The 1,143,499-nt window shown below is 41.6% G+C and overlaps 8 protein-coding genes and 2 long non-coding RNA genes across 25 annotated transcripts; 6 read left to right on the top strand and 4 right to left on the bottom strand.

Annotated features, from left to right (window-relative positions):
- Positions 1–5,872: 5,872 nt before the first annotated feature.
- On the bottom strand, positions 5,873–119,634 carry RASA2 (RAS p21 protein activator 2). Of its 4 annotated transcripts, XR_007358612.2 has the most exons (25): positions 119,390–119,631; positions 99,435–99,552; positions 91,529–91,632; positions 89,541–89,635; positions 69,820–69,896; positions 48,963–49,046; positions 47,641–47,713; positions 45,373–45,449; positions 43,371–43,469; positions 33,838–33,994; positions 32,747–32,895; positions 30,424–30,538; positions 29,711–29,785; positions 28,760–28,883; positions 26,193–26,299; positions 23,234–23,320; positions 23,072–23,149; positions 15,840–15,913; positions 14,331–14,437; positions 12,469–12,551; positions 11,488–11,696; positions 9,598–9,701; positions 8,728–8,917; positions 7,815–7,902; positions 5,874–7,567 (listed from the first exon to the last, which is right to left on the bottom strand). XR_007358612.2 is itself a non-coding variant. In XM_048865423.2 (24 exons), exons 1-24 carry the CDS (start codon positions 119,451–119,453, stop codon positions 7,561–7,563), a joined length of 2,457 nt encoding a protein of 818 aa, XP_048721380.1. In that variant the 5' UTR covers positions 119,454–119,634; the 3' UTR covers positions 5,873–7,560. The 4 variants fall into 4 exon arrangements, 3 of the variants coding, with proteins under 3 accessions (XP_048721380.1, XP_048721379.1, XP_048721381.1); XM_048865423.2 differs by lacking the exon at positions 7,815–7,902 and having other exon boundaries at positions 5,873–7,567; positions 119,390–119,634; XM_048865422.2 differs by lacking the exon at positions 5,874–7,567 and having other exon boundaries at positions 7,587–7,902; positions 119,390–119,630.
- Positions 119,635–131,293: 11,659 nt separating this feature from the next.
- Positions 131,294–168,936, bottom strand: ZBTB38 (zinc finger and BTB domain containing 38). 5 transcript variants are annotated; one of them, XM_075132209.1, is made up of 5 exons: positions 168,808–168,936; positions 167,905–167,968; positions 160,233–160,352; positions 137,886–144,723; positions 131,294–134,843 (listed from the first exon to the last, which is right to left on the bottom strand). In XM_075132209.1, exon 4 carries the CDS (start codon positions 144,721–144,723, stop codon positions 141,139–141,141), a length of 3,585 nt encoding a protein of 1,194 aa, XP_074988310.1. In that variant the 5' UTR covers positions 160,233–160,352; positions 167,905–167,968; positions 168,808–168,936; the 3' UTR covers positions 131,294–134,843; positions 137,886–141,138. The 5 variants fall into 5 exon arrangements, with proteins under 5 accessions (XP_074988310.1, XP_048720316.2, XP_074988311.1 ...); XM_048864359.2 differs by lacking the exon at positions 160,233–160,352; XM_075132210.1 differs by lacking the exons at positions 167,905–167,968; positions 168,808–168,936 and adding an exon at positions 167,008–167,858.
- Positions 168,937–169,156: 220 nt separating this feature from the next.
- On the top strand, positions 169,157–194,361 carry LOC125642681 (uncharacterized). Its single transcript, XR_007358473.2, has 3 exons — positions 169,157–169,380; positions 187,155–187,314; positions 192,323–194,361. It is a non-coding gene; the product is annotated as an uncharacterized LOC125642681 (long non-coding RNA).
- Positions 194,362–235,486: 41,125 nt separating this feature from the next.
- On the top strand, positions 235,487–262,295 carry SLC16A14 (solute carrier family 16 member 14). Its single transcript, XM_048864903.2, has 5 exons — positions 235,487–235,807; positions 243,903–244,179; positions 247,957–248,100; positions 253,736–254,731; positions 261,799–262,295. The coding sequence occupies exons 2-5, from the start codon at positions 243,918–243,920 to the stop codon at positions 261,945–261,947; spliced, it is 1,551 nt and encodes a 516-aa protein (XP_048720860.1). The 5' UTR covers positions 235,487–235,807; positions 243,903–243,917; the 3' UTR covers positions 261,948–262,295.
- Positions 262,296–266,950: 4,655 nt separating this feature from the next.
- FBXO36 (F-box protein 36) lies at positions 266,951–545,620 on the bottom strand. Of its 3 annotated transcripts, XM_048865316.2 has the most exons (4): positions 337,670–338,015; positions 284,874–284,982; positions 273,556–273,728; positions 266,951–269,433 (listed from the first exon to the last, which is right to left on the bottom strand). In XM_048865316.2, exons 1-4 carry the CDS (start codon positions 337,763–337,765, stop codon positions 269,251–269,253), a joined length of 561 nt encoding a protein of 186 aa, XP_048721273.1. In that variant the 5' UTR covers positions 337,766–338,015; the 3' UTR covers positions 266,951–269,250. The 3 variants fall into 3 exon arrangements, with proteins under 3 accessions (XP_048721273.1, XP_048721272.2, XP_074988313.1); XM_048865315.2 differs by lacking the exons at positions 266,951–269,433; positions 273,556–273,728; positions 284,874–284,982 and adding exons at positions 304,519–305,091; positions 305,680–306,700 and having other exon boundaries at positions 337,670–337,758; XM_075132212.1 differs by lacking the exons at positions 266,951–269,433; positions 273,556–273,728; positions 284,874–284,982; positions 337,670–338,015 and adding exons at positions 304,519–305,091; positions 544,685–545,620.
- On the top strand, positions 338,164–490,151 carry TRIP12 (thyroid hormone receptor interactor 12). 5 transcript variants are annotated; one of them, XM_048865307.2, is made up of 42 exons: positions 338,164–338,330; positions 376,983–377,129; positions 392,731–392,856; positions 393,843–394,642; positions 406,688–406,793; positions 419,114–419,250; positions 420,361–420,444; positions 421,988–422,083; positions 423,058–423,206; positions 425,482–425,517; positions 425,616–425,711; positions 429,226–429,318; positions 429,511–429,672; positions 432,266–432,334; positions 432,434–432,599; positions 437,723–437,840; positions 437,990–438,146; positions 439,054–439,207; positions 439,889–440,117; positions 440,944–441,062; positions 442,255–442,462; positions 443,585–443,685; positions 443,940–444,114; positions 444,714–444,855; positions 445,956–446,147; positions 447,331–447,482; positions 455,478–455,650; positions 456,192–456,265; positions 456,350–456,549; positions 457,511–457,638; positions 457,907–458,058; positions 458,863–459,005; positions 460,682–460,838; positions 463,162–463,260; positions 463,800–463,914; positions 466,293–466,447; positions 467,053–467,217; positions 476,714–476,878; positions 484,846–484,959; positions 487,181–487,275; positions 487,561–487,664; positions 488,788–490,151. In XM_048865307.2, the coding sequence occupies exons 2-42, from the start codon at positions 377,032–377,034 to the stop codon at positions 488,982–488,984; spliced, it is 6,201 nt and encodes a 2,066-aa protein (XP_048721264.1). In that variant the 5' UTR covers positions 338,164–338,330; positions 376,983–377,031; the 3' UTR covers positions 488,985–490,151. The 5 variants fall into 5 exon arrangements, with proteins under 5 accessions (XP_048721264.1, XP_048721267.1, XP_048721268.1 ...); XM_048865310.2 differs by having other exon boundaries at positions 455,493–455,650; XM_048865308.2 differs by lacking the exon at positions 338,164–338,330 and adding an exon at positions 376,646–376,664.
- DNER (delta/notch like EGF repeat containing) lies at positions 523,423–807,399 on the top strand. Its single transcript, XM_048864354.2, has 13 exons — positions 523,423–523,798; positions 657,740–658,036; positions 676,885–676,979; positions 680,155–680,321; positions 710,088–710,233; positions 736,551–736,704; positions 745,173–745,286; positions 758,246–758,470; positions 773,885–774,007; positions 783,445–783,558; positions 788,315–788,446; positions 798,533–798,779; positions 806,299–807,399. The coding sequence occupies exons 1-13, from the start codon at positions 523,550–523,552 to the stop codon at positions 806,408–806,410; spliced, it is 2,175 nt and encodes a 724-aa protein (XP_048720311.1). The 5' UTR covers positions 523,423–523,549; the 3' UTR covers positions 806,411–807,399.
- LOC142073256 (uncharacterized) lies at positions 545,680–547,512 on the top strand. Its single transcript, XM_075132640.1, has 2 exons — positions 545,680–546,582; positions 546,971–547,512. The coding sequence occupies exons 1-2, from the start codon at positions 546,003–546,005 to the stop codon at positions 547,510–547,512; spliced, it is 1,122 nt and encodes a 373-aa protein (XP_074988741.1). The 5' UTR covers positions 545,680–546,002.
- A 25,426-nt stretch (positions 807,400–832,825) lies between the features above and the next one.
- On the bottom strand, positions 832,826–846,370 carry LOC125643103 (uncharacterized). The gene is made up of 3 exons (XR_007358584.2): positions 845,965–846,370; positions 837,040–837,274; positions 832,826–835,298 (listed from the first exon to the last, which is right to left on the bottom strand). It is a non-coding gene; the product is annotated as an uncharacterized LOC125643103 (long non-coding RNA).
- A 93-nt stretch (positions 846,371–846,463) lies between these two features.
- On the top strand, positions 846,464–1,003,990 carry PID1 (phosphotyrosine interaction domain containing 1). 3 transcript variants are annotated; one of them, XM_048865160.2, is made up of 4 exons: positions 846,466–846,789; positions 863,907–863,957; positions 902,651–902,797; positions 1,002,055–1,003,990. In XM_048865160.2, exons 1-4 carry the CDS (start codon positions 846,760–846,762, stop codon positions 1,002,529–1,002,531), a joined length of 705 nt encoding a protein of 234 aa, XP_048721117.1. In that variant the 5' UTR covers positions 846,466–846,759; the 3' UTR covers positions 1,002,532–1,003,990. The 3 variants fall into 3 exon arrangements, with proteins under 3 accessions (XP_048721119.1, XP_048721117.1, XP_048721118.1); XM_048865161.2 differs by lacking the exon at positions 863,907–863,957 and having other exon boundaries at positions 846,467–846,789; XM_048865162.2 differs by lacking the exons at positions 863,907–863,957; positions 902,651–902,797 and having other exon boundaries at positions 846,464–846,789.
- Positions 1,003,991–1,143,499: the final 139,509 nt, after the last annotated feature.

The following is a 1,143,499-nucleotide window of genomic DNA, read 5'->3' on the forward strand; positions in this document are numbered from 1 at the left end:
CAAAGAGCTATATCAAGTGCATCACATTGACAAGAAGATCAGATTCCTTGTCTCCTTTCATCTGAAGCACCAAGGGCTCAGGGTATCCAAGCTGTTGCTAGCTACATGGATCAAGCTATGCATCACAGAGGCATACAAGATGTCAGGTATTCCTGTTCCAGCCAAAACAAAGACACACTCAACAAGCTTTATGGTGACTTTGCCAGCAGAAACAGCTTGTGCTTCGACTGCAGAGATCCGCAGTGCAGCTCTGTGGTCATTGGTCAATACCTTTCTTATATACTATAAAGTGGATGCCCTGTCTTCTGCAGACGCCGCCTTTGGGAGGAAGATGCTGCAGTTGGTGGTCCTGTAAAAGCACTGCTATTTTGGGCAACTAACTCAGCAGGGTTTCCCTATCTCATTCTGTTTTTCTTAGCCTTCTCAAGGTCTGTTCACTTCTTGCTACTTCCCATACATATCAGAGTTGTGGGAGATGTTGGTTGCAGAATGGTGAATTTCTTACCTGAACATTCCTTTCGGCCAGCAGTGTTTCCAACCTTTCTACCTTCCCTGGATGCCTTCCTATTCACCAGGCAGTATTTAATTTTGATAGTTAGGCATGCCAGCTATAGCCTACAGTACATAGTTTATTGGTTGGCATTAAAGTTATGGTTACTAGTCCTATTCTACAACTTTTCACACAGCTTTGGAATGAATCATCTGACAGCAGGGACATATGCTGTGCTACAACTTTGTGGTCAATCAAAACCATTCTTTTGAGAAATGGGAAATTCTACCTTCTAGATTCAAGTGTGGGCAGAAGCACAGTAGTTTGTTGTCATAGTGGGCTCATAGAGGTGGTGGATTCCTGGTTCCAGAATTTTCCTGATTGTCCTCTTTCCTCTGGTACCTTTGTGAAGAGAATGAACAAAAGGAGTGTTTTTATAGTCTCTCAGAGTACTGTGTAGGGAGAGTAGGGGAGGTTTTGGTTTGGCAATGCTTTCTGCCACTATGTTAAGTCTCCCTCCACAAGAGGGGTGAGCTTGTGAATTTAGATGACCACAACATTTGTTTGGCATGTCAATCTTCCAGGGCCAAAGCCAGATGTGATGTGTGGCTGCTGAGCTGGATGCCATGAACTGGCTGAAAATCTCACTGCAGCCATTGAGGCATCTTCCACAAAGGCTGTTGGTAAGGAAATTTTCTGTAGACCTGAAGTCAGGATGGTCTCTGTCCTTCATAGCTTTAAGGGTCATACAGCCAGGACGCCATGGTTCTTGCAAAGTGTGTAGCCACCAGAGATGCTATAATGGTGGCCAACAAAGCCCCTTCTGAGGGGTGGCTTCCAGCTTTCTACCAGTTGGATCTTTGGTAAGGAAATCCCCTTCAGGTGGGAATACTGAATCTTGTGCTGGAGATGCTGCTGTGACTGGTATATCTGTAATGGCATGTTTTTGGCTCTTGCAACTTACAAGTGCATGCCTGCTCAGACATTCACCTTTATCAGGGGCTTCCCATTCCTCTCTGATCACATTCTCACAGGATTGCTCTCAGGGACAAACTTAGAAGTCAGGTAATAGTGAGGATTTAGAAGGCAGAAATTTACCTTAAGGCTGTCTTCTAGTGGCTGCTCAGGCTGGATATGAATTGTAGATGCAACCTTTTAGCACATGATTTCAAAGATTTCAGGGGAGGGGGAACTGTTTTTTCATTTTTTCCATGTCCTTCTCAGAGCCTGAATTTGAGAGCTCTCCTTCCTCAGTAGGGGTGGTGTCTGAGTCAGAGGACAAATATCTTTAAGATTATTTATAGCAGAGTTTCTCAATGAGTGGTCTGTCGAGCAGCACCAGTCTGAGATCTCCCTGGCAGTTTAGGAAGACAGCAAAATCTGTCTGGTATCAAAAATGTTGAAACACATAGATTTATAGTTTTTCCTTTCCTTTTTGCTCTCTTGGGATTTTTTTTGGCATCGCAGCTCAGCTGTGGCTGGGTCATGGTCTTGTGCAAAATGCCTTGAACCCTCTGTATGTCTCCTACCCCTGGTGGGGTCACTCTCCTGCCTGACTGGGGAATGGGATTTCATTGCTGGAGTTTCCTGATGCAAGCTAGGAAGAGGAGGAGCTGAGTATAAGCCCTGCTTCTCTTTCTAGGGAACTTAGGACCCATTTTAGGACTTGGGGTAGGGTCCTGAGGCCCCTAAAGGGTTTTTCCTTTCTCATCCTGTTCTGCCTTGAGGACTTATCCCTGGGCTGGCTGCTGAAAGTTTTCCTCTTCCCATTACGGTCTGCATCTCCATGGCCTTTTCCATGTTTGAGTCATGGCTTCTTGGGGTAGGGTGGAACAAAATATGCCTACCTGACTCAGAGCCCCATGTCCCAGCAAGGCAAGGATCAGCTGGCTGAGAACAGGCAGGGCACAATTTGTTCTCAAAAGAGCCCAGGAACAGGGTTGGCAGGTTTGTATAATTTTTGGTGGTGCCCAGAACGGGTCCAAGTCCGTTCCCAACCTAAGGCTCTGAGAGGGAGTTTGGGTGCAGGATGAGGTTTGGGTGCAGGCTCTGGGAGGAAGTTTGGGTGTGGGAGGGGTGCAGGCTCTGGGCTGGGACAGGGGTTGGGGTGCAGGAGGGTGTGTGGGAGCAGCCTTGGGGTGGTCGGTGTGGGTTCTGGGAAGGGGTTTGGGGTGCAGCAGGCAGGTTGCCCCAGGCCTTGGATGGGGTGCCAGAGAGGACTCTCCCTGTCTGCAGCAGTGACCAATAACTCCTACAAGCTTTTCCTCTCGTGTTAACTTCATGAACACAGAAGACAGGCACAACACTGCCTCTAGTGAAATACTCATTTTATGCTGAATGGGGACTGGAGTTTTCATTCAAACAAATAGTGATCTATCCTTTCACGTGGCTCCAGTGGTTTTGGATTTACTTTAGGGGCTGCAAAAAATAAGAATTCATGTTCCACTGCACCTTTGAAGCACAAATGGGACCCAGCAGTTAGATTGTGTACCCCGAATATACAAGTTTCAGAGTAGCAGCCGTGTTAGTCTGTATTCGCAAAAAGAAAAGGAGGACTTGTGGCACCTTAAAGACTAACCAATTTATTTGAGCGTAAGCTTTCGTGAGCTGCAGCTCACTGAACGCAGCCGATGAAGCGAGCTGTCGCTCATGAAAGCTTACGCTTAAATAAATTTGTTAGTCTCTAAGGTGCCACAAGTACTCCTTTTCTTTTTCCCTAATATACAAGTGCTCTCAGTTCAAGTCATTTAAAAGGCACTTATTTTACAGTGATTGGTGCTATATAAATGGCTGTAATAATAAATGATTACTTAATGACCAAATGAGGAACTGTGGGATCACTACAAGAAATGGCTAGGAAGGGGAGGTGTTTACATAAATGCAGTGTTCACACAGCCCCTGCATTTGAGAACTTGGATCTAAGGCACTAAGTGATTAAATGACATTTAGCTACAAAGACGTTGCCCATGTGCTTGTAAATTCTGTAGCAAAACTGGAAGTATAATTGGCCTAGAAATCATACCTTCATTGGTCCTATCTGAGTCATGGTTTAGAAACTCAAAACGATGCACTGGTCACAGAAAGAAGCAATCTCAGTGGGTGGTGGTGAGAGGGGCAAGCACTCTGACAGAATGGTGATAGGCCTGATCTATAAGGGAAATTGATTGGCCTAGCTGTTCCAGAAGAGCACTGTGTGGAGACACTATTCCAGAATAGCTATGTTGGTCAATTTCCCCCATGCAGACAAGGCCTTAGCTAGAGAGACGTCATGCTAACATCTTGAAGACTGAACTTTTGATCAAGAGGATTGACATATTGACATTGTTAAGGTCCATTAACATATTTTACTGCATGCTTCACTGGCCCTCTGCCAAATTTTATATGAAACTCAACCGCCAATCTGCCAAGCCTGGGAAAATAAAGGCATCAAAGAGAAGCATTTTAAACAAAACACAGGTGATCGTGAAATGTTATTCCAATTGGGTTTAATCAAATTAGAGCATTTGTAACTCAGCACAGCCAAAGCAGTTAAACTTGAAATATACTGAAGATTTAAAATACCTGTCATTTTTAGGGCTTTGCTGTGCAGTACTTACCAGATAAAAAATCATAATTGCAGAAAACATTCTATAATATGGCAATGGTTCGTTGGCCAAAGCTGTCCGTGCCTACTGTATTTTTTCTTTCTGGTAAATTATTCTCGCCCCCCATCCCAAAGTCAGCTGGAACATCCTAAAATGTTGTTCTGCATCTACAAGACCATTTACATTAAGTAGGCAAATTCCTACCAATATCCAGCTTTAAAATTTGTTTGGTATTAAGTCTGGTTTATTGCTGATATTTTTCACTATTTGTCACCAGTCCTGGGAAAGGAGGTAGTCCTTTATTTCCTTCTTCTTGACGCCCCAGTTTAATTGTTCCTTTACTTTCCAAACCAAGGCTTTAATACAACTTGCTCCTAAGCCAATCAACACAGATTCCAAAATGATCAGAAAGGTTGCTACATGGCTCCCACTGAAGAGCTCTCAGGCCAGCAGCAAAGGAACAACTTCAGTGACTGGCACAACCAAAAGAAGCATCTCAAGTGGTGCGGGTCCTATTCCTATAAAACTATTCTATGGTATACTGACCACACGTTTAGACTACAGATTTTGCTGATACACATAAAAGAAAAATATATATCCTTAAATCATGGTGGAGAGGAGACAGAATAAAAACAAGGTAAGGTAAAAGACAAGTGTGAGATAAAGGTGGCTTGTTTATAAAGTAATTTATCAAACCTATTTGAGTTACAACAGAGAAGATGGTGGTGCTTATTTAGCACTCCTCTTTAGGACAGGAAGTGACAGACAAGTTAAAATGCCAATCAAAATGAGCATGTCATACAATGACAAAGACACCCAAATATCCTTAAATGCATCAGACCACTCACCAATTTAATAGGGTACGCCTTTCAAGATTGACCACACTGCTACCCTCCTGTGCAAATTGTTATGCTAAGGGACCCTCTATTAATAGTGCTTTTCTCTCCACTTAGTAGTCCTAAATCAGAAAGTAATTGAATCTATGAGGTAGCCATACAGGATTACTGAATTTCACTTCATGTTGTTTCTGTAAGATGGAAGATAGATTGTAGCAAATAGTTCTACTTCACTATGCAATTAAGCTACCAACAATTTTTAAGAGAACCAAGCCTCACAGAAAATACATAGCCCGAATCAATATGTCATCATTTATTTGTGAGTTGTTCTCAAGCAATGTTACAAAAGTTTTTAATATTTTATAAGAAAATAAATTTAAATAAAAATACATTTTCAACAATACATCATCCTTACACAAATTAAAAAACATTAAAAAAGAATTTACAGTCCAAATAAAACTAATTACTGAGCAATGTTTTAATGTCTAGGCTAATCAAAGTGAAAGCAACTTGAATATTAATCTCTTATTTGTACCTAATTTAATTCTAGAGTACCTACTGCATTTTTAAACATACTGTAAAATGACGAATTACATTTTAAAGGCCTAAGGTCTTAAAGGCCTAGCTGTCCTTTTCTATATAGTCTAGTACCATCAAAGCAAATGAAAAGTGCATTTTCAAAAGGTTTTTTTTTCCTTACAATAATATAAGATTTAAGCTTGTTATATTTTTAACTTTGCTGTTAAGTGACAGAAACAGGCTTCAAGAAACAGACACAAGCACATTTTGTAATAAGGCTGGTCACAATAAATAGCAAAACTTAATTCTAACAGGTTTCAGAGTAGCAGCCGTGTTAGTCTGTATTCGCAAAAAGAAAAGGAGTACTTGTGGCACCTTAGAGACAAACAAATTTATTTGAGCATGAGCTTTCGTGAGCTACAGCTCACTTCATTGGATTCCGATGAAGTGAGCTGTAGTTCACGAAAAATCCGATGAAGTGAGCTGTAGCTCACGAAAGCTTATGCTCAAATAAATTTGTTCGTCTCTAAGGTGCCACAAGTACTCCTTTTAATTCTAACACTTATTAGTGCTGTTCAAATCTGGCAAACCTTGTTTCTTTGGCAAATAGCTAGGTCAAATTGACCTTGACAGAATACATTTCTGGGTGTCAACAACAAATTGAATTTTTTCTAACTGAAATTGAGGGCAAGTAAAATTCTTTTAAGAATACATCCAATAGTAAAGTAATGCAAAAACAGGACTATACTTGTTGGTAAAATGGCAAGTAGTAATAAATGATTTGATGTTGAAGACACTGGTATCAAATCCCAACTGATTTCAATCAGTTGCTTTAATACTAAAAAGTGATTGTTCTAATAGAAAAGTTACCTTAATTTCAACAGTGATTTCAATCCTGTGATACCAACTGACTGGATTTTAGAAGAAGGCACCCTACAACAGTATTTTAAACAGCTTATTGTTTTGTAAACATTGTGGATCTACATTTGTACTGATGAATTACATTCTCAACTCTGACTGGGGCAAATCATGATTATAAAAAAACAGCAAGTGCTCCAAAAATGAAGTACTACCTGTACACAGTGTGTTTTATTTTATTTTACTTTACCATGTATACCATAATATTTAATACTGGTGAAGGAAAGTTTAGCCTTCTCTTCTCCAAAGTGTTACCTTGCTTCTACGGATTATGTACAGATATGGTTTTCAGCATAAACATTAATTCTCAGAGGAAGAGAGCAAGAATCAAAACTTTCTAAACTCAAGAATGCCAGTTCATATTTGTTGGATCTGACAAATAAAAACCCCCACATAACTAGAAATTAAAAAATAGTCATAAAGCATTTTTTTAACACATAACAGCACTGATCATTCAACTGATCATAAAGATTAGATACTACAAAGTATCTAAAAATATAATCTGGGGCAGTCCAGATATCTAAAGTGCTTGGAGTGATTATTCTAGAGAGATTATTTAATATAGCTGTAATGAGAGGTGAGCTGGACCGAAATGTGCCAATTTTTTATTTTCAAAAAAATCCTAGATGGGAAGATGTAAAGTGAACAGTATCCAACCAACCACAGCATTGTCACATTTGCATTCTTCTCATTTGCAGGAAAGCTAGCTTCCAAAAAGTGTTGCTAATCTGCATTTTAAAAATAAATAATAATAATAATTTAAAAAAACATCAAGAAAAATTAGTACCTGATTTTTTACAAAAGAAAAACAGACTGTGGTCTTATGTCACGCCATCCACTGCTCACCCCAAATGTAAACAAGAAGTACAATCTAATAACAGATTCCCTGATTTCTCCTTCTTCAGTAATTTTTTTTAAAATAAAAATATAACTAACATTGGTGTCTGCAGTACACAGAACACATTGCATGATTTTATAAAACTTCAGTTGCAGTTACCTTGGAGACCTGACAAAATTAATAGTTTGACAAAGGAAGAGAAAAAAGTCATGCACTGAATGTGAAGGTTCAGATCCTTTTGAGTCACCATATGTTGGGATTTCCACTGCAAGACTTTCAGCACAGCAGGCACTGATGGTGGATTAAATGCGAGTCCAGTATATTGAGAGATGTAATCCAATCAACAATTGGTGTTGATTTTCCTCCTTCAGAAAGCTAATTCCTTTAGGATGTTCCAAGAAAAAAAAAAAAAAAAAAAAAGCAATTGCAGAAATATTTAGATTTACTCACAACTGATACTTCAAGAACATGGAGCTTCAAGTTCTTCATCAAAACAGGAATAACCCTCATGATCAGTTTCCCAAACAGATACTTCTCTATTAAATATTAAATAGATTGTGAACACAGGTAGCATTTCTGTTCATTCTTAAATACTTCGGACAAGTGTACACCATGAATAAAAAACCCACCAAAAAAAACACACTTCCAGTTTCTTCCGAATCCACATAAGCCACAGTTTAGTTTTGTTAGGAAACTTTTCCAACAATTGGGTTTTCTCTGGAAAATAAAACTGCATATAAGTATTTTTGCTGGAAAAATAGCTGGTTTCTAATAATCATATAATTTAACTTAGTTTGTTTTAAAATGTCAAGCTATACTTTCTGCATAATTTTTAGTGCATGTTGGGAAGTCTCACTATTTGCTCAAATCCTGATGTGCTATCACACGAAAGCAACATTAGCCCCGAAACAGACCTGTTCAAATCACTGAGCAAACAGGAAATCAATGTTAAGAGGTCTCCTTCTCTTACAATTTGGGTCTTCCTTACACAAAGGAAAAAAAACCCCATGACAAACAAACAAAGTATGAATATTCACGATTGACAGTTAAGTCTGAAGTTCTAGACTAGCCTGACTGCTGATGTAACGCACCTTTTACCATGGCCAATGGTATGTCAAACTGACAGGTGTTCACACCAGTCATTGTTGCAGTACTTTTAGTAGTGTTAGTGTTTGCTGACTTGGTTTCCTGGGAATCCTGTTTCAGAAGCAGTACTTCTGGGGAATAGTATTATGCCCCATGAAGTGTCATGATAATCTGGTGGTGAATCAGCTCGTCTAAATACCTGATTTATGTATTAACAGTAGTAGTAATACACTTTTACATTAAGATAGTCCCCAAATGTCCAGTTGGGTTTGGGGCCCCCATTTGTGTTGCACACTGAACAAACACTGAAGAAAAGAATCCCTGCCCTGACAGGTTTAAACTCAACAGCTATCATCCGAAGGTGTTAAGACACTTGTACCGCTTGAAAGCCCCCACCGCCCATCTTTTTTCCCCATATGTACATACAGGGTGGCCGGAATTACAGAGGATACTTACTCACTGCCATATTTAGCACTTGATGACCTTTTCTTCCGATATTTTTCATGAGGCTCGTTCAGCTTTTCTACTATGGCTATTATTTGTTGAAGAGTTTGGAAAGTTGCTACAGAGTCCTCAATTGTGAAATTAGAATAGTCGTCTAGTTCTTTCTGTGGACCTTGATAGACTGCAATACTTCCACAAGCCTCTACAAAGACCACCACAAATAAAAGGTTACAGTTTTCTACTTTCAGTAAACAGAGCTAACTCATCTCATTGATCAGATAGGGATTTCAAAGTTTTCAAATATGGAGTTACTTTTAACAAACGTAAAATGGACTAAGCCAGGGAGGAAAAATGGTATTAATGAGATATGGTGAGCAACTTGGTTTAGCTTTGTAAGTTCATCCTCAATGGGTCTAACATTTATTCTACATATTGGGTCCCTACAATAGAAGGACTACCGGTAATGCTGCCATAAAACTGATTCTTTCTTGACTCTTAGTCATGCCACCAAGGATTCTTTTTCTCAGCACTAATAAAAAGCAATAGTACAAGACCAAGTGGCTCTAGGTGTAAGGGAGCATAAGTGACATTCCCTTTGCTCACTGCATGGAAATTGTATATATTCTCGTTAATTTGCAAACAAATCCAATTAGCACATTAATGGGAGTTACATGTGCACATACAGAGACAACCACCTCAAACTGCTGAATGAGAATGATTTGATCATACAGCAATATCAGAAATTTAGTAGAAAGTACATTCATTTTAATTTTATATAAAATTGTAAGTATAAAACATTAACATGACATTATCAGTCTTATTCTCCATGCCATTACAATTATTTTATGCTACTGTAACTCCATTGAATTAGTATTCAGATACCTTCCATCTTTTGTAGTTTAGGCATGTTGATAGCAAAAAGTGAATAAATTCTTTCGGTTTCTCTATCCCCATCAATCTCAATTTGAATATCAGCAGGAACACCTCTACAAAATAAAGTTAGGTGAAGATACAGATAGTAAATATTGCAAGCCATTCTCCTAGAGAGCTTGAACGCAAATAAGAGCTGAATGAATTTCAATATATTTATCCATTTATAATTATAATGCCTGTCACTCACATAGAACTTCACATATTCAAACTAGTGTTCAAGATTTAACAAGTTAATAAATCTTATATGGATGCAAAAACATGAGTTTACACAAATTAAAGTAGAAGACAGTATAGCGTTACTAAAAATGGACTTTTACAGCAGAATTTGCCGTATATTTGAAAATAATTCCAATGCCACAATAAGGTTAGTTACCATGGGGAATAAATGCCCAGTTTTAATAGTCCCTACTATATTTGAAAGTGAAGACACTAGGAGGGAGAGGCATTATTTAAAGTAGTATAATGGAATATTTTTAGGAATAAAGAGATGAAAACATTCTTAAAAAGTGATGTTCATTTGAATTGGTGGAAGTCCTACTGTGTTAATGAATTGAGATATTTTAAAATAATAATACTCTTTCAGTTAATACTATACGGTATTATCTTCCATGGGTCTGGGAGACTGGACTAGATGATTTAATAGTGTTGATTGAATTAAACATTGAGGGTAGCATACAATCCATCAAGTTAAAGATAAATTTATTAGAAATGCAAAATTATGCTTTTTATTTTTTTAAGCAGCAGCCTAACAAAATTAAGTAGCAAATTAATACTTCTATCAAAATGTCCGACAAACACAAATTGTAAGATTACATTGCTTGTTTTCTTCTTTAGGTACAGTATATTTTAAAGAAAATTATTGTAGTAATGGTTGGTAGAATACTAGGTAAGAAGGTAAAGTGGACTACTTGAACAGCACAGTGACAGACTTGGGGCTGAATCATCAGTTGCAAGTCAGCGAACTGTGTACAACTTAGCTAGCAGGGTGTGATATAGTGGCTCTCTGCCATCTGTGGATCCTAACTTGGATCCTGAATCTGATCAAACTAGAGAAGCCTCAAATTTGCTCTAATTTTCAACAGCTGCTAACAATCCAAAAGGAGCAGTTGCACCATCCAGAGGTAGCCAGTGATAAGCAACACTGGTTACACCCCTTCCTCAACATGCCTTCCATTCATTCCGTGCACCAGAGCCCAGAGGGTGAACAGGGATATCTCTGTATAGCTGGCTAAGCCAGCTTCAAGGCTTCATCCTGCTGGCAGTGTGCAAAGCAGATGCATTAGATGACAGGATCTGGCTGATGGTTGTCAATTACTGCAGGGTGGGGAGGGAAGAGACAGCAGCCATGAAAAATCCAAAGGGTCTGTGGCACAGCTGCTGAGAGAAGCCATTTCTGTAGCAGCAGCAGGAGAGGGACAGCACTGCATTCCCATATTTACAGTATATGTGAAGAACCCACTTGGTTCTAAAAACTACTGCTTCTGTAATACTGGTGGGTGAGGTAATCCAATAATCAATGCCCAGACTAGAGGAATCTTGAGCTACAATATATAGTCTGTAGAGTGATAGCAATAACTTACAGCATTTCTAATTTACATGCTACACTGCCCTTTTCTTGTATTTTAAAATATTAGATGAAATAACATGCCTATCAAAATAAAATATTTTATACTGATAAAGCATGGTTACTATTTTATTTTTATTTTTTAACTAGAAGAGAAGCATACAGCTAACTTGTGAAAGAAAACACAAAACTAATGCTTAAACCATCTGCAAGTTGCAAAAGGAATCAATGACTCATTTTATTGTAGAATGCTTTTTACTTCAGAAGCAACTTACGCAGTGCATGGAGTGCAGCCCTTTGTGTTCTCAGTGGTGGCCTTGCAGCAAAGCCAGTTCCCATTCAGAAAAGCGGAGGGATGATAAACACTCAGTCTCCTCTGGTTACACCTGCTTACCCTGCAGAGAGCTTCTATCCACTCACTAGCTTCCACACAGTTATTTGCCTGGATATAGAGTGGCTTCTCTCCATAAATCACTTGAAACATCTGTGGATGAAAGTGTTTTATTCTGCAAAAATTCTATTCAGTGACAGAGTCAACATACTGAGTAACTCTGAAGATATTCAAATCAACTGAATAGAGGTCACTGTAAAAAAAAAAAAAATCACCAAAACTCAACAGCCACAAGGAACCACAGGAAGTGAATTAAGCGGAGGAAAGGAGAGGTCTTTCTTCCTCCTCTCTCTATTGCTGCTGCTGCTGCCCCATTTCTAATCTGACCAAGCACCCTGGGACATTGATACTACTTCTCACTCATCATCTCTGCTCCCTGGCTACACCACTTCCAGATACCAGGAAGCACTGCTCAAGAAGGTAAAGAACCAGCTGCCTTGACCCCATGGCCCCTGGTGCTCAGACAGCTGCTCTCCATCTTTGAGCAGCACTCCTTTGGAGCAAAGCAACATGTGGATGAGGAGGGAAGGGAAGAGAAGATGTAAATCCCCCTATTTCCTTCAGCATCATCTCACAGACAGCAGCAACATAATTTCTCCACAAATTAAAAGGCATCAGAACCCTCCAGAGCTGCCTCCTCTATCACCTCTGCTCAAAGAACAGCTATGGTTTCATGACCCCAGAGAATTGTGGGATTGAAGTAATGACAAAAAATGTTTGTTTGGAAGCCCAGAGCAGAAAAAAATTGAGAATTTAATTCTAAAGTGATAAGGGATTATTTTATGAAGTTATCACCACTAGTCATTTCTTCAAGAACTCATCAGGAATTATGAATCTATTATTTCAAAAGCTACATCTGACTCACATTTTTCCTATTGAAGGCGCTCTCCTCAAGCTTCTCCACAGTGAGGATGTTTTTGATTGGAATGATGTAAATTGGTTCTTTGTCTGCATAAATTTGTGAATGGATAACAAGAATGAATCAGACTACAAATCATTTCCTGGGATCAGAGCACGGATACTAGAAGTTGAGATTTCACAAGATATGCATCCACATTGTTGACAAAGGACAAACTAATCAAAAGGTTTAACACTAGTGATATGAGAATAAAGGGCTCAGAAATGAGGCACAAAAATAGACATTACGGACAGGCAAAACACATTTGTTTCTCACTCATTTGTTTGTAGTGTTGCATAAATTAATAAACAATACATAGGAAGCAGGTTGAACAAGTATGTTCACTGTTCTTTTATTAAAGTGAGAAGTTGAATTGTGATCAACATAGACCAAATCTCATCAGATGCCATTCTGCAACAGACCAGTGGAAGAGAGAAAGCCTTCCTGTGTAGGAAATCAAGACTTTACTGTATCATGTCCTTTTGAAATCCAACACTTCTAATGGGTCAAAATGTGTTAGTTAAATTAGCATGCCTACACATACTGTGTGAAGACTATGAGTGAAGGCAGATTCAGGATGAGCAAGCTAGAAACACTCCAAGACTAGGAAAGCAGTTCCTCCACTTGATAGGCAAAGTGCCAATAATCAGGAAAATACTGATGAGATCCTTACCCTTGCGTATTGTGAATGAGTAGCACAGAACACAGGAAGAGACAAAAACATGAAAGCTAGTTCTTAGCTGTGGTACCATATATGAACTCCTAATTCATGTTGCGTATATAGCTTTAGTCAGGCAGCACTAAGGATGTAATGGATACAGTCAACTATTCAGAACATATAAATGCCTATTCATGGGCCATTGGCTAGCATCAATTTATTTTGTTTGTTACTCATAACTGACAATTATAGTCATGCTGTCAGTGTGTTTCTAAGTGCTCCTCAAAATGTATATATGTCACAGTTCTGTCACCAGTAGACCACTTCCTTCACAGTATCACACAAGTAACAGTATCCTCTTTGATAGGTCTGCAGATAGGGTAAAGGCAGAAATCAAGGTTTCATGGTTGATAACAAAAACAGGCAGTTTTGATTCCTGAATGAAAACTAGGCTCTGCAGCTCATGAACTGAAGATTCCTGAATTTTGGATTTCTGCTGATTGATTAAATAGTAAAGACTCTTGATTAAATGGTGAAAACCCTTAAGGACAGTTCTGTGAGATGAAGAAATTGATTGCTCTGTAGACCTTTTTCCACTTGTGATTCTATAAACAAGTAATAGTCTATGAAGTAGTCAAACTAATTTGTGATTAACACAGTACATTTCCAGAAAACTTTTAGTCACCAGCACACATTTTACTCTAGCTAGAAATCCTTTTAAAATCGTAAAAACTCCCCAATGTTCGCTGATAGTTCTGCTGGTTATGGGGAACCCAACAGTGTGGAATTATAGTAGGGTTTGTCGAAGTCCTTCTGCAGGATGGCTAGGAACTAGATCTCTACAGCTCAGATGGGAAGTGTTTGGAATGCAGGGTAGAACAATCCTATATGCAACATGCACCTCTGGGGGGAAAAAGCAAACAGATTTGGGGATAAACAAACAAACAGGATTCAAAACTGGATGCAACCAAGACACTGAGAATCACTTCAGAAAAGGAAATAGCCAAAGATTGAAAATTGTTAGTGTTTTGTTATTACAGTAAATAAGAACATGATCATGATATTTAAAGTCACTTAATGGCTGTGACACACACATTTACCATTTCTTAGCACAATTACATAAGCAGTGTTCAATAAAAACCAAATTGCTGAAAAACAGATTAAGATTTACCTCGTTGTTTGTGATAAGTGAGCTCTCTGCTTGTTAGGCAGAACCATCGTTTCTTGAAATTCTTTTTTCCAATCCGAGTTCTTCCTTGAGCTCTTTTATACATTTCACTGTACAGAGAAATCACATTATTAATGCACAAACCTCACCTACGAAAGAGCTTTGCTTTAAAAACTTAGTTTAAAAACTAACTGGAGAGAATGAGCTATTTGTCATGCAATGAAAACACGAAAAATCTAGGTTTAAAGACTACTTTGGTTCACAAAATAGATCTTGAAACTCCCTCTCTTATAGTGACTCTGTCAAGAGATTCTTTAGCAGGTAAGAACTTTGAGCGCTAGACAATCAAAATCCCATCACTTGTTTGAAGCAGCAATCCAGGACAGGGGCCTCTTGCATACCTCTGGAGACCTGCATTTTACCAAAATGGTGATGTGCATCCAAATGAGATTCTCTCTCCTCTCCATCTTCCTCAGAGTATATAGCTTCATCTAGCTTAGGAAACAGGTGCAGCTGAACTGATGTTCAACACAGTTCAAAGGCAAATGCAGACCAGAACAAATTACATTCAAACACTGCTTTAACTGCACCCTTTGCTGACACCTATTTTCAGCAATGGGTAAATCCCCTAGCGCCGATAAGGCTTGTGAATCAGGATGTTTAGTGACTTATCTGTTGTAGCTGTCTTCTTCCCCATTTCTATTCAGTATGTTTTGGGAACAAGCATTGTTCTCCCCCATGTTTTGGCAGGGTAAAAGGTACACAATTTTCCATATTAAATAAGTTTGGCCATTTAACTCTCATGTGCCAGAAGTTATTATTCTGCAGAGGATGATTCCGTTGCTAAAAATCTGCTTCCCAGATATAAACTGAATATATTTAACCCAGGAATAGCTTGTAAATAGATTAACTCAAGGGAGTTTATGGGCAAAAGAAACTTTTTACTTTACCATTAACCATCTCTGCCCCACGTTTTTCAAATATTCCATGATTCATTAAGAATGAAACTTTCATACGCTCTCTAATTATGGGAAGTATTTTTCTGCTTTGGTATATTTGGGGTCTCAGAGCTCAAGAAGCAGAGCATGTGAAGTCATTCTAATAGCAGGTTATGGGATTCTGAAATACATTTTAACGTTTATTAAATCTGCCACTGAGAGGGCATGATTACATTCCATCAGAAATACAGAGACACACTTAAAAAATTAAGAAATACGATAAGGTGAGTTATAAAAATTCCACAAGAGCGGTTAACGAATTCTACAAACTACATATCATTGATGTATCTCGAATGGAGTATTTTCACAAATTTCATAAATAGCATAATCAACGCAACATGTCTTCTAATTATTGCTCATTTTATAAAGTAATTTGCTGTAATTAAATAAGGGTAAAATTCATACAGATTTACATGTATAAATGCTAAAAGATGGACATGCAAAACATTCTTGCTTTGATATAATTTCTTTACTAAACATTTGTGTAATGGACAGTACTTTACACTTCAGTTACCCTTCTTTTAGATGTAGTGGTTCACTCATGCCACTGGGCTCTTTACTTTCAGTAGATGATACTTCATCTAAAAACTAAAGAGAACAAGGAGAATAGGTTATGTTTGGAAAGAAAAAAAGTTGCCCAAATCCATAGTGTTTCTCATAAAAACACCATTTATTACAGTATACAAATACTTCGGTAAATAGAGTGTAACAAGAGGTAAATTGTATGGAATTAAGTTTTAAAAAGGTCAGTAACATGAAAACAGTTTAAAAGAGTACATTAGAAATTTCTAAAACTACACAAAAGATTTCCAAAAGCCTATAGGAGCTGTTGGTTGCTCAGTACTTTTTAAAGTTAGGACACTTATTAGATTAGGAGCCTAATTTTAGGCTCATTTTTAACATCTTGGCCTATGCGTATATGTAATATACAAATATATAAAAAAGTTAAATGGCAAAAAACTTCATTAACGCAAAGTTAAAGTTGACAGGTGCTAGTTTGTACTTTTCAGAATGTCGAGCTCTGCAAAACTCAAATTCCTGAAAAGCAGAAAACGCAGAGTAAGGTAAACGCTTATGCAATCTTAACTCTGACCCTGGAGCTGGCAATAGCCTCTGGAAAATATTTGCATGCACTCCAGTGGCACTCACTGTTTTAGGTGCAGCTGTACTGAATGGTGGAGGAATAAAATTAGAACAACTGCTTTACAGATGTTCTGGATAGGACCTGCATGAGGAATGCCGTTGAGGTTGCTTGTAATCTTGTGGAATGAGCAGTCAGATTGTCTGGTGGAGAATTGCCTGCCAGATCATAACAAACATAGATAAAGGAAGTTATCCAAAATGAAATTCTTTGAGAAGAGACCAGAAGACCTTTTCATTCTGTCCACTATAGCCATGACCTATGTGGTGATCCCAAGGGATGAGGTCCACAATTAGATCAACAAGGCTGAAAACAGAGGACTCCTGAACCTCTGTCCAGACTGAACTCCCTTTGTGGAGGGGAAGATGGTTCCACTGGAAAGTGTGACTCTAGAAGATGAGAACTCTGGGTCTGGTTCTATAAGTGGCCTCACTGGTACAGGTATTGGGAAGCCACAGCTAGAAGATGGAATGGGAGAGGATCTCCCTGGTGAGGGTAGGGCTGAACAACGGGGCGGGGGGGATTGCGGGTACGGGAGGATGACAAGGTTTTCTGGGGTGGTAGGATTCTGGAGGCCGAGTCTCATTGCCCCGTGCCATCAGTGTCCGTGTCTTAGTAGTTGGTGGTTCCTTCTGGGGCTGTGGTGGTACTGCTAGTGATGTACTCTTCGCTTGTGTTATCGTTGGTAATGATGGTTTAGGGTCCTTTGACACTCAAGTGATTTGTTTTGATTGGTATCGAGGTCCATGTTGAAGAGCATTGCTCCAACGAGCCTTTTGATCATGGTCACGAGCATGAAGATTTGCCCAACTTGCAGAGAGGGATCCCTTCTCTAAGATGGTCTAGGAGGGGCTCTGCTCTTAAGTTTACAATAGTGCATCTTATTCTCATGAGAAGGGCCACGTGAAAGTGTCCTTTATTCAAGCCACTCCCATGTCTGAGTAAGGCATTGAGCTAGAAGGTGCATTCCTTGATGTCTCAGGTCCACATACAGGAGGGTTACCACAGGCTGGATTCAAATGAAGCCTCAAGCCTCATGGCACGTTCTGTTAGGTGTTTCCAGTTAAGAGTTCTCATGCCTGCCATGTTCAACTGGCAAGGAGAGGCAGATGCTGTACTTAGAGGAGATACGAGTTTCTCCAAGGCAGTAGAGGCAGCACTGGTGATCATCGCTGAATGAAGAGGAGTCAGGAAAGGGGATGCAACACAGAAGGCTGGGCGTGATTTAAGTCCTGCATCGCGGGATCGGAGGATTCCCTGGGGCAGGGAATTTTAACTATTTATCTAACTATAAAAAAAATAATTAACAGGATAAAACTTTTAAATATTTCACAGGCAAGAACGTAGAAGATGATCAGTTCCAGACACTAGAAGATTCCAACTCAGGCCACACAGTAAAAAGGAACTGGAGAGGCATCGGTGCATGCTGCCCCTTACACCCTCAGTGTGGAGGTGCGGACCAGCAGACACCACTTGCTAGAACTCTGCTGTTTCAGGTGCATGTGCAGCCTTGGTGGAACACAAATAGGGACCAGAATTCAAAGAACAACTTGAGGCTGCAGTCTACATAATTTCAATACAGTATTGTGGATGTTGTGTCACTAGCAGGGCACTGGGGTCTTCTTGCCATGGGTGAGGAGGGATATGACAGCAGTCTGTGGATTTAACGATAGGTAATGGGAAAATATACGTTAGGTGTTGTCTGTTGTAGATGTATGGAAAGATTGTAAAAGGCTGTAAAGTGGTTAAATTTTATAAGTAATATTCTGTCAAGGGAGTAGGCTCAGTGTTTGATCATCGGGCAAGCACAGGCAGTGGAGAGAGAGGGAGGGAGAAAGCGAGAGCACATGTGCAATGGGTGTATTGGGGTGTTTCTCAAAGAAGGCAGAGTTAAGGCTGCGTAGGCATCTACCATAACTTTGTACTTTCTGGTTTTCCAAAGTATGAGTCTTGCTGAACTCGATGTTCTGGAAGGGCACAAGCTCTCCCCACAGCATCCTTAACTTTATTCTAAAGTTTTTTGCCTTTTAATTTCCTAGTTTTTTAAAAAGAAAAATGTTTGTTGGTAGAGGTTATTTAGACAGTTGTAGTTCTGATTTAGGTTTGTAATTGAATGCTGCTGTGGCTATTTAATAATCAGAAGACCTAGCTATTATATAGTGCTTTTCATCAGTAGATCTCAAAGACCTACATGTCATTATCTCCATTTTACAGATAGGAAACCAAGGCTCAGAGAGAGAGAGAGAGAGAGAGAGATGAAGTGACTTGCCCAAGGTCACTCAGCAGGTCAGTGGCAGAGCTGGGAACAGTCCCAATCCAGTGGTCTTTCCACTAGGCCACACAGGTCTATGTGATTCCTAAATGTTCCTTTCCTCCCACCTCTGTATATTTTGCTATAGTGAAATGGGGATAATGGTCATGCTTTGAAAAACAAAACAAAACAAAAAACAAACACACCAACCCTTAATAGAACCACATTTTCCCTAAATCTTTATAGTTCATTCTCAGATTTTTGCCCCACATGAGTTTCAAACTTCAAAGTTGCTAGAATCTGAATTTAAGGAAATGCTGTTTTTTCCCCAGCAGGCTGTATCTCAAGAACCCCTTGCTCAAGTGACCCCACATTTGGATCACTAACCCTCCCTACACTCCCACAAGGCATAGCAAACTTCAAGACAATCTGTCTAAGCAGGCAGATTTTAGAGCACTTAGAAGAGCTGTCATTTAATCAGGAAGGGCTTCCCAACTTTAGCTAGCTCAGAACTGGAGCTCCATTACAATCCTGCATGACATTACAGAGAGAATGGAAGGGAGGAGTTCTACACATCCATCAACAACATAGCAGGCTCAGCCATTAAAACAGCCAGTTCACCTCAATGAGATTCTCTGGAGAGAGAATACTTACTGTAGATGAAACAACAGCTCTGAGGTGTGTGAACTTCCTGTCCCCCACGCTGGAGAGTTTCTGGTGCGTGTCAAGCACACCTGCACTCAGCTCCTCACCCCATCATCAGCAGCGTGTTCCTGGCGCATGCTTTAAGCATGGCTGTTCTAAACTCCCCACCTAGAAGGACAAGGCTTCCCCAGATTGTGATTCACATATGGGGGTGGGGCTCAGACACCCTCAAAAGGCAAGCTCCCCCCAAACCTGGCTCACATGAGGGGGAAGGCTGGGGGATCATATGTCCACAGATGGGCAGGAGCTTTCAAATCTGGCACACATACTGGGAGCAGGAAGGGTGAGAGGCTCAGACATCCCTTGTCCCTGACTCACATGGGGGAGGCGGCAGGGAAGAGGGGAGGGTAACAACCCTTTAGATGGGCAGGGGGAACACACACTTGGGAGGGGAATGTGGGCTGACAGGTACCCCTGATCCCTATTTTGCTCAGGCATGTAGGAATGATATCAGGAGGGCCAAATCGCACCTGGAGCTGCAGCTAGCAAGAGATGTCAAGAGTAACAAGAAGGGTTTCTTCAGGTATGTTGGCAACAAGAAGAAAGCCAAGGAAAGTGTGGGCCCCTTACTGAATGAGGGAGGCAACCTAGTGACAGAGGATGTGGAAAAAGCTAATGTACTCAATGCTTTTTTTGCCTCTGTCTTCACTAACAAGGTCAGCTCCCAGACTGCTGCGCTGGACATCACAAAATGGGGAAGAGATGGCCAGCCCTCTGTGGAGATAGAGGTGGTTAGGGACTATTTGGAAAAGCTGGACGTGCACAAGTCCATGGGGCCGGACGAGTTGCATCCGAGAGTGCTGAAGGAATTGGCGGCTGTGATTGCAGAGCCATTGGCCATTATCTTTGAAAACTCGTGGCGAACGGGGGAAGTCCCGGATGACTGGAAAAAGGCTAATGTAGTGCCAATCTTTAAAAAAGGGAAGAAGGAGGATCCAGGGAACTACAGGCCAGTCAGCCTCACCTCAGTCCCTGGAAAAATCATGGAGCAGGTCCTCAAAGAATCAATCCTGAAGCACTTGCATGAGAGGAAAGTGATCAGGAACAGCCAGCATGGATTCACCAAGGGAAGGTCATGCCTGACTAATCTAATTGCCTTTTATGATGAGATTACTGGTTCTGTGGATGAAGGGAAAGCAGTGGATGTATTGTATCTTGACTTTAGCAAAGCTTTTGACACGGTCTCCCACAGTATTCTTGTCAGCAAGTTAAGGAAGTATGGGCTGGATGAATGCACTATAAGGTGGGTAGAAAGCTGGCTAGATTGTCGGGCTCAACGGGTAGTGATCAATGGCTCCATGTCTAGTTGGCAGCTGGTATCAAGTGGAGTGCCCCAAGGGTCGGTCCTGGGGCCGGTTTTGTTCAATATCTTCATAAATGATCTGGAGGATGGTGTGGATTGCACTCTCAGCAAATTTGCGGATGATACTAAACTGGGAGGAGTGGTAGATACGCTGGAGGGGAGGGATAGGATACAGAAGGACCTAGACAAATTGGAGGATTGGGCCAAAAGAAATCTGATGAGGTTCAATAAGGATAAGTGCAGGGTCCTGCACTTAGGATGGAAGAATCCAATGCACCGCTACAGACTAGGGACCGAATGGCTAGGCAGCAGTTCTGCGGAAAAGGACCTAGGGGTGACAGTGGATGAGAAGCTGGATATGAGTCAGCAGTGTGCCCTTGTTGCCAAGAAGGCCAATGGCATTTTGGGATGTATAAGTAGGGGCATAGCGAGCAGATCGAGGGACGTGATCGTTCCCCTCTATTCGACATTGGTGAGGCCTCATCTGGAGTACTGTGTCCAGTTTTGGCCCCACACTACAAGAAGGATGTGGATAAATTGGAGAGAGTCCAGCGAAGGGCAACAAAAATGATTAGGGGTCTAGAACACATGACTTATGAGGAGAGGCTGAGGGAGCTGGGATTGTTTAGCCTGCAGAAGAGAAGAATGAGGGGGGATTTGATAGCTGCTTTCAACTACCTGAAAGGGGTTCCCAAAGAGGATGGCTCTAGACTGTTCTCAATGGTAGCAGATGACAGAACGAGGAGTAATGGTCTCAAGTTGCAGTGGGGAAGGTTTAGATTGGATATTAGGAAAAACTTTTTCACTAAGAGGGTGGTGAAACACTGGAATGCGTTACCTAGGGAGGTGGTAGAATCTCCTTCCTTAGAGGTTTTTAAGGTCAGGCTTGACAAAGCCCTGGCTGGGATGATTTAACTGGGAATTGGTCCTGCTTTGAGCAGGGGGTTGGACTAGATGACCTTCAGGGGTCCCTTCCAACCCTGATATTCTATTATTCTATTCTCCCGTTCTCTTCCCAGGGTCTCATCCCTCTCCTTAGTTCCCATCACTTGATTCCCCCAACCCCTCGCCCCTTATTCGTACCTACTCTTCCACACCTTGTCAACTCCCCTCTCAGAGAGCATTTGCTTGTGTAGTTTATTCTCCTTTCAAAAAAGTTTAAGTCCCTGCTGACTATTCCGCTGTATTCAGAATACATTTCTCCAAACTAAAAATAAACTAACATTGATAGAGGCAGATGGGAGCAATATGCCTGCTTTTTTTAAACTTCAGATTTTTACCCCAACTTGGATTCAAACTCTCAGTACCTGGGGTGGTGCTTGGACTCGATGACCATAACATATTCTTAGAGCCACTCATGTCCTGTAGTGTAGATATAGTTTCACAGATAGATTACACCGTGCATGTCCAGAGAGTCTATTAGGTGCATGAATAGGCGAGTGTGCCTTACCATGCCTAACTGGAGAAGCAACCCCTTTTTGAAATAATGTTTTCATGTGATTTCCCCCAAAGGACTGCCGGGTGCCAGGCACTCTGATCAGGGTACACTCGAGTATCTGAGGTGATGATCTGAGCCTTAGTTTGATCTCCGTCCATGAGCAAAAAAAATACGGTTGCCAGAAATTACCATCGTTTTAAGAAAAGTGTTGTTTCCCCGAACCCCGCCAGGGCTTGTATCTCAGTAACCCCTTGGTCAAATGGCCCCGTATTTGGATCACTAACCATACCCTGTGCCCACATGGAGGCATACCGAATTTCAAAGCAATCTGATGAAAGCTCAACTGTTCTAAGTGCTCTAAAATCCATACAGTTAAAGTTCAGATCTGCTCTCCATTTAACTATAGCAAAGAGGCACAAATCTATGCATTGAGTAGAGATGTATTTTGATATCTAGTGTTTTCAGTAATAAGACCATTCATAACAAAACTCTGGATGAAGTAATATCAATATAATAGTTTAAGATATATTCTAATAGGATATATATCAATTCAGAGATCATCCAGAGATATTTAAGAAGCCAAGATCTTTAACCTTAAATTCAATACAATTTTCATACATAAACATTCAATAATCTACTTATTTAAAATATCTAAATATTTTATATTGTTCAAGCCTCAGCTTTGTCATTTCCAGCCAAGATGGCGAGCTGGATTATAGCTCCAAAAATTTGCTTCGGCACTTTTTTTTTTTACATCTATGGTTTATTAAAAACAGATTGCACATAATACTTGGATTTCTAAAACAGAATTGCAAGGAAACATCTTATATCATAGGCATTTTATTATTAAGCCTGGCCTGCTCTCAAAGGCATTAAAAACAGCCAAATATTGTTTACATAGTAGGTACCTTTTGAACAGCTTCTGTAAACTTTTCTTCTTGAAACGTTTTGAAAAACTCACACATAAATGTCTCCTTGAAACTTGACTAAAAGAGAAGAGATAAGCGTATAAATTGATGTCTAACAAGAAGTACGTGAAACAAATACATCAAGAATGTTAATATACTTACAAGCTTGCTTTTGGACAAACTTCCCCAGCTCCCCAAAGTTTGGATGGTTTTTGATATAAGAGTTAATGTTCTAGAAGTTTGTGCATCCTAAAATAAATAATTTTAGGAAACAAATTGAAGACTCCCTTTATATTTTTAGGCAACTCAATACAAAACTTGGATTTCAAAATAGGGATTTGGCAAAATGGCCATCTTATTTGATTTGTCACACATTATTTCCAGCTAGAAAGTAAAGTAAATTCTCGAGAGAAAATTTAAACATCTTCTTATACACAGGTTCATGTATTTCTCCCCTCACTGTAGTATCTTAGTGCCTTCCAGTGCATTAAACAAACAACTTGCCAGGTGTTATCATTCATTCTCATCCTCTTCTAAAGGAGAGCTGTGTGTGCGCAAAGTAGCATTTTGTTTTGGTAGGATTTTTTTCTGTATGTTTCAATGTTTGTTGGTTTTTAGGATTTTGCAATTTTTTTCTCCCCCTGCAACATACTGGTGCTAATAAATAGAGACTGGTGGGAAAATGGGTATTTCCCCTGGAAATTTTCAACTTTTTGTTGAAAAATTCAAAACCTAAAGTTTTTTTTAAAATCAAAAATTTTCTTTTGGTTTGTGGTAAAAATGGAATTTTCCACAGAAAGCCCAAAAAAGTTTAGTTCAAACCCCAATTTTCTGTTGAAAAATGGTTTAGATAAAAAGTTTTCAACCAGCTCTGGTAATAAGCTAACACAGCTTTACAACACTGTTTGGTATTTCTGAGAAAACCTGAAAAACTCAGTCAAATACAACTACCCATCTGTGAGAGACACTATTGATAATTTATCGTTGCTGATGAATGTCAGAAATGGAGAGTTTTATGGCTCAATCCCAATTCTTTTTTAAACTTAAAGGCATATTTATATTATAGAAATACATATATACTGTGTCAGGCTGGCTGTCTCTTTAAGAGGAGCAAGGCTCAGTGGGCCCGTGACTGAGGAGCAACATTCCCTATGACTGAAGGGAGAGAGTGGCAGGGGAGGAGGCTTCTGTGTGAAAGAGTCCTGCAGCATGACCCAAACCAGATGGGATCTGACTATAAGCATCAGGTACGGGTCAGGTGGGAAAATAACCAGACCTCCTTGTGCTCAGGTTGTCTCTCTTCCTCCCGCCCATGGGCTTGGTGCAGCAGCAGCAGCATGACCTGCTCTTGCCAGCCAACACCACCTCTGTGTTGAGTGTGCTGCAGAATAAGTCTGCCAAGGAGTCAAAGCCCTTCACTCCACACAGCGTAGCAGGGGTGGCAGATGGCAGGAGCAGGGCAAGGGCACACAATTGCCTGCACATGCAACTGCTGCCGTGCCAACCCCAGGTTCAGGAGGATAGTGGTAGTGCGAACTCAGGTTCGGTGTTGGGTCAGTTTGGAAAACAATTCAACCCTCTGAGGCTTGGGTCCAGCTAGATCTAAGCAGACCTCTACTGTGGTAGGCCTGGGAAAAGGCCAACCCCAGGCAGATGGAGTGGAGACAGACTATGACCAAGGATCCACCCAGGGAAGAACCAGACTGGGGAAAGGACTCCACGGAGAAAGCCCTAGAGGTCAGCAGCTCATGTAGGACCTGGGCCTCCAGGGAGAAAATACAGAGGATCAACACTCTACAAGGCTGCAGGTAGAAGGATAGCCAAGGAGGGGCAAAAAGGCCATTTTGTTTCATGTTTTCTTTGGACTACAGACTTCTACTTTACATAGCCTCCCCAAACAGGCCTATTGCTGGGACTAAGAGGGAAACAGAGGTGGCGTCAATGCTGCACCGTGCCACAGTAGGCAACAAGAAGTTGAGTAGGTTGTCACAACACACACACACTTGAATATTAACATGCGATTTTTCTTAATGGCTTGTCACGTGCACACTGCTATTATTCTGTCTTCCAAATAAATATTTAACCAAATTTCACTATTTACTGATTTCCAGCTTGCACATTTTAACTTAAGAGTTCAACTGTGGCCTTGGGAAATGTACTTTCTTTGCCCCTTTACGACTCCAAGTATTAATTCTATTGATGGGTCTTTATACCATATGGGATTAATTTGCTGTCACTTTGCCTATCTCTGCATAATGTCTTTGGACTAATGGCTAAATTTATTTAAGTAGATTTTTCTTTTGAAAACACCAAGTGCATGGATAATATATGTATGAAATTATTAAATATCAGTTAGTCTTGGGGAGATTTCAAAGAGTTATGTTCTCCTTTATATGTAAGCAGTAATTCAATTGCTTAGTCCTATGCTTTGACATTTTCTAATATAAAATGTAGACTAAATATTTATGTACACAAATTCAGAAGGGTATGTTCCATATTACAATTATGATATAGTTACCAGATTATATGGATGGAATATGTATAATTTTTGCTATTATGTTGAACATTTAGAAATACAGGAGAGTAAGTAAAGTCCACATGAGTGCATAAATCAGATCTACCCAATACTATCATAGAAAGCATTTCTTCCTGCAACTTCTATTTGAGAGACTGAGAAGGGGAGGGAGATTTTCAAAGGCACAAACGACATTTAGAAGCCTAACTCCATACAGGGATGGGGGTAGGAAATCAAGGGAACTGAGGTTCATAACTGCCATTTCTACTTTTGAAAAAATCTCCCGCTAAGATTTCATCTCCACAAAGAGCAGCACCTTCCTCTAATACTCCCCAAAACATATCCTCCAGCAAAAGCAGCTCCATCTCATTTAAGAGCTCCCACTATAAATTATTAGCCAATGCCTCCCACAAAGCCACACAGCCATGGTTTCCTTTAGCCAGGTGTGAAAGGAAAAACCCAACCTACAGAAAATTAGTATCCTGATTTTCTTTTTGAATTGTGAGTACAGCCAGTGAAAGAAGCTTCTCTCTATACATCTTTCTATCTAAAGAGATCTGCAGATTATGAGTAAAAGTGGTACAAAAAACTTTACAAAAAACTTACTGGATAGTGAGGTCGTAAATGAAAAGTATGAGGTGAGACTACAGCGACAGCAAAGAAACGAAGAAACACAAAGCTGCTCACTGCAGAATACTGTACATGAGGGTCATCTGCAGAGAAAAACCATGAAATGTAACAAACTAATCTTAACAAGGAAACAGTGAAGACAGTCAAAATAAAAACTGTAGGGAGACCGCATCAATAGGGAAGAGAACTATTTTTCTACAGAACAGAACTAATGAGGCGCATGAAATGAAAAGGTGGCAATGATGAGTAGAAAATATTCCATTATTGCTAACACTGGCTTAGTTCCCTCAGGGTTAGCAACACGGCTGCCACAGATGCTTTCACATGCCATATTGATTAGACCCTGCTCTGAGCATGTCTAATTTGCAGAGTTAAAAATGCTTGTGGCATCTGATAACCCATCTACACTAGGACTAGCATAGTGTACTAGTATATTCAGAGTTAAGGTTAAATTTACCAGGTTTCGATTTCTTTTAAGGTATGCAAATGTAGTTAAGACATCCAAACAACCTTAACTCCACCCTGTAATATCATTATGAAACCATATAAACCATGAAGCCATATAATGATTAGTACGTAAGATTTTTAGTCTCAGATTAGATAAAACTGATGAGACTGATTTCTCCCTAACCACCATTTTTTCCTCATGTCACGAGTGGGTGATATCAAGGCTGCTTGGTGCCATAACTATTTATTTCCATACCTTAACATGTTTAGATTTAACCTTAACGCTACATTTACAAGTTTTGGGGATATTTACAATCTCTCTGATTTTTTTTTTTTTTTACTGTTTTTGGTCTAACAGTATAGTGGGACCACAGTCTTCACTGAGGGCAGCTTGGTTTCACTGCTACTGGGAACAAGGTGAGACAGTGGTCATTTTGAAAGTACTATCTTAAACTGAGAGCATCTTTGTCCTCAGAGCCTTTGACAATAGCAGGAGAGAGCAGGCATTTTGAAAGAGAGCAGTTCTCCATGGAATTTTCTGTAGAACATTTGTCAGCTTCTGCTGAAGAAACAATTTTCAGTTATGAATAATGACACAAACCTTTTTTAGGATAAGCAGTCTTCACCTGTAGCAATGCATGAGATGTCACTGATTTTTAACGATACAGGAAGTTCCAATAGTCTGTTTTATTCCAGTATTAAGGTCATTTGGACAGAAACTGGTCTGACACAGGGTGTTAAATTTCTTCACGGATCCTTTTTTTAAAATGAAAGCTAATTCAAAACCAATTAACCTATTTAAGTTCTCAGAAAATTCATTCTGTACTCAAAGAATAAGTACTTTAATTTTGGATAGGATACATTGAATTCTTTATATGTAACAAACTATTTGAATTCCTACATTAACTGCAAAATACCCAACACTACCTTAACTATGGAACTGCATCTGGCACAATATACGTTGGAGTAGCTGTATTTTACATAGAAGCAACAGGAAATTTAGCTTCAGCTTTACAGCACGATATGCTTTTTTATAGCGGTTATTTGACTATTAAAATACTTTCAGTATTGCTTCTGCTTCAGGTATTTCTTTTGGTGGTCCCTTGAAGTTTTTATCCACATGTTGCTACTGTCTTGCAGCATTCAGCTCTGCTGCTTTGGTGCATCAAGAAATCAGAGAATCAGAAAAAGGTAGGGCTGGAAGGGACCTCCAACAGTCAAGTCTATCCCCCCATGCTGAGGCAGAACCAAGTGTACGTAGAACATCCCTGACAGATGTTTGTCTAACCTGTTCTTTAAAACCTCCAAGAAATGATATTCCACAAACTCCCTTGGTAACCTATTCCAGTGCCTAACTATCCTTATAGTTAGAAAGTGCTTTCCTAATATCTAACCTAAATCTCCCTTGCTGCAGATTAAGCCCATTACTGCTTCTCCCACCTTCAGTGGGCATGGAGAACAATCGATCACCATCCCTTTATAATAGCCCTTAAGATATTTGAAGACTTATCAGGTCCCTCCCTATCTTAGTTTTCTTTTTTCAAGATTAACATGTCCAGTTTTTTTCCCCCTAAACCTTTTATCATTTTTGCTGCTCTTCTTTGAGCCCTCTCCAAATTTGTCCACATCCTTCTAAAGCCTGGACACAATACTCCAGCTCAGGTCTCACCGATGCCATGCACAGTGGCATAGTTAACTCCCACATCTTACATACAGCACTCCTGTGAATACATCCCAGAATGGCATTAGCCTTTTTCGCAACTACATCACATTGTTGACGCATATTCAGTGTTTCATCCACTATAATCCCCAGATCCTTTTCAGCAGTACTGCTGCCTACCCAGTTAAAGCTCTTGCCACTGTCCAATATTGTTTTATTACAGTATGCCAGGCAGAGAATGTTCGGTTACCAGGTTAACAAAATACACTACACAGTCTAGGAAAAACAAGAGCTGTTTACAAAACCACTAGAGAGAATAAGTGTCAATTTAAAATATTTCACTCTTGGTAAACAGCATGTGGAGATCACAAAAGATGCTTAAATGAAAAAAGCTTTTGTCAATTTCTAATGAAGAATTTTTTTTAAACACACTTACTTGGAAATCTTTTGGCAGCCAGGTGTCTCAGAGAGTAAAACACATCACACATTAAGGTAGGGCAACTTATACTTGACTGTACAATTGTATTGAATACTTTATCTACATAGTAACGCAGATTTTCCTGAAAGGATAAAAACAGGTATATTCTTTCAGAATGTTAATGTTTCTGTTAAATACAACAGAGCACTTTTTTATTCCTACAGACAAACAGCAGCATGGTTTATAGGACACATTGCCCATTCATAAATACAGGTGACCTCTTCAACTATGTAATTCTAGTACACAACAGGTTGTTACTATTAAGAGGTAATTTGGTAATCCTCACTGAATTTCAGAATTAGAAGGCCACTGGAAAGTGCACTACTGGTTTACTGCAATATAGGACAAGGATATATAATGCAAGAACACATTAAACTGCCTTTCAACAATACAGAGACCTGGTGCCAAGATGGATAAACTTCCCAACAGTCCTCACCAAAGAGTTATTTAATTATTTGCTGATGAAACTGCCTTCAGCAGATGTCACTAACTGGTATGGCTTAATCATAACACTGGCAAGTGAAGAGTTCACTGAATGACGCTTTAAGCATAGTTAACAGCAGAAGCAGTCAATATATCATCTGCTGTACTAAAAAGAATTCAGATGGGGGAAGGTCGGTGATCAGTACGCATGTGAAACTTGAAAGACAGGTAATGGTTGAAATGGAGAGCAACCAGCAGGGGGTCCTCTGCTGATGCCACAAACAGAAAAACACAAGACAATACACTTTAATACTAGTAACAGTGTAGAAACAAGGTCACAAGGGAATGATACCAATACCAGAAACAGAGCATGTTAGAGTTTTGCCAGTGCTAAAATAAAACTGATCTTTATATAGCTGTACCAAACTTAGATACGAATTAGGAAATTCATTAGGGCGGAAACAAAAAATAAATTAGGACACTTACCTTGTGAACTTCTACATTATCTCCTTCTTTTAATTTGATGGGATCAATTTCACAGGGTTTAGGGGACTCGCATATCTGAGCCAATACAAATTAAAACCTTTTGGTTAATTTTTTTAAGTGACAAAAAGCACAAAGATTAACCTGTTTACTATACCAATTTTTCAACATATTCAGATATTAAATAAATCAGCTAAAAACACAAGTCCTAGACCCGAAGGGCAAAATAGTAAATAGTGTCTTCATGTTCCACAAGGAAGGAGCAGCATGCAAGGAGCCTACCCCATTCTCATGTATCTATACAAGGGCAGTCACTGTGCTTTTAGGCCAAAGGACTACTCTGCCATGATGGACCTCCCTATCCCGCAGTGCCCACCAGTAGAATCACTTAACCTGGTTAGAAGGTGGTGCAACAACCATTGCTCTTATTCTGTTCTTGCTGAAATTCTGACTGCCTGGCAGAATGTCTCCAGGAGCTTCTGCAGGGTGTGAAACAATAGCCTTGGACAAGCAACTTAGCTCATAATACTTGGTATACAGATAAAAATATGTTATATATGCTACAGAACCATAACCCTGCGCACATGCTACTGTAATATCCAAGTACTTAGTATAGTTTCTATACAAAAGAGCTGTAGGAAAGTACATATTGATGGGAGATGGTACCACAAGAGTCTCATCATAATACCGCAAATATCTGCAAGATGACCCCATACCTCATCTAGGACTGGCTTTAAAGTAACTTTTAAGTAGTGCTTTCCCACTATTTTCATCATCTCATCAAGACATCGAGTAGCTAAGGTGTTTCCTCTGAAGATTGTGTTTACTTCTCTGTAACAAAAAAAGAGATAAAATCATTGAAACTAAAAAGGCAATACATCTAAGGAACATAAGCCTAAGAGACGACTGCTATTTAATGCTACTACTACATAAATACATGTTTAGACAGGTGTTAGAAAACATTTAATATATTTAAACCAGAAATTGCCCACTGAGATTAAACATTTGGTTTCCGAGAACACTGAGGGACAGAAAGAGAAGCAATAACCCCCCGCCCCCCTAAACACAAAACAACAGTCATGCACTCATTTAAATCATCAACATAATAAAATTTAAAATGTACAGTTTAGGACACTCTAAAATAAAGAAAGAACTCTATGCAGCTCGTGAGAAAAATGCACTCAGAAAAAATTCCAAAACAATGAAAAACGTAGCTAAACAGTATGCTACTAAAACATAGACTTAGTACTCTTCAGCCAATAAATATTTCACTTAAGGCCGTGCTTTGGATGTAGCTGTTGACTATAAATGCAAACTATCTATATGTTGAGTTGTAAAAGAGATGTTTCTAATTTGATAAATCCAATTTAATCAGTTTTAAATTACAATGATCAATCATGATAGAAAAATATGTGCACATTAAAAACATTATGTAAGTTATCATATGAGAATTACACTTTTAAAAGTGTTAATATTTTAAAATACAACCAGATTCTTAAAATATAGGTAGGCTTGCTAGGATCTGATTTCAAATGATATTTGTTGGTAAACATCAATTTCAGCTGACACACAAACTGACAACATAAAATATCAACAGTTGCCCTACAGCTTCCAAACCCTCACAGCATCTTGTGCCCGTAGGGATTGGTCAGAGAACCTTCTGCAGCCCTGCTGTCATGGGACTGGGTCTTTGACAGCTGAGCTGCAGAGGGCTCCCTGCACAGCCACAGGGCTGGTAACACCTGAACCCTGTAGGCACAAGGTAGTGGGAAGGTTGCAGTCCTACAGGGCAGAGCAGAGAATCCCAGCTAGGGCTGCAAGGAGGATGGGCAAGATCCATTCAGCAGCAAGGAGGCCTCCCCCGCAGCCGGGGGCTCATCCTGCGCCTTGCTCACAGCAGGAGTGTGGGAGTTGTCCCTGGACAGGAACTGTTCAGCAGCACTCTGCAGCCAGGGGCTCATTCTCATCCTTACAGTCCTGGCCAGAGATCTCTGCTCTGCAAGACCAGGACTGCAGCATCCCCTGCACCTTGTGCCCCAGTGTTGCAGGGAACCCCTTGTAGCCCTGTCAGTGTGGAGAACCCCCTACAGGCCTGCTGTCAGTGCTGCCCCAACCATAACCCCTTTAATTTCCAGCAACTGTAAAAAGCAGTTAAAGATGACCACTATAAATAGTTGAAATTAGGAAAAAAAACCCACAATTTGAATTCTGTCAAGCCTAAATATAGGCCAGATTGTCTCACCCCATGCAAAACTGGAATAAGTACTCTTTTCAGAGGTGACCTCTGTGGTAATGGAATCTATTCCTTTTCCATCTCCACAGCACATAACACCTCAGTGGCCACTACTGTATTCTCTGGGGCGGGCTATCGCAGTGTCTGTTACTTTATGTCCCCGTCCCAAAATATGGGTGCAGTGGATTGACCAATGGATATATGTAACCGCATACCAATAGGCCCTGCTGTTGGTTCTCCTGTATCAGACCCAATGCCACCAAAAGTGGGTGGTTTAAAACTTCCATGGTGCAGTTTTCAAGATGCACAGAAGGGTGTGAACTCCACATGCATGGGATCTTCACACTTGTGCAACAAAACAGTACTCGTGTTGCTTTTCAGCTCATATAGGAATAAGATCTTTTAAAACAGAATCTAAGCTGCAGACTAATGACCTATAAAATTTACAGAAAATGGCCAAACTGATTTTTAGAAACAAAAAACAAAACCCATTTGCTGTTGGACACTGTTCTAGTATGTCATAATTAGTTATGTAATAGCTCAAAAAAAAAAAAACCACACTACAGCCAAACCAGCCCATCTAAAACAAGGCTCTTTGGGAATTCTGATCCTCAGCTAGAACAGTATTATCAAGTGATGTTACAATAAGATAGTCAATGGCAAGTGATTACACGTAGTTACAGTTAACTTAAACTGACGAAGAAATGAATAGTGACCATTTATCAAAAATTGATCATAAAATGATTTAAAACTCTAAAAATAAAACACCCTGTATTATCATGAAGTTATGGAAAGATGAAACATACTGAGTGTCTTTCAAGTCTAGTTCAGCCACTGCAGTGACAAATTGCACTATCTTATGGTGGTGCAGCAATAGTCTTACAAGAGGCAAAACAGCATCATATTTATCTCGACACACTTCACCCAGAATGTAGGCAGCAGAAGCAGAGACTGGCTGTAACAAAAATAAAGGTGAAACCAAAATGAAAATAGTTTAACATACTCTTTGCACATTCTGAACACAACCTAGAAAAAGATTAGATCTCTCAACAAGACTGCAGATACCACGAGTTTTGTAAGAAAACTTAGCACTAGGCCAATTACAAGTCTACAAAAAATCTTATTGAAAATCGATACTATCTGCTCAGATTGGCTTAAATACCTTCAAAAACATTGACACCAACTAACTATTAAAAATTCTACATTTATTCAATGTAATAATATTTCTAAAGGGTTAGATTGCGGCTTTACCACAAGCCCTGAATAAATGGCAGCGTGTGGTTGCATTGCTCAAGGGTCATATCCAGGTACTTTTTTTTTTTCTTCAATAGCCCTCATCACTGTAGCATCTGAGTGTTTCACAATCATTAATGGATTTTATCCTCAACACCTCTATAAGGCAGAGAAGTGCTATCCCCGTTTTACCAACAGGGAACTGAGGCACAAGTTAGATTAAGTCATTTGCCCAAAACCACAAAGGAAATCTGTGACTGAGCAACTAATTGAACCCAGGTCCTCGAATCCCAATTCAGTGCCTTATAAACTAGACCATCTGTCCTAGCCAGTACTCAGAGTCCAAATCTGGTCTCTGTTTTCCCCCAGCTTGCTTCAGGGAGAAAGTAACTGGTGAAAGCCTTGTAGCTGTTACAGATTACTTTGCCCTCTTCCAGCTTTGTTGTACTGGCCAGGGCTAAGGTTGGGGACAGGGGTGGAGTCAACGTACTGCCCACCCAGGAGGAGCACGAACAGTGGCTTCACAGGCTGCTTACACAGCCATAGTACAGGTAGACTACAGAGGAGAAGGAGTCACGTCTCCTTACTCCCATAAAGAAGCACATGCGGAAGGTCATAACCTGGCCCTAGATCTGTTGACTGTTTCTTCTAAAACAAAAAGTACCTGAACATCTGGTGATTTTAGCAGCAAATTTCTTAAAGAAACATAGTACTCAGATGGAAGTACATAGTCTTCAGTATAAGAAACATTTAGTCTAAGTGATCCCAGATCATCAGTTTTAGAGGCTTTGTTTCCATTTTCTCTTGGTTGTAGTAAGTACCTGAAAACAACAAGGCAACTGTAAAATACTATGTTAAAAGTTACTGTTTAAGTAACTAGATTAATATCACAGTATGGTAAAATGACAATGAAATTTTCCAGTGTACATTAATGCATCAGTCTGAATCTGGCCCTGCTGTCAATGGTTTTAACAAAGTTAAGATAAAAAGACTTCAGAATTAGATATGGGTAATTAAAGGAATTTAAAAAAAATCTTTAACTGAAGGTAGGAGCATTCAGTACACCATCAGGACATAATGCAAAGCATACATTTTCTCAGGTGAGAGTTGTATGGAATAATAATCTTTGTGGGGGTAGGTGGATAGAAGAGGGATTGTTAAAAATGCTGATACAGGTTTATTCACCATTTTTAAAAAATGTTTTCTCATTTTAAATCTAGGTTACATTTATTCTAACTACCCATTAATACTGCTACAAGATGAGTAGCATTTATCTGCAGAAATTACAGATGGCCTAGAATTAAACAAAAATAGAGCAAAAAAGTGAAAACTGAAGAAAAATATTCAGTAGAGAACACATTACCCAACCAAAAACTAGGATAAATTTTATTTTGAAAGTACACAAAAGCAATTATGGAAAAATCATGTTATAATTATATTGTATATAAATTCAAAAATTGCAAGCTGGAAAAGCACAAACAGAAGGAGAATCTGAAAACCTGAAAACCACAGGATTTTATTCCCAGTCTCAAAGTCCCAGAATTGCATTTGATTAGAAAGTAATCCCAGGGTTCTAGTTTTTCATTATGATTCTAATGTTGCTTTTCCCTATTCAGTATTATCACTACATAATTATTACATGATTCTTTCTTGGCTTTTTTCTGTAATTTAATTCTACGCCAACAGGTGGTGCAGTTGCATAAGTGACATTTTGATAATCAAAGTAATATCTTTATCATGTCAAATAGTACAACTTTAATATCAACTACCCCACACCAAGATTATACTGATTTTCAAACATCTTGTACAAGTACACAATTGTATTTTTACAAATCATTGTTTTAATGTTAGATGCACCATACTTAAAGGTGTCATGCCAATGTATAGAGTGACTGATTCAGCCTCCATTGCAAATCAGGATTCTGAAAAATACTCATTTTCCCAGTACTCAGTTTTGGAGGCACTCCCTTATCTGTTCTGTCTGCTCTAGTCTGGCAGACTTCTGGAAAGCCCCCAAAAAGCTTTCTGCTGTTCTCCAAAAGCACAGGCAACATTTCTATAAATTAATAAGGGTCTGTTAGCTATTTTTATAGGGTTTAAACTCTGTTAGTCAAAAATCTTTACTAATGGCCTAATCCAGCCCCCTTCAACTCTAGTTTTGGGGATTTAAGTTACACAAGTTGCAACTTTGGCAGGTTCCAGTGTGATTGGTGGGTAAAGTTTATCATGTAACTCAGCAGACTGCCTGCACATAGATCCCAGGCACAGCCATATGTGTTGAGGGGTGGCTCTAATGCAGCTGGTGGCTCCCACTATCTTATCTCTTCTACCTCCAATATGAACGAGGGGAGTAGTTGGAACTCCAGCTTCCACTCAACGTCCCTTGTCAGGCCTGAAGGCATATAGGGGGTATAAACTTCATACCCACCTTCAGTTTCTAGGCCACCCAGGCCATTGGAGCCAGATGAGTTCCACAATGGAACAACACTGTCAGGTAGTCTGGGATGGTTACCCCCAATTGGGTAATAGTTTACAATAATAAAAAAAAAGTGTCTGCATTTAACCATAATACAATGTATGTGTTCCTTTATTTTCATGTCCACATTAGCTGAATTTGTGCTTTTGTTTCTCTGATGCATAAAGGAGGTCTGAATGATATTTCGGGGGGAGGGGGGGATTTTTTCCCCCCTTCTTGTCTTTTAAGATTAAAATTCAAGAATCATCTACCCTGTTAATAGAACTAACAGTGTGACACTGGAGCTACCAAGCAAGGGTATGTCTACACTAGGAAAAGTGGTTGTTAGTGAACACATAGCTAAGACTGTCTAGTCTCTCCAATCACTCATCTCAGATCTGTATAGTATTGAACTATGTAGATGGGTAATGACTATACATTCCAATTTGCTTTAGCCTAATAATATAATGTTCAAAATAAAAATGGATAATACAGAATCTGTATAATCAGATTTATTTATTTCATGGCTATTAATTGTCTTTCCTCAATTCTTTTCTCTCCCCCCACCCCATTCATTTTGTGTGCGCGCATGCACACGGACAGAAATTTCATAGATTATAAACTGCAATTAGAAAGCAATGACTTCTAAATTTCCGAGCCTTCATTTCCCCCTGCAGATGTGTAGTTTTATAAGAAAAAAAATAAAGATTTACACACACAAAAATTACACCCTCATTAGTAAGCTATTAATCAGTGGAGCACCTGGAAGAAAATATTTTACATTTAGTACCTAGCATATGCTACATTACTGTATCTCAGAGGAAACAGTAAGATGGTTTTTCTTGCTCTTTGAACCATGACTAAGAATTCTAACATGTACTATAAAAAACGGCTACTAACCTTTCTGTAACTGTTGTTCTTTGACAGGTGTTGCACGTGTCCATTCCAATATAGGTGTTTTTAAGTCCTGATCAGTTCCTGGAATTTTTTCCCCCTAGTGGCATCTGTCGGGTGAGCTCCAGTGCCCTCTAGTGCCATGTGCAGCACTGGGATAGAGGACCCTGCGCCTCCTCAGTTTCTTCTTATGGAGACTCCGATAAGAGGAGAAGGAGGGCAGGTTTTGGAATGGACATGTGCAACACGTCTTGAAGAACAAAACACAGTTACAGAAAGATTAGTACCTGCTTTTCTCTTCTTTGCACGCTTGCACAAGTCCATTCCAATGTAGGTGACTCAAGCAGTAGCATAGGAGGTGGGCTTGGAATTCAAGAACAAGCTGACTGCAAGACTGTGCAATTCAAGTTAGCATTATCTCTGGTGTGCTAGGTAATGGCACAGTACGTTGAGAACGTGTGCACCGAAGACCAGGTTGCTGTCCTCAATAGGGATTTATGCTAGGAAGTGGCTGAGGAGGCCAGTGATCTTGTGGAATGAATGGTCAGGTAACCTGGAGGTGGAATGCCAGACAGCTGTTAACATGCACGAATGCATGATGTAATCCAGGACAAGATTCTCTGGGCAGAGATGGGAAGGCCTTTCATCCTTTCTGCTATTGCTATGAACAGCTGGGTTGATCTGCAAAACGTCTTGGTGCTTTGCATATAGAATGCCAGGGCATGTTTAACATCTAAGGAGTTTAAATGTTGCTCCTCCCTGCTTGCACACTGCTTTGGGAGTAACACTGGTAGGAAGATTGTTTGACTGCAGTAGAAGATGATTGTACATGGGGGCTCCGATGTGAGGGCATGGATTTCTGAAACCTTTCTGGCCAAGGTGATGGACACTAAGAAGGCCACTTTCCAGGAGAGGTGAACCAACAAGTACGTTGCCAGCAGCTCAAAACGGGGGACCTGTAAGAGCTTTGGTAAGACAAAGTTTAGGTTCCAGGGAGGAATAGGCTCTCTTACCTGGTGGTATAACCTTTCTAGACCTTTAAAAAAACGGATAGCCACCTTGCGTGAAAAGACAGACCAACTGTCGACTGGGGATGGAAAGCCAATATCACTGCCAGGAGAATTTTGACTGAAGAAATAACCAGACCTTGTTGCTTCAGGTGCAAAAGGTACTCCAATATGAATTACAATGAGGACTGTGTGGGCAGAACTCTGCTTGGGAGGATCAGATGGGAGAATCACTTCCTTTTTGCAGGGTTTTCCACTGCCTAACAGAACTCAACAGTTGCTCCGAGCAAGCTTACTCCTCAGGATTCAGCCATGGAGCTTCCAAGCTGTCACATGGAGAACTGAGGTTGGGTAGAGCAGCCAACCGGGGTCTCAGGTCCGTGAGTAGCAGAAGCAGGTGCGGGGTCTCCATTAAGAGGCCTACAGGGTGGTGAACCAGGCTGCCTGGACCATGCCGGGGCTATGAGAATAGCCTATGCCTGGTCCCGCTTGATCTTCATCGGACTCGTGTGTGTCATCGGGATGGGGAAAAGGCATAATACCGGTGATCTATCCATGATGGCAGGAAGGTGTCCATAAGAGATGCTGGACTGTGGCCTGGCAGGGAACAGTACTGGTGGCATTTCCTGTTGTCATGGGTATCAAACAGGTCTATAACGGGAGTCCCCCACTGTTGGAAAATGCCCTTTGCCATTGTTGGATCATATTAAAGAAGTTCTGTATTAAAATCACAAATGAGTTTGATTCCCCATAGTTTAAATTCCAGGGTATTACTAATTAAGAGGTCTCTTGGTTTTTGGTACTGTTTCTCTCCCTCTATGTGTGAATCTTGCAAGCTGCTAATTGCGTTAGTACATTCTAAGACACAGTCTGTTCTCAAAGCAATTATTTGCAACAACAACTATTCACACCGAGAGAGACTCAAAGCAATACTCTTTAACAATAGAAACAGCACCCAGAGACTCCCTGCCCTTTTGTTGTATTCATCTCGCTCTGTTAACAATTGTGATTAAAATAGAGATAGACGTATGTATGTGGATAACAACTGAATAATCAGGGAGGTGCCAGCCTAAGAATCCAGTGTCCATCGGCTGAAGGCGGCGTCAAGTGGAAATAACCAGAGGACCCCCGGAGGGCAGACTGGAATCCACCCAACAGCCTCAAGAATGGGAGAACCAAAGAACAAGATAACATCTGGCAGCACAGAGCTGTCAGGAATGTGACATCTGCTGATTGATTCAGCAACAGCATGATGAAGCAATTCCCATAGACTAACATAGGAAGAAATTCCTATAAAAATGGACTCTGGAAAGTGAGAACTTTGGGGTCTGATTCTGCAAACCAACTTCCAGGAGCATCAGATGTGCATCTGACAAGGCCCTGCTCCTGCCTCATGTCCAGGCCACCTGGCCAGTGGCTTGACATGAGCAACTCTAAGGCTGGTAACTATGACAACAATCTTGCAGAACCTGTGTGTGTGTGTGTGTGTGTGTGTGTGTGTGTGTGTGTGTGTGTGTGTGTGTGTGTGTGTGTGTGTGTGTGTGAGAGAGAGAATGAATGTGTGAATAAATATGACACTGAATGGAATGTTATAGCTATAACTAACTGCTTACTATGACTCTTTCTGTATTCACAATAAATGTGGTATTTTGCCTTTTCCCCTTTAATAAGATCCGGCTGGTTTTTATTTTATTGGTATAACACCATGTCCAGCCAAAGGGACCATTCACGGTGAGAGAAGAAAGATCTGCTGAGGTGATCCACCAGCTGGTTCTATGCTCCCCGGAGATACGATGCCTTGAGATGGATTGAATGCGTTATGCAGAACTCCCAGAGTTGGACTGCTTTCCAGCACTGGGGGGGACCGTGGGGAAGGAAACGAGCTCCTCCCTGCCTGTTTATGTAGAACATGGCAGTCGTGTTGTCTGTAAGAACCAAAATGATTGTTTGTAATGCGGAGCAGGATCGCTTGGCAAACTGGGGACGACAGGCCTTGAGTCCCAACAGTCTGAAGTAATGTTCAAAAACAGAGGGGTAACCGGATCCTATACTGTGGGGACTGAGATGTCAACCTTGAGCATCTCGTCAAAAAGAGTGTTTCGAGCTCCCTGAGTGTCTGGAGACGGCCTGCACTGGCCCTACTGTGGAAGCCAGTGGAGGAGCTCTATGCCTGAACCCCGTTCTTCATCCTCTGCTAGTCATAAGACCATGAGAACATAAGAACGGCCATACTGGGTCAGACCAAAAGGTCCATCTAGCCCAGTATCCTGTCTTCTGACAGTGGCCAATGCCAGGTGCCCCAGAGGGAATGAACAGAGCAGGGAATCATCAAGTGATCCATCCCACCGCCCATTCCCAGCTTCTGGCAGATAGAGGCTAGGGACACAATACATGCCCATCCTGGCTAACAGCCATTGATTGATCTATCCATGAATTTATCTAGTTTATTTTTAAACCCTGTTATAGTCTTGGCCTTCACAACATCTTCTGGCAAAGAGTTTCACAGATTGACTGTGCGTTGTGTGAAAAAAATACTTCCTTTTGTTTTAAACCTGCTGCCTACTAATTTCATTCTTTTGTTATGAGAAGGAGTAAACAACACTTCCTTATTTACTTTCTCCACTCCAGTCATGATTTTATAGACCTCTATCATACCACCCTTAGTCTCTTTTCCAAGCTGAAAAGTCCCAGTCTTATTAAAAGACCTTTCTAGAAGGCTGGACAAAGTAATGGCCTGTCTGTTGGGGCCTGTAATGCTTCCTAGATGCAGCTTGGGTATACAGCCCCAGGGATTTCAAGGTCGCCTAAGAATCCTTAAGCCCGTGGAGCCTAGCATCTGTTTGCTCCAAAAAGAGAGAGGACCCTTCCAAGGGGAGATCTTGAAAGGTCTGTTGTACCTCCTAGGGAAAGCCAGATGATGGCAACCATGAACTTCTGCCACATGATCACTGCTGTGGCCATAGATTTGGCTGCAGAATTGGCCGCATCCAGGACAGCCTATAAGGAGGCCCTCGTCACCATTTTCCCTTCCTCGATCAGCAAGGAGAACTCCTGTCCGACATCCTGAGGGAGCAAGTCCTTAAATTTTTGCATAGCCTCCCACATATTGAAGTTACAGTGACACAGCAGAGCCTGCTGGTTTGCTGTGTGAAGCTGTAGTCCTTGCAGCCAAACAGCTCTAACTTTTTTGGGTCCTTTGCCTTAGGTATTGTGCCCGATTGTCCCTGTCACTTTCTCTTATTGTCAGCTGCTACCACCAGGGATCCTGGGAGAGGATGCAAGTTCAGAAACTCGTAACCTCTGGCTGGTATGAAGTACTTCTGCTCCATATGCTTTGCCGTGGGAGGGAGGGAAGCAGGGGTCTGCCACACCACCTTAACTGGGTTCATGATAGTCTCGTTAAGTGGTAGAGGCACCATCAAGGGACCCGCTGCCGATAGAATGTCCGATAGGCTGCAAGTTGCCTCCTTGATAACCTCCATCTGTATGCCTAGATTGTAGGTACTAGTACTTGCTTTAATAAATGTTTGTAAACCTTGTGATCATCTTGCAGAGTGGACACACCCGCTGCCAATACAGCCTCATTTGGGGAAGAGGAAGATAGGAACAGCTGAGGGCCTCCACCTCTCCCTCCAGATTGACCAAGACCTGCAGGGCCTCCTCTTAAGGCTTGGTACCAGAGTCTGGATTTGGGGGTGGGGAGGGGGGTGTCACATGGCAAAGCACTACAGGTGCTCTGCTCTCTGAGGCCACCAAGTAGGAGCACCTGAAGAGTGCACGATGAACTTTGGGGAACCCCCAAAGATTCCGAAAAGGCCACTTCAAAAGTTCCAGCCCCACGGACCCAGTGGCCAACTGCTTGGTGGTACCCCTGTGCTTGGGGCCCATGGCAGAGTAGGAATGTCCCAGGGAGTAATGTGGGCGGCTGCAATGGCAGGAAGAGTAGGATCCCACTTCTGCCTCCAAAGAGTCCCGGCGTGGCAACCAGGGTGGTGTGGACCCCCTTTGTGCCAGTGCCATGGTGAAGCCTGTGATGAGGCTACTGTGTGGGGTTTTCCTGCTAGAGGGTAGTCCCGGTACTGGCCTGGCACTCAACGGGACTGGCAGCACAGAGTCCTATATGGCTGGGGATGCAGGAACCAGCAATGAAAGTGCATCCCTGGCTGCCACAAATGCCTCTGGAGTTGACAGTACTGTGAACTGATTGGCAGTGCTGCCAGCGCAGGAGTCAGTGGAGCCTGTGTAGGTACTAGTGCTGCTGGTATTGGCTGTTGTGGTGCCAGGGTGGAAGAGTGACCCGACAGAGATCTTGCTCTACTCCAGTCCCCATCCCTGCTTGACTGTGGCACCAGGGATTGCCACTTCTTCGGCTGCTTCTTATGTTTCTTCTTGAGCATCGGGGGTGGGGACTGGTGCAGAGACTCACAACCAGTGGGGGGAGCGCTTCACACCAAACTGAAGTACTTGGTGCGTAGTTTAAGTGTGGCTCTGAAGTGGGTTTCAGGGCTGCCTCCAAAAGAAAGACTTTCAATCTCACCTCCCAGCCCTTTTTGGTGCGAGGTTTGAAGTCCTTGCAAATCTGGCAGCGGTCCTTTCTATGAGACTTCCCCAAGAACTTGAGACAGTTGAGTGCAGGTTGCTCAATGGCATCCATTTGCTGCAGGAAGCATAGGGCTTGAAGCTGGGTGACCGAGGCATGCCTCGGCACTGGGGAGTGAATGAATCTCACTGAGCGTAAAGGAGTCCAACTTAAAAAAAGAAACAAAAAAACCCCCACCTATCGCTACTATAACAACTATACACACTAGAAAAGAAGAAAAATAGCAGAAAAACGACTGGAAAGTTAGCTTGAGGCAACAAGAGTAGTTCCAGAAGTTGTAATGGGTGGTCAGAAGGAACTGAGGGGGTGCAGGGTTCACAAGGTCCTTTATACTGGTGGTATGAGCACGTGGCACCAGAGGGCACTGGAGCTGACTTGATGGAGACCACTAGGGGAAAAAATTCTAGCAACTGTGGTTGGGGTGTGCACACACCTACATTGGAATGGACATGAGCAAGCACTCGAAGAACAACTTATACTTTCTGCATTAAGGAAATCAGTGTAGTACAGGGGTGGGCAAACTATGGCCCATGGGCCAAATCCAGCCCACCAGCCATTTTAATCTGGTCCTCAAGCTCCTGCTGGGGAGCAGAATCTGGGGCTTGCCCCGCTCCGGTGCTCCAGATGGGGAGCAGGGTTGGGGGCTGCTCCATATGGCTTCCGAAAGCAATGACATGACCCTCCTCCGGCTCCTACATGTAGGGGAAGCTAGGAGGCTTCGCTCTCCACGCTGTCCCCACCCCAAGCGCCACTCCCACAGCTCCCAGTGGCAGGGAACCGCAGCCAATGGGAGCTGCAAGGGTGGTGCCTGTGGACAGTGCAGCAGGCAGAGCTGCCTGGCCGTGCCTCCGCGCAGGATCCGGAGAAGGTACTTGCCGCTGCTGGAGGTAAGCGCAGCCCAGAGCCTGCACCCCTGAGGCTCTCCTCGCACCCCCGCCCTGATCGTCCTCCCACCCTCTGAACCCTTCAATCCCAGCCTGGAGCACCCTCCTACACCCCCCACTTTCCCACCCCAGCCCAGAACCCTCTCCCTCTCCCACACCCTAAACTCCTCATTTCTAGCCCCACCCAGAGCCTGCACCCCCAACCAGAGCTCTCATCCTCTCCCTCACCCCAACTCCAATTTTGTGAGCATTCATGGCCCACCATACAATTTCTATTCCAAGATGTGGCTCTCGGGCCAAAACGTTTGCCCACCCCTGATGTAGAATCAAGTTTTCTTTTGGTCCCTTATTTCTCACCATGCTTGGAAGGAATCGTTTCCTAACACTTTCACTGGAACCTTAATTTCTCCTAGGAAGACATCTTGCACCAGGTTTCCATTGTTCCATAGGTCAATCCTGAAAGTTAAAACATTCTTTTTAATGTTCTTGCAAATTATAAGGATAAAAACCACCAGCAGATTCCAGATCATCAACAACAACCACCTTGCATCACTAATTCAGCATGCATACAGACAGGAAATATTAGGATTGTTATACCAATCTAGTAAAGTCAAGAGGAACTTGAATGGCTTATTAAACCCACGAAAGGCAGCCATGGAAACAAATTTAGACAGTGAAAGTTAGAAATCACAGACTTTACATCAGTAAAACATAGTGATACTGGTTGATGTGTTTTCTATTTTGAACAAAATAAAATGAAATGAAATTACTGCATTTCCTTTTCAGGTGTTTGCAGTGAACTTTTACCAGTGTACTTATATCCCTATTTTACTGCTGCAAGTAAAACTTGGACAGACTGCAATACCACACTGACGCATGCGCTTGTTTTTTCAGACAACTGCTTGAATATTCAAAACCTAAAGAGCTATCGCTCCAAAGACATGCACCTGGATTGGATTCGATTACTTCTTACCTCTGACATTTCTGTTAGACAGCAGATAGGTTAAGAAGAACAAAAAAATTAATGCTAGAGTTGTTGGGGCATAATTGCTTTTCTATATATATTTTCATCTATAATCCTACACACTGTACAAATTGATGGGTCACATAAGTAAGAACAGACTTAGAAAGGAGTGAAGTTGGTTCTTTAACGATAATTAAAATTTACACTAAATTTTTTTTTTGGTGCCAACTATGAAATGATCACTAATGCTCAAGTTGTGCCCTCAATTCCTCTCTGATGTCGGGCATGTGTGTGTGCATGTGCAAAGCTGATGAGGCTAAATGGAGGTGCTCTGAAACACTGCTTGTGCAGAACAAATGTAGGCAAACTATTTTAAAGTATGCAGGAGTAGAAAGCGGAAATACACTGTAAGGTGCTTCTTATCTGCTAGAGGAAGGTATTATGCGTGTTCCACCAAACATGCTGCCAGATGCTAGCAGACATGTAAGAGAGACTAGTTCCTGTCCAGGCCCCCGACACAGCTTACTTGGAGCCCCGTAATGTCTCTGGGTGGACTAGACGCCGGGTGGACTTTTCTTGACTTCTTGGTGCTAGTGTCAGCGTTCTGACTGATTTCTGCAAGAGCATGTTGAGAGTGAGGGGCTCTTTGTACCACTTACAGCCCAGTGCAGGTATCCTGAGTTTAGCTCCAAATGTATGTATGACAGAAAAACCACTATTCTATGAACTAATCTGGGACTAAGGAAAGAGCAAAAAATTAATAAAATTGATCTCATAATTACAGTATGTACAGTGTACCAGTTGCAGTATGGCGCATTGCATTGTTTTCTTTTTGTCCTTCAAACCCCTGCAAAGCAATTTCCAATGCACTGAAGGCATCAGAATGTGAGAGGATATCTACTTGTTCTCCATTGACATCACTTTCATTATGTAATTCCCCTACCCCCATCAGGAAAAATGGTTTGTGTAACTGGTTGTACATAAGATTGGCATTCCTAAAATGGAGATTCTGCTGTACTGCCTAAGTAATCTAGGTTCTGAAAAAAAGGATTTTGTTTTCATTGACATTAAGCAAATATTATACACGTGCCAGGGAATAAATATTAAGGAAACATACAACTTTCCATAAATTAAGCTATCTGAAGTTTGAACAAACATTTTAATTACATAAATAATTTTCTCAGATACTCAGAAGAGTTTACAGTTTCACTTTTAGAACTGAAGCAAGTTTACTATGAGGATTTTATTTCTGAAATTGGACGAATCTTCGTTGTAAACTTGAACATTAGTTTTTTACAGTCACGTTATTATAGCCAAATAAAGAAATGTTATGGCATAAAGATTTTAATGTACTTTACAGAAATTGATATTAAATATAGAATCTCAAGAACGTACCTGACTTCCAGCTTCTCTATGTCCTCCTCTTCTACCTGAAACTGGGATTTTTTGGTATAGCTACTGGACCTGGTTACCTGTAAATAAAATCCCTCAATGATTTTTGTCTTTCAGCCTGGTTTTTAAATTACAAATCTTCCATATCTACTGTAAAATCTTTGCTTTTTAATATTATATTGGTCCTGAAAGCAAATTTCTGAAAGTTCTAGAATATTAATTATGTATCATAAACTGAAAAGGAGTACTTGTGGCACCTTAGAGACTAACCAATTTATTTGAGCATAAGCTTTCGTGAGCTACACCTCACTTCATCGGATGCATACCGTGGAAAGTGTAGAAGATCTTCTTATATACACACAAAGCATGAAAAAATACCTCCTCCCACCCCACTCTCCTGCTGGTAATGTATGTGTGTGTGTGTGTGTGTGGGGGGGGGGGGTGAGAAAACCTGGATTTGTGCTGGAAATGGCCCCACTTGATTATCATACACATTGTAAGGAGAGTGATCGCTTTAGATAAGCTATTACCAGCAGGAGAGTGGGGTGGGAGGAGATATTTTTCAAGATTTTCTACACTTTCCACGGTATGCATCCAATGAAGTGAGCTGTAGCCCACGAAAGCTTATGCTCATATAAATTGGTTAGTCTCTAAGGTGCCACAAGTACTCCTTTTCTTTTTGCGAATACAGACTAACACGGCTGTTACTCTGAAATGCATCATAAACTGAGATACACTTAGGAGACAAACCGTAAAAATCCCACTTCCCCTCCCCCACCTCACACAATTTTAACTGCATACTTTAGAATCTGTTTTCACTTCCAGATTAATTTTGTGCTCAATTTATTGCATTCCCAGAAAGCCATAAAATTATGTAATTGCTTTGTAACCACTTTGTTCCAACATTTTAATTCACAGAAAAATTTAATCTGGGATTTCATGAGGTAGAACATGAGAGCTAAAACATACTGTAGGCCTGCTTCTGCAAGCACTCCAATCATCCATTTCTTACTGAAATTAATGGGAGTTTCAAAAGCAGAGTTCTCACAGGATCAGAATCTATACGCAAAGCATTAAATTACATACTACTGTCACAGTACTGATTTTAAAAAGGTCAATACTTTCATATAGCTTGATAACTTGAAAATAAGGGCTATATATTTTACTGGCTATTTTATTTTTCACAATATAAAATGAAAAGCAGAACACAAAGATGGAAAACAAACAGTGGAATCATCTTAAAGGGCCAAATTTTGGGCCTCCTGCACCAAAGCTCAAGTAAGCCAAGCTTGGCGTGAAAGTTCTGCAGTGGTCAGAGGAGGAATATCCACCAGTTTCCATGCTTTAGCTCACCCCAAAACTATGAGGGAGTAGAGGAAGCCACCACAGATTCCTGCTCCGAAGCGTGGTATTTACCAGCTCTGTTGCCTTCAGGGGCTTCCAGACTTGTGGGTAGCTGGTGTCAGGATTTGTCCCATAGTAACTCATTTTGTTTACAGAAAAGCACCATTCTACCTGAAGACTCGCTAGAGCCAGAATTCTATTTTGCACATTGCAATGCATTAAAGTAATATGCAGTTTCAATCTATTTCACTGAAGACTGAATAAAATAACCCACACTCCAAAGGTGATGAACCTCAATACGGATATTCCAAGCCTAGGAGGCTCTAACAGAATGTCAAGCAGTATATTGATCTTCTTATGAAGACAAAGGAGATGAGGGTAGGTCCAAAAACTTAATGTCATTTGTTTTTGGAGACAAGGTTTGATCCCAAGGCTTAAGCAGCAAAAAGTTAAAGCACTTACTTATTCTACCTAGAGAATGATTTCAAAATCACTGATCGCCCTGTAAAATTACTGTACTGACTATAAACAGCCAAAACCTCATTTTTTACTAAGTGCTCTGAGAGATGTTCAAATTAAGGGCCATGTATATACAGTATATTCATTCATACTTCACATCATATCAGAACTGCGACTGATGGCCGCCAATCAAGGGCAATAAATAGCCCTTACATTTGTGACTATGAAACTAGCACTTCTCACTAGGTAGTAGTTGAATGGGACTGCTGTGATCTTTCAGCCTGTTACAAATAAAGGTGACTTAATTTATTTTGAAGTAAATGCAAGTTTCTCCATGAGACCCTCTTGTCGCTAGCATAAACAAACCAAAACTAAAACAAAACAAAACCAAAAACGGTGCATGAGACAAACAGGCAGGCAGGCAACACACATGATTTGAGAGTTTAAATTTTGAGAGAAATTAGTTACCTCAAAATAAAATGTTTCATTAAACTGTGGATTGCTTGTTTTCTTCTTTACTTTTGTCTTCTTTTGGTCATTCCTGTTTCAATGTGGTACAGTTTTACCATATAGAATTTAAAACACACAATTATTAAAACATTCTATTGTCAAGAAATGGCCATCCATTTAACTGTTAGGTCCAGATCCTCAAACATATTTAGGTGCCTAACTCCTATTAATTTCAATGGAAGATAGGTCCTAAATACCTTTGAGACTTGTAGCTATACTGCGTAATTATGTAAATATTGAGGTCATTTAAGATGTCACTTGATATAATGGAAAAATATTGAAGAGAAAAAGTTAATACACATTCACAGCATGGTTTGAAAAGTTAAATGGTGATGTTCAAAAGCTGTACCTATTTACATATATATGTGCACCTGGGAGGTGGTCATATTTAGTTTACCATTTCTATTTTAGTTCACAAACAACATGAAATGGACAGAAGTTGATGCAGATTAAAATATGGAATGGATTGGAATGATTTTCACTCCTGAAAACAGCATTTTTGTGTATCTGCCTCCACATATGAAATATTCAGTGTTCCTTCTCCATCCCCTCCTCTTGCTCCACTCCCGTTTTCTACTTTAAGTGGTGGTGTACATTGTTACTATAACCACATAATATTGCAGCCTTTCTTTCCCGAGACTGAACCTGTCACTTCCAAGAACTGCTCAGGTACTAAGTATTTCCTTCCAAAAAAAAAAAAAAAAAAAAAACACACACACATAAAAAGCCATTGCTAATTCTAAACCAAAGCAGAAAGTATATTTAGTGATTTTTTTCTATGTAAATAAGCATTCTATTTATTTCTCATTCCAGCTAGCAATTCCTGCTCAACACATTACTCAGTGAGAAGAGCAGCAAATATGAAAATTATTATTTTTTGCTTTTAAATAGGATTTATATGGTCTTAACAGACACAAAGGTACATGACTTATACCATACATAACATATGTTCTTATACCATGGACAACCTTAGCCTGTAAGAGATTCAGTGTAAGTAAAATTAACAGAGAAAAAGTTGTGTTACATGAGACTATGTACCTATACATAGTTCAGTGCTGTTTCTAACAGAAGTTTGTGTAGAACACGTACAGTACATCGTAAGAAACTGGTGGTGGGGGGGAATAAAGATTCTTTTCTCCAACACTAAAATCCATCCATCCAATTAATCATTTAACAACTATATAATTGAACACTTTGGTCTAAAGACATACCTGTCTCTTTCCTAATTTAGAACAACATTTAGAAATACTTAATTTGCAATATAATTCAACAAATGTTACCTAGAAGGACCCACAAGAGACACCGTTGCATAAGGGTCACAATTCTGTCCATTTACAAGAGGTAACCCATGGCATTCCTTTATGCTAAAATGAAAAAAAGAGAAACAGAGTTAGTGAATCATGAACTGCGCCATCCCCGGTACTGACAGCCAGTTGCGACCTGACATGGTAGTCACCGACGAGGCCCAGAAAAAGATAGTCAACGTGACGGTCTCCTTTGAGAACAGGACCCCAGCCTTCCACGAAGGCCGAGCTCGTAAACTGGAAAAATACGCCCCCCTGGCCGACACCCTGAGAGCGAAGGGCTACGAGATGCAGATGGATGCCCTGATAGTCGGAGCCCTGGGCGCTTGGGACCCCTGCAACAAGCGTGTGCTGCGGACCTGTGGGATCGGTTGACGCTACGCACGGCTCATGCGGCGCCTCATGGTCTCGGACACCATCCGATGGTCCAGGGACATCTACATCGAACACATCACCGGCCACCGACAGTACCAGGAGATACGAGCCGGTACAACATCGTGCAACTATGAGAAAGGGACTGAGAGACTTTTTCCATCGGACCATATGAACTGGAAACAAACTCACTGAACATTAAATCTCAGCAAATGAGGGTAAATCCATCCTCATCATCGTATCCACTCATTATACTCCACACCTGAACATAGCCATTATATGAACAACATACCGCCATATCTCAATGTCTGTACTTTGATCCGTTAACCTTTTACCCCCCAATCGGGGAGATTGCAGATTATGTATTCCTTACGCCACCCGTTCCTAAATCGAATTTCGCACTCCTTGATAATCTGTACCTTATTCCCTGATAACCAGAAACTTCTATGCTTAAACTCTGTACCATTTTCTTTTTATATCATCTTAATAAAATTAAGAATTTTTGACAAGCTGTCTTTTCTTTTAAAGCAAAGAAGACACTTTAAATCAAATCAATAAAGAGTTAACATCAGCCAGTACATAGTTTCTGCACAGCAATGATTAATATATCTGAAGCATATCCGATTCCACATGATGTTATATGTAGTGTGGATATATAGTACAAGTGGGCTCCACCACCAGACTATCCAATGCACAGTTTTCTAGGCATAACTTAATGCTGGATGTCAATCAGGTGTACAATTAATCTGAAGCAGGTTAGTGGGTCTTCAGGACTCTTGGGGGGGATTAGATACCATGAAGTACTCAAATACCAGTCATGTGTTCAGCATAAATAAAACCCAAGAACTCAGAAATGATACACAGAAAATTACTGTGAATGAGAAGACTGTAGATCTACAAGTTACCTGTTAATTTGACTTAAGAAAGACAAGACGACTTGCCAATAGACTTCATCTACACTGACCCAAAGATAGGGGAAGTGGTAAATATTGGGCCAGCAACAGTGTTCGGAAGCCATCTGAATGGGGATTAAACCTTGTTCCACCTAAGCCAGTTACTAACTTGGGTTGGTTGATCAATGCAGTAGGGTCAAATTGTGCTGGATTCATATTTTAAAGTGCACGTCCAAACCTTTTAAATACATTTGTAACAAGGTTTGTATGTATCTACTCTAGTGGTCAGATGAGAGAAATCTGCTTACCTGGAAGAAGTCAAACTACTTCTAGGCCCTGGTCTACACTACAGAATTACGTCAAATTTAGCCACGTTAGGTCGATTTAAAAAATGGACCGCGTCCACACAACCAACCCCGTTCCGTCCATCTAAAGGGCTCTTAAAATTGACTTCTATACTCCTCCCCTATGAAGGGAGTAGTGCTAAAATCGACCTTGCTGGGTTGAATTTTGAGTAGTGTGGATGCAAATTGACAGTATTGGCCTCCGGGAGCTATACCAGAGTGCTCCATTGTGACTGCTCTGAACAGCACTTTGAACTCCAATGCACTAGCCAGGTACACAGGAAAAGCCCCAGGAACTTTTAAATTTCATTTCCTGTTTGGTCAGCGTGGTGAACTCAGCAGCACTGGTGACCATGCAGTCACCCCGGAATCGCAAACGAGCTCCAGCATGGACCGAAAGGGAGACACTGGATCTGATTGCTGTATGGGGAGAAGCATCTGTGCAGACCAAACTCCCATCAAAAAGAAGAAATACAAATATTTGCCAAAATCTCACAGGGCATGCTGGAGAGAGGCTACAACAGGGACACACAGCAGTGTTGCATGGAAGTTAAGAAGCACAGGCAAACCTACCAAAAGACAAAGGAGGCGAACAGTCACTCCAGGTCAGAGCCCCATACATGCCGCTTCTATGATCAGCTGCATGCCAGTCTAGGAGGGGATCCTACCACTATCCCACCACTTTCCGTGGACACCTGCAAAGGGGGAGTCTCACGCAACAGGGAAGAGGATTTTGTAGATGAGGAAGGAGAATGCGCAGCAGGCAAGCGGTGAATTCGTTCTCCCCAGCAGCCAGGACCTTTTCATCACTCTGGAGCCAATACCCTCCAAAGGCGGGATCCCCGACCCTGAAGCCGGAGAAGGCACCTCTGGTGAGTGCACATTTGTAACTACAGTACAGGGTTTAAAGCAATAGTGTTGAATGACTAATTTGCCCTGAAGAATTGGGATGCATTCATGGCTTGTACAGCTACTGGAAAACTCTGTTCACATGTCTGGGGATGGAGCGGGAATCCTCCAGGGACATCTCCATGAAGCTCTCCTGGAGGTACTTTGAAAGCCTTTGCAGAGGGTTTCTGGGGAGGGCTGCCTTATTTCGTTCTTCACAGTAGGACTCTTTACCACTCCAAGCCAGTAGCAAGTATTCTGGAATCACTGCAGCACAAAGCATGACAGTGAATGGTCCTGGGTTTTGGCTGAATTCAAGCAACATTCGGTCTATATCTTTCTGTGTTAGCCTCAGTAGAGCGATATCATTCATCGTCACCTGGTTGAAATAGGGGAATTTTTGTGAGAGAATAGTAAAAGGACCCCGTTCATGCTAGGCTGTTTGTGCTTGGCTAAAAGGGATCATCCCAGAGAATAGCCACATGGTGGGGGGTGGGAGGGGTGAAGGGATCATCCCGGAGAATAGCCACGCAGAGGGGTGGGGGGAGATGTGTGCTGTACATCCACCTGAAAACTGCAGCTCCTCCTTTCAAATGTGAAACCCAACCCCTTGCTTGCTCTGGGAAAGGAGGGCTCTGCAGTTTGAAAACATTCCCACATTATGAAGGTGTAAGAAGCCAACCACGCGTACTAAAAGGCTTACCATGGCTGCCTGGAAACCAAATTCTGTTGCCCAGCTGTGCGGACGTGTGCGCGTGCGAGATGTTTCACCATAGTGGCAGGCGCTCAATATAAAAGGAAAAATGCGACCTTGTACCTAAAGCACGTGCTGTCTGCTGTGAATTTGATTGATTCACTGTGAAAGAGTCTCCCTTTTGTTCTCAGAAATGTATCATCTTAAATTTTACTCTCCCTTTTTATCTCCCCCCCAGAGGCAAATGTTTCTACGCTCCCCATCATCTCCATCCCGAAGATTATTGCAGATTAGAAGGTGAAAAAAAACGCACTCGCGATGACTTGCTCGCCGAGCTCATGCAGTCCTCCCGCACTGATAGGGCACAGGTGAATGCATGGAGACATTCGGTGGCAGAGGCCAGGAAAGTATTAAGTGAGCGCGAAGAGCTGAGGCAGGACGCCATGCTGAGGCTAATGGGGGAGCAAACTGACATGATGAAGCATCTGTTGGAGCTGCAGGAAAGCCAACAAGAGCACAGCCCCCCGCTGCATCCACAGTATAACCACATGCCCTCCTCCCCAAGTTCCATTTCTGCCTCACCCAGATGCCCAAGAATCCAGACACCCAGCCACTCCACTCCAGAGGATGGCCCAAGCAACAGAAGGCTGTCAAACAGTTTGATTGTTAGTGTGACTACAACAATGTGGCCTTGTCCTTCCCTCCTCCCCAACCCGTGGTACCTTGTCAGTTATCTCCCTTTTTTTTTTAAATTAATAAAGAAAGAATGCATGGTTTCAAAACAATAGTTACTTTATTTCAAAGGGGGAGGGTGGTTGGCTTACAGGGAATTAAAATCAACAAATGGGGAGGATTTGCATCAAGGAGAAAAACACACGACTGTCACACTGTAGCCTGGCCAGTCATGAAACTGGTTTTCAAAGCCTCTCTGATGTGCAGCGCGCCTAGCTGTGCTCTAATTGCCCTGGTGTCTGGCTGCTCAAAATCGGAAGCCAGGCGATTAACCTCAACTTCCCACCCCGCCATAGACGTCTCCCCACCTTACTCTCACAGATATTATGGAGCACACAGCAAGCAGCAACAACAGGAATGTGGGTGTGCTGAGGTCTGACCTAGTCAGCAAACAGCGCCAGTGAGCTTTTTAACATCCACAGGCACATTCTACCACCATTCTGCACTTACTCAGCCTATAGTTGAACTGCTCCTTACTACTGTCCAGGCTGCCTGTGTACGGCTTCATGAGCCATGGGAGCAAGGGGTAGGCTGATCCCCAAGGATAACTATTGACATTTCAACATCCCCAATGGTATTTTTCTGGTCTGGAAAGTAAGTCCCTTCTTGCAGCTGCTTGAACAGCCCGGAGTTCCTAAAGATGCGAGCGTCATGCACCTTTCCCGGCCATTCCACACCGATGTCAGTGAAACGTCCCTTGTGACCCACCAGTGCTTGCAGCACCACTGAGAAGTACCCCTTGCGGTTTATGTACTGGTTAACAAGGTGGTCCGGTGCCAAGATGGGGATATGCGTTCCGTCTATCACCCCACCGCAGTTAGGGAACCCCATTGCAGCAAAGCCATCCAGTATGACCTGTACATTTCCCAGAGTCACTACCCTTGATAACAGAACGTCAATGATTGCATTGGCTACTTGGATCACAGCAGCCCCCACAGTAGACTTGCCCACTCCAAATTGATTCCCAACTGACTGGTAGCAGTCAGGCGTTGCAAGCTTCCACAAGGCTATCGCCACTCGCTTCTCAACTGTCAGGGCAGCTCTCATCTTGGTATTCCTGCACTTCAAGGTGGGGGAAAGCAACTCACAGCATTCCAGGAAAGTGGCCTTATGCATGCGAAAGTTTCTCAGCCACTCGGAATCGTCCCATACCTGCAACACTATGTGGTCCCACCAGTCTGTGCTTGTTTGCCTGGCCCAGAATCGGTGTTCCACTGTATCAATCAGCCCCACTGCCGCCATAATGTCCCAACTGCCACAGCCCATGCTTTCAGGAATGTCTGTGTCCATGTCCTCATCAAAATCCTCCTCATGCTGGTGTCTCTTAACCTGGTTCTGCATATAGTCCAAGATAATGAGCAAGGTGTTTACAATGGTCACAACAGCAGCGGTGATGGTGAGCTGAGAGGGCTCCATGCTTGCCACCCAGTGACCCAGGAAAAAAGGTGACCCAGGAAAAAAGGCGCAAAACGATTGTCTGCCATTGCTTTAATGGAGGGAGGGGCGACTGATGACATGTACCCGAAACCACCTGCAACAATGTTTTTGCCCCATCAGGCATTGGGCACTTAACTTAGAATTCCAATGGACAGTGAAGACTGCGGGAACTGTGGGATAGCTACCCACAGTGCACCACTGTAAGTCGATGCTGGCCATGGTAGTGAGGACGCACTTCGCAGACTTAATGCGCTTAGTGGGGACATATGCAATCAACTGTATAAAATCTACTTCTATAAAATCAACCTAATTTCGTAGTGTAGACATACCCTAGGATAGTGAAGACTTAAGGGTAGATTGTGCCTTTAAGGCACAAGCCTGCAATATGTGGTGGTTTATTTCCGCAGGTGATCCCAAAGACACTGGGCCAAGTCCTCAACTGGTCACAATCCATGGATTATAAGCACAAAAGGGACCATTGTGATCATCTATTTTGACCTTTGATTTAATTCATGTTTGAACTAGAGGATCTCTTTTAGAAAAAATCATCTTGATTTAAAAATTCCCAGTGATGGAGAATTCACCACAAACCTTGGTAAATGGAGCCAATGGTAAATTATCCTCACTGTTAACATTTGCACCATAATACCAGTCTGAATTTGTCTAGCTTCAACTTCCAGCCACAGACTCTTGCTATATTTTTGTCTGCTAAAGTGAAGATCCCATTATCAATATTTTGTTCCCCATGTAGGTACTCTGAGCATGATCAACACACCCCTTAATCATCTCTTTGTTAAAATAAATAGATTAAGCTCCTTAAGTCTATCACTATAAGGCATGCTTTTCAGTCCTTTATTCTCCTGGCTCTTCTCTGAAACCTCTGCAATTTATCAACATCCTTCTGGAAGCATGGATGCCAAAACTGAATACAGCATTCCACTAATGATCGCACAATGTGCCAAGTACAGAGGTAAAATAACCTCCTTATTCCTAATCAATATTCCCGTGTTTATATATCTAAGGACTGCATTAGCCCTTTTGGTCACAGAATCACACTAGGAGCTTCTGCTCAGCCAATTATCCACCACAATCCTACAGCATCCTAAAAGTATAGCCTTCAGTCTGATCCTTGACATACAGCTTCTTATTCAGCTGTGTTAAAATGCATATTGTTTTCTTGCCCCCAGCTCTGTCCACTTCATTATTTACCGCTTCCCCTGTCTTTGGGTCCTCGAAAAACTTCAGTGATGATTTTGTGTTTTCTTCCACATCATTTTTTTTGGGGGGGGGGGGGCACGCGGGAAGAGGCTACATAGCATTGGGCCAAGAATCCATCCCTGTAGAACCTCACTAGAAAAACACCTGCTTGACGACAATACCTCCTTTACTGTTACATTTTGATATCTGACAGCCAGTTTTTGATCCATTTAATGTGTGCCATGTTAATTTTGTATCATTGGAGGTCTTATGGGGGGGGGGGGGAACCAAGACAAATACCTTACAGATATCTAAATATATCAAATCAACACTGTTACCTTTATCAACCAAACTTGCAATCTCATCAAAACAAGATACCAAATTACCTTCCTTTAATTCTTTACTAATTGAGTCCCATATCAGCCATTCCATTATTCGCCTGGGATCAATATCAGACTGACAGGCCTATAATTACTCAAGCTATCCTATTTACTCTTTAAATATTGGCACAACATTAGCTTTTTTCTAGTCTTTTAGAACTTGTATAGTGTTCCAATGAAAATCAACACTAATGGTCCACCATGTTCCTCAGTCAACTTTAAAACTCTTAGATGCAAGTTATTTGGACCCACTGATTTTAAAACGCCTAACTTTACTAACTGCTGCTTAACATCTTCCTGAGTTACTTCTTAAATGGAAAGTGTCTCATCATCCTATGATATGACTACATAAAGTTTTTTACCAAATAGAGAACAAATATTTATTGAACTGTTCTACCATTTCCATTTAATAATGAACCAATACCACTGTTAGGATTCTTTTTGTTCCTAATATACTTAAACTCCTTGTTGTCCTTAACTGCTGGCCATAGATTTCTCTTCCTAACTGGATTTAGCTCATAATGGTTTTTAGCTTTGTTGTGAAAGTGGCCCTTTTCAAACACGTGTGTGTATGTGAGTGAGAGAGAGAGAGAGAGAGAGAGTGTGTTTTAATACATTACATATTATTGCTTTGGTCTTTATCCTGTTTGCACATTACAAATGTGATCAAGTCACGATCACTTGTACTGAAGCTACCACTAATTTTTAGTTCTGTGATCATTCCTTTTTATCTGTCAAGACAAAATCTAGTATAGACTTCCTCTATGTTGGATGCAATCCTTTTTGAATTAGGAAATGGTCATTATCATATTTAGAAATTCTGAGGATGTTTTAGTACCGGCACACGAGACCTCCAGTTTAGGGTCACTCAGACTGAAATCCCCCATGATCACACAGGTCCCTCCTACACATTACATATAGGTGCTTAAGGAGGTTATCCCGTTTCCTAGTGTGATTTGGTGTCTGTAGCAGACATTAACTAGTCCCCATCTTGTGCTTATGTTAGAACATGGATCCATAAGCATTCAAGACCATTTTCGTCTAAGTTGTTAGTGACTCAAACAGATAATATTTTGACAGTGTTATTTACCCTCTCCTTTTGACCACTCGATCCTTCCTAAGTAGAATATACTCACTGACTTTAACAGTCCACTCATGCGACTCATTCCACCAGGTTTCAGTAATACCAACAGACTGAATTTATGCTTATAAATGAGCAATTCGAATTCCCCCCTGTTTCCTAGCACTGGTGTAAAAGGCAAAGAATTCATTCTCCTTGCATACTCTGGTTTCTTGATTAACTTAGTTCCCAACATCATGATTTTCGGCTAAACGAGTGCTCATTTGTTCCTTGTTTTCACCATCCCCTTTTGTCATTAGCTTAATGCACTCCTCACTTCTCTGGCCAGCCTGTTTCTGGGAAGTTTAGCTCCCCTTCTACAGAGATGGAAGCCATCCAAACTGTACAGCCTCCACTCCCCTAGCAGGTAGACCCAATTTTCCACACCAAAACCCTCTACTTTACACCAGATACCTAGCCAGGAATTCACTTCCAGATCTGCCTTCATTCTTCCACAGGATAGGAAGGATCTCCAAGGAGATCACTCGGATACTATTTTTCAGCACCCTACCAAGTTCCATGAAGTCATCTCCAATCTGCGAGACATCACACGATGCAATGTCATTAGAGCAGTATGTACGATTACCAGTGGATCCTTGCCTATAAGCTTCAGAAGCCCATCCAATCTTAAAGTGACATCTCACACCTTGGTTCCAGGATGACAGCACATTGTCCTGTTGTCTGCTTGTCCCTTGAATGTTTTTTCCCTTTCTTCTTAGTATAGATTCCATGAAAAGGATCATCTATCTTCTTTGGATAGTTTCAGACCTCTTTGTGGGTATGCTTGATTTTCTTATAGGTTGGGCTGAGCAGCCATCTACAGGTGTGTCCCATATACCTCTCCACTCCACTCCACCAGATGGATCTTCAGAGAGATCTTCTGCAGTTTCCACGCTAAGGACCCTGTATCAACCTGGAACTTCAGGTTGTGTGGAATTCCTCATGATTCTCTCTTCTCTGATGGTCGCGGTCGCAGACTGCGCATCCTGGCCTGCCTCCAGTAGTATAGAAAACCAGCTTGTCTTCTTGCCTCTTGTGGTTATGAACTGCCACACCTCTAATTTTCCTCCCCACTCCAGTTCCTTGGTAGCCAATTCCTTTGTTTCTTGTATCTGGGGTAGTGAAGCTTCCCAAATCTGGTTGTCCAAGAACCCCTCTCTGATGCTGCATAGTGTCTATAGTTGTCCTTCCAATCCAATAATCTTTTCTTCAAGCACAACCGCCAACTTGCACTTCATACACAGGGAGTTCCTTCTGACATCAGACAGTAAAGAAAACATGGCCCATCCACTGCAGGTTGCAACCACTGATCACTAGCTATCACAATATCGAATGCAGAACTGTACTAAAAAGGAAAACCTCTTTTAGTCCCTCTCCAAACTCCCTTCAAAATTCTCCTGTTTGCTACTCAAGTTCACCAAGCAAATGACTTATTCTAAGCTTCCCTGCTCAGCTCTACCCCCTCACTACCAGGGAGAAATGACCCACTCTGACTTCAAACAGTGGGGCTGATCAAAGGTGGTCAGACCACAGCTACGTGGGCCTTCCACAACATGAACAAACAGATCTGTCTCATTTGCCTACCCAGGGGCTCACCGACCGACCGACCAACCAAATGTCAAAGATAGATGCAGCTCCACTGACTTCAACATTATTCCAGAAACTCTGGGAACAGCCTGGCTGAGAGCAACTCTGTTGCACATTTTAAAAGGACATGTGCACCAACCCACACATGGGCCAGTTTTGCTGGCTCATAAGTAGAAGCAAGGGATATGGTTATATCCCATCTCCTTTGGGAAGACTAGCACCACCATGAGTACTTGCCTCAGACAGTCTGCATGCTCTGTGAGCACAAGTATTGAAGTTAAGTGGTCCCTCAATGGGGGCTTGAGGAACTGCTCCTTAAAATGTAAGAGCTCTGATCATCAAAGAATGCAACATATTGCAAATTATTTCCACTGGTTTATGACAAACATTATACTGTAAATACATGCATATTACCACCATTACTATAACGGAAAGACAAACAGGCATATCAGCAGCAGAACAGTTAGATATTAGATCAGCTAAAGAAAATGAGTGTGAACTTTCTACAGCTCGGTCCCCACATAGTTTATGGATTGTGCAAGTGGACAGATTTCCCCACTACCCACCTCCAGTCCACACAAACAAAACTTGAGCCAACAATTTTAGCCTGTTCCAAGTTTGTTGTTTTCTGCCCCGATCCAGGAAGGAATCAGTTTCTGTTCAAGAGTACCCCTTTTTCCTCAGTTGTATCTATTTAGACTGTGCACTCAACATCACACAGCAAAGTAGTGGAAAAAAACCCGGAACAAAAAACAAATAACTCAGGTCGCTTTGCTCCCAGTCCAATATCTTCTTCACTAAACTACACTCAACAGCCTTAATTCAATAACTATAATCAACAAATGGAAACTAGTCTATCATTTACCAGGTCCTGGATGCAGGAAAGGAGATTAAGTCAGCTACCAAGTCTCCGGGTGGCTGCAGAATTTCACTGTACAGCCCTTTCTGACTACTTCTGTAACCCTACCTAGTGATCTGGAAAGGGGGCATAGCATTGGGCTGAGAATTAATAGAGCCTTATCCCTCAGGGATTCAATCTGTTCAGATGCATACGTGCACAAAATCTGCACAAAGAGGAACTTTTGAAAAAGGATGGTTTGTTCGTAATTGAAGGTCTGTAATATCTCCTCTGTACCGGGCTCCTCGTCCGTTTACCCTCACTGTGTACTTTAAGAATGCTAGTAAATGTTTGGACGTCTACTGTCAGACACACTTGCCCATAAGTTGCTTCTTACTGTGTTACTTCCAGCGGACCTACTCAAAGCAAACTGAATCCAACAGTATAAAAACCCAAAGAGAGATCCTGTTTAGCATCAACTTTACATCCATAGAGAATATATGTATATCCAGATCAGAAGAGCACAAGCATGTAGAATCAGAGGTATAATGCTAATGATGTTGCTTTGTAACTGTGGGGCAAGGACTCCAGCCTACTCACAGTGGGCTGCATGAATATAAAGTCATTTTCTGAAAGGAAAGCAGATTAAATTTACAAGGTTAGCTATGAATGCATTAATTACTGGGGGGATGACAGTCTGATTTTGACTTTAGGATTATACAGAACTTCTGAGACAGCTTGGTGAGCCTCAGTCATTGGTAGCTTCCATGTTCTGTAGGACTAAACCAAAGATACACAACTTTCTTAAGGAGACAAACAAACCAAACACCACACACCACTCCCTTCTCTCCGTCCTGTTCCTCATTCTCTTCTATACAGCAGACACCCATAATTGAAGTTAGGTTATTTCCATTCTGGATCCTTTCGCAACATCCCACTGAACCCAACCTGGAAGGAACAGAGCCCTTCCTAGGAGTCCCTGTTGGGATTCAAATTAGACAACTCAGCACAAAGATGAAAATTTGTATTCTGACGGTGCACATTTTTCCTTTTACTTCTCAGAAGAAACAGTCCCCACACAACCTCGAGATCTGGCTTACTTGTCTTTAGTCTTAACCACCAGGGCTCTACATTTAAACCCATTGTGTTAAGAGGGATCTTCGGAAGGCTCACACATCTTGATAAACACGCTGGTGGGGGCCTAGTTCATACCTGATTGAACTCAACAGGGCACTGGCACTTTCTCCATTAATGTGAGTAGGGTCAGACAACACGGTTGAAATGTCTGTTCCCTTTCTACATTATTTATCATTTTAGTTGCTGCCACTGACTGAGCTATATCTGTGGTGAATTATGCAACTTCCCACCACCCCTGCAGGCAAAGTCCTAGAGGTGCTAGTCTGGAGGAGTGTTGATGCCAGACACTCCACTGGTCTTGACCTCACCCCTTTCTACAGATGGGAGTGCATGAAACCCTTCTATAGTAAGCTGTGGGAACTGCCTGAGTTTAAATTACTTCAAATGTCCACACAGTGGTATTCTGCCTACCTGTATATCCATCCTTCAGCCCCTCCTATTCCCTTCTTTGATTGTAGCAGTTAAAGACATTTATTAAGTTGGTGTCCAAAAGGCCTCAATCAGAATCAACGTTCATTGTGCTACACATTGGATAACCAGATAGCTTCAGTGTCTAAAACTGCCTTTTCACTTCTAGCTCGGTAGGAAACTTCATCCCTTCCTCCCACATGGGTCAATCATAATAATCCAGCATGTAAGTGACAAGTGATAAGTCACTGTCTTAAGTTGAACATGACAATAATGCACAGATTGTAGCTGGTACCGAACATGGATGTCTGCTTCCACCATGGTCTTGGCTGCCATGAGCCTATCAGGCCTCTGCTCAAGTTCTTCCACTGGCTCTCAGTCAATTTCTGTTGACCATTACAGGCCTTTGGCCCAATCTCCAAAGCAATTAGATTAGATCAAACATAGCTGGGCCTTGATCTATGCACCACTGTGGCAGTTGTGCCCCTTTTGGACATTGCGGATCACGATATCCAGGATGAAGCACATGCAAGCTAAGGAAAATGTAAATGCAGCTGAATCATAAGTAGAGTGTGTCCTCAAACCAAATGGACTGAAATTTGGCAAACATGTTGAAGAGACTGGATAAGAAGTTGGAATGTTCAGGAGAAACAGAAATTACACAGAAACAGAGACTAAAGTCTCCCTTTTACAAATGCTTCATATTTAACCAACACTTAGGTGACCAATTGCACCTCTGCATTCACATCCTACTATCACTATTGTAATAATCTTTGTACAAAATAGGTCTTGTGAGGTGTCATTTGAAAACTTCTCACTCACACGTCAGTAATATCTTGGTGAAATTTATGCAGCAATATTAAATGTAAAGTTATGAATTCCCTCTGGATGACGTTGCTAGCACATGTTCAAACCCACACAGGCCTAACTAGGTAGAAGTTGTTAAACAGGTCTATCCTAAACAAAGAGATGTGTTTACATCTCTATTTACATATAAGTAGTAAACAGGGTCCTTGGGTCAGCAAGAGGGGGCAAATTGGTTTCTCAGAGACAAAGGATAAGCTGACACCTCTAGCCAGGTGTTAAAACTGACTGGTAATCACCCATCAAGTGGCCATTCTTTGGCAACAAAGGGGGAAAGGAATTGATCGATCTGCATTTTAGCAAGCAACAACCTAGAACATCTTTCAATACTAGACTCCATGTCTATGTCCTCGCAACAGGAAGGAACTTAATCTGGGGATAATCTTCAGGAAAATGCATTTTAAAAAATGATTGAACTATAAAAGTGAAGGGCAAAAACACCCCAGGTTATATTTCCTCTTCTCCCCTCTTTCACCTAAAATGACAAAGAAACCAGTCCTTTGACTTTGGGAGGGATCCTAATATGAAAATTTGGTCAGCAATGCTGGGAACATGTGGTAAGGATTTTACCTTGAACCAAGTCTAGTTTTTGCTACTAGAAAGGGTATCTTTATTTTCCTTATAACGATTTCTGACTAATACTTTATACTTGTACTCACTTAAAATACTCTGCAGTTAAATACACTTGTTTTATTTTTTAATTCAAAACTAAATTCAGCATTGTGTTTAAGCTGAGCTGTTTGATAGCTCCATCTAAAGTAGCAGGCTGTTTGGCTATTGACCCCCCACAGAGGCAACGGACCTACAATATCTGAACTATCCAGGAGAGGGCTGGACAGTGCAAAACACATGTTTTGGGCAAAATTTGTGACTGGGAGTGTGTTCGGTTCACCCAGAAAATAGTAACCAAGGCTGGCAAAAGCCGGAGTGTTGCTGACAGGTTGCTGGGGTCAGAGCTGGTAGACCAGGGCTGCAGCTATACACAGGCACTCAGGTTGTGACCTACATATTGCTCTCTGGCTATCTGAGAGTGGCCCAAGTTGAAAGTGACAACAGCAAAGCATTGTGAGGCACCTAAGGTTGCGGGGGAGGTGGTGACAACTCCTCACTGGTCTGGATTGCACCCTGGAACGTAACAACTTATTTCTGCCTTGATATTTAAATTTCCATGTTCTGAAAGCCTGCAAATCTAGAACTGCTCTTGTACTCACTCACCCATACCCTCGATCAATTTGGTGCCAGAAAGGGTAAACAAGGATTAGCTGTTTGTGAGAAAGTTGTGAACAGCAAAGATGTTTTTGAAATAACTTTTTACAACAGAATTCCCAAAAGAGGCAAATTTTTCAAGTGTTTGATCTTTAAGGCTGAATTTTGTAAGCACTCAAAACATTAAGCCTGACAGAGTAATTGGGACTCGATATCCAGGACCAGTCTTTTGGACTTAAAGCCCACTTCTCTCCCAAACTTTAAATTTCTGAGGACCCTTTACAAAGGATAAACCACCTTTCACTTGAGAATATTTTGAGCCCATTTAACTGTGAAGGGAACATTCATTCAAAACATAAAAATGAAAACTACAATTGAAAGTTTGTCAGAAGGTTTTTGATGAAAATCATTTTTAGGTATCGTCTATCATCCCTGCATTCACCCAAGGCCATTAAGCCCATGATCCAAATTTTGCCCCTTCCCGGCTAATTTTAGATACCCCTAACTAGTTAGTGGTTAGGAGGGGAATTACCTGTACCACTGCTAATTATGCCAGAGCATCTTCAAACTACATCTTGACCACCAATTGGCAAAGCTACCTCCTCCTTCCCCAAGTTATTACATGCATCTTCCTAACAAAACAAAAAAAGACAGACAGGCATCTAATGATAAATTGACATAGTTCATATTCATAGGCATGAAAAGCTGGGAAAAGCACATCATTCCTCTTCACGTACAAGAATTTTGTAGTTACTTCAAAAAATTAAGGGCCAAAGTCTCCTGTTCCATTTTAGCTAGAACTATGTCTATGGATAGGAGTGACGTTTCCCACTGCTGTCTTTTTGTAAGCTGCTTACTATGGTCTCAAACTTCATATGTTCTGCAAGTTAAGGAAACTGTCAATTTTTAAAAAATAAAGGATTGTTTTGTCTTTTGTTTTGTTTTTTGGCCAGAACCAGTCCCAGTGGAGGCCATAAACCAAGAACAAAAACAGTACTAATGACTACATACAGAATGTTGTGAAAATGCACAAAGTAAACAAACTTCAAAAATCGCCCTTTAATTTTTCAGTTACAGTAATAAGATAGTTGAACATGTGAATTTCTGCCTTTGTTACATGAGATTTTCAAGTTGATTGTATCCCTTTAAAGTAAGACAAACCTAAAGGGCCTCCACACAAATAAATAAAAAGGTCATCTTCTAGGCTCTTCCAGAAATTCTACAATCTTGGAGAATCAATTATTGTTTTATGTGTAGATATATAGGTGTATGTTTAGTATATAAAAATATATATTATGCATAGAACATACAAATGCATTTGCCATCAGTTTTGGCAGAGCATTAACAAATGTGTCAAGTTTTAAAAGGTAAAAAAACTTCCCCACCCCTCATTTCATAATCTCAGATGAAGGCAAAAAAAATGCTGATGTAACACTGAACTGCTTAACGCACAAGTTTCTACCACATCAGTCACTGGATGACTACAGCAACCACGAGAGAACCCTAATTTCCTTTAGATCATTTCCCTCTCTCTCTCAAAGACATCCAAAAAGAAGGTACAGTGCAATAACCCACTTCCTATTGACAATTGCATTCTGCAACAGTAACTTTCTAAAGCAACTTTCCCCCCCCAGCATGAAGTCAAAATAAAAACACAATTTTAAGTGTAAAAACATCTTAAAATAGTTAAGTACTGTTAATTTGTACATCCATGCACTCTAAGTGCAAAAACTGACTGTGCAAAGTTAGGGTTGGAGAGAAATTACAAAATGTTTGGAATTTCCTAACATTCAGCTTTTGCTTTTTGCTGAATCCATGTGGGGGAAGCTGTTCTAGTTCTCCCTCATATGCAGATGTCTTGCTCCCCCCTTTTTCAGTGTCCCCCTATTGGAATATGTACAACACTGATCAGACTGTCAGCCAGTGTGTTTAACTTATGAGCACATGCAGTTAAAGCAAGCTGCAGTGCCTACTTTTGGGACAAAAATAATTGGTTACTAATTTTGCTCCTATCAACAGTGTAATGGAAGAGTCAGCTAGATTCCTTTTCCAGCTTCTGTACCAACTGAACTGGTCAGCCAAATTCAGATTGCATAGTACCACTTCTTTTGTTCTTTATTATATTAGAAACCAAGAATTAAAAAAAGCAAATAATTGTGTCTTAGTTCTTGTCTCCACAGTCCTTCCTGCAGAGGCTTTCCCTCCATCCAGATCTTGCTCTCTGCAGGCTTCTCCATATCAGGCCTTCCACCTGATCTGTATGGAGACTGCCCCTCCTTCCACAATTCTCGGTCTCTTCACCTGCTCTCCTGCACGAAAGGCAGGCAGTCTTATATGCAATTTCAGAGAGAGCATATAACTAGAACAAGAATGTGACTTACAACTACAGCTCCCAGTTTTAAAAGGCTTACTCAGACGCACAGAACTTCTCCAGCACCGGGGCCACGGAGGCAGGGAAGATAAAGCTCCTCTCCAGGGCTGGGTGGAGCAAGGGAAGATTGAGCTCCTCCTGGGGCTGGGGGGAGGCAGTGAGCTTCTGTGCCCTCTCCCCCAAAAAAAGGGTTAAATTTAAATTCCTGAACACACCTCTGACCACTTACATGTCCCAAGCCCAGTGCCTACTTCTAAATGGTATGCATAACAGGATAGCAAGATATACAAAAAGTCAGTGCAAACACACAGTAGCCTACTTCCACAATTTTACGTAGTTGGTTAGCATTATGAATTTATTATTTGTGTATTCACAGGATATCACAGCTCCTTTATGCAAATTAAACAAAACAAGAGCATCTACAATGAATTGAGTCAAGTGACAATATCCAAAAGAGCTCAAATCCAGAAAGCATCCTGCACTTTCCACATCCAATAGTTAAATAAAGTGGAAATCTAAAAAGTGTTAAGATTTGAAATCTGAAAGAACAAGGATATTCAAAATGTCAAGATTCCATTTTTTAGAAGTTCCATATCTGGACACACACACAAACATACTACATATTCAGCACTTGATAAGTCTGAATTCAGAGACAAGGAAAGTGTTCATACCAAAACCAAAGTGCCACCAACTTTCAGCCACTAAAAGGATTAAGTGGAAAGATCTAGCAATGGACAGAGGGAAAGAATTCCGTTCCTCCTCCTGCAGTACTGAAGGATTGAAATGCAGAAGTAGGCTTCCTACTCCCTTGAAACCTACTAAGGATAGAGGGAGAAGAGAAGAGTCACAGGAGTACTTTGACACAAATCTACTTCCCAAAAAAGTGTTTAAAGGTGACTGATCTTGTACCTCCCCCATCCTTCCCAAAGTCAAACTGGCTCCCAGAAGCCAACAGAAGGATTGATAGCCTGCTACACCTCCAAAAGACAAAAGGAAAGCAAGGTAAAAGACAAAAGAGTTGCTATTTTCATGAAGATATTTCTTCACTAGGATCTTTTGGTTTTGAGGTAGACCCTCAACTCCAAGAAATCTTGATTTTAACAAAAGAGCCAAAATACTATTTTTTGCACAGCTTTACCTGCAGAAACCTGGGTTATAGCCGACTATACTGAATGTGTATTCAAAAAGCAGTAGAGCAGAGCTGGGGAGGAAATAATGAACTGGGAAACAACCACCAGATGCATATTGAATTTTGGTCCTTTGTAAGAGAAACACCTTTAAACCGTGCACTGTGGTGTTCTTTGCAAATATGTTTTCTAAATTACTTAGCATTATTATAAGCAGACCCAATAGTGACAGCTCGAGATAAGACTGCTTAATACTTCCCATTAAGCATTTTTCAAATGCTTATAAACTTTGCTAAACTGTTTGGTGGAAGTTTTTCATGTTTCCTCTCTGCCCCATGCTTAGCTCTCTGCAAAGCTTTCTTTTCTAAAGATTTCAGTGAAAACCGTTCATCTATTTTGAAGAATTCGGTCTTACAAAGCTATTTTTATCTATATTAAAATTTCCATCAATTTCTGTGAAGAACTACAGTACCTCTGTGCTTTGGAGCAGAAATGTAAGTTTAGCATATAGACAAAGGTATTTTTTGCTACATGACAATCCATCCAAATTTGGCAGTTATGTCTCTGGAAATGGCAATCTGCATATACTCATTGTTCGTTAGAGACCTATTGCTAAAATTTCAGAACATGCCAATTCCCCTGAGCATGCTCCAGCCCCACTACAACTCTACATGACGGAGTTAGAGCTCTAGGTGGGGAGATGAAACGTCAGTCACTGCTATTCTTCCCTTCAAGTCAAAGGTTCACTGAGTTGGGAGCCAGGAAACCATCATGAATCCTAGCCTCTGTTCTTATACCAACTAGTGTTAATTCTGTGCACTTCACAGCTGTTACAATTAAGCAAGGTCTTAAACCCTTATGTTAGGGTATATCTACACTGAAACACTTGATTTTTCACACCCCTGAGAGATGTAGCTATGCTGATGTAAATTCCCAGTGTAGACCAGCCCTTAAGAGAGAGATAGCTATTCTTTATTCTACAAGTAAGGTAATGGACGTTGTACAAAGTTACTTCTAACAGTGCTTGAGCATAGCCCATCCCAGCCACACTGCCATTCAGAATGTGTGTACCAAATTTATGTCCTTGCTGTGCTACCTAACTAAACATTGGACCACACTGCTCTGCAGAGCAAGACAAAGCCAGCACTCCCCATCTTCAACACTCTCTTGGTACTTAGCAAGTAGCTATTTAAGCTACTTGCAAAAAAGTAGTGCCTAGTGGGACTAGTGGCTGGTCCCAACAGAGACTAATAGTTCTCTGCTGCCAGTTACTCCTTTAGCTCATATGGTAGACGTATGCATGGTGTATTTAAAGGTGCTGGGTTCCAAACTTGCTAGTGACACATCAAGGGTTAATGTGGTTCCACATGATGAAATTTGTTTTTTCAGTTCGCTCCTTTAAAAATCTAGGAGATTACATAGAAAAATATTATGTCCCAAGAACACTAAAGTTGCAAAGTCAAAGTTGCAATCAAAAGCTAGGAAAATCCAGTATTATGAGTATATGTGCAACCTTAATTCAGCCCCATTGCATGTATCTAAACACCACCACATTCTTTAGTTACAGGATCGCATAACATTTCTGATTTTGCATAACATGCACAGTGAATGAGGCGGAGGGTTGCCAGTAGGGAAAAGAGGTTCTCTTGTGTTTAAGACACTAAACTGGGACCTGAGATAGCTGGGTTCTATCCCTGGCTCTAATGAAACCTACTATGATGCTGAGCAAGAACAGCATAATGCATACATACTGAAGGGAGCCAGATTAAGGCAACCCTAAATCTGGCATTTCCAACTTGAGTACCTGACATTGCAATATTAGCATTCTTTAATTTATAGTATTTTGTATAGAATATTGAAAGACATCTGGAGACAGCAGGATCTAGCAGTTAGGTCACTGGACCACACGTCAGGAGACCTGGATTCTATTTAACTTCACCACTGAGTTTCTGCGTGTCCTTGGCCAACTCACTTCTTTTTATGCCAGTTTCCCCTTCTGGAGATTATACTTACCTGCAGTCTCCTTTGTAAAGTACTGAGATCTACAAGGGAAAAGCACTTATACAAGAGATATCAAGCTGTATTCGGTTTCATGTCACTATGACAACCTGAAGTTAAACTGAAGTCTCTGTACCCTTATCCAACTGGTTGATGGTCAGGTCACAGCCATTTCAAAAGTATCTAATAGATGTACAAGACACCTCCCCCCTGCCCACTACCTTATTTAAGTCTAAAATTTGCTGCCAATCTTGCTCCCATTTTCATCTACTGCCCCAATCCGTCTGGCATGGCTATATACTACAGCACTGTCAATTACAGCTTCAATTAATGTTTTTATTTTAACTTTTAAAATATGTATTTGTGTACTCAATATTCCAAGTTTTACTTTTCATTCTGTTGGGAGAGGCAAGAGACGGAGGAAGCAGCACTACTGTAAATTGTAACAGTAGTTACAGCTAAGCAGAAAAATCTATGAAAATCAAATATCTATTCCCACCTAAGTAGTCTCCTGCTTAAGGACATGCTGGGCCAGGATAAAATAATTCTGAAATTAAACCAAAGCTGAGCCTCCCAGATAACTGAAGGTAAATCCACACAGTCTCAAAGCGTCCAAGGCAACTGACTGGGGCTTGAGCTGCGAGGTTAAAAATAGCAGGTTAGATGTTTGGGCACCGAGACCCTCGTTTCAGAGCCGAGATCCAGCCTAAGTCCGAACACCTACACTGCTATTCTTTGCCCCACAAGCCCTAGTCAATTGACCCAGGCTGAGACTTGCTTTTGCAAGCTTTTTTTGTTGGTTTGCTGTGTACCCAAAATAGACTACATGTACAATAGGGAAATTTTGGGAAGTTCCCACCAATGCCATCATCAGTTCAGCTCTGCCAATGGTAGCAATGTTTGAAGTCCTAGCTCTGGCTGCCAGTGGCACTTTTAGCCTTGTCAACCAGACCTGCTTTGAGCAGGATTAGAAGACACTGTGCTTAGACACCAACGCGCAGCTTACATTAGGGCTCCTGACACAGATGGCACTCATGTAGCTTTAAAAATCTGCTTGCAATGCTGAAAAACTTGTGAAGTCTCTCTAGTGTACATATGTCCCCTACAATTAGGCAAATTCGAACACAAAGGCATTTAAAAAAGTTTTGGTGCTGCATTGTGTATAACATTACAACACAGCCTTACTGGTTCTTTTAACATTAAAATCAAGCTCCTTTTAATGATTCATAAATATTCTTACTTTACTACTAGTTGCTGGCACACAGATCCATTATCTGTTATCAGTTCATTCAGTTTTAATTCAAGGTGAACTTTTCCCTGCAAAAAATAAAAATACCATATGTAAATATTTTTGAAATCCTTTATTTCAAAAGTAGTAACAGCACATAGGAAAGTAACTCACACATACTTTTAAAATATAATTTATCCCCCATATAAGATATAGAACTTACTCATTTAAAAAAAACCAGACATGCTGGCAGAAAACGGAGGTAATCAACAGCATACTAATGCTAAGTGGAATATTTCTAGGTAAAGAGCTCACCCCTGCTCCCACTGACTTTAATGAAACCCATTATTAATCTTGCTAGAGGTAACTAGTAATTTAGGGCCCCATCCTGCTCTCACTGAGCTAGCAAAAAAGAGACAAGCAAGCCTTGATATGAATATATGACCAAACACTACTATACCCAGCAATATGGGACTCTAGAACCTTCCTTGTTGCCTGTTCTAACCAGGCTTTGGAGGATGAGAGGCTGCCAGAAATATTTATGAGTTACTTAACTGAGAAACAAGTTGTTACTGTTTATTACATGCACAACACTAGCAATGTGCTAAGTGCTTTCCAGATTGAGGAAGTGACCTCTTCTCGTTATCTGTTTGATCTGAATGATGGAGTATAGAAAGTAGTGAAGAGCAGTGAGAGTGAACTTTACTTATTTCTATGATACATCTCTGCATAAAACTGTTATGTTAGACTGAATCATTCATTAGTGACAGTGAAGGTTTATAAAACAATACTCAAAATATTTATATGCTGTTTGATACAATGAAAGATATCATTTCAAACAGATTTTGAAAATTATTGTGGGGAGTTACTTGTTAATAGACTTTGTGCAGTAGTCGCCCAAATAAGTGTACTTAATGTAGAATCTCATTCATACATAAATGAAACAGCAATTGTTTCAATTACATCTTTATGAGGACAAAGAGTTAACCATTTTTCCCATACCCTCTGTAAGTGATAATGTATCTAACCAACTTTGGGACAATACTGCAAAATTAACATACATACATACATCTTTGGGCTCTTCCTGCCTACATCTGTGATAACACTCATTTGACCTGGATACAAAAACAGACTGGTTATTTATTCTACAGTAACTGCAGTTCTTCTAAAATGTTGTAGTTAGCGTGGATTCCACTGTAGGGGCGTATATACCTCATACACAAGTTCGGACTTTTTTCCTTTTTACTAGCAGTGTCTATCAGGGCTACACACATGCCCTATGCCTCTTTGTGCTCTCACATGAGATCTTAAAGGGCAGGGCAACCATGACCTACCGTCAGTTCCCTCACAAGTCAAACCCCATGTTGCTAAAGCCTCCAAATAATGGTGATAGAGGACAGATCATGGAATTCACACTGACTGTAACAGCTTCATGACCCAGTTTTTGTAGGGTATGCAACTATTTTCTCTTTTTCATGTATGTCAGTGTGGATCCCATGGTAGGAAACGCACAAGCAGTATCCTCACTGGACAGTGGTAACAAGGAGTTTCAGCTGTGTCATTTAAGCCGACTGAAATATTGCTCTTCTGAACCTGGCTACCATGTGAAGTGCATAAAATATTTTAACAAAAAAAAGTTAGAGGGCTGCTTCACATAGCTGCCTTGCAGATCTTGGAGATTTGAATGGTTTGGAAGCAGGCAGACAATGCCATCTGTATCCTGGTAGAGTGTGCCTGGCCATTTGAAGGGAGAGGCTTGCCTACTTGACAGGAGATGGAAATTCACCGCGTGATCAACTTTAAAATGCTCTGCAATGAGCTATCTGGTATATCAAAAGGCCAGGCTGTCACAAAAGACTAGACCTGGTGGAATAGGGCACGGCACCTTTTGAAGTTGGTGTTCTCTAGACGGGGTTCAACATGGGTCTCAATCTTGTCAAATTCACAGATGTGTGAAAAGACCAGTGTGCATTGCCAAAGAAAAGCAAGTCCTCAATTATAACCTGTATCTCTTTAGGCATGGCCCAATGGAGCTTAGAGCCATGATACTCTGTGTGTGGTAGCTACGGTAGCCAAAAGACCTGATCATGATGTCCTAGGCATCCATCACTGCTTACAAAGCCATCTTAACAGCATAATTAAGGAAGGTCAGCTGGTGGTCAAGCTCTTCTCTACTGTCACGAGGGATCTTTGTGAGGAAGGCTATCATCCTGTCTCACATTAGAAAGTTATACTTGGTCAGAAAGGCCTGGCAGTCAGCCATGCACAGATATAGTGACTCTGAAGAGTACAACTTCCTCCCGAACAGGAAGAGGCATTTGGGGTCTTCATCCTCAGGGTATTTTTGTTCTCTCTACTTTTCTTATTCAACACAACTAACAAGTCTAGGTTTATGTGACTGCACAAGTACTCAAATCCTGAATGGGGTACCAGGCACCTCTACATGTTCTGCCATTGGTGGCTGGTGTCTGCCCCAGGGCTTCAGGGGGGCTAGTAGTCCTCTGTTAATGGGGAGGGTAATCCTGGCTGGACCACAAACTGACAGGGTGTCAGCTTGTGAGACTTCTGAAATCTCCATCGGCAGAGTCTAGGGAATCCGTAAAAGGCACTTCTGCAAAACTGTGAAGTTACCGGATACCAAGGATCCTGCTTCATCCAGTGTCAGGAAGGAGGGATCCTTTGATGTTGACATGGGATACTCATGTTGCTCAGCCCTGGATCTGCCTCCTCTTGAAATTCCCCCATTGGTTGTCTGGCCAGAAATGCCCCTTGGGAGGGAGATCTCTTGCTCTTCCTCTGTGGTGGAAACTGGCTCCTCAGTAAAAAGGTGGGCCCCAATGTTCTCAAGAGGGCCATGATGGCATACTGTATGGGTACAGATAACTCAAAGGCTGTTAGCTGGACCAGTGCCAGTCTTGGTGGGACAGTGGTTGCTAGGGCTTGTAGGAGAAACCTGCAGATGTCTCAGTAACACTGATCACAGACCTTGGTTGGCAGGGGGGCGTTCTTTGCTAGATGATGGTTAGAACATACATCACAGTGTTGGTGAGTAGACCTCTAGGAGTAACAAGAGATGCACTGATACAGAGACAACAGACCTGGACTGCTGGAGTCCGGGGTCAATGGCGTGAGGATAGCCAGTGTTGAAGTATGCTGCCTCACAGTCTGCTTCTTCTCTCCACCCAACATTGCGTAAAAGGCTGTTCTCCAGAAGCTGTGTCTGCACCTATGGGAGGACACTGAGCTCCTTCTTGAATTTCTGCCTCTTTCAGAGAGTCCCTTTCGTTGCCTGACTTCAAAACCAGAGACACAGATGATAGCTTCAACATCAAAACTGGGATTGATTTTGGTGTCAGTGCCGGGTCTTTCACTGGCTCTGTCTTCTTTGCAGTAATCTTAGGCATTGCCAGTCTGCTTAATAGATGGTGGCTTGTCTATTAACAGGATTCTGGTGCTTGTTTCCTCCAGGTCTGATGAGACCTTAATGGACTGTTCCAGAAGGTGGAGTTTCAGCTTTGCATCTCCACATGGAAATCCTCACATAGAAGGATAAGCGTACAGGGCATCTACTTGGAATGTGCAATTCCCCCAGGCAGAATAGACGTCCTATTTTGCCCGTCCAATTAGGCCCTGGCAGGAGGGACAGGGCTTGAAGCCCACAGGTTTCAAATCCACTTCTTGAGAACCCCTGTATGGTGGTGGAGGGGGAGGACGGGGGGCAAGGGAGGTCTGACCAAAGAAGTTCAGTCCAGACCATTAAAAATTAGCTCATGGCATTCAAAACAAGAGATCAGAAATGGTTCTGAAGATGTGCAGAATATTTTGAAGTTCAACCTGAACTGAAAACTAGGTGGTTGAACACTCACCAAGATCCATCTCGCTGCCACAGACAATAAGGAAACTGAGGATTGGTCATGGCCAGCCCACCATTCACTCCCTCAAATGGGATCCTGAGGCAGCAAAGGGCACACGTGCAGCCCTGATGGACACTGCTAGTAAAAAAATAATAATCCAGTTTTGCATGCATGAGGCACATGTGCACCTAGAGTGGGATCCACAATGACACAGCCAAAGACTATCCAGTTTTGTCAGCATAACAGCTTAAACAAAAGCCACAACACCAAGTGGAAAATGAGTTTGTGCTGTATCAGCTATTCTGTGTAGCTATATCTATCTGTGGATTCTGGGGGCTTGTCTACACTTACCGGGGGATCCATGTGCGGCGATGAGCCACATAATGAATCGTCAGGATAAACACTAAACAGCTACCCATTCTATAAAAAACATCCATCCATCATGGGTCTAGTGAAGACTTGCTAATTCGACCACAGATCGCTCTCCCATTGACTCCTGTACTGCACCGTACTGAAAAGAGTAAGGGGAATCAACAGGATATCGCGTAGTCTGGACCCCGCGGTAAATTAATCTAAGCTACGTCAATTTGACTTACACTATTCATGTAACTCAAATTGCATAGCTTAGATCGAATTTTCCCTGTTGCGTAGACAAGGCCTGGGAAAATCTGGGCTGCTATTCTAAGGTGCCTCAGCAAGGGACAGAGTGCCCACGGATCATACATATCGGGTGGGGGGAGCACAGCAGAAAACATACAGGGCACTGCACTTTAGGATGTAGTTCTGCAGAGCCAGGAAGAAGGAAAAAAAAAAATCAGCCAAACAACCAAAACCCGCACAACCCTCTACCCTGTTTGGTTTCAGCGGGGTTTTGTGTGTGTTTTTTTTTTCGGGGGGGGGGGGGGGGGGGAGGGGCAGGGGAAGGGAGGGTATGGAAAAAGCCTTTTGTAGGGCTTGCTGGATCCCTAGGCATAGCTAACAGTGTGAACCAAAGTACGCCTTGTCAGAATAGGAGTACTTGTGGCACCTTAGAGACTAACCAAACTTGTCAGAATAGGAACACTTAGGTAGCAGCTAACCAAGTAAGCACCTTCCTGACTAGAGAGGATGATACAAGAACACACCGACCTCTCAAGAGATGGTACAAGGACACACAGACCCTGTGTAAGATAAGGATGGAAGGAGTATAAGGAATGAGGCAGGGAACTGCAAGAAGAGAAAGGATTGTTTCCTGGTTAAGGTAGCTGAATTTAGCCCTGGAGAGCTGGATTGTGTCCCTGCCTGTGCTACACAATTCCTTTGTGATGCTAGGCAAGTCATGTAAACAAAAATTTTCCACAGGTGATGACTAACTGCATGTCCTTCATTTTCTGGGTAACCCACTTTAGACGCTAGAGTCTGATTTGCAGAAGTGGTTATTAGGATATAGATATTCAGGCCTGTCTGTAAAGGCCTATACTCTAAGAACGTAGATATATGACCAGCAGGAGAGTGAGTTTGTGTGTGTGGTTTTTGGAGGGGGGTGGGGGGGGTCAGAAAACCTGGATTTGTGCTGGAAATGGCCCACCTTGATTATCATACACATTTTAAAGAGAGTGGTCACTTTGGATGGGCTATTACCAGCAGGAGAGTGAGTTTGTGTGGGGGGGGCGGAGGATGAGAAAACCTGGATTTGTGCTGGAAATGGCCCAACTTGACGATCACTTTAGATAAGCTATTACCAGCAGGAGAGTGGGGTGGGAGGAGGTATTGTTTCATGGTCTCTGTGTATATAAGGTCTTCTGCAGTTTCCACAGTACGCATCCGATGAAGTGAGCTGTAGCTCATGAAAGCTTATGCTCAAATAAATTGGTTAGTCTCTAAGGTGCCACAAGTACTCCTTTTCTTTTTGCGAATACAGACTAACACGGCTGTTACTCTGAAACCAGTTTATCATTTAGCTAGTAATAGAGGTATACAAGAAAGAATCTGTATAAGGGCCTTCTCTCACTGTGACAGTCTGAGGCCCTGTTCTTAGGCCAATGCCTTTGGCTAAGGAGCAGAGGCAACCATAAGCTGGGAAGCGAACGGTCACATCCACACATTCCAAACTAGTCAATATGGGGCTGTTAGGAAGGTGATCTGATCTATCACCTCCAGAGAAAGGGAAGAACCTAGAAGATGTAAAAGGAAATTTAGGTTGATAGTTTTCTGTCTGGTAAGAACTCACTTACCAATAGACACAGCTGGGAAACCCTTATGTCTTTACAGATGTAGTTGTGAAATCCTCACTTCTGTCATTATAGTTCCCACTTTGCTATTGTTTATTGGCATGGTCTCTGTCTGGTTCTGTGATTGTTTCTGTCTGCTGTATAATTAATTTTGCTGGGTGTAAACTAATTAAGGTGGTGGGATATAATTGGTTAGCTAATCATGTTACTATGTTAGGATTAGTTAGTTAAATTTCAGTAGAATGATTGGTTAAGGTATAGCTAAGATTATTACTATATAAATTAGGGGCAAACAGGAAGTAAGTTGGGATTCGAAAATAAGGAAAAAGGAATTTGGATTTAAGCTTGCTGGAAGTTCACCCCAATAAACATCGAATTGTTTGCACCTTTGGACTTCGGGTATTGTTGCTCTCTGTTCATGCGAGAAGGACCAGGGAAGTGGGAGAGTGAAGGAATAAGCTCTCTGACATCTTGGTGCCGAGACTTGGGTACATCGCATTGGATAGGTGAGTGGCAGCCTGTAAGTCCCCCTCCCCAACAGTCCGCGCAGCTGCTTGGAGGGGGTATGGCGAACTCTCGTGATGGTAGTCGCGGGTTCTGGCAAGCTGGGGTAATGGATTTTTTGAACAAATGGATAAGGAAGAATCAAGGCCCACACCAGGTGCAGGGGTTCACCTGGGATGAGACTGACAAGGAGATGGGAGAGGCTTTGGGAGACCCCAAGGGAAAGGAGTGTGAGGAAAAGGGAACGGTATTACAAGGTTTGTGTGCTGGGATGGCATACTGGGTAAAAACGGAAGCTGATCTCCTCCAGCACATTAAGGATTTGGAGGGGATTGTGAATCAGCAACAGATTTTAACAGAAAAATCTGTGTTAGCAGTAGAGGTAGCGGATTTGAAGGCGTGGGATGCTGCACGGACAGAGGAGTCTTGTGAGGCAATCCGGAGAAAGAGGGACGAACTGCTGGGGAGAGTAGGAGACTTAGGAGGAACTGTATTATTGTAAACATGGGGGCAATGGACTTGGGGACTACAAACCATCCGCCGCACTAATGGAACTGAAGGAGACACCTCCACCACCCTACCCTGAAAAAACACTGTACCCACCGCCAGTGAACGTTGTAAGCCGGCGATCCACAGTTACAGCCCCTGCGAGAGAGGCTACCCGGGAGGAGGCAGGAATAGTGGCCCCGGTTGCGGGGTGGGGGGGGGACCATGCCCCACAAGTAGTAGAACAGGCAGAAATCCGCCCCTTGTCCCTGAAGGACCAGGAGGTAGTACTTGTAGGCAGTATTTGGTACCCCGGAATGATTGGGATCAGTTTGTGCTGAGGCTAGTGGAGGTGGAGATGGAGGGTCTAACTCGTGAGGACCAGGTGATCTTATGGCGTAGTCTTTTGGGACGAGGTATCTTGGGAATCAATGTGGCAGGAGTGGCACACCCATTTCTAATCCCCGGACAGGTGGCAACACAGTTGTTTGGGGTGTACTCTCGTACTGCGGGGGATGAATAAGATGAAGCGAATCCCTGGGGAAACAGGGCAGGATACACTTAATCGCATACAGGCATGGGCACGGTGCTGGGTGGATCCCCTGGATGGTCCATGGGTGATGCCTCAGGCAGGGGCACCGGGACCTGGTGGGGGTGTGGAGCAGGGTAGGGGTGTGGAATTGCTGGAGAAATGGTTGGAGCTCAGCAATCCGCAGTTCATGGGGCATTTAAGGTTGCAGCATCCTGAACTTGCTCCCAATCAGCTACCCTAGTTTCTGGAACAGGCAGATGTGTGGAGGCAGATGTGTCAGGGGGAAGAGCCAGGCCATTCTATTACTGCAGGGGATCAATACAAGGTGGAAAGGGGTGGGTCAGCCTGGAGAGGAGGAGGTAGAGGGAGAGTTTGTGGCTTGGGCGGCGGGGTGAGGGGGGTAGTCAGGGACGAGCATGCAGCTATAGAGCACCAGATCCAGAGACTGCAGGCTAAACTGACTACCCAGGATCTTACCAGATCAGGGGGAAAGTGGCCCCGGAGGCCAAGGGACTGGGACTGCCTGAAATGCCAGACACACAATTTTGCGTGGAGACAGGAATGTGTTTGGTGCCAGGATCCCTGGTCCCACTGTGAACCAGTGGGAGGGACAGAGGTGGGTGCTGCAACTCAGGGGTGCCCTGGGAGGCGTCCTGTCCATGTTCTCAGCTTAGGACGTGATGTATCTGGTCGTCCCACACTCCAGGGGGCAATTGAAACGAGTCCCATAAGGGATTTTTTGATAGACACTGGAGCAGCCATCAGTTTAACCACATGGGGGCAGGGGAGACCCTCAGAAGGGACTGTGACAATTGTAGGAGCAACGGGAGGGGAGACACAATTAACCCTGAGGTGGGGACAAACCAAGGAATCTGGGGGGAAGGGGAGATTATGTGGGGTTGTAATGATATGCTTCATCTGTTGGGGGCAGGAGATTTACACAAACTGGGACTTGTACTGGATTTAGCCAATTGGGTGTGTTTACTGGACGGTCAGGGCTATACCATTCCCATGGGGATAGCCACTATGACCATTAGAGCAGCACATGCCCTCCCACCACCCCCGGCTGGGTGGGAACACATCCATGTGTGGGCGAAGGATAACCTGGATTGTGGTAGGGGCAGCATGGAGGTACTGACGGAGGGAGGGGACTCTCCCCCACAGAAACAGTATCCTATTCCTCGGGAGGCGTTGGCAGACGTGGGGGCAACTATTGGGGAACTGGAACAGAGGGGACTGATTAGGGCAGTTGCATCCCCTTGTAATGCTGCTGTGTGGCCAGTGAGAAAGCCAAACGGTACCCGGCCCCTGACTGGGGATTACAGGGCACTAAATGCTCTGGTCAATTCACCAGCCTCAGTGGTGGCAGCGTACCCTGAAATGTTGGCCCGTATTGGACCCCAATTCCAAATTTTCACTGTTTTGGACATAGCTAATGGGTTTTGGTCTCTGTCCCTAGCTACCTCATGTCAGTATAAAACTGCATTCACATGGGAGGGCAGACACTTCTGCTGGACAGTCCTACCCCAGGCATATAGGGACTCCCCTGCAATTTTTCACAGATACACGAGACAGGCTCTGGAGGGGGTGGATTCAGCAAGGTGCATACAATATGTAGACAACCTGTTGCTAATGTCAAGGACAGAGGAAGAAGACAGGGAACTAACAGAGCAGGTCCTGCAAGCTTTGGCAAGAGCAGGATTGAAGGTCAATGGGAAAAAGGCTCAGATGGGACAGACAAGAGTGACCTACTTAGGAGTGCAAGTGTCTCAGATGGGAAGGGAACTCGATAAGGGACGGGTGCAACTGATCCAGTCCCTGCCACTGCCTACGGATGTTAAAAGCTTGGAAAGTTTTCTGGGTCTAACTGGATTTTGTGGCCAATTATGCAGAAATAGCCCAGCCTCTATTTGACCTAACCCAAGCCTCAACTTGGGAATGGTCAGAAGAGTGTACTGAGGCAGTGAGAGTGCTAAAGGAAAACCTGGCCAGTGCTCCAGTGCTGGCCTCCCCGGATGGGGAGAAATTCTTTTACCTGTATCCTTTGGTATCGGACACTACCATCGGTTGTGCATTAACACAGGAGTATGGAGCAAAGGACCGACCTGTGGCTTTGCCTCTCGACTTTTGAGTGCTGTGGAACTGAAGCATGGATGGTGTGAAAAGGTGCTGTTGTGTTCCTACTGGGGGGTAGGGAAATTCAAATACTTCACGGGAATGCAGAAAGGAATAGTTCAATCTCATCATGACCCCCTGCGGCTGTTAAACATGCATACTATCTTACAGGGACAAGTGAGTGGGCAGCGTATTGCCAAACAGTTGCTGGTTCTACAGGCAGAAAACATAAAAGCAGAAGTGTTAAAGGAACCCATAGTCTGGGTAGCTGGATTACATCTGGCTGGCACCCCACACCAATGTGAAGCCAGCCCAGGTAAAACCCAACATCAGGTGTTTCGGGCAGCTAACCCCAATCAGGTAAAGGAGGGGACACTGGTATGGTTTTTGGATGGAAGTTGTAGGTATCAAGGGGGACGGAAAACTGCAGGCTTAGCTGTTGTGGGAATCAGAGGCAATGAGACAGTCAGCACCATTGGTTTCTCACTAGAAGCAAGGTCAGCTCAGGAGGCAGAACTGGCAGCCTTGCTAACAGCTTTAAATGAAGTGGATCCCAAATTTGAGCCAGAAGGTTGGATGGTGGTAGATTCAGATTATGTATTTCGTGGTGCCATATTAATGCTGAGATGGTGGGCAGATAATCATTTCAGGGCAACAGACGGCTCCACAATCAAGCATGCTACCTGATGGAAGCGAGTGGAGGAGCTCAGTCACTGTTTTACATGGATTAATGTGGTAAAAGTAAAGACACACAAGAAAACAGGACCCCCAAGCAAAGGAAATAATCTGGCCGATGTAGAGGCTAAGTGGGCTGCAACAGAAACACCCCCATGGCCCTGGGAGCCAGAAGAGTGTGCCTGTAGCAGTGTTAACAAGAAGCGGGGTGGATACAGATCGGGGAGGGAGAATTCGAGAGCTGCAGGAATCTGACCCGAGACTGGAAGGCATCATGAAACTTGGGGACAAGCATGTGCCCAAGGTGGAACTAATGGAAGGGATTTGGTGAGTCTTAATAACTAACTTAATAACCAGTAATGTTGTGCCCTCAGGGAAGTCGGATGGCTTTCTTAAGCTGGGTGCACGGAAGTTTGGCAGGGGGACACCCCAGGTTTGAGGAGGCACTGGGAATTTTAAAAAGGTTGTGCTGGTGGCCAGGAATGGCAGCTGTTTTAAAATCACATCTGGAACGTTGTTTGGACTGTGCCACGCACAGCCCAGCTCAAGGTGCTAAGGGGAGAATTAATGAGACAAGCTCCAAGGGGACCATGGGAAAGAATACAGATTGACTACACAGGACCCCTTCCACCAGATCACAGGAAAAACTGATTCATGTTGGTGGTAGTGGATGCTTTCAGCAAGTGGGGGGAAGCTTTCCCCACAAAGTATCAAACTGCCCAGGTAACTGCTGAAATACTGGTAAATGAGGTATTCACTCACTAGGGGATCCCAAATGTGATTGACTCAGACCCAGGAGCTGCTTTTCGATCAGATCTGTTAGGGGAGCTATCGGCCCTCACTGGAATCACACAGTTGTTCCATATTGCTTATCACCCACAGGCTGCGGCGCAGGTGGAACGCATGAACCGCACCATTAAAAGTGAGCTAAGAAAGGGAGTGGAAATGGGAGGAAAAAACCGGTCACAGTTACTGCCCTTTGTCTTAATGAGACTAAGGGCCCGAGAATCAAAGAGCACAGGATTTTCTCCCTATGAAGCTCTCATGGGAAGGCCCATGGAACGGTGGGAAAATCTACTTACTCCAGTACCTGGGGAAGTCACTACACACGGCTTAACACAAGAATGGATTTTAACTCTAATCGAACATGTAAAACACATACAGCAGGCAGTGGCCTGGCGAGACGAGCAAGGAGCAGTAAGAGTCAAAGCATGGTATGACCTGCCTGGGGAGTGTAATCTACCCATGGCGGGAGATCTAGTGATGTACAAGATTCCAGGTCAACAGCATCCATTCCCAGGGTTCCTTCCATTTAGGAGCTATCTTGTCCTTGACCAATTAGGGCCCAGTCTGCTATTACTGGATACAGAGAATGGGAGTGGGTTCACTGCACGCAAATAAAAAGGTACAAACAGGGGATTGGGAAAGGGGACGTGTAAATTTTGTTGTGTGTGTATTACAGGTTAATTCAAAAAGGAGAAAAGGATGAAAATTCCCTGGCCCTGGATGGAACAATTACTAGTGTTAATCACAATTGTCACATTTACAAATTCTATTCAGATCCCACGATGTGAAGTGTCAAAAGGAGGAAACACATGGACGGCTACACATGCAACCTGTGGTAATAAAGCTAATGAAGACTATGAGAATCTCCCCATAGAAAGATATACCACTAATACGCCAACAGGAATTTGGCAGTGTCGGTATATGATTTATGGATTAGATGGGGGAATCCCAACCAGGTGGAGAATATCAAATTTATCAGGAAATATCGCATGGTACTCCCTGGGTGCTGCCATGATTAACGATAATGGAAAACACAGTTACCCAGCTATGTGGTTTGTTACAGAGGGTCCAAAGAATATAATCCTCTGGTCTCCTGCAGCAAATGAACCCTCTTGGGAAAACAGGGCCCCACATTTAGGGTGTGATGTTACCATATGTAATCACAATGGTACTTCCATGGAAGATAATCCCCAAAGGTGTGATTGTTATGTACATATTACATTAGGTGTAAAATCCCCTTTGGAACGCTGGGTGTATGGTGAGTTAACCATTTTACAGAATGTAACCCTACAGGTGATATGGATGCCAAGTTGGAAGAATCCAAATTTAAAGTGGCCACAGCCTGGAGCAGAGAATATTCCCCAACGAGCAAATGTATGGGAGCCATTTTGGGAGCAGGTGCAGCCAGCACTTTTTAACGTGTCCTTTCACTTTATTACATGGGTGGTACACCCCAAGGAATGGTGGGTGGACCAAATTCATCCTAATTGTAGTATGTACATAAAAGGATTGAAACAACAATTCAATGGATGGGTGAGGGGACACACCTGGAATCGTCATCGGAAAAGGGAATTGTGGGAAGCGGTGAACACCATGCTGGGTACATGGAATCTGGGGGACGAGTGGGTAACCAAACAATTAGTAAGCCAAAATGGGAAATTTCAACAAATGAATGGCACAGCAACTATTAGCAGTTGCCACAGGGTGGAGGACAGCAGTAGAGGTAAACTTGCAGTTAACTAATTGGGCAGGGCACCTGGTGACATGGGTAGGGGATGGCTTCAGAAGACTAACATGGGGAGAAGTGTGCATAGGTATTCAAAATGCTCAGTTAATAATGTTAAAGGATATTATGAGAGATGCTTGATCAGAACAATGGCCTTCAGTATTAAATCGGGAGGCTAGCCCATATTTATCCACAATTGCAAAAACATATCCATCTACCTGGAAAACAACATCCCCGACCTGTGGGGACCATTCTTGTGTAATTGTTACTATGATACCATGGGAAGGAAATGCAAATAAGGTGGTTTCCTTGAACCCTATGGGAGTAAGTAGGAAGGGGGAGCGTGTTGGGAGCCACTAGGAAATAAGTCGGGGGGTGGAATGGGTAAATTGGACTTGTCATCACATTAAGCAGTTGTATATCCAGAGGAGGAATATGGATGTGCCCCTCTATGACTATGGAGGAGCAGGATCAATGGCCTATTGGAAGGGGGGGACATTTAGGGGTAATGTATATGGGGTACGGTGTATTCTGTTGGGAATGTATGCAATCCTGCAATATAACAGTAGGAGGCAAAATCCTTCCAGTGTATGACCAAATTATGAACTTCTATACACTGCCACCTGGACTATGGTGCCCCAATGGATCAGTGGACTTAATCGTTGTAAACAATCGAACCAGCACCTACTACCCCATACCGTACCAAGTAGCTGAATTGGTTTGGACAATTGGTTTGGATAAACAGGGAAGTCCTGTTTCACTCCTTGCAACCCATGGAAGGGGCACGTCGAGAGATCTTTGAAGAATTTAGCTCTAACAAGTTTCTACTTGGCAAGTGTGAACTGTTATTTCCAGAGGCTCAAAACTTGGCCAAATGAGGGCCGATCTTTTTCAGGGGTGGCAAAAGGCACTTCCCTGTTGCTAGGGCCGCACTCCTGCCATTTCAAATCCCCAGTACAAAGCATGGAGGTGCTAGAGCTTTGAGGAAACTCTTGCAAGCATGGGTTTTTTTGTTTTTTTTTTTAAATGGACAAAATAAGCATTTCCCCCCAATCTCATGATTGGAAACAGCTGAAACATTTTAGCTGAAACTTTGAAAAAATAATTCAGTCTATAAGTTTCAATCCTAACAACTAAAGGAAACTGAAAACAGTCTTATAATGGAAAGTGTTGGGCAACCTTAATTATAACCAGCACTACCTGTTCTACCTATAACAGATAAGCGGATGCAATACATGCACACACGGAGAGGAAATGGAGAAAATATTGGTCAGCATGATAAACAGTGGCGGCAAATGATAGTTACCTTTATGAAAATTGTGACACCATGTTGAGCATCTGACGAATCGTCAAATCAGCTACACATCACATCACTCCTCCTCCCTTTCCAACTACAGAGAAAGGAAGCATCCTATCCCTCTTTAAGGCAGGGGCACCACTTTTCTTTCCCCGTGCTGAGAAGTAAGCATCTGGTCTCTGTTACTTCCCTCCTCCCCTCCCACCCAAACTAGTTTGTCCCCAGCAGGGCCTTTTATGGGATCTTTCCCAGCAGTTCAGTTTCCCAGTTTGGGGTGGGAGTGGTTGTTACTATCCTGCCATCCAGAGGAAGACCCAGCTGCTCCCCATCGATGAGTCCATTCTACTGAAAGTCCTGAAACATTTGATACTTCACTTGAGGAAGTTTCATCATCTCCTAGACTTTTCCAGGTCTAGTTGTGCACTGTGCATCTTCAACATTCACAGTGCAAGTCATATATTCCCTTCCCTTTATATTATATTCCAGTTTACATAAAAATGAATCCACCACCCACTACATGCTAGTCATTTATCCAACTGTTAATTCTCCTCCAATTCACGCTTTTGAGTAAGGCACAGTTGCTCTCCTTTCTACTCTTGTTCATAGAATACCTGTCCGCTGCACTGGTTCAAGTCACAGTTTATACCAGCACACCATATATACACTAGGGTTTGCACTAGTGCAGCTAAACAATGCTGACAGGCCTAGTGATCGCTCCACTTTTGAAAGCACACAAACTTCTCAACGAGTTATTTAAAAGAATAAAAAAAGTTAGAGCTCAAACTTGGCAAAGCAGAATATAAACAGTTCTCAAATTTTTGTGTTGAAATTAATGAGTCAATAACTGGTTCTTTTAACATAGTCCATTAACACAGGTTTATCTAAAGACTTATGGTGATTAAATATGTACAAGTTTAGATTACCTAAAAGTTAGCTAAAAGATTCTATGGTGAGACACCATAAGATTAGATTCATAAAGAACACACTGCTCTGAAGAATTTGGGGAGTGGGTGGGAAGATACAAGACTGATTTTTACTAGCTGGAACAAGCTACAACTTGACCTATAAAACACTGCTACTGTTGCTGCCCCATAAAGACAATAAAACCCTTAGCTGAGCTCTTGCACGCTTACATCAAAACATGTATATGTCAGAAAAATGAAACGTTTATGTTCTAATTCCTTTGGGGCAAAGGCCGTTTTCCTCTGTGTACATCACTGGATGCATGGGAGGAGCAGAAGAGAGGTGGAGACTTAGAAGTTTCTTTCATAAGGAAGTTTCAACAGTAACTATTTTGGGATCCCTGCCAAGTATTTCGTAAACTGTTACTACATGCACTGAATGACAAGTACATTAAGAAAATATTTGTCAAGCCTTGTGTAAGCACAGAAATGATGTCATACAAAATAGATTTACAGGGTAAAACAATGAGATACTAAAGATGATGCCAGTAATATTAGAAAGAGCTCTTGAATACCAAGTGAAGAGCTATCAGTAGCAGGGTGGATAAAAATGTTTTTAAATAAAAAATTTTTTTTTATTTAAATCAGCTTTTTTCCCTCAAAAAGCATTTTATTAAAAAAATCTATCTAAAGATAGTTTTAATTAAGATACATTGTAGCTCAAAGATATCTCATCATGGAATACGGATTATACATTCTAATTCTATAGTATGAGACAATGTATTCGTGCAATGTTTAAAAAAAGTTTTGTAAATGAGTTGCAATAGTTCATGGTTTAGGGATCCAATCTCATGGGGCTTCAGTATAGATTATTTAGGTTAATCTTTCTATCTACCCAATGGGACCCAGTGCTCAGTCTAGACGATACTATCAGAGATGCTTAGTTTTGCTGTTCTCAAACTGGATTTGTGTATCCAGAGGTAACATGCTTGTTAACAGCAAAAACGTTTTAAAATAAATAAATATATAGAGATGAGAAACAACAGACCTCAACTCTATTGTCCCTCTGCAAATTTGTATACACGGTCAATCCCTTACTCTCTCTAAAAGTAGAAAGTTTCAAAAAGTTCAATGAATAGAAGTTTGTTGGGGGCGGAATAGATCTGGACAAGGAGAAGTCTGGAGATAAATGTGAGAAGTGAGGGACATAGGTTTGTTTGGTTAAAATATTATAGGTTTTCTGTTGAAGAAAAAAAATCCAGAATACTTAACGTTGTTTTGGTAAAATAAAACCTTTTAAATGTCTGGTGATGTTCTCTTCCTAATACAGCATGGCAAGAAAATCCTCCAATTATTAATGATTAACCTGTTGAATTGGAGACAGTTCACCTCCCAATGACTTCATAAATATCTGCTTCAATTACCTTTGATAAATGAAATAACCAAACAATCATTCGTCTTCTGATATAGCTGTAAAACTAATCTGAAAAGTTTTCAAAATAAATCACTGTTTAAAAATGTATAGTGTGTACCTTCTAAAAATGAAACCTACATCTCCGAGTTGTGAAGAATATGTATTAAAAGGTTATAACAACCAATAAGAATGCACTTTTATGTAGAAAACCACAATTAAATTGAGTCTTCTTAAGTAGGGATTTAAATCATGATTTAAATCAAATCGATTTAAATCAAAACCACCCTGATTAACAGTGTTACCATAACATTGTTAGCTTAAAGCTAGCTACAAAAAACTTCATTATATAGCCCCTGATTACTGATACAAGGGACTACACAACTTATGTGACGTTTTTTGTTTTTAAAACCATAGTGAATGGCTTACAGAACAAGATAGTGAAAAACTTCGATTCAGAACCAGAGAACCAGCCTACCTCAGAGAAAGACCCTGAGTCCCTGTCCACAGAGGTGCTGTATCAGGGGATATCAAGGTAGGTTTACCCTAGACTGCAACAGTAGAGAAAACACCAGATGGTCTGATGCTTTATCACCCTACAGTACCAAACCACTAGACTCAAGGAAGCCTATAGCCAGTGTCTGTGCACTCATTGGTACCAGGCGAGCTCTCTCCTATACCATTGGGAACTCCTGCATCAAAGGCTGAATAGGTCTAATGTTGTTGCACATGCCTCTGACATCGTACCAACAGACTCTTGTTGCTGATCTTGTTGCACAGAAGTAGTTGGCACCATGGCAGGGGTCAATCCAGATGGTACGGGTTCTAGAGCTGGAGCCAAGGACCCCTGATATGAAGACACTGGAAGCAGGGAGCTTCTCATGCCAGAAGACCCTTTCCCCAGTCCTTCTGAATGCTTACTGGTGGATGACACCAGGGACCTAGATTGTCTAGTGGACCCAAGGCCTGGTCTACACCATGACTAACGTAGCTGAAGTCAACATACTTAGATCTACTTACTGCGGTGAAGACACCGCGGTAAATTGACTGCTGACACTCGCCCATTGACTCTGCCAGCGCCTCTCGCTCTGGTGGAGTACTGGAGTCGACAGGAGAGTGCTCAGTGGTCGATTTATTGCGTCTTCACTAGATGCAATAATCGACCCCTGCTGGATCGATTTTCTGGAGGTAAGTGTAGACACTCCTTGGATAAATCCAACCTCTTGTGCTTCTAGAAATTGTCAAAATTTGTTGAAATACTGTGGGGTTTTGCATGGTTATTTTCACTTATCTAAAAACCATGTGGCAAACAATGCACTCCCCTCAGAAATGGTAAAATGCACTGCTGGTAGTATAATGCAAAAGAAATCTAGATAAGCTTGTTAGTAAGAAAAAAAAAGTACTTCATGATTCCATCTAGTTTTGCTGCATCTGCAAATTGTATACCAGAACACAGAACAGCTCTATAGTTAATCAGAATTAGCATCTCTATTGCTGACATTTCCTAATTAAGTGTTAATGTTATATCAGCAATGGCCAACATTTTGCCTCTGTATGAAAATTTAGGTCATTCATCAGGCATATGGTAAGCACAGCTTCACTAAATTAATAAAAAGGTAGAAGAGAAAAAAAAAAAGCCCAAAGAGCAAAAAAGTGTATCCTGAATACACCAAAGGAACATATATGCTCCTTCAGTGCCACATCATCCAGTTGCACCCATAATTAGGGATGGGAAGGAGTCAGGTGGAAAGCAGCAGAGAACAGATGGCTAAGTGCGTAGTCTGAAGAGTGGACTGTATAGAAAAAGTGGCATTTACAAGCCGGTTTTGGAAGAAATGAACATTTTGAGCTGTAGCTCACAAAAGCTTATGCTCAAATAAATTGGTTAGTCTCTAACGTGCCACAAGTACTCTCTTTTTTATTTCCTGCATTGTTATTTGAGAGAGCCAAGTTTGATATTTTTCTGTATCTAGAACACTATACACTAAAGTTGTTTATGAACAGCTTCATATTTGCCTAGTACATGTAGAGTATACAGCTAAAAGCAAGCTACTGTTCCACATTTCTTTGCAAATAAGAATCAAGTGTGATACCCACTTAGACCAAAGAAGGGATGACATTTCTGCATTCTGAATGGCTTTCTGGGAGAAGGGTATGGTTGATTAGCACTCACATCGTACTGGAGGGAAGAATGAGATACTAAATTAAGCCTGTTTTGATTTATTCTACTAGTATATGATATTAATTCAGATGTTGCTTTGCACAAAGACAGATTTTCCAACAAGTTTGGGCACACAATTCTGTGCCTACCTGCCTGCCCAGGTAATGTAATTCTACATGTGTATGATTACAATGCACAAGTGGGTAATTCTGGGCATTAACATGTCTACCCTATTTGAAAATCTCAGCCATAGATCCCCCTTTTACAGAAAGTTTCAATCTGAAGGGTTGTGGGTCCTGCCCTTATGTAAGTTTGAGAAAACTGTACTAAGTTTAAGATATATGGTTACCACAACAGCAACTTTCTAAAGGAGGTTCTCAAGAGCCTCCTGTTGAATTTTCTCCATCAAATTGAAAGGAGGACTAATGCACTTTCCCTGCTTACAGCAGAATCCAACTCAACTTTAGGTGCTGCTAAGACAACACTGCCAGCAAAACTAAACTCAGAGGCTCAAGAAGAGAAAAATTATTATTTTTGTAACGTACCCTGTGTCAGGTATTTTAAAACTCCCTAGGAAGGGCACCCCAGAATACTCCAACCCTGAGGTCCTTCAAACACCTTTTCAAATTATATATATTGAACACTGTGCTATACTACCAAGATACTTAAATAGAAAAGACACAACAAGTTTGTATGTTTCCCAGTTCTTCACCCCTCCTCTCTGCAGGCACATGCCTCTTGCACAAGGTTTTCAAGTCAATATATATTTGTAAAGTAAACACACACACACACACACACACACAGTTACTATAATTTCCTTCCAAGATTGCTCTCTCAATAACGTTACTTCTTGAAAAGCTGTCACGAGAAACAATACAACATAGCCATTTTAGAAATGCATGGCTATTACTATTAGAAATGAAGCAGGCATTTAAAAAGTTACAGAAATTACCCAGATGCTCCCCATCCATCTGGCAAAGTTTTCTGTAACTCCTAAAAATAGTTATCTTACTGCAACTAGAACTTTTACCATATATGTAACATTTTTTCTTTATTTTAAGCTTTAATAGTTACCTGGACCTCTGAATTAGAATCAACAGGCTGAATCAGAAACCATGTCTCTTTGCTGGTATATTTGCATAAGTCCTCTTTTTTGATTGCTACCTTTCCTACAGAAAAAGAGAGTGTGATAATGTAAGAAACTGACTTTCCCATGGAAGCATAAGATATTGCTTTTAATAAGAGACAACTTCAATATAAAATTAAGTCTTTTTTTAAAAATTCAAGTTGTTTAACATTGTAAAACATAAAAAGTGGAAAATATACTATAATTTTTAAAATTATTTTTCTCCTTTGATGCTGTATGAAAGACCCAAACAAATAAGGGAAACTACTCACCAAGAGAAAACAGTGAAAAAGGACTATACAAACAGTAAACCAACTGGAGAAAAATCTCTTTAATTATACTCAGTACCTTGGATGTGACAAGTAACATTACTAGGTAAAATTAAACTTCTGCCTGAAAACAAGTTAATATGTCCCTTTAAATGCTAAACAAAATTAATGTTTAAGAGAATAAAGGTGCCGAAGAATGTTTAAAAAATAGAAAATTGAAAGGTAGATAGCTTTTGCACTGATTGCTATTTGAAAAGCGATTATACCAAATTATCTGGCATGCTTGCACAGAGTATTTCCTTCCTCAGTTCAAGTAATGTGAAGTAACTATTTCCACTGAACAGTTAACAAGAGTTTTTAAAGGAACGATTTATCCAAAGAGTCTTCATAAAAGTAGCGGCAAAAGGGCAAGGATACAGTGAAAATGTACATTTCCTTCCATTTTATCAGGTAAGCCCGCTCACGTAAAACATTTTGCAGTATATGTACCTTTTACCCATTTCATGACAAAACTAAATGTCTTAGGAGGTCTTCAGAAAATTGGGTGGGGGTGGGGGGGGTGTAAAGTACTTCCACTATATAGCTCCAAAATACAAGCAATGATCCACATATTTTGTTGGCATAGAGCTGTAGAAACCAAAGGGTAAATTACATATTTTTCTGAAATGCACTGAATATGGCGAGTAATTATATCAAGTTGTTCTATCACCCTCCAAAAGGGCCAAGTTAGAATAGGACAAAATTAAGCAGACTCCTGTACCCAATATAGAACGGTACTGCATTTTAATTATTTTAAACTGTTTGCTGAGCTAAAACTGTCTGTACAAAAAAAAAAAACCTTTAGACCAGGGTGGGCAAACTATTTGGCCCAAGGGCCACATCTGGGAATAGAAATTGTATAGCAGGCCATGAAAGCTCACAAAATTGGGGTTGGGGTGCAGGAGGGGATGAGGGCTCTGGCTGAGGCCAGAAATGAGGAGTTATGGGGGAGGGAGGGAGGAGCTTAGGGCTGGAATAGAGGAGTTCGGAGGGCGGGAGGGGGATCAGGGCTGGGGCGGGACTGGTGATGAGGAGTTTGGGGTCTAGGAGGGTGCTCCGGGCTAGGACCAAGGAGTTGGGGTGAGAGAAGGGGTGCAAGAGGGTACTCCAGGCTTAGATCGAGGGGTTCAGAGGGTAGGAGTGGGATCAGGGGTGCAGACTCAGGGCAGTGCTGACCTCAAACGGCTCCAGGAAGCAATGGCATATCCCTGCTTCGGCTCCTACACAGAAGCATGACCAGGCAGCTCTACACGCTGCCCTGTCTGCAGACACTATCACTGCAGCTCCCATTGGCTGCAGTTCCCGGCCAATGGGAGCTGCAGGGCGGTGCTTGGGGTGGGAGCAGTGTGCAGAGCGGAGCCCCCTGGCTGCCCCCACGTGTAGGAGCCAGACAGAGGCCATGCCACTGCTTTCGGGAGCAGCCCTTGACCCTGCTCCCCAGCTGGAGCACCGGAGTGGGGGAAGCCCCAGACTCTGCTCCCCAGCGGAAGCTCGAAGGCCAGATTAAAATGGATGGCAGACTGGATCTGGCCTGTGGGCTGTAGCTTCCCCACCCCTGCTTTAGACTATAAACATATTTTATATAATTTCAACAGTAAAGGTTATTTTCAGAATATACTAGTTCTTACCTATACGTAGGACTCTTTGTAAAACGCTCTTATCATAAATATAGAAGGACAAACACTGGAATGTTCTTGGAATCTCGAAGTAAAACTCTTCACCAAAGAAAGGACTGGGAAAAAAAAAGGGGGGGGGGGGAGTAACTGTAAATAGCAAAATATTTTGTTGTAGAATTTATAGAAGATGACATCTGCTAAAATTTAGCAAGTTAAATTTTAACCCAGATGTAATGTTTCACAAAAAAAATTAAATTACATGCAGGAGAGATTTTTCTCTTCTCCAGAGTTCAAGAATCCCATTTTCCAAAATGTTCAAGTTATGAAGGGAAATCTCGCTCCTTCCCAGTTCACCAAGTAACTGAGGCACTCCAGAGTTTTAAAGTTTTGTTTACTCATTTGTTTCTGTGGCCACAATATTCTAGTGATATATTATACTAGTAACTACTGAGACAGATGTTCAGGTCCATGATGACAAAGATTCCAGTGTTAAAACAAAGACATTTGTAAATTTAAGTGATCAAAAGAAATTAAGTCAAGCACTAAAATTTCAGAGGAATTATTTAGGTTCTTTCAACATATTTATTCGCATCTTTCCAGAAAAGAAAGCCTGTACCCTAAAGGACTTATTTCTAAAAAAAAAAAAATGGAACCAAGATTTCTTCAAACTTGTGTAGTTGATCCCTGTGGCAGAAAGTGACCCTTTCTTTGTCTGCTAGATCAGAATATCATTGTTCTGTGCACTGATTTACTTTTCCAACTCAGTACGTGGGGTTTGTAGTTTGAGAGAAGTCCAAATTCACAGGTAAATATCCTAATATGTAGTTCTTGACTGATATTTGAAGGTTCCAAAAATCCCCTTAATTCTAGTGTCAACTTCTTTCCAGAGATGTTTAACCAGAGGACATTTCCACAACGTAATTTATATTAGTAGTTGTTACTACAGTAGGACCTCAATTTGGACAAGTGCCTGTGAGACGTACTATTTAATGATGTACCAAGCAAATAAAGTAGTATCATGTAATTAATATACTTTATTTGAAAACGGTCATTTAGGTTTAATTATAAATTTGTAAAAAGTATTGTTTGTAAAGTTAACAATATGACTTTATACACCATTTATCATCATCTATACTCAGAATTGGGAAGAGTTAGCTCAATTAATAAATACTAGTACAACACAGAATGGCAAGTTTCCCCTTTTCTGATTTAATTTGGTATTCTAAATTAGCATAGCAATGAGCCACAATAGGGGTGTGCATTAGTAGACTTTTTACCTCAAGCATAACAGCATGCACCAACAGTCTAGTAACGCACATCCCACTTTGGCTCATTTGCTGCTAGAACATAGCTTGTTTTATGGCATTTCATAGATTTGTACAGACAAAAACCAATGTTAGACTCCACTGAAACAGTAACCATCTTAACTCTTTAGTGAAGTTTTTCCACTTTATTAATATAAGTTGTATGTTGGAGAAATTCAGTGGGCATCCAAGATCCTGAGTTTTCTCAAGAAAAAAAAAACAAAACGAAAATTCTATTACAATGTTATACATCAATAAGATTTAAGTGCCAATTTCTATTATAGTTAAGAGTCATTTGGTTTCAGTATATATAATACACACACACACACAAATTAATTTTATAAATATTGTTGTGATGGGGTGTTCAGATGGGCCAATTTAGCTATTGGGCTGCAAGCTGAGAAAATTAAGACTGAGAGGAAAGCCCTAATTCGAGGAAGCTCACCTGTGTAGGAACAGGCAGGGCTTGTATGAAGCCACTGAGCGGATACAGAGGGGCTGCAGTGACTCCCTGGGAGAGGGGAGGAGTGTTTGGGGCTGCTCAGACAAGTAGCCTGCAGTTGCTCCCTGGGAGAGAGTAGCATAGTTGGCAACCCCAGAGATGGGAAGGGTGCCAGACGGTAAGGAAAGGGCTCAGGGAAAGGCAGCAAGGTCTAGAAGGGAACAAACTTTGGTTGCTGATTAGATGGTCCCTCAGCTGGAAGAGAGAGTGGGGCCGGTTTCCCCTGCCAGCCACCGAGGAAGTGGTACTATGAGGCAGTGAAAGGAAAGACTGCCTGGGATGAGAAGGCAGACTTTGGTATCCCAGAAGTGGATAACATGTATAGTGACCTGGCTGTAGGGCTGAGTCACGAAGAGGCAGTAGTAACTCATGGACCAAGAGAGGGGCTGCAGACAGAAAGAGACTGAATATAAATGCAGGAAAGGGAGTTGACCTTGTGACACTAATCCCCAGAATGGCCAGGAGGAGGTGGTGTCATCCACTAGCGAGTAGAGTGCCCCATCACAATTGTACTGCGCAACTAATGGCTCTCAATGTAGTTATGTTAAGAAGCTAAAAGGAGAATCCTCTTTTTAATAAAGAGATACTTACAAGATTTGGGTACCACCATATAAATGTTCTTATAAAAGTTAATACCGAGAAACTCTGTTTTTAAGTGCACTGAATCGGTAAAGGTTTTGACATGGCCAATAAACCTGAACTTTTACAGTTCCAGTGCACTTAAAAAGAATGGCTACAAACCTTTATTGTATATGTGTATTTATAAACAAATAGAAATGTGCATATTCACTATGTTTCAACACTGGTGACAAGATTTCAGAAGCTTATTTCCAGTGCATATAGCAACTAGGAGAAAGTTACCCAGGCCAGGTCTACTCTATAAAATTAGATCCAAGTGAGCTGCCTTAGGTCGACTAATTGTACATGTGTCTACACTTAAAATTTGTTTCCCCATCACTGTAAACTCTCCATTATACTGACAAAGTAACCCAACCTCTGAGCGGCGTTGAGCCATGGTCGATATATTGAGGTTGATGAAGCGCAAACGTAGGGGTGACAGAGGTAACACACTGTCTAACAGTCCCCCAGAAGTTGTCCCACAATGCCTCAGACTGACTGCCCTGGGTCACAATTGTGACTGTGACTGCCCAGGGGTCACAGAGACCAGAAGGTGCCTCCCTCCTTTAAAGCTCTGCAAATTTTTGAAGTGCCTTTTCTTGATTATCCAGCTTGGCGAGCACACCTAGCAATTCTTCATTGTTGTGCACAACTGCCCAGCTGACCATGGCAGCTGCACGCTCCAGTTACGCTGCAGCTTGGGGTAGACAGGAGATATTGGATCTCCTGGGCCTGTGAGAAGAGGCTATGCAACATCTACAGAACAAACATATCCATAGAAATGTGGCCATCAATGAGCCAAGAGATGCAGGAGAAGGGATATGACAGGAATCATCATGGCAGTACCATATGAAAGCAAACGAACTGTGGCAGGCATTCCAGAAGGCCAGTAAAGCCAACAGTTGATCAAGTGCCAAGCTGCAGACCTTCTATTTTTACAAAGAACTACACCTCTACCCCGATATAATGCGGTCCGATATAACGCGAATTCCGATATAACACGGTAAAGCAGCACTCCGGGGAACAGGGCTGCTTTACCCCGTTATATCTGAATTCATGTTACCACAAGCAGTTCCTCTGCGCTCCCCCTTTTACTTGCTGTGGCCCCCCCGCCCCAGCTCACCTCCACTCCGCCTCCTCCCATGAGCACGCCACAGCTCCAATTGGCACGGCAAGCCTGGGAGGGGGGAGAAGAGGAGCTGTGGAGCACTCGTGGGAGGAGGCGGAGGGGTGAGCTAGGGTGGGGAGCAGTTCCTCTCCCTACCTAGATATAATGCGGTCTCACCTATAAGATGGTAAGATTTTTTGGTTCCCAAGGACCACGTTATATCAGGGTAGAGGTGTACATGCCATACTGGCAGAAAGCCTGCATGTGGTTGTGGATACCTCTAAGACGCCTGAGTCACAGGGCCCGGATGTGAACAGCAAGGATGAAGAGGAGGTGGGACACGCGAGTGGGGGAGGGGAAAACCCAGCTACGACATGAACCAGGACCTGTTTCAGACTCCACCGCAGTTCAGTCAGTCCCAGCAGTCAAGCACAGACAAGCCTGATGCAGGGGAAGAAACATGGAGTAAGTGTGTAAATTTATTTCCCATTACAACTTAGCAAGACACAGCTATGGCTTTTCATTAACTTTCTTGTACTATAATAGGTATTGGTACAACAGAGAAAGGTAAAGTTAGTTGCGTGGGGGTAGAGGCAGCTACATGGAGCAGTTTATGTACACAGGGATGTCCCTTGAATCCTCCTGAGAGATCTCGATGAAACTTCCATGGTGATACCCTGCAATCCTCTTCTGAAGGTTTCAAGGGCAGCAGCTTTATTTCTTCCTCTGTAGCAGGACACTTTCCCATACCAATTACCGATAACTTCAGCAGGCACCATTGCAGCACACAGGCTAATAGCATATAGGCCTCGGCAGCTTCAGCACTCCTGCAGCAGCTGTGTTCTCTGTGTCTTTGTTCCCGTCAGGAGTGAGATGTCAGATTAAAAGAAAAAAACAAAACACTACAGCTTGTGGAAAGTGGTGCCAGTATTCAGTGCCATTGCCCTATTCTCAGTTTCATTCAACCAAGCAATTCCCTCATCCCTTGCAGGACATACTTACATGGCTGGAACAGTGACTGGTGCCAGGCACAAGCACCCCGAAGCAGAAGTGTCAATAAGCATGTCTTGTTTAAAACTGCAGGGGAGCAAGGGAAGGCAGTTCTAAACCTTAACGTTTGCTTTTTGTTGTGATCAAAATGGCAGTAGTACTTCTGTGTTTTATTTCTAGCTGCTGCCATTACAGGCTTACAGGGTTCTCCCTCCACACCCACAGAACACCTGAGCGAGATAAGGAGAAGAGAGGATGCAGGATTACATGTTCAGTGAGATCCTGCAAGCCAAGGCTGCATCAGACCATGAATTGAGGGTCTGGAGGCTGACTACTGCAGACTGTATGGAAAAGGAAAGAGTGGACAGGAGAAAGGCCCAGGAGTTGGAGATGCAACATGACATAATGGGGGTTCTCCATCAGAAAATACAAATACTGCACACTCTTGTAGACCTATGGCTTCAGGAGTCCCAGGCTTGCCTCCCTTTGCAGTCCATGGAAAATTCCAGTATAGCACCTTCCGACCATCTCCACACCCCTCAACTTTGCATGTGGCATCAGGGGCCACATCCTTAACGCTCACTCCACGCCAGGGGATATTAAGGCCAACCACAGCTTCATATATACTAACCTATGAGAGTCACAGTTTATGTATATGTAGCTAAAATGGACATGAATGTTTCTTTTCCTTCTTTAATCTTTGTTCAATGTGTGTTATGGTGTTAATATAATTGCTTTTAACGCGGAGTATTTTTGATGTGGTTGTTACTCAATAAAAACCTCTATTGTTTGGGAAATAAATTCACTATTATTAGTTCCCAACATATGCTACAGAATAGCTGGTGGTATTGAAATCACCCACTTATTTGAGATTGTATACTTGTGATACACTGTTTCTCACTGGTCCCATGAATTGTAAGTCATAAATGTACATAAAGCACCACAAAATTAACAGGCGCATTGTCAGTGTTACAGTCACAGATGCGTACTAAGCACCATACACTTCCTAACAGGCCCCCCAAACTGCAGAGCCAGGTAAAGTGCAGTACATCATAACATATTACCATGGCTTGCTGTTAAAGTGCTCTTTCAAAGCATCCCTGAGTTCTTCTGATAGCCGTTGTATCTGGCTGTTCAAACTCAGGCAGCTGCTCCACCTCCATCCCAGCAGCAACTTTTCCTATTTTGCTTTACAGATACTATGCAGATACAAAAGGCAGGCATAACCATTGGGGATATATTTCTCACTGAGATTTGATCTTGAAAGCAAACAATGCCAGTGCCCCTTCAACCTTCTAAAAGCACATTCAATTGTCATTCCACACATGCGGAGATAGTCATTGAATCTGTCCTTGGTGCTGAGGTGACTTGTGTACAGCTTCATGAGCCACGAGAGCCAGGCTAGGCTGGGTTCCCCAGAAGCACTACTGGCATTTCAACATCACCAATGGTAATTTGTCAGGAGAGCAAGTCTCCACCTGTAGCTTTCTGAACAGTCCTGTGTTCTTAAAAAGACCAGTGCCATGAACCTTCCCTTACCAGCCAACACTGATGTCAGTGAAACATCCCCAGTGATCCATGAGCACTTACATTACCTTAAAAAAATAGCCCTTTCTGTTTATGTACTCTGTGGAAAGGCAGTTTGGTGCCAAAAATATGGCTGTGTGTGTCATCTATTACTTCACCGCAGTTTGGGAACCCCATGGCTACAAATCCATCCATTATGACCTGCACACTCCAGAGAGAGTGAGAGAAACAGTCCTATGTAGCAGGAGATAATTAATGGCCCTACACACCTGTATGACAACGAACCCCACGGTGGATTTTCCAACTCCAAAATTATTACATCCTGACTGGTAGCAATCCAGTGTTGCTAGTTTCCAAAGTACAATTGCCACTTGCTTCTTAGCAGTCAGTGCAGCTCACTTTCGTGTCCCTGCAGTAGAGGGCTGGGGTGAGCTCAGCACACAAATCCAAGAACGTGGCCTTGAAGCCACATGTGGCCTGTGAAGCTAAAAGTTCTGCAGCCACTACTTGTCATCCCAAGCCTGTATTATGATTTAAACCCACCAGTCAGTGCTCGTATCTCGGGCCCAGAAGGAGTGCTCCACTGTTCGCAGGTGCTCCATGAATTCCACCGACAATCATGAATTGGTTCTTGCTTTGTCCCACAGCAATCTGACCTCTAGGAAATTGTCATGTTCCCCGTGACTCTTCTTGCAGCTCTCCAAATACTGGATGATTGTGTGTCCTATGCTTGCAATAATCAGGACAATAGTGCAGGCTCCATGCTTCTATGAGAAATGGCAGACGGTGACAAGGCCTTTGCAGCTTTGTGGGATTTTCAAAATACATGTGAAAATTATTGGATAGAGATGGTATTATGGGGTGGAGAAAGCTGCATGATGGGGACTTGACCCCATAGTCCTTGTCATCCCTGCATGACTGGTTTCTGCCCCACCATGCATTGCCAAAAGAGGGCACTACATGATGGTGAGTTGTACGGATATCAACCCATAATGCACTACATTGTGCATCAAAACAAACTACTGGTGAATATGCAGAATGCTGATGAAAGAAGCCAAGTATGTATGCACACAAGTGATATACTAACCGCAGCAGCTTTATGCCAATGTAACTTGTGTTGGAAAAGTGGCTGGTTTAGCCACTAAAGAACTATACTATGTTCGCGTAAGTTACACGTCCAAGAAACAAGAATTTCAAGAGTTATATCAATATCAAATAAGGAGATACCACAAAAACTAAAGACTGAGTGGGAAAATTTGACTCCTGTACTCTAGAAACAAGTTCTGCAGGATTCAGACACCAAAGTAGAATTCTAATAAAAGGCTGAATAATGAATACAGAAGGCAGAAATAGTAAATTGTATAAGAGACCAAAGAACAAGTGCAACCCTCTTTCCCTTGAAAATATCCAGAATGAGAAGAATGTTCAGTTTACCAAAAGAAGTTGGTTGTGCAATGATTTTCAGTATATATTAAGCATTTCTTTATTTTAAATACTATGTGTGTAGTGCTTTTGAACTAGTTGTTTTCATTTTAGTTACTCTCAAGATTTACAAGTCAGACAGTTTTGTCCAGATCGCAGCCCTCAACTCCCATTAAAAAAACAAAACAAAACACAATACACCACACAGACAGACACAGTAGATAGGATACTACTCAGCAAACAAGAAGAATGAAGAACAGAGGTAGGCAAATATTTTGTATTATGAAGAGAAGAGGGGGTACTTAAGAACTACAATTTAAAAAAAACAAACAAAAAAAACTACAAACACACTACACAACCACCACAACAACCCACAAGACAAGCTATTCATTTCGCACAATGCTAAAGTTACTTCACAGAAACGTAAGTCTAAAAACGTAGATGTACCTTAAAGACTTCTCAACCACCTGTGTACGAAAAACTTCTTCTTGGTCCAAGTTTATGGTACAGAAACAGTCTCTCATTTTGTTGGGTCCAGAGTATGGCACTAAATTTTTGGCTTCACCTGTTAATAAGCAATGAAGTAATTTTAAACTGAGGAAAAAAAAAAAAAAAAAGGTTACCAGCCACTAAAATCTTAGACTTACCTTTTGTAACACTCTACCCCTGAGCAGCACCCTGGAACCTCTATATTCACCACTGTCATAATTATATATTTTGTACAAAATATGTCTTTGTACTAAGTCTTTTTTTAAAAAAAGTCTTTATCTGAAAAAAAAAAGTCTTCATCTAATATCCTGGTGGATTGTATGTACTATCATTATATTTGAAGTTATGAAGTTTTGCTATGTGTGTGATTACTGAAATATGTTGTGAGGTTGGGAACAACCACAACCAGCCTTTCAGGGACAACAATGGAGTAGCCAGACAGTGGTTAATGGCTCAGCTCATCAATACCCATCAAGGAAAGAATCCACTATCCCAGGAACTGTGCAGAATGGAGACTTCTCAGAGAGAACACGTAGACAATGGAGACTTGACCAAAGGGGAATTGACTGACCCCCATGTCACAGCAAAAGGTATTTCCAGTAACCTGGAAGAAACTATAAAAGAAAGAGGGGAAGTGACATCATCACTGGGCCTCACTCCCTCCACAACACAACACCTGAAAACACATCTGGAGGAAAAAGACTTTGAACTGCGGGAGGGTGGTCCCATGCTGGAAGACAATCCCAGCCTGTGTATTGAGGATCTGTGACCTTTTTGTACTATCTGTCAGGGTGAGAATTTGTTCTTGTTTCTTCTTAAGTAACCAACTCTGATTTCTATGCCTGCTCCTTATAATCACTTTAAAAAAATAAATCTATCCTTCCGTAGTTAATAAATCTGTTTTATATTTAACCTAAAACAGTGTGTTTTGGTTGAAATGCTTGGAAATCTCAGCTTAGTTTACAAAAGCTAGTGATGTGTCCTCTTCACATGAAGGGAGGGACAGACTGGGTAATGAACTTACACTGACCAGCCTTCTGACCAGTGCAAGACAGTATAGTTCTGGGATGCAAGGTTGGGGAGCTGGGGGGAATTGGCTGCAGCTGCTCTGTTGTCGGTTTGTGAGTGGCTGAGAAAGCATTCAAGTAATTCAGCTGGGTGTGTCCCTACCTACGGATGTCTGTGTAAGTGCAGTACCTGCAAGAGGTTTGTGGCTTGACGCAACATCAGAGTGAGAGAGATACCCCAGGTTGGTGGGACAGAGGGTGCTGTGGTCCCACAGTCCTGGTTTCACTCCAGAAACCCTGTCACACCATTAGACAAGTAATTTATGCAATTGATATCCAGCCATTTACAAATGTATATTGCACCTTTCATCCAAAATGAGCACAAGATATTATACACACATGAATTACTTCACCCACTACTGTAATGGAGTTACTCGTAGATAGCACAAGGCAACTGTTTAGCAGTACACAGTAAAGCAGTTTTATTAAAAAAAACTTAATATACCATACACAATCAAAGCTTATGGGGAAATTATATATAAAGAAACCAATTAACCATTCCCTACTGTTTCAAAAATTGCCAAAGAATTAATCACAAGTAGCCAAGACTTCTGTGCTGTATTTTATCCAGAAGGAGGAAACTACCAGAAAAGCACACTATACTAAAGACATGGTTCACTACTGACTCAGAAAAACACCACCACCACAGATTCATTAACACACTGATTCAACACCACCACTTCCTGCAACATCTGCACTTTCCCTAGAGAAGTCTCATCTTAGTTATGATTTGGATGCAAGTCATAAGACAAATATATGATTTGGCTGAAATGTTGACAGGGTTTTTTGTTTTTGTTTTTTTAAACAAACTCTCCGGTTTAAGTTGGTTCGTTATAGAAGATCTTAATCACTGAAGCGCCATTTGGTATGCAACTGTGAATAATTTTTATTTAACAGTATCAATGTATTCTCTGTAAGAAACAATACAGTGTATTTTCCTAGCTATTGGGGGAAGAGAAAAACCAATACCTTCTGAAAGAGGGCAACAGAAAGATAAGCAAGAGAGCAAGTACCCTGGAAAGACAATAAAGGACAGGATTTTTAGAAGCAGTAAGTAGTCAATGGGGTCAAAAGGTTGAAGAACTCAGTAGAGGCTCTGGGATTTGGTCAGGAAAAAGGTTACTCAAGATTTCAATAAGAGCAATTTCAGTGAAGTGGAGAGGTCATAAAAGACTTTGATTTCTGTCAATTCTACTTATGGCTAACTTGCTTGGTTCCATCCTGGTCTATTTGTTGCTGGTTGTCTTGTCTCCCTCTTGGCACTGAAACTGAGACTCCCCCCCCCCCCGCCACAATAAAGTTCTTCACACCCACACGTGCCCCCAAACCCTATAAACTAATCAGATTATTTTTCCTACAGACTTGAAGGAAGATAGATATTGTAATTTCTACCTATTTTAAAAATCTTTGAGATACAGTCACTACTGTGATGAGGTCCACACACGTAAAAGTGCCTACCTATACAGGGAGGGTTGGAAGATTTTGTACAGGTTATTGCTTGTCGTAGTCCAGTTGCAAGTGGACAAAATGTCTGCATCCTGAAAGACTGCAGCTGGCTGTCTCACAGTGATCACTAACTAGGAACAGAAAGTCATCTCTCCAGGTCAGAATTTAGATACAGCAATGATGGTATGTGCTTCGCCAGCAATGTAAGAATTCTGTAGCCGTCCCCAAGAATGTCAGTGACTGCTACATTGACTTTAAAAAAAGCAGACGTGTCCCTGAACCTAAACCACCAAAAAGAGAAGTGTTAAGGAGTTATAAGTTTTAATAAAACTCTAAAAAGTAATACTGAACACAAGGTTACAGTCAACTGATGTGGAAAGCCCTAGAAAGCAGCATTAGGGATAGAACATCACTTGATATACGGTATCAAAACTAACTTTTTAGAACTGTTTGAGGAGAAGAAAGATTCTCCTATGAAATTGAAACTAGTAATTCCGACAGTGCTTTTACTGAGATGTGATATAAATTTTATGTAGTTTCCAATAAACATACATGCATGCTTCGATCAGTTAGAGCAAGTTATGCAGGTCATCCTAAGTACCAATAAAAGTTTTATATAAAAAACAGTCTCAATATGCCATATTTTCTGAAAAATATATATATTTAAAAAAATACAGATCTACATTATAGTATTATAGGCACCTTTTTTTAAAGTATGTGGACATTTTGAAATTGCATAGAGTTTTAGAGTGTTAGATGTAGCTATGCCAGAGGTGGCTAAATGGGCAGAGGGCAAACAAAGGCAAAATACATATGATTCATCACATAGCTAGTGCGACCACTCCATGCCTGTGAGGTATGTGTACATATATTTACACACACACAGAAGAATAAAAATCAAGATACGTAGGAAAATCTATTTTAAATGGTTTTTAATGGTTTTTAAGATGTGTGATTTTCTTCTCTCTCTGAAAGTTTTGTACAGCTACTCATAGTAATGAAAGCAGACTTGTTTTACAATGGAGCAGGGTGCAGCAGGGGTGGGGTGGGAGACTAGGGAGTGGGTTGTTGTTTTTTTTAAGTTAACATTTCTAAACTGGGTACACAATGCTGTACACAGGTTTTATACTCATTGGGGTGACTTGCACAACTCCACTCGTGAGTAACAAAATGACACCAAACCAAAGAATAAAAAAAATTACACCACTACATCCACATCCCACCTCACCCCCAATGAAGCACTGTATAGTACTCCCATGGATATCCAAACAGCTCTTCAGAACCACTTTGTGAAAATGCTGCTTTAAGCAGTGAAATAAATGTGGGCTGCATCCTCCTGGGAGCATGAGAAAGACTAGCTGGGGTATGGTGCAAGCAGATCTCAATTATTTGCCTTAGGAACATAGGGACTGCCACACTGGATCAGACCCATGGTCCATCTAGCTCAGTATCCTCTCTCAAAACAGTGGCCAGCACCAGATATTTCATGGTGAAGTGCAAGAAATCCCACAATAGGCAAATACGGGATAATCTGCCCTGATAAAGGTCTCATACTAATCCCTCTTAATTATGGATGATTTTAAACATAGAAGCATGAGGTTTAACATCCCTTCCAAGCTTTTTCTTAGCATTAGCTGTTATAACTCCAGATATTTTCATTATCTATGTGAGGTGTTCAACCTTTCCATGAATCTCACTAAATTTTTTGCCTTAACCATCTCACAGCTTTCATTTTTAAAGAAAGCTGAGACTTAAAAAAAAAAAATCTCTAGTTGTTATACTGGCAAAAGACACCCTAAAAATAAGACACACACACACACCAAACTTCAGAATGTGAAGCAAGCACAAGCAATACAGAGATCTTCACTCATTCAATACATACAACTTAGGATGGCTGTGAAAGTTAACATAGTTACCTATTTTATTGCTCAAAATATGTAAGGAGAGAAAGCATATTCTGAAGATCTACACCAGCATTTTCCAAGGATCAAATAATTAGCTTTTGGGGGATGGAGGGGATCAGAAGATGTGAGATGTGCAAAATAAGATGGGTAGTAGGCCTTTTAAGGCCATATAATGAGGTTTCTACAGGGTGGGAATGCAATTGTTTTTCTGAAGGAAGGCTTTCAGAAATTTGGGTTATACTGAGCTGAAGTGTGGTTCCATGTGGAAATGTAATTATAAATAGGTCACTCAAATTTACATCCAAAATGCTAAATTTATCATTCACATTTGTGAAAGATACTACAATGATCCAAATAGTGAAAAATAAAATGCAGAGTATTGTAACATTTTATTTATTTTGGTTGTTTTGATTTGTCTAATATCAATTCATCAGTCAGGTTGGCCCGGTGTCTGAAATAAACTATTGAGGACAAAGAATGTGTGTAACATACTGCTTTTCTGGTAAATTTAGATTAATGTTTTTAGTGATATATTTCACACGAATATCAAAATAATATTGTGTCCAAACCTGCCTTTCAAAATAAGGTGCAATTTTATAATTCTCAGGAATTGAAACTTGCTTCATTGCCACCAAGGTGGATTGATTTAAAATCAAGGTGACTGAAATCACCAATTTTAATAGAAATTTAAGTCAGCAAGTAGCAAACCTTGATTTAAATCCTCAATTTTAATCTTGTTTTGGATTGTACTTTTTAGTTATTTTCTTAAAGAAAAGTTAATTCTTACTGGTTGGAAATCATTAAAATGTGATGATTTGCAGCTAACCACACATACACACACTTATATAATTACAAACTTAAGACTAAATAAACCTATGGGGTTTTTTACATTTTTTTATTATGCTGGAAAATGGCAAATCACATTTATTGAGTGGATTTTTTTATTCAAGATGTGTGTCAAATTACATTTGGATGGAAACTGGACTTCAATTAAAATGTACAAAAACAGCATTTCAAAATGATTAAATAAAATGACCTTAAAATATGCTAGATACATAAAAAAAGTTTATCAAGACATGTTTTATATTTAAAATTAATGACTTTATTAAACCAAAATATTCTCTGCAGTTTAGTGAATTGAACTAATAATTTTTAGTCACCATGTCCTTCAAGATTTTAGAACTAGCAGATCTCATCCTCTCACACCTAATTTTTATTCATAGATTGGAAGAGGAAAACAAGCTTTCCTACTTTTTCAATCCCCAATAAGTTTTTCAACTTTGAATGAACTACTCACTGAACTGAACTAGCTGAACAAACTGACATGAAGAAAATTCTGCACCTGCAGACAAGGTTACCGCTGCCAAAATCTCGTTTAGCATTTTAACAAAACCTGACTCCAGCTGTTTTCAGCAATTGAGTGGCTAGCTTTCTTTAAAACTTCAGAAGCAAACATGCAGAGGTTGAATTTTTTTTTAATTTAAAATATTTTAATAGATTTAGTACATTTAGACCTTAAAATACATTTGAAATTATGACAACCTAACTTTAATTGGTTTATTTTTAAAAAGAAAAATTTACTTGGATTGAAATAAACATTTTCCTTAAAAAAAAAAAAAATTATTTTTCATCCACCCTAATAGCCACTCAAGTTTTCAGTTCAGGGAAAACACTGAATATAAAAAAAATCCAGACTAATAATGTATGCTATTATCGGCTTGCATTTTGGATAAAAGCAATATTAGGTTTTGCTCCTACACAGTACCTAAAGCTGTCCCACTTCATAATGTACTTTTTATATAAAACAGATTAAATCAAATTAAGGGAAAGCTTGGAACACTGATTAAGCAACAACTTAATTTTTACATTTAAATGTAATTCAAATTCCCCATACTAGTGACACGTTGCAAGAGTTAGTAGTACTAGCATTGTGACAAAGTATCAGAAATAACACCCCATTATCTACACATTTCCAGGATTATCACACTGTCACTCTGAAGCCTAAAATGTCTGTACAGTTAGTGAGACAAGATAGGTAAGGTAATATCTTTTATGGACCAACTTCTGTTGGTAAGAAACTTTTGAGTTTATACAGAGCTCTTCTTCTGAAGTTGCTCCAATAAAATATATTACTTTGCCTACCTTGTCTCTCTAATAGCCTGAGACCAACATGGCTACAAACACCACTGTACATGCAGACAGCTGAAGCAACGGGAACAGCTACAAAGCTGTTAATTGAGAGCTTTTTTTGTTCAGACGATCACTGGGCTGAATCATCACTAGGTTTCATGGTCTGATACCATCCAATTTTTAATTTTTCAGCCATTTTGACTTTATAATGACAAAGTATACAGCTACAGTAAGGTATGCATTTATGCCATGCCAAGAGTCCTGAACCATAGAAGTAACACAACCAAATCACCACCCTTACTCTCCAGCTAATTTGCAAGCACCAATTTCGTTAGTTGCCAGAGGGAGACTCCATAGATGGTGGATTACATGGCCCAAATGCCATAGTTCTTCAAAACCACCCACCAATACCACAACCAGGACACAAAATAACCCCAAACATACCTCACAACAGCACACCCTTCATTTGCCACCCATACACAACACAAATATAATGGGATTCTCTCTGTTACTCTGAAGCCTGCAATGTCTATTGAGTCAGCATGAGGAGATGGAAACAGCTACAAGCATCATTAAGAGCTCTTTTTGTTGAGAATAAGACCAGGTTCAGCCATCACTGGGCCCGACAGGAATCAGGTGGAACGTTAGAGTCCAAGGTTCTGTGGCAATTGAAGGTTCTCTGCCAAGTTCTGTGGCAATTGAAATGTGACAGCTGATCACAGAAGATGGGAACAACAAATGTGGGATAACAAAGTGGTTGTGCCTCCAGTCAGATGGCAACTCTGCACAAACAACGACATTGCTCCCTACAACATAGCACATAGAAACAAGAGTCCCAAAATACTAACCCTCTATATTATTTCCTGTTCACTAATACGTACTGCTTTGCACAGTGTTAGCATACTTACCATTACTGTGGTTCGTGAATGCGTTTCCTGCTATGGTGTTCGGTGCAATAGTATACAGGCACAGTGGTGTGAAGGCCTGCCGTAAGTACTGGACTTATCTGATTCCAAGCCACACAGAACTGGGCAAAAGTGAAAAGAAGTTCCCATACATACTGGTATGCAGTGGCACCGTTGCCAGTACCACTCTAAGCTTTGAGCACAGAAAACACCAAGAAAGCAAGCTACCCTCACCAGCCACACAGGGTATGTCTACACTGCAATTAAACACCTGCAGCTAGCCCATGTCAGCTGACTTGGGGTGGGGGGGCTATAAACCTGCAGATCACAAACATCTACACCACAGTTTTACAGTCCCATAGCTCAAGCCCGAGTCATGGGCCAGCTGCAGGTGTTTAATTGCAGTGCAGACATACCCAGAGGCTGCTAAAGACAAAGGGAGAACACAAAGGAAAAATACATCAGATACAGGACACAGATGGTGGATTACTTGGCCAAACTGCAACATCCATGAGACAGTACATGCTTTCATCTACTAGTTCCTTAACCTGTTAAATGTAGGTATTGCAGCAAAACAACCAACAAGTCCATACTCAGCACCTAATGAGCCATCTTAGCCAAGCAGAATGATGGAATCCTTTTATCAAGTGACATGCACTTGCAATGGATCAAGCAGAGGAAGATATGGAATGACTACTAATGAGTAAGACAGACTAGAATTATAAAATTACAATCAGTTTCACTCAGCAGAAAGTATTGTGGGTATCATACATACATGCAATGCACAATGCTTCCTCTAAACATGGCAGATTAAGGAGATTTAAATGAATTAATATTTAAACATAACACCTTTCATTCCAAAGAATCCAAAAGCACTGAACTACATCCACTACTGAAATGTAGTCTCGTCTGAGGTAATGCAGTGAGCCAGGCCTCAGCCAGGCTATGGCTACTGGGAAGAGAGGCAGACATGAGTCAACACAAAGATAACCGTAAAATTTATATTATTGTTCCTGCCAAATTTCTGGTTTTTTTCCCCTTTATAATATAAACAGAATAATAGAAATAATACTCGCTTAGGAAAACTATAAATCATCACAATAAAAGAAGTTCTTCAGCAACAAACTGTCACCCCAAGAGGGAATCAACTTCTCTTCTCCAGGACTGCAAAAATCCAGCTTCACCCCAGTTGTTCCACCTTCACCTATCTCTGGCTTACGATGCTCCTTTGCTTGGTCACTGCAATGATTGCACTTTTTTCTAGCAGGTCAACCTGTGACTGACAGCTCCTCACCTGGAGCGCCCAAACCGTATTCCCTCTGTCAGCATCCCAGTGGTCAACTTCACCAGTCATATGCTCTGTGCCCCTCACAGCTGGGTTCCTTACACACAACACTCCACAGTGCAGCTTCCTCAGCAAATCTCCTTTTCATCCAGCGCCACCTATTTTTGCCCCCTTCTCCAACCACCTTACACCTGCTCCCTTTGGGAGGATTCTGAGCCCCTTCTCCAGCTCTAGCTGCCCTCTCCTTGGCTCTCCCCATCCCCCTGACAGCCTTCTATGATGCTGCACCACAGCTGAAGCAGGTGCTAGTGCCCGGGCCAGGGTTACTACACTCACACTCCATTAACGGTATATGTCCTCATGCATACCCCTACACTCATAACCATTTTATATATTTAAACTATTTACATTTTACTATAATGTACATTTAGCAGATTCTACCACTCCTAGGGATCCAGTATTTCTATTCCAATCACTTCTTGAATCAATCATTTTAGAGGGATCCCAAGATTTGATCTCACAGATTGCCTGGGGATTTGCAGCATCTTCCCCGTCTCCGATACCACGCTGTTTTTGCTTACAGGAGTCTCCCATGGTATCAAAACACATTGGTCTATTAGAACCCCACATAACTCTCTTCATCAAGAGTGTGACCCTGCCTCTCATGCACAGTCTCAGGGTTGTGAGTTGCTACTTTCACTGGGATATTTACTTCAAACCTTCAAGGTTTCAGCAGGTTCTTGTTTGTGTCTTTAGTCACTTGCTCATTAGAATCCATTCACATTTTGTATTCAGGTAAATTTGCTTAGGGGATATCAGTCTCAATATATGGCTCGGGCATCCATCTGTTATCTAACTTTCCACCCGTTGTGTGTTTCAACCAGACTCTTTCTCCATTTATCAAGGGCTCTGCACTGGGTGGTATACCATAGTATTCTTTTTGTTGGGCCTTAGCTTTTCCCATATTCTATTCCACTTGGGTTCTTGCCACATTCATTTGTTAATATGTCTGAGTATGTGATCATCATAAAGGATATTCCACTGTCTCAACCCCTAATTCTATGTCCATCAGCAACCTTCCATGTCTACTGAAGATCAAATAGTAGAGGACTGTAACCTGTACTGCAATATGCTGAATTATTATAGATATAAATTAACTCAGGTAATAACTTCAGCCTCTGCTCCCACTGCAGACTGCGAATCATTCCAATTATAATCGGATTAATTTTTTTCACACATTTGTCTGCGGATAATATGCGGTTTTCATTTTATGACTGCCATAAAGTATCCAACCACTCACCACACAAAGGGCCAGCTTCCTCTAGGACACAACTGACTTCCTCCACTAACTCCGCAATATTAACAGCCTCCCTCAGAACACTGTCCTTACCACCATGGATGTTACTTCCCTATACACCAACATCCCTCACAATGATGGCATAGCTTCCTGCCTCAAATATTTACAAGACACTGGACAACCCTCAGATATCCACCCCAAACACACTGCCAAACTCATCCATTTCATCCTCACCCACAGCAAACTTACATTCAACACCACACACTTTTTCCAAACCATGGGAACAGCCACGGGAACGAGGACAGCTACCCAATACACCAACCTCTTCATAGGCTACCTTGAAAAATTACTGGACAAAATGCACCACGAAACCAATTATATATCTGAGACACATGGATAGTATTTTCATCCTCTGGACAGACTGCTTAAACTCAATCATAGATTTCCACTACAACTGCCACAAGCACCACCCATCCATTAAACTCTCTCTGGAATGCTCCCATCTTAGCATTAACTTTCTGGACACCACAATCAGCTTCAACAATGGAACCCTACACACAACCATATACAAGAAACTCATGGCTCACTGCACCTACCTTTACAGGTCCAATAACCACCCCAATCTACATCCAGATACTCAAGGTATGTCTTCACCAGCAACGTTAAAATGCTGTAGTCACAGCACCAGCGCAAGGAGAGAGCTCCCCCAGCACTGTGTTAAAAAAAAAACAACAAAAAAAAAAAAAAAAAAAAAAAAACACACACTACCCCCAAGAGGGGAGTGGCTCCCAGCGGTGGTGCACGGTCTACACTGCCACTTTACAGCGCTGAAACTTGCAGCACTCAGGGAGGGTGTTTTTTCACAGCTCAGAGAGAAATTTGCAGCGCTGTAAAGCGTCAATATAGACAAGGCCTCAGATACCACAGAATATGCTCTCAGGAGCAAGTCCAAAATATACATCTTAACGCACTTATAACTGCATTGACCAAACAAGGACACTCCACCAGAACAGTAGATCACGTCACTGAATAAGCCACCCAAATACCCCAAAAGAACTTGCTTCAGAACAGAAATAAAACCCCCTCTGAACACACATGCCTAGATGTTGCCTACCACCCCACCTTGGAACCTATACTGGGCATCAAACAACTACAACCCATACTCAATGGGGACCCAATCCTGAACCCCCTCTTCGAGCCTTAAAAAAAAAAAAAAAACCCAACCTTTCTAAGTTCATCATCGGAAGCAAGCTTCCCACAGACTACGACACATCAACTCAAAGGGGCACCAGACCCTGCCTGAACAAATATAAAACCTGCAAACATATTTCCACTGCTACAATGATCAACACCCCCCACATCTTTCAAAATCCATGGGTCCTACACATGTCTATCACAACATACGGTATACCTCATCCAGTGCACTAAATCCAGAAATAATTATGTGGGGAAACCATATAATCATTACACTCTTATATATGAGCTCACAGAGGAAAATGATAAAAAACAAAAACACCTTATCACCTGTGGGTGAACACTTTTCACAAAGCAATCACTCTATATCTGACCTACTAGTTATCCTCAAAGGAACTCTGCACAGCACTTTCAAAAGTTGAGCCTGAGAGCTTAAATTTATTACTCTGCTAAATACCAAAAACCATGGACTGAACAGGGACACTTGATTTATAGCTTATTACTAATACCAATTAGTATTACTAATACAAATTAATCACAAATTTAGTAAAAGTCATTGACAGGTCACGGGCAAGGAACAAAAAATCACAGCCCATGACCTGTCCATGACTTATGCCATAAATACCCAATTGAATCTTAGGGGGGAGGCACTGTGGGTGGGGGGGGGGGGGGAGAAAAGGGGGAGAACCACGGCACCAGCTGCAGGGCAAGCCTGGGGGCTGCTCCGGCCGCTGCCAGGGAGGGGAGGAGGCCAGGGTGGGGTGGGGTGTCAGCTGCTGCTCCAGCCGGAGCCCAGAAATCTACACAGCAACGAAACAGCCCCGCAGCCCAACCCCCATGAAGCTGAGTCAGCTGGCCTAGGCCAACCGCAGGTGTCTTGCTGCTGTGTAGTCACATCCTCTCTCCCGAACAGAAGATATCACCTCACCATCTTGCCTCTCTAATAAAGCGTACAAAGTTCTTTAACAACTGGGACTCAAACCCAGCTCCCTGACTCTCAACACTTCTGTTGTGTATCCATAAAGCCTTGCAAAATATATTCAGAAGGCCTGGGGTATACTTTGAGAAGACAAATCCTTCATGGGAACCTCCACCACAAACTTCAGTCATGATAAGCATATATGTAACTCCATCCCTGCCATATTCCAATTTTAAATGATCTAGTCCTACCAATTCCAATAGGCCATTGCTATCAATAGGATGCAAGGAAGCTCTATCAGAACAAACAACTTTATTTTTTAGGTTGCAAGTTTCACAATTCTGACACCACTGTATGATTTTTTCCTTCATCCTAATCCAAAAGAAACTTTCTTAATGGTCTATTGGAATTGGTAGCAGAGGGTATCTGATGCACATAGGTTGGGAAAATATCTTGGAGCCCAAGGAACAGGTTGGGGAAGTAGGACACCTGCAGACAAGAGATCCAGGATGGTGGGATACATCTCTACACCTGGACGAAGGACACAGACTTGAGAATGCCTTCAGCACCTGCAGAGCAGATAGAAAGATCAGTACAATTGATTAAGAAACATGAAGCAGCTCTCACAACATCATCTGGATTTTTGGTGTGTCACCCAGATACAGCACACCATACCCTCTGGGATACATCCTCCAATTAGGGAACGATTTTGACCAACTGCTCCACGATGTCTTCCCAACCTATATGCATCAGATGCCCAACCACCTGATTTCTGTATAGTGTCATAGGTCTGACCCCATAATTCAGAATCTTAACTGGTACTAATTCTTTTTTCACTGTGAAAAGACTTTTTGCCACTATGGCATCTCCTTCTTTACCCAAAGAAGGCTTCTGTAAAGCAATACAATCTGACCCTGTAGATCAACTTTTGTTTTACAAATTTGAATGGTTTCAGTATTTGGGTGCTGCTTGATGGGATACAGATATTCTATTCTCACTTTCCCATACTGACTGGCAAAATTTTGATAACTTGGCATATGTCTAATTACATTTTTTGTTTTGGTGAGGGAAGCTGCTAACCCCGATCCTTTAATACTTGCAACACTCCTTGTAACTATATTACAGTAGATTGATACCAATGATTACTGGGAGTAAACAATCACTGTTGACATTAGTACCGAAAAAACACACACAAAAACTTGATCTGGTATTTACTAGTTCCAATTTGAATTTCAGCTTCTATATAGCCGACACGTGGGCTAGCCAAACCATTTCTGGCTACCAATTTCACCCTGTTCCTGCTAGTCAACAACCAATTGAGAGTCCAATGTTTCCTAAAACATTAGCTGTATAAGGTGGTAACTTGAGACTCAACATCCAGCAAGGCCTATGTTTCTATCCCATTATTCTTAACCAACACAGTCGGACAGCTCCCCATAGCAGTAGCCTGCCCTTTCGGTCATTCAGGTCTATTCTCTGTCTTCCTGAGACCTGACACCCTCCTTTGCTGAGACGTTGTGTTTCAAGACATGGCATTAGAATTTTGAGACATGCACCTCCTTTCTATAGGTCTCACCTCACTGCATCTTCTGCAAATAGGGCTGCCATCATCATCAAACTTATCTGTTATCCTATGCCCATTCTGACTCCCTGGGGCCTGCATTTCTATTGTCTAGGTGCCAGGAGCTCCTGTTTCAACATATGAGACTCTATTTGAATTTCTCTCCTTATGTGAAGGAGTGCTTTCTTCAAATCCTCTATATCCCTTTTAAAATTTTCCTCTGAAAAAGTATCTTCCATTCCAGAATTACCATCCTCCGATTTCTGGCTAGCCTGCATCACACAGTGCCCACCATCTCCAGGCCACAAGGCAATGACACATTTGTATCCATGCTGTGGACATACTTCAACTGTCCTGTGTGGTTCTCTATGTCCCAGAAGTTTTATAGCATCCTTAAAGTCTAGAAGGAAATTTCTGGATCCTTAGTTATAGTTCCCTCCATCAAGTATCTTTATACAGTCCCTCAACAAATTTGCCCTTCAGCATTTTATTAGTATCTTGGACTTCAAGTAGTTCTAACTTTTCTATTGCTTGCAAAGTCTCTTGTAATTCCAACGTGTATTCCCTTACACTTTCTGCTGGACTCTAGACTGCGCAGAACAACCTCTGCTTCAGCTTTGACAAGGTATGAATGTCAAACATACAGCCTAGCCTTCCAAATACCCTGTTCTACAGTCCCTTTTATATTTTCTGGCCATGTCCGCACTTCCCTTTTAGCTGCATCCTCTAATTGCCCCAGCAGAATCTCTATTTTCTGTCTTTCTGGCAGCTCACGCAATCTGAGCATCAGCTGAAGCACTGTCTTAAATTCCCTAATAGTCTCCTCTAGAAAAAAAAAAATCTAGGCAACAAGGATGCGCCAATGAAATATAGCATGGTTGGGGTGTCTGTAAGAGTTGCCCTCCTGTCGACCTTTCCTCTGCGTTACCCTGTGACTGACTCCTGTTGTTCTAAGATGATTATCTCCTGTTTTGAATTCTTCCTATCCTGTTCATGATGCCAACTGCAGTGACCCGGGCCTCAACTAGGCTATGCCAACTGTGAAGACAGGCAGACACAAACTAATACAATGGAGATTTCCTTTATAAAGTTTGAAATTTAAGGTTAACACAGAAATTTGGAAGGAACAATAACATAATGTAAACAAAAGAGTAACGACACAATATAAACATTCAGTACTCACTTCGGAAAACAAACTCTAAGTTACCATCACAATAAGAAGTTTTTCCAACACACTATCATCCCAACTCGTCCTCTCCCTGGTTGTAAAGTCCAGCTTCACCCCAGTTATCCCGCCTTCACCTCTTTCCAGCTTACAATGCTCCTTCCACATGGCAATGACCACACCTCTTTCCATCAGGTTCACCTGCAAACAGCTCTTCTCTCAAAGGGCTACACCTATTGACCCAGATTCCCAAACTGCATTCCCTGTATTCTGTGAATCCTGCAGACAAGTCATAATACTGAGTTTATTTGCCATGTAAATGACTGCCATCAAATTCAGTTCCTGTGGGGTGAATTAAGAACATATGGTCTGAGAGGAAACAAACTCATTTCAACACCAATCTTAAGGAATTTCACATATTACTTTCTAATCATCAAATACATGTGAGAGGTAATTGGATTTGGAGGAGAAATATCCTCAGGTCTTCCATGGCGTAAAGCCCTTCTAACTATGGTGTTATTAGCTGCAGGTAAAATCTGGAGGGTAATCATCAGGAATAAGATGGTTTCAGAGCAGCAGCCGTGTTAGTCTGTATCAGCAAAAAGAAAAGGAGGACTTGTGGCACCTCAGAGACTAACAAATTTGTTACTCTCTAAGGTGCCACAAGTCCTCCTTTTCTTTTAATCAGGAATAAATATATTGGTTTCAATAAAATAAAAGGAGTACTTGTGGCACCTTAGAGACTAACCAATTTATTTGAGCATGAGCTTTCGTGAGCTACAGCTCACTTCATCAGATGCATACCGTGGAAACTGTAGCAGACTTTATATATACACAGAGAATATGAAACAATACCTCCTCCCACCCCACTGTCCTGCTGGTAATAGCTTATCTAAAGTGATCATCAGGTGGCTATTACCAGCAGGACAGTGGGGTGGGAGGAGGTATTGTTTCATATTCTCTGTGTATATATAAAGTCTGCTACAGTTTCCACGGTATGCATCTGATGAAGTGAGCTGTAGCTCACGAAAGCTCATGCTCAAATAAATTGGTTAGTCTCTAAGGTGCCACAAGTACTCCTTTTCTTTTTGCGAATACAGACTAACACGGCTGTTACTCTGAAACCTGTCAATAAAATAAAAGTCACTCTCTGCTTTACATCCCACAAAGACTCAAAAGTGATCCTATGAGGCTCAAGATAATTGAACACTTAACTGGACACCATTAAATTAGGCTTGAATAAAGACTGAGAGTGAATGGGTCATTACACATAGTAAAACTATTTCCCCATGTTTATTTTTCCCCCATACTGTTCCTCACACGTTCTTGTCAACTGCTGGAAATGGCCCATCTTGATTATCACTACAAAAAGTTTCTCTCTCTCTCCTGCTGGTAATAGCTCACCTTAACTGATCACTGTCGTTACCATACACACTGTAACACCCATCGTTTCATATTCTCTGTGCATATAAAATCGTCCTACTGTATTTTCCACTGCACGCATCAGATGAAGTGGGCTGTAGCTCACGAAAGCTTATGCTCAAATAAATGTGTTAGTCTCTAAGGTGCCACAAGTACGCCTGTTCTTTTTTTGGTGGTACCAAAGTATCACAAGAAAAAGCTGTTTTTGCTTTACTTCTGAACCAATTTATGTACACCTGAAATCGAGAGAAATTCTGAAACCTAACCAAACCTTGAGATTTTGCCTCTTGAGCATGCAAAACTAGGCAACAGCCTTTCAGTAATACTATCTCCTCCCTTTTTTCTCACCCTCCCCAATCACACAGGACACTATCCTATCCTCATGACCTGGTCTTCCATTGACAAAGGTCAAATTCAGACTTTAATATCAAGTTTGAGAATGCACTTGGGTTCTTTTAAAGTATGTTCTTTACTCAAAATATAATTTAATGGGAAATTCAACCTAATTATATCTTTTTTTTTTTAAATTACATCTTTCCTGACTTTAATATTTGACAATAAATGATCTCTCAAATATTTACTGAAAAAAAAATCAGTTAAACTGCCAAGATATCACAAATTATGTTTCTGTATTACAACTAATTAACAGAATGAAATATAGAAATCAAAAGCTAAGAGAAGTGTCTACCCCATATGGTGCTTACAAACCATGGAGATGCATATATCATATCACAGAATCATAGGACTGAAAGGGACCTCGAGAGGTCATCTAGTCCAGTTCCCTGCATTCATGGCAGGACTAAATATTATCTAGACCTGTGGTCCTCAAACTAGGGGCACCGCTTGTTCAGGGAAAGCCCCTGGTGGGCCAGGCCGGTTTGTTTACCTGCCGCATCCGCAGGTTCAGCTGATCACGGCTCCCACTGGCCACGGTTCACCGCTCCAGGCCAATGGGGGCTGCGGGAAGCAGCATGGGCCGAGGGATGTGCTGGCCACCCTTCCCGCAGCCCCCATTGGCCTGGAGCAGTGAACCGTGGCCAGTGGGAGCCGCGATTGGCCGAACCGGCGGATGCGGCAGGTAAACAAACCGGCCCAGCCAAACAGTGGCTTTCCCCGAACAAGTGGCGCCCCTAGTTTGAAAACCACTGATCTAGACCATCCCTGATAGGTTTTTGTGGAATCTCTATCACTGGTGATTTTAAAAGCAGGTTAGACAACCTCCCTAGGCAATTTATTCCACTACTTAACCATCCTGACAGTTCGGAAGTTTTTCCTAATGTCCAACCTAAACCTCCTTTGCTGCAATTTAAGCCCATTCCTTCTTGTCCTATCCTCACAGGTTAAGAACAATAAATTTTTCTCCCGCCTCCTTGTAACAACCTTTTATGTGCTTGAAAACTGTTATCAGGTCCCCTCTCAGTCTTCTCTTTTCCAGACTACACAAACCCAGTTTTTTCAATCTTCCCTCATAGATCATGTTTTCTAGACCTTTAATCATTTTGGTTGCTCTTCTCTGGACTTTCTCCAATTTGTCCACATTTTTTCTAAAAGGTGTGTGCAGTTCTGGGCACCAATACTCCAGTTGAAGCCTAATCAGCACAGAGTAGAGCGGAAGAATTATTTCTTGTGAATATATAAAACCCCTAAACAGATCAAATAAATCAAGAATCCTCTGTGTAATTACAGTTCTAGCCCTCTACATGCATCTTTTAAGTATATAAAAATAAGTTTCATAAAGAGAAGTGAATTTTAATACAGTTTAACATTTTCCCTGGGGAAAAAAAATCATAATTTTGCAGAATTGGATGTTATATTGAAGAATTCTTCTCTAAATTTGTTTGTATTTTACCATTTGAGTTAACACTGATAAATCCAAACATATTTATAACAGATCCTTAATTCTACTCCATTGCCAAATTTAATTATATTGCATTTCACTCTCATGAATTACTTTATGAAAAAGATTGATTAAATGCGTGAGAAAGGAAATAAATGGGTTACATTTGAGTTGTATGAATGCATTTTGATAACCCTTCAGGAAGCCACCACACATCCTGTTTCTCTTCGCTGCTTTGAAGTCCTTGTCAGTCGCATCACACATTATCGTCTCCCTCTTCTTCCCCTCCCCCCCTTACCCGCCACCCATAGGCAATGTCTTAGGGCATTCATCATTTACCAGGTTACTGAACTTATGCATTTTTAGCTATGACAGCCCTTCCTCACCCACCAACAAAAATCAGACTCAGTCTTTTTCTCTCTCTCTCTCCCCTCCCACCCCACATTAACACAAGTTACTATTTCCAGAGTAGCCTTGTACCAACTTCCTGCTACATCAATAATTTCGCAAGATTTGCTTGACAAATAGACTCTTATGCCTAGGGTTTTGTGGAGCTGAGTTTTTGTTTGTTGGCATAAAAAAAATGCTTCACTGAAACATGCACTCATTGCAGCATCTCAGCTGCTCAACAGCATCCTCAACTACATGTCCATTTCCTCTGCATGTGTCATTTCTGCTCCCAATAACTAATTCTCGGCTCTCAAACAGAAACCCATTCCTCCCAGGAACAACTTACACAGTGCCAATTGACTATGCATGCGTCAGTCATGTACCTCGTCACCAAGTCCCTCTGAACTGCATACAGGGCCTTACCCCAATAACTCACTCACTCACTCCCTCCCTCTTACTACCAGCTTCTTCTGCACATATCCACCCAGCTCGCAGCCTCAATAACTCCTTTGCCAGAGATACATCCAGACAGCAACCCATCCCAACACTTACTCCACCACCTCCAGAAGGAAACGCTGATCTCCTACTCATGCTTGCCATACCTTCCAACACACTCAGAGGCCTCCACCCATACCCAGAGTGAACCCCAGTACCACCCCCATCCATACCCACCCTGCCCCCACATTCCCAAGTCCTCCACTCATACCCCTGTACAACCTCCATACATGCCCACACAATCCCATGTCCTCTACCTATACCCCAGTGCCACTCCACCCATACCCCCCCAAACCCAAGAGCCCATAACCCATAGCTCCCACATACACCCAGACCACCCCAACCCCACAGAGCTGCCCGTGCTCATGCTCACCCTTCACACCCCAGAGGCCTCCCCACCTCACACACCATGCCACAACCCCACAGAGGTGCCTGTGCCCATGCCTACCCCGAGACCTCCACAGCTCACACACACACCCGTGCCCACACCCACAGAGCTGCCCGTATCCATGTCCACCCCGCACAGCTGCCTATCCCCTACCGTACCTAGTTAGCACCTCCATTAAGATACCAGTTGCCTGTAGCCCTCACACCCCTTGTCCTCCGGAGCAGAGCAAAAGCCGCCCACCCCGAGACGCCTCCTCTCCCCCTTCGCAGCCACCGCCGCCCCACAAGCCGGGGCAGGAGCCGGCCCCAAGAGGCAGGAAGAGGGCGCGGACTGAAGGGAAACCGGGGAGAAAGGACAGCTCCCGCATGGGGAGGAACGAGGGAGGGAGGGAGCTCCAGGGCAGCAGAGGTGACTCAGTGCGGCAGCCCAGAGCAGAAAAGCCCCCTTGGTGGCCGTGCCCGGCCGGCCCCTCCCCAGGCCCTGCTCCCCTCCCGACTCTCTCACTCACAGATCTTCCCCCGCAGGTTCTGGAGCACTCGGACCCCTTCGCCGTCACCATCCTCGGCCGCCATAGTGCCGCCGCCGCCGCCACCTGCGCTGCGCACTAGCAAGGAGGAGAGAAGAGGAGGAGGAGGAGGCTGCTCCCCGTCCCCTCTACGGCCCTCTCCCTAGTGCGGCAGGGAGCGGAGGCCCCAGCAGGCGGCACCTCGCCGCGCCGCCCCGCCCCGCTTCTGCCATTGGACGGCAGAGCGGCAGACACATACGCATTTCCTTCTCTCGCGCGGGCGATTCAGCCCTGCTGAAGCCGCTGCCCTTTTGATGCCGGGGTGGGGCAGTTCCTGTCTCTTCGCCACGCTGAGCCTCCCCGTGCAGTGACGCCCGCGGCCCGTGACAGCCCCGCCCTCAGGAGAGCTGGGCGGGGCTTCCATCCATGCCCAAAGTCAACGCGCGTGGGCTAGTGGGGCCGTGGCGAGGGTGGGCGGGCGCTGGACGGGCTTGAACGAGGGAGACGAGTGGGAGTCCTGGGGGCAGGACGGGGTAGAGGGACTTCTAGTGGAAACTGTGGGGAAGTTTATGGTTTCCACTCCGAAGTAAACATCTGTAGTGGGTTGGGCTGGGTTTTGCCTTGAGTTGACCCCAAGGCTGCACGTTGAATAGGTGCCTTGTAAACAAACTAAAGTAATCCCATTACTTCCTTGGCGTGTCGCACCCTCCCCCACCACCTGTTGTGTCCAGCAATTGGTGCTCATAGATTTAGATTGTAATCGCTTCAGGGCAGGGACCATCTGGCTATGTGGGTACAGTGCCAGCTAAGCACAATGCGGTTGGGGCCTCTGGGCACTACTGCAATACAAAGAATAATAGGTGCAAAGAGCTTCTTCAGCCCTAGCGCTCCAACCACTTTGCAAAGACAGAATTTGTGGTTTTATTTAACCACCAATCTCACAGTGAAAACAGTCCCCAAAAATCTGGCATTAAGCCCTGCAAATGCTCAAGGCCATGTTTTGCATGACATTAGGACTTTCTTGGGGCTGGCCGGCTGCTTTTTGAAGGACAGTGCTTCTTTTTTACTATCTGCTGCAGCAGCCTAGGGCTATATCTACACTGGAATAAAATACCTGTGGCTGGCCAGGGTCATCTGACTTGGGCTCATGGCACTTGGACCGTGGAGCTAAAAATTGCTATGTAGACATTCAGACTTGTGCTGGAGCCCAGATGCTAGGACTCCCCCCTTTCATGGGGTCCCAGAACTGAGGAACCAGCTTGTGTCCAAATGTACACCGCAGTTTTATAGCCTGAATCAGGCCAGCTGAGGTTGTTTAATTGCGGTACACTATAAAGATGTACTAGATGGTGCTGCAGAATGCCACAACTAAAAAAGAACAAGTTCAGTTAACTGTGATGAGATGATAATCCCACAACTGACATTTTTGCTGCAAGTGAGAGGCCAGAAGAAAGCTGATACTGGGGCTGTGCCAGGAAAGCTGAAAAAACTGCCACCTGTGAACCAGGTTATATATCAAATAATATTATTTTCTTCTCTACTACTGTCTAAAGATAAAGCAGAATTGTATTGGATGATACGCCATTAGGAAAAGAGGTGGGATGATGTAAGCAGAAGGTTTCAGAAGACTCCATGGCAGTTGGGCAGGATAGCAGTTGGATGCAAAGCTCTCTTTAAGGTTGGAATATTGAAAGAAAATTCAGTGGCAGTTGGAAATTACAGTTGTTAGGACTCTCTAAATGTAGAACAGCAGTTCTCAAACTGGGGGTTGGGACGCCAAAGTGGGTCACAAACCCTTTTTAATGGGGTCACCGGGGCTGGCATTAGACTTCTTGGGGCCTGAGGTGGAAGCCGAAGCCTGAGCCCCACCGCCTAGAGCCAAAGCCTAAGGACTTCAGCCCTGAGCGGCAGGGCTTAGGTTACAGGCATCCTGTCTGGGGCTGAAGCCCTTGGGCTTCAGCTTTGGTTTCCCCACCCAGAGTGGTAGGGTACAGGTTTTGGCTTTGCTCCCTCTATCCCCCGCCCAGGGCGGCAGGGCTCAGGCAGGCTCAGGCTAAGGTCCCCCCATCCTGGGGTCATGTAGTAATTTTTATTGTCAGAAGAGGGTCGGGGTACAATGAAGTTTGAGAACCCCGATGTAGAATGTTTGACAGGGCAAGTTTCTATCAGTTTCTGTGGCAGTTATGAATGAACAAGAGTTGGAATTAGTTCTTACTGGTAGATTTTTTTAAAACAAAAGCCCTATCTGCATTCAGAAATTGCTGCATTGCATAGCCAAAGTTGTGAACATCAGTTCTACCTGAACTGGTGCTGAAAATGGTTTACATGGTAGAGTCAATGGGACTTGGGGTCACCAGATGTCCTGATTTTATTCGGACAGTCCCGATATTTGGGGCTTTTTTTAATACGGGCTCCTATTACCTCGCACCTCCGTCCCGATTTTTCACATTTGGTATCTGGTCACCCTAATAGGACATAGCAGTTTGCAGCACCTATAAGAAAACATAAAATTGCTTCCTCCAAATCTCAGACTTTCTGTAATGCTGTCTGAAAACATTTTTTCAACCTACATTACAGTTTTATTTTTGGCAGCAGTTCAGGGCAGCAGTTGCTATCAAACAACTTCAGCAACCTGTAAGAACAGATCTTTCATAGGCACCATTTCTACATTGTATTTTGGCAGAACAGAAGAGATATTGGTATTAAGATTACAAAGTAGTAAGAATAAGTAACCAGTGTTTTGTAAAACCGTGTTTTGTAACTGGTGATGGGAGTTTTATTTTGTTTCTTTCAGTTTCCAAGAGAACATTAACAGTGATAGAATCATAGAAATGTAAAGCGGGAAGAGACCTTAAGAGGTCATGCTGAGAGACTATGATTACTAGTTTCAGTTTTTGTTGCCTTGATGGACTTCGATGCACAGAGACAGATGATCTGAAGGTGGTAGAGATATGGATTCATGCAACATCACACCCTGATGCAAGGGAGCACTCTAATGGTGAATGTGTACCACAACAGGGAAATTTGACAACCTCCATTGGAAGCCTATTTCAATACTTAACTATCCTTATAGTTAAAAAATCTTTTCCTAACTAACCTAACTTTTCCTTAGCTAATCTAAATTGCCCTTGCAACAGATTAAGCCCATTTTTTCTTGTTCTACCATCAGTGGGCATGGAGAACAATTGATCACTCTTTATAACAACCCCTAAAATATTTAAAGAGTGTTACCAGGTTCCCCGCTCAGTCTTCTTTGCTGAAGACTAAATATGCCAAGCTTTTTAAACATTTCGTCATTGATCAGGTTGTCTAACCTCTTTATCATTTTTGTTGATCTCCCCTGGACTCTTTCCAATTTGTTCACATCTTTCCTAAAATGTAGCACACAGAACTGGACACAATACTTCAGCTGAGGTCTCACCAGTGCTGAGGAGAGTACCTCCTTTGCTTTATATACAAAACTCGTGGGCATACACCCCAAAATTACATTAACCCTTTTCTTAACTCCTTAAGTTAAGCATCTCATTTACCATTAACCATTTTAGTGAAGACTGATGCAAAATAGCCATTGAAGCACATACACCTTGTTGTCATCTGTCATTATCTCTCCTCCCTGCTAAGTAGTGGGCCTACATTTTCTTTTGTCTTTCCTTTGCTCCTCATGTATTAAGAGACAATAAGAAGAGGTTCTATCATGTCCCTTGCTAGATGTAATTCATTTTGTACCATGGCCTTTCTAATTTTGTCCCTACATGCTTGTGCTATTCTTCTGTCTCATCTGTTTCTACTTTTTCTAGGATTCCTTTTTGATTTTTCAGGTAATTAAAGCACTCCTGATGAAGCAATAGTGGACTTTCACTATTCTTCCAATTTTGGCTTTGTATATGGATGGTTTGCTGTTCTACCTTTAATATTGTCTCTGAGAAACTGCCACCTCTCCTGAACTCCTTTTTCCCTGAGATTTTCTTCCCAGAGGACCTTACCTACCAGTTCTTTGAGTTTGTTGAAGTCTCCTTTTTTGAAGTCCATTGTCCTTATGCTTCTCTCATTCCTTCCTTTTCTTACAATCACGAAATCTGTCATTTCTTGATCATGTTCACCCAAATTGCCTTCCACCTTCGGACTCACAAGCAACTCCTCCCTGTTAGAATCAAGTGTAAAATGGTTGTCCCCCAGGTTAAAAAGCCATATCTGAAGCCTGTACTTCCATACAGTGAACAGAAGAATTGACTTTGGAGAGATTCTAGCCCACAACATTTGAATGACTGACCCTTACTAAACCAAGCAGGGTATTTTTGCTTGTTAGACATCTAATATGTTCTCCATTGGGCCACACAGCCCACAAGGGAGAACCAAGAAAAAATAATTATTCAAATGTAGTTTCTTTTTCAAAAGAAAAATAGAATATTTATTTTTATACGAATGAGAATGTTCTAGGAAGTGCCACGTGATTCTAGAGACCTGGAAGTAGGTTCCCATTTCCAGGTTTCAGACTTATTCACAATATGCAGGTGTCAACATGCAGTGGCCCGGTCTCTGGCCAACCTTAAATCAAGAGGATAGGTAACCTAATTGTCCTTGAAGAATGAGTCTAAATGGAGTTTCAGAAGTTATCTTTAGACAAGAGTGAAGGCTTTGCCAGCTAACTAGTAAAGCAGTTTGCATTTCTGTTCACTTTCAACTTGTTATTAATAACAAGTGATACATTTTTTTGGGTTTGAATCTTCGTTGCTCTTATTTCTGTTTTATCTACCTTTGTAGGGAAGGTTGGACTGGAATAAACTTGGATTGTCCCAGAACACTTACAGTTACATCAGTGGTGCTTTATACTAGGAGGTTTCAGTTACACCTGCTAAATCATATGTTGCTTCATTTAGGGCTGAATTGTAAGCCACCTTGCACAGGCTATCCACAACATGGGTAGCAGTGTAAGGGGGAGAACATCCTCCATTGCATGACTACCACCTCTCCCCAGGAAAACATAAATAATACCTGCAATTGGGAGCTGATCCTGCAAGGTGTGGAGTGCCCTCAACTTGATTTTTCTCTGAAATTGAAAGCACTTAGCACCTTGCAGGGCTGAGTTCTGAGTGACTGGGATCACTCAGATTCTTTGAATCAGTCTTCACAAGTGGAGTGGGCTATAGAGAGAAACAAACTCTTTCATTCAATCTATGTAGAAATGATGAAGCAGAGTTTTTATGATTAATTCATGTTCTCTACATATGTGGAATATATATAACACTGGCTTACCTGACTTCCTCCTTAACATCAGGCTTTCAAGAAAACGGCAGTAATCCCACACAAATATTTTTCTTGCAGAACAAACATTTTCCATAATATTTCAGCCATTGGCAAACTGGCAACCTGTTTATTAACTTCTTAAAGCTAACAATAAATTGAATCTGTCACCTCAATGACATGCAGAGTCTATGTAGGTTTACTTTGTAGCACTGGTGGGCCCATGCTAGACTGAAAATGTATTAAGATACCCCAATAGTTAGAATGAAAACTATCTGATGACAGTGAAAAAGGAACTTTGGAGTACTTCTCATTAATATTAGCTTCAGTTCCTTGCAGTAGAGATACATTGCAGTTTGTGTGTGTTGACACTACACATCTCAGTTGCATCAGATCTGTTATGGAACAAATACACTTCAAGAAGATGGAAAGGAATAGTTAGAAATGTACTATTCATATCTATTTCCTTAGAGCCATATAGTCCCTTTTTTGAAGAATGAGGCATGGAAATGTCCAAAAATATACAAGAAGTAGTCACAGTAATATGAATACCATTGGATCTGCAGGAAAGCTGTCTAGCAAACCACAAGTGGTTTGACTTGAAGTCCCCTTGTAGAAAGCTAAAAGCCAACAATCCTGTTTTGAGGATGATTTGTAGCAATCTGACCTTTCATGTGTGATTGCAAATGGGGTACAGTGCTAAGTATACCAGAGAGGTATGCAGTGATCGCTTCCAAGCTCATTGTTGGAGATAAGGATTACATCTAATTGCAGATGCTTGGACTCCACTAGCAATTTGTTATGAAGTAAAGAGCTGTGGGATATTTGTTGATAGTAAGTTACTGTTGCTCAAGTGCTAATTCTCCTTCTCCCCCCAGTTATTTTGCTGGCATTGTACTTCTCACTGAGGCTTGGTCTACACTTAGAACTTATACCAGCATAGCTACAGTATTTCAGTCAGGGATATGAAAAATCCACACCCCAGCAATGCCAACTTGCATTGTAGACACATCTATGCTGACAGAAGAGTGCTTCTGTTGGCATAAATAATGCTGTTTGAGGTGGTGGTTTTCCTACACTGGCAGAAAAACTCCTTCTGTTGGTGTATGCTGCATCTACTCTAGGGATGCCGGCTTAACTATGCTGATACTCTTGGGGGAATTCTGCACCAAAAAATTAAAAATTCTGTACACAATATTTTAAAATTCTGCCTATTTTGTCAAAATAACACAATATAATCATGCCAGTTTCAATTATTTGGTAATTTATTTAAAATACCTGTTAGTAAATATGTCTGTAACAAAGAAAAAAGATTCAGGAAATGTTTTTTGACAAATAGATTCCTAGGCATATTAATACAGAACTTTGAGTAATAATTCATTTAAGCTACAATAGAGAAATGTATTTCCTGTACCTCTCAGCAGCAGTGCAAAGGTGTGGGGGAATCAGGGGTAACAGAGAAGCTGAGGGAGAGGGAAGTAACTGCTGGGAAGGAGCCTGCAAGTGAACCTGCAGGGTTGCTCGGTGTGGGTGGGGGGACTTTTTTTGGGGGGGAGGGGCATTGTTAGGAAGTTGGGGAGCCTCCCCCATGCAGACCCTGGCTGACCCCTTGCCTCTCCCATTTAGTCAGTCACATCTGCCCCGTCCGTGTGTCCTTGCATCCCCACTCTCCATTCAGACAGGCATATCTGCACATGTGGCCCTGCCTCCCATTCCCTTCTGTCCCCATGTGACCCTGCCCCCACACTCAGCCAGGCAAAGCTGCCCATCTCCATGTATCCCTGCACCCCCATTCAGCCACCACCACTCCCCCTGTCCCTATGTGGCCCTGCATCCCCACTCCCATTGAGCCCCTGGCTCAATGTTATCACCCTAGATGCTTTTTGTGCCTCCACCCCAGTCTGTCCCCCCTCATTTGCCCTTCTGAACTCCAGTCAGTGTGACCACCCCCAGCAGCCTTGTGTGCCCCACTCTGTCCAGTTCTCTATATCTTGTGCCTCCTCACCTGGCTCCGCAGACAGGGCGCTGTGAGGAAGGCTGCCTCTGCCACCTCCCTCTCCATGGCTGGCTGCTCCAGCCCATGAGCCAGCTGCCTTCTCTTCTGGCACCACATCAGGCCCTACTGGGAAAAAGGTGTAATTGCAGCTTCCCTTCATCTCCCATCAGAATCAATTATTCTCGGGGAAAAAATAAATGTGTGGGGACATTAATTCTGCATTTGTGCAGTGGTGCAGAATCCCCCCAGGAGTAATGCTGACATAGGCTCTGTAGCATAGACACAGCCTCAGGCTTTTCACCAGTTCCAAACACTACACCCTGTAGATCTTCTGTGTGTTATACCAGAGTAGGAGGTTTTAGCTACTTCTTCAGTTTTTGAGGCAAGTTGTGGAGTAAATTGCTCCAATTTCTTGCACACAGTGGTACAGAACCCCCTGGACTATGACAGAGATGCAACAAGTATATGGAGTTTTCTAGGATTTTTGCTATTATTTTTTATGAGATTGAAAACAATATAAAACAGGCAGAAAATGGCTGAACATTAGCTACTCTCAGAGTAATGATTCAGCCAACTGCATATGAAGTGAATCTGAGGTGAATTACTGTAAACCAGGGGTTCTCAAACTTCTTTGCACAAAAAACCCCTTCTGACAACAAAAATTGCTACACAACCCCAGAGCAGGGACTGAAGCCTGAGCCTGGCCACCCAAGGCAGGGGGGCCAGGGCCAAAGCCAGAGCTTCAGCCCCAAGTCAGGGGGCGGGCTGTAACCTGAGCTTCCCCCCCACACACACTCAGGGCTGATGCCCTTGGGCTTTGGTCCCGGGCAGTGGGACTCGGGCTTTGGCCCTGGGCCCCAGCAAGGCTAATACTAGCCCTTGGCGACGCCGTTAAAATGGGATCATGACCCACTTTGGGGTCCCAACCCACAGTTTGAGAACCACTACTGTAAACAGTTCTTCGTTAACTCAAGGCCTAACTCAGCAGTCAACAAAGTGGTGCAGCTTAACCCCACCACATTCTCTTGCCATTGCACCAAGATGTGGACTCCAGTATGAAGTCATTTTAGGCCTTGCTTATAATTGGGATTAACCCTGATTCAGAATTCATCCAGTAACTGGCATATCTGCACCAATGCGAACTCCAAGGGTAAACAAGGAAATCTTCAATTTGCACCAACTGAGCTTCTTCCAGCTTTAAACCAGAGTAAGATCAACCGTATATGTCTACACTGGAGTTTTACACTAGTGCAACTACACTGGTTGCTGGCCTCCAGTGGGTGAATTGGGGCTAATCCCAAGCACAGTCAAGTCCTTTGACTAAGGGCTTGTCTATGCAGTGAGGTAATATGCACTACGGGGGTGTGACTTCTAAAGCACACTAACGTGTTGTGTATTAATTGGTCCCTGTAGACCCTGCTGGTGCACACTAGATGTTCCCAAATGTGCTTTAACATAGTGCTGTTTCAAACACTTCTGAGCTGATATGCAGCAACCTGACCTTGTGTGATTTCAAATGGAACAAATGATTGAGCAGAGTTACAGGAGAATATGTAATGGCGGCAATATTGAAGTAGCTGGAAGAAGACTGTGACACTTTTGTGACTAAGTTTGTACACTCCCTTTCTATATGTTTCAGTGAAATGGATGTTTGCTAGATCCTTATCGTATTTTTCACAGGTGACAGCAATGCGTTCCAGGGGTGATAATTTGTTTTAATTTTTGCACATCTGCTAACCGAGGTTGACTAGCATATTTTATGCCTGAATAAATCAGCTAGTAGAATGACCATAAACTTTTTGGTATTAGCAATATGAAATGGGGAAGGAAGAATATTTAATTGTATGCTCCGTATACTTCTAAACTTCCTTGTTTTGGTTAGACATCTGTTTTCAGTGCTGTCCCACAAATGACCTGAATCACTGCTTTTCTATTACTGTAAGTTAATTTATTTTTTATGCATGTTGCAGACTAGTGGCACACAGCTGGAAGGAAAAATATTTTAATTTGCATTTTTCCTTATGCTGTATATATTTGCACATTTCTGTGTACAAATTAGATATTTTGCATTCTGGACTGTGTGTCCTTGCCCCAGTCCCAAAATAATTGAAAAGTACAGTGTGGAAAACTCATATTCATACTACGTATGCATGATTAGAATTTAGATTAAAATTACATTTTTAATTTGATATTTTAGCACAACTTATTAAAACAGAGAAATGTATCTTTTTAAAGCATATGAAAAATTAAAAGCATATGAAAACCAGTCCTATCAGGTACTGAGTAGTCAACTTTTATTCACTTGAGCATTTATATAAACACATTTCATATTCAAATGTCTGATCCCATGAAATGTTGAGCACTTCCTCTGAGTTGCTGCGTGCTCTCACCTCGTTGTCTCAGCCCCTCAATAGAAGCATTTGCTGTCTCATAGGAATGGACCTTAAGGATGAAGTGTTTATAGACTTTCTTCTCTTGGACAAAAAATGGAATCGTGAGCTTTGCTACTGCAGAGAGAAATTGTATGAACGGTCTAATTGTATAAACAGCAGCTACTAATGTTAGAGATTTAAAAGCAGCAGTTCTGGATAACTTGCATCCATAAATTTTAAAAGATCTGGTTGAGGAACTCAGTGGACCATTAATGTTCATTTTCAATAAGTCTTGGAACACTGGCCAAGTTCCAGAAGATTGAAAGAAAGCCAATGTGCCAATATTTAGAAAGGGTAAACAGGATGACCTGGGTAATTATAGGTGTGTCAGTCTGACATCGACCGTGGGCAAGATAAAGAAGCAGGTGATACAGGACTCTATTAATAAAGAATTAAAGGAGGGTAATGTAACTAATGCCAATCAACATGGGTTAATGGAAAATAGATTCTGTCAAACAAATTGGATATTTTTATGAGATTACAGTGATAGTGTTGATGAAAGTAATAGTGTTGATGCAATATACTTATCCTTCGGTAAGGTGTTTGACTTGATACTGATTAAAAACTAGAATATAAAATTAATATGGCACACATTAAATGGATTAAAAACTGGCTATTTTATAGGTCTCACTGTAAATGGAGAACCATCTTTGAACAGGGTCTATTTCTAGTGGTGTCCTGCTTGAAGCGAGTCTTGGCCCTACACTATTTAACATTTTTATTAATGACCTGGAAGAAAACATAAAATCATCACTGATAAGTTTGCAGATGTCACAAAAATTGGAGGATTTTTTCTGGATCACATGGTAAGCTAAGTACAAGCAAACAATATGTGTGTTTTAATATAGAAAAATGTAAATACATACATCTAGGAACAAATAATGTAGGATGCGGGACTTTATCCTGGGAAGCAGTGTGTCTGAAAAATATTTGCAGGTTATGTGAGCATGGACCTCCTGATGCCAACTGGCAGCGGGGCATACGGGGATGCATAAGGGTACAGGAATCTCCTGGGTCTGATATTTACATTTTCATTCACCAAATGGGGACCTGTGATGTCTCAGACAAAAGCCTGTATCATACGGGTGGTCATCAATATAATTCAAAACACATGTATGGATGTTGTGTAAAGAGTCATGTATATAAAATGAAAATTATGTTCTTAAGGGCTGTGTCTAGGGACTGGTCACCAACAAATGTGAAAAACAGGTTTACTTTCAGGCAAGAAACGTTTGTCTGTTTATATGTAAATTAAGTATTATATGGTTCATAATGGGCCTCCACTCACCAGTCTAATCCGAATGCTAATAAAGGGTTGTGAAATCTTCAAATAGAAGAAAGTAACAGGAAGAAGTAAACTAGGGAAGGGGTGGAGGGAAATCCTATTCTGAGGTGCATATCAAAAGGTCTGTGCTAGTATATTTAGGGTTGCAGAAAGACATCCTAGCATCCTTCACCTACAAAGTAAACAGACAGCGAGTTTGCTTCATGAAAAAGGGATATCAACCAGGGTGTGCTGAAAAGGCTGAAGAGAACTCTGGGTGAGATATGCTTCTTTAGACAGGAGGATAACTTGTTAGTTAAGTTTTGTCTCTAGAAAGTGTGTTATGATTTTGTTTTAAATTAACAATTTATTTTCTAATATTCTTAATATCACTTGAATCTCTGGTCTTTGATAATAAACTTATTTCTGTTTTCACCATAAATATATCTAAGTGCTGCGTGTTCTTTTAGGAACAGCAGGCCTAGTAATTCTGCGAATGTTCAGAGTTGCACACTACAGGGAACACTCAAAGGATTTGTGCGGTGCAGTGTGGCTATTGCTAACCTGTACTGAGAGTGAGTCTGCAGAGGCTTAGAAGCTAGTGCTTGTGTTGCCAGAATCTGGTAGTTTCAGGGAGCTGATCCACAGCAGGCACAGACAAGACTTCCTCACATTAAGGGCAGGTGGTAGGGAAGTACCTCACAATCCTGGGTACTCCTGAGAAGCATCACAGGGGGTGTGGTACATAATCAGCTGAACATGAGCTCCCAGTGCAATTCTGTGGCCAAAAAGGCCAATGCAATCCTTCAATGTATAAACAGGGTAATCTTGAGTAGGAGTAGAGAGGTTATTTTACCTTTGCATTTGGCAATGGTGATGACCACTGCTGCAATACTGTGTCCAGTTCTGGTGTTCACAAATCAAGAAGGATGTTGATAAAGTGGAGAGGGTTCACAGAAGAGCCACAAGAATGATTAAAATATTCGAAAACATGCCTTTTAGTAATAGACTCAAGGAGCTCAATCTAATTAGCTTGACAAAGAGAAGGTTAAAACGTGACTTAATTATAATCTATACATATCTGCATGAGGAACAAATATTTAATAATGGACCCTACAATGTAATAGAGAAAGGTACAACATGAACCAATGGTTGTAAATTGAAGCTAGACAAATTCAGATTGGAAATAAGGCATATATTTTAAACAATGAGAGTAATTAACCATTAGAACAATTTACCATGTGTTGTGGTGGATTCTCCATCAACAATTTTTAAATTAAGACTGGAAGTGTTTCTAAAATAAATGGTGTAGGATTTATTTTGGGGAAGTCCTATAGCCTGTGTTATGCACGAGGTCAGACTAGATGATCAGAACGATCCCTTCTGAAATTGGAATCTATGAGCAAAAGACTGCAAGCCAGACACTCCTTTGGTCTTCAGGATAACCCTGAGTGAAATCCTGGCTCCACTGAAGACAATGCGAGTTTTGCTACTGACTTAAGTGGGACCAGGACTTCAGCCCCGGTCTTTTCCATGTCCTATAAAATGTCCTTATCTTAAAAGAACTTTTCAAATGTTTATTAATAAATAACTATTAAACCTACATTTAGAGAACACTAAGGTTGCATGCACATGCACACAAAAGCTAGGAAATAACCATTAAAGGTTTGCACAAACTTAAAACTGTACATCTGTGCATATGTATTATAGTGTACATCTATGCATATGCATTATATATAATCTTTAATTACACGAGCGATCATATGCTGTTTCTCCTATAATATAATATTAGTTCATGTTGGTAGAAAAGTTACAAGCTAATTCAGCAATTAATTGGTTCTTTTATTCCAATTCCTAGCGGGCCAATATCCATATCACAAAAGCTATCATGCCAATTGGCCTGGAACTGAATGAGGATGGAGACTGAATTACCTTTTTAATTTTTGGCGGTGGACCCTATAGAACAGTTTTGATGATGTTGTAGGGAAGCTTGCAGTAAAAAAGCAAAACTGCTGCCCAGCTTGTTTTCTTTGCATAAACTAAGCACTTCTGTATTCAAGGCTGTCTACCTTTTACGAAACATCAAATTAAATTAACTTTAGAAAATGTTTTTCAAAATGGTATTATTTTGAGTTTATAAATATGGTAGCTACTGTGTTGTCATCCCTTCATACTTAATACAAATTTTATATTGAAATAAAAAATACTAAATATAGCAGATGAGTAAAATAGGAGATACAAATCTGTTGACAATGTAAATTATAAAAATAAGTCAATATTGAAATCATTTTAAAAAATGGAGAGACTTATAAAAATAGGAACAGGTTATTTTAATCAAACACAACCAGAATTATAATCACTCTTTCTAAAAATAAAATAGACTTTTCCCCCAACCCTTAATATCTGCATTTAATAGTATTTTCTAAACAAAAATTCAAATGCAATTATGTAACAAATTACATTATTTTACAGTGTACAATATTTCCATCTTTTACACTTATTTTAATTCCAGTTTGGTCATTAGTACTTGACTCATTACTTCAACATGTTACTTGCGATAAAAGTCCTACAATTAACTATAAACATGACATGGCCATTTTAAAAATTCCTTTGCTATAAACTGTAGAGATATACAGAATTATAAAGTCATTGTGTTTTTATCAAAATATGCAACCACCAAGCCTAACACAAGCTATCGATATTTTTCTTATGAACCATACAGTTATATAAACTATTTGTAAAATTATCTTTTGTGTATAAATATTCTACCTGATTTGCTTTGGTCTAGAACGATCAGCATATAAATCGACTTAGAAAATATCCCCATGTATTTCATTACATTTATATTGTATTTATTTCATAATCCCAGTTGTCTGGACCTAAAGCTGCTATGGAACCAAACCTCTCATTGATTCATATAATTCATCCCTGGCAGAATAAATAAGTGGATGATACTATTATTTCATTGATTACTGCACTATCAGTTCAAGTGTAGTTTTATCATACCCAAGATATCACTTCTTTTATAATGTATAATTAAAAAACCAAATAAGTAAACAAATTGTGTATCATATTTTTATGTAGAATGAAGCTGAGGTTCACCAATCTTTGTCCTGCCCTTTATTTTATAATACTGTATACAGATGAAAATACATGAATAGATAATACAGATGCAGTATTATGGATGCTTATCAGATCAGCCCTATGGTATAAAATGTAGATTACAGTCATCTACCTTCCTTGACCATTTTTAAAAAGTATTTTCTCCATCTTCTTCAAAATTAGATCCTTTGTTCCAAAACAATATTCACTGTAAAACTCTGGTCTTACTGGATGTCTCTTTTGAGCTGACCTCTGCCAGCCTTGGTAACACAGGACCTTATAGAGCTCTAAGGGTCACCAAATGAATATTCCTGTCTTCTGGCTGTTGGAGGATGACTATGGCTGAGGAGCCATCATCTAGCAATCTAGGGTCATCAACTGACAGTCTCTCCATTACCAGCCATCCCCACAGGACATTGGACACTACACAACAGCCTGACTGGGGGAATAGGATGGAATTTCCCAGTTGGAGAACAAGGGCAAAAAGGGACAATTGTATTTAAGCGGGGTGGGAGGCCTTCCATTGCCACAAACCAGAAGATGAGACTGGAGCAAGAGAGAAGGTAGGAGTGTCTGCCTCACCTGAAACAATGCTCAGATCTCAGGCTCACAGAAGGGGTTAGATAATGCTAAAAGGAGGGCATCTCAAGGCTGTTCGTTATTTTGCAGACTGCTGTAACTCTTTAGTGCTTTCTTAAGTGACTGTGATTAAGAAATGTCTTTGCTCAGCCTGTATTTTTTGCTTGCCTGCCGTTTTGTAGGAGCTCAAAGCTCCCACACTGAGAGGACACATATAAGCCACTGGGGGGTTGGGAGTGCTGAGGCACTGGCTTCAGGGTTCAAGGCAGGTCAGGCTGCAGTGTCCCACATCCCAAGGAAGAATGGCAGACATGGGGGTCTGTAGTTAGGAGTGCACCTTAGGGCTTGTCTACACAAACAATTAATTCACAGCAAGCTGGGGTGTGAATCTACTCTGCACGAGCCTGCCATAGATTAACTGTCTATGTGGACTCTGCTGACACATTTTAACAATTCATTGATGCAGTCTGATGTGCATCAGCAGTGTCCACATGGACAGTTAATCTGAGGCAGGCTAGTTCGAGGTATTTTTGCTGAGGCATTGGTGGAAGAGATCATGCTTTATTGGATCTTTAGTGTCTCTGAGCTGATTTTTCTGTTTGCATCATTTTGGAGATAAATCCAACTGGAAATTATAGAGGAATCTTTCTGTTAGCAACTGCAGGAAAGGTCCTTGCAAGACTTTTCCTGAACTGTCTTCTTGCTCTTGCCAAAGATATTCTTCCTGAATCTCAGTGTGGGTTTAGACCATCTAGAGGCACTAATGACATGATCATCACTGCTCGCCAGCTGCAGGAAAAATTTAGAGAACACCACAGACCACTATACATAGCATTCACTGACCTGACAGGTTTCAGAGGAACAGCCGTGTTAGTCTGTATTCGCAAAAAGAAAAGGAGTACTTGTGGCACCTTAGAGACTAACCAATTTATTTGAGCATGAGCTTTCGTGAGCCACAGCTCACTTCATCAGATGTTTACCGTGGAAACTGCAGCAGACTTTATATACACACAGAAAAATGGATACTCTCATAAAGAACCAACCTTCCACACAAACTTCCTCGTGGCTGGATTTTACTAAAACTAGACAAGCCATTTACAACGCACACTTTGCTTCTCTACAAAAGAAAAAAGACACTAAACTTTCTAAACTACTACATGCTACAAGGGGCCACAGCAATGGTTCCCTCACCCCACCTAGCAATATTGTTAACCTATCCAACTATACTCTCAGCCCAGCAGAAGCAGCTGTTCTATCTCGGGGCCTCTCCTTCTGCCCCTCCACCCCCACGAACATGATACAGTTCTGTGGTGACCTAGAATCCTATTTTCGACGTCTCCGTCTCAAGGAATATTTCCAAACTACCTCTGAACAACATACTAATCCACAGAGGTCTCCCTGCCAACACTACAGAAAGAGGGATTCTAGATGGACTCCTCCTGAAGGTCGAAACAGCAGACTGGACTTCTACATAGAGTGCTTCCGCCGACGTGCACGGGCTGAAATTGTGGAAAAGCAGCATCACTTGCCCCATAACCTCAGCCATGCGGAACGCAATGCCATCCACAGCCTCAGAAACAACTCTGACATCATAATCAAAAAGGCTGACAAAGGAGGTGCTGTTGTCATCATGAATAGGTCGGAATATGAACAAGAGGCTGCTCGGCAGCTCTCCAACACGAGTTTCTACAAGCCATTACCCTATGATCCCACTGAGAGTTACCAAAAGCAACTACAGCATTTGCTCAAGAAACTTCCTGAAAAAGCACAAGATCAAATCCGCACAGACACACCCCTGGAACCCCGACCTGGGATATTCTATCTACTACCCAAGATCCATAAACCTGGAAATCCTGGGCGCCCCATCATCTCAGGCATTGGCACCCTGACAGCAGGATTGTCTGGCTATGTAGACTCCCTCCTCAGGCCCTACGCTACCAGCACTCCCAGCTACCTTCGAGACACCACTGACTTCCTGAGGAAACTTCAATCCATCGGTGATCTTCCTGATAACACCATCCTGGCTACTATGGATGTAGAAGCCCTCTACACCAACATTCCACACAAAGATGGACTACAGGCCGTCAAGAACACTATCCCCGATAATGTCACGGCTAACCTGGTGGCTGAACTTTGTGACTTTGTCCTTACCCATAACTATTTCACATTTGGGGACAATGTATACCTTCAGATCAGCGGCACTGCTATGGGTACCCGCATGGCCCCACAGTATGCCAACATTTTTATGGCTGATTTAGAACAACGCTTCCTCAGCTCTCGTCCCCTAAAGCCCCTACTCTACTTGCGCTATATTGATGACATCTTCATCATCTGGACCCATGGAAAAGAAGCCCTTGAGGAATTCCACCATGATTTCAACAATTTCCATCCCACCACCAACCTCAGCCTGGTCCAGTCCACACAAGAGATCCACTTCCTGGACACTACAGTGCTAATAAACAATGGCCACATAAACACCACCCTATACCGGAAACCTACTGACCGCTATTCCTACCTGCATGCCTCCAGCTTTCACCCTGACCACACCACACGATCCATCGTCTACAGCCAAGCTCTGCGATACAACCGCATTTGCTCCAACCCCTCAGACAGAGACAAACACCTACAAGATCTCTGTCAAGCTTTCTTACAACTACAATACCCACCTGCAGAAGTAAAGAAACAGATTGATAGAGCCAGAAGAGTTCCCAGAAGTTACCTACTACAGGACAGGCCTAACAAAGAAAATAACAGAACGCCACTAGCGGTCACCTTCAGCCCCCAACTAAAACCCCTCCAACGCATTATTAAGGATCTACAACCTATCCTAAAGGATGACCCAACACTCTCACAAGTCTTGGGAGACAGGCCAGTCCTTGCCTACAGACAGCCCCGCAACCTGAAGCAAATACTCACCAACAACCACATACCACACAACAGAACCACTAACCCAGGAACTTATCCTTGCAACAAAGCCTGTTGCCAATTGTGCCCACATATCTATTCAGGGGACACCATCACAGGGCCTAATAACATCAGCCACACTATCAGAGGCTCATTCACCTGCACATCCACCAATGTGATATATGCCATCATGTGCCAGCAATGCCCCTCTGCCATGTACATTGGTCAAACTGGACAGTCTCTACGTAAAAGAATAAATGGACACAAATCAGATGTCAAGAATTATAACATTCATAAACCAGTCGGAGAACACTTCAATCTCTCTGGTCACGCAATCACAGACATGAAGGTCGCTATCTTAAAACAAAAAAACTTCAAATCCAGACTCCAGCGAGAAACTGCTGAATTGGAATTCATTTGCAAATTGGATACTATTAATTTAGGCTTAAATAGAGACTGGGAGTGGCTAAGTCATTATGCAAGGTAGCCTGTTTCCTCTTGTTTTTTCCTACCCCCCCCCCCCCAGATGTTCTGGTTTAACTTGGATTTAAACCTGGAGAGTGGTCAGTTTAGATGAGCTATTACCAGCAGGAGAGTGAGTTTGTGTGTGTATGGGGGTGGGGGGGATGTGAGAAAACCTTGATCTATGCAGGAAATAGCCCGACTTGATTATGTAAAGAGTTGTCACTTTGGATGGGCTAGCACCAGCAGGAGAGTGAATTTGTGTGGGGGGGTGGAGGGTGAGAAAACCTGGATTTGTGCTGGAAATGGCCCACCTGTTGATCACTTTAGATAAGCTATTACCAGCAGGACAGTGGGGTGGGAGGAGGTATTGTTTCATGATTTCTGTGTGTATATAAAGTCTGCTGCAGTTTCCACGGTAAACATCTGATGAAGTGAGCTGTGGCTCACGAAAGCTCATGCTCAAATAAATTGGTTAGTCTCTAAGGTGCCACAAGTACTCCTTTTCTTTTTACTGACCTGACAGAAGCCTTTGACTTCATTAACAGGGAAGCACTGTGGAAAATCTGTCTGATGTATGGTTGTCCACTGAAATTTGTCACTGTTCTTCATCTCTTTCATGATGACATACAAGCAGTTATCCTCCATAATGGGTCTACTATGGCTCCTTATAAGGTTAAGACAGGTGTCAATCAGGGCTGTGTCATTACCCCCACGCGCTTCTTCATCTTCCTTGCTGCAATGCTTTATTTGATCACGGATAAGATCCTGGTAGGAGTGCAGCTAATTTACCAAATGGATTGCAAGCTGTTCAACCTTAGCTCCTTCCAATCCAGAATGAAAACATCGCCGACTTCAGTCACCAAGCTTCAGTATGCTAACGACACTGTAGTATGTGTTCACTCAGAAATAGATCCTCAGGTAATCATCTTCATCTTTGCTGAAGCATATCAGAAAATGGGACTAACATCCAGAAGACAACATTCCTCCATTAGCAAGCTCCTGGAGCACAATTCCCAGCACCGGCAATACAGATCCACGATAACCCACTAGAGAATGTTGCGCACTTCCCATATCTTGGAAGCCACCTTTCACAGACAGCTGATATTGATGAAGAAATCCAATACAGTCTCAAATGTGCAAGCTGAACTTTTGGTCATCTGAGAGAGAGGGTGTATCAAGATTGCAACATCAGAACCAAAACCAAACTCATGGTCTATAAAGCTGTTGTGATCTCCACCCTACTATATGGCGCTGAAACGTAGACAACGTACAGGAGACATTGTAAGGCACGGGAGAGGTATCAACGCTGTATGCATAAGATTCTCCAAATCAAATGGGATAACAGACACACTAATATGAGCGTCCTGTCACAAGCCAATATTACGAGCATCAAGGCGATGGTTATTTATCATCAACTTCGCTGGGCAAGCTATGTTGTCTGGATGCCTGATTCCAGACTGCCAAAAACAAGTTTTCTACTCTCAGTTCAACCAACGCAAATGCGCCAGGAGGGCAGAATAAATGCTACAGGGACATCCTCAAGGCTAATATGAGGAAATGCAATATTGACATCAACTCGTGAGAGCACATAATCCAGGACTGACAACGGAGAAACTGCTTGACGCAGAGAACTCAGCACTTCAAGAATCAGATGCAACTACATGTAACAGAAAAATGGAAGCGACAGAACGACTGTGCTATGGCCCAAACCAATATCCCAGGTTCACCCGCCCTGCTTGAAAACACGTCTGCAATGTGGCAGAGTCTGCAGCTCCAGAATAGGCCTTACAAGCCATCAGCAGCCCCACAGATAATTTGAAATCGACAATCCATGAAAGACAATCATCCTCGACTTCAAGAGATTCACGCTGATGAGTGCAGGGTAGATTCACAGCCCAACTTGCCACAAACTAAACATTCCTGGAGACAAAAACTCAGAGACCCAGAGCTAGGGACACTGACCCAACTCTAACCAGACCTAGGGGATTAGAAGCATGTGGGATCCAGCAGTTGTGTTCACCACAAAAGACTGGTGTCTGTCCAGAAAAGAACACCGAGCCAGGTTGTGAGCATGCAGCCTCAGAGACTAATCCTTAATCAGAGAGGAGTTGTACTACCTTCTAACAGTCTCAGAATACCGGCTCCTTTCTTACTCAAACAGAATCTGCATCTTTACCAAGACTGATCAGCATATATATAAAAATCAGGCTCATAGCATAAAGTTTGGTGGGGGTTACCTTTCCCTGGATGAACATTGTTCATCTAGGGAAGAACCGTAAAGATGCTGCAACCCAAAGCATATGATTAGCTCTCTATTTATTGTCAGACAGCAAATTGGGCCAGCATGTGGCCCAATGGTTAATACACCACACTCTAAGAAACAGCAACTTGATTATGGGCATGGGCATGGGCCAGGGCAAGCCCCTATCCCCACTAAATTAAAAAGACTGCCAGGGCAGGAGGCCACTCCTCCTCCACAGTAGACTGGCCTATGCCCCAGTTCCACAGGGGACTGTCTCAAATGTGTGTATGGATGAAAGTGTGTAGAGGCAATGACACAGCCCTGATGGACGTATGAATGAAAGAAACTAAATATTCCCCACCCTACCACTCAAAAAAGCAAAGCAAAAGGGTAATTTTTTATTTGTTGGTTTTAGCCCACTCATTTGAAGCCCAAGAGCTAGTCCAACTCCTGCTCATGGCATGTGTGGAATTATTCCAGCTGGAGGAACTCTCATGGACTAAGCATCCTGCAACAAGAAGCAAGATGGTTCAAAAAATTCAAGAGTTGCAGAGCCACTGGAAGGTGGGGAATGTATTTACACAAGGTCTTTACACTGGACAGTTCCACAACTCCTTGATCATGAAGCTGGAGTGTGTTTCATTTGGCTTCTACAACAATAAATCTGGACTTGCCCCTGGATTAGTTGGCCTGCCATACAGTTGATAGCTGGACCTTCCAGGACTAATGCAGCTTGGAAGACTTAATATTTAAGATGAACATTTATTGAATACCACAGCGGTATCATGAATCAGGGTTTCCAATCCTCACTGACACTCAGATACCCACTGCTTATCAATGTAATTGTAAAATTGACTATAGATAAGGTAAAATGTAATATTCATACAACAGTATAAACCAAGGTTTGAGATAGAGAAAAGTTTTCCAGAATTGAATTATACTTCATACTCACATTCAATAAACATTTTCCATCTTTACTGGATTATTTTAAAATACATTAGGCCATGGTCTTTTAAATTTTGTTTTTCATTTATAAACACAATACCATGAAAGTCTGAGTATAACTGCATCACATCATCTTCTGTAGCACAAACTCTTCATAGTGAATGTATTCTGAACCTATATATCTGGCCGTTATGTCATCCAGAGTGATTCAGAATTAAATACAGTATTGTACATTTAAGACAGTTCAGTGGCTAGTTACTTGTAACTCCTATTAAAACAGTTTTGATTGGACCTACTGTTTTCTTCAGTGTATGTATTACAACCGTTTACTGTTGCAGAACTATTTTGGATCAGGCTTTTATTCTCCCTCATGCTATGTTTACACTATTGCAAATAGCTTTTCTGTTGCAGTGTATTTTTTGCATATACTGTACTAATATATGAAAGTTATTTGGATGAAGAAATGTCATCTTCATTTTTTGAACCTGCCCAAATCTGGAGTTTCCTTTGCATTCCACACTTCTATATATTTTTCTCCAATATATTTGTCAGTGCTCTTTTCTTGTTTTTGACAACTGTCACTCAAAGTATAATTTTTGGAGTCATACTCTGTATACTATTCACTTCATTCCCATCTGAGTCAATGAAATCTTGACTTTCCAAAGGTTTAGAGCTTTCATTACACAAATACTCTTTTCTATCCTGTTGACTTGGGCTTTTGAATAGATGTTTCTTCTGGTGCATTCCAAGAGCAGCTGCTGTCTTGCAAATTTTGGGGCACTGAAGACAAGCATATCCTTTTCCATTGTGTTCATGTACATGTCTTTGCTCATGATTTCTTTTGGTAGAAAGATATAAAAAACTCTGTAAGCAGAATTGACAATGGTAGCGTTTTTCTCCAGTATGTATTCTTTCATGTATTTTGAGAGTTTCATTTAAAGTGAATGCCTTACTACAATATTGACAGACAAAATCCTTGACACCCAAGTGAATGCGTTCATGTTTCTGTAAGTTTCCTGGAACTGAAAAACACTTACCACAGGTTTTACAAGTATACGGCTTTTCCCCAGTATGACATCTCATATGCATTTTTAGTGTGGATGGGCTCTGGAACTGCTTTTGGCATAATTCACAAATATAAGGCTTTGAAGTAGGTACATGCCAATGTATAGGTTCTTGGATTTCTTCAGTGGAAGATTTCTCTATCTCACAGAGCTCACAATGAAGATTAGGCATTTCCGTGTTTCCTTCTTTATTAATGCCCTTTTCTTCAGGAATGTTTCTAAGTGCATACTCTCTATTGCACGTATTTTGACTTTCACTACTGGAGTTCTTGTTCCCATGATTCTTCCTCCATTTGACTTTTCTCATTTTTCTTAGCTGTTTAGATTTCTTTTTTGGTTTGTAATTATAATAAGGTCTCCAGGGTTTGTCACTGGAATCCTGATCACTTACATCATCGCACATTTCAGTCAGTTCCATACATTCTGATCTGCAAAGCCTAGCTGGGCTTCTTTCTTTTCTCTCTGTTTCAGTCTCCTGAGGCTGATTGTCCTGTTCAGAGTCACATTTAGACCTTCTTTCTCTTTTATAAAACAGTTTGGATCCTAAAATATGTCTTTTTACGATAGCCTCATTCCCAATTTTTACTGTTATTTGACAAAGAGGAGCAACGTTACTATCAGTAGATGTTCCAGGTAAGGCAGGCTTTGCAATGTAGGTTTCAGTTTTACTTGATTCTTGAAAAGTATCTGTAGCCTTGTTAGATGAACCTCCAGATCCTGTAATATTCTGTAACTCCTCGAGTGTTTCTCCTCTATTGTACAGAAGTGTTTTCTTTTTTTCTTTAATAGTTTTTGCTTTAGTAATACCTTTGCCATAATTATCTGACCCATGTTTACAGTCATCTTTTATGGACTGACTGGCTGTATTATTGGAGGATATTGTCTTACTGCTTCCCACAGAAGTGACTGCATTACTGTGCATTATTACTGATGAAACTCTACTACTGTGCATTATAACCGAAGGTGCTGAGCTGCTATAGTTAATAACAGAGGCTGAATTTTCACTCACATTACTGAAAGGCAGAATGGAGGAATCACATTCCTGAGAACCAGAACTAAGTTCATTTGCAGCTGTGGGCACTGATTTTTCTGCAGTAAAAAAGTCACTTTGTAGGTTAGAATTTAACATTCCTACTGCCCAAGGTGAAACATTCTGAATATTCATAGACAATGTTGCATCATTGCATGAAGATGTATTCAAGGAAATAGTGGTATTGTTTGTTAATATATTATTTTGAAAATTCAGCGAAGGTAGTTCAGAGTTGAGAGAATTCTGAATAATGCAGGTACTAGAAGTTGCTTCATTAACTTGGTTGTTTGCTTGTACATTTTCATACGAAGAATTCTGGTAGGACTTATAAGGTAGCCTTCTGCATTTCATAGGTAAAAGCCTATAAAGTTTGTAAGGATACATGCTAGACTTTAAGCCTCCATTAGCTGTTTTTTTATTTACTGCAAGTCGATGGTCAATTGCATGGAAAGATTTCTGATGATTTTTTAGTATATAATAGGTCATGAAAGTCTCAAGGCAGAAAATGCACTGATAACGCCTTTCTCCTGTGTGCCAGATTTCATGTCTGGTACGATATTCAGCTAATGCAAATACTTTGTTGCAGTAATGGCAAGGATAAGTTCTTCTCCATGAATGCACATTTGCATGTCTTCGAAGGCTGGACAATGTTACATAGCTACGTTTGCAAACAATGCATGTATATAATATCTGCCCATCAACAACTTTAACCAAATGATCTGTTTCTGGCAAGGTGCAGTTTGCACTGGAGTAATCAGTAATATTGTTTTCAGACATCAGAGGCTCTGTGCTTCCATGTGAGCTTCCATTTCTTTCATCAGTAGTAGTATAGTTATCTAAAAATTTTTGTTCATTTCCACTCTGAACAGATATGCTGCCTGAACTCCTGCAGACTTGTTCATGATTCTCCAGTCTGTTAAGATTTGCAAATTGTTTGCTGCAGTATTTGCATATTAAAGGTTCCCGATGATTTGTGTGAAGCTGAAGATGAGTACTGAGTAAAGCTCTGTCATCAAATAATCTGGTACAACAGTTACATCTGTAAACAGGTGGAATAACTGTTCCTATGGATCCAGGGATGTTAGCAGATTTATTTTCCTCTTCTGTGGAAAAAAGTAAGTCTCCTGCCTTATCATGAGGAAGAGGAATAATCGCTTGATCTGTAACTGCTCCTTGTTGAACCTCTTTATTGGTTACTTTGGGGGCTGATATTTTTGCTATAGCCAGACCAGTACACTGGGGTTTAAAGGCCACCTTTGGTGTACCACATGCTTGTTTTATTGGTTGAAGTAGCGATGTTGTCTGGAGAGTTTCATAATTGTCTTCACTCATTTTATTCCGGGGGCTGCTGTCATGTTCTAAAAAAGGAGTTCCTTGAAAAGCATCACCTCCAGAAGAAACTGCATAGGAGTGTTCAGCTAACGTACTGGCTGGCTCAGCATCTTTTCCAACATCATCCCTACCAAGGCCAACATTGGTTACTTTACTGGTCTCAGATACCTTTTTAAAACTCGCTCTCAAGTCAAGTGGAGAAAACAAATTGTTATTATTTTCATTTTCAAAAATTGAAAATGCATTTGTGATTCTTGGCCCGTTTGTGATAGCTGAATCTTCATGTCTTTTTTCATTTTTTTCTTCTTTGACCACCCCTTTTTCAGTAATACAAAATGCAAATGGACAAGGGGAATTTGAAAAATTAATGTCTGTAAGATCTTCCAGAAATGATATTCCCAGTTTTTTCCCTGCAGCTGCAAGGTCTGTTACAGTCTCCTGTCTCTTAACAACTACTGTGGAACTGTAGATATAATTAAGTATTTCAGTAAACACTTCAGCCTTAAGATCATCTAACTCCAGGACATGTCCGGAAATACAGATCGTATGACTCCAAAAAATATTTTTGAAATAAAGGCTTGAAGCTGCTAGTACATTACTGTGGGCTTTAAATTTGGTATCTTCCACAATTATAGTGACATCACATAAAATACCCCGGATGCGCTGTTCATTTAAAATGGAGAGTACCGTGTCACTATGAAAGTCATCCTTGAGATCCTTTGAATGGGACATGACTGTCATCTACAAAAAAAAAAAAAAAAAGTTAATCGTTAAATTTGCTTTTAAAAGCTATTACAAAAAAAATCAGCTCTGTAACTGGGGATATTTTTCAGGTTTGTTTTGTTTTTAATTCAGGTTAAAAGGGAGGGTGAAGTCATGCAATAGCATTTTCAGGTAAAAAACTTGAGTTTGATCCTGCAAACAATACTGATGATAATAGGGTGAGTTGTCAGGGAAGTAACTACAATTCCTACTAGTAAATGTTTGTAGGGTGAGGCCCTGCATTTCAGAATTAATTTTAAAGGGTCCCCTCTACCCCCCACTCAATTTTCATACAAAAGTTGATTCATTCTGTAGAAATGGGTAAATTATCCAAGGAGCTAAAGAAAATAACATTCATTTGTAACTCAAATGCATTTACATACATCATAAGTTATATATTCAAAGTATGTTCTGTCATAATATTTCATTCAAGGTCTACACAAATCTTTAAATAACTTTTACAAACAGATTTGGGATGGAGGAGCTCTGGCAGCTCCGCAGTAGCAGTGACAGGAGAACAAGCATCTCTCTTGTTCATTAATTACCAGATCAGTGCTTTATATTTGCAATCTGGCTGATATCCAGCATTTAAAATCAAAGCCTCCAGCCTTCCAAATGGCCAGTAGTGCAAGTGATGAAGTTTAGCCTGAATGAACAAAGAAACTGAACTCAACCCTAGAGATGGTCCCTCCAAGGTCAGGGTTGAGACGTATTGATATGGCAGTATGAGGAAACTTGAACTGCTGCTGCCCCTATTGTATCTGTTCCATGGATAACAGAGGACTTAGAGCTCCAGGACTGTGTTTGGCAGATAATCACATTTAATAATTGATCTCATTAATAAAAAAATTATAGAAAAATTAGAGGTTCCAAAAATTAAAATGCTCCAATGACAAAATACTGTTTTAAAAACCAAAAGATAAAACACATAAATCATGACTTTAACATCAATATATGTTCTTTTATATAAGAATTATTTTATATAATTCATTTAAATTAGTTGTTGGGCTTTATTAGATAGAACTTTATTAATAATGACTGGAAGTTTCATTGTGAATTACTGAATTTTGTGAATTAAAAATACAGTAATAATAAAAACAAGGATAATGATAAAAATGTATTTTGTTTATTTTGTCATTTTGGTTTTATTTGTAATAGCAGTTCACAGTATCCTAATAACTATGCTTGACTTTTTTTTTAATTATACCAAATAATGAGAGCTCATTGCAATACTCTACTGTTTAATGTTTGCTGAGTGATATTAAGATGCCTCCATTTTATTTTATTGAGGATTATAAAGTGTTCAGACTAGCAAGGCATAGTATAAAGTATATTGTATAAAGTTTCTTCATCAGTTTAAACCACAATGGATCCGAAGGAGAATGACTGAATATGGACACTTTTATGGTTTGTAATCAGGGTAAAATTATACCACTATGTGGTGGGTGAGCCAGTACAGTTTTCTGTGCTAAATGTAAGCTTTCTGTTTAAAAAATTTAAACCACTAGCCCTATGGTCACAAAGATTATCTCCAAAATGTGAATCAAATATATATCAACAGAGTGAGTCTTCTGGAATCTATGGCCAGCCTAAAACAAAAGTTCTGAAAGAGGTGGGAATTACTCCATTCCTCTCACTGCAGCATTAGCTCTGAACTATAATGATAATTTAAAAAAGGCAACTTTAATTACTTCACTGCTAATCAAAGCAGATAAGAAAGACAATCCATATTATGACGATATGCACAATATATTGAGAGAGACATTTTATTTAGGTATCATAAGTGGAGCTTGAGAATAAAATCACTTATTTTTACAATCTGGCTCAGGGCTCCTGTTTGTAATAGGGAAGTTTTAGCTATTGATGCACAAAAGTTGTGTACAGAACACAAGAAATTCAAAGTTATGGTTCACATAGCAAATCATATATGTAATGTATCAGAGTTACAGAAATGAATTCAGTAGTATATACTGTGAGATAAAATACTACATATGCATATAAGCAGGTTATTGAGCAACAGTGCCCTAAGAAAGTCAAATTGATTGTTGCTGGCCCAAATCCTCAGCTGGTGAAAAATGGAAGTCAACGGAGAGATGCCCACTTGCACAAGCTGAGAATCTAGATCGCATTGTCATGCATATACATTTTAAATGATGTTGCATTATGTAGTTTTTTCATTATATTTGCATAGGTTATAATAAGAGATATTAAACATTAATTCACTTTAATTAGAATACTGACCTGAAATTTGTATTAGTTTAAGACCACTATCTCTTTTGGCCCACTATCCGAAAATCCGGATGTAATTAGTTTCTAGTACATGAGACTATCTTCTACATAAAGAGTACTGATAAAAATATGTTCCTTTAGGCAAGCAGCCATTATCCCAGAGTTACTATACTAACAATTATTTTTTCATAGACAATGTCTGACATTACATCAGACTTGCTCATGTGATATGGTATTAGAAACACAAGCATCAGATGTCAAAAACAGATCTCACAAAAGAAGCAACTGAGTTATTTCCTGTGTAAGAAAAAAAATACTGTCAACTCTACCTCTCAGCAACCGAGGTAAGAGAAGCTTGCCAGTATTTTTTTTTTTAAACATTCTTTGTAATAACATAGTTAGTGTTAGTTTGAAAGGACAGATCATCTGACACACTGTTGCTAAACTAAGTACAGCAGATAGCTATTTCTACACTAAAATTAATTTATATACAAAGTCCATAATAAGTGAACTGAAATGTTCGTAATAGAAAGATTGGCTGATTCTTCAGCCAGTTACTTCAGCATACCATCTTTAGGGGAAAATACTCATGATTTAGACTTGTACCTGCATGCACGCAGATAATTTGTAGTCTCTGAATCATGGCTGTTGCACTCTGCTTGGTACAATACCTCTTTGCATAGCTTCTTTGGAGAAAGCAGAAGTTATGATTTGTTATTTGGGCATTAATCTTTATGTTCACCATCAGGTATATTTCTCACTGAAAAACTACATGAAAAAACTCCAATATGGAGCAAACTGTTTTTCACATATAATACTTTTTGCTTCCCTTTGTCTTGGCTAGTACAATCCCAAAATAGTTTGCTTGCATAGTCGCTGACTCCGTGGGTGCTCTGGGGCTGAAGCACTCACGGGAAAAAAAACAGTGTGTGCTCAGCACCCACTGGCAGCCCTGCGGGTAAGTTCCTTCCCTTCTCCCCAGCCCCCCCCCCCCCCACACACACACACCTACAGGCCCTGCCAATCAGCTCCTCCACCTCCCTCCCAGCACCTCTCGTGGATCAGCAGTGTTCAGGAGGCACTGGGGGGGGGGGGGGGGGGAGAGGAGCAGGGGCAGGAAGAAGCGAGGGGGAGGAGATGGAACAGGGCGGGGGTGGGATCTTGGAGGAAGAAGTGGGGGCAGGGCCTGCGGCAGACCAGGGGGTTGATCACAACTCCGCGTGTCCCCCCACCCCCCCCCAGGAACTATGGAAGTTAGTGCATCTATTTGCCTGTACACAAGTATTGATCTCCACTGCCTTGCACCCTGCACAGTCATCTACAGCTGTGCAAAGTGAGTGTTAAATGCTACCCTAACAGAATTCTTCACTCACTTTACACTGGTGGTAGCATTCTACACCCACTTTGTAAAAGGTGTAAATGAGAATACAAGGTGCAAGGGAGTAATCAATCAGGCCTATAGTTTCCAAGGGATCCACACTAAGGTTGTGAAAGCAAATAATCAAGAACTCTTGATGGGTTACAAAGTTACACACTCTCTATAGGAACTCCTCATGTTGGAAGCCAATTTGAAGTATTACTGTTTGAGCGTCTGCTCTCCTTCATTATAGGGCTATAGACAGAACTTGTAATTTTGATTATAGAGTGTGGCCCAAATCATATATAAACTCCATAGTCATGGCAGGTTTCTTGGCTACATTGGTCAAAAGTCTGACCCAAAGGGATTAGTTCAAATTTTTTATGGGCCCATGTCCTTGAGAATGTAACAGGAACATAGAACTGGAAGGAACCTCCTAAGTCATTAAGTCCAGTTCCCTGCTATCACAGGCAACCTCCTCAGACAATCCCTATCATAACTGATCATAATTCTGAGGTTCTACTGTATTTTAAAAATAGAACTTGAACACATCAGGAATGGAGGCTATTCATAACTCTGAAATGATCATAGCTCTGAACAAAATGTTACGGTTGTTCTTTCAAAAGTTTACAATGAACATTGACTTAATACAGCTTTGAAACTTTCCTATGCAGAAGAAAAATGCTGTTTTCAACCATCTGAATTTAAATGAAACAAACAAAGAAAACAGTTTCTTTACTTTGTCAAATTTTTTAAACTTTCCCTTTACTTTTTTAGTAGTTTATATTTCAAATAGCACTGTACTGTATTTGCCTCCCACCCCTCACCCCTCTCTGCTGTTGCCTGGTGTACTTCCGGTTCCAAATTAGGTGTGTGGTGGACCAGTCAGTTCGTAACTCTGGTGTTTGTAACTCTGAGGTTCTATTGGAGTTAGGTTGTTCACCCCCACTATTCCTATTGGGAGCCTATTCCAGAATCTCATTCTTCTGCTCATTAAAAACTTTCTTCTAGTTTCCAGCCTAAATTTATACATGGCCAGTTTATACCCATTTGTTGGGCCAAGACTGTCCTTTAGACTAAATAGCTCTTCTCCATCCCTGGTGTTTATCCACTTGATGTATTTATAGAGCAATATCCGTTCTCAGTCAAGCTCTCTAGTGTCCTCTCAAAAAATAGGCTCTTCATTCTCTGATCATCCTGGTAGCCCTTTTCGGCACCTGTTCCAGTTTGAGTTAATTTTTCTTGAACATGAGCGACTGGAACTGTGCACAGTATTCCAAATGAGGTCTGATCAATGCCTTCTAAAATGGCATTAGTACTTCCCTATCTCTACTAGAAATATCCTGCCTGATACAACTAAGATTGCATTTGACTTTCTTACAGCTGCATTACATTGTTGGCTCATAGTCATCCTGTGATTGACGAATACACCCAGCTCTCCCTCCTCTCTCATTTCCAACATATAAACTCCAGTTTATAACAGAAATTTTTATTAGTTCCTCAGTGCAAGACATTGCACTTTGTACTCTTAAATACAATCCCGTTTCTATTATTCCAGCCAAACCTGAATGTACTGTGGCCACAATGTACGAGGTCACAATGCCATTCACTCAGTTTTGGCCCCACAGCCCTCCCAACATGCCAGAGGTCAAGTGATCCAAATCTGAGTGGGCAGTGTGGCAGCCAGTGCTGCTCCTTCTCAACTGCCAGTGGTACACACTGAGTGTAATGTGTGTATGGTGGCAGGTGCCACTGCATGTGGGAAGTTACTACCCTATCCTCTACAGAGGAGTAAAGCTGTTGACACAGTTTCATAAAAATTTCTCACACATCAAGGACCTTAAGCACAAAGTTCAATAAGACAAAAATTACTGGGTTGCCAATTCTGGCAGCAAATGAAGATTAGTCCAGGCTGATCCTTCAACCATGGAAACGGTGACCATCGCTATAAATAACCTCAATATTAAAGATAAATAAAAAGACTGAAAATTGTGAAATGTAAGTACAAATCTGACTAATCATACTTCAAGGAGGCATAGATAATTATATAATAACATACAACACCACAGGCACCTTATGAGTGTGTGTGTTTGAAGATGTGGACTGGTTGTAAAGTGAAAAAGCTACTGGTGACCCGTCATCATTTTGAACATTGATGTATGGGCTGAGGGAAAGCAGACAGGTGCAGGGGAGCACATGGTTTGGATAGAGACATCCCTTGGGGAAAGCTCTATTAACAGGTATTCTCTATATCCTAATAAAGAAGAGAGGATACAAGTTGATAAAGTACAAGTAGAAACTGAAGAGAAATGGTCAAAAGAAAAAGAGTCCCATTCAATTACATCACATGAAGGCATACAACTAAAAAGTGACACATTTTATAAGTACTTGTATACAAATGCTAGAAGTCTAAATACTAAAATGGGTGAACTTGAGTGCCAGATATTAAAATGTGGATATTGATATAATAGGTATCACAGAAACTTGGTGGAATGATGATAATCCATGGAACATGGTAATACCAGGATACAAAATATATAGGAATGACAGAGTAGGTTGTGCTGGTGAGGGAGTGGCACTATATGCGAAAGAAAGCATAGAGTCAAATATAGTAAAGATCATAAATAAATCAAACTATACCACAGAATCTCTATGGAGAGAAATTCTATGATGGAATAATAATAGTATTTCACATGAGCATTTCACAGTCACCATCCTGGTTAGGAATATACTACCAACTACCTGACCAGGATGGTGACTGTGAAATGCTCAGGGAGATTAGAGAGGCGATAATAGAAAACTCAACAATAATAGGGATTTCAACTATCCCCATTTTGACTGTGTACATATCATCTCAGGATGGGATGCTCAGATAAAGTTTCTAGACACCATTAATGATTGCTTCTTGGAGCAGCTAGTCCTGGAACCTACAAGATGAGAGGCAATTCTTGATTTAGTCTTAAGTGGAGCACAGGATCTGGTCCAAGAGGAGAATATATCTAAACTGCTCAGTAATAGTGACCATAATGATATTAAATTTAATATTCTTGTAGGAGGGAAAATATCAAAGAAGCCCACCATAGTAGCATTTAATTTCAGAAAGCGGAATAACACAAATATGAGAAAGCTAGTTAAAAAACAAAAATTAAAAGTTAGTCACAAGAGCAAAATGCCTGCAAGCTGCATAGAAACTTAAAAACACTGTAATAGAGGCTCAAATTAAATGTATACGCCAAATTAAAAAAATGTAGTAAGAGAGCAAAAAAAAAAAGCCACCATAGCGAAGCAACAGAGTGAAAAAAGTGGTTAGAGGCAAAAAGGCATTTTTTAAAAACTGTAAGTCAAATTCTACTGAGGAAAATAAAAAGGCCCATAAACTCTGGCAAGTCAAGTATAGAAGTATAATTAGGCAGACCAGAAAAAGAATTTGAAGCGCAATTAGTAAAAGACAAACAAAAACCACAGCAAAAATTTTTAAGCACATCAGAAGCAGGAAGCTTGCCCAAAAAACCAGTGAGGTCACTGGGCAATTGAGGCGTTAAAGGAACACTTGAAGAAGACCAGACTACTGTAGAGAAGCTAAATGTATTCTTTTCATTGGTCTGCACTACAGAGGATGTAAGGGAGAGTCCCACATTTGAACCATTCCTTTTTGGTGACAAACCTGAGGAAGTGTCCCAGATTGAGATGCCAGTAGAGGAGATTTTGGAATAAATTGATAAACAGTAATAAATCACCAGGACCAGATGGTATTCACCCATGAGTTCTGAAGGAACTCAAATATGAAAATGCAAAAGTACTAACTGTGGAATGTAATCTACCACTTAAATCAGCTTCCATACCAGATGACTGGAGAATAGCTAATGTGACACCAATTTTTAAAAAAGGCTTCAGAGGCGATCCTGGGATTACAGGCCAGTAAATTTAATTTCAACATCAGGCAAGTTGGTTGAAACTACAGTAAAGAACAGAATTACCAGATACATAAATACATATTTGTTGGGGAAGGGCCAACACGACTTTTCAGCTTGGAAAACGTGTCTAAGGGGGGATATAATAAAGGTCCATAAAATCATGAATGGTGTAGAGGAAGCGAATAAGGAAGAGTTATTTAGCCCTTCGCATAACACAAGAACCAGGGATCACCCAATGAAATTAATAGGCAGCAAGATTAAAACAAACAAAAGGAAGTATTACTTTACACAACACACTGTCAACCTGTGGAACTCATTGCCTGGAGATGTTGTGAAGGCCAAAAGTATAACTGGATTCAAAAAAGAATTAGATAAGTTCATGGAGGACAAGTCCATCAATGGCTATTAGCCAAGATGATCAGGATGTTCTAAGCCTTTAATTGCCAGAAGCTGGGAGTGGATGACAAAATCACTAGATAATTGCCCTGTTCTGTTCATTCCCTCTGAAGCATCTGGTATTAGCTACTGTTAGAAGACAGGACACTGGGATAGATGGATCATTGGTCTCACCTAGTGTGGCCATTATGTTCTCATGCAAGCAGATCAAAGGGTGTCTGCCAGGCCGGCCAATGGCAGATAAAAATGCATACCAAAACATGATTTAATGAATTAGTTCATCTCTCCTTCTGTTAAACTTTCGGAAACCACTGCCAGGTAAGTGCCAGATGTTCAAATACTCTTTGTTGTGTTTCACTGAAGATCTTGTAACCCATGTCTGAAGCCTGGAGTAGAAGCAGGGTGGGAATCAGTGAATAAAACAGAGAACTTACAGTTGTCTACCACTATGCAAAACAAGAAATGACAACATTCTTGACAAAATGGTCAGAACTATTCTTTTTTCATTTTCTTACTACATTTCTACCTTTCCTTATTAAAAGCAAAACTTTGAAAGAGGTGCTGGTATCTCCTGTTACTTATCAGCTCCAGACTGTAAAAGCGTACTTATGGTATTTATCTTTACACTTTATGTTCACCCCCTTTTTTAGGAGGGTATGCACAATTTTGTAAATGCTTATTCAATTTTTTTTTAAGAATGCCTCATATGAACTACAGCATTTTATATCTCAACTCTTGCTCACCTTGGCTCATTAAAAGAAACAAAGGTGGCGATTCAGCCATCTCCCTTTGTTGTTTATTGCCTAATGGACTATAGTCAACACAGTTATATATTATTTCTACAATTCCACTTACATTTCCTGTTTTAGATTCTTGCTTGTTGTGCGTGCCACTGTAAACATAGGATACTACTTCCCTTTTATAGCCTCATTTATAGGCTCTTAATCATATTTCTCAGTCATGTCTTTTCTGGAATGTTTTTTCCTACATTTTAATTCAGACAGGAGTGCCATAATAGGAGAACTTAAATATAAAAGTATTATGTTAACACAGTCAGATCTCTCAGGTCTAGGAGTGTAAACAGCTTCTCACTCCCTGTTAAATTGTGGGGATTCCACTTTCTTCGTTTGGTGGTTCATCACTTCCAATTCACCCTTCACTTCTTGTTGTGAAGTTTCAATGTAAAATTTTCCCATTCAGGTGGGAAGAATCACTAAATCCCATCATCAGTGTCCCCGAGGCAACCTTAATAAAAGAGGGGTACACTGACACTTTCTCATACAGAGTAAGGATATGTCTACCACAATAAAACACCTGCAGCTGGCTTGGGGCAGCTGACTTAGGCCCAGGCTGCAGGGCTATAAAATTGGAGTGCAGATGTTAAGCTTTGGGCTGGAGCCTGAGCTCTGGGACTCTCCCGCCTTGCAAGCCTGAATGTCTACACTGCAAGTTTATAGCCCCACAGCCCCAGCCTGAGTCAGCTGACACACGCCAGCTGCGGGTGTTTTATTGCAGTGTAGACATACCCTTACCGTCTCACCAAAAGGCAAAGTCTTGTCAGTGTGTCCTAGATAGCAGCAGAAAGTACGAGTGCCACCTCAGTGGGCCTGCTCAAAAGTCTAAAGTGTAAAAACGTTTTAAAAATATATTTTCCAATGCAAGCAATATTTCTGGTACCAAGAGATTAAAATATGTCTTTGCTGAAACTCTAGAATTACTTTAATTGTAAAGTTTTCAAAATTCTTCCCATAAAGGTTCACATGCTAAACTGATTCTGATGACTCTAGTAGTTTCCCTCTCTGTGTGTTGCCCACAAGGTGGAGCTGGATTCACACAAAGGAAGCACACTATTCTTTTGTGTTACAACTAGTGAAATAATGGAGTATACAATTTCAAGAATGATCTGAATAAACTATGCCTGCCAGATTGAATGAAGTTATGTATCCTTGTTTATGTAAGAGTGCAATAAAACTAACCTCTCATCTTTGGTGTAGTTACTTCCAATGAATCTGTTTGTTACACTTGAAATGGAGCCTCTCAATCCAACAGAATGTTTGACAGCATTCCAATTATCTAGATCAGTGGTTTTCAACCTGTGATCCGCAGACCTCTGGAGGTCCACGAAAAATTGTTGTTACCACAGAACAGTGATTTTCAACCTGTGGACTGCTGGGGATCGGCAGACTATGTCTAAGATTTCCAAAGCAATCCACAACGCCGTTCAACATTTTTTAGGAGTCCGCAAATGAAAAATGGTTGAAAACCACTGATCTAGATGATAACTTGAGGATGCTTCCTATTTAGGGGATTATAACTATATCCTGGGCTAAATCAAGGCTGTGGCTGAAGGCTGTGCTGTTTATTAGCCTAGAATATGATTATTACTGGTGTTAACTGAAATCACCCTCAAGTTATTATACTGAACTGTCAAATAGTCCACTATATTTTAGAGATAGTGAGACTAAAGTAATTATTCTTTAAATGGAAGAAAAGCAGAAACATTTTGGTCAATGGATGAAATGCTAAACTTTGGTGGCCATATTTGTTGTTGGCATAAGGGTGATAGATTTGCTAGTGCCCTAGAACCCTGAGTGCAGGGATTTCCATACTGTATGGGCAGTGACAACTACCATGCAGCAGCGAGTCAGTAGCAGCATGACAGCCATTGTGCTCTGACTGGCTGAGATTTCGGAATAATCCCTGATAATCAGATTGCTCTGTGGATAGTCAGATGCAGGTCGATCTCATATTAGCTTCTTGTACTCTTCTTTTCTCCTACTTATTAGTGTACTCCTTGAATATATTTATGTTAGCCCAAATCCTTTGAACTAAGTATACACACCATCCTATTGTGTTCAGAACATTAAACAGGGTGTTGCAAGTGTGTTCCACAAGGTTGGGGAGCAAAGGAATCCCCACCCCTCTGGTATGGTCACTAATGCACCCTCAGGTTGCATTAGGCCCTCTCCATGTTGTGCCCCTTCCATGCATAAAGGGTTGGCCAGTTTAGCTACCTCTTCTCTCCGTCCAAGCCTCCCTTTGTGCTGGCAGCAGGGAGCAGCACAACATGCAAATACTGCTGCATCCAGAATCCTTTCCACAAAGGAGGCGCCAGATTGGTCCCTAAAATGCTCATGTCCTAGCTAAATGTAGCTCTCATCTTCACACAGGCCCCAAGCCCATCTTCCTTTCCTAGTCGGAACACACTGGTTATCTTAGTTTTAAGCATATCCAGAATAACATCCATAAAAATGTAATTAGGCTATTTTTCTTAGCTGTAATTCTATTCCCTATTCTTGGTCTCATCAGATTACTTACTGCCTCAGAAAAGAGTGCATTGCTACTACTAGCGCTATGAAAGGCAGACAAGTGTCTGCCTCAATGAAGAAAGGATAGAAAGTCATATAATTTTAAAAGAACAGGAGGACTTGTGGCACCTTAGAAACTAGCAAATTTATTAGAGCATAAGCTTTCGTGGGCTACAGCCCACTTCATCGGATGCATAGAATGGAACATATAGTAAGAAGATATATATATTTACATACAGAGAAGGTGGAAGTTGCCATACAAACTGTAAGAGGCTAATTAATTAAGATGCGCTATTATCAGCAGGAGAAAAGAACTTTTGTAGCGATAATCAAGATGGTCCATTTAGACAGTTGACAAGAAGGTGTGAGGATACTTAACTTAGGGAAATAGATTCAATATGTGTAACAACCCAGGCACTCCTAGTCTCTATTCAAACCCAAGTTAATGGTATCTAGTTTGCATATTAATTCAAGCTCAGCAGTTTCTTGTTGGAGTCTGTTTTTGAAGCTTTTCTGTTGCAAAATTGCAACCCTTAAATCTTTTACTGAGTGGCCAGAGAGGTTGAAGTGTTCTCCTACCAGTTTTTGAATGTTATGATTCCTGATATCAGATTTGTGTCCATTTATTCTTTTGCGTAGAGACTGTCTGGTTTGGCCAATGTAGATGGCAGAGGGGCATTGCTGGCACATGATGGCATATATCACATTGGTACTCCTGTTCTTTTTGCAGATACAGACTAACACAGCGGCTACCCTGAAACCTCATATAATTTAGTTTGGCTATGTTCTTTCAGCTCCAGGATAAAGTAATGGTTATCTTCTTCCTGTACAAGGTATAATGCTCTTTAGTCTGAAATAATCCACATTTACTGACCTTCAATGCAGAGATCTTTCTGAGAAACCTGTTTTCCCAGGCACTCTGGATTGTAAGGCCTGGGGAGAATGGAGCTTTGCATCAGAATGGAGGGTTGTTTATTCTGTTCTTCTGAATGAATGTTTTGCTTTGGCTACTGCATTGGGCTGACTGGACAGTATGTAGTTATTCTGTATAATGTGATGAACAAGATCCTATTGGACAGATGCTTTTTGTTTCAAAATCTCAACAAATGTAATTTGTTAGTGAAGGCTGCTAGCAGGAAATTATTTATTTTATATACACATTTTTCAAAAACATAAATAAGGTCATCATCTTCATCCTCCAGAGGCTAGTAGCTTCAGTTTTTGGACTGCTTGGGCTATGAATGTTATTTGACCAACATTCAGATCTGTGGTCTGTTGTATCAATTCCCTTCCAGCATGTGGAATATTATCAGAGCCATCTGCATGGCAACCACTGCTTAATGTCCATCTGACTAGCTCAATTTATTTGTATCTCATGGTCCTGTGCTCTTTTTACAGAATACTGTCTTGTGGCTATGTATTTAAAATACATACATATATATATATATATATATATATATATATATATATATATATATATATATATATATATATATATATATATATAATAAACATGTTTTTTATGGGATGTCCTTCCTGACATCCCTCAATTTTCACTTGCTTCACAAGACCAATCTTAAAAGTTCAATGTTGCAGCCAAGAAACAATGAACAAACTCCCTGTGGAGCACATCAGTTTCATCCTTTGATCACCCAGAGAGATTCCAGTGTAGAAGTTCTCTGTTCACTGAAGCAAGGCACTTCCTCCAAACAAGGAAGGACTCACTCAAACCAAAGGGCTGCTTCCTTCCCCTTAGTAATTAGCTATTTTACCACAAACTGAGCGTCTGCTGTCAGAAACATATGGTAACAAATGCTGGAGCAAAGGTTGAATTAGGTGAAAAAAAAATGTTGTGTCCCTTAAAACCAAGAGCATGCTCCCAAACTTTCTCTGCCTTCTCTTATTTTTTCAACCTGCAACAATGAGAAATGGGGTTTCTTAACTTCTTATATCCTTCCACCAATTCAAGCCTCATGCAGGACAACCATCATCTAAAAATATATATATATCAGCTCATCTTTTGATCAGGTATAAATGAGCCAAGTTTTCAAAAGCCACCAGCACAATTACACCCAGTATTTTGCTGACACAGTTATTTGCACAGGCAAAGGCTTTTCTTTCCATCACATTTGAGAAGGGAAATTGTGCAGCTTTCATTTAACTGTGCAATTTGTGTATGTAGGCTGGGATTTTCAGAGAAACCTAAGGGAGTTAGGTACCAAATTCTCATTGAATTTTAATGGAATTGAGGTGCCTAACATCCTCAATTTGCTTTGATAATCCCAGTCAATTTCAAGTTATATGCATAAATATTCACATGCCCCAATTTGATGGCAGAAGTGTTTATAACTTCTTGACAATTTGATTCCCCTGAGAGTCTTAATATTCCTATATGCCTACAGCTAACATAATTGAGAGTTGGACAAAAGCATGTTTTTTTAAAAAAACTGATAGTTTATTTTTTAGAGCAATTTTAGCTCAACCAACTTCAAAGTCTTCTTTCAACAGATGCCAGTGCTCTGCCTTAAGTACCTGAAGTTGCTGATTTCAATACGTAAACTCAAGATCTCATGATCTTTAGTCCTTTTTTGTTTTTAAAATACATTTCAAATGAACAAGAAGCCAACACAGGACTATCTTTTCAATGGGGCTTCAACTAAGCTTTTGAATTCTCATGAGTAATTTGCATGCATAATCATTTACAGGCAGAGATAAAAGAGGCTCCAGTCCTGCAATCATATCTGCATGGATGGACCCTTGAGTCTGCACTGAACCCTGTTAACTTCAGTGGGGAGCTGCACAACCAGAAAGGTCTGACCCTGTGCAAATGATGTCAGGATGTGAGCCACAATCTGCATACATAGATTGTATTTGTACATATGAACTGAGGAGTTAGAGATTCAACCAGTATAGTGTGCACCAATTCTATTATTTGGTCATAGAAAGTATTTTGCGTACAACACTGTGCGAACAAATTTAGTATCTTTTTGACATATAGGCCCATGGTATTTTAGAAGTAGATTACTTTTAAATGGTATAACTACACTGTAAAAAATAGTTTTCAAATTTACATTATATATGTTATAAGGAGGACACCCCAGTCCCATGCCTGCTAATATTGAGAAATAGTGGTACATTTTGGATGCTTTCTTATGCACCTGAGATCTGAGAATCTCGCATCTGAGGTCTGAGAATCTCACATCTGGAAATTATGCCATGTGGTACTTTAAGACTATTTTAAACTGCATAGGCTTAAAGGTTCCAAAACTTTCCAATACAGTCAAGTAGTTTCAATCTTAAAGCAGAGTGGGAAACAATATATAAGCTCAATATACACAGAATGCAGTTCAACTATATGTGGTTATTCACACCTGTACATTCAAAGCATTTACTAGACAATCACTGCCTTTCATAATGCATAGATTCATGCCCATAAGTCATGACTCGGGGGGAAGGGAGAAACCACACCAGACAACTTTTGTGCCATTGCCCCCAATCCTATGATGGAGTTCAGACTCCACAGATTCTCTACTGCCAGATCCAGAAAAGAGGCATTCCAAAGATGGACCTGAGTGATAGTATACACTGTACGGAACATAACTCCAATGCACTCTATACCTTCCTCTCCAAAATAAGCCACACTCTAAGTAATCTCTGGTTAACTCTCTGGGAACTGTGTATCCACTCCTGAGCTCTCTACAGCAGAGGCCTACATTGTTTTTACCACATTAATGTCCGCACCAGTTCATCCTAAAAAGGCTTAAAGGCCTAACAGGAGACAGTGAAAATATTGCTTTAGGCATTGAACACAGAAGAATTTACCAACTTTTGCTAACATTATTAGAACTAATGTACTGTTCATATAGATAATGTAATACAATTAATTGAGATAGGGCCAAGCCACAATATTTGAAACCAGATCTCAACTCTCTCAATATTTGAGAAAGTTCAGATCAAACGTTTTGATTTCGGCCCTTCAGGAACAAGTAAACAAGAGGCCAGGAATAATTTCTAAATTTAAGAGCAGAATGTGGCTCAAAGATTGGAAGGGTTTGAGTCAATCTTCTATTTATTAGGCAAATGGTGCTCCTATCTCAACTTCTGGTATTACAAAATAACCAAAGACAGCATTCCAGTATTCCAGAACAATTAGACTTTGTCTCTTTATCTGCCTGAAAAAAAAAGTCAAGCAACTTCATTAAATGGATAAATCCACATTCTTCTGCTAAGCAGAAAATTAAAAGATATGCAACCTGCTCTACAGATACTAGAAACACAGCAGACCTTGCATCTTACTGTCTCTGCTGAACAGTTTCAATATTATTTCCATCTTTGCTTTGTTATAATTTTCTTTTTCTTCTTTTTTTTTTCTGTTCTGGTTTGGCAATGGATCCACCTGCAGGGCTTTAAACAAAAACAGTCATACTGAATTCTGTTACACATTCAACTAGCAGAAGGCAAAATAAAAGTAGTCTAATCTAACCTGTCCTTTTCCAGTTTCAGATTAAACAAACATTCTCTGAATATCTGAGCCAATTTATGTCCGTAATGATCTTTAAAATTACAAATAAGCTGATAATTTTACTCAGACCAAATTTATTTAACATTTTAAAAGATTGCACAAAGTGATACTTATTAATCTGCTATGTTAACATACATAATAAGGATAATTGTATATTTTGCCTATTGTGATTCTATGTAGTAGTTACATTTCTATTAGTATTTAAATTACACACTTTTAAACTATAGCCAGTGAACACAGCCGAAACAAAAAAAAAAGAAAACATTTTCCAACTGATTGTAAAGGTCACTAGCAGTTTCCTTTTCTAAACCAATCGCTATAATATTAGTTTCTCTTTAGAATGGCAGGTACGTGCTATTACTCTCAAGGTAAAATTCAATTCTGCAGAGTAACAGCTCGGGGTCTGCATAGTCAGAACAGACTTGATTAGCCTATTTTAGACCTGGGCTCTGGGTCAAATTCTGCCCTCAGATACAGAAGTCAATCAGAGTCAGCACCATGGATAGGGTGACCAGACATCCCAATATTAGGGGCTTTGTCTTATATAGGCAACTATTACCCACCCTCTGCCCCACCTGAGTGGGGGAAATTGATGGGGCTGGAGGTGAAACGGGGGACAGTCCCAGCATCAAGGGAGGGAGACACTTGCCAAGGCGCAATGGGTGGCTCCTTCCCTGGGAGTCTCTGGCACCCACTGGGCAACTGGGGAAAGAGGGTGCTGATTGGCCAGCATTCCCCAGCTTCCAGGATTTAGCCCAGCACAGGGGCCACATGGAGCCTCTTTCTGCTCCATTCCAGCAGCCCTCCCAACCCACCTGAACTAGGAATGGAAACCCAACCTGACAAATGCTGTGGGTGTAGCTGTTCACCTGTTTACTGGGTCAGGAAATAATTTTTTCTCCCATGAGCCAAACTGGCAGAGGACCATGGAGTTTTTTGCCTTCCTCGCAGCACCTGCAAGCCACAGTGGGTTAAGCAGGAACACAGTTACCACTTAACTGAGGTACTGGGGTGGAGTTATTTATTCATCACAACTTCTGGCCAGTTTCCAGTGCAATTAGGAGAATAAAATAAACGGTTCCCAGAAGTAAAAGACCTGAGATTTTGATGATGGGCCCTGGGCTCATGGGATAGGGTGAAACCTTGTGGCCTTTGCAGGCCAAGGACAGACCTTGTTGACCTCACGGGCTGAAGTCCCCACCCTGCTGCACCGTCTTTCCTCCTTGTGGGGGGCAGGTGCTAGGAATCAGAGAGAAGCGGGTCCTGGGGAGTAGGCTGAGGAGAGTCTACCCCATGTTATGGGTTATATGGTAAAGTGCCCTATAACCCCATCACCAGTAACAGGTTATATGATAAGGACCCCTGGAACCTCTGCACTGGAATCAATTAAATGCCCAGTAGAGAACAGCAGGGATGACAGATGAGGAGTGCCTCGTCCTTGTGTTAAAATTTATTAAAAGTTGCAGCCTGCCACTTAATTCCATGCATGAGTAGGTCCTCATTTTACCACTGTGTCCACATCAATTCAACATGACTACAAGTGTGATCCTGCAAAAGCACACATATGTATGTGCAAACACACATGCACAAAGTAACACCATTAAAATCAGTGGGACAACTCCCTTGTTTCAAGATTATCTGTATAAAGGTGTGAAGGATCAGGTCCTAAATTAACAAATTCTCAGGATTTTCAAAGATTATTTTGTTTTAAATAAACATGGCTCTGCCCAAAGCATACAGCAGTTATTCTAATTTCACATTGTTCCAACTTCACAAAAAGGTGGCAGGTGGCAAAAGTATATCTGCCATGCAAAATTTAAACTTACATAAAAAATCCAATAACTTATCATAATATATCTCAGTTTTGTATGACATCTACCTTTCATCTCAAATTATAGCCAGTGCATTTTAAAATTTTTTATATAGTGTACAAAGCACTCGCTTTAGCCATTACCAAGATACAGTCACATATAAAAGGCACAATGCATCAACTATTCAATATCACACACAATGCTACAAGTCGTTTAGGCTGGTAGGAGATGAACAATACAGAATCCAACTGAAACTGCAAGAGCAGTTTTAGATAAATACAATGTATAAGTTACCCATATTAGAATCTGGCCAGGACATTGGGTTAATTCCTCTACCTTTGCCAAAAGTGCCGTGGGATTTTTTAATCATCACTAGTGATCAGCACCTCTGTTTTATAGATAAGGTCACCCTCTATGAGGAAAAAATCCCTCCCAGAGGACAGGAGATCCAACTGGTGGAGACTTCTGCATGCTCTTGACAAAGTGGTAAAGAGGCTTGCCCCATATCCATGGATCTGAATGTGGTTCATATGGATCTTGGGAGTTTTATAAAGGCTACAGTCATCTGCATGGAGGACCTATGCCTCCGCACTGCTTAAGTGGCAAACCCAAGAAGAGGAACTGAACTACAGACAAGACATCAATACTATTTTGTCGCCATACTTGCAATTCCCCTAAATATCATCTGGAATTCTGTGCACAGAACAAGAGAAACAGACAATTCTAAATCTATGTCTGTAAGGCCCCGTGCACATTTTCATTGCCAAAGTGTTAACCAAACCATTTTAAAACACTACTCATGCTAGCAGGGTTTCAATGTGGTTTGCCTGTTTAGCATAAAGTAGGCATATGTGTTTTACTACCTGTGTTCTAGATTGAAATGTAGGACCTCATCTAGGGTAGAGGACGGATTTTAAAATAGATATGCTTTTTCTTCAATGATGAGACAAGCTACTTTTAAACAGGATTTAGATAACACAGTATGCCAGTGTAGATATGACCCAAGAGACTGGGGACTGCAAAATATTTTCGTTACAACATAGATTTACATTATCAGACAACTCCATGGACTCCCATGGAAGCCAATTTAAAATTGTCTTTGATTTTAAAACCTTTCATGTACCTGCTCCAACATCTCACAGAGCCCTTTTCTTTCTCTTCTCCCCATCCTGTCTCCTCTGTTCTGGCCTCCTTTTCCACACATTCTCACATCACTGTTGGTAAAAGTCCCTTCTCCTAGGCAGCTTCTCCCCTCTGGAACATGCTCCCTTTCTCCCTCTGGTCAGCTGACTCTTCATCTTTTTCCAAATATCATCTAGTTTCTCTCTCCCTCTGCTATTATTTAACACTTAAAACATTTTGGGATAAGGTTTTGTATAAAAGATGCCAACCAAAATCAAGTTGTTTTGTATAATAACTGATAAGTCTTAGGGGCAAGGTTCAGGCCTTGTGAGTCACATGATCTGTACAGCAGTAGTGTTACAACAGTTAAGAATGAAACAGTTAGGTGCCCATCTTCCATTTGCAAATGTACCATTAATCACCTTTGTGAAAACATTAACAACAACTGCAGACTCTGACCTCTGAGCTTCAAATAATAAAGCTGAGCCCATTATATCTCTATTTTCAGTTTTAGCAGAATCCTTTTTAAATATTTCTGTTTTATATGGAGAATGGTTTTCAGCCTGTGGTCCGTGGACCCTGGGGGTGCGCAGATTTTGTTTAAGATTTCAAAGGGGGTCCACACATCTATTTGAACATTTTTAGGGGTCTGCAAATGAAAAAGGGTTGAAAATCACTGATATAGACATTCCGTGGCACCCGCATTTTAACTTAAACAGGGTAAGAATAAAAGAAGACTGGGTCTAACTCAGCAGGATAATCTGAAATAGCAATACAGCAATAAGCCTTCTTATATTCATAAGCTCATGCCAAAGATTCTGATGAGCATGAAGCTTAAAAACACAACTTTAAGGAATCCTACAGCTATCTGGTATAAGGTCATATGAAAGCTAAAAACAAAACACGGCAGTGCTAGGAGTCAGAAGATGCATATCAGGTAATGCACCAAAGCCAGAGAGAGTAAAATGTATGTGGTGTACGTAAGATTTACACATGAAGCCCAATGTGAAAGCATCTGGGCACCTCCCATTTATTAGAAGCATACCATTAAAACCGCACACAGCAATTCATGTAGGATGTGTAAACTCAGAACAGCTTGATAAATTAATAGAATTCCCCTTAATAAGCGAATCATCATGTTCAGCACAACAATTGCTGCTCTCAGGCTGACTATGAATTTTCACAGAAGCCAGGGAAGCAGCATTTATTAGTTCAGTAATATCAATTTAAAAAGGATCCACATTCTGACAAAAGAGAATATTTGCAAACGGAGTCAAAACAACCAGACTGAAACATACTGATGTAACCAAGAATTAGATTTTCATTCTTTAAACATTATGGGTATGTTAATTTGAACCACAGAGACAAAATAAAATAATAATAAAAAAAATTTATTTGTACAGTGTCTCCACTGTCCCGCTGAGACATGGTACAATATACTCAAAATATTTTAAAACATAATACACAGATTGCCATTGCTCAGCTTTAGCTCCGTAGCAACTAGAATTTCCTTGAAAATAATACTATGCAAGGAAAAAACCAACAGTGTTAATAACACCACTGAGGAACCAGCTGCACAGTACATTCCAAGGATAAAATGTAAATCAAATTCTTGCAACCAGAGAAAATGAAATTATGGCTATAATAAAAATTCTACTTTAAAATGTCATTTGAAACATACACTGGTAAATCTATCATGTTTTCACCCGAGTTTCTTTAAATGGAATGGGGAAATAATGACTGTACTGCATCAAACTAATCTAGTCAATAAATCAAATGGGTTTGGAATGATTATTCAGCACTGGCTTATCAAAACAGATGATAGAAGTCATCTTCCTGAACAGTAATATTTATTGGGAATGCACTGAACTCATGATCTCTTTAGAAATAAATTAAAATTAGTTATATCGCAGTGAAAACTGTTAATGCTATTTTTATTAACATGAACTGTGAGTAGAACCAAGCTTGCAATATTTTTTCTGTGATTATGGTTCTGTGCTTGAGCCTCTTCCACATAAAATGTACTTAAAGTCAAGGACATGAAAGGAAAATGGCTACCGTGATGCAAAAATATCTTTGCAGTAAGTATTTCTCAAATCATATACCAAGGAGATTCATAAGGAGATACACCAGGCTATAAGCTAAATGGAGGCATTGAGCACAATTTAAGACTGCCTAAGCAATTTCCTCTAGCACAGATGGGGTTTGATTTTACAGATACTGTTGAAAATGTTAGACAAGCTGTTTTACCTAAGCAATTATTTACTCAAACTGTGCAGAATCTCTGGGATCCGTACATTACAACAAATCACAAATGAGCTTTGCTGATATCCCAACACCTACGAGTACTTTTCGAGAATGGTTAAACATTGTGTTTTGGTTGGACTTCAGAATGGGTTCCGTTTAGTGAAAAGTCCGCAGCTCTATTGTTACTAAATTCAGTGATTGTGAAAGAAGGTTTAAGGACGTTTTCTATTCTCTACATTTCTCAGCTGTCTTATCGTTTTAGTGATACTTGTACAGTAGTAATAACGAAACTTCTGTTTTATACAAATACTGCACAAACCTTGAACTGCACTTCATACTTTGCTTAAAATAAAAAGGTACTTAGGTACATTTCTGGAAGCAATCAATGAAAAACAGGAAAAAGCAGTTTTCTGATATGCACAGTTTTACAAACATGGCGTCTTTTAAGAAATGATAATCACATGGAAACATAAAATGAGATCAGTTTCTCATTTAGAACCAAAAAGTAACTTAACAGCTAAATTTACATTTGCATCATGGCATTAAACAAGAATAACCTTCTTTGCATCTCTACTGTTGCACTTTTTAACAGGATTTGGTTGCCAAGGAAACAGGTTCTGGCCCAGTATTAATCTGAAATAAATTTATTTCAGAAGATGGTCTCTGAAGTACAATACTGGTAATTTATTTTTAAAAATTGCTCAAATTCAGGCTTTTGTATCTAGAGCTATTTGGTTTTAATTTCTGAACCACTTTTGTTTGAAATAAACCATACTGCATTGAACTGATGTTCAGTTTAAGCTGACAGGGCCATCTATATCTATCTCTAAAAACCTTATACATTAAAATAAAAAGAAATACTGTAGGTTTTTTTTTCTGGTACCTGATATAGAAAAATATCTGTAACAAAGCAAATTAATCTTTATTTAAGCTTTCACAGAGCACGTTGAAAGACCGCTTTCTATGGTAAAATTTAAATATTTTTTATTTTTCTTACCCACCTTAACTTTTACTTTTGCATTTTAACTACGAATTCAATAATTTTCAAAATAGATTTTAAAATGTAACTGAATTAATAGGCTTTTCAAAAATTCTTTTGTTGCATAAACGTTGCCACGCCCTTATTACATATGATTATTTTAACAGACATGATTGCTTCACTTTCACAATAGATTCTTTTATCAGGTGAAAACAATCGTCATGCCAATATGTGAAGCCATACAGTTTAGTATTAGGTTGTTGTTTTTTTAATTAACTGTTCAATACATTTTTACACTGAAAGCTACATTTTAAAACTCACTTTATCTCTTTGCAGCACTGAATGAGAAATCTACAAAACATGCAAATCTCAACCTACCTGTGTGTACCTCCTAATGCAGTGTTAACATGGCAATATACCCAGCCATTTTTATGTAAAGCGATGGAGATCAACTGAATTCTCGGTCTTCCTGATAAATTTTTAGAAGCAGTTGTCAAAAATCAGATGGGAAGCAGCTTGAATAGACTGTGATCATGAAAACTGAATTTATCAATAGGTAAAGCAGGAGTGGGGGAAAAAAAAAAAAAAAAAGATGTCCACATCCAAGGTTTTCTGAAACTGCAACACAATGTTGTCTCTCCCCACACCCTGAGAGGGTTCAAAGAGTAAAGCTGACCACTGCAAAGGCCACTTGTCACATTTGCTGAAAATCAGCCTATTGATATCACTGCTGAAAATATAAACTCCACACCCAAAGCTCATTGCACAACGTGGACTGCGTAAGAGTTAAAAATAGATTTGACGTGCCTCCTACCTGCATTATAAATATGTATGTTTCAAGTGCTTTAATTTGATATTCACATTAATTAACAATACAACATACATTATTTAAACTACAGTAAATGCAAGAAGAAAAAGGGTGACAGCATCTGGAAGCAGAATTTGCTTTTTTTTTTTTTTAAGGGCTAATACTGTATTTTGAATGTGATGACAAGCTAACAGCTCGCTACACTGCAAATGAAAGAGAATTCCAAAGGTGATGCTTAAATATCTAAGCCTGTAATGAAGCACAAACAAGTCTTCACTACCGCATGATATGGTACACAGAGCATTTACGTACTCACATTTGAAATAATAGGCATGGTATTATGAATTCTATACACAGCATGCACACAGCACAAGCAACGTTAATCCTGCCTGCCATTTTAGGCTTGTAGGAGTAAGATACATACTGCAGCACGGCTCTGGTAAGGGTGGAGGCAAGGGACAGCTCACCTTAAATGCAGTATCTGATTAAGGTTGTAAGTGACACTGCACATCAGCTACAGTCTTGGTTCAACTGCGTGGGAGGGAACAAAGAAAAATGTCATCAACTGGTGATGCAAGATGAGCTCCAGTCACTAAACAGCGTTCAGAAAACTCCAAATTCTGCAATAATACAGTAGTAGGTATTTCAAACTCTTATCAAAACCTGCCTCTACAGTGACTGCATCCTTCTGCTGAGGAAAATAAACCAATCTTATTGTAGCCATTCCAGCACTTCTTCAGTAAGCAGACTCTGGATGAAGAAAGATTTCATACAGTATGTATTAGGTTCTGGATGCATTTGCTATGCTCTCAATTTTTTAGTCTAAGAATATTTTATTTAATTAATAAGAGACAATACCAGAAAAAATACCCATCAATGCTAAAGATTTAATTTTGATGCAACATACAGCACTTCTTTTTTTAAAAGCTTATCAAAATTCTGAGCAGTATTGACAAAACCACAAGAGCACAGAGTCTGACTGCACGATCAGCTGTCTGTGTCTATGCTACACACTGTTAACCACAAGCAGTGTTCGAGCTAAATATATCTGCAATGCAGAAATGGCAGATACTTTGTTGTTTAGAATTTCGATTAATTACAACATGTTCTTCCACCCTTAGAAGTAATAAAATAAAAGAGAGAATATACAAAAATGTAATGCTGATTTCCTTTGCATACTGTATATATTAGACACTACAGACCATGAAAGCCATCATAAGTATGCTGACCTAAATAACGCTAAGAAGACTTAAGCAGCATACAACCTTACTCACTGTCAAAGCAAGAAAAACAAAACAACGATTGTCTAATCAAACTGAAAGCAACAACTCACTACCACAGTATGAATTCTACGTACTGTATGTGCACACCTTATGTTATGATGAGATGCAATGCTCCTTTGTTTTTTCCTCAGAGGCTTTTCTTAGCTACAGTTGCACGACATTCTGACATCACGGAGGTCAATGCAGCCACTGAAGTGTTGTCGGTTGTTTTATGACTAAAATGATTTTAGAAAATTAAATCTCATCTGCAAATATACAAAATCTCACACAACATATTTAACGTCTTTCCTCTATTTTCTGAAATTAATACTGTGCATCTTGTTTGGCTGCATACATTAAACGGATATCACCCTCTACAGAGCTTGCGACAGGGTAATTGTGGGAATTAGATTTTTATAAACCAGTAGAGGTACACATTTCAAGGAATGCCACTCATTTTCCTGAAACACTCAAATTACAGTCAAATGTTTAACACGTGGAACAAAAATATACAAAGGTTAAAAAAAAAAGCTGCTTATCTGAGGTTTTGAAAAAATGCTTAGTAAGCAAAAGCTGTTCTGCTACATTTCCATTGTCAATGTATCCCCAAGGGGAGAACGAGAGAGAAATGGAACAGCTTGCTATGATCGGCATTACATTCCCTTAAGGCTGAACTGTCAGGTAAGTAAAGCAAAGCCTAAAATCTACCTCTTTCTACAACCAGGATTTCCTTATTTTTGAAAATGTTTTCTGTGGCTCATCATTTCTTCTTTCCTTCCCTTCCCCAAACTACATACAACTAATACCTCTTTAAATACTGGGAAACAGACTGTTTATTCCTAAATGCTAAGAAACAATCTGAATATATTTTATCAAGGTATTTTTTAAAATTAATCTTACTTGCTTAATGCATCATTGTAAATTGAATGTATTTCAAACAAAAAGAATCAATGTAAATTGTTTCTGCTCTGATATTGAAATAAATGAATGTTTGTGTGCATTGCTAACTACTTTTCTGTGCAAATTCCAATCTTCCGCAAGGGAGAGCTAATAATAACGATACTATTAATTCAGAAAATAAGTTACACAGTAATAACTAGAGACTGCCATACAAATACATATATATAAAATGTAGGCCTTTCTAATAACTAATAGACTACTTGATTAGATGCTAAGGATTCTTTCTTTCGGTTTGTTTGTTTTATTTTGGATAAAGTGAATATTTTTCTCTGAAATTTGAAGATTTTTCGCTATGAAAATATATCTGGCTTTGGCATTTTGTCCTGTTTGGTTTAAAGGCTGGGCATCAGATGATCCAAACAGTGTGTACTTTAAAATATGCAGAATCCTCTTCCATTAATAACACATCTATCACACAGCAATGAAACCAGGCCAGCAACAGAAGAGGCCAGAGTTATAAAAACAGCTTTCATTCTAATATAGGATTAAAAAATAATTGAAAGTTACAAAATAACTTTTTGTTAGGAGCTGTCTGTTTTGTCATACAAATGCAGCAATACACAATTAAAATGGTTAGTCCCAGGAACTCTTAGAATTTGTGAAGGTTCAGAAGTTGGCAAGAAATTTAAGAAGATACCATAGTCTCAGTCCTGGCCATTTTAAAGCCATGGTGAAAGTCACAGTGACTTTAAAGGAAGAGGATTTGGGTCCAATGTCAGTAAAGTATACTGGGCTTACAGGGAAGTGTGGCAGCATGCTAAATTTTTGTGATGGTACAAACCAATTATCCAACTGCTAGGTTTGCTTTAAGATGAGTAACTGCAGCAAGAGGCAGATTTCAACAGGGTCCTGCAAGTAATCTGTCCCTTGGTTCCTGGGATTACCATTTCCCCTAGTAAACTGTAACAGTACTGTCCACTTTGCCTGAGAGAGGGCAAGAAACTTTGTGTGGTCGAGGTAATAGGAGGCACCTACACAGCAATTAGCACATTCCTGATGTGCAAGTGCCTCACCTCCACTGACTGATCAGGGAGCAAGGCTGTTCCTAAACCTGTGTGTGTGTGTCTCTCTCTCTCTCTCTCATTTTACAAACCGTGCACTAATGGACCATTTTCAATGCTTGCATGTATTCCTGTGGTTATGTATTTGCATGATTTTACTTATGGCTCTCTTAACAGTTAATTTCTGTAAAGAAATAAATTTCTGAGGCCTTCCAGACAGTTTCATCTGTGATGAATGATTTAAATAACCAGGAAGAGCTGATATTGTGATGGGTGCAATTTAGGCATTTATGAAAACCAACCCTTTAATTCTTAGGCTAAATTAGAGACTTCAGTCTGGTCTACACACAGATTTTATACCGGTATCACAATTTTGGTTAGGGGGTGTGATTTTTTACATCAATATTTTAGGGCTGTCGATTAATCGCAGTTAACTCATGCGATTAACTCAAAAAATTAATTGCGATTAATTTTTTTAATAGTGATTAATCACAGTTTTAATCACTCTGTCAAACAATAGAATACTACTTGAAAGTTATTAAATATTTTGGATGTTTTTCTATATTTTCATATATATTGTATTCTGTGTTGTAACTGAAATCAAAGTGTATATTATTTTTGATTACACATATTTGCACTGTAAAAATGAAAAACAGTATTTTTCAATTCACCTCATACAAGTACTGTAGTGCCATCTCTTTTTCGTGAAAATGCAACTCACAAATGTAGATTTTTTTTGTTACATAACTGCATTCAAAAACAAAACAATTTAAAACTTCAGAGCCTACAAGTCCACTCAGTCCTACTTCTTGTTCAGCCAATCACTAAGACAAACAAGTATGTTTACATTTACAGGAGATAATGCTGCCCTCTTCTTATTTACAATGTCACCTAAAAGTGAGAACAGGCATTTGCATGGCACTTTTGTAGCCAGCATTGCAAGGTATTTATGTGCCAGATATGCTAAACATTCGTATGTCCCTTTGTGCTTCGATCATCATTCCAGAGGACATGCTTCCATGCTGATGATGCTCATTAAAAAAATAATGTGTTAATTAAATTTGTGACTGAACTCCTCGGGGGAGAATTGTATGTCCCCATCTGTTTTACCTGCATTCTGCCATATATTTCACGTTATAGCAGTCTTGGATGAATACCCACCACATGTTGTTCATTTTAAAAACACTTTCACTGCAGATTTGACAAAAAGTGAAGAAGGTATCAATGTGAGATTTCGAAAGATAGCTACAGCACTCAACCCAAGATTTAAGAGTCTGAAGTGCCTTCCAAAATCTGATTGGGACGAGGTATGGAGCATGCTTTCAGAAGTCTTAAAAGAGCAAGTCTTAAAAGAGAAACTACAGAACCTGAACCACCAAAAAAGAAAATCAACCTTCTGCTGGTGACATCTGACTCAGATAATGAAACTGAACATGCGTCGGTCTGCACTGCTTTGGATTGTTATTGAGCAGAACCCATCATCATCATGGATGCATATCCTCTGGAAGGGTGGTTGAAGCATGAAGGGACATATGAATCTTTAGCACATCTGGCATGAAAATATCTTGCAACGCTGGCTACAACAGTGCTATGCCAATGCCTGTTCACACTTTCAGGTGACACTGTAAACAAGAAGCGGGCAACATTATCTCCTGCAAATGTAACCAAACGTGTTTGTCTGAGCGTTTGGCTGAATAAGAAATAGGACTGAGTGGACTTGCAGGCTCTACAATTTTACATTGTTTATTTTTGAAGGCAGGTTTTTTTTGTACATAATTCTACATTTGTAAGTTCAACTTTCATGCTAAAGAGGTGAATTGAAAAATACTATTTCTTTTGTTTTTTTACAGTGCAAATAATTGTAATAAAAATAAATATAAAGTGAGCACTGTACACTTTGTATTCTGTGTTGTAATTGAAATCAATATATTTGAAAATGTAGAAAACATCCAAAATATTTAAATAAATGGTATTTTATAATTGTTTAACATGCGATTAATCGCGATTACGTTTTTTAATCGCCTGACAGCCCTAAAATATTTACAACCATACAACAACTAGTGTGGATGCAGTTGTTTCAGTATAAAGGTGCCTTAGAGCAGTATAGCTTATTCTCCTTCCCACATGGAAGATATACTGCTTTAACTATAACTGTATAGTTAGAATAGTACAATTTATGTATGTAGACATTAGAGCTGCGTGGGAAATAGACTTTCAGTTTCACAGGAAATTCCATGATTTAGAAAAAATTTTCATTCTGAAATGGAACAAAACCAAAAAAAAATTTCAAAATTTACTATAAAGCAAAATTCCAACTTTTTGCTTTGTTTTAGGTGGATCAAAATGTTTCATAATGAGGAAATCAAAACATTTTTTCCAACACTGAAATTTTTTAACTTGTTTTCCAAATTATATAAAAAACAATTTTGTTTTGAAAAGTCATTTTGATATGAAAAAATGAAATATTTTGTTCCACTAGTGTTGAAATGAGACATTTTGACATTACAGTAATACTTCATTTTGTGTTTTTTCCAAATGATATGTTGTCAAAAATCAACACTTTTACTTGACAAAAATGGCATTTTTAATCAAAATATTGTTTCAACAAATCATTTCGACCAGCTATAGTAGAAAAGGCTTAGAGAAAAGGTCTGTTTGAATCTGATTCTGTTTCACTCAATAATTCAGGTAATATCTTTGTGGCTTGAAGTCATACCTTTGTTTTTCCCACCACAAACACAATAGATCTCCATCTTTTTAGGGAGCCTGTACAGCCTTCCCTCACAACTAGGGTGACCAGATCTCCCAATTTTATAGGGACAGTCTCGATATTTGGGGCTTTTTTTATATGGGCTCCTATTACCCCCCACCCCATCCCCATTTTTCACACTTGCTATCTGGTCACTCTACTCACAACCATGCTCTAGAGGAGGGTTCTTCAGCTCTCAGGATACTCATTTGTGTTTCAGTGGAAGACCACTTTGTGCTACATCCCACACACTAAGGATACATCACACACTCAGGATAAACGGGAAAGTGGGTTCTCTGCCTTTTGCATTTTTATTCCCCAATGATTTTTTGATGAATTTTCTACTGGCTTTTTAGGCCAGATACCCATTATGTTTGAATAATCCATTAACATCAAAGGCCTTGGGCCACAGCTAATTTCACTCTGTTTTTAATGTCATCCATCCAGCATCCTCTTTATCATGGAACTAATGGAGTTAAAAAGACAAATATAACTGACGTAGTTTAGTTCAGAGATTAAAAGGACAAACTGGTCCAAAAATTGCCTTGACTAGCTCCCTTACACAGTTTTGAAAATCCCACCCTAGAATCTCAGCTATGCCTAATGTCCACAGGGCATAGCTGAGAGGGATGGGACCATAAAGGAGCCAACTGTAGTTCCTTTATTATCGTTGTCTATTATTTGTATTATCATGGCACCTAGGAGCCTCAGGCATGTACCAGGACCCCACTGTGCTAGGCACCGTACAATCAGAGGACAACCAGACAGTCTCTCCCCATAGAGCTTAGTTCCTTGATGCTATGACAGGTTCTATACTGGGCCTTATGTACTTAAGAACATTTACTTACTTTCCTGGTTGTGCTAATCTATGCCAGCTGGGTACAAACCCTAAATGCCAGTATTCCAGCCAAGAGGAATACTCTAGCTATTACTCCTTTCCCTCCTCCATGACCTCTACTCTAGAGGCTATATGACCGAGAAATGTACAAACCAGTTGTGCCTGCTATGCCAGTTGAAATTGTCTGCACACCAGGACAATCCTTAGCTGGGGAGATCTGGTGGCCTTTTTCACTGGAGGAGCAATGCAAAGGGGTGAAACTGCAGAATAGAACATGTCCCGCTGTCTGCCTCATGTGAATTTATCCACGGAAATCAACCTATTGTCAAAACTGTGGATAGAGAAAATAAGATCTGTTACACAGAATTCACGACCATTTCATCAGAATTTCAAATGTGATTAAACTAATATTAGCTTGCTGACTACATGGAATAAATCAATGTACCTGTGTATATGCAGTCTCAGAAAGGGCAACCCAATTTATGGCCAGACATAATATCATATGCAAAATTATACTCAATAGTTTAAACTAATCCTTTTCAAACACACTGTAGTGAGACTCTCCCTCATTTTATTAGCAGCATCTTGTCAGATGTGAACTACTGTTATTAGCTGGTATGCCTTTCTGCGTTGTTTAAAACAAACACCACCAAGAACAGATAATGACTTAACATCTTTGGTTACTGAGAACATTCTTGCATTTTAATTTACATATTTATCTGCTGTCATAATGGCTCAGCATTACACAGACAAGTGGTAGCAAGCAAATTATATTCTAAGGGTCTTATCCTGCAGAAAGTGTGTGCCACGTAATGGGTACACATCTTCCATCCAAGTGGAGTTCTGCAGTTGGCAGAGGCAGAGATGGCTGATGACCAATATAAGTGGTGGGGATGCAATTAGCAAGGTGTCCCCTCCACTTCCCTGTCCTCAACTCTCTCCTTCCCCTGCAGGTATACTTTGAAAAGGAAAAAGGAAAAAATGGTGATAATTTTCCTATTTTTTGTGATGGAATCTAGATACCATGGTGATGAGTGTTGTATAAGCACATTAGAATAGTTTAGACAGATAGGTGTGCTCTACCTCATATCTGTGTAATTTTTCCATTACATTGTTGTACACCTTTATTTTGCATCAGACACAGGGCTAAATCCTGCTGTATACTGCCTGGGTGCACAAGTGAATAGGGCTCATAGAGTCTCTTCTCTCTTTAGTGCACCCACACAGCAAGACAGCAGGATTCCTAATGCTTGACAGCGTGAATCCTATGGCCAGCTAACATGCTTTCCGGCCCTCTGTAGATCCAAAGGTTCATGGATTGCCAGCTAAGGGATGTGCACAGGCCAGAACAGGAGGGCTATAGTAGTCAAAGGCAACACTGGACAACTTGCTGGCTAGATGGTGTTGATCACATCACACGAATGAGTATACCAGCATATTTACTCAACACCACAACAGGACGCAGAAAACCTGGAGATGCACAGAAAATTGGGTTCGCTGCCACTTGCTGGGCTTTGCAAAGGTGTTTGCTGATTCTCCAGGGATAAGGTGTCTACGCCATAGGCTGTAGGTGATATGCCATATTCCAAACACTAATGTAAGAGGGAAGGTCAGGAATAAGGGACAATGCCAAGGATGAGTAGACATGTAAAACTCCAATGAATGTACTTCCATTAAAATAAATAAATAAATAAAAATCAGTGTATAACAGAGGCATGGTTGGGCAGAGATTAAGATTTAAAAAAATACACAGTGTGCCTGTATGCTGAGTGATTGTTTCACAGAGTTTTGCTCTTAGCAACAACAGCATTCACATGGTCCACAATAGGCTATGAAATTAACACCTCAGTGATATGAACAGAGCTGAGTTCACACGTTTGCTATACTTGTTTAGCAAGGTATAGTTTTCTGCACAGCTGGGTTAGACAGAGCAGCAATTTATTAGTTACACTGAGAAGGCTACTGCTCTTTTTTAAAATGAAAGCTAAGACTCTGCAGAAAACAGTAAAAATTGTAAGATATATAATGCTTTTTGGGAAGGTGTGACCATGCCTAAACTGTGTATAAGGGGATCCACCTTCAGCTTTTGCTTAGGGGGCAATTATATATTGTTATATCCTTGGTTCAGCCCTATCTTTTCATAAAGAGGGGCTGTATATTGGTGAAGCATTCAGAGCAGACACAAATGCCTGTGCTCTATAGACAAACTACAGAATCATTTTACAGTTCCTGAGATTTTATGAAAACAAATTGGTGTGGACTAAAATGCAAACGGAACCCCTTTAAAAGAAAAGCCCTTTCACAGAATATGAAAGATGCGATGGCTTTATTGACCTGTGCGAACACCCCCACAAGTTGTTTCTCAATATTCTTCCTGTAACATGACATCCAAAATTGTCACAATACACAAAATGTGGCCTCACTGTCTCTTTGAACAGTGCCTGAATGACCTCTTTTGATGTGTGTGTGGGCTAACCCTCTAGTTCTACACCGGAAAATCCTGTAGCTTTCTAAACTGCTACCAGACATTGCACTGATGCTTTCAAATATCTACCCCCATCACTCCCATACCGAACTAAGGTATTGCATTTAAAGGCAGAATTCCTTTTTTATTTTTTTACACTGCATTCATTACTTTAATTTTTTCTCCATGTTAAATTCCACGAATCACTTGTCAGCCCAAACCTAAATATTTCCTAAGTCTTTTAAAATCTAATTTCTTTTCCCTTTGGCCTTTATAGGCATTTCTACATCCCCTACTTCCTCTCGCCTCTGATCTTAGTGAGAGCCAGCAGCTCCCTGTAACACAGTATCAGACACTCATATGGCCACACTGCAACAAAGACCGGTGATTGGCCCGTGTCAGCTGACTCAGGCTTATGGGGCTGAGGCTGCAGGGTTATAAAATTGCAATGTAGATGTTTGGGCTTGGGCTGGAGACTGAGCTCTGGCTCTCTCCTCTGCCTCTCCCACACCCCGCTCCCAGCAGGGTCCCAGAGCTCAGCTTTTGGCCTGAGCCTGAATGTCTACACTGCATTTTACAGATTCACAGCCCAAGCCCAAGTCAGCTGACAAAGGCAAGCCACAGGTGTTTAACTGCTTTGTAGGCATACCCACTAAGATCCTGGGTAGAGAGGGGTTCCTCTGAGCCCATCAAGTGCTTGCCCCTGGATAGAGATACATAGGCATATATGCTAAGTCATGCTTATTTATGTCAGCCAGTATATAAGAGGAGCAATGGGGAAATAGGGTTGAGACAAAGGAAGTCCTGCAGGAAAATGCTAGGGACTGGGAGAAAGCTTATGCTGAGCCTTGTTTTTTGGGAAGGTTTTTTTTTTTTTTTTTTTGCTTCTTAAGTTACCAACAAAGTCAAACTCAAGGAGAGCGTAAATTTGGATTGCATACAGTCTGTATGTACTCTGTTCATTGCAGGTGCAGATTCCACAAGCTCTCTCTCTCTATAGTTCTGTGGTCCCCAAACTTTTCATGGTCGCACCCCCCGCATGGGAGCCAGAGCTGGGAGTGGGGCTGCAGCTGGGGGGTCGGGGCCATGGACAGGGGTAAGGGGGCTGACTAGGCTGGGGCCACAGCTAGGGGCAAATCTGGGGCTGGGAGCGGAGCCATGGCTGGGGCTCGAGCCAAGAGCAGAAGCCGCGGCCAGGCCACAGTCAGGGGCCACAGGTGGGGGCAGAGCCAGAGCAGAGCACTTCCTCCCTGCCCCGCCCCCATGGGGGTTGGCCTGGGCTCCACCACACCCCCCAAAAAATATTGTCCATGCCCCCCAGGGGGAGCGTGCCCCAGAGTTTGGGGGCCTCTGCTATAGTTAAGGTTGCATAACACTCCTTTATACACCCATGTTTAAAGTCACTCATAGCTGTCTGAAACTTTGCCTTTCAGGCTAAAGTTTTGCAGGTTTGGTCTCATACAAAGATGCTTCCCTTCACCCCACCTCAGCCCCCAAGTTTGTTCAGAAACTCTTCAACTGTTTGGGAGAATGAGAATGAAAATAATACACTTTCCCTATTATTAAAAACATTCTTGCAACTTTTTTTGAACAGCATCAGTGCCAGAACAAGCAGGAGAGAAATGTCTTCAGATGTTCCAGTAGAAACAGCTTTGGATTTGACAGAGTTATCATAAAATCAAACATCACTTAAGAAGTCAGAGAGATCCCACTCTTAAAACCTATGTGAACACATGACTCTCTCACCAACTCTAAACTGCAGTCTTCACAACTTGCATAGAGTCAAAACTCACTCTCTTGTTGGGGGTCTGACTTACCAACAATGAACATTAGAACAGTATGAAGTCCATTGCAAGCCTTCGCCCTCAGCCTTGGATGCCCCTAAGGTTCCTACCACGAGGCTGTTCAGCCCACCTACTATGTCCTCTCTGATTCTGACCCAAGATTCCTTTGACTGTGCAGCCCAGCTCTGAAGCTTGCTTTCCCCTTTTATTCCCTCCTGGCAGATGATTTTGGGTGGGGCTGGCTTCAAATCTGTCTTCATGACTATTAATCAGTTATATATCAATGACCAGGACTATTAACTGTAAACCTCAGATTTTTAATTTCTTCTTTTCATGTTCCAGGTTGGGGTTTGTCCAGCCAGTCACACCTCATCTTATGCTGGCCTCATCCTATCACACCCATCGTATACGGGTCTCACTGCCATGTTTATGAACCATTTTACAGCTCTTCACCCCAAACAGCCAAACTGTACTGGTGTAGCACGAACTGTGTTTAAACTTAGACATGACAACAAGGTCAGTATAGAGGGGGATCTAGCTGCTCTAAAAAAGAAATAGTCCTACATCACCTGACAAATTAAATCATTTTCTCTAAACACTCAGCACCTTTCTGGCAGCCCAAAAGTGAAACTCCTCCTCCCGTTTCCTGTAGGGTCTGCACAAGGAGGCAAAGGCAGAGGACACTCTCCTCATCAGAATGAAACTCTGTTAATTTTCAGAACAAAACTAGTCAGCATCTGCAGCACTAACCTGTTAAAACGAAACTGCAGAAAAGGCTCTATTAATAACAAGGCATTTCTATAGCACATTTTATCCAATGATGCCAATGCTGATTACATACATTAACTGAGCCTCACTACAGCCCTGTAAGGTGTTATCATCCAAATTTTACACATGGAGAAACAGAGAGGGGTGAAGTGCCTTGCCCAAGGTCACACAGTGTTAGTGGGAAAGCCAGGAACAGAACCCAGGACCCTATGCTCAAGCCACTAATCCTACAGTTGCACTGTATGAAATAAAGAGACTTTGCAACGCTCCTCCCAGCTAAGAAGGATCTTTGTCTGTCATGTGAAAAGGGGATATTAGATACAAAAGCTCAAAAAGGGATTCCAAACCATGCTACATTTGCTAGGAGGAAGCAAACAGTAGACTTGGCAGTTAAGTGTTCTCTGAAATCTGGTGGGAACCAAGTGACATTCTTTCACTTCCTCCTGGAGGATTCGAAAAGCTGATACCCTGAACTACAGACTTCTCATGTAGAAAGTTCAACATTTGATGAATCAGGCTTTGTCCTGGTAAAATCCCAATACAGCAAGTCCAAAATGACAAAACTCCCCCATACCTAATCCAACAGCCCTTTTATCTTACTGTAGCCTGTTGGAGATTTCCTCATCGCACCTAGGGTCACCTTCAAACTATCCTCCCAAAGAATGCATTCCACATCTGTTCTATCTCTGAATAATTGCATTTAATATACTGTAAGGTACTTTTAGTTATTACAGTAACCTTACATTTATATTGTAGCTTTCATCCTGAAGGCTGTAACTATCTACATTGGGATGTTGCCAGGGCAGCAGGGTTAGCACCTTATTTGTTGTGGAAACGCTACAGTGTCTTCAGAACCAATATTTTTTAAAAAGAAAACTCACATGTATGCTAGCACTGTTACAACAACTAAGCATGCAACTCAGGTATTTGCATGGAGAAGTGACCATTTAGAGGCGTAAGTGGCCATCTGCACATTAAATTGCAGTAACTGCATGAGCAAATGTAGGCGGTGTCTTTTTGAAAACATGGCCCTTAATGATCAAAAGTGATCATGTTCTCAATTTTACATCATTGGAAAGAGCACTTCTAGCAGCACACAGTGCTCCCTAACGTCTTACAGAAGCACTGGTTTTTTAATAGACACATGCGGGGAAGTACGTCCATCTTGTACATGTGGAGAAATCTCTGCTCAGAATGGAAAGCAGAATGCAGTATTAAATCACAGAACAATTTACATTTAACAACAAATATAGCCTGTTCCGGTCATATTACAAACCTAAAATAATAGAATTTAATAACCTTGAGGTAGGGACCATCTTTCTGTCATGTGTATGTAGAGGGCCACTCTGTGTTGGCCACTGTGGATGCTACTACAGTACAAATAGTTATAATACTAACAGAGAATTATATCCTTATTTTAAGTATTTGAAACATCCTAAAACCCTCTACAACAGGGTTTTAATTTTGATTAATCAACTCTATAGACAGGTTACAGTTTTGTATTAAGTTTTATAGGACTTTTATATCAGGGATTTCAGCCAGATATCCAAGACTAAGACATGCTCTGTCCATAAACAAAGATGGACGTCATTTTACTGAGTCTCAAATGCTGAAAATGTTCTATTAATAAAACTCTCATTCCTTGTTTTAGGGGAGTACAGTGCTTTTAACACAGAAAACAAACAAACTAAAACTTTTGGCATGCAATGAGTATGTATCAGGAGTTCAAATGGAAAAGTGAAATGGCCTCATTTATTCACAATATCTACAGGAAAAATATAATTTAGCAACAAAATATCGTGTAATCTCATTTTATACTACCCTACATGAAATACCCACATCACTGAACAGTACAATACTTTGTACATTACTCTGTGTTTTGCTGCAGCGGTTCTCAACCTTCCAGGCTACTGTGCCCCTTTCAAGAGTGTGATTTGTCTTGCATACCCCAAGTTTCATCTCACCACTTGTTTATAAAATCAGACATAAAAATACAAAATGTCACAGCACACTATTATTGAAAAATTGTTTACTTTCTCATTTTTATCACACAATTATAAAATAAATTTACTGAAATATAAATAGTGTACTTACATTTCAGTGTGATACTTGAGCCTGTTTTTTACTTATGAGCCTTGTCTGAAGCCGAAGCCCTGCTGCCCAGGGCTGACTCACGTAACTTATCTTCGCAGGGCCCTGGGCAGTTGTCCTGCTTGCCACCCCCTAAAACTGGTCCTGCACTTGCAATCCCCTTAAACCCATCCCATGACTCCCCTGCGGGCTGCAACCCCCAGGTTGAGAAACATTCATCTGGATGAGTTGATGTACCTCCTGGAAGATCTCTGAGTACCCCCATGGATACATGTAACCCTGGTTGAGAACCACTGTTTTACTCTGAATTAGTTTTGCTTCTAGCTACCCTGATTTCATTCTTGCTCCACCTGTTTTCATGACAATCTAGATCTAATTTTTAAATTCCCATTGATTATTGGCAATTAGCTCCCTTCTTTTGCCTGACACTGTAAAAGGACACTGTTTTACATTGACTTAAATAGGATCTAACCCTATTTCAGAGATTTGAAATCTTCGCTGGGTTGTCAGAAGCTAGTGCTTACTTGCCAAAGAACAAGTACACTAAGTTCTTCTTCACCTTCTGGAAGACATGAAGAAGAGCTCAGTGGAGGTCAAAAGCTTGTCTCTTTCACCACCAGAAGTTGCTCCACTAAGAAATATTACCTCACCCACCTTGTCTTTCAATCTAGAGAGTTCTTTAAGCTCCACCACCCATTATGCAAACATGGCAGCTGCTGCTCAACCTTGCCCTGGAAGAATTTGGTATGGAGTTGAAGGAAGTCATAACCCTTAGAAATTCACATAACAGACTAGACCCCACACAGAGGTTTCAGACAAACAGAACAAAAGGATGGAGTTTGTGGATAAATCTGTAAAAGAAACACAACAACCAGCTGTCAGGAACCTCCTCTACTAAATTTGAGATCTCTGTAAGCATTGGAGAAAAAGAATCAGCAGTCATGTTAAATATATATACACAACAATATCAATGTTTATATATTTATTAATGATTAGATCAGGCAGACTCACATAAATATTTGTTCAGTGCTTATGAGCCAGACTCTGATCCTGCAGGTATGCTAAAAAAGGGAAAAATACTAGCTTGCTAGAATTATTAGAGAAAGATATGATAATCTGTGCAAGATTTTTGCAAGAACTGTGAAGTAAAGAATAAATATTTTAGCAATGTACTAACCACAATAACTAATGAATGTTTGAATTAGCAAAATATGATGTACCCACCAAAAAGACATAAGCAAACAACAGATGTCCAATTATGCAGTTGGAAATTTATTAAATGGGACAAAAAGTTATGAATGATACTAAAAATAAGATCTGTCTGTGTGTGGAAAGGAAGAAATAATGGACATAAAACTGTAAACAGCTCAGGTATAAGAATGACCACCTATAAGCAAATAACGGAATTGGAATGGTATAGAAATCAGACTGTCATTAGCTGCAAGGCTTGATTCTCCAGATTTTGGTAAAGTATTCCTTTCTGTTATTTACTAACAACTGTTTAATAAACTCAGTCAAGCTGCATTATCTGATATCTCTTTAATTACTAAAATTCCAATCCCTGAAAAACATTACTTATTGATTCTTATTATTGATTACAATACACAAAACCACCAGTCTCTCTTTGTAAAGAACTACTAAGATGCTGAACTTGCAGCCATTGCACCTACAGCTCAACTGCTTCTTAAGACCAACTTCAAGCATTAACCATCCTATTAAACCATTTAAGGAAAAATACCAGATAATATTAATATTCTTAAGAAAATGTTATTTTCAGGACATCTGACGGTAGGACACACCTTCCTCCAGGAATTCAGTCGCACTGTTTTTTGTTCTCACAGGCCACGATTATCCCATACTTATGCCAGTTTAAAACTGATGTAGCTCCATTGACTTCAATGTACACTAGTGTAACTGAGAGCAGAATCAGGTACCTGAAACCTCCCATTTGCTTATGCTGCACATTTCCTCTCCCTCCAACCCCCCCTTTTTTTTTGCATTCTGGCTTTATCATATTTGTTTCCTTGACAGGATTATAAAATCTTCCTTCGTTCTTCATCACCTTCTGAGAGAGGCCACTGAAGCCAAATTATTTTTATAAACTAATTTAGAATATGAAAGCACTGGATACTGAAGCCACAGAACAGGTACAGTGCAGTCAGCTGCAGTGCATGTTTCCCCATGAACCCTGCCAGCATGCCTAAACTCAGACCTGGAGAAACTACCCTTAGGAGCAGTAGAGTGGCTCAGTCTCCATGCCTAATCAATCATTAATTTCTCTGCTGGGATGTCTACAAGGGTACCAGTTGTTACACAGTGTCTTATGTTGTGGATAGAGCCTTCAAATGCTAACAACTTTTGAGCGCTGCCCAGCTGAACCAGATCTGAACAGTGACTTAGCAGTGAAAGGCTGTTATTCATGATATTACCAATGTCCTGAGATGTCTAGGGTCCTCACGTAAAACACCTTTAAATCACATGGACCTTTATATTGAACAAAACATAACAATGGAAACATCACATCTTAAAACATTAATAATGAAATTGTCATTTAATAGCCATGACTCCTCACACAACTGGACTAACAAAACCAGGCACAGAGTTGTTATTAGATCCCGACTCTGTCTGTTCCTGGATGCCTCCTGGGAGATGCTGAATACCTTCAGCTATCATTAGCTTCAGTATGAAATGAGTGTGCTCAGAACCTTGCAGGACTAGACTTAGATATTTCTGTTTTTAAGCTTTATTTACCTATCTAACAAGGACCAAAGTGACTTAGAAATGTCATTGCACATAATGTGCCATTAGAAAGAGAAATTGATTTTGCATGTCACACTTCTTTTTCATCATATAGCTGTGGTAGATGCTTTGCCAACACAATAGAAGACAGGTCACCGCCTCAAAGAGATCATATTCTAGATAAATTTAAAACAAGGAAAAGTCAGGGCTAGGGAGAAGAGATGCAACGTGTTTAACAAGTGCCTGTTTTCTCTTTCCACACCTATTGTAGTAACCCCTGTAAGGGATCATTTATGTTTCATTAAACAATAGTTATTTGTGTTTCAAATTACACTAGCAAAGTAGAAAATTCAAACAAAAATTAAATGTTTTGCAGGGCAGGGGTGCTACCTGGACAAACACTGCCCTGAAAACTGATTGTTTAAGAGCAGCATCTTCTCAGTCAACTACATGTGTGCATTCAGTCATATTGACCAAGTACAGTGATATAAATAAGGTTTTACTGATTTTTACTCTTACTATCACTGAAGAATCAACACAGCTAAAAGAGCAGCAGTTGGATCCTTTTCCTTCTTGACCAAAATCAGCAGCATGATTTACTAAGTTTCAGTCTGCAACCTCAGTGAAGGTAATATGATTGCTGCTCACGTGCCACTCAAGGTCTAATTTGAAGGCTGTGGAGTTGCATAGGTGTTATTGAGGGCATAGTTTCACCTGCAGAATCTTTATGTCACTGACAATTCACAAGAAGTATCCTGCTTGACTTCGGGAGCCCATGCTGAGTTTGCTGATTGCAATTGAGAGGAAAGAAAGCATCTTTTTTTCTGTAATCCAAATACGTTTGATCTGGAGTCAATGAGACATAATAATCTGAGAACCCAATGATGCCATTTTCATTGAGTTGCTTTTCAGAGTGAAAACACATTTTAAGACCCTATGCATACTCCAACAATTCATTGCTCCTGAAAGCGTGTGAAATCAGCCCTAGAAAACTGTCAGTGAAAGCAGTTATCGTCAGCAGATACCAGTCTGTGCAGAAGGGGCCAAATTTACTACAGCAATTGTTGAAAGTTGCTCATTTGACTGAAAAACTGTTTTCAACCATTATTTGTAAGAATTTCCAGCCCATAATGATAGGGGGGCAAAACCACACTGCCTAAGAGTATTACCAAGAATTGATGCAGCAAAGTTTTTGAGGTCTGGGGAATGTCTGTAGTGAGGATGGGCTTATGGGGCTATTTCTTGGTGCTTCAATACATCAAACTTCTTCCTCCCCCCCCCCCGGCCCCGCCCCCGACACATACTAACTGAAGGAACAGTCCCACCAGCAGATGATTTTTCCCCAAGACTGAGCATCACCACTTCAAAACCCTCTGTGAATATTTCAATGCACACCCTCACCACTGAGAGACAAACCACTGTAACCATAATCAGCTGTGTCCCATTCCCCTAATACAAAGGGATGGGGAGTGGGCTAGGGCAGAGGTTCTCAAACTGTGGTCTGTGGATAGTTCCCTCTAAAGTGTGTGCCTGGGCAGCTGCACATGAGACAATGAAGGGCTACCCATCTAATTAGTGGAGCCGCGCAGGCGTGGCTCCACTAATTAGGTGCCTGGACCTGGAGGACGCACGTGTAAGGTGAGGTGGTGGCCATGGAGGGAAGAGGGGATAGGTGGGAGAGGGCAGTGAGGTGAGAAGAGGGGATGGGGGGGAATTTGGTACATGCAGGGCAGCAGCGGCCAGAGAAAGAGGTGACTTTCCCCAGCTCTAGGGCTGCAGCTGCTGAGGAGAGACCACCCTCCTTTCCAGTCTCAGCTCTGTGGCGGGGGAGAGATCCCCCTCCTTCCCAGCCCCATCTCAGGGGCTGCCACAGTGGGGGAGAGAGAGAGAGACCCCCCCCTCCTTCCAGCCCCAGCTTGGAGGCTGCTGTGGCAGGGGACAGAGGGCACATCCATTGCATTGAAAGGTAAGACTAGTACTGCTATTAAAATATGAGTTGTGTGCTTTTATTTTTAGAACAAAAAAATAATTTTTTTAAAGGTGTGTTGTTGTGTTTGTTTTTTTTTATATAGCACTTTTATCCAAAGAGCTAAAGGTACAAACAAAATTTGGAAAGATCATTAAGTGGTCCGCTGAGACCCTCAGCAATTTTCAAGTGGTCTGTGGGGAAAAAAAAGTTTGAAAACCACTGGGCTAGGGGACAATGAGTCTTCCTGTTACTTTTTGTTGCAGCAGATGAAGGGGTACTGGGCTTGGAGACACATTTTCCATCCTTACTAATGAAGGGAGAGTCACAGATAAGCATTTTCTCCTTTCTAAGAGAGAGAAAAGGGGGAGGGGGGAAATCAAACCCCAGCCGCCATCATATTTTCCTTTCTTCTCCAGATACAAAGTGGCAGGAAGGGATGAAACAGGGATTTGAAGCCCACTCCCACTGCTTTTTTCCCTCTGTATATTTTACAATGCATTTGCCCGTGTGTTTTTTATAAAGTTGCACTTTCTGTCACAATCTTTCATAAAATATTTTTAAAAGTGGTAGCTACGTGGGTGCAAAAATACATTGGACACCTTACAGAAGTCTAAAGGTGGGCTTAAGAGACACAGCTGACAAATCATATGGGGAAGGGGGGTGGAGCCTTATGCCCACATTTACCTTCTGCTCACCTCCCACTCAGGCGGAGTAGAGGGACCTAGGAAGGATCCATATTTTTACTTCCTCCTCCAACCTCTTAAACGCAGACAGGGTGGGAGGGACCCCTGGAAGCCACAATTCCTCTGCCCTTCCCAGCTCTTTCCCCCAAACTCTGCCCAGGAGGCAGGAGTATATATCCACATTACCCCTTCCTCCCAAACGTGGAAGGGGGCTTGGAGTCATACTTGCTCTGCCCCTCCACCCCCATTTGGGGCAGTGCTCAGGGGTGTCCAGGAGTCCCAGCTGCATACTGTCGGGCCCACTTTCTTACGGCAGAAGAGCCATCTCTTCCCACTCAGCCCCTTCCACTCACTCCCCTCTTCCCAATGGAGACACAGCTTAACTGTGGGCCTCTAACTTTTCCCACAGGTCCCTATTTATGATATGAATTACTGCATCCTACTCACCTGGGGACAGCATGATTTCTGCTCCCGCTCACTGGACCCCTCTGCAGCAGCTACAGAATGGAGCACTAGCTAGAGAAGAACAGGAAGAGGAGTACCACTTCTTAATCTGCCCCCTGCTGGCGGTAGGATCAAAAAGCACAAGAACACAGCAAAGTTGCATGTACTGTATTAAAGACACACTTGCTGTCAAAATCCAGAGGAATAGTGGGAGTTTCTGAATGTATTGTTGTTTACTGTGAAACCTCTTTTTACTTAAATTAAACCTTATGTTACTGTCTCACTATGCAGGAGGTCAAGGCTGTCATCAGGGTCAGACAGGCAGGTTGTGTCGACGTCCCAGGCTCTTCATGTGCCCAGGAAAGGGGCTTGCTCATATAGTCTATGATCAGCAGGGAGAGTTGAGTTACTTTCTCTTTCCATGCCAATGGCCTGATTTTCAGAAGTGGTGAGCTGCACTCACAGCTTTAGCTGAAGTCCAGCTCGGCATCCCTGAAAATCAGTCCCAAGAATCTTACTTCAGAGCAGAGTTAGTAAAGGAGGCTGCCACTGGGGCTAGCATGATCAGAGCTTCCTCCCCCCATTGTTGCTCCCCCATTTCATTCATTTGGGGGTGGGAACTCAGAAGGGAAGGATTTTCCGAGGTGGTACAGAAGGGTAGAAGACCCTTACCCTGCAAAGTGGAGCATGAGTGGAATGAAGAGAGGCACTGCTTGTAAAGCCTGAAAAGGATGGCCCCAGGGAAGAAAGTGTTAAGATTACACAAGGGAATAGGAAGAGGAGGAGATTAGAGGGAAAGGAAGACACTTCACAGAGAGGAATGGTAGAGACCCTAAGTTAGGGAAGGGAAATTTGAAGGGAGAAAGACCCCTGTGGTGGAGTGGGAAAGGGAGGAACTCATGCTGTGGGACGTGGGGGGAGAGAGGAGTAAAGGTAATGGGGAAAAAACAGAAAAGTAAAGGAAAGAATGCTTTTGTAAGAAAAAACAGAAGTCCAGTTACGGCTGAGTTTAGAGATTAATTTTAAAGACTATTATTTCTGTCTTAGTTTTGGAATATATGTGTATTAAGTCAACTCACATAGTTTTGTTCATGATTCATTCATATTTTGCTCTCGAATGAATCCTTTTAATCCTGATGTGGTCTAACATTTCTGTTCCTGTTCAGACAAGTAAAAACATTCTAAGAAGAAGTGAGTTAATGATAAAAGGATGGTTTCTACTGGGCACATTCAGATCACCAAAACCACAATAATGACTGGCACAACTGGCAATAGCAAAGAAGCCAAAAGTTGAATGGGCACAAAGTATATAACTACCCCTCTGAGTCCTAAAAGTGGCACCTCCAGGTCAGAGCAGAGGCATGTTAGCAAGGCAGTCCTGTACCTTGTCTATGGCTACACAGAAGTTTTCAATTTCCTGGGCTGCCAGATACCATTCTCAAGCACTAGTTCTGTTTTTTCAGAACCACAAAACACAATACAATGGCACTGCTGATATTCAGACAAGTCATGTTATATTTATCATATATACATAGGATGTGTCAGAAATTAGCCTGATAGCCTAAATTTTGAGTCCATTTCTGCAAAGGTTGTTACATTTAATAATACCTCGGACTCAAACCCAACTGTTTGGCCAATAGTGGAACAGCTATTGCAGAAAATGGGCTAGAGAACTGATGGGACACTTCGCAGGTGTACTGAGACCCCTCTTTGCTGCTTGTTGAACCATTTCCAACACTACTTGAGGGATGATTGTGAGTGTAATTAATGAGTCAACAAGGAGTCTTTTTCTCATGGTAGACAAGGCCTCAGTCTCTGGTTATTCACATCTCAAAACCACCATACAATTTAACACTACAACTTAAAGAGATCCCAGAATAAGAATAATATGGGTATTGTATGTTAAAACAGAAATGCATTTGCAAGCTTCCTTGCACAGATCTGCTTTGTACCTGTATGTCTGTTGTTTGGCTTAAGTCTTCTGGTTCAAAAATGTTTACGGGATCTAAGTTTGCTTTCTGTGCATTATTCTCCATTGTCCACTTCAGATTTGGAGTTGAGAGTATTCCTGTCCATAGAAGATTTGCAGAGAGCAAACGCATCCAAAGCCAGTTCCATTTTTTATTAAAGTGAATATCTTTTTTAAAAAAACCTCAACAATAATCCTTGTATCTTGAAAACCATATTATGGAAAGAAGCAGTGCAGAAGTGCCTTACACGTTTCAATTTTTTTCAAATGTACACTATATTTTAAAAACAGTTATAAGAACCATGTTCAAACTCTGCTTGACTCAAAAACAGCACAGATGAACCATCGCAGTAGTGCAGAAAGGTACCCGTTTAGTGCCTTGCAGCAGGGAAGATCTTTTTCTTCTGTGTTTGTACAGCGCTTAGCCCAATGGGGTCCTGATCTATGACAAGGGCCCCTAAGCGCTATGGTAATATAAATGATAATAACAGCAACTAGTTATCCCAGCAAATTACCACTGTACAGAGAGTGATTGGTGTTTGCAAAGTGGCTACTTCCAGACTAGGAAGTAAACAGGTTTGGAACAAATACGTATTTCAATATTTTGTATCTGTGTTAAGGCCCTTTCAAGAATTCCATTTCCATAACCACAGTGGAACATATTGGAATGTCCTACATGCACATCACTGCACAAGTGCAATCATTTGCACACTTTTTGTTTTCACAAAGTTTTCAAGGGTCTTTGCCATAGCATAAGGTAAATGAATAAAAGCAGTATCAGGAATTATGGTGTAGGGGCACTGCCAGCCCACAACAGACAGTGAATGGCCTCGATGCCCCGAGCAGCTGTCACACAAACTAAAATTAGGCCTTCTCTCGACAAAGTCGAACAAAGAAAATGTCTCAGAAACCAATAACAAGTAGAAGTGAGGTTTTCTACAACCAAAGACTTAAGAGGAAAAAAAAAATCAGGCTTCTTATTGCCACAACCCCTTAAGGTTTAAGGCTTCTACAGTCAGAGGGCCAGACTCACAGCTGGTGTAAATTGGCATATCTCCTCTAAAGCCAATGAGACTATAGAGATTTACATCAGCTGAGATCTGGTCCAGAGTCTTTACTTCTCTCCAGGTTTTAAGAAGTAAGTTTCCTGCAGAAGTTGATTTCTTATTTGGAAAGACACTGACTTCTAACCCATTCACTCCTTATATTTTCCCTTCTAATGAGCAATTATCTCCAGTCGATCCCGCCCCATTCCCCACAGTTTCTGGTCTTACTGTAGTCCCGTGAAAGCAGATTCTGGTTCCTCTCCTACTCACTAAGAGGGTTTTCTAGCCCTCTCTTTGCCAAACACTAGACAGGATCTATACATCCTCTCATACACAATTTTCTACTGTACTTTTTCCATGTATTGCAAACCACATCTTAGAGATCACTCTAATAAGGTTACAAAATGGTTTAAGTTACACAGTTCAATTACATTTAATCATTGTCATAATAGAATAAGGTTTCAGAGTGGTAGCTGTGTTAGTCTGTATCAGCAAAAAGAACGAGGAGTACTTGTGGCACCTTAGAGACTAACAAATTTATTTGGGCATAAGCTTTTGTGGGCTAAAACCTACTTCATCAGATGCATGCAGTGGGAAATACAGTAGGAAGATAGATGGTGTCCAGTTTGCAAATTAATTCCAGTTCTGATTTTAGTTGAACTAGGCTGAACTAGTTGGGGCCCCAAATGAAAACCTCTTCAGCGCATCATCAAGGATCTACAACCTATCCTGAAGGACGATCCCTCACTCTCACAGATCTTGGGAGACAAGCCAGTCCTCACTTACAGACAGCAACCCTGTAAGCAACCCTGTAAGCAACACTTACAGACAGCAACCTAAAGCAAATACTCACCAGCAACCACACACCACACAACAAAAACACTAACCCAGGAACCTATCCTTGCAACAAAGCCCGTTGCCAACTCTGTCCACATATCTATTCAAGGGACACCAGCATAGGACCTAATCACATCAGCCACGCAATCAGAGGCTCGTTCACCTGCACATCTACCAATGTGATATATGCCATTATGTGCCAGCAAGGCCCCTCTGCCATGTACGTTGGCCAAACCGGACAGTCTCTATGCAAAAGAATAAATGGACACAAATCAGACATCAAGAATTATAACATTCAAAAACCAGTCGGCGAACACTTCAACCTCCCTGGTCACTCGATTACAGACCAAAAAGTCGCAATTCTTCAACAAAAAAACTTCAAAAACAGACTCCAACGAGAAACTGCAGAACTAGAGTTAATTTGCAAACTGGACACCATTAAATTAGGCTTGAATAAGGACTGGGAGTGGATGGGTCATTACACAAAGTAAAAACTATTTTCCCATGCTAATTTTTCCCCTACTGTTACTCACACCTTCTTGTCAACTGTTTGAAATGGGCCATCCTGATTATCACTACACAAGTTTTTTTTCTCCTGCTGATAATAGCCCACCTTAATTGATTAGTCTTGTTAGAATTGGTACGGCAACACCCATTTTTTCCATGTTCTCTGTGTGCGTGTGTGATCTATCTATCTATCTATCTATCTATCTATCTATCTTCCTACTGTATTTTCCACTGCATACATCTGATGAAGTGGGTTTTAGCCCACGAAAGCTTATGCCCAAATAAATTTGTTAGTCTCTAAGGTGCCACAAGTACTCCTCATTCATAATGGAGTAAGTTCGTGTTAGGAGTATGCAAGGCCTTATTTTATACTGCTGGATCAAATGTTCTCTTAGAAAACTAAGGATCAGGAGTGCTGCATCTAGTATCAATTATCTCAGAGTCATTCAACTGTTCTGGTGTCTGAGGCTGCTGTATGTCACTACCATTTATCATGTAGCCAATACATAAACTAGTTCTTTGCCTATTGAATAGCTTGGTTTGCATCTCTTTGTTTCGCAGACCATAAACCACAGGGCTAAAGCACTGGGCAAGTGAGAAAACAACAAAAGCTGTTAAATTTAAAATAAAATAGTCAGAGAGTCTTTTAACAGCTATTATTATCAAAGGTGGAAATAGAAGCAAACTCAAATGCAATCCATGAATAATTATAGTTTTTCTGGCCTTGTTATTTGAGCTATTGAAATGACCAGCATGTTTTCCTTCTTTACATAGGAGGCAGTAGCTAACTATGATGATGGCCCCAAGAAATAAAATTAAAATAATTCCAGTTGTTCTGGCAAAAAGACCACCCAAGATGGTTGAGCAAGAAGGTACCACTTCAAACATGTCTTCTGGAGACTTGTCTATGCCTTCTATCAATAATAAGCACATAGATTTGAACATTGTTATTATCCAAACACAAATCATGACTTTGTGTTTGACTGCATGCACCAAGGATATGTATCTAAATGGCCAGCAAACAGCAAAGCATCTGTTAAGTGCCATCAAAGTCAAAGTTATTAGTACTCCTTCTCCAATTGCTACTTGAACTCCAAAGATTATCCAGAATACAATTTTGGGACTTTTCACGGCAAGTGCTCGTATTATATTGTATGCAACACCAAAACAGGAGAATAAAGAACAACATAGAAGATGATGGCACAGGAGAAAGTATTGAACTTTTTTCTTCATTTCAGAGTTCTGCTGCACTGTCTTAAATATTAACAAACCAATTGCAGTAATGAAGATGAAATCAAACAAGTAAAGGGATGCCTTTATTATCTCTAGTTCTTTTGTTTTTGTTGTATCATTCAGTGACTTATTGGATGAACGCATCATCTTCAAATCTAGCACTTTGGTCCTGGTGAGGAAAAAACAAAACAAGATGAAGTTTATCACAATGTTTTCCATATTATTTTTTTCTACCATGAGTGCAATTATCAATCAGTATCAGGGTTAGTATTTGATTGTATACATTTATCATCTGTTTAGACACAGACCTTTACATTAGATGTCTTAGTTTTAATTACGAGAAAAAATGCATACCGGAACCTTTAAAGTATATGCTGTTCTTTTAGTGGCCTACTTAAATATCAAATTTTTTTTAGTGGCCTACTTAAAAAGAGTTTGCCCTTGACAAGTGTCCACGTAACAACAAACACCACCACACCACAGCTGGTCTAGATGGCCCTTTGCAGTTTAGAAGAGACATCAAAGACTAAATGGGCAAGGAGGCTGAACTACCCTCCCCCACCCTTCCTGATCATCCCTCCACATTAGAGTGGGGGCATGCTGATGATGCAGCATGGGAAAGGTTGTATTACCACTGCTCATATTCTGTGGATAAATACAAAAATTCAGTCTCCAAAACTGAATCTCAGACCTTTCACAAGCACTAAATTCTCTAAGAAAACAGATGTAGATCATAGATCCAGTAACTTACTCCCCTAGTCAGACCCTTCAGTATTAGGATTTCCCCACATATGCATAGGGCAGCCCCCAATGTCCTCCTTACTAGCAATCTCAGAGTGGGTAGTATATTTGTTCCTTTATCAGTATTCATTGCATAAGGGGCTTGTTATAAACAGCAATTATATAAAGTGATAAAGAGCAGAATAATAATAATCAATAAGTCTGAGTGGTTTTACTTATAGCTTAGAACATGGAGATTTTTGAGACCTAACAATGGATTCAGGAATTGGCAGGACAGTTTGTAAACAATATGGGGAAGTCAGTGAAGGGGCACCTAAGGGGCATAAACCCCTCTGAAAGTTTATTTTAAAATATTACCAAGGTATGAACTTGGTAATAGGAGCTGTCACCATTCTGAAAAGCATACAAAATACTTTTCTCCAGAAAAAAATTCATTTTTCATTTGTCCAAGTCAGTTTAATTTTGCCAATTGTCACTGACAGAAACATTAAAATATTCACTTATTGACTAAAAAACCCTTAAACAGGAAAAATCAAAAATGTTACCTGTGAGCAAAAATCTTTCGAATTTGGTCTATTATACACATTTCTCCATGTTAAGTATCCTCACACCTTCACCTGTCTAAATGGGCCATCTTGATTATCACTACAAAAAAGTTTTTTTTTTCTCCTCGTGGTAATAGCTCATTAATTAATTAGCCTCTTACTCCACCTTTTCATGTTCTCTATACGTGTGTATATGTATATCTTCTTACTACATGTTCCATTCTATGCATCCGAAGAAGTGGGCTGTAGCCCATGAAAGCTTATGCTCAAATAAATTTGTTAGTCTCGAAGGTGCCACAAGTACTCCTGTTCTTATTTCTCCATTTCTGTGTAGAGGTTTGCATTTCTGACACAGTGTGAAAGGACGCTAAAATTAATGTTTTCCTGATCTTATGTGACTACAGAATCTTGGTCTTCTCAGGGAAGCAAGACCTTTCCTTACCAAGTCCTGTTGCTGTCTATCTTTGTGCTTACTTTTCAGAGGCCATAAATTAGATATTCCTATCGTCTCAACAAGATACAGACAAGGAAGAAACAATGATGAAGATGAGACTAATACATGAGAATAAGAGACAAAAAGAAGATGCAGCAGAAGGACAGGACACTACAAAAGGTTTAAATATAAACTGCTTTTTCCTTGTGATTGGCACATGAAAGAAAACATTATAGGGACACAATACATAGTGGATAAAAGTTTCAAAAGCACCAAAGTATCTTCAGAGTCTAAGTCCCATTTTCAAAAATGACTTAGGTTTCTAGTTGCCCAAGTTTCACGGAAAATCAATGGGACCTAGGATCCTCAATCAAATTTTACCTACTATGTTTAGTGGCCGGTGATCTAGATATGGTAGCAACCATTCTAAAGGCCAATATTTTATTGGAACCTTTTCTGCAAGAAATAGTGTGCTAAAATAGAGATTTCTTTGATCCATACACAGTCTCACAAATCCCTCACTGTGGGGAAATTCACTTTTCAGTGCCTCCGGCAGCACATTCACATGCTTTCAAGGGTAGACAAAGGTTTTCTACATCACTCATAGTACAGAGAATACTTTCCAACACAGAGAAACAAGAAACAGATTTGTTGTTTAGATTATGGTTGTTAAGAGGACGGCTTGATCTGCAGTAGCTAAATAAAAATGTACAATGGAATACTAGTGATATAAAACAGAGGCGCATGGTGCTGTAAGGTAGAGGTAAATTGTGTGTGCTGACCAGAAATTAGTTGGAGACATTTGCATTGATACACTCTAGACACTGGATCTATATTACATGCTGAAAGGTGATTGTAACAAGCTAACAATTGAGATTGAAAGCTGACACTATATTATTACCACCACTAGCCCTAATTGATATATCTGAACTCAGGAATGATGATCATCCTCATTTATGTTTGCTTTTTAAATCCCAGCAACATAGGATTTTTAAAAATATTTTTCCATAGAGAATGCTTTCCTACTCAAAGGTTTTTTAAAGCAATTCTTCAATAACTGAGGGACTTTCCATTATGAATACTTATTAGCAGTTGGAGCCCTGTCACATACTAAGAGTGGTACTAGCTATTTAACAGAATCAACACAGTGTTCTAAGTAGCAGACAGAATGGCCTTCAAGTTCCTTCTCTAATGACTGCCTGCCAGTAAACCACATTTATTAGAAAAGCAACTATGCAGGCTTTTACTCTGCTTATAGCTCACTGCTGCTGAGCTGTCAGCCACAGGATATAAAGTTTCTACATTCCAAAATCTGCTATGAGCATACAGTGGGACAACATCGAGGCAAATTTTCATTGTGCCAGGTGCAAACCTGGGGCTGCTCCTCAGCAGTAGTGAGGCATAACCATAAGGATATGTTATCTGATGTCATTTTTTATTTGCCAAACATAGTTTTCATATCAATTTATAGTCATCTTCTTCAAGAATCCTTCCAGATACAGACAGGTTATGGTGGAGCATGGGCAACATATCCTCACAGCGTCTGAGTACTGCAAAAAATACCATTGATCACCTGAGACACCGCCATTGCAGTATCTTAGCAGGCAGTAGGAATATGGGACTATATTAGAGCTAAAAATGTGCCTACACGTATCTGAAAGGATGTGGTCAAACACTGAGTATGTGAAGTATATTTTGATGAATAAATCCCACTTGCAGATGCTGTGTGTTTAGGGAGACCAGATAGCATAAGGGAAAAATCATGACAGGGAGTGGGGGTAATAGGCGCCTATATAAGACAAGCCCTGAATATTGGGATGTCTGGTCACCCTATGTGTTTTTCCTTTTCACAGAAATAGAAACACAGAAAATACTTTCTTTTTAAGGCAGGTGGAAAGCAGTAGCTGTGCAACACAATGCATCCTTTGCATGAGGCAGAGCCACTTTTTCCTCACAGCCTACCCATGGTAATCTATCACCACAGAAGTGATATTATGGCCCCGATCTTCCAAGATACTTCACATAGGCAGACCTCTGCCTCCAATAAGGCTCCATGCAGGTATAGGGCTCCAGCCCTGTGGACTGGGGATTGCACGACTGGGGCCTGTATCTATTTTAAAAATGCATGTCCTTGTGAAACAGCAGCCTTCTCTAAGCTCTGAGAGCAATTTATGTCCCAGCTAAAACATTTATCTCATTTGACAGTAAAATAAGGAAGCATGTCTTATTTTACATTATGTAGAGGGACAAGCATATTCAGTTCTCAATACATAAACAAATAAGAACTATTGTCCCTGTTAGAACATACAGACTATCCCTGATGAAAGACACACTGTCTCCTGTGGTTGTGTCAGGCCTGGTAATCACCCCTTAAACACAGATTAAGTGTTTGCTCTGTTCAGGCATTAGTGAGGCAGAATGAGTCCTTTTCCATATATGGGCATAGAGGAAGCAGCAGCTTAAGGTCCGTGTCTGGAGCTTAGATTTGAAGTATATTGACAAATTGCAGAATTTTAATCTATGAATTTAACAGAGGCTCTGGAACAGAGCCACAGAAGCCTGTAAAGAACCTTTCACAAAGTCCCTTTCAACAACTACAGCACTGATTCAATTCTAATGTGTACAAAGTCTAGGCACTGTGTGTACTCTGTAGGAAATTCTTAGGCTGCTATTTTCATCTGCCATGTATAATTCACTCTTGGTAAAACTGAAAACTCTTTGTAGTATAAATAAAAGAGACAGGGTTTCACAGCCTTCTTAATCCAATGTTTCAGTTTCAGCAGAATTTGTATTAAAAGTTAAAAACTGAATCACAAATATGGGGCCAAATCTTGCTTGCCTTACTCATGCAAGTTGTCCCATTGGCCCTGACTCTCTTGTCACTTTGAGTACACTGGTTTTACATCAGTATAACTCCATTAACTTCAAGGAAATTATTCCTCATTCATATCAGGGTAAGAGAAACCAAAATCTGGCCCAGTGGGATATGTGTGTGACTGAAGCAAACAGGATTGCCAGAATAGTGAAGATGTAAAAACTCTACTCAAAGTAAATTTCCAACAGACATCAAGGCCCTGATGGTCAGTTATGCCAGAGCTTTAAGCCACCTTCCTGCTTCGCTGAACCCTGGGGCAGCTGGGGACCAATTGAACACTAAGGCTGCTCTAAGTTACATTAGCTCCCTGGGGGATGTTACAAGCTGTTATGCTAGCTAAGGATCATCCTAATGAAGTGTATCCTGTCTCTACCTCCTCCAACCCGCAGTACACAGTGGGGAATTCTCAGCTGCTTGTTTTGGGAATCTTTAAGGTGCTTCATTGCCTACTTAAATAGATTTTTATTCTTTGTTACTATTACAATATTTATATTGTGTGCATCTATATATCCCTCAATGGGTGCAGGAGGATGTAATACAAACCAACCTATACCTGTTGGGACAGCTGGAGCAAGGGGAACAGCAGTTTCACCACCACCCTCATCTGATGCATTTCTCTGGATAAGGCAGCTTTAAACTCTGTCTGGACCTCCTATGGAGCCATTGGGGGAAGAGATTGCTTGGGAGATGGAGAGTCATGGCCTAGTGGCCTCCTCAGTGAGCCCTAACGCTTTGTGAGCTTCATCAGCCAACTCCAGGACCCCAGCAAAGCAGGAGTTGGAGATGGCTTCTTCCACTGAACCCCTGGCTCCAGGAAAATTTTCTGCTGCCCTCTGGCATAACCCAAGTAGTGAATTTAATCTGTAATTTTTCAATTCTCACTACAGTACTATGTCACTTTGTCAGTTCCATTGCCTGAGACTGTACAAGCACCAAACCTGGCATAAAACAAAAGTCTTCATTTTGCGCAACAATAATGAGAAAACACACACAAAATGCAGAAGCTGAACATGATGGGAAGTGAGATTTCTGTGTGCATCAGTAACCTCCACAGAACATTCAACTCTATGACTTACGGATCAAGGAGAGAATACCCAAATCAGTGGCCAGCCAAATTAAAACAGGCAGACAGAGAAAAGAGCTCTTTGAAATACTGCAAAAGAGTGGAGGGTGTGGATAATGTCTCAGAATGGAAGATAGGGTGAATCAGCATATGATTTTGTCTCATCCTACTGCAGCAGTCTGCAGATGTTGTTGGTCTTCAGAAGTGCTGAAACAGGAAATAGTGTGGTTAATTAAAATTCATATAGATGTTGAAAGCTATATTTATACTTGAGGCCATAGCTTAAACTTCACTTTACAAATATCACATCTTTCATATGAAATTGCTGACTGACACTAAAGTGAGTTCTGACCAACCCAGGGGACTTCAATTAAGCTTTTGAGATGGCAGATTTTGGTTTCTATTTTTTAGTTCTTTTGCCAATTTAAAAAAACTCCAAATATTAAAGGCAAAAGCTGGTCCAAGCTAAGTAGCAATTATTTTATTCTTTAATACAAATAGGTGTAACTAAAAGTGAAAGCATTCCCACAACGTTTCTTACATTCTAACTTACGAAACCAGCCCCAAACTTCTTCCAAATATAATGTAGTTGAAATTTCAACAGGAAACATCTGTACAGAACACATGATGGTTTGCTCAAAGCAGAGTGGAATATAATTCCTGCCCATTTTTTTCCCCAGTACAAATCTACCACTCTATAGCGAGGGGTATTTTATTCTGGATAAAATGACAGCCATAAGCTCAACATTAGTACTAGCAGGGAAGGATGAATATCTATCAGTAATCAGGGCCTTCGGAGTAGCTATCACTTTTATGGTGTTCCATTAAAGGTTTATCCAGAAGAAATTACACGCAATCTTTTGGGGCAGACAAGCCCCGAGAGAACACTTGTACTGTGCCTGGATTGGACTGACTGGCCCAAAAGAAAAACTTGAGGGAGTTCTTGAGCTGCTTAGAAGGAGACGAGCACATCTAACTGACCCCCCTGCAGCCCCATTAAATCCCTTTCTCAAGTCCAGTCTCACTACTGAGGTTGCACAGCTCTTGGTAGTTACTACACCCATCCTTGGGGCTGGAATAATCCCATGCACAAGCATACTGGAAAACAGGAGGAACAGATGGGTCTAGGCTAGGCTGCTTATTTTTAAATTAAACTCCTCTCCCTCCCCTCCCGCACACACCTCTATTAGCATTTAGTTGTATATGGGGGAACCACAACCCTATAGCTGGTTTGTGGGAATTCTCTGGTTGAAGGGGTTTCTCAACCCTGTTAACAGTCTCAGGGGAAACATTAGTCCAATAATCCTCCACTTTTTGATAGAGATGTTACTCTCAGGATAGACAGTCCCTTTGAAATGTCTTCTCTGACAACCCCACAATGGGACTTGGTATCCCTAGTGTCATTCTCGTAAGCCTGAAAGTCTAATATGGCTCAATTCCTGGGATCAGCATCAGTGTTCATCTACTTTAATGGCTCTGTAATGATAGACAAGATCACTAGGCAAGATCCCCTGACTGTCAGGCTGCTGGATACTGCTCTGGTTCTGAGGAGCAATTTACAGCAGCCTTGGGATGTTCTAAATTGCTAGGACCCCTAAGGTTGTTTGCAGTATACATAAGCAGAGCTCTGTATAATTTCAAAAGCTTGTCTCTTTCCGCAACAGAAGTTGGTCCAATAGGAGATATTATCTCACCCACCTGGTCTCTCTAATGATCCCTAATGGACAGCTCTGGCTACCAAAGATCACTGGAGCATAGCAGCACTCTAATACTCTGGCCATACCCGCTTTACCAATGCTCATTTCATAGGGGGAGTGATGTGGAGTCAGCAACTTTGGCTCTGCATTGCTCAGGGACTTCCCTATGCCACAGAATCTCTAGGTAGCAAGTTAAGTAGGTTTTTGGCTGGAGTACTGCAAAGCAGCCTCAGGAGCAGGGGTGGTTAGTTATATGGGCCCGTGATGCCCGGGCTCCAGCAATATTCAGGGCCTGGGTGGCCCGGCTCCACCAATGTATGGGGCCAGGTCTCTCCCCCAGCCCTGCCTGCCACCCCGCGCGCCTCCCCTGGAGCATCCCCCATCCCCGCCTGCTGGACCTGAGAGGGGCCCTAGGAGCACGTGCAGTGATAGTGGTGCGGGGTGAGTGTGCTACCGTGGAGGAGAGGGGAATCCTCCTCTCTGGCCCTAGTCCCAAGGCAACCTTCTTGCACCCCAAACTCCTCATCTCTGGCCTTGCCCCACCCCAGCACCCACACCCCAGCCAGAGCCCTCACTCCCCCCTCTGCCCCAGCCCTGAGCCCCCTCCTGCACCGTGAACCCCTCATCCTGGCCCCACCCTGCAGCCCTCACCCCCACACCCCAACCCTCTGCCCTAGCCCTGAGATCCCTCCCACACCCCAAACCCCTCATCACCAGTCCCACCTCAGAGCCCTCATCCCCACCCCCACACCCCCACATTGTGCAATATAGGGAAACTGTTAAACGCTTACCGTTTCCACTCCATTTTTACATTATTTTAAAATATATGTATTGGCTTACAAGGCAGGTGTGTGAGGTGGGGGGTGTGACTTCGACCAGTTCTGCGCACCACCAAAAGTTATATAAACCTGCCGCCCCTGCTCAGGAGGGCTCATGATGTAGCCTATTTTGCCCAGATGTAAATTACCACTCAGGGTGCAAAGCAATGAAAATCAGGACTGGCATCTAATCCTGATTATTAGTATCATGTATTACTATTATAGTATAAAACATGATAGCTTTAGTTTGCATTGCGTTTTTATAGCATGTTGCGGAGGTGGGGTGGGGGCTCAGAAAGAAAAAGGTTGAGAACCCCTGGTCTAAACTACATATGCAAAGTAGCCAAAAAAGAGACCAAAGAACTCGTCCCTGATATCAGAAAAAACACCTGTAATTTCCATTGAAGGAAATGGCCCTTCTCCCATTGAACTCAATGGGAGTTCTGCCATTAATGTCAACTTCAGGGGCAGAATTTGACTCAGTAGGAGTTCTGGATGTTCTAAAGGTATTCTCAAGATTTGTCCCTCACATTTCTTCAGAAATACAGGGGGGGAAATGTACAACATGGTTATCATGCTGATTACAGATAAAAGTTAAAATCTAGAAGTCAAGAACTATTTTGTTTTCTAACCAGTAACCTATTAGGAACTTTAGGATTGTCTCTTGAAGAGATTTAAAAGAGCTCTGGATATATATTTCTAAACATATTTATTAGGAATATTATTCTGATGCAACTCAGAATGTATTTTTTCCTCTGAGAAAGAAGAACTAAAAAAATTGTGGGGGAAAGGGAGGGTTTACATTTATTTTTAATCATTCAGAATATTTAAAGAAGCATATGTCACTATATTTTAGGGACAAGGTTTATTCTGAGTTTCAGACAAAAGCAAATTTTAAAGCTGATTTTTTTAAAAAGAGCCTTTTTTTCTGAGATACTGTTTGTGTGGTTCTAATACTCCATGAAAGTAGATTTTCTTTGGCAGAAATTGAACTTCCGGATGAAGAGAACAATGCTTTGGTGAATTCACACTCTTCCCCCCTTCTACCCCACAAAAAACAACCTTAGACTTGTGGTAATATTTTAAAGATATTGATTATCCAAACCCTGCCCTTAGGTTCATCTGCGTGTTGTGACACATTTAATGTGGAGCTTCTTCAGAAGCTGGCACCAATGTGGACTTTCAAACTCAACGTTGTAAAAAGATGTAATTCTGTCTGCTCCAGTTACACACACACACACACACACACTCCCATGCAATGGTAATCAACATTCACTAATTAAAGAAATATAGAAATAATTTTGATTGTAAGAAAAGCTTACCTTACCTTTTATTTTTCCCCAGCTGAAATTAAAGTTGTTTCCTACTCAGCTTTAGGAAAATATTGTTCATCAAAAAAAGAAGAAGCAAACAAATGCAGAGAAGTTCAGGACTATATGACGTGTAACCAGCAAAAACAAAAAATATCCTGAGGTTTTACCCAGAAGAGTTTAGAATGTAGTTCATAAATACTATGAAGTTACATTATTCAGGGTCTTCTAGATTATTGTGAGTAAAGACACTTAATTTTAATATATAAGCAATTAAAAAAAACAACATCCTGCATTCTGAAAAGAACATCCATAGTAGTAATCTGACATTTTCAGGAAATTTGCAGTTTTTCTACTGATGCTGATAAGTGATGATCTAATCTGCACTTAGTGGTTATGTGCAAGGTTAATTAAATACACTGTATGTGGTTGACAAGTAAATGGTGAAAATTTATTACACTGTTTACTTAGTTTAAGCATTTAATCTATGTTTGTTTAGCACCTACCTCTCTTTTATGACACCACATATTCAATCAACAAGATAACAGCTACAAGGAGAGATAAAAGTATTGCAATAAATTCATGGCCATCTATGATCACATGGTTGTCAGTATGCTGCATACCATGGACATTTGGAAATTCATACTGACAGAAATGATAGAACTCATATGCTCCTACTCCAAAGGAAAATCTCTGTTAGCAGTCTAGGGCCTGTGACACACAGCGGAGCTAATTATATCTAGCAGAGGGCAGTGGTATATGTTCCCTGACCAGCTCATTACAGTATGGCTGGAAAGGAAACTTCAACCATCCTTTCAGTGCTCAGAGTTATACATTTGACAAATGCATCTTTCTGCTACAGAGGAAGGGAATCCAAAGTTACTTTTTTTTGTAGTGGGAGAGGACTCTTCCTGTTCTGACTTCCTGTTACAATGACTACACCACTCTAAACTTAACAGGCAATTGAACTCAGCGATGGGCCATGCCAAAAAATCCTGATCCAGACCTCAATCTGCCACATCCAAAGTTCAGGCCACTACAGACCCAGGGTTTTGACTCATCCCATTCAAGACATAGGGGACATCTGTGAAATTTGTGCCCACAAATTCCAGGATGTTTGGATTCAGGGTTTTACTTCTGCCCCACCTCTACTGGAACCTCAATTAATTTGATACTCTAAATATCTGCTCTAGTGTGGAGACCTAAGACAATGTTAAGGTGTATCCCCCTCCGTACATGCACAAAAATCCCATTGTATCAATGAGATTGTGTGCATATATCATAAAAGGAAATAATCCCAAGTGATGAAGTCTCTCCAGGTAAGTTTATGGTGGTGGTGTGTGAAGTTCAGGAGGTTTGGATATGCACCAAAAGTATGGGTGCTCATGCCACATATCTGAAACCTTTGGGACAGAAAAACTGGCCAGGAAAATTATGACAATAGGTTCTCTCATGAAATTTCTGATATTTCCTACATCTAATGAAGTGAGAAATACTGCAAGAGAAGCAGCTCTTGTGATATTTTACGACTTCTGCTTCCAGCCCCAGGAAGAGGAAAGGACCAAGCTGTGCAAACACAGCCTTCTTTCATAGTTGCATCAACCTCAATAGTGTTATCATGTAGAAACTGGAAATCTTTAATGCAAGTCCAGATTCACATCACAGCACTGCAGATTTCCTGGCTTGTCTTAAACCTTTCTAGTTTTAGATTGATAATGTAATGTGTCTTCAAGAAGCATGACAAATTAAACAGTATTATTATCCCTTTTTGACCCAAGTGGTTAACCGAAATTCAGGATCCTGAAAGTTGTTTCTCTTAGGAGGAGATATTGACAATAGGGTCAGTTATTTCTTTAATGCAATCCTGTTTATTTACAAAAAATGTACAAAGTCCTGTTTCCCTGAACACAAGAGTAATCAAGCAGCAGGAGATCATTTCTTTGCTTACTGTTTCAAGCCTCTTTCAGCCAGAACTCAGCCCAAAAGTTTATTCTCTTAGCTTTTTCTCATGGTGACACTACCAGTATTTCTGGTTTCAGAGTAGCAGCCGTGTTAGTCGGTATTCGCAAAAAGAAAAGGAGTACTTGTGGCACCTCAGAGACTAACAAATTTATTTGAGCATAAGCTTTAGTGAGCTACAGCTCACTTCATCGGATGCATTCAGTGGAAAATACAGTGGGGAGATTTGTATACATAGAGAACATGATGTATCTCCCCTCTGTATTTTCCACTGAATGCATCCGATGAAGTGAGCTGAAGCTCATGAAAGCTTATGCTCAAATAAATTTGTTAGTCTCTAAGGTGCCACAAGTACTCCTTTTCTTTTTTACCAGTATTTCTGTGGCTGTGGCTGGTGCTTCCTTGCTGCCTTCTCTATCTCCTGTGGAGTTTCTCCCTGGACCAGAAGATCACTGTAGGGGAAGCTGAAATGACCATTGTGATCCTTGGAGACTTCACCTACCCCTTAATGACATGGCTTATGAAGCCGTACATGGGGCAACTTGACAGCAGCAAGGAGCGGTGCAACAACAGGCTGAGTAAGTGCAGGATGACTGGTGAGTGTGCATTTGGCTGTTTAAAAGCCCGCTGGCTATGCCTGTATGGGAAGCTGGACATGGCTGATGACAATATTCCTATGCTCATAGCCGCGTGCTGTACGCGCCATAATATTTGTGAAGGGAAGGATGAAAGCTTCACTCAGGGCTGGACCGCAGAGATTCAGCGCCTGGAGGCTGAGTTTGAACAGCCAGAGACCAGGGCTATCAGAGGGGCATAGCATGGGGCCATAAGGATCAGGGATGCCTTGAGGCAGCAATTTGAGGCTGAAAACGACTAATATTTGTTGCTATGCTTGGGATTGCAGTGCTTGTAATGCTAGGAGGTGATTGGTGCACATGATGCAAGAAGGGGCCTTAACATAATTGTATGTTGCTTTGCAGTGCTCTTTTTGCTTTCACTCAAGAGAATAAAGATTGATTTCAATCAAACACAATTCTTTTATTAAAAGACAACAACTGGAGGAGCGAGTCAAACAAAAAAATTCATCAGCAGGGAGGGAGATGGGGAATGGGAAGGTATCAAGAGGAGGAGGGGTCCCAGGATGGCTACAGATTTGTGTATGTCCAAGGATCATATCCAACCTTCTCCTTTGGAGTACAGTGCAGTGGGTGCTGTACTTCAGCAGAGCCAGACTGCAGAGGGATGGGTGTTGAGTGCAGTGGGTAGTGGGAGTCCGCACTGCTGGATTGTGAGGGAGGAGGAGTGGAATGGGTAGACAGTGGAGCCAGGAGGTTGATAACAGTGTGTTGGCAGTCTGGGGTGAGGGTGGGGGGCGCATGGGAAAGAGTTTTGTGACAGCGGCTGCAGGGGAGGGTGGGCACAGAGCTGCTTGGTTTGAAGAGCTAGTATTGCCTGGAGCGTGTCCACTTGGCGCTCCATAACATTTAAGAGCTGCTCCATGGCTTCTTTCTGGTGTGCCGCATTCTCCTTTTGGTCCCTCTTCTCGCTGTCCTGCCACTCCTTCAAATCCTGTTCTTCAGCGGCAGAGTGCATCATAACCTCACGGAGAAAGTCCTCCTTAGTTCTTCGTGGCCGCTTTCTAATTCTGCGCAGCCATTCTGCCACCGATAAGGGAGGCTGGGCTCCCAAAGTCATCTCTGTGAAGTTTAAAAGTAATGTTTTACAGAAGCAGTATTGTTTGCAACACAAACAACACTGATTCAGTGCTTTAAAACACAGCCAGTACTCACACACCAGTCACTAACTGGCTGACCCCAGGCAAGCACACATGAGCCACAAGACCCCCAAAATGGTGAGTAGCTGCAGAGGCAGGGTGAATCACTTTTCCCAGACCCTGCTGTACATGGCTTTGGGGAGAGCTAGCACTGTAGGCGGGCGGGGGGGGGGGCGGCGGGGCAGGGAGCTTGATCATCATTCCTGTCCCCACATTTTCCACAGGATGTGATCATTATGGAAGCTGTCTCATTGCTGAGGGTGAGCAGGGAATCAAGGGAGGGTCATCTCCAAGCCTGTGGCTTTCGTCCTGGTGCCTATGCAGCTTGCCTGTGTGCAGCAATGGTCCCCCTGCCGCAACAGCACAGTGGTGTGGGAAAGTTACTGTTAATGGGGCAAGAAACAAAGCAGCTCTGCCGAAGAACCTGCAGCAGTGGATTGCCCAGTATCTCCACGAGTTTCCTGGAGATCTCGGAGGGAGATTCCCGTGAAGTGAGGGAGTCTATCAACAGCCTGTTCCACTGCTCAGACTAGGCATGTGGTGGGAGACAAGCCTGCTTTCTGCAACCCTCCTGCCCCCAACAAATCGCTTCAGCAATTCCCAAAATCAGATCCACTTACCAGGGGCCTCCTCTCCTGTTCGCGCTTCGCCAAGATCCGACAGCTTGTGACTGCTAGCATCCTCTGGGGTAGAGAAGAGCTCCTGACTGCATTCATCTCTGGCCTCTGAACCATCCTCTGCCTCTGGGTCCCCCCCTTCGTCCAAGATTTCCTCCTCCTGGCTCAGTCTACTCTCAACTGGCACATGAGCCAACGAAGTATCCACAGGGGCCTTCGCAGTGGAGGTGGGGTTGCCACCGACTATCGTGTCCAGCTCTTTGTAGAACTGGCAGCTCGTGGGCGCAGCACTGCAGCAGCGGTTTGCTTCCCACACCTTGTGTAGGCATTCTGCAGCTCCTTCACTTTGACCCTGCACTGCACTGTGTCCCAGTCATGGCCCTTTCTATCATACATTGTGAAATCTGTCCGTAGGTATCATAATTCCTATGGCTGGAGCGCAGCTGGGACTGCATAGCTTCCTCTCCCCAAATGCTGATGAGGTCCAGCAGCTCGGCATTGCTCAAAACAGGGGATCGCCTGTTGCGTGGAGCAGGCATGGCCACCTGGAAAGATGTGAAGAGACCACTGCACGCATCACCAAGCAAACAGGAAGGTGATTTTCAAATTTCCAAAGGAATTTACAGGGTGGGGATGATGATTGGTCACCTGAGGGCAGGGCAGTAGAGTTCAAACCGATGACCAGGGAGGCGAGAACAGGCATTGTGGGATACCTCCCGGAGGCCAATCACAGCGCTGTCATCGACCAGGGTGTCTACACTGGCACGGCAGCGCTGTAGCCCCGGCGCAGAAAGCTCAATGCCTCTCATCAGGGTGGTTTTTTTACAGCGCTGCAACTGCACAGTTTCTGAGCGCTAAGTGGCTTGGCAGCGTGTACACCTCGGGAGTTACAGCGCAGAAAGCTGCTTTACTGCGCGGAAATTTGCCAGTGTAGACAGGGTCTTTGTGGTAGTGCTCAGACATTCTACCTGTACAGGACAGAGGTTGATCGAATGTTTCTGGGAGATCTCAGGGCAGCAACACTTACACCTTCTTCTGAAGAGTGATGCAGCATGCATTCTTCCTGGGACTGATTGTGGGTTTACTGTTATCTTTGGGACAAAAAGCACTGCTGGATGCCTTGGCTAGCTCAACAGTCCAGTACTCCAGGGAATAATGGAGCTGTATTCTGGATGCTTCTTGCGTGAGTGTGCTGGAAAGAAAGATATCCTATGCTCTCTTCCCTCCCATTGTACCCATGCAAGGGACACATGATTTAGCCTATAGATTTATATTATTTTCCAAGGTCAACACCAAGTAGGTGAAATGTGCAAATATAGGAGTGAATTATGCAGAACACCAGTTTAAAATGTTTTTGTGATATGGCAGAAATCTTATATACAGAGCAAGAGGCAAACTTCTTAAGACTCACAACTCATCATCTCTGAGATCTCATCTACACCTCTTTGGACATGATCACACTATCTCCCATTGAAATCAAATGATGGGATGGTTAGGCTCACGCATTTCCAATGAGGGGAAATAGTTGAATAGTTTAAATTTGTTGTGAATATTTTCACAAATAAAAGAGAGGCATTCTCTGTTTGGGGGGGCTTGTGTTATTCATCATGTACAACTATATGAACAGCCGCACAGATTTGAGAAAATATTCACAAATCCCAAATGGTGCATGAAAAAATTCATACCTGAAAGTAAGTTTCCTTGATCTTACTCTATGAACTTCATACATATAATCAGAGAGAAGAAATAATACTTGTAACAGAGGTGACCAACCTTACAGCAGAAACAACAAAGTCTGAATAGCACAAGTCATAAATAAACCATGAACCAAAAATCTATTCACCTAAACTATCTAGGAACCACTCATGAATAACAGATATATGTGATTGGGTCCACACTTGGAACCAATAATATCTATAACAAGCTGTTCACCCAGCTTTACTGGGAAGAGCCCCAAAGAAATGAGGGAGAGATGGAGTTCTGACGCAACAGCTCATGGCATCTCTTCATTTGGAGATAACCCCCAGCTTGGTTCTCTTCCCTCCCATCTTTGGGAGGCTCAACTGGTGTATCTGTCAAGCTCTTCTGATTGTTAAGTTTATAAGTAATTTACCCATGAGTCACCCACGGGATGATTAGTAGTTGGATTCAAAGAAAGTTTCTCTCAAAATCTTTTGGGAATAAAATAAATTGTTTGTGAATTGCAAACTTACTGGGCCATGTTCAGCACTATTAAAAGTGAGCACAACTCCACTGAATTTGAAGCATACACCAAGACTGAATCTGACCCTTCCACTCTAGTCCTTTTATAATTCATAATTCTTTCCATATACCAATTGAGTTGATGCAGCTCATCCAATCCATATTTTTAACCAGTCAACCAGCCCGAAAACAAAGCTTTATCCCCATTTGTCATGAGGTTTTAAAATTTCCATAGAAAACACAAAACTCTACAGGTAAAATAAAAGAATTCTTAAATAATAAAAACTATATGAGCAGGAATGGTGGGAAAAGTTGACCAAACATGAATGATGGGTGAGTCTTACAGTGTCCTGAGGTTCAGTTAAGATAAGTTTGGATAAACAAGATGTGAACAGACTGAGTATCCATTGCTGCAATGCTCATCCTGCCGCACCTGAACCATTCCTTACTGCACACTACACAAACGATTGCATCATGTCAGCTAGATCAGCTCTTCCCAGGAGGGATTACATCTTTTCATTTGTAAATTGAATTGAACCCCTATGAAGGCTCCCTCTCTTCCACCTTCTTTTGGGATCCAGCAGACTACGGCCCCATGACCTCTGTGGATGAGGTGGCCCTCTCCTGCCTCTGGTAATATGTCTGTGCAAAGGGGGCCGTCAGATGGAATTTGGGTGACCTTCTCCCCTTCTTCTCCAGCAGATGATTTTGGGCCTGATTTTCCATTACTTTGTTCCTTGTGTAGTAATTTACACCCGTGCAAAGTGGGTGTAGAACACTACCAAATCAGAATTCTCCACCACACCAAGAGTAGCACTTTACACTCACTTTGTACAGAATCAGGTCTGTGTCTTCAGAAGGATGGATGGCCTCATATCCCCTACAACAGGTGTTCATGGAAAAGCAGAGGTAGGCCTTCCTTCACCTTCTAGAAATGATTTCACAAAAAAATTTAATCTGCAGTCAGAAGAGTTTATTTCTGATCGCCAAACATGCTGCTGCACAGATCACTGCTTACCTGTGACTTTTTCCATCTTGCTCCAGCACTGCTACTCCAGATGTCTACGGCTTGCATATTGTCCCCTTTTAGTGGCATGGCCCAGTAGCCTCTGTGCTAGGCACCATTGTAGCATTAGACCCCAAATGTATCTCCATTATGGCACTTCCTTGGACCTTATGACCCAGAGTGCATTCTACTCTTCTAAAATCACAGAATAATTTGAAGCGCACAAGAATCTCACTTGAATGTAGGAGAAAAACCCCTATAACCTGACAAGCATAAGAGGGAAAACAAAAGCAAACATACTCAGACACATGAACCAAATTCTGGTCCCAAGCACTAAAACAGAGTAACTCTTCCTCCACCACCAAATAGCTGCATATTCATGCTGAAAAAAAATGTTAGAGCATGTCCTATTCTGACCATCCTCAGCACCATGAACAGTCCTGCACATGGGTAATCTGCAGCCAGGAATATGCTATGTGAGAGGAGAGATCTGTGTGAAGTCATAGGGTAAAGCAGGTAGACTGTGCCCCCTGACCCTTAAGCCCTGCTTTCGAATGCTCTTCCTTTCTTCTGGTCACCAAAGGCTTGCAGGCGAGCCAGAAATGGGACAGGCAGTTTCCACTTTGTGATTCCCTTCCTGGCTGCAGCCTTTTGGGTATTTACGTACTCAGTCTAACTCAATTTGGCCTATACACTTGTGACCCACTAAATTTCATTCATTTCGGGACTCAAAGAGTTAAAGGTAATCCTGCTTGGTTTAAAGCGGTTCTCTAGAAATCTTTAGCAACCTGCTGCTAGTTATCACTATGAATATAATTTGTAATTAGCAACTTTCCTATTAATATTAAAGGCTGAAGGGCAGAGAGGAGCAATATCCCAGCTGTTCAATTAGTTCCCACAGTACCTGTCAAGTTATCGCTCTGGGAAAGCTTATCAGGAAATTGTTATTGCAGTCCAGTCTCTAGCAGCCGAAGCCAGTGCAGGCCTGGTGCAAAGTCCACCTGCAAAGGGATCTCCACCCTCCCTTCTGCCAGGGCAGCCAATGCAGATATAAAAGTGAGTGCAGTGTGAGGAGCAGGCGTAGGCAAGGTAGACTGAGTCAGTCAGTGGAGCCATTGGTGGAACTAAAGCTGCCGCCCATCAGGGGTCTTTCATGATAATAAGTTTTCCCTTGGGAGCAGCAAGTTCAGGAAATGCAATTTGCACCTCATGATGCTAGTCGTAGTGAAACTGAGCGAGTCAGCCTCTCAGAGCTTCATTTTTCAGCTTTGTTTCTTACTCCTCATTGTTCTAAGATGAAAGTGACATAATTATCTAGTTATAGTAAAAACAATTGTATGCACTATACATCATCTAGGGTCACAGTCCTACTGACCTCATTGCCAAAACTCGCATTGATTTCTAGAACTGTCAGATAAGTAAATAAATGAGTATATTATATGTACAAAAATTAAATGTTATCAAATAAACACATTGTATTACTACCAAACAGTCAAAAGTGACCAGTGATTTTGGGTGTCAGTTTTTGGGTGCTCAGCTTGAGACATCTTAAGGAGGTCAGATTTGCAGAAAGTGCTGAGTACCTACTGTCAAGAAATCAGGCTTTTAAAAGATGACTCAAATTGGGCACCCAAAAAAATCAAAACATTCAAAATCTCTAATCCCTTGAATTTTGGACCTAGATGTGTAACATATAAAAAACCCAAATACCCAGAAAAAGTATATTAATCATACAGTCCCAGATGTACAAGCACACTGAAGAACCGGATCATTAGTGTTAAAAAGCTATGGCCCTGGTCCTAACAAACAAATGCACAAGTGCTGATGCCTGATTTTCGTTGGACTCCATGCAGGCAATTACCTGAATTGACACATATACTTGCAGAATCAGGATCTATCTTCAATTTATCCTCTCATTTATTATTAGAAAACATTGATAAAATATTTTATTCATTATCAATAGGCAGAGGAATAGGAAATTTGCTTTTTTCATGCCTGTTTATAAATAATCTCCAACAAGTGATTAATAAAGTTTTGGGTAAAACTGTTTAAAATCTTCAGCTTCCATGTTTTAGTGACTGTTTCCTTCCATTGTGTTTTCCCTCTGAAATCATGGCTTGGTTATCAAGAGATGACTATTTGATTCTTGTTCTGGGATTCTCCTTGCTGCTTCTGGGAAAACCAAGGACCCAATCAGACCCCTGGACAGAATATGAAGGAAAGCTGAATTCTGCATTCTTGCAATCCTCATTTAATGAATTTTTTTTTTAGAAATTCTAATATAGCAAAAAGAAAAGGAGTACTTGTGGCACGGCTGTTACTCTGAAACCTCTAATATAGCAGATTCTGATCTCACTTACACTGGTATAATTCCACTGATTTCAGTGGAATCACTCCTGATTTACACCATGAGAGAAGAATCAGGCACACTGTATATAGGATACCTTATTGTTGAGTTGCTGTTTCATACATGCCAAAATAAAGATAGATGTGTGCCAAATATCAAGGGTATATAACAGAAAAAATTAAAAAGGTAAATCCTTTATCACACTCTACACTATCTGTTGCTTTAATAATTGTGTTCATGCTAGTAAATGACAATGTATTGCCTGGGACAGTGGAGAGCAGAATTTGCCCCATGCACACAGAAAACAAGGTGCTGTTTTAAAAATTGATTGTTGCTTTCATTTCACTCTTCATTTGTCACTACGCAGAACAGCGCCACCTGGAGGGACAAAAAAGTCATCTCCATTACACCCTCATTCTTTTTGCTCCATGGGACAAATTATGTTTTTCTTTGTATTAGCTGCCATCTGGAGAGAAGTATGAAGCACAGTAACAGAGAGAAGGAAGCGCTGACAATAAGCAACCCACAATACAGGGCAAAAAAAAAATCTCAACATGGAAAAGATCAAAGGAAGAGCAGTGGCCAGAGGGCTAGAACTCTCCTCCCCTTTTTTCCTTTTTAAGAAAGCTTAAATTTTGCAGCAACTGCCAATCCCAGGATCTGCCATTGATGTTAGTTACGGCTTCTCATTACAAAGCCTGATAAGAAATTAAATGAAGAAATAAAACCTAGGGACTGGAAGGCCAGAGACAAACTGAACTGAATAGACAGGCTTCACCTCTGCATATATCCTCTTTAATATTTATAGAGAGTAGGGTAGGGTCCTTGACATTTAAATGGAACCTAGAAAGCTGCAGTTAATGCATTCAAAAGCAAAGGTGGACTGAAATCACCAACACCTGAGAACTCTGAACATGCTAATATTTGGGAAAACCCTTTCTATAAATTAACAAAAAGTGTTTGAATGACAGTGTTTGCTGTCATCCAAAGTGGTTTCTCAAGGATAAGAGCCATTTACCCTCTTTTGTCAACATTAAAAGTCACATCTGCACTTACTATTATTACAAAAAACACCAGAGATTACTCTAACTGAGTAATATTAGAGAAAGTGAAACAATTTCTCTATTCTTTTTTACTTTGTGCATTTGACAACAACTTTGTGTGTAGCCCATTTCAGTGTTCCCAGTCCATTTCTCCTTAAGCTTGTGTGAGTTTTGCACACAGCAAAGTACGAGAGAAAAACAATTTTTAAAAATAAGACAATGTGATTGTAAAAACACAAAAAATAGTAAGTGGGACTCAGGAGCAGGAGAAGAATCTGAAACTATTTTTAATGTATCTTTTGAACTTGATGTTTCAAATTCATGCTGCTCCTGTAACTTAACTACAATTATCCAAATCCTACAGAGATTATTTTTTTAAAAAAAGCTTTCCTTCTATGAGTTCTGAAAACAAACCTGCCATGGAAAACACAGTAACATGGATCTAGAGAGGGGGGAAATGGTCTTGTTCCATCCTATATAGATTTGGAAAATGGCAGTCAAGAAGTTATTTGTATATCTTGAAAAATTTCACCAGTACTGTATTTTAATAATTCCCAGTACTAATTATGGTCTCACTTAACCCTATAAATCATTACTTATGGAGGTGGTCAATAGGACTACTCAGCATTTAGTCTCATAGTGTGAAATGCAATGGAAAATTTTCAGATTGACATTTTAAAAATCAATTTTTCTAGAGATGAACTTGAAGCAAAATCACAGATTCAAATACCTCCAAACTTTGAAGAAACTTGGATCTGCATCTGGGTTTAAATGTCATGGCTGGTTCCATATTTCTATGATCTTGCATCTGAACTCCCAAGCTTCAAATCCAGATCAAAACTTTATAACTTGAGCCCATATCTAGTTTATTTAGGCCCCAATCTGCAAATACCTGCGTGCATGCATGCTTAACACATGAGAGTATTCCCATTGAACTCAGTGGGAATACTCATGTGCCTAATGTTAAGCATGGTTAACCTTTTCATTTATCTTTATTTGCTGTCATGCGTTTTGTCCTATTTAAATATCTACATACAGAGAAATGTAATTACATATTTTATAAATACTGATATAATGAATGAATTATTTACTTCTGAAAGAATATAGTACTCCTTTAGGATAGTATATTACTTATATTGTATGAATTATATTTAAATATGTATACCTTTATCTTAATATTAGTGTAAATAATCATTTATTTAGCAGTGTAAATTTAAACTATATTTTCTAAACATAGATTAAGACCCATTCCTTGTCTCAAAGAATTTTCAATCTATCTGGAGCCTTATTACTTGTAGAATTATATATCTGAAGAAAGAAAGAACTAGTTTTCTGTTATCGGAGAGTCACTTGTTGCTAGGCAGATTATGGTGAAGATTTCCGACTGCAACATTTAAAGGGATACAGTCAGATTTTTAAAATAGTATCTAAATATATTAAAAATGTAATCTGTGTTAATAATAATATCTTAGTAAATGTGAAAGAATTTTAAATCTAACTAACTTTTGACTATTGATGCTCTTTGGTTACTTTCTAAACTTCATTCCAGCTGGACAATGAAAACAGACTAGCCAGCTTCATTTTGTCTAGTCTTGTTCCAGTCAATGTCACATTCACATTCCAGTCACTAGAACAATATTTTGGATTACATACACTCACAGGAAATATTTGGTTTCTTTAAAAAATATTTGACAAGAAATAGCAATAGGAACAATAACAATAATATAGAAACATTTCTACTAATTACACAAAATAACTTAGGCTTGTTAGGAGTGTGAGCAGGATGTGAGCAGTGATGTTATAACTTTCTTACTTATGCCTCATTGTGTTTGCTGCTTGTTTACAAGCCAAAGCTTGAATTCAGGCCTTGCAGACAGAATCATTCTACATTTCAACAGATCAAAGACATTTGGGCATCATGGTACTCCCTGGATAACTAGGCAGAAAATATATAATAATACCCTTATGAGTCATGTCCTCAGATACTAAAGTGATGGGCACACTATAAAAACCTATATAGATAGATATTTCTTGCATATTCAGGCATATTTCATATTTCATATACATATACCCACAATAAGGACCATGATGCTCACATGAATACAGTCCACCACCTACAATGTTAGGGAATCCAGCTTAGGGTGACCAGATAGCAACTGTGAAAAAATGGGACAGGGGTGGGGGTAAGAGGTGCCTAAATAAGAAAAAGTCCCCCAAAATGGGACTGTCCCTATAAAAACGGGACATCTGGTCACCCTAATCCAGCTGTATCAAAGAACCTGGTCTTGATGGTCTGCATCAAGTTCCTCATCTGCAGGAGAAAACTTCACACAGTTAGCTATGTGCAGCATTGTGGAGTTCAAGAACTGAACCAGGTACCAGGACACAGAAGGCTGAGATAAGCTGGCCAGCTACGGACACCAACTGAACCAGTTCAAAGCCAAAAAAGAGAAAGATGCCAATTGTCACAGATCTGGGTACCCTGCTGGCAGCCCACCAGACTGCTGTGAGGGGACCCAACCACTGGAGGATCCTCAGGTGTTTTACACCCAGGGGAGTCTGAACAGAATCTGGTCCTGCCTTGGAGTTCCTAGACCCTCTTGGGCTGCAAATCCTCTAGTTAGCTCTGTCATGTTCCTGTACGGGTATGAACTGGCTACAGTGCTTCCTTTTTAGTGAGGTACATAGCAGAAGTGTTCATCATAAGATACTGTAATGCTCTGCTAGGTTTTGGCTGAGGATACCTTAAATAAGGTTTTTACACACAATGCCACCTAGTGACTGAATAGTAATACTACAATTTAGCATTCCATTACAAGCACCCCTTCCTGAGATCCCAGGGCCCAGCTGCTTAGCTCCTGAATTTAGTGCTGACTCCTCAGACTCCCCTGTAGCTTAAGCACTCCTTTCCCAGAATCCCACCACAGGTCTGAACCTTCTGAGTTACAGTTTCACTCATGTGGTAGGCAGGGCTGGATTAACTGTTTGTGGGACTGGTGCCAAACATATTTGTGGGCCTCCATGGGGCAAGGTGCAGGGGAACGGGATGGTCAGTCTCCAGAGTGAAGGTTGGGCTGGGGACAATGAGGCACAGTGCGGTGGGAGCAGCCCTGCTCTGTGCAGTCGAGCAGGAGGGCAGGGCCGTCCTTACCCATACACAATTACCTGGTGCCCTGCGCAGCTGTGTGCTGCTCGAGCCCCTGCTCCGCCTCTTCCCCATGGCCCCAGCCCCACCTCTTCCCACCCCTGCTCCACACCCACTCCGCTGAGGACTGCAGCAGGGCCGGGCTTGCACTCACTGGCGGCAAGAAGTGCAGTGGCCCAGCCCCAGCCACGCCACCGGTGAGTGCAGGGGGGTGGTGCTGGTTCCGCCCTGTCCCCCAGGACAGCCCCTGTGCTCCCCTCTGTGGAGGCCCAGCCCTGTGCTGCCAGCATGCCCCTTCTCCTTGAGGGCGGGCATGCCCCGTTGCCGAGAGATCTCCGCCACAATCTCTATGCCCAGCCCCCACCCCTCCCAGAGACCTCCCCTGCTGGCCTCCCACCACAACTGCACAGCACCCTGCACACCACACCGCTCACCCAGCACCCCCTGCCCATAGACCTCCCCACTGCCCACCACCTTCCTTACAGTCCCACCATCACAGTTGCACAGCACCCCAAATTCTTGAGGGGATTCTGCACCAAAAATTTAAAAATTCTGCACACAATATTTTAAAATTCTGCTAATTTTGTCAATAAATAAATGTGGCGGTTCCAACATGGCAGTGGGGAGCACAGGCCACTGGTTGCATGGAGGTGGGAGATCACCCTGCAGCCTCCCCTCACCCCACTCCGGGACAGGGACTTGGCAGTGAGGCTGCACGCGACCCTGACACAGTGCAAGGGCCAGGCCTGGCCCAGAAACACCCTGGGGCCCTGCCCCCCTGTGCCAGGTGCACCAGGTGTGGGTGATCAGTGGGTGAAGGTGTTTGGGGCTCAGCAGGGGGGGTCTAGGTGCAGGGGAGGTGGGGTTCATTTGGGTGGGGGTCCAGGTGCAGGTGTTTGGGGCTCAGTGGGGAGGGTGTCTGTGGGAGCTTATCGGGGTGGTACAGATGCAGGGGAGGTGGGGCTTGTCAGGGTGAGGGTTCGATGGGCCTGCTTAACAGGGGAGCCCCAGCTTCTGCCACGGGGATGCTGTATGCTGGGCTCCAGCTTCCCCCATCCCCTTCTCTTCTCCATCCCATGCCCCTTCCCCACCGCCCCATCTCCTCCCCACCCCACATGGAGGCAAATGAACAAGAGAAGGCAAAATGCTGCACATACAAAATGGAATTTACACTTTGGTAAAGATAAAGGGATATGAAGAGCTCTCAGTAACAAAAGAATTCAGAAGCTGTACAAACAGATTCCCACATCATTGCACCAACACCTTCTGAAGTCTGGGTGGACCACTTGGTGTTTGTGGCACTACCATCCCAGGCACAGGTCCAAAAGCACTAGCCCAAGCAAATGGAAACAGTAGGTACACTCCATAGCCATCAGAGAAAGGAAATGAAGAAAGACAGAAAAGAAAAGAAGTGTCCTGAGAGCCTTACATGCAGATTTTAATAGCAGTAGTGCAGTACTGAGAGTTACAATTGACTATGCCTGAAAAGCTGCAAGTATGTCATACTGAAGAAATGGATGGACTAGGTTTTCATTTGGAGCAATGCCAAGTGAATCTCAAGTGGCCTGTTAACACCACCCCAGTCATAAGGGAGAAAGGAGGAAAAACGGCTGGGGATGAGGGGTTTAGATTCCCACATCATCACACCAACACCTTCTGGAAGTCTGGTCCCTTGAAATATGTGTTAACTACTTATGCTAAGCAATCTGTTCCATCATGTATTTTGCTGACACTCTGATTACATTTCTCAGACCTGAACAAAAGCTCAAAAGCTTGTCTCTTGTACCGACAGAAGTTGGTCCAATAAAAGATATTATCTCACAACACTGTATACAGAGTTTGGTTTTGACATTTATTAAATGTTACAATTAAAAAAAAGTTTGTTTTAGATTAAGCTTCCCAATGGGTCCACAACACTTCACTAATGATCTACAAATGGTGGTACACAAGGATTGCTTTATTTCTCTCTCAAATTCAGCCACTTCTAGTGTGAAGTATGGTCACTGTAGAAGTTCAACAGCAACTCCACACACTAGTTTTGAAATAAAAAATATTAATATAAGCAAGTGACACTGGAATGAAAATTCAGATAGGCAGAAAATATCTACCAACACTGGAATTCAGCCAGGACAGCTAACATCTGGTGGTCTACAAATTATTCTCTTAGATCTCCAATAGCAAGTGGTGCAGGACCGGTGTTATTTATTTCATGCAAAAATGTTATTTTCAGCAGCACCATGCCCCCTAGCATCATGCTGGTACATTACTGCAGGATGACAGAGAGAACAGCACCGACTATGGAATAGAAACACCACTTCCTATAGCACCAAGATGCTCCTTGAAAACATCTGATCCAAGTACTGACCAAGCCCAGCTTCTAAGAGCTGATATGATAACAGCATAATGTGATTTAGCCACAAGCTGAATGTATCCATGATCATGGCTAAAATGTTATACAGCCTCTAGTTTTATGACATATGTAGTGAGAGTTCCATTGGGTACAGTGGGGTACGGTATACATCCCACACCATGCCCCTGGCCTACCCATTTTTCATACTCTCTGGCCTCATATATCATAAGCCCACAGCAGACAGGATCTTGGGAAGGAGAGGATGCAGATGAGCCCTTTTTCTGGGCAGGAAGAGGAGATCTTTGCTGTGGAGTCCCTTTCATGCATGAATCTGAGGAGCATGATTGGTGTCTCAGTTTCCATCCATTATGGTTTTGTTGTTACCATTTAATAAAAACAATCATATTTCATACATCATATTTCCTAAAGAACACAACATTCTGGCAATGGGAGATAGCAAAATACAACAAACCAAATTTACTAGCACTTAAGCCCTTCTACAGCAGAACACCTGATCTATATGCAGAATATACAACATGGATAGAGGTTTCAGAGGAACAGCCGTGTTAGTCTGTATTCGCAAAAAGAAAAGGAGTACTTGTGGCACCTTAGAGACTAACCAATTTATTTGAGCATGAGCTTTCGTGAGCTGTGAGCTGTAGCTCACGAAAGCTCATGCTCAAATAAATTGGTTAGTCTCTAAGGTGCCACAAGTACTCCTTTTCTTTTTAACATGGATAGAGGAATCCCTTCTGATCCTGAAACTTTGTCAGTGGACTAGATAAAGCAGAGGAGAGAGTGAATGAGCAATATTACCACAATCTACAAAGAGGCACAAAGGGGGATGGATATATCTGAAAAGACAAAGGCTACACTAAATACTTATTTCAAACCACAAAGAAATACAATTTCAGGAGAGTACAAATTCAGACAGCTACTGCAAGTACCTGATGAATACTGAGGGTATGTCTACACTACGGAATAAGGTCGAATTTATAGAAGTCGGTTTTTTAGAAATCGGTTTTATATATTCGAGTGTGTGTGTCCCCACAGAAAATGCTCTAAGTGCATTAAGTGCATTAACTCGGCGGAGCGCTTCAACAGTACCGAGGCTAGAGTCGACTTCTGGAGCGTTGCACTGTGGGTAGCTATCCCACAGTTCCCACAGTCTCCGCTGCCCATTGGAATTCTGGGTTGAGATCCCAATGCCTGATGGGGCTAAAACATTGTCGCGGGTGGTTCTGGGTACATATCATCAGGCCCCCGTTCCCTCCCTCCCTCCGTGAAAGCAAGGGCAGACAATCATTTCGCGCCTTTTTTCCTGAGTTACCTGTGCAGACGCCATACCACGGCAAGCATGGAACCCGCTCAGGTAACCGTCACCCTATGTCTCCTGGGTGCTGGCAGACGCGGTACGGCATTGCTACACAGTAGCAGCAACCCATTGCCTTCTGGCAGCAGACGGTGCAGTACGACGGGTAGCCGTCATCGTCATGTCCGAGGTGCTCCTGGCCACGTCGGCTGGGAGCGCCTGGGCAGACATGGGTGCAGGGACTAAATTTGGAGTGACTTGACCAGGTCATTCTCTTTAGTCCTGCAGTCAGTCCTATTGAACCGTCTTATGGTGAGCGGGCAGGCGATACGGACTGCTAGCAGTCGTACTGTACCATCTTCTGCTGAGCAGCCATGAGATGTGGATGGTATGCAGTCCTTCTGCACCGTCTGCTGCCAGCCAAAGATGTAAAAGATAGATGGAGTGGATCAAAACAAGAAATAGACCAGATTTGTTTTGTACTCATTTGCTTCCCCCCCTCCCCTGTCTAGGGGACTCATTCTTCTAGATCACACTGCAGTCACTCACAGAGAAGGTGCAGCGAGGTAAATCTAGCCATGTATCAATCAGAGACCAGGCTAACCTTTTTGTTCCAATAAGAACGATAACTTAGGTGCACCATTTCTTATTGGAACCCTCCGTGAAGTCCTGCCTGAAATACTCCTAGATGTAAAGCCACCCCCTTTGTTGATTTTAGCTCCCTGAAGCCAACCCTGTAAGCGCCCCTCCCGGTGTCAGAGCAACAGCAAACAATCGGGCATCTGAGAGTGCTGTCCAGAGCAGTCACAATGGAGCACTCTGATGGGGCTAAAACATTGTCGCGGGTGGTTCTGGGTACGTATCGTCAGGCCCCCGTTCCCTCCCTCCCTCCGTGAAAGCAAGGGCAGACAATCATTTCGCGCCTTTTTTCCTGAGTTACCTGTGCAGACGCCATACCACGGCAAGCATGGAGCCCGCTCAGGTAACCGTCACCCTATGTCTCCTGGGTGCTGGCAGATGCGGTACGGCTTTGCTGCACAGCAGCAGCAACCCATTGCCTTCTGGCAGCAGACGGTGCAATACGACTGGTAGTCGTCCTCGTCGTGTCCGAGGTGCTCCTGGCCACGTCGGCTGGGAGCGCCTGGGCAGACATGGGCGCAGGGACTAAATTTGGAGTGACTTGACCAGGTCATTCTCTTTAGTCCTGCAGTCAGTCCTATTGAACCGTCTTATGGTGAGCGGGCAGGCGATACGGACTGCTAGCAGTCGTACTGTACCATCTTCTGCCAGGCAGGCAAGAGATGAGGATTGCTAGCAGTCATATTGTACCATCTTCTCCCAGGCAGGCAAGAGATGAAGATGGCTAGCAGTCGTACTGTACCATCTTCTGCCGAGCAGCCATGAGATGTGGATGGCATGCAGTCCTTCTGCACCGTCTGCTGCCAGCCAAAGATGTAAAAGATAGATGGAGTGGCTCAGAACAAGAAATAGACCAGATTTGTTTTGTACTCATTTGCCTCCTCCCCTGTCTAGGGGACTCACTGCAGTCACTCACAGAGAAGGTGCAGCGAGGTAAATCTAGCCATGTATCAATCAGAGGCCAGGCTAACCTCCTTGTTCCAATAAGAACGATAACTTAGGTGCACCATTTCTTATTGGAACCCTCCGTGCAGTCCTGCCTGAAATACTCCTTGATGTACAGGCACCCCCTTTGTTGATTTTAGCTCCCTGAAGCCAACCCTGTAAGCCGTGTCGTCAGTCGCCCCTCCCTCCGTCAGAGCAACGGCAGACAATCGTTCCGCGCCTTTTTTCTGTGCGGACGCCATACCAAGGCAAGCATGGAGGCCGCTCAGCTCACTTTGGCAATTAGGAGCACATTAAACACCACACGCATTATCCAGCAGTATATGCAGCACCAGAACCTGGCAAAGCGATACCGGGCGAGGAGGCGACGTCAGCGCGGTCACGTGAGTGATCAGGACATGGACACAGATTTCTCTGAAAGCATGGGCCCTGCCAATCATAGAATCATAGAATCATAGAATCATAGAATATAAGGGTTGGAAGGGACCCCAGAAGGTCATCTAGTCCAACCCCCTGCTCGAAGCAGGACCAATTCCCAGTTAAATCATCCCAGCCAGGGCTTTGTCAAGCCTGACCTTAAAAACCTCTAAGGAAGGAGATTCTACCACCTCCCTAGGTAACGCATTCCAGTGTTTCACCACCCTCTTAGTGAAAAAGTTTTTCCTAATATCCAATCTAAACCTCCCCCACTGCAGCTTGAGACCATTACTCCTCGTTCTGTCATCTGATACCATTGAGAACAGTCTAGAGCCATCCTCTTTGGAACCCCTTTTCAGGTAGTTGAAAGCAGCTATCAAATCCCCCCTCATTCTTCTCTTCTGCAGGCTAAACAATCCCAGCTCCCTCAGCCTCTCCTCATAACTCATGTGTTCCAGACCCCTAATCATTTTTGTTGCCCTTCGCTGGACTCTCTCCAATTTATCCACATCCTTCTTGAAGTGTGGGGCCCAAAACTGGACACAGTACTCCAGATGAGGCCTCACCAATGTCGAATAGAGGGGAACGATCACGTCCCTCGATCTGCTCGCTATGCCCCTACTTATACATCCCAAAATGCCATTGGCCTTCTTGGCAACAAGGGCACACTGCTGACTCATATCCAGCTTCTCGTCCACTGTCACCCCTAGGTCCTTTTCCGCAGAACTGCTGCCTAGCCATTCGGTCCCTAGTCTGTAGCTGTGCATTGGGTTCTTCCGTCCTAAGTGCAGGACCCTGCACTTATCCTTATTGAACCTCATCAGATTTCTTTTGGCCCAATCCTCCAATTTGTCTAGGTCCTTCTGTATCCTATCCCTCCCCTCCAGCGTACCTACCACTCCTCCCAGTTTAGTATCATGCATCATGGTGCTAATGGGGCAGGTTCATGCTGTGGAACGCCGATTCTGGGCTCGGGAAACAAGCACAGACTGGTGGGACTGCATAGTGTTGCAGGTCTGGGACGATTCCCAGTGGCTGCGAAACTTTCGCATGCATAAGGGCACTTTCATGGAACTTTGTGACTTGCTTTCCCCTGCCCTGAGGCGCATGAATACCAAGATGAGAGCAGCCCTCACAGTTGAGAAGCGAGTGGCGATAGCCCTGTGGAAGCTTGCAACGCCAGACAGCTACCGGTCAGTTGGGAATCAATTTGGAGTGGGCAAATCTACTGTGGGGGCTGCTGTGATGCAAGTAGCCCACGCAATCAAAGATCTGCTGATATCAAGGGTAGTGACCCTGGGAAATGTGCAGGTCATAGTGGATGGCTTTGCTGCAATGGGATTCCCTAACTGTGGTGGGGCTATAGACGGAACCCATATCCCTATCTTGGCACCGGAGCACCAAGCCGCCGAGTACATAAACCGCAAGGGGTACTTTTCGATAGTGCTGCAAGCTCTGGTGGATCACAAGGGACGTTTCACCAACATCAACATGGGATGGCCGGGAAAGGTGCATGATGCTCGCATCTTCAGGAACTCTGGTCTGTTTCAAAAGCTGCAGGAAGGGACTTTATTCCCAGACCAGAAAATAACTGTTGGGGATGTTGAAATGCCTATATGTATCCTTGGGGACCCAGCCTACCCCTTAATGCCATGGCTCATGAAGCCGTACACAGGCAGCCTGGACAGTAGTCAGGAGCTGTTCAACTACAGGCTGAGCAAGTGCAGAATGGTGGTAGAATGTGCATTTGGACGTTTAAAGGCGCGCTGGCGCAGTTTACTGACTCGCTTAGACCTCAGCGAAACCAATATTCCCACTGTTATTACTGCTTGCTGTGTGCTCCACAATATCTGTGAGAGTAAGGGGGAGACATTTATGGCGGGGTGGGAGGTTGAGGCAAATCGCCTGGCTGCTGGTTACGCGCAGCCAGACACCAGGGCGGTTAGAAGAGCACAGGAGGGCGCGGTACGCATCAGAGAAGCTTTGAAAACCAGTTTCATGACTGGCCAGGCTACGGTGTGAAAGTTCTGTTTGTTTCTCCTTGATGAAACCCCCCGCCCCTTGGTTCACTCTACTTCCCTGTAAGCTAACCACCCGCCCCTCCTCCCGTCAATCACCGCTTGCAGAGGCAATAAAGTCATTGTTGCTTCACATTCATGCATTCTTTATTCATTCATCACACAAATAGGGGGATGACTACCAAGGTAGCCCAGGAGGGGTGGTGGAGGAGGGAAGGAAAATGCCACACAACACTTTAAGCACAGCACTTTAAAAGTTTACAACTTTAAAATTTATTGAATGACAGCCTTCTTTTTTTGGGGCAATCCTCTGTGGTGGAGTGGCTGGTTGGCCGGAGGCCCCCCCACCGCGTTCTTGGGCGTCTGGGTGTGGAGGCTATGGAACTTGGGGAGGAGGGCGGTTGGTTACAGAGGGGCTGCAGTGGCAGTCTGTGCTCCAGCTGCCTTTGCTGCAGCTCAACCATACACTGGAGCATACTGGTTTGGTCCTGCAGCAGCCTCAGCATTGAATCCTGCCTCCTCTCATCACGCTGCCGCCACATTTGAGCTTCAGCCCTGTCTTCAGCCCACCACTTACTCTCTTCAGCCCGCCACCTCTCCTCCCGGTCATTTTGTGCTTTCCTGCACTCTGACATTATTTGCCTCCACGCATTCGTCTGTGCTCTGTCAGTGTGGGAGGACAGCATGAGCTTGGAGAACATTTCATCGCGAGTGCGTTTTTTTTTCTTTCTAAGCTTCACTAGCCTCTGGGAAGGAGAAGATCCTGTGATCATTGAAACACATGCAGCTGGTGGAGAAAAAAAAAGGGACAGCGGTATTTAAAAAGACACATTTTATAAAACAGTGGCTACACTCTTTCAGGGTAAACCTTGCTGTTAACATTACATACATAGCACATGTGCTTTCGTTACAAGGTCGCATTTTGCCTCCTCCCACCGCGTGACTACCCCCTCAACCTTCCCCCCTCCCTGTGGCTAACAGCGGGGAACATTTCTGTTTAGCCACAGGCAAACAGCCCAGCAGGAATGGGCTCCTCTGAGTGTCCCCCGAAGAAAAGCACTCTATTTCAACCAGGTGACCATGAATTATATCTCACTCTCCTGAGGATAACACAGAGAGATAAAGGACGGATGTTGTTTGAATGCCAGCAAACATACACTGCAATGCTTTGTTCTACAATGATTCCCGAGTACGTGTTACTGGCCTGGAGTGGTAAAGTGTCCTACCATGAAGGACGCAATAAGGCTGCCCTCCCCAGAAACCTTTTGCAAAGGCTTTGGGAGTACATCCAGGAGAGCTGCAAATGCCAGGGCAAAGTAATCCTTTCACATGCTTGCTTTTAAACCATGTATAGTATTTTAAAAGGTACACTCACCAGAGGTCCCTTCTCCACCTGCTGGGTCCAGGAGGCAGCCTTGGGTGGGTTCGGGGGGGGGGGTACTGGCTCCAGGTCTAGGGTGAGAAACAGTTCCTGGCTGTCGGGAAAACCGGTTTCTCCGCTTGCTTGCTGTGAGCTATCTACAACCTCCTCCTCATCATCATCTTCTTCGTCCCCAAAACCTGCTTCCGTATTGCCTCCATCTCCATTGAAGGAGTCAAACAACACGGCTTGGGTAGTGGTGGCTGAACCCCCTAAAATGGCATGCAGCTCATCATAGAAGCGGCATGTTTGGGGCTCTGACCCAGAGCGGCTGTTCGCCTCTCTGGTTTTCTGGTAGGCTTGCCTCAGCTCCTTCAGTTTCACGCGGCACTGCTTCGGGTCCCTGTTATGGCCTCTGTCCTTCATGCCCTGGGAGATTTTCACAAAGGTTTTGGCATTTCGAAAACTGGAACGGAGTTCTGATAGCACGGATTCCTCTCCCCAAACAGCAATCAGATCACGTACCTCCCGTTCGGTCCATGCTGGAGCTCTTTTGCGATTCTGGGACTCCATCATGGTCACCTGTGCTGATGAGCTCTGCATGGTCACCTGCAGCTTGCCACGCTGGCCAAACAGGAAATGAGATTCAAAAGCGGTTCTTTTCCTGTCTACCTGGCCAGTGCGTCTGAGTTGAGAGTGCTGTCCAGAGCGGTCATAATGGAGCACTCTGGGATAGCTCCCGGAGGCCAATACCATCGAATTGTGTCCACAGTACCCCAAATTCGAGCCGGCAACGTCGATTTAAGTGCTAATCCACTTGTCAGGGGTGGAGTAAGGAAATCGATTTTAAGAGCCCTTTAAGTCGAAATAAAGGGCTTCATTGTGTGGACGGGTGCAGGTTTACATCGATTTAACGCTGCTAAATTCAACCTAAAGTCCTAGTGTAGACCAGGGCTATGACTCATATGTAAATGCCTTAAGGGCTAAGCCCTGGTCCCACTGAAGTCATTGGAAATGTAACTGTGAATTTGGTATATCTGCATCAAGCATGATCCATGATCAAGTCATAGCATGCTCACAAAACACTAAGAAATCCTTACAACTGGTGGGTTTGACCCTAGAAAATGCAGTTATCATAGCACAACTATATGAGTCACCACAGGAGGGACCTGGTGTCTGCTAAGACAGTGGTTTTCAACTTGTGGTCCAGTGACTCCTGGAGGTCTGCAGACTATGTCTAAGATTTCCAAAGGGGTCTGCACCTCCATTAAAAATTTTGTAGGTGTCTGCAAATGAAAAAAGGTTGAAAGCCACTGTGCTAAGACTTTAGATGTGAGCATAACCAACTGCAGCCACACCTCAGACTGAACCAGTTTCAAACCAGGAAGTGAGGTTACAGCATGTGAAAAATGTATTTATGTTACTAATTCAGATAATAATTGTGCCTGCTATTGTTGTGAATTGACTACAGAAACGCCATATAGAAGTAGAGTAAGGAGTACCAATTGCCTCTTCTGTAGAAAAATGAAACATGTGGCTGGAGTTTGGGGAAAGAAAGCAAACAATCAGAAAAACACTGGACAGAAAAACACTGAAACAATCAATCTCAAAAGGCAGGGAATGGGAGTGCCCCACCTGTTCTGTAGAGTGACTCAGAATTGGATGAATGTTTATTTTATGTCTTCAAAAGTAAAATAATCTTTTATTATTAGTGAACAAAGGTTGCCAAGTGAAGTAAAAGAAATGTAGGCCCAGTCCTGTAATGAACTCCACAGAGGCACAGATGTCTTGCTCATGCAAAACTCACTGCAGAAATGGAATCTTAGTGTTAAATTTTTTAATAATCCAGAAACATCCAGAATTAATTCCAAGCATTCAACTTGTTTTGTATAATGTGCAGGCAACACCAATTATGTTACTCAGGATACTGCAAAGAACAGATTAACTGGAAAAGACGTGTGTGATGACATGTATATGCTATTGATTGAAATATCATAACCTTATTAAACAGGAAATCTAGTTTTGATTTAACATATACTACAAAGGAGAGGCAAAGTGAATCAAGTACCAAGTCCAAGACACTCACTATTCAAAGCCCATAGACCAGGGGTGGCTAACCTGTGGCTCCAGAGCCTCATGCGGCTCTTCAGAAGTTAATATGCAGCTCCTAGTATAGGCACCGACTCCGGAGCTGGAGCTACAGGTGCCAACTTTCCAATGTCCCGGGGGGCGAGGGCTCAGTGCTCAACTCCTGGCTCTGCCACAGGCCCTTCCCTCACTCCACCGCTTCCCACCCCCTCCCCTGAGCCTGTAGTGCCCTTGCTTCTCCCCCTCCCCCCCAGATCCTCCTGCACCCCAAGAAACAGCTGATCGGGAGGTGCAGGGAGGAAGGGGGAGGTGCTGATCAGCGGGGCTGCCGGTGGGTGGGAGGCACTGGGAGCAGGGTGGGGGAGCTGGTGTGGGGCTGCTGCTGTATTACTGTGGCTCTTTGGCAATGTACGTTGGTAAAGTCTGGCTCCTTCTCAGGCTCAGGTTGGCCACCCCTGCCTTAGACTGTACTGGCACAAGGTTGTAACAGAGATTAAAGTCACGCCATTAAGCCCCAGTTTGTCACCCAGTCAATGTGTCACAATAGAAGTTGTGAACCAGGAAGTGGATAAAATGCTACATACAGGCATTAATGATGACATGTAGGAAAGAAAATGGATATTACATTTTCTGTTAGTGCCTGAAAAGCATATGTATGAGATCTGTGTGTGTAACAGGGCATCAGATCCTAAGACAGCTAACAGTGGCTAATTCACAGGTGTAGAAAAATAAATACATAAAAACTCAATATGTTTAAATATAACAATTAAAAACAGTACGCTTAAAAGATTTGAAACCACCATGTTGTGCACACAGGTAGCCTATGCAACCTCTTAAAGATATTCCTGTTATCCTCTCCTTTCCCTTTCCCTGTATTGTTTGTCATGCTTTTGTCTTGGCATGCCATGTCTTGTGAGCATTTTGGGGCATCTTTGTATGTGTTCATTCACTGCCTTTCACAATGGGATGATGATCCTGGTTGGGATCTGTGGGTGTGTGACTGCAATATAAACAATAACATTCATAATAATAATCATAGACACGCAAGACTTTTTTTGAGCCATCCTGATATTAGGTGCTTGAATCATATATAGAAATGCAAATTATTTTTGACTCTCTCTGTAGTGATTACAGGTGGGGCCTTTTAGCTCTATAACAAGAAATAAAAAGGATTTGAGTGCCTATATAAGGCAGAACAAACTAGGGGTTGCGATTGAAGGTCCTACAGGGAAAACTTTAAGAATATCTAATCCTAGGAAAAAGCTTTGGTTGATGATTATGTATAGTTATTTCTGTTATTTAAGTTAAGAATAAAGGCAGAAATAGGGGAGATTTGGACTTTAACCGTTGCAGATATAATTTTTTCAAAGTATGGTGGAAAGTCAACCTGCTTACAGTGTAATTGTAAGCAAGGTTAATAAGGTTGTTTGTTAGAGCAGAGGTTCTCACCCTTTTTCTTTCTGAGGCCCCCCTGTGATGCTCTGTACCTCAGTGGAACACCCAGCACCCCCATGTTCATCCTTATAAAATGGTTGTGTGGTATCCAATGCAAAGTTTGTCATGTCAGTTGTCTTTGGAAGGCTCATGATGCACTGAGCATTGTTGTTATAGTAAAGTTATAGTAATGTTATATGTTATAATTTCATGTATGTAGTTACGAGGCTGAAAATGTATCCTCATGGCTTAAAATAAGCCCAGGCAAAAACTCTCCAAGAGCAGAGAGGCAGTTCACACCTCATCAGGGCAGGTATGGGACAAATCCAGCCCAGCCTCACAGGAACAAAGGATGCTGGCCTAGGTAGCAACAAAGGATCTGTTGGACTCTCGAGTGAGTCACCCCGCTACGTTTGGCCAGTTTGGGACAGTGATGAGGTAATGCTCACCTGACTCTGAAGTGGGGGGGGCAAAGCCAAGAGGGAAGAAAGAACATGATAAAAGGGAGAGACATTTGCCATGCTCTCTCTCTCTTCCACCTACATCTACAGACACCACACCAAGTGACTGAAGCGCTGATCAAAGGTGAGAACCTGGCTGAAGAGCAACCAGTCAGCCTGTGGTGAGAAGCATCTAAATTTGTAAGGGCACTGAAAGTGTTAAGATCATCTTAGAATGCATTTTGCTTTTATTTCATTTGACCAAATCTGACTTGTTATGATTTGACTTATAATCACTTAAAATTTATCTTTGTAGTTAATAAATCTGTTTGTTTATTCTACCTGAAGCAGTGCATTTGGTTTGAAGTGTGTCAGAGACTCCCCTTGGGATAACAAGCCTGGTACATATCAATTTCTTTGTTAAATTGACGAACTCATATAAACTTGCAGTGTCCAGCAGGCATAACTGGACACTGCAAGATGGAGGTTCCTAGGGTTGTGTCTGGGACCAGAGATATTGGCTAGTGTCATTGGGTCACACAATTCAAGGAGCAGCTTACACACCAGAGGCTGTGCGTGAACTGCCCAGGAGTGGGGGTTCTCACAGCAAAGCAGGGTAAGGCTGGCTCCCAGAGTCAATGTTTGGAGTGACTTAGCAGATCACTGGTCCAGATAACACCAGAGGGGAATGTGACACCCCCAACATGCTATAAAAACTCCACATCCCACCTGTGCCACAATAACTTGTTTTCTGCATATAAAAGCCAGGGCTGGCGGTAGGGGGTTGCAAGCAGAACAATTGCCTGGTCCTCCACGAAGCTACATTGCTCAGGCTTCAGTGCAGCCCCGGGTGGTGGGGCTCAGGGACCTGGGCTTCAGCCGGCTTTGGCTTTCTGCCCTGGGCCCCAACAAATCTAATGCTGACGCTGCTTGGAAGCCCCCCTAAAACCTGCTCGAGGCCCCCTAGGGGGCCCCAGGCCCCTGGTTGAGAACCACTGTGTTAGAGAACATCACCCTGTAACTATAAATTATAAGATACTCCACATTATATGACAGGTTTCAGAGGAACAGCCGTGTTAGTCTGTATTCGCAAAAAGAAAAGGAGTACTTGTGGCACCTTAGAGACTAACCAATTTATTTGAGCATGAGCTTTCGTGAGCCACAGCTCACTTCATCAGATGTGTACCGTGGAAACTGCAGCAGACTTTATATACACACAGAGAATATGAAACAATACCTCCTCCCACCCCACTGTCCTGCTGGTAATAGCTTATCTAAAGTGATCAACAGGTGGGCCATTTCCAGCACAAATCCAGGTGAGAAAACCTGGATTTGTGCTGGAAATGGCCCACCTGTTGATCACTTTAGATAAGCTATTACCAGCAGGACAGTGGGGTGGGAGGAGGTATTGTTTCATATTCTCTGTGTGTATATAAAGTCTGCTGCAGTTTCCACGGTACACATCTGATGAAGTGAGCTGTGGCTCACGAAAGCTCATGCTCAAATAAATTGGTTAGTCTCTAAGGTGCCACAAGTACTCCTTTTCTTTCCACATTATATAAGGCTCAAAAGATTTTGCTGAGCTTAAGGCTAAATTTAATAAACATCTTTAACTGAATCCAGGAATATGATGACTTTGAAACTCCCTGTAGTTAGTACAGATCTTCCAAATTTCTTTTTGGTCTTTCTTATGTGCCTCAGGTTTACCAAAAAGCTATGTATCCAGTACTTTGCAGATGGCCTGGTACTGTTTGGAATACAGATGTTGTTTGTTTTGCTGCTAATGCAGAGGAGCTAGAAGGAGAAGGAGAAATTTTTGATTGATTTCATAAGAGGATTAAAATTGGACAGAAATAAATATATTCAGACTCCTATTTCTCCTCAGATGGTGTTTAGACTGATCAAAAGAAATTGGAAACTGTTCTTAAGGCTCCAAGGCTGGAGAATATGTAATTAATGCCTTAAATTCTGGGAATTTGTGGCTTCCTTATGAAGTTTATTCCAAAGTATATAAACATTAGTCAGCAGAGCTGTTCTGAAATCAGGAAAGATATTGAGTAAGAGTGCAATTCTAAAAAAGAATCAGCTTCTTGGGCGCTAAGAAGTGCTTTAACCAAAGAACTGTGTGGAGCATAACTGGATTCACCAACATTTGTAGTAGCTGATGATAGCCTTGTAGATTTATGTGCAGTTCTGCTCTAAATACATAATAATGGATCAAAAAATCATTGATATATGCAGTTGCTTGCCAATAAGCACAAAACAGCCTTTGGCTCTGTGTGGGCTATAGAATATTTTCACATGTACCTCTAGGGACATACATTTATTCTAATGACTGATTCAATTTAGTTCTCAACTCCTTTTCCCATTTACATGGGGTCACAGGTGCCCATGGTTATTTGCCACTCCTTTTAATCCATAGCACGGGTGCACAGGTCTTGGAGTTCCAGTCCCTTCCTCTTCAAACTTCTCTTGACAGTGTCTTTCCATTGTATCCTCTAACCCCATGTCCTTTCTTGCTGCCCAGTTCTTCCCATGCTGGTTGTTCTTCATGTATTTTCCACATGTCCAGCCCACCTCAAATGTGCACTCTCTGGACTATCTATCAGTGAGAATCCCAAGTTCATCTTCCCCCAACTTTTTCCATGCACACTGTCCACCCTCCTCTTGCCTGTCATTCTCCTCAATATATTATTTTCTACAACCTGTATCTCCTTTTCTTTCATCTCCATGAGAGCCACTGTTTCTAAACCATAGAGCAGGCAGGGACAAACACACGTAGCATGCACTTTTCCTTTCAGTTTGTTACTTACTTGCCAGTCCCACAGTACTCCTGCCCCTTTTTTCATTGCCATCCATGCACATTGGCTTCTCCTCTTCAATTATCCAGATCTCTCTCAGATGGCACTAAGTGTACTTCCCAAGTACAAATTCTTTCTTCTGATTCTGCTTCTCTCCTGAAACATCAATCAACAGCTTTTCTTCCACCTTTCCTACTTGCATAACTTCAGTTTTCTTTGTGTTTACCTTCAAAACTTGGCCTTCAAACACAGATGCCCACTCTGATACCATATTCACCACTTCCTCCTTACTGTCATCCAAAAGGGCCAAATTGTCAGCATACATTCGTTTTCTCTTTGTCTCCTCAGGCTTGGTTCTCCTACTAATTAACTTCATAAGTAGGAAGAAGAGAAGTGGATTTAGTACACTGCCTTGTCTCAATCCCACAATCATCTCAAAACTCGGAAATTCTATGTATTGTTACCACTTTACCTGTTGACCCTTGCTATAGCTCCTCTATCATCTCTACTTCTTGAAGTCCCCCTCCCATCCATTCCAATACTCCAAACACCAGCTCGGTGGAACCAAGCCATATGCTTTCTCAAGATCAATAGATGCTACATAGCAGTTACACCTTCCATTTATCATTCTTTCAAACTTCTGTCTCATTGCAAATGTGTGTCAAGTAGTGTGTCAACACTACTCCTTCCCTTCCTAAAGCCACATTCTAATGACTGATCATAACCGTATAATTCACATGCTAAAACCTAACAAATCTATTCTGATTCTACATAGAATCCACTGCCAAGGATGGAAAATTCCACGATATGATTTTACCATTGAACACATTAGAGGAGAAAGTACTGTGGCTGATGTTTTGTCACATCTTCCTCCTCTAGAACCTGCATCTGATCAGCCAGCAAAAGACTATGCGTGTTAATTTTATATGCATTGCAGATATGGAGGCATCAGAAAGAATGGCACACAAAAGACCCAATGACTTGAGCAAGTTTCCCAGCTTTCCCCAGTTGTGTGGAGCTGAGAGCAGGACCACAAAGGTGGCAGCTGCAGCTCCCTGATTTCAAGGCCAATTGTACTTACCTAGCCACCTGCCAGTTGGGGATCACAATAATAGCAGAAGCACTCCGGCCATACCCCCTCCCACTTCCAGGAGACACTGAGGGCAACTGGGTTCTTTCAGCTCTATGCAACTGGGGTCTCCCTCACTCTGGGGAAATTCCCAACATGGGAAATAGGACTGTTTTCTGACCTATTTGCATTGCCACGGCAGCTAAAAGGGGCCAGACTGCAACTCAGAATCTGACCTATTATCTCTGTTCTTTGACATTTACTCAGTGAGCCACAGCTGTACACTACCAACATCTTCTGTCTCTGGAGGAATATAAAGATTACTCATCTGCTGTACATGTTTCCTTCTGCTGAATTCTCTGGATTACTCCTCTCCTGTTCCATTTTTCTTTCCTCTTTATTTGTATCTTCTTTTCACCACAATGAGCTGCCTCCCCTCCCCTCTGGGTTTTATATTTAGCTAAAAACCAATTAAAAAAAAACCCCACAGGAATTGTCACACTGGATTAGACCTAAGGTTCATCTCGTTCAGTATCCTATCTACAACAGTGACAGTATCAGAACCCTGTGTAAGAACCCTGCAACTTCTAGAGGAAGCCATACCACTCAGCATATCTATATCTATATATATTGCTCAGCCATAATCTGCCCCAATATTAGGTTTCATTCTGATCTCTAATCATTAGAGACTGGGTTATATTCTGAAGCAGAAAATTTAATATCCCCAATAAAATTTGTGTTATCATGAACTATTATAACTCTAGATAACTCTATTATAACTCTATAACTCACAGAACAACTGACAGTCAGCAGAGGGGTCAAGGCCCACTTGGATATAAAGGTGACATTGCTCTCCACAGGCCTCTCTTGTGCGAACATTGTTGAAGAGGTGTGGGTAAGCTTTCCCTGCTGGCTGCTCTTGCTGAACCTATTTTGTAGATAAAGGGAAGACTTCCCTTTCCTAGATTGCCAATCGGGTAGGTTTCACAAGCACTACATCCACTTAAAATTTTTTTAGATAATAAATATTAATTTGAACCCGAGGAAAACAAATACAATTAAAATAAACAGCTCACATCATTTTTTTTATCTTATACTGCAACATTTCAATGCCTTACTTGGCCAATTAACATTGCAAGACCATGGCCATCCTGACGAACGTTGACCTGGCCTCAGTTATTCATGCCTTCATCACCTCTCGGCTGGATTACAGCCATACAATAGACCCGGGCATGAAAACTTCTGCTCTTAGGAAACTCCAACTGGTACAGAATGCTGAAGCACATCTTAGTAACGCTGGCTACCACAAACTTCAGACCTGTCGTCTTCTCTCTGTGCTGGCTTCCCATAGACTACTGAATCAAGTTCAAGATCTCAGTCCTTATCTTCAAGGCATTCCAGGGCCTAGGCCCAACATATCAAAAAGACCACATAAGGCTCCAGGATAAAGACCCTGGCTGACAACTTCACTCCTCTAGCACAACGGAACTTTCTACAATAAGGGTAAAGCTTGTCTGGCCAGAAGATCAGGGGCCAGCCCAAGACTGTAGAAGGAAATCCCAAATGAACTAAGGACCATTGCAAACCTCATCATCTTCTGTTGTAAGTGCCATGCACATTTCTTTGACCTTGCCTTACCTAACAGAAACATCTAGCAATATATATGAAAATAAAATGATTCCAAACCAAAACACTCTACTGCACGCCCTTCTCCCCTGATCCAGAGGATGAGAGAACAAACAGGTGACAGATGTTAGTCCCCTTGTTTAATGCACTGCTGGAAAATACTCAACTACTACCATGAGGAGCATGTTATCAGAACCTATAGAACAGAATAACATGACAGTATCCTCCTTGGTAAATTCACTCTCAAGAATGCCTCATTAAATGCCACATTTGGACAGCTGGACAGGTGAGACTCTGTGTGGTGCTTTGAAAACTCAGGGGTACATTTAACTCATTCTCCCGATGAAGGAATATTTTTCAGCACACTGCATTTTGCCAATCCTGCAAGCCTTACTCCTGGGGTGGCTGGAAAATGTGTGCTCTACCGCAGCCACAGGGAAGGTTACACAGCCTAGTGAAACTGAATTGCCATTAAAAACTTGATTACTAGCCGCTTTTATTGGATTACCTCTTGTAACTCAGAGCTAGATGTAAAGTTCCAGTAATAACCTGTGCAGCGATAAACTTCATCCGACCACAAGAGTGTGCATGTGAGAGGACTGCAAATCTCTTCCCCCAAACCAGAATTAGCCGGTATCCTTGGCACATGAGAGAGCGTGCAGATCTGAAATTGCCCTGAATGGATACAGGATCATGCAGAAAACGAGCTGTTCTGGGGACAAAAGGGCAGCGATCGGCCGCAGCCTCCTCCCAAAAATAAGCCCCAGTCCAGCACCCCTCCGGGCCAAGGGGAGGGAACCGGCTGGCTAGCAGGGGGAGGTTGAGCGGAGCCTGGGCTGAGGATGATAGGCAGGACGGCAACAAAGCCAGGGGCTTGGAGGAAAGCTGCAAGTTTCGGCGAGAGCCAGGACTAAAGCCCTGCGGGCGGCAGGGCTGGCTCGGGCCCGGAGCGGTGAGTATGGCTGGGACGGCGCGCTCCAGGGGAGGCTGCTCGAGAGGCAGCGTGGATCACAGGGGCTGAATGGCACCGAGACATGGCGAGGGGGCAGGATCCGTGTCACGGAGCCGCACAGGGAGAGAGGGAGGTTCCGGAAAGGGAGCTGAGCTGAGCTCAGCTCAGCTCAGCTCAGCTCAGCTGCGTGGGGAGGCGGCACCGCTTTGTCTGTGGCTCCGGGCGAGAAGCGCTGCAGCAGCAGCAGCAGCAGCGGGGTAACTAGCGGTCATTCTTTGTGCTACCGTCAGGCAGAGGGAGGCTGCAGGGCTGGTAACCTGCCCGAAAGCATCATCACGGCTGGAGGCATCTCCCCTCCGCCACCGGAACGCTCTCCCGCTGACAGCGAAGGAGCAGCTTACTCCGTTTCCTCTTATTTCCCTCCTTTCCCCCACACTCAGGGGCAACCGTTAACCCCTTTGCATTCAGTGATCTCTGGGGTCTGCCAGCCTCTGTCTGTGTGTCTGTCTGCGGAGGCTCAAGTTCTGAGAAGCGTATTACGTGGTATTACTTTCTGAGTCAATGGTCCTGATTTACATTTTGTGGGGGACATACGATCTGAATCCTGGAAACCCCACATGTACAATCTGGAAAAAACATCCATTTCCAGGAATATTTTCTAAAACCATTTCCACAACAAGCATTTCATTAGATGTAAGGCTCTCCTTTACTGGAGCCCAATGGGAGGGAAAACAAATCTGTTCTCAGATCTTAGTTCCATATTCTGCTTCCCCTAATAACCATGTTACATGCTCCTAGGGAGAGAATAATATCAGGAACAAGATCCATCATACAGATCCTATAACAACATCAAAGAGTGAGAAAAATAGCCAGAGAGCAAGAAAGATAGCGTTGTAGTTGAGGCACAGGACTAGGAGCATGGAGACTTGTTCTTGTTCTCATTCTGCCACAGACTTCCTGCATGACCTTGGCCAACTCACTTAGCCCAACATTTTCAAAAGAAGTCTCCACACTAGATTGCCTTCATGTTTGACTGTGCAAATGAAGACAGGCATGATTCATCTAAGTGCTGAATATTCTCAATTCCCCTGAAGTCAGTGAGGTGTTAACCTGAAAATCAGGCTAAATGTGTTTCAAGCTCGGCAACCAAAAATTAAAGCATCCAAAATTGGAGGCCACTTTGTAAATGTTGCCCTTAACTTTTCTGTGCCTTGGTAAAATGGGGATATTACTATTTAGGGTACCCAGCAGGGGTGTGGTGAGGCCAAATTCATTACTATTTGTAAAACAATTAGAGTTCTTTGATGAAAGTTGCCATAAAAGTGCAATATTCTATACTTTTAACAGGAAAGATAATCAACCACTGGAACAGGTTACCTGGGGATATGGTAAATTCTCCATCACTTATACTCTTTAAAGTAAAGTATACATCAAGACTGGATGTATTTCAAAAATATATGCTCCAGTTCAACCACAAGTTGTGCTAGATGCAGGAATCACTGGATGAAATCTATGGCTTAAGTTATACATGAGGTCAGAATAGATAATGATAATAGTTCTTTCTGGCATTAATATTTATTAAACTATTAATTCACCTGAGAAGGCCGTTAACATCATGCAAAAGTTGCTTCTCGTTCTCCTCAATTAGTGACTTAATACTAATTCCTAACAGTCCTGCATGCAGAAATCCCATTAGACTTAATGGGTCTTATCTAGTAGATGAAACTGCTATGTTGGGTGCACACTGGATGAGCAGCCTTTGAAAATCTAGCCTTGTTTTACAGAGGGAGTTGCTAGGTCCTGAGCACTTTAAAAAATCTGGTTCTTATTAATGTGTCTAAATGGGAGCTGAGCTCTTTCGAAAATTTGGCACCCCTTATGGGTGCTGAACATTTGAAATCTGATTCTGAGCTCTTTTGACAAACTGGCTCTTAGAAGCTACTCCCACATCCAAACCCAGTCACAGGTGAAGGGAGTCAGGGTGGGGGTATCATGCCTTGTTGTTGTGACTGAGGACCTCACAATCTTGTTTGGTTGTGGGAAATATGTATGGCTTTGCATATAAGCTGTTGGAACTTTTGCTATAATTTCTTTACGATTTTGTAGTTGCAAAGAGTGTCCTCTGCTTTTCTGACTTCTAAGGTACTACATTCTACTTAAATACATCCACAATGCAATGCAATAGGTCAGGGGTGTGCTGAGTCATGAGTGAGGAGAGCAGCCAAATGTCCAATCCCAGCTCTGTTTATCATTTGAGAGTTTGCACAAGTATTGCAAGTGACCTTTCCTGCTTGTGGGTATATTTACATAAAGATTCTGGACTAAATATAAAAATGAGACAGAATCCAGTTCATACAGGGTAAAATAAGCATTTCCCTTTTACCCAGGGTTAATGGATGTTGTTGCAAGTCTGGCACTAACTCAGATCACTTTGTTATATCAGTTTATTTGTTTGGGGCCATCCTTACTGTTGTCAAGTGAGCAGTTTCTTTGCTATTGTAAATAGGATGAGTATCATTAGACATAAGTCATTTTTGTTTTAAATTATTTAAAAAATACACAACATTCATTCGTGTCAAAAAAGAAAAAAATGACTATGTACAGTATCAGTATTTAGAAAGTTTGATATAATGTTCAGTGAATATATAACCCACATATAGCTAAATCAAGACTACATTTTCAATGACTAGTGGTTTGGGGTGCCTCAATCTTTGGGCAATCTGAGACAGTTTATAGGGCTTGATTGTGAGAGAGTAGGTACTGAGCATTTCTGAAAACCAGGCCCTTTAAGGTGTTTCAAACTGTGCACTCAAAACTTGAGGCACTGAAAATTACTCTTTATTTTTGAAATTTAGGCCATTAATATTACTTTGTGGATTCCATATAAAATCTATGGAAAAGCTGCACAGTTAAGCACTTGAGATCAGGAAATACAAAAACTAGGGTTCCATATTCAACCTTCACAGATTCACACTTATGGGCAATCTTTAGTGAGATGATGACATATTATTTCTGAAACAATAGATTATGTCAATCAAACATTATTTTCTACAATCTTAGACAAATGGTGTAATATATTGCATTTTTTCCCATTCTTGTATCCCTCATTATATTCATTACCATAATCATTCAGTAGATCTTTATTGACTTAGACTTCTTATACAATTAGTTCTCTTCTCTCTTGTGTATGGGCCAGATCCTCAGCTGATGTAAAAGAGCATAAATGGAGCTACACTGATTTACATCAGTTGAGGATCTGGCCCAATGAATTTTAATATAGGGATAATCTGAGCCTTTAGGCTCACTGGGCCTTTGTAAAGGGTGGTGTATATCTTTACCACCCAGGAAGAACTCCAGGAAGGAACTGTAACTCAGAGGCACAATCCCTGTCCTCTTTCCCTGTTGCTTTGAAGACAAGTGGGTATTAAGTCACTTCACTCCTTTTCAGGGCACATCTGCTGGAGCCTGACCATTTCTGCTGGTGTGTAGTGGAGCACAGCTATGGCATTCACCAATTCCTCCAGACCATTTGATTGTGGGGAGGAAGTATGGAGTCCCTGCTCTCATGCATGTAGTGGTCTTTATTCCTTCCTACTCCCCTATGTGGCCTGGTGAGGACTAGTGACAATCTAACGGAACCCGTAATCAGCAGCCATGTACTTTAGATTTGTCTTTCAACTAGCAGCGCAACCTTCTTTACACATAATTCAGTGAATGAGGCATTTCACTGTGCCGTTACCTCAGCTGAACACAGACATGTTTCTGTGTTCCTTAGTTGCAGTGCAGCCGGTGACACAGTTAACTATGAAGGTAACTGAGCTACAAAATTAGACAGCTTATGTATGCAAGCAATTTTTTACTATTGTTTTGTTATACTTAATCTATAATATACTGTGCAAGTACAGCTTTCTATGTATTTTTCATATAAGCTGACTGGCACACACACTAGTACGGTGTACTGCAAGAAGCTACACGTGTACTGCAAGAAGTAAATGATCATATCATTAAAGTCAGTGGCCAAATCTTCTGTTAATGTAAACCACTCTTAGCTCCACTGACAACACCCGAGGAACTAACTTTGTATCATGATGCATATGTAAAAGGGATCAGAGTTAAGGTAGGGCTGAATACTGTAACCTTGATGTCTGCATTTTTTTTTTACTTTTGATTACTTAATCTGCTTAATATAGTTTTTATATGGAATTTTTTACATAGAGGCAAGACATAAAAAGAAGTTTTGCTTTTGACAACTTTGAAGTTCTGCTGGCTTGCAAATAATTGGCAATAGCATGTGTAAATGCCATAATCTGGAAGTGTTTGGATAACCTCTTTCCTGGTGTCAAAGTCAGATTCAAGACTCACAAATTTGTCAGACCACTCTGTTTATTAGCAATGCACCCAGATATGTGTGAGCCTCCTGCCAAAGCTCAAGCTAACTTATTTAAACAGATAAGGGAAAGCCAGTTTAACATAAGAGACAAAAGGAAGAACTAACAAATATACATACATATCTTATTTGCATACTAACGTTTACCAATCTCCTAGCTCAGTCTGAGCTCTAAGTTAATTAGTTTGAGGACCCATTGTCTCACACGCCTTAATGTTTCTCTTCCTGACAACTATATTTCAACAAATCCTCCAAGCAGCATTTCTTTAATGAATTATAATTTCAATATAATTCATTCTACTTTCACACTGGGCACTTTAGGAAATTCACAGGAGATAATTTCTCTCTTGTAAATCTTTGTGGAACTTTTAACGTGCATCCCTCCTGCACATCTTAAAAAGTGGGTGAGATCCCTCTTTCAACCCCTGGCAGTCTTTACCTGGTTGTTTAAAAGAAATATTTACTGGTCAAATTATGCTCTCGGCTTCCCAAGTGTAAAATCTTGAGTGATGTCACTGACCTGGAAACTGCTATATTTGAAAACAGAATTTAACCCAGAAGGAGCCCTGATATTGACATAATCTTTTGGCAGTGGGCACTTACACTTTTCTTTATCAAAAACTTCTTACTAGGTTTACCGGATAGCAACTGAGAAAAAATAGGATAGGTGGTGGGGGGTAATAAGCATCTATATAAGAAAAAGTCCCCAAAAATGGGACATCTGGTCATCCTACTTCTTACTAATTTGGAAATAAAATTTAATAGATGAATTCTATAAAGTTTCAACGGTTCTTCCCAGTCACTATAGAAAATAGTTTAGTCCCAGGACAACTACATTTTTCCTAGGTTGTCAGATTGCTATAAGTTGGCACAGAGAAGCCCTTTTCCAGTGCTCTTCCTAAAATCCATTGGATGGAGGACCACTCTACTTTATCCTGTAGTTTTGATAACTGTTCATGTAGATGATTTAAGTGGGTACCACATATTTTGCTGTGTTACAGTAGACTTCCAAGTGTACCCTGCTAAAAATGGTTACTGCCTACTCACATTACACTCAGTCCAGCTTCTCAATTGTTTTAGAAATGGGAGGTGACATACAACAACAAAACTCAGTGCTCTTACTTTATAGATTTTTATTTATTTATTTTTGTAAAATATCATAGCCTGAGGGAAGGAGCACAGTATACATATTGAAGTTTGCTCTGAGCAGCAAAATGCCTAAGGCCAGTCCTGCTCCTAATACTACTGTAATATTTGGTTGCCATGATCACTGCTTCATTATAGTATCTTATCCTATCATATTTGCCTATGACCCATTAATTTTATTTGTTGATTCTTATTTCTTGGCATTAAGGAGACATTGTCCGAGTTCAGAATCAGTTGCATACTACGCTTTGCTTTAATGAATTTAGACGTTTTGGACCCAATTTTCCTTTAAATTACACCAGTGTAAATCCAGAGTAACTTCGCTTATTTTGGTGGAATTACTCTGATTTATACCACTGTGAATCAGAGCAGAATTTTATCTAGTGGGCCAAATTCTGTCCTCCTTTATACCTATATAGCCTTACCAATGTCACCATTCTGTGGGCTTTGTCTTGTTTGTGCCTTGCCTATTAGGTCTGTTTATTGTTGTTTATGTGTTGATTATTGTTTGTGTGAGGCTGTCACTGAGATGTACTAGAAGGCAACATTTGCTCCACTGAATTTAATTTATCATTTGAATTCTATAGGAACTGGATTTTGTTAGTGATGAACAAGGTCTCATTTATTGAAAAACATCACACATATACTTTTAAGTTATGCATTTAATCTCTTCAAAATAGCTATTGTTTCAAGAAGCATATTATACTATTAAATGTGGTACATAGAATACCACCAGAAATTGTTTCACTGTTTCTAATATATTTTCTTTTGTCTGTTTCTGAAGCCACCTCCTGTTTCCATTTCTTCATGGCGAGAGAAAAAACACACCTTATCTGGTAACTTGTACCACTAAAGTTCCCAGTCTCCATGGAAACCTCTGTGGTGCTCCACAGTATTGTAACATTTCAATACATCACAGGATAAATGGAGAGTTGGCTCGGCATCTTGACTCGTCCAGTTAAAAATTGCCTGTGGAGTCACTTGAAATTATTTTTATTATTTCTGGGTTGTGCTCTTCATTTGTGGGGACTAACAAACCCAAAGTCAATTTAATTTATTTGAGACCCAGTCCTCCATACCATATGCACCCAAACCTTCCCACTGTGCTAGATTCTGATCTACATTGACATAAATTTGGAGTAACTGACTGATCTCAGTGGAGTTACTATGGATTTACACCAGCATAACTGAAAGCCTAACAATATAATTATATATCATACTGACTTTAATGGGAGCTTGAGTTGTGCAAGGAAGGTAAGATCAGGCCCCTGCTCTATAATTTATGTAAGCAAAACATCTCGAAGATCACGGAATCTAAATATTTTTTCATTATTTTCTTCTTTCACTCTTGTCCCACCAATAGTAAAAATAATAAATCCCAAGATTACAAGTGGTTTTCGCTGCAGAAAGAATGGTAATCTTTTATTTATTATTTCCTTTTCATTAAAAGCTTTATAATTTTGAACACAAAAACACATAATCCAAGTTTACTGGGAGAGCAGAAGATGCTGCATCATATATAGATGACACTTGTCCTATTATGGGACCACAGTCACAATCCATGAAGGCTACACATTTCCAGTCTTACGTGAGTAAAGTTAAAGCAGAAACATATAGGCCCAGATCTACAAAGGTATTTAGGCTCCAAACTTCTATTTGTGGATCTGGGCCAAAGTGACAAACAAGGCAAATTATAGTCACACATACATCACATAGGTAAGTACAAAAACCAGAAAGACACAACACACACACACACAGTGTATGGTTTTCCATGCGTTTTATATTTAAATTTATTGAAATGCTGTTATACTACTAAAAACCACATGAAGGACACATCTGCATTGAAACGCAATAGTGAAAATATGGCTATGGTCCAAATTTGTTATAATAGTTTCATTTTTAAAAAATCATGATCTAAATCGTGCCCCAAGCCCTCCATGTGTGGCTCTCATCCCTTCCACATGGGAGAAAGGGGTACCATTCACCTCTGCAACACCGTCCCTGCTTCATGAAACCCAGGAGTGTGTGGGGGAGTAGAGTAGGCAGGGCTATCCTGAGACTGGCTAAGGGAGAGATGCACATCATAATCCCACAGATTTTCTCATAGAAAACAGTACATAGAGGTGGTAAAAAAAATTAGAGGTTCAAAAATGTTAATTTTAAAAATATTTCAATTAAAAAAACAAACAAGAAACTTTGAAAAAAGTTTGTAAAATCCCCCTCCCCCATTTTTGGAGCTATAGAGCTGGTTGATACTTTATGACATTTCAAAATGTTGAAAATGCAAAACAAATTCAGAAATATTTGTGTAACATTTTTTTACCGGCTCTAGCCGGAGGCTCTCTTACCTATTTACTTGTAGAAGTGGAGTTAAGGTTGTGGCTGAATAATACTGCCCTGCAGTCCTCATACTGTTACTGTATGCAGAAACCCCAACAAATGCTGGAAAATAGGTTGGGGAACTAGTTTAATCTATACTATTAAAAAATAAAAACAAATAACTATTACAAACCTGTACCTGTTTTCTGTGCATACTGAAAGCATTTTTTTTTTTTGTTTCAGAATACTGTGGGGAAAATGTGCACCACTCAAGAAGATATTGCATATGATTTTGAAGATGATTCAAAAGATAAGACTAAGACACTTAAGCCTAATCCAAACATTGATGGCGGATGGGCTTGGATGATTGTCCTTTCTTCCTTCCTTGTACATATACTCATCATGGGGTCACAAATGGCCCTTGGAATACTTAACATGGAATGGCTTGAAGAATTCAGTCAAAGTCGAGGCTTGACTGCCTGGGTTAGCTCCCTTAGCATGGGTATTACATTGATCGTAGGTACGTTCCAATATAATTATATTGCAAAACTGTATAGGTTTAATGTAGTATTTCCCCCCATGCAAGTATTTTCTTGCACTATTCAAATATGGTAACTGAGTAGGCCATAGTGTTCTTGGACTATAGTTTTAAAGTCACCAGGCCAAATTCAGTTGTCTACCACAGCAACTAATTTGGGCTGTGGGGCTAAAAATAGACATTCCCACTGGGGTTGGAGTCCAGGCTCCAAGCTCCTCCTTCTAGAACTTGGGTTCCAGGCTGATCTCTAAGGTCTACACTGCTACTCTTAGCCCTGCAGCCCAAGCCATGCAAGCCTAAGTCAACTGACCTTGGCTCTAGGGTTTTTCTTTGCAGTTGTAGACATACCCTGGCATATGAGCCATGTAGTCAGAGGGAGGCAGGGAGCAGCAGTGAAGCTGGGGGAAACAGTGAGGTGAGGAGGAGCAGTAGGCAGTCATGTAACATACATCTGATGGTCCCAGCTAATTACCTGGTGGGTTGGATCAGGAATGGGAAAAAATAGTCCCTCCAAAAAGCTTGGAGTCTGTCTTAGAATCTACTTGGGAGGTCAAGAGGTAAGGCTGGGAGGAACAGAATTAGGGACTGATTCTTCACTGTCTGATGCTTTGTGCTGTCATTTACATATGTGCAAAGTGAGCGCAAAGTCTTATATCCACTTTGTGCTATACACCTATTTTACACAAGTGTAAATGACAGCACAAGGTGCAAGGCTGTATAGAATCATATTTAGAGTCTGTCTGAGGTGTGTACCACTAGAAAGAACAGCCCACCTGGAAGAGGGGAGGCTTGGAGGAAGATGGAGGAGTCCCTAAAAGACCCCAAAATATTAGTGTAGCTGGGTCCCATTAAGTCTTAGTTCAACCCAGAAAAATGAGTATATTCTCTAATCTATGTTATGTGAAATGTCTGTCAATGCTGCTGGAGTTAGGTGTATACATCCTACAGGATTAAACTTTGTGCAATCTCAGTTACTTCAATGGGGTGCCAAGGAGTCCAAGTCAGGGCAGGATTTGACCAAACCTCACAGAGGGCAAGGTAAATCTTGAATCATGCTAGGACAGTCCACATTTCCCTGTATCTTCCTAATACTCAGAAACTGTAGTTTATTTTTGGTCTTCAAGAATGAAAGGAAAACAAGTAACTAAAGTATCTTTTAGCTGAAATATTGTCAATCATTAATAATTAACAATGAAGATAATTTGGGATACAAGTAAGTTCCAAAGTCACAAAAGCTTATAATAGTTAAAATATCATTAAAATCACTAAAGCTCTCAGAGCAGCATTTAACCACTTATCCTCTGTGCTTATTTACATATTTCTTTGTCAGAGTTTTACAGAGAGGCCTCTTATTTTCAGCTGAGTGGTGGGATGCACCACCTGCCTCTGCAAAAGTTGTTACCATCACTAATACTTAAATCAGTGCAGGGAATTCTGCTTTCTGTGCTATTTAAAGGCTATATTATATATATGGCAAGATGTTGGCTTTCAGAGATCTGTACAGTGACTAAGCTAATCTAGATCAACAGGGTTGCAGAAGCAATTCCAATCCTTCTCTACATGCCAGGTGTATTTATCTGTTGCATGAATGCCTGTGAGAGGGCTTTCCAGGTCTGCACTCCCAAGGATATAAGGTGCCATATTTTGTCTGTTAAACAGACCACATTTATTTGTTCCCCCCTTCACCTGAGTGTAAATAGATTATCCTGTAGTACCTGTCACAGGCTCTGTGAAACATTTATAAGGGTGGTTAAATAACAGCATCAAATGGGATCAACAGGACAAAGTGCCATGATAGATTAAACAGAAACAGGACCAATCCCCAATTTTTGCCCCAGATCCCTAAATGACCCCCTCAAGGATTGAACTCCTAACCTTGGGTTTAGCAGGCCAATGCTCAAACTACTGAGCTCTCCCTCCCCACCACTGCATCCATGACAAGCAGTGCAGGGCCATCCACTGAGCCTGACTCACTAACATGAACAGTTTAGGACCAATATTAGAAGAGACAGTAGCAATTTAAAAGACTCTGACATCCTGCTGAATCTTATAATTTTGTTAGGTACTCAGGTACCTAGGTAGAACAAACACATAATTTTGTTAAATCAAATGCAGGAATCACATTGAAAAAGCAAAACATACATCTCATAAGCAAAGGAACAGGATGTTTATGTGCAGTAATATCAACCACTGCTCAAGATACAAATCTTACTTCATGCACACTAAATACATAGACATTCTACAGATATGCATGCCCCTGAATGTGACAAGACTTATACTGTAGATGTTGTTTTCACTGTACATGGTGGAGTTCCTTCACCCATGGTATTTGACAGTGGTTCATAGACTACTGTCATCTGCCTCCTCACTAAGTTTGCTGAGTGTTGTGATGCTTGACATTTCTGAAAGTTGATGCGAGGATCAAGGATAGTTCAGAGTGAAACATCTGGGAAATGGATTATATCATTCACAAGGTGTTGAGGGATGTATCCTTCCAAGAACGTCCAGGATCAGCTTGATATGATTGGTTGCTAATTTATGCTCTGTGATTTACCATGGACAAATCCCCGTGAGTAGGCTTATAGCTACTCCAATGTGCTGCACTGGCACTGGAGATATACTGGGATGTTATAGCTGGCAAGCCCTAGATTTAAGTGTCAGGGAGCTGTTGAAAGGGTGTTCCAGAGGGCTCAAAAGTTTAGAATTCATTTTCCTTGCTGTCCAGAAGAGCCCATCTGTTGATCTTTAAGGCATGGAACAAGACCCATCTTTTCTCAAGAATTTAGTTAATGGGGAATGGACCAATTATGTTATTAAATTCTGTATATGTACCTAAGTCATAACAGAGTACATTGTATAGTTCAGTAAATAAATCAAATCAATTAATTAAATACAGTATCTCCACCGCTCCAGAGACTGTGAAACAGCAACAAATCAAACTAAAGGGTGGATCTTTTCTGTAAGATATGGCCTTCATTTTCACACATTTTGAGTCAGCACAATGTTTCTCAGCTGTAATGGATAAAATGTTTCATTTCAGCTGGATCATGACACCTCTGGGAGAGAGAAAGCCAGTGTGAATGTGGTCCTCGAGTTGAGGAAATCTTTCTTTAGAGCAGGGAAGCAGACATTTTCACATTGCAACAGACAAGTTAGTTGGTCTTCTGCTTAACTCACAACTTGCCTAATGAATCTCTTGAGGAATGTAGATTCAGTGGCTAGAATCTTCATTCCACCTGAAACTACAGTGTGTGGGGAGGGGAATACTGCAGGTAGAGGGAGGCAGTTACGGTTCCCTCATCCCAGAGGAGCGGGGGTTGGGGAGAATAGCTGGATTGGGGAAGCAGCTACACCATCACTGTGGACTTTCCTCTAGCAGAGAATTAAACTCCTGAGGGGGAATTCTTTGCTGACCATTTTTCACTAATTTGGTAGAAGCAGCATGAAGTGGACTTAGGAGCAGGATTCTGTGGTCTACTAAGCGTTTGCACTATCATAAGCCACTGCAGGTGAAATAAAGAACTTTGAATTTAGGTACTGGCAGAGTTATTAGCCAAGGGCCTAAAGGGATTAACTGAATGACATTTTTGAGGGCCTAAAGGGGTTAACAGGAAAAAATAATCCTTTTAATTGCATTTAACAATTTCAATTAAACTGTTTCATATTTTGTTTGAAATGATAATTAAGACTTTTAATAAGTTTCACAGTAAGGGCTTTACACTAACCTTTTAGCAAATTCTTCTTCATGTTCTGTGACAGGTCCTTTCATTGGTTTATTCATTAACACATGTGGGTGCCGCAAGACAGCAATAACTGGCGGGATCTTGAATGCCCTAGGCTGGGTATTGAGTGCCTATGCCTCAAATGTACATTACCTCTTCATTACATTTGGTGTGACAGCTGGTAAGCAATATTTATATTTGGAAATTCTTTTAAATGGTGTCAGTGTCTTCTGGAAGTCTATTTGCTGAGAACATGAGAGAAACGAAGATCGCTCTTGGGTCATTTTAACATTTGATTTTTTTTAAACTTCTGATAAAGTGATTTTAGGTGGGGAAATACCATTTAACAATTTTTCTTTTAGTTTGCAAGCACAGTTTTAGTTTTTTTAGTTAGCTTGCACAGTCAGACCAATGTTATTGTTCTATAGTTTTAGACATAATAGGCAAGGTTCTGCTCTCACTTGGAGGTCAGTGGAGTTATTCCAAAATTAATACTGAGGCAAGTGATAGATTGTAGTCCAATGGGCCTGATTTCTATTCCACACTGTTTTTACATTAGTGTAACTCCATTGTCTTTAACAGAATTATACCAATGAAAGTGAAAGCAGCGTCGGATCGAATGGCTATTTTTGTCATGCAAGTTCTATCATTCAGCATGTGAAGATGTTTTGTCAGTGGTGGGATGGCATAGAGGTCACCCAGGCATGCCACCTTTCAGTCAGGGATGGCACCACAGGCAGGTCCTGCCTTGGTTTACAAACAAGTCCAGAAAGACCTTTTTTAGTCAGAGCACCCCCCCTCTTCCAAGGGTTTAATTTATTAGTAACAGTCACAAGCATAACTAGGACCTTACTCAGATAAACCGGGGACATTTGTCATCTCAGGCTCAGTCCTGCTAGTTCCTTCCTTCAAGATACTCTTTCTCCCTGTGCCTGGAAACAGTCTCGTATTTTGTTCTGGAACTTTTCCCCATTCCTTCTTTAGATTCCTCCTTTTCTGTGCTTCCTTAAGCAGGAGTCCTCAACTTGGAACTGTGCTGTATTCCTTCCCCCCCAGCTCTAGTCTCTGAAAGTCGGTTCTTTTTATCAAATCTTCTGGTCCTTCTTAAGCTGGAGCCCTCAGTTCTTCTTCCTGGAGCTGAGTCGTGGGTTAGTCAACTGTAGGGCCTTTGCCAGCTTCTCCCTCAGCTGGCTCTTTCCCTTAATTAGCCCTCTAGGTGCTCCACAGATCAGCTTTTGCCTGCTGATATCTCCTAGTATCTGCTCTGATATGAGGGAGGAGGCTATCTTTATGCTGGTCCCCTTCCCCCAGTTTATCTGCAATTTGTTGTGGGAGAGGGGAGCTCTGCCCCACCCTCTCCAAAAGGCTCCTGGGCTCTTAAAGAGAGAGTGATGGGATTTACTCCCACTCAACACTCATTCCAAGGATTGCTTCCTCTCTATCCATATCTCCCTTAGCTAGATATACACACACACACACACACACACACACACACACACTGTATATATATACATACATACATCACACACACACACCCTCCACACTTTATATCTATATATAGATAGGATAGTCTGCCCTTTAAAGGCAGTTTTGCCTAGAGGTCAGCCCATCCTATCACAAAGCTTCCCCCTCAAGAGCTAATCTATATCCAAAATGTAGACTCGATCAAATTTATCATTACCCATGTTCCCCAGACAGGGAGGCACTTTTTGTTTAGCCGCTACCAGGAAGTCAACCAGTATGCTTGGCAACATCCTTATCATGGCAACCAGTCCTTGGCAATACCCTTATTTTCATCAGAAAAAATTAAGTAACCAGGATCTGAGGTTCTCTCTGTTGCATGTAGCCCATAGGATGCATGTGGTCATCCATATGCCATGGCATGTCATAATTTACACCAGGCACCTGTGTACCTAGATGGTAGAATCTCTTTGCCACCTCCTGTGTTGTCAACAGAACTGGTATTTCACAACAAATAAACTTTTCTGTGGTAGTGGCCTCCTGGAGAGGAGTCTCCCTGGCTGCACGCATCTAAGTTAAGGATCTCTCTGTTGAGGTTCAGATCCCTTTCAGGGTTTCCAAAAAACAGAGATTGTACTGTTTTGCTCACAGCTTATAGTATCTCACTTAAGAACACCCACTTCTGTTCTTTCCTCAGCCACGCTATTTTATCAATATGTGAAAATAACCTTTATCTTCCTTTTTCTTTGGGGTAGAGCTCTTTGGTGGGTTTTTTTTTTTTTAGCAGGGGTATGGTTGTGGCTTTGCCTTGTAGCTTTGTCACTGTCACATGTCTTTGGATTATGATCTTAGCTTCAATCAACTGATGTACCTTCTGGCTCAATCCATCTTTTTGTTGTAGCGGCTTCACCCAGCACGATTTCAGTTCTTTTCACAAGGCGGTCACTTCAGCCTAGAGGCTCTCCAGCTTTTTACCTTTAGCCAAATTGGTGTACCTTAACTGAGATGCAGCCAAACCTTTTTACCATACAACAATTTCTCTTGCTCTCTCACAGAAAATGACATAGGGATGTCAGTTAATGGGAAAACCATTTACACTTTTAATGAGCACAGTAGAAGAATATAAATTAGTGTGTGTGCATATATATATATATACATACATACACACACATATATCCACTGAAATGAAGGAATTGTAGCAAGCCTAAGAGATGACTAAACTTATAAAGGAAGGGTTTGGTGATATGTTCAGGGTGAGGACTACATCTTTACAGCACTATACCATAAGCAAAAATCCTTTATGTACAAAAAAAAGTCTCTATTTGCATAGATAGAGGAAGAACATAAGCCTTTGTTGAGCAATGACTTTAGTACACCAAAGGTGTCAGTAGGCTGCTGGCCTGCCTCCCCAGACCAAGGAATGACACCACACCCAGAATCTGGTTCAGGCCCTTTTCTCCAGGGCTTCAGCTTTATTACTTCTACAGAAAGCTAGCACAGCACATCAATCATTCCAGCCTCTAACTCCAGAGTTTTCTACAGAGACCTACTGTTCCCTGGAGGTTTCCACTGTACAGGACACCTGCCTGAGAATTATTCACAAACCCTCCTCTTCCCCCTTACTCCCCCATCCAGGGGCTTCTTGCCAGAGCCCCCCTGCTCCTGGAAGCTCTTACCTCAGTTCTTCTTCTAACTCTCTGCCTGGGAGTTACCCTGCTCTAGGGAAACTACTTCCTATAACTACTCTTTCAGGAACCTCCCCACAGCTGTCTCTCAAATAGCCTACTTGTTGGCTTTCATAATCATCACCTGATCCATAGCTTTTCAGTCTCAGCTGGGAGGTAGCTGAGTCATCACAGATGAGTCTGAGCCCAACTCCCCTTAAAGGATCAGCTGCCCTGACAAGGACTATCTTTCCAAAATCATTAGTCACATATTGTAGATTGTTGTAACTTCTCAAATGGTCTGAGCTTTTAACACACTGGTTGTCTGTCACACACTAGAGTACCTCCAATCCCAGAATCCCTCATCAGAAGGTAGTTATTCACAGCTGTGAGACAGGATGGCAGACATGACTGCAAGGAATAATTAAGGGATAATTTTTGTGTTTCTTATCTGAGCAACACTTCCATTGAAGAGGCTCTGGATGTAATGTCTCTAGAAAGATGCATTTGCAGCATGAAGCAAAGTATAGTTCAGGCTCTCACTGAGCTCAACTGGTGGAAAAGAGATTTGAGTTCTGGTCTTTCCCAAAAGGATAAATCAGAAACTACAAGTTGTGTGAAAAAACTAAGAGTGATGAATATGGACAAAATAAATCTTTTTGGAAATTTTGGCGAGATTGAAATGAAGCTGCCTGCCCCCAAAAATCCCTTAAAGAAATTTCTACAAAATCCACAGAATTTCTGTAAAGAATTTTCTTCTGCTTTTCTATTATGGTTGGTATCATTTTATTGATTCTATTAGAGATCACAATGATATCAAAACAGTGATGTATAATTAACTCTCATCAGGGCAGGGAGCCTTACCTGTACGACTCTTTCCTTATATCTGGAGTACCCTTAGGTACAAAGGAATCAATTCTCTTTTTTTCATCCTGTCCAAGGAAACCAGACCAAAACTATTGAACTGCAGAATGTAATATATAGAAATAAATAGCTAACATGAAAACCATATCTGTGTTCTCTAGAGGAATCTGACTGGATGTTTCAAGTGAGATTGAGAAGAACTGAGACACTATCAGTGGAGTAATTCTGGTAAAAAATTGGAGATATCAGGGATATTCCTCTGCAATGCCATAAGACCTCCCTTCACTGCAACACCAAAAAAGGTTCCCACACCTGTTGTTTTCTCTCCATTGCCCTTAAAAAAGGGCCTCCAGCACTTACTTACCTTGGCCTCTGACCAGCAGTGCAGTTAGTGTTCAGGTGGCTCATTGCATGCCCACCCTCCTGCTAACACCATCAGTTTATTTTTTTTCCTCTTCCCAACTCCTCTTGATGTACAGTCTTCCAAGACCCACCTATTTCCAACAAACTCCTCCAATGTCTTCTCTCCAACCCGCAGGCTCATCTCCATGAATCTCTCCCATCTTTCTCCCCAGACTCATTCACTCACAAAGCCCCTCATTCTCTCTTCCCCAAACTGCCTGTCACCCCAGGCTCTTTCACTTCCCCCACATCCTTCCAGCTTCTTGTACCTTTCCCAAAATATCCCTCTTGGCTTCCCCTATGTCCTCTCCAGTGCCTGTGCACCCTATCAGCTGTCTCCCCTTCATCGTGGCCCCACATCCCCCATAGCTGTGTCTCCTGGTTTTGGCCTAAGGGAAGGGACTAGAGGGAGCCAGACCCTTCAGCTCCTCAGACCCTCATATCTGGAGGGGAAGGGCCCATATAAGGATCCTGAAATGCCTGTCCAGCAATGGGAGAAGAGGGGACAGAGAGCCCTCTGTTGGCCGGAGGATACAATTACAGCTGCCCCACCTATCTATTAGCTGATATGGTAATACCTTTATTCTTAGCTTCTCCTCTCTGTCCTCTCCCCTACACAGCCAGCCAAAATCAGGGGGCAGAAAGGGGGAAGAGGGAATGGCATTGTCAGCCCCCTCCCTCACAGCTGAAAGTTAAGGGGAGATGTTCCCCTCTGTCATCTTCTATTATTACACCTATAGATACTGTGTTGCATGCAGTGTTGCAATGGGCTTTGGATCAGCAGCAAATGTAGCCCATGGAGTTCTAAAATGTATCCTACAATCACCCCACTCTGTAGTTGCAAAGTGAGGAAAAACTGACTAGCTGCAAGTTTTCATCACTCGTGAACTTAAAAATCAAGCAATGTCTATTTGCTGTCAAATAAGATACAGGTACAAGAAAATATTATGGCTGTGTGCATATACAATTAAAAATTAAAATCTATGTACATTTATTGCCACCTCTACCACTGACTTGCTGCATAACCTTGGGCTAGTTACTTGGGACCTGATTTTCAGAAGTGCTGAACGCTCACAGCTTCTGATGATGTCATATTGAGATATGACTGCTCAACACCTCTGAAAATATCAACAGCCATTAGCCTCAGTATGGCTCGGTTTTTCTATATGTAAAATGGGACAATACCTACTTTGCAAGGATTAATTAATTTGTGTTTGGAAAGTACTATGAATACTGGATTAAAATAAATGATAAATGCAAAGTATTTATTTATTATATTTATATACAAATTTGGTATGGTCCTTGTATTACTGGTATGTTGCTAATGTGGCTCTTGCTGCTGCAGAGTTTGGGCATCCCTGTTGTATACCTTGCTAAATCTGGATGATTTCAGTAGAGTAGCATGTGATGTTTTTATTTTCACAGGTGTTGGGAGTGGCATGGTTTATCTTCCTGCAGTGGTCATGGTAGGACAGTATTTTCAGAAGAGAAGAGCACTAGCTCAGGGACTTAGTACCACTGGAACAGGGTTTGGAACATTTCTAATGACCATTTTACTGAAGCATCTGTGTAAGGAATTTGGATGGAGGAATGCAATGTTCATCCAGGGTGCTGTGTCTCTGAACCTGTGTGTCTGCGGAGCGCTCATGAGGCCACTTTCTTCCGGGAAGGATGCCAATGAAAAAGGTGTTAAGAGAAACAGTAGTGAAGATTATCATGCAAAAGCTCTGTTCCACTCTGCAAAGCCCATAAAATCTAATGGGGTATTACATGAAGAGCAAGAGAAAAAAGAAGGACCAGTTAATGACAAAGTGCTTGATAATATTCAAGCTATGAAGTGCAAAGGTAAAACCAGACGTGGAAAGCATTTGTATGCTCTTTGCATTCTCAAGAGAGTGAGCCAGCTGACTGTTACAATCAAGAAGGGGTTTGGAACATGGTACTCCAGCTACTTTGGGGCTGCATCACTTTTTACTAATAGAGTATTTGTGGCCTTTGTGTTTTGGGCATTGTTTGCATACAGCAGCTTTGTTATTCCTTTTATTCATCTTCCAGAAATCGTCAAACAGTATAATTTATCCACACAGAATGATGTATTTCCTTTGACCTCGATTATAGCCATAGTTCATATATTTGGTAAGGTGATCCTTGGAATCATCTCTGATTTACCCTGCATCAGTACTTGGAATGTCTTTCTGACAGCTAACTTCACTCTTGTCACCTGTATTCTTATTTTGCCATTAATGCATACATATATTAGCCTGGCAATGGTTTGTGCCCTAATAGGATTTTCCAGTGGATATTTTTCTCTCATGCCTGTTGTGACTGAAGATTTAGTGGGGATAGAGCACCTTGCAAATGCTTACGGCATCATACTTTGTGCCAATGGGATATCTGCACTGCTAGGACCACCATTTGCAGGTAAATAGTTCAAGTTTCAAATCAAAATGCATATCTGTGACTATATCTGAATTATTATATACTTGTGATATTATAATAATGTGGATAACAAAATTACAGCAGCTCCCAGTCTGACTAGTGTCCCATTTTACATGTATGTGTTTACAGAAGACATTCCCCACCCTCAGTACAAACTGCCATCCTTGCAAGTCATTCTAGCTCTGTTACAAACTATCATTTTTATGGTACATTGTTTAAAATAATTGTATATAAAAATTTTCTAGCATAGAAAGGGTTAACATACAGGGCCGGCTCTAGGTTTTTTGTGGCCCCAAGCTCAGGTGGTGCTGGGGTTTGCAGGTGGTGCTGGAAGCAGAGGGAGTAATGTCACCTTCTCCCAGCGCCTGCAGGGGCTTTACCTCCTCCTCCGCCCAGCCGCGCAGAGAAGCCCCGATATAAGGGGTGGCACAAGGTAGCACAGCAGCTAGTGCGCAGATGAGGCAGCGCAGCCCTGGCTCCCCGGCAGGACTCGCCCTCTCCTCCCCAGGTAGAGGCTGGGCCCTGGCAGCTCAGCATCCTGGGGCTGAGGCTTCCCCTTCCCGCTGTGGCCGGGGGCGCGGTACCGTCGCCCTGTCTAAGTGGTGCAGCTCCGAGAGCGCAACTGCCCCGAAAAAAAAGGGTGGCTGGAATGCCGCCCCTGAAAATGTGCCGCTCCAAGCACATGCTTGCTTTGCTGGTGCCTAGAGCCGATCCTGTTAACATATTTACTCCTGTGTTTGTGTATCACAGTTTACACTTGAAGCATGCATATTTCCAGATGAGAAATATGCTGTAGTAAGAATTGCCACTGTGCATCATGGGAGGGAGATTTCATCAGTGGGGAGCACAGACTGGTTTGTACCATCACCTTCTATGGTGGGTCCATCAGGTAGATTTAAATTGTGTTTGTGCTCCAGCAGCATAGGCTGCCCAATGGATGTGCTGATAAAGCTCATCACCAGCTGCCTTGGCTTTGGCCGATTATCAGCCAACACTGTCCATTTTGGGGACTATATTGCATGCTCCCCCTCACCCCTGGGAGAAGTGAAGTTGCAAGCATTGCTACAGCTCCCCTCAAATGAACTTAGAGGGAATCAAGCCCCTTCACTGTAAGATATCCAGTACAAAGGAATGGGGAGGCAGGTGACAAAAATACTCCCTAAAAATAATACTTTGGCCCAGACTGTGACTGTCTTTTTTGGGTGCATGAGTCAGAAGAAAGCAATAAGGTGCAATAGGTCATCTTCAGTAGGGGATAGCATGGTCACTGAGCTGGGTTAGAGCCACCACCAGCACTGGGAGATCTGTAGTCCCTCTCTCTTTCTCTGTACCTGTCAGCACTGCTGTAATGACGTAGACAAGAACACATGCTGAATCCTTTCAAAGGGGAGCAAAACTACAACTCTTCGGTGCATTTTCCCAAACCCTGTCAGCCAGAATTGAGCCCAGTAACAGTTAACATGTACATATCTCAAGGGAGACTTTGGCCTTTAAATAATTTAAAAAAAAGATACAGTGATTGCTCTAAAACAGCTAGCCCTTCTGCTTTTATATTATGAACCAATGTGAATAACATGGTAACAGGAGTTTATTTTATGTATGGTGTTTTGTGTTTCAAACCTTTTGAAACAATCTGAATGCAGAATTGAAGTGCATCAGTCAAGGAATTGAGGTTGCCGTATGGGCTGTCACGATGCTGAACTCACACTTCTTGAGAAAGATCTTAGAAGGACTTTAACTATATGTGGGTTCTTAAAAGCCTTGTTTTCCTTGAACAAGAAATGTGGACAGCTCCTTGAAATGTGCTTGTACAAACAGCAGTTGGAACAGTGTCCTGACTTAACCTGCCTGGCACAGATGTGGTATCAAGCATTCCAAAGGGGAAATAGTGAGGCAATAGCAAAGACTAAGTGAAGCAACAGTTGGCTTCAATTTCCAGTGTTATTTTAGCTCAGATCTGTTAGATGCAGGTTGTGGCAGGTATATAATTTTGCGGCCAGCATTGGTTAGCATCTGCAAATTTGAGCCCTCCTTTATTCTAAACTTTCAGTGGAGAGAGTGAAGCTATTTTTAGAGATTGTTCAATATAGAAAACATATTGCATTTTAAGTTTTTAGGTGATCTACCACAATCTTAATTTTGTTAAGTAATATTGTTATTTATTACTTGAACTCAGAACACCAGGATGTGAAGATATACAGAACAAGTTTTCTAAAATATCTCTTTTCAGTGAAACTGCAGCACTTAAAAACATTTCTCATTGGCACATGTCTGCCAGAAGACTTGCTTATGTTGATCTTGGGCAGAATTTTAATAATTTAAACTCTATTTCTCCTCTTCTAGAGGCCCATGTTCCATAGGAGGCCAGCATATCCCCGAAGTAGGGTGGTGTTAGCCACAAAGGTGTATGGCCAGAGCTGCCTTGGCAGTTGTTCCATAATTGTCCTTTATGGGGTTTCTTCAGAAGCATCTAATTCTGGCCACTGTCTGTGAGAGGATATGGAGCAGATGGAACATCGATCTAACCTAATATTACAAATCCTATGTATTGATTCAGTGCATCTCTTCAGAAGTATCTGTTAGCAGCATTCCTCTGAGCTCTGGCCATAAACTAAAGCTTCCCCCAGTAGGGAGTTACACAGGGTCACCTGGAACCCACAGCTCCAACCCTAAAACTTCCAGAATCTCAAGGAATATAAAACCAAATCCCAGTTTATTAACAGTAATAGAGGAAAACAAATTAAAAAAACAAACAAACAAAAATCAGGCAAATCCCATACCCTGAAACTGGGCTCTTTAGTTAGGCTCTTTACTACAGGCCATTGCTTAACAAGAGCTTCCCCCACACTGATTTCCCCAGACATCTCTTTTAAGCTTAAACTAGTTGCTGAATGGCTGGGCTGTCACAGGGGTGTGTCACCTGGGCCAAATAATCCACCATCTGTGCCAACTGCCTCATACAACCAATAAAATTGTTGCATGCAAATTAGCTAAATGTGTAAGGGTGGTGATAGGTTAAGTTACCTCTGCTATCATAATGGTCTAGGTTCTTGGTGTGGCATAGATACATGCCTTGCTGTCACACAGGTGTAATTTGTAAAGTAAAAAATGGTTGAGAACTTAAAAATTGGATGGCAACAGACCACAAATCCCAGTGATGATTGAACCTGCTGGTATGTTAAACAAAAAGAGCTCTCAATCATGCTTGTAGCTGTTTCCATTGCTTTACATTGACTCAACAGACATTTTAGGCTTCATAGTGACACAGACAATCCAGCAATATTATTACATAGACTGTTATATAGATAGTGGAGAGGATTCCTAGACTGCACACCTGTTAAAGGAATAGCACTCTACTGCACTATTTATCTACCCTATTTGTATGAAATCTATCACCACAGCATCAGAAGAAGTCCTTATAGACATTAATATATTTATCTTTACAACACTCCCGTAAAATAGAGAAGTATTATCCTCATTTTACAGATGAGGAAACTGAGGCACAAAAATAAGGTAACTAGTCCAAGTTCATACACAAAAATCAGGAGTAGAATCAGAAATTAAACCTAGATCTCTGGGTCTCAGTCCAGGACCCTAACCACAATAATTTAACACCCACAAATTCAATTGCCATTGGTAGTAGGTAGCAGGAAGGGGTAATGTACGACTCCTGCACCAACTTTTATTAACCTGGCCCCATGATTGACTCACTCAAGAACATAAGACTTGAGTAGTATAATGTTTTAAATTTACTTTTAAAAAATAAATTGTTTTCAATCGTCTTATGATATAATTAACCAAAACTACATTTTTGCTTTCATTCATTCCGATGAAGTGAGCTGTAGCTCATAAAAGCTTATGCTCAAATAAACTGGTTAGTCTCTAAGGTGCCACAAGTACTCCTTTTATTTTTGCTTTTGATACCAGAGAGTAGTTTCATTACATAAACATTTATTTTGTAACTAGTATTAAATGCAACATATATTAGGTAAGGTTATTTTCTTGAAGGAGGGAAATGATATTATTTCCAACATTTGGTCTAAATAATGTACAGATCAAGAGTCTTGTTCATGAGACAATTTTTCATACTATTCCACAGAAACTCTATCTTCCTGTGGGAACAGTGACAATACTTTGCATGTTATAGAGCATTTCATCAGAAGATTTGACTATGTTTTACAAATATTAATTAGTTATCACAGCTACCTAGTGATTTGGGTAAGTATTTTATACCCATTTTACATTTGGGTAAACTAAGCCACAGAAGAATGTATTGAATGCACAAGATCACACAATGAGTCAGTGGCACAACTGGGAGTAGGACCCAGGACTTTTCTTTAACTATTAGACAATACTCTGTCTCTTGGAAAATAGAGAAGATGGTGGACTGTACTTTTTCTGTTTGTCCCAGTAAATTTTTTGCTTTGTTAATTCAGCTGTTTTTTCTCTCATGAACAAAGTTAACCTCCTAATTGTGCAATATGCTGGGCATAATTCCAGGAGTAGAGGAAGAGGGGTGCCAGCAGGGAACAGAGCAAACTAAAAGAGAAGAGGAGATACCTATGCAGTTATACATAAGGCAAATTTGTGAAGTCATATTTAAAAGAGATTGTCAACATTCAGCAGCCCAAATAAAAGGGTCACACATTCTGACAATGTGCATGCCTGTTTACGCCATAATTAATTACCATTATTAGGCCCTGATCCTGGAGCTCTTATGTGCACAAAACTCCCATTGAGGTAATTGGGAATTTTATATGACTGAAGACTGCAGGATTGGGCCCTTCATGACTTGGGCTCAATTGTATCTTCAACCAATCATATGCAACACCAATTAGAACGCATGCTGTGGTCCTTTTTAAGACAATACTCCCATAAACATCAGAGGGAGTTCCATCTATGCAATGACTGTCAGATTGGGCCTATTGACTTCACCTGGAACTGTATGCATGTATTCAAGTACCTATGTTGGCCTTCTGTATTTAGTACCAACTCCATCACCTACAAAATCACATACATATACCGTAGCTGGGTTAAGTAAAATAAACTGGGTGAAATTCACCCTGTGCACAGTGCTAGCATGAGTCCTATGTGTAAGTTAAACCTTCATGCTTCCCTTTACACAGAGGTGAATTTCACCCAGAGAGTTTTTCTGGACTTTTGAGTTAGCAGTCCTGACAGAATAGATTTTTTCCATTTAAAATTATTTCCTTCACCTTTTCTTTATTATAATCAGAATTTTTAAAACAACATGCAGAAGTGGCAGGGACAATATGGGTCAGAGAAAGAACAATTAAATAGGGTTAGCCAAGCTAGCCCCTTTTGTACTCAGAGGGATGTTAGAAGCAATTTGCTTTATTCCTATCTGTAGCTGCTGGTATAGGATTTATATTTGTTGTCTGGGCTGGAGTTGATGAAGATTGGAGAAACAGAAGCATTCAGAATTTGGTGATCTAGCTTTGCTATTGGGATTTATGTACCAAACAAGGATCAAAATCATACATGAAAGAAATCTGAATAAAACAGAAGGTTTGAGTTACAGACTTTAGCAAATGAACAGTGTAGGGTCTTCAGATACCTATATCACATATCCAGAGACTTACGGGAGCCTAGGACTAATTTAAACTAATAAAACTCTACCTGAGTTTTGAATTTTTGAGCCATTCACTATCTGTGACTTGTTCTAGAGCTTGGATGGAGGACTGAAAACATCTCCGTTTACTGTTTACATAGTTAGGATAATTGAATAGCAGATTGATTAGGAGTCTGGGAGCCAGGAGCTCCTAAAGTTTAATACCACCTCTGCAACTAACTCACAGTATGGCTTGGGGTAATTTCTTACATGTAAGTTTCCCATCTGTAAACTGGGATAGTAATACTGATCTTTCAATATGTGGCCTGATTCTCCACTGCCCTGTACCTTGTATAACCATTTATACCTGTGCAAATGTGAATGTAAAATGGTCATTCTGATTTAGCGGCATTTTACATCGATTTTCCACAGGTGTAAATGACTATACCAGGTGCAAAATAGTGGAAAATCAAGCCTGTAAAGTGCTTTGTAAATATTAAATTAAATACTAAATATCAGTTGAGCCAGATCCTTACAGTGTAAATCAGTATAGCTCCACTGAAGTTAATGAAGCTATGCTGATTTACACCAGCTGAGGATCAGGGTGTTCCCCAGTGCCTCTGTAGTACAACAACATGTTTTTAAGTTTACTTACAGTTAACACATTCATTGACAAAACTGATATTTTCACAGTTTTCTATTCTTTATTCCAAGAAAGGAGGCTGGATACATATGGAAATAATGTTAGTAGTAGTAGTAGTAATTTGATCACATTTTTCTAGTTATGTGAAAACATTGCCCAAAACAAGAATGGATTAAGGCAGGAAGATTCCAAGTGGAGGGGCCTAAGTTTATAGAAAGAATCTATAAACATAGGCCCCTCCACTTGGAATCTTCCTGCCAGACTTCTAGGATGGCCTCTTGTTTTCACCCACACCTGAGTCCTGGCTCTTTCTGGCAAGTAGGTAGCTCAGCCCAAACTCCCATTCAGCCTTGTGCTGCATCACAGCCTGATGCTCTCCCTCTGAATCACTTATGTTTTCTGTCCCTGGATCCAAAGCATTCTTCCTTAAGCTTCCCCGTCCAAAATGTTTTGAAAGTCCTAACTCCATATACCTCACTTCAGACAGGGAGTGAAATTCTCCCTTATGGAGAGGACCATCAAAAGGCCTGTGCATATCCGAAGCCCCATTTTGAGGATTTAAATGGGATATAAGTGATGCACAGGCCATGGGTTGGCTTTCTGCATAGGACTGAATAAACCACTGGTTTTTGTTAGTTCATTTCTGTTATTATTGTCTAAAAGATGGAGACAATTTCCACTTCATTTCTTTTTTAGAAAAAATTGGTGACTTGAATGAAGTGTCACATAATAGGATGCATTCATGAGATAAATATGCAGTGTTTTTTGAACATTCCTGTTTTATGTTTCTCTGATATGCTCCCTACTGAAAACTGTCTTGTCCTTGTTTTGCAGGTTGGATCTATGACATCACACAAAAATATGATTTTTCTTTTTACATATGTGGTTTGCTTTACATGGTAGGAATAATCTTTTTACTCATCCAACCTTGTATTCAAAAGAAACAATCAAAAGACAAACCCACTGAAAGCACAAAAGTATAGTTCAATTTATGGAATGTTTTGAAAAGAATATATTGGGTTCATGTCTCTGTTATATAGCAGTATAAAATTGTTATTCTTACAAGACCAACTGCATTGAAGAGCATCACAGTGAATAATGAATGAGCTGCAAAGTGCTGATATTAAATAATTAGTGGAAATGTGCTTGTAAAAGCAAGTTGACTGTCATACTTATGATTCTTTGCTTAGAACTGTCTCTTTAACAAATACTGATGTTAAGAGCTTTCCAGATGTAATATTGCTATTTTTACATTTGGTCAGTGGTTGAAACATTAGTTCTGATTCACAAAAAGAAAAGGAGGACTTGTGGCACCTTAGACACTAACAAATTTATTTGAGCATAAGCTTTTGTGAGCTACAGCTTCACTGATGAAGTGAGCTGTAGCTCACGAAAGCTTATGCTCAAATAAATTTGTTAGTCTCTAAGGTGCCACAAGTCCTCCTTTTCTTTTTGCGAATACAGACTAACACGGCTGCTACTCTGAAACTAGTTCTGACTCTTAATTCATGTACAACAGTTTTACACTGATGAAACTATTGACTGCAATGCAGTTATTGCTGATTTACACTGCTGTGAGAAAAGAATCAAGCCTCACATGAATACTTTCCTACTCTATATTCCAGCTGATCAGAAATTTGTTGTTAAGCACAAGAAAATGGCTACATTTCTCATCCAGCTACACAAGTGTGTCACTACAATACTAATGATAATTCAAGGATACACATAATTTAATATATTTAAAAGAATGTTTCTGTGATATAAAATTGAAGATATCTTATATTTTTCTGAAAACACTCTCCAGTCCAAAGAACTCTTTTTGATGTTTTGATTGCAGAACAAATTATCTATTCTCAGCTCATAAGAGAAATGATAAATGAGGTACTTAAATATATTCTGATACCAAACAGCACTGAAATAGAACAAACAAAAACTGGGGAAGGATGGGGCATATTAATGGGGTTCTGCAGCAGAAAGGACAGGCAGCAAAACTAGACAATTTATTGCAAGAGTCTATAAGAAAAGTTAATGCATTCAGGTAGAGTTTATGGGCCTCCCAATTCTGATCTCAATGCAGCCAGAATCAACTTCAGTAGTTACTCCCAATTTATATTGGTGCCACTGAGAACAAAATCTGGCCTTTCCTATGATTCTAGTTTTGTTTGCATCAGTTTTACACCTGTAACTACATTGGGCCAAACCCAATATACATTGGCATAGGTCCATTGAAGTGGATTTCCATCAACTAATTATCAGGCCCATTGACATCAATGGAGTTATTCCGGATTTACATCAGTGTGAGATCAAAATCAGGTCCTGTGTGCTTAGAGCAACGTTCTGGAAGACTGAACTTGGCCCTACTCTGCTTACATTTTATCACCATACAGAAAGGGCAGGTCTACACTATGGGGGAAAGTTGATCTAAGCTATGCAATAGTAGCGTAACTCAAGTCGAGGTGGCTTAGATCTACTTATCGCAGGGTCCACACTAGGCTATGTCATCTCCCATTGACTCCCTTTACTCTTTAAAAAAGGGAAGAAGGAGGATCCTGGGAACTACAGGCCAGTCAGCCTCACCTCAGTCCCTGGAAAAATCATGGAGCAGGTCCTCAAAGAATCAATGCTGAAGCACTTGCATGAGAGGAAAGTGATCAGGAACAGCCAGCATGGATTCACCAAGGGAAGGTCATGCCTGACTAATCTAATCGCCTTTTATGATGAGATTACTGGTTCTGTGGATGAAGGGAAAGCAGTGGATGTATTGTTTCTTGACTTTAGCAAAGCTTTTGACACGGTCTCCCACAGTATTCTTGTCAGCAAGTTAAGGAAGTATGGGCTGGAAGAATGCACTATAAGGTGGGTAGAAAGCTGGCTAGATTGTCGGGCTCAATGGGTAGTTATCAATGGTTCCATGTCTAGTTGGCAGCTGGTATCAAGTGGAGTGCCCCAAGGGTCGGTCCTGGGGCCGGTTTTGTTCAATATCTTCATAAATGATCTGGAGGATGGTGTGGATTGCACTCTCAGCAAATTTGCGGATGATACTAAACTGGGAGGAGTAGTAGATACGCTGGAGGGGAGGGATAGGATACAGAAGGACCTAGACAAATTGGAGGATTGGGCCAAAAGAAATCTGATGAGGTTCAATAAGGATAAGTGCAGGGTCCTGCACTTAGGATGGAAGAACCCAATGCACAGCTACAGACTAGGGACCGAATGGCTAGGCAGCAGTTCTGCGGAAAAGGACCTAGGGGTGACAGTGGACGAGAAGCTGGATATGAGTCAGCAGTGTGCCCTTGTTGCCAAGAAGGCCAATGGCATTTTGGGATGTATAAGTAGGGGCATAGCGAGCAGATTGAGGGACGTGATCGTTCCCCTCTATTCGACATTGGTGAGGCCTCATCTGGAGTACTGTGTCCAGTTTTGGGCCCCACACTTCAAGAAGGATGTGGATAAATTGGAGAGAGTCCAGCGAAGGGCAACAAAAATGATTAGGGGTCTGGAACACATGAGTTATGAGGAGAGGCTGAGGGAGCTGGGATTGTTTAGCCTGCAGAAGAGAAGAATGAGGGGGGATTTGATAGCTGCTTTCAACTACCTGAAAGGGGGTTCCAAAGAGGATGGCTCTAGACTGTTCTCAATGGTAGCAGATGACAGAACGAGGAGTAATGGTCTCAAGTTGCAGTGGGGGAGGTTTAGATTGGATATTAGGAAAAACTTTTTCACTAAGAGGGTGGTGAAACACTGGAATGCGTTACCTAGGGAGGTGGTAGAATCTCCTTCCTTAGAGGTTTTTAAGGTCAGGCTTGACAAAGCCCTGGCTGGGATGATTTAACTGGGATTTAGTCCTGCTTCGAGCAGGGGGTTGGACTAGATGACCTTCTGGGGTCCCTTCCAACCCTTATATTCTATGATTCTATGATTCTATGATTCTTCTTGTTCTGGTGGAGTACTGGAGTTGACGGGAGAGCGATCTGCGGTCAATTTAGTGGGTCTTCACTTGACCTGCTAAATCGACCCCCGGTAGCTCGATCGTCGCAACCTCAATCTGCTGGTAAGTGGAGACAAGCCCAAAGAATTTGCCTATGTGCAGAACAATCCCTTTAATAACTTCCTCTAGCTGATTTGTTGTACGGGATGTTTGAGATCTAAGACAGTTACCAATATTACGTTATGGCATGTTATGTATAGTTTCCTAAGCCTGATGCTTTGCAGGTGAAACATCTTGCCAAGGATTTTCCAGACTGGAGGATGCTTCCAGAAAAAGTTTGAAGTTCCTGGCTACCTTACTTGTTTACACAGTTTGCAACTGTAAAACATTTTTATTGCAGCCCTTCCTCAGTAATTAATTATTTAACCTAAATAACCAATCTCTCAGGGATAGAACTTGAGAATATTGGGTGAAGCTGGCCAAAGTATGCATTTAGGTTTAGGAACAGTTGCATGGAAGACAGCATGATATTTTATTGAAATTTATTTCACCACAAAAGTTATTAAATTACGACTAATTGTGTTGCAACGTAAGAGCACAACATTCTCTATGTAAAACGGATCAGATTTTTTCAGTGTTGTTTACTTGCTGTAAAATTAGCTATGTAATGCAAAGCATGGAAAAGAGAAGTGTTTTAACTATTTAAGTGCATTGCCTTGCTTTTTTGACAATATCAAATAACAGAGGGACAATACAGAATGTTTTGTATGGTGCTACATTAATATTTTCCATGCTTTGAGAGACACAACTTGTGATGTAGTGCCTATATTAACTACAAAGTGTCATTTTATTTTCTGGGTTTAAGCTTTATAAAGGTTATTTTTTGTCATAAATGAGGTTTCTGCTTTAGTATTGATTTATGCTGCTGGAATCTATTGAAAACAATTTGTGGTATCCATATAAACAGAACAAATAAGGGGAAGTTATGAAACCAACATCAATTCTTTAAGTGCAGGTTCAATGTCTTGTTTAGTATGAATGTTGCTGATAGCTTATTTTAATCAAAGTGACTTATTTTGTTGGGTTACTATATATATGGAAATGGTGATCTTCCGTCAATTTCCTTCTTTTTTTTTTTTTTAAAGATATGTGTCTTTTATACTTCAAACTTCACTTTTCCATTTGTCCAAATTGTTTTTATTTCCATATGACTGTAATGAATTAAATGTTGTTCTTTTAAGATATGTGCATATGTCTTTCTATAGAGCTTCTTCTTCTTTTTGGGATAACTAGATCATGTAATGAGAATAAACTTTATATTATAAAATATTTCAATATTTTTTCCTTCTTTAATTATGCACTTTTTCATTTTAAAAGTAAAGATACTCCTGCAAAGTAAGGGCTAAATGATTCTCCTCACCTCTGCAGAGGGGACAGAAACCTGGTTGGTCCAGGAAGTGGGGAGATAGCCATTCTTGGCATCATCGCCCACTCAATCCAGCATAATTACCAATTTAAATTAATGCTGAATTTACGTGGCTTCTCCTTTCATAATCTGAAAGGCCCCCTGAGCAGATTCTGGGAGCAGAAACTGCCAAGGAAATCCAGGGAAATCTAAATCCACTAAGCTTTCATGAAGGTGAGGAAAGAGGCTCCATTGTCGAGTAGCTATGTTCGCTATGCATTGCAGTTCTTTATAAATTCCTTTTTTATTTTAGAGTTGCCTTTGAGTGTTTTATTCTCTAAGGACTGGAATCTTGTAAACATAGTATCTTTAAATAAAATCACATAAGTCCTGATCCTACACATTTATGGACACAATGAATTTATAAATGTAAGAAGTCCCAGTGACTTAAAGTGAACCACTCACATGGATAAAGTTAAAAATATGCTTCAATGTTTGAAAGGTTCAGGGACTTCTTCCGAATGCTCTTTACTATTAGCAAAATATTTAGGGGATATCTGTATATAATTCCAGTGCAAAGTAAATTTACTCCGATTAGCACATTTCTTCCAAAATTTAAAGTACTACTAGAATGACATATTCAGAAAAAAATATGAAATAAGAGAAAATATATTTTGGACTATCTGAATAAACCATTTTGTAGAATCTACACTTTTATTTCTTAATTAACAATTTACAGTAGATTTACAAACTGCATTTTTAATACTTGACATTTAAACCAGTTTTTAAAAATCATGGGCCAGCATTGACGATAATGGAGCTATGCAAATTTGTACCACTTGAGAATCTGGCCCAAAGAGAATATGGCATTTGTTCTAAAGTAAAGTAACTGAAGAACATCACAAAAAGGGAAAATATTCCTCTGGCAAACTGTTGGCAAGTAAATAGCTTTATAGCATGAATATGGTCACATTTATCTATAAAGTCCAAGGGTATACCATACATTGCATGTTTTACAAAGATTAGAAACTTCCATAGAATATATATTTAATACCATTTCACTTTGAATGGTGACCTTGGAGAAGGAGGAAAATGGTGAAAAATTGGCACTAGATACAAAGAATCACAACTTATTTTATGTTTAATATAATGATAATACAAGGCTCCATCAATAAAAAAATAACACACCACCCTGTAAAATTAGAGAAGTTAAAGATCAAAACTTGTCTAGCTGCCTTTCATGCTACTGTAATTAGCACCTTAGTTTGATCATTACACTTAGTTTGATCATTTATCAGTGCATCAGTCACCCTGGTGGCCATACTCAGATTATTGTAGAAATTGTTAGTGGCATTTGGTCAGGATTAAGTTCCTTATATCTATTCTTACTATAACCAAAATATACATGGCTCTACTAAAACATTTCAAAAAACCAGCTACATATTTAGGGGTCCAATCCCAGGAACCCTCTCTCACAAGCGTAGTCCTTACTCATACAATAAGACAACAATAAGTTAAGTCTTGGTTTCAGTAAGACTACTTTTGTGAATAAGGACCATTTGCATTATAAAAGTTTGTGTTATAAATAAACTAGGTCACTTTGAGCATTTTGGCTTTACTTGGGTGCCTAAAGCTAATCACCTACATCCATATTTAGGCACCTAAACAAAATGACCTGATTTTCAGAGGTACTGAATACTATGAACTCACATCAACATCAGCTCAACATATAAAATAAATCAGGCCACTTTTTAGTGAATTCAGGTGACTAACTTTAGGCATTCCAGTGCAACCACGTAGGCCTTATTTTTTTGTGATCATTAGTACAGTGCCAAATCCTGCAGGCCTTTCTTAAGAAGACTAACTGAAGTTTGTGGGAGTTTAGCTGAGTAAATCATGCAGCTTTTAGGCCATTTTATGGAAAAAATGCAAGCATTGGTATTAATGCTCAATATTTAAACCTAGTCAATAACACATGGTAGACATTAATTAATAATTTAAGGATAGTAATACTTGACCTCTGGATTGTTGACGTTAATGTTGTAATTAACAATTAAGATGAAATTCTAAGCTATGTAAAATATTTTTTTAATGGATTTGTCAGCTCTGTTTGGTAGGAACATTATTGATGTGCTACAATGCAAAGAGCCAATAGTAAATATTATTTTTTAATTGAAAATATACTTAAGTGAATGTAGAACTCAAAGGTACCAGAGTCACAACACAGGCAACTCTAGTCCATTATCATCAGAAGTTCCTGCATAGACAGAAGCAGTGAAAATTTCACCCATATACCATCCTTCCAGTGTTCCCAAACCATGACCTGAAGTAGCTGTCTAAAAGGAAAAGGGTAATTTGGTATACATACCCATTCAGTTCTTGGTCTCTAATGACGTTTCCCCTTAGTGACAGAGTGCTGATTTGCTTATTTGTTTGAATTTTAGATATCTAGACTACAGAAGACGTTCACTAATTTTAAATTCATTTTAATGTAGTTCAAATTTTGGACCCAAGATACATGCTGGTCACCTTTTAACATTTCACATTTGCCATGGTGGCCAGTAAACAGTCAGCATTTACCAATGGTTTCTACACAATAAGAACTGACATACCACATTTCTCCCTATTTCTTAGGAAATAACTGTGGCAACATTATGATATCTGTTGTCAAATGCTGACTGTTTGAATGGTAACCACTGTATATGTAAACTTATTATATCTCAGAGTCAAGAAGTTCAAGGGAGCTTGAACCTTTTCTATTGCTGGTGGTAGCTGGGAGCCTGATTAAAAAGATTCCAGTCTATAAAAGGTAATGTTGTTTATGTATTGCTTCCATTATGCTTTATGTCTACTGTTTTAATAGTCTAATTCTTTTCAGTAAAAGTAACCAATTATAATGTAATATACAAGTCCGCACTTGCAACTTTTGCCCATAATGAAAAAGCATGCTGCTTTATTTAGTCTTTGAATCATCTTGTTTCTGCCTCCTTCTTCGGAGCTGCAGCTGAAGCTGAAGCTTGTTTGTGAAGAAGAACTGCTTCCAACCCACTTCCTCTGCCAGTGCTCTCATTTCAGGGGTAATTGTACCACACAAATTCTGCACAATTTTCTCCCACAGTGTGTCAGAGTTGCATATCTATTTATAAGAGAAAGTAGGCAGGGTTAATCTGGTTTAAACAAACATAGCCAGACCTATTCAATGTTTACTGACCATTTTGTTTGCAAAAACCCGGCATAGGGCAACTCAGCCCATTGTATATTAAGTTAGCTTTATATATAAGAATGTGATCTTTTGGGAAAAAAATCCCACAGACCTTCTTTAGGTAAATTTACAATAACTTCAGTACAAGTTTTGCCCAAGTAAGGACTGAGTCCAGGTTGTAGGATTTGACCCTTGTTATATGTCTTTGTTGGTCTTGTACATGGTATTATATATTCTGTAAATTATTGTCATGGTTTCTTTCAATATACTGTTCAAAAATATTTTCTCCATCTGTTGTGACAAAGAGGACACAGGGCCACACTGTCCGCTGATATATATTGGCACAGCTCCACTGAAATCAATGGAGCTGTGCTGGTCTATACCAGAAAATTTGGCCTATGTTATTTACAAATCATATCACAAATATATATACATGTGTTTGTGGTAAAGAAAAAGGGACAAATCTATTTATTTGTGGTGTTATACTATCAGACTCTCTGGATTTACATCAGATTAATTTGGCCCAATGGCCCTATGCAACTGAAAGAAGCTTTCACAAGAATTGTGAGCTATTCAGTTCTGGAGATGGGTTGTGATTCCTGGGTGACGCTTCCCACTTTTGAATGACTGCATAAATAGAATGGTGTGAAAACAATCATATAGGCCATTATAGCATAAGCAGAAAGAGTAAATGAAGGTTTTTTTCAGGTATGATACAACCATCATAAAAGAGTAATTATTAGGAAGACTGGGTGCATCAGTATAATCATTATATCCAATCTTTAAAATAAGTGATCCTGGAAGATACTGAATCTGATTCTCTCCTCACATAAGTTTTACAATGAGTTTATTGGTACAACCCCTCTGTAGTCAATGGAATTGCACTGATGTAATACTACAATTTGGTTCCAATATCTGTTCCACTGCTGAGCAGTGGTGGTTATATTACCAGCATATTATATGCTGGGTTGTCTGACCAAAATAGGAAGACAGGGATCATGGGAAATACTGCTTCAAATACTGCTGAAAGAAGAAAAAGGGATGAATTTTAAAAGCTTTCCTAAAATTTCTGATTGATTGTTATATTTCTCTGTTCTGTTGTGCCTAGAAAATTGGTAATTGTATTAAATTGAAAATATTGGAGACAATCTTTTTAGTACTTCATACACAATATTAAAACATACAGTGCAAATCTCAATTCAATATTATTGTTTTCTTCTTTCAGTCACAGTGGATTTCAGAATATATAACACAACAGCCAGCTTTCAGTGTTAGAAACTTTGGTGAGATTATGCTCTCTATTACAGTGGCTTAAATTGGAAGTAACTCCCCAGAACTCATGGATTTACACTAGTTTTACACCAGTGTAAGTGTGAGCAAATCAGACTCTATAGTTACAGAACATCAGAAATGTTTATCTTCAGGTTTGCATCGTGGATATAGCTCCCTCTGGTGGTTATTTTAGTTCATAGAAAGATAAGTAACAATTTTTACAATTAAAATAATTGCCTTTATAGAACCATTTAAAATCCACAAACAAGGTAAATCTAAGAAATCTACTGAGACTGTGATGGAAAATACCATGTTATGTATTTCAGTAAACACTGATATTTTGAAAAACTCGCAGTGCTTGAGTGGTGGTGTTCAGATTACGGCAACTGCAGTCATTCCTTACTTGATTTTATAAAACAGCTTCTTTTACACTGTCTTTGTTTTAAAATATTACACAGTGAAAATACAAAAGTAAAAATACTTTGAAACTGGCATTGGAATAAACCTACTAAATTCTGGACAGAAAAACATGATGAGATTTATGCTTAGAATTACCTGGTGAGAAAAGAAATAAACATGTGAGTATGCAAGCAAATAAAAGTGAACATATTTAAAAGTGTAAGAATATTTTTGCTGATAATCTGGGTCTTTGGCAAGAACAGGAAATAGAAGGTGGACTGTAGTAATAATGGGATGGAGGGCAAAAGATGGCACACAGCAAGAGCCACCAGTAACAAAACTGGATATTACATAGGAGTCTTTGCAGGATACTTGTGGCCATGATACTTAGCCAGAATATTTGGTAAGGACTGGAAATGAGAGGACGCAGCTACCTATTTCTTTAATTTATCTTGGAAAGGAAGAAAAAAAGCTTTGGGTTGATAATTTGGTAATGAAAAAGGGCCCTGCTGTGTCCTGCAAGGATCCATGGTTGGGAAAGAAATGATAAATAATTTACTACAATCTCACAGAAATAGCAGTCTTTTCATTCCCTTGAACACAAAGACTGCTCCAGTTTAGTGCTCATGGTCAGTGTTTCCTCTTCAGAGAAAATGAGGGGCAGAGTCATGGCACTGCCCGAGCCCTAATCATTGGGCCCAGTGATCAGGACAGTGTACCCAGCAGGGGTAGTCAATAGGCAGACTGTGAGCCAAATCCAGACCGCCAGATGCTTTTGAACAGACCCCAACATCTTTTTATTTATTACTTATTATCATCGTTATTTTTTATTATTTTCTCTGGAGTCTGGATCTTGACTATACCTTGACCAAGAAATTTGGACCGTGACCAGAAGAAAAAAAAATTGACTATCCCTGGTCACCCAGTTCAAATATGGCACAGCAGCCATGTTCACCCTCCACTCCTGGAGGCACTGTATGTACATGAGGCAAAAGCCTCCGGAAGCTTTGGCTGGGCTGGTGAGTCTATTCCATTGCTTCTATTGCATGCTTTGCTTTACTGTCATAACTGAGCCCAATGTCCACAAGAATATTAGCATAGTTTAGAAATATTATTTCTCCTCAGTTGAGATTCTGAGTATCCAAAAGGTGAAAAAGAAAGGTTTACTTTGTAAAAGAAAAGACCTAAATACTATTTGATTATATGGTCAATATTACATCATGCACTCACTGCCAGAGTGCCCATTCATGTCAGTTCACAGTGTTGCAGAGACTCATCCTCTTTACCCTCTTGTGTCCTGCATCTGCAATGGTCTGCCACCTCAATGGCCTAACCCTCTGGCCAGGTCAGCTCTCAGTCCAGTCTCTTTCCGGGGTTAGAAGAAACCATATTAAACGTGAAATCAAAATAACCACATGGATGTTAAAGTCCATAACAAACACTAGTCCTTCATAGAGACCCAAGGCCAATGTTGTCAAGGCTAGGCCCCTGGCTAAGCCAGGTTTCTTGGGTTAGGACACTGAAGATTATCTGGCTGCAAACTGGCCCAATAAAACTAGTCAGTCCAAGCCAGCTGACCCTGTCCTGGCCTCATTCAGAATTGGTTCCTAGTAAAAGCTGCCAGCCCTTTTCATCTGGCCTACTGGGCTTTGATTGGCTCCTGCCTGCTCCCAGCCCTTCTAGGTACCGGAGGACCAACTCTCACTGGTTCTGTTTGCAGCTGATCAAGAGACACCTCTCTATGCAACCTCTGGAGGTCTGAAGTCACTGCTCTTCCCTTCCAGCAGGGTACCTTCTTATGGTAGGATGTGCCAAGTTGGTGGGGCCTCTGGCAGGGGCAGCGAATACCTGGTAAAGCCCCTCATAGTTCCATATAATAAAGCACTCCACACCACAGGTGAATTCGCCTAACTAACTTAACTTTTGAATACGGTTGATTCTGAAAACAACAATACTGATATTTTTGTACTGCTAATTGTAATTGATATTACATTATGACAAATTATAGCCTCAGCTGTATCATCATAAGCCCACTGACATCAGCAGGGTTGCATGGGTAATTTTCTTTAAAATATTTCTATGATTTCTTTAAAGTTGAGACTATCCATTAAGAATGCTTTTGTAATACACAAGAGTGTAGTATCCTCCATGGAGCCTGATCTTGCACTGCTAAAGCCGTGCAATGACAGCAAGATCTTAAATACTCTGTATGCTATAAAGCATGGGTCCAATCCTTCAAATACTTAATACTAGGAATAGTGTTTATTACCTGAATAATCTTAAAGGTAGACATGTGTAAAGGATGTGTGTGTTAAAAGTGAACTAAATGAGGAGAATGTGCCAAAGCAAAACTAATACTTGAAATAAATTGTAAATGTTTTTTACCGTTTCAAATCTGTGTGAAACTTGAGAAAGCCTGGCAATATCTTCAAGCTCCAGAAAGGAAATGATGTACAGGAGCAATGAGTCAGGAAGCCGTTCCAAGAAGTCAAAGTTACCCCGGCACAGATTGAAGATATGCTCCAGAATGTTGGCACCAAAAATTACAGCAATTTGAACTGTGATTCAAAGAAACCCAACAAAGAAAGAGATTTGTAAATGCCTTTACATTCCCTCCCAATGCATAGGGATAATCTTACATGTATCTTCCAAAAACAGAACAACTCCAATTTAAAAAGGTAAGCAGATACATTTCTGGATGTTTTCTAGATAAACACAATTCTGAAAACCCTTAGCATTTATAATATAAAATATAATATTCTAGTTTTGTTCCATGAACAGAGCTACCACAAACATCAATAGGAGTCTTGCATAGGATAGGATATGCTCAAAATTTGGACATTGACCAGCATACCTCTAACTCTTCTCTGCTCATTGCTGAACTTTGATGTCAGCAAAGCAGCAGCAACAAGACTTAGCTGAAACCTGTCCAATCCCATTTTGCGCACATAAGAGATATTAAATACAAGTTTTTTATATTGTGCTATGAACTAATGAGTAGATTTAGAAAACAATGAAAATTGTATTCATTTTTAAACTGGTTCCAACTTTGTAATTTTGTTGCATTGTTCCTGTGTTTATTGTTTTAAACATCTGTTCTTCAAAAAAAAACAAAAAAAAACAACATGTTCTTGAATGTGCTATTTGTTTATTTAATTTTAATATGCATCTTTATTAGTGATCTGTATTTTTTGGAGATTTTGGAGTTGTGTTTTGTTTAAGACCTAATTACAGGAGCTCTGTAATTTAGATTTGGAAAGGGATATGTTCACAGTGGGCTCCCCTTTCATTTCAAAACAAAGCTGCTTTATTTACAGTTAACAAATTATTACAAATCCAAACTAGTTTTCTCAGATTTGAGCTATAAATTCTACTAAGTAAGGAGTGGTATGTATATCTTCTGGCATATGTTATACTCACAAAAAAATACAAATAGAATAATGGAAGCTAAGAGATGGAAAAGGCCGGATAGGCAATTTAATCCATCATCTGCCAATGTAGGATTTTTCCTTCCAGTATATTTTAAAGTATTTTGTCTAGGCTAACTTTAAATTATGCAAGCTATGAGGTGTTCATAATTCTCTTGAAACATTCTTCCAAAAATCCAGCAGACCTCACTATTAAGATTTTTTTTGGTTTATACTCAAACATTCTCTTTTTTAATTGCGTTCCTTAATTCGTATAGTACTTATACCCCTTTGTACCACCTCGTGTAATTCCTTTTCTTCTGTGGTGTTTACATCCTCTTTTAATACTTGTAAACAGCTAAATCCTTTTCAATCTTTCCTGCTAAATCAATCCCTCCAGTTTTTTAATTTTGTTTTATTCTTCTCTGAATTCTCTCCACTTTGTCTATATGATCCTGGTACTCAGGCACCTAGCAGTAAATGCAGTACAGTAGGACCTCAGGATTATGAACACCACAGTTACGAACTGACTGGGCAACCATACACCTCATTTGGAAGTAGAAGTATGCGATCAGGCAGCAGAGACCCCCTCCCCCCGCAAAAGCAAATACTGTACACTATAGTACTGTGTTAAATGTAAACTACTAGAAAAATTAAGGGGACGTTTAAAAAAAGATTTGACAAGGTAAGTTAACTGTTTCTGTATTAGTTTCATTTAAATTAAGATGGTTAAAAGCAGCATTTTTCTTATTCATAGCAAAGTTTCAAAGTTGTATTACATCAATATTCACTGCATTTGAGTTACATGTCCCAGGGTGCTGCCTTCCAGTCCCTCCACCACAGGCTCAGATTGACTTAGGTGATAACTTTATTGACCTGGATGCAGTCTGGACCATGCAGATTCCCCTAAGGCCCAAGCCTATTCCAGACCTAGTAGAGACAACTGACTGGTCCCTCTATCCCGCTGGCCAGTGGTCACAGAGACTGTGGCTCTGCATGTCACCATCCAAGGGCACCGAGAGATGCTGCTGGTTAGTGCCATTTGCTCCTTTCATTTTCCCCTGATCCTGGGTATTTCCTCCATAACCTTCTCATTCACTGGCATGAACTAAAGGGTCAGTTTCTTTTCAGAATATTGCTGGCTGCACTGCTTGATCCCAGGACGTAGAGAGTGCATAGTAGAACCCCAACAATCACAAGCCGGTTGTTGGTCCAACAGACTCTCTCGTTGATCCTGCGCCTCAACTTCTACCCCAGCACAGTGATTTTGCCAATGTATTTGAAAAAAGAATGGAGAAATCCTACCCCCCCACAAGGATTATGACTGAAACTGGGAACAAAAATACCATTTGGTCATATTTATGCCATGTCTGAACCTGAACTGGTCGACCTTCGCACCTTCCTGCAGGAGAACCTGCCCAAGGGCTTTATTACAAGTCCACCTCACCTACTGGGGTACCTGTCCTCTTAGTTAAGAAGAAGGATGGTAGCCTCTAACTTTGTATGGACTACCAAACACTATATGAGGTCACCATTAGGAACTGATACCCCTTACCTCTAACTCCTGAATTACTGGACTGCATGGGGCATGCCTATATATACACAAAGTTGGACCTCTGAGGTGCATATAACCTTGTAAGGGATAAGAGGAAGGCTGCCTTTTGAACCCACTGTGGACATTTTGAATACATCATGAAGCCTATCAGTTTAACCAGTGCCCCTGCCACATTTCAACATTCCATTAACAATGTGTTCCAAAATATTCTGAACCAATATATGATATACCTGGACAACATACTTATTTTTTCAGACAGTGCTGAACAACACACTATGCTTATCCGTTGCATCCTTGGATGGCTTCGCCAACATTGTATCTACGCTAAGTCGAAGAAGTGTGTTTTTGGTCAGGCCTCCATTCAAATTCTTACGGTTCATCCTATCCGCCGAGGGTATTGAAATGGACCCTTGTAAGACGATGGCAGATCTTGAGTGGGCAGTTCCACAGAACATCCAAGAACTACAGAGCTTCCTGAGATTCGCAAATTTCTATCGGCGATTCATCCTGAGGTTTTCAAAGCACACTGCACCCCCCTATTGCCCTACTTCACAAAACTAGTAAGTTACTTTGGTCTCCTGGGGCCCAACAGGCCTTTCAGCAATTGAAAGTTGCATTTACCTCAACTCCCACACTAGATCACCTAGAGACGAAACAAGCCTTTATCATTGAAGCTGACGCTTCTAATGTGGTGATCAGGGCAGTATTTTCCCAGAAACACAGCTCTCAGCAACTATTATACCCATGTGCCTTTTACTCCTGGAAACTCACCCCCGTAGAACAAAACAATGGTATTTTGGATAAAGAATTCCTGGTGACCGAAACTGCCTTTGAGGAACGGGGTCACTATCTTAAAAGGGCCCTGTACCCTGTCCATAAGAATTTAGAATAGTTGCATAAGGTGAAAGCTCTCATCCAGCAGCAACTCCAGTGGGCTTTGTTTTCTCATGTTACAACTTTGTAATCTCTTATTGTCCAGGAACGAAAAATAGCAAATCTGACACTCTGTCCCAGAAGGGAGAACACTACACTGACATGATGGGCTTGAACTCCAAAATCTCCAACATTCTTAAACCTCATAACTTCCTGGGTGGAACCTCCCACCAAAATCTGCTTGCCCTGATATGACCAGAGGATCCCTTCTGATGAGCAGGAAGCCATAAGCAGGGAGCCCCACGACATCTGAGCTGGGATAACCTACGTGAAAGGGCACATAGGTTATCCCAGCTCAGATCCTCCTGGATCTCCAGGAATTATGGCCCAGGAAGTACGACTCACCCTTCACAGGACATTTTGGTAGAGTCAAGACCCAATGCCTAATTTCTCATCTTTCTAGTGGCCTCGCACGTCACAGTGGAGGCCTACACTGCCTCTTGTAATGTGTGTGACCACTCCAAGGCATTGCATGACAAACCCCTCAGCCTCCTGCAACCTCTCAAGGCTCCAACTAACTCCTGGGCAGTCATCACCTTAGATTTCAGAGTAGAGTTACCTGAGTCCAATGGGTTCACAACCATCCTGACTGTGGAGGCAGGGATCGGCACCACCATGTTGCGCAACAGACACTTGACAAAATTACCGTACTTAGTGATCGACATGGTGGGGGGGCGGGGGCGTTATGTCATTCAGTCATTCGATTTTTTAAAAAATTATCACAGACCTCAAAATTTTTACCACGGACACTTGTGTCCATGTATGGACACGTTGCTGACCCCTGCGTAGTGGTTCTCCTCACCAAGATGGCACACTTCAACCCCTGCACTCATCTGCCCTCCACCCAGAAAACCATCCAGCTCTGTACAGATCAAGTTGTCCACCTCCATGGCCTTCTGGAGTGCATCTACATCTCTTACTGTGATTCATAATTTCTCTCTCACTTCTAGCATGGAGTTCTCCAAAAGTTGGGCATTTGCTCCCATCTCTCCTCCACCTATCACCCCCAGTCAAATGGTCAAGCAGAAAGAACAAACCAAATTTTGGAACAGTACCTACCGGGCTACATAAACGATCACCAGAATGACTAGTCCTCATTACTACCCCATGTGGAGTTTACATACAATAACACAGAACATGCCTTTACAAGACAGAGTCCCTTTTTGTCTATTTTATCCAGAATTACCCATGACCTCTCCCAACCAAGCAGCCTTACACTGGGTACAACAGATCCATTGGACCCAAGATGAACCGAAAACCTCCCTAGAGGAAGCTACACGGTGTCAAGTGGAGTGCCCCAGGGGTCGGTCCTGGGGCCGGTTTTGTTCAATATCTTCATAAATGATCTGGAGGATGGTGTGGATTGCACTCTCAGCAAATTTGCGGATGATACTAAACTGGGAGGAGTGGTAGATACGCTGGAGGGCAGGGATAGGATACAGAGGGACCTAGACAAACTGGAGGATTGGGCCAAAAGAAATCTGATGAGGTTCAATAAGGATAAGTGCAGGGTCCTGCACTTAGGACAGAAGAACCCAATGCACAGCTACAGACTAGGGACCGAATGGCTAGGCAGTAGCTCTGCGGAAAAGGACCTAGGGGTGACAGTGGACGAGAAGCTGGATATGAGTCAGCAGTGTGCCCTTGTTGCCAAGAAGGCCAATGGCATTTTGGGATGTATAAGTAGGGGCATAGCGAGCAGATTGAGGGACGTGATCGTCCCCCTCTATTCGACATTGGTGAGGCCTCATCTGGAGTACTGTGTCCAGTTTTGGGCCCCACACTACAAGAAGGACGTGGATAAATTGGAGAGAGTCCAGCGAAGGGCAACAAAAATGATTAGGGGTCTGGAACACATGACTTATGAGGAGAGGCTGAGGGAACTGGGATTGTTTAGTCTGCAGAAGAGAAGAATGAGGGCGGATTTGATAGCTGCTTTCAACTACCTGAGAGGTGGTTCCAGAGAGGATGGTTCTAGTCTATTCTCAGTGGTAGAAGAGGACAGGACAAGGAGTAATGGTCTCAAGTTGCAGTGGGGGAGGTTTAGGTTGGATATTAGGAAAAACTTTTTCACTAGGAGGGTGGTGAAACACTGGAATGCGTTGCCTAGGGAGGTGGTGGAATCTCCTTCCTTAGAAGTTTTTAAGGTCAGGCTTGACAAAGCCCTGGCTGGGGTGATTTAATTGGGGATTGGTCCTGCTTTTGAGCAGGGGGTTGGACTAGATGACCTCCTGAGGTCCCTTCCAACCCTGATATTCTATGATTCTATGATTCTACCAGCACTATGCAGACTGCCAACAACAAGAAGGACCCACCTTTTCTGTAGATCAGATGGTGTGGCTTTTGCCCAAACATTTGCACACAGAGAGGCCATCTCATAAACTGGATTAAGAGTTCCTGGGCCCATACTGAATTCGCTGCTAAATCAATCTAGTTACCTTAAACTCCTCTGAATCCACCTGGTGTTTCATGTATTACTTTCTAAAGCCCCACTACCAGGCCATATTTCCTCACTGCTCCTCACCCCGACCCCCGCCAATACATGTTCAAGGTCAGGACAAATATGTTGTCCAAGAGATCCTTGATGCAAGAATGAAATGGACTAAACTCTGATATTTGATTGATTGGGAGGATTATGGTCCCAAAGAATGCTCCTGGGAGCCCACAGAAAATATCCATGCCCGGATACAGTAAAGACCTTCCCCAAGAACCATCCTGGAAAACCCAGCCCACTAATGGCTAGAGGGCACCCTCAGGTTGAGGGTGATGTGGGGGATCGCAGGTCTCAAATCTAGGTCTGTGGGTCTCTAGGCAATCCTCAGACCACTATCCACCACCCGGCAGCTCACTGGTACCATCAGGGAGTGTGGGCTGGTGGGTGGACCCTAGCTCACCACAGGCCCAGCCCACAAAGCTCCCAGTTGGAAGAGATGTCCATTTCTGACTCTTGCTTGATTTCTGGCTCTGACCTTTGGCTCAGTTCCTGACTCCAGTTCTGACCACTAGGTCTGACTGCCAATGTCCCAGTCTATCACACTGGTCTAGAATGCAGTTATGTGCAGATTTGTAGATCAATTCATTGGAATTACAGTTATCTAATTTTTCTGGTTTTTTTTATACTATGCTCATCTAGCTGTCATGTGCACATAGTCAATTGTCTTCCCATTGATCTAGGTTATAAAACTGCAGTGAGCTCTGGTGCCAAGAATTTGCTTAGTAAATATAAGGCAAGGTCAAAGAAGTGGGTTTGCCTTTTGCTATGAAGGTTCTGAGGTTCTTGAGCATCCTAATATATTCAGGAGAGAGTTCCACAGTCATGGGCCAGATGGCGAGAAAGTGATGTTTCCTGCCCACTCCTGAGGTTGAATAGTGTATTCAACATGAGACCAGGTTGCAAGATGCAGTTAAGGGCTGACTTTCTTAATATTGATTACACGTTGGATAACCTATAACAGCAAAATGTTTAGGAATAGGTTTTAAAAGCAGTATGTAGGTCTTTCAGGCACAAAGGATATTTACTGAAGACCCTGGCAACAAAGATAGGAATCTGAGGAAACTCCTCTCTTTCCCAAATACTATCTGGCTAGACATTGACAGCTACTCAGTAGTCTCATCCAGTTAAAATGTCATAAGACCATACTTTGAACATGGCATTAATATTGTCATGATTCTTTTTTTCATAACTCGGTTAAAAAGTTGCAGTATACCCCCTACTGTAATCCTCTTTTTGAGGAAATTCCCTTAGTAAATACTGTAAAGATCTAGACACAAAAACAAAAGTGCTGGATAGCCCAGGTAATCAGACTCATGCATGACAAAGAGTCAACTCTTTATTAAAAAAAAAAGTCCACAACACGTATCTACGTCATGCTAAATGGCTAACCAAAAGGCTACAATCCAATTCTTTGCTGCTTCAATAAAAATGAGTTTTTATTACACAATGAAAGTGTCTTTCTACATGTAGGTATGAATGTTTTAACATATGAATTGTTTGTGGATGCTCTCAAAATGTCTTTAGCTGTATTTATTTTATTTCTGTAAAAATACCTTTCGTATTATTTCTGCAGCTGATGGTGGCTTAGACATAAGGGTATGTTTGAATACCCTCAGAGCTCACTGAGATTTTCATGCCTAAGAGCAATTGATAGTATTTAGTGACTTGCACCAGTTGTTCATTCTTTCGGGGACTTAAAAGGATTTTATCTCCTTCCCTTGGAATGTGAAGATCTAGAATGTGTGCCTTATACTATCTTCCATGAATGTACAGTGATGCTGTAAACCAGCCTTGAAAAAATCATAAAAATTTACTAACTCAGAAACCAAATCTACACTCTCCACCCTCCTCTCATCATCACTATGATAATTATGATGAGAAATGAATGATCTTACATAGCTGTCAAAAAAAATACTCACTCTAAACAGATGGATAATTAGTATTTTAGAAGGCTGCAGTTTATGGTCTCAAAATTGAAAAAATATGTGTAAGGCTGTTTTGAGGTATTTCTCCCAGATTATATTATGAAACCATTTTGTTCACGGATTTTACACAATAATGGAGGCTTGTTAATGCTGCATACTATATGAATGTTTCTTTCAGTGTTAAGAATTGCAAGTCTATTTATATGGTTAAGAAAGTAGATCAATGGTTTACTACTATGCAGCACATGCACTGAATCTGCTCATAGATTGGTATGCACCTTTGTTATTACTACAAAAACTACAAAAGCACAAAATCAGCCTACAGCCTTAAATGTGAATGTACATGGTTGTCACTGACTTTTGTTACTACTCTATAGAGTTTGTAGAAATCTATGTAAACAGGAAGTATTAAAAAGGTTATTTTAAAATGACTCTTTCATAGGCTTTCTACTAGATGCTTTGAATGCCTGCATGGATTAGTGGCACGCATAATGTTTTATTTGCAAGGGAATATATTTTACCTCATGTTTGCTTGATAAGAATAAATCAAATGATTTTGTCATAACACTTTTTTTGTGAACATCTCTAAGCACTTTAAGTTACAAAAAAAAGCCATAAAATTAAAGACTAGCTATGGGAAGGCAATGTAAAATGCTAATTAATTCTTAAACTTATATATAAACTTAGCTATTGGCCTAAAAGAGTGCACTGTCAGCAGAACGTACTACATACACTGAGGGTCAAATCCTGTCCCTACTTAAGTCAGTGGGGATTTTTGCCACTGACTTCAACTGAAACTGACTTTGGCACAAATTTCAATAAAAATAATTAGATCACTGTTTCAACAACAGTTTTGGCAGCAAAGTTTTGAGCAACCTGTGAATATATGAGGGAAAAAGTAGCAAGACTTGTAAGCCAGGAGATGAGAAAAAGATGCAAAAAAGTCTTAGTATTTATGTGAGACAGCTGGAGAGGTGATCTGGAATAGTTCCAAGACTGCCAATGACTGCTTTAAAATACAATAATGGTTAATATGATCCACAAAGGAAAATTTGGTATATAAAAAAAGTGACCCTGAGATTATTATCTTTGGAAACAGGAAGAAACCTTTTCACAGTAAGTGGGACAAACTGACCTGGGCTTCAATAGTGATGTGATGAAGTTCAGAAACACCAGTAGTACTTTCAAAAGAAGCATGCAAATGCAATACAGATTAGATCCCAAGATACAACCTTGAATGGATCTAGAAACGTTTTTAGCAACACTAGAAATAGAAGCACCGAAGAAAAAAAACTGCATATGTTGGTAAGGATTTAACTATTTGAACAACATGCCAGATATTCCAATACATGTGTTTCACTGTGACATTAAACGGGTATCAAATGCCACAGAAAGGTCCAACAATATATACAGTGACACAAAACCTTTGCCATTACATATGCACAGGTCACTACAGAGCTGAACAAAAGCTTACTTATGGGTGCTAAAAGAAAAACAAATTACATTTGTCAAATAAATCATTAGGAAGTGTTGCTAGAATTCAGCTGTAAACACTGTTAGCAACTTCTCACAGGAAACAAAGGGTACAAAAAGGCTACTCATCATTCACACCATATTTCCTAGAAAGCTCAAGTTTTCAAAATTGATATTACCACTATCAAGTTGAAACACTGTGGAAGACAACTGCATCTGAAGAAACAGGGATATTAAAAATATCAGCAGTAAAAGAGCTTAATATATTCAAGGACTTCTTAAGCACCTGCCAAGGATCCAATTAGCTATCAATTTTGTTCAGTTTTATTGCAAATTTGTCATTTACAAACAAAAATTTTAAAAAAATTATGCTATAACAAGAGTTAAATTTAAAATGAACTAAACTTAATAACTTAAACCAACTTGATCTGTGGTCTTGTTTTTCTTTCAATCTGAAGTTGATATATATTCCCAATTGCTTTCATCTTTCATCGTGGTGCTTGTGTTCCATCACTTGGAAGTGACATGTCTTTACAGATCATCATTCAAAAAAATGTGATAAACCTGAAGATACCATCTGCATTCAAGATATTTCTCTGCATGTGCACATCCATGACAAAGGAGCATCTAATCAAAAGTGTCACAGTTACCAGGTAACTATACCTCTGTCCCCTCTTGGTCTCTTTGAGTATATCTACAGAGGGATAAAAAACCCATGGGCTCTCCCAGGTCAGCTGATTCAGGCTCACAGGGCTTGTGCTCCAGGGTTGAAAAATCGCTGTGTAGATGTTCAGGTTCGGGCTAGAGCCTGATGTCTGGGACCCTGTGAGGATGCAGGGTCCCAGTACTTGGGTTCCAGCCTGAGCCTGAATGTCTGCACAGAGAGTTTTAGCCCCAAAACCCAAGTCTGAGTCAGCTGACCTGGCCATGCTGTGGATCTTTTATCCCTATGTAGACATACTCTTTGAGTGCACTCCTTCTCAAATCTCAGGCCTTGAGCTGTTACCTCTCTTGGAGTGAAATCATGTGATTCTTCCACTCTTAGACCAGCCTTGAGCTACAGTTTCCAGGTACTAACCAGGATTACCTCTGCAGGTCTCAGTTAGGTTCAGTCCCTGTTGTTCTGTTCCCTCCAGGACCTACGACCATGGTGTCCAATGATCAGATAGCCTTCTTTAAACAAAGTATTGTTTACATAGAACAGTGGTTTTCAAACTTTTTTCACTTGCAGTCCCCTAAAAATTTCAAATGGAGGTGGAGACCACTCTGGAAATCTTAGGTATTGTCTGCAGACCCCCTCGGGGCTCACAGGCCATAAGCTGAAAACCACTGTTCTATCGTAATTACAATCTGTTGTGGCTCCCTTAGACATAGTCTGTGGACCCCCAGAGGTCCACAGGTTGAAAAGCATTGATTTAGAACCAAAGCATTTCAGAGAAAAAGATCTTAAAACAAACAGATTATACACTTATCTAGTTAAGGAAGGGCCCAACTACTTCAGATGTTGCCACAGGACCTGTTTCTATGTCCCTGAAAGTCTGTTCTCCCCAGGAACAGCTGAGAACTCCCCTCCTAAAGTCTTTTTAACTTTTTCATGTCCCTTTGAATTATTGTGGGAATCTGAAAATAGCATCTTAACCGATAACAACATTGTCATTATCTTGTAATCTCCCTGCTAGGATTCGTTGGAAGTAAGCTTATCTAGAGCTTGTGTTGCCTTTCTGCTTCTTTTTCCAACAGCCCCTCATTAACTGAAATGAATACGTTCATATTGTAAAGCCCAATAACCCAGCAGAAGCTATTTCATTAACCTATAACATACAATATTTATAAAATTACAGAGCAGTGTTCCCAGATTATTACATAGAAGTTCCATGTCTGCCACAGTAAGTGTATAGTCTTTTTCTAAGTCTTACTCTGAAGAGATGGATCATCCAAGAAGTATTCATGAGATTCTTTAAGTTCCCCAGGCTTTGTTTCACGAAATTCACTTCTAAGAGAGATTTTCCACCATCTGAAAATTACCTATGATTGAAAAGAAGATATTGGCAAGAATTAACAAACATCAAATACTAGTGGATATAATAGTTCTAAAATTCAGGATTATGGTTATGTAACTACTATTTCATTTCTAAGTACGTATAAATTGTCATACTGGATCAGACCATAGCTACTCCCAATGGTCATATCTGATGCTTCAAAGGAAACAAACAAAAAAAACCCCAATCACCTTAATGCACCTAGACAAGTGTGAAATACTGTATATGCAGGGAATATTCTTTCTTTAGCCCTGCATGAAAACTGTTTATGCCCTTAAGCCTGAGGTTGAATTAATTATCTTGACTTGTATAACTACAAATATTCTTTTTCATTCTGCATTTAGCAGCAGATTTGTGTGTACCAAAGGATAAAATTTAAAATACATATAATGAAGATGCACTGTTTACATACTCTAAATCATGGGTTCTCAAACTGGGGGTTGCGAGGTTCTCAAGGGCTCGCGCAGTTATCACATGGGAGGGTCGCAAGCTGTCAGCCTCCAACCCAAACCCTGCTTTGCATCCAGCATTTATAATGGTATTTTAAATTAAAAACATTTTTTATATATTTAAGGGGGGGGGTTGCACTCAGAGGCTTCCTATGTGAAAGGGGTCACCAATACAAAAGTTTGAGAACTACTGCTCTGAATGAAAATTTCAACTAAAAATGCTGATTATGATCTGAATAATGAAAGGCTCTGATGAAAAATGGGAGTACAGTTCACTAGATAGGTGTTTCAGAATAAGCAAATTAACAACCTTAAAATTAAAGAGTTAAGTGTTGACATTTAAATTGTTATCTTTATGTTTCAAAGTTGATACCCTAAGATGAATGCAGCAGTTCCCATCTCTTAGAGCTATAGTTTCCAGCTCCCTGCAATAACTACATCATTTTACATTCAATTAAGGGTTTTAAGGTTCACTTTGCAACAAGGGGGGGGCTAGAAAGATTTTTTTTTGTTTGAAAAACAATTAAAACAGATTATCGAGCGCATAACTGAGGCAAGAGATTAATTCAATGGTGAATCCAGTGGCCACGGAACTGTGAAATACAAGGCGCCCTGCTTAATAGTCATTTTCCTGGATCGGATCTCTTTTAAAATACTATGTAGCGTGCTTGAGCAGCTGTGTTAGACTCTCTCCTTTTAATATCTTATTACTATTATTTTAAATAAGACAATCCTCACAAATCAGGAAAAATAGATACCATACTGTTAACACTCAAAAATCAAGAGGCTAGCCTCTAAAAATCATAAGGTTTGTTTAAAAATCTTGTGATTTTTAAAAATAGCAAGTATTGGCTTCTTTTTATTTGCTTTCTGAGTTTTTGGGGTGCACTCAGTGAAGTTATACCACAGTAGCTCTACCAGTGCAAATCCATAGTACGTACAAAGCACTGACATGTACCAGGTACCGCTTACCCTGATTTGAAAAAAACCAAGTGTAGACCAGCTATAAATAACTGCCTTCTCTGTACTTATCTGATATCGTCTCTTATGTCACCCTGACTAGTTTGCTTCACCAGCAATGCCAGCCTTGACATTCCATTTGCCCGTCTTCCTCATATCTGTGCACATCCTTCCACAATTCCTTTTATATATGGAACACTGATCTTTCTTGAGTTGGAAGCTGCTACCCTCTCCTAATTTAAATCCCTCTGGAATACCCACTACTTCTGCAATACCCACAAGAAATTCATTGATTAGTCTTCTGCTTATTCGTTCTATGTATCTTGTTACTTATCTATTGTATTTTGTCTGAAATCAATTTCCTAAAAATCAGGGATTATGGGTGAAATCCTGGCCTTACTGAAAGTCAATGGCAAAATTCCCATTGAGTTCACTGGGGCTAAAATTTCACCCAATCTCTTTTCTCTATATTGAGAGGTACCTCACACATTGGTGGGTAATATAAATAAATAATAATAATAATAATGAGTTTTTTTACACACACACACAATCCTGATCCTCTTTTTTTTCCTATTAGCATATACAGGCTGGAGGACTAATCTCAATCCCTACAAAACTTTCTGTTGACCTAGTTATCACCAGTCAGCGAGATGGACTACCTACACCGATGGGAGAACCCCGTCTGTCAACATGGGTGGTGCAGCTGCAACTGTGCTGCTGTAGTGTTTCAAGTGTAGACAAGCCCTTGGATAGACAGGATTCATTGTTACCAACCCATGAAGAAGAACGGAGGCATTTCACAGCTCCCTTAGGGTAAATCCTACCTCCTTTTTTCCAAGGTCACAAAAGACCTTCTTGCAGTGGAACCAGTGTGTTTTCATTATCCTGGGATTGGGACAGAATTAGAAAGACCTGTGCAGCAAACTGTGCTGCTATGAAGCATGTGGATTTGTGATCTACCACTCTGAGGATCCTCCAGTCACACGACAGCTCTTTAAGAAAAGGACAGTGAGTTTTGGACCTCCAGGGTTGCCTAGAAAGGCCCTTCAGGGTTAACAGCTGGTGGAACCAGGAAGACTTAATCTTTCAGCAGCTGGAAGGGTTGGTGAACAGGCGGCAGCCAGTCAGGGCCCAGCAGGTCAAATTAAAAAAAACTGGCTACTTCTATCAAATGGCAGTTCAATGGTTAAGTCAGGGGAGGGAGGAAGGAAGGAAGGATCTTCCCTCTACCATAACCCACAAAGCCACACTTTGTGTTTTGGTCACTGAGGGACTTTTTGATGTACTCAGTGTGAGTGTAAGGTCCAGGCAGGCTAACCTGAGTAAGACGCTGGACTACTGAAAATTAGGTAAATTCACTTTGCAAGATACCCACTGGCTCAGGCAAGCTGGTGACAAGGCTTCAGGAACAACAGCAGCATAGTGTCACTGACACAGAATAACCAGCAGATAATAAGAATTTTCTTTCCCTAGTCCACAGCCTAGCTGTTTGCTGTGTCCCAGATCTCTACCTTAGAATCCTTCCTGTTGTTTCAGGTTGTGTGTAAGAAGATTCCAGAGACAGCACTCCATTACTTACAGGTTACTGTCACAGGCATAAAGCCTGAACACTTATGCTTAATTTTCCATAGTGTAATCTAAATTTGGGTCTCTCAAATTTTTGGATACCAAACTTTGGACACCTACAGTTGAGGTTCAGAGCTGCTGAGAACCCACAATTCCCACTGACTTGTCATTCAACTTTAATTTTATTTATTTATTTTTAAACAAAAGCTCAAATTGCATAGACACTTAGGTGAGGCCACACTTTCACTAGGTAATGTTTCCTTCTTGGAAATTGGGTGTGGATTTGTCATAGTTTGCTTGTATTTGGTAGATATTTGATCTACAGTGACAATAAATATGTTTAAACAAAAGCTTAGCATATATATTTTTAATATCAAATCTAGCCATTCAAAGAACACGCATGATTTTTGCTATTTTTTTTAACGTACTGTGACAAGATAACCGATGTTCATATGGTTGGTCCTGTGCTTTTCTTGGGGCATGGGGGTGCTAAGACGCCACGCCTTGCCCCTGCTCTTGGGCGCCAAGGGCCCTGATAGTACCTTGGAAGGTGACAGAGGAGGGAAGTGGGGGAGGGGTCTGGGTTTGCTCCTCGCTCTGAGTCCCAGCCACTCACAATCCCTGTGGGTTTCTTACCCTCATCCCCCTTAGGTGGGGTTACCCTTGGTCCTTAGATGCTGCAGGGAGGGAGTCTCCCTGTCCTGCTGGGGCAGGGTCTCCCTTACTTCAATTCTCTGGTCTTCCAAATCTCACAACACACCTCCAAGCTCTAGTCCTAGTCCTAGTCCTAGTCCTAGTCCTAGTCCTAGTCCTAGTCCTTTCCCTTTCTCCTCCTCCTCCTCCTCCGACTGCCTGAAGCAGGGGATTTTATTAGGTTCCTGACAGGGCCTTAATTGACAACAGGTACTCCAGTTAACCTGTAGCAACCCTCCCTAGTCAACAGGGAACCACATCTTAATTAGCCTAGGGCTTATATATTTCCTCTCTAACACTCTACCACTGCTCCCTGGCCCTCCTGTATCACAGTACTATAAGAGTATTGCCCAGTTGCATTTACTGGCTTATTCTGTAAGCTTCCTTTGGGCAAAATTTCACTATAAATAGCCAGTCAGGCTTAACTACAGGGTTCTTTTACAGAACACTTAATAGGTAAACAGAGGAAATACATAACTAGTTTTTTCACTTAAGCACACATACAATCATGGTTTAGTTGAAGACATAACGCCCATCCCCAAATAATATCCCACTACATTCCCAAAACTGGAGACACAAGCCAATCATCCCACAGGTTCTCTGCAATACAGGGTAACTACAAGTAGTAGTTGCCCCTTTTAAAGGAAAACTAAAGTAAACCCATCTTAACCGTCCTAAGAATCTACAAGTTGATAGGCTAAGAAGAAATGGCAGCCTTGAATAAACATATATTTTATAGTTTTACAATTGGTATTTCTGAGCTGAGTATTATAGTCACTCATCTTGCTAAAACGTCATTTGTGACACTGGGAGTGTGAAAACCCAATGAGAAACTGTAAACCAGTGACCATTCTGCTTGAATGGTGATCTGACTATTTTAAAAACATTTAGATCTAGATTGCACTTTTAAAACAACCAGAACTGCATGCAATATTCAATATGTAGGCATACCATGGATTTATATATTTTCTGTCTTATTATCTTTTCATTTCCTAACGGTTCCTAATATTCTGTTTGGTTTTTTTGACTGCTGCCACACATTCAACAGTTGTTTTCTAAGAACAATCCATGATGACTCCGAGATCTCTTTCTTGAGTTGTAACAGCTAATTTAGACCCCATTATTTTGTATGGTATAGTTGGGATTATGTTTTCCACTGTGACTTACTTCATACTTAACACTGAATTTCATCTGCCATTGTGTTGCCCAGTGACGCAGTTTTGTGAGATCCTTTGGTAACTCTCCGCAGTCAGCTTTGGACTTAACTACCTTGAATAATTTTGTATCATCTTCAAAGTTTGTCACCTCACCCTTTTTCCAGATCATTTATGAATATGTTGAACAGCACTGGTTCCAGCACAGCTCTCTGGGGGACACCTCTATTTACCTCTCTCCATTCTGAAAACTGACCATTTATTTCTACCCTTTGTTTCCTGTCTTTTAACCAGTTACTGACCCATGAGAGGACCCTCTTATCCCATGTCTGATTAGTTTGCTTAAGAGGCTTTGGTGAGATACAATAAGACTTTCAAAAAAAAGTCAAAGACTTTCTGAAAGTCCAAGTATATTATATACACTAGATCGCCTCTGTCCATATGTTTGGTGTCACCATCAAAGAATTCTAATATATTGGTGAGGCATGATTTTCTTTTGTGAAAGCTGTGTTGATTCTTCCCCAACAAACTATGTTCATCTATATGTCTGATATTTCTGTTCTTTACTATAGTTTCAAACAATTTGCCTGGTACAGGCTGGAAAGTTAGGCTTTCCAGCCTGTAATTGCCAGGATTGCATCTGGAGCCTTTTTTTAAACATTGACATCATACTAGGTGTGCGCCAGTCATCTGGTACAGAGGGTATGTTAAGCACCAGGTTAGGTACCACAGTTAGAATTCTTGCAATTTCACATTTTACTTTCTTCAGAACTCTTGGGTGAATACTATCTAGTCCTGGTGACTTCTTATTGTATCATTTATTAATTTCTTCCAAAACCACCTCTACTGACACCTCAGTCTGGGACAGTTCCTCAGATTTGTCACCTTAAAAGAAAGCCTCAGATGTGGGAATCTCCCTCACATCCTCCGCAGTGAAGACCATTTCATAGAATTCATTTAGCTTCTCCGCATTACCCTTGTCTTCCTTGAGTGCTCCTTTAGCACCTTGATTTTCCAGTAGCCCCACTGACTGATTGGCAGGCTTCGTACCTCTGATGAACCTTTTTTGCTGTTAGTTTTTGAGTCTTTTGCTAGTTGCTCTTCAAATTCTTTTTTGGCTTGCCTGATTATACTGTGTGACAAAGTTCCTCCTCTGCCTTGGTTGGTCCTGTGCTTTCTGGCAGATTTGCTAGCCTCAGGGGTTGATGGCAGCCCTCAGTTTGGCAGCTTTTGCTAGAGGCTCAAACCTGCTGTTCACTCAGCTAACCTCATCACTGGCCAGCATGGGGAAAATGGAGAACAATCTCCGCGGGCTCTGTTGTCCCACGTAGTGGGTCGGGGACAGGCCAGATCCCTTTCCAAATTAGGCCTTCCCCTCTGGTGTGTCTCACAGACCAGGTCAGCTAGGGAGTTGGGGGGGTGCGGGGAACCCGGGCCCACCCTCTAAACTGGGTTCCAGTCCATGGTCCTGTGGATAGCAGCTGTCTATGTCTCCTGTATCAGCTGCGTGACAGCTACAGCTCCATGGGCTACTTCCCCGTGGCCTCCCCCCAGCACCTTCTTTATCCTCACTGCAGGACCTTCCTCCTGAAGCCTGAAAATGCTTGTACTCCTCAGTCCTCCAGCAGCACGTCTTCTTACTCCCCGTTCCTTGTGCCCCCCATTAACTGATGGGAGGTCCTTTTTAAACCAGGTGTCCTGATTAGCCTGCCTGTCTTAATTGATTCTAGTAAGTTCTTAATTGGTTCCAGGTGTCTTAATTAGCTTGCCTTTCTTCATTGGTTCTAGCAGGTTCCTGATTGCTCGAGGGCAGCTCCCGCTCTGGTCACTCATGGAACAGAAAACTATTCATCCAGTAGCCAGTATATTTGCCTTCTACCAGACTCCTGCACCCAACTGGTCTGGGTTTGTCACATATCCCTCCCCCCTGCTCAACACCAAGGGGTTGGGCAATTTGGGACACCAGACAATGCACACGTGACAAGCCATCGGCATTGCCTTGACAGCTCCTTGCTCTGTGTTGCACATGGAACTGGAAAGGTTGGAGAGATAAGAACCATCTGGTCACCGTTGCGCTCTTCTCTTGTAGCTCGTTGTTCCGCTGCATTCATTGAAGAGGGGCATGGTCAGTCACAAGGACAAATCTGTGCTGAGCAGGTAGTAGCGCAACGTTTCCATGGCCCATTTTATGGCGAGGCACTCCCTCTCCACCACTACATATTTTTGTTTCCTCAGGAGTTTCCTGCTGAGGTAGAGAATTGGGTGTTCCTCCTCCCTGACCACCTGTGATAGGATGGACCCCAAACCTACTTCTGATGCATCCGTTTGCAGGATAAATTCCTCGGTGAAATCTGGGGCTATCAGTATGGGGTTACTGCAAAGGGCAGTCTGTAGGTCTGCGAATGCTCTCTCTGCTGCATCAGACCATCTCACCAGATCAGGTCCACGGGCCTTCACTAGGTCTGTCAGGGGGCTTGCCCTTGTGGCAAAGTGGGGGATAAATCATCAGTAATACCCCACCACACCTAGGAATGCACGGACTTGTTTCTAGCGAATTGGTCGGGGACAATTTTGGATGGCCTCTAACTTATTTAGTTAGGGTTTTACCAGACCTTTTCCCACAATGTAGCCAAGATATTTGGCCTCCGTAAACCCTACGGCACACTTGGCAGGGTTTGCTGTAAGGCCAGCTCGCCTGAAGGTATTGAGGACTGCCTCCACCTTCTCTAGGTGGGTTTCCCAGTCTGGGGTATGAATAACCACATCATACAGTTAGGCAGCAGCATAATTGGTATGGGGGTGTAACTGCTTGTCTATGAGGCTCTGGAAGATAGCTGGAGCCCCATGTAATCCAAAAGGGAGGAGAGAATATTGGAAAAGACCCTCTGGTGTAGAGAAAGCAATCTTTTCCTTCGCGTCTTTGGCAAGGAGAATCTGCTAGTACCCCTTTGTCAAGTCTAGGGTAGTCAAGTATTGGGCATTGCCCAGATGGTCCACTAGTTCATCTATGCAAGGTATGGGGTACGTGTCAAACTGGGATACCTCATTTAGTCTCCGGAAGTTGCTGCAAAACTTGTGGTGCCATCAAGTTTGGGCACCAGTATGATTGGGCTGGACCACTGACTGGGACTCTTTGATGATTCCCAACTCCAGCATTTTTTTTACTTCCGCTTTTATTCTTCCCTTTTGGCCACTGGCACCCGGTATGGCCTCATTGTTACTCTGGCCCCGGGGTTCATGATGAAGTAATGGTATGTCTCAGTTGTTCGACCCGGTTTTGTTGAGAACACACCTTGGTTCCGGAAGATCATCTCAGATACCCCATTCTTCTGGTCTGGTGTTAAATTGGGAGACACCGTCACCTGTTCAGAGGGTTTATTTTCCTGGGGTAGGTCTTTTTGGATAGCTACGCATGCCTCTTGTGCATCCCAGGGTTTCAGAAGGTTGACATGATATATTTGCTCTTGTTTCCGACATCCCGGTTGTCGCACCTTGTAATTTACCTCCCCTACGGGTTCAACTATTTCGTAGGGTCCTTGCCACTGGGTCAAAAGTTTACTCTCTGTTGTGGGTATCAACACCAATACTCGGTCTCCGGGCTGGAACTGCCGAACTTTGGCTTGGAGAGTGTAATGAGCTTGTTGGGCCTCTTGGGCCTTCTCTAGGTGCTCCCGCACAATGGGAGTGACCCGTGCGATCATAGAACCATAGAATCATAGAATATCAGGGTTGGAAGGGACCTCAGGAGATCATCTAGTCCAACCCACTGCTCAAAGAAGGACCAATCCCCAACTAAATCATCCCAGCCAGGGCTTTGTCAAGCCTGACCTTAAAAACCTCAAAGGAAGGAGATTCCACCACCTCCCTAGGTAACACATTCCAGTGCTTCACCACCCTCCTAGTGAAGAAGTTTTTCCTAATATCCAACCTAAACCTCCCCCACTGCAACTTGAGGAACATTACTCCTTGTTCTGTCATCTGCTTCCACTGAGAACAGTCTAGATCTATCCTCTTTGGAACACCCTTTCAGGTAGTTGAAAGCAGCTATCAAATCCCCCTTTATTGTAGCTGTTCCCTCATTTGTAACACATGCTCAATTACATTCTTCCCCTCATTGGGCTCCTCCTCCCAAATTTCCTTGGCTATGTCCAAGATGCCCTGGGGGTGGCACACATATAATAGCTCAAAGGGAGAAAACCCAGTTGAGGCCTGAGGTACTACCTGGATGGCAAACATAAGGTATGGTAGTGTGTCCCAATCCTTCCTGTCTCGACTTACCACCTTCCTTATCATAGCCTTCAGAGTTCGGTTGAAACTTTCTACAGCCCATTGATCTGTGGATGATAGACTGAAGTCCTCAGGGTATGTATATGGAGTAGGACACATAGATCCATCATCAGTTTTGACATAAATGGGGTTCCTTGGTCTGTATCTCCTTTGGTAGCCCCACTCAGGCAAAGATCCCCACTAGCTCTTTGGCTATTGTTTTAGAGGCTGTGTTCCGCAGGGGGACGGCTTCTGGATACCATGTAGCATAGTCCAGAATGACAAGTATATATTGGTGACCTCGGGTCGTCTTCTCTAGGGGTCCCACTAGGTCTATGGCTATTTGTTCAAACGGGACCTCTATGATGGGAAGGGGTACCAAAGGTGCCCTCAAGTGGGGACGGGGACTGTGCAGCTGACACTCTGGGCAGGAGGCACAGTATTGCCACACTTCTTCGTGCACCCCAGGCCAGAAGAACCTTTGTAGGATCCCTGCCAGGGTCTTCTCTATCCCTAAATGCCCCCCAAAAAGAGGACTATGAGCGAGGCTTAATACTGCCTTCTGGTGTTTGCGAGGCACTAGGAGCTGCTCTATCTTCTGTCCCTGTACTGGTACAACCCAGTACAGGAGATCCTTCTTTATGATGAAATAGGGGCCGGGTCCTGGGGTTTTCCATTTCACGGGGACCCCATCTATTTCTGTTATCTCCTTCCTAATGTTGTCGTACCTTGGATCTTAGGCTTGGTCCCATCCGAAATTTTCTCTCCCAGGGCTGGTCTGCCCAAGTTCTAGGGGACTGGTCTCTATTGCTTCTGCTGGTTCGGAGGCATTAGGGTTGGGATTTGGCTCAGGTGCTTCTCCCTGCTGGGTGGCCTCCTTCTCAGCTGCCGGGGTCCACCTACCTACGAGAGCGACCCTCTGGCTTTGGGTCAGTATTCGGGTTTCCAAGGCCTTAGCTGCCCTTCTTTCCCTTTTCGTCTTTCTGCCCCGCCTGGGAGTGGAGAAAAAATCTGGGGATATTTTGGAGAAGATTGGGGGTTGACAGTCTACTGTGGACGCCTCACTAGCTTCAGGGTCCTCCCCTTTCTCCAATCCCCCTACTGGGAGTAAGTCATCAAATCCTGGGAAGTCCCTCCCTATGAGCACCAGGTAAGAGAGTTTAGGCACTACACCTGCTGCTACCTCTGTAGCATTCCCCTGGATTTTAATTTTTACCGGGATGGTGGGATAGTAACTAACCGTCCCATGGACTCATGTCACCCCTGGGTGTTTTGCCTGTAGTAACTGATTATGTTTCACAAGTTTTCCTGAGATGAGTGTGATGGCGCTACCCGAATCTATCAGTGCTGTGGTCTCTACTCCATTTAACCTCAATGGCCTGGTATATTTCTGTGGGGTTAGTGCAACCCCCACAATGTGAATTAGGGAGCATGAGTTTTCCCAGTTTCCTAGGTTACACTGCATACACTCCTCTGCACGGGGGCTCTGTGCAGCTATGTGTCCCCACTCCCCACAGGTGTAACATCTGTATGGGGCACTAGGCGTTCCCTGGTCTCTCGGTTTGGGCAGTCTAATGTCATGATCCTCTTCACCCTCTTTGCGCTCTGACTTTTGGTTGCCTCTGGTGGGCCTTCAGCCCCTCTCTTTTTCCACCTGGGCCTTCCTGGGGGCTCAATTGCCTGAGCTCTGGAGGTCAGTGCTGCTAGTTTAACCTGGGGCGCCTCTTCGTTAACTGATTGGATCAGTTCCCTCACCGTCCTTCACCTCTCTACCAGTGTGACCACCTCATTGCAGGTGGACAGGTCGTTCTGGCTTACCCAGGTGCGAAGGTCTGGCAGTTGTCCTCTTACGTACCGGTCAATGACCAGAACCTCTAGTATTTTTTCTGGACTCTGAGACTTGGTTCGTAAACACTTTCGGGCGAGATGGATGAGGTTGTATAATTGGGACTGCAGGGTTTTGTTTTCATGGTACCTGCACTCATGATACTGTTGGGCCAGCACTGTGTTCGTTACCCCAGATCTGGCCAGGATCTCTGCTTTCCACTGTGGGTAGTCTGCCGCAGCCTCTTCAGACATATCATAGTAGGCCTTTTGAGCCTCCCCACATAGGAATGGAGCGAGGATGCCAGACCACTGATCTCAGAGCCAAGCGTCCCATAGGGCTGGCCTCTCAAAGGCCAGGAGGTATGTCTCCACGTCATCCTCCAGCGAGGATTTCTGCAGCCAATTGATGGCCCATATGACCCATGTCCCATCATGGCTGCAGTTCAGCTCTGTAAGGGCCTTCACCTGATTTACAGTTCCCACAACATAGCACAATCTTGCGGGGCCTGGTCCATCAATAGGCGATTGGTCTCTTGCTGCAGCCGCACTACCTCCTGTTGGGCAGCTGCCTGGACACGGGTAGCCTCCTGCGGGGCAGCCATGGCTTGTATCAGTGCCCGCACTACGTCCTCCATTGTGGTAAAGAAAAGAAAATACACCCTCCTTATTTTTTCTTTTTTAACACCCTCCTTCTTCTGCCACACTCTGCACCAAATCCCACTCCTGACATCAGTGTGACAAAGTTCCTCCTCTGCCTCGGTAGGTCCTGTGCTTTCTGGCGGATTTGCTCGTATCAGAGGTTCACGGTAGCCCTCAGTTTGGCAGCTTTTGCTAGAGGCTCAAACCTGCCGTTCACTTAGCTAACCTCATCACTGGCCAGCATGGGGGAAACTGAGAACAATCTCCACAGTCTCTGTTGTCCCACGTAGTGGGTCAGGGACAGGCCAGATCCCTTTCCAAATTAGACCTTCCCCTCTGGTGTGTCTCACAGACCAGGTCAACTCCACATGTGTCAGATAGGGAGTTGGGAGGGTGGGGAGAACCCGGGCACCCTCTACACCGGGTTTGAGCCCAAGGCCCTTTGGATAGCACCTGTCTACAACATCTCCTGTATCAGCTGCGTGACAGCTACAACTCCCTGGGCTAATTCCTCATGGCCTCCCCCCAGCACCTTCTTTATCCTCACTGCAGGACCTTCCTCCTGAAGCCTGATAACGCTTGTATTCCTCAGTCCTCCAGCAGCATGCCTTCTTACTCCCCACTCCTTGCATCCCTCACTAACTGATGGGAGGTCCTTTTTAAACCAGGTGCCCTGATTAGCCTGCCTGCCTTAATTGATTCTAGTAAGTACTTAATTGGCTCCAGGTGTCTTAATTAGCTTGCCTATCTTCATTGGTTCTAGCAGGTTCCTGATTGCTTGAGGGCAGCTCCCGCTCTGGTCACTTATGGAGCAGAAAACTATTCATCCAGTAGCCAGTATATTTGCCTTCTACCAGACTCCTGCACCCAACTGGTCTGGGTCTGTCACAACTGTTACACTTTACTTGCCAGTGTTTATGCTCCTTTCTATTTTCCTCAGTAGAATTTGACTTCCAATTTTTAAAGGATTTCTTTTTTCTTCCAACTGCCTTTTTTACTTTGTTGGTTAGCTCTGGTGGCATTTTTTGGTCTCTTCTTACTTTTTTTTAATTTGGAGTATATATTTAATTTGAGCCTCTATTACGGTATTTTTAAAAAGTTTCCATGCAGCTTGCAGGGATTTCATTCTTGTGACTGTTGCTTTAATTTCCCTTTAACTAGCTTCCTCATTTTTTGTGTAGTCCCCCTTTCTGAAGTTAAATGCTACTGTGGTGGACTTCTTTGGTATTTCTCCCTACCCCCACTCACAGGGATGTTAAATTTAATTATATTATGATTGCTATTACTGAGTAGTTCAGCTATATTCACCTCTGGGACCAGATCCTGTGCTCCACTTAGTGCTAAATTAAGAATTATCTCTCCCCTTGTAGGTTCCAGGATTAGCTACTCCAAGAAGCAGTCATTAATTTTGTCTAGAAACTTTATTACTGCATCCTGTCCTGAGGTGATATGTACCCAGTCAGTATGGGGATAGTTGGAACCCTCCATTATTATTGAGTTTTCTATTTTTATAACCTGTCTATTCTCCCTGAGCATTTCACAATCTCCATCACCATCATGCTCAGGTAGTCAGTAGTATATTCTACTTCTATACTCTCACTATTCAAGCATGGAATTTCTGTCTGTAGAGATTCTATGGTACAGTTTGATTCACTTAAGATTTTTACTATATTTGACTGTATACTTTCTTTCACATATAGTGCCACGCTCCCACCAGCACAACCTACTCAATCATTTCTATCTATTTTGTACCCTGGTATTACCATGTCCCACTGATTGTCATAACAACTTTCTGTGATACCTATTATATCTATATCCTCATTTAATACCAAGCACTCAAGTTCACCCATCTTAGTATTTAGACTTAGTATTTCTGTAAAAGCATTTATAAAATTTGTCATCTTTTAGTTGTCTGCCTTCATGTGACGTAAATGAATGGGACTCTTTTTCATTTGACTGTTTCTCTTCAGTTCCTACCTGTACTTTAACAATGTCTATCCTCTCCTCTTTACGAGGATATAGTGAAATCCCATTAATAGATCCTCCCCTACTGGAAGGCTCTGTCTGAACCTTGTGCTCCTCCTCACCTGTCAGCTTTTCCCTACCCCTTAGTAGAAGGCTAAAACATAGATGCCTAGGTAACTTTTACCCTGAAAACTTAGGTGCCGAGTGAGTTAGGTACCTCCAGAGTTTGGCAGGAGTTCTGTGGATAGCAGTGGAGCCAAACTTGCACTTTGGCATCCAAACTGGAGTCTTAGGTGCCTAAGTCTGGGGTACCTTAAGTACCTTTGTGGATCTTGGCCTCAGTTCTTTTGCTTCCTGAGAACAAGGACAGCCATAAAATTGAGAGGAGTGTTGGGAGAGAGAAAAGAGGTTCCATCTGCTCGTTTTCCACCTGGTGCACCTGTGCAAAACAGGGCACAACTGAACCATTAATGTTCTTCTAGGATAGCAAAAACCATTGTTAAAGCAGGATGGGAACTTGCTTACATTCCTTTCTATTACATTCTCATACTATTATTGTCAGAAGTGACATTTCTTTTCAAAGAGATGGCACCTCCAGCACAGAAATGCCAAGTGTAATTAAAAACTTAAACAAAAACACTTACGATAATGGATTCAAGATGACAAATGCTTTTTACCTTTTGAACTTTTATACTGCCTAGTTGAGCAAAATGTGTCAACTTCTTTCTTGGTCTTTCTACTGACTTAATGGGAGTTACAACAAGGATACATTTGGCCCAAACTTGGTGAAATTAAAGATCTGTCCTTTAACACTGGCTTCTCTCCTAGAATTATTAATTTGTGATCATTCATACCTGAATGTCTTTTACTAACACAAGTCTGTAAGTCTAATTCTTGTAAAATTAGAATCAGGATGCTTATTGTATTACATTATGGAGTTTTGGAACCTGTTTTAAAGTAAAATTAATTAAAGTAATATTTCTCAGTGTTGGAAGTCCATATCCTCCAAGCAATAAAATAGAGTGTACAAAAAGAAAAGTTACTGGCCCAACTTCAGCATTGGTGTCAGCAGGCACAAGCCCAGTTGAAGTAAGTTTAGTAGAACTTGCTTACACAAAGGGTACCTTTGCCCTATCGTCTTGCAGGAGTTGGGATATGTTTATATTTTTATGAGTAATTTATAAAGATGTATGTAAATTAAGGCCCAGATCCTGAAAAATGATCCATTTACATAAGCATTTATGCCCATGCGGAGTCACATTGATGTTGGGCATAATGGTCAACATGAGCTGAACACTCTGTTGGACTGAAGTCTAAATAGATGAAAAAAGCTCTTTCTAAATGAAACCTACAGGCAGACGTTGATTCCAAGCCTTCAGCAAAAAATGAGTACTAAGACCATGAGATATTTTGCAAATAACTACAAACCTATCAGAAATAGCCTTCATTTCTGAAGACAAATAGCACACACATCTTACACAATGCAGAAATATTTTATAGTGTATGTTTATTCTGTATTGGCAATTATCTTCAGATAAATTAATAAATAAAAATGTTGGGCCTGATCCTCAGCCTGTAAATCAGCAAAGTCAATGGAGATATGTTGTTTACATCACCTTAGGATTTGGCTGGCTGCTTTTAATGTAAACACACACCTTATTCCAATTGACTAATGGCTGGTGTCCAAAATACCCTTGCATCAAAAAGCCTCCAAAATGGAACTTCCTAAATCAAGAAGGTTCAAATGATGTAATTCAGTACTGTTTTTAAAGGAAATGCACTAGATGATTGTTTCACTAGGTTTACCACTTAAAGCTTGGGATTCCTTATCAACCTAATGTAGTTATCTAGTACTACTGCTAGAATAAACCTCTAAAGAAAGAAAACTAGAACAAATATTAACAAAAGAAAAATGTTAAAATTAAACTATTAAATGTGGTTCAGAGGGATCTGTTGAACAAGGATAATTATTCAATCAGATATAAAAGACTGAGGCTCCAATTCTGCAAACACTTATGCATATGCTTAAGTTTATGCACAAGCAGTCCCAATGGGACTACTCATGTATGCCAATTAAGCATGTGTTAATTTTTACTCAGTCAGGGATCTAAGTGAAATTTTTAATATAATATAAACTGAACATTTTAAATAGGATGATTAAGACACGGCATACAATTCTGAATGAAAGAGAAATACAGTATAATTTAAAAGGTGTAATGTAAAAATGGCTCAGTTATAAAAAATGTTGCATTGAATTTCAATTACATTTAGGTAGTACACTATTTCAAGAAAAACTGTAGTAATTTTTAATACTGACTTTGGGCCCTGATACTGTAAAGACTTATTCATCTGCTTAACTTTACATACTGTGAGAGTAATCTCTTCAATGAGACTATTCATAAAGTGTTAAATTAAACAAGTGCGTAATAAGCCTGGTGTCATCCACAGATTTTATGAGCATACTCTCCACTCCATTATCCAAATCATTAATGAAAATATTGAATAGTAATGGTCACAGGACAGACCACTGTGGGACCCTGCTAGATATACTCTCTCAGCAAACCATTGATAACTACTCTTTAAGTACGGTCTTTCAATCAATTGTGCACCCACCTTACAGTAATTTCATCTAGGCCACATTTCCCTAGTTTGCTTATAAGACTATCATGCTGGGCTGTGTGGGCTACTAAAAATAAAGTTGTATCATGTCTACTTATTCCACCCATCCACCAGGCCAGTAACCCTGACAATGAAGGAAGTTAGGTTATTCTGGCATGATTTGTTCTTGATAAATTAATGTTGGCTATTACTTATCACTTTATTGTCCTCTAGATGATTACAAATTGATTGTTTAATCATTTGTTCCAGTATCTTTCCAGGTATTGAAGTCAGGCTAACTGGAGTGGAGATTATGTTTATAAAATTTGTGGATGACACCAAGTTGGGAGGGGTTGGAAGCACTTTGGAGGACAGGAGTAGAATTCAAAAGGACCTGAAGAAATTAGAGAATTAGTCTGAAATCAACAAGATTCAATTCAATAAAGACAAGGGCAAAGTACTACACTTAGGAAGGAAAAGTCAAATGCACAATTACAAAATGGAGAATAACTAAGAGAGAGGAGAGTCTAAGAGGTAGTACTGCAGTTGTGAAAAAGGCTAATATCATTTTGGGATATATTAACAGGAGTATAGTATGTAAGACACCAGAGGTACCTGTTCCATTCTACTCAGCACTGGTTAGTCCTAAGGGTATGTCTACACTACGGAATAAGGTCGAATTTATAGAAGTCGGTTTTTTAGAAATCGGTTTTATATATTCGAGTGTGTCTGTCCTCACAGAAAATGCTCTAAGTGCATTAAGTGCATTAACTCGGCAGAGCGCTTCCACAGTACCGAGGCTAGAGTCGACTTCCAGAGCGTTGCACTGTGGGTAGCTATCCCACAGTTCCCGCAGTCTCCGCTGCCCATTGGAATTCTGGGTTGAGATCCCAATGCCTGATGGGGCTAAAACATTGTTGCGGGTGGTTCTGGGTACATATCGTCAGGCCCCCGTTCCCTCCCTCCCTCCGTGAAAGCAAGGGCAGACAATCATTTCGCGCCTTTTTTCCTGAGTTACCTGTGCAGACGCCATACCACGGCAAGCATGGAGCCCGCTCAGGTAACCGTCACCCTATGTCTCCTGAGTGCTGGCAGACGCGGTACGGCATTGCTACACAGTAGCAGCAACCCCTTGCCTTCTGGCAGCAGACTGTGCAGTATGACTGGTAGTCGTCCTCGTCATGTCCGAGGTGCTCCTGGCCACGTCGGCTGGGAGCGCCTGGGCAGACATGGGTGCAGGGACTAAATTTGGAGTGACTTGACCAGGTCATTCTCTTTAGTCCTGCAGTCAGTCCTATTGAACCGTCTTATGATGAGCAGGCAGGCGATACGGACTGCTAGCAGTCGTACTGTACCATCTTCTGCCAGACAGGCAAGAGATGAGGATGGCTAGCAGTCGTATTGTACCATCTTCTGCCGAGCAGCCATGAGATGTGGATGGCATGCAGTCCTTCTGCACCGTCTGCTGCCAGCCAAAGATGTAAAAGATAGATGGAGTGGATCAAAACAAGAAATAGACCAGATTTGTTTTGTACTCATTTGCTTCCCCCCCTCCCCTGTCTAGGGGACTCATTCCTCTAGGTCACACTGCAGTCACTCACAGAGAAGGTGCAGCGAGGTAAATCTAGCCATGTATCAATCAGAGGCCAGGCTAACCTCCTTGTTCCAATAAGAACAATAACTTAGGTGCACCATTTCTTATTGGAACCCTCCGTGAAGTCCTGCCTGAAATACTCCTTGATGTAAAGACACCCCCTTTGTTGATTTTAGCTCCCTGAAGCCAACCCTGTAAGCCGTGTCGTCAGTCGCCCCTCCCTCCGTCAGAGCAACGGCAGACAATCGTTCCGCGCCTTTTTTCTGTGCGGACGCCATACCAAGGCAAGCATGGAGGCCGCTCAGCTCACTTTGGCAATTAGGAGCACATTAAACACCACACGCATTATCCAGCAATATATGCAGCACCGGAGCCTGGCAAAGTGATACCGGGCGAGGAGGCGACGTCAGCGCGGTCACGTGAGTGATCAGGACATGGACACAGATTTCTCTGAAAGCATGGGCCCTGCCAATGCATGCATCATGGTGCTAATGGGGCAGGTTCATGCTGTGGAACGCCGATTCTGGGCTCGGGAAACAAGCACAGACTGGTGGGACCGCATAGTGTTGCAGGTCTGGGACGATTCCCAGTGGCTGCGAAACTTTCGCATGCGTAAGGGCACTTTCATGGAACTTTGTGACTTGCTTTCCCCTGCCCTGAGGCGCATGAATACCAAGATGAGAGCAGCCCTCACAGTTGAGAAGCGAGTGGCGATAGCCCTGTGGAAGCTTGCAACGCCAGACAGCTACCGGTCAGTTGGGAATCAATTTGGAGTGGGCAAATTTACTGTGGGGGCTGCTGTGATGCAAGTAGCCCACGCAATCAAAGATCTGCTGATATCAAGGGTAGTGACCCTGGGAAATGTGCAGGTCATAGTGGATGGCTTTGCTGCAATGGGATTCCCTAACTGTGGTGGGGCCATAGACGGAACCCATATCCCTATCTTGGCACTGGAGCACCAAGCCGCCGAGTACATAAACCGCAAGGGGTACTTTTCGATAGTGCTGCAAGCTCTGGTGGATCACAAGGGACGTTTCACCAACATCAACGTGGGATGGCCGGGAAAGGTACATGACGCTCGCATCTTCAGGAACTCTGGTCTGTTTCAAAAGCTGCAGGAAGGGACTTTATTCCCAGACCAGAAAATAACTGTTGGGGATGTTGAAATGCCTATATGTATCCTTGGGGACCCAGCCTACCCCTTAATGCCATGGCTCATGAAGCCGTACACAGGCAGCCTGGACAGTAGTCAGGAGCTGTTCAACTACAGGCTGAGCAAGTGCAGAATGGTGGTAGAATGTGCATTTGGACATTTAAAGGCGCACTGGCGCAGTTTACTGACTCGCTTAGACCTCAGCGAAACCAATATTCCCACTGTTATTACTGCTTGCTGTGTGCTCCACAATATCTGTGAGAGTAAGGGGGAGACGTTTATGGCGGGGTGGGAGGTTGAGGCAAATCACCTGGCTGCTGGTTACGCGCAGCCAGACACCAGGGCGGTTAGAAGAGCACAGGAGGGCGCGGTACACATCAGAGAAGCTTTGAAAACCAGTTTCATGACTGGCCAGGCTACGGTGTGAAAGTTCTGTTTGTTTCTCCTTGATGAAACCCCCCGCCCCTTGGTTCACTCTACTTCCCTGTAAGCTAACCACCCGCCCCTCCTCCCGTCAATCACCGCTTGCAGAGGCAATAAAGTCATTGTTGCTTCACATTCATGCATTCTTTATTCATTCATCACACAAATAGGGGGATGACTACCAAGGTAGCCCAGGAGGGGTGGTGGAGGAGGGAAGGAAAATGCCACACAGCACTTTAAGCACAGCACTTTAAAAGTTTACAACTTTAAAATTTATTGAATGACAGCCTTCTTTTTTTTGGGCAATCCTTTGTGGTGGGGTGGGTGGTTGGCCGGAGGCCCCCCCACCGCGTTCTTGGGCGTCTGGGTGTGGAGGCTATGGAACTTGGGGAGGAGGGCGGTTGGTTACTGAGGGGCTGCAGTGGCAGTCTGTGCTCCAGCTGCCTTTGCTGCAGCTCAACCATACACTGGAGCATACTGGTTTGGTCCGCCAGCAGCTTCAGCATTGAATCCTGCCTCCTCTCATCACGCTGCCGCCACATTTGAGCTTCAGCCCTCTCTTCAGCCCGCCACTTACTCTCTTCAGCCCGCCACTTACCCTCTTCAGCCCGCCACCTCTCCTTCCGGTCATTTTGTGCTTTCCTGCACTCTGACATTATTTGTCTCCACGCATTCGTCTGTGCTCTGTCAGTGTGGGAGGACAGCATGAGCTCGGAGAACATTTCATCGCGAGTGCGTTTTTTTTTCTTTCTAAGCTTCACTAGCTTCTGGGAAGGAGAAGATCCTGTGATCATTGAAACACATGCAGCTGGTGGAGAAAAAAAAAGGGACAGCGGTATTTAAAAAGACACATTTTATAAATCAGTGGCTACACTCTTTCAGGGTAATCCTTGCTGTTAACATTACATACATAGCACATGTGCTTTCGTTACAAGGTCGCATTTTGCCTCCCCCCACCGCGTGGCTACCCCCTCAACCCTCCCCCCTCCCTGTCGCTAACAGCGGGGAACATTTCTGTTTAGCCACAGGCAAACAGCCCAGCAGGAATGGGCTCCTCTGACTGTCCCCTGAAGAAAAGCACTCTATTTCAACCAGGTGACCATGAATTATATCTCACTCTCCTGAGGATAACACAGAGAGATAAAGAACTGATGTTGTTTGAATGCCAGCAAACATACACTGCAATGCTTTGTTCTACAATGATTCCCGAGTACGTGTTACTGGCCTGGAGTGGTAAAGTGTCCTACCATGAAGGACACAATAAGGCTGCCCTCCCCAGAAACCTTTTGCAAAGGCTTTAGGAGTACATCTAGGAGAACCGCGAATGCCAGGGCAAAGTAATCCTTTCACATGCTTGCTTTTAAACCATGTATAGTATTTTAAAAGGTACACTCACCAGAGGTCCCTTCTCCACCTGCTGGGTCCAGGAGGCAGCCTTGGGTGGGTTCGGGGGGTACTGGCTCCAGGTCCAGGGTGAGAAACAGTTCCTGGCTGTCGGGAAAACCGGTTTCTCCGCTTGCTTGCTGTGAGCTATCTACAACCTCATCATCATCATCATCTTCTTTGTCCCCAAAACCTGCTTCCGTATTGCCTCCATCTCCATTGAAGGAGTCAAACAACACGGCTGGGGTAGTGGTGGCTGAACCCCCTAAAATGGCATGCAGCTCATCATAGAAATGGCATGTTTGGGGCTCTGACCCGGAGCGGCCGTTCGCCTCTCTGGTTTTCTGGTAGGCTTGCCTCAGCTCCTTCAGTTTCATGCGGCACTGCTTCGGGTCCCTGTTATGGCCTCTGTCCTTCATGCCCTGGGAGATTTTCACAAAGGTTTTGGCATTTCGAAAACTGGAACGGAGTTCTGATAGCACGGATTCCTCTCCCCAAACAGCGATCAGATCACGTACCTCCCGTTTGGTCCATGCTGGAGCTTTTTTGCGATTCTGGGACTCCATCATGGTCACCTGTGCTGATGAGCTCTGCATGGTCACCTGCAGCTTGCCACGCTGGCCAAACAGGAAATGAGATTTAAAAGTTCGCGGTTCTTTTCCTGTCTACCTGGCCAGCGCATCTGAGTTGAGAGTGCTGTCCAGAGCGGTCACAATGGAGCACTCTGGGATAGCTCCTGGAGGCCAATACCATCAAATTGTGTCCACAGTACCCCAAATTCGAGCCGGCAACGTTGATTTAAGCGCTAATCCACTTGTCAGGGGTGGAGTAAGGAAATCGATTTTAAGAGCCCTTTAAGTCGAAATAAAGGGCTTCATTGTGTGGACGGGTGCAGGTTTACATCGATTTAACGCTGCTAAATTCGACCTAAAGTCCCAGTGTAGACCAGGGCTAAGTTAGAGTACTTTATGTCCAGATTTGGGTGCCACACTTTAGGAAAGGTGTGGACAAATTGGAGAGAGTTCAGAAGACAGCTATAAAAACAATAAAAGGTTTCAAAAATCTGACCTTTGATGAAAGGTTAAAAAAACTGGGCAAGTTTGGTCTTGGGAAAAGACAACCAATGGGGGCCCTGATAACAGTCTGATAAATATGTTAAGGGCTGTTATAAAAAGGATGGAGATAAATTGTTCATCATGTCTGTTGAACGTAGAACAAGAAGTAATTGGCTTAATCTGAGGTAAGGGAGATCTAGGTTAGATATTAGGAATAACTTTCTAACTACAAGGTTAGGTATTGGAATAGGTTACAGAGGGCGCTTGTGTAATCTCCATCACTGGAGGTTAAGAACAGTTTAGACTTGTGGTTCTCAACCTATTTACCATTGTGGGCGCATATGCAGCTGTCTATGTGTTATGTGGGCAGCATCCACACAATATATATATATACTACCTGTACATCTACTCAAAAAAAAGGTTTATTATTTGTTATATGACAGCAATACGATTCAAATCAATAGAGTACCTTTCATTTTAACACTGGCAAATGTCTACCAAGAGCATTTTAAATGAGAAAATAAGTCAAAACATTTCTGTTAAAATTAATTTACTGCAAGGGTGGCATGGCATGCTTCACTACCACCCTCACTTCTGTGCTGCTGTTGGCAGTGTGGCTGGGCTGAGCACCCAGAAAGTGCGGCTACAGAGCCTGCCTGCAAAGATAGGGAGCCCTGCCCAATGCAGTGTGCCCTCCCAGCCAGGGACTTCACCCCATGCACCCATCCCCCCCACACCAGGGAGTGCCCCCCAGCCCCTCTCCAGACTGCTCCCCAGCCAGGGAATGCCCCCCACCACCCAACCTCCCTGGGACTGTCCCCCCAGCATCCGGACACCCTCCCACCGACACTGGGCTGGCACACATGCCTGCCATGCAGAGACAGAATACCCTGTCCAGGGCAGAATGCCCCCCCCGGATTTCCCCCTCCAACATCCAGTCTTCTACCCAGGGACTGCCCCCACCATGCATCCACCCCCGCTCCGAGGGACTGACCCCTGCATCCCTCCAGCAACTGCCCCCAGCACCCCAGACTGCCACCAGTCTCCCCCCACCTACAGTCTGTCCCCCATACACTGGCTCCACCCCCTCCCTGAAGCCCTAGCTCCCTGCCCCTCCTCCTTAGGCCCCAACCCTCTACACCCCCTCCTTGTGCCCCTTGTGGCCTTAGCCTCTCCACCGCCTCCCTGTGCCCGCTAGTCTCCTACCTCAGCTGCACATAGCTCAGCTGTGCACCCCATCCCACCCTACCTGCCTGCCACTGCGGTCCCAGTGCCATGATCCTGCTCCAGCCAGGGTCACTGGACTCGCGATCTTGGGGGGGCACTAAGCCCCCTAGTTTCCTGCCAATGCTACTGGGCCTGATCCTGCGGGGGTGAGGGGCTGACACTAGGTACAATTTTTTAAAATGCCTAAGTCCCCTTTTCAAAAGTCTCTTAGAAGCCTAATGTCATGTCTATACTTACAAGTTTTGTGACTTTAACTAGTTTTGAGGGGCAACCCGCCCCCCACCCTCCACCAACTCAGCCCGCAGTGTAAATGCAGTTATACAGGTAAAAGAGTGCTTATGCTGCTATTGCTTATTTCAATTTGGGATAGAAAATAAGCTATCTCAGTATAAAATGCTTTATACTGGTACAGCTATGTATCTACACTGGAGCTTTTACCAGCATAACTATGTCAGCAAAAAAAAAATCACATCCCTTATTGATATAACTATGCCAGTAAAACTTTTTAAGCACAGATAAGCCTAGTCTCATTGAAAGTCAATGGGATGGAGCCTATATCATTTCTGAGAATGCACCTTAAGCATTTTTAAATATTTTACTTCCATAGACTTATCCTGGCACCAAAAGATGAAGGAGGAACACAGAGTCAGGCAAACCTTGTAATAATCCCAGGCTATATTTGGAATAGAAGCCAAATTTGCTGCATCAAAACCACACTAATATTTGCAGAAACCTACAATGATATTTAAAATAACTGTCCTACAAATGTAAAGAGCAGAACTGATTTGAGACTGGGCAACTGCGTTGGCAAAGATTAAAGTAAGTGAACTCTAATTTAGCCCTCCTGGGATATATTTGCTAAGGAATAATAATAAATGACGCATATGGACAGTTGTTTCATACATGGCTACCAACTTCAGACTATGGTTATCTTAAAAGAAAGAAGTAGATAGCTGTTGTGCAGTTCAGGCACCAATTAAGATCTAGAAAGATTTCACTGGGGTTGAGATAAGAGAAAAAGGCAGATGTTAACAAGGAAAACAATAAACCTCTGCATAAACAAACATTACCCCTCTGTCTTCATACAATTTAATAAGTGAAATACAAGCATTTCACTGAATGTTGTTGAATATTCAGTTAATGGAGTTATGTCCGGTATGAGAGTGGACAAAATTAAAAAAAGCTATTCCATAGAATATTCCTCAGAATTCACTAGAGACTGGGAGGGAGAGTGGAAAACTGAAAACTTGTTAAATGACAATGGCAAAGAGACACAATTAGATAGTTCTAACTATCAGAGTTTGTCAAAAAACTACTTTGTAAATTGTAGTATTGATTACTAGTTCTTGCCTCCTGGCCAAGTGCCTCTTTAAGGCACTGAATTGAAACCTTCATGAATGATGACTTCTTATGGATTTTTTACTACTCTTTGAAAACTAATTTCTGTCCTGACGATATAAACTCATTCCTAGCTTTTCCAGATGTTTAAAATCTTGTCTCTAGCTGTTAATTATATTGTAGATAACAAAGACTGAGAGTTAGGGATTATATTAATTACCTATATAATTATGCTATGCTAGGGGTGTTCACATCTATAGGGCAGTGGAGAATATATAGAAAATGCATGGAATTGTTCCTAATACAATTGCATGTGTAAACCCCCTAGGCATTTTTATCATGCCAACTGGTACTTCATGAGATCTAAAATAAAATATGTCACAGTACCCTCTGAAAGTAAGACAGGAGCAATATTTTCACATTTGTGATTTCTTTCTCATGCAGGCCTTCTTTTCACACACATGTTCTTTAATAAAAAATAAGGTACACAATCTAAGGAAAGCCCCATTCTTCATGTCTGAATTTATGACCCAACTATACTATTACCAGGGCTGGCTCCAGGCACCAGCAAACCAAGCAGGTGCCTGGGGCGGCCAGTGTAAAGGGGCTGCAGGACATCGGGCTCTTGGGCGTCAATCCACCCTCGGTGGTGGCGGGAATTCGGCGGCCGCTCCGTCACAGCGCGTTTCGTGCTCAGTAGCAATTTGGCGGCAGCACCATCACTCCACCTCCGTGTTCAGTGGGCAGGATTCTGCCTCCCCGTTCGGCGGCAAGTTTGTTTTTTTTTCCGCTTGGGGCGGCAAAAATGCTGGAGCTGGCCCTGACTATTACAGGACAATAATAAAGTGAAACATCTTGTCCGCGCGCCTCTTGTTTTCTTTTTAACAACACTAAATTATTTGAAAGGTGTTGCATTGTCAGCACTAGCACTTTGAATACTTTACATATTCATGGGGGAGGGATTCTATCTCATTTGTACCAAAGTCAGTAAAGTTACTCTGGATTTACATTGGTTTAATTGAGATCAGAACTTGGTTCATTGTGAATAAGTATCAGAGGAACAGCCGTGTTAGTCTGTATTCGCAAAAAGAAAAGGAGTACTTGTGGCACCTTAGAGACTAACCAATTTATTTGAGCATGAGCTTTCATGAGCTACAGCTCACTTCATCAGATGTTTACCGTGGAAACTGCAGCAGACTTTATATACACACAGAGAATATGAAACAATACCTCCTCCCACCCCACTGTCCTGCTGGTAATAGCTTATCTAAAGTGATCAACAGGTGGGCCATTTCCAGCACAAATCCAGGTTTTCTCACCCTCCACCCTCAAGTCTTGCTCAAAGGTGATCGGCACACGATTTGCAGTGGTGGTGGCAAAGTGGTGTAATGTCATATTTGTGTTTCCCAGTCTTGTAGCTGGCAGAGATCTATTTTGGCCTTGCTGCAGCATACAGAACCCTCAGGGATCCTCTACATCCAGCCCAGCTACCTGTCACTCTAAGGCAGTGGCTCCAAAACTGGGATTCATGAACCCCTGGGGGTTCACAAAATGTTACAGGGGGTTCTCAGGAAAAAATTCCCTAGTGGCGGACAGAGCCGTTCATAGGGACGCTGGGCAGCACGGGGCCAGCAGTCCAGAGCCTTGGGGACTTCCAGGAGCTAAGCAGATCAAAGCAAGCATATCTATAACACTGGGGAGATTTAAACTTCAAGAGTCCTTTTACGAAATAGAATGGGAGTTGGATATTTTTGCTGTTTTTAAAATTAAATAGGCTGCTAGTGTTGTTTTTAAATTATTATGGAGAACAAGTTTAAGCTTTGTTGTAACGTGCGTTGTTTGCCTGGACTGCGCAAGACCTAAATGCTTGTGTAGGAGGAACTCTTTGAGTTGGCTTCTTAAATACCTTCATGCTGTTTCACATCTGATATTCCTTGATGAAACATAGGAGCCAGAGATGCCAGTATGGGGAGGCGACAAGGGTCACGTTCCGCCCCTGTGTCGGTGCCCCCCCCACAGGTCCCTCCCCTTTTTTTCCGTGGGCCCCCGCAGGCCCCGGGGTGCATGGGGGCTTTGCTCCCATACCCATTTTTTCTACTGGCGCCTCTGATAGGAGCCTTGTCTTATAACAGGTTTAATCAAAAGTGATACAAGCTGCAAAAGTGAAATCTTGGAAGAGTGTTGCCATTTTTATAATGTAATAAAAATACTGTAAATGATAAATAATAATAAATAGTGTGTAATAAGCATGTCATAAAAACAAATTTTATATTTCCAAGATCACTGCTTTTATAACTTATGCTAAGGTAAGAGAGAAAATCCATGGAAATATTCATTTTTAGGAGGGGCTTCATGAGACTTGACCTTTTAGTGAAAGGGGTTCGTGGGTTGTTGAAGTTTGGGAACCACTGCTTTAAGAAGACGTTTTGGCAGCAAGGGATTGTCTGAGTGCAGCCGTGCTACCAACTCCCATTTTTGCACAGCCATACCCCTACACTATCCGGGGATTCCTCAATGCCAAGGAAATCCTCATCTGGCTCAGTTAGCCTGCTTCATGCCCCTTTATGTTGCCAGATCAGGGCAAAGAGGCCAAAGTAGGGCTAAGAATCTGACCTACAGTGTCCCTTTACATGGAATGGAGAGAGGAATCCACATGAAACCTCCTGGCTGGAGAAACAGAAGCTGCTATCCACCCTCATTCCATGTGAGAGAAGTGAAAAAAAAGAGATGATCTTTTCCCCCACCTATCTCTCCTAGCAGCCAAGTAGGGAGACAGAGACGGAGAGGAAGGCCCCACCTCTCAATTGTGTGTTTATTTCAGGTTAAAAATATACCTACAGCCTCTTAATTCTGTGTTCTTATTTTGGAGGTCTTGGAGCTGGCTGTATTGCAGTGAGGACTGTTGAAAAGTTATTTATTATACTAACTTATTGTTAATAAAAGATTAAACTATATCCAAGTAATAATGGGAGATCCCACTTTATAATAGGACATATATTGTTATGACAATAATTAGTGTAATAAAAATCATAATATTATCCAACACTCCTTGTAAACTGTCTATCAGATTTTCTTCAACATTTATTTTAGATACAGCAAAAGTATTTTAGCAGTACATTATCTAGACACATTATATGATTTCACTAGCATTATAGTGAAATTATTGACTAACTCATATTTGATTAAATTATTTGTTTATTTACCAGGTAACTTAGTAGCCACAATGAAAATTAGCACAATAAAGCTTATTGTATAAATGAGCGTGATTCTAGATCTCTGCCTCATTCATTTGATAAATTTGCAATTATGTCTCTTTATAAAATGGCTTTATGATTTACTGGGTGATATTGGTGATTCTTATTAAGATGTCCCCAGACAGAAAACAATGCTGTATGAAACAGGTGGCAGAGAGGAACTATTAAGAAGACCAGCTCAGTACAGTAGTTTTTCAATTCTTCTTCCAGTGGGTGTTGCTAAAAGAAATGCATGTGGCTGTGAGAAACAAAGAAGTTGAATGGATTAGCCAATATGTCCAACCTGCCCCCTAATTATACACCAGAAGAAAGACTTAATACATCTGCCAATTAAAATAAAAGTCTCCAACTGCCATGGACTAGCAAAGCAGGCAAGTCAGTACTGCTGTAATATGGTCCCATCTAGAATTTCTTTTAATTTCTAATCAGTTGCTTAAGGACAATGGGTCCCACCTGTTTAGATCACCTAGTAGCTGGGAAAGAATCCCCTTGCTAACACTTTCTTTTAGCTTGGCATCTGTATAATTATTATTTATATATATTTTCTTCCTAGCAGAGATTAATATACCTTGGCAAACATCTCCCAAATCACCTGTATTACACAGGGAACCATCTCAACCACCTATTATTGACAGACAAGTTTATTTAAATCTTTAGTATTAAAGAGATTATACATTTAAGATCTCTTATTCTTATTAGCAACCTTGCTTTAAACCAGGCTTTTATAAAAACCTGTTTAAACTTTCTGAAGTTTTAGATATTCATCAGTAAGGCTGCATTTTAGTCACAGATATTTTTAGTAAAAGTCAGGGACAAGTCATGGGTGGTAAACACAAATTCACGGCCCGTGACCTGTCCATGACTTGTACTATATACCCCTGACTACACCCTGGGTGCTCTGGGGCAGGAAGTGTCCGGGGGGCACTACGGGTGCTTGGGGGGGGGGGTGCGGCCTGGGGGGTGCCATAGGTATTCGGGGGTGCGGGCAGCAGCATGCAACCCGGGACCCCTGCTGCTGCTGGGGGGAAGTAATTGGGGGGGAGCAGGGCAGTGTTGTGTGGCCCGGAACAGCTGCTGCTGCTGGGGGTGACGTGGGCGGCCTGAGACCGCCGCTGCTGCTGTGGGTGTGTGTGCGTGTCAGTCATGACCTCCATGACAGACTTGCAGCCTTATTCATCAGTAAATGAATGCACATTTTAACATAGCTGGGTATAGACATTTCTTTGTATTTGTGTAAGAAAGAATGGTTCCTGGAAACGGCAATAATAATTTAAAGTAATGATCAGATTATCGGTACACAAAGCAGGTAATCTTAAAGATGAGTTCTTATTTCTTCTCTCTGACACATTAAAATCCACATCTAGTAGCGCCTCACAGCTATGCTGCAGTACCATGAATTAAAAGTAATAGTGAAAATAGAATACTTATGATTCAGTTTTCAAAATATAAAATCTTAAAAAAATACTAGTAGATAAATGAAAAGAATGAATCTTAAAGCAGTTGCGTGGCCACTTATGGCCATTAAAGCGCACCCAGGCATGTTGGGGGTGGTGCAGAGCTGCATTTTCCCAGGAGAAGTTCCAGAAGGTACAATGGCTGTCCAAACTTAAGAGTTTGCAGGAGGGGACATGCCACTGTACCATAACTCTGTTTCCTTCTGCACAGTCTTTATGTGATCACAAACTGTTTCCTAACCAATATAATACAATAGTTTTTCTACAACCCTGGATAAACGTGTGAACCTAGGGTCGATTATATGTTTTTAAACTTTACCGCAGATAGAGTTGAGTGTATAATTCATAATGAATGATTGGTATAATGTATTCAGCCTCTTTTTCTGCTAGTTGAATATTTATAAACAGGTCATGGTATTTTTAAACTGTATTTGCTATTTGAATTTGTACAACAAATACATTTTCACACTTTTTATTCTCTGGTTGAGCATGAATATTTAAAATTCAATCTGTGTTGCTTAGTTGTGATTGGTCAGATAAGTCACATGATATTGTTGAGTTCCTGATTTGATGTAGATGCAAGCTCTCCTGGGATGTGCTATCTGCTAGCCCATGCGTTCTGGGCTTTGCTGCAGGAAGGTATGTGCGGTAGAACAGCATGCTGGACTAGACTGCTCTGATATACACTCCAAGAAAACCAGAAGAATATAGATTCAGCACACAGGTTCCTCAGTCTGCCCTAAGAGGAATGATAACAAGTGCCAATTACAGGAAATTTTTATACTTCCATCTGCTCTCTCAGCTACAGGAAATGAACTGGTGTCCGGGTTCAGTATTGCAGCATTCCAGCCAGGTGAAAAAACCTGGCCAAGCTGCCCCTGTTGCTCTGAAATGGGCAAGTCTAAAACAGAAGTGATGTCTATGTATGAGATTCTTTTTTCAGTGGGAACATTGTATTTAATGGATACTTCAAAACTCCCAATGTAAAATATGTAAATATGTCCCATAAACTACACAGGATTTCCTGGTTGTGATAGCACGCAATGAAATATTATTTGTTTTTAAATATGAGAAAATTGCAAGATATTATATAGCATTCAGGAATATACAAATTATCTAGCTTGTGTTACTTCCAAAGTCATAATCCACTAGCCAAAATCAAGTGCTTCATAGCTGGTTTTAAATTTAACTGAAGATTTTCATGTATATCTAAGAAACAGAATCATATAAAAATAAATATACCGAATAACATTCTATACAAGATGCGACTTGGTTAATAAAAATGTTTTTAATGTGAAAGCCTTGTGATATCTAATCCTACACTAGAACATACCCTCCAGAGGAAAAAACCTATGGGAAAGGATAGGAGGAAGGAAAACTCTATAGGGCTCTTTGAGGAAATTTCCTCAGATAATTTTATAAGAAGGAGGTGGGGTGTGTCCAACTGCTTGAAGTAAACAGCTCTTCTTGCAGGAGGCAAACTAATGCCCTCCTAGAATCTAGGGAAGCCCCTGTAAGTGTTACAACTTGAATAATGCAAAGACCAACTTCCCCAGATTAATTCAACCTAAGAGTATTGAATAGAGAATAAGTAATCTTCAGATAAATGAATCATACCCTGATAAGCATAAGAAGCTACCTGTAGGCCCTGATGATGAAGGTAGGTAGTTGCCAAACCAAGACACTCAGCAAACACCTTGTAGCTACTGCTTGTCCAAAAGACTAGACTGACACAGGTTGTCTCCAACATATAACCCAGGGGCGGGAAAACTTATTGGCCTGAGGGCCGCATCGGGTTTCTGAAATTGTATAGCGGGCTGGTTAGGGGAGACTGTGCCTCCCCAAACATCCAGGCATGGCCTGGCCCCCGCCTCCATCCCACCCCCCCGCTTCTTGCCCCCTGACGGCCCCCCCGGGACTCCTGCCCCATCCAACCCCCCCGTCCCCTGATGGCCCCCTGGGGACCTCTGCCCCATCCCCCCCATCCTCTGACTGCCCCGACCACTATCCACGTCCGTGATCACCCCCTGAACTCCCCTGCCCTCTATCCAACCTCGCCTTGCTCCCTGCCCCCTTACCGCGCTGCCTGGAGCACTGGTGTCTGGCAACGTGGCTGTACCAGGACAGGCAGCCACGCCACGCCACGCAGCACAGAGCACTGGGTCAGGCCGGGCTCTGCAGCCCCGGCTCTGCAGCCCTGCCGCCCAGAGCACTGCGCCGTGCGGCGGCATGGCTGCAGGGGAGAGGGGACAGCCTCCCAGGCCAGGAGCTCAGGGGCTGGGCAGGACGGTCCCGCAGGCCACAGTTTGCCCACCTCTGATATAACCTGAAGTACTCTTTGGGCTTTGGCCTCATGAAGATGTAGAGGAGTGCACTCTGAAGTTGACGGGCCTAATCTATTTTGTGAATTGAAAGCTAAGGATTATAATGTTCAGAAATACAGTAAGGCTCTCGCATTGTAACCTGTTATGCCCTCTGTTTCCAGAAGAGATTGGACTTCACTGTATAGTAGTCTACTATGAGAAGGATTGATTGGTTTGGAATTTGACGTGACTTCAAACTGAAACAATGATTCAATAAACTCCAGGTTCCATAGATTGGAAGAGAGATCCTGCCAATTATCCCAATGTTTAACCAAAACTGTAAAAGCCAGAGTCCAAGAAAAAATCTTATTGTCCAGCACCATAGGACTACTAATAACCAGTTTGGGACAACTGAATTTTAAATACATACTGTACAAGCTGCTAACTTGAACTTTAAAGTCCTCTGAGCATTGAATGACTAGCATGTCTGATCTAAGGCCGAATGTGAACATTGGTACCCCATCTCAATTTGTGAACACCACTAAAAAGCAGAATGGATTGGACTGTGTGGGCTTCTACTTTGCTAGTTTTTTCAGCCAGTTACACCCGAAGTCACACCTTTGGCAGAGTGGATATTTAAATATTTTCTCTCTCCATAATGTATTATTTATGTTTGGTGGCATTTATTAAGGCAGATGTTCAGTTTTCATTTGAAGCCTCTGATCAGATGCACAGGCCAGTTAATGCACTCATGATTTTCAAGTGCAGATCATATCAGCGTTTACCCTGGAGGGAAGGGACACAAAAGACAAGAGCATTCCTTCTGATCAACATCACATTAGACAGTTAAACAATAGCCACATCCTGCTCCTAGAACCCTGCATGGACTCTTCTCATGAATTTGCCATACTTTTAAATTTTATTAATTTATTTGTTTATTATAGAATATCGGTATAGCAGTCAATTACAAATGGCATAGAAAAAACACTAAAATGTTTCTTACACTAAAAAATCTGCTAGTACCATACTTCAGTTTTGATGTTGCCATGTCCACTAAATGCTTGCTTCCAGTAGCATGTTTGCATGTTCTCTCTCAAACACCAGCACACTCAGTTATGAACCATCACGGATTAAAGGACAGAGGGAGGAGAGAAACAGAGTTAGTTGTGAGAAATATGGTGTTTCTCCATACACTCAGAATTGTTAAATAAGTGTACAGTGATGAAACCTACTAAGGACATGGATCCACATTAATATTTTTCTTTATTTTTGAAAAAATGAGAATGTTACTAAGTGTTAAGAAATAAAAGAGAAAAAACAGTCTGGACAACAAACAAGCAAACGCTTGGTAAATATGTGTAGAAAATGTAAACAAATGTAGAAGTATGACCTGACATGACAATAACTACAACTGGTGCATGGTTTATGGATTGCAGACTCTAATGCCACAGGCTCTCAGCTAGTAATTAGTGGTATAAAAGAAGTTTTCTTATACTTTGTTTAGAGAAACTGTCAGCATGTCTTCTACTTATGCAGACCTGTGAAGTACTCCGATTTTGTCAAAAGGAAAAAGAAAAGATGAATTATTATTATTTTATTCTGATTCCTGTACACAGAAGACTGAATCAGTAGCACTAGTGTATAACAAATGCAAAAATAATGGCAGATGGAAGAATTTTTTGGATAGAAGACAAGAATACAATTTCATGGATCTCAGTTAATAAAGAGGTAACATAAGAAAGGGTGGTTGGTAATGATTCCAAAAGGTCATGTACAATAACTAGTAAACTGAATCACTATGAAGCTATTGCGCTAACCCCTGCTTTACTCAAATACTCCAAAACATGAATCAATTCACTCGAGAGCATAGCTAGAAAAAAAACTTTTCTGCTTAAAGTTATTGACAAATGTCAATGAAATACAGGAGGGGTGAGGAGCAGGAGGCTTGGGAAAGTATTTATGATCCTCTTTTGGGGAAGGGAAAGGGAGAGGAGAGTCCAGGTAGGAAACCTACCTCCTTGTCTTTCCCCTTCCTTTCAGTCATGCTCCTGTCTCTCACCTCCCTCATTCCTACATTAGCACGTTTGCTGATCTGCTCTGTGGATTCTTGCAACACAGCGGAAGTGATTATAATTTTGATCATACAGTGTGAATGCTTCCAAGGCTGGAATGTCTGCTATACAGACCTCTACATACAGAGCATAAGAAAACAGGACAGGGAGAGAATAAAAAAATTGAGACTGAGACAACACTATCACAGGCAATAAGAAATTACTCTTGTCTTGAGGATCAGAGTCTTCTATTATGTGCACGATGCTTTCCATCTAATAATAATATATGATTAAGTAAGCAGGCAGACAGGAGTGTCGTAATTAGATTATTCTCCTATTTAAGAGAACAAAGGATGCTAGCTAAATGTGAGACATAACGTTCCCTTCCAGATGATAAGACATTGACAGGTTGCATTTGAAGCAGTGGTTTCTCTCCAATTTCAGTTTCAAGGTCTCTTCATTACAGTTTCAGGCCTGGTCTACACTTAAAAAGTTTTGCTGGCATAGCTATGTCTGTTAGGAGTGTGGGGAAAAAAAATCACATCCCTAATTGACATAGCTATGCCAACAGTAGCTGTAGCGTAGATGCAATTTTATCAGCAAAAAATATCCTTTTGCCAGTATAGTTTATGTTTTTGGGGAACTGGTATAAGCTATACTGGCAAAAGACGTTTGCCAGTATAAGCTGCATCTCCACTAGGAAGGTTTGCCAGTATAGCTATACTTATACTAGCAAACACTTTTGAGAGTAGACGAGTCATTGGTCTAGTTGTACCGTCAACTAACTTCTTGGACTCCTCTGGATATTTCTATTTTTATTCCTTCCAGGAATGTCTCTTTTGACACCTGAATTGAATACATCTGTAGTTTTTTATTTGTACCAAAATTGCTTTCTCTAAACTTCTCTCCTTGCTTGCTCTTCCTCAACACTGAAATCTCTGAAGATCTACTCTCTGCTATAGCTTTATTTTACTAGTAGTCCCTGCAATTTAATAATGTATTTTTCTTTACTCTTGTAATATACACTTGATATTCTACTGTATTTTCTTTACTATCAATTTAAACCCCTCTAATTCCATCTGACAGCTGTGACTGGAACACAAAGGGACCCATCACATTGTGCATCATCCTGATGGTCTAGGCTATTGCCAGGGGGTCCCTGATTTGCCAGCAGCAGGGATGGAGACAGGCACACCTTTCTCTTTCTCCATCTGCGTTAAGGGAAAATGGATAATTTTTTTCTGTCTCCTTTCTGTTAGGACACCATGGGCTAGTCAGAGATATAAGAAGTCCTTCTGTGGTCACCCTCTTTCTTTGAAACCATGTCTCCTCAACACTGTTGGTTACAAAAAAAGTTCAATTTTAGTTTTGTTTTTTCCATTTTGTTTTTCATTGAATTGTTAATGTACTAATTAATTATAGATTTTGGATTCACTGTTACTGTCTGCACAGTTCACACCTACATATCTCAGCTGTGGTATTTAGTTCCTCCGTTGTTGATATCTATCACATTATTATCAGTTTCCTATTCCCATTTGAGAAATGCAGAAGTGTAATGATTATACTGTATATTGACTATCAAAATCGAGTTCTCTGTCACAAGTGACTGCTTGCTTCTCTGGTGCTCCCTATCTTTCCTATTGTTTTCCTTCTCTTGCTTGCAGTTTCCACTTGCCCCCACTCATTTCACTCCATTGTTTACTATCATTCCATTATATTATTTATAACTTCAACTTTTTACACTCACTGAAATCTCCCAGGTTTCTGCTTCTTTTAGGTCACTTAGCCTCCCTCTACATATGACTTTAGGCATTGTACAATGCACTTCTTATTCCTATCTAGGGTTGTCAACTTTGTAATATTTAAAAACCAGACACTCCAACAGAAGTGCAAGAACCTCCCCTACCCTCCCCCCTATTCACTCCTCTTCCGCATTCCTCCCATCGCTCGCTACTATTCCTTCTCTCCCCTTCCCGGGTTGGGGGACTTACCTGTGGAAACGCGGCTGGGAGCTGCAGCCGCACAACGCAGGTAAGAGGCAACCCTGGCTGAGTTGGGGTTGGCACAGGTGGTGACGTGGCGCCTTCCAGCTGCCCCCGCCCATTGGACTTTGTGTGTACAGTAACTGGACTTTGCGTGTCCGGTCAGTAGATCTGACCGAACACTGTCAGACCCCTTTTCAACCGGAGTTTCCGGTTGAAAACCGGGCACCTGACCATCCTACCTATGACTCATCTTCTTTTTCCCCCAATTATTATATCCTACTTCTCCAGCTAATCTTTTAAGAGTGACTTATTTCAGTTAAACTTATTCCAAATTGATTTAAATTAAATCAAAATAAGCTTGATTTAAACTGGAATAAGACTGTCCACATAGTCTTTTGTATCAGTTTAAGCAAAATGGTTTAAAATTACATCTTAGGTTAAACTGGTACAAACTTCTTGTGTAACCCTAAAAGCTTGTCTACAGATGGAATTGTTTCTGATTAACTCCATGTGTGGACACTCTTATTCCAGAAGACTGCCTTGTTCCTGTTTAGCTCAACCCACTTTGAAAGAGGGGGCTAGTTTACCTACACAGACTCTTCCGATACAGCTACACCATCACCAGTATAGCTATACTGGCAGAGCTCCTAGCATAAAAACAGCGTATGCCAATAGAAAGAGTTTTTCTGCTGGTAGAGTAAAACCACCTCCCTGAACATCATTAGCTATACTGACAGATACACTCTTCTGTCTGTACTTCTGCATGTATGCTGGGAGTTTTGCTGGCACATTTATGTTGGCTGAAGTGTGTGCATTTTTCCCCACATTTGTAACAGACATAGCTATGTCAACAAAACTTCTTAGTGTAGACCTGGCCTGGTTTAAGCTAGACAGGAGTAAGGCACTCTTGTTTTGCAATAAGAGTGCCTGTGATTGGAGTTAAAGAGGAACCGCTATTGTATTTTAAACTTACATCCTACCTTAATTTATGTTTATTTTCAAGGTAGACAAACCCTTAAACTGAAATAAGAGTGTCCACAGAGTGATTTGCACCAGTTTAAACTAAATTGGTTTAAAAAACATTTTTAAGTTAAAGTGGTGAATCTTCTGTGTGTAGACTTTGGCACTTTCACTTTCTGTGACTCAATCCTATCCTTCTCCCAGATCTTCTTACTACATCTCCCCACTCCTTCCCTTGAACAGGCCTCTTTCTTCCTTTTTAACATTATTGCATACAACTGTATGCCAACTTTACAAAAATTATACTCACTCTGGATACTTCTTTTGTGCAGAGGAATAAAATATAGTTATTATATCATCATGGTATGGATGGACAAGTAAATTTAGTGTCCGGACAGGGGCACTTTCATGACAACTTTGCTAGGCAGTTATATGGCAACAAGAAAAAAAGAAAATGTGCTATGAACAATTAAAAGACAACAGAAAACAAATGATATATAACATAAAAGCAACTCAGGAGCAAAGAAAGGAAAGTTTTACATACAGTTTTAGAAGGTGGGAAAAAAAATAGAATTATGTTGAAGAATTCTGCAGATGTACAACAGAGTAAAAAAGACCCTCATAGGTTATGTACCATCCTAAGTAAGCTAAGAAGCAAATACAATTATTAAACAATTAAAGATTCATAAAGAAGGACAAGCAGTGATATATTTTTTGTCCAAACAAGTCTGTAAAGGAGCCAGGTACAGCTGGAAAGTATTATTTAATGAAGAGAAGATAGTTTTCCCATGGTAGGTATGTCCTATATTATTTACAGACATTACGTACTATATTATTTACAGACATTACACTTCCATGACCTGACAATTATGTGCATGGCAGGTAGAATTATATCTCTGTAGATATCTTTGAAGTTATCCATCTTCAGTGCCGTTATATATAGTCCATGCAAGAAATTCTTTGGTAAAAATAAGAGATTAAGTCATGTAATTTGAGTCCCGGTATCATTAATCATGTACTAGAACTGGGTTAAGAGTGAGCAAAATCACCCTAGATAAAAGAAGGACCCTGTCCCTTGATAGGACTTTATGAAAACTGAAAAATAAACCAGTATTTTATTTACAAGTAACTGTGATATAATCTCTGGATTAATTTTAATCTGTATTTCTTTGCAGAAATATAGTACATAGTAGGACTGGTCTGAAAAATTCTGTCAAAAATGTATTTCAACTGAAAACTGGGTTTTTGACTGAACAAAATGTCACTCTGGTAATTAATGGCTTAAAATGTGAAAAACTAAAATTTTTTAAAACTTGTATAATTTTATAAAGTCTCTCTCTTTTACAATAGTGGTCCAATTCCACAGCTGTTGTAAATCAGTGTACCGAGACTGAAATCAATGGAACTATGCTGATTTACATCATCTGCATATCACCACATTGGTGAAAAAGGAAATTGCAGAAACATCAGTTTCCGCCATTGTTACCAATGTAATCTCTAATCATATCTAATGTCCACACCCTACAAGGTCTCAGAGTCTTCCAGGCAGGAGCCTCTCACTCTTTGCAGTCTCACTACAACCTCCTGAACTTCCCCTTTACTAGATCCACCTTCTGCTCTTTACAGGAAATTGCCTGACTTGCTTGGCCACAGGTTCTCCAGTCCAAGGGCAAGCCCCTGTGCTAGAGTCAAAATTATTACCTAATTAGTTGCTGATTAGCAGAAACAGCCATCTAACATGCTTGATTCAAAGTGGCATCATTAGGTTTTAAGAACTACCACCTCTAAGAGCCTCAAGATATGAAGGCTCTTTTTTAAGCTATTGTTTAAGTCTGTAGACTGAGATTTTCAGAAACGCTGAGTAACTTTCACTGATTTCCTCCCTACTTTTAAAGAACAGTAGGCCATAACTGACTCACAACAAGTTACCAGTGATTCCTACTCTTGTGGTTTTATAATAAGTCAAGCTTTCCTCATCAACTATGAGGGGCAGAAAATTTACTTTTTAAAAAAAACGAAAGCTAAGATTCTCATGTAATCACATGACTACAAGAGCTGGCATTTAAAAAAAACACATCAAATATTGCAAGACTTGCAATAAAATTACAAAAGTTAACAACACTGCACTCAGAATTTATTGCAGGATTGGGCCTAATTTAAAACACAACAAATTGGTAACAAACAATAGAAGGTAAAGAGGATGAAGAAGAGCAACAGCAATAGGAATACTTGGTTACACACACTAGCTATTTGTCTAACTTGACAGTTCTGAATCTATTGGTTAAAAAAATCTGGGCATTGATCTCCTACTGCACATGTAGGTGTGCAGGTATGTCTTTGCTCGGATGCAGTTATGCAGGGAAATTACATGAGAATATTTGATAAAACATAAAAGTTGTTCCATAAGTACTATGTATTACTTTTATGGCTAAGTGGTTAAACAATTTACCAACATGAAGCAATCCCATGTCTAGTCAAGCATTTGCTAATGGAGTGGGTGACAGGTGTATTATTAATTACATGTTGAGTAGATCATTCTCTGGTTACATTCCTAATGTAACCATCCTCATTTTCTAGTCATCAGGCCATTCCCTCAGGAACTTAAACACCAGACTACTGTTTGTCCTTGCTCTGTGTCTCACTACAGAGACCCCACCATCTGGAATAAACTCCCTGAACCTTTTCAAATCCTACTTTTTCTTCATAGCCTATTATCCCCAGTACAACAATCAAACTTCTGGAACTTCCAAGTTTTCCTATTTCCAATTATGTTCCTTTAACGTGACTATTATATGCTTTTCTGCCACCCACCATGCCAACAGATGTTAACTCTATCATAGTTTGTAATCAATGCTAGACAAATCACTAACCAGAAGTTTGATCCTACTTACCAACAGAACATGCAAGAATTGCAGAACATGCAAGGTGTGGGGTGCATGAGAGGGAAAACGTGAATCAATCCCCTATTCCAGAGAGCAATTTTGACGATAAAACTAGGAGAGACAAAATATATGCCCTTGCCTACACTAGGGAATTTTACAAAAAATGTCCAACCCATACTACCATCAGTTCCAGAAGAAGTCCTAGCATAGACAAGGCTTTTTTGGCCAGAACTGTTTTTTACCACTATGTTATTTAAACCTGGCTCTTAGAGGCAAATAATCCTGCCCCTTCCTCCACAACAATGTAAAGCACTCTTAAGAATAGCCACACTGGGTCAGACCAATGGTCCATCTAGCCCAGTATCCTGTCTTCTGAGAGACGCTGGTGCCAGATATTTCAGAGGGAATGTACAGAACAGGGCAATTATCAAATGATCCATCCTGACTTTGGCAGGGAGAGATTTAGGGACACCCAGAGCATGGGGTTGTGTCCCTATCTTGGCTAATAGCCATTGATGAACCTATTAGCCATGAACTTGTGTAATTCTTTTTTGAGCCCAGTTATACTTTTGACTTTCACAACAACCCGAGGCAACGAGATTGATTGTGCATTGTGTGAAGTACTTCCTTTTGATTGTTTTAAACCTGCTGCCTATTAATGTCATTGGGTGACCCCTGGTTCTTGTGTTATATAAAGGGGTAAATAACACTTCTTTATTCACTTTCTCTTCACCAGTGTTTCCCAAAGTGTGGTATGTGTACCTCTGGTGGTACGTGAAAGGGTTTCAAGGGGTACGGGGCAGAATTTTTTATTTTACTTTATCATAACGGGACCCCCGGCCGGCAGTGGGCTGAGTGGGGCCGGCGGACAGAACCCCAGACCTGTGGCGGGTTGAGCAGCTCAGCCCGCTACAGGTCTGGGGTTCTGTCAGCTGGCTCCTGCCAGCCGGGGTCCTGGCTGCCAGCCCCGCTCACTCTGCTGCCTGCCGGGGGTCCCGTTTACCCAGGCCAGCAGCGAGCTGAACGGGGCCGGCGGACAGAACTTCAGCCCCGCTGCCAGCCTGAGCAGCTCACCCCACTGCCAGCTCCTGCCAGCCGGGGTCCCAGCCGCCGGCCCCGCTCAGCCCATTGCTGACCGGGGGGTCCCATTCACCCAGGCCGGCAGCAGGCTGACTGGGGCCGGCGGACAGAACCTCAGACCCACTGCCGGACCCACTGAGAGGCTCAGACCCGCTGCTGGTCTGGGGTTCTGTCCTCCAGCTCCTGCCAGCTGGGGTCCTGGCCGCTGGCCCCACTCAGCCCGCTGCCAGCCCGGGGTTCCATTCACACCGGCTGGCAGCCAGGGCCGGCTCCAGCTTTTATTCCGCCCCAAGTGGCGAAGAAAAGAAAAGCAGAAGTTGTACCACCGAAGAAAGCACAGAAGAGCGGACGCAAACCACGTGTGTGCGTTACCGTGGCTAGGGCAATACACTTGCCTTTGTGGCATGTGCAGCAGTCATATTGATGGATAAAAGTGAATAACTACTCTAAAGATCGTAGCAAGTACATACTTGGTGTGTATTAATATACAAATTTCTCTAGTTTTGTTTTCATTAAATCCATTTACAATGGCTCGCTGGCTAAAAACGGGAAGTTTGAAACGTACAAAAGAAAATTATGAAGGAAATACGAATGTTAGTGATAATTATGCCGAAAAATGCAGTGACATGGCTACATCAGACAACTGTGACGACAAAATTAGTGAACCGTGTGAACCATTTGTAAGTTTATTTAACGTATCAGCTGCAAAGAAAAAGAAAAAAGCCCGCAAATATGTTGAAGAATATCTTAAACTGGGATTTTCATGGACTGGCGATGAGGTGGAGCCTGTTCCACTATATGTGATTTGTTACAAGACTCTCACAAATAAAAGCATGAAACAATCCAACCTAAAACACCATTTCAATAGCAAACATAAAGAATATGAGGGAAAACCTGTAGAATTCTTTGAAAATAGGCGCAAAGATCTCCAAAAGTCCCAGAAAACAATTCGTAATGTGATGGGAGGTGAAAATATGAAAGCACTGAAAGCTTCATGTAGTGTGGCGTACTTAATTGCAAAGTCCAGAGCTGCTGAAGTGATTGGTGAGACATTAGTGAAACCTGCAGCCAAAGTAATAGTGCAAGTGATGACTGGAGACAAGGCTAGCAAAGCTATAGGTCATGTCCCCCTCTCAGATAACACTGTTCATTGTAGAATCACAGATATGGCTGAAAATGTAAAGCAGCAATTATTGTCAAGAGTATAAAAGAGTCGCTACTATGCATTGCAAGTGGATGAATCCACTGATACTGTGAATTTAGCTAATCTTTTGTTGTTTGTCAGATACGAGCTGAATAATGAAGTCCATGATGACATTTTGTTCTGCCAACCTATACCAACGCATACAACTGGAGAAGCTATTTTTAAAGTTATTGATGACTTTAAAATCATGTGGAATTTGGAGCACTTCAGAAAATGCTACAACTGGGGTCCTGGATTTCAAAATATTACTGAGCACTTGCTCCCCTTTCTCCATTGCATCAAACACAATCTACTTGTCTTCACTTTCAAGGCTCTTCACAGCCTATCCCCTTATGTATCCTCTCTTATATGCTATCAGGATGCCAACTCCCATCACCACTCTGCCAGTGATGCTAGCTTTCATTGTCCATTTTTTAAAATTACAGACAGGCACCACCACTGTGCTTTCTTTCTTTTTTTTTTTTTTTGAAGCAAAAGATGTTTTTTTATTTGCATAACACACTTACAAAGTAAAAACAGCAGCATATGCAATGTGTAACACAGCAACCAATCACAATTATTTTCTCATTAGCTTCAGGGGAGGGAAGTGTTCAAGCTTGCCTGGGCCCAGAGCAGGAGGCTTCCTCGACTCTCGTGGTCTTCCACCCTTCTGAGTTACCTGGTGGTCCAGAGCAAGGGGGCTTCATCGACTTTCGTGGTCTTCCACCTCTTCGAGTTACCTGGCGCCACGCCCGAGTGTCACCAACAATTCCCTCCTCTGAAAGCACCCAACAAGAGGAGCAGGCTGTGGGGTGGACAATCAGGGGAGTGGGGGGGGCACGTGCTCCCACGTGTGAAAGGACCCCTCTAAGGTGGTGGCGTTCGCAGCAGCAATAGCTGAGGCTGGGGTCCCTTACTCTCTCCCCCAGTCAAAGGGTCAGACAAAGGGACCCGGACGGGGACACCGAGCAGAGAACCTCGGACAGCACCCACCGCTCCTCAAAAGCATCAAGGGAGTCGGTGGACGCCGCCCAGAGGAACTCCACCTGGATACGTGAATGGACTGAGGATCGGAAAACGGCCCCACAGTCACAGGAAACTCCATCGGCCAACCTCCTCTCTCTGGTTTTATAGATGGCCGTTTTAGCCAGGGCCAGGAGAAGGTTAACTAGGAGATCCCGCGACTTTGTGAGGCCATGGATGGGGAGTGCATAAATAAAAAGGTGAAGGGAAAAATGCAACCAAAAACATAACAGAAGATTTGTGAGGAGCTGGAACAGGGGCTGCAGCCTGGTGCACTCCAAATATATGTGCGCCAGGGTTTCCCTCACACCACAAAAGGGACAAGTATCTGGGACGGGGGTGAACCGCGCCAAGTATGTGCCCGTGCTCACAGCTCCATGAAGAAGCCGCCAACTGATGTCCCCGATGGGCCTCGGAACCAAGGTGGAATATAGGCTGGCCCACCGGGGTGCTCACCCTCCAAATGTGGCAGAAGGTCTCACCATTTTGTATCTGGGCGGGACACTAGGGTGAGGGCGTGAAGGGTGTGGAGCACGAGCGTGTACAGTTCATTCAGCTGGCTTGCAGTGAAGGGGTGAGGGGGTCGATTGGGTCTGCAGGGCAGGGGTCCAATTAAAAGGTCCGGCGGGCCTGGGGTAGAGGGTGGGTGGGGCATGCCCTCGAGCAGAACCTGGTCAAGGTAAGCTCGAGCAGAGAGTGGCAAAGCAGCCTTCGCCTCCTGAAGTACGCGCCGGGGGGGTGCGAGGTCTGGAGAGCCCCATGCACCGGGCGAGCGTCAGGGGATCCAGCCAGTCTCCCCGGTTGTAGTCCAGGAGGTCTCCGACTCTCGTGACTTCTGCCAGGATCAAGCTCTGGCGCACCGAGCGGGACTCCGCCACCTGCACACAGAGCTGGGGGTTGTGTAGCAAGGGCTCCGCGAGGAGATCTACCCCCTCAGTGACCGCCACGGACCTGGTAGTTAAAAACAGTTTCCAAGTCTGGAGGAGGTCCTGGTAGAAGACCGGCAGCCCTGAGAGGTCTTGTGGAAGACCTCCCGGACAGAGATAAAAGAGCTGCCGGTCATATCGGAGCCCTCGGATGTGGCGCAGGATGGCGTGCGCCAGTGTGCTCCACGCCGAACTGCCTGCACCATAGAGGAGTCTCTGTAGGGCCTGGAGGCGGAAGACATGGACCTGACACTTGAAGACACTTCAGGCCCTGTCCTCCTTCCTTCAGGGGTAGATGAAGAACCCCTACAGGGGCCCAGTGTGTTCCTGACCAAAAGAACCCCAGAATCGATGTCCGGAGGTTGGTCAGGAAACCCGGGGCCGGGACCAGGGTGTTGAGCCAGTACCAGAGCATGGACAGGACTAGTTGATTAAGCACCAGCGCTCTCCCTCAGAGGGAGAGACATTGGAGTAGTCCCGTCCATTTCTGGAGCCACTCTATCACCCCGCCCTCTAAATTTTCCCAGTTTTCCAGTGGAGAGGGATGCGTGGCAGAAAGGTAAACGCCAAGGTAGAGCAGTGGACCCACGCTCCACCGGATGGTCTGAAGCACTGGTGGGAGGGAGCTCACCTGCCGCCAGTCTCCTACTGCCAAGCCAGAGCTTTTGACCCAGTTGACCCGGGCGGAGGAGGCTGCTGAATAGATGGCCTGGCAAACCTCAACCCGCGCCAAGTCTCTGGGGTCCTGGATCACGAGGAGCACGTCATCAGCGTACGCCGACAGGACCAGCTGCAGCTCCGGCTCCTGCAGCACAAACCCTGTCAACCTCTTGAGGAGGAGATAGAGGAAGGGTTCGATCGCCAGAGCGTACAGTTGGCCCGAGAGGGGGCATCCCTGCCGTACTCCTCGCCCGAAGCTGACCGGTTCAGTCAGGGCCCAGTTGAGCTTAACCAGACACTCTGCGGAAGTGTACAGCACCCAGAGAAAACCCACAAACTGGGGTCCAAAGCCAAACGCCTGCAGAGTGCTCAGGAGGTACCCGTGGTCCACCCTATTGAATGCCTTCTCCTGATCTAAGGACAGGAGGGCAAACGACAGACCGTCTCTACGCCCGAGTTCTAAAAGGTCCCGAACTATGAATAGGTTATCAAAGATACTGCGGTCCGGGATGGTGTAGGTCTGGTCTGGGTGGATCACGTCCGCCAGCACAGACCCTAGCCGCAGCGAGATTGCTTTCGCTACGATTTTGTAGTCCGTGCTGAGGAGCGAGACGGGACGCCAATTTCGTAAATCGCGGAGGTCCCCCTTCTTCGGCAATAAGGTGAGCACAGCTTGCCTGCACGAAAGAGGGAGGACCCCGCTCTGGAGAGACTCGGCCCAGACAGTGACTAGGTCTGGGCAGAGGACGTCCCAGAACACACGGTAGAACTCCACGGTCAGCCCATCCATGCCTGGAGACTTATTAGTGGGCATACGACGGAGGGCTTCCGAGAACTCGGTCAGAGAGAGGCAATTCTAGCCGGTCTCGGTCGCTCGCACTGACCGTAGGGAGCTCCTCCCAAAGCACTCTGCAAGCGCTAGGGTCAGTCGGATCCGGGGAGAAAAGACTTGTGTAGAAGGCTTGGGCCCTCCCGCACGTCTCCACCGGTTCCGTGAGGGGGGTGCCGTCTTCTGCCAGGAGGCAGGTGACGTGTTCCTTAGCCCCTCTCGTTTTCTCCAGGGCATAGAAGAAGCGGGAGCCGCGATCCATCTCCCGAAGGAGGCGGATGCGGCATCGAACAAATGTGCCCCGGGTCCGATGGTCCTTGCAGAGGAGCGGATCTTCGGGGCTGGCGGCCAAACGCCTCTCCAGCTCTAAGACCTCCTGTTCCAACTGCTCTATCGACGCATTTCTCTGTCGGCTGGTGCCCCGGGTGTAGTCGTGGCAGAAAAGCCTGGTGCGCACCACCTTCCCCAGGTCCCACCATCGCCACGCCGAGGGAAAGGCATGCCGCTGCCCTCGCCAGGCCAGCCAGAATTCCCGGAAGGATGTCACGAAGCCTTCATCCTCCAACAGGCTGTTGTTAAAATGCCAATAGGCCGGCCCTGGCCTCTCCACACAGAGGGATGCTGTCACAGTGGCTAGGTGATGGTCAGAAAATGGGGCCAGCCGAATGCTGGAGGAGTGGGCTCGTGAGAGATGGAAGCGTGATAAATAAATGCGGTCCAACCGGGAGTGGCTCAACCGATGGGCTTCCACCCGGACAAAGGTGAACGTGGAAGTGTCATCCGGGTGGTGGTCACGCCAGATGTCCACGAGGGAGTGATGTTCAACTATCTTCCGGAGGGTGTCCGCGGTGGCCGGGCTCTGCTCGGTTCCCAAGCGGTCTCGCTCCTCGAGGGTGGTATTAAAATCCCCTCCCAGGACCAGGCACTTGTGAGAATCTAAGGTACCAAGGAAGGCGGACGCCTGCTGATAAAATTGCAGCCGCTCCGGGCCCGATGTCGGGGCATAGACATTAACGAGGTTAACCACGAGCCCCTCTATACGGACCCAGAGATGCAGCAGGCGACCTGGCACGGCCTCGGCAACCCCTAGCACCTCGGGCCGTAGGTCGGGGGAGAACAGGGTCGCCACTCCAGCCTGCCAAATCGTGGAATGGCTAAAGTAGACCCTGTCCCGCCACTCCAGCCGCCAACTGTCTTCGGCGGTCGGATCCGTATGGGTCTCCTGCAGGAGAATCACAGAGTACCCTCCCTCCCGAAGGAAGGAGAGCACCTGGGACCTGCGGAGAACCATCCTACAGCCCCAGGTGTTCAACGTTGCGATGGTGAGAGGTGTCATGTGGGGGGGCCGGGGGGGATCCTCAATGGCAGGGACGCTCGCATCCCGCAACGGGCCACGCAACAGTCCTTGACCCATCCCGTAGGTGAGTAATTGATCATGGAAGACGCGGACCCGCCAGTAGGCCGCGGCATCCTGCTTCCCCGTCCCTCTACCTTCCCCTATGAGGGCCCTTGATGGGCTGGAGCTTCTAGGCCTGCCTCAAGCTCTGGGGCGATATGGGGCGGTGGAGGGAAGATAGCAGCTTCTAATGGGTCGGGGCAGGAGAACACAAAGGCCGCTCCCTGGGGGTCATCAGTTGGGAAAGGGAAGGAGACAGCCCTGGTGGCGGCAATAACATTGCAGGAGGTAAATTGGATAGGGGTAGGGGCAGGGGCAGAGGCGAGGTTCTGGGTTTCGGGAGGCAAGCAGCTGGATGGTGGCGCCTCCCGATCAGACTCGAGGGTTAAGGGGGTGGGGAGGGAGCTCTCAGTGATACCAGGCGCGGGCTCTATGGTGGATTTAGCGGCCACAGCATCAGGAGGTGGATTATCTTCTGTTGGGCCCCCGCCTGGGAAGGAAATCAATTGCTCTGCACCAACGAGGGGTGCCCCTGGTGACTCGTGTCCCGTCCACGTGGTGCCGGCTGTCACCTGAGCAGGCTGGGCGGTCTTCAGCGGCCGGGTCAATGGAGGAGTCCAGGGGCTCCTCAGAGGTGGGAGCAGAAGCAGCAGTTAGGGGGAGGGAGCATGGGGAAAAGAGAGGTGGAGTGAGGTCACCCAAATTGAGGTTTGGTGGCAAAAGGTCGTCCTCCCCCTGGGCGACCGGGGACAGATCTAGGGCCTCGATCTCCGCGAACATGGAGGAGAGGACACTTTCCGTCGCCCCAGGGTTCTCCCCGCTAGCACCCGTCACGACGGTTGCCTCGGGGTTCACGGGGGCTTTGGGTAGTGTCAGGACAGAAGGGGCTTCCTCGAGGGTCTCGGAGGGGAGGGTCTCCCGTGGAGGGGAGACACTACCTTTCGGTGCTACCACATCTTTCCCGGCTGACACCGGTGGATGGGATGCACTCGTGGGCAAAGCGGAAGGTTCGGCATTGGTGCCCCCCTTCGGGTAGATGAGGCAGAGCTTGAGCCTTCCGCTTGCCTCGCTTCCCCTGAACTAGGGCCCAGCCCTCCATGGCATCATCTGGGGGCTGGTTAGCAGGGGTCGTGTCGGGGGTAAAGGCGATGGCTCAGGGACTTGGGGGGGGGCGATGGGGCGGCATAAGGGAGGGAGGATTCTCCCTGGGGCAGGCTCTCTCCCATGCCTGGTGGTATCTCTGCCACATCCTCCTCCATAGGCCCTGCCAGATTGTCAGCAGTGAGGGTGGGGCTCTCCCGCTCATCTGGGCGTTGTAGGGGAGGTGCACCTTGGGCCTGAGCAGGAGAAGCGGTGGTCCGAAGAGGAGGGGGAGCAGGTTTGGGTATCGGGCGGCCAGGGCGTCGGCAATGACGGGGCCGATGTCCTGCCGGGTCTCGGGGACCCCAGATGCCCCTCCTTGCCAGGCTAAGGGGCAGTCCCTCCAGACATGCCCTGACATCTGGCAGAGGTAGCACCGGGCTTCCCCCGTGGAGAAATACACCCGGTAACGGGCCCCCTGGTGGGGGACTAGGAAGGACCCCTTGAGCGCCTCTCCGTCACGCGCCGCCGATGGCAGTAGAAGCGGCACTTGCCAGCGGAAGGAAAAGATGTGACGGAGGGTGGAGTCGTTGCAGCCCAACGGGAGAGGACTGATGACAGAAACAGGTTTCCCCAGGGTGGAAAGGGCGGGTAACAGGGCAGCACTGAGGAGAAAAGGAGGGACAGAGGTCAGGACCAGGCGGACGCCCAGGTCCTCTAGCGGCTCTAGGGGGACAAACATCCCTCCCACCGCCAGGCCCCTCTCCACTGCCTCCTGGGCGGCAGCCTCTGATGCTAAGAAGAAGACGACCTTCCCATACATTTTGGAGGCCGCCACAATGGCCGAGGGCCCCACCACCCTCGCCAATGCCCGCACATAGGTCTCCACATGGGGCGAGGCGGGCTCCAGGAGGCATCGGACACCGTGCTTCCCTGTCATGGTGGGGAAGGGGCCCCGGCCGCTGTTGATGGTGGCGGAGGCGGTGGGCAGGAGAGATGACGAGGAGGCAGGCGGGGGGGCTTCCGCCGCCCGGGCATACATCCTGGGGGCTGAGGGAGGGACACCCGCAGAGCTGGTAAAGGGAGCAGTGGGGAGGGATGCCGTGGTTGGTGGCAGGGCCGCAGCAGTGGGGGTGACCCCTGCCACAGAGGGCCTGGTGGTTTTAGCGGGGCCCTTCCCCTTCTTCTTGCCCTGGCCTTTCCCGCCGGCTGTGGGGGCTCCCCTAGAGTCTGGGGAGGCGGTGGACATGGCAGCGGCGGAGGTCACCCCGGTGCCCTCCATTGCTGATGCCCCAGCGGGGGCGGTGGCAGGTGGTTAACAGGAGTTGGGGTCAGGTAAAAAGGGACAGGCTGTGGGATGGGCAGTTCGGGGGGGGGGCACATGAACCACCGTACGCTTGTCCTGAGAGTCCTGTTTGGTTGGCTTGTGCTTCTGGCCCACACGGTGGAATCAGGGCGAGCAGCTAAGTCCAGAGGCAGATGTTAAACCGCCAGCAATGACGGTGGAGGAGGCAGTTGTGAAGATGGCAGCGTGGGGGTTGGGAGGACACAGATGGATCGGGGGGCGGCTCCGTGCCACACCCCCTGTGTCCCTACGAACACAGTCTCGACATAGTCAAGGCCTCCCCCCACATGAGAGCACAGTTCGAAAGTTACTCAGTCTTGGGCCCTGTCCACGGCGATTTGTAAGTTCCCCGGGCGGTGTTCCTCTGGTAGACTGCTGTTTCTCTGTCTGTTCTGGGTTTTCTTTTTTGCATTCCAGAAATGCCGGAGCAAGTGATAAGATTCCTCTCAACCGGAGACGGGTCCGCAGACAAACAGCAAGCGGCTGGGTCTGGGTCCTTCCACTCCCCCCATCCGGGGAAGTGGGCCGGCAGGCCCCCCCTCTCTCGGGGGAGGATTTCAGCTGGAGTGGCAGCAGCATCCGAGGGCGGGCGGGGGGAGGGGGGGGTTACAGCCGGCCAGCAGCTGGCCAGCACTCTAGCAACAGCGGAGAAAGAAAAAAAACAACAAAAGGAAAAGAAAGGGGAGAGAGCGTCTGGCCCAGTTGGGGGGGAAGCTGAAAGCAGGGGCAAAAAGCAAGGAAAGCCCAGGCCAGAGGGCAGCAGAGCAGGCTAAGTAGGTCCCTTTTCCCTGGGTAACGTAACAGGGAAGGTTCGAGAACCATCAGGAACCTTCTGGAGACAATTAAGACAGGCTGATTAGAACACCTGCAGCCAATCAAGAAGCTGCTAGAATCAATTAAGGCAGGCTAATCAGGGCACCTGGGTTTTAAAAAGGAGCTCACTTCAGTTTGTGGTGTTCCTGTGAGGAACTGAGAGTGAGAATGTGGACTGTTGGAGGACTGAGGTATACAAGCATTATCAGACACCAGGAGGAAGGTCCTATGGATAAAGAAGGTGTTGGGAGGAGGCCATGGGGAAGTAGCCCAGGAGTTGTAGCTGTCGCACAGCTGTTCCAGGAGGCACTCTAGACAGCTGTATTCCACAGGGCCCTGGGCTGGAACCCAGAGTAAAGGGCAGGCCTGGGTTCCCCCCAAATCCTCCCAACTCCTGGTCAGACACAGGAGGAGATGACCTGGACTGTGAATTCAGGAAAAACGGCCAAGCTGAGGGCTGCCGTGAAGCTCTAAGGTGAACAAATTCGCCAATAAGTGCATGACCCACCAAGGTAGAGCAGGAACTTTGTCACACTGCTCTGGATGCTCAAATAGTTCATTCAAATAGTCATAAAATAAATAAAATAGTCATGAAATCAAAACAAAATTTTTCAAAGCATGCTAAGCAACTATACATCAAGGAGGACTAACTTTATGCTAAGGCTCTTATCCTGTAAACATTCCTACTTTTACGCACACATAGTAGTTCCACTGACTTCTATGGGGCTATTCACATTCTTAAAGTTATGCAGACAGGTAAATATTTACAAGATCTGGCCTCAGTTTGAATTACCAAACCACTGCCTTTAAAAAAAAAAAATCTACCTGAAGTTCTTTTCAGGATATCTATGTGAAAAAAATAGAGGTTAAAATAAGATATTGTTATGGGTTGGGTTAAACCTCATTGAAACTGCCGGATATTAACAGCTGCCCTTCATTTTGGGAAAAATGTAAAGAACAATTGAGCTACTTTATAGAATAGATGGATGAAACGATAGGGGCCTTTGCCCAGAATAAAGCCACACCCAAGGCTGGAGTAGGTTTTAGCCATGTGGCAGGAGGTCCCTCTGTGATCTTGGGGCAGGGTTTGATTGGACTCAAGTGGTGTGTGTTACAGGGAAGCAGTGATAAACACCATAGAAACAGACACAGAAAAGAAGACAGCAGAACAAGCAGTTGGAGCATGGCCCTGAGAAAAAGTCGAGAGTGAGTGAGCAAGAGAGCGCTTTTTGTGCTAAGTGCTGGGTAGAAAGGGACTTGGAATTGTGAGCAAAGTAACTGTCTTGCTGGTTAATTCCTGCTGTGTTTAGAGAAACAGGAATTTGTACATTCCTAATGAATAAACAGATTACATCAAAGAAATACCTGACTCCATCATCAATTTCTCTACCCAACTGAAACAACTCTCGGGGGCCAAATATTGCCAAAGTGCTCATGTCATAACGGGGCAACAATATATATATATTTTAAAAATAGCAGAATGTAATGAACATTTTTTTTAAATCACCTTAGTCAGACACCCAGTGTGGAAATTTCAGCCTCAAAACAGAATTTTTCAGAAAGAAGTAACTGAAACTTTTGAAATTTTAACTATTTTTGTTGCTACTGTTGACTAGTATACTTTCATATTAATTGGGGAAAAAAACAACTAACAATTACTTATAGTGGCACTTTTAAAAGGAAACTAATAAAAAAAAAGCATGTGGGACATAAAGATCAAAGCTTGGAATTCTATTCATTTTGGAGTAATAGATTCAATTTTGGTTTGCTTATTTTACAGGCCTGACGACTCTCACCCGATTGGAGGGAAGACATCTTTGTCGTTTTGGATTAGTTTTAATGACATGTAAAAAGTATCTCCTTCTTGTGACAAGAAATTTGGCTAGGTGTTTTAATGAGACCATTAAAATCTCACTTAGCATATTATTTTTGAAATCTCACAACATTAAAACTGATACACACAACCTGAGACAGAGCTCAGTATTCATATCTTGCACCTGCTCTCTCCATGCAATACCTTTACTTTCAAGATCAAACCTAGTCAAATTTAGGGTAAACATGAAACAAACCTGAAGTACATCTTTAAAGAAGCGGAAAGTAGTCCCATCATTTGCTGGAGCGACTCTCTTATTGGAGATTAATTTTAAAGCAGTTTTAAGGGCATCAGTCTTACTCTTGTGATAAAGGATTTTGCAGTACGTTTCAATAAGACACTTAAAATCTCACTCAGGGTTATTTTGAACACTCTTCTGAACCACCCCTGGACATTACCAGAGAAATAAAATTCTAACTAACCTGCCAAAGAAGTGTCTTGACATGTATTATCCTGTAAGATTATGAAAATGTATTGGCTTCCTGTCCCAGGACAGGCAGATTAATTCTTCTTAGCTATTCACTTCACCTTCCTGGCAGGATATTTCAATGGAAAACTAGTGATTTGCCTGTAAATTGTTTGTTCCAGCTCCTTTAAAACTTGCTTTTCCTTAGGAAAAGCATTGTGACTTTTCTCAGCATTGTGTTGTTTTCTCTAATCACTGGATCACTTATTTGTGACAGTCTTTGAAGGTCCCTTAATTTGTTCTGTATTTTTTTTCAGGGTCACAGTATCTCATACAACTGTGGAATGTTTTCAAGGTTACTGAATCATCACTCTGCAACACTTTTTCATACTCAGTTGGTGACTTTCCTATTTTACCCCTGAATTTCTTACTGGGGATACTTTCCAACGCGTAGTGGATCCTCAGATCTCACATGCTTTACGTGCACTACTACTCAGATCCCATTCAGTGATGATACACCCCCCCCCCCTCCCCGGATACTTGGTCAGCGAGTTTTCCCCCAGGCAATGCTTTTCCATACATTCACAAGCACGTTTCAGTGACGCTTAGGAATCCTACGTGCCCTCCGTACCAACCTTTGGTGGTGTTTCCCCACCCGCCTGCCCGACTCCTAGTCAACGGCCTTTGCCAGGCCCCCCTCTGGATTCCCGACCGGTGACAGATCCGTGGACCATCCCCAAGCTGCGGGTTGCCCCGACAGCCCGTTGAGTTGCCTCATCTGCGTGCGAGCCGGAGCAGCAACAGCCCGGTGGGCAGCTGGCAGTGGGATGGGGGCGCTGGCGGAGGCCACAGGCAGGACCTCCTTCCTTCGTTCACCCACCTCCTTCTGGGTGACGATCAGCTGGTAGAAGTCCTTGCTGGGGGCTGGGGCCTGCGCGCGGGTCTCAAACAAGTTCTCCTCCAGTAGAGACGCCATTTTGGGACGCTGGCAAGAGGTGACTATGGCAACCAGGAAGGGGTGGGCATCACGAGAGGTCACTGGGAGCCCAGCCCCCTCTTAAAGGAGCCGGGTCGATATTAACGCTCTAGCCCAGCGGGGTCTTCGCCCCAGCGGCGAGGAGGGTCCTATACACCCCTTAGTTGGTAAAAACTGTTCCTCCAGCCCCGCTGACCTGAGGGGAAATACTTCCATGGACCCAGGGGTGACGACCCCGGCGGAAGGATACCGCTCGGTAGGCCAAGAAACGCCTGGAAGCGCAGGGAAGCAGGACGAGCAAACCGCCGGTCCGCGGACTTCGCGGGGGGCGGCCAGCCGGGCAGGGGGAGCGCCTTTAGGCAAGGGGGACGGGTAGGGGCTGCGGACCCCGTTGGGGGGGGGTAAAGTAGTCCCCAGCCTCCCCCTGTGCCACTGGAAGGGGTTCGGCTGCGGAAGCGGACGGCGCGCTGGTCGGTGCTGCGGCTTCAGCTGATAATTGAAGGGAAGGGAAGCTGCTGCTGGGGTGGCACGGAGCGTCTGCGGAGGCCGCATCGGGACAAACTAGGTACATGGGGCTCCTCTCCCTTTTCCTAGGCACTGAAGATGTGAGTGGGGCGCTGGGCCCCCTCAACTGCCCTAGGCTGGCTTGGTCAGGCCCGTTGTGTCACCCCCGGTATGAGCTCAGCTGCCCTTCCCGGGGCAGGGGGGAGGGGAGAAGCGCCATCCCAGGCATTGTTTGTGGGGGAGTGAGTGTTGGGGCCTGGGAGGAGGTGTAATGATCGGGAGAGGCCAAGGGGGTGGAAGGGCGAAGAGGGCCCTGGGTTTAATAATGGGATTCTGGTGGTGAGGCCTCACTGAGGAAGGGATGAGGGGGTGGAGGTGGTAGAAATGGAGCTGACAAAATGGCCAAGCAGCCACTGGAAGCTGACTTCAATGCACCCCCACCACCCCCAAAATATTAAGGGGGGGAGGGGGAGAAGCTGCCCCCAATCCCTACCTCACACAATGCCCCCGACAGCCTGGAGCCCCAAGGTGGAGGACTCTTCTCCGCACCAGCTACGACTAGCTCTGTAGCCTGGGTAGTTGCTAATACAAAAGGCTAGTGTCAGGGTTGACGCTACTGAACCAGATTTGTATTTGCCTCCCCCCATAAACCCCCTTTCCCTGTTGTCGTTGTTATACTTATTTTTAAGGCGCTATCGAGTCACCTTTTTTATAAAAGCAACAAAAACCCAGTCGGAGAAAGAAAAGGCAAAATAATCAGCCGCCGTCCATATTTCCCAGGCGAGGGGAGAGGGTGTTGATTCGAGTTACAATACTGACTACCCACGAGAGGATTATTTCTACCCGCATCGGTTCAGAGCTGATTCCCCCCCCCCCCTCTTTTTTTCCTCTCTTCATTTTTGTTGCTTTCAGTGAAGTAACCAGTCCCTTGGTCCTGCCGTTTGTTTGCATAATGCTCACACGTAAATTCTCTCTTCCCCCGTCACCCCCCTTACTGCTAGTCCCGTGATACTGTATCGGTGAGAGTGGCTGGGTATTGGGGAGCCGTGAAGATTTTTGTGTGTGGGGGGGGTGCTCGCACTACTCACGCCGATCCCTTCCTAGCTGCTGCCCTGGCTGTCTGGGGCTGGTAAACAAACCGATGCCGGGGCTTTTACCAGACCTGCAGGCCCATCTTCCTGCTGTTCAACTTTTTTATTGTTCCCCCTCCCCCCGCCTCCTAATGCACTGGCTCATCGGGTTTCTCCGTAGTTGGGTGTTTTAAGGGATCGGGAGTCTGAAAGTCTAGACTGTGAACCGGAAAATAATAGGGGGAAAAGTGGAAAGTCGTGTCACGGGCTTTGGGGGAAAAACATCAACGAATGGAACAAAGGTCCTGCCTGAAATGGAGAGAGAGAGAGGCCTGCATGTGCGGCTCGATTGTGTCGCATTTATACAAGGGGAAAGAAATGAGAGCTTGGCATTGGCCTAAATTCACCTCGTAAGTCTGGCATACGGTTTGGAAATGCTTTTAGAGTGCGTTCGGTTTGTTTTCAGGGTGGTTTTGATATGTGCAACCATCCACTAATCATCCTAATTCAGGGTGAGTTTCAGTGTAAACAGTCGTCTTTCTTCATCCTGTTCAGCAGCAGTATTGATACACTGGATTTAAGGCCACATCATAAAAGTTTACTTTAAGAGGGTGACTCTCTGAATTTCTCTATTTGAGAGCATAAGCTTACGTTTATACTTAAATATTGAGTTTCATGGAGTTCTCAGGGCTGTCATCTTTTGACAAGGCAACTTGAATAAGGGATACTGAATTGAAACACACAGCCAAATCCTTTATCACAAGAGAGAGAAACTTTAAAAACTAAATTAAAAATAAAAAATGAAGGCGTTTTCCTCAGAATGAATAAGATTTGGTTTGTCTCTGCATATGTACAGGTAGAAATATGTATAAGTCAAGCAGCCGCTAACAATCTTGTAATTAAGGAGGTCATTATTTCCACTTTGTGCCTTATTTTCCTTTTTTCCCCTCTCCTCCCCAGGAGTTCTGAGGTTTGGTGGCTGTCTTTTTAAAGACAACTGAATTCTCAATATTTATATTTTTAATGAGTTTTTTAAAGTGTCTGATAATTGACAGTTTGTTTAACTTTAAGCATAACATATTAAAAGGCTAAAATTGTCAGATGAGTACAATGAGCCTAAAAGCAATATTTTAGTGAGTAAATACTGTAAATAAGGCAGTCTATTGCGACAACTTATTACTAAGTGGTATTCAAAATGGTCTAACAAACTGTGGTAAGCTTTAACTTTTATTTACCACACTTACTAAATTTCTAAAAGGCTTTCAGCTATGCGATTCAGGTGTGTGTACATTTATGTTCCTTGTATAAAATGAAAGAACGCATCCTCCAAAACTTGCTGCACCCACAAAGCCTCCCATCCTTAGAAGCCTGAGGAAAAGAGATGGGCTGTCTCATCATTTCACTCAGTGGTTGTCAGACCAACTTGAGAAATGAGTTTACATCACTATCGCTCTTCCCGAGAAAGCATAATCTCAAACCTCAAGATGGTTAACATTCAGGGGCTATGAACAAACAGCTGTTTAAGACACCATATTGACAGCTTCAGCACAGCAGAGACCCCAGAATTTTCAGGATTTTATAGATCAGCTAATGCTCCTCTTTCAGAGGAAAGAATGGAACCAATTAAGTACTACTCCAGCCAGGGACCACAGGCTAGGTGCCAGTGTTTTGTTTCTGTGACTGGATTATTTATCTCTTCAAAACTAGACCCTGAAAGCACACTAAGATAACATTTAGTCTGATGAATCTTCAAAAGCAAGGAAATGTCTAATTGTATCTAAGATGCAAAGCCTTGGATAACAAAACATGAATTGCAAAAGCCTCTAAACAGTGGGTGATATATTGCAATGTCTAGGCAGAAAAGGTTTAAAAAAATCAGCTTTGAGTTTTCTTGCTTGCCTCTGTTTAGTTGTCAGATCCTTAAGACTTTGAGGCCTATTTACACTACTAATAGAACCAGTAAGATAATCTGACTATAGAACAGTTGTACCCTTAAACCATGTTATCTAGTTTAGTTGGGAACGTGGCTAGAATGTCTCTGTGCTATATGTTGTGGTTCAGGAGCTTGTATTTGTAGGGTAGATGGGCCCTAAATACAGCTTTGGTAGTTTTGCTAAACAATATGCTGTAACAACTAAGGATTAAAGATTCCAAAGGCTAAGTAACGTAACTTATAACCACCTAAGAAACCTATTAAATGGTGGGTACTGCTTGTCATAATTTATTTACATTGTAACATTCTAAAAGATATATCTTTTGTTTCTGCTATTTCAGTGATGCCACACCTATACACAGATTCCGAAGACACCTCTGTAAACCAGTAAACATAATTGAGGCCAATAGAGCCCTGTAATATCTCAAGAGGCATTTTTGGGGTAGGGTAAGGTGGGCTCTTACTATGAAGGCAGTGTAATACAGTGCACTGTCAATTGGACAGGAACTCAGGAGACCTGGATTCTGTTCCTTAGTTTAACCTCTGCCACTGGTGTACTGGATCCCATGGCAAATCATGTCACCTCTCTGCTTCAGTTTCCCTACTTGTATAATGGGGCCAATATTTACCTTCTTTGTAAAGCTATTTGAGATGCAGGAATGATATCCAAGTATGTGTCCATTGTAGATTACTTAGCAGTAGTAGACCTGAACTGTAACTGTCCTTTCCTGGTTCTGCTGTTGCTCAAGGAAGGCAGTGGCACTGTTATAATAAGATTTCATGGTTAAGGAGTCTTAGCTTTGTCTACATGTTTTGAAGTAAATTTTATTATGAACTAACTCTTGATATACTGCTCTACATGTAGTAATATGAATCAGTTACATGTTTGAGGATTTTCCTGCAAGAGCCATCAGCTAGCTATTGCTATCTGGAAAAGCTGAAAGTGGCATGGGCTTAGTCTTTAGGTACCCCTTTCTTCCTTGAATTCCCAGCTTCTGCACTTTACATGAAGTCCTGTGTTTCCTATGGTAGGAAAGTATCTTCACTTCTCATGCTTGAGAATAAACATCTGTTTCTGATAAAAACAACATTCTGCCAAAGACAATCATGAAACAAAAGCCAGTTATAAAACCTGGAAGCAGCAGTATTCTGTAAATAGAACATTTCTAATAACGTTTTTTTATGATATCAAATGTGCTGTCAGTTTTAAGAGCATGACTTAGTTAACTAGTCTCTTTAAATGAATGATATTCAGGTGATTGGGGCAATCAGTTTTGTGTGGACAAATATTTTTCCATCCTGCCATATAATAGCCCTTTCTTATCGGGTTGAAAGAACTTGGCTGCTTTGGCTATGCAAATGTGCAATTAGTGGAATTGTCTTTACTTCCATCTGGCAACTCATGTTTTAGCACACATAACCAAATTGTCTATGGATAGGGAGTCTAGTAGCAATTTTTTGCAATGTGCTTACTGAGACCAGTGACCTTAATCTCTTGCATATCACCCAGTACAGAATTCAGCCATATTTTTAATGTGTATAAGGAGGAGGATTGATACTACTGCTAATTAATAGTGCTATCAAGATTATTGGAAAACTAAGCACAAAGTGGCTGACTTCAGTTCAAGACATGCTTACTGAAAACATTTGAATGTAATATGAGACGGTGTTGCAAATACTGTACTTAACGAATATTCTAATCTTTTGAGCCATGCATCATTTTCTCTGTTCCCCATCACCCCCAAACAGATATGGTTAATTAGTGCTTGGAAAGCTAGTTAAGTATTATCTGGTAGAGCTGTTGGCATTTAGTATTCAATTAGAAACTTCGTAATAGCTTTATTTATTTATTTTTACACCAGAAGGCAAAGTTCTGAATCTGACTGCATCCACACATTTGTTAACTTAACAGGTGTTCAGTTCCTACAGCTTACAAGATGACACATTATCTTGGTGGCTAATAATATAGCTGTTGTCTGTTTCTTGGGTGGAGGGGAGGCAACACATCTGCAAGCAACAACATTTTACAATCGTGAGAAGAGGGTTGTCTTTAGTAAAGGATGCTTGTACATTTGGTGGGGGTGGGGTGAAGGATTCTTAATGTCCATACTGAACAGACAGGAGTACTTTTCTAAGGTCTTATCCAGAAGACTCAATACACAGTAAAATTCAGTCTTCTGCAATTATCTCCCTCAGAAGACTGAAGGGCTAAGTCCTCCTCCTTGGGTTTTGAACATGGGGTTCCAGAAAGTATTGGTATTTGAAAGTGGAGGCTGAGGTATCTGGTCAGTCACCTGATTCCACATAATCTCCGATTCCAGGTTCACTGTGAATTCTTCCAAAAAAATTTCTGGAAAGCAAGATGTTCTTTGTTCTAAAGATGTGTACATTTTACTGACTGTACAAATTCCCTTTTATTGTATTGTATCCATGTAAGTGTAAAGGTGAAAATGAGCGTATTTCAATATAGTGACTAAAAAAAAAAAGGCTGGGGGGGGGTTAGAAAACTTTCCTAAGGCTGCCTGTAAATGACAGGCACTAGACTCTTACGAATAGGCATATTGTTGATATTCCTTGAGACTGGTGATTGACTGCAGGTCAGTACAATTTTATATGTTGGAATATGGAAAAAGAGGTAAACTATAAGGTGGCAGTGTTCACATATGGTTAAGTCCAAAGCTGACTGCAGAGTTAAAAAAGGATCTCACAAAATTGGGTGACAAAATGGCAGATGAAATTCAATGTTAAGTGCCAAGTAATGCACACGGGAGAACATCCCAACTGTACATAGACAATGATGGGGTCAAAATGATCAGTTACCACTCAGATCTTGGAGTCCTAGTTCTCTGAAACATGTAGCAGCAGTCCAAAAAGCTAACAATTTTAGACACCATTAGGAAAGGGATCGATGATAGGACACAACATATAATGCCACTACATAAATCCATGGTATAGCCATACTTTGAATGCTGCATGCTGCTCTGGTTGTCCCACCTCAAAAAATATGTATTGGAATTGGAAAGGGACAACAAATGATTAGGATTAGGGGACAGCTTCCGTACGTGGAGAGATTAGAAGGACGGGGACTGGTCATTTTAGAAAAAAGACTAAGGGAGGGGGTCTGATAAAAATCTGTAAAATCATGAATAGTGTGGAGAAAGTGAATAGGGAAGTGTAGTTATTTGTTTACATAACACAAGAACCAGGGGTCATCCAATGAGATTAATATGCAGCAGGTTTAAAATTAAAAGGAAGTTTTTCACGCTACGTAGAGTGAACCTGTGGAACTAGTTGACCTTTGCAGCATCACCTGGCAAAAGTATAACTGGGTTCAAAACAGAATTAGATAAGATCATGGAGAATAGGTCTATCAGTGGCTCTTAGGCAAGATGGCCAGGAACGCAGCCCCATGTTCTGGGTGTCCCCATCATCCAGGCCCAGCTTTTGGCAGTCAGAGGTTTAGGATGGATCACTTGATGATTGCCCTGTTCTGTTCATTCCCTCTGAAGCATCTGGCACTGGCAGAAGACAGGATACTGGGCTAGATGGACCATTCATCTGACCCAGTATGGCTAGTCTATGTTCATGTTATTAACATAGTTCTTATCAATCATAGTGCCATGTACTACTTCTTACAATCTAAGGTCTGCTAAACACAGTGTGCTTTTAGGGATAGCAGTTTGTGAAGGGATAGTAGTTTGTGTAGTTGTGAAGCTCAAAGGTTGCTTGAATGTAGAACCAAGCACATGGACAGAGTAAAGGCAAGTAAATGAAGGGAGCAAAACAAATAAAAATGGCTGGACAGACATTTAATTTCACATCCTCCTTGAATGCCTGCTTTCAATCCGACCTTTTTCTTTTTTGGAGGGGGGAGGCAGGAAGGGAAGGTGAGACTTAATGTGAATCTTACTGATCTCACCACTGTGATACAAAAGCTATTTGAAAATAATGTCCTGTATCTTAATCAGATTTGCATAAGTTCCTGACACTAGTTCGCTCCAATTTTAACTCTAGTTTAGTTTAATGTTTAAGGAAAAGCCTACTGGTTTCATTGACTCCAAGAGATTGAGCCAGAGTAGGCTTTCTTCATTTGAAGTGTTTTGAACAAGAATAACTTTTTTTTTTTAATTTGTCCAAAGTGTAGCAGTGAAACATGGGTAACATTTCAACATGTTAATCAAGTGGCAGTTTATCCATTTTAGCTCCAGTTTGATTTCCAGTGTGGACTACTCCTTCATGAAATCAACACATCTCATATACAGACTCTTAAAACTAAATTCATCTCTGGGGAAAATGCAGACCTACATCTAAGGGTGCGGGTGTGTGGAAACAAAACTAATTCAAAGCAAGAAATTGGTAAAATACTAGTGTGTTAAATAAGCATTTGAGGGTAATGGGCAGTAAATTAGACACACATAATGTAATACAGCATGGTGGTATTTTTAGTTCCTGGGCTGCATCTGCAGACATATGTCAAGTCATGGAGCAGGGAAGGTGATGATAATACATCTCTGTATTATCTTGGTGACACGGCACCCAGAATACTGCATTCATCTATGGACTCATCTTTGTCACAAAGATATCAGCAAATGGGAGTAAGATTGGAAGATAGGGAGGTGGGTATTGATTTGAGGAAAAAATTAGATGTGTACTAATGGGATAAACAGCAACTGGAGAGAAGTGGTGTGTGGATATGACTGCCTTTCAGGTATTTATAAATTAATACCAGTGATGGAGAAGAATTATTTAGGGTGATACAGGAGGGCACAAATAAAAATAATATGGTGGCATTTAAAGAAAATAGGCCTCATTTTCAAGAAGCTTTTTCTGGCTTAAATTGCAGCTGTTAAACTGACATCTCTTTAAGCAAAGTATTATAAGCCACATCACTTAAGCCACTTGAGACAAAGCAGTAAAACTTGTACTACAGGGAACAGCCCTGCATAGGCAATAGGGTAGAGTAATAGGTATCTTCCAGTAAATAATCTGATGATGAAAATTAGCTAGGATTAGTAACTAAAACAGGATAAACATTGTGATTGTTACAAATAAATTATTTTGGTAGAAATAATTTAGAAAGTTCACTTTCATGTAACAGGGAATGAAGGTTTACATCATGCCACTAGCTTTCAGGGTGAGGGTCAAGTTAGTGGGGGATGGCGGGGAGGGGGAATCAAATTTGTGTATGGAAAAGCTTGGCAAACAAAAACAGGATTTCCCTGCCTGTGGTGAATGATTGTGTACCTTTCCTGGAATATGATGATTTTTGTGGTATGGCTTTTGAATTGGAGCTTAATAGAAGGCCTTAATACTACAGCATGTGGACAGTCTCTGGTCTAATAGTCAAAACTAGTCAATGATAAATTTGCCATTAGGTGTAGGTAGGCTGTTAAAACATAAATTGTCGTATCACGTGTCAAAATATACAAAGTTGTTATTCTTAAGTCAAACAAAGTTCTCAAGTGTCATTTTTCCTGTTACCTATCTATAAACTTTTTGTTGATTGATTGTATAATGAAATCAACATTTACCAAAAAAAAATCTAATCCTTCCGAGTTTACGCATAGATTATGTCAATCATTATCTAATGTGAAATATATAGGTGGGAGAGCGCAAGTATTGAAGCTTGTCTTTTTATTCAAGAACCTGAAACCCTGGCTCCTTTTTTCTTAAATTAAGGAAAAACTTCTGGTTTTGCAAGCAGTTTCTCTTTTACATAAATGTTTGTTCCTAGGACTTCAGATCAGTTTATTCTTTCGATACTGCCTGTTGTATTAGAGTTAGTTTCTTATTTGCTAGGATATAGGAATTTTGGGGAGTGATTTGATATTTGCCAAATCATGCACACTTTTAGACACATCCTTGATCTTCAGTATCACTTTAGAGTGAATGTTTCAAATAGTCTCTCTGGTTAAAATCTATGTACTTAAGCCTTGGTCAGAGCAAAGGCTTCAGCCTTTAGAGCCAGTTCTAAAGTGCATAGATGGGAATCTTGTTTGGAACAGTGTTAGAATTAATCTGGTGTCACTTGATGTTCACACTGTAGATACAGTAACAGGTCCTAGTTTACTTGAACCAGGAAGTTTCTTGGGTATGTTTAGCCCTCTTCCCCAATCGTCAGATTTTCACCCTTCATCTGTGAATAAAATTTGAAAGCATATCCTCATTACTTAAACTGATTTTATATTTCATTAACTATTAATGTTAATTACCATTGTTTGATAGGCTAAATGGATTAAAATATTCCTTTTAAGGTTTGTGCTGGCTGGTTGAAAAATAGTTGCACAATTTGTCTACTAGGTTACTTTCTGAACTAATTGGGACACTTCTTACCATTATTCTGGAATAACTATTCTAGAAGTAACACTTTTCTAGATACCGCAGTTGTTATGGTGTAGCAGTTTAATCAAAAGTTAAGAATGAATTTACCTAACGCAATATATTTGTAGTTCTGCTTTTATTCTAGTACTGAACAGATAAGTAACACTGACTTCAACTTTTAAAACAGGTTGTGTCTGCATTTGTATTCCTCATCATGTATTTAGCACTGTGGGAAGAAAGTGTGAGGTCTGGGCATGAGGAGCTTTACCAGATAGCATTTCAGGTCTAGACCTTTCTCTGCGCTAAATACACTTCCCACTGGTGGCAGCTCTAGTATAGATAAGATGGTTCTAGCCACCATCCAGACCAGTAAGGAGCCGGACATAATGATTGGTAGCTGGCCTACACTAGCATTCCTACAATTACTCATGCCACCTGGCATCCTGTCTATAGTAGAGCTCCCAATAATGCTCACACCAGCGGAGCTGAACTAATGTTAGTAATAGTAGAAATTAAAAAAATGTTCCTGCCTCCATGGAGCCAAAACTTCATGTATTTAAATAAAAAAAAAAAACCCCAAAAAACAGTTGTTGCACAGCTCCTAAAGTCATTTCACTTGTCTCAACTGTCAAATTATTAAATCATCCTTTCCTCCAGCAGCTTATGTTGTCTCCTTCATGTCCTTCCTAGCTCTGAACACTGTCAGTCTTTTAACAAAAACCCACTTGCTGTCATGCCCCTCCTATTTAATGGCTTTTGTTGCAAAGTCAAGCCAATGTGATGGCAAACGGAAATCTACATAGTAGGTCATATGACTGACTGCTTTAAAAACGAATTTCTTATCACTTGTGCTCCATCTACCAGTCCTGTACTCCTTCCCCAAATATTGCTTGTTTAATCTTGCTTGCTGTTAACACTCCAATTAATGTCTTTCAAAGTTGTTGGTTGGGTTTTTTGTTTTGTTCTACTATTGGGTTGACTCAGTTGGTTTGCTTTTCTGTAGTAAAACTTGTTGCCATGGCCTTGAGGTAGCTGCTTTTGCTTTCCTAAGCATGTAGACTCTTCACACTTTTTTCCCCCTCCCAGCTGGGAGATATCAAACGTGAACACACATCTCCATGTGTCATGTGTGCACTGAATGACGCAGCACTAGAAAGATCAAATTGTATAGTCATAGTATAACTGCACTACTTAAGCATATTCAGAGAATAATAAACCCCTCTAGAAATCAAATGTGTAACTTTTTAAGAGCCATAAAAATCTAGATGTGTTGTCACTTGGTGCAGCAAGCTTCTTTGTGGAGGCCTATCACTTTTTCTGCCTCTCAAGAAAGGGTGCTGGTGTCACATAGCCAGTGGCAGAAAGAAATACCTAGAAGACTTGTGTTTAGTATTTTTCTCCATACCAAATGCTACTGTTACACATGAGTTCCAGTGCAGTAGTGCTGTTCTTGCCCTCAGCAGACTATCCAGCTTCACACAGATATGTGGGAACACACCCATGATATTAGGAATCGGTGCTGGTACAAAGCTGGGTAGGGCAAGTTAAACACATCCTGTGCTGATGCTAGTGCTTGGCTCTAGAGTTAATGTCTTCTATGCTGTCTCCTTCCTTCCCTCTCACCACCTCCCTTTTCATTATAGACCCTAGCTCAGCGGGTCTCAAACTGTGAGTTGCAAGCCCGTTTTAATGGGGTCACCAGGGCTGTTTTAGACTTACTGGGGTCCAGGGCCCAGGCCCAAGCCCCAGGGCTTCAGCCCTTGCTGGCAGGGCTCAGGTTACAGGCCCTCTGCCTGGGGCTAAAGCCCTTGCGCTTGGGCTTTGGCCTCCTGCTCTTTCTCCTTCTCTTCTCCTCCCTCCCCCCCGCCTCTCCTCCGGGGCAGTGGGGCTTGGGCTTTGGCCCCCCTCACCACCACCCTGGCTGGCAGGGCTCAGGCATGCTCAGTCTTCAGTCTCCTCTCCTGGGGTCATGTAATTTTATCAGAAGGGGGTCGCAGTGCAATGAAGTTTGAGAACCATTGTCCTACTGCTACAATCACAAGAGTGTTGATTCCAGCTGCTTCCTTAACAAAGGTATATCTACACTACAGAGCTGTAGAGTGCCCTGCAAGAACTGAGTGCACATATGCTTTGGCATTCCCGTACATAAATTTCTTCACTCTGAAGATGTCTGTTTCATCTTTAAGCAGTTGGTCTAGTAGGACAATCCAGATTAGATTACCAGTCTTGCAGTTCCATGTCTTGTAAATATGAACTAGTCATTATAGACTAAATACTGTCTTAATTTTAAGTTGCTCCACATCAGCATGTAGGTGTTGGGGTTAGAGAAAGAAGTGGAAATAGAACTGGAAGTTTTGACAACTGAATAGAGGATGTTGCGGAAGCTGGAGCTTTTGTCTTCAGGGGAGGTGGTCTGGGATACTGGGATAAACATACTAGTGGGAGACTTAGGCTAAAATAGTCAGTGATATAACTAATCATGCTGATTTTGAAATTTGCGTATTAACTCTGAAATAAAACGAATTCAGATGAATGGGTTAGTTTAACCTCTTTAGAAATAGTATTTCACGTTGCCAGTAAATGCAGGAAGACAATGCTGCTTTAGTTAACTTTACATTTGGAATGCTTCTCCACAGCCATTGTTTCTAACAAAAAAAGGGTGAGGGCTTGGATTCTAGAACAGAGCAGCCATGGGTGGTTTAGCCTAAATATTTTATGGCTGCAGGATTGTGGGATACATGGGGTCCTGAGTACAAGGGTGGATTGATGGGGGGGGCGGGGGTGTGTGTGTGTGTGTGTGTTTTTTTTTTTTTGAGTGGCTGTGGGTTTTTGTTTTTTTTAATCAGGTTTAAATCAGCAAGCAGGCAACCTTTCTTTAAATAGTTGATTTTTATTGTTTTGGATTTGTACGTCTTAATTTCCTAAAGAGAGGTTGGATTCTTACTGGTTACCAACCTATAGGATGTGTTGATTTGCAACTGAATATAACCTTTATTTTAAACTTGGTGCTTTTTTGCTAACAGGATGATACATCACACACATTTTTAAGCAACTATATAGCTTAGTGTACACTTCTTCAGATTTCAGAGTAGCAGCCGTGTTAGTCTGTATTCACGAAAAGGAGTACTTGTGGCACCTTAGAGACTAACCAATTTATTTGAGCATAAGCTTTCGTGAGCTAAATCTCACTTCATCAGATTGTTAATATTTACACTTTAGTATGTTAAAAATGAAGTACTTATTTACTAAATGTGATATATATATATTTTTTTTGTCAAGCTCTTTTCTGAAGGGAAGTAAAACTCGATTAACAGTGCACAAAAACAGCATTTAATTATTTTATTAAATGTACCTTAACTGTAATGGACACAAGAATAAAGTTTATCAAAGCAAGTTTTGTGTTTAAAACTGATTTATTAAACAGTTTACCTGAACTATTTATTTTTTCTGTAGGTAGTTAGTTGAACTGATGCTTTCTGGTCATTCTGTCCTCCAACGCTTTAAAACTAGTAGATTGCACCCTTGCACAATTAGTTTTTATTCATAGTCTGTGTGATGGAGGTGTATAAACCTTGCACTAACCTGGAAAGGTTTAAGGAACTGCTCTGGTTTGGAGTAGCCCTGCCCTTCTGCACCTGCAAGTCATGCCAGGAATGGAGGAGGCATTTAAAAGGGGAAAACTCAATGAGGAAGGGCAGTTGTGTGAGGGAGCAGAATGATGAGCTTTCCACCTCCCAGGAAGAGGCCTGGTGGTGAGCAGAGCCTACAAGCTTGCCTAAAAAAAAAAAATCCAACTCCCTTAAGAATAAGGGGTGCTGTATTCTATAACTTCAGTGGACTTGAATTCTGACTCTGAGAGAGTAGAGGCTAGTGTTCCCATTTGAGCTATCTGTGTCTCTTCTCCTCGTTGTTGGGTGGTTTTGCTACTCCTGAGTTTTGTTTGTCCCACGGTTCTCTGAAGGTAGGAAGTATTCAGAAAGACTCAGCTGGAAGGAAGGCTGAGAATTCATCACTGCTGAAGTACTACAGAGTGCCCCTACTGGAGTGACTGAACCTGATTTGAGTGTTGTTCTCTCAAAACCCCAGTGGGGTGATGTGTAAGGACCCTGTCAGGTCCCTGCCAGTTTGGAAAACGAAAACAAGCTTTTCTGATTTTTCAACCCCCAAATGGTTATTTAACTTTCAACTAGTTCAGGTCAATGACTTGTTCAAAAAATGAAAATGAAGAAAATATTATCTCTGCACCTGCAGAAGAGGCCAATGCTGTCAAATGCTGGTTTAGCAGCAGATTGGTTCCAGGAGCTTAGCCTGTGACTTTCACCAGTTTAGTGGTTTGCTGCCATACACTTCAGAATGTTTTGTACTTCTACTAAATGACATTAACAGATTAAATTGAAAAACGATATCCTATGTTAAGGCCTAAACGTACATTTATTTAAAAAATAAATTATATTTAGATTAAAAAATCCCTTGTCTTAAAAGAAAATCGATTTTTATCCACCCTACTCATTACTATTCTAAATATTAATACTTCTATCCAAGGATCACTCTATTCATCATAAATGTTAATGAATTCAAGTTTCTACACATAAGCTTTAGCTCAGTGAGGGTGTTAAGCAACCTTAACTATAAGGAGTACTCTAAGTGTTCCTGTCCTAACCACCTGTCTTCAAGGAGTCATAACTTTCTGAAGCATCGCTTTTTCAAGTTGAAATTTTTGAGCGCTGGCATCCTCTCATAGGTACTTTTTTTTTTTTTTTTTTTTTTAAAAAGGTCAACCTTCTGTCAGTCTTGCTATTTAAAAATAGTAAGTATGTTTGGGAATAGCCCTCACTGACCAATGTCTTGAATGTTTGGCCTACTAAAAAATTCACTTCAGCCATGCACAGCAAATCTTGTACAACTTCACAGCATTATTTATATTTGGAGTACTATGTACTATGCATGACTCTTTTACACACAACTTCCTTAGTCCCCCAAATTACTCAAATGGGACAGCACCCATTTCCAGCTGTTTCTGGGAAACATCAAGTCTAGTAAAGGGATCCTCCTCATGCTGCTGCTATTGAACATCCAACCACAATGCTTTTTAGCTTAGGCTACAGGTTCCTTAACTCTAGATTGTAGACCCCTGGCTTACAGAGCACTTGGGGAGTGCATTTTGGAAACACTTGGGCTATGTCTACACTACAGGCAGAATCAACACTCTCTGAGATTGATCTATGAGTGTTCGATTTAGCAGGTCTAGTGAAGACCCTCCAAATTGACAGCAAATCTCTCGTCTGTCGACCCCTGTACTCTACCCCCGACAAAAAGAGTAAGGTAAGTCAACAGGAGCATTTCTGCTGTCGACACCCCACCCACCTCCCCCGTGCAGTGTAGGCCCTGTGGTAACTCAGCCTAAGATAACGTCAACTCCAGCTATGTTGTTAACATATTTGGAGTTGTGTAGCGTAGGTCGACTTACCGCAGTAGTGCAGACGTAGCCTTGGTTGATCGTGTGGTCTGCTTGTTTCCAGCTGAGAAACTGAAATAGATGGGTGGGGAAAAAAAAATCAGTGAAGAGCACAAATAGTTGGTCTGAGAAATCTGTCCTTTTTTTAAAAAAAACAACCACCCCCCTCTGCTAAATACAGTAGTAGTTTACAAACAGTACTCATGTAATCAGTGCCAGTAGCTGCTCAAGGGGAGTTATGGATCATCATGCTTCCATGAGGCTATTGAAGATGTTGATCCTACACGCTTCAAGAGCTCTGGCCTAGGAGAATGTGAACAGGGCTAGGGAGCCAGAATTCTGTCCCCCTCTATTCCAACAACTGCCCTTAATTTCCTACCCTCTCACGCTTATTTAGTGAAACCACACACCAGCTTATGGCATAAACTGATGTACGGTCCCCACTGTACTGATAGGGCAGTTGAGGCACTTAGTTTCAGTGCCTTTGGTTGCATGCCTATGACAAAATTGGAAACAGGCCCAGATCTGTGATTCTCAAGCTGCTGTAAATGTTTAATTATGCAGCCTTTTAAAAATGGGGCAGTTGTGATTACATGTGTCATCTCTCTCAGATAATGTGTTGTGAAATGGTGTGGTGGTATCAGGCCCATATTACACAAAGGCTGTCTGACTTGCAAGATTTGCAGTATGGTTTAGGTTAAACTATCAGACTGTAAGTTATTTGCTGTGTGACTTTGGGTAAGTCACTTAACCTCCTTCCTCTTCACAAAGAAAATGGATATTAACTCACTGGAGCACTGAGAAGATTAATTAGGGGTGATCAGTTCTGTGAAAAATTGCTGTTTTCTGATCACCTGCAGATTGGAAAAACTGTGTGTTTTGGAGCAGCTCCTCTATCTTAGCTTTACTGCTTTTTACGCAACCCAGAGAGGATGGGAGGATCTTTTTATAAGAAGGGTCAAGTAGGGTAGGGGAGTGTTTTAAATATTTTTCTTGAGAAGCTAACTTGAAAGTCACAATTGGTACCCACAGTAGCAATGATGCTTTCAGGTCCTGTTGGAAAGGATGGTCTGGTGGTATAAACATCAGGTTTCACATACTTTCCTTGGAGACTGTGGTCAAAATCTAGACCAGGTATTTCAGACACTCCTCTTCAAGGTTGGCATATTCCCTCCCTTTACTATATTTTAATTTTCCAGTACTACTCCATTTTATTTAGTAGTTTTAAATAGAGGGATGCCATTTCATGGACAAAATAGCTTAGTGTAAGAAACTTGTCCCATGGCACTATTTTTGTAGCAACTCATAGGCACCATCTTGTCTTTCCTGTAACTTCTACCAATAAGAAGCCATTGGTATGAGCTAGATTTTTAACCCTGTCATTCTCCCTAAATCAGCAAGGCAGATGGGGAAACAGAGGCACCAAGAGACGTGAGTTGCCCAGTGGCACACAGCTGCTCAGTGGCAGAGCCAGGAACAGAAGCCACATATCCTGACTTAATCTAGTCTATCCACTAGATCACACTATCTCTCTTGGAAGAGAGATGAGGCAGGGGATTGCAGGAAGAGGATGGTTCTGGTTAAGGTAGTTGAATGCCACCCTGAAGAACTAGATTCTATCTCTGCCTCTGCCACAGAGTTCCTATGGGATGCTAGACTAGTCATGTAATACAATGTGCATTCTTCATTTTCCTCTGCTCAGTTTCCCCATATGTAAAAGGGAGATGATGATGATACTGGCCTCTTCGGTAAAGCTCTTTTTGAGCCACAAATGAAAAGCATTATATAAGAGCTATACACCTTCCAACTTTTTGCAACAAATGAAGCAGGGCTCTGGCAACTAAGCCTTTCGCTACACAACTCTCATTCCTCCCATTCTGGGTCCATTCTGTGCATTGAGGTAGGGATCCTCGGGATAAGGGGGCAGTATATAAACAAGTAATTGAAGACTGTTTCATAATGCCTACACACATTATGGAATTAAGGGGTGGAATTAAGGCTTCATAGGCAGCCTTAATTCTGGGATTTCCTAACTTTTCAGCGCTTGACTTTGGAACCTTAATGTTTTAACTGTTTTGAGTGTAATAATTGTACATGGGGATGGATGAGTAAATCCATGTTATCTGCATATTGCTGGCACTCGAGTCTATGGTAAGTCTAGCAGCTGCATGTACATGTTGAATAGGACTGGAAAGAGAATTGATCCACGTGGGACTTTACAGATGAGGGGTCAAGTGGCAGAGGTATAGTTTCTGATTACTCCTCTTTGGGTGCATCTCTGAAGGGTGGATTTAAGTATTTTAGCATATTTTCCCATAATCCCTACTACTCCTCTTTAGTGGAGAGCAGCATTTTGTGAAAAACTGTTGATGAGCTTGTAATTAGTCTTTTGGCTAACTCCTTCAATATATGAGCAAGCTCAGAGGTTTGATCCTGGAGAGTAGTTAATTAAAATGATGGATCCAGGGTGAATTTCTTCACTATTGAATTAGTGTGTGTTTTGAAGGGGAAGATTTCTTCCCTGAATGGGGTCTTCTGTTCATGACCCATTCACCAACTAGGAATGGCATGGTTTGGATTCATAGGTCTATCCAAGACCTATCTAGGGTGTCAGTATTTTGGGAATGCAGGCTGGGTGTTCATTGGCTGGCATGGAGGAGCAGATCTATGCTAGTTAAGATGACTTTTTCCAAATGTGTGTGTGATCTCTGCAAAATAGGATGATTTTTCCTTCAGAGTGCTTGGGTTGAGTTCTGTGGTAGGTTGTAGGCCCTTGACACTGAAGTGGTTCACTGCCCTTAAAGTGGGATTTGATATCTTCAATAGAAGCTGATAGGAAGGTTCTCTTGGCCTAAAATATAGCCTCAGCATAGGCTTGGAGAAATTCTGTTTCAACATGTCCGATTCAGCCTTTGTTTTTCACCCTCTGTACTAGAATTTGACCTTCTCTTTACATCTGGCACAGGGTGTCAGTAAACAAAGGAAATCCTGTGTGGACAGTGGGGAGCAAGGAGGCTTTTTGCGACTAAAGTGTCTGACAAATCATCCATCCTCAACTACTCTTTGTACTGTAGGTGGAGAGTTGCTGTCCTTTAGCATAAATTTACATATTCTGCTCTCTAAATTACTGTTGCTGTGGGGCCATACTAATCTAGCAAAAATCTCTGAACTGTGATTGAGTTACGTGCATACTCTCTAAGGTTAAGATTCTGTCATAGATATTTTTACTAGAAAAAAGTCGATGGGTCATGGGCAATAAACAAAAGTTCATGGAAGTCCATGGCCTGTCCTGACTTTTAGTAAAAATATCCTGGTGGGGACAACTAACAGAACGCTGCTGGGGGATGACCTCTGGCAGCTGCTCCAGCCCCATGGGGCTGACCCAATCCCAGCTGCTGCTCTGGTGGCCCTGGGGCTCATCACTGCTCTGGTCCTAGTGGGGCTGGCCCAACCCTTGCCGCTGCTTCAGCCCTGGGGCCACTGCTGCAGCAGCCCTGGGGCTGACAGCTGCTTTAGCCCTGCCTGGAAGAAGTCACAGAGGTCCCAGAAAGTCACAGAATCTGTTACCTCAGTGACAGAATTGTATCGTTAATCTCTCAACCTAGGTCTTTTTTTTTTTTTTTTTAATTTTTTTGACTTCGTCTCCTGAATGATGTGATGTATATCCGTGCTACACAAATGAGAATTTCAATTGCCTGCTAGTGCTGGGTGGGGATGGAGGACTGTAAATTATATAATACAGTACTGAAATGGATTTCTTAGCCAGTCTGAGCTTCAGAGATGAGTAACTATACAGTTTGGGGGGAAATGGGGAGTGTACAGTCCTTGCACTTCTTGGATGTATTGATCATACTAATAAGACACTTTTTCAAAACTCTGTATTATGAAATTCCTGTATTTTGGCTGATGACTGTCAGCCAGAGTAAAACATTTATAGAATTATTTAATATTCATATCTCTTCTGACTGGCCCCTTTTCTGATTGGATCTGTTCTTAAATGGCTTTCCTCCTCTTGTCCCTCAGTATGGTCCTCTGTTGGTATTATGACCCTCTTCTTGCCGATATCATTGGTTTAATGCCCCTGCAACAACAAAGATATTAACTGAAGCAGAAATTCCAAAACCTACACCAAAAGTGTTCCTATTTCTTTCTTGTACGTCTCTCTAGTTCCTATTTCTGCAGTGCAGTAACCAACTAGAAGAGTTTTAAAGGCATATGCATCCCTTCAGTGTTTATAAATGCATTATATTATCTCTCCCATGCAATCCTAACGTCTTGTTCATATTGACTACTGTTCTGTACTGAGCAGAAGCTTTCACTGAGATATCCACAATGATTTAAGTAGTCAGCTACCTAAGTGGCAGGCGCTGAGCACAATATATCGCAATTTTTCCCTCTACTGAACGGATTGCATAGATGGGCTTAGCAAGGGCCGGTGTGGGACTAGTAAGTCTGAATGAACTAGTAGGTGCCAGGTCAGTTACGTGCATATCTCAAAACTTAAGAGTATTCCTGGAGGTGGCAAAAATATCCACGATACCACATCTAACTTAAATTAATTGTAGTAGACTGCACTCTGTTTTGTGTGTTCTGCAGACACTTTATAGAACCAGAGGATGTCTCTTTGGATACTCTCCGCTGAGGAATGGGTTCCATACTTCGTTTCCTGTTTTGAATTTCTTGGAATAATTAAGACTGAGGCAGGGACACAGGTATTCATTCCATGATCACAACACAGCCTTTGCTGCAAAACTGAGCCTCAAAGTCCATTTTTGAAAACTGTTTGTTTTCACAGCCTTATGGGTTAGAAACTTGAAAATATGAACCATGTAAACTGATGCAGTGCGGTCTTCGAGTGTGCAGATACCATGAAACAATAGCTGTGAAGATGGTGAACTGCCTTGTTGATATGGTGACGAAAAGTAACTTGAAACGTAAACATAACTAATTTGCTAAATAATGTTAGCAGAAAAAATCAGCTAGTATTCTCATCCCATAGTCCTGAACTGCCTTCTACATGTTCTCAGATGCCAAAAGCTCCATTTGTCCACTGCTTAACTATCCAAACCTTCGGTCTTGACCCTGACAACTTATATGATGCACAGTTCATATGAATCTTCAGCATGTCAAACTAGAACTGGGAACTGCATAAAATAAATGAAATTCAATACTAAATAACTTGGGGAAGGGGACTGTTCATAGTTCTGATTGTGTTCAGTTTCATAGTTAAACTCATAACTCTAAAAAATTAAATGAAGCAGCCTTACAGTAGAATTCAGGTTGCTGCGGAGTATCCAGGCCTTTCTATAAAGCCTTGGTTTGACCTTCTTGCTGCTGACAGATCTCATCCCTCCTGTCTGTCTCCAAGACCCCAATCTCCTTGACTATAGGTCACCTGGGCTCTCAGTGCTCAAATGAGCATTTTAAAGGGAGCTCAAGTTAGAAATTGTGTTTCAGGGGACTGGGCATATTGCCCTATAAAAACAATATTAAAAGGATATCTGAGATCTATAGAGTCTGATGGAATGGGCTGGAATTATTTTTTTGGCATATATAAAAGGAAGTTATCGAAAGTTGGTTGAGTGAGTTGTCTCTAACTCTTCTGGAATAGCTGTGCCGATTGGGTCTGTTTTTAAATGCTTTTCCTCCTCTTGTCCGTTAGCATGGTCCTTTGTCGGTAATATGAAGCTCCTCTTGCCCTCATCTTTGATTTTAATGTCCGAGTTCTTTTACTGGGAGGTTCTGTAACTTGATCATTATACTGTCTGAGAGAGCTGCACGTTTTCTGCCAGATTCGTATGTTAGTGCTACTTCTATTCCTGCCTCAACTTCTTGATGTCTTCGATAATGTCCTAATAGGTCTCAATATCCAATAGTGATATTGTTGGTCTAATCAGGACTTCTTCATTCTAGTCTTCGGTGCAACTTTTCTTTAAATTCAGGCAATGATACTTTTAGATGTCAGAAAAGTCCATTGACAGCTGAATCTGTCTGCTTGCTCCGTGGAGGTAGTATACACTAAAACTACTCTAGCTGAAATTGTTTAAGAAATATATACAAGAGGTTGATTAAGTAAATGGAAAGTTCTGTGGAGTGTGAGGTTAAGTATTCTGCCAAGACATTGGCTTCCTTCCTGGGTGGAAAGATGTATCTGCAGGAATGTCTGTAAAGTAGTGGTACCTAACTCACCTTTTTTGAGAGAGAATACTTGTGGAATTTGGTTTCTAAAGTGAGTAGTACTAGAGTAGAATTTCTCCCTTAGCCATGACAAGAAATCTGTTGCAACTTTCTAATATTGAAATTGTTGTTTTTTTTTTATCCTCCAATCTTGACTAGTTTAGTAAGAGTACAGAAATAGAAACTTTACCTGTTAATTGGATTTCTGCTTCTCAGCAGGAACAATAATTAGATTTAATTGGAGGCAAGTTTGTAAATTGTACTAAATTAATAAGCCTTGGTTGTATTCTTATAATATGTGGATCTAAAAATCATAAGCATAGCCTACTGCCAATCTTTTAGGTATGGTGCTATCAGGAAAGGAAGTGTCAGCAGGCAACAGCCCTGGAAGGTGCCAGAGTTCACTGTTGGTGCACTGTTGCCAGTTAGCATAGACTAGAGGTGGGCAAACTACAGGCCACATCCAGCCTACAGGGCCTGGCTCCTGGCTGGGGAAACTAGCCCTCGGCCCCTCCCCCATAGGCACAGCGCTGTGGGTGGCTGGGCTGTGAGTTCCTGCAGGGCAGCAGCTTGTCTGGCTCCTGCCGGGCAGTGCAGCTGCCAGACATGCTGCTTTGAGTGGCATGGTAGTGGGGCCAGGGGGTTAGATAAGGGGCTGGGAGCTCCAGGGGGGCAGTCAGGGGACAGGGAGTAGGGGGCAGAGGTTTGGGGGGCAGTCGGTTGGGGATGGGGAACGGGGTGGTTGGGTGGGGCAGTCGGGACAGGGAGCAGAGAGGGTTTGGATGGGGCAGGAGTCCCGGGAGGGGGCAGTCAGGGGACAAGGAGCAGGAGGGTTGGACAGGAGGTGGGGGTCCCAGGAGGAGATGGTCAGGGGACAAATGTGTACCAGGTTATAAACAACCTAAGTCAGTCTTATATTTCCATAAATTGGAGTTGATTCACTTCACTACTAAGGCACAACAAAATTCCCATCATTAAGTTATGTCAAGAGCTTCTAGAGTATATGAATGGATATTGGGTTTTAATTTAAAAATAATGAGCAAAAATAAAACCTTCCTAAATTTGTGGCATATTCCCATGAATAAACTGTCACCAGCTGAAATTTAACTTGGCAAAAAAGAGCTCCCGATTTCCTTTTCCCTCCCCTTCTTTCATGGGTACATAACTCCTCCATTCTTCCTGTTGCTCAAGCTGGTAATCTTGATTTCACCATGGGGCAGAGTCAATCCTGATCCCACGCATCCAGATCATGTCTAATCCTTATTGCTTCTTACTGCATAGCATCTGTAAGATCTGACCATTTCTCTGTCCCTGTGCTGTCGAAACTCTTGTCCAAACCCTGATCATCTTGCATCTTGAGTATTGTAGTTGCCACTAAACTTCTCCCCTCCAAGTTCATTTAGAATGCTGCTAAAATAATCTTCAGGCTGCTTGACTAGATTATCCTTCTAAATCCCTTCATTGGCTCTTCTGCTGTATCAAACTGATCCTTATTTTCAAAACCCTTAACAGCTCTTCCCTGCCTTACCTATCTACCCTAATTTAGTTCAATCAACTCCTTCCTTCACGTAAGTGAACAAAGCTAGAAATCATTGGTAGATTGTCTACTTCACCAACAAGTATTTCTCCTGTGCTGCCCCTTATGAGATGAAAAAGCTTCCAGTCCAAATCCGTAAAGTCCTTTTAGCCTCTAAATCCTTTCTCAAAACTCACCTTGTCAGTGAACTAAGACCTGATAGCTACGTGGTGTGAGGTGAGTTGATTACTGCTCCTAAGAACTGTTCACTTATTTCTCTCATCTACACGTTTCTTAAGATTGAAAACTCTTCGGGGCTCGACATTGTAGAACACAATATTTGTACAGGACCTAGAACAATGGGTCCAAATCTGGCTGAGGCAGTGCTACATGCTACTGCAAAATGATGTGCTTTAGACTTTGACAAAAATAAACATATATATATACACACCATTTCATACACAGTGTCTCAAGGGCCACTGTGCAGTCCTTTTTCTAGCTTCTGAATAAATTTTCCAAAGACTGCTAGTGCAAGCTTTACCAGCTCCGCTGACATATCTTCATTCTGATACAGAGTGACAACTTCAGGGTGAAAGAATGTAGTTCATTCAATATGTCCATTTAGCCATTGGCTTCAGAGGGGGAGCAACTGTAGTGGGGCATTTTGTGGATTAATCTTAAGAGCTGGGCTGATCTCACTTTGTAGCTCACCAAACAAGCATTAGCTGGTGTGTGTTGGCCCCTACCAATCTGAACTGAACTTGAACAGACAAACAGAATGTCATATGATTTGTGTATCACTAATAAAACACATTGATGTTGTCAAGGCTGATGCCCCACTCTGGTATTTCGAGCGCAGAAGGTGGGAGGCCCACAAGGATTCTAAAAATTAATACTGGCCACTCCAGGCTTGTATTAAACTCCCAAGGTCACAGCTTCTCTCTGACCTTTGGATGGGTAGATGCTGCCACCACCCAAGTGCAAAAACCCCTTTGAGAACTCAAGAAGGTGCACTTGGGAATTCCTTCCTGTGGGGTACCCATGAGCCCTTTCATCTCCTCTCAGCTCTTCCTGGGCAGGGGAGAGGGGGGAGAAGGAACAAAGGAAATCAGCTGTTGCCATCAGCTAATTAAGCATGTGCACAAACCTCTCAAGATACAAAACTCCAATCCTGTTCTTAAAAAAAGGTAACTTTTTTTTTTTTTAAAAAAGGGGGAATAAATACATCTGAAACCTCAGGCTATTGCTAGATTTAAAAAGAGCAAATACAAAAATGAAGAATAAAGAATAGCTTTCTTGAGGTGCAGTTTGAAGATTACAAACAAAACAAAAGCACCTGGGGTTAGCACAGAGGAGACCACAAGCCATAAAGAAATAAGAGAAACCTAATCGCATCTTCCTAGACATTTCCTGATCTACTTACATATCTGGGGTTTCAAAAGTTGCTTTTAGTCTAATGGACTCTCAATGCTTTTTTTGTGGAAAATATGGGGTTAGACAGGGATCTACTGCAGGGACTCTAATCGATGTGCATGGAAGAAAGGTCTAGACCCTTTTGAAGAGTGTGGCAGAGCGCTGATCTTTAATGTTCTTGATTGATTAGCTCAATACCTTGTCAGATAGCTTAGCTTATCTGAACACGATTATTTTAAACAAGTTGATCTCAATGTCCGAGGTCAGAGCCATAGGGTCATCTGACTCAAGTGTACTTTTTTTGTTGAGCCTCTAATCTTTTTCTGAATAGAATATGGAAGAGGCAAACCGCAATGTGAGAAGGGTGCCAAAATACTAAGCCATGATTTGCTTCCTCTGAGAGGAGTAACCCATTAGTTACAAACCAATCAATAAAGATACTGAATGAAAACTTCAAACCAGAAGGTAGGGCTTCAGAAACTGTCACTTATTAGCCAGAAAAGTAAACCTAATCTTACTTCTGTTGGCTAGGCAGGGCAGCAATAGAAATGAAGGGAAAAGGGGTGCAGCAGTGGAACTATTAAACAGTTTCTTGATATGAAACCAACATACTTTAGCCTCTCATTTTCTTGGTTGATGCGGGGACGGGGGGAGGGAAGGAGAGAGACACAGGTTGCTGCTGTTGTAGCTCTCTTGACTACTAAAGGGAGGTAAAAGGCTAGTGTCCTCACCACCCTTTCTTTTTTGCTCTTCCTTTGAGTATGCATACGTTTTTGGCTTCCAACTCCATTATTGCTGGCTATGAGAAGGAATACCAAAGCCCTGGACAGAAGGTGCTGCTGCTTGCAGAGTACTTGATTTGCATCTCTTGAGAGCAGAGATGACTTCTTACTTCAAGCACGTTTTAGCTTACATGGAGATGAAAAAATGGCCTAGAACATCTACACTAGGATTTCCACTGCTGCTAACTCAGTTCAGTTGAACTGGTGGAAGCATTATTGGAACTCTGAAATTACCTAGTATATTTTTTGTTTTAGAGCATAAATGTATACTTATGTCTCTGCTCCTGCATCTAGCAGCTTCCTAGCAGGGAACAGCAAGGTTCAAATACAAAAAATTCTATCTTACTCAGCTGCAAGTGGTCCTGATCTGCAGAAGAATTTTCCTAGGTCACATGTCTGCATGGGACAGTACTACTTTCCTTAAGCCAAGCTGGTTCTCTGCAGTTTAAGGCAGGAAAAGTAAACTAAACGTTACTGGCTTAGCTTCTAGACTCAAAGTTTAGAGTGTATTATTCCTCTTTTGTAAAAACACTTTCATACTACTGAGATGGCTTGAATGCTTGTGAGCATTGTTGTCTGAAGCTTGACTGTTGCATTTTAATTTGCAGATGCAAAATATCTGAATGGGTGGAAAAGAACAAGTTCCAATTCTACTGAATATTAGTTGATTAAATATTTAGGTTATTGTGCTTTTAGTAGCTTTGAAATTTTATTCTGGACTTGGCATGTTTACTGATTGCGGGACAGTTTGTGTTGAAATAACTAGTAGAAATATTTCTGAAGTATAAACTACTCTTATACAGATAACTAGTTGTGGTGTAGGAATATGTATAGGGGAATTCCTATTAGCGCACTATCTAAAAGAGTTGAAAGACTTTGGAGGTTCTAGCAGATGTTTCTTCAATGTCAATATATTCAATTTGCTGTTGAAAACAGTATGAAAAGTTAGTGCTAGCAAACAGGAAACTCCTCCCAGTCAATCCAGGTCAGAAGGTGTCCTGGTAAAACTCCACCCTTTCATAAGCTAGTTGTATTAGTTTAAGGATGCTTTAACTTTTTCAAGGATTTGTTTCTTACAAATGCCACCTTCTTTCTTGTGTTGAAATCTCCATAAATCAGGGATAGATGGGGCAATGAGTCTAGTCTTGTAAATAAATGTGTAATTTTAAACTAAGTGAGAACATAATTTCAGATACTGAAGTACCACAAGTTTGTCTTATACTTAATCTTCATTTGTATATGAGTGCATGATTTCTGCTCTTCCTTTTTTTTTTTTTTTTTAAGGTAGGGTGAAGACCTTTCTGCTGCAGCGTGGTCCAAACAGCAGCATAAAACTGTGTGTATTCTCTGTGCTTTAGATCGGACTGGTGGGTGGGGTGGGGTGGGAGGAGGAGGTTGTCCTCTCTCCTCTTCTTTCTGCTTCCAACTAGGGCTGTCAAGTGATTAAAAAAATTAATTGTGCTGTTAAACTGTAGAATACCATTTATTTAAATATTTTTGGATGTTTTCTACATTTTCAAATATATTGATTTAAATTACAACACCGAATACAAGGTGTACAGTGCTCACTTTATATTTTTATTACAAATATTTGCAGTGTAAATATTATAAGTAAGTTTTTCAGTTCACCTCATACAAGTACTGTAGTGCAATCTCTTTATCATGAAAGTTGAACTTACAGATGTAGAATATGTACAAAAAAACCTGCATTCAAAAATAAACTTAAAACTGTAGACCCTGAGAGTCCAATCGGTCCTACTTCTTCAGCCAACTGCTAAGAGAAACAAGTTTGTTTACATTTATGGGAGATAATGCTGCTCACTTCTTAATTATGTCCCCTGAAAGTGACAGCAGGCATTTGCATGGCACTGTTGTAGCTGGCGTCACAAGATAGTTACTTGCCAAATGCACTAAAAATTCATATGCCTCTTCATGCTTCGGCCATCATTCCAGAGGACATGCTTCCATGCTGATGACGCTCGTTAAAAAAATAACGTGTTAATTAAATTTGTGACTGAACTCCTTGAGGAAAATTGTATGTCTCCTGCTCTGTTTAACCCACATTCTGCCTTATATTTCATGTTATAGCCGTCTCAGATGATGACCCAGCATGTTGTGTCGCCCCCCCCCCCCGCCCCCCGAAAACTTTCACTGCAAATTTAATAAAATGCAAAGAAGATACCAATTTCTAAAGATAGCTACAGCACTCAATCCAAGATTTAAGAATCTGGAGTGCTTTCCAAAATCTGAAAGGGATGAGGTGTGGAGCATGCTTTCAGAAGTCTTAAAAGAGCAACACTCTGAGGAAGCTACAGAACCCAAAACATCAAAAAAGAAAATCCGCCTTCTGCTGGTGGAATCTGACTCAAATGATGAAAATGAACATGTATTGGTCTGCCCTCCTTTGGATAATTATCGAACAGAACCTGTCGTCAGCATGGACGCATGTCCTCTACAGTGGTGGTTGAAGCATCAAGGGACACATGAATCTTTAGTGCATCTGGCATGTAATTATCTTGTGACTCCAGCTACAATGGTGCCATGCAAATGCCTGTTCACTTTCAGGTGACATTATAATTAAGTGAGCAGCATTATCTCCTGCAAATATAAACAAACTTGTTTGTCTGAGTGATTGGCTGAACAAGAAATCAGGAGGAAGTGGACTTGTAGGCTCTGAAGTTTTTACATTGTTTTGGTTTTGAGTGCAGTGATGTAACAAACTACATTTGTAAGTTGCACTTTCAGGATAAAGAGATTGCACTACAGTACTTGTATGAGGTGAATTGAAACACTTTGCACTGTAAAAAGTTTACAGTGCAAATATTTGTAATATAAAGTGAGCACCGTACACCTTGTATTCTGTGTTGTAATTGAAATCGATACATTTGCAAATGTAGGGGAAAAATGCAAAAATATAACATTTCAATTGGTCTGTTGGTTTAACAGTGCCATTAATCTTTTTAAAACTCATTCAGTCTTTTAAAATTTGAGTTAATCGCATGAGTTAACTCATGATTAATTGACAGCCCTACTTCCAACTCTTCCCACTTTTTTTCTCCCCTCTTTTGAACAGCACTGAATCACTCTTCTTTCCACTCCTTCTCCATGCTGCTGTTTACCATCCACCCAACTTCCTATGAGCCTTCCTCTCTGATTTCAGCTGCTGGTCTCTTCTCTCCTCAGTCTCCCATATTTGTCCTCTGTGATGTCAACTTCCATGTTCGATGACTCATCCAACCATGTGGCTCATGTTTCCTCTCCCTCATCTTGTCATTTTTTGATTTTGCTCCTACCTGCTTCAACTCTCCCACTCATCCGATCAGCCATTCCTTTGACTTTATTTTCACCAAGCACTGCTCTTTCATTTTCCCACTTTCTCCCACCTAAGACCATCTACCTGGTCTTTACCATTGCCTATCAGTGTCGTGGCCCCCCCCCCCCCCCCAGCACTCTTATTTGGCCTTTCTGTGACTTCCTATCCATCAGTATTGATGACTTGTCTGCTCTTAACCCTTTCCTCTCTATCTTCTCTTCCATTTCTTCCACTGATAAGGTGGTGGTTTCTCTCCATGCTTCATCCTTTTTGCTCTTTTCTCCCATTGCAAGGTCTAATTTGTCAACTTCCAGCTCAGCCTTACTCCAACTCCTGTATGTATGTAATTTCATTTTTGTCAGAGATCCTCTGCAGCACTTCTTGACGAGGCTGATTTGTTCATCACAAGTTCATTCTCTCCTCCTTAATTTTTGCCAACATAATTGAATTCCCTGTCTGCAATCCTAGTTATATTCTCACACCTTTGACTAATTCCTCAAACGACAGGATTTTTCAGATTTCTTCCAAGAGAAAATGACACGTTTCCTCCTTCCTCAGCTCTTACTTTCTCTGTCAAGTTCAGAAGTCTCCTCTGCTCTCTTCTTTTAACCACTTCAGTTCCAGTGACCCTGGCCCATCTCCTGGTAGTCCTCACACTCACTCTTGTCCTTTCCCATACATTTCTCTTTAGCCTCTCACTTTCCTCTGGGTCTTCCTTCACAGTACAAATATGGTCCAGTTGCTTCAGTCTTAAAAATACCATTGCTCTGCTTGCCTCTCCAACTATGTCCCTTCTCATTTTCATCTCTATAATCATTAACTACACTGTTTGTTTGCATTGTTGTCTGCAGTTCCTCTTCTACCCCTTGCATGTCTCTGTCTCTCAAATGATCTCTTACTAGTCATAGATCGGTCTGCTGCCTTCAGCCATTGACCATGCTTGTCTTAAAACTGTCCTTCCTTGGCTTCCAGTACTCTGGCCTCTCTAACTACTCCTTCAGCATGTTGATAGGAAAATCCCCTATCTTCCCCAGCTCTGTGTGTGGGTTCCACAGGGCGCTCGCTCGCTCTCTCCACACGTGGATAATCTCATCTGCAGACAAATTCAGTACAGTCTCTATGCTGAGAACTTGCAGATATACCTTTCTGCTCCATACCTGTTTCCTTCTGTCCAAACTAAAAACAGATTTTCTCTCTGACATATCCATGTGAATGTTGAAGCAATCACTTATCCTCAAACAGGCTAACACAGAGCTCTTAATCCTTCCTCACTCTGCCAAACCCTTTTCATTACCTCCTTTCTCAATCACTGTGGACATTGCCATACTACCTGTTGTTCAGGCCAGTAACATGGGTATCCTCTCTGTCTAGGACCTCTTTAGGGTGTCCCCTTTAGACATAAGCTGTGTAACAGGATCTAGTCAAGTCTTGCAGATGCTTTCCACATAACACTTCTAAGATATGTGGCTTTCCCTGTGTACCCACACAGCTAAAACTCATCCAGGTTCTCATCTTGCATCTTGATTACTGCAACATCGCTTTTTCTCTGGCCTTGACAGAAGTATTTTTTCCTCTCATCCATTCAGAATGCTGCTTCATAGACCATTCTCCTAGCCTGTCATTTTGATCATGTCTTTTGATCATGCATTTTGATCTTTGCATCCCTATTTGCGACTGTTTGTGCTTCCTACTTTTTGAAACTTTAGGGTTTCTACTTTGCTTGGTTGGGAGGAGAAGAGAAGTGGCTTTGAAGTTGTTCCTTTTGCGGGTTTGGGGTTGGGAAAAGCCAATGTTGTCCTTAAGAAGGATGAGGAATTATTTTCGCTTTTTAGTAGTGGATAATGGGTGAAGGGTATTGCTTGTCAATATCCAAGTTGTGTGGAGGTAGGAAAATGTGTTCATCCACAAAAACTTCTTCTCATTCTGGAAGCAAATTACTTTTAAGAAGTATCAGACCTTTCCAAGTGAAGGCGAAAAGTTACTACTTGATTTTTACACTTTTTTCTCAAGAGATTAACTGTATTGACAGATTCCTTCTAACAGTTAACATTTAGGGTGTATTGGTATCCATGTAATAAGCAAATATAATGGGTAAATAAGGTTTTTAGAATATGTAATCTTACATGCATTTTTCCTCTAAGGTTTTATGAAGTGCAAGTGCTGTGAAATTTTTTCCTTAACTACTGCTCACTTCCATATTTCTAAATGTTTAATTGTAACATTTCTTGGTATCATGTACAGAGGCAACCTCAACTGGTTGTTTGAATTTTTTTTATAAAGCCAGACAGCTATGAGGATGTTTCCCCTATAATCTCTTCTGCTTGCTTTAATGACTAAAATAGTGGACCTTTTTTTTTGTTGTTGTCATACTGCTTTGTCCTGTTGCCGTGGAGCCAGCACAGCTAAGAGAATGAGGCCAGGTCTATACTACAGACCTATATCAGTATAGCTACATGGCTCAAGGGTGTGAGAAATCGACACCTCCAGTGACTTATGTCGGTATAACTAACTCCCATTGACCTAGCACTGTCTACATGGGGGAGCTTTTCCCGTCGACATGGTTATCGCCTCATGGTGAGTTGGATTAACTACGCTGAGGGGAAAAGCTCTCCTGTGTAGTAGTGTATTCACTAAAGCCTTACAGCCGTACAGCTGCACTAGTGCAGCTGTACGTGAAGACAAGCCCTCAGTTGAGAGTATATTCTTTTTTCTAAAATGGACCATAATAAATATTTGTTAATGTGCAGTCAGTTACATATATGCAGACCTGTTTCACACAATAAAATTGCACAAGTATCAGGCATAATTTAATCTGCTGACGTTATTTGTGGCTGTTTGAAAGGGACTCGGGCTTAATTTGTCACAGGATGTTTATGGGGCATGCCAGTTCTCTTTGCTGCTCCCCCCCTCCCCCCCCCCATGCTGACTACTTTACTTGGATTGCATAGATATTGTTGAAATAATGCATGTGGAACCCTACAATACCATTTTCAGGGTTATTCAGTTTAACAAATTTTCTGAAATTAATTTTTTTTTGTTTTGTTCTCGTTAGTAGGGATTCAGTTGAGGTCTTAAAGCAGGCCTTGATATCTAAAAACATATCTAGTTGATCACATCAGTTGAACAATGTACTGCAAGCTAACCATAAAAATGCAAGTCAAATTTGACTGTTTGGCAGCAAAATTGGAAAGGAGGACTTGCCTTGAATGTCTATTTCAAAATGTGTTGCATCATATGAAACCTAAATGAACACAATTCACTTGCTGAAATTGGATGCACAATACTGTGAGCACTGTGGATTGTGTAGTGATGTCTCTGCATATTTTGCTATTGTCGTTTGGTTGGTGGTGGTTTGTTGAAGCTTGTAATTCCTTCCTTTAACCAAAATGTTGAAGAATTTAAAAAAAACAAAGTAAGCCTTAAGCTGCAGAACTAATTTGGTATAGTGACATGTTACAGGGCTTTGATTATCCTGAGTTAGCATGTGTGGCTTTTTGTTTTTTGTCTGTCTTCCCATGGCATTTCAGGCTTATTCAGTATTAAGATGCTTGTGTAATAAATCCATACAATTTCTGTTTTTAAAATGACCTTTTCATGTTGACACTAGTAAGGTATTGTCTGCTTCAGCTAGCTTCTCAGGATCAGTTTTGCCGAGTATAAACCAGATTGAGTGGCTGGGAGTTTGAATGTCTGCCGTTGCGTTGACTGATGGGACATAGGCTCTCCTGTTTCTATGACTGTAGAACTAATTAAGGATTTAAAAAAAAATCCTTATGATCTTGGAGTTAGAAATACTTCTCTAACAGTTCCAGCTACAACAGCTCATCCACTATGTTAAACACAGTAACTGGGAATGGAAAGGCATATCACTTGATATGAAATCCCCCTCTTTCTATGCTAGGCTGAACATATGTTGGTGCACCCTGGAATATCCCCCAAACGCTTCACCAGCAGAGAAACAATTTGTCATGCTTCCTATTTAGGAAACTTACTGGCTTATTTCCACCTGCTGGAGAAAGGAAACCATTTGTTGCTTAGTATAGCCTAAAGTGAAATTGTTGAAAGGGACTAATCTTTCTCCCTTCTCTAAACTTGTAAAGAAGTTACTTTGAAGGAGGTGGCCTTCTGGTAAGCAATAGTCCTACTACATACTTGACAGCAGAATGAGGTGGCCTGATTGCTAATCATGCTCTTGAGTCAACCCTTGTCAAGAGTGATAATTGGAGAGGTCTGCTGGCTCTGCTTAACGTAGATCTGTTGGTCATACATGAGCACGAAGTAGAAACTGCTTGTGTAGTCCAGCTGGGGCTACCAGTGAGGCTTTAATCTGCTTGCAATTGTTGGGTTTGTCAGGCCCCTACGGACACCAGGTCTTGTCCAGGAGCAGTACTGGTGAAATGGTGGACTCCACATAGTGGTACCATAACATCTCTGCATCCAGAACTTGGTGTTTGCTTATTCTACCCTACTAACCTTTTTGCCTTTTTTTTTTTTTTTTAGACTTTTGGCATGAGTATGTGTGATAAATATGGTCTCCATGATCTTCTCTGGCCTTTCATAAACAGAACCTAGCTGGCAGTTGAGCAACAAAGAAGTACTGTTCTCCTTCTCATGCTCCAACTGCAGGTAACCTTTGACAGAGACTAAGGGGGAAGGTCAGTGGTGAGATCGAGTTCTGCGTGACAGACATGCATAAAGCCAGAGTTCAGACAGTCACTCTTTTGAGGCTCATCTTTGCCCAGCAGCTGTCATTGGAGACACATTCTTGGCAGATATTCTTTTAGTCCACCTGAAGCACACTAAATTAGTAGTAGCAATGGTCCACTGGCTGCAAATACAGCTAATGCTTGGCATTTAGGCACAGATCAATGTGAGTTAGGCATCTAAATTCATCTGAGGATCTGGATCTTAATGCTTTTACTAAGGGATATCAGAACACTTCAGTATAAGTACTAAAATCCATTTTACAGGTGGGGAAACTGACACATTGGACAAGTCATGCAGTGGTTGAGTGATAGTTGTAGCAGAGCTCAGGTCTCCAGACTCTGTCCCATGCTGTAACTGCTGGAACTCACCTGCCTATATCTTGGCACCTTTATTGCCACCCTTCCTATCATATCTGGCCTCTTGAAATGTCATTGCCTGGGAATCACTGTTCCAACTCCTGCCAGGGGCAGGAGGGCAGTTTGGGTGCCAGACTTGTTAAATGTCTTCAAAAGGTATGTGGTGGGATGTGCTTGAAACATTATACACTGTCCTCTCAAGTTCAAGACTGTTAAGGACCTTGTATGTGAAAGCAAAATAGCTATGGACCAGTACTTTGGCATTAAGCAGCAATGGGATATTTCTTCTGTATGAAAAAGGCAAGCCAGTGAAACCTTGCCTAATATTCCGTTGCAAATAATGGGTATTGAACATACACAATCTTAGCAGTTCACTTGCTGTATGTAATGTCTATAACTTTACATGTTAAATCAGCACCCTGCTGATGTAATTTGAACAAACTTTGTTAAAATTACATGTCATAGTAGCTATAAACAAGAAAGCTAAGCTGTGCCTTGTAGGCATCTAAATAAGGGAAGAACGATTACAGTACTGTCTGTGTGGGGCTTCTTCTTGAAAAGATAAAGGAATTCAGTGGATGAGAAGGGTCTCAGATTTACTTATGAATCTAACCACTTCTGAATAAGAAAAGTACTGAAATTGCATGATGGAATTCTAGGACAGTGTGTTTCAAAGTGCAAGTCGTGACCCAGTACTGGGTCACCTTGCTCAGCACCCAGGGACCCTAGCAGTTCTGGTCAGCACTGCCGACCGGGACGTTAAGTCTTGTCAGTGGTGCTGCCCAGCTAAGGCAGGCTAGTGCCTACCTGTTCCAACACTGCGCTGCCCCCTGGAAGAGGCCAGCAGCGGGTCTGGCTTCGAGGCAGGGGGCCACGGGGCTCTGTGCGCTGCCCCCATCCTGAGCACTGACTCTGCATTCCCATTGGCTGGTTCCCACCGATGGAAGCTGGGCAGGGGCGGTGTCTGTGGGCGAGAGCTGTGCAGAGCCACTTGCGTGCACCTCTGCCTAGGAGCCGGACCTGCTGCTGGCCCTTTCTGGGGCACAGTGCGGTGTGCAGCACCAGGACAGCTGTGAAGCCTGCCTCTGCACCCTGGCTGCACTGCTGACTAGGAGCCGCCGGAGATAAGTCCACACTCCAATCCCGGGCCTTAAGCCCCACCCCCCCCATCTGGAACCCCTTCCTGCATCCCAAACCCACCCATCCCTCTGCACCCAGAGCCCTGATTCCCCTCCCACACCCTAAACCCCTCATCCCCCCAGTTATGTTGGATCACAGGCAATTTTCTCAAACTGGGTCCCCAGAATAAAAGTTTAAAAACCACAACTCTAGGAGAATCGGAATAGAATCCTGGGCTCCCAGGTGCAAGGATGTGGAGGACCCCTTCTTCTATAATAAATCTTGGCACTCCTTAATTAGGTCTCCTCTTCAGCAGACACAACTACTGAATCCTCCAACTGGAGACCTGAGGAGGAAATGTTGATCATGGAGACTAAAAACTGATGTGAAAGTTTCCTGCACTTGCTCATCAACTAAAGGTCTCTGATTATACGGGGAACACAATAGTTTTGGGTCAGAGCAAAATAACATGAACAAAAGGAAATCTTGAGTAGAACACTTGAGCAGTAACACTGAGGTCTTAGATTGTATCTGTCTAAACTCAGAGTATGAGCCTATCCTGAGATCCTGAAACAGCTATTAAATAAGTATAGGAGATGGTAGCAGTTCAGTGGAAGAAATGTCCCTAGATATGTATGCTTGTTTTGTTTATATTTGAGCTTAACTACTTAGAAAAATCCCATATGCTATGCTGGATAATTAGGGGGGTGGGTCACAAAGCTGCACAAAATTCTGAGGCAAACTAGAAGCAGTGAGACAGGATTACAGTTAGTAATCTTAAAAACCAATTATTTATCTGAACTCCAAAAATGCACCACACCATGAAAATATCAGCACACATTTGAACTTCAGTGGTAGTAAATATCACTTGCAGGTGGGAGTCTCTTTGGACTGATTTGGTTTAGGGATCCATGTACGGTGAGCAACATGAGGGACAGAATGAGGATAAACATTGTTTTAGAATTGGGAGTAGACAGAGGCTTGCAAGAAAAAATAGCTATCCTCCCAGGCTTTCTAGGTAGAGTGGAGCTCCACTTCTCTGGGTCTGAATTGCCTTCTCCTGTTCCATATCTTCTAAGCTATTTGGAATGGAATTCTTCCTCTGTGACATCCAGCCTTTTCAATTTGAGAGCCAAAACATTGACTCTGATTTTTGAAATTCTTCCTACATAAAACATTTTCATTGGTGTTTGCAGTGGGGTCGTAGCCGTCTTTGTCCCAGTATATGCGAGAGAGAAGGTGGGTGAGGTAGAATTTTATTTTTCTTTTTTGGATTAGTTTCTGTTGGTGAAAGAGACAAGGCAAGAGGACTGTTTAAGGAATTGTTACCTCCTGCAACAGATGCCAGAGTCCTGTTCCAACCACAGCATTGTTCCACTGCCTAGCAGAAATCTGGGTGCTTGCAAGTCAGTTTGTGGTGAAGGAGTAATTAGTGACCTGAATCAGAATATATGCTGAGAGTATCATGCCCTATTTTTACTTACACCCATGCATACATGTGCATGTGTGTCTGGCCATCTCATTCCAGGACGTGTACAACTTTCAGTGCAATTGCTTCTTGCAGGAACTTTAGGCCAATGCCACTGCCTGATTCCAGAAAGCAACTCTGCTTCAGAATTTGATACTAGCCCAGGGGTAGGAAGCAAACACTTCTGCTGATGCTGTTCCTTCTCCTAAAAGATTGCTCTACTAAAAAAACTTGGGCATAATTTAAATTACCAACAACATATTTTAAGAATCAATACCAGTATTAAACCTCAAGAGATCCAAAAAAAAACAAAACAAAAAAAACCAATTATGATTTTTGAAGGGAGCCGAAGACGACTAGTGCGGGAAAGGGAGGGTGGCATTTTAATTTTTTGCAACTCCACCTGCACATCTCCTGTGTGAGACAAATATTGTTGTCCACTCTCCCAAACTTTTTGGGTTATGGTCATTCTTGCCCCTGCATCTGCCTGTCTGCTCCCCAGCAGTTCTGCTCCAACTGTCATCGGCACACTCTCCCAACCTCACCTCTACTCTCTTCGGTTCCTGACTCCACTCCTAGGCTGGGTATTGCATGGGGGAGGGATGGGGGGCAGAAGAACTGTCCTGTTCATGTTGCTCCCTTCTTACCCCTCCTCCTCCTCCTATGAGAATGGCTTTGGGTTGCTGTGAGGAGGAAGAGTGCAAGAGGTCTGCCTACAGCAGCTTTGATTGCCCCACCTCCTGGGTGGATTAACCAGACAGGTGGTCATGGAGAAGGCTAAATTCTCTGGGTTGGAGCGTCTCATGTCACTGAAAAACTGGCTCCAGTCTAGCTCCTACCAGAATCCTCTCTTGATTGGGACGGGACCACCAGAGTTGGCAACACTGCAATACTTGCTCACTCGCTGAGCAAAAACATAACAGAACCACCTGCTAGTGCCTTCCATAACAGTACATTCCATTTCTCTGGGATTCCTGCAATCTAGATCTCAAGCAGCCTTGCCTCTATGCATTTTAATTTCACTTGATATCCCCCCCACCCCCCACCCCCCCCGGTAGGGAGAATTTTTACTCTCTATGTAAGTAGATAATGTTAATGAAATGGCTGTGGACAAAATGTACTTTTAGTGCACAGGCTGCCAGAAGAAATTCTGTCACCATTTAGTCATGTAGCTGGAAATCTTATACAATCTCTCCCATGAAGAACAGCTCAGGTCTGTGGGGTGGTTGTTTTTTTGTTTTTTTTCCCTTCTTGCAGAGGAGGGGGAATGCATCAGAGCTATGCTTCTGAAGGGAAACTTGTACATTTAGTTGAATACTGTACAGTTGACCAACTGTGACTTGGCAAATGCTTCAAATGAAAGATTAGTTGACTTCAGTCTGTGTAGAGCTGGTGCTTCTGGGAAAACCAGTGTGGTGGTTCTCTTGCAGATTATCTCTAATATTGTGAGGTGGGGAATAATGTAGGCATCCTGTGCCTAATGCTAATCCCAGTCTGAGTTCTACAGAGACTCCGCAATATGCTGCAGCTGCACTAACAGACAAGAGCGTCTAGTATTAGTCTTCCACTAGTCTAGCATCGTGATCACATTACAATGCAACATTGAAATCTAGATCTTGCAAAATCCATGTGAGCAGTTGTGATATCCTAGGGAAGAGATGGCAAAAGCCTGTGAAGGCGTTGGGAACATTAGTGTTATCTAACAGGCATGAGAAATCTAACTGGTCAACTTGTCGGATCCACGAGGACTAGTGTTGGAATGACATGCCTAACACTACTTTTAATAATCTCTAGTACTGGTTTTGGATATCTGCTATTCAAAATACCTCTCACTAATATATGAGAAAACACAAGCTTTTAAAATGACTTCAGTGGCTGCGCTAAGTGCTGAGCTATGCTTCAGCTCTCAAAATGTGAGCTAAAAATTCCCCTTAAATTATCACTACTTTAATATCTGTTTTAACAGATACTGCAGTCCAAGTGGTGGTTCAAAGTTGTAACGCTTTGGACCTTATCCAGTTCCCCTGTCCTCTTTTTACTTTCATTTCAGTAATGCTGTATTCTTTGTTGCAGCTATTTTTTACCTGCAAATCCCCTTTTTGATTTTTTAAAATTATGGATTGAGTCATAAATAAAAATAGGTTTACTGACCACAGTTCAATTGCTATCGGCTTGCCTACATAAACACAAAATAGCATAATTTGCTACAATGAGGTGGTACTCTTTCTCTGCTTAGGAACTGAGCATGCATACATCTCGAAATACCTTTCTATCCAAGGATATTGGCAGGACAGTATGGGGTCTTGTCATTGGCAAAGCAATATTTAGAAAGTCACAAGGTATCTGAGAAAGTTGTAGGCCTCCCAAGATTAAGAAATATAAAGGCATCATGTACCTATTTTACTTCAATAAGTGTTACTTGAGTTGATTATCTTAAGGTAACTTTTTTTTTCTCTAGCAATTGTTGGGAGCACTGAATTTACGACTTTAAAAACAGATTACATTTCATCTGATTTTTGAACAAGAATTTCTGGCTGATGACTGCATCTCGTATGCTGAATGGTTATATGTTTATGTAATTCACACGTATGCAGAAGTTTAACATTTTCAACTACTGTACTTTTAAAGCATCTCTATTTCCTCTTTAATCTTGTGCATCCCTTCTCTCAGGAATTGGCAGCAATACAACTGTGCCACCTCCCTCCATAAGGAAGTGTACAGTTTCTTGGACACTTGTTTAGTTGTCAACTTAATAGTGTATGTAGGTATGTACAACTAAAAAGAATGGATTTCTCCCTAAATATATTTACAATTGCTGTGGGTTTTAAACAGTCCGTATCCTATGTCTTTCCACAAAAGCATTTAGTTTGTGATGCTCTTTTCTAGAAAAATCTCTAATATAGAATGTCATGTTGGCTAAATAACCTCATTATTGCTCAGTGTATATTGGTTATCTTTTAGAGTATCCCTTGACTTGGAACAGACTTAAGCCTTCCATGAAGATACTTCTCTTACTTAATACAGTATCTTCAGGAATCCTTTTCTGTGTCTGATCTAAGTGTATTGACTTTTTTTTCTTACAGTGAATGGTAGTGTCTAGAAAGGGTATGTCCCTTCAGGAGAGAGGTGCCAATGTCCAACCGGCCTAATAACAATCCAGGGGGGTCACTGCGACGTTCACAGAGGAACACTGCCGGGGCCCAACCACAAGACGACACAGTAGGAGGAAGGTAAGATCACGATTACCTACAAGTATATTTGAAAATCTCTGAACAAAAGGCATATATTAGTATGTAAATACAGTATGACTTGATGCTATTAAATTCAGTCTTTCAAATTCTGTAATCCTAATAAGTGGAATTGCTGCGACTTCATTAATGTGTTTTCATCAAATTACAGCTGCAGTGCTGTTGTAGGCTGAAATGATCAGGTGAAGTGTAAAATACGTAATCTGGTTATATAATCTTCCAGCTAGCATGAAATCTAGACACAGAATGTGGAAAATTAAATAATTTCTTCTCCTGAGCCACATAGCCCAAGAGTGATTGTGAACTCCCAAAAAAAACAAAATCTGTCCAGACTACCCCGAAATGGGATTTATTTACATATCTCCATTACAGCAAGTAGACAGTGTAAACACCATTTCAGGTTAACTGACTCCTTTTAAATGGGACAAGTGACTGACATGTTTTCTCTTTTACAAAGTGAAAACAACTACTTGTATCGTGTCAAAGCATTTTGTGTGACGAGGCCTGTTTGATCTCAAATTAGATATTTTGCTGCTTGATTAGTTTCTCAAAACACCTCCTGTATTTAAGAGACAACATACAAAACTGACTAACGAGGACTGCTGCCTTGTGCTGTACACACAGGAAGAGTGTTTCTTGGTAGTCAAGGAGGCATTTGGCCACGCTTTGGTCCACTAATGCTAGTTTTAGTCTATCCATTGATATAAATAGCAGTACGGTCACAACTGTTCCTCGGTTTTCTCTTGCCACCAGTGGCAGTCAGATGAAACAAGCAGTGTCTGCCCACTACCTTTAGTAGAATTCACTTCTTGTAGTTGGGGATCTTGAAAGGAGTAAACCTCTAATTTATTGTACCTTGGGGGGGAAAAAAACCATTTTCCTCAGCACTTTATGCCACCATTTTGGCTTAGAATGGTGGATTCAAAGCTCTAAGTTTCAAAACTTGCCTGCCCTGCAACAGTCTTATTCCACATTCAGATGGCCATAGTCTGTTGTCTTGGTGAGAGCAGTGTGTGAGACTGTTGCATGGTTAGCTGTTCCTTTTTGACCAGGACAAGAAAATCCAGGTTCACTTTGTTCAAGATGCAACTTGAACCATCAGTAAGGCACTTTGGACCCCAAGGAACAAGAATCTGTCTTCAAGGTAGAACTGGTCTTAAGTTCTAGTCAGCCATTGTCTTTGCCAGCACCACACAACACCCAGTGTTGGTGCCTGCATTCGTGCCACTGTTAGGCAAGGATTTGGGGCAGTTGTAAACCACCTTCTAAGCAATCACACTGGCAGCAAAGACCAGCATTGGCTCCTCACCAATGCAGGGGAGATCCAAACACCAAGCTGTAAAGACTTCTCAAACAGAGTCCCCTCTTCCATTCCTAAGACACAATAGGGAACACTAAGCTGGCTCATTCAACAAGGAGATGTAATGCTTTCTCAGTCTGTGGCTCTGTACTGAAAAGGTACAAGACCTTTTCAGTACCTATACCTGACCATTCTGGTGACCTTGAACCACAGGTATCAACATTGGTCCTAGTACTGACATCAGCATGGATAATAGAAACCTTTAATGGTACAGGCTGATTTCAGTGTGCAAAGAGGTTGCTATGTTTCTGGCACTGATGTCCTAGTTATGGTTTCTTGGTACCTTTTTAAATTTAGAGTATCGCCTCTGCAGGGAGCTTACGCGTTGTCTCCTTCACCAGGGCACACTTTCTCCCCACTTTATCAGGGAAACTTCCTCTTTGATCACACTAATCAATGAGAGAGCCTCTCTGCAGAGCAGGGACTTGAATTTCAGAGCTCTGTCTCATCCTCTTCAGGCATGACAATGGCCTGGTCAGTCATATTGGAACCAGCTGTATCCCTATAATATTCCACCATGACCCTGTTGGATGTACTGGGGACCAACATCCAGGAGGTGCCCTGCATCCCATTGGTCAAAAACAATAGGAAGTTCTTCGAGTGCTTTCTCATGTCTGTTCCATTCTAGGTGTGTGCAAGACCACGTGCACAGTTTTTGGACATATTTGCTGTAGCGTATCAATAGGGCCTGCCGCGGTGCCCTCTGGAGCACTGCGCTCATGCGGCGGTATATCAGGTGCCACTGGCCCTACGCCTCTCAGTTCCTTCTTACTGCCCGTGACGGTTGGTTGGAGCTCCTGATCTGTCTTAGCAAGAGCATTAGCGATTCTTCACTGTTCAGATCATTCTCCTTTTGAGATTAGTTGAGTGATTAGTTAGCTGTTAAGTGTTTTAATAGTAGGTTAGTAGTTAGAGTCCCGGCTGGGACTTTGTCCCAGAGCGGGGCATGCCCCACTTCCCAGGCTTCAAGCCATGTTCAGAGTGCAGCCAGCCGATGCCCATCAGTGACCCTCACGACAGCTGTTGCGACTCCCCCAGGAACGTGCATAGAAAAAGTGCCAGATCTGCAAAAACGTTCATTCCTGGACTCGGAGTGGGACGTTTGATTTAGGGCCCTCATGGAGGCTGATCTGCACCCAGCATCGGAGCCCTTGCACTCTGACTCCATGCCCAATACTTCAGCATTGGCATGAAGTGTTCCACCAGCAGCGGACTCTGCCTGGCGCTGTTCCCCCTCACCGGTACCAAAGAAGCAGTCTAAGCCGACTGGTCCGCAGGCACCACACAAGAAGGGAACTTCAGGCAAAGGACCAGTGTTAGACCTTGTGCCCCCTGTGGAGGCTCTTAGGGGTACCGCTATGGTCAGACCTCCTAGCCAAGGGAGGGACCTGCTTCCGACTCCAGGGGTAGGGGTACTGGCCCATCACAGGACCATCTGCGTGTGAAGTGGGCCCAGTGGCCAAAGAACAGTTAGGCCAACCTGGCCGTATGGCGGATCCTGCCAAGACACTGGTACTGACTATCAAGTCAATTATGGGACTGCCTCTGAAGGCAGTGGAGCGTTGCTGTCCCTGGACTGAAGGCGTTGTTCCCCTTGGCCAAGGATCCTGGTATCGCAGCCTCAGTCTCCAGCCAGGAGGCCCAGATCTCTTGTGCCACAGTCCCCACCAACGAGAATGCATTGACATGGGACTCCGGAGTCACGACGCCAATCCCTGTATTCATGGTACTGTCAGTCCTCCCACCAGAGATCGCCAGGTACTGATTGCCATCGCCTTGCAGATCTCCCAGGCATCAGTCCCCTCCAGTATGGGACTGTTCCTGGTCATGGTACCAGTCACTGGGGTCCCAGTACCATTCTTTGGGCAGTCACCAGTCCTGGCTGCCTCCATACCAGTCACCAATGAGGGTCAGTTGAAAGACTCAGGCTTAGACAGCCCCACCCTGGTCACCAGAAGGACAGTGGTCTGGGTTGGAGGGCCGGTTCAGTCGCCGCGCCTCCCCCCTCCCCCCCCTCCCCCCAAAAGAGTGAATAGTCTCCTTGGCAGGAACCCACCAAGACACCTGCGGCACCAGCATGTGATCAACAGCAATGGCCTGCCCAGCGGTACATCCCTGGAACCCTTGGGATGTACGTGTTATGCTGGCACCATGCTCCCACCGCTCCTCCCAGGCTGCATTGGACAGGCTACCCCCAGTGCAGCTGGCACTGGAGTTGGGGCGTGCTGCAGAGTCCGAAGCAACTTCACAGGAGACCCTGGAGGCCACAGAGAAGTTCCCAATTGAGCAAGGGGACACCACCCTCTAGCAATGCAGTTGTCCTTGTCCCCAGACGAGGTGGTGATGGGGCACTCACAAACCAATAGCAGAGGGTGGCTGCCAACCTGAATTTGGAGGTTGAGGAGGTAGCTGAGGAGTCGAACCGCTTCAGTGTCATCCTCTCCTTTGCCTCAGCCCTGGTCGCATGGCCCATTCACCCAGGAGTCCTGAAAATTGCCAAGTCTGTATGGCAGACCCCATCTTCCATTCTGCCCACAACCAAGAAGATGGAAAAGAAGTACTATGCAGCACAGACATTCCATAGCCTCTCACCTCCCAGGGGCCAAAAATGCTTGGGCAGACCGCCTCAGCAGGACTTCCTTATCTCACCATAAGTGGTCCCCTCACCCAGTGGTGGTCAGTTCTACCTTCCACAAGTGGGCAACTCCCTGGATGGACCTATTTGCATCCAGGCAGAACAGGAAATGCCACTTTTTTTTTTTTCTGCTTGTTTCAGGGTATGGACGCCTTCCTGCTCCCATGATCAGGGGCTCTGATGTATTCCTCCCCTCCGGTGCCATTGCTGACCAGGGTCCTCATGAAGATCAAGCAGGACAGATCTTCCATCCTCCTAGTGCCAGCATGGCCATGCCAACACTGGTTCAGCACTCTGCTGGACCTCTTGGTGGTGACCCCATTCCAGCTGCCGCTCAGAACCACAGTAGTCTTCTGGACCCAAACCTAGCCGCACCGCATCTGACAGCTTGGCTGCTGTGTGGCTAAATGTATAGGAGGGGCAGTGCTCAACCAAGGTCCAGAGAGTCCAGTTGAGAAGTAGAAAGCCCTCCACCAAAGTGACCTACCTGGCCAAATGGAAGCCGTTCACCTGCTGGATGGCGGATAAAGCTGTTTGTCCTGAGCGAGCTTCATTGCAACTCATTTTAAACTACCTCCTGCGTCTCAAGCACCAGGGCTTGTTGCTCTCCTAGATCAAAGTCCGTCTCACAGCCATCTCAGCCTTCCACCTGCCACTCTAGGGCAGGTCAGTTTTCTCTCAAGGTATCACTGCCAAATTCCTTAAGGGCCTGGAGAGCCTTTACCCACATACCAGGGATCTTGTTCCTCCCTAGGACTTGAATCTGGTGCTGTTGTGGCTCACAGGTCTCCCCTTCAAGCCTCTGGCTTCCTATTCTCTTCTGGAAGGTCACGTTCCTGGTTGTGGTGACGTCAGCCCGCCGGTTCCGAGGTGAGATTTGGGCCCTCACCTCGGAACCTCCTTACACGGTCTTCAAGGACAAGGTCCAGTTAAGACCGCAGCCAGCCTTTCTTCCCAATGTAGTCTCTGTTTCATTTGAGCAAAGACATTTATTTACCAGTCTGGCTTCTTTCCAAAGTTTCGTAAGTCAGAGGAGGAGTGCAGGCTACAGGCCTTGGACATCAGGAGGGCTCTGGCCTTCTACATTGGCAGAACCAAACCATTCTGTAAGTCGATGCAATTATTTGTCGCTGTGGCCAACAGAACGAAAGGTCACCCTGTATCCGCTCAAATAATTTCTTGGATCACTGCTTGCATTCGCTTTGTTATGATCAAGCGAAGGTGCAGCCCCCAGTGATTTGTGACTGCCCACTCTACCAGGGTGCAGGCCTCTTTGGCAGCTTCTCTGGCCCAAGTGGCTATTCAGGACATCTGTAGGGCAGCCATCTGGTCATCGGTCCATACCTTTATGTCCCACTGTATGCTTAGCCAGCAGGCCCAGGATGATGCTGGCTTCAGTAGAACAGTACTGCAAGCCGCTAAGGTGTGAACACCAAGCCCACCTCCACAGATACTACTTGTGAGTCGCCTAGAATGGAATTGATATGAGCAAGCACTCAAAGAAAAAAACTGTTTGTAACGGTGGTTCTTTGAGATGTGTTGCTCATGTCCGTTCAGCACCATTTGCCAGACCATTATCTCAATGAACAAGAACAGCTGGCAAAGGAGGAATAGGTTGGTCTTGAGCCTTTTGAGCAATGCCTTTCATCCCCTCCCAATGACCTGTCATATTCTCCTGATGTCACTTTCTTCGACTCCTGACTATGGAGGCTTCCAGGAGTTTCGGAAAGAACTTAGACCCTTGAAATAGAGACTTTGATGATGGAAGATAAAGATTACTAACTTTTTGATACTTCGTATTCTTCCACTCCTGCCAGAATACCACTACCAATTATTGAGGATGAACCAACTAATATCTGGTAACAGTGCTTGTAACTTTGTTCTCCACTCAGTACCCCAAAAGAGGTTGGACCAATCTTACACCTGCATAATACCAGATTCATTAGTGGTTTTTCCAGTCCATGAGAAGACTACAGTCTGAAAGGACCCCAGAAACAACGACCCTAAGAAATAATATCTTTTTAGAAGCGGCTTCTTGGTCAGCATCATTCCAGCTACAAATATCAATATATCAGGCCTTGTTTACAAAGTACCCTATCCAAGTTGGTAAAGTTAGCTCCTTTCTAGCCAATGTCCTTCAGGAATCCAGAGCAGAGTTGAAAACCATCAATGGCAAAGATTGAATTCTGCTGCAAAATCTCTACAGGCAGCTATGGATGCATCAGACACTGGGTAGGTCCATGGCCACTGCAGTAATTATGCACACAGCATCATGGCTAAAAATCTGACATCCCTAGTGTGGTGGAAAGAACACTTGAGGACTCTACCCTTTAAGGTTACAGACCTATTAAGCACATGCACTGACCATCTAAAATCTAAATTTCTTAAGATTACAGGGCTGCACTTAGCTCACTGCCCAGCTCCACCTGAACCCCAAATTACACACTTTGTAGATATCAAGGGAAAACCAGAGAAGATTCCCACCTACCTTTAGCAACTGTTCTGTGGGTTTCCACCTAGAAAAAAGTTGTCATTCTCTCAGAGGTGGCAGTCGTTTTCCTCAGTTGCTGGCCAGTTTTCATCTGCTTCCAGGCAGCAGGTTTGAAGCAGGATCCATGCTCAGATAAGACCAGAGCCATTCTCATACCTAACATTGGGATGCTGGCTTTCCCCCTTTGTGCTTGGAGTGCAATGTTGACTGACAGATGGGTACTGGAAACTGTCAAGGCTAATTCCTCCAATTTCAGTTCTTGTCCCTACCTACCCCTCTTGCCTGTCACTCTTTAGGGACCCTACTCCATGAAAAACTTAAAAGAAATAGCTTCCAGGCCAAGACAAGAAGCAATAAAAGAGGCTCCATATACTGGTATCTCCTTATTCTGCAGAAAAATAGGTGTCTTTGTCCTACTCTGTACCTAAGGAGACTGAGTATTGAACAAATATATGCAGTCTCAGACTGAGGCAAGCTTTGCCATCTTGAATCATCCCTTCAGGTTCAAGACTGGCTTGTAGCTCTTCCTCAAAGGCTTATACTTCCTGTGTGCCAGATGAATTTGAATATGGAAGTATCTGGGATTTATAGTAGGACCCAATTATTAAGAACATAAGAACTGCCATACTGGGTCAGAACAAAGGTCCGTCTAGCCCTGTATCCTGTCTTCCAACAGTGGCTGATACCAGGTGCCCTAGAGGGAATGAACAGAGCAGATAATCGTCAAGTGATCATCCCCTGTTGCCTATTCCCAGTTTCTGGCAAACAAAGGCTGGGGACACCATCCCTGCCCATCCTGGCTTATAGCCCTATCCTCCATGAACTTATCTAGTCTTGGCCTTCACTACATCCTCTGGCAACGAGTTCCACAGGTTGACTGTGCATTGTGTGAAGAAATACTTCCTTTTGTTTGTTTTTTTAAACTTGCTGCCTATTAATTTTCATTTGGTGATCCCTGTGCCCTGTGTTCTGAGAAGGAGTAATTTACACTTCGTTACTTACTTAGACCTCTATCATATCCTCCGTTAGTCCTCTTTATTCCAAGTGCTACCAATACCATACAAAGCTCTACCATTTATGCTCTCCACAGCCCTGAGATAGGAAAGAAATGCCTAGCTATAGTGGCTACATATTTGAAGAGGTAGGGCATTCACATATACCCAAATCTATTTTGGATGGTCAAAGGCAAACTTCATCAGGACAGCTCTGATCTGTCCTTCACCTGTTCAGGCAGCTGGGCATCAAGGTAGATTATAAAAGTCTCCCAAGTGATTTGTTCATAGGAGTAGTTATCCACTCCAAATCTGCAAAAGTATGTGATCAGGTTTCACTCTATTCAGACAGTGGTTACCAATATCAAAAGGAATCCATCAACCACAGTAAGAACCTGCTTGAGATTTCTGCACCACATACAAGTTTACACATACATAACATTGTTAGCCAGAATTCACCAACATGGACTTCAGCCAACCATGTAATGGATGTATCTCCCCCTGAGGTATCAGATGAGTATGAGTTGTGGTCCTAGGTCTCATGGACCACCAGTCCAGTGACTACATAATCCCAAGAACATTCAGAAGGGAGTACTCTTCACTTCCTGTAGACACTGATCATAGTTTTCAGGGCTGAGTGGTGAAGCTAAAGGTGTTGGAGGCAGCTGGTGGCGGTAAGAACCCAGATGTTGGGGAAAGTGGGTTGGAGGTGACATGGGGGCACAAGCGAAAGTTTTGGGACAAGGTCTGCGTGGGAGGGGGGCGGGCACGGGCGCGGTAGTGCTCCACCTGTATGGCTATGAGCGCCTGGATAGAGTCTGCTTGGCGTGCCATTGTGCTCATCAGCCCATCTGTGCTTTGCTGCCAGAGCACTGGGCTTTTGTGCCGGTGCTCCTCATTCTGCTGGCGGATCCTCCTTTCGCTGTCCCGCCACTCCTGCACTTTTTGATTTTCATTACTTGAATGCTGCATTATTTCATGCAGCATGTCTTCCTTGCTTCTACGTGGCCTCTTTCTGATTCTTTGGAGTCTTTCGGCCGGTGATGACACGGATGGCTGATATCTGAAGGTTGCATCTGTAAAGGTAAAATGCAACACTTAGCAGAGACAGCATTGTTCACACCAGAGCAATGATTCCCTCATACTTAAGGGGAAGCACAGTCTCCACAATAGCATAATTTGCCTGTCCCAGAGCAAGTGCACATAACCCACAGGAGCCCCAAAATGGTGAGTAAGTACAATGTCCAGCATGACTGATTGTTTCATGGCTGTACTGTCCTCTGGGTTTCTGTACCTTGGGGAGAGCCAACAGTGGTGGGGGCCCCTATACTGAACACGGTCCTCACATTTTCCACAGGAGTTCATCCTGGAAGATATCTCGCTGCTGAGGGTGACCTGGGAAGCAAGGGAGGGTCTTCTAGCGCAGTGGGGCTTCCTCCCTGGCCCATATGCAGTTTGCCTGTGTGCAGCAATGGTCCCTCCGCTCCCCACGGCATAGTGGTGTGGACAAGTTAGCCTTACTGGGACAAGGACCACAGTGGCTCTCTTGAGAAACCTGCACAAATGCGTTGCCCAAGTTCTGAATGAGACCTTTGACGAGATCACTGAGGCCGATTACCGGGATGTGAGAGAGCACATCAGTGCCCTATTCCACATCTAGGCATGAATGCAGCCGTAACCCTCCTCGCCCCAAGAGCCCACACCGAATAATTTTCTTCCCAAAATAAAAGCCGCTTACTGGGAACTCCTCTGGTGTTTTGTCCTTCCCCAAGCACCGGCCGCTGCGACTGGCTACCTTCCTCCTGGCTTGAGAACAGCTCCTGACTGCATGCATCTAGGGATTCTAGGGTGTCTTCCTCTGCCTCAGCACTCTTGCTCCTGCTTTGCTGCTGCTGCTGTTCCTCCTCCTCATGCCTTGTAGAACTGGGCTCTGGAGTGTCCATCGTGGTACTCTGAGTGGAGGTGGGGTTGCCCCCAAGTATCACGTTCAGCTCTTTGTAGAAATGTCAGGTCGCAGGGGCAGCACCAGAGCGTCTGTTTGCCTCACAGGCTTTGCGGTAGGCTTTCCGCAGCGCCTTCACTTTAACCCTGCACTGCAGTGCGTCCTGGTCGTGGCCCCTTTCCATCATGTCCCTTGATATCTGCTCGAAGGTGTCGTAATTCCTATGCCTGGAGTGCAGCTGGGACTGGACAGCATTCCTCCTTCCCTCCCCCCCAACACGGAGGTCCAGCACCTAGCCATTAGCCCATACTGGGGATCGCCTGGCATGTGGAGGCATGGTCACGTGGAAAGATTTGCTGAGAGCACTCCACACCTGGCTGAGCAAACAGGAAGGGGATTTTCAAAATTCCCAGAGAATTTAAAGGGCGGGTCTGATAGTTGGTCACCTGAGGGCAGGACAGTAGAGCTCAAAGTGATGACCAGAGTGGCTAGAACAGGCATTGTGGGACACTTCTGGAGGCCGATCAGAGCACACTAACAGACCAGGGCGTCCACACTGGTTCCGCAGTGCTCCAGCAGGGGCGCATAAAATGTTATTCTACTCCCTGAGGTGGAGTACCAGGAGTGCTCTACATGCCTTGCCAGTGTGGAAGGGTAGTGAGCTCCTTTAATGTACTCTAACTCGCAAGTGTAGCCAAGCCTTTACTTACAGTGGTGCAGTTGCATCAGTACAGCTGTGCCACTGTAAGTTTGCTAGTGTAGACATGGCCTTAGTCTTGAATGACTTCTTAAAAGTAGCTAATAGAACACAAGTGGAATATAATCTAGACTGTGAAAAAGGCTTGTGAGAGTCTGATGCTTGAGGCAAAGCAAGGTGTCAAATCCTGTTGTACACTAAATTGGTTGAAACCTAAAGGAATGTGTAAGAATAAATAGCTAACTCTCAAAAGATTAGTATGGAAATAACAGCGTTCAATCTTCTCTTCTTCCAAGAGAAGATATTTAAGTAGCAAAACTGGACACTAAAATTGTTCAAGGCTAGTGATCATTGAGGAAGACTGAAAAAGTAAACTCACAATACAATGGTAGATAGCTTTTTGTGCAAAACTTACTGTAATGCATACACTAGAGTATTACTTGGAAGCACTGTATAAGCACTAATCCTTGACACACTCTTATGAGGTAGAAGGGAGATTGCCTTTCCAGCTATAGGGAGCTCAGTGTCAGAGCTAGGATTCATCTACAGAGTTTGCTGGCTTCCTGAACTCTGCCCAAACCAATAAAAACGACTTCTGTCTCAAAAATCCAATTGTCATTTATGTGCAGTTCAGCAAAGATGTCTGCTCCGTTGTTCTGGTGGTCCCTTTTCTTCTTCTCTCCCTTCCTACAATGATTTGATAACCATAGTGGGTTAATTCCTCTTAACATTTGACTTTGTCAAATCTGAACAGCTTCCTTTAGCATCTGAACTTACTAGCAAGGTTGCTATTTTATCCTGGGTGGAGAGTCCTTATGCTTAGATTACAGCTTTGCAGAGCAACTACCACTTTACACATACTTGGTAACGGTGGACTGGATGCTATCGTTTAGGTCGGGGTAGTTAATAGGTGGCCTACGGGTCAAATCTAGACTGCCAGATGCTTTTGAACAGACCCAAAAATCTCTTATTTACTTACTGTTTTTTTGTTGTTTTTTTTAATTTTTTCGGCAGTTTAGACCGTGACTATACCTTGACCAAGAAATTTGGACCTTAACCTAAACCAGGGGTAGTCTGTTGTTAAGCCAATATACCCAGCTTCAAGACAGGTGGTGAGAAAGATTAGATGACGAAAAATAAACTGAATACTCTGAATGTGCAAGAGAAAATTGATGCACAACCCTGCCTGCAAGCAGTTTGTCAAAATCACATTAGGAGTGTTCAGAAAGGTACTGTAGGTGGTCACACTCTCTAGAGTAATTGACCTGGGAGGTTCTTTTTGCTTGTACTGAGTCATACTGGAAGTTCCAATTGCTTAGGGTTGGCCTGCTTACCTTTGTCTCTGCACCTTTTTGTTTTTATTCTCTTGTAATGGAACAAGCTACACAGAGCTCAGGTTGAGGCAAGTGCATCAGAAGGAGTGCTTTATGTATTTTTAGCACTTACGTATTTATACTTGTGCTTATGTCCATATAGTAAGGCTTCAGTTGACACCCTACAAATATCAGACTTGTGATGGGGAGCTGCTTCTCCTTCACTGAAAAACACTTGCCTGAAGAGTCCATAGAAAGTTGATTTTTCTCCTTTCTACTTTGAGAATCCATTAACTGTCTAGGTGACAATCCTTTGGGCTCAAATTTCAGCAATATGCTTCCTGCCAGCAAAGATTTATACATCTACTTGTTGGCTAGACTACCTTAATGCTTTCTTTATAATGCTGACTATTGTCAAAGAGGAATAGGTAAATGGCTCCCTAGCTATTCCAGACTGAGTTAAGCATCCTGGTCCTAATTTTCAAAGCCCCTCCAAGATCTCCCATTGTGAACCATTCCATAAATGCTGTAAAACAGGGGTGCTGTTCAGTGCTTAGGAGAAAGCTAGCCATCTCCTGGGATGAAACTTTGTGAATATTTCCCAGTTGTGTGTGTATTACTATGGCTTAGGATGAGGTTATGCCTTTTCTCCTTTATAACACCATGCAAGATGCACAGGTCATCCCTCAGTGGAAACCGTGCCCAGGTGTCATTCTTCTATATACACATTCCTAAAGAAACATCAGCAAATTCATTCCCACCGAGGATGGAACAGAGTATGAACCTTCAGATTCGGTCTAAAGCTGCCTAAAATTCTGCCTATAGCTCTTATTTATTTAGCGGTGAAAAGTTTCAATGCATGGAGTGATAGTGTTGACATTGATAGTACTTACAGAGGATGGGAGCATCAAGGGTTTGAAGGGTAGGATATCCGTTTTCTTCCTTCTTAAAAATGATGTCTCTCACTGAGTGCTTTTAACACCCAGGGACAAGTCTGAGAAAGCTTTGAATTATGGAATAAGCCTTAGGAATTTTTTGTGCCATCTTTTTTTAATTAAATGCCATTTGCAGACTGTTTTCAGTTGCCAGTTTGGACCATTGATCGTGTGTACAGGTCTGAATTCAACTGAGTTTTCTTCTTTGTGGAGGCTTAAGGTGCACCAGGAAGAACCAATTCCCTTTAAGATCAGACTGCCATAACATCAGATTAACTATTTAATACTAACTGAACCCAAGTGGAAGAAATTGAAACTAAATGGGCCTGTTCTTCCCTTTTCTGGGGAGAAAAGTGGTGCACTTTTAAAATCTTTCATTTTTCAAATGAAAACCCTTTAAAATCTCATTGCAAATGCCGTTTGTAACTTTGCTAGCTCAAACCTGAGCTGGCAGAATGCTTTGTATAGAGTGGACTGGGGTACCCTGATCTTCGAAGAATTTAAAGCAGCCTAAAAATTCTTAAGTCCTCCTAGACTGAACTCCCCATACTACCTAAAACTTTTCTTCCAGCTGTCTTCTTAAAGTTCTCAGTCTTTGGGTATTTCATATTCAAACTATCCAACACTTAATCTTTCCACAATCATTGAATGAGCATAATTGGGAGAAACACAAATGTATGATCTTAGACAATTTTCAAATATTTTTCGTAAACTGTATATGATTTCTTGGAGCAGTTTCAAATTTGCCTTGCCTGCTTCCAGTGATGTCGGAGAACAAGAGATGGGATTAGAAGAAGGCATTTTCAAATGGATTTATATGGTATATGTAACTCACTTGTGACATCTCAACCACATATGCTACAAGTTGTGACAGCTTCTTAAGTGCTTTGACTGCCCATGAATTAAAAATACTGCACATCCGTGGATGGTGCTTTCAAACTGAATGTATCTTTAAAGTACATTATGGAAAGGTCACCTCCAATAGTGGGCCTCTATGTCCCAGCAACTCTGATGGCTCATTCTGTTCATGGACTCATTTTAGTCACTTTCTGCATCCCTGCTTTGAGCCACTACTGTATTACCTTTAGATCAGTTAACTTTACTGGATCCTTTCTTTTGAAAGGGTAACGTACAGTCTCTTGGCGTGGCCTGTTGGAACTTCTTTCGCTATGGTAAATCAGTTGCATTAAAAATACCACTTGATTCCCCCCTTTCCTCTCCTCATTAAGTTTTAAAACTTATTTTCCTCTAGTCACAAGCTACAAAAACCCATATAGAAAACAGTTACACAGGTTTAAAAGTGAATAGCTTTTTTTTATGTGCTAATAGAGCGCCCTTTTTCAGTCCATGGATCATAATCTCTTTGACTTTGCAGCTGTTTCATAGCTGTTCTTTCTTAGGTCCATTATTCTTATGGCTTGCCTGTTTCCTTGGTAAGATCACTTTTGTAGATTCTCTATAGGGTTTTGGAAACAAGCTGTCAAAAGGCTTTATTAACCTGTTAAAGCTGGGACACCTGCTGCTCTCTGTCAATGCACAACTCCTCTGCTTTCCTCCCCATCACCCTGGTGTCTCTAAACAAACTTTAAGAACTAGATTTCTCAAGGCCGGAGGCGCTCACAATTTCTAACCTTCCCCTACTTCAGTATAATTTGCAAACGATCAGGAAATAGACATGCTTAGTTAATAGCATGTGTAAAATTCTGGTTCTTGGGTAACTGGTTATGTCTAGGGCCCTACCAAATTCACAGTCCATTTTGGTCAATTTCATGAGCATAGGATTCAAAAAATGGTAAGTTTCATAATTTTGCTTATTTAAATTGGCTATTTCATGGTGGTGCAGGGTCCTGACCCAAAAGAGGGTTGTAAGGTTATTGTAGTGGTGTCGTGATATTGTCACCCTTAGTTCTGCACTGCTGCTGGCGATGTCGCTGCCTTCAGAGCTGAGTGGCTGGAGAGTGGTGGCTGCTGGCTGGGAGCCTAGCTCTGAAGGCGGCGCTGCTGCCAGCAGCAGCAGTGCAGAAGTAAGAATGGCATTGTATGGCACCTTTCTGCACTGCTGCTGGCGGGGTGCTGCCTTCAGAGATGGGTGCCCAGTCAGCAGCCACTCTTCTTGAGCCACCCAGCTCTGAAATCAGCGCCACTGCCAGCAGTAGGCACAGAAGTAAGGGGGACAATACCATGACTTACAATAATCTTGCGACCCCCTTCCCATGATCCGCTTTTGTGTTGGGACCCCCAATTTGAGAAATGCTGATCTCCCCCATGAAATCTGCATGTTTACAGGGTAAAGTACACACAAGACCAGATTTCAAGGTCCGTGATGTGTTTTTCACAGTCGTGAATTTGGTAGGGCCCTAGTTATGTCGCTTGAATATCTTCTGTGTTACTGGAAGAAGCAAGTTACGTTCTGGAGTAGCTGAAGCATTATTGGTGATTTTTCTTAAAGCCTGGTCCTCTTCCTATATCATATTCTGCATAATAGGGTTTACTCTTACAAAGTCAAAGTAGCAACAGTGGAAGCACATGAACATTAACAGGTAAAATGCAGCAGATGAAATATACCTAACAGTATATCCCCGTGGTACAGTCTATGGATAACTTATAAAAGCTAAAGAATTCTTCCATCAACCTAGCTACCAGCCCTTGGGTAAGTGGATTACCTATGCCCATGGGAGAACCCTTACTGGTGGATTTGTGAAATTGAACAGCAAAGGGCAAACTTGTAAACACCTTTTATTGGATTAGCTCTGATGCATGGAAGCATTCAAGGTTGATGTGTTAATATTTTTCCCTGTTCTAAAACAATTGCCCTAATTTTGAAAGTTTATTTGGTCATGTCTTGTTTTTCATGCTTGAGTGGATAATTGGGAATTGGATGGGCTTGCATAGCAGAATAACTGCAGATAATGTCATGCTTAACAATTCTTTAGGTTTGAAACTTTTTTACAATGTCTGTCTTATTCGAGATGCCCCAAAATCATTTGGTTAGAAATCACTACTAAGTGCATTTCATTTTACAAAACATTACATGACACTTTAGAAGAATAAATTTTAGTATGATCTTGTTTAATGAAAGGTTGATGTGAAGAAGTATGTGAAGTTGTACTTACACTAATATATTTTTGTATAAAGTACAAAAAAACACCTTCCACCTACAGGCTTTTATCTACTTCTCAGACTCCTGATAGCTTTCTGTTTTGACTTTCTGCTGACAGGTCACATTTAGGGCAGGCAAAACATAAGGCACATAGCCCTCCTGAGAGTAAAAAATCTATTTCAAAGACACCCAAAGTGCAGTCTAATACTACTTCTGAGCAGTCCACGGGACACTTTTCTAAAAGGTAACTGCTTCATATTCTTGTTAACAAGTGTAATGTGCACTTCAAGAATGTACATAATATTCTAACCATATTAGATGACTCAAATGTCTGACATCTAGTTTTTACTAATCTAGGCTTAATGTCAGCTGATGTAGGTCAGTGTCTGAAATGTTCATGCATTGCATTATAACTAAAAGTCACAAATTGAAACGCCATTTCATCAGTGATGGGGAGAAAACAAATTCTGCATAACTAGCTCTGGATTATATATTGAAAATTGAAACTTTCCTACATGTTGGGTAAGATGCAAATTTCCCAAACAGTTCTGAACTCTGTAATATATTAAACCAAATATAAAATGATCTGGTATCGGGCTGCTTTAGTGATGAGAACCTTGGTGATGTCTTATTTGCTTACCATTTTCATCTTCCTGCCCCTTAAATTAGAATAGAATAGATCGGATTTCAGTCCTGTTGAAGAGAACTAAACCATTTTGAAATATTACATGTGACTGTAATAAGAGGTAAATTGCAATCACTTTATAAAAAAATTCCCACTCCTCTGAAATCCAGTTGACTGGTTATGCATTACTGAATACTCCTTGGTTTCTTGTGGAACTTAGTTCTGAAATATTTATATAGTGGCTTGAGGTATTTTGGTTGTCGTCTGTGAAACAAGAGGTACTATACTCCAAATGGTATTTAAAATCCTCTCATAACTCCCCTAAAAATCCATAGATGGCAGTGTTCCATGCTCTTATTTTGCAGCTTTTTTTATTTTAGTTTGGTCTTGCTAGTAAAGTGACATCATTGAAATCTGGAATGCAACCTTTTTCATCTAAGCATGTTTTCCTTTTTAATGTAAACCTTGTAATGGACCATGATTAGGATATATCTACATTTTCTTGAATGCCAACAATTAGTATAAATTGGTCTCAATTATTGTAATAATGTAAAGTTTCTTGTAACTTAGTATTGTATTAACTCTGTTTCTGCTTACTTCTGCAGAGGCTGTAGTTCATCTGCAGTTATAATACCACAAGAAGACCCAGACAAAGTCAGTACTTCAGAAAGGCAAAAAACGGGGCAGGTGCCTAAGAAAGACCATTCTCGAGGAGTGAAACGCAGTGCTAGCCCAGATTATAACAGGACCAATTCCCCTAGCTCTGCTAAAAAACCCAAAGCACTTCAATATACTGAAACTTTCTCGGAAACAAACAAGCCACATACTAAATCTAAGAAAAGACCCTTAGACCAAGAACAGCAGTCGAAATCTGCACAATTGCCATCAACGAGCAAGGCTCATACCAGAAAGGGTGGAGCTACCGGTAGCTCCCGAAGTCAGAAAAGGAAAAGGACAGAGAGCTCATCTTGTATAAAGAGTGGTACAGCAGTTGAATCAACTGGCATTGAAGAGAGGTCTGCAAAACCCAGCAAACTGGCTTCAAAATCGGCGACCTCAGCCAAAGCTGGGTGTAGCAACATCACTGATTCTTCTTCTTCAGCTTCTACATCCTCCTCCTCTTCTGCTGTTGCCTCTGTTTCTTCCACAGTTCCTCAGGGTGCCAGAGTAAAACAAGGAAAAGACCAGAGCAAGGCGAGGCGTTCCCGTTCTGCATCTAGTCCCAGTCCCAGAAGGAGTAGCCGAGATAAAGAACCAAGTAAAACAGGTGGCTCTTCAAAGTTTGACTGGGCCGCTCGCTTCAGCCCAAAAGTTAGCCTGCCTAAAACAAAACTGTCTCTACCAGGCTCTTCAAAGTCAGAGACATCAAAACCTGGACCTTCAGGATTACAGGCTAAACTAGCAAGTAAGCTGATAAATATTTTATTTTATTTTGGAAGGGTGAAGTGTCTTATTTTTGAAACTCAGCCTGGAAAAAACTTTACATAGACATTTTTGTTTTGGTTCTGAAGCAATCTGCAAAATAGTTCCGCTAGACCTAAACTCTCTGGTAAAATGCATCGGCTTATGATTAAGTTTTTGTCTGTTCTTGATGATCAAAATTCAGTCTTGTTGGCTCGTTGTATATGGTATAGACGTCTAATAAATGCTCCCCGTTAAACTTTATTTTTAGATGAAAAATGACTATTACAGTTAAGGGCCAAATGCTGAGGTACTGAACATCTGCAAATTCCATTAAAGACTACGGGAGCTCCAGATTTTAATCACCCTGGCCCTCACCCTCCGCCCTAGAATTCTACTTCAGAATTGTATTGGGTAGATGAGTGTACCTCTCTTACTTTTAAGTATAGACATTTGACTCATAAAACATAAATAAAACTATAGACCACCTTCTTATAGATTCCAAGGCCAAAAGGAACCATTGTGGTGATTGTCTGACGTCTTTATAACACCGGTCATATAAGTCCCCCAAAATTCCTTTTGAACTAAGCCTATCTGGAGGGGGGAAAAAAATCCTTGTGTAATCAAAATGAGAATACGGTGGTACTACTCTTTTTCTCAAAGCTTGGGACTTGACTATGAAAATCTACCAAAATCAGGCCTTCACATTTACCATACAGAACATTTAACTTTGTGTGAGGTTTTCATGTTGACTTCTGATCAAGTTTTAAAGGCAAAATGTAGAGATCTTTAAAATGTTCAATGATTGTGTGCCCTGGGGTCTTTCTGCTGATTCTTGGGGCATCCTTCTTGGTTGCATCTTCATTGGATAATCACCTGACTTATGAGCTTGGACTAGGACTCGGGTGACCTGTGTTAAATTTCTAACTCTACCACATACCTCCTCAAAGTCACAAGAAATATCTTAATGTTTGCTTCCATTCTGTATTTGTAAAATGGGAATAATAAGTCTTTCTCACAGCAGAGTTCTGTGGATAAATTCATCAGTATGAGATCCTTGAATGCTATAGTGATGGGTTGTATATAAGAACCTAGATAGAATATCAAGGTCATGCAAAGTCACCTTTAAAATTGAGCTCCTGCTACCATTTTCTTCAATTCCTTTGCAGGTCTTGGAAAACTAATGACTTCATTTCTACTCTAATTTCTCAGCTAGACTACATTCCCCTAACCTCTTTCCCTTTTAGGTTGTACTCGGATAACCCCAACACAGGAGAAGTAATCTAAACCAGTGGTTCTCAGCCAGGGCTGTGAGCCAGTTTCACAGGGTCTGCCCCTCTTCCTGCTGGTGGCGCCTGGGGCTGCGTTTGCCGCTCTACTCCCAGCCCTCTTTGACTGCTGGCGCAGCCAGCAAGAGCCGCCCAGGTGGGGTGACCTGGCTCCAGGGCTTGCAGAACTCTCAGGAAGCAGCAACCGTAGTGGGGGTTACCCTTCCAGCACACAGCCCCTAGCTACCCCCTGCTGGTTTCCTGAGCAGGTTTCAACCTTTTTAACCTGAGCACTCTCCCTCTCCCTCTCTCTCTCTCTCTCTCTCCCCCCATCACTTTGAGCTATAATTTTTGGTTGCACCCCCTCAACCCACACAGGCTGGGTAGCCTGCTGAGGTGAGTCACACAACCCCTTCTTCCCTCCCCCCCCGCACCCCTCTGAAAGTCAAACTATGCCTGTGTCAGAGGGGACCACACCCCTTGTCCAGTGAGACTGAGGCCCCCTGCTGGGCCCTGGATTTTTTTGCAGCATGTTTGGAGTGGGGCCTCATAAAGAAAAAGGTTAAGAACTCCTGATTTAAACTATTGCTATAGGCCTGAAAGGCTGGAGCTGTGTTTCTTAACCTTTGGTCTTGTTTACTTCAGCACCTTGTTGAGATCAAAGGGGATGTAGCCTGCCCCCATCAAGGAGGACTGGCTGTACCAAGGTGGAGCCTTCAACGCCAGAATGCTGATCTGCATGTGGCTTTCCAATTTGGTGTTCTAGACCAACCCTCGCCTAAATTGATTATCTGTGTGATGCATTATACTTTCTCAATATGCTCTTAACAAAAAAATACCAAACCCAAAACCTTGCACTGCGTGTCTCAAAGTTTGAGTAATCAGATTTTAGTGAAGCTTAGGGTGTCTCTGTCACTCATGGTTGCTCCATCCTCAGTAGTCTGCCCCAGCTGGGGCTAGTGTACACCAAGAAAACTAGGACTTGTAACTACCTTCGTGGAAACTGTAGTGGAGACCTGACTTGTGCATATCTTGTCTTTGTGCAGCTCTGCTCAGAGCATGGTTAAACGAACTTAAGTAAAAACACTTCTCTACTACAACTACCCGTAGTGGTGAATTTCAGGTCATGATTCTCCTAGAGTAGGAGAGGCTCAGAAGGCTGGTCATCTTTCTGGACTGCAAATATAGGGGTTTATGAAGTTTATATGTAGCACTACCATCTTGTAATACCATCAGTGATCCAAATAGTATCAGATGCCAGAGAGCATTCTCTCTCCATTAAAGTGAAAGCAAGTACAGCACAATTATAGATTTGTACCCCAGTTCTGCATTTGTCTTTTTCATATAACTAAAGCAGTGATTCTCAAACTTTTGTACTAGTGACCTCTTTCACATAGCAAGCCTGAGTATGACCCCCCCCCTTATAAATTAAAAACATGTTTTTATTTAACAGCATTATAAATGCTGGAGGCAATGCAGAGTTTGGGGTGGAGGCTGACAGCTTGCAACTCCTCAATATAATAACCTCGTGACCCCCTGAGGGCTCCCGAACCCCTGAACTAAAGGTTTGGGAGAACAAGGTAGATTGGCAAACAGCCTGTGCTGAAGATGGGAATCCAGAATTGCTGTCACATAAGGCTTTAACTAGTTTTTTGAATGCTCCTTAACTCCTTTTCTAGTTCAGCCTGTATAGTTCCTTATTCTGCAAACTCACTGACTAACATGCATGTTCAGCATGCAGATAGCATGTGAGAAAGGAGATAGCCATAGTCTGTTTCTTGCCTTATAAGGAGAAATTCATAGTTCAATCTTAAAGTTTTTTATCTTTAAGACTGAAGCAGTGGTTGAGCAAGAACTGATTAAATATATAACTTTCTTTGCAGTTATTCACTAATCATAATTCCAACCCTGTGAAACACAGGCTTTAGTGAGAACTATGTATACTACAGGAATCAGTGCCAAGTAAATAACTTTCTCAACATGAACAACAAATTAATTCCTTTGAAATCCCTACTTGCCTCATGTGTCACAGGATGTCACAATCTCACCTACCTAATGTCACCTGTTTTACTTGCCAGATGGTGTTGCTGAGCTCATTTTACGTTCTGTAACTTCCATAAAAATAGGGCTAACTCACATTTTAAGAGACTATTCTAGCAAAACTGAAAAATGAACTTCTATTTATATAGAGCTGTAAATATACACAGCTTTTTACAAAAACTTTGGCCTCCCCACCCCGCCTCCCCAAGATCCTACTCAGAGTTTAGCAGTCCAACTCACCTATGGGGGGCAGAATTATTCAGGAAGGTGTGGAAATACTGTTGGTAAATTTAGGAGGGCTTTGTAAACAGTGGACCTTAAATGAGAGGAGGGGACTTTGAGGAGGTTCAGAACATAGGCTGAGGTAGAAGATACCTTGGTAGATAAAAGGGGACAATTCCAATAAAATATATTACCTCACCCATCTTGCCTCTCTAATATCCTGGGACCCACAGGGCTACAACTACACTGCATACAACAGTAGATAGAAAGGAGCATTTAAAGGATAGAGGAGAGAATGAACAGTAGGAGATGAGGTCAGAGTTGTGAAGAGTATAGGAACCTGGCATTGGAAGAAGGGAAGCTTGCAGAGAGATTTGGGAAGTGGAGTAGCATGGTTGGAGCAATCAAAGAGGAAGACTAGCCTAGCAGTTTTCAGGGTATATCTACTCTGCACCTGGAAGCATGCTTCTCATTGTGGGTAGACATGCATTAGCTCGAACAAAACTATTACACTAAAAATAGCAATGTAGTTGGGGAGCATGGGCAGCAGCTTGGGCTAGCCACCTGAGTACAAACCCACCCTGACCACCTGAGTATGTACTGCAGTGGTTAGTCTAGTCCCAGTGTCCATAGTACCCTGGCTACATGGCTACTTTTAGCACATACCTGTTTACCAGTGCTGGTAAGCACACCTCTATCCATAGTGTAGACCTATCCCTGGACTTGCTAGCCAAATGGCCTTGTGCTCATCCACAGAAGACTTATGTAAACTGGTTTGGGATTTAATTTGTATTTATTTATTTTAAGGCACGATACTATAAAGAGGGGTAACTTAAGCATTGTTTGTTGACCTAACTCATTTGAGTGGAAGCAGGGCTAAGACATCACTGTGTGCTTTAAAAAAAAAAAAAAAAACCACACTCATCCTAAACTTTCAGATCAGGTTCAAATGAGCAAAATAAATATTCACACCAATTTGTGCAAACTTTCAAGAAGTGCAAGTTGAGTATTGGCTTTTCTAATCTGTCAGATGGTACCCTTAATATGGCATATACAGCTTTGTGTAGTCTATTTTTCTACTTCAGGATTTAAAAAGAAAAATAAAGAGATCAATCAAGTGTATGACTGAACAGAAACTTAATTCACAATTGTAAAATTTCTAAAATGCATATTTAAATTAGATATGCATCTAGATATGTAGCAAAATTTCAGCTGAAAAATCACTGTGCTGAGGAAATGTTAACCTCTGTTCTGGAGTTGTCATAGGGCGTTAGGGGAAATGTGCATATTAAATTATTAGAAAATGTTTGGTTTTATTTAAAATAGTATGAAAGCAATTTTTCATTTTATTCTTTTAAAAGCAAGTTGGATTTCAGTACAATGAAGTTAAATATGTTAAAAATATTGCTTAGGCCGACATTTTAAATAGGCAGGCCAGAGATATACTTTCAAAAAGAAAAACATGGGACAAGACCTCTACAGGTTCAGGGTAGAGGCTTGGGGAGAATTTTAGAGACCCTGCTACTTGGGTTGATTGGAATCCTAGAAGATTAGAGTTGGAAGAGACCTCAGGAGGTCATCTAGTCCCACCCCGTACTCAAAGCAGGACCAACCCCAAATAAATCATCCCAGCCAGGGACTTGTCAAGTCAGGCCTTAAAAACCTCTAAGAATGAAGATTCCACCACCTCCCTAGGCAACCCATTCCAGTGCTTCACCACCCTCCTAGAGAAATAGTTTTTCCTAATATCCAACCTAGACCTTCCCTACTGCCACTTGAGACCATTGCTTCTTGCTCTGTTGTCTACCACCACTGAGAAGGTATTAGGATTTCTGCCAGAGTGCTGTTCCTGAACCTGGTTGGATGTGTTTTGGGAGGTGGGGGAACAAAGATGCAGTCTTACCTAGTAACTTTCCCCAGCAGTAATATGAAACTAACAGTTTCCAGGGTTATGAAGAGTATCCCTGAAACTGATAATGTACTTTCTCAAAGTTTGTCGGTTCACATTAGGAAGGCTCTCTGCAATCATGAAGACTTTCTCTGCAATCATGTGGGCAGAAACTTATTTTAAAATATTTTAAGGCTACTATTTTCAAAAATAGGAACCTAAAGTTGGGGTCTTAAGTCACTTTACTTAATTACCTAAATATGGAATTAGGATGTTAACTTGAGGCTTTGAAAAAATCTTGGGGTGGAAAAAACCTGAAAATCTTGGTCTAAATTCTGCTTAAAAAATGATTTTAGCTTCTCTTGATCACCAGGGAAAGGTTGCCCCAGAAACATTTTGGAGCCCTTCCCTTTGTGCTGGGCACACCACGATAGCAATAGTCTCGCTTGCACACCCAGCCCCTCTTCCCCACTCCCCCCCCCAGGTGATTTGTCTCCCCTGGCTGCTCCCGATTCCCAAACCAACACACTATCTTGAGGCTGCCGCTTAGGAGGGACATGTGACCCTTTTCATGGCTTCCCTTCACCTCCCCATGAGAATCAATTATTTTGCATCGGGGAGTGGGGAGAGAATCTGTGGGGCCAACCAATACTGTGCTTGTGCAGGGGCGCAGAATTCCCCCAGGAGTAGATATTGCAGAGACTTAGAGGAAACTGCAGAGTTAAAATGAAAATTGAGCTAAAATCTAGGGCTGTCAAGTGATTAAAAAGATTAAGTGTGCAATTAATTGCACTGTTAAACATAATAGAATATGATTTATTTAAATATTTTTGGGTGTTTTCTACATTTTCATGTAATTGAAATCAATATAACACAGAATACAAAGTTTACAGTAACACTGTTTTTTACAGTGCAAATATTTGTAATCAAAAATATAGAGGAAATAGTATTTTTCAATTCACCTAATACAAGAACTGTAGTGCAATCTCTTTATCGTGAAAGTTGAACTTACAAATGTAGAATTATGTACAAAAAACCTGCATTCAAAAATAAAACATAAAACTTTAGAGCGTACAAGTACACTTAATCCTACTTTTTGTTCAGCCAATCACTCTCACAAACCAGTTTGGTTACAGTTGCAGAAGATAATGCTGCCTGCTTCTTGTTTACAGTGTCACCTGAAAGTGAGAACAGGCATTTGCATGGCACTGTTGTAGCTGGCGTCTCAAAATATTTGTGCCAGATGCGCTAAAGAGTCATATGTCCCTTCATGGTTCAACCACCATTTGAGAGGACATACATCCACACTGATGACTGGTTTTGCTTGATAATGATCCAAAGCAATGCAGACTGATGCATGTTCATTTTCATCATCTGACTCAGATGCTACCATCTTGCTTTTCTTTTTTGGCCGTTTGGGTTCTGTAGTTTCTGCATCGGAGTCCTACTCTTTTAACACTTCTGAAAGCATACTCCATATTTCATCCCTCTCGATTTTGGAAGGCACTTCAGATTCCTAAACCTTGGGTGGAGTGCTGTAACTATCTTTCGTAATCTCATGTTGGTACCTTCTTTGCATTTTTGTCAAATATGCGGTGAAAGTGTTCTTAAAACGAACAATATGTGCTGGGTCATCATCCAAGACTGCTATAATATGAAATACATGGCAGAATGCAGGTAAAACAGAGCAGGAGACATACTATCCTCTCCCAAGGAGTTCAGTCAAAATGTAATTGACACATTATTTTTTAGCGAGTGTCATCAGCATGGAAGCATGTCTTCTGGAACGATGGCTGAAGCATGACAAGGTATAGGAATCTTTAGCACATCTGGCATGTAAATACCTTACGACACCATCTACAACAGTGCCATGTGAATGCCTGTTCTCACTTTCAGGTGACGTAAATAAGAAGCAGGAAGCATTATCTCCCGTAAATGTAAACAAAGTTTCAGAGTGGTAAACAAAGTCTTTAGTCTGAATCAGCCAAAAGAATGAAGAGTACTTGTGGCACCTGAGACGAACAAATTTATTTGGGCATAAGCTTGGGTTTTAGCCCAGAAGGCTGGATAAGGATTAACATGGGTGAACAAAGAGAGGATCTGGGGAATTAAGACCTGCCAGCCTAACTTCAATATATGGAATGAAACTTAATGATTAAACAGTTTGGTTTATAAGCGCCTAAAGCAGTGGGCAACAACTGGTGGATCGCAGAAGATCTCCTGGTCGATCGCGATTTCTGGCAGTGCAGTGTGGCTGCCACTAAGGCAGACTCCCTGCCTACGCCAACCCCACACTGCTCCTGGAAGTGGCCAATGCAGCCCCAGGGGCAGAGGTGCAGGGGTCTCCCTCTGCGCACTGCTCTTGGCTGCAAGCACCACCCCCTGAAGTGCCCATTGGCCAGGAGAGCTGCAGGGGCAGTCCTTGCAGAGAGGGGCAGCACACGGAGCCACAGGTCCCCCAACCCCTCACCAGGGGCCGCAGGGGCACGTTGGCCCCTTTCGGGAGCAGTGTGGGGCCGGGGTAGGCAGGGAGCCTGCCTTAGCCTCACTGCACCCACCGCCGACTGGGAGCCCCTGGAGGTAAGTGCTGCCTGGCTGGAGGCCACACCCCAATCCCCATTCCTGAACCCCCTCCTGGAGCCAGCACCCCAAACTCCTCCTGCACCCTGTATCCCCTCCTGCACCCCAACACTCTGCTCCAGCCTGGAGCCCCTCCCAGAGCCTGTACTCTGCACCCTGACACTCTCTGCCCCAGCCTGGAGTCTCCTCCTGCACCCAAACTCCCTCCTAGAACTTTCACCCCTCATCACTTCCTGCACCCCAACCCCAGGCTCAGCCCAGAGCTCCCTCCCGAACCCCAACTCCCTGCCCCAGCCCAGTGAAAGTGAGTGAGGGTGGGGGGGAGCGAGCGATTGGTGGAGGGGGTGGGGCTTTGGGGCAAGGCGCAGGGCAGATCCTAAGTTGCCCTTACATTCAGAAAGTGATCTTGGGCATAAAAAGGCCGGAGACCACTGACCTAGAGGATAATAAGGCTATAAAGAATAGCCAGCATGGATTTGTCAAGAACAAAGCTAACCTAATTTCTTCCTTAAACCAGTAAACCCTGTAAAGAAGATAGTAAGGCTTTTAACAAAGTCCCACATGATATTCTTATTAGCAAACTAGGGAAATTCGGTCTTGATTAAATTACTATTAGGTGGGTACAAAACTTTTTGGAAAAACTTCATTTTCAGTGGCACACAGTCCAGCTGTGAAGGAGTTTAGTGGAGTCCCACAGGTGCCAGTAATGCCTCTGTGACTAGAACAATGGAATGCAAAATATGCTTATAACTCGCAGATGACCCCTAGGAGTTGCAAACACTTCGGTGGACAGGATTAGAATTCAAAACGACCATGATAGATTAGAGAATTGGTCTAAAGTCAACAAGATGAAATTAAATAAAGACAAGTGTGAAATAAAAACTACACTTGGGAAGGAAAAGTCAAATGCACAACTACAAAGTAGGGAATAACTTGCTAGGCAGTAGAACTGCTGAAAAGGATCCAGGGGTTATATTGGATCATAAATCAAGTGAGCCAACAATGTGATGCAGGTGCTAAAAAGGCTGATACTGTGGGGTGTAATAACAAGAGGAGGGTTTGTGTATAAGTCCTGGGAGGTAATTGTCCTGCTGTACTTGGCACTGGTGAGACCTCAGCTGGAGTGCTGTCTGTTTCTTGACACCACATTTGAAGAAGGATGTGGACAAACTGGAGAGAGTCCAGAAGAGAGCAACAAATATGATAAAAGGCTTAGAAAATCTGACCTGTAAGCGAGAGTTAAAAGCTGAGTATGTTTGGTCTTGAGAAAAGATGGAGGTTGTTGGGCGGGATCTGATAAGTCTTCAAATACGTTAAGGGCTGAATTATAAAAAGTATGGTGATCAGTTGTTCTCCATGTCTGCTGAAGATAGGACAAGAAGTAATGGGCTTAACCTGCAGCAAGGGAAATTTAGGTTAGATATTAGAAGAAAAAACTTCCTAAATTACAAGGATAGTTACGAATTGGAATAGGTTTCCAAGGGAGGTTGTGAAGTCCCTGTCATGGGAGGTTTTTTAAGAACCAGTTGGACAAACACTGTTCAGGGATGGTCTAGGTTTACTTGGTCCTGCGTCACCAAAGAGGGCTGAAGTAGATGACCTCTCAGGGTCCCTTCCAGCCTTACCTTTTTTGTGATTCTATAAAAGAAATGGCATTCTACAATTCAGAAGCTCTTTTCCTGTGCGTTAAATTGGGGGCGGGAAACCCTAAACCTTTTTTAGGGTCTGAAATCTGATCCTCTTTGAAAATGCTTTTCAGGAAATTAAAACTTTTGTGCTGATTAGGAGGGGTTTTCGTAGCCAGTCTTGACTGACTTCAGTTTTCAGTTGACCTAAGCTGAATACATGTGTCCTTGTGAATTTTTCCAGTAGCTTAAGAAAATAGGAAACTTGCATAGAGTCCACAGCTGAGTAGTAACTGCATATTAGTGCATCAGTTTTTTAGGAGTCAGATATTTAAAATAGTGAATTTTGTAAATGGCAAGACTAAGAAAAATAGTGTCAGGTATTCATGTGCTACAATGAGCACTAATATAGAATTCATTCTTCTGGTGGCACATCCGTCCTAAAAAACTTAGCATATTATATTGTGATTGGGCCTATAGGTCCCAGTCAGGACCCCTCTGGACTAGGCACAGTAAAAATAAATATTTTTTTTAATTTATTTATTTTCTAGTTTAGGTTCTTGGCTCTTCAGGGCAGGGACCATCTTTGCATCTTAAGACTTTAGAAGCAATGATTCACAGACAGTTTTCATTTAAGAATCCTGTTTTGCCTATACATTTGGGCAGTATGGTAACGTTGAATGAATTTTGTCCCCTTAAAGTTAAGATTGGCATACAATTGTGGCTGAGATGAGCATTAAGATCTAAATCCCTATTTTCAGTTTAGCACATATTTAAAAAAAAAAACCAAAACACTTTGCATTGCCATTCTTAATGTGTTGGGTCTTGTGGGGTGGTCTCTTATTGCATTTCTGTACAACCAGAGAAGTGAAATATTGTAAATCATCATGCATAGGCAGTGACTATAAATTTTAGTTGTCTGCACAACTCCTCAGAGACTTGGAATGTAGTTGCAAAACCCAGCGTGGGGGGAAAGGAAAGTGCTGCAAAAGTTTACCCTAGGAGTAAATCTATGGGGTTTTGGAACAAAAAGCACTCGCATCTCCAGTTTTAGAAAAGGCAAAATTCTTCACTTTTTCAAGCTACCTCGTGCTCTCTTATAACTCAGATAGGAGAACTTTCATTTTATCTGAAGATAACTATTTTTACTTTGTTATTCTTGCACACTTGACCGAATTGCCTTGTGCTTCACCTTGAGAGAGTTGCATTGAGAACAGCATTATTTGTCCTCTTACGAGTCAGTCCTCTCCCACAGATTGTTGGTAACATTAAATCGGAGGACTGATCTTAATAACTAGGAACTGTGAAGGGAGAGTGTATCAGAGGAGTTGGAGGGAAAAGCTGACAAGAGTAGATAAACATTTGACAAAAAGCCTGTATTCACGCAAACATATTTAATAAAATGGTAAGATGAATGATGGGCAAATTTTCCTTAAAATTAAGGAAATTAACTGCTAAAGGAAGAAGAAAAGGTGTACTTGTGGCACCTTAGAGACTAACCGATTTATTTGAGCATAAGCTTTCGTGAGCTACAGCGAGCTGTAGCTGACGAAAGCTTATGCTCAAATCGGTTAGTCTCTAAGGTGCCACAAGTACGCCTTTTTCTTTTTGCGAATACAGACTAACACGGCTGTTACTCTGAAACCTGCCAAAGGAAGGTGTCACGATAGTCTTGGAGACCTGAAGAGCTCTGGTCAAAACAAACACAAGCAGATCATGGACAAGGGGTAGTGCAAGCCTCTGACTATTGACTAATGTACATGAAATCTGATTTTGAGCAGACCACATCTGTGGGATGAGGGTCTTACTTTCAACACAATATTTCACCTTTTTGGACTGCTCACATGAGTCAAATGTGACTTGTGATAGGATCTCCCATATATGAAGAAACTGACCTCAGCATTTCACATAAACCACCAATTAGTATCTAGAGCACCTACTCTACACTAGCTTGATCTAGATAAAAATTGGCAATGTACCGGTGCTGAATCTCTTTCCCATCACTCCCTTATTGTGTTTAAATAGAATGTTTTCTGCTTACCAGTATGTCTAAAGAATGAACAGCTAATATATAGAATGCAACATCCTGTAACCTAGTACCTGTCGTAGGCAAGGCCTCCCATCATTGCTATAAAATCATATAGAAAGTTTTGCCAGATGTCCAAAACACATTTTAATAATTCCTTTTATTAATTGTACTGAGTTGTGTTGCTAGGCCATTAAAGCTTTCCTTCAATGTTAAAACACAAAAGGCTTTGTTGTGGCAGTTAAAAGTAGGTGGGAGGCTGAAAGAAGAGGAATTTATTGGTGTCTTTTCTGTGAAACAACACTTTGACTTTTCTGTGCTTCTCTACTTGCTATGTACTTGAAAACAAAGACTGGATTGGATTGAAGTGTTGTCCTAACTCTCTGTATTATGTATACAGGTTTAAGAAAATCTACGAAGAAGCGCAGCGAATCACCACCTGCAGAGCTCCCCAGTTTGCGGCGGAGCACACGGCAAAAGACCACGGGCTCCTGTGCTAGCACGAGGTAAATCTTAGATTCGGGATTATGAGCTGTGAATGACTATTACTGCAGTTGATCCAAGAAAGCTTACACCTTCTGTTGATGGAAAAGGGCTTCAAATTGCTATTGTGTAAAAGTGGCTGTGGTTCAAATACCCACTGGGTCACTGAGATTTATACGAACATATAAGTATGTGTGGAGTTTGGCATCCTCCTACATGATGCTACTGACCTCTAATTACCGAGCAGGGAAGGACTACAATATAGTAGGCTAGCTCAGCAAATTGGTGACAAATGTATAGTTGTGTCGTCCGAGTCAGAGATGGGGGAAGGCTATTTAAGTGGGACACGCTTCAAGGTCTCTTCCATAATTTTTAAAGAAATCATTGGTATGCAGCTGTTTCCGGAAGACACTTTGCTTCGAAGAAGAATAAAGCTATAAGTCACTGTTGGTTTGTGTTTTTTAGAAGGTGGTTATTTTTATCAGAAAGGCAGGTGATCATAAAAACTTGCTAGCCAAGCCAGGGTACTAGTAAACTACAATTTGATTTATTTTATTTTTTGCAACTGCAAATCACAGTTTGATTTCCTTTTAGGAGGAAAGGATCCTCTGATTGTCCAAAAGAAGCTCTTGTTAATCATACAAAATGCAACATGAGTTTAGGAACGGTCACCATGTTTAACACTGTTCAGTCACTAAATATTCAATTCAGTAGATTTTTTTTTTTTAATATACTGTGCAACTGCAAGCCAAAAAAAGCCTCTGATCCAAGATTCAGGCGCTAACATCTGCACAATAAACTTGGGTCTGGAAAGTCTTGGGAGTCTCTCTCGGGGAAGTATCTCAAATATGTACAGGAAGCTAAGTGGTTTTGGTTTTGTTTTTTGTTTTTTTACTGTGCTAGTTCATAGTTTCACCAACAGCCCTGTAGGTGACTGCATAATCTAGATCACAAACTTTGGTTGATGCAAGTTACATTGGCATAAAACTGTTCATGTTAGTATATTGGTTGGCTCCTTGCATTGTCACTGTGTACTCACCAAGAGTGCTTGTGTCAATGCACTGCAGTGCGCTGTGGATAGGTATCCCAGCATGCAACTTGCCATTATCCAGCATACTGTCTTTTGGGAAATTTTGGCAATGAATGTGTCATGTTTTTGGGATGCAGTTCAGATCAGTGAGGTTGCCACCTCCTCCCCTTTAGCCCTGGGTGCCTTAAATGCTCTGCTGCTCTCGCTCCCTGTCTGGCTGCTCCCAGCCAGCATACAAATGAGCACTGAGTGTCTGCCGCCAGCAGCCTTCTTGTTATGCCATAGCTAGGGCCCTTCCAATTTCATGGTCCATTTTGGTCAATTTCCCGATCATAGGAACTTAAAAAAAAATAAATTCCATGATTTCAGCTATTTAAATCTGATATTTAGTGGTGGTGCAATTGTAGGGGTCCTGGTCCAAAAAGGAGTGGGGTGGGGGGTTGCAAGGTTATTGTAGGAGGTGTTGCAGTACTGCTACCCTTACTTTTGCGCTGCTGCTGGCGGCAGAGCTGGATAGCTGGAAAGCATCTGCTTCTTGTCAGGAGCCCAGCTCTGAAGGCAATGTGCTGCCAACAGCAGCTCAGAAGTAAGGGTGGCTTGGTATGTTATTGCCACTTTTACTTCTGTGCTGCTGCCTGCAGAGCTGGGCACTCAGTAAGCAGCCGCCGCTCTCTAATATAACCTTGCAACCCCTCTGCAACTTCCTTTTGAGTCAGGGCACCTAATTTGAAAAATGCAGGTCTTCCCCATGAAATCTGTATAGTATAGGGTAAAAGCACACAAGATTAGATTTCACAGGAGGAAACCAGATTTCACAGTCTTTGATGCGTTTTTCATGGCTGTGAATTTGGTAGAGCCATAGCCATACTCCAGTCTTATTCAGCCTTGGCTACTACTAACCAAGTGACGCCCTCCCCCCACCCCTACCCCAAACATACCCCAAGACCTGAATTTTCTCCAAACTCTCTGTCCTGAAATGTCCAGTTGTGTCCTGGTACATTAAAGGAGCAATGAACCTTATTACTCCTCTGAAAGAAGCAATAAGCAATCCTTTTGTCTAAACTGGAGTTAACAATCACTTCAACTCACATGCAGCACTAGGTTGGTTTAGATTAAAAGTAAAACAAGTTTATTAACAAAAAGAGGTTTTAAGTGAGTTCAAGTACAAGGGATAAAGACAAAAGTAGCTACAAGCAAATAAAAGTAAAAACCACTTTCTAGTAGCTAAGACAACAAGCTACAGTCTTGGTTCAACATAGGTTTCTTACTGTTCTTTCTAGCCATGGCTGACTTTCTCTCAGGGTATGTCTACACTAAGAAATTAGGTCAATTATTATAGAAGTTGATTTTTAGAAATCTATTTTATACAGTCGATTTGCGTATGTCCACACTAAGCGCATTAAATCGGTGGAGTGCGTCCTCACTACCGTGGCTAGCATCGACTCACAGAGTGATGCACTGTGGGTAGCTATCCCACAGTTCCCGCAGTCTTTGTCGCCCATTGGAATTCTGGGTTAAGCTCCCAATGCCTGATGGGGCAAAAACATTGTCGCAGGTGGTTTTGGGTACATGTCGTCCCTCCCTCCGTGAAAGCAATGGCAGACGATTGTTTCGCGCCTTTTTTCCCACGCAGATGCCATACCACGGCAAGCGTGCAACCCGCTCAGCTCAGCTCACTGACACCGCCGCTGTTGTGTCCTGGGTGCTGCTGGCAGCGGACGGTGCAGTAGGACTGCTAACCGTCATCATACACCGCTTCTGCTGCAACTCTGCTCTGCTGCTATTGTCTCAATAGCGAATTTCTCCATGTTGGCTGTCACGGGGTTTCGGGTATGTGTGTTCTTCCTGAGGAAATGTGCGTGGTGCTAACCATCATCCTCCACCTCTTCCACTGCAAATCTGCTCTCATGAATCCACCTCGCAGGTCCTCTCGTCATTCTCTATAAATATCTATTCTTGTAGCATCTGTCAGCCACCGCTTCCACCGTAACTCTGCTCTCCTGCAGACAGTACCATAGAATTGCGTCCACACTACCCCAAATTCGACCCGGCAATGTCTATTTCATCGCTAATCCCCTCGTCGTGGAGGAGTACAGAAATCTATTTTAAGAGCCCTTTAAGTCAACAAAAATGGTTTCGTAGTGTGGACGGGCGCAGGGTTAAATCGATCTAACGCTGCTAAATTCAACCTAAACTCGTAGTGTTGACCAGGGCTCAGTCAGGACCTTCTACAGAAGTACAAGGTGCTGGTTTCCCTTTTCTTCCTTGGTGAAAGATCTTTGCCTAAGCAGGTTTCTCATCTATGTTAGGTTCTCAGAGACTTCAGTTCCCTTGGTTGGGGGATCCGTCTTTCTCTGTTTGCAAGAGCTCTGGCCCCTTGTATTTGTCTAGTGATGGGTGCCAAGATGACTTCTTCTCTTGTTACATCTTTCCAAAGTCACTGTTTTTAGTCCTTGGGATGACCTCACTCTGTTCTTCCCTGTCTGTGGATTCCTACCCTGCTCATTCATATGTAAATAGTGTCCATTGTTTGTGTTCTTACCTTGCTTAATTCCACTAGAGAAGACTGGTAGATAGCTGCCTTCCCGTGTGTGTGTGTGTGTGTGAGAGAGAGAGAACCTGTTTCTCTCTTTGTTTGGTCACTGACTTTGAAACGTATCACGTGTTCACAATTCCTCATAATGTTAATACATTTTTTTAACTATTTTATATTCATTACCAGTGTTCTTAACTTTCATAAAAGACCTTACTTAAACAGTTTTTTATAATTGTATATCATTTGAGGTTCAGACTCTCACAACAGGCTATCCCCACTCTCCCACCCCCACTTGTTAGGTTGATGGCTTTGTTTATCTTTTATGCAAGTGTACCTTCGTTGTCTCTGCATGACAGACAGGCTGGTCGGACAAACAAATACATCTTCCTTTGTCCGATGCAGACTGTGCTTTATGTATTGCTTGCCAAACACATTTGCAGAACATAATTTTAGTACATATTCATAACTTTGTACACTACCTGTACACACACCATGCAAGAATATGAATGACCAGGGAATTACTAGTTTTCCAATGAGAACCTGCATGACCCTTTTTAGATACAGATTATGACAAGTGTATTAGGTGTAAAATGTGTCAGGATTGATGACTCTCACTGACACAGTGTGAACAGCATGGTGGGGAGAAGAAGTGAGTTGAGCAACGGGGTAAGTTCCCATCATGCAGCTTTCTCCATCTCATTATGCCATCCATAATCCAATAATTTTTGTGCCTTTATTAAAAAAAAACAAAACAAAACAAACACAAAACCACGCAGCACTTCTCTGTCCGCCATCTCTGAGAGAAGCGTGGAGTCCACACAGCACTGTGCTATTGTCATGAATGTGGCAAACACGGACAAACAATCCTCCAGTATTTGCAGAGCTGCAGCAAGAACCGCAGCAGCAGAGGACATGGCCATTTTGTAATAGGCAGATGGCTGTGAGACCGACATAGCAAAAACCAATTAAAGGTGGTGGTTGGTGGTGATCACAGAGCAGCTACAGACGGTGGTGCATTGCTTATGGGCCCAAGAAGCAATCACTGAGTGGTGAGATTGCATCATAATGCAGGTTTCGGATGACAAGCAGTGGATGCCGAACTTTTGGATATGAAAGACCACATTTTTGGATCTGTAGCCCACCCCAGCTTTCCAGTGCAGGGACACCAAAATGAGAGCTGTGCTGATAATGGAGAAGTGAGTAGCAATCTCTGTGGAAGCTTGCAATGCCAGATTGCTACCAGTAAGTGGAAAATCATTTTGGAGTTGGAAAATCCACAGTGGGGCTGTTGTCATATAAGTGTCCAGCATCATTTAATAGTCTCCTGCTACACAGAACTTTTTCCTCACCAGTGGATTACTGTTGCTAGTAGTGATCCTGGGGGACCTAGCCTACCCCTTACTCCCTTGTCTGATGAAACCATACATTGGCCACCTTGACAGCACCAAGGAAAGATTAAACTACTGTCTCAGCAGGTGAAGAAAGACAGTTGGATATGCTTTTGGTAGATTGAAGGGATGCTGGTAGAGCTTACTGACAAGATAGGATTTCAGGGAACAAAATATCCCAATGGTTATAGAGTGTGTGTGTGTGTGTGTATAGTGGCCTGTTGTGTGCTTCATAATAAATGTGAAGCAGATGAAGGGGAAAGCTGCTGCTAGGGTCAAGGGCAGCGGTGGAGTCGCTATCTGCTCATTTAGAATGAAATGCAAGGGCCATTGGAGTTCCATGTGGAGCTATGTGGCTGAGGGAGGCCTGGAAAGAGCACTTTAACAGTCAGCCACAGTAACGTGTTGTGGTGAATTGTGTTCTATCTGGCCCTGAAGTTTTGGGGGCTCTTTGGGATTGTGAAGTACTTGTTGTACACTTATAGATGAAACGGCCTGTTAATGCACCTATTAATTTTGCAATGCTTGCTAAACACCTATAATTACATGTTTATCACTGACCTTATGAGTTCTGTCACCTTACACAATAACAAGTAGTGAGTGCTTTCAGTAGCACTAAGCATTCTCCCACATATGTAGTGAAATAATAGATGAATTATTTACCAGAAATAGCTTCTTATTTCAGAACAAAACTAGAGCAAAAATGTGGAATTAAACATCTACAATAAACTTTTGGAAACAAATCAATTGAACAGAACTTAAAGGGGAAGGAACATGCATGTTCATTTTGGCTACACATACTACCTGAGAGCACCACGGTTGCTATATATGTGCAGCTGTGGTTCTCCCTACTGTTCTGTGACATGGAGTGGTGGGAATAAGGTTGCAGTCCCTGATACCATGTGGATGGTTTAGGGGGTGTAGGGAGGTGCTAAAATGGATTTCTCCATTGACTGCAAAGGGAGGTGAGCCCGAGATTGTTGAATTTGTAGGTCAGTGAGTCTGCGCATTTGTTTACTTCTAAGCTCCATTATGTCCTGATATCTCTGTCTTGACTCCTGGGCCCTTTTTCTGTATTTTTTTTCCCTCTTCATACTGTCTGCAATAGTCATCCTTCATGCCCTCTGTTTGCAGTCTGATGCAGCATCAACTTTTCAGAATCTCACTGAATATATCCTCACATGTTCTCCTTTCTTCTCCTTATCATGGTCAGGCATTCTGCAGTTGTGGAGTGGGGACTCCTCAAGGCCACAACAGCAGCAGCGTTAGATAAAATCCAAAGATGTGATGTATGTATAGTCACAACAGGATGTGAGAGTTAAGTTTCAGAACTCCCTTCCCTTGGTCCCCTAATGTTTTTAAATGTGACATGCTTGTTGACACTTTAGCCTTGGAGTGCCTGTGTACACCACCACTCTCCAGCCCCAGCCATGGAGAGTGTGGCCCAGAAAAGGTGTTAGGGAGCAGGGAGGAATGAGGAGTGTTGCTTGATTGCATGAAAAAATAAAGACCCCAGTTTCCATAGGTATGAGTGCAGGGCAACAGCACTGAGCACTTTCACGGTTTTCCACAGGCGTTGGTGATTTTAGTTGATATCTCACTCTTGTGGGCAAGACAGTGGCTGGCCTGTTGACTGGCTACAGTGAAGTCTGCCAAAGTCGTCACCAGCTGGTGTGGGAAAGTATCCTACCACAGAGAAAGAAATAAGACCGCTATCCCTAAAAACCTATGGGAGAAGATTGCAGAATACCTCCCATGAAAATTTCATTAAAATCTCTCAGGAGGATTCAAGGGACATCCTTTTTTTATGTAAACTGCTCTCCATGGCCACCCAACTAACTCTACAGGAGAATGAAAAGCAGATAACTATCTCTGGTTGTGATGTGATATTGTCTTTTCTAGAATGAATACATTTTGGTCGAGTGCCATCTGTACATTTAAGCATGGTAGTGGGAAAGGCACCCACACACTTAACAGAATCTCACCCATATTTAGCTGCTGGAACTGATTAGACAGTGCTGGAGCTTCACACAGATCGTGGCTCTTGGCATAGCTGGACCTCCCCTTTGCATGTCCCACGTTGTCATCCTCATTGTTTGTGGCAGGGGTCTGTGTGTTTGGGGCTCCTCAAAGCCACCTAGGATGTTCTGTGGGGTGTTGGTGGGGTCTCCACTAAGTATGGCATGCAGCTCACTGGCAAAGTGGCAGGTCTGCAGCTTGGCACCAGATCGACTGTTGGCCTCCCTGGCCTTCTGGATGCCTCCTGAAGTCCCTTTTACTTTTGCACAGCACTGCTGCTGATTCCTGTCTTACTCAGTTCAGGGTGGAGTTGATTTAAATCATTAGTCAGGAAGACTCAATTTAATCATGGATTTCTACATAAAAGTGCATTCTTGTTGGTTGTTATAACCTTAATCCATATTGTTCACAACTCAGATGTAGGTTTCATTTTTAGAAGTTACACACTATACATTTTTTAAGTGATTTATTTTGAAAAATTTCAGATTAGTTTTACAGCTGTATCAGAAAATGAATGATTGTTTGGTTCTTTAATTTACCAAAGGTAATTGAAGCAGATATTTATGAAGTCACTGAGAGGTGAATGAACTATCTTCAGTTCACCAGATTAATCAATATTTGGAGGATTTTCTTGCCAGGCTGTATTAGGAGGAGGACATCACCAGAGAGACATTTTAAATTGTTTTATTTAACTGAAACAACTACGTTCTGGGTTTTTTTCTTCAACAGCAAACATACAATATTTTAACAAAACAAGCATATGAATTTTTGAATTTAAACATTCAAGTTTTTTAAAGTCAGGTTTTGTTTTTGTTAAAATTTTTTTTTTTTTTTAAATATTAAATTTGTCAGCCAGATCAACACGAGAAACTTAAAATACTGGCTTCTGTAGCTAACTCAGTCATCTTCACTTTCATTTTCCTGTTTATAATCTGGAAAAGAAAAACAAGCTTTCCTGCTTTTTCAGGTCCCAAATGATTTCTCAATTTGGAATGAATTAGTCCAAAGGAAGAAAATATTCTTTCTCCACTGGCAGAAGAAGCTACTGCTGTTAAAAGTGAGATTATCACATCAACAGTCTCTGAATCCAAGTGCTCAAGTGACTTCCACCAGTTCACTGGTGTGACTTTCTTTAAAGCCCCCTCAGCACACACACATTTCTTGAATGGTTCACCCTTCACTCTGAAGTTTATTATAGTTGGCATTATGGAGGGATGATTGCTGGATGTCCATGTCATAGCCAACTCCTCTTCTTCAGCGGTTAAGGTTTGGCCCTGGTATTGAGAATATTTGCAAGAAAATGAGCTGGAGATGGTGCTTGTCCCATTCTTTTTTTTTTTTAATGCTTATTTAGCTCAGTCATTGCACATTTCTCTTTTTAAGATCTCACTCAGTTCCTTTCAAATTTCAACAGCGTCAGCAATAAAACATTTATTTCCCTGCATTTTGTTCAAGGCTACAGAAATAGGCTTTAGGGTACTCAGCATGTGTTCAACATTTTTCTTAAGCCCAATGTTGAGAACTTTGGCTGTGACAGTGCCATCTATTTTTTCACGATTTTGTTCACAAACTGTCATTAGATTAGGCCAGTTCTTGATACAGTGCTCAAAACAGTCCACTACTGAGTTCTATCGCACGTCTTGTGGGAGAGTTAGCTTGGTTCCTCCCACTTTTTTCAGAACAGCTGCTGCAAAGTGGTTGTTATGGAAGTATTTTGCTATTTCAACATTAGCCTTTATTTCTGGAACGCTGAAGTTTTTGGCTAGGAGGTGCATCAAATGAGCACTGCAACCGTATGTTGTCATCTTGGGACTCTCTTCTTAATAGTTTCTTCTCATCTTGGATACATTTGCAGCATTGTCTGTGACCAAGCTGCATACTAGACATTTGCGGTTTTTTTCAGTTTTATAGCTTTTACTGCTGCTACTTGTAAGTATTCTGCTGTGTGTGCATTTCCAGATGTATCAATTGTTTCTGTAAGGAATGACATTCTCTTCTTCTGTTGTCACACAAGCACATACAAAATGATCATTGTGGACATTGCTCCACCCATCAAGAATCAGGTTAACAATTTCACCCTCTAGACTTTTTGCACACTACTCAATTTCTCTTTCATACACATTTTATCCAGCAATTTGCCTGCGACATCTGCTCTTTTGGGTTGACTGTATCCTGGTCTTAATGACTGCACCATGTTAATGAAGTTTGGGCTCTCAATCATACGGAAAGGAGAGTTTGTTGCATTAAAAGCCAGGCAATTTTTTTTCATCAATTACCTCCTTTTGTAATCTGCTGGTTCTTATCACAAATTTATCTATGGTTGGTTCTGGGGGATGATCCAGTTTGAGAACTGCAGAACTAAGCATCTCTGGTATCTTCTCGACTGAGCACTGAGTCCCATTGGGTAGATAGAAAAATTAACCTAAATAAATCTATACAGAAGCCCCTGGAGCCCCATAAAATTGGGTCTCTAATCCATGAACTATTGGAACTGATTTACAAAACTTTTCTTAAACGTTACATGACTATATTGTCTCGTACTAGAGAATTTATAATCCCTATTCCATGTTAAGATATCTTTGAGCTATAGGTGTTTTTAGGTAGGTGTTTTTTCTCAAGAAGCATTTTATCAAAAAAAATCTGGTTTTCGTTTTTAAAATCATTGGTTTTTTATCCACCCTGACTTTGTTCCCTGCATCCTCTGTGCCATCTGCTCATAGATGTCCACATTTCTACAACTAGTCCATAGTTGTTGTTGCATAGCTTATTCTCCCTATAAGACCAAGAGATCCAAAGCTTCTATCCAAGCAGGAGTACGTCTGGAGTATGTAGGTGGCATGGTTACTTTGAGCAGTTGCACACAAGGGAGAGCTGCCAGGTGTGCTCACCAAGCTGGGCAATTAGGAAAAGGCATTTCAAAAATACATGAGGGTTTTTAAAGATGTGGGGTGGCTTCAGGTCTCTGTGACCCCTTGGCAGTTGAGGTCACAATTGTGACTAGAGCATCAGTGTTCACCATTGTGGGACAGCTGCTGGAGGACTGTTAGGTCTTGTGGTATCCATGCTTGCTCTGCATTGACCACAGTTGGTCGACCATGGCTCAATACTACTCGGGGAGGTGGTGTTACTGCGTTGCCATAAGGGGCGCTTCTATCGGCAGGAGAGAAATTAGTATAGACACATGCGCAACTAGATCAATGCTAAGTGACCTAAGTAGACCTAATTTTATAGTGTAGACCAGGCCTGAGTCAATGAACATCAGATTTGTGCAAGATGAGAAATCAGGTACTCAGACATAATAGACTTGGAACTTGAGATAGCTGCTGGTATCAGATGGCGAATAAAAACAGCTTTAAGATTTTTGGAATGAGGTAAAAATTCAAACTGGTTAGCTTGAATTTAGAGGGTGTAGCAATAAAGGCTGCTTGTTTGTCATGCAATCCAAACTTAGATAAAATACTTTCTGGTGTTATGGACTACAACTTTGAACTAGCTGTTTTTGATCTCAGGTTATCCAGAAGTAAAATTTTTACTGTGTTTAAGAGATTCAAACTTTAAAAGTCCCATTAAGATGATTACAGCTGCGAGCTGTTGGTTACTTTGAGGCAAGTTAGTTATTTTAAAGGTATCCACCATGTAAGCCAGAAATTTGAAATACATAAGTCTAATTTAGCTGTAACCAGAAAGTTATGCTGGAACATGCCGAAATGATAAGTCCTTAACATTACATTAAAACCTGCCATTACAGGCATGTTTGCAACTATTGCTAATCTGAAGTTCTATATCTGGAATTTAAGCTTTCAAGCCAAGTAACTAGGAAAATGTCAAAAGCTTTTCATATCTGTGATGAAATTTCAAAAGTTTTGGAGCTACACAATGTCTAATTGACACTTTTTAAAGTGCTTTAGGTGGAAAGAAAAGAACAAAGCTTGTTAAATTGGATTTGATGACTTTATTGGTAGGCAGCCATTTTTCTAACACTTTAGGAAAAACTCTGAAGTGTGTTACTATTCTGAAAAATTATGAATTTGGCATCATGTTGTTCAGTGTTTTCTGAATTCAGACAAACACCTTGACCCCATCACAACTACCAGTGCAACAAACTACTCTCGCCTCTGAAAATATGAATTTCTGTCTCATACCCTTCCCCATTTTAAAAAAAAAAACTTGAAACAAGCAGCAAAGCCAGTTGCATTTTTTCTTTCTTGAAATTTTTTTTTTTTTAATGGTGGCATAATCTAATACATAAGGATGCTGTCATGGATGCGCTAGAACAGCTCTTAATCTAACCCAGGCAGGGCCCTCTTCAGTACGACAACCCCTCACAGCACACTTTCACTAGGCGAAGCCACCTTGGCTTCAGTGCCTCCTGGGACCAAACTCTGAGCCATCAGCATCCTTGTTCCATGCCATGAGCTCCCCGTAGGGAGTCCACCTGAATAGGACACCTTATACTCGTCCTCTTTTCCCCCCCACACACACAAAGGGGAGTCATACACTCCCAGCTTTCTCAGTCAGCAGTGACTCTCAGCCGGCGATGTAAAACAAAGGGGTTTATTGTCTGAACACAGTGTAGAAAAAGTCATTGTTAGACTTAGCACAGAAACCAGAAAATTACAGCTATCTTGATCAGAGCCTTGATTTTGACACAGAGCCCTGATTCTCCCGCAGAGAGACCCAAAACGGGAGAGAGCTGCCTGTTTCCGGCAATCCACCCTATATCATGCCCATTTGCTCCTCCTCTGTCCTTTGTCTTTCTCTAGGAAAACGGGTCACCTGGCCTCCACCTCAACTTTTTATTCTCCAACTTGTTGCAGCTGGCTGGCTTTTTGCAGAGGGTGGGCCTCCTGGTCATCACTTTCTAAGTTATGAAATGTCCAGCCACTGTCTGGGCCCAGGCAGCCAGGTGACACTCACACCTGGTCTGAGTCTCTACAAATATTAAACCACCTTTCCATCCATCTAGGTAAACATGCAGCACACAGTACTCATGCAAAAATATTAAGAAAATTCCCACTTAGTCACAGATGTGCACTCAATTGTCTGAACTTAAATTCTAGTGATGGTCAGTTATTCAGCATAAGTTTCAAAATATGATCAAGATTCAAGTATTCACTTGTTCTGTTTATAACATTCTTCACTATATGTGTGTAAATGTGGATACCAAGAACGTAAAATGGATGAAATTGCATTCAGGTCCACTTTAGAAAAAAGCTAAAGAATGTTCAGAGGAATAGCTATGAATGTCAACATTGCTTTATAATACTCCATACTAGTTCTTGTTTTTGAGTGGTCTCGTGTTAGGTAAGAAACTGGTGTCCATTTAATTGGCAATACCTTGAATTTTACGCATTATACTTTCTTTTATAGTCGGCGAGGCTCTGGCCTGGGCAAAAGAGGAGCAGCTGAAGCTCGCCGACAGGAAAAAATGGCTGATCCTGATAACAACCAGGATGGAGTTAATTCTTCAGCTGCACGTACAGATGAGGCTCCACAAGGAGCAGCAGGTAAGCAGAAACACAAACTTTGCAACACATGTCTGGTGCTCTGTAAAACATTGATGTAAACCTTAAAGTATCAGGCTTCTTCTTTTTTTTTTTTTTTGAAGGGGGGAAGGCATAAATGAATTCTTAATGTCGCTTTTGGATGCTGACTGAGCAAGGCACTACTACTCTCTTGAAACTCAGGTGTTAAGTTATAGTTGTGTTCAGAGGCCTTTTGGTTATGTGACATAACTTTGAACTCTTCTTCAAACTACTGTACTAGTAATGTTACTCTTATCCACCATATAGAAACATAAGTTAGTGTGCTAATTCACAAGCTACTGTCAGAATCTGTATCTAACCAGTCTGTCCTTTTATAGTAAACGTCTTTTGGTTACCTTGTGATGCTCAGTTGTGAAAGCATTTTTGTACCTTTTGATATTAACCTATGTATTCTAGTTGTATGGTACTTATAGAAAAATGTATTTTTTTCTAATAGTCTTGGCCAGTATCTAAATTATTGGCTTTTCTGCACTGACTATGCTGCAATAGGAAAAACTGTTCACAAAGTTAGTGATATCCTCACACTGAAGAGTACCTTATTTCCCAAACAGTCTTACTGAAATAATTGCAGAGTAATTTACAGTTCAGTATAAGCAATCCGGCCCTAATTCAGCACATCAGTTTATTTAAATTCTTCAACAATTATGTTGGCTTTTAGAAAAAAGCTTTAAAATGTTCAGGCTTGAAAATAAGGTATTGATTTGCTTCAGTGCAGTGTAACAAGTTTGGTTACTTAAACTGAGTTCAGACTTTATCCAAAGCTGTATTTTAACTTTTTCAGATATACATGCACCATTTCAGAAGTACAATTACATTTTCTGTGGAAGTTCATGATGGAGAAACCCTAGAACTTATATATGAGTTGTTCACTATAAATTTTTTGTAAGAATATAGCTTAAATGAATCCAAACTCAATACAAAGTATCTTAGAATCCTAGTCCAATTGCTGCTGAAGTCAGTAGGGGTTTAGTTATCGATTTTAAATAGAAGCAGCATTAATGTATCCAATACTCTTTTTTGAAATAAATTTTAGACAAGTCAGTGTTACTCTAAAATATTTTCTTTCTTTAGCATCTAGCTCTGTTGCGGGGGCTGTAGGCATGACCACTTCTGGAGAAAGTGAGTCAGATGATTCTGAGATGGGAAGGCTACAAGGTAAAAAGCTTTTACTAGACTTATATGATGGGTTGATACCTGTATATATGTACATGGTGTTATAAAAACATTATTCTGATATTTTTCTCTCTGCTGATACCCATTCAAAAACCCTACTAACTATTTCCTCCCCCCCTCCCTCCCCAAGTGAACATGCTGTTTTGCCTACTATAATTATGAATAATGTAGTGGGAGAGATTGTGGTATAGTAGACACTCAAAAATTTGGCAGTACTAGAGCAGGCTGAACTTTAGGTGTCTTAACTGTTGTAGTGTACTACACTTTTTGCACTGATTACTGATTTCCCAACCCAATAAACATACTCTGCTTGGCTAAACGCTTTTTTTTATGATGAAACAGAATGCTTAATATGGAATACAGTTCATAAACTTGTTTGTTCCTCAAATCTGAAAAGATGCTAGTAATAGCTTTCAGTTTACAAAACATGAGTGCAAGTTTAGTTAGGCCTACCACTCTTTCTTGTATCTGCTCTTAGATAAAGATGGAGTTATTTGCTTCTTCAGCACCCACCTGTATTCCCAGATTTTGACCAAATAAAATCCACTTGTGCTAAAAAATATGCTTGATGCCTGGGCTGTACAGAAAATGCATTTCCTTTCAGAAACTGACAACTTGGACAAAATTCTGCATTTAACTTGCCTGTCTTCTGTAAACACTTCAACAGGTTTCTACTACTTGGGTGCAAGGAATTATGGTGGTTGCTTCCTCTGCAAATATAGGTTTGGGGTAAAAATCTGGATCTTTTATTCTTAAATGCTGGAAGAGCTGGGGGAAAAGAGCAATTGTTTGCTTGCAAACAGTTCCTCCAGTGTTAGGCAAATTGACTCAAATACTATTAATGGTTAATTGCTAACCACCCATTTGTAGCACTGATCAGCAATGTTCAGACTTGCTGCAGTTAATGAGAACCCCCCTATTTGAAGTCAACTCTCCAGACAAGAAAAACAGGATGACTTAATATAAAATTAACAGATGTTCTGCCGCTTCCAGAAGTTTTTAGACTCTAGCAAGTGAGCTCCCCTAACAGTTCACAACTCCATTTGCCATGCTTTTCTCTCCAGTCAATAACATTATCTACTCTACTTCTCCTATACAGCTTACTTGTTCTGCCCAGTTCCATTGTTTTTGCCATCCCCTTTAACTGTTTTTACAATAGTTTTCATTCAGACTGAAACTAGAGCCTACTATTTTTAGTATTAAAAATAAAATAAATGTTTATTTTCTTGTAAATACTTCAGAGAAACTGACACAATTCCAGAATTCCTCCTGGCTCTTCAAAAAACAGTCTTTTCACAGTCTTGATTCACATGTGACTTTAAAGCCACGCTTGAGTAAAGGGTAACCTTGGGAGGACAAGTAGTTCACTTGCCTTTACTGGTGTTAGGAGAAATCCATGTAGCGTCGTCTTGTCTTTTTCTGTGTTAAATCTTCAAAACTCCTATAACTTTATAAGTTCATGAGACTTAGTTACATGGAAACTTTTTATGAAAATGGCCGTTTAATATTCTGTGTTTGCTTCTAGCTCTGTTAGAGGCTAGGGGTCTTCCTCCTCACCTGTTTGGCCCTCTTGGTCCTCGGATGTCACAGCTTTTCCACAGGACAATTGGAAGTGGAGCTAGTAAGTAAACTATATCTTGTCAGATATAATTCTGTCAGCAGCTTTCAGACTGGTTAAACTTGGCTACTAGTAAATCTAATGTTTTATCTGTGTAAGGATTTAAATGCAACTAATTTTTAAGATTAAATCCAGTGAATAATGTTAGATAGTATAAGGAACTCCAGCACACTAAAACTTAAGTTTCTTCCCTCCTTTACTCCATAGTTGTGGAACATTGGCTACAAGCATTTAACTTCATCTTCCTTTTAAGAAGCTACGTTTGGCTTAACTTTTTTTTTTTAGTTTGGCTTATATATACTTCTTTAACAAGAAGTAACTTAATTGAATTGAAACAAGGCTTATTTTAATTTTTATGGTTTTTGAAAAGCCATACTCAAGATCAGGTTTTGAAAACTGCTTTGCACATGGCATCCCTAATGCACAATGGTCAGATGGGCTTGAAATCATTTTAGAGGGATAATTGTTTGTTTGAGCACCTCTTTGAAACACAGGTCAGTGCTGTCCGCAGGGACTACTAAGGACCAAATTCTATCCTCTTCTTACCTCCAGTTCAGTATACCTACAATGCAGCAGGCTGGGATATTTACCTAGCAGTCAAAAGAACTAGGAGGAGGACCAGGCCTGCAAGCACATCACAACCAACAAGGGGATGTCGTCTGCCAGCTAGAACAGAACACTACCCTAGTAGTATATGCTGCTTCCTTCCTAAAGAAGTGGTATTTACCCCCCACCACCTTAGCCATCCTGTCTTATGCTAGGTAGATCGTTTTTGGTAAAATTAGCACAGTTGCTCCTGTATGCTCATTTCAGCTGCATGGCAAGGGAAGCTAAGAGCAGAATTTGACCCAAAAAAAAAAAAAACCTCTGAAGTCACAGAACACACAGAAAACAAACTTTCTGCTTGGTAAGATAAGTGATCACAGCATTAATTACCCTAAATATTTACAAGTATTAATAGATCTTTACTTTCCTAGGTTCTAAAGCCCAACAGCTTCTTCAGGGGCTCCAAGCCACTGATGAAAGTCAGCAGCTACAGGCAGTAATTGAGATGTGTCAGTTGTTGGTCATGGGGAATGAAGAAACATTAGGTGGATTTCCAGTCAAAAGTGTTGTACCAGCTTTGGTAAGGATCAAATTTGTTTATATATTTCTGTGTGAAACATAGTATTTAAACAGTATAGCAAAAGGATTCAACAGTAAAATAGAAGTACTCTTGAAACTTCTAAATTTAAGAGGTATTTGGTAGCCTCTGGTTCATCTGGACTCAGAAATAGCATTAAAGGCTTATGATACCAACAAAATATTTTCACTTTCAACAACTTCCTCTAATCAGACAATAGTTTAGTTAACAAACTACTAAACTCCTCTCCTCCAATTTTAGATCCCATGGCTTTTGCACACTTGCTAAATAGTAAAAGGAAAAAGTACCCTATAGGTTAATTCTGTACTCCTACAGATTGCTTTGATAGCTGTGAGGCCCCTAACTGGAGTGTGAGCTGGCTGGAGAGAGAGAGAGGGCATTGTGTCCTTAAAGCAGGGTTGGGTGAGGGGCAATGACTTTATGTAGCCAGTGTGGTGAGTACCCTTTCTAGACTGGCTCATGGGAGTATTGATACATAGAAACTTCATAAAATTCCATGTATGGATTGCACTGCAGAGGACTAGAAAGATACCTTGAATATAGAGGGTAAACACACCCCGACCCCAATCATAAATACGTACTTTGACAGGCCACTACAGCATTCTTCCTGAGTTCTAATATGTAGTCAGGTACACACAGACATGTCTGTGCAAATGGATAGCTTTCCATTTACATATTAGTACCCAGGAAGACTGCTGTGGTGCTCTGTCAAGGTGTATGTATGTATATGAGGTCTGCTTACCCTTTTTCATCCGGGGTGTGGCTGTGCCTCCCTCCCCACACAACACATGACTTAAAAAAAAAGTTTCCTTTTGGGGTTTATTATTCTAGTGCTTGTTGTACACACTTTGGCTTCCATAGATTCCTCACTAGTCTGCTAATACATCTTCCACCCATGTATGAGTGGTAACAGTCCTACCATCCTTCAGCCGCAGGGGTTCTCTACAGCCCTGTCACTAGGATCTATGAACTGTCCTTCCAGAAGTCCTTGATAGTTCCTGGCAATCTTGGGCCTTCTTACGTAGGCCCACTCAAATCTCTCTTGCTCTCCTGGAAGAAGCCTAGTGGCCACAATTGTTCTCCTTTAGGGCTCCCAGTAGTACACTCCATGCTGTCCTGTACATCTACAGCAGCCATGCCTATAAGCTATAAATGCCAAGCCCTCAGTGTATCAGCAGGTGATCCTTGTGGACTTCAAGTCCCATATTCCCTGGCATTAAATGGACTGTGGACCCATAACAGGTGTTAAGTTGCACCGTGCTCTGTTATAGCGTGACTGCCATCTGTTACGATAGCATGTGGGAATTCCGGTAAAACTGGGTCTTATTGCACTAGGCACTGTATAGACAAGTAACAAAGGATATCCTTGCCCTAGAAAACTTTACAGGTATCTGGGTATCAAGACAGACTGCAACAAGTGGACACGAGTGGAAGTTAGATTGAGATGAATACAGTACCAATAAAATTACTTTAGAATGAAAGTAGAAGTCACAGCTCCTTGTTCTCTTAACCAAAGCCAGCCAGGAGTGACTTGTGAGCAGTGTGAGAAAGGTAGAGGTCACAGAACTTTAAAAGTGGATATGTTGGCGGCTTTATGAATTTTGATGGCATCTTTCCTGTGCATGTGGGTGATATGGAAGAAAACAGAAGTGCTTGAGGAAGAACTTTCCATTGTAAACTCCTATTTCAGGTGTTTATCAAAGACTTAAAAAAAAAATCACTCCTGATACCATCTGTGTTTAACGACACAGTCCAGAAGCAACATGTGTACAGAAATCTTAATCATGAGGATAGAAGGGCTGTGCACGTGTGTGCGCATGCACACAACAAAAACAATGAACGTTCTTTACATTGACTACATTGCCTGGTCAATGGGCTTTGTACATTTGGGGGGGGGAGGGGGGCGGGGACTCCTCTAAAGCCAATAACCTGTAATGTGTAATAGCAATCAAAAGCTGCTTCATCCATATGAGCAGAAATATTTTTAATGTGTATTTTAAAATTCTTTAGCTTTCTCTGCTGTAGAAAGTGTATTTCTCCTTTTAAATTGGTTTTTGGATTCCTTTAAAAATTTTCATTAAATGCTATAGGAGCTGTTGTGACCGCTTCAAAAAGATCCAGTGTTGCAAGTGAAACTAAACTGAAATGATCATAACAGGTTTTCAAATATTTGTAGAATGTAAGAAAAACAATATCCTTTTGGTAACTTGTACCAAATCAGAACTGTTTACTCATTTCCTAATCTTTTTCTTTATAGATAACATTGCTGCAGATGGAACACAACTTTGATATTGTAAGTGACATAGATATGAGCTAATTGTTTTCCTGTGAACTTAAGTTTTTTTCCATCTAATTGTTTGGTTTTTTTGTTTTTGTTTTTTTTTTTAATAGATGAACCATGCTTGTCGAGCCTTAACCTACATGATGGAAGCACTTCCCAGATCATCTGCTGTAGTGGTAGATGCAATTCCTGTCTTTTTGGAAAAGGTAGCAATAGTCATGTCCCTAAATAATTAAAATTAGTACACAAAACTTAAGGACAAACACTTACCTTTGAGTAATCCCCATAACTCTCCACCCATGCAAAAAAGTGCATTCTTTTTATTATTATAACCATTGTAATTAATATAAAATGCATCAGAAGAAAAAAACTAGCCTTCAGTGTTGTAAATCAGTACCTGGTTTACGGGAAACTCAAATTACATTTCCAAATGACACTGCAACGAAATCTATATATATTAATTTTTTATTTTGAGTTCTGACTAATTCAGTTCACCACCAATACTTCCTTTTTATGCTTACACATGAGCACACAGGTGTACAGTAAGGTATCTTCTAGAGAGCTCCTTGACTTACAGGTCTGTCTTGTAGGTTTGCTGACTGAATGGAAAAGGGTGGTGGCTCAGTCTTGGTTTTGGGGCTTCAGAAAGACGTTTAGTTTTGGACTACATTCCAGCCTGCTGGTGGCTTTTGTTTTATGGATGTGGCTAGAAGTTTAGATGGCTTCATTTCAAACACATGCAAGCAACTTGCTGGTAATTGGTCACCTGGTGTGCTCCTAGCAAAAGGCATTCAGAGAGGGAAGTTAAATTGTACTTGAGAAGCCTAAAGTAAATTATGCCTGGGGAAATTCTGCTGGACTGCACACCCACAGACCCCCGCCCACCCGCAGAATGCCCATGCTTCCCTGTGGAAAACAGCAGGGAAGCAAAGGGAAGCTGTGGTGGGGGAGACGGGGAGAACGGGACTGTGGGTGCAGTTTATTTGGGGGGTGGGATTTCCTCCCAAACAGAGGCAAGGCATGGGGGGGGGCACACGGGGTTACTTGCCACTGCCCCCCTCTCATTTCTGCAAGCGCAGAGCTCCCCAGCTGAAGGAGGCTGCATCTCAGCTCAACTGACTGCAGCTGAATGCCGTCTCCTGGATCCTAGTGCCAGTCATGCTCCCCTTCTGTGTGCTGGGAGCCTTATTGTTTTCTATGCAACAGTGAGTGCCCATGGTGGGGCTGGGTAGGAGGAAGGGAGGAGGCAGAGGGGAAGGGGAATGTGGGAGTGAAGGGAGGGGGATGGGGGTGAGGTTGTGGTGGGGAGCAGGAGCCCAGCATATGATGTCCCCTCAACAGCAGCTGGGGCTTCCTTGTCAAGCTCCCCCCCCCTCTCCCCCCACCGAGTCCCATCTCCTAGCACCCAGTCTGTTGTTGCGTTGCCCCGCCCCCTGACCAAGTCCCATTTCCCCAGCACCTGGACTCCCTCCCCCCCCCCTCCCAACGCTCCCGAGCCCCTGGACATCCCCCACACCTGGCCCCCATTTCCCCAGCACCCGGACACCAACATGCACCCGAACACACATACACACACCTGCCAAGTCCCATCTCCCCAGCACCTGGACTTGACTACGTAGCATGCAAGTCTTTTAGGTGAAACAATAACCTTTGTTTGTTAAAATTAATCCCCTTGATCGATCAGTCCATCAGTCCTCATATAGATTGTGCCGATCACATGTCTTCCATTCTTCTCTTATCCTGGCCTTCCTTCTCCATGTGCAGCCATGCCTTTTTCACGATAAAATTTTCCCATCTCTTTGGAGGTCGGCTGAGTGGTTATTTCAGTTCCCGTGGATACCACTCGGCGACTGCTGCAGTTCATCGATTGTCAGTGAGCCTAGCTGTATGCCCGACCCATCGCGTTTTACTGTACCTGCTTTTCAACAACAACGTCCTGCACTCCGCTCTCCTGTCTGATCACTTCACTGGGGATTCGGTCACGGATTGAAATGACCAGAGTTCTTCTTTCCATGGCCCTCTCCATTGTTGCTCCTCTATCTTTGTCTGTGCCCATGTTTCTATGTTGTACAACACTGCCGGCAGTACTGTTGAGTTCAAGAGGTTGGCGTGTTTTCCTTGGAGGACATCCTTGATAGAACTGAATGTGTGCGCCTACCAGCTCTTTGTTCACGAGAGTTCACCTTCCTGATAGTGACATATGTTAATGTCTTGACCCAACTAGAAGAATTTGAACTATATGCCTATTTATTCTCCCTTGACTATTATTTGGTCTTTTGGCAAGGCATCAGACCGCATGCATTTTGTTTTAGAGCAGTTTATTTTCAGTCCGAATTGGCTGCTTTTTGTGTTGAGCTCTCACAGCATTTTCTGTCGTTTGATAGTGTTTTTGGCAATCAACACAATATCAGCCATGACTCTGAGGTGGTTTAATTGCTCTCTGTTGATGCTGATTGCACCCTTCTAGTTCATCTGCCTCATTACCATTTTCCGGCAGGCTGTGAAGAGTTTCGGTGAAACTGTCTCCTTGCTTCACACCTTTTTTTGACTGGCATGTGAAGGAGTACCAAACAGTTGTGTGGGGTTTTTTTGTTTTGTTTGTTTTTTTTATATCCGTAGTGCAGTCAGAATTTGCTTCCTTTAGTAGTTTGATGTAGTTGTGTCAATGCCGTGCTCTGCAAGAGCTTTCAGCACTGCATTGATCTCTAGATGGTCAAATGCTTTTTCCTAATTGACTAGGGCAATGCATAAAGGGAACTTGTATTCTCTTGAGCTCTCCAATCACTGGTTTATAATGAAGTTATGGTCCATTGTGACGAAATTCCTTTGAAAACCTGCCTGCTCTTTCGGCTGCTGTTTGTCCAGACTCTGAGAGTCACTTTTTGTTGTTGTTTTGGTGAACAGTTTGTAGGCATGCAAGAGACTGCATTATTGGACGATAGTTCTTTAGATCTTCACGATTGCCCTTCTTGTACAGCAAAATGTGTTGGACTCCTTCCAACTAGATGGTATCTTCTGCATTTCCAAGTAATGGCTAAATCTCTGAGCAAGGGTTTCCCAGAAGTCTTGGCCTCCAGCTCTAGTCATTTTGGTTGTCAGTTTTTTCCTGGAGCTTTTCCTTCCTTCATTTGGTAAACTGCATGTCGAACTTTGCTGACTAGGACCTAGTATGTCCCACGAATAACACTTCAACAGTCCGAAGAGCACATACTCCTGGTTAAAATTAATACTGAGAGGAAATCTGCCAGGCAGACGTGTGAGGGCATGCACTTAAGTATTATGTTGCTGTTAGTGGATTCCTTAACCATATTTGTTGTTTCATTACAACATCCAACATTTTCTCCAGTTCCCAAAAACTTTTAAAGCAGTTTTGCCATAGAACAGGTTTTAGAGTCCATTTGCTTTAGGAAAGCCCCTAAATTCAAACTTGAGTTCCTGAAGTCTGTTTGTTTGAGGGAATAAAGTATTATGAAGCTTGTTATGACTTGAGTTTTGTTTCTCTAATTCAATGTGGAAAGGTAAATATATCTTCAGACACTAAATATGTACTGTATTACCTACAATTTGTACTACAGAGAAATACTTCAGTTACATTAGAAGTACTTTTTTGTTAAGATGATGAAATTTCTGTAAGAATCCAATATGTAAGGTAGAGTGTTAACTCAAACTTAGCTGATATTCTTAACTGGTAATTCATTTAATTACTTTCTTTTGTTCTAGCTGCAAGTTATTCAGTGTATTGATGTGGCAGAGCAGGCACTGACTGCCCTGGAGATGTTATCACGCAGACATAGTAAAGCTATTCTGCAGGCAGTAAGTAATTTTCCATAATAGAAAGAAAAAGGATATTTGCTTGAAGTTTTTGTTTCCTCTTTTGATGGCTCCTACACCACAAACTGGGTGGTGCACAAGTTCTTCCCAAAGAGTAATTAAAGCCCAGAAATTTCTGTCACTGTATTGCCACTGACAGAGAATACTTCTCTTTAACAGCTTTCTGTATTATAGGGTGGGTTGGCAGACTGTCTGCTGTATCTGGAGTTCTTCAGCATAAATGCCCAGAGGAATGCACTAGCTATTGCTGCCAACTGCTGCCAGAGCATCACACCTGATGAGTTTCACTTTGTTGCAGATTCTCTGCCACTGCTTACACAAAGGCTAACCCATCAGGTAAGAAGCCATTATAAAACATTGACTAGTCATTTTGACATGCTATGGAGGTATAAAGCTGCCTGTAGCTCTCTTAGTCTGAATTTTATACTTGTAATGTTTTGGGGCTCTTTCATCATGTTGGCAAAGAGCAAGAAGGAACTGACAAAATGCTACTTAAAATAACAGGAAGGGTGCAAGTTTTAAAGGTTTGTTTTTAAAAATAAAAAAACAAAAAACCCTGAAAGATTGTAGATCGGTGTATTGCAAACTCTTATGGCTTGGCAGTTATGTAAACTGCCAGCAGAATCAATAAAATATTAGTATTTAAGTATGACATATTGTCTCAAGTCAGACTTAATAGATCCTGTCAATGGAGATGAGGAAAACTAGTTTAGGCACTCATCCATTGCAGACGGGCACTTTCAGACAACGTTTCTGAAGTTGCCACTTGCTACCTTTTTCCAGTCACATACGAAGTAGGATCCTAAAAGGAAATATGAAGCTGCACAATGGATAGTCTGTTTTGTGGGCAGTGGACTTAATTTTAAAAGTTCAGTTAGTTTCTTCAGTATTTCCGAGACCCGTGGTAAAAATTGGTGAATAGCTTTTACAAAGCTATGTATTCAGATTAATACATACTTACCCAACTATAAACCTGATTTCAGAAGCTTTTGTCTTTGAATGATTGTCCAGTCAAATTAAATTTTTGATGTGCATGCATGTAAAATCGGATTCTTTTGAACAGCAGTGTCTGTGGACCCATGCCTGCCCCCGAGTGTCCTATCTCTCCCTGTACCTGAGGACGAAAAGAGCAGGGCACCTGCAACCCATACTCATTTCCTTCTTACCAGCCATGGCTGCAAGAAAGAATTCTTTATATTCAGTGTTCCTTGCTCTTGGACAGTATTTAGCACATTTCCCTCCCATTTTTAGGACATTAATTTAAAGATGTTCTTTGCCAGCTGGCTTTAAAAGTTTCAGGACAGAGTAGTAATGATTCTCCTCTACAAGGATCTCTCCCCGTCTCCCTTGTTTCCAGTATTTTTGATACTGGTAAATTATCAAGCACTGAGTTCCCAAGTGTGACTTCCTGTTAAATATTGGCCAAGAAAAGTCCACCTTGACAGGTTGTAGCTCATTCCACTAGGGTTCAGGCAGCCTCTGTGGTCTGTTTGGGTAATTTCCCCATATCAGAGAGATGAAGAGCACTTATGTGGAGCTTGAGCCACTGATTATTGCCAGGTGTAAGATTCTGGGCTGCACCTTAGTTTTGATAGGCCTCCACTTATCCATGTCTTAGCTTCAGGGCAACTGCTTATTAATCAGCAAGAGTATAATCTGAGTTGATGATCACTTCAAGAGAGAACAGTCTACTGTTGACAGAAATTGTATGCAGATGTTGCATCCACACAGATTCCATGACCCACTCTCCATCCCTGCAGATAGCAGTCCTGCTTCAGTGGCATTTTTATGATCTAAGGAACTGGATATAGGTTGTGGCTGCTCTGCCCTTTAAGCCCTCTTGCTACAGGGAGCAAGAGGTGGGACAGGCATGGCCCCAGCTGATAGTGTTGTTCAAGAGAATCTGATCTTGTGCCCCATGAGTGGAATCTGTGTATAAAAACATCTTGAACCACAGTTTTGCTGTAAGGTAAGTAACATTCTTTCCAGTTGCTCTGACCTTGAGCTCTCTAGGTTTGTCAGCATGTTAACTCTACTGATTACTTTCTTAATGGGGAGGATCAGTGTGAGTTAGTCACTTTTTTAAAAAAGTCTTAAATCTTGTAGCGTTGAGGATTATAAGTGTGTATAATATGTGTGATTATACTCAGTACTAAAACTTTTTATTGGGGTAATGGAATAATGTACATATTGGTAAGAGGCATCTATACTTGGCAAAACCAATAATAACTCGTGTCCTAGTATTGTGCATACTAATGTTAACCTGAAATTAATGATTTTGTACATGCTGTAAATATACACCAGGTTATTTTTAAGGTAGAAAAACTGGGGATGATTGCATGTAGGTGAGTGAACAAACAGTTTTTTTGTGTGGGTAGTCATGAAGTTTGATTAAGCATAATTTCAGCAATTTGGCAAAAGGAGTTTGGAGAAGCTATATGTAGGAGCAACTCTTGAAGCAAAATTAGAAAAAAGACTAGAAAACAGTTAAAGGTTTTGGGAGAAGTTCCTTTTTTTCCCCCGGGAAGCAGGATTGGCCTCATGCTGTGAGACTTCAGTCTTCTGTGGCATCTGTATATCCTGGCTGCTTACATTTTTAAACTTAGCATTAAGGCTGTTCTAGGTTTTCCACTTTGAGAAATTGTGTGAATATATTAAACTTGCATTTTGCGATCTAAAATGGAATAACTCTCAAGTTCAATTAATAGTCTTACAGGGCTGTGAGCCATACCAATATATCTGTTTGGGGAAGGTGATCTTGGCATAAAGAATTTGGGGGTTAGTTTATCACTTCCAGCTTGGAAGCTTCTAAAAGTAGGGTTTCGGTGATGGGTTTTCTAAGAGGAAGGGGACTTCATGCAGAATTCTATCTGATACAGGCTCTTGAATACCTTTCAATGTGAGGTTTTTTTTGTTTTTTTTTAAATAGGACAAAAAGTCAGTAGAAAGCACTTGTCTCTGTTTTGCACGGCTGGTGGACAACTTCCAACATGAGGAGGTATGTAGTTTCTCTTTTGTACTTTTTTTTAAAAGGTTTTAAATCCGTTAGAATTTTCTAAATTCTCTACTTTTCCTTTTTTTTTTTTTTTTCTTTAAGAATTTGCTTCAGCAGGTTGCCTCTAAGGATTTGCTCACAAATATTCAGCAACTCTTGGTAGTGACTCCTCCCATCCTGAGCTCAGGAATGTTCATCATGGTGGTGCGCATGTTTTCCTTAATGTGCTCCAATTGTCCTACGCTAGCAGTTCAACTTATGAAGCAAAGTAAGTGCATGTGTTCTTCCTGTACTTCCACTTTTTTTTTTTGTCATGGTACTTTTATTAGAACAGGAAGCATAGTGTCCATAAATGTTACTGACTTTATTAAACACTCCATAATCTATAATATACCACACTTGCCTATAGAAATATGTGGAATAAGGAAAAAGCAATAGTGACACAATATTTGTACTGGGATATAAAGTTTGGTTCACAGTTAAATTAGATGGAGAATTTAATTCTTTTTATCTTTGGCTTTCAGCTGTTGCTGGAGGTTTAAACTAGTTTTGAGTCAATGCTAGTTATTGAATCTAATTCCATCACAACATTACTACAAGTAATTGTTCCAACTACGTTTAGTGGGTGGAGAAAGTGCATTATAGAAGCACTGTTTTTAAGAAATACTGTGAAAGAACGTGGGTGTCATTGTGCTGTTGTCTGCAGTTCTGGCTTAGGACATTCTTTTCCATGTGCTGATTGGCTTTTATTCCAACTTCCCCCTCCCCTTTCTAACATCAGCCTCAGTACTCTGCATGCTCCCCTCCTTCCTTCTCTGTCCCTATCCCCATCTCCTCATCAGTCTTCCCTCTCTTACATTCTTCCTGTTTAGATAAACCCCCTGTAAATTTTTTACTTTTTTTTTTTTAAAAAAGACACTTGCAAACAGTCACTGTATGTTTTATATCCCTTTCCCTACCCTTTGCCTTCTACTAAGGGTATGTCTACACTTCGAAATTAGGTCGATATTATAGAAGTGAGTTTTTAGCAATCAATTTTATACAGTCGATTATGTCCACATTAAGTCGGCGGTTTGTCCTCACTACCGTGGCTAGATCGATTTACTGAGCGGTACACTGTGGGTAGCTATCCCACAGTTCCTGTCGTCTACGCCACCTATTGGAATTCTGGGTTAAGCTCCCAATGCCTGATGGGGCAAAAACATTGTCGCGGTGGTTTTGGGTACATCGTCAGTCGCCTCTCCCTCCGTGACAGCAACAGCAGACAATCGTTTCGCACCTTTTTTCTGCTGAGACACCATACCACGTCAAGCATACAGCCTACTCAGCTCAGCTCACCGACCCCACCGCTGTTGTGTCCTGGGTGCTGCTGGCAGCAGACGGTGCTGTAGGACTGCTAGCCGTCGTCATACACGGCTTACGCTGCAGCTCTGCTCTGCTGCTATTGTCTCAATAGCAAATTTCTCCATGTTATCTGTCATGGGCTCCCAGGTATGTGTGTTCTTCCTTGGGAAACGTGCGCGGTGCTATCCATTGTCCTCCACCACTTCCGCTGCAACTCTGCTCTCCTACAGACACCATACCACGGCAAGCATGGAGCCCGCTCAGATCACCGCGGTAGTTATGAGCATTGTAAACACCTCATGCATTATCCAGCAGTATGTGCAGAACCTGCAAAAGCAGGCAAAGAGGTGACGGCAGAGCGGTGATGAGAGTGATGAGGACATGGACAGAGACTTCTCTCAAAGTACGGGCCCCAGCAATTTGGACATTCTGGTGGCAATGGGGCAGGCTCATGCCATGGAATACAGATTCTGGGCCTGGAAAACAAGCACAGACTGGTGGAACTACATAGTGTTGCAGGTCTGGGATGATTCCCAGTGGCTGCGAAACATCGGCATGCATAAGGGCACTTTCATGGAACTTTGTGACGTGCTTTCCCCTGCCCTGAAGCACAAGAATACCAAGATGAGAGCAGCCCTCACAGTTCACAAGCGAGTGGCATTAGCCCTCTGGAAGCTTGCAATGCCAAAAAGCTACCAGTCAGTCGGGAATCAGTTTGGAGTAGGCAAATCTGCTGTGGGGGCTGCTGTGATCCAAGTAGCCAATGCAATTGTTGACGTTCTGTTATCAAGGGTAGTGACTCTGGGAAATGTGCAGGTCATAGTGGATGGCTTTGCTGCAAAGGGATTCCCTAACTGTGCTGGGGTGATGGACAGAACGCATATCCCTGTCTTGGGACCGGGCCACCTTGACAGCCAGTAAGTAAACCGCAAGGGGTACTTTTCAGTGGTGCTGCAAGCACTGGTGGATCACAAGGGACGTTTCACCAACATCAACGTGGGATGGCCGGGAAAGGTGCATGATGCTCGCATCTTCAGGAACTCAGGTCTGTTTTGAACAGCTGCAGGAAGGGATGTACTTCCCAGACCTGAAAATAACTGTTGGGGATGTTGAAATGCCTATAGTTATCCTTGGGGACCCAGCCTACCACTTAATACCATGGCTCATGAAGCCGTACACAAGCACCCTGGACAGTAGTAAGGCGCGGTTCAACTATAGGCTGAGCAAGTGCAGAATGGTGGTAGAATGTGCCTGTGGGCATTTAAAAGCGCGCTGGCGCTGTTTGTTGACTCGGTTAGACCTCAGGGAAACCAGTGTTCCCATTGTTGCTGCTTGCTGTGTGCTCCACAATGTCTATGAGAGTAAGGGGGAGACGTTTATGGCGGGGTGGGAGGTTGAGGCAAATCGCCTGGCTGCTGATTACATGCAGCCAGACACCAGGGTGATTAGAAGAGCACAGCAGGGCGCGCTGCATATCAGAGAATCTTTGAAAACCGGTTTCATGACTGACCAGGCTATGGTGTGACAGTTCTGTTTGTTTCTCCTTGATGAAAACCCGCCCCCTGGGTTCACTCTACTTCCCTGTAAGCCAACCAACCTCTCTCCTTCGATCACTGCTTTCAGAGGCAATAAAGTCATTATTGTTTCAAAATCATGTATTCTTTATTAATTATCACACAAATAGGGGGAATAACTGCCAAGGTAGCCTGGGAGGGGTGGGGGAGAAGGGAAGCACCGGGTGGGGTGGTGGATGAAGGGAGGAGGGAAGGACAAGGCCACACTGCACTTAAAAACTTCTTGAATGCCAGCCTTCTGTTGCTTGGGCAGTCCTCTGGGGTGGCGTGGTTGGGTGCCCAGAGCCTCCCCCAGCCCTGCGTTCTTGGCCGTCTGGGTGAGCAAAGCTATGGAAATGGGGAGGAGGGCGGGCAGTTACACAGGGGCTGCAGGGGCGGTCTGTGCTCATGCTGCCTTTCCTGCAGCTCCACCAGACACCGGAGCATATCAGTTTGATTCCCCCAGTAGAATCAGCATCGCATCCTTCCTCCTCTCATCATGCTCCCGCAACCTCTCATCTTGCTCGTCCCTCCTGTCCTTGCATTCATTTTCTGCTTTCCTGGACTCTGCCATTGTTTGTCTCCATGCATTCTGCTGAGCTCTTTCAGTGCGGGAGGACGGCATGAGCTCAGAACATTTCATCATGAGTGCATTTTTTTTTTCCGCCTTATCTGCAGTAGACTCTGGAACGGAGATGATAGGGGGAGCATTGAAACATTTGTAGCTGCGGGAGGAAAAAAAGGGAGAGTAACTTTTAAAGAGACACATTTTAGAGAACAATGAGTAGACTCTTTCACGGTGAATCAAACTGTTAACGTTACCTAGCACATGTGCTGTCGGTAAAAGGTCGCATTTTGCCTCTTGTATTGAGGGCCTGCCGGTTTGGTGTGAGAGATCACACACGCAGGGCCAGGCAACAGAATTTGGCTTGCAGGCAGCCATGGTAAGCCACAGTCTTTCGGCTTCTTCAACCTTCATAACATGTGGGAATGGTTTCAGACAGCAGCATTCTTCTTTCCCATATCAAGCACCCATTGGGTTGGCCATTTAAAAGGAGGGCCTGCGGTTTTTGGGTTAATGTGCAGCACAAACCCAACTAAACCCCCCCAGCCTTCTCCCATTCTCTGGGATGATCACTTCACCCCTCCTCCCACCACGTGACTACTATCAGGGAAGATCCCTGCCAGCCAAACATGAACAGCTCAGTGTGAATGGCCCACACACACACACCATGTGACTAAATGCGGGGATGATTTCTTTTCAGCCACAGGCAAACAGCCCAGCAGGAATGGCCACCTCTGAATGTCCCCTTTAATGTCCCTGTAGGATTTCTGCACCATCCCCAGACATATTAAGACTTTTCCAGTAGCTGTACTGGCCGCGAATGCATCCCAAGTCTTCAGGGCAAATTAATCATTAAACACGCTTGCTTTTAAACCATATATTATATTTACAAAGGTACACTCACCAGGGGTGCCTTCTCCGGCTTCATGGTCCGGGAGCCTGCCTTGGGAGGGTTGGGAGGGGATTGGCTCCATGGTGATAAACAGTTCCTGGTTGTCAGGGGGAATGATTTCCTGCTTGCCTGTTGTGCGCTCTCCTCCTCCTCCTCCTCATCTTCCTTGTCCCCAAAATCCTCATCCCTGTTGCGTGAGACTCCCCCTTGCAGGTGTCCACGGACAGGGGTGAGGTAGTGGTAGGGGCCTCCCTAGAATTGCATGCAGCTCATCATAGACGCGGCCTGGCTGGTGCTCTGACCCGGAGCGGCCATTTGCCTCTTTAGTTTTTTGGTAGGCTTGCCTGAGCTCCTTAATTTTCACACGGAACTACTGCGGGTCCCTGTTGTAGCCTCTGTCCATCATGCCCTTGGAGATTTTTTCCAAATATATTGGCATTTTGTCTTTTGGAACGGAGTTCTGATAGCACAGATTATCTCCCCATACAGTGATCAGATCCAGTACCTCCTGTTCGGTCCGTGCTCCATGCTGGAGCTCTTTTGCGATTCTGGGACTCCATGGTCACCTCTGCTGATGAGCTCGCCATGCTGTCCAAACAGGAAATGAAATTCAAAAGTTACTGGACCTTTTCCTGTGTACCTAGCTAGCGCATCTGAGTTGAAAGCGCTGTCCAGAGCAGTCACAATGGAGCACTCTGGGATAGCTCCTGGAGGCCAATACCGTCAAATCGTGTCCACACTACCCCAAATTCGACCCAGCGATGTCTATTTCATCACTAATCACCTCATCATGGAGGAGTACAGAAATCGATTTTAAGAGCCCTTTAAGTCAACAAAAATGGCTTTGTTGTGTGGACGGGTGCAGGGTTAAATCGATCTAATGCTGTTAAATTCAACCTAAACTCGTAGTGTAGACTGGGGCTTAGACTGTAAACCCTTTAGGCCAGGAACTGTCTATTCTGTGCAGTGTCTGTCACATTAAGGCACTATCCTCTGACTCCGGGACAATACTGTACTATAAAACAATTGTTTTAAAGATATTGCAGAAACACTTCACTTCCTTCTTTGTGGAGCCTCAAATGGGAGTTGTCAAGAACAAATTGATCTTGTTCCACGAAGTCCTCAAGAACTTTATGAGCTTACTTCTCTTATATGGTAAGTCTTTTACACAATCTTATTTTTCAAGTTTTGTTGACATACTAATTTCATGATTACTGAAATGAAGGCTAATAGTTTTCAAACTATTAATGCTGGTACATAAAAAAAATTAGTGTTACCAAAAGTTGATTTGATGTTCTTTTCAGTGAACTGATGCCTTGCCTGCCTAAAGAAGGAATCTTTGCTGTTGATACTATGCTAAAGAAAGGAAATGCACAAAACACAGATGGGGCAATTTGGCAGTGGCGAGATGACAGGGGTCTGTGGCATCCCTACAACAGGATTGATAGCCGGATAATTGAGGTAGTATTTCAAGCATACATTTGAAGTATGTGCTTTGGTGTACGGGTTTGAATGTTGCTTCACTTCTCCATCCTTGTTCTAAAACTCTACATTGGCTAACATAAGTGCCAGCCTTATCACAGCTTCATACTTGAAATGTGAAACTAAATGCTTGATAATGCAGTATTTCTCTATTCCTTCAAAACTGGGTGAATTATTAAACATCTAGTGAGCTACTTGTATTATATGTTCATCAGAACCTTGCACTTTTGCACCTGTGATCTTAAGAGCGGTCTTACCCTGGGAATATCTCTTAACCTTGCTGTCCACAGAGCAGTCAGAGTACTCAAATTTTTCACTTCGGCTGGACCTAAAGGCCTCAACTGAGACCCTTATTTTGTACAGAGAGCTATTTAGTATACCCAAGGGTGGTGCAGACAGTGCCTTTTAGGATTTTGAGGTTGAGGCACCCAAGCTCTCAATTTTCATTTGCCTTGGGATATGAATCCTGGGGTTGGATACAAATAAACTTTATCCAGAATGCACAAGGACATGATCAAATCATTGCAGAGTCTCAAAAGTTATCTCATCCCGACTGCTAACTACTGTTTATGGGAGTCATAGTTCCTTTATGGAGCAAGGGCAAGTAGGATGATAAACCCTCATTTTTATATGGAAAAGTGCCTTCACTTCACTTCAAAGACTGTTTTCTGAAAGTTTTCTAACATGTTTATGTATCTGTCAGACAGAATTTCTAAGCAAGCTATCATTCAGCACACTGTAAAATGGAACATAGCACTCTAAACTTGTTTAAAATTAAAAAAAAGTTTCCCATTCCTTGTGGGACATGAGGTTATTTATAACATGGCCTCCTTACTTGTCAGTATTTCTATTTTTAAATTGCTTCATTTTGTGTTTTTGTTCTCAGGCAGCTCATCAGGTTGGGGAGGATGAGATAAGTCTGTCTACCCTGGGACGTGTTTATACTATTGACTTCAATTCTATGCAGCAAATCAATGAAGACACTGGAACAGCACGTGCAATTCAGAGAAAACCTAACCCCTTAGCCAATAGTAATACCAGTAAGTACTGCTTTTGAGTTATCCTGCATCTCTGGCTGTCTCTTATTTATACTATATTGCTCAGTGTGCTGTTTCTCAGCTAATCAGAATTGTCTGTTTTTGAATTTGGAACTCGAAACTTTATTTTGATTACTTGAGTCAAGGCTACATTTAAGCCAGAGGTGAATTATTGACTAAAATGTCTTAAGTAAATCACAATATTAATTCCATGAACTGGAAGTAGTTCCAGAAATTTTTTTATCAGCTGCTGTGGGTAAGTTGGCAAACTTGAGGTTGGAATAGATTATTCTGCCCTGCCACTTTCTGGAGTATATACCATTTTCTTAGTGTGGGTAGTCTTGTATGAGGATAGTAAACTTTCTTTAAACCTCTAAATTCTGAAGACTTGCTTTGTTTTACTCCTTTACCTCAAAAATTTATTGAGAAAGATCTGAGAAAGAAATATTGATGTGAACTCCAACAGTATCTTTCAAGAGTAGAATACTATGATGGATACCTTCTTATAAATGTTAGTTCCACCAAAAGTGTAATGTATCTTTAAAAACAACTTTATTCTCTTGTCTTGAATTTAAATAGAGATTAAATTTACCACTTCAGTTTAAAAAAACAAAGGCAAATGCCAGAGTGAAAGTGAAGTGAACTGCACAGTGACTCAGGTGTCCAATCTGTGTTCTTTTATAGGTGGACATTCAGAATTAAAGAAGGATGATGCTCGAGCACAGCTAATGAAAGAAGACCCAGAATTGGCTAAATCCTTTATTAAAACATTGTTTGGTGTTCTTTATGAAGTGTACAGCTCTTCCGCTGGACCTGCTGTTAGACACAAGTGCCTTAGAGCAATTCTTAGGATAATATATTTTGCTGACGCTGAACTTCTGAAGGATGTACTGAAAAATCATGCCGTTTCAAGGTGGGTTTCTTTGTGCTTGTGAACGAACCTTTTAAAAAAAGTTGGAAGAAAAAAAGTGCTTGGGCATTAACCTTATTTCTCAAAAGTGCTGAGATGAGAACAAAGCAGTTCACATTGACCTGTGGGTGTTCAGCACTTCTGAAAATCAAACTCTGCCTAAATGTGCTTTTAGGAGCCCAACTGTAAGCAGTTTATTAAACATCTCAACCAAAGAATCCCTATGGATAGATGCTAGTTACTGATTATTATATAGTCAAATAGTGATGTCAAGCACTTCCTTAGTTTCTAAAACTAAAATATTGAGCCAGCTTACTTACAAATTTAGGGACACATTAACTCTAGTATTCTGATGGTGCAAACTGTAAAAGAGGACCCTTATAGCAGAAGATGTATAAACTGTGTTGGTGGTAGCACAAAGCAGCCCCAACGTGGTACCCTAGGAATGTGTTTAGGGACCAGAGCAGCCTAATATGTGAGGGAGGCAATGCACTGAATTAGCAGCTCTTCCTGGAAATTAAACTTCTTCAGGGACCACTTCCTGCCTGTGGTATAAATCTTTTCTAATTCCCACCACTGCCAACATGCATGCATGTATGCACATGCCTGATTAAGCATAGGGATATAGCTGGTTAAGGGAATGTAAGTTATACCACCCTTTCCATCAGCTTTTTTAATATTTCTATGTAAAAATAAAAGGTGTGATACAGGGGTTTGCATTTGACTTTTCTACTAACTATATATTTAGAGGCTCTAACTTAATAAATAAGGTTTATTTTCAAAAGCTTTGAGAAATCAAACTTTTTAAAGCAAACGTTTTCTGTTTTAGTCATATTGCCTCCATGTTGTCAAGTCAAGACCTTAAGATAGTAGTTGGAGCCCTTCAGATGGCAGAGATCTTAATGCAAAAATTACCTGACATTTTTAGTGTTTACTTCAGAAGAGAAGGTAAATGTACTCTTTTTCATTATTTATTTACTCTTAATCTGAGGTAATAAGCAAAATTCTAATGTATGTTTCTTAGACAGATGAATTGAGAGCTTATGCTATTAAACTGTAAATTAGACCTCTACCATGTGCAGGAAATGGAGGTTACTATAAAAATAATATAAAGGGAAATCATGAACATATTTTTCTTTAGCCATATGACTGGGGAGAAGGTAATCAACCTTTTCTTGGTGTTAAATGCTTGTTTTTCTGAAAGTGCTAAAATTAACTTGAAAAAGACTTATTTGAAGCAAGCAGACTTATTTTTAGACTTTAAGAATACTTGTTGAAATTACATTGACTATGCTTTATTTGGTTATACCAAGTAATCATGTCTTTAAAAAGTCTGGATTTCCTGCCAATCCTGATGGTCTCTGCCATTCCTATTATATTTTGATACTGTTTTTCTTTTTGGATATCATAACTAGTACAGGTTTCAGAGTAACAGCCGTGTTAGTCTGTATTCGCAAAAAGAAAAGGAGTACTTGTGGCACCTTAGAGACTAACCAATTTATTTGAGCATAAGCTTCCGTGAGCTACAGCTCACTTCATCGGATGCATACTGTGGAAAGTGTAGAAGATCTTATTATATACACACAAAGCATGAAAAAATACCTCCTCCTACCCTGCTGAATTGGAATTCATTTGCAAATTGGATACAATTAACTTAGGCTACCTTGCATAATGACTAAGCCACTCCCAGTCTCTATTCAAGCCTATTTCTCCTTGTTTTTTCCTACACCCCCCCTCCTCCCCCAGATGTTCTTGTTAAACCCTGGATTTGTGCTGGAAATGGCCCACCTTGATTATCATACACATTGTAAGGAGAGTGGTCACTTTGGATAAGCTATTACCAGCAGGAGAGTGGGGTGGGAGGAGGTATTGTTTCATGCTTTGTGTGTATATAATAAGATCTTCTACACTTTCCACAGTATGCATCCGATGAAGTGAGCTGTATTGGTTAGTCTCTAAGGTGCCACAAGTACTCCTTTTCTTATAACTAGTACAATAACCATATATTTTCTATGAAGTTTAAGGGATACTTTCAAAATACTGTTGAATACAATCATTGGGTGAGGGGGTGCATATCAATATTTGCAAGAGTTGCATGTCTAAAGATTAGCATAAACACTTAGTTTTTAACTTTGGAAAGGGGTGATGCATCAAGTGAAAAATCTAGCAGAATCTGAGGCTTTGCTGACGAGCCCACCAAAAGCATGCACTAATGGATCAGGAACTCTGGGTACCACTACAACAATAAGCACTGGGACAGCCACCTCTGCCAGTAATGCAACTGCAGATTTGGGGTCTCCCAGCTTACAACACAGCCGGGAAGACTCTCTGGATCTGAGTCCACAGGGGTAAGTGTTCAATTTGTGTGTGTGTGTGTTTGAAAAAGGGCGTGATTCTGAGAGACAGCAATGACCCATAACTCTGAGTGCGATGGTAGTTGTGTTGCTCAGAATCATTAAAGATCAGGCTGAAAGCTATTAATATTTTATGAACCCCTAAGGCAAGAACACTACACTGCTTTGTGATTATAGTCGGTAGTTAAGTAAACATCACACTGTGATCAGCAACACAATCAAAATTTTAAATCTTAGATTTATTTTTGTTCACATAACACATAATTTTTCATGATTAGATAATCAAGATCTCCTATTACCTGTGTATAGACAAAAGTAATATTCACTCAAGTTTCCTGTATTATTTTACCAACACTTCAAAAATCCTGGAAAAAGTGTTCTAGTGATTGACTTTGACTTTGGCTGCTGCAGAAACAATGCACTTCAATTTAGTACTTCCATTAAGGAAGTAAAATTTCATAATGTTCAAGTTGTTGTTTGTCAATTTTCTTTGTGTATTAAATGTGATTTAGCTACCTAATCTTGTTGTAAAGAGATGCAGCACACCCTAGCATTGCATAGTTAAGAGACCAGAAGATGCTGAAATCATGAGGGCTGCAGTCTCATTCTGTGGACAGTGTTGACCAGCTCTAAAGGAATGGTCGGTGCCATGTGTGGTACCTTTTTGAAGGTGGTTAGGAGGGAAAGAAACACAAGAAAGGGAATCCTTGTGAAAACACTTGCTTTTATACTTGGTGAAACTTGTAAATGTCTGATGGCAATAAACTATTTTGTTTCCATTAATTTATTTTATTTAATTTTTAATATTAGAGGTTTAAATACGTTGGCACATTAAAATAGGAAAGGTGACTTAAGTCAGCCTGTTGTCTTAAGTCATAATGCCACCAAATAGACTTGGAAGTGCAATGTTTAAGTTCTTAGTCATTCAGAAACTGGGAATATTGATCCCAAATTAAGTGAATGGTAAGCTGCCATTCTGTGTGTGCCCAAAGATAGCAGTTAGATGTTTCATAGTTACATAATACTGAGATTTGGGTGGCTTTTTTTTTTTTTAAAGCACATCCCAATGAAGTATAAAGTAGATGTAATATGCTGCTTATTTTTAACTTTTGACAGCCGACTAAGTGATGTTTTAAAGAGAAAACGACTGCCAAAACGTGGGCCCAGAAGGCCAAAGTATTCACCTCCAAGAGATGATGACAAAGTAGACAATCAAGGTAAATTAGTTTTAGAATAGACTGCAAAATAGTCCGTGAAGACTATTAGATAAATGAAAAGACACGCATTGTGCCTACTAATCACTTTTTAAAAACACAGCAATCTCTCAAATATTTAATGTATACTAAATACTTCTGATAGTATACCAGAGGATTCTTGGAAACTTGGGTGTATCAATGTATTTTTTGTTTTTGTTTTTTTTAATTTTAATTCTATCCCATTCCTTTTCTCTCACTCTCCCTTCCCCCCCAAGCTAAAAGCCCTACAACTACTCAGTCTCCTAAATCTTCCTTCTTGGCAAGCTTGAATCCTAAAACTTGGGGGAGATTAAGCACACAGTCCAATAGCAACAACATTGAACCAGCACGCACAGCAGGAGTCAGTGGTCTTGCAAGGGCTGCCTCAAAGGACACCATATCCAACAACAGGTAATGTAATACATTCTGTTCTAGGAAGTAAAATTCTGTTCAGTAAGGATTAAATCAAACTACTTTAAAACAGGGTTACTTGATGCCCTGAATTTCAGTAATTAGCCTCTTTGGTCAAACGCTGAGAGCAAGCAATGGAGTCCAGCGTGGGAGAGGAAAAAAATAAGACAGGGGAAGAGAATCTAGGGGGAAAAGTTGAGAGGTAGAGGAGAAGGCGAGGGAAAGGAAGCAGAGTAGAAATTGAAAGAGAATAGGTAGGAAAAAGGAATGCCTGGTGAGTGGAAAATTTAGACCTGGCGGGGAAAGAACTGTGATTATGGAGAAAATGGAAGCCATGGGAGAGCTTTCTAGCACCCCACTGGTTTGGCCTGGAGAGAAGGAGCATTTTATTGTGGTCCGAGATCGCATACATGGGAACTGATGATGCTCCCCATCTTCCAAGTATTACTTGCTTATCTGAAAACTTGTTCTGCTCGCTTGCGCGCGCGCGCTCTGTGTGTGTGTGTGTGTGTGTGTGTGTGTGTGTGTACACACACTTAGTGTGCAAATGTTAAATGTGGCATGCATTGATCAGCTTGTTCTTGTATACTTTCTTGCAGAGAGAAAATTAAGGGTTGGATTAAGGAACAAGCCCATAAATTTGTGGAGCGTTATTTTAACTCTGAGAACATGGATGGAAGCAATCCTGCACTAAATGTATTACAGAGACTTTGCACTGCAACTGAACAACTCAACCTCCAGGTTAGAAATGGAAACTTGATTTGGAAGGAGTTTTGGAGGCAATGAAAATGATTAAGTGGGAAAAGAATAGCTATGCTTATAAGGAAGTACTTATTAGTTTCTCTAGATAGTGTCTCAAACACCATCCTAGTTATGCTATCCAAGAGCCACCACCTTGTAACAAAGGAGTTTTAGTATGCAATTAAAGTTGCAGCAGTACTATTTGAGAAACTTAAATGTATCATACCAGCATGTAAAAACCTTACTTTTGTATAAGTTCTTCAGTGACTTAACTTTCTTTTCCAATTCTTATTTTTTCCCCATTAGTGATTTTTCAAATAGCACTTTTTCAGTTATTAAAATTCCTATAATTAAATGGCTGTAAAGCACTATTACATTTCTCTCAGATCAATTTTGTTGAAAATCTCACAGTAGAATCTGTAGCTTGATTAGGACTTCAGAGGGATGAGTGCGAAAGCTTAGCATTTTCTTGACGAGGTAGTAGTACTCATTCATCCTGGCCAAATTTAGGATCCACTCAGAAATTAGATTCTAGTTTTAGAACAAAACAATTCCCTTGCTTTATATGTCTTGTATTTGTCTCCTCGACAGCCCTAAAAGCAAGGCAGCTGTTACAGTTGAGATTCTTGTTGGAAAGTATGGCACAGGCTTCAAGTTAATTTAAAATACACACACACTTAAACTGGAAACCGTGATCTAAACAGCCTGGTGCGGGAAAACGTTATGGAATGCAGAACATTAAATATCTTACCTTTTTGTATTTTGCAAAACACACAACAGCACCTTGTGTAACTTTTGTATTAGTGGCTCCTTTTCTAAATGGGACAAACTGCAATATTGTTACAAGTAACATCTAAGATTTCTCACTGCAATTATAGAAATTACTTTCCTGTGTTTTCAGTTCACTCACTTAGTACAGAATTGTCAGTGCTTTGCCTGTAGTAAGCTACAGTTTTCAATCATTATTTCCCCTTTTGTATATGTCTCCATGCAGCAGCAGGAAAATGTAAATAAAATCACTGTTTTGGGCAATACTAATTGTGGGTGTTGTGCTGTGGGTACTAAAGTACAGAACCTTACGCTAATATACTTTCTTTCAGGTGGATGGTGGAGCTGAGTGCCTTGTAGAAATCCGTAGCATAGTCTCTGAGTCTGATGTCTCCTCGTTTGAAATCCAGCATAGTGGGTTTGTTAAACAGCTGTTGCTTTACTTGACATCTAAAAGTGAAAAAGATGCTGTAAGCAGGGATGTCAGATTAAAAAGGTTCCTTCATGTGTTTTTTTCTTCTCCAGTAAGTTCAGTGTATTTTTCATTTTAGTGTTTTTATGTAGTGAGTAATATATATCTTCTTTATGATTGTTTGAGGTCCAGCAACCTCCCTACCTTCAGAGCATGAGAGTGCCTCATTGGCCTTTTACTAATATGACAACTTTAATCATTAATAAATAAAAAGACAAAACATGTGGCCTGCTTAAGTTCAGAGCTACTGTTGTTCCTCTCTGATACAGACTGTACTCACTGGGGAAGTACCATACAACAGGTGATAACATTTTCCAGAATGGTCAGTTGCCTCTTGGGAGACAGAGAGCCACTGGATAAGATGCACATAATGGAGACGGGGGACGTTCAGGCAATAGCAATTGACTTTCTGTTCATTTCTCTTGGGAGTAATGTAAGCGATTGCTTTGGCTCATCAAAGAAAAGCACGATTTGAAAGATGAAAATGTGTAAGAATGATCTGAAACTTTCATTAAATTTAATGCCCATAGCTAAAAGGGGGGGGAAGGAGTGTGAATATTTTAAATCTGTAAGGCTGTTACTGGGTTCTAGTAAACTTAGAAGTAAAGATGTGGTTCTGTGTAGCAAATCATTTGGCAGTTTTGGTTATCTTTGTGTTGACTATTAGGTCATCTTAATATTTATAGCAATTTCAAGAGACACGGCATTTAAAATAAAATCTTAATGGTTACATTGTTTCAGAATGCATAAGATCTCTTTAAGACCTAGTATGTGCCAATTTTATTCCAGTCTTCAATATCAAATGAAGGACACTTGGAAGAGTGTGTTTGTAGAAAACTCTGCATATTTTAGCATATGATAGGTGTTCGTAGTAAGGCAAATCCAAAAAGTTTACCAACCTCTGTTTTTAAGCAGTTGTCCATGTGAACCAGTCTGTGCAATAATTTGTAAAGCCCATTATCGAAACATATTTAAGTTGTGATTTTTTTTTCTTTTTAAAAAATAAGTGACAATGTGCTGCTATTGAAATGCAGTAAAGAGAACCTGGTAGTAACAAATAATTTATGATATATAAGTATTGCTGTCCGTTTTTGCACTTAGCAGCTTTGGAGAACACTGGTGCATTAATAGCTAAAGTAAATTATTTTGCGTTGTATGGCTAAATTAACATAGTAATGCTCACAAAGCTGTTCAGTAGAAAATATAACTAAAAAATATGTTACCTTCAACTTCAGCCTCCTGAAGAAGAATCTCTTGGAAGATTAGAGCCAGTAGGAAATGCACCCTTGTTGGCATTAGTCCACAAAATGAACAACTGTCTCAGTCAGATGGAGCAGTTTCCTGTCAAAGTGCATGATTTTCCAAGTGGAAATGGAACAGGGAGCAGGTAAGGATTAATGCTCAGGTAACCCCTTTTTGCTGGAAGTTGCTGGTTTCTAGCACTTGTCTCAGTGCTGGTAAAGTTTCAAGAGGTAATAGAAAACTTTGGCCTCCCTCAAAGAAAAAGGGAGCAATTATGCAGCTGGCGTTTGTCTTCAACTAATAGTTGTAAATATAACCATAGTGAGTGAGCATTGAACCTGGAATCTCAAGAAGACTATTTTAAAATATAAATTATAGGTGGAGGTGCATAAAAGTTACATACAAACTTTTAAACTGAAACTCTTGAAACTTGCTTTGTTTCCTGCATAACAAACTTGGCATGTTAATGGATTAATTCTCTTAAACCTAAACTGAAGATTGTGTGCCTCCATTTAGTCAGAGGAAAATGGACTTACTGCTACATGAGAAATCAATATTTTTCTTTGAGTGCTGGTCCCAGCGAGTATTCTGCTGTGGGTACACGTGCTTTGAAACTGGGGAGTTCTGAAAGCAGTGTCCAGTGGTCTGCACGTGCGCCCTGTCTTGTCTTGTGTCCTCAACCAAGGAGATAAAGGGTGGGGCAGGATGGACCCACTGTCTCTCCAGTTCCTTCTCACAGCTGCATGGTCTGGGGCAGACCCTCTAGTGTCCAAGCTTCAGCTTTATCTCTAAAAAGATACTTTGATATTTGTAAATAATTTGTATATTCTAGAGTTTTAAAGGTTTTTTTTTTGTTTTGTTTTTAGTGTTTTGAGCGAGGTGAGTCCTTTTCCCTGATCCAGTGAGCATGTCTCTCCCTCCCTCCCTCCATACCCTGTTTGGGTAGTGAACTATGCCACAAGTCCGGGCTTCAAAAGTTGTGCTTCCTGCCTGTTCTTCTCAATCAGCATTTACCACCAATGCTTCTTGTACTGCTTTGGGGAAGCCCACGTCACATAAAGGCTTAGTATTTGCCATTTGTTCCCCAGCTGTGCCCAGGAAGGGCAGGAGCTTTGCCTTAGGAAGCACATAACGTAAAAGGCTATGAGGCCACATGCTGGGGGATCCGTCCCCATACATCAGTCTGACTCAGCAAGGCGTGCGTCTCCTGCCACAATGTCCAAATCAGGAGTGAAGGAAGCTACCCACGTAGATCCCTCAGCAGGGTCTTGTCAGGAGAGCAGGGAGTGTTCTCATAACATAAGTCTGTCTTCCTCCAAATCCACTTTGAAAAACTCTGATCTAGCCCTGCAAAAACCAAGCACTAGCTCAGCCCAAGAGAATTGAGTATGTTGTAAGTCTTGGAGACATGATAAGAAAGCCCACAACTCTAGGGCTCCGTCAGCAGTAGTTCACAATCTGGCAGTACCGGTGCCTCCAGCACTTCCCTAGCACAAACCCCAGGATGCACTGGCACTGACAGACCGATAGCCGAGAGCATAGATCACCCATGGTTCCACCTTTGTCTTCAGTGGTTGTGACACAGACTCTCTCTCTATTCTGGCTCCAGCAGTTTGGGCAGCCAGTACTGCTCTCACTCTGGGGAAAAGCCAAGACCTACAGTCCTCCTGCAGACATCTTAGGTCTTCCAGACCTGGAGTCTCCCACCCCTTTGGGTCCTTCCCTTTTGAGAGAGGTTATGACACCACCAGGGGAGCCAGTCTTTGGAAGTAGTATGTCTCTCATTTTATCTTTGGGCTATGATTTCCCTCCAGTGGTACCGTTGTTGAAACTGGAATCTGTTTTCCCCTCCTTGGGAGATTCTGAACCACCTGATGAACCATTATGCTTTTTCTCCTTCAAGACCCACCTTCCCAGTCTGAAGACCATGGTCAGCAATTTCCACCTCATCTGCCTTGGAACCGTTGGTCTCCCATGCCTTGGGAACCACCACAACCCCCATTCAATTCACCCAATTGGCCATACTCAGGGCCATGGGACCAATACCATCTTACAGAGCGTACCTGGTCTTCTAGGGAGTCGCCCCTCCCCTTGGTTTTGAGGGGACAAATGGAGCTGCTTCTGGATCCTTCAAAGGAGGAGAAGCAGTAAGTGGTAGTTTCACCGGATCCGAAAAGATTGCTGTTTTCATTGTCGGATGAAGTGAAGATTTGATGTCTCCATCTTCTCTTTCTCTCCTGCCTCCCAGTGACTGTAAACTGTGCCAGAACTTTCTTGCAGAATAGCAGGGCAGCTGTGTATTCCTCTTGAGGTTCAGGATCCTCAACACAAGCTCCGGGTTATCCTTCAGTCCTCTGGCTCCAGTAGAATAGCACTCCCAGTTAACAGTCATCCTGAACCCAGTTAGGGTGGTCTGGCATACCCCAGCTACTTACTCCCCTACTACTAAGAGGGCAGAGAAACAGTACTATGTCCCAACCAAGAGAGTGAAATGTGTGTTTTCAACCTGCTTCTAATTCTTTAGTAGTGCAAGCTGCAACCGAGATCTAGGCAGCAACACCCCTGTTGTTCCCCTACTGATAAGGAGGGCAAGCGTCTCAACTTATTCGGAAGGAAGGTCTTCTAGCCTGTAGATCAGGATAACAAATTAGCAAGCATGACTGGCTAAGTGAGACTTCCTGAACTACTTGAAAGTTGCTGACTTTATGTATAGTATCTCACAGCAGGACAGAGCTCATTTCTAGGCTCTCATAGAGGAAGACAAAATGGTTGCCAGGATTGCTCTCCAATCAGCAGTAGATGCGGCTGATGAATCTTCCAGGGCAATGGCTACTGCCACTGTCATGCATAGGGAGTCATGGCTCCATGTTTTGGGATTTCCCAGGGAGGGTCCAGAACATTGTTGAGAACCTGTTTAATCGGAAGACAGATAAGTCCTTACACACTTTAAAGGACTCCAAGCGCACCCTCTGCTCTCAGGAGGTATATACACCTGCCACAAAGAGAACATTCCACTGGCAACAATACAAGCTAGACTGATGGCTGAGCAGTTCTTCCACCAGAGACCTTATGAACATGCCATAAGAGGCAGAGAGCTCAAAAGACCTGCTTTCCCACGTCTTTTTCAGTGGGTGCTTCATGCCAATCCCAACCCTCAGCTAAACATTATTGTTTGACTGACTATAGCTCAGGAGCTGCAAACAGTTGAATGCAACACCTCCCAACTCCCACATGCCTTTTTGGGGGTTGTCTAGCACACTCTCTATACCTGGAGTGCAACAAATTGGTGCTCAGCTTCATCTATTCCAGCTATCCAATAGTTTGTGCCCCAACCCCTCCAGAACCCTCTTTCCCACCCCTCTCAGGGGCCATTCTCATGAGAACATTCTCGGACAAGAAGTGGAAACGCTTACAATGAGGAGTGATAGAATGGATTCCTCTTTAGTAACAAAGGAGTAGTTTTTACTCAACATATTTCCTAGTTCCCAGAAAGAGAGGCAATTGGAGACCATTATTCTTGACCATTTTAAGTGCTTTATTGGCAAACTCAAGTTTCACAGGGTCATGTTAGCATCTATAAGTCTATCCCCATAAAAAGACATGGCTTACAGCTATCAGCATGAGTGACTCCTATTTTCACAAGAACATCTATCCCGCTCACTGACACTTTCATAGATTGATAGTTGGCTAAGACCACTTTTAGTACAGAATATGCCGTTTCCTCATTGCTACCACTCCCAGGTTGGTGAGTTTCCCCATATGTTCTCTGTCATAGAAGCCTATATTAGATACCATAGTTTCAGTCTTCCCTTACCTCAGCAATTAGCTTCTTGTTGACAGGTTATACCAAGAGGCCCAGGCATCTACTTTGACAATGCTACAACTCCTCTCCTCCCTGAGCGTTAGCATGAACACCAAAAATTACCTTCTCCCCCCTGCACACGCTTTGGACTTGATTGGGATGCCCTTAATTTCGATCACTAGAAGGACTTACTTGCAGAGAAACAGGATTCAGGCTATGAACATCACCATAGATCAGCTCATAATCAACCCCAGAGTGCCTATCAAAACCTCTCTTTCCTAGGCCATATGGCCTTATGCACTTACATCACCTTTAGCAAGACTGACTTTGTTGCCTATAAGCATGGCTTGAAATTGTGTACCTGTCAAACTGACAGTCCATTAGCACCTTAGTTTGCTGTTCCTATCCAAGCGGTATAGTCCCTGTCATGGTGGAAGAATCCCCATCAGTTTCGCGTCTGTTTGTCCTTCCTCATCTCTGCACCAGACAGCATGATCATTACAGGCCCATCCCTGTTGGGTTGGGGAGCTCACATGGACAAGAGTACAGCGTAAGGTACCTGAACATCTTGAGAATTCAGGATACATATCAATGTTCTACAGCTACAAGCAGTTTGAAGGGCTTGCAAATCTTTCTTCTGTTTAAGGTCACGATGCCCTCATGTCAGATAACTTCACAAGTCTCTTACATTAACAAACATGGAGGCGTGAGCTCTACACCCCTGTACACAGAAGCGATCAGTCTGTGAACTGGTATATTGGCAACTGGATTACTCTGTCAGCAGTCTACCTCCCAGGAAACCAGAATGTGCTAGAAAACTTGCAGTCAATCACGCGTGGAAGCTTCACGACTCTATGGTAAACCACATTTTTGATCCCTGGGAAGCCCCCCGGCCCCTCCCGCCCCCCATGGACCTGTTTGTCTATCCAACATATACTGTTCCATGGGAGCCCTAGGTCGACATTCGGAGGGTGACAATCTTACACCTTCCATGGTCAGATCATCTGAACTTTGCCTTGCCTCCGCTACACCACCTACCTAGAGTTTTGGTCAGACAGATCATGAGTTACTTTCATTGCCCCAAACTGGCCTACACAGTTTTGGTTCCCTAATATCCTATGCATGTCTGCTCAGGCACCAATCATTATTTCTACATTTCCTGGTCTCCTGACTTGGGAACAGCAACATCAGGCACCCTATGCCTCTGTCTAGCAGGTTCTGGAAAGGCTTAATCAGTACTTTCTGCCTATAATAGCATACTGCTCAATGGAACTTGAACCTTGTTCTCTCAGTACTCGCCAAACCTCCTTTTGAATCATTAGCTTCTTGCTCCATGTCTATCTTCTCCTCCATGAAGGTTGCATTCCTGGTAGCAATCACCTCAGCCAGGAGGGCTGGTGAGTTTGGGGCATTGATCATGGATTGTCATTATGCTTTGTTTCATTACATTCAAACCCTAAATTCACCCCCCTGCCCCCCGAGTAGACTTTCACCTGACTCAGTCTATCCACTTACCTGTGTTCTTTCCAAAACCTCATGCAGCCTCCAAAGAAAGGAGGCTCCATTCCCTTGATGTTAGACAAGCCTTTACCTGCAGAAAATAAAAACAATCAGGAAATCCCATAAACTATTTGCTGCCTCAGCAGAAATAGTCCAGGGTCAGGTTATAGTCTCGAAATGAATCTCAGGCTATATTTTGCTCTATCAGCTGTCTAATCATCCCCTTCCTTATGGAGTAAGTGTTTTTCACAAGAGCGCAAGCAACATCTATGGCATCGCTTCAAGAGGTGCCTCTATTTGATATTTGAGACTGCTACATTTGCAAGATAGGCACAGGATTCCTCTGCCAGTTCATCTTTTGGAACAGCAGTCCTTTGTTTGGCTCTGGCACCTAAGACCTCACGCCCTTCTCTCTGTTTGAGTACTGCTTGTCAGCCACCACAGTGGAATACACATAGGAGCCAGCACTTGAAAAAGAGAAAGTTAGTTACCTTATATTAACTGGACGGTCTCTGAGACATGCTCCCTATCTATATTCTACTACCAGCCATCCTTTTTCCCTATGCTTTGGATCTCCTCTGATTCTCGACAGAGAAGGAACTGGCGAGGTGGTCAATCCACCCCTCCCTTTTTCTCCTCAGTCAAAAGCATGAGGTGAGCCAGGGCGCAAGTGTGGACCAATGGACATTGCTTTCAAAGTTCTCCAGTTCAGGGCACACAGGAGCACATGTATACCCACAGTGGAATGCACATGGGAGGCTCATTGAGATATGTGACCCCTGTTACTATAAGCTAAGTAACTTTCTCATTTCACTTTGGAAGAGTTTATCTTGTGATGTTTGTATTACAATGCTAATGTTTGTATTGCATAATATAAAAGAAGACTTAATTTTCTTGCGTAATTATGCAGTTGAGTGACAGTTGCTCACAAACCATTTTAAAAACACATGTATGGAAAAGTTGGTATTGTACGTACCAGGTCTGTCTTCTAAACTTGGTTTGAGGCAGATTATTAATATACTGTAAAATTTATGTAAAAGTCAGAGTCTAAGCAACAAGTTTTTATAACGATTAAGGTTTTTGACTATATTCAATTCACTTCTGTACTTGAATATAGCTCCTAATGCAAGATGATCAAGCATTCATTGGCTGTCCTAGATCTAATTTGCCATAATCTAGCATAAGAACCTTAAAGGTAATTTGGTCGGAGTAATTAGCAAATAATCTGGGAAGTTTAGTATCTTCAATAATGAGAATTACACATCTTTTTATTAATTACGTCCTAATCAATGCTTTTTATTTACCATTAATGACTTCAGTTCCTGTTGTCATACAGCATGTGTTTAAATGTGTGTCAGTGATATGGTTTATATTGCTAAAGACTGTGTCATAGGTGTGCAAAGATGGAAAGATTTTGGGGGAGACTTTTTACTGGGGTGGGTGTGGAACTCTGAAAGTCTCTCCCCTGTTTTTGGTCCAGGCTTAGTGTTAGGAACTCCTTAGATTTGTTGTAATATGCTACTTTTGCTAAAGGACAAGATTAACTGCTAATGGGAATTACACTTTTCAAATGGATGGTATCTTCTTTGCTGTGGATATCTTTCTTGGGAGTAGGAGGAAATATGTGGAGTTTAATTAAATTTTAAAGCAAAATCTGAGATACCAAGATACTTTCTCTTTGGGGCAGAGACCATCATCTTTTGTTCTGTTCATACAGTGCCTAGCACAGTGGAGTCCTGGTCGAAGATTAGGGCTCCTAAGACTGGTTTACTTTCAAATCAAAGTATTTAATTAGATTTGTGTGGAATATTGAACATGCTGCATACCTTTTTAACCAAGGCATACTGTGATAAATTTAATCTGCAGTTTCCTATGAATTTTGGAGTAAATTTTGCATTGTAAATGGTGCATGTTTTAATTTTCTCATTAAATTTCTCAGTTCATGCAATTTGACTAATCAGTGGAACAAATACAAATTTTATCAATTTCTGATTCAAATATTTGTTGGACCTTTTTAGAAAGGTAAGTCTAGCAGAGAATTGTCATTGGTAGATTACTAAGTACCTGGTAGACCAGACCTGTACTAAAGGGTTTAAAACTTCTGGTAGCCTCCATTCCTCCACTAGTACTTGGAGGTCAGGAGCAGCACTAGAAGGCTTAGTGTTTCAAGCTGCATCATCTGGAAAGAAGTGAACTGCAAATTAGATAAATGGAGAGTATATGGTACTGCAATGAGCAGAGAAACAGAAGATGGAGCATACATAAGAACTAAATAAAACAGATACTGAAAAAAACAGATGCAAACCAGAGTGTTTAAAAAAAAAACAAACAGCAAGTTAAAGGCAAAACTCAATAAGGATAAAGTGAATTGATAAGGGAAATGTGCAGTACAAAACAAAAAACAGCAAAAAAGGATGGAAAATACTTCCATATTTAAATGAGACTCAAAACTGAATAAGATGAAGCCACTTCTGACTAAACGTTCGGCATTTACGTTTGAAGATTGTGCCAAAAGCCTCATTCGATTTGGGCATCCAAATGGCCTTATCCTTTCCTTTTAGCATATGCAGCCCCCTCTGAAAATCAAGTCATTTTATATGGGTTCCTAGTTTGACTTCTGGTGCTTGGCTTTAAGCATCAGAGTTTTAAAATATTAGCCTCAGCCTTGATAGCTTAAAATTTCTTAGTCTGTTTTCCAGAATGAGTCAATTTGAGTATGAACATTTGAAAGTTTCTGTTATTTGTAACTGAATCTTGTGTGTATGTAATGCATTGATTATAGAAATGAACAAAGAAAATAGAATAACTGTAGCAACTTTTTTCACAAATTATCTTGAGTTTTTCTCTCAACAGAGGATCCCAAGCTTTAAAATTTTTCAACACACATCAATTAAAATGCCAGCTGCAAAGACATCCAGATTGTGCTAACGTGAAACAGTGGAAGGGTGGACCTGTGAAGATAGATCCCCTGGCTTTGGTGCAAGCCATTGAAAGATACCTTGTAGTTAGAGGTATTTATATCTTGATGTCTTGTACAGTGCCGTACAACCTGCTGGTGCTTAATATATTTAGAAATAACCAAAACAAATAAGATGTCATGTTAAAGTCTGCATAAATCTCTTATCAGAGCGCTATAAAAGTAAATGTCGGGGCAGTATTAAAGACAGAAGATAAATTTGTTCAGCTGTCTGGTTAGGCTTACTCACTTTGTAGCTGTCTAGGTTTTCTCTCCCTAGAAGCAAGATTTTGTTTTATCAGTACCAAATCTTGCATTGCATGTAGTGTATGGTGCTACAGCCTCTCAATCATCCCACAGGCTGATGCTGTCCTCCTATATATACGGTGTAGACCTTCCAGTGTTGGTGCTAAGACTGAACATGAGACTTACGTCTCCTAAACGTTAATTCTGTTTTAATGTGTAGTTGATATTTGCAAACTGATGAATCTCTGGAAACACAATGATATGGGATTAATATTTACATGTGTTATGAATAATCAGTTAAATTTCCTTATTCTGAAGTGCAAATAAGGACATGCAATTTGTCTTGGTAGGATATGGAAGAGTCAGAGAAGATGATGAGGACAGTGATGATGATGGATCAGATGAAGAAATAGATGAATCTTTGGTAAGTTGCTATTCTCTGTATAGAGTTGTATGGTGAGACTAAGGAACCTGCTTCTTAACCTGTATTTACTTTGCTTTTATTGAGGCTGCTCAGTTCTTAAATTCAGGGAATGTGAGGCACAGACTGCAGTTTTACATTGGAGATCACTTGCTGCCATATAATATGACTGTGTATCAAGCAGTTAGACAGTTCAGTTTACAAGCTGAAGAGGAGAGGGAATCCACAGATGATGAAAGCAACCCTTTGGGAAGAGCTGGAATTTGGACTAAGACACACACCATATGGTAAGCTGGGCAGAGAGCAGGGAAGAATCTCTCTCTCCAAATTTGTGTGTTTATGCTTTTTAAAGGGCCGTGTATATATTAGGCCCCAATACTGTTGTAGCATCTCTGTTGTAGGTAGCCTATAAGTCTGCTTTTTGATCACTGAGCACCTTGATGGAAAAATACTTACTTTGTAGGATCTACATACCAAATACTGATTAGCAACAGTTAACATTCTTGGGACTATGTCAATCCCAGCTGATGGGGATGAATAGTTTGGAAATACAAAAATAAAAGGGGGCTTCTCAAATGAAAAGCTAAATTAGGGGAAATATTATTTTATCAACCTTGAATAATTACAAACAATAGAGGAAAAATAGCCTGCTTCTCAAGGAACATTTTTGTGAGGCTTGCAAGTATTAATCGGTTTGGTAAAGCATAACAAAAAATGCCAGACAGGTGTGTTTTCTTTTAGTTTTTGTTTTGATTAAGGAATCTTCTGGTTATCCAGCCACATTGGGTATCAGTTGCATTGTCTCACTTAAGGCTGTAAGTTCCTCGAGGCAAAGGGCAGTCTTCTCTGTATGATTGGTACTGCATGTAGCACACTGATATTCAACAGTGTCTTTATAACTGTTTGTTTGCACCTGTAGTGCATCGCAAAGTATGAAAGTGATCAAGAACAAAGAACATGTTTTAGACTGAGCGCACTTCCTCTCTTTGCCCCTCTCATACAATACATGAAGTTGGCCATTTGTTTACTACTTCCTTTCCCCTTCGCCCACCCCAATATGTTCCATTTTCCCTTATCTTCCAACATTTGCACTTGGTGGCTCCACTAAATGTCTTGTTTGTTACTGCTTAAACTTTGCCATTGAAATGAAATTCTGGTAACCTGAGTGAATCTATTGTTAAACGGTTGTTTTATTTTCAGATCTGTTGTATTCCGGAACCATATTAATAAATGCTTCACAATTTTTAGGTACAAACCAGTGCGAGAGGATGAAGATGGTAACAAGGACTCTGTTGGTGGTAAAAGAGGAAGGGCACAAACTGCTCCCACAAAAACTTCCCCTAGAAATTCAAAAAAGCATGATGAGTTGTGGCATGGTACGTGTTTGTCATGGGGGGGATATATAGGATTATGTGTGACAAAGAAAAAATATTTTCTGTTTTTGTATACCTTTAATAAAGAATCTCTATATATACTTCCTGAATTACAATTCAGTTTATAGTCAGGTTTTGTTTTGAGTAACTGATATTAAAAAACGAATAGAGTGCATATCCAAGAAGCTAAAGTGCAAACTGATAGAAGCGTAACTCATTAATCAACTAATTTGTTAGACAATAGAAATGATCTAGTTTTTTCTCTCCCTAGATGGTGTGTGCCCTTCAGTGTCAAATCCTTTAGAAGTTTACCTTGTATTTACACCGCCTGAAAATATAACATTTGAAGACCCCTCATTAGATGTTATCCTCCTTTTGAGAGTTTTACATGCTATCAGTCGATATTGGTATTACCTGTATGAAGTGAGTAATACATTTAATCACTTGGAAGGCTTTCTGTAAATCTGTAGACAACTGTCATTGCTAAAGGTATTGAGACAATACACAAATAAACTTTTTCAAAATGGTAAAAACATTACTGTAACTAGGTAAAAATCAGAGTGTTGAATGTTAGAGAATCCTTTTAATGTAAGGTGTGGAGTACAAAAACTCTTACAAGACTACAAAAATACAGCTGCAAATTTAGGATAGTAGAACTAAATATATTGCTATTTCCTTATTTAAGGAACATGTCTAAAATTTTTAATGCCCACCTCTAATTTAAATAGAATTTGAAAACTTACTTGTTATCTGTACATCAGATAGGTGCTGAGACAAAAACCGTGTTTGAGAACATCCCTAATAATCCCTTTATCCATGAAGTGATGGAATATCACAGGTGTGATGCCCTCCACCCCCTGAATTTACCCTCTGTTGCTTTTGGTGATGGCTTTTGACTACTAGAGGGTTTTGTGATATCCAGTCAAACTCGGTGGTGTTCTCGTCTAAAAAGTCTTCAAATCTCCTCCTTTTCCCTCCAAACCAAAAGAGCAATACTTCTGAAGAGGGATGAAGGAAGTGAACAATGGAGGTTCTTTGGACCTCAGGTTGATCAGTCTTGGTAAGAACAGACACAGTAAAAGATCTCAAAGCATCCCCCCCCACCCCCCCCAAAAAAAAAAAAAAAAGCAATGAGTAATTGAAAAGAAATTGTAAAAAAAAGAGTTTGTATCTCTTTGAATTCCAATGCTTTTCTAAAATAGAGCACACTCTCTCTTGATCTCACAGAATGCAGTTTGCAAGGAGATTATTCCCACCACGGAATTTATCAACAGTAAACTGACAGCAAAAGCTAACAGGCAGCTTCAGGATCCTTTGGTAATCATGACAGGAAACATACCAACTTGGCTGACAGAGCTTGGAAAAACATGGTATGAAATGGCTGGCTTTCTACAACCCTTAAAACTTGACTTTGGTTTAATAAATCACTTTGTACTTTTACAGTTCAGTTATTCCCTCTTATACAGCATACATTGCTGTGTATCTCTAAAGAGTGAGAATGGTATTTATAGAAGTACAGGAGACTTCTCGGGTAACATGGTAATATATGGTTGATTCCCAGCATGTAGTATTGAATGTCTTAAATCATATTAATGTATTTAAACAAACTTGGATTGATTCCAATTGTCAGTGATAGTTGTGTGCACATTTTTAGGTTACTATTCCTAGGCTAGTGTTCTTGAGAACTTCAGCCATGTGATGACAAGTGTAAGGCAAAAGAGCCCATATTTGGCTCCTATTTGATATTTAATGCATTATTTGGGACATATTTCTGTATTCTTTCCCTGCTCTAGGCTCAGTCAAACCATTAGGATAGCTCCTTTTATTTTCATGGCATTTTCACTTTTATTCCACAGTACCTTTAGCTCTGAGGAGCACCAGGAAGTTAAACCCTGCATGTCAGTCAAATGCCCTAAACTGATTTTAAAATATTTTGAGAAGGAAATAACTAGACAAAAATCCATTAAGTTGCAGTTCATAGGGGAATATGTAATTTTACAGTAAAAAGAAAATACTGTATCTAAACCACTATTTGAAAACCAGTCCGTGTTCAGAGTTAGGGTTAAGCTTAAGAAATCCAAACAGTTGAAAGTATATGGCTAGCTAAGTACCTTTAACTCTGTCCCTGTAATAATCTGAGAAACGGGAACAGAAGCAACCTTCTCTGTTCATAACCAGTGACAACAAAAACTGGAATCTGAATCATACAATAGTCTTATTTTAGCCTTTTTTAATTATTTTTTTAACACAGTCCTCGAAGTAGTTTTGAAATTTCTGACTGACATAAACCAAAATAATCTTTCCCCATTCCGTATGTTCCATAGACATGAATTATTGAAGTAAATCAAACTCAAAGCGCGTGTGCGTGTGCGTGTGTGTGTTTAAAAAAAAAACCTAGGTCTAGATTATAAAATGGAAAGTAAATCCAAAAGATAGTGGAAGACTAAGCCTACTCTTACAAATAATTTAACATATACCTCTTAATACTACTCGCCTTGTAGGTTCTGAAAGATGAGTTGTAATGTCTTCTGCATATTTTTGTCTTCCACAAACTGCACATTTCTTAAAGCCCCCCTGAAAAATGAGGAAGTAGTAGTTGGCAATGATATAGTTGGTGCACCAATAAAGTGGCTTTCCAAATTAAGACATCCAGAACCTTGGGCTGTGGGCTTTTAAAGTCCTTGATTTGAAAATATTCCTTGTAAAATAGGTATTAAGGAACTAAGAGGGATTAGTAACATTAAGTGTACATCTTTGTTGTTTTCAAATATTTAGGTATAACCTTCACTCTGAATTTTCTAGCTTTCTAATGGTTGCTTTTTTAAAATCTTTGCAAAGTTTTTACTCTTAAATACCTGATCTCAAGCTTAGTCTCTTCTTTTTTGTTCTCAGATGTACCCTTTACACTAGGAAAAGTATCCTCTAAGGGGTGATACAACTGACCTAACTCTCCAGTTTCAGGCATTATGAAACCTCTGTTTAGTCTACTTAAATTCTCAAGACTACAGATTTCCAGTATAAACTAACCAATTCTAACTCTTCACAGCCCATTTTTCTTTCCATTTGACACCCGGCAAATGCTGTTTTATGTAACTGCTTTTGATCGAGATCGAGCAATGCAGAGATTACTAGATACCAATCCAGAAATCAATCAGTCGGATTCTCAGGACAGCAGAGTGGCGCCGCGACTGGACAGGAAAAAAGTAAGTGTTATGCAAAAAGCCATTTCACAAGGGAGTGAATAGTAGTAGTTTGCCATATGGATCATTCTTCCACAACTTCCACTGAAGGGAGATCTTAGTGTTTGCTCAAAATGACACAATGTCGTTGTACTAGTACATATCTCAAGTGGATTTTTGAGACAAGGGCCAGTTGTAGGGGTGGCAGACTCCCAAAAGAATGAAGTGTATCCCAACTGAATATCTGCTATTGGGAAGCAGGGGTAGCTGGCACATGTTATGTAACAGCTCCCCAGCACATTTTGGATGTTTAAGGATTGCAGATATTGCCTGCCTGTGGAATGTAAACTTTGTTGTTGAAAATATGTTTGCCACCTCTGTAGATGCCTTGTATAGATGTAAGCACTTAAGGGTTCTATATTAGGCTTATCCTTGTTATATTCACCTGATTCAGTGTTTTCTATTGATACTGGAAAAGGCATATAAATGGTACACACCAGAAAAATATCCATATGCTTAAGTATTCAGTGTAATGCATTCTTGTACAGAGTATAACTATGAACCTAACACATGATGAGAAAATTGATAGCCTTGGCTTTTTAACTCCCTCCTGAACAGCCACCAGACCATAGTAGCTTATTGCCTGGACAACAGAGGAAGGAGACAAGATATCAGGAATGTGGCTTTCCTGGGTCACACCTTCTTAAATAACGTATCTGGGAACTATCGGCAATAGCTTGTCCTATTAAGGTCATCCTTCCTTTGTAATCCATTCCATGTGGTGGAGGGCTTCTGTCAGCCTCATAAACTGCTAACCGAGTCCCAGCCCACTGGTGGTACCCTACTGCCCTTTCCTTGTTCAAGGGTGAAGAGGATGCTGAGTGGGTAACATGTCAGCTGATAATTTTTACTATGATGCCCCAGTCCTAGGGCTGAGACTTTAAACGTTTTCTGGTCCAGAGCAAGAATGCTCCCTTATAGTACATACTCCTACAATTTTAGGACTACCAGTTCGCATTTGACATGAAACAACTTAATAAGAATTTTATATAAATAGTTCACCACTGAATACAACTTCTTGCTTATATAAAGTTAATACATTTTTAAAAGCAAATTATTTTACTTAGAAATCATAGAAATGTAGAGATGAAAGGGAATTTGAGAGGTCATCTAGTCCAGCCTTGTGTCCTGCTTCAGCAAATAAATGTAGACCATCCCTGACAGGTGCTTGTCCAACCTGTTTTTAAACCTTCAGTGACAAAGACTCCATAACCTCCCTTGAAACCTTCCTATTCTAGGGCTTAACTACCCTTATAGTAGGAAAAACTTTTCCTGCTATCTAACCTAAATCTCCCTGGCTGCAGATTAAGCTCATTACTACTTGTCCTATCTTTTAGTAGAACAGTTGATCACTATCCTGTTTTTATAAGAGCCCTGAACACATTTGAAGACTGTTATCAGGTCTTCTCTTCTCAAACTAAACATGCCCAGTTTTTAATCTTTCCTCATATGTCACATTTCCTAAACTTTTCATCATTTTTGTTGCTCATCTCCGGGCTCTCTATCTGTCTAATTTTGTCCATCTTTCTTGAAGTGTGACGCCCAAAACTGGACACAGGACTCCAGCTGGAGTCTTACCAGTGCCAAGTAGAGTAGGACAGTTTACAGCTCATGTCTTACACGTGACAATCTTGTTAATACACTCCAGAATTGTTCGCTTTTTTTTTTTGCAACTGCATCACATTGTTGACTCTCTCATTCAATTTGTGATCTATTCTGAACCCAGATCCTTTTCAGCAGTACTAGTCCGTAACCAGTTATGCCCCATTTTTGTATTTGTGCATTTGATTTTTGTCTTCCTACATGCAGTATCTTTCAGTGATGCCAGACTTGTTCTTCAATCTGTTAAGGCCACTTTGAATTCTGTTCCTGTTCTCCAGAATGTTAGCAATCCTGCCCACCTTGGTGTCATTCTCCAATTTTATAAGCATACTCTACTTCATTATGCAAGTCATCAATGAAAGTATTCAATAGTAACAGACCTGGGACAGACTCCTGTGGGAATCCACTAGATAAGTCTTCAATCTGACAGCAAACTATTGTTAACTACTTTTTGAATGTCTCTTTTACCAGTTTTATACCTGCCTTATCATAATTTAATCTGGACCATATTTCCCTGCTTTCATAATGAAACGTGGGACTGTGCCAAAAGCTTTACTACAATCAATATACTATGCAAACTTTCTCACTCCAAAATTTTGTTTCCTAGTGTTATAACTGCCTTGCTTGCTAAGGAATTGAGATTTGCAAAAATTAATTCTATTGCCTAAATGTCTCTAATGTGTAGCGCACTGTGAATAGAGAAGAGCTGTTGAAACAGGCAGAATCTGTGATGCAAGATCTAGGCAGTTCGAGAGCTATGTTGGAAATTCAGTATGAGAATGAAGTAAGTAATGGCTATGTGAAATGCATTAACCCTTTTTAATGAAAGTTCATACAAAAGCTGTAATTGCATTAGAATAACTTGGTCAGACTCTCTTCCATCCTACTACTGGCAGCTAAAAATTCCATCCACTAATGCATATCTACTTCTTCCAAATATGACTGGTTTCTGACTGTCCTCCGAATAGCTAAATGAAAAATACTTTTCAATTGCAAATGCACTGACTTAAGTTCAGCAGTCAGAAATGCGTTCACTTTAAAGTTCGAAAAAATCTTACTCCAGCAAACACATGTACATGTCTCTAGCTTGGTCGCTAGGTGACTTAATAAATACTCTGTTTGGTCAGTATCCCTTTTCAATGTATGAATTTTTGCTAGATTTCTGCAGGTTTATTAATAGTTTTTGATTATAGAAAGGCCTTTCCCTGGAGGAAGAAATTGTAGTGAATATAACTGTTATATATTATTGCACAGCTCACACTTAAAAATGTTCTGAATATTAAAATATTAATTTAAATGAAAAATTACCTTTTCTCTCTGAAGGTTGGCACAGGTCTAGGACCTACACTGGAGTTTTATGCACTTGTATCTCAGGAACTACAGAGAGCAGACTTAGGCCTCTGGAGAGGAGAAGAAGTAACTCTATCCAATCCAAAAGGTGACTGTTTTTCTGATTATCAATGTACTTTCAGCTGCTTCAGAAATTGTCCTATGGGCCTTAAAGCGTAATTCTACCCAAAACAGGGGTTGTCAAAGGTAACTTGTCATGGTTACTGGGCTAGTTGCACTGCTGCCCCTTTTCAGTGATCTCTGAGTGGAACCCCTTCCGCCCGCCCCCACAAATCAGGCCTTAGGTCTTTACCTCTCCTAAGGTGGAACTCTGCAATTTGCACACTCTGACTAGGACCTCTGTTACAGCCACATGGGCATCAACCATAACTAATCCAGCAGGAGAAACTGGAGTTGGCATTTTCAAGAAGAGATTTTCTCCAGGAGCCTGTGATCACATGTATTTGAAGTGAGAAAGAAACCACTTCAAAACAAAGCATGATTTTTTTTGCCCAAAAGATACACGGCACTTAGAAGTGGATTTAAAATAAGAGACCTGAACATAGGTAGCAGAATGTAAGATTAATCTCTATCTAGAGCTCAAGTGGGTCTGGCTTCTTCCCCATCCGAGTTGAGAGAACCAGCCTACACTCCTTCTAGCGTTCTTTTCTGAGTGTCTCAATCAGACTGCCAGCCTTTTTAACTGAGGCATACTGAGGCCTCTCTACCCTCTTCTCCTCCCCCACCCCTTCTGCCTTGGGCAGCTTTTTAATTGTTAAGGTCTTTTGATCTTTAGGGTCTCCTTTGATCCCAGGCTTAGCCTTGGGAAGAGTAAAATGTCCTAATCTGTATGGAGCCAGCTGTGTAACTTCTTCCCCCAGTTGATGGCCAAGCCATTGTTATCTTAACTCCTTTGAAGCTGGGTACCTAAGGCTGTTTTGTGTCACCTTTCCTACTTGGCACCTCAGCCCTTTTACAGCCTTCTTTGGTAAAGTCCATGCGTTCAGGCAGGCAGCAATACACACTTGAACAGGGAAACAGTCACATATAATAATCATAAGAAATAATAGACATTTTCCCAGTTGGTCTTGGTCTCGAGCAGTTATTATCTTAAGACTTTTATGTAATATAAGTACATTCATATGTTTAGAAATCTGTATGGAATGTTTAAACTTTGAGAAAATGAAGCAATAAAAATAAAGGGACACTGTAAGGGTAATCACTTATTAAAATTTCTGTGTTATGAATATGAACAGTGAAAATATTAAAATTCTAAACTTTGTTCAGCTTTGGCAAATAAAACCAAGTCCATTTCTATTTCATAGAATCATAGAATATCAGGGTTGGAAGGGACCCCAGAAGGTCATCTAGTCCAACCCCCTGCTCGAAGCAGGACCAATTCCCAGTTAAATCATCCCAGCCAGGGCTTTGTCAAGCCTGACCTTAAAAACCTCTAAGGAAGGAGATTCTACCACCTCCCTAGGTAACGCATTCCAGTGTTTCACCACCCTCTTAGTGAAAAAGTTTTTCCTAATATCCAATCTAAACCTCCCCCACTGCAACTTGAGACCATTACTCCTCGTTCTGTCATCTGCTACCATTGAGAACAGTCTAGAGCCATCCTCTTTGGAACCCCCTTTCAGGTAGTTGAAAGCAGCTATCAATCCCCCCTCATTCTTCTCTTCTGCAGGCTAAACAATCCCAGCTCCCTCAGCCTCTCCTCATAAGTCATGTGTTCCAGACCCCTAATCATTTTTGTTGCCCTTCGCTGGACTCTCTCCAATTTATCCACATCCTTCTTGAAGTGTGGGGCCCAAAACTGGACACAGTACTCCAGATGAGGCCTCACCAATGTCGAATAGAGGGGAACAATCACGTCCCTCGATCTGCTCGCTATGCCCCTACTTATACATCCCAAAATGCCATTGGCCTTCTTGGCAACAAGGGCACACTGCTGACTCATATCCAGCTTCTCGTCCACTGTCACCCCTAGGTCCTTTTCCGCAGAACTGCTGCCTAGCCATTCGGTCCCTAGTCTGTAGCTGTGCATTGGGTTCTTCCGTCCTAAGTGCAGGACCCTGCACTTATCCTTATTGAACCTCATCAGATTTCTTTTGGCCCAATCCTCCAATTTGTCTAGGTCCTTCTGTATCCTATCCCTCCCCTCCAGCGTATCTACCACTCCTCCCAGTTTAGTATCATCCGCAAATTTGCTGAGAGTGCAATCCACACCATCCTCCAGATCATTTATGATGATTTCAGTTTGCCCTGCAGTATTACAAGATTGTTTTTCTTTTTTGCTAGTGCTGCAAGGAATGGTTAAATTTGTAACTGATGGGGTGAAATAGAAATATCAACTGACATTTTTAACAACTTAAATTTTAGGCCCGAATGACTGGACTCTGTGCCGTTAACTCATTTTTTTAAATGAAACAGCATTATGCAAGTACTGAACTTGCCCACCACCCCTCTTTCTTTCCCCAACAGGAAGTCAAGAAGGCACAAAGTATATTCATAATCTCCAAGGCCTATTTGCTCTTCCTTTTGGTAGAACAGCTAAACCAGCTCACATTGCAAAGGTTAAAATGAAGTTCCGTTTTCTGGGAAAACTAATGGCTAAGGCGATCATGGATTTCAGATTGGTAAGAATGAAATTTGATTTTTATCTGAAGTAATATATAACAATATTTTCTGGAGGTTCCAATGTAGAACACTTACTGCTAGACTTTAGATTCAGGAAGACAAAGTTGGTAATGCTTCGAGTTTGATTATGGCATAACATTGAGAGAACCTGAATTTCAGCACTTTCAATGCCAGTCAGTATTTTAAAATGAAGATGGGTTGTAATCTTGTTAGGGCGTCTCCTGAGTGACTCTAGCTCATCTTTCTCTGCAAGAGAAAGCACCTAATTTCTGTTTTACATTGTGATTTTATCCCTTTGTGTATTTAGCCCAAAATTATATGGTGCTTGTGATATAGTAGCAAATGATGAAAATTCATACTTGCTTATCACTACCATACCTAGGTCTTTCAACATAACTCTGTCCTCTTTTATATTAAAATCACCACTATAAATTTATCCCAAAGTACTATATATACCGTATGACAAACTACTCTCTACTAGTCCAAAAAATGTGTTGGAAAAGGTACTGCTCAGGGAATGAAACATCAAAACTTAAAGCTGTTGAAACTGTGAATTGTTTTGCATTAACTATTAATTTAAAAACAATGCTGCTTTGGCTTCCAGGTGGACCTTCCCCTTGGCCTTCCTTTTTACAAATGGATGTTACGACAGGAAACTTCCTTAACTTCACACGACTTGTTTAATATTGATCCAGTGGTAGCTAGATCAGTATATCATCTTGAAGATATAGTGAGACAGAAGAAAAGACTTGAACAGGACAAATCACAGGTAGGAAGGGAGGGTAATTTATATGAAGGGGAAAGGCCAACCTGGATTTTACATATTTCTGGATTTTTGCAAGCCATAGCTGACATAGAGTGAACATAAGTATCTTCTTATAAATACTTAATTGGTATATTCTTAATATGCTAATAAAAATTACTATTTTTATCAGTATTACTATTCCTCTTATATCAATTTGAAATCAAAGTTGTAAATAATTTGCTAGCAATGGGCAACCATCGTGACCTTTTTGTAAAGGTACAGACAAATCTACGTTGGATGATGTGGCATACAGTATATGGCAATGGGTGAATTCCTAGTCTTTTATTTGCAAAGAGTTTTCACCTCTAGGCACAGCCTGAATTGCATATAAGCACAATTATTAACAATGCATCACACTTCTGGGTTTTTTAAGAACACTGCTAAGAAATTTTGGTATTATAGAGAAGAGTTTATTTGGGTAACCATTGTATCTTGGGCACTGCTCAGCAGCTCTGTAGACACATCAGGAAGATTACCCTTCCCCTGGTACAATCAAGACTTTTCACACATGTTGGAGAAAAATGAATAAATTGAGACAAATGTCACATCATGTTTTTTGAAGTTAGACTGAGTTTCCTGATTTAGCAGAGTCAGATACATGCACAAATTAAAATACCTGTCCAATACAAGGTCAAAAAGCCAGTACTGTATTGAATTCCTTAATTTTAAAACAGCCTTGATATTTGAGGCATGACATGATGATGAGAATTTCTTCACTTTGCTTCAAGCCAATTGTCCACATCTAATTTTTTGATCAAAGTGGGAGAAGCTACTTGTACTCAGGAAGAGCTTTGATACCTCAGTACAATTCCTAAAAGATAACATACACAGAGTTAGCCAGGCTGCTTTTCAGAATTTTGCCAACGTTACCAGTTCTGCTCAGATGAGGTCTAGAAGATGTAGGGCTAATCTACACTAGAAGCGCTATATCGGCGCAGGTGTATGCTGACAGGAGAGCTCTCCTGTTGGCACAATAAAGCCACCTCTGCAAGAGGCGATAGCTGTGTCGGTGGGAGAAGCTCTCCCACTGACATAGTGCTGTCCACACTGGCTGTTAGGTTGGTGTAATTTACAGTGCTTGTTGGGATAGCTTATTCACACCTGAGTGACGGAAGTTATACCTAAGTAATAGTAGCGTAGACCTGGCCTTAGTTAAAATGCTGACAGCTTTGCCTATGCTAGCACTCCACTGGAACTGAGCTAGTGAAGTATTTATGGGAAATATTTGGCAGAAGAGCCAAGCATAGACCGGTCTTGTCTACATCTGAAGTTGAAGACTTGCTTCAGTTCTGGCTTTAATGCTATGAAGTCTCTTTCAGTGTTCCCTTTAGTATTTGCTCTGATCATCTGAGTTTTGATGCTGTGTATTTTGATAAGTGATGGTTTAGTATTTGCTCTAAACTTCCCATCAAGACGTTAGTCTTACAAGTTCAGTCAGTAATTTAACGAGTTTTTATTTATTTTAATGAAAACCTTCACCAGGAAAATGTGGCTTTACTATGAATTTTTGGGTCTTTCCTATCCCCTTCCATGTATCCAAGAGATCTGAGACTTTGAAACCACTTCAGAACCCAAATATAAGTAAATACTTGCTTTGCTAAACTGCAGGATGTTTCTGGGAGCGTGTATTTCAGTGGGATGGCTAGGGTGCTTTTGATAACTGCATATTGTCTATGCTAGGGAAACCTTCCAAAACTTTCCCAGTTACTAATAGCAGTTCCACTCCACTAGTGGCAACAATGTAATATAGATTGGCTGCTGGCTTGGTAAGCACCATGTTATCTAGCTCAGCTCAGATTCAGAGGCCAGTCTTCGCTAGGGCTCCCAGTATTAATATTTGTGCAGCTGAGTTTTTGTTAGCAATAGTGTGAAAAATCTGTAAAACTTGACTGTCTTGTATGCATTGAAGGGACATATTCAGTCAGAGGCAATCTGTATCTCACTTGCAGAAGGGGAGCAATCATCTGAAAAAGCCCAGTACCAACCCCCTGGAGGGGAGGGGAATAAACAGGACCAACAGGGATAAGTGAGGATAATTAAGGGATGATGGCTGCAGTTGTCATTTTAGTACTTGCAATTTATGAAAATACTAGAGACTATTCAAGACAATTCACGTAACACTTAGAGTCCTCCTTTAAACAGAAGGCTGGTTTTAACCTTAACTATGGGAGGGCACTACACATCCATCCATCAGCAGCAGCATAGCAAACTCACAGAGGTGTGAAGTGACCTATTCATCTCTGAGATTTCTCAGATGAGAGAACATCCAGTGGAGATGAATGCAGCCTGAAATAATAGCTCTGAGGGGATGTCTACACAGCAAAGAGAACCTGTCAGCTGGCTGTGCCAACTGACTCCAGCTTGCCGGGCTCTGGCTGTGGGGCTGTTTCATTGCAGTGTAGACTTTGGGTTCTGGCAGGAGGGGGCTCTAGCACTCTTTGCCCCGCAGTTCAGAACCTCATAGATGTGCAGAGCCCCCCAGAGCTTGGTGCACACACAAGGGCAGGAAGCAGAGCTCATACCCTCGGATCCCAGCTCAGATGGGGGTAGGGAGGGCGTAACGATGCTGGTTCTGGCAGGACAGAACTGTGAGTGCCAGTTTAGGACAAATTGCTTAAAGCAGGACAGTTACGGCCCAACACTGGGGTTTTTCCATCTCTAAGGCAAACCAAACCAGACAGACAGAGGACTTTGGTTTTACCCCCTGGCTAACCACAAGTCACACAAGCAATTCCCTTAAGACACTCCAGTTTCCCAGTATCACCACCAATGCCACTGGTTACGGGGACAAAATGGTTATGAAAACCAATACCCCAGTAAAAGAAAAAAGGTTCTCTTGATCCCAAAGGACCAAGCCCCAGACCCAGGTCAATATACAAATTAGATCTTACCCACAAAACACACTGTTGCCAGTCCTTTAGAATCTAAAACCTAAAGGCTTATTCATAAAAGGAAAAAGATCTAGATGAGGGCTAGAATTGGTTAAATGGAATCAGTTACATACAGTAGTGGCAAAGTTCTTGGTTCAGGCTTGTAGCAGTGATAGAATAAACTGCAGGTTCAACTCAAGTCTCTGGAGTGCATCCACAGCTGGGATGGGTCATCAGTCCTTTGTTTAGAGCTTCTGTTTGTAGCAAAGTCCCTCCAGAGATAAGAAGCAGGATTGAAGACAAGATGGAGGAGCTGCAGCAACTTTTTATAATCTCTTGCCATGTGGTCTCTGCTTTCTTTGTCCCAAAGACAAGCTGTCCATCACATGGCATGGAAAAACCTCAGAGTTCTGTCCATAGGCATGTCCCTGCATGCCTTGCTGAGTCAAAAGGTGTATCTGCCTTCTCTCAATAGGACAGTTGTATAGCTGATGGTCCTTAATGGGCCATCAAGCAGGCTAGGCAGAGCTGACACCAACTTGTCTGGGGTGTTGCCCAGAAGCATAGCACAAGTTTGAACGACAGGCAATATAGAGCCAATACTTTAAATACAAAAATGATACATGCATATAGATAGCATAATCATAACCAGCAAATTGTAACCTTGTCTTAGACACCTTATTTGACCCCCTTTACACAAGATTTGGTGCCACTACAGGACCTTGGTTGCAACAATGATCTATACTGTCCCACATTATGTCAGTAATGTCACGGGGGGTAAGGGGGGAGTAGGGAGGGAGGCTCAGACCTCTTCAGAGCTTAGCTCATCTAAAGGAGGCAGGGAAAGGGTAGAGGGAGTTCAAGAAAGATGTTGGAGTTGGAAAGGGTTCAGAGAAGAGCTGTGAGAATGATTAAAGGATTAGAAAATGTCTTGCTAGATGACAGTAAAGATCCCTTCTGATCTTAGAATCTATGAACCTCTTTAGATGGGCTGTGAACTTTCAGATTGCGTTGCATACATGGGAGGGGAATGTAGGGCTGGCAGGCACCCCTGTCACCTCCATGTCCCTCTTCTCGCTCCATGTCTCCCTTCCCAAACAACTGATCCACCCCAACTCTTCTCCTCCTATTACCACCTAATTTTTCCACCCAATCACCCAACTCTCCAGAGAGTATTTGCTTGTAATTGCTTTTCTTTTTTCTTTTTTTTTTTTCTTTTTTTTTTTTAATTTAAAGTAGAGATGCAGCCATATATTTCATGTGGGTATGCACGCCATGTGCACTGGAGCAAGAAAACTTTGCCTACCAGTATCCATAGGATCAGTATCTGTGGCCACAGCCCCTCTTGTGGCAGTATAAGGGTGGTGCTGCCCCAACCGTCCGTTCCTTCTTACCAACCATGGCTACAGTTGAATGTCGCTGTGGTGTCTTCACCTCACACTTCCATTCTTTTTTTCTGGTAACTTTTCTTGTGTGTATATAGTAGTAGTACCTTAGTTTTGGTTAACTGTTAGTTTAGTGTTAATAGAGTAGTTGGCCGCCTGTGTGATGCCCTTCCCAAGGTTCAAGCATTGTCCATCCTGCATAGGGACCATCCACAATAGCAACCCCCACAGGAGGTGCTTGTTGCCTCTTGACGAGGACCCCATTGAGGTGCTTCATCTGCAAGTTGCTCACAAAGAGGACTCAGGTGGCGAGAGACTTGCTGTTGAAACAGCACCTTCTGGAGCAGGCCATGAGACCCACTTCAGCACCAAGGACCTCGTCTGACCAGCGGTAGCTTTCAGATCTGGCAAGTGATGCCACCCCACACTCTGGTTCTAGTGTTTTCCCACAAGAGGAAATGTCTTTTGTCCTCCTCTGATGTGGCAAGGAAGGAGGAGTGCTGACGGGCACTGTACTCCCTCCAGCACACAGGATGGAGCAGGTCAGTCCAGCTGCTCCTAGATACCACATCAAACCTAGCTACATTACCATTGAACAGAATTCCCCCAGGAGTAGAAAATAAAGCAAGTCGTAAACAGCTCAGTGGTCTCTCACAGTTCACTACCAGACCTCCATGAGACCAACCAAAACTTCAAGGAGACCTAGATTTCGTAAGAACGGTCTGTCTTCCACAGTGACATTGCAGTTGGTTACTTCTACCAAGTATTTGTTTTGATCGACTGATCGAGGGTCACAAATTGCTCCCCTTTCTGGATCATATGCTGCACCAACCTGTCCTCCATCACTCCTGTGGGGACAGTCTTTCCCCTTTCCTACCTTTCGGGAGCTCATCACTTCTGACATGGATCGTAGAAGTGGCTTCACTAGACTATTCCTTTCCTTTCAGTTCAGTTCCATCCACCCTTCCAACCCCTCTCCTCATCTTTTTTTTTCTTTTTTCTTTTTCAGGGACCCTTCTCACAAAAGTCTCTTAAGACAGGAGGAACAATCCTTCCTACTCATGACTTGATTAAACCTGTTCAGTAGACTTTGTAGGAAAAGACTTCCCCTCAAGATACTTCCCAGATTGGACTTCAGGAATGCCTTTGTCCTCTTCCAACAGTTAAGAACGGCAACATTGGCAGCACTAATTCCCTCTTTAGATCCTGGGTACTAGTTCATCTCCCTTGACTTCCAGGATGCACGCTTTCATATGCTATACATCCTTCCCAGAGATGCTTCCTACAATTCATCGTTGGCAAGGACCACTACCAATTCCAGGTCCCACCCTTCAGCCTTTCAACTGCCCCAATGGTCTTTAAAAAGCTCTTCTCAGATGTTGTAGCCCATCTTCATCAGATGGAAATAATCATATTTCCTTTCCTGGATAACTGGCTCATCAAGGGTCACTGTCTTTTTCTCAAGAAGCAGTCGGCAATCAACAAGGCCCGTATCCCCTTTCCACTTTTTGGGCCTTCACCTCAACATAGAAAAATCTAGAGTCATACCTTTACAGTGAATAGACTTAATTAGAGCCACTTACTGGCAAAGCATGCCTGCCAATGGAGAAGCTTGCTATACTGTCCAGCCTCATTGCCAGGCTACAAGAGCCCACAAACCACAGCAAGGGCTTGCCTTTGACTTCTGGACAACATGGCAGCCTGTGTATTTGTAATATTCCTGTCAAAACTACACTTCTGATGTCTTCAAGCCTGGCTTAGGTCTGTCTGCATCCCCAGCAAGCACTCTAACTATCCAGGTACGTGTTACCTCAGACAGTTCTTCACTTCAAGTGGTGGAAGGGATACCCAAAAGCTGTGTAGGAATTCTACTCTCGTGTCCATCCTGCACAAAGATAATCACCACAGATGCCTCCCTATGAGGCTGTGGTGCCCATTTTCAGGACAGCCCAGGGCAAGTGTCTCACTCCCACTGCCCCTAGGAACATCTATCTATATCAAAATTATAAAAATCACCAAGGAGGAGCAAGATCCCAGTACTTAGGCACAGGCAACATAAAACTCTAGAATTGGTGCATATTCCATCAGATAGTAGTTTATCTACCAAGGCTACAGAACAACATAGTGAACTCCCTAAGCAGGTATTTCTGTCACCACATAATTCAGCTCCCACTTATGGTTGTATTTCAGAAGATTCGGCTCAGCCAGGGCTCCCTAGAGAACTTTATTTGCATCAGTGTCCAGTGCGAAGAGCCAACACTTCTGCTGAGGGGCTGCAATTTGTTGGGAAATGCTGTCTGCTCACCTCCAAAACCATTGTTGTTCAATGTCTTGAAGTAGAAGTGAGAGATCTGTAGCCACCCTCCTAATGCCATTATGGCCACAGCAAGGAAAGCTTACCTCCAGAAGTGAAGATATTTTCAAGCCTAGTGTGTGGAACAGTCTGTCTCTTGAGTCTGTCCTCATGTACATTCTTGATTATCTGCTACATTTGAAAACTGTTGGTTTATTACTTAGTTAAATTTATGGTCCACCTGGCTGCATTTACAGCCTTTCAGTTACACTCCTCCCTCCCCCACATTAAGGGATTTTCAGTCTTTACTCACCCGACTACTCCAAGGATTAACCTTTTGTCCAACCTTTTGTCCAAGAGCCAACTCCACCATGGGGCCTTAAGACATCATTTCTCATAACCATCATCTTGGCCAGAAGGATAGGTAAACTAGAAGGTCCTCTGTCTGCTCCACTGTATACAGTGTTCTGTGTGAGTGATAAGGTGACATTACGTCCCCATCCTTGCTTTCTACTTAAAGTTGCATCCATTTCACATTAAGCAGGATGTTCATTTACTGGTGTCTTGCTCCAAGCCTTGCTTCTTAGAGAGGAAGCCAGTTTCCACACGCTTGATATAAGAGCTCTTGCCTTTTACCTCAACAGGAATAATCTCTTCAGGGCTTCTCTCAGACTCTATTTCCATCATGGAAAGAATGAAAGACCACCCAAAAACTGTCTGAGTTTTGGGATGCATCTTGACTTGTAATGATGCCTTGAAGGTACGTCCTCCACCTTTTGGTGACGACCATTCCATCAGATTTCCGTGTACCTCTGTGGCCTTACTGAAGAACATATCGACCTCAGGCAATGAAGTGAGCTGTAGCTCATGAAAGCTTATGCTCAAATAAATCTGTTTAGTCTCTAAGGTGCCACATTTCCTCCTTATATCTATCTCAGACACTTACAAGGCCACCAGCTGGTTTTTGGTGTACACATTTTCCCAGCACTGTGCTATCATGCATGCTTCTAGAGCAGATGCAGTCTTTGTTGATATCAGATGTGACGTGTATATCTCTCTTTTTAGGTGTATGCGTAATAGTGCCTCAAGGGGAAAAGCTGTTAAACAAGCATCACCATCTCTGTGCCACATGTCAGAAAGTACATGAGCCAGTAATACTGTAGTAGTGTTTTGATACTTCCAGAGATAAGTTAACAAGCCATTTTTCTTCTGCACAGTAGTGCATGGCCTTTATTTTAAAGGTGTCAATAAAATTAATGCTAGCAAAACCTACTAGTGATGGAGTTGTAGTTTGAGAAACCTGTAGTCATTTAGCCTTAGTCTGCTTGTGTTATGAGCGAGAGGTGTGATTCTCAGCTCTCCTGCACATATGCTAGCTCTCATCTGGGCTGGTATGCTAAAAATAGTAGCACAGCCACAGGAGAGCAGCATGGGCTATTCTCCTCAAGTATAAACCCACCTCAGCCTCATGGTACTTGGACAGCTAGCCTGTGCTGCAGTTGTGGTAGATGCCATTATTTTTAGCATGATAGCTCAGATGAGACAAAGTTCCAGTTTGTCTGTGTGATCTTGGAATCACACATCTATCTTATAGGATAGACATATGCTTAAATAACAGATTTAAAGGTGAACTGAAGCGCTTCCTGCACTGCTTTAGATGTTAGTGATACCATCAATTGTTGAAAGAAACTCAGGAGAGTGCACTTGGGTCTAGTCAAATAAATAAAGGTGGAAATGACTTGCAGCTGTGATGTCTTGTTTCAAAATGTGTAGGTCTATGCACATTCTGTTAACTTAAAATTTTAAACAGTTTTTACTAATTTAAAACTTGTTTAGTTCACTTTAAAGGATTTTTTTACACCAGGACTTCCTTATCTTTTGCAAGAAAAGTCCCTATTAAGCTTTGAGTACCCAAAATGCTAAGCTTTTATTGGGCCACTTAGTTACGTTTTCCTTGTAATGCAGCAAAGGCTCCTCCTGTGTTCCTTGTGAAACTCTTTATGGAAACCCATAGTGTAATCTGTTAATTTGCAGATTTATGGAAATATTCATATTCAGTTTTGTTTGCACATGTCCTTCACAATATGTGTATTCTTAGACTTCTGTGGATTTCTTCACTATCAACTGTAAATATCAACAATATTCTATTGAGGAGAATTGTGGTAGACTTTTCACATGTGTACTCATTTTTAGAATCTATGAACTTACCTATTCCTCATATTTTGAAAGGTTTCTTTAAAAAACATACTTTGATGCCACTTAATTGCCAATAAGTTGGCAGCAAATTTGTTCCCCAATTCACAATAGCAGCTAGTAGTCATTTTGACTACTGAGTTATGATCATGTATTGCCATGCACATGAGAACTTACTATTAGATGCAGAAGTTTGTCTCTTCTCTCCCCCATTTAATTTCCCAACAGTAAAAAGATTGAAAATAGTATGTATGCAGTATTATAGCTCTCATTTACTGTAACAAATATCTCATCAGAAAATCAATGTAATTCTTGGTGTTTAAGTTGATGGCTTCTACTCTTTTAGGCTCAGTTTTTTAGTCTGTGTTAAAACAAAGCCCTGGTTTGGTTTGTTTTTTCACACCAACCCTTACTAGCTGTCTGATTCTGCTTTGAAGTAAAGTAACTCCAGAAACATCAGCAAAACTATGCTTGTTCACAGTCAAGGCAGATGTTATTGACTATCTTGATTAGTTAACTTGTTTTATATACATTAAAAGTTAAGATTAAAGGGGAACAAAAAGTACTGTAATCTGTAGCTGATCTGTTTCAATAACTGGTCTGCAATGAGTATTGTGTATTTAGTAACCAATATTACATGTGTTAGAATGCTAAATAATTTGATAAACTAATGTAAGTGACTGAATTATTCACTGGCTTTCATTTTCAATTTTTTTTAGACCAAAGAAAGTTTACAGTATGCATTGGAGACCCTCAATATGAATGGCTGCTCAGTGGAAGATCTAGGGCTGGATTTCACATTACCTGGGTTTCCCAATATAGAGCTGAAAAAAGGGGGAAAAGATATGCCTGTCACCATCCACAATTTAGAAGAGTATCTCAGAGTACGTAAAAGCAAAGCTGTAATTTTTTTAATCACATAACTCTCTTCCTGTCTTATAGTTAGTTCAAAGTAGTTTATTTTAAGATGCTTCTTTTTTGCGAATTGGTCATAGCAGTAGTACTTTTCAGCTGGTTGCTTCTGTTTGTCTGAAGGCCCTGGTAAGAAATTAGAACAAATACTTTGAGTCTTTGTAATATACAACTTGACTGTAGAAGAATCTGTTCCTTAAGGTTTCAGAAAACTTATTTTGTATCCATGGCAAATGTAGTCCTAAATGGCATGATTTTTCACTGGGAGCCGTGGGTTCTTAGCACCTCTGAAAACAAGCCAGAAATTACTGGGCCAAGTATTGAACCAATACTTTGGACTAGTAGTGCAAAACACTGCTACGCAAGATTATGGGCTTCTGAAATGACTTTGGGACTCTACCTCTGCAAGCCAGACGGTATGTGGAAGGTGAGAGTCTTCAGAATTCTGCTTGAATCACTTTTTTGTCCACCCTAGCAACTGGTTTTATAAAATCTTGAGTGCTATTTTTCTTGACACCTTTAACTTATGTCTTTGTTCACTTCAGAACTCGCTTCCACAGAATATTCCAGATGGTAATAAATGGTAGTAGATCAGGGCTGGCCAAACTTTTTGGCCTGAGGGCCACATCTGGGTGGGGGAAACTGCTTGCAGGGCCATGAATGTAGGGCTGGGGCAGGGGTTTGGGATGCGGGAGGGAGTGCAGTGTGCAGGAAAGGGCCCGGGGCAAAGGAGGGGCGTGGGATGTATGAGGGGGCTCAGGGAAGGGGATTGGGGTATAGGAGGGGGTGCACAGTGCAGGAGGGGGCTCAGGGCAATGGTGCATGGGGGGTTCGGCAGGGGCTAAGGGCAGGGGTGCAGAGTATGGCATGGGGCTGGGGTGCAGGCAGGGGGCTCAGGGCAGGGAGTTGGGGTGCAGAAGGGGTTCGGCTCCTGCCCGGTGCCGCTAGCGACTCCAGGGTGGCAGCGGCGCGCACTGGGGCCAGGGCAGGCTCCCTGCCTGCCCTGGCCCCAGCCCCGTGCCTCTCCAGGAAGCGGCTGGCCCTGCAGTCCCTGGCTCCGCACACTGCCCTTGCCTGTGGGTACTTCCCCCAAAGCTGCTATTGGCCACGGTTCCCTGTTCCCGGCCAATGGGAGCTTCGGGGGAGGTACCCACAAGCAAGGGCAGTGCTCTCAGCCCTCTGCCTCCCCTCCCCCAGGGGCCGCAGGGACATGGTGCTGGCCACTTCCGGGAGACGCGCGGGGCCCGCAACACCACGGGGGTGGCAATTCCACGGGCCAGATCCAAAGCCCTGGGGGGCCGGATCTGGCCCGCAGGCCATGGTTTGCCCACCCCTGTAGTAGATAGAACGCCCCCAATTTCCTACTGCACAAACCAAAGTAAACTTGCAACTTTTAATAAGCAAGATCATAAATGCTGTGGTGATCAGTTTCCAGCACTTAGAAAATTTAGTACTGGGACTTCTGCCTGATCATGTAAGTAGTCAAGTTTTCTGCTCCCATACATTTTGAGTCTGAGTGCTTTGGCCATATGCATGCCACCCCATGTATTTGAGTTCAGATTCTTTTAATCAGCAGTGTCCCACTGAGGGCTGCACTTGTACCCCAAGTGTCCTCATGCCTCACATAGATGGTGAAGCAACACTAACTGCTCCTCAGTTCCTTCTCACCACCCATGACTCAGTCAACAACCCTGCAGTCTGAGCCTTTTTGCTCACTGTGTGCCTTATCACTCTGTGTAAATAGGAGTTCTTCTAGCGATTCCATATGTCCACTCCATTCTAATTTTATGTGTGCCTTATGCACAGTTTTCAGAGAATGTTTTCCTTCACATTAGGGTGGCTTGAGCGCCCTTTGCCGTTGCACACCACTGCATGGCGGTATAGGAGGATGAAACTGCCCCCAGCTCCTTCTTACTGCCAGTGCAGGTTGTTGCAGCACTTTCAGTCTTTCTATCACAGGTTTATTTCCCTCATTCTTTGTATACAGCTTGTTTGTTTAGTAGTGGTTAGATACAGAGTATAGTTAATCTTAGTGATAGGTTTCAACATTTAGGTCTCTTTTAGGCCAAATTTGATTACCTGGACCAGAACTGGAGCCATGTCTTGCTCTCCAGAGTTTAAGTCCTGCTGGTTGAGTGCCAGGCTGATGCCAGTCAGTGACCATATCCCAGCTGTCTAAATTGTTTGGAGTGCCACATCAGTGACGAGCGTCGCATTTGTAGAGGGTTTAAGCCTCACTCTAGAAAAGAGCAGCGAGACTTAAGTGTCTCCTTTATGGAGATGGCACTTCGCCTCCATTGGAGCAGTCATGTTCAGAGCAAACTCCAAAAGTAGCACCATCAGTACAGAATGCATCTCCCAAGATGTCTTTAGCACCGCATTCTATGTCTCTGATAGTGAAGAGATGTAGACCTCATTCAGCAAGACCTTTGGTACTGGGGCCATCTAGAAGCAAGGACGCCAGGGGGGACTCTGAAGGGAAGTGTTCCCCAAGAGTTCCTCTGCTAAAAAGGGGCTCATAGACTCCAGAACCTATACCAGGTCAGTCACAGCTGACCCCTGAAGTCGCTATACAAAGACACTAAACTCAGCACACAATTCTGGTACTGACAACGCCAAAGATGTATGCTTCCTCCAGAGAACTGCTTGATCTTCTGGTACTGGTATCTCCTGTGGTACAGGAAGGGTTTTGGCTGGTACCAGAAACTAGTTCCCACACTAGCTCTGCAACAGCATGCAGTACCTAAAGAGGCCAGTACATTTCAGGGGAAAGCCTGGTACCACCATCCCCGAGTTTGGCTTTACCGGTCTCCTGTCCACAGAGATTCTGCTCCACCGCTATTGCAGGACTTTGAGCCATCTTCATTGGATTCGTAACTGGGGTCTCGTGTCACATACTAAAGGGGAAGCTTATCCTCTATCAGTATGGTCCATGGATGTCACAGCAGTCTCAGCACTGGCCACATTGCAAGGGGCAATGGCCTGTGCAACCATGGGGCCCACCACTACATCAATGGCTTTTATAGACACAGTTGGTTTGCCTCCCTTCACCTTTGAGTTGACTTTCAAGGGTGCACAAGATCATCAGCGCCACAGACAACATTCTCAGATGCCCAGGACAGGTACCAAGCAGCTGCAGGTTACTCAAACAGTTCCTCCACCATCAGAGGCAGATTAGTCATTGCCTCAGTGACCTAGTGCATGGTCTTCCTCAAGACCATATGAGGCTGTAGAGATGAGCGATTCACCACCACTGGAGGATTACAGGCTTATCAATAACTTCTTAAGAGTGGCTTTGGTGCTAAACATTCAAGTAGAAGAGATCTGTGAGAAATCCAACAAGCTAGTGGACATTTTAGCCTCTCTGGGGCCCTCCAGAATGGCACTACTGACTGAGCAATTGTGGAGCCACTCAAAACACTTTGGCAGACCCCTTCTTCCATATGGCTAAATGGACAGAGGGGAAATACTAGTCCCTCCTAAGGGTTTAGAATAACTCTGTACTCTCACCTGCCCCCAAGCTCTTTGGTGGTGGCAGCTGTTAATGAGTGTAAGAGAGAGGGCACCAAGTGTTGACGCCAAAGGGTAGTAAAGAATCAGAGGCTGGATTTGTTTGGTTATAAACCTTTTATTTGTCGGGAGACCTACAACTTAGAATTGCGAATCAGCAAGTTCTCCTAAGTTGCTACAATTTCTCCCTATGGGAAAACATCCTGAAGTTTAAATATGAGGCTACTGGAGGACTTCATTCTGATGGTAGAGGAGGGTAAGTGGTGGCTTGGACTCAGCAGCTCAGTCCATGGTATCTGTTCTATGAGGAGGTGCTCATAAATGCAGTCTCCCTGCTGAAATACAGCAGACCATCCTAGACTTGTTCTTTGAGAGTCCTCTCATCTTTTTGGAAAAGATGCACAATAGGCTACATAGCCTAAAAGATTCCAGAGCAACACTGAAGTCACTTGGAATCTTTACACCAGCAACAAAGAGGAAGCAGTTCCGGCCCCAGCAGGCTCACAGAGCTTTATACCTCAGCCCCAAGACCTGCTGAGAAGAAAGGGCAGGAATTACAGGCAGTGACCATCTTCCTCCCTCCCTCTGCAACAGTAGGTTCCTCTCAACTAGCAGTCCAGTCCAAGCATGCATTTTGATACAAGTAACTACAAGTGCATCTGTTCCTATCCATATCTTTGCCAGTCATCTATCCCACTTCCTTTGTGTTTGGACTCCTATCATATGGGAATGGAGAGTCCTAAGCCCAGTGGACCTCGGGTATTTTCTTCAATTTGTTTCTATCCCTTCTTCCCACCACCCTTCCCTGACCCTCTTTAGGGACCACTCTCACAAGATGGTTCTTGGAGCTCCAGTCTCTCCTTCTAGTAGGTGCTACAGAGGATGTTCCTCTGTTCTTTTTTTTTTTTTTTTTTTCAGGGGAGGGGGTGTTATTCCCAAAGCAAAAGGTGGTCTCAGACGTATTTTGGATCTAAGAGTTAAACAAGTACCTGAAGAAAATAAAGTTTTTTGTATTCCCTGGAATAGGGCGACTAGTATGTTGCCCTTGACTTAAAGGATGCTTACATCCATATAGTGATCTGTCCGGATCACTGGAAGTTTCTCAGGTTCATAGTGAATGGAATCCACTATCAATTCACAGTACTTCCGTTCCATTTATCAGCAGCCCCTTGCATTTTCACAAAGTATATGGAGCCAGTAGATGCATATCTGTGGAGATTGCCCGGATGACTGGCTGGTGAGAGGCTGGTCTGAGTATCAAGTACTGTCCAACATGACCATCATTCATTCCAGCTTCAGTGCCCTGGAGCTGTTACTCAGTCTGGCTGAAACAATTCTAAAACCTCCACAAATAAAAGTTTATTGGAGCATTCTTGGGTGCTATGGAAGCCGGTGCATTTCTACCCCAGTCAAGGTTCCAGATGCTCCGAGATCTGATCTTGGATCCAAAAGCACATCCCATTACCACAGTGTACCCTTGCCTCAGACTTCTGGGGCACATAGCAGCATGGCAGCATGTACCTACGTAATACAGCATGCCAGAGTACACCTCAGAAGGCTTCAAGGAGGGTTAGCGTCAGTGAATGCCCCCTATCAACATCTAGACAGTGTTTTGCATTCCAGAGGTAACTTGGTCCTCTTTGGACTGGGGGACAAACTTTCAAACATTTATATGGGAGTTCCTTTTGTGTCTTCGCAACCAATGTTCATGTTGGTCACAGATGCTTCGTTCCTTAGTTGCGGGGCATGCATCAAAACCCTGCAAACTCAAGGGCTGTGGTCTTCCCAGGATCTGAGGACTCTCATAAATGTTAGGGAGCTATGAGCTATCTGTCTAACCTGTTACTGTGCAGAAAAAAATCTTAGTGTTTAATGGACAACACTGCGACTATGTTCTGTGTAAACTGACAGGGAAGAGTGCATTCATCCCAACTCTGCCAGGAGGCAGTTCTGCTTTGGGAGTTCTGCATAACCAACTCCATTCACCTCAAAGCTGCTTACCTCCAAGGAGAGCAGAACATATTGGCAGGTCACCTAAGCAGATCAGTCTCTGCTCACCACAAATGGTCACTACATCTGCACATGGCCAGGTCTGTCTTTCAGCTGTGGGTGACTCCCCAAGTGGACCTGTTTGCAACAGAAAATGCTATCTGTTCTGCTCCCGGGAGGTGGGAGGCAGTGTCACAGCTCAGGTTTGTTGGTTGATGCTATCATTGGGCCAACTCCCTGCTTTGCTTGCCGTTCCTCTGATACCATTACTACCCAGAGTTCTGAAGACATTCAGGAAGTGCTTCTGAATCGCAGAAAGCCTTCAATAGGAGTACTTACCTGGCCAAATGAGAGAGACATTTCTGTTGAGAAAAGATAGAAAAATGTTTCCCAATGCAGGCATCCATTACCCACATTTTCAATTATCTATTGCACCTAAAACATCAAGGTCTGACAGTTCCAATAAAATATATTTGGCAGTGATTTCAGCATTTTATTCTCCGGTGCATAATTGCTTTTTTTCTAACCCCATAACTATTAGATTTCTAAAGGGGTTGGACAAGTTATACCCTCAGGTGCATCAACCTGTTCCTCCAGGGGATCTCAACCAGGTACTAACAAAAAGTAATGGGACCTCCCTTTGAATCTCCCACAACTCGTCGTCTGTGCAACCTCTCTATGAAAGTGACGTTTCTGGTTGTGAAAATCTCAGCAATGAGATTTGGCTGAATTGAGAGACTTGCTTTCAGAGTCTCCTTATACAGTTTTCCATAAGGATAACTTACCTCCATTCTCACCTAAAATTCCTAACAAAGGTGGCCTGCAATTTCCACATTAACCAGGTAATTTTTCTGCCAACATTTTACCCAAAGCCTTACATTCTTACAGATGAGCAGAAGCTTCATTCATTGAATGTGAAGAGAGCATTAGTATTCTACTGGACCACACTAGGTCCTTTAGGTCCTCAGTGGAGTTGCAGATTGTGTGAAAGGTAAACTGGTTTTCACTCAGAGGATTTCCTCTTGTATTCATTTGTGCTATGAATTAGCTAATGACTTGCCGCCACCCAGAGTATTGGCTCATTTGACTAGAGTGCAAGCAACTTCAGTGGCTTTCCCAGTACAAGGACCTATTTGAGATATTTGCAAAGCGGCAACCTGGTCATCAGTTCTCACATTTGCTGCCCATTATGCCATTTCCTGTCAGTCAAGGAGTTTCTGACAGGCTGTTCTACAATCGCTGTTGGGGTAGAGCCTGCCTCCATGTTAATCTACTTGTGAGTAACCAACAGTGGAATGGACATGTGCAATCACTTGGGGGGTAGGGGGTGTTACCTGCCTTTCTGTAACTGTTGTTCTTTGAGATATGTTGCACATGTCCATTCTACAGCCCACCCCACTTCTCTTAAAAGTGGGAGGTAGGGGAAGACTAGATTTTTTTTTCCCCCTCTTCTTTGTATTTACTTTCTCTGAAGTCCAATAAACTGTTAAACCTTGTGGGATAATTGGGAGTAAAATTCTCCCAGGTTACTCTTCTCATATTAACATTCACATTCTAAAACCAACCAATGCATATCTAGCAGGAAAAAATATTCAGTAGAATAAGGATTTCTATTTCAGAAATTTCCAGAAGGATACATTTCAACATAATGCTATTTCATGAGGAAAAAATAACTAACTTTATCTAGATTTTGATGCTAGATTGTAGGTGTTGTGCCATTCAATATGTTTTGACCATAGGAAATATGACTTATACAACTTTTTTTAATGTACCTTCTTTAATAACCCAAGCTTAGCTGAGCACTTTAAATGCTTAATAAATATTTACCTCAATTTTGGGGGAATATTATACATGGTATTCTAGCTGCATAGTGTATTTCAAATGGATTTTTAGTAAGATTTGAATGGGAGTCGTGTGTCTGATTTCAGAAGCAGGAGAACATCTGTTTGTTAGCGTGACAAGTACATCTGGCAGACTTACTCTTGTTCAAGAAGATATATCCAATTTCTATTAAACTAGTTAAGAACAAATTCCCTGTTTAAAATGTCTCATTTGCATATTGGGGGTGAGGTGGAAGGATTATACAGGTCAATATTTTACTATCCAGTTGGTTTTTAAACATATGCCGTAACCAAATTTCAGTTAGATTTAGAGTGACATATCAGTCTCTGGAGGAAGTTGTTTTCCCTTTCTAGGTACAACTGTGTTGCATTGGTACAACAAATATGCTGGTGTTGGGCTGGCGAGAGGTGACTGAAGTGGTGCAACATTGTACAGCACCAATCAGGCTCAGGTTCACACATCTTTATATGGACATGTGGTTATGTTGCTGATTCTTTTGCCAAGTCATCATATCCTTTGTGTAACTCCACTGTTGAATATTCACATAGCTTCTCATAGCCTGTTCACTTATTGTAGTTTTTTCTTCTTTATTTTACAGCTGGTTATATTCTGGGCACTAAATGAAGGTGTTTCCAGACAATTTGACTCTTTCAGAGATGGATTTGAATCAGTCTTCCCCCTCAGTCATCTTCAGTACTTCTATCCTGAAGAGGTTGGTAGATGTGAATTTATAACTGATATCAATCAGTTACGTAGATTAATATTAATCTACATTCTTAAGCCCATATTTAGTTATGGGCAGGTTATTGTGTAATTCTCTCTCACAAATAGGGCAATATATTTCTGAAACTCCTGTACCAAGACAATTCAGTGAGTTTTAAACTATGTACTTAATTTGTACATAGAGAGACTTCTGTATTTAATAGTAGTTCTAATTAGTATTTCTGGTAGTGGATTTTATTTTCTGCAGTATCAAATTTAGTATATTGTAACTCTTTTTTTCCCCAAAGAAAGTAATACATCCACCCTAAATGCAAATTTCTTGATTCACATATTCCCAGTGTATTGGAGGACACTAGAGGAATCAAGAAGCTTCATAACTATTTATTATTATATTGTGGTAGCAACTACTGGTTGTAGACATGGACCAGGACCCCATTGTGCTAGATGCTGTACACAAACAGAACAAAGACTGTCCCTGTCCCCGTCCGCAAACCTCTTATAACGAAGTGTAAGAGAAGAGACAGCGGGTAGTTATAGTTGGATGCAGGAGCACAAGGAAACAATGAAAGAGTACTGATCAGCATGGTAGGTAATGGACACAGCACACCTGCTGCCTAATCATTGTGAAGGTTTTTGTAGGCAATGGAGGGACTTGAAGGATGGCAATGAGGTAGATTTGTGGCCGTTTATAGGGAGAGTCTTCCAATGGCTAGGGGCAGCAGGGGAGATGGCACATAGGTGCTTGTTTAAAAATGTAACGTGGGTAATGGAGCCTGGCATTGTTGACGGACTAGAGGCAGGAGTTGACATTTTGACAGTGTACCGTGAGATGATGGGTACGTTTGGGATAGGCTGTAAAGGGTCTTGAAAGTGAAAACAAGCAGCTTATTTTGATGCAGTGGAGAAGGGTGGGGAGCCAGTTGGGGGACTGAGAGTGTTCTTCAAAAAAGAACTAGATAAGTTCATGGAGGATAGGTCCATCAATGGCCATTTGCCAGGATGGGCAGGGATGGTGTCCCTAGCCTCTGTTTGCCAGAAGCTGGGAATGGGTGACAGGGGATGGATCACTTAATGATTACCTGTTCTGTTTGTTCCCTCTGGGGCACCTGGCATTGGCCACTGTTGGAAGACAGGATACAGGGCTAGATGGACCTTTGGTCTGATCAGTATGGTCGTTCTTATCGGGTGACAGAAAAAACAGGTAGGGGAATGATCTTTGCAGCAGCATTTGGAATGGATATATGTGAGGCAAGCTTGCAGTTGTCAACATACTCTCTTTCTTTCTGGAGTTGTAGTAATTGCAGTGAGAGCCCGGATAAGCATTTTAGATGTGTGGATGGACAGAAAAACCCATATCTTAAATAGGTTTTCTCTTTCTACATATACCGTTACCTCTAAGTTTCATGGAAAAAAATGGCAAAGGAGCTTGGCTGAATTGCTGCATTTTAATTTTCCTATTGATGCTTTGCATGGTGATGTGTAGTTCCTTTAAAGTTGAGACATGTAGGTACTGCTTCTAATTTTTTTTCTATATTTCTTAATGTGATAGTGCTTTTACATAGAAATATCACCTACTGGCCAAAGTTCAACTCTGCTCAGCTATCGACAGCATCACACTGTGTCACTTGCCATTGGGAAGGGAGATTCTCCCACTATTATGGTTTTGTCCTTTCCTCTTTATGCAGTGCTGTATTTTGTTCTTCTGTTGGTGGGCATCAGTATGAAGTGGTACAGATTATCTTTTGAGATGCATTTTAAGTTGTTGGCAGCAGTCCCCTCCTGTTTAAAAGTCTCTGATCAGGAGTGCACCTGCAATGGGAGGGAATGAAGGGTGAGAGAGAAGCGGTCTGTTTCCCTGAAATTAGTTGTATAAGACTCATAAAAAAGGTTGAGCGAGAAGTGCCCAAATGTCATTGAATTAGCCTGGCTAATGCCCACAGCGTGAGAGACAAGTTTGGACTGTTCCTAACTACAGGAAGAAATGCAGCCCACTAGTAGCAGGAGGTCTGGAGATGTCCGGATCCAATAAATGAAGCTTTATTGGGATGGGGCTGTTAAAGTCAAATGAGCTCTGTAGTATTGCAGAATTCAGCAGAAGTAACTTTCCTGAATGTTGTTCCAGAAAATAGATTCATGTTGTAATCCGCATGCACAGTCTTCGTTCTGTGTCCGCATGAGGACAAAACTGTTCTCTCTGCTTAAATTTATAGTTGGATCAGCTCCTGTGTGGCAGTAAAACAGACACTTGGGATGCAAAGACGTTAATGGAATGCTGCAGGCCAGATCATGGTTATACACATGACAGGTAATATGGATTTGATACTAGGATACCAAATGTTGAAAATTGTGCATTTGATTAATCTTAAAATAAACAAAATACCTTTCATAGTTGCTGTACATGAAATGATGCAACACCTCTTACACATTTTGGGAAGAAACTGAGATATTTGTTCATAAAAATAGCATTTATAATGCACGTAGTCTGAGCATGGAACCATGCTCATTAATACTATGATATAATAGTTTTTTATTCTTTTGCTTACAATATATATTTTTAAAATAAACAGCTGTTTTTGTTTTCTCTTTTTAGTCGAGCTGTGAAGTACCTGTTTGAAATTCTTAGTAGTCTTGATAGTGAGCAACAAAGATTATTTCTCCAGTTTGTGACCGGTAGCCCTAGACTGCCAGTAGGAGGTGGGTTTATTTAGTAGATATTGCTATCATGTCTGCACTCTCGTGTATAATCAGCACAGCTAATGCATTTGTGAATCATTCAAAACCGTTTCTGTTCTTCACTTCAGTAGTTACCTATAATCTGCATATATCATTTTCAAAACTTGAAATGTTAGTTAACAAAGAAGTTTGGAGTGCTATAAGCTAGTTATAATAGTTCACATTTTTGAAGTTTGCATAAATAAAATGATGTCTTGAATAGTAACATTAATAAAGATTTTGCTTGAATAACTTTACAAGATAGAGATGACAGATAATGTACAATATTTCATAGCTGATATCAGTGTTAGCAGATATCGTGCTACATAACACAGAATAGTCCACATTAAAACAAATTGTTACTCTTTTGGGGGAAAAGCAGTTCAGTGTTCATGGTTATGTTAACCATGAGACAACTTGTAATAAGTTACGGCGGGCCAAATAATAAAATGGCAGTGTTTTTCCTTACAGGAAGCACAGTCACTAAGACTTCCTGTCAAGAAATGAGACTATATTTGTAGAAACATTGATTCTGAATCCTAAAATGCAAAAGAGGGTATAAAAAGAAGATGCTATTTTTTGAAGGAAAAGGAATAAAGGGGAAAAAATGAAAGAATATTTGATGCCCTTGTTTGGAATCTGCCTCCTGATATTGAATATGTTCATGGTTATGCAGGTGTATATTTTAAAAAATACCTTTTGCCAGCTTCCTTAACTGACTGACTGCTTTGTATATAAAAATGACATCTTTATGAATATACTTCAGCCCTGCTTACATCTTTTAGTTTTCATGTATAGATTGCAGTAGTGTGCTAGTGCTGAAGAACCAAAAAGTGAAAGGGACCTGTCTAGTTTGAGTCTTCACGGTAACTAGAAAGCAAAAATTCGTTGGCATAAATTGAAAGTACGTCTAGCTTTTTACTTTCCATTTAAGGTTGTGGTAATGTGGAAATATTCTTAAGCAAAGGTTGAAGAGTCATAATTTAGAATGCCAATTGTGCTGAATTACTGTCAGTTTCATAGTAGGTTAAATACTGTTTCTTAAGAAAAGTAATTTTCCTATTATGTTCAGAGAAATACAGTGGATCTTTTCTTCTCCTTTCAGGCTTTCGAAGTTTGAATCCTCCACTGACAATTGTACGCAAGACATTTGAGTCTACAGAAAATCCAGATGACTTCTTGCCCTCAGTAATGACTTGTGTGAATTATCTCAAATTGCCGGACTATTCAAGTATTGAGATAATGCGTGAAAAACTCTTGATAGCTGCAAGAGAAGGGCAGCAGTCATTCCATCTTTCCTGATCACAATGAAAAATGCAATGTCTGCCTGTTACAGCAAAGAGAAAATCATGATTCTTTTCTAAATGTATCACCTGAGTCAAGGAAACGTGTTACGCCTTCTTGTTGTAGAAAAACGGCTTGCAGATTATAAACAAAGACACTTGGTTGATATTCATTAAAGGCCCAATGGACTTAAAGTGATCAGGCCCTAAAAAGTTGTTGTGACAAGGTTTCTTTAGCAAGTTCTTGTTTAAATTATCATTTATTTGATGAGTGAAGTTTTTAACTTGCTTTGCTGTGTGAAATTTAAAAAAGGGATGTTTTTCCAGGCTGGAACAATAAATGTCGCTGTGCAGTTTAATATCGGGCTGTGTGTATCCATCTAGCTAAGTCTGCAGTTTTTTCCTCCAAAGACAAGTTTTGTACATAAGTACAGAAATTAAAATACACATGTATTTGACAAATCTAGTTTAGTAGACTAGTTCTGTGTCCCTTCACATGCCTCTGATTTTTCCCTTCCTCTTGTATTGTCTGATGTGCAATTCACTTGGTTCTTTTTTGTGTGCAACACTCAACAATTGTTACATTTTGGTTCGCATGGGCATTTATTGCTCCATGTTTTCTCTCAAATTAAGATATAATTTAAATTTTACTGAATTAAAAATATATATTGTCAATATAATTCAGCCTTTGTAATTAGGTAGAGCTTAGTTTTAACGTAGTAGTAGGATATATTGGCTACAGTCTTTACCAGATGACACTCTAGAACTGTTTACACAGTGATTCAGGCAACAAAAGCCTCTTACCCAGAGGCTGGGAAGAATTTCTTTCTTTTGTGTAGTTGAAAAATCAACAGATTGGGCTGGCCATTATTTATTATTATAAGGCCAGCACATTTCAAATTGATGTATAGTTTTTTAAAAGACAAATTAGCAGTTTTATTCCCTGTTCAAGTAAACAAAAATTTCTTATTCTTGACTTAAGTTCATGTTTACTTTTCTAGCCTCCCTCTTTGCCCCCCAGTGCTAGCTTGGAACAAACAGTTCAGCCTTTGTCTTTTGACACAGATAAAGCACCTGTAAGCAATGCTCTGTCCAACTGTTTTATGTGCTGATTTCTCAAATCTGCAATAATTTACTTCATCAGGTTAATGTTTTTACCTGAATATAAATAAAAAAGTTTGCTTCACCTTTTTGTTCATAGTTTTGTACTGTATGCATAAGTTCAATTGTGTAAATTATTTCAACACAAGTAAATCATCTTAAATCTCCTTGGCTAACTGCCCACATGTTGTGGATGATTTACTATTAAAAGAGGAGTTTGTAAGATCTGCTATTTAACTTAGATAATGGTGGATAAAGAGGAAGGAAAAAATTTCCTTTCTATGGGTTCAAAAACAAATGGACTATTCCAAACATTCCTGAGATGCACATGCTATAGTTCATCTCTATGAAAATCTGATAAATAGCTAATTACTTTATTCAACTTTGAGAAATCAAAATTAATTTTTCAGTGCATAGCAATTGTTGAAAACTCTGGTTAATCAGTTAAAATTTCCCCTAAACGAATAATTTTTTTTATTTAGCTGAAGAACTTGTACTTTGAAAAAATGTATTTCAATACATGTAACTGACATTCTTTACCGTGAACATTCACAGAATTACATGTGGTTGCTCATACCAGGTGCCACAGAACTGTAATGCGAACTTGTCATGAGCAGTCGAATGTGAAATCATTGCACAAAGAATCTGATAACTGAGCAGTTTAACTATCCTATTAAAACTGAATGAAGGCGCTTCACACTGTACATATAATATTGGTAGTGCAGAATGTGGCAAAGATTTCATAAAAGTTAAAGGCAGTGTTTAAAATATGGACTGGTGTTTAAAATTGTTCTGAAAACTTGATCAAACTGAGCACAAAGATGCGTGTTTATAGTGTGTGGATAGCAACTTGTTCATTTTTTAAGGTTCTATATTTTAAAAAAAACTGACTTGTGTAAAAATCTAATATTTTGTATTAAAATATCATCTGTATTGATATTTTTTTACCCACGTTGTCTCCCTACAGAATCTGGCTTTCATTGACTTGAGAAGTTTTCAAATTTGAAAAAGAGCCATTGTATGATAGTTGAAAGTCCATTACAGTCTGGTCCTGTGCAATCTGGTGACTGTTCAATGGCCTATGTAAAAACAAGATGTCGGTGGTCTCGGTCCATTTGCTTGTGGATGAACGTTCACTTCACAAAATTAATCCGAGTTTAGCATTGATTGATATTTTGTCAGTTTCAGCGGATCGACCATGGATTGATTGGGCTTCGAAACGGAACTGACTTTAGCCCTGTAGATTTGTTCCAGGGCAGTATTGAGGCACATAGGCAAGGCAGTGTGGGAAAGTCTGCATTGCCTGTGACTGTGCTATATCTCTGTTGTGGATAAACTGAAGACTGTAGTTTCTGTGATGGGTAGCGCCTTTCACAAGCACTAAATTTTAAACATATCTCTAAGATTACTTCAGAGAATTATGGGGTGGTAGATTATGTGCTGGGGTTAACTCTTTTCAGAAACAGTGGGTTCAAAGAAGGGGTAATTCACACTAGAACTTAATTTGGTGGACACATCCTAATCCCTGATGGATATTTGTCCACGTCATACAATTCAATACAATAAACAATCTGCTCAGCAGTTAAGCCCCTAGCAGTGTGGCTATAGTTCAAGAGTAAAGTTCTTTGCAATCTGAGAAATTTAGGCCTTATCTACCTGGTTAAATTGTACTGGTTTTATACATGTATAACCCCTTCCCCCACACACAATCTGTGTGAATACTCTTATTCTGGCTATTTTTTTATTTAGTTTAAACCCCTTTTCACACCACATACTAAACTGAAAAAAGGCAGACTTATTCTGGTATAAGTTTCTGTAGAGGATTTTACACCTGTAACTAGATCTGTTTTTTAAATTAACACCTTAGGTTACACCAGGTAGATAAGGCCTTAGAAATCCTGCCAACCCTAGTGCTTGTCAAAGACATTAGTCTTTCACATTCTGATCTCTAAAATAACTCCATTTATAAGCAATTTTTTATAATAAACTTGCATTGTAGCTTTTAAAACTTTCCCATAAAGCATATACAGATAACATAAAAAGGGTAAACGTAAAAAGTAATGCATAGTGGCAAATTTTAACTCATTACATTTAAAGGTTTTCTTCATATACAGATTGCCCACTTAAGTTTAACTTCTTATCCCTTTGGGTGTTCAATGCCTGCTTTAATAAATAAATTTTAAAACTCTGGGCTGGTCTACACTAGGCAATTTACATCAGCATAGCTACATGAAAAATCCACCTGCCTGACAGATGTAACTATGCCACCTAACCCCCAGTGTAGACAGTGCTTGTGTTAACCTAGCTACTGCCTCTTCAGGGAGGTGTTCGAAGTACAGTGATGGGAGAACCCCTCCCGCCACTGTACTAAGTGTCTACACTGAAGTACTACAGCAATGCAGCTGCAGTGTTTTAAGTGTAGACATACCCTAAGAACACATGCCTAACATCAGTGGTCACCTTGGGGTTTTTTGTTACTTCATTCCTCATTGTTATCTTGTATGTCATCCACTCAGACTGTGAGCTCTTAAGAGTATAGTCCTTGTTCATATGCTTGCACGTGAAATGCACTTCTCCATCATTAGTTCTCCCCTAGTGAAGACATTTCAGCTGTTCCTCTCTTCCTGCAGATACAGGAGGCAATTTAGACTTGTCCACAGTTCTAGGCTTCAGTCACACACTGTCCACCCCCAATCATATTGTCTTCACCTATTTAAACAGACTGGCAGATTAGTCTTCCTGCCTTTCTTGTTACCATCCCAGCTTTCAAAGCCAGACTCTGGAGCAACACTGAGCAGTCATCTCTCCTCTTTCCTCCATTTAGGGGACAATTCTTTGAGGGATTAGTCCTTGAAAAGGACCACTCACGTCCCTCAATTTTTCTCCTACCCTGAAGAGGGCAGAGATGGCCAAATAGAAAAGGTAGGCCCTGAGGAGCTCCATCTGTGACGACCCCCTGAAGAGTCATTGAAAGGGTTTGCACTGCAATAATTTCCGGCCCATAAAAGTTTGGGCCCAGATTTTTGAGTATGTAGGCATTTCTGAGGTCAGAGTTTCAACTCCTGTCATTAGAAGGAATTTATTTAGGAGCCTAAATCTCCTTTTCTAAAAGGATTTAAGTATTAGGAGCTAAATCCCATTGACAGTCATACCTACAAATATCCCTACGTAACTTTAAAACTCTGGGCTTTGGTCCTAGTAGCTAGCTTGAGCCCGTCTCCCACACATGCTGTCCCCACATGCTGAGATTCCTGCAGAGGCACCTTTGGATAGGTCATAGAATCATAGAATATCAGCGTTGGAAGGGACCTCAGGAGGTCATCTAGTCCAACCCCCTGCTCAAAGCAGGACCAATCCCCAATTAAATCATCCCAGCCAGGGCTTTGTCAAGCCTGACCTTAAAAACTTCTAAGGAAGGAGATTCTACCACCTCCCTAGGCAACGCATTCCAGTGTTACACCACCCTCCTAGTGAAAAAGTTTTTCCTAATATCCAACCTAAACCTCCCCCACTGCAACTTGAGACCATTACTCCTTGTCCTGTCCTCTTCTACCACTGAGAATAGTCTAGAACCATCCTCTCTGGAACCACCTCTCAGGTAGTTGAAAGCAGCTATCAAATCCGCCCTCATTCTTCTCTTCTGCAGACTAAACAATCCCAGTTCCCTCAGCCTCTCCTCGTAAGTCATGTGTTCCAGACCCCTAATAATTTTTGTTGCGCTTCGCTGGACTCTCTCCAATTTATCCACATCCTTCTTGTAGTGTGGGGCCCAAAACTGGACACAGTACTCCAGATGAGGCCTCACCAATGTCGAATAGAGGGGGACGATCACGTTCCTCGATCTGCTCTCTATGCCCCTACTTATACATCTCAAAATGCCATTGGCCTTCTTGGCAACAAGGGCACACTGCTGACTCATATCCAGCTTCTCGTCCACTCTAACTTGTAGGTCCTTTTCTGCAGAACTGCTGCTTAGCCATTCGGTCCCTAGTCTGTAGCTGTGCATTGGGTTCTTCCGTCCTAAGCGCAGGACCCTGCACTTATCCTTATTGAACCTCATCAGATTTCTTTTGGCCCAATCCTCCAGTTTGTCTAGGTCCCTCTGTATCCTATCCCTGCCCTCCAGCGTATCTACCACTCCTCCCAGTTTAGTATCATCCGCAAATTTGCTGAGAGTGCAATCCACACCATCCTCCAGATCATTTATGAAGATATTGAACAAAACCGGCCCCAGGACCAACCCCTGGGGCACTCCACTTGACACCAGCTGCCAACTAGACATGGAGCCATTGATCACTACCCGTTGAGCCCGACAATCTAGCCAATTTTCTACCCACCTTATAGTGCATTCATCCAGCCCATACTTCTTTAACTTGCTGACAAGAATACTGTGGGAGACCGTGTCAAAAGCTTTGCTAAAGTCAAGAAACAATACATCCACTGCTTTCCCTTCATCCACAGAACCAGTAATCTCATCATAGAAGGCGATTAGATTAGTCAGGCATGACCTTCCCTTGGTGAATCCATGCTGACTGTTCCTGATCACTTTCCTCTCATGTAAGTGCTTCAGGATTGATTCTTTGAGGACCTGCTCCATGATTTTTCCGGGGACTGAGGTGAGGCTGACTGGCCTGTAGTTCCCAGGATCCTCCTCCTTCCGTTTTTTAAAGATTGGCACTACATTAGCCTTTTTCCAGTCATCCGGGACTTCCCTCGTTCGCCACGAGTTTTCAAAGATAATGGCCAATGGCTCTGCAATCACAGCCGCCAATTCCTTTAGCATTCTCTGATGCAACTCGTCTGGCCCCATGGACTTGTGCACGCCCAGCTTTTCTAAATAGTCCCTAACCACCTCTTTCTCCACAGAGGGCTGGCCATCTATTCCCCATGTTGTGATGCCCAGCGCAGCAGTCTGGGAGCTGACCTTGTTCGTGAAGACAGAGGCAAAAAAAGCATTGAGTACATTAGCTTTTTCCACATCCTCTGTCACTAGGTTGCCTCCCTCATTCATTAAGGGGCCCACACTTTCCTTGGCTTTCTTCTTGTTGCCAACATACCTGAAGAAACCCTTCTTGACATCTCTCGCTAGCTGCAGCTCCACGTGCGATTTGGCCCTCCTGATTCATTCCTACATGCCCGAGCAATATTTTTATACTCTTCCCTGGTCATATGTCCAACCTTCCACTTCTTGTAAGCTTCTTTTTTATGTTTAAGATCCGCTAGGATTTCACCGTTAAGCCAAGCTGGTCGCCTGCCATATTTACTATTCTTTCGACACATCGGGATGGTTTGTCCCTGTAACCTCAACAGGGATTCCTTGAAATACAGCCAGCTCTCCTGGACTCCTTTCCCCTTCATATTAGTCCCCCAGGGGATCCTACCCATCTGTTCCCTGAGGGAGTTGAAGTCTGCTTTCCTGAAGTCCAGGGTCCGTATCCTGCTGCTTACCTTTCTTCCCTGTTTCAGGATCCTGAACTCAACCAACTCATGGTCACTGCCTCCCAGATTCCCATCCACTTTTACTTCCCCCAGTAATTCTTCCCGGTTTGTGAGCAGCAGGTCAAGAAAAGCTCCCCCCCTAGTTGGCTCCTCTAGCACTTGCACCAGGAAATTGTCCCCTACGCTTTCCAAAAACTTCCTGGATTGTCTATGCACCGCTGTATTGCTCTCCCAGCAGATATCAGGAAAATTAAAGTCACCCATGAGAACCAGGGCATGCGATCTAGTAGCTTCTGCGAGCTGCCAGAAGAAAGCCTCATCCACCTCATCCCCCTGGTCTGGTGGTCTATAGCAGACTCCCACCACTACATCACTCTTGTTGCTCACACTTCTAAACTTAATCCAGAGACACTCAGGTTTTTCTGCAGTTTCGTACCGGACCTCCCTTACATACAGTGCTACTCCCCCACCTTTTCTGCCCTGCCTGTCCTTCCTGAACAGTTTATAACCATCCATGACAGTACTCCAGTCATGTGAGTTATCCCACCAAGTCTGTTATTCCAATCATGTCATAATTCCTTGACATCACCAGGACCTCCAGTTCTCCCTGCTTGTTTCCAAGGCTTTGTGCATTCGTATATAAGCACTTGAGATAATCTGCTGATCGCCCCTCATTCTCAGTATGAGGCAGGAGCCCTCCCCTACAGACATTCCTGCCTGTGCTTCCTCCCGGTATCCCGCTTTCCCACTTACCTCAGGGCTTTGGTTTCCTTCCCCCGGTGAACCTAGTTTAAAGCCCTCCTCACTAGGTTAGCCAGCCTGCTCGCAAAGATGCTCTTCCCTCTCTTCGTAAGGTGGAGCCCATCTCTGCCCAGCACTCCTCCTTCATGGAACACCATTCCATGGTCAAAGAATCCAAAGCCTTCTCTCCGACACCACCTGCGTAGCCATTCGTTGACTTCCACGATTCGACGGTCCCTACCCAGGCCTTTTCCTTCCACGGGGAGGATAGACGAGAACATCACTTGCGCCTCAAACTCCTTTATCCTTCTTCCCAGAGCCACGTAGTCCGCAGTGATCCGCTCAAGGTGGGTCAGTCCTTACCAGCAAACTTTGATCATCATTTCTGATAAAGAACTCTTGAGTGAAAAGTCCAAAAATCCTTCTAAAATTTTCCTTAGTTTAGTCCGTATGTATACTGAAAAGTTCCCAAGTCTCTTAGCGGTAACTGAGGCACTTGGCAAGGAATTGGACATCTTAGGGGATATCCCTCCTTACCAGTTAAAAAACCTCACAATACATGGGAATATTCTCCCTCGATACTCATGACACACTTCCACTCCAGTTATACAGTAGGGATGAGCTAGACAAGGACTCCTTTACCTCTGCTCCTCTATGCTCTCTGATCCAGGAGGCAACTCCTTCTAATGATAGTTTTGTATATGGCTATCCTCCTCCCACATGGAAACTTAAGCCAAAACGGCTAAAAATAAATGAAACAAACCCACATAAGCTATTCGTCCTCACCTCCTTCTATGATCAACTTTTCCCTTGGAGACAGATTTCTCTGCTTTGAATTACAAACCCAAACCTCAGAAGCAGCAGAAGGTTTTCCCCATACATAATTGAAATCATGTTGAGAAAGATGGTAGCCCGCATTTAGCACCAGCCAGAGAGGGAGAATTCTTCTCCCTTATCCCATCAACTGTGTCTAGATTGTCATGCAACCATCTGCCATCTTTGTCTGAGCCAACACAGGTCTACCTACTTTTACCATCTTTGATGCAATCAATCCATTGCTTCCTCAGTGGTTTTCCTACCACCTTCTCCTGCCATGCTACCTTCCCCTTCAGTCATCCTTTGAATGTGTCCAAACATCATGGACCTTGACTTCCACACTAATACTTCCATTTTGAAATCTGTCTCTGTGTATAACTCCTCTTATAGGATGAAGACATGTCCTCTCCAACACCTATAGGGCTTGAACCTGCTGTCGCCCATGCTTCTGTACAGTTCTGGACTTCTAGTCTCCAGGGGCATAAGCTTGTCATACATAACCCTGAAGATTATATTTCACACTCCTCCAGCACTCCCCAGTCTGGAGTTCAAGCTCAGTCTTCTGTGAATTAGCTGCCAAGTTAGTGGTACTGGACATCTGGTTTACTCTCATTCCATTAATCTCTGTCCAATTTCCCTGTGGCACCTCTCTAACTAGTAAAATTAACCAGGTAGATAACACCTAAAGTTCTTTCAGTGGCTCTGCACATTCCCACTTACAGGTTCTATAGCACTTTGCAGTAGAACCCTCTTCTAGCAGTGACAACTAGAGCACTCTTGCGTCCCTCTCCTGAGCATCCTGACACACTGAGGGTGAGGCTGTAAAAGGGGCAGAGTGTCCTCCCCACCTCAGTTCCTCCCAACCATATGCCAGGATGGATGTGAATACTTCCAGTTCTTTGAAGTTTTCTACAAACTTTTGTGTTAGCTTACAGTATGTCAGTAATAGTGAGGGTTTTCCCCAGTCCCAGGGAATGGTGAAACTGAAAAAGCCAGGAATTTAAAAGGTTTGTTTCCTGCTGGCCCTCTTCCCAATATCTGATGACTACATGTGGTGCCTGAGCTGTTTGGGAGAAGGCCACTAACCCTCTGGCTGTTCGATCTGCTTGACTTTCACCCCTAGAGCCCCCATCACAAGAAGATTAATCTATAACTCCTCCAACTTAAGGAAGCCCTCCAAGCTAGACCATCTAGATCTGTTTAAACTCTGGTTCCAAACTCTAAGGAGCCAGCCTCAGCCCCAGTGGCCTCCATCTGTTCTGGTCAACTGTAGGTTTCCAAGAAGTCGCAGCTCCTATCAAGCATGGACTCTGTTCCTGCAGCTCCCCCAGTCAAGCCCCTGAGGCGACACATGTCCTAAGCAAGGGCTGTGTGGTTTGAGCCCACTGCCCTGGTTCTGGAAAATGACTCAAAAATGAGTTAGCCACCCTCGCTGGTACCTCATGTCTCACAGTGATCTCACTCTGATGCAACCCCTCTGGTTGCAGGGCCAGTGTCATTTCCAACTGCCTCTTCCAGATCCTGGAAAATGGATGTAAATGGTGCCTCTGAATGAGGGCCATCAGTTCCTTCAGTTCCAGATGCTGCAGCACTGAGGAAAAAGAGGCAGAGGAGCAAGATGGCCAATGTTAGCAGTGCCAGTTTTCATGCATCAGAGCTCTCCTGTCTGATTCTGATAAGGCCACCACTGTTCTGAAACAGAGAGCTGCTCCAACTCCAGATTCAGTAATGGAGATAAGCTCATGTGTACCTTCAGATCTTCTGTCCTTTCCTGATCGGGTTCCTGTTCCAGAGAGTTCTGTCACTGTGGTGGCCCAAGTCCACCCTTCAGCTCCAGCGCATGCCCTGGATCTGGGCGTGAAGTATGTGGTGCACAAAAGGAGGCAAGTGCCATTGGTTCCATGGTCATCCTCTTCATCTCCCATTAGGAAGAAGAAACCAGATCCCATTGCTTGTCCTCTCCTGGAACACCTTCTGATCCTTCCTCCAAGGACTCCATCAGGGTCTCCACGAAGAACTGGATCCCCATTCCTCCCTGTGGAATCCCTGTTACATTCTTTCTCAGATCTGGACCCGCACCCTCTCCAGAAGAAGGATAGAGGAAAGAGAGAGAGCTATAGCAAGGTTGGACCACTCTTTGGTCCTACCCCTATTAGTATGTTTCCAACCCCCAGTAGTTAAGGAGACTAGCAGTCTTGGGGTCTTAGTGGGTACCACTTCAAGACCTCTTCAATTTCCCTCCTTGTGGATGGAGGGATGGTATTTCATATGCAAAGAATCCAAAAGTCCAAAAATCCTTGGACCCGATTTCCCTGGATCCATTGATGCTACAGCTAGTGCTACCTGATACCCTGTCAGAAGAGGAGGACAAAGAGTGAGCTCCTGTCTCTGAAGAGGAGTGTTTAGGAACTGATTTTAAGCCTAGTCTATCAGATGTTCATGTGGGGGAAGGCTTCAGCCTCCTTTTCTTCTGAGGGTGCTGTGCAGTTCCATGATCTGGTGGATCACGTGGTGTCTACTTTGAATCTCCTTGTGGTGCCAGTGGAGGAGACTTCCTACCTGGTATTCAATATCCTTGGTGTCAGAGCCATCACTTGGGTAGGGCGAATTGGGGCAACTGCCCTGGGCCCTGCACTTCGGGGGGGCACCATGCTTTGATAAAATTGGGACTGTCGTGATATTCAGCCCTTTGTCCCATGTCCTGACCAATGTATGATTGAATATCGGGACAGATGGTGTCCCAATATTCAGGTGAGGAGTCAGATGGGGAGGTGAGGCAGGCAAGCAGAGTGAGGAGACAAATGGGGAAGCGAGTTGTAGACAGGCACGTGGGAGGAAGGGGGGTGAGGAGGCAGGCGGGTGGACGGCAAGGAGAAGAATGGTGGGGGGGTGAGGAGGCAAGTGGCAGCTGGGCACGCTGGACAGATGGCGAGGAGACTAGCAGGGAGGCTGATTTGTCCTGGGCACTCCCCTAGGGACGGGCCTGCTTGGTGTTACTGCCAACCGTAAGATCACTCCCCATCTTGGATGGTTTGTTGCAGTCTACCAAATCTATGACGTTGACAATAGGTGAGATTGGTCCAATCTCTAAAAAGGCGGACAAACTATACCAGATGCCCTCTGAAGGTTTCTTGTATTTCCATAACCACCTTGTGCCTAACTTGCTAGTGGTGGCTGCTGTCAGCAACAGGGTGAGGTCTTAACAGCCACACTGCACCCTGGGTGATGGGGGGGGGGGGAAATTGACACAGTGGGGAGCAAGGTGTTCTCCTCATACCTTGGTATCAGGGTGGTGAATTATTTGGCAGTCACAGCCCATTACCAACTCCATTTGTGGGAGGTGCCACAATTTCTCCAGGGCCTTCCTGATTATAGGAGAAGGTTGGCAAACACCATCTTACTGGATGACCAGAATGTAGCCATGCATTCCTTCTGGGCCTCCTTTATTGCCTCAGACTCTGCTGCCAGAGCACTGACATCAGCTGTGATAATCAGGAGGCATGCATGGGTTTTGGTCCTCTTCTCTAGTTATGGGTGCTATAAGTGAGATGGAAGATCACCCCTTTGAAGTGGGGATGTCTTTACGGGAAAAGACTGACTTAATAGAAAAACTGAAGGACACAAGATAAACAGCTTGTTCCCATCCACGTAAAGGAGGCCTCCACCCCCTCTTTCCGATATCAGAGGTATCACTATCCCCAGCCTTCGGCTTCTTTTTGCCCAGTCAGAGACTCAACAATACCAACAACAGAAAGATACCTTTCAAATGAGGCTCCACACCTCAGCAGTCCACTTCCTCATCAGTGTCCTCATCCCAGGACACCAAGCCTCGGTTTTGACAAGATGCCCAAGAGTTTAGAACCAGCCAACTAACATTCTTCTACTCCTTCTTTTGAAGACAGGCTAGTCCCTTTCATCAACAAGTGGAGCAAACTACATCAGAACAAGGGTTGGATGCTGCACTTGAATCACTTAACAGTTTGTGGACACTTGTTTTGTAAGGAAATAATGTTGCATATCTGCATACTAGAAGGAAGCTGTTCATCTGGCACTTAGAGCATTCCTTTCTCATCTGTAAGGGAAGGTTTTGCAGGTAGTAATGCACAACACATCTGTAATGCATTATAACAAGAAGCAGGGCGTGCTCAGTCCAACCTCTTGTGCACAGGAGCGATAAATCAATGGGATTGGTGTATCCACCACCCCATTTATCCCACGGGACTACATTTGGCAGAAGAGAACAATGTAGCTGCAGATAACTTCAGCAGAAACTGCTCCCAGATACATGAGTGGTCCCTGAAGGATCAGTTGGTTCAGACCATATTTTCCAGAAAGGATTGACCTGTTGTGGATCTATTTGCAACAAGGTTCCACAGTGTGTCAACATTTTCTGTTCTAGAGCAGGCAGGGACAGTACATTGGATACGTTCCTGCTGCACTAGGGGAGTAGACTGATGTCTGCCTTTCATCCCTTTCTCTTGAGCAGTCATGTTCTTCATTTGTGCAGGACATACTAGTTAACTCTAGAAAACTGTCCACTAGACATTGCTACCATCAAAAGCGGTACAGATTCCAGGCATGGATGCAGAGGAAGTCTGATTTCTCCGATATCAGCTTCCATTCCTTGTGATCTGAAATACTTAATGTACTTTAAAATTCAGATGTTGTCTAACTGATCTTTAAAGGTCCATTTGGCAGCCATCTCCACGTACTGTACTTTAATTGATGGTAGATCACTGTTGATGCTTTAGTTAAAAAGTTTATGAAAGATTTATTAAATGTGTGTCCTCCTGTTAGAGACCATGTCCCTTCTTGGGATCTCATTTTGGGTTTGACCGTGTTGGTGAAATCTACATTCAAGCCATTAGCTGAGTGTTCATTTTATCATTTGTCTACCAAAATGGCCTTCATTATTGCCATTACATCAGGCAGAAGAGTAAGCAAATTGAATGCACTGATGGCTGACCCACCTTTTACTTCTATTCATAAGGACAAGGTAGTCCTTACATCTGATCTTTTGGTTCTTACCAAAGGTAGTGCCTGATTTTCATATAAATCAGTCTATTAATTTACCATTTCCCCTCTAAAGGCACATTCTAATAAAGGAGAATGTCCTCCATATACTGGCTGCTATAAGGGCTCTCACCTATTATTTGGACAGTACTAAGCTTCCATAAAAGTCTAGACTTTGTTTCTTATGCTAAGAACAATATGGGACACATGCTTTCTCAGACTGTTCCCCAGTGGAGTAAGCAATATATTGCTGAGTATTACATGCTAGCAGAAGTTTCTGTACCTGCTTCAAGTAGACTACATTCTACTAGAGCTGTGGCTAATTCCTGGCTCCAGCCCGTTGCCGAGATCTGCAAAGCTGAAGCCTGGACTTCGGTACATACTTTCACCAAACATTACACTTTGGATTTTGCTGCTAAAGATGACAGTAGATTTGACAAGATCTTGCTTGAGTATTCAACTAGGACACTGTTCCCAGCTCCCTGTTAGTCTCAGCAGTGTTAATCAATCTTCTCATAAGTGGGAATATGCAGAGTCACTTGAAGAAATGAAGGTTACTTACTCTCAACCAGAGTTGAGATGGCTCTGCATATTCACAATTCACACTCTGCCCTCTGTCAGGGTCCTTATAATTGTCTGTGGCTTTCAAGTAGAAGGAACTGAGGTAGGGACAGTGCTCCACCCCTGTTATATCCTCATGTTCAGTATGTCAGGATGTTCAGGGATCAGGCCCAGTGTGGTGACTGCTCTAGCTGATGCTGCTAGAAAAGGCTTTTACTACAAGCCCTATCAAGGTGGCTCAGTACTCTTGAAGAACTCTGGTCACAGGTAAGTAACCTTCATTTTCTCAGATTCAGGCTCTGCAGCAGTACTGGAAAAAATGTAGCCAAATTTTCCCCACCCTACATCCTTTGAGGATGTGTCAAGGTTCCTTCCTTCCTCTAGGGTACAGATGTGGGGACCTGCATGAAAGACCCCGTAAGCTTATTCTTACCAGCTTAGGTTAAAAACTTCCTCAAGGTACAAACCCCCCCCCCCCAAATATCCCCCCAAGCCCTACACCCCCTTTCCTGGGGAAGGCCTTGATAAAAATCCTCACCAATTTGCATAGGTGAACACAGACCCAAACCCTTGGATCTTAAGAACAATGAAAAAACCATCAGGTTCTTAAAAGACGAATTTTAATTAAAGAAAAAGTAAAAGAATCACTTCTGTAAAATCAGGATGGTAAATACCTTACAGGGTAATCAGATTCAAAACATAGAGAATCCCTCTAGGCAAAACCTTAAGTTACAAAAAGACACACAAACAGGAATCTACATTCCATTCAGCACAGCTATTTTACCAGTCATTTAAACAAAACAGAAATCTAATGGATATCTAGCTAGATTACTTACTAAGTTCTAAGACTCCATTCCTTTTCTGTTCCTGGAAAAAGCATCACACAGACAGACAGACCCTTTGTTCCCCCTGACCTCCAGCTTTGAAAGTAACTTGTTTCCTCATTGGTCATTTTGGTCAGGTGCCAGCGAGGTTATCCTAGCTTCTTAACCCTTTACAGGTGAAAGGGTTTTGCCTCTGGCTACGAGGGATTTTATAGTTCTGTATGCGGAAAGGTGGTTACCCTTCCCTTTATATTTATGACAGGATGTGATCAGGGAGGAATGGAAAACCCCTGACGAGTAAAGCACCTAAGCAAGCATGCACTTAAATACTGCAAGTTGTGAGAGTCAAAAAAATGCCAGAGTCAGAAATACTAGAGGACAATGTTGTGGAGGCATCTCAAGCAAAACATGTAATTCCATTTGAAGGGATTTCTTTCCCCACAACCCACTGATAGGAAGGTGGAAGCCACACTCAGAAGGCATTTTGAGGCTTCCTCTAATCCCCCTTTACCATGTCGCTAGCCACTACATGCTTCACAAGAGCCCTAATGTCCTGGCTGGATGACCTTAAGGCTGTGGAAGATGAGGACTAACCTATCTTCAGGGATACCCTTAAGAAAATATCCCTAGCAATAGCTTTTTGAGACTGATGCTTCAATGGATGCAATTAGATTCTCAGCCAGGGCCATGACATCTAGCTCAGCAATCAGGGCCAACATCTGGCAGGCACTTATGTCACACAAATTCTGTGCTCATTCTCTTCCACCAGCTTTCCTGTCTGGGGGAAAATGGTTAAGATTGTGGCAGACAGTAATTCTGAACAGTTCCCCCTCCTCCGCACACTGTGCCTCGAGAAGGGACTTCCCGCCCAATACCAGGTAGATACGCTCCTTTCATCCATCCATCCACATAGAAGTACCAGAAGAAAGACAGCAGGTTCACCAGTGGGAAAAGCCTGGAACTACAGGTCAGGCAGAAAAACCAAAGGTGGTAGCATCCTCTGTAAGAACTCAGTTTGACAACAACCGGATGTGCCTCTACCAGAATCTGAACAGAGGAGGCAGAATTTCCTTCTCAGGAGAATAGTCTCTGTTGACCACAGACAAGTGGGTGAGAGAGGTACTGAGTTGTGACTATCCCTGGCCTAGAACACTGGATCCCACTCCATCTTTCATCTAAAAATCAGATTCCAAATGGAAACAAATGCCAGGTAGCATTCCTGTCCCAAGGGGATTTCCTTGCGTCAGTGGCCCTAGCAAATGTGCATCTCCGCTCCCCTGTACCTCTGGACCACCAGCACTACCACCTACTGAGATTTATGTACAGCACAGCACGCTACCACTACAAAACGCGACCATTCAGCCTTTTGTTTGCCCCCATAAATTTTACCAACGTGTCGGTCGTAGTTACAGGTCTCAGAGCACTCACCTGTATCCCCTCCTAGCTGATGTTTTGATCAGCAATCCAACCAAAGTAGCAGCAGACGATGCCACAGTCCAGACACTGAAACAGCTTCAAATACGCTGTTTTGCGATAAACACCAAGAGAAGTTCCTTGATCCCTTCCACAAGGAGAGTTCACCAGGGAGTGGATACAGATGCTTCTGTGGCAAAAGTCTACCCACCACTAAACAGACTCCAGAAAATCTAGAACCTAATATTTATGTTGGTAAGGAACATAAGGCCATCCATAGCTCAGTGTCTCCAGCTACTGAGCCTTCTGTTTCTGTGTATAGGGGAAAAGATCCCATATCGGGTATTTCTCCTGAAAATATAGAATCATACACTGGAACATATACAGGACCAGGTGATGCTTCTAACCCAGTTACTGGACTCCCCTGAGGGTGGGTAATCCTAAAGAACATTTGCCAGGGTTACCCAGTATGCCATTAAGACCTGTAGGTATTCACTTCAGATGCCAGCCTCATGGGGTGGAGAGCACTCTTGGGACTAAGGACAGGGCAAGGCATGTGAAAGGAATCAGAACATCAATCTCTTGGAGCTGAGAGCTGTCATGCTAGCCCTTCAATAGTTCCACAGCCAACTCAAGGGCCACCACATTTTGGTCCAGTCAGACAACACTAACACTGTGAAGTATCTCATCTACCACTGGGGAAGTTGGACTTTAACTCTGTGTAGAAGCAATGGAGATAATGGATGGGCAGAGAAGAACCTCTTTTCCATAAGATCAATACACATAAAAAGGGAAATGAACCAGAAGGCAGACTTGCTCAACAGATGTGCAGTCAACAACTCAGAATGGTGCCTGAATCAGGAAGCCTTCAACTTGATTTCAGAGAAATATGGAGAGGGCTCAGAGAAGAGCCATGAGAAATATGGCCTCCCAGCAGTTGACCTGTTTGCTAGTCACAAGAACAGAAAGCTGATGAAGGACTTTAGCAGGGAAGCAGATTCTAGGTCCCTTTAAAAAAACACACACTCCTACAGAAGGCCACAGAGCCTGTTTTATGAATTGGCACCACTTCCACTTTTAGGGAAGGTGAATTGAAGCAAAGGTAATGTTCTAGTTCTATGCTGCCCAAGGAGATGATGGTTTTTGGATCTGGTAGATTTGGCAGTAGAACCCTCACTGCATCCACCAGTGAGTCTGAAAATCCTTCACCAAGGTCCTTTTCACAGGGTGCTCTACTCACTGCCAAAACGCTGCCTCCTGTCCGTTTCTGGGGATTAGCTCTGCTAGGCCAATGCCCCTTCCTGGGGTTGCACTCAGTCACTCCCTGCCTCTTGGTCTCTCAGGACTCAACTGCTCTCACTTCATGGCTTGGCCCTTGAGCCAGGTCCCTGTAGTTTCCCCTTCCAGAGGAAGGAGTGGGTTGTGTGCTCAAAGACTCTTAGGACCTACTTTTCCATAGCTTCTCTTTCACTGTCCCTTGATAGTGGCACTTCCTAGTGGCTGGTAGGGGGACCCAGGCCCACTCTCTACACTTGGTTCCAACCCAGGGATTCAACATCACGAAGTCAAAGTCTGCACAGTCTTGAACCTTACTGCTGTATCCCTGGGCTACTTCCTACCTTACTTTCTCTCACCCTGATAGTAACTGCAGTTTCTCTCTCTGTAGTCCCCTTCTACTCTCAACCAGTAGGTTTGATGCAGGCCCCTCATGTTCCCATCCAGCTGAGCTTCCTCTTTAACTAATCCTCATTGCTCCGGTTTCAGAGTAACAGCTGTGTTAGTCTGTATTCGCAAAAAGAAAAGGAGTACTTGTGGCACCTTAGAGACTAACCAATTTATTTGAGCATAAGCAAGTGAGCTGTAGCTCACGAAAGCTTATGCTCAAATAAATTGGTTAGTCTCTAAGGTGCCACAAGTACTCCTTTTTCTTTTTTCCTCATTGCTCCCTGGCTCCTCCTCCAGGTGCAGCCTATGTAGTCAATTGGCCCACTTAGCCACCTTTAATCCCTTCAGGCCTTGTGTGTGGAGGACACCCCATCACAATCCTATTCTCCAGTCAGTCCCAGACTCTAAAACTGGCAGTTTGGCAATTGAAAGGGAAGTGTTAATCTCGATCGACTATCCCCCAAAGTGACTGGAACTCTGCTCCTCCAGATGAGCTACAACACTAAAGGCCTATTCCTCTGTCTGGATGATGTTTAGCTAATGGTGTCAAGAAAACAACAAAAATCCGCAAGGCCCCTGGTATCCCAGCTATTTTAAACTTTTTCAAGACGGTGTGGACAAGGGACTTCAGCCTAGCACCATCACGTGCCAGGTATTGGCCACAAATAGCATTTTACACAAGGCTCCTCGGTTTCCTTCACAGAGAATCCTCAAATATCCAGATCTCTCAGAGCAGTTAGACTGGCTAGAACTCAGTCAGACCAATATTTCCTAAATGGGACCTACTACTGGTGCAGGAAGCCCTGACCACCCACTCACTTGAACCATTGACTATGGTCACACCATTCTACTTCAATACCTGTTTTGTGGTCAATACCTGTTTCGTGATCGCTATGATGTCTGCTAGACAAGTCTGGGAGTTGGCAGCTTTGGCGTGCAGGAACCTCAGTGTGTTCTATGATGAAAAGTTGGTGCTAAGGACCCCAGAATCTTTTTTGCGAAAGTTGAACTCATTGTTCCATGCCTCACAGGAGGTGACTTAGTCAGATCATATAACACGACTCTTTCCACACACCACTCTTTCCCATTCTCCTAGTATCACAGTAACATCCTCAGGATGTTAAACATCAGCTACTAAAGTTAGACCTTTTTAAGTCAGTAGGTCTGGATAGCTTGCATCTAATTATTAAAAGAGCTGGCTTAGGAGCCTCCTGGACCGTTAATGTTGATTTTCAATAAGTCTTGGAACACCAGGTGAGTTCCAGAATACTGGAAGATGATTCAGGTAATTATAGGCCTGTCAGTCTGACCTCAATCCCAGGCAAGATTATGGACCAGCAGATATAGGACTTGCTTAACAAAGAATTAAAGGAGGATAATGTAACTAATGCCAAACAACGTAGGTTTAGGTTGAACTAATGATGTCATGTCTTTTTAAATTAGTTTACCAGTTTGGTTGATAATGGTAATAGTGGTGATGTAATATATTTAAACTTCTGTAAGGCATATGACTTGGTGCCACATGATGATTTGATTAAAAAATTAGAACGATATAAAATCAACATGACGCATATTATATGGATTAAAAGCTGGCTACCTGATATGGCTCAAAATGTAACTGTAAATGGGGAATCCTCATCAAACAGGTGTGTTTGTAGTAAGTCCAATCAGGGATCGGTTCTTGGCACCACACTGGCATTTTTATTAATGACATGGAAGAAAACATAAAACCGCCATTGATAAAATGCAAAAATTGGGGAAGTGGTTAATAATGAAAAGACAGGTCCCTACAGAGTGATCTGGATCACTTGATAAGGTGGGTGTAAGCAAACAATATGCATTTGCATAAGGCTTAAATGTAAATATATGCATCTAGGAGAAAAGAAGTTAGGCGATACTTACAGGATGGGGGACTCTGCCCTGGGAAGCAGTGACCCTGATGAAGATTTGGGGGTCATGGTGGATAATCAGCTGAACATGAGCTCCTACTGTGGTGCTGTGGCCAAAAGGGCTAACGGGATTCTTTGATGCATAAACAGGAGAATCTTGAGTAGGAACAGAGGTTATTTAACATCTGTATTTGCACTGGTGCAGCTAGTGCTGGAATACCGTGTCCAGTTCTGGTGTCCACAATTCAAGAAGGCTGTTGCTAAATTGGAGAGTGTTCAGAGAAGAGCCATGAGAATTATTAAATGATTAGAAAACATGTCTTATAGTGACAGACTCAAGGAACTCAATCTATTTAGCCTAACAAAAAGAAGGGTAAGGGAATGACTTGATTGGAGTCTATATGCCCCTACATAAGGAATGAATATTTAATAATGGGCTCTTCAGTGTACCATAAAAAGGCATAATACAATCAAATGGCTGGAAGTTGAAGCAAGACAAATTCAGACTGGAAATAAGGTGTAAACTGTTAACTATGAGAGTAACTTAGTAGTGACAGGCCTTAACTGTTTTCCATTATCTTCCAGGCTGTGTGCTGTGTGGGTATGAAGAGTACTATTGCTTTTCAAAGGGCAGGTCTATACTTAAAAGTATGTATCAGTACAGCTACACTGATACACGGTGCACCACTGTAGTGCTTAAGTGAAGGCGCGTCTATGCCTCTTGGAGAGCTGCTCCCATCGGTGTAGTTAATCCACCTCCCTGAGAAGTGGTAGCTATGCCAACAGGAAAAGCTCTCCCATTGATATAGTGCTGTCGACATGGTGGGTTAAGCTGGTATAACTATATTGCTCAGGGGGTTAGATTTTTCACACCCCTGAGCGACATAGTTATACCGATATAAATCTGTAGTGTAGACCTGGCCTAAATGATGTGTAATTTTTACTGAAGACTGGGTTGCAGCATCTGAAACAAGTACTTGAGGCTTTTAAACAGACAGCACTGAGTGTATTATTCCTGAGAAGTACAGAGGAAAGCAATCCTGAGCATGAAAAAATAGGCCCCATTAGACTTGATATAAAAAATAATCCTCTTTGGTTGAGAAACCTAGATTTGGTTTAATAATTTTAGTATCTTTTGAAAAATCAAGAAATTTAAACCTCTTGCATTGGCCTCAAAGGTCTAGTAAAATCAGTTTAACCAAGTAAATTGCATAGATATCTAAGAAAATAAAATTTTGGCTAGAAGTGGCTACAAGCATCACCAATGCTCCTGAGTTCTGGTAATCAAAGTAATTTTATTTGCAACCCAACACCTGTAATGATAGCACCATAGAGGCAATATTGAGTCCGACAATTGAATTAGGAACACACATTCATAACAAAAGTCTGTAAGACCTGGTGCTTCTTGCCCACATGCTAAGGGTCTAGCTGATCGCCATATTTGGGTTTGGGAAGGAATTTCCCCCCAGGTCAGATTGGCTGAACTGCAGCATGAGGCAGGGGTCACCTGCAGGTTTAAACTAGTATAAAGGGTGAATTCTCTGTAACTTGAAGCCTTTAAACCATGATTTGAGGATTTCAGTAACTCAGTCAGAGCTTAGGGATCTATTTCAGGAGTGGGTGAGGTTCTGTGGCCTGCAATGTGCAGGTGGTCACACTAGATGATCACAGTGGCTTGTTCTGACCTTAAAGTCTAGTCTGAGTCTAGAAGACTGTAACATTAAGGCTATTTCTACGCTTGTCACACAATGACAATTAATTGTCAATACTATAAAAGTTTGCCACAGGGCCTAAATTAATTGAATAGTCACATGAATGTACTGAACCTCATGGTTGGGGAAATGGAAAATAATTCATAATGTTATATATAATATAAAATTAAACATGATAAAACAGTATAGACACTGTAATCACCCTATAAAATTGCAAATGGAATGGGGTCCTATACAGAAGAAGGGAAAATGTAATAGATGTGGGGCCAGATTTTTAAAAGGGGTCAGCCCTCATACCTGAGGCCAGATCTTCAAAGCAAAATGAAGATACCTGCTTTCCAGCAGGTAGCATCATTTGTGTGCTGAGCTCTCATTAAAATCTGGCCCCAGTTATGAGTGTTGAGCCCTTCTGAAAGTTCTGGCCTTACTGGTAATAACAGAGGGTATTGGCTAGATTGAGGAGAGGGAATTTTCAAGTGTTTTCAAGTGGAGATGGGTGGACCGAGTTAGACACAAAGAAGGTGAGCGTTCTCTATTCTAGGAACCAGTAAAGCAAAAGCATGATTGCAGGATGACCTGAAACACGATGTTGGACTCTCTAAAAAGTCAAAGCTCAAATACCTAGCTCGATAAGGTTCAAAATAGTTATTACTCCGGGGGAGAGGGGTGTTCTGTGTGACTGCATGCCCACAGAAACCACCCCCCCCCCCCGAATTCCTGTGCTTCCCTGCAGAAAATGGCAGGGAAGCCGCACGTGGGGATGACCATGGGTGCAGTTTTGGAGAGGGGAATTGCTCCCCCGCCAAACAGAGGTGAGGCATGGGGTGGGCACAAGGAATTACGTGCCACTGTCCCCCCTCATTTCTGCAAACGCAAAGCTTCCCAGGTGAAGGAGGCTGTCTCTGCTCCCCTGACTCTGCAGCTCAACGCCACCTCCTGGGTCTTTGCCAGTCGAACTTCCCTTCTGTGTGCTGGGAGCCTTCCTGTTTTCTGTGCAACAGTGAGAGCCCACGGTGGGAAATGAGGGAAGTGGGGGGAAGAGGCCGTGAGGAAGGAAGGGGGTGGTGGAATAGGGCAGGGGGGAGGGGAATGGAGAAAAAAAGGGGATAGGGAAATCACTGGGGGAAGCGGAGCCTGGCATGTGAGGTCCCCTCAGCGGCAGCTGGAGTTCCCCCATTAAGCGGCCCATCGAACCTTCACCCTGACAAGCCCTACCCCCCTACACCTGGACTCCTCTGAGTCCCCCACACCCAGATCCCCACCCCACTGATCCCCAACCAGCTGCACCTGGACCCCTACCTCATCAAGCCCCACTCTCCAGGTACCTGGACCCCGCACTGAGGCCCCCTCATCCCCCCCTCAAGCCCCATCTCCCCACACTCAGACCCACCTGCTGAAGCCCAACCACCTTCACCTGTATCCCCTGCAGAGTCCCGCTGTCCCTGCACCTGGAAACCCCCCAATGAGCCCCTGTGCATCCAAATTCTCACTGAGCTGCCCGCACCCAGACTGGCCCACACAGAAACCTCTCACCCCACACCTGGATCCCCCCACACTAAGCCCCTCCACACTTGGATCCTGCTGAGCTGAGCCTGCCCACCCACACCTGGTGCACCTGGCACAGAGGGGCAGGACCAGCACTTGCACTGTGTCAGGGTCAGGTGCAGCCTTACTGACAAGTCCCTGTACCGGGGGAGGTGGGGGCTTCAGAATGATCTCCCACCTCAATGCAGCCAGTGACCTGTGCTTCCCCACTGCCATGTTGGAGCCACATTTATTTACTGACATAAAATTTGCATAATTTTAAAATGTGTGCATAATTTTTAATTTTTTGGTGCAGAATTTCCTCAGGAGTAAGTTATTTTTTGATATACTCAGGGCTTACATAAACAAGGGTAAATTTAAATAATGCCAAGGTATTTAAAATAAACTTACCACTTTAAAAAAATCAAGAACATTATGTTTCAGGGTGGATCATTGAAAGGATGCAAACCATGGAGATATTTCAGTTGCTCATTAAATATTTATACAGGGGAGAAAAATGCTCTCTTGTCGAGCCCTTACTTCAAGCCACCAGAGTTTGGCTACTCCTCCATCAAATAATAGTTGAGCTATAATGTAGCTGATTTAAGCTTCACTAATAAGCTCTTAGACTAGTAATTCAATTCAAATTTTAGCAAGTGTAAATGAAGGAAGTCAACAGGGATTCAAGTTGTCTACAGTATTCAGTAATTTGCTCATGGATAATTGACTATAAATTCATTTAAATTGTGTATATTGGCACAATTTAAGTGTGTGAAGGAATAAAGTGTGTTGGGAAAATGCTATCTAATAGAATAAGAATAAATGTTGTTCTGCTTAGAGTTAAATCTTGCAAGAATAGTATTTTCAGTGCAAACATTGCCTAGATAGATTATACAATGCTAAGGAACCTCCATGTGATGTAATGTACAATTTGCCTCAAAACACTGTGTTGTGCCTTGCTTTGCTGATTGCCCTATTTATTTAAGAAAATCCTCTTCTAAAAATCCCGTGTGTTGTTAATTCAATTAAAGTGATTATTGGAAAGACAGACATCATGGATGACAGCTAGTTCAGCTGTAATGGTGTTCATATTTCAGTTTTATGTATTATTAATTTCTGCCACCATAAAACCTAGTAGCTGCAGTTGTGAACCCCATTATGCCTCGGTGCCGTACAAATACAGAACAAAAAGACCGTTCCAATCTAAGAATAAGACAAGACACCAGATAGATACAGAGAGACAGGGGAGTACAAGGAACCAACAAGACAGCATAACCATTCCCAAGTTTTTTGTAGGCATCACAGCAAAGGAGAGTTTTAAAGCAGGACTGTGAAGAAGGATAAAGAAGGGGAGCTCTGTTCAAGAATGAGGGACAGCATGGGGAAAAAGTGCTTGTTTTGAAAATTCATCAAAATTGAAAACTTAACAAGTGGGCAATGGAGAATGGGATGAGTGGGGGTGGGAATCATAGACGCTGACTCTGTGGGTGCTCCGGGGCTGGAGCACCCATGGGGGAAAAATTAGTGGGTGCTCTGCACCCACCGGCAGCCAAGCTCCCCTCACCCCGTGCCCCATCTCCTCTTCCTCTGAGCACGCCACATCCCCGCTCCTACACCTACTGCCCAGCCGCAGCCAAATGGGAGGGAGGGGGAGGAGTGGGAATGTTGCATGCTCAAGGGAGGAGGCAGGGAAGAGGTGGGACTGGGGCGGGGACTTTGGGGAAGGGGTTTGAATGGGGGCGGGGCAGGGCCTTATGGAAGCGGTGGAGTGGGAGCAGGGACAGAGGGGGGTTGAGCACCCACCGGAAAGAGGGGAAGTCAGCGCCTATGTTGGGAATCAATATTTTGATAATGAATGAGAGCTTATAGTTAGCGTGATGATAGGCCATGAAGGGCCTTGAAAGTGAATGCAACGAGTTATGTTTGATATGATGGAGAATGGGGAGCCAGTAGAGGGATTCAAGGAGAGGGGTGACATAATCAAAGCAACAGACTAGGAGAATGATCTTTGCAGCAGCATTCTGAATGGACATGAGCGGGGCAAGATTGCATTTAAAGCCAGAGGTAAGAATATTGCAGCAATCAGTTTTCTAACTAGCTTTATAATTGCCAGTACCTGATCTAAAATTTAAGTTCAGTTTGAATAGAAACTGTATCGGTTCCATGATAAGCACCTGAAAGCACTGTAACATTGAAGTAAAATCATTACCTTGTTTAAAGTCAATGACAAATCTCCCATTAACTTGAATGGGATCCTGATATAACTCTTGAGTGTATTTCACTATCAGAAGTTATATAAATTCATAATTTGTTAACATTCCAGGCCCACTGCAAGATGAATCTTTTCTCATCTTTGCAGATGGGACAGGGTGAGGCTTTCAGGATTTTATATATGCTACTTCTGGGAGGAAGGGTTTATTCTTTTGGGCTGGGGGGAGCATGGCTGGGCTGGGGGAACCCGTGGCTGGGCTGTGGGGGGAGGGGGTTTGGGTTTATTGGCTGGGGGGGCTCTGTGGCTGCGCTCTGGGGAGGAGGATTTGTGAGTGTCTGGCCCCCTGGCTGGGCTGGGGGGGATTGGAATGGGGTAGAGAAACAGGAACTGGGTTGTTATAGGGGATTTCTTTAACTCACTACTCCTGGGGGAATTTTTGTGTGTGTCTGTATTGTTACAGACATACTTGCTGACAGTTATTTTGAAATATATTACCAAAATAACTGAAACTGGCGTGATTATGTAGTGTTATTTTGACAAATAAAATTTGCAGAATTTTGCAGAATTTTAAAATATTGTGCACAGAATTTTTAGTTTTTTTGGTGCAGAATGCCTCCCAAAGTAAAATATACAACAGTAGCCTCCAGGCAGCAAGTGTTTTTTAAATGACTATATATACTCACTTTGAGGTGCAGAAGGAGTATATTATGAGCATATAATGTCTTTAAGATAAATTTTTAATATATTAAGGTAATGGTAATTCTTAAGGTAAATTGTTAATACACTGAAGAGCATTCTAAGGATACTTGAACACAAGCAGTGACGATTCCTTAGACAATAACCTAAAGTGTGAATCAATATCAACTTCTTTATATGAGATAAAACATTGGGAAACTAGTAGGCCATTTAAGTGGGCCAAGGTGTGTGTCTGTGGGCTGCTTTAAGGAATTCCAAAATAGACCATCCCTTTGCCTAGGAAGGAGATTTTAGCTTAAATTAAATGGTTCTGAGACTGAGTGAAAATAAAAGTAAGCAAGTAGTTACTTACAAGGATTTTGGGAATCCGATTTTACCACAATCCAAAAACTCATTGGTCCAGGAAGTTTGTCATCTTCTGGTTTGGCCTCAGGTTTGATGACTCCCAGGGTGGAGAAGAGATGAAATTACAACAATTCTGGCTGATTCATACCGCTGCTCTTCGGCTCGTGGTTTTGGGTTCAGAATGCATGAATGAAAAGGTGATAAAACAGCTCTAGGCAGTTTATATAGGATTAAATCAGGATAACATAGCAGGGTCTCCCAACTTCTTAGCTTGGCCCCCACTCAACAGTACATGCAGCAGCTTAGTTGTGCTGCAGCCTCTCAAGTTTCATAAATTTAGATTTGTATGCCCTAATGATTCCCAGATTGGAGAAGTGGATAGTGCCAGCTCAGGTTGACTTATAGCTCTTCTTACGCTTCAGACCTCTGCTGGTTTCAGCTAGAGAGCATCTTGTCCAAAGGTTTGTTTGTTTTTTTCCCTGATTTTTTGATCTGTGTCTGGGGGGCAAGGACAACTCTTAATGGTTTTTCTGAGCACCGGATCCATTTTGCAGGTAACCAATTCTTGGGTCTCTGCATTCCCTTCAGTTTCCAGTAGATGGGGATGATGTATTAAAATGCTTCTTAGGCTATGTTGACACAGCCCTGCAGTTCAGACTACCTGGGTCTGAATTGCAGCATGCGCTAGTATGCTGTGCTGTCACTTCACCAGGCGGATGCTGCCGGCATGAACTAAAAGGTACTCAGCTTGCATTACTATAGTCCCATTTGAAAGATGACTACGTTAATGCAAAATAGGAAGAAGAAAAGAAGATGGTGGACCTGTCCATTACTTCCCTTATAAACTTTAGCCCAGTGGTTAGGGATGTGGGAGACGGGAGTTCAATCCCTCGCCGACACACCCTGATGTGGAACTTGGATCTCCCCTTTCCTAGGTCAGTGCCTAACCATCAGACTACAGGGTAGTCTGGGATGGTTGTGTCCTGTGTATAAAATACCTGACTAGTTATTAGATCAGAGAGAAAGTGTTAATATCACAGCCTGGTGGTTAGGGCACTCATCTGGGAAACTGGAGACTCAAGCGCCTGCTACAATGCCCAGTTAATTATGTATACACAGTGGAACAGCTTCAACGGGTGAGACTGATAAAGCCATGCCTCAGAATATCCTATACCTACTGCTTAGCCCCTGCTCCACTTCAGGGGAGGGAGAATTGAATAGGGGTCTCCCACATCTGAGGTGAGTGCTCCAACCACTGGGTTAAAGGTTATAAGGAAGACACCACTACCTGCTCCTGCTGTAGTGGTTTAACAAATGGCACTTACACCCCCTGCTGAATACAGCCCCTAAATTTTATTTTGGCTGAAACTGTTTGGTGAATTCATGTCAAAAATGAGACTTGTTTCAGCTCAACTGAAACTGCATTTTTCAACAAATACACTATTTGTGTGAATTTTTTCACCCAGCTCTACTAGTCAGAAGAGAGAACATTTAACTGATATGTAAAGTGAGGGAATAGTTTTCCCTTATTAATCATAGAATTGATGTCCTATTTAATTTTTTTGCATTTTATGCCTTTTCATAGTTACAGAAGACATCATCACACTGAAAACTCTAACACGTTAAAGAGAACATAGCTACTAAACTACAACAAAAAAGCTTCAGAAACTATCTGATTTATTATCTTAACAGAAGAGCCAACACATTTGCTAGAAGAACTAAGACAAAACAAACAGGAAGATAGTGTAAGGTAACAAAAATGTTAAGATTTACAGAGGTCCCCATATAGTATAACTGGATAGCCAATCAGTTGGAGAAAAAAAATAAATGATTTAAGTATATCAGAAGCAGGAAGCCTGTAAGAAAGGTGGTGAGTCAGCTGGACTTGCAGGGAGTAAAGGCAACAATTAAGTAGAACAAGAACATTGCAAAGAAGTTAAATGATTTCTATGCATCAGCTTTCACAACAAAGCATGTTGTAGACATACCTACCCTAGCCCTATTCGATTCTGGTTATAAAAATGACGCATTGTCATGGAAAAGGAAGGTGCTAGCACATTAATAAATTAAAAAGCAGGAACAGCTAGTATTCATCCAAGAATTTTGAAGAGACATAAGAATGAAGTGAGTGAGCTGCTATAAAAAACAGTCTCCCTAAAATCATTTGCTATTCTGGGGGAAAAAACATTAGACACAGATGCTGAAAAGGCACTGGGATGATTCAGCTCTGAAGGCAGTGCACTGCCAGCAGCAGCACAGAAAGAAGGGTGGCAATACCATACCATACCATGCCACCCTTCCTTCTGCGCTGTTGCCTTCAGAGCTGGGTGGCCAGACAGTGGTAGCTGCTTACTGAGGGCCTGGTCTGCAGGCAGCAGCACAGAAATAAGGGTGGCAATACCATATCATGCCATCCTTCCTTCCGTGCCGCTTCTCCTTCCTTCAGAGCTGGGCTCCCAGTCAGCAGCCGCCACTCTCCAGCTGCCCAGCTCTGAAGGCAGGGCTGCCGCCAGCAGCAGTGCAGAAGTAAGGGTAGCAGTACCGCAAAGCCCACCCCCCAACACACTCCTTTTTGTGTCAGGACCCCTACAATTACAACACCATGACATTTCAGATTTAAATTGTTGAAATCATGAAATGTACGATTTAAAAAATCCTAGACCTGTGAAATTGACCAAAATGGATCATGAATTTGGTCGGACCCTATTCATAGGATAAGAATTAAACTACTGTCATAGATTAGAAACAGACTAAAATACAGAAGACAAAGAGTAGGAACAAATAGACAGTTTGAGCATAGCAAGAAGTTAACAGTAGGGCACCCCCCAGAATTATGATTTAATGTTTACTATATTTATAGGTAATTTATGAAAAGGGGAAAAGTGTGCAGATGAAACAAAGTTTTTTGGTTATTCAAGACTAAAGATGACGAAAGTAAATTCAGAAGGCCCTATCAAAACTAGCTGAATGGGAGCATAATGGCAGATGAAATTCAGTGCTAATAATTATAAGGTAATGCACACTGGAATGAATAAATTACTTACACATCTGGGGCAGTACTTCAGTTGTTGTAAGTCGAGGGGCCTATGACAACTTATAACAGCAAAAGAGCCATTCCTCTAAATCAGTTGTAAGCAGAGCTACCTTTGTGACATTGTGGACTACTAAGTGAAAATGTTTTCTCAATGCACAGCTGGAGCCAAAAAAGGAAAAAAATATAAATAAAGGATTGGGTTAGAAAATAATACTGAAAATGTCACAATGCCATTATATAAATCAGTAGTACATCCTCTCTTGGAAGACTGTATTAACTTCTGGTCATTCTGCTTAAAACTTTTAGAAGAAATATAAGGAATCCAGAGATGGACAACAAAATGAATTAGCAACATTGAAAGACTTCCATATGAAGAGAGATTGAAAAGAGTGGAAATATTCAATTTGGAGAAGAGCTAGATAAGAGGGGACATGATAGAGGTATGCCAAGTAATAAAGATAGGTTAAATCAGGTGGTCCCACTTACCCTTTCATATAATGCAAAAGCAAGAGATCATTCAATAAAATTTAAAGGCAATAAATTTGAAATTACAAAAGAATGTTTTCATACAGTGAATAATTAGCCTTTAGAACTTATTGCCACAGTAAACTCTTGCCCTCAATAACATACGCTTTAAAAATAATTAAACAATTATACAAATGAGAACATCCAAAGTTATATTAGGTTAAAACATTTTAATAAAGGATATAAATCCTCATGCTTCAGGGCATATACCAAAGGTTAGAGAGAAACTTCTCTATAAGCTGGACATTGCATAAGTCTCACAATGGAATTTCTTCTTTCTCCAGCTGAGGCATTTGGTACTGGTCACTGAAAAAGACAGGTTACTGGACTAGTTGGACCACTGATGTGATGTCGTACAGCAATCTCTATGTTCCATCATCCCCAGGGTTCTGATGAATAAACCTTCGTAGGCAATGCAGAGGTCATGAACACATAAGGATGGTAGCAAAGAGGCCCTAAGGTAAAGTAACAGAAAAAAAACCTTCATTCAAGCAGTACGTATATTATTGTAAAAGATTCTATAGGAAGCCACAGTATTTGTGGTTTTGAACCACACAGGAGAGAATCTGATTGAAGTAGTTTGCCTTTGCCTGTTGGTAGCATTTGGGTTTGCTACTATCCGTCAGGACTACGGAAAGTTGAAATAAGGCTTGCTCCTTCTTCCATAGAATTGTAGAATATCAGGGTTGGAAGGGACCTCAGGCGGTCATCTCTAGTCCAACCCCCTGCTCAAAGCAGGACCAATCCCCAACTAAATCATCCCAGGGCTTTGTCAAGTCTGACCTTAAAAACTTCTAAGGAAGGAGATTCCACCACCTCCCTAAGTAACGCATTCCAGTGTTTCACCACTCTCCTAGTGAAATTTTTTTTCCTAATATCCAACCTAAACCTCCCCCTCTGCAACTTGAGACAATTACTCCTTGTTCTGGCATCTGCTACCAGTGAGAACAGTCTAGCTCCATCCTCTTTGGAACCCCCTTTCAGGTAGTTGAAAGCAGCTATCAAATCCCCCCTCATTCTTCTCTTCCGCAGACTAAATATCCCCAGTTCCCTCAGCCTCTCTTCATGAGTCATGTGTTCCAGTCCCCTAATTATTTCTGTTACCCTCCACTGGACTCTTTCCAATTTTTCCACATCCTTCTTGTAGTGTGGGGCCAAAACTGGACACAGTACTCCAGATGAGGCCTCACCAATGTCGAAAAGAGGGGAACGATCACGTCCCTGGATCTGCTGGCAATGCCCCACTTATACACCCCAAAATGCCATTGGCCTTCTTGGCAACAAGGGCACGCTGTTGACTCATACCCAGCTTCTCGTCCACTCTAACTTGTAGGTCCTTTTCTGCAGAACTGCTGCTTAGCCATTCGGTTCCTAGTCTGTAGCAGTGCATGGGATTCTTCCGTCCTAAGTGCAGGACTCTGCACTTGTCCTTGTTGAACCTCATCAGATTCCTTTTGGCCCAATCCTCTAATTTGTCTAGGTCCCTCTGTATCCTATCCCTACCCTCCAGCGTATCTACCTCTTCTCCCAGTTTAGTGTCATCTGCAAACTTGCTGAGGGTGCAATCCACACCATCCTCCAGATCATTTATGAAGATATTGAACAAAACCGGCCCCAGGACCAACCCTTGGGGCACTCCACTTGATACCGGCTGCCAACTAGACATGGAGCCATTGATCACTATCCGTTGAGCCCGACAATCTAGCCAACTTTCTATCCACCTTATTGTCCATTCATCCAGCCCATACTTCTTTAACTTGCTGGCAAGAATACTGTGGGAGACCGTGTCAAAAGCTTTGCTAAAGTCAAGGAACAACACATCCACTGCTTTCCCCTCATCCACAGAGCCAGTTATCTCATCATAGAAAGCAATTAGATTAGTCAGGCATGACTTGCCTTTGGTGAATCCATGCTGACTGTTCCTGATCACTTTCCTCTCCTCTAAGTGCTTCAGAATTGATTCCTTGAGGACCTGTTCCATGATTTTTCCGGGGACTGAGGTGAGGTTGACTGGCCTGTAGTTCCCAGGATCCTCCTCCTTCCCTTTTTTAAAGATGGGCACTACATTAGCCTTTTTCCAGTCGTCTGGGACTTCCCCGATAGCCATGAGTTTTCAAAGATAATGGCCAATGGCTCTGCAATCACATCTGCCAACTCCTTTAGCACTCTCGGATGCAGTGCATCCGGCCCCATGGACTTGTGCTTGTCCAGCTTTTCTAAATAGTCCCGAACCACTTCTTTCTCCACAGAGGGCTGGTCACCTCCTCCCCATGCTGTGCTGCCCAGTGCAGTAGTCTGGGAGCTGACCTTGTTCGTGAAGACAGGCAAAAAAAGCATTGAGTACATTAGCTTTTTCCACATCCTCTGTCACTCATGTCTTTCCCAAAGATTTTACAATGGAAATGGTGTAGAGCAGTGGTTCTCAAAGCAGGTTTTCTGCTTGTTCAGGGAAAGCCCCTGGTGCGCCGGACCGGTTTGTTTACCTGCTGCGTCTATGGGTTCGGCCGATTGCAGCTCCCACTGGCCGCAGTTCGGCGCTCCAGGCCAATGGGGGCTGCAAGAAGGGCAGCCAGTACATCCCTCAGCCCACGCTGCTTCCTGCAGCCTCCATTGGCCTGGAGTGGCGAACTGCAGCCAGTGGGAGCCGCGATCGGCCAAACCTGCGGACGCGGCAGGTAAACACACTGGTCTAGCACGCCAGGGGCTTTCCCTGAACAAGTGGCGGACTGGCTTTGAGAAGGACTGGTGTAGAGCAGAGTACTACAGGTAGCATCTGAAAACACTGATTTCAGGAGAAAGTCAGGGGAGAATGTCTTTCTCCTGAAATCATGCACAGATAAAAAAAATTGTACTTAGAATCAGAAGCATTATTTGTTACACAGCTGGGAATCGGGGCACCAGACAAAAGCAATTAAAAAGAATTGGTGAAACTGGAAAATGGGCAAATAGTAAGAACGGGACCAGCAGAGGGAGTTAGTATGGCACAGAAAATGTAACATTAAAATGCAGTGGAAATAAGATAGGAAAAAAGAAAGTCATGAGGTTATGGAAAAGCAATTGCAGTTCATTTTTGCTTCAAGGTTTGAATCCAGTACTGTGTCTAGGCTGCAAATAGTCCAGCTGAGTTTTCAGTAGTTCATTTCAATTCATGAAGCATTTTCAATTATTTCAGGCCATGATCCAGGTTTCAGTCATCATTTGTAGGAGAAGTGTCAAATATCTGGCCTTGTGTTAGAACAAGTTTCTGAAAAGTATCACGGATTGCTGTCCGCAGCATTACCATGTTCTTGCAAAGGTGTGACAGAGATCTGAGGGGAAGTCATTAGCTATTACAGGTTTAAAGGCCTCTGTGTAGGAGCAAATGTACAATAGCATGGATTATCTTCATGTTCTGTTATGCAAGCTATAGAACATGTTGCTTAGTTCTAGACAGGGGCAACAGAAATCTGCAGAAAAGATTAGCAAAATGTAGATAAATTTTTTTTAACCTACTGCAGTTTACCTCAATAAAGGAAAAAGAGAATCATCTACTACTACTGCAGTTTCTTTGGGATTTTTATGAAGTGTAGATAGCCAAAGAAGAGCCCAAAAATGCACGTTACACATTTTATCTGCATATAGCTTGATCCTAATATACCATTATAAAACTAAATAGCTGTAATAAAATTCAAATTGTAAACTCTCTTGAGCAAGGACAGTCCCATACTGTGTGTTTGTATAGTACCTAGCACAGTTGGGCCCTGATACTGTCTGGGGTTGTGGGTATTACTGATGACATACTGAAAGCCTGACAACTGTTAATTTCTTATATTTGTCTCTTAAACTCAGGGTACTCTGGTGCTCCAGCTGGGGCGCTGGGTAGGGGGCTGGACCACATGGCTCGGCCCCACTCTGGCTGGGATGCTGGGTCGGGGCTGCACCACGCAGCTTGGCCCTGCTCCGGCCAGGGCACTGGGTCAGAGGCTGCACCACGCGGCTCCTGGAAGCCACGGCATGGCTCCACTCTAGCTTCTATGTGCTCCAACGGGAGCTGCAGAGGTGGTGCCTGCGGATGGGGCAGCATGCAGAACTGCCTGGCTGCGCCTCCAAGTAGGAGCCAGAGAAGGGACGTACCACTGCTTCTGGGAGCTGCTTGAGGTAAAAGCCGCTCGGAGCTTGCACCTCCTGAGCCTCTCCCCATGCCCTAACCCCCTGCCCCAGCCCTGATCCCCCTCTGAACCCCTCGGTCCCAGCCCAGAGTACCCTCCTACACCCCAAACTCCTCACACCCCCCCCACCCCAATTCTGTGAGCATTCATGGACAGCGATATAATTTCTATTTCCTGGTGTGGCCCTCGGGCCAAAACGTTTGCCCACCCCTGCTCTACTGCATGAGCTAAAAGCCATAGGGCTCTTAGCTAAGGTTGTAGAGTGGGCTCCTTAATCTCCCTCTAAGTGGTCTCGGTGCCACTAAACGGGACACAGCCCCACCCCCAGGAGGTGTATGGGTTACACAACCTCCCGGTGCCGGCCTTATTGCCCGCCTCTTGACCGCCGGGGAGCAGGAGCGTGAAGTGCATTGGGGGCTGAGCATGGGCCAGGTTCAGCTCACAAAACGCATCGCCCGTGGGCGCCGCTGTCCCGCCGGCAGCACGTCAGCGGCCCCACCGCGACCTGTGCACGGACAAAGGGCAGGTTGTGCTGGCTCCATTATCTCCCCCACCCGCGCCGCCTCCTCTCTTCAGCCAGCCCTGCCCCTGCGCTACACTGCCGCCCCGGGGCAGGCGCTGCTCACCCCCGGCCCCAACCTGCGACAAGGGGCGTGCTCACAGGCTGTTCTCCCTGGGGTGAGTGCCCGGGTTCCCCTCAGCCCGCCCCGCTCCCAGCCGCGGCCGGGCGCCCTCTGCCGGGCACTGGGCGGGAACGATCCCGGCAGCCCGGCCCCTCCCCGCCCTAGTCCCCACCCGCACGTTGCTCGGGGAAGCGGCGCCGGGGAGCAGCCGAGAAGCAGCGCGTCGCTGCCGTCCCCGTGTCCTCTGCCGCCGCCGCACAGCGGCCCTCAGACCCAGGCTGCCCCGGCCGCCGCTGCAGCGCCATGCCCCGCGCCGCCCCGCTCCTGCTGCTGCTGCTCAGCCTGGCCCAGCGCCGCGCCTGCCTCTCCGGGCCGGTCAGCGCCGCGCCCCCGGACCCCGCGCGGGACCCCTGCCGCAGCCAGCCCTGCTGGAACAGCGGCACCTGCTCCCCGGCGCCGGCCCGGGGCCCCGCCGCCCCCCGCCGCCTGCCGCTGCCCCAGCCTACCTACAGCTGCGCCTGCCCCGCCGGGGTCACCGGCACCTACTGCCAGGTAAGGGGGACAGGGGCTGTGCGGGGAGCTCGCCTGCCCGTGCCCCGCCGCCAGCCCCGCCTGGGTGCGCCCCTGCCCGTTTCCCTGGCTGTGCCCTGGTGTGTGTCCCTCTCTGCTCATCTCGTGCCCTTGTGTCTGTCCCCGGCTGCCCTTGTGTCTCTGTCTGTCGGTCTGTCTGCCTAGCTCTGCTCACTAGGACTCTGCGTCTGGGAGTCTGTCTCTGTCCCATCTTTCTCTCTCTGTCTCCGGGGTCTGGCTCTGTCTCTATCGGCTCATTCATTCTCCCTCTGTAGGTTCATCTGTCCCTACCGCTACCCAGCTGTTTGTAAGTCAGGCTGCGGCTCCATATCACTAATGGGCATCAGTGTTTTTGCATTATTAATCTATTAGTTCAGCAATATTATACTGTCTGTCGTAGGTTAGGTACTGTCCTCTACACAGTGGCTATAATTGTCTCAATCCATCTCCGTATATACAGCTGTGTATTATGCGCCTGTCTGTAGAGCTGCCTTCTTTTCTCTCATATGTGCGTGATACATACATATATCCAAGGAGATATCTGGGTGTATGAGTCTGCTGATCATAACGTTTGCCCTTCTTCTTTCCTTAGCGAAGTGTCCAGATTCTTAGGTGTGGTAATAGCTGTGGGTCAGAGGCAGTACCTAAGCTGCAGTTTCTATCTCCTGCAAAAAACTATCTGCGGATGTTAGTCTTTTTTTTTGTTTTTTTTTTAAATCCATTAAATATTTAAGGTGGATGCTATTACTCAGAGTAACTGAGCTTGACTATTCTTGGGCAAGTGTTGGGGTTTAGTTCCTAGGCTTGTAAAACTGACATATCAAACCTGCAATACTTTTAACCCTACCTGCATAAAAAATATATGCAAACTTGGTGGGTTAAATTATTAAAAGGTGAATGAAAAGGTGAATGATCTCAGGAAATTAGGCAGCTTTCCAGAATTAGATGGAATGTTTTAGCATGGATCTCTTTTCTTTTTCTTCATTTTTCTTTCTGCACTCTGGTGGCTTTTTATATATTGTTTATTTTAAGATCAAAATGATTGATTTTTTTTTTTTTTGGAAAATGGGTAGCAAAATTGTACTGAATATACAAAAGACGACTTAATAGGTTTATGATGACCATTTCTTTCTAGTGCATTTCCTATCACATTTTGTGTGCCACTTGGTTTCACCTTATTAAATTCTACAGAAAGATCAAAATGTCAATGTAAGGGTAGAAAAATATTATCTGGTACATCTAGAATAAAAAAAAACTGTGGACAATAGCGAATATGAGTAACATCTTTCTAGCCTGCTTGATCATATGTTGATTTAATACAGTTTTTTTGATAAAATATTGCATTACTTGGTCTATGAAGACCCAAGTGAATGCTGATGACCATATGAAGAGGTTTTGTTCATAATCCTTGCATTTTGTCTCGTTATTAAATGTCTTTGATACCACATTCTAAAATATGGATAAAATCTCTCAATTTATCCCGCCACCTCTCTTTTCCTTATAAGTAGAGAGAAGGGTTTGTTTTGTGAGGGTTTAAATGATAGTGATATACTTCCAGTGACAACAACTATAATAGAACACAGATTGGTTCACATTTCTTTGGGCAACGCTTCCTGGTTTACAGGATTTGACATAAAGGTAAACTGATTCAAGTAAACTAATGTTGATTTTTTAAAATTTTTTCTACAGCACGCTCCTTAACTTAAGTAGCCTGATTTTGTTTTGTTATATGTATTCATTAGGTCACAAAATATCAAAGCTGTAGTTTTCCTGTGTGGGTGGAGAGAACAGATTTCTTTCTTAATAAGCCATGAATATCATGTGTAGGGTTCAATAATGAGTATTGTATGGACATATTGAAAGTCCCTGTGACCTGCAGGCATTTAGAAAGAAATACTTCTGTGCTCGCCCTAAAATGTCTCACTTGCTTCCTTTTAACAATGAAAGTCAAAATATTACCATTAATGAGGTTCTGCAAAATCAGAGAGCTTAAAGTGGATTAAATAGAATCCCCCCTCTGGCAAATTTTAGCAGTCTTGCTGGTAAGAATTTGACTGCTTGCACTTGGGTTTATTGTGTTTTCCGCTCTAGAAGAGACAGACCAAATTGCATGTGTGCTGCTGCCTATTGCTGTTATACTGTCTGAAATCCATGACTGAAGGATAAATGGCTCTCTCAAATGTTTTGGTAAACTGTAACATTTACTGGTGTCATAACCTGCAGGAGGTGTTGTATCTGTGGTTTTGGTAGAAGAGAGGAATACATTTCTTTGTAACCTGAGAAAATAGATAATGAATTCACAAGCACACTTTTTATTAAACGATATGAAAGGGCTAATTCTGGGAGTATTGTTTATAAAATGTTTATTTGAGATATCATTGACTTTTATTATAACCCATGGAACAGTAGTTTTATAAGGGAAACTTTCTAAACAAAAGATAAAAGAAATTCATCCCTGTCTATCAGGACTGGAAATGAAGCAAAAACATTTTAGTTTACTCTGAAAAGTGATTTTTAAAAAAACTATAATTGTAATGAAAGAGGGGACAAATCATCTGCCTAAAGAGAAATTAGTAAAATATTGTATGTGGCTGCATACAAGAAGGTTTCCTACTTTGATAAAAGGAGGATAATAAATACATATGAATTACAGGATTGGTTAGTAGTTCAGATGCCTTTCTTTTTAGCAGTTTAAAAAAACCCCTCACAAGTGAAAACAATATATGTACTCTATTGATGAACTTTTCCGACTCAAAGGGATTCTAAAACACAAGGAATTTTAATTCCAAAAAGGGGTATGAGAAAACTGAGTGCTAAATCAGGCAGATTGCTTCAAATTTAAAGCTGCAGCCTCAGGCAGAGGCTTCTCAACTTACTGCTGAGGATGTTATTAAACTATTAAAATGGGGAGAAGGAAATATTAAGAGGGAAAACAAATACAAGTAAGGAATTCAGCTATGTTGAAATAATTAGCCACTAGTAATCTGAAGATGGTAAATTCGCACAGCTGCTCTTTGTCATAGAAGTGGAATAATATCTCATCAATGTTTGTTCTCTGAAAACAAATTAAAACATAGCCCTGTTTTGACACACACACTACGTTCTGTAATAAAAAGATTAAGTAAACAATCCATCTGATTCTATGTTATTTTGATGCAAGTAGGTATAGAGTTGCGGGTCAGAAGAGGACATGCTAGCACTCTTCTCTGCCCGTGTTGTAAAAAGACTGATAACATAGTCACAGCTGGAAATTACCCAGAACTTCTTCAGTAATATATTAGCTGGGTCCATTTTTTTTATGCACTTCACAGTGCTCTTGGTGGAAGGAAAGTGACAAAGAGGTAAATTGGCACATCAGATGCTCTTAAGATATTTTTGAAATCCACAGCTTTTCTATCACCAAGTGCAATCTTTCATTGTGTGTGTTTTGTTTTTTGTTTTGTCTTGAGGAACCATTTTTCCATAAGATGTGGTGGTTGCTTTGGTAACTTTTTTCTATGGAGAGGAAGAAAAAAATCATATCTGTGCATACATCAAAATTACTTATGGGTACATTTGACATATGCTGTCTAGAAAACTTCTAGTTTTTCTTACTATGTAATATTTTCAGATTGCACATTCAAGGATATGCGTGGTTTTCATTACATTCCACTAATGAAGGAGTGACAGGAGAAAAGGGATTTGTGCAATTGCTTAAGCATATATTTTTCTCAAGAAGTTAATTCTTTGCTTTTGTGTATTGTGAAGAACATGAATGGATGTTCTGCATAAAATTGTGCAAACTTTTTTTTAATGAATCTGGTTCTTCTGGAAGAGATTGAAACAAATTGGAAAATTTTTAGCTTTATTCTGAAAGAAATTGGTGGCAGAATATTAAATCTAATAAAAATATGAAAAAATGTTAAAATTATGTTGACATACTTCCTTTGTTTCTGCTGTTAAAAACCAAAATATAATATTTAGCTAAAGAGTAAATTCCATATTTTTTTCTTTGATTTAGTATATCCAAAATCCAATAAAATTATTTTTTTCTTGAAAGGGACAGGTTGTTGCTTGTACTGTGTATTCAGCTGGAATATATTAAGTGGAAAGTCATTTGGATTAGGACATCGTTAACTTTAGAGACATAAGAATCAAAACAGTTAAAAGGGGAAGGGGATGAAGAATTCCATGCTAGGTTTGGAGTTTGAAAAAAGATAAAATGAACCTATCAGGTAAAATTTTCTTACATTAATCACTTTTAGCAAAGTCCTGTGAGAATTTCACTAACATATCTTATCTCCTGTAGAAACTGTTGCTTATTATTATTTATTATTATTATTACTTTTAAAGAGATCCTGTCAGGTACTTTTATCATTTTTATTTTTTGTCCTTTTGCTGGAAAATAAATTATTTTCCTTTCACCCCAGTTGTCACACAACCCCTATTCTTTTGTTTCTGGCAGTGTAGTTTTGTTGTATTCTGTATCTGTATTTCATGGACTTCTTCAATAATATAATCAAAGCCAGAGATCAAGTATTATCTTTTCGGTGGTGCTCAGAACTGGCTATCAGCGTTTGAGTTCTGGTCGTTGGTTTGCTACTCTCTGTTCGGTTTTAGACAAGTCACTTCAGTTATCTTTGCCTTAGTTAACCCATATCTAAAATGGAGATAATATCTCATGTGCGTGATGTTAGTTTTAATTTTTTAAGTGATTTGGGAGCCTGTGACGAGTATACAAGTGCTTGTTGCAGTAGTTATGCTAGCAATTAAGGGGATAGTTTCTTGTGCTCCCCCTGCTGGATAGCTTTCTGCAGCAGCAAAAGTTTTATAAAATCAACTTAATTGTGACTCTGTGAACAATTTATTTATATAAAATGGAACATAAAGAAATATATATCCTGAGTTTGAGACGCTAGTGAAAGATTTAAGATTTAAAGGCAACAGATATATCATCTCTTTAACTCTGCTCTTAAAAATGGTTTTATTGCAAAAGATATTTTAACCAAAGACAGGATTCTTTTAAAAAAATCACCTTTAAAGTATCCTGAGACAATACATTCTTTCCATTTGATTAAAAATTCATAGAAGCTTGGAAGTTTGGAATAGAAATGACCCAGCAAGTTATCCTTTCCATCCTTTTGTCACTATGGGATTTTTACTTTTAGTACATTTCCTAAAGTTTTGTCTGGTTTTATAAGTCCTAAGTAATGTGGTTTCCACCTCTTCCTTTGGGAGACTCTCTCATATGCTAATACATCTTGCTGTGAGTTTTCCTGACATTTCAGCCTAATTTTTTTCTTAATTTCTTCCTGTTATCTCTGTGTACCACGTTAAATAATTCCTGTCCCCTCTTGATCGTAATGCTCTTCAAACATTTGTAGATTGTTATATTCCTTCCGAGCAAACTCTACTCTCTGTTCTGCATCAGCGCTATCCTCTTCTCCTCTGAGAATCCCCCAGAATCTCCACTCACACAGGTCTCTCCAAGTCATCTGCTGGGGCTCTCCGGATGCCACAGCTCCTCTTTCCTTGGGACCTGCTCCAGATGGAGCTTCTGAACCTCCTTGTCAGATGGACAACACAACCAGAACTTTTCAGCTTTCCCAGGAAGCGCCGCTCAGGAGCCAGTGCCCCGTGCTGGGACTGAGGAATCCTGTTCTATCTGCAGGGAACTCAGTGCATAGGTGGAACTTTCCCTGTGACGTCCTATCCCCTTCCTGGCCCTCATGTCCCTGGACATGGGGCTTTGCCTGCTGAGCTGGCCATGTATGTGGGTGGTGGGGTGGCTTAGAAAACTGACATGTATAGAGATAGACTAGCCCTAGCCATCCTCTGCCTATGGTCATACTAGGGCTACATAGAGGAAAAGCTATTGCTTCCCTGCTCTATGATATAACGCCTCTATGTAAATCCGTTTTATTTACTGGCTGCACTACACAGCCCTGAGTCTCTCAGCATCCTTCAGTCTGTTCTGCTAGAAGATTTAAGATGTACTTTACCTTCACATCAGTGTCCTAATATATTCCATTCCTTCTCTGTTATCTCTCTTGCTCCTGCTAGGAGGGGACATCCTAGATAAGAAGTCTTTAAGGAGTTGTTTTAGGTCTGTGCTCACAATGTACACATCACAATATTAAAAAAATTTTTTTTTGGCCACTCCCAATTTTTTAATTGTTTGATGGTATTTTCTTTCATTCCTAGGCAGTTACTGAAGGTATATGGCTACTCCATCTGTTGCTTTTTTATCTATGCATAAGAGTAGACTGTACAATTAGATAACATCTTCAGTTTTGTTGTAAGACTGAGTATTGGCTCTCTGTGCATTCTCCAGCGTAGCATAGGTTCCTGAGATCTTGTACCAGTTTCCTGGTGAACAACAGCACTATTAACGCATACAGTCTTTCAAAATGTCAGACCATAAGTATTAACATCGATTTTTGTGGGGTTTTGTTCCTAGATGTCATGTTCATTGGTCCTTTTCTTTCCTTTTTGTTTCTTTGGCAGAGATCCTGCTAGACCATTTCCAGGTGGTGGTTTAAGTGTGTCACTTTGTCTTTTATGCTATTTTCAAGAACCTTCGAATACTAATGTTGTTCAATTATTAAACAGCCTAACTCTCCCAAACTGTTGGATTGTGTTTCAGTTTGTGTTACCCAGTTGATGGCTGGATGGTTTGAATACCATTGGGGACAGACCACTGAACTCTGGGTTCGAGTTTCACAACTCTCTTATATTGACTTTGCCATCATGCTAATTTGTGCCAATTTTATAGTGGTTTAGTTTTTTATTAGACTTACTAAATATATTTCACAAGGCACTGGTATGGGTGGTATTGTTATGTGTAAAATTAACAAGGTTAATTGAGAACTTGTTTTGTAATTCTTTAGGTGCAAATTCTGCTCTTCTGTTATGGAGACTTGGAGGCCCTTGCCTGCAGTGAAACTGGTGCATTTTCGGCAGTGTTGGGGGGACAGGATATAGGGAGCACTTGGACAGAGTAAACAAATTATCTCCCACCCCATATACACATTTCTTTCAGTTATGGTAACTTTAGATATTCCTTGTAGCTGTAGTGGGATTTTTTTTTAAGTTGGTATTGTCCCTTGAGGAATTGTGGGTACTACTGTAAAAATTGCCATAAGAGAAAGAGGATTATATCTCAGCAGTTCCAAATGTTTGCAATAAATTATCTAATTGAATTGTTCTCAATTCCTATAAAGGAAGGCAACAATTATTTAAGGACCAAATGTTATGTCTCAGCTGTACAAATAGGTATTATGATCAATTTGACAGTTTATATACTAACAACTAAAAAACCTTCACTATCTCTGTTTCAAGCTACTCAAATAGCCCATTGAAATCTATTCAAAACACTTCTTTGAATCTCATGCAGGTCATTACACCATGTAAATTATTTGGCTTCCAAGAATTGTATGATATAAAGAAAAATTGCAGATGTTGCATTGGCTTACATTTCTGTGATTAAAGATGCTGAAGAAACTTGCCAAAAGTTTTGAGGTAACTGAATAATTGCAGAATATAGCGATGCTAAAATGCTTAAATTATTTCATGTTCTTGTTCATCACAATTTTCCATTTTCATATGGTTTGATCTGAGAGAATTGCCTTACTTCTCTGTATATGGAAATGATTTCTGATTATTCATAAACCAGTATTTTCTTTTCCTTTGAAATATGTATCAATACCTAATACTTTATGGCTTCGTTGAGCAGTCCAAGGTAGAGATATAGTCAGAGGCTTTTTAGTTTTTTTTAAACAGTGTTCTAGAATCTTCCACATTTTGCTTAACAAATAGGAGCTAGTTGCTTTCTTAAACATATGAAAAAACCTTGAAAAAGATGACAAGTTCTGGTAGTAATATTGTAGCTTTGTGGGTGCACTGTGAGCAGGAGACCATCAGCTTCAGAGGAAGGTTTAAGAAATCTTGTAGTAAGCAGATGTGGGATAATCTGCCCTCCAGGGGAGTCTCCTCCTAACCCTTAATAGTCAGAGATTAACTAAAAACTCGAAGAATGAGGTTTGACAGCTATTCTAATTTTTCTTTTTGTATTTATTATTAACTCTCTGTATTTTTGTTATCCATGTAAATGTTGAGTCTCTCTTGAATCCTGGTCATTTTTTGGCTTTCAGCAATATCATATGGCAATAAGTTCCATTGTTGAATGATATATTATGTGAAAATATTTTGTTTTATAAGTTTGCATTTGCTATCTTTCAATTTCATTACAAGTCCCCTTGCTCTTGTATTATGTCACAAGGAGAGTGGAAGTGCCCAGTCTACGTTCTCTGTACCATTAATTATTTTTATATTGCTGTCAGGTCCCTTCTTTAAAGTAAACAATCCCAACATTTTCATATGAGAGTTTTCCCAAACCCTAATCAAGCTTGTCGCTCTTCTGCGTTTCCTCTAATTCTGCGATATTCTTTTTGAGATGAAGTAACCAACATTGAACACAATTTTCCAGGGGATGGTAGACAATTGATTCATGTAATGGCATTATAGTATTTTCTGTATTATTCTGTATTCAGTTCCTTACGCATGCTATCATTTTGTCTGCTCTTTTGAGCAGAGGTCACCACTGAGCTATCCACAATAACAGCTGAGTTGAAACAGATATTTTAGAACCCAGTAACCTAGTTGGAGAGCATTGGTAATAGAAGCCTTTGGTTTTGGATCAGTCAAACCAAAATGAAAGCCATTACATATAGATGGAAAAATGCTGCATTTGGGAAGCTTGTGGTTCCTTGTCCTAAAACCTCTTCTAATGGTAGTGTAGTGTATAAGTGCATTCAGCCTGTTAGGACTTACTCTTCTACTAGTAGATTTTTTACTAATTCTCCGCCTTACAGAAGGTAAAATAGCTTTATTCAATGTTCTATCTCCCTAACTACTGTACTTGTCAATTTACATTGTACATATATAATATAAAAATTGAAAAAAGTACCCTATGGTGGGAAAGTCCTATCATATAGCTCTCCAACATGAACAAGATTAAGCATAACGATAAATTATATTACTAAAAGAAAATTTGTATGAGATATACGACTTGAACAAGCTATACCATAACAGTATAGGAGCATAGAAAATGCAAATCATGTCAAAGTCTATGTCACACTGACTAGAGTGGCTCATGACTGTGAATGCCTACCTCAGTGCAGACTGTCAAAAACAGGGCCAATACCCCAAACTGGTGGTGTGTTGTATAATTAGATTTCACCAAGCTAGCAACAAATGTGAACTCCTGTATCACTATACCAGTTTTACCTCATATACAGTCCCCTTATATCCTCCAATCTGTCTTGCCACCCAGACAAACTGGACTTAGCGGTCAGTGGTCACTTACACAAAAAATCACACCAAATTCGGGTTGCTCTCAGTCCCAAGAAATCAGTCACTTACCTCAGATCAATTGGTACCTTAGAATTTACACTAAAGACAAGTCTTGTAGCCAGTCCTGTAATAAACTACCTAAAGGTTTTTTATTCCTTTTCCTAGTTAATAGAGTTATTTACAAGGTAAAGCAAGCAAACATATGCACACAAGTTATCTAAATCCTAAGAATGACAGAGTTGGAGTGATATGTCAATTCTAAGTGTCTTTCAGGGAGGACCCAGGAAGCAGCCCCGGGGGGATCTCTGGCTTCAGTTTAGAGTCTCTGGCCTTGTCAGAGTTCATACAGCCGAAAAGATGGATATTTTTCAAGTGACCTTGTTTTATTTCCTTCATTCAGCTTCCAAGTCCACAGGATAAGCTTTCTTGCACATAGCATTTCCAAAGTGTGATAGGGCCATTAACTATTCCTTGGTATCGCAATATTCTTTGATGGCCCTTCTGATTTTGATAGTCCTTCACGATGGGTGAGAGGGGGATGATTCCTGTGCCTGAGTTCACAAGCAAACATTTTCAAAGTCGTTATAAAGCAAAATTTACCTATTTTCTTATGGCATGGAATACGGACATTACAAGTGAGATGAATGCATGCAGCAATTTACAAGCATTTCAGAGAGTCTAAACACGAAATACATTCTTATAAGACTAATATCTATTTTGAGCAAAACTAACATACCGGTGAACTGGTCTGGTCTCCAGCTATGAGTTTGTTAGTTCTTAACTTATGTCTGCAGTCTGGGCAAGAGCTGTGTACATTAGGAAAAGTAATGCCTCCTTTGATACAAAGTTCTTTGAATCCATTTCTTCCACAGGTCAAGTGCAGTCTTTTATCCAGAAACACTCTTGCACCTAAAAGGTACCCATGCTCTACATGTGGCTCATATTTTTCTTTCGCTCTCCCTTACCGTAATAAATGTCTTCTGATGTAAAAGAAAAACAGGACTGTTAGCCTGAAGGAATAGCTGTGAGCTCTGTGGAAAACAAGTCTGTTGTTGAAAGTTCAAGACTAGGATTCTGTTCTTGGCTTTGCCTCTGACTTGGTGTGGGATACTGAGCAAGTCACTTTACTTACTGTGTCGCGCTATTCCCACTTACACATGGGGAAAAAACCCTATCCTTATAGGAGTGTTGTGAGAACTAATTCCTTAATGTTTGTAAAGAGCTTCAAGAAACTTGGAAGAAACTATGAAGGTAAATTTTATTCATTACTTTGAATTGCAAGATTTTGAATTTCCAGAGTTTCTGATATCAGTAATTGCCATTTCTAGTGTATTGTGGTAAAGAATACCTGGGCCAACTGCACAATATAACCAAATTGATCTTAGAGGAAGTTAAATTACTAATCTCCAGTTTCTTCATAACGTATCGCAAAAATAATTTAACTTCATCTGTTTTCATTCCACTTGTACATTAAACAATTTGAATACTTCATAGTGCTGGTTGTTAGGTGCAGCAGGGGTCTGAGATACAGTTTGATTCTCAGGTGTTTGCTGCTGTTTGGTCAGCGCCTCAGTTGCCAACATCAGGTTGTGATCTCAGTCTGTTGAGGAATAGGCATAGCTCCAGCAGGTGCTTTGTGGGTGACCATTACTGACCTATCTGTTTCCCTCTGTGCCCTCCCCGCTCTGGTGTGAAGTTGACCGGATGTTCCCACCCCATCTAAAAGCTGCCTGGGCCAGATTTTGCCAATTTGCTCCTGGATTTGAATGTGTTACAATTCCTGTGGTACTACTCCAGAAGCCCTACACCATGCTGCAAACTGTCACTTGGAGCTATGCTGAGACTCTGGATCTCACCACCATATGGGAGAAGAATTGGTGCAGGAAGCTTTTTGTAGCCAGTCACTGCAATAAAGGTCTGTTTGTGGATGTTGCTAAGCAGATGCCCATGAAGGGCCACAACTGGGATGCCAGCCAGTGCCGGATAAAGAACAGGGATTGCCAGGAAATAATCCCATCAGGCGACATGTAACTGGTTTGTTTTTTGAAGAGCTGGATAGGATTTCACACAATTATACAACTACCAAACACAGGAAGGTTGTGGAGCCTGCTGCCTGGTCCCTTCACCACCCACTTCCCAAGGTCAAACAGCAAGACTCACCAGGGGATGAGCACAAGGAGGCCTGTGAAGAGATCTCCCCAGAAAGCCAGGATATTTTATGCGAGCTTGATTCCTACCTTGCCATAGTTGAGCCCAGTTCCCAGGCAGCAACCCAGTCCTGGGCTGAGAAGGCAGATCCTATGGAGGGAACCTTGGCATGTAGCTATCATTACAATTTTTTGTTGTTGTGCTATGCTGCATTGCTAGCTTCTGTTCCAGGTGCCTGACGGCTGCCACCATTTTAAGAGAATATGAGCCAGGAGCCTTTCTAAGTCTCCAGCCCCTATTTCCCTCCCTCCTTTGGCCCATACTGTCTGATCAGCTCCCTATACACGTTTCCAAAATGGCAGGCAATTGGCCCCTGTTTCTACCAAAGCCCCGACTATTGACTGTTTTAAGGCCCAATATCAACGGCACCTGTCTATCTATATATTTTCCTTTCCATTCCCCTTATCTGTTCCACAGTCCCATTTTCCAGCTCAAAATGGTGGCCAGCAGCATGGCACAGTTGCAGCCTCTGCCTCACCCTTCTCTGGTGGCAGATTCAAGTAATGAAAACATTCATTTCTGCAAAATGCAACAGTTAATTGAGACAGTGGTTACCAGAAAAGAAGTTTGGTTAGGATTCTCAGCCTGCAGGAGACAGATGTGGGCATTGGATGCCCACAAAGACTACAGCGCCCTGTTGAGGTATAAAAACATGCGTTCATGCAGAGAAAGGGCTTTTTACCTTAGGGATAGCAAGGCCTATATAGAGAAAGGCTAGGTACAGTGAATGATTCACGCAATAATTACAGAACCCTATCTGTTTTTCTGAATACTTTAACCATGTTTGCAGGGGAGATAAAGCAGAATCTAACAATAAGAAATTGCTCTATTTTTGTCCAGCCATTATGGGGGATAGCTGCATGGGATTCCCCCGATATAGCTTACAGCTCTCTTGTACTTCTGCGTGAACCATCTTTGTGAAGAACTTCACAGTATATCTTACTGGTCTGTTCTTTGCCTTTCTGAATAAGGTCATTCTTTGCCTCCTAGTCACCCACCTCACTATAATGTTATTTAGAGTCAGGACAGCTTAAGGGGATGTAGAAGGGATTACTATCCAGTTTGACGCCACATGCCCCCCCGCTACCCACTCTGACATCATATAAACACCTCCAAGGTGCAGCAAAATGACAAAACCAAGCTGAGAACAGTCCCCCTCCCCCAAATCTTCAAGGCACAACAGCAAAAGTAAAACAGCATATTTTGCAGACAAAAATCCCAATGCAGCCAGTCCTCCTCCTGCATCGCTTACCAAGTCTGATGTTTCCCCAAGACTGGGAAGAATCTCAGGGAAGTAAAATCAGAAATACATTTAGAAATGCTATCACAATCTTTTTAGAATATGAACAATAACCGCCTGTGTCGTCTTTAATATTCCTGCAACCATGGCACTTGCAGCGGCCATATCTTTAAGGACAGGCCCTTAATCAACAACTGAGTGGCTGGCTAACCTGAGGGGGAGAAAATGGAAAACTTGTGATGAAATATTCACAGACCTCACTGCAGAGTCCCACAAATCCCTGAAAATAGTGGAGAAGTAGAGGCAGTATTTGGAGATGGAGAGGAAAAAAGACGAGATCTCAACAGTTGCCAGGGTAGCACTGACGTGGGAAAAGATAGTATTGAAAAAACAGGGAGATGAATAGACAACTCCTGGAGGCAATACAAAGCCAAAATGCCCCGTTGCAGCATATGTTGCTGTTACAGCAGCTGCTAATGTAGTCCTATAAATCAGCACCCAGCCATGTTGTGCAACCCTGGACAATACAGGCTAATGGGAACAACAGCAACTCCTCCCTATTATGCCCTTGCAGCAGAGCTCCAGAGCAATTCCCTTCACAGGCCCAAGCTCACAGCATTGAGAACAGTTGCACCTGGGAGCCCAGCTCTTTTGAGCCCTTTAACATTTCTGGTTAACTTCAAGCCTTGACACTCAACACCAGAAGGGCCACAAACAGATGAGGCAGAGGCATGATGTATACTCACCTGTGACTTTAAGCTATCCCCTTACCTCCTTGAGTTGTGCACTGCCTTGAACTGTTGCACTTTGATTTTTGTTGTTTTGCTGTTGTTTTAATGAAAGGTATGTTTGTAGTTGTTTAATAATAGAAACCTTGAAAACTTCATTCATGAGGAGTCTACGATGCATTTTACACAGAAAATCATTAAGTACGAAATAATTCATGAGGTTTTACAAAGATATCTAGGCAAAGACACAAGGTAAAATAGGGATTGCCCCAATGTTGTATTTTTACCACCTATAAATAACACAGAACTGCTCACAATCCATTCCCCTTCTCAACCTCCATGGGTTAATATCTAGATGTACAGCTGCACAATTTCAGGCCTGATAGTCAAAATAAGAGCAATAGGCATTACTGATAATATTACCCCAGCTGTTCCCATTTTCTGTTGGATTCTATTCTGTTCAAACAACTGAGCAAGTCTCTGCATTTGAGCCTCCCACCTAGTGTCAAAGCTTTCTTGCTCATTCTTACAAATATTGTGCAAAATAGAACATGCTGCTATAATCTTTGGCTTGTTGTTTTTCTGCAGCTTCCAACCTGTTCTACAAACAGTACCCCCTTCCTTTCAAATGGCCAAGTACACACTCCATTACCATTTTCCAGCTACTGAGGTGGTGGTTAAACAATTCCTGCCTTGTGTCCAAGCAGCCTGTGTACAGATTAATTAAACAGGGAAGCAGAGGATAAGACAGGTCTCCCAGGATAACCAGTGCAATCTCCACATCATTAATGAACACTGGACTGGTTTCCCCCCAGAAACACTTTCTCCATAAAGGTAAATAAAGCTGAGTTCTGAAAGATCCTAGCATTGTGGACCCTTCCAGACCACATGGCATTTATGTCTGTAAAGCTGCCATTGTGGTCAACCAGTACTCAGCACACCTAGGAGAAATACCCATTTCTGTTTATAAAGTCAGAGTCCTGATCAGGGGAAGCAAATAGATACATGGATCCGATTAATTGCCCCAATACAGTTTGGGAACCCCATGCATGCAAAGCCATCAATAATCTCCTGAGTATTACCAAGCTTTATAACTTGGTGCAACAGTACCATTTCCATGGCATTGCAGATCTGCATAACAATGGCCCCAAAAGTCAGTTTTCCACAGTGAATTGTTTGGACCAGTAGCATTTAGGGGTGGCCAGCTTTCTAGATAACAGTGATGATGTGCATCTATGGGAGCCTGGGGCACCTCATATTAGTAGGTTGCTGCTGCAGCTCTGTAGTTAGTTTAGCACATATCTAAAAAAAAAATTGCTTTCCCTATCCTGAAATTCTCTTGACACTGTTGGTTGTCCCAGGTGTTCAGAATGATCCTTTTCCACCTCTTCCACTCTGGTTTCCCGAGACCAGAAATGGCACCGCACAGTTTAAAGCTGTTCCAGAAACTGTTCTTATACTATCAGTTGTTCTGTGTCTTTCTTCTCATCCTTCCTCCACCGCTGAAGCTCCTGCAGCCGCAGAAGAAGCTGCTGCTGCTGCCACATCATCTGCTCGGTGGTGCAATGGATGGAATCCAAAGCCAAGTTCATCTGGCTATAGGTGCTGAAATACAGCCCCAGCAGCCTCTGCATATTCATGGTTGCTAGCATAGCTACAGAGCACTGTTGGGTCCATGCTGGCCAACAGCAATTGAAAATAATGTTAGTCCACCCAGAAAGGAAGTATGGGTTGGAGACAGCAGAGACATGGGACGACTTAAAAAAAAAATTTGAACCTGCCTGGTGTTTGCCGTGCATAGTGAGAAAAATTCCAGAATGTGCACTGCTTGGCAGCAAAGCAAAGGACCATGGGATGTCTTCCAAGAACTAGTACACAGCAAACTGCTGCTGTGTTTGCATGCTGTGCAAATTGAAAGATCGCACAGGCATCTTAATGCAGCTTGAGTATTGTATGTTACCTTATGTGCATCAAAAAGATATAGATTACCCCCCGACCAGACAAGCTCTTTGTTAAAAATAATGGAAATGCACAAATGACCTTTATTTAGGCTTTTTTTGATGGCCTTAGAACGTGCTATTTCCTAATCTTGCTGGTTCCGGGATGTAACTTTAAAGCAGTATATAGATGTAACTAGTCTAGTTACTTGTTTAATAAGTCATCTCATTATCTAGGATACTGAAGTTTCCTTTTTTCTATGCTACATTTGGAAATCAGTAGTGTTTTCTTAACCATTTAAAATCATTAGGCCTTACGATTCTTTGGATGCCTTGTTTAATACTGAATTTTTCCTTTATTTGTTTTCTTTATGTCAATAAACATTTTAAGCTTCCTATAACCTGCATTTTCACAACATATACCTATAAAATAACTATATGGATAGATGCAACTGTGGAATAAAGCAGCACTTCAACAATTAAGTAATCTAGCAATTCATTCAGTTGGCAAGGTAGACAAAGGCCAGTAGCCTTCTGATTAATTTAGTTTTGTAACGTTCTTTTCCACTGGAAGTGCACATAATAGCTCAGTAATAATTTTTTTTTTAGAGTTTTATAGTGATGGTATGTTTATGAATAAGATCAATATGAGTGAATTAGATAAGACCAAGAGGATTGACTTGGACTGTGAAAATAGGGTGATTTTGAGTTATGGCTTCCAGTGATTTCAGAGACTTTGCTGTAAGGGTATGTCTACACTACGGAATAAGGTCGAATTTATAGAAGTCGGTTTTTTAGAAATCGGTTTTATAAATTCGAGTGTGTGTGTCCCCACAGTAAATGCTCTAAGTGCATTAAGTGCATTAACTCGGCGGAGCGCTTCCACAGTACCGAGGCAAGCGTCGACTTCCGGAGCGTTGCACTGTGGGTAGCTATCCCACAGTTCCCGCAGTCTCCGCTGCCCATTGGAATTCTGGGTTGAGATCCCAATGCCTGATGGGGCTAAAACATTGTCGCGGGTGGTTCTGGGTACATATCGTCAGCCTCCCGTTCCCTCCCTCCCCCCGTGAAAGCAAGGGCAGACAATCATTTCGCGCCTTTTTTCCTGAGTTACCTGTGCAGACGCCATACCATGGCAAGCATGGAGCCCGCTCAGGTAACCGTCACCCTATGTCTCCTGGGTGCTGGCAGACGCGGTACGGCATTGCTACACAGTAGCAGCAACCCCTTGCCTTGTGGCAGCAGACGGTACAGTACGACTGGTAGCCGTCATCGTCATGTCTGAGGTGCTCCTGGTCGCCTCTGTGAGGTCGATCAGGAGCGCCTGGGCAGACATGGGCACAGGGACTAAATTTGGAGTGACTTGACCAGGTCATTCTCTTTAGTCCTGCAGTCAGTCCTATTGAACCGTCTTATGGTGAGCGGGCAGGCGATACGGACTGCTAGCAGTCGTGCTGTACCATCTTCTGCCGAGCAGTCATGAGATGTGGATGGCATGCAGTCCGTCTGCTGCCAGCCAAAGATGTAAAAGATAGATGGAGTGGGTCAAAACAAGAAATAGACCAGATTTGTTTTGTACTCATTTGCTTCCCCCCCCTCCCCTGTCTAGGGGACTCATTCTTCTAGATCACACTGCAGTCAAGATGCAGCGAGGTAAATCTAGCCATGTATCAATCAGAGGCCAGGCTAACCTTCTTGCTCCAATAAGGACAATAACTTAGGTGCACCATTTCTTATTGGAACCCTCTGTGAAGTCCTGCCTGAAATACTCCTTGATGTAAAGCCACCCCCTTTGTTGATTTTAGCTCCCTGAAGCCAACCCTGTAAGCGCCCCTCCCAGCGTCAGAGCAATGGCAAACAATCGGGCATCTGAGAGTGCTGTCCAGAGCAGTCACAATGGAGCGCTCTGATGGGGCTAAAACATTGTCGCGGGTGGTTCTGGGTACGTGTCGTCAGGCCCCCGTTCCCTCCCTCCCTCCGTGAAAGCAAGGGCAGACAATCATTTCGCGCCTTTTTTCCTGAGTTACCTGTGCAGACGCCATACCACAGCAAGCATGGAGCCCGCTCAGGTAACCGTCACCCTATGTCTCCTGGGTGCTGGCAGACGCGGTACGGCTTTGCTGCACAGTAGCAGCAACCCCTTGCCTTCTGGCAGCAGACGGTGCAATACGATTGGTAGTCGTCCTCATCGTGTCCGAGGTGCTCCTGGCCGCGTCGGCTGGGAGCGCCTGGGCAGACATGGGCGCAGGGACTAAATTTGGAGTGACTTGACCAGGTCATTCTCTTTAGTCCTGCAGTCAGTCCTATTGAACCGTCTTATGGTGAGCAGGCAGGCGATACGGACTGCTAGCAGTCGTACTGTACCATCTTCTGCCAGGCAGGCAAGAGATGAGGATTGCTAGCAGTCGTATTGCACCATCTTCTGCCAGGCAGGCAAGAGATGGGGATGGCTAGCAGGCGTACTGTACCATCTTCTGCCAAGCAGCCATGAGATGTGGATGGCATGCAGTCCTTCTGCACCGTCTGCTGCCAGCCAAAGATGTAAAAGATAGATGGAGTGGGTCAAAACAAGAAATAGACCAGATTTGTTTTGTACTCATTTGCCTCCTCCCCTGTCTAGGGGACTCATTCCTCTAGGTCACACTGCAGTCACTCACAGAGAAGGTGCAGCGAGGTAAATCTAGCCATGTATCAATCAGAGGCCAGGCTAACCTCCTTGTTCCAATAACAACGATAACTTAGGTGCACCATTTCTTATTGGAACCCTCCGTGCAGTCCTGCCTGAAATACTCCTTGATGTACAGGCACCCCCTTTGTTGATTTTAGCTCCCTGAAGCCAACCCTGTAAGCCGTGTCGTCAGTCGCCCCTCCCTCCGTCAGAGCAACGGCAGACAATCGTTCCGCGCCTTTTTTCTGTGCGGACGCCATACCAAGGCAAGCATGGAGCCCGCTCAGCTCACTTTGGCAATTAGGAGCACATTAACCACCACACGCATTATTCAGCAGTATATGCAGCACCAGAACATGGCAACGCGATACCGGGCGAGGAGGCGACGTCAGCGCGGTCCCGTGAGTGATCAGGACATGGACACAGATTTCTCTGAAAGCATGGGCCCTGACAATGCATGCATCATGGTGCTAATGGGGCAGGTTCATGCTGTGGAACGCCGATTCTGGGCTCGGGAAACAAGCACAGACTGGTGGGACCGCATAGTGTTGCAGGTCTGGGACGATTCCCAGTGGCTACGAAACTTTCGCATGCGTAAGGGCACTTTCATGGAACTTTGTGACTTGCTTTCCCCTGTCCTGAAGCGCATGAATACCAAGATGAGAGCAGCCCTCACAGTTGAGAAGCGAGTGGCGATAGCCCTGTGGAAGCTTGCAACGCCAGACAGCTACCGGTCAGTTGGGAATCAATTTGGAGTGGGCAAATCTACTGTGGGGGCTGCTGTGATGCAAGTAGCCCACGCAATCAAAGATCTGCTGATATCAAGGGTAGTGACCCTGGGAAATGTGCAGGTCATAGTGGATGGCTTTGCTGCAATGGGATTCCCTAACTGTGGTGGGGCTATAGATGGAACCCATATCCCTATCTTGGCACCGGAGCACCAAGCCGCCGAGTACATAAACCGCAAGGGGTACTTTTCAATAGTGCTGCAAGCTCTGGTGGATCACAAGGGACGTTTCACCAACATCAACGTGGGATGGCCGGGAAAGGTGCATGATGCTCGCATCTTCAGGAACTCTGGTCTGTTTCAAAAGCTGCAGGAAGGGACTTTATTCCCAGACCAGAAAATAACTGTTGGGGATGTTGAAATGCCTATATGTATCCTTGGGGACCCAGCCTACCCCTTAATGCCATGGCTCATGAAGCCGTACACAGGCAGCCTGGACAGTGGTCAGGAGCTGTTCAACTACAGGCTGAGCAAGTGCAGAATGGTGGTAGAATGTGCATTTGGACGTTTAAAGGCGCGCTGGCGCAGTTTATTGACTCGCTTAGACCTCAGCGAAACCAATATTCCCACTGTTATTACTGCTTGCTGTGTGCTCCACAATATCTGTGAGAGTAAGGGGGAGACGTTTATGGCGGGGTGGGAGGTTGAGGCAAATCGCCTGGCTGCTGGTTACGCGCAGCCAGACACCAGGGCGGTTAGAAGAGCACAGGAGGGCGCGGTACGCATCAGAGAAGCTTTGAAAAACAGTTTCATGACTGGCCAGGCTACGGTGTAAAAGTTCTGTTTGTTTCTCCTTGATGAACCCCCCCGCCCCTTGGTTCACTCTACTTCCCTGTAAGCTAACCACCCTCCCCTCCTCCCTTTAATCATTGCTTGCAGAGCCAATAAAGTCATTGCTGCTTCACAGTCATGCATTCGTTATTCATTCATCACACAAATAGGGGGATGACTACCAAGGTATCCCAGGAGGGGTGGTGGAGGAGGGAAGGAAAATGCCACACAGCACTTTAAGCACAGCACTTTAAAAGTTTACAACTTTAAAATTTATTGAATGACAGCCTTCTTTTTTTTGGGCAATCCTCTGTGGGGGAGTGGCTGGTTGGCCGGAGGCCTCCCCACCGTGTTCTTGGGCGTCTGGGTGTGGAGGCTATGGAACTTGGGGAGGAGGGCGGTTGGTTACAGAGGGGCTGCAGTGGCAGTCTGTGCTCCAGCTGCCTTTGCTGCAGCTCAACCATACACTGGAGCATACTGGTTTGGTCCTGCAGCAGCCTCAGCATTGAATCCTGCCTCCTCTCATCACGCTGCCGCCACCTTTGAGCTTCAGCCCTGTCTTCAGCCCGCCACTTACTCTCTTCAGCCCGCCACTTACTCTCTTCAGCCCTCCACCTCTCCTCCCGGTCATTTTGTGCTTTCCTGCACTCTGACATTATTTGCCTCCACGCATTCGTCTGTGCTCTGTCAGTGTGGGAGGACAGCATGAGCTCGGAGAACATTTCATCGCGAGTGCGTTTTTTTTTCTTTCTAAGCTTCACTAGCCTCTGGGAAGGAGAAGATCCTGTGATCATTGAAACACATGCAGCTGGTGGAGAAAAAAAAAGGGACAGCGGTATTTAAAAAGACACATTTTATAAAACAGTGGCTACACTCTTTCAGGGTAAACCTTGAAAGTTAACATTACATACATAGCACATGTGCTTTCGTTACAAGGTCGCATTTTGCCTCCTCCCACCGCGTGAACGGATTTTGGTTGAATGCCAGCAAACATACACTGCAATGCTTTGTTCTACAGTGATTCCCCAGTACGTGTTGCTGGCCTGGAGTGGTAAAGTGTCCTACCATGAAGGACGAAATAAGGCTGCCCTCCCCAGAAACCTTTTGCAAAGGCAGAACCGCAAATGCCAGGGCAAAGTAATCCTTTCACATGCTTGCTTTTAAACCATGTATAGCATTTTAAAAGGTACACTCACCAGAGGTCCCTTCTCCGCCTGCTGAGTCCAGGAGGCAGCCTTGGGTGGGTTCGGGGGGTACTGGCTCCAGGTCTAGGGTGAGAAACAGTTCCTGGCTGTCGGGAAAACCGGTTTCTCCGCTTGCTTGCTGTGAGCTATCTACAACCTCCTCCTCATCATCTTCTTCGTCCCCAAAACCTACTTCTGTATTGCCTCCATCTCCATTGAAGGAGTCAAACAACACGGCTGGGGTAGTGGTGGCTGAACCCCCTAAAATGGCATGCAGCTCATCATAGAAGCGGCATGTTTGGGGCTCTGACCCAGAGCGGCCGTTCGCCTCTCTGGTTTTCTGGTAGGCTTGCCTCAGCTCCTTCAGTTTCACGCGGCACTGCTTCGGGTCCCTGTTATGGCCTCTGTCCTTCATGCCCTGGGAGATTTTCAGAAAGGTTTTGGCATTTTGAAAACTGGAACGGAGTTCTGATAGCACAGATTCCTCTCCCCAAACAGCGATCAGATCCCGTACCTCCCGTTCAGTCCATGCTGGAGCTCTTTTGCGATTCTGGGACTCCATCATGGTCACCTCTGCTGATGAGCTCTGCATGGTCACCTGCAGCTTGCCACGCTGGCCAAACAGGAAATGAGATTCAAAAGTTCGCGGTTCTTTTCCTGTCTACCTGGCCAGTGCATCTGAGTTGAGAGCGCTGTCCAGAGCGGTCAGAATGGAGCACTCTGGGATAGCTCCCGGAGGCCAATACCATCGAATTGTGTCCACAGTACCCCAAATTCGAGCCGGCAACGTCGATTTAAGCGCTAATCCACTTGTCAGGGGTGGAGTAAGGAAATCGATTTTAAGAGCCCTTTAAGTCGAAATAAAGGGCTTCATTGTGTGGACGGGTGCAGGTTTAAATCGATTTAACGCTGCTAAATTCGATCTAAAGTCCTAGTGTAGACCAGGGCTAAGTATCTGATGTATTGGTCACTAGGCCCTGGTCTACACTAGGACTTTAGATCGAATTTAGCAGCGTTAAATCGATTTAAACCTGCACCCGTCCACACAATGAAGCCCTTTATTTCGACTTAAAGGGCTCTTAAAATCGATTTCCTTACTCCACCCCCGACAAGTGGATTAGCGCTTAAATCGACGTTGCCGGCTCGAATTTGGGGTACTGTGGACACAATTCGATGGTATTGGCCTCCGGGAGCTATCCCAGAGTGCTCCATTCTGACCGCTCTGGACAGCGCTCTCAACTCAGATGCACTGGCCAGGTAGACAGGAAAAGAACCGCGAACTTTTGAATCTCATTTCCTGTTTGGCCAGCGTGGCAAGCTGCAGGTGACCATGCAGAGCTCATCAGCAGAGGTGACCATGATGGAGTCCCAGAATCGCAAAAGAGCTCCAGCATGGACTGAACGGGAGGTACGGGATCTGATCGCTGTTTGGGGAGAGGAATCTGTGCTATCAGAACTCCGTTCCAGTTTTCGAAATGCCAAAACCTTTCTGAAAATCTCCCAGGGCATGAAGGACAGAGGCCATAACAGGGACCCGAAGCAGTGCCGCGTGAAACTGAAGGAGCTGAGGCAAGCCTACCAGAAAACCAGAGAGGCGAACGGCCGCTCTGGGTCAGAGCCCCAAACATGCCGCTTCTATGATGAGCTGCATGCCATTTTAGGGGGTTCAGCCACCACTACCCCAGCCGTGTTGTTTGACTCCTTCAATGGAGATGGAGGCAATACAGAAGTAGGTTTTGGGGACGAAGAAGATGATGAGGAGGAGGTTGTAGATAGCTCACAGCAAGCAAGCGGAGAAACCGGTTTTCCCGACAGCCAGGAACTGTTTCTCACCCTAGACCTGGAGCCAGTACCCCCCGAACCCACCCAAGGCTGCCTCCTGGACTCAGCAGGCGGAGAAGGGACCTCTGGTGAGTGTACCTTTTAAAATGCTATACATGGTTTAAAAGCAAGCATGTGAAAGGATTACTTTGCCCTGGCATTTGCGGTTCTGCCTTTGCAAAAGGTTTCTGGGGAGGGCAGCCTTATTTCGTCCTTCATGGTAGGACACTTTACCACTCCAGGCCAGCAACACGTACTGGGGAATCACTGTAGAACAAAGCATTGCAGTGTATGTTTGCTGGCATTCAACCAAAATCCGTTCACGCGGTGGGAGGAGGCAAAATGCGACCTTGTAACGAAAGCACATGTGCTATGTATGTAATGTTAACTTTCAAGGTTTACCCTGAAAGAGTGTAGCCACTGTTTTATAAAATGTGTCTTTTTAAATACCGCTGTCCCTTTTTTTTTCTCCACCAGCTGCATGTGTTTCAATGATCACAGGATCTTCTCCTTCCCAGAGGCTAGTGAAGCTTAGAAAGAAAAAAAAACGCACTCGCGATGAAATGTTCTCCGAGCTCATGCTGTCCTCCCACACTGACAGAGCACAGACGAATGCGTGGAGGCAAATAATGTCAGAGTGCAGGAAAGCACAAAATGACCGGGAGGAGAGGTGGAGGGCTGAAGAGAGTAAGTGGCGGGCTGAAGAGAGTAAGTGGCGGGCTGAAGACAGGGCTGAAGCTCAAAGGTGGCGGCAGCGTGATGAGAGGAGGCAGGATTCAATGCTGAGGCTGCTGCAGGACCAAACCAGTATGCTCCAGTGTATGGTTGAGCTGCAGCAAAGGCAGCTGGAGCACAGACTGCCACTGCAGCCCCTCTGTAACCAACCGCCCTCCTCCCCAAGTTCCATAGCCTCCACACCCAGACGCCCAAGAACACGGTGGGGAGGCCTCCGGCCAACCAGCCACTCCCCCACAGAGGATTGCCCAAAAAAAAGAAGGCTGTCATTCAATAAATTTTAAAGTTGTAAACTTTTAAAGTGCTGTGCTTAAAGTGCTGTGTGGCATTTTCCTTCCCTCCTCCACCACCCCTCCTGGGATACCTTGGTAGTCATCCCCCTATTTGTGTGATGAATGAATAACGAATGCATGACTGTGAAGCAGCAATGACTTTATTGGCTCTGCAAGCAATGATTAAAGGGAGGAGGGGAGGGTGGTTAGCTTACAGGGAAGTAGAGTGAACCAAGGGGCGGGGGGGTTCATCAAGGAGAAACAAACAGAACTTTTACACCGTAGCCTGGCCAGTCATGAAACTGTTTTTCAAAGCTTCTCTGATGCGTACCGCGCCCTCCTGTGCTCTTCTAACCGCCCTGGTGTCTGGCTGCGCGTAACCAGCAGCCAGGCGATTTGCCTCAACCTCCCACCCCGCCATAAACGTCTCCCCCTTACTCTCACAGATATTGTGGAGCACACAGCAAGCAGTAATAACAGTGGGAATATTGGTTTCGCTGAGGTCTAAGCGAGTCAATAAACTGCGCCAGCGCGCCTTTAAACGTCCAAATGCACATTCTACCACCATTCTGCACTTGCTCAGCCTGTAGTTGAACAGCTCCTGACCACTGTCCAGGCTGCCTGTGTACGGCTTCATGAGCCATGGCATTAAGGGGTAGGCTGGGTCCCCAAGGATACATATAGGCATTTCAACATCCCCAACAGTTATTTTCTGGTCTGGGAATAAAGTCCCTTCCTGCAGCTTTTGAAACAGACCAGAGTTCCTGAAGATGCGAGCATCATGCACCTTTCCCGGCCATCCCACGTTGATGTTGGTGAAACGTCCCTTGTGATCCACCAGAGCTTGCAGCACTATTGAAAAGTACCCCTTGCGGTTTATGTACTCGGCGGCTTGGTGCTCCGGTGCCAAGATAGGGATATGGGTTCCATCTATAGCCCCACCACAGTTAGGGAATCCCATTGCAGCAAAGCCATCCACTATGACCTGCACATTTCCCAGGGTCACTACCCTTGATATCAGCAGATCTTTGATTGCGTGGGCTACTTGCATCACAGCAGCCCCCACAGTAGATTTGCCCACTCCAAATTGATTCCCAACTGACCGGTAGCTGTCTGGCGTTGCAAGCTTCCACAGGGCTATCGCCACTCGCTTCTCAACTGTGAGGGCTGCTCTCATCTTGGTATTCATGCGCTTCAGGACAGGGGAAAGCAAGTCACAAAGTTCCATGAAAGTGCCCTTACGCATGCGAAAGTTTCGTAGCCACTGGGAATCGTCCCAGACCTGCAACACTATGCGGTCCCACCAGTCTGTGCTTGTTTCCCGAGCCCAGAATCGGCGTTCCACAGCATGAACCTGCCCCATTAGCACCATGATGCATGCATTGTCAGGGCCCATGCTTTCAGAGAAATCTGTGTCCATGTCCTGATCACTCACGGGACCGCGCTGACGTCGCCTCCTCGCCCGGTATCGCGTTGCCATGTTCTGGTGCTGCATATACTGCTGAATAATGCGTGTGGTGGTTAATGTGCTCCTAATTGCCAAAGTGAGCTGAGCGGGCTCCATGCTTGCCTTGGTATGGCGTCCGCACAGAAAAAAGGCGCGGAACGATTGTCTGCCGTTGCTCTGACGGAGGGAGGGGCGACTGACGACACGGCTTACAGGGTTGGCTTCAGGGAGCTAAAATCAACAAAGGGGGTGCCTGTACATCAAGGAGTATTTCAGGCAGGACTGCACGGAGGGTTCCAATAAGAAATGGTGCACCTAAGTTATCGTTGTTATTGGAACAAGGAGGTTAGCCTGGCCTCTGATTGATACATGGCTAGATTTACCTCGCTGCACCTTCTCTGTGAGTGACTGCAGTGTGACCTAGAGGAATGAGTCCCCTAGACAGGGGAGGAGGCAAATGAGTACAAAACAAATCTGGTCTATTTCTTGTTTTGACCCACTCCATCTATCTTTTACATCTTTGGCTGGCAGCAGACGGTGCAGAAGGACTGCATGCCATCCACATCTCATGGCTGCTTGGCAGAAGATGGTACAGTACGCCTGCTAGCCATCCCCATCTCTTGCCTGCCTGGCAGAAGATGGTGCAATACGACTGCTAGCAATCCTCATCTCTTGCCTGCCTGGCAGAAGATGGTACAGTACGACTGCTAGCAGTCCGTATCGCCTGCCTGCTCACCATAAGACGGTTCAATAGGACTGACTGCAGGACTAAAGAGAATGACCTGGTCAAGTCACTCCAAATTTAGTCCCTGCGCCCATGTCTGCCCAGGCGCTCCCAGCCGACGCGGCCAGGAGCACCTCGGACACGATGAGGACGACTACCAATCGTATTGCACCGTCTGCTGCCAGAAGGCAAGGGGTTGCTGCTACTGTGCAGCAAAGCCGTACCGCGTCTGCCAGCACCCAGGAGACATAGGGTGACGGTTACCTGAGCGGGCTCCATGCTTGCTGTGGTATGGCGTCTGCACAGGTAACTCAGGAAAAAAGGCGCGAAATGATTGTCTGCCCTTGCTTTCACGGAGGGAGGGAGGGAACGGGGGCCTGACGACACGTACCCAGAACCACCCGCGACAATGTTTTAGCCCCATCAGAGCGCTCCATTGTGACTGCTCTGGACAGCACTCTCAGATGCCCGATTGTTTGCCATTGCTCTGATGCTGGGAGGGGCGCTTACAGGGTTGGCTTCAGGGAGCTAAAATCAACAAAGGGGGTGGCTTTACATCAAGGAGTATTTCAGGCAGGACTTCACAGAGGGTTCCAATAAGAAATGGTGCACCTAAGTTATTGTCCTTATTGGAGCAAGAAGGTTAGCCTGGCCTCTGATTGATACATGGCTAGATTTACCTCGCTGCATCTTGACTGCAGTGTGATCTAGAAGAATGAGTCCCCTAGACAGGGGAGGGGGGGGAAGCAAATGAGTACAAAACAAATCTGGTCTATTTCTTGTTTTGACCCACTCCATCTATCTTTTACATCTTTGGCTGGCAGCAGACGGACTGCATGCCATCCACATCTCATGACTGCTCGGCAGAAGATGGTACAGCACGACTGCTAGCAGTCCGTATCGCCTGCCCGCTCACCATAAGACGGTTCAATAGGACTGACTGCAGGACTAAAGAGAATGACCTGGTCAAGTCACTCCAAATTTAGTCCCTGTGCCCATGTCTGCCCAGGCGCTCCTGATCGACCTCACAGAGGCGACCAGGAGCACCTCAGACATGACGATGACGGCTACCAGTCGTACTGTACCGTCTGCTGCCACAAGGCAAGGGGTTGCTGCTACTGTGTAGCAATGCCGTACCGCGTCTGCCAGCACCCAGGAGACATAGGGTGACGGTTACCTGAGCGGGCTCCATGCTTGCCATGGTATGGCGTCTGCACAGGTAACTCAGGAAAAAAGGCGCGAAATGATTGTCTGCCCTTGCTTTCACGGGGGGAGGGAGGGAACGGGAGGCTGACGATATGTACCCAGAACCACCCGCGACAATGTTTTAGCCCCATCAGGCATTGGGATCTCAACCCAGAATTCCAATGGGCAGCGGAGACTGCGGGAACTGTGGGATAGCTACCCACAGTGCAACGCTCCGGAAGTCGACGCTTGCCTCGGTACTGTGGAAGCGCTCCGCCGAGTTAATGCACTTAATGCACTTAGAGCATTTACTGTGGGGACACACACACTCGAATTTATAAAACCGATTTCTAAAAAACCGACTTCTATAAATTCGACCTTATTCCGTAGTGTAGACATACCCTTGAGGAACCAAATTGCTATTTTGATTGAGAAGATTGTCAAGCAATTTCAGGAACAAGGCAAGGAGAAACAGAAGGCATGTTCTGTACTTGGAAGCTTTCCTTTATAGTAACAACCCATCTTTTCCGTGTAGATTACTACTACTTGGTCCTTTCTACTGGAAAATTCAGAAGAGCCTAATAAAGATGAAATTCAGAGCTGACAAATGCAAATTGGAAGGAATAATTTGGACCACGTTTGCATATTCTAATGAATTGTATGGACTCTGGAAAAAGATTTCACGTGTCATTGTACGGCTTGTTGAAAACATCTCACTATGCAGTGGTGCTCAAAAAAACCCAAATGATATTATGAATTATAAATAGAACAGAAAGTATTTAAAATATAACACCATTGTATGAATCGATAGCATACTGTCCCCTGAAATTCACTTTTGGTCACCTTCTCTTAAAATGAGTCCAAAGATGGGTGGCAGAAACGGTTGGAGGCTTGTAAGGGATTCCATATAAGGAGAGACTGGAAGGAATGAACAGTCTAGTTTAGAGAGGAGATGAATAAGAGGGTACCTAATAAAGGTGCAAAATAATGAAAGGTAACAAGAAGGCAAATCAAATGTTTTTATTTACCCACTCATAATACAAGGACAATGAAATTGTAAGATGATAAATGGAAAACTGAAAAGGAAATATTTTTTCTTTTAACTTCATGTATAATCAACTTGTGGAATTCACTCCCACAAGACATTACTGAGTCAAAAAGGTTAGCAGGATTCAAGGAAGAACTAGACTTTAATATGGATAATGGGAACATTTGTAGTTTCATCAAATAGGACAGTTTGAAGGAAGAAGAAAAAAAGAGAGAGCGATAACTACATGCTTTAGGACATAATTCACTTGACAGGCCTAGGGAAAATATTGGTGTATTGGCAAGTTTTCCCATAATTGTCTGCTACAAGGTTTCTTGCACCTGCTTCTAAAATATCTGGCAGTGCGTCCTGTCAGAGACAGGACAGTGAAGTATTTGGAACACTGGTGTGATCCATTATGACAATTTTAATGTTCCTCATTTTTCTCATAATTTAGATAATCCAAATGCATATTCTGTACACATTTTTAGAAGACCTAGTTTTAAGACATGAAGTTCTAATTGTTTGATTTAAATTGAGAAAATCTGTAAAACTGTCTGCAGATTGCTCCTGTTATTGTTTAAAGGTGTTGCCACTATGCAGTGAGATGTTCTAATAACTCATATCAATATCATACTCAGCTCAGGAAAACTAGTAAGGAAATTTTACCAAAATGCTATTTGGTGAATATAAAATTTGGTATTTTATTTTTCTTCATTGTTGATAGCCATATATTACCAGTATTTTGGTAAAGGATCCCATACATTCTTTGGCAGATGTCAGACTTTTAAAATGTATTAATTATCTACGTATCAACATGCATGTGTCAACATGCATTGATCTTGAAACCTATTTTTAGGCATGGTCTAGATGAATACTACTGCTAAAAAAGAAGTAAAGTTGACTGGCAGGAACTGTAGACGCTCCTGGTTCCTAGCTCTTTGCTGTGCCCCATAGTACACACGAGAACCTTATGACTGGAGCAAAGTTTTGTTTTCTGGTATTTATTGTCATGGTATGACATCAGGACGATGTTACAACATAGGGGCCTGATCCTGCAAACCTTGCGACTAGTTATGTGAGATTTACTCATAGGGAGTAAGAATTTTCTGGATCAGGTCCTTGATCTTGCATTGTTAATGATATAGCATGGTGTATGATGACTGCATATGTGATAGTTGCAGAAAATAGTGCTGAGTCTTCTGTTTTGGGAAATGAATATGTTTAATTTAAGTAAGGACAGATTTAGATTTAATTTACTTGACAGTAATTGGACTTAAAAATTTGGCTGATTATGATCTCTTAAAGGTTCTAAAAAGGTAAAAAAGAGATGGTGAGGGAAATGATTAGGTGTTTCAGCACATACTAAAGAATTTGAAAGGTCAAACGGTGTCTTCTCTTTTGTCTTATGGGCTGTTTCAGAACCCAGTTATGATGTTTCTGACAGAAGAAGCTCAAATTAAATGAGGTCATTCTTGCATTGCATTACTTTTTGTGAACAAGGAGAATCTGACATGGGTTATTTCAGTAATCATTTGCACACAGGGCATCTTGAGTTTTCATATAGTACCCATAATGCAGGAGTGCTTATTATAAGAGATAAAGCACTTCTATGGAGTGAATCAGAGGCTCAGGTCCATTGTAAAACTTGCCTATGGTTTATTTGAGTAGCTTGGATGCAGCTTAAAACCCCACAACCCTGAACTGCTTTTGCAGACAACTAGGAAGAAAGGGCAAATAATGATCAATTAAGGTGATGCAACCCAATTATAAATTTCTGATCATAAATTGGGTGATAGATTAATTTTCTTGAAATTAATCAGGATGGCACAAAAAGTAGCATTATGGTAGAGACGTTTTCTAGGATGAAGTCATCATTAGTTATAAGTAGGACCCATTATATTATTGTTTGCATAGCAGTATTACCTAGGAACTCCAGTGGACCAAGATGCTGTTATAGCTAATTTAAAAGTTTATAATGCATTTGATCTTTGAATGTAGCATATTAGTCAGTGAGTGAATAATTTGACTGCATTTTATGTTTAGAAAAGGTAATCCATTTGAAGAACATACTGGGAATGACAGCTATGGTGATAAATCTTTTGTGTCAGGGTTCAAGCAGCAGACACAAGAGCAGTCTGTCTTAAGGCTTGTCTACATGGGGACACTCAGGAACGTTAAAGCAAATCAACTGAAGATGTGAAGTTAATGCACATAAGGTACATTAACCCCCTATGTGGATGCTTTCACTCAGCAGTTAAGTGGCCTTAGTTCTCTTGTCTCCTATAAACATGGCCTTAGTCTATTTCTCCATGGTTTGTGTGTGCCATCCACTTTGTGATCAGCACACTACAATGGAGTCTAAAGAGAAAAGTTACTAGGGTTGCCAACCCTCCCAGATTGGCTGGGAGACTCCCAGAATCGACCTCGATCTCCTGGTGGCTATTGAAAGCAATCCGAGAGATTTTAATAGTCCGCTAAAAGTCCGGTTGGTGGTGCAGTGGGGCTAAGGCAGGCTCCCTATCTGTCCTGGCTTCACACAGCTCCCAGAAGTGACTGGCACATCTGTCTGGCTCTAGGTGCAGGGTGGCCGGGGGGGGTGGGAGGCGGGGGTCTGCGCGCTGCCCACACCCCAAGCGCTGCATTCTGTAGCTCCCATTAGCCGGGAACCTCACCCAAACTCCCTCCCAGAGCCTGCACCCCCCCTCGCTCCAACTCCCTGTCCTAGGCTAAGCCCGGAGCTCCCTCCCACACTCCGAACCCCTCAGCCCCAGTCCAGAGCTTGCACCTCCTGCCTCAGCCCAGTGTAAGTGAGTGAGGCTGGGGGAAAGCGAGCGACGGAGGGAAGGGTGAGCAGGGGGCGGGGCCTAGGATAAGGCGTGGGGTAGGGAGCGGGGCAGGGTTTGTGTGATTAGACAGCAACCCTAGAAGTTACTTTTTTAGTTTCTTGTGTAATTATTTGAGATTTAACATTTGAACAGCCTGAAAGTAATTGTGAAATTGATCTTCTCAGACTACTTTAGCAACTTGGAAATCATTTAAATATTTGTATAATAGAAAAAGAAGCATTTAATCAGTTTTGTGTTTTGTTTTTTGTTTTTTTTGGTATTGTTCAAGGGAGTTTAAGTGGAGATGATGCATTGGACTTTGAAAAGCCATGGGGAAAAACACCATTGAAACACTCTTTCAACGACCTTTGCAGTGTTGCCAGGGGCTGAATTAGCATGACTAATAACCACTTTTTCAACATTGGTGGGAAAATGTGAATTTAGTGTATTTTTAAATTACAAAATTAAGTAAGATTTTAAATTCAGTATATTTTTAAAACTTTTTGCATGTTGTCCTTACACCTGGAACACCATTTCTCTTCCACTATGCCAATGTCTTCACTGCCCTTCAAATCTCTCCTTAAAACCCTCTTATTTCAGCTGATTTTCAACCACTTGCTTTCATTCCAGTGTTTTCTTCTTCTCCTCCTTTGTCCTCCCTTATTGGCTCAATTTGAAAAACAAAAATGTTATTTACAAACTTCATGCCTTAGGTTACAATTATGTCATGGAGGTTGTGGAAGTCACGGAATCAGTGACTTCTAGCGACCTCCATGGCATTGGAGGCCCCTGCAGCTGACCAGCCGTGGTGTAGTATGAAAAACTGCTGACTGGCTGAATTTGCTACTTATGGTGTACTGAGCATGCTCACATGAACTGAGCGTGCTTGGTAACATCTGCTGAAGCCAGCAGTGGGGGACTCCAGCAGCAGCCCAGGCTCTGCGGGCAACAGCTGTGGGCGGTGGGAACCCCCACTGACAGGGCGCCAGCGGTGACTCCTGAGCTGCCCAGCTGCTGCCACTGGCAGAAGCCCCCCCTGCAGTGGCTCAGCTGCTGTGAGCAGCTGGGTCCCCCCAGCAGCTCCCAGCCACTGGCGATGGTGGCAGGGGGACCACAGAGCTGCTGAGTGGCCACCGGTGGGAGGGCCCCCCACAGGTCCCCAGCTGCTGACAGGGACCCCACCAGCCCGAGAGGGATCCCAGAGCTGCTCAGCGGGCGAGGGCCCCCCCTTCAGCTCCCCAGTTGCTCCCATTGGCAGGGACACCCCACAGCTCCCGTGCCGCCGCAGGGAATGGGGGGACCCCCCCAGCTCCAGCCCCACAGGGCGGTAGGGAGACCCTCCCCAGTTCCCAGCCACTGGGCAATGGAGATGCTGCAGCTCCCAGCGGTTGCAGGTGGGGGAGCAGGGTTCTGGACCCTCCTTCCTCCCCATTTTGTCTGGGTTGTTTTTAGTATAAGTCAGTGACAGGTCACGGCTTCTGTGATTTTTTGTTATTGCCCGTGACTTGTGTGATGGCTTGGACCCCCCTTCCGCCAGTTCCACCAGCCTGGGATCCCTCACACTGTTCCGCTGTGTCAGGCCCTCAAGCCTTCTCCAGCACACACACAGGTAGGGACACACCCAGCTGCAAATGGACACAGACACACTGAGATCAGCTTTGTGTGGGAAGACTCAGCTCAGGGATTGCCCAGCACTCAAGTGCACAGCACTTTTGGGATGCAAACCGAAAATTATATTGTCTTGCGCTGTATAAAGATCTACATAGCGTAAGTTCATATATTTGCTCCCTCCCTCAAAGTGGAGGAAGATACGCACATCTCTTTGCCCCCTCCCAGTTATGAATTGCATAAACTGGGTTTTAGAAAACAAAACAAGTTTATTAAGTACAAAAGATGAATTTTAAGTGATTATAAGGGACAGCAAACAGAATAAAGCAGATTACTGAGCAATTAAAACAAAACACGCAAACTAAGCTTAATACACTAAGGAATACTGGCTACAAATAATAATTTCTCACTCTAAATGTTGTTTCAAGCAGGTTGCAGAGTTTCTTGAAGGTAAACTGCACTTCTTACAGCTTAAATCTTCAGGGATTCCTTTTACAGGCTGATTTGTCTCACCTGGGCTCACTCCCTACCTCTCCCAGCTTAGTTCCTTTGTTTCTTCAGGTGCTTTCAGCAGTTTTCCTTCTTGGGCGAGGAGGCAGTCAAGAAAGGCCTCGATTAATTCACTTCCCAGCCTTAAATAGGATTTACGTATGGCGGGAACCTTTTGTTTCCCAGTCTGACCCCCACCCCCTCTTTTAATGAAAAAACATTGGAAGCCGAAGGTGGGGGCCTAGTACCAGGTGACACGATCACATGATCCTGCAGCATCAAAGCAGCAACCAAGGAAGCTTCTTAGCAAGGTGGGAGATTAGTATCTTCAAAGTCTTATTATTCTTCCTTGTGGCCCATTCAGGCTGATTGCCTACTGTCTGGTGGGTGTTCCCCAGATGCAAACACTTTTTTGTAATTGATACAGATCTTATATTCCTAACTTCAGATATAGCAATGATACATGCATACAAATAGGATAATTATATTCAGTAAATCATAACCTTTCCAGTGATACCTCACATGACCCTCTTGCATAAAATACATCTCAGTTATGCCATATTCATATCATAAGCATATTTCTATGAAGAATATGGGGCATAATGTGACAACCTGTCTGTGACTTTTACTAAAAATATCCATGACAAAATCGTAGCCTTATTCATGCACAATATAGTATCAGTCACATTAGGAGAGTCTCTAAAGATGATAATGTTAACCCCAGAGGAAAGAAAAAGGATATAAAGAGTAAAAGATAGAAAAAGACCATAACTAGGGTGTAGATTATTGAAATTTGGGATAAGTGGCTTTAATTGAATAGTAACATGGCAGTTTAATTGTTTTAGACATCATGGAATGAGGGGGATAAAGGGATCTATGGAAAAATATATTGCAGATTTAAAACATTTCTATAGAACAATGAAATAGAGGCAGGCGCTGGAGGAAAGAACAAAACTTAAACTTTGATGCATATGTAATAGATACCCTTTAGCACAGTGATTCACAACCAGGGGTACGCGTACCCCTGGGGGTACGCAGAGGTCTTCCAGAGATAGATCAACTCATCTAGATATTTGCCTAGTTTTACAACAGGCTACATAAAAAGCACTAGCAAAGTCAGTACAAACTAAAATGTCATACAACTTGTTTATATTTGTCTATATGCTATACACTGAAATGAAAATACAATATATTATATTCCAATTGATTTATTTTATAATAAATCCAGTCAGCATGGATTCACCAAGGGCAAGTCATGCCTGACTAATCTAATTGCCTTCTATGATGAGATAACTGGCTCAGTGGATGAGGGGAAAGCAGTGGACGTGTTATTCCTTGACTTTAGCAAAGCTTTTGACACAGTCTCCCACAGTATTCTTGCCAGCAAGTTAAAGAAGTATGGGCTGGATGAATGGACTATAAGGTGGATAGAAAGCTGGCTAGATTTGTCGGGCTCAATGGGTAGTGGTCAATGGCTCCATGTCTAGTTGGCAGCCGGTATCAAGTGGAGTGCCCCAAGGGTTGGTCCTCAGGCCGGTTTTGTTCAATATCTTCATTAACGATCTGGAGGATTGCACCCTCAGCAAGTTTGCAGATGACACTAAACTGGGAGGGGAGGTAGATACACTGGAGGGTAGGGATAGGATACAGAGGGACCTAGACAAATTAGAGGATTGGGCCAAAAGAAATCTGATGAGGTTCAACAAGGACAAGTGCAGAGTCCTGCACTTAGGATGGAAGAATCCCATGCACTGCTACAGACTAGGGACCGACTGGCTAAGCAGCAGGTCTGCAGAAAAGGACCTAGGGGTTACAGTGGACGAGAAGCTGGATATGAGTCAACAGTGTGCCCTTGTTGCCAAGAAGGCCAATGGCATTTTGGGCTGTATAAATAGGGGCATTGCCAGCAGATCGAGGGACGTGATCGTTCCCTTTTGTTAGACATTGGTGAGGCCTCATCTGGAGTACTGTGTCCAGTTTTGGTCCCACACTACAAGAAGGATGTGGAAAAATTGGAAAACGTCCAGTGGAGGGCAACAAAAATGATTAGGGGACTGGAACACGATTTATGAGGAGAAGCTGAGGGAACTGGGATTGTTTAGTGTGCAGAAGAGAAGAATGAGGGGGGATTTGTTAGCTGCTTTCAGCTACCTGAAAGGGGGTTCCAAAGAGGATGGATCTAGGCTGTTCTCGGTGGTAGCAGAACGAGGAGTAATGGTCTCAAGTTGCAGTGGGGGAGGTTTAGGTTGGATGTTAGAAAAAACTTTTTCACTAGGAGGGTGGTGAAGCACTGGAATGCGTTACCTAGGGAAGTGGTGGAATCTCCTTCCTTAGAAGTTTTTAAGGTCAGGCTTGACAAAGCCCTGGCTGGGATGGTTTAGTCGGGGATTGGTCCTGCTTTGAGCAGGGGGTCGGACTAGATGACCTCCTGAGGTCCCTTCCAACCCTGATATTCTATGGTTCTATAATAATATAGTAAAAATGAGAAAGTAAGTAATTTTTCAGTAATAGCGTGCTGTGACACTTTTGTATTTTTATGTCCAATTTTGTAAGCGTGGTAGTTCTTAAGTGAGGTGAAACTTTTGGGTATTCAAGACAAATCAGACTCCTGAAAGGGGTACAGTAGTCTGGAAAGGTTGAGAGCCACTGCTCTAACATCTGCTATAGATATCCATGCCAGAATGAGGAAATTGATAAATTCCTGCTCAGTTGCAAAGCACAAATGGCAAAGTTCCAGGACTATGTAATTTGGGGGAGAGGGGCATTAATTTGATGTACAAAATATATTTCCAGCAGGGACTGAGTGTGCTGCTGCTGCTAACTTGGGAGCAAAGAACTAAGCTTGATTCCTAGACTCCAATTGCCACTTACAACACAACATCCTGCCGTTGGACCATCAGGCTGCCCTTGCTTTTGGGCATATGTCTTACTCTGTGTTTGTAAATCTACTTTTAAGATATTAAATATACTGAAACTGGTATTAAAATTACCCTTATTGGGCAACCTTCATTTTAAGAGAGAGCCCCAAGAATCTCAAAATGTATTTGTATAGTTCTGTTACACCTTAATTAGGAGAACATCTATTTAACACCTGATTTCTACAAGTCCCTTAAGTCAGATTTAATTGTAGTTTCAATAATGTGATTTCTGTTGCTCTTGATAATTATTTTCACCTTAGTTGCTTTGAATTTCTTATCAAATTAAGTTAACTTCTAAAAATAATCTTTCATTTTTGTCCTAAAACAAGTCTCAATTTTTGATAAACAATATTTTATAGCTTCCAGTTCCCTTTTAAGTGCTGTTGTGGAGTCTGATATTTGTTTTGAATAAGTGTTTTCAGTACCAATTGTTCTCATGGTACAAATAAAATTATGGTTGGTTTGTTTTTCCCAAGTATCAGCCCTGCAAACTCATTCAGGGAAGTGAGAGTCAAGCTTGGTTCTTTGTCATATGAATCATCATTAGAAGTAGATTCTGCAGGTCAAATTACCCTTCCCAGTTACACCTATGTAGTCTAAATTATATTCTCAGTTAAATTAGTGCTATCTGTCTATGTCTAGTCGAGTAGCACACATATTTAATTGTCTTCCATGGTTTCACAGGTGTAGATGAGGACAGAATTTGCTCTTGGAGCTGGTTAACAGTATTGGCGATGATGAGTGAGAAGAAAATAGAATCTAGATGACACTTCCATTGCTGTATTGCCTCTGGATGATATGCAGAGCAAAAAGTAGTAAATAGTTATTTTTGTCATTAAACAGCTGAGAGACTAAATAGATACAGGGAGCAAGTGATTAAGAAGTAGTAGAGAAAAATTACATTTTAATGTACGAGAAAGAAAGGTCAAAGTTCCTTAATTCATTTCTTTTGGAACTCTTCTTTGAATTATTTTCCTTTAGGATAAAGTCTGGGCAGAATTAATCAAGTTGATAGGACATCAGTATAATCATAAAGGACTTATTTTCTAGGAATGCTTACAGTATAGGAGCTTCACTTATTTTAGGCTAGTAAAAGCAAATTAACTATCTGGGTTAGTGGTGACTTTCCAACTGTAACAGAATGATAGGGTGTCTTCTCCCTCTCCTGTAGCGAAGATGATTCCCTTATTACAGAACATGATGGAATTAACATTTGTGATATAATTTTGTTTGCATTTGTTCTTGTGGGACAAAATTCTGGGCTCTTTTGATGTTGAAAGTGATTGTGCGGTAGTAACTAATTACAGCAATGACACCACTACTTGTTAGAGGTGAAATATTTTCTACACTACAAAATTAGGTTGAATTTATAGCAGTCGATTTTTAGGAAGTGATTTTATACAGTCGATTGTGTGTGTTCCTACTAAGCGCATTAAGTCAGTGGAGTGTGTCCACAGTACTGTGGCTAGCGTCAACTCTTGGAGCGTTGCACTATGGGTAGCTATCTCACAGTTCCCGCAGTCTCCACTGCCCATTGGAATTCTGGGTTGAGCTCTCAATGCCTGATGGGGCAAAAACATTATCGCAGGTGGTTTTGGGTACATGTCATCAGTCGTCCCTCTCTCTGTGAAAGCAACGGCAGACAATCGTTTCGCGCCTCTTTTCCATGCAGACATCATACTGCTGTCAGCAGACGGTGCAGTAGGACTGCTAACTGTTGTCATCATCATCCACCACTTCCGCTGCAACTCTGCTCTCCTGGTGTCATGAATCCACCTTGTAGGTCTTCTCGTCGTTCTGTATAAATATCTATTCTTGTGGCATCCATTGTCATCCACTGCTTCCGCTGCAACTCTGCTGTCCTGCAGACGACATACCACGGCAAGCATGGAGCCCACTCAGCTCACCGCTGCTGCTGTGAGAATTGTAAACACCTGGCACGTTATCCTGCAGTATGTGCAGAACCTGCAAAAGCAGGCGAGGAGGCGACGACAGCGCGATCATGATAGTGATGAGGACATGGACACAGACTTCTCTCAAAGCACAGTCCCTGGCATTTTGGACATCATGGTGGTAATGGGGTGGGTTCCTGCTGTGGAACGCTGATTCTGAACCCTGGAAACAAGCACAGACAGGTGGGACTGCATAGTGTTGCTGGTCTGGGATGATTCTTCTGTTGCTCTGGGGTGGAGTGGCTGGGTGCCCATAGCCTTCCCCCGCCCCCGTGTTCTTGGGCGTCTGGGTGAGGATATGGAACTTGGGGAGGAGGGCAGGCGGTTATACAGGGGCTGCTGTGGCGGTCTGTGCTCATGCTGCCTTTCCTGCAGCTCAGCCAGACGCCTGAGCATGTCAGTTTGCTCCCCCATTAGGCTCAGCACTGCATCCTGCTTCCTCTCATTGCATTCATTTAATGCTTTCCTGGACTCTGCCATTGTTTGCCTCCACACATTCTGCTGAGCTCTTTCAGTGCGGGAGGACTGCATGAGCTCTGAGAACATGTTATTGCGAGTGTGTTTTTTTCGCCTTCTAATCTGCCCTAGCCTCTGGGATGGAGATGATAGGGGGAGCGCAGAAAACATTTGCAGCTGTGGGAGGAAAAAAGGGAGAGTAGTATTTAAAAAGATACATTTTAGAGAAGAAAGGGAAGACTATTTCACCCTGAATCAAGCAATTCATATTACACAGCACATGTGCTTCACCTCCCCCCCACACCTCATGGCTAGTATCAGGGAAGATCCCTCTCAGCCAAACGCAAACAGCTCAGCATGAACGGGCCTCTCCCCACCGTGTGGCAAAGGCTTTTAGAGTACCTCCAGGACAGCTTCATGGAGATATCCCTGGAGGATTTCCGCTCCATCCCCAGACATGTTAACAGACTTTTCCAGTAGCTATACTGGCCGCAAATGCATCCCAAGTCTTCAGGGCAAATTAATCATTAAACGCACTTGCTTTTAAACCCTGTATTATATTTACAAAGGTACACTCATCAGAGGTGCCTTCCCCGGCTTCATGGTCTGGTAGCCCACCTTGGGAGGGTTCGGAGGGGATTGGTTCCATGGTGATAAACAGTTCCTGGCTGCCAGGGAGAAGGGATTCTCTGCTTGCCTGCCATGCACTATCCTCAACCTCCTCATCTTCCTCATCCCTGTTGCGTGAGACTTCCCCCTTCCAGGTGTCCATGGACAGTTGTGGGGTAGTGGTAGGGCCCCCCTCTAGAATTGCGTGCAGCTCATCATAGAAGCAGTATGTATGGGGCTCTGACCCAGAGTGGCCATTTGCATCCTTTTGTTTTTTGGTAGGCTTGCTTCAGCTCCTTAAATTTCACTCAGCACTGCTGTGTGTCCCAGTTGTAGCCTCTGTCCATCATGCCCTTGGAGATTTTGGCAAATATATTGGCATTTTGTATTTTGGAACAGAGTTTTGCCTGCATGGATTCTTCTCTCCATACAGCGGTCAAATCCAGTACCTCCCATTTGGGCCATGCTGGAGCTCTTTTGCGATTCTGGGACTCCATGGTCACCTGGGCTGATGAGCTCTGTGTGGTCACCTGTGCTGATCAGCTCGCCACGCTGGCCAAACAGGAAATGAAATTCAAAAGTTCCTGGGCCTTTTTCTGTGTACCTGGCGAGTGCATCTGAGTTGAGAGTGCTGTCCAGAGTGGTCACAATGGAGCACTCTGGGATAGCTCCTGGAGGCCAATACCGTCAAATTGCGTCCACACTACCTCAAATTTGACCCAGTGAGGTCTATTTTAGCGCTAAACCCCTCGCTGGCGAGGAGTACAGAAATTGATTTTAAGAGCCCTTTAAGTCGACAAAACAAGCTTGGTCGTGTGGATGGGTGCAGGGTTAAATCAACCTAATGCTGCTAAATTCGACCTAAACTCGAAGTGTACGGCTGAGTTTAGCTGTGAAGAATTCAGTAAAACTTATTAGGCACAAGACTATTGTTACAAACATAACTATCTTAGTTAACAAAGTCTTAGGTTCATCTTTATTTTGATCAATACTTTATGTAAAAGTAGGGTACTATTGTGAAAAATAAGCGTATGAGTGATATTTTTTTGGGGAGAGGGAAGGGAGGGATTCATATTTGTGTCTGTGACTTCCAGATCAAATTTTATGGCTTTGCAGGTAAAATGAAATTTTCTTTTTTTCTTAAATGATAGTTCTGTAAATTCTTCATGGAAGTCAAGCTGGGTTCTTTATAACTAGTACTTTATTGCCATAATTAAGCTTCATAGACCAAATTGGGCCCTGAGTGATACTTCTGGGACTCCTGGTCTTCAATGGATCTGCACAGGTGTAACTGATTAGAACTTAATAAACAATATTGTTGGTACCTAGAAAGGAGTAGTTAACTCCCACAGTTGTGTTAGCACCGAAGTATTAACAGTTGGGTCAGAGAGTCCAGCCAATAAACGAGCATGGGAGCATAAGGCACTTGAACTACAATTCCCACGAGGCACTGCAATTATTATGATTTTTAATAAAATTATTTTGGTTTTCCATATTTTGCTGAGAAGTCTAAATGTGCAGAAAACTTGGACAAAAACTAATTTTCAGTTGAAAATTTTCTGCAGAAGCCTGTTCAGCTCTAACAAGACTACAAAGTGGTAGAAACTTGCCTTTGTCAGTAAAGTTAAGAGGTAACTCAACAGATATAGGGAATCTGTTTAAGAAGGTGCAGTTTTTTTACATAGTTACTCAGTAGAAAATAAGTTTAAAAACAATCCATTGCCAAATCATGTAGCAGTATAACTATCTGAAAATGCAGCTAGAAAAAGAATTATCCAGAGTTATACAACTGTTTCTTCAGATCCTTGGGGATGACTTATGTAGTTTGGATTCACAGGTTTAAAACCATTGGGTCATCTGCAGTCCTCATGTGAGTGATAGGTCAAAGCAGCAATCAGAAATTGTCTTGTGTCTCATGAATTTTCATGTAATAGCTGTGCTTTGGTATGGTGCGAGTGTTCCTGCTTCCTCAAGACTAATGAATAGATGCTTCATTATTCCGGAGTGGATAAATCAAGAGATAGGTGTAACTGGTATCTATCTTGCAGAAATGCTTCAATCCAGGATTGCTGTCTCTATTTGTTTGCACTGCACCCCAGCATGCTGCGCTACTGAATGTGATGTTTGACGCCTATCATTGTTGGACCTTCTGCCTTTACTAGTTCTGGCAAACCTGAGTCAGCCATGCAGAAGTCTATGGAAACAGTAAGAAATTCTCTCTCCATATTTCCAGTCTGGTGTGGTCTCTCTAATATCTTTGTATATTTGCCTCTTCTTTGCTTCATCAACATTGCCATTTTTGTATGTGGTAAGTTGACTACATACTGCTTCTGGGAAAATTTGCATTGCTACTCTTCTACCTAGCATTTGGATGTTCACCTCTGTGATGTGTTCCCCCTCCCCCCCCCCCCCCCCCCGGGGTGCCACCTGATGTGCTGGGGTCTCACTGAGCCTGTCGTTGCACCAGCCTGGGCTCCCTCACCCTGTCCTGGTGTGCTAGGCCCTCAAGCCTCCTCTAGCATGTGCGCACGCGCACACACACACACACACACACACACAGAGGAAGGGACACACCCAGCTGCAAAGGCACACAGACACTGAAGTCAGCTCTGCGTGGGAAGACTCAGCTTGGGGATTGCCCAGCACTCAAGTGCACGCCTCCTTTGAGGGTCAAACCCAGAACTATATTGTCGTGCGCTGCATAGCGATCTATATAGCATAAGCTCATGACATCTGCCCCCTTCTTCAATGTGGAGGAAGATATGCACAGTTTTTTGCCCCCTCAGTTATGAATTACACAAACTGGTTATAGAATAAACAAAAAACAAGTTCATTAACTACAAAAGTAGATTTTAAGTGATTATAAAGGATGGCAAACAGATTAAAGCAGATTTTACTGAGCAAATAAAACAAGCACGCAAACTAGGCTTAATACACTAAAGAAATTGGCTACAAATAGTAATTTCTCACCTTAAATGTTGTTTTCAGCAGAATGAAGAATTACTTTGTGGACAGACAGCTCTTTCTTGAGTTTAGAATTCCAGATATATCTTTCACAGAACAGACCCCTTCTAGCCTGGGTCCAGTTCTTCCCCAGTTCAGTGTGAGGTGTTTCCAGCAGTCATCTTGGGTGGGGATTCCTTGAAGAATGAACCAAGATTAACTCACTTCCCGGCCTTAAATAGGATTTGCAAATGGCGCGAATCATTTGTTTCCCAGTTTGACCCCCACCTCTTTTTAGTGGGAAAAACACTAGAAGTCCAAGATGGTGTCCAGTGCCAGGTGACATGATCACCTGACCCTGCAGAGTCAAAGCAGCATCCCAGGAAACTTCTCAGGAAGGAGGGAGATTAGCATTTTAAAAGTCCTGTTGTTCTCTGTAATGGCTCATTCCAGCCTGATTGCATTCTGTCTGGTGGGTGTTCCCCAGGTGAAAACAGAGTTATAATTGTTACATAGTTCATAGTCCTAACTTTAGATACAAAAATAATAAAGGCATACAAATAGGATAATCATATCAGTAAATCATAACCTTTCCAATGATATCTCACATGACCCATCTTGCATAAAATACATCTTAATTATGCCATATTCATATCATAAGCATATTTCTATGAAGAATATGGGGCATAATGTCACAGCCTCATCTTTAGACAGTTTCTGATATTTTCTCAAGGAGATTGGAATTATAAAGAGAGATTCAGTGTGAAAGAATGTATTAACTCCAAAAAGTGAGATCTTAAGCCCACAAAATAGACTTTATAAAAATAGAAAAAAATTCTGATTACTTCTGTTTTTAGTTGGGTCAGTCCATCACTTATACTGTGATTTAGAATAATAGAATATCAGGGTTGGAAGGGACCTCAGGAGGTCATCTAGTCCAACCCCCTGCTCAAAGCAGGACCAATCCCTAACTAAATCATCCCAGCCAGGGCTTTGTCAAGTCTAACCTTAAAAACCTCTAAGGAAGGAGAGTCCACCACCTCCTTAGGTAACCCATTCTAGTGCTCCTCTACAGCTCCAGTAACCTCTACAGTTCTTTAAGTGTTTGCTGCTCTAATGCTAACTCTGTCTCTTTAAAAACCGGTCCTTTGAACTGGGGTGAACAACACTACAAACAAGCCTATCTTTTCTCTTAAGTTTTTTTTTTTTTTTACTTTTAAACACTGTTACGTTGATCAGTTTTCTTGCTTTACTGCTGGACCAAAGCAAAAATTACTTGTTTTTGGTACCACAGTCACTAAATGTCACTGCATTTGGATTATTTCTTTTAGTCTCATACTTAAAGGTGTTATAAATCTCACTGTTTCTCCCAGTACAGTTTGGAACAATGAAGTCGTTGGTAGCTTTTCATCTGTCTGCCTAGCCATTTAAGAAATTGGAAATTGTTGTGTGATCCATCTCTGTCATTCAGCAATGTTTCTTATGAGAAGTCGCTTCAAAGACACATTCAGTTTTTATCTTTAGTCTGAGTTGTAATTAGAGGTCTAACCAGACCAAAAAAAAAAAATTGTAGGAAATTTGGGCTGAAGTGAAAACACATGAGCTTTGTGGGGGGAACATCAACAGACTAATATAAAGTTGTTAGGGAACCATTTCCCCCTCATACTTTAAGGGTTTCAGTCTGGCACCATATTGTATACAGAAGCAGCCATCTTGGCTAACTCTTTTATTATGTAGCATTGGAATTACACAATAAGTAAAGAAACATTATTGCCATTAGAAGGATCTTTTGTAGCAACATAATAAAACAATTATTTCTGATTGGAGGGCCTCTGTGCATTCCCACTAATGGGATTCAGCGCTTCTAACATACAGCTGCAGAACTTTATAAAAAGCCATGTCTGCTGGGGAGTGCAGTAGTGCTCTTGCATTAGAATGATGTCCTTGGCTCTGTGAATATAAGGGGTTGCACTCTTTAGCTCATCTCAGTGTCTTTGCTGTCCCTGACAGCTAATGGATCTCTTTCTCTTGTCAGCAAAGGCTAGTTAGTTTGTTTTCTTCCAATAGGTGGTTATAGTTAGCTTAGTTGAGATGATTGGTCTTCATTCCGCTGAGACCACGTTGTGTCCTGAACCACGTAGGGGATTCAAAAGGAGTGTGATCTGCTCAGTAGTCTTCCCTAAGTCAGAAACACATATCCAGTGCCTTGTGTGCTTGGGAGAATCACACATCATATCACAGTGCATGATTTGAGATGCTTTTTTCAGACAAAGAAGATCAGGCAGCTTGCTCTGCAAATGCATTTGGCTTCAGTAAGCCTTAAACTGGACCATCGTGATACTCTGTGGGAAGTTTGAAGTCTGCTTTTGTGTTAGTGTCGTCACTAAAGAAGCCTGAGATGCACCGAGCCAGTCCTGCCTTGTCAGGCCTGAGGTCCACCTCCCCAGTGCTAATGTGTACAATGCCTAAGTTTCCTGTCCAGCACTGCAGGCTTCATCTAGACAACATGCATCATCAACATGGTCTGTATTGGCGTCACTATTGAAGTCTTTGGTGCCATCAGCGTTGGTGCTGGCTGATGCCGTAACCAAAAGGCAGGCTTCCCGTCCACCTTGTGACTCTGCTCTGGGGAAAAAGAGGAGGAGGAAGCATTCCAATACGCAGAGAGAGTCCAAGTAGAAGAGGCATTGTTCTCTTTCTCTGCCATTGGCACGTTTCCTACGGGAGCTCCTTACTGGTGCCAGCATCACCTTCAGCACACACCCATTCTCCGCTTGAGGCTCTGCTGCCGAGTTATAGTGACAGTCCATTGCTTCTGGATACTCCGATGCTGGCAGTTTCTTCTCTCATCAGGGAACTCCCATCAAAGCTGTTGGCTTTGCCTCAGCTGCTTGACTTTGTGCAGCAGTATTCGCTGCTGTCTTCAATCTGGAGCATCGTGGTAGAACACAAGCTCTCCTTGGTACCAGAGAGGCAGGTGGCGGGGCTCAGGTTACAGGCCTCCTGCATGTGGCTGAAGCCCTTGGGCTTTGGCCCCGGGGTGACAGGGCGACAGGGCTCAGGCTTCAGTCCCCTCTCCTGGGTCGTGTAGTAAGTTTTGCTATCAGAAGGGGGCCACGCTGCAATGAAGTTTGACAACCCTTGGACTAAAGCATTTAGACAATTAAACGGATTGTCTGTAGCTTATGGGTAGAGATGTAGAGAGGAGGCTATTAATAACAGACTCTATGCCACTGGATCAAGAGATGTATTCAGCATAGCTATTCCTTATCCAAGAAGCCAATAGCCATGGGTTAAAGGCACACTCCTCTATGGACACAGCTTCCTCTATCACCTCTTTAAGACTAAAAGAAAAGGAGTATTTGTGGCACCTTAGAGACTAACCAATTTATTTGAGCATGAGCTTTCGTGAGCCACAGCTCACTTCATCAGATGTGTACCGTGGAAACTGATGAAGTGAGCTGTGGCTCACGAAAGCTCATGCTCAAATAAATTGGTTAGTCTCTAAGGTGCCACAAGTACTCCTTTTCTTTTTGCGAATACAGACTAACACGGCTGTTCCTCTGAAACCTCTTTAAGACTAGTTCCCTGGTAGAGATTTGCAAAAAAGTACCATGGAATTGGGTTCATACTTTCACTAAGCACTACTATTAGACTTGGTATCATGTTCTGCCCAATTTGACCTAATTCCATTTTTGCCTAGAACTCCTTATTCACCACCCTCCAATGGGGGCATGGCTTGCTAATCTCTCATTAGTGGGAATGTACAGAGAGTCTCGAAGAGTGTGAGTCTGTCTACACTTAAACCATTACAGTGGCTCAGCTACAGTGCTGCAGCTTCATCACCGTAGTGCTTCAGTGTATACATTCACTACAGTAACAGGAGAGGTTCTCATGGTGCTGTAGTTATTCCACCTCCCCGAGAGGAGGGCTAGGTCAACAGAAGAATTCTTCCATCAATTTAGTGCTTTCTACACTGGGGGTTAAGTTGGTGTAGCTATGTCTCTTGGATGTGGATTTTTCACAACCCCGAGAGATGTAGCTATGCCGATGTAAGTTTTCAGTGTAGACCAGTCCTTACGGTTACTGTTGCTGTTTGAGAATTGTCTCTGTGCATTCACACTACACATCCACCTTCTTCTCTGCATCAGAGTTATTTGTATTTCAGGACTAACTCTGGTCTTGGGAGAAGGAACTGAAAGGGTCTGAGTGGGGGCATGCTCCCTTATATACTCAGAGCTAATGATAGGTTTCAGATTGGCAGCCGTGTTAGTCTGTATCCGCAAAAAGAAAAGGAGGACTTGTGGCACCTTAGAGACTAACAAATTTATTTGAGCATAAGCTTTCGTGAGCTACAGCTCACTTCATCGGATGCATTCAGTGGAAAATACAGTGGGGAGATTTATATACACAGAGAACATGAAACAATGGGTGTTACCATACACACTGTAATGAGAGTGATCAGGTAAGGTGAGCTATTACCAGCAGGAGAGCGGGGGGTGGGGGGAAACCTTTTGTAGTGATAATCAAGGTGGGCCATTTCCAGCAGTTGACAAGAACGTCTGAGGAACAGCGGGAGGTGTGGGGGAATAAACATGGGGAAATAGTTTTACTTTGTGTAATGACCCATCCGCTCCCAGTCTTTATTCAAGCCTAAGTTAATTGTATCCAGTTTGCAAATTAATTCCAATTCAGCAGTCTCTCGTTGGAGTCTGTTTTTGAAGTTTTTTTGTTGAAGAATTGCCACTTTTAGATCTGTAATCGAGTGACCAAAGACATTGATGTTATTTTAGCTGAAGAGTGCCACTGAACCTCCAGTGGACATGGCTTTTCTGTACAGTTCTGCAGCTCAATGCTGGTGGTACTTGAATCCCATTAGTAGGAATGCTCAGACAAAACTCTTAAAGAACAGTTACTGGTAACCTCTCTTTACAATTAATCCGCAACCACTGTTGGCTGCATTCAATATTCCTTTTGTGTGTAATTCTAGTGAGAGGTTTGGTGGGTTGAGATGTGTGTAGGAGGGAGTGGAGAAGGCTGGTGCCTTGTGTTGCTCTGCACCATTGCAGAGAAAAGCAAGTATAGTTGGCTGGAGGAGCAAGGAAATACTGCCATATCAGATCACTTTCAGCCCTACATAAACTCTGAAGGAGGTGATCTGAAATGCTGTCACTCTACTTTGTGTGACCTTGGGTTTTTTTGGTGTCCTTCTGTTGACAATTAGATTATGTCTAATAGTGTATCCTGTGTATTCTACATACAACTACCATATGACCTATAGTTTTTCTTATGGGAAGTCAATGTAAATATTTAAAAAAAAATTCATTTGTCCATTAAATGCAAGTGACACATGTTTAGGCCTACTTAAAAAAGCAAACAAACAAAAACCAAACCTGAGCATGGTGCAACTTGATATTTAAAAGATCAATTAAACTTTAGTCTGTATTAGAGACTTATGGTTCACCTGTCACCTGGGTGTCAAGGCTTGAATGTGATTTACAAATCACAGTGCTAAATGAAAGTTTTCCGTTTAGCTCTTCATTTGAGAGTCTCCTGAGAACCTCTAAATTGGTTGGTTTTCAAACCCCAGTTTAATTTCTGATGACCATTAGCTTTGTCTATCTTCATCTGGAGTGGAAAACTTGCTTCTGTGAAACAGAAGACTGAAGAATAAAGTTTCTGTTTATCCACAGATTAGATACAGCATGGGGAATGGCAATGTGTTCTGACAATGTGCCTAGCGGCTTTCTTGTTGAAGGCGGTTGTTAAATTTCCACATCAATTCAGTCCTTCATCTCCGATAAGACTGCCATTGATGGTGCCAGTTAGTATCAGTTGTGATGCTGGTGTTCACATACATAGGTGTCACAAAACAGCTTCTAGAATTTTAGTTCATGAATTTTAGTGAGCAGTCTGTCCCTCAGAATAGACCGTGATCCTAGAGTAAATACACCCTCTTATCCATTTATTTTTTCTAGTGGCATATGTAACTCACAAAACAAGATATTTCTTTTGTTGTCAGAGACAAGTTCAATGTGACAATAAAATGTAAAGAAAGCAATTGGATTTCTCTATACAATTCCCTCTTGCATTATTGTCTACAAAACTTGACAAATAACTAATGGACACTGCATGTTCTTGTCTTATGTATGTTTCTTTGGGAAAATTACTGTTAGCTAACTGCATGGTTGAATGCTTCGCTGCTACGTTAGGAGGAAAATAAACTCTCTCAGTTGTGGATGATTATTTTGGAGAGCTACTTATAAACATCTGGTAGTATAGCAATCTTAAAGCCAGATAGAACTTGTAGTCTTAAAATATAAACACAAATTATTTCACATTATTAATCTCCAAAAAATTAACATGATGTTATTTATGGTTATTTAGCACTGCATTTAAAGTTAAAATACTATTGATTCAAGTGAGGTTGGTAAGTAACTTTTAAGTCCTAGTTTATTTTATGAGGATAAGAACTGCATGAGTCCATTCAAATAATATTGCTTTATTTAAATAGATTTCTTTAGACATTTGAAGAATGAAAACTAATGGGCAAGTCACTCTTTCACCCTAACTATTTGAATTACCTGGAACAAACCTATACTAGACAAAAAGGAAAAGAAAGGAGATAAGTAGTAATATTAACATGTAAGTAGTAACATAAGTAGTAATATTAACATGCCATCCCTGCTGCAGCAGGATCCTCAGAAAAAAGCAATTAACTTGGGTTCTGATCCTGCAAATCTTCCCTGAATGAAATTCCATTGAATTCAATGATCATTCTTTACACAGAAGGCTTCCAGGATTGGGTGTATAGTTACCTGCCCAGAACTGTAGTGTAAAAGGCTCCACTAATTTTTATGTACTCACTTAATACTAATTTTTATGTATCTTTACCAGGTTATGGTCCTAGATGCTTTGTTCTTTGGTTTGGCATGAACAAATACCCTTGAATTCTCTTAAGTAGAACTTGTTACCAACACTATTGTTAGCAGTCTTTAAACGAATTTGCTGTTAGTATAAACTAAAAGTGTTCAATCTTTGACCATATCAGAATAGACCAGTCATAACAACAATTCCATTGATCATGGGAAGAATTCATTTACTGACTAGGATCAGGAGAGAACTATGGCATTAATAATACTAAAAAATTGGACTCTGTTGTACATTGCAATGCAAGCTACATTATCATACTGTGTACTTTTTGTCCTACCTTCTATTCAAGGCTACTGGTTGCTAAGCAACTGAAGGGGCGAGTCCTGTAACCTTGTAGCATTGTTGTCCTAAGGGAATTGGAAAATCAACAAAAAGATAAATATACATTTCAGAATGATTGTAATAATTCAAAGATTATCAAAATGTTTCAGTCTGGAGAATATTTATTTTCTAAAGTAGATGCAGTCTCATCATTTCTGAATTTACTTAGTCCTGCTTCAGCCGAAGAGGTTGGATTTTCATAGAATCATAGAATATCAGAGTTGGAAGGGACCTCACTAAATCATCACAGCCAGGGTTTTGTCAAGCCTGACCTTGAAAACCTCTAAGGAAGGAGATTCCACCACCTCCCTAGGTAACCCATTCCAGTGCTTCACCACCCTCCTAGTGAAAGAGATTCACCTAAACCAACCTAAACCACCGCCACTTCAACTTGAGACCATTACTCCTCGTTCTGTCATCTGGTACCACTGAGAACAGTTTAGATCCATCCTCTTTGGAACCCCCCTTTCAGGTAGTTGAAAGCAACTATCAAATCCCCCCTCATTCTTCTCTTCCACAGACTAAACAATCCCAGTTCCCTCAGCCTCTCCTCATAAGTCATCTGCTCCAGCCCCCTAATTATTTTTGTTACCCTCCACTGGACTCTTTCCAATTTTTCCACATCCTTCTTGTAGTGTGTGGCCAAAACTGGACACAGTACTCCAGATGAGGCCTCACCAATGTCGAATAGAGGGGAATGATCACGTCCCTCGATTTGCTGGCAATGCCCCTACTTATACAGCCCAAAATACCGTTAGCCTTCTTGGCAACAAGGGCACACTGTTGACTCATACCCAGCTTCTCGTCCACTGTAACCCCTAGGTCCTTTTCTGCAGAACTGCTGCCTAGCCACTCAGTCTCTAGTCTGTAGCAGTGCATGGGATTCTTCCATCCTAAGTGCAGGACTCTGCACTTGTCCTTGTTGAACCTCATTAGATTTCCTTTGGCCCAATCCTCTAATTTGTCTAATTTGACTTCTTGAGGTCCCTTTCAGCTCTACATTTCTATGAATCTGTGATTTTACAAGGTCATCTGGACTTTTTCATTTCAGTTATATCCAATATTCTTACATTATTTAACTTTGATTTTATTTTACTATTGCTTGTGATTTAAGATCAACTAATAAAACAAAATCACACAAACTCTTAAATTTAAAATGAAATTAAAAGGTCTGTCTAAAATCAGGAAATTTTGAGTTAAAACTGGGTTTTACCTGTCCTTTGGGTTGCCTGTAAGTAGGAAAAGGGTGGTTTTCAGCAGGATTTCTCAACTCTGGGATGTGAAAAGGGGTGTCGGAGTCACAACTACCATGCCCATCCAGTACTGTTAATTGGGTGGGGGCCCTGGCTAGATCCCAGCTATCTGAGAAGAGGCTCCTGGAAAGGAAAATAAAAAGACATTGCCTCTCAATAACAAAGGATGATCAGTGAGTTTAGGTATGAAGTTTCAGCCTTTCCTCTGAATTTCCTGGATTTTGCTGATTTCAGCAACAGTTTTTTTTTTGCCACTCTTTCTGCGTATAGATCACACATTTTGATATTCTGTACATGCACATTCTATTTCCAGCAAAGAACAGAGGGATGAGTGAACAGGAAAATAGCTGCATCTTTTTGTGTGTGTGTGTGTGTGTGAGAAATGAGCACCTTGAGGATCCACAAGGTATAATGATTTAATTATTACGGTATTAGGAGTGGTGAAGATAGGTGAAGACAATTTTGATTCAATAAACTGTAATGACAGTTCAAGAATAAAACAAACCTGACAGCTAACTTGAACCTGCAAAAACTTGCATGCACCAGCATTTGAGCATGAAGGGCATACCTTTTGCAAAAAGTTGTCGTCTTTTTATGGTTCTTGCATACTTTCGAATTTAATTTAATTTTTACCATTTGTAGTGAAAATGTCTTGCACAATGTATTCAAACCTGAAAAATAATTCTTGTTGAAATTTGAATTGGCAAATGGTAGCGCGCACCAGCAAGAGGATCATCTTGTCCAAATTTAGGCTCTGTGCCACCTGAACTTCCCATGTTCTCTACTGCATAATCTAAATCAGGCTTGCCAGTTCTGATATAAATGATTATGCCTTGGATTCCATCCAAAAAATGGTCATATTCCTTGTTCTGTCCCAGATTCTGGGTCGTCTATGTCAACAAAGTGTGTCTATTTATTTCCCATCCTGCACTATTCTGATATATACTTTGACTTGATCAGATACATATATATCAGTGGATCCATCAGCAATTGCTGTAATAAACCAGCATGCATTTCTGAGACCTTTCCACTTGCAGTTACTTCTCTGAAGTCTTTTACCTCATGGGTGTGAATACAAGGTTAAGGTCACTTTTGACCTGCAAGTAGCAGAGTGTTTCAATATCCGTATAGCTGAAATAATGTATTTAACAATTGTGTAACCACTGATAATCAATGTTTCAAAATTTTTGATTTTCTGTTGCGTTTTACAGAGCAGTCGTAGAAAACATCTTGCTATTTCTATTACATGTATTTCAAAATTAGCAGAGCAGCCATGTAAATGTACGGAATAAATTTGAAAGGTCTTATACCAACTTACAAAAAGACAGTACTTTATTGATAAGCTTTTCATGCTTTCTGTGAATTACATAAATCAGTTTGTCTTTCCGATTTGAAAACTGTGGAGGTTTAGATTTCCATTAATTCTGGAAAGTAAACTTGTGTCTTAACTTCTCATTAAATATATTTTAAATACATAGTTCAGGACAGTATTCTAAGGGAGAATGTCTTAATCGGGAACAGTCAGTAATAACCCTCTGCTGATTAAGGCTTGTATGTGTGAGTGGTTGTTTTGTTTTTTTAAATTTGAGTTTTGTGATGTAGTCAAGATATTTTTAAATTAAAAAAAAATCAACCAAGTCTGTATATAGTGTTAATTTTTATACAAATATGTTTAAAATGGTTAATTTATAAATCAACGATTGATTAGTGTACACATGCAGTCACAGTAGGGTCTTTTTTTTTTTTTATTACTAAGAGTATTTGCTTGGCTGGCCAATTAAACTATTGGTTGCTCTTCTCCCAAACATAGTTGTGTTTTATCATGATATTCTGTACCTTAATATTAAAGCAAGCTGTGTCTTTGAAATTACCTACAGTCCAGGTCTGGACTGTTCAGCTACAGTCTCTCCCCTGCCCAGTTGTTGCAGACCTCTGATCAGAGCACTAAACAGACAAGACATTCTAACTTAGTCCTGGTCTATTGTACACAGTTAGGTCTACACAAGGGAGCTTATGTCGACCTAACTCTGTAAGCGTGTACACTAAAATACTGCTCTCACTGACACCGATTTAACTCCACCTCCACAAGAGGTGTAGTGCTTAGGTCAATGAAGTTAGGTTGGCACAGTGTCAATGTAGACACTGTGTTACTTACATTGACTTTAGTGGCCTCCAGGAGGTGTCCCACAGTGTTCCTCCTTGACTGATCTCATCATCGTTTTGAACTCTGCAGCCGAGTGGCCACGTACATGCCTCTCCTCTTTAAAGCTCAGCATATACTCATTCCCATGAGCTATCCCCTCCTTATTTCAACTCTCCCCCTGGGCCGTACTCACCATTGCTGGATCTTCCACTGTGCTGTATGAATCCCGAAGAGAAGTGAGAAGGTAGTGCTTGCAAGTTGTGTAGGTCAAGGGGAGTGAGTTCAGCATATGAAGTTTCCATTTATTTTCTGAATATACTCTCAATAGTACCTCTTTGCATTGTATGTTTTGCAGCTAGAAATGTGGCCTTGAGGGTTTCTCCATCCACACCAGCAGGGTGGCTCAGCTAGATAAGGAGGAGAAGGAACAGGATGCAGGATGACATGTTCCAAGAGATCCTGCAAGCCTCTGCTGCTTCAGATACCGAGCACAGGACTTGGAGGATCTCTCTTGTGGACAGCATGGCCAGGGATAGGGCGGAGAGGAGAAAGGCACAAGCAAAGGAGAGAGATGTGTTGCAGGAGATGCCAACACTTCTCAAACAGCAAACAGACATGCTGCAGGCTCTTGTTGACCTTCAGGTTCAGCAGACTTGTGCTCACATCCCTCTGAAACCCACAGAGAACTGCATTCCAGGATCTCCCTACGCACCCTCCCTGCATTCCATGTGGTGTTTCAGACAGCTGCACTACCCTTACCACTCCACTTCACGGGAGAGTACAGGCAGTCACATCTGCACATACACTGACCTGTGGAAGACGTGGTTGGTGTATGTGTTTGTGAAATGGAAATGACTGTTCTTTCCCCTTCAAAAGTTCTTTCCTTTGTATTTATTGAGTTTCATTCAGTTATAAATGTGTTTGTTTGCATGGGTTTGAAATAAGTCTGTTTATGTAAACTTAATTCATCTTTATTAGTTTACAACATATGTTGATTGGGGCTGACATCATTCACAGGTAACAGCAATAGGTGTATTTGCAATGTTATATTACTACACACGCAGAGCACTCATTACAAGGCTTCAGACTGGGGTGCAAAAAAGCAATGCCAGGCAGAGCACAGTATAGCAACACACTTTGCCATGGCTCACTATTAAAGTGGTCTTTCAAAACCTCCCTGAGCTGAATAGCTCTGCATTGAGCTCTTCTTATAGCCCTGGTATCCAGCTGCTCAAAAATCAGTAGACAGCCATTCCACTTCCATCCCCGCAGAAACTTCTCCCTTTTGCTTCATAGATATTATGCAGAACACAGCAGGCAGCTATAACCATTGGGATTTTTTTCCCACTGAGGTCCAGTCTTGTGAGTAGACCGCGCCAGCGACCTTTCAAACAGCCAAAGACACATTCAACTGTCATTCTGCATCTGCTGAGCCTGTAGTTGAAATGTTTCTGGGCTCTGTTGAGGTGGCTGGTGTGCGGCTTCCTGAGCTATGGGCCGAAGGGGTAGGCTGGGTCTCCCAGGATCTCTGTTGGTGTTTCAACATCCCCAATGGTAATTGTCTGCTCTGGAAACAAAGCTGCTGCTTGCAGCTTTCTGAACAGTCTGTGTTCTTAAAGATGCATGCATCATGCACCTTCCCTGACCAGCCCATGATGATATCGGTGAAACATCCCTACTGATCCACCAACACTTGCAGTATCATAGAAAAGTAGCCCTTTCTGTTGATGTACTCTGTGGCAAGGTGGTACTCTGTGCCAAAATAGGGATATGCTTGCCATTTATTGCCCTACTGAGTTTGGGAACCCCATTGCTGCAAAATCATCCACTATGTCCTGCACATTGTCCAGAGTCATTGTCCTTCATAGCAGGAGATGATTGATGGCCCTGCATATTTCCATCATAGCAACCCCCCATAGTGGATTTCTCAACTCCAAATTGATTCCCAACTGATCGGTAGCAATCAGGAGTTGCAAGCTCCTACAGAACAATTGCCACTCACTTCTCCATGGTCAGAGCAGATCTCATTTTGATATTGCTGTGCTGGAAGGCTAGGGTGAGCTCCACACGCAGGTCCAGGAATATGGCCTTGCGCATCTGAAAGTTCTGCAGCCACTGCTCATCATCCCCAAACTGCATAAGGTCCTTGTTTCTCAGGCCCAGAACCACCATTTACATCTGCTCCTTGAATGCCATCAACAACTTTGAATTGTCCCACAGCAATATCCTCTCCAAACAATCGTCATGTTCCCTGTGGCTCCTCTTGTGGCTCTGCAAATATGCAGGATCAGGTACTCTGTGCTCACAACACTCCTCACAGTATTGAAAAGCTGTGCAGAATTCATGCTTCTGACGGAGATGGCGGATGCACAGGGTTTATGGGGATTTTGAAAAGAGGCGTGAAACATTATAGGATGAAATTATAGGATGGAGAACACTTTATTATAGGATGTTGAAATCATATTCCCAGTCACCCCTGCACAACTCATTTGGCCCCTTAAGCATTGCAAAACCTTCCCAAAATGCTCTGCGTTAGATGGCAGCAAGTTGCCCAGTCGGATAGCTACCCATGGTGCACTGCCCTCTGCATTGATGCAAGCGCTGCTAGTGAGGACATGCACTGCCAGCACAAGGAGTGTAGTGTGGACATGCAAAAGCGATTTAATTACTGTGGTGGCTGTATGTTGACATAACTTAGGTCGACATAAATTTGTAGTGCAGACATACCTTACGCTCAACAGTGTACCTGTTTCTGGTCCCATCCCCTTCTCTCAAGGTGGTATTTGTATGGCTAGCATTGTGTAGAACAATCTCTCCTTCTCTCTGACTGGTAGCTCAGTTCTGTTACTCTGATCAGGGCAATTCCTTTCGTATTCAGCCATGTTTCTTTCTGACTTGCAGCATGGTGCTGCTGTGCCTGATGCAATTGAGCCTGCTACTCACCTGCTTTTTTGTGTTTGCCTAATGGGCAGAAAACTTGACCATCTGATTTGTCCAGACAGTACACCCGAAGACACGAACATTCCCCTTATTATACAATTAGATAAAAATGGGATTTGGAATTTTTTTTCTGAAGGTTGCCTGAGCAGCCTTATATCTGGCTTTTCTTAATGTTTGATATGCTTGGCTTTCAACCTTAGAGTTCTTGTAATGCATTATCATCATCATTATTTCTTATTTGTCATATTGATTTACAATGAAAGAAAAATTAAGGGCACAAATAAAATAAATTAGAAAGACTTTTTACAAATTAGCAGATTTAACATCACTGCTAATATCCTTACCTGCAAATGCAGTTGTAATGTATATGATTCCTTTAACCAATTAATAACACTCTTCTTTTTATATTAATAAATCTTTAGTTTTTAGTACTAAAGAACAGACTACAAGCCTGATTTTGGGGTAAGATCTGAATTATATATTGACCTGGGGAAGTGGCTAATCCTTTGGGATTAGAAGAACCTGATATATGATGAATCTGGTTTTCAGTAACCTCTCATCATAAAGACCTGATGTCTGGGTAATGATAAGGGCTGGATTGCCTAATGAGATTGTTTTTTAGCTTCTTGTTAACAGTATGGTGATACAGTGGCTTATTTTGTTACTGGTTGGGTGAACTCTAATGCCAGAATCACCAGTTTAGGATGTGTCTGCCCTATTTTTTTTTATCAGTTTGTCCTGAATTTGGCATTCTCAGCTGTGACCCGTACCAGGCATGGTCCACAGAGGGGGAAGGGCAATAAAAGAAACTGCAGTAATGGCCGAAGTGTTAAGTGTTTTTTTTTTTGTTTCAGTTTTTATAATAAAAGTAGGATTTAACAGGTAAGATCAATAATATAATTGTACTCAAGGAACTTGTTGAGATTCTAAAAGAATCCATATTATGGTACTATTGATCTTGTTTCTTTATCCAGTCACTTTTTGCCAATATTGTCCACTGTGGAAACAATACTAAAGCATGTTAAACTATCAATACACATCAAAAATGTTAAGCTGAAAGCAAATAATTAGTGGAAGAATATGGCATTTATCATGGAAACTGCCTAGAGGCCAAGACAGTGATTGTCAGCAAGCAGAGCTATACAGTTATGAGTTTTTACTGTCCTGAGTAACATTGAAATACACAATTTAAAGAGAGACAACTACTTTCAGGAAAAAGACTGGCATAGTCGATTTGCTCCAAGAAGTAAGTTCGTTATCTTTGCTGTATTATACATCAGTTGATGTTTGCTCAGCCCTTTTAAAATTGTAATATAATGCTAAGCATAATTATTATTATTAAAGAGGCAAAGACAAACTTCAGTAATCATAAATTACCTTACACGAGTAGAGTCATAGGGCCCAAATCTGACCTCAGCTATGCAGGCACAAATCATTCGATGATTTAGGGTGATAAAAATGAGGCTACAGTGCAACAGTATGCAGGCTGTAAATCGAACAAAAGGGTAATAATACACTTCTAAAATTTCGAGGCAGGCTCTCTTAATATCACAGCAACTTTTTATTGCTGCAGAAAGGAAAATAATCTACAGTCTCATTTTCTGAAGCTGAGTGTGTGGATTGCAGACTTCTAAAAATGAAAGCTTTTGGGGAAGAATAAACGAGTGGAGGAGTTTCCAAGAATGGTAGGTATTATGACCGAAAGCTATTAGCTACTATGTTGCTCTGCTTTTCTCACTGGGCTGGCAGTTTTGCATTCAACTCCTAGTAAGAAAATGTGTCTTGCATTGTTCTTCAGAGACTCCCTTCTATCAGACTTTCAGGATCTGATTCTCCTCTCGCTTGTACTGTACTGTACTCGCTTGTACTTTATAAATCAGGAACGCCATTATTCAATTAAATGGTGTCAAAGAGAGAGAATTAGGTCCTTAGAGAGGTATGTGTGGGTGGAGGGAGTTGCGTCAAGCCTTCCTTGGCTAGATGGAGTGTTGCTGTGATGTATGTTGAAAAGATGGTTGGGTGGCCTGGATATCACTGAGGACTTTCCGTCCCCCCAAAATTGAGAAAACATAAACTGTTTGATGACAATAACAAAACTTAAGGGGAAATTAAAAGACACACAAAATACACACACTGGTGTATATTAGGGCTGTCAAGTGATTAAAAAAATTTATTATGATTAATTGCACTGCTAAACAATAATAGAATACCATTTATTTAAATAGTTTTGGATGTTTTCTACATTTTCAAATATATTGATTTCAATTAACACAGCATACAAAGTGTACAGTGCTCATTTTATATTTATTTTTGATTACGGATATTTGCATTTTAAAAAACAAAAGAAATAGTATTTTTCAATTCACCTAATACTAGTACTGTAGTGCAATCTCTTTATCATGAAAGTTGAACTTTACAAATATAGAATTATGTTAAAAAAAACTGCATTCAAAAATAAAAATAATGTAAACTTTAGTGCCTACAAGTCTACTCAGTCCTGATTTCTTGTTCAGCCAATCACTCAGACAAACAAGTTTGTTTATATTTGTAGGAGATAATGCTGCCTGCTTCTTGTTCACAATGTCACCTGAAAGTGAGAAGAGGTGTTTTCATGGCACTGTTGTAGCTGGCATCACAAGATATTTACATTCCAGATGCGCGAAAGATTCATATGTCCCTTGATACTTCAACCACCATTCCAGGGGACATGCATCCATGCTCATGACGGGTTCTGCTTGATAACCATCCAAAGTGGTGTGGACCCATGCACATTCATATTAATCATCTGAGTCAGATGCCACCAGCAGAAGGTTGATTTTCTTTTTTGGTGGTTTGGGTTCTGTGGTTTCCGCATCAGAGTGTTGCTCTTTTAATACTTCTGAAAGCATGCTCCACACTTCATCCCTCTCAGATTTTGGAAGGCTCTTCAGATTCTTAAACCTTGGGTTGAGTGCTGTAGCTATCTTTAGAAATCTCACTTTGGTACTCTCTTTGCATTTTGTCAAATCTGCAGCGAAACTGTTCTTAAAATGAACATGTGCTGAGTCATCATCTGAGACTACTATAACATGAAATATATGGCAGAATGCTGGTAAAATAGAGCTGGAGACATACAATTTTCCCCCAAGGATTTCAGTCACAAATTTAATTAACGTATTTTTTTAACAAGCGTCATCAGCATGGAAGCATGTCCTCTGGAATGGTGAATGAAGCATGAAGGGGCACATGAATGTTTAGCATATCTGACACATAAAAACCTTGCAATGCCGACTACAAAACTGCCATGCGAACACCTGTTCTCACTTTCTGGTGGCATAGTAAATAAGAAGTGGGCAGCATTATCTCCTGTTAACGTAAACAAATCTCTTTTGTCTTAGCGACCTGGCTGAACAAGAAGTAGGACTGAGTGGACTTGTAGGCTCTAAAGTTTTACATTGTTTTATTTTTGAGTGCAGTTATGTACCAAAAAGAAATTTACATTTGTAAGTTACATTTTCACGATAGAGATTGCACTACAGTACTTGTATGAGGTGAATTGAAAAATAGTGTTTCTTTTATAATTTTTACAGTGCAAATATTTGTAATAAAAATAATAATATAAAGTGAGCACTGTGCACTTTGTATTCTATGTTGTAATTGAAATCAATATATTTGAAAATGTAGAAAAACATCCAAAATATTTAATAAATTTCAATTGGTATTCTGTTTAACAATGTGATTAAAAGTGTGATTAATCATTAATTATTTTGAGTTTATCACGAGTTAACTGCGCTTAATCGACAACCTTAGTGTATATCTTTTTATATTTGTGTGTGTGTATGTACACACACACACATCCATGTGCAAAACATCTGGATATCCTTTTAGGAGTTAATCGCTCATGAATACATATATGGGGACATAGTTTCAAATAATGCTAATTATAGGCCATAATAAAGTAAGTTTAGGCCCTAAATCCTCTTCAGTTTCCAGTATAATGTGGGAAACCTTTCTTTTTCTTAAAAAAATTTTTTTTTTCCATCTACTGAACTATTGCATATTTTTTTCTGCAAGGATTTTTGATACGTTACCTGAGGTAATTCTTGATATATTAATCTCCAAATATAGAGCATCCACAGTAGAACTCCAAATCCAAGACATTAAGTCTGTTACTAGAATATTGATTTAACAGCTTCTCAGTTTATATGCTCTGTACAACCTTCTTTATGCATAGTCATATAATTTGGGTTCGAGCTGTGTCAAGGTTCCTCCCCCACTCTGAACTCTAGGGTACAGATGTGGGGACCTGCATGAAAACCTCCTAAGCTTACTTTTACCAGCTTAGGTTAAAACTTCCCCAAGGTACAAATTAATTTTATCCTTTGTCCTTGGAATATCCGCTGCCACCACCAAACTCTAACTGGGTTTACTGGGAAACGTAGTTTGGACATGTCTTCCCCCCAAAATCCTCCCAACCCTTGCACCCCACTTCTTGGGAAAGGTTTGGTAAAAATACTCTCCAATTTGCATAGGTGACCACAGATCCAAACCCTTGGATCTGAGAACAATGAAAAAGCATTCAGTTTTCTTACAAGAAGACTTTTAATAGAAGTAGAAGTAAATAGAAATAAAGGTATCACCTCTGTAAACTCAGGATGGTAGATACCTTACAGGGTAATTAGATTCAAAACATAGAGAACCCCTCTAGGCAAAACCTTAAGTTACAAAAAGGACACACAGACAGAAATAGTCATTCTATTCAGCACAATTCTTTTCTCAGCCATTTAAAGAAATCATAATCTAACACATACCTAGCTAGATTACTTACTAAAGTTCTAAGACTCCATTCCTGGTCTATCCCCGGCAAAAGCAGCATATAGACAGACCCAGACCCTTTGTTTCTCTCCCTCCTCCCAGCTTTTGAAAGTATCTTGTCTCCTCATTGGTCATTTTGGTCAGGTGCCAGCGAGGTTACCTTTAGCTTCTTAACCCTTTACAGGTGAGAGGATTTTTCCTCTGGCCAGGAGTGATTTTAAAGGGGTTTACCCTTCCCTTTATATTTATGACAAGCTGGTTTAATTTTTAGCAGACTTTAAGGAAATAATATAAGAAAATTTCACGTTTGTGATGAACGTTCTAAGACAGTGGTCCCCAAACTTTTTACCTTGCACCCCACCTTACCCTGCCCCCCTGCCCCACCCAGAGCTGGGGCCAGGAGTAGGGTTGTGGCTCCAGAAGGGGGGGATATGGACCAGGGTGCGGTGTTGGGGGCGTAGCCTTGGCACGCGGGGCCAGAAGCCAGGGCCCCAGGTGCAGGGCCAGGAGCTGGGGCCAGGAACAAGAGCGGAACTGGGCAGCACTCTCTCCCCATCCCTGCTGGGGGATGGCCCAGGCCCCAGCCATGCCCCACTGAATTAGGGGGTGTGCTCTACAGTTTGGGGACCTCTGTTCTAAGACATAGTAATAATTGAAAAAGCAAGGTATAACTATTTACAGGTGTACCTTCAAATAGGACTGTTGGGGTAATTAGAGCAATTCTTTGAGCTGCAGGTCTTCTGTGTTACTGGCATTTGAGATTCTGGCATCTCACAACTTCCCTCAATAGGTTCATGTAGATTACAAAGGATGAGGGAGACAATTTATCTTTCCATAGATGAGTGCTTTGGAGGTAAAGGAGGAGTTTCTAGCCCTTTCATTCCTCAATCCATGGTTTGGATATGGTTTAGTTGATATCCCTTTTCCCCCAAGACAAGACTCTCCCCCTCTGTTCCTGTCCTAGTCAGGCTCCTGTGTCTCTTTCTATACCCTCTCCCTCCACCCCCCACAAACAACATGCACATTTGAATGATTGAAATGAACAATGTAGGAACAAAGTGGATTTGTTTCTTCAACTGTTGAATGGTAACAGGTGAAGCTCAGGTTTTGCAGAAGCTAGTGGCTTCATGATATTTTAAAATGTATTGAAACAATAAATTGCAAATTATATATACAGAAGTACAAAAAGGCAGTATTTCTAGCAAATTTCCTGGGACAGTAATTGTATATAACATATTTTCACCACATGGTTTGGTTTTTTGGAATAAGCTCTTTGAGAAGTGGATTGTTCAGCAGTTTCTTGGTCTGTGAAGTTTGATGTTTCTGAAGAGATACATAGGGGCTGGTATAGACCAGGGGCGGGCAAACTTTTTGGCCTGAGGGCCACATCGGGTTTCCAAAATTGTATGGAGGGCCGGTTAGGGGAGGTTGTGTCTCCAAAAACAGCAAGGTGTGGCCTGGCCCCGCCTCCTATCCTACTCCTCCACTTCTCACCCCCTGACAGCCTCCCCCGGGACTCCTGCCCCATCCACCACCCCCTGTCCCCTGACCAACCCCCCTTCTCATTCCTGACTTCCCCCCCAGGACCCCTGCTCCATCCAACCCCCCTGTTCCTTGCCCTCTGATCCCCCTGACCACATCCCCAAACTCCCTTGCCCGTTATCCAGCCCCCTCCCCCCCTTACCATGCCACCCAGACCACCGGGTCAGGACACGGCTCTGCAACTGCGCTGCCTGGCCGCCTAGAGCATTGCGCGGCACGGAGGGGGAGGGGGAACAGCAGGGGAGGGGATGGGGGCTAGCCTCCTGGGCCAGGAACTCAGGGGCCAGGCAGGAGAGTCCCACGGGCCGTCGTAGTTTGCCCACCTCTGGTATAGACTGTGACCTGGCAAGACTAAAGCTTTCTCAAAACTGCAAAGTTTAGATTCTGAATTGCTTCATCTGTTTGGAAGAGCATTATCAACTTTGGCTAGAATTTTTGCAGATCATTACTGTCTTTTTTTCCTGTTGTGGAGTTAGAACATGAGGTCACTGAATGGGCATTCAGAAGTAATGGCAGTTTAATGTGTTTTACAGAAAACAACTGAGGCTGCATAGACTAAGCACAAGGAAAGCTATCACTAAAAGTGCCATATGCAGTAGCATCACAAAACAGCCAGACTTTTGGAGGGCACGGAAACAGCTCAGGTAAAGCATGATAAGAAAGAAAAAGCTAGGAGAAAATGTGACAGAAGCCAAAATACTCAAGTAGCTGGAAAGGAGCTTGGAGGAACTTGTAGAATCAGCTACAAAATGGCCAGTTTTGGTTTGTAACTGGTTGTTTTTTCTGGGTTTAAAGAGCAAGTTACTAAAGAGGAGTATGCTGAGAAAGATTCTTATAAAATATGAATCCAAACTGGGCATTTCAGTTGTGACCAGGCAGCACTACCAGTTAATGCTAGGAAAAGAAGTTTAAAATTTAAACTCTAAGGGCAAAGCCTGGAATTTTCCTTTTGGGGAGATATTTATGTCCACATTTTGTCTCATATTCTTTCATGTGTATATAATAAAAAAATTGGATCCCTTTTTGACATTCTCAACTTGTAAGTTCTTGAAGCTTATTACCGCATCCTCACAAGGATGATACCAACAAGAGTAACAGCTCCCTTGACTTTTCTGGGATAATTGTCAGGATAGGTTGGAATGATTGTTGTTGCCTTTGTCCAATGGTGGAGATATTTGGACTAAAATGATGTTTAGTTTGTTCAGAATGTTTCCAGAACTATGAGGAACATGAAATAATGACATTTACAGCAGACAATAACTAGTCCAAGTATAACACAATTTTAAAACAGAAGACAATGGGCAGAGCAGATGAAATATATATAGATATATAATTAAATAGCTTATATTTTTAAACCTTTACATGAACTGTTATACAACATATAGCACAACACATTTTTTATATGAAATATAGAAGAAAATAAAGGCAAAACAGAATTATCAAAACACTACTGCAAAATATGGCCATTCAGTAAGTTGAGATGGGCATGTTTAGTCTTGAGAAAAGAAGATTGAGGGAGGACCTGATAAGTTTTCCAGTATGTTAAGGGGTGTTATAAAGAGGATGGTGACCAATTGTTCTCCATGTCCACTGAAGGTAGGAGAAGCAGTAATGGGCTTAATCTTCAGCAAGGGAAATTTAGGTTAAATATTAGGAGAATCTTTCCAGTTATAAGGGCAGTCAAACTCCAGAATAGGCTTCCAAGGGAGGTCATAGAGTCTCCATCACGGGAAGCTTTTAAAAACAAATTGGACAGACACCTGTCAGGAATGGTCTAGGTTTACTTGGCCCTGCCACAGTATTGTGGGGTTGGACTTGATGACTTCTTGAGGTCACTTTCAGCCGTACTTTTCTATGATTCCCCTTCTGATTCCTCAGTAACTGAAACAGGCTTCTCTCTGTTCAGTAATACCTCTCCTTATCGTCTCATTTTATTGGCATAAAGTTCAAAATAAACATAAGAAGTCTCCCCCTACCCCCAGCCTTAAGATGGACTCAGCCCCTCCTCGTTGAGATACCATCTTCAAACTCCCCAGTGTCTCAGGGTCTTCACTGCAGGAGTGTTACTTCCAAGCCTGCTTACCTAGAAACTCTGCTTGATATCTCAGGGTCTTCCCTGCTTCAGCAGGCCATTCCCAGACCTTCCTAGTTGGAGTAACTCCTCTGGTCTCAGGGTTTTCCCCGCAGGAGCCTTTCTCACTCTGTGCAGTCTCTGCTATGGCTTCCTTCTCCTGTTCTCTGCTCTCCTCTGGCTCTTGTAGAGACCAGATGGCCACTTTCAGGACCCATTGAGAGCTGTTAATGAGACACAGGTAGGCTGGACCAGTTCCCTCTTAAATGGCCCCACCCTGTGACATTGGGTGAAGGTAAATGCCTTTCCTTGCCTTAATCAGCTTGTTTTCTATTTCATGTTTCTTCTCTGTCACTTCTCCATTATAGAAGCTTCATGACATCTTATTTACTCATCCTGAGCACTTGGACTTTGGATTTTTGTTCTTACTTGCTTTGTTGCCGTTGACTGGGTGTCCCACCCTCATCCTGGCATTCTCCTACCACCTGCAACCTTTCAGGTGCTCAACCTCTCTCCCCCTGTGCAGTGTGCTTCTTGCGTTCCACCCTCTCATTCTTTCCCTCAGTTTTCCTCATCATGTAGCCATTCCTCTTATTAACACAACTTTCCTCCGTTCCTCCCTCTAATCCAGCCCCTAATAAGTACACCAAACCAACTCAACTCAAACTAATTTTTATAAATAAAACAAATATATAAAATATAAATAAATAGAACTAACAAGATGTGCCACCTGCCACTTTGTATGTTGTAACATTTTGAAGACAAGATTGTGCCCAAATTGCCCCAGCAGGACCTATCACACTTTGGGTGCTACTATAATAAAAATAATTTAAAAAAAATGACAATAATGCAGGCTTAACAGAAAACTCAGGTGTTCTCAGTTTCTTGATTTGCTTGCCTACAATTGTCAGTGCTGATTCAAGAGCTTGCTACTGACTTTTCAAAACAATAAGAAAACTGCTCTTCCCCATAAATAACATCCCTACAGACCAAAGAACATTTGCAGTGAGTATCTATTTTCTTTTTTGATTGTCGCCAATTATGAATCCTTTTTCTGAGGACAGTAAAAATATGAATGATTTTTTGTTGTTGTTCTTGATAACTTGACTGTAGACAGCATGTGATTCTTTTGGCATAACATCTCTAAAATACAGCCTTTCCTGTCCATTCAAGCATCCAAAATTCTTATCTAGCGTCTACCATCTTGCATCTCAATTACTGTCACATCCTTTTCTCAGCCCTTATAAATACCATCTTGTCCCACTCATCCATATCCATTCAGAATGTTGTTGCAAAGATAATTTTCCTAGACCATTGCTTTGACCATATCATCACCCTCTTTGAATTCCTCCACTGGCTCTTCCTTCTCTATCATATTAAATATAAACTCCTTGTCTTCACTTTCAAGGCTCTTCACAGCCTATCTCCACCCAACCTGTCATCGCTCATTCATTATCGAAATGTCTATGCCCAAGATGCCAGCCTCCATCGCCCACTTGTTAAACCTTTTGTGCTTTCTCCCATGCTGCCCCTCACGCTTGGGAGGAACTCTCCATAAACATCCACAAACCTGCCTCATTATCTTCCTTCCAAAAACCTCTTTAAAACTCTCCTTTACTGTGATAGCTGCAAAAAACTTGACAATGATTAGGCCACTGGTGTGTTGAGACCACTGCCTATTGTACTGAGCAATTCTGTCTCTTTGTTTCCTGTACTCCCCAATCTGTATCCATTTGTTGTCTCTTGTGTTATACTTAAATTGTAAATTTTCTGTGGGACCGTCTTTCTGTTCTGTTTGTACAGGTTATAGCACAATGGGGTCCTGGTCCTGTGACTAGGGCTCGTAGGTGCTACGGTAATACAAGTAAATAATAATAATAATAGCTTTATGTAGTAGAGACAGAAGCAATGCACCAAAGCTAAAATAAAATAAGGCTCCAAAATAGTGCAACAAAGCAGAAGGACCAAATAACAGCTTTTCAGAATTATTCTATGATAGACATGCAATAGTAAACTCAAGAAATCCTTAGATGTTCGAATCAAGCATTTCCACCTATGCTATCCCAAGCAACATGAATGCACACAGGCAGATATATATATATATAGTACGTTTGCACAGATGCTACCACCTGCCACAGCTACTGCTTCAAAGATCCATAATGAACCTAGATATGGTTTGGGACACTCACTCTTCTAGAAAACAACTAGAAAAGAAAGCAGTGCTGGTGTTATTAAGCATATACTTTTAAGAGGTTCTCTGTCAACAAACTAGAAAAATTCCTGAGGGACAGTGGAAACAAAATTGAACACTTCAGGCATCAGGTTAAAATTATGTATCACTGAAAGTTGAGGACAAGGGCCTGTGCAGCATTGATGGTGAAGCTGTGTATTTCTCACCATCAAGAAACCACAACAAATACCTGGAATCCTATTCTGGTGAAGATGCAAATGGGTGCAGGATACACCAGGTTGCTAATGGAGCTCATGAAGCCCACAGCAAAAAAAGGGTTAGGAGAACAGAGAGTAACATTGTGGTTTATTCAGTGTCTTTTATTCCATGATTTAAATCTTGATGAGGTCTGGATTTCTTTGGGGTATGGAAAAAGCTACAGGCACTCTGCATAAAATAGCTGCAAAAGGGACCAAATGTTTGTCTTTCATTAAATATGCTGTGATTTGCTGGACAAGTGCATAAAAAGTAAACAGTATAAAATATTAACAAAAATAAAACCACAAACATTCCTGGAAGTAATGTTTATTCCCTGCAGTTGCACACACTTTTTGCCTTGTCATCACCAGTTGCTGATGTTGCTGGTGCTTGCCTGAAGAAAACTGAGCAGCTTTGTGTGACTGCCTCAGAGCACTTGGTTATGTCATTGAAACAATATAATTTTGTGCACCAAGCATTCTCAAAAACATTTAGCCAACCAAAGCATACTAAACCTAGGTATTTCTTAATGCAACCTTCACTGTGGTATCTGAATGCTGGATCTGGGGACATAATCACAATCTAAAAATCAAACAACTGGAAATGAGTGGAGGATACCTGCCCACAATGCACAGTGCAGGTAATTGAAGGCTAATCTCAAGTGTGCTGCTCATGTGTGGCCCTTGAAATGACCAGGAAGAAAATATAAAATATCGCTAATAAAGTTTGCAGATGACACAAAAATTGGGGAAGTAGTAAATAATGAAGAGGACAGTTCATTGATTCAGAACAATCTGGATTACTTGGTAAACAGGACTCAAGCAAATGTGTTTTTTAATGCAGCTAAATGTAAATGTATACATCTAGGAACAAAGAATGTAGGGCTTTATTACAGGATGGAGAACTCTATCCTGGAAGCAGTGACTCTGAAAAAGATTTGGGGGTTTTGGTGGATGAACAGCTGAACATGAGCTCCCAGGGTGACACTAGCCAAAAGAGCCAATGTGATCCTGGGATGTGTAAATGAGAATCTTGAGTAGGAGTAGAGAGGTTATTTTACCTCTTTTTAGAGTAGCAGCCGTGTTAGTCTGTATCCACAAAAAGAACAGGAGTACTTGTGGCACCTTAGAGACGAACAAATTTTTGAGCATTTACCTCTGTATTTGACACCGGTGTGACTGCTGTTGGAATACATTTCTGATGCCCACAATTCAAGAAGGATGTTAATAAATTGGAGAAGGTTCAGAGAAGAACCACAAGAATGATGAAAGTATTTGAAAAAAATGCCTTATACTGATAGACTCTACGAGCTCAATCTGTTTAGTTTAACAAAGAGAAGATTAAGGGATGATTTGATTACAGTCTATAAGTATCTACCTATGAACAAATATTTAATGATGGAACATGATCTAATGGCTGGAAGTTGAAGCTAAACAAAATCAGGCTGGAAATAAGGTGTTGGTTTTAAACATGGTAATTACCAGTGGAACAGTTTTACCAAGGGTTGTGGTGGATTCTCCATCACTGGAATTTTAAAATCAAGATTGGATGTTTTTCTAACAGATATGCTCTGGGAATTATTTTGGCAATGTTCAATGGCCTGTGTTAGTAGGAGATCAGATTAGATGATCACGTTGGTCCCTGTGGCCTTAGAATCTGAATCTCTGAAAACAGCTGTAATCAAGAGGGTTAAATAGTAATGTTCTCAAAGGTACTGGCATTCATGCCTCTTAGTTCACTCTGTTTACTGATACTAATGGCAGTTAAGGCTGTATTTACTGACCATTAGCACTATGATGTACTTGGACTATTTCAATGTTTTGGTGATGTACCTGTGGTATACAATAGTTTAGTATTTTGAGGGCTGTAATACTTTGGTCTAATTATGGTTATTGGGCTTGGTGTAGATGGCTGTGTGGTGTTTAGTGGCCTGTGATATACGGGAAGTCAGATTAGATGATCTGGTCCCTCTGGCCTTAAACTCTGTATAATCATTAGTATAGTGTTACTGGGCCACATCTCCAAATAGGGGGAAAAACACATATATAATGAGCAACTGTTGAACCCTTCGAAATAAAAGTGTTGCACAAGACAAAGGAAAATCAGTATAATTTGTTTTCAGAACTGACGTTTTCAGAAATGTTGTTTAGAAAATCAGAAAGGTCCCAAAATGAGTTTTGTAGTTGAATCTCTGAATTAAAAAAAGTTTCAGTATTGACTCTGTATATTTAATAGTTTAGGGGAAAACATCTTGATATCTTGATTAATAAGAGAAGATAAGTTATTCCCAACTGCTTGCAAAAATATTGATGCTTAGTAGTACTCCTTGAATTTAAAATTTCAGGCTACAGTCATCTTCCAATAGTGGAAAGATGAAATTTCAAGATATTATGAAGCACTTCTGATACCACATGACAAAATAATTAAGTAGGGCTGTCAAACGATTAAAAAAGTTAATCACGATTAATTGTGTGAATAAAAAAATTAATCGCGATTAATCGCACTGTTAAATAATATAATACCATTTATTTAAATAGTTTTGGATATTTTCTACGTTTTCAAATATATTGATTTCAATTACAACACAATACAAAGTGTACAGTGCTCGCTTTATTTTTTATTACAATATTTGCACTGTAAAAAACAAAAGAAATAGTATTTTTCAATTCACCTAATACAGGCACTGTAGTGCAATCTCTTTAGCATGAAAATTGAACTTAAAAATGTAGAATTATGTACAAAAATAACTGCATTCATAAATAAAACCTGTCCAATCTGGCTATTAAGGTGCTGTTAGATTATTGGAGCTCACTCTCCTCACTATCCCATCCCTTGGCAAAAAATGGAATTTTGGTTCTTGCTTATAAATTGGATTTCTGCTAGAGGCTCCAACAGTGCAGAATTATTGTTTTAGGTTATGGGTTGGAATTTGATTCCTGCTAGGGAAGTAAATGAGGTTAATGAGGGCTGGTTGCTAGCTGAGGAGAAAGAGCCATCAAAGTCTTCTGTCAGCTGATTGGTAGAGCTGTTTGATTAAGATGTATGTTTGTACAGTGCCATCCTGATAGGACTATAGATGTTTGGGTGCTCTGATCATGTAAATATTTACTACTACTAAGCAAAGCAAATACCCAGTTTCTGGTTTGGAGTCCCTTGCAGAAATGCAATTTGCAAGTAGGACCAAAAGTCCACTATTTAGCTAATACATTAGAAAAAACTCTACAAACAAGTCATCTATAGTGGGAACAAAACCAAACCATTATTGGCAAGGTCTTTGTTGGCTTGGATTAATTTCTGAACAAATTCTAGTTGAGTAAACAGGATTTCTCTGGGCTTGACAGAATGTTCAGTTTTATCTCTTATTTTAGTGATTGGTGCTTTTTCCATTTCATTGTCTTAATTCTTTCTGTTGTCAGAGTTCTTGTCCCCTGTGGATTTGCTATTTCCATTATGCAACAAAAAATGTGTAAGGACAGCAGTTTTGTGAAACTTTGTGATTTAAGACCCTGTGCATGCACAAATTATCACTATGTGTTTATTAAGATCCATATTCTTCTGCCTTTGCAAGCACAAACCAAAAATAGCTGTATGCTTCATAAATGGCTCTCATAAACAGATTCTCATTGTTTCTTTACTCACCCATTTCCTATTTGTTTAGTAAGCATACGAAAAGGAACTTTCTGGAAATGTCTAATCTCAGTTAGCAGCATCAATAGACTCTTTTTCTTAATGATGAAGCTTAATGCAGCTTGATGGAGCTTAATGATGAAAACGTAATTCTTGGTGAAGACTTTCTAGCTGTGGGTTGCAAATTAATTTGGTTTAGTAACATGGTCTCTGAGAGTATGGAACAGCTGGGACAAGATGTTAGTACTGCGTCATTTTCTTGATAATTGATCTGGTCAGTTTTGTGTTGCTTCAGGACTTTGCAAGTTCTGTAGTGACGTGCATTACAAGGGTCACGTTATACAACAGCTTTGAGAGAGTTTCCATAATAAGGGATCTGACTGGTTTAGTTTAACCTAAAAAGAAATATTTTTTGTATGGTAAATTGTTGCATTCTTGTCTTATAATGTAGACAGATTGCATGCATAATTTGAAAGAGTACTGAAAAGCAGTTTAAGAATATTTTCCTTGTAATGTTTTTAGAAAAATGTCTCTTTGGAAAGTATTTAGTATTTCTTTTGTGTACTGCTAAAGGAAACATTTGCTGAAGAGGAGGCCATTAGTCTCTTTTCATCATTGCTCTAGTCCTCATTTTTAGATCCATTCTTTTAACATATTGAGAGAGACACCCTTTCAATCATCATCATCTTCTTCACTTTTGAACTGTAATTTAATGTCTTTCTTTTGGCCACCATGCTCATATTATCTTGTCTTTCAGTGCAATACAGAACTATCCTACTTGATTTCTCACATAGCATGAAACATGCATTTTCTGTATCAGCAACCAGACACAAAGCGAACGAACAGCTCAATAAAGACTACTTAGGATTTTTAGTTCCTTTACTATGTGAGAGAATGTTTTATTTGGGAGATCTCCATGTTGCTCCAGGAATATTGAAGGGGAGGGAAGAGAGACTTTAAAAGGAAAGTTTACTAAAATGGACTGAAGTTTAGTAGAGGAAATAAAATTTATAAAGCCTTTAGCCTGGGTGTCGGGTGAAGCTTCTCCTTGGGAGGCTAGCCCCTTGCCCTGCCTCTTCCAGCTGAGGCCTAATTTCTTCTGGCGAGGCCACGCCCTCACTTGCTGCTCTCAGCCCCATCGTGGCCCTGGCTGGGGCGGGGTGTGGTGGGGCTGAGAGCTTGGTCGGGGCTCCAAACCCAGAAGCCTTCCCCCCTGCCGGGGGCCACAGTGGTGGACCTGTTCCGCCCTTCTGTTCCGCCCCCTGTTCCGCCCTTCTGCCTGTGGCTCCACCCCATGCTGCCCCTTTCCCCCTCACTGTCTGCCCCTTCCTCCACAGCCTCGCCCAAACAGCCTCTTCCCGTGAGGCCCTGCCCCCATTTGCTCCTTTCCACCCCCTCCCCCCCATTGTGACCCTGAGACTGGAAATGCTCGGCCATAGCAGGGAGCGAGATTTTTCCAGTGGTCCCAAATTGGCTGGAATCTCTGGGTGTGGGTCCATGGAGTAATCCACTACTGCCTCTTACCATCCCCCTACCCCAATGGCATGAGGTTTGGGAAGACTTAGCCCTCTCGCGCCTCCATTACATGCACCCTTGGCCTTTATGTACACATTCATATCCAGTACAAATAATTGAATATTGGGCTCAAAACTCCCAAATATTACTGTGACTGTCTAACTCCCTGTACAAAGACCTAACCTGAACTAGTACCACATTTTTATGTATTGCCTTGTAAGGAAATAATGCGTGAATAGTGATGAGACTTACCATGCAATTTCTGCCCCTCAGATCTCTTTCTACCCATTTTCTGCCCACAGCTGAAGGAGCAAGAAGCAACAGAAGAAAAACCTGAGCTGTTCTGCAAGTGCTGCTATTAGTATTGAGCCATTATGTTTTTCCCCTCATGTGTTTCCAGAATCTTTTAGGCATAATTCTTTCTACTGCTACCACCACAGCTGAGCACTGTATGTATTGTGACAGATTTCAGAGGAACAGCCGTGTTAGTCTGTATTTGCAAAAAGAAAAGGAGTACTTGTGGCACCTTAGAGACTAACCAATTTATTTGAGCATGAGCTTTCGTGAGCTACACGAAAGCTCATGCTCAAATAAATTGGTTAGTCTCTAAGGTGCCACAAGTACTCCTTTTCTTTTTGTATGTATTGTGTTGCTCAGTGAGTTACAGAAAATTCTCATTTTCTGTAATTCACATCATTTTATTTCCTGTCCAAAATGGAAGATACATTGTTCTAAATACATTATGTATGTATTTTATGGGGAAGTGTGGATAGATTCTGTCCTGCCCTTGAAAACATAAAAAGTTCTTATCAGGTAATCCTTCTCGGAATACTCAGTTCCTGTCAGAGCAGCACTGGGGCCCCAGTTCAGGAAAGAAGCTTTGTTCAGTAACATGCTTATGCCCCATTGAAGTCAATGAGGCTTAAGTTTGTGTGCAAGTGTTTTCCTGAATTAGGGCCTTGATGTTTGCCGCTAAATTACTTGTGGGAAAACAAGGACAATGAATGCTTAATAAAATAGGGCATGCAATACAGTCCCTGAAAATGGTGCATGTGCATGACATGTTAAGAGATTATTTTTCCATGCCTACAAGTAAATTTTAATATACTGGTGTATAAATATGCTGATACATTCCTCTCAAAAGGAAGGTATTTATTACCTGCTCACTTAGCACAACTCCCATTAGAGTTAATGAGAGTTACTCATACATGTACAGGAGGAAATAGGTGTCCTTTAAAAAGATGCAGTAATGACCATGTTTTTGCATAAACAACATGTGCTGCCAAACTTCGTATTTTGTGTTGACTTCTTTAGTAAAGAAAGTTCTTCAGACGGGCTCACTTTTCTGCTTTTTCTGAATTTTCAGTGTTGTGTAGTTCCACATTTCACCTTGGTGACCCAAACAAAGTAATTAATTCTTTTGTAAATCCTGGAGAGAGATTATAGCTACACAGCAGATATTGCATATCATATTGGTAAGGTTTGTGAAGTAATCACTTTTTAAAACTAAAGCCAATGCTTGCGATAAAATAAAATTGCAGTAAATTGCAAAAATAAAGAATCTGGATGGATTTGGGATGAAAACATATGTAAACTCACTTAACTCATCAAGGGAGAATTTCACCAACTTTATGTATACTCTTAGTTACTATTCAAAACTTCAAAGATGTTTCACAAGAGACTGGTAAGTGGATGGCTCTACATCCATTGGTAGTAATAAAAAAAAATCTTAGGTAATGGAAAGATGTGTCAGGACTATCAAGGAGGAGTGGGTCACAGGCTTGGTAGATACTGATGATTATAAAAGTGATTTATAGGTCAGAAAATAAACTAGAGAAATTCAGTGAGTGAGGGAAATGATTTCTGAACTACATCAGAAAGGCTTTTAAATTATAGTATATCAAGAGTATTGCCAGATACTTGTGTTCATGGAAGATACTTATGAGGTAATAAAAGAATATTTCCCTTTCTCTTTCTACTCTTTATTTATACAGGGGAATGAGAGGGAACAGATGTGCTAGAAACCTTTGTTTGGTATCCGTAAGAAAATACAATGTGTTTCCTATATTATTGAAGGCACAGTTCTGTAATCTGAGTCACAACCCCCATTTTTTCATGTTCTCTGTGTGTATATATATATCTTCCTACTGTATTTTCCACTGCATGCATCTGATGAAGTGGGCTTTAGCCCACGAAAGCTTATGCTCAAATAAATTTGTTAGTCTCCACACTACAAAATTTAGGACGATTTTATAGAAGTAGATTTTTAGAAATCGATTTTATACAGTCAATTGCGTATGTCCACACTAAGCGCATTAAGTCGGTGGAGTGCATCCTCACTACCGTGGTTAGCATCAACTTACGGAGTGGTGCACTGTGGATAGCTTTCCCACAGTTCCCGCAGTCTCTGCCGCCCATTGGAATTCGGGGTTAAGCTCCCAGTGCCTGATGGGGCAAAAACATTGTCGCGGGTGGTTTTGGGTACATGTCGTCAATCACCCCTCCTTCTGTGAAAGCAACAGCAGACCATCGTTTCACGCCATTTTTCCGTGAAGACATCATACCACGGCAAGCATGGAGCCTGCTCAGCTCAGCTCACCGTCACTGCTGCTGTTGTGTCCTGAGTGCTGCTGTCACCAGATGGGGCAGTACGACTGCTAACCGTCATCATTCATCGCTTCCACTGCAACTCTGCTCTCCTGATGTTGTGAATGAGCTCAATCTCCATAGCAAATTTCTCCATGTTGTCGTCATCCACCGCTTCCACTGCAACTCTGCTCTCCTGGTGCCATGAATCCACCTCTCAGGTCCTCTTGTCGTTCTGTATAAATATCTATTCTCTTGGCATCCGTCGTCATCCACCACTTCCGCTGCAACTCTGCTCTCCTGCAGACGCCATATTATGTCAAGAATGGAGCCTGCTTAGCTCACTGCTGCTGTTGTGAGCATTGTACCTTGCTGTTGTGAGCACCTTGCGCGTTATCCTGGAGTATATGCGGAACCGGGCTAAGAGATGCCAGCACGAGGACGAGTTTGATGAGGACATGAACACAGAAGTTCCTGAAAGTATGGGCTGTGGCCTTTGGGACATCATGGTGGTAGTGGGGCTGGTTGATACAGTGCAACGCCAGTTCTGGGCCTGGCAAACAAGCACAGACTGGTGGGACCGCATAGTTTTGTAGGTATGGGATGAGTCACAGTGGCTCTGAAACTTTCTCATGCATAAGGCCACTTCCCTGGAACTCTGTGAGTTGCTTTGCCCCGCCCTGAAGCGCAGGAATACCAAGATGAGAGCTACCCTGACAGTTGAGAATCAATTTGGACAGTTGAGAAGTGAGTGGCGATAGTCCTGTGGAAGCCTGCTATGCCTGACTGCTTCCGGTCAGTCGAGAATCAATTTGGAGTGGGCAAATCTACTGTGGGGGCTGCTGTGATCCAAGTAGCCAACGCAATCATTGACGTTCTGTTATCAAGGGTAGTGACTCTGGGAAATGTGCAGGTCATAGTGAATGGCTTTGCTGCAGTGGATTTCCCTTACTGTGGTGGGTCAATAGATGGAATGCATATCCCTATCTTGGCACCGAACCACCTTGCCAACCAGTACATAAACCGCAAGGGGTACTTCTCAATGGTGCTGCAAGCACTGGTGGATCACAAGGGACATTTCACCGACATCAATGTGGGATGGCCAGGAAAGGTGCATGAGACTCGCCTCTTTAGGAACTCCGGGCTGTTAGAGCAGCTGCAAGAAGGACTTACTTCTCAGACCAGAAAATTACCGTTGGGGATGTTGAAATGCCAATAGTTATCCTTGGGGACCCAGCCTACCCCTTGCCCCCATGGCTCATGAAGCTGTACACAGGCAGCCTGGACAGTAGCAAGGAGCAGTTCAGCTATAGGCTGAGCAAGTGCAAAATGGTGGTAGAATGTGCCTGTGGACGTTTAAAAGCTCGCTGGCGCTGTTTGCTGACTAGGTCAGACCTCAGCGCAACCAACATTCCCATTGCTGCTTGCTGTGTGCTCCATAATATCTGTGAGAGTAAGGGGGAGACGTTTATGGCAGGGTGGGAGGTTGAGGCAAATCACCTGGCATCCAATTTTGAGCAGCCAGACACCAGGGCTATTAGAAGAGCACAGCACGCTGTGCATCAGAGAGACTTTGAAAACCAGTTTCATGACTGTCTAGGCTTCGGTGTGACAGTTGTGTGTATTTCTTCTTGATGGCAAACCCATCCCCTTTATTGATTTTAATTCCCTGTAAGCCAACCACCCTCCCCCCTTCGAAATAAAGTAACTATTGTTTTGAAATCGTGCATTCTTTCTTTATTAATTAAAAAAAAAAGGGAGATAACTGACAAGGTACCCCAGGTGGGGTGGGGTGGGGGAGGAGGGAAGGACAAGGCCACATTGCTTATTGTAGTTACACTACAAATCAAACTGTTTGAATGACAGCCTTCTGTTGCTTGGGCCATCCTCTGGAGTGGAGTGGCTGAGTGCCCGGAGCATCCCCGCCGCGTTCTTGGGCTTCTGGGTGAGGAGGATGTGGAACTTGGGGAGGAGGTCAGGCGATTGTACAATGGATGCAGCGGGGGTCTGTGCTCTTGTTGGCTTTCCTGCAGCTGCACCAGACACTTCATCATGTCCGTTTGCTCCCCCATTAGCCTTAGCATCTCCTCCTGCCTCTGCTCTTCGTGCTCACTTAATGCTTTCCTAGCTTCTAACAGTGGATGCCTCCATGCATTCAGCTGAGCCCTATTAGTGCAGGAGGACTGCATGAGCTCGGAAAACATGTCATTGTGAGTGCATTTTTTTCGCCTTCTAATCTGTGATAACCTCAGAGACAGAGATGGTAGGGGAAGCCTAGAAACATTTGTACCTGGGAGGAGATAAAAAGGGAGAGTAAAATTTAAGATGATACATTTCTGAGAACAAAAGGAAGACTCTTTCACAGTGAATCAAGCAGTTCACAGCAGACAGCACATGTGCTTTAGGTACAAGGTCGCATTTTGCCTTTTATATTGAGCTCCTGCCGGTATTGTGTCACATTACACACGACTGGGCAACAGAATTCGGTTTCCATGCAGCCATGGTAAGGCAAAAGGTACGCGGGGTTGGCTTCTTACGCATAACATGTGGCAATGGTTTCAAACTGCAGCGCCATCCTTTCCCATAGAAAGCAATGGGTTGTTTCACATTTAAAAGGAGGGGCTGCGGTTTTTGGGTAGATGTGCAGCACACACCTCTGCCCACCCCACCATGTGGCTATTCTCTGGGATGATCCCTTTTAGCCAAGCACAAACAGCCCAGCATGAAGGGGGTCCTTTTACTGTTCCCTTACAAAAATTCCCCTATTTCAACCAGGTGACCAAGAATGATATCACTCTCCTGAGGCTAAGATAAAGATATAGACCAAATGTTGCTTGAATGCAACCAAAACCCAGGACCATTCGCTGCCATGCTTTGTGCTGCAATGATTCCAGAATACTTTCAGAGTACCTCCAGGAGAGCTTCATGGAGATGTCCCTGGAGGATTCCCACTCCATCAGACTTTTCCAGTAGCTGTACTGGCTGCAAATGCATCCCAATTCTTCAGGGCAAATCAAACATTGAACATTATTGCTTTTAAACCCTGTACTGTAGTTACAAATGTGCACTCACCAGAGGTGCCTTCTCCAGCTTCAGGGTAGGGGATCCTGCCTTCAGAGGGTATTCGCTCCAGGGTGATGAAAAGGTCCTGGCTGCCAGGGAGAACGGATTCACTGCTTGCCTGCTGCACATTCTCCTCCTTCTCCTCTTCCTCATCCACAAAATCCTCCCCCCTGTTGCTTGAGAATCCCCCCTTTCAGGTGTCCACGGACAGTGGTGGGGTAGTGGTAGGATCCCCTCCTGATCATAGAAGCGGCATGTATGGGCTCTGACCCAGAGCGACTGTTTGCCTCCTTTGTCTTTTGGTAGCCTTGCCTCAGCTCCTTAACTTTCACGCAGCACTGCTGTATGTCCCTGTTGTAGCCTCTCTCCAACATGCCCTGTGAGATTTTGGCAAATATATTTGCATTTCTTCTTTTTGATCGGAGTTCTGCCTGCACAGATGCTTCTCCCCATACAGCAGTCAGATCCAGTGTCTCCCTTTCGGTCCATGCTGGAGCTTGTTTGCGTTTCTGGGGGTCTGCATATGCGTTTGCATGGCTGAGTTCGCCATGCTGACCAAACAGTAAATGAAATTCAAAAGTTCCCAGGGCTTTTCCTGTGTACCTGGCTAGTGCATCGGAGTTCAAAGTGCTGTCCAGAGTGGTCACAATGGAGCACTATGGGATAGCTTCTGGAGGCCAATGCTGTTGATTTGCATCCTCGCTACTCCAAATTTGACCCAGCACAGTCGATTTTAGTGCCACTCCCCTCGCTGGGGAGGAGTACAGAAGTCGATTTTAAGAGTCCTTTAAGTCGACGGAATGGGGTTGGTTGTGTGGATGCATTTACTTTGAAATCGACCTAACGCGGCTAAATTTGACCTAACCCCATAGGGTAGACCAGGTAAGGTGCCACAAGTACTCCTCGTTCTTTCTGCTGATACAGACTAACACGGCTACCAGTCTGTATCCTTGAAACTAGATCATTGTGCTCTGAAATCTGATACCTGATGATCCTCTGGGTTCTTCCTTACTTCCAAATGTTCTAAACACCAAAGCAGCATTCTTAAATCATCTGTTAATTGTGCTCTAAATTCTACTTAGGTTCCCAATATGGTCTGGACAAAAAAGATGTTCCAAGCACTCTCTTCTGCTTCAGAGACCATTTCAAAAGTAATAGCCATCAGCGAAGTGCAGGGCAGAATTTTTCCTCCATGATTTTACTTCCTTTACCTCACCAAACTGGTGAGAAGCTGTTCTTTAGGTTCTTTTGAGATTGGATTCATGGAGGGGTATTTTGGTGCAGGGCTTTATAGCAAGAGGGTATAAGTCAGAGCATGTAGCCCCTTATTCTTAACCCCAGTGAACGCTATTATAAGCTTCATGCAAAGTTTTTATTCCTACTGTAGGCACTTGGAAGTTGAGTTTGGTGTTCTAGAATATAGGTTCAGGTGAGATCTGCTTTTTCAATATAAATTGCACTTTTTTTAGGGTAGAAAATGAGAAGTTACAGAACTTTGCTTCAGAATTACTTTATTCTAGAATTTAGATGAAATCATTAATTCTTTGCAGCCTTCTGTGATGCAGAGCTGATAGAGAGCTGTTCAACGTGGTGTTTTACGCACATTATTCACATGGGGCCTTATACTCCCCTGATTTACAGTGTTCCTCTACTGGTTTCAGTAGAGTTCATTCTGATTTACTGCGTAGTGACAGGAGAATTCAGGTCCTGTGTGCAAGCACCTTTTCCCTGCCTTCTATAGAACAACATTCCACACAGTATAAAAATTCCAAGCTCTCATCCTTTTCATGGGGTTTCCTTTTTTTATAGGCAGGGTTGGAAGCACTAATTTTTTATTAAGGCTGCCTAGCACTTTCCATTATAAGTCCCTCTTTTATCAGTTGCTTATAACTTTACCAAAGTTTATATGTTAGGGCTGAGATTTCCCATATTTGGTGTTTGCCTTGGTCTGGTGGTCGGTTTGTTTTTGAAATTTCAGCCATTTCTGAGAATGAGGCTAGGGAAAAGTATGTTTTGCCTTTGTTAAAGATTTCTGGTGACCTCTTTATGAAAAGACTTAATGCCCCTGTGCTTTGCCATAGCAACTTGAAATTTGGTAGGGGGGTGGCCTTTGTGCCAGGCATGTGCCATTTGCCATCACTGTGAAAATCTGATCAAATTTGGCTGAGTCATTAGCCTTTGAAAAAAAAAATTGAACTTTGCATATGCTCAGAGATTTGCTAGAGCTTCATAGCTTAATTCCTTGCAGATTGCTCCAGGCCTGTGCTATAGGTGGCTGAGCTGGACTTTCCGTGTAATTGTAGTTCTAAGCTGCTGTATGCCATGGAAAGTCTGGGTCCAGGCACTGGAAATGAGAGCAAGGGAGTTTGTCTCATCTGTGCTTTCATTGTCCTTACTCCCCTGTCCACTGGTGTCCAGAAAGTGTGGCGGACGAAGTTGCTTTAATTCAATGTTGCCCGTATGAAACCAACCATACATCCCTGCTTGCTGAGAGAGTTGAGGTTTGACTGGACCGGCAGGGGAAAGACACCTCTGGGGTCCTTAGTTCTGGGCCCTGTGGCTCCAGGGCCTGGGGTGCCATTTGCATCTATTTCCTTTGCTGCACTCTCCCCTCCCTTGGACTTACTTATGTGGGTTTTTTGTTTCTTCCTGCTAGGTTTCCATGCTGCTCCGGTTTGGGCCAACACTCTTTTAATGGGCAAGGAGGGATTTTTTTTTTTGCCTAATCACAAATAGGTCAGTAGTAGTGTGGCGTTTCTTTACCCTTCTCAGAGCACATGGGAGATTTGCCTATGGAAGGGATGGATAGTGTTTCTTGCAACTGTAGAACAGGTGTCTATATCAGGTTAGTTGAAGTATTAATTTGAGAGCTGCTGCTGCTGCAGTCCCAGGCACCAACTCAGGGGCATCTGGCTCGACTCTTGCTGTGCATTAAGTGGCCAGGAGAGATCTCACTGTCTCGTGAAGAACCTATAAAACATGAGTTTGTGCGTTTGTGACAAAAATTCTGCTCCCATATCGTGCATGCAATTTAAAATGGAAACAACTATTTTCCTCAGACCAGCATCCTGAAATTTCATTAGTAGTAGTATCTTTTGGCATATTTAAATAATAGAGAAGCCAGTATGAATAATTTATTTTGGTATTTTGTTTTGAAATTTCAAACTACTGAGATGAGCAAAGTCATTTGTGTTTTAAGTTAATGTTTTAAAACCTCGTGTATGTAAAATTCAGTAAAAAGAAAGTGGCAAAATTGAAATTCATTGTCTAAAATGTGGGAGCATGGGTGTGGCAGAATTTTATGGAATGTATCAGTGAAGCAAAAGGCATGTAATAAGCCTGATTTTTGGCTGAAGTTTGATATTTTTAGGGTGTTTCTGCCTGTGCTACTTTGTTTTGAAAAGGTGAATGTAGTGAAAGTAAACATGACTTGACAGATATTCCAGGCCCAGATATTGTCTTAGATGTGTTATAGCAAGAGTGGTAAAGATATGAAACATACATTTATTTCTACATGGTGGAGATGAGATCCTCAAGTATAGTGTATGGGAAAGGCTAACAGCTGGGGGAGATTCAGCGTAGTAGCAGGTAATGTTAATGGAATAGCTACACATGGTGTTTATAGTGCTGTTTCCTAGAAAGTTTTAAATGTAAGAATTTTGTGTGAGGTCTCTGTGGAGTCACAAACGGCTGTTTTATTTGTCAGATGCAGAGAGCATCTTAGGTGTGTTTTTGACATCTGGGCCTGGTGGTGATTTTGAGGGACAGATATGGGGCAGATGGTTATAGAAAAGGCTTTTAAAGTATGTGGGGAGGAGTCAAAGTACTGAGAATTTACAGATCCAGTTGGAAATATTTGGAGAGCAATAACACAAAAAGCTGTCTGGAGACTAGTTTTTGGGCACAAAGGTAATTGATGAGGTCTGAAAGTCCTGTTTTTCTGGTGCATGTGATATTTGCTTCACTCTTTTACCATCTTTTCTGGTCAAGAGTTTACATATTTAAGGTCAGAATTCAAATACCAATCAGGGCAAATGCAGGACAATAAAGAACAGCAACTACTGCTGTAAGTAATTGAAGTCCTATAGGTCTGGTCAAGACAGCTACACTGAGCGGTATGTAGACTTTGAAATTGAAAAAAGGAAATCTAAAGATGACTAAACTGGCTTCTTAAAGCCATGGTCATCAGCTTCTGGAATGAAGAACCTGTGTTATTGCTCTCTTCCCAACTCAGATACACCAGGAAATAAATGAAGGTATCATTATTGTTTCTCTTTAGGACAACTCAACTGTAAAATAGACTATATGAAACAATCCTTTACCTTGTACTCAAAGGTAGGAACTTCAGCCACAAAAGAGTGGAAACCGTAGAAAATAATATGCAAGGGGAGTGTAAAAAAAAATCAATGTGTGTTACAAAAGTGCATGGAGGCCTAGCATACAAAAAATGGAAATGTTAGCAAATCATATATAGGGAACTGATGCATGCATCTTGGGTATACATGGAAGAGAAGAAGGAGCAGATCTAATAGGTTTCACTGAAAATTCCTGATTATAAAGGGTTGGACGTTGTCAGGGCAAAAGGAATTTCTGTGTTCCTTGATTATTCTAGAATCCCCCATGATAAAGTTCTCTGCTAGAATGGGAGAAAATGCAGGCACTGTGGTTGTATGATCATTATATCAGATATAGCAGAGGAGGATAGACTATTAAAAGTAGCCAAGAAAAAAGGAGGTATTTTATGTAGGAGAAAAAGATTACTTTTTCCAGACCTCAGCTCTTTAATGCAAAACCAAATGAAGGATATGACTAATAGAAGAGTTTTTATGAGAGCAGAGAGAATGGGGAAGGCACTCGGCATGTCTCATGAGGTGCTCTGTGTCTTATAGGATCAGTTTTTGAATGCACTGAAAGTGAACACCAGATCCCAAGAGATCCCCAGAAAAATGTTGAACTTTTGTGTTCCACCTTTTTAACCTAAAACAAAAATCGGATTATTTCAAAAAGGCTAAGGGGCTGCAGTCAATGCTTAAAGGCAGATTCTCCGCTCTGTTGAGCGCTCATTATGCTAGTCAAGCAGAAAACATTTGATAAGGTGATTATGGGGCTCTTGATCTGCCTTTGGCCACCAGAACAAGACAGCTTGATAGAATATGACATGCATATACGTAATCCCAGTTATGTGCCTAGCTGTTGGTTGAATACGGTCCATGTATTTGTTTACTGATGATCTACAAACCTCTGCTATGCCCTTTGCATAATCAGAGCCAGGAATGTGTGTAAGTATATTGTAACTTTATACTCCCATGGCCATGCACGGGGATCTGCTGAGAATCTAAGCTATCTCGTAGACAACAGAAATGTCCGTTTATGGATCACCTCTTCCTCTGTTCAAATGCCAGCTCTCACATACACGTTGTCAAAATAAATTGCTTTCTTTCCATAGTAAATATATGAGATCTGGCAACAATGCTTCTGAGTGATTGCTTCTCGTTTTAGTGACTTATATGTATGTGTGGATAGAGAAGGGGTTAGGAGGATAAAAGCCTCAATTTTAACATTTTTTAATCCTGTTCATTTCTGTATAATAGAACTTCACATTTTTACTAAATACTCTTTTCAAAGCCCTTGAAAGGACACCCCCATTCTTGTCTTAGTACAAAAAAGCACTTTCCTATTTGGCTTTGAAACTGCAGGGTGTTGCTGCAGCTGTGGCTTCTGTTAATCAATTACTGCCAGTTCTGGGTACTGCCGAATTCTGCTAATGAGAATTTGTCATTTCTATGTAGGTCACCACAATCTTAAAAAAACAAAAATCAAACCTCAGGAAGTAACTGGAAACAAAATTTGAAATGTATCAACCATTTCTTTTGACAGAGGAACCAAGTAAGTAAAACATTATACTATGCTTCAGTTCACAAATACTTGCGTATAGTTTCTTAAATTGTGTGGCTCTGTGTTCTGGTAGTGCACATACTATGCTAGGCGTTGTCCACCAGCACAGAAAGACACAGCTTCCCCAAAGGGATTTGATTCCCCCAAAAGTGGAAGGTTCATCAGTTTATTCACATAATCAAAAACAAGTGTTGCTGGATATGTCATGTTCTTGCTGGTATAAACGTTATACCTTTTCAGATACATATTCAGTAGGAATCTTTCTGCCTCTCTGTGATTTTTCTTTTTTATACATCTGGCAAACCCAGATCAAAATGATAAATTCAGCACTAGTAGACATCATGCAGTTTGTGAAACTATCTGGAGGAACTTCGGTCGATTAAATGGATGTGTTATCCATGTGTAGAGTTTTCTTTCCTCTCTGAGAGATGCCATAATGATTTAAGAAGACATTCAAATGTAATTTAATGCAGGTTATCAATAAGTTTTTAGTATTTTATATATTGTCGAAACTCCTAAAGGCCCCAGTCCGGTTTGGTTTGAATTGTGCTAGGTAATTCAAAAGCTTAGTGTCTAATTCAATATTATGCTCAACAATTTAGTTTGAAGATGATAGGAGAAAAGGGGGAAAAAGGATGCTGGTAATAGTAGTGCTAGCTAGTGTCACACCTTGGTGATACAGACTAATTTTAAAATGTTGGCTTTTTTAAATGTAAAAAAAAAAATCTAATACAGACGACCCCTCAGTTGAGACATCAATAGTTGGCGGACTGTTTAATATATTTATTAATTACATATAAAAAGTACATTAAAAACCTGAAGGTTGCAAATTCTATCACTCAAAGGTTAGGAAAGGCTACAATCAGAGTTGCCCATACAGCTTTAATTTCTCCCCCCTTATACATTATGAACCAGACTTTAATTATATCGTCACATATTATCTTTTACACATGATCCCTGGCTCATTCAGTGCACAGAATGCATGGTGCTCGGGTAATGAGCTGCTATTCAATTTCTTTGTTTTATCCTCTTTGTTCAATGTGTGACCTCCCACCCCCATGTCTTATTTACTGCACATTTATTGAAACGCTGCTCTGAATACAGATATACTGGGTTCTGCCCCATGAGCTAAGTGGAATCTACTTTAGTGGTTACAGACCCTTCTGCCTTTGGCTTCTCCAACCTGCCCGTGTCTTAGTCTCAGTCCCAATCCCCCTCAGCTCAATGTCTCAGTCCCAGTCATTCCTTCCTCCCCTCCCACTCTCTAAATGGTCAATTAGTCTCACATGTGAAGACAAGAGTATAGTCAGCTAAAGTAAAGTGTGTATAAAATGATTATAAAACAAGTAAATATATACATAACTGGAATTTTAATGTAATTAAGGAAATATGTCAGGGTGAATGGCTGTAGGGCTCTAGATCTACTGATTTGTCTCCGGTGGAACTTTCATATACAGATGAAATATGACTATTTGTTTAATATATTCTTATTTCTGTTGTTTTTTTTCTAACATGGTGTAGATCACATGCTGATTCAGAGTTTCTTGTGTTTCTCCTCCTATCCACATTTGTATAATTTGACATTTTGGGGACCACTGTTGTAGCAGATTTATTTTCAAATATATTAACCCAAATGACAGAATTTAGCTATGTTTTAAAACAGCCTCTGGCAATGTCTTCCTTGAATGACAAGAGTCCAGAGGAGACATTTTGTAGCATGTTTTCATAAGAAGTTATCAATATATTGATAAATATTGATTCAGCATTTATAAGTGGCACCTTAATTTCAAATACTACTTCTGAAACATCTAAGCAAGCAGTAAATAAAATAGATTGTTAAAGGAAACAAATATTGCATTCTATTTTACCTGACTATACCCATCTAGGGAAAAATCCTGCCCCAGCTTATCAGAGGTGTGCTGGATGGCATATTGGTTGTGGCTGAATAGCCTCCTTAAGCTGTTTTACCTACATATAGAGCCCTGTGTGGATACAGATTTATATCCGCAAATGCAGATATCTATGGATATCAGAACCAGAGGGCTCTCTTGGGAACCGCAGCAGTGAAAGGAGGAGAATGTGGGGCCGCCGCTCCCAGGAGCCAGTGCCCCGTGCCGGCAGCTCCTCTGGAGCGGCTGTACCACCCCCAGTCCTGCCCTTGTCCCTTCCACACAGCTGTCTGTCTCTCCTGTCTGGGGGCGTGCGTGCTGCTTGCACACACTAGTGCAACCAGGGACAGGTGTCGGTGAGCCTGGTGCCTGCCCAGTGGGCAGGGCTGCGGGCGGTACAGCCTCTCTGGAGGAGCTGCCGGCGTGGGGCGCTTGCTCCTGGGAGTGGCGGCCCCACATTCTGCTCCTTTCTCTTCTGTGGTTTCCAGGAGAGCCCTGCTGTTCCGCGGATACCAATTATATCCGTGGATATTCACATTCTTGTATATAAATTTGTATCCACGCAGGGCTCTATCTATACAGGACAAATATGCTTAGAATATTCTGTAGTGTACTTTGTTGCTCCTTTCAATATGAAGCAGTTTGCACTCTCTTCAAGCACATGTTACCAACATAAGCCTAGATACAGATGTGGCAGGATATTTACCAGGCCCCTAAACGAACAACCTTGAGGCACCAACATTTTTGTTAGCTGTTCTTCCAATATTGCAGCTCAAAAGAGTGTGCACCCATGATAATGTCCTACTGGTGCATAGGTGGACTGGGGATGAGAAATATGACTTCTGAGCCCTCTTTCTCCTCAGACTGACACCTCATAAGGAAGAATTCCACTCATAGTAATAAACTGAAACAATAATAGTCAATTCCTAATATTTCCACTTAACTTGCATGTATATGGAAGAGAATATTTAAAATATTGGAGACACTCTTGAAAAAGGGTTGTATTAAAAATTATATGGCTGTATAGTAATACATCCCCTATTTTGAATTTTTCTGTTCCAGTCTTTCCCTAGAATGCCATAGTGCTAAAGAGCATGAACTGAATTTTTAATTGGGAAAAAAAGTCAATACTACTTCTGAAAATTAGGGATGACTCATAGATGGTTTCTACTTTGTTGATTTTCTGGAGACTACAAGCAGGTGAAACTTTTGTTTTAATTGGTGTTCTTTTGCTTTAGTAACAATTTCATGCAGCAGTGTGAAACACAGTATTTGCAAATTATGAAAGCTTGAATAAGAATAAGATTTCAAATATAATTCAGTCAGTTGTATCTCATAATACAATGTAAATGTGATACCTCACTCATGTACATACTGAAGAATACTTAGGCTATATTACATCATTAGTTGTAATGCAGTCAAGTATCTGAGAACTGGCAGTTTGAAAAATGAAAATGTTTTGGCTTCATTTGTCTGCAAGGGAGGGTAGACCAATGGCTGTATGAGTGGAAGTCTGGTGAGGAATAGAATAGCAGTGTTTCGAACCAGAGGTTTTAAAACATCATGAGTCAGACCCCAACCCATGGCTTAAACATTAAATTGAAAAAACAACAAGAATAACAAAAGCAAATTTTAGGGTTTTTTATTTGTCTTCAGGTATATGTCTTTAGGGTTCATATTTTCCAGTTTTTCTCCACAACCATGAGGACTAGACACATTCATCTGGGGTTTTCTGAAACCCTCATGGTGTGGTAGGATCATGTTGTTTGGAAACCTGGGATGCCCTGCAGTGGCTTCAGAACTTCCGAATGAGGAAACAGACTTTCATGGAACCCATATCCCCATACTTTGCCCACCACAAGGATAGGTGAGTATGTGGACTAAAAAGGTTACTATTTGATCATTCTGCAAGTCTTGTGTGGTATGCACACTGTGATAAGACCTGCAGCCCGGTCAGCTGACTCGGGCTTTCAGGGCTATAAAATTGCAGTGTAGCTGTTTGGGCTCGGGCTGGAGTCTGGGCTCTGAGACCCTCCCCCATCATGGGGTTTCAGAGCCTGGGCTCCAGCCCAAGCCCAAAAATCTACACTGCAATTTTTAGCCCTGCAGTCCAAGCCCCATGAGCCTGAGTCAGCTGACCCAGGCTCTGAGACTCTGTGCTGCAGGTTATTTTTATCACAGAGTAGATGTAAAATCCATGGACCACAGAGGCAGATTTGTGACTACGAATATGGGAAACACTGGAAAGGTTCATGGTGCCATAGAACTGATGAGATCAGGATTGTACTTGATGAGGGTAGGGGAGGCTTTATTCCCTGGAAATGATACGGTTCTGTACGGCATTTCTGTGCTCGCTGTTATTTTGAGGGAAGCTGCATAACTGCTTCTGCCTTGGTTCATGAAACCATACCCTGACATCAATGACCCTTGAAAAAGGGAATTCAGTTACAAGGTTAGTAGCTGCAAAATGGTCTGGAAGTGCACACTTGGTAGGTTAAAACCTCACTGGGACTGTCTATACTCCTGTCTTGATGCCAGTATGGCCAGCATCTTTCATATAATTGTCTCCTGCAGTATATTATGCAATGTCTGTGAGGGTGAAGTGGGGTGCTTCTGTCTCAAGTGGGTTCAGGAAAAATCTGATTTACAAACTCTCTACATGGTGCTGCATCCTGCCGTTGTGTACACTTGTCCAGAAAGCAAGGGAAATCAGGGATGCCATATGTCACACATCTTGGAACAGGAGGGAAGCAGAGGATGATATCTGCCTGTGCCAAGGGACACCTTCACACCCTGTGTAGCTGCTGGAAAAACATATGAGGAAGCATTGGAACATGCTTATGGGGCAACATAGCTTTGTAAGGGTTATGTTTCTCTGTTGCCAGATGTCATTAGCTGTTCATTTCTGTGACATTGCACACATTAAAGACAATTATATCAGGGCACCTCCACTGGGTTATCACCTTGATGTTGGGTTTGTGCTGCAGAAGATGGCCACCAAGTTATGTGATCATTGTGGAATGTTTTTGTCTTCAGGATTCACACTTCTTTAGAAACCTCTCTTATCAGGAGAACTTAAGATTTGTCTACGCTATGGACCTTACAGCGGCACAGCTGTACCGCTACACCTGTGCCACAGTAAGTTCATGCGTGAAGCCGCTCTTTGCCAGCATGAGAGAGGCTCTCCTGCCAGCATAATTAAGCCACCCCCACCAAGCGGTGTTTAGCTATGTCAGCAGGAGAGCCCCTCCTGCTGACGTAGCCCTGGCCAAACCAGCACTTTTGTCGGTGAAATTTATGTCAGTCGGGGTGTTTTTTCACATCCCTGACTGACAAAAGTTTTACCAACAAAAGTGGTAGTGTAGACAAAGCCTTAAACTTCTTAAGCAAGCTTACAGTGGTTTGCTTTGGTTGGGAAGTACTGCACCCCTTGTGGGTTTTTTTACTTTTTATTCTCAGGAGTGCTAAGTGCAATTAACAGCTGTTAGAGAGCATTAATTCCTGGTACCATTGAAAGTACTTAAGGTTTCAGGGGAAATTGGAGTATTGGCAAATGCTGTTATTGCTTGTATGTTCCCTCTATTATTATTCTTAGATTTTGATTTTCAGCATGTGTAATAAAGCTCTTAAGACATTGACTCGTTTTGTGTGTGCTTTACATCTGCTGTGCTGAGAAATAGTAGGGCTTTTTAAAGCACATAATACCATACACTGCACTTTCCACATCCCTCAAATGTGTCCTTATGATCTAAGATACTGCTGGCACCAGATTTTTATGCACCATTCCACTATATGAGGTAGGAAGCTTGCAGCCCATTCAAGGATGAAAAACTGTGTTAATTTCATTATTAGGAAAGAGGACCAGCATACAGGTAAACAAAGCATAATGTTTATTAAAAATATGAGCTAGAAAGGTTAGTGGAAAGATTTTGAAATCTGAAATTACCAGAGTAATTGTTCACAACGGAGAACACTGCCCATAGTTTACTATCTTTGCACCCATCTCCTTTGCCGTCGTATCAGAAGGGATGAACGACAGGAGACAATGACTCTCAGTGGGAACTGGGGACATCTCCTGTGAGAGGTGTCAGGGTCTGGTACTTAGTGGTGTCCTGGTACTCCAGCAGGCTCAGTGTTGTCATCCTGGTTGTTTAGTGGGGTCACTGCAACCGGATCATCTGGCCTGACAGCACCCTGTACAGCAGCCAGAGGAGAAGGATAAGGATGTGGTGGCTGATGGGCTGGTTCTGGGACCTAAGCAGTAGGCAGATACTGAATTCTTTTGACAACCAGTTCAATGAGCCTCACCATTAGGGAATGCACCCTTTCCCTGTCTGCAGCTGCATGAATTGGTTCATAAGTGGCTTCTCCTGCTAGAGACCACTCTTCCCATATGTTAAGGAATTCAAATGGCTCCTGGTTTCTCCTTTGCATGCCTATGAGCAGCTCCTCCAGTGTTCTTCTCAGTCTATCCGTGCTGTCTGGGTGGTGCTGTTCCCTCACTCGCAGCATGGTTTTCTTCTTGGGAGCCATAGGTCCTGCCAATTCAGAGACAAGGAGAACATAATATTTTTGGCTTTTGGAAAAAGCCAAGAAATTCCCCCAAATAACACAACTTTGCTTTGGAAGGCCACAATTTCGATACTTTTCAGCATTCCAGGAATATAACTGTCTCACTATCCTTGTTTCTCATAGAACTTTTGCAGCCCATGAGGAAAGAACAGAGACTAATAATGGCAAGAAAACTGTACTAGTGTATTTAGCCATTTAAAATGTTCGTTGTGTCTCAGAGGGTGGGGGGTTGTGGGGAAATTCCATCTAAGGGCTATGTTACCATTTTACAATATCTTCCCTGAAGGCTAGCCTATATTTGGAAAACATAGGGGGTATTTAAAGTATCAGAGTGGAAAAAGGGAGATTCTTGAGGACCAAGAGACCCAGCTGGAGTTTTTGTTGCAGCAGAAATTTGCTGCAATATGTTTACAGGATTGGGAGGCAATTTAGAAATTTGCCTACATTCTCAGCTAGCATAGGGAAATTTCATTCAGTAGGAGTTCAGTACCACAAACATCCCCCTACGCTCACCCCAGCTTTACAGCGGAAAGGGAAAGAAAGACACGCCACAATTTCAGTTTCCAGAAGATTCAGCTCAGCATCACAAACCCTCACCTCAGACAATTGGAAGCAGTCAAAAACGGTGCAGTGTCTTACCCCCAAACTGGATTACTGTCCCATAGACTCATATACTTTAAGGTCAGAAAGGACCATCCATCATGATAATCTAGTCTGACTTCCTGCCCATTGTAGGTCACAGAGCCATGTCCACCCACTCCTGTAATAGATCCATAACCTCTGGCTGAGTTACTGAAGTCCTCCAACCATAATTTAAAGACTTCAAGTTACAGAGAGTCTGCCAGTTACACTACTTTAAACCTGCAAGTGATCTGTGCTCCAGAGGAAGGCAACCCTTCCCATCTAGTGTCCTATCACTGGCCATTGGAGATAGTTGCTGCTAGCAGTTGCAGATTGGCTACATGCCATTGTAGGCAGTTCCATCATACCACCCCCTGCATAAACTTATCAAACTCAGTCTTGAAACCAATAAGGTTTTTTGCCCTCACTGCTCCCCTTGGAAGGTTGTTCTACAGCTCGCTCTGGCTGCTGCAGTATGGCTCTGTGCAGGGAAAGAGCAGTCACCAGGGACAGAGACAGTAAAGACTTTATAATCTTCCCAGGGAGAAAAGACTGCTGTAACTAGCTTTTCCTTAGACAGTCAACGGTAAGCTTTCTACACTGTTCTGTTCCTTTCCCCAATTACTGCTGGCTGAGAAGTGCACAGACACAGAGACACGTTGATTTTTTCCTTTATAAAGTGTTTGAAAAAACAGCTTTAAGAAAGTAAATGCATAATTGTAGTTCATGAGAAATCAATAAAATCATTGGTCACTTGAGGACCATTTCAGGGTGGAGCAGAGTGGTGGCTTGATGGAGGGGCAAAAGTTGGAGGACTTTGGTAAGAGAATGGGGCTTGACAATGCAATGGCTTCAGCACTGCAGTTCAAATACACAGAGACATAGCACTGCATGCCATATTATCTAGGAAGGAAAAGTCAGTGCACACAGTACGTCATAGCCTCTTCATCTTAAAATCGGGAATTTAGCACCAGAGCAAGAGGGGAATAGCAGTGGGGTACCTGAGTGGGCACTGGAACATACCAGTGTGGGATTCTGATTCCTGCTGCGGCCCAGGGTCCTCCTCAGGTTGTGTCATGGTGAGCTTCGTAAACCTGCTGCTCCAGTTAAAGGTGCATGCTCCTTATCCTCCCAATCTTCTGGACAGTGAGGCTGGCAGGGTTGAAGAGGAAATCTTGAGCCACTTCAGATTCAGTAATGAGTATCCTGACAGCACCCACTCAACTCCTCATATAAGTGCATGTACAAGCAGCCCCGACTGCTGAACTCTTTGGCCTTCCTGTGCATAAGCCTCAAGTGCTTTATGCATTCCCTGCACTGGGATGGAGTCTGCCAAATGCCCTCTTGCTCCAGCCTCTCTGAAATTTCCTTGTGGAGGTGAATATTTCGGCTGCTCCTTCTGAATGTGTGGAGAACAGCGTACTCCGCCCACACGTTGTTCAGCACCCAGATATGCTTGGAGGGCCAAGCTGTTGCTCTTGGAGTGGATCCTTTTTCCCAGCCAATGGGAGCTGCAGAACTGGCGCTTGTGGTGGAAGCAGCATGCAGAGCATCCCTGACTGCCCCTCCTGCTAGGAGCTTCAGGAGCATGCTAGTTCTTCAGGAAAGGTTACTTAACAAATAAAGACAGGTTTCAGAGTAACAGCCATGTTAGTCTGTATTCGCAAAAAGAAAAGGAGTACTTGTGGCACCTTAGAGACTAACCAATTTATTTGAGCATAAGCTTTCGTGAGCTACAGCTCACTTCATCGGATGCATACTGTGGAAACTGCAGAAGACATTATATACACAGAGACCATGAAACAATACCTCCTCCCACCCCACTCTCCTGCTGGTAATAGCTTATCTAAAGTGATCACTCTCCTTACAATGTGTATGATAATCAAGTTGGGCCATTTCCAGCACAAATCCAGGTTTTCTCACCCTCCGCCCCCCCCCCCCCCCAAACTCACTCTCCTGCTGGTAAGATTTATTCACAGATTTGCAAATGAAATACCGTCCAGATAACCTGAAAACAGAAAATGGAGCAATATATTAAGTTAGTAAAGTACAAAAGTTCCATTTCTTCTAACTCAGAATTGTCTAATAGGACTGTTTACCTTTTTTCTAAAAGTATTATAGGTAGAACTACAAACTAAAGAACATTTAAAATATTTAGCTTGCATAACATTTCACTCTTGTAATGATAAGAAATATATCATACATTGAAAACCTCAGTTTGTGAGATTTGTATTAGAGGTGTTGGAACAAGTGGACATCTAGAAGTTTTGCTCATTTTTTCCATCTGAGTTTTCATTACAATTTGTACTGTGCTGGCATTGTAGAGAAAAGAATTTACATTCTCATTTGGGGGAAAGGGTAGAAGGGGCAGGAAGCTTACATGTGATATTTTTCTCTGCAGGTAAGATGCCATAGATTTTAAGAATGCCTTTTAAAATGAACCCTTCTGAAAGAAAGTATCTAGGGTGTTCTTTCCAATGGTATCCTGGAAAGAGGTGAAAACCTTATCAGGTGGGGCCAGATTGTCCTTAGGGTCAGCATGAGTGCGTGAGGGAAGATAGGGACATGAGTTTCTCCATTTCTTTGTCTTTTGTGCGTGGGCTGACCACAGTTGCAGTTCTTGCACACCTCTGAATATAGTAAACAAATTACCATGAGCAATTTCCCCCCCCCCCCCAACAAAACCTTTCACTACAGAGCCTTCTTTCCAGTGGTTTCCTGAAAAAGCATTAAAGGCTTAGGACTAGATTGTGCTCACATGTATAAACTACACCAGAGACAGTGTAACTCAGAAACATTTCTCCTGAGGAACAACTTTCTTCTTTTTCTTCACTAGGGGATGGATGGCAGGTAGTAATTTGCTGCTGGCCTGTACCAGTCCCTGTAGAAAATCCCCCAAACCCTGCAACCCCATGCTTGTTCTAGCTGGCACATAAGGGTGGGCATGGGGTGAAAGCTTCATCCATTACCTGTTCACCTGCTCCATTTGCAACCAAGGTCAGAACCAAGGTCCAGGTAGCCTACACATGTGTGGAAGCTGGGGTTCTTATTCCCATTTATAATCTAGCATGGCCATGTACTCCAAGTCACTGTCTAGCCTGTAAACATTAATCAGTGGGTCCAGCATTAGTTTTCATCACAAAGTCTGTATTGTCTCTGCATTAGTTGTAACATAAAGAATGCAAAAAAAAAAAAAAGTAAAAATGGTTAATTATCAAATTCTTGATATAACGGGTAGCTTTGAGAAATGTAACAGTAGTCAGCAATAATGGATACGCCTGAAGTATATAGTAGATAATTGTGGAATTCTAAAATCTTTTTTGTATTATAAGTTTTAAGCAGTCTTCTAGCTCCTTATCCTTATCCAAGGATAGGTCTTTGACTTTTCTCTAACAGTATTAAGGTTGAACTTTTAACCTCAAGTGAATGTTGCTTATTTCTACATATAATCTGTAGATTAGCCCAGCTATAACACCAGTTATAGCTTAGATTTCCTGGCAAATTCACAAGAGAACATCAGTATTCTGTTTCATTATTTAACTGCAAATATTGTGTTAAGAGCTTCTTAAATGCATTTAATTAGTTCCTACTTTATTGTATAATGTGGCTTACATCTGGAAATGTCAAGATAATTTGGCCTACGGGGGAAAAATGTTGCCTCAATAGTGACTATAAAATCTGTACTTCTACGCACAGATGGAGTAGCACTTAAGGTGCTTTTTGACTGACCTGTTTAATTTCTCTGTGGCTTCTAACTATGGTCCATATCTTTCGAATTGCACCCTCTTTATCATTAAGCACAGTTCTTGAGAAATTTATTGTCCTAACTTCTAACACATGAATATCTTGTTTGCAGTATTGTGGTAGTTGTGTTGGTCTCAGGATGTTAGATACACAAGGTGGGTAAGGTAATATATTTTACTGGACCAACTTCTATTGGTGAAAGAGACAAGGTTTTGAGCTTAGCCTGTTGTTGGTGTTGCATAAATTAATACTGTAGCCCTTTTGTTGCATACATTTTTAAAATAGACAACATAATTGTAGAGGCCTCCAGTCACTCATGTGCTGCTCCGTGTGTTCCACCTGGCCATCAAAGTTGACTGTGATTTGATTTCATCACAGTTTTTTTTCCGGTCAAATTGAAGGTGAGCAGGAGAGAGTGTAACCCACACACCTTTTGGGTGTGGTGTTGTGTCCCATCTAGTGGCACTAAGACTACTTAGAGAGAGATAAAATGAATTTGCACTACAGCTTTAGCTAACAGCCTGTTGGCTTTTAGCTCATGCGATAGAGGCTCATGCACTAAGCTTCAGAGGTCCCAGGACTGGTGTCTGACAGCGTTAGAAGAGCACAGGTGTGTGTTCTGTTTTTTTTTTTTTTTGCATGCAATTATCCTAATTCCTGTTTCATACTGAATGTGCTATTTCTCTGATGACATAGAAAAAGTAACTAGTTCAGCTGATCAGCGTAAAGTGAGTGTTGATGGCTGTCAGCTAAAAAAAAAGTCTGTTATATTCTCTTCTCTGAGTGTATTTTGTGTCCAAGATATTTGCTGGTGTACGACTGATAAAAATAAGATAAAATGTTCAGTTTGGAAATAGTTTCCATATGCCATTTATGAAGTCTGAACTTGAAGCATTTTATATAGGTCCCTTGCTCAGAGAGAGCTCAGATTCTATCTTCTATATTCTCCTTTTCCCCTCATTCCAAGGTCCGAAGAAGCCATCTTCTACTATTTTAAATTTTTGAACACACCCAACCTTTTATAGTCAGGCACGGTAGATCCCTCTGTAGACCTACATTTCAATTCATCTTGTGTTTGGGGGATATTGACAGTGGTAGGTTCATATTCCAAACTCTGTAATTAAAAAAAACAACAAAACTCTTCAAAATATCAGTGAGTTGGGCTACTATAGTGCTAAGTGACCTTTTGCACTACCACTGACACCTGTAGAATATTGAAATTCGTTTTTCCACTCACCATATGTAAAGATCCAGAATTTCCCTTTTTGCATAAGCGGTACCACTAGAGCTTGAAGAAGAATCAGAGGAGCTGCTTTTAAGTGCCAGAAGCAACAGCATCAACAGCATGGGATGGATCCTTAGCTGGAGTAAATTGGTATAGCTCCATTGACTTCCATGGAGATATGTACATTTATACCAATTGAAAATCCTTTTCTGAACCTTTCCCGAGTCCACTATTTCTTTTTTGAGATGGGACGACCACATCTTCACATAGTACTCAAGATGAAAAGGAGTACTTGTGGCACCTTAGAGACTAACCAATTTATTTGAGCATAAGCTTTCGTGAGCTACAGCTCACTTCATCGGATGCTCAAATAAATTGGTTAGTCTCTAAGGTGCCACAAGTACTCCTTTTCTTTTTGCAAATACAGACTAACACGGCTGCTACTCTGAAAAAAGTACTCAAGGTGTGAGCGTATAATGGATTTATATAGAGGCAATATAATATTTTCTGTCTTATTATCTATCCCTTTCTTAATGATTTCCAACGTTCTGTTCACTTTTTTGACTGCCACTGCACATTGAGTGGATGTTTTCAGAGAACTATCCACAATTACTCCATGATTTCTTTGAGTGGTAATAGCTTATTGAGACCTAATCATTTTATAGGTATAGTTGGGATCATCCAGCCCCATAAATCCCCACTTTGTAATGAAAATAACGCAGTTCATGTGCAATGATAACGAGTACTTTGTTCGTACCTGCTATTTAAAGTGTTCAGTCAATTAGTTCTGTTTCCTTCTTAAGATTAAGAAAAGGGAATCCCTGATCTATGCTCACATTGCAGATCTGTGCTCCATGTACACACTTCATATACAAGGACCCTGTAGTGCACTAGACCTATGCAAAAAATAGAATGTGGTCAATAATTAAAGACCGTTCACGGCTAGTGGGAGCTGTGGGAGGCAGCGTGGGCTGCAGGACGTGTTGGCCGCCTGTTCCCACAGCTCTCATTGGCTGGGAACGGCGAACCGCGGCCACTGAGAGCTGTGGGCAGCCGTGCCTGCGCATGGTCAGTGTAAACAAACTATCTCACAGCCTGCAAGTGGATTACCCTTATGGGCTGCAGGTTGCCCACCACTGCTCTAGTTGATCTCTAAGCCCCTCCAGTTTTTTTAAATATGTTTTGATTTTACATTATGCTTTGCTAAAGGTCAAGATCAGGATAAAATATTGCAGCAGTACATGTAAATGCAATTTTCTAAAATTTCTATAAGTATTTGACATCTCTTAAAATGTACTGCCTCATCATGCAGCATAGATACATAGTGTCCAATTTGAATTCCTGAGGTCAGATGTGCCCAGTGAAAGACCCCTATTGTACTGGATGTACTGTACTACTTTCACTGTTTGTGGACCCAACATTTTGCTTACTGTTTAAAGATCTCCGAATAGCTTGTCATTTTTTTTCCAAAGAGGCTATAATAGGAAGTGTTATGTTTTTAATACTGTAGCAAAAAACAAATTAGAACTCGTAACTAAGAGAAGGAGCTCTTGGCATTACTGTGTGATAGCATGAAAGAGCCTGGTTTACAGGGGAATCATTGCCTTGAGTTAATGCGTGCTCCTGGGAAGCAGTAGATTTAGGAAGAGCCCCATAATCTGCCACCCTTTTACAAGGCGTTTCTCTGGAATTCTTCCATTAGGTCCCTTCCGAAGGAAGCTAGGGTTTCAGATCTTTGAAAAACTGGATTTTTGGTGATCTGCCAGAGGCAAGAGATATCCATGTGCATTGCTCTTTATCTCTGAACTGTCTGCTGGATCCCTCCCACTTCTTTGCTAACCCAACCAAAATAATTAAAGTTCTTGAGGGACTGATTTATGTAAGTAGGATTTCAAACCTCCAGTAGAGGGAGTAGACACAAGTTCTGCCAATTCCTCCAGAAATCTCTCCTACCTATTATAAGTATCGTAAGGCATTGAGAAAGTAGAGACTGTATTGTTTGGGTCAGATTAAAAATAACATATGAGTTTGGCTTCATCAGCATACTGATAGCATTGCAATCCAAACAATTTACAATCTTTCCAATTCCCTTGCATACACATCCAACAAGAGAGACAATCTAACACAGAAGAGATCTCATGAATAATGAGCAACTGCCCAGTAGTGCTCTGTGTAGTCACTTGGAGAGGAAAGAGTAGAGCCCCTGGGGAGTGGTCCTGTCTATTTTGTCACCCGTGGGTTGACAACACCTTATGATATTTTGGGTGCCATTTCCATGGGGATTAGGGGAAAGAAGAAATTGCCCCTCCCTTTTGACCTAAAATTTGAGAGAGAAATTTTTAGCATAATGCAAACAGTATGTGTGATGCTGGCAGACCAGGTGGCAGCTCATGCGATGGCCCAGGCCTCACTGAACACTTACAGTTGCATAGCTGGTAGAGTGACCAGACAGCAGATGTGAAAAATCAGGACGAGGTGAGGGTAGTAGGTGCCTCTATAAGAAAAAGCCCCAAATATTGGGACTGTCCCTATAAAATCGGGACATCTGGTCACCCTAATAGCTGGAAACCTGTCTTGCTTACTTGTGTGTTAGCATTATCAAAATATATGTTAGATGTGCTTTGGAGGATAGGATTATAATTCAAAATGATCTGAAGTAAATAGGATGAAATTCAATAAGGACAAATGTGAAGTACTCCACTTAGGAGCAATCAGTTGCACACATACAAAATGGAAAATGACCGCCTAGGAAGGAGTACTGCAGAAAGGGGTCGGGGGTCATGGTTTTCTAGCCAACAGTATAAGCAATTCTTCAGAAATTCTGAGCCAAAGGAACGTTCAAGTATGATAAATAAGACAAAGTAGCTAATAGAGAGAGTCTCTAATGATCCCATTATCCTGTGGTTTCAAATGCCATCAATAATACAGTACTGTGTGAAATAATATAGTGTTGTAGTTTAAAAAAAATAAAAAACCCCCAGCAATCCTACACTGAAGGCCAAGGAGGACCTGTATAATGGTTGTCTAACCAAAACTCCTTTATGCTTTGTTGATTGACTGGCAACTTTAGGAGACTCTCATTTGGCAAATTGTCTCCTCTGGATGTTCCATATCACCATTTGAAATTAACATGCCTCGTTCTTTTAACACTTCACAGTTTTTAATCCCCTTTCCTGCTTGTCCTTGCTTGGTTTGGAAATTAAATTGCAGTGTATTCTGGTTATGTTACTTATGTTAGTAATTTCATTTGTTATCCTTATTGTCTTCTGATATTTGCCACCGCCACTTTTAGGTAGGAATTGGAAGAGAAAGTCTTGACTGCATGTAGTGCTGAGGTATTTGCCTTGTGTTTATACTCCCCATCACATCACATTGAGTTTTTCAGGGTCTTGCATGATATTGAAAGTCTAACTGCATAGTTTTATGACACAAATTACTCTGATAGCATGGTGTATATTTTATTATTGTTAAATCTTCCCATTGTTCTTAGAAGAGCTGTTTGTTTCTATTCTTAGTCTACAACTGTAGCTTACAGTATAGAATGTCTAAAGCCTCATAGCCCTCAAGAAAAATGATTTATGTTGCATCTAAGCATACATTTTAAAAGTGCTGTGATTCAGAACTTGGAAATATGTTTAATGGAAAAATTCATCTTGGAATTATGTGATAGTATTCAATATGGGATAGTATTCAAAAAGAACCACTGAGGTCATGGAATATTAGTATTTTCAAGAAGTCAAAGTGGAACTTGGAACATAAGAAGGGGTGGCGGGAACCTGTCTTACTGCATTTGTGTTCTAGTTTTGTATCTTTCTTCAAAAATTAATAGAGAAAATTTAATCATGGACTAATTAAGTTAGCAAGTATTATTGTACTGATGGAATCTTATTTTTATGATTTCTTATATTTACTCATTAAAATATGTAACTATGCCATATGAGGTAAACATAACACACATGAATCATACATTCATCTACTGCAAGAGACATTTCCATGGACAGCATATTGGGAAAACAAGTACTTATCTCATGGGGGAAATTTTAAAACTGAGGAAAGGACAGAAAAGTAGTAGGTTGGTATTTTCAAAGAAGCCCAAGAGTTAGAAACCCAACCCCCATTGATGTTCAGTGGAATTTAGGTGCCTAAGCCCATTAAGCACTTTTGAAAATCCCACATGTAATTTTTTTTTCTTGTTTTTGTTTCGTGTAAATATTTTAACTTTTCTTCTCAGTTCAAGCCCTGATCATATCACAATTTGTGCATTATCTATGGAGGAACCTTTAGGAATTTAGTATGATTTTATTGGCCCTGACCCTACATAGACAGACATGTTGAATTTTAAAACTGAGTTCAATAAAACTTATCAGGTGCTTAAAGTTCAGCATATTTTAAGTCCTTGTGGGGTTGGTGCCCTGGCTTGAATACATGCATGTTATAAAATATTAGGCATACCCTATCCTTATGAGTTCAGGGGACTGGACTGGACTGGACTGGACTAGATGACCTCTTGAGGTCCCTTCCAGTCTTACAATTCTATGGGTTTTTGGTTTGTTTTTTTTTCATAATTTGATGATTTTAGAATAATTTTAGGTATTTAATGCTATGGACTAAATACAGAAGTTACTTAATTTCAGCGTTTCAAAGTTTAAAAACTTTGTGTTAGTAGGCACCCAAAACTAGCCACAAGTTCATTTTAATGCTCTAGAATTGTAAATGAGTTATCAGTTTTAAATATATTTTTCAAAAAGTATTGTGTATGTTACAGGGTGGCCAGGTGCCAGGTTTTCAACCGGAAAGTCTGGTCAAAAAGGGAATCTGACAGTGTCAAGTTAGATCTAGTGACTGGACACCCGAAGTCCGGTTACTGTGAGCAGGTGTGGGAGGAGGCTCTGATTCATCACCTATTACAGCCCCATGTCAGTTGGGACCACCTCCTACCTGTGTCAGGCGGCTGTAGCATCCAGTCCCAGCTCCGCAGGCAAGTCCTTCCTGACCCACGCGGGGCGGTGGGAGGGGAAAAGCAATGCACGACAAGGGGTAAGGGGGAAGAGGAGTGGATGGTGAGTGGGGCTTCAGGGAAAGAGACAGGACAGAGGAGGTTCCAGCACTGCTGCTGGAGTGTTCGGTTTTTAAATATTACCAAGTTGGCAACCCTAGTATGGTAAGGTTCATCCTACTGTCGTTTACAACTGAAATGAAATAAACATCTGAAAATTGGGAATAATTGTTATAAATTTTTGATTAATCTGTTCACTAGCATGTTTATAATAAATGGTGTTGGGTAAAAGCCTCACAGTTGCACTTTATGACTGACATTAGCTTTTCGCCCCCAGATTTCCCACCATTTTCCCTACTTGTTCAGAATCACCAGTGGTAGTGACAGTGGGAATGCTGATATAAACATGCCGGTGAGATCCAATGGTATTTTACCATATTTTGTCTCCTCTTAAAGCAGATCTAGAAAGCACTTTGGTAAAAACACGAGTGGCTTGTCTTTACCAGTGCTCCATTGTTTCTATGTGTGGAAAATGAATGGTTGTAGAGGAATTTTTTGAGGAAAGAAGGCTGGTAATGACGAGAGGTTGGAATTTTTCAGCAGAAAGGCAGGCTTGCAGTGGCAGGGAAATAAAAAGATATATACACAAGATTTGACACACTCATCTTTGGCTGCTGATCCCATATAGAATCATAGAAAGAAGAGACCTTGAGAGATCATCTAGTTCAGCCCCTTGTGCTGAGGTAGTACCAAATATATGTACACCACCCCTGAAAGGTGGTTTTCTAACCTGTTTTTAAAATCTCAAATGGTGCGGATTACACAACCTTCTTTGGAGACCTGTTCCAGTGCTTAACTATTCTTACAGTTTGTTTTTCCTAATAGCTAACCTAGATCATCCTTGCTACAGATTAAGACAATTGCTTCTTGTCCTACCTTCATTGGACATGGAGAATTGATTGCTGTCCTCTTTATAAGAGCCTTTAACATATTTGAAGATTTATCTGTCCCCTCAAACTCCCCTAGTTGTCTTCTCTCAAGACTAAACCTGGTCAGATTTTTTAACCTTTCCTCATAGGTCTGGTTCTCGAAGCTTTTTATCAGTTTTGTTGCTTTCCTGTCGACTCTCTCCAATTTGTCCACATGTTTTATAAAGCTTGGCACACAGATCTGAACATATTACTGCAGCTGAGGCCTCACTAGTGCTGATAAGCATAGGATAATTATCTCCCATTTCTTAGATATGATACTCCTGTTAAAGACACCCCAAAATATTAGCTTTTGTTGCCACTGCGTCACATTAGTGGCTCATGTTCTATTTGTGATCCATTATAACCCCCAGATCCTTTTCAGGGCCCCAGAGAAGAGTTTTTCTCCAATCTCTTTTTTTTTCCAGCCTAAGCAGTTGACAGCATTGGTTCCTTTGGGACCAAGACTGGGCTTTTGTCTGGAGACAGATCTGGAAAAGAGATTTTTACAAGCAGACTGAATCATAGGATCCATATGCTTAAAGATAATTTCAGCTGGATCTCAGTATGGGTTTTTTAGCCAGATTGGAAAGCTCTGGCTTGGTTAAGGTGGTCTCATTGGCTTCTCCTGCCACATTCCTCTGTTTTGGTAATAGATCTTCTCTGATTTGGCACAGGTAGAATATTCAGGCATTGGAGCCGAAGGAATCAGATCTGGTAATACAACAGAGTTCTGATAGGTTTCCTACAGATGTAAGAGATACCTTATCAGAAGAAGCACTGTTTGTGCTTCAAGAGTCAGGTCTAGGTTCTGGTGAGATATCCTTTGTGAAGGAGAGTGCTGGATAATCTTCAGCTTTGTCACTATCAGAAGATGTGGTGCTGTTCCATTTAGTTGGTGGATTGGATGACAAGGACATTAGCCATTCAGTTGGTTTCGGTTAGGGATCTGTGAAATTTTAAGGGAAGCTACCAGACACAGTGTCACACTCCTTCTATTAGATGGGTTGTGTCAACCAGCATCAATGATTTGGACTGCTCCTTCATCAGCTTAGCCTACATTAAAAAAGACTGATAAACTGTATCAGTTTCTTTAGGAAGGTTTTTCAATGTTCATACTCACCTTTCCCCTAACTCATTGATAGTGGAAGTTGCATTGAGCCAAAGGGCTCTCACGTTCATTCCACTTCTTCTGATGAGGAAGGAAAGAGATTAGGTGTGTTTGGAAGAAAAAATTTCTCTTCTGCTTCTTTAGGTATGTGAATATGGAACTTTCAAGGTGTGATGCTTAGATATCCATATCACATGTGGCAAAAGGTATTATCGATTGCAAATACCCTTCCTGAAGAACGTAGGAGGTTGGTGAATGTTATTTTGGTGGAAGGGCAGAATATTGCCAAACATGAGTTAAGGACAGCAGATGTTTCTTCAGATACATCAGCTAGAGAGATATCCTCAGAAATTTTTTTAGAACACCAGCCTGACTGAGATTAATGGTCCTTCTTCCTGAGAGAAGTTTGAGAATTAAAGTTCTTCCATTTGAAAGAAATGGTCTGTTTAGTATAGAGATAGATGAGGTCCTACAGAAAATGAAAAATATAAGTTCTATGGCTAGATCTTTAGGCGTTCTACAGACAACTAAGAGGTCATCTTCTGTTCTACTGTGTAGGTACCAGAGACAGTGCCCACTTTTTTGTCAGCTTTTTACTTCTACCAAAGAAGTCATTATTGCCAGCCTCAACATTACTCTCAACAACAGCAACAGAAGAAGAGGACATTTACAGCTTCATTCAAGGTTGCAGATTTGACATAGGACAGAAAGCTACAAACCCTGTTAGGCACTTCTGGTCCGCTGCTTGGGGACTGCCAATCCCATCATTACCACAGATGACAGTCAATAACTTTGGACAGGTGGATTCTAGAGATTTTAAGTGGTTGTTCAATATAGTTCACGTCTCTTTTTCTCAATGCCTTGTCAAAAACCTGCTGAGAGCAGGGATTCCTTCTCTTTTAGAATCAGGAGCAATAGAGAATGTACCTTGCAAATATAGGTGGAGGGATTTTTATTTGTATTATTAAAAAAAAAAAGTAGGGCCTTGGATTGCAGAAAATTGAGTACTTTTGTAAAAATGTTCTGTTTCCATATTAGCTTCTATAAGCCCCTCTCTTTCGGTTCAGTATTGGTTGTATTTCCATATTTCAATAAGGCCATGTCATCAGAAATACCTATGTTTTATGGTAGGACAGAACTATTTTTATTACAGGGTCCTCTATTTTGGCCTGTCAACTGCTCTGAGAATGTTTACAAAATGCTTTTCAGTAGTAACAGCAGAAAACAAGGGATATTTGTGTCTTACTTAGACAATGGTTAATAAAGGCATTATCAACGAAAAAGATCCTGATTGATGTAAATTGGATATGTTCATGTCTGCTGGCCTGGGTTACATATAAATTGGGAAAAATTGTTCCCGAGTCCAATTCAGAAAATCTCTTTTATAGGGGCCACGTTGGACTCAATTGTAGGCAAGCTTTTTCTTTCAGAGGAAAAGTTTGGAAAATAAGTTTCTCCATACTCCTACTTTTGCAGTCTCCAGAGCAGGTTATATTCTTTTTTCTAAGGTTAATGTGTCTTCTAGCATCAACCACATCAGTGACTCCATGTTTGTCTTCACCTGAGAATGTTACAGCACTGGTTATAGAGTGGTTACAGACTAGAAGTGGACAAAATACAACGGAAATTAATAATTCCATAGCGGGTATTATCTGCAGTGAGATCAAAATATGAAGAAGTTTGTACCATAAAATCTGCCTATCGTATTAGTAATGGTTTCCTGCAGTGAATCCACTCTGGGCTGAGAGCCACATTTACACAACAATTTGATAAGGGGTAATTGGTCACCTGTGGAAAAGAAATTGCTTATCAGTGTGTTAGAACTGAGAGCAATCAGAAGGGCCCTAAAATAATTTTTGCCTCAGCTCAGAGACAAAGTAGTTCAGGTGGTAACAGAAAAATTAAATTAAATTAAAAAACACAGAGAACCAAAAACGAGCCACTGTGGCTATACAAAGTAAAAGAAGCAGTGAGGGGCAAAAAGGCATCCTTTAAAAAGTGGAAGTTAAATCCTAATGAGGAAAATTGAAAAGAGCATAAACTCTGACAAATGAAGTATAAAAATATAATTAGGAAGGCCAAAAAAGAATTTGAAGAACAGCTAGCCATAGACTCAAAAAGTAATAGCAAAATTTTTTTTAATTACATCAGAAGCAGGGAGCCTGCTAAACAACCAGTGGGGCCACCGGATGATTGAGATGGTAAAGGAGCACTCAGCGACGATAAGGTCATTGCGGAGAAACTAAATGAATTCTTTGTATCCGTCTTCACGTTTGAGAATGTGAGGGAGATTCCCAATCCTGAGCCATTCTTTTTAGGTGACAAGTCTGAGGAACTGTCCCAGATTGAGGTGTCATTAGAGGAGGTTTTGGAACAAATTGATAAAGAGTAATAAGTCACCAGGACCAGACAGTATTCACCCAAGAGTTCTGAAGGCACTCAAATGTGAAATTGCAGGACTACTAATTGTCATCTGAAATCAATCATTTAAATCAGCTTCTGTACGAAATGATTGGAGGATAGCTAATGTGAGGCCAATTTTTAAAAAGGGCTCCAGAGGTGACCCTGGAAAGTACAGGCCGTTAAGCCTGACTTCAGTACCGGGAAAACTGATTGAAACTATAGTAAAGAACACAATTGTCAGACACATAGATGAACATAATTTGTTGGGGAATAGTCAACATAGTTTTTGTAAAGGGAAATCATGCCTCACTAGTATACTAGAATTTTTTGAGGCAGTCAACAAGTATGTGGACAAGGGGGATCCACCGAATATAGTGCATTTAGATTTTCAGAAAGCCTTTGACAAGGTCCCTCACCAAAGACTTTTAAGCAAAGTAAGCCGTGTTGGGATAAGAGGGAAGGTTCTCTCATGCATCGGTAACTGGTTAAAAGATAGGAAACAAAGGGTAGGAGTAAATGGTCAGTTTTCAGAATGGTGAGTGGTAAATAGTGGTGTCCCCCAGGGGGTCTATACTGGGACCAGTCCTATTCAACATATTCATAAATGATCAGGAAAAAGGAGTAAACAGTGAGGTGGCAAAATTAGCAGATGATACAAAACTACTCAAGATAGTTAAATTTTCCTGCTTTTTCAGGTCCCAAACGATTTCTCAATTTGGAATGAATTAGTCCAAAGGAAGAATATATTATTTCTACACCAGCAGAAGAGACTACTGCTGTTAAAAATGAGATTATCACTTCAACAATTTCTGAATCCAAGTGCTTAAGTGACTTCCACTAGTTCACTGGTGTAACTTTCTTTAAAACATCATCAGCAAACATATATTTCTTGAATGGTTCTTATTCCCAAACTGGGTCTCTTTTACGGCCTGCTGCCGTTATAGGTTTTCCCTTCTAGAAAGAGAATGGTATGGTAGATCTCAAATCAATGAAGGCTACACTCAGAAAGACCTCATGCCGTCTGGAATATGCTGCTCAAACAGTTTCACTTTTGTTTCTACTGCCTGTCCCTCCCTTCTCACATTCATCTCCAGACTTCTTCTTCTTGTCCGCAGATTATTCTGCCCCCAACAATCTTCTATTCATTGAACTTTTTGAAACTTTGCACTTTTAGAGAGAGGTAAAGGATTGACTCTGTGTACACAGATTTGCAGAGGGACAATAGGGTTGAGGTCTGTTATTTCTCACCTCTATACATTATTTATTTATTTATTTTATTTAAAAACATTTTTTGCTGTTAACAAGCATGTTATCTCTGGAGACACATATCCACAGTTTGAGAACTGCAAAACTAAGCATCTCTGATGGTATCTTCTAGACTGAGCCCTGAGTCCCATTGGGTAGATAGAAAGATTAACCTATATAATCTATACAGAAGCCCCTGGAACCCCATAAGATTGGGTCCCTAATACAAGAACTATTGGAACTCATTTACAAAACTTTTCTTAAACATTACATGAATATATTGTCTCATACTATAGAATTAGAATTTCTAATCCCTATTCCATGATGAGATATCTTTGAGCTATAATGTATCTTAAGTAAAACTATCTTTAGATAGGTTTTTTTCTCTCAAAAAGCAAAAGATAAAAGATATTTTATCAAAAATATCTGATTTAAATAAAAAAATCCAATTTTTTTGATTTTAAAAAAATCATTGATTTTTATCCACCCTGCATTTTTATATATTTTATATGGGAGGTCGCACTCAGTGGCTTGCTATGTGAAAGGGGTCACCAGTACAATAGTTTGAGGACCACTGATATAAAATGATGGGGTCTAAATTAGCTGTTACCACTCAAGAAAGAGATCTTGGAGTCATAGCATATCAGGGTTGGAAAGGATCTCAGGAGGTCATCTAGTACAACCCCCTGCTCAAAGCAGGACCAATCCCCAATTTTTGCCCCAGATCCCTAAATGGCCCCCTCAAGGATTGAACTCACAACTTTGGGTTTAGTAGGCTAATGGTCAAACCACTGAGCTATCCCTCTGCCTGTCATTGTGAATAGTTCTCTGAAAACATCCACTCAATGTGCAGCGGCAGTCAAAAAAGCAATCAGAACGTTGGGAGTCGTTAAGAAAGGGATAGATAATAAGACAGAAAATATCATATTGCCTGTCTATAAATCCATGGTATGCCCACATCTTGAATACTGTGTGCAGATGTGATTGCCCCATCTCAAAAAAAGATATATTGGAACTGGAAAAGGTTCAGAAAAGGGCAACAAAAATGATTAGGGGTATGGAATGGCTTCTGTATGAGGAGAGATTAATAAGACTGGGACTTTTCAGCTCGGAAAAGAGACAACTAAGGCGGGGTATGATAGAGGTCTATAAAATCATGACTGGCGTGGAGAAATTAAATAAGGAAGCGTTGTTTATTCCTTCTCATAACACAAAAACTAGGGGCCACCAAAAGAAATTAATAGGCAGCAGGTTTAAAACAAACAAAAGGAAGTATTTTTTCATACAGTGCAGAGATGTGTGGAACTCCTTGCCAGAGGATGTTGTGAAGGCCAAGACCATAACTGGGTTCAATAAAGAACTAGATAAATTCATGGAGGATAGGTCCATCAATGGCTATTAGCCAGGATGGGCAGGGATGGTGTACTTAGCTTCCATTTGCTAGAAGCTGGCAATTGGCAATGGGGGATGGATCACTTGATGATTACCTGTTCTGTTAATTCCCTCTGGGGCACCTGGCATTAGCCACTGTCAGAAGTGGTTTAGATGGACCTTTGGTCTGACCCAGTATGGCCGTTCTTATGTTATTAATCTGACAGCGTTATATTATCTGAACAAACAAAGGGAGCACATACCCTGCAATTTGTGCAGGGAGGAAGTGTGTCTTTGGGAATGATATATAAGACATGAGGTTCACCCCTTAGCAATACACGTATCAGGGGTATACAACATCCTGACAGATAAAGTGAGCAGGGCTGCCTCTCAAATGCGCATGTGGTCTCTGAAGAAGGAAATGGTAGCAGTGCTCTTCAATTTGTAAAGAAATCCTGTAATAGGTCTTTTTGCATGCAACAGCAACAGGAAGTGTCAGAGATTTTGTTCACAGGCAGGCAGAGACAAGGACTCATTATCAGATGCATTTCTGATAAATTTCTCATGTCAGTGTTCCCTCTATTTCCCCTCAACCAAAGAGTGATAAAATAAGACAATGCCGGAGTGATTTTGAAAGTGCCAGTCTGGCCCAGGCAGAAGTGGTATCTGGATTTACTCCATCTGTCTAAGGGATTATACAAACTCCTTCTGTTGTCAGACATGTTGTCGCAACAACAGGGGATGTTGTGTCACATGGACCATCAGTCTCTTCACTTCATAGTTTGTGGGATAGGACTCTGAGATTGGTTGAATAGTCTTGTTTTCTAGAGTTGCAAAATGTACTGGGTAATTCAAGGAAAGAGTCAACACGCAAATGTTATGGTTACAGATGGAAAAGTTATTTATTGTGGGTTTTATTAATTATTATTTAGTTATTAATGGTAGACCTGCCATTTACAGTCTTTCATAAAGATAAAGTAACATTATATATTCACCCAAGAGTGGTTTATAATTATAGACTGATTGAATGGCAATTTTTCCTTCTTTCTTTCCCAAATTTAATGCTGAGGTTGTTGAGGGTAGATTATATATACTGGATGCTAGGGCATAAGCCTTTTATTTATACAGAATTAAGTATTTTAGACAATCTCGTAACTTCTTTATCAGTTAGAAAGAGAGGAAGAAGTGTAGGGCTGTCAGTGTGCAAACACTTTGCAAATGGGCTAGAAATAAACAGAAATAAACCCCATTCCAGCCACACACCCCTAGTTGTCACCTACCATCCCACACTGGGACCCATATGGGATATCATCAAGCAACTACAACTCCTATTCGATGAGGACCACATGGTGAAAGAAATCTTTCCTGAATCCCCTCTTCTGGCCGTCAAACAACCCCTCAAGCTCTCCAAGCTCATCATTAGAAGCAATCTCCCTACAGACCAAGACACACCAACTCAAAGCGTCACCAGACCCTGCCAGAACAACAGATTCAAAACCTATAGACATATCTCCACAGCTACAATAATCAACACTACTCATAACACGCCTTTCAATATTGAGGGGTCCCTATACATAACATGTGGTTTACCTCATCCAGTGCTCTAAATGCCCCAATAACAGCTATGTGGGTGAAACCAAACAATCACTATGCTCTCAAATGGACTCTCACAGGAAAATAAGACAAAAAACACTGTTATCACCTGTGGGTGAACACTGTTCACAAAGTGATCACTCTATATATGACCTATGAATCCTCATCCTCAGTGAAAACCTGCACAACACTTTCAAGGGATGAGCCTGGAGCCTTAAATTCATAACTTTGGTAACCACCAAAAACCATGGACTGAACAGAGACATTGGATTTATGGCTTATTACAACAATCTGTAACCCACTAACAACCCTCCAGATCTACTTTCTCCCTGCTCCTTCCTTTCTGCCTTATGACTGGAGGGATGTTAATGGGCCACTTCACCTTGAATGGTTCCTTGAAATATGGGTTAAAGGCTTATGCTAAACAATCTGTTCCACCTTATAGTTAGGTGTGACACACTGAATACATTTCCCAGACCTGAAGAAGAGCTCTGTGTAAGCTCCGAAGGTTGTTTCTCACACCAACAGAAGTTGGTCCAATAAAATATATGGTCTCACCCACCTTGTCTCTCTAGTATCCTGGGACCTACAGGACTACACCTAATACATAAAAGCCAAGCTATTTCATAAGTCTTCCAATTTTTGCAGTTTGCAATGAAGAAATAGAATCGTGAATTGTGAACTTCTGGGATGGGAAGTTAACCTGCACATATAGATCTGTACATATCTTTTTACTGTATTGCCACTGTGAGCCAGATTTTCTGTTGAATAGCTCAGACCTCTCTGACTTGACCATGAATGTTTTGGCTCTAAGTAGAGCACTTATTGAAAAGCAGCTTTGCTAAGTAGGAGAATTGTTTTCACGATTAATTTAAGAATTCAGATGTTCCTGTTATTACTGTGGAATTCATAGTGAGTGTAACGGTATAATGTAAACGTAGCCTTTGTAAATTAAATAGAGTAAATTGGATTTTTGATTACCTGCTGAAGACTTAATATTGAATTGGCTATTTCCAGACAATTTGTTAATCATATTTGCAAGGTTTTGGACACAGGCTAGCTTATTCTTGCAATGTAAAGAAAAAAGTGGACAAAAATAGTAAAGGTACTAGTTTAAAATCTATGATGATTTTTAAAAGTGGCTTTGCTATATTTGCTGGTTTCTCGAATAGATTTAGGCAGTCATGCTTTGGTTCTCAATTAAACAGAAAATTTCTTCAGGCATTTTTTCTGCTTGACTGAAGTAAAGGAAATGTTCTATATCCGTTTGTTACATTTGCTGGCAGTTTCATTATTCTGCATATTCAAAACTCATAGGAGTGGAAGGGTAACTTGGAAACAGTCCAATGTGCTCCTGGTTAACAGTATTTTAAAGATGAGATTGATGTTCTGAATTATCTAGTAGACTCTTGTTCTCTACTACATTTATTGATTTACGAGTATTAATGGGGATCAAATTACTAAAAGAATAAGGTTTTAGTATGATGCCGTTTTATCATTAGTTTTGTAAGAGAAAAGTAACTATTCTTTCCAACTGTCTGTTGTAGCACGTGCTGAATGTTTCATAAGTATAAAGCTAAAGTGGGTTGTCATATATAATGTGCCCTATCCATTTTACCCTGGATGCAGATGGGAATGGGAAAGGGATACTCTCAGATTACCATGATTCTCTGCCCCAGCCCTGGTTTTTTGGGGGTCTGCTCTGTACTGTGCCTGCTACCTATGGTCACCTAAGGTCTTTGTGCTCCTGGCAGTCCCTCTACCCACTCGCCTTACCTCAAATGCCCCCCCTGCTCCAGGAAGTTCAGGAAGAGAGATGTAGGAGCCAGTTGTGACAACCATGTGCCGTCTGCAGATTCCCCCCATACTGTGGATATCCTCAGATTAGGAGTTATGGCAGGTTTCCTCTCCCTTTGCACCACCTGTGCATGTTAGAATATAGGAGGATGGTGGTAGGTGGTTTTCTGAGAATGGATTTAAATGTCTTCATTGCTCACTGATGCAAAAGATTTTATATGATAGGTGGAGCAGCAATGATGCCTTTAAATGAAGTTGCCTGAGACTTCCTATTAAGAGTATATTTTCGGTTGTTTATAACCTTGCCAAACTTAATCCATTTGGGCTGAAACTTTGCATGCTGGTTGTCTGCCTCAGGCTGAATCTTTTGGGAAAGTTTCAGCTAAAATGGTTTAGCTGTTCATAAGCATGAGATTAGGGAAAAATACATTACAGAAAAGCGTTTCTGAAAATATTGTTACAAACTTTCCTTGAAGTTCTAGCCCTTCCATGCTTTGGAGCAAGAACTTGATCTTTTGCGGGCGGTTCCCTGGGTGTCAGGAATGTGCCTATTGCTATCCCTATGAAAAATTTTCCAAATTTTGCCAGGTTATAAGCCCCAGAAAAATCTGTTTGCACATGCTCAGTAGAGATTTATTTGAATTTGGCAGCTTAATTTTCCAAAGATGCCATTTGCACCCGGCATGCTGCAGTCCCTCACAGTCCTTGCAGGTGGACAGCACATGTGTCTTCCCTGCAGAGCAACTGAGCATGGTCCATCCCAGGGCTCAGAGCTGGCGCTAGGCATAAGCAGACTAAGCAATTTCTTAGGGCCCTGAGCAATTCCAGGGAGCCCCCTATTAATGATTAGTATGTGTTAAAAATATTCCTGCTTAGGGCCCCCAATGGGCTAGCACCGGCACTGCCAGGTCTGCAGGGATGCCAGGATTTCCCCTGCAGTTGCTGCACCCATCTGTCAGGGATTGCTGTGGCATCAAGCACTGAAAGTGAGAGCAGGGAGACTCTGTCCTGTGCTCTCAATGCTCCCTCCTCCCAAACACACTTCAAGGCTGGTGCCCAGGCAGCATGGAGGTGGAAGCTACCTGACTGCTCTGCGGAGAGTTGGGTGAAGATATGTATCAGATCCCAGAGGTGGCATTAGGAGCAGTAGCTGGGGATATGGAATGATAGGAGCAGAGGGGGAATATTGACTTGGTGACAGGGGCAGGAGGAGCAGAGTAATTTGAGGAGTTGGAGTGGGAGGATATATCAGGGAGTGGCTGTGGAGGCAGGGGTAGAAGGGTCTGTAACCTATACTGCACCCTCTCCTACAAAACCTGGAATCGAACCCTAAGTATCTAGCAAAGAGTGGTGAAACCTGCTGGCAAAGTGTGTGGCTCCATCCCCCTCCAGGGGCAGATCCACACAGAAGAGAAGTATTCTTCTGCTACAGGTTACTCCATTAGCTCAGGTAGTAGAGGACTATGCTCTAGATCTCAGGATTGCAACCATGCTGATGACTCATGTTGGGGTCAACATTGTTCCATTTCATATTTTTGGTTTTTCAATTTTGGAATGTTTTTACAAGCCAGGCATTTACATTTAAAACCCAAAATAAACACCCCGTTCCCTACATTGAGTGTCAAGATTGCAAAGGCCAGGTTTAAGATTGCTTCTGTGTCCACATTATAATAGTCTTTTATTATACAACATGCTATTATTTTCTATAGGATTCCTGCCTCATTCAGTGCAGAGGGTGGACTGTTCTCTGGGAGTGAATTTTGGTTTTATAGTGAATGAGGCTGTTGTCTTTAGGATCCTTGCCTCGTTTGTGGCACAAGTTGCAATATGTGTGGTTAAAGAGGTGGGGAACTACAGGAAAAGAAAGGATAGTCTCATTGGTCAGGCAGTTGGCGCCAACCTGCAGAACTGGATTATGTCCCTGTCTCAGTGTTCCTGTTTGATCCTGGGCAAGTCATATAAACCAAGGTGTCATAAATATAAAGGGAAGAGTAAACACCTTTAAATCCCTCCTGGCCAGAGGAAAAACCCTTTCACCTGTAAAGGGTTAAGAAGCTAAGATAGCCTTGCTGGCACCTGACCAAAATGACCAATGAGGAGACAAGATACTTTCAAAGCTGGAGGGGGGGGGGGAATAAAGGGTTCTCTCTGTCTGTGTGTTGCTTTTGCTGGGACCAGAGTAGGAATGCAGGTCAGAATTCCTGTAAAGAGTTAATAAGCAATCTAGTTAGATATGCTTTAGATTCTGTTTTGTTTCAATGGCTGATAAAATAAGTTGTGCTGAAAGGAATGTATATTCCTGTTTTTGTGTCTTTTTGTAACTTAAGGTTTAGCCTAGAGGGATTCTCTATGTTTTGAATCTGATTACTCTGTAAGGTATTTACCATCCTGATTTTTCAGAGGTGATTCTTTTACTTTTTCTTTAATTAAAATTCTTCTTTTAAGAACCTGATTGCTTTTTCATGGTTCTTAAGATCCAAGGGTTTGGGTCTGTGTTCACCTATGCAAAATGGTGAGGATTTTTATCAAGCCTTCCCCAGGAAAGGGGGTGTAGGGCTTGGGAGGATTTTGGGGAGAAAGACGTTTCCAAGCGGGCTCTTTCCCTGTTATATTTGTGAGACGCTTAGTGGTGGCAGCAAAAAAAAACCAGGGACAAAAGGTAAAATCATTTGTATCTTGGGGAAGTTTTAACCTAAGCTGGTCAAAATAAGTTTAGGGGGTTTTTCATGCAGGTCCCCACATCTGTACCCTAGAGTTCAGAGTGGGGAAGGAGCCTTGACACAAGGCTTTCACAGGTGACCACTGTGTTCTTCATTTTCTGGTTAATAAATGTGAGAGACTTGGGGTCTGATTCGCAGAAGTGCTGAGCCTTTATAATTGCAAATGAGTTCTGTGGGAGCGGTGCTTTGAATATATAGGATATGTATGACAGTTCTGGGAGGACCTAGGATTGTGACTTTGTAACCCCCTGCCTCCACCTCCCTAACACCACCAGCCTTTCAGCCACACAAGCATTCTCCTCTGGGCTATGCCAGCCCTTCACAGGTAACAATAGGTGCACCCCAGTTCTGAGTCCCCTTGAACCATTCCCCTGTGAGAGGCAGCCCCTGACACTGGCTACTTATAGACATCCCAGATCCTCTGCCCCCAAAGGAGGAATGTGCTCCTGTTTACTAGTTTTACATGGAACCACTGCTCTTGTAAATCCCCCAGCACTTGTGAGCACTTATAATAAAACCAAAGTTGGGTTATTTAAGAAATAATAGAGATGCTATTAGAAACAGGAAAGAGTGGTGGAAATTAATGGTTACAAATGAAACAAAATCGTAAAGCATGATGCTGGGGCTACACTTATAAATAATTATCTTTCCCATCTAATAAAGTAGATTCCCCCCCCCCCCGGTTCAGTCTCTTGTAGAACTTTTTGGCTTCTCAAGAACAAGAATCCAATTTTTCATGAGAACACATCCCTCCTCCAGAGGGCTCCTTGTGAAAGGACTCAGTCTTTCTCCCTCTTCTATGTTATAGTGAAACAGTCTTTTGTTTCTGTTCATAGAGAGGGCGAACCCCATATTGTTCCTTTTTTTTTTTTTACCTTCAAGTGGTTTTGATTGTTTGCAGTTATCCCTGATGGTTTTTCACTGAAAGTCTTGGGATTCAGCAAGGCTAAACAATTGAGCCTTACATTGCATGACCAGCTAAACAAGGCAGGGTGACAACTCCCATCTGCCTGAATGGGCTATCACAGAAACTGATTTTTACTCCAAGTCCATAAACCATGCTTTAAATATAAATACATTATTCCTTGAATATACCTATACATTCATCTTGGAATCATTATGAAGCTTGACAAGTTACAAGCTTTCTGTGGGTATCTTACATGATACTCTTTAAAGATAAATATCCCGTAAAATGTGTTTGTGTAGTGAGTTTATCAGGTCTGAGGTAAGAGTTATTTGCCAAGAGCATGGGAGTCTCTGCCAAGGAGTCTCTCTGGCACACTGTCTACATAGTCAGCGGCAGCCTGCAGCAGCAAGCCCCTGACTGTGGCTCAACGGACTTGGCCTCACACTACAGTGCTAAAAATAGTTGTGTAAGCTATGCTTTTAAGTTATGGCTCAAGCTGGAGCTTAGGTTCCGAAGCCCACCGCCCTACTGGGCCCAAACTGCAATGTCTACACAACTTTTTTAGCGCTGTCTCCCCTAAGAGGCATACCAAGCAGTGCTATTTGTATTTAAGCCCCAGAGAACCTTCTTAAACAATCTATGTAAAGAAATCTGAGACACACAAACATTTGTTGCCTCTGCACTTCTTGATGTAGTTCTGTCTATGCTGTGTAGTGGCGTTGTGCTATTAATTTTTATATTCTTTTATATCTTCAGCTATAAAGAGAATCATACCTGTATTTCTTATCTCACTCCTAACTTCCCATACTTCATCTGTGGTAGCTGCTCTTCCTATCTCTGTTGCATTCGGTGGCAGCTAAACAATTTGTGTGCTCTCCAATCATTACTGATTTTTTTCAGTCACTTGCTATTTTAGTTAAGAGCATACCATGAAAACTTTATATGTTCATATTCTTCCATTGTCACACACCATTCATTTAAAACATGGTAACTTAAAAACATCTCCAGAATGAACTTTTTATTCCTAGGACTTCTTGGAATTTCTGTATTTCCTGAGTGCTCAGTATTTGTATGCCATTCAAAGGAAATCTCTGGGTGCACCAAAGGTACAGATTTAGCTTTTCTGTACTAAGATTGTATTACTATTATTCTTTTTGTATTTCAGTCGCACCTAGAGGCCCCAATCAGGACCAGGGCCCCATTGTCATGGGCACCATACAAACACAGTAAGAGATGGCTTCTGCCCTGAATAACTTACACTCTAAATAGACAAGACTAATAAAGGTGGAAGAGAGAAAATATTTGATATCCCCATTTAACAGAAAGGGAACCGAAGCACAGAGAGATTTTGACTTGTGTAAGATCCCATAGGAGATCTGTGGCTGAGCCAGAAATTGAACACAGATCTTCAGAGTCCCTGTCCAGTGCCTTAAACACAAGACAGTCTTTCTTCAAAATAGAACCAAAGTATTTGGATTGATATGCTTAACATCTAAAAATTCTTGTGTGTGTACCATTTGGAAAATCTGTGTTTTTGTCTCTGTTCTCTGTCCTACTTTTCTTTCATTTCCTGTTTTATGTTAATATTTAATAGTTTAATAGAATGGGATTCAAGATGTCACTGTGTGAAGGATGGAATCAGGCTAAGTTTAAATAATAGCTGGAACATAACTTAGCCATTTCTTCAAGAGATCACATCTGTAGATAATCTGTAGCACCACTGATATGTGGAAGATTTAAATCTGTTTCCATTTGTTGCTCTTAAAATTTATGAACATCAACTATACAGTAATACTTTAGAGTAGCTCATAGGAAAAATTTGCTAGTTCCAGCAAGTCGTCTTATACATTTTTTAAACAGTTGACATTTAAGGCAATAATCAAGTTTGTAATACAGTAATATTCTTTTCAGTTTTCAGGAATCATTAATTTTTTAATTCATTGTCTGTAGCAAAAACTCAAATGTCTGGTCTCCTCTGCTCTACCAGTGATGTTATCTTGATGTCCCATTTATCTGCTTCCACACAAGCATCTCTCGGTCTTTTTCCACACAGCCCGTGGAATTCCCTTCCCCACATGGTTTGTAAGGACACTGCTCTCTCCTTGATCATTCATATCTCTCCTAAAACCCACTTCTTCTATGAAGCTTCAGTAACCAACCGGCTCACTATGGTTGGGTTGAGGTATTTGGGTTTAATCTATGTATTTTACAAAAATAATAACTCAAATTGTATTTATTTAATACATAGTACCTCATGTTCGCCCTTTCCCCTACCCTTTGTCTATCTGTCTCTCTCTCTTTTTAAAACTGAATTCTCTTTCAGGTAGGGACTATGCCACCTTTTACATTTGAAAAGTGCCTTGCACGTTGTGAGTACTGCTGGGAAAAAATGCTAAATAAGAATAATATTTGAAATTTTGGTGGCAGGTGTTGTCTGCTAACAAGCTGACAGACATTAAATAGCATGTGCATAAGCAATTAGGAAAATCTCTGTTCTGATGGCTGGACTTGCTCTGTGTGTGCTGTATGTTACTGCTGCCAAGAGACAAACTGGCTTTTTGTTGTTCATGTTAGTAGGCAGCATTTTTACAAAGTGAGCTGAAAGGTAGCTTTGCCCTGGATCATCTAATAGGATTGTGCTAAACCTGTCTCTGCTGGAGGGCAGCTTTTTCATAGCATTGCAGCAGGTCATTTACAGTCTGCCTCGTAGACGTCTCCTTTTTTTTTTTTTTTAAGCTCTCTGGAAGTTGCATTGACTGCTTTTAGGCAGAACAAACAGTAAATTCCAAAAAGGTGATGAACTGGAGTATGCATAAAAAGACAACAGATTTGTCTCACCACAGTTTATTTGTTTAAATGTCTGTCTAATATAGGATAAACTGCAGCAATCCATATCACTGGATGCACACTAAAATAAAATCTTAGAAATGTATTGACTGGTATACAGAGAATCCAGTCTGCATATCTGAATGTGATTCTTAAAAGGCTCAGTATTTGTACTGTAGCTGTATTCATGTCCTGTCTGCTCTGGAAAAACCATAATTGCAATATCAAGGTCACCTTGGTGTGCATCTGTCTTAAAACTTTATAGTGAAGAATATATTGAAAATTACAGTGGTGCAGGCATATGAAATATTAATTGGCTGAAATAAATCTTGCAATTTTTAGCTCTGCTTTGTCAGTTAAGCACTACAACTGCTGACTGTACCAACGAGTAGATTATGAAAACTGACAGTCAGATGATCACTATCAGATGCAGAAGCAGATAATTAAATCGCACGTATTACATCAATTTTTTTCTCTCTCTGAGGATTATTGGAATTTCACAGGTACATAGACTAATTTGGTTACCTTTAGTATAGGCAATCAGTGTGCTGTCTAACTAATTCATCAATGACTATGGCAGGTGTCAGACTTGCCGCCCCTTCCCCTTTTCACTGCATAACACTGTTTCATGTCATGTTGTGAATGTCAAAAGATTTTAATAATGACAACAACCAACAAATTACTATTAATTAAACTCTCACACTAATCAGCTCTCATTTTGGGGGTTGTGGGTTTTATTTTATTTTTCTGGCTTTCCAAAGTTTTGTCAAAGCTAATGTCCTCAAATCTGCTATCTGTTTATTCTGGTCCACTGTATCCCCTTGTTCAAGATGCTCTCTCCTAGGATAGATAAAATTATTACCACTAAGTTGGAGGGAGAGTAAGGAAATCACAATGATATCAAAAGCAGCCAAAAAAAAAAGTACTTTGTCTTTGCCTGACTTTTTGGAATTGCAAAATGAGGTTAACTCTTTCTCTGCCCAGCAGAAAAACTGTATGCAATGTGGGCCTTTTAACCCTGAACCTAAGAACAAATATTTTGAGAGACCTAGAGGAACCTTGATTTCTACTTTGCCAGGTTTGTGGACTCTTGATGTTCTAGTCTGCTGGTTGGAGAGAGATGAATTTCAAAATTAATTAACTGAGAGAAGACAAGAACATTTCAAACCAGTAGTGTAAATAAATTATTTTATCAAGAATCTTACTTTTTACACGAGGCACTGCCCAATAGTGTGATGGAAGAAAAACATAATCATTTGTTTTTGTGCATATCTCTGTGCCACTAGAATGGTGAGATTACATAGCTCTAACTGCTACTAGCAACCAGTCCCCAAGTATTCAGGGTTTATATACGTGCACAGATTACATGTGTAGTATTTCATGTGTTTGTGTGGGAAGCACTGGGTTGTAATTAAAGATTTATGTTGTACTGCAAGGGAGATTAATGTTTTGTGTTTACTTATCAGTTGGAAGTGGAAGGAAGTTACATGTGAGGAGGCGGAATCTGTCACTTTGAGTGAAAGCTTGCTGTCTGGGCTTTAGGGGATGTTTAAGAGAAGGCCCATAATGTGATATGTCCTTATTGTTTACAGTTTGTGCTGGAGGCAGGAGGTGTCAAACTTAGCCAACCTTTGAACCTTTTTTTAATGACGATTTTTTAGTTAAGGAATATTAAGTGAGATTCACTAAGTGTGAAACATACTCCTGAGGGAATTCTGCACCACTGCGCAATGCAGAATTGGTGCAGAATTAATGTTCTGTGCATAATTTCATTCTTTTTTCTGCAGAATTGGTGCTGCAGAGCTGTTGGCTGCCACTAGGGATCACTGGACCCAGCAGAGTCCAGCTCCCAAGCTCACAGTGTGCCTGCATGGGAGGCGTGGGTGGGCTGTGGTTCCCGGGTTTGCCAGCCCCACTTGGGTCACCTGGTGTGACTGGACCCCCTCCCTGTGTGGCAGGTGTTGGAGCCACCAAGCTGTGCCCTGCAGGGAGAGGCAGGAGCAACAGCTGGGCGCTGCAGGGAGGGGTTGCTGCTTTCTGGGAGGGGAGACTGAGGGTTGGGGGAGGGTTTGCAGACATGACTCAAGCTGTTCTGGAGGCGGTCGAATCTTTAAATTGTGCCCCCCACTATCAGCAGGTATAGGTCATCTCTGCCTGGTGGGACTAATGTAGGGACGGTGGAGGGGTGCAAGCATCTGGGCTGGGGGGGCCCACACAGCCACTCCAGCACCCCCCAAATATCCCTTCCCAGTAGACACACCCCTCCAGCATTCCGACTTTACCCCCCCTCAACCTGCACCTGGCAGCATCCTCTGTTTGGGAACCTGAAATATGGCAATCCTACGGGGGCAGGGCAAAAAAATGAGAATCGACTAAAAGGCCAGATGGGCAGAGTTTTCCCCCAAGATGTGCCCACACCCAGGCTGAGTCACCCAACAAGAGCATAACAGAGAAGCAGGAACTGGGTTGTTGTAGGGGTTTCTTTAACTCTCTGCTCCTGGGGGAATCTTTTCTGTTGTCTGTATTGTTACAGACATACTTTCTGACAGTTATTTTGAAATAAGTTACCAAAGTAATTGAAACTGGCATGTTATAGTGTGTTGTTTTTGACAAATAAAATATATAGAATTTTGCAGAATTTTAAAATATTGTGTTCAGAATTTTTATTTTTTTGGAGCAGAATTCCCCCAGTAGTAGAAACATCATTGCTCTATAGTATATGAAGAAATAAAAAGTGGCTGAGATTATCTAGAATAATCTGATTGATCACTGAAGGTAATCTGAAATGCTGCGCATGACAAAACACTTCAGATTATTTTCTCTCTACAATATGCTAAAGCTGTAAACAGACCTAAGGAGAATATTATCTTTTGCCCTTTGTGACCATTTGAAATTATTTCATTGTCTCTGTTTTAGGCTTGTCAGTAACAAAATAAACATTTTGAATGTGTCTAGGAAGATTAAATTAAATCGGGATGGTGTTAAATACTGATTGGTTAATCAAAGATGGTCTTTAAAATGTGAAGGATGATTTAAAATTAGGGGGAGCGGGAGAATGGAGGGAATGGTCTCAACCTCTGCTGGGAGGAAGATCATATTGCTTCTTTGAGACTCAAATCAGCAAACCAAGCAAATGGAACATACAAAAAGAAAAGAAGGACTTGTGGCACCTTAGAGACTAGCCAATTTATTTGAGCATAAGTCCTCCTTTTTGCGGATACAGATTAACACAGCTGCTACTCTGAAACGGAACATACAAAGTTGTTTATAAAGACTTCTTAACAAAGCTTTGTTCAACCCTCATTCCCCCCAAATTTTTTGTTTTGTTTTTTTAATCTTCAATACCCTAAAAGGAGAAGCAATTAGGAGGTTCCTTTAAACTGTACTGATTCCTGACATTGGGCCCAATCTTAAAAAATTAATTGACAAACTATAAAACAAAACTGGGTGAAGGCTTTGCTCCAACCTGCTACCCTTTCCTCTCAAGAGTTTCATGTGTAAGAAACGTTTTGCTTGGTAATGATTTAGGAAGTGACCCCAGGGAACTACTGCTTTTATTTTAATTTGGAGAGGGGAGGAAAAAAGCAAAAAATGTAATGCCTATCTGTTCATCATAATTCACACTAGAGTTATTGATGGTTATGGATAAATTAAATATAGATTTTAAAAATTCATTGAGCAATGTTATCCTGCATAACAGAGACATGCTCCGAAGTTAAGAATTTTCTTCTATGATCCAAATGGTGTATTTTTTATGTGCAGTGCAGTTCTCTATTGCCTACTATGCATGAAGAGCTCACATTGATTTTAACTCCATAGTGCATATTGTAATGGAGAATCAGGGTCTGACCCTGCCATCTGATGTATTACTGCCTCAAATGTGATATATAGGTGTATATATATAAAATGGAGTATAATATGCGCACGCATATATAAATTGAGCCCTGTGATAAGTGAATTTGTCATGCACTTTTGACTACCTCACCTGATCTCTGCCCCACTCCATCTCCACTGGTACCTACTTTAACATAACCAACTTTCAGTTACTTTATGAAATATTAAGTAGGAACATAGGAATGGCCATACTGGGCCAGACCAATGGTCCATCTGGCCCAGTATATTGTCTTCGGACAGTGGCCAGTGCCAGATGCTTCAGACGGAGTGAACAGAACAGGGCAATCATTGTGTGATCCATCCCCTATTGCCCAGTCCCAACTTTCTGACTATGAATTGACACTGTGAATGACAAAGATTAGTCATTAATGTGGGGAAAGTGAGTGAGAATGACTCCATAATGTTGTGGTTAGGGCACTTGTCTTGGATGTAGGACACCTGACCTGAAATTTCTTCAACTTTTTGATTTGCTGACAAATTTAGTTTGGTTTGACCTGAAACAGAACTTTAAAAAAAAATAAAAATTTCAGAGTTGCCAGCAAACCAAAAAATCCATTATTTGCCAGCTCTAGCAGTGTTGTTGCCTTTCTATTCTTCTGTTCAAGGAGGGAAAACATTGCTCAAGTTCAGCTAGTTCATGTGTTTCTTTGTTGGATAGTAGAATGAACAAGCAGATGTCTTAATAACCATTTAACTGTATAGCACATTATACCTGACATTGTTAAGATGCTGAATGTAAGTGCAGACACTAAATTTAGACTTTATGGTCATTATGTGATTATATAATTAGATGTCCTTTCTGATTATCATGTCTATGTTGCTGCACTGGTTACTAAGCTACTATATACTATTAATGTTAACAAAATGACTGAGATATTTTGGATTTGATTTTGTTTCAGTTTTTTTGCTGTTTTCTTTTTAGAACCCTAACACTTGCTGTTTATTAGTGTGTGATTGTATATAACAAAACTGGATATTTTAAACATTCAGTTCACTTCTCTCTCTCCCATGGTGCTGAGAAATTGCAGATGTACTGAAAGCTAAAGTAGGGAAATTATAATCTGAGCATTTTGTGATCTTGTAGTGCATGTTTGGAATATACACATAAATGAGACAAGCAACTATGCCATATACTAAATTAAACCACAACTGGTGACAGAGTATTAATAAGGTTTTTATTGTTCTTCTTATTCTTAAACATTATTGCAGTTGCGATAACTTTCCTTGGTGCTTTACTAAAAGGTCGTGGTCCCTTTTGAAAGAACTTAGAGTGCAGTGCCCAAACATGCAAAGCATTTAAGCACAAGTTTAAGAATTTGCAAGAATAGGGCCTGAAAAATAGAGCATAAAGATAACACACAAAAGAAGGAGGTGGAGAAAGGTTAAAACAAATTAAAAAATGGGCTAGATTGTCAGATGGCATAAATTTGTATCGTTCAATTTTAGTCGATCTGTAACAGTTTACAGCAGCTGAGGATCTGGTACAATGTCTTTTTGTATGATTCACTTGATAGGTATCTGGTATTTCCATAAAGACCCCGAGATAGGGCAAGAATAGGTAGCACAGGGATGGGAGTGACTGATAGAAAGCAATGTGAAAGAAGTGGGCTTAGGAGATGGATTTGAAGGAGAGGAAGGAAGTTGTATGAACAGGAAGAGGGATAAGGTGGGTGAGGTAATATCTTTTATTGGACCAACTTTTGTTGGTGAGAGAGGCAAGCTTTTGAGCTTACACAGAGCTCTTCTTCAGGAAGAAGAAGAAGAGGTCAACACAAGCTTCAAAGCGTGTCTTACCAATAGAAGTTGATCCAATAAAAGATATTACTTCACGTAGCTTGTCTCTCTAATATTCTGGGATCGACACAGCTACAACAACGCTGCATACAGGAAGAGACATGTCATTTTAAAGGTGGGTTGGAGGGAGGGGGAGAAACCAACATGTGAGAGTGGGAGAAGGAGATAAAGGGCAAAGCAAAATGCATGTGGTGAAGTGAGGAGCAATGGGAGATGAGAAATGATAGGCTCTACAGAATTTACTTTAAAAGGAATAAACTATGGAGGGAGGTGCTTGTACCTCTTAAGGCATTGATCAGATGTTGTTTTTAGTTTGCCTTACTGAATAGCATTTTAGTTTTTGAAGTGTTATTTAGTGTGGGCAGAGCTGTTGCTGCTAGCCCACTGGAAGTTACGTCTACACTGAGTAATACCAACATGTTACCACCCGAGCAGCTGTAAGCAGAATGCAATGACTTACATGCTAATAAGCCATCTGCTCCCTGCCAGTCAGACACCTCCTGCGCTCTTGCAGCTCACTAGCCACTCTGGTGGCAATCGCTTAATATTACTCAGAGCAGCAGCAATGATGCTGCCTGGTGCTAAATCATATAAAAACTAAAAAATTTGAGAGCAGTACTTTCAAAACATAGGACTGAAGAGTGTGTTTGGGAACTGCTTTTAAATCATCTTACAGCTTTTTCATCTGAACAGTTAAAAAATAAATTCACCTACTCGGTTTCAGGTATTGTTTTCTTTCTGTAAAATCTATTTCTTCTTCCTTACCCATGACCATCTCTCTTCACCTTCTGTCCCTTCATTATCAGTCCATTTCTCTCTCTCCTCTCCTGTCTTGGCTCAGTGGTCTCTTCTCTTCTTCTGTTTCCCCTTCTCTTTCTGCGTGGTCCCATTTATGGGCTGCTTCCATGCCTCCATTGTGCAACAGTTCGCTCTGTACACACTCTTGTTTGTTCTCTTTCCACATGTTTTAATGCTGTCTGCTTCCTAGAACAGTGATGTCTGTTTTAAATCCCTTGGAGATGGAGTAAAGTGATGGAAGAGTTCTGGTACTAAACTAATCCAACTCTTATGTACTTGCATATGGTCATATAGGGATTTGGGAAGTGGGGAAGGTTAGGAAAGTAGGGAGTCAAATGAAACAACTAGTAAGAGCATTTCTTGTTTCTCTAGAGTACATATTTTTAGTAATTTTGGGGAAAAACTACTTGATGCTCAACAATTTCAATTACCTCTTTTATGCCATATAATTTCTTCTTCTTTTATCACTGTCAACTACACCACCATCTTCTCCATCCTTCAGGCCAACAGGTTGGAGCTCCTCTTCCTCTTTTCCCCACAAATCTGCACCATTTCTAAATCTTATTACTACTTCTTTCCCAACATCTCCAAGATCCATCCGTTTCTCTCTATCCATGTAGCCCTCTCTTTCATTCAGGCCCACAGTATAGCCAGTCTTAATTATGGCAAATCTTCCTCTCTGGTGTCCCAAACACATTGGCCCCTTCCACCCATATAAAATTCTGTCTCTAAACTTATCCTTTCTAGTCATTTGATCACAATTAAATGTAAGCTTCTTATCACCATCTTCAAACTCTACATAACACTGACCTTTCTTATTGTTCCCCTTTGTCAAGCTCCAAGTTGTCCCCATACTCTTTGCCCTGGCAACGATCCCAACCTCCTCCACCCATGTCAGATTTTGACACAATGACTTCTGTTCCTTCCTTCATGCTGCCCCCTATGCATGTCATGATCTCCTTAATCTCATCCATAAGGCCCTTTCATGTCCACATTTAAGTTTCTCTTAAAGACCCAGCTCTGCTGGGATGCTATACTAAATCTTGTTGATTTGCATATCAATTTGATCTACTTTTGTTCCTTTTCCCAGATCTCTGTCCTTAGACCGTGAGGCCCTCAGAGCAGGTACTATCCTTAATTGTTAGGAAAACACCAAGTGGACACTACTTCAAAACAAACTACTAAACCTCACTGAGGTACTTTTACACAGCAGAGATGGATATACTATTCTACCACAAAACTGAATTTCCATTTCTCCTTTGGATCTAGCAGCAGGCTGATCTTGGTTTCCCATAAATCCAAACTCCCACCATACTGATTCAGGATTTGTTTCTCTTATTGCCTGTTCAGAGATGTGACTCCCTCTATTTTAGTCTCAGGGGTTCTTTTACATACTTTAGGAGAGACCACAATTAAAATCAAGCAAAATAATTACAGTTATTAACCATGGCTGTTTTATTTTTAAAGGAAGGAAAAGAAAATATTAAACAAAACAGAACATAAATGCTAAACACTGGTTACTTCACAGAGAAATGTACTGAAAAGATTTTAACTCGAGAGCTTTTAACAGAGTGAAATGCCTCTGGGGCACTTTTTTCTTGGTAAATTAAGACCAAGATCTTATTTCCCAAAATTGTTATGAATTCAATCTTAGTATATCATTGATAACTATAACTGTTTATAGATGGGTAAAATAATGTGTTTAAGGGAAGGTGAGTCTTGTTTGGTTTATCCAGGATAACAAATAGTTTATAAATGGGCAAAGGTCTTAACTAAATCCTGTGAAATCAAAGAAAATATTTAAATCAGTTTGTAACAGTGTCATGCACCACCCACCTCTTGTGAGCGCCCCTTTTGGTTGGGTGTGTCTGCAGTCTTTAAATAGTCTTGACCCTGGTTTTGGGGCGAACCCCCAGGGTTTTCTCCCTGGAGGCAATGGTTTCACCCTCTCTGGTCTGTTCTGGCACCAGCTCTCCAGCTGAGCCACTAATTAGTTCAGATCCCCTTCTGGGGGTTTATTGCTGTCCAGTTGTAGGTCATTTCCCCAGTGGCTTATGGAGGGGGAGGGACCGGGCCTTCCCACTACTCCGGGACCCTAAGAATAGCAGCTGTATGCCGCTGTGTCCTGTTAATGAAACTGCTTTCAGTTCCCACAGCCCCAGCTTTCACCAAAGCTTCACCTTTACTGAGGGCTTTTCTATGTTCAGGCCCAGCAGCCAGCCAGGAGCTCTTCCTTACTTCCCAGGTTCCTGCCATCATTGAGCTGTCCGTGGTGCTGAAGTTCTCTTTGGCCAGTGAGGAGCACCAGTTGTACTCCTCTGGCTCCAGCAAGGAACTGACTCTCGTCTGCACTTCAGCACCTTGTATATTAGCCTGCAACCCTCTGATGGGCAAGCCCCTTGCAGCCTACCCCTGATTGGTTGCTTTCCTGCACAGGCTCTCTAGGTCACTTGGAGAACTTGGCTCCTCTGCTCCTTTTCTGGGATGGGTGTGGCAGGATCCTGAGGCCTTCAGCAGGGGGCCTCTGGGCCTAGTCCACCTCATCACACAGTTTTGTAGGAGAAACTATTTAAAGAGCTGTCTTAAGATAGGTCAGTTAATAAATATTAAATATCTTAAATCCAGTTCCCCCTATTTCTCTGTTTACCAAAGTTTAACCCATCTGCTGTCCAGGAATACGTGGCCTAAACAATTGGGTTAGCAGGAGATACTGGTAGTATCTTAAGTTTCAATAACATTTTAGTATTCCAGTAAAATCATTACAACTTTTTAAATCGAATCCCTGGGCAATACTTTAGCTACTTCCATCTTACCATGCTGAGGTCTTGATAATGTCATGTGGGCCAAAAGATTGCCTTTTGTTGCTGCTGTGTTGCTGATCTCTTCTTTTTCTTCTTAGCTGTCTTCTCTTGCAGCTTGCTTGTAGAGATGTACAGGATGAGTTGTGTTGAATACTGTGAAGTCAAGAAGAGTTGTAGAGTGAGTCCTGCTGGAGAATCACTCCGAAGGTTTTATATCCCCACCTCCAATTTCATGAAATCATAGGAAAACCTAATTCAGACTTGTTTAGATTCAAAACTGTCATCTTTCCATTTCTCAATGCCTTTGTGGGTTGGCTTTCATTACACCTTCAGCTCCTGAATAGACATGCTGCTTAATTAATATGCAACACGCTTCTAATTGCCTTTGTTCTTTTATGATACAAGGTGGGTGAAGTAGTATCTTTTATTGGACCAACTTCTGTCGGTGAAAGAGACAAGCTTTGAAAGCTTATACAGAGCTCTTCTTCAGGTCTTTTGTGGCTTGTAAATTTCAGGTAATCTTTAGAGTTCTAACTCTTTCTTCATTTAATCCATTTTCTAACATATTTCTTCAGTTTCATCAGGATTCAACAGGATTTGAAATTCTGATTTCAAAAAGTATAAACACTTTTTTTCAGTTCTTGAAATAATATTTTAAAATTACATAATTATTAGAGAGAGTCTTCAGACTGGAATAGTTGTTCAATAAGTTGTCCTTTCTTAACATCTTTGAAGGGGTTATTCTTTTTCTTCTGAGTTTGGTGACAAGCTTCTTAAAGTTGCCAAATAATTCCCTAATTAATATAAATATTCTATTTGTATTAGTCATCAGTATTCTTTTATTAATAATCAGCTTAGCAAGGTCATTAGATCCCATTTTGGTTCACAAAGCATTTTACCATTTACATAGCAATGGCATTAGGAAATTACATGAGATCTGCATTTAGCTATCATATTTGCAAATATGCATTTCACAAAGGCTTACCATCTCAGCATTTCAGAAAAACAGAGGTATCTTACAAAATATTTCTCAACTATATATGTTTTTCTTAGTGTCAAGAATAAAGATTTTAGAGTGATTTTAAAAGAATATTTTTGCCAACTGGTTTACAGTTCTGATAATACATCCCTAGGCATGATTGCTTTTGAAGTCAGAGCCTACCTTTGTAAGATCTATTGTTTGAGATTAAATCATCTTTGCCAACTGATGTTTTAGTCTAGAGAAGTATCCTGGGCTGTAATAAGACTCTGTCTTTTGACCCAGTGCTCCTTAGTTATGACCTGTCAGAGCATTCACAACTTGCATCTAAAACTTCTTATTAAATATTTCATACAAAACACAAATTTCAATAAACAGTGATACTATTTTTAAAACAGAGCATCAAAGCAAATACTATCGAGTTATAGTGAAATTGGAATTAAAAAAGCTGCATCTTAGGGTTTGTATAAACACATTTGGGTGTAATAAATGTGGTGTTGTATTCCTTAGCACTTGAGGAGTTTGTCACATTGAAAGACAACTGAATTCCTAATAATTTCCTTCGCTGGGACATTTCATAGAATTAAATAAACAAAAATATAAACTTGTGAGATTTTTTTCTCCAGGCATCATATGTATGAAAGTAATGATAAATATCCCCTAAAAATCAGTAAAGGCACAGGCAAGTTTGTAATGATCTAACATAAGAATATGTTATAATAATTTATAGATACTGTTTTTGCTTCAATATGGAGATATCTCACCACAAATGGAAAAGATTTCGGAGAAGAGTTAAGGAGTTTGGTTCTGGCCATGTTCAGTTTGAGATGACAAGATATCCGTGAGGTGGAATCAGAGATACAAGCTGAAGTATGAGATTAAACGAAGAAGATAGTTTAGACTACCAGATACTCTGAAACAGGAACCTCAGTGTATCTCCTTAAACAGGCATATACACAATAAATACTTGAAAATAACTGAGAAATTTGATTAAAACTAATCCTAATAGTTTGGTGGTGATTGTAGTGAGCTAAATGAGCATATCTGTTTTGAGTTGGCTGAGATTCTTATTTATTTCCCACAATTCCTAGAAAACGGTTTACTTCTGTTACTGTCACTCTGCTGTTGCTTTTCACATAAATGGTATTGGAGTCTCAGTGCTACAAAAGATACACAGGTATGAAACCCTTTACTCTAAAATCATCCTGGTATATTCCAAAGGGAATGCTGGGGAGTGAAATGTAATGTAGCTGTCAAACAACTGGAGTTTGGGATATAATGTGTCTTGGGTCCATGGTATATCTAGCAAGAAACAAAAGGTACAAATGATCATAAATAAAAGAAACAATAGTGAGGTTGTTTCCTTCCATACACTGAAAAGTAAAACAAGTTTTTTCTCAAAAGCCCAACGCAACAATTGTGCATCAGTATTAGAATTACTGTAAATAAGTGAACTGGCAGAATTTTCTGTAAGAAAAACAAGTAATATGATAACAGCATAGGGTATAAATCTCATGGAGAGTTAGTTTGACCCTAACCATATAGAAATCTTTCCATGTTTTCTAACAACTGAAAACCGCAGCAGCATTAGTTTAAAGCATGCAGAGCTTCATTGGTTCAGTTTACTGCAAATGTAAAAATGTAATCCCCTATGGCAGTTACAGAAACAACTCTTTTGTGGTTTTCCTGCTGATGTGCCATGCATCAGCCAGGATTTTCCAGCCCGCATGCAGAATACAATAATAAAAATGCTTAATATGTGAAGTATTACGCATTCAAAGTGTTTTACAAAAATTAGCTAATTAATCACTTCAGTGTCCCTGGTGTCACTGTACTTCAAGAACTTTCTGGAAAGTAGTGTCCATTGGGGTCACATTTGTCCCTCATGTGATTTGAAGTTTAAGTGCTCAAAGGACACATTAATTGACTTTGTCAGGTTTAGATCGCAGATTGGGACAAACTCATGGATCAGTGAAGGTAAATTCACCAGTCCTTTACTGCAGTCCCTAATGGAACACAGTGGAGTTATCAATGGATGGTATTCTGAGATGGCAGACAGATGCATGTTGGCTGTAGACAGAGAGATTGAAAGATTGTATGTACTGAAAATAGTCCAAAATAGATTATATAGAAACAGAAGGAATAGTGCAGTGGTTTGAGCATTGGCCTGCTTAAACCCAGGGTTGTGAGCTCAATATTTGAGGGGGCAATTTAAAGATCTGGGGCAAAAATTGGGGATTGATCCTGCTTTGAGGAGGGGGTTGGACTAGATGACTTCCTCAGGTCCCTTCCAACCTGATATTCTATGAGAACACAGAGGCAGATTGCTTTCTACTGCCCTTAGGGAAAACCTTTCCCAAATCTGAGAATAATGTTTCAGTGTAGATGGCTTCCAAACTGGTAAGATTTTCTGCAATTCTGCAGAAGAGGCTAGGGCAGAGTTAGTCAGGATTCCATAATCCAGGTTCTGAGGGGAATGGTTCTGGACTGGGATGTAGAATGAAACCATTTTATTTCTCCAGGAGGTCTGATGACACTGGTAAACGATAAGGACGGTCCCATGAGAGAGTCAGGAGAACAGAGTACCAATACATTGTTTAGCCCACACTAGGGCAATCATTATGACCAAAGATTCGTCTTCTCACAACTTTGATGACAAGTGGAATCAGTGAAAAAGTATAAATAAGTCTTTTGTTTAATTTTAACAGTAATGTGTTTGTGATTGAATTTATCAGTCCTTGGTCTGACACAACACCAGAGGCATTTTGCATTGTTGCTTATTTCAAAGATATCCTTTGATGCAAAGCTCCACTCCTTCAATAGTAGGTCTTATAAGTTCTGTTCTTGTCTGTGGCATTGGGATCAGAGCCTGGGAAGAGAAAGGGACACTTTTGGAACCACGTGGTGGGAACTGATGTCTCTTATCTATGCATATGTCCCCAGAGTCTGTACACTGCTGCTCCTTTTATTTCTGGAGCCAAGCTGGGATTAGAGACTTGGGATCCTTTCATTGCTATGTTGTTTCTTTCCCTTGTGGATGAGAGTAGAAATGATGCTTCCAGAAAGGATAATCCTGACCAGGGGCCTGATAAAGATCCACAAGTAGATCAACAATGGCAGTGTCTCCCACATAGGTCAGATCTTCCTTGGGATGAAGGAGGCCTCCAGCATTGAGGGAGTTTGTCTGGAGTAGCTCACGACAAAGAGTGCTAACCTCAGGGGGGACTATCAGAAAGCAGGGCAGATGCCCCAAACTGGTTGTATGTACTGTTGTTAGATTTCACCAACCCAGTAACAAATGTGAACTCCCAAAGTACTACAGTAATCTTACAATGGAGTCACAGACAGTACCCTTGGACACTCCAGGTGATTTTACCACCTAGGACTATGTGACAAATAGTCACTTACACCAAAGGTCACTCAATATTCAGATTGCTCCCAGTTCCAAGAGACCAGTCACTCACCCCAGATCAATGTGTACCTTAGATCACACACCAAAGACAATGCTTGTAGTCAATCCTGTAATAAACTAACTACAGTTTTATTAACTAGGAAACAGACATAGAATTATTTACAGGTTAAAGCAAGCAAGCATATCTACACAAAGGAATTTCAATCTGTGATTTAAAAAGTGACAGTTGTAATAATCTGTCAGTTCAAAATGTCTTTCAGGGCTAACCCATGCCAAGCAACATGTGGATCTCTTTGCTAATGTTTAGGAATCTTTTCCCCTCAGAATCCAGACAGCATGAAAGAGATTCAATTTCTCCTTGTCAGGGATTTTTATCCCCTCCACTCCAGCTTCCAGACTGATGGGATTAATTCATGCATAGATCTCTCCTTCTTGGAGGGAGTTAGGAATGCAATCAACAGGGTCTCTCTCCTTTGATGCTGCAAAATACCCCACTGGTCTTCAGTGGGCCATCTTGTATGCAGGTCAAGTCCTGTACCTTTATTAATGCTTCATTTCCTGTTTGGTGAGTCAGAATTACAGAGGTTTACAATGCAAACACTCAATATAACTTTAAACCATGGGCTACAGAGGTTAGAAGTGAGATCAATACATGCAGCATCAAGTATTTTATGAAGTCTAAACAATAAACACATTCTTATCAACTTAACATCTAATATCTATTTTGATAATGCTAACTCACAGGTAAACAAGACTGGTTTCCAGCAGTGACGCTTGGGGCTTGGCATGAGCTGGCACCTGGTCTGCCAACATCACAGAGTTGTGCCATACAAACTCGACTTACCTTCAGCTAAGGGTTGAAATACTTAAATGGGGTGCTGTGAGGAAGCTTTCACTGCTACTGATGGTGCAATACCTAACAGAAGAAGCAATGGAATCCGGGGACTGGGCTGCCAGAACAGGAATCTGGCCTGGCTTCAATTCCTACCTCAATCCGTGACCTATTGTGTGACCTCAGGCAAGTCACTTCACCTCCTGTGCTTCAGTTTCCTCATATTTAAATTGGAGACTACGATAGGTCCCACTTGTTGTAAGGGCTTTGAAAATCTACAGATGGAAAAATGCTCAATATTATTATTTTTTTCTTTTCTTCTCTGACTGTCCACCTGACCTCTTTTATAAGTACTGTATTCCCTTAAAACCAGAGATGCAGGGTAAACAGAACCCCCAAATCTAGAACTAGATCCAAATTTGCACCTTGAATCTATCTCCGTGGATTCTGAACACCTTTAAATTGGGAAAGGGACAGATTCAGATCCAGATTTCCGATCTCCAGGTTTGGGAGTTCCAAAAGCTATGTCCCTGTTTTGACACATTATAGAGATTTCAAGTTCTGGCCAGCTTCTACTTAACAAAAATATTCTTCCCAATAAGTTTTGTGTCTTAATCAAAAATTGTTGCCAGTATACTGGTTGATTCTATTCTTTGACTGAAACTGTTTGTCATCCTGCACCATAAGCATTGTTGGTTTCCCAAGAGATTTGGCATGGCATTTTGGTGATGTTGAAGAACTGATTAATAAAATTGACTTCAGAGAAACAGACTGTGATGGAATCAAGAAAAACAAATATTGATAAGAGGAATACATTCAAGCCTTTACCCATGTGTAAAGCACTAGAAAAAAACCTTAGATGGAATTAGAACTACCCTAGAACTGTCATTTTGTGTATTGCCACAAGACTGCAAGAGAGACAGTGGTATTGAGATACATTTGCTGTGACGTATTGGCACAGGTGTAAACACACTGCTAATTTTGACAAGACACTGACATGCTGCGGGATTTGGTTTATCAGCTAGGGTGGTCTAATACCGGATGTTCTGATTTTAATAAGTTTTCAAACCAAAAGAGAACATGATGTATTTATGGTAGGGAAGGAGTACTTGTGGCACCTTAGAGACTTAGAGACCTTTTCTTTTTGTGAATACAGACTAACACGGCTGTTACTCTGAAACCTGTCATTATGGTAGGGAAGTAATTTTGCAAATAAAAAATAATAGTTGTAAAAAAAGTTTGATGATATATGTAGTGGAATTTTCCTATTTTCTTGAATTTCTTCTATATTTAACAAGTTAAAGGAGAGCAGAAGACCTAGATTTCTTTATTTAATCTCTTCTAAAACCATTTCCATGTAATACTTTCTTAGCTCCTGATTCAATTAAACTAAATTTTGTAACCTGCATGGCAGACTTCGATACTAAAGAAGACACCTTTATTTTTTTTTGAAGCAGGTTCATAAAAATTAAAAAATTAAATCTTTTCTTTAATAAATATTAGTGGTCTTCCCGTCTCTCTTATGCAGCGGAGCCCCTTCTTTGCTTGCTGCTAAACTATTCATGCTAGAAATTGCTCTTTATTCTTGTTTCATAAATATACTGTTGGTTTCTTTGGTTTGGCCTTTGGAATGTACTAGATTACACCAAATGGCAGATACTTTTAGAAAACATCACCAGGAGAGGTTACCGTCAGACCTTCCTATGAGGATTACTATGATGTGGTATATGAATCCCACACTGCCAGGAAAAGAGTCAGTGAACTGCTGTGGGCTTAGTCGGCCCCGTCCTGCTACATCGTGCTACATCCTGCTACATCGGCAATAGATGTCGGGCTTAGAGGGAAGGGTTAAAAGGGGAAATTCCAGCTTAGCTAGATACTAGCTGGGCAGGAGGGATAACCACCTGCTCTCCATGAGAGGAGCCTAGCTCTGGTCGGAGCTGACTAGAGACTTGCCTACCTGAGCCTCCCTGAGGCAAGGTAGGCCTGATGTGGGGCTATTGTTTTGATTTGCTCCCATGATATGTCTGTTGTTGCTGAGTAAGACTGCTGCAGGTGATGCCCCACCTGAATATAAAATCCTTTTGACTTTTCCACCCAAACAGAAACCCAGCAGTTGATTGTTGCGAGCACAGGAGCGACCCCGTCACAGTTGCAAACTACATAATTTGAACACTGCTGACGCTACTGTTTTATTTACTACTTCTCTGTAAGCCTATCATCAATGAACCTGTGTTCATTGACCTTGGAATAACGGACCATATTAATCCCTGTTTTTTTATCCTCTAAAATCATTGAATTTATATCGGGAATGAATTTTGACCCATAAATATATTTTGTGGAAGCTAAATATTGGAAAAATAAATTCTGTTTTATGGCATTTGTAAAATGCAGAAGTAAATCTTTTGCATGAAGTAATTAACCCAGATGTTTTTTTTTCTCAGTTTGTTTCAGATCCTTGTGCCAGCAACCCTTGTCACCATGGTAACTGCAGCAGTAACGGTGATGGCTACCTCTGTTTGTGTAATGAAGGCTATGAAGGTACAAACTGTGAACGCTCATTTCACGGCCTTCCAGTCTCTGGATGGGCAGAGTCACTGCCACCAAGACAAATCAGGCCAGTATCAGCAACCTTGGAACCTGACATTGTTTTACCCCATTCAAGAGCAACTGTGACATTACCTACTTGGCAGCCAAAAGCAGGACAAAAAGTTGTCGATCTAAAATGGGATGAAATAGAGGTGAGACCATTTTGTTTAACAGTCATACATAAAAAGCTTGTGGATGTCACTTGTTGTTATTTAGTTATCATTTGTCTATGGGCCATAGGCATATATGTAGGAAGACTGAAGATATGATCCCTGCCCTGAGTTGTTAATCCATAAAATTAGCCAGTAAAACACTTGAGAAAATGGTTTTAGGCTTAACCGTTGCTCTTTTGAAAATAGATGTATGCTTTTGTAGGTATAATGCATGGGAAATCTTTGAGAAATATATGGTACAATATCTTTTAGTTCTGCCATTTTATTAATAAACTGGAAATTCCAAACTTCAAATCCGTTTAAGAAAAGCAAAAGTGTAAAGCAACTACCTTTTAGCATGGTTTTCTTCTATTTACACAGTAGTAATAATCTTTTACATTTATAGAGCAAAGGGTCCTATATTGCTTTGAAAGTTATATAGTCCCAAAACACTACTGCAGTGAAGCCACCTTTGAGGTAGAAGATTGCATACTTGGTGACAAAAATAGCACACAGCATGCTGCATAACAGTAGGGGTCTGGGATATGGGGGAGAAAACTTAAGCAAGTATATTGAGAAGTTGGGTTTGCTTTTTTTTTTTAACAATCTTATGAAAGTTTTTTTAATGGCTACTCAACATCTCTGTTTTTATTGAGCTCTCATTTGAAAGGCACAATATATTGCAAGAAATGCAGTTAATTATTCTAGAAAAATAAACCCTTTGTACACCCTGCTGGGATTTCAACATGTGGTTACAGAAAGTTTTATTTTGTACGAAGGTAGCCACTAGTTACAACATACTCTATTAAAAATGTCACATTCTTTGAATCTGTCAAGGTCACATTCACATATAGTTTTTGAGTCAGAGCTCAATTGTGTGCAGTACAATTCATGAAGTCCCCACGGAAACTGTGTGTTTCTAGTCTTTCCAGCCCTGCTGTCTCATCAAGTTCCATCTTCACGTTTTGTAACTCTACTTTGATTACAGCAGGCTAGTCTGTGATTGAAGATGTTGTAGAGTTGTTTGCCTCTTTGTAGATATGCTTTGTGATGTTCGTACATGGAAGAGAAATGTATATTTTATGGTTTCCTATCTGGGCCAGAAGTTCCAAGAATTCTGTTTATTGTTTTGCAACAGTAAATACTATCTGACTGTTCTGTATCTAATAAATTCTGAGAAGTGTATTATATTTTCAGATCTGTTTCCACGCTGGTAGGGAGACTGATCAAAAGAGTCTCAGATCTGTCAGTGAATTCTGCAGATTATCCAGTGTAGACTTCTAGAATGATAGTGGGAATATATATATTTAATATTTTCAGAGAATACAAATGCTCAATACTTACAGCTAGGAAATGTATGTAATAACTACTTTAACAATACACTGTACCGTATACCACATGCTATAAATAGTTTTCCTGAAGTGTGTCTTTAGAGATGAAAATTTTACATTTGAAAATAGCCAAAAATGTACATATGCATATTTCTTAATTACATTTAATACCTGTCATAGATACAGTGATGACCTCCAATCCCTGACCGATCAGCACGCCGCACGTTGGATCTTTTCAACCTAGGTCAAAATGAACTAGTTATATTGCCTCGGGATTACCTTATTTTAAGTTTTTACATCTTCCAGAACTAAACCCCTGTCATGGTGTGTTTTGAAGCTGGTAATGTTTGGAAACCAATTCTGGTCACCCTGTTCAAGAAAAATGAATTTAAACTGGAACAGGTGCAGAGAAGAGCGACTAGGATGATCAGAAAAATGGAGGTCCCATCTTATGAGAGGAGACTAGAAGAGGTTGGCTTATTTAGTCTTACAAAAGAAGACTGAGAGGGGATATGATTACTTTTTATAAATACATTAGGGGAGTAAATACCAAGAAGGGTGAAGAGCAATTTAAGCAAAAGGACAATGCTGGCACAAGAATAAGTGGATATAAACTAACCATGAACAAATTCAGGCTGGAAAGTAAAAGAAGGTTTCTAATCAAAGGAGTGAGTTTCTGGAACAATATAAGTTGTGGGGGCAAACAATTTAATTAGTTTGAAGAAAGAGCTGGACAAATTTATGGCTGCGAGTGTATGATGGGGTTACTTTTGATGGTGGGGAGGGAGGGGCAAGGCTCACAAGCCTCACAAACAGGGGCTCACTCCCAGTTTGTCTTATGTTCTAAAGCTCATGCATCAGGGTTTCAGCCAGCCACCATCAGGGGTCAGGAAGGGATTTTACTTAGTAAGGAAGGAGTGAGTCCTTTTTCCTGGGGGGGAAGTGAATTTGTTTTGGTCTGCTTTTTGGTAGATTGTTTGCTGTTTGTATTTTGCATAGTCTGTTTGGGGGCTGTGTATTGTGACTGAGCTGGAGGCCTCCCAGAGGAGTGTGCACTAGAGATTTTCTGTCTTTGATCACTGATGTTGGACAGATAACTGCCAAGCCTTAATGAGGGCAGGGCTGACCTAGACAAAAGGATTATAAGCCAGTGAACAGAGGACAGAAAGCAGGGGAGTTTGTGTGGGATTTTGTAGGAGGGAGTTTGGTGGATTTTTGTCCTTTCATTTTTAAGACTAGGGACTAGGAAGTGAAGACAATGATGGCTACTGAGGTAGCACTAGAGGTGACCTGAGGAAGAGAGGAGACAAAGAAGATGACTGGACACAGAAGCTGCAGGATGTATATTATTCTGACAGAAACTACTTATGTATGAAATGTCGCCTGAGAGAGCTCATGGAAGAGAAGATCTGAGGACTAGAGATGCATCTGGAGATAATGGTGGAATTCAGATGGGGATTTAAAGACATCATGGGGGAAAGGAGAGAGGAGACTGCACATACAGCTCAAGATTTGCTGACCTTGCCAAACAAGTGGACCTAGAGGGCAGACTACTAGACGAGGAGCATGACCCATGATGACAAGGCAGAGGAAGAGACAGGCTAGTTTAGGAGAGAGAGAGAGTGGAGGGCTGCACTGGAGAACAACAAGGAGAAGCAGGCTGAAGATGGGGTGGCAAGGAAGGAAAGCAAGGAAACCAGTCCCAGTGGAAGAGATGATGGAGATATTAGGGATGGAGCCATAGTAAAGATAAGTATGATATAAAGGGGACAGCAAGGGACCACAGAAGTAAGAACAGCTGGGAGGGAACCTGATATTCACACCAAAACTAGTAAGAGACAGGCCTGTGTGACTGTGGGTTCCTTACTAACATGAATTGACAGGCCTGTCACCAGAGCAGATCCAAAGGACAGAAAGGTGTGCTATCTGCCAGAAGTAAGGACATGAGATGTAGACCTGTGGCTGAAAGGGATCCTGATGGGTGTGGGGGAAAATCCACTGGTTGTGTTTTATGACACTGCCACATTCCTGCAGGAGGGGCTCTAGGATGAGTGCACAAGGCTAGGGAAAGACTCCCAAAGAAGCAGAGGCTCAGAAGATTTTCTTTAGTGGAATGCTTCCAGTCCTTAGGGAGGGAAGGTGAAGGTGTGGTAAGATAATGAAGACAAACTCATAGCACCAATCCTTGCTGAAGGTTTTTGAACATTCAGGGAAAGAGAGGGCTCTTCTCAATTAATAGACTAATCCTGAGTACATGGGGTACTAACCTTCTGGGATCAAGGCTGGCATGATTGATAAGAAGAGCTTTAAACTAGGAAATGCAGGGTGGGGGAAAGTTTGGGAGAGATTCCTGTAATCTCCATGCTTGGCATAGACTGCATAGCTAGGGGGTCGTCCGGGCCATGGACCAACCAATTTTAGGCAGCTGCATGGAAAATAGGGTCGTCACCTGGCTGTTTTTCAACTGGCCTGGCCAGTTTTTCTACTCTCTTGACAGTTGCTGGTCAAGAAATTTAATTTACTGGACTCTTTTTTTGTTTTTTGTTTTGCCGTGCGCATGTGCAGTGATCTTTTAGCTAGCAGCTGCACATGTCATGGCTGAGTGTGTGCATTTGATATAGTATCATATGGGGCTTAGTATAATAATTGTATAATGGCTAAGGGACTGGCTAAAGGGGAGATGACAAAGGATTGCACTGAAAGGATAACTATCTCTCTGGAGAGAGTTTACTAGTGGAGCTCTTCAAGGATCGGTCTTGGGATCAATCTCATTTAATATTTTCATTAATGACTGTGGCACAAAAATAGGAGTGTACTAATGAAATTTGCTGATGACACAAAGTCTGGAGACATTGTCAATACAGAAGAGGATTGAAATGTTATACAGGAAGAACTGAACGATCTTGAGGAATGGAATTATGGAAATGGAAATACATTTAATAGTATAAAGTACAAAGTCATGCACTTAGCTAATAAAAAGAATTTCTGAAACTGGGGACTCATCAGTTGGAAATAATGGAGTAGGAGAAAGACATGGGTGTATTAGTTGATTACTGGATGACTAAGGCATCTATGTGGTGTGGCCATAAAAAGGCCATGAAATCCTATGATCTTTCAGGCAAGGTATTTCCAGTAGAGAGAGAGAAGAATTCATGCCATGGTACAAGGCATTGATAAGACCTCATCTGGAATCTTTTGTATACTTCTGATCAATCATGTTTAAGAAAGATTAATTCAAACTAGAACAGGTGTAGAAAAGGGCTATTGTGGTGATCAGGGGAATAAGAAGCCTTATGAGAGGAGACTGAAAGAGCTAGCTTGCTTAGCCTCGCACAACAAAGACTGAGAGGGAATATGATTGGTCGCTATAAATACATTGGTGGGGTAAACACCAGGGAGGAAGAAGAGCTGTTTTACAATGCACAAAGTACAATGTGGGCACCAGAACAAATGGGTGTAAACTGGCCATGAATAAATTTAGGCTAGAAATTAGAAGATTTCTAACCACCAGAAGAGTGATATTCTAGAATATCCTTCCAATAGGAGTAGTGCAAACAACAAATCTAATTGCTTTTAAGATGGAGCTTGATACATTTATGAATGGATTACATCAGTGATTCTCAAACTTTTGTACTGGTGACCGCTTTCACATAGCAAGCCTCTGAGTACAACCCCCCCTTATAAATTAAAAACACTTTTTTATATATTTAACACCATTATAAATGCTGGAGGCAAAGCTGGGTTTGGAGTAGAGGCTGACAGCTTGCGAACCCCCCCCCATGTAATAACCTCGTGACCCCCTGAGGGGTCCCAACCCCCAGTTTGAGAACCCCTGGATTACATGGTCAGGGTTGCCAGCAGTAGCAGCAGACTGGGCTTGATGACCCATGAGATCCCTTTGAATCCTACGTTCCTAAATGATAAGAGCCAGCACTGAATTATATTCAGGATTGCCAAAGTAAAATAAGTCAATTATGAACAATTATCATACCGGTAGGTGATACCACAAACCATAGTATCTGTCAAGAAAAGTCAGAATGTAGACAACATACTAACTTTAATTAAAGATCTCCACTTCAACGTTGTTTTGACTCTCTCCTAACTTCTCCTTGAGGAGTCTCTTCTTCTCTGTTGCAACAGGCTCTAATGTCTGCAGATCAGAAAACATCTGAGTACTTGACTTAGGTCTTTAACTATTTAGTAATCTCGGCTGAGACACGATACGTGTTGCATATTAATCGTTGCATAAGGGGATCTGTTCAGAGAGGGTTTTGGGGGGCAAGTGCATTGTGTGGTTTTATATTATTTGTCTGTTGCTACTAAAGGATGTGTCTCTACTGCAGTGGGAGCAAGTCTCCCGGCCTGGGTACACAGACTCATGGTAGCTGGGCTGGAGCTAATTGCTAAAAATAGCAGTGTGGACGCTGGAGCTTGGGCTCTTAGGCTGACCCAAGCACCTAGACTTGAGAGTCTGTGCTCCAGCCCAGTGTTAAATAGATATGAGCTCATAGTCTAAATAATGGAAATTGCTTGTTGCAGTTTGAGGACTTAAAAAAAAAAAAACAAACCAAAAACACCAAAGAAACTTCCAATAGGTTTAAGTTTTGACATTTGGAATGTTCCAGAAAAATATTCCAGAAGGCTTTATTGTGCTTTAAGAATTGTAATTCTAATTAGCTGTACAAGAAACGAGTAACATACTATGTTGTATTATGTATCACCATAAGTATCTATTCAGAGTAAACCAAAATCATAATACAATAGTAAACTAAATAGAAAATAGCCTTTGTTTATCAAGCATTTTCCTATCCCTAAATAAATAAGGCCCCAGTTCAGCAAAGGGTAATGCATGTAGAAGTTCCATTGAGTTCAGGGGACCTATTCACAGTGGCTACACCTACAGTTGTGGATAGGGGTGCAATTCCCAGTTTGCACAGACATACCCGTTCTAGCTCTGATCGAGTTAGCACACTATAAATAGTAGTGTGACTGTGTAACACAATGCACGGTGGTGGCACGGGCTAGCTACCCCAGTTACAAATCTGCCTGGACCAAATTAGTATATACTTGGTGCGGCTATCATGTCCTGCTGGTCGCCACTGTGCTGTGCCTACCACAGCTCAAAGAGAGCTAGTGCGAGAGTCTTCACAAGCTGGGAATCATACCCCTAGCTCCTAGGTCCCTTTCAATCCTATGAATCCTATGATTCAATCAATGATTCTATGAAGTGTAGACATAGCCAGTGCATAAAGTTAAGCATGTACATAGCAGATTGGTTCCTAAACAGGGAACTAAGTCATATTTATTAGCATTTTTGTCATAGTTCCATTAAAAAGCATGATTACAATGCCACCAAAGCCCTTCAGAATTTGGAAATAAATACTAGGGTTGTATTTGCCTTCCAGGCAAAATGCAGATGAGGTTGGATTGATTTTAGTATCAAGCACTAGGCATAATAAAGGTCAGTGATGCAGCAATTTTTTGAAGTTCAATAAATGATAACAATTTCATAACCTTTTGTAAAAAGAAAAGGAGTACTTGTGGCACCTTAGAGACTAACCAATTTATTTGAGCATGAGCTTTCGTGAGCTACAGCTCACTTCATCGGATGCATACCGTGGAAACTTTTGTGACTTTTTTCTTAATGAAACAACAGATTGTAAAGAAAAGAGAATTCAGGTGAGTTTATTATTCAGGAATAAATGGATAAAATGTTAAGCCTGACTTTTAAAATATTTTGATTACAGGGATTCTTTGAGATGCACTCACAAGGTGTAGAAACCAAAATTAGCTAGATATTAACTGTTAATATCCTGGACAAATCTTATTGAATTAAGATAAACTTTATTGAATTAAATTAAACTTTATTGGATTAGGTTTAATACCTGAGGGTCCATTGTATTAAAATGCAGTTGTGTATGTGTTATGGAGTTATAGTAGGAGGGAGGTGCTCATGTAATTCCTCCGTTATCGGCCCTTTGAACCTATCCTCCTGGAGAGGTGCACATATACTAGTTCAAAACGGATTCTCCAGGGACCAACAGACAAAGAAGAGGTTTTTGGATGAATAGCCTCATTTTAAACTGGGTCAGGGCCTTCTTCCTTATCCGTCAAACAGACAGGACCTCTTATCCAATCGTGAGAGAAGGATTGGAAGGACTTGGCTTACTGGGGCCCATAAAACTGGTTACTAGTTCTGAACGGAGACTCTTATGAAATTGTGACTATAGAAAAGACTCCCTTTGTAAGGCATTGAAGGACTGCTCCTGCCAGAGTCCATGTTAGAATCGGGATGATCTCTTGATCTCTGGTAAGCTTACTAGCATGCATGTAGGTTCTTTTATTGTTTATAATGATTTCTCTGTAGTGCTAGGACTAAAATAAGCTTGCACTGAAAGAGCTGTGTGGTATCTAGAACTGAGGGCAGTCAGACTGTTAACTATCTCTGAAGATAAAGCAGGTAGCCTGTCTGTGGGAATACCACAGTGAAGGCAGGAAACTGTGCAGCCTGGAAATTCCCCAGTCAGAAGGGAATGAGACGTGGGTCTCCACCCAAGAAAGGCAATGGCTGGGGAGCTGGACAGCTGAGAGTGGGTGCCCTTGCTGGATCACTGAGTTGTCCTGAACTCTGACAGCCCCTATTTGAGTCATCTGCAAGAATTGAAATAGGACCTTTAATCTTCCATTTCTTTATGTGCTGCCATGGTACATGTGATACTGGTTCAAAATAGCTCTGTGTATCTCCTGCATCGTCTGGTGCTCTCAAAAATCAAGGGAGACTAAAGGGAAGATGTGTTCTATTAAGATTATATTAATTTTCCTGTGACTTGTGTAATATCACCAAATCTCTTCTCTGCCACATCATGGCTCTGGGCTTTAGATATAAACACTATTTCCAGAGGCAACTTGGCTCAGACATCTTTGAACAGGGTAAAACTCTTCAGTGGGCCCCTTTTTTAAAATAACAAAACAAAATAACTTATCTTAAAAAATATCCTTAAGGACTCCCCAGACCCAAATAAAATTATGCTTAACCATCCATTGTCAAAAGACATTCAAGGGAGTTTCAGGTAATTTTGCCACAACTACAACTTCTAGCCGTACCAGAACCACAGCTCTCTTAAACTCTTTCAGTACACTGGGGTGAGGAAATCCTTCCACAATATCAACTAGAGAGTGAAGCCCTATTAGTTCAGACCCACGTTTCTTTAGTGCCCAGGTTGGGTTCAGAACTTTCTTTTTAATGTGATCTGTTACTACTTCCAGCAAGTATCAAGATTCATAAACAAGGCTTCTCGTAGTCTTTCAAGAACCACTCCATCTTGAAACTTTTGTCTCCTCTTCCTTTAAGACTGAATGAAAAGATAAGGCTTTCTGAACTGTGTAGTGAACAACCTTTTCTCTGGAGCAGTTCTCAATGTTTTACATTCAGCAACCTAATGTTACAGCAGAGAAACATTTCGGGACTCCTCTCCCACCTAGTCATAAAGTATAGGGGTGTGGTAGCAACCTCCATGTTGAGAATTTATGCCTTAGATCCATGATTCCAGTTGCATCAAAAGAGAGTGGGTTCCATGTGCTTCTTGGTGATTTAAATAGTTCTGGATGATCTTGTCTGACTCTGGATTTGTCTGTCTTCATGTGCAAAACTGATTTCATGATGGAGGTCGTAGCTCTACTGATCCAAGAACTATAGCCCTCTCCCCAGTGCATCCCTACTGCCATGAATGTCTATGCTTTGTAATCAGGAATGACCATTATCTGATTCAGGAAATACCCTTCAGTCTATCACCTGTTCCTTGGGTGTTCTGAAGTTAAAGGCCACCCTGATGGTCATCTTGAGAAAAGAGAGTATCTAGATCTACTACTGACAAGACGATATACTTGTGAAGACGCAATCGTGCAACGTGATAGCTTGCCTCACTGACTGAACCATCCAGTACTTGGAAGAACATTGATAATACCTTGGAGGAAATCCAAGATTTTATTCGTGGAACCTAAAAAAGGGTGCAGAGTCTCAAAATTCTGTATCTGTAGGTGGAATAAATCATATTCTAATTGAGATAATTTTGAAAGTATAGTTGCTGACTCCACCAAGGTTACAGTTGTTTTCTGAACAGAAAAACAGAGCCATCTGTAATGGAATTTGCCTGGCAGATACTTACTTTCATTCACAAAACACTACAAAACTGACATGATTTCTTCATCTGATGCCACCTTTGGACATGGAGTTCTTCAGTCTTCCCCGGTGCTCTTCAGTAAAGACCCTCTCTTAAAAATTTTGCTCAGTACTATTAGGTTTGATATTATGATGTTGCTACTCTGGACACTTTCACTTTTCCTTCCCCATTGTTAGAAGTTTTTTTTCTGCTTGTTGCTTCCCAGCAGTTCCAACTCTGTGAAGTAATGGAGGAGTTTCCATGAGATGGTTAGAGAGCAAGAGAATTGGTTTCCTTACCTGTAATTCTATCTTCTCTGAATGGGAATTCCCTGCTCTGTTTCACCCTGGGTGGTATTCAGCAATTTCAGTATGGCTGAATGGAGAGGGTAAGATCCTTATCTTCTGGGTCTTACAAACCTGCTTTTATTTCTTGCTTCCCCAGCCCCATTTTTCCCATGCAGAATACAGTTCGGCATCTAATCGGTTTGATTTTTTTCTAGGGGTCTCCCTCCCACCCCCAGCATTCTTTTTAGCTTTGGCAGTATGGCCTGGGGGAGAAAGGTCATGCAATTTAATCCTGTGCCTTTAGAGGGTGCTGCTAGGCAGATTGCACTAGTAGGGGAGAAAAGAGGAACCTCTTGCCTGCATAGAGACGTGGAAAAGATGGAAAACCCAGCAGTTCCAAGCCGGATGGAACAGAGGATTTGCATTCACAGAAGATAAATTGCAAGTAAGGAAACTAATTTTATTGAATTAAAAATTAATTAATGTGTAATCCCTTGGAAGGAGATTTGGCAGGGTTAGCATTTACAGAAGCAATCCTGGTAATGTATTCATCTTGGCTGGAGGGATATAGTTTTTTTGTGAAATAACTGTCATATCACTTTTAAAATGGTACAGCTTTGGGATATAACATTTTTCTCAAGCTAATAATTTTTACAGTATTTGCATTCACCCAATGCCCTTAAAATAAGTTTTGTCAGAAGTCTAAAACTTTCATTTCCTAAAGCACTGGCTTTTATTACCTTGCCCTTCCAACTGAATGGTATATGTCAATGAGGCTTTTATCTTCCTGAGTCAGTTCAGATGTGTTATGTGAATTCACACTTGCAACTGCATTCTAGACAGTAATTTCCCCCACTGTGGTTTGGCAGCAAGACCAGGTGGATCTCATTGCCTCCACCTGAAGGGTAGAAAGGAAAGAAAAGCTAGGGAGAAAGACAAGAATAGAGAATCCTTAAGAGCAGCCAGCTCAGGAGGAAACTCAGACATAGGCTTATGTTGTCACTTGTGAATAAAGAAGAGATGCTGAGTTCTGAACAATAATCATTTGTGTGTGTGTAATGTACTGAGAGTGTTTACAAAAGTATGCAAACTCACTGCAAACCACAGTGGGGTGTTGTGAAAGCTGTGATGTCACCAGCATGGTGCATGCTGGGGTATCATAACAGATAGCCCTCAGGGAAGGATGGACATTTTGGGACTAAAAGTACAAAGGAAAAGTGAATTTTCACTTGTTAATATGTTCTGAGTCTGGCTAGTGGGGGAACCCATCATGTATTGTTAAAGGCAATTAAATGTTCATTGTGTTTCCAGGCCACCTTTAAGACTTAGAGAGCAAGGACTAGATGCTCTGAAACTACAAATAGCAAAAGCCCTCTGTTGTAATCCTCCCAAAGACTCCATGGTTTTTTTCCCTGGCAAGCACACAGTGGAGCTCCTCCCTACCCCACATAGGGCCCTTGGGAAAGGACAATGGTTAAAATATTTGAAGCAGAAATGTGATTTTTGGTTTGTCATCTCTATCTCATTAAAAAAGGAGCTCAGTATCCATTGATTTAGACCCAAACTGTTTGGGTCCATTCATATTTATGCCAGTTTACAGGTGAGCAGAAGAATACCTGTGTCCTCATATCTGCATGATGGACATATAATCATTCTAAATACTGCATAACATATTGAAGAGCATATCTTTGTAAGCAGTTCTTGAGGGTGCTTCAGGGCTTTGTCTGGCTGGTGAAAGATTATGCTTTTTTCCTAATGACTATTTTTAAAGTGGTGGTGTGTGCCTTAAGGAGCTGCCTTGCTCAGTTAAAGGCTGTTTCTAGTGCTACAAGGAAATCTTGGAAAAACATGATACTGCAGTTGTGTTCAGTGGATCTTTTTCCAGTTTCAGCAGGCATAACTGCTTGTCTGACCTCATGGGCGTGGAACTGGAACATGTAGATCATGATCTCTCAATGTCTGCATTTTTAGGAGAAAGCATATCACATGTCCTTTCAATTTTACCTTCAGAGACTCCTCAGATGAGACTACAAATTTGGTTGATAAAGGAAATAGTGTTTATGTAATATACCTAGACTTCTGTAAGGTATTTGATTTGGTACTGCATGACATTTTGATTAAAAGCTAGAATGATATAAAATTAACATAGCACACATTAAATGGATTAAAAGGTGTTGTAACTGATTGGTTCTTGGTGCTTCTCTGTTGAACATTCTTATTAATAACCTGGAAGAAAACATAAATCATTGATAAAGTTTGCAGATCACACAAATTGGAGGACTGGTAAATAACAAAGGGGACAGGTCACTGATACAGAGCAATCTGGATTGCCTGGTAAATTGGGCAAACAAATATACATTTTTAAAATGGCTCAATGTAAATGTATACATCTAGGAACAAAGAAGGTAAGGCATACTTACAGGATCGGGGCTTTGTCCTGAGAAGCAGTGACTGAAAAAGATTTGGGGCTCATGGTGGATAATCAGCTGAACATGAGCTCCCAGTGCGATGCTATGGCCAAAAGGGTTAATGCGATCCTATTAAATGAATAAATAAATAGGGGAATCTTGAATAGGACAAGAGAGTTTATTTTACTTCTGTATTTGGACTGGTGTGACTGCTGCTGGAATACTGTGTCCAGTTCTGGTTTCCGTAGTTCAAGAAGGATGTTGCTAAATTGGAGAGGGCTCAGAGAAGAGCTATGTGACTGATTAAAGGAGTAGAAAATGTGCCTTATAATGATAAACTCTAGGAGCTCAATCTATTTAGCTTAACAAAGAGAACAATAAGGGGTGGCCTGATTACTGTTTATAAGTACCTACCTGGGGAACAAATATTTAATAAAGGCAATCTAGCAAAGAAAGGTATAACATGATCCAATGGTTGGAAGTTGAAGGTAGACGATTTAGACTGGAGAAAAGGTATACATTTTTAATAGTGAGAGTAATTAACCACTAGAACAGTTTACCGAGGGTCATTGTAGATTCTCCATTACTGAAAATTTTAAAATCAAGATTGGATTTTTTTCTCAAAGATGTGCTCCAGAAATTATTTTGGGATATTCTATGGCCTGTGTTATACAGGAAGTCAGACTAGATGATCACAGTGATCCCTTCTGGAATCTATGAATCTGAAAATCCCTTATTTAAATATTTTGCTGCAATCCCTATTTTCGCTATCTTCTTCCAGCTATTGTAGCTTCTCTTGCAGAGCCAGTGATCTATTTGCATGTTCTGGTTTAGTTTTCTCTGTTAGTACTGGTCTAGTGTACTGGTCTAGCAAATCCTGATTTTCAGCTCTTTCAACTTAGTAGAAAACTCTCCCAGGACCAAATACAGACATGACTGGAAACTGTAATGTATTTCTCCCATTGCTATGGAAAGGTTCTGTGTAATTTCTCCTGTAATTCTGGCTGCCAAACCATGATTTTCTCTTTCACTGGTATTTGTCTGAGGACACATTGTTGCTGGCAGCATTTTGTTTCTTATCTGTGCTGGGAAGCTGCTGCTTCTCCTTCTGTTTTTGTGCTGATCTAAATTCCAGATTTTTTAAAACTGAAATATCAGTTTTCTGACACTGTAAAATTCTATTTTGGTTCAGTGTCCTTCTGTTTTAGATGTCCTTCGGTTTATCAGATCAGTGGGTAATGGAGCCAGAGTGAAATGTAAATGGAGCTGCTAGTTAGGTCAGCATCACACGACACCTTCCTCTCCAGGTATAACTGTAAAAGCCCTGCATACCCTTGCTGCTTTGCCTTGCATTAAAACATTTTGTGTTTATGTTGCCTTTCCTTTGAAGCTTTAATTTAAGAGAGTGTTCCTGTTTGATTGCATGTTGGTTTCCACTCTCAGTATATTATTTTTTGTGCTGCCCCTTGTGCAATTGTACTGTCCAGTTTATTTCTTTCTGTCTTGTCTGTCTGGTCTGTCTTTTCTGTCTTTCCACTTGTCCTCCCAGTCTATAAAAAGGGAAATAAGGGTAACCCAGGGAATTACAGACCAGTTATCTTAGCTTCACGACCTGGAAAGATAATAGAACAATAAATTTGCAAACACCTGGAAGGTGCTAAGTAACAGCATGGATTTGTCAAGATCAAATCATATCAAACCAACCTAATACCTTTCTTTAACAGATAACAAGCCTTGTGGATAGGAGGAAGTGGTAGATGTGGTCTATCCTGACTAAAGTAAGGCTTTTGATACTGTCTCACATGACCTTCTCAAAAGCAAACTAGGGAAATGGGTGCATAACTGGTTAGAAAACGGTTCCCAGAAAGTAGTTATCAGTCATTCACAGTCAAGCTTGGAAGGGCATAATGGGTGGGGTCCCGCAGGGATCAGTTCTGAATCTGGTTCTGTTCAATATCTTCATCATTGATTTAGATAATGTCATAGAAAATACACTTATATGCAGAAGATACCAAGCTGGGAGGGTTTGCAAGTGCTTTGGAAGATAGGATTAAAATTCAAAATGATCTGGACAAACTGGAGAAATGGTCTGAAATAAATTGGATGAAATTCAATAAGGACAAATGCAAAGTACTCCATTTAGGAAGGAACAATCAGTTGCATGCATACAAAATTGGAAATGACTGCCTAGGAAAGGGATCTGGGGATCATAGTGGATCACAAGCTATATATGAATCAACAGTTTAACATTGTTGCAAAAAAGCAAACATCATTCTGTGATGTATTAGCAGGAGTGTTGTAAGCAAGACATGAGAAGTAATTCTTCTGCTCTACTCCGTGCTCATTAGGCCTCAGCTTGAGTATTGTGTCCAGTTCTGGGCACCACATTTCACCACTCCAGAGAAGAGCAACAAAAACGATTAAAGGTCTAGAAAACATGACCTATGATGGAAAATTGAAAATATTGCTGTTTGTTTGGTCTGGAAAAGAGAAGACCGAGAAGGGACATGATAACTGTTTACAAGTACATAAAAGGTTGTTACAAGGAGGAAGGAGAAAAATTGTTCTCCTTAACCTGTGAGGGTAGGACAAGAAACAATGGGTTTAAATTGCAGCAAGGAGATTTAGGTTGGACATTAGGAAAAACTTCCTAACTGTCAGGGTGGTTAAGCACTGGAATAAATAGCCTAAGGAGGTTGTGGAATCTCCATCACTGGAGATTTTTAAGAGCGGATTAGACAAACACCTGTCAGGGATCAACATTTCTCAAACTGGGGTCCATGAACCCCTGGGGTTCCCCTAGGGGACTCCAGGTGGTCCGCGGGCCCCTCTGAGAAACTCCTCCCCCTCCCTTCCAAGCGCACCTCCAGTACACTGGGGAACAGGCTTACCTCTCCTGGATCCCCACCACTCCCGGAAGCAGCAGGCATGTGCCTGTGGCCCTTGGGGCGGGAGGCCAGAGTGTCTCCGTGCACTGTCCTTGCCCGAGCACCGACTCCGCTGTTCCCATTAGCCGGGAATTGCAGCCAATGGGAGCTGTGGGGGTAGTGCCTGCAGGCAGGGGCAGTGCGCAGAGACACCTTGCCCACCCCGGCCTAGGAGCCGCAGCCAGACGGGTGTGCCAGTCACTTTCAGGAGCGTCCCGAGGTGAGCACTGCAACCCTTGTCCCCTCCTGCACTCCAACCCCCTGCTCCAGCCCAGAGCCCGCATCCCTTCCCACACCTAAACTGCCTCCCAGAGCCCACACCCCATCCTGAACCCCAACCCCCGACCCAGCCTGGTGAAAGTGAGTGAGGATGGGGGAGAGAGAGCAAAGGAAGGAAGGGGGGATGGAGTGAGTAGGGGAAGGGACGGGGAAGGGCCATGGCCCCAGGAAAGGGCGGGGAAAGGGGTGGAGCAAGGGCTGAGCTGGGGCGGCATTGTGGGTCCCCGAAAAATTTTAAATCAAAATGGGGGTCCTCAGGTTGCTAAAGTCTGAGAACCGCTTGTTTAGGTAATACTTAGTCCTGGATGACCTCTCGAGGTCCCTTCCAGTCCTGCGATTTGGTTGTAACTTTTTCTGATATAGACCAAGTTAATGGACATATAAAATTCTGCTGTCATATGATTTATGATTGACATTCATTATTGAGGGTGATGGTGGCTATATTTTTAACTAACATCATACTGGAATATGAGAATAGAGATGTTAATGATATTTTTCCCACAGGCTTGTTAAAAATCAGGTTCTCTCGGAAAGTGATTGTACAGTACAACTCTTACCATGCATATTGGCAAATATAAAAGGAGGGATGTCAGCCAAATTCATATTGGGCTTTGAACATAATCTCCATCATCATGGTTTCCAAAATTAAGAAACAGTAATAAATTTATTAACATTTTTCTATGTTACTTTAACTAGCACAACAAAATTGCACACTATTTATTTAAATTTGAAATAATCAAATTATCTGTTGAAGCCAGAGAAGAATTCAGTAACTTACTGCCTGGTGAAGCAATAAACTGAGCCAGACATACAATTTTGCTTATTGTGACTAATTGGCCACATGAGTCAAAATTGAACTTGTATTACTTGAAAATTATTACTTAAGTAACATGCCAGGATTTTCTTGTGTGTCTTTTTTTAATAGATACTTCATTGTCAAATTCAAAATGTGGATTTGAATGAAACATGAGTTTAGAATTTGGATTCTGGCTCTTCTTTTTGAAGGATGATTCACTCTTTGGAAGGGGTTTCAGCGAACATTCTCAGTTTATCAATAACCATAGTGTAAACCTAGCATAATAGGCTCTATATAAGGTTTTTATCATACAAGATGGGTTACAAACCTATCCTTACTTTTTGTCAAATGTAGAAAAGAAATTGGCTCATTGTTTGTACTGCATATGGTGTTATTACATAGTCAAGCTGTTAAGGATACACAAAAAATACTCTAGATGATGATGATATAGAGAGACACTTAAGATCCCCCTCCCCCACACGCATTATGTTGATCTGTAGCAACAATGGTTTGGTCTAGACCAGGTGGTTCTCAAACAGGGTGACAGAGGTCTTCCAGGGGGCACATCAACTCATCTAGATATTTCCCTAGCTCTACAACAGGCTACATAAGAAGCACTAGTGAAACCAATACAAACAAAAATTTCATACAGAATGAATTGTTTATACTTGCTCTGTATACAATATACTGAAATGTAAGTACAATATTTATATTCCAATTTATTTATTTTATAATTGTATGGTAAAAATAAGAAAGTAAGCAATTTTCAGTAATAGTGTGCTGTGACTTTTGTTTTATTTTTATGTCTGATTTTGTAACCAAGTAGTTTTTAAGTGAGGTGAAACTTGGGGGTATACAAGACAAATAAAACTCCTGAAAAGGGTACAGTAGTCTGGAAAGGTTGAGAACCACTGGTCTAGATGGACTAAGAGGTTCTTATTCATGGCTTTTGGAAATACATTTGGTATTATTGGATAGATAGATGAATGCCTGTGTACATGCATGAACTTAGATGCCCGCATTGTATGGTCAAATAAAAATGTTGTCCATGATCCTACTGCCAGTGCTGTATGGTAGACAAGGTCTGATTAGCGAACAGAGGAATTGCTGCATAGATGGCAGAGAAAGCAGTTACTTAGCACAAGCACTAAATCACAGCTGCAGTCATGAATTTACTCCCTAGGTAGGCTGTGGATGCTTCATTCACTTTGTAGAAAGCCTCCTGTCATTGGAAAGAGCGATAGTGGGCTTCATTATTGCTGGGCTCATGTGGCAGAGTATGGCTATGAATTTCAACAGGAAAAATAAGCTATGCAATAAGTGCAGTTGAAAGAGAGCAGTAGTTCTTGCTGTTGGATCTAAATGCCCCAAGATCTCTCATTTTCACTGACGTGGCAACGCTAGATAGTTACCGTATATACTCGATCATAAACCGGTTCGTTTATAAGCCAAACCCCCCTCCCCCCCAAGATGAATAAGGAAAAATGGAAAATTTTAATGACCCATTCAAAAGCCAACCCTGTAATTCAGGGGATCAGCAAACTTTGGCTCATGGGCCATCAGGATAAGCCGCTGGCGGGCCGAGATGGTTTGTTTGCCTCGAGCGTCCTCAGGCGCGGAGGTAAACCTAAGCAAAGTGTCCCAGCACGCCAGCTGCTTACCCTGATGGGCTGGGACAGCAACTGATGGGAAAATTTTTTTGGGGGGGGGAGAAGCTGGGGGTCAGGGGAGTAACCCCTGTGACCATCCCCCACATGACCCCACCCCTAGCCCAGGACTCCCACACTCTCCCCATCCCATCCCTTCCCACCTCATCTGGGGAGGGGCAGGGGAGGATGTCTCTGGCCTGGCCGGAGCTGCTTTGGCAGCTGGGCAGTGCATCCGCAGCCTGCTCCAGCGGGCCAGACCGGGCGGCACAGCCGCAGCATGTTCTAGCGGGCTGGGCCTGGTGGCATGGCTGCAGCATGCTCCGGCAGGCCGGGCAGTGTGGCCACAGCCTTCCCTGGGGGGCGGGGCCGAGCGGCACGGATGCAGCCTGCCAGCCCCGGAGCTGCAGCTGCTTCGGAGGCTGGGGGGAGAGCAGCATGGCCAGACGCGGAGAGACTCTGGCCCTGCCTCTTCCCTTCTGGCTCTGCTGGCTGTGCTGCCTCTCCTTGCTCCCTCTGTTGGGGGAGGGGTTGTGTCCCACCTCTCCCTCTCTAAACCAGTTCATAAGCTGGCCCCCTTGTCTGATGCTTCCCTTATTTACTAAAAAGAATTCGGCTTATGAACGAGTATATACGGTATTTAGTATTTGACAATATGAGCCATAAATTTTCCCATTTATCTTTTTCTCAAGACTGGTGTGATACTTTTAAAGGCGGACACCTCTTGCAGTAAATTCTCATTAAAATGTAGAGCTATAGAGAGGGTTTTTTTTGATATTTTTGAAAACATTACCCATAAAGTGAGATTCCAGAATAATTGAAGACGACATAGAACCTTATATTACCTCAAATGTATATTGATGATGAAACTTTCAATGTCTGGAAATTTCTTAAAAGATCAGGATTGGTTAATGGTGCTGTTTTTATATTCTTTTCATGTTTATTAATTTCCCTCATTTTTTATATCCTCTTTTGAAGGACTAAATCTTTAAAGAACAATCTTTACTCTTTTCAGATAACCCCAGATGTAGCTTGTGGAAATGCCAGTTCTAACAACTCTGCTGGAGGCCGGCTTATCTCCTTTGAAGTTCCACAGAACACATCAATAAAGTAAGAATATTGCTTTGTTATAGCAGCCTGGAATAATAAATATTTAAATAGTGTTTGGTACCGAATTCATGTCTTGGGAACTGTAGTCAATTGTCTCCTAGGCAGCCAGACTGTGAAATGCCTTGGTATGTCATGAAAGAACTCCAGAGCACCTCCAGATGACAGGAGGGACCTAGCAATACCAGAGCACCTTCTTCCAGAGGTGCAAGTGCTCACATGTATCTTTAAGTGGTTTGTTTTGTTTTTTTTTGTTTGGTTGTGGGGCATGTTTGGGGGGGACAGGAGGGGAGGAGGGACTAAGCGAGTAAAGTGTCTTTCAGCCATCAGAGAACACTGGGAATTGGAGCAAAGAGATGGAGGACAACAGTTTGACTTGGAGAAGGGTGTAACATTTTGTTCTTTTCCCTCCACGCAGTGATGATTTCTGACAGCCAGAGCAGCTCACCTTTCCCCATTGCCAAATTCAGACTAATGTATTTGTTTATATTTGTGTTTGAACTTCACATCAGTAGTCTGAATGCTTTATAAAAGCTTTCTACAAAGAGGTGTGAGTCCTACAAAGCAGATATGCGTTTGAAGAGTTTAAAGTTGTGTAAAGCATCCACTTTTTCACACTGACAGTTGTGTAACTTAATTTTAATGAACGGAATTTGATTCCCTTGAAAGCCAAGATCTGATAGCATTGACTGGGATGAAGCATATGTTTATGGTACAAGCTTTCAGATAAAGATCTGCCAATGTATCTCCCTTCTGATTTGCAACATTCCTGCTGTTTTAGGCCTCGGTTTCTCCTGAAACAGCGCACTGACACCACTCTTGTGCTGCCATCTTGTGCTCTAGAATCACAGCTTTCATTAAAAAAAAGTTTTGACTTATTTTGATGTTTGCAAAAAAGAGTGAAACTCTTGCAACTGTGTCTACATTGAGTCTGCAGGCAGCCTGGAACAATGACTCTGAAAGTTGGGAACTGCCCAATTTGTCTCACTGAGTTGTTAGTTCAGACACCCAGTGATTATGATGTAAATGTCAACATTGTTAATTATTTCATTCCCCATGAAAGCTTGTAAGAAAGGAGAGGTAAGATCACAGATCTGCACAGTCACTGATTGTCTCATTGTATGTGGGTGCGATTTGGAAGCGTACTACCATTTCCGCCCCCAAATTAAGAAGTCCTAAGTAGAGACCAGGAGGGAATCTGAGAAGCCAACCCTGAGAAGTCCAGTAGAATTCATGGGCTTATTAAAAACTCACTGTGGAGTGCCCATCTCTAAGGAACCCAAGGAGCACACACAGTCATATGTTGGTCATTTGTGATATCTACTATGAGCAAGCGTCTCACTTTGGCAGCTGACGTGAGCAAAACTTGAAAAGACACTGCAAGCTTTTTCCCAGTTCAGCCCCTGCTAGGCACGAACTTACACTGTTTATAAGCGGAAATACTCCAGTTTTGCCAATCACTTGAATTAATTTTCTTTATTTCACTGTATTCCCTATGTTAAAAGGCATATGTAGAACATGTGATCTGAATATATATTTATGTAACAACAATCACTTTAGGTTAGTAAACTTGCACTGATTTTTATCATGGAATTTGACCTAAATTGTGGCATTCCTTGCTGTCATTTTCAGGTTACCTGAAGTTGTTGTTAGTGAGGGGCCTATAAGTTGGGATAAAAAAAAATCCAAAGCTTTGTCCAAAATTTTATTCTTAAATAGTCCAGGTACAAGAGGGGATCTCTTCGTGTGGATTACATTCACACACACCTGCAGTTCTTGGTTTCAGCTGAAAGCAAAAGCATGAAAATTGGAAGAGGTTGATCTGATGAGGTTAGCAGCCCAATTTTAGGCAAGGAAGAGTCAGACTAACTTCTGAACATTTGGATACTAAGCTGTATAGAATGTTTGAGCCTTTGGAGGTTCACTCAGTCCTAGTTGGGATTCTTCCATCTATGAATTGATGCAGATGTCTGGAAAAGATTCATATTATACATGTACACAAGGGAGTGGAAAAAGTACGCTAAAAGGAAGGACAGATCCATAGAAACAAAAATTTAAAATCCTGTGGAACTGAGTGCATATATTGTAGTTGCTTTCAAGTGACTTTACCTTACTCAACCCTGTTTATTTCACTAGCTCAGTCCGCGAACCCCTAGGGTTGCAAGCAGGTTTCAGGGGGGTCCATGGCAGAAAGCCGAAGCCCTGCCACATGGGGCTGAAGCCCAGGGCCCTGAGCCCTGCCACATGGGGCTGAAGCCAGAGCAATGTAGCTTTGCAGGGGTCCCTGTGGTATGGGGCCCCAGGCAATTCCCCTACTTTCTACGCCCTAATGCTGGCCCTGGCTTTTATATGCAGAAAACCAGTTATTGTAGCACAGGTGGGCCGTGGAGTTTTTATAGAACGCCGGGGGGGGGAGCCTCCAAAAGAAAAAGGTTGAGAACCCCTGCGGTAGATCACCACAGGTCTGAGTGACCTTGACAACCTTGCATAACCCATTTGATTTACGAGAATGAAATGCTCTGAACATTTTATCCAATTCATTAAACAAAACCAGAATTTCTGTCAACATCAAAACTGCCTATCTTGAATGTGTACTGATACCATGACTAAAAGGGATGGAAGCAGGAGTATTTCAGCCACTAGAAATGGCAGCATTATGAATGCTAGTAGGGGAAACTTCGGAATGGAGTGAAGTACCATTGAAAGCACATTAATACAGGGGGGAGAGATTGTGTTCTGGTAGTTATCCGGTAGTTATATATTTAATATGTTCTGAGGATGGTATGTGAATATGGATGCTGATTTTGTGCTATGTCACGTTATATAAAGTGTTCATTGGACATGAAAATGGTTCTTTTAAATTATTAGAAATTAAGACTGTGCATAATGTCTGCTTTCAAATATACCATTATTCAAACCCTACTGTTAAAAGGATTTTGTATTGTGAATGTGCATGTATCCAGCCTTACTGCAGTGAAAATTGCGTGGTAATAAAAAAATTTGTATTTTGATAGTACAAATAGTGTGCATTAAATTATACCTTTTTTCTGATTGTATATTTGCTACAGTTGAGTCGTTCTTTTTTGTTGATTAATTTTGGTCCAGAATGATGTATTGTTTGATAAGACTGATTTTCTTCAATCTGACATGTAATTATTTTTATCCTTCATGTCTCTAGAATAAGGCAAGATGCCACGGCTTCTCTTATTCTGTTGTGGAAGGTTACAACAGTTGGATTTAAACAGTGCTCACTTATAGATGGTAGAAGCGTTACTCTCCTCCAGGCACTGGGTGGACTTGTTCTTTCTGAGGAAATGCTTGCATTAGGAAATAACTACTTTATTGGTGAGTTGTGCTAACGTTCTGGTCTCCTGATCTCCAGCCTTACACAAGAATCAATAATTTATGCAAAACTTAAAGAAACGTAGAGGCAGCTCTGTTAATTTACAAAGGACTTGAAGAACTGGTTTGGTGGTCAGAATATATTTTAGAATTTTGTTAATTTGAAGCAGATGAATGCTACCTGACGCTGCAAAGTAGCACACATGTGGAACTATGTAATATGAAATCCAGTTAATGTTATTTGACCCATCTACTTCAGATACACAAAGGGTTTTATAGTACATTTTAATTTAACTATGTTGCTTTTTGGTAAATACTACAATAAATGCCTCCAAATGTAAATATTCAAGGTGTTTCTTTGATCATTTGTTATATTATGGTACACTTTGAGAAAAGAATTTGTGTGAAATCAGTTAAATGAATAAAATACCTAGAACATAATGTAAACTTCAAAATATATTAAAATATAATGGGCAAGTCTGTTCTTCTCACAACTATATTTATTACCCACCAATAACACTTACTTGTCAAGGATTTATTCCTATGTAAATATGACACAAACACAGAACTGTTAGAATTATCTTAATATACTGTAATATACTTCATTTGAAAAATGAAACATTAAATATCATGGGAGGAAGTGTGAAATGAAAAATAGTATACAGTTTAAAATAAAGTATATGGAAAATAATACTGTTTTAAAGACATTCTTTAAGAATGGAGACTATAGATTTAATTATATTGGGCTTTGTGGACAGATGGTCTGTTGAAATTAGGACATGAAATTGAAATCATGGTAATAATAGTACTTATTTGTTATAGTCGTGAAATACTTTTCTTTCCATAATGAAGAAAAAGCTGCTACAGATTATTGTTCAGTAATTTGTCATTTCTGAAACACAGGCTGCTTTGCAAATAGATATAAGCCATCAAAAACACCTGTGCAAAAATATTGGGCTGTTTTCTGAATGGATGTCCCTGCCAGAAAGAAGCCCAGATAAAGCAGAAATGCTGTGTTTCCACAGTGATAAGGGACAGTGTATCAGAGATCCTGTTGAGGGTTGTTACAGCTACTTTATCAGCAGCAGGTTTCATTTAATGGCATTTATTTTCTCCAAATGGTTTTCCAATTATTTTATATTTTTCCTCGTTAGCTGAGATAGACACTTTCTCTTAAATCTCTTACATCTAAATTTTTTTTTTTTGCATTTAATTTGCTGAAGTTAAGTTTCTCGCCGAGAGCAGTGCTAACATGGAATGGCATGGCAACTGACATAAGGTAAAATTCTAGTGAAGATAAGGCAGTTTGTAGTTTTTACATGTGTTAGCCGGTCAAGGTAAAGACTACAGGGGAGTGTTTACCTCAGTCTACTAACTCATGTTACAGCTACATTTGCCTTGTCTTCACTAGGCTTTGATCTTGTGTTAGTTAACATGTTAGCTCACACAAGGTAAGAACGTACCTTTTTTCCTAGTGAAGACAAAGCATACGTGCAGTTTGTAATAGAGACTTCGGTCACCATGTACATCATTACAAATTCTTTTTCTGTAACTTTTTCTTCCATCTACTGGAAGTTTGTGATATCTTTTTTTTTTTTAAATAAATCTTCTGATCCTAAAAAATCTGTACAGAGCTTTCCAAACTCTTTAGTGCAGTTTTTTTAAAATAAAACCAAAAGATCACAATCATCCTGACTGATGTTAGAGGACACTATAATCACAAATTAGTATGGCATGGAGGAACATGCAGACTCAAGTAACAATAAAATGATACCATGCATCGAGGGCTAATCCGTGTTTAGTAAAGATGGAGGCATGCACAGTACATTTTGATTTAAATATTTTATTAAAAGACCCACAAATCTACTTAAATTCTTCATTTTAGTTTTATAATCTGCTGTGCATTGGTAGCACTCTGAGTTTTACTTCAAAAAAATAAATATAAAACATACTCCCTCCCTATACCTTGTTTTTATATGTATTAGGGCGAGGTGAACTTCAAGCTTTTTACTTTCAGTATTCACAAAAAGTTCTACTGCATGAAAACGTCAAAATAGGGGCATGGATGACTTTGCTGTATACAAAAAAGCAATGACTGTAACAGTTACTTTGTTTGATGATACTTAAGCTGTAATACTCTTGAGCCAAGAGGTAATGTGGGATGATATAAGCATGATGCTACTTTCCTTCTAGGAATATATCAGCCAAATATTTGCTTTCTATGTATAATGTTTCTTGGAGAAATGTAGGGGGTGCACTGAACATTGTATTTTTTTCTGCATATTCAACTGAGTTTTTTTAAACTCTTCTTTTTTTTCCTTAGTGAATCTTACTAAAAGAGATTTTATTGGCTTCTTATTTTTTCATTTCTAATTTCTAATTAGAGATGTTATAGAAGAAAGGGAAGATGTGAGTAAGCTGAAGATCAAAGAAAAAGATTACATGAATCTCTCAAGTCACTTTCCCCAGTGTAGCCTCCAAGTTTGTTATGCATCTTGGATCTTTAATTATTTCATACCAGTCTTCCTGAATAAGTCTGATGTGCCAAAGACAAAACATTCCGGGAAATATATTATTTGTTTATGTACTGTCTCTTGGTGTTTAATTAACTAAATTAACATTTGTTTAAAGTTGTTTAGACACTGCTGAAAGGAATCAGACAGGAGAAAGTAATCAAGTGATGCAATGTGTAAACAGTATTTATTGAGTGGAAGTAATGGAGTGTCTCTAAGAATTACAAATAAATAAAACCTTGAGATCATATTGTTTTTTCCATATACAAAAAGCAGCCCTATACCCTCAATGTGAATGACTTTTTTGGGGATTGAGCGGAACGGCAAAATGAGAAGGAATAAAAGTCTGCCACAGAGAGCACAGTGTGCCCTCTCTGTAGCATGATACTCTAATTTTGTTTGTCGCTGACTCTGCAAATAGACAGATTCTTTAAAAAGTGCAGTGTGGAAATGAAGTCATAATGGTTCTGTGGCTGCATAGACCACATTTGTTAAATTACTACATTTACTTTATTAAAGCTGGGCCATCTTGAGAAGGGAAAGGGGTGCCAACTCCAATACTTACTGAAGTCAGTTATTGTCACTCACAGCATATACTTTCCATAGCAATCTTATTAATACTATCTTCCTTAAAGAAAGATTTTAATGAGTTTTGAGTAAGCCACATGTTCATGGTATGGAGTCTGTCTTCTAACATTTTTCTTACAGCCATTAATTAAGAAACATAAAAGATACATTTATTAGTCAGAAAGAATGAGTGACCTATTAAATACAATTTAGGCTTTGAAAAGAACAAAGGTGCACTGGATGGGTCAGTGGTTTAGGAGTGGGACAGGACACTTTTTACTTCCAGGTTGCTGGTATAAAGCCAGGCTAGGCTGGTACTGACCATAAGATGCTGCCATTTTGTATGGTTCTGAGAAATACTCTGTTGGGGAGGAGCCCACTCATCATCCCTTTCAGGCTGCGTGTGGGGGTAAGGCAAAGGATGATTAAAGCTTTTCTGCTGCAATAAGTTTTCTCTGCCACCCCCATCCTCCGGGGGCAAGACTTAGGGCAAACATATTGGCATGTGATTGCTAATTGTATGTTATGTGGGTTCACCATTGAATTTTTATTTCTGTTTAGGTCAAGCCAGTATCGCATTCAAATACCATATGTTCCAGTGTGTGAATATGGCAAAACTTTGGGGGCTTATGTAGGTTTTGCAGGGCATCAGTTTATTTTCCTGGTTTGCTTAGGGATGGGAAGCTGCAGTTCTAGGGGCTAAGTATATTGCTGGAGTTTAGCACAGTGGCAGCTTTATCCCTCTTTAAGCCAGACATGGATCATGCTGGGCTTGGAAGTTGGGTTGTGCCAATCAGGACAATGATAGCTATACTAACCCTTTCTTGCAAAGACTATGTTCATCTCCCATTTTTGTTTGTTTCCACTTTGGTTTGTTTGTTGAATAAATTTATGGGCTGTGTGCCCCTAGCTTGAGGTGTCTTTTTGGGGACCCCATGGACAATGAGTTATCAATGGGTAAAAAAAAAAGAAAGAAAACAATTAAAAATTGAAAACACATCATGTCTTCAAATACCTGTGATTGAACAAAACAGCAGTCCAATTAACTTTAGATTTTCCTAAATATTCTTCTCCGGACAAAGACTATGCATGACAAATTTATGAGGAAAGGAGGGTTATAGTTTTTGGTTTTTTTTAATTACAATGGTAGAAGGTTAAAGCTAGGCTTACAAGATACATTTTTCACACTTTTAATGATGAGTCCATAATTAATTGGTCCCAGTAAGGTTGACCCTCAGAGAAAGTAACATATGACTAGATGGGGTGTATAACTGAAAATGTCATCAGAAAAAATCATCTGTTTAAATAGAAAATGAAATCATTTACTGTAAGTGAAATCCTCGGCCCACTGAAGTCAATGGGAATGTTGCCATTTGCTTCAGCAAGTCCAGAATTTCACACTATATGGTCCAAAGACCCTTGAAGTCAGTGGGAGATATTCATCTAAATTGGCAGGAGTATAGGGCCCTAATGTCCTACCAGGTTTACAAGATTCCTGAGCTTTATTAGATTAACTCAGGATCCTCTGCAGTATGTGATCATTAGTGTCACCAGAACTATGTCATAAATGAGAAGCCGCAAAAATTTAACCCAGTTCTGATCATACATCTACTCTTTATTTCAATAAGTTCTTTTAATTGAAATCAGATGTAATGTATTTGACAAGGTGCTGAAAAATGACATTACAATGGAATGCATAGTATAGTAACAGTTTGATGCATGAGTCTTTTCAACTGTGAAATTTCCATGAATGTTAATCAGAACTGCATAGTTAAAGCCTTGCAGACTGGGTTGAGAACTAAAAACATGTTACTATGCATTTTTCCTGGCAATCCTAGAACGCCAGATACCCAGTATATCTCTCATGAAAGGGATAATACAGTCGTCCTAGTGCCATTTACATATATATCTGTTTCTATTTGAGATGGTTGCAGGTTCCTTTGGTTTTCCTTTTTGATCTAATGAAGTTTCTTTCTTGAGAATATTCAGTAAAATTTGCCTTAAAAAAAAAAAGCTGCTCTAACCACAGTTTTGTAATCGAGGTCTTACTAAGTTACCGCTATGGAGACCCCTCCCATCTGACATGCTCCTTCTAGCTGGGCAAATGCCCTACACCAGACATTGTGTGGCAGCCCAGCTATTTGTGGCAACTGTGTCATATGAGTAGAGTATTGAGGTTGAGGTGAGCACCAGAACCACCCCCCATTAATTTTTAGCCTTTTATCTTTGAAGGATTTATAAACTCGCTCCTTACTGTAGATGAAAACAAAGTCACAATCATGCATTTCAAAATTATGCAAAGTTTTGCTGAATATAAAGGAGTTTAAAAACATTCAGATTTAAATGGCTGTAGCTTTTTTACTATAGCAAATAACATTTAATAGTCTAATTCTAGTAACAATAAAAATTGCAATAATTTTATGTTGTATTGTTTTGAAGATTTGGAAAATAGATAATGAAAGCGTTTAACATACTTCATAGTTATCTGTTCAGTTGTAGTCAGTTTCCCAAAAGTGCTCATGATTGGGACATGGTATTGTAGGTCATCCAATTGGCATTGAGGACTCCAGATTTTATTTTCAACTCTGCCTCTGATGTATTGGCTGTATTCATGTTAGCTGTTTTTCAGAAAAATGTCCCACTGTTGCTAATGCCAGTGCAGCTCCATCCATGGTAACAAGGCTTCCCATGACTCCCAGCAAATGTAGCCATGTTGTCAAAACCTGCTTGTAATCAGTTTGCATGATATGATAGTCGAACACTGTTGGCAGCCAGTGGCTTTTCTGTTCTACCACCCCCACCATTGTGTCCTCTGGTGGAGCTGCAAAATTGTTAATGGCAGTGTGAAATATATCAGAAATATATCAGCCTAGTGCATAAGGACCTTGAGAAAGTCACCTTCTTTCCATATCTGTAATACGGGGGTAGGGATATTTAACTATCTCACATGGTTTGGGAGGCTTAATTAATATTTCTAAAGTGCTGTGTGAGACCTTCTGCACTAAAAGATGCTTGCCGAGTTTCATAAATTCCATAATAAGGCCTAAAAAGGGGTGGGGGGTGGGGGGCTTTGTAGGTTGGCATAGGTATATTTGCTTTTCTTTAATTGTATGTTTAAAAATAACAGAAAGAAAAGAAAATTTGAAGACATATTTTGCCATTTCAGTATAGCTGAGATTGAGAATGTTTCCCTTTAAAAGAAAAATAATTACAGGAATGTACTGAAAAGAAAAACCCAGCTCAAATCAAGAAATTCTGAATTATCATTCAGTGCCAATAAAAGTTGATAGCCAGTGAGCCAAGAGGCTCAGCACATTTAGGATTGAATCTTATCCTCTGTTACCGTTTAGTTATCATTATACAAAAATAAAATATGATTTAGAATTGTCATGTTACTGAGGGCAGAACAATAAATCCTCTCAACATAATTTCCACTTGTAGCATCTATTGTGTCTAGTATTTTGATTGTAGGGACTGAGTTAGGCCAGCAGTGTAATCTGATTTTGTCAGGTTGTGGAGCAATTTTAAATTAAAGCAATTTAATCAGCTGATTTTAAATAATAATTTAAATCACTTAATTTAAATAAATAATTTAAATCCAGTTGAGGTGCTGTGAAACTAATATGAAAATTTGTGCTATTGCAAATGTAGATTAAAATTTATAATTAACTGAATTGTAAATTCTATTGACTTTTTTAAATGCTACCACTTACAGGATATCTTCTTTAATTTTACAAAACTGCTATAATAAAAAAACCAAAAAAACCCCAACAAAATAGTGAAAATTAATGCCCTAACCCCTTAACCAACTGAGCAGGTATGTAACTGCACACATCAATAGTGGGGTTTCATGTGTGTACATGTTTGTAGCAGCAAAGCTAAAATTGTATTTTTATTAAAAAGCTTTTCTCTTAATGGCATAAATCTTTGTCACTTCAAAACAATATTGCTGTAATGCTAACACTGAAATGTTATTTAGACTTCTAGTACATTAACAAAGTTATTGGGAATTTCTCTACACACATAGGGAAACATTTTCAAAAACTGGATCCCTAAATTAGATTCCCTAATTAGGCTCCTAAATCCCTATTTTGGCACCATTGACCTTGATGGAAGCATTTTATCTTTCTTGACTTGGGAAAGTTCAGTATATCAGAAAATGGTACTGGTTGGCTATTTGTTTAACATTTGCTTATCAATTATGAGTTTGATTGTTCGTACAGTAAGGATATTAATGAAGCCCGGAATTCTTTTTCAGCATAGATGATCACTTTAAATGTGAAAATTTTTAGAAATAAAATCTGTGCAGAATCTGAAATTCTATTGACAGGAAATTATTTAAGGAAACAAGACCAAACATTCGGTTTTAGTTATTTAAGACTATAAAGTGGGAAGAAAGTAAAGAATTAGCAACGCGTAAGTAAAACAAATCTGATTTAAATAAAAATATTAAATTTAAAATACTATTTAAATTTAAAAAAAATCATGATCTTTATCCAACCTACTTTCTATCATGCAGTCTTATTTATGACTAGTCTAAGTAGTAATGGATTTTAAAATACATGCATGTATGTACTGAGAAACAATGTGATAGGTACAATGAGAAGATATAATGGGAAAATGCATCAAAGGTCTGTTACGGACTTCCCTATTGTATGTGGTGAAAAATGTATACTTTTCTCCAGTATAAATAGAATTTTACACCCTAAATAAACTGAACTGTAACTTTTCTCATGTGACCTTGGAAAAATATTATTTGAATCAGAAGTCATTAGGAATTCAGTAATAATTCTAAAAGATGCTTTGACTTATAAATCCCCAATGGAATGTAAATTTCTCGTTTGTCTTGTACAAACAGCACAAAAACGCTTTATGACTAGTGATCTTAGTACTTAGCAATGAACATAACTGTAGTAACGAACAGCTTTCTATATTTAGTAATTTTAAATTCTTTTTAAGACTCTGTCTAAAATACTATAGCTAAACTCAGCCTAATTAGTTTTGCATTGGCAATCTCACGTTAAAGGTGCATCACCAAATAGTGCTGTTTAATTGCTAGGGACAGATTATGCGAGGCCCTTATGCAGTTGCTTTGTGAGTGCTGCAAGAAGACTACTCCTTTGCCCTTACATGGCCAAAGGAAGGCCCAATCATAGTTACAGCCCCTGCAGTATAGTGGGCCCATGACCCTTCCCTCCCATCTGCACATGCTCTTAAGGTGGCACTCATGTGCAGTGGGGAGCGTGCTGAACTGCATAAATGGGTGTAGCAGCTTTCACTATGTTCCATTTGGGTCACGTATTACCATACAGTGGTGAATCACACGATCACATACTATTTCTCAGTAACAAAACTTTTTACAGCCTTCAATACACATGTGCAACATATGTATGCTATACAAACAGATTTTCTGAAAGTCATTCATGGAGAAGTGCACAGTAGATTGTTTTTACACAACATCTTGCGCATTTAATGAAGTATATAATGTACAGCAGTAGTGAACATTTTCTGCCACATACAGTCATCCAAGTTTATCACGGTGACTTCTGTAGTTAAATGACACCTAATCTGAATTTTAAAGCATGCTTAATTTAGCTTTATGAAAATTAGTAATTAGTCTGAACTAAAATCTCAGGTCTAAACACGTTTGTGAACTTTTGAGGGTTTGTATAAAACTTTGTGGATTGGATCTATCTGTGTGTATTTTGTCAGAAACAACATTTAGTATTAAAAGTGCTCACCTGCCATTGTAGTGCCAGATTTCTACTTAGACATCTTTGCCCTGACCACTATTAATCTTGAGTCTCATGAGTTTTAATTATCTGCTCTATTGATGGTCTCTGGGCCATTTAACGTACACAGTTATCTCTCTTCTTCATGCATTAGCTGTTGGTAACCTCTAACAGGGGTTAGAGACATATTATGCAGACAGAGTGAATGTCTTTGTACAAAAGAAAATTATATTAAAAATAAACTGATAATGATAGATAATCTGTAGGTAATTTGAAACTAATTACATCGATGAGGGGATCCTAACCTTTAACGTATCTGGTTGTGAGGGTTTCAGATTAGAAGAAAAATTGCAATTTGTGTGTTTTAGGTCCAGAATATGTACACCCTTAGAGGCATTCAGTGTTATTACATCTCATGCAGTGGAAAGATAATCATATTTCCATCTGAAGAATTCAATGTAGCTTAAGTTTTTTAATGAGTTAAGTAAAATTGAAATAGCACAATTTTATTTCACAATAAGAGTGTCTGTCTACACTCAGACTTGTACTGAAATAACAAAGAGAGTAAATTAAAACAGTTTTAGTTATTTCAGTGCAAGACCATAGCCTGGTTAGTGGTGAATTCAGTGCATTATGCTCAAGTAAATAGAATTTTCATTTTTATGATTGCAGTTCACCTTTAAGGACTTATTTGTACAAACACGACTGAGTGTTGTGCTTACAGCAGTGAGGATTCCACTTCAGCCTTGCAAAAAATTACCTTCAGGCATGTCTACACAGCAAACAAAAACCAACAGCTGGCTCATGCCAGCTGATTTGGGCTCTGGGCTTGGGCTGCAGGGATGTTTCATTGCTGTGTAGACTTCTGGGTCGGGCTGGAGCTTGGGCTCTGGGATCCTTCCATCTCGCAGGGTCCTAGAGCCTGGGCTCCAGCCCGAGCCCAGACATCTACACAGCAATGTAAGGTTTCAGAGTAGCGGCCGTGTTAGTCTGTATTCGCAAAACGAAAAGGAGGACTTGTGGCACCTTAGAGACTAACCGATTTATTTGAGCATAAGCTTTCGTGTAGCTCACGAAAGCTTATGCTCAAATAGATTGGTTAGTCTCTAAGGTGCCACAAGTCCTCCTGTTCTTACAGCAATGAAAGAGTCCCACAGCCTGAGCCCCGTGAGCCCAGGTCGGCTGGCATGGCCTAGCCACAGGTTTCTTGTTGCTGTGGAGACATACCCTCGGGTAACAGCCGCCGCTGCCGCCGCCGCAGCATGTGAACTACGTTATACATTCAATGAGGTGTTAATTTCAAAGACTGTTTTTAAATGATAGCTTTGTAAGCCAAGAAAGAAAGAAATATTTCAATCCTTTTGTGCTGTTACAATATACCATACTTGTGTCCTGGCAGCAAATCTTCAATAGACTGTTTGTGAAAATATAATATATAATTTAGTTATAATATAATATAGGGCCTCTTCTTTCAACCCATTAAACTGTAATTACTTTGGCCTAGATCCACAAAGGACCTAGGTGCCTAAGTCCCAGATTTAGACACTACTGTGATCCACAGAATCCCTGCTCAGATGTCACCTAACCCTGCAAGCACCTGAACTCACTTGGTGCCTAAATTTTTGCTGTAAAAGTTCCCCATGCCCTCTGCTTCTGGGCATGTGCCCTGCTGCCTGAGGCAGGCATCTGGATGCCTATCTTCTGCTTAAGCCTCAAACCAGGCGGAGATAGGCCTTCCCTCACCTGTCTCTCCTCCAGGGCCTGATCCTCCAAGTGTGCTCAGAGGCTGCTTAACTCCACACAAAATGGCCACAGGGTGGAGCAGAGAGCAGGACTGGCAAGTGATACTTAATTCAATTTTTGCCAAAACACAGTGCTGTATTTCTAAGCAACTTCTGCATTTTTTGGGGTGGAGATAGAAATTTTACAAATATTTTTTTTTAATTTTGTCATATACTTTGCAGTTCACGTTTGACTACTGCATGTCCCAGCAGTGGGAAGTGAGTACATGGGAAGTGAGTATATTTTGTAGTTTAACCTTTGGAAATTCAGCATTTTAAAGCTTCTGGTAGATGGTTTATGACTTGTTGATATCTATAGTTTAGGGGGCAAAACCCTTCAGTTTTCGGATCTCTCTTTAGGCAAAATGATGGTCTAATGAAAAAAGCACAGGACTAGAAGTCAGAATGTTTGCAATCTATTCATGGCTCTGTCACAGACTTGCTGTGAGGCCTTGAACACGTCACTTAACTTCTCTTCTCATGTGTAAAATGGGGATACTAATTCCTAATTCAAAGGGGTTTTGTGAGGCACAGTTTGTTAAGTTTGTAAAGTGCTTTGAGGTCTTCAGATAATTGGTGCTACTATTTATTATTATATAGTGTGTATATGTTAAAATAGGGTTAGCCAATGCTTTCATGACTGCACACGTCGTCAGACTGAACCAACCAGCATAGATAAAACCTCATGGGCATCACCACACACCTAATCCACAGCAGATCCCCTTGTTACAACCCCAAGTTCTGCCTTTTACAGTCTGCCTGGGCTCCTTGGGGGATCAGACACTCTGACGGTCTGCCTGTTTGGCCTCAAAATATTGTTAATTGCAAATTTTCCTGCACTGTGGGTGTTCTCAATTACTTTCATTCAGGAACACAACAAGCGTGTAGTGGGAAATCCTCATATGGGAAATCTATTAGTGTAGCCAATCCTGCCATCTTTTAGTATGCTGGCACATTGTCTAGTGCAATAAACACAGCCCTCAGAGACATGGCAGAAAGCCACACTCTAAGCTGATATTGCAGGCAGTATGCAAATAATCTCATAAGGGTCCATATCACATTGGTATGTGATTTTGTTGATCTTTATATGGTTTATTTTTTTCATCAAACTGTGCCATATTTAGAGACAGTAACACAAAGCCACGGTCTATTTTAAATGTGGTTCTACACAGAAAAGTGGCAGTGAAAATTCATTTGGGGGTTTATTCCAGGTGATTCCAACTCATATTTCAGAGTGGTAGCCGTGTTAGTCTGTATCAGCAGAAAGAACAAGGAATACTTGTGGCACCTTAGAGACTAACACATTTATTTGAGCATAAGCATTCGTGGGATAAAGCCCACTTCATCAGATGCATGCAGTGGAAAATACAGTGGGAAGATGTGTGTGTGTATGTGTATATATATATATACATATATATATATATACACACACACACAGAGAACATGAAAAAATGTAGTGATTATCACTACAAAAGTTTTTTTTTCTCCTGCTGATAATAGCCCATCTTAATCAATTGGTCTCGTTAAGAATTAGTATGGCAACCCCCATTTTTTCATGTTCTCTGTGTGTATATATAAATATATATCTATATATATATCTATATATCTTCCTACTGTATTTTCCACTGCATGCATCTGATGAAGTGGGCTTTAGCCCATGAAAGCTTATGCTCAAATAAATTTGTTAGTCTCTAAGGTGCCACAAGTACTCCTCGTTCTTTCAAATCATATTTGTTCAGTTTACAAATATATTCTATTTGTAACTCTGCAAAATTCAGCTTCACCTTTGAAAGTCAAGCTGGGTACTTTCCTTCTCAAGCACCACTACCAGTAATAAAGACCTGCAGGCCAAATTCATTTCCTCAGTTGCACCTATGCAATTTCATTGGTATCCGTCTGTACCTCAGTGATCCTCACTAAGGTTAGTGGCATTGCACAAATTTTACTGAGACTGAGAGCATAATTTGTCCAGCAATAATATTACTGTGTTGGGATTATATATAAGAAGGAAATGACTCAACTTGACTATCCAAGCCCAGTGTGATTTTCAGTGCTGGTAGTTAGTAATGAACGTGTGTTTATTTGGAAATTGAGTGGGTTTTTTATAGTATTAGTGAGAAACAATAGAGATGCAGCCACATGATGATGATTTTAGAGTTGCTGCTCAGAGAAGAATTACTTTTTAAATCCCAATATTTCATATGATTATTTTTTTTCTGAATGGAAAGCATTTTAAAGGGTTCTTGATATGTTTGTCACTAAGCTCTACATATAACAATGGAGATCAAATATGCTGCTGCCAAAATGGGGTCTGACTGATTCATGCCTTCTGTAACAAATTGTTCCTCCACACTTCAACATCAGTGATTTTTGTAACTGGGTGGAGGCCTGGTTTGCTAACCAGTTACAAATAACGTGGTTTGGGTCCACATGGCAGCTGTTCTGCCATCACAACCGTATATATAGGTCCACTGCTGCTATGTTGCCTAGCAGTATTTTAGGAGAGGGATCTGTGATGTTCTGGGCAGCTGTTCTCTAGTGCAGGGGTGGGCAAATTTCTGAAATTCCTTTTCCTGATTGCCCAGCTTGGCGAGCACACTTAACAGCTTTCCATTCTTGAGCACAACTGCCCAGCTGACCATGCCAGCTACACACTCCAGACATGTTGCTGCCTGGAGCCGGCAGGAGATAGTGGATCTCCTGGGCCTGTGGGGAGAAGAGGCTGTGCTGGCACAGCTATGGACCAGCCATAAAAACGTTGGTATCTACGAGCAGATTGCTCAGAAGATGCGGGAGAAGGGGTATGGCAGGCACCAGCAGTAGTGCTGTGTGAAAACCAAGTTGCTGCGGGAGGAATACCAGAAGGCCAGAGAGGCCAACAATTAATCTGGTGCTGAGCTGCAGACCTGCTGCCTTTACAAAGGCATACTTGTAAGATACCCCCTCCCCCACACAGCACCACAGATACCTCTGAGGAGCCTGAGTTACAGGCCCTTGCCATGAACAGAAAGTAGGAGGTAGTGGATAAGGAGGAGTAATATGGGAAACAGGAGATAGCGGGATCCAGCTGCGCAGCAAGCCAGGACCTGTTTTTGACTCCACCACAGTCCTGCCAGTCAAGCACGGGCAAGCCTGGTGCAGGGGAAGGAATCTCTAGTAAGTGTGTAGCTACATTTTTAATTAGAGGTGTAAGCAGAGTCAGGATGAGCTCCACCCTGACATCTGGTAGTGAGTTGTGGCAAGCTGTGGAAAAGAACTTCAGGGGCTGATCTCATTTGCATAGGCACAACCACCCTGCGTAGTATGATCCCGTAGCTGCCCAGATGGTCACTTTGGCTGCTGTGGGATCCCCAGTTTCTCTGTTTTTGGGGCAGGAAGAATAAATTGTTATTATCCTGATTATGTGAATCAAGGACAGTGGAACTGTACTTGGCCTTTTGTTATGTTGGAGGGACTCATCATCAACTAAGTAGCACGCGCTAGGCAAGGGACATGGGTTCCAAAACTCAGTGAATTGAGAGAGGCTGGGGACAGGTATTAATACCTGGTGGTATGGGCCCCCCTGGCAAGGGCCTTATATGCTAATTGCACTTCCTCCTCTCTTCACTGTGGAATATCAGAGCTAATTTTGATTCCATTAGGAGTCTAGTTACAGGCTGCTGAGGTGAATTCAGTGGTGCACCAGCACTGAGGCTTCCCTACTACAAGCTGAAATCATAAAAGACCTAAACTTACTAAGAGCTGAAATCACTGAGTCTTGTGTTAAATAGTGGGGGGGCCTGAAGATATATTGCAGAGCAGTTTGCGGGACGGCTGGAGGAGCAGAGCAGTTTGTTGGATGCCTGGAGCAGCTCATGGGGGCAGCTGGCAGAGTGGAGCGATTCGTGGGATGGCTGGTGGAGCGGAGCAGAGACCCATGGAGAGGTGGGGCAATCAGCTTTGGACCACGTAAGGTGCCCCTTAACCCTCCCCCCCCAATCTCCACCCAGGTTGGGAGGTAAAACTCTGCAGATACACTTTCAAACTCTAGGGCTGCACTGACCAGGGACAGAGACTTTTGGGTTGTTGGACTTTTGGGACTTTGGGTACTTTTGGGTTGTTGGACTCAAGAACCAAAGGGAAACCATGCCCCAATTTGCTTGGGGTGGGTTTTTTGCTCATGGGTTGTGTTATGAATGCTGTTGCTGGTGTTTCCCCAACATAATGCTGCATTGTTTCTCTCTGTTATTAACAGGCTTTTGTTACATTCAGACTTTGTGCTTGCGAGAGGGGAAGTATTGCCTCTTGGAGGCGCCCAGTGAGGGGTGGTATATATTTGTCCCAGGTCACTGGGTGGGGGCTCAAGCCGGTTTTGCATTGTGTTATTGGAATGGAACCCCTAGATACTGAACCTGGCCCTTGTTGCTGCCAACTCTGATGGGCAGAAGGGTTACAGAGGACGGCTCCCCAAAGTAGCAAGACACATTTTTTGACTTTTCATTAATTTACTTGTGCTAGAAGAGGTAGTGGCACTACCAAAAGAGGTAGAATTGCTATCTACTTTTCATTCCCCTCTAGAGTGGGGGAGAGAGGCATGCGGAGCCGGTTTTTTCTGTGCACAGAGGTGTCCTTTGAATCCTGTTGCGAGAGTTTCATGAAGGTTCTCTGCAATTATCTGCTGAAGGTTTCTGGGGAGGGCTGCCTTATTTCTTCCTCCACGGTAGGATACTTTCCCATGCCACTCAGCTATAATTTCAGTAGGCACCATTGCAGTACACAGGCTAGCAGCACAAGGCTTTGGGTGTCTTCGGGATGCTCGCAGCAACTATGTTCTCTCTGCCTTTGCGACACTCAGGAGTGAGATATCAGCTAAAGCATCACAGCCTATGAAAAATGGTGGCAATATTCAGTGCCATTGCCCTGCGCTACTAGAATCATGCAGCCGAGCAATTTCCTCTTCATTTCCCCAACTCCCAGAGGGCCATACTCACCATGGCTGGTGGTGTGTTGGGCGCCATGCACAAGCAGTCCCAAGTAAAGTGAGAATGTAGGGGAGTGAGTTCAGAATCTGTAGTTTCACTTACGGTAGCGAATATGCTCACAATGGTACCTCTGAGTGTTTCATCTTCAGCTGCAGCCATTGCTACCTTCAGGGTCTCCCTCTCCACACCTGACCCAGATAAGGAGAAAAAAAGAGGACTCAGGATGACACGTTCAATGACATCCTGCAAGCCAGTGCTGCATATTGGACTGTAAGCATAGGGCCTGGAAGATGAACATTGTGGAAAGCCTGGAGAAGGAAAGAGTGGAAAGGAGGGAGGCCCAGAAATCCCAGCAGGAAAAGGAGGGAGATGCACCAGGACATAATGGGGCTTCTCAGGCAGCAAACACAGATGCTGCAGACTCTGATGGACCTGCAGGTTCAATGATCTCAAGCTCGTCTCCCTCTGCAGTCCAGAGGGAACTCAATATATGGATCTCCCTACACATGCCTCACAATCTATGTGGCATCAAGGCCTGCTGCACTACCAAGTCTCGGAAGGTGTATGTGGCTGAAAGGGACATGAATGTTCTTTCCACTTCATAAGTTCAGTTCTCTTAATTTTTTAAGTTTTTAATATATTTGTTTTAAAATAGCACAGAGTTTTTTTGCAATGATTTTTGTTACAGAATAGAATTATGTTCCAAACAACAGAATTCATCTGTATTAGTTCACCACATATACTCAGAAGTTCTGAAAGCAACAGATTACCTGTTACTGCACAGTGTCACACAACTCATAGGATAATTCACAAAGAAAATTAATAGGTTCATTGACAATGTTATATCCATAGATGTACAGCAATGACCAACAATTCATATCAGGCCATAAAAGAGCAGGGCCCGGCTGCTATGATACTACAATAGATATTACTCTGGCTCACTGTTAAAAAGGTCTTTCAAAGCCTCCCTGAACCTTATAGATCCATGCTGAGCTCTTCTCATAGCCCTTGTGTCTTGCAGTTCAGATTCAACAGACTGCTGCTCCACCTCTGCCCTCTACAGCGCTGTAAACAATACCAGTTGTCATTCTGCACCTGCTGAACCAGTAATTGAATTGTTCCTTTATGCTGTCAGTCTGACCAGCGTGTGGCTTCGTGAGCAAGGGGTAGGTTGGATCCCCAAGGATCACTGTTGGCATTTCAGCATTGCCCATGGTAATCCACTGGTCAGGAAAGAAAGTCCCTGCTTGTAGCTTTCTGAACAGTCCTGTATTCTTAAAGATGCGAGTATCAGGCACCTTCCCTGACCAGCCCACATTAATGTCGGAGAAGCATCCCTAGTGATCCACCAGTTCTTGCATAACCATAGAAAAGTAGCCCTTTCTCAGTGGCAAAGTGATCTGATGCTAAAATAGGGACATGCGTGCCATCTATTGCTCTACCACAGTTCAGGATATATCCTGCATATTGTCCAGAGTCACAGTCCTGCAAAGCAGGACGCGATTAATGGTCTTGCATGACTACAGCCCCCACAGTGGAATTCCTGACTCCAAATTGATTCCCGACTCACTGGTAGCAATCTGGCATTGCAAGTTTCCACAGTGCAATGCCCACTTGATCTCCACTGTCAGTGCCGCTCTCATTTTGGTGTCCCTGCACTGGAGGGCTGGGGTGAGCTTGGCACATGGATGCAGGAATATGGCCTGGTGCATCTGAAAGTTCTGCAGTCACTGCTCGTCATCCCAAACCTGCATTTTGATCCAATCCCATCAGAAAGTGCTTGTTTCTTGGGCCCAGAAGCAGCACTCCATATCTACAGCTGCTCCGTGAACGCCACCAGCAACCTTGAAATTGGTTCTTCTGATGTCCCACAGCAGTCAGTCCTTTGGGGAATTGTGTTCTCCACTCATTTGGTTCTTTTGCGGCTGTGCAAATACTCCAAGATCGTGCACCCTGTGCTTGCAATGTTCATGATAATAGTGTAGAACTGTGCAGGCTCCATTCTTCTGTCAGAGATGGCAGACATTGAAGAGGGCTGCGTGGGTTTGTGGGATTTTGAAAAAAAGTGCAAAAATTATGGGAAACTGATAACATGATGGGATGGAGACAGTTGCAAACTGGGAAGTTGACTCCATGCTCCCCGTAACTCCTGCTCAACTTTTTTTGGCCCCATCATGCACTTCCAAAGCTTCCGAAAAGAGAGTGCACTGGACGGTGTCGAGTTGCAAAGTGGGATGCCTACCCATGGTGTACTGCACTCTGAATCGATACAAGCCCTCCCGGTGAGTATGCACACCGCTGACACTAAAAGCCAAGTGTGCACATGCACAAACAATGTACTGAGTATGGTGGCTGTATGCCAGTGTAACTGTTCCGGTGTTCAGGGTCATGATAATTGTCAATATCAGATACAGTTGGAGGGCCCAAGCATCATGTGTATGTTCACCAGAGAAACAAATGGCGAACAAGACCCTGATGCATGACCCAGAACAGACTCAGTTTTGAGCTTTGTAATTTAGTGCTTTAGTGGAGGAGATGGAGGGTAATTGTATTTCAATCTTAAAATTACTAATTATTGTTCCAGCACTGTATGAACAGGCATGGCCGGAGAAAAATATATTTCTGTGTTGGATGCACTGTAGCATGGAAATAATGAGAGAGCATTTCTGCAGTCACCAAGCACAATAGCCAAAGCAACGTGCATGCACCAGGAGCCACATCTGTTACTCTTCTGAACCCAGCCCCATCCATACAACCAGCTACGCTCCCAGTAATGCACAATAATAGTGATCTTGCACATTACCACATTACCTTAATCAGCCACCTTCCTGTACTGTTGCCAGATGGCTTTGGTAACGTCATCTTCTCTACTTCATTGGTGGGTCCAGTTCAGATTCTGTAGCTATTCTCAAAAGTCACCTATGCTGTGGCTGTGAGATCCCACATCCAGCATCTTGAAATGGGAAAATAGTTGTCTGTCAGTTGTCAGAGACTGCGTTTGAGTTCTTCACGTGATGGTATTGTGTCGTCATTTTTTCTTCCACTTCACTGGATGCTGCTATCCACAAGGTAATAAGAGACTCACTGACACACTTTCTGATTCGTTTGTTAAATTCAAAACAGCTTGGATACCTAACTTGTGCCAGATAACAGCAAGTAAAGCCTTGCACTGTTCCTCAGACCCAAAGTACTCCCTTGTCTTTGTCACAGTAGAGATCATGATCTGTTATCAATGTTATGAACATTATGTCCAGCAAAGGAAGATAGTCATTTTGTGGTTTTAGAGTAGCAGCTGTGTTAGTCTGTATTCGCAAAAAGAAAAGGAGTACTTGTGGCACCTTAGAGACTAACCAGTTTATTCGAGCATAAGCTTTCGTGAGCTACAGCTCACTTAGAATCATAGAATATCAGGGTTGGAAGGGACCTCAGGAGGTCATCTAGTCCAACCCCCTGCTCAAAGCAGGACCAATCCCCAATTTTTGACCCAAATGGCCCCCTCAAGGATTGAACTCACAACCCTGGGTTTAGCAGGCCAATGCTCAAACCACTGAGCTATCCCTCCCCCCACCGCTGCTACCATGTCAAGGTTCCTCCCCCACTCTGAACTCTAGGGTACAGATGTGGGGACCTGCATGAAAAACCTCCTAAGCTTATCTTTACCAGCTTAGGTCAAAACTTCCCCAAGGTACAAAATATTCCACCCGTCGTCCTTGGATTGGCCGCTACCACCACCAAACTAATACTGGTTACTGGGGAAGAGCTGTTTGGACGCGTCTTTCCCCCCAAAATACTTCCCAAAACCTTGCACCCCACTTCCTGGACAAGGTTTGGTAAAAAGCCTCACCAATTTGCCTAGGTGACTACAGACCCAGACCCTTGGATCTTAAGAACAATGAACAATCCTCCCAACACTTGCACCCCCCCTTTCTTGGGAAATGTTGGATAAAAAGCCTCACCAATTTGCATAGGTGACCACAGACCCAAACCCTTGGATCTGAGAACAATGAACAAGCATTCAGTTTCTTACAAGAAGACTTTTAATAAAAATAGAAGTAAATAGAAATAAAGAAATCCCCCCTGTAAAATCAGGATGGTAGATATCTTACAGGGTAATTAGATTCAAAACATAGAGAACCCCTCTAGGCAAAACCTTAAGTTACAAAAAAGATACACAGACAGAAATAGTTATTCTATTCAGCACAATTCTTTTCTCAGCCATTTAAAGAAATCATAATCTAACACATACCTAGCTAGATTACTTACTAAAAGTTCTAAGACTCCATTCCTGGTCTATCCCCGGCAGAAAACAGCATATAGACACAGACCCTTTGTTTCTCCCCCTCCTCCCAGCTTTTGAAAGTATCTTGTCTCCTCATTGGTCATTTTGGTCAGGTGCCAGCGAGGTTACCTTTAGCTTCTTAACCCTTTACAGGTGAGAGGAGCTTTCCCCTGGCCAGGAGGGATTTCAAAGGGGTTTACCCTTCCCTTTATATTTATGACACGCCCCCCAAATCTCAGCTAGGGTGAAACACTGGCTGGGATTTCTTCCTGGAGCTCTAGGAAAAACAGAGTTAATAAGACACATGCATCTCTAAATATACTACCAAGTACATAAAGACTAACAATATTTTCCACATCTCAAGGACGATTTTAACCAGTTGATTCTGGGAAACTTTCACGGGAGAGTGCACTTCATCGGATGCATCTGATGAAGTGAGCTGTAGCTAATGAAAGCTTATGCTTGAATAAATTGGTTAGTCTCTAAGGTGCCACAAGTACTCCTTTTCATTTTGTGGTTTGTGGCTTCCAGGTGATGTAGCCAGAGTAGCCCTCTGTGGTAGTTTATACACAGGGGCAGAATCTCCAGAGGGCAAGTACATATAGTGGCACCCTCTGACTGCACTGATTTATGGGAGAAGGAAGGACTAGCTGTACTGGTTATAGTGGTGTGGTTCGGAGTTTCTGATCTACATAACAAAATGGCCATATTCCTAATTAGTTGCAAGACCCAAGCTATGTGCCAAACTGGTGTGGAAGAGGATTGTTGTGTTTTGACTTTCCTACGTTTTTGTTCGTCGACTTTCTCCAAGTGAGAGAAATGGAAGGGTTAAGGTATGTGCTTTGTGCTCCGAGGCTGAAGAATGAAAAACAGCAATGATGGAAATGAGATCTAGTCTATTTTACCATGTATGATACTAGTGAAATCGTATGGATATTTTTTCACTATCAACTGATTATGTATAAGCTTGAAAGATTCTTTCCTTTAAAATAGATGCAGAGTTCTTCCATTTCAGATTCTGATTTATAACGTTTTCAAATTGTTCATACACACAGGTATAAATAGTTCAGCCCTGACTTCTTCCCCTGAAATTACTTTGACATCATTACATTGTAACTGGGCCTTGGAAAGACTGCAAAGTTAAATTGAACAAAATTACCTATCATTATAAGCAGCTATATTATTTTTCTTGAGACTCAAGATCAAGGGAGCTGTAAACATGTCTGAAATTATCCTCCTACCTGGAAATTAAAGTAGATCTTAGATATGCTCTTGTTCAATCAGAGCTATTGGATTTGAAGCAGAAAATAATTAATTTATGTTATATAGGAGATCAGACTAGATTTTCACAATGGTCCTCCTGGCCTTAAAATTTATGAATCTTGTAATAAATTGGTTAGTCTCTAAGGTGCCACAAGTACTCCTTTTCTTTTTGTAAATTTAAATACTGTAAAGTAAAAATAAATAGCCTTGTTTTATCTTCACAATCTTTGGAAATTAGGTGGAATAATTAGGAATTATAAGAAAAAATGTGGCACTACACTGAGAGAAATGATTTCTTCAGCAGTTTGCCAAGGGCTTTTGTTGCCAAAATAGTAATGAGAGTCAAAGTACAAAGGAGGCTGATTTTAAATTCCTTCAGGGAACTGCCCTGAAGAGTGTGTAACAATCTGTTTCAGACAAGCAAATAAACTCTAGATACTTCCAAACATGCACATATAATTATATATTTGTGTCTCTGTCTAGGACTATCAAATTCTATTATAAGAGGAGGTGAGTTTTGGCTGCATCTTTATACTGATGTGTAATATATGATGTTGATTAGATCCAGAACAGTTTGGTAGTTTTTAGAAGAGGTCAGCAGCATACCACTTTACTAGTCAAACCAGACATCAGAGATATATCTAGTAAATTTTTCATTGAGACTATTGGAATATTGGCTAATTGATTGTGGTTAAATCCAAGTTGATTAAATTTATGTTGGACAAGAAGACATTTGCTGCACTTTTTCCCCTCACCCTTCGGTTTGCAACTTGGAAATTAAGGTATAGATCATTACAAATTAGAAACACTTACTAATTATCCGGATTATACAGTAAAATTGTAAAATGAAATGGAAACGTCTCCATTAATATTTTTGACAGCACTCATAGAATTACTAACATACCTAGAAGCTAAGGAGTGCTTAATAAAAGCACTGGAAATAGCTTTCTTTCAGCATCCAAGAAACAGGACCCCTGTTTTATTGAGTACTGTACTCATTATAACTTATATATTATTCTAATTTTTTTTCTGAGCAAATAAACCACTCAGTCTCCAGTATGTAGCACAAGCAGCTAGGCTGTGAACAGAGGAGTTCCTTTGGGGCTAAAGGAAAGGTATCCTCCACTGCCTCAAGCTGTAGCTTAGCAACAGAGCTGCTCCCTTGAACTAATCTTAGAGCTAGAGTAGCTTCCACGGTACCTATGCCTTCCCTAGGCAGAGAGAATGTCTAGTGGATCTGTTGGTACACTCGCAAGGGTGCTCATCATCTTCATGCAGGAGATTCCCAGAGAACTGGTCTTTTAAGGTTTACATGTCCCCTGTGTGAGTTCCCAAGATCTCGCTCATCCTATGCAATTGATTTGTACAGGTTCCACATCAGGCAGGGACCTTTGGAAGAGAGGCAGAATTTACCACATAGTAGAAAAAATTCTTGGAGAAAACATTATGAAACTCTAAGAAAAATGCAGTTGTATTCCGTAAATTCTTTTGTGACGGGTAAGAATAGTAGTGTGAATTACATCCCTGTTTACCATGTAAACATCATTATCTCTTTGGGATAACTGCATTAGGGAATAGCTACATAAAAATGAAATCTTAGGGTGCAAGAGGAGGGTAATGTGTCATTGAAAATCTTTCTATTTAATGTATTTTCTGCTTCTCTCTTCGGTCATTCTTGTTAATAATGGTATTTGCATAAAAATAGAATATTTCCTTAGGGTCTTGCTGTTTATTACCTCCAGAAATATTAATCCCTTATTGGATGCATATCAGTCACATTCCAAGCAACTAATTTTGATGTCACAAATAAATGTATGACTTCAGATGGGGAATAACATCAGGAGAAAGTGAGCTGTAAAAAAAATAAATCTCATTTTCATGCCTGTATTAGTGTAATTAAGGGTAAGGAAAGAGAAACAAACAAAACTTAAGTAGGTTTTTCAAAATCTTCCATGATGTATAAAGCTGCTTTTAGAACCTCAGGTGAATTTGGATCAAAATTTAGTTTTATTAGAATTTATTATGTTTGTGTTTAGATTGATGGTGGTAACATTGTGCTTTTTCGGCTATAGCTACACTACAGCGTACATTGATATACGTTGTATCTCTTGGGTGTGAATTAGTGACCCCCTGAGGAACATAACTTATGCCAATTTATACCAACATAACTTATGCTGTCCAGGGTGGACAGCAGTGTTGGCAGGAGTGTGGTAGCCCATAAAAGCACTTATATGCACACTCCAGTAGAGGCCAGGAGGACATCCAGTCAGAAATTTGGCTTTAAAGACTCATTGTCATTTTGTAAGACAAGTTTGCCACAGTGTGTTTTGCCAAAAGTACAGGACAGATAATGTGTAGCCTGGTTGGACAAGTTTGCTGCCACCTTCCACTGGTTTGATTTAGCCCATATCCTGTCTCTGATAGTGTCCAGTACCCAGTGCTTCAGAGGAAGGTTTAAAAAAACACATGAACAAAATGTAATAGACAGTTATAGAATTAAACAGCTCGTAGGGGAGATGTCTTCCTAACACCATTAGTTAGAGCTTGGCTTACATTGTGAAGCATAAGGGTTTCTACACTTTGTGTTTTTAAAAAGATAAAACCACTAACTAATAAAAACTGAGGCACTGAAAAGAGAGAGACAAAAAAGCCTTTTAACTCACTGCCTCTGCAACTGAAATGAACTGAGTTATAGTGGGTGCTGTGCCTTCTTAGATGCGCTGTGTCCAAACATTAGGATCTATGAGGGAAGGATCCAAACAGCCTCATTGGATGCTGCTATAGAAAGAGCTCTGAGCGTGTATGTTGTTATGGGTTGGGTCACAGAGACCCCCTTGGGACTGCCACCTTATGTGTAGAGACTACCTCTGAGCCTGTTTTCCCTGCCAGCTTGGGACATCAGAACCCTGTCTTGTTGAGCCAGACATGCTAGCCTGCTGCAAACACAGACCCAGGTCTGAGCCACCTCACACAAAGCTGCAGACTTAACTGAAAACAGCTTAAGAAGTGCTCCTGTCTCTAGCACCCAGACACCCAGCTCCCAATGGGTTCCAAACGCCAAGTAAATCTGTTTTATTCTGTATAAAGCTTATACAGGCTAAACTTATAAATTGTCCACCCTGTATAACACTAATAGAGAGATTTCACAGCTGTTTGCTCCCCCAGGAATTAATTACTTGCTCTGGGTTAATTTATAAGCAAAAGTGATTTTATTAAATATAAAAAGTAGGATTTAAGTGGTTCCAAGTAATAAAAGACAGAACAAAGTAAGTTACCAAGAAAAATAAAATAAAACACGCAAGTCTAAGCCGAATACAGTAGGAAACTGAATACAGATGAAATCTCACAAAAGAGATGTTCCAGTAAGCTTCTTTCACAAACTGGACTCCTTCCGAGTGTGGGCTCAATCCTTTCCCCTTGTACAGTTCTTGTTAGCTCTAGCTCAGGTGGTAACTAGGGGATTTCTCATGACTGGAACCTCCAGGTTTAAGATGGATTCCAGTACCAGGTGACATGATCATATGTCTTGTGAGACCCCAAGCCTTCATTCTTCCTGGTCTGACTCACAGGAAGGCTTGCAAGTAAACAGAGCCATTTACAACCAATTGTCCTAGTTGATGGGAGCCATCAAGATTCTAAACCGCCATTAATGGCCCACACTTTGCATAATTACAATAGGACCTCAGAGTTATATTTCATATTTCTAGTTTCAGATACAAGAATGATACCTTTATACAAATAGGATGACCACACTCAGTAGATTATAAGCTTTGTAATGATACCTTACAAGAGACCTTTTGCATGAAGCATATTCCAGTTACATTATATTCACACTTATTAGCATATTTTCATAAAATCATATGGAGTGCAAAGTCACATATGTCAAGTGCGTGTTCAGGAGAGGGATCCATATAGACAATATTAGTATTCCTGTATTAATAATGCAGAGATACCAACATTTAAAAAAAAACATCCTAGGTTAATTCTGAAAAGAGACTAGAGGATTTCCTTGGGGCTTTCCTATGCAAAGCCAGAGAAATTTTAGGTTTCAGAGTAACAGCCGTGTTAGTCTGTATTCGCAAAAAGAAAAGGAGTACTTGTGGCACCTTAGAGACTAACCAATTTATTTGAGCATGAGCTTTCGTGAGCTACAGCTCACTTCATCGGATGCATACCGTGGAAACTGCAGCATACTTTATATACACACAGAGATCATGAAACAATACCTCCTCCCACCCCACTGTCCTGCTGGTAATAGCTTATCTAAAGTGATCATCAAGTTGGGCCATTTCCAGCACAAATCCAGGTTTTCACACCCTGTGTGTGTGTGTGTCCGGGAAAAAAAAAAGGGGGGGGGGTGAGAGAGCCTGGATTTGTGCTGGACATGGCCCACCTTGATTACCATGCACATTGTAGGGAGAGTGGTCACTTTGGATGAGCTATTACCAGCAGGAGAGTGAGTTTGTGTGTGTATGGGGGTGGGGGGGTGAGAAAACCTGGATTTGTGCTGGAAATGGCCCACCTTGATTATCATGCACATTGTAGGGAGAGTGGTCACTTTGGATGAGCTATTACCAGCAGGATAGTGAGTTTGTGTGTGTGGTTTTTGGAGGGGGGTGAGGGGGTGAGAGAACCTGGATTTGTGCAGGAAATGGCCCACCTTGATTATCATGCACATTGTGTAGAGAGTTGTCACTTTGGATGGGCTATTACCAGCAGGAGAGTGAGTTTGTGTGTGTGTGTGGGGGGGTGGAGGGTGAGAAAACCTGGATTTGTGCTGGAAATGGCCCAACTTGATGATCACTTTAGATAAGCTATTACCAGCAGGACAGTGGGGTGGGAGGAGGTATTGTTTCATGATCTCTGTGTGTATATAAAGTCTGCTGCAGTTTCCACGGTATGCATCCGATGAAGTGAGCTGTAGCTCACGAAAGCTCATGCTCCGATAAATTGGTTAGTCTCTAAGGTGCCACAAGTACTCCTTTTCTTTTTAGAGAAATTTTAGATGATATAAATATGAATATCTTAATTCTCTAAGCCTCACAATATGGCAGTTCAGCTAATCTTCTAGAATCTATAGAGGCTCCCTTCCTCTCCTAGCAAATTTCTCCTCCATCCTTTCAGGTGCCCTCCCCCTTACCTGCAGTTGTCTTCTTCAAAGAGAGAGATAGTAGCCTGAAAATTGTCCTGTCCTTTCCTCCTTACTGAATGGAAGCAGCAGCAGCAGCAGACCCATTGCCTCTGTGACATATTAAGGGGGCATCCCCTGTCTTTTCTCCATTGAGGGTCCCCAGTTGTGTCTCCTGCAAGTTGGGAGGGTTCACCTGAAGAAATGGAGGAAAATAAACTTGTTCCAAAAGGGCCTTCTAAATGTATTTACCTGTGAAAGTGCACTTCAGATCTTCTGCCAAACTCTCTGGAAACTTTTCAAAGTGTTTATACCAGCTTTGTAGATTGATGATGAAGTGAATGCTGAAAGAGGTTTTCAAATATCCCTCAATCAGCAAAGCCTTTCCACCTAAAACCAAAGTCATACTGCCATTTCCATTCCTGTGTTATAGCTAGTTTTCAAATAGTACTACTATATGCCGTTGCCCAGAATTTTCTCAACCTGAAACTATGCTAATTTATATGTTCCTATCTCCAGGCGGTGTCAGGAAATAAATCAATGGGGTCCACAGCTCCTCTATCTGATAAATGATTGGTACAAATGAGAGTGCTTTCACCCAAAAATCTTTCACCCTCTCCTGCACATGCACTTGACATACAAGCTCAGAGCTCTTTATATAGCAGCCTCCAATGTGGTTGTGTGGATGCTCCCTCATGGATCCAAATGTTTGGACCCAGGGCATCTAAGCACACATATAAAATAGCAAAATAGTCCAGAGCAACCCAGATATAGTTACCCAAAGTCTGAGATGGTGCTGAGCGGTCAGCAGCAGGTTTGTGGTGGCCAGCCTTCCTCCTAGCCACAAGGGAGTTGGATGTCAGCCTCCTAGCTCATAGAAAACCTCTTCAAATTTCTCCAAATTACACACACTGACTGATCTTTTTATAGGTTGCTCAAAACAAAGCTAATAACTCATAATAACCCCTTGCAAACTAACATTTCTCCTAACATCAGCAAGCAACTCCTAGTCATAACATCAGCAAAAACTCATAATCAGGAACACTCAAATCCAAGGTCAGTTATCCACACTTTCGCCCATTCTCATGATTCTTCCAATTTTATTTTCTATCCTTATTGTCAAAAGTGCAGCTGCAGCTATTTCCTGTGCTTATACAAAGTTCAAATTATTTCTAATAGTGTGGTGTTCTCGCTTCCAGCTAATGGTGGCTGAGTGCACAAAATGGCTGTGGTATTGTCAAATCAATTTATTTCGTAACAATGACTTACAGATACACAACTGTTTTTTTTAATATGCAGCAGAAGGAATATTGTATTAAAAGGAGAGAAATGTATATTAAACAGTATGTTTTGGCTGGAAAATTCAAACCAGAAAATTGCACAGTTTGTTGCTTCTATAGGCTGAGCTCATTTCACAGACCTGGGGCTTCTTTATACCACCATTCAACAAGCTGCCTGTGTGCCATCCTCCCCACCTCGTTTATTCAGGGACCCCTCATGCCAGGGCCTTTGTGTGCCTCATTTCACCTGTAACAAAATAGGAGATAGCTGTATTATATTTATGAATATTGTGCATTCCTCTCTGTGTGTGTTTGTGATGGGTTACTTACTATGAGGTGAAATCAAAAGGAGGTGTTGGAGAAATCAAGCAGGAAAGACAAAATTATGACCTAGGTAAGGAGCATCCCAGCAAACACTCAAACACAATAGGTAGTTACTTGCTGTAAAGAGGCTGCCTGCCTGGTGCCAGCAAGATTATACAGCTGTTTTTTCCAGGCTGAGACCAGAGATCAGTAGACACTGGTCAGTTAAAGATTTGCTCCTGTGGAAAGGGAAGGGAAGGGGAGGAGAGGTTGTCAGCAGACCCAGGTTGATTGAGACATGGAAAGAGGGTCTGTGGGGATGAAAATTAACTCTCAGACTCAGAAGAGTGGTCTGGAATAAGCTTGACCCACCTGAGATAGTTATAGAGAAGTTAAGATCCCTGTAGGACTCTGATGTTTTAACCCATTTGCTATACATATGATGCACCCTTTGGCAAATAAATACTACTTTGTTCTGAAACAGGTGTTTCTTTGTCACTGCAAACTTATTCTGTCATAGTCTCCTGGAGGAAATGAGCGTACAGATGCCAATACCAGTTTGACCTTCAGATTAACATGATTGGTAAATAGGAGGGCTGCAAGCCACAGATCCAGTCTGAGTGGTAGGATTGTGTTGTTCTCCCCAGTGTGAGGTGTAGGAAGCTAGAGCCTGTCACCTGAGGGGTGCACTTAAAAGCGGCCAAAAGCGCAGCTTGCTATATAACCATGAAACTCCCCGTTCATTCCCTCCCCGCATACCAGGGACTCTATACAAACCCATTCTGCCCTCTGCCAGGGATTCTGTGTGCCTCCTTTCCTCTCATACCTTCACTTTCCCAGTCGTCCTCTTCCATTTTTTTTTTCGCTTTCAGGGTGTCAATATTTTGAACTGTATTGGGAGGGTGGATAGAGTTGATATGGAGGCATTGTTATTATGAATGATGTTAATGGCTGCCATCAACTCTTTGATCTGCAGATAATTACAGAGTAATTGAAGGTGCTTGTTCTGCTGACCAGATGGTGGGGACAAGTTGGATCTCCCATTTCTCCCTTCCTTTTTTTTTTTTTTTATTTTTCAGTAAAATCAATAGGGTTCAGTCCAGTGATACCTAGAACAGTCCCTGAAGTTTTGGAATTGATTGAATGTGGTGTTCAAAAGTTCTCATGTTACATTGAAACAGAGTAATGCCTTCAAGTAGAGTGTAAAGCTGCGCAACTTTGACCTAAAATGCTACTAGGAAACATCTGAGTCGTTACTGATTTGTTGTAATTTATATTGTGTTGTTTCAATGATGTGCTTATTAACGCTATTCAAACTAATTTTTCCATGCTACAGATTGATTATTTAAGTTAATTTTTAACCGGATATGTCCACTGTGGTGTCTTTGCTTTCATGTTACCCTTAAAAACTGAGGGAAATGTATTACAAAAAAGTTACAGAAATGTTTAACATTCTGCCTTAAGCAGACAAAATCAAGTAAAACGAGGCTTTTATTTTGTCACTTCAGTCTACTCTCCTAAGCTATTGCAGTTGTCTGTTATATATTTTATGGTACTTAAACTAAAATATAGTTTTATCGGAAAAAAGGCAAATTGAAGATCAGCTTTAAGGCCTGGTTAAGTACTTTTTACTTAAGGCCATGTTAAGCAAATTATTCATTCATTTTTTGAGGTGAAATGGGAGTTTTGCCAGAGGAAGGAGTGCTGAATGAGACTCTAATGATGGATCTTGACTCTGGAATGTCTTCCATTTGTCAGTCAACTTGATCAGTAATATGAACAAATTCCACCCTAACTTAAATCCCATGTAAGCTTTCAGTAGGGTTTCATGAGACGTGTATGAGGGTGAAATTTGAACCATAGTTTCTATGTATTCAATATTTTTTACTTTACAAATAATAAAACCGTTTATTAGAAATTTTTATTTTAAATTAAAAACCTTTAATCTCTGTTTCTTTTCAGGTTTTGTGAATGATTCAGTTACTAAATGCATTGTGGCTTTACGCTTAACTGTGGTAGTAAAAGTCAGCACCTGCATGCCTGTGGGGAGCCACTCAGATGACTTTCAGTGTTTGGGAAAAGGAAAATGTATCACAAAACCATCTGAGGTAAGGTGAAACATTATCAAAAACCTTATTTAAAAAGTAGAGATTAAATGGGGTAGGACAAATATAGCTAATATGTTTAGACTAGTATTTCTATACTAATTCCATTGTGTGTGGGTGCGTACATGTATGCATGTCTATATGTTTCAAAAGCTGGTAAAGGTTACTGAATAATAACAGTGTACTTATCTGTCACATCATTTACAAAACTCAAGATCTGAAAAGCAAATAAATAAATAATTAAAGAGGTGAAGAATCAAACATTGCCCAGATAACAAAAAATGATTCATATCAAGTATAAAGTAATGTATATTTCATCATAACACAACCAAGTTAACTTTCACCATCAAGGAATACTTTTCTTCACTAGTGATCTCAAAATATAAACACACCCCCTTTTGAAACAAAAGCATTAATTGATATATGTTCACATGAATGATCTCCATCGTGTTGCATTGGAAATTTCTTAAATATTTAGGTAAAAGATCAGTAGAGTGGGTACACAGCTTCCCCCAAGGACTGTAGCCTGGCTTGAGAACAGAGGGGGCAGGGAAAGCAAAGGCTGCACTGAAGAGAGCTGAGTTGCAATAAGGGGTGAACCCAAATCTTCATGTGAACCCACAGACCTCTGCGATCTGGTTTGTGCAGCCCACGCAGCTCTGTTGTTTTTAAGGTTTTATGTAATCTTTCACCATTCTCACCATGTATGTTAGTCTGTGTAATGACTTATTCAGAAATTACAAAATGGTGCCACCAATTCATCTAAGCATAATATAGTGGGGTAGTTACCCTGCTCTGGCCCTGAAGGGGTTAAACCAGCCCTGGGAGAGGGCTGAGGCTGCGAGAGGGCTGCTGCTGGCGAAAGCAGCAAGCCTAGGCTGATAGGGCGTGGCCCAGCTGTGGCAGTTTCCCCTATCAGGCCACAGCTGGCCCTGATAAAAGGGCTATGAGCCAGGAGCTAGACACTCTCCCTCCAGCTTCAGAGGGAGAAGGACCTAGCTGCCTGAGAGCTTGAGGGTGCATGCAACTGAGCATGCCGGGGAAAGGCGAGAGGAGCTGGGGAGCTCCCGCCTGGCAACTCCCCAGGCTGCAGGCCTTGTCAAAGGCCAAACCAGGTACTGGGGTTGCAGAGGCTGCAGCCCAGGGGCTAGGCAAAGGCAGCAGGTTCAAACCACGTTTTGCTAATGGTGAATGGCTTATACACTGCAGTCTGCCCCAGTGAGCGGGGGGCTAGATGGTGACTGGCAGTAGCCATAGACTGAGGCGAGGTGGGGAGAGAGGTTTGGGGGTTCCCCTGGGTGGGGAGACCCAGAGCTGTGGGGTTACTGCAGGGGGAAGAACCCTGCTGTAGGGGAGCACCAGGGTCCGGGAGGGACACGGGGGCCAACGACGGGCGAGACACAGAACGGCAGAGGGCGTTCCAGAGGACAACCAGTGGGAGGCGCCGCCGGGTGCGTCTTGCGTCGCTACACATAACTATATATCAGCTTGGGTAGAGACAAGGCAGAGCTATTTGAGTACGGTTGAAAATCAAAAAAGATACACTAGAATTGGAAAACATACAGTGAAGGGTAACAAAAATTATTAGGGTTATGGAACAGCTTTCATATGAGGAGAAATCAAAAAGACTGGGACTGTTCAGCTTGGAAAAGAAATACCAAACAGGGATATGAGAGAGATCTATAAAATCATGACTGGGGTGGAGAAAGTGAATAAGGAAGTGTTATTTACCCCATCACATAACACAAGAACCAGGGATTGCCCAATCAAACAAATAGGCAACATGTTTTAAAAAAAACATAGTAGTATTTCTTCACATAATGCACAGTCAACCTGTGGAACTCGTTGCCAAGGGATGTTGTGAAGGCCAGAACTATAACTTGACTGAAAAAAGAATTAGATTTGTTCATGGAGGATAGGTCCATCACTGGCTGTTAGCCAAAATTGTCAGGGATGCAATTCCATACTCTGGGTGTCCCTAAGCCTCTGACTGCCACATACTGGGACTGGATGACTGGGGATGGACCACTACTTAATTGCCCTGTTCTGTTCATTCCCTCTGAAGCATCTGGCATTGGCCACTTTCGGAAGACACAGGATACTGAGCTAGATGGGCCATTGGTCTGACCCACTATGGCCATTCTGATGTTTTTATGTTATGTTATGTTCTTCCTTACTATACCTGATTACTGTTGGCTTCACTTCTCTTTCCCTTTAACAATACTATATTGGAGGACTATAGTAGAGATCATAGGAATTTCATTGATCACTTAGTGGTCTAAGAGTTCCTGTAGACAAAATAACATGCAAAGGAAAGAATTATAAAACCTTCTGCTAAATTCTATTGTCTGGTTATCATTTTTACCAGTCTAGTCTGTGTTTCTTTGAATTAGGCCACATATTCTCCATTAGTTTATATGGAAAATATCTTGTGTATATATATATATGTTTTTTAACAACAAACATTTTAGAGCACAGTAAAAACCTAGATTAACTGTGAATATTTAATATTCACTTGGGAGATAAAAATAGTGGTGGCTGTTGAGCAAATATTAACATCTGTTAGCCTTCTGTGCGCAGGAAAGTTGGCATGTTTGGGGAATTAAATAATAGCTCAGCTGCTACCATTTACTAATTGAAACTCGAAACAAAAGCACATTACTTTGACAGAAAATTATAGTTTGAACTGCAGTGATAATAATTGAACTGCTAAAATCCATATATCCATGACAGTATTAACATCTGGAAGAATGGAACAGCTTCTTCAGACCTGAAAAATAAAGTTTTTAAAATACTTGAGATAATATGCATGCAATTACTACAAGACGATTTTAGAAATAAAAGCTACTTTCCAGTTTAGGGCCTTACTGTAGTAGTTGTCTATCAGTGTTGTTCATTCAAGTAGTCATATTTCCTATTTCATAAACTAGTTTAATTTTTTTATTTATTTCCTTCTAAATTTTAAATTTTTCTTTCAGAACCACAGCTTTCTAAATCACATAAGCTTCTTACATAATAATACATTAAACACTTAGTATGGGACATCATAATGTGAATATGTGCCCATTCTTTATTTAGTAAGAAGAATTATTTAATTTAGAATGGATAATTTTATTTGTTTGGATTTTTAAATGAATTAATTAACACTCCTAAAGCACAGGTACAAAAATTTTGAAACTTTATAGGAGTAGTTCAACCAAAAATCATGTGGAAGATAAAGCATAAGAACTAGAATGTTCACTAAAAAAGGAGGAAGGCAGTACACGTCTCCCTTTCCTCTTTCTCCCTGTTTATTTTCCCAACTTCTCTCTCTTTTCTCCATCTGTTAATATGTTGTTATATTACATAGATCTGAAGATCTACATTGACTGATTGATACATTGATCTGTATCTGACTGTTTTGGAAGAAATGATGACCTGTTGGTGTATTCTGTGTTTCATTCATGAAGATGTGTGTATTATAATTTGTAATGAACCTATTTATATAGATCTTTGACCCGAACCATTTTACAAACCTTTTTACAAAAAATAAAAAAGAAACAAAATTGGTTCAGTGCTATCAAATAGGGTCTGTCAACCTTCAACTTCAAAACCGCTTTCAATATCCACCACTCCACCTTAAAATCTTTGGAAAACAAATGCTCAGTATAAGCCTTGATGCAAGTTCTGGCAGTCATTAAGTCCAGGCCTTGGCAGACCAAAGGGGAAGTACTTTCCAGGAGTGAAGAACCCTCAGTGAGAATGCCCAATCAGTAGATCGCATTCATGTAATCATTACTAGTCTTTGTTGTTGTAGTGGCATAGAACCACATAAAGAATCAGTCTATAGGGACAGCAAGGCATCACACCATTTAAAGTTTTATAGGTTAAAACTCAGAACCTGGAATTATTTTTGCAAACAATGGCCTTTTTCATTGAAAAATTTCAAAACTCAGGTTTTTTGATGAGCTTTATAGCTGGTAGAGAAACGACATACATTTTTCATGAAAATAATGAAAAAAGGATAATTTTTTGTCAGAAAATTTCAAATTTCAAACTTTTTTTGCAGCAGCTCTAAAAATGAATGCATTAAACCTCACTCAGAAATCATTTGGTATCAGTGCCAATCACACAGAACAGATGTAACATTCTGCCTATGATAAACATGGCCAAACAGCCAGAGAGATGTATTTTGAAATTTTAGAATAGTCTCAAGGTATGTCCCTCCTTTTAGAGTGTATTACAGTTATGCAATCCAGTCTTGATATGACAAAAGCTTGGATGACCTTGATGAGATCTGTATCTGAAAGAAAATGTTCAACCTTTTTGCCAAGCACACACGATGAGTTGTTTTTTGGTTAAGTGCTGAAACTTGTAACATCCAGCAGCTTCTGAACTCCAACTAGATATCTAGCTTGTAAGCCTGCATAAGAAATGATAGGCTTTGCTATTTCTTCCGATTGTATCCTGCACCTTATAAGCATCACCTTTGACTTTTCTGGGGTGAACCTCAATCAACTAATCCTCATCAACACCCCAATCTCTGTTAGACATGAAACAAGTCATTCAGCTGCACTGGCTGTGCTAGAAGAGAGAGAAATATAAAGTTGGATGTCATCTGCATACTATAGACAGCACATGTATTTCTAACCTCCTAAAAGTCCAAACGGTCATTGAACAGGAGAGGGGACAGAATGGAACTCTCTGTGTGTCTGCATGGGAGAGCCCTTGAGGGAAATGAGTAATTGTCTAGGATTACCCTCTTGTTTCTCTTAAGGAGAAAGGAATGGAGTCACTTGAGGGTCTCCATCTATTAGTGCTAGGCTCTGTAGGGGAGAAAACACACCTGATTGTGTTGCCCGATTTGTTGAGTGGATATTGATTATATCAATTTTCCTTTAGAGTTTCCAGTTAAACTCCCAATTGACAAAACAGTTAAACTTCTTGAGGTTTGCCAGGTTCCCGCCCCAGAGTCAAACACAACAGAAAGATTAAGTTCAATTTCAAATTCAGTTTCTTGTTGGGGACCCGGACGTGCACAACAGTGGCACTCAGAGTAGAGCTGAGATTTTAATAATTTTGTTAATACAGTCAGTAAAACACAAATGTTCCAAACCAAATGAGAATGTAACTATAGTGCAACATGAGCCTGATGTCCCACATCATCCCATATGCATACCCTCACAATTCTCATGGAGACCTAGAGGTAGGAAGGCAGGGTCCTATCTGATCGCTGGCATGCTAAGCTAGTCTGGTGGTCAAGGTCCTGAGAGCTCTCTAGCTTCTGTGGTGGTTGGGCCAATTATAGGGTCCGATGGCTTCCGTGAATATGCATATAAATATTCTGCTTCGTCTATCCGAAACTAAATACCTCACCCTGATAATATTGGGGTGTTCTTATCCTATAGGTTAGCATATTAGTTATCCCAAGTCCATTGTCATATATGTCAATTAAGTTGCCATAACAATCCTGCAATTATATGTTTGCGGATGTTCTTATCCCAAAATACTTGAAATACGTGTTAGTTATTTCATGCACAATTAGCAAATTTGCAACTGTAAACCAAGCAAAAATCTTATGTTAGGTTCTCCTATAACTCTGTGTTTTTATTGGTTAACTTTCTTATGCTAAGGTTTGTAGGTCTAAAGCCTCATGCTAAGTGCTCAAGCTGAGTTTTACAGGGTTTGGGCCTGTAGGTTCGTTGCATTACCGCTGGATACAATATTTATATTCCGCAGGCTACAATGATCAGTGATAACTAAGCCAGGTAACATATCCAAAAGAATCAGGAATGGTGATCATCAGTGATCACAACTGGTACAGTTTATGATATGCTCTCTAACACTAACTAGGGCCACAGCTGTCCCAACAGTCTTCCTCCAAAAATGAAAGTTTGAGCCTAGGCGATAGCTGAAGAGATTTTTTTCTTGATCAATGGTCTAACAATTGTTTCTTGGAAAAAGAAGCTGGTATCTCGCGGATGCCCCCGACACCACCCTCCACCGCAAAGGAGTTTATGTGGCCCTTACATGCACAGGAATAGATGGAAGGGCTCAGATTATGTCCCCAGCATATTTGCCTATTCAGTCAAAGGGTGTGTAGACTTCATTTTTGGAGGTGGTGGAGGCAGTTACATATATTGAGTCAAAAGGAGATTTACTAATTCACTCCATCATTGGCCATTTCTTTGCTCACTGTACCTTATCACACCAGTTCCAAGAGGCTGAAATATTTTTTTATGTGGTTGTCAAGGTTCCTTCCCCACTCTGAACTCAAGGGTACGGATGTGGGGACCTGCATGAAAACCTCCTAAGCTTACTTTTACCAGCTTAGGTTAAAACTTCCCCAAGGTACAAACTATTTAACCTTTTGCCCTTGGACTTTATTGCTGCCACCACCAAACGTCTAACTGGTATATTACTGGGAAAGAGTCCGTTTGGAAACGTCTTTCCCCCCAAAAATCCTTCCAACGCTTACACCCCCTTTCCTGGGGAAGGCTTGATAAAAATCCTCCCCAATTTGCATAGGTGAACACAGACCCAAATCCTTGGATCTTAAGAACAATGAAAAAGCAATCAGATTAATAAAAGAAGAATTTTAATAGAAGAAAAAGTAAAAGAATCACCTCTGTGAAATCAGGATGGTAAATACCTTACAGGGTAATTAGATTCAAAACATAGAGAATCCCTCTAGGCAAAACCTTAAGTTACAAAAAGACACAAAAACAGGAATCTACATTCCATTCAGCACAGCTTATTTTCTCAGCCATTTAAAGGAATCAGAATCTAATGCATATCTAGCTAGATTACTTACTAAGTTCTAAGACTCCATTCCTGTTCTGTCCCCGGCAAAAGCATCAAAGAGACAGAGAGAGAGGCTTTGTTTCTCCCTCCCCTCAGCTTTTGAAAGTATCTTGTCTCCTCATTGGTCATTTTGGTCAGGTGCCAGCGAGGTTATCCTAGCTTCTTAACCCTTTACAGGTGAAAGGGTTTTTCATCTGGCCAAGAGGGATTTTAAAGGTGTTTACCCTTCTCTTTATATTTATGACGGTGGTTCTCAATTTGAAACATTTTTTTTGTTGGTCCTACAAAATAAGCAGATATCCAACCCCCATTTTTCTGGCCAATGAAGTAATACTGTTAAAAATAATAGGTTATTTGGAGATCATTCCTGAAATGTGTTCTGCCCTCAATCCCCATTCAAATCAGCATAAGTCAAAGATCCAGGGAATTCAGTTTTAGTATACATCTGTTATTAGCATAGAGCATACTGAAAACAGACAAGTGAATAATAATAATAGGGAGCATATTTATTGAGGGAATAACTTGCAATGGGAACTGCTTCTGGCACACTGTAGCTTATGGCTAACTACCAGCAGCAGGTGGAGCTATTGGACCTAGAGAAGCCATAGAGAGGTCAGTTCCTGAAAGAGACAGATTCCAAAGTATTACAGGCAGAAAGAATTAGAATTAGCAATATCCTTCATAAGTCTTCGCTACAGATAAAATTTGGGCTCACAACTATAACTATTCTTTAATTTCTACAGAAAAGTCCTTCAATTCTTTGGAACATACTGGGGAAACAACCCTAACATTTATGATTATCTACATGCAACCAAGCTACTTTAAAAATCATTCTAGACTGAGGATAATCAGCCAAGGCATCAATTATGTTTCTGATTTCCAAATATAATTAATTTATGAACAGTTTTTTACCCCATTGAGAATAAAAATGTCATTTTATTTATTTCTCCTCCTTACTGATTTTTCTAACAGAAGTTTTCTTGCTCTTTAGCCCTACAGTTTAAAGACTGGAAACTGATTCAGAACCAATATGACTAGTGTAGTTTTAATTACCTTGATTCTGGGAGGTGCATGCTAAGTTGAGTGGGATGTTTTTGACACTGTTTTCCTCATCCAAGGTGAGACATGCCCTGGAATGGCTTTGTGATTTTTTTAGTGATATAGCAAGCAACTGCCAAAATTATATATACTCAACGTGACTCAGCCATAGTGTCAAGTTTCCCACAAGGCTGATCGTCTGTCCTTCTTTTTGCAAAGCTGAAACTTTAATTTTATTTATCTTTACTACATGCCCTTTGTGATTTTCTGGTTTTTTTTATCTGTAATTCATTCTGTTTGTGTAATCTAGTCTTCCAAGATGCAGAGCATGTTTTTAGAAGAATGTATAAAAGGCCTAGTGCCATGAATAAGCTAAAAGCTCCACTGGCTGTAGTCGCTGCTTCCACTGCCAACAGGAATATTAATGACCAACTTTGTTTGTTTATGTACCTCACCATTTTGCTTCAAATGCATTTTAATGCAAAAGAAATATGCTACCACATCTGCTTAACTGGAAAGTAAATTATAATTAACAGTTTCCTGTAGTATAAGTACAGAGGCATGCTGTAGAGCGTGTAAATCAGTAAACAAATAAATTTGGTCCAGATCAAGAGCTCATTACCAAGCTTTTACTCATTCCTTACTCAGGAAAACTCCTGAGTAAGGAATATGTTGGCCCCCTATGTTTGGATGGAGTCAAATATTATTTTCACCAGCTGTTGAATACAATGTAGTAGTAAAATCAAAAGGGCTTCCAGGGTATAGATTCCCTTCCAATTTTTGCTGTACTGATGATGAGAGGAGTGCAATACACAGTCCTCTGGTCCAAATTTTGTTGAGAGAGTGGATTCTGAGTCAAGGTTGCATCCTCTTCCGACAGAATTTCTGCCTGTGTAGGAACACCATCTCCCTGAATAACATTAGATAGGCCAACAAAAGCACTTGTCCATCAACATAGCTGTGTCTACACTGGAGGTTTTGTTAGCATAGTTTTGTTGGTCAGGTGTGTGGTGTTTTCCACTCTCCCCCCATTAACATAGCTATGCCAGTATAAATTTTAAGTTTAGACGAAGGCTTTGATTCATACATGAAAAATATACTTTATTAGGTATCATCTTTGTATGCTTTGCAACATACATGCATGATCTTTGTATTTTTGCCAGTATGGGCTAACAATGAGGTTGGAATAATGGCACGTAAATCATGTGTAACTAGCATCTTTAACCTTCTAAAGAAATGCATACTTTTTAAGATCTATATTATGCTGAAGGAATCAATTACAGTTTAAGTAGCATAAACTTTTAGTTTAACAATAAAAAAAACTTGATCTTCATACATCATTTTTCCTTAACATTAATAAATTTTCATAATATGGTTTTGCAGAACGTCACTATATTACATTCAAGTTACAAAAATAAATCTACGATTATATCATTAGAATAAACCAGAATTTACAAAAAGGGGTTTTTCAGTGTGTCCATTTTTGTCACATGCAGAACACAATATAACTCCAGACTGTGCCATGATATATACTGTGGCAAATTATAACAAACATGTTTTCTATCCAAAGTTTTAAAAGTTTAAAAACCTGTAAGAAAACGTATTTGAATATTTGCCCCAGTTTCAGTCATTGGTGGTCAGCCACTAATGTAACTTCACAGTGAAACCCTTCGGTAAAGCTCCCCTATAAACCACCATATGTGCCAGTACAGTTTACCCTGGTTTCAAGTTGGGGCTGCTGCACCAGTGCTAATTGGATCCTATAGTAATTTTCCCTGTCTATACTAGGGGTTTGTGCTGGTGCAGAGATATTGGTGGTACCATTCTGTTTAGGATTACGACAATGTCTGAAATTCCCCATGTAGAAAAATCGAAGGAGACAACTGAAAAATAATATGCAGTGCCTTTATGTATGTAGCAGTAAATAAATATAAATGCACTAATAAACGCTTCAAGATTCAGAAGATGTTACTGCCTATCAGAAAAGTTATCAGAACGAGACACAGCTGACCTAGCGGCTAAAGTTATTTAATTCCTTCTGAAACACGCGAATGTTCTGGTGTGTTTTCTCTGAATGACATCAGTATGATACCAGCTCTATTCAGAGGCAATACTAGAACAGCATATTTTCTGGACATTATTCAGTATGTCATTTAGCACTGAAGCAATTACCACTATTAGCATTTAAGTCATCACAAATAGGATTTCATTAAGATAAATGACAGGAAGGCCACACCTCTCCTGATGCTACTGTTTTAGTCTGTCTGGTTGCATTCAGATGCAATAAAACAGTGAATGTACTGATATACGTTCTGATGGCAGTCTTCACAAACAAAGAATCATAGAATAACAGAGTTGGAAGGGATCTCTGGAGGCCATCTAGTCCAACCCCCTGCCCAGAGCAGGACCAATCCCAACTAAATCATCCCAGCCAGGACTTTGTCAAGTCTGACCTTAAAAACTTCTAAGGAAGGGGATTCCACCAGCTCCCTAGATAACGCATTCCAGTGTTTCACCACCCTCCTAGTGAAAAAGTTTTTCCTAATATCCAACCTAAACCTCCCCCACTGCAACTTGAGACCATTACTCCTTGTCCTGTCATCTGCTATCACTGAGAATAGTCTAGATCCATCCTCTTTGGATCCACCTTTCAGGTAGTTAAAAACACGTATCAAATCCCCCCTCATTCTTCTCTTCCGTAGACTAAACAATCCCAGTTCCCTCAGCCTCTCCTCATAAGTCATGTGTTCCAGTCCCCTAATAATTTTGTTGCCCTTCACTGGACTCTCTCCAGTTTCTCCACATCATTCTTGTAGTGTGGGGCCCAAAACTGGACACAGTACTCCAGATGAGGCCTCACCAATGTCGAATAGAGGGGAACGATCACGTCCCTCGATCTGCTGGCAATGCCCCTACTTATACACCGCAAAATGCCATTGGCCTTTTTGGCAACAAGGGCACACTGTTGACTCATATCCAGCTTCTCGTCCACTGTCACCCCTAGGTCCTTCTCTGCAGAACTACTGCCTAGCCATTCAGTCCCTAGTCTGTAGCGGTGCATGGGATTCTTCCATCCTAAGTGCAGGATTCTGCACTTGTCCTTGTTGAACCTCATCAGATTTCTTTTGGCCCAATCCTCCAATTTGTCTAGGTCCCTCTGTATCCTATCCCTACCCTCCAGCGTATCTACCACTCCTCCCAGTTTAGTGTCATCCGCAAACTTGCTGAGGGTGCAATCCACACCATCCTCCAGATCATTAATGAAGATATTGAACAAAACTGGTCCCAGGACCGACCCTTGAGGCACTCTGCTAGATACCGGCTGCCAACTAGACATGGAGTCATTGATCACTACCCGTTGAGCCCGACAATCTAGCCAACTTTCTACCCACCTTGTAGTGCATCCATCCAGCCCATACTTCTTTAACTTGCTGACAAGAATACTGTGGGAGACCGTGTCAAAAGCTTTGCTAAAGTCGAGGAATAACACTTCCACTGCTTTCCCCTCCTCCACAGAACCAGTTATCTCATCATAGAAGGCAATTAGATTAGTCAGGCATGACTTTCCCTTGGTGAATCCATGCTGACTGTTCCTGATCACTTTCCTCTCGTCTAAGTGCTTCAGGATTGATTCCTTGAGGACATGCTCCATGATTTTTCCGGGGACTGAGGTGAGGCTGACCGGCCTGTAGTTCCCAGGATCATCCTTCTTCCCTTTTTTAAAGATGGGCACTACATTAGCCTTTTTCCAATCTTCCGGGACTTCCCCCCGATCGCCATGAGTTTTCAAAGATAATGGCCAATGGCTCTGCAATCACATCCGCCAATTCCTTTTGCACTCTCAGATGCAGCACATCCGGTCCCATGGACTTGTGCACGTCCAGTTTTTCTAAATAGTCCCGAACCACTTCTTTCTCCACAGAGGGCTGGCCACCTCCTCCCCATGCTGTGCTGCCCAGTGCAGTAGTCTGGGAGCTGACCTTGTTCATGAAGACAGAGGCAAAAAAAACATTGAGTACGTTAGCTTTTTCCACATCCTCTGTCACTAGTTGCCTTCCTCATTTAGTAAGGGGCCCACACTTTCCTTGGCTTTCTTCTTATTGCCAACATACCTGAAGAAACCCTTCTTGTTACTCTTAACATCCCTCGCTAGCTGCAACTCCAGGTGTGATTTAGCCTTCCTGATTCCATTCCTACATGCCCGAGCAATATTTATATACTCATCCCTCGTCATTTGTCCAATCTTCCACTTCTTGTAAGCCTCTTTTTTGTGTTTAAGATCAGCAAGGATTTCACTGTTAAGCTAAGCTGGTTGCCTGCCATATTTACTATTCTTTCTACACGTCGGGATGGTTTGTCCCTGTAACCTCAATAAGGATTCTTTAAAATAGAGCCAGCTCTCCTGGACTCCTTTCCCCCCGTCATGTTATTCTCCCAGGGGATCTTGCCCATCAGTTCCCTGAGGGAGTCAAAGTCTGCTTTTCTGAAGTCCAGGGTCCGTATTCTGCTGCTTTCCTTTCTTCCTTGTGTCAGGATCCTGAACTCGACCATCTCGTGGTCACTGCCTCCCAGGTTCCCACTGCCTCCCAGGTTCCCACTTTTGCTTCCCCTACTAATTCTTCCCGGTTTGTGAGCAGCAGGTCAAGAAGAGCTCCGCCCCTAGTTGGTTCCTCCAGCACTTGCACCAGGAAATTGTCCCCTACAGCTTTGTTTCATAATGAAAGCCGAAGTATTTTAGATAGAGGCTTTCATTTACATTGGTGTAAGTCAATGACTTCAGTGGAGTTACTCCAGATTTACACTTGTCTAAATCAGAGTAATATTTGGTCCATACATTATAGTAATTACCCAAAAATTTGAACGAATATTAAGTCTTTCGGAGCAAGAAAGAGGCAGGCATCAGTTTAGGTCTGGACATAGTTAAGGACAAATCTACTATAATTAAGAATGCAGAATGAATTATCTGTCTCAATGTAGTTTTTATAGTTTCTCTTGCTTGTTGTAAAAATGATATCAGAAATCCAGCATCTGATACAATGATTATTACTCTTATTTATTTCCAGTAGTACCCACTTAACTTGTTTTGGCTGTAGGTACAGTATATCACTAGAAAATAGCAGAGAATTTATATTTTGGATTTGCTAATAAGAAATTGGTTTGATTTCAATTTAATTGCTACCCAAATCTTTGTGTATGCTGCTGTTCTAGATTTACACTCCATATTATAGTTAACTAAAATACACAGAAGAATTGTATATAAATTACGTTATTTGTTTTGAATTGTTTAGTTATCATTCTGTTTAGGATTACAACAGTGTGTAATTTCTTCTTCCCTTTGTGTGGCTTTTGTGCTCAAATTAATGAGCACATGTCACCTACTCACGAAAAAAATATAACACCGTGATTTGGAAAAAATGAAAATGACTTATCTAATAGCAAATAATGACACCTAATTATCTCTGCAGAATAACTTCTGTGAATCCCCAAACTGTTATGTATCATTAGAAATTTATGTTTGAAGTGTTGCAACCCTTTTCATTGTCAACATTTCAAAAAAACCATTTTGTTACTGTATTTTATGGTAAATTGCTACTACATATCTTCTGACATCATCATCATTATCCTTAGCTTTTTAACTTTCCATTTTGTTAAACTTAGTGAGTAAAACACTTTTGAATTTTATGCCTCTCTTATTCCGGTACCTATATAACATAGTGACTAGTATTCTGTGCATATGAGATAGTAGATCTCCATGTGTAGTTGAGGAGACATGAGGGTGGAAAAACATGATTTTCATTAGTATTTTAATTTTTTCCATTATGCTTTTTCTAAATAAATTACTACTCACATCTTTTATAACTGAGATCTGTGCTGTACTTTGGTCAGTTTAGATATATATTTGAACACCCTGAAGTTTGGTGAAGTTCGCACTGGATTCTGATGCAAACTTCATCACTGACCCCAATCTCTGTAATAAGTTGAATCAAAACTCCAGATGCAAGCATCTGCAGACTGTGTGGAAGTTGACATCTGGGTCTTAATTTAAACTCTGTGCCTGAAGCCCTCCTCTGCCTAAGCAACACCATTCTCAAGGCTATTGTAATGTCATTGGCTGTAAGCAGAACTCCTCATTTACTTCAGTGTAAAAAGAAAAGGAGTACTTGTGACACCTTCATCCGATGAAGTGAGCTGTAGCTCATGAAAGCTTATTCTCAAATAAATTTGTTTGTCTCTAAGGTGCCACAAGTACTCCTTTTCTTTTTGCGAATACAGACTAACACGGCTGCTACTCTGAAACCTGTCATTACTTCAGAGTGGTGTTCTGCTTAAAACTGATAACATGATATGGCTCTAAATCACAATTTGCTGCTCCTTTACTGCAGATAACTTTCTGTGTTGTACTGTTATGTCCTTTCCTTCCCCTAATATACTCAGCCATGCAGGGCTGAACTAAGGCAATCTAGTGCCCCTGTGGTTCTGCCCTGTCCTATGGCCCCACCCTTACTTGTGCTGGCAGCAGGATTCAGAGTTAAATTGAATGGGGTACTGTTTAAGGGTGTGTGCAGACCAAGACAAACGTTAGTTAAGTCAATTCATATTTTCATTACATACATGCAGGAGTGCTGGAACAATTTTTATAGTGGGGTGCTGAGAGACATTTACACACTCTAAGCCCTGTATATAATGGAAATCACTTCAAGCCTCACACAATGGGATTCCAGTTCTAATTGAGATGTTTGGGCACTAATAATAATAATAATTAATAATAATACCTAGCTCATAAATAGTGCTTCTCAAAGCACTTTATAAAGGTCAATATCATTATCATTTTACAGATGAGTAAACTGAAGCATAGAGAGGAAATGACTTGCCCAAGGTCAATAATTCGTCAATAATCCAATGGCAGAGCCAGGAATATAACCCAGTTCCAGGCCAATGCTCTGTCCACTAGGCCACATTGCCTCCCCATCACACAAACACTACCATTATTATACAAATATTGGCTCAATTTCAGGAAAGCACTTAAGCATAACCTGGAGTTTATCTGGAATTGCAACTTTTCTGAGATGTTTTATCCCTTGTTTCTCAGAAATAGTTGTATTCCAAAAGAGGGAGAATAGTCCATCAGGATCATTGCGTTGTGGGTTCCATTTCTTTTTGTGTAGACTGCTCTAGAACAATAATTTTCTAGAGTTTCGGGATTCTTAGATTAGCAGCACTTCAAACAAAGCTGAAACCCACATATAAAACTCCTGTAGCTTGGTAGAAAAGCCACCAGGCTTTTGAGTATTTTTATGAGTTAAATGTGTGAGAACCGTATGTAAGCAGAGAATGACTGCATAATGAACTGGCTAAACCATTCTGGCTGAATTTTTCCTGAGGAAGACATGCAATATGGATTTCATCCCAAAATTGGTAACATTTGACAAAGTTATAATCAACTGAAAATTAAGTTTTATGATGTTGAAGTGTCAGGCAACCTTAATAATAGGTGGTGCTACCAGATCTTTCTACCATAACGTGCACATGCATAAATGTTAATGAAATATACCTGCAAAAAACACTGCAAGTGAAATTGAAAATGACCTCAGAACATTGACTTTTAATGGTGTAAATTAGGATTAGCGAATTTGGCTTTTATAAAAGTTGGCGAAGCATTGGCTTCATATGTACAATCAGTGGCAAAGTACACCAGGGAAAGCAGCCTTCCCAAACCTCCACAGTCCACAAAGCAGTATTAGTTTAGTCAGCAAAGTTTGAAATGCCTTGTAATTTAGAAATGATGAATACATTTACCTGTAAAGGTGATAAAGCAGAATAGCAAGTCTTTGAGTCTTGATCAGGTCTAACCTCTGGCAAAGCAGTTTGCTGAGGGGATTGATATTGGAATGCAAAGCCTTTTCTACTCACTATGACTTTTCAAGTAAAGCTCAGGTTGGAAGTGAAAACATTGTGACATATGATAGATGTTCAATGGCCTGTGTAAAAAAAAGTTGGTAGTTCATTGTGTAGGTCCCAGTGATGAGCTGCCAAAATCTGAAGAACCGGTTCCTTCAGTCACTCCGGGTCTTCAGCAGCACGTCCTTCACTCGCTCCGGGTCTTCAGCAGCACTGAGGGACCCATAGCCGAAGTGCTGCCGAAGACTCGGAGCGCCACTGGGTGGGTAAAAAGGGATTCTCAAGGGGAGCCTCCCCAGCCGGGAGCTCAGGCGGGCCAGACAGGACGCTCCTGTGGGCCAGAGTTTGCCCAACCCTTTAACAACTGGTTCTAAACCAGCTTCTAAATTTATCAACTGGTTCACATGAACCGGTGCAAACCAGCTCCAGCTCACCACTGGTAGGTCCTACATAGCAAGAGTCCACATCATAAAAATCACTTTCAAAAGTGACTTCGGCACTGGGGCATAACTCTTATTAAAGGTCAATGGGACTTAGATTTCTGAATGCCTAAAGCACTTTTTAAATGAGATTTAGACTCCAAATTCACTTCAGATGCTTTTGAAAATGTTACCCTTAATCACTACTAAACCACTGTCGAGGACAAATTGGCATCTTTGTTGTTCGACATTCACAGCAGGGAGGACAGTCCCTTTGCCCTGAGATGTAGCTTCTTCAGGTCTGGAATGGGAGACATTGATAAGTATCCATATAGTCCACTGCGTCTGTGTACTTGTTCTGTGGATAAACAGAAGATTTCACTTTCCATGCTTGTCAAATTGGGCATTTTTCAAAAGCACTAAATTCACTGAAAAAGAGAAAAAAGCAGGCCATGTACATTTTATATTTAAATGAAACAATCTTCAAAAGACTTGTGCTTTCCCAGAGGTTAACATTAAAGAAACTATCATGAATGAAAACATTAATTAAAACACAAATTTTATACTATTTACTTTTCTTCACTAATCAGATAAGCTAATGACATGGTACCATTTCATCAGATGTTTGGTTGCATTTTAGTTTACAGATAATCTGTATTTAAACATGGAATGAAAAGTATAGTGTGGTACTAACCATAGCCTTTATCCACAGCATCTGTGCTTCTGTTGCCATTACATGCACCTTAATTTCTCATAAAGTGTAGAGAACCAAAACAGTTACTTAAATACTTTAGAATAGCATTTCCCAAATTGGTGTTCCGCATGATGTGAATAGGTGTTCCATGAAAGAATCATATTAAAAAAAAGGGTCTTGCACTCGATTTTTGTACTACTTTATACACGCTTTCCAGTTAGAAATTGTTAGTTCAAGTTATTTTAAATTTGTATTTTTGCTTTGTTTTATAAAATAAAATATATTTGAGCATAAATAACGCAATTTTTTATTTGAAAACCAAATGACTACAAAATAATATTAGAAGTGTTCCGTAAATATATACCAGGTGTTCCGTGGCCAAAAAAGTTTGGGAAACGATGCTTTAGAAGATTGTTTATTTCTATGCAGTGTTGTAGCTGTGTCAGTCGCAGAATATTAGAGAGACAAAGTGAGTGAGGTAATATCTTCTATTGGACCAACTTCTGATGTCTCTCACCAACCAGAAACTGGTCCAATAAAAATATTTTGTCTTTCTAGTTTATTTCTAGGCAGTTCAAAAGATTTATCATATAGTTCAAATAGAAATTATGGGCTTGATGCAAAAATTATTGGGTGAGCTTCTTAGACCTGTGTTATGCAGGAGCTCAGACTGGAGATTCATAATAGTCCCTTCTGGTGTTAAAATCTATGAATCTGTTAAAAGGCTACGCCAATATTGTATTTTGTGACATCATTACTGTTTGATATGCAATCAAAAATCTTTAGAATTGTAGTATTAGCTCAAGAGGCTAGAGAGAGGGGAAAGGAGGTTTTAAGGCAAGATTGAAAGAGACATGTCTCAATGGTTTAGATTACAGTCATCTGGAGATTTCCAGATATGTGGGGAAGTATAAAGGGATACCACTCCAACCAGCAATGAGCTGCCAAAATCTTAACAACGGGTTCCCTCTGCTCCTTACGACGGGGTCGTTGCCCACCCCTGCCCCCCAGGACTCCTGCCCCATCCAACCCTCCCGTGTTCCTTGACGCCCCCCCACCCCATCCACCCCCCTCCCCTGTCCCCTGACTGCCCCCAGAACCGGGCAGGAGGGTCTCGTGGGTCACCGTAGTGGGTGCCCACCCCACCACTAAGAGCCAGAGGCACCTGCCGGGGGGTGAGGTGGGGAGTCCCGGAGGTGCTTACCTGGGGCAGCTCCCAGGAAGCATCCGGCAGGTCCCTCTGGCTCCTAGGGGTGGGGAAGTGTAGCTGGGGGGGAGCAGGGGGAGTGGCTGCTCCCCAACTGATCACATCAAAAGTGGCGCCTTAGGCACCGACTCTGTGGGTGCTCCGGGGCTGGAGCACCCATGGGGAGAATTTGGTGGGTGCAGAGCACCCACTTGCAGCTTCCCGCCCCGCACCTGGCCCCAGCTCACCTCACCTCACCTCCGCTCTGCCTCTTCCCCTGAATGCGCCGCCCCGCTCTGCTTCCCCGCCCCCTTCCCTGGCTTCCCGCGAATCAGCTGTTCAGCGGGAAGCCAGGGAGGGTGAACCTGCTCCAGCTCACCACTGGCTCTAACTGGTGAGTACAGACCAAGGAATATGTGAAACAAAAATTGGAGTGGAACTAATGGGTGGGGAAACAGGAGGAAAATGTGATCAAAATAGTAGACTGAAGCAAATCCCTAGAAAGTTTTCAATAATTAGAGGGAACTTTTGAACTAGAATGAGAGAAAGATTTGGAAGCCAATTATATGGCACAGGATGGTAGTAATTTGGGCCAAAAATGGTTCCGTTGAATTATTTATAATAATTTGTAGCTGTAATTATTAACCTATTGCCTGAAAATCAAAATTCAAATGAAATATTTGAGTGTATGAATAATACTCACCATATGTGTACAGTGCTTTACATATTCTAAGTGTTCTGTTAATTAATCCTCTTAAATGGGGTCTAGGTACCTCAGTAACAGGCCCCTTAGAAATGAGTAGTTAGAGTAAATATATGAGATGCTGCTGCAGAAAATATTTTGAAAACAATTGAATTATATTTTCTAAATAAAATAGTCTTTTGCAGCAGTGTCTCGTAGGTGTTTATGTATAGAGTTAGAGACTAAACAGCCGCAGTGCACAAAACATAATTAAATATTTTTAGCTCCTGGTTTATATAAACATCTTATTGGGTTAGAAGGCAATTTAAAAACTACTAAGGAGATTTGAACAACAGCATAAAAAGAATCTGCAGTTTCAAGGACAACAAATAGCTATTGTACAAATTTTCCTCTGTATCAGACTGGTTGCTTAAATGATCACCTGGCTACCAAGAAAAAGGCAAAGAAGATAGCTAATGTATAGCTTTCTGAATAGGCTATTGACATGAAAGGAAACACTTGTAAACACTGCAAGAATGGTTGGAAGGCCATGTGAGTTTCAGGAATGAATATTTTTCAGAATAGCAGCCGTGTTAGTCTGTATTCGCAAAAAGAATATCATTTATATACGTCGCCTCTGATTCTCCCCTCTTACTCTGATGTCTAACTGGTGTAACACTACTGAAGTCAACAGATTTACGTCAGCCTAAATGACAAAAGAGTCGGGCCTGTCATTCTTGAATCTGCCCGTTTGAAAAGCATGACCACAAAATATTCTGTGGGCAGCAAGCTATATACTAGATTGTTCTTTTATTTCTATCTGTGCATTCAGGTTTGGGTTTGGGAGGGAGTCTCAGATCTGCAGTTCTGCTAAACAGTGGTCAGTTTTCAACTATTACAGAGATACCCATGTCTCAACACAAGCTATGCTTTAGTCAATCACAAGTCAATACAGGGGAAACTGTAAATTTGATGGCCTGTTATATACAGGAAGTTAGACTAGATGATCTGCTGGTCTATTCTGGCCTTAAACTCTATGAATCTGTATATGGAATTACATTTACACTAGGTATATGTTTTCTGCAATATGTTTTGTTTTCATTTTTAGGGACCTAATGGAGATTCCTGGTGTTATATTCCCTGGACATATTGTACATGGAAATGTTCTGATTTTCCTCAGGTTGCTCTAATCAGCAACACTTTGCACTTGGCCCCAAGATTGGGTGACTACAGTGCAAACAATTCCTCCTGAGATATAACCAAGGATCGGTCCCTTTGTAAGGAAAACAGAAAATGGACATAGTCCATGATGTGCGACATGACCAAGTTCATATTGCAACCTCGATATTACAGTAACATACTTTATTTAATTTGTTAGTTAATTTTATGTTAATTTAATAAAATGTTAATTTTATTTAATTTGCTAAGTAAATAAAAGGGAAAATGAAACAAAGAAAGAAAGGAGATTAAAGCTCACTGATGCAGACTTTCTAGAGGCACAACCTAGTTTCTTGTAACTACAACACTACTGCCTCTAGGAAGCAGTAGTATTAACTGTATTTCCAGTTGCACGAGTGCAGGTACTGGAAATACAGCATTAATGCTTCTTTTAAATCTGCTAGATTCACTGATTTCATATTTTAAAATAAACAAACCAAGCAGAATTAAAGTAGAGAATAAGCAGATAGAATTGGAGGCAGGAAAATTCTGTGAAGAGGTAACAATCGTGCAGTGCACCACATTTTGTCTCTTGAATCATTTTGAAAAGTGGGCTCTCCCACTCTGTGTATAAAGCCCAGTGAATCTCTGCTGATGTGTGCTCCTTAAAACGTAAAGATTTTTCCTGAACATGTTAAAAAATATGTAGTTAGGTTTTTTTTTTTGTTTTTTTTTAAGTGTAGGGCCACACTTTGGTAAGTCAATAAAGAAGGTATGAGTTATTGAATGACCATTTTCTGGCCTTATTATCCTGGTAGCAGCAGTCCTGATTTGATGATTAAGCCTAAACTCAACACTCAGAAACAAAGATGATCACAAGCCCAAGATCACAAACTGACTGTTGTTTAAGCATAAAAATCACTTGCTGCTTGAAAGAGTTAAAATACCCATGACGAATGAAGCTTGTAACAGATTTGTGTTATCTCTTCACACAAGTCCTCATCCTACAGCTTGCACAATGTGACTGCGTGACTCATGTTATCTGAGTACTGATAAACAAGCAGAGGTTTTGAGCAATTGATGTTTGTCATCTTTAGGATTTTTTTTAACAGAAATGAGCCATGCACTGATGTGTTCTCCTCCAGTGCCATATGGAATTGAGGAAAAACTTATTCTGAATGTCACTACTGACTTACCTTTTGGGATTTACCATTTTTTATTTCAGAAGGTAGAGAAAGCTGCTAGGGGTGAGACTGTTCTATATTTGATTTTGACAAATAGGGAAGAACTGGTTGAGAATTTGAAAGTGGAAGACAGCTTGGGTGAAAGTGATCATGAAATGACAGAGTTTGTGGTTCTGAGAAATGGTAGGAGGGAAAATAGCACAATAAAGACAATGGATTTCAAGATGGCAGACGTTAGCAAACTCAGGGAGTTGATAGGTAAGATCCTTTGGGAAGCAAGTCTAAGGGGAAAAACAGTTCAAGAGAGTTGGCAGTTTTTCAAAGAGACATTATTAAGGGAATGAGAGCAAACTATCCCACTGCATAGGAAAGATCGGAAGTATGGCAAGAGACCACCCTGGCTTAACCAGGAGATCTTCAATTATCTGAAACTCAAAAAAAGAAAAAAAAATCCAACAGAAAGTGGGTCAAATTAGGTCAAATTACAAAGGATGAATATAAACAAATAACACAAGTGTGTCGGGACAAAATTAGAAAGGACAAGGCACAAAAGGAGATTAAACTAGCCACAAACATAAAACATTCTACAAATACATTAGAAGCAAGAGGAAGACCAAGGATAGGTTAGGCTTATCACTGATTTTATGAATGCCAGTGAAAATTAGGTAGAATCAGAGGCTAAAATGGGGAAAGAAAAAGTTAAAAATTACTTAGACAAGTTAGATGTTTTGAAGTCACCAGGGCCTGGTGAAATACATCCTAGAACATTCAAGGAACTGACTGAGGAAATATCTGAGCCTTTAGCGATTGTCTTCGAAAAGTCTCAGAAAACAGGTGAGATTTCAGAGGACTAGAAAAGGGCAAATATAATGCCAATCTATATAGCCCTGTGTGGATACAACATCTATATCCATGGATATAAAGCAGATATCTGCGGAGCTGCAGGGCTCTACTAGGAACCACAGCAGTAGCATGTCGGGCTGCCACTCGCAGGAGCCAGAGCCCAGCAAACTCCTGCCCGGAAGCGTGTAAGTCGCTTGCACACACTAGCGTGACCATGGGCAGCTGTTGGTGAGCCTGGTGCCCACCCCAGTGGGCAGGGCTGGGGGCAGTACAGCCATGCTGGAGGGGCTGCCCGGGCTGGGTGCTGGCTCCTGCCAGCGAGCAGCAGCCTGACATGCTGCTGCTTTCACTGCTGCCGTTCCTGGTAGATCCCTGCAGCTTTGCGGATATCCACTTTATATCTGTGGATATCCGCATCCAGGGATATACATTTTTTTATCTGTGCAGGGCTCTAGCAATCTATAAAAAGAGGAATAAGGACAACCCGGGGAATTACAGACCGTCAGCTTACCTTCAGTACTCGGAAAGATAATGGAGCAAATAATTAAGCAATCAATCTGCAGACGCATAGTAGAAAATAAAGTGATACATAACAGTTAGCATGGATTTGTCAACAACAAATTGTGTCAAACCAACCTAATACCTTTCTTTGACAAAATAACAAGATTTGTGGATAGGAGGAAAGCAGTAGATGTGGTATATCTTGACTTTAGTAAGGCCTTTGATAATGTCCTGCATGACCTTCTCATTAACAAATTAGGGAAATACAACCTAGTTGGAGCTACTATAACATGGATGCATAACTGGTTGGAAAACTGTACTCAGAGAGTAGTTATTGATGGTTCACAGTCAAGCTGGAAGGGCATATTGAGTGGGATCCTGCAGGGATCAGTTCTGGTTATGTTCAGTATCTTCATCAGTGATTTAGATAATGGGAAAGAGAGTATGCTTATAAAGTTTGCGGACGATACCAAGCTGGGAGGAGTTGCAAGTGCTTTGGAAGATCGGATTAAAATTCAAAATTATCTGGACAAACTGGAGAAATGGTCTGAAGCAAATAGGATGAAATTCAATAAGGATAAATGCAAAGTACTCCACTTCGGAAGGAACAATCAGCTGCACACATACAAACTGGGAAATGACTGCCTAGGAAGGAGTGCTGCAGAAAGGGATTGTTAGAGGGCTTATTCCTTCACCCACTTACTTCCCTGGTCCTTCTCACATGAACAGAGAGCAACTATACCCGAAGTCCAAAGGTGCAAACAATTCGATGTTTATTGGGGTGAACTTCCAGCAAGCATGATTCCAGTTTCCTTCCTTAGTATCCTCCTTCCCAGCTCTGACACCACAGAGCCTTACACCTGTGTCCCTGTTCCCATTCCTACCCTTAGCCAAACATGATTCCAACTTCCTTACTCCCATTCCCATTTCCCCCTTTAGCAAAACATGATTCCAATTTTCTTACCCCCATTCCCTGTTCCCATCTCCCCCTTTAGCAAAACATGATTCCAATTTTCTTACCCCCATTCCCTGTTCCCATCTCACACACCCACATGCCCACCCACACCCAGTCACTTCCTCATTGACTACAGATTATATAGTAAAACTTGAGTTCTGCTTAGCTATACCTTAACCAATCATTTTCCTGAAATTTAACTAACCAATCCTAACATATTGTAACATGATTATGTAACCAATTATATCCCACCACCTTAATTAGTTTACACCCAGCAAAATTAATTATACAGCAGACAGGAACAATCACAGAACCAGACGGAGATTATACAGACAAACAATAGCAAAGTGGGAACTACAATGACAAGACAACACAGAAGCGAGGATTTCACATCCCAGCTATTGATAAGTGAGTTCTTGCCAGACAGGATGCTATCAAACTAAGTTTCCTTTTACATTTTCTAGGCACTTCCCTTTCTCTGGAGGTGATAGGAACTATCAGGACAGGATTGTATTCCTAACAGCCGAATAGCACCTTATTTCAGTGTGACTAGTTTGGAATGTGAGGATGTGACTGTTTGCTTCCCAGCTTATGGCTGCCTCTGCTGCTTAGCCAAAGGCCTTAGCCTAAGAACAGGGCCTCAGACTGTCACAGTAAGAGAAGGCCCTTACACCAGCAGACAGTGATTTTGATTCTTTCTTTTATACCTCTATCACTAGCCAAGTGATAAGAATACACCTAAATTCTTAGAGTATAGGCCTTTACAGACAGGCCTGAATATCTATATCCTAACAGGGATCTGGAGGTAATCACGGATCACAAGCTAACTATGTGAGTAAACAGTGTAATACTGTTGCAAAAAAGTGAACATCATTCTGGGATGTGCTAACAGGAGAGTTGTAAGCAAGACACAAGAAGGAATTCTTCTGCCCTATCCCTGGCTGATTAGGCCTCAGCTGGAGTATTTTGTCCAGTTCTGGGTGCCACATGTCAGGAAAGATGTGGACAAATTGGAGAAAGTTCAGAGAAGAGCAACAAAAATGATTCAAGGTCTAGAAAACATGACCGATGAGGGAAGATTGAAAAAAATTGGGGTTGTTTAGTCTGGAGAAGAGTAGACTGAGAGGGGACATAACAGTTTTCAGCTACATAAAAGATTGTTACAGGGAGGAGGGAGAAAAATTGTTCTCTTTAACCTCTGAAGATAGGACAAGAAGCAATGTGTTTAAATTACAGAAAGGGAAGTTTAGATTGTACATTATAAAAAACTTCCTAGCTGTTAGGGTGGTTAAGCACTGAAATAAATTTCCCAGGGAGGTTGTGGAATCTCTGTCATTGGAGATTTTTAAGAGCAGGTTAGACAAACACCCATCAGGGATGGTCTAAATCAGGGGTTCTCAAACTGGGGGTTGGAACCCTTCCGGGGGTCGTGAGGGTATTATGTGGGGGTGTCGCAAGCTGTCGGTCTCCACCTCAAACCCCGCTTTGCCTCCAACATTTATAATTGTGTTAAATATATAAGGAGTGTTTTTAATTTATAAGGGGGGTCGCACTCAGAGGCTTCCTATGTTAAAGGGATCACCAGTACAAAAGTTTGAGAACTACTGGTCTAGATAATCCTTAGTCCTGCCTTGAGTGCAGACTAGACTAGAGGACTAGAAGACCTCTCAAAGTCCCTTCCAGTTCTATGATTTTATGATAAGGATCAGGTGATGGATTTGCCAAAAACGGTATTTAGATAGATTTCTGCTGACTACATACCGGTGTGTATGCATAACTTGCATTGTAAATTACTGTATCATATGGAAGTAACATAAATTGTGGTTTTGGCCAAATCACTCTGCTTTTGTTCAAACTAGAGCCGTATTTGGAGATTTGCCATCACTCACATGGAGCATATTCAGTTCTAGTGATCTGCAGATTTTGAAGGATGTAAAAGTATGTGCAGACCACTCACTCAGAAGAGGCTTTTGGCAGTCCCAATAAAATACAAATAATTCCAGGTTTTGGAGATATTCAGTGTTGATCTATGTGCAAATTCAAGCCTGTGTACTAACTTTTTAAAGAAGATCTAAATGTTATTGATTTCTGTTGAGTACAGAGTTTTGCAATGTTTTAAATCCACACATTATTAATATGATTTTTTCTTTGTAGGACACAGCTGTTCATGTATCTAAGGCAAAGACAACTTAAAAAAACCCCGAGCATATCTCTATTTCCTTCTCCTTAGTTCATCTGCTACTAATCTTAATGTTCCATAGATTCTTCTTTCAAAAATATTTTTATAACTAATAACAATTATGTCATATTGTATTATGTATGTTTTAAAGTATGAATTTCTAAAGCTTTAAAATATAGTGTCCTTTGCACTTTTTTGTTATAAATTAAGATTTGGAAGATGTGGTAGAAGCCTTAGGAAGAAGAATGCTTTCAGATTTCTGTCTGGGACTTTGGCAGAATTGAAGAGGAGACTTTCCCTAGGGAATCTGTCCCAGGTTTTACACAAAACTGCTGAGGCAGGACTGTGGGCCCCCCTTCCTCTGCCCCTTATATACATGGGTGCATCTCCCATTACCTCGATGTTGATTATGTTCAGTAGAGCTTCTTATTACTTACCGGTACTTTACTAGTGTGTCTTAGGGCATTAATTAATAACACTTGCAGTTAACTGGAACACTACAGAAGAAAATTTTACAGTGGCTTATATATTACTATTATATATAACTAGCTTGCATATCAGGGTTCTGATCCCAGTTTCAGATCCCAGCATTCTGATCTCATTACTCCATTGAAATTCCCACTAATATTGTTACAAGTTTTGCCCGAGTAAGGGGTGAAGGATCATTGTTTTAAGGGGTAACTTTACAGAGATGTATTTTTTACAATTATGTGTTTTTTAAACCTTGCTCAATGAAGTTAACAACTCAGAAATAAGCTTGGAAGTCTCCTAGTAATGGACACAATGTGTTTGTTCATAGGTAATGTTTTACTGCGACTGTGAAGATCAATATATCGGTGCTTTCTGTGAAGAATTTAATGCCTGTCAGAGCAGGCCTTGTCAGAACAATGGAACCTGCACTGATGTAAGACAAAAACACGATGGGAAAAATTTCACCTGCACTTGCCCTACTGGTATGTTTTACATGGTGCTTTGAATAATATATTTCTGTTTTAATATTCTGTGCATATCTTTTGCAATACAGTGCTCTCCCTTTAGAGAGAGGAAGAGAAGCAAGGGGGAAGATGATACAAGAACATAGGGGCTACTGCTGCAGAGACCACTAGATGTAGGTCTTGCTATTGCGAGCATTGTCCCAGTCAATGAGACTACTCACAGTTATAAGAATTACATACAACAGGAAGAGTTTGCTTAGACTTTGCTGCCTAAAACTGTCATGTTGTTTGCTTTTTGGTACACACTTGAAATTGTTCTCTTCTGAGTAACTAACTTTAAGTGGTGTTTTTCCGCTCAGACTAGTCAAATAGAAAATATTTCTATACAAACCGTGCAGCTGATGGATTGTTCACACAATTAATTTAAAATAAAATTTTGCAAAAATGTTATAAAATGCAAAAAGCTTAACTGAGTAATTCATCGTTTGGCTAATGGTCAAGTGTATGTGTTTTAAGTTGCTTCGGAATTGCTTTATGAGCATTTGTTTTTTAACACTTGATCAAATGAATATTGGCATCTTAATTAGAATTAAAATTAAACTAAATATGATGGTCATAGTTGAATGCCAGAGGGTAACTTCATGTAATTACTGTTCTGTGCTGGTGGAAAATCCTTTTTACAGAATTGGCATGATTGAATATGTAGTGCCTTCATGTCTGACATTTCAAAGGCACTAAAGTTCATTGCATAGTTCTTAGACAAACCACTTCAATAGGCATTTTCCAAAATTATTTTGATTAGTTTTAAATAAAAAGCAGACTGGAATAAAATTAACAGCAACATTCAGTAGTTTATTTTCATTTCTTATGAACATTTTACCTCACATTTCCAACTCTAGTATAGGAAATAGGAATGATCTATTGGCTGTTGATATATCAAATTATTTTTTAGAGCACCTAATACTGAGAAGAATGAAAGTGGAATTGTCTGAAAAAGGAAGAGATAACAGAGGGGAAGGAGAGATTAGTATTAGAAGTTGTCATAAATATAAAGGGAAGGGTAAACACCTTTAAAATCCCTCCTGGCCAGAGGAAAAACCCTTTCACCTGTAAAGGGTTAAGAAGCTAAGACAACCTCGCTGGCACCTGACCAAAATGACCAATGAGGAGACAAGATACTTTCAAAGCTAGATGGTGGGGGGGGGACAAAGGGTTCTCTCTGTCTGTGTTGCTTTTGCCGGGACCAGCAGGAATGCAGGTCAGAACTCCTGTAAAAAGTCAGTAAGCAATCTAGTTAGATATGCGTTAGATTCTGTATTGTTTAAAGAAAAGGAGTACTTGTGGCACCTTAGAGACTATAAATTGGTTAGTCTCTAAGGTGCCACAAGTACTCCTTTTCTTTTTGCGAATACAGACTAACACGGCTGTTCCTCTGAAACCTGTATTGTTTAAATGGCTGATAAAATAAGTTGTGCTGAATGGAATGTATATTCCTGTTTTTGTGTCTTTTTGTAACTTAAGGTTTAGCCTAGAGGGATTCTCTATGTTTTGAATCTGATTACCCTGTAAGGTATTTACATTCCTGATTTTTCAGAGGTGATTCTTTTACCTTTTCTTTAATTAAAATTCTTCTTTTAAGAACCTGATTGCTTTTTCATTGTTCTTAAGATCCAAGGGTTTGGGTCTGTGTTCACCTAAGCAAATTGGTGAGGATTTTTATCAAGCCTTCCCCAGGAAAGGGGGTGTGGGGTTTGGGGGGGGATTTTGGGGAGAAAGACGTTTCCATCGGGCTCTTTCCCTGTTATATTTGTTAGACGCTTGGTGGTGGCAGCAAAAAAGTCCAGGGACAAAAGGTAAAATCGTTTGAACCTTGGGGAAGTTTTAACCTAAGCTGGTCAAAATAAGCTTAGGGGGTTTTTCATGCAGGTCCCCACATCTGTACCCTAGAGTTCAGAGTGGGGAAGGAACCTTGACAGAAGTGGTTAAAAGTGGCTAGTTTTATAAAATCTATGCTAAATTTTCAAGTCAGTGTTGTGGCATAGAAGTATCTAAGTGTAGAATTTAGCCCAGAAGGATCATCCGTTGGAATTTTTAATACTATGGAACATATTCTGTAAATCCTCTAATCATGAAATTCCTTTTGTAGTCAATGGAAGTTCCACACATACAGTGCTTGCAGAATCAAGCCCTGGAACTGTGCATAATATAGAAGTTAACAGTTAGTTTTGAAGATAGTTGAAACCTTGTGATGAAAGTCAGATGGAATAATCAATAAATTGAACCAGGAGTAATAGATTATTCAAAGTGGCCTTACAGCCAGCACTGTTGGCCTTGGAAGAATTGTCTCAGTGTAAGGGGATCTATCAGGGTGCAATGCAGGTATAGCAGCACGTACATCACTCTCCACCCTGCAATCTGTTCTGTTCATTCCCTCTGAAGCACCTGGCATTGGCCACCGTCGGAGACAGAATACTGGGCTAGGTGGACCTTTAGTCTGACCTAGTATGACTGTTCTTATGTAATTAAAGTAGGGGAAATGAGCTGGGCATCCGTATGCCCCACTAATCCCAGGCTCTTGTACTGTCAACATGGGCTGTTGGCAGCCAGTTCAAGCTAGAGCAACCTTCTAGCTGCTCTAACTTATACTAGGGTACCAACCCAGAAATTGCAGTATACAAAGATGACTTAAGGTAGCTATCTTGCATCCCCACCCATCATCTAAATATGCTGCTTTTTATGCCTCTGGATTTCCAGTCTCTCTCTCTCCCTTTGCTTAGTTTAACTATTTTGTATGTGCAGCCCCAAACTAATTTGCATATGGGCTTCATTTAATGACTTGAATTTATACTTAAACCATGCTGGAAATGAGATATGACCTCCCTATACAAACACATTCTTCTCTATTATATTTCATAAATATACAGACGGATCCAGCTGTCTCTTTTACGAGTAAGATATGTACATATAGTTACGTAATGCTTTAAATTCTATTAACGGCAAAGGACAGTTTAGAAGAGAAAGATTAGACTGGAACTGAACTAGATAAATTGAGTGACCTGAAAAATCCCTACAGTTAAGTCATAGTGAGTGAATACAATGTATTCAGAATTCATTGACCATAAAATTGTCCGTAACTTGGAGAAGACACTTGAAAATGTATTTTTATATACTGTATAGGCATAAGCATATAAATACCTATTTAAATTCCTCTTTAAAATGTAATATTAGACTAAATTATCTTTATGTGAACTTATTTTGTAAATGGCAATTAGTAGTAATTCTCAAAAATTAACTATTTATAAGGCAAAAACAAATATCTAAATTCTGCTTCATGGATCCCACATTTTAGCGATGTGCATACCTTGAGCCAAGTCCTTCAGTGGAGCTACTTGTTTGAGTAGTGGTTTGTGCATTCATCCTCTAGAAAGGTTCAGAGATTTGCTGTGGCTCGGCTTGTAGAAGTAGCCAAAAATTCATATATTTACCCAAAACTTGCCTGAAATTGGGCCTGATCATATCATCCACTCACCCAGTCAAACTTCCCATTGAAATGTAATGCTCTAACCTTAATCTAAATCTTTTGCCTGATATATTGAATAGTGAAGCTCACAAGAAAGTTTCTATATGAGATTTCTATTATATCCTGGCTTTAGTTGGGTTATGTTTCAGTAATCTCACAAATTATGTGTGTTTCATACTACTTGTGATATTTCTGATCCCAGACAAAACAAGAAGTTTAGAAACTGATTTTTTTTTTATAAAGGTAGCCAGATATCATAGATTCTTTCTCTGGCTGATCACCACTCTTCCCTGACTCCCTAAAAATAAATATATGAAAAAGAGAGAGCTAAGTTAGTGGGAACATTGCCATTGATTTCATTAGTACTGAGGCAGGGCCCATAAATATGACAATTCAGTTTTACTTAATTTTTCTTACCCTGCCTTGTTGTTGTTATCCATTCATGTTTTCAAAGATTTTTCATTTCACTCTGATTCTTGTCTTGGACTTACATTCTTAGGCTCACACGTTCTCTTTGGGGAAAATTCAGTTATGGGGTAAGTGGGTTCAACTTCATTGAAGCCACTGGAGTAGGACTCATTTGTGCCATTGAAGAATTTAGGCCCTGTTTCTTCAGACATTTGTTAAAATGTGTTGGGTTTGGCTTTTTCGGAGGTTTTTTTTCTCCTTGTAAATTTCTGCTTTTGTTTTTGAAATCTACTGTTTTTGTAGTAATTGGAATGACTATCATTGCTTGCTTCATCTAATGTTCACTAGATTTTCTACTAGAACATATGTCAGTATATCAAGAAATGAAAAGTGGAAACTGGTGGTCTTCATGTTATTTCTTTGAGAAAAGATTCTATCAGATTCCCTTCACTGCCTATTTGAAGCTAGTAGAGGAAGTGGAAACTAAAAATAGAATATACTATAAACTCCTCATTTTTGAAAGCTTTCAGGACCCATAGTATCTGTGATGTACCATGTTGCCATAACCTTGCTACAAGAAAATGGTACAGAGATTTGTAACAGCACAAAATGTACAGGAACAAAGATTTTTAAAATGTATCTGACTGACAAGCTACTTTTTTGTAGTATGACTCATTTAGGAAACTGTTAATTTGCAGCACTCAGTATTGGCTGTTAAAGACCAAAAGAATATTTTCTTTCAGTAGAAGAATACATGCAATTTACTTGTTAATTAGAGGGAATATATTTGTTTTCATAAAGCTGACAATAAAATGTCATCTTTATGGTGTGATTTGTTCCAGGTTGTTATGACAGTCTCAGCAAATCCAGCTGATTCTTTTAGCAAGTTGCAGAGCCATGCAATTACATGTCCCTCATTTGACTAAAGTTTTGCAATCACACAGTGAATTCCAATGTAATTTTTATTTTCACAAACTTACACTTCTGAAGATGGCCATAACTGAAAATGAAGTAAGCATATTCACTATTGCACTATGCTTCAGAAAAATAATCCTATGGATGTGAGAGAGAACTTGAAACACTGGAATATGTATATCAAAAGAAAATTACTTGGCCAACAGTGTTCTGTGGTTCCTTGTGCTTGTTGTCTTTTTGTAAGTGTTACATTCATTAAGTGCTCATCACCATTGTCAGTTGTAAATATGAAATCTACTGTTCATCCACAGTACGGGCATGGTAACAAACAGTTGACAGCACAAGCTTCCTCTCATTGCTCTGCTGTGTAAGCTAGCCCTGACCTAGACGAACCACCTATGGGAGATTCCTTAGTTTTTTTGTTGAACCTAGGTGCCAGTTATGGTGTTAATGCAGATACAAGAGAGTTATTCTGGATTCATGCTGGAGAACAGAGGAACAGAATTTTGCTCATGATACTATGTGAAAATTCAAAGAAACCACAGAGAAGAGGAAAATCTTAGAAATCTTACCTGGTATAAAATTCTAGCAGTTATACACCTTTGGGGCCAAATTCAATGCTGACTTACACCTATTCAAGCCTGTTGATGTAATTTTAAGTGTAAGTCTGCCCAGTAGGCTTTTAAATGTTAAACACTTTATGTAAAAAATGATCCAATCAATAACTAAGGAATATCTATTCTGCATGAGGAAAACAGTCCAAGCAGGTCTAGTGCCTTCTGCCCTATTAGAATTCCTGATGCTAGTTCCAAAATTACACAGCATGGTATTAGTACCTGTGCCTAGAAACATAATTATAAAGAGAGATGATGGAGAACCCCCCGTGGGGGATTCAGGCTATGACTGTGTTCAAGAATTAGATTTCTGATTGAGTATATATATTTTTTAAAAAATCTTGAAATGTTTGATAGGAAAAAAAGAAAAGAAAGTGTATTGTGTTTGATAAGACTGTACTACTTAATGCTAATGTAACTCTCAAATTTGAGTGCGGCCCAAATCATGAAGCTCGTATCTGGAAACAGATTCAGATCTGAACTTCTCCAAAGTTCATTGATATTCACATTTTGTGCTCTGGATAGGCCCAATAAACAAAGTTCTAATCCAGATCTGGATTTGAAATTCTCTAGAGTCTTAACATATAATGGTTTGGTTTTTCCCAGTAATAGAGAAATGCCTGTATAGAAGGTGAAATACACATTTGGTTCTATATCCACATACCTAGAGTTCAGGGAACTTTAGCTATGCTGTTCTGGTTTAGACCCATTGGTACCTCAAGTATTTAAATATATTTTATTATATTTATATGTATTTATTCTCATATGATAACAATGGTTAATCCTGAGCACTTTTCAACTGTAGATCTCATGTCAGTTTACAGATATGGGCAAGCATTTTACAGATGGAGAAACTGACACACAGACCCCTTAAGTGACTTGCCCAGTGTCAAAACACCAAGTCAGTGATAGAAGGGGGATTAGAACTCAGTCTCCTGATTCACAGTCTTATGCTCGAGACATTAGACTACACTTCCTCGCACTAGTCTATGGTAAACTGAAGACCACATATTGCCCGAGATCAATACACGCAATTCCATTTGACATAACTGGGAATTGTAGACTTTGACAAGGATAATATATGGTGATAAACATTCCTTTTTCTCTTTTTTTCTTTTTTACCACCAATTAAGTATTTCACTATCATACTTGGTAACAATCAGGTGTGTAACATGCAGTACTTTTCTCTTTACACACAAATCCCTAGAGAATTAGTAGAAACAAAAGAAATCATTTTAAACATCGAATGAAAAATGTGTGGTACTTGTGATAGGATTTGAGTTTGGAGTATTTCATTACTTAGATTGTTATTTCCATGTTTGGTCCTTATTCTGAACCTACTATAATGTCTTCAAGCATATGGGAAAAAGCAAGTTAACAATCAATTGACATTATGGGTATATCTACACCATGGGGTAACATGCACTAATGTGTTCTGCATTAATTGGCCCATGGAGACTGTCAAGGTTCCTTCCCCACTCTGAACTCTAGGGTACAGATGTGGGGACCTGCATGAAAGACCCCCTAAGCTTATTCTTATCAGCTTAGGTTAAAACTTCCCCAAGATACAAACTTTCCCTTGTCCTTGAACCCTAGGCTGCCACCACCAAGCGTCTTACACAAAGACCAGGGAAAGAGCCCACTTGGAGATGTCTTCCCCCAAAATATCCCTCCAAGCCCTACACCCCCTTTTCTGGGGAAGGCTTGATAAGAATCCTCACCAATTTGTACAGGTGAACACAGACCCAAACCCTTGGATCTTAAGAACAATGAAAAAGCAATCAGGTTCTTAAAAGAAGAATTTTAATTAAAGAAAAGGTAAAAGAATCACCTCTGTAAAATCAGGATGGTAAATACCTTACAGGGTAATCAGATTCAAAACATAGAGAATCCCTCTAGGCAAAACCTTAAGTTACAAAAAGACACAAAAACAGGAATATACATTCCATCCAGCACAGCTTATTTTACCAGCCATTAAACAAAAGGAAATCTAATGCATTTCTAGCTAGATTACTTACGAACTTAACAGGAGTTGTAAGTCTGCATTCCTGATCTGTTCCTGGCAAAAGCATCACACAGACAGATGAACCCTTTGTTCCCCCCTCTCCAGATTTGAAAGTATCTTGTCCTCTCATTGGTCATTTTGGGTCGGGTGCCAGTGAGGTTACCTTAGCTTCTTAACCCTTTACAGGTGAAAGGGTTTTGCCTCTGGCCAGGAGGGATTTTATAGCACTGTATACAGAAAGGTGGTTACCCTTCCCTTTATATTTATGGCAGAGACCCTGCCGGTGCATTCTAAAAGTTCCTTAATGCGCATTAATGTAATACTATTTCAAACAACACTAGGTTAAAGCTCACTAGGGAACTTTTAGTGCGTACCAGCAGGGTCTACACAGACCAATTAATGTGCAATACTTTATTGGTTTTAGAAATCACACCGTTATAATGTGCATTGCCTCACTGTGTAGATGTGCCCCACACTGCACTTGCAATCTGTCGCTTGAGAACTTTGAGGAGGTTGTTTTTGGCAGAATTTACAACTGTGGTGATCGTGTCTCCACATTTCTCACTTCAAATAAACAATCCTCTCTGAGGCTCAGAAGTGGGAACAAATGACAGTCATTCAGCATACACAAATAATTCAGAATGACTTTAAAGTCTTGTTTAAAGTCTCCCTGGAGGTTTTTTGTGTTCAGATTAAAAATAAAATTGAAATTCATTTGAAGTTCTTTGTGGTTGCACAACCCCATACACACTAATGCAGTTAGAATATTGCTGTTGGTAAAATACAATTTGATAGTATCACTGTATTTGAATTTTGATTTATGTTGCTGGAACCGAGGTTCTTATTAATTGAATGTTTTAATGAAAATTTGAATATTGAGAGATTGTCATGAATACTATTTCTCATCTCTGGGTAATATTATTCAAGGAAACTCACTTACTGCTATTTAAATGATATAATGGCAAATTTGGTAATAAAACTTTAATTTTTCTTCACTTTCTAAAACATCTGAATTATGATATAGGTTACACTGGAGAACTATGTCAGTCAGAGATTGATCACTGCAGCCAAGAGCCATGCAGAAATGGAGGTACCTGCTTTTCCAATATCAGTGGATTCAGTTGTCAATGTCCAGAAGGTAAATAGAAACAACTTCTTATTTTAAATCATACCTCTTATCAGCATTAACAAAGTTGATGTTATATGGGATATAGTTTGATGATGTAACTTTTTAGTTAAATGAACATATATTGGAAGCTCTACCTGACAAGACATCAATTTAGGTGGATAGAATTCCAGTTTAGAAATCTTTGCATTACCATTATTAATGATGTTCAAACCACATTAAGTTTCAGTGTATATGCTGAACAAAAGAATTCTCAGTGTTCTTTTAATCTCTCCTATCTGGAAATCAGGCTAGAGCTCTTGTGAGAAAAGGACATAAGAATGTACAGTTGTTCCTGATTTTTGTCTTGTTCAGAAAAATCAAAAGAAAAGACACCCTCTCATGTTATTTTTATATATCTGCTTCTGTTCCTAGATAAAATAGAAAGTTTATAGGAGTACACTTTTTTAATTAACTGAACATTTTCAAACCCTGAAAAGATTTGATCCATTCTGTTTTTATTTGAACTGGTTTATCTCTCACTATATGAAAGCCTTGAAATAATTTTCATCAGTAAACACTGTAAATGTTAACTCTATGTAATGAGGACATTGTGACGTTGAAAGCATATCCTTTTTATAACATCATGCTACCTGCAATGGCTGGTTGCATACATTCTTAGTAGTGAAAGCTTCCAGTTACAAAGTGTTCTATTAGTCATCAAAACGAAACAATAGTTAAGGTTGTTGTCCAGAGCTAATCATATTTCCTCTCCCAATTCACCTATAGTTGTTTTTTATTCTTCCAATACTATCTTTTATACAGTTGAGTTTGCTTTTAGGTAGAAGTTCGTTGATAATTAATAATCATTTCTCTTGAAGAAATATGAACCTGCTTAACAACGAAGGGTTATTTGTAATTGCTTCAGACTGGCTTTTCTCTTTCTCTGGAGACAGTTGCTCTAATGAGTGACCCACTTAACGGCTGTGTTGAATTGACATTATGTCAGCAGTCTTAACCTTGCATTTTAGAAGAATTTTGAAAATTGTTTGTTGTATAAATAGTACCAGAATTCAATGAGACAATCATAAGATGTTGGGACTTAGCCAAATGTAGCTTGACTTCCTAATGAAATTTGTTCAAGTATCTTATATAATTGGCTAAAAGAAAATCTTATAAGTAAGAACAGTAATTAAGAAAAATACGTATTGGTTAGATAATTTTTGCCAGTTTTGAAGATGACATTCATTCGTGTGTATAATATAATTAAATACATGCTAATACTAACCAATTAGCAGTCCTGGGTCAGTTCCTTAGCACAGATCGGGTGATACTCCCCAAAGCTCTTAAAAGTTTTGTCCCCTCGTGGCAGCAGTAGATAGAAGGGATCAGAGCCACTATCCACCTATGTGGTGGGGGCTATCACTCTGTCTCAGCCCCTTGCTGAAGGCATCATCACCCTGACATCCCCTGCTTAAGGAAAATCCACTTGGGCCAGGCCACCAATGAGATTTAGTCCTCCTGGAGGTGACACAGGCCAATAGGAAGACAGCAGGCCAGTTAAGAAGGCTTGCCTGCTTACTCTGAGTGGTCTGCTGGGTGAAACTGGGACAGAGGAGGAGCTCTTCTGTGCTAACCCAGCACTCCAAGGGCAGTTTGGGACCTGGGCTTAAAAGTGCTGCTGTGAAGCATCTGCCTTTGACATTTGTTTGTTTAAAGGCACGGACAACCAGATTATTTAACCGTTTAAAGATGGTATGCTGAGTTTACAGCACACCGCCCTATTTGGGATTAGCTGTCACACTTTGTAAACTGAAGCAGGGAGTGCCTGCAATGCCACACCCCAACACAAGGAGGTGGAACAATGGTGTGTGGAACCACTTACACCACACATGTTTTGTGCTGACCCCCCTTGAGCTTAACTGTTGCCCTTGCAATGTCCCAAAAATACCTGCAGGAACCTGTGCCTCTCCAGCTGAATTTACTCCTTTCAACCTCAGTGGGTTTGGATATCTTTGTGCTGCGTCCACCTGATCCTACAGTCAGGTCTGCTTCTTTTCATCGTAATTATTATTTCTGCAGCTCTTTCTCTGCCACTAGCCCAGGAACATCATTGACAACCATTCTCCAGCTGCCAAAAATCTTGAAACAACTTTCATACCATGGCCTGTGTTTTATTTTGAGTACGAAGTCCTTTGATATAGTTTTTAGCACTTTGCCATTTTTGCTCAGTGCTTTGCTGTTTTTCTTCTTGGCACTTGGATGCAATTTTCTGTGGCATTTTTTGCTTTGTTATCTCACCTTCTTGCTTTGCATCTCTGATGAAGCCTTTGCTCCTATTCAGCTCCAGTCTTTCTGTTTTGTAGCAGCTTCGAAGAGTGTCTGTGCTGCATGACAATCATTAATGGATATTCACATTTTCTGGATCACTTCTGTATGGGGATGTCAGATCTAATTTCATACGTCACCCAAGGCACTCAAGTGTTTCAGAGAATCACTCTTCTCCCTTCTGAAGGGACCTCTGCCCACAAAGAAACCCCCATATATCTGGCAAGATGCCAGCCTAGGGTGCTTTGAAGGAGAGTTACTTGAAACATAAATCTGAGTTGCCTTTGGGCATGGGTACCTCTGCTGTTGTTGGCACTGCTTGCATTGGTGCAGACCCACATTTTCTCGGAATCCAACAGTGTAGCTTTACCACCAAGGCAGGAGACTGAGTGGTACACCTAGTCCATGATGCCCTAGGCATCTCAGCACTGAAGTCTTTGGTACTGAGCACCACCTCATTTGGCGAGACATCGAAAAGGACTCGAGGCGGCTACACATCACTGACCAATGAGCTGTGTGGCAGTGTGTGTGCAGTGACTTTGTCAAGTCCTTCCTGGTCATCCTCCAGGTTGTCTTGAAGGGTGCAATGATCTGTCAGACCCGATGTGAAAGATTATTAGAGCTCTAAATGCATTTAAAGTCCTTTTTGTACCAAGATTGACACCCACAAACCAGGAAATCAGTTCAGAGAGCACATGAACATAAGTCCTGTCCCCAGCAGCCCTGACATTTCATGTGCCAAAGATCTTGGCACAAATGGTGTTGAAGCCTGTTAAAGCTTCCCCATTAGCTCATTTCTTTTGTAGCATGTTTGTGGATTTAAGATGACTAAATAATAGGAAATATTGCAAAGTTTTAAGGTTTGGAGCCTTTAGGAAAGAGATGCTTTCTGTTAAAGGCCCCAATTTGTGGACGAGTGACTTGTGTGTTGACTTTTTCAAAAGTAATTTTTATGGTTCATCAGAGACTCTGTGATATGCTGAGGTATACAGATAAAACTTTTATAGCAAGGGATTTGTGCCCTGGGATTTGGGTTGGTCCAGGCTAGCATCCAGATTTAAATGACCATGGGAAACATTACTTTATGATTATATAAAGAATATGCATATATTACCATAGAGAACGTGCACACAATCTCAAAGGCAGAGTGAGTTGAGCTGAAATGAACAGAAACACCATTCCTATTCTCATGCTTCAGATCTAATGCACTAGTAAGTTTCTGTTGTTTCATTTTAGTATCAAAATATATTAGCATTTATTTTCCTAATAAAGAGTTAGAATAAACAACGATTCACTTTTTCTATAGGAGCAAAAACAAATATTTACATCAAATATTTTCTTACTGTAATTTTAGCGAATGTAATTAGTATCAGACAGATTTCTACTGCATGTCTAATACAATAAGAACAGCACAGCACATTGACCTCCCTTAAAAATAAACCACACTATATATTACATCATTTTTATTAATGTTTCTGAATAACTTAAAACTTGCAGCCGTTATATAGAATCAGGATGGAATTGGGTGAGGATCTTCTACTTTGATTGTGTGTTTACTCTATTTGTTATACACCTCTACCCCAATATAACACTGTCCTCGGGAGCCAAAAAATCTTACCGCTTTATAGGTGAAACCGCATTATATCAAACTTACTTTGATCCACCGGAGCGCGCAGCCCTGCCCACCCGGAGCACTGCTTTACTGCGTTATATCCGAATTCGTGTTCTATCAGGTCACGTTATATCGGGGTAGAGGTGTACTTGCTTCTTCGGATTACAGCATGAGTGGTCAAACCGCGGCTCGTGAGCCACATCGGCTCTTTCACAGTTAAAGTGCAGCTCATGGAGTCACCCATGATCTCCCCCACATTCTCCACCTACCAGGTTGGTGGTGTGGAGCTCGGGGCTTCTGCCTTGCAGCGGGATGGTGGGGCTAGGGGTTTCTGCCAGAGCTGACTGGTGTCTGTTGTGACTCGGGGGGGGGGGGCACAATTTAAAGGTTTGCCCCCCCAACAGTTTGAGTCGTGCCCTACCAGGCATGCACCCTCCCCCCCCGTGCTTACCCCTCAGTGCCCCCTCCGTGCAGCTCCCACGTGTTAGCTCCTTGTGGAGAGGCAGCTGCAAACAGCTGGGAGCTGCAGGGAGGGGGCACTACTTTAGCTTTGCAGGGAGAGGCAGAAGCAAAAGCAGTGGCTCTCCCTGCAGCTCCCAGCTATTTGCTGCTGGTTCTCCCCATGGCCGCAGCTCCCAGCTTGCCAGCTCCAGCAGCTGCTGTGCAGGGAAGGGGCCCGGCAGCACCATGTAACCGAGCAGGGCCAGCAAACCATAGCAAAAATCGTGAGGGAGCTGTACATGTGACTACATGTGCACCCCTCACGCATCTTCTCTGGCTAGCGGGGATGGGGGGTTTTGGAGCTTCAGCCCCACCGGAAGCACCTGCCAAGGCTTGGGGCTTCAGCAGGAACAGGGCTGTAGCCCTGAGCCCTGGCAGGTGCCTCCTGCAAGGCTGAAGCCCTGAGCCCTGGCAGGTGCGATCCATCTCTCGAACTTCTGAAGATTGTCATATCTCAGAGGGTCAGTAAGTTTGGCCACCCCTGGATTATAGATTGGAGCACAAACATTTCCCCTTTATCCAAAAAACTGTTGCTGTTTAATTGCATTATACTGCACCATGTTGTCTTTAGAATCAATCAGTGTGCAGAGCTAGATTGCCCCTTCAAGCAGAAAAACCATTGGAAGGGGACCCCATTAAGCAGGCAAAAAACTGCACTGTATTCACCCTCTGTGTTCTCTAGAGCCATCCTCTCTAGTGAAGAGAGGTTTCTGGGACTACACATCTAGCCTCCTAATCTTTTTTACATAAGGTATTCTCTGGGCAAAACACCTCCAAACTTGCAGAATTAGGTGCTGTTCTTTATGTATGGTTGCCCCCGTATGTGGCTATGCTGGTCCCCTTCCCTCAGCTGAACTGCTGCTGCTTCAGTAATGTTGCTGTTGAGTACCCATCTTTCCTAATTTTGTCCCCACCACAAGGAAGGGAGAATGCTGCTGCAGAGGTCGCATCTGGTCCCTTCTGCAAAGGCATGGGCAGTTGTACTGGGATAGAGTATCAACCAAGCACGTTAGCTATGATATTGTCCAACATGGCAAGGAAATGCAATATACCTATACTAACAATAACAGGAATTTCAGGTTTTTGAGGGGAAGAATAAGGGCTGAGCTTGTAGATGCCACATTATAAAATACAGTATTGACTGCTCTGGCCAGATACATAGCCATGTTTTTTCTTATTCCATTTGAGATCATATTTTTATCTTTCTCACTCAAATACAGTTTGTGAGCTTTTATTTGGAGATTTTTAGGGAGCAGGGAGACTGAGGAGGAAATTTTTTTTGTAAATAAGCCAAAGAATACCTGCTTGGAAGTTGCAGATCTGCTATTTTTAGAATACCCTGACATGTTTCATTTCTAAATAATATGATCAGCTTCAAGCATAGGCTTGGGCTCTTGCTCTGTTACCTTTCTCCCACTGTGCCTAATTGTAGTTGCATGTTGAGAGGAGGCCTTTCTTTCTGAAGTGCTAATTCAGCACAGTAGGGGGAAGGCAGGCCAGCGGTTAGTACACATTTAAAAACTAAAGTACTGGAGAATTGGGAGGTAGTATGTGATAGAAAATGAACAGAACAGGAGAGATGGAAAATATAACCACATTACAAAAGGAAAAAAGAGAAGAGCATGCAATGGATGGCAGAAGAAGAGATGGAAGGAAATAATGAGGAATCATTTCAACATGGTTCATTTATATTCTACAAATGAGACCTGTGTTTTAGAAATCAGTCGCGAAAAGTATGAAAGGTGAGCTTCTTAGGCAGTGGAAAGTGAACGGATTAAATAGAAGTAGTTCTTTATATTCATTAGATAATCTTTAATAGTTTTAGAGTCCTTAAAGAATGGTTAATAAACTAGAGAATCAGGCTTGAAGATCTCATGATTTTCTGCTTAACATTATATTTTAGCTCCGACATATATACAAAATAAGTTGGGAAATAATCTACTATGTGCAGTTTGTTGAGGCAACTTGTTTTCAGGGCACAATTGGATTTTACATTCAGAGAAGTAGAATGAAGAAATTTTTGCACTTGTGTAAGGACTGGATTAGACGGCCCAAGAAATCCCCTCCAGTGCTAATATAGATGCATGTTCAGTGACTGGGAGAGGGACATTTATTTTTCTCTTTCAATGTGTTCCGTTTGTGTGAAATGTCACTTTGATCATCATATTTCAAGCCTCATGGTAGGGTTTGAATTCAAAACGATCTTGACAAACTGGAGAAATGGTCTGAATTAAATAGGATGAAATTCAATTAGGACAAATGCAAAGTCCTTCTCCGGAAGGAATAATAAATTCTCAAATACAAAATGGGGAGTAACTGGCTAGGGAGGGGTACCGCAGAGCAGGATCGGGGTTATAGTAGATCACAAACTAAATATGAGTCAACAATGTAATTCTGTTACAAAAAAAAGAAACATTATTCTAGGATGTATTAGCCGGAGCATTTTAAGCAAGACATGAGAAGTAATTCTTCCACTCTATTCAGCACTGAGAAGACCTCAACTGGAGTATTGTGTCCAGTTCTGGGCACCATACTTTGGGAAAGATGTGGTCAAATTGGAGAAAGACCAGAGGAGGGCATCAAAAATGTGGAAAGGTCTAGAAAACATGATATACAAGGAAAGATTGGAAAAACTAGGTTAGTTTAGTCTGGAGAAGGGAAGACGGGAGGTGTGGGGGGTGAATAACAGTTTTCAAAGGTATGTACAAGATTGTTAAAGAGGAGAGTGACAAATTGTTCTCCTTAACCACTGAGGACAGAACAAGTAAAGGGCTTAAATTGCAGCAAAGTAAATTTAGGTTAGATGTTAAAAAAAACTTCCTTACTGTAAGGGTAGTTAAGTCCTGTAACAAATTACCTAGGGAGGCCGTGGAATCTCTGTCGTCATAAGTTTTTAATAACAGGTTAGACAAATGCCTGTCAGGAATGGTCTAGATCAGTGGTTCTCAAACAGGGGTCGGAGGTTTCAGGGGGTCTGTCAAGCAGGGCCAGTGTTAGACTCACTGGGGCCCAGGGCAGAAAACCCAAGTCCTGCCATGTGAGGCTAAAGCCCGGGGCCCTGAGCCTGCCACCTGTCGCTGAAGCCGAAGCCTGAGCAACTTAGCTTTGTGGGGCCCCCTGTGGTGTGAGGCCCTGGGCAATTGCCCTGCTTGCTGCTCCCTAATGCTGGCCCTGGCTTTTCTATGCAAAAAAACAGTTGTGGGTCGTGGCGTGTTTATAGCATGTCGGGGAGCCTCAGAAAGAAAAAGGTTGAGAACCTCAGGGCTAGATAATACTTAGTTCTGCCTCAATGCAGGGGACTAGACTTAGATGCCCATTCGAGGTCCCTTCCATTCTTACGTTTCTATGGTTCTGTGAAATTTAAGAATATTGTTGATGTGGAGTTAGTGGTACAATGAGAGGAAATTAAAGCTTGACAGCGAACAGAAGGTGTTAAGTTGTGATTGGGATGAGTTGACTTGCTCTACCAGCCAATAAAATGCACACTAGGTCCATGAATTTTAATTGACTAGCAGAGTTATTGACTAGAAAACTTTGACAATAGACTAGGAACAGTCCAGGTGTGGTGGTGTTCACCTTTTCTGGATTTGTTTTCCATACCCAGGCAAGATGGGTTTTCTCTAATACGTCTGACAAAGTTGATTGTTACTTCTATACACTTGCACAATAGTCCAATCAAGGTCCATGTATCACCTTGATACTATGAACATGGGGAATACACCTATTGTGTACGTGTGGTACCCAAAGTATCTGGTGATTACAGAACACACTGTTCTTCTTAACAGTATAAAAGAGGCTGTGAATATATTTGAAAAATACTTTATTGTTAATTTAAACTATTACTGTAACTTAGTTTTCATTAAATTTTTTGCTAATGTAATTATCGTTTTACCTTGCATCCTTCCATATTGTTCTTAATTTTAAAAGCTACCTTCTTTTTGCTTGCCTATCTCTTTAATGCTTTTGCCCATTTGGTCTCTCGTGCCCTTTTGTGTGTTTAGACTTGGCTAGGATGAATGTCAAATAAAGTCTTACTACTATTTCCTAATTATTTCTCATTTCCCTATAATAGGCATCTCTTTTATATAAAATTCTAATGAAAATTCCATAGAGCATTTTGTATTTCCTCATAAAAAGGCTTTGTACAATAAAAATCAAAAATATTTATCTTACTTCTTTTATTGCTTATCCACATATTTCAGATCTAAAGATTTTGTAATTTCTGGTCCCCAATGTTCACTAACTTCATTTATCACATTTGACACATTTCCTAGGATTAGTTCTAACATAATCTCCAGCCAAGTTGGTTGTTCACAAAATCTTGCACTACCTCTGAAAACATTTACCTTTCTTAGTTTTTGCATGACTGTTATCCACTCAGTAGCCAAGTAATTAAAATGCTCCCATGATCAGAATTCTAGCTTTCTTTCAGAGCTCTCGTCTCTGAAAATATTTCCTGATCTACCTTCTCTTGCTGTGGTATATAGAAATGTCTAAGGAATATCACGTCTCTGACTATTTCTGTTGTCTTTGACTTCTAGCCAAATGGCTATGTCAGCAAAAATATTTTTATCATATCTTTTGAGCAACAGAATTTTTAACTGATGTTGCCATCCCTTCTTGCTTCCTGTTTTATTTATTTGCCTTTGGTAAATTCTGCATTCTGATATCATAAATCCCCAGTCATTTCCCCATTTTAATCATGTGTTATTAGGGCTTCCTTTTTGCAATTTAGCTGATGAAAATTTCAGATGATATTTATCTGCAAAATAAATGTAAAGGTGAAAAACCCATTTTTCACCATTTTTATGCGTTCTTGATCCGTGCACCTCTATTAACCTTTTCATTATTTTTTTATTTTATTGGTAAGTATTGACTTAAATATACAATCAGAAGCACTGAAAAGTCAGACCTTCAATTTAGCAGTGTAATTATACTTGGTTCTAGTATTTGCATATATTTAACTCAAACATAAGACTTGATGTAAGATATTGTGCAAAAGGCCAAATCTATCAAAAGTAGCTTCTAGTTTTGTAGGCGTCGATTTTTGTGTGGCCGTATTTGAACACTTAAGACCCGATTCTCAGAGGTTCTGATCACCTACAACTCCTATTTAAGTCAGTGTTGCTGGCACTATAGCTATAATAAACGGCATACGTGTATACATATATGTGCATTTATAAGCTAAATTCTGCTTTCAGCTAATGCAGCGTCAACACTGCAGGGAGCAGATATCATCTAGTTGTAAGGGACTGCTCTGGCTTCCCATTCACTTAGCACATTTCAAGGAGCTGACTTTGATCTATAAAACATCAGGTACTATATTTTAGGTGCTTACTGCTTGAGAAACTACCTCTCCCAATGACTCATCAGGATATTTGAGATCAGCTGCTGGGCTCAAGCTTGTTAGTCCCTAGATTTTAAATGTTATTGAACTGATGGCCAGGTGTTCTCTGCAGAGGGCCCTCAGCTCTGGAATTCATTTCTTCCTTTGTTCTCACAGACCAAGCCTTTTGGCATACATATTTGTCTCTGATCCTTATGTGAATATGGGGGGAAGAACAAGCTCGCAGAGAAGTCACAATCCCTGTGCTTGAGGAGCAGCTGTCTGGGCATAAAGCGATTATTCATCATTCTAAGTTCATCTGTGTACCCACGATCGCTAGAAAGCATGTTTCTTGGAGCTTCCATTGGGGTGGGTAGCTCCACACTACCCCTAAAGCAGACCAGGATGGAAAACACAAAGCTCTTAAGTACTTAACATGCTTAGCATACGCAAATCCATTCCTCGTTCAGCAGAATTCTTAAGCACATGCAGTATAGCCAGTTCAAACCATTCAAAACTCATGAGACTGGCTTAAAAACCAGGAGATTTAAAAAATAAATAAAAGGAGTACTTGTGGCACCTTAGAGACTAACAAATTTCTTTGTGTGAGCATAAGCTTTCGTGAGCTACAGCTCACTTCATCGGATGCATGATGAAGTGAGCTGTAGCTCACGAAAGCTTATGCTCACACAAAGAAATTTGTTAGTCTCTAAGGTGCCACAAGGACTCCTTTTCTTTTTGCGGATACAGACTAACACGGCTGCTACTGTGAAAAAAATAAATAGTTTTTCACCTGCCTTCTCAGATTTTTTACTGGTAGTCCAAGTGTATTTAATATACTGAAGTTTGAACAGTTACTTTACATTGTTTATTTGTATTCTGATTCCTTTTTTAGTTAACTTGAAAGTTTATGTCTGTGTAAGTTTAAAAAACACTTTTACCCTGCTCTGGCAGGGAACATGTAATGAATTTTGATTCATCTCTCTAGCAGATATATATATGGGCCTTCCTTTTTATTCTTTCAGTTAAGCTTGCTGTGCTCTGTGTTGATGGGAAGGTGGGTCTCATGGGAGCTGGTGGCAGGGCATTCACAATCTTGGGCTCTGAGCACTGGAAATTACTTCCAGCAGAAACCTGTCCAAACCCAAGCATGATGGATCATGTGTTTTTTCTAAGAATGAAATGAATTCTCTAAAGTTACAGAGCAGATCAGTGGCAGGACAAAGAACAGATTCCTAGTTTCCCAACTCCCAGTCCTGTGTCCTATCCAGAGGCCACACTGCCATAGGTTAACGGGTGTCTTACGCAGTAGAATTAAGGTATCTGAGTAGCAGTACTGTGGGTCTGATTCTCCTCTTGCTTACACCTGTAGTCATTTACTCCTTTTACATGTTTACTCGAAATCTATGGATCTTGTTCTGATCTCCGTTACCATGGTGTAAGTCATGTAATTCTTCTTAAATCAGTGACAATATTCAGTGTTGACCCTGCAATAGCTGAAAGCAGAATTTAGCTTATAAATGCACATATACGTATACACGTATGCAGCATATTATAGCTATACTGCCAGCAACACTGACTTAAATAGGAGTTGTAGGTGATCAGAACCTCTGAGAATCGGGTCCTAAGTGTTCAAATATGGCCGCACAAAAATAGACTCCTACAAAACTAGAAGCTACTTTTGATAGATTTGGCCTTTTGCACAATATCTTACATCAAGTCCATGTCAGAGCATGGACCACAATTAAGCAATTCCTGACTTCTAGCCCAGTCCACTAGTCCTTACTGCCTCTTACCATTAAGAAATCCACTGATAAAGAACAAATAGTATGATTTGAATATACCATTGTATGCTTGTTTCTCTATTGTTGCACTTGAAAATATAATTTCATCCATTGCTTGTTTTGTAGAGTTGTTGTGCTTTTAAAATCTATAGAAAAATCTTTCTCAGATGCTGTCTATTATTGCAGTGATAAAACTAAAGTAAAATAAAATGGCTATTTAATGCACTTTTGTGTCTGAATAATGATTAATTCTGGAAGGAAGAAAAGAAAAACTTCGTAAAAATGCCTGGAAGTAACACATCTTGTCAGGATTAATGGAAATGTATTACTAATAAAATACAACCACCTGAAGTGTAAAATGATATTGTTTTGAACAATAATACTTCCAAGATCAATAATAAATAGCAAGAGATGCCACAATACAGGTACTGAATTCAGTATTTTTGGTCTAGCAAGTAGTATCCCTCGCAGAGTGTTTGCTACTGTTACTGCTCCACCATCTCTATGTTACCAACTCTCTTCATTTTATTACAATTCTTACAATATTATATGCTTTACTTAGAGCCTGAGTGCCTAAAGGCAAAAAAACCCCAACCCCAAATTAATTCTTTTTAAAAATCTTTCGATTTTTGAATGTTTAAGGATGACACTACTGCATGCTTCCTTTCACAACTCAGAATGTAAATAAGGGTATGTCTTCACTACCCACCGGATCGGCGGGCGGCAATCAATCCAGCGGGGATCGATTTATCGTGTCTAGTCTAGATGTGATAAATCGACTTCGAGTGCTCTCCTGTCGACTCCTGTACTGCAGCGCCATGAGAGGAGCAGGCGGAGTCGACAGGAGAGCGGCAGCAGTCAACTCACCGCAGTGAAGACACTACGGTAAGTCGATCTAAGTACGTCGACTTCAGCTACGTTATTCATGTAGCTGAAGTTGCGTAATTTAGATCGATCCCACCCCCAGTGTAGACCAGGGCTAAGTTACATTTATTTTGCATGTATCCTGAATGCAAGTTACCCTATTATAACACATACATCACCATTTATGACTTGGGGGTGAATTTGGCTCCAAGATATTAATGGGAATTATACCTGCTTACACGATGTCTGATTTTTCTCACTTTCTCTAAATTAAACCTACCAGTATACCTTTATAATTGTTTGAGATAAATGATACTTGATGTAAGATTTTGCAAATATCTTTGAAATCCTGCCACATCAAAGCAGTTACACTCCTTATGCACTGAGTTGCAATAATGTCACAAACATGTCAGCTGCCAGAATTAATATTTTTGTGCATGCATATGTATTTCTGTAACTCTTCCACAAAGTCAATTAGAAATACTAAATTGTGTAACTGTCAATTACTGCAAGTTTTTTTTTAAATAGCTTATGTGTAAAGAAGTTTTATTTATGAAAATCATCTCTTTCCACCTAGGATTTTTAGGATCTTCTTGTGAAGAGAAAGTAGACCCCTGTGCTTCATCTCTCTGCCAGAACAATGGGACCTGTTACGCAGACAGACTTGCCTACTCCTGCAGTTGTAGTCCTGGATTCACGGGACCTACCTGTTCTCAGCTGATTGACTTCTGTGCTCTGAATCCTTGTGCACATGGCATTTGTCGCAGTGTTGGAACCAGTTATAAATGCCTCTGTATTCCTGGTTTGTACCAACCAGTTCCATATTTTATAAATCTTTTAATACTTCTTACACAGCCTCGGATACATAGTTTAAAATTACTTCCTTTTTTCTTTTCAGTATGTAATACACATTGAGCAGATGTTCTATCTGTTTAGAATAATGATAGGAATCTACACATTCCATTTGGATAATCAGAAATTGCAGGGTAAGCACTCAAAATACACACTGAGTTCCATATGGGTTGGTTTATATTTACAGCTGTATTATAGAACTGAAGCTTGCAGCATGAGGATTTTTAAGGTGAGATATCAAATGTCAATGAAATGAAAAATGAAGTAAAGGTATGGAAAGCCTTGAAATTGGCTATTGGGAAAAGGCTGGAAACACGAAGAAATAAATGTAAACCACTCACAATGTTTAATTATGTCTAAGAGCCCAATCCTAGAGCCTTTATTCACACTCATTGATTTCAGTGGGACTTCTCTGTGAGCAAAGATTGCTGGATCAGGTGGAAAAACTGCATGTGATTATACAGGCAAGAAATAAGTAGTTTCTGGATTGCATAAAAAATGAGATTTTTTTTCCCCCTTTCTGTAATTGTTTCTCCTCATAATGATAGTCAGTAATCTAGAAGTTGTGGGTAAGCTACCCCGAGCAGCCTGTGCGGGTTGTTGCCCCCCTCTGCAATTTCTGTATACACAGATTTTATCATAAGAAGAAATTGCTGACAGCATATTCCAACAGTGATAACTACGTAAACAGAACTGTTCAAGCTAATATAGAGAAGATTTGTCCAGACAAAAATACAGAAAAGGAAAAAATATCCCCTCTTCCTCATTGCTATCAACTAACCTTGCAGAATAGCAAGCAGCAATCCAGGTTTCATGTTTGAAGATGCACAGGGAATGAACAATTAAGGCAATATCAAGGGAGACAACATTCTTGTAGTGTTTTAAAGTGAATCTATCCTGAGAAAGTACAGTTTGCAAAACTGTACACTTGAAAACTGCGTCTGCAGAAGAAAAAACTTCCACCTCATAACAGGCAAAGTGGTGTTCTGTTGACAACTTAGGATCATAGGTTGAAATGTGCAGAACTACTTTCTTTTGATTCCTTGCAGAGGAATCTTGTTAACAAACATATACACTTGTTTCATTATTGGTTTATTTATGTAAAGATGAACATGTTTCAGGGCAGATGTACTCAGCTTTGCTGGGCTAGAAATCAGTGATGTAATTGAAAAGAGCCATCGTGACATCTTGGTAGTGCAGTATGACGTTTGCATTGTGGCATCGCCTCACCATACCAACATCATTATATATTGATGTAATGCTACGATGCACAAATGGCAGCATTATTATATCTGCAGCTCCAGTCAGCACAATATCTGTTCTCTCATCATCTCTCTTGACTTCTAGGAAAACGGGGAGTTTCTCCTCTTTCACCTTTTTTTTTCTCCTCCCTTCCTGGTTTCTTGGCCAGATATGGAGGGATCTCATAAGCTGATCCCGAATGGTCAGTGCAAAGCATGATGATGAGCTTGTGATGTGGGAGCTAGAACTGAGACTTGCAAATAAATCTTCAACTATTTAGCCCTCCTTGTGGTACTTTGTCATATTGCCTGAAATATGCTAGTGCTCCTGGGAGCAAAGCAAAAGAAAGTGAGCTCAGATTCCATGGGACCACATTCAGCTATTGATCCCCAGTTTGAGTGGTAACATTTCTGATGTTTTCATGTCCTTCCTCTGGTCTGTGTAAATCATGAAAAGAGCTTTTCAGCTTCTCTATTCTGAAGTCTGTTGTTATACCACCTTATTGCTCTGCCAATGGAGAGAGTTGGAATGATGCAGTTTAGGACAAAAGAAAGGTAAAGGCAATATTTTGGTTTAATTGGCTGACTGATTATTGGTGTTGTGAGGAAGAAAGATCATGTTTTGCCTGCTGCTTCCAGTTTCAGATAATTTTATGGTGTGGTGAAATTTGGATAAATGGCCATTTTCCCTGACAAGAGTGAATTGTTGTCTGAGATCCCCAGTCTGCAGTACTGGCATCTTGTAAGACTGGTAAAAGTTGTTGATTGAGGAACCAAGAAACTTCCCAATTTATGAATTCTTTTTGGACAATCACCATTGTATGGACGATACAATTAACTGCCAGTCTCTTGGGGCACTACGAAGAATTTTGAGCAGTTTCTGATGAATAGTGCGACTGAACAATTGCTTCCAGATACAGTACTGCAGCACTTTTATATGAATTAGAATATGTTGAAATAATTGTCACAGATTAGCAGCAAAAATATGGATTTGAACCATCACATAAAGTCTTTGGATATCGCAACAGATGACATAGTTTTTTCACAAATCAATAGAAGCCAGTTTAAATCCTGTGCTGGGAATTTTGCAATGTTATAGTGAAATTACACAATTCCATTCAGAGGGAGAAAAATAGGGATATCAAATGGAAGATGAGGCTATGCCACATTAGTGTTACGCCCGGGTTCACTTGCTGTCTGGTAGACTTAAGTGTCCTGTGGACACTGTCCAGGGGACACCAGTTGTCTTTGGGACTGGTGAATGGCATTATTTGAGAAAAAAGCTTTGCTATTTCCTAGCATCTGATATGAATGGAGGTGAAGATAAGTCTTTCAATTTCAATTTTCCAGTCATAAAGCAATTACATCCTTCAAAGTTTATTGTTAGTTTGCATAATAGAGGAATCCCATGAGAATAAGTTAAACTGGGTATCTAGCTGAAGAGCAACAAGCCTAATCATATGTAAATATAGCTAACATATTTTATAAAGAAGGTGAAAACTAAAATTCGTACCAGGTTACTAATTATTTCCACATCTGACACAAATATCTTTTTTTGATTTCAGATCGGAGAACCTGCCAGGTGTTATTTTTTCGAACTTCATTTGATAGAACTAGGAAATTGATGAGATTTTAATATTAACCCCTTCATTCCTGATTTTTTTCCCCATAAGGAATGAATGGGAGTGGGAATCAACTGTGTGGATATGGAGGAGACACCAGAAAATCCAGTGAGGGAGGGAGCAAGAGTAGCAGGAGGAACTGGATAGGTTGGCAGCAGTACCCCATAAATTGACTGCCTGGCCAGTACTCTGTTAGCAGCTTAGTTCACCAGGCTAACACAAAAACGCAGTTTTTCCAGCCAATGCATGCTACCAGCAGGTGGGACAGAGTGAAGAAGCATTCTTGCAGGGGAAGCAGAGGGTAGTGGGGGGAAAAGGAGAGCTGCAGAACTGGCCAAAAAGGAGAGTGGTTCGTTGTGATCAAAGGGTGTCAATGCTTCAATAAACCTTTTGATCTTTCAGTAGTTCCTGATGCATGTCAGAACTAAAGATGTAGGTATTAAAATGTCAGTAATATGTATGCTCTGGGAGGTTATCTTTCAGCTACTGATAGGAAACAAATATACTTTAGGGTTACAAACTGCAATGCTAAGTGCCACATTCTACCTGTGCATGATCCATGGGCAAACATGTCAGATCAACCCAAACCCCTGCACTCTAGGGGGTTTGAATTCTCTGTGGAGAAATAAATGAAAAAATCACTACTTTTGAGACTAGCTGTGTAAATCTATTTGTGGGCTTTTTGTTTCTCATTCCGCAGTTCTTTTATGTTGTGGAAACCTATTTTTATTTAAACAGTACTCACATGGGCAAAGTTTTGCCAGACTGGACCCATGGAAGTAGTAGTCCAGACCCAGAAATTAAGTACAGGTCTTTCAGATGGAAGTCAGTAGCTCAGATGTTTTTTGTAGCTCCATGTTGTGATATTTTATGCAAAGTGTTTAAGGAGCTGGTTTGCATACAGCCATAAACTTCAGGTTTAAAAACTTAAATGGATTTGGTGTTGATGAAAGGGATAAGATTGACAGCCCTAGCGAATTTAATCCCCTGCTTATCTACAGGGCAGCAGCAGGGCAGACTTCCAAGAGGCCGTGCCTTGCCAGCATACTTCAGTCTTGATCTGAGGAGACTTACTATAGGGATAGAAGGGCTAGTTCAGCCTCCCAGGCCCCCACAATCCTTGACCTCTCTGAGTTTGCCATTCTGTGCAAAGCATGATCGTGAGCTTCTTATATGGGAGCTGGAACTGAGACTTTCCAAACTCCTCTCATATAAGGGCCACCAAACATCCATTAGATGGAAACACCTGGTAATCCCCTACAGAGGTGGCTATATGCAGACAGGTGACATACAGGCGAAAGGCTCAGTAGCTCACTAGCATTGCCCTGAGGAACGCTGTCCTCCAGTAAGCAGTGGTTAGTGTAGAATGAAACAGGAGTGATCTCTTACACTGTCCCAGTCAAGTGCTATGTATTTAAGCCAGGTAGAGGAGAACAAACCTATGGTCTCCAGGCTCACAGCCCATTATTTCATATAGGAGTATTCCTCTTATAGATACAGTTGGATACACATAATGTGTCTCAGATACTGAGACTTTTCAAGGATTACCCAGACTAGTAAAGAGTTCTGTAACCCCTGCTTTGTAACTTGGTGTGCCTTATTGCTATACTGCTATGGCTCAGAGCTCTGATACCAGTAGCCAGCCTGCAGGCATAGAGGTCTCAACTCTGGCATCCACTACCCTAGTTACTGTTGCAGAGCATCCTCAGAAACACCTTTCAGTCCTGAGTCCCCCCCATCTCCTTCTCCCTGAGTTCTTAACTACCAGACGCTTGGACTTTTCCCCTCTGGTCTGTCACTCCCAAAAGGAGTGAAACCTGCAGCCAGTTATCAGTTCACTTTGGCGCACACACACCACACAGTTTGCACAGCAGAGACCTGCTTGGGGTAAAAATAAACAAAAAGATTGTTTAATAGAAAAATCAGAGATTCAAAGGTGAAATAGTAAGGGAGAGCAAACACAGAGCAGTGACACAGAAAATAAACATAAAGATGCCATCTCAGGCTTTGCACTTCTATGATAGCTAAATTCCCTTTTCCATCACAAGTGACCTATTGCCTCTGAACAGTTTCCTAGCATGCCATCTGTCCTAGAGGGGATCCAGTGTTTCACAGACAGCACCCCGCTTAGATACTGGCTCTCAATTTATTGAAATTCTTACCCTCAAACCTCCTTCCCTTTTAACAGGGTTTTCATTTTTTCCCCTTTCTCTTGGACGATGATAATTCATGGTTACACGGAGTGGGGCAAACTCTCTCCTTTCTTAGTTTTCCAAGACTCGGGTTTTCTTTTCAGCTTCAGTGTTTTTTCATTAACTTGAATGGTCCATCATTGTCTTTCCCTGGGTTGTGCAAGGTTAGGGACTGGGAATTGGTTTCCTGTTAACAGCTTACCTGGGAGGTGCCCCTCCCTGCTTGATTGCTTCCCTCCTACTGGTGTGAGGTAGGGTTGAAACAGTCCCTTATTTTTTCATCTCTGCACAAGAAGATTGGGAGTTGCTGCGTGAATGTAGGTGAGTACTGCTTATTATTATTAATACTAATAATGATAATATCTGTAGGAGGGGTGGGCCAGGGTGCTAAGAAAACAGTCCTTTATTTTTAAAATACAATGTAGGCAACCCTACTATGAGATGATGCTGTAGTTGCAGCATAGTTACAATTACAATATTCTACTCCTATATGCATGCATACATTCATAGCCATAACCTGTATACCTATTTCCGTATGTTATGTAGCTTATCTGAAACTTAATCTCATTTTCAGAACTTCCGAGTCCATAAGTTCTACTTCATTTTCTTACATTTGATCTCAGGAACAATTCTGGTTTTAAGGTACTTAGGAGGGGTTATCACATCTTAATTACAGAGACAAAAGAACCACAGAGTTTTGCTCTCATCTGCAACCTCAATGCTGTCCTTCCTTTATGCCCTCTCTTTTCACCATTAGGCATATGCTGTTAGCTGGGTTTTCATCTCTGTTACTTCTGCCTCAGAAATTACACATGAGAGGAATTTTAAACTGCTTCATTTAGCCCAAAGACTGTGAAATGTCTTTGCCTTGTAGGAAGCTTGGTTTCCATCTTTTCTGGACAGTGTGCAGCATGGAAGAGTGAAAAATGATAGCTATGACACTTACGTAGCTGCACAATCTGAAGAGCACTCTCAAACCAGCGTTTAATATTGATGGCGTTTTTAATGCTGGCTGTCATTATTATTGCAAGACTGGGACAGATAAGGATAGCTTGCATTATCTAATGCAGAGGTTTTCAAACTATGGGGTGCTCCTCCTAGGAGGTATGTTCGGGGGTGGGGTGGAGGCAGCGATTGACAATGCCAGGCAGCTCAGGCTTCAGCCCAGTGCAATGGGGCTCAAGGAGGGAGCACCCCCTCCACCCCCGACTCACCTCTTTTTGTTTGGATTGGGGGAGCACAACCAATAATTGTAACTCAAAGGGGGGGCTCAGCTCAAAAAGTTTGAAAACCACTGTTCTAATGGCTTGTTATAGTAGAATTTTTATTATAAGAGAGAATTTTTTTAAATACATTAGATTAAGACCTAAAATTGTAAATTAATTTTTAAAACCAGCTTGATGCTTCGTAGAATATTTTTCTTATCTCGGAGGTAAAATATCGATACATACTTATCCCCAATTTCTAAGTTATATATAAATAGAACTTCAGTATATGTACCCTATAGGAGCTCCATAGACTTGCCTGCATGGATCCAATTGCAAGATTGGTGACTATATTTCAGGAAGCACTAATGTTATTTTTAGTTACATCAGGCTTAACAGACAAACACTAAACTACATTCATGCCCATTGAAACTGTGATAAATCAGAAAGTTGAGCATCAGAACCAGTCTCCAAATGACTTACACAAAGCCTTTCTAATCTGAGTTATCAGAAAATCTTTCCTGCCATTATTGACAAAGAAAATGTATTGTTTTTGACTTTTGTACACCCTTAGCTTTGCTGAAGTGGACAAAACTAAGGCTGCAAGTTCAACCCTGACCAAAAACAATTTTTATCATCCAGCTTGAATAGCCTTTGAAGTGCCTTTGACTATAAGAATTTTCCTATTAAATGAAATATTTCCCTCTCTCTCCCCCCCCCCAAAACCATACACACACACGCTACCTGAGTTATATGCTCTCTATCAAAAGGGGATGAAATTGCAATAATCACAGTACAAGAGAAAAAAGCTAATTTATTAGTAGGCTTAGAAACTCCATTACCCGTTCAGCTCCACGTTCTACAGTTGGAATCAAAGGGTCAAATCCAGGCATCCATGTGAAGCCTCACTGGCTCCATGGGGCTCTACTTGCATGGATACATCTGCAGGATCAGGGTCTAAAAATCATTGCAACATAAAGGGGAGAATTAAAATCTTTCAGAGAGTTTACCAGTGAAGTATGAGTCTCGTAGAGATACTGAAAAAATACAGTCCAGCTGAACTTTCTCAAGGTGTTAAGCTTACTACATGTTCAAGAATTATCCTTGATTAAAACTCTTATGAACGTTTTGGTGCTCTGCTCATCTGTGGCCTGACTCAGTCTACTGAAATCAAATGGAGCCTTTCTGTTGACTTCATAGAACATTGGATCAGGCCCTTCATTTCAAAGCTATTTTTTTTCCCAATTTGCAATGACCTTTTCCAATCTTTTAAATCCTACTTTCAAACTGAATTATCTCATTGGGTAGCAATGTCTATTTTGAATGCAAAAGAATTAAAACTTTTTGATTTATAAACCACGAGTGGCTGAAAGTCGCCTTTCCAATGAAACTTTGACATAAGTTGGCTCGATAGTTGTAGAAATCTTATCTGCTACTTGAACGGCTTTTAGAACAGCAACAGCAAGATGGGATTGCAGTGAGGGTTGTAGTACCATGGATGATGTCCCGATATAGTCTGTCACTCTTCTATATGCAATGGGAATTTCCACCAGTAATTTATTTAAGGAACCTCCATTCTTGTTCTTGTCTCTGCTTTGGAGACATTATATGAATTATAAGGATTTGGCGTTTGAAATCCAGTTGGAAAATAAGGTATATAGATATTAGGGGAAACTAAGTATCAACTCCAAGATGGGTTGCCAAAGTGCTAGTGTGAAATCCTGGCCCTATTAAAGTCAATGGGAGTTTTGGTTTTGAGCTTAGTAGTGCCAGGATTTCACCCCTGGATAATACATAAAAATAATGTGCCCAGGTAGCACACACACTATAATCCCACATGTACAGACATGGATATAAGATGCTAACACACATTCAGATATACATCTCCGTCACCAAAATATATAAATTATATCATCATTAGAACATTTTTTTAAAAAGAGTAAGAGAAAAGTGAACCAGGGGGCAGCAACTTCATTGATAATAGCCAGGGATGTTTCTCTTCTACTCTTTGCCTTTCCTTCCTGCAGGTTTGTAGCTGGGGGTAGGCTGGTCTCAGTGCTTCAGAATGGGCAGCTGCAACATTTCCTGTAGTTGCAGCAGTTCTTTTCTGTTCTTCTCTCTCCCCTCTCTCTGGGGGCAGACCAGTCTCAAGACCTTGGCAGTGATGGCTGCCGGGTAATTCCAACTGCCAGCTATCTCACAGCCCTTTTTGCAGCCTGCTTTGCACAATCTGGCCAGTGTTGGTGAGCCTGCCTTTCTCAACTGGAGAAGCTTCCCTGTATCTCTCTGTCTTATTGAATCACTGTTTAATTTCTGAGCTTATCAGACCACGCCACACATCGTGTCTTCCTCAGCTATACCTCTTATTTCCTCTGCAGCTCCTATTGTACATGTAATTCTGGGAAGTCTTTTAGGATAAAGTTTATATGAAAGGGCACTATGCCAAGCAAAGCAGAGTTTTATTGTACTGTACCCCATTAGGCCAGCACACAGAGGTGTGGCTGTTGTGCTGAAGTCTCGAAGTGCTTGGGGTCATTAAGTCAGGGGAGGGAGGGAGGAAAGGTGTGGTTCCTGAGGAACTGGAGCCTAAGAGAAGCTTCAAGAGTTTTTCCCCTTGTCCCTCATCAGCTACTTCCCCCCTGCCTTTCATTGGCCTGTGAGTGCAGAAATTGAGAAGAGGGTGGTGAGAGCTGCTATGTTTGTACCCTCCCCAGTCTGACTCCCATAGCCCTTCTGAGAATGGTTGTCTACAGAGGCAGCTCACCTAGGAAAGGAGCTGCCTGCAGGCCATGCTGCAAAATACATGGGGCAGAGATGCCCCAGCTCCTGCAAGCCAGTCGGACAGGACTCCTCTCTGTTTATGAATTATGTAAGGGTCAATGATCCCAGCCTCTTCTAGGCACTTTGCCTGGACTCCTCACCATTTATGGATCAGGTTAGAGTGGGTGGGGTACGAGCCCCCAGGGAAGTCTGTGTGAGAGAGCCTAGGAGTTTTGTGAAGGGGAGATGGTATGTGTGAGAGAGACCTTGATGTGCCTATGAGACTCAGTGAATGCAAATGTGTGGGAAGGGCTGTGAGTGACTTTGGAAGGAAGAGGGTGTCTGAGAAGGAGAAAGGAGGATTTGGGCATCCTGGGGAAAGAAAGAGGTAGGTATCTGTCTTTGTGAGGGAGGATGGCAGAGGAAAGGGGACAGCCAGTAGGGAAAAAGAGGTGTAAGGATTTGGGTAAAGCTGGTTAGAAAATAATGAATTTCAAACTTTTTAAAAATGAAAATCAGGGACAGATTTTTCCAGAATATTTTTCCCATTTTTCAACCATCTCCTGGATGGGTGAGGGGAAAGGAGTGTGAAAAAGAGGACACATCTAAGCAGGAGTAGGGGGCACATACACATCATTATGCCCTGCCTGCCCACATAAGATGTGGCTGTTGAATGCATGTTCAAGTTCTGCCTTCACCTGGGAAAAATAGAGCTATAAGTTCAGTTGCCCGTTTTGCCTATAAAACATAAACTGTATCACTGAAGGTGTTCATCAGCAGAGACGGCACTGAAGAACATTGCACTGATGACCAGCAGTTAGAGTTGCTGGATAATGCAGATATTATTCATTGTTTTTGTCTGGTCACACATAGAATAAGCTGTGCACTGTACAAGCGCAAAGATGAAATCAGTTTTTTTAATTGATTCTGACACAAAATCAGCAGAATTTTAATAGGTCAGAGACAGATGAAGTTATCAACAGACGATTCCTCTCAGGTCAATGTATTCATTTCATCTCTTTGACTGCAAAGTGATGTATATAGATTTCAGAGGATACATGTAGAAACAGTATAAGCATCCTTAATGCATTCAGAGCATATTAAAGAACAATAACACAAAACAGGACGATTTGCTAAGAATTGTATGATGCATCCTAGTTTCATGGGAGGAAAATGAAAATATCACCTTTCCCTGCAGTAGCAATGGCCTGATCCCATTGCAGAGTTTTACTCTTCTCTGCAATGCAACTAGAATCAGGCTCTTGGTAACAGGAAAACACTGTATGCCTTCCCTCTGACCATTCATATAGAGTGCATAGGCACAATCCACCCTCTAGTGGGCAAAAAAAGGCATCTTTTCCATATTGTATGTGGTATTTGACGACATAAACTCATAGACTTTAAAGCCAGAAGGGTCCATCATGATCATCTTGTCTGTTCTCTTGAACCTCACTCACCTGATCATGTAATAAGCCCATAACATCTGGCTGAGTTATATAAGTCTTGATTTAAGTACTTCAAGTTGCAGACAATCCACCATTTACTGTAGTTCAGAACAGCAAGTGACCTGTCATATTTTAATGAAAAGGAGGTGAATACTGATTTTCAGAAGTCAATTGTTTAATCATGCAATTCAGAATATTTCCTCCAAGAAAAACGTAATTACAAACACTTGAAAATATGTATGCTTAAAATGTCTAAGTACATGTATGTTTAGCATAAGTATGTCCCGTGTACCATTTTTAAAATCTGCTAGATACCAGCCATTTCTGTGATATAATTATTGGCTAAAGATGTTACTATCTAAACAATACAATGTATCACAGGTAAGCTGACATGGTTGAGAATAATATACACAGAGGAAATCGTTAATTCTTCAGTCTTAAAGGGCTGAAATGTACGGAAAAAAGGAGTCTCAAAAAATTCGTAATAAGGTAACAGTCTGATTGCCTAAATGATTTACTTGGGAGATTACTGCATGCACAGGATAGCACCTGAAAGCACTGCACTCAGTCTCAGGCAACCACAAGATGTAACGGTGGAAAAGGAAGCTTGCTCTGTAGTATCTCAATATACTTCATTTTTTTTTAAATTATCCTTGAGTTGGCAAAAACTTGGACCAGAAGATTGGTTGCTCTAAATTGAGACCAATTAATTGAGATCAGAATCTTGTGCCTTTTGCACTTTCTTCTTTGTGGGGGAAAAAAGAAACAACACTCCTGCAATGCAGTACTGTTTTCACAACAGACTAAAGATGTCTCTGATAAAATGTAAAATACAGTGGAGAGCCCACACATTATGAACTGTTACATATGCACTGATATTTGAGACCTCTTTTCCAGTTATTTCTTTATTCATTGTTTTTATAACTATATGTAACAAACAAGTGATTCAAGACTTTATAAAGTATACAATCGCTGCTTTAACACCCAGCAGTGGCTGTGAAAGCCAGCCCCTTACCCCGTCCGCCCTCCCCCTGCAGCTGGGGCTGGGAGCAGTGCCGTGTCTCCGGGTCAGGAGGCAAAGGCTGCTAGTAGGTCCCGGACAGGGGTCAGGGCGGGCACGGAGCTAGTAGCAGAGCCCTGGCTGCGGGGCCATCGGCTGGGGCCCTGGGAGTGGGGGGGCCGGGCACCGGTCCTTGGGCATGGGGCCAGTGGGTGGGGAGTGGGGCCAGCGCCCCAAAAGCAGAGCCTGGGTGCTGGCCCCAGCCACAGAGCCAGAGGCCAGGGCGCAGGGCCAGTGGTCAGGACCCGAGCTCCAGGCACAGGGCTGGGGAGTGGAGGCATGGGCGCGGGGCCCCAGGATCGGAGCCCCAGGCATGGGGCCAGAGGCTGGGGAGCAGTGCCAGCGGCTGGGACACAAGCCCTGGGCTGGGGAATGGAGGCCTGGGTGCAGGGCCAGCAGCCCCACATACAACCTGGGGGTGCTGCAACACCCCCTGCACCTCTAGTTCCTGAGCCTGTGACACCCAGTACTGTATTATAATTTACAAAACAGTTTTCATAGTGTTGTATTCCAGTTACACATTAGAGCTCAGTGGAAAAGATGCTGTGATATCTCAGAGGGGCAATACATTTGAAATTAGAGTGGTTGTGGAGAAAAGATGTGTTTATAATATGCAGTATTAAGTACTGTGGCATATGGTTTTTCCATGGAACTCTACATGCCTTTTGTGAAACAATGATTTTAATTTCAAAACATGTATAATTACAGGTTTTATGTAAAAATTGGTCTTCATCAGAATAAAATTTCAAGAGCATTTGAAATTTGATCAGGTCTGAGTGAATGAGCCAATTTCCACTCAAAACTGGTGAAATTTCACCAGGCTATTTTTGTTTCCAAATCTGAACAAATACTTCAAAATTAAAATGAAATGCCAAAATTTCTAACTGCCAAGGTTTTTGAATTTGTTCTGAAAACACTCTTCACAGCTAGCTGAACAGCAAGACAGTAGGAAAGATAGATCAAAGCGCCAAACAAATTTCTAAAATAATTTTGTTTATATTGTTACAGAACAGGATCTTTTTGCACTCGTGTCTTGTACAGTGTTGAGACCATTCAGTGCTTAATAAATACTAATAAAACCTTATGATGGTGGATGTACATAATAAGAATATAGTGTACTGCAGTATTTGAGAACATGGGCTAAAAAGAGTAGCATTATCATAGACTCAAAGTCCATTCTTCACTCTTTATTGAGGGAAAAACCCCAGTCAAAGAATGGAGAGTTGGGTGCTCAGGGCTGTTCGTTAAATTTTGGTGGTGTTGAGAATATCACAACCTTTATGGCTCATGTGTGATCCACTTTACCCGCATGCACAAGAGAGCAGGAGGCAGAAGTCTCCCTCATCACCTGCACAGGGGGGGATTTTCATCACCCTGGGGGTGGGGGAGGAGGCAAGAGCAGCCTCTGCAAGGTGTCTATTCTCCCTCCCATAAAGGTGAGTGAGCAGGGGCAGGGACCAGGTGGAGCTAAGGCCGAATGCGTTGGCCAGTACAGATGAGGAAGTAATCAGCACTAACTATCATGATGGAGCAGATTACTTCCTCCCTGGAGCAAGGTCACAAGATGGTCTTTGCTCTGCTTTCCTGGGGGAGCACAACCTTGCATTGCTCCTTACTCAGGGTTTGTTGCGGAACGACAGTTGAGTCCTTAGCATTCATTTTATCAGTCATTTCATGGAACACAGCAAGTGGTTTAATGCCTGTGGTAAGAAAATACCAAAGTCTGTTCATTCTACAACTTGACTTAATTTCCAAAACGAATTGTAAATGTTACGAAAGAGAGACACAGTTACAGAAAATGAACTCTTTCTGTCTTTCAAAGAAATCAAAAAGTCTTCAGAATAATCTCTTGAACAAAATAAAAACCACCATCATTTACCCTCCATATTTTTCCCCAAAGGTAAGAAATCAAGATAATTATGTAGTACTAAAAGGAAAACAACTTGAGTTCAGTAAATTAGCTGTTGCTTTTTTCATTGTAGAAAATACCACTTCAATTCAGTAAAAGGTCAAACACACTTGGGGTATTTAAATTCTCCTGACCTAAAGCTTGATTAATAGGGAGAGAACAAATGTAAATTTTCATCTTATCGCTGCATTTAAATAATTCTTTTTGCTTATTAAATATAAATAGCAATGGAAGAATGCCTATATCAGTTCTATCTTGCATATGTCTTAATTGGCTATAAAATTAGATATGACTACTGAACTAGGAGAAAAGTAGAAATATGTTTAATAAATAAAATATACTGAAGATGGAGGGCCCTGCATTTTAAATACAGATTGTAATACACAGCAGGAAGAGAGGAAAGGGGAACTTTTCCCTAATGAATAAATACATTGGGTCAAAAAAGAGGAAATTTAAATAATTTTTAAAAATAATTTAAAGAGTTTCTTTGTATTGAATAGAAAATTATGTGTAAAATACTGCACACTCTTGTAGCTCTATATAAGTAATATAGGATATGGTAGTGCACCTGTTCTCAACCAGGGATACGCATGGGGTATGCAGAAGTCTTCCAGGGGGTACATCAACTCATCTAGGTATTTGCCTAGTTGTACTACAGGCTGCATAAAAAGCACTAACTCAGTTAATACAAACTAAAATTTCATACAGACAGTGACTTGTTTATATTGCTCTATATACCGTACACTGAAATGTAAGTACAGTATTTATATTCCAGTTGATTTATGTCATAATTATATGGTAACAATGAGAAAAGAAGCAATTTTCTAGTAATAATGTGCGGTGACACTTTTGAATTTGTATGTCTGATTTTGTAAGCAAGTAGTTTTTAAGTGAGGTGAAACTTAGGGTACACAAGACAAACCAGACTCCTGCAAGGGGTACGGTAGTCAGGAAAGGCTGAGAGCCACTGCAGTAGTAAATTGGCCAGGAAAATCAAGAAACAGAAGGTACAATATATACTTTTCTGTTCTTGTATACAAATCATATTATGAATTATGTGCATAGATCCAGAGGAAAATATAGTATAGTGGTCAGGGAGGAAGCTGTGATAATGCTTTTGTAATCAGTCTTATAAAGCAAAACTCTTGTAACTCTTTATTCTGGCTAGTCTATCCCCATACTACACTAATGATCTTATTTATCTTATTATCTGATTTGAAAAAAATGCTTCTTTGACCTAATGCGGTATGTTGAAAAAGACATTGCAACTACTATTAAGACAGATGACTGCATGATCCACTAGACCATGCAAAATAGTGGATGGTCAAGTGGATTACATAACTCATGATTTCTCATCCTCTTGTGTCACTAGCAAGTTGCATAGCCTTTCTATGCTTCCATTTGCTCCATGGGCAGAATCAGGCTATAATACTTGCCTACCTCCCATGAGTACTGCGGAAATTGAATTGTTAGATGTTTGTGCAGCACTTTGAATTTGCACAGTGATAAGAATTAGAAGACACAGCATAAATGCTAACTGTAGTATTACATGATCATCATCACTCCAAGCCAGTGAAATTGCTGCAGGGCAAAGCTAATCATGAAAATTGGTGACTGTGTACTTATTGGATTATTTCACTGCTACAATAAAACACATTTTCTTCAGAGTCTCAATAATGGTCTTGGTCATCTGTCTTTGTAGTCTGGGAAATGTTGTAGTTCACCATATAATAAATGTTTAGAGTTCTAGCTATCAGACTCGCTACCCTTTTTTATACATTTTATTTGTGTAATAGATAGCCTGATAGCCTTAAAGGCACAATACCTTTCAATTAATGACCATCTACCCACAATCCAAGATAGCTAAATTGTTACCTTTTATCGGGAAGCATTTCATAGTTTATTCCATTTTCTCCCACATGTGCTTTAGGTTACCATGGCCTTTATTGTGAAGAGGAATATAATGAATGCCTTTCTGCACCCTGCCAGAATGCTGCCACCTGCAGAGACCTTGTCAATAGCTATGAATGTGTATGCCTTGCTGAATATGAAGGTAAAATATGTTTTTGCCTCTTGTTGTGTAAGTATAGCGTACTCCACATGCTTTTAAATGCCTTCTTTCTGGATAACAAAATTATGAAGTGAAGAGGTAAGTTGTGGTACGCCACTGCATAAGGTAGGAAAATTAATTTAAAGTAGGTCCTGATCCCACCCCGTTACTCAAGTGATTAATTCTTATTTACATAAGTAGATCCACTGAAGTCAATGGCATTACTCATATGAACAAAATTAACTTGAGTAAGGATTTGCTTGTTCAGGTTATTACTTTGTAGGCGTACTAGTTTATTCTGTTCCCTTTAAAGATGTGAGTTAAAGTGATAGTTTTTTTAAGAGGCTGTTGGATATAGTTTGTAATCAGTTGTTGCTGGGAACCGTTACCTGGAGGACTTCCCAGATTTCTGTTGGATTTTCTCTAGTGTAATTAGTTAAAAACACAGAAACAAACACCTATATTTAATACTCTCTGCGGTGAAAAAATACAAATGTAACCCAGTTATCTGGAAGTTTATTTGCAAATCATAAAATTCAGAAGTAATGGTAATTCAATAAACACTCCTCCATGTTCACTAAAATCAGTGTCATATCTGATTCAACAGATTCTGCTTTCATATAACATTTCCTAAGTATTTTGTAAAATAAAGAAAGAAAAAATTGTTTACGTTTTGTTCATCCAGAATATTTTAAGAATAGATTTATTTAGTTTTCAGTAAAAAAGAGTAAACCATATATATGTTTTGTTTTTACACACACAGAGAGAGAGAGAGCGCAGTGGTTTAAGGAACATTAAACATGTCCTCAAACAAACAAACAAAAAATCCTTCTCTCTTTTGACTGAAGCTCAGTCAGCTGCTGCTTGAGGCTAAGTATATATTTCATATTGATGTGTGCTCTGTTCTTTGGCACTAGATAAAGAATGCATCATTCCAGTAGCCAAGGATGAGGAATTAACCATCAGCTTTTCAGTGACAATGGAAACAGTGGTCTTTTTGAGAGTGCATTGGCTTAGACTTAATGTTAAACTGTCAATTCCACAAGTGTATCTAGCCAAAAAACCCCAAAGTTTTAACCCCTAAAATTATAGGAAGTTAATTTTTTGCATTTGATTGAAATGCCAGCATGAGGCTCAATCCTATAAACACTTTTTATAAGGCATTGTGCCTTCTACTTTGAGTAGTTCCATTAGGCCTGATTTTCCATTGCCTTGCACTTTGTGTAGTCACCTACACCACTGTAAAGTGGGTATAGAACATTACTATTACCTACACCTACTTTGCACTGATGTACGTGACTGTACAAAGTGCAGAGCAGTAGAGAATCAGTCTCATTTATTTTAATAGGACTACTCACGAGAGTCGAATTACTCAAATGCATAAGGGTTTGCATAACTGGGCCCATAAGATGGACACTAAAAATATTTGCTCATTAATTTCTAGGGAGATCTTTCTTGGGTGCAAGAGAGAATTGTCAGGCAACATTGAATGCTTTGTTTGTAAATTTTGGAAACCTTTGTCTGATTTGGAGTCTAAGGGTATGTCTACACTACGAAATTAGGTCGAATTTATAGAAGTCGGTTTTTTAGAAATCGGTTTTATATATTCGAGTGTGTGTGTCCCCACAGAAAATGCTCTAAGTGCATTAAGTGAATTAACTCGGCGGAGTGCTTCCACAGTACCATGGCTAGAGTCAACTTCCGGAGTGTTGCACTGTGGGTAGCTATCCCACAGTTCCCACAGTCTCCGCTGCCCATTGGAATTCTGGGTTGAGATCCCAATGCCTGATGGAGCTAAAACATTGTCGCGGGTGGTTCTGGGTACATATCATCAGGCCCCCGTTCCCTCCGTCCCTCCGTGAAAGCAAGGGCAGACAATCGTTTCGCGCCTTTTTTCTTGAGTTACCTGTGCAGACGCCATACCACGGCAAGCATGGAGCCCGCTCAGGTAACCGTCACCGTATGTCTCCTGGGTGCTGGCAGACGTGGTACTGCATTGCTTCACAGCAGCATCAACCCATTGCCTTGTGGCAGCAGACGGTACAGTACGACTGGTAGCCGTCATCGTCATGTCCGAGGTGCTCCTGGCCACGTCGGCCAGGAGCGCCTGGGCAGACATGGGTGCAGGGACTAAATTTGGAGTGACTTGACCAGGTCATTCTCTTTTAGTCCTGCAGTCAGTCCTATTGAACCATCTTATGGTGAGCAGGCAGGCGATATGGATTGCTAGCAGTTCTACTGTACCATCTTCTGCCAGGCAGGCAAGAGATGAGGATGGCTGGCAGTCCTACTGCACTGTCTTCTGCCGAGCAGCCATGAGATGTGGTTGGCTTGCAGTCCTTCTGCACCGTCTCCTGCCAGCCAAAGATGTAAAAGATAGATGGAGTGGATCAAAACAAGAAATAGACCAGATTTGTTTTGTACTCATTTGCTTCCCCCCGTCCCCCGTCTAGGGGACTCATTCCTCTAGGTCACACTGCAGTCACACACAGAGAAGGTGCAGCGAGGTAAATCTAGCCATGTATCAATCAGAGGCCAGACCAACCTGCTTGTTCCAATAAGAACAATTACTTAGGTGCACCATTTCTTATTGGAACCCTCCGTGAAGTCCTGCCTGAAATACTCATTGATGTATTTGTTTATTGATGTAAAGCCACCCCCTTTGTTGATTTTAATTCCCTGTAAGCCAATCCTGTAAGCCATGTCGTCAGTGGCCCCTCCCTCCGTCAGAGCAATGGCAGACAATCGTTCCGCGCCTTTTTTCTGTGCGGACGCCATACCAAGGCAAGCATGGAGGCCGCTCAGCTCACTTTGGCAATTAGGAGCATGTTAAACACCACACGCATTATCCAGCAGTATATGCAGCACCAGAACCTGGCAGAGCGATACCGGGCGAGGAGGCGACGTCAGCGTGGTCACGTGAGTGATCAGGACATGGACACAGATTTCTCTGAAAGCATGGGCCCTGCCAGTGCATGCATCATGGTGCTAATGGGGCAGGTTCATGCTGTGGAACGCCGATTCTGGGCTCGGGAAACAAGCACAGACTGGTGGGACCGCATAGTGTTGCAGGTCTGGGACGATTCCCAGTGGCTGCGAAACTTTCGCATGCGTAAGGGCACTTTCATGGAACTTTGTGACTTGCTTTCCCCTGCCCTGAAGCCCATGAATACCAAGATGAGAGCAGCCCTCACAGATGAGAAGCGAGTGGCGATAACCCTGTGGAAGCTTGCAATGCCAGACAGCTACCGGTCAGTTGGGAATCAATTTGGAGTGGGCAAATTTACTGTGGGGGCTGCTGTGATGCAAGTAGCCCACGCAATCAAAGATCTGCTGATATCAAGGGTAGTGACCCTGGGAAATGTGCAGGTCACAGTGGATGGCTTTGCTGCAATGGGATTCCCTAACTGTGGTGGGGCCATAGACGGAACCCATATCCCTATCTTGGCACCGGAGCACCAAGCCAGCGAGTACATAAACCGCAAGGGGTACTTTTCAATAGTGCTGCAAGCACTGGTGGATCACAAGGGACGTTTCACCAACATCAACGTGGGATGGCCGGGAAAGGTACATGACGCTCGCATCTTCAGGAACTCTGGTCTGTTTCAAAAGCTGCAGGAAGGGACTTTATTCCCAGACCAGAAAATAACTGTTGGGGATGTTGAAATGCCTATAGTTATCCTTGGGGACCCAGCCTACCCCTTAATGCCATGGCTCATGAAGCCGTACACAGGCAGCCTGGACAGTAGTCAGGAGCTGTTCAACTACAGGCTGAGCAAGTGCAGAATGGTGGTAGAATGTGCATTTGGACATTTAAAGGCGCGCTGGCGCAGTTTACTGACTTGCTTAGACCTCAGCGAAACCAATATTCCCACTGTTATTACTGCTTGCTGTGTGCTCCACAATATCTGTGAGAGTAAGGGGGAGATGTTTATGGCGGGGTGGGAGGTTGAGGCAAATCGCCTGGCTGCTGGTTATGCGCAGCCAGACACCAGGGCGGTTAGAAGAGCACAGGAGGGAGCGGTACGCATCAGAGAAGCTTTGAAAACCAGTTTCATGACTGGCCAGGCTACGGTGTGAAAGTTCTGTTTGTTTCTCCTTGATGAAACCCCCCGCCCCTTGGTTCACTCTACTTCTCTGTAAGCTAACCACCCTCCCCTCCTCCCTTCTATCACCGCTTGCAGAGGCAATAAAGTCATTGTTGCTTCACATTCATGCACTCTTTATTCATTCATCACACAAATAGGGGGATGACTACCAAGGTAGCCCAGAAGGAGTGGTGGAGGAGGGAAGGAAAATGCCACACAGCACTTTAAAAGTTTACAACTTTAAAATTTATTGAATGCCAGCCTTCTGTTTTTTGAGCAGTCCTCTGTGGTGGAGTGGCTGGTTGGCCGGAGCCTCCCCCCCACCGCATTCTTGGGCGTCTGGGTGTGGAGGCTATGGAACTTGGGGAGGGGAGCGGTTGGTTACACAGGGGCTGTAGTGGCAGTCTGTGCTCCAGCTGCCTTTGCTGCAGCTCAACCGTACACTGGAGCATACTGGTTTGATCCTCCAGCAGCCTCAGCATTGAATCCTGCCTCCTCTCATCACACTGCCGCCACATTTGAGCTTCAGCCCTGTCTTCAGCCCGCCACTTACTCTCTTCAGCCCGCCACCTCTCCTCCTGGTCATTTTGTGCTTTCCTGCACTCTGACATTATTTGCCTCCACGCATTCGTCTGTCCTCTATCAGTGTGGGAGGACAGCATGAGCTCAGAGAACATTTCATCACGAGTGCGTTTTTTTTCTTTCTAATCTTCACTAGCCTCTGGGAAGGAGAAGATCCTGTGATCATTGAAACACATGCAGCTGGTGGAGAAAAAAAAAAGGGACAGCGGTATTTAAAAAGACACATTTTATAAAACAGTGGCTACACTCTTTCAGGGTAAACCTTGATGTTAACATTACATATGCTTTTGTTACAAGGTCGCATTTTGCCTCCTCCCACCGCGTGGCTACCCCCTCAACCCTTCCCCCCTTCCCCGTGGCTAACAGCGGGGAACATTTCTGTTTAGCCACAGGCAATCAGCCCAGCAGGAACGGGCACCTCTGAGTGTCCCCTGAAGAAAAGCACCCTATTTCAACCAGGTGACCATGAATGATATCTCACTCTCCTGAGGATAACACAGAGAGATAAAGAACGGATGTTGTTTGAATGCCAGCAAACATACACTGCAATGCTTTGTTGTACAATGATTTCCGAGTACGTGTTACTGGCCTGGAGTGGTAAAGTGTCCTACCATGGAGGACGCAATAAGGCTGCCCTCCCCAGAAACCTTTTGCAAAGGCTTTGGGAGTACATCCAGGAGAGCTGCGAATGCCAGGGCAAATTAATCCTTTCACATGCTTGCTTTTAAACCACGTATAGTATTTTAAAAGGTACGCTCACGAGAGGTCCCTTCTCCACTTGTCGGGTCCAGGAGGTAGCCTTGGGTGGGTTCGGGGGGTACTGGCTCCAGGTCCAGGGTGAGAAACAGTTCCTGGCTGTCGGGAAAACCGGTTTCTCCGCTTGCTTGCTGTGAGCTATCTACAACCTCATCATCATCATCATCTTCTTCGTCCCCAAAACCTGCTTCTCTGTTGCCTCCATCTCCATTGAAGGAGTCAAACAACACGGCTGGGGTAGTGGTGGCTGAAACCCCTAAAATGGTATGCAGCTCATCATAGAAGCGGCGTGTTTGGGGCTCTGACCCGGAGCGGCCGTTCGCCTCTCTGGTTTTCTGGTAGGCTTGCCTCAGCTCCTTAAGTTTCACGCGGCACTGCTTTGGGTCCCTGTTATGGCCTCTGTCCTTCATGCCCTGAGAGATTTTGACAAAGGTTTTGGCATTTCAAAAACTGGAACGGAGTTCTGATAGCACGGATTCCTCTTCCCATACAGCGATCAGATCCCGTACCTCCCGTTCAGTCCATGCTGGAGCTCTTTTGCGATTCTGGGACTCCATCATGGTCACCTCTGCTGATGAGCTCTGCATGGTCACCTCTGCTGATGAGCTCTGCATGGTCACCTGCAGCTTGCCACGCTGGCCAAACAGGAAATGAGATTCAAAAGTTCGCTGTTCTTTTCCTATCTACCTGGACAGTGCATCTGAGTTGAGAGTGCTGTCCAGAGCGGTCACAATGGAGCACTCTGGGATAGCTCCCAGAGGCCAATACCGTCGAATTGTGTCCACAGTACCCCAAATTCGACCCGGCAAGGCCGACTTAAGCTCTAATGCACTTGTCAGGGGTGGAGTAAGGAAAGTAAAAATTTTAAGAGCCCTTTAAGTCGAAATAAAGGGCTTCATCGTGTGGATGGGTGCAGGTTTACATTGATTTAACGCTGCTAAATTCGACCTAAAGTCCTAGTGTAGACCAGGGCTATGTAAAAGTCTGGTTAGAACAAAATAATGTGGTAGCCTCTTTCTCTGTGCTGGTTAACATAATACACTGATGTTGAACTGTGCTCTTAAAAGAACTCATAACTGACTTACAGAATTTTGCCAAGTATTCTGACATAAGGAATACTGTTTGAATGGGCAAGGATAAAGCACAAGCTGAAAAGGACATTGTAAAACAAGACTCAGTGTATGCATAAAACAAATGTATTACCAACTAAATTATGTAAATCCTTCTCATTCTCATTTTCATTCAGGCCTGCAGAATAGTATTATTATTATTATTTATAATTTGTATTACAGCACCCAAAGACATAAAACATAAGATAGGTCCATAATTGAAGAAATTACCATCTGAATAGATCAAAAACAAAAAACACACAGACAAGAGATAGGGGAACAGATATAAGCATAGAAGTGATGGAGGTGAAATGTGTCATGTTTCCATAAGGGTAGTTAAGCTCTGGACTAGGCTTCCAAGGGAGGTTGTGGAATCCCCATCATTGGACATTTTTAAACACAGGTTGGATAAACACCTGTTGGGGATGGTCTAGGTTTACTTGGTTCTGCCACAGCACAGGGAGCTGGACTTGATGACTTCTCGAAGTCCCTTCCAGCCCTACGTGTCTATGATTCTGTGTTTCATCTACTAATTTTGTATTGTTTTTTTCTTTGCTTTCCCAGAAGGCTCTATTCCAAGTTTTCCCACCAACCCTCTTCAGTTCTCTTACTGCCTTTTTCCAATCCTCATGCTTCCACGTCCCTCACCAATCTAATGTAGCTAATAGCCATTAGCTAACTTCCTAACCAGTTACCCTCCTCCCTCCAAGTTACTCTCTCTTCCCGCACTTCTCCAGCAAGTCAGTCTCTTGTACCCATGAAACAGCTCACTGAATCTGGAGCTATTCATTGCTGGGATTATAAAGATGTGCCCCCTGTAATCCTGGCATATCCATCATTTTTGTAGCATGTCAGGTGAAAACAATCATTTGATACATCATTTCCATAAATATATAGTAGTAATACAAATAGGAAAACAACTGATAGAAATTGCACAAAACACTTTCTCTGTATACATTACATCTAATCAAAGTAGTTCTTTTAGATTAATTTCATTTCAGCCATATCATTATTGAAACGGGAAACCAGTAATATTTATCATGAATGGGCAGAAGGCTAAAATGTTTTCCTTAAATTCATTTTAAGCATGTTGTAGTGAATGTGAACGGTTTGTAATTTAGTAAATTTCTTAATATACTTTTATAAAATAGCTGATGCCAAAGAGTTCAGATCTAACATTGACTGTAATTCCTGGCAAATATCCGAAGTGAAATAAATTTGTGTCTTGTTGAGGCTATTATTTCTGAGAAATGTAATAATGTTATCATACATATAATCATAGTTAGCAAAGGGTAGCACAATCTGTTGAATTGGAGTTGATGTTAAAGGGGCATCATCAACTTGAAAAGTGTATTTCTCTCTCAATATTTTTGCCTTCTACTCTTACAAACGAAACATAAGATGAAAACTTACGAATATCTGAAAGAGACTGGGTGTAATTGCTCTTCTAATTTTTCCTATTTATTTTTTGCATTTCACAGGACTTTCAGTATCATGGTTTTCGTTTGTATGTTTAATCTGTTTTACCTTTTTTTTTGTGCAACCAGGGAGAGAGAGAAAAAAGAGAAATGTGACTATAAAACCACAGTACTGGCAGGGAGATTCAGATGAAGATGTAGTATTTGAAACTAATAATTCTTTGTTTTGTTGTTGTGTTAATTGATTAGATTTCAAGTTGGTGGTGCCTCTGTAAAGTACGTAATCTTTATTCAGGACAATGAAAGGCAGTACCAACAAAAGTCTGTGAGCATAGCTCACAAAACTACCCACAGAAATTAATTACTTATAGTTACTTAAAACTAATCATTTTGACCCTACAGTACGATCAGTGAAGTGGTACCCTTATGTCTGCATGGAGTAGTCAGCATTTCAGCATATTGTATATTATATAATATACAAAATATTGCATATTATAGTGGATCACAAAGTAAAGGGGATGAATTATGCAAGCAAAAGCAACCAACAGATCAAAGGTCAGCCTGCAAATGCACTACTCAGTTTTTACATAGAACAACCACCAATGCATGCTTAAATTTATCCTGAACAAGTCTATATCATTACACCTGTAGGACTCCGTAAACACTTAAGAAAATGAGTAACTTTATGAATGAAAACAGTCCCATTGAGCTCAGTGAGGCTACTTATGTGGTAGTGTTTTCAGAGCTGATACGATATAATACATGATACCACTGTGGTAGCTGAATCTCTCTCCCCAACCCCAGTTGGGAGTCTACCATCCTTTTCTACCTTGTGCCAGATAAGGATCACACACACTGCTGCAGAGTGAAACCACTGAGTTCACACAGATCAAGTTCTGAGGCAGGAGATCAAGGAAAGAGGGATGGGGCTTGCCAGTCAAATAAAATCATATAATGTTAACCTATATGTTTGAATAAGTGGGGTTTCTATTTTTATTGCCTTGACAAGCCATAGTCCATCTGAGCCTACTGGAAAGGAGAAAATAGGCTTAATAATGTGTACTTATTATATTTTAAGTTTCATATTAATTGGAACTGTTACTGAAGATAGCAACTGTTATTTCCATTGCAGAATATTAAACCGCTGGCCAACCTGCTTCTTTATTATACCATTGTATAGCCATAGAAACTCCCTTGCTGCCATTGTCTGAGAACAGGAACTGGCCTGCTATGCCTGAAGAGGTGACATAGCCTTGATGAGAAGGGGAGTCCAATGTTTTAAGACCAAATCACCATAAAAACATATGACCTGAATCTGATCTTGCATTGGCTTTACAATTGTCTTCAGCAACTTACTTGTGAATAACGTTGGTGTCTGAGAGAAGAACAATCATTGCCCTCATTCCATATGGCAGACAGCCCACATTCTGATTTCTAACTAACCATAAGTACAAATAATGTCAATAACACTAATTTATCATTCTTAGGACGGCACTGTGAATTATACAAAGATCCTTGCATTAACATCAGTTGTCAAAATGGTGGCACTTGTGACAGTGAAGGTCTAAATGCTACATGTATCTGTGCACCTGGATTTACAGGCAAGTAATTTGCAAATAACACAAAAAGTATAATTGTTAATCTCAGTGTCCAAAAGAAGGCAAATGTCAAGTATATGGCATCTGAATCTGTGTGTCTCCATATTCTTTCATATAATAAACAAGTTAAAAGGGACATTTTAGAGGATAGAAATGATATAGCAGTAGTATCTTGCATTGTACTTCTGGGAAATAATGTAAGTACAGCTGAAACTAAATTTTTAATGCAGTACTGCTTTGAATTATTGTACCAACACAGGGGCCCGAACCAAATCACTAAATCTGAACACCTCTATCTATGGTGTCATCCACATCCAAATATTGTAACTTGGGACCCATCTTTCACATTAGTTATTACTTGTTTTAGTTGTCAGAATAGCATGTTTTTTAAGGGAAAACTACTTCATTCTATACTAGTTTATATTTTATATTCCCCTTATGATGCCAATGAGGGTAGTTACGTGACTTGGAACCTCACAACATTTTGATTAACAAACTAAGCACACTAAAATTAATGTACATTAAATGGTTTAAAAACTATTAGGTCTCAAAATGGAAATAGCAAATAATCATCAAGGGGGTCTGTTTCCAGTGGTCCCATGGGGATTGGTTCTTGGACCTACACTATTTAACATTTTTATCAGTGACCTGGTGGAAAACATAAAGTCATCACTGATAAAATAGGCAGATGAGACAAAAATTGGGGGAGTGGTAAATAATGAAGAGGACAGGTCAGTGGGATTGCTTGATAAACTGGACACAAGCAAATGTACATTTTAATATGGCTAAATGTGAATGTATACATCTAGGAGCAAAGAATGTATGCCATACTTACAGAATGCGGGATTCTATCCTGGGAAGCAGCAACTGTCAAGATGTTTCGTAGGTTGTGGTGGACAGTGAGCCGAACATGAGCTCCCAATGTGATACTGTAGTCAAAAGAGCTAATGCAATCCTGAGATGCATAAACCGGGAAATCTCAACTAGGAATAGAGAAATTATTTTACCTCTATATTTGGCATTGGTGCAGCTGCTCTGGCACCGCTGTGTCCTGTTCTGGTGCCCACAGTTCAAGAAGAATGTCGATAAATTGGAGAGGGCCCAGAGAAGAGCCACGAGAATGATTAAACATGAGAAAACATGCCTTGTAGTGGTAGACTCAGAGCTCAATCTGTTCTCCAACACTGACAATTTTTAAATCAAGATTGGATGTTTATCTAATTATTTTGGGGAAGTTCTATGGCCTGTGTCATACAAGAGGTCAGACTTAGATGATCTGACCTTGGAATCTATGAAACTATGAACTGCTGGAAGGTCTGTGTTACTAACGACACAGGCATCTATTGATAGGAGAATTCATTTCTCTCTTCTGTATTACTGGTGCTATGGTAAAGTTTGAGTATTGAAGTTATTTAATATTGGTCCACATATTCTTTTTATACATAGGGCAACATTCACCTCTGAGGTACTCTCCAGAATAACTCTATTTCAGTCAATTTCAGCTTTACACTGATGTGACTGAGTTGCAATTGATTAACACTTGTAAATGCTGGTGTAAATAAATCTGTTTTATGTTTGATGATACCCAGAAGGTGTCGTTCTTGTAAATAGTATAAAAGTGATTGATATCCTAATTAGGTGCTTCTTTGAGGCATGCTACGTTAAAGAAAAAAGCACGAGAGGAAATTTATGGAATCATATAGTGTGAGGCAATTCAAAGTGGTATAAAAATGATAAATTAATCATTCAACACTTGTTACAATTCCCATAATGGTGTCCCTTTAATAAAATCTCATGTTAAAATTTTTTAGTAAAGATGTTTGCTTCAGGCTTTTTAGGAAATGAAGTTGAGCAATAGAGGTAAAAGTTTAGCTATTGCAATGAAATATCTGAAAAATTCAGTTCTCCTAAAATATGCTAGTATTTCCTGACGACAAAATGCCATCATCTACCACATAATATTTTAGCCAAGACTTCATTATTCTCAGTATTATTGGTATTTGAAATTCATATTAAAACATTGGAAAACCAAGGGCTTTTTGGCCTGATTCTCTCCTCAGACTAGTTTTATGTATAATTTAACTGACGTCAGTAGAGTTATTCCTGGATAAGTGGGAAGAAAAAACCTGGCCCTTGACTCAACCTTTCTCAGTAGTTCATACAATCACTGGATGTGAATTCATGTTTTAAATGTTGTTTGGAGCTGTCCTGATAAAATGTCTGTATAACACTGTAGAAATGCAAATACTAAATGTTGTTACTTGGCATCAGGTGCTCACTGTCTTTTGTGCCAAACACAAATAATTCCTAAATGACTTTATAACTTCATTAACAATTTTTGCTAACAGGTTTCCTTTCAGCTGAGAGCCTAGCAATCTCAGGGCATGATATCCATTGGCTCATGTTCTTTTTCATCTAGTAGCCCATTTCCATTGGACATGCATGCCTATCGTATATTAAGATGATTAATACTGCTGTATATTGTCAATCCTAACTTTGTTTTTCATACCATATCTGCATCAAATTGTTTTTTTTCCTTTAACATGCCTGTAGAAGTGGTTATGGCTTAAAATCAGTTACATTTTGTAACATTTTCTGTAGTCTAATGACATTTGAGAACATGCTGTTAAAAGATTTTTGATGCTGGACTGGGATATTTAAATAATAAGTATGAAGTTTTGAAACCTCTTATGGTTTCTCCTTCAGATATGTTTTTAATGACCTACTCTTTGTTTGATGTTGTTAAATGCAAAGACCATCTATTGTATATACTTTAACAAATACATAGAAAAGCTGCAGACCTAGAAACAGGACCTGTAGGCATTAAGAGTAGCTGCCACAAGCTGAGTCTTTAAAACATGGGCCCAACACTAGCCCCTGTTATCTGTCTACTACTGATCTCACTTGGTGGTAACCTCCCCATTCATTACTAAGGTTTCCATTATTGTTCCTATAGTTTCCAGCAAAGGGACACCTTATAACTAAGAAACACTGTGGAGGAGCAATGTGCTCTTCCACCATCTCCATTATAGATTGGAAGAGAGGCAGGTGATCTGCTGGTCTACTTGGGATGCACTGTTATGGAGAAGACTGGAGTCCTGCATTGTCTTGTAGCCCAGTTCTGTGCTTATAACCTCATTATATAAAATTCTTCTGTCTTACACCAGTGTGAGAGAGCAGGATGTAGTCCATTGACTTCAGGGAAGGTTGCACAGGGTGTAAGTCACTGCAGAATTTGGCCATTGATATTTCACTTCATAGCTTGGAATGGGCTGGAATGTTACAGAGGCGGTGTATTTAGCTCCTGGAGAAAGCACAAGAGTGACCTCCTGGGACAACTAAGGAATGGTGATGATGTGTTCTAAAGAGAATCTTGCAAGTCCTAGAAAAATAAATGGGAGCCATGTGTACTGTATACATCCAAGGGCTGACTTTGGCTTTAAACCTTTAAAAATATCTTTGCACTTGTTAGTTCTCATATGCAGAGTTGTGGTACATTTATTGCACAGTTCTGTAGTTTGTAGTAGTTTTATATCACAGTCTCTTTTCCCCAGAAACTGATTGCCCAATTAATAAAGGGACAGTTTTACAAATGGTCTAGTTAATAGGCAATCAACTCCAAGTCTTCTACACAGACATAAAGGATTATATTTATTTCAGGAAACTAATTAATTTGGACATTGCTGGGTTATAATCAACCTTGAAAGACTGAAAGTTGTTAATATTGCATAGAATTGGTTTAGTTTTAAAAATATAGCAGCAAAATGTAGCTGCTACTAGAGAATTCACTAAAGTAAACAGCTGTTCAACACTGTGTGTGACACATCTGTTTCAGACTAGATTTTAAAAATAACAGTTTGAAAATGCTCAGGTAAGCAAATATACTAATTGGATGGTATTGAAAATGGCAGATCTGTCTACCTTGAACTATTATTGGGATCTAAATAAGGACTTCATTTTGTTACATAATATGTGTTTGTTGTAAGCTCTGAAGTGCTTATATTCATCAGTTTGCACATCCAGAGCAAAGGTATGCAGCCAATTTAGTCATTTTGCTTCATTTTCAAATTAATATGATTGGCATAATCCAAACACACTGCTTTTAAGCTAATTTACATCTGTCTTGATGTTCAGTCAATTATGTAAAAGATAACTGTCAATTTGTCAGTAATATATAAACACATATTTATTGTTTTAAATCATATGCTACTTTATGTTAGATTAACAGGAGAATATTATTTTGGGCCTGATCCTGTGTGGTCCTTCCACAAACTTAAATAGGACTTGAGTCTTCACTTCATGGCAGCCCTTAATAGCTAATGAATTGATTGTATTAGCTGGTCTTACTGTACTGACTAGTTCTATCACATTTGACTGGGGAAGAAGGATGGTCTTGTATTTCAAGTAAAGGCCTGGAAGACAGGTGATCAGGGTGAACTTAGTGAAGTCAGTTAGTGGTATCTGAGGCCTAGTTCTTTGACAGTTGTAAAAGCATGTTGAGATTCTGAGATGGAAAGTGATATATAACTGCAAAATATTGTTTCACCAAAGAAAATTATAGATGTTCAGCTAATTCAACAAAAAAATGTCACAAATGTGGTCTTTATTCTTTCAATAAATGTTTGATATATGAGGATGAAATAACTAATACTAATGACAACATTGTGAATCTAGCTAACTTTTGCTTTTAGTGACTGAAATGACACAACTGGCTTGACAACATGATACATCCACAAGCATCTTTATTTTTTACTTTAAGGTGAAGAATGTGAATTTGATATAAATGACTGTGACAGCAATCCGTGTCACCATGCTGGGACTTGCATAGACCAACCCAACGGTTATACGTGCCATTGTCCACACGGCTGGGTTGGAGCAAATTGTGAAATTCGTAAGTGTTACAAAGATTGTTTGTGTTGCTTTGTAATAGCCTTTTGATATATGTATAACTCATTGTCCTGGAAACGTCTAATAATGGACCAACATTATACTAAAAGAATCGTAGGCAGTTCTTAAACAATACCTCGATATGCACAGAATGAAGGAAAATGCACTCTAAAAAGAATTATAATGTAGCAAGGTTGCATAAAATCCTAAAATTAGTCTTTTAGACCAAATTTTCTAAAGTGTCCACTGATTTTTAGATGCTTCTGTTTCTGGGTGTTCAACTTTGAGACACCATATGCCTGATTTTCAGAAGTGCTGAGCACCCATAACTCCAGCAGAAGTCAGTGTGAGCTGTTGGTGCTCAGCACCTCTGTAAATTGAACCCAAAGTGTCTCAAGGCGGGCACCAAAATTGGTGGCCACTTCTGAAAATTTTGGCTGGTGCACCTAGTGATCGCAAAGTTTAATTTCACAATTGTGATTACACCTTAACTCGGTAAACGTAAAGCTTATGGGCCTGATCAGTGATGAGCTGCCAAAATCTTAACAGCTGGTTCCCTCCTCACCCCATGAGGGGCTTGTGGCCTGCCCTGGACCCCTGCCGCATCCACCCCTCTTCCCGTCCCATGATTGCCCCCAGAACCGGGCAGGAGGGTCTCGTGGGCCACTCTAGTGGGTGCCCACCCCACCCCTAAGAGCCAGAGGGACCTGCCGGTGGGCGAGGTAGGCAGTCCCGGCAATGCTTACCTGGGGCAGCTCCCGGGAAGCATCCGGCAGGTCCCTCTGGCTCCTAAGGGCTGGGTAGCATAGCTCGGGGGGAGCGGCCACTCCCCTCACTTATCACATCAAAAGTGGCGCCTTAGGCGCCGACTCCGTGGGTGCTCCGGGGCTGGAGCACCCACAGGGAAAATTTGGTGGGTGCAGAGCACCCACCGGCAGCTCCCCGCCCCGCCCCATGCCCGGCCCCAGCTCACCTCTGCTCCGCCTCCACCTCCGCCCCTGAACGCACCGCCCTGCTCTGCTTCTCCGCCCGCCCCCCCGCTTCCCGCAAATCAGCTGTTGGTGCAGGAAGCCTGGGAGGGCTGAGAAGCAGGCTGTGGCTTCGCGCTCAGGCTCAGGGAGGCGGAGGTGAGCTGGGGCAGGGAGCGGTTCCCTCCCCCCCGCCCCACCGGTTACCTGCTGCAGTGTGGGCAGCCCTCCTCGCGTGCCCCCCCCCCGCCCCAGCTCTCCTCTGCTCCACCTCCTTGGGCCTGAGCACAAAGCCGCCACCTGCTTCTCAGCCCTCCCAGGCTTCCCATGCGAGCAGCTGATTCACGGGAAGCTGGGGGTGGGGGGGAGGGGGAGGCGAGAAGCGCAGTGGAGGTGAGCTGGGGCAGGGCGGGGAGGGGAGCTGCACCCACCAAATTTTCCCCATGGGTGCTCCAGCCCTGGAGCACCCACGGAGTCAGCGCCTAAGGTGCCACTTTTGGCCGGCTGTTAAATTTAGAAGCCCTTTTAGAACCGGTTGTCCCTCATGGGACAACTCACCACTGGGCCTGATTTCAGAGACTCCTATTGACTTCAGCTGGAGCTGCAGATGAACAGCACGTCTGAAAAGCAGGCCCTATGTTTATGCTTCACTGAGGCCTCGTTTTTGGTCGTTGACAGCACTTCTGTCTCCTTTACTGGGAAGTTTAATGGTATATTTGACCATTTCACTGTTCACATACTACAGTGAAGGATCCCTTCCAAATATCAGATAGTTACTCAGATTGATTTAAGGGCTTGAAGCTGCTCAGTGCAGTTGCAGACTATTGCATGAATAAGTGCAAGATAAAAAGTAATGAACTCAGAAGGTACTCAGGAGAATCTCATCCTGCATTAGTGAGAACCTGGCAGAATGTCACAAAGTTACTCCTACTGGAATAAAGCCAAAGAAGTATATGTGTAGTTAAGCTCCTCTATAATAGGGGGGATCATATTTTGGACCCTGTCTCCTTAGATATGCCCACTTTCCACCCAAACCCTTTTCTTTTTAAATCCTGTGCTCTTGAGACTGATTTCTACGCAGGCAGTGCCTAAAGCTCAACCTTACTTCTACTCACATGTCACCTCTGCTCACCCTTCTGTTGGAGCGCAATCACTCCATACTTTTTATCATGTAAGCATTTGCTAGATTAAGACCTAAATCTATGCATTTGTTGTTCGTGAATTCAGTTTCATTGATTAATCATAGGACAGCACAAATACAAACCATTAAAGACACAGTGTTGATGATATCAACCACTTCAAGGGCCAAATTATGTTTGGTCTCTGTACAAAGTTTTCCTTGCCATCTTGGGTCCTTTTGCATGGTCTCTTGCAATCCTTTGATTTCTGCTTCTGGATAGCACTGCTAGCCACTCCCAAGATAGTAAATCCATTGTGTGTCTCACCTTTGATTTGCAGACAGTGCATGCTGCCTGTTTGAAGGCAGTGCATGCTGCAGTCCGGGGAGCTTTTAGGTGCAGTGCCTTCTACAGGTCCTCTTATAGAATTGCTTCTGCGAGGCAGAGATGAGCCTTCAATAGGTCTGTGAGGCCTGCTCAGGCATAGTGATACCTGAACCGGGCACATCTATGTAATCAGTAAGGCAATGCCATTCTGAGTGACTGCAGCTTCCTTATGTGGTAGGCAGTGGGCTGACAGAAAAATGATTTTAATTCCTTGAGACATGCAATAATCCTCTAGAAATGCATTCCCTGGAGTACCTTGATATAATAATTGCATTACTATTATGGAATGGAATGAAAATACATAAAAGGAAGACAGGCAAAGCTATGTACTTACTGGGCACTGCAAAGCTGAGCTATGAAATGAGCAGCATCTGTTCAGGGATCCTCCTTTTTATCCAGACTTCTAGATCCACTGAGGGCTAGGTCCTCTGGTAGAGTCCTGCATGTATCAGCACAAGGGGAAAAGCGATGAGCAGGACTGAGAGCAAGGGAAGCCTCCTCTGCTGCACATCTGAAAAATTATTCCTGCCTGATCAGAGGAGAAAGCTTGTGAGGGGAATTTATTGCTAAGGGTACATCTACACAGCAAAAAAAAGTATATTCTTAACTCAGGGTACCTAACTCAGGTTCAAATAGCAATGAAGACAGCAACTCAGCTTTTAACTGCATCAGTAGCTTGAGTTCAACCCCAGGCTCTTCTATAGGCTTTACCTTAAGGTGCTAATCCAAGTTAAATGCACAGTTGGTGTGTCTTCACTGCTATCTTAACTAGATCCGAGTTAAGAACACACCTTTTTTTGCAGTGTAGAGATATATTATGTGCCTGATTAGCAAGATGAGATTCATGCCTAGGCCCATGATTCTAAGACATCCACTCTACTTATTTACCCATTTGTAAGTAAGGGGGCAGGTGCACACAGAGCTTAGACCTCATTCTGCTCAGTGGGGAGAACCCTGCTTGCACTCAGACATGGAAATCAATGGGAGTCTTGTCATTGTCTTCAGTGGGTTGTGCATTTCACCCCAGTTGTGTCCTGGATGGTCGAGGACTGATCTTCACATTATATCCCTGGCTTCCTTAAGCATTGCCTTCACCAGCAGTAACCCCTCGTTGGATCTCTTCTATAGCAGCTACATGCACTGATGACGTACTTACTACTGCTGTATAGTGAGACTTACTGTGTTAGTGTGTTTCATAGTTCCACTGACAGGGCCTAGGCCAATAGCCATGTCTGTCTTCCACCCCGTTCTCACCAGTGGTGGTCCTAAGGACATCTGAATGTTAATGACTTGGATAATATCACCTGCTGATGCTGCAATCAGGAGCCTATAGCAATTTACCTGCCATGTTAATGTTTAGAAAATAGATTTATACTATTAGGTACTGTAAATCATCTCTTCTGGTCTTCAAACAACCCCTCCAATCTTGCCAAGTCCATCATTGGAAGCAAGCTCCCCACTGACCAGGACCCACCAACACCAAGCCATAAGAACAGTCTGCAGGTTTTGCATCTTTCTCCACTGCCGCCGTGATAAATACTCCCCACAACACACCTTTTAAGATACCTGTGTACTACACAGGCCTATCACAAAATAAGGTGTACCTCATCCAGTGCACTAAATGCCTCTGTAACAACTACGTGGGTGAAACAAGACAATCACTATACTCTCTAATGAACTCACACAGAAAAATGATAAAAGACAAAAACACCCTATTGGCGGCAGGCGAACATTTTTCACAAAACGATCACTCCATATATAACCTCTCAGTCCTTGTCCTCAAAGAAAACTTGCACACCATCTTCAAGAGATGAGCCTGGGAACTTAAATTTGTAACTTTGTTAGACACTAAACATCAATAAAGACACTGGATTTGTAGTTCATTGCAGCAATCTATACCATACTAACCGTCCTTGGTCCTATGACTGCAGAGGTATGGCCTCTTACAACATGTTAACGCCTCATGCTAAACAATCTGTTCCATCTTGCATTTAGCTGTGACACTGTGAGTACCTTTCCCAGACCTGAAGAAGAGCTCTGTGTAAGTTTGAAAGCTTATGTCTTTCACCAACAGCAGTTGGTCAAATAAAAGATATTACCTCACCCACCTTGCCTCTGCAAATAACATGTCATTTATAGGGCACCTGCCTAGAAAACCTACATGTGGCACTTTACAACAGTCATACTGTCAACAACTGTCATACTGACTGTTACAACAGTCAAACATAAATATAATACAAACCAAAAAAGTTCAGCACTTGGTGTAAAGCTACAGAATTAAACTTATACCTTAAAAACACTTAAACTTAGAAAAGAAAAAAAGCCAGGATTTCAGCTTGTATATAAAGGATTACCAAAATAAATCTGGATGGATTTCTGAAGAAATCTTTTTTTCAGAATAGCATTGAAAACACTTGATCTTCAACAGAGTTTTCAAAAGAGCCGTGTACCTCAGGGAACTCCTTTTCTCTGTCTTTGAGTTGTCTAAGAAATGACTAAATGGTTAGAGGCCAAGTACAATTCGTAGTATGCCTACAAAAGAAAAGGGCCACATTCAAACTTGGTATAAACGGGCATGACTCAGGGCTTGTGTACATTTAAAACACGACAGTGGCACAGCTGCAGTGCTTCAGGATAGACACTATTTACACTGGTGGAAGAGGTTGTCCTGTCAGCATAGATAATCCACCTCCCTAGCAGTAGCTAGGTTAATGGAAGAATGTTTCCATTGACCTAGTGCTGTCTACACAAGGACTTAGGTTGGCTTAATTATGCTGCTCAGGAGTGTGGATTTTTCATACCCCTGACCAGTGTAATTAAACCAACCTAATTTTCTAGTGCAGACCAGGTCTCAGTTGACTTGACTGGAGTTGATCCTATTGTTCATTGTCTCAATTTGGCCCATTGATTTTTATATGTCAACTAACCTGCCTCCATTTCAGCAGTGTATACCTCCTTGTCAGAGCCAAGAGGACCATCCATCAGACAGCCTCAGCCGTTTCCACATACTGACACACTGGAAATTAAATTCACCACCGAAGCACTAGCTTCATGTGATTGATCCACCCTCCCGACCTGATTGACTCAAAAATGCGATGAAGTCAAGTTCCAGACTTTCACAGGAGATGGAGTGTGGTGGTGTAACTCAGCCACATTCCTAAACTGATCCAGCCTTGCCTTTTATGATGAGCTGCTGTTAATCAGAAAGGAGGCTGGTGAGATTGTGCATTACTTCATCCTTTTGCAGAGAAACTGTCTAAAATTGGCAGCTCCACATCCAGTGCAGCTTTTTCACAACGGATCCAACTATCTGTTACACTGGGGTTATTGTTTTTACAGGTATTTCAGGGTTAAGGCTCTTCAACTACCTGTTATCCTTTAACTACCTTCCAAATATTCTCCAGTCAGTCAATTCAGCAAGAAATAATTTGCCTCCCAATGAAACCCCACATTTATATCATCATTTTGTGGTCTTTCCCAGTGACAGCAGTGTCTACTGAAAAAACAATGGAATTAAAAATAAATCCTAGAGGGACACTGCAACCAACCTGAGTTACACAAGAGAAAAATTTTTCCACTAAAATTAAATACTCTTGGCCAATGAGGATAATGTAAGATTAAAGTTTGCAACTATGTGTAAAATTGTCCATTTATAAACCACTTAGTGCCTGCACATTATCTTTCAGCACTAATATCTTTTCAGATTCTACGGATATGGATAATCAGCAAGGAAAGTTAAATGATAGTATTACTCAGAGAAAATCATTCACAGGGTAATCCTAGGAGTATATATGTATATGTCATAATCTACAATCTTACTGAATCTTACCATGGTTGCTGTGGCAACTGAGAAGATCATAAATTTGAGTCACAACCACTTTCTTCTTAACCTTTGGAATATGTGCCATGCATCTTTCAGATTCTATCTATGGAAAAAGAACAGAAGAAATTCCTCACATCCTTATCATCCAGAGATTGAAGACAGTAGGTCAGAATCAGGTTTTCCTTGCCTCCAGTGGAGATGTATCTGCTGACATTAGGTCTGAATTTGGCCGAGTATATTTTACAATCTGACAGAACAGTGTCTGATAGATGTGCTATGGAGCAAAAACAAAGGCTTTTCCAAAACTGAAATAAACTTCATACAGCTGGGCAATTTTATTCACTAGCCAGCAGAGAACATTACAATATTAAATCCTTAAAAACAGTACATAACTAAATGCTTTGTGGTCGGGATTGATCAGAATTTCAGGGTTCTGTGCAAAAGCAAATACAAACAAGCAGCCTTGAAAGCTTTCTCAGCTATACAAATGGTACAAGATAATCTGAGCAAACACAAACTTGAGGAAATAGTGGCATCAATCTTTCATCATCTCCACAGAAACAAAGAACACTGCCCATTTACTTCCCTCTCAGCCTGTCACTGAGCTGTCCTACCCGATGTTATAACCTCACTATTTCCTTGCACCATTGTCCAAGTGATTTTTGTCTACCCTGTAGCCTCCTTTTGTACCACTGCTATACATAGTCAATCAGTAATCAGGACTCTGTCCCCAGATGCCACCCAGCAGATGAGCTCCTAAAATCAGTCATCTATTGGCAATAACAACTCTTTGACATAATAAATAAGTCCACAATCCCACCAACCCCAGAGTATCTTATTAAGTGCTTTGTCCCAGTCTGGTTTTAAGTACTCCGTGGGCCATTTGAGGATGGTGGATGGAATGTGACATGGCAGGTTCAATCGTGAAGTGAAAATAAATTATAGACACAGTGTCAGACTTCTGCGTCCAAATGGATCTCCATTCATTGAGATTGAGCACTGGTGCCAAGCCATTTACAATTCCTGCAGGAGCCATGAAGACATTCAGTACTATTGTAGAAATTGTGGGGGGGAAAAAACCTCAAAGCCCACCCTTAACATTTTAAAAGATTGCCAAGAGTTTACAACAGATGGGGTAGAGGTGATATTCAGTTGGAGGTAGTTTGACCAGTGATAGAAATCACCAGATTTGAGGACGACAAACAAGCAATGGAAGATTCAAATCTTCCAGTCAGTTTAGATATCCGCAGTAACTTGATGAATGGAGATGGAGCAGATAAGATACAAAAAGTCACCTCTAGACTAAGGGCTTAGTCCTTTATTTAAGGTACCATCCTGTAAGAAAACCACATGAGGCATTCAGCCTCAGAGAGGATGCAAAGGGGTTGCACAGCCTATGCCTGCTCGGTACTGTAATTCATTTATCAGGTCCAGGGTTCTCCCTGCAATGTGATCAGCTAGTTCTGTACGTGTAGGGGGCTAAAACCAGGATCTCACCTCCTTATCCCTTTGGGGCACCCCAGAGGAGTAAGGAAGGGAGCAGCTTTTCCCCTTGAGCACAGGGACTGCAATTGTGGTGGATCCTTCCAACTCCTCGCCCTCGTGTACCTTTGTAAGGGCTAGGAGCAGTCTGGCCCTAAATGAATCTTTGACTGTATTATAAAACAAAATCTATTTATTTAGAGTCTAATCACCCAACATAAAACATGCAGAGACTCAGTACTGTTTATGTGGTTTTTCTTGATGATTATATAGCTGAAATGAAGTGGAAATGTTTTGATGCAAAAATAATAGGCTTGTGTTCAAAGGCATCAGTCTAATGTGAGGATACACCAGGGCTACGCTATCTCCTGATCTGGATCTCACACACGGAGTACTGAAATGCTTTCTTTGCGAGTGAATCCTGCTTATTTTATCAAGGCAGACAACTGTAGTCTCCCAGAACGTGTAGCTGAGATTTAAGAACTGTTCTTTTTTGCTTCCTTGGGTAGAAAGTATGGGAAGCTCAGGACTTGGATTGCCTATAATCAAGTACAGTCTACTTGTTTATGGCTGTATATTGCACTGCTTGAAAGACTTAATAGTTTAATAGTTGGGTCTTTAATTTTTTGCAAACCCTTTGAGATATATGCTCGCAAATCAGTGAGAAACTTTCTCCACACAGGAACCTCTTTTACCAGTATTTCCAGCTGCTTTGCCCTGCAGGAGTCCTTTAAATTATTTAATTGTGTCCAAGAATGATTCTTTTTTTTTTTTTTTTGCAAGTGAAGTAATAGTAGCAACTGTTGGTTTTAAAGTGCTACATAAAAGTGAGTGTCTCAAAGCTGTTGAGTGAGAATAATCTCCATCACTGGAGATTTTTGTGGGAACTCTGTCACTAGAGATTTTTTAGGGCAGGTTAGACAATCATCTGTCAGAGATGGTCTAGATAATACTTAGTCCTGCTTTGAGCACAGAGACTCTCAAGGTCCCTTCCAAGCCTACAATTCTCTGATTCCAAGAAGATCTGGAGGTCTGCTCTGGAAGTAAATATAAATCACTGCTGATAATACTGGCTGATGAGACAAATATTGGCAGAATGGTAAATAATGATGAGGACAGGGCAAGTCATATAGAGTGATCTGGTAAGCTGGACCCATTCAAACAAAATGTATTTTGATACAGTCACATGCAAGGTCATAAATCTAAGAGTGCAAGTCATACCTACAGAGTGGGGAACTGTATCCTGGAAAGCAGTGACTCTGAAAAGGATTTTAGGGGTCATAGTTGACAAGCAACTCAATATGAGTCGTCCCCCAACCTCCGCCATGAACTGATGTGGCAAAAAGGGCAAATGCAATCTTTGGATGTATAAACGAGGGGAATAGTGAATAGAAGTAGAGAGGTGATTTTACCTTTGTATATAGCATTGGTGACGCCAACACTGGATACAGTTCTGGTGTCCCCTTTTTTTTAAACAGCTGTTGAAAAATTTGTGAGGATGCAGAAAAGAGCCACAAAAATTATTCAAGAGCTAGAGAAAATGCCTTACAGCAAATGACTTACAGAACTCAATCTGTTTGAGAGGTGATTTGTTTATAGTGTAGAAGTACATTCACAAGGAGAGAATATCAGGTACCAAAGGGCTTTAATTTGGCTGAGAAAGGCAGAAGAAGCAGCAATGACCAGAAGTTAAAGACAGACAAATTCAAATGAGAAGTCAGGCATCAATTTTTAACAGTGAGGGTGATAAACCATTGGACAAACTACCAAGGGAAGTGGTGGATTCTCTCTCTCTTGCAGTCTTCAGATCAAGACTGAATGCCTTTCTGGATTCAGTCAAACACAAGGCTCAATGCCAGGGTAGCTGTGTGGAATTCTGTGACCTTTGTTTTAAATAGAAGAGCAGACTAGGAGATGTAATTTCCTTCTGACTTTGAAAGCTATGAATAAACGATGAAAGTATAGATGGGAAAATGGAGGGCTCAAGGCTGTAGAGAAAATCAGTGGCAGAGCCAATAATGAGAACCCTGCTCTTGTATCTATTGCAACTGATGATCATCAATCAGCAGTTACAGAGCCAACTAAAATCAAAATTATCTTTCAGATTTTGTGATATTGGTATTTACAGCATGTTAAATACAGCTATGTCCAAGGCAGAGCCTCAAATGTAAAATATAATTTTAAAGTAGAATATCATTAACAACAGAAGTCTGTACAGAAATGTTGGAAATGAATGCACCCAAAACTTCTATTCAACAGGAAGGAAATAAATAATAATTTCATTTTTGTATTTATTTATGTATTATTGCTAGATCTGCAGTGGAAGTCTGGGCACATGGCAGAGAGTCTAACGAACATGCCTCGTCATTCCCTCTACATCATAATTGGAGCCCTTTGTGTCGCATTTGTCCTAATGCTGATCATTCTGATTGTGGGGATATGTCGCATAAGCCGCATTGAATACCAAGGCTCTTCCAGGCCAGCCTATGAGGAGTTCTACAATTGTAGAAGCATTGACAGTGAATTTAGTAGTGCAATTGCTTCTATCCGACATGCCAGGTTTGTTGTGGGGAAAGGGAAAGTAAATGGAATCTCTTTGCTATATCTACTTCAAATTCTTGTGTAGTAGCACAGCATCAGCCAATTGCTATTGACAAATATGAAGGCTGTACTGCTTCCAAATTAGAAATATCGCATTGTTTTAATTGCTCATCATTATATCTGGACTGCAATCTGGTCTCAGTTAAACAGTGCGAATCAAGTGACACTCCATTGAAGGCAGTAGAGTTCTGGATTTACACAGTGTAACTGAGAGCTGAATCTGTCCCTTTACATCAGTCTGTAAGGTGTTTCCGTTTGGGAAGTGTGCAAGTATTTTTTTTTATTTTGTAAGTTTTTATTCTTCTTGTTATATTTACACATTTCAAAATCTACATATCAAAATTCCGTACTTTATCATCCATGTACTTTGGGTAATAATGAATAATGCATTTGGGAACGTTTTATTTTTGTTTTGTTGCATATATTTTTCAAAATTATTTTGACACCTAGCAAAACAAAACAAAATTCCTAAATAATCATCAAAATGCCAGGGGTTGATATCTTGTGTGTGATTAAATCATTGGACCAGGACTCAGGCAATCTGGGTTCAGTGCCCACCTCTGCCACAGATTCCTGGTATGACCTTGTTCTGTGCCTCTGTTTTTCCATCCACTAAATGGGTATAAGTCTTATCTGCCTCGCAAGAATATTGTGAGGATAAATCCTTTAATAGTTGTGAGACAGTCAAATACCATTGCGCTAGATGCCCAAGAAGAAGATAGATTAATTTGAAAAGGTTTTAAAAAGAAAGTTGCATGCATTTTGTTCAGTGCAGCAGTCTAAATATAATTAAAACATTTCACACCAACTACAATGAGTAAATTGCATTTGAGATTAAAATGTGTAGTTTAGAACTGCTATTTGTGAGATAGTAATGGCAGGTATCTTGCTGATACTATCAGCATAGCAAGCCATTGTATTAGTCTATAAATCAGTTTCCATCCTGCTCCTATGCCAGGAGTGGGCAAACTTTTTGACCCAAAGGCCACATCTGGATGGGGAAATTGTATGCAGGACCATGAATGTAGGGCTGGGACAGGGGGTTGGGGTGCAGGAGAGAGTGTGGGGTGTGGGAGGGGGTGTGGTGCGCAGGAAGGAGCTCAGGGCAAGGGGTTGGGGTACAGGGTGCAGGAGTGGGCTCAGCAGGGGGTTGGGGTGCAGGATGCGGCAGGGGGTTAGGGACTCAGGGCAGGGGATTGGCGTGCAGAAGGGGTGCGGAGTTCAGGAGGGGGCTCAGGGCAGGGGGTTGGGGTGCAGGAGGGGTGTGGCAGGGGGCTCAGGGCAGGGGTTTAGGGGGCTCAGGGCAGGGGGTTGAAGTGTGAGGTGCAGGAGGGGTTCAGGGTACGGGCTCTGGCCCAGTGCACAGCGGGGCTAAGGCAGGATCCCTGCCTGCCCTGGCCCCGCGCCAATCCCAGAAGTGGCCAACACGTCCAGCAGTGGCTCCTGGGAGTGGGGTGGAGCAGGCGGCTCCGCTGCACACTGCCTTTGCCTGCACGTACCACCCCCAAAGCTCCCATTGGTTGCGGTTCCCCATTCCTGGCCAATGGGAGCTGCAGGGGGCAGTCCCTGCAGGCAAGGGCAGCGCACTGAGCCCTCTGCCTCTCTCCCCCAGGGGCTGCAGGGACGTGGTGATGGCAGCTTCCGGGAGTGGTGCGGGGCCAGGGCAGGCAGGGAGCCTGCCTTAGTCCCGCTGCACCATGGGGCTGGCAATCCCATGGGCTGGATTGAAAGCCCTGATGAGCCAGATCCAGCCCGCGGGCCATAGTTTGCCCTCCCTTGTCCTATGCTGATGTAACAAACAGCTGTTTAAAGTAGGTGTGTATAAACTGAATATTTAATTTCAGTAGGCAGCCAAATAAGAACTGGAAATGGTGTATGCCTGCAGCTAAAATGGAAGCCAAATAATGGACAGAACAGTTAATGATACAGTCACATGTATCGGATGTGATCATTTACTGCAGCAGGGTGTTAGTGATAAAAGTCAGTGCTAGTAATCACAGATTAAAGTAGACAGGAACTCCTTATCTTGTTTGCTCACCATGGCTGTTTCTTGGCTCCTGACTTTCCAGAGTACCCCACCTTTCCTTTCACGGCTACTCCTCCTGCCTGGGGCCTGGGCTCCCCTCAGCGGTTTTCTAGTGCTCTGCCCTTCCTGTTGAAAATGCTCTAACTATGCCTGTCTACTACCTGCTAGGAGCCATACACCAGTCAAGGATTGCTGAAGTGAAGCCTTTGGTTTTGGAACAAATTGATAAATTAAACAGCAATAAGTCACCAGGACCAGACGGTATTCACCCAAGAGTTCTGAAGGAACTCAAATGTGAAATTGCAGAACTACTATCTGTAGTCTATCATTTAAATCAGCTTCTATACCAGATGACTGGAGGATAGGTAATGTGATGCCAATTTTAAAAAAAGGGCTCCAGAGGTGATCCCAGCAATTACAGGCCTGTAAGCCTGACTTCAGTACCAGGCAAACTAGCTGAAACTGTAATAAAGAAAAATATTGTCAGACATACAGATGAACATAATTTGTTGAGGAAGAGTCACCATGGTTTTAGTAAAGGGAAATCATGCCTCACCAATCTACTAGAATTCTCTGCGGGGGTCAACAAGCATGTGGACCAAGGGGACCCAGTGGATATAGTGTACTTGGATTCTCAGAAAGCCTTTGACAAGGTCCCTCACCAAAGGCTCTTATGCAAAGTAAGCTGCCACGGGATAAGAGAGAAGGTGCTCTCATGGACTGGTAACTGATTAAAAGATAGGAAACAAAGGTATAAATGGTCAGTTTTCAGAATGGAGAGAGGTAAATAGTGGTGTCCCCCAGGGGTTTGTTCTGGGTCCAGTCCTATTCAACATATTCATAAATGATCTGGAAAAGGGGGTAAACAGTGAGGTGGTAAAATTTGCAGATAATACAAAATTACTAAAGATAGTTAAGACCCAGGTAGACTGAGCAAAGAGCTACAAACAGATCTCTCAAAATTGGGTGACTGGGCAACAAAATGGCAGATGAAATTTAATGTTGATAAATGCAAAGAAATTCACATTGGAAAGCATAATCCCAACTATATATATAAAATGATGGGATCTAAATTAGCTGTTACCACTCAAAAAAGAGATCTTGGAGTCGTGGATAGTTCTCGGAAAATATCCACTCAATGTGCAGCAACAGTCAAAAAGCAAACAGAATGCTGGGAATAATCAAGAAAGGGATAGATAATAGGACAGAAAATATCATGTTGCCTCTCTATAAATCCATGGTATGCCCACATCTAGAATATTGTGTCCAGATGTGGTCACCACATCTCAAAAAAGATATATTGGAATTGGAAAAGGTTCAGAAAAGTGCAACAAAAATGATTAGGGGTATGGAACGGCTTCCGTATGAGGAGAGATTAATAAGACTGGGACTTTTCAGCTTGGAAAAGAGACGATTAAGGGAGATATGATTGAGGTTTATAAAATCATGACTGGTGTAGAGAAAGTAGATAAGGAAGTGTTGTTTACTACTTCTCATCACACAAGGACTAGGTGTTACCAAATGAAATTAATAGGCAGCAGGTTTAAAACAAATAAAAGGAAGTATTTCTTCACACAACGCACAGTCAACCTGTGGAACTCCTTGCCAGAGGATGTTGTAAAGGCCAAGAGCATAACAGGGTTCAAAAAAGAACTAGATAAATTCATGGAGGATAGGTCCATCAGTGGCTATTAGCTAGGATGGGGAGGAATCGTGTCGCTAGCGTCTGTTTGTCAGAAGCTGGGAATGAGTGACAGGAGATGGATCACTCGATGATTACCTATTCTGTTCATTCCCTCTGGGGCACCTGGCACTGGCCACTGTCGGAAGAGAGGATACTGGGTTAGATGGACCTTTGGTCTGACCCAGTAGGGCTCTTCTTATGTACTCTGGCTATGCCCCTTTCCTGTTCCTGGTTAGAGAACTGAAAGAGTATTTACTCTCATCCACATTCTTCTGATAACTGGAACCATTAGTATGCCAGGCAAAAGGATGATTTAGCAATGGTGTGGTTGGTGGCCATATTTTCCCAATTTTTTATATTGTTCATTCTCTGTGCAACAGTATTTTCCCAGATGTAAGGAGAAGTGGACAATGGTGACATTTAAAGAGAATCCTGAGGCCTTGTACACAACAGGGATATGCGACCCAAATAAAAATGGTCCCAGCTGTTGGTGCTGTTCTTAGCAGCTGAATGTTTCAGCACAGTGTTTGGAGTGTCCCAAGTATTGCTCATCCCCTTTCTTGGGACTTTCTTCCCTACCCTAACTAGCGTCTCCTGCACTGGAAGCTTAGGGACCCCTAACCCTATGGGTTGTAGGGCCTCCTCTTCCTTTGATGTTATCTTGGGTGGGGAGGGGGTTGCCTGATGGCTGGAATCTTTCTTCTGCTCCTTTATCTTCAAGGGGTACTAGATGTTCACTCCCCCACCACCCTCTTTGGGTATAGAGAGGAAGGTGTATGGTGAGGTAACTGCTTCTCCTGCTCCAGGGGTGGGCAGAGGGCACTTAGTGGTTCAATGCCCCAATCTAAAGGCTTTTTTATAAGCTCATTCACCTTGACTCAAACTATTTTCACTGCAAGTTGTTGATGGATGTGATTGAAAAGGTGAAACAGTGCTGCTGTCAGACTTTTCAAATCTTGGGACCTGGACTGTTTGTTGGAGGTCTTTCCTTTAGCTATGTGACCTGCTCTGAATTAATCTCTGCATAGTGCCAAGGAACACCTTTTAGTAAAACCAGTGAGAGTCAAGGTGAATGAGCTCATAAAAAAGCTTTTACATTGGGGCTGCATTCATACTGGTTTTTGAAGCCTGCATTCAGTAGTTAAGAAAAAGAGAGAATGCCAGAACCTGTAAATAAAAAGGATTTTTATTTGCACCTTTGTGAAATATATTCTAGTTAATGTCAATGAAAAGGAATGTTTGAATTGCAAATAATATTTGTGTGCTGCCAAAAAAGGAAAATGAGAAATAAATCATTTGATGCTATATAAATATCTACTATGCAGCTGCCATGCTGGTACTTTTCTAAGATTTAGTGTGCAGACTTCAGTCTTTATTTCTGTTTCAGAAGATAGAAAGCAGTATAAATTGGTGCTCCCAGAACAGCGGAGGAATCACAATTTCACAGTTGTCTTTTACACAGACGTGTGTATATATATTGAGACTACCAAGGCCTACATTTTCAAAAGTGACTTATTTTAGGTGTTCAACCTGAGACATATTAAAGGGGCCTGTTTTCAAAGAACAGGTTCTCAGCGCTTTCTGAAAATCAGGTTCCTTTTAAGGTGTCACAGTTTGGACACACGATCACTACTCACTTTGGAAAATATAGGCCTTGATATTCTTTATATACACATGTGTGGGTGGATGTCAAATGAAGGGTGTATTTTTACAGTGTGAAATTTTTTTTAGGATCAATAGCAGGTACATGTTCAGGAAATAGTAGACTTCTATCACATAACATTGTCAATCTTTTTTGTCATCTGCAGCCTTTGTTGGTGATGATTTTCTTTTCTTCCAAGTCATTGATAAAAATGTTAAATGGCATAGAACCAAGAGCTGATCGCTGCGGGACTCCACTAGAAGCACACGTGCTCCATGATGATTCCCCATTTATAGTTACATTTTGAGACCTCTGAGTAATATATTAACTAGCTATAGTGTTATAAGCAGAGCCTGGCTGATCAAAGGCATGTGGTCTATCATCTAGAAGGCGCATCCAGGCCACAAACAATTAGTATAGGTGCCGTGGTCTTGTCTTAGCGTGTGCTAGTCAACCATGGCCCACCCTGATCTTCACAGGAGAATGGATCTTGCATTGTACAAGGTGTGCAACCGGTAGTATGCTCTCAGCATCTGCAGTGTGCTTCTGTCAAAAAAGGGCAGGATGTCACCATAAATCACCAGAGAGTTTTCATCTTCTTTCTTGCCTATTAAAAGATCTGCATCTTTAACTCCTGCTGAAAATGATAGAGGAGGAAATGGTTCAGAAATTCATCTTTATCGTATTGATTAGTAACGTGCCATAAGCGTGCTTGGTTCCACAGATCCTGGAATATCAACTAAAGCACAGATTCATCCCTGATGAAGTCAGTGGCCCAAATATATTTAACTTTGTGTATAATATGGAAGAAAGCTGTCAGTCATAAAGTAAAAACAAGTTTTTCACTCTAGGCTTGTTGAGAATTGGAGTATTTTCCTTGCATGAGATTTGCATCATTCAAATTATAGGATTTCCACCCATCTTGGTTGGTGCAATTCACCAAAAACAGCCATGAACTAAATCAGGAGAACGGGGAAATTGTATACAATTCTTTAAACAATATGGGATTGGTTTTTGTTTTAGCCTAAATAATTTCTTCAGAACATCACTTCTAAGTCACAATTTCCAGCCTGAATAGCTTACAGTAGTGGAGACACGCTGGTTACCTTTTCCAGACCTGAGGAAGAACTCTGTGAAGCTTGCAGGCTTGCCCCTTCTACCAACATAAGTTGGTCCAATAAAAGATATTATCTCACCCACCTTGTTTTTTTCAGTAGTAGAGCTAACATGTCATATGCATGAAGGGAACTAAATGGGAATCTAAAATTAGAGGAATTCCTTGTATATTAATTGAGAGGCCTTCTATTTCACTTTCAGAGTCTTATGTGGTGGAGCCCTGTAAGGAAAATAGACTTGAGGTCTTTTCTATCTCTTTATCCCTATGATTCTATTTCTTTATTTAAAGCTCCTAGTTACTTACAACTATTTCTGAAGGCATTTTTTTTACAGTCAGGTCATATCTACAGCATATTTTTTACCTAACATTTTAATAAGTGTTCATGAGAGTGATTCACTAAAAGGCATTAATGTTTTATCGGCATTCCAAACTTTTATAGAATCTTGGCAGTTTCAACCTGACTCTCTAATGGATATATCTAGTCAGCAAAACTGTACCAGCTGAATTATTTGACACTTTGTCTGCCAGTTCACAATTCAACCTGACTATACAGTTTTATCTATTTCCAGATGGCAAATAGGAAGACAAAAAAACAATGAACAGTGTGTGATAACTGTGACAAATGACATCAGGGAACCTCAATGTTGTTTGGAAATTCTGGGCCCATTGTAGTCAGTGGGTGCTTCTCCACTGATTTCACCAGAGCTAGGATTTCACCCTTAGTATCTGATTTTGATTCTATTGAATTCAGGGGTAAAACCTCCAATGACTTGGGGGTACAGAATCTGTTCCTTGCTCTTTTTAGGGCTTGGTTTCTGGGTTCCATATAGTTCAAACATTCCTTCTGTGTTTTTACTGTTGATTGCAAGAAATACTGCAATATGGTTTAGAATTTACAGTTTTCCCCTAAAGATTTTTCTGACAGGGAGCCATGAATCAGTGGATTATTACAATTAACATGTATGTACTTCTGTTTATCACCAAAGTCCTTTTTTCCCCTTCTTTTAGGTTTGGAAAGAAATCCCGACCTGCAATGTATGATGCAACCCCCATTGCTTATGAAGATTACAGCCCTGATGACAAACCTTTGGTCACGCTAATTAAAACAAAAGATTTGTAATCGACTGTATCTTTTTCTGATTATTTTTCAAAAAGATGGGCTACTAAATTAATTTAAATATTTTTAAGAAGAAGAAAGCGTGAGAAATTTAAAATGTTAAATGTTCCAGAATTTTCTGTAGAATATTTAAGAACTAATTTTCTGCAGCTTTTAGTCTGAAAAAATATTTTAAAACTTAGTGTTTGAAATTCATGGATTACATTTTAATGTACCTTCAACTCTATAAATTGTTATCTTATAATAGTGTGTGTTTTTTCATGGTAGACATTATTAATAAACCCAGATGAAATTCTGTGGTTGTTACAGAACAGAATACAGTAAGCTTAATCAATGAACAGTTCCTTTTTGACATCTCAGTGCCAGCTTTCTCGGTAGAGATAGGAAAAAGTGAAAAATAATATGATGCATAATATATCCATTAATTAAAAAAAAAGTCTAAAATGTTTGTGTTGTGAAAAAGAAATTAGTAACATTTATTATTCCTAACCTGAATGAATTAGCTTTTGCCTTATTCTGTGCATGGATAGATAACCTATTTCTGCATTATTATCTGGAAGTTGCTGACACATACTTTTGAGTTGATGTTTTGTCATTTTTGTAATAGTATTCAAGGTAGGCCTTGTAAAAATAATATACAATTCAGGTGCCTATGGAGGCACACGAAGGACCTGATCGTATACTCATTGAAATCAGTGGCAAAATTGCCTTTGACTTTAGTGGGTACAGGCTTTGGCCCGAGGATTGGATTGAATCGATATTTTTCTTTAAAAGTCAAGGTTTTTATATCGTGAGTAAACTAAACCTACAGTTTGAGTTCATTTCTCAAAGATTATTAATGTACAGTACGGTTTCATTCAATATTGTGTATTTCTCATAGTGCATCTTATTTATATACAGTATGGTTTTTCTGTGGCTGCATTTGATTGCTTATGTGCTTCTTCAAATTCTTGCATATTTCAGAGAATATTAAATAAATGTTATCAAGTCAAGGTTGGATCTGATCTGGTCATTTTCCTACATTTCAGGTTACACAAAGTCTCTAAATTTGAAAGGACCTGAGTCAGATTCATTCTCTCTCTCTCTCTCTCTCTCTGCTCTCAATCAGGGACTTGAACTTGGATATCCCCGGCCAGCGCATGCATACACACAATCAAATTTTGAAACTTCAAAAGTTATTGTGAAATGGAATTGTCACTTCTAGAAATTACCATTTAACCTTTCAAAAGCAGAATGAATACAATGTTTGTAACCTAGGCCCAGTCCTCCAATTCATTCCACACTGGTAGTCACAGAACCATGCAGTTATAGAACTCAGCATGACTTTCATTCTGTGCTTCAGAGCCCATTATTGGCATGGCAAAGTGTCCACATCAAGACTGAGAGGAATTGGCATAACTGCCTGGAGAAACATGCTGTGCACAATGTCGGTTTGATGTTTGCCTTCAGCCTTGCGCTGTTAGTTTCTCACTTCTGTGAAGAGTGAGAAAAAAATCACTGCCCTCCAAATGATGTTCAGATAAATCAAGAGAAAATCCTGCCTTCTGCTAACTGGGTGCTGCATGGTAGCGTAGAATGTAAGTGAATGTCTATCCCAACTCCCCCTCTGGAAGGACTCTGGGGAATTGTCAGTGCTCTTGCACCAGCCAGTAAGTTCGTCCAAGAGGATATGGCCTGCTGACTCGTAGGTGTGTCCCACAAAGGGACAGCACCACTGGTTGTGTGGGGGCAACTGCAGCCCTGGGGATTTTTTCACCCACTTCACCTAACACACAGATCCCCAGAGCTCAGCAACTGAGGTTGGTTCCAGAATTTGCCCTTAAAAACAAATAAAATATAATGAATCGAGAAGGCAGATGTAACTGCCCCTTGTTAATATCTTTACTAGTGGTTGGAGCACATCTGGTATGTTACTCTTAATTGTGAATTCCTTGCTATTACTGTTTCCAGTTGCAACCATTGGAAGAGGTCCAATCTATTTTCTGAATTTTACACTAACGTACAAGCAGAATATGGACATATTATTTTGGTGAATCAAGCTGTAAATGTTATTAAAATGCATAGGGTTTTGTGATTTAAATGTATAGATTACATTTTAGTCCAAAAATTAAAAATAGCAAAGAGGATAAATACAGCAGAAGCAAGTCACATTTTTAGAGCATGTGAGAGAAAGAAGGGAAGCAAGGGAAAACAAAATAGCATGTACGAGTGTCAGTTCTCTCTGCTAAAATGAAACACAGTAACTTGTTTTCTAAGTGAACTAAGTAAGTAGTCATTGTCAGGAGCAACTAGACTATAAATCTACATGTTAATAAGACCAAAACTATTTGATTTATATAAATGCCAAACACATCTTAAAAATCCAAACTCCTCTGCACCCTTGTAACTAATCAAATAGATTTTACTGAATTTTGGCCAAGCCAGTTACTTACAGACCGAATGACCCTAATCTAAAACCAGCTTCTGAGTTTGGAAGTGAAATTTTGCATGCACAATCATATATTGCAAGTAACAGTTTGCACATAAGAACTAGGCAGATGTCTGGCTACCTGTTTTGCATACAGACAGAGTCTGCAATTCCTTGTTCTCCTCTCTGCATGATTTGGAGGCCCTCCTCGATGGGGGCTTCCAAGTGGAGCTTGGAAGACACTGGCAGGAGCAGTGCTCTCCAAAGGCTAGTGGAGAGGCAGCTTCTATGTTCCATTCCCCTAAAATTACCCAGTGAACCATCAGACCCCTTTAGAGGGTATTTGACTGTTAGATGATTTACTAAGCAAATATAAAGGAAATAATAGTTCTTAGTATTTTACTCCCTGCAATAATAAAATATTGACCATCTGAGAATCCATATGTGAGTACAGAAACAAGCAACTTTCTATTATTTGAGGGAGCATGCTACTTAATCGTCTGTATTTTACAAGGGAGATGTTGCAGTGAGCAATAGCCTCTATGCATACAAATCACTCCTTGGTAACAATTCTAAACCATGCCGTATCTCTCTTGAGTGACTGATCTGAAAGATAATAATTTGTGAGGCGCTATCTTTCTGTGAACATGGAGCCTCTAGCTTCTGTAAATCATCCTGTGCTTCTCATGAAATGCTTTGGAAATTGGTTCTTTCCATTTATTTTATTAAACTCCGACAGCATATTATAGTTGTGCTGTACACATCTCTGCATTTCAGAAACATTTGTGAGGGGCTGCACAGCCTTCCAACCTGACCACAGGGCTGGAGAGCAGAAACCCTTCCAGAGTTCTCATCCAAGCTCTGGTGCTGATTTGGGCCAGTGACCTAACCACTCTGTATGCCTGATCATGCTCTTCTGAGGAAAAACACGAGGCTGGGGAAGTGCACCGGTAATATCCACAAAGCGAGAGGGGGTTAATGCTACTCTGGAGAAGTGTTAACTTTTACACAGGTTTCCTATTGCAAATCCACCATGTGCAGAGGGGAACATACTGTGTGTGCTCCAGGCCTTCTCAACATGCAGAGCCTTGAGTGTGCTCTGAACCTGCTCCCCTCGCTTTGACACATTTTCCGAATTCTGCCCACATGTGTTTTCCACTCTGCATAAATAGAAGGAAACATACCTGGGCTTGTTTTTCCCCAGCTGTATAATTCTTACCCACTTCACTGGGTGCTGTGACATTTGTATTCAGTACATGGCTTAATACGTGGCTTACACATGCAGTACATGGCTTAATACATACACACTGACAAAGGCTCAAGTCCAGTTTTAGGCTATGTTTACACTACAGTCTTTGTTAACATAACTTGTGTCACTCGGGTGTGAACCACCTTCCCCCCCACCCCCCAAGGGACATAAGTTACACCAACATAAGCGCTTGTTTGCACAGCACTATGTCAGTGGGAGAGCTTCTCTCGCCAACATAGCTTCTGCCGCTTGCAGAGGTGGTTTTATTATGTTGATGGGAGAGCTCTTTCCCATTAGCACAGGGCATCTTCACCAGACACTCTGCAGTGGCAGAGCTGCATCTGTACAGCTGCGCCACTTCCGTGATGTATGTATAGACATGGCCTTAGTCTTTATACTGTGTATTGCCAACCACAATACACAGGGAGGAATGCAATATGTAGCCCCGTCCCTGTGGGTGGAATAATTGCAGCACATGTTAACCAGGAATACTCTCTACTTATATTTTGTTAGTGATTAACTGGATGTGCCCTAGGTTCCACACCTTAAAGCCCCATCCAGCAGATTCATTCCCCCAGCCCACATCTATCATCTGTGAGAAACTACAGACAGGCTTAACTATGAAACTGATTGATTTATTTAACAAAGACTTAAACAGTAACTAATAGGACCCCCAAATAAAACAGTACACAAAGGTACAGGTTGGCTTAACAAACTGACATGAAGTCAAGGTCCCGAAACCACAGAACAAGGGAATTTGCTACAGGTAAGGTACGGACATACTAGACCAGGTTCAAAGGAAGGGACCCACGACAATGGATTTCATGGACCAAGTATAACAGGATGCTCGGACACAGGTAAGACAGGAACTAATCAGTAACTGGAACAGGAGTTTGGATCTTCTTCTGTGGTCTTCTGTAGATCTCTCGAAGTCTTGGCTAGGACATGCACTGTGCTGCCACCAGGAAGGATAGCCCCTTCTCTCAGGTGCAGCAGTCCTTTATGTTCTCTTGTTACTAGGCAGAACACGTACTAAGTGATTCTTGGTCTTTTCCCGCCTCAGAGGTAGAAAGGCGCCAATAGGCTCAAAATGAAGGGCACCAACATGGTGGACAAACAACAACTATTCACAAACAAAATGGCAAAGTGCCTAAACTAAATGGAACTTGTAGATTTTCTCCTTCACAGAATGCAAGTGCAAAAATAAAAGGTGCAGGCAAAACAGACGAGCACGCTGGCCATATGCTATCCGTGATACTTAAACACAGCTCTAAAGGACCCACATTAAAACAAACAGTAGTGGCCCCTGTTCATGCATCAGTTTTGCCTAAGGGAAATAAATGAGAGTATCTCCATAGCTGCAGTCTGCCCTAACACAGATCTGTATTTACTACAGGAAATACTTTGGTGGTTTAAATCCTGAGGTTATCTAACTCTATGTTCTTAATTATGGTATGAGTCATATGGAGCCTTTGCCCTTACCTTGCATGGGCTATGTGAGGGCCAGCCACAATTGCAACCCTTGCACTTGGCAGATAGCAGGATTGCTCCCTCTAATGCAGCCCAAGGGGTGGGGAGTAAACAGCCCTTGAAGGGCCAAGCACAACCCCCTCCCACCCAAACGAGGAAGAATTCTGCCTCCCTGAGGCAAACTATCTCACTGAGCTTCCCCAAGGGGAGGTGTAGCTTGCTACTGTCCCTTACTCTGGGCTGCATGTGGTTTGTACAGTCTAGCCATTACCTGTCTAAGGCAGTTGACAGGCTAAGAGCTACCTCTCTCCCTTGCTTTTATATTAAATGAGGGGTGTTTTATAAACGAGTTGTAATATTACGAATAGTAGCGCATGTACATGTAACTGAGCATGTGCAATAACATGCAGGATATAGCACTGCTGCAAGCAGGAAATAGAACACAAATAATGCCTGTTTAAATTTCTATCTGCATTGCTATCACATAACAATTTGCCTCAGCCCAGCCCCTATTTTGGGGGGACATTAAGAGGAAGGATGGCGGGTGCTGTGGAATTGCTTCAGAACTTACTGGGACTCTAGGTAAGTATCTGGGGAAGATAAAAGCCTCTGTAAATGCTGTTCATTTCTCTTAACATTTCCTTATTATCAGACTAACCAACAGGCTCCGAGTGGCCTCAGGATTAAGGACTTTTACTCCAGGGTGATTAGTGAGTGATTGGAATCAGGCCCTGGCCACTCCCTACCAAGAGGAGACCTGAAGAAGAGCTCTATGTAACTTGGAAGTTTGTCTCTTTCACCAATAGAAGTTGGGCCAATAAAAGATATTACCTCACCCACCTTGTTTCTCCAAGATTAGTCAAATCTAATCAGAATCCATGTCTGAGTTAACACATGGAAATGCTACAAGTCTGATTCTTCTGCCATTGACACTGGTGTAAGTTGTAGGTCACTCCAGTGACACCCATGGAGCTACTAGGTGGATTTTCCACTGGCCTCTGTGAGTAGGCAACTAACTCCCATTGCAATCAATGGGAGTTAGGTGCTTTTGAAAATCCCCCTAGGCACCTCTCTGTATCTTTAGGTGCCTAAATGCCTTTAAAAATCTGGTCCTAAGGATACAACAGGAAGGAGTCAGCCAAAAGCTGATCAGTTCAGTAAGATCGCTCACAGAGATTACAGCTATGATGTTTTAGTGCTTTCTCATCTTCATTTTTGGAAAAAACCTTGGCCTTTCTCCAGCAGTTCTGGAGTTCCGCTAGTCCTGCCACGTTGCAAAACGGGTTGCAGAAATGGCCCCTCCATATAGATGGGCAGACCAAGGCTATCTTCTGTTCAGGTTTCTCCAGCGCATCAACAGGCCTTCTTCAAGTGTTTGTTATAGTGATACTTGTCGCCACATTCAATATTTCACTAGTTCTGACATGTTGCAGAACTCCACAAACTGCTCAGTCTTGTTCGCCCAGTTGATCCTGGGTGCAATTCTCCTCTCTGAGTTGTGCACTGCCCTCCTATTGTTGACTTCAGTGAGAGCTTTGCACAGTATTGGGCCCCATATTATCAGCATCTCCTGACACACAGTTTCTTACCCAGGACACTCAGGGCTCAAATTAAAATCATTATAAGAAGGGGGCAGGTTCAGTATCTGTCGTCCCTCCCTGTATGTATAATTATATTGATGGATATATTTTAACAAGAGAAAGTGAGTTCACCTGGTTCAAGAACCACTAAAAGATCTCTCCCAGAACCCCACCCCTCTTTTCTGGCACAGTGCTGTTGGTTTTTGCTGGATCTTCTAGGCATCTTAAATGTAAGGTTAGACCAGTGTGATTTTAGCTAATTTGCACAATGGGGCCAATTAAATCCCTGTCGTGCTCTCCACAGAGTAAGCAAGCAGGAAGAGAGGAAAGGGCAACGTACCTGATAAATAGCAACATGGAAAAATGGACCTGATCCTCCTCCTTAGCCCATGTTCTTTGTTAGCAAGTTCCAACCTCCATTCCCTGAGCCCTTGGGCTAAATGCCTACATTCCCTGGCGCACAGCTTAGTGCAGGTGTAGGGCATGGGGGACATAAAGCTGCCTCTGAGCCACCTTTATGTCCAATCCCAGGGCCTTATCATGGAGCTGGCTGAGGACCGGCCCTCAGCAGAAGTTAGAGCAACCCAAAAGCTGTGTTTCAGAGGGGTAGCCGTGTTAGTCTGTTTCAGCAAAAAGAACAAGGAGTCTGTGTGGCACCTTAGAGACTAACAAATTTATTTGGGCATAAGCTTTCATGGGCTATAACCCAGTTCATCAGATGCATGGAGTGAAAAATACAGTAGGCAGGTATAAATATACAGCACATGAAAAGATGGGAGTTGCCTTACCAAGGGGGGAGTCAGTGCTAATGAGGCAAATTCAGTTAGGGTGGATGTGGCCCATTTCCAACAGTTGATAAGAAGGGGTGAATATCAAAAGAGGGAAAATTACTTTTTGTAGTGACTCAGCCACTCTCAGTCTTTATTCAGGCCTAATTTGATGGTTGTGATCACTTATGCTGGCATGAAATGACACCCTAGGGCTCATTATGCTTATGAGGCTTACTAGAGTGCAGTGTGCTCTAGTTGGGGGCCCCAAATTGTCCCCTCTAATTCCTGATCTACTCCCCTTGCGGGTGGGCATGGGAAAGACTCAGAAGGAGTTGGCATAGAGTCAGCTGAACATTCAGGGCAGCCCTAAGACCTTTAATGCAGTTTAGAGGAACTTTCATGTGGGCCAGGAGCTGACCTCTTATTCTTACATCCCTTCTCCTTTTACCATTGTTCATTTCCTTAGGGTTTGGAATAGCTACAATCAGGCGCACTGGATCAGGTAACTTCCTCTGATGTGGAGCAGATCAGCCAGTGCAAATAAACAATATCCCATAAACTAGCTCTGTGTGGGCTCATTCTCCTATATCACTTCTGCAGTGCAGAATAGGGGACAGAAATTAGCTCTCTGCAAAAGTCTGCTTTCCAGGCTGCTGGGTGCCTGTGAGGATTCCAGTTTTAAACTCCTTTTAATGATTGTATAATAGGACAATTATTGTAAATAATCTTCCTCATTAGGAAAAATAAACCACCAAACAGGCTCTGGTTGGGGAGATCTTTCGTGAAAGAATATAAATTAATAAATAAACTTGTTGAGCAAACATCTTAATCTGAAGAGCTGAGAAGAGCAGACAGCAAAATTAATCATTTGGGAAAATAAGCTGGTCTGTTGTGCTTTGCTTCCATAGCAGGCGAGGAATATTCTAACGAAAACAATCCGCTGGGGCTCTCTGACCTCGGACTTTCTGCGACAGGTTCCCACATGATCAGGGGGTGCTCCTTTTGATCAGGCTGAAGTCAAACGAGACTATCCAGGAAGATGCCTATCCACCAGTTTGTTCTGTGTAGCTGCAGCCAGTGTTGGACTTTGTTCTTGTCTTATTTATTTCTTTGCAGAAGCACACACAGTGCCCTTGCTATTACAACAGTTCAGGCGGTGGAGTCTCTTCCACCTTCTTGGAGCAATGCCAACCAAAACTACATCAGAGTCTACATTGCAAGATTCTACAGGAAGCCAGGCTTTGGAATTCTCTCTGGTCTACCCTGTTAGCAAAGCCGACGGCCTCATTCTGAGCTCACAATGATGTACATCACAATTAATTCTAGTCATCAGTATAAATCCAAGTGAGAAGGGCCTGGTGTTCATCTCAGTTACACTTATTTAATTGACTTCAGTGGAGTTAGTCTGAATTTATGCCAGCAGAACACAGATTAGTATCTGGGCCTTTGAGCCAAACTCAGGACTGATGTGACTTGTGGTATATCTGATCAATGTAGACCCAATGTGTACATGGAAAATAGTGTAGTGTAACTAGGTGGATTTGGCAACTAGCAGGTGCATTTTAGATTGATCGGAGGCATAGGAAATGACAGGTGTTCCTGCTCCAAATGCTAGTTAATGGTAAGTCCTATAGGACTGTATTCTTTCTTCTCTCTCCGGTTGTATTCAACTGGCTGAGGTCCTATGAGGTCGAGGAAAGACTGTTTCTCCCTCTGAATCCCTCCAAGACACTACCATCTTATGGAGAAGATGCTGCTGTACCCAGGATGAGGACCTCTGGAGGTTCAGAGAAGGACTTGTCAGTACACACTCCTGGCTGTGAAACTCTACCACAGGAGATCAGGATGAAACTGTGCCTTGCCTTGTGACAGGTCTGTTTCTATAAGCTTTAGCACAATAGAGCCTCTTCTCACACTTGCTCCCATAAACATCTCTCCAGAGAAAGACACTTGACGGAATGCAACCCCACAAAGAAAATACCTTCCCAGCAGAACGCTGCTGAGACTTGGATCACGGTCTCCACTGCTTAAGTGTCATTGTGACCGATGCCCTAAAATACATTGGTGGAACATGACACTTTCAGCCTAAATTGACCTCATGTCATTTTGCTGCCCTCAAGATACAGCTTCACATTTTTGCCTCTGTTTCACTGAGTCTTTAAACTCCCCAAATCTAAAAGATGGTTGTGATGAAATAGAGAGAGAATCATTCTATTCAGGAACATTTTGAACGCTTTTCTTGAAGAAAAATGTCCAAACCTTATAACAACGGGGACAGAACATAAATGTTCATGCTGAACTATTATAACAAAATGTTTCTGGTCAAATGATCGGGCAGTGACTGGAATGAAATCAGATGAGAGGGAGCTGGCATGTGAATGTATCCATATGGGGGGGAAAGGAGAAGCAGCATTTCTCAGAACACAACAGCTGAGACAGTTCCACAGTTTCAGTGAAAGAGCTTTGTGAAATCCCATGTAGCGGGATGGTCACCCGCTCCAGCCATGACAGGGTTAAAACAGCCTGGATCGGCGGAGGGAGTGCTGCCCAGGGGGAGCCAAAGACTAGGCTCATGGAGAACGCAGCCACAGCTGGGGCCATGCCCCAATCAGGTCACAGCTGGCCATATAAAAGGCTATGAGCCAGGAGCTCAGGCAGTCTCTCTCTAGCTGTGGAGACAGATGGGCCTGGCTGCCTGGGAGCTGAGCAGGGTACCTAGAGTGGAGCAGGGCTCAGGAAAGGCCAGAGGAGCTGGGGAGCTCCAGGCTGGAAAACCCCCAGGCCGCTGGCCTTACTAAAGGCCGGGAAAGGTACTGGGGTTGCAGAGGGGCAGCCCAGGGGTAGGCAAAGGCAGCAGGTCCAAACCCCCCTTGCCAATGATGAGTGGCCATTGCACTGCAGTCTGAACCAGTGTGTGGGGGCTAGATGAGGACTAGCAGTAGCTGCTGAGGCAAGGTGGGTATAGAGGGTGGGAATTCCCTGGGATGGGGAGACCCAGAGACTGCGTGGGGACTGCAGAGGGCAGAGCCCCGAGGGAAGGGGCACCGGGGTCCGGGACAGACACAGGGGCTTGAGGCAAGCGGGACACCGGCCTGCAGAGGGTGCTCCAGAGGCTGGAGAGCTAATTCCCAGGACGACCAGTGGGAGGCGCCCCACCGGTGAGTCTCAGCCTTGCTACACCCCACCATTTGCGCTGAACATTAATCTGCCCCTTTCATTCTAAGTATTTTTTGCTGCAACAATGAGGTACACGGGGCAGGCTTCAGACTCTTCTGAAAAAGGTTTGCCTAGAGCAGTGGTTTTCAACCTTTTCTCAGTTGTGGACCCCTTTGGAAATCTTACACACAGTCCATGGACCCCACGCAGGTCCATGGACCACAGGTTGAAAACCACTAGTCTAGGGTTATAGCTGTAAGAGGAGGAGGAAGCCACAACTTGGTTTGTATTCCTGGATCTGCCACTGAGTTGATAAGTGTCTTTCAGCAAGTCACTTAACCTTTTAGGGCCTGAGTTTATAATAAATGCAAATTGTGCATAGTAATGCTTACCTTCCTTGCTTTGTGAGACCTAATGAATGTCCCTAGAGATTCTTTCGTGAAAGGCACTATCCATAAATATAGGTAACTATGAAAGAACATTCCTTGGACAGTTCCTTTTAGTTGATACCCATATTCACTGTATTTTAGTGCATGTGGACTTTAGGGACATCATATTAAAAACTAGTACAGAAAATATCAGCCCAGAAGTGCTGCATGATTCATGCCATGTGAGCTGCTAGAACACTGTTGATTATAGACCAAGGGTCGGCAAACTATGGCACACGAGCCGATTTTTAATGGCATGCTGCTGCCTGCTGGGTCCCAGCCACCGGCCCCGCTCAGCCCGCTGCTGAACCCAGGCCGGCAGTGGGCTGAGCTGGGCCTGCAGCCAGGACCCTGGCAGGGAGCAGCGTGCCATTAAAAATCCTGCCTGCCCCGGCCCGCTCTTTTCCGCCCCCTGGCCTGTGGCTGCTGCTGCAGGGCAGGCAAGGTACCCCGTCCCCTGCCTCTTCCCCCAGCGTGCTGGGTTCCTGCCCCTCCTCCTCTCCTTCCCTGCTACTGATCAGCTGATGGCCCTTGTGAGGGATGGGGAGAAGCGGAGCCGCAGCACGCTCGCTGCTTTAGGGAGGAGGTGGAGAAGAGGTAGGGAAGGGGGTTGGAATCAGGGCTTATCCCCTCCAGCCTAATGCTGTGAGCCGCTCTGGGCAGGGGGCTGGGAGCACCCCCACGACCCTAGCCCACACCCCCAGCTCCCTGCCCTGACCCCGTGCCCCCTCCACACACACCCCTGACCTCTGCATCCCCCCCACACACCCCAGCCCCCTACCCTGACCCCTGCACCCCCCACGACCCCAGCCTTGACTCCAGCACCTCCACACATACCCAGCCCCCCCATGCCCTGACTCCTGCATCCCCCTCACATGCTCCCAGCCCTCTGCCCTGACTCCTGCACCCCCCACATTCCCACCCCCACCCTGAGCACCAAACGGGAGTTCCCGCACACACACACCCACATTCCCACCTGCACCCCTTGCACCAAATGGGAGCTGCCCAGGTAAGCACTCCACACCCAAACCTCCTGCCCCAACCCTGAGCCCCCTCCCTCATTCTAGCTCTTGGCCAGGCCCTACACCCCAACCCCCAGCCTACTCCTTCACCCCCAGCCCTGTGCTCAGTGCACTCCCACCCTCAGCTCAGTGCAGAGAGAGAGGAAGAGAATGGGCTAGAACCAGGGAGAAGGTAGGTACCCACTCTATGTGGGCAGGGCTGGGATCCCAGACCGGCAGTGGGCTGAGCCGTTCAGCCCACTGCTGGTCTGGGGTCCCGGCTGTTGGCCCCGCTCAGCCCACTGCCGGTCTGGGATTCTGGCTGCCAGCCCCTTGCCAGCTGGGGTCCCGGCCGCAGGTCTCGCTCAGCCTGCTGCTGGCCTAGGTGAACGGAACCCCAGGCTGGCAGCGGGCTGAGCGGGCCGGCGGCATAAGATCAGCATTTTAATTTGATTTTTAAATGAAGCTTCTTAAACATTTTGAAAACCTGGTTTACTTTACAAACGACAATAGTTTAGTTATATAATATATAGACTTCTAGAGAGAGACCTTCTAAAAACATTAAAATGTATTACTGGCATGTGAAACCTTAAATTAGAGTGAATAAATGAAGACTTAGCACACCACGTCTGAAAGGTTGCCGACCCCTGTTATAGACATTTACTGCATACTCAGTTGCACAAATTTGGTTGAACATTCCTTCCCACTCCCTTTGGGCCAGATTTTAGTTTGTGCATACTTGTCACTTCTTGAAATAGTCTGCCCGTCTAATGCCTTAAAGCAAGTTTCTTGTATTAAATGAGTTGAAATGTCTACTGCAGGTATCATCATTTAAAAAAAAAAAGACAATGTAGTTACTAGCAACTGCATGAAACCCCATGTGGGGTTTCTCCTGGGCATGAAACAAGATGCAAAAATCTCTGAGCCCTTACTCAGCATTCATCTGCAAATCTGACCACCTACAAATGTCAAGAAAAGAAATAGGTGATGAGTATTAGGACTGTGGGGCCATTTCATACCAGGTGGAGCTCCATTAACTTCAGCAAGTTTCCCCCGGCATTGCTTTGGCTCTTGATGTAGAAATTCATGGACACATCGTGCTATTTCTTAAATCTTTTTAAAATGGCAGTGTGCCGACTAAACTGTATCGGGAAGATGAGAGCACATGGCGTGGCTTTCAGTTCTGGTTTTGTTTAATTTTAAATTAAAACAAATTCTTAAAAAAGAAAAAAGAGGCACACAGCCAAAAAAACAATCACAGAAACCCAAAACCAAAACAAACCTCTCTCCCCAAATTCTAACATTCACTTCAGACCTGCCCCATGAGCATGATGTTGCTTTATTCAATGATAAATAAAGCATTATTGGCTCCTCTGGGGACAGGCATTACCAAAGTGCAAAGTTTTGTCACTCTTCTATTAGCATATCTTGGAGCCTCCTGCAGGTACCATAAAAGAAACAACATGAACACAAGCGGAACTAGCCAGGATCCAAATAGGATTTCTTTAGTCTAGAAGTTCCATCTCAACTAACCACTCTTGGGGGCCCAATTCTTCCCCTCTGAAGATATTCTGTAGTTTATATTGTGGCCCTGATCCTTAGCAATGGCCAAGCAATTTGCACTATGGGGAAAGGCAACTCTGAACCAGCTGTGTGCTACTCTGATCCTCACCTGGAGGTAATGAAGTTACCCATTTAAGAGGTAGAAGAATACAGACAGATTGGGAGCTAAATATGGAGATCCACAAATGCATCACTTATCCCAAACACTATGGCTACAAATGGGAAAGGAGACTTGCACCAGCCCTCAGTTGCTCAGCTTGAGACAGCTGTTAAAGATTTTCTTAGTTTCCAAATTTAACCCCCATTACATTTCTAAATTTATTAAACCAGGAAATGAGTCAGCCAGCTGGGCAATTGTCTTTATTTCTTGACGGGGTGACAGGAAGAGCCCCATAAGCATATTTCTGTGTACTTCTGCCTCATGCAATCTCATTAACAAGGAGATACCATGTCACCAGAGAATAATTGGGAATGTGATGCATTGCCACATTGCTGTGCTGGGGTGTTCTCTTCCAGATGTTGCTTTAACTGGGTCTTTCCATTCCAATCTACTTGGCTTAAACCTCCCTTTCTTACTGCTCTTGGTCTCAGCCTTAGATGCTCATACATGGTAGGAATAGTTGAGCTGATTATTCATGGCTAAACGGTTAACGTCCAGGTGCATCTGTCTGAAAAGGAATGGGTGATGCTGTCAGTGAACAGAAAATGAATTGATTCTTTTCTTATGTAATCCCTACTTGGAGCTTGCCAGACTGTGGAGCTGCAGGCTGAGCCTAGAGAGGACCCTACCAACAGGAACTACAACTAAGATGGCTTCCAAACCAGTCTGACCCTCCCCACATTTTCAGCATGCTTGGAGTCAGGGCTGGGGACAGAAGGAACGAGAACCCCTTGCTGGGGCCAATAAGAGGCTTCCACATGGCCAGCGAAGGGACAGCCTAACTTTACACAAGGACAGGAAGAAAGGGAGGGAGGGAAGGAGTGAATGTACTTTCAGTTTCAATTTGGAAGTTGAGAGAGGGAGAGTGCAGTTCAGGGAAGTCCTGCTAAATTCCCCCTCGCCCTCTACCGCCAAGGAAGTTTTGCACTGTTCTGAGATGATAACTGCATGGATCAGGCAGCTCCAGCCCTGCCATGACCAGCATCCAGAGAGAGAGGGTTCAACCCAACAACATTCACTACTGAGAGCGAGTCAAGACCCCAAAGGAATCCCAATCAGGAAACCAGCAAGCCCAGTTGAAGTCAGAAGAGGACCTGCCACACCCAGGGGTGAAGATAAAGTAAGGGGCCTTTTTTAAAGCCAGCCAATACTATAGTGCTGCAACACTCCATCTCAGGAGGCAACTTGGGTCTTACCAGCTGCCTCAAGAAGAAGATGGGCAGGGAACTAAGGTTGGAGGAGTTTGTAAGTGTTAGGAGGTGGGGAATGGTCTTACATATTCATGTTTGTTTATTATTACTAAACCTTAACCCTTTCCTTCTCCCGATCCTGTTTTTCTTTCACCCCCCACCTCCAACTTAGCTCCCAGTCTGTTGTGCTGTTGGTTTTGGTGTGTTATTCCTTTGATGTGGTCTGTTTTATTTCCTTTATTGTCATCTATGTGACAGGGAGATACGTGTATAAATCTGGGTAGGTAGGAGATTGCCTTCAAATCCATGCATGTGTTATTTACCTATCTGCTGAGGGTGTGGGTGGGCATGGGTTGTTCTTCATGGTGTCTCATTCTTGTGTGTGTCATTGGTAAGGCTAAAGCCTGTGTCACTCATGCAATGGGCCTTGGGGCCTAGCAAAAGATTCAAGTATATGGTGCAAACTAGGATGCTTTGCAGCACTCTGAAAAAGAGTTAGTTTGGCAAGGGTGTGATGTTTGCCCCACATGGGTGCAGAAAGGGTTAATCTAACCAGGGGGCAGTGGATATGAGTCCTCAGAGTGGCCCAGAGAGTCTGTGTGAGGTGCAGCCAATAGGAGAGAGGATGCAAGAAGCAGCCAATCAGGGCCCAGCAGGATCGAATAAAAGGAGCTGCAGGGAAGAGTTGAAGTCAGTTGTTGGGAGCTCAAGGAGTATGCTCTCTCTCTCTCTCTCTCTCTCTCTCTCTCTCTCTCTCTCTCATATATATATATATATATATATATATATATATATATATATATATATAGACTGACACCTGCAGCACCTTGGACAGAGCAACTACTGGCAGGGACTGGGAAAGCAAGAGGGAGTTCCTGTCTGGCTGCTGAGACTGGGTAGTGACATGCCCTGAGACAAGGGTGAAGAAGGTGCTGGGGCCATGGGGAAGTGGCCCAGGGAGACATATCAGGATGGTGAGATGCTAAAAAGTCACAGAAAGAGGCTGTGGTCAATAGGATCCCTGGGCTAGGACCCAGAGTAGTTGGCGGGCTCAGGTCCCCTCCCCTCCATTCACCACTGGACTATTGGACTGTGATACTAATCTCTCCCCCCTCCCCCCCCCGCCACCTAGGGATGATGACATGACCAGAAGGCCAAGCCACGAAGAGGACACTGCAGTTCCTGAGGCTGTGAGAGGAGCTGCAGTGACAGTGTGCAGACCGCCGACAGGGGGTGTTGACCTCAAGCTAATCACCAGAGTGACCAGGAGGAGGTACCAGCCCTGCAGTGAGTGACGCACCCAGTGACAAAGGGCTATATATTTGTTCATATATACTTCTGTATGGCAACAGTATTTATAACACAGAGCAGACTGTTGCCTTTCGACTTACTCTAGTGCCTCTGTCATCTGAAGAATGAAAGCAGATAGTAATAATCATGATGTAGAATAATTGCCTCCTGAGACATATATAGGCTTATTTTTGTGTGTCTGTAATTCTGTTATTTTAATTTGCTCTTTTGTGTTGCATGACACAATATTGATCCATCCCATACAAAACTTGATTAGAAACTTCTTACAAATAAAAAGAAAAGGAGGACTTGTGGCACCTTAGAGACTAACAAATGTATTTGAGCATAAGCTTTCGTGAGCTACAGCTCACTTCATCGCATGCATTCAGTGGAATGCTTTTCCACTGAATACATCCGATGAAGTGAGCTCATTCCACGGTATGCATCCGATGAAGTGAGCTGTAGCTCACGAAAGCTCATGCTCAAATAAATTTGTTAGTCTCTAAGGTGCCACAAGTACTCCTTTTCTTTTTGCGGATACAGACGAACATGACTGCTACTCTGAAACCTGTCATTCTTACAAATTCTTACAAATAAGGATCAATCTGACTTCAGCACATCAGTCTATAACTTTCATTCTACTTTTATCTTACGTATTTTACATTTAAATTGTTTTAGATTTGAAAGATGGTGACAAGTTAATTTATCTCAGTTTTGTGGGAAAGCATGTTGCTTTCCCACAAAACACAGATTACATTTAATTCGATAAGGATAAAGCTGGGAGCGGATTTTGAAGCGTTAAATTAGGTGTGCAATTTATCAGTTTTGCTTCCATCTTTCACCGCCACCAATTTTATTTCCACAGACAGAATGTCTGATGATTCCACTGAGATGGCATAACTTCTGATAGTTTTGAAGGGTTATTATTCTTAATATGTGTGAGATTCAAAATGAGGTGGTAAACTAGCAGTAAAGAGATGCATGTTAGTTTTAAATCAAAATGCCTCATGGCTGTGATTTACTTATTCTCAGATATGTGCTGTTGAATTTAGAAAGGAATAGATTATTGGACTTTTAGATGATAAATACTGTAATACTTTGATGACATTTTTAGGTTTGTGAAATACACTACAAGTTCCCCATACAAATTGGATCACATTTTCTACTTATGCTACAAACTAGGAGATGATTCATTTATCAAGGGAAAAAATGATCTTTTATCAAAGCTATTGCCACAGACAGAACTGGCAACGAGACTTTATTGTGCTCATTAGAGTTGGGCGGATATTATTTTGAGGAAACTATTTTTGCCAAAAAATGCTGATTCATCTAAACTGAAACTATTCATGTGTAAGAGTTTTGCTTAATTTCCCAATTTGGCAAAATATTTTAAATAAGTGTTAAAAGTATCAAAACATCTTGTTTTGATGTCTTTGTTTCTCAGTTTTAAAAAAATATATTTTTGAAAGTTAATTTATCAGAAGTTTGAAAAGGCCGACACCAAAACAAAACAGTTTGAAATTATAGAAACGAAGTATTTCGATCTAAACAAAACATTGTTTCAGTTTGTTGGTTTGTGAAAAACAGATTTTGATTTTTATCACAATTCAGGATAGGAGAAATTTTTTAAATCTTAAATTCTCATGGGATGATGAGAACTGTTTCTAGGCTAGCCCTCGTACACATACCTCTCAACTGTTTTTCCACAAAAGCCTCCAATTTTGCATGAAAAATATTCTCTGGTGCTGACCGCAAAGGCAGAAATTTAAAAAGCAGAAATAACATCAGACTCTAAATGACCAGCTAAGTTTCTGTTAAATGTATGCTTTAAAGACAGAATGTCTATGATTTAAGCCCCTTTGTTCCCAAATTTCAGTGTCGGGGTGAGAAATATGAATGCCCTGTTCTGCATAAAATATCCCAGTGTGCGATTTAGTAAATCCATTTCGCTCTGCATGTAAATGCTTCCCTTTGTTATACACCAAAAGAGAGAGATCACAGAGTCAAATAACATGAGACACAAGATGTAGAAAAATCTTCACGTAGCAATTTATTAGCATGTTTTTAAAATTAAAAAAATCCAATTGTTTCCCTAAAGTGGGTGAGTAACTTACATTCTCCTCACATCATTTACACCTACAGAAATTGCTTTGGACACACATGAACTGTATTCTCTATCATGAAAACAGAAAGTTGTGGCTCAGCATATTCAACTTGGCCAAACTACAGTACGAGTTATCTTGGATTTGATCTCTGTAAGGTGTTGAGCGAGCATTTCATCCCTGATCCAACAAAGCACTTGAACATGAGCTTTGCTGGAGCATTTACTTCAGTGGACCTATGCATTTTTATTTATTTATTATTTATTTATTCTGAAAGTTAAGCATGTGGTGAAGGGCTTTGCTGTATCAGGGCCAGAGTGCTCAGCACCTTCCACGATTAAGTCTCTTGAAACTTTACAGTAAGTATTTTATAATATGTATCTTCAGTCCTTACAGAGCCCAAAAACTGACTTTATATGGTCATAGGGTTCATTCTTTAATTAAGTACACCAGGCAAAATCTAATGCAGAATGTTGATGAGACATGTCTTCAATCCCTGCAGTTCTGTGTTGACTGTTGTTTCAACACACTTGGTGGGATCTGCATTCCTATTATATAAATTTGAATTGCATGCTGATTCTTAGGTACACTTATGTGCTTGATTTTGTAAATGCCTTAATACCTATTTACATGTTAATTAGTTCAAACCACAGGGACAGCTCATCTCTAAGAAGAAACTCTTATTGGGAACCAATGCCAATACAGTGTGTTAGACTATAAGCAGACACTCCTTGTTTTATGAATCTTACTCTCTTGTCTCAAGTTGGCAAGTGCTTAGCCTTTGCTGTCAGGGGCCTCTGTACGTGGAGCTAGTGCTCTATGAAATCTGTCCCATGCTTAAAAATCTAAAACCAGTACATTTTCCAGAGGTGGAGGTTAGTTCTTTATAGAATGACCACTATTGGGTCCCATGTTTTATAATGTTCCCTCTCTTCCTTTGTTTTCTATTGGACTCCCCTTGTTTGCTTTGATGTGTTAGGACATTCAGAACATTGTATTTTCATTCATCTTTGTTATATATGATGGCAGGCGGAGCTGCACATCAAATAACACGATTATTTTATACCTTATGACATATCTTCTCTCTGCCCTCAGCCTTTCCACTTTACAACAATGCAATTTCTAAATACTCTGTTTTACCTATGGGATAGTCTTTATACAATTTATTTTTCTTTTATGCTTTCAAAACAGTTCTATCCTGGGTTGTTAGCACACAGTGGTGTTTTGCAAGTTCTGGGCCCAGGTGACAAAAGAATTAAAGTCTGCAAAAATAGGTAGAGATACAGTAATTAGAAACTCTCTACATGCCCGTGAATAATTAGTGTGTGCCTGGGTCTGAAATAGGAAGTCTGACTTCCATCGCACTTCCTATTTTCACAATAAATCATACTCATTGGAAATTGTGAAACAATTTATGAAGCTCCAAACTTTTTCTTTCTCAGAAATTATGTGCTGAAAACATTTTTGACCTTGCAGAGTTCTCAGTGTTCCATTGTCTCAGGTCAACATCCATGTGCTTGTAAAATTGCCCAAATGTTATCCCACCTTCTGGCATACTGCAGACCAAATTCATCCCAGTTGTCACTTTATTGAATCCAAGGCTGTATCCAGAAACTGTTTCCATAAATATGCATACAAAGCCTGATTCTTCACTCACTTATGATGCTGCAAATCAGGAAAGATTCAACTGAAGTGTTATACCAGCTGTAGGTGGGAGGAGACTCAGGTACTGTAACTAAAGAAGTTAGTGGAATTATTATTGTGTGAGATCAGAATCTGGCCTCTCTGCACATTCTGGGCAGGGCACCTATAAAACAGTCACAAGAGCAGCAGGGTTACATAAATAAGGATTCAGGAGTCTGATTGTAGGGATCCCTTTTTGAAAACCTTGGCTCTTGTCTGTGATATTCTGCGGTGCCTACAGTGCTAAACTTCCACCTGCAGAGCAGAATGCTGGACTTGAGCTCTACTACGGCTGTGTGGGCTGAATTTGCCCCCAAGACCTTAAATGTTTACGATAAGTCATTCATCACTGAAAAGACACTTTGGCCCAGTGGTTTTCTCTGTTAACAAAGACACGCAAAACATGTGACCATGGAAAGTGAGAGCCTCTCCTCCACTCAACTCAGTCTCTTCACTGCCTTCTACATAGTTTGTCACTCTCTCATCATGAACTTATACATCCTTTGGTGTCCATGAGTCTTTGCTCCTCTGGTTCCCCTCTGCCCTCTCCGTTGCTGCTTCCTCTCTTGCCTCTCTCCCATTCTTTTTATTGGGATGCTTTCGGTTCTGCCCTTGGTATCCTCCTCTCGTCCCTCTATATATTCTTCCTGGGATTACCCATCTGTTCACATTGCCTCAGCTCTCACCTGTATGGTGATGACTGCCAAATTCACTCACTCCCCCTGATGTGCCCCACTCACTTCAATCTCCAACTCCCTTTCTGCCTTTTATGCTCTATGGTCTGCCGCAGACCCAAACTCAGCATGGCTAAAATGAGACATTTTCCCTTTCCTCCCAACACTCCTCCCTCGTTAATTTATGACACCATTCTCTTTGCTAGCACACCCTCAATGTCTCTCTCCCTCCTCCCACATCCAGGCTGTTGATAAATCCTATTGGTTCTTCTCCTCATCTATCCTTCCTTTCCATCCAAAACTAAAGATGGTCAGAAAAAAGAAAAATAAAGCGAAAGAACAGCAGTACTGACTTTAGTGGCCTTACTCCAGACTGAGAGCAAGATGGGATCCAGGCCTTTTTCTTCACAACTTTGGTTGATCCCTATTTTATTTCCTTCAAGGCTAAAGACTTCTAGTATCAATTACACTGACATAACTCTATTCATGGCCATGGAATTACTCCTGACATACACTGGTGTAAGTGAGAGGTGAATCCGGGATAAAATATTCTTGGTAGTTTATTACCATACATTTTTCTGCAGGAGCCTGTTACACCGAATCCATCCAAAGCTTGTAAAAATGTATTAATCTATATTTTTGACCTACCACAATGTTTGGTGTCATTGACTATTATTGTTTATACTGCAGGAGCACCAACATTGGTTTAGTTGCCCTGCAAAACTATAGGAAGAGACAGTCCTTGTCCAAAGAGCTAGCACCCTGAAACGATGATAAACAAAGGGTGGGAGGAAAGGGGCTACCACCTGCAGTACAAACAAATTGGTCACTTCTTGTTAGTTTAATGGATCCATTTTTTATTTTGCTTATTTACAAAACCAGCCAGCTTTGAAATTATTCTCCTCAGGGTTATTTTATATAGGAGAACAAAAGTAGCCCCATAGCACTTCATGAATGCACTGCAATGATTACAGCTGAATGGATAATCATAAATGTAAACTCTTTTGGCACCAAGGCAGGTCATCAAGGGATACCTGGTTACTATAGTAACCCAGGCAGTAACCTCATGAATAAATGGACAAACAGGATTTCAATATATTTTGACAAACCTCTTTTCAATCTTGTAGAGAAGGTATCCATATCAGTGACTAAATTATTCCAGTTCTCTGGGATATTTACTTCTGCATCAATTTCAGAAATCATTAAGAGCCCATTGCTTCAGGTCTGTAACAGCCACAGTTTCCATTTGAAGGCACTTCTAATGTAGATATTAGGCCAGATTCACAGCTGGCATAAGTGGGCACAATGCCACCGACTTCAGTGGAAGTTGCACACATTTATAACAGCTGCCAACTTGGCCTAATGTATCTAAATCATCTTCAGAACAAAAGGTAAGACAAACTTATTCCTCTCTAAATAAAGCCCAGCTATTTATCTGTTGTGATTGTTCAGTAAGTAGGTATCTAAGCAACTCTCTCTTTCATCTGATCTAAAGAAAATATTGAAAGGAAATACAGAATCTTTGGGGAAATGAGGCCTTTATATTGTCAGTATTTGAATAAATTTCTAGCAGTTGAATTGCTGGTACTTTAACCGAGATCATAGTAATTATGGCGTAAGCAATGATTGGGAAAGGAATATAGTGTCTAGATTGCAGGTATTTTCAATAAGAAAAATATAGTACGTGAAATGCTGATGTTCTGGGGGGTGGGGGGGAAACAATAGCAACTTCACAGGCTTTGAGATGGTTTTAATATCTGTTCTCATTACTTTGCCTTCAGTACATACTACAATACTCATTGCCAGGGTGAGTAAGGTAAGCAGCATTTGCCCCATTGCTGGCATCAGACTCAAGGCCTGGTAGAGGGTGTGATAATAAATAAGAAACATTGGTAACAAGTATAATAAGCAGAATATTGAAATGCAAAAGAAACATGCACAAACAAGTTTCTCCTCTAGGGATCAATCTAGTCAGTGGTTATCAAGCTGTGGATCAGGACCTCAATTTAATGGGGTTGCTGGGTTGGCTTAGACTTGCTGGGGCCTCACCTGGGTCAGCTCCAAAGCGCAAGTCCCACCGCCTGGGGCCGAAGCCAGAGAGCTTCAGCCCTGGGCGACGGGGCTCAGGTTACAGACCCCCTGCCCATAGGTGCTAGAACTAAAATTACGGTGGGTGCTGCCTCACCCCCTGGCTTGAAGTGGTTTCCATTATATACAGGGTTTACAGTTTGGTTCAATGGCTCTCAGAACCTACACTATACAAATTGTTCCAGCACCCCTGCCTGGAGCTGAAATCTTTGGGCTTCGCCCCCCACTCCTCCCAGGCTGGTGGGGCTTTGGCTTTGGCTCTCCCACATCTGGGGCAGCAGGGCTTAGGCAGGCTCAGGCTTCCATCCCCCCTCCTGGGGCCATGTAATAATTTTTGTTGTCAAAAGGGGATCATGGTGCAATGAAGTTTGAGAACCCTGATCTAGATCCTATTTAAATCAGTGCAAAGATTATCATTTAGTTCACTGAGTACTGAACTAGATCTCTAGAGTACAATGCAAAACCAAGCTATTACCAAATATTTACCCATACATATAATGAGCAGAAGGATGATCTTGTTGGTAGATTGGGACTCAGGAGATATGCATTTAATTCTTGTCTCTGCCACTGACTTGCTGTGTGACTTTGGCTCCAATCCAGCAAAGCACTTAAGAAGATGCTTTAAGTAATCTAGTTAATTTAAATGGAACTAGTCATGTGCTTAAAGTTAAGCATATGCTTAAGGAATTTGCTTGATTAAGGCCCCAATCCGTCCAAACCTCAGTAATCCATCAGAAAATGGGAATAATAATCCTTTTTATCTCCCACCCTTTATTTGTCTTGTCTATTGAGGCAGTAAGAACTTTGGGGCAGAGACTGGCTCTTTCTATTTCTATGTACAACACCTAGCACCATGGAGCCCTGATCTCAGTTGGAGCCTCTATGTAGTACTGTAATATAAAGAATAAATAATGTGTAGGTCTACCATTGCCTCCTATTGGATGGAAATGTAACTGTTCAATGAGTAAAGGAGGTACAGTACTCAGAAGATTCGATTAACTCAAGTGAAAGAGGTGGAGGAGGATGTTCTGAGTTATGTTTCCAAGTGGCCATCGTGTGCAACATCATGAACACTGGGACGTCACAGATCTGGTATAGATTGATACGGTATATTATGCCTATATCAATAAGAAATTAAATAGCTATGTCTGTTCCATCTAGTTTTGCTTTCTCATACCAGAAAAGGAAGTTCCACATTTAAAAATATTTGTGTTAAACTACATTTGAGAAGTTTAAAGTCACAAATTAAAATTAGTGAAATAATTTTTCACGGAACCATGGAGAGCTATTTTGAGACAAGGAACTTGATTAATGAGGCTCAGCATGAGTAAAGGAAACTGTGCTTTTCCTTTCAAACATCTGTCTTGCGGGGACCGTGCTTACTGCAGAGCAAAGAAATGACAATGTAGTAGCATGCATCTTGAATGGAGGTACACATTCCAATGGACCAGAGCGAACATGACATATGTGCCTAATCTTTGAATTTTGCAGGGCAAAATTATTTTCTTGCTTGAGTCTGTGCAAGTCTATAGAAGCCAGTAATATTGTATGGATTTATCTGAGAGCAAAATTTGGCTGTCTCTATTAATGCTCTTTTTAGGAGACAGATAGATTTTAGAGCCAGAACGCGCCATTATATGGATCTAGTCTGACCTTCTGCATAATACAGGCCATAGAATTTTACCAGTTGAGTCCTATATCGAGCCCAGTAGCTTGGCATAGAACTAGGGCATCTTTTTTAGAAAAACATCTCATTGTCATTTATATACTCAACTTGATGGAAAATTACCATCATTAATAAAAATAAAATATAAATAAAATAAAAACAAAATTACCATCACTAATAAAAGTGTGTATTTTATTTCCACTTTGAGTTTTTCTGACTTGATTTTCCAGTCATTGGATCTTGTTGTTCTTTTGTTTTCTAGATTAAAGTGCCTTCTAGTTGTCTCTATACATAAAAAGTTTAAAATAGAACATTTAGAGCCAAATTCTGTTCTGGGTTATCCCCATGTAACCCCACTAAGTTCAATGTCCATAAGATAAGAATTTTGGCCTCTGTTGGTTGTTGTTGAAGATATTGTAAAAAAAAAAAAAGATAAAGAATTATGATCTGGTGTCTAAATGGTCATAGTCATATATGTTTAGACTGAAGAATTCTAAACCTTCCTTTAGAGTAAGGGCAAATCCCCTGGCAGAAGCAATATACTGGCAGGATAGCTTTTCTATACACAGCCGTCTTAGAGGTGAGCGCCGTACTCAAGCATAATTCCCACTGATTTCTGTGGAAAGTTTGCTAGAGTATGAAGTTTCAGATTTACCCATGAACATTTTTTAAAACAAGGTAATACTTTATAAGTCAACATTTCTTGATTCCTCATGATTCTGTGTTTGGTTTGCTCTGGAGCAAAAAAATGACTTTAAAAACACATCTGCTAAAGTTTTTTTTTCCCATTGAAGAAAATACATATGGCATCCTCCATCTATGGAAGGAGAATGCATTTGTGTATAACAGGTTGATACTATATCTTTAACAGTAACAATTGTTTTTGGATGGACACTATTAGCTAAAGTACTTCACAAAACATTTAATTTCCTAATTAGGCCTATTACACTGCAGAAAAACAACAAGGTAAACTGAATTCTTGAGGAACAAGCTATGTTTAATGAAGCATGTGTGAGCTTGCATAAGGGAAATAGGGATCTTAAAAACAGGGATTGCTAATTGCTTACAATATTTGGAGAAGTACTGTTTAAATAACAGAACTGATTTTTTTAAACAGTATTTTGTAGTAATGGTTAAGAGTGCCCTTAAGGCAAGGGAATGCTGTGAAGCTCAACAATTCAGCAGAGTCCAGCAATTAGACAATTCTACTGTACTTAAAAAGACACAAGCCGTGTATATGCTACGAATTTTGGTTGATGCAATTTACATCGGCATAAAGCTGCTGCAGTTAGCATATCGTGTGTACATGTGTATACTTGGCTTTCTGTGTTGTCACCAAGAGTGCGTGTTGATGCTCAATGCGGTGCACCATGGGTAGGTACTGCCATATGCAATGTGCCAACATCCAGCGCACTGTCTTTTGGGAAATTTTGGCAATGCATTGTGGGCAGAAATGAGTTACGCAGAGTGACTGGGAACAAGTGGTCAATTTCCCAGTGTGCAACTGTTTCCATCCCATAATTTTCATGCCTTTTTTAAAAAAAATCCCACAAACCTGTGCAGCCCTCCATACCGTCTGTGACAGATTGCCCCCAGTTAAGATGCCACCTGATGTGCTGGGATATCACTGAGCCCACCTGTTCTGCCAGCCAGGGCACCCTTTTTACCTTTCTTGCTGAGCCAGGCTATTAAGCCTCCTCTGGCACACACACACAGGCGGGGCCACACTTAACTGTAGAATGACACAGATACTGAGATCAGCTGTGGGAAGCCTCAGCTTAAGGGACTTGCCCCAACACTCAGGTGTCCACCTCCCTTGGGGTGCAGATTCAAAGGTATATTATGAAATTCGCCTCTTCCCTCAATGTGGAGGAAGACATGCACAACAGAAACTGGGCTTTATAATAAACAAAACAAATTTTATTAACTATAAAAGGCAGATTTTAAGTGGTTAAAGAACAAAGCAGATTACTAAGCAAATAAAACAGAACCCGCAAAATAAGCTTATTTCACTAAAGAAATTGGTTACAAATCGTAATTTCTCACCCTCGATATTGTTGCAGACAGATTACAGAAAGTCTTGAAAGACAGCTGCACTGGTTTTCAGCTTGAGACCTCAGGTATTATTACTCACAAGCTGGATTCCCTTCCAACTTGGGCTCAACCCTTCTCCCTGCAGTTCAGTTCTTGCTTCCAGGTGTTTTTTAGTGCCTCTTTGGGTGGGGAGTTGGAGGAGAACCATGATGATGTCACTCCCCTGCCTTATATAGCTCTTGTGTATGGCGGGAACCCTTTGTCACCCAGTGGGAGAACACTAGCATTCTAGGGGGTGGATCCAGTTCCAGGTGACTCAGACCCATGTTTCTGCAGGGCTGTGGTAGCCATTACTCACAGGCTGTCTGAAGCGTCCACAGGAAAACTAAGCTCTTTCACGGTCCATTGTCTCTGCTAATGGGCCATCAGCCCTGTCTGGCTTTTCCATTTTCCATGTTGTACCTGAAGGGCTGGTTGGGGGTCACACCCGAAGTAACACATTTGAAATACAGATACATAGTTAATATTCCTAACTTCATATACAGAAATGATACAGGCATATACTTTGTATAATCACATTCAGTAAATCATAACCTTTCTAATGATATCTTACACGAGCCACCTTGCGTAAAATATATCTCAGTTATGTCATATTCATATCAAGCATATTTTCATAAAGAATACGAGTGAAACATCACACTGGCCATCATCTCTGACAGAAGCATGGAGCCTACACAGCTCTGCACTATTGTCATGAGCATTGCAAACACAAGATGCATGAGCTGCCGGCATTAGCAGAGCTGTAAGAAAAACCAAGTACGCGGGGACCATGACAATTTCTTGGAGGACAGACTGCTGTGGGACATAGCGAGAACCGGTTCAAGAAGGAGCTGCAGATGGTCGAGTGCCACTTTTGAGCCTGAGAAACAAGCACTTTCTGGTGGGATTGCATCATAATGCAGACTTGAGATGATGAGCAGGGACCGTAGATCTTTCAGATGTGCAAGGCCACATTCCTGGATCTGTGTACCTAGCTCACCCCAGCCCTCCAGTGCAGGGACACCAAAATGAGTGCTGCACTGACAGTGGAGAAATGAGTAACAATTGCACTGCGGAAAGTTGCAATGCTAGATTGCTACTGGGTAGTGGGCAATCATTTGGGAGTTGGAGGCAGAGGCCACTGTCATGCCAGTACTATTAATCGTCTCCTACTATGCTGGACTGTGACTTTCAGCAATATACAGGACAAAATGGATGTCTGTGCAGCAATGGGATTCCTGAACTGCACTGGGGCAATATATGGCATGTATGTCCATATTTTGGCACCAGACCACCTTGCCGCAGAGTACATCAACAGAAGGGGCTACCTGTCTATGGTTATGCAAGCATTGTGAATCTCCAGGGTTGCTTCACCAACATCAGTGATGGCTGGTGAGAGAAGGTGCATGATGTTTGCATCTTTAAGAACACAGGACTGTTCAGAAAGCTACAAGTAGGGACTTTCTTTTCTGGCTGGTGAATTACCATTGGCAATGTTCAAATGCCAGTCGTGATCCTGGGGACCCAGTCTACCCCTTTCTCTCCTGAGTCATGAAACCGTATACTGGCCACCTCGACAGCACCATCGAAGAATTCAGCTACAGGCTCAGCAGGTGCAGAATGACAGTTGAATGTGCTTTTGAAAGATTGAAAAGACACTGGCATTTACTCACAAGACTGGTGAAATAAACGTCCCAATGGTTATAGCTGTCTGCTGTGTCCTGCATATATCTGTGAAGCAAAGGGGGAAGAGTTGCTGCCAGGGTGGGGGTGGAGTGACTGTCCGCTGAGTTTTTAAAAAGCCAGACACAATAGCGATTAGATGAGCTCAGCATAGAGCTATACAGCTCAGGGAGGTTTTGAAAGAGCACTTTAACAGTGAGCCACAGTAATGCGTTGTGGGGTACTGTGCTCTATCTGCCCCTGCTGTTCTGGGGCCTGTTAGGAATTGTGTGGTGCTTGGTGTACATGTAGGAATATAACATTGTCAATGCACCTATTAATTTTGTGGTGCTTGCTGTTCATTTATGATTATTACACTGTGTTTGTCACTGATCCTGAGTTGTGTCACACTGCACAGTAACAAGTCATTGGTTGCTTTCAGAACTGGTAGGCACTCTGCAGCATATATTATGAACTAATAAAGATGAATAAAGATGAATTATTTTTCAAATAATATAACTTTTTTCTTTGCACTGATTTTGTTATTGAATAATCCTGAAGCACCGGCTTGCAGGATCTCATTGAATGTCATCCCCAGTCATCTTTTTTCTCTTCCTTATCTGGTGCAGGTGTTCTGCGGGTATGGATGAGGAATACCTCAAGGCCACAGTGGCAGCAGCTGCAGATAAAACACACACAGGTACCATTGTCAGTATAGTCACAACAGAAAGCAAAAGTTAAGATTCTGAACCCCCTTCCTTTGCTCCCCCGCAGTTTTAAACAAGACATGCTTATTGACTCCTCTGCTTGGGCGTGCTTAGAATCATAGAAGATTAGGGTTGGAAGGGACCTCAGGAGGTCATCTAGTCCAACCCGTTGCTCCAAGCAGGACCAACATCAACTAAATCATCCCAGCCAGGGCTTTGTCAAGCTGGGCCTTAAAAACCCCTAAGGATGGAGATTCCACCACCTCCCTAGGTAACCCATTCCAGTGCTTCACCACCCTCCTAGTGAAATAGTATTTCCAAATATCCAACCTAGACCTCCCCAGCTGCAACTTGAGACCATTGCTCCTCGTTCTGTCATCTGATACCACTGAGAACAGCTGAGCTCCATCCTCTTTGGAACCCCACCTTCAGGTAGTTGAAGGCTACTGTCAAATCCCCCCTCACTCTTCTTTTCTGCAGACTAAACAAGCCCCGTTACCTGAGCCTCTCCTTGTAAGTCATGTGCCCCAACCACCTGATCATTTTCATTGCTCTCCGCTGGACTCTCTCCAATTTGTCCACATCCTTTCTGTAGTGGGGGGACCAAAACTGGATGCAATACACCAGATGTGGCCGCACCAATGTCGAATAGAGGGGAATAATCACTTCCCTTGAGCTGCTGGCAATGCTCCTACTAATGCAGCCCAATATACTGCTAGCCTTCTTGGCAACAAGGGCACACTGCTGACTCATATCCAGCTTCTCATCCGCTGTAATCCCTAGGTCCTTTTCTGCAGAACTGCTGGTTAGCCAGTCAGTCCCCAGCCTGTGGCAGTGCATGGGATTCTTCCATCCTAAGTGCAGGACTCTGCACTTGTCCTTGATGACCCCCTTGGCCCAATCCTCTAATTTGTCTAGGTCACTTTGGACCCTATCCCGACCCTTCAGCGTATCTACCTCTCCCCCAGGTTAGTGTCATCTGCGAACTTGCTGAGGGTGCAATCCATCCCATCATCCAGATCATTAATAAAGATGTTGAACAAAACTGGTCCCAGGACCAACCCCTTGGGCACTCTGCTTGATACCAGCTGCCAACTAGATATCGAGCCGTTGATCACTACCCATTTAGCCCGACAATCTTGTGCATCGTGCCATTCACAGCACCAGCCATGGTGAGTATGACCCATCAGGGAGAGGGAAATGAGGAGGGAATTGCTCAGGTGAATGAAACTGCATGTAGGGTAATAGTACTGAGAACTGGCACCATTTTCCACAGGCAGTGGTGATTTTAGCTGATGTCTCAGCACAGAGAGCACAGCTGCTGCAGGCATCCGAAAGCTGCCCAGGTCTGAGCTGCTAGCATGTGTACGGCAATGGTGCCTGCTGAAGTTATCATTGATCGGCATGGGAAAGTGTCTGGCTGTGGAGGAAGAAATAAAGCTGCCGTCCCTTGAAACCTTCAGAAGAGGATTGCAGAGTAACATCATGGAAGTTTCATCAAGCTCTCGCGGGAGGATTCAAGAGACATCACAGAGTACATACGCTGCCTAACTCTACAGGAGAATGAAAAGCAAATAACATCTCTTCCTCCCTTGGCTATATCACTATCTCTTCTAGTATGAGTAAATTAAGGAAAAGTTGACAGCTGCATCCTGTTAAGTTGGGGGCACCATCAGTACATAATTGTATGGACAAAAACAATTAAGCACTTACCTAAGGATTCCTTCCCTGGCATTGGGCTCACCTATGCCAAGACTGACTGGACTATGTGGAGTCTCAAACAGGTTCTGGCATGCAGCATAGCTGGACCCATAGTCGTATGTCTCCCATCATCCTCTTCCTCCTCGTCCTCGCTGTTCATGCCAGTGGGCTGTGGCTTGGGCTTCTCAGAGGTGTCCTCAATGTTGTGTGGGGCAGTGGTGGGGTCTTTGCCAAGTATGACATGTTGCTGTTTGTAAAAGCAGATGGTCTGCAGGTTGGCACCAGATCAAATGTTGGCCTCCCTGGCCTGCGGCTGTCCCTTTGCTTTGATGTGGGAATGCTACTGATCCTTGCTGTACCTCTTCCCCTGCCTCTCCCGTGCAATCTGCTCAGAGAGGTCCACCCTTCTACAGCTGGTCCATAGCTGTGCCTGCACAGCCTCTTCTCCCCACAGGCCCAGGAGACCCAGTATCTCCTGCCGGCTCCAAGCTGGAGTGCTTTGGGAACATGTAGCTGGCCCAGTCAGCTGGACAGTTGGAAACCACAGACAGAGCTGCTAGGAGTGTTTGCCAAAGTGAGCAAACGGGAAAAGGCATTTTAAAAAATCACGGATCTTTAAAGGGGAGGGACGCCTTCCAGTTTCTGGGTGGTGGAGTGTGTTACAAGTGTGACCAGAGCTGTCACTGTTGGACATTGCAGGATAGTTGCTGGAGGACAGTTAGGGTCAACTTATGTAATGCAGCATCTACCCTTGTGCTGTGTCTTACTACATGAATCATGGCTCAATGTCTCTCGGGGAGGTGGTGTTACTGTGTCACTGGAATGGGGCACTTATATCAGAGGGAGACTAATTTAAGTGTAGACATATGCACAACTAGGTTTATGCAAGGCAGCTTACATCAACCTAACTTTGCAGAGTGTAGACTAGGCAACAAGTTAAAGGGAGAGTATCATCCTGAATGTTGAATTATTAGGCATTAGATGATTCAGAGAAAATAAAACATCTAATAGCTATTAACAGGGAAAACATAAATACACCTCTACCCTGATATAACGAGACCCAATATAACACAAATTCAGATATAACGCGGTAAAGCAGTGCTCCGGGGGGTGCTCCGGTGGATCAAAGCAAGTTCGATATAACACAGTTTCACCTATAATGCGGTAAGATTTTTTGGCTCTTGAGGACAGCGTTATATCAGGGTAGAGGTGTATACTGAAGTCAATGTAAACAACAAGGAGTCTGGTGGCACCTTAAAGACTCACAGATTTTTTTGAGCATAAGCTTTCGTGGGTAAAAACCCCACTTCTTCAGATGCATGGAGTGAAAATTACAGATGCAGATATAAATATACTGACGCATGAAGAGAAGGGAGTTACCTCACAAGTGGAGAACCAGTGTTGAGAGGGCCAATTCAATCAGAGTGGATGTAGCCCACTCCCAACAATAGATGAGGAGGTGTCAATTCCAGGAGTCAATGTAGTTACTTTGGATCGACTACTGGGTAGATGAAATTAAAATTGGCACCACTAAATCAAATTCTGCCCCTATTTAAACTATGAAATGTCATTGACTTTAGTAATTTGGTCTATTGGCTATAGAATTGAGACCGATTAAGGCAAGTGTGAGTGCAATGTTTAAAATAATTCAGTCCACATACTGTAATATCTGAATACAAATTCGTTTACAAGAAAAGAAACACCAGTATTTGGCACTATGGGGGGAAAAATTAATAGGAAAAGACCTACATCTTCTTACAGGTAAATACCTAAAACACTGGAAATATGAATCCACACACGTTTCTTTGTATGTGTGTGTTTCCTTTTTTAGAAAAAAGATTTCTCATTGGCTGAGAGTAAGAAAAATTAGAGAAGAATTATGACATCTGAATTTAACTGAAAATTGCCTGAACTCTAGCGCTGCCTGGTTCCGAAACTCTTCTCCAGTACCATGGCCAGTTTCATCAGGACTCATTCTCATTGACTGAGAGTGTAACACTATTGCAACATGTCTGTGGAAGCAGTGGCCTTATACAAATTAACCATTTGATACGTGTTCTACACAAGAAGAGGCTTATGGGCTACCATTGAGAAGAAAAGCAGAATTAGGTACAGAATAGGACCAAAAAGAAGCAGTTTTTCCTGACGTGATATTTTTTTAACCCATTTAACATTTGATAAGTCTTGGCCCCTAACTATATTTTCATACTTGCCTCCCTCCTTACACCAGTTCTGTGGATGGTCATTTCAGAAAAATTCTGGGGGAGGGGGTCAAAACTGTGTCAGCATGTAGAACGTTCTATGTGATACTATCTCCTGGAGAGACAAGGTGGGTGAAGTAATATCTTTTATTACCAGGTGACTTGAAGAAGAGCTCTGGGTAGCTCGAAAGCGTGTCTCCCTCACCAACAGAAGTTGGTCCATAAAAGATATTACCTCACTTGTCTCTCTAATATCCTGGGACCAACTCGGCTACAACAACTCTGCATACGTACTATATCCTGGAAAGTCAGGGGATGAGAGGCCACAAATGGAAGACATAGTGGAGCATATAGACCTATGAAAAATCCAGTTGGTCAAATCAATGTCAGCGGGGGAGGGGGGGAAACTGCCCCTCTTACCTCATAGCAAATGACGCCCCTGGTGTAAAGATTTGGAACCATTAAAGGAAGACCTTGACCAATATCATCCCCCCCCCCCACCCCAAAAAAAAAAAACCACATTAAAAGAAATGACCAGTATTACTTGATTCTGAGATTTCCAGTCTGGTTGGTGATGGGTTTGTGTGTAAAAGCATTTGTACCTTGCTGTCATAGATAAAAGTGACATGCAGAATAGTCACAACAGACAAGTTTTCTTTTGCATTGTATGAACATTGTCTTGGTAGTCAAAATAGTGGAGACTGGCTTCTGTTTGGTCATTTCAGTAATGGTTTTGCCACATGCTAGCAGTACCCATGAACTAGTTAATGCAGCTTTTTCAGTTGTCTTAGGTTGTATAAAAGTTGTGTACATTAAGAAATAAAGATGAACCCCAACCTGTATGTTCAATCACTTTGCTAATTGCAGTGGATTCTAAGCTTCCTTTGTGGACCATCAACTGACAGCAGACTGGATTATATAGAGTCCCATCTGATTCAGTCTAGAGTGCCTGGTAAATTGATTGTTACATCGGGAAAAATTAAATTGTTGTCAAGGTTTATTTGGGAAAGAGAGAAGCTTTCAGAAAATACCTCTGGTGTTGAGAGCAGCAAAGAATGTAAATGTTAGTGAGAAGACAGAGAGGGGTCAAAAGGAGACAAACCACAACATCCTGTTTACTTTGAAAATCTACAAAAGAGAGCTCTGGCAAATATTCTGGTTTGATATTTAAAAGGTGCTGGGCACTCTTCTTAGATTTTTATCTCCATAGGACTGTGGAGGTGTCAGCAGTGGGTCTCTGTTTCAGGCTGCATTCTGATGTGTGTGATTCAGGCTACATTCAGCCCCCTTCTAACTGAGATTTCAGTGTCTTGAAAATCAAAGCTGCAAACTTTTATCTGATTTAATACATATGTTTCCGATTAAGGTGCAGCTTGGCTGGTTTTAGAAAGTTTAAAAACAACAGGGCTCAATCTTACAAGGCACTGAGCACTGTGGCCCTGATCCATCAAAACACTTAAGCACATTGCCTTCCATGTGACTAGTCACCTGCTTAAAGTTAAGCACATGCCAGATGGAGCTAGATTTCTCAGCCTCTAAAGAAATCAACATCTCGTATAGGAAGCTGAAGATAGTAAAAACCTTCTTTTTGAAAGTTTCCCTTGGACATATTTTTGGTCTCTTCTAGCTTTTGCACCTTGTTCTACATCATAGGGACCCTTTGGGCTTTTTTGCACATTATTGAATATTCAGGAGTCTGGTAAACAGTAATAATCAATAGTCACTGTAGCCATTTCACATGCTTGCCATTTTGTTTTATGCCATTTATAAACATCCATCAGAATCAGATGTATAGAGCATTTACATATCAAAGTCAAGCATATAACAACATTGTACATGTTAATACTTAAGGGATTCAGGGAGAAATGTGACTGGCTGGTGTAGTAGAGGTGTGAGGCATCATGTCAGGAAAAAAGGTCTCCTCCCCTGTACAGATCAGGAACTCCACAGGAGAGAAGTATGGAGACTCTTCTCTCTTGTGGAATTCCTAAACTCTGTAGAAGAAGGACATCCCTGCTATGTGTCTCCTGCAGGTAAGTGGGGAGGAGCTCCTGCTGTTTCCCACCTTAGAAGAGCTCCTACCTTGAGGACCTTTAGCAAGTCTGTGGCTGCGTGTCTCCCTCCTTAACACCTCCTAAAGTGTTTGTGGGATATTTTTGGCAGGCTCCCAGAGCATGAATTCTGTGAGTCTATCTCTACAATGCAAAACAATAGAGCTTGATCCTTGGGTCTCAGCTTGACTCAGGCTTGGATCCTTCACCCCTGTGGGATCTTGGGACCCTGAGTCTAAGCCCTGAGTCTAGTGCAATTTGTGTGTAGATGGAGGGGGCTAGGCTTGCACCTAAGTTTGAATCCTAGGCCTACTTACCCTTACAGGATACATCTACACTGCAATAAAACACCCGTGGCTGGCCCATGTCAGCAGACTCAGGTTAATGGGGCTCAGTTTGCAAGGCTATAAAATGGATATTTGGGCATGGGGAGGGGAGAGTCCCAGAGGCTGAGCTCCAGCCTGAGCCCAAACGTCTGCACTGTAATTTTATAGCCCTGCAGCCCGAGCCCCACAGGGTTTTTTATTGCAGTGTAGATATACACTAAATGCCTAAGGGTGTGTCTACATTGCCGTGTAAGCCCAGGGTTCAAACTCACTCTCAAGCCTAACTCCACCTTCTCTCTACTCACAAATCACCCTCTAAGCCCTGGGTTAGTGCAGAGGGTCTGAGCCTGAGTCAAGCCAGGACCCAGGATGCAAACCCTATTGCTTTGTAATGCAGACACAGACCCACTGGACTCATGCTCTAGGAGTCCTCCAAAGTATTCCACAATCCAACAGGATGATTTTCTTTTATCCTCTGCACAGTTAAGTTTGGTGGACAGCGAAGTTTTCCCGTGTTGCATGAAGTAAGGGCTAGAATGGTCACATGGGAGGGCACTAGGAATTCTGGAATTCGGGTGGTTGGACTTAGGCTTGCATAATGCAGTGTAGATGTTGGAGCCCCAGGCTGAGATCCAGGGTTCAACAATTCCTCACTTGGGGTTACAAATGAGTGTAGGCAATGAAGCCCTAGGTTAACAAACCCAGGGTCTGTTAACTCAAGTTCTACTAACCTTGGGCTTACATAAGACATACCTTGAGTCATGTTTGAAAATGGGACTAAGGCTCCTAGTCATTTAGATGCTTTTAAAAAATTTAACTTCAGTATAGATCATTTAAACATTAAAAACAAACAAACTTTCAGGCCTCCTTACTTTACTTTTTGAAAACAAATTCCCATGCAAAAACTCTGTTGGCTGACAGTTAATGTTAGGACAATAAGTAATGTAACCCTACTGAAAATACATAAGAAGGGCATCACCATTAAAAAAATCTCCAATCCTTAAAGATGGAAATGTCAAGCTGAGGTAATAATGACTATTATATAATCCTTAAATTTCATATATTAGTTCAACGATATTACCAGCGAAAATTATCCTTACACATTCCAGTAGTAAACAGTGCTACAGACATATACATTCCTAATTAGACATTTTGTATTCTCCAAGATAGACAGACAGGTGTGTGTGTGTGTGTGTGTGTGTGTGTACATACTGTGGGTCAGATTTAGGGTTGTTATGAGAATGTGTAATGTGAATTTTTGCATGTCAGTATTGCTAAGAAAATTTATGAACAATAGGGTTTATCGAATATTCTTAATCTTAATTTGCCATTCCCATATTTGTTGAGGTTTAGAATTTTTGAATGGCTATCTTTTTGTTAGCTATTGTGTATGACAGACTCAAATTCTCCACAGTCAATGTTAGCTACCTTTTTTGTGGGGGAATCCCATGCATTTTCTCTCCCTCCCTTCCTTTGAATGTGGATAGAGGTGGGCTATAATGAATGGAAAGTGAAGCTATTGCAGCCTGTATCCTGCTGTACACAATATAGACATATTTATAGATAAAGCTAAAGGTGCGCTGCAGATTGTTGTAATTTTAATAATCCCAGGAGAAATTCTGAGCAGTGTAGAACTTCTGCACCACCCAAAAAATCCAAAACTCTTTTTGGCTAATGACATGAATACAGCACCACTGAAATGCAGCCACTCTGGGACAAGTGACAGGAATCAATCATCACAGTACGTTATACAGTTGGGGAGGGGAGGCAGGGAAGGTTTGGACAAGCATACTGGGGCAAGTTACATCTCTTAGGAAAGTGCCATGGGATATTTTATGTCCCCATAGCACAAGCAGGAGCGCAGTTTTTAAGGTCTTCTCCTGCTGAATGACATTATCTCTCCTTATTCATTTTGATACTCCAGTTGCTTTGTCAGGAATACACTGTCAGATCATCTCGCAGTAGAACTACCTACTGCACACTCCAGACATGGATTTTCTGTCATTACAGGCTCTTTGCATTGGACACTGAGGTAAGAAGCAGCCTCAGAGACACAGAGTTGTGCCCTTAATTATAGTAGAAATATCATAAATTTGAAAAATAAAGTGGTGCAGCCAGATAACTGCACTGCGATTCTGAACACACATTGGCTAATCCCTGTGTCCTGAAAACATACCACATCCATGAGCTCACAAGGTAGGTGTGGCGCCATACACAATATGATCATTAGGGCTGTCGATTAATTGAAGTTAACTCCTGCAATTAACTCAAAAAATTAATCGTGATGAAAAAATTCAGCGTGATTAATTGCAGTTTTAATTGCACTGTTAAACAATAGAATACCAATTGAAATGTATTAAATATTTTTGGATTTTTTCTACATTTTCAAATATATTGATTTAAATTACAACACAGTATACAAAGTAGACAGTGCTCATTTTACATTATTTTTTATTACAAATATTTGCACTGTAAAAATGGCAAGCAAAAAAATATTTTTCAATTCACCTCATACAAATACGGTAGTGCAATCTCTTTATTGTGAAAGTGCAATTTACAAATGTAGATTTTTTTTTGTTACGTAACTGCACTCAAAAATGAAACAATGTAAAACTTTAGCGCCTACAAATCCACTCAGTCCTACTTCTTGTTCAGCCAATTGCTAAGACAAACAAGTTCGTTTACATTTACTGGAGATAATGCTGCCTGCTTCTTATTCACAATGTCACCTGAAAGTGAGAACAGGCAGTTTTGTAGCCGCCATTGCAAGGAATATCTGGCACTTAAATACTAAACATTCGTATGCCCCTTCATACTTTGGCCACCATTCCAGAAGACATGCTTCCCTGCTGATGATGCTTATTAAAAAAATAATGCATTAATTAAATTTGTGACCGAACTCCTTGGGGCAGAATTGTATGTTTCCTAATCTGTTTTACTCACATTCTGCCATATATTTCATGTTATAGCAGTCTTGGATGATGACCCAGCACATATTGTTCATTTTAAGAATAGTTTCACTGTAGAGTTGACAATGCAAAGAAGGTACCAATGTGAGATTTCTAAAGATAGCTACAGCACTCAACCCAAGGCTTACGAATCTGAGAGGGACAAGGTGTAGAGTATGTTTTCAGAAGTCTTAAAAGAGCAACACTCTGATGTGGAAACTACAGAACCCAAACCACCAAAAATGAAAATCAACCTTCTGCATCTGACTCAGATGACGAAAATGAACATGCATTGGTCTGCACTGCTTTGGATGGTTATTGAGAAGAACTCATTATAAACATGGCTGCATGTCCTCTCGAACGATGGTTGAAGCATGAAGGGACATATGAATCTTTAGTGCATCAGGCACATAAATATCTTGCGACACTGGTTACAACAGTGCCATGCGAAAACTTGTTCTCACTTTCAGGTGATATTGTAAACAAGAAGTGGGTAGCATTATCTCCTGAAAATATAAACAAACTTGTTTGTCTGAGCGATTGGCTGAACAAGAAGTAGGACTGAGTGGACTTGTAGGCTCTAAAGTTTTAAATTGTTTTATTTTTGAATGCAGGTTTTTTTTGTACATAATTCTACATTTGTATGTTCAACTTTCATGAAAAAAAGACTGCAATACAGTACTTGTATTAGATGAATTGAAAAATACTATTTTTTGTTTTATACAGTGCAAATATTTGTAATCAAAAACAAATATAAAATAAGCACTGTACACTTTGTATTCTATGTTGTAAATGAAATCAATATATTTGAAAAAGTTGAAAATATCAAAAACTATTTAAATAAATGGTATTCTATTATTGTTTAACAGTGCTATTAATCACACTATTAATTGTGATTTTTTTAAATTGTAATTAATTTTTTTTAATTACAGCCCTAATGATTACTAATGTAACTGGTGTAGTTACACAGTGACCTAGCAGGGTTTTAAAAGGCCTAATGAAGAAGAAAATAAACACTGCTATTTGGTATAAGAAATGGTCCCTCTAGGAACTATTAAACCATAGCCCCGCCTACACCCAGGGAGCTGTTTTACCCAAGTCCAAAGGAAGACCTGTGCCTCTGAGAAAACATGGTACACCACTAGCCAGTAGATGTCTCTGTTACATTCACCTACTGTTCCACATGGACTGGATGAGAAGTTTCAGTAGGAGCTCATGTCACAGCTGGACATAATCAATCTCCTTTATTTATCTGAAACGTGAGCAAACATTCTGTAAAATGTAGTCCGAATTTTAAAGTTATTCTAATTTTTTCATTGCCAAAAGGGTGTCCTGCATCCGAAAGTATAAGTGCTATTTATAGCGTGGACATAAATATGCCATGCAAGCCAAGTATACTCAATCCACATACCCTGCATAGCTCATGGTGCTGGGAGATGCCTATGAGTTGAACCTCTCCGTACTAAGGCTGTATACCACCCATGTCATGACAGAAACAGGCTGCGTGCTATAGACAGATCATGCGTGCCCCAGCAAAAGGCAAGACGCATGCTGAACACATCATACATGTCATAACAACATATCCTGCGCAGCAAGCAGCTGCGCTAGCTGTGGGCCGCTCGGCCCGACGCACGGCGCGTGCCTTTGGGGTCTTGCAGGCGACCGGCCGCGCCGTAATACACAGATTGGTTTGACACGGGCGATACGTGGCTCACCCAGGCCCCAGATCTCTTGCATTTGTGCTCGGCGGCAGCAAGCTGAGCCTCCGCGCGGGGCTCGGGCCCGGAGCTCCGGACGTAGCCCGGCTTGGCGGCGGGGCAGGAGGAAGAGGAGGGTGAGGGGGACTCATCGGAGATGCGCCGGCTAGCGGGGGCGGGGCCGTGGGAGGGACCAGAAGCCCGGGCGCTGCCGCTGCACTGCGGGGGGGGGGCCGCCGGCGGAGCTCAGCGTCCCGCTCGCTCGCTCGCTCGCTGGTGCAAGAGGACAGCGCAGCGCGGCTAGCAGAGGAGCCGGCGGAGAGCCCGGGGTGCAAGGTACCAGGCTTCGCGCAGCTGGCGGCTCTCCCTGGCTGGCTGGGCACCGGCCCCTGAAGGACTGAGCGCACCTCGCTGCCACCCCGAGCAGATGTGAGCGAGCCTGGAGAACTGAAGCCCAGCTCGCAAGCAGCCGTGTCCTCCTCTCCCCGCAGATCCACAGAGGGTGAACTATGTGGCAGCCGGCCACTGAGAGACTGCAGGTAAGGGAGGAGGGCAGGGGGAGAAACTGAGGCGGGGCTGGCGTGTCTGTAAAGGATCGGGTCATGTGATCCGAGGGTTTGTGTCAAAAATATGTAGGGGGCATTGGTAAGCCCTTGTTTTGAATTCGTTCCCCGCCACCCCCATGGCCGTGCATAGATCACGCTTACAACTTTCAGCTGGTCTCTGTGTGTGGAGCACTTTCTGCCCAACAATTTAACATTGCATTCCACTGACAGGATTTACAGGTCCAGGGCTGGGCTTCTTGAATCCAGATGTGGGGTGGTTTTTGTTGTTGTTGTTGCTGACTTTTTCAAAGACAGAACAGATGATTTGAAAATCTTTGGGTTGCATTTATGATGTTATCTCTCTAAATTTATGCTCCTCCTGAAAATAGGATTTTAATTTTCTTTCTGGTTATTGCAACTCCCTTCCATTTCTTTCTTTCTTTTTAAGGGGAAACGTTTATAAAGAGTCAAAACTCATCAGGTATTGCGCTAGCCAATTCATTGACTCCTGCATACAAACAAGAAAATGTTTGTTTGATGGGATTTGGATGGCGGGTGCAGGAGAATGTTTGGGGTTGAGCAATACTGAAAATTGGACGTGTCTAGTTATTTGCAGGAGTCATCAGTGACACGTATTAAGGTCTCTGGGGGCTCAGGGTTGTCCTTACTGCAGGGTTTTGCTCCATGCTTTTTTCTCTGAAATGTTCTCCAGATGGTCAACTAGACAGATTGCCAGATGAATTTACACAATCCCAAAGACAAACTTTCTGGCATGCTTAAAGCAGCATTAAATCTCATAGTAAACTTTGAAGAACTATTTAAGTGGCAAAATAAAACAACCTTTAAGGCAGAATGAATTTGAAGGCATAGGGCAAAAAGAAAATATACTGAAAGGAGGGGACAAGCAGCATTATTGAGGCATGCAAACTAAAGATTTAACTTGAAGTTCAGAGATCTATAAGTAAACATATAGCCCTCATGAAAAGTCATAGGTAAAGTTCACAAACTGAATTCATTTTTGCAGTGAGGAGCAGCCTGTTTAGAGAGTATCAGTATCTTGTAATATTGAAGATTCCAACTAGATCACTGATGCTCTAAATTTCAAGGGAGATTCTAAATGGGGTGGGACAACACATTTACATATTTGTTGCAAATAATCAAACCTCAAATAAGGAACTCTACTCTGGGATGCTAAGGTGATATTAATAAATGTTCTGAAAGGCCTTATTTTAATACAAATCTGCATTCATACAGTACCTAACTGAGTGCAGTGTAGGCTTATTTTACTGTTTCACTTATCTATAAAGGCGTGTGTGTGTGTGTGTATGTGAGAGAGAGAGAGGTATTGATGCAGCATCACTTTGAAGATCGAGTCATGGTAGCAGTCAAAATTCCTTGATGTGCTTTCTTTGTGACTTTGGGCTCTTGCTCTTCTGAATGTGTTTGATTTTTTTTTTATCTATTTAAGTTATTCATGCGCAGCATGTTTTATTTAGGGAAGCGTGTGGGTTCCAAAGCCCATGACACTTGGCAGCTGAACTATTCCGGCATATATTCTGCTTTGTGATATTTCCATATTAGAAATGTCAGCTTTCATTTCATGGTTATTTGGCTGTGCAGCTGTTGGTTCTAGTGCTTCCTCTTGTATTCTTTGTCATGTTAGTAGTCTTTTCTTAAATCAGATTATATAAAATTTGTGACATAATGAAGAAAGGGCCTGGCTCATTAAAGACAATGGTTACATTTTATAAAATCTTATGAAAAATACCATTAATGGGACACAGGCAGAGTTGACAGATGCAAAATTTAGTCTACCTTAAACATAATTATACAGTAACTAGTCTCCTGACCCTAAAACCCCGTAAGATCCTCAAAATGAAAGCTGTAAAATTGTTAAAAATCTAACTTTTCTGGAAGGCAACCTGCCAACAGCATCTGAAGGTCAGTGTTATTTTGTTTGTGTGTGCATGTGTGTGTCACTTCATCTCTTTACTCTGTGTCTATTCTTTTTTCTTATGAGCAGGCAGGCTAATGAAATATACACAAATTTTGCTTTCTTACCACTTCAGAATTCAGAAGTCTTGTATATTTCAAACCCCCTCTCATGACAAGAGAGGGGGAAGGCAGTGTGGGAGGGATGGTGGCATGATGGGAAATAGTGTGCCTGCAAACCAAACCACAGCTAGTAGATCTAGTTTTAGGCCTACCTGCCTGAAGAGCATCCCCTTATTCTTAAATATATTGTATGAATAAATACATATGGAAACTTGAGACTTGCAGAAAGTAAGACAAAATAAAGCTTACTTTGTAGTTCCACTCTAGCAACTTCATACAGTTTCCAAAACAAATATCTAATGAGAAATAGTTGAACATATTAAAATATTTTATTGCTTCCGCAATTGGAATTAAAAAATTGTTTTGATACCAGAGAGCAGAAAATTCAAAGACTTGCTCTGATTTGATATTAAAGCCAAGTATGATCAAGTCTTTAGGAGTTTTAATCTCTACCAGCCAGTAACAGTAATAATCCATGCTTCTTAATCAGACCAAGGAATGCAATTTCAATGGTTAGGAACCTTTGACTTTGTGTGTGCCTGAAATGTGATTTGTGAATGAAATTAACCATGGTGGCATGTTATTTATTTATTTATTCTCCAGTAATGGCTAGAGGCCCCATTGTACAGACCCTTTATAATCACATAATAAAAGACGATATCTGCCCTGAAGAACTTAGTCTCAGGCCCTGATCCTGCAAAGACTTTTGCACATGCTGAATTTGACATACTGTAAGTAGTCTCAATGAAGCCAAAAGGGCTACTCTCACTGCATAAAGTTGAGCACATGCCGGGTAGGGGCTGAAATTAAAACCAGGTGTAATGAATGGGCATAACGAATGAAAAGGTAATTGCATAGATTGACTGAGTGCACGCTTTGTAGAATTGGAAGGTGTCTAAAATATAAAATAAGATTAATACTATAGCATAAATATATACTACATTATATTTAAAGAACGTTAGGTTGCAAAATCAAGCACTCCAAAGTTGGAAATGCTTGTGAAACTTTAATTCAGCCCTCTTGTGCATGTGTATTAGGATACAGACTGTATTTACATTAAAGCTGTCCATTTTTTCCGTAGGACTCCTGTCTCATTCATCATACAGGATGGAGCTGTCCTAGGGAGGGCTGAGGGTTATGTAATGAAGGAGACTTGTTTGTATGACCCCTGTTTCATTTGTTGCAGAATGTGAAAAGTGTGTAATGAATGAGGCAGAGTTCCTATTTGGTGCTAATGGCAAGTCATATAAAACAAACTTTTTATAGATGACCATTAACTGGGTATTCCTCATTTCCTCATTGCCCCCAATGTGAGGCAGTTGAAGTCTGATTTGCCAAAGTGCTGAACACTCACAGCTGCAGCTGGGACCTGTGCTTTGAACATATAAAATGCTATTGAATGCTAACTATTCTGAATAATCAGGCCCTAGGCATCACAAATTAGGCATCCAGAATTAGTGGAGACTTTTGACCTTAATCTCTCTGTGCCTCAGTTCCCTGTCTGTCTGTGAAATGGGGATAATAATACTACTTCACTTAACAGGGCTGTTGTGGAAAGAAATTGAGTGATGTCAGATCCTATAATGATAAGTGTAGAGAAAAGCCCATGAGGAAATTAATAATTCTGTATTCAGAGAAGGGTTTGAGTAGTGTGTGGTAAATAAGCCATGGGGCCACGCATTGAGCAATGAGAATAAAATAAAATATTTAATAGCTACTCATTCAGTGAGCACCATCCATCCTGCAGGAAAATAGTATGTAATGATGTAATTAAAGAGTGTGTCATAACGTATACATAACATGAGACAGAAATAAGGTTGCATGGGCAATCATAAATCTGGTGTGTCCTAACCTTTGAGTGTTTGACTTCGCAATATAAATAATGTTGTTTTAACATAGTTTTTTTGTTGTTTGTTTTTTGGTTTGCTTTAAAAAAACAAAGCAGAATTTCCATCATGTGGTATCCTACTGACACCCACATGAATCATCAGCAGGGTTAGAACATGTAGATTCACTGCACAGACCTCTGCTACTTGAGCTAATGAAGTCACTGATTGCCGTAGTAGGTTGTCATCCTCCATGTCAGTGGTGCCCAAACTTTTTTCGATTTTGCACACCCTTACTAGTAAGGGAATCTGTCTGCGCCCCCACTCCATTACTGCTCAGTTAGCTCAGCAGAGGTGTGTGGGCTGAAGGCAGAGCTGGGGATGAGGGAGGAGCTGGGGCTAGAGGTGGAGCTGGCCTTTGGGTGGAGAGGGAATGACGGCAGAGCTGGGCTACAGGCAGAGCAGGGGGTGGAATGGAGCTGGGTCTGGAGCGGGAAGTGGAGTGGAGCTGTGGTTGGGGGTGGAACAGAGCTATGGCTTGGGTCTGGAGTTGGGCTGGGGGTAGAGCAGGGCTGGATGGTGCTCCCTCTCTGCCCCCTGTGTGGGTTGGCATGGGCTGCACAGGATGGCCCCCCAACATTCCTCTCTGCCCCCTTAGGGGGGGTGCCCCACAGTTTGGGGACCTCTGCTGTATGTGGACCAGCACCAGAGTTAGGCTGACCAGACAGCAAGTATGAAAAATCGGGACAGAGGGTGTGGGGTAATAGGTGCCTATATAAGACAAAGCCCCAAATATCGGGACTGTCCCTATAAGACAGGACATCTGGTCACCCTAACCAGAGTGGGAGATTAGGCATTTTACCAGTGGGTTTCATAGATATTTGCTCACGGCAGAGGAGTGATAAGACATGGACTTCTTGGGTTCCATTTCAGGTTCTGGAAGAGAGTTTTCTCTAGAAATTACAGACCCTTCTGCTTCTGTTCCTTCCAAGCCTGATTTCTTCTGCCCCCTAGCATGTCCCAGTTCCAGTCCCGTCTCTTCACCCCAACATTCCAGCTCCTTATTCCAGTCCTAGTCTGCACATTTAGTCAGTCTCTAAAGCTCCCCCTCTGGGCTCCTCATCTTAGTCCCAGTCTCCTCCTACTCTGGCTCCCCATTCCAGGCCCCTCATCCTAGGCTCTTTGCCCAGCCAGTCTGTCTCCATCCTTCCTCCCAGCCCTTGGTGCCTCATCTGATCTTAGTCTCCTCCCCTTCTCCACTACCATTTTCAGTGTCCACCATCCAGATGCTTTGTTCCAGTCTCCCTACCCTGGAATCTTCATCTGATCTCAGACTTTCCCCCCAACTCTGTCTCCTTGTCACAATCTCCTGTTCCCACAGACTCCTTGTCCAATCTTACTGCCTCTCTCCACTACTTGTTTCCAACTTGTTCCCCGGCCCCACCCTCAACTCCTTTTCCAATATCCTTTTCTCACGTCCATGTCCCAGTCTTCTCACTTTACCACCCCAGAGGTCCAGCTCTCTTCCCTCCTGCTTTTGAATTAGACGGCTCCCTCCTCCTTGCTGCCTGGGTGCCAGTGGTGTGGAAATTGAGAGCACAGGCTCGAGAGTCTCCCTGTTCTCGATTCCTGTTCCTTGTGGTGCCGAGGGGCACAGCAGCTAAGAGCAGCAGTTACAGGGAAAGTGCTTCTCACAGCCCCTGCAGCTCGTGGCTGGATCATGCTCATTCACGCTGTGTGGTGGTGCATACCCAGTCCAGCCAGCACGTGGGAGCTGTGAGGGGATTGACTCTCTGAGAATTTAGCTGCTAATATAATAAGTCTCTACAGTGCATGTGCAAACTGAGATTTTTTTCAAAGGCTTATAACATGGCCAATTTTGAGTGGATTTTTATTGGGACGGTAAAAGACACATTCCTTACACAAAGGGATGCTAGCCCTGCCTATAATATAGTAATCGTTGCTAGCCACCTGCCTAGCCATTGTCAACTGACAATTTGCAGCGGGGGAGCAGAGGTTATGTGAATCTCAGTTTTGTTCATGTTAAATTGGTAGCAAGACATCCATGAGGAGATATCAGAGGCAGACCGAGATCAGGGATTTGATGTCAGGAGACAGGTCAGGACTGGAGAGGCAGTTTGTGAATCATCAGCATGAGTATGGTTGTTGCATCTGTGTGAGTGGATGAGATCTGCTAGACAAGGGAACTACCTGGAGATGGTGTCAGGGCTCAGGGGGAAGCCCTGTGAGACCCTAACTGAGAATGGGAGTTTAGAGGATGAGCTGGTGAAAATTAAGTGTTCAGAGAGGTAGGAGTACCATGAGAGGTCAGAGTCATGAACATCAAGCAAGAACAAAATTGTAAGAAGGAAGAAGTGATTGATGCTGTTGAGTCACTAAAGGGAAGTGATAAGAGATCTGTAGAGGAGATTATTGGAGAACTCAATGAGAATGTTTTAAGTGGAATGGAGGACAGAAGCCTTATGGGAGGGGAGCAAGGATGGAGTGGGTGGAGAGAAACTGAAGAAAGTAAATGTAGGTGGTGCAATCAGTTAAGTTAGTAGAGAAGGCGTGGTAACTGGAGAGGGAATTGGGATAAAACTTTTTTGTAAGTATGGAGAGACCATGCATGTTTGCATCGTGAGGGGTAGGAAACAATGAGAGTGAGAAGCTAAGGAGATGGGAGGCAGTTAGAGGAGGAAGGGGGAAGAGTACAAGGAAATGTTGAAGGGTGTAGGCAGAAAAAAGAGGGAGCATGAGATCATGTCCCATCTTCTCAGTCTTTTCTCTGAAAAGATTGGCAATAGCCTGCCTGGAGGAGGAGGGCTCAACGGAAGGGGAGGGTATAAGGAGAGTCAAAGCTGGTGAATAGGCGGCTGGGTTTGTGGGAGAAGGAATCACTGAGGGTGGTGAATTAGTATTGCTTGTCTAGGAATAGGACAGATTTGAAGGAGGAGAGAGCAAATATGTAGTGGAGGAACTCTGTGTGGTCTTGTGCAGAGGTGCCTAGCAGAGCACGAATAGGATCGGGGGGGATGTGGATGCAGAGGGAGAACTGGGTTTGACTGGGAGGTGTTTGTTGTGGGAGAGAGGGCAAAGAAGTGTAAGGCGAGGGACAGAGTGAATCAACATCTGAGTCAACGTAAGAGTTAATAGGAAGGAATGCGTTGGGAAGCCATGAAGAATGATGGACTGGAGGCCATGGACGGAGAGGTTGGGTGTGGGGTGGGTGGGCAATGTTGAAGAAAACAAGATGGTGGTTAGACGGAGGTAAATTAGCTACTGAGGGATTAGAAATTGAACAATGTTTAGTGAAGACAAGCTCAAGTGAGGTGGCCATTTTGGTGTGTGGGAAAATTGATCCAGTGTTGAAAGAGACCAGGAGGAGAGGGTGAAGAGCCAGCATGCTAAGGAGTCATATGGGATGTCAGCACAGAAGTTGAAGTCACCAATGATGAGGCTGGAAGATGGTAAAGAGAGTAAGCCCTGCTACAAAGAGTTTACAATCTGAATAAATACAAGGAAAATCCAAAGGACAGTCAGACCAGAGGTGGGGAGGGAGTCACGCTTTCAAAGTATTAGTTACAATGATAGTTAGTCAAGGAGATGAAAGACAGAGATGTAAGAGAGTGATATCAAAAGGATGCAAGAGATGCCACTGAAGACTGAAACAGAGACTTGGGTGAAGCAAAGATCTGGTCCTGATCCAACTGGCCAAGGACTAGAATTTATTTAGCAGGTCTTAACCCTGTGAGAAGATACGGTGTGAAGTAGTGGCAGGAGGCCACTGAGTGAGCTCCATTGTCTTGTCTTTGAGATAACGGTGTGACCCACTGTTTATAAGCTAGAATGTTGCCCTTCATGGTTGGTGAAAACCAGTGGGGTCTTATTGTATTCATTATTGATGAAGATTGCTAATGTCTCCTTTCAAGAGCTCAGGATAGCTTAAACAGTAAGACCCCTGCCCAAAAAAAATCTTGTGACCTTAACAAGACAACCAGCTGCCATCTGGCCTCTAACATAAATTATTGAAAAAGAGGTGTTGGACAAATTCCAATTGTATCTGAATATTAAGCTGGGGAGATAGCAATACAATCTTTGTGCAATCTATGGGTGCCAATTATGTCTTAGAAATGGATACAAGTAGGGTGTCCATCCTGGTAATTTTAGATCTGAGAGTTTGCTAGTTTCTTTTCAGGACCAAGCAGGAGAGGGTGTGTATGTTTTATACTGGGTTTGCTCCATCCTTGCTTGGAGAACCCTGAGAGTTGTATTGGTTAGCTGCTGTTTCTCTTCTTGAGTTCTTGTATGTGAGTTGCATACAACCGGGGGGGGGGTGCTTGGGGCTTCTCTGTGTGGGGGGCTTGTGCCTCCAGCCACAGGGGGGTAGGGCGTCTCAGGGCTCTGGCTGCCGGGAGGGGCTGCGGGTGGAAGGGGTGGAGTCGGGAGCTAGCTTCCCCAAAGGGCGTCTCCACCTGCTGCCCATGCGCCTGCCGCTTGCCTCCTCTCACCCCCCATACCCGCTGCTCGCCTCCTCTCAGCCCTCCCACCTGCCACTTGTCTCCTCACTCCCCTGCCACGGACACCCCCTGCCCTCCGCGAGAACTCCTGCTTGCTTGTGGCTCACTGCTCACCTTCTCACTCTGCCGCTCACAGCCAGGGCCCACCACTTGCCTCACCGCTTGCCTCCTCATCCCTGCCCACCTGCTGCTCTGCTCCTCACCTCCCTAAGCTCGCAGCCAAACCATACACTACATACAAAGCTATGCATTTCAGATATGTGGTAGCTCATATAAAAGTTACAATTTATTCTAACATGATCAATCCTCCCAAGTTCCATTGATTTTCCTCTTGAAATTTAGGTTTGATTGTTGATCATGCAATAATTACAATCAATACCAGTTATAACATCATTAATAGAGCTCACATATTGCGTAAGGGCATCCGAGGTAGAGTAAGGCATTGAAAATGTCTGTGGTAAATTCAGATTGCAGGAAATGTAACTAATTCATTTGGTAACCTTCAAACCTCTGGAACAGATGGTTGTGAGTGCAGTTCCAAGAGATGTTGAGTTTGTACCTAGCACTGTCATGACAGCCTAGTGTTGAAAGGTTGATGTGCTGTTGAAAGGTGTAATTTTTGTAATAATGTGGCATAAATTTCTTGTTTCTGCTTAATGAGCCGTGGCCAATGCTTTCTTTGTCACTCAACTCTATGCTCCACTTCTCTCAGAATGAGGCCTGTCTTATTGCCCTCCTGTTTAATGAACATTCATTGTCTGATGTATTTTCAGTTGCTGGCAGACTTTTTACTGAATTCAGTGGATTTAACAAAAATTAGGATAGAGATGCTTAAATATCCAAGTTTTGGAATTTCCTTGAAAATATGATCTAGGAACAGCATGTTTTGACTGTGCCTTTTTCCTTCACCTGTAGAAACATCTTCACTTTTACCCTGTTTTTAGCTATGACAGTTCTTGTAATTGCATAGGACAGTGCACGGTTTGCACATTGTGGACACAAACTCGTGTAATGCTGTATGACTTTTCAAAGCCACTGGTGCAGAGAAATGCACTGATGCTTAAGAGATTATGATTACCCACACTGCTGGTCATATAGACATATTATTAATCATGCTTATGTAATAATGATCTTAGACTGTCTCTTTTAAAACACCCTTCATCCCCAGTCTTTGATTGTCCCTCGTATTTGCTTTAATTTTCTATCAGGAAAATGTCAAGGGAAGCATGGAATATGAACATACCTTGTCTTTTCTCTTGGAAAGCTTATCAAGAGGTGTTTGTATTTATTTAAAATGTGCTCTTCCCTTATGCATACAGCAACACCTTAATCCCCTGGCTTGCTGTATTTTCTTATGTATTCTCTTTGCAGTGGTCCTTGCTGTAGAATTTACTGCTTGTTGTAAACAGAAGGCTGATGAGATTGGCTCATAGTCTGTAGCTGTAATACCACTTCAAGCAATGCATGGAGTTCTCCGAAACCTTTCATTTTAAATGATTTCTAAACATATCTCCTGCTCCTGGCATAGGACGTGAGGATCAGAAACCTATTGCCTTTGTTGTGGCTGTAATTTCTAGGGCAGCTATTTTTGTTGTTCATCATGCGGAGTTCTGAAGTGTTTTTGAAAACAATCAAGGGCCTAGTACGGTTCCATTTGCCGGCCTTTGAGAAGAATGGTGTTGGTTATAAAACCTAAATTTTTCTGGAGTCACGATACCATACATTACTTCTAGGTAACTGTCGAGGGTCAGACCTGCTAGGACTTAGGTGCTCGCCTGTCCCTGACTAACTCTGCTGCTAGGCAATCAATGAACCCAGCCAGCTGCATTGCCTTAGAACTGACAGAGTAGCCACAGCATCTGATTGGCTGCTGATTTAGCAGCCCTGCTTGTAAGCCACAGCAGATCAGCAGCTGTTCAATGTGTACCACACCTGCAGCTGTGCTTGCCTGCGCCCCCTGTTCCAGCCTTGTTTCTGAACCTGCTCCTACTTTGCCTGCTCTGGGCTCTAGCACTTGTTCCCTTCTGGCTTTGATCCTTTGCTGTACCTTTGGCTAACAACTCAGGGTTACCCTCTGGCTCTGGCATTCAACTGCTGTCTCTCTGGTGCTGATCCTCAGCTCCTCCTGTGGCCTATGACTCTGGTTACCCACTGGCTTCGGCATTTGGCTTCTGACCCTCAGCTTGTCCTGGACACAGGTCTAACCAATAGGCTGAACTCTTGTTTCAGCCACTAGGCTTGACTGCCCATGGTCCAATTGGTCATTGTAGCAAATCTGAGTAGGTGCATAGTTTCCTAATTCATGCTGTTTGTAAGCCTTTTGGTTCTCCCTATTTATATTTACATGTGTGTAAAAACCCACAGTGTTCAAGTACCTTTTCTCCTAGAGTAGGAAAGGAGAGAGAAGAGGTAGTTCTGCAAGTGCTCCACTTAGCACTGCAGCGCTGACCGTTTGCAAGCAAGTCGTGCCGTACAGAAAGCACTTGATCTTTTGCAAATCTCTCACTTTGTATTAACTGTTAATCTGAATTCAAATGACATGCAGATAAACCTGAATAATATAGATGTTGAAAGGAAACTAAATAAATGATCACTCTATAAAGTGCTTTTGCATCTATTTCATGTTTTCAAGTTGGATGTGCTAAAAGGCTTCATATATACTGGTATAATTGAACAACATGAGAAATCCCTTTTTGATGATTGTCCATCACCATTGTTGGACTTCTTTCTTCTTCTAGGCATGGCTCAAATCACTGACGGGAGGTAAAATACATTCTCCTCCCCCTGTTTGGCACACCCCCCCCCAAAAAAAACCCCAAACATCCAAACTAGTACTGTGTTGTTATTTCCAGTTCAGAATATTGTTCTGTGAAATGTCATGATTAGTAAATGTGAAAGGCCAAATGCTTTCATGTAGCACTTTTCTGATCACTCTGCTAATCTGGAAACCTGATAATTCTTACCAAAAGACCAGCAAGAATTTAATAGCAGACATCTGTAGTATGGTCTTGTACTACTAGACTTTTATTTTTTACAGAATATACTACAATACAGTTCCTAATATATTCTGAAGTATTATCAAACAATTTAAGATAAACTACACTCATCAAAACAAACAAACAAAAACTACAATGTGTGATGCATTATTTAATCATGAATACAAATAGCTACAAGACAAAAACATGCTGACATTGCTGTTTGATCTTTGGTTTTATTAAACTTTGTAATTACAAGGAGGAAAGTGAAAAGAGCTTGAAATTGAATCGAGGCAAAGTAGATTCCTCAGTCCAGAATATTTTATCGCCCAGGTTTTGGCATTATCTGGCTTCTGGATACTTTATAGTGCATCAAAATTTCACAATAAATGTTGTTACTCTAATTTAATACCAGTCAAAAATCCTTAAAACAGAGCTGTCTGAATTCAGAAAAGCTCATCTGGCACCACTTAGTTTGGGCGTTTCTCTTTATTTATGCATTGTAGAAAATGAATGGCTCTTGAAAAGTGCTAATTTTGGGAAGTAATGTATGACCAAAGAAAATCAAAATCAGTGGCTCCCTTGTGGAAAGCCCTCTGGAAAATTATCACGAGGGTTCATTTATAGTCTACTGCTAGTTTATGAAACTGACAATCTCTCTGATGACAAAAATCAATGGTTTCCTTGAACGAAGGCAGTCAAGGGACTGAAGAATGCAGAGTCTAAATAGCTTACTATCTTATCTGTGTGGGTTTTATTCTTCTGCTGTCTGATGGCAAACGGCACTGGGATCAATGGTACTGTCTCTAATCCTTGGCCGAGAGCACTGTAGATTTCCTTTGAAATAGGATTCAGTGTATGATTTGACAGGACTTGAACTGGGATACATCATAGAATTCCATGGGCCAGGCTCAAATTCTCCTCTCACTTACACTAATCCAACCCCAGTGACTTAATTGGGATGCGTCTGTATAAGTGAGATGAGAATTTGGACCACAGATGTTAAACGTGGGTAATTGAAAAGTCCTTTCAGCAATATATTATACTTGTTTTTTTCACAGCCATTTGATATTGTGTAATAAAGCTAATTTACACATATAGTAACAGTTGAAAACATTACAACTAATGGCAATGATAGTCTTTTGGGCCGCTACTGTGTACTTTATAAAAAAAACCATAATGGAATCTTTGTTACTTTAAAAATTATCATATCAATTCACTGATGACAGAACTGCTGAAATGTTGTTCTCAGAAAAGAAATTGAATACAGGTTTTGACCTGTTAGTAATTTAAGTTTTGGTGACTAAGCTACTTCTGTGAGATTGGCATAGTAGCATTGAAAGTTTGAAATTGACAGCATCCTTGTGTTTGAATCATAGAATCTCAGGATTCGAAGGGACCTCAGGAGGTCATCTAGTCCAACCCCCTCCTCAAAGCAGGACCAATCCCCAATTTTTGCCCCAGACCCCTAAATGGCCCCCTCAAAGATTGAACTCACAACCCTGGGTTTAGCAGGCCAATGCTCAAACCACTGAGCTATCCCTCTACCATACCTGTGCGTCCCCCCACCATCACCTTCAATTGAAGTTGTGACTGCATTATGTCAAACAAGTTTCAAATCCTAATTCATGGAAAAGTATTTTGTCCAATGGTATTTGATGAGACTTGCCAAGAACACTGAGAATGGAGGCTATTTTTGTGAAGGAAAGCTGAGTGTCCTGAAGTTCAGGCTTGTGACCACTTTCTTCAGGCCTCCAACTCAGACCTCCAGGGGACCCGTCTCCTGACTTGGGTATCTCTGAGTCTGAAGGGGGTGGCTGAGCTTTACATTAGGGGCCAGATTTTCAGAAGAGCTCAGGGCTAGATTTTCAAATGCTCAGCACCCAGCATACAGAGAGCTTTTTTAGAAAGTCCGGCCACTTATTTGCTGCCTGTATGAGGGATGCACTGTTTTCAGAATGTGGCCCTGAATATGGGTGCGGAGCTCTTTTGGAAATTCTGGTCTGATCCAGAGCCTACTGAAGCCAGTGGAAAGATTCCCAATGGCTTCAGTGGGCTTTGGATCAGGTCCACATTTTCCTCCCCTTTGCCAGTCCTATAGCGAAGTGCAGAAAGGAAGTACAGCATGAGGCTGTACTAGCTTCAGAGAAAAGACCCTCCATGAGGCAGAGTCTCTTCACCTAGAAGGTTTCCCGGGTCAGCTGCTGATATGGATCCATGGGAGAGCAGCAAGGGGCAGTCTGGCAATACGGACTGCCCCAAAGTTCCCATGCAGGTGGTGATGGCTTCTAATGAATCCTCAAGGTCTCATCAAATATCATTGGACAAAATGCTTTCACATGAAGCTTCGGGGCTAAATACGCTGTGTGTGTGTGTGTGTGTGTGTGTGTGTGTGAGAGAGAGAGAGAGGTTGGGTGTGGGGAGAGGTTTGGCATTTCCCTTCAGGGACAATTGGTGGAGCAGGAACTCCATGAGGAGTTTCCACATCCTCCTGTGGGTTTTTTGTAGGTGGAGACAAGCTTTCCTACGGTCAGGATTAGTGTGAGCCTTTAAACTGATTACGCTGATACTGATCTGCGGTTGAAATTCATATAGTTGCTGGGAAAAAATCAAAAAGTTCAGTGCAGCAAAGCCTTCACTAGATGTTTATTTCAGCTATCCAAGTCTCATGAATATGCTAAACTTTGTTTAAAATGTTATGCTGAGAGGTCTTCTCCTGAGATTTCTAGTATTTCCTTTCAGTGGAGACAGAAGTATTCTAAGAACAGCCTTGTCATGGGTATGTTGGTACTTCTCATCCCAGCTTGGCCCAGGAAAATGCAGAGACAAGCAGCAACTGAAAATAATTAGAAAAAAATAAGTTTGGTTCAGGTTAGGCTCGAGTCTGTTTTTACTGTAACAAAACACTTTGCCCACCATGAGTTCTTACCATCTGGGATCTATTATTGGGGGGAGGGATAGCTCAGTGGTTTGAGCTTTGGCCAGCTAAACCCAGGGTTGTGAGTTCAATCCCTGAGGGGGCCATTTAGGGATCTGGGGCAAAAATTGAGGATTGGTCCTGCTTTGAGCAGGGGGTTGGACTATATGACCTCCTGAGGTCCCTTCCAACCCTGAGATTCTATGTTTTCTATTTTGCCAGAAAAATATTTTTCAGGAATTATGCAAAATGCCACACTTAGCTATCCAAGCTGGTGCCTGAATCCTATTGAAGGGACTACCTATGCACTACTGTATTTGTTGTAAGCTCCAGAGGTGACCAAGCATTTTTATCTTTTCAGAAAACTGTCAGTTGTATCTTCACATGAACAGGAAAAACCTAGTACCAAACAAAGAGACAAGATAAAGGATGAATATGGTAATAAAACTTTGCACTGATACATTACCTTCCAACTGGGGTTTTCAAAATGTTTTATGAACACGAGTGAATTTACTTCATAGAGGTGTTAGTGAGGGCAGGTAGTGAAGCGTTATTCCTATTTCACAGATAGGGAAATTGAGTCACAGCGAAATTAAGGCCCTGATCTTGACAACTTCTGAACATCCACCTCACGCATTGTCTCCAAAGCACTTTTTAGGAATGACCCCTAAAGGCCAGGTTCATGTAAGAATTTTGTGGGACTAGAACCTGCAGCTCCTCTCTGTAGTCCTGACCTTAATCATTTCACCCTTTTTGCTCCCTGCTGTACACTGCGTCTTTAAAGATAAATCAAATGTTATATGTATTTGCATCCAGTATAAATGACGATATTAATATTGCCCTACAGGTTGCATGTGTATAGTTTGCTCAATATATCTGACGTACTATTCCAAGAAAGTCTCTCTTTCATATTTTACTTCAAATTTTTAGCCAGGATGGGCAAGGATGGTGTCCCTAGCCTTTGTTTGCCAGAAACTGGGAATGGGCGATGGGATGGATCACTGGATGATTACCTGTTCTGTTCATTCCCTCTGGGGCACCTGGCATTGGCCACTGTTGGAAGACAGAGTACTGGGCTAGAAGGATCTTTGGTCTGACTCAGTATGGTCATTCTTATCTACTACAAGATCCAATCCTGGTATTCTCAGAAGATTTCTAGCGCTTCCTGGCTTATCACTAGTGACCCAAACAAACGTAAAATTTCCTTGTCTTTAAGTCTTATACTGTGCCTGTGTAAAATTTGTATATATAATTTATCACTATATTACTCTAGTATTATGCCATGGAACTCCGTTGACTTCCTTGTATACAACTAGAATAAGGCAGAGGTGCATCAGGCCTGTAAGTATAATATATAAACATAGTGAGAGATTTCTGTTTGTAACGTTTTCTGCTTTCGTGCCATATTTAGTGGCATTTGAACAATTTTTGTAGTGGGGGCACTGAAAGCCATTAAACAAAACTGTAAACCCTGTAATGATGGAAACCACTTCAAGCTGGGGGGTGCTGCTGCACCTCCAGCACCCCTGATCGTACTGCCCACAGTTAATATTGCTTTCTGTGCTGTCCATACTAGCACCACTGCATGATGTTAAATCAACATTCATGTCTTTTTTTTTAATGCTACCTCCTGCTCTATGAGAATTTTTAGGGAGATAATTATGAATATCAATAAATGTGATTAAAACAATGTAGCAGCCTGAGTCTCTTTCAGTGTTTTTAAGGGAATCTGTACAATCCAAATGTTAACAGGCTTCATTTTCACAGCTGTACTTAGTAGTTTGGATTAGAATCAGAAGAAATGAGATTTTGAAAATGTGACTTTTAAGTCTGCTCTGTAATTAGACTGCAAGGGACTATGGAGCTTGATGCTATTTGTTTGAATAAATCTTTGATAATAAAGATAAGCTTCACTGCATTCCACTGAAATGGTCTGCCAGAGTGGTGTGAAATGTAGCTAAACAGTGATGGAGAGCTGATTTTTTTGGTAGATAATCAAAAAGCTACCCAGCAGTGATCCCCATGATGATGCACACGCTTTCTGACCTGCCTTTGCACTTGTTCTCAAGTCAGAGTATCTGACAGAGATAAAAGGCTTGTTGATTCCTTGTTGGAGGGTGTGTGTGTGTGTGTGTGTGGGGAGGGGGCGGGGGCTTTGACTGACCCATCTCAGGTCCTCTGGTTGGTCTGCTGGAGGACACTTGCTTAAGACCCTGGCTCCCACAACAATGGCACATCAAAGCCACTAGTGGAACTATTTGAAGGTCAGGTGAGATCAGAGGATTCTAGCCTTTTTTTCTCCCCCCCCTCCCATCAGAGATTGCCTTTCTTTTACCTGCCCAATCCTTTAGAGTCACTGGGGTCTTCTCATGGTGCTTTGGCTTTTTAAGGAGTAAACATGCTTCCTTCACCACTGGTGTGGGCTCCACAAAGTGTGAGCCTCTACCATTTCTTGTCAGGTAAGAGAAGCTGGAAACAGAGGAGGGAGCTCTGTTCTGTAGGGACAGAGCATCTTGCGGGGAGAATGCTTACAATACTTTCTCTAAATCTGAATGCTGTGGGGGCAGTCCTTCAGTGGGTTGTGACCAGAGTAGGGCAACTGGGAGCTGGGGGGAAGAAGAAGAAAAAAAAAAGAGAAACTAGCAGTGCCACATTTTTTTGTATTGGTATAAAAAGCTTGTTACCAAGGCCACAATCCTGCTGTGCTTTCTGCATGGGTTCCTGGGTCATGCCCACACGGGATTCATTCCAGAATTAGATCCTGAAATGTAATAATAATAATTAAAAATTGCAAGTTTAACACCCATGTGTTTTCCAGTTTCAGGGTTTGGAATTCACCTCCTTCATTTGTAAGATTGTGCATGGAAAGGTGAGTAGGTGGAAAGTGAAGAGGGATGTGGAGATCTTCCACTGCTCCCTCAAATGAAAATGACATTAATGCCCAGCACATTTGTTTATATTCCACTTTTCATTTTGTTCTGGTATTTCTTGGAAAATACCAATCTGGACTCATAGAAAGCAGGCCCTGGGTAGCTTTGGCCATGGGTTTGTGCCAAATATCAGGTTTGTGATTATAGTACCTGACTTCTCTTTGCAGAGATTACCTTCCAGTGAAAGAATGCCTTTAGTAAATCAGTGTAACTGTGGCCACTGGAATACATTATGTAAACTTGTTGAAAACCTTTGATAAATTGCCTTTCTTAAAAATGTGGTTCTGATTATGGAGGAGGCGGAGCTCCTAGTTCTTTTTCATGTTTTATTGATGGAACATTAGGTGCAGAGTTCCAAAGGATGGATTTTATTTTCTTTAAAACCAGACAGTTCTCTTTGATAAATGTATGTTGAACTACTCAGCTCACACACATTTAGGAGTTTAGTCTTATCTCGGTGCATGGGGATATGTCTTTGAATCTTATTAACTTTTATTGTACAATAGTGAGATGACAGTGTTCAGCTTCACCTATTTTTAAGGAATGGCTAGAAAGTATTTATTGTATTTTCATTTTGATCTTATGTTTAATGTTTTATAATTAAAGAACCCTGAAGCTTAGTCTTAGTGCAAAAACACATGACATTTCTAAAGGGCAAGCTATTATTTTTTACTCCCTGTCATAAATATAAAGGGAAGGGTAACCACCTTTCTGTCCACAGTGCTATAAAATCCCTCCTGGCCAGAGGCAAAGCCCTTTCACCTGTAAAGGGTTAAGAAGCTAAGATAACCTCACTGGCACCTGACCAAAATGACCAATGAGGAGACAAGATACTTTCAAAGCTGGAGGGGGGTGGGGATCAAAGGTCTGTCTGTCTGTCTGTCTGTGTGATGCTTTTGCTGGGAACAGATCAGGAATTCAGCTCAGAACTCCCGTAAAAAGTTAGTAAGTAATCTAGCTAGAAATGCGTTAATTTCCTTTTGTTAAATGGCTGGTAAAATAGGTTGTGTTGAATGGAATGTATTTTCCAGTTTTTGTGTCTTTTTGTAACTTAAGGTTTTGCCTAGAGGGATTCTCTATGTTTTGAATCTGATTACCCTGTAAGGTATTTACCATCCCGATTTTACAGAGGTGATTCTTTTACTTTTTCTTTTATTAAAATTCTTCTTTTAAGAACCTGATTGCTTTTTCATTGTTCTTAAGATCCAAGGGTTTGGGTCTGAGTTCACCTATGCAAATTGGTGAGGATTTTTATCAAGCCTTCCCCAGGAAAGGGGGTGTAGGGCTTGGGGGGGATATTTTGGGGAAAGACGTCTCCAAGTGGACTCTTTCCCTGTTCTTTGTTTAACACTCTTGGTGGTGGCAAGATAGCATTCAAGGACAAGGCAAAGTTTGTACCTTGAGGAAGTTTTTAACCAAAGCTGGTAAGAATAAGCTTAGGGGGTCTTTCATGTAGGTCTTCACATCTGTACCCTAGAGTTCAGAGTGGGGAAGGAACCTTGACACTCTCAGAATACAAAGGAAGTGAATATCATACATTTAAAAGGTTGCTTGAATAAAGATAGCTCACATTGGCAGGTTTGTATCAGCAATGAGAAAATCCTAGCATTCAGTTCTGTCTTTGTTTTTTGAAGTTTTGTGGTCACATGGTCCTCCTGTCCTTGGAGTCTTCTACTGTAGTCATTTCTGTTGTGAAAACTGAGCAACGTGGCATCCTGTTGTGTCAGTCTTGTGAATGCTTTGGTTGTCCAGGTCTGTAAGGACCTCATGAACTGGGCCCTAAATGAATGGGGCCCTAAATGAATGGGGAAACTGCCTTGCACAATCCAGGGCAATGAAACCCTGAAATTTCAGGCCAGTGAAGATGTTAATTAAAGCAGTGATTCTCAGTCAGGGGTACACGTACCCCTGGGGGTGTGCCAATGTCTTCCAGGGGATACATCAACTCATCTAGATATTTGCCTGGCTACATAAAAAAGCATTAGTGAAGTCAGTACAAACTAAAAAATCATACAGGCAATGACTTGTTTATGCTGCTCTATATACTATACACTGAAATGTAAGTACAATATATTCCAATTGATTTATTTTATAATTACATAGTAAAAATGAAAAAGGAAGCAATTTTTCAATAATAGCATGCTGTGATACTTTTGTAACTAAATAGTTTTAAAGTGAGGTGAAACTTGGGGGTATGCAAGACAAATCAGACTCCTGAAAGGGGTACAGTAGTCTGGAAAGGTTGAGAGCCACTGCATTAAAGCTTTGATTAATTTATATTGAAATGTTCACTTCCTAAATTACTTGACCGAGCCCATCTAATGCTTGGAATAGTGGTGAGTTTCTAGATGGCTCATACATGGAATCTGATCTTTTAATGTTTTGGGAGATGGTTTGCATAGATGGCACTAGTCCATTGATTGCTGAAAGATGTTTGTCTGGAGAGAGAGTGTGACACTCTGTATCTCGGGGGAACACCCTGCACCCCCATGTTCATCCTTATAATATGATTGTGTGGTATCCAGTGCAAAGTTTGTCATGTTGGGTGTCTTTGGAAGGCTCATGACTCTCTGAGCATTGTTGTTATTGTAATGTTATAGGTTGTAATTTCATGTATATAATTATGAGGCTGAAAATGTGTCCTCATGGCTTAAAACAAGCACAGGCAAAAATCTGTAGGAGCAGAGGGGCAGTTCATACTGCAGAGGGCACTATGGGACAAACCCAGCCCAGCCTCACAGGAACAAAGGACGCTGGCCTAGGCAGCAACAAAGGATCTGTTGGACTTTCGAGTGAGTTACCCCCCTTGCCTTGGTCAGTCAGGGACTATGATGAGGTAATGCTCACCTGACCTTGAAGGGGGGTTGGCAAAGCCAAGAGGGAAGAAAGAACATGATAAAAGGGAGAGATGTTTGCCATGCTCCTCCTCCTCTCTTCCACCGCCATCTACAGACATCACCACCAAGCAACTGAAGTGCTGATCAAAGGGGAGAACCTGGCTGAAGGGCAACCAGCCAACCTGTGGTGAGAAGCATCTAAGTTTGTAAAGGCACTGAAAGTGTTAAGATCAGCTTAGAATGCATTTTGTTCTTATTTCAATTTACCAAATCCAACTTGTTCTGTTTTGACTTATAATCAATTAAAACGTATCTTTTGTAGTTAATAAATTTGTTTATTCTACCTGAAGCAGTTCATTTGGTTTGAAGCGTGTCAGAGACTCCCCTTTGGATAACAGGCCTGGTGCATATCAATTTATTTGTTAAATTGAAGAACTCATATAAGCTTGCAGTGTCCAGCGGGCATAACTGGACACTGCAAGACAGAGGTTCCGAGGGTTTTGTCTGGGACCGGAGGCATTGGCTAGTGTCATTCGGTTGCACAATCCAAGCAGCTTACATGCCAGAGGCTATGCATGAACAGCTCAGGAGTGGGGGTTCTCACAATAGAGCAGGGTAAAGCTGGCTCCCAGAGTCAAGGATTGGAGTGACTTAGCAGATCACCGGTCCAAATAACACCAAGGGAACGTCACAGAGAGAAACTACGTCTTTAGGTTTTTTCTCATGATTGGGCTATCACTCTCTGATTGCCTGATCCTGCAGACTTGGCCCAGGTTGGAAACCAGCAGTGGGAAAACACAGTAATTTTTGTGGGTTAGTTAGAGAAGAATCTGCATATAAGCTGGGACTAGGTCCCCGTTCAGGGAGAGGAATGGATCAGGAATTGTGGGGTGGTTCATGAGGAAGAGTGTGTAGTGGGAGTGTTTTGTGGATAACTGAACTGTACTATGTGTGCTAAGGTAACCTAAACTCTGTTTTTAGAAACTTTACTTTGGAGCAGCTCAGTGCCAATTAGTTATGAGAAACAAGTAAATATTTTAAATGTTCTTCAGAGGGGACTTACCAGGATGTCTTATCAACTGTAATATTTGTATTTTTTCTTATCAAAAGAAATGCTGACCCCATTGTACTGTAGTGTAAAAACACCAACTATACAATAGTCAATGTTGTACATGGAAATGTCTGTAACTTGTTTGCTCTGAAGTTTACTACATTTATTCTGAAAGTAACAGGCTGACCTTTTGTTTCTGTTATGGTTTGAGGCTTTTTTTTATGTGTATGTGAAGCTTTCCAAGATAAATTAAATGAATGCGGTTTGGCATTTCAATAGCCACTGTTGTATGAAGCTAGAGAGTTTCAGAAGTAATAATGTCTGAGTTAAAACTCTATCAACTGAGTTATGGATGTGGTTGTGTTCACTTGAGGATAAAGTATCAGGGGTAGCCGTGTTAGTCTGTATCCACAAAAACAACAAGGAGTCCGGTGGCACCTTAAAGGCCAAAAGATTTATTTGGGCATAAGCTTTCGTGGGTAAAAAACCCACTTCTTCAGATGCATGGAGTGAAAATTACAGATACAGGCATAAATGTATATTGGCACATGAAGAGAAGGGAGTTACCTTACAAGTGGAGAACCAATGTTGAAGGCCAATTCAGTCAGGGTGGATGTGGTCCACTCCCAATAATTGATAAGGAGGTGTCAATACCAAGAGAGGGAAAATTGCTTTTGTAGTAAGCCAGCCACTCACAGTCCCTATTCAAGTTTGCAAATTAATTGTAGCTCTGCAGTTTCTCTTTGAAGTCTGTTTTTGAAGGTTTTTTTTTTTTGATGAAGAGTGGCTACTTTTAAATCTGTGATTGAGTGTCCAGGGAGATTGAAGTGTTCTCCTACTGGCTTTTGTATGTTACCATTCCTGATGCCTGATTTGTGTCCATTTATCCTTTTATGTTGAGACTGTCTGGTTTGTCCAATATACATAGCAGAGTGGCATTGCTGATACATGATGGTATATGTCACATTAGTAGATGTGCAGGTGAATAAGCCACTGATGGTGTGGCTGGTGTGGTTGGGTCCTAGGATGATGTCGCTAGAGTAGATATGGGGACAGAGAAGGCAACAGGGTTTGTTACAGGGATTGGTTCCTGGGTTAGTGTTTCTATGGTGTGGTGTGTAGTTGCTGGTGAGTATTTGCTTCAGGTTGGGGGGCTGTCTGTAAGCAAGGATTGGCCTGCCTCTCATGGCCTGTGAGAGTGGGGGATCGTTTTCCAGAATAGGTTGTAGATCGTTGATGATGCGCTGGAGAGGTTGCAGTTGGGGGCTGTGCATGATGGCCAGTGGTGTTCTGTTATTTTCCTTGTTTGGCCTGAGGATAAACTTTTCCTTATCTGTGTGCATGTAACTCCTTTTGGGCCATATTCTGATCTTGGTTACATTGGTGTAAGTCCACATTGGTTCACTGAAGTCCATAGAGTTACTCTAGGTTTATACTGGTCTAACTGAGAGGAAGAACTTGGCCCCTGGAATTGCCTACATGTATTTGAGGGAGGAATCTTTCTCAATCCCACAAAAGGTAGCGAGAGTTGTACGTGTGTTGCTGCAGGCAGGATTCAGCCTGTGGTCCCAATCTTGCGAAGGGCTCTACCAGTCTTTATGGACCTTGGTGTGGTGCCCTGGATGGTCTATCTTATGGAACCATTTTATCTCAGAAACATTTTCTCTGTAGTGTTTTGCATGCAAGTTTATCTACATGTTGTTATGCGGATGGATTAACAAGCAAGATTGAGCAAGTTTAACTGCTCACTTCCCTGATTTTTAAAGCGCTTGATATTTAAAGCAACCTTAACTGAACGTTAACATTTTTTTTGAGATAAGTAGCTCTTAGGTTTATGACAGAGTGATGTATGAGACTTTAGTAAATAGAAGTCCACTTGCTTCAGAGGAGGTAACCACTTAAGAAATACTTATGGGAATGTTGATAAGCTCTGTTGCCACATGAAGTCTTCTCTGTCAGGGTGAAAAGTAGGCATAAATATGTAGTGGAAGAGGCTGGTTGGGGGCTCTTCAGCCACTCCACCTCTGCCACACAGTTGTCAGTGGAAAAAACAGTTTCAGGGCCTATAGAAGAGTACTAACTTAAAGATGTGGTGCCAATGACTTCACGGCAATGCAGAATATGGCTCACCCATACAGCTAGTTCTGTTTGTTAATTTGTGTTTCTTTCGATATAAATGTCAAAAGAACACCCAAACTAAGCTTTGAGCACCTTGTTGTAAGTTCAGTTATCATCAGCCACCCAGCAGCATAAGTGGTGGTGGTGGTGGAATGAACTCCATCCACCAGCCTGGCAGTAAAGCTGGTCTAAATCTTTTATTCAAAATACTATTTTTTATACTAAGAATGGGTTTTTGTCCAAATGCAAACTTCTGTGGGAAATGTCCATGTCTGATTTAAGTTTTTTAGGGTTTTGTCAAAAAATTGAAAAATATGTTGTACAAAACCAAAAACTTTTTTGTTTGGCAACTGAAAGGAGAAATTTTGGTCAAAAGTTTTCGGTTGCCAAAAACAGAACATTTTTTGGTTTTCTGGTTTTTGATGAAAACTTTTGAAGGAAAGATGTAGCAAACCATTTCTTTTGCACCTCACTCCCCTATGGACCCAGTGTGTGCACGTGAGGAGCCACTGCTGAGACATGGCCCAGCTCATGTTTCGCCCCCTGCACCAGCCAGGTAGCTTTGGCGGTGGTCGCGGTGCCAGCTGTTTACAATAGCTTTTTAATAACTATTAAATTTTACAGTGGGCAGGCTTGGAAATAACCATTTTGTGGTTTGTTCCTCACCTGTCAAATAAAAAATCACGAGCCGCCACTGGATCAAGTTGCCAGTGGTGGCTCTAATGCTACTTACACCTGAGGTGATTCTCCTTTGGCACACATGGCAAAGGTGTGTTTTGGGAGCTACGGGTCCTGAGTTGTCCATGGGGCTACATGTGTGGTTTAGCTGGCAAGGTAATGTGCATGTGGATTTGTTACATCCCCCTTCTAGGGTAACTGTCCTTTTTGGGGTCTGTTACGCTGTTGTTCTATATTATAGTGCTGACCAAGCAGGGGTGAATCTGCAGAAAGTGCTTCCCTTGGAAATTACACTGACAATTTGAAAATTATATTGGGATTTTCTGTAAAGAAAAAAGTCCTTTGTCATAAATTCAGGAAACGTTAGTGAACAGAGAAATTATGGAGACACATAAAGCAATACTTTTGTAGTTTAGATATGAAAGCCAGTTCAACGGTGAAACTGAATGGGTTAAAATAACACATACATTGAAGAGTTTCGAGCAAACGGGAAACATGAAGGATCCTAAAGAAAAACTTTCAATCAGAAATGAGATAAACAAACTTTTGGCACTAAATGATATTTAAGCTTCGTGCATGTTACAAGGGCCAAGGAGAGTTCAGATTGCAAAACATGAAATCAGCCAGTTAGCTCATAATGTAAACTTACTGAAAAACTTCAGATTCAAAATACTCTGCCTGTTCTTCATTGACATAGAGCCATTGAGCTTCTGCGGTTTGTTAGCCCATTGGTTCGTTATCCTGCAGACAGTATTATTAACTGATATACGGAAACTGCCTCTACAGTGCAGTTATAATCACTAACACCTTTAATTAACCGATTCATTTGAAACTTAAACTCTCTGATATCCAAGGGCATGTCACAAGCTGCTACCTTGTTTAATTTATTAAGTCATATCCAGAGCATAGACTAGGTACTTATTATGATGCATTTAAATAGAATCATACAGTCAAGAAATGAAAATTGCCATGAAATGTCTGTTGCTTCTGTGCTAAGGGGACAATTGTTCTTTAGCATGAAAGCTCAGCAGAGTTTTCTCCCAGCATGCTCCGTTTCCTTTATGAAAGTCATAATATATACCATATGTGTAAGTAGAGGAGTGAAATAAAACTTAATAGAGCACCTGAATGAAATAACAAATAAAAAATCTGCTTTATGAAAAGTTAAGACCCAGTCTTTGCAGCGTTAACATAATATGGTGCACTTACTGTCCGTATAGCAAAATAATCTTCTGAATGCAAAATTTGAGAAGAATTTGTTAAAGGTGGTGATATAGAGCAGTTACCATATCACAGTTAACAATACTGTATACAATCATTTTCAGCAACAGCCACAGTCACCCTTGAATTCCTAGAAGGAGGTGTTGATGGGCAACAGTGTAATTTCATTAAACAGGTATTTTCATTAGGGACATTCCAGATAAAGAAGCTGCATGGCTAGATTCCCACTGCCTGCTTTATCAGGACAAGCCAGATTAGTTGCACAAGTACTGTAAGTAACCAGGGGGAGGGGGAAGATTCTTAAAAGACTCGAGGACCATATTCTGTAGGGGTAAATTAACCTAGAGGCATACAGGAGATATATGCAGCCAGGCTATTACATGTGCATAAAGGAACTGCTTTGGGACAGATAGGCAACAGTTATAAGAATGGCAAACCAATGTTTTCTCTTAATCAAGAATTTATGCAGAGTCAGTACTACCAGGATGACACTATGGGCTTGATTCTCAACTGACTTGCACTTTATGTGGCTATCTATCCTTGTGGAAAGTGTGTGCAAAAGCTTGAAAATCAAAGTGGTGTCCCTCAGTTTGCACAATATATGGCCTCAGTTATCACAGTCTCTGAGCGCCCACAGTTTTTAATGTATTTATCCTCACAATGCTCCTATGAGGTAGGGAAGTACTGAGGTACAGAGAGACTAAAGTCACATAGGAAGTCTGTGGTAGACCAGATAATCGAAAGCAGATCTCTCAAGTTCCAAATTGGTGCCCTGACCATGGGACTATCCTTCCTGTCATGGCTATATAAAATACAGGGCAGTGGAGAATCAGGCTCCAGATCTTTTCTTTTCTCTGTTATAATCAATCATTAATTTTCATACTGGTCTGGGCTTTGAACAAATCTTTGGAAGAGGGTCTGGATGGGAAATCCTATCTGAAAGCAGATGTTAAGGATTCCATGTTATCTTCTGCTTCTGACTGTTACCTGTATTTATGGGTTTTATTTGAAAAATAAAAATGTTGTAAGAGTTTGACTTTGCTCTGTAAATAATGCAACGTGATTTAGAGTTAGTTTTAACTATTCAAAGCGGTACTGTATTGTGAAATTTTTTTTTAAATGTTTGGTCTATTTTGGGAAGTATTTATGCGTGATTATGCTCTGTACACTTAAAAATCAAAAGAGAGAGTGATTTGCCAGCTAATGATTTTTATCAGCTAAAGGCAAATGTGGTAAAGTAAAATGTTAGGGTAAAATCTGAAGCTTGGCCAGCTCTGGCTTACATTCTAACCAATTAGTCTGATACTTTTGATTTGCCTAACATGCTTTCACTGGAGTTTTATGAAGTTTTACTCCATGTATCTTGTCTGTATTTTTCATAGGTATATTAAAATTATATGATCTACTGAGGCTACAAAGACTGATAAAATCCCAGCTAGCCTTGGGTGTAGCTTTTGCCTATGTAGAGGTTGATCATTGTTATTTATGTTCAAAATTCAAAGTGTTCTAGTTGTTTCAAAGTCCATCAAAGCCCGTGGCTTTATACCAGAAGTTCACAGGCCATCATGGAGAGTAAAAATGGGTTAGGATGGGAGCAGGGCTGTGGGGTCTACGTTTATGTGGATTCATTGGCCCTCGATATCATGTAGACATGCATCCACTGCTATTCCAGCTCATATGTTGGAGAAAGTGGCCAGAAGATGTGGGTTGATTGACAGAGCCATGTCCTCGTACCAGGTTTGGAGATGAATTTCACCACTTCCTCCCCCCTGCACTTGTTCCATATAGAACCTGATTGCTCAAACTTGATTTGCGTGTGGATTTCACATTCCAAATATTAAAATAACTAAACAAATCTAGGTTCAAGGGATCTGACTCTTACAGATGGACCCTCAGGGCTTTTCCTGGCACTGCTGTGTAGTGAAATGGCAGTGTTTTTATTGCTTCTCAGAGTGGTTTTTTTAATTGAAGTAGAATGAAGATCCAGATTGCTCCAAGGAATTAGGGTATGCAACATATAATTACAGTTACAGTGAACCATTTCTCACAGGACCAATCCTGAGACCACTTCTATCTCTGTGGAGGGCCACAGTGCATTAGAACTGGTATGGCTCTGTTGTGGAGAGGAAGGGCAAGATCTGGGGACCTGGACATGGAGGTGTAGAGGCAGTGTTGGTGCGTCTACAGCTATGCAGGTACATTAGCCATACTCCCTTGTGGATATACTGTGTGCAACATTACCAGTCTGGTTGCATGCTGGTATTTGGTGCATAGTGAAGTTGTTTTGTGGAGAGAAATGATTACTTTGAGAGTCTTAGGTAAAAATGCACTATCTAAATGAAAAATATTTTATTACTAATATTGTCATTGGAACATTTTCAGTGTGTCTCCCTTAAGTAAATGCCATGTGAAAGGAGACTCAATGCTATGCTATGGAACTTTGATTTTTGGACTTCCTGTCCTACCCTGTAAGCACCTTCAAATATATGATAATTTATGCAGTGCAATCACTGCCTAAGTAAAAAGCAGTCAAAATATGCTCAGTAATATCTCAAAAATGGCTTTTGACATTTAGCACCTATCTCACCTGAGGGAATATTCAACCAGGAACCTGGTGGAGTGGTCTACTTTTTTCTGAAAGAGCTGTTGGGTGTTTTTTCTTCCAAATGCACAGCAACTGAAAAGTAGGGATTTTGATTTAGTATCTCATTCAAAGGACAATACTTTTGCACAGTGTGCATTCCTAATTATACTATATAGCATTATGAGCATCAACTGTAAGCCTAAATCCTGGTATGGGCCCAAAGGCAAGAATGCTACCTACTGAGCCATACTGGTATGGGATATGCTTACCAACATTAGAGAGAAAATAATGTCCTATATTGGCAGATTCCTTGGCCTGTCACTTAGTAGGGAATCTCTTTCCATCATTTGGAGGAGTCAAATGCAGCTTATAGCAACCAAATGAGAACACTACTGTGTTTCTGGCTCTTTAGGGTAATTCTGTCCTATTTGCTTTGGCACAGGGTCCAGACCTACATGGTATTGAGTGCTCTCCATGCCAATTGAACTTAATAGTTAAATTTGACTCATTCTGTGCATTTTTCAAGAATCTCAAGTGTTTTACAGAGTTGGAAAATTGAAGACTGCATGATAGATGTGGCTCTGTGAAACTTTTGTATACACTTCCTTATGTTATTTCAAACATTTGGGGAAACAAATGTCCCTGTATCTGCCTCTCAGATTCTATATAATCTTAACAGAGCTTGAGCTACGCTCCGTGTTATATGGCATACAACCGCACACCCCACATTACAGGACTGTTATTTAAGTTGCAATGTCAAACACACAAAAGCTAGGAAATACCAGATTTATGGTTGCCCACACAATCCTAATTCTACCTCCTTGCATGTCCATCCTATGCACAGAATAAGGCAGGGGACCTGTGGGGGGAAAATAGTATTTGATCATGTAACTATAGACTGTACGATAACGCATAAACCCAAAGAGTGAGAGTTAAGGTTTCTTGGTCAATCAGACATTTGGTATTTCCTAATGTTGGAGTTTGACTTCATAACCTAAATTAATATTCTTTTAACATATGAAGAAACTGTAATTTTCTAGTGTTCTTAAAGGAAAAAAGGTAAAAAACCACATCATATTATGTGCAACTGCAACATCCCCCCCTCATCATGAATCATCACTAGGGTTTGAACCCTGAACCATCAGCATTGTATCATAGATTATGACCTCTTGAACTCAGGATTAAGTACATTAGCTGGCAGCAGGAAAAGGTTGATATCCCAGAAGGTGGGCGCTGGGGCCTGAAATGGACTGCTGGGTCCTGGATTGGGTCCCAATTCTTCTCACTCCCCTCCCCACTTGTCTACAGAGCTACAGTTACTCTGTCAGCTGCCAGGCATTCCTATTATCGTTGCTGCTTCTGCTGTTGCTGCTTTTGTGTCAGCATGAGCCCAGCCTTAGAATGTTTGTGTTTAGTTATTATTTCGATGTGCTGATAAAATTTTCCTGAAGAACACATGTGGCAGAAGGGAAATGGCAATTTTTGGGAGTTTGTCTCAGCAAAAGCTGAATGGAATTTCATGGGACAAAGCAAAGGCACTTTCCTCCCTCAAAGGTCTATCCCCTGCTAAATATTAAAGGTCTGCTTCAAATAATGGATGTGTGAGAGCTTCTCAAAGAAAATGTCACAAGAATCCTTTATGATGTAAACTACTAGGCAACTAGATGCAGGGGTCGATACCAGCTTCCTCTGTAGTATTGGTGCTACATGAGATGTTAATATCTGAAGACCTGATGTTCCCTTACATGAAATAGTCCTGTGTGTCTGAAAAAAGTTCCATTCATGGAATTTCCTCACAAATTTTATGTTGAGGGAGTGGATTTGTTCCTTTCCCTGTGGAAGTGGCAGAGGATTCACACCCGCTGCTTCCCAAACTTGAGAATCAAAGGAGAATTTCCAGAAGCAGGGATGTCTGCATTGCTGCAAGCTCACCCCACTCTATTTCAATGTCGCTTTGTTTGTTTTTCTCTATTGGTAGTTTTTGTCCCCTTCCTCCTTTCACAAATAAGCCAGACCTCAAACACTGTGGGCCTCTCTCTACCTAATATATAGGACTTACGTAGACTCTCTGTAGCTTAGATCTCAGTAAAGAACTCTTTTTTGTAAATGCGTCCACTGAAAGCGATTAGTTGAAGTCTGAGGAGCTGAGGCGTTTGATTCATGTAATTCATGCTAGCTAATCTCTACCCTTATGGACTCCAAAGTCTGTATGTTTTGAGTCATCTCCAGTGAGCCCAGCATGGTTTCTTTCTCTGTGTTGTAGAGGCTTATTCATGGTATGTTTGGAACTAGATGTTGTTTGTGTGATTAATTTCTGAACTTTAATAATGATCAGTTTAAGTAAAGACACACACATTAGAGAATGCTCCACTTTTTTCTAATTGGCAAAAGAGCATGCACAAATAGAGAATTCATATGGCCTGAACCTCTAAAAACTCATTATGTTAATTGAAAAATGTCAGCCCTTGACATTAATAAATGATTTAGCCAATTCAGTCTCTGGGGAGAAAGGGAACTGACTTTAAAAGCCATCATTCACTGTTAGATGCTAATGATAAACTATAGCCCTTAGCTATCAGGAATTAATAGCTTCAGGTTTATGACATTGTTTTCATATATTAAGAACATCTCAGTGTGCTTATCCATAATAACATTTTATTCCAGAACATCTTGGCATAGAAATAGCAGGATGGCGCTAAGAGAATATGTTCACTAATTCTAACTTTGCTCTTCTGCTTTTTATGGTCTGCAGAGAACTGCCTTAATAATACTTGGTGACCTTTTTTTTAATCAAGGTTTTCTAGTTCCATTGATCAGCAATCCATGCTGTCTTTCACTAGCTGGAGAAAAGAAAAATAATTTAGACAATGTGTAAGAATTAGCTGTATATCAAGCCAATGCACTAAACCAGTAATTAATTTTCATGAAGATCTGCTTGGAGCCCTATTACTAACAATGCGTGGATTTTACAAATTCTTTTGGAAAACACAACTGTTTGACTGTCTAAAAGGCACTTCCTTTTAAGTGACTGACTATAAAGAAAGTTATTTCTAATATTCTCTGACTGAAGGAAAAAGTTAATGCATACTTTCAGTGTGCTATGATGATTGGTAAATTGACAAAAGTATGTATTTCTGTAGCATGTGTTAATTTTTCTCTTTGTTTTAAGGATGTAAGAGGTTTTTAGGAACAGAAAAAAAGCCATCCGAGCTAACAGGTTTGCTTTTTATTTCCTTTTGGTTGATAGAATCCTGTCTGTTTGCCTTTCAGTTCTTTTTTCCGTCCAAAATCAAGTCTAGGATTCCTGTACAGCACCATAGAAGTTGATGGAATTTTTTGTCACTGATTTCAGTAGGAGCAAAATAATGGTTGAGTCTTCAGCTTATGTGTAGTTTTTGCTTTAAACTACAGTCCTGGTTCATTATATCCATTCAGTAAATATATATTTGCCGCACATTTGCCTCTTCCCCTTTTGCCGCATACAGTTAAGTATAAGAAAACCCCCAATTTAGTTCAGAACTGTAAGCTTTTCTAAGCAAGTTTACAGGGTTTTCTTTAATTTTACATTTTATACATTTTATGGCCTTGCTTTATTCTTTTACTGCCTGGAGGCAGCTTGCTCAGGATTAGTGCTTTTTAAAGACCTCTAGGAATACCTATGGTCAGCCGTCTGGCCTGGTAAATTATCACCAATATCCTTCTATTTTCCTTTGTTTTTTCTTACAAATTTAGTGCTCATGACATCCCTGAAGTGTGATAGTATGAGCAGAAGTTCTGACTTCCCCATATTGCCTAGCAGTTGTACCTTAGCCCTGACCATGCTGGCTTCTCTTTTGAGACCAGCAACAAGGATGCCAATTAGTTTCAACAGTAGCGGTGGTTTTAATAACAGAGACACATCTCTGTCAGGCACTAGATTGAAACCACCATGTAACTTCATGGAGCACACCACAGTCAGAACAACTACTGGACAGTAATGATTTTGGGCATATGCTGGGCTTGAACCAGCAACGTCAAGTTAAAAGGCTCTATAGCCTGTTGCCAGTTGGCTGAGCCATCTACTTTCCTCTTCATTGTCTGGTCATTTTACAATCCAAACTGCGTCTGCTGCCTGTCTCTGCTATCTCTATACCTTGAAAAGAGCAGAGAATGATATATACCCTGATAGGAAGATTTCCTTTACAGAAATCTTAACTCATTACAGAAAGTTTTTGTTTACTTCTGTTTGCCTTGTGAAACAAAAATATTATTTTTATTCTATTTTCTCAATTGTGTGTTACTACACATTCTTTAAAAGCACTGATAATTGCATAGCTATTTGTGTCTCATAACTTGCCTGCTAACCTTGTATCATCACATTAGTATTTAATATTATCCTAATACACTGTTACAGGGCCCAAAATAAATTTGGACCTCTTCAACTGTCCTCCTAGGATGCAGGACAAACTGCTCTGTGTATTTCAAAATGAGTGCCAGTCCTAATGTAATGCTGTCAGAGGGTGGGATTAAACCTGGGACCTTTGAAATTTAGTGTATGAATCTCTACTGCATGAGCTAAAAGCCACAGTAGAACCTCTGAGTTACAGACACCGGTTAGAAACTGACCAGTCAACCACACACCTCATTTGGAACCAGAAGTACACAATCAGCAGCAGCAGAGACCAAAAAAAAAAGGAAAATACAGGACAGTACTGTGTTAAATGTAAACTACTATAAAATAAAAGAAAAGCAGCTTTTTTCTTCTGCATAGTAAAGTTTCAAAGCTGTATTAAGTCAGTGTTCAGTTGTAACTTTTGAAAGAACAACCATAATGTTTTGTTGAGTTATGAGCATTTCAGAGTTACAAACAACCTCCATTCCCAAGGTGTTCGTAACTCTGAGGTTCTACTGTAGCCCTAAGCCTAAACTGTAGTAGACTCGTCAATCTCCAGCTGGGCTAGCAGGACTAGAGGGGGACAGCGCCACACCGAGCAAGCATGGGTTACACTAACATGTATCTGGGCCTGGAGAAACTGCTCAGTTTTTGTGTGATGATTCATTCTTTGAATTAAGTGTCAAATTTTCATCAGTCTGCACAGTTCCATTTTTTACTAGAGTGAGGACATGTCTGGTATTACAGCTTTGGCCAGCAAGGGAAAGCCTGGGTTTACAATGCTGGATTTCCTAGAATTCAAACGTCGGACAATGCAATAACCTGTTAATTGCTCCAGGTATTCTCCGGTCTTCTGTTCAGTCCCCTTGTGCACACAGGATTGTTTGCTATTGTACTTTTACTACTGTTTTATCTGTTTAAATGTGCCCAGTAATGGGCCTTCAACATTTAGATTATTTCACTGAGTAATTGTTCTCATCCTCAGGAAGCTTCCCCTGAGGTGCTGCCTAAATTTCCCAATTCCTTAACTTCATCCCATTGTTTCTAGTTGTATCCTTTTTATTAAGCTAAATAAATCCTCTTCCTCATTTGTGTTTAAACTCTTCGTGTGTAGGCTGGTACTTTGTCTTCTCTCCTATCCCAGTTGTTGCTCATGCAAGCTATGCTTTGCACATTATTTAACTCATTAACCTTTTCTGATAAATCGACCTCCAGCCCTCTGATTTTTATTGCTCAAATTTGAAGTTCTTCCAGTTAGTCAATCTGGTAATCAGATACCTATAGGTGAATACACTCTTCCTGGTCATTTGAATCAGACTACAGCTTCCTTGTCATGTGATGGGATGCTGCCCAAACTGTATTGATATTTTTTGCTGCCATGTCATGTTGCAAATTCCTTTTTAATTTGCTGTCTATTAGCACCTCTAAGGGCTCTGTTATGCATTATTTGTACACCCTGAACTCCCCATTGATAGCAGATATCAGAGCTTGCCTTTCTTCAAGTTGACTATCATTTTATCACGTCAGAATACTTTGTATTGTTCTTAAAGCCACAGCTCCCAAAGCCATGTGATTACATGAGAAGCTCCACTTTCACTGTGAAAGAGAAAGTAAGTTTCTTGCTCTCATGGTTGCAGAGTAAAATTTGAAAATGTGAGCCCTAAAGACTCAAAAACCAGAAAACAAATAAAAACAACTCTACAGTTATTTTTTTTTAAATCTAATTATTTTTGGGGACCAGAATCATTATTTTTAACTTGTGGAATTGGCAATACTGCACTCTTGATGTTTGTTCCAAAGTTTTCATTTTTTTCATCAAGTATTAAAGCCCTCTCAGGGGAGACCCCATATTTTTTCCAACAGTCTCATCAGAGCCGGAGTTACACGTGGCCTGAATAGGCTTATGATTGATTTTATAACAGGGAATAAGCTTTTTGCTTAATAAATATCTCTTATTTTTTGATTGATTTTTATAGACGTAAAATATATGGGCACTTTGGTAGCCAGCACTCATATAATGCCCCAAACCTGAATTCCTAAAGAAACTAAATAATTTATCTCCCCTTACCAAAAAAACCCCCCAAACCAAAAAAATAACCCAGAAAACAGATCTTGCTCATGTTTTCAGTCTTTATGGTTTCCTTTGTCTTTTATCCTTTCTTGCTGATGTTTGCAACTCCTTCAAACTTTGGGTCTCTGTTTATTTCTCTTCTCATTTGTTAATGAAGATATTTATAAAGGCTGGACTTAGCACAGAGTGCTGCAAAGCTCCCTTTCCTGGGGACGCCTAGATGTGTGTGAGAAGGAATTTCTCTTTGCCTATAGGTGTCAGATACCACACACACACGTTATTTTGTATAAGTTTTCTTTCCTTGTTTTTACAGGACTCTCTCAGGACTTTTCCTGCATTCTCGCAGATTTCATTCCATTGATCATGGCTGTTTTCTTCATTTAGAACCATCCTTCCTCTGTTTTTATACCCTTTCTCATCCTTTGATTTTGATTTAATTAAAGTCTGATAAAGTGGAAAAATAGGCGCTAATTTTGTAAACACTTAATGCGCATGCTTAACTTTAGGCCTGTGCATGAATCATTGGCTTCAGCAGGACTACTCCTGTTGGGGTGACCAGATGTCCCGATTTTATAGGGACAGTCCTGATTTTTGGAGCTTTTTCTTACATAGGTAGGCACCTATTACACACACCCCCCTCCCCGTCCTGATTTTTCACACTTGCTATCTGGTCACCCTAACTCCTGTGCTTATAATTAAGTGTTTGTGTAAGTAATTGCAGGATTGAGGCCTTAGTCTTTTCAAATAATTGGATTTAAGTGTTTTCCCCAGCTTCTGCAAGTAAATATCTAGCACAGAATATAATTAGTTGTGTAACAACAAATGAGACAAGGTTTGGAAAACATGCCTTCCAGTGAGAGACTGAAGAAGCTCCGTCTGTTTAGTTTATCCAAGAGATGGTTAACAGGTGACTTGATCATGATCTATAAGTCCTTATACAAGGAAGAGATTTCTGATGAAGAAATAAAAGGCATAATGGGATCCAGTGGTTGGAAGTTGCAGCAAGACAAATTCAGACTTAGAAATAAGGTGCACATTTTTTAACAGTGTAGGTTATTAACTGTTGGAACAACTAGATAGATTCTCTGTCATATGAAGTCTTTAAATCAAAATTCAATACCTTACCAAAAGTTATGCTACAGCTCATGCATAAGTTATTGGCTGTGTTGTGCTGGAGGTCAAACTAGATGGTCATGATTGTCCCTTGTTACCTTAAAAATCTATTAGTCTTTGAAAAACATGCACACTTAATCAAAAACAAATATAAAAATAGTTTATAAGCTTGGATGACTACCATAAGTCCAGTAAGTCTGATCTCTTACACAACTCCGGCTATAGAAGCTATCTCACCAATTGTTGTATCAAACCCATCAGTCATGCGTGGACTATAGTGTATGTGCTGTGGTTAAATTCTGCTAAAGCTATAAATAAAATAAGTTGTAAAAGGAAAGGCAATAGCACTCAAAATATTTTTTAAAAAGAGTGAGAATACCCCAAATTAAATGTTGTAACTTCATTATAAATAACAAAGTTCTCAATTTTGCAAACTTAGATATGTGCTCACCTTTACATGTGGTGAGTAGTCACTGAAGCCAATAGAACTACTCACTTTGTTCAAAAAGAAAAGGAGGACTTGTGACACCTTAGAGACTAACACATTTATTTGAGCATAAGCTTTCATAAGCTACAGCTCAGTTCATCAGATGCATTCAGTGGAAAATACAGTGGGGAGATTTATATACACAGAGAATTTGAAACAATGGGTGTTACCATACACACTGTAACAAGAGTGAGCAGGTAAGGTGAGCTATTACCAGCAGAAGAGCTGGGGGTGAGGACCTTTTGTAGTGATAATCAAGGTGGGCCATTTCCAGCAGTTGACAAGAACATCTGAGGAACAGTGGGGGCGGGAGGGGGGGAAATAAACATGGGGAAATAGTTTTACTTTGTGTAATGACCCATCCACTCCCAGTCTTTATTCAAGCCTAAGTTAATTGTATCCAGTTTGCAAATTAATTCCAATTCAGCAGTCTCTCGTTGGAGTCTGTTTTTGAAGTTTTTTTGTTGAAGAATTTTGCCACTTTTAGATCTGTAATTGAGTGACCAAAGAGATTGAAGTGTTCTCCCACTGGTTTTTGAATGTTATAATTCTTGACGTCTGATTTGTGTCCATTTATTCTTTACGTAGAGACTGTCCAGTTTGGCCAGTGTACATGGCAGAGGGGCATTGCTGGCACATGATGGCATATATCACATTGGTAGATGTGCAGCTGAACGAGCCTCTGATAGTGTGGCTAATGTGATTAGGCCCTATGATGGTGTCCCCTGAATAGATATGTGGACACAGTTGGCAATGGGCTTTGTTGCAAGGATAGGTTCCTGGGTTAGTGGTTCTGTTGTGTGGTGTGTGGTAGCTGGTGAGTATTTGCTTCAGGTTGGGGGGCTGTCTGTAAGCAAGGACTGGCCTGTCTCCCAAGATCTGTGAGCGTGATGGGTCGTCCTTCAGGATAGGTTGTAGATCCTTGATGATGCGTTGGAGAGGTTTTAGTTGGGGGCTGAAGGTGACGGCTAGTGGCATTCTGTTATTTTCTTTGTTGAGCCTGTCCTGTAGTAGATGACTTCTGGGTACTCTTCTGGCTTTGTCAAACGGTTTCTTCGCTTCCGCAGGTGGGTATTGTAGTTGTAAGAATGCTTGATAGAGATCTTGTAGGTGTTTGTCTCTGTCTGAGGGGTTGGAGCAAATGCGGTTGTATCGTAGAGCTTGGCTGTAGACAATGGATCATGTGGTGTGGTCTGGATGAAAGCTGGAGGCGTGTAGGTAGGCATAGCGGTCAGTAGGTTTCTGGTATAGGGTGGTAGTTATGTCACCATCGCTTATTAGCACCATAGTGTTCAGGAAGTGGCTCTCTTGTGTGGACTGGTCCAGGCTGAGGTTGATGGTGGGATGGAAATTGTTGAAACCATGGTGGAATTCCACAAGGGCTTCTTTTCCATGGGTCCAGATGATGAAGATGTCGTCAATGCAGCGCAAGTAAAGTAGGGGCTTTAGGGGACGAGAGCTGAGGAAGCGTTGTTCTAAGTCAGCTATAAAAATGTTGGCATACTGTGAGGCCATACGGGTACCCATAGCAGTGCTGCTGATTTGAAGGTATACATTGTCCCCAAATGTGAGATAGTTATGGGTGAGGAAAGCTCACGAAAGCTTATGCTCAAATAAATTTGTTAGTCTCTAAGGTGCCACAAGTACTCCTTTTCTTTTTGCGGATACAGATTAACACAGCTGCTACTCTGAAACCTCACTTTGTTCAGTTAAGCATGAGTGTAGCTTTTTTCAGGATCAAGGCCAAAGTTAGCTACACTTTGTTTTTTTGCTAAATATTAATGTTTCAGCACACCTGTTGTCTTCAGAGTTGAAATGTTGCATTTACTGGGCTAGATTTGAACTGGCTGCCAAAGTAGAAAAAGCACATTATTCTAGTTTCAATTTACTGAGCCATCCAGTTCTTGCAGAATATATTTTCAAGCTGCCAAGAGCATAATGCAGATCATTAGTGAGTCTATTTTCCATCTGTTCCTTATCCTTTGAAATGTGAGCATTACAGATTTTGTTGTTGTTGTTGAAAACGGGGTTGGGTGTACTTGGAGGTAGAACATGGAGAATTTGAACTATAGAAGAGTTGTACTGAGCACTGTTGTCTATACATGGTATAGTCAGTGAATCATGCATAAGTGTCCAGGTCTTGTCATTAATTAGTCCACTCCATTCTTTTTAATTAGTCTAATTTAAGTTTGACATATCTATATAAAAATAGTCCTTGGTCATAGAAGCTCTTGGCTGAAAACCTTTGACTCTGAACTGCTAATAGACATGTTAATGATTGCAGTATCTTATCTATTTACCTTTTCAGATGGCTTTTACAATAAAATTCTGTTTTGGGGAAGTGGGAGAAGGAAAATCATTCCCTTTTTAATGTGCATAGTATTTTCTGGTAGTATCTGAGAAAGTAAAAATTACCTTAATGCTGTAATGTAGCACATAATTGTATCTTGCAGTCCTAGTATGAAAAGTCATGCATAGATTGTAGACTGCTGGTTTCACTAACTGAACACAGGGGCTACTACTGTATGGACTTGATAATGAGCCTGTAATTTTTGCGTAAGCTTTTCATGCTGGCAGTCTTCTCACGGAGCATAATTTGTCTCTTATTTGATGAGGATAGTTTTTGTGAAACAAAACTTTGATTCATGATGGGCCGAGCAAAAGTAGTAAAACGTCATCATAGCTGGGCTTCATTGTACACTGTGATTTTATGTCAAGAATGTTAATGATTTGTTTATGAATAAGTGAGCCTGTAGTATTGTGAAACAATATGTGGCAGGATTGCTGAATGGACATTTCGAAAGCAGAGAATTCTTGAATTGAATAAGCTGTAGATGTTTGTCTCTCAAGCTCATTGTAAGTAGGCTTATGGATTTTAAAGAGCAGCATTACTTAGTGGATTACTATATTCTGCAGTACTCACCCGACATAAGTATCAACTACCTGCTGCTGAAGCAAGACAAGTGGTTAAATATGCTATTTTTAAGGGCAGTTAATCACTTCTAGGTAGTTTAATTTTTTTTAAAAAAAGATTCTTTCCCAAAAGAAAATCTGTTCTTTAAATGGCATCATAGTAAGAAATTTGAGGAGTCAGCATAGATATTAATGTATTCTTGAGGTTTCAATGCATTGCTTTGATGTAACCTTTTATTTTGTTGAATACCCATTCAGCCTTCCTGATGAAATTTTAGGGGTCTCTGATGATCATGAGCATACAATTTCCTAACAAGTGATGGGGAAAATTTGGGAGGATTTTTCAATTTTTTTGGTGATTCTTAGGCAAATTATTCCAAAATTATTTTCTGAGCAGGAAATTTTATTGGTTGATGGAAAAGATTACTCAATTCACAACTACACATGTACAGTGACTGAAAATCCCTGCACGAAGTGGTGGGGTAGAGGGACAGCAGCCACTCTTTCAGTGATGAGTGCCATAGAAAAGCCCAGGAAAATTATTATTTTTTAATTCCGTTCAGGGTTTGTGTGGTGTTCAGTAAATAACATATGGGACTACACAATGAATAATGAGGATAAAAAAAATATTGAACAGCTGCCTCATTCCCTGAGCACTGTCCTACATGGGCACTGAATGAAGCAGAGGTCCTGTGAAAAAAAATGCTTTGTGATAATGCAATTAAAGAAGATATCCTAATGTACATGCACAAGGGGGGACAGAGTTAAAGTTATTTGTGCAACCTTAATTTTGGTGTTTCCTAATTTTTGAGTTTTTTGCTTTCCATCCTTAATGTTTCTTTTAGCATAATTTTTAGGGGACGGACGGGGGAGTTGGTATGGAATATGGAAATACAATATAACAGTGAGAGTATATTACAGCTGCTCTGCTTCTGTTTTGTAATATTAGTTCTGGTATTGAAGTAGCATCTAAAGCAGCAGTCAGGGATTGTGCTAGGTGCTGTACACCGACACAAAGAAAATATGCCTGAAACACCTTATTAGACTAAGTACTGAATTTTTTTTTGGTTTTCTGGTTAGTAAATAATGACTTCTGCAAGACACCTTTAAAAATTATTAAAATAATGACAGTTTTATGTTTAAGAAGTTGTGACCTTCAAATCTTATTAAAGCTACCTGAAAAGCTGTAGGTACAGAATTGTCTGTTTGCTATATCTGGAAGCATGACCATGTGAATCACTGTGCAGTGTGCACGTCCTTCCAGGAAACCAGGAATTTCAGTAATGTGTTCAGGAAACCTCTTTTGCAATTGACATAATGAAATACTGTTGCAGTAGGAGTTCTGTAAGTAAGCTCCCTGCCTGTTGACATAGTATGTCATTTCTTGAAATTGACCTTTGTAATTCAGCTCATTTCTGTGTAAATGCATGGTTACCACTGAGATTGCGATTTATACGAAGGATAACACTGTGCCTGGGGGACTTATCTGAAAATCATTTGCAATTATTAAATAAATAAATTTTAAGTGTGTCCGTGGTGCTGTTTTCCCCAAAATCCTCTGTTTCCATGTTTGCTGTGGCATTGACAGCTGGAATCCGTTCTGATTGGCAATAGTATTCAAATTGGTATAACTTTGGCATGCCAGCTACGATCATTTCCTCAGGAGCCTGGTCGGAACTGAGGATAAACATGTAAGATGCAGAGGCAATCTTATGGAGAAAACTGGATTTCATTCTGAAATATCTTTTCTTTCTGTGCCAAACAGGACCGAGTCTGGCATCAGATTAAGACATGCCGTGTATTCTAGCAAGCTGGCTTTTAGAGCTGTTGGACTGTGCTTTCTGCTCAGACAGTACTTAGATGGCGGCAGGTGTAGTGGGTACAGATGGATAAACAAGGGTAGCTGTCAAATCTGTTACCTTGCACATCTCTGTGATAGCAGCACCTGCGGTGGGAATAAATCATCATCTTCCTTACCATCACTACCTACCATCCCAGTCACTGTGGGCAGATTTGCAGGTGGTGTAAGGTATCAGCTGTACTGATATTTACACCATCTAAGGATCTTCCCCAAGACCCTGTATATGTTGTTCCTTTGAGATTATAGTGTATTTGTTACTTACGCTACTTGCAGACTTTTCTCCAACCTCCACACTGGAATTGTCAGGTCTCTGATAATGATTGAGTGAATAAACAGCCAAAGCGCTATGTTCTACTTCCATTCACCCTTACATAACACCAGATGCAGATAAAAATAGCACTCGGAGTATGGAGGAAAATGATGGTAATGGTGATTCATTTTATACATAACACACTCTCCATATATGTAGTGCACTATTGAGCTTCACCAAATATTTGGTGTGGTTTAATGGTGCATTACATGCTAGAAGTGTCCTCTGTCTAAACATAAGAGGAAACCTCAACTCAGTTTCTCTGTCATGTCAAGGATATCAGTGATACTAAAAAGGTTCTGTTAATTTCTAAATATCGCAATGGTAAAATGTGAAAGAAAAATATCCCTACCAAAGGGCAAGTATCAAAGTTATCTACAGACACTACAGGGAAGAGGGATTATAACCAGACTCTCATTCAATGTGTTGGGAAAGCCCTGTCCCTGTTAATCCTATAGAAGAGGTGCCATTCAAAGGACAATATCCAAACAGAAAATCATTATTTTCAAATATTCCTGACCTTTGTTACCAATATCCCATAGGTTATTAAACCAAACACTGAAACAAATCCAGTTAATTTTTCACCATTTTTGCTGTTAGTTTTACTTTTTGTGTTTTCATTCCCTGGAACGATGAAACTGGAATGATCTTTCACTTTTGTATATAACCACTTACATTTTCTTCTTGTGCAACTAGAACATTGCTGTTATGTTTGGGTTTCCAGCTATGATGGGAAATGTTAAAGTCCCAAAATGTCTGTTTGCTCCATTATCCCCAATGCAATGACATTGATATCTTGATGAGCATGATACCCCACCAGCAGTTGAAGACAGGAAAAAGCAAAGCTTGGAGCATGTCAATTGACGGTCTGTGACCATTCGATTGCACCCTATAGCGGGCAGGCTTTGCTGAATGTGCAGAGGTCTTTTTCTATCACCAGCCTGTCGGAACATCTGTGGGACATTTGACACTGAATTTGCTTGGAAAGCATGTAGCTGAAGAAAGCTGTGCTATGTGCATGTGCCTGGCGAACTCTAGCTATTGTAGTGAAAAATGTAGTAAAGGTAAACAATGAATAGGCCTCATGCACAGCTCTTGCCTTATTCACGGTGCTTCTTATAAGATAAAAGCTATACAGCTCCTAATGTGTATGGGGAGCCTTTCTGAGGACCTTGCAGTCTGCTCCAGCAGTGAGTGTTCAGTGTTTTGATAATGTCTAGCCAAATTGTTCCACATTTATTTTTATGTTGTTTCTTTGTAAATGCTTTTTTACCACAAAAGTAAGAAACTGTTTACAAATCTTCAAGCCAGATCACATCTTTTCATAGTAATATCTCTATAGGAGACAGGCAATGCTGTTAGGTTCCCCTTGCAGTTTCCTCTGTATTTTTTCCATTGTGGGGTCAGGCTGACCTCATATGGAAGAAACCTTGGAGATGCACATCTTATACATGTCTGCCATGTGTGTACAGGACCTGTCATTAGATACTGTCCCTCTGCCCTACTGCCATGTGAATAAGGGTTTCAGAACCAGACACTTTATGACCAGTTTGAGCTGCCATTTACACCTCTGCTTAATTTGGCCTGCAGACTTAGATGAGAGTTGCATCTTGTTAATATAGGCAACAATTAATTTAATATGCGGAGTATAGCACTTACTTCAATTTGGAGTCTAAAATAAAGCTATAATATGTAATTCAATATTAAAATAGTTGAAAGAACTAATAGATGATGTATGTGTCCTTTGGGCTGAGCAGTCGGAATACAAAGAGCAAGAAACTGCAAAACTGAACAGACAAACATGCTATAAAAACCATCACTAAATACAAAGTTAAATTGCTGAGAAAACATTTTTTGGATGGGGAAACTACTGCGTTTATTTATTTATTTATTCGGGCTAGAATTATTTGTTTATTTAGGTTGGTGGTTGGGAAAGGGGAGTTTTCAGCAATCTCTTTATAATTAAAGGTATTAGTTAATTTTATTAGAGCTCATATAGCTTTACAGCTGCATGCACTGGAATTGATGCTAAAGTAACTTCATTAATAAGCTTTTGCGGTACGTTAGATTGCTATAGAAACAGGAGGCATGGAGACAGCAGGGAAATGTTGGCCAGGCAAGTATGGCTAGCTATTCATTTATTTTAATTTCTTTGGCTCTTTCATGTCTGCTTAAATCATTGCCTAACATAGGTAAGTTGGAGACCATTTGTGTCCTGGGTATTCAGAATTTTTTGAAGTATTATATAAGAGCAGTAACATATTGTGGAAGGACCTTGAGAAGCTTGGAGGTTTAAAAGCCAAAAATGCTTTCCTTATGCATTGACAATCTATATTATTTCCTTTCACCAACCCTGAAAATGTCGTCGTGGTTTTGTTTGCAATAATTGACAGGATTTGCACCAAGAAGCCTTTTAAAAAAAACAGCTCATTTACATTTTCATTTCTACTGCAACTTCATCACACAGCAACCTTAGCCAAAATATTCAGATGCAAAGCTTCTTCTCTTTTTTCAAAGCAGAATTATTTAAATGAAGTTATTGGGAATGGATTGTATTGAAAGTGGTCATAAAGCTTTTTTTTTTTTTTTTTAAAGGGATCACATACTGAGAGTATTAAGGGTCTGATCCTGCAGTCTTTCTCTATGCAGAACTCTCGTTGATTGCAAAAGAAGTGAAAGACTTGCAGATTTGGGCCCTTTATCACAAATCCTGAATTTGGTGAGGGGAAAGTGCAAGTGGAGAGGGTGAGCCCAGGTTCCTCTACCAATTCTAAAAAGACCTGACAACAATAGGAGCCGTTACCTTGGTGGATATTCCAGCTGGGAAAGACCTTGACTATTCAAGGACCTAGACCTGATGTTTCTGAACTAAGGTGAAAGCTCTGAAGCCCTTGCAGTCACTGAAATACTTCTCTGTGATTGGACTTTCTTTTGATATACTCCGAAAGGGCTGGACTGGAATGTGTGGCTAACCAGGTGGACTGAGCCGTAAAAGAAGGGACAGACCTCACAAGATGGAACTATAACTGAAAAGGGGAGATGTCAGGGAGGGAGACAACTTGCCACATCACTGTCTGACCACCTGTCTACCACTGTCTTGGTATGGTGGTGAGTGTTCTCCTTTTCAGTGCCCAATAGGTAAACTCCACGCTAAGAACAGAACTGAGATTTGATGATACTGTAGTGCTTTCATGTAATTAACCAGACAGTTCTTAGAAGGATAGTTCATGCTCATTTCCTATAAAATCGCCTTATTTATATTATAAATTCCCCTGTAGGCCACTGACTCATGACCTATAGGAAGTGGGAGGACCTGTAGGGTAAAATCCTGCCCCCATTGAAGTCAATACAGGGTTTTGTCACTGACTTCAAGGGAACCAGAATTTTACCCATAGATTCTGGGGCATGTTCACCAAGGGTTTTTTCTGGTCATAAGCCACTGGTGGTGTGTGTGTGTGTGTGTGTGAAATTGGAGTGCAGCAAAGCAGCTACAATTTAATTTACTAGGGGGGGCTGCTAGGGACCAGCACAGCCTGAGAAGGTGGCAGCACTGACCAAAATAGACTCATGGCCAGAATACTGTAGAGTGTACTGTAGAGCTCTGCCCCACAGGAGACCCTCCGAGAGAGCGGAGATGATAACACTACTAGTCCTTTCCTGGAGAGAATCCCTCCTCCAGTGCAGAGGACTTAGCTGGGGTAGGGACATGTCATGCACCCTCTGTACGTATACCTGGGGTAGGTGGTGTGTCTTCCTAAATAGTCTGCTTCTGTTCAAAACCATACCTTCTTCTTAGTGCTGCCTGCTCTCTTGGGGAGCTGTGGTGGCTCCTTTCCAACAACCAAATGGAACCCTTGAGAACATCAGTCGTAAAAACTCAGGTTCAGACCAATGAAAGGCAATGCTGTCAATTAGCAACAAAGGTCAATGAAACAATTAATTGTTTTATATAAACAAATGGATTATCATCATGTTAGACGCTCCCCATCATGTAGCTGTGAATCTAGGAATTTGGTGGACTTTCATTTGGCTCATTGTGTTTAAAAGCTCATGTAAGCTTTGTTTTGGGAAGAGACTCACCTCCTTTGTGTCCAGTATATTGCTAAGCTCAAAACAAGCTCTTTTAAAGGTCAGTATAAATTCCCTGTGTGGAACAGGCACCTCACTAACCCAACCCAAATCTTTGGTTCGCAGGAAAAGCCTTACAGAGGCGGTGAGGGAGCACGTCACTATATAACTGTTTAATGAGTTATTGATTTATTGCTGAGAAATGAAGAAGAGCAGGAATATGACTAAAATGCTTTTTGAAAAGGGTGGGTTAGGGAATGCCTATTTTTCTGGTACATATTGTACTAGATAGGTTCAGTCTGCCTGTCGCAGAGAATGGTGAAAGACCTTTTTAAGGCATTCTCTGACGCAGAAAATATTGGAATGGCTCCAACAGTAAATTGAAAAAGAACTAGCCTTGTTCATGCTGCACGATTCCATTGTTTTAATATTGGGCTTTCTCTATCCCATAACATTCCTACTGGAAACTCAATTTAGGGAAAAAATTATAGAAGGATGTCTGAGAGGTTAGCTCAAAATAAAAATGAATAGACGTGACATATCTGTGCCTCCGTGTGTTTTATTTTGCTCTTTCTCCTTTTTGACATCTCTCATTGCTTCATTTTCTTCACTTCCTTTCTTTCCTGTTCTGTCATCTCTGTTTTCTGGTTTGCATTTGACCAGGTAAGTGTACATAAATACTCAGGCTTGCACAGATGAAATTCTGGCACACTGATCCTTTCAAAAATTTTAATCCAATTTGAGAATGCTGATTTTTTTACACACACACACACACACACACACACACACACACACACACACACTGTTGCTTGGTGACAAAAGCTGGTGATGACACCTGTGTTAAATGACGTGAATGTCGTCTCCTTTGTTGATGTGCTTTTGAGCCAAGTTTGCTGTAGCATTTTCCTTTGCTCACTGCTGGAGTTAGTTTAAATATTATTAGAGATGGAAGGAAGAAAAACAAGAAGATGCTGTAACATACAAACGCCATGCTAGGGTTAGTGGAGTCCAAACAGGTGTGAAAACTTTAAACTATTCATATCAGATGTAATCCTATGGATCCAGGCAGGGCGTGCAACTATTGTAAAATTGATTAAGTGAAAGTTATTGTACTTTGTTCCTAGCAATATGAATAATCTTTATATTATTCTACTTAAAATTATTTACTGTGGACACAACATCAGGAGTATTCAGCAATCAGTTTCAAGATATACAAAACAGTCAGCAATAAAAGAATTTAAATTAATAATATTTAGTAATTAATAATGTAATTTCATTTGCATACTTTATGCTGACACTGAGAAGCTGCTTTTTTTTTTTGCATGGGAAGACAATAATAATAGTCAACTAAATATTGAGTCCGGCTCACCCAGATGATGATATTGATAATGGGGCTCTAATTATCTAGCACTTAGATCCAAGCTGTAAATTTGGCATCTGAATAAGATTCAGAGATGTTTTCATCTGTGGTTTTGGGTTTGCCTGTTGCAGAGATAAGATCGGTCATGCACTTCTCATCTGGATCCATACTTCTCCAGGGTTGGGAGGGTGTTTGCATCTTGGCTTGTGTTTTGTTTGAGCAGCAATCCTGCTGACTGGAATCACATAAACTTGGTATCAGAACCAAGTAATCCAAGCCAGAGCAAACAAGTACACAGAGTATGAAAACAAAACGTTTCACATGAATTAAGTTGTCATGAAACACAAATTCTTTGAACTTGTAAGAAAACAATGCAAAGAGAGCATCAGAACAGGGGACTGTGTAACCATGGCCACTGGCAGAGCTTGCGACTTGTATTTATAAAACCCTGATAATTAGAGTTATTGAAGACAGCATATGACATACCACAAGAAGGAGCAAGATATCTGCCTACCGATTGGCATTGATAATGAGATGAAATGTACCTTAGTGCTCACAAGCAAGGATGCCACAGAAGGTCCCACTGAAAATGGTTTTGAAGTTGAATTGGCTTCTCTTCCCCTTCATGCCAGTTCCCTTCAAAATATATATTTACCCTCTTCATCTTAAACAAGCCCAGCTATGATCGTTCCCCTTCTGCCTCTCCAGTGACAGCCCCGTCTCCTATATGCCATTCCCATCTTCCCCCTCTCACTGTCTGTGAGATTCCATCTGGATTTCACTGTTGCCTGCATCCCCTTATTTTATACTCCTGGTGATCTCATCTGCTCACATGATACCAGCTACCTTCTTCCTTTTCTTTCCCCCGAAACATTCTCCATTCTACCCCTTCTCTGTCACTTACTACATTGTCTCCCGCTGATAATGCTAGCTTCATTCTTCTGTGTGTCAGCTTTACACACAAACATCATCTTCCATATGGCTTCATCTTACACCTGGAACAAACCCTACCATGTTTCCTATAAGAAATCCGATGGTTTCTTATGATCGCTAGGGTGAGCGTCACTGAATTGGCACTTTTATTATTATTATTTATTGAAAAAGTAATACCATTTTGCAAACACAGTCATAAATATTGTATATATTTGACTGTATTCTTAGCCTCCACTGTTCATATGTCACTTGAAGCAATTTGGGGCAGGTACTAGGCCTTCTCTTCATATGTTTGTACAGTGCCTTGGATGTCACTTCAATCCTGATTGGATCTTTGGAGTCCTATTGTAATTCCAATCTTAAATAACAATAATAATAGTAACTAACACACCTAAAATGCCAAAAGTACTTTTAGTTGTGAATCTATCCTTGAGTTGCTCTGATTGCCATTATAATTTTGATAGGGTTTAGAGATAAAACAGGAGTAATTTGCTAGTTTTTCACTGAAATATCTGCTGTCATCTGAAAGAGAGTTAAAGAATTTGGTTTGATATATTAGCAGACTATATGTATATGTATCTTAACAAGAGACAAGACACAATCTTAATAACCAGCTTTCTAGAATTTGATCAGTTTTAAAAAGATTACCCAAACCGGATTTGCTTGAATATTAAGAATCATGACATGATCGTGGATTCTACAGACTTGTATGCATGGTAATCAGCTTTGCATTACAGAGATATTGCTGATGGAATGAGTTTTGATGCTAAGTGTGTCCATCTCCTTTACAGAGGATATTATTGTATTGTCCAGTGGAATGTTATGTGAATGACTAATAAAGAACAAATAGATACTGTACAGTAAAGTTGAACGAACAGAAAATAGTATTTAAAGTGTATTAGCAATATTTGTTGAAACAAAACCACAGATTAAATGTGGCATTTATTTGTATCCAGTGGCATTTGCTTTATAAATAAAACAAAAAGCCTAGAAATAGGTATTTTTTCATATACACAGTGCCAGAATTTTTCCATTCTAGGTGAGGACTTAAAATGGGGGAGGATTACTCTGAAATCCTGTGCCTCTGATTATAATCTCATTTACACTGATGTCAGTGGAGTTATATTTGTATAAAACTGATGTAAGCAGATCTGGGGAGTACTGAGCTTCTGAAGGGGTCTGCGTTTTGAACAATGTGTAAAAACAAAGTTTTGCTCACCTGTGGTCATTAAAGATACCATGGCATTTTTGTAAACAGCAAGGCTGTTAACCCTGGTGTCTTGGTCAAAATCCAGTTGAAGTAATTCCGTCAACTGCGTTCCTAAATTGATTCTGCAGTTTCCGTTGGATACACTCTCCTAACCTGCTGTGTAGTTTTGTGTGTTTCACACCAGAGCTAGCTGGACTTTACTCATAGGTGAATGATCTCTGTATAGAAGTGAGTGCAATGCTAAGTGTTTTTTAATCTTTTTGAATGAAAAGAGCTTTAGATTGAATTGGCATTTTGCTACTGCAATATGGCCTTCAACTGGAAAATTTTTTCCAATCTTGGGTGCCGCATGGGTTGAGTTGCACTCCTTTATTGTAAAACCACATTGTGGGGTTAATCCATCTTTCAACTACTTCCAATTCAAAACATATTCTTTGATACATATTAATATCTTACTGTCCTATGTGTTGCATCATTTGCTGGTCCATGGGTACATGATCAACCTCTAGCAGAATTCAAATAATCTTAAAACATTATGCCTGCAGGTGTAACCACTAGCAACATTTTGTGAAATATTTGATGGGTCTTGAGAATACAGATAAAGTTCCAAGTTTAAAATCTTCAGGGTTTACATTATCACACATAACAGGAAAAATGCAAAAGCAGCTGAGCTTTTGTGTATTTTTTTTTTAAAAAAAAAAGGTCACTATGGAAATCTTGTTAAAATGCAGGTCAGATTATAATCTCACATACAAAGGTGATTTTCCAGAGTAACTCATTGAAGCAATGAGTTTAGAATCTGACCCACTATCTCTAAATCCTTGTATTTATTAATGATAAAGGATAAGAGAAAGTTGTAGTCTACGACTCTGATCATAGTATTGGGGGTCAGTTTGATTCTGATGTTGCACAAGTGTAAATCAGGAGTGATTCCATTGGAATCAGTGGAGTTACACTGTTGTAAAATTGGTGTGGGTAACAGTGAGTGTTGATCATTAACTAATGTGAGTATTGAGAATTGCTACTTAAGCATTAAAGATGAAAAGCAGTGCACAAGTACTAAATATTATCGTTAGAAAGGCATGCTCTCTATTTTTATTCTCCAAACAATCTTTTTAATTGTATGAGGTCATGATGTTTTCTTTTAGTCCTTTGGCCATGGAAATGATTTTTATTTTCATTGACATAGAAGCATGCCTTTCTCATGATATTTAGTACTTGTGCACTGCTTTTCATCTTCATTGCTTAAGTAGCAATTCTTAATACTCACATGGGAATGATTTTTATTTTCATTGACAAATTAGAACTAAAAAACATAAAATGTTAATGTTTAGTTTTAATTATAACTTATGACTTAAAGTGTTTAGTACATATAATTTCCAAATTGATAGCTGTGGAAAAATAATCGTTTTAAAGAAGTTCTGTATTTGAATATTTGGAGGATCGCTGAATGAAATATGTGATGAAAACACTTAAGATTAGAAAGTTGTGGCCCTATGAATGATTCATCTATATAGCTGATCTTTGTGGTCTGGTGCACATTTCACTATTATTCAGTACAAGACTAAAGATTACCGTGCAAGACTAAAATTTGCTGTCACTGGGGCAAGAAACACTTTGAAGGCAAGACCCCTGAGGAAAAATGTACATACTGCACTGTACGTACTGGTTGTGCATACATCACATACAGTGATCTCTCTGGTCAGCTAAGGAGTGGGGCTGCTTGGCTACAAAGAGGGAGATTCAACCTTCTAGAAAGGAGGTAAACTGAATGGAAGAAGGTAATGTGAGAACCTCAGTGGTTTCAAGAAGGGCTTGAAGGACCAACACCATGGTTTTGTGTTAAGGTAGCTTCATGGGATGATTATTAGCCCAGTAAAGTTTGTGTAGATTTTTAAATTGAATAGGTTTCAGATCCTGCAAACATGAAAATACAATTATAATTACCACACTAATCCTGTCTGTATAATTCTTTGGGAATCAATTAAACTAGTTCACCTGCTCAAGGAATTTGAAACTTGCTGAGAAGCTTTCGGTGTTATATTGCTTATTGGCTCTTTGTGTTTCTTGTAAACAGGCAGACTGAATCAGCAACACCGTCTACATGGATGGAATATAAATTTCTGTACAGTTCTGCTTCCTTGAGGATTTTCAATATAAGAACTACCATATGAAACTGAGTAGTTCTGGCACATAAAATGTAAATGATAACAGTGTGCTTTATGTATTAAATTGGTATAAATCATGCTTCTTAAGCACTGAGTGAATTTAATGTTCTTTAAAGGTTGTGGATTGACAGCACTGGAAAGCTAATGTCTCAGCTTTAAAATAAAAAGGTGCACTGGTCACCATTAAATGTCTGCATTTGCCAACAGTTTCCACTAAAGATACCAGTTAGGAACAGGAACTAAGGCTCAGATACACAAAGGGCCTTCAGTGTTGCAGTTTCTAACTTCAAGGTGCCTTGCCACTCAATGGAATTTCAGTCCCAGGTTAGGTGCCTTGGTTCCCGATACAATGAATGGGGAGGTTGGGTGCCTAAGAATAAGATCCATAAAAGCCAGAACACTGACCCACCCACTGTGAGGGGTGTGACCCAAGCACTGCCCCTCTCCAGAAGTTAGGTGCCTATCTCTCCTTGGGATTCTCAGGTGGAGTTAAGTGTTTACACTATTTTTGGAAGAATTGCTGGAATGGGTGGGAGAAGGATGTAGCCTCCCTTATGATGTTTAGCTCAGTGGTCAGGGTACTCACCTGGGATGTGGGAGACCTGGGCACAATTTCCACCCCTTGCCTGATTTGGAGCAGGGATTTGAATTTGGGTTTCCCACCTCTCAGGCAAGTGCCCTAGCCCCTGGCCTATAGATGTATTCTTTCACTCTCTTTGGCCCAGTGCATATTTAATTATTTATAGACAGTGGAACAGCTTCAACATGAGAGACCCCACCATAATATCCTATTGCCCAGGGCGCTCCCTTGGGGGTGGGAAACCCAAGGTCAAATGCCTGCTCCACATTAACCAAGGGAAGAGGAGGGGAGCAGGGGGGAATTGAACCTGGGTCTCCCACATCCCAGATGAGTGCTCTAATCACCAGGTTCAAGGAAGATTGCTCCTGCCAGCACTTCCTCCTCCCTGGCTGTTTTGCTTGAGTTTTAGATGTACTCTAAGAACACTTATCAGATCAGGCCATGAAGGCAAGACAGCTAAGAGAATGCCTTGTGTGAGGATGTTGCAGGTCTTAAGCGGCTGGGTGCTTAGACTGAGGTGGGTGTGCACATGCTCACTGGCAGAAACTTAGGCACCTCTGTGTTTAGGTGGCAGCTCAGCACAGGTTTTGAGGATCTTAGTGGCACTTAAATTTTGGAGTTCTGCATAACTGCCACTTTAGGTGCATAAGTCCCTTTGTGGATCTGGCCATAAGGCACCGATTCAGTAATGCACTTGAGCGTGCTCTTAGGTTTAAACGCATGAGTAGACCCATTGACTACCCAAATACGCTTCAATGCTTCTACTGATGTACTGAAAGCTAAACAGGTGTTTAAGTACTTTTCTTAATTTGGGACCTCACTGTGTGGCATCTGCTGGCAAATCTTTACTTTTTAATGCCAACTACAATATGCCTCTTAAAATGGCAGTGCAAATTTTCCTTTCCATACCATCAGTGTATCCCAGGCTAAAGTAGGACATCCTTTAGGTCTGAGCGGTAGTTGTGTGTGTATATATTCATTCTAGGCATGCCCTTACTGAGGAGACTAACAACTAGTTTGCACTTTACTGTCAATTGCAGTTGTTGGTTTTTTTTTGGCATTTGCCACTGTTGACTAGATTGAAGACTAAGGCCACTCCATCTGACTTCACATGTAATAGTGACAAGATGGCAAAAAATATTCTTTTCCCCTTTTTAAGCCTTTGTAGGTGGTTGGTAATATATGAGAGAAATAGATCATAGCTTGGATTATCATAGCTTTTTCTCACTTTTTGGCAGTGTGCGATTTTTTTTTGTCCTTGCAAGTAATCGCAATGAAGATGAGAGGCAAGGTGAGCCATATCTGGGGTCTGATTCACTGAACTCTAGAGGAATCTATTCATAGGGAGGGTGGGAAATCTTCTTGTTAAGAGCACTGTTACTGTATCAAAGTGTAACAGTGAAATACATTTAATTAAATAAAACAGGGCTATGGGAATGATTCTCTTTTTATCTCATTTAAGAGTTTCTCCCCCCCCCCCCCCCCGCGACCTTTCTTCTGTTTTCTCCCTAAAGTGCTTATCTATGGAAACAGCAATTTTGGCCCATGGCGATGGAGTGGCTAGGAAGTGGGTTAGGATTTCATTTTTAGTTTGAAATGCTTCCAGCCATGAACTCTGTTTGTAGCCAGAATCAGTCCACCAGTAAAATAGTACTTGGTGAAAGTTTTAAAAAAAAGTTTGAATTTACACCCGTCTCCCCCAGCCAGCCATCCACACACATTGAAGAGTAGGGCTCCTCTGGGCCGGAGTTCTTGGGTGCTTTGATAGAACGGACATGTTGTTCTCAAGGTTGTGTTATTGAGGGGAGATTAATAAAACCTGTGAAAGAATGTTGGCAAGTGAAGGACTGTGGTAAGAAATTCTCTCTCACAGCTCTGTGATCTGCCCATGTTTCAAGCCTGTATTACTCTTTGTATTATTTTTTATGTTTTCTTCTGAAGAAATAAATCTCTTTTCTCAGCAGCAAGTTAGCAAATCTGTATCCTATATTTGTAATTTAAGGGATACAGTGGTCCAGGTTAGTAGATTAGCAATTCCTTAACTGGCGTAGCAAGTAATGTTCCATAACTGATCTTACATTCCTCTTTTCAAATTGAGCATCTCAAACTTTGATAGTATTTTGTGCTAATCAAGGGCAATAAGGTATTTATTGATGATTACATGTTCTGTTCATTCCCTCTGGGGCACCTGGCATTGGCCACTGTCAGAAGACAGGATACTGGGCTAGATGGACCTTTAGTCTGGCCCAGTATGGCCATTCTTATGTATTTCTAAGCCTTTACTAAAAACTTACTGAATTAATCTATGACATTCAAATCAATGAACTCCTTATTCAAAATTGAAAGAAATGAAATCAGAGAATATCAGGGTTGGAAGGGACCTCAGGAGGTCATCTAGTTCAACCCCCTGCTCAAAGCAGGACCAATCCCCAATTTTTGCCCCAAATGGCCCCCTCAAGGATTGAACTCACAGCCCTGGGTTTAGCAGGCCAATGCTCAAATAAGGGTATGTAAAAGAATGTTCCCAGAGAGCTTAGTAATAGCTAACAGCGCTCTTCTCCATAAATATATGTCAAAGTATATTCTTTAATGAATAATCATCTTAAATGGAGTGCTCTTTTGCCTAAGATAATACATTATTGTGCTTAGGAGAATGAATGGGATAATGGAGAATATGAGAGAAAGTCAGATTAGAAATATGAATACATCTCTTACCAGAGTGAAAACAAAAGGACTACTTGTGGCACCTTAGAGACTTAACAAATTTATTTGAGCATAAGCATCCGATGAAGTGGGCTGTAGCTCACGAAAGCTTATGCTCAAATAAATTTGTTAGTCTCTAAGGTGCCACAAGTCCTCCTTTTCTTTTTGTGAATACAGACTAACACGGCTGCTACTCTGAAACTTACCAGAGTGGACGCCCAAATGGCTGCATAAACAGCATGGAAACATTCAGAGATGCCCTGTAGTATGATGACAGGCCATAACTTCATGGGTAGAGTGGGAAAGCAAGTATTATTTTCATAGACCATTGGTATTTCTGCCTTTTCGGTACACTTATTGAGTACAATATTCTTCATCATAACAGTCACTAGTACAAAACATTGAGGAACTAAGGATTAAAGTGTTTCAGAGTAGCATATTGTTTTAACAGTCCTTCAGTTAGCATCCCAATAGCATGTTTATGTAAATTATATACAGAGGTTGTTGCTAAGGACTTATCATACATTTTGAATGGGAAATCCATTTAATAGGGTCTTGAGTTTAAAGCACAGAACTGAAAATCAGAAGACAGGGATTCTAGTACCAGTTCTGACACAGCCTTTCTGTGTGACCTTCGGTAAGTCACTAGGTTTCCTGGTTTGTAAAATAGAGACAATAATGGTTCTCTTATTCCTGGGAGTGCAGGAAGGCTGAGCTAAATGAGGTTTACAAAGCATGCTGAAATCCTGTGATAAAAGATGCAAAGTGTAGTTTTATTAATAAAATTTCCTCTGCTAAATTGGAGATTAAAGTTTAGTTTTAGTGAAAATAATCACAAGTATGGTAAAGTTAGTAAAGGTGTATAATTAATGAGGCCTAATTTGGAGGCTGTAATCAATGAAGCTGCTGTTAGAAATAGGTTCTGTATGTTGTTAGTAGTGTCTTGAAAATGTTCATAACTATATGTCCTTTCCAAATAAATAGTGATTAACAAACGCTATATATTCCTGAGTTCAGGATCAGTTGAAAGTTGACTCTGCAAAATTAGTTTGGAAATCTCCCAAGAACAGGCTTTCTTTATTTAAAAACTTTTAAAATGTTGTATTGTTTTACGTGAGAGTTTGTTTTAAAAACTTGCCATTTAACATTATTACGGTTTAATCTTTATTTTTCATAATTTCCCATTCTAAGCATAGGGAGTACTGTGTAAAAAAGAAAAAAAAATGCTGGAAGTGCCACCTACTCTTATGGACCAATACTGTGATTTACCTGAGTACACTATATATCCTGTTCAGAGTGAACAATGGAAGGGGGTCCAAATTTAACAAGCCAAGGAATCAAAGACAAATGGAGAGGGCCTGACAAGGCATCCAACTCAATGGGAGTGTTGCTGGTGAAGTCCGTGAGAGCAGAATTGAGCCTTGGGGGAGGGGGAAAATAATAAACACTAAAAAAAATTCCTTTGAAATGTTGATTTCTGAATTATAGGGCCACAGAGATAAGGCATTTTGTCTTTTTCCTTTTTTCTTCCAAATGTTCTGATTTTCCCATTTTATCTTAAGTAGAGGCTTGCTGGGTATGGTCTGTCTTTACCAGGAAGGGCAGTTTGTGGAAAGATTCAGTGTGTGACTGGGATTTTGATTGATTTTTAGTGGGATTTGTGGGTGCCCAGCACTCCTGAAAATCAGGTCACTTTCACTTAGGTGCACAAATATGGATTTAGGAGCTGAAAGTTAGGCCTTCAAATTTGGAAATGTTGGCTTCTGTTCTAAAAGATACTGGGCCACTCTTTGTGTGTGTTTTATTTAGTTGTACATGTTTACTCATTTCTAATAGTAATCTATTTTTTTAATTTATAAAACATCCTCCTATTGCACATGAGGCTTCCAAGGCACTGAATGGACAGTTAAAGACACTCAGGTGAATAGAAGTATTAACTTTCAGTCCTCCTTTGTCTGAATTCAAGTGAATTGCTTTTTTGTTTTGTATTTTAGCATTTTCAGACCATGTTGAAGACCAAGTTGAATGTCCTAACTCTTCGGAAAGAGCCTCTTCCTACAGTGATCTTCCATGAGCCAGAAGCCATTGAGCTGTGCACCACAACTCCATTAATGAAGACCCGGGCCCATACTGGATGCAAGGTATTTGAAAAATCAAAACCCCCAAGGCTCAAGACAACTGTGGAATTGTTCCACACGTATAAGAGGAAAGTGGGAAAAAATTCATTTTGTTATCTTGGAAACCTCATTAAATAATGCTAATACTGTGAGGTTTATAAATCAAAAGAATCTTTGGGCTTTTTTTAATTAACATTCTGCTCCTTAATAAATGAGGTTCTCATGCATAGAGAATGAAATCCCAAAGTAGTTTTGCAATCCTGGCAATAAATTGCACTTGGATCCTGGCTTCCAAAATTGCTTATTATACTCAATATGTAAGTGTTTTAGTGATGGTGTCATTTCACCTGGGCTAATTTAAACATGATTATCGGTACTAACACTGAGATGAAAGATGAGGTTCCCAGGCCTAAGCACCCTGTTTAGTAATCCTTACTAACATACATATATGCCCATTGAAATGGCTTTGCAGGATCAGGCTTGAGATCATATTTAAAAATAAAGAATTAGACCTTGAATCAATTAACCAGCAAGATGACTTTGTCCAATTGCAGCAAACTACAGCTCCTGAAAAAGTGTATTTATTCTCTAAACTGCTTAAGCGCATAAAGTACTTTCTCTACTGTGACTATTTAACAACAGTGAACAGATCTGCCTGTCTGTCTGGGTATATCTGTCTAATTTAGTTACAAAACTAAGTTAGCCCAGTGGAGCCACAGATGTTAGGGGAGATTGAGCTGGATTCTCATTTGGCTTGTACATCATCAACAGGATTGTTAGCTAAGTTCCAGTTGCTGAGCCAGATACATACCTGAGCCCAAAGGTAGTGAGAGAACAGTTCTTTTAGTCTTGGGCATCACTTGCTGTGCAAGATGCCAGCTGTAAAATAAAACCCTTTCTGATGTCACAGTGGTAGGTGAAATAGAAATTTCAAGTTACAAGTAAAACTTACAAGACCTTTTGTGCCTGTTGTTTCTGGTAATAGCCATTGAGATATTGCCATTTGGTAGAAGTGTGGAGGGAGAGGTTGCTTGATGGTGGTTTCCTATGCTTTTCACAGCATTCTCAGTAGGTAAAGGAAATGAGTTGTGGGTACATTATGAAATGCTTTACAGTGTTAGGCTGTTTTTTTCCTGGAATGTCGGTCACCAGGATTTTATGAGCAAACCTTTGTTCTCGGAAGTTTGACTTTCTTGTGGCTCTTTGCTGCGAGTGCAGCTGAGAAGAGCTCATGTTCAGTGTCAAGTGCCATTGCTGCATTGTGTTGATACAGTAGAACACAAGCCAAATGAGCCCTACGCAATATTATAAGTCATTCCTACTGCCAGAGGTTTCCCTAATGATGTCTTTTGTCCTTTGTGTTGATACATAATGAAATTTGGGGAACATCAGTAGTTAATAGTACGGACTGTGGAGGGTCTGGCTTTCACATTTTGTGTGATGGGCTTTGGCTTAACAACACTTTCTGAAAGGAAATTTAACTCTGCCTCTGAGAGTATGATTGTAGAGTTCAAATCAGAGAGTGCTATTGGACTCATCCTGCAGTTCTTTAACAAATGAAAGCTCTTCTTTAACAAGTGACGCGTGTTGCAGAATGAGTCGGAATCTATAGCAGTCAGAATCCTATTCCATACTTAGCTTTTTATGTATTTCTGTGAAAAAGCATCCTATCAGCTACCACTATATACATATCTTCTTCCCCTACTTGTCAGTGGCAACAACTGTATGTCATGCAGTGTTGTAGTCCATCTCCTTGCCAGAATTGCTGCCTACAGTGTAGTTTCCAGTGCTTTGTTGAGTTAGTCTCAAACGACTCAAGAGATGAGGCTTCTAGTACCTTTCCTGGGAGACCATTCCGTATTTGCATTGCTCTCATGGTTAAGAAGTTTTCCTCAGTTATTAACCCGATTTTTCCCTTTCCCTATTTTACCTCATTGCTACATTTATTTATCCTTCTCTTCAAATATTTGTAGCTGGTTTGGCTTCCTCTCCCCTTGATGCTCAACGCTCCTCGCCCCACCCCCACCCCCGCAGCACTTCAGTGACTAATTCATTTTTACTTCTTCAGGTAACTTTTTCAATAGCAATTACTGTTTTTCTTTTGCCTTTTGGTTAGATCCACCAAAAGACCTAGATGAGTAATAAAAAAACATAGCAAATAGAGTTGGGCAAATACTATGTGACTATCTGCTGGATGAATAATTTAGGGAAAATTTAATTGCATAATTTTTTCAAAAGTTTGTGAAATTTAGCCAAATTATTCAGCAAATGTTATTCAGGCAGCTTTACCCTCCCACAGTTTCCCTCCACCATCCAGCTTTAGACTGTTGAGTAAATTTGCTCGCTAGATTGGTTCCTGAAAAGAGTGTTCACCCAGCCTTTAAAAACCATCAGAGTGCCTCCCATGTCTGCATTTCCTTAATCTGTATACCTAGGCTTGCCTTTTTCCAATCTTATCCTATCATTCTAGGCTCAACAACATGACTCCACCAAGCAAACACACACTTACACAAACAAACAAGATATAATTTACATTCGATTTTGCAGCACAGAACTGCAGTTATTCCACATTCAAAATTCTAACGGTCATAGTCTCTCAGTGCAATAGTAACTTACTCAAGGGCACAAGTTCCAGCTCCTTCTTGCTATCCCGGCCCTTCTTTTCTTTACTCTCTTTCTTTGAAATTCCTGACATACAGGCAAGAGCACTGCTGCAGTCTCAGGATTTCAAGACTGAACAACACCTCAGATGCCATTGCAGTCTTTGCTTGTGATTTCATATAGTTCATAATGCAGGCCAGCGTAGCCGAAACTTCTTGGGTAGTGTGTGCTGTCAAAGATTCCAATATATTTCTTAAAGATGAACAGACTAATTTATGAGAGAGGTGAGGTCAGAGCCCAGAGTGGAAGCTTGGGTTCTACTTCTACTGCTGACACTGCTTACAGTCTTGGGCAGGACACTCGGGTCTTGATCCTGCCCATTGCTGAGACCCCTTATCTGTCAAGAAAGTCAACAACATGGGTGCCAACAAGATTGGATGCTGCTTTTTTCAGCAATACTATGCGGTTTAATGTAGTTAATGTTTGTAGACAGTGACAAAAGAAAAGCGTTTTAGCATTTTGGTCACAACAATAGTAGCTGTTTTCAAGAGAGAAACAAAACACCTTGGTTAATCAGGGACCTGTACATAGAAAGTCACTATTTGAGTTAAACCCTAATATAGCTGGGAAGGGGAGGAGAATGCTAAGAATATATGTTTTATTGTTTCCAGCTCACTTGTTGGGCGAGATTTTTAATCATGGGTTTCTAAATTGCTCCTACCAAAAATTAAATACATATCTTTTTGTATGTGCATGAGTGCAATTTAGATCCCCACATATGAATATTGGGCTCCCCCTTGTTCATATGCTGAGGATTTAGATTTGACTGTGGTTATCTGACTTGTAGCTCTTTGATTATTAATTGTGATGCACTCTTGTGTTTTCAAGTGGAAACTTCCTCTCCTTTCAGCACAACACTAAGTACTGTAGCATCAGGTTGAGATTGGAAACCTGGACCGCTTCTCGAAAGTAGGTTGCTCAAAATGGTCGCTTCTCAAAAGTAGCTGCTTCTACTGTCCCTTTTTTAAAGCTTTATCCTTATCCTTTGAAGAATAATCAAATATTATATTACTTTATGCAGATTTCAAGGCTCCTCGTTTTCTATCTCTTAAAGCTGTGGAGGCATTACAAGGGATTTTATGTATTCTGTTGCTGCTTTTCCAGGCATTGTTACTGTAATGCAAAATGACAGAGGTTAAAAATGTTGCCTTGTAACTTGTGAAGTGGTGTCATTGGTTGAACATTTGTATTAAATGATAAGACTCTTCAATGTGAAGTCTGTATTGAAGAGTCAGTGACCAGAGTCAGTAGTGGTTTCATTCAAATGTAGTGACCCTTATTCTTGGATTGACCAGGGGGTCTCGATTAGAGCAGCATGAGCCTAGCAAGGAATATTATTCATCAAAGCTGATTTGCTATAGTTTAGGTACAACTCATTCCTTTCCTAGGGATAAGCTCTTGTTAAATGGCAACATAAATTTCCATGATACAGCATTTTTAGGTATGATACATTGCCTGTGGTTTTTCTTTTATATTCAGTTGGGAAGATTATTACATTCAAGCTCTTTGCTCATCTCTGTTGGACATGTAATATTAACATTTCTGAAATGACTAATGTGAGCTTAATGCTTTTAAAGTTCTTTTCAAATAAGATGGCAGGTAACTTGCATAGGTGGCATTAGTGAGATAATGATGTTTTAAAACCAAATCTGACTCATACTGTTACAGATGAAAAATTAAGAATTAATGGAAGCAGGTATAATTTATACCTGTTATTCTGGAGTTGTGAAAAAATATTTTCACCAGCAGTAGAAAGGACCTAATCCTGTGTCTGGACTTCCTAAATGGTAGTGGTTAGTGGAGTTTGTGTTCTGTGCACGCTGGGGGTCCTTGCCCACAATTGGAACTTCTAGGTGCTTCTGTAATATACATTATACTAATAATCTTCTGTACTTGATGTGTGGTATGGCTTTATGGAATATTGAAGACCCTGGGCCAAATCCTTCTCTTCATTAAACCTGTGTTAGTTCATTAACTTTATTGGAGTTACTTCAAATTTAACTAGCATGACATAAATGAGAATTTGACCCACAATGCAAAAATCCATAATTAATTTCTAGAGTTAATAGTCAGTGATTTGCTCTCATGCCTCAAAAATAATGATCTGATGATGTCCCACACAAATAAGAAAATCCTCATTGGGATACTTGTAAAATAGGTGTCCTAAATTTGCCCCCTGGGCCTGATTCTGATCTCCTTTCCTGGGAGACATTATTCAAGAAATAATGCCTGTGAAGTCAGTGGAATTGCACCAATTTGAAAGCTGGGTTAACTAAGAGGATGCGCAGGAACAGACAAAAGCTTAGAATCCTAGAGTAATACATAATTCCTAAATTAAATAATAATAATAATAATTATTTTATTACTGATAAATATCCTTGTTAAATTTTACCAAACTCTTGCTTGGGTATTACTCTGTCTATTTCTGCTTGTCTCTCTTCTCTATTTAGATTACAAACTCTTTGGGGTAGGGAGTTATTGTGTGTCTGTAAAATATCTAGGACAATGGGATCCTGATTCTGATTTGGGGGGGGGGGGGGGGGCTCTTAGTAATACCACAATACAAATAATAAATAAATAATGTAACAATAATAACGACATGGCATGTCAGCTTTTGACTACTGTCCCTTTTAGCTAAATACAACACAATAGCCTAATAGTCAGGACCATCCCTAACCCCGTCCTTTTCCTCCCAATTTGTTTGACAAATCCCAAATTCTCACCTCAATCACTTAAAGAAAAGTGGCAAACTGCTACCCTGTACTACATGTTTACTATTTCCTGTGCATATCTTATGCTACTGAAATCTAGATAATCTAGATAGTGAGTAAGTAAAATGTGGTGCAAATAAAGCTTTTCTTCTCACTTGAATACTGAGGGTCAGCTCATGGTCCCTGCTCTGGCCTCTTTGTGCTATCCTGGTGGAGCAGAGGGGCTGAAAAACTGCCCTGTGAGGTCAGTTGAGGTTTCTCCTCATGTGGGGGAAATCCCAGATGACATAAAGTTGGTTTAAGGGGGTTTGTCAGCTGGCAATTTCTTGGCTGGTCTAATGGCTCATAGAGATCTGTTACAAGCTGAGGTAATGGTCCCAGGGGGCAGTATAATTTAGAACAGCCGCAGGGTTGAAATTATGCCCAGCAGCTCCAGCTTTAGAACAGAGCTCTGGTGCAGCTGAGAGTCCAGGTCTTAGTTTAGATTTCAGTTATATAATCCAACTGCTTGGTTATTTGTGTTCAGCTATACGGAATCATGTCTAGTAACTTTCAGTTTATCTCTAGATGTGAGGAGTCTGGGTTCCTGGTCCCCAGTCTGAACTAAGAGCGCATGGCAATATATTATTTATTCAGAACAGCAGACAATTATGTATTAATACTTAACAGAACATGCATTTTCTTTTTGACATCTTTGATGCTTAAAAATCTACTATTTTATTTAAATTTCCTTCAGATAATTTAAGTACCCTCCCAACCTTTAAACATTTATTGCCAGTTTGGCTACTCAAACCACAGTTGAGTAGCTGCTGCATATATTCCTAAACCCACTTCATCTCATCCTAGACCAAATAAAAATGTTCTCTTTGCAGCTGTAGTGAGGTCAGGAGCAGTTTTCCTGAGCACAGCTGCATCTAGCCATAAATATAATGTGGCTAGCAGCTAACTAGCTTTTTGATGGTCTTTATTACCATTTTGTTAGATCATAACTTGAAGGTGGCCATTATCTTTTAATAAAGAAACAAATTAAACAACCCAAACAAACAAATAATAATAAAACCCTAATCCAGGCTCTATTATTATTCTACCACATATTTGAATGGGAAGCACAATGCCTCATTTTCTTTTTGCTTCATTTAGGACTCTCTATCTGTTACATGTAAGCCATGCACACTTTATACTACAAATTGACAGTGTTACTCTAATTGCCAAGTTCTCCCTGCAACTCCTCCCAGCTGCATTAGGAAAAGTGGTACAGATCTTAATTGCTTCAGCGTGTTAGAAGATTATATTCATCAGTGGGAGAGATGGTGAAATAAGACTTAGTTTTAGAGGCATAATTTCAAAAACGAGAGGGCACAACAATGGGAAAAGTTGCTTGTTGGAACATTCATTTACACTTCCCCCAGATAGTTTTCTTGGTCTAGAATTACACGAATTGAAGAATGCTCTGTCTCATTAACCTAAGATTTCAATAGCAAAGTTATTGCACATTTTTAAGAAAGCCTATGTAAAAACAAAGTATTAATGTCCATACTTGGAACTGGGGGCGTGATTCTCAGCTTGCACAGAGATCTAGCATTCATTGAGCTAGAGAGCTAAAAATAGTAACAGGTTTCAGAGTCGCAGCTGTGTTAGTCTGTATCCGCAAAAAGAAAAGGAGGACTAGTGGCACCTTAGAGACTAACCAGTTTATTTGAGCACTGATGCTCAGATAAATTGGTTAGTCTCTAAGGTGCCACAAGTCCTCCTTTTCTTTTTTTAAAAATAGTAACAAAGCCGCAGTAGCACAGGTAGCGGTGAGCAGCAGCAGGATTGGAGCACTGAATACAAATCCATCCGGACACCATTGGATACATGCTTGGGGCAGCTGGATTATGTCATTGCTTGCCACTGCCCATGCTGCTATGGCTACGCTACTATTTTTAGCACACTGGCATGATGACAGCTAGTGCAAGTGTGGCTGTGTGAGCTGGGAATGCCATCCCCAGCTCCAAGTGTAGACACAGCCATAATGGCTTTACTCTGATAGGATCGGATCACAAGGCACTTTAATAACTGTGGGCCAAACCCTGTTCTGTGCTGAGCACTGGCAACTCTCACAGTGGGAAGTCAGTGGGATTTGCATGTGCTCACCACCTCTGAGTTTGTCCACGTAAGCGGTCTGATTCTGTACCATTAAAGTCTGTGGAAGTTTTGCCATTGACTTCAATGGGAACAGGGTTGAATGTGCCAACAAATGTAGCTGCCTCTGCTGTGAAGGCCAGTAGCCAAGCAGACAACCATTAAACGGAACATCCTACACCATATCTGGCATTGTGACGCTCTCCTCTCTGAACTTCCGAGCAGATCTCTGTGGCATATCATTTGCTCGCTTCATGCGTGGAAATGCCACTGACGTCAGTGGCAGTATTGTGAACTGGCTGAGTGCAAAATAACTAACAGAAATATGATGTGTGAATGCAAGTGGAAAATGATTAGTTCAGAAGATATTTGATAAGATCCCTAGACTTTAAAAATGAACCTCTAATCAAAGGATTTAAATTAGTTAAAATGATTCAGTAAAACCTGACTAAGTCCAGCCTGCTTGAAAAAGACCTCTGGCAGTGTTCAATGTTTCACTGTGATGGGATGTATTGTAGCAAATTTTGTTTGCTTACTAGTAAATAGGCATGATAGGAAAAATGTATTTTGGGTGCAGTAAAAGTTGCCATGTCTTGTCAGATATATTAATGTTCTTACTTTTTGTTAGCATTTGCACTGGTGACATTTTGCAAGCAGGAGTTCGAACAAAGGACATCTAGTTCTGGAAGTTTAAATTATACTTCCCTATCTAAAAACCTCCTTGTACATCACATTCACCAGCAGGGGTTGACTACACACATTTATCTGAATGCCTCTTGCTTAGGTATAGTTCCATGGGTTCTAATTTTGAATATATGTTAATTAAAGCTGAGCGGTACCACAATTATTTATTTATTTTGGGAGTTAAATTGAGAACTGCACCCACAGCACAATCCCTGGGAATATTGTAAATAATAATATGAAATGCCCCCCAGCTACCCCCTCAGAAAACTAGAGTCTGCCTGTCTCCTTCATGGGCATGCAGTGAGCATGGGAAAGGCACCAGGAGTTTCCCGACACACCTGCATGACCTGCACAAGGGCCAAGTTCCCGTTCCTGGGCAGCCCTGAGTGCTGCTCCCTCTCTACTTCCATGGGTTAACCTCATGATCCAAGATGGCCAGGTAGGAGGTAGGTTTATGGCTGTCTTACTGAGCCTTCCACTCCCTGGTGGAACTTGCTGATCATGATGTGGGGAAAAATGGGGCGTGACTGCACATCAAAAAGAGTGTAGTATGGTACACTCTGTGTGCCTGGGAGCTCTAGGAGAATGTCTCCTGCTGTTCTCTTGGGCTGGGGTGAGGTGGGCCCCCCCTACCTTTTATTCTGTGCCATACCCAAGTGGCACACGCTAGCCCCAAGCAAAGAGAGGGACTACCCAACATGCACAAGGGTTAAAAATCTTGGGATTCCTTCAGTCATATGTGGGAGCAAGTTCCAGAGCCAAAAGCACCCAAGCTGACCTCCAATGTTGCAAGAGCACATTACGGAGAGAGGTGGTCATTCAGGTAGCCAGTCCTTGCTCATAGGGATATAATACACAAAACCACTATGCTGTGCATCAGTTAAGGTTGGGGATGTTTTCTGTGGCCTAAACCAAAACTTCAGAAGCAAGGAAATGAAAATATTATGGTATCCATCACAATCAGCCCATAACCTCTACTCCTGTACCTAGAGAGAGAGACCTCACTGCTAGCACAACCATGGTCTGCTATATCTAACTCACTATAATCTTAACTCTGCCCATGGGGTATATGCTCCATGTATTTGAGAAATTATTTGCACTTCTCTTAAACCATGAAAAGTGTGCTTGCGTCATCATAATGAGCCTTTCTTTCTAAGCTTGCTATGATATATGCATATTTCATATTGTTTTCGAAACCTGGCAGAGCAGATAACCCTGTTACATTGTGTGCTGTCAACTTGCCAAAAAAAGAGAGAGTTATCTTGAAGTTTGGAAACCTTGTGAAGCATATAAAGTCTAAGGAAGTATAATCAGCTGTTTGCCAAAGATCTTCCACAGCTTGTGTTAGATTAATTGAGTTTTGGTTAAATAAATGGGGACCATTCCATCATGAGCAACCAGGAGAAGGAATTTGGAGCCCGAGAAAAATTTCTAAGGTAGGAAGAAGTCTGTTTGGCTGGAATTGGGTGCTTTTTACAATTGCAGAGCTTGGTGGTTTTAACTGCCTTTGAGTTAACAAAAGCTGTAATTGGAAATCATCATCCCTTAGTCTCGTTAGCAAGAGATGCCAATCAGAAGAAATAATCTAAATTAAACCTTTTAATGTAAAACAATTATTTAAGGCTCTGAACAGTTTATACTCCAATTTGTTATGGAAGAAATAATGATTCACATTCAAAGCATAAAATGCAAATAAATAGAAATCCAAACTAAGCCATTTGGACTCTGTGTGACTTGGTTGAGAATCATCATTAATCATTTATTCATTCCTGAATGTCACACTCAAAACAAAGAACAAACCTGTCACAAATGCTGACCCTCTCTGTGTTGAGAAGAAAATCAGGAACTTTTCATTGGTAGATGTTCATCATTTCTTTAGCATATATAATACTTTGAATCCTAAAGTACTTTGGAATATCTAAATAGGGATCAGTCATCCTCTGCAGTGCAGCCATCATGGGGTAGAAAATGGTGGCCATTCTCTGCCAATAACTCTTCACAATGCTCTTTCAAAGAGGAAGTGAAGAAAAATATCTCCAATTTAAACTGTAATGGAAATTTTAGGCAGACAGAATTCAAGTTGGAATTTGGCTGTGACACTGAGGCTAGTACCACTGCTGTATGGAAGCGTGCCATTGGATCTTTAATGAGTGCAAGTGAATTAGACATCTGTTGGGAAGACAAGCCTCTGTACTAACACAGTGTCCTCTAACAGAGTCATTGACTCAGTCTGACTCAGAGTGCTGACTGCCACCTACTGAATCCTCAGTTTTACTTTCTGCACCACTTGCGTTTTCAGTCCAAGGTCCCAATCCTGCAATCAGAGTGGCATGGGCAGAGCTCCATTGATGTCAGCGGGGCTCTTTGTGGATGCAGAGGTCTGCCTCCGTAGTGCTGTTTGCAGGATTGGGTCCTAAATAATTTAAGTCCATCCCTCTTTAGCATATAAGATCTGGCAAGAGCACAGCACTTACGTGCTATGGCTGAAACTATCAACCCCCCACCCCCCAATATTAAGATAAGAGAAACTGGTGAGATACTGGATGAGGTTCTTTGACCTGCGTTATGCAGGAGGCCAGAGTAATGGTCCTAGGAGATCAGATCACAATGGTCCCTTCTAGCCTTAAATCTATGAAACCTGAGGGTCAAGATTGAAAATGGAAATTTTTCCTTTAAAATAAGATCATTACAATTTAGAATATTAACAAGCCTACATGCTTTTGTATAAAAATGCATTTGATTATATTAAAAAATATCCAGACTGGAAAACATTATCCTGGATTTTAAATGACCATATAATATAGAAGTGAAGTAATTTCTTTCAGTTTTAAGGAACCAAGCATATCTATTAAGGAACTTCATTTTAATTGCAGGTACTGTGCACACGTATTGTATGGTCTTCTGTACTGTCCATGTGTATTTGTATAGCACTGAATTTATAATGCATATATTCTGAATAAATTTAAATGGTAGTTCATGTAGGTTCAGCATTACCTTTTATGTTCCCCTTGGTATTATACCAGTGACAACTGAGAGCAGACCTTTGTCCAGTAAACATTAAAATAGTTGTAAAATGTATTTTCTTTTCTTTCAAAAAGTAATAGTGGTGTCACAGCTTATTCTTTTTCACTGAAGTGTTCTGGTTTGGTACTTTTTAAAATTTAGAAATTTAAAAGAAAATGCTCCAAAATGTCGTGGTTTTCATGCCGAGTGGTTTGTAAGTGAAATCAGCACATGTTTTCTCTGTCTGAAGTGAGAGTGATGTTTATGGAAGGCACAGTGTTCACAGCACTGGAGGCTGGAGTTCTCTGACTGTCCACCAAGTACAGCAGGGGAATTGGCAGTACAATCTGCCTTGCACTGCACAACTGCCATGCTTCGGTACTTATAGGTCTTGATGGTGACTTCTGGAGAGACAGTGTGGTGTACCCTTTTTGCCTCTTCCATCCTTGACCTCTCTCCAGACACTGACAACTAAAGTCCAGATCAGTGCCAGTTGTGATGTTGGTGTTTGAGATGTGGTCACCTGTCCTGTGGAAACTGGACTAAGATCATTTCACACTGATTACTGCCAAATGTCATATGGTAGCTATTTTTTCAGTCGTTACTTGAGCTAAATATAAGCCAGTGATAGACAGATAAGACTGTCTTGCATTGTCAATCTGACACATCCATTCTCTCCAAAAGCTGAATTTCAGCACTTAAGTCAGTGGAATATTTCCAGGTTTACACTGGTATAACAGAGCAAAATTTGGCCCATAGTAAACATATACAATCAGAAGACTGATCCATAGATTAAAGTATAATTCAGCACAAAGGAACAATTCAACTGGGCTACTTCACATAAATTTGAACTAGTTTACATATATGAATGCTATAGTGACAAGTTCTCCAAACCCCATAGAAACAGTGATATCCGTTTTACGGTTGTACTTTTTATTAAAAAATGTGAAATTTAAATTAACTCTTTTCAATTCCAGTTCTAGTCTAGAGAATTCTTTTTGAGTGTAGAGATCAGAAATGTCCTACCCCTTTCCTTATCAAATTTATTTTCAGTGTAAAACTCCATTTGGAGAACCCAGAAATATATAATATAAATAAAACATGGACTTGTTTGGTCATGTGACATGTTCAAAATCACAAGGGAAGCTATGGAAGTTCTGGGCTAAGAACCCTGATTTTCTGAAGGAGAAGTCACATGTCTAATCCACTGTGCTTCTCAGAAAAAGCCTCATATCTATGTGTCTCTTTATGCTGTCTGTAAAATGGGGCTACTCGTGTACCTACCCTTGTCAATTGCTCTGAGCTTTACAGATTAAAAGTACTATGTAAATCCAAGATATTATTGGCCTGTGAGCCACATGACTAAGGGTCCGCTTCTGGATCAGATATTTATTTCAATGTGACCTTGGACAAGTCACTTAACTTTGCTGTTTTGCCATCTGTAAAATGGGAATATTAATCCTTATCATCAGACAGGTAGACTGTGCAGCTTGATTAGGAAAATTTGAACAAGTCTTCATACAAAATACAGCTCTATATAGTGAATATATGTTTGTTTTTATTTTTTGTATTGCATATTTTAATTTTGTACAATGCCTATAACTTGGAAATGGCACTTGGTGCCTGTAACGTTCCTCCCTCTCAGGGTCAGGGCATCCCCTTCTGATGGCATCGGGAAGCTGACACACCCACCGGAAGTTCATTAGGTGGTCTGACGTGGGCCTGTGCAAGTAGGCCAACTAGCCCTTCAGGTTTCCCTCAGGAGGGTTTCGCATGCCCCCAGTTGGCTGGTAGTCTGGCCTCCTGGCCAGGGGAGATAAAAACAGTCTAGGGGCTCAGCACTCTAGGCATGGGTGAAGCACTTAAACAGGATCGTTCAGTCTCCTCGTTGGGGTAACAACAACAGTCTATGGCTCTGGCCCTCTGAACATAGGCAGAATAATTAACCAGTCTATAACCCTCAGCCTCCTGGCTGGGGCAAACAGCAAATCTATGGCTCTGTTCCTATAGCCTAGCAGTTTAGTGCACATCCAGCCCATGTACAAGGTTGGGGTCAGGGGGTAGAGGGACCTGGGCCCACCCCGCTCCACTGGGTCCCAGCCGAGGGCCCTGGCAATGGCAGGCGATTCCATCATGGGCAGAGCCGGTGCAACCACTAGGCGAACTAGGCGGTCACCTAGGGCGCCAAGTGGGTGGGGGGCGGCCAAAAACGCGCTCCGGGGAGGCGGTGGAGAGAAGGTGAGCTGGGGCAGGGGGGCGCAGGGAGGGCTGCCTGCAGCAAGTAACAGGGTGGGGGGGCACGCAGGGGAACCATTCCCCACCCCAGCTCACCTCTGCTCCGCCTCCTCCCATGAGCATGCCACCCTGCTCTACTTCTCTCCCTCCCAGGTTTGCGGTGCCAAACAGCTGATTGGCGCCACAAGCCTGGGAGGTGGGAGAAGTGGAGCAGTGACGGCATGCTTGGGGAGGAGGCAGAGCAGAGGTGAGCCGGGGCGGGGAGCTGCCCCTCGGCTCTCTGGGCCGAGGGTGGGGGGGCACGGCGGCGGGGAGCTACCGTGGGGGGGCACCTCAGGGTGGGAGGGGGGAGCTGCCGCAGGGCTCGCAGGGTGGGGGCGGGCGAGCGCAAGGTGGAAGTTTCGCCTAGGGCGCAAAACATCCTTGCACCGGCCCTGATCATGGGATCAGCAGGGAAACGTGGAGTTGCTGCCTTCTGGTTCCCCTGGACTACTTCCTATTGGTTCCTGCTGCTGCTGCTCCATCATTTCTAGGCTCTGGCTCATGGTTGGGCAACCCTACCTCTGGCGTCTCCCTGGGGGTCTTCCATCTCCTGGGACCTTTCTTCCCTGCAGCAGGTCTGGGATTCTGCTGCAGATTCGGCACTCTGGAATGGACGTCTGCATGCTTCCCCTGTCCGGGCCTGACTGAGCTGCATGGCCCTACTCTTATACTTTCTGTCCCGCCCCTGCACTTCCTGTGAGGGGGAGCAGGGTGTGGTCAGCTGCGCCCACCAGAGGGAATTAACCCCTTCCATACTGGAGGGAGGCCACTCTGCCTCACTACAATGCTCTAGTGCATAAGTAGTGCTATATGGGGCAGGTCCTCAGCTGGTGCATGTTGTCATAATTCCATTGACTTCAGTGGAGATGTGACAATTTCCACCAGCTGATGATCTGCCCCTAAATCTTTAATTGCGTGATAATATACAGGTTCTCAAATATATTTCTTCTACAACCTTAAATCCAGATGTGAACCCTCTGTGGCACCATGAACTCTTAATGGGCTCAATCCAAAGTCTTCTAAAGTCCATACAGGGCTCCCATTGACTTCTGTAATCTCTGGATTGGAGCTATATGCCATACAAATAGCATCCATATGAAAACTGTGCAATATACTGTAGCTAGACAACATTCTATGGATGAAATGTAACCTAGAGGAAACGATGAAAATGTGCTGGCATTTGTTGAGAATTAAGACAAAATTAATTCCCTCAGTGATTACAACTTCCTCAGTGGTGTTTCTTTAATGTGTATTGCTGTTCATTGTGTTTCGTTAATATATTACTTCTTAATACATTTGGAAACAAAAAGAAATTTTATATCAGTCTCTGGAAAACTTCAATTTTCAATGTACTTGTAGTTGTCGAATTAGAAATATGTCAGTATCTTTCAGTGTGGTAATATACAAGAATAAATTCTGTAAACAGTTCTCACTCAAACAGTTTAATATTTTGAAGTCCACTTGTAGGAGAAATATTTGTTTGTTAGTGCATTTTGAAGATTTAATACAAATACAGAATTATATAAAAGTGTAACTAGAGTGATAATCAAACAAGTCTCATAAAATTAGACATTGTTAATACAACAATGTACATGTATTTCTGTGGGGAACTACTTGAAGTACTGACATTAATTACTGTCCAATGGTGTACGTGTCTGCAAAAGAATGGAATATCCTCCTAAACGTATGATACATGGGTACTGAGAAAATTATTAAAATATATACCTTGGGGAGAAGTGAACGTATTGTAAAAAAATGTGTATCCATATCCATAGAAGTGCCTCCAATCCCAAACCTAAATTGCTGACACCTAGCCATTCTAAGGATCTGGCCCCTTGTGGCAATGAAATTAGTGTAAGCGTTCAGTGATGAAAAAAAATTACAAAGATGTAACATGTTTTTAAAAAAGGAAAATGTGATTTTGTATGACATTATTTATAAAACACTGTATGATCATGTACTAAAGATTGTATCATAATATCTATACACAAAAAGCTAGAATTAAGGTTGTGTTGTAGCCCTGAAGGCAGCATGCTGGAGTTTAGTATATGCTGGAGTTTAGTACAACTGTGAATTCCTAGATATCCACAGATTTGTTACAATATTTGTTCTGGGATTTTTGGTGCTGTAGAAAGGGCCATGCTCATGCATGCAAGGTCTTTTCGTCATAGGAGTTAACCAGTTCTGTGATAACCAGGGTTCAAACATCTTGTACTTAATAGCTTTTGACACTCAACATTAAAACAAAATTTAAATTTATTATAGTGGTTACTCTGAGCAGATGCTGAAGTCACTGTCAATCGTTTTGTTATGGAATGTCCTTGAGAAATGTTTCCATCTTTGTATGACCGCTTCAGTTTCAGAATGGAGCCACTAGAAACTTCTTTGATCTAATTTGTGTGAATGATATCCAGGCTAGGTCTCCATGGTTACTGAAGCATGCCTGGTAGCAGGATGGCTCTTCATGATAATTAGTGTAGACCCTGCATCTTTGCTTTGTATTGGCTCTTGTAGAATAAAACATCCTTCATTTCTAACACTTTAAGCCATTCTTTAATGTAAATCTGGCAGCATTGGGTTCTCTGGGTGTTATTCCTCCTGCCCACCAAATACCATTAAAGAATGTGCTTCTGTGCAGCAGCACAAGATCAGATGTGACAGATATTAGGTAGATCTTTTTAGACAATGCTTCTTTGTGAAATAAATAAATGAATGCATCTTTATTAATCCATGGAGGTATTTCATGTTGCTACTCTTCTGAAACCACTGGTATTAGGTTTGATTTACTTGGACAGCATTGCATTTAGATTCTAACATGCATGCATATGTATGAACACACAGAGTATCCCAAAATTAGGAGGTGTATTGCACCACAGAAGTTTGATGATGCACACAGAATGCCCATGCTGTTTCAACCTAATGTGAGTCTTCTTAGCAATTCATAATTATTTCTAATTGCTATATTCTGATCAATGTCAGTTTTCCTCTTGTGGCTGATCCTGCCTGCTCAGAACTCCCCTTGAAGCCCATGAGATTTTTGGTATACAAGAATGTTGGAATTGGACTGCAAATTCACTTATCTGTAGTAAGACACTGTGGGCCTGATCCACAGCCCATTGAGGTCAATGGGAATATACAATAATATAATTATACTCCTTTATATATGATACTTTAATAACAAGATTGTTAATTTGAGCAAAGAAAAAATGTATCTAGCACACATCTCCAGTTCTCCTGGTTTCCTGTTCCCCCCACCATTTAATTATATCTACTATACCAAATAATTTGTAAATATGTTCAGATTGGGTGTAGGGCAGGGGTCTCAAACACACCGCCTGCAGAGTTATTTCCTGTGGCCCGCCATAGACACTGACTCCACCGGCAGCCAAGCTCCCCTCCTCCCCCAACCCGAGTGTGCTCCGTCCCCACTCCTCTGCCTACCTCTCAGCGCTTCCCGCCACCAAACAGCTTAGGACTTTCCAGGAAGGAGGGGGGAGGAGCGGGGACGCGGTGCGCTCAGGGGAGGAGGCGGAGAAGAGGCGGGGCTGGGGTGGGAATTTGGGGGGGGAAGAAAGGGGGCGGAGTTGGGGTGGTGACTTTTGGGGAAGGGGTTGGAATGGGGGCAGGTAAGGGATGGGAAGAGGTGAGGCAGGGGCGGGGCCTCATGGAGTAGACGAGCAGTCTGAGGTATGAAGTTCAGCATGTATGATTCTTTGCTGTCAGTAGTTGGGAAGAATGTTTGTTAAAAGTGGCAACGTATTTTGTATGAACAGTTACTTTAAAAAGTTCCTGCCGTTACAGCTATGTTGATAGACTGTTAGTGTAGATCATCATCAGTGTTACTGGCCACATAAGGAATAGTTACGTGTTTATATTTTATTAATACCTCTCTTTGCATTACAGTTTTAAAAAAGTTAATACGTTGACTTTTAATAGCATACTATATTACTCTTCATTTTTTTAAATTTTTTTCTATCGTTGTATGAAAAGGTTTCAGTGATGCGGCCCTCGGGCCGATGTACTTGTCCTCATGGGGCCCTCATGGTAATTTCAATTTGATATCCCTGGTCTACATGGACCAATTAATATACAACATGTTGGTGTGCTTTAAACATCACACCCTGTAGAGTGCATTGCTCCACCATGTAGACAAGCCCTCAGGACTCTATTCATAGTACCTAAATGTTGACCAAATCTTCAGCTGATGTAAATTGGAAGAACACTGTTAACACTGATAGAGTTTTGCTGTTTTACACCAGCTGAGGATCTGGCTTCATGCTTAATAGGGTTTGAAGGATCTGGACCTTAGTTTAGATATTTTTTTTTTGTTTTGTTACGAAAGTATTACACAGTGTGAGGAAATGGATGAGGTAATCAGTGTGAAGACAGGCTTAATTCATTTTCATCTTCAGTTTCTTCCCCGCCAACAGTGCTTTCATATGAAGTTATTTTTCCTGGTGATTACATGGCACCCTAGTAGCAGTGCCCTCAAGATTTAGAGGGCATGTCACCAGTTCTGCACCTGATAATTAATAAAACTCAGGATGTCTATACTCTTGCAGTTAGTGGGCTGCCAATATAGAATTGAGTCAAGGAAAAGGAAACTATATTTTAAGCAGGGTGAAAGGCAAAGAGAAGTTAGGAAGAAAAATTGGTAAATTGTAAACGTCTGGTACTTTACAAAATTCTAGATGGTGTGACAGTTATAAAGGTGGTGTTGCTGCTACTGAAAGATTCATTGACTTCTCTGCTGCTACAAAATTGCCAATGAACAATTACACATTAGGTTTTTTTTCAGATCAGCAAGTGTGATGTATCTCAGTTTGCTTTTTGCAGGAAATGCTTCTGAGTGCAAAATAGGGGAGAAAACCAAGCCTAGTGCAGCCAGAAATCACTTTTAAAATAATATTTGAAAGATTGAAGAAGGAAGTGTCTAAAAATAGGTACAGTGAAGTATCTGGTGGGGGGCGGGGGAGGGAGGAGAAGGAAAAGGCAGATTAAAATGAGGTTAGATAAATGTGTGAGCCATGATTATTTTGAGTGTTTTTGCAGTCGACGCTAAGTACCTGTCTGGCTGTTTAGACTGGAACAGGATAGAAGACTGGTTTCTACTGCTTTATTGAAACTGTTGATGTGACAGAATTGTCAGAGGGCTAAGAATAACTTGCCCCTGCTGACATCAGAAACACTTTTATAGAGCTTACCGTTCACCTTACCTTTCCAATGAACCTATCTTGGAAATGCTTTTGTGGAATTCTTGTTAAATGTATGAAGTCTGGGGGCTGGATCCTCAGCTGATGCAAATCCATCTTCTTCCTTTGACTTCACTAGTGCCATGTCTGTTTATACCACCTGAGGATCTGGTATTCTCAGTCTAAAAAATTATGTGAAAATTCTGATGATTGAGAGCAAGCTATTAATTAAAACAAAGTACTAGAATATAGCAGATGTGAACCAATGCTGTGTTTGTCATTTGTTATTAAACGGAAGGGTTAAAAATATCAAACAATCCTTGCAATAATGTTTATTACATAAAAAAAAACTTGTCAGTGAATTGAAGAGAGGGGTGTTTTCTCCCTGGAACTTTGCTTTAAGTCCTGAAGTTTTTAATAAAAAAATACGATTTTAATTCAGTTTAATTCAGTCCCAAGTGGACATCAATTTCTATAATTTAGTATAGTTTGGCACAGTTTACAGCCCTTACTTAGGAAATGCCCAGGAGTGAGCTAACATAGTGCCTTCAATTACCACTGACTTCTTGACAAGCTACTCTAAGGGTTTTATTCTCAAAGAATTTGCTCATTGTTGAGTATCCTTTGTTAACACCAAGGATCTTTTATGTACTGCAGTTAAGGCAGGGGTCTCAAACTCGCGGCCCGCGAAGCTCCCCAATGTGGCCCGCGGGGCTCCAGCAGTTTGGGGGCTAGGTCTCTCCCTTGGCCCCACTTGCTGCCTCCGGGCACTCCCCCTCCAGGTGATTTACAATGGCTCAGGGCCCTGGCAGCGCAGCAGAGCTGAGCGGCGTCTCCCTGCTCGCTCCATGTGTCTGGCTGCCCCTCCCTGCGGCCCTGGGGCGGGGCTGTGCCTCTGTGCGCTGCCCCCGCCCCTGTGGCCAATGGGAAGTTGCGGGGGCGGTGCCTGGGGGCAGCAGCGCACAGAAGCCCCCCGGCCCGCCTCACCTTGGAGCCACAGCTAAGTGCCGCACCCTTGTGACCCCCTCCCAGAGCCTGCACCCCATCCCCTCTCCACATACCCCTTCCTGCCCCCAAACTCCCTCCCAGAGCCTGCACCCCTTCCCCTCCTCCCTCTCAGAGCCTGCACCCAGCACCCAAACTCCATCCCAGAGCCTGATCCCCTGCCCCACTCATGCTCCCTCCCAGAGTCCAACCTCTCACCCGTTCTGCACCCAGACTCCCTCCCAGAGCCTGCACCCCAATTGCCTGCCCCAGACCTCCTCCCCCACCCAAACTCCCTTCCAGAGCCTTAAGCAGGTGGGGGGGGGGTGGAGTTTGGGGTGGGTGGGTTCTGGGTGGTATGAGTGACATTATTGGCCCGCTGGAAGGATTTGAGAACTGGCACTGGCCCTAAGTTAAATTGAGTTTGAGACCCCCTGAGTTAAGGTGTGCCTGAAGGATGAAGTTCACTGCTGTAGGGGTGTGCAGGGTTGTGGAGTGCCTTGGGAAAGAGGCAGTGCAGGGGCTCCTGCATACCCAGTGACTGTAGCAGGTGAGACTTTCACCCCAACCACAAATACAGTGAGGCAGGGCTGCAAGGGAAGTCACAGAATCCACACGCACTACAAATAAAAGTCCTTCTGGATGCAGGCCCCTTATCAGGAAGTTGTTTTATTGGAGGGAAAATTACTTTAAGAGGGTTCTACTGTATTAGTTAAAATAGGGAATAGATAGGACAAGAACACTACACACCTGGTGCCGCCAGAAATTGTGTCCCCCTAGCCTACTGTAGAAGAGAGTCAGTGAAATGTGACATGTTTCCCAACTGAATAACTTTTTGAGTTGAGGGCTCTGAAATATATACCACAAGACAGTCACTTCTTATTATTTTACTGGGGTACACTACAGATCTCCAGTTAACTCTGCCTTAGCAATCACAGCACATGCTGGAGCTTTTTTTCTGTAAAATTCTTTCTCTCTCGCCACCCCACCAGCAGGATGGATGGACACACACATACACGTACCTACCTTCCTGGATCTATTTTACATGATCAGTGTTTAATGCTGATGTGTTTCGACACTGAATATTCTTATGGATATTTATACATGGAGTAAATCTGTTTTTCTTACGTTATTTTAGCAATTACTGAGTAAAAGCTGGCAATGAGAACCTAAAATGAAATTTATTTGGTGTGGTTCTGTACAATAGATATTTTTCTGTCAACTTTTCAGACTTTGTGCGTAATAAGTGAGCCTGGGCCAAATTTGAAATATGAATATGAGTTTCTTGTGTGCCTCCTACTTTATCTGCAGCACAGTCTGCACTTCCGTTCACTTCAGTTTGGTTTTGTTGCAAGAGTCGGGATTATGTATTTATGGATTTCTCTTGTCTGCATCCCAGTTGGATCTGGGGCAGTGCTTCAATGAGGTACAGTAGTGTAAGGAGGCTACATTCTTCTCAGTTGTTGCCAAGAAACTTCAGCCTGCAGTGGAGACAGCAATGGGAGTTTTGCCTGTGTAAGAACTACTACGAGTTCTGGCCCCCAAGTAACCAAGCAATTTGTGGCCATGTGGGCCCTGGCCCTAACGTGAGTGTGCAAGTGGGGCTGGAGGGTGTGTCCAGTGGTTGGAGTGCTAGTCTGGGACTTGAGGGACCCAGATTCAAGTTTCTTCTCTGACACAGACTTCTTGTGTGACCTCAGGCAAGTCACTTAGGGTCAGATTTTCAAAGGTATTTAGGTGCCTAACTCCAACAATGGGACTTACGCAGCTAATGTTCTTAGTGGGATTTTTCAAATATACATTTTTAGGCACCTAAATTCCTTTGAATATCTGGCCCTTAGCTTCTGTGTGTCTCAGGAAAAAAACATTTCCCTACCTTAGAGGGGTTTTCTGGTAATGGGGGCTGGATAAGTACCATAGGCAGGTGCAAGGGGCCTTCCAGCCCTGTTTCCCCTGGGCACCCTGCAGAAGGACCACAGACAGCCAGAAACAGTCTGTACCTTGTGCCTTCGGTAGCATAGGGACTGCTCCTTCCATACACTTACAAATCACCCCAAAGGGGGAGGGGGTGGCCTGTATCCCTTTCCTCACAAGGCCTGAAGAGCTAGAGGTGCTGGGTGGAGAGTTGGCGCAATATGAGCTCCCTCTGCATGCCCGGGAGTTGAGGAAGGATATTCCTCCTCATTATGGCTTCTAGTTTAGAATCAAGGATAATATTTTATTTTCTGGGGGTGAAATCTGTATGGGGAAAGGTGGTTTTTGTGTGTACTAAGGGACTGCATTCTGCCAGCTATCAGGAAGGGGGGTAGTAAAATAATGCTTAATTTAATTTTTTTCTTGTTACTTGTGCCAGGGACATTCAGTGCATAGCATGCATAGCATTCTTCAAATGGTCAATATTGGCAAAAGTGACTGGTAATTTAGAAAAGAACAACTAATAGGGTTTATATTATTTTACCTCTACTTCAGGTCGGATTGGTTTTATTTCTTTTATTTATTTATTTATTTTTAAAATAAAACAACAAAGTTAAGTTATAGCCAGGTGAGCAGGATTTAGCTGTGCAGCTCAGGTCAATGTTAATTGGATTAGTTTGTTTCATTTTTCCTAAAGACATAATTCCAATATTTAGTAGGCATAGGAAATGGAAAATTAGCACACTCTTTCCCCTGGTCACGTTCCCTACATTAGCTGCAACAAAGGAGGTGTGTGCAGGGGTTAGCTCCCTGCAGGTACACCTCCTTCTGGTGGGCCTAGGAAATTAGCTTTCACCTCATCTGGTGCCCGTTACTCTCATTTGCTGATGTCATGGCCTCTCTCACCCCTCCCCCGCCGCCCCCAATGACTCGGGGTGCTCCCTCCAGCCAAGTCGCTATATAGTCATTTCCCCCTCCCCTTCCAGGGTAACAAAATCCAACCAGACCAGTTGTCTGCATGCCATCTCAGGCAGTCTTCTGTTCCAAGTCCAGGTCCTGTGCCACTTTGCCAGTGTTTGTTAGAACCTGGGCCCACCTGGTATTCCAGATTCCATCCCATGGACATCTACACAGGGATAAAAAACCTATGGCTGGCTGGGGTCAGCTGAGTTGAATTAACGGGGCTTGGACTCTGGGGGTGAAAATCGCTGTGTGGCCGTTTGGGCTCAGGCTGGAGCCTGAGCTATGGGACGCTGAGAGGGCTGAAGGTCCCAGAGCTTGGGCTCCAGCCTGAGCGTTTCCACAGAGATTTTTAGTCTGCAGTCCAAACCCTGCAAGCCCGAATAGGCTGGCCTGGGCCAGCTGTGGCCGTGCTGTGGGTCTTTTATCCCTGTTTAGATGTACCCTATGGCTAGTCACCTAGGACTGCTCAGTCTCAGACCCTCTTGCTGTTTCCCTGGACTCCTTCCGACCCCATCTCTCTCTGTCTCCTTGCCTCTGGGTTTACCACCAGAGATTCCTCTGCTCCCTGTGGCTACTTCACCTCCTTGGGCCTTTTGTAAGACTCCCTAGTCCAGGGCAGGACCTAGGATTTACTCTCCACTTGGATTTCCTCTTTGTCCCTGGCCAACTCCCTTTCTCTCTCAGGAGTGACTGCAGACCTCCTTCCTGCAACCCCTTGCTGTTCTTATTTTCCTGGCTTTATACTCCCCTACCTGGGCTTCACCTGCAGTTAGTGCTTATCAAGCCCTAGCTTTCCTTCAGATGCAGTACAGAAGGTTAACTGGCCCCTTCTGGACCCATTAACCTATTCAGGGCTTGTGTGGGGTGGGCACGCCATCACAAGTTGGTCTAAGAGATGTCATTGTTTCTTCCCTTCCAGAGGAACTTGCTGTGTTTGGGTGATCCATCCATTGCTGGTGATGCTGACTTTAAGGCTGCTTTGTGCTGATGGTGCAGTGCAAATTAGCCCCAACACAGGGAAAATCTAGGCCCGTACTTGCATTGTCTACACACTTTCCAAACCCTGGCTGTACACTCCCAAATTTACCATTGCTATTTTATAGTCACACCTGGGATTAAAAGAGAAACCTTTTGTAATTGAATCTCACTGATTCCTTGTACTCCAAGTATCCACCCTTGTCTAATACTTAAATTGTAAGCTGTCTGGAGCAGAGACTATCTTTGCCTCTCTTTGTACAGCTCCTAACACAATGGGGTGCTGGTCATTGACTAGGTCTCCTAAGTGCTATGGTAATACAAATAAATAATAATAATAATCCCCTTCTCCACCATCTCCCCAAACCCCCCACAAAAATGGACCTCTGTGTGGGGCTGAGGAAGAATACGAACGGCTTTTGCTTTATCATCTTGGATCCACTCCATAGCCTCCCTCAGAGAAGGCCTGCAGTTTCATTTCAGGACTGAACGTGAAATTAAATAACTCATGTTAATTCTCAGTATTCCCCATCATGAGATCACATGATGGGAATTAAATTTATTCATGTCACCACTGTACACAGACTTCTTATCCTCCAGGGTATTTGTAATTTCATGGCAGAATTTCTGTGATAAATCAAGGGAGTGAAGTCCAACACTTTGGCCATTTGGACCTTTGTAACAAACATGAGCCTCACTAACACAAAAACATTTTTGGGGCAGTTCAGTTCTGCTTTCGTGGTCTCTCTAAATTTGTCAGGTGCCCTCACTTGACAGTTGAGCATCTTGTCATGTTATCATTAGATTAAAAAAAACTCAGTTTGACTTTTACCATGTTAAGAAGTATGTGAGCTATCACATTACATGCCAGGATTATGATGATCTAAACACTTCTGAATTGTTACATTGCAAGGCACGGAGAGGGAGGAGGGGCCTTCAGTTATGTAGTGAATTATTACATTGTTATATCTTACAGTACTGGAATATTGTATTTATTCAATTTTTTCCATTGTAAGAAAAACATTTGGGGAGGGAGGAAAGAGACAAGCAATTATGATGCTTTGGATTATAAACATAAATTTGATTTTTCTCTTTGTAAAACTTCATTTTTGTTCTCTATTTTCTGTTAAATTTACTTCAGTATAAGAAAATGACAGATTATAGGACCGCTTATGCTCTTAATGTTGTGGAGGCTTTCTACATACCAGCCCCACCTTTCTACATACCAGCACCCATCCTTTGCATTACACAGATAACAATAAATGTCATGCAGAAAGGTGTAAAAGGATGCTGTAGAAGTCCCAGACGTAGTCCAGAGTTGCAGTTTCTTCAGAACTGTCTTGAGTTTTTCCTTACGTGCAGACTTCACAATAGAAGTGTCTGGGAATCCTGCTAATTATTTTGAAGACATTTTTGTATGACATGTTGTCTTGTGAGTTGAAAATCTGAGCATCTGTTAAACAGATGAAGGGAAAACTCGTCCAGCTCCTAACAACGAACACAAGCAGGTGGAGCAATTCCAAGTCTTGAGCAACACATTGGCGCCTCCCTCAGTATAATGAGGGGCTTCAGAAAAGGCTGTATTTGCAGGGTATGTACAATACAAGGACACTTATTTTTCATTGTGCAATAGCAAGGTGTCACATACAGATTGGGGCTGGCACATGTGTGGGTGCATTAGCTGAAGGAAAGCACAGGGAGCCTCCCTCTCCAGCTGCAGGGTGTTGTAACATAAGGGTCACCCTCAGCTGCAGTCCCTGTAGAATGTTTAGCAGGAGTTCACTCAACTCACTGACAACGTGTTAAAAGGGAAGCATGTCTGGAGCTAGCTCTAGATCAGAACATCGCAGATAGGGGCCATCTCTCCTTTCGAAGGGCATTGGAATGGCAGTGTTGCTTGGTGTGGTGGTGGCGTCAAGTGTTTGAAGCATTTCCCTGGACCAGTAAACTAAGTGCTTCGTTTAGGACAGTCATGCTCTTCAGAGCAAAAATCTGGATCCAGAAACGAAAAGTGGACCATTTAAGCCGACTGCAGAAAACGTCTGGAAAGAAGCTGCTGGTCTGACTGCCTGTGATGATGAATGGCCATCTGGCAGCAATTAGTACTTAATGTATATGCACTTTTATAGAAATAATTTTTGCAGACAGCTCTCAAAGGTATTTACTGTCAATTAATGAAGTCTCAACAATCCTGTGAGGTAAGTATTATACCCGTTTTACATATGGGCAGACCCGGCAGATTAAAGATCAGAGAGTTTAGGTTTTAGATCTAGCTGCCACTTTACACACCTACATCCAATATTTAGATCCTCAAAACCTTTTGCTCAGTTGCCACCTAACCCTGTAGGCACCTAAATTTCCACCAGCACAGTTCTGGTGGCACCTAAAAATCTGCCAGGAGGCACGCACAAAGCCGCCTACAGCCTGATGCCTGGCACCTAAGCCTCAGTGGGATTCTCAGACTAGGTGTTCTCCCTCCAAGCCTGTCTACAGGCCCAATCCTGTAGGCATTTTCAGAGGCTGCCAGAGAGCACGCCTACTGGATCAGGCCCTGCAAAAACACAGCTGGAGGAGGTGGTTCTTTTCCTTTTGCCAGATAGTTCAATGGTTAGAGTATTCACCTGGGGTGTAGGAGACCCAGGTTCAAATTCCTGCTCTGCAGCTGGGAGTGAACCTAGGTCTCCTAAATCCCAGCAAAGTGCTATAATCACCAGGTATTCTGGGATTTTCTTGGGGAGTGGGTGTGAGAGGGGGGTTGAGTGGGGCTGTGTCAGTCTCTCCTGATGAAGCTGTTCCACTGTGTATAAATAAACATTCAGAGAGAGAATGTGAGTGATTGTATAGTCTGGTGTTCGGCGCACACACACCTCTGTGTGTGTGTGTGTCCATCCAGGGGGGTGGGGAGAGGCAAATTCCTGCACCAATAAAATCCTACTGGCTAGCTTAGGTGGCTCAGCGTGCTGGCTGTTATGATTCCTGTTCTAAGGTCCCTGATTCTCCCCATGCATCGTAAAGGGACTCTGGGTGCCAAACTCATGACTCAGGATCCACTAGTCATCAGGGCTCCTAAAGTTGGGTGCAATGGTAAGTCTAAATCCCCTTTGTGGACCTCGCCCTAAGTGACTTCCCCACACTCATACAGAGTCAGTGGTAGTCAAGGATAGAAACTAGTACTCCTGACTCCTACCTGCCTTTGCAAACCACTAGACAGTAATATCTCAAGATCAGTTTTCTGAAAAATAAATAAAAATCCCCAAACAAACCAACACCTTTCTGTAAAGTTGTGAGAATAACTATTTGGCATTTTCCTAACATCCTTCATAAAACAATACAAAACTGTATAGGTGAGAGACAGAAGAGCTCACATCAGGACATCTAGAAAGGGTTAAGTAATTTGGAAATGAATTGATTTTCCAATTAAAGTGTGCTGCTGATGTACGTGGATAATTGCAGAGACAATTGAAACAGATTTCCCAATGGCATCCCTACACAATATCTAAAAGGCAGCCTTTTCCTCCTTCCAGAAAAACAAAAACACTTAAATGATTTTGTCTAAGAGTACTAAGATAAACCACTTTTGGATACAATGCTTCGCATTTGACAGTCATGGAAAATAAACAGACTCTCAGACTCTGCCCTGGTTTTAAGTGATTGAAACTCCATTCACTGCTATTTGTGGAGTTTGCACCCACACTGACATAGGGCTGTTTGGTTCACTTTCAGTTTTCCATGTAGTTTTCAAAGGCCAAGAAACTATGATTCAAATATACAGAGATGTGGCTAACACAGTGGTTTCACACCAGCATAATCTGATGACAGGCAGAGGATGCGACTTGGGTACAATACCTTCCTATCTTGTTTCCTGAGCTAGCTGGGGTTGAGTGCTGTGAAGGGAGCCACAGTCATTCCTCTGCACCAGTCAGGTCTGTGTGGCACTGGGATGTAGGATCTCTGAGGGTGGGGTTTAAACAGACGTTCCTGAGGAATTATCCCCAAAAGTTTTTTTTAAGAAAGCATCAAATATAATTCAAGTAAGGCAAGGCTGGAGTTAGAGTTTATCATCATTTTTATTTTGTTCTGTAAGTCTGTTACATGGTGGGTAGGCAATAAATGTGAAATTAATACATAATTCACTGGTATTTCATGCTCATGTTTGAGTAGGACAAACAAAATATTCTGCAGTCACACTAGGCTATGGCATTAAGATATGAATGACATGCCTTTGTTTCCAGCTGATTGGTTGTTGATGAACGTATAAACAAAGAGAAGAGTTACCTTTGTGAATGGAAGCTGGGGAGTGGGTGGCTTAACCATGAGGTTTGTTAAACCCTAGTGTAGTGGTTTCAAATCTCAAAAGATTAATCACCCAATTAATTCTTCCAAAGTAGGTCTGAAGAATACCATGACATTTGTTGTGGCTGCATGTCTTTCAGATGATGTATTTAAAAATAGATGTGTTGTCTGCTTTGTGTGGTTATTAAAAAGCCTGTGGCATTTTTGTTAAAATATGTATTTACCCCAGTTTCTCTGGCCAAGAATTCCCTTCCTGGAGTCCTCGTGTGTAGTGTGCTGTATACTTTCTTGGCTTCAACCCTGTGCTTGAGAGGTGGCTGCATTTAATGGAGCTTTGTGTAGGCAGCAGAAAATTTTGGACTCAGTTACAGCAATATGAATCCACAATAACTGCATTGAAGTTAGTGGGAGCTACTCTAAACTTACATTGCAGTAACTGAGAGAATAATAGGACTGGCCCATTTTTTGCGTTCCTTCAATATGTGGAGTTTTATAAATAGAATATTGTATATTTTTATATTATATGAGAGAGATTTTACATATACCAGGAAGTGGAATCTATTTGATCTTTCTTCGACTGATCCCAAGTCAGTATATGTTACATAGTTGTATAGCACCAAAACCTGGCCATGGGCTCTTCATGTCTAGATTGGTTTGACATATGTCTGTCTGTATATTTTAATAGTTCCTTTAGTATCCTAGAATACTGTTGTCCTGGCTACTATGCACAAGTATTTGACCGAATCTCATTATGTAGGTGTCTAGAGCAGTGGTTTTCAAACTGCAGGTCATGACCCAGTACTGGGTCACGGAATGCAGGGCACTGGGTCGCAATGGCTCTGGTCAGCACCGCTGACAGGGCCGTTAGAAGTCCCGTCAGTGGTGCTGCCCGGCTAAGGCAGGCTAGTCCCTACCTGTTCTGATACTGTGCTGCGCCTTGGAAGTGGCCAGCAGCAGGTCCGGCTCCTAGGCGGGGGGGCACAGGGCTCCGTGAGCTGCCCCCACCCCGAGCACCAGCTCCGCACTCCCCAGCTTGCAGGAAGATTCTGCAAGCATGGAACTGCAGTGGGTGTTTTAAGTGAAAGCTGGAGGAGACGTATCCCAGGGTCCTGACATGGGAAAAGCCCATGTGAGTCAGCACAACTCAGCAATGCCACAGAGAGAGGACCCTTCAGAGAGGACTTGCCGCTTCCAGGGCACAGCGTGGTCCACATTGCCAGGACAGCAGGAAGCCTGCCTTAGCACCCCTGCTGCGCTGCTGACCAGGAGCTGCCTGAGGTAAGCTCACAGCCCTGAGCCCCCCCCAATCTGGAGCCCCTTCCTGCACCCCAAACTCCTCATCGCCAGCCCAGAGCCCCCTCCCACACCCTGAATCCCTCATTCCCGGCCCCAGCCCTGAGCCCCTCCCACACCATTCATCCCCTGCTCCATTGGGTCACGGATATCAACAATTTTTTTCAACTGGGCCACCAGAAAAAAAGTTTGAAAACCACTGCTCTAGTGTACTGAAGTTTTGTGCTCTTTTGTGGAAAATTAGGTTTAAAAAATGCAATTGTTTTTTTAAAAAAGTATTTGTGAATAAAACAACTATGACCCTCACTGCTAATTAATTGGCGCCAACAATTTTCAGCATGAGTCAAGGCTTTGAATACTATTGGCCCATGCAAAACACATGAACAGTGCACAGGTGGTAAATGCTCCTGGAAATGTGTAGTTGTACATACAGTTGCCTTGTCTGGGTGCATCTCTTTGCACACCAAATACAAGGTTTTGAGCATGCAGTCGGTGTGCACTAATTCTGTCTTTCTCATCTGAAGCATTGGCCCTGTTTTTTTTTAAACTATTGGTACATACACAAATCCTAAATGTCCTGTACTCAAGTGATTCCTCAGTTAGCACACACAATTTAACTTTTCGTTTCAGGCTTTGCCCCAGGGACACAGAAAATTACAGTTATAACAAAAAGATGAACATTAACTTGCTATATAGACATTCTAGGAAAATGACTATAGGGATATATAATGATACGCTTCAGCTTTAGTGTCATTAGTCAGTCTAGTTTATGGCTGGCTTTATGAGCAAAATTAGGGGGTTATTTGATTTTTAACCAAGTTTCTGTGAAAATTGGTTCATCTGGCTTACATTACTGTCGATGATTACTAATGCAGCCACTCAGACGTTGGATAGTGTGCTATGCATACTAAAGAGAACAGAATTTCATCTCATGGAGAACTAGAGTGTCATAAATGTAAAGGGAAGGGGAAACCCCTTTAAAATCCCTCCTGGCCAGAAGAAAAATCCTCTCACCTGTAAAGGGTTAAGAAGCTAAAGGTAACCTCGCTGGCACCTGACCAAAATGACCAATGAGGAGACAAGATACTTTCAAAAGCTGGGAGGAGGGAGAAAACAAAGGGTCTGTGTCTCTCTGTCGGTATGCTGCTTTGCCGGGGATAGAACAGGAATGGAGTCTTAGAACTTTTAGTAAGTAATCTAGCTAGGTATGCGTTAGATTATGATTTCTTTAAATGGCTGAGAAAAGAATTGTGCTGAATAGAATGACTATTTCTGTCTGTGTGTCTTTTTTGTAACTTAAGGTTTTGCCTAGAGGGATTCTCTATGTTTTGAATCTAATTACCCTGTAAGGTACCTACCATCCTGATTTTACAGGGGTGATTCCTTTACTCCTATTTACTTCTATTTCTATTAAAAGTCTTCTTGTAAGAAAACTGAATGCTTTTTCATTGTTCTCGGATCCAAGGGTTTGGGTCTGTGGTCACCTATGCAAATTGGTGAGGATTTTTACCAAACCTTTCCCAGGAAGTGGGGTGCAAGGGTTGGGAGGATTTTGGGGGGGAAAGACGTGTCCAAACTACGTTTCCCACTAAACCCAGTTAGAGTTTGGTGATGGCAGTGGGTATTCCAAGGACAAAAGATAAAATTAATTTGTACCTTGGGGACGTTTTAACCTAAGCTGGTAAAAGTAAGCTTAGGAGGTTTTCATGCAGGTCCCCACATCTGTACCCTAGAGTTCAGAGTGGGGGAGGAACCTTGACATAGAGTCTTGATTCCATTTGTGTCTTCACTGGTGCTCACTTCCAATGTTTTAGACTTGAACAGAAAAATGTCCATTGTGGCTTTCTTAAGATAGTTACCGGAGACACAGGTATATCTACCGATCCCAAATGTTATGCCCAGCGTGAGAAACTCATAGATGTGTTTATTGGGCAGGAAGCTCTTTTAGAAATTGATGAAATTAGTAGAAGAGTAGGGGGAAATTGGCCTAATTAATCAAGTAATGTATAGTGGGCCTGTGACAGGATGCAGTTAGTAGCTATAAACTGAGCCTTTTGGAAGCCAGCACTCTGGTCCCTTAGAATACCCAGGGCACTGGCTATTGTTAGAGTAGGAGGGATTTAGGTAGTCTGGATTTGGAAGGGTAGAAGGGATCATTTGCACCTTTACGGAGCTTGATGAGGTAATTAGCTTGCCGGCTGGATAGCTCTAGGAAGAAAGCAAGCAATATAAAAGGCTGAGCCAGGGAGCAGGAAGGGGACTCTACATTACTGCTGCTGTGTTGTGATGTACCTGGAGCATATACAATAATGGAGTCACTTGGGCCTGGTCTACACTATGAGTTTAGGTCGAATTTAGCAGCGTTATCTCGATTTAACCCTGCTCCCATCCACACGATGAAGCCCTTTTTTCTGACTTAAAGGGCTCTTAAAATCGATTTCTTTACTCCACCCCCGACGTGTGGATTAGCGCTGAAATCGGCCTTGTTGGGTTGAATTTGGGGTACTGTGGACCCAATTCGAAGGTATTGGCCTCTGGGAGCTATCCCAGAGTGCTCAGTTGTGACCGCTCTGGACAGCGCTCTCAACTCAGATGCACTGGCCAGGTATACAGGAAAAGGCCTGTGAACTTTTGAATCTCATTTCCTGTTTGGCCAGCGTGGCGAACTCACCTGTACAGGTCACCATGCAGAGCCCATCAGCACAGGAGACCATGCAGTCACAGAATCGCCGAAGAGCTCCAGCATGGACCGAATGGGAGGTACGGGATCTGATCGCTGTATTGGGAGACGAATCTGTGCCGGCAGAACTCCGTTCGAAAAGATGAAATGCCAAAATATTTGAAAAAACCTCCAATGGCATGAAAGACAGAGGCCATAACAGGGACCCGCAGCAGTGCTGCATGAAAATTAAGGAGCTCAGGCAAGCCTACCAAAAAACCAGAGAGGCAAATGGCCGCTCCGGTTCAGAGCCACAGACATGCTGCTTCTATGATGAGCTGCATGCCATTCTAGGGGATGCAGCCACCACTACCCCAACCATGTGCTTTGACTCCGTCCCAGGAGTGACAGGCAACACGGAAGCGGGTTTTGGGGGCGAGGAAGATAGCTCACAGCAAGGAAGTGGAGAAACGGGTTTCCCCAACAGCCAGGATCTGTTTATCACCCTGGACCTGGAACCAGTACCCCCCACACCTACCCAAGGCGGGCTCCCAGACCCTGAAGGCGGAGAAGGGACCTCTGGTGAGTATACCTTTTGTAAATATTATACATGGTTTAAAAGCAAGCGGGTTTAATGATTAATTTGCCCTGACATTCGTGGCCAGTACAGCAACTGGAAAAGTCTGTTAACATGTCTGGGGATGGAGCGGAAATCCTCCAGGGACATCTCCATAAAGCTCTCCTGGATGTACTCCCAGAGTCTTTGCAAAAGGTTTCTGGGGAGGGCAGCCTTATTCCATCCTCCATGGTAAGACACTTTACCACGCCAGGCCAGTAGCACCTAGTCAGGAATCATTGCAGAACAAAGCATTGCAGCGTATGGTCCCGGTGTTTGCTGTCATTCAAGCAACATCCGTTCTTTATCTCTCTGTGTTACCCTCAGGAGAGTGATATCATTCATGGTCACCTGGTTGAAATAGGGTGGTTTTAGTAAGCGAACATTCAGAGGTGCCATCCCTGCTGGGCTGTTTGCCTGTGGCTGAACAGAAATCATCCCCGCTGTTAGCCATGTGGTGGGGGAGGGGTGAAGCCGCCATCCCAGAGAATTGGGTGTGTGTGTGGGGTGGGGAGGAGGGGTTAGTTGGGTTTCTGCTGCATGTGAACCCAGAACCGCAGCCCCTCCTTTTAAATTGCCAACCCATTTTAAATGGCCAACCCAACGGCTACTTCATATGGGAAATGAGGGCGCTGCTGTTTGAAACCATTCCCATGTGTTATGAAGGTTAAAGAAGCCAAAAGACTGTGGCTTACCATGGCTGCCTGGAAGCCAAATTCTGTTGCCCGGCCCTGCGTCAGTGATCTCTCACACCAAAGCGGCAGACCCTCAATAAGAGGCAAAATGCGACCTTGTAATGAAAGCACATGTGCTATGTAATGTTAACAGCAAGGTTTACCATGAAAGAGTGTACCCATTGTTCGATAAAATGTGTCTTTTTAACTTCCACTCTCCCTTTTTTTCCCATCCAACAGCTGCATATGTTTCTCCTTCCCAGAGGCTAGCGAAGATTAGAAGGCAAAAAAAAGCACTCATGATGAAATGTTCTCCGACCTCATGCTGTCCTCCCACGCAGACAGAGCACAGCAAAATACGTGGAGGGAGACAATCTCAGAGTGCAGGGAAACACAATATGACCGTGAGGAGAGGTGGCGGGCTGAAGATGGTAGGTGTCATCGGCTTGCTGAAAGAAGGCAGGAGTCAATGCTCAGGCTGCTGGAGGATCAAACTCGTATGCTCCAGCATATGGTTGAGCTACAGGAAAGGCAGCAGGACCACAGACCACTGCTACAGCCCCTGTGTAACCAACCGCCCTCCTCCCCAAGTTCCATAGCCTCCACACCCAGACGCCCAAGAACATGGTGTGGGGGCCTCCGGCCACCCAGGCACTCCACCCCAGAGGATTGCCCAAGCAACAGAAGGCTGGCATTCAATAAGTTTTAAAGTTTTAAACTTTTAAAGTGCTGTGTGGCCTCGTACTTCCCTCCTCCACCACCCCTCCTGGTGCTTCTCTCCTCCACCACCCCTCTCGGTCTACTTTGGTAGTTATCCCCCTATTTGTGTGATGAATGAATAAAGAATGCATGAATGTGAAGCAACAATGACTTTATTGCCTCTGCAAGCAGAGATAGAAGGTGGGGGGGAGGTTGCTTAGCTTACAGAAAAGTAGAGTGAACCCGGGGGCGGGGCGTTTCCATCAAGGAGAAACAAACAGAACTTTCACACCGTAGCCTGGCCATTCCTGAAACTGGTTTTCAAATCTTCTCTGATGCGCACCGCACCCTCCTGTGCTCTTCTTACTGCCCTGGTGTCTGGCTGCGCGTAATCAGCGGCCAGGTGATTTGCCTTAACCTGCCATAAATGTCTCCCCCTTACTCTCAGATATTGTGGAGGGCACAGCAAGCAGTAATAACAGTGGGAATATTGGTTTCGCTGAGGTCTAAATGACTCAGTAAACTGCACTAGTGTACTTTTAAATGCACATTCTACCACCATTCTCAGCCTGTAGTTGAACAGCTCCTGACTACTGTCCAGGCTGCCTGTGTACGGCTTCATGAGCCATGGCATTAAGGGGTAGGCTGGGTCCCCAAGGATAACTATAGGCATTTCAACATCCCCAAAGGTTATTTTCTGGTCTGGGAATAAAGTCCCTTGCTGCAGCTTTTGAAACAGACCAGAGTTTCTGAAGATGCGAGTGTCATGTACCTTTCTTGGCCATCCCACGTTGATGTTGGTGAAATGTCCCTTGTGATCCACCAGAGCTTGCAGCACCATTGAAAAGTACCCCTTGCTGTTTATGTACTCGCTGCCTTGGTGCTCCGGTGCCAAGATAGGGATATGGGTTCCATCTATTGCCCCACCACAGTTAGGGAATCCCATTGCAGCAAAGCCATCCACTATGACCTACACATTTCCCGGAGTCACTACCCTTGATATCAGCAGCTCAGTGATTGCGTTGGCTACTTGCATCACAGCAGCCACCACAGTAGATTTGCTCACTCCAAATTGATTCCCAACTGACTGGTAGCTGTCTGGCTTTGCAAGCTTCCACAGGGCTATCGCCACTCGCTTCTCATCTGTGAGGGCTGCTCTCATCTTGGTAATCTTGCGATTCAGGGTAGGGGAAAGCAAGTCACAAAGTTCCATGAAGGTGCCCTTACACATGCAAAAGTTTTGCAGCCACTGGGAATCGTCCCAGACCTGCAACACTATGCGGTCCCACCAGTCTGTGCTTGTTTCCCAGGCCCAGAATCGGCGTTCCACGCCATGAGCTGCCCAATTGACACTATGATGTGCACATTATAGGGGCCCGTACTTTGTGAGAAGTCTATGTCCATGTCCTCATTACTGCGCTGCAGTCACCTCCTCCTCTCCTGGTTTCGCTTTTCTTGCAGGTTATGGTTCTGCATATCCTGCTGGATAATGCGTGCAGTGTTTATAGTGCTCATAATTGCCACAGTGATCTGAGTGGGCTCCATGTTCCCAGTGCTATGGCACCTGCACTGAAAAAAGGTGCGAAATGATTGTCTGCCGTTGCTCTGATGGAGGGAGGGACGACTGACAACATGGCTTACAAGGTTGGCTTACAGGGAATGAAAATCAACAAAGGGGGTGGCTTTGCATCAAAGAGAAACAGAATGGCCCCCTCAAGGATAGAACTCAAAACCCTGGGTTTAGCAGGCCGTTGATTTCACGGAGGGAGGGAGGGGGGCGAAAACGAACACAAAACAAATCTGGTCTATTTCTTGTTTTGATCCACTTCATCTATCTTTATACATCTTGCTGGCAGCAGACGGTGCAGTACGACTGCTAGCCATCGTCGTCTCCTGGCTGCTCATTAGAAGACAGTGCAGTACGACTGCCAGCAGGACTGAATCGCCATGAGATGAAACTTAAAAGGGAAATGACCTGGCTGAGTCACTCCCATATCTGCTCAGACGCCCCTGACCGACCTCACTGAGGTCAGTTAAAAGAGCATCCTGGAGTGCGGCGATGATGGCTACTAGACATACTGCCCTGTCTGCTGCACTGACCTGCTGCTGTGTAGCAATGCAGTACTGCATCTGCCAGCACCCAGGAGACATACGGTGACGGTTACCTGAGCGGGCTCCATGCTTGCTGTGGTATGGCGTCTGCATGGATAACCCAGGAAAAAAGGCGCGAAACGATTGTCTGCTGTTGCTTTCACGGAGAGAGGGAGGGAATGGGGGGCCTGACGATATGTACCCAGAACCACCCACGACAATGTTTTAGCCCCATCAGGCATTGGGATTTCTACCCAGAATTCAAATGGGCGGCGGAGACTGCGGGAACTGTGGGATAGCTATCCACAGTGCAACGCTCCGGAAGTCGATGGTTGCCTCGGTACTGTGGATGCACTTAGCCGACTAAATGCACTTAGAACATTTGTGTGGGAACACACACCATCGACTGTATAAAAATGCTTTCTACAAAACCAACTTCTATAAATTTGACCTAATTTTGTAGTGTAGACATACCCTTGGTGGCATTACCCAGGTGGACTGTGTGTGCTGCTCAGTTCACAAAGAGGGCCTACCAGTCAGGGTTTCCAGGAGCTGAAGGGGGAGCCCATTCCCACGACCATATTACACCCTCAGAGAACAGATTTCTTTTAACTCCTACTGGGTGCCATGTGCTGGGGCCCCATGGTCAGAGATGTTTCCAGAGGGCCCTCCCTCTGCCCCCTCTCTTCAGGGACCCTTAGGAGCACCATATGGTCTGGCTCAGGGCTATCCCCAGACTTCCATTGAAACTGGCTCAGTAGCCCAAAGTAAATCAAAATAGAACTCTGTGTCCCAAAAGCAAGATCCTTGGGAGTAACCCCATAATTCATACCCATTTCCAATGCTCCTGTCATCCACAGAGACATTATTCTGCTTAGAATCTAACCTTCTGGCTCAGACTTCCTTCCTCTGGGCACATGCTCCCTGTTTTGAGAGGGAAGGCAGCATATATACTACCCTCCTTCTGAAAGCTTCTCCTGATTGGCTGGGAGAGAGGGGAGTCCTGTCCTCCCACACTGTGGGATCCTGATGCTGGGCCTTTAAAGTTAGTGTCCAGGGATCTTCCCATTCCACTGCTAACTCCACAGGGCTGCCTTCTCTCTTCTTGTTTTGAACTGTTTCCGAGCCTGTGCTCACTAACATCCCTTTAACAAAGTCTTCTGGAGACCCTGAGGTTTAAAGGGTTAGTACAACTCATTACAGTGAGGACTGAGGGCACAAGGAAGATCCTTTTCTAATATATTGTTGCAACATTTTCTGAAATCTCAAAAAAAAATGCCTTAAATGAAACAGACCAAGGCAATTTTCCAGCAACGTGTCCAGGTATGCACTTGTATAGCATATGATGCATTGGCAAGGTGTGGTACTTCATATTAATGAACTATTCTTTATCAGTTTTCCCAATGGATTAGGTGCAAACAAACGACAAACCACAAAATTCATTAAAAAAACCCACAAACTAATTATGGACAATACAAAGAGAATCTTCCTTTCTTTTTTGAAGCCCAAGGAATTAATGCTATATCGACCCTTGTTACATTCTCATTTGTAGAGCATCTTGGAGTAACTGGTGTTGGTTACTTCTCTTTTTGCTCAGTTATGTTCTTTAGGTTGGATTGAGATTGATTGAACGTCAGACTCTGTTCTTCTGTGATCTTTTGTTCTGTGGCGATAGCAGTAGAGTAGGTAGAGCCAGCAGTTGTTGGGGGCTTAGGATAATCAGTGAAGAGATTCTATTAAGATAATTCAGGCATCCATTTCCCATACATCCAGTTTATTACTGTGCTCTACCAATTGGTGAAAGCTGCCATTATTACAGGATTTCATACTAAGAGCCAGATTCTGATCCTATTGAAGTTCATGATAAAACTCCCATTAACTTTAGTAGAACAAGGATTTCGCCATAAGGATTATTACACATTATTATGTTCCCCTTCTTACCTCCCAGAATATATTTATTGTGGTCACTACAAGCAGATGGTAAGCTCAACATTTCAGAAGTATAAATGATACCAAGATAAGTTTAAAAAAATTTGCTCAAATAGGCTGTAACCATGCAGAGCATATGAAAGGAATTAAATATATTTGTAGAATACATAATGAAGGTTAAGTAATGCTTTGGGTGGGTGTAGGCTAACCAGATTCCACTATTTTTGGAGAGGAGTCTTAAATGGCTGCCAATGCTTTGTTTTCTTATTCTTGATTTGTACAGGGTTGGGATTTTTCATACATGGTTTTGAACCATCTACAACATGTAGGGCCTTATTTTGAAACTGTGTGCAGGCTTTTATCCACCTAATTTGTTGGTGTTTGCACGTACAAGGAAACCAGGCAGGCACATAACCGGTCATTTACGTGCCGAAATACCCAGTTTGCACACACCATTGTGGTACTTGCACATGCAAATTAGGCACACAATTGCTTACATGCATTTTCATAGATTCATAGATATTTAGGTCAGAAGGGACCATTATGATCATCTAGTCTGACCTCCTGCACAACGCAGGCCACAGAATTTCACCCACCACTCCTGCGAAAGACCTCTCACCTATGTCTGAGCTATTGAAGTCCTCAAATGGTGGTTTAAAGGCCCTTTGTGTCTGAGTAGGAGATGTGCTTCATTTCTACAGTGTGTGTAGCCATGAGTGCATTTGAACCATTTTAGTAACATGTCTTCAACTGGTTTTTATTACTATCATGACAGATTATGTAGCTCTTTTTGTTGTTTATTTGTATTTGTCTTTTTGTTGTCATACTCTCTCTATAAAATCAACATGGACTTTTGCAAAAATATTCTTTTTAAAAACAAATCGTTATGGTCTAAATACATATGGATGTGATTCTGCCATTTTTGCTCTACAGGTAGCCCCAGTGGGTGGTAGAATCTGGCCATATGTAATTTAAAGGTTAATAAGTATGTTATAACATATTTATATAAACCCAATAAAGATGTGCTGGTGCACTCATTTCAGAAACAGCTTATACTCAAGTCCTGCAATGGACACCCACAGAAATTGTCCTTAGTCACATGACCCGCTCCATTGGGTGAGATGTGTAGAGTGAGTAGGGACTACTCATGTGAGTATTTACAGTACTGAGCTCACTTTATAGTTATAGTAATCATGGAAAGTACAATTGTCTTTGTAGTTTGGCTGTTTGAGTGTGTTTGTTATTCCCCATGTGAATTGATAGATTTTGCATGTTGTCCTTAGAGAACATGTATGAAGTGACCATAACGAATCTATATCATCGATCCATCATGTTTTGTATTTGACCTAAAGAAATCGCCTACACTGGATACCTCAAAGAAAGCAACCCCGCCCCTGCAAACCTTGCAATATCCCAGGCCATTTGTGAAATCCTACACAAGGAGTGGGGTGAGGGTAGAGGTAAGGGTAGGATTTGTTCCTGATCCCAGCTGGTGATCATTTTATAGATCCTTTCATCCTTGAAGCATGAGATTTGATTTCCTCATATCTTTTTGTTCTGCCTCAAGTAGCTGTATCTGTAATTCATACTCATTAATTCATCTAATCCCATAATCCAAAAAGGAAGTGCGGTCGGTTAAAAACAGGGACTGTCTCTGTTTAAAGCAGCAAATAAGGCCAAATAAACAAAAAAATTGCCAACTGTGAGCTCTACAAAAGTTCACAAATTAGATCTAATACCCACCATTTCTCATTTTGAGGTATTCTGTATGTATGATATGCTCCATATAACATACATACATACATACACACAGGCACATACAGACATATTCTTTGTGTAACTGGTGAATGGCCCATCACCACTGCTTCAGAGCCATTCTGGAGGGAGAGTCTTAATGAGAGCTATGTACAGAAGAATGCTGTATGTGAGTTTAGCTACATGAGATGCCTGTACATCCCTGTGTTTAATATGGTAGACCACATCATGCCATCAATTGTTAAGGAGAACTTCAGTGGGAATATGGCTGAGTATATGGTATAATCCAGTATTTTTAGTCAATGGTTAATTATGCGTGTTAGACCAAGCAACAAATCCTGTATGTTACATTGTGTTAGAAGCATGATTCACTTTAATTCTCTTCATATGTAACACCCACAGACAATTTCTTTTGTACTGCAAAGAATTTTACACTATGTTTTATGTAAGGGAATTACATGCATAATAATAAACATACTGGACTATATGCATAGTTATCTTCATCTGCAACAACTATAATGGAATATAACAGCATAGTACAATGATACTGCCACAAATATATGCAAATGAATAATCTTTCATATTGGTGAAGGTTGGTTTCACTCCAGAAAGGATGCAATGACTCTGTCTCATCCTGTTTTTTAACTCCCCTCTTTTTATCCTCCCTAATCCCTGATCTCTCTCTCTCTCTCTCTCTCTCTCTCTCTTATTCATAGACTTTTAAGATCAAAAGGGACCATCGTGATCATCTAGGCTGACCTCCTTCACATTTCAGGCCACAGAATCTCACTCACTCCTGAAATAGACCCCTAACATCTCATTGAGTTACTGAAGTTCTCAAATCATGGTTTAAAGATTTCAAGTTTACAGAGAGATTCACCATTTAACCTAGTTTAAACCTGCAAGTGACCCATCCCCATGCTGCATGGGAAGGTGAAAATCCCCCAGCGTCTCAGCCAGTCTGACCTGGGGGGGGAAATTCCTTCGCAGGTCAAAATATGGAGATCAGTTAGACCCTGAGCATGTGGGCAAGACACACCAGGCAGACACCTGGAAAAGAATTCTCTGTGGTAACTCAAGGCCTTCCCCATCTAGTGCCCTGTCTCTAGCAGTTGGCGATTTTTGCTACTGGCAGTTGCCTATGGGCCACATGCCATCGTAGGCCATGCCATTACACCATCCTCTCCATAAACTTATCAAGATCAATCTTGAAGCCAGTTAATTTTTTGCTCCCACTGCTTCCCTTGGAAAGCTGTTTCAGTACTTCACTCCCCTGATGGTTAGAAACCTTTGTCTAATTTCAAGACTAAACTTGTTGATGGTCAGTTTATATTCATTTGTTTTTGTGTCCACATTGGCACTTAACTTAAATAACTCCTCTCCCTCCCTGATATTTATCCCTCTGATGTATTTATAGAGAGCAATCGTATCTTCCTCAGCCTTCTTTTGGTTAAGTTAAACAAGCCAGCCTCTTTGAATCTTCTCTCATAAGGTCGGTTTTCGATTTCTTGGATCATCCTAGTAGTTCGAGACCAGTGGGAGACCAGAACTGCACAGAGTATTCCAGATGAGGTCTCACTAGTGCCTTGTATAACGGTACTAAAACTTCCCTGTATCCACTGGAAATATCTCACCTGATGCATCCTAGGTCTGCATTAGCCTTTTTCATGGCCACATTACTGTGATGGCTCATAATCATCCTGTGACCAACCAATACACCAGGTCTTTCTCCTCCTTTGTCTCTTTGAACTGATAAATTCCCACCTTATAGCAAAAATTCTTGTCATTTGTCCCTAAATGCATGATCTTGCACTTTGCACTATTAAATTTCATCCCAATTCTATTACTCCAGTTTACAAGGTCACCCAGATTTTCTTGTATGATATTCCAGTCCTCCATATTGGCTATACTTCCCTAATTTGTGTCATCCACAAATTTTATTATCACACTTTCACTTTTTGTGCCAAGGTCAGTAATAAAATTGTTAAATAAGATTGGTCCCCAAGACTGATCCCTGAAGAACTCCACTAGTAACCTCCCTCCAGCCTGACTGTTCACTTTTCAGTATGACCCATTGCAGTCACCTCTTTAACCAGTTCCTTATCCACCTTTCAGTTCACATATTAATCCCCATCTTCTCCAATTTAACTAATAATTTCCCATGTGGAACTGTATTAAATGTCTTATTGAAATCCAGATAGATTAGGTCTACTACATTTCCTTTGTTTAAAAAATCAGTTGTCTTCTCAGAGTAGGAGATCAGGTTGGTCTGGCATGATCTACATTTTAAAACCATGTTGTATTTTATCCCAATTACTGTTCACCTCTATGTCCTTAACTACTTTCTCTTCCAAAATTTGTTCCAAGACCTTGCACACAACTGAGGACAAACTAACAGGCCTTTTGTTTCCTGGGTCACTTTTTTTCCCTTTCTTAAAAATAGGAACTGTATTAGCAATTCTCCAGTCATAGGGTATGACCCCTGAGTTTACAGATTCATTAAAAATCCTTTCTATTGGGCTTGCAATTTCATGTGCTAGATCCTTTAATATTCTTGGATGGAGATTATTTGGGCCCCTGTATTTTTCCCTTGTAGTTACTCTACATAGTCAAGAGAAGAAACCTGGTCTTAATTTTCCTGTCATGTCTGTCTCATAAAACATACACTGTATCATGTGACTATTGTGCAGTGTTAGAATGCTGTTGAAATGAATACCACATAGACTTGTAAAGTCATCATGAGGTAAAAGTAAAACTTCAAAATTGAAGAGCCAATAATAATTCCATATGGATGACTGAAATACTGATATTCTTGTCAAGAATGAGCAGTCCTCCTAGTCAGTGGCATTTTCACCTCTCTCAGGTAAGGAGTCAGGAGAGGCAGTCTATTGTATGGTTTACACACCCTTAATACTAGGCTGCTTTATTTACCACTTCATGCTCCCATTTGCCCAGTGTATCAGAAGCTACGCTGCACCATTAACCCACTGATGGAGAGCATAGTCTTTGCATCATGGTCAGTGTCAATTGCAGAGAGGCATGAAACTGTTTCAAATGCCATCCAAGTGACTTTTAGTTATGCTCTTCCTTCTGCCATGGCCTTGCTAGGGTGGGCCTCTCCAATAATTTAAGCAGAGGTTGCTTCTATATCGATAAACCTCGCTATGTAAAAGTTCAATATAGAGCTTTTTAAGAGCTTAGAGTTCAATGCTTCAGTACCCTGCAGTGCTTGTAAATTAAGGACCGCATTGCTTTATTCATTCCATACTGTGGTCAGTATTATACAAATCTATTGAATAATTGGTAAAAGGAATAAGATACAAGAGTTTTAGAGTAAATAATAGACAAAAATATCTGGGCATTTAAACAATAACATGGTTCTTAACATGGCACCAGATTTCAAGACATCTGTCTGGTACTGACTATGTGGAAGGATCTCTTTTTATTTTGCATTGTTGTTGAATTTCATTAAACTGATTTGGAAAGAGTTCCCAAGAGTTCCAGAACATCAGCTAATTTTATCCATTGCACAGCGTCTTCAAGCAGGACCCCTAACTGTCCCCCGGGCTGTTTGCTCTGGCAGGAGCAGGAATCAGAGGCACCGTCCTTAGCAAAGTGCAGTGGTGCAGAAAGCCAACAAGAAGATGATCTGGAGGGAAAAGGAAAATAGAAAGCTGTGTAACACGTAGGATGCTATAGCAGCAAGTTAAGAGACCTTGCCAAGAAAAGCAAATTGTTCCATCTAAATTTGAACCTGCAGTGCAAGTGGTTTAGAGTCTGTGGTGTATAAAACAGGAGGAGAAAAAAGAAGATAAAAAATACTGCTTGCAAGAGCAATCAAAAAGAGGGGAAGGATTATGCAACTAATGAGCTGACTAATGATAGGAAACAATGAATGGCGATACTTACTCCTGGAGAATTTTGTGCTACTGTGCCTAAGGCCTGTTATAGCCAACACAGATTGCAGCACAGAACAAGACCTCACAGAGAATGTTGTTAACACAGAATGTTAGTATGAAAACTTCTTAATTATTGCAATAATTTGAAGTTGTTTACGTTTTTCTTATCTGACAAATGTCCTGTGTGTTCTTCTTGGGCAGTATTTCTGTCTTCATGTTTTTAATGTTGTTTCACTTCCACTTGGTTTTCAATGAGCAGAACAATAAGAGGTAGTCAATAAGGACATTCTGATCAGCAGTGTTGCTTGAAATCTTATCTATGGGTGTTTTGTGTGCATGCTGCGTCCCTGCTTCCCTTTTCAGTGCTAGGCAGGCTGTAGCTTTCTCTGGCGGACATCAGTATTATTAGAGCTGCAATATGTCTGAATCATAATTGTCTTTTAGTTTTTAGAGTTAAAGTTCCAGGGCCACATTTTGCTTTCATTAACACTGGTGTAAATGAAATCAGAATTTGCATTCTATCTTTGCCCAGGAAGTAACTGCTGTTTTGAATACTCTTTGTACTTTTTCTAATTGCATATTTATTTGGCTAAAACAACTGTTAGATCAGGTAAGATTTTGCTTAGACACCACTGCATTTGTATCTTATCTTTTGCATCTCATCATTTTCTGGTTGCAGAACAGACAGGAAGCAGAAGTACCAAAATACCTTGGGAAAGACTGGCCTTGTGATATTTCTGGACTAGTGCAAATGAGGAAGCACTGGAAATATCTTAGAAAATCTGTCTGTTCTTATCAGATTTTGGTATCAAAGAAGTTGCAATAAATCACAAGGGCCATCTGAATTTTGAGGCCAGATCGACCCTATTTTTGCAGAGAAGCGTAAATTTAACCTTTTAGTGCCCAGGGCCATAGTACCTGAGTGCTGGGGCAATTCACCCCTGTTGACTCTCACCTGATCTTGGAGGGTCCATAGTTTTGGGTAAAAAAAAAAAAATCTATCTGCTAAGCAAGCTTATAGAACTAATAATGAAAGTTACTGAAGAGGTAACAGCAAGGAGAGGAACCAAAAATATGTATTAAATATAGGCTTGGCTATAGGTTTTAAGCATTAAGTGTTAAGAGCTTAGAATGAGGCCTAGCAGAAATTGGTATTATGTGCTTAACCAAAAGTTATGGAACGATACATGCTTGATCTAAGGTTATAACATTTAGCAAAATCTATCTTATGATAATTTAGCAATGCAATTTGTGATAAATTGGTAATCCACAAATGAAGAGATGGTAGGGGCTATTCGCAATCAGAGCTAACTGCAGTGACATAGCAAAACTTTTGGGAAAGGAAACTATGATTTCAATTATATCTGTCTATATTAAGTAAAGCTCATAATCCCAGGCTACCGTCAGTACCCAAACTCCAGAAAGGAGACAGCCTTAAGTTCTGGGGCCTTCATAGTAGCTCTATCAGTGGAGACTGCCATGGAGATGCCTTGATTGTCCCTCCTTAGCAAGCACCATTTGCCCACTTGTGGGGCAGTGCAGCTTCCTTGCAGGGCCTCTGATAGAGGTTGCTGGTGGATGAACTGCTGAACCTCACTCCCAGTGGACTTACCCCATGATCTGTCCTGGAGCAAAGTCAGACTCTGGACTTCTGAGGATCATCTATCATTATCATTTTTGTAGTGCTGAAAAACTGGTCTTTAAGCACTTCACTTTCAGTTGCTTTTTTAATGTGGAAAAAAAGTCTTTGATATAAAAATATCTGGATGGAAAATGGTGATTAAAATAAAGTTTGCTTAACAGACCTCCTTCAGAAATAGCAGACACTATGCAGTGTCATCAGTTGAAAACAATAATTCTTTTGCTTGAATAGAATTTTTCACTCTTTTGATCTGCAATTCCATTTTTCAGAAGGGCTGTAATAGACATTGTAGCCTGCAGGAATCTCTTGGAACTCAAAAGCGGACAGAAATGTCACAATGATCAGGGTTTTAAAGGACAAGATGTGCATTGCTTTTGCTTCTCTCCTCCCTCCTTTTCTCCAGATTTAAGTTAGTAGGAGGAGAATAAAACTTGCGGTTTTCCAGTTGATCAGGTATGTAGTTTGTTAGCAGCTGCAAGAGTAACCCACACACCTCCTTGGTGTGGTGTTCTGTCCCATCTAGTGGCACCAAGATCACTTAGAGAGAGAGAGAGAGAGAGAAAATGAGACTGCTTTACAGCCTTAACAAACAGGCAGTTGGCTTTTAGCTCATGTGATAGTGGCTCATGCACTAAGCTTCAAAAGTCCCAGGTTCAATCCTGCCCACCAGTGACCGGGACCTGTCAACGTTACACAACCCCTTATTCATTCTCTGCTTTACCTTCTCTGGAAACTTTAGCCCTTTTGTGAAATGTAGTCCTCTTGTTTTTCAAATGAGATACTTTGCACAAAGAAGAGTTCTTATGGTGTCATTTATGACTGTCTTGTTAAATGAAGAAACCCAAGGCACTTTTGAGGGCAGTTTTGTAGACTCAAAGCAGGATTTCACAAACATGGGTCCAGATTCTGTTGTGCTAATCTGGTGTAACTGGGGGGTAATTCCAGTGGAATAATTGAATCAGCATCTGGCCCAGAATCACTATACTATCGCTATGCTGCAGTTTCCATAATTTCTTTCTAATTTGCTTTATCTCACATTGTGTTATATTTTAGCAGTGTTAAAGATGTAGGACACATCTGTTTTTATTAGAAAATTTTGACTTCAACTATTTTCACAGCTGAGTCTGGAGTTCTGCAGATTAATGGTGTGTTCCATATGTGCTTACTTTCTCCATATTAAGTTTTTAGAAGGAGAGGAGCATGTCTTGCTTTTCATGAGAGAGCGTGTACTGAAGTACTTTTAATGTGTTTAGAGCCAACGCTCAGAAATGTGGTAAAACATGTATACACTAATTTTACACAATGAAATGTGCAGTTCTGGAGCCTTGAACTCCCACTTCTGTAGGAGATTTCTTGCTCTGTAGGGTGAATAATAAATAAACAAAGTAATTAACATTTAACAAACAGTAATTTTTCTCTAGCTCTCCAGACAGTGTAAATGAAAGGTACAGGCCCAGATCAGTGAAGTTTATTATCTCCATTGCTGTTACTAAAAACCCAACAAATCTCTTTAACCCGGGTGCAAGGCAGAGATATATAACTGTTTCTGTCATAACAGCAAAAATGGGCCTTGTAAAGGAAGTGGTGTGATCCAGGGGATAAGGTAATGGAATAGGAGTTAGTTCTGTTACTGATTTGCTCTCTGACCCTAAGCAAGATTTCTAACCTAAGATTTCTTTGTCTCTGTTTTCCCATCTGTGAAATGGGGGTAATGGTACTTATCCCAAGGGCTGTCCCCGGGGGTGGAGGCAGGACATAGGCGCCGAGTTTCTAATCTGCCAGGGGGTGCTCCCCCTGGCTCTGCCAAGGCCCCGCCCCCACCGTTGCCCCACCCAGTTCTGCCTCCTCCCCAAAGCGTGCTGCGCCCTTTCTCATCCCCCCAGCGCCTCCTAATGCTGTGGACAAAACGTCTGAGCCACGGTAGGCTCTGAGAGGGAAGGGGAGGCGCTGGGGTAGAGTGAGGTTCTGGTAGGGCGGCTCCTCCTCGCCTGCCACTCACCTCCCCGTTCGCCTCCTCACCCTGCTTGTCCGCCCGCTCACCTTCTGCCTCACCTCCCCACCCGCCTCCTGCAGGGCCTGGGGCGATTGCCCCGATTCTCTGTACCCTAGGGATGGCTCTGCTTATTTCCATGGTAAAGCACTTTAAAATCTATGGGTGAAAAGGTCTATTAAAAATTAAGTTCTGTTATTTTAAGTCTTTGTTTCCTGCATTCAGCTCCCATTGACATCAACAGGAACTACATGTAGGGATAACAACTATATGTATTTTTGTGTACTGTGGTGTACAATAGGAACATGATAGAATTTCTTTCTTCATGCTGTGATGATACAAAGCAAACGCAAAATATCATGACTTTGCGATCCCTGAAGTAAGATTGGGGATCTCTGTCTTACAGTTTGTGGACAAATTGCTGTCCTATGCTGAGTGGGTATGCTTGTTGTGTAAGACACAGGGTGGCTTTTCCACCCATCCCTCACAAAGCCACGAGAAAAGAACGGCAAAAGCTGTCTGTTTCTGGAAGTGCAGCTTAACCACAGAACAGGGGGTATCAAAACGAAATGAACTCCAATATCTAACACGACAAAATGAAATCCAGCAGCAAATATAGAACTAGCTTCCGGATCACTGGAATGGCATAATACCAAGTGCCACACAACATACACATTCACTTACTGTTTCACAATAGAATCCCCAAGCCATCTGTGATTAAAGGGAAGTTTCACAGCCACTCTGACAGCTGTGAGCAGAGCTCTCCTTCATTATGGATTCAAATACAGTTCCTGAGAGTTATAAACAAGACAATTGAACACATTTTTATTGTGCTACATGAACCATTTCTCTGTTCTGTCCACTGGCTGTGTCTTCTCTAAAACATCAGCCATGTCCTTGCTATCACCTGTATAAGACGCCTACTGGCAATATATAAAGCTCTGAAGTTCTGGAAGTCCTCAACGTCAAAGGAAGCCTCTGCTTTCAAAAGATTCACTTGGGAGTTAAATTCATAACTTTGCTAGAAACCAAAAATCATGGTCTTAATGAAGACACTGGATTTATAGCTTATTACAACAATCTGTACCTAACTAACCTTCCTTTTTGTCCTATGACTACAGGTGTGTTAACAGGCCACTTCACCTTGAATATGGTCCCTTACAATATGTACTGACTGCTTATGGTAAACTATCTGTTCAATCTCGTATTCAGCTTTATACCCCAGGGTGCTGGAACTAGAGGTGCTGGGGATGCAGTAGCACCCACTGGTTTGAAGGGGCTTCCATCATGTACAGCAGTTGTTCTCATAGCCAGTCCGCCGCTTGTTCAGGGAAAGCCCTGGCGGGCCGGACCGGTTTGTTTACCTGCCGCGTCCGCAGGTTCGGCCAATCGTGGCTCCCACTGGCCACAGTTCGCCGCTCCAGGCCAATGGGGGCTGCGGGAAGGGCGGCCAGCCATGTCCCTTGGTCCATGCCACTTCCCGCAGCCCCCATTGTCCTGAACTGCGGCCAGAGGGAGCCGTGATGGGCCGAACCTGAGGACGCGGCAGGTAAACAAATTGGTCTGGCCCGCCAGGGGCTTTCCCTGAACAAGCGGTGGACCGGCTTTGAGAACCATTGATGTACAGGGTTTACAGTTTTGTTCAATAGCTTTCAGTGCCTCCACAATAAAAATTGTTCCAATGCCACTGGTAACACCCTTAGTACCTTTCCCATACCTGAATGAGAGCTCTGTGTAGCTCGAAAGCTTGTCTCTCTCCCCAGCAGAAGTTGATCCAGTAAAAGATATTACCTCACCACCTTGTCTAGCTAATATCCTGGGACCAACACAGCTACAGCAACACTGCATGCAAATAGACTAGTCAGTTTCACTTTTAGTAATCATTTTACACAGGTTTGCTTTCTGACTTTCCTGTGTGAGAAGAATGTTGCAATGTTTAGGTTGCAAATATTGCATGAACATATATATTTGTTTTTCAAAACAACAGGTGACATTGGAATTAAACAGAGAACTAGGGAAACATATTTGTTCTTGGGTTTGATATCTTTACAAAATTTTAATTTGGGGCCAGATTTGCCATGAAAATATCCCTGTACCTTTATAAACAAAGACATGAATGGCTATTGATTAAGGGACTACTCAGCATGTTCTCCATGCACAGGGTAGGGTTGCCAGGTGTCTTGTTTTCGACTGGAACGCCCGATCAAAACAGGACACTGGAGGCTCTGGTTAGCACCACTGACTGGGCTGTTAAACGTCTGGTCAGCGGTGCAGTGGGGCTAAGGCAGGCTCCCTGCCTGCTGTGGCTCTGCGCGGCTCCCAGAAGCAGCAGTATGTTCTCCCTCTGGCTCCTACGCATAGAGGCAGCCAGGGGGCTCCACACGCTGCCCCCAACCCAAGTACTGGCTCTGCAGCTCCCATGGGCCCAGAACTGCAGCCAATGGGAGCTGCAGGGGCAGTGCCTGAAGACGGGGCAGCACGCAGAGCTGCCTGGCCAAGCCTCCTTGTACTAGCCGGAGGGGGGACATGCCGCTGCTTCCGGGAGCTGCTTGAAGTAAGTGCCGCCCAGAGCCTGCACCCACGACAGAGGGGATGGTGTGAGTTGGAGGCAGGGCCTTGGAGAAGGGGCAGGGCAGGGGTGGGGCCTTGGAGGAGGGGCGGGGCAAGAGTGTTTGGTTTTGTGCGAGTAGAAAGTTGACAACCCTATGCACAGGGTTCCCACTGAAGACAGTAGAAGTGCAGTGCACAGAGCCACTTCAGGACTGAGTTGTAACAGCCTTGAGGGAAAATTTCCAAACTCTTTCATGATTAAGAGTTTTAGCTATAATGTTTCACTGTTGTCTTTGTAACTTAGCAACTCCAGCTGAAAATTAACAGTGTTTTTTGTTTGAATCAACATAACTATTTATGCAAAATGAAAGTCCATGTGAGCTCCATGTGGGTTCCCTGCCTTTACCCCAAGCTTAGTCGAAACCACCCCTTTGAAATTCATTTCACGTCTAAGCCATGCAAACCCAAAATTTCACATAGTTTTGACATGATTTTGTAAAATTGGCAAGCGTGGTTTGAAACTGGGCCTGTGTTCACCAAGCTAAATGAACCTATCAGCAAACATTTTCTGAGTCACTAACAAAACCCCAAAGCTGGTAGATTCTAAATTTCACTGCAAATATTTTGCATACCTCAAAATGTTATAATGCCAGCATTAAAAATTAGTTAATTTCAATAAAATCTGTAGAGGTGATAGGGGGAGAAAAGAAATACAATAAGGAAAAGAATCCTCAAAATGTTCTTGAGACATCTGCACTTCTTACCACTTCTATTGTTAGAGGTTAAGTATGTTCTTCTTTTGACTTAATGGAAATATATTCTTAGGTTAGAGACTCCTGTATCAAATAAGCATTTATGATCAAAGACTTGCTCATTATGTGAATCTCCATTTGTAACTTAACTGAACAATGCGAACACCATAAAGCATAACCAAATGCTTTATAAACAAAACAAGTTCTGTACATGCCAAATGGAGTTATAGTAGCACTTCATTTCCATCAATTTAAAAACAATCCAATATTTCTCTGGATTTTCTTCCTGTTGGCAAAATGGAATCAATTATCCTTTTTGTCAGTATGAATCCAGTTATGTTGAAGGACATTTCGAAGATTGGTGAGGCATTCTGATAAACAGGGTTCCTACTTTACACGGGAAATCCTTTAATTACTACCACTGGAAAGCCTGCATGATAAGAGCAAAAAGTCAAATTAATGTAGTGCATTGGCTGGCTGCATGTGATGGACAATAAAAACAGAGATTGGCTGAGATTTGGCAGAATCAGGGCTGTTTAATCCCCTTTTCATTTCTTCTTATGCAATTCATGCTCTAGATAGGGAATGCTAGCTGCTAACAGGAAAATGGCTAACTACCAACAAGCCTAGTCACATTTAAAAATCTAATAGTTTTCGGAGGTATATATAATTGTTATGTTCTGTAACTGTGTGGTGCTCCCATTGTGTAGTAGTGTCCCTCTGGAACTTCTGGAATCTTTGGCTGCCTAGCTGTGAAATCACATGGTTTTTATTCATCTGCATAGAGTACATCTCATATTCCTCATTCAAAGTACAGTGCTGGTTAAAATATCCGAATTTAATTCTATTTTGGTGAGAATTGTCTTAATCCAAGCAGATATCTGACTTGGAGTCAAACTCTAATAAACCTGAGCAGCAAGCAGATCAGAATGTACCGGGAGCCTGTACAGTATTATGTTCTGATTCCACGCCACCCGACTCCAACTCGCTTCCACACTGGTAAGAAAGCTCAAGAAGGGGAAATTTATTTGTGTATATCGTGGTTCTTTATAAAGCAGTTCTGCAGGCCCATGCAATGGGCAGGGCAGTGGCCTTATACCCCAGCTGAGTTCCATGGCAAAATACTTTCTAGTTCCTGTGTAACTCTGTCCCCTAAGGAAAGATCAGAGAGATCAAGCAGCATTTGTTTCTCTGTGTGGGGGATGAAGGGGTTTCAGCTTTACTGCAGTAGCCCGGAGGGAACATGGCATATTTTCTTCCCCATTTTTTGCAGAGCTCCTCTCGTATAAAGTTAGTTAGAAGTGCTTCCATGAAGCTACCTTTACCTTTTTCTGTGGTGCTCCTCTATCCCATCTGGGTAGATTTTCCATTATTCTCCACACCACATGGCAGAGGAGAACGCAAGGAGCCAGCACAAAATCTATATCAGAAAGAGTTTCTATAGCTCTTTAAATATGTGTGTTTTATTGACTCAAAGGCAACTATGGTCTATACGCAGAACCATTCACACTAGCTGAATGTATTGGCTTTGGAAATGTCCTAATACATATTTTTATAGTACGTTCCTTTTAAAATTCCTAGCCATTGCTGTATTGGGAAATCCCAAAGAATCTTTGATTGCCTAGATCTGAAATTATGTGGTTTTTATTCATCTATATAGAGTAAGTCTCATATACCTCATGCAATGTACTTTTCAAAATATCTTCACTTAATTCTATCTCGCTGTGGTTGTTGGCTTGCAGTGGATACTGTTGTTTCCATATAGAAAGTAACATGTTTTTTTTAAAATGGAGCATAACAAAACAGGTACCCATGTTACTACGAGTTTGAGGACAGATATAGCTAATATAATTGCTGTGATATGAAACAGCTCTGAGTAAAATATTTAGGACCACAATAATTCCTTCAGGGAATGTGAATTTAGAATCTGGGATTAGTATCAGCTTTGTACAGCTGTTAAAGTTGGGTTCAGATTTAACCAGAGTAAATCAAATAACCCTTAACCAGTGATGAGCTGCCAAAATCTTAACAACCGGTTCCCTCCTAACCCCACAAGGGGGTCGTGGCCCACCCCCGCCCCCCCGGGACTCCTGCTCCATCCAACTCATCGCATTCCTTGACACGACCCCCTGGAACCCCTGCCCCATCCACCCCCCTCCCCTGTCCCCTGACTGCCCCCAGCGTGCCCCCCTCCCTCCCCAGTTACCTGCTGTGGCGCGGGCGGCCCTCCTCGCGCCCCCGCCCCAGCTCCCCTCCACCTCCCCTTCCCTGGGCCTGAGCGCGAAGCCGACGCCTGCTTCTCACCCCTCCCAGGCTTCCCGCGCCAACAGCTGATTTGTGGGAAACCGGGGGGGGACGGAGAAGCAGGGGGAGGCGCATTCAGGGGCGGAGGCGGAGCAGAGGTGAGCTGGGGCCAGGCGTGGGGCAGGGAGCTGCCGGTGGGTGCTCTGCACCCACCAAATTTTCCCCATGGGTGCTCCAACCCCAGAGCATCCACGGAGTCAATGCCTAATGCACCACTTTTGGCCGGTTGTTAAATTTAGAAGCCCTTTTAGAACTGGTGGGACAACCGGTTCTAAAAGGGCTTCTAAATTTAACAATCGGTTCCAGCGAACCAGTGCGAACTGGCTCCAGCTCACCACTGCCCTTAACCTTGAAATAGGAAAGGGAACAGTTCATGACAGTTACATATTTGGTGTAACAGTTTATCACACATGAAACTAATTAATAACTAAGGGGCCCTTATGCCATAATAAACATCTGATTTTCAGTTTCTTCACCTTGTAGTTCTTGACTTTATCCCACAAAGAAAGATACCTTTTCTTTGACAAAGAGGTGGATTTTCCAGCTGGCAGGCGACCGAGGAGGCTTAAGTCTGCTCCCAGTTTTATGAGTGTAAATCCAGAGTAACTCTACTGACCTCAGAGAAGTTATTCCATATTTACAGCAGTGTATCTGTGAGACAGATTTGTTCCGTCATCTTTGAGTAAATAGGTCTGGCCATCTACTCATGTATTGCACCATATGGGTTAATCTCAGCAACAGAAATGATCTGTTTCTACCCAGCCTCAGAAAATGATGAATCCTATGATTTTTCTGCAGTATCTTTCTTTCTGGCTTTCCTTTGGGCCTGTGAGTACCGCCTCTCTCTAGAAGTACTGAAAGTTTCAGTGGCAGAAATTAGGAACAGGGAAAGGGTAGGATCACATGAATAATTAAATAACAATCAAGAAAAAAACTGGCAACCAGTGCTGCCTTAAAAGCAGGCACCAGCCATTGTGAAATTTGAAGATTTTCTTTTTTAAATGGCTACTTCCTCTCTAAATTGAGTGATGAGTTCATGACAGGGTTTCCTAAACTTTCACAATTAATAAAATCTTTAGTGATGACACAGTAGCAGATGATGATTAAAATGTCCATATTTCACCACTTCCCCTTTGTTTTCCATCAAAATCTGTTATTTATCAAGATCCTAATTATGTTCTGAAAAAGAAAAAAGCCATAATGATTTTTATGACCGACAGTTTCAACTCCTAGAAAAGTAAACTGAGGCTTTGTCCACTGAAGCAAATTATCCCTGCCAACTCAATCATTCCAGGTTAACTGCAATACAGAAATTATAGTTTTCAGCACAATTATCAGTTGGAGGAAGAGCTTAACTTATTTCTTTCCTTTCTGCACTTATGCATAATGATAGTGTCATATGCTAATTGTCATTTCCAGTGTTTGGTCACATTTGCAATTGCTGCCATATGAGTTCTAGAATAAAAAAATAAAGAAGGATTATTTGCAAATGAACTTCAAGAGGGCCTTAGGCTGAAACCTGACCACGTCAGCCTTTATCCAAGGTTTAACCTCTGGTATGGCAGATGAAAGAAATAAAGCAACGCACTGTGTGCAGGCATTGTATCTAGTATGCTTGGAGCAGCCATGACAATAAACACTCATTGTTATGTGTCAGCCAGCAGAATGTAAATATTTAAAGGGTCCTTTTGGAGGCTGAGCTGTTTCAAGAGCCTTCTGTTTATAATCATTCATGAAAGTAAATGTTTCCTATTATACACAGAGCATGTGGTAGGTTTCTGCACTTAAAAGCTTGGCTAAAGTAATATGAAAAGAATAAAGAGCTGGGTTAGTTGAGTTTTTTGCTACTTTTTGGGCACTCTACCAGCTTCTTGTGTATTTCTATTATGAATTCTGCCCCTGTTGTGGTGGTCTATTGCTTACTAGCCAAAACTGGCAAGGCATATCATGTGGTGGCACGTCTTTCTTCAAGCACAGAACTGTCACTGCATTCCAGCGAAGTTTATATCAACTGAAATGTAATATTTATTAGACACACATTGCATATTACCTTACACATGGAACTTCCCTGCCCTCGGCAGTTTTCTCAGATCATTCAATAATATCATTCACATGTGCAAATTCACATGCACAGTGGACTTATTGGATCGCTTTACTTACAAGGACTTATGACTTTAAAGGTATTGTCATTTAAATGTATGGCCTTTAAAGACGCCATGGAGGAACCAGGATGCTGGCTTTGGAAATGGTCCGTTTGACGTAGAGGCTTTTTGCGTCTTCCTCCTTTTCAAGCTCATATATAGGGGGCTTTTCTTGCACCTCTATTTTTTGGGGGAATTAAATAGACTTCTGCACACACTGTTCCTTTCCAGGTGTTCTTAATTTTTTAGTAGAAATGGCACTGCAAAGATCTGCTTACATTCCACAAAAGACTTCATATTTGGATTCCCTCCTGATTTCATTGAGAATCCATAAAGAGTACTGACCAACTGCCTGGAGAGCTACATGAAATCAGAAAGTTCATATGATGCGGATGAGTTGCCTGTGCAACATCAGGAAAACACTCTTCTTTTTATCTTGATTCTTTAGAATACCTTTCCGCTGCCTGATTACAGACGTAAACCTCTAACAATCGCTTATGCGAGCAAATATAATAATCAGAGTGCAACAGTTGAAAATAAGTGGTGTAAACTTTAATGGAATCCTTTCCTCGGGAAAAGACAGAATGGCAGTAGTTTCTGATGTGCACCAACAGGAGTGGAGATTTTCCAGGCATCAAGTTCCAGCCCAACAGCCAGTTTCCTATTCTTCTAGATTCATGCCTATATTAGGCATAATTACAGCTGATTGAAATAGGTTGCCTGTGGGCTGAGTTAATGTTCTGTGGAATTTGGAATTAGATGTCGTTTCCTGCCTTGGGTTGCAGTTGGCCGTTGCTGTGGTTGGTTATCTTGTGAGTCCAGTCATACTACTGTTCGGTCATTTCCCCCTCTCCCCCATTAGATAGGTGAAGGTGGGTCATTGAGGCCGTCAATTTGATGTGATTGGGATTTGTCCAGGCAACTTCATTTATCATAAAAAGTGGACTCTGATTAATCTTGTCACATGTTGTCATGAGCCAAGTTACCCTAATGAGTAAACAGGAGGAAGATCGGCCCTCTCATGGGTCATGATGTTGGAAAGTTGGCCAGCAATTTGGAATGCTCAACAATCATAATAATAATAATAATAATTAATAATCAATAATAGTTAATAATGGATGTTTGATATTACTTGTTACAGTATAGTCTGATTTCTACAGTAAAGAGTCTTCATGTAAGATCTTGTTTTCCACTGTCTGTTACCAACTTGCTGAGCTGCCCAAGGGGGAAGGGTGCTGTGGGGTACCTCAAATGAGAATCGTTATTAAAAAGTCCTAATCTTGTTTGAAGTTCTGACTGGGATATTTTTATTCTCCTGAGATGCAAAGGGTTGGATGTTTCTACATCTAGTGATTGCTCCTCTCTTTTCTTTTCCTTTCCATTGCCTTGTTTCTTATTTCATCTCACACACTCTTCCTTGCCATTCCTCTTCTATCTTCTCCCCGCAGCTCTTTCTGAAAATGAGGATAATGTTGCCCATAAATTACTCCTTGGTTAAAGAACAGAATTGGCAATGGAGAAAGTTCTGTTGCAATTTTGTCAGAAGCAGCAGATTCTCAGAGGAAGCATGGCTTTCTTAAATGCACGTTGAGTGCTTGTCTGGCGTGAGGTATCCTGGCAGAGCAAATAGTTTAATATCGACTAAGAAATCTTGGTGAATCTTCAAAAAAAAAATCTTGTAATATATTTTCTGGTGATGGCATTGCACATTCAGCACCAGGCTGAGATGCTCATCTTATTTCCCATTACTTAGCTTTGGCCTTGGGTTCTGACTCCATCCTCATGTAAAATAGCCAGGCTGGTTTACTTGAAGGCACTGTTGTGTAAATAAAAAAAAAGAAATAAAAATCCCCAATGTTTTATGATCCAGCATTGACTGAAACCATGTGTCCTGAATGTATAGGAAACAAAATCGTTTTTATATCGTGTTAGAGAGTACCATATAAACAACTTTAAAATAGTATTTTCATAAATTCTGAATTGCACACACTCCCCCAGTTTGCGATAGATGTCTACCATTTTTAAGAGTGGCCATCAGGTGGCAATCCTGTCCCACAAATTTAACAGAGTAAGAGTATGTGTCAGTCATCAGAGTACTGGGATCTTTAAAGACAATTTTTGTGAGTGGCTAGGCAGTGTCTAATCAGACTGATTTACTGAAGGTTAACTTGCTTTCTTCAAAAGTGTATTTTAATATACAGTGTGCCATTTCACTATCCCAATACAATAATATGAATATAAGTTTGATTAGCTATCAATTTTCTGTACTGAAAATACCTTGGATATATCATTCCATCATTGCTATTTCAGAAAAACTGAAATAAAATAAAATAAACATCTAATTGGTTTGTAAAGGTGGATTATAATAGTGAAAACACCCATGAAAAAATAGTTCTGGGTTCACATGCTGGAACTTTACTTACCCAGAAAGTGCTGCTCAATAGCTTATCACGAGTGTCTGTTTATGGGGCAGATGTTGAAGGACTATAGGTGTTGTAGCTCATACAGACACTTTCTGAATGACCACTAATCTACTAGAGAACTATTGCTCTTTGAGACAGCACTAGTTTTTTGTTTCAATCAAGATTTCATCTCTTTTTGAAGATTCATCTTGACAAAGGCCAGCGTTGGGCTTATGAAGCCAATACTCCAATAGTTTGTCTAATGTTTCGTTTTTAATCAAACAAAATCAAATGTTGTGTTCACTGCATCTCACAACCTCAATACCTTTTTATGAATCAGTATAACATAGGAGTGCATTTCAGTGAGCAGTTAACTTAATTTCCCTTTTATTTTTAAATGAGGATACAATGGCTTAAATTACTATCTGGTATAAATTGACTTAATTTGAATTTCACCAGATTTGAATTTGGCCAATATGTCAAAGCTAAGCAGTGCATAATTTAAAAGATTACCAGTGTCACAACAGATCATCCATCAAACTCTATGGATCTCAGATTGTTTATAACCATTTTTATCATAGGGAACAATTTCTAGCTCATAGTATAATAACCGTTCAAGCTAGATGACATCAATCAAATTCTTTGTATGTGATTAATGGATGACTCCAGTGTTCTTCTTTACACATATAACCGTGAAGGCAGCTGTGGAAAAAAGAGAGTCTGCACTATTTATGCATAAATGCACTGGATACAGCTCCTGTTTCTAATGACAACGGGATGTCTATGCATCTAAGATAGAGTTATGGTTCCCTCTGGAGTTTATCCATTACAGATAGCACTGTTAAATAGAATGACTGTTTTGGAAAAAAGGGCTTATGCAGGCCTATGTTTTCTAGTTATATCATGACCAGAAGTAATCACACTTCGTGGGCCAAATCCTTAGCTAGCGTGAACCAATATAGCATCGTTGATGTCAATAGAGCTACAGATTTACGTAAGGATGACAACTTTCTAATTGCACAAAACTGAACAGCCTTGCCCTGCCCCTGTCCCACCCCTTCCCTGAGGCCTCATCCTTGTCCTGTCCCTTCTCTGAGGCTCTGCCCCCACTCACTCCAGCCCCCCTCCCTCTGTCACTCACTGTCCCCCGCCCTCACTCACTTTTACTGGTCTGGAGAAGGAGGTTGGAGTGTGGGAGGGGATGAGGTCTCCAGCTGAGGGTGCAGGCTCTTGGGTGGGGCCCGAAATTAGTGTTTCAGGGTGTGGGAGGGGACTCCGGGCTGGGGCAGAGGGTTGGGGTGCGAGAGGGGGTGAGGGCTCCATCTGGGGGTACAGGCTCTGTGGTGGGGCTGGGGATGAGGGGTTTGGGCAGCAGGAGGGGGCTCTGGGCTGGGGCAAGGAGTTGGAGTGTGGTAGAGGGTGTGGGTTGCAGGCTCTGGGAGTGAATTTGGGTGGGAGGGGGGTGCAGGGTGGAAGAGGGGATGCCGGGTGTGGGCTCTGGGAGGGAGTTCGGGTGCCAGAGGGGGTTCCAACCTGGGGCAGGGGGTTGAGGTGTGGGTGGGGGTGCAGGGTCTGGAAGGGAGTTAGGGTGCAGGAGGAGGTTCCGACCTAGGGCAGGGGGGTAGTGGTGCAGGCTCCGGCTGGGCGAGGCTTACCTCAGGTGGCTCATGGTTGGCGGCTCAGCAAGGCTGCGGCAGGTTACTTGACTGCTCTGGCTCCACGCTGCTCCCGGAAGTGGCTAGGCGGAGGTGTGGCCAGGCAGCTCTGTGCAGCACACGCTACCCACGCCTGCAGGCACCGTCTCTGCAGCTCCATTGGCCATGGTTCCCGGCCTATGGGAGCTGTGGAGCCGGCTCTGTGGGCAGGGGCAGCATGCGGAGCTTCCCTGATCAGCCCTGCACTTAGGGGACAGACATGTTGGCCACTTCCAGGGAGCTGTGCAGATCCAGGGCAGGCAGGGAGCCTGATTTAACCCTGCTGCGCCTCCTACCGACTTTTAACTGCCCAGTCAGCAGTGCTGACTGGAGCCACCAGTGTCCCTTTTCAACCGGGCTTTCTGGTTGAAAACCGGATACCTGGCAACCCTAGATTTACACCAGCTGTGGATATGGCCCCAAGCCCCTCAAACATAGTCTTTTAAGTATTGATTTCCTGTAATAGGAGGCCAGGTCATAGCTAAAGCAAGACTCCAGAATTTTAAAATACTCACTGCAAATGTCCATCACATTTTCTGTTGACTTGATATTTCCACAAGTATGTTACCCTTTCTAGCATATATCCCTTATATATTGTATATGAGGTAGTCCTGATTAACATGAGTAATCTCACTGATTGCTTGTGAGAGGAATGGGTTGTGGGAAGATGGCCATATATGTTTTAATAACAAGATATCTATAATTCAAAACAGAAGGCCATTATTTTCAACCATTTTAGAACCAGGATATTGCTTTACTTGAGATAAATTAGGAGGTGGTTAACAGAAGTTATAATACAAATCCCTGATACAGAACTATATGCTAAGATGTAGAAATATACACATTAATGTACACTCCTGTAAATGGATTTATCAACAGTGTGACACAAATACTTCATTGCGATGCTGTCTGCTGTTCTTCTGCTTGACAGGTCTAAAGAAGGTAACCATTGGCAATAAGAGGGAATATTGTAAGTTTCCATTATAAGTAGTAGCAAACTTTCATGGAGAAACTATGTAATTACTTTCTTTCTTGGGCTTCTGTTCTTGAGCTAGATCCAGAAAGGGGACTTGGACTAAGGGTTGCAACACCTAACATTTAAGCACCCTGCTGCCTAGTGGAATCCACAGCCCTTAGATAGGAAGTCAGGCGCTTTATACAATGTATAGGGAGAGCTAGGTGCCTGAGAATGGGACCCACAAAAGTCAGCAAGCTGAGTGGGGACCTGTCTAATTTAGCCAGTAGGAAATACTGAGTAGTTGCGGGTAGCCTCAATCCCACCCCTCAAAGGGAGTTCGGGGTGGCCTCAGCCCCATCTGTGAAAGGAAGCTAGGAACCTAAATATGGGCTGGAGGCAGGTTTCAGGATTCACAGCTGTGAACCCTCTCCTGCAGTTAGGTGCCTAAGCCCTTTCTCAAAAAGGATTAGTAGGAGAAAGTGTTAAATATAATCTTTATCCTAGGAGTTAGAGCAGTCACCCAGCATGTGAGAGACTCCATTTCAAATCCTCACTGTGCATAATGTGGAGCAAGGATTTAACCCAGCTCTCTCACCTCCCAAGTCAGTGCCCTCACCACTGAGCTACAGGTTGTTCTGGGATGGGGCGCTCTCAGTGTCTCCTTTTGAAGCTGTTGCAGTGATACATAGCTGAACATGTGTTTGGATATATGTGCTGTGAGACTTTGATTAGCTTTTCATTTATGTTTACCTCACCAAGATTAGCATCTGAAGGCGTCGTTTTTTATCCACGAAAGCTTATGCCCAAATAAATCAGTTAGTCTTTAAGGTGCCACTGGACTCCTTGTCGTTTTTGTGGATACAGACTAACACAGCTACCCCCTGATGCTTGTCACCAAGGTTAGGTGAGTGTCCCTTCTTTAGAATGAAAGGTCAATACACAGAGCATATTTTCTATAGCTGTCTTCATAAGGGGTTATCTTCACTGAAATAGTTAACTCCAGTTAGTACGCTTGAGTTAGCTTAACTCAAGTGAGAGCAGCCAACACTGGACCAGCACGGAGTGATTGAATTAGCAGAGTGATTGGAACAGCAGCTAAGGAGCTGTGCTAATCTGAGCTGTGTGTGTAGTCTATAGCTCAGATGGCCAAACTACAGCCTGGGGGCCACATCTGGCCCTTCAGACATTTTAATCTGGCCCTTGAGCTCCTGACAGGGAATGGGGTCTGGGGCTTGCCCTGCTCCACCTGTGCCATGGCTTCACGTGGTTCCCGGAAGCAGTGGCATGTCCCTCCTCCGTCTCTTATGCGTAGGGGCAGCCAGAGGGCTCCGCACACTGCCAGTGCCCCAAATGTCGCCCCCACAGCTCCCATTGGCCGGGAACCGTGAGCATTCATGGCCTGTCACACAATATCCCCACCCAGATGTGGCCCTCGGACCAAAAAGTTTGTCCACCCCGCTATAGTTGCATCCCCTCTGCACTACTAACTCCAGTTTCAGCAGAACTTCAGAGTCAGCTCACCCCCCTATGAGCCAGTTAGCTTAACTTGAGCTATGGACTTTTTGGTGGGGAATAGGGGCAACACTCAGGTTGTACCTCAAGCCAGTGCTGTAGTGAAGACAAGCTCTAAGTCAGATCTCTGTATAGTTCCAAGGCCTGTTGATAACACGTCTGTTTAATACGATGAATGATTTCCTCTATCGTCTTCTTTCCCCCCCAGTCTGCCAAGCTTGCTTGCACACTAACTTATCTGCCTTTTATCTCAGTAAACTGACTCATTCGAGAAAAAGTGGATAGTCTCTGTATGACCAAGGACTTCTCTAATAGTGCTTGATCACGCCAAAGGACTTAATAAGCCAATAGAATGAGCTTTTGACCCCATCTCTTTTTAGTTTGAGTATAATACAGCTGTGCCTCAACTACTTTAATGACAAGCAAATTATTTATCTTGGCTCATGATGCTCATTCACCATATGGCATTATGGCTCGTTCTCCTCTGTTATGTCAAAGAGATGTTGAAATAGTCCCGTGTTTCCTCTTGGGACGGTAATTTACTAGTGCACTATACATAAACCAGGAGTATCAGGGATGGAATTGTATGTACTAAATCCAGTTTCCCAGATTAAAAATGCAACTTTTTAAATCCTTCTGTTTTTGCTGGGTTTCTCTAAGCTTTCTAGCTTTGTTTTCAATCTGCATGTTTTAAAGTGATCCGAGATTGATTGTACAGCTGTAGAAGAAGATGAAGGAGTGGGGATCAAAAAGGTCTAGTCATTAAAAGCTGTGGGATCACTTCAAATAATATACATCACTGTGCAATGGACTGAGCTGTGTGGCGCGTTTCTGTTTGCCTTTCGTATTCCATGTCAGAGGTTAAAAATGGTAATTGTTTCCTCCACTTTCTACTTAGTAGGCACTGTGACCTAGTGCATAATGGATCAAAACCCCTACGAGCTTTCTCTTAGGAAATGGCTAGAAATAACTTACTTGAGGATAGGATACTGTATTAAATATTTCAGATGTATTCTGATCTGACAAGATGGTATGCATGTCATAGAACTAGAGCCAATTTTCTAAGATTGCTATACCTCAAGTTGTTTTACGGGCTAACTTATCCCGGTTATAATATGTCAGTAAGACCATATTATAAGGGATAGCTCAGTGGTTTGAGCATTGGCCTGCTAACCCCAGGGTTGTGAGTTCAATCCTTGGGGGGGCCATTTAGGGGTCTGTGGTGAAAAAAAATTGGGGATTGGTCCTGCTTTGAGCAGGGGGTTGGACTAGATGACCTCCTGAGGTCCCTTCCAACCCTGATATTCTATGATATTAAAGTACACCTGTTTGCACAATCCTAGGGTAGCTGTTTTACTGAAGCATTAGTTATGCTTTTTCATCAGAGAGGAGAGATTGTTGTTACTTGACAGTTTTTGCTAACGGGCTCAACCCAAAATCTTTTAATCAGAGTCCACTGCTGTGCTTTCAAGTTTTTGTCCTTGACACTGTTGTCCCAGTTGCTCTTTCAGCACCTTCCCTGATTCTGGATGTCAAAACATGCATTTTTCTTTGGTGTTAAAGCTTCTATGCAAGTTGACCAGTTGGGAAAATAGGATTCTGAAGACAAAGGAGAGTAAGATTTCCTGTCAATATGTGGAATTAATTGATGTGCATGACCTCCACCAGTTTGGGGAGTAGTAACCCCAAGGTCACTTTTGTTGTGACACTGTTCTGGTTATTATTGCCTAGCTATAGGAAAGCAGGCATTGCTCCAGAAAGCTGTTATTGTTTTGTTGTCATTTTTAGAGTTTGTAAGTAACTTTAGGATAGTCATCTACCAGAAAGAAGAATGTCTAATCAGCCAGTAATTCATTGGTTCTTCAGAATGGGAGTTGATTGGTTATCTGGGCCGGATCTGAATATATCATCATCCTTGAGGGGTGATTTATAATTGTACCCTAGAATAATCTGAAAACAAGTGCATATGAATTAGAAGGAAGTTTGACTGGCAGATCTTTTCTTCTCAGACATGTTACCTCGTGATCAGAGAGTGGAATGATTACCTTAGTTAGGTTAGAGGCTTCATTTGTCATTATAAAATCTGTCATGGGTGGAATTATGCATTCCATATGGAAGGACTCATGCTTGTGTTTTTATAGTGTTCTAAAGGACTTTTCCAGGCTAGAGGTGATTATTATACCACCTGAATAAACCACCAATCTTGGTCTACTTTTTCACTCTTCAAGGGGGACTCCCAACTGAATTTTTTACTCCGTTCTTTAAACATTGTGTCCAGTTTCTTTAATCCTGTTTCCACTCTGAATAAATAGTTGCCTGCAGCTGGAATTCAGGGAGAAATGCAAACAAGCTAAAGCCTGTTTTAGCCATTGTATCTTCGATTTAATTATTCCAATTGCAGGATCTTAGTTATGATAGAAAGCATGTTGTGCAAAATTATTCCCCGGGGTTAGTTGGGAAGTGTAAAAAACATTGTCTCCCTTGCCTCAAGCATGAAAGGAAAAGGTCATTTTTCTGTAGAAAGACACTCCAGGACACCATGCTGTACATCAAAGAAAAAGCAGCTGAAACGATTGGCTTCCTGGTCACTTTCCAGACAGATTATAGCGAGAGTCCACAACAGTCAAAAAAGGGTAGTGTAACTTTAAAACCAAGGCTTCCAGTAGCCAATATGACTTTGCCTTTTCCGAAGGACTCTCTTCCCAAACATGTTAATGCTGGCGATGTGTTACTCCAACTTCTCATGGTTCAGGTCACGTAGAGAAGATGACAACAGATTTTGGATTAGTTTGTTGTGTTGTCGCTGCTGTTGTCATCTTGGGCAATTGTCAGCTGAGAGGGTTGGTAGCAGTCATACTGGAATCTACCAGTTTTCACAGTTGCATGATTTTAGAGCTTATGTATCTCCTGGATGATCCATTCTTCTTCTGTGGTCCCTTCTGCCTCTTCATTGGACCACTCATGGGGATTCACTTTATTCCAACCTTTTGTCCACCTCAGTGACTTAACTTACAAGCATTTAGATGACCTATTCGCTGTTCATTCTGTTTATTCCATTATGGCCAACTTCTTTCATTTTTAATTGCTTAAGAGAGTATAAGATAAGAATATTGTAGGCTTCCTACCTCTCTCCCCATCAATGAAGGAGAGCTAGTTCGTTGTCATTCAGGTTTATTTTTATTATCTTAGTTTAAGCCAACTAAAACATTTGCTCTCTGTAGAGAAAGCAGAATGGTGTCAGTGGTTGCTATACAGAATAAATATCACTAAAAGAATCAGATATTCCCATTATTAATTTTCTTATATGGTCACTTTTGAGCTATGATATGCATAAAATCTATTATAAACAAACCACATTATCCACAATATAACATTAACATTTTAACATGGGGCAGTGTGTGATCTCACACACTAAAAAGTTTGGGCCTTGTGAGTATTGGGATGGAAAACCCAGCAGTCGTAGGAAGCAGAAGTCGATCAGGGATGCAGGAGCCAGGGAAGATTAGGATTTGGGTTAAAGACTAAATGAGGGTTAGTGACTCTGTTTGAATTCAGTGATGGTGAAATCTTATAAACTTTTCTTAAAAGATTTCAGTTGCATAACCATCATTAGAACCAGAAAATATGTACCTCTTCTCATCTAGCCCAAAACCAAGCCCATAGAAGTGGGTGTTCATCCTGGGATTTGAATCCAAGCCTTGTTTCCCATAGGCTATACCCTCCCTCCCATCCCAAAACAGCAACAAAAAATAAAAAATCAATAAGATTGTAAATTCCTATTTAGGCCTATTTCAAGCAGGACTTGGTGGGGATGATTCAGTAGATGACACTCTTCCCAATGCAGAACCAGTTCCTCAGCATGGTGTTGGGGGATATTGCCTTTGGAGATGCTGTATTATGAATGAGTCTTTGTAACTGAGCACTTGTGCTCATTTAAAAATCCCATGGTACTTTTTTGCAAGGGAAGGATAGTTAACCTTGGTGTGATAGCCAACTTTCCTTTCAGTTAATTAATTTGGGCCTTTATAAATTTTCTCTGAAGTTTCAGCTGGATATATTATTCATCACATCCTACTGTAAACTTTTGTGTTGGGTTACTCTGTGCTGTTTGAACAGCTGCTGCTTGTATTTCATTGATAGAACATTTGCAAAATGTGTAACATTGGAAATGTGTTATATCAATATGCAATATTATTTTTATCTTATTTGTGTATCTAATATTATGACTGTTATTTATGTGTTCCATTTCTATATATTAAAGCTAAGGTTATGACTGGTAATACAACATGGCATGTGAATTCAATTAGCGGGCCAGAACAATGCATACACAAAAGGAACGTATTGTAATTCACCAGTTCAACTGACCTTGCTAATTATATCCTACCTTTGTGAAAAAAGTGAATTTATATTTGCCTTTACTCCATCGTAAGTATTAATTTATTATTAATTATCTTTCTTTGGTGTGAGAAGAGCTGCAGTTGTATTGAACTGTTATGGCTTGTGTTAAAAACATTCTACATTTTTACTGACAAAACATTAATAAATCTAAATCAGAGTGGCCCGCCTAGACTGTTGGCAGTAATGAATTCCTAAAAAATAGTCCCCATATGAAAACTGCTATCTCATGTCTGAGCCTTTTCTCCTTGGGAAAGTAAATGAAGAGGAGTTACTTCAATGAGAATCTTTTATGCTGAGGTGAAGCTGATACAAATGTCTTTTTAGTGAGGTACTCAAAGAAAGAGAACATTTTCTTTTAAATATAATTCATGTGTACACAATGGTTCATTTACCCTATCTGGTTTGATAATTTGCATTGAGGACTTTAACTTTTATGTTGTTTGGGGTTTTTCTGTCTAATTAAGGATTCCTCTGCTTAGTTTCTGACCATCAAACAAACATTAACTTGTTTGGGCCGAAGAGATCAGACCAAATGGGAGAGAAAGAGGGAAGAATGAAAAGAACTGATGGCAAAACGGAACTCATTTTTATTAGCATATGTTCTCTTCCACTGCAGATCTATATTTTTTTTTAGCTTTAAATGAGTACAAATTTTTTTGAGTTAGCAAAAATAATATTTTCTGTCTGTTAATATACTTTCTATTGATGTTCATATGTAATTAAAACATGTATTATTTTCCACTTAAAATAATTTAACTGAAAGCACAGTAACTTTGATAGGAAACAGTTCATTATGAAGGTCTCAACCAGGGTTGTAATCCTTTGACTTAATGGACAATTGTCTCTCTTAATATGATAGAACCAGGGTCCTGGAAGTAGAAAAATTTTACTCACGAAATGTAGATAGGGTTAGCTACAGAATTTAAAGGGGGTATAAACCCTCTTGTTTCAGACTGTTAACCAACCATTAGGGACCAAATTCAGAACAGCTCAGTTTTGGTACCAAAATAAGTGGGCAGATTTTCATAAGAGCTCAGCACGTTTGGGAGGTGGGGTCTTTTGAAAATCTAGTTGTAATTGACACAATGGAAGTTGCTGGGCACTTTCAAAAATCTGGCCCTTATTCAGACATCTAAATGGAAAAACTGAGTTGGTTTGAAAATTTGGCCTCAACTGCCTGGAGAAGGAAGACTCTTCCTCTGGTGGATTATTCTATAGGTCCCTGATCTTTCACCTTTCAGATCAATGGAAATTTTGCCATTGATGTTGACTGGCATAGAATCGTACCCTAATGATATGGTTTCTTGAATCTCCCACTTAAGTAGCTGGCACTGGTAAGTGTTGGGGACAGTATTATGCACTGGTTGGACCACTGTTCTGATATGGTAAAACAAGTCCTGTGCTCCTAAAATTCCAAGAAATGTGTGTGAAATTTACAAAAGTATGTTAATGATACGCTATTAAGAATAATGAATTCCTTTGTTAAACTGTTGTGAAACGTTTTTGCCCAGGTTACCTTATAAAAAATACTCTATCAGACCATCAGACTTCTGGAATTCATTATCAGATGTATATTATATTATAACAATATGATGCCATTACTTTATAAGCTGTTATATTGAGACCTCATTTAGAATACTGTGCTGAGGAATGGCCTACATTTTCATAGAAAAGATGCATTCTGCCTGGAGACACAGCATCTTAGAGAACCTGTATTGTTCTCTGCTCTAAGGTATATCTGTTAAAGGCCAAAGCACTTGTATCTGTTCTCCTGTGGAAGAGTGGACTTCAGTGACTGATAAGGGCTGTTTTATTCATGATCTAATCCTGCTGTGCCTTTGGAGGCCAAACTTCCATTTGAAGTCAAGTAGGTTCAATGATTATATTTGGCAGTGCAGTCCATAGAGTTACTATCTAAGGCCTAGTTCTGAAGTTACGCTGATGTCAATTTGGGAAGGAGTCAATAGAACAGCTAGAGTTCCATCTATTTTTCTTTTACTTGAATTTCTTATGAAGCAATGCATGACAGAGAATAGGTGGGTGTGATATGGCCATTTTCCCAGCAAAATTGATTCTGTCAAGTTATTTTCAGCCCTACCTTTCTACGTATCCTTACATCTTTTCTTTCTGTGTTTTTTCATACAGAAGCATAGATCCCCATTAAATGTACAGTACAATATGACTTTATAGGACAATCCAGTCCATATGGGAGTTTTGGTTGGCTAGGAATTGCAGAATCAGGCCCTTCTAATGTTTTCATATTTGGTTGTTGAGGGCCATACTGTACATTTAAATGGCATTGATACATCTTTATATGAAGATGAGGTATATCAAGAAAAAGAAGCAAGTAAAGCTTCGGCTATATTTATAGTTTTTATTCCCCCAAAGTCCCTTAAATATGCACTATTTCCGACAAGAAGGACTGGGTTGATCAGTTGCAGGTACCCATTGCTGAATTTAGTCAACAAGCCCTTACATGGTTCACTTCAGGGTTAGGGGAAATTATGAAAATGAGTTTGCCATGCTTTGCAATGGCAGTGACCAGTAGCAGAAAGATTAAGTTCCATGGGTAGGAAAGGAAGTCTAGGAGCTTGCTTCAGGATGGGACAGACTGGAGTTCAAATCTGAACTGTGATGTCCTCATTTACACTGTAGGAATGTGGTTATGATAGATGACTTGGGCCACATATGATGGCAGCTGTGTTAAGTTATAGTTGTCCCTAGAGAAGATAAAAGATCACTTCCTTTTTCCCATCCTTGCTCTTTTCTTATTATCCTCCATTTTAGAACAGTGTTTTTCATGCTTTGAAAAGTAAAGGTTTATTCTTTCCTTTTATCTTTACCAAGATTAGCAAAACAAGATCTTTAGATTTAACTAGTTGCTTCAGGTGGTGCCAATTTCTCTTTGAAAATCCAGAAGAGGCAGTGCCATAAAGGAGAAATTTATGTCATTAGTATAAATTGGCTATTAACCGGGATGGGCAGGGATGGTGTCCCTAGCCTCTCTTTGCCAGAAGCTGGGAATGGGCAACAGGAGATGGATCACTTGATGATTACCTGTTCATTCCCTCTGGAGCACCTGGCATTGGCCACTGTTGGAAGACAGGATACTGGGCTAGATGGACCTTTGGTCTGACCCAGTATGGCTGTTCTTGTGGTGCCAACGTAACTTTGTCTGAGAGATGTACGGGTGATGTTTGAATTAAAGTAACCAATAGGAAAAAAGAAAAGCAAAAGGCCTCTAAACTCAGCAATATTTAATAGATAATATGTCACTTTTCTAGAAGGATTTTAAATAAAATCAATGTTAAATAATATTCAGAGTAATACAAACAGTTGTCAATAAATGTAAGTTTAATTATAATTTTACATGAATTTCTCTGGGATTAATGTACATATTCTCTGGGATCAACCAGTTAAATGCAATTATAAGCTTGCTTGCTTGAATCAGTATCTGTGTACAGAAGAAAGCAAAACCAAATGAGGTGGGCAATGCTAGCTTGTGCAACTGAATAGAGATCCTGCAGCCTGGGCTAAAGTCATGTTAGATGTGTTGCCTGGCACCAGCCAAATCAGTACCAAATGTGGTTTGAGTTCCTCGGGACAAGGATTATTATTTTTACTAGTAGTATTACAGTAGTGCCTAGGAGCCCTAGTCATGGACCCATTGTGCTAGGCATTGTACAAACATAGAATATAAGGATGGTCCCTGCCCCAACAGGCTTAGTCTAAGACAAGAGACAACAGATGTTTACAGACAGATGGCAGAGTACAATTAAGCAATGAGACCGTATAGGTCAGCATGATGGAAGGTGGTCACTGGATATCAGCAGCCTAACTGTTGTCAAGTATTCTGTAGGCATCACAGCAAAGGAGAGCTTTGGAGGAGGGATCTGCAGGTGTATAAATGAGGTGGCTTTGCTGATGTTTATGAGGGGCTTCTCCTAGGCATGTGGGGCAGCGTGAGATTTGTTTGAAAATTTAACAAGTGGCTGCATGGAGGAGAACATCAACAGCGTGATAGCCAATGAAAGCTGACAGGCAGGGTGGGGATTGACTGTGAAGATCCGTGAAAGTGAAGATGAGCAGTTTATGTATAAATCATAAAGAAGGGGGAGTCAATGGAGGGATTCAAAGAGAAGGGTAACAAGGTCAAAGTGATGGGCCAGGAAAATGATCTTTATAGCAGCATTCTGAGTGAACAAGTGGGGCAAGATTGCATATGTCAGGGCCAGAGAAAAGAATGTTGCAGTACTCAAGAGCAGGATGATGAGAGCCTGGATGAGAGTTTTTGCTGTGTGAATGGGTAGGAAAAGCAGTATCTAAGAGAGGTAATATAGAAAGAATCAGCAAGATTTTTATATAGGCTGGATGTGAGGAGCAAGAGAAAAAGTCTGAGTCGAAGATGACCCCCAGTTACAGGCCTGAGTGACAGGCAGGACAGTGGTGTTGTCCAAAGTATTCAAAAAAGGAATTCGTGGGGAGGGTTTGGGGGATAAGATAAGGAGCTCTGTTTTAGCCATGTTTGGCTTGAACTGGCAAATAGACATCAATTAAATATCAGAGAGAGAGAGAGAGGCTGCGATTTCAACTTGATATGATACAGCATGGCCAGAGGGCAGCAGGAGAGTGTTAGAAGGGAGACTTATTCCCTGTAGAAGGAAGAAAGTTTGCTATAGATTAATTAAAGCACCTGAAGCCAATTAGAGCACCTGAAGCCAGTCACCTGATAAAACCCCCCTGCTTCAATCAAGGGAAGGAATTGAAGCAGAGTGGATTCGTGTTGGAGTAGAGAGCAATTTGGAGGGAAGCAGAGGAGAGTTTGGAGAAGACCAAAGTGGTGGGCGAAGAAGACCAAGACCCTAGGTAAAGGGACACCTGGTTTGTGCAGAGGGAGGCCCACAAGCTGAAGGGCAGGAGAGGGAAGTAGTCCAGGGGAAGGAACCTCTAGTTCAAGCCGTTTACCGCTATCCCTAGGGCTCCTGGGCTGGGACCCGGAGTAGAGGATGGGCCTGGGTCCCTCCCTCTCCACTCCCCTCCTCTAGGGCACTAGTGGGGCAGTTAATACCCCAGTTCAGGGGCGAGAAATGGTGCCCTGAACACTCCCCAAGAAGAGAAAGCGCGAGACCCATCAAAGTAGTACCGGCAATTTGCCACAGAGGACAGAAGGAGACAGGTCTGGAGAGTAGAGAAGAATATCTGTGAGTCCTCAGCATAGAGAGATGAATTTGTTTTTGTGGATGAGATTACCCAGAGATAAGGTGTAGAGGGAGAAGAGAAGGGGACCAAGGACAGAGTCCCATGGAATTTCCATTGAAAGTTGGAGGCAAAATTCATAGATTCCAAGACCAGAAGGGACCATTGTGATCATTTAGCTTGACCTGCTGTATAACACAGGCAATAGAAATATAGTTCCCTAGTTACAGTTACATGTTGAGACCTATCATTTAGCCAGTTTTTAATCCATGTAATGTGTGCCATGTTAATTTTATATCATTCTAGATTTTAATCAAAATGTTGTACGGTACCAAGTCTAACGCCTTCAGAAGTCTAAATATTATGTCAATACTATTACCTTTATCAACCAAACTTGTAATCTTATCAAACAAAAATGTCAAGTTAGTCTGACAGGTTCTATTTTCATGAATCCATGTTGATTTCCATTAATCACATTATCCTCTTTTAGTTTTTTATTAATTGAGTTCTGTATCAGCCACTCTATTATCTTGATGAGGAGGATCCTTCAAAGGACGTGCTGAAGGAGCAATTGGAGAGGTAGGAGGAGAACCAGGAGAGCACAGAGTCAAGGAAGCCAAGGGTGGACAAGATTTCAAGAAGAGCATGATTGACTGTGGCAAAGACAGGTCAAGGAGAATGAGGATGGAGTACTGGTTCTGAGGTTTAACTAGGGAGAGGTCAGTAGAGACTTTGGCTAGAGTTCTAGTGGAGTGCCGGGGCAGAAATTGGATTTAAAAGGGTCTAAGATAGAAATGGAGAAGAGGAACTTCAAACAGGAATTGTAAACAGCATGTTCAACATGTTTAGAAGATGAAATGGCATGGAGGGGGACATGGGAAAGGGTCTTCAATCAGGGCACTTCCCAGGCAAAACTGCTGTCCAGAATTAATTACTATTCAGTCTGTGCTGCATTAGGCTCTTAAGCCTCCTTTCATATCCACAAAAGTTAATCCTCTGGCATTGACTTCAATAAGATTTAAGCACATGCTTAAAAATTAAGCAAATGCTAGAGCGCTGTCCTGAACTGGGGCCTAATAGCCTAAGCCAGAGGTTCTCAAAGTGTGGTCCACGGCCCACCAGAGGCCACAAGCTCCATCCAGGTGGTCTGTGGACAGTTCCCTCTAAGGGGTGCACCTGGGTGGCCGCACGCAAGAGAATGAAGGGCCACTCACCTAATGAGTGGAGCTGCGCAGGCGTGGCTCTACTAATTAGGTGCCTGGACCCTGGAGAAAGACACACATGTAAGGTGTGGTGGTGGCCTTCGGTGGGATAATGGGTAGTTGGGAGGGGTCAGTGGTGCGAGAAGAGGGGGTGGGGGAATTTGGGATGTGCAGGACTGCAGTGGCCAGAGAAAGGGGCGACTTTCCTCAGCTCCAGGGCTGCGGCTGCCGGGGAGAGATGGCCCTCCTTCCCAGCCTCAGCTCTGTGGCTGCTGAGATGGGGGAGACCCCCTTCCTTCCCAGCCCCAGCTCGGGGGCTGCCGCATCAGGGGAGAGATCCCCCTTCCTTCCTAGCCCCCGCTCGGGGGTTGCTACAGCTGTGGAGAAAGGGCACATCCATCGTATTAGAAAGGTAAGACTACTGATATTAAAATATGAGTTGTCTTTTTAATTGTAGAACAAAAAAAGTTATTTTTATAGCGCTTTTATCCAAAGCACTTTACAATAGTTAGCTAATGGTAAAAACAACATTTGGAAAGATCATTAAGTGGTCTGCCGAGACCCTCAGCAATTTTCAAGTGGTCCGTGAAAAAAAAATTTGAGAACCACTGGCCTAAGTTAATCACTAAATAACTAATCAGAATCTAACTGTATTTCTGCCTCCCTTATTCACTAATGTATATGTGCGACTCTGGACTGAACTTAATTCAACAAATGGTAAATTCTCTATACAGTTTTTCAGTGTGATGATGACTAGAGGTCCAAGAGCAGTATTTTAGATGGTTATTTCTTCCTGTAGCAAATATGAACATAGATCAAACTGAGAACAGTAGATTACTGAACAGGTTTCTCTGTTAAAACTGGAGAAAGGTGATATTGTTATTCTGTATTTAAATACATGAGCTTGAAAAATCAACTCCTGCTAGTGCACCTGTAGTTCTCTGATTTATCTGTAACCAATGTACGTCCATGTTTGGTCTAAATCAGAAGAATGCTAAATAAACGCTGTTTAAATACTTGGCAGTGGCTAGCTCAGCAGTTTGACCGTAGCTCCACTGAACATACCTGGGTGGCTTAGTGTAAAAAAAGGCTTTCATCAGTGTTCTTTTTTGCTGTAAAATGAAAATCAATAAAGATTTGGTTTGAGTGATTTCAGGAAAGGATTGCAGCTTGAACTTCTCATATTATAAAATAAGAGTCCACAAAAGTATCCAATGAACCTCTGAATAATAAAAATAATTAAGGTTTCCTTTTAATAATATATTTAATGGTTTTTAAGCGAAAATATGCAATATCCTTTTGATATTGCTGCAATGAAGAATCTTCAGAACCTACAACCCGTTGCACCATTTTTGTTGTTCTGCAGTCCTGAGGTAAGACAGAGAGCAACATCCTGGAAACACTATAAATTGTCACAGCTGGAAAAATCTCTAAGGATTTTTCTAAGTCATGGAACTTGTTTCACATGAAAGAGATGTGAAACTAATGACTAAGTGCCTTAAAAGGAGATTTCACAGATGCGGGTACAGTTGCTTTTAGACAGTTGGTTACATTTTTGTGGTCTCTCTTTCACTGAAGGGGATACATTTTATTTGAGATGTGCAGTGAGATAGCAAAAGGGAGTATGTGCTGCCATTTCTGAGAGACCCTAATGACTTGTGATTGGTTTCACAATTTCTTTGAATTTCTCATGGTCTGATGATACTTAGACAAGATGATTTTGTTTTCATTGTAGTATAGGCCCAATTCTGCTTCCATTGACATCTATAGGAATTTTGCCATAACTTTAGCATGACGAGAATGGTCCCCTTCTGAGTTATCATGGACGCAGTCATTTCCAAACAGTGGCACCATCCTTCTAGTGCAGTGCGCTCTTTCCAGGTATCATTTTCCCTTGGAGATCACATCTCTTGAAAGCTTCCACACAGGGCAGAAGAATGTAAGTTTGTGATGTTTCTCTTTTCTCCTAAGTGCTAGTTCCCACAATATAGAAATAGGTTTCAGAGTAGCCGCTGGTTTAGTCTGTATCTTAGTCTCTAAGGTGCCACAAGTACTCCTTTTCTTTTTAATATAGAGATAGTAGCTTAACCATTTAACAGATGAGTAATTTACTAGGTATTAGGGGCAAGATGTGTCAGGTGCTAGTAAATGGTCTTTGAATTATCAGTGCTTCAGTAACGCATTTTCATCTGCCTTCAGGTGAATGTAAACCTCATATGAATAGGGCTAGTAGGGAGACTAAGTACTTCCTTTATTTCTAATGTGGTTGGAATGTAGGTACTTTGGTAAAATATCCAATTCTTTTCAGAAAATGTAAGCACATGCTATTCAGGTAAAATGACAGGAAGGGAGCATTTTCTGTTTGGTGCATCCAAAATAACTCCCCAAAGTTCCAGCAGAATGAACCACCCTAACTAATGTCCCCACAGCACCAATTTCGGGGTCAATTCATTTGATAAAGTTCCGTATACAGTTCACCTGAAATTCAAGATTTGTTAGCACAGGGTTTCTTCTACTTTAGACCAGATGGGTAATAAGCACAAATCTGGGACAACAGGCTCTAAAGGAGAATCTAGAACAAAAAAGAAAGAACATCCATTTATAAATGAAAAGCATAGAAACATTTTGAAAAAGGCCAGTGTAAAAGCTGAACTAGCTTTTGGTCAGCTTTTACAAATGCCCCTCCCCACACAGTCAACAGGAAAGAACGTCCAGTGACTGCTAGGAAAGGACACCGCACCCTCGTTTTCAGAGTATGTATGTGTGTGAAGCAAGAGAGCATGTGCTGCTGGGAGCAGGGGCTGCCCTCCCTCCCCTGGCTCCTTCCCATTGGCTGCTGGAGGCAAGGGAATGGGCTAGTCAGTTGACTCTCACCTGCTATTTGGATATTTAAGCTTACTTGGTCTTTTCAAAAAATCTCCTGCTAGCAACCCTTAATGTAGCGTCAGGGATGTGTTATTTATGATGCTGTGGGCCTGACCAATCACGTGTTTTGGGTCAGGAAGGAATTTTTCCATTGGATACAATTGGCAAGAGTTGTGGTTGTTTTGTTCCTTCCTCACAGCATCAAGGAGGCACAGTTAGCTTACAGCAATAATACTTAAAAGGTTAATATTAGGAAAGTAAGACTGTTTAGCTTGTCACAACTTGCGGCTGGTGCCCAGTGCAGATAAGGATAAGAGGGACCAGCTCCAAGAGGTAAATGAGACCCAGGGTTGCACTGGTGGTCCTTCTGTCTGGCAAAGGGGGACACCTGATGTTTTTATGGGCTGAGGTCCTCCCTTGGGAACCGCTACACACCCTGTGCAGCAGAGGTGGGGAGGATTCTGAAGTGGGCTGAATCACAGGGGTGAGCTCAGGTGGGTCTATCCCAAGTTACTGATTGTAGGGTGGGAATTTTGAACACTGCACTGGACCCAATTCAGTGCCTGTTATACGAGGGTGAGGAATGTAATGAACTCCCCCCCCCACCCCCCGGGTAAATAAATAACGTGTCTGCCTGCTGCTGAAAATCCATCCCATATGACTATCATTCATTTGCCTGTGTGTTTTGACTAATGCAATTGGCACTAAATCTGGAAACCAGAAAAAGGATTTACTTATACATCAACACAAAGCAGTGTCTGAAATCTTCACCCTGCATGTGTGGAGACACAGCATCCACACATTTCTTTGCACCATTTAAGACCCAGTAGAACTTGTTTTACTTTAATATTTAATTAAAATTTCTAGATTATTTATTTATTAACAGTATCTTGTTTATTTATTATCTTGCTGTTACCTTGTCCGTGAGGACAATGTGATAGATGATTTCTACAGTGCTATACTTGCTCAGTTAATTTGTTCTGTAAAATAGTTTGTATTCCAAGTATAATTCTTAACAAAAGTTACATACAGCATGTTACTGTCAAAATCCTTCAATAGTAAAGTTTTATTTGGGTTTATTTGTTTGGATTTACCCATTACCAAACCATTAAATATGATAGGCACAGTATAGTTAATGGTCCAAATGATTTTGCTGGGTTATATTCTTTCAGTGTACCTTAATCAGGTAACTCTGGCAAAAACAGTGTCACTGAAAACAGATGTGCTGTTGTTTTACTTTAACTACCATGTACTATTCAGTGTTATTCTATAGCCACTGTTCTTGACAAGCCAATTATGGAACAAAACAAAAACCATGTGTGACAAAGTTCCTCCTCTACCTTGGTGGGTCTTGCACTTATTGGCGGATTTGCTCGCCTTAGAGCTTCACAGCAGCCCTCAGTTTGGCCGTTTTCATGAACCCACAGTCCAGGTCAACTCCTCCTGTGTCTGACCAGGAGTTGGGAGGTTCAGAGGGAACCCGGGCCCACCCTCTACTCCGGGTTCCAGCCCAGGGCCCTGTGGAATACAGCTGTCTAGAGTGCCTCCTGAAACAACTGTGCAACAGCTACAATGCCCTGGGCTACTTCCCCATGGCCTCCTCCCAACACCTTCTTCATCCTCACCATAGGACCTTCCTCCTGGTGTCTGATAATGCTTCTACTCCTCAGTCCTCCAACAGTCTGCATTCTCGTTCTCACTCTCAGCTCCTCACGCCTCTTGCTCCCAGCTCCTTACACACACACCACAAACTGAAGTGAGCTCCTTTTTAAACGTAGGTGCCCTGATTAGCCTGCCTTAATTGATTCTAGCAGCTTCTTGATTGGCTGTAGGTGTTCTAATCAGCCTGTCTGTCTTAATTGTCTCCAGAAGGTTCCTGATTGTTCTGGAACCTTCCCTACCTTCCCTGTTACCTTACCCAGGGAAAAGGGACATACTTAACCTGGGACTAATATATCTGCCTTTACACATGTGAGTAGTCCCATTGAGTTCAGTTGCACATGTTTTTTTAGGGTGGGTGCCTAAATTAGCTTTCTGCAGATTGGAAAAGTAAAAATGTACCTTATCTAAGAAAATGGCTTGTGAGAGTAAAGTCGGGATGATACTTATGACTGAGAAACGTAGTGCTGTGTGAGAAGACCAATAACAAGAGTTCCATACTTATGGTTCCTATTTCTCACAAGTTTAGGGAGAAAAGTTATCTATATTTCTGACATAAATGGTCTCGTAGATAACTTGGGCATCATGAATGTGGAGATGAATATCTGTAATGTCCCTCCGAGCCCCTGGAGGAGAGTATGGCAATGCAAACATGCAGCAGCCTTCTTCCAGCACAGATCCCATAGATAGAAAGCATGGCCCCAAAATGGAGGTTTTTGGCCAAGGAGGGGCATGGTGGGCATGCTCTAAATATCAGTAGCCAGTGACAGTGATTTTTCCTTCTCTTTTCTCCACCCTCTCTACCTCTTATCTCCCAGCCCCAGTAGCAGAGCTCCAAAGGACAGCAGGGACCTACCTTGGGATTAAATCTCCCTGTGCATGCAAGCATGAATCTAGACCAAGTTTGCAGGTTTGCAGTAAAAGGAAATTATATGAAGCAGTGAAAGGAGAAAAGCTATGCAGATGATCAAAACAAAATATTTTGATGACCAAGATAAGCACAAATGTTTTCTTAGGAATTAAAGTGGCCATTGATTTGTGTGATAGGGAGTCCAACAACCCTGCAGACTTGCATATGATCTTAACGTTTCTTCATTCCAGTGTGTGTCTCACTAAAAACATTTTCTAATGTACTTTAGAATTAAATTGTACAGCAGAAATCTTCCACTCAAACAGAGTTCCTACTGTCTTCAAGTGCAAGTTCATTTCAATTCACCACTTGATTTAATTTGAGGCTCTCCCCAACAAGCCAAACCATGTTCAGTGAAAAATTAAAAGCAAAAGTATATTCTCTCTTTGTTAATGGGGTGGTATAAAGAATACCACTGAGGACAAATTGAGCTAGATTAGAGGATACAGGGCAGGCTCTTGATGACATTGTGTTTGGATTTACCCATTTTGCCAATTAAAGGCAATTTTCTGCTCCAGTATGAAGATACTGTTTACAGTGTAACTAAAGACAGTAGTTTAGTATCCCAAATAACTTATAAAGAGACTTTTTGAGCAGCAATCTGATGTAATATAAGGTACAAAGATTCTTGTTCCACTGTGGTTCTCAGAACTTGAGTTTCCAGGGGAGAGCTTTAGTTGCTTCTTTATTTATCCCACACTGACTACTTGTGCTTTGGGGCCAGAAGACTTTATTTATTTATTTGCTGTATTCCTGTCCATCAGAGCCTACAAATTAAGCTGTCAAAAGTAAATATTTTTCCTTTCCAGTACATTTAATTACTAAATATTAAATCTGCGAAATGCCAACTTTCTCCCTTTTTTTAATCCCCCCCTACTGTGCTTTGAAGATCTTGGTTCCCACAGAAGTTGCTCAGAGATAGCAAGCAGTCTATTCATAGAGCTTCAAAGGAGGAAATTTGCCCGCTAAACAGATTCTGTTCGATATGGATTCTTATATCCTCCTTATCATCTGAGAACCTACCAATAGTGCATGAAGCAATGTGACTAACAACTGAGGTTCATTCTGTATCTCATCGTGTCCCCTAAGGGAGAATCATGTGTGCAGTACAGACTTTTGTTTTGGTAGGGTTTTGTTTTTTGTTTTTTGGGATTTTATGATGTACACACTTCTATATGTTTGTATTAGAGAAGTCAAGTCAAAGAAGTGTGCCTTGCACATGGAGTGGAAGGTAGTGAGTATTGTGATGATCCTTAGTTATGAGGGGGATTGTTTCATACTCTTGGATCAGCCTTTAAGAAAGCTGTCTCTCCTGTATAGACAAATGTTACCCTTATGATGGAAAGTTCCATTGGACCAGCTGAGTTGTTGTCCTTGGTCTCCATCCCAGAGCTTTTGGTGATCTTTTAGATATCCTGGTGTGACGCACATTGCAGAGACTGTAAACAACTGCACAGAGGTATCCCCCTCCAGGGTAATTTGCATATAGTGGTTCAAAGTTTCATTTCCAGAGACCAATAGACAAAGAACAGGATTTTGGTTTAAAAAGGCTGAATTTCAACTGACTCAGGGCCTTCTTTCTGATACAACTAGTGGATATGAACTTTTGTCCAAGGGGGCCCAAATCCTGTTGAAGAGTTGGAAGGACTTTGGCCTACTGGGTCCCTATAACGCTGATGTGTGTACGCTGGTATGTTTAGTGAGTGTCCCATAGCTGTTGATTGTTTTTATGTGTTTTCTCTCTAATGCTTCTACCTTAAGAATAAATGTGCTTGCTTAGAAGGAGCTGGGTGGTAAATTGTAACTGCTGGCAATGCACTGGACATAGCCCTTGGGAGAAAGCACAGCACAAGAACTGGCCTTTAGGCAGACTGGCTTGCTGGGGATATCACAGTGTAAGGCAGGGAGTTGTGGAGACTTAAAAACCTACAGTCAGAAGGGAGTGGGACAAGAGTCCCTGCTGAGCAACTGGTGATGGATGGAGGCCTGACACCTCCCTGGAATCTCCTGGAATGGACCACGGAGTGGTAATAAAGGTGAAACTATTACATCTGGGGCCAGGACATTGAGCACCTTGAAGATAAAGATTCAGACTTGGACAGAAAGTCAGCACAAAACCGTTGGGCAACTTAGACGTTTTGAGGAATTAAGGTTTGCATACACCTTGGACTGGACCTTTATGTAGGGGTGAGTCTCACTCTTGGGGCTTGCTACACAGGAAAAAATATATAGTTGTCAGGGAATCCCAGTCTCCCACTGGCTCTTCATTTTGGCTGCATACTGGCCTGCTGTAGCCTAGAGAGAGAACAAAAAGTGAGTCAGGGAAAGAAGCATCAAAGCAGGGAGTGGCACAGCTGCTAATTGGGGTAGAATTCATGAACCTTGCCTCCCATGTGCCACAGGTCCCAGTTTTAGCTGGCTAGTGCCCTGTTCTGATACCAGCAGTCCTTAGAAGTATCTGTGGTCCTATGTTTTTACTGTTGTTTGGGCTGACGAGGTGACGAGAGATGGTCTTGGGCTAGCAGCCTCTCTTCATACAAAATACCATCAAATAAGCCCCCGTTCCCTGTTTGGTGCAAAAATGTGGGTCCTGTCCATGACTGCAGTCTCAGAGATGCTTATAGGGTCAATCTGAAAATTTAGCCTCTAAAGCCTCATCAGAAGAATCCATTTTAATACCAAATGAAAATAATTTTGTTTTTTTTAAATGCTGGATGGTGTAAACATAATAACAAAATTACATTGTGGTTTTGGATCTTTGATTGTTTTAAGGGTTAGAATTTAAAAACAGCCTCAGTTTAAAAATGAAAAAAGATCAGACATTCACACTTAAGTGGCTACTATATAATATTTTCCATTGAGATTTTTAGTGTTCATTCTTGCTGTCCATCTGAACTGTCCAAACCTCTTGAATCTGAGAAACTGGACTCTTGCTCTTTTATAATAAAAGAAGTTTTATAATAAAACTTTTATAATAAAAGAAGAAAATGTGGAAATGGTAGAGGTGCTAAATGACTTTTCTGTTTCAGTTTTCACCAAAAAGTTTAGTGGTAATTGGATATGTAACTTAATGAATGCCAGTGAAAATGAGGCAGGATCAGAGGCTAAAATAGGGAAAAAACAAGTTAAAAATTACCTAGACAAGTTAGATGTCTTCAAGACGGCAGGGCCTGATAAAATACATCCTAGAATACTCAAGGAGCTGACTAGGGAGATATCTGAAACATTAGTGATTATCTTCAGAAAGTTATGGAAGACAGGTGAGATTCTAGAGAACTGGAAAAGGACAAATATAGTGCCAATCTATAAAAAGGGGAATAAGGACAACCCAGGGAATTACAGACCAGTCAGCTTAACTTCAGTACCTGGAAAGATAATGGAGCAATTAATTAAGCAACCAGTTTGCAGACACCTAGAAGAAAATAATGTTATAAGTAACAGTCATCATGGATATGTCAAAAACAAATCATGTAAAACCAACCTAATAGCTTTCTTTAATAGGGTAACAAACCTTATGGATAGGAGGGAAGCAGTAGATGTAATCTATCTTGACTTTAGTATGGCTTTTGATACTGTCTCACATGACCTTCTCATAAACAAACCAGCTATGCACCCACCTTATAGGAGCTCCATCTAGGTTGGAAAACCGTTCTGAGTGGTTCACAGTCAAGCTTGGAAAGGCATATCAAGTGGGGTCCTGCAGGGATCAGTTCTGGGTCCAGTTGTGTTCAATATCTTCATCAATGATTTAGATAATGACATAGAGAGTACACTTATAAAGTTTGCAGACAATACCAAGCTGAAAGGGGTTCCAAGTGCTTTGGAGCATAGGATTAAAATTCAAAATTGTCTGGGCAAACTGGGGAAATGGTCTGACGTAAATATGATGAAATTCAATAAGGACAAATACAAGTTACTCCACTTAGGAAGGAACAAAGAGTTGCATGCATGCAAAATGGGAAATGGCTGCCTAGGAAGGAGAACTGCAGAAAGGAATCTGGGGGTCATAGTGGGTCACAAGCTAACTATGAGTCAACAGTGTAACTCCTTTGCAAAAAAAGCAAACATCATTCTGGGATGTGTTAGCAGTAGTGTTGTAAGCAAGACACAAGAAGTAATTCTTCTGCTCTACTCAGTGCTGATAAGGCCTCAGCTAGAGTATTGTGTCCGGTTCTGGGCCCCACATTTCAGGAAAATATGGACAAATCGGAGACAGTCCGGAGAAGAGCAACAAAAATGATTAAAGGTCTAGAAAACATGGGTTTGTTTAGTCTGGAGATGAGAAGACTGAGGGGGGACAGGAAAACAGTTTTCAAGTATGAGGAGGAAGAAAAATTGTTCTCTTTGACCTCTGATGATAGGACAAAAAACAATGGGTTTAAATTGCAGCAAGGGTGGTTTTGGTTGGACATTAGGAAAAACTTCCTAATTCTCAGGGGAGTTAAGTGCTGAAATAAATTGCCTAGGGAGGTTGTGGAATCTCTGTCATTGGAGATTTTTGAAAGCAGGTCAGAGAAACACCTGTCAGGGATGGTCTGGATAATACTTAATCCTGCCTTGAGTGCAGGGGACTGGACTAGATGACCTCTCGAGATCCCTTCCAGTCCCATGATTCCATAATTCTATAAATTCTTAGGTGATACTGCCAATATTTTCTGCTTTCACTGGGATCTAAAATGTGATAAAAGCCATTTTCACAGTGTTTCAACTGTTTCCCTTCTGCTGCTGGCCACAACCTGGGTGTACAGAGGTTAGGGAAACTGAAAAATAATGTGGAATTTAAAAATTATTCAAACCTTTTGAATCTCTAAATGGAAATTTGGTTGGAGCATTGAGTAGGGGCATGTACAATGCTGCAGCGGCGTGGCTGTACCCCTACAGCTGTGCTGCTTCCGTGCATGTCATGAAGACACTTTATGCCAATGGGTGAGAGCTCTTCTGTCTCCATAAAAAAACCACCTCCGTGAGCAGCAGAAGCTGCGTTGGCGGGAGAAGCTGTCCCGCCGACATAGCGCTGTGCACACTTGTGCTTATGCCGGCAAAACTTATGTCACTCGGGGGTTGAATATTCACATCCCTGAGCGACATAAATTTTTGCCCTTATATGTGTAGACATAGTCTAACCTCCAAAGTGACTCATCCATTCCTATAACTGTACTTTTTATCCTTAGGCCCTTTGAGGGGCGTAGGCCATGTCTACACTACCACTTATGTCAGCAAAATTTATGTCACTCGGGTGTGAAAAAACACCCCTGTGAGCAACATAAGTTACGCCAGTGTAAGTGGTCGTGTGCACAGCGCTATGTCAATGGGAGAGCTTCTACTGACATAGCTACCGCCACTCATTGGGGGGCGGTTTAATTCTGTCAACGGGCGAGCTCTCTCCCGTTGGCAGAGAACAGCGACACGAGAGAGCTTACAGCGGCACAGCTGCATTGGTACAGCTGTGCCGCTCTAAGCTCTCTAGTGTACAAATAGCCTGAGATACCACAACGATTGGTGCATTGTGAACGTTTAGGAGACCGACCGAAAGATAAAGGCACCTTTGAAGAGATCATAATGTAACTTAGGTAACAGAAGTAAAGCCCATTAAGGGGAGGGAAGGGACACATGTAAGCAAGGAGAAGGGAATAGAGATCTCAGGAATGCAAAGGACTGAACTGTTGAATATAGTTCTGTTGGTTTTGTTTGTTTTTGTTGCTCAGTTTTCATACTGCATTATTTTATGTCTCGTGGTCTGAATGAATGGTGTGCTAGTCTTGGTACCAGTCTTACTCTGACTGAAACAGTCATTGGGAAACTTTGTCATTGACTTCAGCCATCAGCAGGCTCTTTTCTGGCTTCTCTTAAATAAGTAAATCAGATATTAATAGCGATAGTTTTGCCCCCCGCCCACCTAAATTGGAGCACAGATATAGGAATCAGTTATTTTCCATTAAGCATTTTGCCAAGTCAGTCAGTGCTCATGCTGAATTTCTTTTCCAAAATAAAACTGTTCTTAATATATTTGTGTGAGCCATAGTTCTGTGTGCTGATGGGCTCCACAAAGAATCTCATGTTTATGCTGAAAAGGCTCCGGCTTGATCACATACAATGTGGGCAAAGAAGTAGTGACAGACTGGAGGGAAACTACTTTTTTTAAAAAGCTGAGTTGATTTGTTGGGTCGGATGAAAAAGTTGCTTGAACACAGTTCACAATATTTGGTTAGTAATCCAGTGGAATGTCTGAGGCGTTTTTGTTTTTCCTGTGGAGCCAAAAAATCATTTGCGCTCTAATACTCAATGCCACCAGCCAGAGGCTGAGTTACTCTACCTAAAGGTGAGCAGAGGAGGGCTGTGACTTGGAGTGTTAGCAATTTGCACTAAGACTGGCAGGGGAGCTTTTTCTGGCACAGAGTATGCTCTCTATGTCCCTGCCAAAAACCATGTTTGCAGATTAAAGACATTTAAAATGACACTAAAGCTAAGTTTGCTTTTACTGAAATGAAAAATGTGCCATGACTGACTGACTGAACTACCAGTCAGCCCACTGTAGACCTGTCTAGCTAATGTCTGAGTGCCACAGTGAAGAGGAAATCCAGTTTCGGAGAACTAACATGTGCAACTTTCAAAAGAAATCTGAATCTGTTGAGCTAAAAGGATTTTGGAAAATGCACATGTGCTTTCTGAGTTTCGGCTGAAGCAAAACACCGATTGCCTTGTCCCACTTCCAGTTTTCCAAATTCTGCACTTTAAAGTGTTTGTGGGGAAGAAAGTCCCCTCTCCACACATCCTGTGAGGTTGAATGATGTCTTTGTCCATTCTTGTAGCTGGAGTGCAGCCATCCTAGAAGTTTCATGAAAACAGAGGTTGCTCAAAAATATGGAAAGCTCTTTAAAGACCTTTGAGTTGAAATGTGCTGTATAAATTGAAGAGAGTCGTCATGATGATTATAATAATAATACTGAGGCAAGCTGTCTGTGTTTGTTTGCCTCTGGGCCAAAGAACGGGTATTTGGGATTCACCAGTGCCCTGTCTAATTTAGTCTTTCAATTTATCATGCAATCACTGTGGAACTTGGATACTAGGTCCTTCCGTGTTTTATGAAACCTGTAATCAGGTGGTGTTTCCACCTTGCCTCTAATACAGCATACCTGTGCCCACCTGCCCAGGATGAAGTCCAATTTTAACCCCTCCCAGAGCTTTTTATTAATTGTTAACTTAAATATTGTTGTTTGTATTGCAGTAGCGCCTACTAACAAGAAACAGAAGTTTCCTACCCATATTTGCTCCTGGCTGTTCCTAGAATTGCTTCCTTCAGGACTTCTCTGTAGCTACTCCTAGATACCTTTGCCTCAGAGAGACATCAACAGCCTTTTATATTCTAGATTGGTACTAGGATTTCCCTGACATGGTTGCAAAGGCAAGTCAGTAGATTCACTCTGCTGCTTTATTCATGGCCCAAGGCCCTCACACTAAGTTACGGGCTCTTATTTTGCCTTTCTCACTGGCCCCTGACATAGCATAAGGGACCTGGCAAAGGGAGGATTTCTTTCACTTGTAGCTACTTTTGGACGATTACCTTATTTCTTTGTATTGCCAAGTCACCATATAGGACTTGGCTGGCAACCTAAAAGGTTGAGGGACCACACAGGAGTCATTCTGTTTGTGGAATCAAATTCTGGAAACCGCATAAATCCTGAAAAATAGGGCTTCATGCTGTTGTCTTGTGAGAGGCCTACAAGCAACCAAATCCATGCCCCCAAGCTGGAGGCAGATTACAAGGTTGCAGTGTGTGTGTGCGTGTGTGTGTTCCCCCACCTCCTTGCTCCCAGTTTTCCTTTTCTTTTCTTTAATTAGAGCTAGCTTATATCCCATTTCCCTGGGTTGCAGAGGGCCCCCTATGTGCTCATTTCAATTTGCCTTAATTGGTGCAGGGCAGCAATAGGCCATCCATGCCAAGGAGGGGGATCAGCACAGGGGAGAATTTCACCCACACAGAGAAGAGAATTGCAGTCAGACACTTCAAAGCAGCCTAGAAAACTCTAGACTTACACACCCTTAGTAACATTAGGGCGAGGGTCCTGAATTAGGAGTCTTTATTGGCTGGGTTGTATTATTTAATCCAACAAAATGGGGATTTAGAAATATACCTCCATTAGTAAAACAGTGTGGGTCAGATCCCCAGCTGGTGTAAATCGGTGTAGCTTGTTGAGTTTAATGGAGCTACAACCATTTACCCCAACTTCAGATATGGCCCTTTAAAATTTAGATAAATGAAAAGTTATGCATATAACATTTAAAAACAAGATCTCGAGAAAACATAATTTATGTACGTGCTATATAGTGTACATAGAACAGAATGGAGGAAACAAATGTTACATATATACTATGTGCAAAAATTACTGTTTCCTGCTGATAAAAGTTAGACTGCTAAAGAGTATCCCTTGTTCAGGTTGAAATATCACTATTAATTCTAGTATCATGTTGTTGTTTTTTTCCATGCCTTTTTCCCTTTATACATTAAAATGTTGCCAGATGTTGGAAGCCATTGAATCCTTGTAAGAGTTACCTTATTAGGTGTGCGTTCTATGAGTTCATTGGGTATGTTAGTAAGGAGGGATGGTGACATTCTCTTGGTTTTAGGCTAATAAGATCATGCAGTTCACAGCATCATAGTTTTGTTAATCATTTACACTGACTCTTTGAGGGTTGAGGAACAGAGATCTCACTGTTTAGTTATTACAGAAGAATGATGAGATTTTAATACAGTAGACTCATAGGGCATGATTCTTTGCTTATTTGCCTTGCAATGATTTAAATTTGGAGTAACTCAATAGACGTCAATGGAGTTACACAAGTGTAAATCAGATATAGCTAAGGGTAGAAATGTACACAATGAAATTACAACAGCATAAAATGGATGTAAGTGAGAGAAAAATTAAGACCATAATATTTTACTTATTGTTATACCTATATACACACTCTTTGGTTAAAAGGCAGAGATCCACTTTCAAATCAAATCTACTTTCTGTAGGAGAATTCAGTTGTAGCCTGATTCTGTCTGAATGCTTCAGGAATGGTCAGTCATTCCACTCGAGCTGGTGCTGAAAGAAGATCTTCAGGAATCCTGAAAAAGGAAGTTTTTCATTTTATGGCAGTAAGGCAGAGATGTTTTTCTAGACTATACTTTAATGGAATGTAGTCAACTGTAGATTTCACATTTTTGTAGCTATCCTACACTTGAAAAGTCTACTAAAAAGTTTTTTTTTTAAAAAAGCACTTTTTTTTTAATCAAACTAGTATTTGATGTTTGCCAAGCCAAATTAATGTAGTTTGCTTAGCATTTAGGAATTGTTGTGTTGTCAAGTTAAGACCACCCATGTTGCAGAAAAAGTAATAATTTTATAGAATTTGTCTACATTTTTTATTCAATAACTTTTTATACAAAAAAGCCTTTTTTCTAAACTGAATATTTTTGCAGAACTTTTTCATCTTTTCAAAATTTTCCCATTTACAAACATTTCGTATTTTTTAAACAGAAAACTGATTTTTGTTGGCTTTTTTCCCTTTTTGTTTTCCCCTCACTTCTCCCCTCCCCCGCTTTCTTTTTTTTCCATTTGGTTTTTGAGGGGAAAAAAGAGTGGTGAAAGGAAGAAAAAAGTGATAGGGTGGGGGATTCATTGTTTGGTGTCAAAATAGTGGAAATTTGAATCAGCGGTTTTCCCGGAACTTTTTTTTCTCAAAACATACTTGCCATTATTCAACTAACTCTAATAAATTCCTTATTGTGTCAGCATATGGTGGTAGAAAGAAACAGTGTATAGACAAGGCAATTATAATTGTATTACCTTAACAGTTAGTCAGAATATCCCATGCATTGATAGTCGTTCCTCTCACTGTTGTAATTAGAAACAGTTCTGCTTCTGTCAGCTCTGTATACTCAGTCTTCTTAGATTTGTTTTGTGTTGTAATTTTCAAAATGCCGTAGGTAGCTGGAAAAAGTGAGTTGAAGAATAAAATGCATACATGTTATCTGGCAACTCTTTAAAAAAGATTTTGTTTGTGTTTTCACTTCCTTTTCTCTCCTTTAATCACAGTATCTACAGATTTCTGAACATTTCAGTATTTTGTTTATATTGCTCACATCATAAAGCATATCAAGCAGCAAGAGGGCATCTTAAAGTCATAAACTAAATTGTTTTTATACCGTGAGGGTAAGAATCCTTTGTTTTGACTCTAAGCTGGACAAATGGGGCAATGGAGTCGAACAGAGAGTACACATATATTACTGTGATGTCATTTTTATAAAGTGATTTTGTCTCCCCAGGCATGGTTTAATGCCTTACAGATAAATCACTTCTGTCTCCGTCAGTGACAGTGACAATATCTGCAGTCTTTATACATCCAGAAAGCCAGCTGGCAGGACAAATTACACACTGGGGCAGTTTGATAAGAGTGAGATGGGAAAAACAAAAATTCAATTCCCCATTCCTCACAGAAAAATGTCAGAGCTAAGTTGTAATGTGAATCCAGAAACCAGAGCTGTCACTTACACAGCTAATTGTAATGGATAGTACACACCGGGAAGGTGGGAGGGAAAGACCCAAAGGCAGGGGAGGGAGGAGCAAGTGGGATTGTAACAAATGAGCATAGCATTGTGACTCATGAATGAAAAATTGGAAACACTTTCTCAAAAGTTCTGTGTATCAGTGAAATTCTTGGGTGTTTCTACTTAGTCTGATTGATAGCAATGGAAGAGGGAAGATGACATTGACCTTGGCAACACAACGAATAGTTTATATTCATATGCAAGAACTGTTATTGACCAAATTTGTCAGTTTAGAAGGAGCCAGTGTAATTTGTGCCAACATCAAATGGGCACTTTTCTTTTTCCTCCACTCTTGCTTTGTATACATAAGCATATATTTGTGCTTGCAGTGTTGGGCAAATCCCAGTGCCTGCTTATGGTAGAATTTTTGCTTTTTCTCCTATAACCTATCAGGGTAAAATGAAGTACAGGATCTAATCCATTGGAGCTTTTTAGTGCAGAATAAACAGACATACTTAAAAAGAAGTTATCAGTCCTTTTTAATAGAAAGAGAAAGCAAAAGCAGTATTAAATCATGGAATCATAGAAGACATGAAGGGACCACTATAGGTCATCTAGTCCAGTCCCCTGTACTCAAGGCAGGACTAGACAACTAGACAATTCCTGACAGGTGTTTGCCTAACTTGTTCTTGAAAACCTCTAATGACGGAGATTCTACAACTTCCCTAGGCATACTTAACTACAGAGAAAAAAGTGAAAATTATGAGAGAAGCAGGATTGACAGTAAGTAATTATTGTTACTTGTGGCAAGGCCAGAGAAGTGCATCGAGAATCTAGAACTTGGGAAGTATATAGAATTACATCCCACAAACCGATATTAAGAGAATGTTACAGTTGCAAAGTCAAGCTCTCCAAATTTCGGGAATGCCAGAATTGAGGTTGCCAGCAGGGTGAGCGTTGGAAGTATGAGAGAGAGAGTCTCCCTGAGGTCAGTTCCAGTGCCTGGTTCCACAGCAGCCCCTGGCAGCTGATAGGAGGAGGGGAAATTTCTGCTCAGCCCCAGGCTGGAGCATGTTCTGTGGGGATGGTGCAATCTGGTCACACAGAGGAGCTGAGGTGAAGGATTAACCTGTAGGCAGAACTTTGTGGTAGGTGTTAGTGGCTCCGTAAGGGGGGGGGGGGGGGCGGCTTTGACATCTGGTTCTGTGGAAATTTGGCAGATCATGGGAGACAGAAGAGGCAAAATGTAAGAGAAATAATAGCAAGGGCACCTGGTGGCCTGGGGCCGCTGCACTGTGATTTTTGTATCAACGGCCGTATGTGTGTGCCTGTTTGCGTGTGCAAGAGGTGTGCCAGTGGCACTGCCTGAAGGCAGGATATGTCTAGGAGCACTGTGGGGATCATGCTGAGGAACAGCTCCAATGCCTCCATTTTGTTGGTCCAGCATGTGGTCCCCCAGCATCAGACTGACAGGTTTGTCTCTGTCTGTTTGTGCAGCACCTAGCACAATGGGGCCTCGATTCTGATTGGGTCCTCCTGGTGCTACTGGAATGCATATGTGTATTTATGGGAAGGGTTAGGGATTACCAAGACCAGGACTTGGCTTAGAAATGAAAAATCCCAAGGTCTCTTTTTTTCAGAGGAATCTTTTTAGTTTTGAAATTATGGCAAATGTTTGAATCAGGTCAAACAGAAATCAGACAGATGTGAATGATTTCTTACTTTGATCCCATTTAAATCCCAAATTTCTCTTAACTGAGATCACAGAACCATTCAACACTTTATTGATTAAGCATCCCCATGGACATGAGTCCCATGGTATGAATGCACCCAAAACTGGACCTGATTCCAGCACAAAGACTTTGGGATCTCCACAGTCTGCCGTTGCCATGTGATTTCAGAGGGGAAGCTGATTCCATCCCTCAACAGCTGCTACAAGAGGTGGAGGTTGTGAATCTGCTCCCCTCCCACTCTAACTTCTATATAGCCCCAGTTTAGAAAGGGAAAATGGTACAGTCCCCTGAGATTCTGCCTGCCCAGCCCCACTACAGATATTTTTGTCACTCTTCCTTCTAACAGCTCCCTGGGGGTTACTGAAACCTCTGGTCCACTGCAGGCAAAGATAATGTCTATGGATGGGCTGAGGCAGGGAGATATTCATTTGAAAGAGCGTCCCTTCAGCATCTCTATACCCTTTTGCTCCAGTGTCTCAGAGGATCAGGATTTGGCAGCTGTTATTTAGTTGCTTTTACTAAAAGATAATCTTAGAAGAAAGGTTTCCTTTTTCTTGATTACTTACAATATCCTCCTTCTCCAGAAACCCAGTAATATAGTACATGGCTGAGTTCTCTGAGTGACTTTATCCAATAGGAAATGCCTCTAGTGGATATTAAAATCTTTCACTATTAAGTTCTAGCTAATTTAAAAACAAATAGAATCTACTTGAATTCTCTCTCTCTCACACACACACACACACGACAGCCACAGTTAACCTACAGGATTTTTTCATTGGTGGAATTCTAAGCAGTGTATGGTAAGTGGATGCATCCCTGTGTGCATCTGATGTGGAAGTACACATAATACAAGGAATTGTTTGCAGGTGTATTGAGATTGATGTCTGGTGACTGCTGAGGGCTTTAAGCTTCAGAAGTGGAGCAGAGTAAGAAGAGGATCTGTTGAAAATAATCCAGTTGCCAAATATATAATTTTAAACCAGAAATGTTAAGTCATTGGACAGTTTTTTAACTTGTCTAACCAGTACTTGCCACAGATAACAGTATCCCAAACATTGGCTTTGTGCATGACAGGCAAATTGCACATCAGAATGAACTTTTCTTGAACTGTTTTTCTTAAGTACTATATTTGACAAACTTGTCCTTTTCCTGAGTGTCAGACACGCATCTTCCCTTTTGTGTTCCATTTTCTTTTCACTAAATAACACTTATATGTGAACAATACAAGAAAAATCTCAAAACCATACTGTGGACTGTCACTTCAAATGTGTGAAATCCTAAATACTGTAATATAGGAACAGTTTAACTGAGTACTTGCCCGCTGCCCTGCGTCCCATTAAGGCATGTCGGATCTATGAGCCTAGAGCCAAGATATAATCCTGAAAGAGCATAGTTCTATCCAGGGTACTTGTTTTTGGAACACTCTATTATGTCTACACTGCAGTGGGGAGCAAGCTTCCCTGTCTGGGTAAACAGATAGGCCCAGGCTGTGCTTGAGCTAGTGCTCTAAACATAGCAGGGTGGACATTGTAGCACCGGCTGTGGCATGAGCTAGCCACCCGCGTATGGTGGATGGGCAGGTTTCTACGCCAGCAGGTAGCCCATGCAACCACATTCACCTATAGCTCAGCTTCTGCTGCTGCCACTCCCTCAACTGGCTCTCAGTTTGCTCTGTTCCTTCTGCGTCACTGCTGCTCCATGGCATTGTCACTCCCCCTGCTGCTGGGAGCTCCCGCGTCGCCCCTTCCCCTGCCGTCGCCTGCCCGTCTCCCGCGTCGCCCCTTCTCCTGTCGCAACATCCACATCACTATTTTTAGGGTGCTATCTTTAGCAGAGCTAGTGCCTGTCTGTCTGCCCAGGCTAGGAGGCTGCGGTGTAGATGTACCCTATGGGGCCTGATCTTGGAAGGTGACGAATACCTCCAGCATATTGCAGGAGGTATTCAGAACGCTTTGCGGGCTTGCCCTATCTCCCTGAAGGCCAGTATAATACACTGCATCCCTGGCACCCTTCCAGGCAGGACTGAAGGCTTTTTTTTGTTTTTCTTTCTTATGGCTGAGCTGTTTGGACAACATGCATTTTGTGGGGAGGGACTGGGATTTGCCTTTTGACCGTTCACCTATGAATGTGCAAAGGCATCCGACCATTTAGAGCATACATCAGAAAACAGCATGGGCAGCATGAGTAAACTATATTGAAGACATTTTCCTGCTTGGTCTTCTGAGACGTTTCTTTCTCTCTGAGTGAGGCTCTTTGTGCTAGGCACAGCAGGAGCTAAGCCATTATTCTTCTTAACTGACTTCAAATTATTCATTCTCTGTTCATTTTAAAGAAAACAATTCCAAGTATGGAAAATAAACTGTCACCATTTTGTGTAACAAATTTGGCAATAAAAGAAGTGACAGTTAATATAGGAGTTGACATACCATTTTCCTTTAAAGATACTGAAAGTATCACGCATATTACAAACAATTCTAAAAACTTACGTCTTTCCTCTTACTTACAAAAAATGGAGTAAGTTAAAGGTTTGTTGTCAAAATACTCAAATCATATATTTCAAAAATGTCTTTGTTCTACTTTTTCTAGAACAGGACATGAAGATGTCATAGATCACAGTATTCATTAACTTGATGCTGAGCATGTTTGTGTACCAAGTAGCAGTAGTTCTAATAACTAAAGGGGACAGGACAAGCCATTTTTCTGTTGAGGGCACCTTGAGTCAGATATTGACATTGGCTACAACTACAACCAGTTGCAAAGTTTATGAAGAGAAATAAGGAACTCCACAGAGTGACTTGCCTTTTCGCTAGAGTATTCACATGCACATAATAACAGTGCTAAAACCACAGCTGAATTTCAAATCATGCATGTGTTTGGTTGTAGTGGCTTGCCAGTGAGAGAGGAATTAGATAGAAATTCCCAGTTCACAGCAGAAATGATGGAAAGGATATAGACAATTTTTAGCATGCACAGGGAGTTGTCTGAGTCACATCTTCCACAATCCTTTGGAAAAATGGAATGTTCAAATCAAACTATTGTAAATGCCATAAAGAAATATATTTCTACTTCTGGAAAAGCATAACATATGAACTATCTTTTATTACTTAAGGTTAGCAGTACAGTAGTGTGTTTGCTTTTCCATTACCTATTTCATATGTAAAATACAGCATGTGAACCTACTAAGTGCTTCAACAGCCTGTAAATAATGTATGCACTTGAAAGAGGCTGAGGCTGCTCTCATCGAAGTCAATGGGGGATTTGGCTATTGACTTCGATGTGTGTAAGATTGGGCTCACTTTAAATTTCCACGGTAAACATCTGATGAAGTGAGCTGTAGCTCACGAAAGCTCATGCTCAAATAAATTGGTTAGTCTCTAAGGTGCCACAAGTACTCCTTTTCTTTTTGCGAATACAGACTAACACGGCTGTTCCTCTGAAACCTGTCATTATGCAAGGCACTGCATTTAGCCGTATGGAGTGGAAATCTATCAACTGCATGAAGAAACTTGTACAGATACAGACAGACATCATCTTCCTTTCCAAATGCAAACAGATGGACATCGTACCAAAAGGACTGAAGGTCAAAAGGCAGTTTCCACGGTAAACATCTGATGAAGTGAGCTGTAGCTCACGAAAGCTCATGCTCAAATAAATTGGTTAGTCTCTAAGGTGCCACAAGTACTCCTTTTCTTTTTGCGAATACAGACTAACACGGCTGTTCCTCTGAAACCTGTCTTTAAATCTTGCTGTACCAGAAGAAATGGTTTGTCCTTTTAATGCCTCCGTCAGTTACATTAATATAGTGGTTCAAAGGAAGGAAAAGAACTCAGCCCAATTGTGTAGTGCTATCCTCTTGCAGGATTTTTTTTTTCTCAACCCCAGTTTATGCCCTAAAGCATAAATACTGGTAACTCTTTCAAGTGATTAACCTAAATAGTTTTCAGAGTAACAGCCGTGTTAGTCTGTATTCGCAAAAAGAAAAGGAGTACTTGTGGCACCTTAGAGACTAACCAATTTATTTGAGCATGAGCTTTCGTGAGCGATGAAGTGAGCTGTAGCTCACGAAAGCTCATGCTCAAATAAATTGGTTAGTCTCTAAGGTGCCACAAGTACTCCTTTTCTTTTAACCTAAATTGTGTAACTGCCAGTGTTGTTCTTGTTATATTTCTTTAACTAATTATGTGTGTATATATGTAAACCATTATTTTTATCATGTTTGATGCATGTAAGTATGGAAGAAATGATTCTTTTCTCACTTTGCATCAGTTTTCATTGGACTTACTGCTGATTCCCACCAGTGCGAGAGGAGAATCAGATACAGTATCTAATGCCCTTTTTGAATCTTGTTAAATTGTTCTCAGTAATATCTTGTTAAATATTCACAGTAATATCCCGTGATGGTGAATTACGAGGTGAATATACTGTGTGGGTGGGAAAGTATTTCCTTTTATCCATTTTGTGCCTTTTTGAATGAATTACCTTTAAAATGTGTTGTTTTCACCGAAATCTGAGTGAAAGCTGTAAAGGCAAAGAGACCTATTTACAATAAGAATAACAATGAAAGAACATAATTGACAATTAAGTGGTGGGTTCTGAATGCAAAAGAGGGAAATATTTCTGGGAAAGGAACTGAGATGGAAATTACCCATACTTGATCTGAGCCCAAAGCTTATCTATCTTGGGAAGCTTAAGGAAAAATTGGTTCAGCTGTTCTGAGAAATGGGAATATGGAAGGAAACAGTTTCCCCATATGTTCTGAATGACGTCTGCAGTCCCATGTATCCCAAATGGCTGAAGCTGGTAGCCATTTTAATGCAATACTGAGTTGAACACATAAAAGTCAGAAAATTCAAACCTGTAACATTTCTACCACAGTAGGCCACATTACATATACAATAGCGGAGTATTTTGGGTGGATGTGTATATATTTTCCTTCTTACATGACTTCTCAGACATGCCTGTTTGTTACTGTACTACCACTGGAAATTCTGCCAGATTTCCTGTGCATGTCGCTACATAGACCAGCTGCCTCTTTAGCCCCATCCAAAATGCCACAGCAGTGTAGTGGTCAGGAGCTGCTTTAACTCTAGGCAAAGTATGCAGCAGTAAACTAGGCAGGGCAGCAGATCTCTGGGAGAAGCATTTTTTTTTAATGTTCATGGCTTTGTCTTCCCCTGGTGCTTCAAATGCTGCCCTCCTAGAGCTATCCCTGTCACTGGCAAACACGCCCTTCGACGGCTCCCTGCACAGAGCTCCTCCTCTATACCATGGAGTCCTTCCTCTGTACAGAGTCTCCAGAACTCTACCAGACAGCCCCACTCACATGTCATAGCACCCCACCCACTGTACCACACAGCTCCCCTGCCCCAAACTGGACCATACAGCCATACCTGCTTTACCATAGAGCTTGGCCTCGATACCACACAGCCATGCTCACTGAATAGCGCTCCACCCACTGTGTCACACAACTCTGCCCTCTGCACATGGCTTCACCCAAAGGGGAAGCACACTGAAGTTTTGCCAATGGCAGCAGATTGTGTTGAGTGGCCACTGGTACATTCACGTTTCAGGATCATCTGTGGCTTTGGGGGAAATGAAGATGATTCCTTTTGAGGGTCCTAAGCCTCCCCACGTTTTATGGTTTGTACCCTAAACTTTTTCCCCTCTGCATCTCATCCTGGATGGGATGATCTGTTCTTTGATCTTCGGTCAGTGAATTGAAAGAAGTTGGAAAAAGAAAAATGGTTGTATCTAATACCTGTACTCTATAATGGTGTGCTTGGGCCAATTTTGTGTATTTAAGTGAGGTGCATGTTATAAAGCATGAGTCTGTAATGAGAAATAAATGGTGGTAGAAGCCAATGTACAGTAACCTTACTTGTGGAATATCTTTGTAACTGAGAACCTAGTGAGGAATGCATAATAAAGTCATCCTCTGCCAGTTTTAGTTTATGTTGGCTCAATACCTGCAATTGTGCAGATATTAATGGGCAGGTTACTAAAATGGCTAACTCCAGAAGGTTTAATATCTAATGTATAACACTTAGACGGCATTTAATTATAAAGGTCTTTTATGTTCTGAAAAGAATGCTGACTTTTTTTGTATCAGATATTCAAGAACTCTTGCCAGCCTTCTGCATCTCTGCTCTATGTCTAATAGAGGGGACTCTGAGGAAACGAGGTATATTGTAATTTATCTTCAATAAAATGTCCTGTACTAACGTAATACTCACGCACCAAATGGGAAAAATCTGGTTGCTTGTTAAAAGTCTAACTACATTATTAGAGGTCAGTGTTTTTCTAAAAATAAATATAGCAGAACTGTGAATCTAAAAGGTAAAGTTTTACTTATTTATAATCTCTTCTATGGTGCTCATCGCTGTAGTAACTTATAACCTCATAAATACCAATCAGTTTATCCTCATGGGGAAAGAGTATTATTCCCTGTCTGTAAAATGGGGTTTTGAAGTATAGATAGATGAAATTATTTACTAAAGGTCAAACAGTTAATGTGTGGCCGAGCTAGGAATATAAACCAGATCATCTAAGTCCCCGTTCCAGTGCCTTAGCCACAAGCCCCATCCTTCCTCTCAATCATTATTGCTGTTGACATTGTCTGTTTTTCAGATTTCAGAGTAGCAGCCGTGTTAGTCTGTATCTGCAAAAAGAAAAGGAGGACTTGTGGCACCTTAGAGACTAACAAATTTATTTGAGCATAAGTTTTCGTGAGCTACAGCTCACTTCACATCATGCATTGAGCTGTAGCTCACAAAAGCTTATACTCAAATAAATTTGTTAGTCTTTAAGGTGCCACAAGTCCTCCCTTTCTTTCTATTTTTCAGAGTAATTCACAGATCTTCCACGCAGGCACACTCAGCTTTCTCACAAGTTTATGTGGAATATTTTCCTTTAGGAAACTTTGTTTTAGACTTTTCATTTAGGTACTGAATATACTGAGATAAAGCAGATGGTTAGTGACGGAGAAGGTGTTGCGGGAGGTTGGTTGGTCAGAACAAACAGAAAATCTAGATAGCTTGTATGCGCTCAGTGAATGTGAGAAAAGTCAATCCTCTTTGTCCTGCCACCCTCCCTGTGACAAATAAGTCAAATTCCTCAGCTTGCAATGTGTGCCTGCACAATACTTACAACATACTCCATGCTCACTTATTTTAGAGTTGACACTTGGCAAAATATATATAAAAAGGTGACCCCCCCCCCAGTCGGTGTTTTTATTCTGTCAGTGCTTGCATTTCTTCACATTCGCAAGCAATATTAGTGTCCTCTAACCAGCAAAAACTTGGAAAGGCAAAGCCAGAGAATTTGTGTCAGGATCCCACTTATGAAGTAGAATTCGGGGCAATAGTTTGGCTGGGACAAAGTGTAAAAGCAGAAGACTCACTCTCCCTTTTGTGTTTTCAAAGTTTGATGCAAACCACATTGAAGTCAATAGAGAGATTCACTTTGACGGCAATGGGCTTTGGATTGGGTCCCCAACGTGAAACTTCTTTACAATGTGCTAGTGTTTTGTTAACTGATTTGTGAATTTTAAATGGAACATAATGGATTTTTAGAGAATATATTGAATACTTTGTGATCATGTTGAGTTCTATTTTTATGTTATTATTTTACTAGAAATATGCCTGTGAATACATGATGAACTACTCCATAGTACACTGCGGTCAAACTGCTGCTTGGTTTTCTATGTACTATTCATATGAGTACAGTTCGTGCTATGAGCTGTTAGGTACTTTACTTTCTCCTCACTAGTACAATAAAATAAAGTAACACAAAGCTCCAGTAGGGCTTGCCTTGTTAACGGTTCTGATGTGATTCTCACTGTTCCCAAAAATATAAAGGTTTTATAAGATTTAAAATATTCCCAATGGAAACCACGAACATTTATTGGAGAAGAATAAAACTTTTTGTCCGGAAATGTCTGTTATGAAATTGCTTGTTTGACAGGCATGATTAAGCCACACTATTTTGTAACCTTATTTTTTAATCCTAGCCTAATTTAGGTCTCTGAGTGGGTATATCAAAGCTTGCAGCAAAACCCAGAATTATTTTTGAAGATTTTTGCTTTGTAAGAAATATAAATTCAGTATTCCTTGCAGCTGTATCTTTAATGTATTTAAACATGTGAAAATCTATTTTTTCCTTTTTTTTAAACTTAGATAAAAAAATAAAAATATAATACTATAATTTATAGAAATTAAATTGCACAGTGCACATTATTATTTACAAATGTGTCTAGTACTGGTAACTGTCAGAGACAGGACAGTGGTCCATTTGCTTGATTTATTATAGTCTTATGTGCATTACATTTAAAATCGGACAAAGTAATTTTGCTTTTATTTTTATAATACTAGTTCTTAAATGCAACTTGCAGACAACAGTGATCGAGGGTAATACTATGTATAAATTATATTTAAATGGTATTGACCATCCTAAAATGTAACTTTTCCCACTTAATAAAAGCTTCATTCAAAATATAATTGAGAAATGTTTCTTGAAGTATAAAGATTTAGGTGCATTGATTCTTTCCCATATGCTATATTTAGAATTTTGATTTGGGCTGTATAATGAGTTAGATTTTGGCATGTGAAACAAATTTTAGTCGAGGCTTATCATTTTCCTATATAGACGGGATAACACGATTCTTATTTTTGAATATTTACCCGATGGAGCTAGACACTGAAGCAGAGAGAGCTGGTGTGATTAAACTAAGCTAGATTTATTACTGTGGGTTTTTTTAATGGCACATTTTCTATAAAATTGAAGGAGTAAATGCCTCAGCCCTTTAGCTAACAATAGAAGATGTTATTTTTGCATAGTTTCTACATATTTCTGGATAATTATGTAAGTAGAAGCAGTGGAAGAAACATAAACAAGATCATTCTGAAAAATGCATTAGAATAGTTGTGTTATTATCTGTTGTGGTTGTGCTCTTCTGACCACATTGTGTTCTTGCATTATTACACTCTGTGTATATCTCGATGTAAGTAAAATTACTGTTTAAAATGTATTTAACAAAAATAATATGAACAAAGAAACTGTGGGTAAGCACCATGTTCCAGTTATCTGGCCTGTGGGCCTGATCCTATTGACCATACTTGCATGATCGGTCCCATTGCCTTTATTGGGACTGCTAGCATGAGTGAGAGTATCAGCATTAGGCAGAGATTTTCAAGAAGCTTCAGAGAATTAGATGCCCAGAATAAACTGAAATTCAGTGAGAGGCTCCTAACTCCCTTGAAAATCCCAGCATGAATGACTAAAAATACTGTTCTGAGAGGCAAATCTGTCGCTGTCAATCAGAAAACTTCATTTGAATGTGTAGAAAAAAAATCCATTGTTCCAGGTAAAGAACTCAATTTGCGGGATGGTAGAAATGAATATCAAAGACTATTGTTGACATCACATCTCATTTTGCTTTTTCTTTGTAGGTTACATATTTGGGTAAGGTGTCTACAACAGGGATGCAATTTTTATCAGGCTGCACAGAAAAACCTGTCATTGAATTATGGAAGAAGCACACACTAGCCAGGGAGGACGTCTTCCCAGCCAATGCCCTTCTGGAAATCCGACCCTTCCAAGTCTGGCTTCATCACCTGGACCTCAAAGGCGAAGCCACAGTCCACATGGATACCTTTCAGGTGGCACGTATTGCCTACTGCACTGCCGACCACAATGTCAGCCCAAACATCTTTGCTTGGGTTTACAGGGAGATCAACGATGACTTGTCCTATCAGATGGACTGCCATGCTGTAGAGTGTGAGAGCAAGCTGGAGGCCAAGAAGCTGGCTCATGCCATGATGGAGGCCTTTAAGAAGACTTTCCACAGCATGAAGAGTGATGGCCGGATCCACAGGAATAGCTCATCTGAGGAAGTGTCTCATGAATTCGAATCTGATGATGGCTGACTGAACTCATTGATAGTACAGCAAAGGCAGAAATTGCCTAGGGAATAGGAGCTGATAGATGAATAAGCAACAACTGATATCTGGAATTAAAAGACGGCCAAATACTTGGCTGACCAGCTTTTTAAATCAAAAGAGAAAATCAATACCTAAAGATATGCATCATTAAAGTAATTATGTTACATTGAAATCTGCTGCTGTTGTAAATGTGAGGAAAAGCTTTTTCTTTTTTTTTCTTTTTTTTTTCTATATCACTTCCCCAACCCGTGCACCATCAACTCTTTATAGCCTGGTATAGTTCAGGTGTACAATCTGAAGTTGATTCAGTCCAGTTTGCCTTATGAAACTCATCAAGCAATTTTAATAGTAGATTCTCTGGGATTCATAGCTGGGATCTGATGCTGCTATGCAGCAGCAAGTGGAAAAGGGAGCCCTTTGGTTCAGAAAAACAAATCCCTTTCCATGTCATATTGCAAAATCATTTGACCTTACCTAGGCTGAAACAGCCATTCATAGGCTTTTTGACACATGGCCTGACATTCTGCAGTTTATTCACATTTCACAGATTTTTAAAAAGATGCTTATATTTACACATTATATCATATGCTATCCTTTATTTTATTCATTTTGTCTATTTTCTTAATGTACCTGCAGCCACTCGTCTCCCACCAAGCACCATTAATTACAATTTCCAGGATACCAAAAAGGGAAAAAAAACCCATGATGGCTGGTAATACAGTGAGCCAGCTCCATTATTTCTGCTGAGAGTTGAGTGACATGTTGCTAAGACCCGTGGTCTTTCACCAGTTGAACTGGGACTTATGATCCACCTCAGGTCTGAAGTGATATGAACATCGTAGGCTTAACTCCACAGTAGTCTCCATTACCAACCTAGCGTATATAATTTGATGTAGCTGGTACTGCTGGGTCACAAAAGCCAGGGGTGTGTTACCATAAATAGCAAAAATGTCTCTGACAATGAAAAGGCACTGGTCCTTTTAGAGTCAGGTTTGAAATGATTGAGAAGTTCACATTAAGATATCCTGCACTTTTCCTGGTCCATGGACAAAAAGGTTCATAACTTTTGTAAAGGCAGAAAAAAAATCATATAAAAACAAAACCTTTGGTTCACTAAATGTTTTTAAGGCCAAGAGCAGACGAATAGTTTGCAGGTAATGCTGCTCCTTGTTCGTAATCATGGTAATGGTAGGGGCACTAGGGCACCTTACAGAAGCCTTAAAAGAAAGCTATGTCTGTGTTTTGTGTGTGTATATATACATTGTGTGAGAGAGCATATGTATGCCTGTGCGTATGGCCAATGTTAAAGCATGAGATTGAGCATGGAGACATGTTGATGGGGACCCACAGCTCTTGAAAATATGCTTGTTGCTTTCCAATGTATGTAAACTATTCTCCAGCATAAATACATTCATACTTTAATAAAAAATATGTTTGAGTTAAAGCTATGATAGTTTTAGGCTCTGTTTCCAATGCAAACTCTCTGTTTTTGCTTAAAGTACCTTGGTCATCCACTGATGACAGATGTTTTTACAAACACCAATTAAACTGATTAAAAATTGGTATAGGCTTATTTATATATACACCCACCCCAACAGTTAATAGGATTAAAATATTAATTTATTTACATTTAAAACATTACATTAGTTTCCAAAAGGGGTAATGGGAATTTTTATGATTTCCTGTTGGGCTGAATTATTACTATCTAAGATCAGCTTTTAACTTTTATTTTAAGGTCTGTAGACACCAGTTCATACTTTCTGCTTTCCAGTAGGTGGCAGAGATTTTTCTCCAGGCAATGAGTCTAACTTAAGAGCCCTATTGACCAGAAACGGTACCTTGCCTCCACTACCATGGAACAGTTCGGGTCTGGCATCAGCATCCAGTATGAAGAACAAAGAAGCTCAGCAAGTTCCTCGAATACTTTGGTATTGTATCTTTGAGTGCCTGCTGCAGAGAAATGATCCAGAGTACAGAACTCTAAGTCTGGAGAGCCTAAATTTGATTCTCAAAGTTGAGATTTCCTTTTCCTCACTATGGCTAGTAAGAAGTTGGGTTACTCTACAGTCTTTATCTTTGCTTTAAAAAATAAATCTGAACTCTGTTAGGCAGGTATGTCTCTTTATGGTCAAAGGCAACCTTTCTTCAACTTTGGGTCAAATTCTGCTCACTTCCTCAGAGTTATAGCCTGCATTTAGCTATTTTGGGACATTTGGCAGCCAAAATTGCTGTCATTCAACTTCTCAGATCCATTCTCTGGTCCTTTTATAGTAATCCCAGGTGTCTCTTTGACAAGGTTCAATGGGTTCTCCTGATTTCACCACTACTGATTATATATCTTACATGTGTGTTGGCAGGAGACAGGTCCAAAAAGCCAGAGCTTGCAATTTTATAAGGCTATTTAAAGAAATGCATCTTGATTAAGCATTACAAAATCCTGATTAAGCATTAAAAAAGTTGCCAAGCCATGGAGCCAGATTTTTACTAAATGGAGCCCCGATGAATGTGTGATGGCTTTTTGTCTTTTATATCTTGCATCATTCTCATAATGTATTGGAAGAAGGTTGCCAAAGCTAAAAACAGAACTATAAATAATAACTGATATAATTAAATATTTGTATACCCAGAAGGTAGGACTAGAGAACATTGCTCTGGGCTCTGTTGTTCCATATAATATCGAGTTTCTGAATTTTCTGGCACTCGTTTGTTTGTGTCAAAGTTTAACATCAATTGTTGTATTTAATAGACTGTTATGGTCTTAAAGGTGCTCGTTGGGCCATATGGCAATAAAAATTTTACATGCAAATAAAGGGCAGTAAATAATCCTTAGTATTTATTTATCAATCAGTGGTATGTGCCACTATTGAGGTGTGCACTCTGATCATTTGTATTGTGTTGTAAAATATTCCCAAATTACCTGTATTAAGTGATTTCAAAAGGAACATAAAGAAACTAGTGGACCTGGTCCCATTATAGACACAACATTTACCTTTTAATCAACATAACAATGGGATAGAATTGGAGACAGAAATAGTTACTGTTACATTTATATTCACATTCTTACAGCATATTGAAAACTGTTGAACACATTCCCTTTTCCCAAATCACCAAGAGCTTCTAGGTCTAAGTTACACCAAGGGTAAGTTAAAGGGCAGATTCTAAACCTCTGCAAACAGTGCTGACTCCACTTTCACTAAAGCAATGCAAACAGTGCACTGGACTCCAGTAACTAGACAGATACTTAGGGACTTATTCCAACATAGCTTTATTCCCCATTGCTCCTTAAATACTACAGTCAAGTCTCAATGCGCCCTAACTTCCCTAACTTCTCCCTAACTTCAACGCATTTAATTGCCCATGAAAGAGGAGATGCGTGTCCTTCTGGCTAATCTGGCTGTTTGCAGTTGTCAGAGCCTCCATGACCAGGAATGCCAGCAAACTCATTATAATGCCACCTAGCTGGGTTTGCCATTGATTTTGATGGTAGTAGGAGTAAGAGATCATTTAAATTAGTCTGTCTGATCTGATAGTTTTGTGTGAAGATGCTTCACAGCTCTAAATTTTCACCTGCTTTAGTAAATAGTAACTTCATGAAACAGAGGATGACTTCACATTCTGATGATACCAGTATAGTCCTGCATTCAATGATGGGAAGATGGAAAAACATGTTCTGTGATGCAGATTGCCATCTCTTGTCTCTTGGAGTCCCTCCTGCAACACACATCATCAGACAATGGTAAATAAATCTGACCTGCTATAACAGGGGTGGGCAAACTATGGCCCACGGGCCATTTTAAGTCAACCCACAAGCTCCTGCTGGGGAGTGGAGTCTGGGGGTTTTGAAATAAAAAAAAAAGTTATTTAAAAAATTCAAAGCCTTCAATTCAAGCAAACAAAAATTGGCTGATTTTATGTTTGTTTGCATCCAAATTTTGACTATGCTCCTGCTTTTTCTTATGTTTATACTGGTGTAAACTTGTTGCCTTCAATGGAGTTTCTACTGACTTAAACCAGTGCATGTGAGAGGAGATTCCAGTCCTCTCTCCTTGATGGCCGTGACTGAGTCTCGGTCTTTGCAAAGCACTTGAGCACATACTTGACTTTAGCTACATGAATGGTCACATTGCTTAAATGAAACTACTCATGTGCTTAAGACTCAGTGCCCCAGAAATCACTGGGTCATAAGCTAAATCGAGAATGTTACTCCTATGTTTGTCACGCCAGGTGCTCAGACCCAGGGTAGGTCTACACAGCAGCGGGTAGGCTGACACATGCTAGCTCAGCTTGAATTAGGATGCTATAAATAGCAGTGTGGATGTGCGGGCACAGGTAGTGGCTCAGGCTAACCGCTTGGGTACAAGCCTGCCCAGCCCTCGGGGTACATACGTAAAGGGCCTAACCTGAACTGCTATTGCCTCACAGCTATTTTTATTGCACTAGCACAAGCAGAGCTAGTGTGTCTGTGCTGGGAAGTACACTTCCAGCTCCCATGTAGGCACATCCGTAATGGGGAGGGGGCTTGTTTTAGATACATGGTTTTAATGAAGTTACAATGATTTATACCAGCTGAGAATCTTACATCTAATATGTCACCAACTCTTGTGATTTAATGCCACTCTCGCAATAGTTGATGTTTTTATTAAACCCCAGCTCTCAGAAGCATGACAGAATGTGAGACTCAGGTCTTGTCTTTTAAAAAAGTCAGTTTTCACCCTTTATGGTTGTGGAGGAAAGCTTAGAAATGTGCCCCAAGTGTGTTCTAAAGGCTCAAAAACTAGATAGCAAGTGAACAAATTTATTATTTTTTAAAATCTTGTGATTTTTAAGTCAATCTTACTTTTTGGGGGGGTCCTGGCTCATGATTTTTGAACATTTGGGATAAACTATACTGTATATGAGTATGGTTTTATATACTCTCTAATATAAAAAAGCTATGTGAGATTGAAGAAAAGTTCACTAGAACAGATTTTTGCAAGTCCTGCTTATAATATAGAAACAGTTGCTGATATGGGGGATCTAACTAAATTGATTAAGTATTTGTGAAATGGGCTTGGCTTTTATTTGTTTTTTAATTTGTTATTAAAAGAATGTAAATTTTGTAAAACTATCAAGTTAAGTATATTTTGTTATGAAGATCTTAAAAGACACAGATATTGTGAAGGTAACGTTCTAAAGTGCATCATAACTTATCCTTTCCAGATTTTTGCTGTATTACATTTCTAAGCTGTGCTAAAGCAAGACCAGAAATTAGTTTCTCAGCCACCTGTCAGAATGTTTAAATATGGGGCCCAATCATTAAGCAAAACAAATGTTCCCACTCAAGTAAAAGAAGAAAGATTTGGCCGATCTGTTGAGAATATTATTTTCATACCATAGGGCAAAAATCAATTACATTTAGACATGAAACATCACAGTTAGGTTTCACTTTCAACTAGTTTGCCATGGGAACTCACTGTAATAAAATGTATAACAGAGATGGTTTCTAATTGAAGACATTTTTTTCTACCAGGATGAATACAGTTTGTGAACCCACCAGTTTAGTCTGATATACGCTAATATAACTAAAGTTGATGGCTGTGCAGAATAGCTTTGAAAGTTAGTTTCATCAATAAAAAGGAAATGCTCTGTTTTCATAGTCAAAAACCAGATGATGTTTATAGCAATGAGGCATCCTCCCAGCCATCCCACTGCTGCTGATTCTCAGGAATATTTTGCTGCTATGTTAGCGAAGGGGTTGCATTAAGGTATTCTGTCCTAAAATTGTTTGTAAGACGGGTCAAAAATTCTAAGTGGGCCATCAAGGAAAGCAGCATTTTGATCGTTAAAACCTGAACTTCAGCATGGAACTGGGCCAGTCTTTAACCACAAGTATTTTCATCAGTGCATTTTATGACCATAAGGATGGAGAATATGCCTAATTATGCCTAGAACTGAAGGATCTCCGAAAACTAATTCTAATGGAGGAAAATATCTGATTCCTGTTCATACTGTATGTTTTCTATGGCTCTGAGAGCAATTGAGGTAAAGTCAGTTTTCTTGCACACAGGTTTTTTGGGGTGGTGGGAGGGGGTGGAGATTTAATTTGTTTCCTGTTTAAAAAAATATCTGAAACATAAAATTAATATGCTTCTCCCTAAAACTCTATCAGTGAATAACTTCTTTTCACATGAGAAAACAATTGTACATGTCTAGTGGATTACATTTAACATCCCTAAAATACACCAGTAAAAGATTTGTGACTTGGGGGTGGAAGGTTTGAAATAAAGAGGAAACCTCAGATCAATCGATCAGATTATTTTACAGTTCTCACATGCTTGTGAGTTCTGTGGCTCCGGTACTATTTTGTTCACAGTACATTTTCTCTAAAATTTAAGGATCTGTCTATAGCCAGATATTCTTTTATGAAATGGCCACATTTTGAAACAAGATGTTTGTTAATACAGTAGTTTAATAACTGTTTTGTAGGGAAATTGTAAGTATACATATAAAAAGGAATCCTATGTGCTGGAATTCAAATAAATTGTGCATCTGATAACATTAATAAACTTGTAAAAAGTTTTTTCCATAAAGAGAAGCAAAATAATTTGTCTATTAAAAATGTTACTTTTCATATGTTACATGCATTGTTGACAAACATAAATACAGACTATTTACCAATTCTGTGTCCAGTTGTTTTTATATGTCTTTAGAAAAGAGATAATTGTGCTCATGTTCCTATTGACTTTAATGGAGCAGGGTGATGGGGTAGGACTGGACCCTAAATTTCCTGCGTTATCTTCTGCATAATTTGAGAAGTGAACTGTAAAGTATAGGGTTGTCAGCTCATTGAATAGGGAGGTATAGCTGCAAATTTCTGTCTATCAGGAGAAGACTTTGCAAGAAAGAGGTACAGAGGTGAAAATAATTTACTAAGGACGTTTTCCCACTGTCATCTGTCAAAGTTTGACTCAGACTCACAATTTATCAGACCACTCTGTTTTATTAGCAAAGCTGCTCTGCTAATACATTTAGAAGTGAGCCCCCCGAGTGGGGCTTGTGTCTTTTAATTTATACAGTTTTTTGGAGAACAAGTTACAGAGAAGTTACAGACAAAAGAAGAAAAAGATTTTAGTCACCACCCTTCGAGATCCCTGAGACCAGTCACGTATCTTCAATTACCTGCCACCCTTAACAATCTCCTTTAACAGCTTCCAGTTAACTTAACTAATTGCCCTTCACACCTTCCATTCTGATGCCTGCTTCTTAGACGTGCTGGCTCTATCTTAATTGCTTCTCCATTCAAAAGCTAACTGTCCCTACGTGTGCTCCCTCAGATACTTTGTAACATGTTTTGGCATGCCCTCTCATATACAATGTATCCAGCATGTCCCCTTATACAATGTTATACTTCCACACATCATTCATCTTTTTCTAAAAGGTCACTCTTTTTACTAAATTAATTAAAAGCCTTCCTTCCTTCTGATATAAGATTTACAATTATTACCCCCAAAATGTTCTTGTTTAAAGAGCTTCCCTCAAAATATCAGTCAGCCTCCCCCCAGTTCTTTTATTTGTTTTGTGCCAATTTGAGTAAGTTCAATATTTAGACCTCTGTTGTGCCCCATCTCCATCCACACACCAGTCTTCCCCATTGTGTGTAGAAGAGGGTTCAGCTATCTCCCTGGCACCATCCCCCGCTGCTTCAGAGTTTGCAGAGGCCACTCTGTGCAGTCTGCAGTCTACACTGGGTTGTATACTAGTGGTGCTTGTGTAAGCAAGGTGGAGGAGAATGGGCATTGTCCTCCTTCCAGGCCCTTGTGGGTTCCCCGGATAAGATGATATAGACTCAGGCTGTATGATGTATTCTGCACAGCTTCCCCTGTCCCTGGGTTCTGAGCAGTTTCAGCCAGGAGCAGTCCTTGGTTGCATGGCTTTGTCACAGGTTGGGGGGCCCTTTGCGGGCAGCTGAGCTCAACCTTGCCTGTGACATAGCAGCTATCCTTCAGCTGGTCCTGGTGTGGCAATTTAATTATAATTAGTGACCCCAGCTGTGAAAGGATCAGGAAAATACTGAGGAGGGATGGGGGAGAGCTCACTTAGAAAGGACCCAGGACAGAGAAGGTAGGGTGCTCCCTTGCTCTGGCAAGGGCCTGGAGAAGGCAGACTGTAGAGAGCCACAGAGATGGAATTAATCCCTGTGGTGCGCATGGGAAAGGGGGCAAAACACAGAGAGGCTGTCTTGAGGGGTCTGCCCTCTGGCAGAGAAAGAAGGAGCTTGGAGGATATAGGGAGAAGTCAGAGGTCTAGGAATCACAGGAGAAGCTGTGTTAAGCACAGGCTGTAGGGAAGTAGCACAAAGGCCTTGAAGGTAATGAGTGGCCCAGGGAAACAGCAGTGTGTCTGAAGGAGCAGACCTAACTGCTTACCATAGGGTCCCCAGGCAAGAACCCAGAGCAGGTGGTGGGCATGGGTTCCTCTGCAAGACCAATGTAAGGACTATTGAGCTAGTTAGGGTAGGGATGAAGAGTGAGCCTAAATGACAGGCTGAAGAATAACCCTAGAAGAGGTAGAAAAATATTTTGTGTTGGGACGTTTTTGGACTTTTAGTTGCACTCTTTTCACCCCAGACAGACGGGACGCAGCTGGAGGGCTGAGTTGTGACAGAATCAGTCCATTGCAGGGCCAAAGAGGCAACCAACAGGAGGCACTAGAGGCGAAGACCCTACAATGCCTCAACCTGACAGAAGGAGATGCTATGGTGGTGAGTGCAACTGCCTACGGCCTCCAATGAAGTAGGCTGCATTAATGTCACCAGTTCTCCCATTAGGACTCTCTTGTTGTGAGTCATGTTTTAAAGGCTAATTCTGCCCTCAGATACATATGTAACTCCCATAGTCTCTCCTATACAGCTCCTAGTTTTAATGAAGGACAGAACTCCAAATAGGGTACTTTACTTTCTGAAGGTGAACTGGATGCCTGCAAATCTGGGTTAAATTGATCTGTGTACTTTGACTAGCTTCCCACAAGCAATCTCTTCATTGCAAATTGGAAGCCTGATGACAAGTCAGTTAGTGGCTCCATGTGACTGTTAGCAGAGATCTTCTGTTAAGTCAAAATGATGGAGGGTTCACTGGAATGAATAACCATGGCACTGGACAACAATACAGCTGATCCTACAGATGCAAGTGAATTAGTGATGCTACCTTCTTTTAATTGTACAGGCAGGCACTTAGAGATGACTAGTTTTTGACAACTGGGAATATTAGTTGAGCTAAGAATACTGGCCCTCAACTAATAGTGAATTACGACCTTTTTACATGGTCTTGTAAGCCTGCTTTTTATTGGAGAAAATGTACCTCCTCACAAGTTGATCTGTCACTCTTTCTGACAGTTATGGGCATAGGGAATCAACTCCATGAACAGGCTTCTTCCCTCCCCTACAACAGTTCTAATCCTATTAAACGCCATTAATTTCAATAGTGTTATGCCAGTGAAAGTAATGGGAGTACCAGGCCTCATGCTTCTGTAAGTGGTATCTGTTCTGCAACAAGTCCTTTTGAAAAGAAAATGGAAGTGAAGAAATATAAGTTCTAGGCATTGCTGGTTGTTGCCTAGATTATATTAAATCATACAACTGAGAAAATCACTTGGCATAGCAACCTATGTTTAACAAGAAAATCCTGGCTAGAAAACAGTCTATGTGAAAATAATCCTAATGCAGCAGTACAGCACAAGAAGACAAAGCCCAGGCCTCAAGGAGTGAAATTGTTTCAAGCAACCCTCAATTAAGCCTCAGAACTTAAGTTCTTCTTCTTCTTAAGAAGAAGAAGAAGAAAAGAATGAGGGGGGATTTGATAGCTGCTTTCAACTACCTGAAAGGGGGTTCCAAAGAGGATGGCTCTAGACTGTTCTCAATGGTAGCAGATGACAGAACGAGGAGTAATGGTCTCAAGTTGCAGTGGGGGAGGTTTAGATTGGATATTAGGAAAAACTTTTTCACTAAGAGGGTGGTGAAACACTGGAATGCGTTACCTAGGGAGGTGGTAGAATCTCCTTCCTTAGAGGTTTTTAAGGTCAGGCTTGACAAAGCCCTGGCTGGGATGATTTAACTGGGAATTGGTCCTGCTTCGAGCAGGGGGTTGGACTAGATGACCTTCTGGGGTCCCTTCCAACCCTGATATTCTATGATTCTATGAAGCCAAGAGGCACCATCTCCGGTTGTCTCCAGTAGGTTCTTTGATGCCTGTATTGGAAGGGCATGTACAAAATAGACTTTGAAATGTTTGTTCAGCCTGAAAAAAATCCTGTTTGCAAGTAACTTGACCAATATGTGCACATACAATGGTGAAGTCGAGCAACTTTCAGTTTATAAAATGCCATGATTATATGACCATAATGAGAGAACTGGCTCTTATCTAAGAAAACATTTATTTTCTGGTTATTGCATGTACCACAGAGCAAGTAAATTTCTACACCATATACCTCATCAACCAGGGAGATGAAGCATGGTACTCTGCAGAGTACAGCATCTTTTTCCTTCCCATCATCAGTCGAATAAGAAGATATCAGCAGAGAATACTATGCTTTTAGGTTGAGTTGGCCATTACACTCTCAGTGATTTTACACTGCCGGCAAGGAGAGGGAAAGTATTGTTGTTTTATATAATTAATATAAAGTAGGAACAATATTGTGTTCTGTAGACAATATAGTTTTTCTGGAAACCTTGGACTTGTAGGGTCCTGCTCTGGCCTTACAGATTGTGAAAGCTTGCAGTTAATCTTCCAGATTTCTTTCCTGGACACCAAGTCATTCATCAATCTGTGTTAAAGGTCCTATGCATGTGATATATATATATTAAAGCTACTTTTTATTTAGCAATCTCTCTTTCAGAGTTTTTTAATGGCCAGAATAGCTAAAGTTATAATTAATTCAAAACCATAGTCCTTTCTTTTAAAGTTAGGTTAAACAGGCTCTGGTGGCCATAATGTTGAGCACTACTGTACCTATTGCTCTTTGGTTTGATCTCATCTTTAATGGATTCCAGATTCTTCTGTGTTTCAAATAAAGAAAGATATTTCAGAGCCCGAGAGAATAATAAAATGCTAGGAGGAACTTCAAAGGAAACTTGCAGACACAAAAGCGTTTAAATGCTGAGCTGGTGAACTGCTGAATATTTCTATAACCATAAAAGATGTCAGGCCACTTCAAATGTAGAAACAGGTGAAAACTGAAGTGATGACACATTGACAAATATACTAGGACTGCCAGTTAGCCAGTCTCTTTTAAACAAGGAGTTCTGAGGGTTTTTTGCGGCCTGAGTCCTTCCTCCCTCACCCCAACGTAATTCCCCTGACTTGAATGGAGTCACTCCTGACCAGTTTGAGAGAAGAATTACTTATTTGTGGCTTCACTTTTTCATTGTTTTTGGTGCTCCTGGGATGCCCCATCATTAGCTGACAGCTGAAACTAGCACTAATGGATCCTCTGTAAGCATCCTCATACAGTTCTGCCAATCAGAATTGTGACAGCCCTTCTATTCCAATTCTGGGCCTCTCTTAGGGAAAGGCTGTCAGTCAGGATGAACTTTGTTCTGCCTTTTGAACTGTTACAAATATCAACTAGGGGCTAGGCTCTGCTGGCCAAATACTTGTAGCATTGAAAGCAGAATACTTTTCTCTTGTGTTGGTGTTTTGGCCTGCCACAAAACCTACACAACTTTAAGCCCTTGAAATAGTTAGCTTCTGGAAGATTCAATTTATAGGAGCACTGGGAAGATGTTGCACTCATCTTATTCTCTTTTTTGGCCACTAATACATAGGGATAACCTGAAGCCATATCCACTTTGCTCTGTGATTTTGTAACTCACATGATTACAGGTCCTCTTCTATACCCAAGTGTCAGAGAGTATAAGTCTGTTATAGCCTTAAGCAACTCATGCTTTTAGCTGTGGAGGGCCTCTGTTCAATCCAGTCTGTTGGCCAAGATGGCAGCTGTTATTGTTGCATCAGCTCCTAGAAACTAAGCAGGACAGATAGCCTCTAAGGAAAACTCTGATGATACAGGAAGTCTGGATGGTGACTTAGCAAGGTGGCATTCTTCTCTGAGTTGTTACTGAACCATAGCGCAAGCCAGCTGGAGTACTTGCTAATGGAGGTGTCATTGCTGACCACTCAGTCATTAACGACCGTAGACACTTTTTATAACAATAATGGTGGTAGACTATACAACTCCTGTATTTGCATTCGTCCACTGTAGTCTAGCTGAGCGACATGTTGCTTCCCATCTTTAAAAGCTGTAATGTTGCATCAGTACTTAGGCTGTTCCTACCCCAAACGTGGTTACATTTCAAAGAACGGTGAAGTGATGCTGATTTGACCTAAGCCCTCCTGAACAACTTCAAGCTAGTGCATTAACTCATTGTGTTACCTTCTCTTTTTATGGAAATCTTACATAGACAAAACAATCAGGCTCTGAATTGTTTGTATTCTGCACAAGTGGTAGGACGCAGCGTGGCAGTAGGTCGCCTCTAATACATCAGAAGTGGTTTGTTTGCTTGAACTCCTAGAGAATGTTTCTTTTCCTAAGATATTTCTTTTGACTTACTTGCCAAGATCTAATGAAATATGAGATTCGTTGTTGTCTTCTGGAGCACTGGGGACTGTGTTTTGCCTGCACATTTTTTCATGACCTGGTGTCAGCAGCATAACCAGGATATGAGCTAATTTGTATTCTTGGACAAGCAGCTGAATGTGTCTTAGTAAGAGAGAAGAATAAGTTTGATCAGGCCAATGAAGTTAATTAGGCAAGATAGAAAATTAACTCTAATCCACCAGACAAAGTGATTTTTGAAGTTGCAGGTTATTAGAAACTTTCACCCCAGTGGAAATCAAAACCAGCTAAGCTGTCACTGCATTAAGACTTAATAAAAATTCACAAGAAAATAGTTAACTAGCTGTAAGTATTGCAAAAGAGTTGCATAGCTCACTTAGGAAAGAGCCCATTCACCAACTCAGTCAGCATAAAGATCTTTACAACTTAATGCAATAATCTCATAATACTGGTATTTTTTAATTAGACAATCTAGGCCATCCTGCCCTCCCCCTATCTTACAAAGTAGAGTTTCTTATCACTAAACAATGATACTGCTCTCTCAGTCCTTTGGGTGCCATGGTAAAACAGCTGAATTTACTCAAATGTGTTGGCAGCAGAGAAGAGGGTTTAAGAACAAAACATTTACAGACAAGACTGCTCCCTATTGCTATGGTCTAATTCCTTTCTTTCTACACTTGATGGGGGAAGCTGTGTGCATCTCTTTAAAGAATATTAAAGGGCAAGTTCTGGACTGATTTACTCCTGTGCAACCTCAGTAAAGTAATTGGTTGCTTTAAAATCCTCTCTCTAAGAAGCATACTAGTGACCATTCTGAAAATGCAAACCACTTCTCTACTTGAGAACAATATTTTGTCTTGTGACTGCTCAAAATCATCCCAAGAAATAATGTGTGAAGTCCATGGTTGTTGGAGCTGTAATGCTACCAATGGCCTGATCCTGGTAGGGTGGTATCTTCAACCTCTGCGTCAGTACCAACCCTACACCTTGCAAGCCTTTCATCTGAGGAACTCCCATTGGATCTACTTATGGCAGCATAAGGCTTGCAGGATTGGGCCCTTGAATGGGAGCTGATTGCCCTCAGCCCCTCGCAGGAGGCGCTCAGCCTCTTCCTCTAGCAGGCTTCAGAGTAGCTACGATTCTGAATGTCTCCAGAAAGGAGCTGCTAACTGAGCAGACATTGCCCTGTACCTTCCAGGACTGGATCCCCCATACTTAGTGAAAACGTGTCCCGCCCTTGAAAGCAGAGCTTTCAAATTACATAACAATATTTGACAGCCCATGTCCACTTCTGGCACTCAACCCACCATTGCAAAAGGTTTGGATACAGTACATGACAACATTTGCTTCATTTGTTCTTGACAAGCCCCTAAGCCATTTGTCTGACACAATTTATACTAAAAGCCAGCGTGTGTGTTTATTTATCACCACTGCTTTTCAAGTTCAAATGGGGACTCAACTCTGTATGGCTGTGCATTTAAAATCTCATAAATGAAAGCTCACTATTGCCCAATAAGTTTGTTCCCCTTGTTTTACCTGACATATTTATCTTACTTTTCACTGTATCTACCACATTTCTTTGGAGGAGTCTATAGGGTTACTACACTTACAGATAGACGGTTGTGTTCAAAACCTTTCCAGTGAAATAACTGTTTCCTTCATGTAATGGCTCAGAAATTGTCTATTTGGGTTCAAAGCAATGTGAACACAATGGACCTGCTGCTTTCCATGGCTCAGTAGGGCTGAAATTCACCCCAGTACAGAGGGCTGTACATGAGGCCTTATGGACAGCACCACTTACACCCTGTATTATGAGCGGTTCAGAAGGCCCTGTGCAATGATTTTCAACCCAGCAGGACTGACGCTGTTAAGTTACTGTTTAGCCTCGCTGCTTAGAAAGGAGAACTGCAGTTTCTCAGATGCCACTGTAGGTAAGTGTTCACTTTATAATGACCACACTGGGTGCCTTTTTTTTTTTTCATGCAATTCTGATAAAACTGAACTTGGTGCTCTGTGAAGTAATTTTTCAGCACCACACAGTTCGGGGCGGACATGCACAAATGCCATTTCTCGCTCTATTTTCAGAGTTTTAAAAATATTTTTGATCAGCGCTGGATTGAGGGTCTACATAAATTCTTAATTGTGGGGATGATTGGGGAATTCGTAATTGAATTTGAATACTTCCTCTACCCATGGCAGTCATCTAGAATTGCCAGAGTGGATCAGATCAGCTGTCCATCTAGGTCCCCATCTTGCAATCAGCTCTGTGCAGGGTATGCCTAGGAAGGACTCATTGCATAACTGGAACCCTGGTCTGGTATTCTGTCTCTAGAACTGCGGTTTTATGGGCACCAGATTATGCACGTGTTAGTACAGCATCCTGTAAAAGCGGCAAAGGGTCCTGTGGCACCTTATAGACTAACAGACGTATTGGAGCATAAGCTTTTGTGGGTGAATACGCACTTCGTCCATCCAACGAAGGGGGTATTCACCCACGAAAGCTTATGCTCCAATACGTCTGTTAGTCTATAAGGTGCCACAGGACTCTTTGCTGCTTTTACAGATCCAGACTAACACGGCTACTCCTCTGATACTTTACAGCATCCTAGTAAAGGCAGTTGTGTGTGTGTTTGTCTGTGTATGTTTGTACTGGGGAGAGGGAGTTGGGGGGAAGCAAAATATAAATACATTTAAAAAGGGAAAAAGGAAAAAAGATTATTGACAAAGATGTAGCCATAAAGTCACAGGCTTAAATCTCATGATAAAATGAAAAGAAAGCTGGATGCTGATGTTTCCAAACCTAATGCATTTTATAAGCATGTTTATTATTGTGTGTGTATAGATACACTTATGTTTCATTTTAGAAATAACTAAGGCCAGTATCTTTCCCCCCTTAGAATCCATAAGTAGCATATGTAAACATGAGGCAAGGAATCTCTGATTCCATTAAAATCAAAATTTTGGGAGTGTAAAATCATGTCAAATGGAGAATTTTCCTATTAATTTTGGCAAAAAGAAAAAAGGTCATTTATTTTCAAATACTGATGGTGTTCAAGTTCAGAAGAGCAGTTGCACAGAAGTAGAAGCATAACTTACATGTGTCAACTTCTAACCCTGGTAGAGGCTGTTTCTGCTACCACACTCCATCATGCCTTCCACTGAGAGCTTTACATGCTAGGAACACAGAACCAGTGCATTCCCCAGCTACTCCAAACAGGGTCCTTCATGGCCAGTGGCACCCATTTAAGTAGTTCTGGTCCCTCCTGATCTGTGGGATGAGATAGCTACTTTGTGTGACCACAACCACATGGTTGTCTTTTGACTGCAGGGGATCTCCACCAGAGTGTATATCAGGGTGCATGCCAGTGTAGTGTAGGGAGTGACTCTGGCTGATGGCTTGAACTATCCTACATGGGTCAGCTACGCATACCCCTCATGTCCTCAATTTATAGTATTGCAATAGAGGAGGTTTGTCTGTCTTTTCTAGGAAGTTGGCAAATAACCTGAAAGGGATCAGTTTAGTATAGTTTCAGAGAAGAAGAAGGAAAGAAAAAACAAACAAACAACCCCCCTCCCCACCAAAACTATGCTTGTATTGAATTAATGCCAAGAGGGACTGTATCATAATGGACATCATCTGTGTCTCATGTGTCTTCTGTGAAAGAGAACGGATACTAAAAGAGAACACCATGTGTAGTTTATTACAGCAATTACATTCTTGGAACTTGTGCTGTCTGAGTTTTTGTCACTTTTGGCATATTTTTCTTTCATGCTCTCCCTCAGGGAGAGCAAAATGGTAGCAAGGGGGGCAGAGACTCTTTGTGACTATAATCAAAAGTAATTTGATTTGACTGTTACTCATTAGACAAAATCCCGTCCAGCACCATGTGGGTAAGCAGGGCAAGTGGAACATATTCAGGAGCACCCAAAACTATCACTTGGGAGCCAAATTTTGCTCTTAGTCAGACTGGTATAAATCTGGAGTAATTCCTTAAAATTAGTGCAGTTACTCTGGACTTACAACAGTCTACATTAGAGCAGAATTTGCCCTTAAGATTTTATTAACTCTGCCTGTCACAGATGAAAAAAGGTGCGGTGATGGGTCTTGATTCAGTCAGTGTAATTGGAATACTAAAAAGAAAAACTTGAACGGCATTACAGAATTTCTCTATAAGAGATTTTGGCTACACCAAGGCACAGTTGAGGGAAAACTTGTAAGGGAGGACATGATGTTGCACAGATGATGTTCGCTTTTTTGATTTTTCACCTTATACATGGAAACATAGGTAAAACAAAGGAAAGAACCTTCATGATCAAAAAGTGTCATGTGGATCAGCACACATCTCTGTGTTTCTGCTGGAAAGCTGTGGTTAACTCATCATCATGGGCAATTGCTTTACCTTATTGGACCTTTAAATACAGAATAATTATGTATAAAACTAAGCCCTAATATTAATACGTTGCACCTACTGTCAACTCCTCAGCTCAGCACCCAGACCGAGTAGCTGGATGAGGATGCAGGAGCTCAGTGGAGAACAGGGCGGGGACTATTAGCCATGAAATGAAAGAGTCATCCTTCTCTTTTAACATTAACATTGTAGTATGATGTAGAAAATTTTGCTGATTGGCATTGGATTGGCTGATTCAAGTTTTTAAGTGCAAATTCCCTAAAGGAAATACAAAGATGATCACTGCATTATCACATTATTTACTTATTATAGCGTGGTGCTGCAAAGTCTACTCATGCACAACTTCCACTGAGTAGGGACCGCAGGGTCAGGCTCCACATGTTTAATACTGTGGTAAATGAGCACGTAGTAGTGGAGACCAAATACTGGAGAGCGGAAACATGGTGGTGATAGATTCCCCCGTTCTTGTATTTGTCGGTAGATTTTTATAAAATCACAGTGAAGCACTGAGGTAAACATGGTTCAAACAAGAGACAATGAATTTAATGATTACTGCATGTTTTTAATTTAATGATCATGTTTTCTCAGTTCTCTCAGATGTCCATATCCCGGTTAGAAATTGGTCAGAGATTGGCATCCTCTTCTAATAGTTTCTACCATTTTGCCCATTGCTAGCAATTTAAATTCTTGCACAACTCCACTTTTAAAACTTGAAATGATTTAAAACAGCTGCTTCATGTGAAGATGTGAAAGAGGGCCTGCTTTTGTAATCAAGCAACCCAATTCCAAATGGTACTGAAGTACTCAAACCATGCTCCATTAAACAGAAGCCGATATCTTCTGCATTCACCAGCTAGACTATAAATATGGATAATATGATTTCATGTCTGGCTTTTTCAGCTGACACCTGAAGCTTACCTACCATAAAAAGTAAGCAAGAGACAATTTACAAGGGCCCAATACACTTGAACAAACAGGAATAGTCCTTAATTGCAGTTGGTTTATTTGCATATCTAGGTGATCCTATATCAGATCATCAGAGCTACCATGTTTGGCTTCTCATAACAAACTTCACCCCAATTATAGTTTACTAGTACAGATAGGAACAGACTATGTTGATATTATAGCTTCCAAATGAAGAAGCCACTTTGGACAATTAAACATTTTCCAAATCTTGTTCAAAGAAGAGAAAATAACGCTATTGCTATAGATTTAAATAATCTATGGAAAGCCTGATGCACCAGAAATAATTTCACAAAGATATGACCTATGTTCCACCTTAGAATATAGTAAAAATCAATAAACTGTTTCTGCAATTGGTTAGATGCCAAAGCAAAACTAGGAAATATAATCAATCCCAGAAGGCATTCATTAGGTAAGTATGATAATGTTGTGTAGGATCTTACTGGATGATAGGACATAAACCTGTAAGGGTGGGAAACAGTCTTTTGCCCTTCTAACTCTGCAGATGCTGGGAGCTGGATTAAATGAATAGAGCAGACACTGTGTGTTGTGGTAAAATATTTTTATTGGTTTGGCTGCATTACTCACGAGTGGCAAATCTGTGAGTTATATGGGTCCTTTCAAACATGTCCAGGGAAACCTTTGTACCACTCCTCTCATCTTCATGTCACATGTTAGAAAAACTGACTTCAGAAATGCTTTAAGTTATTTCTAAACACTTGTATTGGTATGTGATGGGTGTATAGACCCAAGTTGTGGCATCCAGGAAGGGGTTAATACATGGGTCAGTTACTTCTCCAGCTGCAGCTAATTGGCCACTTTATCACAATGGTGATAAAAGGCTGCAGCTCAGGCAGAGCTTGGTGACTGACAGAGAACCTACAAACCCTTCTGAGAAAGAGCTTGAGGAACAAACTGGGGAAAAGCTGCACAGAGAGGTGATGCTCTTGAGAGTGAGTAGCAGAGACTGCAGCTGCAGGACAGATGCTTGCTAACAGGCAAAAGTAGGAAGCAGCCCAGGGAGTTTGTGAGATACTGTAAGAAACAGCCCTTACCTGTTTATCACAAGGACCCTGGGCTGGAACCCCGAGGAGAGGGTGGGCCTGGCTTTTAGCCCCTGTGGAAGGGGAGATGTAAGCCTTGAGATAAAGGGGCAAGGACTAATGTGTCTGGACTGAGACTGAAGGTGTGACCTAGAGTCCTTGAATGCCAAGTGTGTGTTTGGGCTTTCCTGTTACCCTGGAAGGTGTTAGGTTTGAGAGCTGAGCCATAAGAAAGAAGAGAGAGCTGAGTGGCCTGAGCTGTAGCTGACTGGGGCTAGGGGTGAGAGAGACAAAGGGGTTGTTATTCTGTGCCTAACTATGAGGTAGCATACCAACCACTCACTGACCCCCCTCTACACGGTACTTTTTAATCTTTCTGCCTGTAAATCCTGTTCCTCTTGAACCTAACTGTACAAGTATTGCAGGGAGAAGAAAATCATAACTAGTAAAATGTTAGCTTGAGAAATTACATATCATAGCCTCTTCTGTACATAACAATGTTGTCTGCATGAGATAAGGTCTGATCCCTTGAACATCTAGGCTCCACTGGAAAGCTGAGAATCCTGTCTTTTCTATACAACTTATGTCTCTAGCCCTGCTGGGTCATGAGATTCTAGGCATACATCTGTCTCTCTTCCTAGAATGACTATTGCTCATCCTGGGTTTTGGGCCACTGTGGCTTTGGAAGGCAATCCCTCATTTGAAGGAATATTTTTCTACCAGGCTGATTTACAGAAAACAAACACAAACCCCCCCACCCCCAACTGTTCAGAGGTTTAGAGTGGTGGTGGTGGTAATACCAGCAGAGATGAATTGCTGAGCAGAGTCGAAGTGAGGCTGTCAAAGGTGCATGGTAAGCTACATTCATCATATAACTCTAGGAGTTATCACAGGGATGCTTCTACCAAGGTGCACAACAATTGAAGCCTGGATTCTGCTTTGGTTAAAGTCCAACAGTGAAGCTCTCATTTATATCAAAGAGCTAATTTAAGCCCTGAGTGAGAGAGCAAGATTGCACCAATATCCTCTATTTGGAAGCTATCAGTTTTGCTCCTCTCTCCAAAAAGAGCAGGATTGGACCCCCTTACTTTAAAGTAAATAACAGATGGAAAGGGTGACTGTGACTGGAGAGAGACAATGCATGAAGACTTCACTGTTGCTTAAAAGGGATTGTTTACAATGTCCTGGATGATGTTCAGTTCTCCTTGTATAGCTCTACTTCAGTATTATAATGTTGTCCAGGGACATGATGGTTCTAGCTGTGAGCACTTAAGGCTTCACTTGTGTGGGGGTGAAGGTGAGAAAGGAGCAAAAGTCTCTCTACACCTTTCTCCAGAGCTCTTCTTTAGGAACAGGTAAAAATGATTTCTCTAATACCCCTTGAATTAAGGGAGTAAGCTAGCTAGCCTGCCTGGTGGCCCTCAATGGCACCAAAGGGTTGTGACCAGCCAGGATGGGCCAAAGCCCAAGCCAAGCTGCCTGTCCTTCACCTTGCACCACCCTCTGCACACTCGGAGAACATCTGTGGCTGATGCTCCCGTTCAAGAGCCTGAGAATATCACTTCTCAATATGGCTGTGGGCACACCCCTGAAAGCAACAGGTAGCCACAGCCAGAACTTAACCTCTAGAAGACGCTTTCCTCCACTTTCACACAACTTCCTCTGTTTTTGTTCTCATCCTTGTTCAGTGACTATGAAAACCCTTAACTGCTCTTTCTATGTCATACCCCGCCAGCCTTTCATTACTGTATAAAGGTTATGTTACAAATACAGAAACATGGCTAATGAATGAGGACATTTTGGAAAGCCTGAAGAAACATGAGCAAGCCTGTACATACAAAGAAAGCAAAAACATATGTATTGTATCCCACCCATGTGTATATAAGGAGTGTACTCCTTCAACTTATTTATACAGTGCCACCAAAACCACTAAGATCCTTCCCCCACCCCCTGCAATCCAGACACATGCAATGTACAGCAGTGACACTAATTTCCTAAAAATGAAGTGGATGTTATATTGTAACCTAAAAATAAGAATTCACAAAGGCTGCACGCTTTAGAGAGACGCCTTCAAAATAACCTCTACAGCTGCAGCCCCTCTGATGATCCCGCAGACAGATGGAGGCCAACTATCTCAGCTTGCATCAGGATAGGACTTTTCACCTCAAAACCAAAAATTCTGCCTTCCTAGAGCACCCTGCCCCAAAGGTAGACCAAAAATCCTTCCCAGACTAACTGACTCCCTTGCCCCTCCTCGTCTACCCTCAGTCCCACATGGACTGGCTGAAAAAGAATTGCATCTGCCATCTTCCCATCCACAGGGTCAAAAAGTAGGAAATAAATCCATCTCCTTGCTTGAACAAATAAACTCAGCACAAATTTCCATAACCAGCACAGCAATAAGAAAACTAAACTTTGAAACTGACGTCTTTCACAATATGTACAGTTGTTGTAGTTGTTCATGTCCCAAGATGATGATAGAGACAAGGTGGGTGAGGTAATATTTCTTATTGGTCCAACTTCTATTTGTCAGAGACACCAACAGAAGCTTGTCCAATAAAAGATACAGTATTACCTCACCCACCTTGTCTTTCTTTCAGGATGGAATTCAAGTTTAGGGAGAACAAGGTTGAGATTGGAAGAAACAGCATCTGCAAAATTTGCACCTGTGTGGTATGTGCAAATGCCAAACTGCACACAGAAATTGTGTTTTACTTTCTTAATTACCATTTTCTCATGCAAATGCTTTTTCATTTGCAAGTAAATTAATGAACTTGTGAGTTAGGAAGATTTACTAAAAACTTTTAGACAATCTTTTAATAGTTATGGGTTTAATATGTCTTTGGTTTAATTGCATAAAGCTCCTTAGTATACAACTGCTTGATATATGTAATAGATTCTTTATAAACTAGTAAAAACAAATGAAATGACAATGAAATGGGGCAAGATGTTATCCACATGGTGAAAACTCATCTGCTTAAAATCCTGCCTCTTTCCTTTTTTGTCTACATGATGCTGTACAGTAGGTTAAAACATTAACGTTTCTGCTGTGGAGAGGTGACAAATGACATTGTGCTTGGGTCACAGCACAATTCATTAGCATTGATTGCAGGCTTTGCTCAACAGAGTTCCAATTCTGGAATTGTGAGCATGCTGCAGGTTGTGATTGGGGATGGCGTGGCTCCAGTCTCAAGTCACCTCTGTTAGCTTGTCACTTTCACCAATAACCAAAAATTGAACAAATTCAATCAAAATTTTAATAGTAAAAATAGGAAATTCATTATCTCCACCATGTGGCAGCTGCAAGGCAAAAATAAAAGCCAAAATTAATGTCGGTAATTAAGTTTAAAAGTAACAGCTTTATATTAAAGCACTTAAAATGCCACTAAAATATACAAGAGTGCTCATTACAAACAGATAGAGACCTAGATTTCAATGGCAATTAGGAGCCTAAATGTCTTTGTGGACCCGGGCCATACTGGGTAATTTTGTACTGTAGTTTCTCATTTACTGCATTGACTCATGTCAGGCACATACCAGATTTCAGCCAATACCCATTAAAACTGTCTTCAGTGAGCACTGGATCAGGCCCATTATGCTTAAAAGAGCATATTCAATCAAACTTTGAAGTATGATATTTTGCTAAGCTAAATTAAATGACAGTACCATGTACTTCCTATTATTGGTGATTATTTCATGTTAATGTCACTTCTCCCTAATTTTGTTTGATTCTTTCAGTGATGGAAGAATATGGTGTATGTGGCATAATTCATCAACATATATGTGATTGTGATATTACAAACACTGGATTATGCCAACAATGAATGAATTGGAGAGGAAGAGGCTGGTTATGAATAATCACCAATGGCAGGAAAGCAAATATAGCAAAAGTACATATTGGTTCATAGGACTTTGAGTAAAGATGGGTCCAAACCACTGAATAGGTCCAAACCACCCATGGAACTTGAGGTTTTTTATTCTGACCCCAAATCTGGATCAAGTATTTCAAAATAGCTCCTGACTTCGTAATATGCTGAACCAATATAATACTAACTTAGTATTATAACATATTAGCCATATTAACTTTATAAAATAAACTAAGTGTGGATATGGATCTTTAAAAATACACTCTGATATAGAAATCCACTGCCAACTGAGTTCAAATACCTACAGTACTCGGCTGTTGTAGGATTCCTTTTATCATGGTAACAGTTTGACATATCACCTACCAACTCATAGGCAGCCAACTTTGTAAATCTACATTTACTGTCCAGCTATCACCCAAGTTTATATCCATTCACTCAAGATACCAAATAATTCCTTGTATCTGTTGCAGTGAATCATACCTGAGTGATCGTTGTCCACACAACCACTATAGTATTACATCTTGCTCTGAGGAGCAGGAGCTGCTCTGGGGGAGGAGGAAATGCACCATACCAGCCGTGGTGGCAGGGAGACATCATACCTCTGGAAGCCTGGAGAGAGCACAGGGAAGGGTGACCCTTGCTCAGCCTGTATAACATAGTCCGTGATCCCCCAGTGCAGTAATCCTGGTGTGCAGGGGATATGCATGACTTTGGCCGAACCTCTTCTCTCTGGGATACTAGCAAATAGCAATCCCGAGTGTATTGACCACTATCATCCCATTCTTGTGTCTCCCTACAGTTAAGCAGTTGTAGCTGTAATATACCAATTGCTTGTACGGCTATAGCCCTTTCTTCAGGACATTAAATGTGAAAGTGACACCAATTTAGACTTGCTTATACTTAGAGGGCCAGATTGAGCAGGGAGGTATAAGGGGTGTAAATTGCTCGGTGATGTGAGTGTAAGGGAGTCTTGGTTCATGTTTAAATGCTGAAAGGGCCAGAAGAATGTTGAAATTGCACCAACTTAGACTCTGTTCAGATTTTTGGCCCTCAGGCTGACAGTTGTGGAATTCAGGGCCCAGTCCTGGGAGCTTTACTTACTCTGTCCCATTGAAGTCATGTGAGTAAAGTTACACAATCAGGCCCAAAGCCACTGAATTTCTGGCATACTGTGGGCTATGTACTAGCAACAAAAATAACACTGGGCAGAAGGCTAATGTCTTCAGAAATGTTGAAGCTGTGGTAGCAATTCACTGAATTGTTCATTGCTTAACCACAGCTTCAAGGCTCAGTCTGCTCTGATAAACTGTCAGCTTGCTCCAAAGTATGACAAGAATTCCTCTATAACCAGCTAATGGGCACAGTACTTTGTTTATGATAATGGCAGCAGAAAACCCACTGCAAATTGTACGATTTTACATTTACATGGGTAACAGTCCAAACATTCTTGTATGTGTGTCAAACATAACAAATACAGTTTGTGCCAGAGAGAAAATAGTAAGAAGATACAAGAAAATGCAATATGAATCCCTTCAATAGCACAGACGTTATACCAGAGCAGACTAGTGGTCCCTCATGTCCATTCTTTTCTCTCTGACAGCAGCCTCTGCTAGATGCTTCCAAGGTTGGTACAGGAAACCTTGGAATGGAATAAGCTGTTGCCTGGAAAAGTTTCTTCTTAATGTCCCATCAGTTTGCTCAGAGACATGAGAGTTTACATCTTATCTAATGTAATCAGACATTTCCATGGAAAGTGAAATTCTTATTCAAACCTAACAACCCCATTGGCTTCAATAACATGTGGCAATTAATTTAAGATTAAGCATGTGCTAAGGAATGCTTTCATTTATCATTATTAAATGTTTAAGTCCATCATCTTTCGATTGCATGTCCTTTGCTCTTGCATTATGAGAATAGGGTGCTCCTATTTACCTTCTCTATACCTTTATTTGTTTGTACCTTTCTCCTCTCTAAACTAGAATTTTTCAGTCTCTTCTCAGATGGAAACCTTACCATGTCTCTAATGAGTTGTGTTGCTCATCTTTGGATTCCTATTTCTGCTATATTTTTCTGAGCTGGGTGACCTGAATGGTACATAATATTTCAGGTGGGGGCAAACCATTTAATTACATAGTCGCACCATAATATTTCAGTAGTTTCTATTCGAGTCTGTATAGCCTGTTTACTTTTATTGTTGGTGTGACGGGGTGGACTGGTCCCACACTGGAGCAGAAGGGGTTAAGGCAGAGCTCTTAGCAGCGGAAGCCATGCCCTCTTGACCCTGCTGGGCATGTTCCTGCTGCTGCTGCAGTATAAATGGGAGCAGCCGAGATCATTCTGGGCTGACTGCCAAGGAGGAAGGATGCTTGTTAGAGGCTCCAGACCAGGAGCCAAAGAGCCAGAGACCTGGACAAGAGGCCTGCAGCCAGCAGAACCCCAGGGAGCCTCCTGGGCTGAGGAGCCTGCTGCTGCAGGCAACCTGGTAGGAAGTGACCCAGGGAGGGTGGGTGAGTTGTACCTCCCACACTCCTGAGGTCAGCGTGTTTCTGTGGGATTCCCCGCTGACCCAGTGTTAGGGCCCTGGATTGGAGCCCGGTGGAGTCAGGTGGACCCAGACCCCCATACCAGGTCCACCACACCCCTGGTGATAGCCCCCCAGGTGCTGGCCAGTAGGCCACACTACCGTGCATTCAAAGGTGATACTGACTCCGGCCACTAGGCCACACTACCCTGCGTTCGAGGGTGGTTATATTGACTCTGGCCTGTGGGCCACTCTACTCTGGACTATATGTCCCTGAGGCTGGGTGCCACCCCTTTGGCTTTGCTGTGGGGCGACCACGCCCTTACCCCATCACCCTGAGGGTGGGATGTACTGTCCCCGCAACAGTTGGCCACTGTTCATTGACCTGATAATGCACAGGCTATGTAACCACTTGCATATGAATGCAATGAAAACATGTATATGTGTGTGTATACTGCATGCATGTATAAATATGGAAGTTTGTGTATATGGAATACATGGTGATGTAGATAATGATTTTATTGGTTTGGGATGGCTGAATTAAAAGTGGCAAAACTACAAATAAGCCATAGAGACACTCCAAATGGCTGCTAATAAAAAACCTTAAATCCACAGCATCCTGTATTCTCTGTAGGTAATACAAGTCACAAACACTGTTTCACAAAATATTTTTAAGAGAACTTGTAACATTTTTTTACTGGAACTTTATCCTTCTGCATCAAAACCAGGTGCCTTAATTCCATGTGTCCAACTGTACAGGACTCAGACATAAACTCTTTCAAAAAACTGACCTAAAGGCCTTTTGTGTACATAAAAATGCACTAAGGTCAGACGTATCAGATACTTCAAGAGCTGGAAGTGAGTACTGTCTATCCCACAGAGAATGTGACAATCACCCTCTTCCAAATGGGATGGAGATCACTTATCTTCTAGTTGGATAGGGCTAGAAAATGGGCACTAAAGCTATGACATATTTAAGTTCAGAAAAGCTGTCTCTAGTCCAGGACTAAATCTCATTTGTCCTGGGTCTCAGGCAGGTGTAATTTAGCTTTCAACGCTTCTGCTAAATGACATGTTTCATCTTATACAAATCTGAGGTTTGGAGAGGAGCTGTATAAACTGTGAGACTTAGTGTGGAAGCACTTGCGATTAGACTTCATATGTTGTGGCGCAGCAGTGGTTTGGTAGAACTTTCTTGTGTCTGCAAATGGTCAGCAAAAGAATTTTGCCAGCACTTCTACACGATGCAGATCCCCACAAACATCTTTAGGATACTCAACACAGTGTATTTCAAGTTAGAACCTGGTTCCTCAGGATAGGATGTAAGGGGGCAAAGAAGTAATGGTGTTTCTCTTTAGTTGCTGCCTGGCTGAGCTGTCCTATGTAATCAGGAAGGTCAGCATAAATCAACAACCTATTTTCATCTGGTTTCTGAGGCTCAAATTCTGGTCCCTTACTCAAAGCTTTGTGCACATGGGTCTAGAGCAAGAGACATCAGTCTGAAGAAGACTGGAATCCACCCCTTGCTCAATAATGGTGAGGTGCAAAGCACCAACACACCTGCTTCATAACAGCTACAATAGTTCATGGGCTACAGTAGCATGCACCACTACCATGCTTCACCCCCAAAGGGCACTTTGACCTGTGGTTCTGCATGGCTGCAAACTCACTCCCCACTCCTAACAATGCCTGCATCGCTGTACTGTGTTTCGCTGTTGAGCACTACTTTCCATTGCCTGGCCTGCTCACCCTTACTGTTGGGCTGCAGTAGTTCCACTGCTTTCCTGGGCTTCTGTCTGTCTCAGCAGGATGTGGCCCAGATGTTGCGAGATCTAACCTAATTGAAAAGTGTTAAGGAAAAAAATCCCTTCTCTCTTAGTTCCATACCCTATACCTGTCTGACTTTAGGAGGCAGGAATCTAGTAAATTAATTATCTTCTCTAATTCCTTTGGGAACTTCCTTACACTGTCACAGTGGTGCTGCAGCCATGTTGGATGTGTGAGAGACAAGGTGAATGAGGTAATATCTTTTATTGGTCCAGCTTCTGTTGAAAGACAAGCTTACAAACTCCACAGAGCTCTTCTTCAGGTCCGCTCTGTGGAACTTGAAACCTTGTCTCTTGGACCAACTTCTGTTGGTGAAATGATATTAACTCACCGACCTTGTCTCTTATTAATGACACATTGACTGGTCTCATTTACATTTTGGTGAATCATACCCAATTTTCAGAGAAATCCTACTACAGGGTACATGGCATCATATCTATTTCATCCTGCGGTAAACAATTATATCAGTCTAATAAAGAATCATCCCAATTCATTTTATTAAAGAATCAAAGTAGAAAAAATTACACCCTATTAGGCTAAAGCAGAATACTGTACTAATTCCAACATCTATTCATTTTTAATAAATACCACATTACAAAGCATGCCTGTTTTGTGGCTAGATGACACTAGCTTGCCTGCCCTACAAAAACGTTCTATGGTGCTTTGCTGTTATTAATGAGCCTGGTTTTAAATCATTGTTTGTAGTTTGCATGACCCATATTTTGAACTGGGACTCTAGCAGGTGGTGATCATTTTCTTTGTAAAGTTGTCCATGTATGTTTGATACAGTTGTGAACAAAACATTTTCATCCATTGTAATGGATAGCAGACTTTTTTCTTTAATTGGCAAGAGACCTATTAATCTGGAGTATATTATTTTCATTTGATTTGGCATTTATTCTTATTTTTGCACTCTCTTTAATGGTATACAAATACATTGAGTCATGTGTTCCATCATAGGTATGTGCACTCTGCCAATTTATCTGCCTAAAATATTGTCTTAATATTCTTGTTGAAATTTTGGCATTAAACAAACCAAATTGTGCAAACCCGCCCCCCAAAAGCTTGAGTATATTGTATTAGAAAAAGTAATTCTTCGGTCTCCTTACACATTCTATTTAGGTTCTTATACTGTGCCCATCTCTCTGCAAGGCTGGGCCTGTATTTTTTTTCTTCATGGTATAATACATGAAGTGCAATAACAAACAATGAAGCCTTTGAAGGCCAGACCTATTAAGCATACTGTTTAAAATGTGGATCTGTACTAAAAGTTTTTTCTATATGGGATTTACTAGAGGGACTTAGTGGTCTGTTAAAATAACACCTCTTGTGTATGTGCTGTATGCTTGGCTTTCACAATGCAAATCAATGATATGCTATTTGTGTAAGATTCTTCATCCGGATGAGATGGACTACTTGTGCAGCAAAGTAAAATAATTGCAATGGATCTCATCTCTGGGAAGGGTTTGGGATGATATTTGGCTGTTTTGATACATAAGCCTATTGGGCTCCTGGAGAGAGATGGGCTGTAGCCCACCAAAACTTATGCTCTAATAAATTTGTTAGTCTCTTCGGTGCCACAAGTACTCCTGTTCTTTTTGCTACTCTGAAACCTGGAGAAATATGGTTCCTTATGTTTGATACTGAAAAAGAATTTAATATGTTCTATGTAAAATACACATCCTGGAACTCAAAAAAAAAAACCAACCAAACCCTATTAAAGTGAAACTGATGCTTGTGAACAACATCCTGCACTGATGGAATTTTTTCAGCACAATAGTGAAGGTACCATTTCTAAGGCTGAGAGCACTGCCAACTCAGATTAACTCAGCCTTTGTGCTGAGATTGCCTATTAGTACAAATGGAGTTTTGATGTAGACAGGTGTCCACTGGGAAATAGGCTGAGACTTCTAACTCCTTCTGCAGGTTCACGACAGCCATCGGATAATATTGACTTTCAGTTATTAATCCTGGATGAGATTTGAACCAGTAATTTAGATGTGAAAGACCCTGTATATCATCTCTGGTCCCTTAGATCAATCGGCCTGCATGGATGATATCATGTAAAGGAATTACTATACCAACAAAACCAAACCCCTTGTCTTTAGCCCCTATAAAATGTGAAAAGCGGATATAAACTGTCATAGCTCCATGGATTTTAGTGGACTAGGAATAAAGTTTACTCAATACGTTTCCAGCTATGCAGAACTTTGTATGGCAGTTACAGAAAATATGCTATGTGACCTTGGCCCCATATGTTCTGATGGCAATGTTTGATTAGATGCCTTTAATTTGTAACTAACAAAACAATTAGTTAGAAAAGCAGTTACATTATCCATTGGGCTGTGTAAGATACTTGGCACCACCAACTTCAGAGACAGCAGTCAACTGTGCATCTGAGGTAATGTCAATTCTTTGCAGGCAGAGGACTTGTATTTAATAGATATCATATGGCTACCAAATGTACTCTAACGCTGCCCTTGTTTGATTGCATCTTACCTAATAACTCTTGGTGGGAGTCCAAGATAGGTTTAAAAAAAAATGCTGTAGCTGTCTTTCTAAGTTGACAGGATTGCCGCAACCCTTCAATAGATACCAGTAGCAACTGGGCACATACTGCATCGATTAGAACCATCTGGAGAATGGTAAATAGAGCTGTAAACACATACACTTGAAGCTGACACAAGACTACAGGGGACTTCTGCTGGCCAAAAGGAAAGGTTATAATAATTATAATGTGTTTTTTAACCAGTGCTGAGCTGCCAAAATCTTAACTGGTTCCCTCCTCACCCCATGAGGGGGTCATTGCCCATCCCCACCCCCCGGGACTCCTGCCCATCCACCCCTGTCCCATGATTGCCCCCAGAACCAGGCAGGAGGGTCTCGTGGGTCACCGTAGTGGGTGCCCACCCCACCCCTAAGAGCCAGAGGGACCTGTCGGGGGGCGAGGTGGGGAGTCCCGGCGGTGCTTACCTGGGGCAGCTCCCAGGAAGCATCTGGCAGGTCCCTCTGGCTCCTAGGGATGGGGGAGCGTAGCTAGTGGGGAAGCAGGGTGAGCGGCCACTCCTCCCACTGATCACATCAAAAGTGGCGCCTTAGGCACTGACTCCGTGGGTGCTCCGGGGATGGAGCACCCACAGGGAAAATTTGGTGGGTGCAGAGCACCCACCGGCAGCTCCCTGGCCCCAGCTCGCCTCCGCCCCTAAACGCACCGCCCCGCTCTGCTTCTCCGCGCCCTCCCCCCCAGCTTCCCGCAAATCAGCTGTTCGGCTGGAAGCCTGGGAGGGCTGCGAAACAGGTGGCAGCTTTCCACTCAGGTCGAGGGTAGCAGAGGTGAGCTGGGGCGGGGGAGCAGTTCCCCTGCATGCCCCCGCCACCCCCCGGGCTACCTGCTGTGGCGTGGGCAGCCCTCCTCGTGCCCCAGCTCACCTCCGCCTCCCTGGGCCTGAGTGCGAAGCTGCCGCCTGCTTCTCAGCCCGCCCCTGCTTCCTCGCGAACAGCTGATTCGCGGGAAGCCTGGGCGGGGCAGAGAAGCAGAGCAGGGCGGTGCATTCAGCAGAGGAGACGGAGGCAGAGCGGAGGTGAGCTGGGGGTGGGGTGTGGAGCTGCCGGTGGGTGCTCTGTACCCACCAAATTTTCCCCTTAGGTGCTCCAGCCCTGGAGCGACACTTTGGGCCAATTAAATTTAGAAGCCCTTTTAGAACCGGTTGTCCCAGAAGGGCTTCTAAATTTAACAACTGGTTCTAGCGAACCGGCTCCAGCTCACCACTGGTTTTAATTTCTCCTTGGGTTTTGTGTTAAGTAACTTCTTGAGAGAGCTTGAATTTCTACTTTCTGTTCTTCAAGTACAGTTTCAAATGAACAGGTCCGCCCACGTCTCTTAAGTGCACAAAGGTAATAAAGATCCTTTGAATAATTATCATGATTAATTTCTTCTTTGAGAAATTCATTTATGGTGTGGCTTTTTTTTTTTTGAGCCGCAGAACCTAGAGCAATGAAATCATAGTAAGTTATTGCACTTAAACGCCTTATGCTGTACCTGACACATCTTTAAAAGGATTCTATCTTTCCCTTCCTGTTCCTAACACACTGTGAAGCGTCTTTACTTGGTCTTTCAACACAACAGCAGGAGTTGACCCTAAATCAATAGGAACTACACTGAGCCTTTGACTGGATGTACTGTAAATCCTACCTTGGCCCAGGAGATCAAGCTTTGCTACTAGAACTGTATGCAGGCAGACTTCTAGAGTGTATATATTGTATAAGCAGGAACACAACCAATAAGTGACAAAACTGCGTATTTATACCTAGAGATTATATGATGGTCACTAGACAGCTCAAAAATGTGTTTAGCTTTTATTTGAACTGAATATTTGACCAAATTATTTAAAAAGCTAAAATTAAATGAAAACTTTATTAGGATTAACATAATCTGAGAGGCAACCCCCTGGATAAAACACTAAACTGGGAGTCAAGAAACCTGGGTTCTGTTGTTGGCTCTGCTACTGATTTCCTGTGTGATCCTGGCAAAGTCATCTAACCGCCCTGTGACTCACTTTCCCCTCCCATCCTTTGTCTTGTCTAATTAGGTTGTAAACTCTTTGAGGCAAGAATAGTCTCTCAATATTTGTAGAATGCTGGGCATGCAGGAGCCTCAAATTCAGTCCTCCAGGGTTTACTGGCATACAAACAACTGCATTTTATCAATTTTCCAATTGGCCTCTTAACAATTTGAAGCTGATTATGAAATGATCTTTAAAATAAAGGCAAAGTAAGTTAACTACAAGCACTATGACATTTGAAATCACATTGTGTGTATGTGTGAAGCTTCTGTGAACAGAGATGTGTGCGGTACGTTTTTTTTTTTTTTTTTTTGGGCACCAGTAAAATATTTTCCACAGTCAGGAACAGCATTTTCTGCAATAACTGATGTCTGTTTTGTTTTGTTTTTTTAAAATCATGTTTACGGCACAATTTGAATTCTGAGCTGGGATTGGTTGCATGAAGTAATATGGTGTTTTTTTGGTTAGAACACACCGTATACTAAATTACTAGTTCCACAATAATGAAATACTGTAAATGCATCCATGCATTTTGGTGCAATGTTAAAGCCACCAAGAGCTAAAAAATAAAGGTTAAGTTTCCAAGAGCAACAACTCCTGTATGTTCTATAGTATTGATGTAATAAGCAGCCACACACTTAAACAAAAGCCCAAGAGTAAATAACACATGTTGTATGAGCAACACAGAAGAATTAAACATTGCAATGTCTTTTTCCCATTCATCTAGTAAATAGGGCAATGCATACCGGGGAAGGATGGATCCCTTTCTGATCCCAGCAAGTTATTGGTATTTGTACAGTTCCTTACAAACTTAGTAAATGGATGCAAATGTAATATGCAAGACTGCATATTGGTTTATTTTTCCTTAGTAAATAACAATTCATGTTATGCAGAGTGGGTTATACAATAGCATGACATGAATTCACAATTAATTTGATGGCTGAAAGCTCTTGGTGCTAAGTTATCTGCCTAACTTTATTGGTTTTTGAACTTGCCATGTGAAGATGGCATGACAGTGTACGAATCACAGCTCTTACAGGGGTCACTTTGATATAGAACCAATAATTATTGTGCTAAACCTTAAGCCAGACATTTTGCTATAGGCCTTTAAGGGCATGCTTTCTAATACTACAATAGTAGCATTAAATACAGCATCTCTCATTCTAGGATTGGAGTAACTACATGCCACTGTGTGGCAGCTATTGGCAAGGGCTAACTTTGTTTAATAACCATTGCAAATGAAGGAAAACTGGTCAAACAACACCTAAGTCTATGTAACGGTTAAGTTACATGTTTAAACACACACAAATCAGGAAGTGCAAGAGGTAAGAGGATGGATCTTATGCTGATCTAGTGTTGGTATAACTATATACTTCATGAAGTTATTCCTGACTTACACCAGTGTAAGGGGAGAATAGTGTGTCGTATGGGTGGAAGTTCATAGATAGATGGTGATGGTATTTAGTGTCTATCTGCACCATGAGCATGGGAGAGTTTGACCTTTCCTTTGCATCACTGTGCCCAAAAGCTACAATTTGTGAGCATAGATCGGAGTGATGGATCTGTTGGCATTTCCATAGTGCTCATCACCGAAGTATCAGAATACATCAAATGTCACTGAATTACCTCATTACCTGAGGGATTATCTTAGTTTCCATAACTGTATTTGCCCTATGACCTGAACCCTTAGAGAAGGGAGCTCCCTGGTGGTAAAATGGAGGAAGAATGGCCCAGAGCTGCTGAAGAACTGTGGCTGGAAAGGCCTTCCAGAGGTGAGAGAGCTCTTGGTCAGTATCTGTGGACAGCAGATGGGCCAGACCTCATTTGTCTTTGTTTTATGTGACTTTTTTAAGTGACATTTTTGTTAAAATCCAGTATGCTTTGAGTTTGGGGGCAATAAAATGCATTTGAATCCATTGGGAGATGAAGGGGCAAGAAATCCACACCAAATGTGCCTGCGTCACCCTGACTCAGGCTCGAGTCAGGCACTGTTGGGCAATGCACACTGATCAGAGATGAGATGAAAGGAAGGGGAGTGGAAAGAAGCTCCTACTTCTCTGGTGATAGGGACTCTGTAAAGGGTCCTAGATACTACTAATCCCCCTGTAACTGCTGAGCTAGACTGCTAGTGGCAGCTTTCAGAGGAGGGGCAGCACAGAAGCAGTGGCTGGAAAAGAGCTAAAGCACCTTGAGTTGAAGCTGCCAAGAACAGCAGTCTACCTAAGGGATTCTGGTCCAGGCACCACACCTAGTAATTAAAGCTGAAGTCGGATCAGGTGGTAAAGCCCCCACAGGAAGTACTGGCTTGCCAGTCTCCTTGGACTCTCCAGGACAGCTACCCATGAGTGGGGAACTGGGGAGGAGAGCCGGGGCTAGGGCACATCCTGCCACACTCAATTGCCAGGAAGACTGAGGTTGGGAATATTAAGGCTCAGTAGGGGGAAGGAGTGTTATCTCAAACTTTTTTTTTTTAAACTGCTGGTTTTCCCAAGTTTATTTTGTAGTCTCCTTTTTTACTGCCCTAAAAGTTTTGTCTTAAACTCCTGGGATTCTGAGGCTGGGGGAAAATAATGCTCATCAGGGATGCCTAGGTATAAGGTTTCCTAGGTTTCTGGGTGGGCACTCAAGCTTGTGTTAATTTTTTAGAAGGAACCCCTAGAAAATTGAACCCATCCTTCTTTTGCTGCTGCCATGCCCTGGCAGAAGGGTTACAAATGTTAAAATGTCTTTTTGTTAATATGCCACAACACCAGTATCTCTGCTAAATATGTGGAGAGGAAATTAACTTATTCCACACACATCATAAATCTTCACTGCAGACCCACAGGCTATTATTTTAAAGCATTTTCTTGCCTTTATAATTTGCCACTACTTGTGTGTTCAGTCATCTAACAGTTGCCTTGTTGAAGGTAGCAAGGTGTTGCAATCCACGCTCCAAAAGTAGACAAAATGCAGGCTCTCATTCTAAGTGACAATAAACTTGCTCTCAATCACTTATTCTGGAGTACTTGAATAATATATATGCAGCTACTTCCTGAAACAGGATCCTATATTTATATCTAATTTCCACCTGGATCACTGAAGAATGTTTTTATGTAGAGGGGGCAGACAACTCCCAGTCATGGAGTTCTGGGCATGAATGGAAGAGACTGTCGAACGCAGTTTATTAGTATACTACTACCAGCATGTTGCATTGTACTGGAATAATACAGTTGTAATACCTTAAGTATGGGATTCTAAAGTACTAATTTGGAGCCTGCGAAGAACCTACTGAAGTCAGGGAAGACTCATTGTCTCCAACTGGCTTTGGATGATGTCCTTATTTCAGCTTAGTCTTCATCATATCTTAGTGCTATATATAGTTAAGAGTATCCTTTTTCTTGTAGGTAGTGTACTAGGGCAGCAAACTAGGTGGCTTATGAATTCATAAGAACAATATTCATGTTTTTCCACATTTTAAGATGGGGGGTGAACTGTCAAGCTCCTTCTGTAAGGCCTTCCACTGCATTCTGCAGAGGTGGGTGAGGTTTCCCCCATCCTCAGAGAAGAAAGCATGACTTGGGACCACAAACAGCTCTGGCTTGGCTTTTTTTGGCAATATGATTTTAGGCAACCATGCTGCCTGGGAATTTTAATTGGGCAGGTGTCAGATGGAATTGAGTTGGATCAGCACAATGAGAATTAAAACTGGATGGATCATGGTATAGCTTTGATTGCTAGACAAGGTAACAGAAACAGGAGTAAGGAAATTAAGCATTTGCAGGAAGGGTATTTATTGATATCAAAGTACCAGAGAGCGGCATTTCTATACACTGAAAACAGTTAACAATGAGGGCTCTTCACTGGGATTAGCAAGGCTATTGAGCATATTGAAAAATGAAGGAAGACTAAAGAAAGTGATATAATGAAGCAAGGCAGAATCACTATAAAGGGCTGATTGGGAAAGTTAAACATGAAAATTAATATTATGCTGTTGCTGGAGTAAAGTAAAAACCCAATGAAAGTCCATGAATACCTAAACAAGAAGGGACTGATGCATGAAGCACTCCTACTATTACTAGAGACCATTTATTAGTACACAGCCAAAAAAAAATAAAGGATTTAAAAAGTAGTACTAAGGAAACCTAGAGATGAAATGTTAGAGCAATTATTTTTCAGAAGAGGTGGCAAAACATCCCCAATCTCCTACTGTCCCCATCCAAAAAAAACAACCAACCAAAAAAATCAGAAATCAAATCCCTCCTCACCAACAAACTCACCCCTGCCCCCCACTTAACAGATGATTCAGAACACATTTTCCCTAAAGCTATCTTTATGGATATTTCAAGTATGTGATGGGCGGCTCACAAACAAGACTCCCAAAAGGAATGTCTTGGAGATTAAGTGGTCTGTTAACACCCTAGATCAGTAGATAATCTGTCTAGAATACATGATGACTTTGGCTTTTATTTATTTATTTTTATTTTATACCATTGAAAGAGATTTGTGCTTAAATTCTCAGGAATGCTGACAATATGGACAGTTATTTATGAAATGACCCTTTCTTTAGCATTACCTCTTTAGTAATTCCACCATCTCAGTTCCTTTCCCTTTATAGTGAAATCAAGAATGTTGTGTCATTGTTTGGCAAGAGAAAAGACAAACAGAAATGGCAATATATGGGAAAACATTCCATCAATGTCCATCTGAGAAAAACAGCCTCTAATACCTATTGCAATAGAGCATAAAATGCTGCCCTGGAAAACTGGCACTTCATGTACTCCATTGACTATAATCCATCAAAAACTCCAAACACACAGGCATAGCTATTAAGAAGCAAGATTGAGCTGCCTCCTCAGTAGCATGAGAAATAAATTAAGTCAGCAGGGAGCACTGCAGGCTCCTCTCATGTGATTCCCTACCAACAATGTAGATGAGTATGAGAGGAATTGTCATCCCATCCTTGCCTGTGCGATTTCTTCATAGGGTGGTGGTGGTGGTGGTGGGGGAAATAATGAAGAGAAATTAGAATGATCACAGAACCTCATATGCAGCCCCACAAAAAAAGATTGACCTACAAAGTAAACACTGACTGTAGCAGTTTTATTACGTTAATTTGAGTACTGCGCTAAAAGAAGGAGGTGTAGACTTAAGGGCAGAGCACATGATACACCAAGGGACCCATGATTTCTAATTCTGCCTCTGATATTAGGTTGCATCCTTGACTGGAATGAGTTTCTTGACCTCTTCCTTATTTGTTCTATATGTAAAGTGGATTTATCAGCTTCCTAGGATGCTGGAGGCTCAATCAGGTAATGCTTGAAGCACTCTGAAGATGAAAAGCACTATCAGTTGGATTCACAGGCAGGATGTAGGCACCTAAATCCACAGTATCTAAACTTTGGTATCTTTGCATGCACACAGCTGCCTAAGACTTAGTACTGACTGCCCAGCAGTATGCTGCCCACCTCAGCCCTAAGCACCAGCAGAATTCACAAACAAGGGTTTCCCCACCACCACCATTTTGCTTTCTAGGCCTGATCCTGCCGAAGTCCCTTTGTGCATCCCACCTATGAACTGTATAACAAAACTACAATCTCACCCTACAACTTACAGGTGAATGCTCTGCCACGCGCTCTTCACAGGACCATTGGGACTACTTGGGGAACACAGTAGTAGTCAACATCAGTAAGAGTGGCAGAATCAGGTCATATGCAGGTAAAACTTCCATTAACTTGAATGAGAGTTATACCTGGATTACAAATACAGGGTTGGGCCCATAGAAAATGCTCTATTGCAATCATATCCTCAATTAGTGACTATGCGGTCCAATTTAACACAATACCATTTAACTGTTTCCATTTCTGCTATAATAATACTTGTGATTAAGCATACAAAGTAGCTCATAAAAATGTCTAATTTTATACCTCAAATGTAAAGCATAATTCACTTTTATGTTGTAAAATCATTCCTTTTTAAATTTGTTAGGACACAGAACAAATAGGACTCCAGAAGAAAAGCTGTGTTTTCTAATTCTCTTGAACATTATTGTTCTTTAATAATTCTGTTTTGCCTTTTTTATTTAAGACCCTTTGTATGTGTCCCAAGGAGAATTTCTCTGAAGCTGTGGTGTTTTCACTACTGTTACTTGATAAATATTTATCATCAAATAGTAATCAGCTTCTTGTAATGCATCATACAGTTCACAACTGCACTAGGTTATCTATTTTTTTAAACCTAACCATTTTTTTTAAAAAAAGGCGAAATCATAACACAAAATGATCAAACTAAGTTTTCAGAATACAAAGAGTGATTAATTGGCTCTATCGACAGAAATGGCAAAGCTCCCACTGACTTCAAGGATTTCACCCAGTGTGGTGTCGTTTTGTTACTAGACTACCACTTTCCTAAGATGTGATTGTTTCTGGTTATTATTAACATACTGTAGGGCCATAAAGTAGCAATGCACAGTACAGTACAGGTAACATTAGATTCCCTTTCTTGAAGAGTTCACAATCTAGGACCCTGAAAAGTTCTATAGAGTGTAACAGAACAATAATTGCCAATCTGTAAAGTACAATACCCCTTCAATAGAATTCTAAGGGGGGTCTAAAAATACAGATTGGAGAACATTTCTCTCTTACTCTAAAATACTACAGAATATAACTTTTATAGAACTTTATTAAATGACGCTGTTCATTAATTTTGTAGGACTAAATGTTAATATTGTGCATAATGCTGACAACCAGATGCCACTCAACGGAGATGATAGGAATTTTTCTGGCAGAAAGTGTTTGCAGGATCAGACCCCAAATTCAGACAATCTAGGGAGATACTGGGTGGGTGAAGACATTTTGATTATGAAGTCATATGTTCTGAAGTTCACAAATCAGTGTGACTACTTATTAACATTATTAATGTTAATGAGGCTCTAGTCTATAAGGCGACTTGAAATGGAGTTTGACAAGATATTTAAAGGGGGAAAGGGAGGAGGCAGGGCATTGGCATCAGGAAGACAGTTCCTTACATGGGGTGCGGCGGGGGGAAGTATAATAGTAGGCCCAGTGGTAGAGTGGAAGATGGACACCAGGGGCATTCAGGCAAGCAGTTAGGTGGAGCAAAAAAGCATAATGGGGGAGAAACAGCTGAGACAGAAAAAAGCTTAGCTGTGAAGGAGCCTGCAGCTGAAAATAAGCAGTCTGAGTTTGATTTGGGAGAGAGCCAGTGATAAGACTTTAACAGGACTGAATGATAGTTTCATCACACAGAACCTCTGAAATTAATTGTCACATGCAAGATCAGTGAGGGGTTGTAACCACGTGGCCTGTGACCTTGGGTGGATATATCCGCCTCCCAGGATGCTGGAGGCTCAATCAGGTAATGCTTGAAGCACTCTGACTTTGTTGCGGCTAATTGTGTAACTATGGCGAGCAGGACTTGGCAGTTAGAATCCAATAATTCTTGTAGAAATGTTGCGGTACTGGAGGTGCTGGCTCTTGCAGGATATGTAAAGCAGAGATCCTGCAGTCATTAAAATCCCATACCGCATTTTGTAAATGCATGGTTGTTAGCCAGGATTCTGGGTCTAACTTCTAGTTGGGTAATTGCTACAGCTGAGTAAATAGTGGAACTTGTCTTTTCATGAATATGCATTTGAAAACAAATTTTGAATTCAACATATTTGCTATATGAGAACACTTCATGATTGAGCCTTTCCCCTCCCCTAGTTTGCATTGTATGCCAAAGTTCTAGGAAGTCATTTCTGATGTGGAGTATCAGTTTATTGCACAGAATTATTTGAAGCAAACACAGTATATTTATAGTCTGACAAATTGAAGGCTCTAAAGACAAATACTTAATGCCTGGAGAAAAGGAGTACTTGTGGCACCTTAGAGACTAACCAATTTATTTGAGCATAAGCTTTCGTGAGCTACAGCTCACTTCATCAGATGTTTACCGTGGAAACTGCAGCAGACTTTATATACACACAGAGAATATGAAACAATACCTCCTCCCACCCCACTGTCCTGCTGGTAATAGCTTATCTAAAATGATCAACAGGTGGGCCATTTCCAGCACAAATCCAGGTTTTCTCACCCTCCACCCCCCCACACAAATTCACTCTCCTGCTGGTGCTAGCCCATCCAAAGTGACAACTCTTTACATAATCAAGTCGGGCTATTTCCTGCATAAATCCAGGTTTTCTCACATCCCCCCCCACCCCCATACACACACAAACTCACTCTCCTGCTGGTAATAGCTCATCTAAACTGACCACTCTCCAAGTTTAAATCCAAGTTAAACCAGAACATCGGGGGGGGGGTAGGAAAAAACAAGAGGAAACAGGCTACCTTGCATAATGACTTAGCCACTCCCAGTCTCTATTTAAGCCTAAATTAATAGTATCCAATTTGCAAATGAATTCCAATTCAGCAGTTTCTCGCTGGAGTCTGGATTTGAAGTTTTTTTGTTTTAAGATAGCGACCTTCATGTCTGTGATTGCGTGACCAGAGAGATTGAAGTGTTCTCCGACTGGTTTATGAATGTTATAATTCTTGACATCTGATTTGTGTCCATTTATTCTTTTATTCTAATGCCTGGGTGCCTAACATAAGGTTTCTATCTATCCCTCTATCTAATGCATTGAAATAAAAGTGGTCCAACTTTCAGAAGTGCTGATCGCCCGCAGTTCTCATTGGCTTCGCTGTTTTGTGGGTGTTTAAAATCAGACCTTTGAAAATCAGACCACTTTTATTTAGGTCCCTAAATATGTTGGGAGCCTTACTGTAAGAACCCAGGTTTGAAACATTTAGCCTTCTGTCTTATTATTTAGGAGGCTGATTATGTTCCAATAAAGTACGAGGCTTGCAAACTGTTTTGGGAAGGTTTTGGAACTATGGTTTTTAAAAGTAAAGTATTTCTGCAGAATGTTACATGGGAACTGTGGTAAGAGGCAACAATTATGGGCCACTCATGCCATTTAAACATGGGAAATCTTTTTTAGTTGAAAGCAATGAAGAGATTTTGCTTTGTATAGTTATTAGTAGAATATATTTAGATCACTTTCATTCATGGTTCGTTACTACTTATTAGATGCAGAAATTCTTTTGAAAAAAACATTCTACATAAACGGACAGAAAAAAGGCCTGATTTCAGTCTCCCTCCTACCATTTTTACATGTGTGTAATCCTCTTAGTTTCAGAGAGTGACTCCTGAGTTCCACCCGTATTGGGGGATCAGAATCAGACCTAACATGTTTGTGTGGCAGAGGTCTTGCAGCTTTTAGTGAAACTCACAACGTAATGCAACACACAGGGCAGAGAACAGAGTATTCTGTGAGCGGAGAAATGGGGGCCAGGAAAGCATGGGCTTTAATCTCAATTTGGATGCTGATGCTCTCTGTGCTTTTGGGCAGGTCCCTTATCTTCTCTACCTTAGTTTTCCCATCTTTCACAGCGTATTTACCAGAGGTGCAATAGTATTACCTGATGTTCAGGAAATACTTTGAAGATGGAAAGAACTACAATAAGAATTCACAATAAGAGCTCAGAATGATAACGTATCACCAAATAAAGAGAGAGATTGGATTGGTAAGCTTAATGCTATGTGCTAACAGTGCACCAGTGACAACAATTATTTAATCCTTTATAAACTCTGTGTTTTTATGCCCTTCCAAAGGACACTTCTTGTAAGACAAAAGCCCAATGTACTAAAAACCATCTCTCCTTGGGAGGTCTACGGCTGCAGATACACCATTAACTAAAGGACTGAAGTCATAGTTTGTTTGCGTGTGTATGTGTGTGTTAAATGCAAATTGTTTCTGTCCCTTGTACGGGTATACAAGAGAGGAAGAAGGCACAAGGAGTTTTTTTTCGTCCCTGAGATATAAACTTTTCCTTGTCCATTTCTAATTTGACACATTAAAACAATTGTAATATTACTGGTTCTGTTATATGAGCTATGTCTATTAAAGTCAATGGGCATTTTTCTGTGGACTTTTTAATGGACAATGGACATTTGGATTGGGCTTTTAAAAATCTAAATATTTGTGATTTAGGGAACAAGCAAATCTAATAAGATTGGAGAGTTTGTCACATCCATACTGTGGGATTCTTTTGTCTGGAAGGCACCATGTGGATAGCTCAGTGGTTTGAGCATTGGCCTGCTAAACCCAGGATTGTGAGTTCAATTCTTGAGGGGGGCCATTTAGGGATCTGGGGCAAAAATTGGGGATTGGTCCTGATTTGAGCAGGGGGTTGGACTAGATGACCTCCTGAGGTCCCTTCCAACCCTGATATTCTATGACTCTATGACTCTACTGTAACTGTAAGTTGTCACTCTACAAATTATTTGGCTTAGTCGGTACTTCCCTCTCTAATGTTCATGCACTCCAAAGAAACTACTATCCATGTGAGATGAGTGCACTGAATTCTAAATTGCATTAAATTTAGATGGTATCAGCCTCATGTTTATACCCATCATGCATTTATTTGAATCCCAGAGATTGGTGGTGGCTGTATGCAATTCTCAGAAGCACTCTCATGTGGAGTCTAGCAATCAAACAGCAGTGAACTGGTGGGCTTTTCCAAGCAATCTGAGCAGGGCTCGTTCCTCAGAATTCAAATAGCCAGAGAACAGCTGGATGCAACAACTCTGTTAGTCTGTTATTGAAATGTCATATATGTCTATGTATTGGGGTAGGGTAGGGAAAGGGGAATCTTTCCTCAAAATAACAGTAAAACCCCTACCCCGGATCAGCAGTATGCACTCATGTACTCACCTGAAAAGACTGGGCCAAGTGTCAGGAGGATACAAGTCAGTTTATTTTAACATCAGTTGCGTTTCCAGATTTTAGGGTTCTCCATTGTTTCCTGACTCTGTTTAACTCTCAGAATTGGCACACAGTTGGTCTACCCAGCATAAACAGTAGTGCATTTTCAGAATAATTCATGCTTTTTTTTGAAAGGGGGGAAAAAAGAGGATGTAAGGCAAATTCTGTGAACAAATTCTGGCTGGATCATGCCTGTGAGGCACAGGCCCATGCTGAGAGTGATGCAGAGCTGTATAGCCTTCCAGTAGGGGGCACAACACACTCCAGAGCTCTGTAGTGAAGATGGGGATATACATCTCTATTTACTACCCCAGGAGGTAGCATAATGTGAATGGGAGTTAGTCATGGCCCTGCCCACTCTTAACCCATTTCACTGCTGTTTGTGCCCTAGGAGAAGCTAGGAGGGAGCAGCGGGCTCAAGAAAACAAAGAACTGCAGTGGTGCCTGGCCTCTGAACCTGGTCCTCAGTGTCCTGGCTTTGAGAATAGGGGGTGTGGTGTTGTAAAGTGGAGAGGGAGGAATTTCTCCCTATTAGTGTTTGGAGAAGTGACTGAAAACTCTTTGTAATAAGAATTTTACCACTGCTTCATCTAAATGCCAGACTACTCACACACTACAGAAGCAGATGGTTTCCTACCCACTGCTTATGTTCGCTTACACTCTCTGAGCATTTGACAGTTAATAAGAGATGTGGATGGAATGAATATTTTGGACCATTATTGGCTTTTAATGAAACAAACTGCCTTTGAGAATCTTTAATCTGATCTATGACCTCAGGTTACTTAGAAATCAGACATTTTACATAGTGCTAAATATTTTTAGTGTGGTATCACTATATTACACAGTAGGTTATTCTCTCTCCCTCTGTGTATACACATGCATATCCCCACAGATTTCTATCTACAGATACTTATACACAAATCTTTGAAGACATTTATTAAATGTATAAAAGGAATTGGAAATACCATAACAAAAACAATTAAACTAATTTATATCTCCAAACTGATATCTTAAATCCCCGTTGTGCTTCCTGTATCCATGCACAGATGGAATCTTTCATGTGTTGATCTGCCATGGTTCTGTGGTAAGGACAGTCAGCTCTTTGTGGCCCTTTCCCTCATCCCTGTTGCTGTTCTTTGCCGCTCTGAGGATCTGCATATAGGAAGGAGTAATGTGGGCATGAATTGTTTGCCCCTAGCACTACTGGCTGTCCCCTTGAGAAAGGATCCTCCATTGAGGGCCTGATCCTGCAAGAGGCTGAGCACCTCCTCAGCTCCTACTGAAGTTGGAGGTGCTCAGTCTTGTTCCAGAAGCAGCTGCACACAGACTAAGGCATGGAAGCAAATTAGAGGACTCTGTGCTTTCAGGGATTTTTGTGAGACTTGTAGGCTAGATTCCCTGCATCTTCTATGAGATGGGGTAAGGGATGCATGGGGAAAAGATGGTAGGAAAGACAATGAGAGAATTCAAAACTTTGCAAATTTCCTCCCATCCTGTGGATTTTTCTATGGGAGGAGATAATCTTGGCCTTAATAAATGACCCTGAAGTCCTCCAAGTTCCCCCTTTTCTAACAGAAAAAACCCTAAAATAGAGCTTCCCTAATGTAGTTCTGTATAAATAAACCCCCACTCCTAGTACATTCTACGCTGAAAAAATGAAAGCAGATGTTAATTGATCTTAGAAACAAAGTGCTAAAGAACATAACCAATGTAAGCGCATTGTTTGTATGTGTTATAAAGTGCAATTCATCTTCCATCATGAGAGCAAGAGATAGCAGGGCGCATCATAAAAGAATAAGACCTGTGACTGAGCCAGCAGATGTTTTAAGGCAGGGAGAGTAGATGCTAATTCTGAGACTGCCACCTATTGCATACACAGGCAATACTTTGTGGGCCAGATTCTCCGCTAGTATAAATCACAGTAGCTCCATGGAAGTCAGTGGAGCTACATTAATTTACGTCATCTCAGGATCTGTTTTTTTATCTTTAATATCCATATTTTGATATTATATTTATTAGGGATAGACAATAAAAATCAATCCCAATCTTAAAATTATCCAGTCCCTTTTTGGATTTGGATGGATATCCTTCTCTTCCTTCTCAGTTTCTGATGGGTATCTTATCTCCGCCTGAAATTCATCTTGTTGTTTGAACAGGTAGTTCATGCTCCACTGGGCCATTTGCTGCCTTCAAAGTATCCAGTGTTTTGGGGGCTAAATTCAATCAAAGGCAATGAATTTTTGAGTTATCTGTGACTGTCAAAAGCCAGGAATGATCAACTGAGGAGGTAAGGAATGAATGAAAACTCCCCAAACTCCCTTTGATTCTAGCAATTTCAAATACAACCCTCAAAGATACCTTATCTTACAGGGGCTATTCTGTGCTTTTAAAGTTTCATGTTATCAGAACTTGCTGGCAGAGTATGCAAAGTGTTGGTGTTTGCTCTTTTTCTGTGGGGGTAAATATTCTATATGTATTGACCAAGATATTCCAAAGCACCCATGAATTTTTTTGGAGGGTGGGGGGATATCCTCCTTAGGACAGTTTTTAGCTCTGATTTTTCAGCTGTTTCAGGTGTTGAGCATCCACAATTTCAGCTGGAATTAATTGGAACTGCAGAAAAATCAAGCCTAAGAGATATGTGGGTGGTGATCCAAGAACGGAGACATCCAACATCAGTGGCTGCTTCTGATGAAGTTCATGCCATCTTACAATTCTTCTAATAACTAATCTTGTAATTATGAATTATATCTATCAGGAGAGATAACAGGGGTCACTTATGCACTAGCCAGAAACTTGTTCTTATTTATAGGACTTCTGATTATGAAAAATGCTAATCTGAACTTGTCCACTGAGGCAGCAGGGAAGACAATGCTGGTGCAGTATATATCAGACATTTGCTTTTGTTGACACAGACCAGGCCCTTAAATATGCAGATTTAAAGTTGGCTTTATTGTATAATATCTCTTCTGTGTGGAAAAAGAAATAGCCAGAGATGTATTTCAATTTTATTTCTTAACCTTAACTCTGCAGTTCCCAAACATTTTCCCTGCATGACTCCATTTTCAGACTTTACCGCTTCCATTGACCCCATACAACATGGAGGATGGTTTTTTACAGTATATTTTGGTAAATCTTTAGAGTTGAGGGTAGCCTCTGAACCTTTTGAGGCTCTTCTCATCGCTAATATTTAAACTGCATGGTATAGGAAGTCCTATTTGAAATCTAAACTTGTGTTAACTAGTGAAGTTTGTTGCCTTTTATTTGTTACTCCCCACCACAGTCTTTAGACTGAAAATGGCCTAAGATGATCAAGGACTAAGAGAATGTTTGTGCTGCCTGAGAGCACCTTGCTCTTATGCAACGAGGATAAGTAAAGGTAGGTTAAAATGTATTTAGATTTATTTTTCTGTTGCCTTTATGCTCTGCAAATGATGAAATGCAAATACTATGAAAGTGAAATTTAATTGCAAGGTCATCTCCAGATGCTAGCATTTTAGAGCTTCATTGTTTTAAACTCTGAGAGCTTACAAAAGTGGCAGGAGCATAGCCAGCAGGAATCAGGCCCTCAGATGGTATAAATCCAGATAGCTCTGGAATTGAGTTACACCAATTAATACTTGCTGCAGATCTGCTTATTTTGCTGTGTCTAAGAATCCCCACCCCTTCCCCAGGTGGAGTTATTCTTAGGTGACATGCCCCAAAAGTGCTGTGCAGCTCACAAGAGCCTCTTGTTAGAATCTGACCCCCACCAAACAAAAGGGAAAGAAACCCAAGATGTGAATCCAGCACCGAGGGAATCAGGATTAAAACCCTGATCCTTCAGTCCCAGCATTCTGTTTACCCTCCTAAGCACAATGGATGGGATCAACCAATCAGGAATTTTGAAGACCTATCATGAGATTTTAGCCATGTGGTGGAAACCCAGCCAACCTTTGTCTCGGCTTGAAAACACACCAATAAAACATTTTTTTGGTGCTCTCCAAATAGTAAAAATTAATGGAATACTCTACTATCACACAACTATCACAAACATGAGAATTTACAGTAAACACTGCATGGAGCGTGAACTGGAAAAGTATATCTAGAGAATTTTAAATAACGCAGCTAATATTTAATTTCACAGCTCTAATAGTGCCCCAGCTAAGGAGTGCAGTATTTACTTTTTGGCATCTCAAATTGTATTAAATGAAGTGGAATGTTCCTTTAAGAACCTGGCACTTTGAGACTATTGGCTCAGGCAACAAAAGCCCAGCTTTTCTGAATGCTGACTGTTGGAATCTGAGATGGTGGACCACTGTAGTAGGACTTCTCTGGAATTTGGGAAGTAGGATGGCTCCTCTACACTGCATTTTGAGCGTTCTGGAGCTGTGACTCTGTTTATCTGGTGAACTTTATATGTTTCAAAATAAACAGCCTTTATCTGAATAGACAACAGCTGGAATGGATGAACTTCTCTTCATGGAATGCGTTATATGCCAGCGCCATTATGGAGCTCCCTGAAGAAGACCAAAAGAGCTTTGGAACCTCTTTTTTCAAGGCACTACCAGAGAATACAAGACTAATCTAACAGGATGTACAGTACTATCAGTGTCATTATGTAGCATGGTGCAACTTCAGAAATTACTAGGCCATCAAGTGAATGCCATACTTTCACTTGTGAGCACTTACTCACACCCATAGTCCCAGTGACTTCAATAAGAATACCCATTGGGGTTACTGAGAGTAAAGGGTTCACTATCTGGCCATCTGTGATTAGAAATCATCCGTATCTGGCTCTGTCCTTTAACAAAACACATCTGTCTTTTTATTCAAATATATAATATATACACACACAAGGAAAATGTATTTGCATTATTCACCCAGCTGTAATCAGCAGTGCTGTTCTCAGTTGGTGTTTGTGCCATCCTAATCAGCAAATTTGATACTTGATGCTAACTTCTGGAAACATATTGACAGTAATTAGTGGCAATTGAGGCTAGGCCCCAGGAGAATTTTCTGATGCTTTTTTCTCTCAAGCTTCCATAAGGCTGTACAGAGGCTGCTGCTGCTCTAGCTGTCTGGAGAAGAACAGAAATACTGCAGTGCTGCAGGCATTTCTGTTCAGTGTGAGGCTTACTCCACTGAGGGATAGAGGCAGTGATGAGCTGCCAAAATCTTAACAACCGGTTCCCTATAAAAAGTTCTGATTTAAGGGATGTGCCCCCGTATGTATTTTTTGTACCAACAGGGTTATCATACGTCCATATTTTCCCGGGAGGAATTTTTAAAATTTAAAATTCCTCCCTGACGGCGATTTAAGAACCAAAACGCCTGACCTGTCCGGGAAAATACGGATGTATGTTAACCCTGTCTAAAGTTCTTTTTTAAAAAGATGGGCCTGAACTAGAAATGAGCTCCATTTCACAGGTGTGGGTCCCCACCATGCCCTGGGGGTGTGCTAGGGTGACCAGATGTCCTGATTTTATAGGGACAGTCCTGATTTTGGGGTCTTTTTCTTATATAGGCCTCTATTACCCCCCACCTCCTGTCCTGATTTTTCACACTTGCTGTCCGGTCACCCTAGGATGTGCACATGTGTGGGTCCCAGCGACTCCCTGCCCCCCTCATTGAAGCAGGTGTGCAGGGTTACTGCCCTGGGAACTGCAGGGCACCAGTGGACATGGGGCCAGCTGCAGACAGGGGCGTGGGGCAGGGCTAGCTGGAGGCAGGGGGTGCAGGGCTGGCTGCGGGCAGGGCAGGGGGTGCGGGGTTGGCTGGAGACAGGGGCTGGCTGCGGGCAGGACACAGGGTGCGGGGGTGGCTGGAGATGGGGTGGCTGTGGGCAGAGCAGGGGGTGCGTGCGGCAGGGGTTGGCTGGATACAGGGCAGGGGGTGCAGGGCTGGCGGCAGGCGGGGGGGGCAGGGCAGGCGGCAGGGCAGGGGGTGCGGGGGGGGGGGCAGGGCAGGGGCTGGCCGTGGGCAGGGCAGGGGCTGGCTGCGGGCAGGGTGGTGGGTACTCACGGGGAGAGCAGCAGGATGCAGCCCAGACCCAGCAGAGAGCATCAGGAGCCCTAGGGCCAGGGGAGCAGCAGCAGCAGCAACAGGGCTCATGCCCAGGGCCAGGAGGCAGCCCACATGGCTCCCACGGTGCAGCGCCCCCGGTGGCTGGAGGAGGAATTACATCACTTCCCCGGCCAGAGCCCATCAAAGCCTCAGCGCCCCCTACAGGGAAGCGGGTTAACAACCGGTTCTAAAACTGCTTCAAAATTTAACAACCGGTTTGAGCGAACGGGTGCGAACCGGCTCAAGCTCACCACTGGATAGAGGTACTGCTGACCCCCGGTCTCCTTCAGTCAAAGAAAGGGGGGAAAGAGCCCAAATGGTAAGTGAAAAGAGGGTGGGGGGAAGCTCCCCATGAATGGTGAGCTGGAGGGATAGAAGGAAATGAGTGGAGAGGGGGGAAGAGGGAGCTGGCTTCAGGCTGGGAATAAGTGTCCCAGTTGTTCCTCTCTGCTCCTGGGCCTGTTCTAGCCCCCCCACATCCTGCTCTTTGATCCAGGTGTGTGTGTGTTTAGACAGGGGTGGAGCCCCCACAATATTTCCATGGCTGGTGTGTTCTCTACTCCCTCCCCCAGCATTCCGCTGCCCTGAGCAGAAAGAGAAGGAGCGAGGGTCAGGACGAGTGGATTTCTGGAGCTAGGTAATGGGAGGGAAAGAGGGAGTAAGGGGGGTGTTCTTCTTACATGGAGGAATAGCAACAGAAGGCAGCAGGGGAAATTGAGGGTGGGTCCATCTGCACAGGGGAGGGGAAGCTGGCAGTGCGAAGGAAGGTGGGAGAAAGTGGGTGGAGGGCATTTTGGGAAGGGGAGAGAAGATGAAAGTGGGCTGCACAGGCAGCATAATAGGAGAACTTGCAAAGGGAAGAGTATAATGGAGCATAGGAAGGAATCCTTGTATGTTGGGGAGGAGGGAAAGGAGGCAGTGGGAGGAGGCACCGATGCAGAGGCAATGGGCAAAAGAGTTCCTTTGTTAGGGTGGGAGTGAGGGAAGGAAAGAGCTGTTTCTGCCATGTATCTAGACCCTACAACCTATACCTAAAATCAAAGTCAGTCTGTCCACATTCAGAGACAGTAAAATGAGGGACTGGCTGCATGTTGCACTTCAATTTGGATCCAAATCTGCTCCCAGAATGGGAGGTTTTGACATTGACTTAAAAATGTGGCCCCTCACTTGTGTCTTTGAGTGCACAAGGCAAAATCAGACAATATGCATATTACAGATAGATGGTTCTGGTAATGCTGCCTATTAAGGTTGCCAGACAATTCCCATAATAAGATCTGGTTTTCAGTGGCTTATAACTTTGCCAAACTAACTGCTTGGGGTGAAATTTCCCATGCATTGTGGCTCTGTCAGGTAGAAATGCTTTGGAATTTTTCAGCCAAGATGGCTCACCCACTTCTGAGAGAGGAGCAAGGTGGAGGGGGAAATCCACTGTTTTATCAATTTAAAATTTCTCAGGGCAACCTCTCTTCTTTGAGAAGGTCTAGCACCATCCCACTTTTGAGCTGGGACTTGAAATTGGCAGGGCACTGGCATTTGTGTCAGCAATGTGCCTTTTGATGTTTCTACAAAGATCTTCCCAAGTTTGCGCCAAAAGTATAAATTTTTGAAAAATATCATTTGACACATGCTCAGTAGACACTTAGTTTAAACCCTAAAATCCACAAATATTCCATGCTTACTGAGAATGCTCTAGCCCTTCACAGCACCTAGTGCTGGCTGCACTGTACATGTACCATCCCCAGAGTGAGTGAACATGCTGTAGCCAATGGCTGCTGATGCAAATCTGGAATTTCCCTGTAAATGCTGATTCTGGCTGCCCTGAGCAAAGCACTGGAACTAAGAGCAAGGAGCCACTCTCTTCTGTGCTCTCAGTTACTCCCCTACTGGTAGCCAGGAAGCATAGAGAGAAATCCACCGGGCTTGAGTACAAAGGAGACAGAGAGGGAAGGGAAATACTTAGACTGGAGAAGGACCCTGATAAGACTGGAACGGGAGCTGGTGGAAGGGGAAGAGGGAAACTGTGCCTGGGAGTTGTGGGGGATTGGGAGCCAATGGTGGGGAGGGAGAGACCGGGAAACGAGAGGTAGAAGAAAGCCTGGGGCTGGTTGCTGGTGGTGGTGGGTACAGAGGAGAAGCTAGGGCTGGCTGACCAAGGAGACTAGGACTAGAAGCCAGCTGAGGTGGGGGTGGGGCTCTGAGATCATATGGGCTTATGGGGAAAAGAGAGAGTAGGACTGTCTGGACAAGGAGACTGGGAGACAGTAAAAGGGGGATGAGGGGAGGGGACGCAGATCTGTCAAGAACTGTGGTATAGTGGGGAAGAATTGAGACTGGCTGGGCAAAGAGACCGGGACAAAGAGTGAGAAGGGTGGGAGAAAACTGACATTGGATGGGGAATACAGGGAGGGAGACTGGGATCCAGAACCAGAGGTGGTGGGGAAGGGGGGTGGAGGATGGAATGACTGGAACTGAGGGGGAGGGGAGAGGCAGATTATATGAGGAACTAGAAGGGAGCAACTTGGACTGGCTCAACAAGAGAACTGGGACTAGTAATGGTGGGGTTGAGAATGTGAATTGGGGGTGGGTAGAGACTAGGAGTGGGGGGGGTTGAGATTGGGACTTGGATGTGGGGCCCAAAGTCCAAGACTAGGACTGGGTGTGCAAGGAGAGTGAGAATGAGAAGCCTGAGGAGTAGAGACTGGGACTGGGATGAGGAGCCAGGAGCAGACCGGACTAGGTTGGGGAAGAAGGGGTCAAGGTTTGGTGGGGAAGCAGACAGAAGGGTCTGTGCCCACTGGAGAATATTCCCCTCCAGAGCCTGAAATGGAATCCAAGATTCCTAATCTTACCATTTCTTCTACCTCCCCACCCAAGAAGCTTCTTGTCAAGTGTTCGGAATGGGCCACATCCACCCTGATTGAATTGGCCTTGTTAGCACCAACTCCCCACTTGGTACGGCAACTCCCATCTTTTCATGTGCTGTATATTTATACCTGCCTACTGTATTTTTTCACTCCATGCATCTGATGAAGTGGGCTATAGTCTACGAAAGCTTATGCCCAAATAAATGTGTTAGCCTCTAAGGTCTGTTCAGTGGATCTACAGGTTCCAATTAGAGCTGATTGGAACACCTTTACCAAAACGTATTTTTGCTGGAATATGCTGTTTTGTTGAATCTGAAATGTTTCATGGGGACATATATGTTTCAATGGAGTTTTTGTCTGGAGGCCTTCTGAGGACCAGATGGTCACTTCAGACCAGAGAGGGAGAGCGTGACCAGAATCAAAGACCTGACATTTTCAAGGAGAAAAAAACAATTTTGGCACAATTCTCCTTTTGTGGAAATATTTGAAAGATTTTGTTTTTTCATTCCAGTGAGGAACAAAACCAAATGTCAAAACCTTGATAATTGTTGGAAACCAGAATCATCTTCCTCTGGTCAACTCTGCTTCCAGCCCTGCTGATGAACCAGGTGGAAGCCAGTATGATGCCATGTGATAGAATGTTTTTTCAGGTGTTTTTTTTTTAAACCTAGAAAACTAGACAAACTACATTAACAGAATATTACGATTGCTAAATCAGTAATACAAAAGTTAGGTAATGCCAAAATTAAGGTTGCCTGTGAAACTTAATTCACGCCCTGGTGTGTATTCAGCGTGGTATTGTCTGTCTATCTATATAATCCCATGCTATTTTTTCAACAGGAACTGTGTCTTCAAGAAACAGAGTGGACATGCTCTGAGGATAAACCTTGGTTGTGTAGTGAATAAGGCTGTTGTCTGTAGGACCCCTGCCTTCACAGGTCCTGACTTGTTTTCCTGGTAGGTGCTCTGCCCCCTCGCCTCCCCTCCCACCCACTTCTCTCTACCTTCTCCTGAGCGCCTCCTGCCAGCCACTGAACAGCTGATCGGCATCAGCCCAAGAGCTGAGCACCCCCTATTTTTTTTTCTCCTTAGTTGCTTGATCCCCGGAGCACCCATGGAGTTGGTGCCTATGCCTGCCTCATTAATTGCAGTAAGCAAAAGGTGTATAGTGAATGAGGCAAGGGACTGCAGGAAGAGATAGGATGGTGTCATGGTTAAGGCAGTTGAATACAGCCCTGGAGAGCTGGATTTTATCCTTGCCTCTGCCACAGAGTTCTGTCTGGTGCCAGGCAAGTCACTAAAGGCAACTAAACTTTCCATGGCAGGGGGGGAAGAGTCACATGGGGTTATAGGCTCCTCATTTTCTGGATGCCTGACTTGAGATCAATTTGCAGAAGGGCTGAGTAGTCACAGCTGCAATGGAAATCAATAGGAGCAGTGCTTAGAACTTATAAAGTGCTATATACTCTGGAAAAAAAAACAGATCTTAGGCAGCTGAAATTGGGCACCCAAAATTTGTGGGCATTTTAACCTTAATCTTTGTCTCAATTCCCCATCTGCAAAATGGGGATAATTCTACTGCTTCCCCTCACAGAGGTGTTGTGAAGGTGTTGATGTTTGTGAAGCACTCAGCTGCGATAGTAATGAGCTCCATGGAAAAGCCCATGAGAAAATTAATAATTCTGTTTTCAAAAGGGGGGTGGGTGTTGAGTAATGTGCCGTAAATAAGGCATAGGACATGCACTGAACAATGATAAAATCAAATCATCAAATAGCTGCTCATTGAGTAAGCACTGTCCATTCTTTGTACTGAATACAGAAGATGTTCTATGGAAAAAGTAGTACTGTATGTGAGTCTGTAATTAAAGACTATCGTAATGGAAACACACAAGGGGCCAAATTAAGATTGCACAGGTGACCTTAATTCTGGCACTTCCTAACTTTTTAATGCTTGACTTTGCAACCTTAAATGTTCTTTTAGTTTGTGTGTAACATATTGTATGACATCTCTTTTCCTATAACTAGCCTTTTTTGCCTGATTTTAGGAGGTTAATATTATTATTTTGGATAATATGTGTTATAGGCTCACCAATGGATCTGATCAGAATGTAATAAGATTCTTGTCCTGGAATCAGGTTATACAGAGTTGCAAGGACCCCTGGGGTGTGTGACAAGGACACTCACACTGAGACAAACAGACTTAAAGACTTTTATCGAGGTAAATGGAATAGTAATCAAATGGTAAAATCAGTTATAAAGGCAATAATATTGTTCTAGAGATACGCGTGATATTATATTCTATAGAGCTTTTGATTAATATAATCACACCCTTCCTTGATAACCTGATGGTAAGAGACAAAGGACCAGCCTCACCTCTGGCATGCCAAGAAATTTCAGGTCCAGGTTCCTCAATTCTTGAGTGGGAGGTGCAGAGCTTAGGAGAAGCTAAATTCTTTAGTTCTTAGCTCTTTAATTTAGAGTTTTACTTAACTAACTTACAATTAAAAACTAACAGACTTATAGACTGGCACACAAAGACCTACGAATGAAGAAGCTTGAAGCTCCCTTAGCTTGGGGGGGGTCTTATAGAGCTTGAGCACTTCAGCCTTCCTTCTATGTCCAAACTTAGTTTCTTCACCCACAAAAATGTTAGTGTACACTTACTCCATAGACTGGGATGTATTGATGACATATACATAATGACATTAGCTCATTCTCAGATTTGTTATTTCTGTCCTAACTGGTTGTTTTGATTCTTTCCAAGTTGCAATGTACCTGTTAAGTTTAAAAGGCTATGAAATTAGGAAGCCCCTAATGCCAACCTGCTTCAATGCATCCTTTATCTATTTATGTTAAAGGTCACAGCTATATATGGACCTTAAGCTTTAGCTCATCACCACCTATCTAGGTGAAAGGTTCCTAACATATCTACACTAACTTAGCCTTAGCTCAACATACAGGATGTGACCTGTATGTCCCTTGTTACAGCCAAAAATACTATAATATAAGCCTATTATAATAAAACAGATAATCAAACCCATAAGAAAAGATATATATAGGCAAGCAGGTAAGTTATCCCTATAGGCTACACCCTACTGTATATACACATTTTCACAGCCTGTATCTGATGCATCATTTGATGCTGATCCTCAGATTTAAATCAAACCCATAGGTGCTGCCATTCATACATGTGCTCTTTTATGTTGTGGGGCAAATGCTTGCAGTGTATTCCCATATAGCAGAAGACAAGTATTAGTGGAATTCTCTGCTACAGTGAATGCATGTTACTTAAAAGGCCACAGTGTGGGCAAGAGTGAGATTACCTGAGTCATTGGGACAGTTCCCATTACTAGTCAGTCTCAGACTGGAATTTTATGTCTGTCACAGCCCGGTTTTCAAGCCAGACTGGATTATACAACATTCTGACAACTACTGAGAAAATCCTGTATCAGGGCAAATGTACAATAAAATCCAGGTCATTTTTCTGAATAGAGGTTGGGACTATTTTTGTTTTGATTTGGGTTTTTTTGGAAGTAAATGTGTTCAGAACAAAATATCAGACTTTATGCCTGGGTTTCTTCCCGTTGCAGAATAATATTCTTTTATCATCTTGCCAGTTTTTCCAATGTCCTGCTCAAGAGTTCTCTCAGCAAGGGCCGAGCAGTTGCAGAGGACTCTACAGGTGTCTATTTCGTCTTTATTTTCAAAGTAGGAAATATCTGGTGACAGGAAGCACCATATTGAGTTTAAAGAATAAAATGGGAAATTATGGACCTGTGATTTCAGGTGTATGAGTATCAGTCTTTGTCAAGGTAGAAGCCTAGGATCAGGTAACAACATGCCAGCCAGGCTGCATGAATTTAGTTCCTTCTAATCTAAGAAATACTTCAATTATTTTATGCACAGTCTTTTGATTCTGGGAGGTAGAGACAGAAAAAGAAGTTGCTATGCAACCAAGCAGCCAGCAGGTGAGCTGAAGAATCCAGAAACAGGAAAATGTTTAGAGTTAGGAATTGTCTGGAAAATGCTAAAGGTAAAGTTATAAGGTTACTTCCCACTTCCACATTGACCATTGGATTCTAAAGACTTCTAAATGTACATCAGTAATGATTAGTGAAGAGCTGAAGAGTTGTCACGTGGATCCAGATTAGATATAGCCTTGTAGTTCAGCTGTGAGGCCATAAAACAAATAAAATTTGGATTTAGATTCAATGATGTTGAAATCCCACAACAGTTTATATCTGTGAGTTTTTTTTTTTTTATTGCCATTTTGAGTCTTGTTCGCAGCAGAGCTGGAAAATTGGACTCACTGTAGCTTTTTTTTAAAAATACAACTTGAATTATAAACTGAATTATAGCCAAGGCATTGGTTCAGATCCGGGATTTGAATCTAGTATTTGGCAAAAGTCATTATATTTTAATTTCAGCGCTGAAATGCCAAGATCAGCGTTGCATGATTCTGACACAAACAGGTGACACTTGGACAGTTTGCACCCCAAACCCTACATGATATTCAACATCTGAACTTACATAGATCATGCGTGGGTAAAATGTCAGCATGAACCTGTGGCAAGTGAAACTACTGAATTTTGCTGAGTTTCAAACCCAGGTTTAGTAGGAGAAGGGATTGATGTCTGTAGAAATAACTGCAGTTCCTTTCTAAAAACAAAGAGGAAGTAGAAAATCTGGCATTATTCCTTCCTTCACTCATAGTTATGAAAGGAAGCATAGCTGCTGTTAGGAAGGCCTGAACTTGCTATCTTGAGTCTTTTACTTAAAAAGAAAAAAAAAAGTTGCCATGAAAACCTGGCTCTTTCTCCATCACTGACCTATATACCATCAATTAGCATAACTTGATGGGAGCAGTTTTAAAGTTTTATAACTGACTTTCTGCACCAGGACATAAAACATAGGCTGTAGCTATCATTTGTGCCATATAATTAGCTGATAAATTCCAGGCTCAGGGATATACAGGACTATAAACAAGTCTTATACTGCATTATTTTTTCTATATAGGCTACAAAGATAATTTATACATCCTGACTTAGAATTAGTGTTATTGAATAAAGCACTACTTTCTGCTGCACTCAAGGTCATATTTCATCTGGGGGGGTTATGCAGATTTCCTATTTGTTGAGATTGATGTTTAAGCAACTGACAAATGGCACCACAAATCCTTAATCGAATTATAGCCTTATTACTCAGGCTGGCTCTGTACATTGTTATAGATAACAACAAGAAAGTAATTACCATCTTAAAGTAAAAATCAAAGCATCAAAGTAATAGCTCCAATTCTGAATGTATAAGCAAGGAAAGAAAGAGAAAATATAATTTATAAAAGTGTAAGTACAATAAACTGTGGAAGACTTCTAGGAAGATGAATAAATGTTCTAATGCTAGGTATGATGGTGGACTCAGCCATATTTTCAAGTATTGTCCATTATATCCAGCATCCATTATAAAGAGAGGTAGAAGAAAACGTGCCAGGAGTACATATTAAACAGAATACATTGGGAAAATTCTACAGAATACATTGGGGAAATCCTTTTTACACAATATGTTATGTTGTTTACATTTCCTTTGCAGTAAGAACATCCACATTTTTAAATACAAATTCATTCTTGATACTAGTAAAAATGAATATCAACTGTTGGATGCTCTTGAACATTACGAACACAGACAATGAGTATATAACTGCATGTTTCCAGGAAAAGTGGAACATCTGTCTTTCAAAAGAATATCTTAAACTACATAATATTTAGAAGTTAAACTTGAATCCAACTCATTCTGTCCTCCAGCACACAAACCATATTTTTATATGATATGTCATTTTAAACAGACATATTGTGAAATCCTGCCCCATTCAAGTAAATGGCAAAACTCCTATTGGCTTCAATGGGGGCCAGGATTTCATCCATTACATTGTAATGGTCATCACTTGGGGTTGGGGAACATGGTCTAGTGGTCATTGCTGCAACCCCTGACTGTCAATGGGATTGTGGGGAGGGGAGCCCGGGCCCTCCCACTCCATTGGGCTCTGACCCAGGCCTTTGGGCTACCAGTGTTCTGGCAACCAAGGCTGTCCTCCCTGGGCCTCTTCCTCTCGTTCCCCTCCTGGGTCAGCTTACTCCAAGGTTTTCCCCTGTTGGGGAAGTCCAAATCAAAATAAGTAAGAGAGGGTTGCCAATGTCCAGGGTCCACAGTTGGGGAGGGGGAATACTTCCCTCTCTGATTGTCTCTGCGGTGGGTTCTCCCTTCTCTCAGGGAGATCCCCTTTGGGTAGTTGTCAGTCTTTAGGTTTCCCTCTGCTCAGTTCTGTGCTGCGCATGTGTTATGGTGTAATACAGTAACAGGTGTTACTAACAGAACCGTTTCACGTGCATTCTGCCCACCAACCTATTGGTCCCTTTTAACTTCCGGGAGGATTCCAACAGCCACTACTGGAAAAAAATTATATACAAATATTTCCTCCTTCCCCCCGCCAAATTACATGCTGGACATTGATTGAATTTTAAGATCTGATATCATGTGAACCATTAAGATTAGAACTGGTAGCTTTAAACCATTGGACACGGAGAGTCCTGCATCTTTCCCTGTTTTCCTTAACTCTGCCCTTTAGTGACACCTAAAACAATTTTTTGATTTTTCATTTTGGCTCGGGGAAAAAAAAAATCGAATAATAAGAAAATTCTGTTTCGGGTTGACCCAAATTTTTTTTGGTTTGGCCAGCAAAAAACCAACCAACCAAACCAAAAATTTGCTTAACTCTACAAACCAATTTTTGAAGACATTCAGCATTTTATTTCCCTCCCCCATGGTTTTGCTGCAGGGCAGAGTTTAAAAAATTGGATGCCTTAATAGTTACATTTTTAAATTTAATGTGACCTCTGAATTTCCTGAGCTTATAATGTTTGGTTTAGGGACAATTACAATGTATTTTACCCATAATTACTTATATTGTGGTATTGAAAGGGGGTAGTTTTAAATAGTTGGACTCCAAGTAATTTTGTTTTAAAAATATTTAGAGAAACAAATGAAGGCGGCTTTTACTAATTGTTTCTCTTACTGTCAGCTCAAGGGCCTGGCTCCCACTATTTAGTTACAGGGGTTTTATTTTTTTTATAAACCTTAGGGGACACCATGATCAAGACCAAGCAAAAATCACAATTATTAATCATGTCTATTTTATTATTAAAGAGAAAAAAGAACACAAACTTCACAAATGACAAGTTCATTATAGTTATTCTGATTTTTTTTTTCTGAATGGCTCTCTGTGGAGAGCTCTTAACAGAGAATACATCCCTGAGATTTTAGGGCAGGCAGACCTGTTGGCTATTAATAAATAACAGGACAGTTTATAGTTGGCAAAGTAAGCAATTTTAACTACATTCTAGGAAACCAAAGAAAATATTTAGATCAGTTACTTAGAAAAAGCCATTTAAGGAACTGTCTTGATACAGGCCAACCCTTAACCAATATTAATAATCTTAAATCTAATTAAATCCCACAATTTCTCTGCTTACCAATGTTTAGTCCCTCTTTCCTCTCCAGGAATATGTGATCTAACTACTTGGTGACTAACCGGAGGAGCTGTTAGTATTTCAAGTTTTACAATAGCATTTTAATATCCCAATAAAATTATATGAATTTAAATCTAATCCACTGGCGGTGTCTTAGTTAGCTTTCTCTCGCCAATCTATGTTGAAGTTTTTGGAAGGTTTTCTTGGGGTGGTTTCTTTTGGATTTTCCCCCCGTTTCTTATCCATGAGTGACTGCTTGTTTGTAGAGATGGACAGGATGAGCTGTGGAGTTCTTGCTGTCAGAGCAGAGTAGCAGAGGGTACCTTACTTCAGAGTCTTTTATACCTGTGTTCTATTTTCTTGAAATTCTAGGAAAACACATTTCTATCCTGCTTGTTTAGATTCAAGTTGGTTGCTGTCACTTTTTCACTGGATCTATGCCTCCATGATTGGCTTAGGTGACACTTAACAAATATGAAACATTTCTTCCTTTGTTCTTCTTGTGGCAGAAAAAAATCCAGATAACTTTAAAAGTTAAAAACTAACTTTTTTATTTAATCCATTTTTTTTTAGATTTATTAGAATTTGACAGGAAGTAAAATCCTGCTTTTAAAAAGTCCAAACTCACCTGGCCTTTTATGTAAGTGTTTTTAATTCTCAGACTCTTAGACTTTAAGGTAAGAAGGGACCATCATGATCATCTCTAATATGACCTCTCAAAACAGTTTTTTAAAATTAAATAACTCTTAAAGCCATGTTTCAGAGTAGCAGCCGTATTAGTCTGTATTTGCAAAAAGAAAGAGTACTTGTGGCACCTTGGAAACTAACAAATTTATTTGAGCATAAGCATCTGATGAAGTGGGCTGTAGCTCATGAAAGCTTATGCTCAAATTTGTTAGTCTCTAAGGTGCCACAAGTACTTCTTTTCTTTTTTCTTAAAGAGCCAAAGATCTTACCTCTACATGACGATTTCTGAAATGATGATTTTCTTGTTTTCCTCCACTCTGGATTTTCTTTTGCACTGCCAGTGATTAATTCTCCATTAATATAAATATTTTGTACTTAAATGTTTTCTTAGATTAGTAATTAGTCTAGCATCAAATGAGCTGTGTTATGTTCTTACTTTTAGATGAATTGTATCAGGAAGTTATTATATGAAGGCTTCCATTTAGATACAAAATATTTATAAATATTCATATTAAAGGTTATGCCAGTTTAAAGCATTTGAGAAACAAAAAATATTTTCACCTTTTAAGTGGCAACATGAGCTGGAAGCAACCAGTAAGCATTTTCTACCATAAGTGTTCAAGTTTACAGCATGGAGACTTTAGTGTGTTTTAAAACAAAATCCTTTTAATAAGGATATTTCTCGAATTCTTTGTGGATTTAAAATTGGGTTTTGTTTTTTTTTTAAAAAGGAAAGGGGGAGGGCAGTTTGGTATTTTCCCCTCTTGATTTATTGCTCTGACAACACAAATCTGCATTTCTTTCACAATCGGGTTTCTTCCTAAAAGTGTTTTCATGGTTTAGCTGCTTGATGTTTGTTTGCTTGTCCTCTGGAGCTAGAAACGGAAACACTGTCAAACTTTTGATTAGCTTTAACATAATTAGCTAAACATGCATAGTTATATTTTCAAATATCCTGGCTATAATGTTCTTGAGCTATATCTTAGTATTCAGTAAAGGTGCAAATAAGTTTGTAATTACTGAAAAATAAAATAATAGAGTTTTTGAATCAATATTAAGTATTACCCCTACCCCCACATGTACGTGCATGGTCTTCACGGCTGAGGATATGAGAGATTGCCAAACCTGAGCCATTCTTTTTAGGTGACAAAGCTGAGGAACTGTCCCAGATTGAGGTGTCATTAGAGGAGGTTTTGGAACAAGTTGATAAACTAAACATAATAAGTCACCAGGACCAGACGGTAGTCACCAAGAGTTCTGAAGGAACTCAAATGTGAAATTGCATGACTACTAACTGTAGTCTGTTACCTATCATTTAAATCAGCTTCTGTACCAAATGACTGGACAATAGCTAATGTGATGTCCATTTTTAAAAAGGTGTTCCTAGAGGTGTTCCTAGCAATTACAGGCCGGTAAGCCTGACTTTAGTACAGGGCAAACTGATTGAAACTATAGTAAAGAACACAATTGTCATACACATAGATGAACATAATTTGTTGGGGAAGAGTCAACATGGTTTTTGTAAAGGGAAATCATGCTTCACCAATCTATTAGAATTCTTTGAGGGGTTCAACAAGCATGTGGACCAAGGGGATCCAGTGGATATAGTGTACTTAGATTTTCAAAGAGCCTTTGACAAGGTCCCTCACCAAAGGCTCTTAAGCAAAGTAAGCTGTCATGGGATAAGGGGGAAGGTTCTCTCATGGACTGGTAACTGGTTAAGATAGGAAACAAAGGGTAGGTATAAATGGTCAGTTTTCTGAGTGGAGAAAGGTAAATAGTGGTGTCCCCGCAAGCGTCTGTACTGGGACCAGTCCTATTCAAAAGGAGTACTCGTGGCACCTTAGAGACTAACTAACCAATTTATTTGAGCATAAGCTTTCGTGAGCTACAGCTCACTTCATCGGATGCAATCCGATGAAGTGAGCTGTAGCTCACGAAAGGTTATGCTCAAATAAATTGGTTAGTTAGTCTCTAAGGTGCCACGAGTACTCCTTTTCTTTTTGCGAATACAGACTAACACAGCTGCTACTCTGAAACCAGTCCTATTCAACATATTCATAAATGATCTGGAAAAAGGGGTAAACAGTGAGGTGGCAAAATTTGCAGATGATACAAAACTACTCAAGAGTTAAGTCCCAGGCAGATTGCAAAGAACTACAAAACGCGCTCTCAAAACGGGGTGACTGGGCAACAAAATGGCAAATGAAATTCAGTGTTGATAAATGCAAAGTAATGCACACTGGAAATCACAATCCAACCTATACATATAAAATGATGGGGTCTAAATTAGCTGTTAGCCCTCAAGACAGCGATCTTGGGAGTCATTGTGGATAGTTCTCTGAAAACATCCACTTAATGTGCAGCAGCAGTCAAAAAAGAGAACAGAATGTTGGGAATCATTAAGAAAGGGATAGATAATAAGACAGAAAATATATTGCCTCTATATAAATCCATGGTATGCCCACGTCTTGAATACTGCGTGCAGATGTGGTCTCCCCATCTCAAAAAAAAATATTGGAATTAGAAAAGCTTCAGAAAAGAGCAACACAAATGATTAGGGATATGGAATGGCTTCTGTATGAGGAGAGATGAATAAGACTGGGACTTTTCAGCTTGGAGAAAAGACAACTAAGGAGGGATATGATTGAGGTCTATCAAATCATGACTGGTGTGGAGAAAAATAAGGAAGTGTTATTTACTCCTCATAACACCAGAAGTAGGGGTCACCAAGTGAAATAAATAGGCAGCAGGTTTAAGACAAACAGATGTATTTCTTCACACAGAGGATGTTTTGAAGGCCAAGACTATAACAGGTTTCAAAAAAGAACTAGATAAATTCATGGAGGGTAGGTCCATCAGTGGCTATTAGCACAGATGGGCAGGGATGGTGTCTTAGCCTCTGTTTGCCAGAACCTGGAAATGGGCATCAGGGAATAGATCACTTGTTGATTACCTGTTCTATTCATTCCCACTGGGGCACCTGGCATTGGCCACTGTCGGAAGACAAAATACTGGGCTAGAGGGACCTTTGGTCTGACCCACTATGGCCATTCTTGTGTACCCTGAAAGTCATAGAAGTGTCATAGAATATTAGGGTTGGAAGAGACCTCAGGAGGTCATCTAGTCCAGTCCCCTGCTCAAAGCAGGACCAACACCAACTAAATCGTCCCAGCCAGGGCTTTGTCAAGCCGGACCTTAAAAACCTCTGAGGATGGAGATTCCATCACCTCCCTAAGTAACCCATTCCAGTGCTGCTTCACCCTCCTAGTGAAATAGTGTTTACTAATATCCAATCTAGACCTCCTCCACTGCAACTTGAGACCATTGCTTCTTGTTCTGTCATCTGCCACCACTGAGAACAGAATAGCTCCATCCTCTTTGGAAGCCCCCTTCAGGTACTTGAAGGCTGCTATATAATCCCCCCTCATTCTTGTCTTCTGCAGACTAAATAACCCCAGTTCCCCCAGCCTCTCCTCGTAAGTCATGTGCCCCAGCCCCCTAATCATTTTCATTGCCCTCCACTGGACTTTCTCCAATTTGCCGACATCCCTTCTGTAGTGGGGGGACCAAAAATGGATGCAATATTCCAGGTGTGGCCTCACTAGTGCCAAATAGAGGATAATCACTTGCCTCCATCTGCTGGCAATGCTCCTACTAATACAGACCAACATGCTGTTGGACTTCTTGGCAACAAGGGCACACTGCTGATTCAGATCCAGCTTCTCATACACTGTAATCCCCTGCAGAACTGCCACTTAACCAGTCGGTCCCCAGCCTATAGCAGTGCATGGGATTCTTCCTTCCTAAGTGCAGGACTCTACATTTGTCCTTGTTGAACCTCAGATTTCTTTTGGCCCAATCTTCCAATTTGTCTAGGTCACTCTGGATCCTATCCCTAACCTCCAGCATATCTACCTCCAGTTTAGCATCATCTGCAAACTTTCTGAGGGTGCAATTAATCCCATCATCCAGATCATTAATAAGGATGTTGAACAAAACCAGCCCCAGGACCAACCCTCTGGGCCATTCCGCTTGATACCGACAGCCAACTAGACATTGATCACTACCTGTTGAGCCCAACAATCTAGCCAGCCTTCTATTCACCTTATAGTTCATTCATCCAATCCATACTTCTTTAACTTGCTAGCAAGAATACTGTGGGAGACCGTATCAAAAGCTTTGCTAAAGTCAAGATATCACATTCGCTGCGTTCCCCGTATCCGCAGAGTCAGTTATCTCATCATAGAAGACTATCAGGTTGGTCAGGCATGACTTGTCCTTGGTGAATCCATGTTGACTGTTCCTGATCACCTTCCTCTCCACCAAGTGCTTCAAAATGGATTCCTTGAGGACCTGCTCCATGATTTTGCCAGGGACTGAAGTGAGGCTGACCAGTCTGTAGTGCCCCGGGTTCTCTTTCTTGCCTTTTTAAAATATGGGCACTATATTTGCCTTTTCTCAATTGTCTAGGACCTCCCCCAATCGCCACAGATTTTCATAGATAATGGCCAATGGCTCTGCAATCACATCAGCCAACTCCCTCAGCACCCTTGGATTCATTAGATCTAGACCCATGGACTTGTGCATGTCCAGCTTTTCTAAATAGTCCTTAACCTGTACTTTTAACTACTGAGGGCTGCTCACCTCCTCCCCAGACTGTGTTGCCCAGTGCAGCAGTCTGGGAGCTGACCTTGTCTGTGAAGACCGAGGCAAAAAAAGCATTGAGTACTTCAGTTTTTTCCACATCATCTGTCAGAGTCAGAGATGACACCAGGCCTGGTTACAGGCCTGAATGACAGGCAGGATGGTGGGGTTGTCCAGAGTGACTGAGAAAGGAAGGAAGTGGGGACAGCTTTGGAGATGGGATGGGAGGGGATTAAAAGCTCTTTTAGCCATTTTGACCTTGATCTGACAGCTAGACATCCACGAGGAGATGTCAGAAAGACAAGCTGAGAATTTAGTTTGGATAGGAGGTGATGGTCTGGAGAAGAGAAGTAGATCTATGAGTTGTTAACATACAGATGGTAGATATAGCTGGTTTTTTGGATGAAATTATCCAGAGGAAAGGTGTAGAGGGAGAAGTGAAGGGGACCAAATGGAGCCCTATGGAATCCCCACAGAAAGTTGGAGAGGGGGATGAAGAGGTTCTGTCAAAGGGCACATTGAAGGAGTGATTAGAGAAGCAGGAAGAGAACCAGGAGAAGACAGACTTCAAGAAGAGCATGCTGAATGCAGCTGATGGGTTAAGGAGGTTGACGATGGAGTACTAGTTCTGAGATTTGGCTACGAAGAGGTCAAGAGAGCTTTGGTTTGAGCAATTTCAGTGGAGTGCAAGCAGCGGTAGCTGGATTGGAGAAAGTTTAGGATGCTTTCCAAACACTCAAGAGGAATCATCCTCATTCTGAAGAACTTGCAATCAAAGGACAGATGAGTAATGTCTAAATGAAGGGAACAGGAAAAATGGGCAAATTATATACAATGTATATAACTTGATTAACTGTCAATAATTTACTTTTGGCATTGCTAGTATGAATCCACCATGACTTTCCCCAAAGCATACCATGATGACAAACCTGCAGCCTTAATTAGAAAATATTGTCAAGTACCATATGTTTCCCATTCTCTGAATGTCTCATTGATATTCAGTGTTTGATCTTCACTTGACTGAAAGCTCACAGTACGTGTTGTTTGTTTAAATATTAAAACCATCAAGTTCTACCAAGATAAATTACCAGTAAGAAAAACAAATGTTATATTAAACTAGAATTTGCAGGATGTGCATTGATTCCCCCCCCCCCAGCATTTTATGCATTAAAATGCCCTGGTGGCAGATATATTTTCTTTCTTCATTATTTATGATTGCTTTTCACCTGCCTTGAAATGGGAATAGAAACCACTTTGATAATTAGACTCAGATGTTAACTAAAGTCACTGTAGCCTCTGAAAGTTCCTTTGTCTTGTTCGCTGAACCACTTTTATTGGACACATCTCAGCCAATCACAGTACAAGCTGAATGAACCTGAGCACCACAGCCCAAGAAGAGGAGGTGCAATGTTGGAGCAGAAGTGGCTGGAGGTATTGTGTGTCTGAAAGTTGAAATGCCTCTAGAAACTCTGGATGAGTGTGGGGTGGAGTATCTCACAAGTAAAATGAGCTATTCTCAGTGCAGCTCCTCTACCATGTGAGTGTGGGGGACCGAGGCACTGAGGAAGTGCCCCTCAGGAGCTGGTAGCTCTACTAGCACCCCTCCCTTCTTTACTAACCAGCCCTTTTTGCTCCCTGGCACTGGAAGCCAAATTACACCTGGTCCATAAAAAGATGTTCTGGTGTGGGGGCTGAAGGCATCCCCATCCTTTCTTTCCTTTATATCACACTCATGCAAAGGAGGTGTCTGTATTCCCCTACTCCTCCTACAGTAATAATCCTCTAGAGGCACTGTTTTGCCTATTTCTCCTGTTTCACAAAGCCTCTGCTGCTACTGAACTCTAACTGATGTCTCAGCACTGATATCAACCGATGGCACTCCCAAGTGCAGAACAAGATATTAATAATGAGCCTGATTTTTCAACCACTGTTCACTTGCAACTCCCAATGACTCCAACATTATTTTTATTTAGGATTTGTATTTCCATAGCATTTGGAATCCCTACTCATGGAGCAGAACCCTACTGTGCTGGATGCTGTCCAAACACAGAATAGAGGTTCTGCATGCAGAGCAATCCTGTGACTGGGCCAAATAGCAGTAATATGTTCTGATGCACATATAGAGGCTTAAACATTTTCTAACTTCTGCCACAAGAAGGTCCTAAAACTTAGTTGCCCATAGTAAAAACATGGGGGAAAAAATCCTGGCTCCATGAAGTCCAATAGCTAAACTCCTATTGACTTCACCTTAGATGTCTGCAGACTACTTCTTTACATTTAGCCAGACCAGTATAATCTTACCATCTTGTTCCTCTGAGACAAATATTTACCACACTTTAGTGATTTTTGTTAATTTTAGCTGACAGTTCATATGCAGTCCAATAGTTCAGAGGGGTATTTCAGGTTAAAATATTATTAAATTAATGCGTTTTCCTGTATTATAAATAATACCTCAGATTACTAACACGGAAAGAATTATTAAAATCTAATTTATTTCTAATTTGCTGTTTGTTTTATCTTTGCATGCCTCTAAACTTAGTTTCACTTCTGTTCCTGTTCAGTTGCCCTGTTAGGTTTCCATAGAATCATCAAAATGTAGGTCTGGCAGGGACCTTGAGGTCACATACCCCTCTGCCCCACCCCCACATCCACATTGAGGCAGTATTAAGAATAAATAGACCATCCCTGAGGGGTATTTGGTAGGCCTGTTCTTTAAAAAGTTCCAAGGATGGGGATTCCACAACCTCCCAAGTTAACCTGTTCCAGTGCTTAACTATCCTTTATAGTTAGAATCATTTTCCTAATATATAACCTACATTTCCCTTGCTGCAAACTAAGCCAATTGCTTCTTGTCCTACCCACCGTGGACAGGGAGACCCGTCCTCTGTATTCTCTTTCCTTTTACATATTTGAAGACTATCACACTTCCCCCACATCCTTCTCATCTGTAGACTAAGCATACATAATTCTTTCAACCTTTCCTCATGAGTCATGTTTTCCAGACCCCTTATCATTTTTGTTGCTGTCTTCTAGACATGATCCGATTTGCTCACATGTATCTTCAAAACTGGATACAGTACTCCAGCTGAGGCCTCACTAATGCAAAGGAGAGTGGAACAATTACCTACTGTGTCTTAAATATCACACTCCTGTCAATACAACCAGAATGCCAATATCTTTTTTGCAACAATTTTGCATTGTTCACTTAGATTCAATTAGTAATCCACTAATAACCCTCAGATCCTTTTCTGCAGTAGTGCTGCCTAGCCATTATTTTCCATTTTGTATTTGTGCATTTGATTTTGTTTCCTTCCTAAGTGTATTACTTTCCAAATATCTTTATTGAATTTCATGTTGTTCATTTCAGACCAATTCTCCAATTTGTCAAGATCATTTTTGAATTTTAATCCTGTCCTCCAAAGTGCTTGCAACCCCTCCCAGTTTGATGTCATAGGGAAATTTTATAATCACACTCCACGTTTTTCATGAAAACATGGCTAGTAGTAGGACATGCACCTGCAGTATGCCACTTGGTACACCTTGCCAGTCTGACACTGAACCACTGATAAGTTCTTTGTGAACAGTCTTTCAAATAGTAGTGCACCCACTTTATAGGAATCTAGACCACATTTCCTTAGTTTGCTTCTGAGATTGTCATGTGGGACTATGTAGAAAGCCTTACCAGAGTCCAGATATATCACATCTACTGCTTCTCCCTATTCACTAGGCCAGTTGCTCTGTCAAAAAAATTAGATTGGCCTGACTTGATTTATTCTTGAAAAATCTCTGTCTATGACTTAGGGAAACCTGTCTATTGATCTGAGATTTTAAAAGATTTTTTTAAAATTGGCCAAAAATACCCATTAATTCTTAAGTTGCAAGGTTAGACAAATAAAGAACACTAGGCAAATATCACTAAAGTACAAATAAATTATCTTTCACAGAAGGCATGGTACCTAATTTTCACCAACTCTGATTAGGAGCAGTTTAATTGCAGTAGTTGCCAAGATGACAAATAAGAGTGTTATATTATGTAAAGAGTTATACACAAACACAAAGTCAAGCGTTATCTGTGAGTCCTACCAAAACAGAAGTTACAATAAAATAAGGGGCTGATTTTAATTCTAAGGGCCAAATACGAAGCCAAGTCAGTTAATGGAAAGATTCCTGTTGACTTCTGTGGTCCCTTCGATTGGGGCCACAAAACAGAGGAATTAGAGGAACCCATTTAAAAGGTGATGCACCATCCATAATGTTTCCATCAGTGCCTGGGTATTTCTTTCCAATATACTGTACAGGAAGCATCTTCCATAACCTGTGGACAGACTGCTAGTGTGAAAGGAAGTGAATAAATAAAGGAAATGACCTTTATTACAAATGTAAGTGCAGCCCTGCTCTATAGACCTAATAAAAACTTGTTTAATTTAAACTAACTTCTGGCTTGATACTGTCTAATTAAATTGGCCCAACTGATGTATCTGTTTGAGGTTAACTTACACCACTGCATGATCAAAATGTTATGTACTATAGTTCTGTTATTTAATGGGTCTCTGAGTAAAACCAAAATATGGAAATTAACTACAGTTACATGCTCATTAGGTAGCTTTTTAAAAAGCAGAATCAAAAAGAGGCTAAATATAAAACAAATCTTACTCTGTAAGAAATAGGCCAACGAGCGCTAGGGATGCATGAACATTGGGAGGTTCTGATAAGCAGAAAAAGAGACTGGATCCAAATTTTCCCTTAATTCTCAGAATCTCTTGTGTGAACAAAACTTGTCTGGAAATCTCCAACCAACAGAAATGGCAGGGTAGCCAGGCTAGCAAACCTGTCTTGTCTGTACTCTGTGGATGGGGAAGCCACAGAGTGTGCAGTGGATGTACAAGTAGGCTGATGCAGTGTATGCTCCTCTATGGGGCTTGCCATCTCCATTTTTTTTTTGAAGTACAGGGGATTTAGGGTCCTGGTTCTTGCCCCTTTGCATGCACTAGTGCTGCTAGCCCTCTGGAGCCCTTCAGTATAATGTCTTCCCTTTGTGTGCAGCAGCAGCAGGAGTGAGGTGATGAGAGGCTCCTTGTGACTTCTCCCGCTCTTGCACACTAGTGCAATCTGATCCATTCTGAGTACAATTCTGCTTCTTTGCTAGAAAGTTGTTTTGAGCAAGCAGCTGCTTTGGGGATGGGGGAGGGGACTTGAGTGATCGCTAAAGTGCGGTGTCCCTGTATATTTCTTTCTTGCCTCCTACTTTCCATAACAGACACCCCCAAACATGTGAGTACATACTGGCTATGGATGAGGTTATGATGACTCCCCTTTCAAATGCAAAGACTTATTTGTTGACATTGTACCATAAGGACCATTCAGGACTTCACAGGCAATGTTACACCTTACATTGTATTGTCTCATAAGAGGCAGCTTTTACTTGGAGATAGGGCCCCAAAATTGTTCAGGGTATTTGAAAATCCGCAGCATTGCTTTCACAACATATTCTACTCATGATGATGGTCACAGTTGCCCTCTTAAAAGCAGAGGCCTCCACATTCTTTGATGCTGGTAGCAAAGCACACTCTTGGGATGTGTTGAAATGGTAGTGTGATGCTACTCCCCATATTCTTCATAGAAATATTGTTTTCAGATGATTATAGCAGATCTAGGATATATTTTATGCAAGATGGGGCATGTTAGGTATCACTGGAAAAGTTATAGGTGTACTATGATTATTTGCATACAGGTATCATTTCTGTATCTGAAATTAGGAATATTGATTATGTAACAATTACAACTGTGTTTATACTGGGGGAACGCCCACCAGACAAAATGCAATCAGCCTGGATGGGCCATTAGGGGAAACAGGATTTTGAAGATGCTAATCTCCCACCTTTCTGAGAAGCTTCCTGGGATGCTGCTTTGATACTGCAGGGTAATGTGATCATGTCATCTGGTACTGGACCCCATCTTAGCTTGCTAGTATTTTTCCACAAATAGGGGAGTGGGGATCAAACTGGGAAATCAAACTGCAATATGTAAATCCTACTGAAGGCAGGGAAGTGAGTTAATCAAGTTTGGTTCTTCACTGAAACCCTGCCCAAGATGCCTGCTAAAAACACTGGGGGAGAAGGAACTGGACCCAGGCTAGAAGGGGGTCTGGCCTGTGAAAGGAATACGTGGAGTTCTAAGCTGCAGGCAAGAGCAGTTTGTGTTTAAGAAACTTTGCAACCTGCTTAAAACAACATTTAGGGTGAGAAATTACTACTTGTAGCCAGTTTATTTAGTATATTAAGCTTAGTTTGCATGCTTGCTTTATTTGCTTAGTAATCTACTTTGATCTGTTTGCTATACCTTATCGCTTAAAATTTACCTTCTGTAGTTAAACTTGTTTTTGTTTATTTTAAAACCCATTTTGTGTAATTAATAACTGGGGGTGGGGGGGAAAGCTGTGCATATCTTCCTCCACATTGAGGGAGGGAGAAAATTTAATGAGCTTATGTTGTATAGATTTCTGTGCAGCACAAGACAATACAATTTTGGGTTTACACTCTGGAGTGGGTGTGCACTTGAGTGCGGGACAATTCCCAAACTGAGTCTTCCCACACAGAGCTGATCTCAGTGTCTGTGTCTTTCTGCAGCTGGGTGTAGCCCTACCTGCATGTATGCTGGAGGAGGCTTGAGGGCCTGGGTCATCAGGGCAGTGTAAGGGAACCAAGACTGGTGGAACCAGTGGGCGTAGTGGTATCCCAGTACATTAGGTGGCACCCTGGGGGGGAAACCCATCACAGGTGTATTCTAGAATGGATCATTATAAGATAAAGTTGATCAATTTCCAGGAAACCTGAAAACAAACTACTGGTTTTGGAAAGTAGTCAATTTGAAATGCCTCTTTGTAGCAGTGGAGTCTGGAAGGGGGCTTCTGCAAAAGCAAACCATGAAGCAGCACTGAATGTGATCTTGTGTTTCTTGACCACTCTGTGATACTGGAAGAAGGGAATACATCACTGGGATATGGAATGATCATCTCAGCAGTGGCCACACACAAAACTAGTAACAATGTACACTGAGCTGGGGAAAATGTGCTGTTTAGCTGCTTTTGCAGATAAACCTGTTTGTGCCTAAATCATTGGAGATAATATTAGACCATTCATCAGTGTGTTTATAAAAAAAAGTCCCTGCACCACTGTCAGGATCAATGAACTATAGTGAGCTGCTGAGTAAATTTCTGGATGCAAAATGGTTATTAAATGATTTTTAAACTGATTTCAGTTAAATTGGTGCAAACTCCTGTGTGGACACACTTATTTCAGTTTGAGTGGATTATTTTGGTTTGTTTTTGACAGATTCCCAATCAATTTAAATTAAACCAAAATGAGCTACTCTTAATGATAAGCAGAATAAGCATGTCCATGCAGGTATTTTATATAAATTAGTGTAATCACTTTAAAATCACAAAGGGTAGACCAGGCTCATTAGTGCAAGGCTGCCCCTTTTTAGTCACTTTCTCCACCACCCTGAGAGAAGGAAGCACTTATATACTATGGACTCAATCCCACAAACTCTTAGGCACATGAGTAACTTTTGTCACGTGCATAAGTGTTTGCCTATATGTTCTGAGATCAGGGCTTGTATCCCATATGTTTTCTGAGATGCACATCTGTCATAAATATAAAGGGAAGGGTAAACCCCTTTAAAATCTCTCCTGGCCAGAGGAAAAATCCTCTTACCTGTAAAGGGTTAAGAAGCTAAAGGTAACCTCGCTGGCACCTGACCAAAATGACCAATGAGGAGACAAGATACTTTCAAAAGCTGGGAGGGAGAAAAAACAAAGGGTCTGTGTCTGTCTGTATGCTGCTTTTGCCGGGGACAGAACAGGAATGGAGTCTTAGAATTTTTAGTAAGTAATCTAGCTAGGTATGTGTTAAAGATTATGATTTCTTTAAATGGCTGAGAAAAGAGCTGTGCTGAATAGAATGACTATTCCTGTCTGTGTGTCTTTTTTGTAACTTAAGGTTTTGCCTAGAGGGATTCTCTATGTTTTGAATCTAATTACCCTGTAAGGTACCTACCATCCTGATTTTACAGGGGTGATTCCTTTACTTCTATTAAAAGTCTTCTTGTAAGACAACTCAATGATTTTTCATTGTTCTAAGATCCAAGGGTTTGGGTCTGTGGTCACCTATGCAAATTGGTGAGGATTTTTACCAAACCTTCCCCAGGAAGTGGGGTGCAAGGGTTGGGAGGATTTTGGGGGGGAAAGATGTGTCCAAACGTTTTCCCAGTAAACCCAGATAAAGTTTGGTGGTGGCAGTGGAAATCCAAGAGTAAAATAATTTTGTACCTTGGGGAAGTTTTAATCTAAGCTGGTAAAAGTAATCTTAGGAGGTTTTCATGCAGGTCCCCACATCTGTACCCTAGAGTTCAGAGTGGGGAAGGAACCTTGACAACATCAAATACTAGGAAGAAAAACACCAAAGCAGCATTATTTAAATGAAAGATTCATAAATTGCAAGGCATGAATATAGACTTTAAGGCCAGAATTCTTCTCTATAGGTTTATGCCACAGTCATCCCTGTGCTATCTCAGTGCCTTCCAGTGCTGCATTAAGCATTGTTCTCTCATACTTTCCCCAGGGAAAGTGTACAAAGTGGAGTGCTTTGTTTTGGATTTATCTGTTTAATCTATACATGTTGCTAGAGCAAAGAAATCTGCTTTGCACTTAGCAGAATGGTGGTGATGTTTGTGATGGTCCTTAGTTCCTGTGAGAGTTCATTCCACAGTCTTGCGCTTGCCCCAGGGAAGATCTACTGTACTGAATACATTTGCTGGGAAAAAAAATCCATGACATACGGGCTTTAAGTGCTGGATGGACTTGTGCTGTGCTATTAGGCAAATGAATATTTTTAAGATTAGGGCTAATACATCTAATGAATCGCGGTTCATTTAAATTTACATTGAACAGCTTCTCTGGATAACAAATGAATGATAGGTATATGTTTTATGAAGTACAGTTAATTTTTTTCCATTTTGTCAGGAAATAAATAAATCTTGCTAAGTCCCATTTTCAACTGAGAAAGCAGTATTCCCTCTGGCTCCTGCCCAACCTTAAAAATCAGTTGTCTCCTCTGTCCTGGAGCAGTCCTGTTTGTATCGATTTTTCAACACAGTAGTAACTGGGAGGATCACCTAATTACTTCCAAGGTATGAAGACATTTTACTATGACCACAAATGTAGTGAAATCAAAACAGTCTTAATATATTTTTTTCTAGGGATATGCAGCACTATAAGAAAAGTCTGATGTTTTCGTAACTATCTAAGATTGGTAGCAGAAATAACAAAATGGAGGAAATACCTAGAATTCATTAGTAAAAAGTCAAACATAATCATGAGCTTTAAAAATGTGTAGATCAAACATGTAAATTTGATGAAACAAATTTAACACAAAAGCTTTCCCTAGTTAAGTTTTATTGTACATTTACTTTGCTGCTTTAACGTACAGCTGTGTCTTCCAGGCTTATGTACCACATATAAACTAAGTCAGAGTTGTGTGTGTTAATTTTTTCCCCCAAAAAAGGCTAATGTTAGGCAAAGCTGGTTGAGTACTAAAAACATTGAAATTCAGTTATTATGATGAATATGGGCATATAATTTGTTTATAACTATCCAGACCACTTCTGATATCCACAAAACTGTTCACAAATCCAAACAGTTTCATGAATTCTAGCATTAATAAAATCTGAACACTTGTACTAATACTGACCAAAATTCATGTCAGACCTCCCAGAAATTATGAGATTGGATTTAAAATAATGACAATTAAAATAAATTCCAGACCATGTTTTTCTATTTTTAATTTTTACATTGAGGACGAAGCTGGCAATATATAAAACAATATATAATGTATTATATGTGTGTCATTATCTCAGGTTCAAAATTCAACATTAAATAAATGCATACATTGCAGATCTCCTTGTTTGAAACTTGGAGGGGACTCCACTTAACTTTTCCTATCTCCAGAGGTACAGGGAGCTGCCATTCTATCCCTCAGTAAACTAGATGGGACAGGTAACTGTCCCACTCTCATTCTCCGTTAATATTTTCCTCTTTCCGTCTCTCCCATCTGTCTTCTCCGATCCATCACATTCTTCCTCTCTGCCAACCCACATTTCCTTGCATATCTCAGTCTCCTTCGACACTTTGTCAGCTCCCCATCAGTTTGACTCCTGTTCCTTGCATTTCCTCCCTCAGCCCTCTTCCCCCACATCCCTCAGTCTGCCTCCTGCTTCCTACTGACCCACAGTTTCCATTCTTATTTCCTAACACATATATCCTCCTGGTAGTTCCACAGCTTCATTCCCTGTCTCTCCTCATTCTCCTGCTTGGCCCTCACATGATCACTAAGGGACCATCATCTTTCTGGGAACAGCTTGGCTTCAGCCCTCTTTGGAAACTCCGTGAGGCTGCTCCCAATAAAGCAGGTCGCTACCTCCCAGTCAGCTGCAAGGTTAGACGGGACATGGCAGCCTTCTGGCTAAGCGCAGCCTGTGACTCCTGTTGACAGCAATAAATGGTGGCAGCTATCTTGGGTAAAATTGCCAAACTTGGCACTACTGATAATATATTATATATTGTTCAACATTCATTATGCCCGTCTTTTAAAAGTTTAGCTATTCCTGCATCAAAAGAAGGCTAAATTCATAAGTGTTATTCATAACAAATAGTGCTCTCTGCTTTAGAGCAAACCTCAGACTGTTAAGATTTAGTTGCAATAAGCTTAGATCAGCTTTGGATGCTATCAAACACTGTTTAATATGTAAAACCAGTAGGGAAAACTCCCAAGCTCAAACCTGTTTGTGAGATTTCCACCATTCTGTTTCTGGCCACAGTGGGAAATTCATTTTACTTCATGGTATGTCAGCACTTCGTCGTCTTCTAAGCCCATTGCATGCCAGAAACTGCATTGTCCAAATAAACGTTATAAAAAAGGATTTGTTTGAGTTTGGTTTTAAAAGTGAAACATGGATCAGAGGAAGAGCACTTTTGTTATCCGCCACTTTAGTTTCTCAATTTCTGGGAAATGTTTTAGGTGCAACCACAACAGTCAGCTACCCTGGGCCTGCATGAGTTACAGGCTAAGTTTTGTAGGCTTCATGCAGCTGTTCCCTACCAAATTACAACCATTTACAGGGGGGAAAGAGGATGTGTCTGGGCCCAGAGGATTTATTTGCATCTCAGTTTTCAAAGTTTCTTTGTACTCAAGTGAAGTCTCAAATGCCCTGGCCTAAATAAAAATAAACTTCCCTGACCAGACAATGGAGAGAAGGCCACACTCATGAATCTAAGATGTAACTCATCATTTCATTTTATGGATTTTTTTTATTAAGTTTTCTGGTGGGTGTGTGGGTGCAATCCCTTTCCAGAAGAATAAGATAGGAGTTTAGCTTCCAATAGCCATGAGGCCATGTTGATCCTTCATGTCGCATGGAGCCATGTTGGCCTAACACTACAGCTAGGCCAAAGATGGCATGGCTACCTGCAGAAGTTTTGCTTCCACAATATTCCTTGCATTTGGCTGTTCCCTGACCTTGTACTGGGTTCTCTTTCAAGCTTGTTATATGACCAAATAAGAGACCAGCCTGTCTGCGCCTTCCCACCATGTCCAGGGCCTGGCAGAGGCATGGAATGGGAGGAGAGTAGGGCAAGTGTTTAGTGAGCTTTCTTTTAGATTCAAACTGAGCAAATTTTGATCTGGAAATCACTAAGACACAACCAACATAGGATCCCACAATGCTGGATCTCTAAAGTTACTTTTCAGAAGAACCTAATTTTAAGGCAACAACAGCCCTGAAACTAGCCTATTACACTTATTTATATGATGCCCATGAATGATTTACACTACATTAACTTGTAAATGTGATGGCTTTTGGCTCATTAAGCTCTAGTAGCTTGCTTTGTAATCCATGGGCTCGGTCTCATTTTTAAAAGTTAATTAGTTCATTCAACTAGAACATATTTTGCAAAATAGTGCTGCTGGTATTGGGCTTTATATTGCAGCAGATAGTACTAATCTTTAAAATAGAACATGGAAGGCATAAAGGAGATATTTAATCATATGGCTGTCAAAGTGCTGTTTTAAAAAAATTGTATGAACCCTTTAACAAGGTTTCTAAAAACTGTTCATGAATTATATTTATATTATAGTTATGATTTTGTGGTCAGAGAGTATTATGTGTATGTGATGTATATCTTATTTGTTTGTATAAATATTACAAGTTAGTTTATACATGAGCAGGTTATTTTCAAAGGGGGCAATCTGAGTGTGTAAGCTGCTTGGAAATTCTGGCCAAAATTTTCTAAAATGGGGGACCTAACATAAGGGTTGTAACTATAGGCACTTGAACAGGTGGGAATAGGAGCAGGGAGCAGTGTGCATACAATAGCAGTGGGTGTGGGACAGAGCACAGAATTGAGGTTCTGCCATTGGCTATATGTAGAGCTAGCTTTAAGTGAATAGCCTCCAAAAGACAATAAATGAATAGCTGTGGGACATAAAATGTCCAACTGGTTGCAAGTAATCATCTATGTTATGTCTGAACTTTAAAAAACAGGCCCCTACCCTCTCATAATAATACTGTGTTTAATGTATCCAAGACTTACTTATTCAAATATATTTTGTCAACTTTTTCCCCTTTCCAAATTTAAACTTTGTAAACTTCAGTGCATAAACTCTAAATCCCTATTACCAGCTTTTAAAGAGATCATGGTAAATAGGTGTTATTCTGCAGTCACAATACTATTACTTTCAAATACATCATCTTGGATTTCCGGCTCAAAAGAATAAAGGAGGAATTTAAGTAATTTGCAGCAAAGCTACATCTGCTTCTTTGCTAAGGAATGGTTCCCTTTAGGAAAGGCACTTCTCTTATTAATATAACGTCTGACTTTCATCTTAAATAAATGCAATAATGGAAAAAGATCAAAAATAGAAAAAAATGTGGATTTTTCCAGTAATATCCAGCAGCCAAAAGACCTAATTAAAAGATATATCTGATGAGGCATTCTGATGCAGATACCTTCACAGACGAGAGAGTTGGCAGGCTAGATGTCTTTAGCAGGTAACACAAAGATGGAGAATGAACTGGATAAAGAAGAAATGAAAACAGCATGGATTTATGACTGGTCATTGTCAAAACTACCATTATCAATATGTCCTTCAGGGATTCTTTATTATATTAACTACAGTAAGGAAATTATTTTTTGTAAACCTTGTTCTATAGCATACTGTATAATTTTATCTTTTCCCTTTCCACTTTGTGATGTTACACTTTTTACTCCTATAGGGCCAAATCCAGAGATCCTTATTCTTTTTTTTTTTTTAACTCACTGACTTCCATGGAATTTTGTCTTAGTGGGGACTGATTAAAAGAAATTAGAAAAGAAAAGGTAAAGGATCTTATTATTTGGCCCTATTGGAGCAAATGGTATTATCCTATTAAAGTTAAAAAAACCCAGAAGGATAAAATTTTACTGTAAGTGTTGTTTGTTTTTAATTGAACTCTATGTGGGTTTATTGTTGTGGCAAGTGTCCCTGGATCTCACTACACCTGTAGCTCCTTAACAAATTTTCCTCACTCCGTTTCCCATTGGGGGGAGCTCAAGAAAATGTATAGCTATTAACTAGGGCCCTATCCCTACAATCTATTGACTTCAATGATAGAGAATGAAATATTAGTATAAGTGTGTTCAAGATCAGGGTCATACATTTCACAACATGTCCTTGTGCGGTATCCCCATTCTATGTGTGGGAAAACTGAGGCACAGAATGATAAATTACTGTAACTTGTTCAAGATTATACAGTGGTAAAGATGGAAACATGACACAACTCTCCCTGTGACTGGCCCTGTACTTCCGTTATGCTCCCTCCCATTATAAGATAAAAAATGGTATCCCTAATTAGAGGTGTGCATATATATATACTGTGACAAAGCTCTGTCCTTGCCTCCTTGGGTCCCACATTTTCTGGCAGATTTCACTAGCCTCAGAGACTCACTGTGACCCTCCACATAACCCTTCTCTCTCTAGAGAGAAGGGTCACAGTCTACTGAGCCATTTTCATCATGAGGGAGGTGAGGAGAAGTTATCCTTCCTTGCACAGTCTCTGTTGTCTCCCAGTCTCAGTGATTAATCAGGGGACAAGGGGGGAGCCCAGGCCCCCCCTCTACTCCAGGCTCCAGCCCAGGAACCCTAATAGTATCAGCTATGGTAGCTGACCTTTTAGAAACATGACATGTACAATTCCATGGGCTACTTCCTCCACAGCAGCCCTTACTTCCTCAACCTCCACTTCACCCTTACCTCAGAGCCTCCTTCCTTGAGCCTGATATGGTGTGTACTACTCAGTCTCTCCAACAGCACAACTTCCTCCCACAGCTCCTGACATGCACACCAACCTGACTAACTGGGAGGCTTTTAACTAGTTTCAGCCAGCCCCTGATTGGCTTCAGGTGTCCCAATCAACCTAGCATTCTCCCTGCCTTCTGGAAAGTTCTTAATTGGCCCCAGGTGTCTTAATTGACCTGGAGCAGCTGCCATTTCACTTATCCTGGTATTAGGGATTTGTTTAGCCTGGAGCTAATATATCTATCTTTCACTACTTTTCTATAGCCATCTGGCCTTACCCCATCACAATGAACACAAAAAAGAAATAAAAGGTCTAAACACTTAGATACCGCACACCATCTTTACCAGTTTACAAAAAAAGTGATGTAATCAAGGTCACACTGCTACCACTTTATTGTATAGTCCATTTAAGAAACATAGCATTCCATATTTACATTATCTTTAGGTCACTGAGAGAAACGCACTCAGCTGACGCAAGTGATATGGGATACTTTAATTCCATATTATTTCTACAGGGTAGCAACATCATCTTCACAAGCATCTTTGTACAGTTCTGTTGAAAACCAGGACTAATGTTTCAGGAAGACGTTAACCATTCATCCTTTAGTGACACTGAGACCTGTTTCCAATTGCTGATAGACTTAATCTAATTCAAGAAGCTACAGTATGAATTAGGAAAGTTTGATCTTCCCTAACTTGCATCTGCCTATCCTATGACTGGGATAGTGATGAGTGCTAAATTCTGGATATTATGGGCCTCAGCAGAACACTGCCAAAGCTTTGTGGCAATAAAACAGCTTCCGTTTTATAGCCTACTGCAGGTAGGGTGATCTTAACCCCTGGTTTGCAGATAGTCCCATGGCTGCAAACATAGTATTGCACCAAGACTATTGCTGAGATGAGGAATCTTGAATATCATTGCCTAATCAATGCTAAGTTACAGTTAATATGTAATTCTGGAGAGTAGAAGATGGCATCTAAAATTAGCATGGTTCTAGTTTGTGTGAAAATATTTCATATTAATGTAAGAAGCGTAAAAATACTTTCCCTTTTGTATATTGTTACCAAACAAAGTTCCAGTGTAATTAGAGATGGGTGAACCAATTTTAGTTCAAATAAAAAACTCTTAAATCACACCTGGAATCAAAATGAACCTCACCCTTTTTTGACATTCAGAAAAGTTAGGTTTTTTTGTGAGGTCCTGATATACGGCCTGACCCTGTGAGGAACTTAATGCCTCTTAGGAGATGCTACGCACCCTCAAATCACATTGGAATCAACAAGAATTAAGGGTTTTCAGCTCCTTGCAGGAGAAGCTCAGCATCCAGGATTGTCAAAAAGGCCACTGAAGTCTATAGGAATTTTGCCATTCATTTCAGTGGGAACAGAACATTGTATCTATTCCCTTCATCTGTCTCCTAACCTGCACCCAGGATATACCCATATGAGTTTGGACTTTCTGAGTAGGCCCAGCAGCCTGATACATCATGCACTATTCTGGGGGACGGGAGGATATGCCTTTTTTTTAGGGAGCCAATTTGCACCCCTGCATGCTAACCTAACTGTCATTACACTACACTACCCTGCATGAATCTCACTGCATGTCATTGTTTTGTTAATTAGCTACTTATTCACTGTACAGAAAACAGACTTTACAGTAAATTATATCCCACAAATGCACAAGTGTTACTTTTGTCCAACTTGTGGAATGAAAATGTACTATTTTGGAAACTAGTAAAGGATGGAAATTAAAATAAAAAGTCTGTCTATCTATCTATGAACAAGAGGCATACCTTGTCTATAATAAAGAAAGAAAGCACTTTGCCTGTAATTCAGAAAGGAGAGGAATGCAGAGTACTTAGAAAAGAGAAGAAAAGGCATCTGGAGACAGTTTATAGATTATATTCAGGATGGTATGAATGATGTAATACATAACTATTTGACTCACTCACATCTGTGCTATCTGGTTAGAAATTTCCTTTTGACTTACTGTAGAAATGGCATTATAAATCTGGATAGTTTCCCCACCCTGCCCCTTTCATTTTATTTTTCCTTTTCTGTCTCTCTCTATGCACCCTTTTATTTTGGGCGATTTTGAAGTTGATTGTGGGGGAATTGGGAAGTTTGGGTAAGAATCACTAATTTGTACTGAAATAGTCTAGAATGCACTCTGCTTTGCTCTTTAAAAACGTAGGAGTCAGTTCTGCCAACAAGTGAGCACACACAGCTGACACTGATTTGAATAGGAGTCAGACAGGCATTTCTGAGGTTAGAGTTGGGCCCAGGGCAGTCTCATCCATCAAGGTGTTCTGAGTCTCTTGTGAGACATTGCAACTCTTGTTTTAATCAAAGGCCCAAATTGAAAGGTCCTTCACTTCAGTGGGCGGTCACCTAAGTAAGGTTTTAGCAAACAATGAGTAACGGCATTGGGTCTGGTCCCAAGTGACTTAAAGTGAATGGTCAAGGGTTATTCCCAAGATGGTCAGGAATGCAACCCCATTCTCTGGGTGTCCCTAAACTGCTGACCACTAGAAGCCAGGTCTGGATGCCACACAATAAAGTGCCCTATTTTGTCCAATACCAGTGAACCATCTGGCATCGTCCACTATCACAAAACAGGATATGGGGCTAGATGGATCATTTGACCCAGTATGGCTATTCTTATGGTCGTGGCTTCTTGCAGGGCCAGGCCTTTAATAAGACTACTGAAAGAAGGGCTTTGCACCAAGACAAATGCATATGTGGTATGATAGTATAAGCATATAATTACCACCCTACTGAATGCCTATGAGTCTGCCAATTTAAAATATATTAAAACAATACAGTCCATATCGACAAAATAAAAACCAGCAATATCTGTCACCTGATAAGGTTACGGCTAACTCCCCCAAATTGCTGACTCAGAAGGAAAATTCTGCCCAGAAGGAAAATTCTTCCCTTATTTTTTCTTACAAGCCTTTTACAGCTGTCAAAGTCCCAAAACTACATCAGTTGTCTTTTTGTAGGGAAATTTGAAATTGGCCAGTAACAATAGTGTGGCCTCTACACTTTCCCAATCGTGTTCAAGGAGAGGCCTCGGACTCCATGCTTTTTTCATGGATCCTGTGGCCTCTAATAGTGTATGAAAATGATATGGAGGAGATATTCCATGCCTGCCCTAAGTCCAGGTCAGAAATTGGCTTTTGCCCCACGCAGCATGCATGCATGATACCTTGTCTTTAAAGTATTTGCTCATTTCCTGTGCAAAGCATGGCCTGACCTTTAAACAAATAAAATGGTGTCATTGCCTTTGGTGCCTGCACACTCAGCCCTCTTAATTATTATGAAAGTAAACAACAGAGAAAGAAGTATGTGTTGGGGCCCAAAACTAAATACAGAAACATTGTAACTCTCATTTTAATTTCCTTTAGAAACATGACAGGTTTCAGAGGAACAGCCGTGTTAGTCTGTATTCGCAAAAAGAAAAGGAGTACTTGTGGCACCTTAGAGACTAACCAATTTATTTGAGCATGAGCTTTCGTGAGCCACAGCTCACTTCATCAGATGTGTACCGTGGAAACTGCAGCAGACTTTATATTCTCTGTGTGTATATAAAGTCTGCTGCAGTTTCCACGGTACACATCTGATGAAGTGAGCTGTGGCTCACGAAAGCTCATGCTCAAATAAATTGGTTAGTCTCTAAGGTGCCACAAGTACTCCTTTTCTTTAGAAACATGACATCTTTTGTTGGAAACATATATTTAACGGACAAAGCTAAGCAGATTGTGTGCACTTCTTTGCCCACCAGTAGGGGTATCTGAATTTGGGCCGCATTATTCAGGATACATAATTATAGTCCCTCAGTACAGGATTTTTTTTAGCAGTGAAAATTCCACTCTCAAGTGTTCTACTGACTGACTCATTTTTCTCTTGCATCAAATCCTTTCTATACGTGTTCAAAAGTTTCTGTACATTTTCTCAACTACTTCCTTATCCTACTAGCTCTTAAAGAAACTTAGTGGTGTGGCTCTGGAAGCTTCAGTGACTGTTTCTGGTAATCGTTAGCTGATGGTATGTTTTAATACACCAGACTGGCTACAGCCGGTGGTCAATCTTGTGATTGAAAGCGTCAGTATTTGCCATCCCCCTACAAGACCAAATCAGTTTACTACAGCTTCATAAACTGGCAAATGTATCCCTTCCAGTGCCTATTCCCCTTCCAATTGAAGTCAATAGGAACGTTACCATTCAATTAAATGTGCAATGGAAACAAATGCCACTTAACATTTTAGTAGGGGGGAACACGAGATTAGTAGTGACTGTTGGAGAATAAAATGCAAGTTTTGAAAGTCTGTGATGTTGGAAGGAAAATTCAATTTTGGCTTTTAGAGCTGAATAGTTATTGTAATATTGTTTTGTCTCACTCCATCTAAAATGCATACAGGAAACTACAACCTGATAATAGGCAGGCAGGTGGTGAGGTGTGAAAACCGCTCCTGATCGGCAAAGAATTCTGCATGTCCTGTTATTTTTGTTATGCTATCTTCACCACTCTGACCTGCTTCTTTGCTCATGCATCTGTTATGTCTTCTCTTTTAGATTGGAAGCTCCTTGGGATAGGTGCTGTCATTTCCTGTATGTTTGTACAGTGCCTGGCACAGTGGAATCCCCATCCCAGCTGGCCTTTAGGTGTTAATCAGTATAAATGTTACTAAATAATAATAAAGTTTATGTTTAAAGACTGTAGTAGGAGACATAGGGAATAGTTCCTCAGTCATTTAAATCAGTTAGTGGCATTTATTATTCAGTACTTTTCATTTGTGCACGGTAAATCTAGCTGTCTAGAGCAGTGGTTCTCAAAGCCGGTCCACCGCTTGTTCAGGGAAAGCCCCTGGCAGGCCAGACTGGTTTGTTTACCTGCCGCACCTGCAGGTTCAGCTGATCGCAGCTCCCAGTGGCCGCGGTTCGCTGCTCCAGGTCAATGCAGGCTGCGGGAAGGGCGGCCAGTATGTCCCTCGGCCCACGCTGCTTCCCGCAGCCACCATTGGCCTGGAGTGGCGAACCGCGGCCACTGGGAGCCATGATCGGCCGAAGGTAGGTGGCAGGTAAACAAACCAGTGATGGACATGGCAGGTAAACAAACTGGTCTGGCCCGCCAGGGGCTTTCCCTGAACAAGCGGCAGACTGGCTTTGAGAACCACTGGTCTAGAGGGCATGATCTTGCTCTCACTGAAATCTGTGTCAAAACTCCCATGGACTTCAGGGAGAGCAAAATCAGGCCCTGATGGTTATGCCGTCTTTGAGTAAATCATATAATTGGCTCCCTTCATATAATCTCTTCAAAAGTCTAAAACAGTTCAGCGTGCTACTCTGTTTCCAGACAATGATTTTTGGAGTGAACCATCAGGATGATTCCTTGGGATACCCCACTGACAATTTGAAGATCTGTGTTCATGGGCTAAACGTGCCCTAAAGTCAGTCCTGAGCAGACTTAGCAGGCCCATGAATAGTGCATGATTGTTAGGAAAAATCACCATGTCAGACTTGTAATTCTACAATTGGGTTGCACTTTGGAGCTGTCTTTGAAATGAAAATCTCTAGAAAGCTTGGACCCACTTGTACATCCCTTACTCTTGTGAGTGATGGATGAAAATCAGAACTGAGCCCCTAAAAGGGATCCTGAGATTAGCAGACATCTAGAAGGAGCTCTCAGTGCAACCCAATCAGTACAGCCTGTGGCTCCTGCTAGCAGTTTGGAAGCTGCTTCCTTTTCTGTCCATTCTTTTCTACCTCCTCTGGCAAATTGAAGCCAAGAACAACTGTGGCCACACAGAGGGAATTCTAGTCTGTTGCAAGGCTGCCAGGTTCTGAAGTATTTTTCCAGGAATGGCATCTGTGTCTGCGGCTGCCACTTTGGCTGGTTTCTGAGAGTTTTTGATTTGAACTACTGAGAAATCACTGTGGAACTAATGTCTTCACTGGGAGAGAGATGCACACAGGCAGTGGGGACTGTTGAAAGGGAGAGTATTTTATCTGGACTGATTTTTGTGTCTAAATGGATTGAATGGTTGTGATATAGTGAGGGTACAATCCATACTAGTGAGTAGCTGTGTCACCCTTGTCCTTTAACCTGGGGTGCCATTTACACTGCTCTGCTCTTCTTGCCTCTACTCCTGGACTGCTCACAGCCAGCCTCCAGCATATAAGTCACTCCCAGCTATGTCTGTGAATCACTGCAACCTGCCAGTCTGAATTATACACTCCCAGACCCAGATTTTCCCCAGAAATGCACATGTTGTGCTACTCAGCCCACTCCTGGACAATACAAACTCACAAACAGTCCATTTTATTAATAGCAATGATATGCACAATCTTGTTGCCCCAGCTGGAGTTTCCCAAACACTTCAATTTAAACACACTGGATTAGATGAAACAATAATGCATGTTTATTAACTACAGAGAGAGTGATTTTAAGTAAACAAGTAATGAGGCATAAAAATCAGAAATGGTTACAACAAAAATAAAGATAAAAATGCAACTAATGCCTAATTTAACAAACTATGTTAAATTCAAAGCAATTTTTCTCACCACATGCTCTCAACAATTTGACAAGCCAAAGTTCTTAGGCCAGGATCCCGTCTGTTTAATGGCTGCTTCCTTTGTTCCTTGTGGTGCAGTGCAGTGATGGACAGAGTGAGAGAGAGGAGGAGGGGGTGGGAAGCCTTGGGTATTATGAGAGGATTGGATTTGATATAATTCGCAAACATCTTGTGCACTTAACCCCCATAAACTGGAAGTGAGGACACCACAGAGTCAGAAAATCTGGCCTTGGCTTAGGCAGACAGTGTAAAAACAACTGCAGCTGCAGTGTGTTACTAACAAGGACAGATTCATGAGAAGGGGGGGAAATGTGAATAGCTGACCTTGAGTCTGGGTGCCTGTGTTTGTAAGTTTCTTGCTAGAAGCTGCTTTGCTGATAAGTAGAAATTATGATGGTTTTTTATTTTATTTTTTTGCTGTTGCTAGGGAAACCCCAGTCTATTAGAAGTTATGAGTACTTTATTTTGAGTTACATATAAAAGCATTTAGTTAGTGTCTGCACGTTGGAGAATCTGGGAGAAATTTGAGAGGATTTCTACCAGCTAGGAGACTGACACCTAACTCGCCTGTGCTAAGAGAAAGGTTGGCCACCGGAACTCTGCTACTGTCACTTGATACCACCTCAGACTTTGGGTAACTATTTTTGGGGTGCTCTAAGATTATTGCTATTTTAGATGTGTGCTTTGTACTCAATAAAAACAAGGATTTTTGAGTGGCAGTATGCTTTATCAGACAGAGGTACTGTGTCCCCCACTGTTTTATTTCCTGACACCACCTGGAAAACAGAGATTAGTTTCAATAGCTTTGGGTTCAGATAAACCCAGGTACATGGAGCATCTTCCCCTTCTTTTTATAGTCCTCCTCTTTTGAGAAGCATTTCCAGCTGGGAGCATGGTGCCAGGCAGACTGTGTGGACGGGAACCACGTACTGCTTCTTTGCTAAGATGTAGGTTTTCTGCCCATGCCCCTTTTTCTGCCAATGAATAGCCACTTAGCAGATAATGGTCCATTGACTTTGTTTACACCTGACTGAGGAGTCAGCTTGCCCTTTGTCCCTGAGGAACTGGTTTGGCCACTCCCCAAACTTGGAACTTGTTTTAATAACACCATACAGTGGAATCTTAGAACTTTACATGCAGTGTTGCTACACATATTTTACCAGGACAATAATGACCAGAAAATTATGAGTTTTCAAATTATACCACACAAAGCATACATTATACAAAGATTATTACAATATCATGTAAGGGGAGAATACAGGGGTACAGTTTGTCACAATGGCAATAAGCCCAGTTCAGTAAATTAGCATGAAGCCACTAGGTTCAGATCATTATAAAGAATAGCTCAGTATTTAATAGTAACCTGGTTAAAATAATGTAACAGTTCTTAGTGAAATAGAGAATTTTTGCGTGATGTACACTCTGTTGTTAGTATATATGGTCTTTACAATAAATTCAAATCAGAAGTTCCCATGAGCGATTAGAAAGTGCAGTAAGATATATGGAAAACTCTCCCAATAACCTTACTGTGACATGAATCAGGCCATAAAAATAAATATTAGTGGAGAGTAAAGTAAATGGTGCTCCTCTCAGTGGATCAAATCCTGTTCATGCCTCTGAATCCCCCACTCTGCTGCAAAAAAACCCAACCCTAAACGTTGTGGAACGGTCACAGTTCTACTGTGAAAGAAAGATGGGAAAGACTATGAAGGAGGTGCCTACATTTCCAGCATGGGCATCAGCATTTTCCGTTTGCTAATGCTAGCTTTGGGGCAATTAGAGTCCTCCAGCAAATATCTATAGCAACTTTTCACGGCTCTTTCTGCCCAAACATACCCAATAGCTGCCACCATTACACGGTAGGCCCTCCCTAAGGATTGTGAGGAGGTTAATGAAGTGATTTTGAGATACATCCAGAGATGAAAGGACTCTTTTTAGTTTGGTCAAATAATATTCTATGAACACATTATTTGGCAAACACCACCACTTTCCAGGAAATAATTTATGTGAGGAATAATTAATTGTTAGTAGTTGACCAGCTCTGAAGCGCTCTGATTAATACTATTCACACCTCCCTAATTCAGCAATACCAGCAATATTAATCAAATAAATTACGCACTGGAAATTTTGGCTGATTTTGACCATTTTACTTATTTTACATAGAGTCTCCCTCCACTCTGCCATGCCTCCTTGTGCAGAACTGGAGCCCAGTTAATTGTCCCTTTCAACCCTCAGTTTATGTTTTGATTGCTATCTTCACATGGAAAAGGGCTAGAATCAAATATCATTTTGTTTCGAAGGGTATATATTCTTATTTACATTCCCAGATCAGGAGGCTCTGCAGAAGCCAAAAACTGGTTTAATGGTGTCCCACCTGTGCAGGAACTCTCCCCACAGCTGTGTAGAGACTGGTAGGGGTATGAGGTTGGGGAAACCCAAGAGATCAACTGATTGAAACTTCTTGGCATGAGAAGCACTGGACAAAACACCAAAATGGTGTAGAGGGTGGGAAGGTGCAGTGACTACAATCCATAAAGAGAGAGAATTCCACACCATGGGTCACCCCTCTCCACCTTCTGAGAAATCCCCCATACAAAACCGATGTTCTCTGACTTAGGGCTTCAGTCCAGAATTTAGTCTAGAGAGCTGATATAAGGTATAAATCCATTACCATAGAGTAAAAACAGATGATGCTTTACCAGAACTGGAAGTGACTTTGTTTTAAGTATGTTTAAATGTTAATGAAATAATGTAGACAAGACCGATTAAAACCATGAAAATATTTTCAGTGACTAGTCAAACACTGGGCATTTCATATTTTTCACACTCTGTGTGACAATAAGACCTTGAATAGTGTGTTCCACTTTTATCATTTTTTCAAAATCTATTTTGGAAAAAACTATGCAGTCTATTAGAGTCTTAGAGAGTTTCAGCAGGGTTCATCTTGTTTAAATTATCTAATGTTTATACCATTTTTCTACAGCAGCGTGGTCCCTTATTAAGTCCAAAAACAATTTGGCTTTCAGAAAATATCATCTGGCTGGTGAGTCAGGAGGAACTAAATTAACTTGGTAAATTATCAACATGCTTCAAGAGACACTAGGGTTCATCACATCACTACAAATTCGTTTGATATTTACTTCAACTGTATTGATTATATTGAATTAGTGGTTACATTTTTATGTGACTATCACAATGCCCCTCCTTCATAGTTTAATTGTAATTCAGAATTAAATTCACAATCGGGGGCTGTCTCATTAAAAACAAGTTTTTAGAATATAGGCTTAGAGACAAATGACTTTAAAACTTCCTGTAGTAAGTGATTATGCAATGGTACTATAAAGACAGTCTGCTATGGGTATGTTGCAATAGACTGCTCTGGATGTGGTATGCACAGTTAACTTGCCATGTTGTATTAGCTATTTTTCCTCTGACAACCTGCTCTTTCATTCAGACAAGAGAGCTAAAGCAGGCTTTTCAAGTCAGAACAAAGCAGAAATGTGCAATTTTCTTATTATCCATTACCCACATCATTCTGTGCATACCTCAGTAATACGTAAGGACGTAAGGGACCGAAACATAGCCCAGAAATAGATTAATCTAATTTAGATACTTGGAGGCTGAGTCAACAAGGTAGTTAAGCATATACCTAACTTTAAGCATGTGACTAGTCCCACTAAAGTCAATTGACCTTCTGTGTGCTGAAAATTAGCCATGATCTTAAGGAACCTTGTTGAATCAAGGACTTTGGCCCCAATTCTGTCACCCTTTCTCATGTTCATTCTCAATGGCTCCTTAGCCTTAGCTTTGGGCTCCACTCAGCCTTTTGGCTGTCTGTCCTGAGCACCAGTCTATGTTTGTGTGTTGCATGCTGGGGAGGAAGAGACATTTCTGTAGTAGTTGTTGCTGTATGCACCATAATTTATCTCTTTTCCGTTCATGCCTCACAAGCCATACTTGAGCAAAGGGCATTCAATGATCTCCTATTCCAGAGCTTGCTGCAAAATGGCAACATGTCCCTGAGTGATTCTAGGATAGCCAAATTTCTAATCATACAAAACCAGACACCCAGCCTTGCCCCTGTCCCAAGGCCCCACCCCTGCCCCAGCCCTTCTCCAAGGCCCTGCCTCCTGCTCGCTCCATCCCTCCTCCCTCCATCACTTGCTCTCCCCCAGCATCACTCACTTTCACCAGGCTGGGGCAGGAGGTTGGGGTGTGGGTGGGGGGTAAGGGCTCCATCTGGGGGTGCGGGCTCTGGGGTGGGGCCGGGGATGAGGGGATTGGAGTGCAGGAGGCGGCTCTGGGCTGGGGCAGGGGGTTGGGGTATGGAGTGGAGAAGGGTGCCGGGGCTGAGGGGTTTGGAGTGCAGGCTCTGGCTGGGGGTGTGGGCTTTGGGGTGGTGCCAGGGATGGTGGGTTTGAGGTTCAGGAGGGGACTCTGGGCTGGGGGAGGGGGTTGGGATGCAGGAGAGGGTTCGGGTTCCGGAGGCACTTACCATGGCTTCCAGGAAGTGGCTGCCAGGTCTCTGCAGCCCCTAGGCACATCGGCGGCCAGGGAGGCTCCTCGCACTGCCTTTGCGTCCTCAGGTGCCGCCCCCACAGCTCCCATTGGTTGCAGTTCCTGGCCTATGGGAGCTGTGGAGCCGGCACTTGCGGTGGGGGCATAGCGTGGAGCATCTCTGGCTGCCCATGCACCTAGGGGCCCTAGAAACCTGGTGGCCACTTCCAGGAGCAGCGCAGAGCCAGGGCAGGCAGGGAACCTGCCTTAGCCCTGGACCCCTCCTGAGTTGCCAACCTGACTTTTAATGGCCCAACTGGAGCTGCCAGGGTCCCTTTTCGACCGGGCGTCCTGATTGAAAACGGGACACCTGGCAACCCTAGGTGATTCAGGGGCCTAGTCATCTCCCCAGCCAGTAACTCCACTTCCTTGGGATTGTGGAATGTTGCTGGATGTGTTAGCAGAGCCCTACCTCCATGTTTCTCCACAGATGTACTGGTAGAGGCAGGGGGAGAAAAGACTGTGCCCTCTTCCCTTCCCAGCACATCCACATAAGATAAGGCAGAATCAGCTGTCAGTATTTACATACATTTACACTTATCCCTTCAGTACAGACAGAGTTCAAAAATCATTGAATAATTCTAGTGGGTTAATATTCTATTTTCTTATATAAATATTAATAATTTCTTTTAGAATTTCAATTGAGTGCAAAAGAGAATTTATTGGATATTTTGTCCCATGTTAGCAGAGGCACAAGGAAGAGAATCTCTGACAACAGAAAATCAATTAGGATTCTGAGTCTCTCGTGTTGGTATCTGAGGGCTCTTTGCTTCTTCAGTTTAAATTGTATTATACTCTTTATTAAAAAGAGGAGGCAGCTTGGCACTGAAATCAAGCATTCATCTGCATCTGGATTTTCCTATTAAAAGTGGATAGAGTAAAAAGAATGTTAAATCCACTTTTTATCCACTATTGGAGATGTTCTAGCCAGGACACAGAAAGCGTCATTTCTTTTTTTTTACGGTTTATAATTTTGGGATTTTACCTTTCTTGGTTTGCAATGCTTTTTTTAAAAATATGTTCCTTCCTAATGAGTGCCTTTTTTGTCTGTCCTTTTTTGTGGGCCCAGATTCATGTTTTTCTTGTATTTTTAATGGGACTGAAATTAACATGGACATTTTTGTTTAACAACACTTTGCACAGCTCTTTGCATGTGAAAGCATCTTTGTTTGAACACCAGTACCATCAACTATGTTATCAGAGCTCTGGGAACAATGCTGTGTTAGTTAACTTCTGATGCAAAGCCAGATGACAGAGTACTGAACATTGAGCCTGATTCTCCTGTCATTTACATGTGTGGAAATTTGGAGCAACTCCCTTTGGCCGTTGAATTAAAATCAGAGGATCTCTCATAAATGGAGGAAATTATTTGCTCCTTTTCTAAGGACCCAGCTTTGCCCACTGAAATCAATACAAGTTTTATTATTAACTTATTTGGAACCGATGAAAGAGGATAATTTTTAACAATAAGTGATATTTAGATTCTGAAAGATGTTTTCCATTACTATTCTATAGCAAATCTCCTTTTGACTTCAGTTTGTGCCAGTTTAAATGAGAGCAGTATCTGGATCAGAGTATATATGCATTTTTCAATAGGAACAATAAAACCAATATTGCAAAAATATTGGCTAGTATAAGTTATGCAAAAATTCAAGCATCTTTAATGACAGGTTTCAGAGTAGCAGCCGTGTTAGTCTGTATTCGCAAAAAGAAAAGGAGTACTTGTGGCACCTTAGAGACTAACCAATTTATTTGAGCATAAGCTTTCGTGAGCTACAGCTCACTTCATCAGATGCATCATCTGGGTTTAATTCCCAGCTCTCTCACAGACTTCTCCTGGGTAACACTGGGCAACTCACTTAGCCTGGCATAAGGCCCCTTTGAAAAGCTCAGTCCTAATCTTTCTGTGCCTCAATCCCCCCCTTGTCCCTCCAGGTAGCTAAGGGAAATAATACTTCCATTCCCACATCCTTTATCTGTCTTGTCTACTTAGAATGTAAGCTCTTCAGGGCAGGGACTCTCTTACTACTTGTTTGTACAATGCCTTGCATAGTGAGGCCCCAGCCTCAGTTTGGGGATTTAGGCACTAGCATATTACAAATGATATTGATCATATATTTCACTTCAACAGCTATATTCCCAATCAGTCTGTGCATCTTTCAGTCATATCAAGGGCATACAATTCAGAGTTTCCCTGCATGTTTAAGCAGCATGTTTTCTATTACATAAGGATTATCAAGATGCAGCACCTATTAATTGGGTAAAATAATGTTAGAGACAGTCATACTGTCGCTATTGTAAAGAAACTACTGCTTTGTTTTTGAAGTTGATGGGAACAGTGAAATAGTTATGTGGTGGTGGGGAACATCTGGATATTGAAATGTTTGTCTGAAACAAATCTCTATTAGCTCTTCTGCAAAGTAGCTGGATTAATATCTCACTTTCTCACCACAAAACTATGCATCCTGCAATTAAATAGAGGAAAAAGAGCATGGTCAACTTCTGTCCTTGCTGAAGCCTCGCAGCTGCTGTAGTCTCTGCTTTAAAACTGTTGCCACAAAGCCAAGACAGCCTTAGAGGCACCGAGTGTGAGAACAGAAAGATGAAGTGAAAATAGCTTTTCTTTTTAAATTAACAAATTCCAAGTATAATCAGTGGTTTTGTATTTACAGTATGGTTGTGCCAACAATCTAACGAGTACTGAGCAAATCAAACAGCACATTTGCCCAATAGCAGGAATACTGCCCCTAGTGGTTAAGACAAATACTTTCACATATCAAGTGGAATATATGTAATTGCTGGATACCTGGGAGTTCACACATCATAATGAGATTATGGGTTAGAAAGAGATTTCCAAGTATCCTGAGATCATTCCAGTGACTTGATACAGGGCTAGAACCTTAGATGCAGTCAAGAGAGGGAGGTACAGTGGAGTTGGTTGCAGCCCCAGTGCAGTTTAGAGCAGCCTTTGGGCTACTCTGACTATACTGTTGGCTCTTGCCCCCAGGGGCTGGTACACCATTTATACCGACATATACATATATTAAATTTCTGTTATTAATATTTTATTTATACAAGTCAAAATTTTCAAACCTGGATGCTTAAAATTGGACTCCTAAATCCATATTTAGGCACCTAAATATAAGTGACCTGATTTTCAGAGATGCTGAGCATCCATTAATCCCACTGGTCATCTTCCTGTTGAATATGAGTATTCCCCCAGATTATTTCCCCCTTTTAGTGTCCTATGTGTTTTCTTAACCATTGTGATGTTAGACACCACAGGACAGGTTAGTCACTATTCAAGGGAAGATGAGGGGTGTAGCCAACTTATGCATACCCTTTCATTTCCCCACCCCCACCGCATTCAGCTGCATTTTAATATGCATCAGGGTGTAGAGATGCTGGTGAAACTAATCAGAGTGGTGCAACTGACTTAACTACCCTTGCTTTACCCGCAGGGCTGGAAATACAGCACCCATTTTACACCTGTAACCCACAGGGCCTGATTCCTTACTGCCTTGCACCTTGCATAGTAATACAGGCCTTAGCTCAGCAAAGCAATTTAGCACGTGCTTAAATCCATCCTTATTCAGCAAAGCACATACGAGCACATGTTGAAGTACTTTGCTGAATTCAGGGCCATATGCCTGTGCAAAGAGAGTGTAAAGTGATACCATTCAAATCTGGGAGCATTTTACCCCCACTTTGCATAGGTGCAACTGACTCCACAAGGGACAGGGCAGTAGAAAATCAGGCCCGTCTATTGAAGTTACACAAATATGAATGCTAGATATGAAAAAAGACAAATGATATTACTTTGCATGGGTAAGAATGAGGACTTCTTTAGTTTATCTCTGTAACAGTCTCTACGTTTTGTCTGAAAATGCTCTGGCAGTGAGCTCTGCCTCCAGTGCCTCCTCTTGGAAAATGGTTTGGAAATACTTGTAAGTTTCTATTTCTTGTCAATTTCTAAGACTTTCTAGAAATATTTTTGTTTCTGATTCACTTTAGGTATGGCTTGTATCCAAATGACAAATATCTAAACCTAGGGAATGATATTTAATTTTGAAAATTCCAAACTGGACAAGGAAAGAACTATAAAGATCTTATAAAATATGATTTGAAATTTCATTCACTTTGCTAGATGAAAATGTTGTATGTTATGGGTATGTGGTTTGATTTTATTCCTATTTTATCACTTTGCAACTAGTGCCTTTGGTACTAGTCCATAAAATTGTTCATTATTCTATGAATAGTGAAGCTGCATGTAAACTAAAGCACAGAACGTCACTTACTGTAAGATTAAAAGTCTCCAGATTGCATGCAGCATAAGTGTGCACAATTTACTGAAATAGCATGAATTCCTCAGGGTATGCAGTAGACTCTGCTCAGCTTCCTCACTCTCAGAAGCCCTCTGATGTGTGGAACAGCTACAAAGAAACTGCAAATAAAAAGGAACAAAGTGAAAGGTGAGAAGAAACACAGGGTGTATGCTTCTTCTCAGGGAGAAATACAGCATTTCATTCATTCCTTTGGAATGCCATTTTCACACCTATGCCTGCTTTTTTTGGTAACTGGCCAAAGCAACCTATGCTGACCTGCATTCATTATAAATATGGTTTGGCTGGTGGTGGGAAGTGTCACTTTTCCTACATTACTGTACATAAATTAAATCCTTTCCTTCGTCCTCCTCTAGTCATTCCCTGATAAGAAGAGGCCATCTCTGAGCACTTATCACTATAAAAGAAACAGAGCAAAACACAAATATAATGATTCCACATGCTGTGAATCATAACAGCAAGTTTCAGAGTAGCAGCCGTGTTAGTCTGTATTCACAAAAAGAAAAGGAGTACTTGTGGCACCTTAGAGACTAACAAATTTATTTGAGCATAAGCTTTCGTGATGTACAGCAAGTGTACATCTGTGCATGTCAACATCTCGGAGCAATCCCGTCCAGTCCTATAGTCAATGAAGCAACTAGAAGGCAAGAATTAAAAGTGTTTAATGGCAAAGAAAAGCACTGCAACTTGTCCTGGGATATGATCATTTGTAAATGATGATGATGATGATAAATAGTATATGATTAAAGGTAATGAGTCAAATCAGTAGTTCAGCCAAGCAATTCAAATATCTGTGTAGTTGGGTTTGTATTTTCATACCACTAACAACCCAACCCAAGTAAGCAGACTCAACACTTTAAAAAAATCTTATAACATTTTTTCGCAGCAGGATTCTCTAGCAATGAGCTTTTAGCATCGGCTCTCCCTTGTTCCCCATTGACTATATACATTGTAGACCCCTGGCTCTCCAAGTCAGGGAATAATGATATAGGGCTGTCAACAACATGAGTCATGGTGCTTTCTCCCCACTTTTTAATCTAGACCACAACTCTCCCAACCCCAATAAGTCTGAACGGCATCCAGACCCTGTTCAAATCATACAATCATCTCACAATGGTAGCGAGGTCAGACCTACTCATAGGATACAATGTATGTTCTATAACTAAACATTGCAAGCTGTCAGAGAATTTCCTTCCTAAAGATCAAGGATCAGATTTTTAAAGATATTTAGACTGCGAAAAATACAGATAGATGAAATATTCAAAAGCGCTTATGCACCTAACTCCCATGTGAGTGCCTAGGCACTTTTGAAAATTCCACTAGACATCTATCTGCATCTTTAGGTGCCTAAAAATTTTTTAAAAGGTGGCTGCAAGCCATTACCTCTGCAAGCATGAGGAGTGCACCTCCAAAGCAGACGCCTAGTGGTAGGGCTGACTCATCAGGGCAGCTTCAGAATCGTCATTGTCATAGTTTATTTATAAGCCCTTCCTTCCTTTGCAGCTCTGTCTGTTCAGTTTGACTTATCCGCAATGAAAGAGCTAAAGCTTCCTGGGAGTCTATATGGAATTCAGGGTTTTTTTTAAAAAACAGGCTTCTCTCATGTACCAGATTTGAGAAGTTTAGTGGTAGCAGAATTTTTTTCCTAATAATTCTGGCAGATAATAGAAATGTTTATTTTTAAGCATTTCCCCCCAACCCTCATTTTTTATCAATTTATATTTTGACAGCTTTGTGAAATTATGGGTTTAAAACATTTTTTCTATTTTTATCAATTTAAATATTCATAGGTGTGGGAAGCTACAGGGAAGTCAGCCAATAATTATTTTATTATGCATAGCTCCAAATTTGCTAACACCGGAGCTGGCTGCTTTAGTGGTGCTGTAAATATGTGCTTTATGCAGCATTCATTACAACATGTTTTATACACATTAAGGTGGGACTCTAATATTTTTTCAAGCAGCGTTTTTCTAACTTTGCCTAGCTGTAATTTTCAGTTATTACTGATGGAAATATTTTTTCATAGGTTTGTGTGCTTATGGGGAAATTGGCATTTAGCAAAAAAATCTAATCCTTCCAAGCCTACAGATACTGCAGTAACCACATGTATGATCACAGACATTCTCCTGAAGGTATCAGTCTACATGCATCCGATGAAGTGAGCTGTAGCTCATGAAAGCTTATGCTCTAATAAATTTGTTAGTCTCTAAGGTGTCACAAGTACTCCTTTTCTTTTTACAGATACAGACTAACACGGCTACTACTCTGAAACCAGTCTACAGAGCAAAAGTGTCTGGCTAGACTTAACCTGGTGTGCTACCCCCTCTGACTGGCACTTCCAGTGGGAAGCAGACAGTCTCCAGATTCCAGTAGCTCTCTACTGGAGATTTCTGTTAGACATGTGCAAGGCTCATTCTATACTGCTCCTTGCTTACTAGCAGTACCTCTTTATCACTTGATTTCAAAGAGGTATTTCTGGTTTGTTTTTTGTGTTTTTACAGCTGTTGACATGAAAGAATTCAGAAACATTATTTCAAGAACAAACCAGTATGTGCTCATCAATACTAAAATATGATGAAAAAGCAATATACTTTTGTCGCTTTGCAAAATTCAGAGTTTAAAACAGTAACTACATTGTAGTATATAGGATACTATTGTCATACGATAGAAACAGAACAGGGAAATAAGAATGTGGTTCCATGGTGACTATATCAACAAGACCAACCAACAGCTCTCCGGCACCACCTACTATAAAGAACTCAGAAAAGACCCCACACCACAATTCACAAGGAATTTAATGATATAATCAAATCATTCCCCAAACAACTCCAAGAGAAACTCTACAACCTCATCTCCCATTAATCCTCCCCAAGGATCTTCTTCATGCTTCCCAAGATACACAAACAAGGGAACCCATGCAGACCAATTATATCTGGCCACAGAGCTCTTACCTCAGGAATATCAGGACTCACAGAAACAATCCTCAAACCATTCACCAGCCAAAGGATCAGTTTACTCCAGGACTCAACCGACTTCCTGCAGAAATTCTGCAACACTAACAACTGCCCTTAGAATGCTATCCTTGCCACCGTTGATGTCACCTTCAACATCCTTCACCATGGCAGCATCGTTGTCTGCCTCAAATATTTACAGGACACTGGACAACCCTCAGATATTCACCCGAAACATCCAGGTTTTCTCTCCCCCACCCCTTTTTTTTTTGTAAGGAGAGTGATCACTTTAGATAAGCTATTACCAACAGGAGAGTGGGTTTGTGTGTGTGTGGAAAAAAAAAAGCGGGGAGGGAGGAGAAAACCTGGATTTGTGCTGGAAATGGCCCACCTTGATTATCATACACATTGTAAGGAGAGTGATCACTTTAGATAAGCTATTACCAGCGGGAGAGTGGGGTGGGGGGAGAGAAAACCTTTTGTAGTGGTAAACACCCATTTTTTCATGGTTTGTGTGTATAAAAAGATCTTTTGTACTTTCCACAGTATGCATCCGATGAAGTGAGCTCTATCTCACGAAAGCTTATGCTCAAATAAATTGTTTAGGGTGCCACAAGTACTCCTTTTCTTTTTGCTCATATTCAAAGGAAACCTGCACAACACCTTCAAAAGATGAATGTGGGAACTTAAATTCACAACACTGCTAGACATGGTCTAACACGGTCATGGTCTCAACAGAGATGGCTCATTACAACAATTTGTAACGTACTAGTTCACCTTTGTCCTATGACTGCAGAGTTAATTGCCCAGTTCATTTTAAGTGGTTTCTTGCAATGTGAGTTAACCCCTTGTGCTTAACAATGTGTCCCACCATGTATTTAGCTGTGACACTCTGTTTACCGTTTTCAGACCTGAAAAAGAGCTCTATGAAACTCAAAAGCTTGTCTCTTCCACCAGCAGAAGTTGATCCAGTAAAAGATATTATCTCATTCACCTTGTCTCATTCCATGGTGTAGTACTGTTGATAAATGGTAACCTTCTACTGGTGATCACTACAGATAACACAGAAAACTGTGTACTTTATCGCGACCATAAACAACTACATTGGATCCTGGTGACTAGAGCTAAATGCAAAGAATTAAAAATGTGCTTCACAAAAATTGTGTCTAACTAAAGATGCACCATCCACCAAATTGCTAGTGACAAAAAAACATTGTTGTCAACCATTACTCATTTGATACTATAGTGCCACCATTTTCATTCATTGTTTGATGTCAGCTGCTGGGTCTTCTATCTGGGGGACAAAACGAGGGTTTCCTCAAACTCCTTGTGTTTTAAAATTCCTAATCTGCTTTACATTAAAAATAGTGAGTTTAGATATTATGAGAGAAGCCAGATTGACAGACCTGCAGGTTGGATGCCTGCATTTTTCCACAGAGCCCATACCACACACATATCTCTATTGAAAATCTCCCCCAAATAGCAGAGACACCACTCCAGGTGCAATAGTCAGTCTTCTCCATGCTTCGTCAATCCTTGGTCTCTGCTGACATGCCAACAGGGTTGCCAAATGGTGAGTCTAATAGGTCACACTGGCTGTAGAATGTCCGTGCCTAATTGGGTAAAGAATGTGAGCGAGGCCAAATAGCAAAAATTAAGATGTTTGTACACCAATGTGAGGAGCCTAGGTAACAAAATGGAGGAACTAGAGCTACTGGTGCAGGAAGTGAAACCAGATATTATAGGGATAACAGAAACATGGTGGAATAGTAGTCATGACTGGACTACAGGTATTGAAGGGTATGTGTTGTTTTGGAAAGACAGAAATAAAGGCAAAGGTGGTGGAGTAGCATTGTATATCAAGGATGAGGTAGAATGTAAAGAAATAAGAAGTGATGGAATGGATAAGACAGAGTCTGTCTGTGCAAAAATCACATTGGGGAAGAAAATTACTAGAGCCTCCTCTGTGATAGTACTTGGGGTGTGCTATAGACCGCCGGGATCTAATTTGGATATGGATATAGCCCTCTTTAATGTTTTTAATGAAGTAAATACTAATGGAAATTGCGTGATCATGGGAGACTTTAACTTCCCAGATATAGACTGGAGGACGAGTGCTAGTAATAATAATAGGGCTCAGATTTTCCTAGATGCGATAGCTGATGAATTCCTTCAGCAAGTAGTTGCTGAACCAACTAGAGGGGATGCCATTTTAGATTTGGTTTTGGTGAGTAATGAGGACCTCATAGAAGAAATGGTTGTAGGGGACAAACTTAGTTCAAGTGATCATGAGCTAATTCAGTTCAAACTAAACGGAACGATAAACAAAAATAAATCTGCGACTAGGGTTTTTGATTTCAAAAGGGCTGACTTTCAAAAATTAAGGAAATTAGTTAGGGAAGTGGATTGGACTGAAGAATTTATGGATCTAAAGGCAGAGGAGGCCCGGGATTTCTTCAAGTCAAAGCTGCAGAAGCTATTGGAAGCCTGCATCCCAAGAAAGGGGAAAAAATTCATAGGCAGGAGTTGTAGACCAAGCTGGATGAGCAAGCATCTCAGAGAGGTGATTAAGAAAAAGCAGAAAGCCTACAAGGAGTGGAAGATGGGAGGGAAAGCTACCTTATTGAGGCCAGAACATGTAGGGATAAAGAAAGGCTAAAAGTCAAGCAGAGTTGGACCTTGCAAAGGGAATTAAAACCAATAGTAAAAGGTTCTATAGCCATAAAAATAAGAAGAAAACGAAGGAAGAAGAAGTGGGACTGCTAAACACTGAGGATGGAGGGGAGGTTAAGGATAATCTAGCCATTGCCCAATATCTAAACAAATACTTTGCCTCAGTCTTTAATAAGGCTAATGAGGATCTTAGGGATACTGGTAGCATGACAAATGGGAATGAGGATATGGAGGTAGATATTACCATATCTGAGGTAGAAGTGAAACTCTAACAGCTTAATGGGACTAAATCGGGGGGCCCAGATAATCTTCATCCAAGAATATTAAAGGAACTGGCACATGAAATTGCAAGCCCATTAGCAAGAATTTTTAATGAATCTGTAAACTCAGGGGTTGTACCGTATGACTGGAGAATTGCTAACATAGTTCCTATTTTTAAGAAAGGAAAAAAAAGTAGTCCGGGTAACTACAGGCCTGTTAGTTTGACATCTGTAGTATGCAAGGTCTTGGAAAAATTTTTGAAGGAGAAAGTAGTTAAGGACATTGAGGTCAATGGTAAATGGGACAAAATACAACATGGTTTTACAAAAGGTAGATCGTGCCAAACCAACCTGATCTCCTTCTTTGAGAAGGTAACAGATTTTTTAGACAAAGGAAATGCAGTGGCTCTAATTTACCTAGACTTCAGTAAGGCATTTGATACGGTGCCACATGAGGAATTATTAGTTAAATTGGAAAAGATGGGGATAAATATGAAAACTGAAAGGTGGATAAGGAATTGGTTAAAAGGGAGACTACAGCGGGTCCTACTGAAAGGTGAACAGTCAGACTGGAGGGAGGTCACCAGTGGAGTTCCTCAGGGATCGGTTTTGGGACCAATCTTATTTAATCTTTTTATTACTGACCTTGGCACAAAAAGTGGGAGTGTGCTAATAAAATTTGCGGATGATACCAAGCTGGGAGGTATTGCCAATTTAGAGAAGGACCGGGATATCATACAGGAGGATCTGGATGACCTTGTAAATTGGAGTAATAGTAATAGAATGAAATTTAATAGTGAGAAGTGTAAGGTCATGCATTTAGGGATTAATAACAAGAATTTTAGTTATAAGCTGGGGACGCATCAATTAGAAGTAACGGAGGAGGAGAAGGACCTTGGAGTATTGGTTGACCATAGGATGACTATGAGCCAACAATGTGATATGGCTGTGAAAAAAGCTAATGCGGTCTTGGGATGCATCAGGCGAGGTGTTTCCAGTAGAGATAAGGAGGTGTTAGTACCGTTATACAAGGCACTGGTGAGACCTCACCTGGAATACTGTGTGCAGTTCTGGTCTCCCATGTTTAAGAAGGATGAATTCAAACTGGAACAGGTACAGAGAAGGGCTACTAGGATGATTCGAGGAATGGAAAACCTGTCTTATGAAAGGAGACTCAAGGAGCTTGGCTTGTTTAGCCTACCCAAAAGAAGGTCGAGGGGAGATATAAATATATCAGAGGGATAAATACCAGAGAGGGAGAGGAATTATTTAAGCTCAGTACCGGTGTGACACAAGAACAAATGGATATAAACTGGCCATCGGGAAGTTTAGACTTGAAATTAGACGAAGGTTTCTAATTATCAGAGGAGTGAATTTCTGGAATAGCCTTCCAAGGGAAGCAGTGGTGGCAAAAGACCTATCTGGCTTCAAGATTAAACTTGATAAGTTTATAGAGGAGATGGTATGATGGGATAACATGATTTTGGCAATTAATTGATCTTTAACTATTCATGGTAAATAGGCCCAATGGCCTGTGATGGGATGTTAGATGGGGTGGGATCTGAGTTACTACAGAGAATTCTTTCCTGGGTATCTGGCTGGTGAATCTTGCCCACAAGCTCAGGGTTCAGCTGATCCACTATATTTGGGGTCAGGAAGGAATTTTCCTCCAGGGCAGATTGGAAGAGGCTCTGGGGTTTTTTTTGCCTTCCTCTGTAGCATGGGGCACGGGTCACTTGTTGGAGGATTCTCTGCACCTTGAAGTCTTTAAACATGATTTGAGGACTTCAATAGCTCAGACATAGGTGAGAGGTTTATTGCAGGAGTGGGTGGGTGAGATTCTGTGGCCTGCATTGTGCAAGAGGTCAGACTAGATGATCATAATGGTCCCTTCTGACCTTAATATCTATGAGTCTATGAGTTTTGTGATGTGGGTACTTATTAACTATGAATTAAACATGAAATGAGCTAAACAGCTGTCAATATCCAATAGCCCATATTTGAACTGGTACTGGGCTCTATGTCCCCTTGCAATTGTGTTCTGCTATAACAGTCTGCTGTATTGTCTCCCATCTGCTCATCATCTTCAAACTCATGAGAGTGAAGTGATGCTGCATTATACTTGTTCTATTTTTCCATTATATCTACTCCCTGACTGACATGCTGTAGAAACTATTTATATATTATTTCAACTAATTTATTCTCTTAATTGTCTTTGGCTACTTCATATCCAAACATGCATGGTCTACATCCAAACATGCATGGACTTAACAAATGACAACAGGAATAAATCTACGTTACTAGAAGTACTGAAATTAAATTGGCCGCCCAAGAATTCAATATATCTCATGGTTACTGGTGCACAACTAGAACATGTACAAAGAAACTGAACCACTGCCACTTAATCCATTGTCATAGACCTCATAATTTCCAATCCACATCTCAGTGAATCATTTTTAATTGTGTAAAACTGCAAAACTTTTTCTAGCATCGTATAGCAAAAGTGGTGAATACATAAAAATAATAATTCTATTGAAATTGACTGCATGGATGAATCTCTCATCAGAAAAGGTTACCTACTGCAAACCTAACTAGCTTACCGATGAGCGCAGCTAATTAGTGAGGTGCCTTTAAACTTGATGCACCATTAACAGCTGATAATGAGCCTTTGTGTTGGAAAGGCGGGATGATATCTAAATTCACCAAGCCGGGAAGGGTTTCTGTTGGGCATGGATGGCTTCAGGGCTGAATCCTAAAGCACTGATAACGAGTGACAGGTTTCAGAGTAACAGCCGTGTTAGTCTGTATTCGCAAAAAGAAAAGGAGTACTTGTGGCACCTTAGAGACTAACCAATTTATTTGAGCATAAGCTTTCGTGAGCTACAGCTCCCTTCATCGGATGCATTCTGTGGAAACTGCAGAAGACATTATATACACAAAAAGAAAAGGAGTACTTGTGGCACCTTAGAGACTAACCAATTTATTTGAGCATGAGCTTTCGTGAGCTACAGCTCACTTCATCAGATGTATACCGTGGAAACTGCAGCAGACCACGGTATACATCTGATGAAGTGAGCTGTAGCTCACGAAAGCTCATGCTCAAATAAATTGGTTAGTCTCTAAGGTGCCACAAGTCCTCCTTTTCTTTTTGCGAATACAGACTAACACGGCTGTTCCTCTGAAACCTGTCATTATATACACAGAGACCATGAAATAATACCTCCTCCCACCCCACTCTCCTCCTGGTAATAGCTTATCTAAAGTGATCACTCTCCTTACAATGTGTATGATAATCAAGTTGGGCCATTTCCAGCACAAATCCAGGTTTCCTCACCCTCCCTCCCCCCCCCCCCCACAAACTCACTCTCCTGCTGGTAATAGCCCATCCAAAGTGACTGATAACGAGTGAGAAATTTAGAAGAGTGTGAGTGAGATGCACAGATACAGTCTAGCTGGAGGTCTGAACACAACTGTTTCCAGAGTTCAAGTGTTCTGTGTCTGTGAATTATATTTCTGCTACCCATAATCCCTATTCAAGAATGCACACATCTTTAGAAATAAATTGTTAGGAAGAAGTATACTATTGATGTATGGTTTCAGAGTAGCAGCCGTGTTAGTCTGTATCAGCAAAAAGAACAGGAGTACTTGTGGCACCTTAGAGACTAAATTTGTTAGCCTCTAAGGTGCCACAAGTACTCCTTTTCTTTTTACTATTGACGTATGTGATTGCATAGACAGAAAAGGTGGGTGAAGTAATATCTTTCATTGGACCAACTTCTGTTGGTGAAAGAGACAATCTTTAGAGTTACACAGAGCTCTTCATCAAGTCTAGGAAAGGTATGCAGAATGTCACAAATAAATACAAGACCAAACAGGTAGTTTAGCATAAGTGTTAGCACATATTCTAAGGGACTATTCAAGGTGAAGTCACTTGTTAACACCCCTCCAGTCATAGGTCAAAAATGGGGGTTAGTTGGTTATGGATCATTGTAATAAGCCATAAATCCAGTCTTTTTATAAAGACCATGATTTTTAGTATCAAGCAAAATTACGAATGTAAGCTCCCAGCTTCGTCTTTTGAAAGTGTTGCTCAGGTTTCCATTGAGAGTCAGATACAGAGTGATCACTTTGTGAAAGTCTCATCACCCCCATGGTGATGTAGTGTTTTTGTCTTTTCTCATTTTCCTGGTTGAGTTCATTTAAGAGGGTAGTGATTGTCTGGTTTCACCCACATAGTTTTCATTGAAGCATTTAGTGCACTGGATGAGTTATACCATGTATTGTGATAAGCATGTGTAGGACCCAGGGATCTTGAAAGGTGTGTTGTGGGGGATGTTGATTATCATAGCTGTGGAGATATGTACACAGGTTTTGCATCTGTTGTTCTGGCACAACACTTCCAAACAATGAGCCTTTCCCAGCCCTGAAGAAGTGCTCAGTGTAGCTCAAAGTTTTGTCTCTTTCACCAACAGAAGTTGGTTCAATAAAAGATATTACCTCACCCACCTTGTCTCTTTAATATCCTGGGACCCACATGGCTACAACAACATTGCATGCAACATTGTGATTGCATAGTTATTTGTTGCCCATATGCACAGAGGATGGATTTTTTCCCCCCTAAACAGAAAAACATACGTACCTGGGTACAGCATGGGGTCTTACAAATTCTAATGGAGGGAAATAATTTAAATTAGCAGGACAGATTAAAATCTGTAACATGAAAAGTGCTAAATAAATGCAAAAGGTCAAATCCAGCCACTCTAGCCTGGTCGTGCTAAGTTGAAGGGAGAAGGTACTTTCCACCCTAAAACACTTGAACAAGAAGTGGGCATAATTTGACTGGCTTCACTAGTGAGTGCAAGTGGTGTGATTAGACCCCAGCAGTGCTTGCATTACTAATGGGGCACAGATAGGAAGAAAGTGCTGCTGGGTGTTTCACACTGTCACTGCGCAGCACACACCCATTATTTTCTCTGGATGCGTTATTGCTAGGCAGGCATAATACACCCAGACACTGGAATTTTTATTTGCCCTTGTAGCAAACATACGTGGTCACAAAAATATAAAATAAATCAACATCTGCTCTGCTATGACATTTTGATATTACTACAATATTTCCTGTGCTTTTAAAAGGGAATAGTCCAAAATCAGGATAAGGCCAAATATCATTTGGAGGCGGGGAGGAAGGGGAAAGGTTATTTTTTAATTTTGATTTGTAGTTGCAGAAATTGCAGTGCTTGAGGTAGCAATGGTATTATTTACAGACAAAAATCCTTTTCCCTGTCATTATTTGCAGGATTGGTTATTGTTTACTGAGGGCCATCAGTAGTTGGCACACACAGAAGAAGAGTCAATCCCTATCTTCAGGAGATTACAATCTGAATCCGCAACAGACCACACAGCTCAGACAGTCATGAAACATTACATTCAATGTACTGATAGATAAATCCCCAAAGACTTAAGGACTTCTGTTTGGATTTTTTTCTGCCGCTTATCTTAACCCATTTGATAAGAAAGGCTCTCATCAGATTTTGTTTTGTTTTTGATACCTGAGTATTGGTTCTAGCCAGGTAAAAAAATAATACGTCAATACTAGTCCCTATGACAGTATGTGTTCATTCACTTGTGTTGCTAGCCAAAACCAGGTGCAGGGACAAAAAGAAACAACAGAAAATTACGTCAAGTTATTCGAATATCAAAAGAAGTTTTGGGAGTGGGGGTCCCAATTCCAGGTTTAGGGAACGATTCAGATCAGCTCATATTTTCTCTGAACTAGTTTGCCCTTCACTGCTGAAATGATCCAAAGCAGGATGAAAACTGATCACAGACATAATGCAAATCTACTATTTTTAGTTTTCAGCGGTCAGATCTTCAGCTAAGAATCCAGCCCCATAATTCTAGCACCTTGCAAACAATGCTTAAATACTCACTAGAACAACAACTGTTCTAGTGTATGCCCATGATATTACTGGAAAATTCCAGCCTTAACCCTTCCAACAAAAGGACAAACATATAAAGGTCTTGTTTTTGTTCCCATGGTAACACTCCTGACCTAAGCATAGAATTCTTCCTTGGAAGTATAGCTGAAAAAGTATTTGCAGCTCTAAATATCATCTAGTATATTCGTGTACACTGCCTTCTCTTCATTTTGAATGCTTGGTGGTCCTGTGCTCTCATAAATTTGATCATATTTATTATAGCAAATAACCATTATTCAAAACACTTGTGTTCTGCATATTAAGAATAATTAAATATCAAGTTGTGAGTTGAATACTCTCCTAATGCTACCAATGATGCCTAATAAATCAAAAGCATGATCTTGCTGAATTTCTACTCTATCTGATCCTGTATATTCACTGTTGTCTCCTATAGCCTCCTCAATGCCATTTCAAATTCTAAATTCTTTCCAGAGAGATCATGATCTACATCAATGCATAAAGGTCATCTATCATTGCATTACTTTACTAATATCAGTAATGTCCCAACATGAAGCCAACTTTATCTGAGTGTTTACAATGCCTAGAATGATTTTATATGAGCAAATCATATTTAAATTACAATATGAGTAACATTTTTTGCCCTAAATCAAAAGGCATTAATCACAAAAGGGAAATAAATCTGGTATATCCCATTCCCCGTTCCTAGAGTAGTGTCTGAGCTATCTTTTATTAGTCATTTTGGCATAGCCACCAGTCCAGACAAACTACTCTTTTCATATCTTTCCTTTGGAGACCAACTGACATCTGCTGTAAACATATTTGTTTTGTCTTCCTCAGACAGTGCAGGCACTCTGACGAATTTTAAAAGTGTCATCTTTCTTCACAACACACACACGCATATATATATATATATGTAATACAACCTCCTCACAACATCAGTCCAAGCTTTTACAGTAATCTCCCCATACATGAAAATACAGATTTATTTTTGAAGGGGGGGCGGCATTTTTTAAATTTCAAGCCAATAAAACTTGGTTGTCAAAAGCTAAGCACCTAAAGCCAGGTTTTTGAAGGTAGTTAGGGGCCTAAAGATGCAGATATGTGCCCTGTGGGATTTTCCTAGCTGCATCTTTAGGCAGATAGGAAAACTTGGCTTCTAGGGCTCAATTCTGCTACTGCTGAAGTTAATAGGAGTCTTTCCACTGACTTCCACAGTGGTTAGATAAGGCTCCTAAATCTTTACTTGGGCACCTAAATCAAAGCTCTCTGAGTTTGAAAGAACCCACAGTTCTCATGACTCCAGTGGATACTGCAGGTGCTCAATATTCCTGAAAATCAGGCTATTTTGCCATAGAAGCCTAATTTTAGGCATCTATGATGGAAAATTTTGTCCCTGGTGCTTCTTTTGTTGTTGTTTGTTTATATTTTATTGCTTTCCCCATTCCCCCCCTCCCCCGCAAAAAAACCCCCAAACCAAACCAAAAAAAACCCACACGGAAAGGGAGCGGGAGGGAAAGGGAAGGAAGTGGGACAGGTAGGAGAAAGGAGAGCGATAGTTCGGTTTCTACGCACAAGGTAGAAATCAAAGATTTCTAAAGAGTCTGCCCAAATCTTTTCAGAATTGTTTGAGGTCCATCTTCTGTGAACCATTATCCACTCTTCAGCTGCCAGGTCAGTTGCTTAGCCAAGCTTCCTTCCCTGGAGGCAGTCTGCTCTTCCCTCTGACTTGCAATATGAGCTGTTTGGCTACCAGAAACAAGTTTCCTGTGAGTCGGAGAGTTTCCTAGATAAGGGGCTATTTATCCCAAAACGTGCCTACTTCTAGCCACAAGTACTCTGAGTTGACAGGATAATGGGGCAGTCCCAAAACATGAGGTAGTGTGGCTCTGGGAGACTCATATCTGCAGTTTTCAGCAAGGCCTATGCAGGGACCACTGGGAATGAAATATAATTTTCTGCTGAATCTATTTGAATCAAAGATAAATATCAGAGTTTTTAATGTTTTGCAGGGCACTTCCCCAGGGGCTACTGTTCAAGGATACAAACAAATCTTTGTTCCAGGCCTGGCATAGGCAACCTAATTAAGGGAGGGTCTTTTGGGCTAGGAAGTCATAACAGGCTGCAGTTGGTTGGGTGAATCTATGGAGTTCTCTCCACATCACCAACAATTCTGGAGTCTCTGGTGCTCCCAGAGCATCAGGACCAAATATGTCCTTCAAGAGATGCTTAAGCTGCAGGTAACACGAAGCAGCTGGACCAGATAAATTGTGTTGTTGTTGGAGGGCTTGGAATGGCAGAAAATGATCTTCTGAGATCAATTGACAGACCCAGATCAATCTTTTATCCATCTACTTTGTCCACATTAGTGATTTCTACTTGATTTCCAACAATGGATTTTCTCAAGGTACAGCATCAATGTGTGAGAAGGGAGGAATTAACATTTTCTAGCCAAATTGGCCCATATTTGTTTGGTAGCCAAGTCTGTAGGGGACATTTTACAGTCAAAATGGTAATAGGCTGAACCCAGTATTCCTGCCAATGGTAGGGAATGGACCAAACCTGTACTACCAGCAGCCAGGGAGGGGTCTGCTTTCTTATCTTCTGGAGGTACAGGGCTGTCATTGGTGCTCATTTGAAATCAGGAACTTCCTTGCTCAGGTTTTTCCCTGTGGAGAAGGTAGGAGATTCTATAAGGTGTGACTCTCAATTTTCCACTCACCATTCTTATAGGAGACACAAGGTGGGTGAGGTAATATTTTTTATTAGACCATTTTCTTTTGGCAAAGGAGAGAAGCTTTTGAGGTGACACAGAGCTCTTCCCCAGGGCTGGCCTTCTTATAGGTAGGCAGAGTTTGCTCTCTGACGAATGAGCTATTTCAGCAACATCTTACACAAACCAGTGGGTCTCAGGAGATCCTTGCTGGCTTCTCTGCTTTCAAAAGGCACCCTTTTCCTCTTCCTGGCAGCAGGGGTGGGTGCAAACTCAGCAATGCAGTAGTAGCCAAGAGGGGGTGTCCACAGGTCTTAACACCTGTTCTGATTTCCAATAACAAATCTATGCAGTCTGGAGGGGAGCACGTTACAGAGAGCAGCTGCTCTGTGATTCCATCCTTCTCCATAGCCCCCAAAATTTCTGGACTAACAACCCCATGAAGAGCTGGAGGAAGATCTCTGTGCAGACACTGTCAAGATGGAGAGAAGCATGCCTTGAAGCCAAGATTTCCCACTCTGGGATTAGCATGTTCTGGCCCCCTCTGCTCATGAAAGTGGAGGGGGGAAATTCCAGAGAATATTGCCCTTCAGTTTGATTCCTATCATATGTAGACTACTTATCCATGGTAGAAAGAATGCAGCAGGCTACAAACCAGTGGACAAAAATGCTGACAATTAGTCATTGACCACTTATGACAAGATAGTGGGAGATGTACCCTAGCACAAGATTTTGTAATTGCTTCACCTCCATTTTACTCCAGTGCGAAAATGGAGATACTTTGAAATATCAAAATGCTTTGTGATAACTTCATTACTGCTGGGAGTATAATAGAATAAGCCCCAAGGTTTTGCAGCAGGTTGTGTGGTAACTCGAAATTTACTGCCTATGGCATTATTCTAGGCATAAAGCTATTGAACAGTTCTGCAGCAACTGGACTGTAATACAGGCTGCATGATTTTAATTAACCAATTAAAATGTGACTGTGCAGCTCTTTATCAATTCCATGGTTTTATTTCCATAATCACGGATGAAGTTCAGTACACTGGAGGCCCCTTATCAAATCTGTGATGGAAACAGCTGAACATCAAAAGGCTGTCTGTGCTGCACTACAAATGCAAAAATAAGCTGCTCTGTACTCACCAGTTCAATAGATTCTTTTTTAAGAAACACAACAGCCAGCATTTCCGCTGTTGGCTTCAACTGGGAGTTTAACAAGGAAACTGCTGATTTAATACCTCAGCTGTGTGACACATTCAGAGCTTTTTCAAGCAACATACAAGGGAAATAAAAAACAGTGACAAAACATTAAAAGACACAGTCATTTGGTATGTTGCATCCTCCACTACAATTATTTGTATTTTAATAAACTCTTGGAACCTTTTATCAGTCCCACTTGGAATGGATAGGCCTATAATGCAGCTAGTAAATAATTTAAGGGTCCAATCCTTGGAGTTACTGGGACTGGCAGGATGGGTCAGCACCTGACAAGAATAGAGTTGAGTACATGGATAAGTCAACAACATTTTGCCTTGTCAGTTCCATTATGTTCTAGTAGCTTTAGGGGGAAAGGCCACTGAAGTTTAATGATAAGCCAGCTGGCACATTTCTAATAGCTGTTGTTGCCTTGTGTACCAAAATGGGCACTATGAACTGGTATGGCTTGCCCTAGTTTGGCAATGTTCCAGAGCATCACCTCTGGAAAGCATTATTTCAGGGGAATAACACAAGAGAAACACTCTACAGTGCAAATTCTGCCACTGGTTATGAGGTAAAACTCCCACTGACTTCCATGGGATTTGTGCATGTGAACCTGAGGGCAGAGTTCAGCCATGTGTGTCTCACTGTGCTTACAAAGTGCTTCTAGAAAAGCAGGCTAAGGAACCAAGCCACCAAAAGAGGCCCTCCCCTAGAAGGCAACACACAATAAAGATGAAAGCCTGGCCTGCTTAGAGGAATGTTGTGCAGGGACTGGAGATGAAGGGTTATGCGTTATTGAGTTGGGACATTGTGACTTGCCAATTTTCCTCAGTATCTGGGCCCTGATCACCCTAATGTGTGCAGAAAATAGATTGTGTGAATCATGCAGTGTTATCTGGTTTATTTCTGGAAAGTACAGAACATTTTTAAAGTATTCTGTAATGTTAGGATTAAGTTTTATTTTAACTTTTATGTATATAACAGTATTCAAACACTGATATTATTTGGTATAATTTATAAACTCTATGGTGTTTTTCATTATTTCAAGACTCCTCAGTCTACGCTCTGTATCGTTTTGCTCTAGAACACCATATATGCCTATCTTAAATCTGGGACAGGTAATGAGAACTAAGTGAACCAGCAGATGCCACTTAACAGTCCCTATCAGGAATAGTACCTGCTAAACAGTAGAAGTTTCAGGAAGACATTGCCAATCCCTTACATCCCTATACTTAGTACTGAGAATATGGCTGCTGTTATTTAAGTTTTTAACACAACTGAAAGTTTTTAATGGTGATCACTATACTCCATTATCCAGTTATGGATGGCAGAAACCAGATCCAAATTCTCCTCAGGTTCAACAGTTTTCTGATCCAGGGTTTGGGTTCTGCACAGTATAGACATCTGGTTCCTAATCCAAACTTTGAGAACGTTCAGATATGGAGTTTTGTTCCAGGTACATGCCTAATATTTTTCAAAACTCTACAGTAAAAAAGAAGTGACATAATTGCCTTAAAACAAGTACAAAAATCTAAGTAATTACAAGTTTTTTGTGACTTTAGTGTTTTAGGCAGTACATATCTATAATTATTTTGAATATTTACTTGCCATCTTTAGCATGCTGAAAACCCAGCTTGTTTTTCCACGATAGCTTCCCTCTAGCCCTCCTAATAATGGAAACAGATTTGTTTTGTCCTGCCATTGCCTGGTACAGAAATGAGACTCATCCTGAAAATCCCAGAATACAGAGTAAATCATCTGCAATCCACATTTGAAGCTAATTATCGCATGGTTCCCCTGGATGGCTAATCATTTTCTTTGGGTGAAAGTGAGCATTTTCCTTTGGAAATGTTTATTCCAGTCATTGAAAACCTTCCTTGTTTACTTCTAGAGAGAACATGATTAAGATAACTCTGCAGCCAAGAGAATTTGTCTTTGAGAATGGCAACGCTTGATACCCCTTTATGCTAATGAATTGCTAATTTAATCCAGGGTACTAGCATCAATAGTCAAATCAACCCAAACAGGTGTGCATGATTTTTAAAATCGTTTCAATTAATGATATTCTACTTTTCTCCTCAAAGCAAAAATCCTTATGAGTAAGGTGGTCACACAGTTGAGATTTTCCCCCATGGTTTGTGGAGCTGCAATTTGTTAAAGAATTCTGTCTGGAGGAATATTCCTTACTAACATTTCCCTACCTTTGGCCAAATCCTGAATCTCTTTCCCATCCTTGAATGGTAGATTTGAGTGTGCACAGAATGAGGATGGAACCTTATAGTATTTTCTCTTTATGGTGATGCCACATGAACATCAATCCCAATGGTTGAATTGGTGGGAGGCTGGAGAAAATGATTTTGTCAAAAACCCACTTGTTGCTCCTGCCACTAGATTTTGGGTCTGGCATCCTATCTCTTCCCGTTGAGCTCAAGTCAGATACAGGTTAACCCTGTCTAATTAGGTGTCAGCACTCTGTATATGAAGCTGTTGGGAGAACTGGTGAGACAACAAACACTGAGGTATCAGCCATAACTGGGTGACAACCAGCAGCTCTACTCAGCCAGCTTGCTTGATGGTCAGTTAGAATCAGTACCTGGATGTAGAGCAGCTGACTAACGCTGTATTTGAGTGAGACTGAAGTGATGCTCCCAGGTAGAGGAAGACACCTTGAAGAACGTGTTTTAGCTATTGCGTCTATTGAAGGTATCTGCCCTCAGACTGTAAACTTGATCTGCAGACTTGAGGTTGTTTGGCACAGTGATAAAAAAACCCACCCATTTCATTTCTATCAGTGACTGGCCAGAAAACTGCACCCATTCTACCTACTCATGGCAAATCTCATTCACACCTCCATGCTTGATTATTGCAACTCATACATAGAGATGAAACCATGCACCCAAAGAGATGCTAACAACCGCTAATCTCATCATAATCAGAACAAAATGCAAAGTTTGCTTTCCCTCCAAAGTTCTTCTTGCTCCCAAACAACACAACCCAAAATACAACAATCATGTTCCTTTCTACTTCGCTGTGGAGGAAAGCAGAGATATAGTCATCTCTTTTTTCATTCTTGGGAGACACTCAACTATAATGGCATGGGCACTATGGGAGAACCTATACAGACAGACAGACTGGAAGGGTGGTTTTGGAAGAGGTAGGACTGTATATCAGGTCTATGAACAAACCTGCTGGTGCCAAACAAACAACTGTGACTAAAGAAATCATTTCCCTTTTATGTTCCTAGAAACAGTAATATAGAGATTGCATTCCTAATATGACTTATATGAAAATATCAGGTAAGTTTTCATGGATTTTCTAGTGAGTAGACAAGGCTACAAGTGTGGGAATAAATCTGGATAGTCTGTGCATGGAGTGCTACTCTTCTAGATAAGAGGGATTATAAACTGCTGCTAATATTACTTTTGCTTGATAACCATAAATAATATGCTTCATTGCTTGGTTTATGTTGAGTTCCTTTATGCCAGACTTTAATGTCTTCATTAATAGAAAACTTTAGATGCTCTGATATGTTTTCAATATGTATGTAAATTATAATTTCATTAGCTTCTCCTTTTCAATCTATGTGGCACGTATGCATCAGCATGTGCTATTTAATGGTTAACATCATAAAATAGAGAAGCATTTGCATAACCCACAGGGTAGAAGACGAGACAAGTGTGTTTGAAGTCCTCATTTAGTATTTCATTATTTTATTCAAATTATACTCATTCACTTTGTTGTTTAATATTTTTAGTTTCCTTCAGAATCTTCTTCACTTTCTGTTTTTACACATATTTAATTATCATGTATTTGTATATTTGGACATTGAGTTCACTTCTTTTTCAAATGGTTCATAGATAGGCATTTTCGTGGTACCTGGAGTGCATTCATAGAGGGAATAATTAAATTATTGGCAGATAGTCATTCAGAGACACTGCTCTTATTGAAGGACTTAATGTTTTGCTACTTTTTTATTTTTGAAGTGTATTTACAGATAACTTTCATATACTATGTCTGTACAGTGCCCAGCACTGTGGGGTCCTGGTCCATGACTGGGGCACCCAGGTGCTACTATGTTATAAATATAGAGGAAAGAGTAGCATAAAATCCCTCCTTGGCAGCTGTACTAAATTGCTTTACCTGTAAGGGGTTAAAAAGATCAAATAACCTAGCTGTCACCTGACCAGAAGGACCAACAAGGAAGGAAGATACTTTCAAATCTGGGGCGGGGGGAGGATTTGTTTGGGGCTCTCTTTGTTTGGTCTCAATCCAGACGGAGGGAGAGATCAAGCAGGGACAACATCTCCTGAAAATATACTTGGAATAAACCGTCTAAAATTACAGAAATTGTAAGTAGGGCAAGGAAATGCATTAGGTTATCTTTTGTTTTGGCTTGTGACGTTTCCCATGCTTTCGAGGTAGTTTTATTCCTGGTTTTGTAACTGTGAAGCTGAGTCTAGAGGGGAGTCCTCAGTGTTTTAAAGCTTTTTATTACCCTGTAAAGTTACCTTCCATCCTGATTTTGCAGGTGTGATTCTTTTACTTTTTTCTTTATAATAAACTTCTTCTTTTAAGAATCTGATTGATTTTAATGTCCTGAAGATAAAGGGTCTGGTCTGTACTCACATTTCTAAGGCAATTAGTTGGTATATCATTCTCAAGACTCCCCAGGAAAGTGGGTGAAGGGGTTTGTGGGGATAGGGATTCCAAGTGACCCTTCCCTGAATTTTTGTATAAATCACTTGGTGGTGGCAGCAATACCGTCCAAGGACAAGGAAAGGAATTTGTGCCTTGGGGAAGTTTTAACGTAAGCTGCTAAAATATAAGCTTACGGGGTCTTTCATGAGGGCCCCACATCTGTACCCCAGAGTTCAGAGTGTGTGTGAGGGGAGAAACCCTGACACTACAATAGTAATAAGAAATAATAATTTAATAAAATGTGAAATAAAAATTAAAGTATAGGGAAGGTTTACATATGATGTCCATCCTGCTATGAGGAACAGATTTTCTCTGCACTATGCCCCTGATCCTGCATGCTGAACCTGTGGTTTGACTCCTGTACTGGTGCAAATCTCCATTGATTTCAGCCAGGCTCTGCCTGCACAAAGCCCCACTGAAGTTAATGCAGTTCTACCTGCAGATCAGGATGTATATGTGAGTAAGGAGAATAAAACCAGGTATTTAAAAGAATGGCATAGCAATGCTGTAAATGGTGGTTGACTGACGTCCAATATTCTTAGGTGGGATTTTTAAAAGCTCTGAGTATTGGCTTAATTCTGCTGTAAAGTCACTCGAAGTTCTAGCACTGATTTCAATGGAACAGTTAGGCCAATGCTGAGTGTGACAGACTGACACTATCCTGAATGAACTTTACCAAATTATGTTAAACTTGACTGAATTAGGTTTAATACCTTTGGGGTCCCTTGCATTAGAAATGCACATATGGGTGTGTTATTGTATGTCTGGGACTTCTCCAGAACACTGACTAATGCAATCTCTCAAAAGGCTTTTTGAAACAATACCTGTGAAGCAGATTTGCTAGGAAGTACCTTGGAATAAGGGGAATGCAAATGACATACTGTACTTCGAAACTTTGGAAACAAAATCCTTTTGAAGCTATGCCCTGGGGTGTAAAACCTATTGTCTACTAATTACCTGCTCCTGGAAACTCCAGATCAAAGACCCCTGAGAACTGGATAAAAGGATGAACTAAACATATAATGAATTTGCTTGTTCTGAGCTGACCTGTGATGAACTTGTGACCACAAGGTGGAGTTTGGAAGGACTGCTTCAGCCACAGCCCATGTTATAGTTGGAGCAATCTCTAGTAAGCTTATAAGGATGGGTGTATGTTATTTTATTGTTATCTTTGGAGTGTTTTACCTTAAGAATAAGATAGGCTTGCATAGAAAAAACTTACTGGTAGCTTATAAAGGGTGACAGTCGCTCTGTTACCAGTCTGAAGAGAAAGATGCAGGTGTGCTTGGGCAGCCTGTCTCTGCTGGGAATAATACAGTGAAGGCAGGAAATGTACAGCCTGGAACTATCCTGGTCAGCAGGGAATGAGACAAGAGTCCCCACCCAAGAAAGGCAACGGCTCGAGAGCTGGATGCCTGGGAGTGGGTGCCCTTGTTGGGCCACTGAGTGGAAATACAGGTGCATTTGCCTTGTATGGTGATACTGAGTGTTTCAAACCTAGAAGCACTTCTGGCTTTTCAGCTCTGCAGTGAGCGTGTCTTTGGGTGCTCATGGATGTTGGTATGTACTCTTCTTGCTGTTTACATTCCACTATTTGTGCAAGTAAGGTCTACTCAGTGCAAGTAATGGAGTCAGAATTGGGCCCTAATGCTAATGTTGTTACTTTTATATAGCACTGTTCATCACAAAGTATTTCAAAGTGCTTTTTAAACAAATACGTAGACTAAACTGGGATTACTTCATTCACCTCTGAGAAATGTAGCAGCTGTTTAAAAACATACAACAGCTCTACCCAACATTCTAGGAAGGGAAGTGAAGAATGCCTTTTCATTTGAAACTGCAGAGGCACTTAAAGCAGGCAGAATGAAACTACCTAAGTTTGAATGGGGTCAAAACACAAGGATTAGCACCCCCATTCTTGGAGTCTTTAGTTACCATAATGGTAATGATCTCAGTTTTATGTCATCTGAAAGACAGCTCCTCCAGCAGCAGTGTTCCCCTTAACACCATGCTGAGACAGTTGTGATTAAGAAGGTAAAGATCCACCTGCTGAATCACTAACTCCTTACAATATCACAGTGCTTCTTGGAAGTTTCCCGTCCAATTACTGGTCCAGTGAGACTACACATAGTGTGTGAGAGTTTGCGGGAATAAGTTACAAGGGCACCATGACTGCACGCTAAAAGCGTAAGGTATATAAAGTGAATTAGGTTATACTGTATCTACAAAGGCTGTTTACAGAGCAGAATAGTCAGGAATATCAGAGGGAGAGTAGCAGGTTTATATTATGACATGGCAAAAGAGAATGTCTATTACAATAGATAGATAACAAAATAATGTTATACACAATTACTATATATTCTTGGTTAACATTTGAATATCTATTGTAGTTATTAATCTACGTACAGTATATTATTGGAATAATGAAGTTGAGAATATTAAGAAGTAAATAGTACAGTCACTTATCAACTGTCAGGTAATGGTTAGGTTAAATGGACTATAAAATCACATTTCCCTTTATTTTCATATTTCTATTGAGCATTAAGACAATAACTTATCACTGAGCAATAGATTATTAAAGTTGAATAAAATATGTTGGGAAGGAATTTTCTCCCTGGTCAGGTTAGCAGAAACACCTTCTGCAGCATGGGGGCACAGATCACTTACTAGTTTGAACTACAGTAAATGGTGGATTCTTTGTAACATGAAGTCTTTAAACCAAGATTTGAGGACGTCAGTAACTCATCCACGGATAATGGACTACTACAGGAGTGGGTCGGTTAGGTTCTGTGGCTTGCAGTGTGTAGGAGGTCAGACTAGATGTTCACGATGGTCCCTTCTGGCCTTAAAGTCCCTATGTCAATTTGTAAAAGTTTTATATTGGGTTTTCCTAATGATTAATTAACCACTGTTTGCTTGTTTGTTTATTTTTGAGACTGATGTATATCATTGGCTAGAGATAGTTAAAGGAAATTAGCAATGCATGCTATAGCATGAAAGTTAAATTTACCCATCCAGAACGTCATCTTCTCCATTTATATTCAAATCTGTACACAGATTCTTAGGATTTAAGACTTTGGATAATGCCATATTCTAAACATGGACGTATTCATCAGTTTAATATTCCCACATGAGGTGAACTAAATGAGGACAGTGAGCAATATTTAGGAATTGGTATTAACCACAAGCTGGATATTATGGTTTTATAATTACATTTCAATCTGATCTCCCCCTGCTAGCCAGTGAGCAGCTGCCTTGCTTTGAATGAGATTACCGGGTCATGGCATTCCACTCTACTGTGAAGAGCATTTAACTGAGTGAATCACTTACTTAGACTATCCTTTAGTCAAGGTTATCAACAGACACTGGCATCTGAACAACTTGACGGAGACGAATCCAGCAGTCTTCACGTAAAAATTCCTATTGTCTGCATTGGGAGTGATGCCTAGCTATAGACTTCAGGATTTGCTTTGCAGTTTTAATGTAACAGCAGAGGAAAAGGTTTATTATGCAAAGAAACTGTGCTACAGGGTATGTGTTCAATAAAATAAACAATCCGGGGGCGTGGTTCGGTGCACAGCTGCACAGACATGCTTTACTCTGACTGCTTACTCCCATTATGATTTTCTAGTGGATTCAGGGTTATGCTTGCCTTGTTGGCTGCCAATTCTGGGATCGACCTTCCCTCGCTGCAGACCCCCATTAGGAGCAAAAGAGGCAGCAAGGGAAAGAATAGCCACTGCAAGCAGAGTAGCAAATGATTTCCTGCCAGAAATGTCTGCCTCAGTAGACTTAACTACTCCATCTTCCTCAGAGCTGGCACAGGGCCAGGAAACACTGGAAATCACCAATGGCAGCATTCTGAAGTTTTTAGAGGATATGAGACCACAGTAACAGTTATGGCTAATAAACTGCAGCACATGAGTTACCCACATGGCTAGTGATGAATAGAAACCTGACCTGCACTAGGATTCCTAGCAATTCTCATACTGTTGGTTCCTTCCGCTGGCTGACAAGCTCCAGTCTTGCAGGTAGTCTGATCTGGCCCTGAAAGCGGTTCCTGTTCATGCCTATATCTATATAATAGCAACCTCTAGTGAAGACAGCTACACTGGCTTTTCCCTTTTGATTCCTCCCTACATGCAAGTACTCTGCCAACCTCAGATTGAGAGCTTCCTCCCCAACAAACCTGCACAGTGTCTTGGTGCTATCTTTTGTGCTCTCTCCTCAGTTGGTATCTGAAGCAGAAGTGTGCTTCAGAATGAAGAGACAATGAGGTCATTCCCGCAACATGAATACAGAAGTGATCAAGGTGTATGCACCTCTCAAGGTACATTACCTACTGCAAACGTTGAGAAATTTGCCGTCTCTACATCTCAGAGAAGATGGGGGAAGACTCAGACTTAGGAGGGGCTGTACCTGTATGATATCAAAGAACAGAAATTATAGTCAACAGTGTGAGACTGGTTTTGATTGGATGGTATTTCCTAATCATGTTAGTAATTGTCTGCAGGAGGCTGTAGCTGACTTATTGGAGGTAAAAGTGCAGGGCCGTGTGTCAAATGGATACATGTTGCAGTCATGCATGTTACTGATGCCTAACGGTAACATGCATGACTGCAATGATGCCTATGGTAACTGTCAATTGAATGGAAGTGCTGAACATCTGCCTCCCTATCCTAGTTTTTTTTATCAACATGAACATAATGGGCCTGATTCTGATCTCACTTATAGCAGTGTAAATCAGGAATATCTGAATCAGAGGAGTTACACTGTTGTAGAACTGTTGGAAGTGATAGCAAGAGTAGGCCTAACACTATGTATAATTATAAAAAAAAAATCCATGCATAGCAATTTGGGGTTTTTTTTAGGGCTGTCAAGCGATTGAAAAAATTAATCGTGATTAATCGCACTGTTAATAATAGAATACCATTTATTTAAAATTTTTTGGATGTTTTCTACATTTTCAAATATGGATTTCAATTACAACACAGAATACAAACTGTACAGTGCTCACTTTCTATTTATTATTACAAATATTTGCACTGTAAAAAACAAAAGAAATAGTATATTTCAATTCACCTAATACAAGTACCATACTGCAATCTCTTTATCATGAAAGTTGAACTTACAAATGTCGAATTATGTGTAACCCTTCTGCCCATCAGAGTTGGCAGCAACAAGGGCCGGGTTCAGTATTATGGGGTTCTATTCCAACAAAACAATGCAAAACTGGCTCAAGCCCCCACCCAGTGACCTGGGACAAATATATACCATCCCCCCGGGCGCCTCTAAGAGGCAATACTTCCCCTCTTGCAAGCACAGAGTCTGAGTGAAACAAAAGCCTTTTAATAACATAATAACAAAGAGAAACAATGTGGAATTATGCTGGGGAAACACCACCAACAAGATTCATAACACAAACCATGAACAAAAACCCACCCCAGTCAAATTGGGCCGTGTCCTTTCACTTTGGTTCTTGAGTCCAGCAACCCAAAAGTCACCCAAAGTCCCAAAAGTTCAACATCCCAAAAGTCTCTGTCCCTGGTCAGGGCAGCCTCCAGAGTTCAAAAGTTTTTCTGAAGTTTTACCTCCCAGCCTGGGTGGAAATGGAGGAGTTAAGGGGCACCTTACTAGTCCCAAGCCGACTGCCCTGGCTCTCTGTAGGGCTCTGCTCCACTTCGCCAGCCGTCCCACAAGTCGCTCTGCTCCACCAGCCTCTCCACTCTGCTCCGCCAGCCATCCTGTGAGCCGCTCCAGCCATCCCACAAACTGCTCCGCTCCGCCAGCCATCCCGTGAGCCGCTCCAGCCGTCCCACAAACCGCTCCGCTCCGCCAACCATCCCGTGAGCCACTCCAGCTGTCCCACAAACCGCTCCGCTCTGCCAACCATCCCGTGAGCCGCTCCAGCCGCCCCACAAACTGCTCCGCTCCGCCAACCATCCCGTCAGCCGCTCCAGCCGCCCCACAAACCGCTCCGCTCCGCCAACCATCCCGTGAGCTACTCCAGCCGCCCCACAAACTGCTTCACTCTACCAGCCGTCCCGTGAGCCACTCCAGCCTTCCTGCAATATATCTTCAGGCCCCCCCCGCTACTTAATACAGTGCTCAGTGACTTTAGCTCTTTACTGATTTCAGCTCAGCAACCTGTAATTAGACTCTTAATAGAATCAATTAGTTCTGATATTCCACAGTAAAGAGAGGAGATAGTGCAATTAGTATTTCAGACCCTCACCAGGGACCCATACCGCCAGGTACTTAAACCTGTTCCCAGCCTCTCTCAATTCACTAAGTTTTGGAACCCTTGCTTAGCAAGTACTGCTTAGTTGATGACGAGTCCCTCCATCATAACAAAAGGCCAAGTACAGTTCCACTGTCCTTGATTCACATAATCAGGATAACAGCAGTTTATTCTTCCTGCCCCAATAACAGAGAAACTGGGGCTCCTACAGCAGCCAAAGTGACCACCTAGGCAGGGTGGGTGTCCCTATGCAAATGAGATCAGCCCCTGAAGTTCTTTTCCACAACTCACCACCAGATGTCAGGGTAGAGCTCACCCTGATTCTGCTTACATATCTACAAAAAAATAACTGCATTCAAAAATAAAACAATGTCAAACTTTACAGCCTACAATTCCACTCAGTCCTACTTCAGCCAATTGCTCAGACAAACAAGTTTGGTTATATTTTCAGGAGATAATGGTGCCCACTTCTTGTTTACAATGTCACCTGAAAGTGAGAACAGGTGATTGCATGGCACTGTTGTAACTGGCGTTGTAAGATATTTACGTGCCAGATGTGCTAAAGATTCATATGTCCCTTCATGCTTTAACCACCATTCCAGAGGACATGCATCCATGCTGATGACGGGTTCCGCTCGATAATAATCCAAAGCAGAGCGGACCGATGAATGTTCATTTTCATCATCTGAATCAGATGCCACTGAGAGAAGGTTGATTTTGTTTTTTTGGTGGTTCGGGTTCTGTAGTTTCTGCATTGGAGCGTTGCTCTTTTAAGACTTCTGAAACATGCTCCACACCTCATCTCTCTCAGATTTTGGACGGCACTTCAGATTCTTAAACCTTGGGTTGAGTTCTGTAGCTATTTTTAGAAATCTCACATCGGTACCTTCTTTGCATTTTGTCAAATCTGCAGTTACAGTGTTTGTAAATCAAACAACATGTGCTGGGTCATCATTCAAGACTGCTATAACACGAAATATATGGCAGAACGCGGGTAAAACAGAACAGGGGACATACAATTCTTCCCCAAGGAGTTCAGTCACAAATTTAATTAATGCACTATTTTTTAATGATCATCATCAGCATGGAAGCATGTCCTCCGGAATGGTGGCTGAAGCATGAAGGGGCACACGAATGTTTATCATATCTGGCACGTAAATACCTTGCAACGCCGGCTACAAAAGTGCCATGTGAACGCCTGTTCTTACTTTCAGGTGACATTGTGAATAAGGAGCAGGCAGCAGTATCTCCGGTAAATGTAAACAAACTTGTTTGTCTTAGCGATTGGCTGAACAAGAAGTAGGACTTAGTGGACTTGTAGGCTCTAAAGTTTTACATAATTGCACTCAAAAACAAAACAATGTAACAAAAATAATCTACATTTGTAAATTACACTTTCACTGTAAAGAAATTGCACTACAGTACTTGTATTAGGTGAATTGAAAAATAATAATTCTTTTATCTATCATTTTTAGAGTGCACATATTTGTAATCAAATATAACAAAGTGAGCACTGTACACTTTGTATTCTGTGTTGTAATAGAAATCAATATATTTGAAAATGTAGAAAAACATCCAAAAATATTTAATAAATTTCAATTGGTATTCTATTGTTTAACAATGTGATTAGTTTTTAAAATAGCAGTTAATTTTTAAGTTAATCGTGTGAGTTAACTGCAATTTATCGACAATCCTAGGGGTTTTTTTTTAATATAAGACGACTTTGTGTGGATAGCATGAATATAGTCTCATCTAATTGTTTTGTTTAAAATTCAAGGGTTTTAGCCAATAGATTAGAAATAAATGTCCAAATTAAATAGGATCTAATCGGATCATTCCCCTCCACATTTTTATATTTATTTTCATTTTATTTGTCCTTTTCTTTGCTTTGCACTCGATGTGGATTCAGAGATAGCAGACAGAAAATGTGCAACATAGATAAAGGTTTTAGGGGACTCTCAATGCTGTGATTTTGGACTCTATTCCATATAATTTCCATGCAAATTTCCTGGAATTTGAGCAAAATGCTCCTTAATATTTGAGCTTCAAGGTTTATATATAAACATTTGTTTCATGTCACATCTCACTTTTGATCTTTACAACAAAGTATTCAGCACCAATCTTAGTGTGTGTCATAAACTACATATTACAGCTGTTTTTGAAATGGGTGCAAATAGAATGACAGTGGGGAAACATGTCTGGTGCAAATGCTTTATAAAGACTCTACTTTGAAAGTGAAAACATTTGCAGCTCTTTCCATTGTACAAAGCACCACAGAAACATTCAAGCCCTTTATGTGACATTCTGCCTTCTGCGCGGGGCCATGGAAAATCTGAAGCCTTTTGTGTAAAGAATGTGTCATCAGAGCTGATTATAAAAGTCAGCTGAAGAAAATGGCTGCTAATGTTCAGAAAGAGATAGAAGACCAATTCATTTTTATGAGGCTCGGTGATGGATCATGGTGTGACACACCATTGGGGTTGCAAAGTAATAAGCTCCTATCAGTTAGAATGGATTCAGTGATTATGTATGATCTTGAAAATCCACCACCAAAGTGCCAGAGTAGGGTTTTTGGTACCACAACATTACTGTGCTTATAGAAATGCATGGGAGTGGAGTAGCAGGCTGTTTGGAAGAAGACTAATGTACTGACTCTTTGAATGAATATTTTTTTAAAAAAATCTAACGGCATCGGCTAAAAAACATATTGCTCATGTCTATAAAATTGTAGATTGTGAACTATAATTTACTTTGAAAGGAACAGACTCCATAGTCTCAAATAATGTTTGAACAGGACTTGCAAGGTATTAATGACACAAGCCCCCTACATCACCTGTCCGCACCCTTCCACACAGGGTGTGTGTCAAGGGTAGGAGGACCAGCCAGAATGGGAGGGTGAGTTGGAGCTCACGGAGCTTCACCACGTCCCTCAGCTAGCAAAACAGCTAGCAGCAGTCAGCATAAATTAGAGTAGCCTTGAAGCTGTTTAAAGTTACAGTCCCGAGCCACTCCAGGATTAGGAGAGCAGAAAGATGGCTTAGAGTATAAAGTCAGTGCGGCTGAGGAATCCACACTTTACATAAATCGCTTGCTCTCTCTCTCTCTCAAGGTATCAAAGTGGACTGAGTCTCTGATGCAGAGGTGGGCAAACTACTGCCTGCGGGCCACATCCGGCTGTGGGACCGTCCTGCCTGGCCTCTGAGCTCCTGGCCGGGGAGGCTAGCCCCCCCAGCCCCTCCCCCACTGCCCCCCCTCATCCCCCACAGCCACACCACTGTGTGGGCAGCGTGGCTGGCTCTGTCCAGGCTGAGGGGCTATGAGTTCCTGCTGCTCTGAGTGGCATGGTAAGGGGCGGTGGCGGGGTTGGATAAGGGGTAGGAGGTCTGGGGGAGCAGTTAGGGGACAGGGGGCGGTTGGCTGGGGTGGAGGTTCAGGGGGGTGGTCAGGGGACAGGGAACGGAGGGGGTTGGTTGGTTAGAGCATGGGAGTCCCAGGGGGCCTGTCAGGAGGCAGGGTGTGGATAGGGGTCGGGGCAGTCAGGGAGCAAGGGGGGGTCGATAGGGGGTGTGGTCCCGGGGGGGGCGGTTTGGGGTGGGGGGTCCTGGGAGGGGTGTTATGCAGACAAAACTACACAGGATCGTTTCAGGGCAAAGATACCACGTTTATAATGGTAGCAATCTGATCTATAACCAATAGCTAATATCTAATACCTATACACACACCCTCACACCCTAAATGTTCTGCAGCTGCTGTATAGTTACCAGTCCTGAACGTAGCTTGAGTCCGTAGCTTGATTTCGCAACTTGGGTTCATAGCTTGTGGTGGCTAACTGGCCAGGAAAGCTGGGCACAAGGAAGGGCTGGGTCTCTGTCGGGCGTGACCCGATGCCCTTAGGGGGTTTCACCCTCCTCCGCAGTGGGGGGCCAGGGTCACTTACTGGTTTGAACTAGCATAAAGGGTGGATTCTCTAACATCAAGTCTTGAAATCAAGATTTGAGGACTTCAGTAACTCAGACAGATGTTATGGGCCTATTACAGTCTGGGTGTATGGGGTTCTGTGGCCAGTAAAGTGCAGGAGGTCAGACTAGATAATCATGACGGTCTCTGCTGGCCTCCAACTCGAGCAGACCATTTAAAAAAAATAGGGATGGAGAATATGGAGCCAGATCTTCAGTTCATATAAATCAGCATAACTCTGTTAAAGTCAGTAGGGCTATGCTGATTTACAGCAGCTGAAGATTTGGCTCGTGAACTCATACGACTCCCAAGCCACAACTACTTCTCTTACCTTCAGCTGCTGGATTTAGGATAAATTGATCTATCAGTTGCCATGGAAAAATAGATTTAAAAAAATCCATTATCAACAATGCAAAACCATATATTAAAAGTTTTAGCATTAGCATTGCAAATAACACAATCTTTTCATACCAAATGCAAGTAATGTCCATCTTCCCTGACTAAAGCAGGCCACCCACCTCTCCCATGTAAACGTAAAATATTGCTCTTGTTGTTATGCTCAGGATCAGTAAACAGAGAGCAGGAAGAAGATGGCTTGGCAAAAGTAATCAGCCAGTAATTATGTTAAGGTAAATGACAATCTTGTATAGAAACCATTAAACACAAGCCAACATTGCTTTGTAAATAGCATCTTGTTGTTTTACAACTGGAAAAAATCAGTCGTATATAGCAAGACGACATACACAACGTAATAATAAATAACAATCCATTATAATTTGCAGGCAATGGCCAAAGGCCCCTAGACCACTTTAATAGAACTAGCAAAACAAAAACCTAAAACAATGAGAAAGGAGAAGGCACAAAGGAAGGGAGCCTGTAGAAAAAGCCAAAGAGCCAGCAAACTAAATTTAACAAATATGTAACCCTTCTGCCAGTTGGAGCCAGCAGCAACAAGGGCCGGGTTCAGTATCTAGAGGTTCCTTTTCACCAATACAACACAAAACCAGCTTGAACCCCCACCCAATGACCTGAGACAATTACACATCACGCCCTGGGTGCCTCTAAGAGGCATTGCTTCCCCTCTCACAAGCATGGAATCGGAGTGTAGCAAAAACTTTTAATAAAAGGAGGGAAGTAACTCAGCATTGATTTGGGAAAACACCACAAATGGGCTATATAGACATAAACTGTGAGCAAAAGACCCACCCCCAAGTAAGTTGGGCAGTGTCCTTTTCCCCTCAGGTTCTTAAGTTCAGCAACCCAAAAGTCCCTTTAACATGCACCCCACAGTCCTTTCTCTGCACCCCACTCACAGTTGCTGTCCTTGGCCAGTGCAGCCCCAGAGTTCAGAGGTTCATCTGCAGAGTTCACTTCCCACCCTGGGTGGAAGGGGGTGGGGTAAGGAGTCACCTTATACACTCCGCTGTTTGGGCCCTCGCTCTCCGCCCCACTGGCTGATTACCACACCTTTTTGTGGGGCTCTGCTCTGGCCCTCTCTGCCAGCTGCCCTGCTAGTCACGCTTCTCCATCAGCCATCCAATGGCCATGCCTCTCCACCTGCTACCCTGCCACCAAAATGTCTTTAGGGAACCCCACCTAACACAGCTCTCCGTGATTTCAGCTGTTAGTGGGGAAGTCTCTTACAATAGAGACACTGTCCCAGAGTAGGTCTAATATTTATATCTAGCGTGACAAAGTTCCTCCTCTACCTCGGTGGGTCTTGCTCTTGTTGGCGGATTTGCTCGCCTTGGGGCTTCACGGCAGCCCTTAGTTTGGCCGTTTTCGTGAACCACAGTCCAGGTCAACTCGTCCTGTGTCTGAGCAGGCGTTGGGAGGTTTGGGGGGAACCCGGGCCCGCCCTCTACTCTGGGTTCCAGCCCAGGGCCCTGTGGAATGCAGCTGTCTAGAGTGCCTCCTGGAACAGCTGTGCGACAGCTACAACTCCCTGGGCTACTTCCCCATGGCCTCCTCCCAACACCTTCTTTATCCTCACCATAGGACCTTCCTCCTGGTGTCTGATAATGCTTGTACTCTCAGTCCTCCAACAGTATGTGTTCTCACTTTCAGCTCCTAGCGCCTCTTGCTCCCAGCTCCTTACACTGAAGTGAGCTCCTTTTTAAACCCAGGTGCCCTGATTAGCCTGCCTTAATTGATTCTAGCAGCTTCTTGATTGGCTGCAGGTGTACTAATCAGCCTGTCTGTCTTAATTGTCTCCAGAAGGTTCCTGATTCTTCTGGAACCTTCCCTGTTACCTTACCCAGGGAAAAGGGACCTACTTAACCTGGGGCTAATATATCTGCCTTCTGTTACTCTCCTGTAGCCATCTGGCCCAACTCTGTCACACTAGGTATTCGTGATTTCAGCTTTGCAGCATATACCATGGAGAAAAGGGTTAAATAGAGACGAGGGGCCCACACCACTAGGCACAAATACGTATCCCCACCCTCTCTCAACTGATTGGGCTTTGGAACCCATGTCCCCTGCCTAGCGAGTACCGTTACGGTGAGTTCCTCCATTGGGGTATGCCAGGTACAGTTCTGCTACCCTCGAGTCACACAGCAAGGATAGCAATCATTTAATACTCCTGCCCCAATAACAAGGAGACTGGGGATCCAAAACCAGTCACAAGTGATTATTTGGGCAAGCAATCCCATCATGCTGAGCACATAGGCAGGGTGGGTGTGCCCATGCAAACGAGATCAGCTCCTGAAGTCCTTTTCCACAGCTCACCACTAGATGTCAGGGGAGAGCTCATTCAGACTCTGCTTACAAATACAAAATCAAACTGCATGAATGTAAGGTTTCTATTTATGGTTTAAGCTAGCTGATTTCTGAGGCAAATGTAATAAAGCCACTAGACAGGTTATGTGTGAGAACTGACCCCCTCGACTTCTAGAGCTAAAAGCACAAGCCGCTATTACTAGAGCTAGAGCAGAGGTGGGCAAACTACGGCCCACGGGCCACATCCGGCCAATGGGACCATCCTGCCTGGCCCCTGAGCTTCTGGCCTGGGAGGCTAGCCCCCGACTCCTCCCCCGTTGCCCTCTCTCCCCCGTAGCCATGCCACTGTGTGGGCAGCACTCTGGGCGGTGGGGTTGCGCACTCCTGCAGGCAGCGCAGCAGTGTGGCTGGCTCTGGCTAGGTGGCACGGCTCCCAGACATGCTGCTCTGAGCAGCATGGTAAGGGGGCCGGGGCCAGGGCTGGGGGGCAGTCAGGGGACAGGGGGCAGTTGGATGGGGTGGAGGTTCTGGGGGTGGTGGTCAGGGGATGGGGATCGGGGGGGTTGGAAAGGCATGGGAGTCCCAGGGGGCCTGGCAGGGGGTGGAGGTGTGGATAGGGGTCGGGGCAGTCAGGGGACAGGGAGTGGGGGTGGGGGGTAGGGACCGGGGGTCCCGGGAGGGGGCAGTCAGGGGACAAGAAGCAGAGGAGGTTGGATGGGTTGGGGGTTCTGAGGGTGGCAGTCAGGTGGTGGGAAGCAGGAGGGGGCAGATAGGGGGCGGGGGCCAGGCTGTTTGGAGAGGCACAGCCTTCCCTACCCGACCCTCCATACAGTTTTGCAACCTCAGTGTGGCCCTTGGGCCAAAACGTTTGCCCACCCCTGAGCTAGAGACTCAGGCTCATCAGTGTGGAGGCTGCAGCAGACTCATAAATCTCTATATGTGGTCTAGTCACCAGAAGGGGACAAAGGGTCACAGTCCATTAGCATGGGTTACACACACCCGAAGGTTCAGAGACGTATTGCAATTCAAATCGTCATATGGGTCACCCCTAATTGGGTCATCTGTGGTTATCTTTGGATCTAAAAAGCATGAGGCTCTGCTGCTTGGTCCGTTAGCTCAGGCAACAGGAGCGCATGGTTTTAGACCCAGTGGTCCCTGCGTTACACCTTTACAGAGACTGCACTGAGTTGGTTCTTATACTCCTAAAAAACTGCACGCTCTCACAGATAACTGATTTTGCCAAACCCTAGTCACAACCAGAGGTTACCACTAAAAAGCCAGGAATCACCAACAGCTATGGGAGCTGAGAAGCCAGTTTCCCCCATATGAAGAGGGATGAGTAGCTAGCTAATGCTCACTTTTTAATGGCTTGTTTCATGTTTGGAAAACAAAATGTTAACTCCATGGAACGAGTGTAGTGTTTGTGAGCATGACTAGCCAGAACCACGCCTAGGAAACTTTCATTTTGAAATAAAAAGCTAGTAGCATGATCTGTTTTTTGGTTTTGCAAGCACACAAGTCTGAGTGAGTGAAGTTCAGTATTAATCCAGGCAGGGCTCTCTCTGAATGCTATACAGAGTGCACTACTGATTCCCTTTACCTTCCCACAATAAAGTACCCACAATACAGATGACAGTATTTCTCTTTCCTTTCGTCATTAGGCAAAGTATGCTGTGTGATAAAATCATGATGGCCTAAGCTAATGTGGCACTGTATCAACCAGCAATATTTTTGAAATGGCTGCATGTGAGAAAAATGTCTGGTTCCTTATAGTGTTATTAGTTATATTACTATATTAGCTGCTAATAGCCAGTTCCCTTAGCATTTACAATAAAAGGTTCTTCTCTGTTTTCCTTTTAAAGCAGAATGAGGATAATGGTCACTTTATATTCATAGCCTGCAACATTAAAAATATAAACTATACGCAAGGCAGAAGTGATTCCCTAGTACTCCACTGCTACAGTCCTAACATATCTGACTGCCATGCACTACCTACTCAAGGATACTTATCTTTAAATGTGAGGCAATGAAGCTTCTAATGTAGTTTACCTCCAGCTGTATTCTTGTTTGCTTTCTTCACTAATTGTTTTGGAATATGGGGACTGATGACCCTTTGCAAATGGCCTTTTTAGCAGATGATGGGGAAGCAGCCCTTGAGGCTGGTAAAAAGGGTTGCAGGAAAAGAGCTGTTTGAAGGTACATGGAAGGCAGTTCCGTCAGCTTCCTTGTAGGTCAGGGTGAAGAAGGTGCTCGCTTCTTTGACCAGGTAGCTCTCTGGATATAGAGTGCAGTACAGCACTGCCAAAACTATCAGGACAGTGGTTTTTATTGGAGATCAGCCCCAGTTTCAGTTTTCAGACCTGGAAATGCAGTTTACAGTAGTTTGGGGTGTTTGGACCAGAGATTTGCCTAGACCCACTGCAAGGACAAGGTCTGCTGGGCAGACTGGATTTGGATTTAGATCTGAACTTCAAAGTTTAGGGCTGTTTGTGTCAGGCTTATTACTCGATTTGTTTGTCTGAGAATGAATGAGTGAAGACGTAGTTTTACTCTCGGCTGGCCAATTTTCTTTCAGTATTCTTTCTAGTGTGCCTGAGTCATGCTGGCATAGTCTATAAGCACTTGACCTCTTTAAGATTTTATGGGCTTTGCAAGTATCCTTGTGAAGAGATTGTGTCACTAACCTCTGCCCTAAGAGGCTTTCAGCCACAGGAGTAGATTCTAAACACTATGGCCTGGATTCCAAACACTATTCTCAGTTTCATGGCTGTAAGCCTAGAGAAACTGCATCCCCACTGCATCCAGCTCACATCTTCTCATTCTCCCTCATGCGCCATCATCCCTGCGCAATTCCAGCTCTCTTCTCCTCTCCCTCATGCTCCATCTTCTCCCCTGAAAACTCCGAGGAAACCCCTTTGTAACCTTCTTCCACTCTCACCTTCTTCCACGCTCATCCTTGTGCTTTCACTGCCTCCCTCTTTTCACTCACTCAGGAATTCCCTTCTTCATCCATGCTATCCTGAAAACACATTTTTTTTCTTGTGGACTTTCTGGCATGACATCTCCTAGACAGCCTCACCAATTTGACCATCTACTATCAGCCAATGTATATTTGATCTGTATTATCTGCACCTGAATTAGACAGTGAGACAGCTTTGTGTCTATGTACAGCATGAATCAACTGTCATGCCTCAACAAATATCCTGTCCTGTTTCTGTAGAAGTTTATGACACAGATTTGCCAAGGCAGAAATTGCAGCTGAGGGTAAAGACACGCTCAATTACTTTCCTCCTGTGATACTCTCTGAATCCCAGATGAAGTGCTGAGAGTTTCCACCTCTTTTCCCTCCAACCAGCAGTCATGCATTTATCTTAGAAGAACAGAAGACTCTCTACGGGCTGCACCTCACATTGCTTTGTGGGTGACTGCTATTGCTTTCAGCCCCATTTCCATAGTGCTGATTACCCCAGGAACAAAAGGCTGAGTCTAAGCATTAAAGCCCTGATCCTGCAATTGACTCCAGGCAAGCACAAGAGTTAGTCCATGTGAAACATGTCACAGGATCAAGGCCTAAATTCGAAATCTCCCCTTGTGGGTTCACAGAGCACTATCCGTAAGCCTATAGTCTTACCAGACTGATGAATGTAAAACAATAGAGGCTTATTCCACCTTGTGATAAATTCTGAGCAGGCTTTCTCTGACTCATTCTATGGGGCTCGCAATTCTATAAACACTTAACGAATATTTTATTTACTTTAGCAAAAAAAAAAAAAAAAAAAAGCAGCAGCTCATCGAGTACAGCTTGAAATAAAAAGAAATGAGTCATGACATTCATTTTATATGTGCTATTCTCTCCATAAAGGGAAATAAATGTTAAAAAGATTTCTCTTTCTAGATTGCCAGTGATCTGCTCTAACATGAGCAATTGCATACACCTACTCAGGGAGACTAGGGAAAATTCTCTCTCCCCTCATATACCTATTTAATGGGATAAGCTGGAAATGTTATGCTTTGATACCAGTTTCACTGAAAATACTGTAGGTGGATATAATAAATTCTATTCTAATTAAAATAGGACAAACGTTCTAACACTTCATACACTGAAGAGAATGGGGGAAAATGCCACACAGTGTAGGAACTTAGGCCATGTCTAAACTAGAGCCCTTACAGCAGCATAGCTGTACTGATGCAGATGCACGGCTGTAAGATCACCCGAGTTGCCACTTCTGTGCTGACGGGAGAGAGCTCTCCTGTCAATATAATTAAACCACCCCCGATGAGCGGTGGTAGCTAATTGACGGGGGAGTGCCTCCCACCAACATAATGCTATCCCCGCCTGTGCTTCTGTAGGTGTAACTTATGTCGCTCAGAGGGGTGTTTTTTACACAAAAGTGCTCGTGCAGACATAGCCTTCGGTTCCTCTGCAGGGAGTGGTTTCTAGTGGTTAGGACATATGATTGGGAGTCAGGCTGGACGTGTGGCTTTTGTTCTTAACTCTGCACCTGCTGTGCGATTTTGGACTGATCACTCACCCTCAATTTATTCATTTTCAAATGGTTGTGGAATGGCAGTACTTCACAGGGCTTAACTAATTCATTAGTAAAAAAGTCTTTAAATTCCTCAGTGAAATGCACCATAAAAAGTGCAAAGCATTAATACTGAGGAACAAAACCTACTTCTTTTACTGTCACGAGAGCTGCTGAGACATCTCACTCTTTGTTTGTCTCTCCTGTGTCCTTTTCCGTTCTTTGATGTGAATTCTGTGGTGGGGTTAAATTGTGAATGATATTCAAGCTATGGTCTGACTAGCCCTTTGGGGTGATCTGTGCACCTTACTGTACCTAAGATTTTCCAGATGCTATTACAGTACATTGCACACACAGGAGTCTTAACATGGTAATTTATGAAAGGAAGACTATGTTAAAATTTGGGCAAGTGGTTGAGCTTATGCAGGGTCAGAGATTGAGCCTGCATTTTGTGCACAGAGAGGGTTTTTCACAGCCTGGATACATTTGATTGCAATGCAAGATTTCCTTTGCTGCTAACCCCTCACTTAAGAGATAATTCAGCTGCTAACAAATCAGATTTGGGCCTCTCTTGGGAAGGGACTGCTAACTACTTCAGATTCTGTGGGATAGTTTTATGATGTGGCGTCCTAGCCAGCGGGGACTGAAAGGAGACCACCTAGCTTGTTTTGCATATGATTTTATTTTAAAATTAAACTCTGGTCTCAGAAGTGAAAGCTTAGTGCTTAAGCCATGCAGCCCTCTGATTTTTTTCCCCTTTGTTTCTGCTTTATGTTCTGGACTGCTTTGCAGCAACAATCCTGTGGAAAACTTATGAAATTGCCTCCACAAACACAGTAATTTTATTAGGACAGGTTTCTTCAAGATAGCTTTTCGGGGACTGATGTTTTGTTGTTGCTGTGGTGATTTTATAGCCCAGGCTACCTCTGGCAGTTTTCTCTTTGGACTTGATCCTGGGAGGGACTGAACACCTTCAACTTCCCCTGAAATCAATGACCAAAATCAGTATTAGCATCAGCTGGAATTTACGGCATTCATACTACAGATGTTCCGTGCATGAAAATCTCAGGAGGAAATAGAAATGAAATATTTGTAGAGAACAGTTTTGGAGTGTTTTATTGTTGTTGTTCACAATCTGCTTAGATTTTCAGAGAGAAGGGGAGTCTGGTGCCAGATAAATGCAGCCTGAATGATGACTATTAGAAGAAGCATTTCCAACTTCTAAATTACTTCTAGACTGTGGTGATAAAGAGAGACTATCAATATTTCTGTCTATCTATCTAACTCAATGTGATGTGTAACTATAAATGAATGAATCATGGGGTTGCCTGTTGCTCAATCTTAGAAATAGTAGTTCCACTGAAACAGAGTGATCAAGAAATGAAAGATTAATGCTCTTTCAAAAATATATTTTTATAATATAATCCTCTTGTAAACAAGAGAAAATACATCCTTCTGGGACTCGTTAGCCAGTATTTTCAAAGTTGAAATGAAAGAAGCTATTGGATTCCAAAACTATTTCACAATTCCATGCTGTTTGGATGAAACATGTGTTTACTGTATGTAAATGAACAAGACATTCTGTTCTTTTAGGGACTCTTCAAATATACACTTATGTTAGTCAATTTGGCTTATACAGGAAGATCTCCTCCTTCAGTAGAATTAGGGTGGATGATAGTGTGCAAATAAAAGGTTTCCAGACTAACAAAAATGTAGAATAAGTGCAACATTATCTTTTTGTCAAATGTAATTTAAGAGTTTTACTTTGCTATTTACTAGATGCAGATTATAAAACAGACTTGTCTATGAAAGACATGTGAAAGAAGAAGACACTATTACAATAAATCTTTTCTCTGTTAACACTTTCCTATGTCAAGCAATACCTCCTCAAGATGCTAATACACAAGATAGCTCAAAAATGTCAACTCCTCAGCATGTGAATTTCTTTTACTAGCTTGAGTGGCTGCACCCTGGTAATCCATGTGCTGAGTTCTGTATTGCAAACTTCAAAGAAATCTTTTTTTCCCTATTAACAGGGACAATTCAGAATTCAATGTAGATCCAGTGAGTACATTCCTTATCAAGTTTGCACAAAGCTGTTCACCTTTATTCCTTTCTATTCAGATTTAGCATATCAAACATTGAGTGTAATGGGACTACAGTGTAAGTACAAAATGATAGCAGCCATGTTGGCCAACATGTCAGGGATTGAACTGGGGACCAATTAATGAGCTAAAGCACTAAGGTGGAGCAGTATGAGTCATATTCTCTGTGGATTGGGCACAGAAGGGTTCTGTAACTCACACTCACCAGTGGGTTACAAAAGCACTACTCAAAGTGAGTGAGGATTACAGTATTGGGCCCTTAATACAATATGTCAGTACAATGCTTGAGTGCCTGATTCTTGGAATATTATAAGCCTATTAGGTTTAGATTTTGCATATGAAATTTTGCTGATTTACTCAAAAGTTCCTTGCTTAGTACTGATCTGATGGATGACTTTTCTGAACTATTTTGCTGTTGAAGTATTATGCCATGTGGCTAGTAATAGAGGGATAATTAAGATAGATTGTGTACCTTGAGCTTCTGGGATTCTGGTGAAACCTGGGTGGTGGGGTAAATCTGAACCTCAGAGCAGAGTTTACTGGATATCAATAATCTAACATAAAGAACACTCAAGCTATAGGTGCTCTTGCCATCAATTAAAAATAGAATACTAAAACAATTACAAAGTGAAATGGCTACACGCTCCCCTACACTGGTCAGCTAAGATATATTATCAATCAAATCAAAATCTCTTCACCCTGAAGTTTCCTCAAAGACACATCAGCTCCGATTGCCTCAGCCCACCCCTAATACCTGGTCTAAAAGAAGGGCTTTGCAGCATGCTAGAAGGTCAACAAACTGGGCTACTTTGTGGAATTCTCTTCCCCACCTTTGGTCCAGTTTATGGGCCCTCATGGAGAATGCCTTGCAAGCAGTTCTGTCTCACATACAAACGAACTGCCAGCTCAAGCATATCTGCTTGACCTCAGCTAGGGCAGAGACAGGTTCTCAGGTAAACTGCTGGAAAACTGGTGATGGATTTTGCTATCCTGATACACGCTAAAACTTCATGAAATTTGACTGTTGGTGAGGCACTTAATATATATGTTTATGGACTTCATAACACATATGCAAAGGCATCCATCCACCTCACTACAGAAATAGGCATATAGGGCTTAATTGCAAAACTGCACCTGCACTTTTAAACACAGGCTGGTATGCCATACCAAACGCATTCATGCACCTGAATATTTTGGAGGAACAAGAATCTCCCGATGTTACCCTCAAATCATCTGCTGTTGAAGTAATAGTAGGCGGTGGTGGAGCAGCAATGCCGGAGGTCATTGGTAAGTGGCCTAGTGGTGGCCCAGGGTTGTGCTGAGTGCCAGACATGGAGCAAGCAGATACAAATGTTCCTCCTCTAGTGGCAAGAAGTGTTTATAGTGTCATCTGTAAAGGCTTAGTCCCCATTACGTAATGGATTGTAGGCATCATCAGTCCAGAGAGGTTTTCTTTTTTAAATTTTCACCTCTCCATGTCTAAAAGCTTTTCCATCATTTCCATCATTGGAATCATTCCATCATTCCATTCCAAATCCTCTGGTTTGGCCAAACTGGGTTCCACATAAGACTGTAAGGGGTTGGGAGGGACAATGACTTCAAGTCAGCTTTATGGTCTCCTGATATCGGGGTTGGTCTGGTTTCCACTGTAACTTAGAGTAGGCTCATAACCACACTCCCTGTCCCCCGGGGACATAGAAACAGAAGACTCTTGGACAAAGGGTATCCTAACAGGCTCTGATAGGCTGCCCCTTATGTGTGTTTGAACTGCCAGAACATCCTGAGCAGGGCTGAGGGTCTGGTACTTCCTTTTTCCAAAATATATTGGAGGCTAATTGCTATTCTGAGTAGAAAAATGGATTATTAAAATACCATTTTATCTGGTCTTCGTGATATGATTCTCACCCTTTGAACTGAGTTCACAGTCATGCAATTAGGCTTTTCCTGAGATTTTGCTTCATGAAGTGAAAAGAACATTTTTTTTTTAAAAGTTTTATGTGTCAGTTTTACTCATCCACCTGCATTCGGATACTGTCCCACACTCCTGGTCTTTGAGCACCTATCTAGAAATAGCGTTTTCTCTTACTGTCTCAGGACTGCTTTGAGGGATGCTATATGGCCCCAAAAATTATATTTTAGGGAAAATATGCCAGTGGAGCTAGTCTATTTCAATACTGTACACAGAACGTCTTTCTGAGACTTAGCCCTAAATGCAATTACTGTGTGTTCAAGATATAGAGTGCATCAGAGAAAAGCAAAGCAAAAAAACAATACCAATGCTCCATACAAAAGGAAGAAATATTCTTGCCAAGATTTTACACAATCTATAACCAAAGCAACAATTTTTCTGGAAAAGTTTCTCATTTCAAATGCCCTACTCAGGAGAAATATTAAAAACATGTACTGATCCTAAAACACAGATATGTTGTTAACGCCTGTATACACTAAGGATATTATTAAAATGCCTCATTTTATCTATATGCAGAAAGAGCCTTATCCTGTGAGGTGCTGAACACCTGTTTCCCACTGAAGTCAATGTGGGTGCTCAACACCTTTGAAAAGAAATCACATACACGTGTTCCTGAAACTCACCTGTCCTTGTGAAATATTTCCAGTGGAGTTACTCTTGTAGAGAGTCCTTGTTCCACTTTACCTAGCTGAGAGTGTTATGAAACAACACTTAGGAAAATCAAATTTCTTATGTGACCCCACCCCCCCCCCAAGCCTCTTTGATACTTATTTTGGTTTAATAAGGAATATTACTTTAAAAGCTATAATAATTTATTTTGGTCCTTTTGGTGCATGAGAAACTATTTATTTGTTTGGCTGATTATCTAAAAGTCTGACATGAAAATGCAAAGCTAATCTGTACAGTAAAAAATGTAATAAAATACATAATTAACAACATTTAAAAAAACATCTCAGCAGCTCATTAATAACTCAGCTGTTTTACATTTCTATGGTAAGAGTGGAAGACAGTACACAATAGAGTACCAGTTATTTTAAAATATCTGAATGTTTATTTAGTTTTGAGCCAACAATGAGATCAGATACCTGAGTGATGGGCAGCAGTCTAAAACCCATACAAGTCTGGAAATCCACTCTGCCACTGACGTGCAGGGACTTGACACTAAACTCCCCTTAGCATGTCTGGGAAGCTCTAATGATTGAAATATTAGATACTCTTAAGCATGCATTTATCTGTAGTTTAAAACAAAATTTCAGACCAAGAGCTTGTCTCTTTTAAAACAAGTTAGTCTTGCTCTTTATACGATTTTATCTCTCTGCCCTTTAAACAACCCTCTCTCTGCTGTGATCAGTCTGCTTCTCCCTCTGTGTGTTTTGTTATTAATACTATAATTCAGAATTTAGAGCATCTGGCTGTGTTGCTGAATGTTTCCTGTATTCTGCCTTCCCTGCCATGTGATTCTGTTTCTCTACATACTCTAGATGTTTGACAATCTTCTAACTATGAGATATGCAAGCTGGGACTGGGGATTTTCCTTCTGCAGTTAACTGCTGTGTATATAGTTTGTGGAATTACAGCATTAGGTTCCTTAGCTTCTGCTCAGTCTGGAGTTTCACTTCCGGAATGCTTGCACATCACTTTATTCTTGGCCCAAATAGCTGAATTAAATAAGATGAAATTGCTTTTGATTAAATGTTTAGCATTAATGATAATACAGTGAGTTAGTCGTTATGTTGGTTAGTGTATATTAAGCCACAGAGACTCTTAAATTAGCTTTGCATTGGATACACTATTCAATCATTCAAAGTGGGTCAAATCTCTCAGGAGACCACAGACCCCTGAATGTACCCGAGGCCCAAATCTTTATGGGATATTCAGGTATCTTATTGCACCTTGCTGACCTGTCAGATACCGAACAACAAAATGATGCAGAAGGGGCTCCGGAGCATTGGCTGGAGTCTGGTATAGCTATTGAGGCAGACCCATTTCCTAGCACCAGGGTTAAGCAATTGTGTTTTGCCATTTCATGTTTTCACAGGCCCCTTTCAGATGCCTGTCTTTGGGGAGTGTCCTTTCATTGTTCTTATCCTAGCCTGAGAATGTCTGGGGGTGCCCCATCTCCTAACAAACCTTCGCACCTTCAGAGAAAATTGCAAAGTCCACTTTTTTGGTTTAACTTTCCCACGGTAACACTGTCAAAATAGTACCCCTCCCCACCAAAATCCAGTCCCTGAACAGACAGGCAGAACTATGGGCCAGATCCTGGCTCTGATACAGCCTCTTTGGGCTGCTCTAGCAGTGCAAACGTACAACAAAATCCACTCAAGGAGCCTAAGTACTGAGGGTTTCTTCAGTGGGGGGCATCCCCAGGTGACACACACCACAAGTCCCTTCACAGTCTCTGGTCTGTGGTGTGTGTCACCTGGGGATGCCCCCCACTGAAGAAACATGTCTAGGGAATGACTGTTTGCACTTCAGCAATCCATGACAGCGTAATGGCTCCTTGGTTGTGCTGCAACCAGTGTCATTTAGAGCAGCCCTGAGGCAGCTGATCTGGCCCCCTGCAGGCTCCAGGAATAGGGCATGAGGGTGTAAAAGTGTCTGAGTGCCACCTTGGTCCCCTCTCAATCGGCACTAAGCAGGGCTTGGCTGCAGCTGAGAAACAAGCCCTATACATTTATATGCACATTTCATTTAACTGTGGGAGGTAGTTAGATACCTCAGTGGATATAGAATACCTAAGAATGTACTGTGGCATCAACAGCAGTGGATGTGAAAGAGGAACTTGGGCAGTCACCACATCTGTAAAATCTGCACACTAAGCTTATGCTGCGGCTATGTTCCCAGAAAAACCTCAGCAACTTCCTCTGACAAATTTCTCCCCTGTTAGTCCATAAAATGCCTAGTTCTACATATCTTGTGATCTAAAACACTTATGGACTTAGATGGGGGGTTTAGAATGTGCAAGGACAGCAGGATGGGATTTCAAGTGTATCTCCTTTAACAAAGAAGACTGAATTGTAAAGCTTTGGCCAATGGTTTCTTCCACCCCCGTTCAGAGGAGCATTGCCCCGTATGCGATTTGTGCATCAGTCACAATAAGAAAACTAACAGATACAAAAAAAAATAGTGAAAATTGAATCATTTTCACAATCTTATGTTAAAGCTCAGCTCAGTGGCTCTGTACAGCATGGGGGGGGGGGCAAAATAGATCAATAGCTGAGTTCAACTCTTCAGTATGTGACTGGCAAAACCACACCCAGCTACCACATATTTTGGAGCTTTGGTGTAGAGAAATCCATGAATCAATGTTGTTTGGCAAACAGAGCACATCAGTATTTTTTTAAAAGGACATTTTTTAAAAATAGTGGTCCCTGTTCAGCTGTTGCCCTTGAAATGGGTCTATAAATGATTTTTTCACATGTTGGAGTGTGTTCCAAGCCCACTATAGTTGCGCCTCTCTTCTAAAGCAGACTAGTAAAGTAGAGAACTCATGTAAAAGGAATGGGTAATGAAATATCAGAGACCCTGGCCCGTAACAGACAAAACCACTACACTACTAGGTCAATCCGCACTTCAGTTGATAGTTGCTGGGCCATGCTTCAAAAATGCAGTGAAATGAATAACAGACTGTTACAATGATCCTGCAAAATAAATAGCAATGCCCTGAAGACACACTAAAAACATATAAGGAAATGGAACTTTTTTCTCTGTCTTAAACAACATTTTGCACAATGGACAAAAAGCCAAGGAACACATTTTTCTCGATGATTTAAGTTGCAGTATGCTGATACATTTCTTCCAATAGCAACAATTAAAATAGCCTTCTTGTGTTCCCAGAGTGTAGGCGTTATTTTTACTATTAACCCGCATGTATTTGAACAATAGTAGCTGCCCACAGTTTTACCTTGCTTTATTCAGAAGACGGCTGGTTTTGGGGGTTATTTTGTTCCAAAAATCTAGTATATGTATAGAAATTAGAGAAGTTCACACCAGAACTTGATCCATATTTCTCCAAAGTTGGGGGGACTTTAGATCTGGGATCTTTGGATAGCTCATTTTAAAAATAAGGGCTGGCCGCAGATTCCGCTCCAAATTTTCCCAAAGTTTGGAAAGTTGTTCAGGTCTGGTATTTTGGTTTGGGCCTGTCTTGTGCGGTAAGGTTGTTTTAAAATGATTGCTGAAAGGAAGACTTAAACACGATAGTTTAGGTCAAAAAATGTGGGCTACTTTAAACTGAAGAATTCTTTGCACACTGAATATCTCTAACCTTTTCAAATGAATGCCACCTAATTTGCCAAAAATTTATCAGGCCCATTAATATCATTTTTATAGGACGCACACTTAAACAACGATTATCCTAGAACAAGAGGTTTGCTTGTATTCCTGCTGAAAGGATTAATTATGCTGATGCAGAAGCAAACAAGAGGAAACAAAAGTGAAGAAGTAAACAAAAGGAAATCATTCTGGCATATTTTCCATTAGAAATAGGGAAAGAACATTTTTGCCCAATTCGAAAATGGAAAATTATTAAAAAACCCTATTTTAATTTCTAAATATCCTAGATTGTATTAGGAAGAACTGAAAGAGAACATCTTAAAAATAACTGCAGAAAACTGTATCCTTAAAAACAAGGGGAGTGACCTGAGTGCGTGCAGATCAGAGTTGCTATACTGAGCAATCCTGAAAACAATTGCATTAGAGGAAACATGAGAACAGAAAAATGGCCATACTGGATCATGGCAGTGTTCCATCTAGCCTAGTATTCTGTCTTCTGTCCCAA

The sequence above is a fragment of the Caretta caretta genome, chromosome 9, assembly GCF_965140235.1.
Source record: "Caretta caretta isolate rCarCar2 chromosome 9, rCarCar1.hap1, whole genome shotgun sequence".
Taxonomy (NCBI): domain Eukaryota; kingdom Metazoa; phylum Chordata; order Testudines; family Cheloniidae; genus Caretta; species Caretta caretta.

What these genes read in the sequence shown, in the direction of transcription:
- RASA2 (XM_048865422.2), bottom strand. Translation starts at nt 119,453, where the DNA reads ATGGCGGCCGAGGATGGTGACGGCGAAGGGGTCCGAGTGCTCCAGAAC. An exon ending in ATTTACGACCTCACTATCCA is followed by an intron (nt 23,321 to 26,192) that starts GTAAGTTTTTTG and finishes TATTTATTTTAG; the next exon opens with GATGCACAAACTTCTAGAAC. An exon ending in CACTTATCACAAACAACGAG is followed by an intron (nt 12,552 to 14,330) that starts GTAAATCTTAAT and finishes AAATTTATGCAG; the next exon opens with ACAAAGAACCAATTTACATC.
- ZBTB38 (XM_048864359.2), bottom strand. Translation starts at nt 144,723, where the DNA reads ATGACAGTCATGTCCCATTCAAAGGATCTCAAGGATGACTTTCATAGT.
- SLC16A14 (XM_048864903.2), top strand. Translation starts at nt 243,918, where the DNA reads ATGTGCACCACTCAAGAAGATATTGCATATGATTTTGAAGATGATTCA. An exon ending in TACATTTGGTGTGACAGCTG is followed by an intron (nt 248,101 to 253,735) that starts GTAAGCAATATT and finishes TTATTTTCACAG; the next exon opens with GTGTTGGGAGTGGCATGGTT. An exon ending in GCTAGGACCACCATTTGCAG is followed by an intron (nt 254,732 to 261,798) that starts GTAAATAGTTCA and finishes CTTGTTTTGCAG; the next exon opens with GTTGGATCTATGACATCACA.
- FBXO36 (XM_048865315.2), bottom strand. Translation starts at nt 306,262, where the DNA reads ATGCAGAGCTCATCAGCACAGGTGACCATGATGGAGTCCCAGAATCGC. An exon ending in AGGTGGAGAAGGGACCTCTG is followed by an intron (nt 305,092 to 305,679) that starts GTGAGTGTACCT and finishes TTTCTCCACCAG; the next exon opens with CTGCATGTGTTTCAATGATC.
- TRIP12 (XM_048865307.2), top strand. Translation starts at nt 377,032, where the DNA reads ATGTCCAACCGGCCTAATAACAATCCAGGGGGGTCACTGCGACGTTCA. An exon ending in ATGTGTTTTTTTCTTCTCCA is followed by an intron (nt 446,148 to 447,330) that starts GTAAGTTCAGTG and finishes CTTCAACTTCAG; the next exon opens with CCTCCTGAAGAAGAATCTCT. An exon ending in AAATTCAGTATGAGAATGAA is followed by an intron (nt 463,261 to 463,799) that starts GTAAGTAATGGC and finishes TTCTCTCTGAAG; the next exon opens with GTTGGCACAGGTCTAGGACC.
- DNER (XM_048864354.2), top strand. Translation starts at nt 523,550, where the DNA reads ATGCCCCGCGCCGCCCCGCTCCTGCTGCTGCTGCTCAGCCTGGCCCAG. An exon ending in CCACAGAACACATCAATAAA is followed by an intron (nt 676,980 to 680,154) that starts GTAAGAATATTG and finishes TCATGTCTCTAG; the next exon opens with AATAAGGCAAGATGCCACGG. An exon ending in CTGTGCACCTGGATTTACAG is followed by an intron (nt 783,559 to 788,314) that starts GCAAGTAATTTG and finishes TTTTACTTTAAG; the next exon opens with GTGAAGAATGTGAATTTGAT.
- LOC142073256 (XM_075132640.1), top strand. Translation starts at nt 546,003, where the DNA reads ATGCAGAGCTCATCAGCAGAGGTGACCATGATGGAGTCCCAGAATCGC. An exon ending in AGGCGGAGAAGGGACCTCTG is followed by an intron (nt 546,583 to 546,970) that starts GTGAGTGTACCT and finishes TTTCTCCACCAG; the next exon opens with CTGCATGTGTTTCAATGATC.
- PID1 (XM_048865160.2), top strand. Translation starts at nt 846,760, where the DNA reads ATGTGGCAGCCGGCCACTGAGAGACTGCAG. An exon ending in CGGCCACTGAGAGACTGCAG is followed by an intron (nt 846,790 to 863,906) that starts GTAAGGGAGGAG and finishes TGTGTTTTCCAG; the next exon opens with TTTCAGGGTTTGGAATTCAC. An exon ending in GGGCCCATACTGGATGCAAG is followed by an intron (nt 902,798 to 1,002,054) that starts GTATTTGAAAAA and finishes TTTTCTTTGTAG; the next exon opens with GTTACATATTTGGGTAAGGT.